The sequence below is a fragment of the Schistocerca serialis genome, chromosome 5, assembly GCF_023864345.2.
Source record: "Schistocerca serialis cubense isolate TAMUIC-IGC-003099 chromosome 5, iqSchSeri2.2, whole genome shotgun sequence".
NCBI classification, from domain to species: Eukaryota; Metazoa; Arthropoda; class Insecta; order Orthoptera; family Acrididae; genus Schistocerca; species Schistocerca serialis.
Genome location: NC_064642.1, coordinates 548,663,214 through 549,816,646, shown reverse-complemented (window position 1 = coordinate 549,816,646; position 1,153,433 = coordinate 548,663,214). Strand labels below are relative to the sequence as shown.

Below are 1,153,433 nucleotides of genomic sequence, written 5' to 3'. Positions count from 1 at the left end.
TGCCTATACAGAGTGACTGTCTCTTCCCAGCTGCCTGTCAATGAATCTAAGTTTGCTGCCTGTTTTACCTACGACAGGCTACGTCAATCTGTTAAACCACCCCTCCCTAAGGACATTGTTATAGTCAAGTATTTTTATTAATCGACAGGTTCCAGTTGTGACTCACTGACATCGTAGCCTAGGACAACTTTCCTGCGTTTTTTGAAGTGCAAAAATTTAGGAACATGCAGACTAAATTGTCACATTTTCGTGACATTTTGAGATCGTATCAAGATCCGAGTGAATATTTCTGCGACTTTTTCAGGCAGTACATCATTACGGATAATATCTGCGAAAAGTCTGAGGAATCCTACTTTTAAAATTGTCTGCCGGTTCATTAATAAACTCCAAGGACAGTGAATGTCCTAACAAACTTCCCTGCGGCACGTCTGAAATTATTTAAGCATGTGGAAATGAGTCCATCCAAGGTACCATACACAGCGTCCTCCCTGCCAATAAATACTCACTATAGTCACAAAATTCGTTTGATCATTTTCTTCGCGTGGCAACGGGAAGAAAAGGACGATAAAATCTATTTGCGAATTTATCTGATTTGTTTGATTCATAGCACATCTAGACGCGTTTCACGATGAGACCGATAAGGACTTCCTCATATTTAAAATCTAAATGCCTGCTTTAACAATTTTAATGCTGAATAGTAAACAGGAGACTGGATGAAGTTTATGATTTCAGTAGCGGAAGGGGTGTAATTTTTTCTCCTATCTATGTAATTATGTAGTTATGTAGTTATGTAGTTATCAATTCGTTCGAACAATCAATCATTCATAATAGGAAACAGTCATAACTCACTCAACATGATTCAGAAATTGTACTTGTTAGAATGAAATCAGGCGATGATTCTTCTTCTCTGCAAGCTCGTGCTTTGCGGCAGTCTGCTAATCTGTACAAATAAAATGCCTCGTATTTTTGGGAGCGTTGTATAAACAGTAGGGAAACCTCAGATCAAGCGGATATTTGGCTTTGATGAAGTTTAACCTTCCGAAGAAGTAATGGAGCTCTTGGATTATTAAATGCAGGTTCGTATTCAGTCTTTCGGAAGTTCCCTTCTGATTAACAACTACGCAATATATCGATGAATATCATTAATTCTCAAATGTCAAATAATGTAAATTGTTACGCACCTTTTGTATCAAGGAGCAATATTTTATATATAAATCCCTTTTAATCGTACAATTTCGTATCAGTTATCTTTTGTCATAAATCTAATATTCAGATTACAATTCTTCAAACAATGCTCAGGCTAATCGGCACGAAGACAATCTCGGAAACTTTTTTCTAACAACCACCAGAGAGAGTACTACAAAGAATAATTATGAGCTCATGCATAGCTATTGTATGAAACTACTTTACGCGTGGTTTCTGCGAGTATGAAGATAGAAAATTAGTAAACGTCATTCAAGGGTAGAATTGTATCAGAATACTTCATCGAATATAAAGAGATATTACAGGGGAAAGAAGTGCTCACCGTGATAACAAGAAGAAATTGAGGAGAATGGAGGGCGAGGCCGCTGCTTGTTTACAAGTAACAGAACAGCTATGTCGTGAGTCATGTTACCGACCTCGTGACGAGCCCTAACCTTGCTGAAGGTGACTGCTCACGCGGATCCCAATATCTGGCAACAAGTTTGCTTCTTGCAAGGCAGTTCTTGTGCCGTCAAGGTGAAGAGAGCTGCGGGGGGGACTAAACTGGTACTGTGCCACGTTGCGCGCCTTACAACTAGCTGCGATACTTGTGCGGGTGATCGTCGATCAAGCAGGAATAAAAAACGAAAAATCTAAAAGCGACTTTGTTGTTCACCTTAATAACAAAATAGGAACTTCTTACTACATTTTGTCTCTTAGTATACAGCGGGGCTATTCCGCCTGAATAACAAAAATTGCAACGGTGCGCTAACTCCTTACAGAGGCATGGTTGTTTCGCCTCCAGTATGCGTCAGTAATTGAGTCCCCGCATGTGGTTGTCGTAAGGGTGTTTTCTGTTTCGCTGTTGACAGGACAGAAGATTATACTTTAAAGCAGTAGTTACCAACCTTTCTTAAACAAACTATCCACACCAAGGGTGACACTTGTTACGAAACATACTTCCCCTGCATTACTCCTGTCCATTGCGACACTTGCTTGACTTGTACACTGCAACTCCATTTAAAATCAGCTAAGTTAAAATGTGTCCACTATACATACCGTTCGTGCATCACCTGATTGCTACACTCCTTACTTCTGAACTGGCAGAAATTTGACGACTTTTCAGATTGTTAATGTTTTGTGTCTGAGCACAAACAGTAGTAATAATAATAATAATAATAAAAATAATAATAATAATAATAATAATAATAATAAAGCAATGATATAAATATGGCTTTTGGAACAGACAAATGTAAGAAAAATAGCATAGTCAAGGGAAAACACACTAAACAAGAAGATTACATATTGGATAACCACAGCGACTGCATAGAAGCGATGGAAAAAACAGATGCCTATAAATATCTAGGATACAGACAAAAAATAGGAATAGATGATAGAAATATTAAGGAAGAGCTAAAAGAAAAATATAGACAAAGACTAACAAAAATACTGAAAACAGAATTGACAGCAAGAAACAAGACAAAAGCTATAAATACCTATGCTATACCAATATTGACCTGCTCATTTGGAGTAGTGAAATGGAGTAACACAGACCTAGAAGCACTCATACACTTACACGATCACAATGCCACAAATATAGAATACATCACATACATTCAGCAACAGAAAGATTCACATTAAGCAGAAAGGAAGGAGGAAGGGGATTTATCGACATAAAAAACCTACATTATGGACAGGTAGACAATTTAAGAAAATTCTTTCTAGAACGAGCAGAAACTAGCAAAATACACAAAGCAATCACTCATATAAATACATCGGCTACACCACTGCAATTTCATAACCACTTCTACAACCCTTTAGATCACATAACATCAACAGATACGAAGAAAGTAAATTGGAAAAAGAAAACACTACATGGCAAGCACCCGTATCATCTAACACAGCCAAACATCGATCAAGACGCATCCAACAGATGGCTAAGAAGAGGCAATATATACAGTGAGACAGAAGGATTCATGATTGCAATACAGGATCAAACAATAAACACCAGATATTACAGCAAGCATATTATTAAAGATCCCAATACCACAACAGATAAATGCAGACTTTGCAAACAACAAATAGAAACAGTAGATCACATCACAAGCGGATGTACAATACTAGCAAATACAGAATACCCCAGAAGACATGACAACGTCGCAAAAATAATACATCAACAGCTTGCCTTACAACATAAACTTTTAAAACAACACGTTCCTACATACAAGTATACACCACAAAATGTACTGGAGAATGATGAATACAAATTATACTGGAACAGAACCATTATAACAGATAAAACAACGCCACATAACAAACATGACATCATACTCACCAATAAAAAGAAGAAATTAACACAACTAATTGAAATATCCATATCCAATACAGCAAATATACAGAAGAAAACAGGAGAAAAAATTGAAAAATACATCGAACTGGCTGAGGAAGTCAAGGACATGTGGCATCAGGATAAAGTTGACATTATACCAATTATACTTTCAACTACAGGAGTCATACCACGCAATATCCACCAGTACATCAATGCAATACAGCTACATCCAAACTTATATATACAACTTCAGAAATCCGTAATTATTGATACATGTTCAATTACCCGAAAGTTCCTAAACGCAATGTAACATATACCGTACAGTTAAAAGGAAGTGACGCTTGATCAAGGTCCGCGTCACTTTCATTCCGAACCAGACCTAAGGTCTGAGAAAGGAAAGATAATAATAATAATAATACTCTGTACAACACTATAGTAGCCCTTATGTAGTTCCTGCTGCATCGTGCTGTCATTTATGTTCCGAAGTGAGTAATGATGCAATTTCTGAACTACTGCAGCTGCTATCAGCAAGTTGGAGAAGACATTTTCTCGAGATATTTAGCATTTGTTACGTATGTGTCACAATTTTATCATCAGCGATGTACAGGGCAAAGCACAACAGACGTGTTTAGTGGGTGGACTATATGAGGAACCTATGACATTCATTGCATTAATGCTACTAATTGAGAAAAAGTAATTACTGAATTACTGGTAACTTAATAATCAATATTAGAGTCTTACAAAACTGTGATAAGAGTAAACGATCTTTTGAAAATAATTTAGTTTCCTGACAGGAACAGAATAGAATCTGTTTAGTTTTACCCCTCAGAACATTTCATTTTACTCTCCAGGGTGTAACTACCCCACAGGTTGGGAATCACTGCTTTAGAGGTGAGCGATTTGTGATGGATTATTGCCATAGTTGAATACAGCCTAAAAAAATTACAGTGTACCACGCACAATAACGAAGTTTTCAACTCTTATTTGTATAAGAACAAAGGTGTGTGCATCAACAAATATTGCTGGCTTCTTCCACAAAGATCTCACTTGGCGCATCTTTCGAAAAGTCATCACAGGATGCTATTATTAGTTTAATTGATGTTTTACTTCGAAATTCTACAGGACACATTTTCTTGGTTTCTTTTCTGATGGTCCGTACATACAAATGGAAAACGCCACGTACTTTATGGCTCGAGGAAGGCATGAAGCAAGCAGTAACGAGTGTTACATGCAGTTCCTCTGGACAAAGGGCCAGCAGTGTGCTACATGGTTTCACGAAGTGTGTGTGGGTGCAGAAGAACGAAAAAGTTTTACTTGTGGTAAATGCTTGTGATTTTGACACAAATACACTGGGTGGAACAGCCCACCATTTTTCTTTATTTTGATTACTGCCTTCTTCAGGTGTTTCATACTTTGTTCGTGTAAAGGAATTTCGACCCTTTATATACTGTAATGTATTCATAAAGAACATACTGTGATTTTATCACACTGACAGACTTTTCAGAAGTTCCTTGTAGTGTTATACAGGACTTGAAATGAGCTTAATAGCCTCCCTGTATCCTAAGCTACATATAAGAAGAGAAAGCCATGTGAGAACATCTAGAAAAAGATCAGTGTAGTGAATAAAGTATTCCTCTGACGCAAGAAATTGCAGTGTCAGAGACATCTTTGAGAAAGCGTCGTGGAAAACTTTGTCGCTCAACATTTTAAACTGAATTGTCCAGCATCTGGAACTTGATACGATCAATTTCTGCTTAGTAGCCTGGCAAGAAGTAAAAAACAACGGTAATTATAAAAAAAACAATCTTACTTGTTAAAGATCTCTCCTTGTCAGCAGTAATCATACATGTATTGTGCATTATCAGTCGCTAATTACAACTCCTGACTGATAAAAACGTGATTGAGAAGGTCTCAAAATTGTCTGCGAGAAACGAGTATATAAGCCACCCATTTTTTATATAATTACTGTTAAAATGTCACAGTAAGATAAAATTCTCTTTTTATTAATGGACGTATTGCGGCATACTTCTATGCTATCTTGAGTTAGGAACGGTCTCTTGTCCGATTGCGTAATGTGGGCTTTTTACAAAATGGTGCTAAAAGACTTTCACAGATGGTCAAGAACTTAACAGTTATATACTGATATTGGGATAGAGGGTGCTGAACATCTCCCTCCTAAACAGTAAACAATGTAAACTTTATTCATATCCTTCCGCATTTAGCGATTTCTTAACTACAATAAGGGAACCACTCCATAAACACGAAAAAAAAAACACCACCAGTACCTTAACACCACTCTCTTGTACTCAGCTGCTGGCAATACAGATGGCAGGCATTCGCCAATTCCAAACCATCTGATTGCCACCAGGTACACCGTAATTCACCATTCCAAATGAGCCAGTCTTTACATCACCCACGAGCATTTACTAGCGTTTATTACAGAACTGTTTCTCTTACAAGGAGTTGCTCGATAATTGTACCCCTTTCTTTTTAACACACTACGCACAGTCATTGCGTTAGCTGGAGTGCCCATTTCATGCGGGTATGTTTTTTTTTATTTTTACCGCCACACTCCGCAGTGCCACCTGTCCGTCAATACATTACTTCTACCTGGTCTTTGTTTAGCTGTTTTTTCCTTTGCGTTTGCACGTCACAATCGCATCAACAGTAGAGTTGAGCAGCTTTGGAAGGGTTGTTGTGCCCCTGGTGGGTTTGTTACACATGTGACGTGCAATGACCGCATTGGAGGTCACTTATCTCTCCTGCCTGATCTTGCTATTACTGCTTGGCTACTGACAATAAAACACTCCACCCTCCTTTTACACTGGCGAGTCCACTTCTCGTGACATCTAATCATGATTTCCGCGTTACATAGAGATGCATATATACTTTTGATCACGTAGTATATCCTCCCTAGAGCTTATTCCACTAATCTAAATTATTAATTCACTAGCTAGGAGTGTGTATCCTACAAACAATTCACACACACACACACACACACACACACACACACACACATTATATATATATATATATATATATATATATATATATATATATATATATATATATATATATATATATATATATATATATATATATATGAGACAACAAAGTCATTCGTTTGCTCAATATTCAGTATACCTTTTCCTAATAGAAACAAGTACTTAAGTTACAAAATGCACGAAAAAATTGAACTAACATTTCTAGTAGTAAATTCATGAATTATAGCAAACTTTCTACATCGTTAGCAGTTTATTAACATTGGTACGCTTCCCTGTTAGAATGTCTAATATACTGAAACAGAATAAGTTTCCGGCCAAAAATAATCAGAAGCTTATGCCCTGGTAGAAATTGTCTCAGTTTTAGTTGTTCAGGGCATGCGAGAAGAGCCACACAAGTCCGGGTGCCAAGACCAAGCCTGATGGTAAAATAGCCATTCCTCAAGGATAGGGGCGTCGGAAGACTCGGCCAAAGCCCCGGCGCCATAGAAATATGGCTTCTGTTAGGAACCGCAGTGATCTCGGCAGACACAACACAGCAGCATTTATTCAGAGCGTGAGCCGGGCCAACACTAAAGATGGCGGCGTGACCTCGCCACCGGCCTTCGGCAGTGAAGTTGGCTGGTGAGCTACCAGAAGGCCGGGCGGGCGCCTCTCCTACGGGCCTGCTGCCGTGAGTGAGCGCACCAATGAATGGGAATCGGCGTCAGGGGGGATTCTACGGAGTGAAGTTATTGTAAAGCAGTGGCTACTTCTAACGTGGGAATCATTTGCGGAAACCACCTCACCGCCTTCCTGTGACTTGCTAAAAAAGAAGTGTCATGGTGATGGACATTCGAAATTTCCCCTTACTTGGGCTATGATAGTACAGAACTTTATGCCTTATATCAATACCGCAGTTTTCTGTTTAGAAAGAGAAAGTGTCATCACAATTGCGCTTGAGACGTGTACGTTGAACAACAGTTTTGCAAAGAGGACTGACCATTCTCTCATATTGTCACCACTGGATATTCTATCACACCGCCATGGATTCGAAAAAGTTTTTATTTTAAATTTGATATAAACATACATTGGTGATGGCCCTCTCATCTGTGAGGATATGAATGTATCGTAAGAGCTACATATTTGACTGTCTAAGGACGAGAAAAGAAAAGAAAAGCAACGAGAAAAGAAAAGCAACGTGAAAAGAAAAGAAAAGAAAAGAAAAGCAACGTGAAAAGAAAAGAAAAGAAAAGAAAAGCAACGTGAAAAGAAAAGAAAAGAAAAGAAAAGCAACGTGAAAAGAAAAGAAAAGAAAAGAAAAGCAACGTGAAAAGAAAAGAAAAGAAAAGAAAAGCAACGTGAAAAGAAAAGAAAAGAAAAGAAAAGCAACGTGAAAAGAAAAGAAAAGAAAAGAAAAGCAACGTGAAAAGAAAAGAAAAGCAAAGAAAAGAAAAGCAACGAGAAAAGAAAAGCAAAGAAAAGAAAAGCAACGTGAAAAGAAAAGAAAAGCAAAGAAAAGAAAAGCAACGAGAAAAGAAAAGCAAAGAAAAGAAAAGCAACGAGAAAAGAAAAGAAAAGCAAAGAAAAGAAAAGCAACGAGAAAAGCAACGAGAAAAGAAAAGAAAAGCAACGAGAAAAGAAAAGAAAAGCAACGAGAAAGGAAAAGAAAAGAAAAGAAAAGCAACGAGAAAAGAAAAGAAAAGCAACGAGAAAAGAAAAGAAAAGCAACGAGAAAAGAAAAGAAAAGCAACGAGAAAAGAAAAGAAAAGCAACGAGAAAAGAAAAGAAAAGCAACGAGAAAAGAAAAGAAAAGCAACGAGAAAAGAAAAGCAACGAGAAAAGAAAAGCAACGAGAAAAGAAAAGCAACGAGAAAAGAAAAGCAACGAGAAAAGAAAAGCAACGAGAAAAGAAAAGCAACGAGAAAAGAAAAGCAACGAGAAAAGAAAAGCAACGAGAAAAGAAAAGCAACGAGAAAAGAAAAGCAACGAGAAAAGAAAAGCAACGAGAAAAGAAAAGCAACGAGAAAAGAAAAGCAACGAGAAAAGAAAAGCAACGAGAAAAGAAAAGCAACGAGAAAAGAAAAGCAACGAGAAAAGAAAAGCAACGAGAAAAGAAAAGCAACGAGAAAAGAAAAGCAACGAGAAAAGAAAAGCAACGAGAAAAGAAAAGCAACGAGAAAAGAAAAGCAACGAGAAAAGAAAAGCAACGAGAAAAGAAAAGCAACGAGAAAAGAAAAGCAACGAGAAAAGAAAAGCAACGAGAAAAGAAAAGCAACGAGAAAAGAAAAGCAACGAGAAGATGTCAGTCTCGAGCTTTCGATGACTTCGTCGTAGTCTTAGTCAGGAGGCGGGGGGAGGGGAAGAGGTTGTTCACAGAACAGTAATGTTCCCAGCAGCCGGAGGGGAAGTTAATGACCGGTCTCACAGTGTTCTTCGAATTCTGGTTCCCTAAATTAAGTGATAAAGGTTTAGTACAAAGTCGCCTTTCATCTAAAGTTTCATTCGCCTCTCAAGCTTTTTCGTGTTCTTTCGATGTCATATAGCTTCTTAATATTAGCCCTAAACATTTGAAAAAAGTGTCGTGCTAAAGTTCGCTCTCTTTGCCTCCAACGTCGCACTGACGAAGCTATTAGAGGCAGTGCCGGCCTCTGCTGCCAAGCGCTTGCCGCGACCCTGGCAGACGCCTGCGGAAGGCGCGTTACCCGGCCGCAAGGTAACCACAGACGGCAGAAAGTCTGCTAAAAGCGTCAGCGCCGGTCGCGACCTCGAGGCGCGAGGTCGGTAGCCCGGAGACTAATCCTTCAGGCAGATGCGGAGGACTGCAGGGGGCCACGTCCCGTTGCATTCGATGTACGCTGAAAGCTGGAACGAGGGTAGAACTAGGGCGTAAAGGAATTAGTTATACTCTCGCTGCACTGTAGGTTTCCGCAGCCACTGTCAAACAGTATCTCCCCAGTAGTGTGTAGTGTTGCACTGGTCCTTTTCTGCGGGAAGAACAGAGGCTGTCACAAGTATACTTCGTACAGAAAAGAAAGATTTTATCTGCACGTGGAGCTGCAGTGAGGGTGAAATACAGTATGGGACTGTGTTCTGGAACAAACTAGACGTGCCGCTATATCCCGGAAACGTTTCATCGGACTGAAATCAGTACTGTAGGCGGAGCAGTCCATAAGTCGCTCGTATTTTTTAGTAAGATTACTCCTTTGAGGACCATGCACTAGGAACGCAAGTGCCCTTTAAGGGTTTATTGATAAATGCCCGTTTCCGAACTGTTTTTGGATGCAAACAATTAACCTTTCAAATTTCCCTGTTAACTTCATGCAATATAGTACAGATGAACTTATAAAAACTCCAGGATAAAGAATGTTAGCAGTCCCTTGCGTTCAGGAGTGTGGGGACATGGACTGTGCGGGGACTTTCTGAAAGTATGGAAGCGTATGACGTTCGGCATCGTCCCTACGAACTGATGAACAGTCGCAAAAAATGAATCTAAGAAGTTATCAACTAGTCGTACGTGTAACGGAGTAATACATAGAATTTTAAGATGTTACACAAAGATTACAACGGTTTTAATCAAATTTTATGCAGCGTGTATCAAGAAAGGAGCAAATGTTTATTTTATGAGACGATGCAGCAAAAATTCAGAGGAAAGATTGCTTATGGTGTAATTCCTTTGTTGAGGACCAACTATATTGCCGCAACAGTGTTTACCAACGTACGATTCAAACATAACCTTGTCACTATAAATATTCGTTACTTTATTTATTAACTCTGAAATACAGACTGATCAAAAAGCTCTACAATTCGTCGTAGGTAAATTTCCGAAAATATTAATCTATATATTGCTAACAGTATTAGACTGTTTGCTAGAGCTGCCCAAGCTGCAATGCAGTGTAAGAGAAATCAAGTAAGTGAACTAATCTCATTACGACATTAATGCATTGGCTGCTTACTAATGTTGTCCTTTTCAATATTTCCAGGCGTGTTCAGCAACGGAGCCCTAAATTCCTTCGAAAGTGCTGGATGGAATTTAAATGGATTCGGTTTCTCTCTCATTACAGCATCGATTCATCTCCCACCACTGGCAGCGACATACAGATGGCCTTCGTTACATCCGGCTCTGTTTGTCGTCGCGACAGTTTCGTCCAGCCATCTGGCACCCGGGAGTCGTGAGCGAGAGGATGGGAGAAAAAGAGGATGCAAACAAATGTCGTTTCGTCGTACGAACTGTGGGAAAGTATGTTACAAAGAGCAACATATGATGTATATTAAGCACATAACCTAATTATATGTTTTCAAGATGAATCATATTGTGTAACTACGGTATCTAACGTGTTATAACGGCACACCAAAGATATTTAATATGCTGAAGTACGAGCCTAATTTTACTAAAGTCGTCTTTACTATGAGTTACTTCGTCTTTCTACTTCCGATTGTGCAAACTAGAGTGACTATACCGACCAATCGCCGGTAAATACACGATAGCGTATTGACAATTATGGCGCCCCTAATTTTTTAGTAGTAACGGAGTAGCACGGCTGGTCAGAAAACAACTACATAAATTGGACTGCACATGGAACATCGAAGAGCCAAATTTTATGCTCACTGCAGAACCATATACGGAACGGCTTTTAAGAGTACTAGAATATGTTGTGTGGCAATTACTCGTAAAGATAAACTGTAGAAGTGTAGGAGAACACTAGGCTGTTGTGTGTAGTTGCGATAAATATGTAGCGAACACTGTTGTCCTCGCTTTTTTAGATCATATTACCTCAGACATCTTTTACTTTGCTAGGTCCTGTTAACTATTTTCCAGTCTGTCCAACACACAGCAAGGAAAAATGAATTCCTCACTTCGCGCATGCTGCTGCAAAATTAGGCTATATACCCTATCTTACCTCATCTTAGCTCAAGTTAATTCCCGCTTACCTCCTTATCAAAAGGAGTGGTGAAACAAATTTTTCCGAGTGAATGAAAAATCTGTTGTGTACGACTTTATTCCTTGGATGACAGTAATAGTAAGCTCCTTGATGGTATATGTTTTTACGACGGAAAATTGATATTTTAAAAAAAAATTTTGTAATTTTTAAAATGTTTCAGAATACAAACTGTCTCCATTTGTTTTCTATTTTACTCAGGATTCTTTTTCATTTCTTAGGGAGGGAAAGAAAGAGAGAGAGAGAGAGAGAGAGAGAGAGAGAGAGAGAGAGAGAGAGAAACATTGTGTTGGCACCAACCTACATAGGAAGAAGTGATGATCATGATAAAATAAGAGAAATCGGGGCTCGCACAGAAAACTTTGAGTGCTCGTTTTCCCCGCGTGCCGTTCGAGAGTGGTACGGTAGACACACAGCTTGAAGGTGGTTCACCGAACCCTCTGATAGACACTTTATTGCGAATAGCAGAGTAATCACGTAGATGTAGGAAGAGAGATATGAAGACAAAGTTGACTACTTGAGGGCGTGGGGAGGTTTTGGTGTATAAAGAAGGGTTTCAGCTTATAAGGAACCGAATACTTACATAAATTTTGTGATTGTATTGCTTCTGACATCTAGGAACTGGAGTCTAGTTTACTGCAATGTAGAGTACACTAAAGCGTACGATACGAGGTAACTAGTGTATGTTGGTGCTTCTGAGCCTTATAGAATCACTGTAGGTTCGCGGTACTACGAAAAAATAATAATCTGCCAAATTTTAAACTTTATTACTATCTCCATTTGTGAAAAATTAAGGCTGTGTTCCAGTTGGGGACTAAGAGGTAGTTTTATTTGGACTCAGGCAAAGTCTTTTGTATCTTCACTTTCACTTGCATTACTCAAGCGTCCTTTGTATTATTTGACGACTATTATCTAATCTAAAGTATTTTGTTTCTAAAGCTGGTGGTGGTCTGTGCTTTTGTGGCACCTGATATATATTTGTACTTTCGGCAAATGACTGAAGGCATTAAATTAGTCTGGACGAAAAGGCCAAATAAGAAATTTAGGTACGGATGTTAGTGGTAACAGGGTAAAAACTGTTAGCAACACTCAACCAAGAACATGCCACTTTATTTTTGTGTGGGAACAAATTGGAGCTATAATTCAAAGTGACGCAGTTTCTGCTTTAATTATACGCCAAGTCACTAGCCGGCGAATGCGGCTGTAAGTAAACGAGCCGTGAAATTTCAGTGCAGCAGAATCGGCGGGTGAGGTAGAAATGAGGCACAGAAGTGGCTGCAGGCCACGAGAGTTACCAAACTCCGCGACGGACGAGCCGGCACACGCCAGCGGGATTCCGGCCGGACAAAGAATCTGGTGTCTCAGCCCTGGGCAATGGCCGCCGCGTGTTTGCACCAGCAGTACAGCCACGAGTCGCGGACAACGCGCGGCTATGTTTAGAATGGCGGCCGCGCTTCAATGGAGTGTCGCCACCGCGCGTTCGTATTGGGGGCGTAGAGGACAGCGAGCCACACAACTCAGAGGTCATCGGGGGCAGAGAACTGCCTCGACAGGGACAGAATTACTGTCGTGACATTGGAGGAATCGTCCTAATAGGAAGGTTGCAGTTAAACACCCCGCCGAACACAATTTTATTTGCAATACGATTGGAAAGCCAACATTCCAACATTTTAAGGTACCTCTTTTAACAACATTGAGGGCCAGTTCAGAGCTTCATATCCACATCCAAATAAATCGAGTCTTGAGTCATTACGCTCATCTGACTGTCCCACCTTTTCCACATACGAGGCCTACTCTGAAAGTAAGGCCCGATCGGTCGCAAAATGGAAACCTCTGTGAAAATTAAAAATGTTATTTGCAACAGTCAGCTACCTACACCTTCTAGCTACTTCTCTATATTACGGCATATTCATAATGTTTACTTTTTCCCGCATTTCACAGTACTATGAACTGAACACTTGCATCGAAAAGTGTTCAGTTCATAGTACTGTGAAATGCGGGAAAAAACCGCAAATTGGCATTTATAAGAACACCAAAAAATGCAACAAGAGCGTAATATGTAGGAAATAGTCCACGCAACCTGCAACTGATGATGCCTTGCAGAAAGTGAAGGCGAAACGTGTATGGCACTAAAATTGTGTTTATTCAGTTGTTAGACGGCCCATAAGTAAAAATCATCAATATACCGTAGAGTATTTGCCCGTGAAAGGCAAAGGTCCCGAGTTCGAGTCTCGGTCCGGCACACAGTTTTAATCTGCCAGGAAGTTTCATATCAGCGCACACTCTGCTGCAAAGTGAAAATCTCATTCTGGAAATATACCGTAATATTACACGCAACTGAGGAAGACAGGACTGCAAAAGTTCAACTTCTCTACATACTCGCCACTCCGATGTAGACAAATGTCGTAGCGTTGTACTAAGTTTCCAATACCCTAGTCATAGAATGAAGCCTCCTGTGGTTCCTGCCAATTCTCTACGCTGGTGTACAGCTCGTTGACTGTGCAAGAGCATTGTCTTCATAGCAGAGATGAAACTCGGGGAGAGTCAATTACAGGCTCTAATGTGGGTGATCAAACACTTCCCATCGAAAACTGTGGACGAGTATCTTCATTGCCCCTTCAGAGAGCGGCCGAGAATTGTCATGCAGAAAGGAACGTATTACAGTTACGTTACGTGGGATGCATGACATCAGGCCGTATCTCACCCCAGGCCCACACACTTGGCGAGACACACTATTGTCCGAAGCATCTTTAGATGCTCACTGTGCGCTCAGAACTGAAAAGAGCGACGTGACGGGATCGACGGGCATACTAGAGACACTGTCCGACACATTAGGCAGAGCGTCATCGGATTTTCACTGTGGTTTCCATTTCGCACCCCCATTGGACCTTACTTTCCGAATAGCCCTTGCGTATGTACACAATCTGACACCTACTAATGGACATTAAAATGGGGTGTCTCCACCCTTCGCTTTTATGACAGCTTAAAGTATGCTGGGGACACTTTCAATGACATATCTTTAAGACTGTGGAGGAATAGCTGCCCATTCTTCCTCAATAACTGGACCTGGAGAAGGCAATTATGTTGGATGCTGGGGTCCGGAGCGAAGCCTACGTTCTAACTCATCCCAAAGGTGTTCCATTGAGCTGAAGTCGGGCGTCCCAGTTCATTTCAGGGATGTTATTGTCTCCCAGATGCCGTCGTTTGTATGACAGGATACATTGTCATGCTGATGCAATCAATCATAGTCTTCGAACTGTTCCTCAACTGAAACTTCCTGGCAGATTGAAACTGTGTGCCGGACCGAGACTAACTCGGGACCTTTGCCAGGTCCAGAGTTCGAGTCTCTGTCCGGCACACAGTTTTAACCTGCCAGGAAGTTTCATATCAGCGCACACTCCGCTGCAGAGTGAAAAATCTTTCTGTTCCTCTGCTGTGCGCAGCAGACAATGCTGCAAGATTTGTTCATATCCTTCCGCATTTAGAGAGCTCTTAAGCCCAATAAGAGGACCATACCCTAACAAACATCAATGCTGACATCATCATCGTCCCCGGACTATTCCTCTACTTTACGCAGAGCGGAAAGCTCTAATTATAGTTTTCTTAAGTGCAATAAGGGGACCACACCCCAATCATGAGAAACAACCCCCATGACGTAACACCTTCTCCGCACTTCACTGTTAGCACTACACATGATAGCAGGTAACGTTCTCTAGACAATCACCAATAGCCATAACGTATAGCTTAATACATCACGCCACATCACTCGTTTCAAGCCACCCACTATCCAGGGGCGTTGCTCTTTACTCCAACTAAACAGTCGCTTGATGGCGACTACAGGAATCTTTCGCTTATGAAGAGCTGCTCGACCATTTTACCCCACTGCTTTTAACTTCATACGTAAAGTCATTGTGTTAGTTGGACTGCTGGTAGCACCCAAGTGATTCGTTCCGCTGATATCATGCGATTTACTATACTTACCCTCCGCAGTGTTCGATGTTCCCTGTGCGTCAGTACATGACGTTTGCCTACTCTTCTTGTAGATGACCATAAATCCTGTTTCATTATCGTGATTTTTCCCCTTCAATACATAACTATCAGTTTATACCTGTCTTACGAAGTTTCCTCACTGTTTCCATCTCTGACACACCCACAGTATTCCCGAGAGCAGAATTTCCGATAGCACCTCGACAATCGAGGCATTGCTGCACACAAATACGCACGGAAACACACAATAACGACGGAAATTCGTGGCGGCGACCGCGGCTGGTACGGGTGTAAGCGAGAACGTGTCGTTTCTTCCGTGTTCGCGCAGGTATTATTCACAAATGTGCAGCGTGCTGCCTCAGGCGCTGTTGTTAAGGATCTTATCTTGCTGTAACTGCAGGCAACTTCTGTTCCTCAGACACTAGGCAGCTCTGCAGCATGCAGGACACGGCATTCGCTTCTATATCCCAAGAAGAGAAAACTAAAATTACGAGTAGTTTGAACAAATTCTGAAACATTCTTTATACAAGGGTTAAAGAGTTGCCGGAATGATCTCGAAAACAGGAGGGGAAATAATGTTGCAGTAAAATAGTAAATCTGCCCTCAATTCTACGGTGATTTATTAGGCACGTCCCTACTGTAAGTTTTTAAAAAAAATTGTAGGGTCCACAGCCTCAACATGCTCCGAGCATGAAAACATGGCCCAAGCAGGGTGTATTCTGTTTATTATTCGTGCAATTGGCCAATTTCAAACACACATTACAAGCTTCATGCTTCAGTTCACATTCTGATAATGTGAAGTAAAGCATGAAGCTTGCAATATGTGCTTGAAAATTAACTACGACTGAAACAGGTCAGTTGCATGGATAACAAGCAATACAGCTTACACGGACCACGTTTCCTACAGTATGTGTTATCCCTTTTCTTTTTACTGACCTTTGAACTAACTTAACTCAGTTTTAGGAAGGGCACATAGTTTACGTGGACACAGAGGTGCACGTTGTTGACAGTAAAATTATTTCCAAGATACAAAGCAGCGATAAGTAGCGCACCTTTGGACGTGTAATTTGGGCCACAGAGCAATAGACGCTAATATTAACACTGATTGAGAATTTTGCCTGCAATACTATTACGTCAGTAGAAAAGACCGTCAAACTCCGTTAAAAAACACGACACACTGATTCATTTGTACGAACTGTTTTTCCAGGACGCATAAAAGAACTCCAGTATCGCAGGATTTGCGTTTTCTAGGATGGGTCCGATTACTCGAGTTAGCAATGGACACAAAAAAATCTAAATCTTACCTGAATACAGAATAATTTCAAGAAAGTGACTGTGGGCAGTAGTTTTTTTTCTATTGATAAGCTTATGCAGTCTAAGTTTTAGTGCATTGCTCAAGGGGATTCACTATCAATAATTATTGTCAAGAGAGCTGCAAATATTTAACATTTAACACATCTTTTTCCGCCGTGTGTATGTGTGTGTATGTGTGTGTGTGTGTGTGTGTGTGTGTGTGTGTCATTTTATGTACCGGACGCAACGAGAGTCTCTGGGTGTGTACATAGCTCTCCTGCCCACTTAATTTCTTTTTTAATTCGCTACTGGAAACTGCTTGCTATTGCTGATGAATCCGGTATCGGCAGTGTACACGGCTCATTTGTGCATCTTACCTGTTATTAGAGGTCAGATTCCCACCACACGAACAAAACTGTACGATTATCTACAACATTAGATACATATTTAATGATTTTAACTGTTAACTATTGCGTCACAAAGCTGAAAGTCAGATTTTAATTCCCCTTACACGGAACGTGTTAATAACAGTAAGAGTGAAAACATTCAAATCTATCAATACACAAATACTATCAACTGCTGAGGTCTTAACAGTATAACATACCAACAGAGTACAGCTGATATTAGCTCAAATGCTGCAGTCTTTACTGCACTTACCAAATACCTTTCACGTTCTTTAATAACTTCGGTTGTTTTAATGAATATCTTATCTTCGCTTACAGACTGAGCTGAAGCTTCAATTCTGGCGAGTAAAAGGAAGAAATAGGCCTTAGTGGTATACTCCATAATCGCCGCAGAAATCACACAGTAAGCTTTCAAAACGCATATAGCCTACAAATTTGTTTCTGGGTAGCTGAGTATATTTTAACGCACAATGAATTAGTCACTTTATTTTAGTTGGAAAAAGGAATTCATCTATACTTAATATCACTAGTGACGTGATCGGCAGTGTTATACCGGTCAGCTGTCAACGACAATTCAAAATCTCAGCTTGGACTCTACAAGTCGATATGGCAACGTTCTATACCATCAGCATTCCACTACTTTTTAGAGGTTCGTGATTACGAGACGAAGTGTACAGCAGAGGGAATTCGTTTTTGACGCTTTGCTGCAGAGAAGTGTGCAATAGCTGCCTGCGCGACGTTTGAAATTGACGTGGAAGTCTAGTGCAGTACGAGTGCCTCGATACGGCCAACGTTTTTTAAATTAGTCGCCCCGCACTGCCAGCCAGCGCAGTAAGATCAGAAGGCGACACGGAAAACAACAGACCAAGGAAAATTAAATTCGCTCTGCAGTCGTGCTAAGACTCTTTGCATGTTTTGCATGCTGGTCTAGACTTTGGTCCGGATTACAAAGGCGGTAAAAGCGTTATCTCCTTCCCCGGAGGCGGTAGCTTAGCTGAAGTGAATGTAGATATGATTTCGTCATCTAAAACGAGACGACGTACCGGTCGGAAGTGCCATTCATCAAACGGCATTGAACCGTCACAATCGACTGCTATTATCGTCAGTGACCGAAGTAGAATGAGGATTACAAGTAAGACACAGGGTCAAGCGTCTCCATACATCGGTATCAGCCTCTCTATCCTCAACCGCCAAAGAAAAAGAAAAAAAACCCGGAGATCGGGCAACGATTAAAATCTTTCCAAACACCGTTTTTCACCTTGCTTCACAATTTTATTATTGCATGACCTCGGTTTCGGGTTGTTAGCCTATTTTCAAGTACATTACCGATTGCCCAAAGATGATAATGCACAGATACACAAGATGACCAGGCGAAGATAATCATCTTAAGTTCTTAAGGTATCGATCCATAGCCTAATGGATAATTAGGTCAATAACTTTTTTAAAACAAATTACGTACATTATTTCACTTTCAGCAATTACACTACTATGACTGGACAAATTATGCATCAGCCAAGAACTTTTAAACTACGATGGACTAGGGCCCAAAGTTTTGCTTCTACTGTGGGTTTGTGGTCTCATCTAAAAGAAGTGAATAATTTAATTGGGTTTGCTCGTTTAATAACAGGTGTGCGGATTCACACATCTGTCTTAATTTCAAAAATTTTTAATTGGTTGAGTTTGGCCCGCTTTTCCTCTGTGTAAGACTTTTACATCTATTGTGTATTTGTGGTTATTGTTCAGGCAATGTTGTGCAAAGGCTGATCTGGCTTCTTCAATCTCCAGCTTCTGTGGTGTTTTTTTAAGCCTGGTACAGATTGACCTCCCCGTCTGTCCAATGTAGTAAGAGTGACTGACACGGCATGTGAGTGGGGGCGAGGGGGTGGGGGCGATCAAACATATGGTAACATAAAAAATACAATACCATGCCTAATGCGGTGTCTGAAAACCGTTACCGTTCAAAACAGCTTTCAGTCGTCTCGGAATGCATAGATACACGTCCCGTACGGTTTTGAAGGGAATTTGACGATGGTGGTTTGGAAAGTTCTCTGCACTGAAATTACTTACATCAAACTTTTTTTATTTTTCAATGTCTCCTTGTAGATTAATGCACTTGGTCCAACGATGTTCCAGTGCCTTGATCCCATCTCGAGAATGAGTTTCCTTCAGACCTACAAAATAGTTGTCAACACCGGCTATCAATTCTTCGTTTGAAGTGACTTCGTCCACAAAGAAAAATTTTCAGTTTTGGGTAGAGATGGAAATCTGATGGAGCCATATCAGGCGAAAAAGGCGGGAGTGGCAACAATTCGTATCTTAGTTCGTGTAATTTTGCCCTTGTGACGTCACATGTGTGCGGGCGCGCGTGAAGAGTCGCGGCACTCATCTTGCAGATATTTTTTTCATTTCCAATTCTTCAGTTAAAATACCCCTTCAGATGACATCTAGCAAGAGAGCAATTTCATGCACTTTCAAACGGCGATCGACCATGACCATTTTGTCCGCTTTTGCAATGATTTCTGGAATAGTGACATCTTGGGCGACCACTGCGCGGATCATCTAAGCTCTTCTCCAAATTTAAATTCATTTGTCTACTTGGGAACAGTTGAATTGAAGGAGCAGATTCCCCCAGTGTATTCTGGCAATCGACATGAATGTCCTTTTCTTTCATACCTTTCCTTACGAAGTACTTAATTACTGCTCGAATCTCTATTTTTTCCATATACGCAAATCACTAGGCGGGAACAACAACAACAGAGCCACGTTACCGCCACAGCGCTCTTCAAAGAGCACTGACGTGGCACGTGTTTACAGGTAACAGTCCAATGAATATCACGTGAACAACTCGTTGCGCTAGCACTGACCTCTCGCGCTGATTCCGAGAACTTTTCAAACCACCCTCGTATATCATAATGGCATTTTCAGATAACGCTGATAGAGGGGGAGGGGGGGGGGGGGAGGGGTGCGCCGATCACGCAGCCTTCTCTCCAAAGTACACCTTAATGGCTCAATAATACTGAGACATGGCGACTGGAGTCGTGAGGGACATGCGACAATTCATCCCCGTCCTCCGTGAAAACCATCCTGGACGATGCGAGCTTTGTGAACGGGGGGCCCTGTCATCTCAGTACACGGAATCACCATTTGGGAACAAACACTGTACCACTGGATGCACCTATGCAACCAAAATGGTCACATAGTCTTTGGCAATGAAGCGATCTTGCAGACTAACCATGAGGCCCCGAAATAGTACGATGCGACAGCCCAGATCACCGAACTCACGACATGTCTCATTCTTGGGACGTAAACTGTCAGAAGTCTGAACAGTAAGAACGAAGACTCATCCACCTAAATAACGTCGTTGCATTGCTCCATAGTCCAGGTTTTTTGACTTCGGCGCCATGTTTTCCTGTTAGGGGTATTTGCATTACTCACCTGGACTTCCGACTCACTCTTCGTGTTTCGGTGATCTGATTTTCGAGTGCGACATTCAGTTCTGCAGTGACTTTTGCGACTATCGTCTCATTTTTCCTCTTGGAACACCAATTCAATACCTTTGTTACGGAAGCACCTACCATACGAGCACCACCAATTTTTCCACGTTGGAATTGACTTAGATATGACAAAACGCACTCAGAACTGCACGGAATGCTGTTCTGACCACTACTGACAACGTGGTAAGAGCTTTGAACGGATGCCGTTCGTAGTCACAAACAACAGCGCCACCTGCAGATTTTTGATTGTCATCCGCATTTATGGTCAAGCGTACGTTTCTCGCGGTGTTTCCATATCTCTGTCCAATCCCTCTGTTTATATGAAGAAATTTATCACTAGGCTTGTAGGCACAACTGAGTTATTTAACGAAAAGCTTTCTGAACCAAAATAAACATCAATTTTTCCGTTGTGCTGTTTCTGCTGCACTTTTCGACATGCATATTTGCAACATCAAGTTGATTGTTTAATAGCAGTTGGAGAAGCTTCAAGTTGCTTCGGCGCGATTGTGTGTGTAATGTCTCTGCAGTAGTTGAAAGCTACGAACAGTATTAATGGAGAAGTATCAATTTACACAAAATTACCGATGAAGGGTAAAAACTGTGGCTTCAAGGCGCCACTAAAACTTTTACCTGCGCCTAATAAAGTTTCGGATCAACACACTAAGTGACTAATCTCTTTCATCTAGGTACTGTTAAAGTCTGACAAAACCGTGTTCAAAACTATTATCTAATACTTGTATCTCCATGTCAGATCATGGTCCTGAACTCTTCGTAGGAATACCAGAATAAAAATGATTTTACAAATGCGTAGAGGAAAGTATTTTAATTTTGTTCTCCGAGACATTAACAGTTGTAGGTTTGTCGCCTGGAACGTATAGACAAGTTTATGTAAAAGAAAGGCTTCTAGTAACATTCAGTTTCGAATAATTAGTAATTATATGTATTCGACTGACAAAAGCTTCGTAAACAGAAAGCAGCGAGAATGTACATTAGGTTGATAATATTTCCAACCAGAAGCACGAAACAGTTTGTTCATAGCGATAGAAATACGTTGCTATTCTCTTTACACGGTGTATGTTCTGCCCAGAGTTTGTCAAAGTAACTGACAATTCATTCGCCGACTTATTAACTTCGTAGTAACTACTGCTTCCAAGTACGTTCTTGTCGTCGACCAAGCCATTAGAAAATAGCACAAGCTTTGTATGGGGAAACTAAATTGACTGTCGTTTTCCGAAGGAACCATCCCAGAATTTATCATACGCTATTTAGGAAAACCAGGGAAAGCCTAGAAATGGATGGACTGTCCGGGATTTTAACCACTGTCGTCCCCGAATAGGAGTCATGTGTGTTAATTAGTGCGCCCCCTCACTCCAGGGTGGTCACTGGGGACCAGATAGTAATACGCCTGGTCAAAGATAGGACTAGGCAATGGTGGTGGTCATGAGTTACCCTGGGTTGTGCACTACTGATTTCTTTTAGTTCTCCGGATCACGCCAGACCGGCTCGATGGGTGTATCAGACAGCGTTCTCTCATTTCACACACAGGTCTACAGTCATAAAGGTGATGCCAAGGTTCTCTTGTATTGCGTACATAGTAAAACAAGTGGATAATGTTATACAGAAAATCGCAACTTGACTTACAGTTTAATCTGCAACGGGTAAAAAATGAAGAAGTATAAATTCTGTTGTTTCGTGTCAAAAATGTCTTTCAATGACTAACAAACATTCACAGGTCATTCGTTGCAGAATGTCTCAATGTGCGTGAAAAGATGTTTTAACCTCGTTTCGGACGAATTAGTTTCGGGTATTGTTCAAAGAATCTTCTAAAATAAAAGAATAGCTAGCAACACATTCCACCGAATGGACGTTAATAACATGTCTTACGGGGAGCAGCGATATGGTGTGAACGACGTTACTGAAGAATCTGCTGTCCACGACCTGAAAAATGCGTAGTTCATTGTGTCACGTATTATTCATTCATTCAATCAATCATTCTCAGCATCGAGAAAAACGCACATGGTGCCGAACAAAATTGAAGTCTCGTTTTTGGTAACAGCGCAGTCTACATAAAAAGATAAAGGGTAAATTGCCAAAGCATAAGTAATCTCTACGAGAGAACGAAGAAGGGGAAAAGCAGAGGTAGCTCAAACTGAAATCGAAATGGTTTGGACATGTGAAACGAGTAGAAACAATGGCATTTTTAAGTCAACCGATGAAGAAAGCTACGGAAAATACAGTGAATATGCTTCAAGGTTTTACGGGAAATCTTTTGTCGTTACAAAAGACATGTACGAGAAATATGTTCTCAGCAATTAAGCTTCCCCCTACTCAGAAGTTCTGCTCGTTATTAGCAACGCAGATGATACTCTGCAACACAGTGGAAAATCTGAATAGCTCTTAGACGCAACAGTGACCCACTTAATGGAAGTTACACCAAGTGCTCTGTAACTAGGTTGCCTTTTGAACAACCTTTGGCAGTTTGACCACACTTAAAAATTAAAAGTTGCTTTGTTTCAAAACGTAAATGAAACATAAGAACCAGACACTTAAATATTGCTGAGTGAACGTTTTCACATGGCTAAACAATTCTCTAAATTTCACAATCATACCGATGAAGTTTATTAGTGTAGAACAGGAGAATCTTCTGCCTATATGTGATTTTTATCGAAGAAAACTTACTAGCTGACGTCCAGTCGGATTTGAATGTACTTGCTACAATACAGAGGGACGGGGGGGGGGGGGGGGAGATTCACTTACTAATCTTTCTACACTCGTGACGTGCCTTAAAAGGTAGTTGGAATTAGCAGTAGTATATAATACGGCGCCATTAGTCTTTGCCACAATGTCATCCCTGATGTCAGGAAGTAGACACAAACGACGCGCACTGTCATTTGACCTCAGTCTTACGAAGAGCAGGACACTACGGATGAAATTAGTTGAAATCGGAAATCAATCGCTTCAGTTAGGTAACTGAAACATTACATATTCTGAAGAGCTTGTACTGCGCGGACAACGACAATGTAGATTATAGCACTAACACAGACTTAGGTTTTAACTCTTACTGTACAGAAGACTTTACACCCCCCCCCCTCTCTCTCTCTCTCTCTCTCTCTCTCTCTCTCTCTCTCTCTCTCTCTCCTTTGTTACCTTATTCTGTGACTATCCTTACAATCCCTGTTAAATCTTCTTCGAACTGATGCTGTATTCTTATCACTCTGGAAACTAGGCAGTTCGCCATTCGTACGAATTCTAAAAACAAAGTTTTTCTCCATCCTGATTGAATATTGTAAGTGTGAAAACTAAACAGAACGAAGTGTTTTTACATAATTGTAATGAGCCTCCAGAACATGCTGCTCTAAATTTCTGGTTGCGGAAAACAGAGTACACTTTTTTATTCTTATTATTAAAATGCTTTATACTTGTTTAATAATATGTACAAGTTAACACTCCCTTTGGTCTTTATACATCATCCCAACTCTTCCCCTTTTTCCTTTGTTTTGGCCTTAGTTTGAGCCGTTTCCTATATATTTCTTCGGATCCGGTGTGTGGATTTCTTTAATGAATTCAGTTTAAATGTGCAAATTGTTATTTGCAGCGAGAGTCTGCACGTTCTGTTATTTAAGTTTCCCATCACCGCTGCATTCTTCATTTTTGGGTGTGTCACTTTTTCGGTTGCAATAACGATTATTGGTCGCCTGATGTTTCATTTAACTTTGACAGGCGTTACCAAAGCGTTATTATGCAGGTGGCGTTTCCACAAATACGTACACCTGTGGATCAGTGTGTGTGTGTGTGTGTGTGTGTGTGTGTGTGTGTGTGTGTGTGTGTGTGTGTGTGTGTGTGTGTGTGTGTGTATGCGCGCGCGCAAAGTAACGGAAATGTTTTTCTTAGAGAATATATATTGATTCCACAACATCAACTTTGTCCCCTTCAAAGTATTTCCCCCTCAGATATGTTAAACTTGTGCCATCGCTTTTTCCAATCTTGGGAGGACTTCTGGAACCAACTTTCCCTTATCCTGTTCAGTCTTTCTGTGATTGTTTTTATTTCATCAATAGTGGCAAAACGACGTCCTTTCATGGTTCTTTTCAGCCTCGGAAATAGAAGTCGCAATGGGAGAGGGAAGGGAGGGGGTGAGGGTCGTATGCCTAGCGAACACGGTGGCTGATGCAACGTAACTTTCGTTTTTCCAGAAAATCTGGAACAAGCATTGTGGTGAGAGTGGAAGCATTATCGTGATGCAATTTTCACGAATAGTTTTGCCACAATTCTGGTCGTTTTGTTCGGATTGCTTCATGTAAACGGCGCATAATTTTCAGGTAGTATTTCTTATTCACAGTACGATCATAAGGGAAGAAATCATGATCTACTGTACCATGTGATCGAACTTGCCGAATTTTTTACGGTCTTGGCTCTCCACGCAGTTTCCACTGGGAAGACTGCGCCTGGCTTTCAACGTTATACCAAGATACCTATGTTTCGTCACCTGTTCTAACGTTCTTTACAAGTTCTGGATAGATGCTGACTAATTAGCAATTGCTGAGCGATGTCTACACAACGTCGTTTTTTGTCGAAACTCGGCCACTTGGGAACGAATTTTGCTGTCATACGTTTAATGCCGAAAACTTCGGAAGAAATTGCTAGGCATGAGCCAGAGGATATGCTGACATCAGCAACCTCTTTGATGGTGACGCAGCAATTTTGCAGAACCATTTGCTTTACTTCTTCCGTACTTTCATCAATGATCTATGTGCTAGGGCGTCCAGCGCGGTCGTCGGCTTCAACGTCTTCTCGACCAACTTTTAAACGTTTATACCACTCGTATAATCTTGTGTTACTCACGGTAGATTCGCCAGAAGCCACAGTCAACTTTCCGAACGCGATGTTGCACTTTATTCCATATTAAAGCAAAATTTAATGCAAATTCTTTGATCCATCTTTTTCGAAAGAAAAATCTGCAGGGCACTAAAACAAGTATAAGCTTTTCGACGTCAAGAATAAACTAAATATTCAAAATAGCTGAAAATGCAATCCTAAATCACAAACATGTGTACTAACAAGACACAAAAAATTTAAAATCGGATATATAAAGACCGAGAAATTAAATAAGTCTCATTCCTTTTTTATCACGCCTTGTAGACTGTCAAAAAATATTAGTGCGCGTCATATTTATCTTTTTGCAGGGTTTCGTTGGGCGTCACTTTGTCAAAAACTCAGGTGCCATTTCGATCGTACAGCCGAGTGTACAGGTTGGCGGACCTGCGTCGAAAACATAGCCACGCACTTTTTAGCAATATCCATCGAAGTGTGTTCATGTTACATACAGTTAAAATTTTAAGGTTAATTGTCTCAGACTGCAACGCCGAAAGTTTGGAATTCTGTGCAGTAGCTAACGTAAATAGTACAGCCCATACAATAGCGGCAATGATCGCACCACGTAGTCTACTGGAATCTCTGCCCAGCGATATAACATTCCCCGAGAGGTTTCCGGGCTTGCGACCCACTACCGCGAGTCGTCGCCAGCCAATCTTGGCGTGGCTTGTACGTGTTCTACGAGTGGCGAGCCTAAATGCCGAGAACGGCTGCATACCACCAGTCCAGACTCTCAGAACGGAATGGCGCGGTGTGGCTTTCGCCGTTCTTGCGTCCGTCCACGAACACAGCCAGGCGGAGGTATTCGGGCACACCGTAGCTGCCGTAACATGAAGATATTTCGAACTAACAGTGGTCATACTGTACTGGCCATTAACTGAACCTACAGAACGTACCAACAGAAAACTAACTACACTTCTAAACTAGGAATAAATACCACGCTTTTGCAATCTAGGGTATATCCGACTTCTAATTATTACCTAGATGTCAAGCCGACAGTGCATAGCTCACGACGTAAGCCACATGATCAGCACAGTGAGATGAACACATCAAAAAGAGTTTTGAAACAATTGTGAGACTGACTCTTCACACCTGAAACGAAAAAGCCATGTAAACAGGTGTACGGAAATCCGTCAACGTTGTCAGTTTCATTCAGGGAGTGGCCCTCTACCTATTTTACCTTTACAACGATTATCTGCTCCACAAAATCCTTGGCAGACCAATGTGTCTTCTACTTTTATTTTGCTGACGTCTTTACTTTCCCCAAACACACTTCCACGCAACAGTAACTAACGCCGAAGCTTTATACCCTTTGATTTTTGTATCTTCCCGAGTTTTGTAGTTGATTTGTTCTGTTCAAAATCCCTCGTGTTCTGTTTATTAATGTAACTTTACATTCAACGCATAAAAAAGAACAATTAATGCTTGTAACCGACATACACTGAAGCTCCAAAGAAACTGGTATAGGCATGCGTATTCAAATACGTAAACAGGCAGAATACGGCACTACGGTCGGCAACAACTAAATAAAAGTGCCTGGCACAGTTGTTAGATCGTTTACTGCTGCTACAATAGCAGGTATATAGGTTTAAGTGAGTCTGAACATGGTGTTATAGTTGACAACGAGCGATAGGACACAGCATCTCCAAGATAGCGATGAAGTGGGGATTTTCCTTTACGACCATTTCACGAGTGTACCGAGAATATCAAGAATCCGGTAAAACATCAAATCCCCGACATCGCTACGGCCCGAAAAAGATCTTCGAAGAACGGGAACAACGACGACTGGAGAGAATCCTTCAAGGTGACAGAAGTGCAACCCTTCCGTAAATTGCTGCGGATTTTATTGCTGGGACATCAAGTATTAGCGTGCGAACCATTCTACGAAACAACATCTATATGGGCTTTCGGAGATGAAGGCCCTCGAATGGAAACCTGTTGCCTGGTCGGACGAATCTCGTTTCAAATTATATTGAGTGGATGGACGTATACGGGTATGAAGACAACTTCATGCATTCAGCAGCAGGGGACTGTTCAAGCTGGTGGAGGCTCTGTAATGATATAAGGCGTATGCAGTTCGAGTGATAGGGGACCCTGAAGTGTGTGGATACCACTCTTGAGAAGTGACACGTACGTAAGCACTTGTCTGATCACCTGCATCCACTCCTGTCCATTGTGCATTCCGACGGACTTACGCAATTCCAGCAGGACAATGTGGCACCCCACACATGCAGAATTGTTACAGAGTGGCTCCAGGAACACTCTTCTGAGTTTAAACACTCCCACTGGCCCAAAACTCCCCAGACATGAACATTGAGCATATCTTGGATACCTTGCAAAGTGCTGTTCAGAAGAGATCTCCACCCCTTCGTACTCTTACGGATTTATGAACAGCCCTGCAGGATTCATGGTGTCAATTCCCCCACCACTACAGACATTAGTAGCGTCCATGCCATATCGTGTTGCGGCACTTCTGCGTACTCGCGGGACCCTACACAATTTAGGCAGGTTTATTAGTTTCTTCGGATCTTCAATGTAGTTCGAATTCAGTTTCTTAGATATTCGACTGATACTGTACTATCAATATTGGAGCACATGTTCATGCACTGATTGTACCCCACTTTCCCTACTTTCAAACGCCTTACCAAGAAGAACGCATTTTGCAGGCTGTCTACGGAGATCCAGGTTTCGCTACACGACACAACGCCATAGCCTGTGGTTACTTGACGAGCAGTTCAGTATCTACGCGCACGCTCTTGTGGAAACTTCTATTACGGAAAGCATCATAACTGAACTAATTAATTCGTCCCACATCATAGCGTGATATCACAATGATCACTGGAACGCTCAAGTAACTAAGTTATCTGCCACTCTTATTTGTATTTTTAGTGTTTTTTCAAAGATGGAAACTTGGAAGAGCCAGGTAGTAGATCTAGACAATCAACATTCATACGTAGATGAAATTCCTTTTATAAATCGAACTAGGCAAAAGCCAAAGTTTTATTTGTGGAGTCATAGGCACATTTGTTCCTCTAGCACATCTGACGTCCGCGAGAAGACGAGTGTGTGAATGGATAGAACTTTATTACGTGTTCCCGCTTTGTAAAATCTCTTACTAACTAAAAACTGGTGGTATGGACATTTATATGTATCTCTACGTAGCTTTGATGTGATTTGACATTAGTTTGCAAAAATATTTTCGATGCATAATTACGTCCTGGATGTACTTATTTCGCTCACTCCGTCGTGGCCAAGGAAGCACTTTATCTGAGTTGCAACAATGCACAGTCGTGGCATCTATAGCGTGCTAGCCACCTTACGGCGTGTTGCGATGGGTACTTCTACCACCTCCAGCATTTTACACCTTTCCTGTTTCATTGTTCAACGGTACGTGAAGGTTAGGAGGGATTGTTGGTTGAGACGCCTCCGCACGAGCTCTAATTTCATTAATTTTCCTTTAATACTCCAACAGACATGTATGTGGGACTATAATTTGCTGCTCGATTCTTCTTGGAACTTACGCTCACGGAATTTTAACAGAAAATCTCTCCGCGGTGCCCACCATCTCCCTTGTAGTTTCGGACACGAATTCCATGAGCATCCCCTTGACGCTCTCGTGCTTACTAAATTAACTACTGGCGAAATGTGTCGGTGCATCATCGATCCGTTTAACAGGACATTGTCCGCTTGTCTACAATGTTTACGTATTAGGACCAGTCAAATGAAAACGCGACAGGTGGAAAAGTAAGTAACCTCTGTACGATCAAAAGTAATGGTTAGTAACCCATTATGAGATAAGACAGGCACTGCCTTCACAGAAACATGTTTGCAGTTGCCTACGGAACTGAAATTTTACCCTGGCGTATACCTCTTCGTCCGAAGCACAGCGACAGCCACGAATGTCTAGAGTGCTCCAAAAATATTGAAATCGCATGGGAAGAGGTCGGAACTGTATGGAGTATGTGTGAGGGCTTACCAGCGAAGCTTCAGCAGCGTACTCCAAATGGGCACTTCGCAAAGAACTCAAGCGTGCCATTATAATATACCTCTTAATTAGTCGGTTACAACAGCATTTTAAATGAATAAAGTTTTTGTTGGTCCTCGAAACCGTTAGATAGGGAACCTGCAACTGGAATTTTTCCCCGGGTTAGCAGATTGGTAATACATAGAGTACGTAAATATGGTTTAGAAGATAGTGTCTTTTTTAATGTTATTTCTAAAATACTGCAGAGCTGTGGACGCAAGTAAACAGTACATAAGCAACTAGTGAACTAAATATGGTCAAAACAGCCTTAAATTCTGGAAGGCCTCTGCATTTAGACAGCTGCTTTTTTAAGAGCAGTTCTCCCACAGCGCGCCTCCATCTGCATCATCTAAAACAACTCGGCTCCGTTTTTGAGAGCTCCGCACATACCGTCTTCCTGTGTCCAAACAAGGAAGCGGCGGCAAGTGTGCCTCAAAACAGGACGCTTCGACGCGCCTACTTCGCGAGGTCTACACTTTGCATATAATGGATACACAAGCTACGGGGAACGCCAACGTCCTCTCAGACAACACTGACGTGTTGCGCCGTAACCTAGAGGCACTTATTGCTTAACAACATTGGTAGTACAAAATCTGAACTATTCACAGCTGTACACTGAGCTACTAGTTGAGCTTATTTTAATAAGCACTTCGCAACCAGCAGAACAGATTGCCACGTTAAGAAATCCAGGTAGTGTAGACAATGGAACATTATCTTCAGTATGGGGACTTATGAAAACAGGGGTCTCGTAGGAATAGAATTGCGTTCAGTTTCTTGTCATACACAAACGATAAATCATCTAACATGGTTGTTGTAGGTACCAACGACATAGAGCGAGTAGAGGGAAATGAAACAAGCAAATAATTCTGATAAACATACGTCCAGAAACGAATGGTTTCCCCGAAACCAAGTATTACTACTGAGTACATGAACGGGGGACCTGTAATAGGTTAGCGGCTTTTCGTGCTACAGTCCCTGTGTAAGTTTCATGTGTATCTCATACCTATAAGATTTCCGACATTCCGACCAAGCGAATTAAGCACAACAGCTACGTTACATGGCTATCACGCATGACATATTTAATGATATACTGTACGATGACACTGAAAAAAGTACAGGAGCAGGATTTAAAACCTTACCGCCAGCATGGCACCCGCCGTTGCGCTACACTCGCTTTCTTGTATCATGATTAAAGTCGTGGGTTTAGAAGGTACGCTCAAAACTTCAACGTCTATTTTCTCGGAAACTGGGGCCGTATAATGGAAAGATGATAGTCATGGCAAAGCCCCTCCACAACATACAAGACTCGTCAAAATATGGGATTAACTGGTCTGATGGTCCAGTTGAGAGTCCCGGAGGATTCTGACTGCAGGTATGTTCTTGTTCTCACGTACTTCACAGGCAGGCTTCAGCATCGATGCCCGCAAACCCTCAAGAAAAAAAAAAAAAAAAAACCTGGCGTGTTACGAATGCACTGACACCCATCCACAGTGTTTTCCAAGAGTTCGACACTATCAACACTGCTGGAGTACAACAAAGCTTTTGAGTATCCCCAGACGAGAAAATCAAATGGGTTCAAGTAGGGAGACCTGGGAGACAATGGTATTTGCGAGCTACGATCGAGACATTTGTTATCTGAGCGCTATTGAGCAGTACTTAGCCTTAGAACAGTTTATATGTACTCTTCGTTCAAATACGTTACTACAATTTCCACGGATTCCAATAGAAATGATCATCACGGTTGTGGATTTTTTTTTTATTTTCATTTCGAAGATCACAAAACATGCATAGTCAAGTAGAAAAAAATCCACTTTACAATACTTATTACAATGATCACATTACTGCGCTGAATTTGTACAGAAATCACATTGTACTAATACTTGCATTATTTCATATTATTAATAACACACAGACACCATTTGGTTATAGTAAGAAATTCGTCAATGAAACAGAAGGAGTTCGCCACCAAAAAATTCTTAGGCTCCTATTAAACAACTTTACTAAAACTTTTTATGGATGCTGCAAGTTATTGAAAATGTGTTCCTAAATAATGGACAACTTTCTAGACCAAAGTAAGTGCCTTTAAATCCTTATGAAGATTATTCTTATTTCTAGTATTCATTCCATGAACTGAGTTGTTGGTCTGAAAAAGATTTTTAATGATAAATTTCATTAACGAATAAATATGTTGGCAAACAGTAGTTAATATTCCCTAAACAGGCCTCTACAGGATGTTCTTGAGTTCACACCACAATTATTTTCACTTGTTTGTAGACTCTACAAATTTTGGCTTGGCTGTATGAGATACCCCAAAAAATAATCCCGTACGACATGAAACGAAAGTAAGCATAGTATGTTAGCTGTTATATCACTTATGTCTAACAAAATTTGCATTGCAAACAGATTTGTTTAGGCGCTTCAGCAGTTCTGTGGAATGCTTTTCCCAGATATCTTTACAATCAAGCTGTAATACCAAAAATTTAACACTGTCAACTACTTCTGTCTTATTTTAGGCGCATACTTATGGGAAACCTCTTACAAGTTCTGATCTGCATGTGGCGTGTTTTTCATAATTTAGTTACAAAATTGGCTAAGAACCATTTAACAACGTCCATGAAAATTTCTGTAAGCGATTCTTCTAAGACAATACTTTAGCTGCTATTTATTGCAATGTTTGTAACATAGGAAAACAAGGCAGATCTGAAACCGTGTGGGACACCACATGTAAGCAATTCCCATTTGGATTATACTTGATAGCTTACTACAGATATCTTTCTGTATGACAACCTTTGTTTCCTATCAGAGAATTTACTTAAAATGGCATCATTTACAAAATGTTAACAATGTTGAAACATTGTCATGACTGCAATTGCACATATCTCATACTGAGAAAGCTTTTTTTTCCGAAGCTATGTTTGTTAGGATTATTTGCTTGTTTCATTATCCTCTGCTCGCCCCTTTCGTTATTTTATTCAGCGTATGGCTTACAGGGATGTGGTATAATATATAAAATAATATGTATGAAACGAAGTGATAAAATGACAATTTCAGAGACACTACTGGTCTCTTACAGATATTTTTATGTATAGACTAAAGCGGCGGCAGAAAATTTGTACCGAGGCTGGGAATCGAACACAGGTCACCTGATTGCTAAGCAGGTGTGTTAGCCACTAAGCCACATTCGCATTATCGCGGTTCACACAACAACCGCTTCTCCGTGTTAACTACAGAGCCAAAGTGGCTTAGTGGCTAATACACCTGCCTAGCAAGCAGGTGACCTGGGCTCGATTCCCGGCCTTGGTACAAATTTTATCTCTCTTCTTCAGTCTATAAACACAGACAGTGATAAAATTTCACAATGCAGTCACAAGGATAAAGCAGAACGTACTGAATATATAAATTTGTGTGTTAAATTTGCGACCATTAAGTAAGTCCAGAGCAGAGTTTTTCTCCTGGATGCGCTTTAAGGCGTCTTTCGTTGACAATTTTCGTGAACAACCTGATGAGGTTCTCTGCAGTCTCAAGCCGACGATTCGGTTACCCCCCATTTGTAAAATGGATCATGACAGACGCCATGTGAAGTTCTTACTCTGTTGAATGTTTTCTGTGCGTGGCAAAGCAGTTCGATTCCTGGTTCTGCTGAAACTGGGTCGATGTGGGTGGACTTTGAACCTTTTCCAGGGCTTCCCAATTTTCGCTCCACATGTCGTTAATATTTAAACTGCCCTTCAGCTGTAGTTCTGCTAATGGTAGCGGGGGGAAACCCAGACTTCAGACTCTGTAGAGCAACGTCAGGTCGCTGTGCAGTAGGTGGCGCGGATTGGCTACAATTTTGTTGTATTTCTTAACTAATCGTTTTTGTCTGCAAATATGAGGGTCGATATGGCTCGAAACAGGTAGCCATGGGGAGTGCTCTTTATACAGCCACTAATTATTCCCATAGTCTCCTTCAGTTTAGTGTCAATCTTCTTCACATGGTGGCTGTTTAACCAGACTGGCGTGCAGTATTTAGCAAGCGAATGCACAAAACGAACTGATGTTTTCAGGATGGTCAACCTGAAGGTCCATTTTACACCTCAGTACTGTACTAGGCATGCCCTTGCCTTCCTCAGACCTTTCAACTGACTTAACCAAACCAGTTAACTATTATGAGACCTACAAATTAACGTGAACTCCAAACGATGGTACAACTCGGGACTTTTTCGATTAACATTGCCGGAGGTTAAGGAAGCGGTAAAACCTAAGCTGTAGCAGCTTATTAACTTTTTGAGTTACCGGAACTTTAAAAATTCGTTATCATGGACACACACACACACACACACACACATACACACACACACACACACACACACACACACTCGTTTCACTGCTCAGTGCAGTATGGGAATTCCACGAGTAACACTTCATGCGTTTATCATCAAATTCACAAATGAAAGAGATGTCAGCTTTCTAAGTAAGGAATTTGCTCCCACTGTACATATTACATTCCCTCCCCGTTCTATTCGCCTAGGGATCACGGGCAGCAAGCGTGCTCAAATGCGTCTGATGAGCGCTATACTCAATCTTATCCTATCCTATACTATCCTCGCTGTCCCTATGGGGATACACTTACGATATTTTGCAGAGTTTGAGATTCACTTTTTTTTTCTGAATTTCCGTGACGCTCTGGCCTGACAAACCTATGATCAATCGTGCTACCCTTCTTTCTTAACGTCAATATATCCTGTATGACACGCTAACAACATTCTAGAATAGGTCAGCTGAGTATTTTCTTCATAATCTTTGTAGACTGACGGCATTTTTGCAGTATCTTACTGATGAAATCTCACCTGTTAATACTGAGGCTATGTAGTCCTACAATGGTTTACACCCAGGTACTTGTATGACTTGACTGATTCCGGTTGAGAATTCATTATAACCAGCGCTACTTATCACAAAATAAGGTCTTAAAGTTTCATACATAGCCACACTGATAAGCTTTTCTTCTAAATGTTTTGCTCAGAAGGCACCTCATTAGGCGTATTTCAGCTTAGTCTCGCTCTAGACGTCTTTTGAAACAAATACGGGGTCACAAACTACCGCCGTCTAAAGAGCCGTACGGAACAGCTTGCCGGCATGCGCTCTCAGCTGGCCAGAGCAGAGAGAGTGCTCAACGTCGGCTTCTCTGTGGCCACTCGGGCGTTGTCATCGATCGGCATCTGTTCTATTCCTGTTTCCGCGCTGTCGGTTGCAACCAGTGACGTCACAGAAGTGCAGCCCTCTGATCTCCTCGGGGACGCGTACCGTCTCTGCGCCACAGAAAAATTAATGAGGCGCTCTGCCCAAATGGTACAGAACACTTCAAATGTCTCCATCAGCGTGTTAAAAACATGGCATCTCTTCCTCCCACCAACATTATCCCCCGCTCCTCAATCTGAATAACGAGAATATTTTAGCTTTAACAGAGAGAAGCAAACCACGCAACCGAACATCTACGATAGGCAGTCAAGGTATTAGTTATCAACTCGAGGAAATAACGTAATTTTCACTTGCTTGTAGATATATATCTGCAGTTCTTGTCCACACGAAAAACCTCGCGCCACAGTGCGTCGTCGTCCGTCCGAAGATGTATTCACCTCTCCATGCTAATCTATCCTGTGAAAGCCTCTTCCTATCTGCGTACCTACTGAAACCTGCATCTGTATTCACCCTTTGGCCACCTTCTACAACTCACTCCCCCCCCCCACACACACACATTTCCTTCCATACCCAAATTAACAATTCCTTGGTGCCTCAAGATGTCCTATCCACTGACCCCTTCATTGAGTCAAGATGTGCCATAAATAGCCTTCTTCCCAAATTTGGTTCAGAACTTCCTCATTTGATATTCGAATTTCCCATCTAATCTTCAACAATTTCCTATAGCACAACACTTCTAAAGCTTCTATTCTTGTCTAAACTGCTTACACTTCTGTGTAAGGCTATAATTACGACAAATGCCTTCAGAAAAGACTTCCTAACACATTTATATTCTGTGTTAACAAATTTCAGCAATGCGTTTCTTGCTATTGCTAGACTGCATCTTATATCCCCTACTTCAGCCACTTTTTTTTTTAGTGCCCACACTGCAAACATTATTACAACTTTTAGAATATGAAGGTAGTATCTGTTCCCGAAATAACAGATACCTTTGATGACCGTGCAGCTTCTCTAGAATGAAATGATAAATCGACACCCTAGCTGCAAACTGGCGTTGATATACACTCCTGGAAATTGAAATAAGAACACCGTGAATTCATTGTCCCAGGAAGGGGAAACTTTATTGACACATTCCTGGGGTCAGATACATCACATGATCACACTGACAAAACCACAGGCACATAGACACAGGCAACAGAGCATGCACAATGTCGGCACTAGTACAGTGTATATCCACCTTTCGCAGCAATGCAGGCTGCTATTCTCCCATGGAGACGATCGTAGAGATGCTGGATGTAGTCCTGTGGAACGGCTTGCCATGCCATTTCCACCTGGCGCCTCAGTTGGACCAGCGTTCGTGCTGGACGTGCAGACCGCGTGAGACGACGCTTCATCCAGTCCCAAACATGCTCAATGGGGGACAGATCCGGAGATCTTGCTGGCCAGGGTAGTTGACTTACACCTTCTAGAGCACGTTGGGTGGCACGGGATACATGCGGACGTGCATTGTCCTGCTGGAAGAGCAAGTTCCCTTGCCGGTCTAGGAATGGTAGAACGATGGGTTCGATGACGGTTTGGATGTACCGTGCACTATTCAGTGTCCCCTCGACGATCACCAGTGGTGTACGGCCAGTGTAGGAGATCGCTCCCCACACCATGATGCCGGGTGTTGGCCCTGTGTGCCTCGGTCGTATGCAGTCCTGATTGTGGCGCTCACCTGCACGGCGCCGAACACGCATACGACCATCATTGGCACCAAGGCAGAAGCGACTCTCATCGCTGAAGACGACACGTCTCCATTCGTCCCTCCATTCACGCCTGTCGCGACACCACTGGAGGCGGGCTGCACGATGTTGGGGCGTGAGCGGAAGACTGCCTAACGGTGTGCGGGACCGTAGCCCAGCTTCATGGAGACGGTTGCGAATGGTCCTCGCCGACACCCCAGGAGCAACAGTGTCCCTAATTTGCTGGGAAGTGGCGGTGCGGTCCCCTACGGCACTGCCTAGGATCCTACGGTCTTGGCGTGCATCCGTGCGTCGCTGCGGTCGTCCCAGGTCGACGGGCACGTGCACCTTCCGCCGACCACTGGCGACAACATCGATGTACTGTGGAGACCTCACGCCCCACGTGTTGAGCAATTCGGCGGTACGTGCACCCGGCCTCCCGCATGCCCACTATACGCCCTCGCTCAAAGTCCGTCAACTGCACATACGGTTCACGTCCACGCTGTCGCGGCATGCTACCAGTGTTAAAGACTGCGATGGAGCTCCGTATGCCACGGCAAACTGGCTGACACTGACGGCGGCGGTGCACAAATGCTGCGCAGCTAGCGCCATTCGACGGCCAACACCGCGGTTCCTGGTGTGTCCGCTGTGCCGTGCGTGTGATTATTGCTTGTACAGCCCTCTCGCAGTGTCCGTAGCAAGTATGGTGGGTCTGACACACCGGTGTGAATGTGTTCTTTTTTCCATTTCCAGGAGTGTACATAATTGGGGACATGTTGAAAATGTGTGCCCCGACCGGGACTAACACGGGCTATCCTGCGTACTACTTTTAGTGTCTGATTTTCTAACCTAATTCCTTCACCAGCTCCTGATTTAATTCGACTACATGTCATTACTCTTGTTCCGTTTTTTAGATGTTCATCTTTCTTTCAAGATACCACCCAGTCCGTTTAATTGCTATTCCAAATTCTTTGTCGTCTGACAAAATTATAACGCCATTGCCAAACCTGAAGTTTTTATTTCCTCTTTTTGAACTTTAATTCCGTTCCAAATTTCCCTTTGGTTTCTCCACTAGAGGAGTCAGAACAAAGTGGTGTAGCCGACTGCTGAAATGGAATACAGGGTGTCCCAGAAACGTTGCGACAAACTTCGACGGGTTGTAGATGATAGGAACTAGTGTCAGGAAACGTATACCACAAAACACTGGAGAATTTAAAGGATTCCAGGAGAAACATAATCTGCAGATGGAAACCAGCGTCCAAGATCGTCATCCACCGAGGCAATGGAGCATCGCATTCACAGGAGAGAAGGGCTTTCTACGCATCAGCTAGCTCCATCTTCTCCAGTGGTGATCGTGACAATCAGTGGCTATCACTGAATAACAAACAACATTGCGAAATGTTCCTTCAGCGTACAAAGTCTCGTTTGATGCCGAAGGGCTGGCCTAATGCAAGCGCCGGCGCCTGGAACTTCGACGCTCTGCAGCGTTGTCTGATGACGTTTCGGGATACGGATTCCTATCCCTAATTTGTTCCTAAAGACACCCTTTACAGCCCCTAATTGTTCGTCGCAACGTGTCTGGGGCACCCTATATAGGCCTGTAATTCTTTTCTACATTTTAAAGGGAACATCGCCGCTGGCAACACCACGTAAGGTGGTGAGGTTTTTTTTGACTGCTATGGTGTGGTGCTAACGGATTATGCTCTGAAGGGGACAAACCCTTACTACCGAAATCTCTCTACGTCACGGGAGGCTGTAAAAATGAACTGCAGCAGGAAGCCATCCAAGGGTTTTTTTGCTCTAGCTCATACACTACTTTGATTCTTTTGGTTATCAAATTTTGCCTTAACTTCCATATTCCCCTGACATGGCATCCAGTGCCTTCCTCCTCTTTCCCCCGATGAAGAATGTACGGCAGGCATTTCCAGAATAATGAAGCGATTTTGGAGTGCAAGGTTTCCTGAACGGCCTAAAATGCAAACTTCTACAACCAGAGCTTACAAGTCTTCCATCTTTCAGAAAAACGTGTCTCACAAAGTTGAATAGCACTCTAAAAAAATTAAATCAAAATAAAAAACCACGCACAACGAATGAATTAACTGAATGGGACGGAAATCTGCAGAGGTGATCATGTACAGACAGACAATTACAGTTTCTGGAAAATTGAATTTTTTTTAAAAGAGGGGGCTTAAGAAACTGAAGTAGTCAATGCATTGGCCACCTCTGGCCCTTGCGCCACTAGTTACTCGGCTTGACGCTGTTGGATGTCCTTCGTGGAAATATTGTCCAGTTGGTGTGTTAGATCGTCCAAATCCCAACGTGGCTGGATACAGAGCCGAAACTACGAAGTTGTGAATGCAGCATGAAGCTGTATTTTAATCCCTCCAGTGATAATCATTGCGGCAGAATGCTGCAGTGTAAGAATATGGACGACGACTTACTAGGTTCTTCGGGCCATTTCATTTCAATAAAATCTTCGATGATTTCCCCATGGAGGAAGGGTAGTCACAATCTGTCAATGAAACCACATGTTAGTGCGCAGTGAGGGCATTTGTACAAGTGGTATCTGAACAGATAACCATTTGAGGAACTAGACGTGGTGAGTTTATCCCGCAACAAAGGATACTCGAATTGATGAGTAATCAGATAGCGATAATCGCTTCGGTATATCATTGGCACTTTGCTACTTACTACTTATTTACTAGCAACTCGAATGGTTTTAGTAAGCATTTCCATTAAAGTTAATGCACTCTTGACACATAGTAATGGAATCATTACCTGCAGTAAATACCGAATGTACAAGTCTTCCATGTTATATAAATGCGTTCATATGGCCTATCATTACTCCTGACAGCTCGCAAAAGGAGCTTAAGATACTCCTCTCAAAGGTGGCAGCGAATTCAGATTTAAGCCTTTGGTGAGTCTGGATATGTGGTCTCCAGATCGGTATGATCAATGTAGTTGCTGACCGTTTTCCCAGCATCCACCTAAAATAGCGCAGTGTAAACCGACCAAGCCGACAAAGTCGGCGCGGAAAAGCAAGTGAACTTTTATTCCACACACGACACTCACAGTTCCCGAACTCTGCAAGAGAAACATCAGTTTTCTGCTCTGTAAGCAACGACGTCCTTGTCTTCGCTTTTCTGCTGTTTCTTCAGACTGTTGTATTTATAGGAACTAAGCCGATCGTACTAGATGTGACTCTTTCCCATCTTCTCTTCTGAAACAGTTTTTAGAATTCTATCATGCTCCCTCAGTGAATTTCCAATCCAATTTCTTGTCTTATTGCATCCACAAATTTGTTTTCTAATTATCTTCAGGATCTCTTCGTTTGTCACTGTCTTTTTCTGTTCTTAGCCATAAGATCTCAAAAGCCTCCAACCACCTTCTGTCGTCCTCACTCTTAAAGTTTCGCCGCTATACATTAGTACAGCGCAGATTAACAACCGTTTCGCGATCATTTCCACGCAACTACAGAAAATCCTCTTTTTATAGAATACCGATTTTAGCACTGGTATTCTGCAACAATATCTTTCACGTATTGTAATTTATCTCTGTTCAACATTATATTGAATCTTTCGTATTCCCAAAATATTTTCGTTTCATCGGTGTTTCTTTCTTAACAATGAGCTGTCTCAATGATGTAATGCCGCAAGGGGCGTATGGATCTCGCCTTACACAATTTGCTTCCGAGGTCACCTGATCCAAGCTTAATTTTTTGATGGGAGTTGTTGAACACTTATGTCTCCCCTTATGACAACGACGTCGCAGACATGCACACAAAAGGATGGGGCGAGTTTGACTATCGTCCAGGTAGTAGTCATGCATCCGTGAAGTGCACTTTCAATACGTGTGAAAGGTAAATGGAAACTTTTATCCTTAATGTAAAGCTGGAAAGTACCTCAAGGTTGTGTGTGTGCATGCATCTACAAGACATACCCTCGTTGCTTCTTTTTGCTGTAATTTAATCTTTCATTCGTGTAGTAGATATACCCTTATGAAATCGAATGAATATCTAACACTGTGTTGTTAACTAAGTAAATGAAAATATTACGGTCTGCCAAAATGTCCTCTAAGCATAGCTTGCGTTTATGATTGTTATCAACAGTGTGTGTCTATGCTCCAGAAAGTGACAGCCTTTGCTCGAATCTTGCACAAGGCGTCTCACAAACTGCGCAGTGGGCCTCTGGGAGAGTTCGATTACGCTGTCCCCGTTCCTCCCCACTTCCCCCTCCTCTCATCCTCCACCCTTTTCTAACCAACAGCACCTAGCACGAAGTGTTACCGGAACCATCTATAACGGATGCTAGAGCCCGTAAAATACGCCTAAGCTTTGCACCGAGAAAGTGGCTGTATTTCACTCATATCGTTACACCTACCAGTGCTTTCTGGCCAGTTACTACCGAAACTGCCGTAAGAGTGCTGCTCGTAAATTCCGCTCCGCTATAAACGAAGGCAAACGTGAATCCGTAAGTGTCACGCGTGATGCAACGGCGTAACTACGGCACAAGACGTGCGTTTCATTGAAGGCTGGCGTTCTTAGCGCAGATACACATTTCTTTGCCACAAATGAGAAAGAACAGAGGGATTAGATAATTTTGACGATTATAAAGGTGGGTGATCTGGAAATTGTGGTGCTATGCCGTTTCCATAAAAATAAATTTTTCACGTCTAGTCAATATTATCAAACGGTTGAAGTAATTAGTGTAAAAAAACTTTCTGCTTCACTGAATCATGGGCGTTGCGTCGGATAATGTGAAAGCTACACAATATTTTAACGAGAGTAAGCATCTGAAAATGATCAGCTGTCTCGTTTAAATATTGTAAGGTTTTCACAAGATTATCCGACATGACGCCCGGGGACCACTGAAGATACTATGCCGGTAAACACACTACCGTCCAATACTGTTTCTTTCTTTAGGAAAAAAAAGAAACTTAATACGGGCCAACCGAAACATAATTCGATCTGAACAAACATTTTCACCGTCAAAAGGTAGCATAAAAGCTGATATCTGAACAGTTCAATATGAAAGAAGGAAACAAAGTGACCTTGTCTCATGGAAAAACAAATATGAAACAGCCTGCTCTAGAAACTATTTAAGAGATAAAGAAACTTTTCTCTAAAAGTAATTATGCAAAACGCCGAACATAATATGAAATACTTTACTTCTAGCCACTGAACATAATTACTGATACACACAGGATGTATAAGTTCAAATGGTTCAAATGGCTCTCAGCACTTTGAGACTTAACATCTGAGGTCATCATTCCCCTAGAACTTAGAACTACTTAAACCTAACTAAAGTAAGGACGTTACACACATCCATGCCCGAGGCAGGATTCGAACCTGCGACCGTAGCGGTCGCGCGGTTCCAGACTGAAGCGCCTAGAATCGCTCGGCCACACAGGCCGGCGATGTTTAAGTATTTTACGAGGTCAACTAACCAGATATGGTGTATACTATCTATCTCAATACATTGATAGAATGGTTTTTAGCGAGAAAACCGTAATAATGAGCGTTTCTAAATCGCGAAAGATAGTTTAGCAGCGAATCAGGAACTTCAACTTCACTCGAACCAGTCCCATTCAAGCGGAGCGGGCTGACTGGGTTATAGGCAACACACATTTCATACGCACGCAGCATATAACCTACACCCTGCCACCTCTCAGGAACAAACTTAAGAAAGAAGGACCGCCTAGAGTAACCAGAAAGCTTAAGCTAACGTTGTCCTTTCAGTTCCCCATGACGGGATCTCTCACCCCTAAATGTTTGATTCAAGGACTTAGAAATACCCTTAGTTTTTTAATTTAACAGTGTGAAGTACAAATTTATGTCACATACTAAGGTCCCTTTAATGTGTAATAAACGTAAGCTTTTACATCAATTCAGTCAAAAGATACGCAATTTACGTCTTGTATTTTGATACTCGCATGGCAGAAAGCAAGGTTGCACAGTACAAGTGAAAGAAAAGAAAAAAAAAAGAGTATTGTTAACTTATATCACACGCCTTCTAATTCCAGGGATCGACATCTTGCCAGTATGAACGTCGGTAACAGGAAGAAATTGTCGATATTCTCTATTCCCGGGATGAGCTTTTTACAGAACCCTCAGAATGCGAATCCTATTCGCACCTGGTCTTTTTTTTACTTTTCACTTCTGAGAAAGCAATACATCTATGTTGTTAACAACATGGAACGACAGAAGTGCAGAAGACAGGCCGTACATGATTGCGGACATGTGAGCAGAGAAGACAAAGGTCTCTGCCTGACAACAGGTTCTGTAGGCAGAGAGTTATGACGCCAGACACGTGTTGGTGGGTGATAAGCGCTGAACCTATTATCACGATGGGCCTCGTTAAGTAGCCAACACTCGCCTGACGTAGCTTCTAACAAGAAATACGAGTTAAACTTCCTGGCAGATTAAAACTGTGTGCCCGACCGAGACTCGAGCTCGGGACCTTTGCCTTTCGCGGGCAAGTGCTCTACCAACTGAGCTACCGAAGCACTTGCCCGCGAAATGCAAAGGTCCCGAGTTCGAGTCTCGATCGGGCACACAGTTTTAATCTGCCAGGAAGTTTCATATCAGCGCACACTCCGCTGCAGAGTGAAAATCTCATTCTGGAAGAAATACGAGTATTTTGGAACGATGGAGGACTGTAGAATGTACAAATTTCGCTATTAGAAAGGGGAGTAAGTTCATTCCACGCAACGACGCATTAAAGCAACCTCTACTCTTCTAATACTATACTATCAGTAGCTGGAAAATTTATCATTTTAGGACAAAGAAATACTATTCCAGGTCCTGCTTCAAAATTCTAAGGGCAGCCTGATACACGCCTCTGTTTTCACATCAGACACGTAAAACAAACCTCAGTTCACGGGCTGTAAAGTGAAGTAAGCTGTCTCCAAAACGGAGAATACCGGTTTAGTCTTCCCTCATATCTTTTAATGATTTCAGAAAGTGTCGAGGCCTTACATCCCTAAAAGCACAGCATTTCTAGCTGCTAACTCTTTCCTCAATGATATTGTCGTAAGCAGGTTAAATGTCGAGAAATGATATCAAATAAAGCGGTTTTCAGATCGAAGTAGACAGTGGGAATATGAAATGTGGGAAGAGAAACATTGCCATGTATGTTCACAATTACTCTGTTCTGTGCTCCTTTGCCTGTGAATCCCTTTCTAAAAATCTATTTTTTCTCATCTTAAACAGATTTTTGGGGTTTTTTGAGCAAAATGGTGTTTAAAAGAACTGAATTGGACATCAGGAAGCTCTCTTTAAACAACTTAAAGATCTGTAGTTTTGCATCCACGACCATGTTTCCGTTGATTTCACATGCCAACGTTGTCAATAGACTCCTGTTCGAGAAACGTATACTGGCAAATGTTTTTCAGGTTGATAGCTCTGTTATACGCTTTGCAATGCTCCTATGTTCCGCTTGTCTGTCTTTGATTTGCGAGCGTTGTTTTCCATATAAAATTTCCTGTACATTGAGATGCTGCTGTTTTGCCATTCTGGAAAGCTATTAGGCCTATAATGTGAGGCAGTTAAGAGTGTACGTTTTGGACTTGCTAGGAATATATGCTGAGTTTAATGTGAAAATGTGTGTGGCCCAAGCCGAAACGTAGGTCCTTGAGGCAACTAAATACGCCAGAATCTCATAAGAAACAACAGGACGAGAAGACTAGAGAAAATGAGGAACCTGTAAATCAAGAAGATTATGAAACAAACGTAATAGGAGGAACAGAAGTTAGTAATATTTCATATACAGCTTTGAATGGAATGCACAAGAAATCTGTTTGAGCTAAAGTCTGAAACTTTTTGGAATGTTTCAGAGTATCGTTAGAGGAAAGTATAAAACAGACGCTACTGTAGTATCAACTGTAAGGTACATACAGATTAATTATAAAACGGTAAACTTAATTCTGATTGGAAATTGAAATGAAGTCCCATGCTTCTTGACAGAGCGTAGGGGAAGTATGTGGGAGACCCGCACAGCCGTACTAGGCGAGGTCCTAGTGGAGGTGGATTGCCTTTGCCTTCCGCCCGACCGTAAGGACGATGATTGATGATGTGAAGAGAGAACATCTAGTCATCTCGGGGCAGGTGAAAATCCCCGACCCCGCCGGGAATCGAACCTGGGACCCCGTGCTCAGGAAGCGAGAAAGCTACCGCGAGACCACGAGCAGCGGACTTAATTGATTATCAGATGTAAATATTTCTAGAATAAACACTTGTGGCTGAAATGACATTCTTGTAGTCTACTTTTTAAATAGACACGTTGTTAATGTAAACTAAAGTGATTAATTGTATGTCCAAATGTTCAGCAAGTATCACTCTTACAGTTTTCATCCTACCAGGAGTTCACTTTTTTTGTTAGAGCCGCGCCAACTTCATGAAAATTGTTAGCATTTTTCCACGCTTTCACAAGCAAGTTATCTCAAGGAAGGAGTTTCGGCATATGCTGAATCCTTTCAACGAGAGCTGCTTTTCCCCTTGCACATCTTTGCATATAACGACACGCCAAGCTGTAGGAGGAGTGTAACTCACATGGAGTTAAACATTTCCTTAACACATGGTTTCAGCTGTTCTCATGAACAACAAATCGCATACTGGGATACGAATGAAAGTGAAACATTTAACATTTTCCATTTCATAAAATATACTCTCTCGAGAAAACAGCTTTGTGACTACATCAATCACCTAAGTCAAAGTGACAAAAAAAAAAAAAAATGCATATCATGATATCTACATGTTGAACACATTTGCGGGTATATTGACGCAAGAAACTGAAAATCTAATTGAATAATGTATGTAGCAAATACAAAAATTAATCGCATTTTTATATGGTAATAATAAGACGGAACTCAAGAGTTGAGACAACTGTTACAAAGTCAGCCATTTTGAATAGCGCAATTCTCCTTCTGTTTCATTGCAGGAAAGCCAGAGTCGCAACAGTGCAAAATAACTACAACATTCGTCAATTGAAATAATCAGAGTCTCTTGCACTGAATAAACATCAGACAAGAGACGTGGAAATATCGTACGATCACTACTTACTGTAAGAAATGATTTAGTCTTTCTCATATCCTGACTGCATAGATACCTAACAACGAAAACGCATATATCAGAAGGCAGTCATCGGAAACTTGTGCTTTTCGCCGAATCTGACGCGGCAAGTTAACAGAACTTTTTATCCCAGGACTTCGTCGCGCAAGACTACGCAGCAAAACGCTCAATGAGTCTCCAGCAGTAAATTAACATTAATTTCAGTAATTTTAACAGTCTTCTCTTCCATCCATAAGTGGGATTATTTCCAATTTCTGTCTCATTGCTATTTTTCTCCCTTCTCTGCACCGCTAATTACTTCAGGTACTCTTCTGTCCTGATCTTCCATTTCAAATTACTCCTAGTAACGTACATTCATTCCGTTCCGAACTCCACAGCGTTTATTCTTTCCATTTCCACCACAACTTAAAATACAAATTTATCCCAATTTTATAAAAGTGGTTTTGTCACATTTCTTCCTCGTCTTCAATAATTCTTTCATCACTACTTACTGTAAACATTCATTCTTGAAAGTGTTGCGTTTGTATAAACCTAAAAGCAATGATACAATTTGCGTCAGCCAATAAGTTTTTAATTGCAATAAGTGTTATACGAATGAACGTTAATTGTCTTAGCATTTACAGGCAAAATTAATGCAAATGCACTACCCTGTTAATAGTAGAATGAAATACTTTTTGGTAATTTTCAGGAATGATTGCCTATCGAATTCGCGAGGCCCAAACGATACATATCGAACGTGCGATCGAATTCACTCATGCGACCCCGGTGGCGTGCGTTATGTGCATGTTTACGTTGGTCACTACAGCGACGAGAAAAGAAGAGTGTTACAAAAATACTTGCAATTGCAAAGGAGACGACTTACCTCACTCGTCGTCGGTGTTGTTATGGGAAAGTCCGTTACGGTGGTGTGGATGGATAATTTGGAAGAGACGAACCATGTATTCTTCCTGATACTCGTTCGTTTTTCGCACTGTCCGCAATGAAATTGTAACGGTAATTCAGTGTCGAAACTGTTCTTACGAAGCTTTACGTATTTCGCACCACCACAGTCTACACAGTTCCTTCTCATCCGGTAGTACTCCATATTTGCTACAAAAAGTAGAACAATTTTCTACGCTGCATAAACATGGAATTATATTCTTCCATGTGAGAGAATCCCCCGAAGAAATGTCAAGAACACCACACATCCCACTCACTAACGACGAATCGTCTGGGTTTCCCTAGCAACTCACAAATAGTTCGCGGAGGCATGTAATTTAGAGCAAGTAAGGGAACAACGGAAAACAATGACGATCACAACGCCCGCCACCGGGGTCGCATGATCGAATTCGAGCGCACATTCGATACGTATTTTTTGGGCCCCGCGACTTCGATAGGCAATCATTCTTGAAAATTACCTACTTTCTTAGTAAAATCATTATTTAGAAATAGCAAAATCAGAACAGCGCAGTTCAACGCTTCTTTGCAAGAAATATGAATATAAGCTTTCCACAATAAGGGTAGATATCCGTCGCTACTGTAACATTCCGTTACCAGGAAGCGGGAGCTTCAAATACGCATAAAACGCTCCCGAGATGCTTATCATTAACGCACGCCAACACGACTGTCTTTTTGCGAGATAAGCTCTACCTCTGACGCCGAAACAGCGCCTTATCCTCGATAATGGCATCACGCCACTCTTACATCTTTACATTGTGCAAGAGCGCTAATCCTTTTGTTCGCATCGAATGTAAACGGAAACGTGATGCTGCCGTTGGTCACGTGCGCAGACATGAGCTGCTGATAAGGCACCAGAAGTTCACATGTCAGCTGGCACGTTGCCTCAACAACTCCTGATGCATGCTTTGCTGAGAGATAGTAGTAGCGAAGGGGCTTAGTCACTACCGACAAAGGCCCCCTCTAGCTAATGCCCAACTTCCCGATATAGCTCTGTTTTCATTCCTCGCGTTCCGTCTGTTGTGTGTAACTGGGATATCTGCCGAGTCTTCTCGGATAGGACAATGGAAACAAACAGAGCGCGGCATTTGGAATTTACTTACTGTAAACAATGAAGCAAGACGCCGAGGATACGGAAACTTCACGGTGAAGTTTTCCGGTTCAAGAGAAATATGAAACGAAAACGCACATTTCACATATTTTGAACACAATAAAAACAGGGTTTGCGACAAAAACAAAAATTTATTTACTTTGTCATATAAATTTTTAAATCAATCTAAAGATCACAAAACAGTTTCCCCAAAGAAACAAATATTTTAAACCTACGTAGCTAACTTGCCTTTAACCAATTTCCTGATTTAAACGTGTAACTGGCCCTTTTAAATGTACCATTCAGAGCGAAAGCTGTATCTTAAATGCTGTAATACTACGACATAACTAAGAGAGACCCGAGGTATATTTTACGTATGACAATAATGCAGAGAAAGTATGATTTCGTGTCATCACGAGTGTGACATAGTGAACTATTTCTCCCTAAATTAATATTTGCTACAGTTCTTATTAAAAACTGTTTCACGAAAAGGAAACAAATTTAGTTGTTGGCTATGGCTTAATGTTTCATTTGCTGTACTGCGGCCCATGAGCTATTTCGGTAGCTGGCTAGAGAGTTATCTAAGACTACTTACATGTAGTATGTGCATTATGTCTGAGATTAGCACATCTGATAATAGAATTGCAAAAATTTGGAATATCGTTAAAAGGAAACAGGTCAACCGAGAGCACAGGAAGACTTTCTACCAAACTCAGTGAAACGTTTAACAGGAATACAGAAGTAGGAAACATTTTAATCATCTTTTAAGTGTTGTAGAGAAAATAGGATCCAGCTATTCATTAGAAAATACAAGGCAGTGTATGGAAGAGGCAATACCTACGCAATTTGATAAAATTGAAATTCAACCCACCTCTCCTACTTAAATTAGAAAAATAATAAACTCACTCAAAAGTAAAAGCTCATATGGAATTGATAGTATTTCCTACAAAGTACTAAAAGCTTGTTCCCAACAAATAAGTAGGAGTCTCAGCAACATATGTAGTAGGCTCACTGAAACAAGGAATTTTTCCAGATAGACATACGCTATTGTTGTTAACCCATTGCATAAAAAAGGGGCTAGGTCTGATGCTAACCCATTGCATAAAAAAGGAGATAGGTATGATGCTAACAACTACGTATGTGTATAAAGGGAACACTTATTTCTATATGAGATTAAAACACCAACTGAATTGTTAGTGTCCACCAGTTACTTTGTTCGCGTTCAGGTAATAAATCAGTATATTTGTTTCAATAGCGCGCGCGTGTGTGTGCGTGTGTGCGTGTGTGCACACACACATCATTTACATTTAAATTGTTTAGTTATTTCTCCCAAGTGTCCGTATGTATCTCCATTTTCAATTGCGTTTTTTTTATGGTAGATCAAGTTCTGTGAATAAAGTACTCAAATTTGTCATTCGTTACTGCATCTCAAACATATTTGAAATAATTTGTGGTGTAATACAAAAGAAGAGCACATGAAATAAAGCTTTCTGGAGTAGACTAGAGATTTAGCCTTTCTTCCAAGAATATTGCATTTACGATGTTTCGTCATGGAACTACGTCGTGGATGACAAGAACAAGTAAGCGCGAAACTTAATTTTAAGGCCACATAAGCTCGGAAGGACAGTATCTAGAAAGACTGATAAGCATCGCATCTGTCGTATCTTAAGATATTTAATCACGTTGTTCGACACTCCAAATCAACAATGAGACACTTACGTACGTATCTGAACAAATATAACTGGCAAGTCACTCTTACCGTACATGAAAAGTTACTTGTGACAGAACAGTGGCCTGCAGAAACTTCGCACAAAGGCGTATCTTGTACAGAAATAGCACGTGATTCATGAGATTTAAAAAGAAATTGTCACACTGGGTAGCAACATTGCATTTTAAGGACGAAGAAACCACGTTAAGAAACGGAAACCGAACAAAAAGAGCTACAGCTGAATCAAAACTTCTCAGTCATTAAACGAAACTAATTTTATTTGATTTTCTGAGCTGCTGCAAATACAAGCTAAAACATCTCTTTTCTCTCCGAAGCTCCCTCAACCACTATTTTATTTTTCCTTACCTCTACTATGCATCTACTTATGTGGTTTTATGTCCATGTTTTTTAAAGTTCTGAGCAGTCTGCTGTATGTAACGCATATATAGCTATTTTGCAGTTGTCTTTTAGTAAGAAACAGAATTTTCGAAAAGCGACACTTAGTTCCAGTTTCTTTTAACTTGGACTACGGTTCATCTGCGAAATTCCTTTCATTTGAGGGTTCAATTTAGACTTTCTGATATCGCTATGTTTCCACTGCGTAAGTAGTTTTATACTATGTGAGTTTTCTAACGCTTGTTTCAACTGTGTCCGTTGTTCCCAAAGTTTATTTTTATCTTCATATCACTTTTCTGATACTTAGTTGCTTAACGGATTAATGTGACAACTGAATGTAGCTGTTGATAGCTTTTCTGTTTCGTCGTCCGTATCTACGTGTATTACGGCTCCAAGAATATCTGTAGAAAGTTTCCAGTGATTAACACCAGTATCTCAGCTCCTCGGTGTTCTCCTCGCTGCTAGCCTAAACTCATTCAATTTGGAGCCAGACACAGTAATTGGATCTTAATTTCGGCAATTGGCTCGTTCCGCCGAAGCGAAAGACGGTGGCTTGGCCCGTTCCTCCAGAAAGACAACATTGTGTAATGTTGTGTAATGTGTATTATTTTGTTCATATGCTTGGTCTTTCAATTAGGATTACACATCTTTAGCTGCTGCTTAATGTCATTTAAAACTGTTGTAACCATTTAGGAACAGATAATGTTATACACATGTAACGTGCGTAGCTATGATTTAGCTCACTCCCACAGCAAATTTTGTTGTGTTTTTCTTTTCCCTATCGACGACTTCAAGAACGTTAGTTCAGGCAAAAACGTAATGACTAATGCGCAGCTTATTCTTAATGCTGTTAAACTGAAGACACTTTAAATAGCCTCAATTTCCGTTTTCATGGATATTTCCAATGTTAACATAGCCATCTCTCATTAGCATTTAGTATTTCGCTGCAGGAGAGATAAGTAGCCAACTGCGCAGTTTTAACAAATTGTGCACTTTGCGCCACTGCAGGAGATGCTATTTGTCCCGATAGAAGACGGCAGAGGCTTATCCCGTTTGACATCTATTGTCCTTAACCTTATCCGTGAACTGACCTTGACATTTCAAGCGGCGTTGGTAGCGAGGTGATACTGGGTGGAGTTAACTAAACTATTGTAATGCAACATATATGGACATAAGCGCCATTTTACTTAAAACGTAATCAGACAGACACACACACATGCTAGCGCGCTATACGTCTCCGTGTTTTACTGTCCCTGTTTATACTTCTCGACAAAAAGAATATCGTACTTAACTGATTTGCGACTGCTCTGTAGAACTGTTACGTGAAATCTGCATTAAAAACCACTTTTTTTGCAACGGGAAACAAATCATGGTTTTCCGTTGACATTGGGCGCCGCTTGAAACTTGGTATGAGCGTTATTTGTTTGGTCCGACAGCATTTACACTTAAGAGAAGATGCGCCTGACTAGTCTTAGGAGACACCTGTCAGATTAGTGGTGTAAGAATCAGGAAGCTGCCTACTAACTACGTATCTTAGAAGTTGGTCCCCATATTTCCTTTGCTGGCAAAACTATTCACTGCAGACCACCGGCGCTTATACTTGGGAGTAGCCTTAACCTCGCATTGTGCACTATGGTGTTTTGGTCGCGCTAGGTGGAAGTGGGTGGCAAAAACTGTAACGCTAACGTAGTTGAAGACTTGGCGCTGCCAACACAAATTGTGTGTTGTAAACTCTGCCTAGCGCGTCTAAATATTATTTATAATAATCGCAGGAAAAATCTAACAAAGGGAAAATTGATCGCGAAAACTGATTCAGTACCAATTCAACATTTAAAGTAGTAATTAATATGTATGTAATAAATAACGTGAAAATATACTGGAGCGAGAGAGAGAGAGAGAGAGAGAGAGAGAGAGAGAGAGAGAGAGAGAGAGAGAGAGAGAGTGTTCCCATACATATTAGAAACGTGTGCTTTCTCTTTTTCTTTTCCATTTAACCACACTGAGCCCCAGCAACGCCTGGCGCGGAACAGCTAGGTCGTAAATAGCGCGGGATTAACGACTGAAGAATTGAGGCACAGTTTGGTGACCATCTACAATAATCTTTCTCAGCTTGATCCAACCCCCGTCAGAGTCCACTTCGACTACTGCGACCCGCAAAAGTCTGGAAAGTGCAGGATCACGAGATTCTTTAATGTGTGGGATCTGTGTACCTTTCTCCCGGAGTGGCATCGGTTTTTTTAATGCCGACCTTATCCAGCCTAAACTTCTGGAAGTGCCGGTAATACAGTTATTTGCTGAGTTTATTTATTTTTTACGCTATACATTGATTTATCATCTAGAGCATCGGTAGTAAACCGTTTCTGCCTCCCGCCCACTTTTTTGCTGTTCGTAGCAACAGCCGTTCCACAGCATTGATGATCTATAAAGTAGGGACCTAACTGTGCTTTATGAAGTTTATACAGCCGAGTTACATTAAGATAAAGCATGAAATAATAGTTACTTACTAAATTATGTCAATTTTATAAAAACCTAATGAAAACTTATTAAAACCCTTCCCGCTGAGCACCGACCATGAAAACTGGAACGCCCATTAGTGGGTGGAAGGGACCAGGTTGACTACCCTGAATCTGTAGCCTAAAACAGGACGTATCAATAGCTACGTTCTACATTAACATCAACATGCTGAAGATCACAGCAAAAATAGCCACAAACTAACGTAACCCTGAAATAATGCCACTTCCAATTTAATCTAGGATAAACAAACCTATGACGAAAATGAGTAAACCCACTGACAATGACAGTTCTCGGCAACCAGTGTGGCATCCCCCCCGGAGGTGTTGGGAGCACCCGTTGTGATGTCTATGATCTACTCTCTCCATCAGGTGAGTAGTGACTAAGCTAATATCTCAAAATCAGAATGTAACAAATTCAAATTACAAGTGGAAGCATATGGTGCGGCTAGGTTTTCTCACTTGCATGCAACTGGAAACAGTAACACCAACCCCCCAGTGATTCAACCGCACAATGATTTCAACGGCACAGAAACTATCAAACAAAATTACATAAATGAAACCAAATATCAAATTTAATTCCAGTTCACATGAAGCCAGTTTGCCAGCCCCTGCTCAGTCGGTAACACTCTACAGATTCCGAGCGCTCGTCGTTGCTGCTGGTGCGACTACTTCCCCGTCGCCAACTGCAGCCTTGTCCGTCGCCTGCCAACAGGTCTATTATGTAAATACACAGAAGCGCCAAAGAAACTGGTATAGGCATGCCTATTCATATACAGACATACGTAAACAGGCAGAATAAGGGCGCTGTGGTCGGCAACACTTATATAATAATAGAAAATGTCTGGCCAGTTGCTACATCGGTTACTTTGACTACAATGACAGGTTATCAAGATTTAAGTAAGTTTGAACGTTGTGTTACAGTCGGCGCACGGCGGATGGGACACAGCGTCTCCGAGGTAACAATGAAGTAGGGATTTTCCCGTACGACCATTTCACGACTGTACCTTGAATATATGGATAAATACAGTGCTAACATGGGTGCAGCACAGTACTTTAATATTCTGCTAGACACTCCAGCATAATGAGAGTCCTTAGTCTTCAGTGAAATAATTATTGACTCAATCTCCCTCTTTTCTGTATCAGAGGAGTATTTCAGAAACTCTCGGAAAGGCATTTGCCAAGAAAGTTACGATTTCCTGTAGAAACTAAATTTTTATTTAATTCACCTGCAATGCTAAGAAAATGATTGTTAAATACTGTACATATATCTGATTTATCAGTAACAAATATTTTTACTGCGAATTGACTTTATATCGTCGATCTCGTGCTGCTGACCAGAAACTTCCTTCACAACTGACCATATGGTTTTCATCTTATCCTGTGAATTAGCTTTTCTATTTGCGTACCACATACTCCTTGCCTTCCTAATAACATTTTTAAGTACTTACAATACTGTTTGTAATGGGCTACCGTAACTTGATCGTGACTACTAACATTTTGATGTAATTCCCGCTTTGTTCTACAAGATATCCTTATCCCACTAGTCAGCCACCTGGGCTGCTTGTTACTGCTAGTACCCCGTTTAGAACGTTGTAATGGAAAGCAACTCTCAAAGAGCATGAGAAATGTGTTAAGGAAAGCACTGTAGCATTACTATAGTTACTAATTCAGCCAATACTGACGTTCAGTTTCCCAAATATCTTAGAATATGCCTCATGATCTGGAATGAAAATTGTATGCTTGCCTAAAACAAATTTGTCTATAATTAACATCCACAAGCTTTTAAAACTGTTGAAAATGTCTGTTTTTTTACATCTGCTGAAAGTCATTGCATCTTTATGAAAGTGCCATTGAGCGACACATTCAAGAGAACGCTGGAGAAAATTTCAGGGTATTAAGAACAACTATAAAAACGAAGTTCATTACGTGGAGAGTTCAACATCTACAACAGATATTTGGATAAACGCAATGTAGACGTTGTATTGGAAATTTCCTTTATTAGTATAAAACGGAAATGGCTAATGTTGCCATCTTCGAGCTATCGGGATCATACACAGGTGACTATTTTGAGCGTGTTACTACAGATTAACGAATGGGGAATAAATACCTGCAAAACAGTGACGGTGACTAACGCAGAAGCGAGTATGGCTGCAGGACTAGACATAGCATTTGGAAGAAGTCTTACTGTTTTGTCCACATGCTCAATTTAGTAGCAATAAATGTACCGAGAAGACTGACAAACTGACCGTGTTGATCACCGCTCTGAAAATAATTGGAATGTGGTTTAAGCAAAGTGTGGTGGCAAGTGATGAGCTAAAAAAGTATCATATCTCAAAGTTTGTACTAGATGGAATTTCGAGTATTATAAGGTTTCTGAGGCTGCAGCCAGTAACTAATATCATTAACTGCCGTGTTAATGCACCACCCGTGCTAGTAGCAGCAGATATTTTAGACTTAGCAGATGTTTGTGGCATTTTGCGTCCTATTGAAGTGGCTACTAGTGAAATTTGCATAGAAAAATAAGTTTCAACCAGTAAAGTGACGCAACTAACTAGTATGTTGAAAACTCAAAGCATCTGTCCCGCAACGAATACAGGCTACTGGGGAGAATCTGAAGAGTAACACTGTAGCAGAAATCAAAAGCACCAAGGATTTGTTTGCAGTTCTCGAAGCGCGTGTCAGTGAGGATAGGCCACAAGTTGATACATTAGAGGAAACAGAGGAACCAAACTTTATTTATAACGTAAATATTATAAAATAACAGAAAAAAGAATAATTTGCCTTCTGGAACAGGAACTGGCATATCACACTTCAGTTGTTTTATGAAAGATTGCGTTCTGGATCTTAAACTCCATTAAAGTAGGAAATCTTATCAGTACTACCTATCCAAAACTAAAAAACTGCACTTCAGTATTTGAGCAGTATACTTATACTGTCAGCTTCTGAAAACTTATCAGACAACGCGATAAACGGAAGAGGAAAAGTGTTTAAAAAGATTGCAGTTAGAGCTGGCAAAAAGGTGTGGGTTACATAATGTAAATTACTGCTTTATTTTTTGAGTAATAAATATATTAGATGCATTTGTATGTTTATTTTTACGCCATTCTTTAAATTAATCGTTTAACGTAGATGTTAGAAACATCTACGTTTCGCACTTTATTATCGGCCGTCGATATTTACATGTCTATGATGAGATTGAAATTAGCATCGATTGTTTTTAAAGCTCCCAAAGAAAGCAGGTGTTGACAGATGTGAAAATTACCGAACAATCAGTTTAATAAGCCACAGCTGCAAAATAGTAACACGAATTCTTTACAGACGAATGGAAAAACTAGTAGAAGCCGACCTCGGGGACGATCAGTTTGGATTCCGTAGAAATACTGGAACACGTGAGGCAATACTGACCGTAAGACTTATCTTAGAAGAAAGATTAAGGAAAGGCAAACCTACGTTTCTAGCATTTGTAGACTTGGAGAAAGCTTTTGACAATGTTGACTGGAATACTCTCTTTCAAATTCTAAAGGTGGCAGGGGTAAAATACAGGGAGCGAAAGGCTATTTACAATTTGTACAGAAACCAGATGACAGTTATAATGAGTCGAGGGACATGAAAGGGAAGCAGTGGTTGGGAAGGGAGTAAGACAGGGTTGTAGCCTCTCCCCGATGTTATTCAATCTGTATATTGAGCAAGCAGTAAAGGAAACAAAAGAAAAATTCAGAGTTGGAATTAAAATCCATGGAGAAGAAATAAAAACTTTGAGGTTTGTAATTCTGTCAGAGACAGCAAAGGACTTGGAAGAGCAGTTAAATGGAATGGACAGTGTCTTGAAAGTAGGATATAAGATGAACATCAACAAAAGCAAAACGAGGATAATGGAATGTAGTCGAATTAAGTCGGGTGATGCTGAGGGAATTAGATTAGGAAATGAGACACTTAAAGGAGTAAAGGAGTTTTGCTATTTGGGGAACAAAATAACGGATGATGGTCGAAGTAGAGAGGATATAAAATGTAGACTGGCAATGGCAAGGAAAACGTTTCTGAAGAAGAGAAATTTGTTAACATCTAGTATGGATTTAAGTGTCAGGAAGTAATTTCTGAAAGTATTTGTATGGGGTGTAGCCATGTACGGAAGTGAAACATGGACGATAAATAGTTTGGACAAGAAGAGAATAGAACCTTTTGAAATGTGGTGCTACAGAAGAATGCTGAAGATTAGATTGGTAGATCACATACCTAATGAGGAAGTATTGAATAGGATTGGGGAGAAGAGAAGTTTGTGGCACAACTTGACCGGAAGAAGGGATCGGTTGGTAGGACATGTTCTGAGGCATCAAGGGATCACCAATTTAGTATTGTAGGGCAGCGTAGAGGGTAAAAATCGTAGAGGGAGACCAAGAGATGAATACACCAAGCAGATTCAGAAGGATGTAGGTTGCAGTAGGTACTGGGAGGTGAAGCTTGCACAGGATAGAGTAGCATGGAGAGCTGCATCAAACCAGTCTCAGGACTGAAGACAACAACAACATTCTAGTTCAAATCCCCATCCAACCACCGAGATTTAGCTTTTCCGTTGCTTCCCAAAATAGTTCAAGGTGAATGCTGGGATCGTTTCTTTCAAAGAGTGAGACAAATTTCCTCTCTCATCCTTCCCGAGAGCGAGCTTGTGCTCCGCCCCTAAAGGAAACGTCCCCGATGGGAAGATAAACCCTAACCTACCTACCTTTTCGTATTTACATATGCGACGAACATCGCTGGACACAAAGATGTCCTATCTATAGTAAAGAATATGTACTGACGCACTTCATTGTAAGTTAGCACTGAACGACACATTGTTCAACTGCATGTAAACACGGCCCACATTAATATGGAGTCACCACCAGCTTGCACAGTGCCTTGTTGAGTACTTGGGTCCATGCCTTCGTGGGGTTTGCACCACAATTCCAAAGCCACCATCAGCTCTTACCAACTGAAATCGGGACTCATCTGAAAAGGCCACGGTTTTCCTGTCGTCTAGGGAGCAACTGGTGACTAGCCCAGGAATGGTGTTGCAGGCGATGTTTTGCTGTTAGCATAGACGCCGGCGTTGGTCGTCTGCTGCCATAGCCCATTAATGCCAACTTTCGCCACACTGTTCTAGCGGATATGTTCGTCGTACGTCCAACATTGATTTCTGCTGTTATTTCACGCAGCATTGCTTGTCTGCTAGCACTGACAACTCTACGCCAACGCCGCTACTCTCTGTCGTTAAGTGAGCGCCCTCTTCCACTGCGTTGTCCATGGTGAGAGATCATGCCTGAAATTTTGTGTTCTCGGCCCACTTCACACTGGCTCGCGAAATATTGCAACCTAACGATTTCCGAAATGGAATGTCCCATGCGTCTAACTACAACTACCATTTCACGTTCAAATTATGTTAATTCGCGTCGTGAGGCTATAGATGCGTCGGAAACCTCTTCACTATCCTTTTATATCAAGCGTACGCGATACTACCGCCATCTGTAGATGTTCATATCGCTATCGCACGACTTGCAACAGTTCCATAATTCAAGCTTGTGCATAATATCTTTCCGTCTTTTAACTGTTGCACACTCTTTCTCCCTTCGAAGATAGAACTCGGGCCTCGTAAGCGTTGAGTTAAACAGTTTTTTTCGATGAGACAGTGGGCAGAGCGGCCAACAGGCGGACGTGACCGCCATATGGGCGGGCGGGGGCGACAGTAATTATCTGGGCCGCAGCACGCGCCGTTGGCGTGGTCGCTAGCTGGTGCCCCTGCCACGCTGAGGCCTATCTTAGGCCCCTGTCTCACAGCACTGTGTGTTCTGACTAACACATTGCGAGGTATTTCACACGTTCTCTAAAACTCTTCAGTCATACAACAGCGTGTTAAATTCATCCGATTTCAAAAGACTATCTCCTACACTTACATCACACTCCGTAAGCCACCTAACGGCGTGTGGCGCAAGTTACTTCTTGTATCACTACCTGACCCCCCTACCCTGTTCCACTCGCGAGACGCATGGAAAGGATGAGTGTCCGTGAGCCTTTGTACTGGCTCTAATTTCACGAATGTTCTCTTCGTGGCCATTACGTGAGACGTATATGGAAGTAATTTTTTCCGACTCATCCCGAAAGGTGCCCCTCTAAATTTCAATTGCAAAGCTCGTCGTGATGCAAAACGCCTCTTGTATCATCTGCCAATGGGGTATGTTGAGAATTCCGGCAACGGTCTTGTGCCGACCAAACTATTCCGGGACGAAACGCTACGCTCTTCGTTGGATCTTCTCCATCCCTTTTATCAGTCCTATCTTGTAACGCTTTCAGATTGATGGACAGGACTCAATTATTGAATGAGCAAGCGCCCTCTACGCCACTTCGTGGATGAGTTATATTTCCTTAAGATTCTTCCTACTAATCTCAATCTGGCATCTGCTTCTATTATTTGTTTCATGTGTTCATTCTACTTACGGGCGCTCCGTATAGTTACTCCTAGATATTTTACAGTAGATGCTGTTCTCACCAGTTTCTCAAGTGTAATTGTGCAGTAGTGGATCTCTTTTCCTACATACGCGCAGTATGTTACATTTACGTTCAGGGTCAACTGCATATGATTCTGCAAATCGATATTTTCCTTTGAGATTGCTACATTCTTACGAGCAACCGCATCATCTGCAAACAGCCAAAGAACTTCCGACGCTTTCTACTATCGTTCACACACAATGTAAAAAGCAATAATTTCTTTACTTCCGAAAAGCTTTTCACTCAGTACTACACCAATCATTATTAGCAAAACTCTGATCGTATGAGGCATTTAACTAACCTGAGGCTTTCTTGGCAGGCTTGAGTGTCGTCGACTGATGAAGTAACTTCCAGTGCGAGCCAGGAAATGTGTTGGGACTCTTGACATATTAATGATCTGGCAGACAAACATTTACTGAAATTTTGTCTTAAAAATAGCTGCTCAATATTCAGAGACTCTTGATATCATTTCCAAGTGGTGCAAATATTGGCAACTAGCTGCATACGTTAAGAAATGCATAAACGTTGTATCCCATGACTCGTCAGAGAACCAACATTAGAATCAGTGGACTCATTCAAATCCGTGTATGTAATTATTTGTTGAGTTCCGAAATTTAATAAATATTATGCTTCTACACAGGGAATAGTTTACAAAACACTCAGGCGACTCAAACATAGAATATTGCTGAATTGTGCAAGACCCACATTAAATAGAAAAAAGAATATTAAATGCATACAAAGAAGGGCAGAACGAATGGTCTGTTTAACCCACGAGAAAAAGTGGCACTACGGAAGAACACTTAAGAGTAGACGGGTAGATCGAGTAGCCGATTAACAGGTACTGAATCGATTTACCGAATAAATGCATTTATGGAATACTTTTCTAAAAGCAAGGAACGGCTGATAGAGCACATCCCGAGGCATCAAGAGATTTTCAGTTTTGTAGTGGAGGGAAGAGTGGAGGGTAAGACTATTACGATAAGGAGCTTCTACTGGATGCCGGTTGCAGCAGTTACGGAGAGATGAAGAGACTTGCACAGGATAGACTACAGTGGAGAGCAGCGTCAAACCAGTCTTTGGGCTGAAGACCGCAACTGGTTTACGTTCAACGATCTGGCTCACAGCAGCCATTGGAGCAAATCCTACGACACGAAGGTCACTAGAGTATATTTTTATTTTAGACCAGTATCAGTATTAATAACATACCACTACTGATCCTTTCCGGTCTGTACCAAACGAGTACATTTACCCTGCTGTAAAGTGAGATGTAGATAACATGTGTGTGTGTGTGTGTGTGTGTGTGTGTGTGTGTGTGGTGCGGCCGTGTCCGGAACAACATATCACCCTCATGAATTTGTACATACATGCGTCTTGGTAGCGAAATTATACCTTCTATGTGAATGCACTCGTTCGTTTGAACACTTGCGGGACTGATGAACAACTGTGAGAATATACGGGATAGTGGATAGAGGACACTGCATGTATAACATGCGGCATCTGAGAATTTGGGCTGGACGGGAGGCGTGCTCCGATGGCAGAGGCAGTTGAAGCAACAGTTCTAGAGAAGCGAAGCATCCGGGTTCGTATCCCGGTGCGGTTCAGAGTTACACATGTAGTAGCTGCATTTAATGAAATGCTCTTAAGCAGCTGAGACACACTCATTCAGATACAGATAAAAATATACTGATCAGCAGAGTCTAGTAGTAAATAGCCCACTTAGGTTGAAAGCTGCTTAGATTGCCCCGATGCTCACTCCCTATGTAGGCTGGTTAGAGTTTCTTTTGAATTTAAATCTACTCAGGCCGTAAACAGCTCAGGTCACATTTCCGCCTTTACTGTGGAGATACCGTGCCACATGCGGCTCTACAACGAAACTAGTTAACGGGATGAACGAGGTAGTGTAATACGGGTCCTCGCTCACGACTTTTGCGTTTAACATTACGCTAGGTCTTCAGTCACGAGCTGCAGCAAACTATGGTAGAGGATGAATACCTACACTCCTGGAAATTGAAATAAGAACACCGTGAATTCATTGTCCCAGGAAGGGGAAACTTTATTGACACATTCCTGGGGTCAGATACATCACATGATCACACTGACAGAACCACAGGCACATAGACACAGACAACAGAGCATGCACAATGTCGGCACTAGTACAGTGTATATCCACCTTTCGCAGCAATGCAGGCTGCTATTCTCCCATGGAGACGATCGTAGAGATGCTGGATGTAGTCCTGTGGAACGGCTTGCCATGCCATTTCCACCTGGCGCCTCAGTTGGACCAGCGTTCGTGCTGGACGTGCAGACCGCGTGAGACGACGCTTCATTCAGTCCCAAACATGCTCAATGGGGGACAGATCCGGAGATCTTGCTGGCCAGGGTAGTTGACTTACACCTTCTAGAGCACGTTGGGTGGCACGGGATACATGCAGACGTGCATTGTCCTGTTGGAACAGCAAGTTCCCTTGCCGGTCTAGGAATGGTAGAACGATGGGTTCGATGACTGTTCGGATGTACCGTGCACCATTCAGTGTCCCCTCGACGATCACCAGTGGTGTACGGCCAGTGTAGGAGATCGCTCCCCACACCATGATGCCGGGTGTTGGCCCTGTGTGCCTCGGTCGTATGCAGTCCTGATTGTGGCGCTCACCTGCACTGCGCCAAACATGCATACGACCATCATTGGCACCAAGGCAGAAGCGACTCTCATCGCTGAAGACGACACGTCTCCATTCGTCCCTCCATTCACGCCTGTCGCGACACCACTGGAGGCGGGCTGCACGATGTTGGGGCGTGAGCGGAAGACGGCCTAACGGTGTGCGGGACCGTAGCCCAGCTTCATGGAGACGGTTGCGAAAGGTCCTCGCCGATACCCCAGGAGCAACAGTGTCCCTAATTTGCTGGGAAGTGGCGGTGCGGTCCCCTACGGCACTGCGTAGGATCCTACGGTCTTGGCGTGCATCCGTGCGTCGCTGCGGTCCGGTTCCAGGTCGACGGACACGTGCACCTTCCGCCGACCACTGGCGACAACATCGATGTACTGTGGAGACCTCACGCCCCACGTGTTGAGCAATTCGGCGGTACGTCCACCCGGCCTCCCGCATACCCACTATACGCCCTCGCTCAAAGTCCGTCAACTGCACATACGGTTCACGTCCACGCTGTCGCGGCATGCTATCAGTGTTAAAGACTGCGATGGAGCTCCGTATGCCACGGCAAACTGGCTGACACTGACGGCGGCGGTGCACAAATGCTGCGCAGCTAGCGCCATTCGACGGCCAACACCGCGGTTCCTGGTGTGTCCGCTGTGCCGTGCGTGTGATCATTGCTTGTACAGCCCTCTCGCAGTGTCCGGAGCAAGTATGGTGGGTCTGACACACCGGTGTCAATGTGTTCTTTTTTCCATTTCCAGGAGTGTATTTACTCCGAAATTTATGACGTGGCACAGTTAGAATTTGCTGGAGGCATTTTGGCTACACAAGCAGCTCTTTGGACCAGAAGAAATTCGTAGAGGGTCACTGTTACACACAGGCGTCGTTTCCTTCCTATACGCACTATGCGTGATATTACGCGAGGTACGGTAGTTATCTACTTCTACGTGATTACTCTGCTATTCACAATAAAGTGCCTGGCAGAGGGTTCAATGAAGTGTGATTAAAATTGTTTGTTGATTGATACTTCATAACTTAAGAAGTTTCCTACCATCAGAGAGCTCAACGCAGTGAACGAAATATTCGCCGTTACCGAATTATCACAACTGGCCAGCTCAGTTCCGTTTCCTCATCCAGCTTGCTTTCTTGATGTGTTTGGAGTTTTTGATCCCGATTCCTGGGCCTGCCCCTTTTCGCATTTCATCAGACATGATTTCACATACACAATTATATTATCGAAACACGCACCATTCATTCATACACAGAATTAATCAATCACTACTGTATTCTTTCGCACAAGATGCGATTCGGCGTCGCATATGCCGCCGCCGCCACCACCACCACCACCACCACCACCACCACCACCACCACCACCACCACCACCACCCCTACATTAGATAACCTTCATACATAGGGTTGAACTTTTTGAAAGCAGCTGATCATCGTTGCGGCTGGTTCTGGGAAGTCGCATATACAATAACTTAGCTCATGATGATTGTGTAGCGTAGTGGTTAGTATACATTCCTGACGTATGGGAGGTTGTGGATTCGATTCTCGCCGCACGCTTCGAAACTTATTTTTTAAACCTTATCAAAATGACTGGTTATTATTGAATAAAAGTAATTTCGTTTACATGAATTTTTGTATTTCTAGTACATTGCAGCGTCATTTTCTTCGTATTTTTGTTTGTCCGTATCTTTTCTTCCTGTAACTCTTTTCGTTCGGAATCTCCCTGTGTCGCCTATAACCTGTAATTGGTCGTAGTTTAAAAACGCGGAAGATCGTGTAGACGATAGGAGCATAGTTCAGGAAACCAAAGAAAGCGAAAAGACACAGTTTGCCCTTAGCACTCAATTTTTTTTCTGCCTTTATCTTGCTTGCACAGGTTAGCTTTAATCACCGTGAACAAAGCGAGGGCGATTAACAGTTCACGCGTTCCAGTCATACCTCACGGATTGCCTCTTCCTACATTGCTCCGCCTTACACGTTTAAGCGCGCGTGTCAGTCGCTGTGAAAACTCTTTAGTGCAAGTGCCAGACGTCAGCTAACTAGTTATTTTAATGTGGCTATAGTACGCCATGCCTATTAGGTGCTGCTGTTTTCTTTACGTGAATCGCAGACAAGAGTTCCTCATGTTCCAGAAAATCGCGGAATAGCTTTGTGCTGCCACTGCTGGCTTTCAGCTGCTGCCTGTAGAGGCTGCGCTGGTTCTTTCATCTCTGCAGCAGGGATCTCATTGTGGAAACGGACAGAGGAGCAGCTGCAGTTCCCTGTAGGACACGAACACCAAGGGCAAAAAAAAAAAAAATCGCTGCCCTCAGATGGAATGAAGTAGAGAGAGGCTTGCTCTAGGGAACCGACTGTCCTGCTTTCTAACATTTTAAAATTATCACCATAGCTCACCGGACAAAACAGTCATCCCATAAAAAACACTGGTGGCTTTGACGCCCTGCAAATAGTGGAACTAATGGTGTATATCTGACAATCTGCTGTGTGGAATAGGGTTTCACTCGCAGTCGCCACAGTATAAGAGCAGCGGTCGTAGAAAGACGGTCACACAGGAACCGAAGACGAATGTGACATTGTCAATGAGAAACGGTTTGAAACTCGACGGGATTTGTTGCCATCCCAACCAGCTTCCGAACGAACCCTGCGAAGGGAACAGCGTACAATGAACATCAGTTTTGGAGTCTGATTTCTCGCACAAGGCTATTTATCACAGACACACACAAAGCTGAGATGCTTCAATGGGCCCAAGGCACAAACTTTGGCAGTAGCTGACAGTGGTGTAGTGTGCTTCTAATTTCGCGCTTGTGCTTCTTTTAAATTGATTCAAGGCGTCGAGTTACGCACGATCCAATGAGCGTTTTTAATTTTTCACTGTGTAGAGGGTATAATTCACGGCAAAGGTTGCTCTTTGAAGCTTTAGAGGTGGTTTTCGTACGATGACTTTAGTCGTATCATTCAGCCTACTGTGTCCACGTACAGTGATATTCATTTCAAAGTTCTCGGTGACGAAGTTTTAACCTTTCTTCAAAATTTTCCATAATGAATATAATGAGGACTCTCTCGTCTCCAGTTATCAGTAGAGCCGTGTCAGCTGGCGGGGTGGCCGAGTGGTTCTAGGTGCTACAGTTTGGCACCGCGCGACCGCTGCGGTCGCATGTTCGAATCCTGCTTCGGGCATGGATGTGTGTGATGTCCTTAGGTTAGTTAGGTTCAAGTAGTTCTAAGTTCTATGGAACTGATGACCATAGATGTTGAGTCCCATAGTGCTCATAGCCATTTGAACCAAGAGCCGTGTCACAGGGGTGCACACATACTTTCCTGGTTTAACGGACACTCAGGCATCCAGTTGCTCATCAACTAGTCCGCAGCATCAACCGATCTCAGTCCTACAAAACTTATATCTGCGATAGTACGTGAGATGTACATATCATTTCCGCAATTTGGTAGTGATACGGGATATAATTCTCAATCGCTTCAAGAACAGACATACAACAAGAGCGGTGTGCACACACTTCCTCTGCGAATAGAGGCCATTATCAAGGTGATATGAGGGTCGTGTATTCGTGTGCGAATCTAATGATATACTTTAATGACTGTGCACATGTCGTGGAAACACCTGTACAGTAATATCTGCAGCTAAATGTTTGAAAAAATCGGTTGGGAAATATGTAACACTTGGGGGCAGAAACCGAGCTAAGTAGAACTGTATCTGCACTGCTGTGTAAACATAGCATAATGAAGCTTAAACTGATCTACCATTACATTTCGGTCTTAATTTTAAAACATTTCCCTGCCGTTTTAGCGAAAATTTTCCTTGTTATGCCTGGTTCATTTTTCACAGCAGCTATCAAATTCTACTAAAATAATGTGTATTCACATTTAAAAGGTAGTTGCATCGATATCACCGTAGATACAGTGGCCTACATTTGCCGCCCAACATAATACTAGCCTGTTTGCGCACTATTACTCGACTATCCTGATGGATGGTGGACACGTGTGTAAGTCATTTGTAGTTCAGCTTGTCACGTCAATGAGGAAGATTTCGATACATATAAACTGTGAAGTTTCTTCGAGTAAGTAAAATGCATGTAACTAGCATAAAAGTTGCAAAATGGTTCAAATGGCTCTAAGCACTATGGGACTTAACATCTCAGGTCATCAGTCCCCTAGACTTAACAACTACTTAAACCTAACTAAGCGAAGGACATCACACACATACATGTCCGAGGCAGGATTCGAACCTGCGACCGTAGCAGCAGCAGCGCGGTTCCGGACTGAAGCGCCTAGAACCGCTCGGCCACAGCGGCCGGTCATAAAAGTTAGATTTTGTAAACGACAACATTAGGAATATCCTATATCGTAGGACAAAAATGTGAAACTTTTACGAGTAATCCTCGTTGTCTGGAGATGCGCTAAGATCCGAAATTAGGGATGTAAAGGTAACGACTAAATTTTGTACCGTATGTCCTATCTGGTACAAAGTATTACTTTCGTTACTGACAGTCATTACTGAGGAAGTCTTTACATGTCAATTCTTTTCTGCTAGTGTATTAAGCCGTGGGTACGAGTGTGCTCGCGAATGCGGTATGTGTGTGGGGTCTCATTCCTGAACAGATTTTTTCTCTTTTCTACATACTGATGAAATTCCGTAGTTGGAATGGCATTTATGGTAATAACGAATTTAACTCTTGCAAATTCGGCTATCATACCAAAACTCCAAACTGGATCACGGCGCGACTACTTAACTACAAGCAAACACGGCAAATTCTGCGGTACGGTTGCAGACATGCAGTGGCAAAGCACGCGGCTTACTATGCGATCGTCTGACAGCATTAACTGTGCTACGCCACTTGTAGCTCTTAATACGCCCCTTTAATTCTGTGGGCTGTAGAAAAGCTGGCGACTTGCAGTACGGTGGAACTGTAGGGTATGAAAAGAAGGACTTCGAGGATTACACATATTTCTGACTTCCAACCCCCCCTCTCCCCCTTTTCCCTCCTGAAGCTACATGAATTGCATGCAGAGAAAGTACATCGAGTGACAAAATGTGTCCGGTACTGAATGGCACGAACTACTCTCTCCGCTGACAATAAGAAACTTTAAGAACATGAAAACTACCTAATCGGCACGAATGTGCTGGCAAGAAGATAATGCTTCGTTACGAGTCCTCCGAGTGTAAAGAGTTTCAGACACTAACGAAACAGCATTTACAGTCTCGTGAAATACTCTTTCTTAAAAATAAAAGTCATAAGAATGAAAACAGTTCCACTATAAACTTTTTACCGAAAAAATCACTAAACAGCTGAATGTTTTCAGAACTTATTTTATTTACACGACAAATTTCGGCACCTCATGTTATCTTCAGGCCCCTACATGTTCAAAAATGTTCAAATGTGTGTGAAATCTTAGTGGACTTCACTGCTAAGGACATCAGCCACTAAGCTTACACTACTTAACCAAAATTACCCTAAACACACACACACACACACACACACACACACACAGGCAGACACACACACACACACACACACACACACAGGCAGACACACACACACACACACACACACACACACACACACACAGGCAGACACACACACACACACACACACACACAGGCAGACACACACACACACACACACAGGCAGACACACACACACACACACACAGGCAGACACACACACACACACAGGCAGACACACACACACACACAGGCAGACACACACACACACACAGGCAGACACACACACACACACACACACACAGGCAGACACACACACACACACACACACACACACATAGGCAGACACACACACACACACACACACACACACACACACACACACAGGCAGACACACACACACACAGGCAGACACACACACACACACAGGCAGACACACACACACACACAGGCAGACACACACACACAGGCAGACACACACACACAGGCAGACACACACACACAGGCAGACACACACACACAGGCAGACACACACACACAGGCAGACACACACACACAGGCAGACACACACACACAGGCAGACACACACACACACACACACACACACACACACACAGGCAGACACACACACACACACACACACACACACACAGGCAGACACACACACACAGGCAGACACACACACGCGCCCGAGGAAGGACTCGAACCTCCACCGGGATCAGCCACTCAGTCCACGACTGCAGCGCCTGAGACCGCTCGGCTAATCCCGCGCGGCATCCTACATGTTAAAAACTAGTGTACATGTATTGTATGTCCAGGTATGCCACTAGTTGACATTACAGAAAATGCAGCGCAATACGTCCTTAAAACCTAAAAAATGAATCATGTAGCTTCAAGGAGAGTACCTGTGCACATAAAGCTCAACAAAGCAGAATATGTCCACATAATCGTGAGCATCGAATCTATTGTGACATAAGAGTTATAATAGAATATGCCAAAAATTAAAAGAAACAAAAAATGGACAGTATACAAAATCGGTCACATAAACGAATCAAGTTTGTCTAGCCCGTTTTTAAAATTTTCGAAACATGTAGGTGATAATCATCACAGTTCTTTATAAAAAAAGATGGCGATTCTCATCTAAATAAGTTGTCGAATTTTAAAAAAGTTTTATTCGTTTGTGCGTCCGATTTTGTATGTATTTCGTTTTTGTAATTTTTGACATTTTCTATTATCACTTACGTCAGAATAGTTAGTTTCGTTGCTAACGAATGTGTGTACATATCCTGCTTTGTTGTGCTGTGTGTGCACAGGTACTCTTCTTCAAGCGGTATGTTTCATTTTGTAGCTTTTAAGGACTTATGATTACGCTGCATGTTCTGTAAAGTCAGCTTGTGGTAAGCCTTTACATATACTACACGCATACTCGTTTTTAACACGCAGGGGCCGGAAGACGGGATTAATGAGGTGCCGAAACTGGTCGTGTGAATAAAAACTTCTGGAAACATACGGCTGTTTGTCTTTTTTTTCTTTGATAAACATCTGGCCGACTCCTGTCACGTCTCCATGATGGATCAAAAGACACCACTCTAAACTAGTTACGGTCAAATAAATTATTCGCGAAGTGTGACTAGCTGCAGTTATTCTATAGGGATATGTACGAAAACAGCCGCGGTGTGTGTGTGTGTGTGTGTGTGTGTGTGTGTGTGTGTGTGTGTGTGTGTGACAACCATTTAACTGCATGATGGTTACGACACACTGGTCTCGTGACGGAGATAAGGGGCTACGTGCAGAAATCTTTGGGTGTCACCTCAGCTTTAGCTGCAATGTCAAGGGCGCGCGGAATTCCCTCCGGCCGAGCAGCCCAGGACAACGTGACGGTCTGCAGGCAGCCGGCGAGCCAGCGCCGCCGGCCAATTCCGGGAGAACAATGTGGCGCGCGGTCAGGCACGTAGGCAAGCGGCTGCAGTACCAGGGCTGTGCGGCCGCTGTTGTGGAAGGTACGAAGGAAAAAAGGAACCATGTACTTTTCAACAAGTTACTGTAACGAAAACGATGGTAACACAAAAAGTACTTCAGTTGATCGATGAAAGAGGGAAGTACAAATACACTACTGGCCACTAAAATTGCTACACCGCGAAATTTACCGACAGGAAGAAGATGCTTTGATATGCAAATGATTAGCTTTTCAGAGCATTCACACCAGGTTGACGCCGGTGGCGACACCTACAACGAGCTGAAATGAGGAAAGTTTCCAACCGATTTCTCATACACAAACAGCAGTTGACCGGCGTTGCCTGGTGAAACGTCGTCGTGATACCTCGTGTGAGGAGGAGAAATGCATACCATCACGTTTCCGATTTTGAAAAAGGTCGGATTGTAGCCTATCGCGATTGAGGTTTATCGTGTCGCGACATTGCTGTTCGCGTTGGTCGAGAGCCAACGACTGTTAGTATAATGGGTAATACGGAACGCCGTGCCGGATCCCAACGGCCTCGTATCACTAGCATTCGAGATGACAGGCATCTTATCCGCATGGCTGTAACGGATCGTGCAGCCACGTCTCGATCCCTGAGTCAACAGATGGGGGCGTTTGCAACACAATAACCATCTGCACCAACAGTCCGACGACGTTTGCAGCAGCATGGATTATCAGCTCAGAGACCATGGCTGCGGTTACCCTTGACGCTGCATCACAGACAGGAGCGCCTGCGATGGTGTACTCAACGGCGAACCTGGGTGCACGAATGGCAAAACGTCATTTTTAGGATGAATCCAGGTTATGTTTGCAGGATCATGATGGTCGCATCCGTGTTTGGTGACATCGCGGTGAAAGCACATTGGAAGCGTGTATTCGTCATCGCCATACTGGCGTATCACCCGGCGTGATGGTATGGTGTGCCATTGGTTACACGTCTCTATCACCTCTAGTTCACATTGACGGCACTTTGAACAGTGGACGTTACATTTCAGATGTGGTACGACCCGTGGCTCTACACTTCATTCGATCCCTGCGAAACCCTACATTTCAGCAGGATAATGCACGACCGCATGTTGCAGGTGCTGTACGGGCCTTTCTGGATACAGAAAATGTTCGACTGCTGCCCTGGCCAGCACATTCTCCAGATCTCTCACCAATTGAAAACGTCTGGTCAATGGTGGCCGAGCAACTGGGTCGTCACAATACGCCAGTCACTATTCTTGATGAGCTGTGGTGTCGTGTTGAAGCTGCATGGGCAGCTGTACCTGTACACGCCATGCAAGCTCTGTTTGATCCAATGCCGTGGCGTATCAAGGCCGTTATTACTGCCAGAGGTGGTTGTTCTGGGTACTGATTTCTCATGATCTATGTACCCAAATTGCGTGAAAATGTAATTTACATGTCAGTTCTAGTATAATATATTTGTCCAATGAATACCCGTTTATCATGTGCATTTCTTCTTGGTGTACCAATTTTATTGGTCAGTAGTGTATGTTCAGGGAAATTCAGGAATACAGAAATACAAGTCACTTAGGAATGAAATAAATAAGAAATGCAGGGCAGCTGAGGCGAAATGGTTGCATGAGAAATGTCAAGAAATAGAGAAAGAAGAGACTGTCGGAAGGCCTGACTCAGCACAGACAAATCAAAAAACCTTCGGTGACGTTAAGAGACAGGAAGGTAACAATGCAATGGAATTTCCACTATTAAAATGCAGAGGAGAGAGCGGGTAAGTGGAAAGAGTACATTGAAGGTCTCTATTAGACGAAGACCTGTGTGATTATGTGATAGACGAAGCATGAGTCGATATAGAAGAGGAAGGGGATCCAGTACTAGAATCAGAAATTAAAGAGCTTTGGAAGACTTTAAATCAGTAAGGCAAAAGGGATAGACGACACTCCATCGGAATTTCTAAAATCGTTGAGGAAAGTGGCAACAAAACCACTATTTACGTTGGTGTGTAGAATGTATGAGAGTGGCGATATACCATCAGACTTTCGGGAAAAAAAACCGTCTATACATACCGTCCACAAAAGTATCATCCACACAGTTCCGAAGATTGCAAGAGCTGACAAGTGCGAGAATTATCGCACAATCAGCGTGGCTACTCACGCACCCTAACTGCAGACAAGAATATACGAAAGAATGGAAAGAACTACTGAAGGTCTGCTAGATGATCACTTTGGCTATAGGAATGGTAATTGTACGAGAGGCTGTTCTGATGTTGGAAGATGATGGAAGCAAAACTAAAGAAAAATCGAGACACGTTCGTAGAACGAATTTTTGACACCGTAACGTCAGCAGGTGCCTCTTTGGTTGGAAATTTGAAAATTTAAATCGCTTCTTGTCACAAAAAGGAACAAAAAATTTTCACCATTATTAGTATTAACACTAAAATTAGCACATTCTTTCTTCCATCCGAAGACCGATTTGATGCAGCTCTACATGCTGGTCTACCCTTGCAGGGCTCCATCTCTGAGCAACTACTGTAACCACTTGCCTCTGTAGCTGATGACGCAAACGTATGCCTCTGCGGTGGCGCTCGAATCTGAGGTAAACCAGTTCTGATCTTTATGGTGGATCAAATTTTCATTGCTGGCTGGGGAAGGAAATGTGGTGGCGTTAAGTTCATAATCACCAGTCACTGCGCCAATGTTCTGGATTAAATTTCTAATCTCTCCGCCGTGTGCCATGCAAATGAGCATGCGACACTGTTTACGGTGATAAGCTTGATACTATACGGTACATGTAGAGTTTCTACTAGCACCGGGTTTCATCCTTTCCTTTTACCTTACCTTTACCTTTACCCTTACCACCACCACCACCACCACCACCACCACCACCACCACCACCACCACCACGTTTGGCTGGCACCTGGCTACCTGGATGTAATAGAAGCTAACCGCTTCACTTTTTTCTTCTTTAGGGCCAGCAGCATAATATATGTGTGATAATGAGGTCGTAAATATGTTAAAAATAAAATGTTAATTACGGTGTGAGTTCGACTCTTACGATGTAATAGCAACGCCACATCAATCTACACGTACGTGGCAATGGCGATAACGGTCGAAACAGTCGGTCGTGAACAAAGATTAATTATTACAAGCAGCTATCTGATGGATCTGTTCCAATAACAATGCTTCACTTCTGTAAAATTAGAGAATCTTGCAGTATTTATAGCTTGTTTTAAAAATACCAGTCGTGGTCTTCCTCGGACGATCTTTCCTTGTCATGTTCCTTCTAGGATATTTAATAGGAATCTGATGTGACTCATGTGACAGTGTATTCGCGTCTTCACAATTTTTCTCCGAAATGACCTTTTTCGCCAGTTCTTTACAGCACTTCCTGGCTGACTTTATCTGTCTACTTAATCTAACTAGCGACTCCAGCACCGTATCTCAAAATTCTTCAAGATATTTCGTTTCATTTTTGCCTCTTGTCCATGTCTCAGCCGTACAGTGCTGCGCTCCAAATGCAGCCTTTAATCATATTTGTCCTCACTTCTATAATTAAGCTCTTTGAACAAACGACTTTTCTTTCATTCATGAATACTGCATTTGCTTAACTAATTCTTTCATTGATACCTACCTTCCTTCTTCCATTTTCTGTTACCTTACTTTCGAATGCAAGGCCGTCAAACATTCGTTATATAACGATCAGTCAGTTCGGCAGCATGAACGACAGACTTTCCATCTGTATCTCTTTCATCGTGTGACTCCTTATCGTGATAATTATACTCAAATTATATAACGGAATAAATTAAATCCACTGAAATGAATTTATCGCTGGAGATGACATCGATGAATATGCAATGACATGAGATTAGGGCTAACCATTCAGATATGCTGAAGCTGCAGTGCAATGATTATCTAGCGACAATTTTGTGCACTTTTTCATTTAAGCACACCAGACAAAATATTTTTGACTCGACAGGAGACGTCACGCTCAGTTTGGAAGTACAAGTTTCTTCAACGATATCCAGATGAAATTGCTGATTGAAGAGAGATCGTAGAGCTGGTAATTCAAATATGTCGACAGCTACATTTTCACATTTTCTGTGTGATTACGATCGGGTGATTTCTACATCTGAATCTGCATCCATAGTCTGCAAACCACAGCGAAGTACATGGCAGAGGGTACGTCACTTTGTACCAGTTATTATGGTTTCTTCCAGCTCCATTCACGCACGGAGCGCGGAAAGAATGAATGTCTCTGTGCGTGATATAATTGATCTTGTCCTCATGATCCCAACGGGGGCGATACTTAGAGGGTATGTTTCTGAAATCGTCATTTAAAACTGGTTCTGCAAAGTTTGTTAGTAGACTTTCTCGTGATAGTTTACGTCCATTTGCCGGGGAGAAATGCCATGGCGTTACTGATTGTTTGACCACAACATCTGAGTGCAGTCTTGTCAGCACGGCTGCTGACTTTCTCGCCACATCATCATGAAAATGTAAGAAACAGCAACACTTTACCATCGAGAACGTTGAAACAAACATCCCGGCTCACATTCACGGTGAGCTGAAGAAGTAAGTTCGAGTCCTAGTTCGACAACATCCTCGGAACAGACTCATCAACTACACACTCCACGCACCGCGGACTGAACGCCTCATCGGCCGTCAGCACACACTGTGCCTCGCATCGTTTGGAATGAGGCAAAAACCACATTACACGCCTCCTGTCACGCACTGTCCATTTCCTGTGTTTTTTGGCAACATGCAGTTCCATGTACAGCTGCGAGGCAATGTTCGCTAGTGAGTTTGTCGAGAGGCATCAGTTTCGCCGACAACAGCAATTCCTGTTAGTGCGTGGACACATCCCAACACTGTAGCTCTTATCTGCCATTGTCCTTTTTGTCCACTTCGACCCATCTCCCTGCACTGATTCCGTACTGGTATAGATACACCGCTTCACCGCCACAACTTACCTCAAATGTGGACACATACACGACCACCCGGTAGCAATTTTATACCACGCACAGCGCTCCGAAGCTACCAGTGTGCTCTTTTCGGGCGGGGGTTAGCCAGTGAGCTCATATCCCTTGTGGCACTGTAAGCCGCGGTACTTCACCGACTCCGTTCCCTCAGTAGTGACGGTCGACCGACCTCGTGGCGACCCCCTGGTGGTACTGCTTGAAAATCATTGGTGGAAACATTGGCGACGATCAGAGCTTTCGTCAGGCCTCCAGATGCGCTCTTCTATATAAGTAAACGGCTAAAACTGTCAACCCGTCCCATCTGCAGATTGCCTATCTACTTCACGGACAGCAAATTATTTTCAGAATGAGATCTTCACTCTGCAGCGGAGTGTGCGCTGATATGAAACTTCCTGGCAGATTAAAACTGTGTGCCGGACCGAGACTGGAACTAGGGACCTTTGCCTTTCGCGGGCAAGTGCTCTACCGACAACTACCCAAGCACGACTCACGCCCCGTCCTCGCAGCTTTACTTCTGCCAGTACCTCGTCTCCTACCTTCCAAACTTAACAGAAGCTCTCCTGCGAACCAGCAGAACTAGCTCTCCTGAAAGAAAGGAGCACTTGCCCGCGAAAGGCAAAGGTCCCTAGTTCGTGTCTCGGTCCGACACACAGTTTTAATCTGCCAGGAAGTTTCATCAAATTTTTTCATGTAATTAGTGATCGAATTTGAAAATGTAAAATGCTGTCATCTACCCAGTAAACGGTATAATCTTACGTTAAAGGCTTACAAGAATCAATATTAAACTTAGAATCCGTTTACTTTGTATTGAGACAGCGCAACTCTCAGCGCGCAGTTACTCAGACTATACTCATTCAGTATTTGGGAATGAGCAATTAGTGACTTCCAGCGTACTTTACTCATAATTTCAAACCTTTTCGTAACTTTTTCTCGCTGACGACACACAAAGAAATGAAGCTGACAAAATTTTATTACTTACATTTCTGCTGTTCGAGCAGTAATTCAGCATGGGGCATTACGTTTTAATTTATTAGCTCTTTACTGCTAACTCCATTCGCAGACAGTATCCATTTATAACACTGTATGTATCTGCAAAATTATGTTCCTTAAAGATTCGGGGGTGGGTCAGTATTACTGGTTCAGCGTAATGGATAATTCGTCTGCTAGTCGTAAGTAGGAAACCCAGGTTACGGTGCCGGTGTGCACATATTTTGAATTGTCATGACATTTTCACTGAATTTTCGTAATTCATTCCGCCCTTCCTGCACCTTTAAGAGAGATCTAGGTTGTTTATGCATCTTTTTCCTCGATATACGACGAACAGAAAACTGCTCTAATTATGCAAATTGATGAGCATTTTATGTTCTAGATTTTACTGAAGCAAGCAAAAGCTGAAAACGGATTCAGTTCACCTGCAACAGGTGCAGTTCATTCCTCTTGAAAAGTAGCTTTCAAACCCACTATGTATCCTCAAAACAGAATGCGACGTCCGGTCATGAAATGAAGCAACAGTCGGAAAATGTGCTGTCATAAGGATTCCAAGTTGTGGCGTCCTCCATAGTTCAACAGGTGCCCGATAGATACCGTGCCGTTACGTAGATCATTTCAATAAGGTACAGTTGTCTTCGTAGTCTGTGTACGTGCCGTGCTGTACGCCACTTGCCTTCGGCGAACTTCCTGGGGCGCGATGAGCGATCCACTGTTTACATGCTGCATTAAGTTACAGCTTCTCGTTAACGTTAGCTCGAGAACTACGTCGTCACGAAAGGGCTCGCTAATGGACGTTAAAACTTTCCCGGCGCAGGCAATTAGCTGGCCATATCACTCGGTGACAAATGTTACGAACTAAACAATGGTACACATTTCTGGCTTTTGGTTCCATGTCGCGCTCGGCAGCACGTTGAATAATTCAGCGATTTTTATAGCATCGTTTCATGGACCACGGAAAACATTTTATCCGACGAGTTTATCTACCTTCTTTCCAACGCACATTTGGTCTGCGTAATTGCAAACTGCTTTGTTGCTTGACGCAGGCAGCTGGGAATATTCAGGGGTCCAACGCTGTACGGATTAAATGCGGTTATTTATAGACGAAATTCCGCGAACAACAAACAGTGCTTAGTTTTGCATTTGAAACGGCAGTATGAAATAATGCCACGTCGGTAAAAAACAAACACACACACACACACACACACACACACACACACACACACACACACACACACACGAAAGAGCAGATATGTATGTAAAGCCATCACTATTTATTCACTGCGCTAAAACCTACGATAAATGTATAAAGCATGTGTTCTTTTTCTAACTCACAGCCTAAACGCTTAACTTACTACAGATGTTTAGAAAGTACCTTCTGGCACCAGCCGCGATTTTCTTTATTATTTTCCACGACGCGTTTCGGGAAATGACTTCCATTTTCATGGGTAATTTCCATGTACTATGCCATTTACTCGTGATGTTTTCGATGTGTGAGATGCTGAATTGTTCAGCTGTCTTTACTGTAATACGTAAAAACTCGCGCAGTTTTTAATTAATAATCGATCTCTACAGAGTGTTAATGGAGGATTTGCAAAATTAAGATACCTTTATAAGATAGAATACTGTATCAAACCCTGTGGTCGACCTGTAGCGTTATCCCTATTGAATGCAAATAAACAAAGAAGATTTCAGTCTGCAGAAGACTGAAAAATCTTACACAGTTAAAATGTTATTGCTGTTTTTCCCCACAAAAACAGTTATCTTTACAGATGGACGGTTTGGACCATCTCAGCCACATTCAGACATAAAATTTAAAGCTGGTGACTGTGTGACTTTACTGCTTCGGAGGGAAGCAGAACAGTGGAAGATTATGCGCCCTGTGGCGGACTTTGGCGAAATTGAGTCAAATTTTATGATTTTCTTTTATACTGAAAAATCAACACTTACCTGTCTTAAGAAATATGAAATTTTAGACAGGATCTTTACGTTCATTTTAATAAAGCAATTTAACGCACGTAATTTGTTTTTATCTCTTGCAATCCCCCCACAAGATGTCGATGGATGGATTTTTTTATTTTCTTTGTTTTCTACTATATAAAATGGAGAAGGAAACTTTAGTAACAACGTACGGCGCTCTTGTGCAACAGCTGGGTATGAGAATTTTATTATCCCACTATTTTGTAACACTATAGGATGTCCACGTGAAACCTCCCTTAATTTCGACTGCAGTTAAACTACAAGACATTCTTGCGAACTGGGGCATGACGTAAAATTCAAAATGTTGTTTAGATTTTTCTAAATGATTCCTTTTGTTTTGTGTCAGGTGCTAAATAATTATCAGATATGACTACACCTCAACAAAGCCCTATGTGTGGTGTGGTATGCCTAAATCACATCACTGATTGCTGTTAAAAGAAATTTCAAAGGGTTCCACCAGAAGTTACGACGATTAAGGCTTAGAACGACAGGTTTCCTAGTCACTGGGAGTGTAAACAGACAGACAGACAGGTTCTGGCAGAACACCCACATCTGATGAAATTTTAGAGATCAGAGAGATCTTCCGAGCAAGCCTATATAAGGCACTTCGCCGAACATCACGAGAGCTAAAATACCTCGCTCACTAGAAGTTGCTGCATAAAGGACGCCGCTTGCTCGCTTAGAAAGCTCAGATTGTGCGAAAGAAACGACTTACAGCTTTTCCCACGAATTAGCTACTGAGACCTCCGACCGGATCGGGTAAAAATCCAAACGATGTAGTAAATCAAATGAAACCATATGGTCCCTGGGCCCTTTTCAAGTCCCAAACACGTGTGACGTATATATGCAAACTGGAGCGGCGAAAGAAAACTTGTACCATGGCCAGAATTCGAACCCGGGTCTCCTGTTCAGTAGGCAGATGCGCTGGCCTCTACGCCACCCTGGTAAAGTGGCTTCTCACAACTGCATGAACTACCCTAGGACATCTCCCTCAATTCAAATTCCCATTCGCGCCTCAACCCACTTCGTATTCCCCTCCCCCCAAACTCTAACATCATTGCAGAGGTTCTCCAACTGCACTGGAAAGTACAGGGCATTTCAAAAAGGACTTTACAACTTTAGAAATTGATAAAAATTTATTGAAAGAAGATATAGAGATGGGTTTTTTTTGGGAAACTTATCTTACCTTAAACTAAAGATGTATGTGCTATCGTTGGTTACCGTGCACACATCACATAGGAAGTCAGTTTAGTTTCGTCCTAAGATCGATGTAGCATTGCAAGTGTAACTTGCTCAATGACGGACTAAATTCTTGCTCTAAGTTCAGTTTGAGAAGCTGGCACCGGAGGTACAAATACGATATCCTTGATGAATCCCCATAAAAAAATCGAGTGGTGTCAGGTCTGGGGACATGGGGGCCATGCAACTGGGGCATCACAGCCAATCTATGACCTGGAAAGCGGTCACAGAGAAAATCCCGGACGTGAGCCAGGTAGTGGGGTAGTGTACCATCTTGCATGAAGTAAACATTTCGTTCTGTGGTATCAAAAATTATTGTAACATATTCAGGTACCCTATCCCGTTGATGGTTCTCTCACGGAGAAAAAGGGGCCGTACACTTTGTTCTTGCTCAATGCACAAAAAACTTAGTTTATGGCTATCACGAACATGTTGCAATTTTGATGTGAATTTTCAATGCCCCAAATTTTACAGTTGTGTGTGTTAACCTTGCCACTTAAGTGAAAAGTCTATTCGTCAGAGAAGATTATTCTGTCTAAGAAATGTTGATCCTCATGTAATAGATTTAACATGTCCGCACGGAAGTTCTTGTGAGCAGTTTTATCAGTGTATTATTGCTTGTACGATCGTCAGTCTGTACGGTTTCAAATGCAAACGGTTTCTCAACACACGCGAAACAGTCTTATGTGGGGTTTGCAGTTGGGGATGTGTGTCGATTTCGTAGGGCTGTTGACAAAACGTTGTCTCACTCACTCAACGATGTCGTCAGATGTGCTTGGACGACCTAATGATTTCCTACGTCTTATCGAGCACCCTGTTTCTGCAAAACATTTATGCCACTCAAATTATAGGCCTATTTGGAGGATCTTTAGCGTACGTGGTACGGAAATTACGCTGAACTGTTGTCGTAGACTTCGATTCTTCAAACCACAAAACACAGCTATCACGCTCAGGTCCAGTGTAGGCAGCCATCTTTAACGCAACTGCCGCTAGCGCTCCTTACGGTGCGATTCGCTACTAGCGAACTATGCGAGACAAAACTTTCCTTACAAATTGACATTACAATCTCTTCTGTAGGTGCTACGAATTAATTTATATGAATTTTCAATGTTGCAAAGTGGGCCGTGCGTGACGTGTTCGTGCCATATCTCATTCGACATCCTGTTTTTACTGCACTACCACCTCGTTATGTTAACTTCCATTATTGGTGTCACTCAGTTGCCGCCTTGCCTGCCCGTGAGCGGCAGATGCGGCGCTTTTCGATATAAGCCCTGGCGCATTAACTTTGCTGGCTGCTATTACTTCCCGGTTGTCGTGTGTTCGGAGTTCGTTCGGATCTGCCAGTGAGTTGGGAGGCGCTAGCAGTGCAGTTCGGACCTGGCAGAGTGTGACTTTAGGACGCAGCAGAAGTTCAGTCGGGGCGCGGCTGCAGTGAGGTCAGGACAGCCATGACTCGCCCTACAAATGCCGATACATATCACTTGAGTGCGGACCACCTTGGTTGGTCGTCGGACGGTCGTCTTGTCGGACGACGTGTATGTTGGCCGGCGATCGCTTATGGGTTGCCTGCGTGTGCCGACTCGTGATTCGTCCTTGTTATTGTACAGTCGCTGCCGTTAGTATTGTCTGGTCCTTCGTGCAAGTGTTCGTGAAACTGTGTGTAGCTTGTGATGTCGACTGCTCAGTTATTTTAGTGCTGTCTCCTTGCTGATGTGTGAGGGTGGGTCGGTTGGCGTGGAGCACCGAGGAAACCGCGGGGCGTAGTTTGGCCCGGACCGCTGGCTGTCTCTCCGCAGTGAGTGTGTGGGGCTGTTCCCATTGTTACAAGGTCCGTGTCTCACCGACCCTGGACACGAAAGTTGAATTTGGATTTAATTTACCAGTAAGTCAAGACTGTTCACATTGTGCCGTTTGGTTCTCTTTGTTGGCTGTTGGGACATTCCCACGAGCAACAACGTCTGTGTTCGAGTTGGCGAAGGTTTAGCCACCGTCGGGTGGAGTCTAACTATTTGGTTATTTGCAATTGAAGTGCACCAGCGGAATTTTCTGCCTTGGGGCCGTTAACGTTCCGGTTACCTGCCCTGGCCGTTGACTTGAATTCAGGCAGTGTCCTTTCCTCACCATGTGTCGCTGTCCAGCACGGTGTGTAGTTTGACAGCTTAATATATGCTTGGTTGTGGGCGTCCATGCCTTTTACGTTTTGCATTGAACTCCCGGTTGTGTGCTGGTCGAGTGGAGTCCAAGTTACCTTGTCAGTCGGTCCGTTGACTATCTGTTGGTTGGGTTGTCGTCGGATCGAGAATGGTTGGGCCGACTGCCTGTCTCACCTGAGTGAACGTTAGTATTTCAAGTGCTGCGCCGTTAGCTGCACTGCGTTTTCTTACTTTCTCTTGTGTGAATTTGTATTGCTCATAGCCAATGGTTTTGAATTAAATTGTTTGTAGTGTTTTAAGTCACGGGCCTTCAGCTGTTTTTAAATTAAGGATCTTTATCTTTAGAGCATCAGACTCTTTGGGGCCTTCAGCCAAACTGAAGACAAGGCCTTCTGCCTTGTGTTTTTTATTTAATTTTACCTTGAGTCTTAAATCATAGGCCTTCAGCCGCCATAATTGAAGGTTGTTGCTTTTCAAGTGTTAGATTTTGGTGCCTTCAGCCAGATTATAGAACTTACTTAACGTGAGACCTGGCTTCTAAATATTCTCCTTGGTTGGTTTTGGGGTTTGATGGGGACTAAACATCGAGGTCATCAGTCCCCTGTTCGAAACAGATATACTTGTAAAAGGCCTATACAGTAAAAGCGTAACCTCTGCACCCAGAGGGAGGAAATAACACAAAATAGAGGACACTTAAAATGAGCAGAGCAAATAGTTGACTAGAGTAAAATAAGACTACAGTGGTTGATGGATCAGGTAAAAGGTCAACCACTCAACTACAAACGAAGAACGACGAGCTGGAAAGCGTTGATAGAGGTACCAACACAACTTGTTACCATAAAAGACACTATTGTGGTATCCACGTCACAATTAAAAGTCGCTGGAGTGGGTGTAGCCTGAGAAATCATGCAAGAGCGCCCATACCAGAGTGAGTGATAAAACCCAGCTGCACGGATAAAACGTAAAACTGAGTCAGCTATAGAGGCATCGTCACCTAGAATTTAAGGAAGTGCAGCTGGTAAGTTAAAGGACTGCCGCAAGGGGGCTAAAAGGGGCAGTCCATCAGAAGATGGACCACTGTCAGCCCTGCATCACAGCGACACTTGGGCGGGTTCTCACGGCGAAGGAGACAGCTGTGGTCAACCGCGTATGTCCGATTGGGAGACGGCAGAGAACAACTGAGTCCCTACGCGTGCTCCTCAATGATGAGTTCCAAATATTCTCCTTGGCGTCTGAATTTTGAGTTAATGGCTACCCTTACGCCAGAGGTCTCTGATTCGATTCCTCCTCCGGCACTTTTTTTCCTTCTGTTGCTTGCAAAATTGCAGCGCATTGTTACAAGAGAATCGTGAAATTAATTCCCGGGAAGACTGTATAGAAATTCATTCTGTAATTGAGCATCAGTTATCGTCACCTATATTCCGAGACATGATTCAATATGCCTGGTTTGGCTCAAAATTATCAGAAACTCAAAACATTTTCGTAAATGTAAATGGGGCATATTTTTGTACAGATTTATTGCAAACGCCCTGTGATTGTAAAACATCCGCTTTTATATGTTGCGCAAGATGTCGCAAAAATTATTGCTTTGCTTGTTTTTACGATAATTACCACTGCGGTTCTTGTTTATTATATGTATAAAAATTGAATGTTTCCCAATCGAATTTGTTATTCTGATTAAAAACCCAATGATTCTCCTTATATACTTTACAATGAAAAATGGAAAACCCACGGCCATGAATTGTGTTGTTGGACAAAAAGAAAATAATTTTTATTCCATAATGTTACTAATTTGTTAAAAATGTAGGTTTGGGACACTTTCTGAGTAATTGGTGGAATAACAAAAGAAAATGAAACAGAAGAAAAAAGGTGACAGAGGAGGAATAGAACCCGAGACCTCTGGCGTACGAGTCCGAGCCCCAAACATCTAGGCCATACGACGGCTCGGCAATGGATTAACATTTTATACTCATAAGGCATCTAAGAAACTTTGGATCGATTTTTCCCGGGATTTTCCGGGTAGTGCGTCCTCATATCTTAACCACATGAGGTCTTAGGTGTTCTCTTTCACCACACAAAATTTTGGACATATCCCACGCTCATGGTGTCTCCTTGTAAGTTCAAGAACTTCTACTGTAATGTTTGGTCAAATAAATAAAATTGTGTGTGTTCGAGTGTAACTGACTGTGCTCATTTTGGCCTCTCTCCACAATTCCAACTACCTGTCCTGTCCTGCGGATTTAGCAGGGCGTCTCGAAGTCCTTTTTAAAAGACCCTGTATATGTCGTCGTCCGTGACGAGAGAACCAGGTTAACGGCACAACATTCGCATCTGGGCTTCGACAACGTCCCAAAGTTTTAGGGAATGTATCAGAGATAGCGAAAAGCTGATTGCGTGGGGTGCCTTGATGAAAGACAAAACAGTTGGCCCCACTTTCTTCATCGAACAAACAGCAACAGGAACTGGACATGCTAGAGCAACTTGCTGTTTTTATTTCACAGTAAAGTTTTTTTTTAGTGTGTTAGAGGGACTAGATGCGAGCTGCGCAAACGCTGCCTGGGAGCGGCTGACCTGTCGCGAGGCGTGTCCCGCCGAGATGAGGCGAGCGAGACGCGCGCCGAGGACTGGTTGGACTCGCGCTGCGCCTCTCGCAGCAGCCGCAGGTACTCCTCGCCAGAGCTGAAGGGCAGCGGCGTCACGCGGTCTCGCTCACGCTCGCTGCCGAGCTCCACCCACGATTCTGCAACACCGCAGCCGCAACACACACTGTGATATCGCCTTAGAGCACAGCCCAGCTGCTCCGAGTCTGACAACACACACACACACACACACACACACACACACACACACACACACACACACACACTCACCAGCGAATACCAGGTGCGTAACCGAGAGGGTTTTTACACCCTCCGTCCCTTAAAACAACATTTTAAGTGGGGGTAAGACGTCAAACTGGCTGACTTGGAGCAGGAGAGGCACCACAGGACATTTTAATTTCCACTGTCTATACTTTTACAAATAAATTCATAAAACTTTGTCAGAATGACCAGGAAGGGTTTAGGATCCACGCTCATAGCAGTGGACGTTAAAAAATAACGAAATATATCGTTTTACATTTGTATTTCACCTTTTGTTCACTTACCATTGGCTGCATTTGTTGCTATAGATACACCTTTCTTCGTAAGTAAGGGAGATTCTTCGATGAATTTTGCACAGCATACAAATCATACTTACAGGTGTATGAAACTCTAGAATTTTCCAAATCTATTAAAAACTGTGCTAAAAATTGAGATATTTAACCATAAAATTTGAGTTTTTTCGAAACACGAAGTTTAAAATGTAACTGCGCACTCATTTTTTCATTAAATAAATTCTAGAGTTTCATACACCTGTAAGTATGGTTTGTATGCTGTGCAAAATTCATCGAAGAATCTCTTACTTGTGAAGAAAAGTGTACCTATAGTAACAAATGGAGCCAATAGTAAGTGAAAAAAATTATGAAATTTCACACGTAAAAAAATTTATTTTGTTATACTTTTGAACTTACATTGCGATGAGTTTGAATCCTGAATCCTTCCTGCTCGTGTTGACAAAGTCTTATGAATTTATTTGTAAAAGTATAGACAATGGAAATTAAAATTTCGTGTGGTGCCTGTCCTGCTCGAAGTCGGCCCGTTTGACGTCCTACCCCCCTTAATAAAAGTGAGTACATTTTTACATATACCAATTCGCAAATTTCAGATAATCAAGTAACGTGAAAAGTGCAGTGTCTCGAAAAATGACAATGAATTCCAGAAATTACAAACTGCATCTGATGCAAGATAGTATACTGTTGCTCGGGTGAGTTCATGCCGGCATGGAATCAGGTTTCGGTCCGACTGGTAACACTGCACACAGGTAAAGGCTCATATTCATTAGCTAACAACTACGAATCCGACACACACAAGCAAAATTGGCAAACTAAAGGAAACTGAAAAACGGAGACAGAAGGGAGAACACCGTCCACCAAGGGGGGGGGGGGGGGGGGGGCGGGGGGGAGAAGGGATGACTTCCTAAACGCAGGTGAAAGCGACTGAAAGCAGGAGCACTGACCACCTTTAGACGCTAACATAGCAATAATCTCACTGCTTACGGAACAACTGATACCGTTGAGTGCACACTACCGTTTTATATCGTCTGTGCCCTGAATTATATTCTCAAAGAGCTTTGACAAAGCGTTTACAAAACCCAGAAGCGCCGTCTGTCTTTTACAAAAGATGTTCGATAAAGTTCTTTGACAGTGGAATGTGGGCCCAAATTATGCCTGTCAGTTTTGTGAAAGTGTGTTGATAGTATACTAAACTATTTTTAAACATTTACACTATCATTATTTCACCTATGACCTATGGCTGTGCCAATTGTTTCTCCTTTCTTCCACATTTCTCTCCTTTATGTTTCTTTTCTTTCTTCCGCTCAAGTTACTCCAGTCTTCTTCGGTTTTTCATGGGAACTTTTGGAGTTCTGTAATTTATTTCTGAATGGTAATCTTTCACAAACATCGTTGAAAATTTTAAGCTTTTCATGTCTCTTTCAACCTCTTTGCACCACGTGTTATCTAACTTTAATTTCGCGAAGTAAGCGAAGTCTTTATCAGACTGTTAGAATTCATCTTTTGGACGTGGTCTTAGCTATTTTCCTAACGACGTCTGCAATTTTTTCAGTATATGATGCCGTCTTTTATATTGTGTTTGCTCTTTTAACTGGTCTCAAAACGTTCTTTAGTATTTTTCTTTATGCAATTTCAGTGCTTCAACCACCGCCTTTTTTTGTTCAGAGGCAAACATTCTGCTGCTTGAAGTGCTTCTGGGTGAATTATTGTATATTAGTGTGTAAGTTTAGCATTCATGGATATTTATGTCTTATTATACTGTATATGTCAGTGTGGTATTATACTGTTTGCAACTTAATAGCTCCAACTTCAATGGTTTATTTCTGCGAAATGCCTTGTTCAATTACTTCTCTAGACAGCTGAACTTGTCAATCCTCTCAATTTTCCCATATTTCGTTTTCATTAAGTTTGGCGTTGCCTTAATCATTTGTCATGAAATTGGTTTTCTCAAAAGAGAACTTGCTCTTCCACCATGTTCTTTAACCAATTCTATTTCTCTAGTGGCTGTCTCCATTGCTGAAGAAATAGGTGGGTCGTACACATATCCTAAGCAACCTATTCGTAGGTTCCCCTTTTGCAATTCTCTCACTGATTTGGCTACCTCTTAGTGCCGGTCTCCATTCCCTTATGACTTATTCTAGGACACGGAGACGAGTGGGGAGAGGTTAGCTCCCTGCCTTACACCACTTTTGATCTGAAAATTAGTAGAATTTTCACTTCATAATTTATTTATTATTAAATTCGTAGGCGTCCGTTGTATGGTAGAACTGAGCGTATCTCCAAGTTATGTTTGTGAGAGCTGGGAAGGGAGTGGTGGGGAGAGGGGGTGAAGGGGAGAGCTGAAAGTGATGTACGGTGACGCACCCCTCCTTCTCCCCCCCCCCCCCCAAAAGTCATCCACCACCGCTCCCAGAAACGGACCCTGAATCCGCGCATGTGTAAAGCGCACCACAGACATGTATTTGGCATGGTCTGAGGCAGGGATAAAATAACTGCATTGCCCCACGCACGCTGGCCGAAGTACTAAACAAAGGGGCTAGCACGAGAAGGCTTTGAGATAAAAGTAAGGTTGCTGGACAAGTGTTGATGGTGATGCTGACTGCGACCCGACGGGTGAAGGCGGTGACAAACCAGGTCTAGCGACAGAATCCCCTGAACTCCAATCGAGAACTACAGTACTTTTGGGGTAAAGTCAGCGTCGTCACCAAACTGTTTCTTTGTATTGGAGTAATTAGGCTCTTCAGAAATGGGACATGCGCTCGTTGTGTAATTTGAGGTTGCAAGGCACACTATGGGCGGGCAAAAGCAAGAAAAAATAATTTGGCGCATCGCGACGATTAAGCCGGGGATCATATGGGGCGTTCAAGACTTCTGCAAACAAAGCACCGACCGCGATACGCCAGTGTATTACGACGCGATAAGGGCGCGCCTATCTTAATGGCAAGCTGCCACGCCAGCCAATTGCTCCGTCAGCGCCCTCGTCACATACAACACACACAGTCTTGATGTAACCAGAACCTTCTAGTATAATAGGTTATACATTCTATGTAGCACTTGTAGTGTTCGCTACAGGCGAAAGCCCTGACGGTTGCAGATGTCTACCAGATTTATTATCCAAAAAAAAAAAGGTTTTTGGATTCCTACTACGCCCGTTCTCACCGATCGTCAAACAAAAGAAAACCGATTTCAGTGCTTCAGTTCATGGAGTAGCCTACATGAATTTATATGCCATAGACCCTAGCCTAGACTGCATCAAAAGTAATTTACAATTTCATAATGCGATAACAAGAACTGCTACGAACGAAATATTTTTCTACTTTAACTCTTGGAGATTACAGAGTCGACGACACCGTACCTACGCAATAAAAGCTTAACATTATGGGAATGCCGACTTTTTCGCAAATTTCGATGAAGTTTTCTCGGGTTATCAGTCGAGTCAAGGCGGCGTTCTGCGACAACGTTTTGACAATTTTCCTACTCTTAATCATTGCCTGAAGATTACGAGCAGGAAATTTGTCGAAACGTTGCCACAGAACAGCGCTTTGACTCTACTGATAACCCGAGACAAGTTCATCATCAAAAGATCAACATGTAAAGCTTAACATGTAAAGCGTATTGAAACCAGACCATATACACAGGTACACAAACTCCTCAACAAAACATCGTAAAAAAGCCTTTCGGTCGTCACTGGTGCATTTTTATGGAGCAAGATAACATGGAAACGAAGGTTCACAGTGGTCATCGAAGAACATGTGATGACAGAGAAAGAGAGGGTATGTTTACCAGAACACTGTTATACCGCATAAGTTGCTTCCTGGTTGTAGTCCGTACTAGCGATCAGCTCAGACTTCACGCGGGTAGCATTTGGTATCTACGTCCGAATAATTTGTCTGAAGTAGCGGTAATAAATTATGCACACAAACATTCCCCGTGAATCGGTTTATCTGTTAGTGAAAACCGTATCAAAATCCCTACATTATTTCCTGAGATTACTCTACACATACAGACAGTAAAACGAGGCGAGGTATTTTAATTTACAGCATATTCAGATCGATTCCTCGCGCATCGTGTCTGGAAGCCTATAGCAGTCGTCTGTATTTACTTTCGTTCCCAGCTAGTTCAACTTGGACGTTCCTTCTTCAAATGTTACGTTCTTTGGCTAGCACTCGTGAGTTGCTGAAATCTACGTCTTGACCGTAGTTCTCTTGATGTTCTGATTTGTCCTCCAAGTTCCGCCTATACACACTTTTCAGCAGTCATACGTCACTTCATAGTCCCCCACAGTGTGGAGGTGATTGGGCGCGCCCGTTTTTCGTGTACTGACTAAAAAAAGGTCTTTAAATCTGAAAGGGAACATGATGCGGCTTAACAACCTAGAAGATTCCGGCTTCAATGTTCACAACCATTCCCTCAAACTAACACACAAATTTGCAAAGAAAGTGAAGATGTATAATAGGCCACTGAAGATACTTGGAAAATGAAAAAGCGAGTAGTATCTGATAATCAAACAGCCTTTTAGTTAGTCGCAGAGGCGGAATTTATTCACCATCAAGACGGTAACAAATTCGCGACCAAGGATGTATAAAAATGATTAACTGTGGCTATTGGTTTGAAATTCTGTAGCTGAATTTGGTACATTGACTAGCTAACGGATTCTTTTCCAAACGAGATGGTGCAGCACAGCATTTTCTCTCTTAAATGAAAGTTACCCGCCACAACATTTCGTACTATTGAGACAGAGGTCGTATAGTTTCCTTGCCTCCCAGATATCCAGGTGTTATAAACCACGTTTACTGAGCTACACTGCCATTACGTCAGTTGCTGAAGCCATGAAGCGTGGTTGTGTTTCGGGTAAGTGACGCAGTAAGGAAAGAATGTAAGAGAGAGAGAGAGAGAGAGAGAGAGAGAGAGAGAGAGACGAATGGGCAGTCATTATAGCTAAGATACGGACCACAGATGCGGAAATCCACTGATATAAGCTGTTTTGACAAAGCGCACATTATTGTGCCGCTGCGGCTGGAAACGAGAATCTCGGCAATAGCGAAGCTGGTCGCCTGTTGTGGCACTACTGTCGCGAGCATCTATGGAAAGTGGTTGAGAAATAAGTACGCCATATGTTATTCGGCGATCACGTCTCATCACAAAACGTAGAGTTCGGAGATCCCCACTGTGTACTCCGGGATAGGCAGCTATCTGTGTCAGACCTGACGGCAGGGTACAATGATGGTGCAGGCAAAAGCGTCTCAGGGCACAGCGTTCAAAAGCCATTGTCAAATATGGAGCTCCACATCATACAACCACTAGATGTTCCTGCGTCGACCCAACGACATCTTCAGTTACGATTGCAGTGGGCACAGAATCACTTTCACCGTGGATCGATAGAAGCATATCGCCTGTCGAATAAATCGACTGTTACACCAGGTCGATGGTCGGGTCCTTACAAGCCGTCACCCAGGCGAATGGCTGCACGAAACATGCGCCGCGCCCACAGATGCAGGCCGGTGAGTGCAGAACTGTGCTATGGGGTACATGGAGTTGGGCTTCCATGGGATCTGTGGTGGCAACCATCATGACATCAGTGTGAACTACGTGAACACTACTGCGGACCACATCCATCGCTTCATGTTTTAAGTCCCCCACTACGGCGATGACGTTTTCTAGCAGGACAACTGTCCGCGATGCAAGGTCAGATTCGTACTACATTGGTTTGAGGGCCATTATAGTGAGCTCACATTGATGTCTTGGCCAGCAAATGTACCAGATCTGTACCCACTGGAACACACATCGGGCGCCGGAATTGCTTCACCTGTGCGTAGGAATCTGGTGCTACACACTTCTGGAATCCTGTCAAAGGCTTTTAGAATCCATGCCAAGCATGATCTCCGTTATACTGTGTTTGAAAAATGGAACAATACGCTATTAAACACTTGGTTAAGGCCTTTTCGGCTCATCAGTGTATGTATTACACATGCTACAGGATGTGCATAGTCATAATGAAGCAGATTTGAGTTAAGATGAACCGCAGTTTATTCAGCTACACCAGTTGTGAGACAAGTAACTTTAAAGTCAAGTTTCAAGATAGCTCTGGGAATATCTAATGTTACTGAAGTTTTAAATAAATACAACGGCGCAGTATAAAGAATTTATCTCCTTGAAACTAGTCTCCCTGTGTTGCCTCAGTTCCTATGACGCAGCAGCACGAGTCCTGTCTCTACCACCGCTTGCTGCTGCTCTTGTGCGTATACCCGTCCATTTTCATCATTAGCGTGTCCGCTTCTAGACGTGTGTGGAAGGTCCGACGTACCCTACTCAAAGGGACCGCACGTCAAAGGCAGAAAAAATTAAGGAGCGCCTTTGGAAGCGTCTTTGGACACACACACACACACACACACACACACACACACACACACACACACACACACAGGTTCTCAACGGCAGGGTAGCTCCTTAGAAGGCGCCCCCTACCTCGCAAGCCTTAATTCCTTAGTTAAGGCCACCTTTCATTATAGCTTATCAAAGCTAGCGGCGCACAAAGCTTTGAGATCATAAGACAGTTCTTGGCGCCAGGCGTGTCACCGATCTTAAGAGGCTAACACTGTTTTTACAGTTTTATACACTTTGGGTAAGCAGAGACGAGCTGGAATAGAACCGAAAATCCCAGAAATGTTCCTCCGAAATCTATACATTTAAACGGATATAAATTATCTCTAGAATAATGTCAGTAACTTTTCAACCACTACTGCTAAATCCCTGACGGCTACCCAGCTTTATGTACTTTTTCCGTACTCTGACAGCTTTTTTTTACTAGCTCACATTAGCTTCCTCTCCCTACCGTTACACTCTGCTTCCAAGTCGACTTGTTATTACATTGACGCTCACCACGGCGTCGAAGTCCTGCTCCTCTCCTGACGAATTAGGACTGTATCTAGCAGAATCTTAGCACGATAATAAGTTCGTGATGAAAACCATATTATTTACAGATTTTCTGAACTCACTCATCCACAAAAGTTGAGACTGACGTGGAAGTAAGTGGCTTGCGAAAGCAACTAGTCTCCCTTTCACCTGCGGCTAATTACGCATAGAACCGAGGTCCACTGATTCTGTGTATTCTTGTATGGCAGCGGTCTCAGTTTTTCCACTAGCGGCAACGATGACTAAGCAACTACATTTATTTGTTTCAATTACCAATCGTAGCGTGGCTGGTTGTTCAGGCAATTATTGATTCCTTTCCATACGCCCCTTATCAAAAAATGGTTCAAATGGCTCTGAGCACTATGGGACTTAACATCTGTGGTCATCAGTCCCCTAGAACTTAGAACTACTTAAACCTAACTAACCTAAGGACATCACACACAGCCATGCCCGAGGCAGGATTCGAACCTGCGACCGTAGTAGTCGCGCGGTTCCGGACTGAGCGCCTGAACCGCTAGACCACCACGGCCGGCTACGCCCCTTTTATCTTAACTCCTGCATCCTGAATCTATGATCAGTCTCAGACAGACATGTAGACCTACCATACCTTTTACTATAGTCTTTATGAAGGATTTTCCTCATCTCTCTCTCTCTCTCTCTCTCTCTCTCTCTCTCTCTCTCTCTCTCTCTCTCTCTCTCTCTGACTGTTCTTTAACACATTTTTCCTCGTTAACTTGTTTGAAGACATTTTCATTCGTAATCTGATCAGTCCACCTGACCAACGATCTCCTCCAACACCGCATGTCAAGGATTTACATTCGTTTCTTTCCCGTCTTCCCCACCGTTCTCGATTTGCATGTACATATGCAGAACTATGCTTCCATCATTTTTTCATAACATACACAACACGCAGATTTCTAATGTCCTTTATTATGACTAGCGGTTTGGGTGACTAACCCTCACAGCAGAAAAGCCATACAGTGCAATATTAATATGTGACAAGATGCGTAAATATAATGATATTTATGGATCGTAACCGATAGTGACAGTAAAGGACACCGAGGCATTTTATGCATTTCATACAGTATCAGCTGTTGGCAGTAGCCTTCAAACAACTATATCATGATTTTTTCCTAAGCTGAAGGTTTATATATTTGGATATTAGCAATTGTTATATTGAAAGGAAATACTGGTATGGGTTTGTTGACTTGTGCAAATCTGTCTGCGCGTCGATGAAGATAATATGAAATGATTATGACAACACGACACCTATCCCCCGAGTGAAGAAAAGTCCGACATGGTCTAGAACCGAACCCAGGTCCCCGCTATCTGTGGCAGCGACGCTAACACTAGACCACGAGGTGCGTACACTGGTTAATTCACAGAAAGGCTTCATCTCGTGCAACCTCTGCTACTGTATCTTCCATTTACGTTTCCCATCTTTATTCTGTTTCTTGGATAAAATTATGCCATCTGTTCAAGATTCCCCTGCTAGGTTTAACACTAAATACTACACAAGGAACTTTACAGTGTGTAAACTTTTAGATGGCAGACCTCTCCCTAGCCCTGAATCGGTAGAAGTCGGTAAACGTCGGGAGGCTTCGGTAGGCACGCAGTTTCGACTGCTGCCAAAATTACGTAGCTGACTGTTGTACAAGGTAGCCATTGTCGTCTGCTTCGTTATTGTTTTTGCGCTGTACTGTTCTGCGTGTTTTTATTGTGCAGTTGTGCTAAACATTATCAAAATGAGTGAAGAGGCAGTTGCTGGCCCATCTCGGGAGTCGCCAACAACCCCTACCGGTAGGCCTAAGGTTAGAAGGAAACCAGTATTACGTAGCGATGCCCGCAAAATTATCGGATGAATGGTTTGTGAGCGCATAGTAGACAAACATACATACATTCATTTATATATATATATGGATTTTAATGTACATGACGATTTCAGTTTCGTTTATGAACAACATTTAAAGCGAGTTTTACTTCCAAGCCTTTCGTCTGCTTTCGTGTAAGCATGACGCGCAATATTTGTAGTGCCAGCACTGCAACTGGTAGGCGTGCCTTGTCCCCCCCTACCTCAACGGCTCCTCTCCCCTCGCCGCCAATGCTTGCTTCCTCCTCTCCCCGCACTCCCCTCACAACTCCACCGTCTTACGGTTAACACACACTGTACAACGATTGCGTACTCCCACTTGCCTCCTCCCCCCCCCCCCCCCACTCCTCGTCCTCCTGTCTTTCTCCATCATGTCAGATGTCCAACTGACAACGAAGCGTAAATATCGAAATTTCCCAAAGGCTATCTGCAACTGCATGACGCGTCAACAGAAGTGCCGAAGACGTAAAGGGCTAATGAGCTCTGTGCTGACAGGTCTTCAACTTTGTACTACCACATGCTATCAGTGATGGACTGCGCGTAGATACGGAACGTTGTCGCTTTAGCTGCGGCAGGTAATTTTTGCAGGGAGGCAGGCAAGAGGCGTTCGTGTAGCACCCGGGATGATGCGCGCCGCTTTCCACCTCAGCAGCTGAACACCTGCGCAGCTGACAGGTGGTGTTGGGCTGACGTCAATCGGCTGAGGTGGAGCTGGAGTTGGAGTTGGCGGCGGAAACACGCCGGCGTGGGTTGCTGCGAAGTGTGCCAGGCGAGACTGAGCGCCCACGGACGTCGCCAAACAAGCAGCAGCCGGGGTCCTCTAGCTGGTACAAAGCGTGTGTATCCCCCATCAGTCTACATTCCGGCATCAGCTGTCAATGAAACACCGAAACTGCACTCGAGACCAAAGCTGTCGTCGTGTACTTCCGTCCTGCGTCTTGTTTGTTGCAGTTCTCCACGCGAGTCTATCTCTGCAAACCTTTTCATCTTTGCGTAACTACTGCCACCTACGTTCATTAGAACCTGTTTGCTGTGCTCCAGCCTATGTCTCCACAATTTTACATCCCAAACTTCCATTACCAAACTGACTGATCCTCGATGCCCCAAGATGCGTCTTATTAATCGATATTTGCTTTTTGTCAAGTTGTGCCTCAATTTTTTTCTTCAGTTTGATTGGTACCTCTCCAACAGCTCTTATCTACCAATCGAATCCTCACCATTCTTTTGTAGAATCACACTTCGAAAAGCTTCTCTCGTCTCATTTACGCTGTTTATTGTCCACGTTTCACATCTGCAGATGGCTACACTCCATGAAAATTCCCTCGGAGAAGACTTCCTAACACTTATATTACATGATAGATTCGTCCTTTATCAGAACACCTTTTCTTGCTATCCCCATTCTGCAATTTATATCTCCTCTACTTCGGCCATTGTTAGTTATTTTGCTAATTTTTGAGAACATTTCTCTTTGAGGAAATGCTGCAGTTTACGTTCATGGGGACCACAACACCTGCTCCTTTCACCGCCACCACCTGCCTCCAGAATGTGAATGATCTGAACACTATCACATCCTGAAATAAACCTGTTACCATCACAAATAAATACTGCTTTTGATCAATTTTGAAGTTATTTTGCTGCGCGAATCTTCTAGTACTTTTAGCGTCATCTCTCATCATCGCCTGTTTCATTCTGTTACTTTTGTTTTACATTTTTGTTGTTCATTTCCTAACCTCTTTTCAACACTGATCATCCCGTTCAGATGCTCTTCGAAGTCCTCTGCTGTCTGTGGCAGAATTACAATGCCTTCGGTAAACCTGAAAGTTTTTGCTACTTCTACCTGAATTCCCTTTCCAAATATCTCCTTGGCTTCCTTCACGGCTCGCTCAGTGTACAGCCTGAATAACATTGGGGGGATAGGCCACAATTTTCCCTCACTCCCTAATGATTCATGTCTTAGGACCCTCACAACCGCACCCGTATTTCAATATTGGATATACTAGGGTAATCCCGAAAGTAAGGTCTCATTATTTTATAAGTACATAGACCTGTTTATTTCTACAATGATTTACATCAGTTACAGCTTTAACATTTAGCTTTTTTTCGACAATCACCATTTTTTTGTATACCCACGTCATACCAGCTCGCCGCCATGCTGTTCATAAAGTTATGAACCTCTTCTTTCACCTCGTCGGAGCTGAATCGCTGGGACCACAATTAACGCTGACAGGTACTGTGAGACTGAAAAACTCAAACGGGCAATTCAGAACCGGAGAAGAATGTTGAGCAAAGGAGTACACATTCTCCATGACAACGCTCGCCCACACATCGCCCGGCAAACCGTTGCTCTCCTGTAACAGTCTCAGTGGAACATAGTCACCCACCCACCCTATAGTCCTGACTTAGCGCCCAGTGACTAGCACCTGTTCCCTAGGTTAAAAGAACATTTGGCCGTAAACGATTCAGCTCCGACGAAGAGGTGAAAGAAGAGGTTCACAACTTTCGGAACAGCATGGCGGTATGGCTGGTATGACATTGGCATACAAAAACTGCCACAGCGTCTACAAAAATGCATCGACAGAAATGGTGATTATGTCGAAAAATAGCTAAATGTTCAAGCTGTAAACTGATGTAAACTATTGTAGAAATAAACAGGTCTATGTACTTATAAAAAAATAGGAGAACTTACTTTTGGGATTACCTCCGTATATAACAGTCGATTCCCTGTATTTTATGCCTACTGGTTCCCAGCTTTTCGGAGTGTCAATAACTTGGGATGTGTTGTTCTACATCCTCAATAGTAAACACGGTGACTTCGATGAGGCTTCGCACCAGTGACAAAGAACACCATAAAAACTTCCCCAAACCTCGTTCCTTTCATTTTTCTGCTCTTTCACGCTTATAAAAACAGCCTCACACTCCGCTTGTTTTTCGTGATTTCGAATGCTCAGTGAAGTGCCTCATACTTGCTTGCTCTAAGTTGGTAGATGAACCGAAGAAAAGGACCCTGAATAGCCTTCTGTAAACAATGGGACCAAAAGCAGTTTGGATCACGTGACACTGTTCTTCGTTTGGTACATTTTATATTTGGCAGATGCGACTCATTTTTGGCAGGTATACTGTGTAACCGGGTGCAGATCCAAGGAAGAATTCAAGCACGCCCCCTACCCTAAAAAAAGAAAAAAGCATTCAGCAATCTAACCACTGATTATTATGATTTACTACCTGACGACAAACCTGGCACTGCCTTGATATCTATTTTGCCAATTTTCTATTACAAACAAAAAAATAACTTAAGAGAAGTATCGAAAAATTCATTTCCATGTATTCGTAATAACACCTTGGAAATTATGGCAGCCGTACAAAGAAATGTGAGTAATGAACAGTTGTATAAATAAAGTATCCAAATTAAGAAACATGATCCCGGATAGTTTCCATACGCAGGGCGCAGCTGCTTCGCGTGTCTACAACGTGATTTTGTAAACGTCTCTATAGCAACACCTCTTCATAGCTCTATCGTTTTCGCCTACAGCCGTTTGCGCTTCGCAGTTGAAAATTGTCAAAAGCGCTGCTAGATGTCCGGGATTTCCTCGCGTTGGCTCGACTGTAGTAGTAGTAGTAGTAGTAGTAGTAATGAATAAATGAATTAAAGCTTCATACATGATGCGGCATTTTGTCCACATAGCTCAGTGTTTATGATTCATGTCACTGTGTCCTACGATGTACGGTACATTTAGCGCCACGTGTGGATACCGTCAGTGAAATAGGCTGCTAATAGAGTTAGCAGCAATGTGGCAGTTTTTCTACTTATCCCAATATTCATAATAACATCATATCTCCTCAACTATGTGGTTCTTAACCCCATGGCGATTGCTGCCTGACAGTAGGGGATGTGTGTACCAAGTTTGTTTCAATGCGCGCGCATACACCGATTTCAGACAAACTTGGTACACATCCCCTACTGTGCTTTATAATTTTATTTTTGGGAGTGTTGGGGGCGTGCTTGATTCTCCCTTGGATATGCACCCGGTTACACAGTATACCTGCCAAAAATGAGTCGCATCTGCCAAGTATAAAATGTACCAAGCTAATAACAGTGTCACGTGATCCGTGAACCAAACTGCTTTTCGTCCCATTGTTTACATAAGGCTATTCAGCATCTTTCTTCGGTTTATCTACCAACTTAGAGCAAGCAACTGTGAGGTACTCCACTGAACATTCGAAATCACGAAACCCAAGCGGAGTGTGAAGCCGTTTTTGTAAGCGTGAAAGAGCAGAAAAATGAAAGGAACGAGGTTTGGCGAAGTTTTTATGGTGGTGTGTCACTAGAACCAAAACTCATCGAAGTCACCGTTTTCACTATTGAGGATGTACAACACCACATCCAAAATTATTCTTGACACTCCGAAATGCTGGGGCCACACACACACACACACACACACACACACACACACACACACACACACACACACACACACTTATACATATAGATCATTACACTTTAAATACATCATCATCATCGTCGTAGGTGTTCATGGGACTTGAGATGTGAATCTGAAGGTACATTATACTGGGAGAAGGGGTGTTGAATAGAATGAATGACACCCTCTAAACCACCCCCCTCTCCCCCCCCCCCTGCCCCCATCCCTCTTTCTTTCATAAGAAAGAAAGGCTGGATCCCCGCCCGACAACAACCAACTATCATGCGATGTATTCCACCAAGTTAGTCTTGAGACAGGATCGTTGTGGCTGTTGATACTAACATGTCTTGTGAACGTAAGCCGCATTCCACAGGCGGGAGGCGCGCCCCCCAGAATGTGGGCGCCGCCTGAACCGTTCTACAGTGTCACAGCGAGACGCGAGTGCAACAGGTTCCTCCGCCCACGGCAGCCGTCCACCTTGAGCCACAAACCGGCACTCTGTGCAGCCCTGACTAGTTCAACACTTACTTTCAGTTCGCTGTGGTGGTGCTCCCACCACAAGACGATAAGCTGCGCTTGCTTCTCAGGTGAAGACCGCAGAAAGTCTACATGCAGTGCCCTCAACCCGAAGCCTGGTTTTCGACACCACTGGCTTTAAAGCGTGCAGTATGACTACCTTGAGAATGACCTTGCGTTCCTCCGAAGCCGAAGTTCCACTACTACTCTTCGTTTTTATTGTATTCAGTTGTATTTCATTTTTGCTACTAGTTTTCTGTCGCAAGCTCAGATTCGAGCGTCTTGGTTGTACACATGGTGGCATAAACGACCAACATTTACAACAGCACATTTGAAGCAACGTTTTATTAACTTTATAAGTCATTTCATGTATATTTCTGTGAAGGACAAAAAGGAAAATTCGACTCTTAATGTTATCTAATTTTAAACGAGAAACTATTTTCCAGCACAAATCAATAACTACAAAACTAGGTTCCAGGGTGCAAAGGAAGAAAATCAGAGCCATTTGAAGATGAGTTTGTAATGAATCCGAAATCTGATATGGTTTGATTTAAATGAAGCTTTTAGACCACACTTGGCTAGATGCTGTTTAAAATTATAAACCACAATTATCTTTTCTGTTAAATTGGTCTTTGATGTCCCTTGCCACATGTGATAGAATTACATAGCCATCGAAAAAACAAATTTTAACTCTGTATCTAAATTTACTTTTAGTTTCATTTGCTGGCTGCTCAGTGTACAAACTGAACAATGGGGATAGGCTACAGCCCTGTTTCTAATGCTTCTCAACTACTGCTTCCTCCATCTCTTTAGACTCTTGACTCCAGCCTGGTATCTTTAAAATTCCAGATAACCTTTCACTTCCTGTATGTTATCCCTGCTGCCTTCAGAATTTCTGCGAGTCTGTTCCAGTGACATCTCAATAGCACTATCTATAAAGTCTGCTAGCAAAGAGATCTAAGGCGCTGCAGTCAGACTGTGCGGCTGGTCCCGACGGAGGTTCGAGTCCTCCCTCGGGCATGGGTGTGGGTGTGCGTGTGCGTGTGCGTGTGCTTAGGATAATTCAGGTTAAGTAGTGTGTAAGCTTAGGGACTGATGACCTTAGCAGTTAAGTCCCATAGGATTTCACACACATTTTTATAAAGTCTGCAAAATGAGGTTTGCCTTTCTTGACCTATCTTCTAAGACAACTCACAGGCTCAGTATTGCAGCTTACATTTCTCCTGAACCTGAAGTGATCCTCCCCGAGGTCAGCCTTTAACAATTTCTCCAATCTTCAATAAATACTTGTTAGTATTTTGGATCTTCTGATATGACTTTCGAAACAGAATGCTACAAAAAAAAAAAAAACGAACACGCAGATGACATTGTCGGAAGTCAATGTAATTTTCCACACCTTTCACCATCAACAGGTATGAAAATGATAATAGAGCCAATTCACTGTAACAGGTGGAATGGCCGCCAGAGTGCACTGGTGTTTTCGTGTTTAGTGTTATCAATCCTGGCGAGAAACTTATCAAGATTGATGGTCATGAAGTAGATGAACTAAAAAATAACCAATGACGGACGGAGCAAGGAGGACATCAAAAGCAGACTAGCACTGACTAAAAGAGCATTCCTGCAGAAGAGAAGTCTGCTAGTATCAAACATAAGTCTTAAGCTGAGAAAGAAATGTCTGAGAATGTACGTTTGGACACGGCATTGTATGGTAGTGACACATGGACCGAGGGAAAACCAAAGAGACTAAGCATTTAAAATGTGGTGCTACAACGAATGTTGAAAATTAGGTGGACTGATATAATATATGGAAAACACTGCTAAGGAGAAGAGACGGCATGATAGGACATGTGTTAAGACATCAGGGAATGACTTCCATGGTACTAGAGGAAACTGTAGATGACAAAAACGATGGAGGACGTTGGTTGCAAGTGGTACACTGAGATGAACAGTTCGGCAGAGGAGAGGAATTCGTGGTGAGCCGCATCCAACCAGTCCGAAGACTGATGACTATAAAAAAAAAAAAAACCACAATCCTGGTAGGGCAAATAAGGAGCGGCGTGAGCTGTTGAGTGGTTACTTTATAGGACATTGAGATACTGCGCACTCTTGTCAGTGTTTGAAAGGGGCCTCCCTGTGGATCTCCATTTGGCCGACTGGTCGAATCGTGCAATATCCAGATTTTGAGGCATTCGTATGTAACAGTAGCCCAATGTTGAAGTTGATGGAAACGTGAAGATAGACTTACTCGTCGTTAAAGTTCCAGTCTATCACATTTAACCACCTCTATGATGACTGCTGTATTGCATACCAAGCACATTGTAGCCCCTCCATGTATCCACTTTTCATCCGAAAGCGAATAATGGACACCCTGCAACAGTGTGTTTTTGTAAACACTGAAATAACATCACAGTCCCTCTCAATCGGTCAAGTTTTATTTCTGTTCCTCCTTGTGGGTGCTTCACTTTCTTGTCAGGCAGTTCAGACTATTTTACAAACAATGGCAACAATGTAAATGTCGCAGAATTTATGGACAAAGCATTCGCTTCTCACTAAATCCATGTCAGCGGTAGACCTCGATGGTCCTTTCCTCCGCGTCACAGCCTGGTGGTCAGGACGTGCATCGCATCGCAGTGCCACGCCGCCGCTGTTTCAAGGACGCCGTGAGCTGGCGGCCGTGACTGGCTTCACTTTGTTTACGTTCCGCTCGCCACGTACCTCACGCACCAGAGGAAGACGCGCGCCTCGGCATCTGTCGGACCCAACAGCGGCCCCGTTTATTACCGTCCACTGCGACAAGTATTCTCCGCAACACAGTGGCGGACTGTGTTTTTATTTAAGCGTAATTATCTTATTCTCTTCCAAATGCCATGGTTAACAGTTTGAATGGGCATGAACTGGAACTATCACAACCTCTGTAGAAGGCGACAATCTTCTGTTCGTTGATTAGATGCTAGCCGTCCGTTGTGGCCGAACGGTTCTAGGCGCTTCAGTACGGAACCACGCTGCTGCTACGGTCGCAGGTTCGAATCCTGCCTCGGGCATGGATGTGTGTGATGTCCTTAGGTTGGTTAGGTTTAAGCAGTTCTAAATTTAGTGGACTGATGACGTCAGATGTTAAGTCCCATCGTGCTTAGAGTCATTTGAACCATTTGATTGGATGCTGCGAAAACGCCGTGAGTCTGCAAGGATACTGATTCTAAAATGTAGACTTTCACGTCCGGAAATGTCATGTCCATTATAATTATCCAGGCTGTTATGCCGTGGTCGGTTGATGAATTCTGTGTCAATTCCCAACGTTTCTCCCCGTCTGGGGAGGACATCTTCAAGGGGGTCTGTAGCTCGATGGAAGGTCCAACACACCCACTGGCTCACTACTGACTGAGTACCGAGCCGGTGGGTGTGTTGGACCTTCCATCGAGCTACAGACCCTCTTGATGTCCTCCGCAGACGGGGACGAAACGTTGAGAACTGACACAGAATTCATCAACCGACCACGCATAACAGCCTGATGATAATCGACACGGATACTGATTACAAAACACTCGCACGAACCATCCTAGAATATTAGTTAGTTGGTTGGTTGCTTTATTGGGTGGGTGGGTGGCGGGGGGGGGGAAGGACCAAACAACGAGTTTATCAGTCCCTCGATCCAAGAATGGTCCATCTGGAAGTAGACGAGACGTCCACCGAGAAAGTTTTCTGAAATAGTCGACAAATTCATAAAAGTGAAAGCAAGAAAGCTAAAAACGTAATGGGCATCTTTTGTACCGGCAATAATAAAAGCAAGATAAAGTAGAGAGTGTAGTTGGCAGGTGGTCGTCCTCGGTGCTCTGAATGAGACAGCAAACGCCCACCCCCGATCCATTACTCAACGGCACCCACTATCTAACAAAGTACAACACCCAGAAAAGAAACCTGGGTGCGACAGAAAGGACGCCATCCAAATCTAAAAGCGTTTAAAACGAAGTAAAAGATGGGATGAAAGAATAGCCTGGTCAAGGAGGTGGGTCGGCGATGCCCGAGAGCTAGCATACAGTTCAAGTGTATCGCACTCATAGAACACACACCAACAGGGGATACTGAGCGTATACACAAGTCAACAAGAACGGTGACGTCTGACTCACGCGAGATCATCACATAAATGCTCAAAAACAAGACAGACTCTGGAAAGTAGACGACTACCGAGCGAAAACGTACTTACGAAGTACCAAGAACCAGTTAAGAGAAGAACCTACAAACCGTACGCTCTCCAGTGGCCCCCATAAGAACAGTGAAGCCAATAATAGAATAGTTACAGCATACACTGAGACATTTGAGAAGTCAGTCTTCCCGAGTTTCACTCGCGATTAAAACGGAAAGTAACTGTAAAATGTGGTACAACGCTAAGTAACCTCTCCCATGCACTTCACATGGATGTACAGAGTGTATACGTACAAGTAGAAACACACTAAGGGCAATTTAACTTCGTGGAAACGTTTCTAAGGGAATGCGGAAGAGAAATAACTTTTAAACCATTGAAAGAAACATTTCAATTTCCACATGAGAGGATAACATTTGTTAGTTGCGTATCATGTTTACGTTCCAAGTTACAAACGTTGACTACCATCTGCTCCCATAACAGCTTAGAACCTCACTAGAGATACACTCCTGGAAATTGAAATAAGAACACCATGAATTCATTGTCCCAGGAAGGGGAAACTTTATTGACACATTCCTGGGGTCAGATACATCACATGATCACACTGACAGAACCACAGGCACATAGACACAGGCAACAGAGCATGCACAATGTCGGCACTAGTACAGTGTATATCCACCTTTCGCAGCAATGCAGGCTGCTATTCTCCCATGGAGACGATCGTAGAGATGCTGGATGTAGTCCTGTGGAACGGCTTGCCATGCTATTTCCACCTGGCGCCTCAGTTGGACCAGCGTTCGTGCTGGACGTGCAGACCGCGTGAGACGACGCTTCATCCAGTCCCAAACATGCTCAATGGGGGACAGATCCGGAGATCTTGCTGGCCAGGGTAGTTGACTTACACCTTCTAGAGCACGTTGGGTGGCACGGGATACATGCGGACGTACATTGTCCTGTTGGAACAGCAAGTTCCCTTGCCGGTCTAGGAATGGTAGAACGATGGGTTCGATGACGGTTTGGATGTACCGTGCACTATACAGTGTCCCCTCGACGATCACCAGTGGTGTACGGCCAGTGTAGGAGATCGCTCCCCACACCATGATGCCGGGTGTTGGCCCTGTGTGCCTCGATCGTATGCAGTCCTGATTGTGACGCTCACCTGCACAGCGCCAAACACGCATACGACCATCATTGGCACCAAGGCAGAAGCGACTCTCATCGCTGAAGACGACACGTCTCCATTCGTCCCTCCATTCACGCCTGTCGCGACACCACTGGAGGCGGGCTGCACGATGTTGGGGCGTGAGCGGAAGACGGCCTAACGGTGTGCGGGACCGTAGCCCAGCTTCATGGAGACGGTTGCGAATGGTCCTCGCCGATACCCTAGGAGCAACAGTGTCCCTAATTTGGTGGGAAGTGGCGGTGCGGTCCCCTACGGCACTGCGTAGGATCCTACGGTCTTGGCGTGCATCCGTGCGTCGCTGCGGTCCGGTCCCAGGTCGACGGGCACGTGCACCTTCCGCCGACCACTGGCGACAACATCGATGTACTGTGGAGACCTCACGCCCCACGTGTTGAGCAATTCGGCGGTACGTCCACCCGGCCTCCCGCATGCCCACTATACGCCCTCGCTCAAAGTCCGTCAACTGCACATACGGTTCACGTCCACGCTGTCGCGGCATGCTACCAGTGTTAAAGACTGCGATGGAGCTCCGTATGCCACGGCAAACTGGCTGACACTGACGGCGGCGGTGCACAAATGCTGCGCAGCTAGGGCCATTCGACGGCCAACACCGCGGTTCCTGGTGTGTCCGCTGTGCCGTGCGTGTGATCATTGCTTGTACTTTTTTCCATTTCCAGGAGTGTATTATTTCACAACTGTTCGTATCATTTTTCGAACGGTCGACTATGGAATGTTTAGTTGCCGTGACACAGCTCTTGCACTGCTTGGAGATAACATATTGCATCCAGCATTATGAGCCATGGCAATTGGCCGTAGGCATCTCGCAGCAGCAATTCCCATATCGCCAGTTCATTCGAACTTCCGAATGATGTTCAACCCCGGTGCAGAAAAAGAACCTCACCGAATTCCTTTCGAGCGTCGATACTCTCTAAGAGCGGTAGTACTACAGCTGTTGTTCTCACGGCAAAGCTTTACGAGTAAAGACCTGCTCACCTCGTCCAGATCCATGTTGACTAACTGCAAAGCACACATGCTTTTGCTTCAGTCCCATGTTGCGGTACCAGTACCGACGCCTAATGGCAAGTCATGACACTAACATTAACATCAAAGCAAATACTATAGCGCACTTTCTTAACGTCATTCATATAAAGTTTGGAAACAATTCGGTTAGCATTTTTGCGTCTAGACTGGCTTAAGTAGGGAAAGTTTGTTTCTTTCACATGGATCAGATTCACTTAGAAACAAAAATGGAATCGACTAAGGTTTTATTCATTCAACAATCCTCCGGAGAGCTGCGACCAATTTTTTGAAGAATTACGCACGTTTCTACATTTAGAGTCAGGTAACCACAAGAAGCTAGCGAAAGTACGTATTCCTTACAACTCACGCAACAAGCCAAGTGTGCATCATGCTTTCCAAACATGTTCAAGAATTTTTAAGCTCTTGTTTCAGCCTTTACTCTGCCATTTGGGTATGTCTTGTAATGTCTCCTTAATGTCTCCTTAATTTGTTTCGTTATCGTGGACTGATAAAACATGGTATCATATGTAGCTGAAGAAAAGGACAGAAATGCGTTTTATCGTTCTGTCTACAACGAAATCGAGGGGGGAAGGAAATCTATCGAGTCTTTTTCGATGGAACTATTCATGTATTTGCGTAAAACAATGTTGAGAAACAACCTACGATGGCCGAACGGGGATTTGAATCCCTGTCCTTCAGAAAGTGAGCCCATTACGCTAACCACAGCGCCATCTCACTCGTTTAAGTAGCTAAAGGTTGGGAGGGAACCTTCAAAAATGAATTTTACACAATACACTGAGGAACAGAACATGACATTCTACAAGGTGAAATGTAACAGTTTTAGGGCGCAAAAATCAACTATGGTCATACGCGTCCATGTCAAAACTGTGAAACACGAACAGAGGAGTTAAAAACAACTATACGTCAATCTCAATCGACCGAAGATAAGACAGCCAACAACTGGGACGTGGAGAAAGGTCATAGAGAAATGGAGGTCCTGAACTAAGAATTAAATTGCCTTCGCCATATTGCTATAACAGATAAAAAGTAAAACGTGGTTGACAGCCCGTGCGCCTTTCGCTCTCAGAATGTAGCGAAGAATTCCAGGCTATAAAATTCTTTATTTTGACCCCATAACTAATTATGACAGTCATATCTGGTTTCCTCCTACAATGGCCATTTCCAGATGCTACATTACAACAACATAAAAACTTAATATGACTTGATGACGAGTGAAGTTATTTTTAGTAGGTCCATACACATTACCATAACGATTGCTCCTTTGTTCCTGTCATCATATAGACCTTACTCTGCTTTACGTATGACTTTTTTAATAGTTTACGGACAACTGACTGAACTTATTAGAAATTCGACATTTTATTCTTTAGAGGACGCCCACGTTTAGCGCAATAAGTAGTGAAGTTAAGTATACTTAGTTGTATTTGTATAATTTCCTGCTCTGTTTGGCAATGCATGAACATTTTTTCACCAAGTGCTACCCATAGGTATCAGCCAAATGTATTTAATTGCGCATTACTCTACTGGTAAGCAGATTTAGTAAATATTTTGCTTGTTTTAAGATATGTTTTAAGGCTTAATGTAACATTTTATTTCCCATTGTATCTGAAGACGGTTAGGATAGTGAGGAAAAAATATATCATTATAATAAGTCAGCCACCTATCTCCATAAACGGAATGTCTTTTGCAGAATTCGAGGGTGTTAAGAGTAAGACTTAAGTGACACGCATTACCGAACGAAGAAAGGCTCACGGAGGTGGAACATAGAGGCAGAGACCTGTCTGGGCAACAAAAAGTGAAAGACACCGTTTCGCATAAAGTAAATAATTACCAAATTTAAACTTCCCATATTTACAGTGTTGAATAACAGTGTCCGGCGTAGAATTTATACCAAAATCTAAAATTTTACAGGTTCATTTCCCTTGAGCGAGAATCTACGAAATTAGCTGAGTAATTCATGACAATTCTGTAATTTCATTCGAACGGGTATTGTTTGGGTATGTTGACTTGATAGCCATCTAATAAGACAGTTCTCCTCTGTCGTACTCACCACATAATGATATATTCTTAACAGAGCATACGTTAACGTGAACAAGTAATGTGGAAACAAAAAACCGTTTACTGCGATGTATATCAGTTTTTACGACATACACAAACTGATGCCAGTGACAGCTTTCGAAGTCTTATAAATAACCTGTTACGCCCACTTTCATTTCCATTAACGTATTTATTTTAAATAAATTTTATGTCGAGTGTAACGTTTTTACTGTTATTTAGCTTTTCGACCCGAGGCTGGCCAAATTTAGTGGAAACCCTTCACATTAATATCATACAGTATCTAGACAGTACTTTGGAAATTCGGAACACAACATCAGTGCTTTTTTCTGACCCCTTTATGTGATATGTGCTTTATAAAAAGCAGTTCTGTGACTTGTCACAACAAGGCTATATATTTTTAAGGGACTGTCACCGTACTGTATGAGCGATACTTACGTGAATTATCCTTTGAAAGCAACAGGCAGTAAACAACTCTTGTGTTTCGAGTCTCTCTCTCTCTCAGAGATGTTACGGAAGCTGAAGATGATTAAATCGATGGTGAATTACATGTTGCGAAAATGTGGTTCGAATTATTTAATTTGGACTGTCTTGTCATCACAACGGACCAGAGTAAAGTGGCATGGAAGGAGGATACTGCTATCCGCAGGGCGCAGCTGCAAAAAAAAGTCCAGCAGCATGATGCCATTATTTACTGTGCGAGTTTGAAGGTCAAGCAGTGTTACGGCTCATCTGGAACAGCTCGGCCATGCGTTTGTCTTTCTCAAAACTTAGTTGCACAGCTGGGACAATTTCGCTCACCCTGCCAGCAAAAAAACTTAGTCTTACCTCTACTCATACCGTGGGGACGGGGACGTGGGGGGGGGGGGGGGGTGGAAGAGACCAGAAGCGGTGATTTCCGTCGATATGTGTTTATGGCAGATGGGTGAGGGTAGGGCGGGGTGGCAAAGCAGTTCATTTGGGAACACAGCAGTTCAAATCCCAGTTCTGCCCTTCATGTTTCCCTAAATTTCTTGAAGCGATGAGCGTGACGGTTCTTTTCAAAAAGGATGCAGCCGATTTCCCTCTCCCCCCCTCCTCTTCCGCTAGTCCGAGCTCGAGTTCAGTCTCTAATGACTAACTCGTGGACGGGATGTAAAAGAGTAAACTGGCCTTAGTTCACAACACCACTTGCCAATTCAAAGTTAGATAGCTGAGCTACTGTGCATGTTAATACGAATCCGCCGAAAGAACACGACGGTATTAACTTTAACCCCATTGACGAGTAGCTTCCCATAAGGGGACGTCCATTAATTACGCAAGAGGGTTTTCTTTAAAATATGGACACCCCTTCCCCATTGGTGAGACAGCCTCCCTCTTCGTCATGTACGGTAACCCGTAGTTGGCTAAAAATAAATAAAACTGAAAATGGTTTTGTTTTAAACATTTTTAATAGACTTCAAGAAACGTTTTCTTTTTAAAACACACGAATCTGTTTTAAAACTTAATTAAAAACGTTTTAAATAGCACTGTGTCCTATTCAGCGGGCAGCAGACTGACAAGGGCCCGCGAAAACAGTACTAACCGTTTTGACGCATCCCTAAAAAATTACCTATTCTGGTATATTACATATATACATTCAATGTTACTGAACTGTTACTTACCTTGCAGATCAAAAACATTGTTTGTACCTCCCTTTCAATCGTATGATTACGTACCTTTTCAATCTTTTGATTTGTATCACTAAGAGAACTCTTGCCGGTGAACTTCAGCTTAGCTTCCTCCCACAAACGATTAACTTCTTGGTCATACACGAGTTTCGACTTATCAGCATGCTGCTTAAAATGCGGATTGTAAAATTTGATACAAATTCACGTTGAACAACAACAACAACGTCTTTAAATGCGTTGCAGGATATCACGACTTACTGACAGGCACGCAGTGATATCGACCGGTGCAACAGAGAACTAACACTTGTGCGGCACATGTTTCAACTAGGGGAATACCTATGCGCAAAGCATTCAATACAGTTGATTTCCGAGAGACCATAAAGACTGGTGGGTACTTGAATATTGTTAACGGATAGGATTATTTATATAAAAGAAAATGTTACCCATTAATATGTCTAGTCTTTGAATTAAGAAGTGACTTGAGATTTTCGTTATCCTTTAAATGCGATTTGGTAAGATTTTGTCCGACCACCTGTCCTCCCTCTCCCGCCCCCCCCCCCCTCCTCTTCCTCCTCCTCCTCCTCCTCCTGCACCCATTTTGGACTCACGTAATTAATGGATGTCCCGTAAGGCTCACACCACCCAAGGCGCTGTCGCAAATAGTCTACGCACGTTGGAGGATCGTGAAGTACTATAAATATTAGTTTCTAGTTGCCCAATTTGACTCCAACTTTCTTATACCCCACCGTACTTAGAGCGTAACTTAGGTTCGTGCGTTTAGTTGTGCGCTTAACGCCAGCCAGTCTGTGCCCTGCTGTTGAAGAGTTCAGGAGAGACACTCGTGTGGCTGTTCAGAATTTCACTTGTGTAAGGCAGTCGCAAAACTTTGTGGTTTTCGTATATGTGAGGGTAACGTGAGGAACACCAATAAAGCTCTGTCACAGTTAAATATATCAAATGTACACCATACTATAATCCTATAGTTTATTGGTAATTTAAGTGGTTTATGAAATATTAAAGCAAGTTTATTAGAGTATATTTAATTTTTTGTACCTTTTGTATCAGGCGAAACCTGTTGCTATACCCTATTATAAACACTAACTACTGTTTGTGAAAGTTAAGTCAGTTGAATAGGCGCGGGAGCAGCGTGATAGATCCTTTCCCATGGAACGTGGTGCTGTTTGAAGACGTTAAGGGCCCATTCATCGCCCTACACGTGCTGCACAATGAGAGAAGCCTGCGGCAGAGGCTAAGAGGAGACACGTGCGCCGAGAGGGCAGCTGCATCTGAAGCTCGCCACTGGTGCCGGGATTAATGCGCTGCGCTGCTATAAAGCACCGCCCCAATGGCGCTCGTGAAATTCCTGTCACTTCAAAAAATGTCACGGGCGCAGCTGTGCTGGAATTATGTAGCACTTGGCATACGCCGAGTATTTTTAATAAATGTATGTTCTAAACCAAGCACAGACCATACTGATATAACTGGTTTCCATCGATGTAGGCTTTTCTTCAGATCGGAAGTATTCGACGAGCCTGTCCTGCATGTTTTCGATCCGAAGATTGCTTTGTTGGGCCGAAACCAGTCATACTCATCAGTCATATTTTCACAAACTGAGCGATCTTGATAGCGCTTTCTTTAGAAATCAGAAATACAAGACCATTGTTTCTACTAGCGTTTACCTATACCCTTATTTCTCAGTTTTGCAGTGGTCGCACAGGTAATTTTGTAGCGAAGTGGCTATAATGCGACAGTTAAGGGTCGTATCTCGCGCGTAATGGGAGTAACGGACGCCAGCATACAACACTGAAGAGCCAAAGAAACTGGTACACCTGCCTAATATCCTGTAGGACATCGGTGAGCACGCAGAAGTGGTATGGATTCAACTAATGTTAGAAGTAGTGCTGGAGGGAACTGACACCAAGAATACTACAAGGCTGTCCATAAATCCGTAATAGTACGAGTGGATGGAGATCTCTTTTGAACAGCAAGTTGCAAGGCATTCCAGTTATGCCGAATAATGCTCATATCTGGTGAGTTTGGTAACCAGCGGCAGTGTTTAAACTCAGAAATGTGTTCATGGAGCCACTCTGTAGCAGTTCTGTAGGTGTGGGGTCGGAATGCACAATGGACAGGATGCTTACGTACTTGTCACCTGTCAGAGTTGTATGTAGGCGTATCAGAGGTCCCACGTCACTCCAACTGCACACGCCCCACACGCTTACAGAACCTCTACCAGCTTGAACAGTCTCCTGCTGGCATGCAAGGTCCATGGACGCATGAGCCTTCGGCTCCGAAAGCCCATGTCATGTTTCGTTGAATGCTTCGTATGCTGACACTTGGTGACGGCCCAGCATTGAAATCTGCAGCAATTTGCGGAAGGGTTGCACTTCTTTGACGTTGAACGATTCTCTTCAGTCGTCGTTGGTCCCGTTCCTGCAGGATCTTTTTCCGGCTGCAGTGATGTCTGAGATTTGACGTATTACCGGAATCCTGATACTATACAATCGTGAAACAGCCTTACGGGAAAATCCCCACTTCATCGCTACGTCGGAGATGCTGGGTCCCATTGCTCGTGCGCCGACTATAACACCACGTTCAAACTAACTTAAATCCTGATAACCCGTCATTGTGGCAGTACAAACCGATCTAACAACTGCGCCATATTGTACCTGTTTACATATTTCTGTATTTGAATACGCATGCCTATTTCAGTTTCTTCAGTGAATATACAGATGGAGCCAAGAATGCAGATGGGACCGGATGGGAAGTCTTAGACCGGACAACGCAAAAAAAAACAAGCAGAAAATAGCATTGAGGAAAAAATTTCCATCTTAACAGACTCCCGAGGAGCAGTGACGACCCTGAAAAAACCAACCAGTCGTTTATGAAATAACGCAGCAAGTCTGTAAGCTACAAAATCCGCAAAAAGAAGTCACATTAATCTGGGCTGAAGGCTACAGCGGCATCCGCGGCAACGAACAAGCCAACCAACTGGATAAATAAGACGCAGCTTCAGGAACGTCTTGTCATCCGAAGGTACCGCACACATTTCATAAAAAAACCTGAAAGGATGATGCATGTGAGGTGCGACCAGGAATGGAGCAGACAAACCAGCGACAAAGACTTTGCAGGGCGATACACCCTGTGATCGCGACTACTCCTCGAAATACGAAGCGAACGGTATCAAAGAGGATTTTATACAATCACTACCTGTTCCCTGCCACGCGTTGCTGTGGGTCAGTCCGGCTAAATACAGTAGGTAAGATGTGTGGGAATTGTATAGACGTCCTAATCTCCTTCTCTCCTGTCTGTCCATGTACAGCTTCCCCCTCTGCGTCCATCCCTTCCTGCTCTATCTTATGTGCATCTCATCCATTCCACTTTCTATCTCCATTTCCTCCAACCCCTCTGTCCATCTTCTCCTTGTCTCTGACCTTGGGCCTTGTTTACTATTATTGGATATTTAGATTCTGTAGCAGGATCCTGATGATGAAACTATAAGCCATAAATACTAGTTTCCTATTTTCTAATAACGTTTCAGTATTATACATTTTATATTTATGTATTATACGATGGTCGTCCACGAAGTAAGTTCCGTTTCTATTTCTATATGAGGCAGCGCTACGATCGCAGTTCCGAGCATGCGCAGCAGTTACTCTGACTCAAGGAGAAGAAATGTGCGCCATTTTCAGATCGCTGCTGCCGACGTGTGCTTTGTAGTGGTGCTTTATAATGTCAGCCGTAATTGAAAATGCTGCCGCGTGTGAAATCAGATCTGATTCGTTTTCTAAATGCAAAGTGAATCAAACCAAAGGAAAATCATCAGCAAATCTGCGGGGTTTACGGACAAAATGCTATGAGTGAGTCAATGGGTCAGACTGTTCAATGAATAACGTGATCAAGCGCATGATGAAGACCGAATTGGACGCCCGTCTGTGGTTACTGATGAACTGGTTCACAAAACTGAAGAGAAGATTACGCACAACCGTAAGTTTACACTTTGTGCCCTTGCTATGGAAGTTCGGCAAATCTCATGAGCACTAATTCATGAAACTGTTACTGAAAAATTGGGATTTCGAAAGCTTTGCTCATGTTGGGTACCCAAAATTCTTACTGAACACAAAGAACATTGGATGGGCAGTGCACTTAAGTTTTTGACAAGCTACAATGAAGAAGGCGATGGTTTTCTTTCTCTGATAGTCACAGGGGATGAAACTTGGGTATCGAACGACACCCCTGAAACAAAACGGCAATCAATGGAATTGAGGCACACTTCATCCCCAATGAAGTGTAAGCCTAACTAAATCCTGACACCTCGAAACGTCATGTGCACCTTTTTTTTGGGACAGAAAACGCATTTTGCTGATTGATTTCTTATCATAAGGCCAAACAATCAATGCACATGGTTACTGCGAGACCATTAAGAAATTGCGCCGCGCAATACGGTACAGGCGCCGAGGATTACTGTCAAAAAGGGGAGTTTTTCCACGATAATGCCCGACCTCACACGGCGAATGTGACCAAACAACTCTTACGGGAATTTCATTGGGACGCTTTTGATGATCCTCCGTACAGCCCGGACCTCGCTCCTAGCGACTTTATCTTTTCTTACACCTAAAATCTGTCCTTGGTGGTGAACACTTCAACGATGATGACGAGCTGAAAGAACATGTTGCCACATGGTTGAATACACAGGCGGCAACTTTCTATGAAGAAGGCATACAAAAACTTGTGCCACGCTATGAAAAGTGCCTACAAATTTTCGGAAGCTACGTAGACAAGTACTTTAACAGTTTTAGATTTTTGTACAATAAATATTTTTCTATACCTGTACACGTTTTATATAAATAAACGGAACTTGCTTTATGGATATATCTCGTATATACTAAAAATATATAGCCGATGTCTGTACAAATGTTTATTAGAGTGTTGTGTAAATAAAGTACTACATCACTTAAGAACTTTCGGAGATTTTTGGTAGTAACGTTATATATATGTATTAAAAGTATATAAAACGCGCGTATTCGAATGCAACGTTGTGTCAAAATTTCAAAGCAATCAGTGAAGAACTTTACGAAATTTACGATCTTGTCGAAACAAACATTTCCGTTATATAGACTGTACAAATGAAATTCACAGGCGTTTTAAGGAACACATCGACACCCCTAGTTCTACTTGTGGTGACGGACGAGGAGGAGGAGGAGGAGGAGGAGACGAGACATGGACCATATGTTCGTATTAGGATGTCTCGAAACCACAGTTGTGGAATGGTGTAGCAAAGCGTGCTGCTGCTGCTTCTTCATGATAGCCCACGTCCCCATATGTCAAAGATCGTAACGCAGAAGTTACGCCAACTCAAGTGGGAGAGACTCGAGCGGCCGCCGATAGCCTTGATCTCTTTCCATGCAATCATCGGTCCCTCAAAAAGAAGCCTCGAATGATCTACGATTCCAGCCTAACGAGGATGTGCTGCAGGCAATTATGGACTTCTTCGCGCAGCAGGAAACTGTTTTACTAAACGGTTACGTTCAAGCTCGTGCGTCGGCGGGATGATTGCTTCAGTGCCTATGACGATTTTGTCTGATTTGACACACCGATTCTGGACTTTATGACCTTCGAACGGAAACTTTTTGTTCGCCCTTTATATATCAGGACAAAGCAATACGTATAAATGAGTACATCTCTTCATTCTTATCTGGTTTCGAGAAGCAGTATGCGACGCCGCTGTACTTTCCCATTAAGTATCACACCTGACATACAACTGAGAAGTTGGGTTTTCTCTGTTTTCACGTCACACTGAAATCTAAACCTTCACAGAACTGTGACCATGAGTGCCAGCCCAGTAAAAAAGGGAGATCAAGCACGCCTACGAAGTGCCCCAATTAGTCACCTTTGTGTTTTTACGCCTACCTCGCCTCTTCAGTTGTCTCAAGTAATCAGATTTACAGATTAGCCTCCACTAAACCATTTGGTCTTGTGCCGGCCCCCTCTTCAGAGTAGCACTTACACCTGTCGTCAATTACTTGCAGTATATTTTCCAGTCCCTCTTCTACATTTTTTACCCCATACAGTTCTCTAGTAGCACGGAAGTTACTCCATGATACCACGTGTTCTATCATTCTGACCTTTGTTGTCTGTGTTCTCTTCGTTCCTTTCTTCACCGGTTCTGTAGGGACCTCATTCCTTATCAGTCAGTATAATTTTCAACGACCTATATTACACGTGGGAAACAGATTCTCTCTCCCAGTTTACCTGAAGTCCGCGATTCAGTTCCATACCGTGCTGTGTTCCAGACATACATTACAAATCGTGTAGGTTAATAGAGTTAGGGTGGGAGATTTGGCTGAGACTGTATGGCTGCTGTTCATGTAGAGGTAGCCTTTGTTAGTGGTATTTTTTTTTATCTCTGCTACTGTACCTGTCCATATAACTTAGTGAGATGTCAGAGGCAAGATCTCTTAATTTTATCCATTGCTGTCAGTGTTTCTTCCGTGGCTATTATTTTCGTAAAGTAAGGAACAACCGCCTTTAGTCGCTATCGTGATTTTATTTCAATGCACGGTGCATTTCGAGCCCTGGGGGCTCCTCTTTAGGTGCTTCCATAGCCTACATAGATTATTTCCAGATTTCGGTTAATCCTGGCCCTCGTACGATTGAAACAGTTATACAAAGAAAAATGTCAAAACATGTTCAATGAACAAATCGAGTTTAGCAGCGACAGTTTACAGTAATTTTAAAACTGTATTTTTACCAAAGAAATATTTAATAGTGTGACGATTTGATAACAATCTGCACTTCACATATCCACAAATATTTGTTTTGTAAATGATATCCTGCATAACTAATAATTGATAGCTTTTTATCTTCTTTGAAAACGCCTGTGTATTTGTAGAAATGCAGCATCTTAACATTTGATATTCTTTGACTTGTGTTAAAAAAAGTGCTGTAGGCAGAAGATTAGACAAGAAACATGTTTACTAATACTGTGCTTCAAAACCATGTATCCACCACTGAAAACATTCTTTTAGTTTTATTAGTTTTGTAAACTGAACATCAGGATTGATGGTCAGGAAGTCAATGAAGTTAAGGAATTCTGCTACCTAGGCAGTAAAATAACCAATGACGGACAGAGCAAGTAGGACATCAAAAGCAGACTCGCTATGGCAAAAAAGGCATTTCTGGCCAAGAGAAGTCTACTAATATCAAGTACCGGCCTTAATTTGAGGAAGAAATTTCTGAGGATGTGCGTCTGGAGTACAGCATTGTATGGTAGTGAAACATGGACTGTGGGAAAACCGGAACAGAAGAGAATCGAAGCATTTGAGATGAGGCGCTATAGACGAATGTTGAAAATTAGGTGGACTGATGAGGTAAGGAATGAGGAGGTTCTAAGCAGAATCGGAGAGGAAAGGAATATGTGGAAAACACTGATAAGGAGAAGGGACAGGATGATAGGACATCTGCTAAGACATGAGGGAATGACTTCCATGGTACTAGAGGGAGCTGTAGAGGGCAAAAACTGTAGAGGAAGACAGAGATTGGAATACGTCAAGCAAATAATTGAGGACGTAGGTTGCAAGTGCTACTCTGAGATGAAGAGGTTGGCACAGCAAAGGAATTCGTGGCGGGCCGCATCAAACCAATCAGTAGACTGATGACAAAAAAAAACTTGTTTTGACAAAAAGCTCGTTTTTGATATACCATTGTAATTTCAATAGGATCAGAATCAACCTAAATCTGGAAAAATCTATGAGGACTGTCAAAGCACACGAAGATGAGCCCCTACGGCTCGGAATTCATCGTGTATTGAAACGAAATCACGATTGTGGATGAAGGCGGTTGTCCTTTCTTTTAAGATAATATATACGTATGCCGTGGGTCCAAGTTGGTTTGTTGTACTTAACTAGACGTGTCGTTTGATTAACGGCTACGTTAAATTGCACTTTGTGGGAAATTTTTGGAAGATTGGTGCTAGGTATGTGGAAAATTGTTAGCTTGTCAGAATCGGTACTGGACGTTGTGTTAAACTAGGTATACCGAGTGAATCGCATAATACGCCAAAACCCATTTGATCAACATATTAAAAAGTGAAACTCATCAACCTAAAGGTTGATTCGAACATCATAGTGGCATGGTCCTGTTGGAGGCGGTGTGCTCTTGTCTTCCTCCGACCATTGAACTGGCTGACGCAGCACAAATATTAAGAGATACACATTTTGGTAATAGTTCTAATACCTCTTGATAGCTAAACGTTAACTCATAGTTCCAGTTAAAAAAGATCGTAGCGTTACGACGCATCCTTGTTAAATAAACTACGGCGAAGAAAGAACTTTTATGCCAGTAGAGTCCGTCTTTTTGCTGCATGTAGCAATATGCCGATTCTGGCCGTCTTATTTATAATATATCTCCGATACATTTGCTAAACGTTTCAACGCAAACATTACCAAGGGTTGTATCACTGTTTTCGAGAGTTTTGAACTAACGTTAGAAGACATGACCTTCTATTGGAAACATCTGCTTAAACATCGCGGTAGGTAAAACAGTGAAATGTCCTTCTGCGTACTATATTTTGCCAAAGTCCTCGGTTTGGTATCTTCAGGCGTTTAGGAAGCAAAATTAGTGCTTTACGGGTTAAGCGACACACACAATTTCGAGTCAATATCACAAAGAAATAATCAAAAGATTGCTCTGTATGTATATGGAAGAAAATGAGTATGCTTACCTCTGCCATGCACTGCAGAATGAAATCTCTTCTCTTTCCTTTATTGTGATTTCATACATTTGTTCTTTACGGGAAAGAATGGGCTGGCAACTGCCCAAAACGCCGTTCTTCAAACACAGATTTTACAGTTTGGCAGCTCATTTTTCTTCTGAAAATAGGACTGTTGTAATACTTGGTACGATGAAGATGTGCGTTATTTCATGACGTATGGGGGTATTGCATACCGGAAAATTGAAGAGGCCTTTGGAGAAAAGAAGCAGCTTTGAATGTCAAGATCTCAGATTGAAAACCAGGCTTACGCAAAGGATGAAAACCTGAAAGGTTGGAGTACATAGAGAGGTCCATATAAGGGAGATGAACTTGCAGGCAATACCATAAAAATAGAACAGGATGCGTGAGAAATGATACTGAGAGAGTAATTTGACAGAGCAATGAAAGACCCAAGTCTTAACAAGTCCCCAGGAGTAGACGACATTCCGTCAGATCTGCCGATACTCATCTGAGAGCCAGCCACGATAAAACTCTTCCATCTGATGTACATGAGAGGAGCGAAATATCCTCAGACTTTAAGAACAATCTAGTAATTCCAGTTCCAAAGAACGTAGTTGCTAACGTTTGTTAAAAAAAATCAAACTATCAGTTTGGTAAATCATGGTTGTAAAATACTAACACGACTTTTTGAAGAAGAATGGAAAACTGATAGCTCACCTCGGGGAAGATCAGTTTGGGTCCGGAGAAATGAGGGCCCACCTGAAGCAATACTGAACCTACGGTTTATCTTACAAGGTTGGGTAAGGAAAAGCGAACCTACGTTTTAGCCTTTGTGGACTCAGAGGAAGGTTTGACAATGCTGAATCTTTGAAATTCTGAAGGGGTAGAAGACAGGAAGCGGAAGGCTATTTACAACTTTTACAGAAGGTTGTAGCCTATCCCCGATGTTACTCAATCTTCCATTGAGCAAGCAGTGAAGGAAACCGAAGAACATTTATAGTAGAATTAAAGTTCGGGGGGAAGAAATGAAAACAGGTTTGCCGATGACATTTTAATTCTGTCAGAGACACCGAAGGACTTTGAAGATCAGTTGAACGGAATGGACAGTGTCTTGATAGGATGATATAAGATGAACATTACCAAAAGTGAAACAAGTGTAACAGAATCAAGTAAAAATCAGGCGATGTTGAGAGAATTAGATTAGAAAATGAGACACTAATTGTAGTGGATGAGTTTTGCTATTTTGATAGTAAAATAACTGATGACGGTCGAAGTGGACAGTATATAAAATGTGGATTGACAATAGCAAGAAAAAAGTTTCTGAAGGAAAATTTGTTAACATCGAATGTAGACTGAAGTATTAGGAAGTCTCTTCTGAAAGTACTTGTATGGAATGTAGCAACGTATGGAAGTGAAACATGAACAATAAACAGTTCATACACGATGGGACCAGGTGGTTTTGAAACGTGGTACTATTGAAGAACGCTGAAGGTTTAATAACGCTGAAGGTTTAATGAGTAGATCACTTTTAATGAGGTGGTACTGAATAGAATTCGGAAGAAACATTTATGATTCAGTCAGATTAGAAGAAAGGATCGGTTCAGAGGACACATTCTGAGACATCAAGGGATCACGAATTTAGTATTAGAGGGAAGTGAGGGGTGTAAAAATCGTGGAGCACGCCAAGAGATCAATATAGTAAGCAGATTCAGAAGGATATAGGTGGCAGTAGTTATTCGAAGATGAAGCTTGCACAGGGTAAAGTAGCATGGAGAGCTGGATCAAACCGGTCTTCAGACTGAAGTCAACAACAACATGAAGATTATATTGGAAGCGCTCCTGGTAGCTGTGGAATACGAAGTTTGCTAGGGACACTTGATAATGTTTGTGGTACGCTCTATATATAGATGGAATAATGATCGAATGGATGTGTCCCACTGTGGGTGGGACTGTAGTTAAGAAGAGGTGGGTGTTTAAGGCCTCATTGGGTAGGATGGGTCAAAAAGGGATATGTTGATTGGACAAAGGAATCTGAGGGGGTGGTTAGTGATCAGTGTTGCAGCGTCGTTGCTCCTACGGGAGTAGAATCCACACAGACTTCCTGTTCGAACTGTCCGCTTGAGGCCTGAAGTGGAGGCTGCGCCCTACGTGACGAGCAGCACACCAGACGATGACCTGCTGGTGTGCCGTGGCAGCCCGTCTGGCGCGCCGCCAAGGCAAAATGACATCAGCAGCGTCCGCACGTGACCCGTCTCCCCACTCCACCGCTATCTGTCTGGCTCTCCAGCCTCTGTGCAGCTGCAGCCTCCGCCTCACAATTTAAACACAGAAATGGCGCGCCACGGACGTCTGCAGGCGAAGTGGTAGGGACGTGGCGCGGACAGGACGTGGGCAGAGCGCAATGAGTGGCATCGCCACGTAGCATAGAGCTGTAGTGGTGCAGAGCTGTAGCAAGTGATGCACTCTATATTTTGCAACTCTAAGATGTTCAGCAGCAAAGAAGACATGGGATACTTCCATTAAAGTAGAAAATGACGAAAGAATATGGCACATTGAACTAGAATTTCGAACATTTTCTAAATACTTACAGGATGCCTAGAAAGTGTTTTTATATGTCAACAAAGCCCGCCCGGTTGACCGTGCGGTCTAACGCACGGCTTTCCAGGCGGAAAGGGGCGCCTGGTCCCCGGCCCGAATCCGCCCGGCGGATGTGTGTCGAGGTCCGGTGGATGGTTTTTAGGCGGTTTTCCATCTGCCTCGGCGAATGCGGGCTGGTTCTCCTTATTCCGCCTCAGTTATACTATGTCGGCGATTGCTGCGCAAACAAGTTCTCCACGTACACGTACACCACCATTACTCTACCACGCAAACATAGGGGTTACACTCGTCTGGTGTGAGACGTTCCCTATGGGGGTCCACCGGGGGCCGAACCGCACAATAACCCTGGGTTCGGTGTGGGGCGGCGGAGGGTTGAAGTGGAACAGTCAAAGAATTTGGCTGTTTCTACGCACTGTGGAAGCTGATGAACACACACACACACACACACACACACACACACACACACACACACACCACCTGTAGGGGATGCTTTATTTCTGTAAGTCCTTTGGAGATGTGCTGTAGCATTCGCAAATGAATACAAATACGGTGTATTTTTAATAGTGGAGCCCGGTGAATAGCGCAAAGTTAATTACAGGGTGTTTCAAAAATGACCGGTATATTTGAAACGGCAATAAAAACTAAACGAGCAGCGATAGAAATACACCGTTTGTTGCAATATGCTTGGGACAACAGTACATTTTCAGGCAGACAAACTTTCGAAATTACAGTAGTTACAATTTTCAACAACAGATGGCGCTGCGGTCTGGGAAACTCTATAGTACGATATTTTCCACATATCCACCATGCGTAGAAATAATATGGCGTAGTCTCTGAATGAAATTACCCGAAACCTTTGACAACGTGTCTGGCGGAATGGCTTCACATGCAGATGAGATGTACTGCTTCAGCTGTTCAATTGTTTCTGGATTCTGGCGGTACACCTGGTCTTTCAAGTGTCCCCACAGAAAGAAGTCACAGGGGTTCATGTTTGGCGAATAGGGAGGCCAATCCACGCCGCCTCCTGTATGTTTCGGATAGCCCAAAGCAATCACACGATCATCGAAATATTCATTCAGGAAATTAAAGACGTCGGCCGTGCGATGTGGCCGGGCACCATCTTGCATAAACCACGAGGTGTTCGCAGTGTCGTCTAAGGCAGTTTGTACCGCCACAAATTCACGAAGAATGTCCAAATAGCGTGATGCAGTAATCGTTTCGTATCTGAAAAATGGGCCAATGATTCCTTTGGAAGAAATGGCGGCCCAGACCAGTACTTTTTGAGGATGCAGGGACGATGGGACTGCAACATGGGGCTTTTCGGTTCCCCATATGCGCCAGTTCTGTTTATTGACGAAGCCGTCCAGGTATAAATAAGCTTCGTCAGTAAACCAAATGCTGCCCACATGCATATCGCCGTCATCAATCCTGTGCACTATATCGTTAGCGAATGTCTCTCGTGCAGCAATGGTAGCGGCGCTGAGGGGTTGCCGCGTTTGAATTTTGTATGGATAGAGGTGTAAACTCTGGCGCATGAGACGATACGTGGACGTTGGCGTCATTTGGACCGCAGCTGCAACACGGCGAACGGAAACCCGAGGCCGCTGTTGGATCACCTGCTGCACTAGCTGCGCGTTGGCCTCTGTGGTTGCCGTACGCGGTCGCCCTACCTTTCCAGCACGTTCATCCGTCACGTTCCCAGTCCGTTGAAATTTTTCAAAGAGATCCTTTATTGTATCGCTTTTCGGTCCTTTGGTTACATTAAACCTCCGTTGAAAACTTCGTCTTGTTGCAACAACACTGTTCTAGGCGGTGGAATTCCAACACCAGAAAAATCCTCTGTTCTAAGGAATAAACCATGTTGTCTACAGCACACTTGCACGTTGTGAACAGCACACGCTTACAGCAGAAAGACGACGTACAGAATGGCGCACCCACAGACTGCGTTGTCTTCTATATCTTTCACATCGCGTGCAGCGCCATCTGTTGTTGAAAATTGTAACTACTGTAATTTCGAAAGTTTGTCCGCCTGAAAATGTACTGTTGTCCCAAGCACATTGCAACAAACGGTGTATTTCTATCGCTGCTCGTTTAGTTTTTATTGCCGTTTCAAATATACCGGTCATTTTTGAAACACCCTGTACATCAATCTCAAGGGGTCTGTTTACAAACGAGCGAAGGATAGTCAATAGCAGGTTTTTAGGACGAAGACAATCAGCGCAATGCGCATTTGTTCTGTTTACATATAGAAATTAACAACTATTAACAAAATTGTGGGGCAACCTTTTGAAAGTTGATAAACCATTCTAGGTATCTGCATGTTACACTATGTTATTCAGACTTGCGATGAGGCACTCACAACATCAAGATTTCAGTGTGGCAATACAAGAGTAATTTATATAGGAAATCAAACCATTACAACCACAATAGCCATCTCCAAAATTTCACCTACTCCTTAAAGCGCTCACCCATTTCATTTCACAGTAGCTACTGCATTCGCTATACATTCAATACATATAAAACTACAGCCAGTAACGAGCGCTGAATTAAAGTGTTTCTGAAAAGAATTTATTTTGTCTGATAAATATCTTACGCTTTCTGCCAGGCGTGAAATTTAAGACACCTCAGAGGTGTCTGCTACATATGGACGTGTCACTGACTAAGGGACGTGTCGTCGCCACGCCATCTCCATGTGCCTTGTTTCGTTAGTCAACATGGGGGTGACCATACGGTGCCACGCCGGTTGCTTAGTCGGCAATACACAGTGCCGAAACGTCTACTCGAGTGCACTACTACCTGACATGGGCCTCCACCGCTACTAAAAAGCTTCCACAAAGACGTGTTTAGCGATGACCTCCCATTAACAGAGTATTTGGGGGTTTCTGGGAAAAATAGGTTGATGCAGTAACTCGGGTTAGCTGAGCGTCATTAATGCTGTGCTCTCGGGTATCCGAGGTCTGTTGAAAAAATTCCGGAACTTTGCCCACAGAATGTTTCTACACTTACCTTTTACTTATTGTGTACGGTCTCCTTCAAAGTACTCTCTTCCACAATTGATACACCGCTCCCAATGCCGTTTCCACTTCCGGAAGTGCTCTTTCTGCAGCGTGCGAAGAGCTGTCTGCGACTTTTCTTTGATCTCGTCTATTGTTGCAAACCGTTCTTTCGACGGGGTTTTCAACTTCGGAAATTAGAAAAAGTCCTCAGGGACCAGATCTGGAGAGTACAAATGACGCAGCATGGTTATTTCATTCTGTGTGCAATACTCCTGCACCACAAGGATCTTGACTCATGAGCCGTGGGACGAACTTGGCAGCAAGCGATGTATTCTGAGATGCTGTGTCAGGATTTCATGACATAATCCAACTGAAATGTTACATTCTTCTGCAGTCTCCGAGTTTTCGACTGGCACGCACAGTTTCATTGATGTTCCTGATATAAGCGTCGTCGGTAGATGTCGAGGGGTGTCCTGAATGATGGTCATCTAAGTTCCATCTGGCCATTTTTTAAACCAGGCGAACCATTCGTAACACCGAGCGAACCATTCGTAACACCGAGCGAACCATTCGTAACACCGAGCGAACCATTCGTAACACCGAGCGAACCATTCGTAACACCGAGCGAACCATTCGTAACACCGAGCGAACCATTCGTAACACCGAGCGAACCATTCGTAACACCGAGCGAACCATTCGTAACACCGAGCGAACCATTCGTAACACCGAGCGAACCATTCGTAACACCGAGCGAACCATTCGTAACACCGAGCGAACCATTCGTAACACCGAGCGAACCATTCGTAACACCGAGCGAACCATTCGTAACACCGAGCGAACCATTCGTAACACCGAGCGAACCATTCGTAACACCGAGTATGGCTTAAGCACTCATCACCGTAAGCTTTCTGCATCATTTGGGGTGTGTAAAGGTTTTCTTGAGTTTCACCCAAGGTTTAACGCAGACATGTTGCTCCAACTCTGCCGTCTCGAAATTTGCAAACTGTGCAACAACGTTCTACTCAACATAGCACTGAAAAATAACAGACATACAACAATAAAACTGCGGGCAGTTACACAAACACAGGCATGTGCGGAGGTGCCAACCGCATTTCGGCCCAGCACACCATTGTCGCGAAATTATGTATGTTCCGAAATTTTTTGAACAGACGTCGTATAGCAGAGTTATTGATTCAATTTTTACACGCAGTACTTCGAAGCCCGACACGGTCGTCGTCTTCAGGTGCTGCGAACTGCTGTGTTAGGCGTAATCGCTGCGTGGGCTCCCACCACAACGGAGTGCTAGTTTTGTGCTTCCATTTATAGCAGGCTTCGACTCTCGTTGCCCGCTACGCCTTTTGATGCTAATTTGGCTTTGAGAGCTCGAACTGCTACTCCGGGAAACAGTCTCTCTGACGCCGTTGTACAACTCAGCTGGAGGACATCACGGGGCGAATTAGCTAACGTAGGTGAGGCGCTCTACGAGTTTTGTGACTTCACTTCCTGTGATTTCACGCTGAGGAGCCATTTTCTCAAGTGAAACAAGATAAGTTCTGCGATATTTCAGCAATGTATCACGTGAAGTATAACCAAGAGGCAGCAAGAACGCTCCAGGTCAGAAGCAGAAAGCCACTAGGCATGCAAAAAGCAACACACCATATTTGTTGCATTCAGTAGAAGCACACATCCGGTTGGCTTTCTGTCACGCCCTGTGAATAATGCTGTTTCTAAGCAACAGCACATTTAATATCACGAGAACGAATCGTGTGGTACGATTTGTTGTAATAAAATGACAGGAATCATCATTGGTGGTTAAAGAATTTTTGTATTTAGTTATTTCTGCTTTATAACTCACAGGCTGTAAAAGTAAGCTGTTTCAAGGCAACGCACATCCGGTTGTGTATCTTTTTCACGTTTTCTAAAAGGTTGTGGGTCTTTCTTATGAAAGTAACAGAAGTAATTTTTGTAATGGCATGTAAATATAGGCTAAGTGTGCTCTGTCAGGCGTGAGTGAACTTTTATAAGCTGAAGTCCTTATTAGCTGGACCTTATCTTTCCTTTTCGTCTTATTACGTATCTACGGATATTAATTTATTCTATACCGAATTTTGAAGCTATGCTTTGTGAAAGTGCACTAAAAAGACATTGTCATCAGGATGATTTATTTTGTTTAAAGAGGCACTCAACCTGTAATAATACCACCACAAGGATTCTTGTTACTTCCTTTTTCAAATCCACTGAGCACATGTTTAGAGAACATTGAAGTTTCCCGTACTAGAATCTCATTATCAGAATATTCTGTCAGTATGGCATTAATTTTCAAGATTTTTAGAATAACGTGAGCTGCTGCTAAATCACAGATCTCTTATTAATTAAATAATACTTGCTTGCACAAAAAAATTTTCCGTGCATCATAACAGAAACAGTATCTCCTTTTTTTCACCAAGTAATATAACCATTATGTGCTCATAATCTTATTGGTAGAATTTTTATATAACCAAGTCAAATTCCCACTAATGTAGCATAATAACCGTACTCTGAACAAAGTGTCTTTGGAGATATCCTTAACGCAGTACGACACTAAAACTACATATTTTCGTAATATACACTTGTAAATATGAAAAAGAAAGAACGACATGTTAAATTCAACACTTAGCGGCTCCTTCTGACGCTAATCTGTGGTGTGTGAAGGGACGTGGTGTCACGAAGTTTAAGCGTTTTTAACTTTTGTGGCATGGCGGTTTTCCCTTCATCTCTTATGTTCGTAAAACTTATCAGGTAATTTCAGTTACTAATTACAGAGTGTACGATACTCACCATGTTCTTTTAGAGGAAGAGACCTTATTTGCATGCATTCTGCATCTTTTTAATAGCAGACCCCGCACTACAGCTCTAATCTCTAAGCACAGAGGCATCTAACCTACTTCCTACTGTAATCTTCCCACTCCTTCCTAATTCGAGCTATTGTCCACAATAAACAGTCTCTTACGAAAAATTTGAGAGGAGCGAAGATTACAATATACTTCCTAGTTTAATAAGCTGTCCGTGTAGATTTGACTCCAGTTTTTCTTGTCTAGGGGTCTGATCTTGAAGCTGAAATTCTCACATTTTAGGTCCTCATCATTGAGCTGATCTAAATAAATTTAAAGATTGTTGTTGCCTAACTTTTGTTGTTACGTTAATACATTTTGTCACATTTTAGTATATCATACAGTCTTTAGAATTTTCAAATTGACAAAGTCGAAATTACATTGTTTGCCCAAAATACAAAAATACGTCCGAACACATCAGAGGCATGCTTACTACTCCTCCACTCTGTGGTAATAACTATATTCCAAAGGGCTTCCAATTTTTTGTCACAAATGAATGTATATTAATTGAGATTATTATTTCATAAATGAATCCACAAATAAACTTAGGAAGCAGCCCTAGATTGCGTAATTAATAATGGAAATTTTAAGTGTGCCAAATAATTCGTAATTTCAAATGTTTCTAAAAACATAATTTTAGCTGTACATTCAGAGCCAGTACTTTATCAATTGTAACATCCAAAATAAATAAATTCATTTTCGTAACTTTAGCCCGAATTATAACGTATCGTACATAGAATTACATGAAAATTTTCTGAAAGGCAGCTGAGGTAATACTGACCTGTCCAAAATTCAAAAATGTGGTATCGACAACTACTCTTGAGGAAAAGTAATGCTAGAGGAGGATGTACCGTTACATTACGTAGAACAGATTCTAACCTAACCTGCTCGACCCGATAAAAACTGACGGAGGAGATCCGACGCAGTGTGACCAAGCCGCCGGCCGATGCTACCCGGCGACCTCTGACGATGGTTGTCGCAACCACTGTGAACGCAGAAGTAAGCCGTCGGCACACGGACCGTGCATCCGAACGTTGAACGTTGACCGTGCCCAGTTCCTGGCGTCATAGTGTGAATTAGCACGTTGAGGTGTCCTTCCGAACGTGCAAAGTACTATCTAGCGTTTTAGATATTCTGAAAGTGCGTTTGAACGTTGACCAACAAGATGTCGCATGCGCACCATCTCCCTTCGGTGTAGAGTTGTAAGGCGCCGTATTGACTTAATTGAACCCCGTATCTATATATGCAGTTTCTGAGCACCAGCGAACTGAGGAGCTCTCTAAAACCCACCGTTAAACTTACAATTAGTTATAAAAAGACGAGATACGTCATATTCGTGGTAAAAGCATTATTGTATGAATTTTATCCATATTGGACGCTATTGAACTCCGTGACTGTTCCTTTACTCAAAAATAAAAACTAATTATCCTCTGATATAACAACAAATTAATATTCTATGGAAATTCGATGTAGCAGTCATACAACAGTTCAAGCGTCATTATCGTAATTTGTAATAGTCATATTGTAAACGTAAGCTGTAACTGTCATTGTATAATTTGCAATAGCTTTCAAAATTTCATGTGTGTATCATCATTGTACTTCCTAGATCTAAGTTCTCCGACAAAAATGTGGTTAAAAATATTTCATAATGTGTATCAAAAAACTTCGCAGTCTATAACAGCTTTTAAGTTTCTATATGTGCAACATCCTTGCACTTCCTGTCGCTACGTTTCTTGACCATAACAAACATGTTTCTGTATGAGCAACATCTTTGCACCTGCCACGTCTAAGTTCTTTGACCACAGCCCACATGTTTGTATGTAAACACAGTGTATTTCACGAGTGCACATCTTAATAGTGAAATATCCAACTAAACTTTATAAAACTGAAATATGGACGTGAAAATGGTAAGTGTGTCAGTAAGTGGAAAAACTGCCATCACAGCGTAACTGTAATAATGATGCTTCATCTTTATGTAAGTACAGATATATTTTTCGACAAATGCTGCCTTGACACAATTGTCCCACTTGTATCTGTTTAGTCACCAGCAAATAATGTTTTTGTATTTATACAGTGCTCTCCAGTAATATAAACATGTACATGAATGTATAAACCCCTGAGGATGGATGCAAGCCCGAAACCGGTCGTGTAACAAATATCCTTTTATTGTGACTGGTAGCGGAAATTTTCCTAGAATTATTGTAACTTGCGTATTATGAGAGAGTCATTTGAAGACAACAGCATGTTGAGGATCCATTAAAAACGCATTGTTCTTGGTACAATTTGCTATAATTAAATTACAGTTAGTAATATAGCTGCAATTTAAGTTTTCAGTACATGGTAAAAAACCTCGATAAGGTCACTTAAGATACGTGATCACATTAGCGCAATGAATATCGTCACAGGTTCGTGCCGAAACTTCAGCTAACTATTTTTTCCTAACGTTCGCATTTTTATTAGGTTCTGTTACTTTCTTATTAGTTTAATATAAGTAAATACTATAATATTCGATGTTATATAAATAAAAGTGCGCTTCTTTGAGGTATGAGTTTGCTCGATTGGCTTCAGACAGCTTGCACTAATTGCAGTAAGACATTTTGCCCTTTTTCTTGTGAGTTTCGTATTTCACATGCTGTCGAGATTCCGCTGCTAAGTGAGAACTGTGATTAAGTGAAGTCGGCCGCTGTGGCCGAGCGTTTCTAGGCTCTTCAGTCGGGAACCGCCCTGCTGCTATGGTCGCAGGTTCGAATCCTGCCTCGGGCATTGATGTGTGCGATGTCCTTAGGTTAGATAGGTAGTTCTAAGCCACGGGACTGATGACCTCAGATGTTAAGTCCTACACTACTTAGAACCATTGAACCATTTGATCAAGTAAGAATGACCTCATGGTTTTACTAAAAAGTGAGAATGATGAAACAATGTTTATCTTATGCGGATAACTACAGTAAATTTGTATCACTATTTTTGGAACTTTTGTAAGCCGATGTCCTTATTGACTGGACACGGTACGTACCTTTTTGCCTTATAATATTTTCACGAATATTTAAGTTGTTCTTTACGTATATTGCAAACAGCACAACACAATTAGCATATGGAGAAGGGAGAAAGTATGTTTCAACATAATACAGGAATTTTACGCCCATCCATTTCGTAAGCAGTGTGATTTACGAGCCAGATACAGCTGATAACTGCCGCTGAAGCACGATGCGATCGCGTATACCACGTTGGGGTCCACGTACCGTATGCCCAAGTCGCATCGTTTCTGAGGGTTCGGCGGTACGTTGAACTCGGCACGCTCAACGTTTACGTTCGACAGCACGGTCCGTGTGGCGACAGCTTTAGGGCCAGTCGCGGAACTGGTGAGTCCTGCTGGCACACGCTCCCGCCGCTATTTGCGGACTGGCAGCATATCCGCGTCACGGCACTACTTCCGCACGCTGACGCGCGCATTTTCGTGCCAGGACGCTGCACCCGGCCGTTAGCAAACCACATTCAGCTTACGCGCAGCCGCTAGAGTCGTTGGTGGACGCCACGCCGTTTGAACTGAACAATAACTTTATAACTGACTCGTTACGTCAATATTGGCTCTTACCCTAAGACGTTCTTATGAAACCAGTGCTGATCGTTCTTGAGCTACAGCACTATGCAACCTCTGCCGGGTACCAACGCAAGAAAATGGATGACGCAGACAGTCAACGGACACATACTTATTCCAGATTTCAGTGCATCCGATCACATCCTCCTGAACTCAAAAAACTGCAATAAACCAAACTCCGCTATCAGGCGCAGAGAACCACACGGTGCCGACCGGCCGTCGTGTCATTTTGCGCCGTATGACGTCAATCTGATGCGGTAAGAAGTACACTACTGGCCATTAAAATTGCTACACCGAGAAGAAATGCAGATGATAAGCGGGTATTCATTGGACAAATATATTATGCTAGAACTGACATGTGATCACATTTTCCCGCAATGTGGGTGCGTAGGTCCTGAGAAATCAGTACCCAGAACAACCACCTCTGGCCGTAATAATGGCCTTGATACGCCTGGGCATTGAGTCAGAGCTTGGATGGCGTTTACAGGTACATTTTTTTTGTTTGTTTGTGGTTTTAGGGCGCAAAACTTCTATGGTCATTAGCGCCCAGCCCGTGACGTAGAAAACAGGAAAAAAACGAAATTTAAAATCAGCAGCAATGGGAACAAAGTCATAAAATTTGAGAAACTAAAGGCAGAAGGAATGCTTAAAAATCCACTATAGAAAGGGGTTGGTTGTCCCCCAAAAAAAAGGCTTCAAATGACTGACGTCATTTCACTGTCACTAATAAACTGTAGAACGCGGTCAGCTGAGCGCGTGTCATCTGCTAAAATCGACGAGAGATCAGGCGATAGCTGTAGATGGGAGCGTAACGGATTAAAATAGGGGCATTCAATTAAAAGGTGTCTGACCGTCCACGGCTGAGAGCAGTGGGGACAGAGTGGGGGAGGATCACCGCTTAAAAGATGTCGATGACTAAAAAGACAGTGCCCTATCCGGAGTCTAGCTAAAATTACCTCCTCCCGACGACGCGATCGGGAGGAAGAGGTCCATGCGCAAGGAAGGGCTTTCACTTCCCGCAATTTATTATGGGGAAGTGTTGACCAATGCGCATGCCATAAATGAGCAACTTGGCGACATAAACCGCTCCGTAGGTCGGTAAACGGAAGAGACTGAATAGCTGGCCGAGGAAGAGAGACTGCAGCCTTGGCCGCTATATCGGCCGCCTCATTTCCACAGATACCAGCGTGTCCTGGGAGCCAGAGGAACGCCACTGAGACGCCCCCCAGGTGGAGCAAGCGCAGACAGTCCTGAATCCGGTGGACCAGAGGGTGCACAGGGTAAAGAGCTTGGAGACTTAAGAGAGAGCTGAGAGAATCTGAGCAGATTACGTACTGTATCCGCTGATGGCGGCGGATGTAGTGGACAGCCTGGAGAATAGCGTAAAGCTCCGCAGTATAAACCGAACACTGGTCGGGAAGCCGAAAGTGATTTGGGGTGTCGCCAACAATATAGGCACCCCCTACACCTAACAATGTTTTCGAGCCATCGGTGTAAATAAATGTGGCTTCCGTCATTTGTGCACAGAGAGCAGCAAATGCCCGACGGTAAACAAGTGTAGGGGTACCATCCTTGGGAAATTGACATAGGCCTCTGAGCAAGTCGATCCGGGGACGGAGCCAAGGCGGTGCTGTACCCCAAGTTGTCAAGAAGGTTTTAGGAAAGCGGAAGGAAAGGGAATGGAGCAGTTGACGGAAGCGGACTCCCGGGGGTAGTAGGGAGGAGGAGCGGCCTGCATACCAGACATCAAGGGAGGCGTCGAAAAAAAGGTCATGGGCTGGATTAGCAGGCATGGAAGACAAATGGCTAGCATAACGACTCAGAAGGACTGCCCGCCGATTGGATAGAGGAGGTTCAGCAGTCTCAGCATAAAGGCTTTCCACAGGGCTGGTGTAAAAAGCTCCAGACACTAAACGTAATCCACGGTGGTGGATAGAGTCGAGACGCCGAAGAATAGACGGCCGAGCAGAGGAGTAGACTATGCTTCCATAATCCAATTTCGAGCGCACTAAGGCGCGATAGAGGCGGAGAAGGACCACTCGGTCCGCTCCCCAAGAGGTGCCATTCAGGACACGGAGGGTGTTAAGGGAACGCAGACAGCGAGCCGAAAGATAGGAAACGTGGGAGGACCAGCACAGTTTTCTGTCAAACATAAGACCCAAGAATTTAGCGACGTCGGAAAACGGAAGGTTGACAGGACCTAGATGTAAGGAGGGCGGAAGAAACTCCTTACGTCGCCAAAAATTAACACAAACGGTCTTACTGGGTGAGAAACGGAAGCCGGTATCGATGCTCCACGAGTGGAGGCGATCGAGACATCCTTGAAGACGTCTTTCAAGAAGGCTGGTCCGTTGAGAGCTGCAGTAGATCGCAAAATCGTCCACAAAGAGGGAGCCCGAGACATCAGGAAGGAGACAATCCATAATTGGATTAATAGCAATGGCAAACAGTACAACACTCAGCACGGAGCCCTGGGGTACCCCGTTTTCTTGGGAGAAAGTACGGGATAGAGTAGTGTTCACCCGCACCCTAAATGTGCGCTCTGCCATAAATTCGCGAAGAAAAAGGGGCAGCCGGCCTCGAAAGCCCCAAGAGAACAGTGTGCGGAGGATGCCTGTCCTCCAACAGGTATCGTATGCTCTCTCCAGATCAAAAAATATTGCTACCGTTTGGCGTTTCCGGAGGAAATTGTTCATGATATAAGTGGAGAGAGCAACAAGATGGTCAACGGCAGAACGATGTTGTCGGAATCCGCATTGGGCTGGTGTTAAAAGACTGCGGGATTCCAGCCACCAAGCTAAACGGTAATTCACCATACGCTCCAAAACCTTACAGACACTACTCGTGAGAGAAATGGGGCGATAGCTAGAGGGGAGATGTTTGTCCTTTCCAGGTTTCGGAACGGGAACGACAATAGCTTCCCGCCATCGCCTGGGAAAGGTACTGTCAGTCCAAATTCGATTATAAAGGCGAAGGAGGTAGCGCAGGCTATGGGTTGATAAATGCAGCAACATTTGGACATGGATACCATCCGGTCCTGGGGCGGAGGAGCGAGAAGAAGAGAGTGCATGTTGGAGTTCGCGCATGGAGAAAACAGTATTGTAGCTTTCGCGATTTTGAGAGGAGAAAGCGAGATGTCGCACTTCCGCTGCACGTTTCTTCGGGAGAAACGCTGGCGGGTAATTTGAAGAGCTCGAAATCTCAGCGAAGTGCTGACCCAATGAGTTAGAAATTGCGACGGGGTCCACTAAGGTATCATGCGCGACAGTGAGCCCAGAGACCGGGGAGAAACTAGGCGCGCCTGAGAACCGTCGGAGCCGACTCCAAACTTCCGAGGAGGGAGTGAAGGTGTTAAATGAGCTAATAAAGAATTGCCAGCTTGCCTTCTTGCTATCGCGGATGACGCGACGGCATCGCGCACGGAGCTGCTTATATCGGATACAGTTGGCCAAAGTTGGATGGTGACGGAAAATGCGAAGAGCACGTCGCCGCTCACGTATTGCGTCACGGCATGCCTCGTTCCACCAAGGAACTGGGGGGCGCTGGGGCAATTCGGAGGTGCGTGGTATTGAACGTTCCGCAGCTGTGAGAATAACGTCGGTAAAATGTGTGACCTCATCGTCGACGCTGGGAAAGCGACGGTCATCGAATGTCGCTAGAGACGAAAAAAGTGTCCAATCGGCTTGGGCAAACTTCCAGCGTCGCGAGCGCATATATGGCAGTTGAGGCTGCAGTCGAAGGACACATGGAAAGTGGTCACTCGAGTGTGTATCATCAAGGGCGAACCATTCGAAGCGCCGGGCTAGCGGAACAGTACCGACCGCAAGGTCCAAATGAGATAAATTTGCCGTGGAGGCAGACAAAAATGTGGGGACCCCAGTGTTGAGGCAGACTAGATCTGCTTGGTGGAAGACGTCTAGCAATAGTGAGCCACGTGGACAAGGATGTGGAGATCCCCAAAGCGGGTGGTGGGCATTGAAGTCCCCAACCAGCAAATAGGGGGGTGGAAGCTGATCAAGAAGATGAAGGAGATCAGCTCGTGCCAGTGGTGTAGACGATGCAATGTATACCGTACATAGAGAGAATGTGTATCCAGAAAGGGAAAGACGGACGGCGACAGCTTGGAAGGAACTGTTTAAGGGGATTGGGTGATAATGGAGAGTATCATGGAGCAGAATCATGAGTCCTCCATGGGCTGGAGTGCCTTCAACAGAGGGGAGGTCATATCGGACGGACTGAAAATGAGAGAGAACAAAGCGGTCATGGGGACGCAGCTTTGTTTCCTGAAGACAGAAGATGACCGGCGAGTAGGATCGTAAGAGGATCGACAATTCATCCCGATTGGCGCGAATGCCGCGGATATTCCAGTGGATAATGGACATAGGGTCAACAGAAAATGGAGAAACGTGACCAAGGGCGCTGTCAACTCAACGACTGCTCAGAGCTTGCGACTGACAGCATGGAATGGCATTCAGTCGAAGGCAGAAGATCCTGATCCATAGGTTGGTCAGGAGCAGCTCCTGCCACCAACGATCGGCCAGTTGACCGGCCACCAGCAGTGCGCCTCGGCGACACGGAAGATGGCCGAGGGCGATTTCCGCCAGGTGGTGCTGTAGTTGGGACACGCCTTGGCGGAGAAGGAGAGGAACTGTGTTTCTTCGTAGCCTTCTTGGAGGTATGATGTTTAGATGAAGGAGGAACCGATGGTTGTGAAGTTGCAGTACGTAAAAACTCTTCACGAGAATGCTCTTTTTTCGAAGACTTGGCGTCTGACTTTTGGGCTCGAGATTTAGCAGAACCCGACGAAGGGTGAGCCATAGAGTGGGCAGGCGAAAGTGGTGAGGTTGAACGGGCGATCTTTGCGCTGGCCGATCTGACGACCGTGGTACTAAAGGTGAGGTCGCAAGTCTGCGTGGCCGCCTCCTTTGTTGGCCGAGGAGAAGCAAGGACAGTGCTGTATTTTCCTTTCTGAGGCACTGTGGGCTGTCGACTGGCGAGTAACTTTCGAGCAGCAAAGGTCGACACCTTTTCCTTCACTCTTATTTCCTGGATGAGCTTTTCATCCTTAAAAACGGGGCAATCTCGAGAGGAAGCAGCGTGGTCACCCATACAGTTGATGCAGTGAGGGGATGGAGGTGGACAAGCACCCTCATGGGCATCCTTGCCACACGTAACACATTTGGCCGGATTGGAACAGGACTGGCTGGTGTGATTGAACCGCTGACATCGATAGCAACGCGTAGGGTTTGGGACATAAGGGCGAACGGAAATTATCTCATAGCCTGCTTTGATTTTTGATGGGAGTTGAACTTTGTCAAATGTCAAGAAGACAGTGCGGGTTGGAATGATGTTCGAGTCAACCCTTTTCATAACCCGATGAACAGCGGTGACGCCCTGGTCAGACAGGTAGTGCTGAATTTCTTCGTCAGACAATCCATCGAGGGAGCGTGTATAAACGACTCCACGCGAGGAATTTAAGGTACGGTGCGGTTCCACCCGGACAGGGAAGGTGTGGAGCAGAGAAGTACGCAGCAATTTTTGAGCCTGGAGGGCACTGTGTGTTTCTAACAACAGGGTACCATTCCGTAATCTGGAACAAGACTTTACAGGACCCGCAATTGCGTCGACACCTTTCTGAATAATGAAAGGGTTGACCGTGGAAAAGTCGTGACCTTCGTCAGACCGAGAAACAACAAGGAACTGTGGCAACGATGGAAGAACCGTCTGTGGCTGAGACTCAGTGAACTTACGTTTGTGAGCAGACATAGTGGAAGGTGAGGAAACCATTGCGGAAGAATCCCCCATGATTACCGGCGTCTCCGATGGCGCGCTCCTCCCTTGTGGGGGCCCTCACCGAGGGCACACCCGCCTTAGGTGGTTGTTCACACCTCAGGTCACACCTCCCGACAAACGAACGGAGGGACCAATCGGCACTTTCGGAAGGTATCAGCTCGGGTAATCACCCCTCCCTGGGCCTGGCCTTTACCAGGGGGTACGTACGTGTCCTACCTGTCTACCCGGGGCGGGGAATTACGCGTTACCCCGTCACCGGCTACGCATGGAAGTGCGTGGGTCGGCCTTCAGACACGCACAGGTAGGAAGAAAGAGAAAGGGAAAGGAAAGAAGAGGGGGTCTCAAACGCCGCAGCGGAGAAAAGGGTAAAGAGAAGAGGTAAGGAAAAGAGAAGGACAAAGGAAGGAAGAAGACATACAAGCAAGGAAGAAGAAGAATGTGGTACATTTACAAGCGTCCGTCTCCGGACGTAGGCGCAAACCATACTCCCAGAGGGGGAGAAAGTGAAGGAAAGAACCAGAGGTGAGGGGGGGGGTGAAGACAGGGGATGGGGAAGGATGCGGAAAGGGAAGGTATGCAGCCCGGAAAGGAAGGAAGGCCACATTAGCTCGGGGCCCCGTGCTCGCTACGCACGTATCCACAAAAGAGTTGTGGATCCCCTGGGGGGGGGGGGGGGGGGGGGGGAGTTTACAGGTACAGCTGCCCATGCAGCTTCAACACGATACCACATTTCATCGAGAGTAGTGACTGGCGTATTGTGACGAGCCAGTTGTTCGGCCACCATTGACCAGACGTTTTCAATTGGTGAGATCTGGAGAATGTGCTGACCAGGGCGGCAGTTGAATATTTTCTGTATCCAGAAAGGACCGTACTGGACCTGCAACAAGCGGTCGTGCATTATCCTGGTGAAATGTAAGGTTTCGCAGGGATCGAATGAAGGGTAAAGCCACGTGTCGTACCACATCTGAAATGTAACGTCCACTGTTCAAAGTGCCGTCAATGTGAACAAGAGGTGACCGAAACGTGTAACGAATGGCACCCCATACCATCACGCCGGGTGATATGCCAGTATGGCGATAACTAATAGACGCTCCCAATGTGCGTTCACTGCGATGTCGCCAAACACAGATGCGACCATCATGATACGGTAAGCAGAACCTGAATTCATACGAAAAATTGACGTTTTGCCATTCGTGCAACCAGGTTCGTCGTTGAACACACCATCGCAGGCGCTCATGTCTGTGATGCAGCGTCAAGGGTAACCGCAGCCATGGTCTGCGAGCTGATAGTCCATGCTCCTGCAAACGACGTCGAACTGTTCGTGCAGATAGTTGTCTTGCAAACGCCCCCATCTGTTGAGTCAGAAATCGAGACGTGGCTGCAACGATCCGTTACAGCCATGCGGATAAGATGCCTGTCATCTCAACTGCTAGTAATACGAGGCCGTTGGGATCCAGCACGGCGTTCCGTATTACCCTCCTGAACCCACCGATTCCATATTAATCTAACAGTCATTGGATCTCGACCAACGCGAACAGCAATGTCGCGATACGATAAACAGGAACCACGATAGGCTACAATCCGACTTTGATAATGTCGGAAACGTGATGTGATGCCCCGTGTAAGGAGGAGAAATGCGTACCAACAACGTGTCACCAGGCAACGCCGGTCACCTGCTGTTTGTGTATGAGAAATCGGTTTGAAACTTTCCTCATGTCAGCACGTTGTAGGTGTCGCCACCGGCGCCAACCTTGTGAATGCTCTGAAAAGCTAATCATTTGCATGTCACAGCATCTTCTTCCTGTCGGTTAAATTTCGCGTCTGTAGCACGTCATCTTTGTGGTGTAGTATTTTATTGGCCCGTAGTGTACATAGGGAAAAAACGCATGGATGATTGACGGAGACGGAGCGCAATCTCGGATTAGAGCAGGATAGGGGAGAAAATCGGTCGTGCCCCTTCAAGTAACCTGAATCTAGATGGCCTGACGGGAATTCGAATCGTCGTTCTCCAGAATGAGAGTCGAGTGCTAACCACCACTACACCACCACTCTTGATTGAAGTCGTGAGTTAGCACACCGCTCTCCCGGCCGTTGTCGGCTCCTTGAGCCACCATTTTGATTCAAGTAGCTCCTCAGTTAGCATCCTAGACTGAGTGACTCCGGTCCAGTGCTTCCATCAAACAAAAATCTCTGGCAGTTTTTTAACGCAACTGGTGTTATTTCTTCACGTTGGAAATTCTGTTATTCCATCTACACCGCCACCCCCTCTCACCCCAGCCCCGCCATTGCAATAGGACTAATACTTTTGTGCCACATATACGTGCTTCACATAGAAAGCTCCTAAAGTCGTAATACACAGTGAATTCAAAATTATGTTGTGCAATTTCAAAACAACTTCAAATACGTACGAAAATTATGAAAAAAATATAAAATAAAAATATCGGTAGTCGGTACTGCCATTTTGAAATCGATAGGTCGAGGGCCGACACATCGATACTTCATTGAAAATATATCGAATTTTTTTGGTCGGCCTTTGTCGGATATTCTCGCCCGGCAAGCGCCACGTGCGTTCCGCACGAAGTGGGCAGTGCCCGCTGCGACCAGTAGACTTGCTATAATGGGCGCGTCTGGTACCGAGAAGCCGCTCGCTCGTACGAGCCAGCTGGCAGCCGGAGTATTACGTGTCCGCTAGCGGTCAACCTCCCGTGATTCAGGGGCCAGACCGCACGTCGTGGCGTGCCTTCCATCACGTAGCCGCACGTCGCTCACACAGCACACCTTTCGCTGGGAGCGACTTAGGCTGTACACAGCGCTCGCACTCCGTACACTGCTACGGCGCATTTGAGAGTAAGTTTCCCTAGGTCTAGTCGCGTAAACAACATCCGTACGTGATGATGAATGCGTGGTCCTCAACCACGTGGTCATCAGCGCCCGTTCAAAGTCCCAATTTTTTTACACAGTCCAATCTAACCACTGTCAAGAATGATGAAATGATGAAGACAATACAAACACCCCGTCCCTAGGCAAAGAAACACTGCAACCCGGCCGGGAATCGAGCTGCGGACATATTGGTATGTGGACATATCCGACCTCTACCACGTATCTGCTTTGTTAGCCGTCCTTAGTATCGCTATTTCTGGCAGTCCATAGCTTTTTTTATTAAGGCTGATGTACACACTTCGTCCCAGCACATCTTCCAGGAACTGAAATCTCTTCGTCCCTTTTATTCTTTTCCGTTCTAGATGTTCTAACACTTTATTAGCCCATCTTTTGTTGACTGACGCCTATATTAGTCGTACGAAATACCAGTGAAAACGCGCTCTCACCACAAATACTGTAATGCCTAGGAAAGACGACTTCCTTTGAGATTGAACTTACCACATAATTCCTAACGGAACGAAGTCGACAAATGTAAAGGTAATTTCAGGAGTACCCCAAAGAGGTGTAATAGGTCCGCTACTGTTTAAAATATATAAACGTTAGAGTGAAAATGTCGGAAGCTTTATAAGGCTGCTCGCAGATGATGCGGTCGTCTATGAGAAGATAGCAACGCCAGGAGAGCAGCGATTAGCTAAAGGAGATGCGGCGGATTGATAAATGGAATAGAGACTCATTTGACCCATAACACTACTAAATGTAACGATCATACTGCGCATACATAGGGTAAGGAAACAGGTAACTACCGCAGCGACCTAAAGTGGAATGACCACAAAAAACAAACAGTAGGAAAAGCATATGCAAGAGAATCGCAGGAATAATCTTCAAGGAAATTTAATTCATCCGCGAAGGTAGTGGCTTACAAAACATCTGTTCGACCGATTATTGAATACTGTGTATCAGTCTGCGGCCCGTACCAGGTTGAATGAACAGAAGAGACGGATAAGATCCAAAGAAGAGCGGTGCGTTTGGTCTCGGAATGGTTTAGTAGTCCAAACAGCGTTACGGAGACACTCAAAAAATTGCAGCGGCAGACACCGCAAGAGAGCACTTTCCATGAATAGTCTGATAACACCCTACTTCATCCCACTAACATCTCGCATAATCATGACGAGAAAATGAGAGTTAATACAGAGGTTTACCGACACGCTATTTGCGAATGGAACAAGGAAGGTGGGAGAGGGAGGGGGGGGGAGGAGGGGGAGGAGGAGGAGGAGGAGGAGGAGGAGATCAGTTATATCAGACGTACTCTCCGCAACAAAACGCTAATTGGCTTGCGGAGTGGAGATATAAATGCAGATGTAGACAAAGAATTATAAATGACGTCACTTCCATCACTTTTTAATCCGCACATCAATGTCTAGGTAGATAAAAAGTTCTTTTCATGATGATTCCTTACCACACTGCGAATGTTATTCTAGTTCCAAAGAAACATGATCCACTGTAGCTATACAGGTGTTTGACTGAAGACAAAAGTAATCCTCAGACAAGAACGCACTACGGGCAGACTTTTTATCTGCCGTCTTAGCCGATTGCGCTGTTGCCGCTGCTCAACGTCATTCAACACTATCATAAAAATTTGAACTTAGATTTTTCGAAAACGTTTACGACGTGCCTCTTACTAGAGCAGCATTTGTCACGTCTCGGAACTGAGTAGAAAAGCGCAAAAATGAGGAAAATCGGCGGCTGGTGTATGGTTCCCGTGTAGCTCCGAGCGAGCGGCATTACTAACCCTTGTCCACTCATGATTTGTTTTTCTGGCGGTCTCCATGAATCACCAGAGACGAATGGCTGAAGGTAAGTTGGAGGGGTTAGGTGCCTGAACAGCGAAGAAATAAGCCCCTCGGTCAAGAGAAGCGTCATCTTTAGTTAGAGACGTCAGCCAGAAATTTTATCTGATTACGAAAGTAGGTAGGAGAGGCAAAATCTAAGCATTGAAAGCAATATTGACACCGTACTGGTATGCAGGCCAGACGTTAATAAGTCAGTCTGCCGAAATATTGTACCATTTGGACGATGCAATCCGGCTGAATAACCGAGAACATTTCAAAATAATCTCACACACAACAAATATCGATGATTATTGGATTATGGGGCGCTCAACTGCGCGGTTATCAGCGCCTGTACAAATTCCTACCGTCTTCTCAGTACTATTTTGCCACTTGCATGAATGATATGATGAGGACAACACAAACACCCAATCATCTCGTGGCAGGTGAAAATCCCTGACCCCGCAGGGAATCTAACCCTGGACCCCGTGCTCGGAAAGCGAGAACGCGACCGCGAGACCACGAGCTGCGGACAACAAATATAGAGTTCACATTATTGAATGATCCTCATAACATACGTCGAGGCTCAGACACTTAACCTACCAAAAGAAAAATACGGATTAACGGGGGATTAAAGCGACTTACTGTTCGTGTTGCCCTACATCGGTAATCAGCGAATTCAGCATGTTGGCCCACCCTTAGCCTTGATGACAGCTTCAATTCTCGCCAGTATAAGTTCAGTCAGTGCTGGAAGGTTTCTTGGGAAATGGCAGCCCACTTTTCGCGGAGTGCTGCACTGAGGAGAGGTATTGATGTCGGTCGGTGAGGCCTGGCACGAAGTCGGAGTTCCAAAACATCCCAAAGGCGTTCTATAGGATTCAGGTCAGGACTGTGCAAGCCAGTCCATTAGAGAGATGCTCTTGTCGTGTAACCACCCCGCCGGAGGCCGTGCATTATGAACAGGTGCTCCATCATGTTGAAAGATGCAATCGCCATCCCCGAATTCCTCTTCAACAGTGCGAAGCAAGAAGGTACTTAAAACATCAATGTAGGCCTGTGCTGTCAGTGCTACGCAAAACAAGGTTTGCAAGTCCCCTCCACGAAAAACACGACCACACCATAACATTACCGCCTCCAAATTTTACTGTTGGCACTACACACGCTGGCAGAAGCCGTTCATCGGGCATTCGCCATACCCACAGCCTGCCACTGGATCGCCATATTGTGCACCGCGATTCGTCACTCCATACAACGTTTTTCCACTGTTCAATCGTCCAATATTTACGCCCTTTACAACTAGGGAGGCACCGTTTGGCATTTACCGGCGTGATGTGTGGCTTATGAGCAGCCGCTCGAACATGAAATCTAAGTTTTCTCATCTCCCTCCTAACTACCATAGTACTTGCAGTGAATCCTAATGCAGTTTGGAATTCCAGTGTGATGGTCTGGATAGATGATTGTCACACATTTCGACCCTCTTCAACTGACGGCGGTCTCAGTCAGTCAACAGACGAGGTCGGCATTTACGCTGTTGCTGTAAGTGTCCCTTCACGTTTCTACTTCACTACCACATCGGAAACAGTGGATCTAGGGATGTTTAAGAGTGTGGAAATCTCGCGTACATACGTGTGATAAGTGACTCCCAATCACCTGACAACGTTAAAAGTCCGCGAGTTCTGCGAAGCGCCGCATTCTGCTCTTTCACGATGTCTAGTGACTACTGAGGTCGCTGATATGATGTACCTGGCAGCACAATGCACCTAATATGAAAAACGTATGTTTTGGGGGTGTCCGGATACTTTTGATCACAGTGTGTAATTATGGAGCGAATATAAAACTTTAAAATGTCATAATTTATCGATGGCGGGTGTAACCTTCTGCTAACGATTTAACACAATAAAACAAGTATTACAGTTAGAAACTTTTGTGTGTCTTGTGGCAGCGAAGCTCACTACACACAATTTACCTGCTGTTCATTCATCCGGTAATGACAGTAAAGAGCACTTAGTAACTTCCAATAAACTTAAAGCATAATTTCAAATCTTTTCTGAATTTCTTACTTTTGTGTGTGCCGTCAAATATGTATCACATTAACTCATTTGTTATCAGACGTTAAAGCTGATTTATGCATGGGAATTCGATTCTGTAAAGAATGGTGAATTTGCCGGTATGTTAGCTGCCCTTAAAGATTATTTACAGCCGAGAAAAGCTATGGGCAACTAATTTCCATCCCCACCAGACCATCAGAGGTCTTAACCGTCGTGTCTATACCACAGAAAACAAAATCATTCACGCGGAGTTAATGCAGCAGCTTTAGGCTCGGCGCCTCAGAGATTAAGAGTATTTGGCTGAGCGCCCAAGGTCCCCTATTCGAACAGCAGCGGACGTTCGGACTTTCAAATGATGTTGATTTGACTTTCACACCCGGCAAGGTTTGTGCAAGTGAAGAACGCCGAATTGTGACGTGTGTGCAAATTCTACCTCACCAATGGCCTCCCACGAGCGGACACGGATGGTTAATTCGGTTCAGGAAGCGACTGCATGAAGAATCTGAAGGTGCTAAAGTATTGTGAATGTTCGCTGTACGGAAACAAGGAATAAATGAGGAGGGGCTATTATTCCTCTGAAGGGCCACACACCATTTCAAGGAGCAGGAGGAGGTCAAATTAGTAGTGTGTTTGAGGCTACTATGACTTCAGTTTTCCACCGAAGCATTGTAACATGTTTTCATAGAATATTTGATGTTTGTCTACTTCTTAGGCAGTACTTATGACTACGGTTGTCTCTCGTACGAGTTAACGCCTTTAATAATAAATGTTGAACGTCTCTGCTGCATTTATGGTTTGTTGATGGGTAGATCACATAACTAATGAGGAAGTTTTGAATAGGATTGGGGAGAAGAGAAGTTTGTGGCACAACTTGACCAGAAGAAGGGATCGGTTGGTAGGACATGTTCTGAGGCATCAAGGGATCACCAATTTAGTATTGGAGGGCAGCGTGGAGGGTAAAAATCGTAGAGGGAGACCAAGAGATGAATACACTAAGCAGATTCAGAAGGATGTAGGTTGCAGTAGGTACTGGGAGATGAAAAAGCTTGCACAGGATAGAGTAGCATGGAGAGCTGCATCAAACCAGTCTCAGGACTGAAGACCACAACAACAACAACTTTCATACAGATCTCCCTTTCATTTATCGTCTTTATACTGTTTTTATTACTAAGTGGGTTCTTGTTTCATTAATTCTTAGGGACTCTGGATCGATTGTGCCCCTATATACGATTGTTAACCGGTTATGTTCAGCCTAGTGTCATCTCCTTCGGATCCGTGGTAGGTATTTTTAATTTTTGACTGGGAGTCCTAGCCACCTATTATTCTTATTACGTTAGGGTGAGAGGGTATTTCTTGACGGTTTTTATAGCTTTTAAATTTTTTAGGCACGTTTGAAGAACCGTGGACCCATACTTCCCGCTTAGTTGACAATCCGCTAAATGTGTTGTTCACAGACAACGAATGTTCGGTCCCACCCATCTCGCAACTTTAATGTCATGGTTCGCCATGTAAATAATTTTATCTTTCTCACGACTTATCTTTATTATTCGACCACAACTGCAGAGAATGCTTCTTGTGATTTAATGGATTCAACCTTATGAAGTAATGTGGCTTTTAGGCTACGAAACCGGTAGTTCAATTAATTATTTACAAGAACTACCAAGTGATTATTATTATTAAACACGTCTATTTCTGTTGAGTTTTCTAATTTTACCAACAAACAAGTCACAGCTGTAATCTTAATCATATTTACTACAACCTGTTTCAGAAATAATTTGCTGTTTCTCAAGAGATTAGCTCCTGATAAGGAAACAAACACTGACAATACAAAAAAAACCTTTATAAAGATCCCAGAATTATGAAAGACTATTCTGAAACTTCGGTCAATGTATGTCGTTCCTTGTATCTCCTGCTAATACTTTGAGTCAAGAGTATCTGTTGTCATGTGATGGCTAATAAAAATTTTCATCTTTTGTTACAAATTAATGACAATTGAAACCATTTCTGACTGCTGTGGATCTCTCTAGAAGTAATCCTGCGTATAATAAAGACATCGTCTACGGACTGCAGCGACCGGATGCTACATTTAGGTTAAAAATCAACAGTCGAGATCTCAATATTTGTTTATATACCGGTTTCGGCTTATGTTAAAGCCATATTTAGTTTTTTTCGGCTCCCTTCAGCTGGTGCTGGCGTCTCCTCGGTTTTCTCGTGACACCAGAATCGTACACCCAATCGTGCACACCAACTGAAGAGGGCCGAAAAATACTGAAGATGTCTTTAACGTAAGCCGAAATCGATAAATATTACTGCGATCTCTATTTTTGATTTCAGCTTAAAAATTCTGCCTAACTTGGGTGGGACAGCAAAATAGCACGAGACAATTTTATGACAGTGCATTAAAATATTGCAGAGCTATGTCTTTCGGAAGAAAATATTTTCCTCTAAGTAGTAGTAGTAGTAGTAGTAGTAATAACAGTGATAGCAGCAGCAGCACTAGTTTACAGTCCGAAGACTAGTTTGATGCTTCACCCCATGCTAGTCTATTCGGTGCATATCTCTTCAACTCTACTTAACTATAGCAACCTAAATCCAGTTTAACCGACTTACTGTAGCCAAGCCTGTCTCCTTCCACAATCTTAACTTCCCAAAGGTCTCTTCATTATAAAATGAAACCATACTTTGATGGTCCTGGTTCAAATGGCTCTGAGCACTATGGGACAACTGCTGTGGTCATAAGTCCCCTAGAACTTAGAACTACTTAAACCTAACTAACCTAAGGACAGCACACAACACCCAGCCATCACGAGGCAGAGAAAATCTCTGACCCCGCCGGGAATTTGATGGTCCTGGACGAGCCCTATCGACCTAGCCCTTTTTTTTAGTCAATTTGAGCCATTGCCGTACACGGAATTCTTGTTAATTCGTTTTAACATCTCATGAGTTATCTGACCATCGTATCTTCAGCATTCAGCATATTTCTAAAGCTGTTGTTGATCTCTTCTTGTCAGAACTGTTTTATCGTCTACTCTTCACTGCACAAATACCTTCAGAAAAGGCTTCCTAACATTTTAAATTTATTTTCGATGCTAACAAGTTTTTGTTTTTCAGGAAAGGTTTTATTTTGCTGTTAGCAGTATGAATTTTGTATACTCTCTACCTCAGACATCTTATTTTGCTGGTCAAATAGAACATCACAGCTACTGCTTACTGAAATTTCCTCATCCAATTCCTACAGCATTGCCTGATTAAATCCGATCATACAGTATTACTCTTTTTTCAACCTTTGAGTGTTAATTTTATAACCTCTTTTCGAGGCACTAGACCAGAGTGTGAAACGCGAATAGCATCATGAACACAAAATATTTATGACTTTGTAGCAAGTTAGCACATAACGTCCCTTCCCGTCCATAAGAACAGCCTATTAACACTTTGCCGTCCGCATATCTCGTACAAATTTATTCGCTTAGCGCCGGCAGCGCTAGTTCGTATTAACTTGGCTTGTCGCCGGCCGCTTGTCGCCTTTCCGTTGATGACAAGCTTCAAGCAAATTGACTTTTGCGCGCTTTAATTTTCCTGAAATCCTCTATTTTGCCGTATCGTTCCACAAACTATTTTCTCAAGTAATTTCTCTGCAAGTTCTACACTTTTCAGTTCCCCGCAAAGATGCGGGATGTCGGCGTATACATAAAAACTCGTCAACGTAAGCCTTGTACGTTTTACAAAGTTGCGTAATACACGCGAATAAGGTGGTAACTTCGCTTTTATAAACTACAAACAGTTGACTGTTCACGCGTTTTCAATACAGACAGGCACTTTACATGACAAATACTTTGTTCGAGGGCGTCCGCGCTGCTATTTTATACTGATTGTGCCAGTGTTTGACAAATCACGTTCGTGAGTTAGATTAAAAAAGTGTTTAATGTGACCACGCGAAATGCCAGGTGGCACACAGTATCGAATGAGGACGTGTACAACGAGGATGAAGCGAGTTAGCGTCCATACTATGGCGGACGGGACACGAATTTGAGTAGATGCGGACGGCAAGGTTATGATTTGAAGGGGGGGGGGGGGGGGCCAAGATCCACACAACATTGGTATATGACAGTATGGAACGGGTGAGTTAATTTTAGGTGGTGGTTATAGTCTAAGGATGTAAACCCCATACGCTGCCTGTTAGTTTTGGGCTTTGTGTTAGATGGAGAGGAGGTGCAGAATACTGGTTTCGTTCTACTCTGCTTTTCATTTAAAGTTATGACAGATAACAACTAAAGTTTCTATATCAAATTAACAAAAAAAAATGGCTCTGAGCACTATGAGACTCAACTGCTGAGGTCATTAGTCCCCTAGAACTTAGAACTAGTTAAACCTAACCAACCTAAGGACATCACACACATCCATGCCCGAGGCAGGATTCGAACCTGCGACCGTAGCGGTCTCGCGGTTCCAGACTGCAGCGCCAGAACCGCGCGGCCACTTCGGCCGGCTCAAATTAACACATTAGAACTTAAGATGCCTAGCTCTGATAACAGCTGCGGGATGATAAATCGAAAGCGACTCATTTCCATAGGGGTAGTGACAAGCAATTTGGTTCGTGGCGCCATCTGAACACACGTTACACTGCCAGTTACGGAGACTTTCCATTTGCATGGATCGGAAACCTGTACCTGATGGTGTCCTTCACGATAACGGTAAGAAAATTACCTAAGGACAAGACAGACATAAGCAGTGTGTAAGAGCAATTATCTTGTTGAAACAGACTTTCGTTCACTAGGTCCTCATACGTTCTAATAAATTCTGTCTCTAGTATCCCAGAGACCATTGGAGTGCTCAGCCAAGCAATAAGTGATTTTCCTTTAGCGCAGAAGGCTACCAAAGTCAGAGCAATCCCACCAACGAAATTTTTGCTTATTGTTTCAGCTGACCTGTTCTCAGATCACGCCAATAATACTGAAATCCAACCGGCCCGTCTATATTAAACATCTTATCACTGATCATCACTTATCCCATTCCGAAGTCCGTGATATGTTTTTCAGCAAACTCCAATCTAGTCTGTTTATGTTTGGGTGTTGCAGCAGTTTTCTGCAGTCATTTCTGGGCTGCAATATGTCATCTGACAAAATTTGTCGTACACGCCCGGTATTTACTGACAACTGTAAATCAGCAAACAAGTTGATAAGAATAACGGTTTGTGGCCTTTTTTGCGCAAAGGAACTGTTTAGATCCGCAAATTAATTTCTGTTTAGCCCATATTTTCAGTTCTTACCAAATCGTGCGCGCAATCTAACGAAATTCTCAAACATTGTACTTTAACGGTTCAACTTTTCGGCGATTTGACGATTGGAGAGTCCTATTTCCTTGTACGCACACATTTTTGCTTTTTCATGACTTATCCACGTGGCACTGTCACAAGCGTGGTTTATGTACCCAATACCCACTGTCACTAAGGCGTGTTTCCTCTCTGCAGTAAAGGTACATACGCACACACTATCACCACACAGGGCCGACTGCCTTTATACCGAGTTCCACCCTCTATCACCTGAGCTGTGTATGTCTCGTTATGTACTGTAATATTTACATCAAATGTGGCACCATTTGACTTCGTCAGTATACTGTATCTCACATTATTGCTCATGCACTGTGCGTAACTGTCCCAGCTGAAAATGCTAATTTTCCTACAAATATCCACAATTTTATAGTGATTTCCACTACTGTACATTTGGGCTGCAGCAAAACTAAATATTGTACTTGCTGTGGAAACTTTCGCAAGCATTGGTGGTTTCTTTCTAGAGCAACTTCGCTCCGCCCATCTGGCTGGAGGAAAGAGTGCGCTTTTGTCTACGTATGTACTGAATGGTCTCCGAACGTTTGTAGTTTTTCCACGCGTAGGAATCGCTGACATTGATTAAGCAACAACAGTCACCAACCATAACAGGATCCATCACTGGTAGACCAAACACACAAGACTAACTTACTAATTTGATTTCTGAAATAGCAGTCATGTACAAGTTCCAATGTTTGTCGCTTTCGCCAACAGCTCTGGGTCAGATGAAATTTACAACCTTTTATACTTACATCAGTCCACACTTTCAGCTTTCATTATGCTTCCTTCAAATTCTGAAAATGTTGACTGAGATAATTGCATTTCTCAACAGCCGATGAAAAGACGTGCTGGTAAGGTGAAGTTTCCCTATCGTTCAACAAAGAAAAAACGATTGTAATATAATGACCGTTAACCCATGGATCGTAAATAGCTGACAAAGAACTTTGTGCAATATTTGAAAGTTTCGTCAACATGTATTGTGTCACAATGACTAAGTATTCTGACGTTTTCAGCTTCAAATATTCTTGTCAGAATCATTATCGCCATCGGTAGTTTTCACATTTAGTGCGCTCAGAAAAACATTAAACTCTAACACTTAATTACGGAAGAATTTTCCGCCTACCGTTGTAATGGATATACGAAAGCTGTCTACATCTTTAACGGTTCTCTTTTCCGCGTGTTCTTTCTGTTGATAATACAAAGTTTTTACAGTCCCTCACATAAATATTCTGTAGCTTTCCTATTCAGATTACAAACTATTTTCTGCCTCTCAGTTTCATCACCAGCTGTTTCTGCGTGGTTGTGGTCGTATTTGTACACTAGCACGTCAGTGTCTTTAATGTAGGCACTTTTAATAAAACTTTTACAATTCTTAATGTTGAACGCCCATCGTGCTGCAACACATTTTAACAGTCTTTCGATTCTGAAAGTATAACCTTTCTGAAGCAGCATTTTCTTTCCCGTTCTACTCACATAAACCTGCAACAGCGCCAAAGGACTTCCACTATTAAGCAATCTACTGTAAACATAAACGTGAGCCCACAAACTACCACACTGAGCAGGCACGGTGAGCTCGGGATTAGATCTGTTCGGGAGGCTTCGGTCCTGCCACCTGCCAGGCCAGCCTGCTTACGGAAGGCCGAAATCTACGTGGGTTGCAGTAGTTAAAAGCCTCGCACAGGATAGTCCAGGGCGTGCAGCTGCAAAGACCATTCGTAGAACCAAAGACTACGACCAACGCCGCCGCCGCCACAATTTTAATTAAAGAGTGACACTCGTCGAAACATTATAAATATAAGAAAAGAAAATGTAAACAAACTTGTCCCCCTCACACACACACACACACACACACACACACACACACACACCTGCCCCGCATCTGAGCTGCGCCCCTGGTGCCTACGTGACCCGTGACACGCCACGCCACCCCAAGCAACAGGCGGTTCTTCTCGAGGGCTTCCGGAGAAAGCCGATCTATGCCGCTAGCCACGACACACAAGAGACCCGCCAACACGGAACGACTCTCCATCACGCAGCAGGCTGGTGTGTAATCTTCCACATTCTAGGCTGTTACAACGAGACACTGAACCAGAACAACAAACGACCGGTCATGAACACTGGGCCCCGTGCTATAATCCAAGAAACGAGCAACAAACATGTTGGGAGCAGAGTGACCTTTTCTCAATGCACACTTTTTGTGTCAGCTTTATTCTCTCCGCGATTTGTAGGTTTCTGTTTGGCTGTCCATAGTGCTTTTGTCAGAGCGTAAAGCTGCTTCCAAACCCGTATCGTCAAGTGTGCGTAATTAATTACACACATGAGTGTGAATGAAGGGATCCTAATAAATGTATTACAGGAGCGCGTATGTGACTATAGATTAATTCAAACGATCGTCTTTTTATATACCTAAAAGCCTCTGTTTAGCAAAATATCGGCATTTTAATACTGCATCAGAAGATTCAATGCCTGCACACTGCGCCAGGGAGGCATTTGGCGTATCTGTGCTGCTTCAATTCAGAGTCAGGAACCGATCAGAATGGAACTATAGTATCATTCTCCGTGTCTTTAACAGCTGTAACACTTCTAGAAGGAGATCAGACCTGTGTTTCCCCGTACGCTTAGCTAAGCTTATAGCCCGTGTTTAATGTAGACAAAGATGGAAAGAGGTAATGCAATATAACATAGAATTGTCATTTTATGTTAAATATACAATTGATCTCTATACTATACTATTTCATGTACCATATCACATTCTGAATCCTAAACAATCCTTATTTTAAACATAGTACGTGAAAATTTGTTTTTTTAGACAAATTTTGATACCTGAGAAGTGTTAAAACCGAAGAATAACACAAAGAACTACAAAATTCATAAATTTCGAAGTCAACAAAAAATTAGAAAAAATTATTTGTGGGCACTAACGATCGAGTCAAGTAATCAGCCTGTTCTCAAGCTAGCAACATCTAAATTGCTAACAAAACCACAGGAAACTTATCAACGCCACTGCAGTTTCACAACGAAATACCGAACTTTACAGTGAGCTAAAAGCAAGCATTTTGATGACATCCATATACAACCAAATAAACTGTGTCGCAAGATCTCCCAAGAAGTCTTATGACTGACAGGGCTCGGGGGAGGTCCAGTACAGCAACAGGAAGTGTCACTGTTGACATACCTACAATAAAGTATCTTTGCCTCGGTATTTATTTGTCCAATGTTAGGCCCAATTTTCCGACAGATGTCCGAGCATTCTCGTACTGCAGAAGACATGCTGCCTTTATTATAGATCTGTGGCTTACTTGTAGTCACTGGCAAGATGCAATAGACTATATTATAGTGCAAACCGCAGAAACCTAGTGTCGACATATTCCAACTACACAGAACTTTTATCATTAGATTTTTCAGATGAAATATGTGCTAGCTGATGATGCTATAACTGTGCAGAAACGTGTTTATGTACATGCAAACAGTAGGAATACACAAATGAAAAATGGATCGTTGAAAAGGCAGTGACGTCAAATGATTTCAGTGTAAATCGTTTATTCATGCTGAACTTGCATTTAAATGAACCTGTAATGACAGTTAATTTTTATCACACCAGGATTCGATCCCGGATCTTGCCCTTATGAGAAGCAATAAGCGGGTTTGAACACCAGTCAGGCAAAAAATTTCAACTACCACTACTCATTGGTGCTAGGCCGACCCTGTTGATCACACTAGTGGTCCAGTTGCTCATGAAGGAAGATTTTTAATCAGATAGCTTATATAGGTGATGTATATTTTATTGTGACGATGACGAAAACCTGTGAACTTCCATATAAATTTAAGTGTTCGATGGTATTTTGTGTCGCATCAAACTGAAAACCCCAACTTAAGTGAAGGAGTCTTTCGTGACAAGGAATCAGAAGTTATCATAAGTTGTCTTTTTGGATCACAAGTTTCAATAGAGTGCCAAAGAACTTTGATGAATTTTCGCCTTGTACCTGGTGCGTCATATGGCTGGCAGCTGCCGGTTATAACTATCTCTGTAATAAGGCAGCAGCAGCAGCAGCGTAGAGGGAATCTCAGAACACACCAAACAAGACGATTGACGATAGCTGCGCAGTTCGAGAGGAAGACCTTCTTACTGATAGGCTCTCCCACTGCGCGCAAAAGCGCCTCATCAAGAATCCGCATTCATCAAGTCTCGAGGTCGTGTTTCGTAACGAGGCGCAACCCAGTAGAATGAACTGTGCAAAATTTGCAGCGCGCGCCGTCTCTACCACGAACAGATTTTCGTCTGAACGTTCACACAAATGAAAACTGACCTGCCACTACGAGATAACATGGCCCATTAATATTATTGTGTGAAGATACATCAGGGGTGATAAACGGAACAAAGCCATTAATAATAGCTCCTGTCACCTACAGAATTGCCATTCATCAATATATTCCTTAGGTAGTAGAGTTACAAGTCGAAGAAACTTTATACGTACTGACTCTACGAATGCCTTAGAATCCTTCAGCAGTGGCAGACGAAGAAAAGTTGCAAATCCCTTGGCACACGATATACTGACAAGTTTTAACAGAGCAAAAGGGACTGACTGAATTCATCTACAATGGATAATGGCGCGTGCTGGTATCAGGGGCAACCGACGTGCAGACCAATTGATAAATATGGTGCAGCAACTACTTCCGATCGACTTACCCATACTATGCAGTGACTTTCAGAGTACCCTCGCAAACAAAGCAAAAACTGGACAATGTTAGTGGCCAAGGACCGTAACAAAGGTACGTGGTAATAAGTGACTCAGCAGCAGATTCCACGTCATTCTTGGTTTGTCAACTCGACTAACGATAATCTTAGAAAATGAAATAGTCGACTAGTTAAGAGTGAGAAAGGGATAGTTTTCTTTGCATATCTACCTTTCACAGACTTTGTAGCTACTGTAACTGAAGGTAAATTTGATGAATGGTGCCAGTTCTGGGAAATCTCTCAAGTACTAAAACTATGTAAGAAGTGATTCATTCATTCCTAAAATAACATGGTATTCAGAGTTCTAACTTTCAGGAAGACATACAGACGCGGTTTTTACCCTGCACGTCTCCACAGATTTAACCTCTCCTCGCTGCGGAGGCCATCCTTCAGAACTGGCAGATTTAATTCTCCCTACAGGTTGGCTGTTTCCTGTGTGCCACTGATCAGCCAAACTCCATAAACCAATAGCCACACATGCAATTCGACTGCCCGCTAGTGTCCCCAACCTACGCCTACAGCCAAAAGTCTGTGCCAACGTAGCAAGATATTTTCAAGAAACGAAAGAGCCCCAGATGTGAAAACACCGAGTTACTTAAGTGACTCTACAAGTCATCTGTCAACTGATAATGAGAAACTATCAGGAGCCATTTCCATAACGAGTTACTGCTTCACAGTTTTAATCTTTATAGCACCAGTTATTTATATGACGTGACGAACTAGATTAAACTTACAAATGAAATGTTATAGCCCGTTGTTAAACATCCCAATCACAAGACCGTTATATCACTCTTTCCACAAAAAAGGGGTTATATACACTATGTGATCAAAAGTATCCGGACACCCCAAAAAACATACGTTTTTCATATTAGGTGCAATTTGCTGCCACCTACTGCCAGGTACTCCATATCAGCGACTTCAGTAGTTATTAGACATCGTGAGAGAGCAGAATGGGGCGCTCTGCGGAACTCAAGGACTTCAAACGTAGTTTGGTGATTGGGTGTCACTAGTGTCATACGTCCGTATGCAAGATTTCAACATTCCTACATATCCCTAGGTCCACCGTTTCCGATGTGACAGTGAAGTGGAAACGTGAAGGGACACGTACAGCACAAAAGCGTACGGGCCGACTTCGTCTATTGACTGACAGAGACCGCCGACAGTTGGAGAGGGTCGTAATGTGTAATAGGCAGACATCTAGCCAGATCACACAGGAATTCCAAACTGCATCAGGAACCACTGCACATACTATGACAGGCGGGAGGCGAGAAAACATTGATTTTATGGTCGAGTGGCTGCTCATAAGCCACACATCACGCCGGTAAATGCCAAACGACGCCTCGCTTGGTGTAAGGAACTCAAACACTGGATGACTGAACAGTGGAAAAACGTTGTGTACCGTGATTCGTCACTCCAGACAACGTGGCGATCCGATGGCAGGGTGTGGGCATGGCGAATGCCCGATGAACGTCTTCTGCCAGCGTGTATAGTGCCAACAGTAAAATTCGGAGACGGTGGTGTTATGGTGTAGTCGTGTTTTTCATGGAGTGGGGAGGCTTGCACCGCTTGTTTTGCGTGGCACTATCACAGCACAGGCCTACATTGATGTTTTAAGCACCACCTTGCTTCCCACTGTTGAAGAGCAATTCGGAGATGGCGATTGCATCTTTCAACACAATCGAGCACCTGTTCATAGTGCACGGCCTCTGGCGGAGTAGTTACACGACAATAGCATGCCTGTAGTGGACTGGTCTGCACAGAGTCCTAACCTGAATCCTATAAAACACCTTTGCGTCGTTTTGGAACTCCTTGCCAGGCCTCGCCGACCGACATCGATACCTCTCCTCATTGCAGCAGTCCGTGAAGAATGGGCTGCCATTCCCCAAGAAACCTTCCAGCACCTGACAAAGTATGCCTGCGGAAGTTGAAGCCATCATCAACGCTAAGGGTGGACCAACACCCTTTTTATTTACAGCAGTACCGATGGAGGGCGCCACGAACTGTAAGTAGTTTTCAGCCAGGTGTCCTGATACTTTTGATCACATAGTATATGTCTAACCTGACAATCGTAAATTAGAACGAGATACCCACGTATCCAAACTTTGCTGTATACAGATCATACAATTTGTAACCATGTTAGAAACTGTAGCTGGCTAGCTATCCGCTAGACCTCAAATACAATTAAGAAAGCTACCTACGCCAACCGCTGACAGTCAGTGCTACTTAGTATCGTTCCGGGCATCTTGCGAGTGATATTGGGGCGATGGTAGGCCTATAGATTACTCTCAAGGCGCCCAGATGGATACTGAGTATTTCTGGTTGCCGACGGCTAATAGAAGTAGCTTTATTAATTTTATTTGGCATCTACTTTATCAGCTGGCGAACTACACTCTTTTTACAATACACTGTATATTGGCAGAAGTGAGGGAGGATATATAAATTACAATGGCAAAAAAGCTTAGGCACTATGACTGTGTGTGTGTGTGTGTGTGTGTGTGTGTGTGTGTGTGTGTGTGTGTGTGTGTGTGTGTGTGTGTGTGTGTGTCCCTTGAGAAATATTCCACCTGAATGAACATTCACAACGGATGAGCAGAAATTCCCACTGCAATCGTAATCCTTTATGCACATTACGGACATTTCTGGATCACGACTTTTTCACGATATTCATTTCCGCATTGCTCCACGTGTGATACACATTTTCTGACGCTGCATGCACCCTGAACCAGCTATAAAATCTCTCTCAGTCCGGTAAATACAGGTCGTGCGAACAAAGAGCACGTTTAAACCGGCTGTTTGACATGGAAATGAGCTGTATTCCCTCTTTACACACATCAAAAGGTGCCTGAAAATTTTAAACTCCACCAATGGTAATGAACCCAGAATACGAGCCTTCATTCAGGTGCACACCGTCAGGCAAAGTAATGCCTTCTATTTTTCTTTCGTTACGGGAGGGGAAAAGTAGGCTAATTTCACACACACACACACACACACACACACACACACACACACACACACACACACACACGTACGTACGTTTCCTCCCTCACCTCTAGACTCACAGTCATACTGACTGTGCATACAGTTGTTCGAAGTATGCGATGTGAGATATCCGATTCAGTTCACGCACTGGATTCTTAACGAAATATTTCGACAGCAATTACGTGAAGCGAACTACCGACTAGTTGTATGTTCTAGCTTTCACGCTGCCATCGTCCGATCATGCCATCTGTGGCATAGAGAAATAGATCAACCTAGACGGAAACACTGCGCATACGCAGAATAGAGTAAGCCTTTGCAGCCTGTATTCTCTCAGAAGAAGCGAGAAAATACTGTACATGGAAGTAGTCCCAAAATGCACCGTTTACCTTCTGAGCCACATACAAGTTCAACTACGACCTTAGTTAGATGTAGCTACGATGTCTAATCACATTTTACAGGTCGCAGAACTTTGGCTCCGTTAAACGGTACTCTGTCCACACTATACATGACATCACAGTACCTTACATCCATTGCCCAGTAATGAACAGTCAACGTTAAATTACAACGGATTGTTAGCCTAAAACAGAGGTCCAGTCAGTGTGACGCTACCAGCAAAAAGTTATTTTAATGAAGCGGAAAGCAGCATTCAAAATGAATTTTCTTGACAAAGCTTAGGCAAAATCTGTGCATTGCAAGTGTATGGAAGAAGAAAGTCGTATGGACATTAAAATACCAAATCCTAGACTTTTTGTTTGAAAATATTTACTAAGTACGAAATATATTTCGCCTTGTCAGCCTCTTGCTACAAAGAAACCTCCCGATTCATTGGCGGTAATTGTTTTTGCTGTTAAGGCAATATTTATGAAAAAAGCTCTAGTGGCTTCTTATTTACTCACGACATCAACATTATAGCAAAACCTGAATAACGAGGCTTGCTTGGAAATGTCTGTCTCATATGTTTCGTCGCATTCGCCAGAAACGGTTGTAGGCAAGTTGTTACGCATCCACAGCAATTTGCAACGAAACAAGTACACAATACTTTTAGTCGAACCATATTGTACCCCCATCAGCCACTATGGGAGAAACAATTTTGCAATAATTTTTCACTGAATGACTGCGGCACATACTTCCTCTTGCATTTTAAGACCAACCTATCTTCGACACTGCCTGAAACGAAATGCACGTTTCCCTCAATCGAGCAGGATTAGGCTGACTAGACATCCCGGTGTCCCGAGAAAAATCAGTGGGGACACACAATTGTCCCAGTTTTTAATTGAGAAACAAAATTTGTACAATGTTTTTCATTTAATTAAGTATGTGTGAAAAACATTTAATAGAAACAGAATGTTATAGAAATATATATTTTTGCAATATATACCGCATCTGGGGCAACTCTTCTTATGCCTAAAGAAAGAGTACGAGATATGTTTAACAGAAAATCAGGAACTACCTACCCCTTCCTCTAACTTACCGGCCTTCCATTTTGTGTCCCTCAAAAATAAAACCAGAACCAAAGGAGGTATAGATGAGCATCATCTAAACCATTTCTCCTGACGGGACTGCAGTCATATGGAAGATAATTTTGTGAAGAATGAGCTATGTGGCATGTGTTAGCAGTGCTTATTGAATACCGTTTGGCATGTATGCATGCTTTCGCCAGTAGTCTGCTGTCAAACGAAAGGGCGGCAGATTTCACTCTCAGTGATAAAACTTCAAGTCTACGGCTGACACCATTTATGATTTAGAAGTGAGACTCGGCGGGTGATCAACTATGCGGACAAAGGTACTACCTATTACTGTTCGTTAGTGAATGTGAATTTTAGACTCAGGAAATGTGGTGCCTTGTGAAAATGTCCAAGACGAAGCGTTCATTTAATGAAGCTTAAAGAATGACCGCAATTATTACTATTGTGAAAACTCATTTCAATTTATCTTTCAAAGAATTTTACGATTATCTTCTTTCTAACAAGGAACTGTTAGAATCTTGTTCATTCTTAAGATAAAAATAACATAGGTAAGTCTTAGGATGAAATTTATAATTGTATCTGATTATTGATTAGTAATACTGCATAGTTCTTAGGATTAACAAATTATACGTATTTGAAACAATAAGTAACCGAACATCGCAGAAATGATATCCAGGTTGTACTATTAAAAACGTTTTTCGAAGAAAAGAATTATATTTATGTTCAGTGTACCTACTCTTTCCTTTCCAGTTCACAAAATGAAGAAACATTCTTGCTATAAGGTCATAGGCCCGCTACTGATTGCAAAATATTTCCATAACTGACAAAACAAGCGGAAGTTTATTACTAAAGTTAAGGAGAAAGTATAAACACAGATGTCCCAGTTTCCTCTTTGAAAACTGGTCAGCCTAAGCAGGACTGATTTAAAGAAGTGTGGCGTTGCCAAAGCCATCTCCAAGAGCACTATCTCTATTACTGTTTGCCCCGTATGTGGACGGACGTCACGTTCAAACACGCACTAATCGCTCCTCAACAGTGTGAACTGTGTCCGCTCGCATCAACTGAAAAATGTAAAACTGGAACAATGCAATATTGATCATGCTTTGTCAGTTTCAAAGCAAAGATAAACAATAATAATACAATTATTTCGCCAAGTATTAAGTCAATACGATACAGAAGGTTTCCCTAACACCCTGTACATCTGCATGGATACTCTGCATATCACACTTAAGCGTCTGGCAGATGGTTCCTAGATCAACCTTCACAATAATTCTCTAGTATTTCACTCCCGAAAAGCGCGCGGAGAAAACTAACGTCTACATCTTTCCTTGCGAGCTCTGACTTTCCTTAATTTGATCATCTTTTCTCTCCGTGTAGGTCGGCATCAATACAATATTTTCGCATTCGGAGGAGAAAGTTGTTGCTTGAAATTTCCTGAGAAGATCCTGCTGCAACAGGAACCGCCTTTGTTTCAATGTCAACCCCAATCCCTGATTATATCCGTAACACCCCCCCTATTCTCGACGATACAAACCGTGCTGCCGTTCTTTGCACTTTCTCGATGTAATCCGTTAATCCCATCGGGTAAGGATCCCATACCGTGCAGCAGTACTCCAAAAGAGGACGGACAAGCATAGTGTAGACAGTCTTTCTAGTAGATGCGTTGCATCTTCTAAGAGTTTAGCCAATAAAACGCAGTGTTTGGTTCGCCTTCCCAACAACATGTCCTGTTTGTTCTTTCAGACTTAAGTTGTTCGTAATTCGTCGGTATTTAGTTGAAATTATGGCCTTTAGAGTTGATTGGTTTATCGTTTAACCAAAGTTTCACGGATTCCTTTAAGCACTCAGTCGATGACTTCACACTTCATTATTGAGGGTCAATTGCCCATTTGGCATCATACAGAAATCTTTTCTAAATCTTTGTGCAATTTTTTTGACGTTCTGATGACTCGTCTAGTAAACGACAGTGTCGTTTGCAAAGAATCTAAGATGGGTGCTCAGATTGTCTTCTAAATCGTTTATATAGATAAGGAACAGCAGAGGGGCCGTATCAGTACCTTGGGGAACGGCGGAAATCACTTCCGTTTTACACGGTGACTTTCCGTCAATTACTACAAACAGTGACCTATGACAGGAAATTGCGAATCCAGTGACAACAGACAATACTCCATAAGCACGTAATTTGATTATAAGCCCTTACCCTCCGTGTTGTCTGTCAATAGACCGTTCTCTTCGAAGTAACACATCCTGTTCCAAACTCCTGATGCATATCGACATTAATCAAATGGGCCTGTAACTTAGTTGATTACTCCTACTGCCTTTCTTAAATATAAGTGTGACCTGAGCAACTTTCCAGTCAGTGGGTACGTATCTTTCGTCGAGCGAGCGGTTACATAACTGGAGTATGATTGTTAAGTATGGAGCTATTGCATCAGAATTTGGATTCTCCTTGCACAGCAGGTATTTTCAGTTCATTCGGTGTCCGAGCAGAATGTGCTGATACGACACGCAATCTCATTAAACGAGATCATTGCCCCGTAGGCGGGACCAGAAATAGTAGCGGCGAACCAGCACGACGCCCTCGCGGGCTGGATAAACAGTGAGCAGCGTCCCGTGCAAGGACGTCACAAGGTGCGGACACGCCTACGGTAAACCGATGCTTCTGACGAGGCCAGTACTCTTTAGCCTCTACACTCTACAGCTTACACTCTACAGAAACTAAAGGAGTGCCACGGACGCCAGTCTGCAAGTTTCGGGTGACGCCCTGCCGTACCGCCTTTCGATATCCGATCTGGCGAGCGATATAGTAGGGGCGAGAGTTCAGTCTCCTGTTACCCGTTTCCCGTGTCGTCCTGAAATAAACTGCGCAGTCCTCGCCACTTGTTGACGTAATCGCTAGTATCGCATTACAATGTACAGTGTTTGTAGTGTCTTCTTGTTTCTTTCTGTCTGGTTTAAAGCCCCGTGATCAGCTTATTTGTGTTGCGTACAGTACCTGCGGGAATATTCGCTCGTAATAAGTCGCGATCGGTGTAGTTCCCAATGATTGCTTTTTTCTTCCTGAGTCATCTGACTGGTTTGGTGCGGTCCGCAAAGACCACCTCACTTGAGGCAACCGCTTCATCTCAGAGTAGCACTTTCAATTAACTTCCTCGATTATTTGTTGGATGTATACCAGTCTCTTCTACAGATTTTCTCGCTCAGTAGCTCCCTCCGGTAGGTAAACTACTGGATCTATTAAGGCTAATTCCTCTTAAACTAAAAGTGCAAATACCGCTGGTAGTTCATTTTAGGTTAAGTCTTTTTAGCGTTATTGATGTTTGAGCTATTTTAAAGGGTCTTGTGACCTGTATGTGTGATTTTATTTTGATTCTTCAGGGGTTTTTTGTATCACGAAGGGAACTCCCCTCGGTATCACTAACAACTGATGTGCGGAAGCATTAGTTATTTGTAATTCTTGACAAGTTTTAGTTAACAGTTGCCTGAATTATCTTTCGGATATACTGAAATACTTGTTACTTGTTAGCGTGGTTAACTTAAAAGTTCCTAGCCGAGCATTTATTCAGCTGCGCCCTGGAAAGGTACTTGCATTGCTTGGCATGATTTATTACCTTTAATATGACTTTTTTGAGATTAATGTTTGGGTTTTGATGCCGTTACATTCCTCGTGCCCGCTTCTGCTCTAGCCTTGCGTATGATCTCTTGAGATGGGCCAATGATTCCAGCTGCATTTAAGGGAGGTTTTATGTATGTTGCAGTTGAACCAGTATTAACTTCACGCCTTCTCTCCCCGCGGATCGGGTGCCCTACGTCTACCTTTCAATGTAATTGGGACTCTCAATGTAGAAATATCTTTCCCTAATGTTGCACTGTTTTAATGGGAAACAAAATTAATTCTTGCAGCTAGTAAATGGTTTATTGTCAAAAGAAAGGAACTTACGAATATTTATAATATATGGGTGAACTCTTGTGGTGAAATTTTGTCAAGATGATATTTAAAAGAAACAAACGATGCTCAATTTGTTATCCATTCCTTCCACCATGACCTGTTGCTCGTTTCCTCATTAACGTCCTCGTTAGGCCGTATCTAAACGGTACTCTCATACGAGGTTATGACGAGACGCAACTACTTAGATCTGAAGATGATCCAGAGTTATCGAAACATGTCATGTCATTAAAAATGTGCAACTGAGTCTTAAGAATAAATGAGGATTGTTTTAACTTCCCTGATGTCTTAACATATGTCCTAAAATTCTGTCCACTCTTCTCGTCAACCCCTTCTACAAGTTCTTTTCTACGCCGACTGAGCAGAACATCTTTATTATCTTGTTTACATAATTTTCGACATTCTGCAGCACCACATCTCAAACGCTTCGGTTCTCTTTTCCGGTTTTCCCAACTGATTCACTTCTGTACAATGCTACGCTCCAAACCTACATTCTCAGAAATTTCTTCTCTAAATTAAGGCCAATGTTTGACATTAAAAGACAAATTGACCAGGGATGCCGTTTTTACCTGTGATAGTCTGCTTTTTATGTCTTCCTCGCGTCGTACGTCATAAGTTTTCCTTTCTCTCCAAGGTAGGAGAATTGCTTAATTTCTTCTACTTCGTGATCAGTTCTATTGTGTTTTTCGTTTACTCTCATTCCATATTTTGTGCTCATTAGTCTGTTCATCCCATTCTACACATTCTGTAATCCTCTTCCACTTTCACTGAGGATGGCAACATCATTAGCGAATGTTATCATCGATTCTGCTCACCGTGATTTTCAATCTCACGCTTTTAACCTTTCTTTCATTTCCGTCATTTCTTCTTGAATGTATAGAAGAAACATTAGTGGGCTAAAGACTGCAGTCCTGCAAATTTTTAGTCCGAGAACTTCGTTCTTTATCTTTCTCTAGTGACGAGAATATTATCTTCCCGGGATCCAGCTGCGTCAAGTGGTTTTCCAACGACGATCTTTCCGCCCAGTGCTCTCCGGTCAGTGTCAAATTATAACCACTTGAAGCAGCAGGAAACCCGTGACGATTTTAGTCATCGACCAGCCTTTTAGAGCACTACTACTACTACTACTACTACTACTACTACTACTACTACTAAAGACGCCATCTCCTAGTGAAGCTTGGCTATCCAGGTAGCAATCCCTGACCTCGACAGTGAAGCCACGCTTTTTTCCATCTTCCAATGGACCATTCGCTATTATCTTCCCTTCAATAATACAGTAACATAGTATATCGAAGAATTTGTATGCTTACCCTAAACATGGTTGACAGTACTTAGTATCTAGAATGAAGTTTTCACTCTACAGCAGAGTGTGCGCTGATATGAAACTCCGCTGTAACCAGAAGGGTAAGTCAATTAGAGGGCCTCTAAAGTACAGGCACCACCTCCAATAGAACCATGTCTAGTATAGCTCTGCAATGTTCAGTCCAACTTTCTAGTTTTTTCCGGGAATCCCAGTTTTTCACGGGGCAGTTACACACGCCAAGCCTCAGATTTCATGCGCATATATATCTTATTCGGAAGACAGGATTGGAATCCTAGACATCGAGACCCAGTTATTCGCCTGTGAGTCACACTGGTCGTTTAAGGCTTCCTCCAAGTAGGGTTCGTCCTATTCAGCTCAGCAGCTTCCAAAGAAGGCCATCCGCTGACAGGGCCTGCTTCCTCCGTCTTCCAGACCGACGAGGTTTCCAAATAGGTAGCTACTCCTCCGAAGTAGTATCGAGCATACAACGAAGCTCATATATAGGTAATACGTCGCTCCTTAACTTCATTAGACTTTTGCTCGACTTTTTACCAATAAGAAGTGTACAGTTTTTAAGACTGTGGCTTGGTAGAAGGAAAGAAGGAAGTTTGGGTTTAACGACCCGTCGACATCAAAGTCATTAGAGGCTGAGCACAAGCAGCGATTGGGGCAAGGATGGGGAAGGTAACCGGCAGTGCCTTTTCAAAGGAACCATTTGCCTGGAGCTATTCAGGAAAATCATGAAGAAACAATCTGAATGGCGGAATGCGAATTTGAACCGTCGTCCTCCCGAATGCGGGTCCATTGGGCTAACGTCTCCGCCACTTCACTCGCTATGAGTTGGTACGAGTGTGTGTGTGTGTGGGGGGGGGGGGGGGGGGGGGGGGGGCACGAGCGCTCGCGTCGCTTAGAATGCATTTAAGTTACGGGGAGGCGCGTATATACAAGAAATTTTTTTGTTCAGTTACAGATGGACAACAAAATCGTTACAATAAGTAATGGCATGTGGCATAACAAGATGTACTAACAGGCTAAACGTTGGACTGACAAGAGTTACACTAAAAAGAAAGTGAATTTTGATGTTGCGGAAGTAGAATAGGTAAACGACGATACGAGAGCCACATCAGGTAAAAGGTATTTCTGTACGAGGTGCGAAACAAACGACGACGACGATGATGATGATGATGATGATGATGATGATGATTGGTTTGTGGGGCGCTCAACTGCGCGGTTATCAGCGCCCGTACAAATTCCCAGCCTTTGCTCAGCCCAATCTCGCCACTTTCATGAATGAGGATGAAATTATGAGGAAAACACGAACACCTAGTCATCTCGAGGCATGTATGAACGATAAGACAAATGGAAATCTTACAGCCAAAAAGTTTACCCAGCGCGAGTCTCATTTGAAATTAACAGTTTACTTCACCCCACACACAAATGATGATAAATGCTCCCAGCACAGTGCAAGGAACGATATGTAACTGCTGCTTTTAGAAAGCAGCTCATCCATAGCTATGGATGCAACAATTACACATGTGAAAACACTAGAAGCCGTCAAATACGCTATTACAAGAGATTAATATCCAATTTGGATGCTTGTTTCGGCGCGGAGGGTGTGGGGGGAAGGAGAGGTGTTGGGAAGTCATCAGTCCTTCAGTTAATAGCCCTCCTTGATTCAGTCACATCTGCCAGAAATATGATCGAGCTACCGTAGTCAGTAGGAATGGTGAAACGAAGACACTGAAAGCAATGTTGACGCCAGAGATGAGATAATTTAGAGATAAAAGTATATTGGTCTGGCCGATATGCAGGTCAGACAAACGAAGGCTCACCAGAGCTCTCTCTGGTGGAAGAAACCTCACCCACGTCTGACTCCCTGCCAACCCGATGAAGGGCTAAGACAGTTATGGAGGAAACTGTCTCCTAGCCGGTAGATTCGTGATAGTGAAAGTGATAAGGCTAAACCGATAAAGGTAAATGAGATATAAATGATCAGTGGCAGGTGACTATCTCCTGGCGCTCGGCATGCACCGGGGACATCTCTTCTCAACCGGCCATGCGCTCTGCAAGCCACCTTACGGTATATAGCGGAGAGTACTCTTGCCGCTACCCTCCACCCCCCCCCCCCCCCCACCGCTAACCTCAAGTTTCCCTGTTCCCATTATAACGATAATCTTTGTGGTACGTCGTGACGAGGTATACTGGTGATATTACAAGGAATGGTGTCGAAATAGATTTTTATCGATACGTTCCTGCGCGGATCGCAAATGCAGTTTAAAAGGTATACCCGTGCGCCACGATCCTTTATAAAGTTTGCTATAGAGGCATCATGGTTCAGTATTTCTGCAGGGGACTTCTAACAATTTGTTAAGTCCATACCACTTAGAGTTGCTGCACTAAGCCAGGCAATAAGAGGTCCGACATGGTATTAGGAGGTATCCCATTACCAGTCACCTCAGTGTAAGAGCGAGCTGAAACTATCTTCTGGAACCCTCAAAATTCTCTCTCTTCCCCCCCCCCCCCCCCCCCCCCCCCCCCCCCCCACACACACACACACAAAATAAGTATACGGCCAGTTTACCGCGAGTCAAACGGTGAAGCAAATGTCATGCACCAGTCACGTCACTTTCTTTTCCTCTATATTCTTCCACCCCCTCGTGACCGTCGCTTCTAGCCCTAATACTTTAAATGTACCTTCTTGTTAATTATGTTTATTAATGCATTCTCAGGCTCGTGAACGCACAAATTTTTTCTGCACCATAGTAATTTCAGAGTGTTGTATATTGTATTAGATGTAACTTAAATATTTATTGTGCTATACAGTGCCTCACAAAAGTGAAGCAGCCAATGAATGACATGGTCGGATGTCAATGTAACATCGTACGCGTAGACCATCGGTGGTTATGTAAATGAGTCGCAGTTCCCTATGTCAGGAAGAACGGCAGCAGAGTGCATTACTGTTCCTACGAGGCGTATTTTTTTAAGAACGTACCGTTTTGAAATAAAAGACGTGCTAAGATCTCAATTTTATATTTACATGAAAGCCTGTTTTTCTACATATTTCCGTCAATATTGAGGCACTTGTCATAATGTTGTACCAGTTTTTGAATACCCTCCTCATAGAAGTCTGCCGCCTGACTTGTTAACCACTGCATCACCACTGTTTTGACTTCGTCATCGTCTTGAAGACGCTGACCGCCCAGGTGTTTCTTCAAGTGCAGGAACAGATGGTAGTCACTGGGCGCAAGATCGGGGCTGTGCGGAGGATGATCTACAGTTTCCCATCGAAATGATGTGATGAGATCTTTGGTCTGATTCGCCACATGCGGACGGACATCGTCTTGCAGCAAAACGATGCCCTTGCTCAACTTCCATAGACTGTTGCTTTGATTCTGATGTGACGTAGGCCACCCATGTTTCATCGCCCGTAGCAATTTGGCTTAAGAAATAATCACCGTCGTTGTGGTACCGCTCAAGGAAAGTCAATGCACTGTAAACGTTTGGTTTTGTGCACATCCGTAAACATTTTTGGTACCCAACGTGCGCACAACTTTTGGTAACTCAAGTGTTCGGTCACAATGCCATACAAAACACTACGAGAAACATTAGGAAAGTCATCCCGCAAGGAGGAAATCACCTTATCGTCCACTTCCTGCACCAAACTTTCATTAACGACCGAAGGACGCCCACTCCGTTGTTCATCATGCACATTTGTGCGGCCATCTTTAAATGCTCTCACCCACTTTCTTACCATTCCATTACTCCTAATGTTTTCTCCGTAAACTGCACAGATTTCACGATGAATATCGATCACTTTTAGGCCTTTAGCAGTAAGAAATCTTATAGCCCGTACTACACAGTCGGCGGGACTCACGATTATCGGAGGCATCTTTAACACTCAGTACACAACGTAAACAAGGAAGAATCAGACTGTAATGGCGTCAGTGCGTAGATTAAGGTACTGGCTTTCATGTAAAAATAAAATTGAGATATCTTAGCACGTCTTTTTTTAATTTCAAAACGGTACTTAAAAAATACGCCTCTTATTTAGTGTTATTACAGACCTGGTAGGTTACTACACAGGGTGAGTGAGGAGGAATGGTGCATTGTCCCGTATGTGCTGCGAATGAATAGCGCGAAGTATTCCGAGTGTATAGCTAAAGGTGTAAGGTTGCACAACGAGTGCCACGAAAGGAGTAACCTAACGCCAGGGTCGCTAAGAAGCAGGAGGAACTGCGTTTTTGTGGTTAAGGATAAATGTAGCCTACGTGACCAGCAACATAGCTTGTGGAAGGAGCCGAGGTCAGGAGTGCAGCGCGTGGTCGCGTGGGCGGCGCGTCTTGCGAGCCTGTATAAGCTGCGCCGCCGGCGTTGCTGGGGTTCCGGTCTCAGTCTGACTCAGACGCTGGACTTAAGTTACTCTGCTCTCGGGACGGGACTTTCCTCTCGTGGCACTTAGCTGCACAGAGTACATGCAGGATAGCGCAGCATAGTCAATGTGTTAGGGCCTCATAGGTTTCGATAGTAGTTTCCAATCCTAATTCGTTAAGTCTCAGAGTTTGTCCTTTTTCCTTATCTGAAAATATTTCAGTTTGTATTCTCAAACACTAGGTCTACGAGTTGGACGAGCCACTTCACAACTGGAGACAGCTCAGCTTCCATCCTGATCCGCTCGCAGGCCACTACAACATGCTTTACGGGGCGACATTTGTGATTCTGAACAAAAAATCCGATGGACATATGCCCTATTCCGGATGGTTCCCGAGATAGAAAATACTATCACTTTCGTAAAGCTGATGACCCTCTGCATGTTCACATCTGGATGATGGCAGTTTCTCTGAAGCAACCACAAAGTTAATAGTTCAATAATTACCCAAAGTTTACAGCAAGTCAATAAAATTATAGGTAAAACAATCAAATTTACTTTCTCTTCCACGGAACATTGTGAATGTTTTTTCCCTATACGATGTTGCATGTTTGTTGTGCCTCCTCCAGTTATCAATTTTTTAAGCAAATCTAGGATACCAGAATGAGATTTTCACTCTGCAGCGGAGTGTGCGCTGACATGAAACTTCCTGGCAGATTAAAACTGTGTGCCGGCCCGAGACTCGAACTCTGGCAGGTACTGGCAGAAGTAAAGCTGTGAGGACGGGGCGTGAGTCGTGCTTGGGTAGCTCAGTTCGTAGAGCACTTGCCCGCGAAAGGCACACCTCCCGAGTTCGAGTCTCGGTCCGGCACAGTTTTAATCTGCCAGGAAGTTTCAAATCTAGGATAGTTCCTCACTTCTACCATACAACGTAATATAATTCCTAACAAGGAATGGTACTATTCTGCAACACAACTGATGTCCGAGAACGACAGCGAAAAACAACCCTACACACCAAGCCTAGCACACTGCAGGTACACATTTACTGTTTAACAGGCCACGCCAAATGGCAACAGGTACATTACAAAATTGTTAAGGCTTTCGTGGCCACTTGTTGACAAACTGCCTATTGGCTTCTGTCTCGGGTTCTTCGGCCGACGTTCATCTAATGATTTTTCTGACGTTTCGCCAGCACGAGTGGCTGGCATTGTCAATGCTTCACCCTCCATTGCCGGTGGTGAACTAGCAATGGAGGGTGAAGCATTGACAATGCCGGCCACTCGCGCTGGCGAAACGTCAGAAAAATCATTAGATGAACGTCGGCCGAAGAACCCGAGACAGAAGCCAATAGGCAGTTTGTCAACAGGTACATTGTTTCTGCAATTCTGTACCGATTCTTATGGCATGTGTATGTTAGATTATAACCGTAGGCGTTGTTAAAATAGTGCAGACAGCTTTTCCCAATTTCCAAAATAATCCAACATTTGAAAGTAATGAAAGATTTACGAATGAACATTACCCATTTTTAAAAAAGTTTTTAAATAAAAACCATAAATCTTAGCGCTCCTGCTATGGCAGGTTAATAAGCCTTTTTTTTACTCAGTGGTCAATAAATGAAAAATCTGTTCTAACCGAGACCAACAAATACCGAAAAATACCGGTCATTCAGAACTAAAATACAGGTATCTGTTTCAACGGGTCGGTTGTTTCCTCCCCAACTTCCAGTCTACGGTCTTCGCGGGGTGCGCTTTACGCCACAGCTCGATTGCTGACATTCTCGTATGATGTTCAACAGATCGTAAAACGTTGCTCCTGAATTTCTCGACAAGGCCTCAGAAGCGCTTAGTACTAGAATAGCATTCGTTAATCTAGGCATACGCTAAAACTGTGTGTCCTGCGCTAAATCGGTGGCTCGTTAGGTGTATGCTTCCCTTGTGAGCTTAGTCGAGCTATGCTGAACAAATGAAACAAGGCGGGCAGCGACCTCTGCAGGCAGAGTGCACGTGAACGCCTGCTGCTGTCGCCACGCGGCTCGCACGTGACTACCGCGTGCCTCTCACGCCACTACACGCGTCGTTACCTGCTGCTTCCTACTTCACACTCACTTCCCTTCCCCACTTGTCAACAGCTGCCAACCAACTGAAACGGCTGTTTAGATGTTTCCCAACTTCTACCGCATCTCACACTTATGCCACAGCCGTTGGTGATTTACTTCGTTAAGTCGGCACCACGCCTAGAACATTACAAGCGAATCCAAACAAAGAATGAATCTAGTGAAACTAATAAGCTCTAAATTCGGGGGTGCCAGTCCATACGCAGTACTACATACCTATAGAACATTCATCAGACCAATTCTTCAGTACGGTGCCTACCTATGTATGGACAGCATCCGAAGCACAGTACGACAGAATTGCTGCATTCGACCGCAGAAACCTGAGACTAGCAGAGAAGCTACACTATACCACAGCAAATGATCTAGTCTATGAGAGCACGAACACCCCTCCTATTTTAGAGAAGATTGCCCCAGAATATGCCAAATACGGCCGGAACAGAGTAATGCATACCTATCTACACACACACACACACACACACACACAATATGGCGTAGAGTCTAGGAATATAGCTATCCAAAACAAAGAAACATTCCCAGGCAATATAGCGTAGGCATAATCTTCAATCTAGAACACAAGTCCACAAACATCAGATATAGTTCCATATATCAGCAGAATATCAATTAGACTAGAAACCTAAATTAGAAACTCCGATACCAGAGAGCAGATCCAGCGCCATCCCAGCTGGGGTTTTTGGTGGTTTCCCCCAGTTGTAAGGTGAATACTGGGATGAGGAATTCCACCACATAGATTTAGTAAAATCTGACTATAAAATGGCATGAGCCAGTACAACATTAACAACAAAGTAGGCAGGTCTCTCCCATGAAATAAATAAATGGTGCCCCAACAGCATAAATCAACCCCAGGCTGAGAAGGACTTGGGTCCTCAACAGCCGCCACTACCCGCGAGGGTATGGCATCCTTTAAAAAACAAAAAACTGGACGTCAACGTGGCGGAAAGGAAGGTGACGCCACCGCTAAACGGGGATGTGTTAGTACTGGACGGAACTTCAACGCAGCTTCACTTGGATTTGACCACCATCGAACGGTGAAAGTCAGGTTGCGAGATGACATTCATGATACAAAAAGTGTGAATATAGTACTGGGTGGTGCACGACTGCTCTCCAATCACGCACACATTGTTGCCCGCTCGAAAAAACATGTAATTAGAAAGTAAAGAAATAACATACGCTCAGGCAAAAGTCTATATTCACTGAATTAATCTTGTCTTTTGCATTCGTGCTCTAATATCTGCGACCACAGCAGGTGTATGGACGAACCGGGCCTCTTTTTTTGCGTTTGCAACTGACCCTGTAGTACGCCACTATCCTCAAATTGCTCTTTACTTGTATGGAAACGCCAAGGAACGTCTTTGCAAAAATGCCCTACGTTTTTTAAAATGAACCGGTAGACACGTAAAGCACTACTGCGATTCTTTCTTGAAGAGGACACATCTCGCTGATATATTTGCTACACACGTCTCAACTAACTCGCAACGAGTTTCTTAATGAAAATACAAAACGTAGTCGCAACAGCTACGAAACAGATGACGATTTGGAGGCTAGTACTCGGGGCTTTTTTTTGCGCAACCCTGTGTTAAAGAACTCCTATCGGATATTCTTGAAATAATTTATGGTAAACTGCTAAGATTTGAAACAAATGGAAAAGTTTCATTCTGGAAACTTTCACACTGCCACTGAGTGTGCGCTGATACGAAACTTTCAGGCACTTGCCCGTAAAAGGCAAAAGTCCTGGGTTCTGCAAACACTTATAATCTGCCAAGAAGTTTCATATCAGCGCACACTCCGCTGCAAAGTGAAAATTTCACTCTTGGAAACAATCTCTCAGTCTGTGGTTAAGTCATGTCTCGACAATATCCTTTCTTCCGGGAGTGCTAGTTTTGCAAGTATCGGAGAAGAACTGTCGAGATCGGAAGGCAGGAGATGAGGTACTGGCGGAAGTACAGCTGTAAGGGATGGTGTGTCGTGGTTGGGTAGCTCAGTTGGTAGAGCATTTGCAAGCTTAAGTCAAAGGTCCCGGGTTCGAGTCTCGATCCGGTTCACAGTTTTAGTCTGCCAAGGGAGTTTCAACGGGAAAAATCTTGTCAAAACATTTCAAGATAGCATTTTGATCCTAGAGAAAATATACACATACGAACACTGTTTGGAAGCACCACCTGTCAAAATCTGCATACGTATTCAATCAATCTTAGCAAGATTTCAAAACGGCGCAAAGATTGAAAACTTGCTTTGCTATTCTTGGAGACGTGGTCGGTCTGCGCAATTAAATGAAAGGCAGTTCATGGTTCGCCGTTCGTATTTCGCTTGCTTTTATTTATGAAGCATCTTTAGTGGCTTGTATTATATGTTCGTAATAATTGTGTTATTACACAACTATTGTACAATTACATGTTACTATATTATAATTTGTTATTTTCTTACGTCACGTAAGAAACAACTGCGTTAGGTTTTGCGTGCTTTTCGTTTGTCGCGCGCGTGCTTGTGCGTGTTTTGCGGTCTGGCCTGGGGAAAAAGAGGGAAATTTTGAGTACGGGGAATCTAAATTGCCTATTTGTCTGTGGCGCGTGATTAAGCTGTAATTTAGTGTGGTTGTTTTACATCTGTGTATGTTTTAGCAACTGTCATGATTAAGGAGTTGTTAGTTATATTCGCCATTTATTACTTAGTTGCTCATTGCAAGGGCTCTTTGTGTGTGAAAGAGATAGCACGAGTGACCGCGAAGAGAATAGGTTAACGTGCGACGTTACGAGACGTCAACCCCGAATTAACGTCAAATCTTGTTTCTGGGGAAACCTTTATTATGTTGACCTGTGTGAATGTCATCTGAAGAGCACTGTGGTATTACAGCCAATACAATAAATTTTATTACTGACACGTTGCCATGTAAGCTGTTGACAATTTGATGATTCCTAAATATGATCAGAAGATCGAAACCGGTATTAAATGAAATATTTATCGGCGGTTCTGAAATGAGACTTGTCATTTACTCTTGACTTCCGCGGCAACATGGTAAGCTGTTAATGACGTAGCATGGCAGACGTATCTTCACGTGGTAAGGTGCGCAAGCACCGCCACATGGGACGCGCCAGCACAGAGGAACAGTCTTCTGATTGGCCGCTGAAATTACCCGTGAGCTAAGGCGCGAATCTGCGTCCACAACACTTATTAATTTAACAACAAAATAACTGAAGCTACGAACATATGGGAAGCTCACAGCCATGTAAATTTCGGCATGATATATAATTCGCACTCAGTTCAGTATTAAAAAAGTAACAACTGAATTAAGAGATGTTGACGAGTCAGTTCTGAAGTGGCCGAGCCACACCAAGGTCAGTTCCAACTAACTTGCAGTGATGCGTCAGAGGAACACTCGTGTGGCGATTCGCGGGTCTGCGCAAAATGCAGACGTATTAATATTGTATAAAAGTTAAATCTACTGTGAATCAGATACTGTCTTTGCGTGCGGAACATCTGTGCCATGTTGTTAACCGACTGCTTCAAGGACTCGTTTTAGTTCAGTGCGCAAATGTTACGTAACGTTGGTTTTTTGTCAGTTGACATTTGCTGTGGACTCACGACTTTCATTTATTTTCTGCGCGACGTGTTTCGGGATATAGTGCCAATCATCAAGTTTTTCGTGTTTAGTAACTTTTTAGGCGTGATGTTTGCGAAATGTGAGATGCTGCATTATTGTGGTGCCTTTAATATTTAACGAAACTGTGTTTACATACAGTAATGGCACCACAATAACTTAGTACGTCACATATCGCAAACATGAAGCCTAATCAAGTCATAATAAACGAGAAACGTTTGTGAGAATTATTTCCTGAAGCGTCGTGCAGAAAAAGGAAAATCGCGCTGGCAGCAGCAAATGTGCGTGTTTTGATGTCTAGCCTGGGAAAAAGAGGGAAATTTTGAGTACAGCAGCAGGCTTTCACTAAGGAGTGAAAGACAATGAAGAACGCTGCTTTTCATATTTTAAAGGAAGTCACAGTTAGGTTTATTAAAAGTATGTTGGATAAGGCGCGAATCTGTGGCCATAATACTGTTACTTTAACAACAAGGAGATTATCGAAGCCACGAACATGCAACGAAGCTCACAGCCAAGTAAATTTCAGCGTGAGTCATAATTCGCGTCAAGTTTAAAACGTTCAGCAGACCGCCATCTGGTACTATCTTGCAGAAAACTGAAGGTGAGTGGAAATAAGAGAACTTTCATAATTTTATTCTGACTGGGTCAACTTGAACTTATCAATACCAGATATCCGCTTCGTCCTGTAACGTAATGAGGTGCGATGTGACATACATGCCCAAAAACAGACATTTCTCTTGCATCAATTTTAGTTTTTGGAATGTAGGTTGTGGATACAGACTGATTTATAGTGTCGCCCAAGGTCAAAGTTTGACAGTTCAGTCACGAATAGGCGAAGCGGGTGTCCAATGATTCAGTTAAGCCAGGCATTGGCAACCTTTGGTGATACGCGGGCCTGATTCGCATACAGTAATCACTTAAGTCCGCCGGCAGCTTCGTAACGTGGCGAGACAGCAGCACTTCTAGTGCACAAGGTTAGAACAATAGCGTCCGTGAAGTGAGCTATCAAACTTGTATGAATGGCACGCCACGCCAGCAAATTATGCCTCAAAAACACATTTTTGTGAGTACATTTATTTTATTTACACTCCATCTTCAGAACATTGTGTGTTTACTAACGACATCGCATAATTCTGCAAAACGAAGTTTTTAAGGCTGCCATTTGCAAACATCTGTAAGTGGGGATACAATGTTCACAACGTGTAGATGTGAGCTCTATGAAGATGGCTTGAGAGGCATCTTCAAATATCATGCAGAAACAAACACCAATAAAAAGCAAGTAATTCATTATGAAATATACGTTTCTGCATAACAGCGTAAACAGTTTCAACTGTTTCAGTGTTCTAATATGCCCAAATCGGACAATGATTATTTAATAATGTCAATAACAGAAAAAAATTAAGGAATGAATAAATAAATACAGCTATGTGATAGAATAGCTCAGTCGACAATTAGACACTGCGAATTTTCGCAGGCCGGTCTGGTTCCCCCGCGAGTTAATAGAACGCTTCAAGTAATTAACCACGCTACCCTACTTTAGTTGTGGGCAAACAACCAGAGCTGAAGTCACAGTCACAGCTTCGACAGTACTACCGGGCAGAGATTTACGATAAATTACTTTTGGAACGATCTTGCTACTTCCGCGGTCCCATGGAATCCATTGTTTCTCAATTGACGGAGGAAACGTACGCCGAAGGAGAAGCCCCTGTCCGCTCAAGCGACGTCACCACAGAAGCCCGCTGCAGTCCAGCAGCATGAGTCACGACAAACAAAGCCAAAATTAAACTGTCTTCTGTTCCTCTTCCTGCCCACGTGCTCACTGCTGCAAGGGCTCCGCAGATCTGTTGCTTGCTGCGCAGTTTATGTTTTCGCTGACATTCAGGAAACAGTGTCTCGAGAGCAAAATTTCGAATTGTTTCGTTCATAACACTGGGACCAACAGTATTTTACCTATGAAATATAGTACAAATGTCAGGAGACATTTCTAGAGGCTTTCCCTGAGAGGGTAGGTTCATAACTATTTACCAAAAAGTGCAGCTGGCATTGCAGTTCCATTGTTTTGATTCCTTACGTAACTATATTTCAGCTTATTCTTTTGTGGACCCTTGCAAGATGTACAAACCGAGATGGGAAATTATATCTCCAGTTTTTTCGCATCGCGATACAGATGTTCAGCATCGGCTTAACTCTCGCCGAGATCTATCCTACAGAAACAAATCCCAAGATTTCTCTTGTAGACCGATGATTGTTATTTGTTCGCAACACCTGTGTCGACCAATTGGATGCTACCTGTTTTGCATCGTGAGGGGACGAATTCATGATTCACTGTTGGTAATATCTTTAGGTCCCAGGCTATTTATGTATGGTTTACCAGCTTAGAAGCACAAGAACTGTTAAAACTTTTGTACAAGCTGTTCCATTGAATTTTATCACCCCAAGCAACTTTTTGTCCAGAAGCAAATCGAAAGTATCGCTGCAAATGTTATTTAGCTATCAGGGAGACATTAAGCAGCACGATTGCCTTTCCTTTGTTAGTTACGTTGATATGAATAGGAGTAAGTCTTTTTTATGTAGCACCATTTTTATTTGATAATCCAATTCCTCTTCCTAGACCTGTCCGAAAACGTAGGAGAGAAAGTAATTTTGCATTACTTTTCAATAACATTTTTACGGGAATGGTAGAGTGTGATATAGTTTTGAACAGGTCTTCAGGCGAGGTAGTGGATTACCGAATAAAAATATGTAGGGTGCTATTTAAAAAATGACTATCATGTTCAGATCTTCATAACGAACAAAGCTGCATAAAGTTGCATGAAAGGCAATCATGCTCGTTAATATGCTCCCTGAGAGGTAAACAACATTTGCTTGAGGCATCTGCTATTTGAACTCTGAGGCCCTGCTTCCAGGTAGTGAGGAAAGCCCAAAAACGCTAGGACTGTACAGCGTACCTAATTTACATACCTTTGCGACGCTCCACGGGGTCGCCTTCCACTTCCCAGTTAGTCAGATCGCCTAATAAAGAAGGAAAATCTAAACTAGTGAGATGTGTCATGAATATACATTTGGTAAAACATGAGACTGCGTAAGCAGAAAATTTTAACGGGCATAAAATTTTCAAAAATGCTGGGAACCATACTTCCAGATATTAGCTAGGGACTGAAAGTGAGTTCGGTGAGCCGTTTATAATCGGTCAGTGTAATTATGATGTGGTTCGGCTGTCTGTACCATCGGGCCATGTGATTTTTTTCCCCCCGTACACTGATCGAGATTCGGTTCTGTCAACACTTTGTACATTCCGAAAAAGATAACCTTTAGCAGGCTGCGGTGATAGTGTCAAAGACATTGTTCGGTAGGCGTCGGCCAACGCGATCGGTCGTCAGCTGTGTCACAGTGCACCTGACCGCTGTGTCATTTCTGCACCATGTATCTCCGCAGTACAATGTGCATCGCTTGCCAAAGGGTGCTTCGTGCAAACATAAGTGATTTTATGTCCTTATCCATTTGCGTTTTGAGCTAATTTATCTTCCCCAGTGTGCGCCCTCAACTCTAAGTGATCTTCACACAACAATAAAAAGTTTGAGGCCCTAGAGTATGAGGGAGGTTTGGAAAGTCCTCAGAATCACCACGAGAGGTCAGCGCTAGCGCAACGAGTTGTTCACGTGATATTCATTGGACTGTTACTTGTAAACATTTGCCACGTCAGTGCTCTTGGAAGAGAGCTGTGGCGGTGACGTGGCTCTGTTCCCGCGTAGTTATTTGCGAAGTTGGAAAAAAAAATCGATATTCGAGTAATGATTGAGTACTTCGTAAAGAAAGGTTTGAATGCAAAGTACATTCGTGTCGATTTCCAGAATACATTGGGGGACTCTGCTCCTTGATATTCAACTGTTGCCGAGTGAACAAATGAATTTAAATTTGGTCGGGAGAGCTTAGATGATCCGCACAGTTGTCTGCCAAGATGTGTTACTATTCCAGGAATAATTGCAAAAGTGCACATAATGGTCATGGAGGAGGGCCGATTTAAAATGCTCCAACTTAAAGGGTCTATCACGTTTTAACTGAATTAGAAATGAAAAAATTATCTCCAAGATGGGTGTCGCGACTCTTGACGCTGGATCAAAAACGCATGAGAATGGACATATCGGAACAATGTCTGACCAGTTTCAGGAGAAACGAACAAGATTTTTTGCGCCGGTTTGTGACCACAGATGAAAGTTGGATGCACTACTATATCTCAGACAAAACACTCAAAGCAGTGGGAACCTGCTGATTCTCCGCCACCAAAGAAAGCAAAGACATTTCCTTTGACGGGAAAGGTCATGGCATCAGTTTTCTGGGATGCGAAGGGGGGCACACAATTACTGGAGAATACTATGCTAACCTCCTGGACAAATTGCAACAAAAGATAGCGAAAAAAGACCAGGTTTAGCAAGGAATAAAGTAACCTTCCATCAAGACACCGCGCCCGCACACCTGTGCCGTCGCCACGGCAAAATTACACGAACTAAGGTATGAATGGTTGCCATAGCCGCCTTATTCGCCTGATATTGCTCTGACTTCCATCTCTTCCCAAAACTGAAAACAAATTATGGTGGACGAAGATTCACTTCAAACGAAAAATTGATAGCCGGATTGACAACTGTTTTGCACGCCTTTCGAGATGGGATCAAGGTACTGGAACATTGTCGGATCAAGGGCATTAATCTACAAGGAGACTACATTGAAAAATAAAATTTTCACTGATTCAAGGACTTTTTTCTATTCCGTTCCGAGAACTTTTCAAACCACCCACCGGTCTGTTAAGGACGAAAGTAGCTTTCTCATAATGTATCAGTGCCAGGTGGCAGCTCGATGAAACTTTGTCCTTAAATAGGATGAACTGCTACAGTGTAGTACAGAAGATAAAGAAATACGCAAACGGACGATAAGGAATGACATATTCAAAATCAATCACTACAGTGAAGCTACCGTGATTTATGACGGTCCCCTGGACATTGCACATGGCGGGACGTTGTTCATAATGAGGTGATCACCACGGACGGCAAAGCATTGTGTGCAACATGCTCCCATGTTAGCCACAAGGTTGGTAAGGAGTTCTTGTGGCAAGACGTTCCCTTCCTCCGAGAGCGTGGTTGCCAGCTGTTGGATGGTCGCTGTCGAATGTGTACGTACTGCAATGCGTTTCCCATCGCATGCAAATCGTACTCCATGGGATTCAAGACGGGGAGGGGAGCAGGCCAGCCCAGTCCATTCGCCGGACTCCCTATGGTTCCACAAGCTGCTCAGCTTGAGCTTTTTTTTTTGTTTGTGGTTTTAGGGGGCAAAACTTCTATGGTCATTAGCGCCCAGCCCGTGACGTTGAAAACAGGAAAAAAACGAAATTTAAAATCAGCAGCAATGGGAACGAAGTCATAAAATTTGAGAAACTAAAGGCAGAAGGAATGCTTAAAAATCCACTATAGAAAGGGGTTGTTTGTCCCCCCCCAAAAAAAAGCTTCAAATGACTGACGTCATTTCACTGTCACTAATAAACCGTAGAACGCGGTCAGCTGAGCGCGTGTCATCTGCTAAAAGCGACGATAGATCAGGCGATAGCTGTAGACGGGAGCGTAACGGATTAAAATAGGGGCATTCAATTAAAAGGTGTCTGACCGTCCACAGCTGAGAGCAGTGGGGACAGAGTGGGGGAGGATCACCGCTTAAAAGATGTCGATGACTAAAAAGACAGTGCCCTATCCGGAGTCGAGCTAAAATTACCTCCTCCCGACGACGCGTTCGGGAGGAAGAGGTCCAAGCGCAAGGAAGGGCTTTCACTTCCCGCAATTTATTGTGGGGAAGTGTTGACCAATGCGCATGCCATAAACGAGCAACTTGGCGACATAAACCGCTCCGTAGATCGGTAAACGGAAGAGACTGAATAGCTGGCCGAGGAAAAGAGACTGCAGCCTTGGCCGCTATATCGGCCGCTTCATTTCCACAGATACCAGCGTGTCCCGGGAGCCAGAGGAACGCCACTGAGACACCCCCCAGGTGGAGCAAGCGCAGACAGTCCTGAATCCGGTGGACCAGAGGGTGCACAGGGTAAAGAGCTTGGAGACTTAGGAGAGAGCTGAGAGAGTCTGAGCAGATTACGTACTGTATCCGCTGATGGCGGCGGATGTAGTGGACAGCCTGGAGAACAGCGTAAAGCTCCGCGGTATAAACCGAACACTGGTCGGGAAGCCGAAAGTGATTTGGGGTGTCGCCAACAATATAGGCACTCCCTACACCTAACGATGTTTTCGAGCCATCGGTGTAAATAAATGTGGCTTCCGTCATTTGTGCACATAGAGCAGCAAATGCCCGACGGTAAACAAGTGTAGGGGTACCATCCTTGGGAAATTGACATAGGTCTCTGAGCAAGTCGATCCGGGGACGGAGCCAAGGCGGTGCTGTACCCCAAGTTGTCAAGAAGGTTTTAGGAAAGCGGAAGGAAAGAGAATGGAGCAGTTGACGGAAGCGGACTCCCGGGGGTAGTAGGGAGGAGGAGCGGCCTGCATACCCGACATCAAAGGAGGCGTCGAAAAAAAGGTCATGGGCTGGATTAGCAGGCATGGAAGACAGATGGTTAGCGTAACGACTCAGAAGGACTGCCCGCCGATTGGACAGCGGAGGTTCAGCAGTCTCAGCATAAAGGCTTTCCACAGGGCTTGTGTAAAAAGCTCCAGACACTAAACGTAATCCACGGTGGTGGATAGAGTCGAGACGCCGAAGAATAGACGGCCGAGCAGAGGAGTAGACTATGCTTCCATAATCCAATTTCGAGCGCACTAAGGCGCGATAGAGGCGGAGAAGGACCACTCGGTCCGCTCCCCAAGAGGTACCATTCAGGACACGGAGGGTGTTAAGGGAACGCAGACAGCGAGCCGAAAGATAGGAAACGTGGGAGGACCAGCACAGTTTTCTGTCAAACATAAGACCCAAGAATTTAGCGACGTCGGAAAACGGAAGGTTGATAGGACCTAGATGTAAGGAGGGCGGAAGAAACTCCTTACGTCGCCAAAAATTAACACAAACGGTCTTACTGGGTGAGAAACGGAAGCCGGTTGCGATGCTCCACGAGTGGAGGCGATCGAGACATCCTTGAAGGCGTCTTTCAAGAAGGCTGGTCCGTTGAGAGCTGTAGTAGATCGCAAAATCGTCCACAAAGAGGGAGCCCGAGACATCAGGAAGGAGACAATCCATAATTGGATTAATGGCGATGACAAACAGTACAACACTCAGCACGGAGCCCTGGGGTACCCCGTTTTCTTGGGAGAAAGTACGGGAGAGAGTAGTGTTCACCCGCACCCTAAATGTGCGCTCTGCCATAACTTCGCGAAGAAAAAGGGGCAGCCGGCCTCTAAAGCCCCAAGAGAACAGTGTGCGGAGGATGCCTGTCCTCCAACAGGTATCGTATGCTCTCTCCAGATCAAAAAATATTGCTACCGTTTGGCGTTTCCGGAGAAAATTGTTCATGATATAAGTGGAGAGAGCAACAAGATGGTCAACGGCAGAACGATGCTTTCGGAATCCGCATTGGGCTGGTGTTAAAAGACTGCGGGACTCCAGCCACCAAGCTAAACGGTAATTCACCATACGCTCCAAAACCTTACAGACACTACTCGTGAGAGAAATGGGGCGATAGCTAGAGGGGAGATGTTCGTCCTTTCCAGGTTTCGGAACGGGAACGACAATAGCTTCCCGCCATCGCCTGGGAAAGGTACTGTCGGTCCAAATTCGATTATAAAGGCGAAGGAGGTAACGCAGGCTATGGGTTGATAAATGCAGCAACATTTGGACATGGATACCATCCGGTCCTGGGGCGGAGGAGCGAGAAGAAGAGAGTGCATGTTGGAGTTCGCGCATGGAGAAAACAGTATTGTAGCTTTCGCGATTTTGAGAGGAGAAAGCAAGATGTCGCACTTCCGCTGCACGTTTCTTCGGGAGAAACGCTGGCGGGTAATTTGAAGAGCTCGAAATCTCAGCAAAGTGCTGACCCAATGAGTTAGAAATTGCGACGGAGTCCACTAAGGTATCATGCGCGACAGTGAGCCCAGAGACCGGGGAGAAACTAGGCGCGCCTGAGAACCGTCGAAGCCGACTCCAAACTTCTGAGGAGGGAGTGAAGGTGTTAAATGAGCTAATAAAGAATTTCCAGCTTGCCTTCTTGCTATCGCGGATGACGCGACGGCATCGCGCACGGAGCTGCTTATATCGGATACAGTTGGCCAAAGTTGGATGGTGACGGAAAATGCGAAGAGCACGTCGCCGCTCACGTATTGCGTCACGGCATGCCTCGTTCCACCAAGGAACTGGAGGGCGCCGGGGCAATTCGGAGGTGCGTGGTATTGAACGTTCCGCAGCTGTGAGAATAACGTCGGTAAAATGTGTGACCTCATCGTCGACGCTGGGAAAGCGACGGTCATCGAATGTCGCTAGAGACGAAAAAAGTGTCCAATCGGCTTGGGCAAACTTCCAGCGTCGCGAGCGCATATATGGCAGTTGAGGCTGCAGTCGAAGAACACATGGAAAGTGGTCACTCGAGTGTGTATCATCAAGGGCGAACCATTCGAAGCGCCGAGCTAGCGGAACAGTACCGACCGCAAGGTCCAAATGGGATAAATTTGCCGTGGAGGCAGACAAAAATGTGGGGACCCCAGTGTTGAGGCAGACCAGATCCGCTTGGTGGAAGACGTCTAGCAATAGTGAGCCACGTGGACAAGGATGTGGAGATCCCCAAAGCGGGTGGTGGGCATTGAAGTCCCCAACCAGCAAATAGGGGGGTGGAAGCTGATCATGAAGATGAAGGAGGTCAGCTCGTGCCATTGGTGTAGACGATGGAATGTACACCGTATGAAGAGAGAACGTGTATCCAGGAAGGGAAAGACGGACGGCGACAGCTTGGAAGGAAGTGTTTAAAGGGGATTGGGTGATAATGGAGAGTATCATGGAGCAGAATCATGAGTCCTCCATGGGCTGGAGTGCCTTCAACAGAGGGGAGGTCATATCGGACGGACTGAAAATGAGGGAGAACAAAGCGGTCATGGGGACGCAGCTTTGTTTCCTGAAGACAGAAGATGACCGGCGAGTAGGATCGTAAGAGGATCGACAATTCCTCCCGATCGGCGCGAATGCCGCGGATATTCCAGTGGATAATGGACATAGGGTGAACAGAAAATGGATGAATGTGACCAAGGGTGCTGTCAACTCAACGACTGCTCAGAGCTTGCGACCGACAGCATGGAATGGCATTCAGTCGAAGGCAGAAGATCCTGATCCATAGGTTGGTCAGGAGCAGCTCCTGCCACCAACGATCGGCCAGTTGACCGGCCACCAGCAGTGCGCCTCGGCGACACAGAAGATGGCCGAGGGCGATTTCCGCCAGGTGGTGCTGTAGATGGGACACGCCTTGGCGGAGAAGGAGAGGAACTGTGTTTCTTCGTAGCCTTCTTGGAGGTATGTTTAGATGAAGGAGGAACCGATGGTTGTGAAGTTGCAGTACGTAAAAACTCTTCACGAGAATGCTCTTTTTTCGAAGACTTGGCGTCTGACTTTTGGGCTCGAGATTTAGCAGAACCCGACGAAGGGTGAGCCATAGAGTGGGCAGGCGAAAGTGGTGAGGTTGAACGGGCGATCTTTGCGCTGGCCGTTCTGACGACCGTGGTACTAAATGTGAGGTCGCAAGTCTGCGTGGCCGCCTCCTTTGTTGGCCGAGGAGAAGCAAGGACAGTGCTGTATTTTCCTTTCTGAGGCACGGTGGGCTGTCGACTGGCGAGTAACTCTCGAGCAGGAAAGGTCGACACCTTTTCCTTCACTCTTATTTCCTGGATCAGCTTTTCGTCCTTAAAAACGGGGCAATCTCGAGAGGAAGCAGCGTGGTCACCCATACAGTTGATGCAGCGAGGGGATGGAGGTGGACAAGCACCCTCATGGGCATCCTTGCCACACGTAACACATTTGGCCGGATTGGAACAGGACTGGCTGGTGTGATTGAACCGCTGACATCGATAGCAACGCGTAGGGTTTGGGACATAAGGGCGAACGGAAATTATCTCATAGCCTGCTATGATTTTTGATGGGAGTTGAACTTTGTCAAATGTCAAGAAGACAGTGCAGGTTGGAATGATGTTCGAGTCAACCCTTTTCATAACCCGATGAACAGCCGTGACGCCCTGGTCAGACAGATAGTGCTGAATTTCTTCGTCAGACAATCCATCGAGGGACCGTGTATAAACGACTCCACGCGAGGAATTTAAGGTACGGTGCGGTTCCACCCGGACAGGGAAGGTGTGGAGCAGAGAAGTACGCAGCAATTTTTGAGCCTGGAGGGCACTGTGTGTTTCTAACAACAGGGTGCCATTCCGTAATCTGGAACAAGACTTTACAGGACCCGCTATTGCGTCGACACCTTTCTGAATAATGAAAGGGTTGACCGTGGAAAAGTCGTGACCTTCGTCAGACCGAGAAACAACAAGGAACTGTGGCAACGATGGAAGAACCGTCTGTGGCTGAGACTCAGTGAACTTACGTTTGTGAGCAGACATAGTGGAAGGTGAGGAAACCATTGCGGAAGAATCCCCCATGATTACCGGCGTCTCCGATGGCGCGCTCCTCCCTTGTGGGGGCCCTCACCGAGGGCACACCCGCCTTAGGTGATTGTTCACACCTCCCGACAAACGGACGGAGGGACCAATCGGCACTTTCGGAAGGTATCAGCTCGGGTAATCACCCCTCCCTGGGCCTGGCCGTTACCAGGGGGTACGTACGTGTCCTACCTGTCTACCCGGGGCGGGGAATTACGCGTTACCCCGTCACCGGCTACGCATGGAAGTGCGTGGGTCGGCCTTCAGACACGCACAGGGAGGAAAAAAGAGAAAGGGAAAGGAAAGGAAAGGGGGTCTCAAACGCCGCAGCGGAGAAAAGGGCAAGGAGAAGAGGGAAGGAAAAGAGGACAGAGGAAGGAAAAGAGGACAGAGGAAGGACGAGGACTTGCAGGTGTAAAAGCAAGGAATTTGGAACAGTTTCGAGCGTCCGTCTCCGGACGTAGGCACAAACCATACTCCCAGAGGGGGAGAAAGGGAAGGAAAGAGCCAGAGGTGAGGGGGGGGGGGGGGCGAAGATGGGGGACGGGGAGGGATGCGGAAAGGGAAGGGAAGGTATGCAGCCCGGAAAGGAAGGAGGGCCACATTAGCTCGGGGTCCCGTGCTCGCTACGCACGTGTCCACAAAAGAGTTGTGGACCCCCTGGGGGGAACCTGAGCTGTTAGATGCGGCCGCGCATTGCTATCCATAAAAAATCAAATCAGGGCCGAATGCATTCTTGAAAAGACGCGCTTCAGGAAGGAGCACTGGGTCACAATAACACTGAGCGCCGTGTTCGAAGATTTGGAGATCAATAATCCCATGCAACATTATGCCTCCCCATGCAATAACACGTAGACCACCAGAACTATCATTTTCGACAATGTTCCCGAGTGCATTACGTGTCCCCATCTCTCGCCATATGAGGGTACGTCCAGCATTGCCAGATCTACATGGATACTCTGCAAATCACATTTAAGTGCCTGGCAGAGGGTTCATCGAACCACCTTCACAATTCTCTGTTATTCCAATCTCTTATAGCGCGCGGAAAAACTAACACCTATGTCTTTCCGTACGAGCTCTGATTTCCCTTATTTTATCGTGGTGATCGTTCCTCCCTATGTAGGTTATCAACAAAATATTTTCGCATTCGGAGGAGAAAGTGGGTGATTGGAATTTCGTGAGAAGATTCCGTCGCAGCGAAAAACGCCTTTCTGTCCAGCCCAAACCCTGTATCATTTCTGTGACACTCCCATATTTCGCGATAATACAAAACGTGCTGCCTTTCTTCGAACTTTTTCAATGTACTCCGTCAGTACTATCTGCTAAGGGTCTCACACCGCGCAGAAATATTCTAAAAGAGGACGGGCAAGCGTTGTGCAGGCAGTCTCCTTTGTAGGTCTGTTACATTTTCTAAGTGTCCTGCCAATAAAACGCAGTCTTTGGTTATCCTTTCCCACAACATTTTCTGTGTGTTCCTTCCAATTTAAGTTGTTCGTAATTGTAATACCTAGGTATTTAGTAGAATTTACGGCTTTTAGATTACACTGATTTATCGTGTAACCGAAGTTTAACGAGTTCCTTTTAGCACTCATGTGGATGACCTCACTTTTCGTTATTTAGGGTCAACTGCCACTTTTCACACCATTCAAGTATCTTTTCTAAATCGTTTTGCGGTTTGTTTTGATGTTCTGATGACCATTAGTCGACGGCTGCTCAGATCGTCTCCTAAATCGTTTATATAGATAAGGAACAGCAAAGGGCCTATAACACTACCTTGGGGAACGCCAGAAATCACTTCTGTTTTACTCTATGACTTTCCGTCAATTACTACATACTGTGACCTCTGACAGGAAATCGCAAATCCAGTCACACAACTGAGACGATATTCCATAAGCCCGCAATTTCACTACGAGCCCCTTGTGTGGTACCGCGTCAAAAGCCTTCCGGAAATCCAAAAATACGGAATCGATCTGAAATCCCTAGTCAATAGCACTCAACACTTCATGCGAGTAAAGAGCTAGTTGTTCCGCAGGAACGATGTTTTCTAAACCCATGTTGACTGTGTCAATGGACAGTTTTCTTCGAGGTATTTCATAGTGTTTGAACACAGTATATAATCCATGCATATGGACGTTAACGATATGGGCCTGTAATTTAGTGTATTACTTCTACTACCTTCCTTGCGTATTGGTGTGACCTGTGCAACTTTCCAGTCTTTGGGTACGTTTCTTTCGTCGAGCGAACAGTTGTATATGATTGTCAAGTATGGAGCTAATGCATCAGCATACTCCTAAAGGAACGTAATTGGTATACAGTCTGGACCAGAAGACTTGCTTTTATTAAATGATTTAAGTTGCTTCACTACTCCGAAGATATTTACTTGTACGTTACTCACGTTGGCAGCTGTTCTCGATTCGCGTCTGGAATATTTACTTCGTCTTCTTTTGTGAAGGCATTTCGGAATGTTGTGTTTAGTAACTCTGCTTTGGCAGCACGGTGATATGATTGTTTTGGTGGTGCAGGTGTTAGGCTGTGGGGGAATATAATGTTGCATGGATATACTGAGCAAATCTTTGAAAACCGTACTCTCACCGGTCAATGTTACTTTGACACTTTACTCCTTCCCCATCAGCGTCGTTTCAAAAATGCACTCCTCCCTGACTTCATTTTTATGAATGAGAATGAGTGACCGCTTCCAACAGCAACAGCACGGGTGGAGGTACTTTTGCAAATATCTCGCAGTTGTCAACCACGCTCTGAGGAATGGAACGCCATGCCATACGAATTCCTTATTAATCTCGTGACTAGCATGGGAGCGCGTTGCCAAGCATGCACTGTGTCCGTAGTGATAACACACCTTATTGATACCTATGTCCCGACTTTTGGAATGTCGGGAAGACCATCACAAATCGCAGTGACTACAGTGTAGATGGTCTGTTGAAAAAATTTCCGAACTTTATTCACAATATTTTTGTGCTCCTACCATACTATCTCTCCTCAATTGATACACCGCTCCCAACGCCACTTCCGGAAGCAGTCCTGGTACGCCTATTGCTGGATCGCGCGAAGCGCCGTCTGCGAATTTTCTTTTATCTCGACCATCGTTGCAAGTCTTCGTCTTTTCATTGGGGTTTTCGACTTTGGAAATAAAAAGCCACAAGGGCCAGGTCTGGAGAGTAAAGAAGATGAGGCAGCACTGTGATTTCGTTTCATGTGCAATAATAACAAACCAACATGGATGAATGTGCTGGTGCGCTATCGTGATGCAAGAGGCATGAATTGTCGCTCCACATTTCAGACTGTTTCCTTCTCACATTTTCTCGCAGACGTCGCAACACGTCCCGGTAGTACCGTCGATTAACAGTTTGTCCCTGTGGCACGATTTCAAGATGAATTAATACTTCAAAGTCAAAGAAAACTATCAGCATGACTGACCTGACGAGCTTTATATGAGAAAGTTTCCCAAACCATTGTGAAGATTGAATATCGGTCTCATCATAACGGTAGATCCACGTCTCATCACCAGTTACGATACTCTTAAGGAACATCACATCTGCGATCACAGACTGCGAGGCGAAGGTCTCTCTGATCTTGACTCTTGAGCCGTGGGACGAACTTTGCGGCAGCACGGTGCATTCCAAGATGCTGTGTCAGTTTTTCATGACATGATCCAACTGAAATGTTACATTCTTCTGAAATCTCTGAATCTTCGATTGGCACGCACTATTTCGTTGAAGTTCCTCACATGAGCGTCGTCGTAGACGTCTTAAGGCGTCCTGAACGAGGGTCATCTAACTTCCATCAGGCTATTTTTAAACCGTGTGATACATTCGCAACACCGAGTAAGAAATAAGCACTCATCACCGTACGCTGCCTCCACCATTTGGTGAGTGTCTAAAGGTTTTCTTGGGTTTCAAACAAAATTTAATGCAGACGCGATGCTTCTTTAACCCTGCCATTTCGAAATTCGCAAAATGTGATAACATTTTACGTAATACGGCAGTGAACGATAACTAACAGGCATGCAACAATGACGCGTTCGGCAGTTAAACATAAACACCGGCGTGTGCAGGGATGCCAGCCTCATTTCACTCCAACACACCATTGGCATGAGATTAGGAACGTTCCAGAATTTTTGAACAGACCTCGTAAATATTGATTTTGAGTGCCATTTCTGTTCGCCTCACTGCGTATTTCTTTCAGTTACCTCTTTGACTATACTGTACTGTAGCGTCCTAAGTATCGTCCAAGTTCCTTAGATGACGATGAGTTTGTTGGGCGCTCGTACAAAGTCCCAATTGTTACACTTTTTTTACACAGTCCAATCTAGCCACTGTCACGAATGATGATGAAATGATGAGGACTACACAAACACCCAGTCCCCGGGCAGAGAAAATCTCCAACCCGGCCGGGAATCTGGTTTCGAACACTGGTGGGGGGGGGGGGGGGGGCAAATGTAGAAGGCTCGACACTAACCACTAAGGCACAATTTCGTCTGAGGATACAGCGTGATACAAGGCACGTTAAGTTCTTCGAAATACCTGGCAAACTAACACTCATCTTTACAGAAACGACCGATTATCTACTGATAAGCCCAGACACGTGTTCACTTTTTTTGACTCTTCTTCCACTGGGCGGATTTTCTGGTAAATCTAGTGATGGCACTTACCGTGTTCTCGTCAGTTTTTTTTTCCGAGGGTGGCTAGTCCACTGACCGATTAAACTCAGCCTCCGCGCAGCCTAGCGCCACAACCTGCAGACAAACACCCGATGAAGTACTTGCACAATGATCAAAAGAATCCGGACACCCCAAAAACACACGGTTTTCATATTAGGTGAATTGTGCTGCCACCTATTGCCAGGTACTCCACATCAGCGACCTCAGTAGTCAGACATCGTGAGAGCAGAGTGGGGCGCTCCGCGGAACTCACGGATTACGAACGTGATCAGGTGATTGGATGGCACTTGTGTCATACGCCTGCACGCGAGATTTCCACACTCCTAAACATCCCTAGGTCCACTGTTCCCTATGTGATAGTGAAGTGGAAACGTGAAGAGACATGTACAGCACAAAAGCGTACGGGCTGACCTCGTCTGTTGACTGACAGACCGCCAACAGTTGAAGAGGGTCGTAATGTGTAAAAAGCAGACATGTCCAGACCATATCACAGGAATTCCAAACTGCATCAGGATCCACTGCAGGTACTATGACAGTTAGGCAGGAGGTGGGAAAACTGATTTCATCGTCGAGAGGCTGCTCATAAGCGACACATCACGCCGGTAAAGCCAAACGACGCCTCGCTTGGCGTAAGGAGCGTAAACATTGGACGATTGAACAGTGGAAAAACGTTGCATGGAGTGACGAAACAGGTACACAACGTGGCGATGCAATGGCAGGGTGAAGGTATGGCGAATGCCCGGTGAACGTCATCTGCCAGCGTGTGTAGTAGCAATAGTAAAATTCGCTGGCGGTGGTGTTATGGTGTGGTCGTGTTTGTCATGGAGGGGGCTTGCTCCCCTCGTTTTGCGTGGCACTATCTTAGCACAGGCCTACATTGATGCTTTAAGCACCTTCTTGCTTCCTACTGTTGAAGAGCAATTCGGGAATGGCGATTGCATCTTTCAACACGATCGAGCACCTGTTCATAATGCACCGCCTATAGCGGTTCCTGTAATGGACTGGCCTGCATAGTCCTGACCTGAATCTTATAGAACACCTTTGGGATGTTTTGGAACTCCGACTTCGTGCCAGGCCTCACCGATCGACATCGATACCTCAGTGCAGCACTCCGTGAAGAATGGGCTGCCATTGCTCAAGAAACCTTCAAGCACCTGAACGTACGCCTGCGAGAGTGGAAGCCGTCATCACGGCTAAGGGTGGGCCAACACCAGAATGCCTGCATTACCGAAGGAGGGAGCCACAAACTTAAGTGTTTTCAGTCGGGTGTCCGGATACTTTTTATCACACAGTGTATGTTAGTCGCTTAAAATGTCTTGCCCCATCCACCCTAACTGGGGGTGTATGAGAGATTGACAATAGAGGATGCTGCAGAAGTGACGAACACAAATTCCGGTCGTTTCTAACCTTATAGTGTTTTAACTAATCGTGTCATGTTAGACTATATCGCAATAGTGAAGGTTTGGCGGGGACTGAGCAAGTTAGAGTTTCTCATTCTGTGGACCCATGTTCCGAAATTTGTGCTGTGCTCATCCATTCACTTACGATATAAAAGCAGGGCATATCACACGTCCGTCTGGGTCATGCGATCAGTAAGTCAGTGTGCTAAGCAAACTAACCTTCGTGTAGACAACTGTTTATTTTTTCCCCCTGAAATTACTATATTTAAGTTAGCCAAATGTACGTGCAGAATGTCTTCTAGTAAGACAGCGGAATTCGATTCCAGCGGTGGCAATGAGTTGCACATGCAGTCCTCGGCGGAGTTCATTCACCTTCGATCCTTTGTGAGATTCATTAAGAGGCGCATTAACTGCTGCACCAGACAGCTGCGGGTATTCTCATTACCACACACAACAAAAGATCTCTTACGACACAGGCTAGGGTTTCAGAAAAAACAAAAGTAAACAGGTAACGGTTTCCCACGCTGGTCTGGCGTTTTTCGAAATAGCTGAATTACGACGATCTGATCTGTAATAATTATATCGGCTTCCAGTATGTCCTGGACGCTTGTAGAATAATTAAAAGTTATTACGTGATTTGAAACAGTGACCGACGCTTCTAGGAAATATTTATCGTCACTTAATATCAACCACCGTTTTTCTTTCTTCTAGCATTCAAAGCTAATTCCATAACTTAGGCATGTTTTTAAAGACCAGAAACCTAACATGTGACACGATGCGAAGAACCTTCTGCCGTGAACTTCCAATGGTTTGCATGGTATGTACTGTATATAGATCTAGATAAGAATAACAAATCTGTCTATAAATGTTTAGATAACACAGCGATTAAATTCACTCCCCCTGCTTTATAGTCTTTCCTCCATAATTTCCTTTGCGTATTGATCATAACTTTTCATTTACTTGAGATTTCACATGTAGTGACCTGCAGGAAACTTTCCGGGTCCGAACATTACACTTATTTTAAATGAAAGCTACAAAACCAAACTTAAAAGAATGCCTTTGTGCGATCTCTTATTGATTTTCTTTTTTGTCATTTGCTTCACGTGAGCTATACGCATGGTGTGTGGGCGAAACGTCAGATATGTGAAAATGGTCACTGGAATGTTCTAAGAAGGTTTCCACGTAATATGTGCTGTTTTTCTCCAAATGTTTCCATTTTACGCTTCGCTGCATTTCTGCACACGCTCCCGCTGCCTTCTTTGTGTACAGTCCAACATATGGATCTCATCTCTATTAAGAGGTTTAGAAGGGGCTGGTTATCCGAAAGATCTTTCCATTTTGTTGCAATGCTCTGATGCAGATTATGAAGCGATAGGTAGGCCAAACGTCATGCAAATTATTTCTGCCAGAGGCCACAAATACAAGAATATATGAGTAAGGTGCGTGAGGAAATATCATTACCCGAATTTTTAAAAAGTCACCAATGGTTTACTTCTTTCCAATACTTTCGGCTTATCCATTCAACCTGAGACTTCAGCAACCACCAGTCTGGATGTGGAAAATGCATGAAAATTAAAGGTGCGAACAGCCGCTACAGCCAACTCCTTACTAGGATTGCCCACGCGCTGTGCAGGTCGTTCGCATCGCTACCGGAGAGCGGCGCTGTCGGCAACTGCCAGCAGTCGACCATGCGCCTTATCGATCCGGCGCCTCCACTTTTACCCGGACACTTGCAGGGCGACGGGTACGTCCCCTTTAACACGAGTGCAGTAAGCTGTTGAGACGCCGTTCCTCGATGCCAAGGCCGCGTCACCTGGCAATGGCCGGGTCACGCGAGCGTCTAGGCCACCGGGACCGCAGCAAAACAAAGCCGAATTCCCCGGCAACACACTTGCTCAGCGCATGAACTTGCTTTGGATTGGCGAAACACTGATGTTATTCTCACCAATAAAGTTACGACTATGAAATACGCTGATAAATGGACGAAAGCTATATTTACATGGAACGCAAGCGACACACAATGTTTATTTTTTTCAGTGTATTATCAGTCATTCATTCTTAAAAGACAGCGGATTCCTTCGAGAGAACCTGATTTCAAACATCCGTAGTGGTTTCGGTTTCTCGCAATTTTTTTCCTTCTCCAATCACATTCCGCAAAATTCCTAAGCAAAACCTGAGGCTGTTTTCTCGCTCAGTCTTTTTGAATTACAGATGCAGATGCGAGAACAAGTTGATACGAAGGTTTGCACTGCTTAGTCTGGTAATGGAATTAATATGTTAAAGAGTAGGCAAGCCTAAGGAAGTAGGATTAGCAACAAGGTAAAACAATTACAGGATTAGATATCACACACTGTGTACAGATAATGGTTTAATCAACTCTGGTATAGACTGACGAATACAATGTCAGCTAGATATACCGTAATATGTATATGTAGATAACCTGTAATAGTCTATATGAAATCATATAGGTGTTTCGCTCAGGAAACTATAGAACACTGTCTCTAGTCAACAAGAGCAATTCTGATGCTCCAGGTCAATCGCGGAGGGCATTTGCATAAATGCAATACATTTCCTAAGCAAATATGACACCTAAGAAGTGTGAGAAACACGACTGCCAAGTCTTTTTCTCCATACTTTGAAGCAGCCACATGTTTTGTTGACGTGAAGGTCTATATATCGCGAATGCTGGCCGGTGCCTAACCATGTCACCAGCCTGCTATCAAGCGATTGTGCCAGCCACAAATGTGGCTACGTTTCGCGTCTCACGATCCCTCTGGATATACACGCGGCTTTTGACTCAATAGCGTATTGTAACTTGCCAGAAATGAAGGGATTCGCTTGGTGTGCCCTATCCACGATGTTTCTACGCCCCAAATCTTCCAGTATATGGTGTTGTGTTTAAGGGGGTGGGAGGGGCACATTCACAATTACAGACGTGTTTACTACGAAGACACGAGTCCTTTTGCTATTTGCAAGGTTCGCTGCACCTGAGTAGCTGGTATCTATTCTAATGGATTGTGATCTAGCTATAAAATTCAGCTGGTTATAGCTGATACTACACAGATCTTCGATTCCTTTCCGATATTTGGAAGCAAGTCCGCAGTAGTCTTAACACACATTGGGCCTCTCCAACTGGCATTTGCCAAGTGGCACTGATTGGCCAGTCTTTGGCGCAACCATTAACTTTCAATTCGAGACATCCCAGTAAAGTTTACAGCTAAGACATTCACATAAGCTCTGTTTTTATGTGGACACTAACGTGGAATAATATTTTCGTAATCGGCCACACGGTCTATTTTATATGTCAAGGAAAGAAGAACGACCGTTTTATTCTTGCTAAGCCTCTCACGAACACAATCTGATCTAAAATGGTCCATTATGGCGTAAAAGCAGATAAATTCTTTCGTCCTCTCTTCAGGCACATGAGAAGTGAACACAGTACCGGTACGGTAATGGTTCAGACGAAAGAGTTGTACGTAGGATCTCCAGGTGCCCAGTTTATCCTACCATCAGTTGCATTTATTACACTTTACACCAAGTTATAACAATCGTCTAGATATATGGGATGAATTAAACTGATGCTAACCGAGGACTTTCCTCCTATCGAGACACACAAACTGTCATACTAATGTTTCAGAAAAAGATTTGTTGCCGAGATGACGTAGGAAAAACAACTTTTGCAGCTTAACGTAATTTCTTTGCATTTGTTAACTCAAGAACTGTTCGACATGTTCAATTCAGCCACTCATATGAGATGTTTTGCTTTGATAAACGCATGATTTCTTCGGATCATGAACATTAAAAAATCCCCAAACAATCTCCTCATTGTATCTGAATTTTCAATGCCACTTGAGAAAGCGACATTGTGTTCAGACTGTCCGTATCAAACTAGTTCTTTTGTTTATCTCCACAGACAAAATCCATAGGATTTAGGGCAGCCAAACTGATCCCTACGCGTACAATCCATTATAGTAGACATACGTCTTTTGAGGAGAGTCTTAAGGAAAGAAAAACGAAAATTTCCTGGAAATGGCAGGACCACCAACGAAGAGATTTAGGTGAGGGTTATCGCATACGCAGTAAGTCTATACGATTTGAACCCGAACGAAACCAACAAAACATTTGAAGTTGTTATTCAGGGCATCTTCCAAGTATTTCGGTGGCTAACTGCATACTAACTACGTTTCCTTTAATTTCTCACTCCTATTAATCTTTGTATCTGCATCGCATTGAAAATATCTGCCCAACAGCGCGCAGCAACAGCAGTCGTATCGCAGTACTCTGGCATCTGATGGTAGTTGCCCTATATTGTTTTGCGTTGTGAAGACAGTCACAAAGGTCGTTAGGGTAACAAGCCGAATAAGATGCGGAGCTTTGCTTTTTACTACTATTAATGAGCCACCGGAGGCCACGGCCACGAGGGTGTGTCACCAAAATTTTCACAAAATATCCCCGAACAATCTCCAGAATTCGGTCAGTGGAGTGTGGGTTAATTCTGCTGCCTATCAGTTCGTCGGGGCACACGACACATGTCTGATGAGAACCCGCCGTCCCAGATTACATTCAGCGGCAAATTCGTCAAGAATCCTCCAAAACGAACACCCTCCGAGTATAGCTGACGAGCAACGCTCTAAATCTAGGGAAGGAAATGTCTATCTTTGTGTACACTATTAGCAATGTATCACTTGTTTTCTGGTCATCGGAACTCTGAGCCTGGGAACATGCTGGACAAGCGCAGACTATGGCGTAATGCGGATGGGAATTCGTGAGAAATGGCTTTGGAAAACAATACCTTAGTGACTAAACTGTCTTAGCGCTTGAACGGGTTCGCTAATAACTAGATACTACACAATACAGTTCTGTAATTGAGAAAATCAAGTGGGCAAGACGTGATTAACAATCTTACTGTGCTGAGCATCGAACAGTATAAAAGTCATAGTTCTGATGGATGCTATACTCAGTATAAAGTGAAATTTTAGTTCACAGTAGAACTAATTCTGCCGTACATTCTGCGCAGAAGCCGATAAGCATTCCATTCATGGCATCCATCACCATACTGATAATACACTGCGATGCCTCTTTACATCTACATGCGTGCTTAGCAAGCCACATAATGCATACCGCAGGATACTTTGTGAAACTGTTGGCCATTCCTTCCCTGCCGCAATCGCAGCGAGGAAAAAATGGTGTTTTTGTACGTTTCACCCTTGTTTGTCCTCTACGGTCCTTTCACGACATGAACGTTGGTGACAAATTTCTGCAGTTACTTCCACTGCTGGTTCTCCAAAATACCGCCAATACATCTTTCCTCCAGGGATTTCCAGCTAAGCTGCTCACAGAGCAAAGCATTTTCATAACACTCGTACTGATTGAACAGACAGGTAACAAACCTAGCTCCATGACCCTGCATTGTTCGATGACTTCCTTTAATCCGGGATGACAGGGATCTCAAATACTATATCAAAACTAAAAAATGAGCCGCACAAGCGTTTATGGCTATCCTAACTCACAATAGACCATATGACTACTCTGCTATTCGCCTTCCCTACATCAAATCTCAAGTGTTCGGTCCATTTCATGCTTTTTGTTTAAATTTTTAATAGCTGCGACCGAGTCTACCAGCAGACAAGCCTGTATTTGAACCTTACAGTTTCCTCTCTCCATCCGCATTAACTCAAGACTAATTCACATTTAAAGCAAGCTATCATTCAAAGCGCCAGATAGGAATTCAATCCGTCATACAGAATCCTCCTGCAGCCACTCGACACTTTCCCGTACACAACAGCGTCATCTGCATACAATCACGGCTTGCTGCTCACCCTACATGACATTCTATGTTTCATTGTTAATTTCATTATAATTATATTAACATGTTATGAAGCATAATGTTAGATTATACTATGTCATTGGACTATGGGAGGAATGAACGTATTGTAATTACTCATTTTGTCATATTGGCGAGTGCTGAACTTTGCTGCTTGCTAATTGGTTCTCAGTTTCGTTTTCAACCAAGAAGCCTTTATCACGGCATATGAAAATAAAGATAATAATCCTCAAAAGTTCTTATGTAGTCTCTGGCGACATTCTTTTGTTCAGTGTACATGTGACAAATCTTAGTTGACAGAGGAGCTAATTTTGCACAAATTCGATGCAGAAACCGACAAGCATTCAATCTATGTCATTCACCACTTCACTGAGGCATCATGTAAATGTTGGAAGCGATTTCCGACTGTCGTTTATTAAGGTACATTTGAACCAAGTTTTCAGCCTAAGTTTTCACTGTACTAAGGACGCAGACAAAGTAGAATTGAATAAACATCTGACTATTTCTTGGCCATTGATAAAAAGTGTTCGCTAATGTGTGTGAAGAAGTCCCGGGGATTTTGTGAATCACTACGCTTGTTACGAGTACTTTTACTAATACGACTTTTTTCAACAAATAGAAAGTTAACATTAAACGAAGAGTTACGAGTTACTAAAAACATGTTTATGGAAAGTTGTTAAATTGGATCGGCCAAGAGACATGTGCCAAACGATCAACTTTCACTGTAAACATACGCGTTTTCCTTGGCAGCAAAGTGAGTTAAATATAGCATGTAAGTTATGACGTATAAGACTATTTCATAAGTACCTGTAATCAAATACAACAAAGATTTAGCTTCTTAAACGCATCAAGACACAGGTAACCCTACTAAATCTCTTAATTTCTTCACGCAACGCTGTGCGAGCGAAACAGTCCAGGAACAAAACTTTTCTTACCTCGTGTTGCAGTCAGTAATTACAACAAACACTTAAAAATGTAAATGTACAAATCGGCCAAAAGTAAACTTACACATGTCTAGTTATCTGTTTGAAATGTTCTAATAGTACAAAATTTAAGTCACCTTTATCATTAGTTAAAAATATTAAGTTCTCAATACGATTTATGCAACCAATTGTGATTTCTCAATATTTACTGGTTCTACAATATTGCTCAAGTGTGTTGGACCCGTAGCAGATAGGAGGAACAGAGGCATTCAAACAGTCCTTCCCGCGTTCCATACGTAAACGGAACAGGAAGAAAGCCTAATAACTGGTACAATGGGACGTACCCTCTGCCATGTACCTCTCGGTGGTTTGCAAAGGATAGATGTGGATGGAGGCATAGAGGGTAGAACAACTTTTAAAACGAAATCTCTATGTTACACGCCTATAACATTGGAAAGTTGACGGCATTTTGGAAGTTATATCATCACTTTACTATGAGCGGCGATTTTTCATATCATAGAAGAAACAAATGTCCGTGCATAAATTCTCAGTCGAAAGCACACTCATAACGCAAAGCGCCTAAAAAACTGCCTATGAAAGAAGACCGCGCAAGGAGCGAGCAGACCATAGCCTTCGCCTGAATTTACATGACATCGAGAACCGGGTATACGGAAAAAGTTGAGCAGAATATGAAAAGTGTTTCATAGTGGATAACTTTTAGGACACCATTCTTTGTTCTGTATCAACAAAAACAATTTTTTTTTTACTATTATGAGAAATGTGAAACAGCACTCTTTCACAAGAGTTATCGATGCATTTGCTTAGATGTAACAAAAATCTAAATCAACACAGACACAGTCTCGAACCTTGATACTGCTAAATTAAAGTTGAACCGGGCGGTGTCAGAGGAAGTTGAGCCAAAGCGCATGATTGAGGATAGAGGATACATCACGAAAACAACAAAACAAATTTCCTTCAGTTGTGTAGCTGCAGGTCGAGGAAAAAAAAAAAATCTAGCTAAAATATCAGCTGTTTTCTGTTTACTTCGTTCGTCCTTCACTCTGTCCATACAAAACATCTGCAAGAACATTGATGCGTAAGCGCTAAGATTTTGCTGTCATCAATTGATTTTAGTAGTACTAAAGCAGGGTCTTAACAACAAATATATGCTTTTCTTGACACCAGACTGATCAGTTAAAAGGTGGGCAGCTCAGGAATGCCGATTTGTACATAGCTGCGGCTATACATTCTTCGCAAATTTAAACGGTTTTGTAAGTCAGAAGTAACGCTGCTGAAAATCAAAGTTACGAAACAACAATATTTTTAGAAATACCGCACTGTTAAATTGTGAAATTTCTCCCACTACAAACGCAGACGCACAAAGTTCTACCAGTATTAATTATTATTCGTCGTCTGCGGCAATAATCATTTTGCCGACAGATAAAAATTCGCTACAACTGCTTTGTTTCCTCGCAAATCTTTACCTAATATATTCACATAATGGCTTAAGAGCATTAAGTATAATGTGTATTACCCAAATAATACAGAGGCATACTAGAAGTCCAAAACGAATTGTGCACGCATTCTTAGTTGTCTGCGACCCGCTCAGTCATAGTAGTACGGAAAAAAAGTCTTTTCTGTACTTGTCCAGATTTATGATTCTCAGTCACGTTCTTCGACACTAATTTTAAGACTTTTCCGCTAATGTAACAAGGCCATTACACCCAGTAACAACGTTCGCGGTTGGAACAAAACCTTTTGTATTAGAGGCGAAAATAAGGACTTTGAAATACGTCTGCTTTCATGAGGCATGTCGTAAGAACATTACATATTTCTTATGAAGCAGTCAACCAAATATTTAATATTACGATCGTGTGTGACCAAAAAACTGTAAAAATATCAGTATAAATCAAATTGATATTGTTGGTTTATTTAATATCTTATTTTAATATGTTTTATTTCTTCCCTCGTCACTGGTGCCATCCTACAGAAAATTTGCAAGTGCACTAAAGCTAAAGCCACAGTGGTCCTAAGAATACATACAACGCAATAATGTACGAACCTGACGCTAACAGCTGTACAACTCATAAGTTCCGAATTTTACACTGCACAATAAAACACTCATTCATTTAAGCAAAACAGCTGTCAAAACGCAAAGGAAGATCTAAATCAATTGAATCCGCGAAACTTTTTCCAAGAACACGGCAATCAACACAGTGCCGATTTTTTCTGCATTAACATTTTTCAGCGTTAATTTCGCGGCCCTTAAAATACAATACAATAAAATTAAATTAAATTCTTACCTCCGAGAACATCATCAGTAATAGACTTCGGAGTGGATGTCATTGCAGCTCACTCATCAACACACCACTGTCGGAATCGGATACAAACTGACACTAGCACTGGCTTGTAGCTTTTTACGTCAGCTATGCCTGCAGGGTTGACGCTTTGTTTTGGTGTAACGTCAACATGAAACGTCACATGAAGTTGACCAATCAGAGGCCAGCTTACAAACCAAACAACGGCTATAGTCAACAGGCATTCTACAATATCCACAATAATTTTTAAGGTCTGGATGCTCTACATAATTTTATGTTTATTAAGACGTGTGAAGACAAGAAATTTTCATACGATAAGTTAAAATTCTTCCTGACATTGTCTGAAATTCGCAGAGATCTGTCATACCAGCTTTAATCTTGTGTCCTGCTTTTGAACGCATAGTATAGGTAGCAGCACTGTCTGAGCGATAAACAGCTGATTGTATTTGTGAGGTGCGTATTACGACGATAAACTGCGTCTTTGATGAACTTCTGCTAAGGTAAATGCCACAACTGAAATTTGATGAGAAAATTTAAGTATTCCTAATGTCCAAGGAAATGCAAGCATCTTAAATTTCACATCTTGGAAACACAAAAATTGGCCATATTATATTGATGGCCCATTGCGGGCCACATATAGAGTAAAACCTAAAATGGTTGCTGGAATATGTCGCATTAAACAGCTTTATGTAGATTTTTAAGCATGTTTTACGTACAGACGATGAGATTATTTATAAGGCTTAAGTGCTGATTACCATTTATTTCAGAAGCGAATGGTAATAGGAAACATGATATTAACCATATGCCAAGGTTAAGTTTTGTCGTAACCTACTTACAGTGTAAAGCGTAGCAGAGACGATAGTACGTTCGTGATGTAAAAAAATTGTATATTAGATTGTTGTATTACACCCACACTCTAAAAAAATTATACGAAATTTTTTTATGGTGTCTTATAATGCCTATTATTAAGCTGTGATCGTGATCTTCTGTATGGTACCGCTGTCTTGTTTTCTAATACTCATGTCTGTAATACTTTACCAAGCGTAAATAATTTTTTTGTGTGTTCCTAAAGGAGAAGAATATGTTACAGTACCATTTGTTTGTTGTGGTAGTATTCCATGCGGTTGCAAAAGGCAATGCATTATTTAGGGACACTTGAATTGAAAACTATCGTATTTGCTGATGTTTACGACCGACGAGATAATTTAATGAAGAGCCCGTTTAATTTTGGGGAAATTTTAAGTGTTGTTAACGTGTATTTGCGGTAGGAAAACATTGTAAAACTGTGAAAACAGTAGGTGAGCTCAAAAACTGGGGTTCACACAGGGACGGGTCGTGTTGTAATTTAAGATGGGCTACGTCTGTAAGTCACAAGCAATGATTGTCTGTGTTTTACGCAATAATTTATATTCTGGGTATTTGGGCTATATTAAAATATTTGTTTTTTATATGGAATAAGACACCTTATTTATTATTATAGGTACTGTTAGTGACACCTGTTATGATAATGAAGATTCCAACAAACAATGGATTCTATGGATATGATTCCTCAGTGTCATATTTGTCCGATGGCTCAGACATCGGAAATGTAGAAGACATGGAATCACCATCTCACGATGGAGATTTTTCTGAATACCTTTGGATGGAAAATGAGGAAGAGTTTGATAAACAAGTAAGTTTGCTGCAGCACCCTCAATTTCATTGTGGTTTGCCATTTTTTACAGTTATGTAATTTTATCTGTGCAGTTTTCATTTAGTGTATAAATTGCAAAATATCACCTGCTGTATAATTTTATACAGAAGTAAATATACAATAGAAATATATTCTCTCTCCTCTGTGTGTGTGTGTGTGTGTGTGTGTGTGTGTGTGTGTGTGTGTGTGCGCGCGCAGTGAAAACAGAGTTGTTACATATATTAATTATATTAATGCCCATGAATTAAAAAAAGATGGAAATATCCATCTGGCTATAGGTTTCCTGTGGATTCGCCTAAATCACTGTAGGCAGTTAACACCCGGAGCATGTGTGCTGTAATGAATAATGTCCTGTCAGAGACATAAAACCCTTATTTTCCTTCCTCCAAAGTTTTGCAGATAGATATTTCCTCATGAAGTAACCAGAAAGGTCAAAAGTAATTTGTCACTTTCACAACATTCAGATTTATTATAAAACAGAGGAAATTTTCATATATTAAGAATGCACATAGATAAAGTAACTCAGAAATAGATGCAACATTTTGCAAAATGTTTACTAAGCTGCTTAAAAACTAATTTGACTGTACTAGTAACTATATCATTTGGATGCAGCCATACTGTTTCCACTACCACTCCACCATTTTCTTACCAATCTACTCTGAAATGGCACTAGAGTCTGTTATGAGAGATATTTTATTCTAAAATGTGCTCATTGCCTGCTTTATGAACACTGTTTATTGAAGCTGTGTGTGTCGCATATCATTTCATGCGGAGTTGTGCTCATTCGTATATGAACAAAACTGTTTGTTCTAGAACTCTTTAACATCCAATAATAGGATCTTCAAATATTTGTATACCATTGACTGCTATCTAATACTGTATTAATAGGCTGAAAGACATTTAAACAGGGAGTACTTCAGTCGGCCTCTAATGCTCAACTGTTAAGTAACTTAATAAAGAAAGCTGAGAAGAAGTGTGCAGGTGATATTGATAGTAGGGTGCACAATAGCACAAAACAATAAATACCACAATTTTTCACATCAGAGCAGTATGTTTCAGCTAAGCCCCTTGTCACTGAAGCTTCAGTTTGGAGTAAAAGGATTGTGCAAATGGCCCGAGAGATCTTATTTTTGCTTATAATCTAACAATCTGTGACAATGAATGCAATGTAAGTAAAGTTGAACCAAATTTCATGCTGTGATATGGACTAGTTTAGCCTTGCAAATTAGTGTAAGAAGTGAAAATTGTCCATGCATGCTGTTAGTTCAAAAGATTAGGGAGGGATGTACTCTGTATTGTATGTACATGACGTACTGTTTGCACATCTTACTCAGGGATAAGAAATTCCTGCTCTCCTCTCTCCCTCCCCCTTTCCAGTTGAAAATGTAAAAGTGTGTGATATGTATGTGAAACTTTGGCTGAAATGCAAACCTGGACATCAATGTAATTTGGTAGCATATCATATTTTGATAATGGAACAGTGGTTGCAAAATTTTAGTTGAATACTTCTGTAAGTTAACACAGAAATTACCAGTAAAATGTATTTAATGTTTCCATTTTCTTATAATTGTGACTCGGTGCCGTAAAACCTCTTACTCACTTTCTTAAGTAAACTGAACTAAATATTCAAGTACTGGCGGAATTAAAGCTGTGAGGATGGGGCGTGAGGCGTGCTTGGGTAGCTCAGTTGGTAGAGCACTTGCCCGCGAAAGGCAAAGGTGCTGAGTTCGAGTCTCGGTTCAGCACACAGTTTTAATCTGCCAGGAAGTTTCGTTAAATATTCAAGTATTTGTCAGTAACATGCCTAAGGTGAAACTTTTCATAAATTCATTATTTTGCCCATTGGGTTTAATATTACTTCATTTCTTAATTTGTACATTCATTTAAGTCTTTAACATTTTAGTAGTATACTATCATTGCAGGTGCATTAATTTTCTATGGCTTTACTGTTTTTATTGTTGAAATTTCATTTTTCACTTCAAAAATTTTTTTGCTAACAGTGGTTATGTCCAGGTATTGAATGCCATAGCCATTTCGATTTGATTGGCTCTCAGTTTTTGTCCACTTACATCATAAATTGTTGGTCACCCTCCACACTATCCTAAGCTGTACTTGATCCCGTAGAAAACCATCAATAAACTCCTATTTCTTCCAAGAAACAAATGACAATGTATAAAACAGCTTCAAACATCTTGATTCATTTACAAATGAGTCATTGTGTTAAATACTTCATATTGTGCATGTAAACAAAATAAATTTTTCACAGGGATTGAAATTATGTTTGAAGTTTGTTGGACACTTAAGTGCTCTCATTATGAAACATGGGATGAACATGGTCTGGGTAATTTGTGCTAATTTTCAGCGAAAAGTAGTTTTTCTTGCATCGTGCTGTCTGTGACGACTCACCTCCTGAGCCGTGTTGTACAGTGACATAATTTAGCAGGTACATTCAGTGGCATATCTGGAAACTGTTTGCAAAATACGTTGCAAATAGAATTGGTGGTGAAGAAGTAATAAATTAAAACATAAAGCTGGATGCATGACTGGTAGAAATGCGGTAAGCGATAAACTTTTTCCCGTTCTTCATTTTGTGGAAGTGAGGGTGGTAAGTTTTGTTAAGACTTGAAATTACATGTAAAGCGTATTGGAAGCAGCGAAGTCATTAGTCTCAAACACTGAATGAATATAACATGGGTAATTTGCACATTCCCCCCCTCCCAATGAACCATGGACTTTACCTTTGGTGGGGAGGCTTGCGTGCCTCAGCGATGCACATCGCATAGTCGTACTGCAGGGGCAACCAAAATAGAGGGGTATCTGTCGAGAGGCCAGACAAACATGTGGTTTCGGAAGAGGGGGAGCAGCCTTTTCAGTAGTTGCAGGGGACAACTGTCTGGATGATTGACTGATCTGGCCTTGTAACATTAACCAAAATGGCCTTGCTGTGATGGTACTGCGAATGGTTGAAAGCAAGGGGAAACTGCAGCCATAATTTTTCCCGAGGGCGTGCAGATTTACTGTATGGTTAAATGATGATGGCGTCCTCTTGGATAAAATATTCCAGAGGTAAAAATGTCCCTCATTTGGATCTCCGGACAGGGACTACTCAGGAGCACATCATCATCAGTAGAAAGGAAACTGTTGTTCTATGGATCGGAGTGTGGAATGTCAGATCCCTTAATCGGGCAGGTAGGTTAGAAAATTTAAAAAGGGAAATGGATAGGTTAAAGTTAGATATAGTGGAATTACTGAAGTTCAGTGGCAGGAGGAACAAGACTTACCGTCAGGCGAATACATGGTTATAAATACAAAATCTAATAGAGGTAATGCAGGACTAGGTTTAATAATGAATAAAAAGTAGGAATACAGGAAAGGTACTACGGACAGCATAGTGAATGCATTATTGTAGCCAAGATAGACACGAAATCCATGCCTACCACGGTAGTAAAAGTTTATATGCCAACTAGCTTGGTAGGTGAAGAAGAGATTAAAGAAATGTGCTATGAGATAAAAGAAATTATTCAGATAGTGAAGGGAGATGAAAGTTTAATAGTCATGGAGGACTGGAATTTGCTGATAGTAGGAAAAGGAAGAGAAGAAAAAGTAGTGGGTGAATATGGAATGGGGGTAAGGAATGAAAGAGGAAGCCGCCTGGTAGAATATTGCACAGAGCATATGTTAATAATAACTAACACTTCGTTTAAGAAACATGAAAGAAGGTTGTATACGTGGAAGAGGCCTAGAGACGCCAAAAGGCTTCAGATTGGTTATATAATGGTAAGACAGAGAGTTAAGAATCAGGTTTTCAATTGTAAGACATTACGAGGGGCAGATATGGACTCTGGCCACAATCTGTTGGATATGAGCTGTAGATTAAAACTGAAGAAACTGCAAAAGATGTAGGAATTTAAGGAGGTGGGACCTGGATAAACTGAAAGAACCAGAGGTTGTAGAGCGTTTTAGAGAGCATTAGGGAACAGTTGACAAATATGGGGGAAAGAAATACAGAAGAAGAAGAAGAAGAAGAATGGGTAGCTTTGAGGGATGAAATAGTGAAGGCAGCAGAGGATCAAGTAGGTAAAAAGACGAGGGCTAGTAGAAATCCTTGGGTAGCAGAAGAAATATTGAATTTAATGGATGAAAGGAGAAAACATAAAAATGCAGTAAATTAAATGGGCAGAAAGGAGTAAAAATTCTCAAGAATGAGATAAACTGGAAGTGCAAAATGGCTAGGCAGGGATGGCTAGAGGACAAGTGTTAGGATGTACAGGCATATATACTAGGGTTAAGATAGATACTGCCTGTAGGAAAATTGAAGAGACCTTTGGAGAAAGAGAACTACTTGTATGAATATCAAGAGCTCAGATGGAAAACCAGTTGTAAGCAAAGAAGGGAAAGCAGAAAGATGGAAGGAGTATATAGAGGATTTATAAAGGGGTGATGTACTTGAGGGAAAGATTATGGAAATGGAAGAGGACATAGATGAAAATTAAATGGGAGATGTGGTATTGCGTGAAGAGTTGACAGAGCACTGAAAGACCTAAGTTGAAACAAGGCCCCGGGAGTATACAACATTCCATTAGAGCTACTGATAGCATTGGGAGAGCCAGCCATGACAAAACTCTTCCATCTGATGAGCAAGATGTATGAGACAGGCGAAATACCTTCAGACTTCAAGAAGAATATAATAATTCCAATCCCAAAGAAAGCAGATGTCGTCAGGTGTGAAAATTACCAAACTATCAGTTTAAGAAGTCACACCTGCAAAATACTAACATGAATTCTTTACAGACTAGTGGAAAAACTGGTAGAATCTGACCTCGTGGAAGATCAGTTTGGATTCCGTAGAAATGTTGGAACACGTGAGGCAGTACTGGCCCTAAGACTTCCCTTAGAAGTTAGATTAAGAAGAGGCAAACCCATATTTCTAGCGTTTGTAGACTTAGAGAAAGCTTTTGACAATGTTGACTGGAATACTGTCTTTCAAATTCTGTAGGCGGCAATGGTGAAATATAGGGCGGAAAAGGCTATTTACAATTTGTACAGAAACCAGGTGGCAGTTACAAGAGTCGAGGGGCATGAAAGGAAAGCAGTGGTTGGGAAGGGAGTGAGACAGAGTTGTAGCGTCTTCCAGATGTTATTCAATCTGTATATTGAGCAAACAGTAAAGGAAACAGAAGGAAAATTTGGAGTAGGAATTAAAATCCTTGGAGAAGAAATAAAAAGCTTTGATGTTTGCCGATAACATTGTAATTTTGTCAGACAGTGAAGGACCTGGAAGTCTATTTGAAGGGAATGGACAGGGTCTTGAAAGGTGGATACAAAATGAACATCAACAGATGCAAAATGACGATAATGGGACGTAGTTGAATTAAACCAGGTGATGATATGGGAATTAAATTAGGAAATGAGACACTTAAAGTAGTAAAGGAGTTTTTCTATTTGGGGAGCAAAATAACTGATGATGGTCGAAGTAGAGAAGATATAAAATGCAGACTGGCAATGGCAAGGAAAGCGTTTCTGAAGAAGAGAAACTTGTTAACATCAACTGTAGATTTAAGTGTCAGGAAGTCATTTCTGAAAGTATTTATATGGAGTGTAGCCCTGTATGGAGGTGAAACATGGACAATAAGTAGTTTGGGCAAGAAGAGAATAGAAGCTTTTGAAATGTTGTGCTATAGAAGAATGCTGAAGATTAGATGGGTAAGTCACATAACTAATGAGGAGATACTAAATAGAATTGGGGAGAAGAGAAATTTGTGGCACAACTTGACTAGAAGAATTGACTGGTTGACACGTCATGTTCTGAGGCATCAAGGTATCACCAGTTTAGTATTTGAGGGCAATGTGCAGGGTAAAAATCGTAAGAGAGAGACCGAGAGATGAATACACTAAGCAGATTCATAAGGATATGGGTTTCAGTGGGTACTTGGAGATGAAGCAGCTTAAACAGGATAGAGTACCATGGAGAGCTGCATGAAACTAGTCTCTGAACTGAAGAAGACTACAATAATAATAATAATAATAATAATAATAATAATAATAATAATAATAACAGAACCATTATAACAGATAAAACACCACCACATAACAAACCTGACATCATACTCACCAATAAAAAGAAGAAATTAACACAACTAATCGAAATATCCATACCCAATACAACAAATATACAAAAGAAAACAGGAGAAAAAATTGAAAAATACATCCAACTGGCTGAGGAAGTCAAGGACATGTGGCATCAGGATAAAGTTGACATTATACCAATTATACTATCAACTACAGGAGTCATACCACACAATATCCACCAGTACATCAATGCAATACAGCTACATCCAAACTTATATATACAACTACAGAAATCTATAATTATTGATACATGTTCAATTACCCGAAAGTTCCTAAATGCAATATAACACATACCATACAGTTAAAAGGAAGTGACGCTTGATCAAGGTCCGCGTCAATTTCTATTTTTAACCAGACTTAACGTCTGAGAAAGTAAAGAAATAATATAATAATAATAATAATAATAATAATAATTTGTGCATCTTGAACTAGGCTCCCTCCCCCCCCCCCCCCCCCCCCTCTCTCTCTCTCTCTGTTGTTGGAACTTAAATAGTAGCAACCATTTATTCACAACTGATACAAAAGAGTTAAATGTTTGCACCTGTTACTGTCCCTCAAAGTAGTCAGCAGCATTGTGTAGAACACCTTGCCAGCAATGTGGAAGGCATAGTATACCGTTAGCAGGGCCTGTTCTGTTGATGGTGCGAATGGAGCGGTCTAAAGTTATAGTGATTCTTGTGTACGACTGTGATGATGTTATCCTAACCCATTATGTTCCTCCATGGCAGACTGTCAATGCACAGTATTATTGTTCGTTTTTGGAGCATTAACTGTGGCCAGCTTTGCGAAAGGAGCGGCGACTCTTTCTGCGCAACCCACCCATCATTTTGCACAACAATGTGCGGATGCATATAGTACAAGCTGTGGCTGCTCTGTTCGGTCGATGAGACTGGGGAGTACTGTACCATCCACCATACTCCCTGGACTTAAGTCCTTGTGACTTTGGTTTGATTTCGAAGATGAAGGAACCACTTTGCGGCATTCGCTTCAGAACTCGGAACTGTATCAGAGATTCGACAGACAGTAGACTGCTCCATTCGCACCATCTACAGAACAGGCTTTGCTAACAGTATACTATGCCTTCCACATCGCTGGCAACGGGCTCTACACAATGCTGGTGGTTACTTTGAAGAACAGTAACAGGTGCAAACATGTAAGTCTTTTGTATTGGTTGTGAATAAATAGTTGCCAATATTTAAGTTCCGAACCTCGTATATACACACAATTTGTAATATTTGGCTCCTGTATTAAACCTTTAAGATAAGATTACACCTGTTAGTGAGTAGATCATACCATTTTAATTATATGAAATATTGAAAATTAGATTTTTGTTGTCCTTGGAAGTCATTAGTTAGGCTGCAGTTGAGACAGGGTGTCCATGTCGTAGGTTAGCTGTTTCATAATATAGGTTGTGTTGACAAACATGATCACTTCCTTTTGGTTTACTGCTCAGGAGTCGTCTTGGCCTCTTTTATGTCAACATGCATGGATATGCTTTGTTAAAGTTTGTCAGGGTACATTAAAGTACTTGAACCATTCAACCTGAGAATTCTCTCTCCTAGACTTGGTGCTACATCTTAATTTGCTAGTTGGCCCTTTTCTCAAACATAAAACAATCATCAACAGCGTAAATGTGGCACTACACTTACTATCACTGTTGCTTGCATGAGACAGTTACTCTGTAAGGCACCTAACTAGGAAACCACGCAAGTGGAATGGACTAATTTGCTTGTGCTCAGATGTGTGTCCCACAAATAAATAAGTAAGTAAAAATTCTAACATTTTGGTGCAAAACACATGCACCATCAAAACCTTGCTTCAGTAACTCTTATGGAAAAGCTTTATATCTCTGGTATTGTTTCAGCAAAACCACAAGACTGAGACATTATTGTGAAAGAGAGTCTTTATTATGGTAGAGGAATATGACTATGGACAGTTTCAGAATTTTTATGACTTCATTAGTACTCTTTAATACAGTAGCATGAATGTAATTTCGTAACATATTCTGTTGCAAATATTTTTCCTTTATTAATATATTACAAACATGAAGTATTTCATGGTTCCTCACTGTACACTATTAGAAGATGGTAATGAATTGCTGTATGAAAGAATCTATGTTTGACTGGGATTTGAACAATAATACTTTAATTTTTAGATTAACATATTAGTTGTTAGATATAGAGACCCTATTATTGTAATACTTATGGCTTCAAACAAAAGAGTAGATCTACTTTTGTATTTATATTTTATATAAATATAAACAATGACATTATGACCACACCTTGCCCTGAGAATAACATTATTGAAATCGAGTGGAAGGCATGTTAAATGACACAAAAGGCTTATAGTAAACGAATATACAGAGGAAATCGTTTAATAAATTCTTTAAATGTTCACTTACTATGATGTCTATTGAAATTGAATGAATGACTCTGGAATTTCTGGTAGGCAACAAAGCTCTAGATGTTGAAGCCACAACCAGCAATATTTCAATCCGGTTAGGTTGAGCAGTGTACCAGTACTTTTTTAAAAAATATCTTAATCTATCAGTTTGAGGATGGTGTACAGATACAACTGTCATTACTTTGCCTCTTGTAAACACACTTCATGACTGATAAAATAACATGTAGGCTATCTTACTTGTAAGGTGGAAAAGGTGGCAACAGACAAAAGACTAGAAAATAAGAAAACTATTCTTCTTCTTCTTGGTACCACTATTCATTTGACATTGTTGCAAAATTGCAGTGGACACAAGAACATCATGACTGGACAGTGAACCATAATTTCCATTTTGTTGATGAATGACTAGCTGTATTATTGAATCTATAAATTTCAGTTGTGGCAGTAGTACACTTTGTAATACATTGATCTAGGTTTCCATAATTCTTGTTGTTGTAACAAAGTGTCTCTTAGAAGCTGCAGGTTATGTTGTTATTGCTGACAGCTTCATGTCTCATTTACTCCTCACTGGATGTGGCACACACTATCAGAAAAAATAAAATACACCAAAATACCAGAATCAAGTCAGTTGTTTGAGAAGGGTGATGACTAGTCTGAGTAGCTATCATTGTTCCAAATTCATGGGGTGTCAGTCCTATGAAAGACATCTGGTAAGACATTAATTTGCAGCTTAGAACTCACAAACCATCACCTTGTAATCTACAGGAATTTGATGACTTGTGCCTGGACATCTGATGCCATCTTCTCCAGTTACATTCCAAGGACTTGTAGGAACTGTTTACAGTTATTTGCAGCAGTTTTCTGTGCTGAAGGTGGACCAGTATGCTAAGAGGTGGGAGGTCGTAACAGTCTGGTTTATCATTTGAACTGTACCATTTGGGTATGTTGAGAAGGTGAGTTACATATTCTGTTTTTGGTGTCCTCAATATGAAGAGCTTATTTCTATTTCTTAAACTTTGTTATTTCTCTGGCTTACTGTTGTTAGATATAATTCTGTGGATGTGAATTACACCCAGGAAGTGTTGCAGAGGTGTTTCACCACATATTTAAATACAAACTATGTCACTTGTAATATATTTCATATTGATGAATTGTGGAATTTGAAGTAGCAGACATGGTTGAAGAGAGAATGGAATATATCAAGATGATGCATGGCAAAGCTGTAAATACACCCTGTACTATCTAGTTATTCACAGAATGGGCAAGAGCCGTTTGATGATGGTTTGATCATAAGGGACCTTGGGACTTCCAAAGCTGTCCATCTCATAAGAAATGTGTTAAAACATGTATTTTTGGTTTCTCTGTCTGAATAAGACTCCAGCTGTAAGCCAACTGCTGTAGGTGACATCATGCTGATGGCGAAACATGTTGAGATTTTAATAACAGATAGAAGTTCACACTGCAGGAGATAAGTTTCAGATTAATGGATAACATGTCAGCAGCCTTAACGTCCAGGATGATCTCATCACTGTGTGCATAGAAGCTGTTACTGTATATGAATTTTGGCTGCTGATTATGTACGACAAGGGACAGAAATTAGAACTACATGCTCAGAGCTTGGAGGAATAGAATCTGAACTGATAAATTGTGGTGTCAAGTCAATAGGAATGAAGAGTGTGTCATTTGGTAATTGTTTGCTAGTTAACAGGGCACAGTAAAGGTTTATGTAAGGTCTTCAAATGAGAAAAACTTGTAGAATGAAAGATTGACTCCTGGAAAATAATTTGCAGCACACCAATATTTACATATAGAATTCCACTGTGCACTTCCAGATTCACTCTCATTGCTGACTTTATGGAGGTGATAGCAGGCTTACTCCAGAAATTTCCTGAGTGCAGTTGTATTAAGTTCACACAGGAAACTGTCAGAATTGTTCAGTGCATTCTGGATTGCCCTCCAAGCAGTTTCTCTTGGTTGTGGCCAGCTACCAAGTGTTTATATTTCAGTGAAACTGTGAGTTGATGTCACATTAATATTGCTACTTCTGTTAGCACATTACACCCTGCAAGTCTTCTCAAAGGGTACACTTAAGCTGTGAGACATAACTGCAAGTGAAACACAGATGTTGCATTCTGCATCCGGGAATTTAATGTATTGTGTTCCCGATTAAGTGATATTTAGGGTGCTATTTACCAGCATCTCATTTGATTTTTGATTCTTTAAATGCTGTGATTTTGATTCTTGTAAGGCTAGATTTTAACCCAGAATAAGTAATAATAATAATTACCAAGCAACAAACTTAGGAACCAACACAACTGGATACAGATGACAGGTATACGCAAAATTTTTAACAGACGACGACTAGCTGATCAGATCCGTGTAATAATAAAAAATAACAGGATACCCCAGTCAGAATTAGAAAACATCAAACAAGCACAACAAATACTGGAACAAAATAATGTGCAATCAGAAGAAGAAGAAAATACAGTAATGGACTCAAACATCCCAGAGCAAACAAACAAAGAACAACATGCATCAATTAAACAATCCGAGGAAAACGAAAACTTAAGACAGTCACCAGAACAAGCACAAATAGAACACGAAGTGACACACAGATGTAGAAGAAAAATTTCAGCTGACATATATAGAATACAAAGACATAAATACAGACATTAGACCATTCTTGCATAGACTGCCAAATAACCCACAAGTCGAAACAACAATAAAAACTATCAACACAGTCATACACAACAAAATAAATGAAAACACAACTATGGAAGAGTTACAACTACTGGTTTATATAGGAGCACTCACTACACTAAATATACACACTAGGCAGAGATCATAACCAACCAACACACAGAAGAAACCCACAAAACCAGCATGGCAACACAGGCTACAGATCAGAATAGAAAAACTGAGAAAAGACATTGGACAGCTAACACAATTTATAAGAAATGAAATATCAGACAGAAAACGAAAAAGGTTAGGTAAAATCTCACAATAAGAAGCGATAGAGCAATTAGATGAAAAGAAGCAGAAATTACAAGCATTGGCCAAACAACTTAGAAGATACAAAAAAAGTGAAAATAGAAGGCAACAAAACCAAACACTGAACACAAACCAAAAGAAATTTTACCAGACAATAGATAACACACACATTAAAATAGACAATCCACCAAACATAACAGACATGGAACACCTCTGGAGCAACATATGGTCAAACCCGGTACACCATAACAGGCATGCACGGTGGATACAAGCAGAAACACACACATACAAGATGATACCACAAATGCCTGAAGTGATAATTTTGCAACATGAAGTCACCCAAGCAATTAATTCTACTCACAATTCGAAAGCCCCTGGAAAAGATAAAATAGCAAATTTCTGGCTAAAGAAGTTCACCTCAACACATTCACATCTAACTAAATTATTTAACAGTTACATTGCATAACCATACACGTTCCCTGATACACTTACACATGGAATAACTTATCTGAAACCTAAAGATCAAGCAGACACAGGAAACCGAGCTAAATATCGCCCCATAACATGCCTACCAACAATATACAAAATATTAACTTCAGTCATTACACAGAAATTAATGACACATACAACACAGAACAAAATTATAAATGAAGAACAAAAAGACTGTTGCAAAGGAGCACGAGGATGTAAAGAGCAACTGATAATAGATGCAGAGATGACATATCAAGCTAAAACTAAACAAAGGTCGCTACACTACGCATACATTGATTACCAAAAAGCTTTTGATAGTGTACCCCACTCATGGTTACTACAAATATTGGAAATATACAACACACTAACACACACTCCGTCTTCAGGCCACAAGTGGCCCATCGGGACCATCCGACCACCGTGTCATCCTCAGTTGAGGATGCGGATAGGAGGGGCGTGTGGTCAGCACACCGCTCTCCCGGTCGTTATGATGGTTTCCTTTGACCGGAGCCGCTACTGTTTGGTCAAGTAGCTCCTCAATTGGTACCACGAGGCTGAGTGCACCCCGAAAAATGGCAACAGCGCATGGCAGCTGGATGGTCACCCATCCAAGTGCCGGCCACGCCCGACAGTGCTTAACTTCGGTGATCTCACGGGAACCGGCTAATCCACTGCGGCAAGGCCGTTGTCAGAAATATACAAAGTTGATCCTAAATTGATACAGTTCCTAAACACAGTAATGAAAAATTGGAAAACCACACTTAATATCCAAACAAATTCAAATAATATCACATCACAGCCAATACAGATTAAGCATGGAATATACCAAGGAGACTCATTAAGTCCTTTCTGGTTCTGCCTTGCTCTGAACCCACTATCCAACATGCTAAATAATACAGATTATGGATACAATATTACTGGAACATACCCCATACAAAATCACACATTTGCTATACATGGATGATCTAAAACTACTGGCAGCAGCAAATCAACAACTGAACCAATTACTAAAGATAACAGAAGTATTCAGCAATGATATAAATATGGCTTTTGGAACAGACAAATGTAAGAAAAATAGCATAGTCAAGGGAAAACACACTAAACAAGAAGATTACATATTGGATAACCACAGCGACCGCATAGAAGCGATGGAAAAAACAGATGCCTATAAATATCTAGGATACAGACAAAAAATAGGAATAGATAATACAAATATTAAAGAAGAACTAAAAAAATATAGACAAAGACTAACAAAACTACTGAAAACAGAATTGACAGCAAGAAACAAGACAAAAGCTATAAATACTTATGCTATACCAATATTGACCTACTCATTTGGAGTAGTGAAATGGAGTAACACAGACCTAGAAGCACTCATACACTTACACGATCACAATGCCACAAATATAGAATACATCACATACATTCAGCAACAGAAAGATTCACATTAAGCAGAAAGGAAGGAGGAAGGGGATTTATCGACATAAAAAACCTACATTATGGACAGGTAGACAATTTAAGAAAATTCTTTCTAGAACGAGCAGAAACTAGCAAAATACACAAAGCAATCACTCATATAAATACATCGGCTACACCACTGCAATTTCATAACCACTTCTACAACCCTTTAGATCACATAACATCAACAGATACGAAGAAAGTAAATTGGAAAAAGAAAACACTACATGGCAAGCACCGTATCATCTAACACAGCCACACATCGATCAAGACGCATCCAACACATGGCTAAGAAAAGGCAATATATACAGTGAGACGGAAGGATTCATGATTGCAATACAGGATCAAACAATAAACACCAGATATTACAGCAAGCATATTATTAAAGATCCCAATACCACAACAGATAAATGCAGACTTTGCAAACAACAAATAGAAACAGTAGATCACATCACAAGCAGATGTACAATACTAGCAAATACAGAATACCCCAGAAGACATGACAATGTAGCAAAAATAATACATCAACAGCTTGCCTTACAACATAAACTAATAAAACAACACATTCCCACATACAAGTATGCACCACAAAATGTACTGGAGAATGATGAATACAAATTATACTGGAACAGAACCATTATAGCAGATAAAACACCACCACATAACAAACCTGACATCATACTCACCAATAAAAAGAAGAAACTAACAGAACTAATCGAAATATCCATACCCAATACAACAAATATACAGAAGAAAACAGGAGAAAAAATTGAAAAATACATCCAACTGGCTGAGGAAGTCAGACATGTGGCATCGGGATAAAGTTGACATCATACCTATTACACTATCAACTACAGGAGTCATACCACACAATATCCACCAGTACATAAATGCAATACAGGTACATCCAAACGTATATATACAACTACAGAAATCTGTAATTATTGATACATGTTCAATTACCCGAAAGTTCCTAAACGCAATGTAACATATACCGTACAGTTAAAAGGAGGTCACGCTTGATCGAGGTTTGCGTCACTTTCCATTTTTAACCAGACATAACATCTGAGACTGGAAAGAATAATAATAATAATAATAATAATAATAATAATAATAATAATAATAATATTCTTTCATTCTCGTGAAGGATTATTAGGCCAGAAACAGCAAACTGTTTTGCTAGATTGGCCTAATTTAGCTGGATTACAGTGCTGATACTTAATGTTTTTTGGTAATGATTTATCAGCTTACTTAATCTTTTCTTTTGCATGATTCAAATCTAAAAACAGTAATTAGTTTAACGTTTTAAATGAAACTGTAAATAGATAGGCATAATGGAACGAGCAAAGTTGAACAGTGGATGCACATCTCGAACAAGAGCTTGTCTGTTGAACTCAAATGATCATGAGAGATCATATGCAAAGTCTTCACAGCAATACTGTAAAACTTGTTTTCCTTTCTCTCTTTCTCCGCATCCAAGCAGGGCTCTTTTTTTTTTAAGGACCTGCTGTGAATTATCATATTTGTAGTTAAGCTTCGTAGCGAATTTATATGAAATTTCTCCTGTATTGCATTGCTAACAAAGAACTAGATTGATTAATGTCAGGGCTCCTTCATTTGTAAATCACTAAAACAAATCTGGTCTTCCTGTCTTATTTTTTCCCATTTTTTTCATAAACTCCAGCCTATCCTCTACATTTCAGTTGTTGAGTTTGCAAGAAATTTTGGCAGTAACATTTCATTTGTACCTTAACATTGGAAATATTTCAGGAGTTGAATTTGTGTGTTATTTTTTATATAGAGGAAGTATGCTAAAAATAAACAAATAATTCAATTTGATTAGGTTATGCAGCAACTGGAGGAAGAAGAGCTAATGGAACAATGTATTGAGGCAATGCTAGAAGATGAACGAGAAATAAGAAACATCCGGAATCAGATGGCATCTACCAATGGAGGCTCAAGTGATGCAACTGCACCACCTCGACAAGCCTGGAGCACTAATGATGAGTATGTATTCATGGATTTTTTAAATGAATTAGTAAGAAATCAAATTTTACAATCCTGACTTAATCATAGTGCTTGAAGTTATTATTCCTACATTTTAGAAGTAGAGGCATGGACATGGCCCTTATGGTAGTACGTTTCACTGTTTATTATTGTAGTATTTTCCTTCTCTTTTTGTAGTATATAAACTTTCCTCTACTCATATTGGGACAGAACTGTAAATGATATTACCAAATGAAACCCATTGTCTGATTCCTGCTGTGTTTCATTGTGATTCTAATGAACTTTAGGCTAGGAAGCAGTCTCCATACAGCATTCTAGGGGACCGAAACATAACCTGTGTAGAAATTGCTGAAAGACAAAGGGGAAATATTTGAAGTGTGGAGAATCTTCTAAATTTAGTAGTCAAGTGAGGTACTAAATCAAGAGGTATGGAAAACAATAGATGAGATGAAAATTCTATTCTGTTCAAAAGAAATTCTCAAAAAGACTTAAAGATTAATTAACTTCAACTGAAGCCATCGAGGATGTTGTTAGCAGTATATGTGCGGAGCTGGAGAGAGTAGCATAGTACGGTAAGAATTAGATGATGTCAAATCAGCTCTGCCCAGTAAGTGGACAGGTTGCAACTTTTTCATCCCATTGACGATGTGCATTATTTAGATTTGGAAGGTGATAATTTGCGGAAAAGTATGTATCATTTGTTTTTGAACTAATTTAGAGAAAAAGATACTCAGATCAAATATAAAAACAAAAAATACAGTTTTATACTGGTAACAATGTGTCTAATATGCTTGTTATGTAAGTCGAAAGGGGGGGGGGGGAGGAGGGACTGATGATACCAGCTGCATTTGTACTTTATGTGGATCAGCAGTGACTAGTGAAAATGTATGGCTGACTGGAATTGCAAATGTGTGGGCTATCTTGGTGTGCTCTCTGGCTGACCCTATTCTCATCTAGTGCCACCTATTCACAGTCACTGTCTGTGTCCTCCATGCCCTCTAATTTTAGATTCTGGCTGGAGGTTGAATGATATTGCACATCCACACTGAAAGTGTGTTTTCTTTGCCTATTGAGACGAATCGATTATGAGTGTGTGGACATGTCCAAAAGAACAGGCATGATACATTCAAGTAAATTAACATGCTTGATTAACCACATACACACATAAAACAGCTACACAATTAAAGAAATATTTTATACAATTTACACCTAATAAAATTGTTTCCCATTAGAAGCAGAAATGGACAACTCACTAAATTTTCTGGATCCATCCATGCAAAGAATAAACAACACACGTTATTTCACAATATACAGGCAACCCACAACCACAAGCATACACCATTCACAATTGGTCAGACTATCCTTTGACACCCAAAAAAGTAAATTGCAGATTAATGGTGAACAGATCAAACAAGACATACATAAATAAATGGAACGACACAAAGGAGTTGAACACAGTAAAACAGATTACAGTACAGAATGGTCATGATAGAGAAACTAAACAAAAAATGTGTAAATTAGTAGGGAAGTAACAGGTCACATGCATGCACACAAGCCTGTTCAATAACACAGAACAACTCGACACATAGACAATGATCACATACAAGAGGTAACAGGACAAGAACCCACATGCAAAACGAGATGGTACATACTCCCTTACAATAATAAAATAGGTCACAGGGTAGACAACATTTTAAAGAAACAGTCACTTCAGATAGGATACAGACCAGACAACACAAAACAGAAAAAAATCTGACACAGGAAACACCCTCGGGTAAATTCAACAGATTAGGCATGCCTTAACTTGTATGCAAGTCTTGTTAGTATGCATAAGGCAAAAATGCAGAAACTTTTAAACAAGGTATTGAGAACTCCCCTTGAGCTCAGAAACATAACAGCTCCTATAGCACATTTGCTGGTCGCTTAACAGCCCCAACTAAAATAGAAACAGATGTAAAAATACTAAAATCCAGCCCCAACCTGTGCTGTTAACTTACGACAAAAGAGAAGTTCCACAGGCAGAAGGCATTAGCGGTAGGAAAATGCATGAGATTGATATTAGAACAAGCAAACATTGAAAGTGTATCCACACTGCAACAGCATAAGCACTATGTTTTGTAAAGTTAAAAAGTGTTACTTGCGAATGAAGTTCCTTGAAACATGTATTTGCATGTGCATTTCAACAATAGATGAGAGTGTAGATAAGAACAGTTATTTTGAACAAATGTAAGAAATCACAAAAAAATTTCACATAGCAAAATTAAATTTATAGGTAAAGTGGTTTGTTAACTTGCCAACCAAACTTACAATAACATCGTTAAATTGCAGATGACTGGCTGATGTACAGGCAAAGCCGTATTTAGGCCTAGTTTCTTTAGAACAATTACTACTTAAAACGTGTTTACATTTTACAGAACTGAGTAAAGAATGCCCACTGGTGATGGCCCAGATATGCTGAGACATGTTACATTGAGTGGGGAAGTACGTTCTGAGGACAGAAGAAACGGATTGTATAGAGGAGTTTTGTGGATGACACATTGACACGGGTCTCTCTCTCTCTCTCTCTCTCTCTCTCTCTCTCTCTCTATCTCCTGCAGCCTCACTCCACTTTGTGCTTCCGTACCCATATAAATATTTTATAACTGCTCCTCTTCGGACAGAGTAACTTGTTTTCGTCTTTGCTTAATCTGTCCTCCTTATTTTGGAAATGTGTTCTGAAGTGGGTGTTTTTGTAAATTGTGTTAGTCTTATTTTCTGTTGTTTCTCTTTGTGTTACAATGATTTTGTAGTTAATGAAGTCTCTTTTCAGTGTAACAAACCACATTTCTCAATCACTGGAGGGTCTGAGTGTTCAAGATGATTTGGCCAAACAGGTGAGCACTTTCAAATTATTAGTGAAATTACACTAAGTTATAAAACTGTGTTTGCCTTTAGCAATATTGAAAGGTAAGAATTTTTGCTTTCATTTTAGAAATCTGAAATGACAGGTTGCAAATAAAGTAAATATTTAAACTAGAAATGGAATATATTTTTTGATGAACGTATTGCAGTCTTTCTAGTACTCTCACTAATTTTTATTTTCATAACACAGTAGTATCGTGTGCCCATGCGTAGTGCAATTATTTTTACTACTGCATTTATCTATCTTGATTTTAATGTATTCGTTATGTCACAGAGCACACTCAACCCCAATGCGGCAGAGTTTGTTCCACAACAGAAAGCAGCAGAGAGCAGCGGGTCAGGAAATGTGGATCGCTCAACGACATCTTAGAAGTTACGCAGAGGTCTGCATTTTCTTTGATGCCAAGCTACATTTCATTTGGTAGGCTGTGAGGCAATGGAGTCCCTGTGAATGAACTTTGTTAGTCACTGAATATTCCACTCTGCTTCAGAGTGGGTGTTTGGATGTGATTTTGAGAATGAATGTGATATATAAAAAATGTCAAGAATGCAGTATTTTAACGGTTGTAGAGTTTCATACGCATTTGTCAAATGAATGCTGAGATATACTTAAATCATTTTTCCGCTGTGCATTGGAACTTTATTTTTCTCTTCTTTAAATGTCTTTGGGTGTTTACAGTTTACTTAAAATGACTTTCCATTGACGGTATGCCACAGAAGTACTGAAAGTCACGTCCCTTTTTCTTTGTTTGAAAATTTAATGTTACATTGTTTATAAAAATAATTTCATTATAATTATAATAATTATTGCTATTATAGTAACGTAAAGACTGTGCAATTCCTAATATCATTTTATGGGAAAAGTACAAAATAATCTTTATACAATACTCAGTTATTGTAAGGGTATGTCTTATTCTGATAGAATCTCAGAACTTAATTTATATTAGCACTGCCAGAATTGTGCAAACTTTGAAAACTAGCACTAAATGACAGTTTAAGTAAAATTAACTGGTCTTTGAATTGCAATGAAAGTTTGAGCTCATAAAAGATCTCATTAGATTATGAAGGAAGATACAATCATTTATAGGAGCTTGAAAGAGAATGTAAGCTTATATGAAATTTTTTATTTATGTTTTCTATTTAAGAGGTCATAATAGTTTGTTGTATCATTGAGGTGATGAGATATTTACTTTATAATTGCTGGTAGCTATAAACTTACCTTCATTTCACTTTTTTGATACCAGTTGAAATTTTACATATTTTAAGATTCATACAGTGTGCAATAGTCAGTTGCAGAACAGAGTTTCTGTTATTGCTGTTAATTGAAGTTCCTTCTCTCACTTTGAAGAGCTGACATTCTGACAAACTTTACATTTGTTTGCAATTTATTGCAAAGTGTTCATACAAGCAAAGTCAGCTTAGTACTTTCTTTTATTTTTAAAATAAGAGGTCCAGTTATGTTTGTAATGCCCTAAGCAGACTTGTATATGCAGTATTAATAATTTCAGAGCAGAATATTAATTGATGTGATATTAAGTGTCAAGCATGTGTGTTATACGAAGTGCGGCAACTTAATGGTATGCTTGTTTTGGAATGAAAGGATATTTGTAAATGTACTGAATATGGTTAAATGCTATAGTTTAAGCCTTACATTTATATGTGAAAAAAAATTGACAGCATGTTTGATAAAGACAAGGAAATATGTAGATTTAGATGGTTGTGTTTATTGTTTTACTTTACTGATACAGAACTTTAGTAATTTTCCTTCTCTGGTTTTTGTTAGTTTCTCTCTAATCTTTTAAAAGAATGTCTGATTTGTGTAAATGTAGAATAGTGAAGTAACTGAAATTCTTCTGCTTTGGAGATGTTTTATTTTGTTACAGTAAATGTTGCCATTGTTTGTCAACACAAAAAATGTATGGAGGAATCCCCTTTCTTACATTAAATGTGTATTACTAAATTTCTACAATATGCTGTAGCTATTTAATTTGAAATCACCTGAATGACTTTCCTTACATGACATGGAAAGATATGCAGATTGTTAGAGGTACATAATGAAAAAGTTATAGATCCTGCCAAATAATTGTAACTTGTTGGATATTGTTGAAATGCAGATGTGAATTAATGGTAAATGAACATTGCTCCATCTGTGATATTAGCTTGCTATGATTGTGTGATGAATATAGGTAACAAACAATATTATTGAAGTTGAATTACTTTTATTCTGCTGAGACATTCAGATGTTGCATTTCATGGTTGAGCCACTTCTCGAGAACTGTAGTAATGCTCACTACATAGGGAAATTATTAGAACTTTGGATCTGAATACTTTTATTATTTGTACAGTGTGTAGAACTGCATAGTGGCTTCAGTTAATGTCTGAATGCGAGTCATAGAACACGATTTTAGCCTTCATTAAAGACTTTATATACTCATCTTTCACAACACATGGAAGCAATTTGGCATTATATAATTTAGATTTTTCTAAGTCGAACATGGTAGTATGGGAAGAAATACAAGAGAATTACGGGAGGATATGGGCTTGGTAGTAAGAATGAGAGAAGAGAAAGACTAATATTGAGTTTTGCAGTAAATTTTATCTACTGGTAGTGAATATACTGTTCGAAAATCACAGGTGGAGGAGGAGGAGGTATATTTTAAAAAGCCTTCCATTATAAAGGATAATTCCAGCTGGATTACATCATGGTCGGACAACCTTTGGTTTAATTAAAAGCAAGAGTGTTAGCATTAAGAGTACAATGAGGGTTCAATTGTTAACTGCAGAGGAGAGTGCAGATAGGCGGAAGGAGTACATTGTGAAGGTGTCTATGAGGAGAACTTGGCTGATGACAACATATAGGAAAGACATGAGTCAATATGAAAGACATAATCGATGCAGTATTAGTCGGTTTAATAGGCCTTTGAAAGACTTGCAATGAATTAAGGCAGAAGGAATAGATAACATTTCCTTAGAATTTCTGAAACTATTGGGAGAAGCAGCAAGCATGTAACTATTAAAGTTGTGTGTAGAATCTGTATTATTAACAGATAATACAGACCGCTACATCTCCATCACCCAAAGATGTCAGGGCTTATAAATTTCAGAAAATCATGCACACAATCCCTAAGATAGTAAGGGCAAATAAAGTGCTGGAACTATCGCACAATCAGCTTAGTGGTGCATACATGCCAATTGATCAAGAATATAATACAGAAGATTGATGATAAGTTTGGTTTTTGGAAAGGTAAGGTCAACAGAGGCAGTTCTGATGTCACAGTTGATAATGGAAGCTGGATTTAAGGAAAACACACACATTCAGAGGATTTGTTTACTAAAAAAAAAACCTTTAACAATGTAAAATGGTACAAGATGTTTGAAATATTGAGAAAAATAGTAAGGTGTAGGGAAAGCCCTTTCATGTGTATCACATACACCCAGGTCACTGCATTAAATACTTCTATCTCGCATTGTCAACCCTGGTTGGAGGTAATGTGCTGGGGACCACCAAAACGTGAAACCAACCACAGGTGACTGCTTGTGCCATATTCTCGGCAGTTTCTGTTTCCATTAGGAATACCTTCTGCCACCTGGTGTATCCATTGATCATCATGAGGCAATATTGGTAAAGCGTCAACAGGTGACCTATATCAAACGGAGCATGTGTGAGGCTTGTCTGCCTTTAGTTCACTAGTCAAAAGTGTCTGGCATGGGGTCACATTCTTTGGAGCTGGGGAGGATGTTGTTTAGTGGTGCTTGGGCCTCAGCAGTCAAGGTGAAAACATTGGCAAAAGTTTACCATCCCCATGTACTGATGCACTTCCTGCACCATTTTTGGAGCTGAGTAAGTCGTTAGTGCAGTGTTGTTTTCAGCTGGTGAATATGTACCAATCACAGAAACCATGCCACTTCGTTAGGACACTGACACATTTAACCTTATTTATGGAGATTCTGTACTCCTCAAAACTTAGAAAATTGTGTAGATGTGTTCCATGTTCAGCTGAGGATGACGAGTGGCACCAAAAAATCAATGTATGCAAAGCAAAAGTCCAGTCCCTGCAAAATTCATTGATAAAGTGCTGAAAAGTCTGTGGTGCATTCTGTAGGCCATACAACACGTATAGGAATTCATATAATCCAAAGGGTGTAGTTATTGCTCTTTAAAGGTATTCTTTGTTGATACTGGTATTTGGTTTTGATTATTGGCTTTTACTAGGTCCTCCATTGACAAAATGGTGTGCCTCGCCAGCAGATGTGTAAAATCTCTGATGTGAGGCACAGAGTAAGCATTGAGTCCTATACAGTTGACATAGTGGCGCCAGTTGTCTTCCTGGGCCACAAGGAAACAAGACCACCAAACGTGATCCTGATGGGATGCACAGTTGAGTGGTGGTGGTGGTGGTGGTGGTGGTGGTGGTGGTGGTGGTGGTGGTGGTGGCACTCTTGACAGGTCACATGACTGATGGCAATTGGGTTAGCAGGCTTGCTGTTGGTGTCAGCACAGTGAGAAAGTTTACTGACGGATCACTGGGCTGAGTTGGTTAGCCCGCAACCTTGAGAGAAGTGACCCAATCCAAAACGGAAGCATTCCTCACATCCATAATGAGGTCAGAGGAGGACAGGAAATTCCATGTGGTTATAGTGTGGATCGTGTCTGTGACAATAAATCATCACTTCAATGACCTTTATAAGCCAGTGTTTAAATTTAATTTTTTCCAGCTACTAAGTTACAACTTGTATGCTGTCACAGTTGCCATAGCAGGTGGCTGGGAAAGACACACGTTTGAGCCAGTATCCAACAGGAACTGCATCATAGCTGTCCTGTCTATTACCACTAAGCATTGTAATAGCTGTCCAGGTTGGTGCTTCCAGTAGACTTGCGTGCCAGTTGTGGGAGGTTGCCATTTGTATTTCCTATTCATGAGCACAGTGCTCCATTTCATATGTTTTGTTGCCAAAATGACAGTGGTAAACACTATCATTCTAGTCTCATGAGGACAAGGAACACACACTGTGTTGTCCTTGTGATGGGATGTGGTCCCATTGTTTGCATGTGCGGGAGGGCTCTGACCCATTGTGTCAACTCACCAAGGTGCAAAATGATGTTGCCCAGTTTTCTTATGTGGGAATTGTAGTAAACACCAGCAGAGTGGTGGCCTTTCTTACAAACCCTTCCAGCTTGCTCAAGTTCTTCCCTTGTGCTACTGAGAGCAGGGTGTGATCATTCTCCAGCAAGGGAGACATCCATATGGACCATAGAAGTGGGTCTGGGACGTACAGTCCAGCCAAGATGCAGAGCTGTCGCAGGAACTGTGATGACTTCTTGTTGCCAATTTCTTCGTTGTGTAACCATTGAACTAAGCATTGTGTGTTAGAGAGGAAAGTTGTTGAATGAGCTTGGCTTTTAGTAGCTCATACTTTCCAGAGGTAGGCGGGATTGTGATGACACTGCCAACCTCGTAGGTTGGAGAGGCTATGCAGAATGGCTACTAAATCTGCCTATTTGGTGACAAAATGGCTACTAAATCTGCCTATTTGGTGACAAAATGGCTTTTGGCTTAAATGCTATGTTGTACACTAGTGCTGCTGGGACAGCAGATAATAACACTCTTTCCACTCAAAGTAGCAGGCTGTTGCAGGCAGGGTCATGCCCGAAGTGCAGGTAGAGATGGTGTTCGCCACTGGCTGGCTATCAGCAAGCGATGTGAGGGTGCCCGGACGGTTGCTTTCCTGGCTGCATGACTGCGGCAACTATTGTAGTTGCATCCTAAGTTATCCCTCTTCTTCTGGCCATGAGTGTGTGTTGCTGTTGCAATTTACAACCTTCTCTTCTTCTCTCCCACATGGTGCCACTGCCGATGGCACAGTCGCTGCTGATGTTGTCATGTCAGTTGTTGGTAATGCTGTAATTGTTGCTGTAGTAGTTGTGGTGGCTGTTATAACTTCCATTATACTTTCATCAGGGTACGCATCACTCCCAACTCAAACTCTTCATTGGTCTGTAGAACAATAAAATAAATAACTACTATCATATATACTCTTATTGCCCCACTACTTTTTTCATGTAATGTGCGTCCAACAACAGCACCCACTCATATCCTCACACTGCAGCAGGTAGTGACCTACCAACTGCTGGAATGAGCACCCTTATGACGTTGATTGTTGTTGATGTTATCAGTGTGGAGTTACCTCTGAGCTGAGGTCACTACAGTCTTGTGTGACTTTTGTCTTTGAAGAAATAATACAATGCGATTGACATTTTGGCAGTTTTCCATTTACGGATCAGTTCCCATCCTTGAAGCACAATTGCTGCATAACCACAGTGTTAAGATAGATAGGTAGGTAGATGGATGGATTAACTGAGGAGGGGTTACGGGACTAAACAGTGAGCTCATCAGTCCCACAATTCAGAAGTTATGTGCGTAAGATAGAGGCATCTGTGAAAATTGGGCAGATCCAGTCAGAGGGGTGAAACTCTAAAGCAAGGAAGCTAAAATCACACACAGTAGAAGGCATAAAAGGGTAGGTTAAATCTAAAAATTGGAAAAACTGAGGGATACAAGAGTGGTCATTGCATGGTGGAAAGGTCGTGGGTCCCAGACCCTGGAAACATGAGGAGAGGCCTCAACCACAACCACCCTGCCCCTGCTCCTGGAGGAAAGCAAAACCTTGTAACTGAAAATAAAAACCACTTTCAAGGAGGAAACTGAGGACTAGTTCAGCCATCCACGGATCGTCTGCTAGTATTAAAGACAAGGAATTTGGAAGATCATACTCGGTACAAAGAGCCAAAAAAATGGGACATTCCACCAATATATGTGATATCATCACTGGCTTCACAACCACATTGTGGGGGTGGCTCGTTACACGAGAGAAAACAATGGGTGAGCCTAGTATGACCAGCTTTGTGAGTGAGCTGCAGCAGGTACACTCTTCTTGATTATTGATCACAAAAATTCAAAATAACCAACCATGCCCCGAGACAAAGAGTATTCACAGGTATTAGTCTTGTCCCCACATTTTTGTAACATGTTCTCAACACACTTCACACCACCTTAAATTGAAATGGATCTCTCTTCTACAAAGTGATAAAGATCAATTATGCAAAGAGTTAAAAGCTGGCAGAGCATCTGTATGGAATGGCCCAGTTGGAGGCAGACAGACAAAGCATTTATTATATAAAATCTTCAGTAGGTGTATTTTCCATGCACATTTGTTTCTTTGAAATTAGGATCATATGCCCTTAAAGTCCAGAAGGCAGTCAAATAGTTGTCTTCTCAGTGGCAACAAGTTTTACAGGAGTTCGTGCATTCAACCAAAGTTCAAAAATGCAATAAATATGCAGTGTTTGGTAATGGGAGTCAGTTGAAGAGCTGATCACATTACCCAGATTAACGCTAAAAGAACAGACCTGCAAAATACAGACCAATACCCTTAAAATCAATTTGCTGCAGGATTCTTGAACATATTCAAGTTTATCGAGTGAGGTGGTGTGATTTTTAGCACATTGGACTTGCATTTGGGAGGACAGTCCAAATCTGCATCCAGCCTTCTAGATTTAGTTTTTCCATGATTTCCCTAAATCGCTCCAGGCAAATATCGCGATAGTTCTCTTGAAAGGGTGCAGCCAATTTCATTCCACATACACGAAACATTCTGAGCTTGTCCTCCATCTCTAATGACCTCAATGTCAACAGGATGTTAAACCCTAATCTTCTCTTCTCCTTCCCTCCATCAGAAAAGTTTCTGTCCACAAACCAGCATAGATTTAGAAAGTATCACTCATGCAAAACTGAACTTGCCCTTTTCTTTCACGGCACCCTGCAAACCGCGGATGAAAGGCAACAGGCAGACTGCATATTCGTAGATTTCCAGAGGGCATTTGACATACTGCCCCTCTGTAGATTGTTAATGTAGTTTGGAGCATACAGAATAAGTAAGTTCCCAGATATATGAGTGACTCAATGACTTCTTAAGTAATAGAACCCAGTACATTGTTGTGGATGGTGCGAGTTCTTCAGAGACAAGGGTATCATCAGGTATTCTGTATAAACACAAATGATATGACTGATATGATGAGCAGAAATTTTCGACAGTTTGCTGATGATGCTGTCATATGCGGAAAATTTTTGTCATTCAGTGATTGTAGGATATAGGATAACTTAGACACAATTTCTATTTGGTGTAACAAATGGCAGCTTGCTCTAAAAGTAGAAAAATGTAAGTTAATGCAGATGAGTAGTAAAACAATCCTGTAATGCAGCATTAGTGGTGTACTGCAGAGACAGTCATTTCGATTTAATATCTAAGCATAAAGTTGCAAAGTGAAATTAAATGGAAGAAGCACATAATGTTGGTAGTAGGAATGAGTGTTTGGGACTCTCACTACTTTATGTTAAAGGAAGACATTGAAGTAATTTGGAGACATGTTGCCATATTTGCTACTGGTAGGTTTGATTGAAATGCTAATATTACAGAAATACTTTGTAAACTCCAAAGTAATGAAGATGCCAGTTTTTTCATAAAACACTATTGAGAAAATTTGGAGAACTGGCATTTGCAGCTGATTGCAGAATGATACTGCTGCCAATGTACATTTCTATAAAGACAACAAAGACAAATCAAGAGAAACTGAACTCATACAGAGGCATAGACAGGTGTTTGTCACTTCAGTTGTGAGTGGAACAGGAAAGGGATTGGCTAATAGTAGTCCAAGGTAACCTCCACCATGCACCATATGGTGACATATAGGGTAATGTATGTTGCTGTAGAAAGATAGCTGAGATGACACTGCTTTGATGCCAGCTGTCATTGTGCTGTCTTTCGGTGAAAATTACATTAGATCTAATTCATACATATGGAGAAACTTGCAGTATCCAACATCTCTCTCCAAGTGGAGATGTGTTAGGCCCATATATATTGATGCTTCACTGAGCAAAGGAGGATGCAAAATTGCATACTGGAATTCCATTGCCGAAAGTAAAAGAAAATTTATGCTTCCACTAGCATCACTATTCTAAAGCAGAGCTGGCAGACACCTCACAGGGTTCACCAGTATGCTTATCAACAAGTGGAAGAACTATCACAACATAATTGAATTCCAGGTCAGTGCATCTGTAAACTAGACTATATAATCAACCATTGTGACATAATGGAAAATGTAATGCTAGATGTACTGAAAGAGGTGGAACCTCAGATATATATTTCCTACTGGGAGATACAACTTCAGTCAACAAAGTTCTCCAGATGGAGGGGAAGAACCTATGCATAAATATACCCTTTGCTACTAGTATGTTTTTAATGAGATAACTGCTGGTGTTGAAAGAACTCTAATCATGGCTACTTCAAGAAACATCTGCACCATATTTCTCTAACACCAGCCCTTTTGTGCATGCATGTAATGGAAAGCAGGATAGCAACCATATCTTCTTCAGTCACATAAATCAACAAGATTCCACAAATGCATTTATATGTAATCAGCTAAAAGTGAACTGTCTCCTGCTGACTTCAATAATTTCATTATTATTGGAGAAGTATAAGATATACAGGCACTTATAAGTTCTTAGGGAACTCTAATATGAGGCTAATTCAGTGTTATGTGAAATTTTTATTTTCATTCATTTTGTGTGTGTTGAGTAGAAATGTGAGTGAATCAAGGTATACATTAATAAAAGAAAGAAGCTCTTGGAAACTTAATCTGCAGAGTGTATTGGGAGTAAGCTATACTACTCAATACTATTTGCACTTACACCTACTAAATGTAGCTAGTAAATCAGCAGCAAAGGCAGTACTTTGAAACAAGGTGGTGGTTTGCCATTTATAATAAATAGCTGCTATTTATCTCCAATTGTTGGCTGCTTATTATTATTATTATTATTATTTAGAGAAATACTTTCAAAAATACAGAGTGCTTACAAATAATTTATCAAGTTTACATAAATGTATTTCACAAAATATTACATACAAAATTGTGAATGATACGTTACATGGAAAAATATATTTTAAAGTTTTTGTGCACATCATTACAAATGTTCTATGTGCTCTTCTCATGTGGCTAGCCAGTAGTCATATTTGAGCCATACATGTTCTGAGCATATTGCTGTAATTGTTCCCCAGCACAGCAATGGTATAATCCTGGAGTTCAGTCAATGTTTTTGGAAAGGTGGTACATAAACACTGTCTGTCAAATATCCCCCAAGAGAAAAATCACAAACTATCATGAACCAAGTTCACAAGGCCTCAGGGCCCACCTGAAAACCTTAGGGCCCACTTGAGTGCCAAACCATCCTGAGTATGGCACCCACTTGCTTTGGGAGTTCCTTATACAGATGGTGGTGTAAGCTGGTGAGGTGGAGCTCATCTTGTTGGAATATTACATGTGGGAATAAGCAAAAAGTTTACAAAAAAATCTTGCAACTTGTGTAAATACTCTGTATCCATCACAGTTTTCTCAGGAAAAAAAGTAGGGCCTGTACACTTTGTTACAAGAAACAGTGGAGAATTTCTTTCAGTCTCCACTGCAACACTGATTTGCCGTTGTGCATATGTGGACATTGTGGTGAGTCACTTGTCCGTTTATGTAGAATGTCACTTACCACTGAACAGTCAAGTTGTAAATTTGCTATCTTCCATTCCTTCCTGGAAAAGTTAACAAAATTTGCATCTTGTGGTGCAATTGCTTGGCTGTAAATGTTGCAGCAGTAGTATGCGATATGGATTTTGACCTAAACACTTGCACAGAATCTGACACATGAATGTGGAATGACCAGTTTGTGACTTGCTTGACTTGTAGGTTTATTTGGTGTATGAGAAAAGATCTCTTGGACACATTCTACTGTTTCAACAGCCACACTTGGTTATCCAATGCTTTTTCCTCTATACAGGCAACCTGTGTCCTTTGTCAGTACCACAGCAGAATGTTTTGGTGGTTGTATGATGGACTGTCTTCGGAACACCACGCTGCATGGTAGTGCTGCCTGTTGAATCACAACGATACCTGCAATGATATAAACAAAACTTCAAAATATGCCCTCTTCATGCCACATGAATTGGGACTATACAGGGTGTTTGTTTTTACTGGTACCAAACAAATATCTCGAGAAAGATGGTCCTACAAAAAAAATATTCCAGACAAAAATTAATATTTTCTAAGGGGACATCTGCTTGTTCTAAAACTTGCCACTCGTATCTCCTCCACCCCCTCTCCCCATTTTCAAATGAGAATTCCCCATTTTTATTGCAGATTAGGATTCTATGTCAAAAAATACCATGGGTTTACCCAAAACATTTTGTTTTCTATTTGCAGTAGATGGCACTGTAAACAATTCAATTTTTCCAGTTTTTATAAAAATGGAAACTTTTTTGTTCTAAACTGTTGATATTTCTGTTAAAAATTTAATTTAGTTTTGCAAGTTTGCTTGTACAGTAAAACTTTCATGTTTAGACATTGAAAAGTCTTACAAATACGCTACTTTTAAGATAACATAGTTTCCTGTTCCCTCCGGGGTTGTTTGTGGTGAGTCCCCACACAGTTGGGATGATTGATTTCACTGAGTTCACAAGAATCTCACCATCAGGGTGACTGATTTCAGTGTGTTATCCCATCTAAATGCTGTAACTCTTGCACCAGGCCCGACATAGCTACCAGCAAAACACACTATACAACAACTTTATGGTAAAATGTTTATAACAATAGAGATAGGTGCATCTGGCAAGAATTCATACATACTGAGTGAACTATCACATGCACACTTCACCACTTGGCACCCTACCATACTGTGCACTGCCAGCATTGCTGGAGCCTTTATAAGTATGAACACCAAATAACTGTGCACCACTCCTCTCTGGCACCTTTTCTGGAACATTTGAAGTAGTTGATCTTTTATCTGTAGAAGAGAAGATCAAAATAATTTTAATTTATGGTGAGGCTGCAAGAAATTCGTACGCTGCTGTTGCATTATGCCAGATTTTTTGTTGACAGTCCGCAATTTTGTATGACTATTATTGTGTTGTAAAATAATTTACTGCCAAAGGAAGTGCGATGCTTAAAAGAACAACTTGTAGAGCAATTATTACAGACAACAGCAATAATTAAGTTGCAGTATTAGCTGCAGTGGCTCATAATTCACATGCAAGTACCCTGGAAATATCTCAACAGTCAGAAACTGCTCGTACAAGTGCGGGTGGATTTTAAAAAGCACAAATACCATCTCTACCATATCTCCATGCATCAACAAGTCCATGAAATGGTTTTGGGTTTTGCAGTTCGGCATTCGTGCTATTACAAACAGTTTGTTGAGTAATGTTCTGCAACAAGTTAACTTTTATCAACCATGGCAAAGTTAATCTTCATAACACACATTATTTGAGTGTGGATAACCTGCCCTGGGTACATGAAGTTAATCATCAGCATCTTTCATCTGTAATATTTGGTATGGTATCATAGGCAAGAAACAACTGGCCCCTTATTTTTGGAAGGCACATTGAATGGAGAAACATACTGTAACTTATTGAAAGATGAGCTACTCAGTGCGATAGATCACATGGTTACAACATGATTGTCTGGCACATTACTCCTTAATTGCCCAAGAAGCACAAAATCATGATTTCTATGGTCACTGGATTGATTGATTGATTGAGAGAGTATGGGACCAAATGGCGAGGTCCTCAGTCCCGCGATTCCAAAGTGGGTTACATAAAAAAGAGGGTCTGAATGGTCAATGGACTGGGTGAGGTAGTCCAGTAAAATGGCCTGCTAGGGAGGAGGTAGGGGGGGGGGGGGGGGGGGGGGTAAAAGGTGACCACTTTTAGCACAGACAGATGTCCTCTTAGACACCATCTTAAGTTTTCATCTGGAGCACTTTTTCAGATGGTGAGTGGCAAGGGGACTCACCAAAATCAAGCACTCCAGCGGTGAGAGCCAAGGGGACTCATTGAAATCAAGCACCCCAATGGGAACAGAAAACTATTACACCTGCACCTACATCCACATAGATACTCCGCAAACCACTGTACGGTGGAGGGTACCCTGTACCACTACTTGTCATTTACCCTCCTGTTCCACTTGCAAACATAGCGAGGGAAAAACAATTGTCTGTACACCTCCATATGAGCCCTAATTCCTCAAATCTTTGTGGTCCTTATGCGTGATGTATGTTGGCGGCAATATAATCATCCAGCAGTTAGCTTCAAACACCGGTTCTCTAAATTTTCTCGATAGTGTTTCTCAAAAAGAACATCACCTTCCATACAGGTATTCCCATTTGGGTTTCTGAAGCACCTCCGTAACATTTATGTATTGTTCGAACCTACCAGTAACAAATCTAGCAGCCTGCTTTGAATTGCTTCGATTTCTTCCTTCAATCTAACCTAGTACGAATCTCTAACATTCAAGCAGTACTCAAGAATAGGTTGCACCAGCTTTCTATATGAGGTCTCCTTTACAGGTGGACCATTCCTTCTAAAATTCTCCCAATAAACCGAAGTCGACCATTTGCCTGCCTTACCACAATTCGAACATGCTCATTCCACCTCATGTCGCTTAGCAATGTTGCGCCCAGATATTTAAATGAGTTGATTGTGTCAAGCAGGATACTAGTAATAGTGTATCTGAACATTACAGGTTTGTTCTTCCTACCCATTTGCATTAACTTACATTTTTCCACATTTAGGGCTAGCTGCCATTCATCACACCAACTGGAAATTTTGTCTAAGTTTTCTTGTATCTTCTCACAGTCACTCAACTTTGAGGTCTTACACTATGTCATGGCATCAACAACAAACAACTGCAGATTGCTGCACACCCTGTTCGCCAAGTCATTTATGTATACAGGGTGTTACAAAAAGGTACGGCCAAACTTTCAGGAAACATTCCTCACACACAAGTAAAGAAAAGTTATGTGGACATGTGTCCGGAAACGCTTAATTTCCATGTTAGAGCTCATTTTAGTTTCGTCAGTATGTACTGTAGGGCCTACTTCCTCGATTCACCGCCAGTTGGCCCAATTGAAGGAAGGTAATGTTGACTTCGGTGCTTGTGTTGACATGCGACTCATTGCTCTACAGTACTAGCATTAAGCACGTCAGTACGTAGCATCTACAGGTTAGTGTTCATCACGAACGTGGTTTTGCAGTCAGTGCAATGTTTACAAATGCGGAGTTGGCAGATGCCCATTTGATGTATGGATTAGCACGGGGCAATAGCCGTGCGCAGTACATTTGTATCGAGACAGATTTCCAGAACGAAGGTGTCCCGACAGGAAGACGTTCGAAGCAATTGATCGGCGTCTTAGGGAGCACGGAACATTCTAGCCTATGACTCGCGACTGGGGAAGACCTAGAACGACGAGGACACCTGCAATGGACTAGGCAATTCTTCGTGCAGTTGACGATAACCCTAATGTCAGAGTCAGAGAAGCAGCTACTGTACAAGGTAACGTTGACCATGTCACTGTATGGAGAGTGCTACGGGAGAACGAGTCGTTTCCGTACCATGTACAGCGTGTGCAGGCACTATCAGCAGCTGATTGGCCTCCACGGGTACACTTCTGCGAATGGTTCATCCAACAATGTGTCAATCCTCATTTCAGTGCAAATGTTCTGTTGCTGTGTGTTTCCATTCCATGATTAATGTGATTTGAAGAGAAGTAATAAAATGAGCTCTAACATGGAAAGTAAGCGTTTCCGGACACATGTCCACATGACATATTTTCTTTCTTTGTGTGTGAGGAATGTTTCCTGAAAGTTTGGCTGTACCTTTTTGTAACACCCTGTATAGAGAACAACAGCAGTCCTAACACACTTCCCTGGGGGACTCCTGACGATACCCTTGTCTCTGATGAATACTTGCCATCGAGGACAACATACTGCGTTCTATAATTTAAAAAGCTTGAGCCACTCACATATCTGTGAACTTATTCCATATGCGCATACCTTCGTTAACTGATTGCAATGGGGCACTGTGTCAAATGCTTTCTGGAAATCTAGAAATATGGAATCTGTCAGTTGCTCATCATCCATGGTTCTCAGTATATCATTTGAGAAAAGGGTAAGCTGAGTTTTACACAAGTGATGCTTTCTAAAACCATGCTGATTCATTGACATAAGCTTCTGAGTCTCAGGAAAGTTTATCATATTTGAACTGAGAATATGTTCAAGGATTCTGCAGCAAACAGAAGTTAGGGATTCTGATTTGTAATTTTGTGGGTCTGTTCCTTTACCTTTCTCCTATACCTTTCCCTCACCTGCGCTTTTTTTCAGTTGCTTGGGACTTTCTGTGAGAGATTCATGATAAATGTAAGCTAGGTAAGAGGCAAATGCTGTACAGTACACTTCGTAAAATTTAACTAGGTTTCCATCCAGACCTGGTGATTTATTTGTTTTCAAAGCCTTCAGTTGTTTCTATACACCAGGTATGCTTATTTCTATGTCATCCATATGGGAGTCTGTCCGATGGTCAAATGACACCATGTTTGTATGTGTGAACAATTTCTTGAATGTGAAATTTAAAACTTCAGCTTTCGTTTTGCTATCTTCAACTGCCAAATTAAGACTGGTCAACATCAGACTGAATCTCTTCTGTATGTGTTTTGTACTTCAGAAGGAGGTCTTTTGGCTGGAAGCTTAAATATATAGCAGTCTTTTTGTTGTGCCAGTGTGTGACTCAACATCTCCTCTATATGGTGAGTGGCGATCTATCCCTTTCTTAACAGTATCAGCATTACATCTTGGATCTTCCATTTTTATTCTTTTTATGATAAAGATTCTCAGGTTATTGCTTTATGTTAAATGGGAAGTTTGCACCATAGTACTTAACTCTCCTGAGAGTCCTAGATAAATAGGCAAAGTCTGCAAGAAAATTATTTTTGTTTCTTGCATTGTGACTGTGTACTTCACAGTTCATTTGAACTAATTTTATTGTCAGCAACAACTACCAGCAACAATGAGGTCATTAGAGACAGAGCACAAGCTCCTAGGTGGGGGGGAGATGGGGCTAGGATATCAGCTATACACTTTCAAAGGAACCATCCCAGTATTTGCCGTAAGTGATCAAACTTCATTGCATTACAGGGAAAGGCAGATAATTTTTCTTCCTGATATTTTGTTCGTAAATACCTGTTACCATTGTGTTGCAGTGGATTGTTGGCACCAAATTGCATTAGTAAGTAAGTGTAGTATGAAATTGTGGTTAACATTTCCTGTTGCTTAAACAAATGCCATCAATATGCTTGTGTTTGAACCTCACACATAGTTCTAATTACTTTCTTTGCTGCAATGAACACTTTTTGCCTTTTTGGAGACTCACTCTACAATAATATCCTGTAGTATATTAGTGAATGAATATAGGTTAAATATATTACTTTTCTGATTTTTTGTCACCAAAGTTGGCAATTATTCATAGAGCAAAAGTAGCCACACTTAAAATTTTACCAGCCTACTATATGATTTTCTTAGTTTAGCTGTCATTAATACATACTCCCAATATCTTATAACTTTCTGCTATATGTATTGCCATCCATCAGTATGCCTAATTTAATAGGAGACTGGATATTTTAGACACTGCAATTCTGGATGAGCTGCGTGGTTTCAAAGTATAAAGTTCACCAGAGTGTGCAAATTGATTTAATAACTTTTACAAAAACATTATTTAATATTGTCCATGTTAATGCTTCTTCACTCAGCTTGACAGTAATGCTTGTATCATCTATGAAAAGTATTAACTCTGTTGCCTTATTCAAATAAAATGTTGAATCATTAAAAGAGCAAGAATTACTGTTCTATTCTATTCTATTGGGCCCATAATTGATCTCTGCAGAATGCCCACTGAGATTTCTTCCTACACAAATGATATGGTATCCTTCTAAATACTACTCTAACATCTTAATGTAACTTTCTTCAGCCTGTTTTTTAAATAGGGACTAAACTGGGCATGTACTGAACTATGTGCCCCATAAAATTTAAATTCATCTAATAGAATATTATGATCAGTGCAACTGAATTCCTTTAGAATTTGTAGAAGATTCTAATTGATGTTGGATTATAACTTTTTTAAAAAAATATCGTGTGCTCTGTGAATGTATAAACAGCTGCCCTAGTGGAGCAACCCTTTTGAAATCTTAACTTTAACTGAAGAAATATCCCATTACTACACAAAAATGTTGATAAGTGATGTATAAATGAGACTGACAAGTAATATCCAATGTCTGTGGAGTCACCTATCTTATAGAGGGGTCTATGAATGGCATATTTTAATCTTTGTGGGAAAACACTGTGAATTAATTGTGTGTTTCACACGTGACTAAGAATATTACACATTGTAGGACCACAAGCTATTTAGTTTATTATTGGAAATATTAACTTAAAAATTCATCTTGAATTTTCCATTGTTTGATTTTAACTTAAGAAAAACTCTTACTTTTGAGGCTCATGACAATTTTCCTTATTTATGATGGGGCATTGTGAGAAACTTCAATTTCATTAGATTTCCTCTGTATTGCTTCTTCAATGTACTATTTTGTTTGCTCTTTAGAATGTTATGAACAAATGTTCTCATCTAAACTTCAGTTGAGAAACCTAATAAAGAGAAAAGGCATAACTGCTGGCCAATACTTACCTTAGGGAGACAAAATATATAGAACTTACAGCCAAAAGACGTGAGTAAAAGTCAAATGGGCGAAAGGGGTATGGTGGGGAGGTTAAAAAGGAAGGACAGGTGATTTACATTTTCTTGTGTATATCAATGACCTCTTGTCTGTAACATTACCAGATGCCAAGTTTGTTTTGATTGCAGATGATACAAATGTTGAAATAAATAGCAATTCAAATGTAGTCTTAAACATATCAATTAAAGAAATTCTCATGGATGTTAATTTAAGGTTCCTATCCAATTATTTGTCATTTAACATAGAAAAACACACTATATGCAGTTTAGAACTTTTAAGAAGTTCCCCATCATAATATGCCAGAAGTATGACAACAAGAAGACAGAAGAAGTTCAAAGTGTTAAGAAACTTCCTGGCAGATTAAAACTGTGTTCCAGACTGAGACTTGAACCTTTGCCTTTTGCAGGCAAATGCTTTACTGACTGAGCTACCCAGCATGACTCAGAACCCACTCTCATAGCTTTACTTCCACAAGTACCTAGTCTTGTACCTTCCAAATTTTATAGTTCACCTGAGAAACTTGTAAGATCAGCACTCCTGAAAGAAAGAAGTTACACAGACATGGCTTGCCACAGCCTGGGAGATGTCTCCATGATGAAATTTTCCCTCTGCAGTGAAGTATGCACCCTCATGCAATGTGCTGACATATTAAAACTGTGTGCCAGACAGACCTGAACTCTGGACCTTTGCCTTTCGCAGTCAAGTGCTCTATTCTGTTAGTGCATCCTCCACTGTAGAGGGAAAATTTCATTCTGGGAACATTCCCTAGGCTGTGACTATGCCATGTCTTCACAATATCATTTCTTTCAGGAGTGGTAGTCCCACAAGTTTTGAATGACATCTTCTATGAAGTTTAGAAGGTAGGACACGAGGTACTGGCAGAAGTAAAGCTGTGAGGGCAGTTCATTAATTTGCTTTTGTTCCATAATGTCATATGGGATATTTTTGGGATAACTCATCAAGCCAAGTTAAAATTCTCAGGGACCAAAAACATGGAATTAGAATTATTTGTGGTGTGAACTCAAGAACATCCTGTAGAGGCCTGTTTATGGAATTGTGGATGCTACATTTCAAATCAAAGTTCAGTTCATGAAATCAGTAATAGAAATAAGAATAATCTTCACAAATATTTAAAGTCACTTTGGTCTAGAAAGATGTCCATCATTCAGGAACACATTTTCAATAACTTGCCACCAGCCATAAAAAGTTTGACCACTAATAAACTTCAGTTTAAGAAGAGCCTGAAGGATTTATTTGTGGCTAACTCCTCCTTCTCCATTGATTAATTTCTTAGTAGAACCAACTGGTGAGTCTAAGTTACTAATAATATCAAATAATGTGAGTATTACTTATAATCTGACTTCTTTATAAAATCAGTACAGTAATGCAATCATTGTAAATAACTGTTGTAAAATGATTTTACAGGTTTTGTGAGAAGTTTGATGTTAACTTTTAAATGAAAATATGTTTAAGACCCTTTGACTTATTCCACATCCATGAGGGCTATTTCAGTTGGGGCTTGTGGAAGGTGCATTAGCATATTTGTTTTTCTTTGTGATATTTATTGTGTATTCTTGTTTTCTGAGGTGTTCTACATAATAAAGGACTCTCTATGCATCTATTGAAATGAACAGGGCATCTAATCTAGACTCCTTTGTGTAGACAATGAGGGCAGACAAATTTAGTGACCTCCCCTTTCTTTTTAACCTTCCCCAACATATCCCTCTCTCCTCCCCAATGAAGGAACTAGTAGTTCCGAAAGCTAGGTAGTGTTACGACTGTACTGGTGTGATGATACAAATGCTTTAATCCCTGACGAGATAAAACTGTGATGTTCAAGACACACAGTTGGGCAGATGCATGACACCATTTGATATGGTAGCTTAGTACTGTCTTAAGATTAGCCGTGCACTATCTGCTTTACACCCAAACAGCTCAACTCACTCCAAAGTGATCCTGCAATTTAGTTGTCTATGGTTTCCCAAGTTTTGTGAAATTAAATGAAGTAGTAGCTGAATAAAACTCATAACAGACTGCATCCTTTTGGATGATTGATGTTAGAAAATACCAGAAGATGTAGATTTTACAACTAATGATTTATTCATCCAGTTAAAATACACAAATAATTGAAGTGGTGGCTCTACAAATATGCATTGTGTAGTGGGGGCTGATACTTAATGGATTTAATAGTATAAAATTTTATTTTTATTTTTCACTCGATGTTTGTCAGTACCTTCTGCCTTGTGGGTAGTTGCAGCGCATCAGTCACGTTGCACAAAACCGGACAGAACCACTTTGAAACTCACGTGTTGAACCATCAGCAGCTAAATTCATGTGTTGCTGATGAGGTAATGCTATCAAACCGCGCGTCTACAACTTGGCCAACCCATAGGGAGATCTGGAGGTGGTCGCATGGGGGTGGAACTGGGGCCAGCCAAGAGGAGCGGACATGCTCTCCGCTCTCTTCTGCTGGCAGCTTCCGACTTGACGAGACATTCTCCTCTCCTGCTCTCTAGGGCGGCAGCCCATTCAGTTTCAGTGGCTTCTCTAGGCCTGCCTTTCTTTACTACATTAAACAACAATGCTCTTATAAAAATGAGTAACTTCTTCACCTCAATGGGTGCCTACTGCTTTCCCTTCCTCATCAATCCTGACACGTTAACATCTGGTGTCAGAAGTGGAATCGCTCACCATTAGGCCCACCTTAAGGACCTGATTGAAGTCAACTGTCGTACCCAATGAACCTGCCAGTAGCGTTTTGCGCTTGACGCGCCAGGTGCGATGTGCAGTAACACATGCATGCATCATGGTTCGCCACGCAGCCTTCTGCCATTTCAGCATTCTTTCCAAACAGCTGCCACAGCCAACACTAGGTCACCTGCATGGCCAAGCACTTCACCGCTTCATACAGCCAGCCACGCCGCTGCCGCTTTCAGGCAGTCCGGTGCTATTCCACGCCACAGTTAGCCGTCCTCCACGTGCCCCGATGTAGCGTGGTGGCATGTTCTGGCCGTGCGACGCCATCCAAGAAACACACATGTTCTGGGTGACTAGCTGAGGCACTTTGCACAGCCATCAACACCACCGACATCATCTCCGCCACCATTGTCCAACAAGATGCAGCCGTTGACGACATACTACTGCCGCAACTATGGCTCCTGTAAGTTCGTCGCTCAGGTTTTCTTTGCCGTTGCGTCATTGCTGTTGAGTGTAGGCCCTTTTTTGTGCTCTTATTGTAATGTTTTCAGTGAGCACTAGGTGTCTTAAAATTGTAACCATGCCTCAAACCCATAGTACCGCCACTAGAAAAGGGAACTCCCCACCTACAGAAAAACCAGACTCGGTAACTACCCTCCAAGCAGAAATTGATAGGTTAATGTTGAGGAAGATAGAATTGACAGAAGAATGCCAAAAATTGTCTCAAATCCAGTCTGCCAATGTAAGTGCGTCAGAAATACACCATGCTGCACTGCAAACGATGGCTGTAAGCACCTTAAACAGCACAGTATCCCAACCACCCATTGCAACTTGGCCAACAGTTTCCCTGCAGTCGATTTCATTCCAACATTTTCTGGAAAACCTAATGAGCAAATAAATTCCATTCTACAAACCGTCTGAAACGTAGGCCACCATTGCGCGTGGCCAAATGATTTTCTATTAACTGTACTCCACCTTAAACTGTCAGTTGATACCTGTACCTATATTGAATCAGTTCACACCTTTAGGGACACTATCTCTTTTGCCACGTTAGAAGCTGGGTTGAAGGAGAGATATTCGGACAGACGTTACGCCCACTATTACAGCAAAAAGTTGTCCACCCTCTGCCAGAAGCAAGGGGAGGATGTAGAGGCATTTGCTGACCAAATCCGTGCTGTGGCTTACTGTACTTACACACTGGGTTTGGACCCCATCCGTAATGAGGTGTTAATTGAGCAGGTGGAAACCTAGTTCATTGATGTATTTATACGTGAAATCGACCCATATGTTAGAGGAGAGGTAAAGATAACATCATCCGTCTCGTTGCATGATGACACACGACTCGCAATGTTGCGAGAGGAGGTAGCGCATTTTATTGCCAGTTCAGTGTGTCTGAATGAACAACTGCATCCAATTTTTAAATATGGGCTGGCATGCCAATGCTGCCTAAAGGCAGGCCATGCTGCTATGCAGTGCCATGCATCTTATTGCTCTCGGTATGGAACCATAGGGCATATGAGTAAAAACTGCCTGCAGAACCCTGGAAACAGGGGCCCCTCACACAGCCAGCAGAGGGAACAATTCACCAACAATCCACCAAGACCCCAAAATCAGCTGGGAAATGGTTGGGGGGGGGGGGGGGGGGGGAGGGGGGGAGGGCACGTCAAGCTGCCAGATCATGCCCCCAGTGAAATTCATGCACCCGGTCTGTCATGGTGTCGTAAATGTGGCATAGAATATCTTCCTCAAAGGAAAAGTTCGAGGAAATAATGCAAGAGTGCTTGTCGATAAGGGAGTGAAAACCAGCCTGAGTGATGAGATAATCAGACCCACTGGGTATTGCCAAGTTAAATTGAAAATCGGAGCCAGGCACTACCCTTTTGACATGGATATAATTCTAAAACGGAGGCAAGATTTTGACGTCATCCTGGGGAATAATTTCCTCCACCACTATCAGAGTGTAGTAGATTACAGAACACAAACTGTCCATCTCAATGAGGAAACTCACTATTTTGGCGGCTCCAACGTCATTCTGTCACAAGGCACTTGCGAAACGCGGCTGCTTCCACACAAATGTGGGCATTACATATAACTACCTCTGTTACAATCAGCAGTGGCACGGGGATGCATTCTCTGGCTTCGGATCAAACCCTGCAAAATGCCGAGAACAGCCGTATTGGTGGATCCTCTCCGTCAAAACAATGTCCTTGGTAGATTACAGGTCCATGTTAAATGTGGCTTAACGACAGTGGAAGTGCAGGGAAAGAAATTTTATGTTCCTGTCTGTTTGGACAATTTCAGAATGAAAGAGGCAGAAATTCCTAGGGGCACCATTATAGCTAGCAGCCACGAGATTGAAGAAAACCACCCTGTACAAGAGAAGCCAAAACCTAACCAAAAACAATGGCTTCCAGAACACAGCATACGTCATATTGCTCCCATGCTCAGAGACAAATTCAAAGATAAGTTAGCTCATCTGCCTGTGGCTGACCAAAACAAATTGTTCTCCATCTTGGAATAACACTCCTGGTTGTTCGAGAAAAGGCATTATTTGCTGGCTACTGACCTCATTTACCATGAAATTCCCACCAGAGATATGAGGCCCATTGCACAAAAACCATATAGAATACTGTATCACCTCCAGCCTGTTGTGGAGGAAACTATCCAACAGCAGCTAGAGGCAGGGATAATCCCTGGTCATACCCACTCATTGTGGTCCCAAAGAAATCAATCAATGGAGAGAAGAGCTACTGTCTTTGCGTTGATATGAGACCAGTAAATAAGGTAACCACTCCTGATACTCACCCTCTCCCCCATATCGACGAAACACTGGACAAGCTAGGAAATTGCAAATACTTCACTACCCTTTATATGAAGAGTGGGTACCGCCAAATACTGATTGCGACACAGGACAGGCCAAAAACAGCGTTTGTAGTTCCCTCCGGTCTATATGAATTTTTGAGAATGTCATTCAGGCTGCGTAATGCACCAGCCACTTTCCAATGCTTTGTTGACTTACTGCTAGGAGGACTCAAACCCACAAAGTGTTTAGTTTATCTAGATGATACCATTGTCTTTTCCAGAACCATAGATGAGCACGTAACCAGGTTAATAAATGTTTTGTCTAGACTAAGAAGTGCCAATTTAAGTTTAAAAATAGAAAAATGTTCTTTTGCTGAGAGCCAAGTACAATATCTAGGACACATTACTAGTGCTGATGGTGTAAAGCCAGACCTGTGTCTAATTGAAAGAGATAGAACATTCCATTCCTCTAAGAATGTAAAAGAATTGCAAAGCTTTTTGGGACTCAGCAATTATTATAGGCATTTTGTAAAGGACTATGCCATAATAGCTAAACCCATTACCCACCTGTTTAAAAAGGATGTACCCTATCGATGGACCACCGAGTGTGAAGCTGCTGTGCGGCACATCAGAGATGTTATGACTAGTTGGGCCTTATTGATCTATCCTGATTTTGAAAAACCTTTCATTCTGTCATGTGACGCATCTGACTTTGTGGTAGGGGCTATTCTGAGTCAAACTATTGATGATGAGGAAAGTCCAATTGGTTATGCATCCTGTCAGCTGAACGAGGTGGAAATTAATTACACCACAGAGAAAGAATTACTGGCATTAATGTTTGGAGTCAACTACTTTAGATGCTACCTTTATGGGAGAAAATTTACAATAGTAACAGATTATGCAGCACTTCAGTGGCTATTAAGTTTAAAAGACCCTACCAGCTATCTCACTGAAACTGAGTGGGTATGATTACCAAGTGCAACACAAAGCTGGAAGATTGCACCAGAATGCTGATGCCCTTAGTAGAAAAGTGTGAGTAGCTCAAACAGGCAATGTGCTAATAGATGAATTAAAAGACTCACAGGAGAATGACGCAAAATGTCACCAGTATCGCTCCCACCTGGATTTTGTTACAGAGGATGGAATTCTCTACCACAAGACCCCCCTGGGTAAACATATAGTAATAACTAAAGACTTACAATCCAGAATTATTGCCCAGTCCCATAACAGCATCCAAGCATAGTGGATGAAGAGCCACAAAAGACGGCAAGATGTTGCCAAGTATATTAAAAATCGGACGTAGTCAGGCCACTTTCTGTAAGTATACAAGGAAGTAAGTATATCCTATCCATTATTGATCACTTTTCCCGATACCTTATTTTAGTACCCATTGCTGACATGTCAGCTGAAACAATAGCACGAGCTTTTGTAGATCATCTTGTCCTTCCTTTCAGAAGCCCTGAAGCCATCATAACCAATCAAGGAACCAATTTTATGTCTGCCTTATTTGTCCAAGTTTGCAAATTGCTGAGATTTAAAAAATGGAGAAGCACCTGCTTACACCCCCAGGCAAATGGCCACATTGAACATGTCCATCACACTGTGAAGCGAATGCTTTCCAGTTACATCAACTCAGCCCACAGTGAGTGGCAAAGACACATTCCATACGTGGCAAGTGCATACAATGGCCATTTACACGAAGCCACTGAACATACCCCTTATGACATAGTTGTTTGGCCACCCTATGGAATCTCCCTTTGAGATCGATAAATTACCTCGGGGAATCGATCTCACAGCTGTTATGGGCCTAGCCCACTGCCTTAAGGCCATTTGGAAGTAAGTACTAAGGAATAACCACAAAGCAACCAGAAAACAGATGGAAAGAAGTAATAAAAATGCCACCCCCCCCCCCCCCCCCCCTCTATAAATCTGTTGATTTGGTTTTGCTAAAAAGCCTAGTGTAAAGAAAGGAAGAGTGAAGAAACTTACCCCCCTGTATGATGGACCATATTCAATTATTCAGCCCACTTCCCCTGTTAATGCAGAATTACAACTGCCCGACCACAAAATTATCATCCATTTTGATAGGCTAAAACCCTATTCAGGAACTATGTCTCTCCCACTGCCTTCTGAGACAAGAGCCGGACCTTCAGCAGGTTCTGCTTCCCCTGTGAAGTGGAGAAAATAGAAAGTTCCACCACTATCAGCTCACCCTAGATACGCTCTGAGATCTAAATATCCATATGCCCTTAGATCCAGGGACTAAACAGTAAGGTACTGCTTCATACTTAAGAGATTCCCAGTTATATCAACCAAAAGAAAAAGTAACAAGACTTAAGCAACCACTTTATTACTTTCCTTTGCAAGTGAACATTCTACCCATATACTATGTATTTTATTCTCCCATGCTATGATAACTAAGATGTCATCCTAGCTTCCCTCTCTGAAGAAGTTATCAGAGCTTTACCCACCCAGCCTGTTCTGCAATGCTGGCCTAGCCTAATGAATCCCTAGTTTAAGCAGTATTTTTATTTATGTTATTTTTATTTTGTTATTTAAGTGTTATAACACGGCTAGTGGTCAGACAGCAGCCCTATTTTCAGTACCAATACAGTCAATTCTAAATAACAGTATTGTATGAAGAAGTGATTGCATTACGTCTCTACCTTTTAATTCTAAAGATTTTTTCCCTGAAATGGCATCATGTTTCATTAAGTAATTTTCCCGTTTGAACACCCAGAGTGGTAATTAATAATATGCAGTACTAACTGAGAAATTTGCTCCTAATAAAGATACATAACCTGTCACTTTGGCACCAAAAGAAATGTTAGATAACTCAATGATTATTCCTGTACCATGGCCATGTGGTCTGCACACACAACATTGACACTCTTAAACTTCCCCTACTGTCCCTCACGGATGCCCGTTCATTTTCAGGGTAACCCAGAAGGTAAGTTTGGCCCCTTGGCAGTACTACAAAGTTGTTAACATGTGCGCTGTGCCTGTCAGAATCAGTTGGAACTGTCAACGAGGAGTCGCAAGTGCGATGGCCATAATGCGAGGGATGGAGTCACTTCAAACACCTGACACTACTGGGGAAATAAAAAAATAAAAATAAGAATAAATTAATTACCAATAAGTCTGTTCCGTCACTGCAACATGATACACCACCGTAACACTAAAATAAGTATACTCCACTAGTAAATGGTGCCTAACCTCTTCTTCCCCACCCAGATATATATCAGAGGTTCAGTATTACATGCATTTTGTATGATTAGAAGTGTTGAGCAATGTCCAACCCACTGTACAGTTGTTAGCTGATTAATAACTGATATCCAGTAACTTGCATTTTTTCCCCCCTTATGGTTTTATGTCAGGTTTAAGCATTTCATAATCATTTTGTTGCACAGCAAAGCCCTTGCTATACCCTGTATGTATTTTTGTAATTTATGCCTTTGTTTTTCAATATGCACTAGTATTTTATATTTATGACCCCAGTATGTAAAGGCCCACCACAGCCCTGGATTCTGTATATGTTGCACTATAGCAACACTCCCATTATGTAAGATTCCCCTTCAGTTGTGATACACGATTTTGTGAGTTAGCGATTCCAGAATCCCATTATGTGCCATGTTTGTGCCCAGAGCCAGACTGGTATGTTTAGAAGAAAGTGAAGCACCCAAGTCATCTAATATGCTCTATGGAGAAGAGTTGAATATGCCCCTGAAGTTGAGAAGACATGCGCTACCCTTTTGCTGCAGAGTGGTAAGCGAAATAGGTTTTATGATAGGATAAAAGTAATTAAGTTTCACCCAAGTAAGAGAAGAATTGAAGTTTGCACCCCATGTGCATTTTTCACATTTAAGGGTTCACCCAGATGAACACAAGTTTTGTTGTTGTTCACCCTAATTTTTATGAAGTAATTTAATGATGAAGTGAAGATGTTATGAGCAAGCATGGAAATCAGCACTGCTACCATCTGCATACAGTGCTCAGCCGTGTGAGTGAGAGACACCCGGTTGTTTATTTAAACAATCACACCCATGAGATATTATTATTGAAGCACTAAATTGTTGATGATTAGCACCCATGACGTGACGTCATCACCCAAGTGCAGTAATGCTTTATCTTCTTGGATATATAGTTAGCAAGAGACTTCCACCCAAATGAATAAAAGTTTTCATTATACAATGTCGTAGTAGTTTGTGCCCGCCCTTTTCGAAGCTCATCCTGTTAGCCCATGGATTTTGGGAATTTTGCAGTAGTTAACCCCCACAAGATATAACTACCCCTATGGAGACAAAGAATTGTTCCTCCTTCACCCATGCATTGCACTGCGTTACTACCATTGCTCTGAGTTGCTCCTCTATTCATTCCAACCTCAACCATTACTTTGTATCTCCCTCCTCCAGGGCCACATGCCTTACATGATGCGGTTAGCGTCCGCAGAGTGCCCAGCTGATCGGTTTATTCTTTCAGTTTTCGCTTTCATAAACTGATCACCTACCAATCTCTTTCATCTATACTTCATTGACCTTTCACGAGGCTCGCCTTCGTCTGCACCCTGGTCAGTAGCCAATGCTGCTCAGACATATTGCCTCCCCTCAGAGGGAGGGGGAGGAAAATCCCTAAGACTAGTGGATATATCACCACTGAATCATTCTTATTCTGAAACCCGTTACCCGAACTTAATCCCAGTTATACCCAATTCCTTATTCTTTAATGTGAGCACCATTCTGGTTCACCGCAGGTGGGCTGCTTGGCGTAAATGGCCAATATGTCGGGCTTCCCTGGCATCGCAATCGTGGACGGCTGTCCACGATTATACCCAGAAAAACTGTGCATTAACGCAACATGATTTTTCCCATTGGTCAAATCTCTTTTCCTCCTAAGCCACAACACCCATTACTAAAGCTTACAATTCAGCAAATCACTTACGAAACTACTAAATACCATGAATTCCACCTACACATCGAGTGCAGGCATTGATTAATGCAACCCCATATTTTTGCACTCATGCCAGTCAGGATGATGAGTAAGCCTCTTTTCAGCAGAACCATACCCCCCTCCTTCCCTCGCTACCCTGTTGCTACTAACTTATACCCCTGCCGTTCTTTGGAATCACCAGTTTAAATTGCCCAGTGACATAGTACACACAAGTATGTTAACCATCGACTTTTCACCCGTCATTACAACCTCAGGTAATTACTTACTACTTCTTGATCCACTGTAATACTTCCCCTTCATAACATATCTCCCAGCTGGAGCTAACAAGATTAGTTCATTTCCATTGGCAACAGTATTTTATACACAATACCCCACCCAGTAACAACCACTATCATATGTTACGAATCATTTCGAGCAACCCAGCCCTACCATGTGCTACTGAATGGTAGTGGTTTACTATTTAATAGCTCTCACTGTGATATAACTGCCCCCCCCCCCCCCCCCCCCCGAGGATGTGTTTTGTTTGCACACTTGTCTTATGCCCATAATGTGCTACTTCCCCCTCCTCTGTGGTATTTACCAGAGAGCAACCAATGGTACCACCGTCGCCTGACAATTGGCCATTTCTCCCCAATCACTCACATTTCCAGCTCGTCCAGTCTTTAACTGACAAAGAGTCAGGACAGATTACGCTAGACCGTGTCACCACACACATCATGGATTGGCACCACCACCAGTATCTCAGTCGTATAGTTATTCCTACTTCTGTATGTACCCCTCTAGTAATTATCCTAATGGGTTTATTGCTATGGGTAGGCTTTAGAAAAGTACTTTTTGTGCGACTTTGGTTGCCCTTCCTACTGTCCCTGAACAACAACCTTCTGGGGAAAATCACTCTCGATTTTTGAAGCCTGGTCTGCATGCCATGTGGATAGAAAGAAAATAGTAAATAATTAAAATACACCCAAAAGGAAAAGGCATGGCCCTCCTTTAGATGTAAGTGATACAGTGCCCCACTGTGTGAGTGTGAAGTGGTGCCAAAATGTTAACCCCCTTCCCTCCTTGTGATCTGTGCATCAACCCTTCCAGAACCCCCCACTTACACGCTCCAGCGGAAGTTGCAGTGCGCCACAGCGTGCTGCTGCCTGCTGCGGCCAGTGACCTTCACCGGTGCCAGCAGCAACAGCGGATCGCTGTGCCTTGCGCCGCCATTCGCAGTGCCTCACATCACCGCTGCAACATTCACCATCGTCCAAACTTTGTAAAGCAAGATTTCATTACCACATTATTGTCATTTTTTTGGTGCACATCTAAAAAAACCAAAATGTATTGTTAAAATTATGTAAGGCCATCCTTTGCAGGAGCCCCATAGGAACTGTCAATTTGTTCCTCCCCCCCTCCTCCACTCCCATGTTTCACTCTTGCAGCGGGAAGAAGAGCGTAAAGTGGGGGCCAATACTGAATGGATTTAATAGTATAAAATTAGATTTTTCTTTTTCACTCGATGTTCATCAGTGCCTTCTGTTTGGTGGCTAGTTTCAGCGTATCAGTCACATTGCACAAAACCGGACAGAACCTCTTTGAAACTCACATGTTGAACCATCAGCAGCTAAACTCACATGTTGCTGATAAGGTAATGCTACCAAACCGTGCGTCTACAACTTGGCTGACCAATAGGGAAGTTTGGAGGTGGTTGCATAGGGGTGGAACCACGGCCGGCCGCCAGGAGCCGGACATGCCGTCTGTTCTTTTCTGCACCAGACATTCACCTCTCCTGCTCTATAGCCAATTCAGTTTTGGCAGCTTCTTGAGGCCTGCCTTTCTTTACTACATTAAACAACAATGATCTTATAAAAATGAGTAACTGCTTCACCTCAACGGGTACTTACTGCTTTCCCTTCCTCGCCAATCCTGACATGTTAACAGCATACAAGCATCAAATAAATTTAACAATAACAAACAATTGCATAAAGATAGTGTATGAGAAAATCAAGAGGTAGCAGATTCACCTAAAAAGTTAACTAACCTCTGTTCACAAAATACTAAGTCCCATTCCATTAAACAGTTCACAAACTAATCTTCAGTTCACTATTAATTAATGTTCCATACAGCAATTAACATATCTAAATGCACGTAATTGTGCATATATTCTAACAGTCTAACCAGTGACAATCCAAAAATGCAGCCAAACTAACAATGTTCAAAGCCACAAATCATCAGACACACTCAAAATGCTAAAATCCTGACTGGCTAAGTTCAATTTAGCTCAAAATCCTCCTATGTTTGAATGAAAGAATGTATTTGTGTGGCTGCTTGCCACCCAAAACTTATCACTTTACAAGTTACAAACCCTGCTAACAGCTCTCCAACATATGCTTACTTCAAGGACCGCCCAGTGCAGAATGAGCTGCAGTAGCATATTTTTTTCCGTTTTATGCCCTCACTTAGCCCATCAGATTTTACAGCCAACACAAAATATAGAAAATAGACCATAAAATTCACAAATGCCAGGCCTCCCAGACTACACACAATGTCCCAAGTCATATAGTTTATCTACAATTAATTTAAGTTTGATGAGGTTAAGATATTCTCCTGACCACCAAACTCTCCAGATTTAAATCCAATTGAGAGTCTATGGGACCACCTTAACTGGGCTCTTTGCACCATGGATCCTCAGCTGAGAAACCTAGTACAGCTGGCCACTGCAATGGAGTTGGTGTGACTCCATGTCCCTATCAGTACTTTCCAGAACTTCATTGACTCTCCTTGCCCACGTCTTGCTGTAGTCTGCACTGCTGAGCAAACAAAATTCCTCCACCAACTTATTTCAACATCTGTGACAACATGCTCACCTGACATTCGCTGCACTGCCTTCCTGCCGTCCTGATAGAGCCTGATGCCCTCCTGTAGTAGTAGTCAAGTATTGTTGGCCACCTTCTTCATTCCAGTGCCCTACCAGGAAATTATGCCCTAACAGCTAAGCATTATGACAAATGCAATGCCCCCTAGATTATAGTGTGCGAATCGTATTCACACACACGCAGCATTAATTACAAAGAAAATGTCCTTAAACATAACTGACAATAAAAATAGCCTGCTCAATAGAACTGTCTCTTTTTGCTCTACTCACTGGTGTTATGAAACTTTACACTCACAGTATCACTCTTAAGTGACTTGTGTCTTTATTACAGGCCAAATTAACTTTTAATTAAGTGAACAAAAATCATTTAATAAATTATACATTTGACATATAAATAGGGAAAGGTTCAAGGATTATCACGCTGTGTTTACTTTCTGTGTAAGTATGAAGTATATGATGTTCTGACATTTGCATAGTTAAAAATAAATATAACATGGTATAATTTAATAAATAAAATAGAAAAAGAAGTGCAATCTTCAGTGATGATAGCTTGTGTTCTCAGCTGTTGTCCAACACCTTGACCATAAAGACTGCATGAAGCATTCAAGAGTTATTAGTTTATATATGTTTCTGTAATATTACACATTTCTAACATTGACATAATTTCTATAGTTTTTACAATATACAGTAACGTAATTGTTATTAAGGTGTCAGTACGTCCACTACAGCGCCATGATTATATTGACATGCTTAGATTTGTGATATGATGAATCTGTAAATTGCTACATAACTTCAAAGTATTCTTTAGTCATCATTATCAGCCATTTTGCAGAAGCCACCATGTTTAGAGCCATCATCTCCTATAAATGCTGGTCAACATGCCTAATCGTCCCAGGCCTGCCCCATGGTCCAGGAAAAACATTCTTTCCCTGCCAATGCTTGCCTGTCGGCGGTCACACAACTGCTGGCTCCTCTGTGGCCATCCCCTTCAAGACTGTGTCAGCTCAGCACTTTCCTCGTCTCATGCTGATATTTATGATTTCAATAATTCTGCTCAAGTTGACAGCTCACCAGTATATATGTTATCTTACAGGGTGCCTCTTTTACTTTCATGTGTGTCTATTGGCAGTGCAGTATGTTTTATCTCCTGAAGGTAAGATGTGGCCTGCAATTCTGATTATGTCCTGTTATATTTTATATGAAAGAATCACATTTCACAATGCCACAACCAGTTCTCACCAGCCCCTTTTGACCTTCTAACTGTCAATAGATAAAGAGAGATAATATGCGTAAGAGACATATAAAATGATACAATCTACATAATGATACAATTTAAAGAACACTCCATCCAAGTAATAAAACTGCTTCACTTGCACATTTACGAAATGGAATCATACAGTATCCAGTCACATTAACGTGACCACTGTCTGTATTCAACATCACTGTGCAGCAACCACTCACAGATGGCAGGTGGCAGCACTACCAGTCAAGGTATATAAAGCATGATGGGGGCATGATGTGGAAAACAGTGCACTTGTCCTAATGTGGAGAGCAACTTGCCCGATTTACAAATGGGCATGATTATTGGCTTTTAGGCCTTGGGTGGAAACATTTAAAAATCACTAAGTTTGTAAACTGTTTGCATGCATGGCGAAATGGTATTTCCAAAACCATCACTGAGGATTGTTGTGCCCCAAGGGCCATAGGTGACAGGAATGAACAACGGATGCAGAGATGTGTACAGAGAATAGATATGGAACTGTTTAGCAACTAATTACCAGATGAGCCAAGGGGCTACCAACAGTCTCCCTTTGATGATGGTTCAGCGAACACTTGCATATGGGTCGCAGTAGGCACTTGGTTCGCGCATCCATGCTGACTCCTGTTCATTGGTGATGAAGCCTGGAATTTGCACACCAACACCACAACTAGGCCTCCACTGAGTGGTGACAAGTGGCCTTTTCAGACAAATCACATTTCATGCTCCATCGGACAGATGGCCGTTCGCACGCAAATCTGGAAACAAAAGGGGGAAGTGTTATGGTCTGAGGAATGTTTTTATGGAATTCCCACGGTGATCTCTTCACTCTGGAAGGCACAATGGATCAACACATGTATGCACCTGTATACCCTTGGGGATCATGTTCACCTCTACAAGCAGTTTGTTTTTACTTGACATGAAGGCATCTACCATCAGGACAATGCAATGTGTCACACAGCTTGCAATGTACATCTGTGGTTTGAAGAGCACCATGATGAGGTTACCATACTCTCCTGACCACCAAACTCCCCTTATTTAAATCCAATCGAGAATATGTGAGACCATCTCCATCGGGCTCTTTGCACCATGGATCCTCAGCTGAGAAACCTAGTACAGCTGGCCACTGCACTGGAGTTGGCATAACTTCATGTCTCTGTCGGTACTTTCCAGAACTTCACTGAGTCTCCTCACCCATGTCTCGCAGTAGTCTCCACTGCTGAACAAACAAAATTCCTCTACCAACTTATTTCAACATCTGTGACGAAGTGCTCACCTGACGTTCACTGCACTGCCTTCCTGCCATCCTGACAGTGCCTGATGCCTTCCTGCAGTACCCAAGTATTGCTGGCCACCTTCTTTATTCCAGTATACTACCAGGAAATTGTGCCCTAACAGCTAAGCATTATGACAAATGCAGTGGCCCCTAGATTATAGTGTGCAAATCATATTCATCTTTATCAACAAACATAATATGCAACTAATTATTTTCTCTAATTTACCACTTACTTAATTATTATTCCTATCCCATAATTGCCTAGTTTAATGAATCTAAATCATCATGTGTCTATGAACTACTACCCACACCCAACCATATCTCCTCCCTGTTTTTACAAATGCTGAAATTTAAAAACTGCCTTAATTTTAAGTAATTTGAAACTCTGTGAAAAATCATACTGCATTACTCTGACAAATGAACTATAAAATATGCCAAAGCCTCTATATCTCTTTCAGTGGCATACATTTATGCATAGACAAGGACAAGATTTCACTCTACCTATAAAACTTTGACCTCCACCTACTATTGCCTTTAGTATTATTGACAGTATAATGGGAATCATAGAGAACCACTTTCAGCATGTGCCTTTGTGTATGATTTCATTCTTTTTCAGCATTACATACTCTGAAGATTTTATAAATCCTATAATGATTCTTTGGCTCTTTTTTATCTACTAACAGTATGGTTGGTCAAAACTGGTTATGGCACTGTGAAATGCTCTTGCGATTGTAGCATATAAAATATAAAAGAACATTTTTATAAGGCTCTCTGTCTCCTTCATAGAGACAGTGTCACCTTCTATGGTTTCTTTCCCTGTCTCTTTAAATAACATTCCATGTGTTTTTATTTAAGAAATGCATATGCCAAAGTTTTTTAAACATTTTCCTTAATTTCTTAAAGTATTGGGGGGGGGGGGGGGGGCGCACTGTTAATAACATAATACTTCTAGATTCATATTTGTTCTGGCTATTTTTAAGATTTCCCTTTTCCATTCTGCAGGTAACTTTGATGTCTGTAATGATCCAGGGATTCCTTGAAAACTTGCTAATATTGCATTTAATTATAGTTTTGGGAAAACTGTTTTCAAAATAGATACAAACTAGAAATATGATTAATTCAGAACTGGAATTACGATCATTGTAAGCTTTACCCCACACAGCCACACAACATTCTTCAAGGTTTCTCTAAAACATTCCATTGTTTTATTAATTTTAGGTTCAGTACAGTTATATAATGTAACAAACTAAGTATCATGAGCTGACAGTCCATTTACCACAGGACACGTATATGTCTTTTTAACCTCTGTTTGTTGTATGAATATGTTATCAACCAGGATACTACCATTTTGAACTTCTCAAGTGGGGAGGCTTGCGTATCTCAGCAACACAGATAGGCACACCATTGGTGCAACCACAACCGATGGGTATCTGTTGAGAGAACAGGTGAATGTGTGATTCCTGAAGAAGGTCAGCAGCCTTTTCAGTAGTTGTAGGACAACAGTCTGGATGATTGACGGATCTGGTCTCGTAACACCAACCAAAACGACCTTGCTGTGTTGGTACTGCAGACGGCTGAAAGCAAGGGGGAACTACAGCCGTAGTTTTTTCCAAGGGCATACAGCTCTACTGTATGGTTAAATGATGATGGCATCTTCTTGGGTAAAATATTTCAGAAGTAAAATAGTCCCCTATTTGGATCTACAGATGGGGACTACTTAGGAGGATGTCATTGTCAGGAGAAACAAAACTGGTGTTCTAGGGATTGGAGCGTGGAATGTCAGGTCCCATAACCAGACAAATAGGTTAGAAAATTTAAAAAGGGAAATGGATAGGTTAAAGTCATATACAGTGGGAATTGGTGAAGTTCAGTGGCAGGAGGAACAGGACTTATGGTCAGGTGAGTACAGGGTTATAAATACAGAATGAAATAGGGGTAATGCAGGAGAAGTTTAATAATGAATAAAGAAATTGGAACATGGATAAGCATAGTGAATGCATTATTGTAGCCAACATAGACACCAACCCACCACAGTAGTAAAAGTTTATATGCCGACTAATTCCACAGAGGAGGAGGAGATTGAGGAAATGTATGATGAGATAAAAGAAATTATTCAGATAGTTAAGGGAGTCGAAAATTTAGTAGTCATGAGAGACTGGAATTCAATAGTAGGTAAAGGAAGAGAAGGAAAAGTAGTAGGTGAACATTGACTGGGGGAAAGGAATGTAAAAGGAAGTCTCCTTGTAGAATTTTGCACAGAGCGTAATTTAATCATAGCTAATACTTGGTTTAAGAATCATGAAAGAATGTTGTATACGTGGAAGAGATCTGGAGACACCAGAAGGTTTCAGACTGATTATATAATGGAAGGCAGAGATTTAGGAATCAGGTTTTAAATTGTAAGACATTACCAGGGGCAGATGTGGACTGACCACAATTTATTGATTATGAACTGTAGATTAAAACTGAAGAAACTGCAAAAAAGCAGGAATTTAATGATATGGGACCTGGATAAACTGAAAGAACTAGAGGCTGTAGAGAGTTTCAAAGAGAGCATTAGGGAATGATTGGCAAGAACAGGGGAAAGGAATAAGTAGAAGAAGAATGGGTAGCTTTGAGAGATGAAATAGTGAAGGCAGCAGAAGATCAAGTAGGTAATAAGAAGAGGGGGGGTTGTACAAATCCTTGGATAACACAAGAGATATTGAATTTAATAGATGAAAGGAGAAAACATAAAAATGCAATAAATGAAGCAGGAGAAAAGGAATACAAATGACTAAAAGATGAGATCAACAGGAAGTGCAAAATGGCTAAGCAGGAATGGCTAGAGGACAAATGTAAGGATGTAGACGCATACCAGTAGGGGTAAGGTAGATGCTGCCTACAGGAAAATTAAAGAGACCTTTGGAGAAAAGAAAACCAACTGTATAAATATAAAGAGCTCAGGTGGAAAACCAATCATAAGCAAAGAAGGGAAAGCAGAACGATGGAAGGAGTATATAGAGGGTCAATACAAGGGAGATGTACTTTGAGGGCAATATTATGGAAATGGGAGATGACGTAGATGAAGATGAAATGGGAGATATGATACTGTGTGAAATTGACAAAGCACTGAAAGACTTAAGTTGAAACAAGGTCCTGGGAGTAGACAACATTCCGTTAGAGCTACTAACAGCCATGGGAGAGCCAACCATGACAAAAATTTTCCACCTGGTGAGCAAGATGTATGAGACAGGCAAAATACCCTCAGATTTCAAGAAGAACATAATAATTCAAATTCCAAAGAAAGCAGGTGCTAACAGATGTGAAAATTACCAAACTATCGGTTTAATAAGTCATGGTTGCAAAATACTAACACGAATCCTTTACAGAAGAATGGAAAAACTGGTCTAAGCTGACCTCAGGGAAGATCAGTTTCGATTCTGGAGAAATTTAGGAACATGAGAAGCAGTACTACTACTACAACTTCTCATAAAAGATAGGTTAAGGAAAAGCAAAGCTACGTTTATAGCATTTGTAGACTTGGGGAAAGCTTTTGACAATGTTGACTGGAATATTATCTTTCAAATTCAAAAGGTGGCAGGCATAAAATACAGGGTGCGAAAGGTTATTTACAATTTGTACAGAAACCAGATGGCAGTTATAAGGGTTGAGGGGCATGAAAAGGAAGCAGTGATTGAGAAGGGAGTGAGACAGGTTGGTGGCCTATCCCCAGTGTTATTCAATCTGTTTATTGAGTAAGCAGTAAAGGAAGCAAAGCAAAAATTTGGAGTAGGAATTAAAGTCCAGAGAGAAGAAATAAAAACTTTGAGGTTTGTTGGTGACATTGTAATTCTATTGGAGACAGCAAGAGACTTGGAAGAACAGTTGAACAGGATTGATAGTGTCTTGAAAGGAGGATATAAGATGAACATCAACAAAAGCAAAATGAGGATAATGGAATGTAGTCACATTAAATCAGATAATGCTGAAGGAATTAGATAAGGAAACGAGACACTTAAAGTAGTAGATGAGTTTTGCTATTTGAGCAGCAAAATGATGATGGTCAAAGTAGGGAGGATATAAAATGTAGGCTGGTAATGGCAAAACAAGCATTCCTTAAGAAGAGAAATTGGTTAACATTGAGTATAGATTTAAATGTCAGGAAATCCTTTCTGACAGAATTTGTATGGAGTGTAGCCATGCATGGAAGTGAAACATGGACAATAAATAGTTTAGACAAAAAGATAATAGTTATTGTTGTTGTGGTCTTCAGTCCTGAGACTGGTTTGATGCAGCTCTCCATGCTACTCTATCCTGTGCAAGCTTCTTCATCTCCCAGTACCTACTGCAACTCACATCCTTCTGATTCTGCTTAGTGTATTCATCTCTTGGTCTCCCTACACAATTTTTACCCTCCATGCTGCCCTCCTATACTAAATTGGTGATCCCTTGATGCCTCAGAACATGTCCTACCAACCGATCCCTTCTTCTTGTGCCACAAACTCCTTTTCTCCCCAATTCTATTCAACACCTCCTCATTAGTTATGTGAACTACCCATCTAATCTTCAACTTTCTTCTGTAGCACCACATTTCGAAAGCTTCTATTCTCTTCTTGTCCAGACTATTTATTGTCCATGTTTCACTTCCATACATGGCTACACCCCACACAAATACTTTCAGAAACAACTTCCTGACACTTAAATCTATAATCTATGTTAACAAATTTCTCTTCTTCAGAAATGCTTTCCTTGCCATTGCCAGTCTACATTTTATATCTCCTCTATGTTGACCATCATCAGTTATTTTGCTCCCCAAATAGCAAAACTGCTTTACTACTTTAAGTGTCTCATTTCCAAATCTAATTCCCTCCACATCACCCGACTTAATTTGACTACATTCCATTATCCTCGTTTTGCTTTTGTTGATGTTCATCTTATATCCTCCTTTCAAGACACTGTCCATCCTGTTCAACTGCTCTTCCAAGTCCTTTGCTGTCTGTGACAGAATTACAATGTCATCGACGAACCTGAAAGTTTTTATTTCTTCTTCATGGATTTTAATACCTACTCTGAATTTTTCTTTTGTTTCCATTACTGCTTGCTCATTTTACAGATTGAATAACATCTGGCAGATGCTACAACCCTGTCTCACTCTCTTCCCAACCACTGCTTCCCTTTCATGCCCCTCGACTCTTATATCTGCTATCTGGTTTCTGTACAAATTGTAAATAGCCTTTCAATCCCTGTTTTTACCCCTGCCACCTTCAGAATTTGAAAGAGAGTATTCCAGTCAACATTGTCAAAAGCTTTCCCTAAGCCTACAAATGCTGGAAATGTAGGTTTGCCTTTCCTTAATCTATTTTCTAAGATAAGTCATAGGGTCAGTATTGCCTCACATGTTCCAACATTTCTACGGAATCCAGACTGATCTTCCCCGAGGTCGGCTTCCAGCAGTTTTTCCATTGGTCTGTAAAGAATTTGCGTTAGTATTTTGCAGCTATGGCTTATTAAACTGATAGTTCAGTAATTTTCACATCTGTTAGCACCTGCTTTCTTTGGAATTGGAATTATTATATTCTTCTTGAAGTCTTATGGTATTTCGCCTGTCTCATACATCTTGCTCACCATATAGTAGAGTTTTGTCAGGGCTGGCTCTCCCAAGGCTATCAGTATTTCTAATGGAATGTTGTCTACTCCCAGGGCCTTGTTTTGACTCAAGTCTTTCAGTGCCCTGTCAAACTCTTCATGCAGTATTATAACTCCCATTCCATCTTCATCTACATTCTTTTCCATTTCCATAATATTGTCCTCAAGTACATCACCCTCGTATAGACCCTCTATATACTTCTTCCACCTTTCTGCTTTCCCTTCTTTGCTTAGAACTAGGTTTCCATCTGAGCTCTTGATATTGATACAAATGGTTATCTTTTCTCCAAAGGTCTCTTTAATTTTCCGTTTGGCAGTATCTTTCTTAGCCCTAGTGAGATAAGCAGCTACATCCTTATATTTGTCCGATAGCCATCCCTGCTTAGCCATTTTGCACTTCTTGTCGTTCTCATTTTTGAGACATTTGTATTCCTTTTTTGCCTGCTTCATTTACTGCATTTTTATATTTTCTCCTTTCATCAATTAAATTCAATATTTCTTCTGTTATCCATGGATGTCTACTAGCCCTTGTCTTTTTACCTACTTGATCCTCTGCTGCCTTCACTACTTTATCCCTCAAAGCTACCCATTCTTCTACTATATTTCTTTCCCCCATTCTTGTCAATTGTTCCCTTATGCTCTCCCTGAAACTCTGTATAACCTCTGGTTTAGTCAGTTTATCCAGGTCCCATCTCCTTAAATTCCCTCCTTTGCAGTTTCTTCAGTTTTAATCTACAGTTCATAACCAATAGATTGTGGCCAGAGACCACATCTGCCCCTGGGAATGTCTTACAGTTTAAAACATGGTTCCTAAATCTCTGTCTTACCATTATATAATCTATCTGATGGCTTCTAGTATCTCCAGGCTTCTTCCAGGTATACAACCTTCTTTCATGATTCTTGAACCAAGAGTTAGCTATGATTAAGTTATGCTCTGTGCAAAATTCTACCAGGTGGCTTCCTCTTTCATTTCTTACCCCCAATCCATATTCACCTACTATGTTTTCTTCTCTCCCTTTTCCTACTATTGAATTCCAGTCACCCATGACTATTAAATTTTCGTCTCCCTTCACTATCTGAAAAAATTCTTTTATGTCATCATACATTTCATCAATTTCTTTGTCATCTGCAGAGCTAGTTGGCATATAAACTTGTACTACTGTAGTAGGTGTGGGCTTCGTGTCTATCTTGGTCACAATAATGCGTTCACTATGCTGTCTGTAGTAGCATACCTGCACTCCTATTTTTTTATCCATTATTAAACCTACTCCTGCATTACCCCTATTTGATTTTGTTTTTATAACCCTGTATTCACCTGACCAGAAGTCTTGTTCCTCCTGCCACCAAACTTCACTAACTCCCACTATATCTAACTTTAACCTATCCATTTCCCTTTTTAAATTTTCTAACCTACCTGCCCGATTAAGGGATCTGACATTACACGCTCTGATCCGTAGAACGCCAGTTTTGTTTCTCCTGATAACAACGTCCTCTTGGGTAGTCGCTGCCTGGAGATCTGAATGGGGGACTATTTTACCTCTGGAATATTTTACCCAAGAGGACGTCATCATCATTTAACCATGCAGTAAAGCTGCATGCCCTTGGGAAAAATTACACCTGTAGCTTCCGCTTGCTTTCCGCTGTTCGCAGTACCAACGCAGCAAGGCCATTTTGGTTAGCGTTACAAGGCCAGATCAGTCAATCATCCAGACTGTTGCCCCTGCAACTACTGAAAAGGCTGCTGCCCCTCTTCAGGAACCACACATTTGTCTGGCCTCTCAAAAGATACCCCTCCATTGTGGTTGCATCTACAGTACGGCTATTTGTATTGCTGAGGCACGCAAGCTTCCCCACCAACGGCAAGGTCCATGGTTCATGGGGAGAGGGGGAGAGAATAGAAGCTTTTGAAATGTGGTGCTACAGAAGAATGCCGGAGATTAGATGGGTAGAACATGTAATTAACAAGGAAGCACTGAATAGAATTGGGGAGAAGATAAATTTGTGGTACAACTCGACTATAAGAAGGGACTGGTTTGTAGGACATGTTCTGAGGCATCAAGGGATCACCAGTTTGGTACTGGAGGGAAGTGTGTGTGTGTGTGGGGGGGGGGGGGGGGGGGGGTAAAAATTGTAGAGGAGACTGAGAGATGAATACAGTAAACATATTCAGAAGGATGTAGGTTGCAGTAGTTACTTGGAGATGAAGATGCTTGCATGGAATAGAGTAGCTTGGAGAGCTGCATCAAACCAGTCTTTGGACTGAAGGCCACAACAACAACTAAATGGTAACCGTCTAAGAGCATTTCTAAGTCATTTTTCCTGTCAGATTCCTTTATAGCAGTTACATTACAATCACCGAAAATTAATAATCTCATCTTTTTGTCTGAGAGACAGTACAACACAACAGCAAATGCTTACACAAAAATTTCCCACTAATCCAGTGAAGACATGTACACTGTAATTTACAAGTTTAACAATATTCAACATTACCTCACAATAACATGCTTCCACAACCTGATCTATAGAAAATTTACTATTTCTCTATTTCTGAAGTTATATTCATTTTTAATCCATGAAACTACTCATCTTGTATTTATATTGGATCTACATGAATATGCAGTTAATTCATAACCACTTACTTTCATCTACACTGTGGTTGTGCTGTATGTTACTGGGACACACAAATTGACTGAGTGAACTCTGCTGCCTGCTATTCCAATGGAACATTTGAATCCTCACAACCAGCACTAGCTTACCTCAACTCCAGAGATGGGAACTTTCTGTAACATATCCTCACGTCCTGCCCCTCTCCTGGATATAACATTTGTTAACATCCCCCACTTCCTTTTTTCCATTAGTAGATTTCTTTTCATTGGAAGTATTTAGTTTTTTACTCAGTTATTTCCTTCATACTGTTTTACTATTGGTACCTTCACCTTATGTTACCCCATCCCCAATCTTCTTTTCACTTTCCCCCAATTCTTAATTGCACTTTTCATTTTCTGTATCATTTATCTTCCTCTTAATCAATCTTAACTGCTGACTCTGGCATAACATTTTGAGAATGAAGCTAGCACTGTGCTTACAATGTACTATCTATAAACTCCTACACTCTCTAATACTTTTCCCTTCATCTTTGTTCCCCCACTCTCATTATAGGTGGGACCCTCTCAGCCTGATATCTGGGCAACCTGTTCCTCTTTACCATTTCCCCAATCTCCAGCTTTTAGAACACAATAGTACTAAATACTGAGTAGTAAAACTTGGCCTGTGGTGAATAACAGTAATGGAAATTCTTGGATGGAACAACACATAAAATAAGAGAAAGGCAACCCCTCACCTATACTGAGCTCACGTGTTGCGCATAGAAACATGTAACAGAACAGTATTCAAACTAGTTTTAGAGCTCTTGCTTTTTTTCTAGTAAAAGTACACAAATTCATGCACACAACCATTCAGACACCCAAATGTACACTCCTGCTGCCACGATGAGAGACTGCAGCTACGGAAGTGTACTTTTCCTAGAAAAAGAGCAAGAGCTTGAAATCTAGTGTGAATATTGTTTTCTGTTTCTATGCTCTACACATCAGTCCACTATAGGTGGTTGGTTGCCTTTCCCTTATCATATGTGTTGGCTTACAGTGAGACTGCTCAGAAATAGTATGGAATTTCAGAAACGAGAACCAATTGAGCTTCATTTTTCTGAGATATGAGCTAAACTATTCCCTGGTACTTTTAATAGATGGCAGTTATTTTTAATGGGTGGAATAGTTCCAATTACTTGGGAGTTCAGAACTAGCAATTAGCTTACTGGAAGGAAGGGGCTAAAATATCTCCCAGACTGAACTCAAGTCCAGTGATTAAACAGAAACACAGTCTAGCAGTATGAGGCTGATGATCTAGCATCCTTTCTCTCTGCAACAACCTCACTGCTAGCAAACATGCGAAGCAGCAATAAACCTGTATTATATGCTCCCTTGAGGTGCGACAGTTGAGAGTTCAGTTAAAAACAGCAACAAGTTATATTCACTTAAATAAGTATTATTATTATTATTATTATTATTATTATTATTACTGCTACTATTTTTCATCAATCACCCAGTTGGCTGATGCACTTCACTGTGATTCCCTCTCTGTTCCATTCTCTTCATCTCAGAGTCGCACCTGTACTGCCCTCAATTATTTATTGCATATATTCTAATCTCTGACTTCCCCACACTTCTTACCCTCTGATCCCCACCTAGACCTACTGAAGTTACCCCCTGTTGTCTAAATATATGTCCTATCGTCCTATCCCTTCTTGTAGTTATTTTCATAGATTCCTTTCCTTGCCAACTCTGGGGAAAATCTCATGCTGTGTCTCATCAGTTCACTTAATTTTCAGCATTCTTCTGTACACATCATGTTATTGGAATATCATTGATATGAAGGGGTTTGTGGAAACACATGTGAAATAAACTGCTCCAAGAAGTATGGTACCATTTGCGTATCTGCAAATATGTGTGAGCATAGATTCAAAGGGACCAATGAGTGAAAGAATAAGCTTTATGAAACTAAAAACATAAATTTACTGTGAAATAAAAACAGAACAACAACCAAAACAAGGCAGTCTGTTCAAAAGTGCAGATTTTTGCATTATGTGCTGCTACTGGGTTTCTTTCAATACCCTGTTGCTCCAACCCATGCATTTTACTTTTGCATTATCACCCTGAAAGATGAAACCACCTCAGGAATGTGCACTGTAGTGCTGGATAATGTTGGACGATCCTGTCCTGATAATGTACAGCCCTAAAATTATCCTGGATAGTGATGAGAGGCATCTGATGTGTAGATGATAATGGCCCAGAACATGACTGATCCACCTCCTTGATGAACCTGTAGGATTGCTGAGATCTCTGTATTGGTACCTGATCACCTTCACACTTTTCTACAATAATTATCAGACAAATCTTTCATTCATTTGTGAAGAGAACCCAACACCATTCATCTAGATTCCATTCCAGGGTTTCCGTTGTCCAACAACTTTACAGTTCATGATACTGTGAGGCTTGTTCGGTTGTTTGTAATGGATGCTCAGAGGCTAAAGTGATCATGTGGCTGCCTTTGAAGAGTGGAATTGGCTTGAGCGGCTTTGTTTTGACTACCCAGTCGACAGGATGCCAAGGAGGCTTCAAGGATGTTACAATACATGGGGAGGATCAACACAGTTGGGTTCAAAAAGGCACCATGCAGTTCTGGTACATTCTCCTTGAGTTATGTTGGAGCCATAATTTGTCATTAATTGGCACTGTTGAACATGAGCAACCACTACAAGAAAGGTCTTCAATGTTTTGTGTTTTATGATAGCAACTGAATTCACGGTGAAGTCTGTGGTGTTCTCCAGCCAACTTCCTGTGCTGCCACCCTTCTTGCCACGAAGTGACAATGTATACATTGACTAAAGTTTTAATTGACCCTTTGAGGCATGATTACAAACAGGACAGTGTACACAAGCTGTATTGCCCTATTGTCCACTCTCTTAATTGAAGACAGTGCGTGCTCTACTGAACTGTACTTGAAAATGCAGGTATACTTTGTTTCCATTACATACAAGGCTGTATGTAGTGATTTCTGGTGTTTAAAACAAAATGGATAAAGAGTTTTCTAAAAAACATAAATGTCATGAGGGCGGTACAAAACATTTTAAGTAGTTTATATTTTCTGTTCCTTTGCTTCAGTCACTTGAGACATTACTTAATGCTTTGTTACATCTTATTGCATGGCAAACAATATTCCAATATTTACAGGTAGTTACATACATATGAAAAAAATTATTGGACTGCAATAACTGTTAATATATTAGATGTAGTTAGGTTCACAGAACTTGATCAGTGTGATAGGGAGATATTTAAGGATTAAAAACATGTTTTGGATTAATACATGGACCCCTCGCACACACACACACACACACACACACACACACACACACACACACACACACACACACACAACACACACACACATTTATAATTAGGTATTTGACTGTGCTTCAATGCCAAGACTCAAACCTACGACCCCCTTCTTTTCCCTATCCTTAACCCTCAAGCGGGCACACCTATGTATAAAGTGTGCCAAGCACAAATAGCATTATTTTGTGTCATTCCATTTTTGTTTTACAACTGTGAGCCCACTTTTATTCCTTCATTTTTGCTTCAGCTAACAGTGATAAGCTGTGTTGTTATACACCCAAGTAATCAGCAGTGATATAAAATAAACACTGAGCCAAGAGTGAAAAAAATTTACAATCCATGCAAGGAAATGGCCTAGATTCCAAGCTAGCAGCGTAACCCCCTAATGAGTCAGTCACCCAAGAGGTAATTATTAATCAAATATGTGTTTGGTGTGGGTCTGACAACTGCGCTGTTTGTTTAATGTTTCGAGTAGGTCATTGCTGCTTGGTAACACTTTAACACAGCAGCACATTGATTTAGCTTATGTAACGTAAGTTTATTTTATCATTGTTTAATTAAACCAAGATAAAACTGTGATTTTGCTCATACATGTTTACCTTGGTAACATAAAGACAGCTATCCATTACATGTGTATAAAGTACACCGTGCATCTGCTCATGTTAGGAAAATCCACATTCCCAATCAAGGGTTAACACAGGTATCCTGTTAGCCTAATTGGATTAATATTTATGGAAGAAAAGCTGTAGTGAAGAAAGTAGCAGAAACTCAGCATCAGAGCTGTTACTTGGATGAAGTGCAACAGCCATGTTGGATTGGCTTGCTTATATTAAAACTGCATGTAACCAGGCATCCAAATGAATTGTGAAATTCAGTTAAATGATGCTGTTGATTGCTTGTCTGCAAAAAGCACATGCCACAAAGAACAGGAAAGATAAGAATATGAGATGGCACAAAACCCAGCCCAGATAACTGTGCGTGTTAGCAAGCCACTTCCAGGATTCAAGGAGGCAAATGAATTTGTCCAGTGATGTAACGAAGAGGGCTGGTGTGGTGGCCATCCTGGATGTGGTTTTCACATGGTTTCCCACATTCAACTAGGTGAATCCCAAGCTGATATCCGCAGACTGCATCAGTTCCACCATTTATGAACATTAAGAAAGTGTTCACACATTTTCCCATGTGATAACACTAGATGCAGACAGTTGGGGTAAGCTTATTCTGTCCCAGGGAGAAAGGGGTGGAGACAGGAAGCGCATTAGCTAACCCTCTACCACTAACAATGCCAAATGTGAAAATTAATGTGCCAGCCCATTGTAGATACAGGATAAGGGCCACGAAAAGGAAAAACAGAAGACAAGTTGGCATGAACCATGGAAATCCGTGAATCATAACTGATGTAAGCATATTGGAAATTATACTAAATAATTAGCTCAAAGTTGGTTTTAGTAATTTAAAGTATAATGAAGTTGTGAAAAAAGTGCCTGGTTGCTGCCCATTTTCTATATTGTGAAACTGTCTGTGAAAGGTAAGGATCAGTATTATGGGAACATCTGGAAAGAATTTTCAATGTGGTACATGTTTTGCTGTGCATGAGAGTTAATTCCTCAAATGGATATTGCACACAGAAAAATAGGACAGGAACACAAATGTACTCTGGTGACATATATACTCTATACAGGATGTTACAAAAAGGTATGGCTAAACTTTCAGGAAACATTCCTCACACACAAATAAAGAAAAGATGTTATGTGGACATGTGTCTGGAAATGCTTAATTTCCATGTTAGAGCTCATTTTAGTTTCGTCAGTATGCACTGTACTTCCTCGATTCACCACCAGTTGGCCTAATTGAAGGAAGGTAATGTTGACTTCGGTGCTTGTGTTGCCCTACAGTACTAGCATCAAGCACATCAGTACGTAGCATCAACAGGTTAGTGTTCATCACGAACGTGGTTTTGCAGTCAGTACAATGTTTACAAATGCGGAGTTGGCAGATGCCCATTTGATTAGCATGGGGCAATAGCCGTGGCGCGGTACGTTTGTATTGAGACAGATTTCCAGAATGAAGGTGTCCCGACAGGAAGACGCTCGAAGCAATTGATCAGCGTCTTATGGAGCACGAAACATTCCAGCCTATGACTCGCGACTGGGGAAGACCTAGAACGACAAGGACACCTGCAATGGACGAGGCAATTCTTCATGCAGTTGACGATAACCCTAATGTCAGCGGCAGAGAAATTGCTGCTGTACAAGATAACATTGACCACATCACTGTACGGAGAGTGCTATGGGAGAACCAGTTGTTTCCATACCATGTACAGCTTGTGCAGGCACTATCAGCAGCTGATTGGCCTCCACGGGTACACTGATTGGCCTCCACGGGTACACTTCTACGAATGGTTCATCCAACAATGTGTCAATCCTCATTTCAGTGCAAATGTTCTCTTTACGGAAGACGCTTCATTCCAACGTGATCAAATTGTAAATTTTTACAATCAACATGTGTGGGCTGACGAGAATCCGCATGCAATTGTGCAATCACGTCATCAACACAGATTTTCTGTGAACATTTGGGCAGGCATTGTTGGTGATGTCTTGACTGGGCTCCATGTTCTTCCACCTACGCTCAATGGAGCACGTTATCATGATTTCATACGGGATACTCTATCTGTGCTGCTAGAACATGTGCCTTTACAAGTACGACACAACATGTGGTTCATGCACAATGGAGCTCCTGCACATTTTAGTCGAAGTGTTTGTACGCTTCTCAACAGCAGATTCGGTGACCGATGGATTGGTAGAGGTGGACCAATTCCATGGCCTCCACGCTCTCCTAGCCTCAACCCTCTTGACTTTCATTTATGGGGGCATTTGAAAGTTCTTGTCCACACAACCCCAGTAACAAATGTATGTAGAGACTCTTCGTGCTCGTATTGTGTACGGCTGTGATACAATTCACCATTCTCCAGGGCTGCATCAGCGCATCAGGGATTCCATGCGACAGAGGGTGGATGCATGTATCCTCGCTAACGGAGGACATTTTGAACATTTCCTGTAACAAAGTGTTTGAAGTCACGCTGGTACATTCTGTTACTGTGTGTTTCCATTCCATGATTAATGTGATTTGAAGAAAAGTAATAAAATGAGCTCTAACATGGAAAGTAAGCGTTTTCGGACACATGTCCACATAACATATTTTCTTTCTTTGTGTGTGAGGAATGTTTCCTGAAAGTTTGGCTGTACCTTTTTGTAACACCCTGTATATGTCGGTAATTTGTTTGTACTGAGAACAGCCAAGGATATAGGAAAACAGAACAAACCAAAAACCAGAACAGTTAATCCTTAATTATGATAATGATTGTGAAATGATTTGCAAAATTAAACTACAGGTATTGCAGATTAATTTAGTTATCAGTATTAATCTCAAACATAAATCTGTTTTATGGGCTGAGATTCATTAATTTTTCATGTCCTTTGGTTGATAGTCTCTTAATGATGTTTATCTCAACATATTCTGTGACAATATTTAAAATTTTCTCTAAATTTAATATGTGTGGATGATATACACATTGTCCCCAATAAGCTGCTTAAGCTTATCTACTTTTTTTATGATATTTTTGATGAGAATTTGTCAGATTCATTAGTATTTTCTGCTGTGGTGAGTTTAACTCTTTTCTAGTTATTTTATTTTCCACTGTTTAATTTTATACATTATATCAATTTATAATGGACTTTTTTTTTTGCAGGAAAAATGAAGGGATATGTAGCCCTTATTAAGCAACATGATGGTGTCCTAAAAATATTGGGACTGAATTTATTTGGAGCAGTTGAAATGTTATACATTTGTAAATCACTCTTAACATTCTTAAAATGTTCTGTAATTTGTTTACAAGATTTGTGCATAAGTAAGGCTCATAGTTATTGTACAAGTTTTTAGTTGTTAAATGTGTGTACTGGTCCGTTTAGCCCAGCCACTGATAAACATTCATGGAAATTTATTCATTAGCCTTTCTCTCAGCATAGCTTATGTGACATCTTTATGTAAAAAAAAGATATATGGGATAGGGTGTTTCTAGTGAAAATGAAACTCCTTGGCAATTAAAACTGCACACCAGACCTGTACTGTAACTTGGATCATTGCCTTCTGCAGACAATGTTCTAAACAACTGAACTATCCAAACATGACCCACAAGTTCAATCTACTTGTACCTTTTTCTCTATTTTTCAAATTTCCTAGTGTCTTACCTGAATGATTTATGCTAAAGCTGATGAAAGGAAGGATGTTAGAGAAAATGGCTTAACCATCGCGTAAATATTCTCAGAATGAATCTTCCACTGTACAACAGATTGACACACTGAGCTATCCACACAAGCTTCACAGCTTTTCTATCAATGAAAATATGCTGGCATTCTGCAATAGGGATAAGTAGTACTACAGTGGGCTATTATGGATTTCACAGCTATAAGTTGATTATCAAAGAACGGAATTCATAATCTCAAATTAAATTTTTCAGTACTTCAAGTAATACAAGGTGTACATAAAGTCCGGGAACACTTTCAATTATTTATTGTGCAAGAACTAAATATTTTACAGCTGTCATATATATTGCATTTTGAAGAGAAACTCTGAAAGTTTTTTTACAAACATTTGATACATGAACCATGAGTGACCTGGCAGACATCAATAAGGTAATCGAATTCTTGCCATACCCATCCCAGCATGGCATTGTCGACTGTGGCAGTCACTTCCCATATTCTCTCCTGGAGCTCTGCTACATCATGTAGTAGAGGTGGTACAAATACCAGATCTTTAATGTGCCCCACAGAAAAAAATCACATGAAGTGAGATCTGGTGATTGGGGAGGCCATTTCATGGAACAGCTGTACCCTTATGTAGAACAGCCGATTCCTTGATGTGGCAACTCCATGTACAGGTACTCATGAATTTCACGAGGAAAATGGGATGGAGCCCCATCCTGCTGAAAGATGAACGGAGAGTCCAATTGCATTTGAGGCATCAGCCATTGCCGCAACATGTCCAAGTAGGAATATCCAGTGACAGTGTTCTCAGCGAAGAAGATTGGCCCATACAGGTTTTTACATGACAAGACACAAAAAACATTTACCTTTGGGGAATTGTACTCAAATTCAATGCATTTTTGTGGATGCTTTGCACCCCAGATTTGACAATTATGCCTGTTCACTTTCCCATCAGCGTGAAAAGTGGCTTTGTTGCTGAAAATTAAGCAATCAACAATGCCATCCCCATCCTCATTCAATTGTTGCAACTGCAAACAAAACTCAAAATGTTCGTCTTTGTCGTCGTCATTGAGCTTCTGCACTAGCTCCAATTTAAATAGCTTCTGTCGCAGGACTTTCCACACTGTCACTGGAGCCATTTCATTCACGGGATGCACGACACACTGATTTCTTTGGACTCCTTATGAATGTGTCATGTACGCGCTCCACATTCACTTCACTCACATTGGGGCATTTGCCTCTCTTTGCCGGGCACAAGCAACCTGTCATAATGAATGTACCAATGGTAAATGGCCTTCCTTGTTGGTGGCTTCTCTCCGTACTTGATTCTAAACATCTGTTGAACAGCTGCAGCATGCTCGCTTTTGTTGAATTCCAACACACAGAAAGCTCTCTCTGCACCTGAACTCGTCATGTTTGTGACTATCGCTGACTATTGGCAAATTACTATGCTGTGGTGGTGTACATGAAAGAAACTTTCAGGGTTTCTCTTCAAAATGACATATGTATGATATCTGTACAATGTTTGGTTCTTGTGCAATAAATAATTGAAAGTGTTCCCTTACTTTATGTGCACCCTGTATATAGAAGATTTCGACAAAAATCTACATCAGAGTGGCATGCAGCCAGAAAAATTCCGTGAACATGAGGCAGCTTATGTGGTTCATTTCAAGCATTTCCCAAGAATGCAAAATTATTTTTGGATGCTGGAGTAATTTTTTGTATCAAGGAAATGTACTTATTCTTTCCAAAAAAATAATGTGAGACTAGCAACAAGTGACGGAGCTAAGAAGACTTTGCAAAGTTCTCAAAATATATTGGTTGACCTCACTAGCTGCAACTGATCATAAAATATCAACATTCAAAATTTATTCTCTGTCACTATTTTTCAAGTCCATCTTGTGTTTCCGACAGCCCTCCCTTATACATATACAGAAAGTTGACACATTAAATGGCAGCAGACAGAAATACATACAATGATGTAATATTACAAAATTGTTATTATTTCAGAATCAGTGACTCTTCTTACAGCAGAGGAAAGGGAAGGGCTGAAAGGAAAGAGGCGGATCAGGCGAAGGGGCTAGGAAAAGTTGTGGGAAAATCTCACATAGGCCCTGGGTTAAGGAAGACTTACAGGGCAGGATGGGAGGCAAGAATGGATTTCTGGCACTGGATGATATTTTCAAACCTGAAACTTAGAGTAGCAGAAAGGGGAAAGGAAAATTGAAGATGACAGGAAATACTTCGTAAATGAGAAAGTAGGGAAAAACCAAGTGCAAGAAAAATAATTAGAAAGGGGAAAAACATCCTTCTGTGATTTCTCACTTCAAGTGCTTCCTGCTTCATCTTTTCTATTTTCTCGAACCAGCATGTTTCACTTCTGTGCAATACTGGTCACCTGGCATAACATTTCAGAAACATGTTACCATTTTATACTGTAAGTACATTTTGTTGAAAAAATCTGTGTTAAATTGCACTGGTTTGTCCTTGATATCACTCTCTCTTTGGCTGTACTGTCTAATACTGCTTGCTGGGTAGTAGTAGAACTATTTTCTATTAGTCAACTGACGTGTCTGTACCTAGGCTACTATGATGATAAGTGGAGAAATTTTGTTACTGTGGTTGACAGCCTGCAGCAAGCATCTGTGTCCTTGCAAGAATTAGTTCATATGGTAAAACTGAAAAAAAAGTGCTATACTGTAGATCTTTAAGTTAAGAACACTGGTATCTTGAAGTTTAATATAATGCTATGAACTCAGTTCCTCACACCATGATACACTGATGAGCATGGCCATCTACTTTATACCATGCTGGTCCACCTCTGGTATGCAATATAGCAGCCATTCTGTCTGGCATGGATCTGGCAAGTACCTGGTAGGTTTTCAGAGGCAATGTGGATCAAATGGCTCTGCATAAAAAAACACAATTCCTGTAAATTATGGGCTGATGGTTTGCAGGTGCAGAGCTGGCATCCATTAGTGTCCCAGATGTATTCCTTTGGGTTCAGATCAGGAAAATTGGTGGTCGAGACATCAAAATAAGTTCACTATCATGCTCTTCAATTATAGCTGATTTTGGCCTTGTGACATGGACAGTTATCTTACTGGAAGATGCCATCACCTTCACATGGAGGCACACAGGTGGTCTGCAATCATGTTCATGTAGTCCATAGCTGTCATGATGGCTTCAATTACTACCACAGTTCCCCTGGAAGCCTAGTGAATCACCCTCATAGCATACTGGCCTGCATCCCTGGCACAGTACATGTTTTGTGCAACTGTTACCTAGATGAAGGTACTGTATATCAGGACACAATCATTGACTTGGTGTAACAAGAAACATGATTCATCTGACCAGGTGACATTGCCATTGAGCCAGCATCCATTGCTGTTGTAATTACTGATGCTGTTGGGCCAAGAAACACTTGTGTGTGAACCAGCATCATACTTTGTTGTCAGATTTGCCACAGATCAGCACCTATCCGGCTTTATAGAGTGGGCAAAGCTACAATCTGTGTTCTGTGATAAGACATGGACATCCAACATCTTGTTTGTTACTTGTGAGTTCAGTATTCTTCAACCCCTTTCTGTAGATACTCATAACATTACTACATGAACAGTGGCTAGCTTCACCATTTCCAAAGTGTTTGTTGCCAGATGCTGGCCGCAACAGTCTGACCTTTGTCAAATTCAGTTATCGCAGTGGAGTCCCTTATCTGCAGAGTGTTTCATCACTGGAATGCTTCCCCATTTCTCTCTGATCTACGTATATATTCTTCATACTATGTAAAGTGCTCTCAACATCATCAGGCAGCACTGGGTTGTGTTCACAATGCTTTGGTTCATCAGTGTATTTACAAAAAGGATCAGATTATCATTTTCTATACAAACATGCCATCTAGCATCAAACAGATGTTTGAGAGACCTATCACAGTGGATGCTTGCAACATCTTCCAACAGATAAGACAATATAACACACATGGTAATGAAGGCTATTTATAATGTAATAATATGGCTAACTGAGATCTTTAATTTTACATGAAAAGTAGAAAGCAATGCAAGTTGATTTTATACCGGTATTGTCATCATGTCATTTTCCTAATGTCTTCAGAGTGAGACAAATTGGGCCATTATTTTAACCATTGCATTTCATTTTGCATGTGTGTGGAATTCCTTGCTTTTAAATAGTCTTTAATGGCTTCAAGTCACAATTATTTAATGAGTCATGGAGAATATGTTTATAATATTAATTTCCAGAAGCTGTGGTACTGCATCAATTTTCAGATGTTTTCGAGTCCAGAGTGCAGGAAAGACAGACCAAGTGGCCATAGTAAGACACTGTATCAACACTAGGGATCATCCACCAATTAGCCACTGCTAATATAGTGTCACTGGCTGAATGACATTGAACCCGGGGGGAAGTAGGGATTATGCTGTAAGATGATGACTTGAACATTCAGAGAGTCCTTGCTCTGCTGCTGTGCTGCTGGTGAAGAATGACAACACATGGCCTATCTGTGTCAATTCCCAAGGACAATAAAATCATGAAGAAAGATGTCTATCCACTGCCACACACTGATGACATCCTAGACTGATTGAAAGGAGTAAACTATTTCTCAACTATGGACATGCAATCAGACTAATGGTAAATCAATGTTGATGAGACTCACCGGAAAAAGAATGCCTTCATAACTATCTGGATGGCACTGAAGTTTTTTGAAAAAATTTGAAGAAAATCAAAGCCAGGTGAAATCTTGTTGAAATGTGTTTCGACTGGCGATCTCCACCTAAATCCAAGAATTGCCTCTTCACTACCCAAGAAATAAAAATCTTGGGGCATCTAGTGAATGGAAATAGTATCCGTCTCGGTCCAGAGAAAATAAGAGTTTCCAACTTCTTAGCACATTCATGATGTGACAAGCTTTCTCGAAATGTACTCATACTGCTTGTGATTCATAAAGTACTTCTCTACCAAGGTATGTGCCTTGCAAGAACAACTGCTTGGAGATGCCAAATTTTCCTGGAATCAGGTGCAAGAGAGATCATCAATGAGGTGCTGACATCATCTCCATTCCTATCATTTTATGATGAGAATGCCACAAGAGAACTACACATTAACACTGGCAGTTACTGGATAGGGGCAGTTCCAGTGCAAATTCAGCAAGGTGCTGAAAATGTGATAGCTTATGCTTCTGTACTCTTCTAGTGCAAGATGAACAACTATATAACCAAGAAAGAGTGCCTTGCAGTGTTTGGGCCATTAACAAGTTCTGACTATTTACTTGCAAACAATTCACCATAGTCATGGACCACCTTTCTCTATGCTGGCTGACTAGCCTGAAGAGTTCATCAGGTCGGCTGGTGAGATGGGCATTGAGGTTTCAGGAGAAAAACATCACAGTTGTGCACAAAAGTGGATGCAGACACAAGGATGCAGACTGCCTTTCTGCATCTACCTCTATACTCTGCAACCCACCACAAAGTGCATGATAGAAGGTACAATCTTGGGGCATCTAGTGAATGGAAATAGTATCCATCTCGGTCCAGAGAAAATAAGAGTTTCCAACTTCTTAGCACATTCATGATGTGAGAAGCTTTCTCGAAATGTGCTCATACTGCTTGTGATTCATAAAGTACTTCTCTACCAAGGTATGTGCCTTGCAAGAACAACTGCTTGGAGATGCCAAATTTTCCTGGAATCAGGTGCAAGAGAGATCATCAATGAGGTGCTGACATCATCTCCATTCCTATCATTTTATGATGAGAATGCCACAAGAGAACTACACATTAACACTGGCAGTTACTGGATAGGGGCAGTTCCAGTGCAAATTCAGCAAGGTGCTGAAAATGTGATAGCTTATGCTTCTGTACTCTTCTAGTGCAAGATGAACAACTATATAACCAAGAAAGAGTGCCTTGCAGTGTTTGGGCCATTAACAAATTCTGACTATTTACTTGCAAACAATTCACCATAGTCATGGACCACCTTTCTCTATGCTGGCTGACTAGCCTGAAGAGTTCATCAGGTCGGCTGGTGAGATGGGCATTGAGGCTTCAGGAGAAAAACATCACAGTTGTGCACAAAAGTGGATGCAGACACAAGGATGCAGACTGCCTTTCTGCATCTACCTCTATACTCTGCAACCCACCACAAAGTGCATGGTAGAAGGTACATCCCATTAGGGTATATCAATTCCATTCACGTATGGAGCATGAGAAGAATGATTCAATGCCTCTATGCGTGCAGCAATTATTGTAATCTTATCCTCATGATCCTGTGTGAGTGATATGTAGGGGATAGTATATTCCTAGAGTCATTATTTAAAGCCAGTTCTTGGAACTTTGGAAGTAGACTTCCTTGGGGCAGCTTATGTCTATCTTCAAGAGTCTATCAGTTCAGTTTCTTCAGTACCTCTGTAACACTCTCCCAAAGATCAAACAATCCCTTGACAATCTGTGCTGCCCTTCTCTGTATACATTCAATATCCCCTGTAAGTCCTACTTCGTACAGGTCCCACACACTTTGACAATATTCTGAAACCAGTCACATGAGTGATTTGTAAGCGATCTCCTTTGTAGCCTGATTACACTTTCCAGTACTTTACCAATAAACTGAAGTCTACTACCTGCTTTCCCCATGATAGAGCCTATGTGCTCATTCCTTTTCATACCCAACAAAGTGTTACACCCAGGTATTTGTATCAGTTGGCTGATTCCAACAGTGACTTATTGATATTATAGTCATAGGATACTACATTTTTTTTCATTTTGTGAAGTACGCAGTTTTACATTTACAAACATTTGTAACAAACTGCTAATCTTGACACCACTCTGAAGTCTTATCGAGATCTGACTGAGTACTCATGGTGCTGCTTTCAGATAGTACCTCATTACAGATAACTGTATCATCTGCAAGAAGTCTGAGATTACAATTAATATTGTCTGCAATAAATATGAACAGCAAGGGTTCCAACACACTTCCCTGGGGCACACCTGAAGTTACTTCTACATCTGAAAATGACTTTCCATCCAAGATAAAAAACTGCATCCTACCAAAAAGTCCTCAATCCAGGCAGAAATTTCACATATTATGGAACATCTGACAGCAATCGAGGGTGTGGTACTAAGTCAAATGCTTTTTGTAAATCTTTGGATATCAAAAAATGTTGCACCTATCTGACTGCCTTGATGAAAGCTTTCAGTATGTCATGTGAGAAAAGTGGAAATTGGGTTTCATATGATCAATATTTTCGAAATTCATACTGGTTGGCAGTGAGGAGATCATTCTGCCTTTCAAGGAATCCTTTGGTGAAACACAGAAGTATGGATGAAATCATTCATCGCTGCATTAAATAACTCTGCTGCTGAACAGAGAGAAGACCCAGCACTGCTTAAAACAATTAAGAGCCTTGAAGGAGGAGGAACTGACTAAAGGAGAATTTGAATTAATAAATGCAGCACTGTATGAGAGGAACCAATGCTCTGACATCTGGTCGTCACACAGAATTCATGAAGACTCTGGACAGAATCAGGCATATGTACCTACTGACTCGTCAGATACTATGTGCGGCTATCTGGTACCAATTCCACCTGCAGCACCACCATTTTGCTGAACTGAAATTAACCTCTTGGTGAGATCACTGAAGTAGACAAATAGGAATTGTTGGATAATAGTCTGTACTGGCTGTCTCACCCACTACACTGTCAGCAAAGCTGTGCCAACTGCTGAAGCTCGGTTTATTGAAAAGTTCTTGTAGAAGACATCATTTTGAAGCACAGAACACCCCATGTGATGACCTCTGATAGTGACAAAGTCGAGACTACAACGGAAAGTAATTTCGCTTTGCAACATTGTACACAGGATGACAACTGCCTACCATTCAGAGGTGAATGGCCTCACAAAAAGCTTTAAGAAGACATTGGTAGATAGGCTCCCAATGTACTTTGATATCAAACAGGGACTGTGATACAATATTGCCTGCCTGACATTTGCATACAACATAGTGAAGCAAGAAACTACAGTCTTCACACTCTTCTTTCTGCTCCACAGTCAAGAGGTAAAAATGACAGTGGATTCACTGTTCCCATTTCAATGGAGTGATACGATGACTACCTGAAATACCTCATCACCAGGACTGATTAAGCAATGCATGTGTCTTACATATGGTCCCTGGACACCCAGGTGAAACACTGAGATATGACCCAGGAGATTTGGTATGCATTTTACAACCTATGCAGAAAGTGGACTATCAGAAAAGTTACTAAATCTCTAGTTTGGACAGTATCGTGTTCTTCGTTGTTTGTCAGATGTCACCTATGAAGTCTAAGACTATGACCTTTCATCAATAAAACAAAAGCACATAGACATCATCCATGTCCACTGTATGGAGCCCTACTACAGTTCAGAGGTGCAGCTCAACATTGGGAGGTTCAAGGAAACTAGGTCATGAAGCATTGGCCGGCTTCAATGCCCATCATAGTCAAGACAATGTAACAATGTGATCATAATCTGAGGATCTACCAGTGCTGCATACAAAATAAAACTGTTGACAAGATCTAGATCCAGAGTACTGTAGTCAGCTCCAATGAGAACTTATGAAACAGTTTCTCCAGGAGACAGAGCAATGCACTGAGCTGCAGTGCTTGCAGGATGGCGTAGTGATTAGCACCACTGACTGCAGTGCTGCAGATTGGCAGTTCAAACCTAATCACCTAGTAGTTACAAGTTATGTAGTATTTATCATTGCTATAAGACTTTTGAAATATCATAGCTATGTAATGCTTGTATATTATGGAATATTCAGTGTTTGTATAAATACAAACATTCTAGACTATTCAGTGGTTGTATAAAAACCTGTGCTCTCGATCCAGGAGCTCTGTGCTGGTTGTATGTTGGTGTCAGTAATAATTGCATTATCAGTGATAAGTATTGTACTTCAATCACAGCTCTGCCTTCAGGTTTGGACTTTATTGTGGTTTTGATGTGACAATATTTATGGCTTTTACATTATGTTTGTCTATGTGCAAATGAATAAATCCAATTTTCATTTTGTTAGATACATTTTGCTATAATTTACAGAGGCCTCTTCATTGGTAATACAGCCATTCAGTGAACATACCTCACTAAATTAGGCGAAAAGTCTGGTGAAAAGAAAATTGCATTTCTCCAGTGTAGGCTGTAACAAAAAAATCATTACCATAATATAATATTGTTAGCAACTGAAAATAAGATATGTAGATCAACTGCATTAAAGATGTTACCTCTATAATAGTCAATAATAAGGAGAAACCATTCTACTCCAAGATGATCAGCATGTTGTTGAAGCAGGTGCATGAAGGTAGTGATTTTCAGGAAAAACAGTTCCATTGCTTCAAGTTTCAGTATCAGATATTGTAAATAGATACCAATGTTCATTTTATCAGCTAATACTCTATGTATGAGATCTAAAAATTACTTGAAGAAATTTTCAGTATCTTATTGTTTACTGATGCTTGCCTCTGGAGATGGGGAACTTGAATGTTGCAGCTTGTTGTACTTTCTTCTTCTTTGTCATTTTACTTCACAGTTAAAACACGGGATTGAGTTTTACTCACTTTCTGCAAATGAATGGAGATATTCATCATCATAAGTCCAGTACTGGTTTAAGAGTTCGTCATACATGCTCCCTAGAAAGATCGATGCAGGCTTTTCAGGCCAGGATTTACATCCAGGGTCATTTGGTTGTATAGGCATTAGGCCATGGTCCAAGGCATTTTTCTGTGACTAATGTTTGGTATCCTAATGCTGGAGGCATCTCAGAGCTCAGTCATTTATGAATTACTGTCAAAAGAAATGGCTGCTCTGATAAAGAGATGTCTATAAATGAAGAGATACACACTAGATTCCTTGGACTGTCGATAGATGATGCTCCATGGCTGGACATAGATAAAGTTAGATAAATAGGCTGAACAGTTTGTGCTAAGCATTTAATGGATTGAGTAAAATCTGTGACACCAAAACATTAAAATGTGCACACTTTGCACTTGTAGGCTCAATACACAAATACTGAATTCCATTTTGGGAGATTTCACACAGACATATATTTGTTATGCAGAAAAGAATCGTTAAGATAATGAGAAAAGTTCTGCTATACTCCACCACTGAACATCTATTTGTGGAGTTCAATATTCCCCAGTGCCTTGTACATATATTCACAAAATAATGTGTTTTATTCAAGAAAATTTTTATATTTTTACCCAATGATAGACCTATAGCTAGTCAATGGCTATGTAAAGGGCACAGTAGTGTAAGGCAGGTGGAAGTTGTTCTATACAACAGGGTACTTGAAAGTTTAAGTCAAATTCATAAGGATTCAGAACAAAAATAAAAACATTACTTCAGAAGAACTACTTCTATACAGTAGAAGAATTTGTGAACACCAATCTATAAAATAACCAAATATAGCTGATGCATTTATTTCTACAGTTGTAACTTTTGTTGTTGTTATTATGAGTTAAGTGTAAGGTGTGAACAAATTGTAACTGATTTGTCTTTCGTCCTTGTGCAAGAAGACAAAGTGGGATTTCTGAGATCAGTAAAAACCTACATCTTCATATATACTCCACAACCCACCATACGGTGTATGGTGGCACTGCTAGTCGTTCCTTTTTCTGTTCCACTTGTAAATGCAGTTTGGGAAAAATAACCATACAAGTCCTAATTTCTCTCATTGTGTCTTTGCAATCCATATGAGAGATGTACGTTGATGGCAGCAGAATTGTTCTGCAACCAGTCACAAATGTTGATTATCTAAGCTTCCTCAATAATGTTTCATGAAAAGAATGTCATCTGTTCTCCAGGGATACCCATTTGGGTACACGGAGCACTTCTGTAGTCTAACACTCGCATGCTGATCAAACCTACCAATAACAAATATAGCAGCATGCCTATGGATTGCTTTGATGTCTTCCTTTAATATGACCTGGTAGGGTATCCCAAACACTCAAACAGTGCTGAAGAATGGGTTACACAAATGTTCTATACAGAGTCTCCTTTTTCCTACAATCCTCCCAATAAGCTGAAGTCAGTTATTCAACTTCACTTCCACTGTTTGTATGGGCTCATTCCATTTCATATCGCTTTGCAACATTATGTCTAGATATTTAATCAACATGACTGTGTCAAGCAGTACCCCACTAATACAGGATTTAAACATTACAGGATTGTTTTTCCTACTTATCTGTATTAGCTTACATTTTTCTATATTCAGAGCAAACTGCCGTTCATCACACCAAATAAAAATTCTGTCACCCTGAGTGCTCTTATAGTCACTCAAAAATGACACTTGCCTATACATTACAGCACCATCAACAATCTGTCATAGATTGCTGCTCATCCTATCTGTCAGATTTTTTATGTATACAGAGTGCAACAGTGGTCCTATCACACTTCACTGAAACACTGCTGATGATACACTTGCCATCTAGGACAATGTCCTGAGCCCTATTATTTCAAAAGTCTTCAAGCCATTCGCATGTATGTAAGAATCTGTTCCATATGCTCGCACCCTCACTAACAGTCTGCATTGTGCTCTATGCCATACGGAAACCTATCAACATGGAATCTGTCTGTTGCTCTTCATCCATAGTTCACAGTATATTGTGTGAGAAACGTCCAAGCTGAGTTTTCCATGAACAATACTTTCTAAATCCATGCTGATTTGTGGACAGTAGCTTTTCTCCCTCAAGGAAACTTAGAATGTGCTGAAGGATTCTGGAGCAAGCTGACATAATGGGTATTTTTCTGTAATTTTGTGGGTCTGTTCTTTTACCCATCTTGGAAATGAGACCCAACTGCACTTTGTTCCAGTCACTTGGAAGTTTACACTGGGTGAGAGATTCATAATAAATGCAACTGAAGCAGGGGGCCAATGCCAAAGAATACTCTTTGTAAAACTGAATTGGGATTCCATCTGGACTTGGAAACTTATTTGTCTTCAACTCTCAGTTGCTTCTCAATATCAGGGATGCCTGTTTGTGTGTCCTCTGCACAGGAGTCTGTGCGACAGTCAAACTATGGTATATCTGTATGATATCCTTCATTAATAACTTTTTAAATGCAGAATTTAAAATTTCATCTATCATTTTGCTAAACCATTTTTGTAAAAACAGCCACAGATTGCAATATCAGTGTCCTAATGAGGAAGAAGAGTGTGCCAATATTTGAATAATGGAAAGGACCTACACCCACCACTTGCCACAGCATGAGTATACAAAATTACTTGCATATGGGCAAGTGTACATAGAAACTTCTAAAAGAAATATCAATAAAAAGCTTAAAGAGTACAATACCAATTGATGTTTGGGGGACACTGATGAACTGGAAGTAGAAGATCCGAACTGGAGCCAGGGAACCACCAAATTCAATCCTCTGATACTGTGGTTTATCAGGATCCAATCGTTACTATGCTAGGATGTACTGACACCATACAACTTTAACACAAAAAGAGGAAAGCCTGAAATTAGACAACTTGTAAACCTTAGCGTAAATAAAGCAAATAGCACCAACTCTTCTACAGTACTAGCTCCAAAATGCATGCCACTGCAACTCAGTGGTATGATGTCATGATCTGATCATTATGTACAGTTGTGCTTTCTGATCGAGTTCAAAAATCAGCTAATGAAGTCTTTATAGCCCTTGGGGATTTTTCCATCATTGTGACATAAATTATTAGGCACAGGAATGTGCCTTAACCACACCAAATACCCATATAACTAAAATCGCCAAAGAGGAGGAGGAGAAAGTGTTTAATGTCCCATCGACAACGAGATCATTAGAGACAGAGCAAAAGCTTCGATTAGGGAGGGATAGGGAAGGAAATCGGCCATGCCCTTTCAAAGGAACCATCCCGACATTTGCCTGAAGCAATTTAGGGAAATCACATAAATCTGAATTAGAGTGGCCAGACACGGGTTTGAACCATTGTCCTCCTGAATGCGAGTCGTGTGCTAACCACTGCGCCACTTGGTCAGTAAAATCGCCAATGAAGTCTGCAAGCATGCAGAATATCTGAACAGATATGCAATTTGACTGAAGAATTCCAACAAAACATAACTCAGTACATTAATATTAATGGGAGACACATCACCCAAAGTGAGATCAAGATAAGCTGTATATTGCAACTGAATGGTGGACAAAATACTGTTCACAATACCCATAAATTACCTGTTAGATACAATCCACGTCCATGGACGTATGTGACTTGATGATTTCCCTTTGCCCTGTAATGAACTTTTTGAGTCTTGTAAAGGCACTCATTAGTTAACAACACAATTGCAGAGAAGTTGGGATTTCGTGCAACACGTCACAGAAACCACCAGCAAGACCCTAACCCGTGTTGAGTGTGTTCATAGTCCACCAAAGGATTTAGGTTGTGGTGTGATATGAACATCGACCAGCAAATGAGGACTCTCTCTCCGCTCACGAATTCTTTGGACGAATAGTTTGAGATGATTCAGTCTGTTTATGTGACTTGTTTATAAATGTGTAGATGCTTGTACTTAAATATACATCTGTATCAAAATATAAAGTGGAAGTGTTTGATTTCAGGGTAGTAACCCATCACATCCCCACAAGTCTTGAACAGGCTGGAAATTAAAGGGATGCTGGGCATCATCCCTCAAAACCTCCCAAACTAACCGATAAGTGACCCCAATGTCATGTCCAACCTTTCGAGTACTTGTAGGTGATTCATCAAAGTACTTGAGAACAGTCTCTTCAAACACAGCATCCTGTCATGGTTGAGGTCTTCCAGCATCACGATGATATCCCACTAACAAGACTGTTTCGCAAAGTTGCTGATGAACTGCTGTAAATGTTTGCAGGTGTGGGTGGCTTCTTGCTGGGTGCCATTCCTCATATTCATACAAAAGCTGGAGCACCATCTTCAAAAGTGAGTCAAAAAAATGGAGACTATGTTGAAAAATAGACAAAAGTGTAAGCTTTTCAACTATGTATAAATTAATAACAATAAACAATGTTTTCTACTTGTAAAAAATATGGGAACCTTACTTTTTGCACAACCCTCGCAGCATGCACGTACATCTACAGACCATTTACAAAGTGTTTTCAAAAAGTAAGGGCTACTTGATCATGAAGAATGTATTTTTTAGAAAAAGTTATTATTCCTGATTTTAATTTCCTGCAAATCTACTTCAGTTTTCCACATAATCACCATCTAAGAACTTTTCATGCTACATTAGCTTCTTCAACCTCTCCAAATTCAAGTTCTTAGCCTCAGAACTAAACCAGTTTCTAACAACTGTCTTCATCATCAAATCGTTGTTTCAAGTGCAAGAAGTAATAATAGTTACTAGGTATAATGGAGGGTGAGTAGTTAAAAAGTTTCCAGTCGAATTGGTATGGGCAGCGGTGTGTGGATGCACATTGTTGTGATGGACAACACTTTCTTGAACCGTCAATTGTGGATGGTATCTCTCTATTTGGTGAGCATTTTGCAGGTTACATCAACTGTAATTGTTGACATACATCCTGCAAAATCAATCCAAAATTCGCAAAAAGTGGAAGCCATGTTTTTACTCAAGAAAAGAGATTGGTTCATTTTTTTCAGTTTTGGTGAATTTGAATGATATCACTACATAGTTGCCATGCACGACCTTCATTAGCCTTTATAGTATTATCTTCCTGGTGGCTACAGCAGAGGTAGATCGCGGTACTGTTGAGGTTACTGTTCTAATCCTTCAAGTGCATAAAAGCACACAGTGGTCATTAACACAATGCAGTCCCCGTTCATCCACAGCTGAATGTTCTACCCTTGTGAATAATGTAGGAAGCACATCACTTTCAAACAGCATATAAGTAAATGTATATATTAATCAGTATAATGACATAACTGTTAATTATGTAGCAGATGAACATTAGTTCATTCACCTATCATGAACTGTAACTCCCGCCATAAAGCAGAGTTCCCAGTGATGTTCCCGGAGTGAAATTGCGCAATAGCAGCCACTGCTGTCCTCTTTTGTAAAGCTGTATATATACAGCAGAAAAGCAGCTGCTTTGGAAAGCCACTGATCTTCCTCTTACACTACTTAGTTAATGTTTTCATTTAATACTTCACCTAAACATTCATATAACTGGTAAAGTTAATTGTTTAATATAAATATTAGTCTTAACCAGGAAATACACTCCTGAAACAAAATATCTTGGATCAGCAGCAGAATACAAAACTGCATTCTGAACCCTACACAAAGATTTGAATGTTGGTGCTTTCTTGATGATTTGGAGCCTTTTTCAGTGTTTAGTAAATTGTGGCAGGTGCTTTTGACAAACAACATACCAACACTGCTGCATTATTAGTGCTTGCTTCAAAAGCACTACATATCTCTGGCAAAATTTACTTTGATTTGTTCCACATCCCACACAATTCTCACTCTTAGTATGTGAAAGAACAATTGAATGAAGGTGCTGACTTTTTTATTTAATTTTATTTATGTTTGATGTATATACCATGCAATGATCATCTTATTACATCAGTAATGCATCTGATGATGATTATTACATATTTTTGTTAGTACGAACAGGACACATTCAATGAGATGACAAAAGTCATGGGATAGCGATATGCACATATACAGATGCTGGCAATATTGTGTAAACAAGATATAACAGGACATTGCACTGATAGTGTTTACAATGCAGTGTTTACATGGAATGGACTGGGTACTCTGGTCCACCTGAACCAATCATTGACTGAAAATGTACTCTTTCCACCTATCTGCTCTCTTCTCTGCATTTAGCGGGGGAATTACCATTGCACTCTTAATGTTACTGCTCTTGCTTTTAATGTCACCAAAGGCTGTTTTGATTTTCCTGTATGCTGAGTCAGTTCTTCCAACAATAATGTCTTTTTCGATTTCTTCAAATTTTTCATGCAGACATTTTGTCCTTGCTTCCCTGCACTTCCTATTTATTTAATTCCTCAGTGACTTGTATTTCTGTATTCCTGAATTTCCCTGAACGTTTTTGTACTTCCTTCTTTCATCGATCAGCTGAAATATTTCTTCTGTTACCCATGGTTTTGTCACAGTTACTCTCTTTGTACCTATGTTTTTATTTCCAACTTTTGTGTTTGCTCTATGTAGAGATGTCCATTCCACTTCAACTGTACTGCCTACAGAGCTATTCATTATTGTTGTATCTACAGCCTTACAGAACTTCAAGCATGTCTCATCATCCCTTAGTACTATTCTTCCTGACTAATCTCTTGACCGAGCGAGGTGGCGCAGTGGTTAGCACACTGGACTCGCATTCGGGAGGACGACGGTTCAATCCTGTCTCCAGCCATCCTGATTTAGGTTTTCCGTGATTTCCCTAAATCGTTTCAGGCAAATGCCGGGATGGTTCCTTTGAAAGGGCACGGCCGATTTCCTTCCCAATCCTTCCCTAACCCGAGCTTGCGCTCCGTCTCTAATGACATCGCTGTCGACGGGACGTTAAACACTAAACCACCACCACCACTAATCTCTTGAATTTCAGCCTGCTCTTTGTCACTACTTCATTGTGATCTGAGTCTATATCTGCACCTGGGTATGCCTTACAATCCAGTATCTGATTTCAGAATCTCTATCTGACAATGATGTAATCTAACTGAAATCTTCCCACATCACCCTGTCTTTTCCAAGTATACCACCTCCTCTTGTGGTTCTTGAACAGAGTATTCACTGTTACTGTTTGAAATTTGTTACAGAACTCCTCTCTCATTCCTCGTCCCAAGCCCACATTCTTCTGTAACCTTTTCTTCTACTCCTCCCCTACAGCTGCAGTCCAGTCCCGTATAACTATTATATTTTCATCTCCCTTTATGTACTGTATTAGCCTTTCAATATCTTCCTATACTTTCTCTATCTCTTCATCTTCAGCTTGCGATGTCAGTGTTTATACCTGAACTGTCATCTGTGTTGAGTCTGACAAGAACAACCTTATCAGTGAAATGTTCACTGTGACACACTCTTTGCATTATACTTCTATTCGTAATGAATCCTACTCTCATTATACCATTTTCTGCTGCTGTTGATATTACCCTGGCATAGTCCATATCAATTCAGGCAGGCTAGGAAAATATCTTACCTTCGTAGTGTCGGGTGTTATTAAATGTAGCATATGTTATAATGAAGGACTGAGTAAGGAACATGCATTTTTTGTTTTCTCCAAAAAAATTTCTGCTCTGAGATACAGCCCTCCTAAGGTCAGGACATGTCCTGAGGCATCAAGGGATCACAAATTTAGCATTGGAGGGCAGCGTGGAGGGTAAAAATCATAGAGGGAGACCAAGAGATGAATACACTAAGCAGATTCCGAAGGATGTAGGTTGCAGTAGGTACTGGGAGATGAAGGAGCTTGCACAGGATAGATTAGCATGGAGAGCTGCATCAAACCAGTCTCAGGACTGAAGACCACAACAACAATAAGGTGACACTGCGCATACCATTTTGAAAATGCAAACTTTTGAAAAAAATTTTTTTTTAAGAGAATTGCTTTATGATTACAAAGAAATCCTCAATTTGGACTTATCTGTCAAAATTCTTTTACTATAGTGTTCTGAACTTTACTTATAATTTACGAAATTTTTTTTTTTTTTTTTTTCAAAAATTCCAATCCATAGAATTTTTTTTTCTCTCTGTTGATTAATACCCTATAGTTCTACATTCCCTGAAAAGGAGAGCTTGCACTTTTGGTTGAACAGGTTTTATAAACAACTGAAATTTTTGCCATACATAAAACCTGTTTTATTACATTATCACATAACAGGCTCATAAAAATCAAAACCTAGCCTTATTTAACATAACTTTAGTTTTGAAAGATGAATAAGAGACTCATTTTTTCAAGCATTTTAAACGGTTCCAAAATGTATGTGAAAGGTCCAAAGACTTAAAGATTACAATTTATACAACTTGTGCACACTCTGTTTTGTACTGAAATTAGCCAGTCAATGAACTAAAAACGTCTTCCACTGCTTGAGTATCTTCCTTTGATATAGAGTGATGCCTTCCTGTTGAACCAGTAGGAACTGGAGCACTTACAATCATTAAAACATTGTGAACAGTAAGTGAGCACTGATGGCGTTGTTGCTGTCCTTCAGCTGGAAACCTATATCCAGCAGCTGGTCCATGTGCTAGCATAAAGTTCACTACAGTTTCACTTCACTCATATCTGGAGTTTATAATTTGTGCAATCCATGAGTTACAGTCATACACACATTCCACAAACATCCCTCTTCTCAGGTTGTGAATCTGAATATTATCCTGCTGTTTCTGAGGTGCCGGCTGAATGAACAAAATTTCTTCTTTCTTGATCTTTAAAGTGCAAGCAATATGAGTTCACCCATTACTTTGAGTCGAAAAATGTCTCTTCTGAATTCCTTTCACAGGAGTAGTTTGTTTGGATCATTCTTCTTTTTTTTGCTAAAGGAATTCTTCAATTTCCTCTTTGGAAAAAAGAATAAGGGCTGTGGATGTGTAAGATTTCACGACTCTCATAAAATCCATCCTCAGCATTCTGAATTGCAGCTGTATTTGGTTTGGAAAGATTATGTTTTGTAGCATGGTGCTTCAGCAGGCCTTCTACACCATCACAAGGCCCCTTTGCATGACCAGGAGCACTGTATACTCAGTCAGTTGGCACAACTGACTTACTCAATTTAAACAACTGGTAACGATTTTTAAAATTACTAGGAGCACCATCAGAAGTAATGATGATCTTCTCTGCCCCTGTTTGCAGTTGAAGAATTTTGCGCATTGCTAGCAAAGCATGTGCTGAGTCATGTCCTGTGTCATCACTCATAACTGCAATGCTTGTGGTCTTGTTTTGAAAATATGTCACTCCTGTAAAAATTGAAACCTGGTTATTACTCAATGATACCCTTGTACTTCTTGTGGGAGAATTCTCAGCAAAATCACAGTGAAACATAGATCTTCAGTCCGTACACACCCTTTCACTTCTGCAATGTGTTGTTGTTGCAATTTCTTCAGATGCTGGTGAGTTACTGCTTTCACTGACCATTTACCAAGTTCACCAATGAAACTGTCAAAGGCAACAGTTTTCTTAATTAGTTTATTTTCCTCCAATGTCACGTATGTAATTTCTGCAGAATTATCTGCTATGTCTTCCTGGCCAAGTGTCTGTACATACAGTCCTCCCTTTCCAGGGCAGTCACCACATTCTTGAAACAAACAAGTCTCTTGCTTTACGTCACAGACTACTAATGACTTCACACACCCAACCAAGGTGTCATAGGTCACATGGTCCAGTAAATTCTTTAAAGTTACCACACGAAGTTCAAAATTCGAGCAGTACACACATAAACAGACATCTCTATGTGGGTGTGGAACTACACACTTAGATTGTACTGCATAAAATTTGGATCTTCCAATATGTGAAGTTGTATAGTTGCTCTTATAAATTGCAAAAGTTTCTTTAATACTGTGAGTCAATGTACCGCTTCACTTTCACAACTTTTTGACCTTCAACTGTTACAGTTATAAGGTCTTTTTTGTTGGCACTGTGGCGAGAACAGTCCCATTTACCTCCCAGATAAAATGACTGCACTATTTGAACTTTAACTGCTTCTGCAGAATGACAACAATAGGGATCTGGTCTTTCAAAGACTCCTTTTACAGACCTCACATTTCTTGATTTGTCTGTACTTTGATGCTGATGGAACATGGTTCAAAACTGTTTTCTTTGAAAATGTCTCTGGAGTATTAGTTAAAACTTATACCTTTTCACTGTAGTATACACAATATTCAACAGTTGAATTGATATTTGTGAAAAATTCCCGGCAAGAGGTGCAAGAGTGCTTTGGTTCATTTTCTTCTCAAAGACTCCTTTTACAGACCTTGATTTTCCTACTATGTACTTTGATGCTGATGGAAAATGGTTCAGAATTGTTTTCTTTGAAAATGTCTCTGGGATAATAGTTGAAACTTGTACCTATTCACTGTAGTATACACAATATTCAACAGCTGAATTGATATTTATGAAAAATTCCTGGCAAGAGGTGCAAGAGTGCTTTGGTTCATTTTCTTCTGAAGATGGAATTTCTACTTTGGAGAGTGTGGTCAGTTTTGCTATGGTGTATTCATCCATAGGTTTAGTAAGTTATCTATACTTTGTTGAAGCATAGAGTTTATGACTCGACTTCACAGACCACAGTTTCTTAACAGGACTAACACCTACCTCTGTAGTTGACTGATTCAGGATATTTAATTCTTCCTCTATTGGTGCAAAATCTGCATCATCAGCACCATTGGAGGCTTTGCCTTGTTCATATACTATCATTGTTGTTATTCTGTCAAAACATTTAGAACAAAAAAAGTCATCACTGGAAACATCTTCACTTTGAAACAGAGTCTTCAAATGAAAATACTCATTTGTTTGTCTTGTATATCACTCTTTTATGGATATGCAAATAGTCAGCACACTTTACTCTCCTGTGGCCCCAGTCAGAAGACATTTCAAACAGTCCTTTTCACAAAACACACTGCAACTATGTCAACTGGCAAATTCCTCATGAAAACACAGACCTCACTGGATGGTCTCAGATTTCTTAGAAGCCTCTTCAGTAAAAAAATTAGCACTGAACAACTACAATACAGAAATCTGCAATGAACAACCATGACAAAGAAACTGACAAGAAACTACAACAAAGTGTAAGAAATATCTGCAACAATTAAAGTGAAAAGAAATAACCACAACAAAAGAAATGGTAAGAAATAACTGCGACAAAGACAATAGAAAGAAACATTGTAACAAAGAAATTAGTAAGAAACAACCTCAGTGAAGACATATATTACCGTTGAAAGTTAAAAAAATGATTTTTTAAAATAAAACCTATCCACCTTAAAAGTGGAAGCTCTCCTTTACAGAAAATATAGTACTACATGGTCTAATCAACAGAAAAAATCCAACTTTTCTGGATTGGCATTTTTGAAAAAAAATTTTTTTTCTTTAAATTATAAAAAAAACTTCAAAAGGTGACAGTAAAAGAACTTTGATAGATATGTCCAAACAGAGGATACCATTGTAATCATAAAGCAATTATGTTTAAAGTAAAAAACTCTAACAAAATATCTAGAACTGTTACAGAGATACAGCATGTAAAAAATCTTTCTGAAATTCAAATCTTCAAAATGGTGTTTGCAGTGTCATCTTTGGAGGCCTGTATGTCAGGGTAGAAATTTTTTTGGAGGAAACAAAAAAATATGTGTTTCTTATTAACTCCTGTGTGCTAAATTCAATAACATCTGAGACTATGAAGGTACCCCCTGCAGGTCCGGGGGTTAGAATAGGCCAGAGGTATTCCTACCAGTCGTAAGAAGAGACTGAAAGGAGTCTCACACTTTTAGGCCCTATGAGTTCAGGTCCCATTCTATGGTTTGACTGCCACTTTCAAAATTCTACAGCAGTGCGGGCCATATGGGTAAGAATGCCTTACGTGTTGATAGAGTTATCCATAGTGCCCTTAGATTCGATCTCCTGAATCTTTGTCATCACTTTGCATCTCCACCTGGAATTCAAAGATTTGGACGAGAACACTTTCCAGGGTATGTCATCTTCTTCTGTTGTCTCCTGTCCTCTTTCGCCTCATGACAACATTGGATTTCTCTGCACCCAATAACCAGCACGGTAGCCAGTCTGTTGTGGTGGGGCTGTCATGTACCCATTTGGTGGTAGCCCCCTGACAACACAGGGATTACACTGTTGATGCCTGAGCTGTAAACTCCCCACCTATGCCAAGGAGTAGATGCCCATCTTCCTGGGGCATCAGGACTCCTGGCAATGACCATCATGCCAGTTGGCCTTTGCTGTGGCTGGGTGGCGCCCATGGGGAGAGGCCCTGATCAGAGTGGGTGGCATCAGGACAGATGACCCACAATGAAGCAGACTAAGTCATCTCTTGCTGGTGACCGTATGGCTCCAGCAGTCTCTAAGAAGGGCAAGATTGAATACAATGCTGACAGGTATGAACCTAAATCGTTTCCCTCTCTCACTACACAATGGGAGGAATGTAGGGCTACAGAACGGAGAGAGCCATATTCACCTCAGTTTTTAGTCTGTAGCAGAACTGATCAGGACTCCTTTATACCTACAAAGCCTCAATTTTTTGTTGCATACCTTGAGGATGTGTTTAGAGAAGTGACAGTGCTGTCAAAGATGTGAAACGCTGCAGTCTCGATTCAGACAGCACCCTCAGCCCAATCCCAGCCGTTGCTCACCTGTGACAAGCTGGGCGATATTCCTGTTTCTGTCACTCCCCATAAAAGCCTCAACATGGTCCAGGGGATCATTTTCCATCATGATCTATTCTTGCAGTTTGACAACGAGCTCCGTGCCAATGTAGAACGGTGGGGTGATCATTTCATCTGGCACGTTTACAGGGGAGCCAAAGACAACAGGGTTGCTACCGGTGCCTTCATCTTGGCCTTTGAGGGTGATTCATTGCCTGAAAAGGTCGAGGTTATGATTTACTGCTGTGGCATTAAACCATACGTCCCTTCCCCTATGTGGTGCTTTAAGTGCTGGAAGTTCGGATATATGTCTTCCTGCTGCACTTCCAGCATTACATGTCGAGACTGTGGATGTCCACTGCACCCAGATACTCAATGTGTGCTTCCTCCCACTTGCATCAACTGTGGAGAGCACCACTCCCCCTGCTTGCCAGACTGCCCAGTACTCCAAATGGAGCAGAAAAATCATGGAGTACAAGACCCTGGACCGGTTGACTTACACAGAGACTAAACGTAAATCTGAAAGCTTACACCCCATTTGTTTGATATCTACTTATGCTGCAGCTATGTCACCATTGCCGTCCCAAGTGCCAGTGGTTCCTCACTCTGCACTATGAACAGTGGGTCCTCCGGGACACCAGAATACATCTGCCCCCTTGGTGGTAGGAGGCAAATCTTCCTCCATTGCTCCCAAAGCACCTACTTTGGGAGCAAGGCCCCCCCAAATGCAGAGGACATTGGTCCCCTCCCCCCTGCTGAAGAAGCAACAGCCTCCTCTGGCTCCTCTCATGCAGAAGGGGTCACTTGAGGCCCTGTCTCCCAAGGTCTCCACTAATGCCACTGTGGACACTCGCCAGTGGCTCAAGAAGCCAAAAGCTGTTGGACGAAGAGCTTCATGGTCTTCCTCTGTGCCTGAAGCTGCTTCAGAGAAATCTTCCCAGCAAGCCCCTAAAGAGAAGTGAGAGAGCAAGCAAACTAAGAAGAAGTCTGCTAAGAAACAGGACCCTCTGGTGGCCCCAGCACCACCACTCCCTATCAATTCGGCATCTGAGGATGCAGTGAAGATAGTGTCCCCTGCAGCCCTGGATCTCACTGATGCCTCATCCACAATAGAAATGGCTACAAATTCTCAATCGGTGGCAGCAGTTGACCCTGAGGAATAACCTGCCTCCTCCTACTTCATGCCTTCCCATCCTCACGATAACATCTTTCTCCAGTGGAATTGCAGTTGTTTTTTCCACCCCCTGGCTGAGCTATGGAAATAACTGTCTGCAATGTATATCTTCCCCCAGATGGTGCAGTATCCCTGAACGCATTGGCTGCACTGATTGATCAATTCCTTAAACCTATCCTATTTTTGGGAGATTTTAATGCTCATAACCCCTTGTGGGGTGGCACCGTGCTTACAGGCTGAGGCAGAGATGTTGGAAATTTACTGTCACAACTCGACCTCTGCCTCTTAAATACAGGTGCCCCCACACATTTCAGTGTGGCACCTGGCTTATATTCGGCCATTGATCTCTTGGTTGCAGTCCTGGCCTTCTCCCATCCATCCAATGGAGAGCACATGACAATCAGTGTGGTAGTGACCACTTCCTCGTCTTCCTGTCACTGCCCCGGTGTCTGGCCCACGGACACATGCCCATATGGGCTTTAAACAAGGCAGACTGGGACACTTTCACCTCTGCTGTCACTATTGAATCTCCCCCACATGGTGACACTGATGTGGTGGTTGAGAAGGTAACTACAACGATTGTTTTTGCAATGGAAAATGCGATCCCTCATCATTTAGGGAGCCCCCAGCGAAAGGCAGTCCCTTGGTGGTCGCTGGAAGTTGCTGAGACAGTTAAAGAGCATCGGTGAGCTCTACAGCAGCATAAGTGGCACCCTTTCCTGGAGCACCTTGTAGCCTTTAAACGGCTCCATGCCCGCAATCACCAGCTTATCAAAAGACGAAAACAGGAGTGTTGGGAGAGATACGTCCAGACCATTGGGTGCCATACGTCACCTTCCCAAGTCTGGGCAAATATGAAATGAGTTTTTGGGTACCAGACCCCAACAGGTGTCCCTGGTGTTAACATAAATGGATGTATATACTGACACAAAAATGTTTGCCAAGCACTTTACTGAGCACTATGCTCGTACCTCTGTGTCAGAGAATTACCCCCCCCCCCCCCCCCCCAGCCTTTCGCACTCTCAAATGGCGGATGGAAAGGAAAGTTCTCTCGTTCACTACACGCCACAGAGAACCCTATAACACCCCATTTACAGAGTGGGAGATCCTCAGTGTCCTTGCACATTGCCCCAACTCAGCTCCTGGGCCAGATTGTATCCACAGTCAGATGATTAAACTTCTCTTGTCTGACTACAAGCGACATCTCTTGTGATCTTCAATGGGATCTGGTGTGATGGTACCTTTCCATCATGCTGGTGGGAGAGCACCATCATACCAGTGCTCAAACCCAGCAAAAGCCCACTTGATGTGGATGGCTATCGGCCGAGCAGCCTCACCAACATTCTTTGTAAGCTGCTGGAACATATGGTGTATCAGCAGTTTGGTTGGGTCCTGGAGCACATGGCCCACTGGATCCGTGCCAGGGCGGTTTCCTCCTGGGTCACTCTGCCACTGATAATCTTGTGTCCCTTGAGTCTGCCATCCGAACAGCCTTTTCCAGATGCCAATACCTTGTTGCCATTTTTTTTTATTTATGAAAAGCATATGACACCACCTGGCGACATCATATCCTTGCCACATTATATGAGTGTGTTCTCTGGGGCCCGTGTCCAAGCAAGTTGGTGTCTCATATAGTCCCCCCCCCCCTTTCCATGTCCAGGCGGATGGGGTCCCGCAGTTCTCTGTATTGAGTTTTACAGCAGCTGTAGGGCCATCCGTCTCACCCTCTCTGTATGCAGATGACTTCTGTATTTCGTACTGCGCCACCAGTACTGGTGTTGCTGAGCAGTGCCTACAGGGAACCATCCACAATGCGCAGTCATGGGCTCTAGACCACGGCTTCCAGTTTTCGGCCACAAAGTCATATTTTATGCACTTCTGTCAGCATCGTACCACTCACCCGGAACCAGAACTTTACCTTACTGATGATCCCCTCACTGTAGTGGAGACATATCAGTTTTTAGGCCTGGTTTTTGATGCCCAATTTTCTTGGCCACAAGTTCATATTTCATGCACTTCTGTCAGCATCATACCACTCACCCGGAACCAGAACTTTATCTTACTGATGATCCCCTCACTGTAGTGGAGACATATCAGTTTTTAGGCCTGGTTTTTGATGCCCGATTTTCTTGGCTTCCTGACCTTCATCAGCTTAAGTGGAAGTGCTGGCAGCACCTCAATGCCCTCCACTGCCTGAGCAACACCAACCGGACCTAAAAATCGATTTTTCGCCACTAAAGTGAGGGGATCATCAGTAAGGTAAAGTTCTGGCTCTGGGTGAACAGTACGACACTGACAGAAATGCATAAAATACGACTTTGTGGCCAAAAACTGGAAGCCGGGGGCTAGAGCCCATGACTGCGCATTGTGGATGGTTCCCTGTAGGTGCTGTTCAGCAACACCAGTACTGGTGGAGCGGTATGAAATGCAGCTATACAGAGCCCTTGTTCAATCCTGCCTTGACTGTGGGAGTGTGGTTTACAGTTCGGCGGCGCCCTCAGCATTGTGTTTACTTGACACAGTGCACCACTGTGGCATTCGACTAGCAATAGGAGTTTTAAGCATGGGTCTGGTGACCAGCGTCCTGGCAGAGGCTGGAGTCTCTCCTTTGCAGGTCAGGCTGCGCAACTGCTCGCCAGTATGTTGCACACATTTATAGTTTTCCTGTGCATCCAAATTACCGTCTCCTTTTCCCACCCATGGCGGTTCATCTCCCACGTCAGCAGCCCCGGCCAGGGCTTACAATTGCAGTTTGTGTCCGATCCCTTCTATCTGAAATGGAGTCCTTGCCTTTACCATCTATACTCTGGGTCCATTCGCGTACACCTCCATGGTGTACACCTTGGCTGCGACTTCGCCTGGACCTTTCATGTGGCCCGAAGGACTCAGTTCACCCCACAGCCCTTCGCTGCCACTTCCTCTCAATTCTTGACATGTAACGTGGCCATGAAATGGTTTACACCAATGCCTTGATGGCTGATGGTCATGCCGGCTTTGCATATGTCCATGGAGGACATATCTGTTTGTGCCCTGGGGAGTCATTTCTTCTGTATACTGACTCCTTGAGCAGCCTGCAAGCTATCGACCAGTGCCACCATTGTCATCCTTTGGTAGTGTCCAATCCATAAGACCATCTGTGCCCTGGAATGGTCCGGCCATTCAGTGGTGTTTGTGTGGAGCCAAGGACACGTCGGAATCCCAGGCAATGAACTTGCTGACAGGCTGGCCAAACAGGCTACACAGAAACCGCTTATGGAGATTGGCATTCCAATAATTGACCTGTGTTCGTTTTACACTGCCAAATTTTTCAGCTTTGGGAGACAGAATGGCAGTACTCACAACAAACTGTGTGCCATTAAGAAGACTACAAATATGTGGCAGTCCTCCATGTGGGCCTCTTGCAGAGAACTCTGTGGTTCTCTGTCGGCTCCACATTGGCCTCGCTTGGGCAGCCCATGGCTGCCTCACGTGCAGGGAAGACCCGTCTCAGTGTTGATGCAGCGCCCAGTTGACAGTGGCCCATATTTTGGTGCACTGTCCAACTTTGACTGCCCTGAGACAAAAGCTTTATTTACTGGACTCGTTGCCACTAATTTTATGTGTCAACGCCACATCAGCTGATTTAGTTTTACGTTTTATTCATGAGGGTGGGTTTTATCATTTGATCTAAGTTTTAGTGTATGTCCTTTGCCTGTCTGTGCTTTTAAGGTGGAGGTTTTAATGTGTTGCAGTGTGGCTGGCTTCTCCTTTTTATTCTCAGCCACCCATGGTAATCTGTTTTGTCATTTTAATCTCTTCTACCTGTTTCTTGTGTTTCTGTGGTTTTCTTCTGCCCCCTTTTGTCCATTTAAGTGTTTGTTGCCCTTCCGTCGTTCCCGTGGTTTTTCCTTTCTCTCTGTTTTGTGTTGCTGGTCTCGCTTGTTTTATTCTCACCCTTGTGGCATTGTTTTATTTGGAACAAGGGACTGATGACCTAGCAGTTTGGTACCTTCCCCCCTCTTTTAAACCAACCAATCAACCAACTATGAAGGTAACCCCCCTGCCTGAAGTGATGCCGATTATGCCCCCTATGCTATCTGACCAGGGACCCTTATCTTCCTTTTATTTCACTTCATTGATCCCTGCTATATCTAGATCGAGCCATTGCATTTCCCTTTTCAAATTTTCTAGCTTCCCTACCACATTCAAGCTTCTGACATTCCATGCCCTGACTCTTAGAATGTTATCCTTCCATTGGTTATTCAGTCATTTTCTCATGGTCACCTCCCCCTTGGCAGTCCCCTCCTGGGGATCCGAATGGGGGACTATTCTGGAATCTTTTGCCAATGGAGAGATCATCATGACACTTTTTCAACTACAGGCCACATGCCCATGAATATATATTATGTGTCTTATATGCAGTGGTTTTCATTGCCTTTTGCACCCTCATGCCGTTGATCATTGCTGATTCTTCTGTCGTTATGGGTGGTTTCCCACCCCAAAGACAAGAGAGTGCCCTGAACTTCTGTCCACTTTTCCACCCAATGGCCTTGGCAGAAGGAGTGTGACTTCTTACACCGGAAGTCTTTGGTTGCCAATGCTGATTATTAATCAAAATGTAAGCACTGGTGGGTTTTGAACCAGGGACCAAGGACATATTGATTACTAATCAAAGAGCTGGCCAAAGTGGCCGTGCGGTTAAAGGCGCTGGAACCGCAAGACTGCTACGGTCGCAGGTTCGAATCCTGCCTCGGGCATGGATGTTTGTGATGTCCTTAGGTTAGTTAGGTTTAACTAGTTCTAAGTTCTAGGGGACTAATGACCTCAGCAGTTGAGTCCCATAGTGCTCAGAGCCATTTGAACTAATCAAAGACACTACCCTCCCCCCCCCCCCCCCTTTTATTTTTTTATTTTTATTTGATTTTCATTTGAGGTTTCTTTTGTGGCTATTGTTTTTTTTTTTTTTTTTTTTTTTTAAGTGCAAAACACAACATATCAAATCTAAAGGTGCCATTCAACACATCCAAATGTAAAAACAGCTCTCAACACCATCTAGGAAAACAAAAAGAAAAGAAAACAGGACCCTGCTACAGCCCTGTTTGCATGTATCCAGGTTGGCTTCTCACTAACTTAAAAATAATATATATTGTCCCCTGAGTACATCAGGCATGAACATTAGTTCCTGAAAATTGAGCTATCTTCTCATTTCACTACTGATAGCCTGCTAGCTGCCCGTGAATAATAAACCCAAGTCATTGGAATAAGATGTTCCATATTTCACATGTTGCTGAAAGATCACATGTTGCTCTTGCAGTATGTACCAGGTCTCTATTACATTCTTATCATTGGTGTAATGCAGAGAATATGCTGCCATCATCTTTATCCAGTTTATGGCATTTGTCCTGGCGTTGGTAAAGTATACTTTGTCCAGGAAGAGTAGATCATCAGCTCTAATCTCCATGTGCACTGTTCGCAGTAAAAGGGCCAGCATTTTCCTCATTAGAAACCAACATTCGATTGCCTTGCCACAAACCAAATTGTAATCATCAGAGTCAATGATCATGCAGTGGGGCATGTCAGCATGTCAACCATGTGATTAGAGTGTAGTTGTTGATGGTTTGGGAATTTTCCGTTCACCATTACATACCACAATGCACATACCTCTGTATGGAGAGAGGGAAGATGAACTGCTCTCCATATTCTCTGCCACAGTATTGCCAGGTACTTCTGTTTGACCACATTGCAAGATTCTTGTTGAAGGAAGCTTCAATATATGTCTTTCGTTGTGGGCAGCCTGGTCTCTGGCCAACTTTCCTGAATATAACTGTAATTGCCAAAGAAATCCTGAAGGTGTGCCAGTGGTGCTGTGATGTGCCCAACATTGACTGCTGGACAGAGTGAATGGGAAGCCACTTCGTTGACCACAGCGCCTATTAAGGTGACGTGCTCGGTTCTCCAATAGCATTGCATCTTACTAAGAAAAAGTACACACATCCTGTTCCTCATGTTTATGAGTCTGATGCCTCCTGCTGTCACTGGCAGCATCAAGGTATCATAGCAGACTTTGAAGAGGAGGTCATCACTTACGAAATGTCCGAAGGCCGACTGTAGTCTTGACATGATCATGGTGGGCAATGTCAGTATGTGTGGCATGACTTATTTTTGGTGCCATACAGATACTGACATAATGTGCCCACTGGAACATATCTGTGGCACGTGGTGCTTGTTGTTGCACTAATGCATGAATCTGTTGCAATAGCCATTGATAATTGTTCTCTGCCACTGTACATCATATGTTTCCGTGGAATACTAGTCCCAATCACTTGAGAGAGGGGGCCTTGGTGATGGGCACTGATGTCCCTGGTGGCCGCCCTCTTCCATACATTGGGTCTTTTGTAGGTTGATGACTACCCAACACTGGTCCATACTGCTGAAGCCATTCCAGCACTGTTTGGATTTCATCTCCTGACTTGACCAAAAGAATGACGTCGTCGGCATATGTGCAGTATTGGAAAGATGTGGTCTGTAGTTGGATACCTTCAAGGCATTGTCAGAGGCTGTGTAGTGCAGGTTCAAGAGTGACTGCAAATAAGATGGTCAAAAGGGGGCAACCTTGCCGCACTGAGCCCTGGATCATGATAGGTTCTGAGCTAGCACCATTCACCAAGACTTTCAAGTGCACGCCATGAATCAGCCTCAAGACTGAGTCCACAAACGTTATGGGGATTTCCGTATGTTCCATGACCCCACGTAGGAACACGAGGTCAACTCGGTCAAAAGCATGATCGAAATCCACAGCCACAAGTGCTCCTCATAAGCTACATGCCGACATCAATGCTGTGACATACCTGTACGTCTTTAGCGCTATGTGTAAACTGCTCTTCCCACCTAGACACATTTGATCTAAATGTATTTTGTCTTTTATTGCTGCTTGAAGGCAAGCACGAAGGATATGTGCAGAGATTTTGTAGTCTCTGCTCAAAAATGTCAAAGGCGATAGTCTTGTGATCTATGTCCACCACTTAGTTTTGGAATGGGTATCACGATACCCTCTGTGAACTCGGCAGAGACATGAAAGGTAGATGTTAAGATTTCATTGTACATCTGTACCCACATCTGTCCCATCAGAGGAGCAAAGGTGTGGTAGAACTCAAGAGGGAGCCCATCTGATCCAGGGGATTTGATTAATGCACCACACTTTAGGGCAGCATCCAGATCATCAATGGTGATTTCAGCCATAAGGCCTTCTACTTCACTGGGATGCTCGTCTGCTGTCATTTTGCGAAGCACATCTGCCAGTCCGTGCTCTGTCCAGCTGGTCCTCCATGTAGAAACTGCAATAGCGGTGAGCAAAACACGTGCAATATCCTTCTGTAATGTGACCCATAATCCATCGGACATTTCAGCATCCCATATAAGTATACGTCACCGCTGCATTCTTTCTCTTGCTACATAGTGTAATGATGGCTGTTTGTTGTGTAATCCATTGTACTTTGACTCCTTCCATCTTCACCGCTGTAAGACACAGCAGTTGTGCTTTGATACACTGGACAGCCTGCTGATGTTTGGGAGACAGTGGTCATATTGCCAACTCTTGTGGGGCTCTGAAATAAAATTTGGAAGTTGCCCATTCCCATTTGACTTATCTTGCCCATGTCATGTGAACGTTCTGTGTAAAGCCAGTCTGACAAAACAAAGCCACCGTTTAAGTGTTGAATCATACTAACGTTGATGCCGTCGGCATTGACGTCATGTGTCTTCAACCTCCCATAAACCAATCTCATCCTGCAGGTGGGTATGTTGAGCTTCCATGGGCCCCTACTGTGCCATGTCTTTTGTTGTGGTGGAATGATGGTGCGGATGTAAGCATAGCGGTCTGTAAAGACTGTAGGCCATGCCTCAGTGTCAATTGTCACCTTACCTGACACATGCACTCTGTCTAGCTGACTGGCTGAGTGGCTTGTGAAGTACATATATCCATGGATGTCACTATGCATCATTACCAGGTGTCATGCAGTGCAAAATCCCAGACCAGCGTCTGTAATGCTGGGCAGGGGACGAAGTGTGATCATTGGTCCTTGGGCTGCAGAACGCAACTGAAGTCGCCGCCAACAAAATAATTCTCCTGACATCCTTGAAATAGTGGTGACACTTCCTCTGTGTAATAGGTTATGTGTTCATGTCCCTTATACATTCACCAAGTAGACATAACCCTACAGTAAGGGCAATGCCATGGGTCGGTGGTAAGTATTCCACATCTTCCGCCACTATTCCTTCGCCCCACCACTACCGTCGTAACCTATCAAATGATAGACATCATAAGCATAAAACTCAATTGGGTCATGGTTTCATACCTCCTGCAGGAAAACTATGTCAACGTCTTCTGCCTGAAGTGTATCTTGTAGCATTTGGATCTTTACTGGGGTGCAAATACCATTGAAGTTAACTGTACCAATACAGTAGATGTGTGACATCTTATTGCTTGTGCACTGCTGGGAAGTCATGGCCTCAATGGCCACCATGAACAAGATTCCTTCCCGGCTCATCGGAAGGAGCCAATAGCTGAATGTCGACCTCCTGCATCTCGCAGTTTGTTCCATTTCTTTTGCCCATTCTCCTAAAGTGTTGGTGAAGACTCTCACTGTTGATGGGCGTTCATCTGCAGGTGGCACATCATCCTGTTGCATAACTGTGTCCATCACATATCTTTGTTATGGCGGCTTCTCCATGGTCTGTAGCATAGACACTGTAGGTGTGATGTCGCCTTGGCCAGTTGGTGGAAATGAATCTTGATCATTCCCACAGTCTTGTTCATCCCCTCAGTTGTGGTGCTTGTCTTCTGTGGACAGCCACCTCTTCTTTTGCTTATTCGACCGCTGTTTTAGTGGTGGTGGTGGAGCCTCCACGTCTGCTGAGGGATGATGTTGAGTGCGATCCTCTTGTGGATCTGCTTCCCTATCTGAAGATGGGTGCAACTTTAGTGTGGTAGGACTGTTGCTCCACAGCTGTTGTGGGGCATCTGGCCAGCCATTGTGGTCGAGCAGTTCTAGGCACTTCAGTCTGGAACTATGCTGCTGCTACGGTCGCAGGTTCGAATCCTGCCTCGGGCATGGATGTGTGTGATGTCCTTAGGTTAGTTAGGTTTAAGTAGTTCTAAGTCTAGGGGACTGATGTCCTTAGATGTTAAGTCCCATAGTGCTTAGAGCTATTTGAAGCATTTGGGGTATCTGGCTGATAGTGTGACAAAGTCACTTGTGGTGTCAGTGATGTGGGATCAGGGGGCAATACTTGCAGAGTCTACAGGCAATGTCCTGCCATGCACATCACCATATTGGTGATGGTTTTTGGTTGACCATTGTAATAACAATGGCTTGACAGCCACCTATTGTCACATAAGATGGTATGTGCTTCTGGAGTTCAATTCTTATTTGGCGCACTTTGTTGAGTACAGGATACATATCAAAGCTGGCCCATTTCTCCTTAGGATGATTAAGGACTGTGCCATAAGGTGAAGTGCTCCTATAACTATGTCCACATGAACTTCAAATTGAAGTTCGAATATGCGTACTGTTCTCACTTCGAGACCTGCATGATCAACAGAAATGACACCCATGTTCCTGTTGGCATAGCAAAAATAGTAACTGTCATTGGATTGAAGAATGTGTCTGTTGTGCACTGCCTTGTCTATGAGTTTTATGTATACGATGCTGGCCACTATTGATAGGTGAATTCCTATCAGCTCCTGGAGATCTAGTTTCACCACATTGTGAATGAAACATTTGATTTTGTATGCTTTTGGTCTTGTGTATTGTGCATCAAACTTGAACTTGATAGTTGCCTTCCGGTAAGAAAGAGCCCTCATGATCTGTAGAAATCAGTGCACTGCTATGTGAAGCCTCACGGATGTAAACAAAGCTGACACTTGATGGGGTGTGATGGGTGTGCTAGGCATGTCTGAGCCACTACAACACTGAAGGCGGACCGCCCCTAGACCACTCCTATTTGGTACAAATCCCATACTGATGAGCAATATTCAGATATTGATCGAATGAGGGTATTGTAAGTTACTTCCTTTATGGATGAACTACGCCTCCTGACAATACTTACCATAAATTTCAGTCTGGAATCTTCTTTACCTGCGATAGATTTTATATGTTAATTCCACTTTAAATTGTTCTGTATGCATAATCCCAGATATTTAATAGGTATGACTGCACCTAATGGTCATTCTGAAGTTGAGTAATAAAACAATAATGGGTGTTCCTTTCTTTTACCCGCAATGTGTTACATTTATTTATGTTCAGGGTCAATTGTCAGTTTGTGCACCAAGCACTGATCCTCTGCAAGCCACCCTCCATTTTGTGACAATTTTCTAGTGTTGCAATATCTCTGTACATAACTGCAGAATTTCCTTGGCATGCACCTGAAATTATTCTTATGTCTGAAGATTTCTCTCCACTTATTATGAACATATTTAAAAGAATCTGCAAATGAAACAAAAGAAATGTTTCAGATAGTTAAGGGAGACAATATTTAATTTTGATGAGGGATTGGAATCCAATAGTAGGAAAAGGAGAAGAATAGTATGAGAACATGGACTGGGAAAAAGGAATGACAGGGGGAGCCACCTGGTAGAATTTTGCACAAAGCATAATTTAATCATTGCTAACACTTAATTTAAGAAACATGAGATAATGTTGATATGTGAAAGTGACCTAGAGGCACCAAACGGTTTCTGATAGCTAATGTGATGTTAATACAGAGATTAAGAAACCAGATTCTAAACCGCAAAATATTTCCAGTGTAAAACCTAATAGAAACATCTAGATGTTTCCACAGAAATGGCTGCAACCCCAGTCTCCTAAATGTGACAATGAAAAGTTCTTCCATCTACAACTATTTGCTTCAGAATATACATAATTTTCAAATGAGCACTGTCATACAATTTAAATGTTTTTGAACTTGGTAACAATTTCATAAACAGGGCATCTGCATGAATGACAGTAAGGTAGGTATATTATGTTGAATCCAACACAGAGTAAACAAACATTCCAATCTTATTTTAAGTTCACTCTCAAATCTGATAAAATAAAAGGAAGGAAAAGTTAAATTTTTCTAAAAGATTTTGTTTGTCCCCTTAATGAAGATATTATCTAATAAATCCATTCTTCCTCCATGAGCTACATTCACATTATACTACCATTTGAAACATACGGCAAAGGTTTCACATTTTCACGATTGCATAGCACAAGGAAATTCAACAGAATATGTCTGTCTAAAGGACTTAGGGAATACAAAAATTCGTCTTATAATTGCAATGTGTTACTTTCACACAAACCAGGACTGATGCATACAGAATGAAATAAACAGTACTATTACAACCCACAAAGTAGTCATAACTGCAACAAAGAAGAAAGTGACAGTATGAATCAGTGGAAGAATACATGTAAATATCAATGCAATGTGGCCTATTTCAGGACACAGATAGTTATTGAAAGTCAGCACAGACAAGATGTGAAAGCAACAAGTATGATTACTGGAAAACTCTACAGTAATGTAGCTCATTTGTGCAGTTGTAAAATACCACCAATTTGTACTGAATAACAGGCTGAAATGCAATATTAATCTGTCACACTTTCTCTCTTGAAAAGGCAAGGATCCAACTTATCAAATTTGGGTACAGTGGTCAGGACAGTCATGCAGAGGGAATGTAATAAATGTTCATACATTTCACAGGTGTTACCTATTACCCTGTGAACATTGTGTTTTCATGGTACCATCACACAGATAAAAAAAAAAGACCCTTGCTGCTAATCAGCACAAGAACCGTGACAGTGTGTCAACACTAACAACTATCACCTGAAATATTTTCTATTTAGAAGTGACTTTAAAAAGAAATCCAGCTTTATACATGTATTCTATTGATAAAAGAAATTTCAATATTTCTTGTGTAGTTTGATTTTGATGGTTTTCAAAATGCAGTGATTATTTCTATTGCACCACTTACTAGTATACAAGTATACATGCTGTCCATTTTCAGTGCATTCCAAATAACTGAGTCTTTCTCAAGTGATGATAGAAACACTATTCAGTTAAAAAAACATTTAATTTATTATCTTATCATCTCACATCACCATGTACCTTTTCATTATTTGTAATGGTTATGGCGATGATTTTTTGAAATTGAGTAGATTAACGGAACTAAGAAAATACTGACATCGGCTAACCACAGTGCCCAATTTAATAGTGTTCCATATGAGTTTCAGGCATGCATCAAGATCATCATTGCAAGATGAATCACTACCATCAGGTAGCACCTTCGATGATGAAAATAAGGAACTCAAATGCCCAGTGGGTCACTACTCGCTGGGCTCTCTATCATCCTTGCTGAGAGGAAATTGCGGATATAATGGAACTCCATGTATTACCCAATTGATAGATGCTGTCCTGATTAATAAAGCTGTCTGCCATGTGTATCACCATAGGCTCTTTAACAATGGAGTCCTGAAATGAATTCACAGTGGACAAAATTGTTGTTTTATTGGATTATGTCCTGATGGCTATACAATGTTCAGCAATCTTAGACTTCATGAGTTGCAAAAGGCAAGTTCAGCACTGATGGTCTTCACAATGTACTTCTACTGTGTGTGTGTGGTCTGGCCAATATAAGTCATACCATAGTGACTAGGAATTATGATCATGACGCAAGCACAAAATGCATACCATGTGCAATAAATTGTAAATGTGGGTAATCAATGTCAGTCTTCTCTGAAGATGTCTGACAGCTGCACAGATGAAATACCATGTGTGGAAGTAAACAATGAATGGCTGCACTCACAAATCATCATCGATTAACAAAAAATGTAATTGCATTACTTCATGTCTGATGCACTTAAGTCCTACGGTGCTCACATATTTTTACAGATAAAAGCAGAGTAATATTTATCTCCAGTCTATACTAAATAGCTTTTAATTGTTACATATGCACTGGACTACACCCAAAGCTCAGGATTATCATGTATCCACCCAGCATATCTATCTGCAGGGTTGCACATGAAATGATCTAACATTTGTTTCCGTACAAAAATATTTATTTCAGTTGAAACACCTGAACATAAAATACAGTGTGTTAAGAATATACTTGAGTATCATGTTCTGCTTGTAATATGTTCAGTACGACCACCAGCATGTCCACCGATTTCTTCAACACAAACTCCTATATTTTGGATTAGTCGCCAACACATAATCCTCGGTTATCTTGTTGCACACCTAAATTGCAGTTCCATCACTTTATGAGGATGTTTAGGGAAAATCTTTTTCTTTAGAAATCTCCAAAGAAAAAAATCACACGGATTCAAATCAAGACCATTTTAGGGCCAGTTTTGTCTGCTTGCGAAATGAAATCTGCCTGAAATGACATTTACCTTAAGACTTTCATGCAGGTAATCTATGACAATATTAGCTGCGTGTGACTTTCCTCCATCCTTCATGAATCCTGCAAGTTACAGTGAGTAGTAACCCACTGGGCATCTGAGTTCCTCTTTCCACTATCGAGAGTGCTACCTGGTCACAGGTGTTGCAGTGACAGCCTTGTTGCATGTATGAAACTCATAGAGAACAGTATTAAATTGTGCAATGTGGATAGCAAATGTCAGCATTTTGTTAGTCCTGTCAATCTTTATAATTCTGGATTTCTAATTGAAACCTTTTTGCAAACAGCTGAGGAACAAAATTATTATGCAGTGTGTTTAGATAACATTCACTGTGTGTTCAAAAAAGAATGATGATTTGAGATAGCAACCCATACATTAATTCTTGGCCTGTGATGCATCTTTTCATGAAGCACATTTGGATTCTTGGAAGCCTAAGCCTTAAAGCACATATTTTGTTTATTAATAATCCCATCAAGGTGAAAATGTGCCTCTTCTGAGCACTAAACATCGTTCAGCAATATGTCTTGATTCATGGCCCATTAAGCAAATGTCATTCTTCAATGTTTGTTGTCCATCATTAATTTAAGCAACATTTATTTTGTATGGAAACAAATGCAGATCCGTTTTTAAAATTCACTGCACAGATCATGTAGAAATACTGAGCTATGGTGCTGTTTTTGTTGTTGGTTTGCCTGGGCTTCTCAGTAATGCTGCTCAACACAGCTTTGACATTCTGTGAAGAATGCTTCCTCTCAAGCACTAAATCATCACTATTAAATATTTCATAAAGTCTATGTTCTGATTTAAATGAGGGTGACTATAAATTTTTAAAATGGACGTGAAACCATCTTTGTTAAAGCACCATGCTTTTATAGTGATGAAAACATAACACAGTTTTAACATGCTGTTGAATAGTCGTCCTTTGTCGGCCACCTTGGAATGATAGACAAACAGTGCTCTCAGAAATACAAGAAACTAATCTCCATGAGCTACTCTCATTTCTGCCAACATAACACACAATAATAACAACTGACAACCTAAAAAGTTAATACCAAAACAAATGTTGGATTATTTCAAGCACCACCCTGTACACAGGGTGAAGGAAAAATGCCACATTTGATGGTTGGCGTGTAATTCCTCAACCATATTCAATACAAAAGTGTATCTAGCAAAACCTAGTCCTCCAGCAGGTTTAACAAAAATGTAATTTGAAAAATGAGGCTCTGGCAATGCTGTAACTGCATGCAGCATGATCAAGAAGAGGTAGCATGTACTCTGCACTGCGCCAGTGCTGTCCTATTAGCTCTGTGAAACAAGGCAATAATGTAGGGAATGATATGTAGACTCGCCAATGTTCAAGTTGTGTTCACACCAAACATTTTTTGAATTAAAGTATCGAATTGTATCCAGTTTACACCTCCACCATGTGGTATCTAGTGTATTTATTTCTGTTACAGTTATCCCTTTTTAAACATTAAGACATAACATGAACTTCTTACAGATGTAAATGACAAATCTGTTTCATCCGTGACACAAATAAAGCCAATATAAAATAATAATGGATACATGAACATCGTCTGTATCCAACGAGGTAGATTATGCTATGTGCAATAATTTCATTCTGTATATTTGACGTCCAGGCTTATCTTTACAGAGCCAGTGAATACATGTATGAGCAACGATCACTTTAGAGAAGATGTTCAAAGAAGCCACCTTGCATTTGCAAACACTTCGTCACTTCCTGGATCATACTTTGCTGGACCCTACCCAACACATCTACATCCATCATTGCCGAAGTGGCTTACATGCGAGCTATTAGGTTGTGTACATCCATGGGTAGAGTACTATAAACTTGTTACTTTAAGTGTGTCCACAAATAAAAATCTAGTGGCTCAAGGTCCGCGGAATGTGGAGGCCAGAACATTGGATCTCCATGACCAGTTAATTTCCCTGGAAACACCTCATTTAAATAGTTTTGCACATTCATGCTGAAACCATAGCTGTCGTTGAAACCAAGAGGAATCAGGGGCGTTCTAGCAGTTGGTCACAGGCAAGGCTAATGGGGGGGAGGGGGGCAGATTGGGGAGAATGAAATGTCACGTTAAAAAAGGAGAGTTGGGATCCTCCACTGACAAATTGGTAAAATTTGGTTTTGCTTAAAGTAGTTTTTGGTAACTGTTTTGGAGTTCAGGGTAAAAAATGTGTATTAATAAATAATAAGATGCCCATTTTAAGTTAAATGATATTTATTAGTTTAGATAGTAAGTTATTTGCCACTCTTATTGTTTTGTTAAAATGTGTTTGAAATACATTGCAACCTATATTGCTAAAGAATTATAAAAAAAATGATTGAGTCTGTTGGAGTAATTATTTGCTGATTTCTGAAGTCATTTTATCCAGTATAATATGATACTCCATTGGGGGGGGGAGGAGGGGGGGGGGCGATAGCCCCCATAGTCCCCCCTCCCCTTGCCACTGCCCCTGAGAGGAATGTTATCTAATGCATCTGGCAAAGTGTTGCAAGGAAATGTAAGATACAGGGATGCATTTAGTTTTTCCAGCAGTAGGTACGGGCCCAGAAGGTCTCCTTCCACAATTCCAACCCACAGATTTATGCCAAAGTGTGTGTGAAAGCCATGTTCGTGGATGACATAGGTTGTGTTCTGACCCATAATGGCTGTAACGGAGGTTGAAAATATCTCCATTATCACTCCACATTATTTATAAAAGGTTCATTATCTTCCTCTTGCAAAAACCATTCACAAAACAGCACTTGTCAAATGCGGTATTCTGGCTGCTGGTGTTGGGGTAACGTGTAATGATACGGATACAGTTCTTCACGAGCAACACTTCAACAACCACTCTTTGTGATATCTGGAACTAGCTTGCAACGTCATGGACACTTTGCTGAGATGATCAGTGAATGGTTTCAATAATTGTGTGCTCTGTCTGTCGTCATTGGATGACCTCTGTCCATTACTTGTGGATGAAGATTACTGGTTCCCTGAAGGCACTTCTCTAGGTGACAAAAAACATTCTTATTGGGATGGCGTCTTTGAGGATACCATGAAGCATATGCACAAGTAGCAACAGCAACTTGGTTATTGGATGCACCCAGCACCAAAACCATATCAACCTATTCATCATGTGTGTACACTGTTGGGAAGCCGCCCTAAATGAACCTGACAGGACAGATTTTGGTTGTACACAGAACAGTTAGTAGAGACATGCATGCACTGTCATGTGATAAAATTGTGTCCTGCTTATAAATGACAAGAACCAGGGAATGGATACATAAAAAATAAAAAAGATGCCTGATGAGGTTTGGAACCATAGCTCCATGGTGGATATGTGTTTGATGTCCCAGCAGTCTACTCAGTGTGCTATGATGGCAGGTATGGTAGTGCAGGATGATGCATATTCCTCTGCAGATTCTGATGCAATGCACGATGTGATGATGTTTCCAGCTCCTCATTTTCATACATTATGTTTTCGAAGTGCACCTGATCTGATTTTGCTAGATAAACTTCTGTTATGAATCTGGATGAGGAATCACAAGCTAACCGTCAAATGTGGTATTTTTTCTGCACCTTGTTTGTGTCAGCACACAGATTACTTGCACCGTATTGTCTCATATCTAATTCTTATCCCCCCCCCCCCTCTGAGCCAGAGCTGCAAAGGAATACCCCTTTCAGCATCCAATATTATCTTAGGCTGTAGCAACCAAACAATGTCCAATGTCCTTTGTCAAGACTTCAAAAATCTCTAGTCATGTGCAGAAATGTGGACGTCCTACCCACAATCCTTCCCACCCTTCATAAGGTACTATTACATTACCCACCCAACCTACACAAATATCCTGGTTCATCCCTATTCCAGTCAGAGCCCCAAATTCTTGCCACATGGGTCATATTCCCAGGTGCAAGATCTGCCCAATTCACCCACCTGCACAACCTACTACAGTTCTGTCACAGGCCTGTCCTACTCCATCCTATGCACAGCCTCTTGTCAAAGTAGCCATGTCATATACCACCTCTATTGCAATTTCTGCACAGAATTTTATATGAGCATGACCACCAACCAGTTGTACACATTACCAAACTGGGGCCAAGAGCAGAGGTGCCCACCCAGTGGTGGAACATGCTACTGAGCACTACGTGCTTCATTTCAATGGATGCTTCATAACCCATGTCTTCCGCCTAGCATCAGCTTTTCTGATCTATGTAGACGGGAGTTATTCTCAGAACACATCCTTCATTCCTTTAACCCTCACAACTTCAATCTCAGCTAACTACCTGCACCCATGCCCACTCCCCAAGAGACACCTCTGCCTCTGTTCTGTCACCTCCTCCCAGTCCACTCCATCACATCATTGACAGTGTGCGCTGCATGAACTAACCAGCTTTGGTGCCCATGTGTCGCACCCATGTCCCATGAACCTGAACTTAAAGGTCAGATGTAAATGGCAACTAAAATAACACAAGTGTGACTCATTTATGTCATGTTGCCTAATATTTTTCAGCTCCTGAACATGGATTTTCAAACTGACAATCATTTATGGGAATTCCTTTTATGTTATTTAATCTTGTTTTCAACAATCATGTTTTCAAACAAGTTAAGCCACAGCAGTGCTTTCCAAGATTTTGTTAGAGAATAAGAAATCTTAAGGCTGCACTCAACAGACAAAAATCGATTTCATTTTCGAACTCAGACTCATGATTTCACTAAGATTACTGTTAACTGTCTTTGCTACAGAAATGTAGTTGATCAGTGTCAGAAATTGGGCAAGTCCTCTGACTCTGGAGATACCACAGCAAATTTCACTCTGATGTGAGCTATTTCGTAAATATGATCTAGTGATGTTTTTTGGCACTGCAGCCTTGTTGAGACTGGTCCTCCCCAATGACCTGCTCCCCATACATCTCTGATTGCTGGTTTTCTTCTCCATTGTTTGATCTCTGTCTTGGTAAAATCAGACAACATTGGCGATCAGTACTGTTCTCGGTTAGCCCTTCGTTGTGGTGGAATACAATCTTTGTTTCATTACTTTTGTGGGCACCATGTCATCAGCTGTACTCTCTACATGTACTGACAGCTGTATTCTTTGACTATTAATAGATTTAGCTATAAGTTTTTGTTGTATAAGTTCTGTGAATCCCATGATTTTATCTTACTGTCACCCTCTGCCTTTCTCACATCTCAGTAGTGTTGTCATTCATATGTTCTCAAGTTGTTTAAATCCACTTATGTTCTCAGCCACACTTCTTAACCACAGGCAACAACTGGGTGTACAAAAAAATAGTACAATTTTAACTTTGTTGTTCTTACATTTAGGGAATACTTATGCATCTGTAAATTTGAAAGATTGGCTCCATTTCCTGCTTGTATCTTTTCTCTGATAATAACACTGGCCACGGGGACACGTATACAATGGAAATAGTTGACACATTTCGAACATCTGTTGCAGGCCTTCAGGTCATGTGATTTTCTTCTGGCTTATGCAATGCTAAGTTAAACAGGATTTCAAAGAGATAGTCACCTTGTTCCAATCCAGCTCTAAAGTTGACTCTCTTGGTCTTTTAGCTACTTACACTTACTTTTAGCTTTGTGTCCTTGATTTATGGACTCAACTAATCTTTATTAATTTGTCAGAGATGCCAATTTTCATCTGTTAAATATCAGAAGTATGTTTAAAAATCAACAAACAATAAGGGGAAATGTATGTCATATTCATTTTTCATTATCTGCCTAGTACAGAGAGCTAGTCTCCAAAGCTCCTCTGTTTGCTCAAAAACCACTTCTCTGAAGGTATTTTCAGTACACTTCTGTTATTCTTTCATCCAGCACCTCTGTCAAGATCTTGAAGGATCTAGTCTATAATGTTATTTCCCACACAAATACTTTTGTCCCTTTTTATACTAGGGAAAGCCACAAAGTTTTTGCTATCACCTAAAAAAAGGGAACATTGTAATTAACTTTTTGATTATATGCAGACATATATAACCAGCAAAGGCACACATTGAAATCCCTGTAGCACAGTACCATAGCCATGTTGCTAGGGGAACCATAAGATAATGGGATAATGGCACAGTACATTGATAAAGTGGTATACCACGGAGTAATTTGTTTCCTGAGGGGGAACAATGCTGCAACAATCCAAGATGAGTGGGTGGAAGTGTGCACATTAACAATGGACTATTACATGACACAATGGTCAAGTAGCATAGATGATTTCAGTAGATCAAACAACTAAGTGGCAGACCACCTCTCTGTGAAGAACTAGGAATCGCAAGAGAAGTGGAGACCCTGGTGCTCGGAACTAACATATACCAATCAAGGTGTTAAAGGATAAAGTGAAAATAGTCGTGGATCAGTTTCCAACATCTTGCACAAAATTTTGAATCTGATGAAAGCCGCCAGCCACAGGGTTCTGTTACTTCTCACACTCATTCAAAACACCTGCTGAGGTGAAAGAGCAGCGGAGAAGTCGCAGCTGTGTTAGGCCAACCCAGAAGACATTTTTTGCCATCTAATCACCATGGAAAACTGCTGGGTATATCAATATGACCCAATGAAAAGGAACACCACCAAGAAAGGGAAACCCCATTAATCGAGCTAGGTGAAGTTGAATGGTGGTAACAGATTATTCTTATAAGGGTAAAAGCCATCTCAGGAGCGTACCACCAAAATCTACTGGACAAGGTTATGGGAGGCTGGCTATACAAAGCTGTCCAAGGGATTATTTTTGCTTCACAATCCGCCAGTTCATTCTGCACAGAACACAGTCACATATGCTGCTTCTTTGGATTCCTGTATTCTCCTGACTTGGCACCCAGTGGCATTATCTTTGTACCTTGGCTGAAAAAACCATTGTGTGATACACATTTTCAGAATGAGAAGGAAGAGATTTTAGAGGTTGAACATCTCCTGAAGAACCAAAGTGCAGCTTTGTAGAGTGAATATAGAGCAGATTAACACCCCAAGTTTCTTGGCCTTAGCTTGATTTTTTCCCAAAATGTTAATTAAAACTGTAAGACTGCCCCTTGTATATTATACAGGATGTATTATTCCAGTCCTCTGTCATGTGTTCATTTCCTCATTTATTAGTGCATGCAGTCCATGTATTAGGGGCTGACCCTCCTATTTTACAAATCCTGGAACTAACTCATCTTTTCCAATTTGCACAGCTATTATATATTATTGATTCCATGTTTTGCATATTTGATCTTTAAGCTTTTAATTGTCCCTTTCTATTGTTTTTCTGCTCCTGTGGATGTCTTGATAATTAGTCTGAGTTGATATCCAGCATATCATTAAAATATGAATGTGATCAAAAAAGTAACAGGATTTTTAAAAATTTTGTGGGATTTATATATACAATTTTCGTTTTTTATCTTTTTGGTACATATATTCCTTATGTATGTTTGCATAACATTTGTGGATTAAACAAGGAATAAAGATATCATGTGGGACAAAAAAGAGGCTGTATTTACTATCTAGGAACAGCTCTGATGTTAGAATTGTAATGCACTAAAGTAAATACAGCAAAATATTGAAGAAAGTAATCCAGAAATCGAAGCAGCTTTATTATGAGAAAAAGATAATTAGGCAACAAAATAAAAACTGTATGGGATATAGTGAAGTCAAAGACAGGTGGGGCCAAAAAGGAAGAAGAACAGATAGCTCTCAAAATAAATGAGACTTTGGCAACAACTATATGTAGCGTTGCAAACCTCTTAAACAAGTACTTCATTTCTGTTACTGACAGCTTGGCATTATCAGGTTTCTTCAGTAAAATGGAAATAACACTCATGTCTCCCAAAAAAGTAGCACCCATCATAAAATCCTTAAAATCTAAGTTTTCCAGTGGATATGATAACATATCAATGAAGTTAATCAAAGAGTGCTCATACAAGTTGAGTTCTATCTTAAGTTATTTGTGTAATCAATTTCTTATCAGCAGAACATTTTCAGACTGGCTACAATATGCTGAAGTTAAGCCTCTTTACAAGAAGGGGGATAAAGAGATACCATCAAACTATCAACCAATTTCAATTTTGCTGGCTTTCTCGAAAATATTTGAAAAGGTTTTGTTCAAGTGTCTCCTTAAAGCATCTGACCACAAATAATATATTGTCCAAGTCACAGTTTGGATTTCTTAAGGGTTCTGATACAGAGAAAATTGTTTACACTTACAGTGAGAATGTACTGAATTCATTAGATAATAAATCAGAGGCTACTGGCATTTTCTGTCACCTGTCCAAAGACTTTGTGTGAACCACAGTATTCTCTTGGGTAAATTAGAATGTTATGGTGTCACCAGCAATGCTTCAAAATGGTTTGAGTCTTATCTGTCTAACAGGAAACAAAGAGTGTCTTCGTGAAATACCTGTGCAGTAAACAATCAGTCTCCATCTGACTGGAAGTTAATTACATGTGGTGTTCCTCAAGGTTCCATCTTGGGTCCATTGCTTTTTCTTGTCTACATTAATGACCTCATATTGCCAGATGCTAAGTTTGTTTTGTTTGCAGATGATACAAACATTGCAATAAGTAGCAAGTCACATACAGATTTAGAAATATCTGCTAATCAAATTTTCACTGACATTAGTAAGTGGTTTAAAGCTAATTCCCTGCCATTAAACTTTGAGAAGACCCACTATATGCAGTTCAGAACCTGTAAGAGGTTTCCTTCCAGCATGTGTATAAAATATGAAGACATGCAGATTAAAGAGGTTGACAGTGTTAAATTTCTGGGATTACAACTCGATAATAAGTTCAGTTGGGAAGGGCATACCACAGAATTGCTTAAGCAATTTTGCTGTGAGAATGATGCCAGATGTAGGAGATATAAATATAAAAAAGAAACTTGCATACTTTGCTTACTTTCAGTCTATTATGTCATATGGGATCATATTCTGGGGCAACTCATCAAATCGAGGAAAAGTTTTTAGGGTGCAAAAGCATGTGATAAGAATCATTTGTGATGTAAATTCAAGAACATCATGTAGAAACCTGTTCAAGGAACTTTGTATTCTAACCACTGCTCCTCAGTTTATTGATTGCTTAATGTAATTTGTTGCAAGTAATACACCTCTATTTCCACACAATAGCTCAATACATAGTATCAATACTAGGAATAAGAAGAATCTACATGAAGACCTAAAATCACTTACCTTGGTCAAAAAAGGGGTTCAGTATTCAGGATCTTACACTTTCAATAAATTGCCAGCAACCATTAAAAACTTGGTTTCGAATAAAGCATGGTTTAAACAGAGTTTGAAAGACTTTTTGATAGGCAACTCCTTCTACTACATAGATGAATACCTTAACAGAGACTATTGAGCCAGCTTAAGTAAAAATATCTGTCAGATTCCTGTTTTGACAGCACTTGGTCACAACAGTCAAGATTAGGTATTTTCTGTATGATAAATTTATTAACAGTGCATAACAGTGTTTCATTCTGACAGCATGTTAATTCTGTAAATATTAGGTGTTCCAATTGACCGCATTGTATTCACCTGTTTTGACAATCTTCTGACAAATGATCGGGGTAGTAAGTATTATACTCAAATGTTTTATGTTTTTATGTTATATTTTCTGACATGTTCTACACCCACGAGAATCATCTCATTTTTTGGGTATGGTCAAATGGGGTGATTTCGGATGGTTTTGTCATTATTTTGGTTGTAACTTTCGTATATGAAGAAGAAGAAGATGAGGTCCCATACTCCAAGGAGCATAGGGGACGATGTGGGAGACCCGCACCACTGTACTAGGCAAGGTCCTAGTGGAGGTGGTTTGCCATTGCTTTCCTCCGACCGTAATGAAGATGAATGATGATGATGAAGATGACACAACAACACCCAGTCATCTCGAAGCAGAAAAAATACCTGGTCCCGCCGGGAATCGAACCTGGAACCCCGTGCATGGGAAGCGAGAACGCTACCGCAAGACCACGAGCTGCGGACTAACTAACTTTCATATATATTGTTAGATGAAATTGATTGTTATGGAAGTGGTAGGGTACATCCCAGAACCAGAAAGTGTATGTGTAGGTATACAGGATGTTACAAAGAGGTACGGCTAAACTTTCAGGAAACATTCCTCACACACAAATAAAGAAAAGATGTTACGTGGACATGTGTCCAGAAACGCTTAATTTCCATGTTAGAGCTCATTTTAGTTTCATCAGTATGTACTGTACTTTCTCGATTCACCGCCATGATTTCATACGGTATACTCTACCTGTGCTGCTAGAACATGTGCCTTTACAAGTACGACACAACATGTGGTTCATGCATGATGGAGCTCCCGCGCAATTCAGTCGAAGTGTTTGTACGCTTCTCAACAACAGATTCGGTTGGTGGTGGAAAAAGTACTCAAGGCCTCTATGATGGGGAAGATTTGTCTGATGTAATACAAGAAGAAACAGGAATTGATTTCGAAGAGATAGGGGATCCAGTATTAGAATCAGAATTTAAGAGAGCTTTGGAAAACTTAAGATCAAATTAGGCAGAAGGAATAGATAACATTCCATCACAATCTCTAAAATCAATGGAAGAAGTGGCATTTTATGTTGGCGTGTAGAATGTATGTGTTTGGTGACATACCATTTGACTTTCGGAAAAATATCATCCACACAATTATGAAGACTGCAAGAGCTGCCAAATGTGAGTGTTCATTGCACAATCAGCTTATCAGCTCATGCACCCAAGTTGGTGGCAATAATAATACACAGAAGAATGGAAAAGAAAACTGAGGATGTGTTAGATGATAATTAGTTTGGCTTTAGGATAGGTAAAGGCAACAGAGAGACCATTCTGACATTGCAGTCCCCTAACTCTGATTTCAGGGCATTTCTCCTCAAGCTAGAGAGGGTTCTTGTTTCACTTTATAGCAAGTACCAAAAATTAGTTATATGTAGTGACTTCAATATTAATTTTGTATATGATTGTGCAAGAAAAAGGATGTTGGTAGATCTCCTAAACTTGTATGATCTGATGCAGATAGTGTTTTTTCCAACCAAGGTGCAAGAGAACAGAAGCACAGCCATAGACAATATTTTTATTTATTCTATATAATGGAAGGAAACATTCCACGTGGGAAAAATTATATATAAAAACAAAGATGAGGTGACTTACCGAACAAAAGCGCTGGCAGGTCGATAGACACACAAACAAACACAAACATACACACAAAATTCAAGCTTTCGCAACAAACTGTTGCCTCATCAGGAAAGAGGGAAGGAGAGGGGAAGACAAAAGGAAGTGGGTTTTAAAGGAGAGGGTAAGGAGTCATTCCAATCCCGGGAGCGGAAAGACTTACCTTAGGGGGAAAAAAGGACAGGTATACACTCGCACACACGCACATATCCATCCACACATACAGACACAAGCAGACATATTTATTCTTCATTAATACATCAGTATTCAGTTAGTAAATGGATGAATGGCCTTTCAGACCATGATGCACAAATTTTAACACTAAAAGGCTTTAGTAGTCAAAGAAATGTGACATATAGTTACAAACTATGTAGGAAAGCTAATCCAATGGCAATAGAGAGCATTTTAAACATTGTTAAGGAACAAAAACGGCAGGATGTTTATAGTGTCAATAACATAGATGACAAATATATTGCTTTCCCTAGCACATTTCTCATGCTCTTTGAGAGTTGCTTTCCATTAGAATGTGCTGAACAGGGTACTAGCAGTAAAAGGCAGCCTGGGTGGCTGACTAGTGGGATAATGATATCATGCAGAACAAAGCAGGAATTATATCAAAATGTTAGAAGTAGTCATAATCAAGCTACAGTAGCCCATTACAAACAGTACCGTAAGGTACTTAAAAATGTTATTACGAAGGCAAAGAGTGTGTGGTATGCAAACAGAATAGCTAATTCACAGGACAAAATGAAAACCATATGGTCAGTTGTGAAGGAAGTGTCTGGTCAGCAGCACAAGGTTGACGATATAAAGTAGTTTATAGTAAAAATATTTCTGCTGCTGATAAGTCAGATATATGTACAGCATTTAACAATCATTTTCTGAGCATTGCTGGTGAATTAAATAAAAATTTAGTTTCTACAGGGAATCATATAACTTTCTGGGAAATTTCTTTCTGAGACTGATGTTTGAAATACTCCTCTGTGATACTGACAAGAGGGAGATTGAGTCAATAATTAAATTGCTGTAGACTAAGCACTCTCATGGATGATGGAGTGCCTAGCAGAATATTTAAGTACTGTGCTGCACATGTTAGCCCTGTACATAGCCATATTTATAATTTCCTAAACGATTAAAGTACTCACTAGTATGGTTTCGGTTGCCTGAGACTGCAATTTTGTGTGTGTGTGTGTGTGTGTGTGTGTGTGTGTGTGTGTGTGTGTGTGTGTGTGTCTATTGTTGACGAAGGTCAATGGTCGAAAGCTGTGTGTGTGTGTGTGTGTGTGTGTGTGTGTGTGTGTGTGTGTGTGTGTGTGTCTATTGTTGACGAAGGTCAATGGTCGAAAGCTTTAATTGTGAGAGTCTTTTTGTTGTACCTATCTGCGACTCAACATCTCTGTCATATGGTGAGTGGCAACTTTCCTTCTCATAATATTGTTACATTCCATCCTGGATTTTCCATTGTTTGATTACTCAGTAGTAAAGACACTTCGTAAAAATGGAGAAATGGATAATGTAAACAAATTTAGACTCATTTCTATGCCATCAGTGTTTGCTAAAGTTATTGGAAAGGTTGTGTATGTAAGGATAATTGACCATTTTATATCTCATAGTTTGCTATCAAATGTACAGTTTGGCTTTAGAAGTGATTTAACAACAGGAGTTTCTGGATACATTAAACAAAGGGTTTCGAATGCTAGGCATATCTTTTGATTTAACTAAGGCATCTAATTGTCTTGATCACAAAATATTGCTCCAGAAGTTGGACCATTATGGAATGCAGGGAGTAGCTCACAATTGGTTCACCTCTTACTTTAACAACAGACAGCAAGAGGTTATTATTCACAGTGTTGAGAATGGCTGAGATGTGGGGTCTGAGTGGGACACAGTCAAATGGGGGTTAGCCCAGAGGTGTTGGGTCCACTCCTGTTCCTTACTTATATAAATGATACGCCCTCGAGTAATACAGGTAATTCTGTTTGCTGATGACACTAGCTTGCTAGTAAAGGATGTTATGTGCAACACTGGTTCTGTTTCAAATAGTGCAGTTCATGACACAAGTTCATGGCTTGTAGAAAATAAACGAAGGCTAAATCACAGTAAGACTCAGTTTTTACAGTTTCTAACGCACAATTCACTGAAACCCAATGTTTTAATTTCACAGAATGGGGATATGATTAGTGAAACTGAACAGTTCAAATTTCTAGGCGTTCAGATAGATAGTAAGCTGTCATGTAAAGTGCACATTCAGGATCTTGTTCAAAGACTTAATGCTGCCATTTTTATTATTCGAATGGTATCTGAAGTAAGTGATTGTTCAGAATGAAAATTAGTCTACTTTGCTTGTTTTCATTTACTTATGTCATATGATTTTATATTTTGGGGTAACTCCTCCCATTCTCAAAGGCTATTTTTGGCTCAGAAATGAGGAGTTCGAGCAATAAGTGGTGCAAGTTTGCAAATGTCTTATCAACCCCTGTTCACTATTCTGGGTATTCTGACATCGACCTCTCAATATACTGTCATTTCTTTTTAACAATATCAGATTATTCCTATAGGCATAAATACAATCTGCATTTGGATCACACTTCCATAACTGTTGTGCAGAAAGCTGTGCAGTATCCTGCTGCATCCACTTCCAATAAGCTACCTCAAGACTTCAAAAATCTTAGCAGTAATCGACACACTATCAAATCGAAACTGAAGAGTTTCCTCATGGGTCACTCCTTCTATTGTGTTGAGGAGTTCCTTGAAAAATTAAGCTGTTTGCTATGTTACATTGTTGATTGCTTTTACTTAATCTTATGGCTTATGGTTTGACTTTTTTTGGATTCATAAACATTTTATTTTTATGTTGTAATTTTACTTTTATGTTATAATTTCATGTATAACATGTTCCATGACCTTGGAGATTTGCTCCTAAATTTGATCCTTCAGAACTAGACGTGTAAATAAATAAAAAATAAAAATAAATGGAAGCAAGACTGAAGAAAAATCAAGACATGTTATCGGTTTTGTCGACCAGGAAAAAGCATCTGACAATGTAAAGTGGTGCAAGATGTGAAAATTCTGAGAAAAATAGGGGTATAATACACAATATGTACAAGAGCCAAGAGAGAATAATAAGTGTGGATGACCAAGAACAAAGTGCTCAGATTAGAAAGGATGTAAGACAGGGATGTAATCTACCCCTGCTCCCCCTACTGTTCGATCTGTACATTGAAGAAGCAATGATGGAAATAAAAGAAAAGTTCAGGAGTGGAATTAAAATTCAAGGTGAAAGGATATCAATGATATGATTCACTGATGACATTGCTACCCACAGTGAAACTGAAGAAGAATTACATGATCTGCTGAATGGAATGAACAGTCTAATGAGTACAGAATATGGACTGAGACTAAATAGAAAACAAAAGTAATGAGAAGCAGCAAAAGAGGACAGCAAGAAATTTAACATCAGGATTGATGGTCATGAAGTACATGAAGGTAAGGAATTCTACTACCTTGGCAGCAAAGTAAGCAATGACAGACGGAGCAAGGAGGACATCAGAAGCATACTACCACTGGTAAAAAGACCATTCCTGGCCAAGAGTAGTCTACTAGTATCAAACATGGACCTTAATTTGAGGAAGAAATTTCTGAGAATGTAAGTCAGGAGCACAGCATTGTATGGTAGTGGAACATGGGCTATGGGAAAACCAGAACAGAAGAGAATTGAAGCATTTGAGATGTGGTGCTACAAATAAATGTTGAAAATTAGGTGGACTTATAAAGTATGGAATGAGGGGCGTCTGTGAAGAATTGGAGAGGAAAGGCATACGTGGAAAACACTGACAAGGAGAAAGGACAGGATGATAGGACATATGCTGAGACATCAGGGAATGACTTCCATGGTGCCAGAGGGAGCTGTGGAGGGCATAAAACTGTAGAGGAAGACAGAGATTGGAATACATACTGCAAATAATTGAGGATGTAGGTTGCAAGTGCTACTCTGAAATGAAGATTGTTCAATTTCCAAGAACTTCTTGAGGGTCCATCTGAACAGAACTTCAGTAAGCATCTCAGCATTGTTTGCCACTGTCCTCAATATTACTACAGACACACTTGCCCCTGCTGCCTATATCAGTCAGCTACCTGTTTCAACAAAGATAGAATGAGGCACTTAGAATGAGGCGTTCCAGGTGCGATCTTGTTCTACTGTTTCCTCCTTTGATGGATCTAGTCGATGTATGCCTAATGATGCAGTGAATACTATTGAAACATTAACTCATCAAGAAATGGGTATACCTGTAAACCTCTTACTAATGCTACAAGTGAATGGCTTTGAGGTGCCTTTCAAAGTTGATGCTGGTTCATCTTCTATCATACTACCTATGTTGTGTTAGGCTCTCCTATGTTAAAACTGTTTCATAGAAGAGTAACTGCATACAGAGGACATGAAATTTGTATTGGGTGCAATAAAACAGTTTGGTTTCTCCATTTCAGAAAATGTGTGTGTGATGTCCAATGAGACTCCATTCCATGGCGTAGAAGATTTAACTGCCTCGTATTCGGATCTGTTCATTTCCACATTAGGTAGGGCTACAGATGTGACAGTAAAAATTCTTTTAAAAAAAGGAGTCAGTACCCCACTTTTTGTTAATGCACCCAATTCCACATGTCCTACTGAATGCTGTTGGGGAGGAATTGGACAGACTGGAGGACACCAAAACAATACCCATCTTACTCAGTCAATGAACTACTCCCCTCCTAATAGTAACGACACCAGATGGCTCTCTTCAATTGCATGGCAATTTTAAAACTGTCAGTGCTCAGGTGGTTGCAGATAATTTTCAGATTCTGCACCCGGAAGACCTGTTTCCAAAGTTTCCAAATGGTGTCTGTTACACTAAGGTTGATATATCAGGGGCATATTTGCAGTTACTGTTACACCTGGACTTTTGGAAATAATTGGTGTCCAACTATCCATTTGGCCTCTACCAGTATGACAGGCTGGCCTTTGGTATTTCCAGCATCCCACCAGTATTCAAGAAGTGCAATTTGTTTTCAGTGGTCCAGTGAATACCTTAGGTTCATAATCAGCAGTCAGGGCATCTGTCCTAAAAGCAGCACACCCTTATCACAGAGAACATGCCCAGGCTCCAGAATCTCAAAGAACTGCCATCCTTTAGGGGAAAAATCAGTGAATACCATCAGTTCATTCCCCAGGTTGCAAAAACATCCTACATATTCAATGTGTTGTCGAACAAAGGGGCTAAATTCATGTGATTTCCAAAGTGTGACACAGCTTTTCACATGCTTAAACGAATCCTATGAATGGCACCCTACCTCATCTCATTGTTACTGGGGAAGTGTCTTCTTCTCGCTACAGATGCATCCCAATACATGGTGGGTGCTGTGCTACCCCACAAGGAAGCTGACAGGTTCAAACATCCTACTGCATTAATTTCAAAGATCCTCACTGCTGCCCAACAAAACTACTTCCAGACTGAAAAAGAGGTATTGGCTATTGTTTACGAGGTTAAGAAATTTCAAACCTATCTTTATGGTGTAAAATTCCAGCTCCGAGGAGACCACAAACTTTTGGTTGCATTGTTTGGTCCACATTCAAGTCTCCCAGACAGTAAGATACAGCACACTGACTGAAATGGTGGCATTGTTCTTACTGGCACCTACAAGCCAACTAGACGTGCCTACAAGCTGCCATGCTGGCACTGATGCCCTGTCCCAGCTCCCAGATCCTGAATTTGACACTATGGAAGTCATCATATCTCAGCTGGATTTTGATTCTCCATTGGCCGTTGACAATCTTCTTCTCAAGCTGCATTATTTTGGCCCAGACGAGGGCAGACCCTACTCTGTACAGTTGCCAGATGGATTCAGAGTGGTTGGCCTCAGTGTTTATCTGCGATGGAACATAGTCTACTCAAAATAGTCTCTGCCTTAAAGAATAGGCTCTCCTTCCATGATGGTGTTTTCCTTCCACAAAAAGAATATGAACAGCATTGGGTCGTTATTCCTCCAACTCCGTGCCCCAGGATACTTACACTGCTACATGCACGTCATAGGGGCACATCCTGCATGAAACAATTGTCACACCGTTATGCTTACTGGGCAGCCTTGGAGAACATGGTTCAGTCCTGCACCACATGTCCTCAGCAGCAGTATGCACCACCAAGGGTATTTCCCTGGCTCCCGTTGTGCCCTTGGGAGTGTCTCCGCATCAACTTTGTTGTTCCTTTCTTGTATAAGATGTGGCTCATTGTGGTGGACTCATATTTCAAATTTATGTCTGACCCATGACAGATCACAACCTTTTTGCTAATATCTGCCATTGAGAGCTTTCTGAAGGTGATTGCCTCAGGCAATGAGCCCCATTTCTCTTGTTTCTGTGAGCAGCAAGGGGTACAACACCTTTACATCATTCCACCTCCAGTCCTTCGGAAGATGCTCTTACTTTGGTCTTGGCCACCTATAGGACAGTACGAATTGCTTCACAAGAGGCACCCCTGGACCCTCCTCTCCCTGCTCTCACCACTGGACCCTCATCTATTCCAGACTCCGGCCCATCACCGGCACCAGACCATCATACCACTGTGGGTGCAATCGTTCGGGCACCAATTGACCTGGGCTCCAGTCACCATCTGGGGACCACAAGGCTACCAGATGTATGAGGTCTTTGCTGAGTACCAAGTCTGGATGTGCCACCAGAACCAGCTGCAGCCCAGGTCACCTCCAGCATGCCCATCTAGTCTGTACAACCTGTGGCCCTGGCCTCATCAGCTGCTGCCCATTCTCCACCACCGGCATTGGACCTCAGTGACTAAAGAGTCATAGATTGGGCTCAGGCACCCCAAACTTCCTCCATTGCATCACCAGCAGCCAAAGACATGCCTTACACAAATGGTGGGGGCTCTGCCCATATCCAGCCTAATGTCATCTGGATCTAAATGCAAGCCCTCCCAGATCCAGCTCCAGAACTGGGAGCCCTGCACTAGAGGTGGATCCAGCGCAAACCGGGCAGTTAGGGGTGGTATGGTGCAAGTGTGGAGATGCAGTAACTGGCTCCAACAGCTATTACAGTTGTTGGACATCCACCCTTACTTGCAGCCCTAACTACAGGTGGCACTGCAATCTGCAATCACAACAAGCAGCACTTTCAGAAGAAGCCACGCCCTGGAGCACACGTGGTGGGAACCCTTGACCACCGACTGCCAGCAGCTTGGGGCGGCCATTCTCTCCTCCGATCACTTGCACGGAACATTCAATGCACCAGCCGCTATCTGTTGACAATTTTGGCTTCAACTTGATGTTGTATGGTCTCTGGTTATGGTCGGCTGCATTTATTTGTGTTATGCTGAATTCACATTTCAAACTTCCTGGCACATTAAAATTGCGTGCCAGACAGAGACCCAAACTCAGTACCTTTGTCTTTTGTGGGCACATACTGCACCAGCTGACTCATCTTTACTTCCATTGGTACCTTACCTGCGACTTTCCGAACTTCACAGAAGCTCTCCTGTGAAGCTTGCAGAACTAATACTCATAGAAGAAAGGATATTGCAAAGACTTGGCATAGCCAGAGCCTAGGGGATGTTCCCACAATGAAATTTTCACTCTGCAACAGAGTGAAAATTTCATTTTGAATTTACATGTTTATATTAACTGTTTGCCTTTACTGTGTGTGTGTGTTTCGCCCAGTGAATTGTGCTCACAATTGCAAATTTCAACAGACTGCAGTAGTTATTTGGGGATGAAGAGGATTGCACAGGATAGAGTATCACGGCGAGCTGCATCAAACCAGTCTTCAGACTGAAGATCATAATTATGTTTCTAGTCTACATTTTTCATGAAACAACTCATTGCTTTCTTCTCTTCTCATCTTAATTGTTTTTTTCAGCTGCTTATTTCACAGCTTTCTGGCTACTCTTCCACCTCTTCTGCTCTACTACTACTTCGCATCCCCATCTCAGAGTGCCTCTAATTTGTATTCAATATTTTTCTTACAGTTTCAAGATAATTTAGTATTTTTCTTTTTTCCACTTTACTCTTTTTCCACCCTAGTTTTATTTATTATAGTCAACTTCTCAGTCACTGCAGCTTTTAGTGCTCAAAATCAGTCTGGACCTTTGTATCTCTGCGCGTTTATGATTGACAACGCTTGCTGTGCTTTCACTAAAACGCGATCGCTTTGATTAAGTAATCCTCCAACAATTTTTTTTTTGGTGCTGGCCATTTTCACAGCAGCTGTATATAAATTACAGTATCTCAAATGAAAAATGCCATTCACATGCTACAGTAAGTTTTTGATTTATCTTGTGCACCCAGACACATTTTGCCTTAGTTACAAGGCATCTTCAGTGGGTGTCAGATCACCGTTCAATTCATTATTTTTAAACAGTGACTAGTTAATCATATTCACTTGGTCAATTAGCAGTATCTTCCTTTCAGCCCTGGTGTGGTAATTTTTTTTTGTAATGTTCAGAGGTGTCAGTCATAATTAATTCTAATTATTTTCATGCCTGTCTCTTTTATAGTGGGTTTGTGATTATTAAATGTTCTGCAAAAGTTGAGTGGCTTGTTCCATATGTCCTTGCTCTTAGATGTTCTTTGTTGTCTACATTGTCAAATGTTCTGCTGGTTTTGTCCTACTTATGTTCCATCACGTGTTGCATTGTAGTTGGTATGTTCCCACTTTCTGGTAGATACCTGATAGATTCTGTCTCATGTTATTTTTGGAAATACTTTTGAACTGTACTGTCTGTTTTGAATGCTAATTTTATGCCTTGTCTTTTGAAATAGTTTGGTATTTTATTTGTGAGTTTATGCTTGTAGGTCACTGGGTACAATCTTGAATCTTCTTTCTTGAATTTCATGTATTCTTTGCATCATTGTCGTTTTATTGCTGTTTGTGCTTTTTTGTGTAGCATTTTGTTGTGCTGTTGTTTTTGGCTGAGTATGTGTCATATTTATTGATTGTATTTGTTGTTTATGGAATACAAAAGATAATAGCTTCTTCTGAAACATAACATTGTTGTTGTTGTTGTTGTTGTTGTGGTCTTCAGTCCTGAGACTGGTTTGATGCAGCTCTCCATGCTACTCTATCCTGTGCAAGCTTCTTCATCTCCCAGTACCTACTGCAACCTACATCCTTCTGAATCTGCTTAGTGTATTCATCTCTTGGTCTCCCTCTACGATTTTTACCCTCCACGCTGCCCTCCAATACTAAATTGGTGATCCCTTGATGCCGCAGAACATGTCCTACCAACCGATCCCTTCTTCTGGTCAAGTTGTGCCACAAACTTCTCTTCTCCCCAATTCTATTCAATACCCCCTCATTAGTTATGTGATCTACCCATCTAATCTTCAGCATTATTCTGTAGCACCACATTTCGAAAGCTTCTATAATCTTCTTGTCCAAACTATTTATCGTCCATGTTTCACTTCCATACATGGCTACATTCCATACGAATACTTTCAGAAATGACTTCCTGACACTTAAATCTATACTGGATGTTAACAAATTTCTCTTCTTCAGAAACGCTTTCCTTGCCATTGCCAGCCTACATTTTATATCCTCTCTACTTCGCCCATCATCAGTTATTTTGCTCCCCAAATAGCAAAACTCCTTTACTACTTTAAGTGCCTCATTTCCTAATCTAATTCCCTCAGCATCACCCGACTTAATTAGACTACATTCCATTATCCTTGTTTTGCTTTTGTTGATGTTCATCTTATATCCTCCTTTCAAGACACTGTCCATTCCATTCAACTGCTCTTCCAAGTCCTTTGCTGTCTCTGACAGAATTACAATGTCATCGGCGAACCTCAAAGTTTTTATTTCTTCTCCATGAATTTTAATACCTACTCCGAATTTTTCTTTTGTTTCCTTTACTGCTTGCTCAATATACAGATTGAACAACATCGGGGAGAGGCTACAACCCTGTCTTACTCCCTTCCCAACCACTGCTTCCCTTTCATGTCCCTCGACTCTTATAACTGCCATCTGGTTTCTGTACAAATTGTAAATAGCCTTTCGCTCCCTGTATTTTACCCCTGCCACCTTTAGAATTTGAAAGAGAGTATTCCAGTCAACATTGTCAAAAGCTTTCTCTAAGTCTACAAATGCTAGAAACGTAGGTTTGCCTTTCCTTAATCTTTCTTCTAAGATAAGTCGTAAGGTCAGTATTGCCTCACGTGTTCCAGTGTTTCTACGGAATCCAAACTGATCTTCCCCGAGGTTGGCTTCTACTAGTTTTTCCATTCATCTGTAAAGAATTCGTGTTAGTATTTTGCAGCTGTGACTTATTAAGCTGATAGTTCGGTAATTTTCACATTTGTCAACACCTGCTTTCTTTGGGATTGGAATTATTATATTCTTCTTGAAGACTGAGGGTATTTCGCCTGTTTCATACATCTTGCTCACCAGATGGTAGAGTTTTGTCAGGACTGGCTCTCCCACGGCCGTCAGTAGTTCCAATGGAATATTGTCTACTCCGGGGGCCTTGTTTCGACTCAGGTCTTTCAGTGCTCTGTCAAACTCTTCACGCAGTATCATATCTCCCATTTCATCTTCATCTACATCCTCTTCCATTTCCATAATATTGTCCTCAAGTACATCGCCCTTGTATAGACCCTCTATATACTCCTTCCACCTTTCTGCTTTCCCTTCTTTGCTTAGAACTGGGTTTCCATCTGAGCTCTTGATATTCATACAAGTCGTTCTCTTATCTCCAAAGGTCTCTTTAATTTTCCTGTAGGCGGTATCTATCTTACCCCTAGTGAGATAGGCCTCTACATCCTTACATTTGTCCTCTAGCCATCCCTGCTTAGCCATTTTGCACTTCCTGTCGATCTCATTTTTGAGACGTTTGTATTCCTTTTTGCCTGTTTCACTTACTGCATTTTTATATTTTCTCCTTTCATCAATTAAATTCAATATTTCTTCTGTTACCCAAGGATTTCTACTAGCCCTCGTCTTTTTACCTACTTGATCCTCTGCTGCCTTCACTACTTCATCCCTCAAAGCTACCCATTCTTCTTCTACTGTATTTATTTCCCCCATTCCTGTCAATTGCTCCCTTATGCTCTCCCTGAATCTCTGTACAACCTCTGGTTCTTTTAGTTTATCCAGGTCCCATCTCCTTAAATTCCCACCTTTTTGCAGTTTCTTCAGTTTTAATCTACAGGTCATAACCAATAGATTGTGGTCAGAGTCCACATCTGCCCCTGGAAATGTCTTACAATTTAAAACCTGGTTCCTAAATCTCTGTCTTACCATTATATAATCTATCTGATACCTTTTAGTATCTCCAGGGTTCTTCCATGTATACAACCTTCTTTCATGATTCTTAAACCAAGTGTTAGTTATGATTATGTTGTGCTCTGTGCAAAATTCGACCAGGCGGCTTCCTCTTTCATTTCTGTCCCCCAATCCATATTCACCTACTATGTTTCCTTCTCTCCCTTTTCCTACACTCGAATTCCAGTCACCCATGACTATTAAATTTTCGTCTCCCTTCACAATCTGAATAATTTCTTTTATTTCATCATACATTTCTTCAATTTCTTCGTCATCTGCAGAGCTAGTTGGCATATAAACTTGTACTACTGTAGTAGGCGTGGGCTTCGTATCTATCTTGGCCACAATAATGCGTTCACTATGCTGTTTGTAGTAGCTTACCCGCATTCCTATTTTCCTATTCATTATTAAACCTACTCCTGCATTACCCCTATTTGATTTTGTGTTTATAACCCTGTAGTCACCTGACCAGAAGTCTTGTTCCTCCTGCCACCGAACTTCACTAATTCCCACTATATCTAACTTCAACCTATCCATTTCCCTTTTTAAATTTTCTAACCTACCTGCCCGATTAAGGGATCTGACATTCCACACTCCGATCCGTAGAACGCCAGTTTTCTTTCTCCTGATAACGACATCCTCTTGAGTAGTCCCCGCCCGGAGATCTGAATGGGGGACTATTTTACCTCCGGAATATTTTACCCAAGAGGACGCCATCATCATGTAATCATACAGTAAAGCTGCATGCCCTCGGGAAAAATTACGGCTGTAGTTTCCCCTTGCTTTCAGCCGTTCGCAGTACCAGCACAGCAAGGCCGTTTTGGTTATTGTTACAAGGCCAGATCAGTCAATCATCCAGACTGTTGCCCTTGCAACTACTGAAAAGGCTGCTGCCCCTCTTCAGGAACCACACGTTTGTCTGGCCTCTCAACAGATACCCCTCCGTTGTGGTTGCACCTACGGTACGGCTATCTGTATCGCTGAGGCACGCAAGCCTCCTCACCAACGGCAAGGTCCATGGTTCATGGAGGGGAACATAACGTTATAGAACAAATAATATTAACATAGGAACAGGAGTCAGGATTCTACTACAAACATAGAACTGAATACCTGTTCATGTGAATGTATATATATATTCCTCTACTGCTATTCATAAAATGAACCCCGGCTGTATTGGAATACAATGTTATGCATATTGGGTATTTAGTGTATTGTCAGCTGTCAAAAAGGTTACATTTGTTTCAGAAGTGTCACCGATTACTTTTTTTTTTTTTATATATATAAGTAAGTTAGAGAATCTGTATTAAATTTTGTTATAAGAACGGAATCAAGTTATCAAAGTTTAAGAAAGGTTAAATATCGCTTTTAGCGAGCTTGTTATGAGTAAAACAAGGGTTTACAAGTGGTATAAAAATTTCAAAGAAGGCCTTGGGCAGTGGTTTTACAAACATAGATGAGATTAAAATTGCTTAGCTAAAAAAGCTATAAAATATCCCAAAGGAACAGTTCCAAAAGTGTTTTGAGAATTGGAAAAAGCACTAGCATAAGTGACTAGTATGTAATGGGGAATATTTTAAAGAGCATAACAGTTCTGTAGAGTAACAAATAAAATTCTTACCAAAAAATAAAAATTAATGTGTGAATGCACCTTGTATGTCGAGTTTTATACATAAGTCCTGAATCAGTGTACATGTTTCGAAGCAAATTTTAGTAATGTTTAGGATAGCTATTGCATACATGTTTTAAGCAATATGTATTAGAATCAGAATATTAGTAACTGAGATAGAGATTTAGTGACAGAAAACATTCAAATTCTGCTGTTCTATAGGCATCAAATGTTTTATGTGATTGAATCACTTCTATTAGCGAAAAATTAATTAATTTTACCATGAAGTTCTTAAATCATTGCCAATTTTGCATAACTGAAGGTATTTATTCCTTTGGACCACATTTTCCTGCATTTATCTTGGAAAACTGTTTAAAACTTTTACTACCATGTAGCACATTTGTGCCACAAGAAACTTTATACACAATGTATTTTTTAAGAAATTATTCATTGCCTATTTACATACATCGTATTTTAGAGGTAATCCTCAACAGTGTCGTCGTCATTATCATCGTAATCGTCGTCACTTTCTAAATTAATAACCATGGCATCTAATATGTCTTCAGTAATCCCATCCTTAACCAAGTACTCTCTTTCAAGTTTCTATATGTGGAGGCAGTATGCACTCCAGTAATCTTGAGTTATAACTTCAAAACCTGTAACAACTGGGACAAGTGTTTGTGTATACTTTTTCAAAGTTACTGCAAAATGTAGTTTGGAACAAAAAACTGAAACTCCGAAAATTGCTACACACCTTCTTTCACAAACTGCTATAACTTCATCACGCAAATACGTAGGTTGGAACTTAAATAGTGGCAACACTGCTGTGGAGACACTATGCAATGGAATCTACTATTGTCATTGATAGCACATGATGTTGACATACTTACCTTACCTCCAAGTAAATGGACTCACCTGTCTCATGTCACCGGCGTGTGCACAATCAAGGGAAACACAGTCACTTGTGAGCGAGCAGTCTAACATAATGGTGTCACTGTTGTTGTTGTTGTGGTCTTCAGTCCTGAGACTGGTTTGATGCAGCTCTCCATGCTACCCTATCCTGTGCAAGCTTCTTCATTTCCCAGAACTTACTGCAACCCACATCCTTCTGAATCTGAACGGTGTCACTATGTTTTCAAAACAGGAACAATGAAGTTGGATCAAGATTGAATGTGCCAGAGGTCGTATAGCACGACAGTGTCATCAAGGTCTTCAAAAGGCATGCTGGAATTGGCATTGCCTTACAGAACAGTGGCATGTTGGGCAAAAGCCTTCAATGAAGGTCAGCAAACTGGCAGACATGCATCAGACGGGTCGTCCTAGCGTCTCTGCAAAAGAAGTGCATGCCATTGTCGCATTAGTGGACAATGATCGACGCCATACGATTCGTGAGCTTGCCCATGAAACTGGATTAGCGCATACGACTGTGTTTCACATCCTGAAGGAACGCCTGGGCATGCGAAAAATTGCATGATGGGTTCCACATGACTTGATGGAAATGGATGCGTTACGACGCTGCTGAGACACACTTGGAGTGCGAAGGAGAGGTTTTCTTATGCCATATTGTAACATGAGATGAGATGGGCCACATCATATGAGCCAAAACTGAAATGTCAATCCAACAAATGGCGTCATTATGGGTTGCTGCGAAAGTCAAAAGTGCATCAGAGCCCCAGTATGGTCAAAGATATGGTGTTTCCCATGCCTGACTGTGATGATGTTATCCTACATTATGTTCCTCCATGGCAGACTGTCAATGCACAGTGATACTGTTCATTTTTGAAGCATCACCTGTGACCAGCTTTGTGAAAGAACCAGTGACACTTCCTGCATAATCCTCCCATCATTTTGCATGACAGTGTGCGGGCACATACAGCGCAAGCTGTGGGTGTTCTGTTTGGTTGATGGGACTGGGAAGTACTGTACCATCCACCATACTCTCCAGACTTAAGTCCTTGTGACTTTGATTTGATTCCAAAGATGAAGGAACCACTTTGTGGCATTTGCTTCAGAACTGTTCCAAAGATTCAACAGGTAGTAGACCGCTCCATTCGCACCATCAACAGAACAGGTTCTGCTAATGGTATACTATGCCTTCCACATCGCTGGTAACGGGTTCTACACAATGCTGGTGACTACTTTAAGGACAGTAACAGGTGCAAACATGTAAATCTTTTGTATTGGTTGTGAATAAATAGTTGCCACTATTTAAGTTCCAACCCTTGTATGTCCAATAATGTTTCTTCCTCTGACAAAATTTTTGAGTTTGTGCATGCCAGTTCAATTGTATTTAAGTCACAGTTACATGGTGGAAGTCGCAGCACAGAGTGTCCATGAGCTTCACGTATTTTATTAATTTCAAACACATTGTCTTTTGGCTTACATTGTTTAATTAAATCAAATAATTTTGTATTTCTCATTGACAAATCAACTTCCAGCTTATTTTTTAATAACTACTCTATCATTTCCCTTTTAGTTGAGGACCTCGTAAGAGCTTTGTTATGCTCCTTGTTGTCATTTGAAGTGTTGTCCAGAACATTAACACAAATTAGTTGGCAGATTCAGAATTACTTTAGTCGATATCCAATGTGAAAAATTTTCATAGGTCATTTGCCCATGGTAGCCGCCTATTGCACATTCTGCTTTGTAAATTAACTGTGTTTGGTAAAAACCCATCTTTTGATCCATTATTGACCCAATAACCTTGTTGTTTCCACTAACATTGTCCATAATGCCACCAACACCAGGACCCTGCCAACATTTTCTATAAGTAATGTTGTTTTTGACCGAAGTTTCATCAGTATAAAATAAGTTTTGCTTTGCTCCCTTAACACTTTCACTGTGGTTGAGGCTTATAAGCCACAACAAGCCACGAGCCAGTGCAGTAGACGCTTATAAGCATTCGCGCTCACTGTCTTATTACTCAGTCTAGTAGCAGCGTCTAAGCTAGTATCAAAGCCTGTTAACTTTTGTTTTGTGTGGTCAGTTGTCAAACGTATATTGTTCGTAATGGCGGTTAATGGACCTTCCAATGTGAAAAGGAGCAGGAAAAGTGTTTCGCTTACTAATTTCTACACATCCGGGCGTCCCCTGGGCGTCTATGATAAATGTAGACGGCTAATTCTCTCACACCAGGAGCAAACATGTTACTAAATTGACAACCTCTATCAGAGTCAATCTTAAAAATGCACATTTAACGTAAATATAATTTCAAATGAATCCAGTTTCCTATTTTTCCTTCTTAAGAATATGCGTTTTGGATTCCAAATTGTATTTTTTGTTACATTATCAACAAATCACGAACATCTGAATGACACCTGTGACCCCTACAGGTGTCAGACAGCAAACAGACTTTAAAAACATGACCACAATACAGTCGAAGCTTATTTGAAGTAATGCACCTAAGGTGTCATCATTAGGTCAGTACAGAACATGATCTTACAGACTTTACAAGGTCTTGACGTCAACCTGTAGCTCAGATGTGCTTAGGAGCGTCGGCTCTGGGTGGTACCTGCTGTTTCAGAGTGTTACCGGCCCGCACTCGAGCGTTACCAGCCCGCACTCGCACTTGCCGGGCTGCACTGGAGAGTTGCACGCCTGCACCGATGCTGCAGCGAAAGTGTTAATATCGTCACTTGGATCAGCTACTTACATCGACAGTAAATTATATCCATTCTATCAGAATCTTTCATTTACTTACAGATCTTTTCCAGGGAAATTCCATTGTGTGAAACGCCTTTCTGCCAAAGAAAATGGATTTTTTGTTTTATGGCAGAAAGTAATTCTCATACTTCCAGCACTGTTTTTTGATTTATGTCCTCTATAGTTCGTTGAATGACTGATTTTGTGAAATTGTCTATAACAGTGGGTTTCCTCCCAAAATTATTAGTTTTTCCTTCGTGGCAATTCTGGTACACCATGTGGTTTATTTTCACGTTCCATTCTTACAAATCCTATTATGTTGAGGCTGATGTTTGCATAAATTTCAGCCCTTTGATTGGGACTGGCAATATTAGCCAACAGTTCTTTTTGTGTTGCCTCTTTAACATACACTTTAATAACATTAGAGATCATTGAAAGCTCATTACTCCACAAATACCTCCTCTTCTTTGTATTCTGCACATTTGCTTGCAATGCAGGGTGATTATCTATCACTTCCAGATACCAAAGTATATCAGTAAGTGTACAGAGTTAACTGGCTGATTCTGGCAACTAAGATCCCACAAACAGAATTGTCCTGTATCACTGCATGCCGATCTACACCGCTAGACAGATAATGGGCAACTGATCTTGGGTGCCCCTGTAGGCCAATGGAAAATTTCTTCTGGGAAAGGCCACTTATCCCACCAAAAGCGAGTTCAAAGACAGGTTATACCTCTGTCCATGTCAAACCTACCAACCACCAGCAGTACCTCCACTTTGACAGCTGCCATCTATTCCATACCACAAAGTCCCTTCCATGCATCTTAGCCATCCGTAGCTGTCACATCTGTAGTGAAGAACAGCCCTTCTCCAAATATATCAAGGATCTTACTGAGGTCTTCACAGACCTAAATTACCCTCCCAACCTGGTACACAAACAGATCTCCTATTCCTTCTCTCTCCAGTCACCCACCACCTCCTAAAGGCTCACCATGTGGCCACAAAGGAGCATTCCTCTGCTGACTCAGTACCATCCTGGAGCAACTGAATCACGAATCACATTCTCTGTCAGAGTTTCAGCTACCTCTCGTTGTGCCCTGAAATGAGGAATAACATGCCCATCCCTCCCACAGTGGTATTCCACCACCCACCAAACTTAAACAATATTCTCATTCATCACTACTCAAACGCTGCTCCCAACCCCTTGCCTCATGGCTCATATCCCTGTCATAGATCTAGATACAAGACCTGCCCCATACATACTCCCACCACCACATACTCGAATCCAGTCACAAGCATCACCAATTCAATGAAAGGCAGGGCACCTGTGAAAGCAGTCATGTGATCTACACTGTAAACTGTGACAATTGTACTGTGTTCTACCTGGGCATAACAACCAAGCCGTCTGTCCACACGAACAGCCACCAACACACTGTGGTCAATAGACAGCTGCACCACCCAGTTGTCAAGCATGCTGCCCACAACAATGTTCTTCACTTTTGTGATTGCTTCACAGCCTGCGTCATCTGGATCCATCCTACCAACATCAGTTTATCTGAATTGTGCAAGTGGGAACTCTCCCTGTAATGTATCCTATGTTCCTGTAACACCTCTGGCCTCAACCTTTGTTAGTCACTGTCCTTCACCCATGTATCCCTTTCTTTGCTCCTACTCGAGCACTACACAGCCTTCTACTCTACAGTGCACCCACTGCCTCTTTACTTCTCTCTTTTTGTGCTCCCCCCCCCCCCCCCCACCCAGTCTAACCTCTTTACTGCACCTGGCTGCCCTACCCTGTCCCCACCACGTCCTCGTATGCTCCAACAAGCAACACTTTACTGTCTCCCCCCCCCCCCCCTCATGCCCCAGCCTCCTTCTTACCCCCACCACCAGGGTTGCTTCTCCCATTACACTCAGTTGACCACAGCCTGCCCTCGGCAGTTGTCATTTGGCTGTTGTGTTAGTTGTGCTTTTGTGTGTGTGTGTGTGTGTGTGTGTGGTATCACAGTGAGAGAGAAAGAGGGGAGGGAGGGGGAGGGGGGGGAGGGGGAGAGAGAGAGAGAGAGAGAGAGAGAGAGAGAGAGAGCATTTTGTGTGATAGGTTATAATCATGTGGACCGAGGCGTTTTACATTCACGTCGCAAATTAATTTGTGCATTTGGTTACATTTTGAACATTTCGAAGTTATTCAATTTTTTTTATATCCAAAAAAGGAAAAAGATTTGCTGATGTGAATTAGCAATTCCTACCCACTACCTTTTACACATTACAGTAATAAAAATTCTTCTACAGAATAGATGGAGTTGTCAGGAAGAAACTTTCTCAGTTTGTTTCCAAATTTTACTTAGCTGTCTTTCAGACATTTTGTGTCACTGGCTAAGTGATCAAAAATTTTTGTTGCAGCATTGTGCAACCCTTCCTATGCTAAAGACAGTGTTAAAGTAGAGCCCTGAATGTCATTTTTCCCTCTGGTATTTTAATTACATACATTGTCATTCCTTCTGGATTGTAGTGGATTATTTACATCAAACTTCATGAGGGAAAAAGTATACTGTGAAGCAGTAATAAGACTGCCCAACACCTTAAACAAATGTCTACAAGATGATCATGGGTGAGCACCACATTTTAATCTTGCAGCACATTTTTGTGCAATGAAGACTTTCTTTCTTCAAGATAAGTTACTCCAGAACATTATTCCATATGACATTATTGAATGAAAACATGCAAAATACATTAACTCACTTAAGTGTCTCTCTCCAACATTTGCAATTATTCTAAGTGCAAATGCAGGTGAACTAAGTTGTTTTAGGAGTTTCAAAACGAGCTTTTTCTAATTTAAATTCTCATCAATCAGATCACCTAAGAATTTTGAAGTCTCCACCCTCTTTATTATCTCCTCACCATGTGCTACACTTATCACTGGTGTAATACCCCTAGATGTGCAAAATTGAATATATTGTGCCTCTTTAAAATTGTGGGTGAGACCATTTGCTGAAAACCAGTCAATGATATTTTTAAGAATATTGTTTATGATTCCTTGTGTTCCTGCATGTATGCTTGGACTGATTACAATAATGGTGTCAGCTGCACAAATAACTAGTTCTGCTTGTTGTGTATTACATGGAAGATCGTACATATATGACAAACAACAGTGGATGGAAGAATGAGCCTTGGGGATTTCTACCCAGTCGGAATTATGAACCCAGACTATGCTGGTTGAATCACTAAGTACAAATTTCTGCATTCTTTCAGTTAGACATGACATCATCCACTGGTTGGCTATACCGTCAATCTCATAAAACTTAAATTTATTTATGAGAGTACAGTGACACACACAGTCAAATACCTTAGACAGGTCACAGAAAATGCCAACCAGCACTATTTTATTATTTAATGCTTGTAAAATCTGCTGAGTGAACATGTAAATGACATTCTCAGTAGAACAACATGGTACTGAGAATGAAACAAAGAGAGTATTTACTAGCTTAATTTATTATAATGCAATCAAAAGCCTGGAGCAAGATGATGATACATCAGTTACTACACAGACTGACAAGTAATCAGATACAGTACTTTCTTTGCTCTTGTGACAGCACACAGCATGATACAAAAGATGTGTGTGTTTCAGCAATTATTGAAAATGGCATGTAATGAGTCAAACTAATATTTACACATGCACACAATATAACACATTTACACATTAATGATTAACTTACAACTATGCAACAAAAATGTACATAATATATACATAATACGTTCTCCATACAGGTACAAGGGGTGAAATGAAATATATGAAATCATATTTTAAACAAAAGACCTAGAAACAATTATTACAACATGTTCTGCAGAAAATGTTGATTCCTTGAGCTGTATCTTTATTACACTGCACCTATACACATATTTCAAAAATATAGAAAATAATAAGACTTTCACCATACATAAAGTTTACCAGCATTATTAAAGAAAGAGACATAGATTTGGCTGGAGTCCAAGAACCCAAACATAAAAGCATTAAGTACACAATGTAAAATTTATAACATACAATATACAACTCAGTTTCATGAATAGAGATGTCAAAGAGCTAAATCTTCACTGGCAGTACATTTCACTTTCTGTCTATGCAGTTTGAAATGGGGCCGCAAATGGAAATAAAATATAACTCATAGTACTCAAATTATACAAAAAAATTTGGACACAATTATAACATATTTAAAGTGTTATGAAATCATATTTCTTATGATTTTCAAGTCTGTTATATCCAGCATTTATAAAATGCTTCATTAATTATTTCAAACAACACCACCATCAAAGAAATGACTGTATTATTTTAACAAAAGAAGCCTTCATTCACAAAACAGCAATACAAAAAAACCACTACTGATCTTCAGTGGCAAAATCAGAGGTGGTATAACACATGTTACTATGAAGATACGGACATGGTAGAGGAACATCAGAGAGATTTTATATGAATGGCTAGAATGAATTTGTTTGTACTTACATTCCATCCATCATCCGTTGCTTACAAGATAAGTTACTACTGTGAATTTGAGGACTTTTCTTCCCCAACACTATTATTTCTTATTTGATAAATATAATTACTTACTGACAGTCATTGTGTTGCTGACAACAACTTGACGACTCTATTACTGGGATAACATCTTTCCTGTTTGATGGTATTGTTGTTTGAAATTCACAATCAAGATTATGTTGCACATACATTAATATTATGGTATTTTGTATGCATTTCAAAAGCAATTCCATTTTCAGGAAAATTACTTTTCTGCAAAGCACTTTCACTATGGTAACTACAGGCAGCATTGATCAGAGGTTATCTATTAGAGTGGAAACTTTCACAAGTACACAACTGTTAATGAGTCATTTCATCACTTTTACAATACAGAGGAATATCTTTCCCAGAAAAGTAAACATCCTTATTATGAACTTACACCATGAACATAAATAACAAATAGTCTAAGCTTTCTAAAAGTAAACAAAATCATATTTCTGATGACTCAGATTGTCAAAATATGATAATTTTTCACATACAGCACAAACTTTCCTTCATTCATACTGCATTTTACTCTTCATTATGAGAATGCATAAAATTCACAGTCAATGAAATATTGGATATTTTTAATTTTTCATAGGTAAATATCACTGACTGGAATACTGCAGAAGCAAAAACAACACAATGACACTGAAATCAGATCAGGACAAAGACAGAAGAAAATGTGTCTTGTGAAAGGGCTGAGTGACTATTAAAACTTGTCACAAGAAAATTAAATGGTAAAACAGTAACTATATCTCTGTAGTATATAATCTATACTTCTGGAATAACTTATAGTGAAACTAATAGCCTTTCCAGTGTAATAAACTATGTAATGCCCAAGCAATGGAATTTTCTCAACTTTAATTGCAATATTTTTATGTGTCTCTATCATAGTTACAGAAAGTCATATTAAAGATGAGTTTTGATAACCTTGACTATAGTGCTCTAATAAAAAGAGATTTATTTTGCACAACACTTTGTTATTATATTATGTGTCAGAGGGGCTTTACTGATGAATAGTGTTCAAAGAAAGTTTTTAACAATTAAATGTACATCTGTAAAGATTATTATTAATATTAAAACACGAAGGAGTAAAGCCAGTACTGGTCATGAGATACTGAACTACTAGTTAGAATAAACAAAAACATATGACCTTTTCAAAAACATACACAGAACTGATACATCCATAATTAGACCTATATATGCATCTTCATTGTTCAAGAATGCCTCCGTCAAATTTAACAAAGTCCTATTGCTCCATTTTGTACAAAAGCAACTCAGTCTCACAAATACAATGCTATTACTAAGACAGTACAAGAAGTAAGGCTAAAAAAGAAAATGTCTTTAAATGGCACAATACATTAGGTCCAATATCTATAAAATGACATTTTGTACTCTTGATTAAAGATCAATGCCGAAATGAGAAAGGTTCATAAGCATTTTAATATTTCATAAGTAACTCAAAAGAGTATTAAAAAATAACTTATGGCTCTGTATAATTAGAATGCACGGAATCTCACACATTTCAGAGCTCAGTCTCACAGCCATATTGACAGAATACTACCAGTGGGTTTTACTACTGTTTTATTTAAGAGAGACTGATTTATGAGAAAAGATAATAATAAAGCACACTTGAAAATGTGTGTGTGTATATATAAATGAAATGACGTGCAGATTTCTTTTGTCTCATTGTCACTTCTTTGACTCTATGGGAAGTGAATCAGTACTTGTTAATTGGTGTTTCTTTGCAATTCTCAATTAAACATTTCAATAGAAAAGTTTCACTGCTGTTGGATTGGAAATACTTGTGTTATCTTGCCAATACCCTTAGTAACACCTTCTCTAAAAAGTAGCCTCATACCAACTCTAACATGTTCTGGGTGCCTCACAAACCTGAACAATACAGACGCTCTGTCATTCGTATGAATACCACCAACACCCATTATACCTACTATTACAGCAGTCTGGCGAATGTTTCCTATGTGGACAGTAGTCTGGAAGCCTCTGTATATTGCTGTGGTGTGAAATAAGACGTAAACTGTTGCCTGAAACAGAAGTAAGATATATTTTAAGTTCCAGTTTTGAAAATAAAAGTAAAATCTTTCTTTATTAAAAAACAAAGATGGTGTGACTTACCAAAACGAGAAAGTGCTGGTAGATAGACACAATAAAAAACACATAAACACACACACAAATTTCAAGCTTTCGCAACCCAAGATTGCTTCATCAGGAAAGAGAGAAGAAGAGGGAAAGACGAAAGGATGTGGGTTTTAAGGGAGAGGATAAGGAGTCATTCCAATCCCGGGAGCGGAAAGACTTACCTTAGGGGGAAAAAAGGACAGAATCTTTCCGCTCCCGGGATTGGAATGACTCCTTACCCTCTTCCTTAAAACCCACATCCTTTCGTCTTTCCCTCTCCTTTCCTCTTTCCTGATGAAGCAACCTTGGGTTGCGAAAGCTTGAAATTTGTGTGTATGTTTGTGTGTTTTTTATGTGTCTATCTACCAGTGCTTTCTCGTTTGGTAAGTCACAGCATCTTTGTTTTTTAATATATTTTTCCCACGTGGAATGTTTCTTTCTATTATATTAAAATCTTTCTTTGCATGGTATGGGAAAACCATTTTTCAATACTGTTATCATATAAATGTCATTACAGCATATGAACAAGTTAAGATTGCAGTAGGTGTGAACAGTATTATAAGGACTGAAATAACTAATTTCTGAACAAATAAGGGAATGCCAAATCTAACCTAAATCTAACAATATTTCACAGAATGATTTAATGTGGAGGGAAGCAAATGGGGAATACTTGTTAGACAGTGGTATGAATTAACTATATAAGGTAGTGTGTGTGTGTGTGTGTGTGTGTGTGTGTGTGTGAATATAAAAAAATAAGTTTTCAAAATAATAATAATTATTAGAAAACACATACACACTTGGCAAGTGGCTGAATTCAAAGGACAAAGGTTAGTATCTACAAGAGTAGAAGTTGAACAGTTGTGGAGAACAACAGCCTGAGGAGTCTGCACTGAAATATTGCAGCTGAAAGTTACCCACATGTGGCAGGTCTCCAGAAATTTCATGGTAAACTGCAATTTCCTGCAAATGCCAACTATCAGCAATTTTGTGATCTTGATGACCTGTACTATTTCTGTTGTTAAGGTCCCACATCACATTTTATCTCTGCTTTGTTAACAGAAAAACTGGGAAATACTGACCCCAGCCAAACAAGGTTGGCAACTGCTAGTTAGTACCTACTAAGACTTACCTTAGGGGGAAAAAAGGACAGAATCTTTCCACTCCAGGGATTGGAATGACTCCTTATCCTCTCCCTTAAAACCCACATCCTTTCATCTTTCCCTCTCCTTCCCTCTTTCCTGATGAAGCAACCTTGGGTTGCGAAAGCTTGAAGTTAGATACTATTGGTATAACAGTCTAAGGAACTATGTCTGCAGAGTTCCTTCATTACTGATCAAGATAAAAGTGTCACTAATTGCTCTCTGGAACATGGCAAATATATTTAGTCTCTTTTTATCCCACTAATCAAACCATAAAATAAAATACAAAATATAAATATGTAATGAACAGTCATTGTCGCATAACAGTTCATAGTGTATTATTGCTGTGTTTTGATACAATGAGGCTGCATGAAAAGATAAAAAAAATTATGGGAGCATATACTTGTGTGGCAGATTTTCCAAATACAACACAACTAAAATAATTTTATCCTTTTGCTCACACCATCACATAACTACAACTTTGCCGGAATTCATATTCACATTCTTAATGCATAAATTTTTATAGTTGTAACTCCTTATTTGTGAGTGGCTATTTTCAATTTACCTTGATCTCATGCAGATGTGCATCATAGTCTCCATCTAAAGATGATTACCTACCCATAAGGCCCAGAGCTTCACTGTCCCAACATACTGAGTGTTAGCTAACATTTTACAACATGATTAACTACAGTCACATATGTGACTGATACAGGGACCTGTTTCTGTTATGTACAGCCTGCAGCCATTATTGTGATTGATTGCCAATAATGCAACAACCAACATACACCAATTCAGGTATGTGACATATTTCTCAGATGATCATAATGCTGTGATATAATACTTCTTGTTACACTGATTGTTGGATGATATACCCACAGCTTTTACCTCTAATAAAGATAATATGGATTACACTACACTGGATGTATCAGTACAACATAGTCTACACAATGGAAACTGGCAGGGATATCCTATATGGAAAGTGAAAATCTGTTAAATTGTGCATTATTTGTTCCCTCACAAACTGCAGCTGTTAGTTGCTAATCAACAGCCAATCAGTAAAAGTTTTTACATCAGGAAAGAGGGAAGGAGAGGGAAAGACGAAAGGATGTGGATTTTAAGGGAGAGGGTAAGGAGTCATTCCAATCCCGGGAGCGGAAAGACTTACCTCAGGGGGGAAAAAAGGGGTGGTATACACTCGCATACACACACATATCCATCCGCACATACACAGACACAAGCAGACATTTGTAAAGGCAAAGAGTTTGGGCAGAGATGTCAGTCGAGGCGGAAGTACATAGGCAAAGATGTTGTTGAATGACAGGTGAGGTATGAGCGGTGGCAACTTGAAATTAGCGGAGGTTGAGGCCTGGCGGGTAACGAGAAGAGAGGATATACTGAAGGGCAAGTTCCCATCTCCGGAGTTCTGACAGGTTGGTGTTAGTGGGAAGTATCCAGATAACCCGGACGGTGTAACACTGTGCCAAGATGTGCTGGCCGTGCACCAAGGCATGTTTAGCCACAGGGTGATCCTCATTACCAACAAACACTGTCTGCCTGTGTCCATTCATGCGAATGGACAGTTTGTTGCTGGTCATTCCCACATAGAAAGCTTCACAGTGTAGGCAGGTCAGTTGGTAAATCACGTGGGTGCTTTCACACGTGGCCCTGCCTTTGATCGTGTACACCTTCCGGGTTACAGGACTGGAGTAGGTGGTGGTGGGAGGGTGCATGGGACAGGTTTTACACCGGGGGTGGTTACAAGGGTAGGAGCCAGAGGGTAGGGAAGGTGGTTTGGGGATTTCATAGGGATGAACTAAGAGGTTACGAAGGTTAGGTGGATGGCGGAAAGACACTCTTGGTGGAGTGGGGAGAATTTCGTGAAGGATGGATCTCATTTCAGGGTAGGATTTAATGAAGTCGTATCCCTGCTGGAGAGCCACATTCAGAGTCTGATCCAGTCCCGGAAAGTATCCTGTCACAAGTGGAGTTCTTCTGTGGGAGGTTCTGGGTTTGAGGGGATGAGGAAGTGGCTCTGGTTATTTGCTTCTGTACCAGGTCGGGAGGGTAGTTACGGGATGCAAAAGCTGTTTTCAGGTTGTTGGTGTAATGGTTCAGGGCTTCCGGACTGGAGCAGATTCGTTTGCCACGAAGACCTAGGCTGTAGGGAAGGGACCGTTTGATGTGGAATGGGTGGCAGCTGTCATAATGGAGGTACTGTTGTTTGTTGGTGGGTTTGATGTGGACGGATGTGTGAAGCTGACCATTAGACAGATGGAGGTCAACGTCAAGGAAAGTGGCATGGGATTTGGAGTAGGACCAGGTGAATCTGATGGAACCAAAGGAGTTGAGGTTGGAGAGGAAATTCTGGAGTTCTTCTTCACTGTGGGTCCAGATCATGAAGATGTCATCAATAAATCTGTACCAAATTTTCGGTTGGCAGGCTTGGGTAACCAAGAAGGCTTCCTCTAGGCGACCCATAAATAGGTTGGCGTACGAGGGGGCCATCCTGGTACCCATGGCTGTTCCCTTTAGTTGTTGGTATGTCTGGCCTTCGAAAGTGAAGAAGTTGTGGGTCAGGATGAAGCTGGCTAAGGATGAACCTCTGGCTAAGGATGAACCTCTTTCCTCATTACCTTAGCCAGCTTCATCCTGACCCACAACTTCTTCACTTTCGAAGGCCAGACATACCAACAACTAAAGGGAACAGCCATGGGTACCAGGATGGCCCCCCTCGTACGCCAACCTATTTATGGGTCGCCTAGAGGAAGCCTTCTTGGTTACCCAAGCCTGCCAAACCAAAGTTTGGTACAGACTTATTGATGACATCTTCATGATCTGGACCCACAGTGAAGAACAACTCCAGAATTTCCTCTCCAACTTCAACTCCTTTGGTTCCATCAGATTCACCTGGTCCTACTCCAAATCCCACGCCACTTTCCTTGAGGTTGACCTCCACCTGTCCAATGGCCAGCTTCACACATCCGTCCACATCAAACCCACCAACAAACAGCAGTACCTCCATTATGACAGCTGCCACCCATTCCACATCAAACAGTTCCTTCCCTACAGCCTAGGTCTTCGTGGCAAACGAATCTGCTCCAGTCCGGAAGCCCTGAACCATTACACCAACAACCTGAAAACAGCTTTCGCATCCCGTAACTACCCTCCCGACCTGGTACAGAAGCAAATAACCAGAGCCACTTCCTCATCCCCTCAAACCCAGAACCTCCCACAGAAGAACCATAAAAGTGCCCCACTTGTGACAGGATACTTTCCGGGACTGGATCAGATTCTGAATGTGGCTCTCCAGCAGGGATACGACTTCCTCAAATCCTACCCTGAAATGAGATCCATCCTTCACGAAATCCTCCCCACTCCACCAAGAGTCTCTTTCCGCCATCCACCTAACCTTCGTAACCTCTTAGTTCATCCCTATGAAATCCCCAAACCACCTTCCCTACCCTCTGGCTCCTACACTTGTAACCGCCCCTGGTGTAAAACCTGTCCCATGCACCCTCCCACCACCACCTACTCCAGTCCTGTAACCCGGAAGGTGTACACGATCAAAGGCAGAGCCAAGTGTGAAAGCACCCACGTGATTTACCAACTGACCTGCCTACACTGTGAAGCTTTCTATGTGGGAATGACCAGCAACAAACTGTCCATTCGCATGAATGGACACAGGCAGACAGTGTTTGTTGGTAATGAGGATCACCCTGTAGCTAAATATGCCTTGGTGCACAGCCAGCACATCTTGGCACAGTGTTACACCGTACAGGTTATCTGGATACTTCCGACTAACACCAACCTGTCAGAACTCCGGAGATGGGAACTTGCCCTTCAGTATATCCTCTCTTCTCATTACCTACCAGGCCTCAACCTCCGCTAATTTCAAGTTGCCGCCGCTCATACCTCACCTGTCATTCAACAACATCTTTGCCTCTGTACTTCCGCCTCGACTGACATCTCTGCCCAAACTCTTTGCCTTTACAAATGTCTGCTTGTGTCTGCATATGTGCGGATGGATACGTGTGTGTATGCGAGTGTATACCACCCATTTTTTCCCCCTAAGGTAAGTCTTTCCGCTCCCGGGATTGGAATGACTCCTTACCCTCTCCCTTAAAACTCACATCCTTTCGTCTTTCCCTCTCCTTCCCTCTTTCCTGATGAAGCAACCATTGGTTGCGAAAGCTTGAATTTAGTGTGTATGTTTGTGTTTGTTTGTGTGTCTATCGACATGCCAGCACTTTCGTTTGGTAAGTCACATCTTCTTTGTGTGTGTGTGTGTGTGTGTGTGTGTGTGTGTGTGTGTGTGTGTGTGTGTGTGTGTGTTGATAGGGAGTTGCTTCCTCTGTCCCTCAGTCTAATTCAGGACAATTCAACTCACTTCATTTCATAACATATTTTATGCTATTCACTATTGATTCATTCAATTTATGTAAGTTATGAAATGCCCCAAAGTTATTCTAAAATAGATCTACTTCAAACTGCAATTATCAGCCTTCCTGTTAAAATATGCAGCTAAAAGCTGCACTTTTATGATCATAATGACATGATGCAATTTTAAATTATACGAAAATGAAAAATAAATAAATAAAAAACATTTATATGACACAACTCCTTTTGGTATACCTGAAAGAAATAGCATCCAGATGCATCTGAATCTGGACTTAGGAGTACCATGCCGCTCCTGAGCCCACTGACCTCTCGACTCAGACCAAGAGAGGCACTCTGGCTTGCTCGAACTACCCGACATGGGGCCTTGTTGCGGTGAATCGACTGTACAATTACTGGCAAGAACTCGCCATCATCAAAGGGACCTGTACACACAACACACATTTATGTATCAAAAAATATAGTATCACGATGTTATTATGTATCACCTTTCTGGTAAGCTGAAAACAATAACAGAATGCACCTATGACCACAGATATTTTCTTGGTTTCTACATTTTACAGTTGAAGACGAATACAGAAATGACCCAGCACCACGTACCTATAATTAATCTTGTTCCTTCGGTAACAACACCCTTTGTAAGGAGGCCACCCACAACTGTGCCCACTTCTGGTACTCTAAACGTTTCATCTATTTGAAATTCACACAATTCCTGAAATAAGACAAAATACATAGCTTCACTAGTAAATAAGTTGCATGACAGTTCTTCAATATTATCAAAATTACCATTTAAACTGTGCATTCTAAAAGAAAATCTGACAATATAACAACAACTAAATTTCTTCACAGTTTGAACAATTCTCTTCATTTCTGCATACAAGTAAAATATACATCTTTCAAATATGTACCAGCTGCATTTCACACACATCAACGAGCTTGAGATTGCAGTGGCAGTAGAAAACCTGTACTTTAGAAACTGACAAGTTTGATGTAGGTTTCCAAAAGATTTACTCGAAAATTGTGGCAAAGTATAATTAAAAACCTGAAATCATCTATACAAGGGGAGAGCTTTTGAAGGGCAATTAACACATCTATTAAATGAAAAGGGATATTTTAATTGTTGAAGTGAACTATTCACTTGCCTGTTCTAGACGTTCCTTCTCCTTAAGACTAATGCCTGGTGGAATGACATGCAGAAATTTTGTAAGCAGTTCAAGGCCTTCACCTGTGACACTTGATACACAGAAAATTGGTACAATATTTCCCTCCAGCTGGTTAGAGCTTGCAGTAATCACATCATCTTCATTTTGTATGAGAATAGGAGCCTGTAAAAAATTGATATAAATTATGCTTTGTGACTACAAAATTAAACAGTGCAATTAAACAGACACTGAGGAAACTAACCAATTCAAGAAATTTGTATTTTCTGTACAGTAAAATGTAGCTGTACCCACTTAATGGAAACAGCAGCAATACATGACTTCACAAACTAATGTATAAACTCTTCCTATGTTACAAAATTACTATTTTCTTTATTCTTACAGTGAAAAATTACTCAAATAAACTGTTATGCTGACATAATAAAAGAACAGTGATTCCCTTATGTTAGAAGTAGGGTATCATCATTCCATTATTTATGCTGATAGCCACTAAAACAGCAACACATGAAAGAATAGAAAAAACAAAATTTTACACAGTGCTAATACACTGCCAGGAGGGGGGAGAATTAGTACATCCTGTTAAGAGGTTCCAATTCACTAAAAATTTATTGTTACAACAGTGCATGTTATGTTATGTTATGTTATGTGGTTTATTCATCTCATTACATACAATTTTCAAATCATTTGATTTGATGTACAGGAGACATGTCAAGGTTTACAAAAGAAACTTTTTTCACTTTTTTAAGAGAACTACAAAAGTTTACATTATATTTTACATTTCTAAGTTACAGCTACACATGTACATAAAATAATAAATGTATTGCAATCCCTGTGTTCAGATTGTGAAGCTGTCCTCAATGAATTCATCGACAGAATAATAACACTTTTCCACCAGGAGAGTAAAGAGCAATCTTTTCAGTGAACCAATCTCCATTTTAAATATATTACTGCCTTTTATTTTATTGAAAATTTTTAACCCCATATACTCTGGCGTTTGGGCATAAAGTTTTAAACGATGTGTTGGAAGTTTGAAGTTATCTCTGTGGCGAGTGCTGTAGTTGTGGTCAAAACGGAAATTGTCTAGTGTATGTTGATTTCTATATAGGAACACCACCATCTCATATATGTAAAGTGAGGGGATAGATAGTACTTTTAAATTTTTTAACAGTGGTCGACAGGATTCCCGTTTTTTTGCAACACACATGTTTCTAATTACTTTCTTTTGTAATACTAGGAGCCTAGTGACATTTGCTGAATTTCCCCAGAAGATTATGCCATAACGAATAACTGACTCAAAGTAGCAGTGATAAACTATCTTTCTGGTATCTATGTTTGTGACACCTGACAAAATACACATTGCAAATGCTAAGTTGTTCAGTTGATTTGCTAAGTAATCTATGTGTACCTTCCAATTTAAATTTTTGTCAAGATTTAGGCCTAAGAACTTCACGTGGTTTGCTTCTGTGATATCCTGATCATTGCAAGTTATCTTTATTTCACTCCTTTCTACTGATTTAGCTTCAAATTGCATCATTTTGGTTTTAGTTACATTTAGTTTTAGTCCATTTTGATAGAACCAAGATTCAAGTTTTTCTAAAGTATTTTTGGCTTTTTCTGGAATATTTTCAGATACCTCATTTTCAATTAGAACTGATGTATCATCAGCAAATAAGACTGAATGAACATCAATAGCAAGTGGTAGGTCATTTACGTAAAAAAGAAACAGATAGGGACCCAATATCGAACCTTGTGGGACTCCTTGGGGAACTGTTTTCCAGTCTGATGAATAATTGGTTCCATTTGAAGTTAAAATTACTCTTTGTTTCCTACCTGACAGGTAAGAGCTAAACCATTTTAAAGCAGTGTCTCTGATTCCATACATCTGTAATTTGTGGAGGAGTAATGCATGGTTCACTGAATCAAAAGCTTTAGTCAGATCACAGAATATACCTGTGACCTTTCTACCTTTATCTAACGTGGAGCATATTTTTTGGATAAACTCATTAATAGCATTCGCAGTGCTTTTACCCTGTTGGAATCCGAACTGGTTTTTAAAAATTATATCATTTACAGTAAGAAAGTTATTAATTTGTTTTGCTGCAATCTTTTCAAACATTTTAGAGAAGACCGGCAAGAGAGAGATAGGGCGGTAATTCCCCATATCTTCTGTCGATCCTTTCTTGAATAGAGGTTTGATCTCACCATATTTCAATACCTCTGGAAAGCATCCCTGTTCATAAGATTGATTTATAATAGTTGACAGTGGTTGGGAAATAATATCATACACATACTTGATTACAGATGTTGTTATTTCATCCCACCCATGTGAGGTTTTGTTTTTTAGAGACAATATTTCCTTTTCCACATCCCTTTGGGTTATTTTTTCAAATTGTTTAAAATATGTGTTCTGGCTGTTTTCCAAATTTGTGATGCCCTGATAGAATGTCATATCCACATCCGATCTTACTACGTTTAGGAAGAATTCATTGAAACAACTTGACATCTGAACAGGGTTTACTATAATTTCATTTTCATGTCTAATTTTCAAAATCTCATGAATTTTTACTTTGGCTCCTAGTTCAGACTGAACAACTGACCACACTGCTTTTGTCTTATTTCTGTGTTCTCGTATGAATTTATTATTTGCCATTTTTTTAGCTGCCGCTACAACTTTCCTAAATACAGCTTTATACTGTTTGACATAAATGACAAAATCTGGATTTCTGTTTGATTTTAACTCATTGTGGAGCTCTCTCTTTCTGGCACTAGAGATCTTTATTCCTGTTGTAATCCATTTGAGTTTACCATTAACCTTCTTTTGCTTATATCTACGAGGAAATGATTCATTAAATACCTCTAAGAAACAATTTAAGAATTTGTCATAGTTAATCGAGCTTGAACTATTGTAGTCTACAGGCCAGCTTATTATACTTAATTTACTGCGGAATAAATCCATTTTACTTTTACTGAGATCCCTTTTTATACACACTTCTGGAGACTTTAGGTTATTTGCTTTTGGGAGCTCAATAAACAGAGCTGAGTGATCTGAAATACCCAAGTCTAAGCAGTATTTGTGCTTATTTCCACTGTCAAATATGTAGTTAGTAATAATATTATCAATGCAGGTCACTGATCTGCTGTTTTCCCTAGTGCCTTCAGAAAAATTTAGCTTGAAACCAGATTTCTGAATTAAGTCATGAAATTTTGTGGAATCATTGCTTTCAACTAAGACATTTAAGTTGAAGTCTGCTGCTATAACAACTTTTTTCTTACTTTCTTTCTGGAGTTTTTCCAGGAGGCATTCGAATTTGGTTAAAAACACTTTTGTTACCGCACATCCAGGAATTCTGTAGATTGCTATAACCAATGTATTCAGATCACTCAGCTCTACAGAGCAACTTTCAAACACGCTCTCTTCATTTAAATAATTAAAACTATCTCTTACTGTATAACTTATGGAAGAATTGACAAGAATGCAGGAGCCTCCACGAGATTTGCTTATTCTACAAAAGCTAGCAGCTACCTTAAAATTATTAATACTATTTAGTACTTTTATACTACCTTCTGTTAACCAGTGTTCATTTAGGCAGATTATTTTAATATTTACGGATTCTGAAAGCAGAATTTTTAGTTTGTCGATTTTTGAGAATTTACGATTTGGTAGTTCTGCCCCTAAGCCATTTATATTCAAGTGCATCAATAGATCATTTTTTCTTTTAGTTATTTCGCGTGCATCCTTTGTTTGGTACCTAAACTTTTTATTTTCAGTTTGAATTTTTTCTTTGTCACCCCTATCACAATGAATTAGTTTCCCTTGCTTCTTAGGACTTTACACACGTCTATGAACATTTTACTAAGGTTCACAGAGCCTAATCTATTCAAGTGCAGGCCGTCTTTTCCCAGACACTTGCAGTTTAAGAATTTGTTTGGGTCAATGAATACTGCACCGAGTCTGTTGCACTGTTCCCTAATGCCGGTATTTATCCTGTTGATGTAAGTATCACTTACCGATCTTCGATGAATGATTCCACTAATTACCAGCCTGGCTGTTGGGTATACAGTTTTCGCCGATCTAATCAGATTCCGCGTTTCATTCACGATTTCTTCCTCACTGTTACTGCGGATGGAGTTTGTGCCCACGTGGATTAAGACACCTCTGTAATCGTCGGTACTTAAAGTTTTGTTACCAGTTTCGCCCGTGTTTCTTTTCATGGACAATACATTCTTAAAGTGTTTGTTGAGCTGATGCGACCGGATTCCAGGTCGAACATCGACCTTGCAGTCCGGCACAATAACATTTTTTAATATAGAATCACCTATTAACAGAAAATCGTTTTTGTCGTCTTCTTTGTTCGTTGCACTTTTACGTTTGCCCTTCTTATTATAGGAAACTGTTTTCCATTTATACTTATCACTTGTTTCACTGACAGAGTTCTCTGTTGTATTATTTGCCGTATTACACAAATGCGGATGTTTGCCACTTTGTTCAGTAATGGGTTGATTTCTACACACGCAGGATTTTCTTTCAATAACCAGTTCAGAATTTTCTTGTTTCAATGCTAAAATTTCCACCTTCAGCGCTTCAATGTCACTTTGAAGCAATTTAATAATTTCTTCTTTTGAGTTCACGGTACTTACGAGTTCGGCCGTCTCCGTACGCAAACAATGTGGACACGACCATGGAAACTCGTCTTTTATGAGTTTTAAATTCACTTTCGCGCATTTTTCATGAAACCAGTAGTTACACTTCACACAAAAGATGCCTTTCATGACGCGTTTCGAACATTCCCTACATGTTGAGTAGATGAAATGATTACATTTACAGACCAATGGCACCAGTGGTTCAGAGGTACCCAGTGTCGTCCTATGCTTTGACACCCACATTAGTACATGGTGTAGCCTCCACAGGTGGCAATGCAGGTGCTGACTGGCTTCCAGCCAATTGTACAGATGGTGAATACTGCCCTGGGATATGTTATTACATACCTGATTGACCTGTTCATGTAGTTCTGCAAGAGTTGTTGGTTGACGAGTCGCATGAACCACTTCTCCTCCCATCATATCCTACCATGCTAGACTGGAGACGAGTGTGGAGATTGTGCTGATCCGAGAAGCTGCTGCACATTTTACAGAGCACAATGAGTTTCACAGGCAGTGTGTGGGTTAGCAGTGTCCAGTTGGAACAACACATCACCTTCCTGTGGCAAGCATGACAAAAGAATGGTTCTAATAACATTCTGCACATACCGAGCACTCTTTAGCGGCCCCTCCAGAAACACCAAAGGTGAACAAGAGTTGTAGCTTATCGCACCCTGCGGTGGGGCCAGTGTGTCTTGGACATATGCACTCTATGAGACAGTGCTCACCAGTTCTGTGTCATATGCGCAAATGACTATCACTTGCAAGTAAGTAGAATCTGCTTTCACTACTGCAGACCACTGCACACCATTCCATCTTACACGTGATTCCCTGACGCTACCAGTCGAGTGGTGCATACTGATGATGTGGTGTGGATGAAAGAAGGGTTACAGGTGTGCATGCCCATAGTCCCACTGCTAATAATTAGTTTGCAACATTTCATGTTGACACGTCTGGACTCACAAGCCTTCTTGTCTGTGTTGTGGTAGCTGTACGAACTGCCACTGCTGCCCTAACAATTCCACAATCCTGGCTAGTGCCTGTGCTGCATGGTCATCCAGAACCTTGTCTAAGGGTGTGAGAATGTTCACGTGACCACTGATATCATCACTGTTGCACAACTGACGCAGCAACTTGTGTGGCAATTCTCTGAAAGAACCACCCTGCCACTCGGAAGACCACTATTTGATGCCTTTCAAACTCACTCAGTTGGCTGTAGGAAGCATATCCATGGCATGGTTGCCTGGGACCCTATTCTGTATCTTTCTGCCATTTTGCCAATTGGTTTGGTACGCAAGTGCATCGAAAGGTCTTGTTTTCAAAACAGACCCCCAGCATTATTCAGTAAGTATTTCAAAAGTGAACCAAAATGCTGTTGTCTGCTTGTGTCAATCAATGAAAAGCAATCTTCCTCAGATTGCATGTGCACTGCAGCGCCACAAACTCGAAGCGGTTAGCAGCTGACACAGGCATGCCATTCTTCACAGTACCGAAAAGTGCGGTTAGAGTACGTAATACTGTTCAAATTTCCCTGACCATGGGCTTCCATGAGTGCATGATAATGATAGAATATTGACTGTGTTCTGGAAACTATTGTAAATGTCACATTATGTCATTTTATTCTCATTCAGATCAACATCTTGTTTTGGATTTTACATTTTGGAATATGAGTTAGGAATGGAGTGTAGTACCACATTGCACAAATACATCATAGAAACAACCAAAAAATTTGTCATTTTTTCTGTTGTTCCTTATTTGCTTCAGAATTCATGGAGGTGTGTTCCGTATATGTAACTAACTGAAGGCGGTTTGTTCATTGCCATAGGCATTTTCCTTCCTATATTCGTGATGATGCTTCACAGATAAAAGAAGCAAAACGCGTATGGGGATAAACTGCCTTCAATTAGTTGCGCAGACAGTTCACATCTTCATGGACCCAAATTTTTAAAAAGATGCACAGTATGTGGTTGTAGCTCGCTCCTAGAGATCCAAATGATGAAGTAGCCTACTGCCCTATATGATACATCAACGATTTGGTTCATAAAAACAAAATTTTAAAAATTGCCTTTTCAAGAGCATGTGGCAAGTGCAGCTATAGTCTGAAAATATTGTGGCGGGAACCATTCATCTCTGTCTACCGTTGTTAACGATTTGATCAAAGGTAAACACTTGTGACAACCTAGAGTATAAAGAAGATTGCAGCTACTTTCATTCGCAGTAATTTACATCATGCTCTTAGATTCCCGTCTGATCACACTCTCAGAAATCGCTACATACTTATAAATAAATAAACAAAAAAAAAATAAAAAAAAATAAATAAATAAAATAAAAAAAATAAAAAAAAGGTGAATTATTTGTGGCAAGAAGTAGTGTAAATGTCACTGTCAGTTGTTGTCAGTTGTTTCACGCAGAGTAATTTCATCTTTCATTTCTTAAACATATGGAAGCCATGAAATCGGAGATAACTCATTACTGAGAAAGCGCGCTCTTACATGTAAATTTCAATGAATATTTTAGAAAAATGCTTAACTTTGATGATTAAGGAAGTCTCAGAATGTGTTGCAAACACGAAGAGGAAAAAAAAATATTTTTGCATCCAGCAGTGTATGAACCTAGGCCCTTTGCCACAGAAGATCGTCGCCTTACCAACTTCGTTCTTACAACTCGCATGCTGTCAATGCTTTATGTTATGTAATTCCATTCGAGAGAGATGCAGGCTGATTTCCTTGTGGAATGATGCAGTCATAAGCTGTAGATGCATAAAATTTTTTGAAGGTTTCCTCAATCAGACTTCACAAAATTCCTTTGCATTGTTACTTAAAAGTTTTAAACGTGTTTTGATAATTAATAAATAAACCATTTGCAGAAAAGAGTACGCAAAGTCACTAATAATTTCTGCAAACACTCATGTAATGTAACAACCTAATGTACCCATATCTTTAACAAAGGAAAATGGTCTGTTAAGAACTCACTTTCCAACCGGACGCATCCTGTGGTGATTCTCTAGTAACACAATCACTATATCCAAAGCTAAAACCACTCAATATGTTTAAAATAAGAAATTATAGGTGTAAGTAAACCACAGCTAACCGAACGACAGGGCCATATCAAAATCCAAAACCTCTTGCTACAGTTGTTGAAAAAATCGTCTGGAGGACCATTTGGTAACAGGTTTCAGGAGCTTAGTGATTATGAAATTTGGATAAAGAACCGAAAATGACATCATTACCGAGACTAACCTACTGTACCAATTGGTATGAATGATATAGAATAGGGTCCCTGGTTGGTTCACATGTTTGCACCACACTGAGCCTTCTGGCTGTGAGCAATCCATTTTTTTTCCTGGCAGTGTATATAGGTGATTTGGGGATGTATAGGTTGTGAAATTTAATACACAGAACTGACACCTCTGGCAGCAACAACGGCTCTAACCCATCTGGTCATAAAGTCACACTGAGACACTGAGCTTGGGTGACAGATACAAGTATGTCAATTTATGATGCTTCAACTCCATGCCACAGGTCAGCACCCATAATGACTGGCAAGCGGTGGTGTGCCATTCTCTTGTCAGGAACTGAGACTAGATGTTTTAAATGTGTGGAGAATGTGCTGCCTAGGGCAACAATTGAATGCCCTCTGTTTGGTGCTAGATCAGAACAGCATGGGCAACATGTGGTCTTGTCATATTCTGTTGGAGATAATATCGTGAAAACCTCAAAGATAGAGTACAGCCACTGGTCCTAACATATAAGTGTAATGCCTGCTGTCCAAATTACTGGAGATGCAAACCTGAGGTGATCAAGTTGTGTTCCCAAAGGCATCCCTTACCTTTACACCAGGTCCTGGGCTGATATGATAATGTCAACCATGATGCTACACGCAGAATCAGGATTTTTCTGAAAATATGATGTGATGTTAATCCATGTCCACTGTTGTCATGGGAAAAACAATCTGTATGTGTGGATAGCTCTCTTTCCACAAACAAGCCCATTTCGTAAATCATGGTACGTGACATGGCTGTAAAATCCTGCGCGTCTGAATTGTATGTCTATATAGTGAGGATACCATACTAAGTCACAGATAGGCACAACCAAAAGAGCTACGACTCGTAGTCTGGCTTTAGCTGTCAGAGACTGTGTGCGTGTGTGTGTGTGTGTGGGGGGGAGGGGGAGGAGGAGGGGGGGCTCTGTTGTCTACTTTCAACGAAGGCCTTGTTGGCTGAAAACTCATTTTGTGACAGTTGTTTTGTTGTGCCAATCTGGGACTCAGCATTTTTCTGCTATGTCATGTGTAGCAACTATTGTTTGAATTGTATGTTGTATGTCTGTCCTCTTGAGTGCTGTTCACATGGGGCCATTAGGATGCTGCTCAACATTGAGTGTCATCCTCCTGAGCCCATCGAATCTATTCTCATATGACAGTCATAGGATCCAGACTACAGAGCAATAAACTATAGTCTTGAGAGGCTACAATGCTACCACTGTCAAATTCCAACAGCTGCTGGCAGACATTTCTCCTTTTGCATGAGCATAATATCTCCTCACAAACAACGTGATTTCTGAACGAGAAACTTACAGTGTAATCCCCCCCAACATACAATATGTAGGAGAACTTACCCCTACCTTCCTTGCGCAATTGTGCTGAAATGCTAATCAAGCATGTAGTACACTTCAGCCAATTTGATGTGTGTTGCATGGCATTTTTATGGTATTGCAATTTGAATGTCAGCTGCATAGTAGGAAGAAGTGCACCAACTATATTTGGTCTAAAAATGTACAAGCTCATTGTTAAGGAGAAAATGAGAAAATCTGTAGAATCAACACTTGAGAAGGAACTTTTTTTGCCTTAAATACCTCAAAGATCAACTACTGACCTCAGTTTTGCCACAACAATGCTTTATGAGAAGTACTGGGAAAAAATTATAAATATTGTTCTGGGTGCAGAGAAAGCTGTATACCAGGTTGCACAAATGAGAATGTATGTGACGCAAGAAAGTTCCTGAAAACATTTCTGAGATACGAAAGAGGTACAGATGCATTCCAAACAGGATCTTTGTCAAGAAAAATTCCTTAATATGGGTCTTAAAATCAGTTAATTTAGTGCTGAGTTGGAACTATGCAACAGGTCATCTAAGAATTGGAGCTGAGCAGATACATGTGGTGGACAACTTCCAGTACTTGGGTAGTGTTGCCTCTTCAGACATTATATTAGAAGCAGAATACAAAAAGCTTCAAAAATTCTACCATGCACTGTGTCAGATACTTTAGGATAGAGCATTTTCTCAAGCATCTATGATCTGTGCAGATAGAACATACCTCCTCTCTATACCAACACATGTACTAGAAGCAGTAGCAGTTACTGGACTAAGTTAGAATTGCCTCCAGTCAAAAGAAATGCAGTTTCTCCATCCTTATCAACAGAAAACAAAACAGATAAAATAGGAAGGGGGATCCACATTACTAAATGGCTACAGTCACCTGGTCTCAGTTGTGGATTGTCTATCTAAAGACTTCCACAAAGCAGGAAAAGAAAAACTGATTTTGTGGATCATATAATTAGCAACTGGATTCCACAATTTAAAATGCTGTCACAATCTACTCATTAAGAGGTATAATATTGCAGTAAAGGTTTGCCAAATATACTCAAGTATTAAAACTAGAAAAAGAAATGAGGCAGCTTAGCTTACGGCAAGCAAATGACATGGGGATCGATTCTTTAAAGTATCAGAGATGGAAGGTTTACTAGTTGTTGTGACAGTGCCACGACATTCAAAAGTGCCGCTACGTTAGTACGCGAACACGGCGATAGAGGCGCTCCGCAGCTCAGCCGAGCGCGGGAGCGCCACCTGGTTATGAACGGCGCCGGCCGCATGTCACGGCCCGGCAGTCGAATGACAGATACGGAGTTAGTAACATGTAACCCGCTAGTGTTTCTACTTTTGTATCTCCACGCACTTTATTAGTGATTAAAGGTTATAACACTTTTTGGCGACGAGGTCGGATATTTTTTTTCCTGCGTTGTGGACTTGTGTGTTCGTGTCGGGGCAGACATGGAACAGCTTATGCAAGCGCTTATTGAACAACAAACACAGCTGACGGCTGCTATTCAGGCGTTGTCGACGTCGCTTACTCATCGTCTGTCTTCCTCTTCTCCGCCTCCGTTCCCTCCTTATGACGAGGCCGCTGAAGACTGGGAGGATTATGAGAAGCGTTTGCGGCAACACTTCTTGGCTTTCGGCGTTATCGACGCTCCTATGTGTAAGTCGTTATTTCTATCTTGGATTTCCCCACGGATCTATCAGCTGCTATCTCAGTTAGCCCCTCTGCGGGAACCTGCCTCTCTGTCCTTCCAAGAAATGTGTGACTTATTGTCTAACTATTACCGAAAAAACACCCATGTCGTTGCCGCCCGCGTGGCTTTTTACCGGTGTCGTAAACAGCCCCATCAATCTTACCGGGCTTGGGCGGCGGAACTACACGGTCTGAGTCGGAAATGTCAGTTTGTCACGGACACTCATCATGAGTCTTACGCTGATTCAATGGTTCGGGACGCTATTTTACGGCTTGCTCCTGATAAAGAAGTTCGGCAACGTGCCTTACAATTGCCAAACCCGTCGTTGTCGGACGTTCTCAGCATCGCTCAATCGTTTGAAGTGTCTCACGCTGCTGGTGCGCAAATAGACGCGTGGTGTGATGTAGGCGCTGTCCAGACCACTTTCGACGCAGACAATGTGCCTGTTTCACAGGGAAACGACGATGTGGCGGCGGTGCACTCGCGTCAACAACGTCGCGTTGGGCCGCCACGCTCGCAGCGAAAACAGCAGGTTCGTTCCGCCCTTCCTTCTTGTCCACGTTGTTTCGTACAGCATGACAGAGCCGCGTGTCCAAAACGTTGGGCCACGTGTACTTCCTGTAGGAAAAAAGGCCACATTGCTTCTGTGTGTCAGTCCCCTAAAGTTCCTGTCGACGAGGACGAGGCATCGGACATGGATGTTAACTGTGTGCTTTCTCAAACGAATAAGTTGTTTGTTACTGTTCGTGTTCTGGATAAAGACATTCGCATGCAAGTGGACACTGGCTCTGCAGTAACTCTCATTAATTCTCGCACGTATTTGGAGTTGGGCTCCCCTCCCTTGTCTCCCGTTACGCGAAATCTACGAACTTATAATAAGCAGAAAATTCCTATTGTTGGCCAGTTTGATGCTTCCACTGCCTACAAGTCTGTTGTTAGGCCCCTCACGTTTTATGTGGTGGATCATGCGGGCACTGAAAACCTGTTCGGTTATGATGCTTTCCAGTTGTTCGGGTTTTCCATTGATGATGATGTGCACCTCATATCTGAGGACATTCCGTATCCACAGCTGGATGGCTTGTGTTCTGAATTCTCGTCCGTGTTCTCTGCTGGTCTGGGTCGTGCCAAGGATTTTGAAGCCCACATTACTCTTAAACCTACGGCTCGCCCTAAGTTTTTCCGGGCACGCCCTATTCCGATGGCATTACGTGCGCCTGTCAAAGCTGAGATAGACAGGTTAACGGCTTCGGGGATTCTCCTTCCTGTTACCTCCAGCGAATGGGCATCGCCCATTGTGGTGGTTTCTAAACCAAACGGGAGTCTGCGATTGTGTGGTGATTTTAAAGTCACTGTCAACGCTCAAAGCCTCATTGACACTTATCCTCTTCCCCGTCATGAGGAGTTATTTACCAAGCTCGCTGGGGGCCAGTTCTTTTCCAAACTTGACTTATCGGAGGCGTACCATCAGTTGCCGTTGGATGCCTCTTCCAAGGAATTTCTCGTCATCAACACTCCTTGTGGGTTGTATCAGTACCAGCGGTTACCATTTGGCGTCGCTAGCGCGCCGGCCATTTTTCAGCGGTTTTTGGAACAGCTCACGGCTTCCGTTCCCGGCTGCATCAACTACCTGGATGACATTGTTGTCACGGGGGCCTCCACTGAGGAGCACCTTCGCAATTTGCGTTCACTGTTTCGGGTTCTGCATTCAGCAGGGTTGAAGTGCAATCTGGACAAGTCTCAGTTCTTCCAACCCTCCATTGTGTATCTTGGTTTCCACTTGTCCCGTGAGGGTATACGCCCTCTACGACAGCATGTTGCGGCCATTACCGCTCTACCCCGGCCGTCTACGGTCATAGAACTTCAGGCGTTTCTAGGCAAGGTTGCTTATTATCACAAATTCATTCCCTCCGCGGCGGCGGTGGCTCATCCTCTGCATCAGCTGTTACGCAAAAACGTTCCTTTCTGTTGGTCCGCCGAGTGTGAGCAGGCTTTTGTCCGCCTGAAGGCTCATTTGCAGTCGGCGCCTTGTCTTGCCACATTCCATCCGGGTCAGCACTTGGTTCTGGCGACTCACGCGTCACAGTATGGCCTAGGGGCTGTTCTCGCCCATCGGTATGAGGATGGGTCGGAACGACCCATCGCCTACGCTTCCAAGACCCTCAACGATGCCCAACGGCGTTACTCTCAAATAGAAAAGGAGGCGCTCGCTATCATTTATGCTCTGAAAAAGTTCAGCGTTTTTTTGTATAGTTCTAAGTTTCACCTCATCACCGACCACAAGCCGCTGGTCTCTCTGTTCAGCCCCTCGGCGTCGCTTCCGGATAAGGCAGCTCACCGCCTGCAGCGTTGGGCCTTATACTTGTCTCGTTTTCACTATGAGATTCACTATCGCCCCACGGCCCAGCACGCCAACGCTGACGCGTTGTCGCGTTTGCCAATGGGCCCCGACCCGGTTTTCGATCGCGATGAACTCCTCTGTTTCCACATTGATGAGGAAGAACGTCGTGCGGTCGAGGGTTTTCCACTTACAGGTTCGCAGGTCGCGTCGGCTACTGCGCGGGATCCGGTCCTGTGTCAGGTGATCGGTTTTGTTCAGCGGGGTTGGCCGGACAGGACCAAGGGCCGGGCGTCGGATCCCCTTCGCAACTACCATGCCTTGCGCCTTCGTCTGTCTGTTCGTGAGGGGGTTGTTCTTCTGGCCACGGATGGCGCATCTCCACAGGTTGTGGTGCCCGCCTCTCTTCGCAAAGCTGTTCTCAAACTATTGCATGAGGGCCATTGGGGGATTTCTCGGACTAAGTCCCTGGCCCGCAGGCACGTTTATTGGCCCGGTATCAATTCGGACATCGCCCACATGGTCGCTGCGTGTGATCAGTGTGTTCAACAACTGGCTGTGCCTCGTACTCTGCCCTCTCCGTGGCCTGATCCGGCGCAGCCGTGGGAACGGGTGCACGCTGCCTTTGCCGGCCCCTTCCTCGGCACTTATTGGCTACTGTTGATTGACGCCTTCTTGAAGTTTCCGTTTGTTGTTCGCTGTCCGTCGCCCACCACTGCGGCGACGACGCTGGCTTTGTCAAAAATCTTTGCGCTAGAAGGTCTTCCATCCACGATTGTCACGGACAATGGCCCTCAGTTCTCTTCGCAGGCCTTCCGTGATTTTTGTACTGGACAAGGGATTCATCATGTTACAGCACCGCCCTTCCATCCGCAATCGAATGGGGAGGTCGAGCGCCTTGTCCGCACTTTCAAAAGCCAAATGAAAAAATTCCTTAGTGATTTTTCCACAGATGACGCTCTGTTGCAATTTCTGAGTTCTTATCGCTTCACGCCTCTGGGTGATCGCAGCCCTGCTGAACTCTTGCATGGCCGCCAACCGCGCACCCTACTGCATCTGCTTCACCCTGTCAGGCCTTGTACTGTGTCCCCTAGTGCGGGAAAATACCCGGTGGGCGCCGACGTGTGGGCACGGGGGTATGGATCTCGCCCTAAATGGATTCCAGGGGTGGTCCAGGCTCTTCGCGGCCGCCGGCTTTTTGAAATACGTACGGACGACGGCATGGTTGTTCGCCATTACGACCAGATGCGCCCACGAGTGGTGGCCACGCCGGTACCACCGCCCCTTTTTTCGTCTCCACCAGCCCGAGAAGCCAGTCCTGTCGCTGCTGCCGATCTTCCGGGCGTGTTGCTGCCGCCGCCGTCGCTACTGCTACCGCTTCCGAGTACGCCGGAACCGGCGCCAGTCGCGACGCCGCCTTCCTCGGGACCCATCTCGCTGGAGCACACCCCCAGGTCCACGACACCTATGGATGCTGCTCCGGAGTTTTCACCCATCATCTCGTCCAGGAGGCACGTTCCACGCGCCAGTTTCCGTCCTGGACATTTTCGACCATACTCTCGTGTTTCTCCGCGGGATCTTCTCGGGACCTCCCAAGAGGCCATGGATGTCTCCGCACTGTCCGTGTCTCCACGAAAGGGAGCGTTTTTTTTTTCAAGGGGGGAAAAGTGTTGTGACAGTGCCACGACATTCAAAAGTGCCGCTACGTTAGTACGCGAACACGGCGATAGAGGCGCTCCGCAGCTCGGCCGAGCGCGGGAGCGCCACCTGGTTATGAACGGCGCCGGCCGCATGTCACGGCCCGGCAGTCGAATGACAGATACGGAGTTAGTAACATGTAACCCGCTAGTGTTTCTACTTTTGTATCTCCACGCACTTTATTAGTGATTAAAGGTTATAACACTAGTATCCAACTCAACTAGGATTAGGAAACACTGGCAAGAGGCCCTTGAACTTAATTGATTGCAGTGGTATGGGCGTATGATGAAGATGATAATTCCCCACAAGTCTCCCTGGGCATACATTGACCTACATGTCCCATGGAAGAGAACGAGAAGAAGTCCTCATGAGAGCAGGGAGAAACAGATTGTCAGGGATCTCAAAATTTGAGATGCCAACTAGCTTGAGAAGACAAATGAGCTACAGGGAGAGAAAGAGAGAGAGAGAGAGAGAGAGAGAGAGGCACTGAGCGAACTAGCTGAGGGAATCATTCATGACCATATCTAAAGGAACCAGCCTGGTAGCTGCCTGAAGTAGTTTAGGGAAACTACAGAACTAATTACAGCCTGTACAATAACAATACTGGATTAGTACTGACTGGTGGTGTAATGGTTGTCTTTGTGTAGTTACATTGTACTAGTTAGCCTTACAGGTAATATATTGCAAAACTAAAATTTAGGAAAGACTTTATCATCACCATCTCAAAGAGTTTCTAGCCCCAAGCTGAATATATTTGGCACATAAGCCTCTCCATCTAGTCCTGTTTTCCCACCATCTTTCTGTGTTCATTCTGGTTCAGTCCTCAGTTCTTTTTTCAACACACTCCTCCACACCTTTCAACCACCCGTCCCTTGGTCTTCCTCTTGGTTGTTTCCTTCGCATCTCCATGTATGAGTCTTCTTGGGAATTCTCTTGTTTTCAATTCTCTTTAACTGCCCATACCATCTTAGCCTCAATGTTTGTATCCTCCACTGCAAGGGCTCATCTTTCACTACTTCCCCTGCCCTTTCATTCCTCCTCCTATCTCTCCTTGTTGCTCCTATCCTACTTCTGAAGAACTTCATTTCACTTGCTTGTAATCTGCTTATACCTCTTTTCTTCATTACCTATGTTGCAGGTGTATAGGCCAGTTGAGATGTAGTAACTTCTATATATTTAATTCATTGCCTTTTTTATGTGACGTCTTAGTTCCAAATCAAACTCCTAACACTTCACATACGTACTTCTGCCTGGCTGCTACATTCACTGATCTCTTTCTCATTTCTTACACTTTTCCGCTACTGCACTTCCCAAGTACTTGACACTCTCCACCTTCAACTGTTCACTTCCAGTTCTTATTCTGCTTGTTGGACTATCTTTCTTTCTACTTGTAACCAGAATCTCACATTTGTTCACATTAAACTTCATTCCATACGGTCTCAGAGTTCCTTCCCAAGCATCCAGCTACTTCTAGATCTCCTCCTCCCTGTTTCCCCAGATCATCAAGTAATCTGTGAACACCACTCTTTCATCTTGTCTTCTCCGGTTTTTTCCACCACCTTAGTCATTATCTACCAATGACCTTGTTGCAGTGATAACACCATTCTCGTCAAATTAGTAAAGTTAAGTGCTGATGGGCTTAGCTAGAACTTGGACAGGTGACTGTCCGAATCTGCCGAGTGCTGTTGGCAAGCATGGTGCACTCAGCCCTTATGAGACCAACTGAGAAGATACTTGACTGAGAAGACATGGCTCTTGTCACAAAACTGATAATGGCCGAGAGAGCAGTGTGCTGACCACATGCCCCTCCATATCCACATCCAGTGATGCCTGTTGTGTGAGGATGACATGGTGGCCAGTAGGTACTGTTGGGCGTTCTGAGGGCTGTTCAGATGGAGTTTAGTCATTATTTCATCCAAAACCCCAAAGACGGGGTGAGGTGACAATGCACTGCTCTGTTTCACACCACTTGTTTGCTGGAACCAATCTGTCCTTTCATTTCTCACTTTCACACTATCAGACTTCCACAGTACACCTCCTCCACTCTGCTTGTTGTCTCTTTTTCCACTCTTTTCTTTTCTAATGCTTTCAAGACTTTTCTTCTATAGACACTATCCAATACCTTTTCCGTATCACGAATAGCCATCACAAGGTCTTCCCCAAGTTCGTAGTGGTACTGCTACAGTTGTCCTCCCACGTCTGAAGCCACGCTGTTCCTCTCTCAATTTGTTCTCGGCCCTTGTCCGGATTCAGGTCCCCAGAATCTTTTCATATACCTTGGCACAGTGTAGTTTCCACAACCCTTCCTACTCCATTTCTTTCATACAGGGACACAAAGGGTCCTCTTCCAATCTTCTGGTGTCTTCTCCACATTTCAAACCACCCAATTACATAATACAGCCACTGTTTCCCAACCTCCTCAGCTACCTTCACCATTTCAACATTTGCTTTGTTCACATCTGGTACCTTTCCTCCTTTCATATCGGTTTGGATTTAGCGAGTGCTCAAAGTACTCCTTCCACATTACCTACAGTGTCTCTGTTGTTAACCTTTTTCCCATTTTCACTGCATGCAAAACTGTATGAGATTCTTATATGAAATTTTTTTAATACACAGATCTATTTTCCATTCCATTTTTGTACTGTCTTGGGTAAAAAGTGAAGATAATTTGTTGCAACCTGACAAGGAGAACAAAAAATGGAGAAATCATAAAAAAATGCTGAAAACTGTTGTTAACAGGGATACTTAAAACTCCCTGATTGCAACAATCTCTTAAGAAAACTTCATTGAAAGAGTACTCATGAGAGGGAAAGTTCGGCATTTTCCCTGTATTGTATTAGACACATATCTTAGATGTAATGTGTCACCGGGGAGCAATAAGTTGAAAAACAAGTTTAAAATAATGTGTGTTCTATTTATTGACAACAAGGTAGCTGTGGACAATAAGGAAACAAGTAGACACAAGAAAATAAAGAGATGAGTGAATATGTGATCTGACAAGGAAAAGAATGAAGCACTTAAGAAAGAATGGCAAGAATTTTGCAGGTACCCATGCCCTACGAGAGGAGAGAAAGGGACATCTGAAAGAGGCTTCCACAACAGACTGTACCAAGACCAGAGATTAAACCAACAGAATTGTTTAACAGTAGCAGCAATGCAACCAGCATGCAAAAGGTGGCATCACCATGAAACAAGGGTGGAAAAGGAATGAAGGTTAAATACATAGTGAAATAGTAAACACTGAAAACATAAATGAGCTGAGAAAATCTGAATTAGCATGCAGAGAAACATTTAAATTTGATTAACTTCAAAGTAAGACTGATTTTATTATGGCATAGGAAAAAAAGGAATATTTCAGACAAGAAATTTTTATACTTACTTTTCGGCAGCCAACGGATTTCAGAACTGAATCAAGTGATCGGACAGTTGCAGTAGGTGATGCAAGATCAATCTTAGTCACAACAATGAAAAATGGAACATCCAATGCAAGAGCGAGTGCCAAATGTTCCTTGGTCATGCCAACAATGCCTGCACTCCCGCTAACCACCAGCATTACATGATGCGGAGAGTAACCAGTGAGACCCAAGACCGTGGTGCGCAGGTACTTCCTGTGTCCTGCCAGATCTATGAAGGTCACCAGCTTTGTGGAACTCTCGCAGATTTCCTCTGCTGTCATTAGCTCACTGTAGTTTATGACCTGCCCCTGTAGGAAAAAGAAGAAGCCACAGAAGTTAACAGGAGATCAGTATTATCATTTTGAATGCAATATGTAACTACCCTTTTATATGTGTGTGACAAAGATCAGTTTTTTCAAATGATGGAACTTCTAGCAAGAAAAACAGTTAAATTTAAGGTTGCAAATGCCATTAAGTACACACAAGTGAAGCATTTATTCTGAAATCATTCACCGAGATTTTTCAACACCAGTACTGGAATACAACCACAACATGTGAATTTACAACACATATTCACACAAGAGGGCATAGATTTGTTAGTCGATATGCTTGCTTGCAGTCACAATGTTGTAAAGCATTTTAATGTGGGAGATGTGGGTTATTATTCTATAGTACATAATCTTCTCCTGTTTCTTGGAGGAGAAACTAAACTGGTTAGTAATTTGAGAAAAATAACTGCATTCTTACTTTCTCAGAATGCATGTAGCAACTGTGAGTTTATTGTATCTACAATGAACTGATTCTTGTATATATTATATTGCTTTATCCCTTTGAACTGTGCACATATTTCTTCCGATCTACTTCTAAGAGAGTATGAAATATGTCAGCTATCTGGTTACTGTCACTGCCACCAGACAATGGTCTGCCACATAATATGGTATGAAGCAGCCTCTGCAACATAACACACTATAAAGCAGGCTCTGCCACATAACTTCAGTAGCGTGTACTCTTCGCCATCCAACACTGGTACACTGAGCGAGATGGCGCAGTAGTTAACACAATTGACTCGCATTCAGGAGGATGACGGTACAAATCTGCGACCAGCCATGCTAATTTAGGTTTTCCATGATTTCCCTAAAGCGCTTCAGGCAAATGCGGGGATGGTTCCTTTGAAAGGGCACACCTGACTTCCTTCCTCATCCTTCGCTAATCTGATGGGACCGACGACCTTGCTGTTTGGTCCCCTTCCCCAACCCAACCAACCAACCAACACTGGTACAATGCACCCTTTGTCATGTAACATTGGTAAGATGCACCCTTTGTCATGCAACCTTGGTACGAAGCACCCACTGCTACTCAACATTAATATGAAGCACCCTGCCTCATCCACCGATACAAAGCACCCTCTGCCACACAACATTTCTGCCATGCAAGTACGGTACGGAGCACCCTCTGCCATGTAACGTTGGTAGAGAACACGCTCTGCTGCATAACGCTGGGAAGAAGCACCTTCCACTAGGGAACACTGGCACAAAGCAACCCTCTGCCATGCACCATCAGTACGACACATGCTCCATCATGCAACATCAGTACAAAGCAACAACATCAGTATGACACATCCCCTGTCATGTAACATTGGTAGAAAGCACCCTCTGTCATGTAACACTGGTACCCACCCGACAGCTGCTACAGCCTGCGCAAGCTACCATGATTCCAAGGTGTTCTGCCATTCACTGATAGGAGGCAATGCCATTGTTTTCTCAGGGGCAGGATACTTTTAATTCACCATAGTTCAGCAAATTTACACGAAATATTTACAAATTATATACACAAAGCTTCATAGTAAATCTTATGTTTAGTGAAAGTCACATAAAAATTCTTACAGTAAGTCCCGAGATTAGCCTGTACATACAGACAAACCTGTGGAGACAGATGAAGAGACACAGATTATTAGTCTTGTTGGTAACTTGTTTTATCTTACCATGTGCATATTACACTGAAAAGCCAAAGAAACTGGTACACCTGCCTAATATTGTGTAGGCCCCCCCATGAGCACACAAAAGTGCCGCAATACGAAATGGCATGGACTCGACTAATGTCTGAAGTAGAGTTGGAGGGAACTGACACCACAAATCTGCAACAGAATAAGGGGGTGGAGATGTCTTCTGAAAAGCATATTGCAAGGCATCCCAGATATGCTCCATAATGTTCATGTCTGGGGTATTGGGGTCTGACCAGCGAACGTGTTTACACTCAGAAGACTGCTCCTGGAGCCATTCTCTAGCAATTCTGGTCGTGTGGGGTGTCGTATTGTCCTGCTGGAATTGCTCAAGTCCATCAGAATGCACAATGGACATGAATGGATGCAGGTGATCAGACAGGATGCTTATGTATGTGACACCTGTCAAAGCTATATCTAGACGTATCAGGAGTTCCCATATCACTCCAACTCCACATGTCCCATGCTCTAAAAATCCTCTGCTGAATGCAGGGTCCATGGATTCATGAGGTTCTCTATATAACCGTACACGTTCATCCGCTCAATACAATTTGGAACGAGACTCGTACGGCCAGGCAACATGTTTCCAGTCATCATCAGTCCAATGTCGGTGTTGACAGGCCCGTTGGTATTGACAGGCCCTGGCGAGGCGTAAAGCTTTGCATCGTGCAGTCATCAAGAGTACACGAGTGGTCCTTCAGTTCTGAAAGCCCACATAGATGATGTTGTTGGTTCACACGCTGATAGTTGTTGATGGACCAGCATTGAAATCAGCAGAAATTTGCAAAAGGATTGCACTTCTGTCACACTGAATGAGTCTCTTCAGTTATTGTTGGTCCCATTCTTGCAGGACATTTTTCCGGCTGCAGTGGTGCCAGAGATTTGATGTTTTATCGGATTCCTGATATTCACTGTACACTCATGAAATCGTAGTATGGGAAAATCCCCACTTCATCGCTACCTCAGAGTACTGTGTCCCATCGCTCTTGCACCAACTATAAGCCCGCGTCCTACGTAAATGACAGAAGCGACCGACAGTGCGCAACACCTTCAGACGACAAAATGCTACCACACGTATAGCTATGAAAGTGTCCTGCATGAGCAACATCCAGGGTGCTGTCTGTCCTCTGCTACAACTAGCGACGTTTGAATTCAACCATGTTTGAATCATGTCACTGCAGCACGCACAACAGTGAGAGCAACAGCAACGAGACTTCTCGGCAAAGCAGTGGAGCAGATGTACCAACAGCTGCAAAATACTTGTCATCCGATTTTAAGAAATTTGTTTGATGAAAAAATTTGATTCTTCCTTATCTTGCAGCTTGATATCTTTGCTCAATAAAGGTCTGAATTTCTTTCCATTATTCATCATAATTACTGTGCTGCACAAAACTGAGTATATGGCTGCAAAAAATTTTTAAGAGTTTGCAAAGGTAAAATCACATTGCGTAAACTGTATAGTTCACTTTAGGCCATACATTCTTGCATATGAAATGTAACCAATATATCTAAACTGTATTTAAAGTTGGGAGCAGAATGATATATCTTTTAATTCTTGAGATATTGGTTGTTATATCCGTGGATGGGTCGCTCGTGGCGCTTCTGAATTCTTTCCTATGCATCAGGAATCAAGTGACCATAAAAATCATCGTATCTCATTTCCAAAAAATGTTGTTTTGATATCTTCAACTGTTTATGACAGCATGTAGAATGGACTACTTTAACATATGATTAACATTTGATATGTTTCTGTCAAATGTGTGAGCAGAGTGAAAACAAGACTCCCTATAAATTACACAATAAGATTTTGTCTGAATTTTCACAGCCAAAGAGAGAGAAACAGGCAAACAGGGTATCAAAGTGACCAGCTTGAGGTCTAGTTTTGCATGAAATTATTTAATTGCTTGAAAGTAATCAGGGTAATTAAGGAAAACTTAATTAGTGAGTTGAGGAAAAATTGAAATATTTCACGAAAAGCTGCTGCAAGCTATGTGAATGAAGTGTCAAAAAGTTCATCTATTCAAGGCTTAGCTATTTTATACATAAAAATACACATTGGTGTGATATTTAAATGTCAAAAAGGCTTCTTCTGAAACAAGTACCAAAGTTGGGATTTTTTGAGAACAGAAGATGTTAGGAAGACAAAGGTGTCAATAAGATCTTGCTTTCTGAACAAAACGTGAAAATAAAAAATGAAATAAATCAGTCAAATATTTTGTGTAAAAGAATTAAATAGATCAGAGAAACATTCGACATGTCTTTGAATGATGCTCATTATCGTAAACAGGAAATGAGGTGCATCAAATGTTTCTCTAATATTTTTTTATTTCAGACTTTGAGACAAATCTTTTCACAAAATGTTTGACTTTTCTTTTCAAAAATTTTGTATGCTTTACTTACACAGACTATTCAGATTAACTCAAATATCAGTAAAATTTCATGATTGCTCATTGTATTTTACTAGGAATTAAATGTTGTGATATTCTGGGATAAGTGTGTATACAGTTACAGATCAAATACTTTGGCAAGACCTAAATGATACACTTAGTGATGCAGTGTAAACAGTATACATAAAACTTAGTATACACAATTGCAGCTGAGTCAGTTAAAATATGAGAAACAGCCAGGACTGAACACAGGTCTTTATTTCAATCACAATTTCAAACAGTGTACGCTACCACTACACCACAGATAGCTCTAGCATCCAAGAGGCATTCTTTAGTATTTACTGGAGTCAGTCATTCTTTCACACTTATTGGCTGTTAAAAGTTCTTGATCATGCAAAGAACACTTGTTTTTCATTTATTGATGAGATAGTCGAATGCTGCTCTGCTCATTCACGTGTGTTCGAAGAATTTATCTGGTGATCTCCATGGTTGATGATAAAAATTATGAAATTCTCCATGAAGATTCCTCCTTTTGCAAAATTCATGCACAGCATTCCTTTTCACTTTATTTTCCTAAGTAAAGCTAATTTTGTAGCCTTACTCTCAACTCGAGCTACAGTAGTCTACAGTTTAGGGGCACCATTTTATAGAGATGGCTGGTCAGCTCTAAGTAGCCATCTTGTAGCGGGAGATGGTCGCTTGCATGTAGGAAACCAAACCTTCTCCCCCGATGCAGCTGTTTGTTGGAGTGTTGCATATCCAGATGTCGCTTGCTGTCGGACACTTCTGACGCGCACATATGCCATGGCCTAACACCACGTTCAAACTCACTAAATCTTGATAAACTGCCATTGTAGCTGCAGTCACCGATCTAACAATTGCGCCAAACACTTGTTGTCATATACAGGCGTTTCCAACCTCAGTCTGTATTCTGCCTGTTACGTAGCTCTGTATTTGAATACACATGCCTATACCTATTTCCTTGGCGCTTCAGTGTAAATCAGCTTCTTCAGGGCAGGGAATAAGCACTAAACGTCTTCAACAGAAGACGATGTGGAATTCACTCCCAGTTTTGTTACACAGCAAACTACCTGCCACTGTATCTCTAAGAAGGTGAAATAGCTCTGTTTGGGGGGGGGGGGGGGGGGTGATGATGATGCATGCAAATGTTACAACTAAATATAATGGAGGTATTCCAGCAATAGAAAAGATCAACAGAATTTCACTGTAAATTATTAACCTTTTTTTGAGCAACTACCAATTTCATAAAGTTCGACCCCCAGGCTTCAAGTTCCTTGAGATTACACTGCAGAAGCACAACACTGTGTTGCATACCTTTTTCTGAATCGTGGAAGTATAATGTCTCATTTTAGAGGTAAATATTCTAGTCTGGTTGGAAAGGGAGTAACATACATGGAAATATCTACATAAAAGCATGCCTTGTGCACTGTCAATTTAGCAGGGTCGCAGATTCCACAGCATATTTTCAAGAACAACTTCCTTTTCAAAGTTTCAAGATATAAAGGTCTCTGTTTACTGGCTGAGTTTTTTCCTTTCCAGTTTGTTGTTTTGTTGCAATAATGGTCTAGGAAGAATGTTGCAGACTGCCTCATGGTGAAGTGTATGAACAATGCAAAAAGTGGAACAGAATCTCAGCTGTTGTAATTCACAGCTGTTTTGTTTTTATACATACAATGCTACATAAAATGGCAATACCACTTTTAATTTATTTAGCATCTCCATCCTTGTGCAACGTGTACTACTCGCAGATGCTACGTTTTCAGATCTCTGAAGTATATTTCATCTGTAACTGTCGACACACTGATGTCAGGGTTTCTTGTCAGGTAGGTAAAATCATGTTGCCATTTTTATGGTTTTGTTCTCAAACGAGATAGATGATGTGATATACTTTTCTGCTTTGGCCTTGTATGAGAACATGCATCACTTACAGAGCTGAGAGAGGTCCATGGCTATGATCATCCAAGTATTATCGAAAGTACGATAACCAAATTTCAAGAAGGGGGGCAGGGGGCGGAGGTGGGTGGGTGGGGGTGAACAAACCCTACTTTAAAGAAAGGAAGAATAGTCCAGTTATATGACAGAATTTCATATGGGACAAGCTTTCACAGGCTTCGAATGATGGAAAATACAAGTTTCTTTGTGGAAAAAATGATTTTCAAAAGTATTGGGCATCCTGGAAAAGTTGAGGAATGAAGTGGAAGATTTGACTGACTTCGGTAACCCTTTGGCATAGTGTTCGGAAATTGATCTTCAACTGCAAAATGTTCAACAAGAAGCTTACGCTGATGGAAAATAATTCAATAACAGTGATAAGATATTGGTTATTGTGGGAATTTAAAACACAAGTGATATACTGGATGGACTATTTGATGAAATTTGGTGTGGTCCAAATCTTTGCAGAAAGTTTTTATAACAGATACAAAAAATGTCTTATGTATCAAAAAATTGATATGATTACCACAGAGGACATGTTCAAGAGTGGAATGGCTGGAAAAACTATTCGAACTTTATACAGTTCTGGAAAGAAAATTGTAATATGCCACACTGGTAACAAAGATGGATTAGTGCAAAATGCTGGCTTATGTATTGTTGGGAAAAAATGTGGTGCATATTACCATTCTGACATTGTGAAAAGTGGTTAAGGAGCATTATGAAGGAATGTTCCTTGAAAAGTTACCCACTGGATCTCTGATTGTTATACATCATGATCAAATCACAAATAGTAAATACACAATCATAAAATACATCTGTGAAATGGAAGATGGACTGAATTACTGCAAAACAACAATGTAGAGCTTAAAGGATAGCACTTTCCACTTATGGTTATAGAAGCTTTTATTCTCCTATAGCAATTTCTGGCATTATGTCATCATCAAACAGTTATTATGCCTAATACAATACATCAGCTAAATATAATCATAAAACAACAGTGTGAACAACAAGCTAGGGAGCTTGCTACAATGCATGTAATTACAAATAATCAATGCCATGAAACTTCCTGGTTCATTAAAACTGTGTGCCGGACCAAGATTCCTAACCCTTTCATGGGTAAAGTGCTCTACCAACTGACCTATCCAAGTACAGCTCTGAACCCATCCTCACAACTTTACTTCCACCAGTATCCCATCTCCTACCTGCCACACTCCACAGAAGTTCTCCTGCACATCTTGTGGGACTAGCACTCCTGGAAGAAAGGACACCATGGGGACATGACTTTGCCATGACCTAAGGGGCTGTTTCCATGATGAATTTTTCCTCTGGAAGGTCCCAGCTCTGAGTCCAATTTTAGCACACAGTTTTAATCAGCCAGGATGTTTCAAATCCAAGCAAACTCTGCTGCAGAATAAAAGTTTATTCTGGAAATTTGATGCCATGTCATGATGCAGATGCAAGTTACAACTAGTGGTATCCTTGTAGGGCCGAGACTCATTTTGGAACCTGTTAAAAGACCACTGTAAGTACATTACACAAAATGCCATGGATTCCAACTGCATGTGAGCACTAAGGGTATCATGGTAGAAAGAATACAACAGCCGTGATTCTTACCATAAGTAATGTAATGCCTAAACTTGAGCTATTCACAGCAGGTGTAAATACAGCTGAGGCAGTATGAAGTAAGTCAATGTGTGGGCGACAATAATGATGAGGGACATATGCATCTCACTCACAGACTGTGTACAGCACCACTGTGAGTAAATAATAATGGTACACAAGGAAAGTAAATACTTAATGAAATACTTATCTCTAACACATAATCTAAGGTTAAATGCAATGCATTTATCATTTATAACTATGCAGCCTTGTAGAGTATATACACAATGTTTTCACTGTGATACTGAGTAATGAAACAATCATAATATGCCAAAATAGTGGGACCATCAACAGGAGTAAAACTGTATTGGTCGGAGAATAAACAGTTATATTTGGGGATTGGGCAGGCAGATTTTGCACAGAACAAAGGTGACTGATACTTAATTGCTAAAAAGGGCGTATTACAACATAATGCATAAGTGCTACTTTTGCCACAAGTGTACATACCACATCGCTATCTACCTATACAACAGAATATGTGCTTAAAACAATACAGAAATCTCTGGTTTTTGCAGTTTGTTTGTTCATTGAGGATATAAATGTTCATCGTGTCTTCAAAGAGCAACCAAATCACAATCTATGTTCTCTCTGCCACAATACCTACAACAGTTAATTTATCCCAGAATCTTGAATTGGACATTATTGTGATGAAACAAGTAGTCAGTAAACAATGAAAAGTCTCCTGTAAACACAGAATTATTGTATCTTTATCTGTGTGAAGAAAATCAACATAACCTGTGTGCTTTCACGGGTCCTTAAAAGCTGACATGCCTCAAAATATCACTACATATGTCACTGCCCATTCAACCAAAATATAATATTCACATCTGAAATAAAAGTAAACATTTCCATGATTCCAGTGAGGTTCAACACATTGGTGTTCATCATGTGATGTAGACAGAACAGGAGTTCGAAGCTCGTTGTCAATCATTATGAAATGGATAATAGGTGTTATACAATGGACTGGCAAATTCCATAAAATAATAAAGGAGGGGAACCAATAACTCAGTAAATTTTTTTTAAAACATTGATTGGGACCTGAAATGAAAGTTGTATGTTGTAGTTCTTCCCACAAACAGCCCATCAACTTTAGTATAACTATAATAAATGGCTTTGATGATTTAAATAAAAGAAAGTGGACTGATTTATCTAATTTTTACTCTAATGAGGTAATTATTCATTAAAAATAAAGTTTTCATTACACTGAAGCATGTTATAAGGATAATAAGTGGTGTTCAGGTTACAACTTCCTGTGGGAAACAAACATAAGTGGACAAGTGATACAAGTGCCAAAAATGAAATGAAACATCCTCTGAGTACTGCAAAAGAAAATGAGTTTTTAATAATAGGTGACTCCATGTTAAAAAACATTGTAGTTCCAAACTCAAAAATAGTCGTTCACCCTGGAATTAGGACTAAGCAATTACAAAGACATTTCAGCAATATCCTAAAATCAGCAGCAAGCGCTACTAAGATATGTGACAGAAATCTCAAAGGTCTATTTATTCATAATGGAATGAACTGTCTACGAAGCAGCAGTGAAGAAGAAATCATCAACAACATGAGAAACCTAATAAGAACGGCCAGAAACGTCTACAACACCATGAGAATTATAATCAGTGGCATTGTGTACAGAGCGTCGGTAAGTGACAGATACGTACACAGAATAAACGACAATATTAAAGAGGAATGTAATAAACCGGGTGTAATATTCATTGACCCAAACAAATTTCTTAATGACAAGTGTCTTGGTAAAGTTGGATTGCATCTTAACAGACTAGGTTCTAGAATATTTAGTAAGATGTTCATAGATGTTTGTCAGATTATAATGAACAAGGGAAACTTATAAGCAGTAATAGGGGTGAAAATACATGCATGCAAATATATTCCAGAGAAATGTTCAATTCCCACTGTAAAACATCTCCCCGGAAAGAAAATTTAAAAAATACCAGAAATGATGTATCAGATGAAATCCAGACGTCCGCCTCACAGCCACGATTTTCTGTGGGGACACAAAATAAAAACTCACAGGTAGAACACAAAAATAGGAACTTGGTTCTTTTTCCACCAAAATGTGCAATCACTAACTAGTAAAACAAGTGAAATCCAAATCCTATTAGAAAACGATTTAAGAAGTACCTCATTATTGTGTCTCGCACAACATTGGCTTGATGAGGACAAGTTACATATTGTGTTCCTACCTTTGTGTTAGGTGGTTATTTCTGTAGAAAAATTCTTAAACATGGTGGCAGTTTTATATTCATACGAAATAGTATAAAATTTCCTGTTGAAATGGTGAAGGACTAAGATGTAGAGCTATCAGGAGTTGAGATAGTAGACATTAAACTAGCGTTATTTGTTTATACAGAGCTCCACCTGGTGACATAAATACTCTCCTAAAAAGTTTGGAATATTCACTTAACAGAATAACACAAAGAAACAGAAGAATTATTCTATGTGGTGATTTTAATATTGACTATGCAAAGGACACCGAAGAAAAGAATGAATTACTGAATCTCTTGCAAACTTTTAACATGAAATCCACCATAGAAACAGCAACTCATATCACAAAGACTTCACGTACCACGATTGATCAGATTTTTGTAAATGTAGAAATGAACTGTACAATAGAAACACTAAACACAGGCTTTGGGGATCACACAGCTCAAAAACTCTGAGTATGGAAACCGAGCTACAGCTTAAACACTGCCTAACAATCACCAGTAGAAACTACAGTTATGAAAATATAAATCATTTTCTCCATTACTTGGGCAAAGAAAGCTGGAAAGAGATTTATAACTGTGAACACACAGATGGAAAATATAATAACTTTATTAACAATTTTAACTACTATTTCGAACTGTGCTTCCCTCCAACCCAGAGGAAAACATACACAAGGAAAACAAAAAATAAATGGATTAATCCAGGTATTCTAGTATCTTCAAACAAAAAAGATTACTGCACAGATTGTCCAAACAATTCACATCATCAGAATTTGACTTACTACAAAACTTATAAAAAGATATTAAAAAATGTTGCCAAACAAGCAAAAATAATGGCGAATGACACACACATAAAAATTCCATCAATAGGACAAAAGCCATATGGAATATTGTCAGGAAAGAAACTGCAGCAGAACAGACAGACTTCCATAACATTAACTGCCTAATGGAGAACTCAACTGTGATAACTGAACCTACAAAAATTGCAAATAAATTTAATTCCTACTTTACAAAGATAGCTGAACATCTTATAAATCAAAATTTACAGTGTACTGCTATAAATCAATCCAGATGTACTATAATTAACATATCTATTTTTCTATGCCCCACCAATGAAAAGGAAATACTTAATATAATCAAAGAACTGAAGCCCAAATGCTCTGTTGGTACTGACAATATCTCTTGACTATATCTTGAAGAAATGTGCTCCCCTCATAGCCAGGCCACTTGTCAACATCTGGTCTCTATCACAAGGGGTGTTCTCAGAAAAATTGAAGGTAGTGAAAGTAAAACCCCTGTTCAAGAAAGGGATAGAAACAGAAGTATCAAACTCCAGGACTTTCTCACTATTATCTGGTTTTTCCAAAATAATTGAAAAATCTATTACAAAAGACTAATCAGTTTCATAGAAAAAAATAATTATTTTCTCAAACACTCAACATGGATTCCGAAAATCTAAATCTACTGAGACAGCTATCTTTGCATTCCTAAATGAAGCCTTAAATGCTATAGACAATAAAGAACATATCTCAGCCATATTTCCCACCTCTCTAAAGCATTCGATGTCATCAATCACATCTTGCTTCATAAACTTGAATCTGTAGGTATGAGGGGCCCGGCCTATGAATGGATAAAATCATATCTCCAAAATAGAGAGCAATTAGTTGAGCTTACTATACAAGAAGGGAACAAGATAAAGTCCTACTGCTCAGAAAAGCAGAGCAAGTATGGTGTACCACAAGGCTCCATTCTGGGACCAGTTCTGTTTCTACTCTTTGTAAATGATTTGGAACCGTCTAGCCCATGCCATAATTACATAAAATTTGCGGATGACACAAATGTGATAATAAAAGGAAGGACTAAAGAAAAATTACTACGTGAGATTAAAAATTGTACCACACACATTACAGAGTGGTTTTCTGGAAACAACTTAGTAATAAACACAGAAAAAACAGTTACAATGCATACACACACAGTGCAAAATAAATGTCCACCACACCAGACATAGAGTTGTTTACTAGAACCCTCAAAAATTTAAGCTCTACAAAATTTCTTGGGATATGGATCCAAGAAGATGTAAGATGGGTCCAACATACAAAATACATTACAAATAAATTAAATACCATTTGCGATACTATCAAAATTCACATCGAAAGAGACGCTAAAAGATGTATACTTCGCCCAGGCAGAATCCTTACTGCAATACAGCATAATCTTTTGGGGAAACACATCTGTTAGCAAAAGTTGTTTTATATGCCAAAAGAGAATTGGAGAATTGTAAGAACCATAGAAAACGCTGCATCAAGAAGCTCATGCAAGCCCTTATTCAAGAAACTACATATCCTTCCACAACCATGTCTGTACATTTTACAAGTAATCATATTTGTAAGGAAAATCATAGAAAATAGCAACAATCTTGTGTCAACTAACCAGAGTATCCATCTGTATAACACAAGGAGAAAGCAGGACATACATGTTCAACATGCACACACAACACTAAAACAGAATGGACCACTGCAAACAAGAAACAGACTATACGATAAGCTACATACAAACATTAAAACAATATAAGACACTTCAAAATTTAAAACCGCTGTCCATAAATATTTATTGCAAAAATGTTATTATAGTATAGATGAATATCTTGAAACATAAAAATTTATTGCCAAATACTAAAAAAATTAAAAACATGTACTGTAAATCACAATGACTTGTCCAATATCATATTGTATACCTTGTAAAACAAATGATCAAAAGGACCAATAAAAAGTATTCTAATGTAATGTAATGTCTTTAAATAGCTGTTCATGCTACCACATCTCTCCAGGTGACACCACATTGTAGAAGCACTGTCCATGTGGGTGGAAAGGCTTGTGTCTTCACAAGATGCTAAGTGCTGTGCAGATAGTAGCACAGCTGCTGGCAGGAGGTCTCCCAGGCCAGACAGGCCTCAGTGGATGAAATTGATGATGAGTGCTCCACTATACCCCATATCTCTCTGTGGTTGACTCCCTACATGCCCAACCCATGATTTGATGCACCCCCATGCCAACGGGTGTGTGGGACACAGGAGATGTGTCAATGGGTCCTCAGGGGTACCGGGCAACCTCCCCGAATAATTAGCCTTGCACCACATGGGGTTCTGTGATGTCGACGAAATAGATCCCCAATTCCTGTGGGATCAAAAACCGAGGGACTTGATGAGACCTCAAACACCCAAGGATTGGGGTTGGAACTACTGGAAACTGATTCTGCAATTAGACTGGAGACAGACCAGTCCAAAAAGAGGAAACAGTTACTGAGAAGTTGGACCAAGTCAAGATAAAATCCAAATCTCAGACTCAGAGGAGGAAACTCCTCAAAGAACAAAAAGAAAAGGAAGGTAAAAAATGACTTTCCAAAAGTAAATGGAGGGAACTAAAAGCTCTTGAATCTGAGAGCTCCATAAAATGACTGTCTCAGAGTGTAAAGACCCCTTCTACATCTAAGACAGGCAACAAGAGAAAAAGGAACGAGTCTCATATTCCCACTTCTCAGAATAAATGGATCCAGGAAAAGCTGGGACAGGAAATAAGGAAACAGACCTTTAGTACTGCAGTCACAGTTTTCAGGACGGCAATTATAAAACAGGGAGATCTACCGATCAACATCATTTTGCAGCAGATGGAGGTTGTTCAGTTGGCTCTCTTGAGAAGACTGGAGATGCCAAGTCCAGGACTCAAATTCCAGAGGGGGGATATCTCGACAAAAGTGCTCTTATCTTTGTGAGGGGACGGGGACAGTGGAGTGGCTTAAGGTGATGATCTCTTTGAAAGGAGGGAAAGCTGTTGATCAAAAAAGAGGGTGAGCTCTTCAAGACTGCAAAGGTATCAGTTTGGGTATTAAAATGCCTTAAGGTTATCCCTCTAGAGACTCTGCTCAAGAAAATAAGGGCATAGAACCAGCAGGTCTCATCAACAGCGGAATGGAAGCTAATCAACGGGGAATACGTACCTGATGGCCAAATCGTTGTGGTGAAAGTTGGCAAAAAATCCCTGGTGGCAATGTGAAAACAGGACCCGAAAGTGTGCTTGGGTTCTCACAGCTTGCCATCAGGATAATCAAAGACATGAGAAGTGAACATAGCAGAAAGTTGGAGGTTGCAAATGTTGCAGATAAACCTCCAACACAGTAAAGTAGCAATTGCTGCCCTGGGTCATCTTGGGCAGGACAGGAGGTGGACATGGCCATGATCCGGTAACCCTGTCTATATAAAGAGGCTGGAGATAAGTTGATTTATGCTAGAAATCTAAAGATCTTCAGAACATGCATTTATATTTAGAAAAGAATTTCATTCTCGCCAATGGCAGACTTCTGTTCCAAGAACATAGTGACCCTCAGGATGAAAAATGTGAGGAAGGAAGCATGAGGGAAATTGTATTGGCCTCAACTTACTTTCCTTACAAAGACAGTACTCCTCTCCAAGAAGTGAGGAGACTGGCAGATATCTGCTCACAGCAGAATAATGCTCACAACCTAGTGAGTGGAAGCAATGACACCAAACAGCAGAGTTGAGCACCAACTAGAATTTCTACTACAAAATAAAGTGGAAATATTGAACGGGTGTAGGAAGCCTACCTTCGTGAATAGAACAAGGGAAGAAGTAACTGGCATAACTTTTGGGTCCACTGTAATGGGTAGTTATGTCAACCAATCATGTAGTGATGGAGCCATCCTTATCTGACCATATGTGCATTAAGTTTGAGATTGAAATGGGAGTAAAACAGACCATGGCCTGTAGGAATCCTAGGAAAGTGAGCTGAGACTCATATGGGAAAGATGTAAACTCATGCTTATCTGAAGTCAGAACTTCAATAAGGGAACTTGTAGACTTTGAGGTAATGGCAGATGCAGTGACCACTGCCATTAAAATCTCATCACCAGGAAGTGCATTCATAGTGGAAGGTACAGCTACTTGTGCTAGACGTCCTAAAATCCCCACTAGAATACCAAATAATCCAGGAGGAACTTTTAAGGGAGGTGGATGATGGGTATACAAGGACAGCGAGTGAGGTGCTGGATATGGTACTTGAGACTCACTTCTCTCACTGCACTCTGGCAGATAACACAGACCAGGAATCAATCCCTAAGAGACACTGGTTTACAGGTAATCAAAAGGAAAACTGTGAATCTGCCAAAGAATGTGTTGACTTAAAAACAAAATCCAGTGGTCAGTCTGAACACTCACCTGTTTAAATCTCCAGACCCACATGGTCTTCTTCAAGCCCTACCATAACAAGCAAGGGTCAGCCTAGCAGCAGGGATCATTCCTACTGCTTGGAGGACAGTGAGGGTTGTTTTCATTCTGAAGCTGCAGAGAACTGGTCATACCAAGGCCATTGATATGAGACTGAGCCTCCTGTCTTTTACAGATATCAGACACACTGATTAATGTGCATACTAGGGAGAAAATGTTAACTGATGTTCCTCTACATGTAAACCAACACTACAGCACTTCACCAAGTTTTCCTGGACATCAAGAGAGCTTTTAGCAATATGGCCTTCAAATAAGTGGTTAGAGTTTGAGAAGGGCATGGCACTGAGACCATCATATGCAGGTCAATTAAGACTATGCTAAGTAGAAGAAAGGTCAAAGCCACCATGATGAATGAAAACATGATGATCAACACCACCTGGGAGTGTCTAAAGAAGGAGGGGTCTCATACTCACTACAGTAGAACCTAGTAGAGAATGAACTCATTGAAGAGTTAAATACTAGTGGCTACTTTTGCCAAAGATACACAGATGATTTAGTCACAGTAATGCTTGGCAAATTTGCTAGTACTGTTAGAAAACTGGCACATTTTGCACTAGTCATTGTGGAAAACTGGTGAAGAAAACAGGATTTAAGGGTCAGTCCAAAGGAAACTGTTGTAGTACCATTTACGAGGAAGCAAATACAACACACATACTATAATCTCTAGCTCCTTGATGAAACTCTACCGGTAGAGGAAATAATGAAGTATCTAGCAGTAATCCTGGATGTGAAACTATCAGGGGCACCTCATATACAAATATGTGTTCCAAGGCAAAAAGTGCTCTTATGAGAACTAGGTGGTAAAAACTAGGGTCTAAACTCCAGGAGTATGTATTGGACATATGCCATATAATATAATAATTTATGAGGCTAGAGAATGGTAGAATAAAGAGGAACAGAAAGTGGCTGCTAAGGAGTTTGGCAAAGTTCAGAGACTGGCCATAACAGGCAGAATTAGCAGCATACCAATACAGTGAGTGTGGTAAATATAGGAACGGTGGAGAGATGTCAGCTGATAATACAATAACTTCTGTCTGCTTCAATAAATCTTTCAGTGCAGTGGACGAATGAAGCGTGACACTGTTCAGGAGAGAGTCTGATGTACTGACAGGTTGAAAACACGTGAAGGTGTTGGGGCCAGAGTATATGGGGTATAGCCTACACTAGAGACAGCAGTCTCTTAAGTGAAGCTGGTCACAGAATGCCAGGTGGAAACAAACACAATCAGGGTGTGTGAAGAGGAGAATTTGTGTGGGTGCTACAAGGATCATAGCATTTACATTTACTCAGGCAGCCAAGCAGCTCTTAAATCTCTATCAGCTCGTGCTACAAGATCAAAGATTGTTGCACAATGCCATGAAGCCCTTGTGAGGCTAGGGGAAAGCAGCACGGTAAACCTGTTGTGGGTCTCTGGTCAGGACTACAGGAAGTAGTGACAGTGAACTAGTTGCCATGCTAGCCAGGGCAAGTGCAGTGATTCCATTATTGGATCGGAACCCGTCCTGACCATCATTCAGGAAATGGTAAAATAAAAACTAAATCAGTGGATCAGGAGGCAGCACACAGAATATGATCCAAAAACAAAAACATCAAAAGCTAACAATTATGAAACCATGTTCAACGAGAAGTTCCATAATCCTGGACTTGCACAGGAGACAGATGAAATTTTTGGTAGGACTTATGACAGGCCATGGGAACTCACATAAACACCTACACATGGTGGTTATAGATGAGGAAGCCCCTAAGTGTAGACTAAGTGGCGAGAAGGTTAACACACCACATCTAATCTTCCAATGTGAAGTTCTGGAGGGCAAAAGACAAAGAATAATCGGGTCAGTAGAACCTGAATAAATTGTGTCTGCCAAGGAACAAGTAAAGGTCTCCTACTACTTCTTAAGGGTACTACTTGGCCTTACTAGAATCACAGAGCAAAACCGCACAATAAACTATTTCAGTGTGGCCAGCAGTGGGCTAAGAGCACTGTTGTTTTTGTCTCCCTGCATTAATCAAACAAAATCAATACTGACCATATCCACACTGCACACTTTCTTCCATTGTAAATTTGCTATCAACATACGCTCACAGCTCAAAAACAACAGTAATATATGTAAAGACAATACTAGAGGCATAATGACTTACACTATAACAGCCAGTCTAAGTATGGTATACAAACAGGAAAAGGATTCTACATCTACATGATTACTCGGCAATTCACAATTAATTGCCTGGTTCACCAAAGCACCTTCAAGCTATTTCTCTACCGTTCCACTTGCGAACAGCAAGCGGGAAAAACAAACACTTAAAGCTTTTGGTGCAAGCTCTGATTTCTCTTATTTTATTATGATCATTTCTCCCTATGCAGGTAGGTGCCAACAACATATTTTCGTACTCTGAGGAGAAAGCTGTTGATTGAAATTTCATGAGACGATCTTGCCACAATGAAAAACATCTTTGTTTTAAAGACTGACACACCAACTTGTGTATCATATCTGTGGCACTCTCTGCCCTATTTCGTAATAATACGAAGTGAGCTGATCTTCTTTGGACTTTATTGATGTCCTCTGTCAATCCCCAACTTATGCGAATCCCACACTGCACAGCAATAGTCCAGAATAGTCAGACAAGTGTAGTGTAAACATTCTGTTTAGCAGACATTAAGCCATAAAGATCTTTGATTATTTACCCAGCGACATGAAAAGTCTGACAAATAATAAAAATAAGATTCAACACAAATTACAATCACAACTGCTTATCAGCCCCTTCTACAAAAGTCAAATACCACTGGAAAAAGTCCCAATCATGTGTGATTTAGCTACGCCACTATACTAGAAGGAAAAAGAATTTTTTTTCTTGCAGTGTGACCGAAATTGGAAAAGTGTTATTGCATCTATTTGGAGCCTAAACAACAATCCATGCAATGTCTGCATTGTAATTCACCAAAACGGAAAAAGTTTAAACAAGCACATTCTGTACGGATCATAAGCTGTGCAAGATTTCATTGAGTAAGTCTTTGACAGGCAATGATGTATTTAATCAAGGTTCAGAGATTATTTTCCCAGTGTTACATACTTCAATTCATGTCTCATGAATGTTTAAAGCAGCATATTGCTTCTATCTGTAAGTACCTTTTCAGATCTTACAGAAAGGTAAATACGACACAATGTGAGAACATATGACAAAATGCGATAACGTATTTGTCAAAAATAAGTAAACAGTAAATTGTGTGTAAGCAAAATAATTGTCTATATTTCCTTACCTGCGAATCAAATCCAAGAATTTCATGTGATATAGATGATGTCCTTCCTGACTGTACTTCGTGGAGATGACGGAACATGTTGAGCCGAGCACAACCTCTGCCATTGTCCAACTGTCCTTGGGTGAGTACTCCAAGCAATGTTGACTTTCCAGCATCTGCACTTCCCATTACAGCTACACGTACCTCAATGTTGTGTTGGTCATCAGGTACCTCAAGTAAAATACAACTGTTTGTCAATCATACAATACAATACAAGATTGACAATCCTGCTGCACAATGTTTAGTCAAAACTAACACAATCAACACGAAAAGATGGAACTACAACAAGCCGGTGATTAAAAATAATGATCTAATTTTAACAATTTATACTGAGAGCCATACATTACAAAACAGGGACTAAATGCAAAATACTTACAAAAATCATGCTTTTCTTATATTTTGCAATGTTATTATTATTGCCCTATGATCCCTATGATCTATTTATATAATATTCTAAATTACAACACAGTACATATTCCAGGAAAGAAAATAGTACCAATGACCTCAGCAGTTTGGTCTCATAAGACCTTACCACAAAAGAAATTTGTGTTGACAGAATGGGTATGGCACAGAGTCTTAGAGAAACCCAACTCGATGTTGATCCATCAGTAATTGTGTTTTAACCTCAGTCTGAAACATGATGAGAACTACTCAACTGAAGGCTTTTCATATATAAGTGCCTTGTGTTAATGATAAAAGCAAACATGCTGGTGCCACCAAAACACTCTTAGAGTATAGATTCTGTGGTTAATTTTCAGTGATGTAACATTTCATGCAGATGATAAATTTAACTGTCATAACACCATAACCTGCATGTATGGGGGCTCAGTGGCAGCAGAAGGAGTGTGTGTGGTTTTTTTTTATTTTATTTTATTTTGGGTTTAAGGGCGCTCAACTACTGAGGTCATTAGCGCCCAGTCACAATTGTTAGAGCACATAGAATCTAGTAAAACTCAAAGGGGGGGGGGGGGGGGGGACCCCAGAAAGTTCTTACAAAGATGCAGATAAAATAAGTGAAGGAGTTAGATGTCTTTGGACAAGCCAGTCAAAGTAATGAAACGAAGAACACGAGCAGCTGCTCGAGCGTCATCAGCTAAAATATCCTGTAACGTAGATGGCAGAGACAGGACAACACGAGATTGACTAAAACGGGGACACGACAATAAAACATGGCGCACTGTTAAAGCATGACCACAAGGGCACTGCGGGGCTGGGTCACCGGAGAGCAGGTAGCGGTGGCTAAACCAGCTTGGCCCAATCCCTTACAGACACAGCTTGTAAGAGAAATGGGGCGGTAACTAGAAGGAAGGTGTCTATCCTTCCCGGGTTTGGGTATAGGAACAACGACGGCGTGACGCCAACGCATGGGGACTTGACCTTCGGTCCAGATGCGATTGTAGGTACGAAGAAGGAAGCTTTTGCCTGCCGGAGAAAGGTGGGCCAGCATCTGAACGTGAATGGCATCTGGCCCTGGAGCAGAGGACCGGGACAGTGTAAGTGCACATTCGAGTTCCCGCATAGTAAAGGGGGCATTATAATTTTCCAGATTCAGCGAGTGGAAGGAAGGTCGCCGAGCCTCTTCTGCCTCTTTCCTGGGAAGGAAGGCAGGGTGTAATGGGCGGAGCTTGAAACCTCCGCGAAAAAGCGGCCGAAGGCGTTGGAGACATCCACAGGATCAACAAGGACCTCATTACCTGAAGTCAGGCCAGGTACCGAGGAGTGGGCCTTAATGCCCGACAGCCGGCGCAGGCCACCCCAGACGACAGAAGAGGGAGTAAAACTGTTAAAGGAGCTGGTGAAAGAGGCCCAACAAGCTTTTTTGCTGTCTTTGATGACTCTACAGCATTGCGCTCGGAGTCATTTGTATCCAATACAATTCGCCAACGTAGGATGGCGGCTAAAGGTGCGTAAAGCACGTCATCGAGCACGGATAGCGTCTCTACAAGCCTCATTCCACCAGGGGACGGAAATGCGACGTGAAGAAGAGGTAGTATGAGGAATGGAACGTTCGACAGCATGGATGATAACAGCCGTGAGGTATTCGACCTGACTGTCACAACTGAGAAAATCGTGGTCCGGAAAGGTCGCCAGAGAGGAGTAAAGTCCCCAGTCAGCTTTCGGTATGTTCCAGCTCGAAGGACGTGGGGATGGGGTGTGGTGCAGGAGACGAACGACACAGGGGAAGTGGTCGCTCGAATAGGTACCAGAAAGGACATACCACTCGAACCGACGGGCAAGAGTGGTAGAACAGATCGAGAGGTCCAAGTGGGAGTAGGTATGAGTAGAGTCCGAGAGGAAAGTCGGGGCGCCAGTATTGAGGCAGACAAGATTGAGATGGTTGAAGACATCCGCCAAGAGGGAGCCTCTCTGACAGGATGCATGATGGGCATTGAAGTCGCCAAACAATAAAAACGGCGGAGGAAGCTGAACAATCAGGTTCATCATGTCAGCCCGACTAACTGCGGATGACGATGGAGTGTAGACGGTACAAACGGAAAAAGTAAAGGCAGAAAGAGTAATACGGACAGCTATTGCTTGGAGTGGGGTGGTCAATGGGATGGGATGGTAACAGACATCATCCCGAACGAGCAACATGACCCCACCATGAGCTGGAATACCATCCACGGGGGTGAGGTCAGACCGCTCCGAGGTATAGTGGGGAAAAGCAATACAGTCAGTTGGGCGCAACTTGGTTTCCTGGAGACCAAGGACGAGCGGACAGTGCAGGCGGAGGAGCAGTTGTAATTCCTCCCGATTATATCGAATACCTCTTATGTTCCAATGTAACAAAGCCATCGCTAGTCAGAAAAAAGGGGGATCGAAACGGGTGAAGAGCTGGTCACCTCGATGGCCGCGGAGGGCCAGGTTTCGAGGGAACAGCGCTACAACCGGCGGGAGGCAGATCCTGTTCCATCGAGTCGTCGCCAGCTGCGGCCACTTTCCCGGGATGCATAGGAGGGCCAGCATCATTCGCCGATGAGAGGCCAGCTGAGCGCCTGGCAGCAGAGCGTCCCGGCGAAACTGAGGACGGCCGGGAGCAGCGACTCACGGATGGAGCGTCAGACGAAACGCGCCGGGGTGGGGATAAAGACTACTTCTTGGAGGCCTTCTGGGAAGTCCGATGAGGCACGGGGATGGTGGGCTGGACCCGAAGAAGGTCCTCACGCATGGGGTCCGTTTTGGAACGCCGGACCTCGGAAGCCGGGGTCCAGAACGTTTCCCCGATGGACGCCTGAGAAGAGGATCGCTTGGCAGGCGGCGGAGGGGGAGGAGGAGGAAGGGTGGCCCCTGGGGAAGAGGGGGCACGGGACGCGAGGGAGGAGGATTTGGAAGGGAGGGATTTGGGAGGCGGAGGCATAGACCCCGGATGGGGTGAGGAGGTGGAGGGGGAACAGGACAGGGGTGAGGATACTGTGGAAGGAGTGGACACGACTGAGGCAAACGAAGTTGAACGTCACGGGATGGAGGCGGTCATACTTCTTCCTGGCCTCAGAATAAGAGAGGCGATCCAAAGTTTTTAATTCTTGTATCTTCTTCTCCGTCTCATACGCGGGGCAGTCTAAAGATCTAGGCGAGTGGATGCCAGGACAATTGACGCACTGAGGTGGTGGGGTGCATGTATGTTCCTCACGAAGAGAACGTCCACAATCGCCACAAAGGGGCTCAGCGTCACACCGTGACGACATGTGTCCAAAGCGCAAACACCGAAAGCAGCGCATAGGAGGCGGGACGTAAGGTCGCACGTCGCACCGGTAGCACATCACCTTTACCTTCTCCGGGAGAACGTCCCCCTCGAAGGCGAGGATAAAGGCCCCGGTGTCGATGCGACGGTCTTTGGGGCCACGCTGGACTCGCCGGACAAAATGCACGCCTCGGCGCTCCAGGTTGGCCCTGAGCTCCTCATCAGATTGCAGCAGGAGGTCCCGATGAAAAATAACCCCCTGCGTCGTATTCAGTGCCAGATGCGGGACAATGGACACTGGGATGTCCCCTAGTCGGTCGCACGCCTGGAGCGCCGCCGACTGAGTGGCGGAGGTGGTATTTATAAGAATGGAGCCCGAACGCATTTTACTGAGAGCCTCGATTTCCCCGAAGATGTCCTCGATGTGCTGGACAAAGAACATGGGCTTGGAGGTGGCGAACGTCCCCCCATCAGTCCGAGAACAGACTAAATAGCGGGGGAAGTACTTCACCCCAAGCCGGCGGGCCTGTCCTTCCTCCCAGGGTGTGGCCAAGGGGGAAAGGGCAGGAGAACCAGAACCAGGAACAATACCTTTCTTTTTAAAAGACTCGGCCGCAGAGCGACCCGATACCAGTTGACGTTTCATCTGCGAAACGTCCGCCCCGATACCACCCACTCCGACCAGGGGCTGTCCCCACGGGCGCCACCCAGCCTCAGCAAGGGCTACCTGGCAGGATGACCGTTGCCGGGAGTCCTGATGCCCCAAGGAGACGGGCATCTACTCCTTGGCCGACGTGAGGAGGGTGCAGCTCAGGTATCAGCAGTACGATCCCTGTGTTGTCAGGGGGCTACAACCTAGAGGGTACATGACGACCCCACCACAACGGGCTGGCTACCGTGCTGGATTTCGGGTGCCATGGAAAGTCCATCATGATCGTAGGTGCAGATGGGGACGCACTATGGGCGTAACTTGTGCAACCCATCAGGCGTTTAGGCCCAATTTGAGGAATAGTGGGTGTGGTTACAACGCCGTTACAATGCTGAGTGCCAAGGTCGTAGTGCACTGAGGACCAGTGAGACACCACGTAAGGCGTCCTTCCCCAAAAGGCTCATACTTCTGTAGAATTTTGAAAAATGGAGGTCAAACCCCAAGGGGGACCATCACATGGAAGGCTGAAATGATTGAAACTCCTTTTAGTTGCCTCTTACGACAGGCAGGAATACCTCGGGCCTATTCTTACCCCGGACCAGCAGGGGGGTGTGTGTGTGTGTGTGTGTGTGTGTGTGTGTGTGTGTGTGTGTGTGTGTGCGTGTAAGGAGTGGGGGTGTTTTTGAGGGCAGCACAATGACTGGAATGAGCTGCAGTTATGGTTTTTGCCACAACTCCATGAATGAGGACTAAGCAATTTCATACTCCAACAGGACCCCCCCCCCCCCCCCTCTTCTTTTCCTACACATGTAATCACTGGCATAACTACGTATGGCAATTTCTAAATGACGCACTGTATAATTATAGACAGAAAGCATAGTACCCACATCCCAAATCTTTAACCTGTAAGCCCAAAAAATCAGTGACAGTAACTTTTGTTGGTGAAGAGATCTTACATAATGTGTATGACAAATTTAGTTATTGCCTAGATATTTCCCTTTCAACTGTTAGTGGACATAATGAGTACTTGTAACAACATCGCAAAAAACTTCAGGTGTTTGGGTATTTTGAAAAATTTTCCTGTTTTGTAGCATATTACCATCAATAAATATAATCAGTTCATTCTTTTCGAAACACTCAATATTATTACTATCATTCTTACCTTTCTGACAAGGACCTCTGCTACTTTTCTGCCATTTCCATTCTCATTATCAATCAGTCTCTCTCTCAGTATTGTGGTTGTGGCACCTAACTTGAAAGCCATCTGCTGAAGTGTCTGCAGGCTTGCAGACATTTCATAATCTGACAATCCTGCCAAAACTCCATTATCTTCTACACCAATTTCATAAATGGCTTCACCCTGGCCCTCACGCAGTCGCCATTTCATCTTTGAGGAAAAAAGACGATAATTAATTATTCGAGAAACATAATATAAATAAAAAGTACTAAAAACAATTATTATTATTATTTCAAATATGAGATTTTCATTAAGTTCCATGTCAATGGCAACTGATCAATCTTACTTAATTTATTACACTGATGTAAAGTGAATGACTTCATCTCCTGATTTAATTCTAAACATAGCACATTAAAGACTGCAAGGGAGAGAAATTATTTATTGTGGACATATCTGAAGAACTCTAATCAAATTTATTTTCTCCACTGTACTATTCCATCTTCCACAGGTACAACCAAGTCACTTACTGTATGAAAAATTCTGAAATCTACATGAAGCAAGACTGTATCACTAAGGATCAGCAGCACCACACAATTAATTACTTTAATAAATTTGAAAAATCTGTCTTTACTCAGAATGTAAATGACGAAGTGACAGCCCTTGGGTAACTTTCCAACTGCAAACATAATATTATTTTATTGGAAGCTACAGGGGAAACCACAGAGAAAAACAGTTTATAAATGTGAATAAACCAACAAAAGAAAAAGACAAAAGGTTAAAATGCAAATGAAAAGTCCACAACAATGATGGAATACAACACGGTTGTCAAGTACTAGTTTTCATTTATTTCATGTACAACTTCTAACAGATGAACCTGCACAATGACAAATGTTTTTGAATTGTGACTGTGACTTCTCCTAAACAGTTATTTCAAGGCAATATAAGAATGTTCACACACAGTGATAAGGTTCTGAAGGAAAGGGAGGGAGGTTAAAGAGTTCAGCAACTCAATGACATTGAATTCATTAGAAACACAGGACCTTCCTGCTTCCAGGCAGATATGATTGCAGTGCTCTAACCATTGTGCTGCCCACCATGGGATGTATGTATTCACCATCTAAAATATTTCTACTAGAAAAAGGTGTTTCCTTGTTAACAGTTTTGAGTGTCAATCTGTGTAACAGCTGCAAAATACATAGTAAAATTCCCACTTACTAGGTGACAGGACTCACAGAGACAAAAAGATATATACAGGGAGAGTCAAAAATGACTTTACAACTTTGGAATGGTATAGAAATTTATTGAGATAACTTACAGAATCAGTAGACATGTCATTTTGTAGCAAACAACCTCAAGTTTCCCATAAAAGTGTCTTGCGTCATTTTGGTTCGATGCAACTACCATTTGTGATGCAGCATACATCCCAGTGGTAATCAATTTTCTCCCACACTCATTGCAGCAAATCAGGCATAACTTGTGTAACAGCAGCATAGATTCAATTTTTCAGGTCAGGTAAATTGTTTAGTAGGATAATACACACGGTTTTTAACAAAACCTAAGCGAAAGAAATCCACTGGTGTCAAGTCTGAGGAGCAAGGTGGCCATGCAATTGGCCCTTCATGGCCAATCCACTGACCTGTGAAGCAGTTTATCAAGGAACCCTTGAACTTTCATGAGGAAATGAGGTCGTGGACTGTCTTGCTAGTAGTAAACCACCCTGTCTTGGTCATCTTCATCAACCTGTGGAATTAAAAAGTTTTCCAGCTCTCCCCAACCTGCTCAATATAACAATCAACATGCGGGTGACCTGGTGATTTACCATGCTACAGTGAACAACTCGTCTCAACAAAGTTCTTGTGTCAAGAGTAAATTGTAGGCCTGCTTGGAGATTTTTTAGCATATTCAATGTGAAACTTACGCCAAACAGTTGTTGCAGAATTTGTTTCATGAAACCAAAACACACAGAGAGCATGCTCTGCACCAGTGGAAGTAGTCATTTTAACTGACCACTATGCTGGCACTCATGGTGGCGGAATGGGGTACTAATGCAATACGTGGATCAATTTTGAGGATGTTTGCTATAAAATGACACACCTACCGACTGTAGGTCATCAATAAATTTCTGTATCATTCTAAAATTGTATCCTTTTTGAATCACCCTGTATAAGGCTTTCAGGAGCAGGAGAATGAAAGAAAGGAAAACTTGGGTTTAGCATCAAGTTGTTGATGAGTTCAGCAGATCGAGAAGAGGGTTGGCCAAGGAAAGTAATCAGCATTTTGCTTTTCACTGAAATCAGCCCAAAATATGCCTTGAAGATTTATAAAAATCATGGGAAACCTAAATCTGCATCACCAGAGGACATTCTTTCAAATTATTGTAGAGATAAGATCTTTCTCTAGCTGTGGCACAAGACTGCCCACACAATCTACATATAATTTGTAATTGTGTTGGATTTTGTTCTGTCATACCTAACACATACTTATTTTCTGATTAAAAAAGGTAAATCTGTCCACAACCCACAGATGGATTTGAACACTACAAGAGTTTTACTAAGAACAATTTTGCTGGAAGAGGAATGCACATGACTCCTCAACTTAAGCACTAATTCGCCCAGCCAGTTATAGTGGAACAGTTTAACACAGCCTCCGAGTCACTGTACTACTTGGCATCTTTCAAATTAAAAAAAAGTGACAAAAAATTCTTGCACTGACTGGGTACTGAAACCTAGACCTTGAGTTTTGTACAGTGTGACACTTCCCCAAAGAGCAACTAAGTCACAGCATTTTTTGATGACAAATGTAGTATTACTTTCAGAAAAATCACTTTTGCAAGAACAATCTGCAAATCTACACGTATGTGTACCTGCTTCTCTGTATGGTATATTACGTCTAGGAGTACACACAGTGTCAATGTCCATGTGCTCTTTTTCATCAAATGACCACCACATTCACTTCCACATCCTCTGTAGATAATCAGAATGAGCACACTAATCACAACCTCCAATTCAACTTCCAGTTAATCAGCATGTGCTAATTAATTATACTCCTGCCAAATAGCTGCCTCATTTCTTGACACTGGGCAGGCTCCAATTGTTTGTCAGCTCTAGCAGTGGTACTACAGATAACTGGAGGCTCTACTACTTGGAACTAAAAGTTATTCTCCAGCTAATCAGATCCACTGACCAAGTCTACTTATAGAAGCAGAGCCTCCTTCAACTAGTACAGGAGGAGGGTGTGGAAAATTAATAATGCATTGTGTAGTAAATTCATTCATGGTGCTAGAAGAAGGAGGGCACAGAAGGAATGAAAATGAAGAAAACAACAATAAATGTGTGGGCATCACATTGGCAAGAATTTAGTGAAATGAAATGATTTCTGATTTGGCTGCAATCAGGCAATGAAATAATTTCAAAGGCGACAAGAGAAAATTTGTGCTGGACTGGGATTCAAACCCAGATTTACTGCTTCTTGCGAATGTACGCCTTGATTACCTCAGCCATCCGGACACAACCCCCATCCGACCCAAATTCCCATTTTGTCCCACACTACTAACGTAAAAGGACTCCGAGTTTGAATACTGGAATGTCTCACACAAGAGCTTTCTCTTATTCCATGCAGCAGGAAATTGAAGAAAACTTATAGCTCTAAGAAGAATAACAGAGACATCAAATTTGAATGCTTTAAAATAGATATTAACTTTGCTCAAATATAAGGAAAATGGAAATTCATTCATAAACCACTCATCCTGTGCACAAGCAACACAGAAAATGAACACACGCAGTGCAGCACCATACAACGACAAAGCAGGCAGTAACCATTTTTTTCAAAAGATATGCTCAGGTTGACCGATATGCCTCACTATACAAACATGCTTGTATGCGCAAGAGGACATTTAAGTGCTCTTATACAGCCTGAGCTGCATTAACAGAATAATCTACATTACTGTCGCTGCTAGGTACAGGAGAAAAATTAATTGGACTTCATGGTTTTATTACTAAAACTGTCTGAAGGTCATTCGTGTGCTAAGGGGCTGAGAGTTTGCAATGTTGTAACTGATTTTCTGTCATAGTTGCAAATCGTGTACTTCAAATTGTTTTGCAAGCACTTTTCAAGATAAAACAACATTATGGAAAAGAGAAGTCTCACCTGTATGAATATTTTCATGGAATACACTGAATTTATTTTCTTTTCCCAAGTGTCCGCAGTTTATATTTGTGATAACCAGCTACATCTTACCTGTGTAACAAGATGTTCAAAGCGCTGCTTAGATGGGCTGACTAACTTCAGCTTATATTCCACATTCCCCACCTGTGGCTCTGGTGGGAGCTGGTCTGTGAAGGTCTCACCACCATCTCCCAACTCATCAGAGTTCGCTGGGTCGAAGAGTCCGAGGAAGTCCATTGGTGCCTGTAAAAAGAAAGTTTCTGCTTTAGAAATCTCAAGGGGAAAAGTTGACCAAAACTGTTGTTTTTGCACAATGAAAGTAGTTAAGAAATGTTTGATGTCATAAACAAGTGATGGATATGGGAGAGGAAAAAAAATTATTGATATGGTATGCTGCTGTTCAGCATAGTTTTCCAAATCTTCACTACAAAAAATTCCTTTATTGAAAACACATTGAGTTTAATACGGTCTTTGATCTTTATAAAATACAGTGAAAAGGAGAAGAAAAAAATCTGGCGACTGGTATGCCATAATTGCAGTACAGCACACAGAGTGAAAGTTACCAGCTGCCGGCTTCATTGTGTAACATGCAACTGTACTGAATGACCTACTTGTTCAATGGGTGGAAGAGTGAAACTTTCTTTACATCTGACATAATTCTATTTGATATGTGCATTGTGATTTGTAACAAAATGAAAAATAGTGAATGGCTCCTTTGACAGAAACATAGCTATATGCCTGCTTTTGACAAATATATCACATATAGTGCTCACACCCAGGAGAGTCAGTAATGCAATGTTAACACATTTACATTTAATTATTCTAGAAAATGAATTACAATGAAGCACTACAATTAAAAGTGCAGAAAAAAATTAGTTAATATGTATGGCTACCACAAACAGAACTGACACAAGTTCCTTCTTAACTTTCTTTATAGACTTACTATTTGAAGATTACAAGAAGAAAACAAGCAAATATTAATCTGTAGAAATTGATGTATAACAGCCTACAAAATATTGACGTCCTTTAAGTGGCAATGTCATAGTGACACTACTGTCCCTGAAGCTACATGTTGAAAAACAAAGCAGCAGCTGAAGCCAAGAACCTGTGATGCCTCAGGCCTTCTGGCACAGTGCCTGTTTACGTTCAGAGCATTTTCAGCTTAAAAATAGAACATCAGCACAGCTACACAGAGAAAATATAGTTTCACTCTTTGATTACCACACAAAATTAGCCTTGACCAATGAAAATTTGAACTATGGCTAAAAGAACAAGCCCCTAACAAATTAAAATAAAAGCTTCACGTGAACAAGGACATTAATTAGTCTGAATGAACACACTTGAAAAGTCAACATGCTTGAAAAGTCACCTTACAATCAATCTGATATGGTAACTAAAATATTGTTATCATTTGGGTTTAGCAGACTGAACTCTTATTTTAAATATATAGTTCTTATTTATTAAAAAAATATATATATATACTCACAAACTAGTTACTGAAGTTTGCCAATTGTTTTCCAAAAAGAGTAAAATAAATTTTACAAAATTGCTTTAATATCAGAAGAGTGGTGAGCAGTGATAATCCTAACTGCAAAAGCAAGTAGTGCTTTAAGACTGTGTGGTGCAATGTATTTGTGGAAGAGTGGGGATGTTTTCTTAGTAATAACAGTTTTAACTGTCCCTCTTTGTTAATTTTAATTTTTTATTTTACCAAGGTTACTGGCATCAAAAAACTGTTCCCATATTTCCATGAATCATAGGAATTATCATATTGATAAAGACATACACAACAGTCATGTTAAAATTAAAAAAGGTAATGTTAACTGCTGCCTGCCTACTTTATGATATTTTGAGGTCCTCTGTGGGTGATTTCATAGAATTCAGAGGCTTCACAAAACTGAAACCAAAACAATACTACATTTTGATGCATTTATATGACATCTGCAATAACACCACATTTTTTATCAGTTCTTTGACCAAGCAGATTCTTAATATGCATCTTAAAATATTTTATTTCCAATAGGTATTTTCTTGAAACAGATCATCTTTGAGTATCAAAGACAACTTTTCGTGCTACTACAATTATTACACAATTTGTATATCTTTATGATAAGAGAATGGAGTAGATGAGGTATTTTAATTAGATGGTGATTTTCAGTACACTTAGTCATTATCATTTGGACTACAGAAGGATTCACAAAGATATTTACTCCAGATAAACTTGCAATCATGTCAGTGAAAGCGTCAGCTACAATGCTGTGAGAATCTCGACTAATGTTATGTATTGAACATTGAGCGCCACCCCCCCCCCCCCCCCTTCACCTGAAATTTTGGTTTGTGGTGACAGACTCATCTATAGCACAGCCTGAGGACTCGGCTAGATTAGAAGGCGATGAGTAGGTGAAGCCAACGAATGTGAAAGCGGAAAATTGGAGTGTGGTAAAAATTTGACTGGCTGCAAAGCCTATTATTTATGTCCATGCCATATTGAAAAATGCAAAGAGGGCCCAATATGTAACTTCTACCAACAACATTTCAAATGCAAGCATCAACTTGATTTCATAAGAAATGTGAAATAAGTAAAAAAGTTAAATACAATTTAGTTCACTTATTGCCCTAGTAAATGCTAACAAGCATAAAACAAAAAATAAATAAATAAATAAAAAGCCAATCCGTACCAAGTCAGGACCGATGACCGTAGCAGTCTGGTCCCTTTGATCCCCCAAACCAACCAACCGTACCAAGTCAGAAACAGAGAGATACCCAGCCAGGGCTATGAAAGCAAGGATTGAGTGTAACATATGTCATTTGTAAATTCTAATTCCAAATAAATGGGCCTGAGTCCTATTTGTTGCAGTACAGTGTATGCAACATTAGTTACTTCTGAGTGACACACTCCCTTGTATCTACACAGTCATCTGAACTCTTGAAGTTACTGGTTAGAAAACAGTTGAGGATATTAGCTGCCAAAAATATTAACATTTTTCATTCAAGGTAATTTTTAACAGTAGTAGCTTCTCTAATTTTGCGTCCACTTTCCGATGGTCAAAATCAGCTTCCAGAAGTTATGGTTTCTTCATGTGACTTCTGTATTAATTGTTATATGTGATACTTTTCTATATTATGTACCTTTCGCTAGTTTGTGCTGGCACCAATGAAATATAAAATTATTAAACAGTATTTTAAGAGCTATGTTGGTACTCTATAAAAGTCTTGCAAGTGACGAGGACAAAAAAAGATGTGATAGGGGGAGGTGAGGATGCCGAAAATACTCAAAAATACAATAAATAGTTTTCTTCTTATACAAATGGCAATGTCATTCATATTTAGTTTGTTATCTAATTAGATCGAACCCAGGAAAATGACTGGATAAGAGAAAGTGAGTGTGTTAGAAGAAGGCTAAAAAACGTAGGGAGACAGTTGCAACATTATTTCAATTTTTCTTTAGTTATCCGACTCATTAACTGCATTTCGCACTAAAATATGTCGAGAGTTTTACATTAAAATAGTTGTGGCTGGATAATGTCTAACAAGTGAATTTCCTGCGTTATATTGTGTTCAAGCGAAACCTTTGTCAAGAGGTAACATACACGCACAATACTATGATGAAACTGTTTTTACAATTTTATTATCATGTACGAGATGGTTTGCAACGTCCGTATACTTACGGATGTTGGTGATCCGCTACTCCCAGTTTTTGTAATTAAGACGTAAACTAAAGTTTCTGAGTATAAGGATATGCATCGATAACATTCTTGAAAGTTTAAGGTGAACTGCTGCTTATCAAAATAATGTGGTAAAGGGGCATTTCGTAAATTCTTAATCACCAACTGGCAAGCGCACAAACTGACAGTTGTCACAGCTTGTTTACAAACAAAGACAACAATACAATCAAGAACCAAAACAGAAAGCCACAAAAGCACGATGAGAATATAGTTAATGTATAACTATTTCGCTAGCAAAAACGTTGCAGAATTACTTACCGTCCAACACAATTACACAAAAACCGAGATATATCAACATATCCTCTCGCCTGCTGCCATTTTCACTCTCTCTTCCCCCTCCAGTTTTATTTTTGCTGGTTGCTACGGAAGAGCAATGCTGCCAACGTGGATGCCGTTTTAACTGCGTCGTCAAGGTAATATATATCTTAATTAACTGAATCTACAATGCGAAAAGTGTAGCCTTAACTCTGTGCCTTACATTAATATTGAACAGAGACTAGGTAAAAAGACGTTGTTGAGCTGTTTCTCCTTGTTTTCCATTTAGTTTGCTCCAGTGTGATAAGTATTCACTGTTGGCAAAAGATATATCCCGTAAGGCGGGAGTAAGTTGTCCCATGAATAACTCAGATTACATCAGTCAGCGAATTATTGCACTTGCAAAGGAAATCGAATTACTGTCACTCTAATTCGACATTAAAAGGAAAGATTAAACACGTTCATGATTTGAAGGGCTTCCTTCGTAATCTCATTAACCTGCATTCAATGTCCACCGACAAATAAACAGTTAACTAATCTTCCTTTCGGGATGGCACAACGAAAGACGCAGCTATTGAATAAAGCACGCTGCTAGTTGCAATGATAGTCGTTTTCATAATTGGATATCGTTTTACTGAGCTGCAGATTTTAGAACATGATACTCAGATTTGTAATATGCATGGTTTCATTAACGATAATAGTTTTCTGTACACGAAACTGTATACAATTTTACGTTACTACACGAAATCTGGCGTAGGTCACGCAAAACAATTGTATCTCAAGGGCAACAGTTAACGTATTATTGGGTACACATTGTTGAATATAATTGGAGTAACCGGCCTCTGAAGATCATGCGACAGTGGAGAAGTGACAGACCTATATTTCATGAAAATAACTGATGATATCTGCATCTAATGGCTGATATAAAACGACATTAGAAAAAGGGTTACCAATGAGAAAGAATGCTGTTTCAATCAGAATGAAAAAGCGTCAGTCATGGAATCATTAATCAATCATTATGTCACGGAATTCACTTTTAATGACGAACGTAACGTTATTTTATTTACTGCGTAACGGAATACGGAGTTACTTTCCCACTACTTGATAAAACAGTTTCATTATTTTTTCTCGTCTCTCTTCCCGTGTTAATTTCTTATTATATTTCACTTCAGATTTGCTCATGAGTGTTTTAACCCAAAAAATCGAACATACGATCTGGAAGCCACTGCTCCATAATCAGAGTGATCACGGAATCTGTTATCTGAATATAGCCTTGAATATCAGAAAAATATTGCATTTGAAGATGAAGCACAATTTGTGTGTTCCGTTTTGCATCTTTGTTAATTTAACATTTTTAATCGGATACTTACCGCTCTAACCAGAGTATTATTAGTAGTCAGAAGATGATATGATATAGTCTACCTACTGTACAGCTAATAGCTTGTTTCACATATCTCAGATCGCATGAAGTATGTTACAGTGTGACTGGAGCAGGGTGATTTATTCACAGATATTCGCTATTTATTTGTTGTTTCCTGCACCAATTGCCTGAAGCTCCCGGACTTTAGAGGCACAACTAGTTGCGAAGGCTCTGTTTCGACAACTCTTTGTCCATATTTCCTTCACATAACAGCGAAACGGCGTGTAAGAGTTTCTAAACATGCGAAGCGTTAATTGCTTGGAGGCTCTGTTTAATTTATAACTTGTATTTCATAGCTAACGACTTCTTCGAGACGGGTTATGTGTTTCTCATTGTTATCTGCTACGATATGGTTTCTTTATATCAAAGCACGAAATCCGCAAGAAAGAGCTTTTCTCATTAACATTAAACACGACAGTGACAAAAATCATGGAACTCCAAGGACGGTGTCCTTTACTAAACCGAAAGAAATGAATCAGTTACGACACCATTACAGAAGCAGCCAAGCTTAAAAATAATGGTTCTGAGAAACTATGCAAATGCCGTATCATAACTGCATCCAAGCCTACTGCTTGGCGTCAAATCCCGATCACTCCGGGATTCCATTTTTTCCCCTTGCACACAACATTGCCAGAGATGAAAAGAAGCATTAATGATTAGAAGAAGTCATAGGAACATGTTGAGATTGTGTCGGTTGAGCGAATGTTAAAGTAAAAATTCAGTCAACAAATAATTACGATAGGAAGACAATATTTTGATTCGAATACTAAGATGATATTGTTACTCTGATCACGATGCTGATAATATGATGATTGATTCTCCACCTTTTAGTAAGTTTACTGGAGACACTAAATTCTTTTAGGAGAGTAAGAGCTGATCACGATGCTGATAATATAATGATTGATTCTCCACCTTTTAGTAAGTTTACTGGAGACACTAAATTCTTTTAGGAGAGTAAGAGCTGATCACGATGCTGATAATATGATGATTGATTCTCCACCTTTTACTGGAGACACTGTAGAGGGGTTGTTAGTTCTTCTGTTCGAATAGCGGTATTAGGTCGCACTTTCTTTAGCTTTTAGCAATAAGATTGCAGTAAGTAACGCGATATTGTTCGCTCAGTGAGCCATCAGTGAACGGACCTGATGCTTTTCCGTTTCGAGAGATAGTTTGATAGGACACTGCGAGTGTCTCCATCCACAGAAATGAGTCAACGAGACTTCTTGCGGAAAGAGCGTGTACCCATCTTCCCATTTCCAAGCACCTGTATAATTCATTTGTGCGTAAAACAAAATTTATAGTCAGGGCTCAAACAAGAATAAATGCTTCCAACCGTCACATCGCCTCCACCGAAATGAGGGAAGACTAGGGTTGAACGTCCCCTCGACGATGGAATCATCAGAGACAAAGCATAAGCTTGCATGGAAAGAAATGGAGAAGGAAATCGACAGAGTCCTTTTCAAGGGAACCAACGTGCTATTTAGGGAGATCACTGTAAACCTAAATCTGGATGGCGCGACGGGGATTTGAACCGACGTCCTCCCCGATACGTATCCCTTGCCTTATCACTGCGCTGGCTCGGTCGGTCCCATCTCCTTCGCCTTTCGCTCTCGCTGTAACATACGTCAGTACTCTCATCCAGCATCCGCCAGCTTCACGCGTACCTTTTAGCGTGACACTGTGTACCGTGACTCATTCGCTTCCAATGTCCCACAGACCAAGGACGGCATTGTTTGCACTGCTGTAAGCGATGTCACGCGTTCGTGTTTATCAGCGTCTTCTGAACAGTAGCACGACCACGAAAACCGAATCCTGTCGCTTCTAAACAGATCGTTCTGTCCATGTCTCCAATTACGCGAGCCACAACGAGATCACACCCATTCAGAGCACAGTCCATATCAGCCAAATACCAGGTGTGTTGACAGAGGGGCACAGCGAGACCCAGTTGAGAATATTTGAGTGGGGAATACCAGATTCAAATATTGCCTAGCAATAAAGAGAAGTCTCTTGAAAACTTTGGCCAGATTCGCGAGATTGGAATTGCTTTAAATTTATTTCTGAGACAAAATCTTTAGAAATTACCAGATCCTGAATTTTTTTTTTAGGTTTATGAGAACGATGGCTGTGTATACTACTTCTCTGCTGGGTGTGCACTTCATAATATCATCCGTAGTAGTGGACCTGAGATGTAGCTGTGTGGCTCCTATGACTGATGGACTGGTCACAATTACAAGCCCCTACAACTACAACTAGCCCTAGTTCACTCCGTTGAGTCATTCCGACACGAAACACATGTTTTAAACTAATCCATTATGCTTGCAGTCATGTGCACATTGATGCTTAGCCTCATGTCAGAGGAAGGAAGATCAATATCTACATCTACATCTACATACACAACTGGGCATTAAAATTGCTACACCAAGAAGAAATGCAGATGATAAACGGGTATTCGTTGGACAAATATATTATACTAGAACTGACATGTCATTACATTTTCATGCAATTTGGGTGCATAGATCCTGAGAAATCAGTACCGAGAACAACCACCTCTGGCCGCAATAACGGCCTTGATACGCCTGGGCATTGAGTCAAACAGAGCTTGGATGGCGTGTACAGGTACAGTTGCCCATGCAGCTTCAATACGATACCACAGTCCATCAAGAGTAGTGACTGGTGTATTGTGACAAGCCAGTTGCCCGGCCACCATTGACCAGACGTTTTAAATTGGTGAGAGATCTGGAGAATGTGCTGGCCTGGGCAGCAGTCGAACATTTTCTGTATCCAGAAATGCCCGAACAGGACCTGCAACAAGCGGTCGTGCATTATCCTGCTGAAATGTAGGGCTTCGCAGTGATCAAATGAAGGGTAGAGCCACGGGTCGTAACACATCTGAAATGTAACGTCCACTGTTCAAAGTGCCGCCAATGCGAACAAGAGGTGACCGAGACGTGTAACCAATGGCACCTCATACCATCACGACGGGTGATATGCCAGTATGGCGATGACGAATACACGCTTCCCATGTGCGTTCACCGCGATGTCGCCAAACGCGGATGCGACCATTATGATGTTTGTGGCGGTGGGCACAATTCGCGCCAAAGTCATATTCCCCGCCCCCCCCCCCCTCCCCCTATGTTCCACTCGCGGATCGCCCGAGGGAAAAACGGCCGTCTGAACGCCTCAATACGAGCTCTAATTTACCTTATCTTTGAATGATGATCATTGCGCGATTTGAAAGTTTGTGATAATAATAAATGCTCTACATCCTCGGCGAAGATCGGATTTCGGAATTTAGTGAGCAGCCTCTTACATTTAGCGCATCGTCTATCTGGAAATGTGTCCCACTTCAAACTTTCTATGAGATTTGTAACGCTCTCGCTACATGGCTAAATGTACCAGTCACGAATCTTGTCGCTCTTCTTTGGACTTTCTCAATCTCTTGAATCAGACCCAACTGGTAAGGGTCCCATACAGGCGAACAATACTCTAAGACTGGACGAACTAACGTATTGTAAGCAATTTCCTTTGTTGAATGACTACATCGCTTCAGGATTCTACCAATAAACCGCAATCTAGAGTTCGCCTTGCCCGTTACGGGTGTAATCTGATCATTCCATCTGAGATCTTTTCGAGCAGTCACGCCCAGCTACTTGACGGACGTTACCGCTTCCAAAGACTGGGCATTTATTTTGTACTCGTACATTAATGGGGATTTTCACCTTGTTATACGCATTAGTTTACACTTACTAATATTGAGAGATAACTGCCAGCCATTACACTACTCATTTATTTTCTGAAAATCCTCATTGATTTGTTCACAACATTCGTGTGATACTACTTTCCTGTAGACTACAGCATCATCGGCAAACAGCCTAATGCCGCTGTCAATACCATCAACCAGATCGTTTACGTAAATCGTAAAAAGCAGTGGACCTATTACGCTGCCCAAGGGCACACCTGAAGTTACGCTTGTTTCTACTGAAGTCACCCCATTAAGGACGACATAATGCTCTCTGTTAGAAAACTTTCTATCCAACCGCATATGACATCGGATATACCGTACGCGCACACTTTTTGGAGCAAGCGACAGTGCGGAACTGAGTCGAACGCCTTTCGAAAAGTCTAGAGATATGGCATTAACCTGTGAGCCGATATCTAGAGCCTATTGTATATCATGCACAAAGAGAGTCAGCTGTGTCTCGCATGACCGCTGTTTCCTAAAACCGTGCTGGTTTCTGCAGATGAGCTTCTCATAGTCTAGAAAAGACATTATGTCGGAACACAAAATATGTTCCATGATTCTACAACAAATCGATGTCAGTGAAATTGGCCGGTAATAATGTGCATCCGATTTTCTACATTGCTATGACCTGGGCCTTCTTCCCGTCCCGTGGAACTTTCCGCAAAGTCATTGCAGACGGTGCATTATCTCGGATTTGTGATGGATGGGACAGGACATCGTCAGTGCCCCGTCAAAAAAGATAGCAGCAGCAGATAATTACCTTCTTCTTCTTCTTCACACGTATAAGATCAAATCCCTTGCTTGCTTCTTTCTGTATATCCGAGCTAACCTCAGGAACTGCTGTAGGGGATTTGACACGGTTTTTACTTATAGGAAGACTGATTTATGATTTGTGTATAAATTTATAAATATTTCGAGCATACTGACTGAACTTTGATGAATTTGTCAATCACCGCTGCGAAAACGAGGCCATTGCGATATAGTTTAGAATGTCAGAACTGCTTGGATCCACAGCTCTGCACAGCGCAATGCACGGAAGTGTTTTATGTAGTAGCCAAGGCCAGAATGAGCACGGGCGAACGCTCTGTTTCCTTTGATTTACCGACAACAGAAGAAACGTGTTTAGCGTGGTGCGGTCAGAGTGGACGTGACTCAACCTATTCAGTTATTATTTGTTAGGCCACTTGGAAATTAAGCTACATTTGATGCGCAGCGCTCAATAGCCTAAAGTGCACCAACCGAAAAGTAGCGGTGTAGTTTATAAACGATAGTGGATTCGTGAGCGTCTTAAAGAAGGAAACAGATGTGCTTACGATTTTCTTCACATCTTAAAAATAGAGGATGGAATGGCATTCAGAAACTCCTAACAAACGATTGGAGAACAGACGCGGGGACGCAATTTCAGACTACCGGTTCCTGCTTCTCTCACATTTGAGATCGCAATTCGCTCTCATAATCCAATGTACATTCTTTGAAGAACAGGCAGTGAGTTACTTAACTTCGAGGTAGCGAAAGCAATCATTCGAGAACAATAAACTGCATAGCGAAAAAACAAAACAACATGCGAATCCAAAATGTGTGGTTTTATATGTATGTAAAACTCACAACTGAGCAGAGGGACGTGTGTGTTGATCTTCTTGAGAGGATTGCCAGTGACCATAAATGGTTCAGTTGTGTGATCAAAGGTGATGAATCCTGGATTTCTGATTGCGATTCTGAGACAAAGCGGCAAAGTGAGGAGTGACACAAAGAGAAATTTCTTTGACGGACACTGGACTCGCATTCGGAAGGAAGACGGTTCAATCCCGCGTCCGGCCATCCTGATTTAGGTTTTCCGTGATTTCCCTAAATCACTCCAGGCAAATGCCGGGATGGTTCCTCTGCAAGGGAACGGCCGACTTCCTTCCCCATCCTTCCTTAATCCGATGAGACCGATGACCACGCTGTCTGGTCTCCTTCCCCAAACCAACCAACCATCTTTGACGGAAAAAAGCTCTAAGAGCAAATCAAAAATCGAAGCAATGCTGATTCGCTTTTTGACAGCAGGAGCATCGTGCATAAAGAATTTGTTGCTCCAGGACAAACAAACAACCAAGCGTTTGACAAATATGTCCTTGAAAGGCTCAGGAAAAGGGTGAATCGAGTGAGATCGGACACTGTAGGCAAGTGGATGCTGCGTTATGACCACGCCTCATGTCACATGGTCACATCCATCAAGCAAGTTTTGACCTCAAAAGGTATTCTCGTTGTCCCACAGCCCTTTTAATGAACTGATCTGAGTCCTTGTGGTTTTTTTTCTTTTCACGAAATTCCCAAAGTGATTTCTGCCAGTGAAAAACTTACAGTCTTGGCAAGGAATGTTTCTCGTAGATCAGTTTCAGCTTTTCAAACGTCACATTTGCGGATTCCTAAGTTTAACACAAAACTTGACGGCGTAACGTTGCACAAAATCCACTGTCCCATTTTCGTAACACAAAGCAAAAGTACAACTTCACTGAAAATCACATTATAACGTCTTCTGGATAAACATTTATGAAATCATGATAAGTTGTACTTAACGTCATTTAGATTTTTTATTTCTTTGTGAAACGTAAAGGCAAACATGTAAAAGTGATCGCAGAAGCCGACAGAGAAAGAGACTGCCACTGTCGCTCAAGCTAAGGTGATAAAATTTCATTGTGTTTTATATATATAACCGAATTAGGGGCAATAATCTCTCTGTTCTTCTTGACTCGCCGACGAGTGCACAGGCATGTAGCACTGTATCTTTATCTATAGTGGTCGAGTTTTGTCTGTTGAAACGTTTAGCCGCCATTAGGGGCAAGATACTGTAAAAAGAAGCGTATCGTAAGAAACTTATGCTTTAGAATATAACCATATATGACAAAGTGTGCTATTAATTTTGGGGATAGCTTGCCCAGCCATAATACCTACTTTTTCAGCAAATTTAGCTTTTTCTTTGACTCGGAGCAGAACGACGGTTGGCGGAATCTGCTGCCGCTGCGAGCATGGAAATTAAATATTTCAGCAGCCCGCCTACAGCGCGGGAGAAAGAAAAGTAGTAACAAGAAATAACATTAATCTATTTCTCTTTCAGTAAAATTAGCAGATGTGGAGGAGAATTTGTGGCTAGACATTAGCCAGGATGTGCAAAGACTTCACTTTGAATTTCACGTAAAATTTCAAAGCAAATAATTGATTTTGGTAAGATTCCTGGTGGGCTATGTTTGATCTGACTAATTAAAAATTCAAACAATTACCTTTTGTGTCTCATTTCCCAAGAGCAGCTAGGCAAAAAATTAAATCGTGCCAAAGAAATGCACTGCATATTTTTTAAGTGTAGCGATATAACATATAAAGTGTTTGTAACTGTTAGCAAAAGTTTTAATAACCAAAATCAAGTGAGATAATATAACAAAGAATAGTGAACAGTTACAATTAATTCCCAATTCTTTACGTAGTCAGACCAGAGAATGTAAATAATAAATTCGGTATAATTCGCACTGATAGAAAATCCCACCACGGGATTAACTACATGTTATTATTAATTTCTCCGTGGGCAACGTTACAGAATCTGATATAAAATCAAATTTGTATTGTTACGTTGTTGGAAATTGTCTCAATGATATTCATCTGAAATTCTTATTATATATTCCCGTAAGATGCAACGTAACGTAATACACAACATTAAAATCAGACAAAAGGAGAGGCAGAATAATGTGATGGCTGTACGGAGCTGAAACGAACTGAGAATCTGGAAGGGATGAACACACCGGTCTACAAATGCGAAACAACACAGCGTAGCCAGATCGGTCGTGGAGTTGTCAATCTCATTACTTTTCTCATACAGCTCGACACCCACGATTTGCATAGAATATTTATATCATCTGTACACATGTTAATCAAAATCATGATGTGCTGCAATCGTTCCCACAAGATGTCACTTCGATGTCATTACGTGTGGAACAGATAACATTCATGACTCCTAAGAATTTTCCTGGTGTGCGCTGCTTAAATAATTCTAATTATCTGCAACTGACGATATTCAGTTATCTAACATGGTTCTTAGAATTTTATGCATAACTCTGTGCAGTGACACGTAAACAAATTTACCTCTACACCAGACAAGGGGTCCGGTCGTTGACACCTAACTATACCTTTGGGAAGCGGCGGCGGATCGATAGTTTGCATAAAGATGTATCACAATTTGATATGAGAACGGAATCAAGTGCAGAAAAGATTTATAAATGCCAAATATTACTTTGGCGAGGCTGCTATGACTCCCCGTCCCAACACATCATCGGCCGATTAAATCGTGGAAAAATGTGAAAGAAATAAATGTGAACGACGCCCCGCTGCAATCAGAGACGTGACTGATGATGTTGGTATATTAGTTCGCTCATGCCATTGGACTTTTTCGCGTGTTTTAGATATAAAAAGTATGACAGCAATATTTGCTCCAAGTTGTTGAATTCCGAATCAAGATAGCGTCGAATGAAAGTTGCTTAGGAATCGCTAGTTGAAGTCAACAACGATGCAGAGCTGCTGAAACGAGTCGTAACGAGTGATGAGACACGAGTTTACGGATATGGCTTTGAAACTAACGTCAAATCGTCCCAGTAGGAGCATTCTGGATCGTCAAGACAGAAAAAATCGCGACAAATACGGTCAAATACGAACGTTATGCTCCCTGCGTCCTTCGATCTGAATGGAAGAAGGCACCATAAGTTCTTGTTACAAGGTCGAACTATTAAGAAGCACTACTTACAAGTTTCCGTCAAGCATTCCGAAAACCTGAGTACCCGAATTTGCGGCAAAACGAACAAACGGCTTTTGCGTTACAATAAGGTACAAGCTCATCCTTCGCTGCTTGTTCGTAAATTTTTGGCCAAAAACAATTTTGTAACGATGCCTCAGCCTCCTTATTCGCCGGACATGCCCAATGTGCCTTTTTCTGTTCTCAAAAATAAAGAAAAACTTAAGGGCCGTCGTTTTACAAGCATAGATGAGATTAGAAACACATCGATGGGAGAACGAAAAGCTAACCCAAAGACGAGTCCCAGAAGTGTTTCGTAGATTGGAAAAAGCGTTGGCGTACGGGTATGACGAAAAAATAAAACTACCGCCAAAAAACAAAAAATTCCGTAATTTTTTGCACACACCTAACATGTAAAAATATAAACGCTTCTAAAAAGATGTGGGGGATGATGACCTCGACCCCTACCCTTGGGTCCGTGCCGGTGTCCACACTTAAATCCCGAATGATTAGGGCTCAACTACTCCGTGAAGTCTCATGAGTGTGAGCTTGTGACAATGTCGATGGTAAACCATTCGTCGGATGTCGATTTTAAGCTCCGTCGAAGCCATTCCAAAGGAGTAGGCAAGGTTTATGCACCTGGTTTCAGTTTCTTCCTCCTCTGTAACAATCAACAACAATACAAACACAAAAACTCTCATCGCAGTGATCAGTCAGTAATATTAATTCCAGTCTTTTGTGGAACGAATATCTTCATCCCCTGTCTAACTGTTGCACTTCAGGTGCCGGTGATAGCGGAAAACCGTCAAATTATTTATTTACATGTCTCCAGTACTACAGTTATTCTGATGATAAGTAGCTCATTTAATCGCTCTAGAAGATACGTAGTATTTTTAGAAGTAATAGTACAATCTCAAAAACTCGGAGCGGTTCACCCATTTTACTGACTCCTGTAGGTGTACTGCTTTTGCCGGTAGTACTATAATCTCCAGTGAACAAGACCTTGCGAAAATTCTGTAACACTGTGAGAGCGACAGAGATCTAAAGAATAAGATAAAACCATGAATTAAAGTAAAGTTTAGAAACGGAACTTGTAGTGAAATTTATCATATTTCAAAGAATATGCTATTCAGGACACATGGGATTGAATTCCACTAAAAGGAAGGTATCACCAAGAGCAGGATGGGTAGACAAAGAGTTGCCTGCGCTTACCAAGATGGAGATCCGCGGACGGAAGAGGAAAACCGAGAACAGAGATGTATGGAATCAGATTGTAGAGTAGAGTGTAAAAGAAGAGTAGAGAACCGAGCTAACTTTTCTCTTAAGTTTAGAGTCAGTTAATTTGTCTAAAACTATTCAATAACTTAAGTAAATTTTTAATCTGTAGTTTTCTCAGCTGATAGACTTTGGTTTTGTTTAACGGGAATCGACATTTCATCCGCTGAAAAAGCTGCTTTCGCTTGCTCTTTTAAATTGCATAGAGCGGAGCATTTAATGTATAGTAAATCGAACGAGAATAGGAGAAATGGCCTTTACCTACACAGAAATTAAACCTGTTATTGTTGCTGTGGTCTTCAGTCCTGAGACTGGTTTGATGCAGCTCTCCATGCTACTCTATCCTGTGCAAGCTTCTTCATCTCCTAGTACCTACTGAAACCTACATCCTTCTGTATCTGTTTCGTGTATTCATCTCTTGGTCTCCCTCTACGATTTTTACCCTCCACGCTGCCCTCCAATACCAAATTGGTGATCCCTTGCTGCCTCAGAACATGTCCTACCAACTGATCCCTTTTTCTAGTCAAGTTGTGCCACAAACTTCTCTTCTCCCCAATCCTATTCAGTACTTCCTCATTAGTTATGTGATCTACCCATCTAATCTTCAGCATTCTTCTGTAGCACCACATTTCGAAAGCTTCTATTCTCTTCTTGTCCAAACTAGTTATTGTCCATGTTTCACTTCCATACATGGCTACACTCCATACATATACTTTCAGAAACGACTTCCTGACACTTAAATCTATACCCGATGTTAACAAATTTCTCTTTTTCAGAAACGCTTTCCTTGCCGTTGCCAGTCTACGTTTTATATCCTCTCTACTTCGACCATCATCAGGTATTTTGCTCCCCAAATAGCAAAACTCCTTTACTACTTTAAGTGTCTCATTTCCTAATATAGTTCCCTCAGCATCACCCGACTTAATTCGACTACATTCCATTATCCTCGTTTTGCTTTTGTTGATGTTCATCTTATATCCTCCTTTCAAGACACTGTCCAGTCCGTTCAGCTGCTCTTCCAAGTCCTTTGCTGTCTCTGACAGAATTACAATGTCATCGGCGAACCTCAAAGTTTTTATTTCTTCTCCATGGATTTTAATACCTACTCCGAATTTTTCTTTTGATTCCTTCACTGCTTGCTCAATATAGAGATTGAATAACATCGGGGAGAGGCTACAACCCTGTCTCACTCCCTTCCCAACCACTGCTTCCCTTTGATGTCCCTCGACTCTTATGACTGCCATCTGGTTTCTGTACAAATTGTAAATAGCTTTTCGCTCCCTGTATTTTACCCCTGCCACCTTCAGAATTTGAAAGAGAGTATTCCCGTCAACATTGTCAAAAGCTTTCTCTAAGTCTATAATTGCTAGAAACGTAGGTTTGCCTTTCCTCGTGGTCGGCTTCTACCAGTTTTTCCATTCGTCTGTAAAGAATTCGCGTTAGTATTTTGCAGCTGTGGCTTATTAAACTGACTGTTCGGTAATTTTCACATCTGTCAACACCTGCTTTCTTTGGGATTGAAATTATTATATTCTTCTTGAAGTCTGAGGGTATTTCGCCTGTTTCATACATCTTGCTCACCAGATGGTAGAGTTTTGTCAGGACTGGCTCTCCCAAGGCCGTCAGTAGTTCTAATGGAATGTTGTCTACTCCGGGGGCCTTGTTTGGACTCGAGTCTTTCAGTGCTCTGTCAAACTCTTCACACAGTATTGTATCTCCCATTTCATCTTCATCTACATCCTCTTCCATTTCCATGATATTGTCCTCAAGTACATCGCCCTTGTATAGACCGTCTATATACTCCTTCCACCTTTCTGCTTTCCCTTCTTTGCTTAGAACTGGGTTTCCATCTAAGCTCTTGATATTCATACAAGTGGTTCTCTTTTCTCCAAAGGTCTCTTTAATTTTCCTGTAGGCAGTATCTATCTTACCTCTAGTGAGATAAGCCTCAATATCCTTACATTTGTCCTCTAGCCATCCCTGCTTAGCCATTTTGCACTTCCTGTCGATCTCATTTTTGAGACGTTTGTATTCCTTTTTGCCTGCTTCATTTACTGCATTTTTATATTTTCTCCTTTCATCAATTAAATTCAATATTTCTTCTGTTACCCAAGGATTTCTACTAGCCCTCGTCTTTTTACCTACTTGATCCTCTGCTACCTTCACTACTTCATCCCTCAAAGCTACCCATTCTTCTTCTACTGTATTTATTTCCCCCATTCTTGTCAATTGTTCCCTTATGCTCTCCCTGAAACTCTGTACAACCTCTGGTTTAGTCAGATTATCCAGGTCCCATCTCCTTAAATTACCACCTTTTTGTAGTTTCTTCAGTTTTTATCTACAGTTCATAACCAACAGATTGTGGTCAGAGTCCACATCTGGCCCTGGAAATGTCTTACAATTTAAAACCTGGTTCCTAAATCTCTGTCTTATCATTATATAATCTATCTGAAACCACCCATGAGCCATGGACCTTGCCGTTGGTGGGGAGGCTTGCGTGCCTCAGCGATACAGATAGCCGTACCGTAGGTGCAAGCACAACGGAAGGGTATCTGTTGAGAGGCCAGACAAACGTGTGGTTCCTGAAGAGGGGCAGCAGCCTTTTCAGTAGTTGCAGGGGCAACAGTCTGGACGATTGACTGATCTGGCCTTGTAACACTAACCAAAACGGCCTTGCTGTGCTGGTACTGCGAACGGCTGAAAGCAAGGGGAAACTACAGCCGTAATTTTTCCCGAGGGCATGCAGCTTTTCTGTATGATTAAATGATGATGGAGTCCTCTTGGGTAAAATATTCCGGAGGTAAAATAGTCCCCCATTCGGATCTCCGGGCGGGGACTACTCAAGAGGATGTTATTATCAGGAGAAAGAAAACTGGCGTTCTACGGATCGGAGCGTGGAATGTCAGATCCATTAATCGGGCAGGTAGGTTAGAAAATTTAAAAAGGGAAATGGATAGGTTAAAGTTAGATGTAGTGGGAATTAGTGAAGTTCGGTGGCAGGAGGAACAAGACTTTTGGACGGACGAATACAAGGTTATAAATACAAAGTCAAATAGGGGTAATGCAGGAGTAGGTTTAATAATGAATAGGAAAATAGGAATGCGGGTAAGCTACTACAAACAGCATAGTGAACGCATTATTGTGGCCAAGATAGATACGAAGCTCACACCTACGACAGTAGTACAAGTTTATATGCCGACTAGCTCTGCAGATGACTAAGAAATTGAAGAAATGTATGATGAAATAAAAGAAATTATTCAGATAGTGAATGGAGACGAACATTTAATAGTCATGGGTGACTGGAATTCGTCAGTAGGAAAAGGGAGAGAAGGAAATGTAGTAGGTGAATATGGATGGGGGCTAAGAAATGAAAGAGGAAGCCGCCTGGTAGAATTTTGCACAGAGCAGAACTTAATCATAGCAAACAAATTAAACCTAACTTTGGGAAAGTGAAATATGAAGGCGTTAATGAACGACATCGAAAAATTGAACGCGTGTCGATTTGGATAGTATTAGTATCCAGTTTTGAAAAACTTGCAATCAAACAAGACAGAAGGACAGAGAAATGTCCTGCAGGATTTCTACAATTATTAGGGAAAGTATCAACCAAACGATCATTCAATTTAGTATGTTGAGTATATGAGACTGGAGACGTACCATCGTACTTTCAGAAGGACACCGTTCGCAGAATTCCGAAGATAAATACGAGAATTGTACAAACTACTTGACAGCTCATGCATCCAAGTTGTTGACCAGAAAAGCATACAGCAGAATGGAAAATTGAGTATCTGTGTTACTGCGCAGTCATCTTCACAGCTGACCACTAGAATATACAAAAGAATGAAAAATAAAATGAAAGAGCTGTAAGATGACGATTAGTTTGGCTTTTGGAAAAGTAAAAGCATTAAATGTTCAAATGTGTGTGAAATCTTATGGGACTTAACTGCTAAGGTCATCCGTCCCTACGCTTACACACTACTTAACCTGAATTATCCTAAAGACAAACACACACAGCCATTCCCGAGGGAGGATCCGAACCTCCGCCGGGACCAGCCGCACAGTCCATGACTGCAGCGCCCTAAACCGTTCGGCTAATCCCGCGCGGCTAAAAGCAATAGCGAGGCAGTTCTAGTGTTACGCTTGATAGTGGAAGCAAGATTTAAGAAAAACGAGGACACTTTCACAGGATTTTGTTGCCATAAAGTGTACTATGGTGCAAAATATGCAACAGATACATAACCGAGAGAGAACAATAAGAATGGATGATTGAGAGAAAACTGATCTGGTTGACAACGTAAGGCCGGGATGCAGACTTCCACCTTTGCGCACAGCCCGTAAATCCAGCCACGGAAATGAAATAAAAGATTCAGAAATGAGATCAAAATTCTGGTTGAAACGTTGTCAGTGGCAAGCTTCGCTGATGAAATTGCTATCCTCAATGGAAAAAAAGGAGAACTGAATGACCTGTTTAATGCAAAATAAATTGACAAGGCGGCCTCGCCTCCTCGTCATCACCGATTTCGTCCAAATGAATGGTATATGCAGGTACAATTGAAAGAAAACAGCCCTCGGTCACTATTTTTAACGAATTAACCGGGTTTCAACACTGCTAGCAGTGTCTTCCTCACAATTTAAATCAAAGAATGGTCTATTACATGGTCACAGAATTATGGCTAAATACGTATGGTACAGAGTGTAAGTACAGAATCATCGTGATACTGTCAGTACTCATATGTCACTTATAAAATTATAAATATGCCAAAAGGGCATTAGTCGCAAAGATATTTAAGATAAAAAATTGTGATGACGAGCCACTAAGGGCTGCTCGTTACTTACGCGGTTGAAGGTTGCAAACGGACTGATGTGCTCGCGTTAACAAATGTGGCCAGGTGAACATGGCACTGCAACGAGCGCGCCATCTAGAAGCCGTAGATACAATTAGGCTACTTCACATTGAAATATAGGCAGAAATGATTATAAATGAGCAGTATTTGGTACATAATGGAAAGCAATGTTTGTTTGGTAGTAGCATGCAACATAACAAATGTGAAGTAGCCTAATTGTATCTACAGCTACTAGATGGCGCGCTCGTTGCAGTTCCATGTTCACCTGGCCGCATTTGTTAACGCGGGCACGTCACTGTCAATCCGTTTGCAACCTGTAACCGCTTAAGTAACGAGCAGCCCTTAGTGGCTCGCCATCACAGTTTTTATCTTAAATATCTTTGTGACTAATTCCCTTTTGGCATATTTATTATTTTATAAATAACATATAAGTACTGCCAGTCTTTCACGACGATTCTGTACTTATACTTTTTATCATACGTTTTTAGTCATAATTCTGTGACCGTGTTGTAGACCATTCTTTGATTTAAATTCTGAGGAGGACACTCCTAGCAGTGTTGAAAACCGGTTAATTCGTTAAAAATAGTGACCAAGGACTGTTTTCTTTCAATTGTAACTATTCACGGTCTCTGAACGTGCAGCCATGTAAAAAAAAAAAAATGGTATACGCAGGTCTTGGCCAGAAGGAAGTGACAGAATTGGAAGCTCAACGTGATCACGCGTTTAGAAAAAACAGGATTTTTGTCGCAGGTCGGACGAGACATAAGCCATTTACGGTTTCCAGGTAGCAACAGGCGTGGCCCAAGAAGTACAAAGCAGTAATCCTAGAGACGTATTGTTGAGTCTCTATGCAAAAAAGTTTCTTTTCTTTTTTTATTTTCAATTTTTACCAATGAGCACTGATGATGCAGGTAAGCTGAGAATTATCATTCGCCGCCGTCAACCGAAATACTCTTTTTAACGTCAGTATAATAAAATATTTACATTTATCTGTTCTCTTTTCATGTTGCCAGTACCAATCGACTTACAGCCAAACCCTGGACCATCGACGGGCAAAGTTGTTCTCGTGAAACGACAGGATATGAACAAAGTCACCCACTCGTATATAGCGTTACACTGACGGAAAAAAATCGCAAGACCAAGAAGGAGTTGTGCGACATCAACGAAAGTTGGTAGGCGTGTTTCTACATCTGAAAGACGATTCGTATTCAAATTTCGCGCCAGACTCATAAGAGTGTCGCTAGTGTCGCCCCTATGAGGATACAGATCAGATTTGCTTTAAATGCACGCTATAACGTTCGTGAGCATTCGTGGTGAGTTCATGTTAGACAAGAATGCCTTAAAGGTGCTGGTAAGTTCCTATGGGACCAAAAAGCTGAGGTCATCGGTCCCTAGGCTTACACACTACGTAATTTAACTTAAACTAACTTGTGCTAAGAACAACACACTACAGCATCGTCTCCAGTAAAAAAGAGTATAAATCAGTCGTCGATACTCAACAATGGAGAAACGCTATCTGCGCTTTTTGTCCCTTTGTACAAGAATAATGAGCGTATTTTTTTGTTTCATTATCTTATCGATTCTGATGTTGTAGCTGTCGGACGCTAATTGTTCACGATCTGTAACTGATACCATTATCTGTAGTAGTAACAGAATTTTGTTTAATACATATGAAATTAGTAATTGTAATATGTGTTTTTGTCAGTAGTGAGTACCTATCCTGCATATGGTTCAGTATGTAATAATTAAATGTTGCCTTGGCCATTTTGTGTAGGCTCATTATTGTATCGGCGCCATTGATGACAAAAATTATATGAGTTATTTTAACAGTCATTTAATGCTAAAAGTATTAAAAAGAATAATCTCTATAAATTGAAAACGGCGTCTCGTAATATTTTCCAATTCATATTAGGCCCCAGGTACAGTTTTTTATTAATATATCTATAAATGTTTACGTTGCCATTGCTGTAGCATCCAGCCTCACAGAAAAAATAATTAAGCATTGTTTGCATTGTTTAAATGGATTATAGCGTAGTATTAAAGAAGGATTTTAATCCATCACGAGTAAGACAGATGTCTTCACGTTGGGATACATAAGATATTTCTGGCGATAGCGACCTGAGAAAAATTAGCCGTGGCTTTTAACAAACATAAAAGAGTACTTTCAAAACCATTTCATACAATAGGAATAACGGCGCAGTTATCGTTGCATAAAGCAGTATTCAAATTAATTCATTAAAAAAATTACGCAATAACACACACCCATGCCGGTAAGAGGACTCGAACCTCCGACAGGGGGAGCCGCGCAGGGCCCCTTCAGACAGCGCGGCTACCCCGCGCAGCAATGTCTTAACGGTGACAAAAACGAAATTGTCAACTCGTCACGGAGTTTGAACGAGGTCGTGTAATAGAGCTACAAGGTGCTGGAAAGACTTGGAAGGAATGTAGCCACTCTAAATAATGGCTGGCGGCGGTGCTCACGAGAATATACGGTTGCAAGAAGATCGAGCTCCGGACGGCCAATTGGCACTACAGACAGGGAAGACCGAAGTCTACAGCGTATGACTCTTGGCGCATCGTACTGCGTCTGTAGCAGCTATTTGAACAGCAGGTGGCACCACAGCGACACAACGAACTGTTACAGATCGATTACTTTAAGGACAGCTCCGAGACAGACACCGGCGTGCCCTCCACTTGACCCCAAACTACCGCTAATCACAACTTCAATGGTGTCAAGCGACAACTTATTGGAGGGCGCGGTAGAGGTTTGTAGTGTTTTCCGATGAAAGCTGATTCTGCATCGGTGCCACTGAAGGCCATATGTTAGTAAGAAGGAGGCGAGATGAACGCCTGCAACCAATCAGTCTGCGTGCTACACTACTGGTCATTAAAATTGCTACACCAAGAAGAAATGCAGATGATAAACGGGTATTCATTGCACAAATATATTATACTAGAACTGACATGTGATTGCATTTTCACTCAATTTGGGTGCATTGATCCTGAGAAATCAGTACCCAGAACAACCACCTCTGGCCGTAATAACGGCCTTGATACGCCTGGTCATTGAGTCAAACAGAGCTTGGATGGCGTGTGCAGGTACAGCTGCCCATGCATGTTCAACACGATACCACAGTTCATCAAGAGTAGTGACGGGCGTATTGTGAAGAGCCAGTTACTCGGCCACCATTAACCAGACGTTTTCAATTGGTGAGAGATCTGTAGAATGTGCTGGCCAGGGAAGCAGTCGAACATTTTCTGTATCCAGAAAGGCCCGTACAGGACCTGCAACATGCGGTCGTGCATTATCCTGCTGAAATGGAGGGTTTCGCAGGGATCGAATGAAGGGTAGAGCCACGGGTCGTAACACATTTGAAATGTAACGTCCACTGTTCAAAGTGCCGTCAATGCGAACAAGAGGTGACCGAGACGAGTAACCAATGGCACCCCATTCCATCACGCCGGGTGATACGCCAGTGTGGCGATGACGAATACACGCTTCCAATGTGCGTTCACCGCGATGTCACCAAACACGGATCCGACCATCATGATACTGTAAACAGAACCTGGATTCATCCGAAAAAATGACGTTTTGCCATTCGTGCACCCAGGTTCGTCGTTGAGTACGCCGCTGCAGGCGCTCCTGTCTGTGACGCAACGTCAAGGGTAACCGCAGCCATGGTCTCCGAGCTGATAGTCCATGCTGCTGCAAACGTCGTCGAGCTATTCGTGCAGATGGTTGTTGTCTTGCAAACGTCCCCATCTGCTGACTCAGGGATCGAGACGTGGCTGCACGATCCGTTTCAACCATGCGGATAAGATGCCTGTCATCTCGACTGCTAGTGATACGAGGCCATTGGGATCCAGCACGGCATTCCGTATTACCCTCCTGAACCCACCGATTCCATATGTTGCTAACAGTCATTGGATCTTGACCAACACAAGCAGCATTGTCGCGATACGATAAACCGCAATCGTGATAGGCTACAATCCGACCTTTATCAAAGTCGGAAACGTGATGGTACGCATTTCTCTCCTTACACCAGGCATTACAACATTTCACCAGGCTACGCCGGTCAACCACTGTTTGTGTATGAGAAATCGGTTGGAAACTTTCGTCATGTCAGGACGTCGTAGGTGTCGCCACCGGCGCCAACCTTTTGTGAATTTTCTGAAAAGCTAATCATTTGCATCTCACAGCATCATTTTCCTATCAGTTAAATTTGGCGTCTGTAGCACGTCATCTTCGTTGTGTAGCAATTTTAATGGCCACTAGTGTAGATACACTGACCTACATCTGACGTTTGTATAACAGCAGGAACCCTCTCGTGGGTATTCCACATACCCTGACTGCAGATTTGTACGTCAGTCTGGTGATTCGACCTGTTGTGCTGCAGTTGACGAAAGGCATTCCAGAAAGTGTTTTTCAATAGGATAACGCTCGCCTGTATACCGCTATTGTAACCTAACATGCTCCACAGAGTGTCGACATGTTGCCTTGGCCTGCTCGATCACCAGATCTGTCTCCAATCGAGCACACATTGTACATCATCGGACAACTCCAGTGTCATCTACAAAGAGTATTAACCGCCTCTGTGTTGACCGATCAATTGCAACAGACATAGAACGCCGTCGCACAAATTGACATCAGGCACCTGCACAACACAAAGCTTGCATGTTTGTATGCTTGCATTCAACATTCTCGCTGTTACACAATTATTAATGTACCTGCATTTCACATTTGCAGTGGCTTATCTCGTACTTAAATTATCCTGTGATCGTGCAGTGTTAATCGCTTCCTGTGATCGTGCAGTGTTAATCGCTTCCTGTGATCGTGCAGTGTTAATCGCTTAAGTATGTTACCTAGACAAATGTATTCCCGAAATTACATTACTCTATATTAGCTACTTTTAGATGTTGCATTTTTTTTCGTCAGTGTATAACTCTTCAAAAAAGTTATTGCCAACAGTCTATGTATGCCTACAAGACATTACTGGATCTTTTGGACCGAGGATTCAAAAACGGTGGATTGGACGCGGCAAAATATAGGAATGTCGTCAACATAAATATTTTGGGAATTAACAACAGCCTTGTACGAAAAATTTTGACTGTTGTGTGGAAGCCCTACGTGCAGGAGAACAAATTTCTCCTGTTAATTGACTCGTGCGGAGGACAAACAAACCCAGAATTATACAACAAGGTTTTTCAAGATAAAGAATGGCTGCTATTGTGCAATATTAAAGTTATTTCCCCAAAAATGCGTTCCGCTGGTGCAATCCTGCGATACCTATTTTTATCTGGTAAAGAATTTGATCAGAAAGCTTCTCTCATCGAGAGAGAAAAATAAATCACCTCCCGAGAAGACTGTATCAGAATATATTCCACTGTACATTACCAGCTATTCTGGATAATACTTGATGAAATGATGCGCTAAGCGTGGTTTTGTCAAACTGCGCGATGAGAGAGAACCTTTTACGAATATAAAACAAGTTTATTTTCCTATAGAAACATTAAAAGGAACATGTAAAAATGTGGCGTTTGTAACGTGTGCAAGATGCCGAGAGGATTACTGCTTCCCCTGTTTTTATAATGAAAATCACCACAGCACAGGTAAATTATCGACTGCGAAACAATAGAAGTTCTCGTTTGATCCTTATAGTCCCATCCTGGGAATTGAATCCGAAGTTTTTCTTAGCCTTTTCACATCTTTTATGACAATATTAATAAATACAATGTATTGAGCATTATTGCATTTTATTTGCAGTGAAACTAATGTAAAACCGCCCGAGCCTCGGATTACCGTTGACTCTTTCACTGCGGCAACCGCTCGCTGTAAACTACGCTAACATAAACGGCCAGTGCCTCGCCCTATCCGCGCCAAAAATGCTACTTTTTCTAAACGCTTGGCCGTTTGGATCTTCCACTTCTGTTACAGTCATTTCTGGCTAAGCCCTGCACATGCCATAAATTTGGACGAAATAGATGACGACGAGTAGGCGTCTTCCCATTGTGAGAGCAAACTAAACGAACAGCAAGTGTTAAGGAGGAGCAGAAATGACATCAGCGACAGGTGTAATATCAAAATTAGCGACGACATGGACAATTGCATCTGTAGACTTAGAGAAAGCTTTTGACAATGTTAAGTGGAATACTCTCTTTCAAATTATAAAGGTGGCAGGGGTAAAATACAGGGATCCAAAGGCTATTTATAATTTGTACAGAAACCAGATGGCAGTTATAAGAGTCGAGGTGCATGAAAGGGAAGCAGTGGTTGGGAAGGGAGTGAGACAGGGTTGTAGCCTCTCCCCGATGTTATTCAATCTGTAAATTGAACAAGCAGTAAAAGAAACAAAAGAAAAATTTGGAGTAGGTATTAAAATCCATGGAGAAGAAATAAAAACTTTGAGGTTCGCCGATGACATTGTAATTCTGTCAGAGACAGCAAAGGATTTGGAAGAGCAGTTAAATGGAATGGACAGTGTCTTGAAAGGAGGATATAAGATGAACACCAACAAAAGCAAAACGAGGATAATGGGATGTAGTCGAATTAAATCGGGTAATGCTGAGGGAATTAGATTAGGGAATGAGACACTTAAAGTAGTAAAGGGGTTTTGCTATTTGGGGAGAAAAATAATTGACGATGGTCGAAGTAGAAAGGATATAAAATGCAAACTGGCAATGGCAAGGAAAGCGTTTCTGAAGAAGAGAAATTTGTTGACATCGAGTATAGATTTAAGTGTCATTTCTGAAAGTATTAGTATGGAGTGTAGCCATGTATGGAAGTGAAACATGAACGATAAATAGTTTGGACAAGAAGAGAATAGAAGCTTTCGAAATGTGGTGCTACAGCAGAATGCTGAAGATTAGATGGGTAGATCACATGGCTAATGAGGAGGTATTGAATAGAATTGGGGAGAAGAGGAGTTTGTGGCACAACTTTACAAGAAGAAGGGACCGGTTGGTAGGACATGTTATGAGGCATCAAAGGATCACAAATTTAGCATTGGAGGGCAGCGTGGAGGGTAGAAATCGTAGAGGGAGACCAAGAGATGAATACACTAAGCAGATTCAGAAGGATGTAGGTTGCAGTAAGTACTGGGAGATGAAGAAGCTTGCACAGGATAGAGTAGCATGGAGAGCTGCATCAAACCAGTCTCAGGACTGAAGACCACAACAACAACAATGGACAATGAAGTAAAGGAACTCTGTTACTTTGGAAGTAAAATAAGACGTGACAGACGAAGCGAAGAGGATATAAGAAGCAGGCTAATGAAGATAGCATTCCTCGCTAAAAGAAGTCTGCTGCTATCAAACATTAATTTGGGGAAGAAATGTTTGAGAAATTGACGATGGAAGCACAACATTATACGAGAATGAGTCATGGGCTGTGGGGAACCCGAATGAGAACCGAAACGTTTAAGATTTTGTCTTACAGAAGAATGCCGAAAAGTAAGTGGAGCGATAAGACAAGAATTGAGTAGGTTTTCTGAAGAAATGGTTAAGAAAGGAGCATGTTGAAAACACACACTAGAAGAAGGGAAAGGCTTATAGGATGCGTGTTAGGATGTCAGGAAATAGATTACATGCCGTCAGAGTGAGTTTTAGAGAGCAAAACCATTGGGGGAAGAATATAACCAATATACCTCGAGGACGATTGATGAAAGAGCGTTTCTGATATAGAGGTAATGTCTCAGAAGAGCCGACCAGTTCGAGCAAGAGTCATTGGGGTGTTCTTAATCAGTCAATTGGAGGAACAGAAACTAGGCGTAATTTGATCAAGTGTTTTCAATTTACGTTTTCGCTATACTGAGAGAAAAATATTATCATCAGATTATGGAAGACGATGCAAGTGGACACATTGGAAGGGTATCAAATGATCCGTCTGGCATGACACGCTTGTCAATTATTTATTTTACTGATTAGAATTACAATTCTCTGTGGTGAGTAGAACAAACATCAGACTGAATTAGTGTTGTTCGGGTTAAGTATTGTTACCAGGCCTGGTAGTGTATATAAAGGGTGTGAACAGTGTCAGATGTCATGTGATAACTGTGATGGACGTGGAAATGTCATGTACTGGTGTGGAACAGCGCTACCAGAACCTGACAGATTTTGAAATGGATCTCATTGTGGGTCTCCATCTGGCCGTCTGGTAGAATCGTGCAACATACAGATTTATGGGGCACTCAGATGTGACACTTACCTCATATCGGCGCTCGGTGTTTCCCCTACAGGGCCTGACAGCAGCTCCCTCCACTATCGCTCTCCCCACACGTGCCCTGCCATGTCTGCATCTGCCGGCCACGGTATTCTGTGCAAACTCTACGTCTGGTAGTGATTGAAGGAACTCTGATAGCACAACGGTACGTCACAGACATCCTGTGTTCCCATGTATTACTTCTTGCATGACACCATCATCGTGCCACTTTTCAACTGGGCACTGCTCCTCCACACATGGCAAGTACACTACTGGCCATTAAAATTGCTACACCAAGAAGAAATGCAGATGATAAACGGGTATTCATTGGACAAATATATTATACTAGAACTGACATGTGATTACATTTTCATGCAACTTGGGTGCATAGATCCTGAGAAATCAGTACCCAGAAGAACCACCTCTGGCCGTAATAACGGCCTTGATACGCCTGGGCATTGAGTCAAACAGAGCTTGGATGGCGTGTACAGGTACAGCTGCCCATGCATGTTCAACACGATACCACAGTTCATCAAGAGTAGTGACTGGCGTATTGTGAAGAGCCAGTCGCTCGGCCACCATTGACCAAACGTTTTCAATTGGTGAGATATCTGTAGAATGTGCTGGCCAGGGCAGCGGTCGAACATTTTCTGTACCCAGAAAGGCCAATACAGAACCTGCAACATGCGGTCGTGCATTATCCTGCTGAAATGGAGGGTTTCGCAGGGATCGAATGAAGGGTAGAGCCACGGGTCGTAACACATCTGAAATGTAACGTCCACTGTTCAAAGTGCCGTCAATGTGAACAAGAAGTGACCGAGACGTGTAACCAATCGCACCCCATACCATCACGCTGGGTGATGCGCCAGTATGGTGATGACGAATTCACGCTTCCAATGTGCGTTCACCGCGATGTCACCAAACACGGATGCGACCATCATGATGCTGTAAACAGAACCTGGATTCATCCGAAAAAATGACGTTTTGCCATTCGTGCACCCAGGTTCGTCGTTGAGTACGCCGCTGCAGGCGCTCCTGTCTGTGACGCAACGTCAAGGGTAACCGCAGCCATGGTCTCCGAGCTGGTAGTCCATGCTGCTGCAAACGTCGTCGAACTGTTGGTGCAGATGGTTGTTGTCTTGCAAACGTCCCAATCTGTTGACTCAGAGATCGAGATGTGGCTGCACGATCCGTTACAGCCATGCGGATAAGATGCCTGTCATCTCGACTGCTAGCGATACGAGGCCATTGGGATCCAGCACGGCGTTCCATATTACCCTCCTGAACCCACCGATTCCATATGTTGCTAACAGTCATTGGATCTCGACCAACGCGAGCAGCAATGTCGCGATACGATAAACCGCAGTCGCGATAGGCTACAATCCGACCTTTATCAAAGTCGGAAACGTGATGGTACGCATTTCTCCTCCTTACACGAGGCATCACAACAACGTTTCACCAGGCAACGCCGGTCAACTTCTGTTTGTGTATGATAAATCGGTTGGAAACTTTCCTCTTGTCAGCACCTCGTAGGTGTCGCCACCGGCGCCAACCTTGTGTGAATGCTCTGAAAAGCTAATCATTTGCATATCAGAGCATGTTCTTCCTGTCGGTTTTATTTGGCGTCTGTAGCACGTTACCTTCGTGGTGTAACAATTTTAATGGCCAGTAGTGTATATATGAAATGTCTGTGTAGTTTTAAGATACTCCTGCGGCCAGCAAGATCCCCGGATCGATCCCTGATAGAACATCTAAGGGACTAGCTTGGATTTCAACTCTCTCTCAGTGCCAGTTCCCATGATATCAAGGGCCAGTTACAACAGTTGTGGGCCAGCTTGCCTCAGGAGAGGATACAACGGTTGTATAACAACGTTCCCAATCGAATCGGTCCTTGCATCCAAGCCAGAGGGAATAGAACATCATACTCATACACGGGCTCACACGGCCAAGTTTTTCATATATCTAACTCCTTGCTGTAATCACTGATCAGTGAAATAACCCATTCGCAACCCTCGAAGATTAATTTCGTTTTCTCCTCCTCTTCTGGACGGTTCACATTTTTTGTCAGGCAGTTTATTTATGGGCCATGGTCACAAGTACTCAGTCGAAACCTGTTTCACCACCAAAAAAATAAAGGTAATATTTGAGAAAGATAAAGCAGTGTTACACTATGTGGAAGGTTTGTTGCTAGTTCCTTTTAACTGTATATCGGAAAACAGCGAAATGTTGTATAAAGTATTTCATGTGAAGGAAGATGGAAAAGAAGTAAATGCCTGAAAACGAGCTCCACCTAAAGAGGGGGCCCAGAAGTTCAGGTATACTACTACGCTGACGAAAATTAAGAAATTTTTATAGGTGAAGGATACCGATACATATGCGAAGACGTCTACTTAGTATATTCACGGATAAATTACAAATGGGTGAATTTAAATTCTCAACATAATTACAATGAAATGAATACCCCTAGCTGCACACAGCCGTTGATATACGTCAACGGGGCCAGTTGTAAATGTATGCCTCGACCGGGACTCGAACCCGGGGCCGGCCGGCGTGGCCGAGCGGTTCTAGGCGCTACATTCTGGAACAGCGCGACCGCTGCGGTCGCAAGCTCGAATCCTGCCTCGGGCATGGATGTGTGTGATGTCCTTAGGTTAGTTAGGTTTAAGTAGTTCTAAGTCTAGGGGACTGATGACCTCAGAAGTTAGGTCCCGTAGTGCTCAGAGCCATTTCGAACTCGGGATCTCCCGCTTATATGGCAGACGCTCTAGACTTTTTTTTTTTGGTCTTTTTCTTTCGTTGCATCTGCATGGGGCGGATGTCGCAAGACACCCGTTTCAGTTCGTCGTTGATCCATTAACTCATTTTTTTTTTTATTACAGAGGGCAGCTGACCCTCTGACCGAACACGCTGAGCTACCCTGCCGGCAGCCATCTGAGCCACCGAGGACAAATGGTTCAAATGGCTCTGAGCACTATGGGACTTAAGTTCTGAGGTCATCAGTCACCTAGACTTAGAACTACTTAAACCTAACTAACCTAAAGACATCACACACATCCATGCCCGAGGCAGGATTCGAACCTGCGACCGCAGCGGTCGCTCGGTTCCAGACTGTGGCGCCTAGAACCGCTCGGCCACTCCGGCCCGCCACCGAGGACAGAGAGGATAGTGCGACTGCAGGGACTTACCTCTAGCACGCCTCCCGTGAGACCCACATTCTCAACTTATTGTCCCGCACCATATTCATAGTGTCTCTGCCCATTATACTCATTACGCGCGGTTTTTTGCCGATTCCCGTAAGAGTTCGGGCACTGTTTGTGCATCCGCACAGAAGAAGATGGTCAAATGGCCGGTGAGCATTCAATGCGGACCTGTTTCCGACGCTGATGTGTGCCCTCTGTAATAAAAGACCTGTGTGAACAGATCAACGAAGAACCTGAAGGGGTGTCATCGGACGTCTGCCCCAAACAAATTCAACGAACAATATAGAACAAAATGAGATCAACAAAAAAAAAAAAAAAGAAAGAAGATGGATAGAGCGTCTGCCATCTAAGCAGGAGATCCCGGGTTCGAGTCCCGGTCGGGACACACATTTTCAACTGTCCCCGTTGATGTATATCAACGCCTGTATGCAGCTAGGGGTATTCATTTCATTGTAATTTCATTATAACGAGATGCATAGTCACCGATGGTATCTATTCTTTCGGATAGGCAGAAAGGACAGATACCATCTTCATTTATCTCAACATAGTAACGGCGCAGCCTTTGGTTTTTGTTTTCCCTTCATTGGCTGTTGTTTGCTTAGTCTCAGCTGTTTCTTACGTTGTAAGCGAAAGTCCATCTGTCCGATGAAGGAGAAAACGGAACCGATGGGAGCAGTCAGCTGACTGCATTCACTGCGGACCTTTTTTCCGATACTGATGCGCGCAACGAAACGTTTTCTGTGCAGTCATAGCGACCATCGCTTTTCCCTGGAACTCTCTAGACACTGATATGTTGTCTGAAAATCACATCTGATAGTCCCTTGCGGCCATACCTATCGTTATACACCCCAGACATTTTAAGATGTCTGTGGGCTAAGAAATAAAATTTTAATCAAGAAAATAAATTTTAACTATTGTAGTACAAGGAAGAGCAGCTACAGCAGTGCCCTCAAAATGAAAAGCAGTGTAGGGCTACCAAAGAAAATTATCCAGGAGAATCTAAAAAGGTGTACTACTATTTGCAAATGAAAGGTGTCAAATTTTAAATATCTGGGCTGGGACACGAATTGTGATAATGCTGTAGACGAAATGCTATACACAGTGCAAGGAATATGTGGATCATAAAACAGGAAATGTGATTAAAAAAACTGAAAGCATACAAAAATTAAATTTTGCAAAACCATGACAATATTACTGTTGCATGGGAGCGAGAGGTCGAAACATAGAAAGATGAAAGGAAAATACAAGCAGCACAGAGGAGGTTCTTAAGGAGAGTGAAGAGCTGGACAAGAAGATATTTAACTGAAAGTGAAAACGTTCGAGTTGAGTAGAATTTATAAGTCATTATACCTAAACAGCTAAATACAGTTACTGATGGAAATAAGGTGCGAATAGAATGGGAGAAGAAAGATTAACCAAAAAAATTTTTAACTGTAACCAAAATGGAAGGAGAGGTATGAGACAGAGGTTTCAGAACAACTACAAAAAAAAAAAAAAAAAAAAAAAAGTGGGTCTACTCCCCCCTTCTACTAGCCTACCACCATGCCACCCAACTCAACAAAACGTCGCCCACTTATAGTCTTTCACATTCAGATTTCTTCCACCCCCCACTCTCCCATTTCTCTCAAACACTACATTACACCATTACTCCCACTGCTCTCCTCCGAATTCAGTCAAAAAGCAACATAAACAAGAAAAACTAAAAAAAACTTTATTTTATTTTAAACAATTTGGTGAAACGAAATATAATCCTAACATTTTTTTCCTGATTTATCAATACAGGAAACAGATATTCGTACTTGCATCACTGACCACAAGAAATTCTGCGTACTACTAAGGTAGATTCTAAAAAGGTACAAGATCAAATTGTTTCTTATGAGAATCGTTATTCGATTAATGAAGCAACCTTATTACACTCAGAATTATAACATAAAAACTAATTAATTAAAAGCTGAATAATGTTACAAAAATGAAATAATTATCTGATACTGAACTCCAAAACAAGGATCAGTAGATAATTTCAAATAAGTTGATAAGCTTGATGCTAATGCTAATGATAAGTTATTCAGTTATCTAAATAATTGTCTTACTGAGTTTTTCCTCGAAATTGTGTATGCAGAATTGTCAACTATCTTAGAAAATTCAATTTTACGTCCTCTTTTATTTTCTACATAACTCATACACCTACAGCTTCATCTGCGCTGTAATATGCGTAGCAAGGAGACTTCTCATCAAACTATGCATTGAAGTCTGTTCTTTTCTTTTCGCGGGTGGAGCTTGAGAAGAATAAATGCTTTTGCACCTCTGTGAGAGCCGCTATTTCCATAATTTTATCTGCACGGTCTTCAAGGGATAGACGCGTAGGGGCTGAAAAACATTCGTGTTTTCTGCGCAGAAAGATGGGTCACAGTTTTCAAACCACATTGTTGAGAGATGTTCGGCTTATTACTTCAAGTTAAGATTTTCAACATTTCTGTCTCGCTCACTCAACAGTCAAACAAGCCTATCACCATTCGTGCCACCCCTCTCTTACCGATAACACAGCGAAACTGTGTAGCCCTCCCTGACTCACTGTACAACACGGCTGAGCCGTGCACAGCCTATATTTATCCCATTTACTGTTCGTCATCTTCTATTACGGTACTGCCTCCTCGTTTTCTTATTCCATTTACTGGCGTCGCTAACTTCCTGTCTTACTGGCCAGTGAGCGGCAGCAGCAGCATGTATCGATAAATGCACTGTTGTACCATCTTTGGAGTGACCGATAGTATTTCCGGGTCGTCGTGTGTCTGGCAGTCAGTTGGAGACGGACCAGCAGTGCAGTCGGCAGGCAGCAAGTGTCAGATTCTTTGGGCCTTCAGACTAATTAAGGAACTGTTTTAAGATAAGGCTTTGCCTTGTAAATTTCTGATGTGAACAGTCGTGACTTGCTGGTAGATTAAGTCAAAACTCAACTTTCATGTCCAGGATCGGTGAGCCACGAACCTCGTAGCAACGGGAACAGCACCATACACTCTGACGTTGTATAGAGGCCGCCAGCGGGCTCGGCCAAACAACGCGCCGCGGAGATTTCCTCGCTGCTCCACGCCAACTGGCCAACTCCCAGGCCCGGAAACAGTGAAAGGACCGAATATACGTCGGCTGATGAGACGATCAATCGAACGACCAACCAACGGTCGTCCCGCTCCAATCTCCCTCCGCCGGACAGTTCCTGTATGTCGCCAGTCGGCGAGCACTGGCTGTCCGCGCCTCACCGGCGCTCCGTCCCGACTTCACTGCTACTGCGTGCCGACTGCATTGCTGGTCCGTCTCCAACTGACTGCCAGACACACAGCGACCCGGAAATACTATCTGTCGCTCCAGAGATGGTACGACAGTGCACTTATCGATACGCGCTGCTGCTGCCGCTCACGGCCAAGTAAGGCAGGAAGTTAGTAACGCCAGTAAACGTAATAAGAAATCGAGGCGGCAGTACTGTAATAGAAGATGACAAACAATAAATGGGATAAACGACGGCCGTGCACAGCTCAATGATTTTTTAAAAATATTTTTAGCTTCGAGAAAAAACGTTCAGTTTTTGCAATAGCTGTAAGCTTTTGTTAGACACCTTAGGACGGCTGCGCATATGTCAGGTTAGCTCGACATCGGCCTTGCTAAGTATTGTAAAACAGATTTTTTTTAAAAAATGCGTGTAATTCTAATACTGTTGTCAACATTAGCTGTGCTTGAAATGAAACAGAAATATCAGAAAATTTCACTGTGAAACTTGTGCTTCATTTCTAAAATCTTCATCACAGCTAGTAGATATGAAGTAAGTTTATATCGATAATTATGCGTCTGTAACATACTTCACTCCTTAAAAGTAGCGTCTGTCTGACACTTACTGTCAGTCGCGCTGACGGAAAAAGTAACAGTACCAAGAAATAATTAACTTAGAGTAATGAAAATGTGGTGTCACCGCCAGACACCACACTTGCTAGGTGGTAGCCTTTAAATCGGCCGCGGTCCGTTACTATATGTCGGACCCGCGTGTCGCCACTATCAGTGATTACGGACCGAGCGCCGCCACACGGCAGGTCTAGAGAGACTTCCTAGCACTCGCCCAGTTGTACAGCCGACTTTGCTAGCGATGGTTCACTGACAAATTACGCTCTCATTTGCCGAGACGATAGTTAGCACAGCCTTCAGCTACGTCATTTGCTACGACCTAGCAAGGCGCCATTATCATTAGCTATTTATCTTGTGATGCATGTACCGTCAGACCGATGTTTACCAATTATGGATTAAAGTTAAGTATTCCAGAAGCTACATACTTTTTTTACTAGACTCAACTCCTGTAACTGTTCCAGACCTCACGCCAGCCTGCGTGAGCTTAAACGCGTGCCTTTCGGCTATCTCATAGTGGCTTGGCTGTCTTGTCAAGTCACAACAGAAATTATGAGAATACATTTATCAAGGTACTGTAACATATTTAAGTGATTAGCGTTGCAAGTTCACACATTAATGGTTGGTTGAATGTTTGGGGAAGGAGACCAGACAGCGTGGTCATCGGTCTCATCGGATTAGGGAAGGATGGGGAAGGACGTCGGCCGTGCCCTTTCAGAGGAACCATCCCGGCATTTGCCTGGAGTGATTTAGGGAAATCACGGAAAACCCAAATCAGGATGGCCGGAAGCGGGATTGAACCGTCGTCCTCCTGAATGCGAGTCCAGTGTCTAACCACTGCGCCACCTCGCTCGGTCACACATTAATGTAAGCGCGAAAAAAGCCTTTGAAAACGTGAAATGGTGGTACGTTAGTAACCCGAGTAACCGCCAGAATCTTAAATGCAAGCATGCAGGCGTACATGTGTTTTGTTGTACAGGTGCCGGGTTTCAGTTTGTGGGATGGAGTCCTATGCCTGTTGTACTTGGTCAGTCAATGTAGGGACTGTGAATGCTGGTTGGAGATGACGATAGAGTTATTGTCCTATGATGTCCAACACGTGCTCGACTGGAGACATGTCTGGTGATCGAGGGGACCAAGACAACATTTCGACACTGTGTAGAGCATGTTGTGTTACAACAGCGACATTTGGGCGAGCGTTATGCTGTTGGAAAACATCCTCTGGAATGCTATTCATGAATGGCAGCACAACAGGTCGAGTCACCAGACTGATAGAGTACATCTGCTGTCATACGAAATCGCACCCTAGACTCCAGGTGTAGGTTCAGTGTGTCTAGACCACAGACAGGTCAGCTGTAGACACTCGCCTGCCATCTTTCTAACCAACACACAGCCATCAATGGCATCGAGGCAGAACCAGCTTTCATCATAAAACACAACAGACATCCATCTGCTCTCCAACGAGTTCTTGCTTGAACCACTGAAGTCGCAAATGGTGGTGGTTTGGGGTCAGCAGAATTCACGCTAAAAGGCGTTTGGTTCGAAGCTGTCCTTTAAGTAACCAGTTTATAAGAATTCATTGTGTCATTGTGGTGCCAACTGCTCTATGAGCTGCTGCTGCAGACGTAGTACGATGCGCCAGCGCGATACGTCGAATACGACGGTCTTCGCTCGTAGCGCCGCGGTGGTTGTCTGGTGTGCGGTCTTCTTGCGACCGTACCTTCCCATGACAACTGCTGTAGCAATGATGTATAGTGGCTACTTTCCGACCAAGTCTATCTGCAATATCGCAGAAGGAGCATGCAGCTTCTCGTAGCCGTATCACACGACCTCATTCAGTGTCAGTGGGCTGTTGGTACTGGCGCCTTCGTCATCTTAAAGGCATTCCTCACTAATATCAGATCAACAGGTCCAGTCTCAAAGGTAATTTACGCTCACGACCGTTACAGCGTGTATTTAAAGCAAACTTGATTTACATTCTCCTATACATCATCTTTCAGATGAAGAAACACGCCAACCAACTTTCGTTTATCTCGCACAATTCCTTCTTGGTGCTGGGATATTTTTTTCCGTCAGTGTATTTAGTTGCGAATAAATGTTGTCAATCATTAGATACAAAAACTCATCTTTCCTGCTTAAATTGATTCGTTAGATAATTTACACTCAATTTTCCACCTTTCACAGATGTTGAAAGTTTTTCAGGTAATTTGTCGCATGATCCTTTGATGCCAGCTACTTCTGACAGCAACCGGGCGATATGTCCCAGTGGTCAAATGCTGGACTCGCATCAGGGACAAGTCCTCAGCTTGTGTTCTAGTGGCTAGCGTTACTGTCTCTGGCTCACGGGGTCCCGGGTTCGATTCCTTGGCGGGTTGGGGATTTTCTCTGCCCGGGGACTGGGTGTGTGTGAGTTGTCATCATCATTCGTGACAGTAGTTTGGCTAGACTGTGTAAAAATTGGGACTTCGTACGGGCGCTGATCACCGCGCAGTTGAGCGCCCCACAAACCAGTCATCATCATCATCATCATCATCAGCTCGCATTCGGGAGGACGACGGTTCAATCCCGTCTCCGGCCATCCTGATTTAGGTTTTCCTTGATTTCCCTAAATCGTTTCAGGCAAATGCCGGGATGGTTCCTTTGAAAGAGCACGGCCGATTTCCTTCCCAATCCTTCCCTAACCCGAGCTTGCGCTCCGTCTCTAATGACCTCGTTGTCGACGGGACGTTAAACACTAACCACCACCACCATCATCATCAGGGACACCGGTGATTCAAATCCCCGTCCGCCCATCCAGTTTGAGGTTTTCCGTGATTTCGCCGAAAATCGCTTGTGGCAAATGCCAGGATGGTTTCTTTGGAAAGAGTCCAGCTGATTTTCTTACTAATCCTTCCCCTATCGCATTTTGTGCTCCTCCTCTAATGGCTTCGTTGTCGACAGGGCCTTAAATCCTAATTTTCCACCTTCACACCTGACAAAGTGATTCCTAAGAAGTCACATGCAGCTTCAACGTCCAGACTCTCAGACAACAGTTGCTGTGATTTACAATGAATCTGAAAAGGGCGAGATTATGTTTTTAAGACCTACCGCTACACTTAATTCGTTACATTTCTTATTCTTACAACTTACGTTTGTCAGATCCTTAAGAGCGTCTACATGTCCATGTATATATACATCTGCGTGGATACTCCGCAAGCCCCCTTGTGGTGTGTGGAGGTGGATACTTTGTATGCGATCTGGCAGCCGAGCTCAGCAGGAGTGGTCAGCGAGGGCGGTGAAACTATCATAAAGCTTGATTGTGGGGGAAGCTAAAAGAACCTTTTTTTCCAGAGATAAACATCTGAAGGACAGGAAAAAACAAGTGCCCACGAGCGTGGGACCAGCCGTTATGACCAGAGCAGACAAGCCAGAATCATTGTTCAGATTTTAGTGAGGATTTCTGTGATTATTCAGGTAGTGGGGCGGGATCCCCCGTGAATGTACGTGTGCAGCTTGTCATTGGTCGTACCTAGAAATATGTAACATAGTGGGGGACATTTTCTGCCTTCTTGCCCACGCCAAGGGAGAAACATACCCCGTTGGTTAACCATGGAGAGATCCGTAAGAGTAGGGAAATTGTTCGCCCATTTATTAAATTATAATTGGTCGAAATTTGTCTGTTGCAGTTGGCTGGCGAGATTCTGACGCTGGCAGAACCAGCTAGGTTTTATAGGGAAGAGTAAGAATGCACTTGCTGGACGGACGTCACAGAACACATTTGCTTCGGGAGCTCTGCAAAGAAAAAATTTTTGTTTGGGATGTCTTACAACTGCAGAGTGATATGTGTCCAACTTAGATCAGAACTTAGATGCTGGCGCTGAACGTAGAATTCTCAGCCAGCACTGCAGCCTTCTTTTGCTCTCGTACATATTTAGAACAGTAAATATGGGCTTTATATGTATTCACCAAGACGTAGTGAATGTGAAGTGGTGTATTTCATCAGGATTTGATCAGACTGCCTTCAGAAGTCGATTTTACTTTTCTCCGTCGATTCGTGGTTGGAAGACTATCTTTTGGTGTCAGTCCTTTTCTGTTGTGCTGCTTTTCAACTTTGTAGTGTTTCCTGGTCCATCAACATCAATTCAGCTGTTGCTCTGGTGTTACAAATTTGGTATCGATGCAATGTGGTACAGGTCCCTACTTTAGCTGCTAAACTAGCGTTAGATGAATTTCTGAGCATGCACATTCATTAGGAGTGTTGGGTTCTGATTTGTCATATCAACCAAGATTGTTGGTTCCATTAGGATGCTTCTCCGTAGTTTCTAGGCATCAACTGCAAATAAATCAAGGCATAACAACTATCCATCTTACCTCAAAGAAAATATAGCGTCTTTTCCAGGTGTCACAGTGAGATGCAAGTTGAAATATATGTTCCATTCTGGCAGCAGATGGGAAGTATAGTTCAAGACACAGGATACATGATAAACACACCGTTATAATTGGTAAAAATGTATAGAAATCACTATTATTGTTTTAAATATATCTGCGATTATTATACAGCGTAAATTCTAATACAACTCATATTTTTAGGATCCCAATGAAGAAAAATATCCGTTACAACTGCACCCATTGTGCAGTCCTGAAACATCGACTCCACACCGATCAGTGCAGCGCCGCAGAATAGTATCAAGTAGGCGCCGACCCGCGCGCCAATGGAAAGAACGGGCTGCACCACATCTCCAGCGCCCCCTGTCAATGCTGATTTAACCAGTTGCCCATCAGTACTGAGTGACAGGAAGACGATACTTAGCCTGCGTTCTCCGGGTAGTTATAGTGAAAAGTAATTGCGCTTAAGTGGCGCAGGAAGCCACTTCATAACGAGAAGCAATGTTATGTTTCTTTCATTCTCAGAAATACAGGGTTATTACAAATGATTGAAGCGATTTCACAGCTCTGCAATAACTTTATTATTTGAGATATTTTCACAATGCTTTGCACACACATACAAAAACTCAAAAAGTTTTTTTAGGCATTCACAAATGTTCGATATGTGCCCCTTTAGTGATTCGGCAGACATCAAGCCGATAATCAAGTTCCTCCCACACTCGGCGCAGCATGTCCCCATCAATGAGTTCGAAAGCATCGTTGATGCGAGCTCGCAGTTCTGGCACGTTTCTTGGTAGAGGAGGTTTAAACACTGAATCTTTAACATAACCCCACAGAAAGAAATCGCATGGGGTTAAGTCGGGAGAGCGTGGAGGCCATGACATGAATTGCTGATCATGATCTCCACCACGACCGATCCATCGGTTTTCCAATCTCCTGTTTAAGAAATGCCGAACATCATGATGGAAGTGCGGTGGAGCACCATCCTGTTGAAAGATGAAGTCAGCGCTGTCGGTCTCCAGTTGTGGCATGAGCCAATTTTCCAGCATGTCCAGATACACGTGTCCTGTAACGTTTTTTTCGCAGAAGAAAAAGGGGCCGTAAACTTTAAACCATGAGACTGCACAAAACACGTTAACTTTTGGTGAATTGCGAATTTGCTGCCCGAATGCGTGAGGATTCTCTACCGCCCAGATTCGCACATTGTGTCTGTTCACTTCGCCATTGAGAAAAAATGTTGCTTCATCACCGAAAACAAGTTTCGCACTGAACGCATCCTCTTCCATGAGCTGTTGCAACCGCGCCGAAAATTCAAAGCGTTTGACCTTGTCATCGGGTGTCAGGGCTTGTAGCAATTGTAAACGGTAAGGCTTCTGCTTTAGCCTTTTCCGTAAGATTTTCCAAACCGTCGGCTGTGGTACGTTTAGCTCCCTGCTTGCTTTCTTCGTCGACTTCCGTGGGCTACGCGTGAAACTTGCCCGCACACGTTGAACCGTTTCTTCGCTCACTGCAGGCCGACCCGTTGATTTCCCCTTACAGAGGCATCCAGTAGCTTTAAACCGCGCATACCATCGCCGAATGGAGTTAGCAGTTGGTGGATCTTTGTTGAACTTCGTCCTAAAGTGTCGTTGCACTGTTATGACTGACTGATGTGAGTGCATTTCAAGCACGACATACGATTTCTCGGCTCCTGTCGCCATTTTGTCTCACTGCGCTCTCGAGCGCTCTGGCGGCAGAAACCTGAAGTGCGGCTTCAGCCGAACAAAACTTTATGAGTTTTTCTACGTATCTGTAGTGTGTCGTGACCATATGTCAATGAATGGAGCTACAGTGAATTTATGAAATAGCTTCAATCATTTGTAATAGCCCTGTAAAGAATGTGTTATGTACATATCATTTTGGATTCCTGCCGCCGGCTATCACAACTTCTCTCCTTCCTTGTTTGTGCCGGTGCTGACTCCCACAGTAGCCGGCAAAACACCTACAACTTCGCGCCCCGCGAACGGTCCAGGAACAGCGTCCGTTCTTCCGCCGTCTGGGCGCTGCGTCCTAGGTCTTCTCGTTCTGGAGGGTCTGCCGGCACCACTCTCGTTATTCTTCCCTCCTCCCCCGAAGTCGGTACACACTGGGAAATATCCTTTTTCCTCTTAATCTGGGTGATCGCGGGTTCCCACGCCTTGCTAAGGATGTAACCGCTGTCACGATTTAGTTGTGGCTTCCTTACTCTAACCTCTATGGCTTCTTTGATGACACTGACCCAGTACTTGGAAGTCTGTGTCAGGACTTTGGTTTGGTCTTAATCCATGCTGTGGAGTTCCGACAGGCAATGCTCAGCGATTGCCGACTTACTGGGCTGCTGCAGTCCAGTGTGCCGTTTTTGTTCTCGGCATCGGTCCCCAATGGTACGAGTGGTCTGTCCTATGTATACACTCCCGCATTGGCAAGGTATCTGATAAACCCCTTATCCGGAAAAATTGGACCATTTTACGTAAACATCAAGTGAAAACCATCTTCCGTCCTCCAAGGAAAACCAAGAGCCTTCTTGGTAGTGTCAAGGACAACCTTGGTCTACGTAAATCAGGGGTTTATCAGATACCTTGCCAATGCTGGGGTGTATACATAGGACAGACCATTCGTACTATTGAGGACCGATGCCGAGAACATCAACGGCACACTAGACTGCAACAGCCCAGTAAGTCGGCAATCGCTGAGCATTGCCTGTCGGAACTCCACAGCATGGATTGTGACCAAACCAAAGTCCTTACACAGACTTCCAAATACCGGGACAATGTCATTAAAGAAGCCATAGAGATCAGAGTAAGAGAGCCACAACTAAATCGTGACAGCGGTTACATCCTTAGCAAGGCGTGGGAACCCGCGATCACCCAGATTAAGAAGAAAAAGGATATTTCCCAGTGTGTACCGACTTCGGGGGAGGAGGGAAGAATAACGAGAGCGGTGCCGGCAGACCCCCCTGAACGAGAAGACCTAGGACGCAGCGCCCAGACGGCGGGAGAACGGACGCTGCACCTGGACAGCGCGCGGGGCGCGGACCGCACCGACTCATAGGAAGCACCTACAACTTGCCCCTTGAGACTTGGACTCAAGGAAGCAGTGGACCGCTGAATGGTTCGGTCTCTTGACACAGTGCAGTAACACGAGCAAGCAAAGCGTCATATCCCGATTACCATCTTCCTCTTACTCGCTCTAAATACATCCACTCTCTAATCACCGAAGTGAATAGTGTGAGAACAGGAGGGTCTCTATCCCGTCCTCACAAAAATTTCTCGAAACGAACGTTGTGCTTATTCAAATAATCTTGCAAAACATAAAGAATTGTCTCACATTTTGAATCAGTTTAAATATATTTACCAAACAGAAATCCAACAATAGCCCCTTGAGAAGATTTGATCTTCCGAAAGTCGATTCGTCGAGTTGAATAGTAGACTTACAATGTTGGAGCGCACAGTTCTTTCCACATAATCGGCTATATCCGCATGACGTCACTGCACAGTATTTGCACTTAATGGCATGCATTTTAAAACTAGGTGAGAACCTTTTTTCACAACATTTTCCATTTCATCTTCAGTCCTCATTCTCCATTAACAGTAGATAACTTCAAATGTGTATTTTTATTTGACGAAATCTCAATTTCTCTTATAGTGCTTTGAAATAGCCAAACTGTTTGTTATCCTTTGGGAATGGATCCTTTGCAGCTGGTCTTTCATTTTCGCCCTCTTTGTAACATCATTACTGTTTTTTCACGTAGTAAGCACATAGGAATAGTTTCATAAGCAAACGATGGCATAAAACGATATTTATAATACGCCTGTGAATATTGTCTGCATTTCTTCTGAGCATTGGTAGTCGACATTTTCGGTATTTTTTAATATAAGAAACACGATACGCTTGCAGCACAAGATAACAGCAGTAGTAAGTGGCACAACTTGCTCCACGAACTGTAAAGAATTGCCCGTCCTTTCCCAGAGTGCAGTGTTCCCACCTTTAGCTAACAACAGATATTTACAATTGGAACGAATTATAATTACATCTAAATTTTATCTTTTCAGTACTATTAGATAGGAAAAAGACAGTAAAAAAGTATCTACATTTAATGATTTTTCCAAATATTACGATATCTTTATTGGAATATTGTATTTTTCCTAGACAGTTTAATTCAGTGATCGTCAAACTGCAGCCCGTGGGACACAAGCGGCCCGAATCAGTTATTCGTGCGTGTCTGAAAAGTTCGATGAATGGTCTCAAAAATTACAGAAACAAGAGTTATAAACAAAATACCGTTACTGGTCTTCAGAGTAATTACTATTATCTACAACACCCTTGTGACAGCGGTTGTAAAACTGTTGGAAACTTTCAGAAAACACTTATTGTGGAATCGCTCGAAGCACCGTGGTCATACCCAACATCTGCGAAGCGTACGTCTTTCAAAGCTATTTTAAGGTGACGATATGAAAGAAGTCAACTGACGCTAAATCTGGAGAATAAGGAGGGTGTTGAAGAACAGTCACCTTGCCTTGAGCGAGAAAGTTGAGCAGTCCTACGTTGCCTGTATCCAACAACGCGAGACCACGCTACCTCGAGCGATTCCAAAAGAAGCGTTTGTCGACGGTGTACTGTAGCTAATGGTGATTAGTTTGAACGCCAGGAAAGGTATTTAGCTTGTAATTCTCGTTTCCTTTTTTTGTGAGACAATTCACTGACCTTTACAGAAACACCTTGTGTAACAATGTTCACAAAGCGCCTAAAGCCGAATTCAAAGACGTCGACCGACATTACGAGATCTTAAGAGCGTAGTTTTCCTGCGCGGTAACAAACAAAAATACTGAGACTGTGATATTTTAAACCAACAGCCTTGCCCACAGCCAGTCGGAGTGGCCGTGCGGTTCTAGGTGCTACAGTCTGGAGCCGAGCGACCGCCTAAAGCCGAATTCAAAGACGTCTTAAGAGCGTAGTTTTCCTGCACGGTAACAAACAAAAATACTGAGACTGTGATATTTTAAACTAACAGCCTTGCCCACAGCCAGTCGGAGTGGCTGTGCGGTTCTAGGTGCTACAGTCTGGAGCCGAGCGACCGCTACGGTCGCAGGTTCGAATCCCGCCTCGGGCATGGATGTGTGTGATGTCCTTAGGTTAGTTAGGTTTAATTAGTTCTAAGTTCTAGGCGACTGATGACCTCAGAAGTTAAGTCGCATAGTGCTCAGAGCCATTTGAACCTTGGCACAGTGGTAACACCGGTTCTCGTCAGATCGCCGAGGTTAAGCGCAGCCGGACTTGGCTAGCACTTGGATGGGTCACTGTCCGGGTCTGCCGACTGCTGTTGGCAAGCGGGGTGCACTCACCCCTTGCGAGGCCAACTAAGGAGTTACCTGATTGAGAAGTAGCGGCTCCGGTCACAAAAACTGAAAATGGCTGGGAGAGCGGTGTGCTGACCACATGCCCTTCCGTGTCTGCATCCGGTGATGTCTAAGGGCGGAAGATAACACTGCGGCCGGTCTGTGCCGTTGGGCCGACAAGGCCTGTTCGCACGTTGTTTGTTCTTTTTTGTGATACTTTAAAAAGTGCTTAATTGTAATTGACGGTGAGTTCGGCCGTGAGCAAAATAAAGTTGATCATTTATTACAAGGGCAAGAGGGGTAAGTAGTGCGGGCACTGCGTGTTGGAGAAAGTGAGATTGACTTTCCAGTGCTGGCAACACAAGGGCGTGCGCAACTTGTACCGATGAGCTGCTATAGTACAAATTTTGGCAGAGGAGTAAATTGGATTCGTGAATGTGCACTATAGAGAAGATCCTCATGAAAGGAGGTACACAGTTGCCGCAAAGAATATAAAATTAAGGCCGTTGTAATACGAGGCGTGCTTTTTAAGTAAGTACTGTTCTGAAATTAAAAAAAAAAAAGATGTGCTCAGATATCTCAATAATTTTATTTTTATATGAAAGCCTGTACCTTAATCTACTTTGCTACATAATTTCCGTCAATATTGAGGCATTTGTCATAACGTTGTACCAGTTTTTGAATACCCTCCTCGTAGAAGTCTGCCGCCTGACTTGTTAACCACTGCGTCACCACTGTTTTGACTTCGTCATCGTCTTGAAGAAGCTGACCGCCCAGCTGTTACTTCAAGTGCAGGAACAGATGGTAGTCACTGGGCGCAAGATCGGTGCTGTACGGAGGATGATCTAGAGTTTCCCGTCGAAAATATGTGATGAGATCTTTGGTCTGATTCGCCACATGCGGACGGGCATTGTCTTGCAGCAAAACGATGCCCTTGCTCAACTTCCATGGACTGTTGCTTTGATTCTGGTGTGACGTAGGCCACCCATATTTCATCGCCTGTAACAATTTGGCTTAAGAAATCATCACCGCCGTTGTTTTACCGCTCAAGGAAAGTCAAAGCACTGTCTAAACGTTTGGTTTTGTGCACATCCGTCAACATTTTCGGTACCCAACGTGCGCACAATTTTCGGTAATTCAAGTGCTCGGTCACAAAACACTGCAAGAAACATTAGGAAAGTCATCCCGCAAGAAGGAAATCGTAAAGCGTCTGTTTTCTCTCACCTTATTATCCACTGCCTGCGCCAAACTTTCATTAACGACCGAAGGACGCCCACTCCGTTGTTCATCATGCACATTTGTGCGGCCATCTTTAAATGCTCTCATCCACTTTCTTACCATACCATCACTCATAATGTTTTCTCCGTAAACTGCACAAATCTCACAGTGAATATCGATCGCTTTTAGGTCTTTAGCACTAAGAAATCTTATAACAGCCCGTACGTCACAGTCGGCGGGACTCACGATTATCGGTGAAACTCTCAGTACACAACGTAAACAAGGAAGAATCAGACTGTAATGGCATCAGTGCGTAGATTAAGGTACAGGCTTTCCTGTAAAAATAAAATTATTGAAATATCTTAGCACGTCTTTTTTAAATTTCAAAACGGTACTTACTTAAAAAAAACACGCCTCGTACAACACAATGAGTAGAAGAAAAATGACATTCAAAACATTTAGTAAGCGTTTGTGATCATGTGATTCTTGAAATTTTCGCGGCGCAAAGAGGATTCCGTGAGAAAATGCAGCCGGATGACGTCGACATCTTGCCGCGATATTTCGACTGACAGACATTTAGACGTCTTCAGCCACCTTCAGTAAGGATGTCAGCCGAAAAATCGTGGCAAGAAGTAGACAGTATCTGGTTGCAATCCCCAAGCGTCTTGGAACATTTGTGACCGCGTCTCATATTGCAGAATGCATTTAAACAGAAGTATAGTTACTGTTATTAATCAATTTACCACTAACACAATACAACAACTCTTCGTCGGACAGTTACGTCACAACTTTGGGGTCGCCGAGGGTGGTATCAGTCTAGAAGAGAAAACACTCGACAGGAAGTTTTCCGAATGGTTCAAATGGTTCAAATGGCTCTGAGCACTATGGGACTTAACATCTGAGATCATCAGTCCCCTAGAACTTAGAACTAAGTAAACCTAACTAACCTAAGGACAGCACACACGTCCATGCCCGAGGCAGGATTCGAACCTGCGATCGTAGCGGTCGCGTGGTTCCAGATTGAAGCGCCTAGAACCGCTCGGACACACCGGTCGGCTTTCCGAATGGTACCGCCGAATTAACGATCAGTATTTGGGGGCCGACATCCAACCTACCTAGTCCTCACTGTAACTACCCTATTGGGAGCTCATAACATACCAATTTATGTAGGTTACGAATTGAATTTGCTGCCAAATGTGCCGCCCAACAACGTCAGTATTGGCTCTTGAACAATAAGGTTGACGACCACTGGTTTAATTGATCCTCTTTTGGTATTAATCGACCTCTGGAGAACTCTTATCGACTTCTAGGGCTCGATATCGAGAACTTTGGGGACCCCTGATGCACGCATTACGGCCAGTGGCCACCACAGCTAAAATGGCTAAAATGAAACAAGTCTCCAGGGCCCTATGGAATCCCTGTCAGATTCAATACAGGGTATTCATCTGCCGTTTTAGCCATAATATACCACAGACCCCTGGTCGAAAAAACTATGTCCAACAATTGGAAGAAAGCACAGGCTGTCTATAAGAAGGGTAATGGAATGTTACACAAAACAACTTCTAATCTCATTGGCGGCCATCTGTTGTAGCGTCCTGGAACATATTCCGAATTACCATAATGAAGTATCCCGAATAGAATGACCTCTTCCATATCAGCCAGCATGGATTCCGAAAACATCGATCATGCGAAACTCAACTTGTGCTTTTCTCGCAAAACATACTGAAACCCACTTATTAAGGAAACTTCTAGACATCTGAAAAGCATTTGGCTCAGTATTGCATCAAAGTTTATTAACCAAAGTAAGATTACGTGCGGTATCAGATTCAAATGGCTTCTAAGCACTATGGGACTTAACATCTGAGGTCATCAGTCCACTAGAGTTGGAACTACTTAAACCTAAATAACCTAAGGACATCACACACATCCATGCAGGAGGTAGGATTCGAACCTGCGACCGTAGCAGCAGCGCGGTTCCGAACTGAAGCGCTAGAACCGCTCGACCACAGCGGTCGGCTTGTTGTATCAGACAAAATTAGTGGGTAGACTGAAAATTTCTTGGTAGGCGCTAGGCAGAACGTACCAAAGATTGGCATCTTGTTTTAAATCTACAGAAATGTACAATTACGGACTACCTATGACTACAATATCAATTATCAATAATCAGAGTCAGTCTACTGGGAAAATGGAGTCAGTCCACAAAGACAAAGGAGACTGCTTACAAATCACTTGTGTTTCTAATCTTAGAATATCACTCAAATGTGTGGGACCCTTACCATATAGAACTAACAAGGGGTACTGAACTTTTACGATGGGCGGCAAGAATACTCACAGGTTTGTTTCACTCACCAGAGAGCGTCATTACGTGACTGGAACGGGGAGAAACTCTTAACATATGGTACCGTGTTAAGTACCCTGTCCCACGTACATCACAGTGTTTTGCACAGTATGTATGTATGTGGATGCAGATTTCCACTTTTTGGGTTCCGGCTGTTTCGTTACATACGTCTCATCTTTCTATCTCATAAAGTCCATTTGCAACTAATACGTTTACTGTTTGGTGATATTGTAGCTTGAGAAACATAAAGCAGCCGTCATAAACTAAGTATTATTGATGCAGTAATATTGTTTCAATATACCGCGCGGGAGTGCGTGGTCAGTAACGGCATAGTAGTACTTCGTGATATTTATGTCGGGGAAGCTTCAGTCAGAACTCTGCCTTCACAGTGAACATTTCGGCGTGCTCGACTATGTGGAACATGCGTGTATTTCGATCGAGTTGCTTGGCTTGCACAACGCAAGCAGAAATTGTGCAGAACGGGCGCAACAAGCGTAAAAAGTTCCATTGGACGTTTCAATGGACCAGAGGCTTATTTATGACAGCAAACATTCGCAAACCACTACAACAACATGATTGTGTAATTTATCATGTACATGTGCTGGTTTCTACGTACTTCTCTACTGCAACAGCTGGTGCAAAAGAAATAAAAAAAAATATTTACTGATTCAAAGCGCAAATTATCTTTTGTATGAGCTGTGACAGCTGTTCCAAGAAAAATACAAACGTATGCTCACTGGACAGCTGACTTATCTGTCGGGCCTGAAAACCGCTAAAAGTAAAATAAACTTATCTGCTTACTGTCATGGCACTAAGGTATTCAGTTTCCTCTGTTGTCGTAGACAACGATCTATCAGACGTTCCCCGATCAATCAGGAATTTCATTTCCCAAAGTACCGCATTGTGTTTTCATACAAGTTTTCTATCCCAGTTACTGACCTTTTGTCATTTACTTTTTTTGCGGAAATTCGCTCGGAGCGAATTGAAGTCCTCTCAGTCTCTGCCGGGACTGCTGTGTATTGCGCAATGCCATCTTTATAGCTGCAATATATTGCACAACGTACAGAGCGAGCTTCAATACTTTTTAAAACTCTTCAGTCTCCTTCAGTAAATTGCACGAGAAATATTGATACTTTTTAAAACTCTTCAGTCTCCTTCAGTAAATTGCACGAGAAATATTGATTGTGTGAGAGCCCCTAATCCACTGCCTGAATTTCGATTGGCAGAAAGAGATTTGGATTCTAAGCCGCTTTGAAATTACATTGACATCATTTTCATATTTATTATCATATCTTCGAACGGTATCAATTACTTAACTTGCTGATGTAGGTTCCAGGTCCAACATACAGAGTTCTAATTATGCAGACTAGAACTGTGTCGGACTTATGCCATTTCTGTTGTTTCTGTAAGCGCCCGTCTGATTGCAGCTTCCGAAGTTTTCGTAAAAGTCGTTGAAACTTCTGAGAACAAGACCTCCATATTTGAGGAGAGAGATTTTTTTTTCTGTGTTTTAGCCGCAGTGTTGTCGAGCCAGCATCGTATTTAGTCAGGCGCTAGGAGCCAGTGACACTCCTCTTCTCCGCCCGCTGCTGTGATCCAGTTTCCAATTTCGTATCTTCGAGGCCTTCAGATGCGCGGCCTAGCACCGCGGAGATCGGTCGCGCCGAGAGGTGAAGCCTTTGTTGTGGCGCGTGGGTGAGGCGAGTCAAGGTGAGGCAACAGCTGGGCGGATGACGTCAGCGCACGTCACGCTGTGCCAAACGCTGGCAGAGCACGCCAGCAGACCGAGTGGAGCGCTCCCGAGTGCTGCTACAATACACGTGAGGCAAAACATCCCGCTCTCAGTTACGAAAGCACTTGACCGGCATGTCCCTGTCGTGAGCAAACATTACAAGCTATCTAAAAGAATCTTTAACGTCTTGCACAAATCGTTTACATCCGCGTCTGCAACTAACACCTGGACTGCAACTACACGTACAAGTATACTACACAAGTCATCTTTAGGGTGTGTGGCAGACGACATTTCTTGTATCACTATCATTTTTTCTCTTGATTTAAATAATGAAAACTGCATCAGTTAATTATTTTTTCACGCTTAGCACAACGCGTTTAAAGAATTTATTCTCATTTTCAAATGCATTTATGCGTTTGTTTATATGACTATTTTTGGTGATGTCTGCATGCGCATGCAAACGTCACCAACAATATTCCTGTAAACTGATTCAAAAATGCACTCGAAAATAAGAATAAATTATCGAAACGCGTTGCGCCAAGCATGAAAAAATAAGTAACCGGTGCAGTTTTCGTTATTTACATCATGAATGACACAGTTGCAGGCTTTCCTGAAATATCGAACATGAGGAACGAAGTTAAATTTTCTCTCTCTCTGTTCCATTCGCAAATGGTGCGTGGCAAGAACGGCTATCGTGAACTCTCGGTACGAGCTCTAATTTCTTGAATTTTCACTTCGTCGTCATTCCGCAGAACGTATGTGGGTGGAAGTATTGTGTTGCCCAACTCTTGTTGAAATGTACGTCTCGGAATTTCAGCAGTAAACCTCGCCTTGATGCACAATTCCTCTCTTGTAGCGTCTGCCACAGGCGTCTGTGTTGAGCTAATCCCGTTCCGAAACACACCGTTCTTCGTTGAATCTAATCTATCTCTTCTTTTAATTCACTCTGTTGAATAGTACCCAAGATAATTTCTTTCTTGGATGAATTATATTTACTTAAGACTCACTCACTAACTCTCAATCTACACTTATGCTCATAAATTAAGGATAATAGCAGAATGTGGTGCCACACAACGTGGCACTACACAAAACTGGCGCTAATAGCATAGGCACATAGGGAATACACACGACACAGATCTGCAAGTCCACGGTATTGGTGATAAGTTGAGAAAACCATCCCGAAACGCCACTGTTTCACGCGCATTTCCCCCGACATCGTATGGGATATGATCACCATGCACACGTACATATGTCGCACAACGGGTTGACATACTCTGCATCAGGTGGTCGAGCAGCTGCTGGGGTACAGCCTTCCATTCTTGCACCAGTGCCTGTCAGAGTTCCTGAAGTGTCATGGGGGTTTGAAGGCGTGCAGTGATACGTCGACCGAGAGCATCCCAGACGTGGTCGATGGTGTTTAGGTCTGGAGAACAGGCAGGCCACTCCATTCGCCTGATATCTTCTGTTTCAAGGTACCCACGATGGCAGCTCGATGGGGCCGTGCATCATCATCCATCAGGAGGAAGTTGGGAGCCACTGCACCCCTGAAAAGGCAGACATACTAGTGCAAAATGACGTCCTGATACACCTGACCTGTTACAGTTCCTCTATCACAGAGATGCAGGGGTGTACGTGCACCAATCATAATCCCACCCCACACCATCAAACCACGACCTCCATACATGTCCCTTTCAACGACATTACGGGGTTGGGTTCCTGGTTCACGCCAGATGAAAACCCAGCGAGAATCACTGTTCAGATTATACCTGGACTCGTCCGTGAACATTGGGACCACTGTTCCAGTGACCATGTACTATGTTCTTGATACCAGGCTGTACGGGCTCTCCTGTTACCAGGGGTCAGTGGAATGCACCTTGCAGGTCTCCGGATGAATAAACCATGTCTGTTCAGTCATCTGCAGACTGTGTGTCTGGAGACAAGTGTTCCAGTGGCTGCGGTAAGGTCCCGAGCAAGGCTACCTGCAGTACTCCGTGGCCGTCTGCGGGCACTGATGGTGAGATATCGGTCTTCTTGTGGTGTTGTACACTGTGGACGTCCCGTACTGTAGCGCCTGGACACGTTTCCTGTATGTTGGAATCGTTGCCATAATCTTGAGATCATACTTTGTGCCACACGGAGGGCCCGTGCTACGACCTGCTGTGTTTGACCAAGTTCCATTCGCCCTAGTATTATACCCCTCATCACGTCGTCAGTATGTGTTCTTTGAGCATTTTCAACACCCAGTCACCATTAGCACGTCTGAAAACGTCTGCACACTTACTCGCTGCACCTACTCTGACATGCACCAACACACCTCTGCGTATGTGGACTGCTGCCAGCGCCACCGTGCGACGACCGCAGGTCAAATGTATCGCATGGTCATACCCAGAGGTGATTTAAACCTGCAAACCGGGTTTGTTTCATGTTGCCATCCCTCTTCAGGTCGTTACAATTGGTTACTATCTGATCAAAAGTCTCCGAACACCTATTACTGGACGTTAATATGGGGCATGTCAACTCCTCTCCTTTATGACGCCTTGAACTCTGCGGGAGACACTTGCGTCTGAGTGTCTGTTGAGAAATGGCATCCCATTATTACCCAGGAGCCGAAACTAGAGAAGGTAGTTATGCTGGACTCTGGGGTCAGTAGTCGACTTTCTGACTTACGCCGCAGGTCAAATCGGTACTCTCGGCTGGCCAGTCCATTTCAGGAATATTATTGTCAACAAACCAGTCCCTGGCAGATGCTACTTTACGTCAGGAGGCATTGTCATGCTGACACAAGCAACCATCGTCTCCGAATAATTACTCTGCTGTATGCAGTACGGAATGATGTAAAATGTGTTCGTAGGCTTTCGTATTTAGCTCTTCTTAAGCGCCATTGAGCACTACTCCATAATCACGAAAAATACCACCATACCGTAACGCCATCTTCTGTGTGTGTGTGTGTGAAATCTTATGGGACTTAACTGCTAAGGTCATCAATCCCTAAGCTTACACACTACTTAACCTAATTTATCCTAAGGACAAACACACACACCCATGCCCGAGGGAGGACTCGAACCTCCGCCGGGACCAGCCGCACCGTCCATGACTGCAGCTCCTAAGACCGCTCGGCTAATCCCGCGCGGCACCATCTTCTCTGTACTTATCTGTTGACACTACACATGATGGCAATAAAGACAGAAACTGAAGTAACGAATTAAATCTGTGGCAAGGCTGGAACTTGAATCCATGTCTCCTGTTTACCAGGCATTCACCAAATCCACGCCTATCCATTGCCCTGACACACGGTACAGCGTTGTTTATCAGTCCAGTCGCTTCGACCTTCACACTATCTCAAGCATCGCTTGGCACTACAGAAATGTGTGGCTTATGAGGAGTTGCTCGACCCTTGTACCCCATTCTTTTTAGCTCCATGCGCTCTGTCAATGCGTTAGCTAGACTGCTGGTAGCACTTTGGGACTCAAGAGCGACTACTTCTGCTCATTTCTTGCGGTTTATTACAACCACCATGCGCAATACCCGACGATAGCTGTCAGCCGGTTTAGCTGTGGTTGTTCTTTCGCGTTTCCCCATAACAGTCACCTCACCAACTGTTGACTTGGGCAGCTTTGGAAGGATTGAGCCGGCGGCGGTGGCCGAGCGGTTCTAGGCGCTTCAGTCAGGAACCGCGCGACTCCTACGGTCGCAGGTTCGAATCCTGCTTCGAGCATGGATATGTGTGATTTCCTTAGGTTAGTTAGGTTTAAGTAGTTCTAAGTTCTAGGGGGCTGATGACCTCAGATGTTAAGTCCCATAGTAGTCAGAGCTATTTGAACCATTTTTTTTTTTTTTTGGAAGGACTGAAATATCCTGAGGGATTTGTTACTCAGATGAGGTCCAATGTCTAGTCCTTGTTCTAAGTCACTTAGCTCTTCTGACCAAACCATTTCGCTGTTACTACTTTTATGCTGCCAAGATAATATTTCTTTCCTCTTTTTATACCTCTGAGTCCTCATCTCGTAACATGAAGCGGCGGATTCCGCATTTCATGGGGGTGTCCGATTTATTTTGATCAGATAGTGTATTTTTACGGTTAGTCTGCCCCGACAGCTTAGGGGTCAGCGCGGCGGTCTGTCACGCCAAGGGACCAGGGCTCGATTCCCGGCTGGGTTGAAGATTTTCTCCGCTCAGGGACTGGGTGTTGTGTTGTCCTCATTATCATTTCATCATCACCAGTGGAAGGCAAGGGGAAACCACCACTGGAATCACTTCCCTAGACGCTCATGCGGTGGACCTCTCTGATGAGGCTTCCCCCCACGACAAGACCTGCCGAAAGGCAGAACACAAAGTAAGTTTTACGGTTGTTACTGTATCCAGTTATATATAACCACTTAATACGGCTACTTATGTCAGTACGTTACGTTCATTTATGTTCAATGTCAGCTACCAGTCCCGGCACCATACGTCGACAGTCAGGATGTGTAACTGCGTTTTGCTACTCTTACGGCTTTGCAATCTTCGTACAGACAACAGCATTGTCCACAAAGAGCCTCTCAAAGTTTCCGACGCTATCTACTTCATCATTTATACATGCTGTAAACAGTGACGTTGCTCTAGTACTTCCTTGAGATAGACCTGAAATTACCTTTACATACCGTTAAGAACGATTTCAAATGGTTGAAATGGCTCTGAGCACTATGGGACTTAACTGCTGAGGTCATCAGTCCCCTAGAACTTAGAACTACTTAAACCTAACTAACCTAAGGACATTACACACATCCATGCCCGAGGCAGGATTCGAACCTGCGACCGCAGCGGTCGCGCGGTTCCAGACTGTAGCGCCTAGAACCGCTCGGCCACTCCGGCCGGCTTAAGAACGATTTGCGGAGTTCTGTGTGCAAGGAACTTCTGAATTCAATGACAAATTCTTTCCGATCCTCTCCTTTTTAGGAGAAACGTTCAATAAGTAATGAAACACTTTTTTTTTCCTCGGACGATTTCGGTAGGAAAAATGCGGAATTTGTTGTGGGAAATCGTGGAACACTCCTAGCGTAGCCCTACTGTTTAATGAAGTTTCGATTGGTGGCGGCGTTATACTTAGCGGGCTGATGTGGCCGTGCGGTTCTAGGAGCTTCAGTCTGGAACCGCGCGACCAAATGGTTCAAATGGCTCTGAGCACTATGCGACTTAACTTCTGAAGTCATCAGTCGCCTAGAACTTAGAACTACTTAAACCTAACTAACCTAAGGACACCACACTCATCCATGCCCGAGGCACGATTCGAACCCACTCCGGCCGACACCGCGCGACCGCTACGGTCGCAGGTTCGAATCGTGCCTCGGGCGTGGATGTGTGTGATGTCCTTAGGTTAGTTAGGTCTAAGTAGTTCTAAGTTCTAGGGGACTGATGACCTCAGATGTTAAGTCCCATAGTGCTCAGAGCCATGTGAACCATTTGAACGTTATGCTTAGCCTTCAAAATGGCTTCTGTAACGGAGGTGCGTTCCAAGCAGACAGCGCTCACTGAGTAGCTTTTGGCGGAAAACCAGAACATCATAGGTATAAAAACGCGCTTCCAACCGTTTTCGGAGACGTGGCACTGAACAAAAGCACGGTGAGTCGTTGGGCGAGGCGTCTGTCATCATCGCAACAAGGTCGCGCAAACCTGTACGATCTGCCGCGTGCCGGCCGGCAGCACACAGCTATGACTCCTGCAAAGTTGGAGTGTGCGGACACTCTCATTTGAAGTGATGAACGGGTCACAATCAGACACTCACTGCTCTTTTGGACGTCTCTGTTGGTAGCGCTGACACATTCGTCCACCAGTAGCGATACTCAAAGGACTGTTCTTCGCTATCCACCTTACAGCCCGGAACTCGCACCTTCCTACTTCCTTCTGTTTGGTCCAGTGAAGGATGCACTCCGCGGGAAGCAGTACGTGAATGATGGGGAAGGTATTGATGCAGGCATCGCCTCTGACTTCGACTGCTAGACTGGTACCTCATGGGAATACAGGCCCTCGCCATAAGGTGGCGTTAGACTGTCGCATTGAACGGAGATTACGTTGATAAAAAGGATTTTATAGTCAAAAGAACAGGGAATAATACGGTGTATTGGAATCCTGACTAAAACCAACCTGCTTTCAGAAAAAAAGTATTGCATAGCTTATTGAACACCCCTCTTACGTTTTTTCACAGAACGACAGCGCGGATCTGTATCTAATGCCTTGCGAAGGTCAAGGAGCATGATGTGAACCTAAGCGCCGTTGCTTACTGCATTCTGAACCTCATGAACGAACAAAGCGAGCTGAGTTTCGCAAGATCTTTGCAGAATCCGTTTGATTTGTATAGCGGAGACCTTCATTCTACAAAAAGGTCGTATTGTGTGAGCGCCAACATATTTATGTAAGACAGCAGCTGGACTCAAGTACTAAACACTGGTGGGTCCTCGTAATGACTCGTAGGGTAACTTATTCACTCCTCTATCTTAATGTACCTAACTGTTTTTCATTTCTTTAAGAGTGAGAATTCATCCTCATTTCTGTAAAGGTACCCAGTACTCTCTCTTAATTTAGACGTTTTTCTTAACGTTTCTAACACTGATGTATATCTGTTATAGACATTTACTTGTCTTGTTGCTTGAGGTATCTAATTCTTCATCACATCCTTTAGTGTAGCCGATGTCTCTTCAAATACGTCTTAACGTAGCCAATACTTCTTTACATTTCTTACGGAAGCAGTGTGTTCTAACTAATAAATTCCATCGTGTTGTCTCTTGTGTTTGTGTTAACCAGTTCCCCGTCAATAAAGAAAATTCCTTGTGATCTTCCCGACAGAACGTAGCAATCTCTTAATGCATGTTTGCCACACTAAGAAAAGAGTTGCTGGTATTCCTGATCTGTGGTTTCAAAATGTATCAATTATAGAAATGAATATTGTGTATATACTCTGCCGTTGACCTTTGCTCTCTTACATTCCAGCCGGCCGCTGTGACCGAGCGGTTCTACGTGCTTCAGTCCGGAACCGCGCTGCTGCTACGGCCGCAGGTTCGAATCCTGCCTCGGGCATGGATGTGTGTGCTGTTCTTAGGTTAGTTAGGTTTAGGTAGTTCTAAGTCTAGGGGACTGATGACCTCAGATGTTAAGTCCCATAGTGCTTAGAGCCTTTTTTTCTTGCATTCCAATGTCACTATGTGCCAGTTTAATGTCTACGCTCTACGAAGTAATTGTTGCTGCTTCAGTTACTTTTTACTAATATTTACTAGCTTGACGCGTTTAACTAATTTATAATACGATCTCTCACCTCAACCACAACGTGATTACATTCAATTTAGTATTATTTAAGGATGTTGCTAAGTAAGTCGTTGTTCTGTCATTTCCAAGTTTCCATGTCGGAGATATTATATGACTATTAAAAACACCGTGAGCTGACAAGCCTTGCATTTTCTTCTTTTAACACCAAAAAGACCAATGTTTTCACCGCGTAGAGGAATTCTTTATATTTCAGTGGAATCTAGTCAGTTTTTCTCAGCATGGACTATAATCCCTATCTACCAAGTAAAATCACCAAGAAGCCGTATCTTTTGAGAAGTTATTTTATTTAGACTACCAGTTTAGACATCTCAATAGAGCCATCTTCAGGCTCCTACGCATTCCATGTATAGACAATCAGGTATATTGATACTTGCATACTGGAGTCACCAGTATCTGGATTCCGTGAATTCGGAGTATTTACGTTGAAGTTTTCAAAGTAAACATTCCAAAAACGAATTCAGGGAATCCAGATATTGATGGCTCCAGTATTCATATATCGATATATTTGATTGTCTAAACATGGAGTGGGTATGGGCTTGAAGATGGCATTACTGAGATGCCGAAAATGGTTAAATAAAACAACTTCTCAAAACATACGGCTCCTTGGCGATTTTCCTTGGTAATTGTTTAACCGGACGCTGTCTCGCATCACAATGAATCAAAAGAGATAATCCTTATCTTGTTCTCCGAGTTTTCCTCCATCATGTACACGATCTGATGGGTTATGAAGGAGAGTAACAATGAAATATATCCACAGAGTCCAGAACACGTTGAATTGTAACGACGCTGTGCGAGGGAATGTGCAACTCTTTTTCTCCTCAGAAAATGATTCAACTTGGCACGTAATGGAAATATTAAAATTGGTTTTTATATCCTTTATTTGTTGTTGCAAAGGATTCTAACTCTTTTTCGCTAGACATCTCTCTATCTCTCTCTCCCTCCCTCCCCCCCCTCTCTCTCTCTCACACACCACTCACACACACACACACACACACACACACACACACACACACACACACGCACTCACTCACTCACACACACACATACACCCACATTATTAATGTTCTGATGTGCTGAAAAATTTCTCAAACTCAATTGGTGATTGAAATCGTATATTTTTCATCAGACAGTTATTCCCCTGATCGAGTCGTGTCGGCATGCAACTATCACACACGGGTGACGGAATTCTGGACACGGATAATCACTGTTACCAAGATACAAAGAGAAAATACACCCATCACACACCAAAAAAAGTTTTGCTTCATCCCGGTTCCCAGAACTTCTGAAGATAGACGTTGACTGTGGATATTGTATACAGACACAGTCCCTTTGACTGTTCAGAGATGTCACTAAACCCGCCCAAAAATGTAAACAACCACGCATGAGCAGCGCCTATTAGACGGAGGGGGTCCGACAGCCGATCAGTTCCAGTCTTTCCACCAGGAACGAAGTATACGGGTCGTATTGTCTTTAGTTCAACCATGCCTAGACGGTCAATACCGCGGTTCGATCGTCCGTATTGTTACTTTGTGCCAGGAAGGGCTCTCAACAAGGGAAGTGTCTAGGCGTCTCGGAGTGAACCAAAGCGACGTTGTTCTGACATGGAGGAAATGCAGAGAGACAGGAATTGTCGATGACATGCTTCGCTCAGGCCGCCCAAGGGCTACTACTGCTATGGATGATCGCTACCTACGGATTATGGCTCGGAGGGACCCTGAGAACAACGCCACCCTGTCGAATAATGCTTTTCGTGCAGCCACAGGACGTCGTCTTACGACTCAAACTGTGCTCAACAGGCTGCATGATGCGCAACTTCACTCCCGACGTTCATGCCGAGGTCCATCTTTGCAACCTCCACACCATGCAGCGCTGTACAGATGGGCCCAACAACATGCCGAATGGACCGCTCACGTTCTCTTCACGGATAAGTGTCGCATATGCCTTCAACCAGAGAATCGTCGGAGACGTGTTTGGAGGCAACCCGGTCAGTCTGAACGCCTTAGACACACTGTCCAGCGAGTGCAGCAGGGTGAAAGTTCCCTGATGTTTTAGGGTGGCATCATGTGGGTCCGACGTACGCCGCTGGTGGTCATGGAAGGCGCCATAACGGCTGTACGATTCGTGAATGCCATCCTCCGACCGATACTCCGACCGATAGTGAAACCATATCGGCAGCATATTGGCAAGGTATTCGTCTTCATGGACGACAATTCGCACCCCCATCGTGCACATCTTGTAAATTACTTTCTTCAGGATAATGACATCGCTTGACTAGAGTGGCCATCTTGTTCTCCAGATATGAACCCTATCGAACACTCCTGGGATAGATTGCAAAGGGCTGTTTATGAACGACGTGACCCACCAACCACTCTGAGGGATCTTTGCCGAATCGCCGTTGAGGAGTGGTACAATCTGGACCAACAGTGCCTTGATGAACTTTTGGATAGTATGCCACGACGAATATAGGCCTGCATCAATGCAAGAGAACTTGCTACTGGGTTAGAGGTACCGGTGTATACAGCTGTCTGGACGACCACCTCTGAAGGTCTCGCTGTATGGTGGTACAACATGCAATGCATGGTTTCCATGAGCAATAAAAAGGGCGGAAATGATGTTTATGTTGATCTCTATTCCAAGTTTCTATACGGGTTCCAGAACTCTCGGAACCGAGGTGATGCAAATTTTTTTTTGATGTGTCTATATGTAGTCAAACATGGTACAATGATTCCTGAAGGGTATAGTACTTCCATTCAGGTGCTTCTCATGCTGACTTCGACGCTCACGTTACGGCGATTAGCCTCTGATTCTTCGGCTCATTCGTCTTGACACGATTAGTTTGTAACGGTGAGAAAGGTATTGGATTTTCAGGACAACAAGTGTTATTTAGGGTTGCTAACTTTTGGTTGACACCAGCGGTTGGTATGGCTAAATAAGAATGATTCTCCACAGTCTTCGTTTCGTTTGCAATTCACATCGTCCAGTAGTGATCTGCTGTAACGATAGCATCCAGACAACGATTATTTTTTAGCATTCTTTCGTTTCTGGGCGAATGTCAAGACACAGATCTAACTCGATCCGACAAAGAAGATCATTACTCCGTCGTTTCGAATGGGCTGCTCTCGACAAGAGGTGCTCGGTTTCGCTGCTGCAATCTTTTACCGAACTACGTTGATATGCAATACACCCAGGTGCAAAGTCCTAGGTGTGTTTCACGGAGGGTCAAAAACCGATTAAGACTGATACGGACAACAATAGATTAGACCACTTCAGCGCTGGCGTGATTATGATTCATCTTGTAAACTCGCCAGTTGAAAGATTTGCTGCAGCCAGCATAAATCGACATTCACCTTTTCTGCACAGCCCACCCTAAATACGGCACACAATAACAGGAGGATTACAGTAGATGAACGACTACACTTTCTTTTTGCTTAATTTTATTTGTATTTCCCGTCATCTATTTTATAAAAAATAAACACATTTTCGCTATCGGGTTTTCAGCTTCCTTCATGCCGTCTTTGCTTCCTTATCTAAGGCTTGTCTTATCATCTCTGCATACTAATACATCGAACGTGTTTGATAATCTCTTTCGTACGTCAGAGTTTTTATCCACCTCTACTAATTGTTTTTCTAAGGGAGATTGCCAAACATTTCCCATTTTGTGAAAGTTTAAGATACAGGGATAACGAAATTGAAAAGCATTCTACAGGATCAGATGAGGAAACCAATAGATTCTAACCCGAATATGCAGAGGAAATTCTAGCAGAAGCCTGCCACAGGTTGATGAAACAAAGGAGCTTCATACTTGAATGGAAGAAGGAACTGGTTTTTCCACGCTTTGAGAAGGTTCGCTGCAAAGTCGTGATAAGCTACAGACCTATTATTTAATTTGCTGTGGAATTGTAGTACATATTTTGCACGGACGAATGATGACATTTTTTTGGACATTGGAGTCCCATAAGCAAACTCTGGTTGTTCTCATGTTGACTTTGAAGCCTCATTATCCACTGGCCAACTTGTAGAATATTAACTCTCTCCTGCCGCACTTGATCAATGCGGCGCAAATCCGGTAGAATTGGAGAAGGGCCAGCGCCAATTTGAGATCCAGCCATGCTATTAAGAAGGTATAGTGCTGGGAGGCGGCCAGCCTCATGTAAGATCCGGGATAAGATTTGGATTCGCACCTTTGCTGTTGCTGGTAGGGACACTGACCGCGTTGTTACCCCGGGATCCCAAACCTAAGAGGATACTAACGATCCAACTTGCTGAAACAAAGGCCTTTTCGGGACGACGAATTTTTGCTTCGATCAGTTTTATGTTAATTTTTATATTAACATTAAATTAATCAAGAAGGGCAGTCGTGCTGCTTGTATTTGTTGATGTCTTGTATTATTTAACATTGGTTAAGTTTTATTGTCTCATACATGAGTTTTAGTGGTGCCCTATGATTTCCATGGACACAAGCTGCTTCAAAGCACCAGAACATTGGGGATCTCTCGAAAACGCGTCGTTTTAGGTACTATTTGGTAGTAAATGGTTCAAATGGCTCTAAGCACTATGGGACTTAACATCTGAGGTCATCAGTCCCCTAGACTTACGAACTACTTAAACCTAACTAACCTAAGGACATCACACACATCTATGCCCGAGGCAGGATTCGCACGTGCGACCGTAGCAGCAGCGCTGTTCGGGACTGTAGCACCTAGAACCGCTCGACCACAGCGGCCGGCTATTTGGTAGTAAAATGATAGGAAACTACATATCGGTACTTAAAAGCTTTCCGTGTTTATGCTTTTAGTGTTATGATTTGCTTGCTACGGTAAGTTCATGATCTATATAAGCTCGTCTTTTTGATAAAATTTGTCATAGTGAAACATAAAATAATATCGTTTGTATACAGTGTTTCCCATTTATCTTGACTACCCTAAATAACTGTTTGCGCAGATCCAAATTACAAAATGTTTCAAGCAAATGTTCTTTAGCCGTCAGGGGGACATCAATCAGCATGATTGCCTTCGTTGTAGCTTTGTTTTTTACAAAGATATGAACAGCGGTATGACTTTTTAAAATGGCACCCTGTATTTTATATTCGGTAATTCATTTCCTCTCCTAAAGACCTATTCAAAAATGTATCACAGTGTACCATTCACTGAAACACAAAGTTATTAATTACATAACACAACATTGACTTTGAGCTCGGGATCACAAGAGCGTCCACTTGCTGGAGTTGTCAGAAAACAAATGAAAACCAAGTAAAAACATAAAACAAAATTGACTTTGACTCTCCTGTACCATTGCCCAGGAGTAGAACATTCAAATGTGCTCAAAGTGGTGACCCTGGACACCGATACACTGATGCACTCATTGAATGAAAGAATTATTCACTGTTTCCATTGTTGCCTGTTGTCCGCCCCCGGTAGCTGAGTCGTCAGCGCGAGAGAATGTCAATCCCAAGGGCCCGGGTTCTCTTCCCGGCTGGGTCAGAGACTTCCTCCGCCCTGGGACTGGGTGTTGTGTTGTCCTAATCATCATCATTTCATCCCCATCGACGCGCAAGTCGCCGAAGTGCGAAGTGGCGTCAAATCGAAAGACTTGCACCCGGCGAATGGTCTACCCGACGGGAGGCCCTAGTCTCACGACATTTACATTTTAGTGTTGTCTGCTGAAGAGAACTACAAGCAAGCACGATGCGTTCCTGTATGTCCTGTGGAGTTGTTGGAATATCGCGATAGACAACGTCTTTAAGGCATCCCCAAAGAAAAAAGTCCAGAGGATTTAAATCAGGAGACCTAGCAGGCTAAGTAACTGTTCCTCCTCGACCAGCCATCTTGGCAGGATACCTTCGGTTCAGAACACGACGTGCACGCAAGGCATTATGTCTCGACATCCATCGTGTTGATACCTCATAAGCATTCTGGTTCTTAGCGGCACTTCATCCAGAAGAAGAGGAAGAATTCATCTCAGGATGTTGGCATACGCTGTGCCGGTTAGACTGCCATTGATGAAATAAGGGCTAATAATTGTAGTACCAAGCATCCCACAACAGATGTAGACTCTCCATTGACGCTTATGTTCCACCTGTCTAAGCCATCGTGGATTGTCGCTGGAACAACAATGCATGTTCCTTGTATTTACCTGTCCTTTGTTTGAGAAGGAACATTCATCGGAAAATAGAACATTGGAGAATAAGTTCGGATTGGCGAAGATTTGCTGCTGTGCCCACTGACACGATTCTGCAAATCATTTCCATGTAATTCTTGATGTAGGTGTACATGGTAAGAATGGAACCGGTGACGTGTAAGAATACGATGTACACTGGTTTTAGGAATGCCAATCTCGTGTTCAAGCTGTCGTGTGCTCACATGTGCATTCGTAGCAACGGAAGCGAGAACAGCAACTTAGGCAGCTTCGTCTGTGCGAGTGCTACGACGATTGCGTTGTCGTAGATTGAAACGTCCCGTTTCCTGAAGCGTCGCAACAACACGAGAAAACATCCGTCGGGAAGGTGGGTTCTTGTCAGGATCTCGGTCTCTGTACAGTTCCTTTGTCTGCGTAGAACTTCGCCTATCTTCAACAAAAACAATAAAAGAAACATTATTTCGATGCAGTTTGTAGGAAGGACAGCCTTTACTGTATGACTACTCTACACAAAAGTATTTAAAAGGACTAAACTACTGTACTAAATGTACCCCTACATAAAAAACAGTATTGCAATTACTGTTCTGCTAACTTACATTCCCCTTAGATGAGTAACATTTATACCTTCTCTTCGTTGGTGTACATTCTGCTCACACAACTCTTCAACTGACGATGGTTGAAGGAATGACGGGTGTGCATTCTTTTATGTTTACATTTGTCCTCTGTCAACGTCAGCAAGTTCATGTGTTCCATTACCCCGAGTACCTGCACTAAGCGCTGGGAGCGTCAACGTCAATGTCTGTCATGTAATTAATTACGTTGTGTTTCAGCGAATGGTACACTGTGATACATTTTTGAATAGGTCTTTAGGAGAGGAAATGAATTACCGAATAAAAAATACAGGGTGCCATTTAAAAAAGTCATACCGCTGTTCATATCTTTGTAAAAAACAAAGCTACAACGAAGGCAATCATGCTGACTGATGTCCCCCCTGACGGCTAAAGAACATTTGCTTGAAACATTTTGTAATTTGGATCTGGACAAACAGTTATTTAGGGTGGTCAAGATAAATGGGACACCCTGTATATAGCCTTTACACAGTGGATACCTTAAAACGGAGGCACTTCTGTCATGTCGAAACAGTACGTAGTCAGTCAATAGCGTCACAAATAGCAAATACATAAGCAGAAGGTTTGCATCACCTACGTCCAAAACTTTTTTCATCTTTTGCTTTATAAAGGATTTTGGGGCTTTCTTATTAATTTAATAGTGATATTATCTGCAGTAGTCGTTGTTATTTATTATAAATAATGTCTGCTGCAATTCCTGCCACATTGCCAGCCGGAGTGGCCGAGCGGTTCTAGGCGCTACAGTCTGGAACCGCGCGACCGCTACGGTCGCAGGTTCGAATCCTGCCTCGGGCATGGATGTGTGTGATGTCCTTAGGTTAGTTAGGTTTAAATAGTACTAAGTTCTAGGGGACTGATGACCTCAGAAGTTAAGTCCCATAGTGCTCAGAGCCATTTGAACCATTGGCCACATAGCCCAACTACTGGAATGTTGGCCCAGTAGCCAGAATCTTAACGTGACTGCCAGAGTACGGGGTGATTCCGTGATGATGTTACACACTTTCATGGATGATGGAGAAGGGTAAATGTATCAATTTGAGGTAAAGGACTGTAGTCTGGAAACTATCGAGTCGAGAGTTATACGGGAAAATATTCTGATATCTCCGACTGTGGATCTCTTCTACTTCAAGCTTTTTGCTTTCTATATTTTGGTAAGAGGTAATACGGAACAAAACAAGAGATAACTGTTTAGTAAATATGCACTCTAAAATGCATACTATAAGAGCTATGGACACTTATTTAGTTGAAGAGATGTGATGCACAGTAGCAAAGATAAACAAGTGCTTATAGTTCTCAAGATATGAACTTTAGAGCCCATATTTACTGGACATTTTATTCTAGTTTTAGTCCATACTACCACATCTCAAAATATGGAAACCAAAGAGGCTGTAGTAGAATGGGGCCACTGTCAAAGGTATCAGAACTATTTTCGCTTAAAACTTTTGTCTCGGTTATTTCCGGACCAGGGTCCCTTACCTCAAATTGATGCATCTCTGAAAGTTTGTAACATTATCACGGAATCACTCTGTATATCAGAAAGTAAATACAAGACACACATTGAAGGTCTCACTGTTATGAACTTCTTGTAAAAGATGTATACCTATCTCTTGGCATTATCGACTGCCTCATGTATCTCGCCAGCAAATATCCTTTTCAAATGACGTAGTAGCGCCAAAAAGTGTCCTTTTCCTAGTTAATTTTAGAGCCACCCCATGTGTTCTTAATTTTAATATTTGGCATTCGTTATTGGGGCCCATCTATTCCAAAAGAGTTCAAGTTTGATTTATTAGTTTTTATGAAGTAATTTTAAATTGTTTGTGTTTTTAAATTGTTAAAGTTCTGGTTGCGAGGTTTGTAGCGTAAATAAAATGGTTGGAAAAATGCTGTTGATCACGAGCAAACCGACCCTTATATTCCCCTTCCTACCTACCCGGCCTGTTGAATAATGGTAAATATCTTTAGTAACCTTATAGAGCCTATTGCAAAGACATTACAGAGAACAGGATTACTCTGAAACTTCCGATAGCTCACGTTGCACCTACAAGTTAAGAATAATTTTATATCCTCCAACATACAGTGCTCATAATGACCACGAAGATAAAATTAGAGAAATTTCTTGGGATACCTTAACTCGGCCGTTTCTGTGGGTGTCCATCAGGGACCTGCTCCTTTGCTTTTTTCTTCGTCATAATAATGGGCACAGTCAGCAGAGTTCTTCAGAAATTAGTACCTTGAACACTACTGTATGCTGACGATGTTGCACTGGTTGCTGAAGATAAGGACGCCTTCAACGGCAAGTCAAAGCATGGAAGAACTGCCGTGGACATTCGACTTTTGTAACATTTTATGGCTAATTGACCTGGTGCAAACCATAATGTTATGCAATATGTCTTAAATCATATTATTGCGTGTCGTATTGTGTCGTGGTAGCGAGCTAAGGACTGGCTGTTCACGTGGAGGCAGTGTTTCCACGTCTGATTGGTTTACCATAACATGGCTTTATATGGTAGCATGGCTTTTCCTGGCCTCTGATTGGCCAAAATTAAAGCACAGCTTCACAGCCGCCGCAGCCGAGAGCGTCTTGAGTCAGGCGTCGCTGTTCGTGACATGAACAGAAATGTGTTTACTGCTCAGGATATTTAATTGTATTGATTTATGATTCAACATTAAATTTAGTTCGATAAATTGATGGCTCACATTCCGATCAGCCTAACAGAGCAGTCATATACCGGGTGATCAAAAATTCAGTATAAATTTGAAAACTTAATAAACCACGGAATAATGTAGATAGAGAGGTAAAAATTGACACACATGCTTGGAATGACATGGGGTTTTATTAGAACTACCCCATATTGCTAGACGCGTGAAAGATCTCTTGCGCGCGTCGTTTGGTGATAATCGTGTGCTCAGCCGCCACTTTCGTCATGCTGGGCCTCCCAGGTCCTCAGACCTCAGTCATTGCGATTATTGGCTTTTGGGTTACTTGAAGTCGCAAGTGTATCGTGATCGACCGACATATCTAGGGATGCTGAAAGACAACATCAGACGCCAATGCCTCACCATAACTCCGGACATGCTTTACAGTGCTGTTCACAACATTATTCCTCGACTACAGCTATTGCTGAGGAATGATGGTGGAAATATTGAGCATTTGCTGCAAAGAACATCATCTTTGCTTTGTCTTACTTTGTTATGCTAATTATTGCTGTTCTGATCAGATGACGCGCCATCTGTCGGACTTTTTTGATCTTTTGTATTTTTTTTGGTTCTAATAAAACCCCATGTCATTCTAAGCATGTGTGTCAATTTGTGCCTCTCTATCTACATTATTCCGTGATTTATTCAGTTTTCAAATTTATACTGACTTTTTGATCACCCGGTATATGAAGATATAACATGTGCCATCACCTGGAAGTGTGTAGCAGAAGGTATTAGTGATTGTATCAGCAATCGTCGAAAGTGTTGCATGAAGCATTGTAACTGTTGAGTAAATTCCGGTATCCCTTAAAATTCATATACTCATTACTGAAAAGTAGACCTGCACATTCATGTAACAGTTTCACAGAGCCAAATCATCAACGGAACCACGTCTTTGTATGATCTTCTGCGAGGGAGACTCAGCTGACGCAAGGTGAATTATCATAATTTTGGCCACCATCTGCCAGTCACATAAATGTGAACTGCAGAGAAGTCATGTGGATACTGATGTGCATGATGTGTACACATCCACCTACAGCTCTCGCGTGATCTGCTAGGCTGTTACAACCAGCCACACTCACAGCTGAGGCTGCGGTCGTCCAGCCTCGGACAGCTTCTTGTTGTGTGCCTTCACCTGATTTTAGCAGGGTCATTTGTCAGGGCATTTTATCGCCATGGCATGCCGATTGGTCTACACTTACTGAAAACAAGCTTCGGACCTTGAAACCTCTCCCCACGGGTTGGACGACCTCTTCACGCCCTTCTCGGCGGGAGGAGGTCGTTTTGCCCGGTTACGGATTGGACACTGCCGGTTCAGCCATCGCCATCTACCGACGGCTGCGCCGGCGCCGTCCCGCCCATGAGGGCAATTGTTGACGGTAAGCCATATTTTAACGTCCTGTCCGAATTTTAATACACTGCGCATTGATCTTGGCCTGCCATGTACTCTGGATGAAATTTTAGCGGATGACCCAGGAGCAGCTGCTCGCGTTCTTCGTTTTATCCGCTTGACAAACCTGTCTAAGGACATTTGATTATGCTATTTTCTTTTAATCCCTTGCCTGTTAATGTGCCTTTTATAGTGTTGTCCTTTTTAGTTGCTGTTTTGACCTTGTGCCTCGCAGTGCATTCATAACTTAGTCTGGGCGCTAATGACCACTGTAGTTGTGCGCCCTAAAACCACAAAAAAAAAACACTCTCACGTCCATATACTGAGGTACTACACTACACCTCAATATGAAGGAGACTGAATACCTGGTTCAAATGGCTCTGAACACTATGGGACTTCATTTCTCAGGTCACCAGTAGAACCACGTAGAACTACTTAAACCTAGCTAACCTAAGGACACCACACACATCCATGCCCGAGCCAGGATTCGAACCTGCGACCGTAGCGGTCACGCGGTTCCAGACTGTAGCGCCTAGAACCGCTCGACCACTCCGGCCGGCACTGAATACCTGTTAACGGATAGAAATAATACGGATTATATCAAGATCGACGAGCTAGATATGACAAGACAAATATCTTCCAGTATCATGACTCAAAACTCGATCGCATCTTTGTGGTTGGAGCAGAGAGTGAAGAGTTGTTGGTGTCTGATGCAGCATAAAGTGTCTTCGGAGGAGTATCCACTGTCTAGGACAGGCTTGCTCACACCGCATTCCGGCTAGTGGGCGCCGGCTTAGTATACGGGCAGCTAGCGCGCCGGGTAGTCGCGTGTTGTGTCTTCGCTGAGTAAACAAATCTATTGGCTCGCTGCCGTGACAGCTGTGTCTGTGAATAAGGACTCAGCTGAGAAGAGACCAAGTTCTAGTGCAAACTGCGTGCAACAAAAATCCCAATGGGAATTGCGGTGGTTTTTGTGCATACTGGAAAACGTGCTGCATGCTTGATATGTCGTCGTTCTGTTATGCCGAAAAAATGTAAAGTTCAGCGACACTGCAATTCAAAACCTGTGACGTGTATAATAGTGTTCATGGAGACGAGCGTCTGTAATTGATTGCAAAGTTAAAAGAACCCTTCAGCAATGAGGTAAGTTCGGTTATCTCAATCTTACACCAACTATTAATATTATTCAAGTTCTATTACAACTGGATTTACCCGACTACTTTATTTCTAGGAATTTGAAGCTAAAAATGAAGATGCAGTGAGGGCGAGCTTTAGGATTGCCCATTTAATTGCTCGGGATCTTCGACCATTCTCCACCGGGCCGTTTGTGAAAGAATGCCTCGACCATGCTAGTGAATCTGAATGTCCTCTAAGCAGAGTACAATTTCGTGCAATTTTTCTCTCTCGCCGTATAGAAGACCTTGGGCCAGATGTTGAATGACAGCTAACGATGCGAGGGTAAAAACTCTTTGCATATTCTCTGTGCCTTGATGGAAGTACCGACGTCACTGATACAGCACAATTGTCTATATTCTTCCGAGGGGTGGATATAGATTTAAATATCACGGTGAAGATATATTTAGCCCTGTTCAACATGCTGTTACGAAATTGAGTATGCCCTGAAATAAGCTCGTTTCCATCGCCACTTATGGCGCCCCAGGTATGGCTGGCTGTAACTTGGGATTGGTAGGACGACTGAAAACTATGCTGATCCCAGGACAGCAATTTCACTCAGTGCATTGTATAATTAATCAAGAGGCACTTTGTGCCAAGGCAGTGCAGCTTGACAGGGCTATGAATGTCGTTGTTAGGACTATAAACTCCATACGGTCTGCAGCATTGACTCACAGACAGGTTCGAGAGTTCAAATGGTTCAAATGGCTCTGTGCACTATGGGACTAAACATCTATGGTCATCAGTCCCCTAGAACTTAGAACTACTTAAACCTAACTAACCTAAGGACATCACACACATCCATGCCCGAGGCGGGATTCGAACCTGCGACCGTAGCAGTCGCGCGGTTCCGGACTGAGCGCCTAGAACCGCTAGACCAGCGCGGCCGGCCGGTTCGAGAGTTAATGGATTCACTGGAGTCTGAGTTCAATGATATACCCTATCTGTCAGTTAAGATGGCTGAGATGGCGTAAAACCCTTGAACGTTTCCTCCTTTAGCTTGAACAGGTAAATCTTTTTATGGATGTGAAAGGAAGGTCGGTACCTGAGCTTTCTAACCCTCAGTGAGTTCTTAACTTAGCATTTGTTACCGACATAACGAATCATTTGAATAGTGTTAGCCGGCCGGAGTGGCCGTGCGATTCTAGGCGCTTCAGTCTGGAGCCGCGAGACCGCTACGGTCGCAGGTTCGAATCCTGCCTCGGGCATGGGTGTGTGTGATGTCCCTGGGTTAGTTAGGTTTAAGTAGTTCTAAGTTCTAGGGGACTGATGACCTCAAAAGTTGAGTCCCATAGTGCTCAGAGCCATTCGAATAGTGTTAATGCTTCGTTGCAGGGAAAAGGTCCGTTAAATGTAACTCTATTTTCTAAAATTCGCGAAATGCAAATGAAATTGGAGATATGGCGAGGTCAGCTACAGGACCGTAATTTCACGCATTTTCCGAATGTATCGCCATTCGCACTTAACATTAATAATGACCTTGATGCGTCACTTGTTTAGTCTCCCGATAATTTGGAGGCAGCATTCGCAAAACAATTCGAGGATTTGAGGTCACTTGAGGCAGATTTTGACATCTTCATGTTACCATGCTCGGTGGACGTCAGAAGTGTGTTCGCAGAGGTGCAATGAGAATTTATAGATCTGCAGTGTGACCGCTTCTTTAAGGAAAAGTTTAGAATGGCGAATGACATCATTCAGTTCTATTCTTGGCTTCCGCGGGATAGATTTCGTCAACTACATGCGAAAGTATCAGCTGTAATCTGCATATTTTTGGTTCTACTTATTTATGTGAACCACTTTTCTCAGCCTTAAAGCCTTGCAAAAAGAAACATAGATCGCAAATAACAGATAGCCATCAGAGGGTCCTTCTTCGACTTCACACCACAAGTGATATTTGTCCGGACATTCCCTCGCTTGTAGCAAAACACCGGAAAATATGGATCATAATATAAACAGGGTGATCCATTGATAGCGACCAGGCCAAATATCTCACGAAATAAGCACCAAACAAAAAAACTACAAAGAACGAAACTCGTCTAGCTGGAAGGGGGAAACCAGATGGCGCAATGGTTGGCCCGCTAGATGGCGCTGCCATAGGTCAAACGGATATAAACTGCGTTTTTTAAATAGGAACCCCCATTTTTTATTACATATTCGTCTAGTACGTAACGTAATATGAATGGTTTAGTTGGACCTCTTCGATGGCTTCGTGATACATTACCCGTATTAAAATGGACCGTTTACCAATTACGCAAATGTCGATATCGTGTTGATGTATGGCTATTGTGATCAAAATGCCCGACGGGCGTGTGCTATGTATGCTGCTCGGTATCCTGGACGACATCATCCAAGTGTCCGGACCGTTCGCCGGATAGTTACGTTATTTAAGGAAACAGGAAGCGTTCAGCCACATACAAAACGTCAACGACTACCTGCAACAAATGATGATGCCCAAATAGGTGTTTTAGCTGCTGTCGCGGTTAATCCGCACATCAGTAACAAACAAATTGCGCGAGAATCGAGAATCTCAAAAACTTCGGTGTTGAGAATGCTACATCAACATCGATTGGACCCGTTTCATATTTCTATGCGCCAGGAATTGCATGGCGACGACTTTGAACCTCGTGTACAGTTCTGTAAGTGGGCACAAGAGAAATTACGGGACGATGACAGATTTTTTGCACGCGTTCTATTTAGCGACGAAGCGTCACACACCAACAGCGGTAACGTAAATCGGCATAATATGCACTATTGGGCAACGGAAAATCCACGATGGCTGCGGCAAGTGGAACATCAGCGACCTTGGGGGGTTAATATATGGTGCGGCGTTATGGGAGGAAGGATAATTGTTCCCCATTTTATTGATGCCAATCTAAATGGTGCAATATATGCTGATTTCCTACGTAATGTTCTACCGATGTTACTACAAGATGTTTCACTGCATGACAGAATGGCGATGCACTTCCAACATGATGGATGTCCGGCACATAGCTCGCGTGCGGTTGAAGCGGTAATGAATAGCATATTTCATGAAAGGTGGATTGGTCGTCGAAGCACGATACCGTGACCCGCACGTTCACCGGATCTGACGTCCCCGGATTTCTTTCTGTGGGGAAAGTTGAAGGATATTTGCTATCGTGATCCACCGACAACGCCTGACAACATGCGCCAGCGCATTGTCAATGCATGTGCGAACATTAGGGAATGTGAACTACTCGCTGTTGAGAGGAATGTCGTTACACGTATTGCCAAATGCATTGAGGTTGACGGACATCATTTTGAGCATTTATTGCATTAATGTGGTATTTACAGGTAATCACGCTGTAACAGCATGCGTTCTCAGAAATGATATGTTCACAAAGGTACATGTATCACATTGGAACAACCGAAATAAAATGTTCAAACGTACCTACGTTCTGTATTTTAATTTAAAAAACCTACCTGTTACCAACTGTTCGTCTAAAATTGTGAGCCATATGTTTGTGACTATTACAGCGCCATCTATCACAAAGCGAAAAAAGTGGTTCAACTAAAACATTCATATTTCTTTACGTACTACACGGATATCTAATAAAAATGGGGTTTCCCATTAAAAAAAAACGCTGTTGATATCCGTTTGACCTATGGCAGCGCCATCTAGCGGGCCAGCCATAGCGCTGTCTGGTTTCCACCTTCAAGCCAGACGAGTTTCGTTCTTTGTAGTTTTTTCGTTTGACGATTATTTCGTGAAATAATTGGCCCGGTCACTATCAATGGACCACCCTGTATACAAATGTAATGTAGCAGTGTCTGCATTTTGGTATGAAATGTGATTATACATTTTAAGTAACAAAATAGTATTGTGTCCATTATAATTATCCGGGTTGTTATGCCGTGGTCGGTTGATGAATTTTGTCTCAATTCCCAACGTTCCGTCTCCGACTGCGGGAGACGTCTTCAAGGGGGTCCGTAGGTCGATGGAAGGTCCAACACACCCACTGGCTCGCTACTGACTGCCGCTAAATTCCGTGTCCGGGCGCCCACGCGCCGCGGCGTGACGTCACGTGTTTTGAAAACGTCAGTGCAATTGGCCGCTGTCCGTCGCCGTCGATCGCCGTTGCCATCACCCAGTAGTGGACGGGTGGTACACATCTTCTTTCACACCGGCATCCATATACCGTTTAATTTCACACACTCCTCCTTTTGGTTGAAATTATTTGGGTGTTTAGCGATTTCGATTGCCTTCCTGTAGAGCCTTTCGTAATATCCGCTTGTGGCCGCTAGTACTTGCGTGTCCTCGAAACGAATATTGTGGTTCCCTGGCTGGAAAGCATGCTCCGCAACAGCTGATCGTTCCGTTTCTCCTCTTCTACAATTTCCCTTGTGCTCTTCCAAACGTTTAGAAACAGTTCTTTTAGTTGTACCCACATAAACGTTACCACAGCTGCATGGGATCCTATACACTCCAGCTTTTTCCAAAGGTTTGTGAGCGTCCTTGGCAGGCTTGAGGTATTCCTGTATCTTCCTGGTGGGCTTGTAAATTACGGTAATATTCCGCTTCGTCAAGATCCTCCCTATTCTTTCCGTTACATTTTTAACAAACGACAGGAAAACCTTAGATTTTGCAGTAGCCTGTACGTCAGTATGATTTCTGCGTGGCTGCCTCAACGCACGTTTTATTTCGGCGGACGAATATCCGTTCTTCATTAGTGCATTGTGGAGATGTTCCATCTCAGCGTCGAGCAACTCAGGTTCACAAATATTTCTAGCTCTGTCCGCTAACGTCTTGATAACACCCCGCTTCTGTTGTGGGTGGTGGTTTGAATCCCGGTGCAAATAACGGTCCGTGTGCGTGGGTTTGCGGTATACTGAGTGACCCAAACTACCATTTTCGTTTCTAAAAACAACCACATCGAGGAAATGTAATTTGCCGTCTACCTCCTCCTCCATTGTAAACTGAATTCTCGAGTTTATGCTGTTTAGATGATCGTGGAACCGGCTTAGTTCCTCCCTACCATGTCTCCACAGCACAAACGTGTCATCCACGTATCGGAACCATACATTTGGTTTTTTGCTGGCAGTACCTAAGGCCTGTTCTTCGAATTTCTCCATAAAGAAGTTTACAATTACGGGACTTAGGGGGCTTCCCATAGCCACGCCATCCGTTTGCTCATAAAACTGTTCATTCCACTTGAAGTATGTGGTCATCAAACAACACTTAACAGTTCTAAAATATCGGCAGGAAAAAATTCGATCCAGCTGTTCCAATACATCATTAAGTGGAACCATGGTAAACTGCGATACCACATCGAAGCTGACCAATATGTCCTCCGGCTGGACAACTATGCCATTCAATCTGCTGATGAAATGTGTCGAATTCTTTATATAATAGTAGTACATTTCAGCTGCTGTCAATGAATTCTTATCACCACAGGATTGTATCTAATGTCCAGAATGTACTTAACCTAATGTGACCTAGAACAGCACACACACACGCTTGAGAGAGGACTCAGTAGCCCCGCGCCCCGTAACGCGCTGCGTTCCACCGCGCGGCGATGGCAGCCGGCCGCTCTCCCGCTTCGTCTCGCTACATTGTGACGTATTTCTGCTGGGTGAGTACCCGCAGTTACGTCACGTCTGCCAGGCTGCACCGGGCGAGGGGAAACGGGCGCCTGTCTGACCACCTCTGGTCTAGGACGATGAAAATGCCGACACCGCTTGTATATATTCTGCGTGAGATAGTCGGAATGTCGCCAGTTCAGGATTCCTTTTTTGGTGTTATCCTAACTGCTACTGATGAAACGGTATACGGTAACATACAGTGAAGCGTCAAAGAAACCGGTATAGGCATGTGCGTATTTAAATACAGAGACATGTAAACAGGTAGAATATGGCGCTGCGTACCGGGTGATCAAATACTCAGTATAAATTTGAAAATAAACCACCGAATAATGTAGATAGAGACGTAAAAATTGACACACATGCTTGGAATGACATGGGGTTTTATTAGAAGTTAGCGCTCGTGCAGTCGCACGTTGCACCGGCATTCCATACACTACTGTTTGGTTGGCACTGAGGCGTACCCTCCGGTGCTGTCCGTACAAAATCCATCGGCATCATGAACTGTTACCTGGCGATTTAGTGAAGCGGAGGGCATTTGCGGTGTGTGCGTTTCAAAAGATGGCGGAAGATGACGATTGGTTGAGTAACGTGTTGTGGACCGACGAAGCTCATTTCACGCTCCGAGACTCTGTCAACGCCCACAACTGCAGAATTTGTACTACCGAAAATCCTAGAACTGTCGTGGAAACTCCATTGCACGACGAGAAAGTCACGGTATGGGTTGGATTTACCACATCTACCGTTATCGGGCCTTTTTTCTTCGAGGAAATGCGTGATTCTGGTTTTGTAACTGCTACCGTGACGGGTGAGATGTACGCCGATATGTTACAGAATCGCATCATCCCCAGCCTGGCTGATAAACACCTGCTGGAACGTACGATGTTTATGCAGGATGGCGCTCCACCCCATATTGCTAGACGCGTGAAAGATCTTTTGCGCGCGTCGTTTGGTGATGATCGCGTGCTCAGCCGCCACTTTCGTCATGCTTGGCCTCCCAGGTCGCCAGACCTCAGTCCGTGCGATTATTGGCTTCGGGGTTACGTGAAGTCGCAAATGTACCGTGATCGACCGACATCTGTAGGAATGCTGAAAGACAACATTCGACACCAATGCCTCACCATAACTCCGGACATACTTTACAGTGCTGTTCACATTCTTCCTCGACTACAGATATTGTTGAGGAATGATGGTGGACATATTGAGGATTTCCTGTAAAGAACATCATCTTTGCTTTGTCTTACTTTGTTGTGCTAATTATTGCTATGCTGATCAGATGAAGCGCCATCTGTCGGACATTTTTTGAACTTTTGTATTTTTTTTGGTTCTAATAAAACCCCATGTCATTCCAAGTATGTGTATCAATTTGTACCTCTCTTCTACATTATTCCGTGATTTATTCAGTTTTCAAATTTATACTGACTTTTTGGTCACCCGCTAAGACAAGTGTCTGGCGCAGTTGTTAGATCCGTTACTGCTGTTACAATGGCACATTACCAAGATTTAAGTGAGTCTGAACATAGTGTTACAGTCGGTGCACGAGAAATGGGACACAGCATCTCCGAGGTAGCGATGAAGTAGAGATTTTCCCGTACGACCATTTCACGAGTGTACCGTGAATATCAGGAATATGGTAAAACATCAAATCTCCGACATCGCTGCGGCCGCAAAAAGATCCTGCAAGAACGGGACCAACGACGACTGAAGAGAATCGTTCAACGTGACAGAAGTGCAACTCTTCCGCAAATTGCTGCAGATTTCAATGCTGGGGCATCAACAAGTCTCAGCGTGCGAACCATTCAACGAAACGTCATCGATATGGGTTTTCGGAGTCGGAGGCCCACTCGTGTACCCTTGATGACTGCACGACACAAAGCTTTAAGCCTCGCCTGGGCCCGTCAACACCGACATTGGACTGTTGATGATTGGAAACATGTTGCCTGGTCGGACGAGTCTCGTTTCAAATTATATCGAGCGGATGGACGTGTACAAGTATGGAGACAACCTCATGTATCCATGGACCCTGCATGTCAGCAGGGGACTTTTCAAGCTGATGGAGGCTCTGTAATACTGTAGGGCGTGTGCAGTTAGGGTGACACGTGACCCCTGTTACGTTTAGATACGACACTGACAGGTGACACGTACATAAGCACCCTGTCTGATCACCTGGATCCATTCAAGTCCACTGTGCATTCCGACGGACTTGGGCAATTCCAGCAGTATAATGCGTTTCCGCACACGACCAGAATTGCTACATTATAGCTCCAGGAACGCTCTTATGAGTTTAAACATTTCGCTGGGCACCAAACTCTCCAGACATGAATATTATTGAGCATATATGGGATGCCTTGCAACGTGCTGTTCAGAAGAGATCTCCACTCCCTCGTACTCTTACGGGCTTATGGACAGACCTGCCAGGTTCATGGTGTCAGTTCCTTCCAGCACATCAGTCGAGTCCCTGCCACGTCGTCTTGCGGCACTTCTGCGTGATCGCGGACGCCCTACACTGTATTAGGCAGGTGTATCTGTTTCTTTGGCTCTTCGATGTATAACCATAATTTATTCAGAAAATACACTTTGAAAGAGACGCTGGTAACATAAGCAAATTACAAACATGAAAGACACCAGAGAGGTACAGATATAACTTTACATCACACTCCACAATGCACTTAGCCGAGTCGACATTATCGTTGCCACAATAGCTGCCTCCCTTTGAAAAACTGTACAGGTGACATCTAGAACGAATGACGTGTCCTTCCCGAGTGCTTTGAGAAAGACGACCAGAACGTGCCCTTGGAAGGCTGCTGGGTTATTTCAGTATGAATGGCGGGTGGAAGAAGAGAATGACCAACACAGAGCCCAAGAATGTTCATAGGAATCTCGGTCATCTGGGTGACGTTGCCCTGCCACTGTCTGTCTGCACGATAGCGTGCTTCGCTAGGAGCATCCAGGTCTTACACGTGATCGATCTGCCTACGCGAGTCATTGCAGAAGTATGTTGGATGTAGTGCGGAAGGGGGCGTGGTCGCTATATCTTGTTGCTGTGCTGGTCCCAATGCCAAATAAATCCTCTTGCGCTCATTTGTCGAACTGTCGAGGAAAGCAGGCTGAAGTCGCGCAGTGGATACAGTGTCATGCACGGGGACCTTGCGGATGAGGAAGGTGTTCGTGACTATTTACATTGCTTCATACAGGCCGGAATATGGAGGAATAAGAAGCGGAAGTACAGTCATAATGCAGCCAAACGTGTTGAGATTTTCAAATCTTTGAAAATAAAACGTTGATGTTGTCCGTGGCTTTGCGGGCTATGAAGCCGAAGTTCTTGTATGAATAACTCAAGCTTTTGTAGAAAATCTGTGTGGTCACAGACCGGCCGAGCTGGAAGTATTGTTGGGATGATAAGGTCACCAAGAACACGCAACTGTTCGCTGAGTACCAACTGCTCTGGTGAGCAAGACATATCAGCCTTTATGCCCGTCCGTAGGCGGAGCAGTACCAATGGCAACGAATTGATCCAAGCATCTTATGGCACATGGTAATAGACTTCAGGGAGCAGTGCATGTGCTCCACCATGCTGTCATTGTTAGGGTGATAGCTTTCCCGTCTTGCCCCTACTATTTGTCCAATGATTACGTTCTTATCGTCTCAAGTGTTTACCTCGCTGCGGGTTTTGAACACGTACATTATACGTTGAATACAATTGTAAATGTAATGGTATTCGTTATTCCAACGTTTCCTAATTAATTACAAAGTATGCCTTAGGCTATATGGTGAATAAAAATACACAAATCGTGCAAAGTCAGTATCTTGCTATGCTTTAACGACTGACTATGGGAAATATGGTATTTACTGTATAATATAGATTACCAGGAATGATCTGACTCAATAGTACGTTTCACGTGTTTTATTTCACATGGTTCGCAAGTATCGGCGACAAACGTCTAGGCAAGATTGGTCATTGGAGTCAATGGAAGGCGCTGTAAATGCTGTTTATAGAAGGTCATATGCGTTCTTTCAGGGCTGCTCGACAGTTCAACGTGCCGCAGACAACGATTGAACGAAATGTGGCAAATAAACGTGCTAAACCTGGCTATACAGATGTGAAAAGGTTAGGACCAATCACTAGGCAGAACTTAAAGACTACTTAACACAGATGGAAGGACAGTATTTTGGCCTAACACTTAAGGAACTTTGTGAACTTGCTTTTCAGCTAGCTGAACGAAAAAACATCAAACATCCATTTAATACTGCAGCCAAATCTGCTGGAAGAGATTGGTTAAATGCGTTTCTTGGACGAAATCCTACCTTAACAATACGAAAACCAGAGGTCACATCAATCGCACAAACAATGGGGTTTAATCGAGTTGCTGTAGATCGGTTTTTCGATCTGTTAGAAAGTCAATTAGACACATTCACGTTTACGGGAGACAAATTGGTTCAAATGGCTCTGAGCACTATGGGACTTAACATCTGTGGTCATCAGTCCCCTAGAACTTAGAACTACTTAAACCTAACTAACCTAAGGACATCACACACATCCATGCCCGAGGCAAGATTCGAACCTGCGACCGTAGCGGTCGCACGGTTCCAGACTGTAGCGCCTAGAACCGCTCGGGCACTCCGGCAGGCTTACGGGAGACAAAATTTTCAGTTGCGAAGAGACTGGTTTAACAGTCATTCCAAACGGTCATACAAAGGTGGTTGCTTTGAAAGGGCGAAGACAGGTGGGAGCAGTTACTTCAGCAGAAAGAGGCCAGACTGTGACTGCAGAAATCTGTGTTTCAGCGTCGGGGTGCTACGTACTACCTATGTTAATTTATCCTCGTAAACGAATGCAACAAGCGTTTGAGACTGGCCTGCCACCTGGTGCCTAGGCAGCAGTCCAAGAAACTGGTTGGATGACGAAAGAACTATTTTTTACTTGGTTTAAGAAGTTTATTGCATTTGCTGGAGCGTCAAAGGAAAGACCAATCTTCTCATATTGTACGGCCACAAAACGCACACCAAGAATTTACAACTGATAGATGTGGCCCGCGAAAATGGGGTTATCTTGCTGTGTTTGCCACCACAATGCTCACACCGTCTTCAACCATTGGACGTGGCATTTATGAAACCTCTCAGTACATTTTACGAAGATGAAGTAAGGTCGTGGCTTCGCACCCATCCTGGAAAAGTTGTTACGCTGCATCAGATCGCAAGTTTATTCGGCAAAGCCTTCATTCATTCAGCTACAATGTCCACAGCAGTGAACAGGTTTCGGAAAACAGGCATATGTCCTGTAAACAGAAATGTGTTTCAAGAAAGTGATTACCTTCCCTGTTCAACTACAGACATTCATCAAGCTCACACATCTGAAGTTACAGAAACGGAAGACCAAATACCAGAGATGTTGTCAAGACGTAAAACACCTAAACAATTAACAACTGACGATCAAGCCTCTGTTTCGTCTAACTTTCAGGTTAACAGCCCTGAAATGGTGTCAGCTATTCCAAAGGTGGATAAAAAAACCAAAAGGAAACCATCTAACAGGCGTGGAAAACCCGTTGTTTTAACCGAATCTCCTTATAGGAGTGAACTATCTGAAGAAATTAAACGAAAATGAGTCCCCAAACGTGCTGCATGTAAACGAAAACTCTTCTCAAAGACGTTTAATAAACCTGGGATACAACCAAAAGGACATAATGACAACGAAAAAGTGACGAATGTTACTGACTTCTTAACCACCCCTTCATGCTCAAGGGGTAATAAACTGAGGTCGAATGACAACGAGGAAGAGAATGAAGAATGTTTATACTGCTATGACTTCTCTGAAGGAGGCTGGATACGCTGTATTAGCTCGGACGCTGGGCCCACGACACTTGTGCAGGGATAGAAAGTGATAATGACGAGGCTGTCCACACTTGTGTACTATGTGAAAGTAAGAGGCCTAAATAAAACGTAATACCTGATTCTACAATCCGCAGAACCATGTTTCGAAACCTTATCGTCACATGATTTCGTTATTCTAGTCCTTATTTAAGCTTTAGAGATGAATTCATGATAGTTCCCCATCTTACCCCGCACATGGGGCAAGACGGGGAAATGGTAGTTTATGCTTCAAATCGAGGTATTTCTAACTAAATATAACAAGTTTGCAGGTTTCTTTGCATGCTATTGTAATTCAATGGTTAAGTAAACAAATGATAATCGCCGGCCGCGGTGGTCTAGAGGTTCTAGGCGCTCAGTCCGGAACCGCGAGACTGCTACGGTCGCAGGTTCGAATTCTGCCTCGGGCATGGATGTGTGTGATGTCCTTAGGTTAGTTAGGTTTAAGTAGTTCTAAGTTCTAGGGGACTGATGACCACAGATGTTAAGTCCCATAGTGCTCAGAGCCATTTGAACCATTTGGACCAAATGATAATCAAACCTACTTGAATTTGTTTATTTTTGTCCCTTTTGTAAGGGTTTAAGGTTAGCTTCCCCATCTTGCCCCGTTTTCCCCTACGTCTCAGGATATTCTTGGAAAGTCGTAGGTTCCGCTGCGGAGTCTTCCGACAAGCGCGTGACTGATGAACCTATCATAGGCCTGTGCATGAAGTGGCCCAGACCTCCGGCGTAGCCGGGGCGCGGAGGAATTTATGCCGACACAGTTACGCACACGTGACACAGCGGAAGAAATAGTTCTCTGGCATGGAGGACCTCTAGTGGCGCTTGTCCTGCCTTCTGTCGTCCTTGTTGTGAACACATAGTCCATGAAGTCGACGCCTTGTACATATGCAAATCCGTGATGCTTCAGTGTCAGAGAGGTTACCGGTCTCTTTAGAAGAAAGGAGAGTACATGGCAGGTAGCTTCCTGCGTGCGACACATTTACTGCGATCCGCATTTGTCGACGTATGAGTTTCGTGGATCTGAAATACGCACGAAAATTTTCATGTCGGCCATGACGGGCCTCGTGCATTCATCACGAACTGGCGTGGGCACTTGACAAGTAAAAAGTTATCCATCTTAGTACTGACCAAACAGCATCACTTTGGATCTGGCATCACTTCGGAAAATTTCAGAAAATCAGCATCTATCATAGATCAGCTGGCATAGATCCTCAAACCTCCAAGTAGGCTAAAAATTAGGAGAGAGTATAACGAGATCTCCCGTTCACCGTACGAACTGATGTGTGTATTGTTTGCCGCCGTCAGTATATGATAATTACCCAACGCCGAGTCAGAACACAGATGCCATGGAAAAACACTAATCTCAGAACCCGAATCGACAAAAAAATTGCATCCTGAATTTCCCTCTTTAATAAACAACCTATGTTCGTGTTGTTATTTAAGATCCCGCTAGGAAAACTGCATGGTAGTGCACATTTTTAAGCTTTGCGCCCATACTTTATGCGGAACCAACACCAATTAGTCTTCTTTGTGCAGCATTTGCATCACAGTTAAGTTCAGTCCTCTATAAACACGAGATTTGCTGGCAGGTGCAGACCTGTGTGAGAATTCGTATGAAGTGCTGCCACCAGAGGCGACTGAGAATGGTATGTGCAATTCAGAGCCGATGGCTTCAGCACTCGATACGCGCGTCTCTGGGACGCACACAGGAAAATGAAGAAACTTCTTCACGAAAATCGTCTTCTAAGTAGCTAGCCATAATGTCAGCCTTCTTTGCAAGTTATGACAAAGGCAGATTACAATAAGTTGACAAAAGTCATGGGATACTTGCTAATATCGGACTTCTTTTTGCCCAGTGTAGTGCAGCAACAGCTTGGACTCAAGTCGTTGAAATATTGAGCCTTGCTGTCTCTATAATGTCGTGATCTTCAGTCTAGAGAATGGTTTGATGCAGTTCTCCATGCTACCCTATCCTGTGCAAGCTTCTTCACCTCCAAGTACCTACTGCAACCTACATCCTTCTGAATCTGCTTAGTGTATTCACCTCTCGGTCTCCCTCTACGATTTTTACCCTCCACGCTGTCCTCCAATACTAAGTTGCTGATCCCTTGATGCCTCAGAACATTTGCTACCAACCGATCGCTTCTTCTAGTCAAGTTGTGGCACAAATTCCTCTTCTCCCCAATTCTATTCAATATCTCCTCATTGGTTACGTGATCTACCCATCTAATCTTCAGCATTCTTCTGTAACATCACTCTTCTGCGCAGTATTCTTCTGTAGCACCTACAGTGGTCCACAACCCCACGACGACTACCGCAGTCCACTTCATCCCTCCGCCTCCCCACACCGAACCACTCTTTCAGGGTTATTTTGCGGTTCGGCCCCTGGTGGACCGCACGGCTAACCGGGCGGGCAGTGTATGTATTACTAACGTGAGTATTACATAAAATCTAAATTCTGAACATCTTCAGTGCAGTAACGTGTTCAATATAAATAAGGGTTGCAAACCGATTTTCTGTTTGGTAATGCGTGGCTACCAGAGCGTAAGAATTATGTACCTAAGCGCATAATACATACAGTCATTTTGTGACTAGTTTGTTATTACATCTCAAATGAAAACATGTTTCACATCTTTTACTTACTCCACATCCATGATGACCGTTTCATGTAAGATGTATGGAAGGAACATTGTGCTCTTTTTTTTTTAATGTGTTTTAAGAATTGTTGTTTCATGGCGTGTTCCATATCCTTGATGATCTCCTCACTATGGATCTATAGAACGGACAGTATATCGAATCTAAACTAAATTTGCGAACCTACAGGCCAAGCTAAATTTCAAATCCTCTCTCTGATCACAATGATCTCCTCAATGCCAACCAGCATGGATCTCGAAAACATCGATCATGTGAAATTCAACTCACATGACATACTGAAAGTATTGGATCAAGCCAATCAGATAGATGCTGTATTTCTTGATTTCCGAGAAGGATTTGACTCAGCATAGCACCTATGTTTAATGTCAAATTTTTATCATATGGGTCATCAAGTGAAATTTGTGACTGGATTGAGGAGTTTTTGAATGGAGAGTCATCGCCAGATGTGCCCCAGGGAAGTGAGTTAGGACCCTTGCTGTTCATGTTATATATTAATGATCTTGCAGACGTATTAAGCAAACAGTAAAATCACGTTTTTTTTTGTAGATGATGCAGTTATCTATAATGAAGTACTATCTAAAAGAAGTTGCATAAATATTCTTGATGAGATTTCAAAGTGGTGTTGAGACTGGCAACTTATAAAATTTTGAACTTCACAAAAAGGAAAAACGTAGTATCCTATGACTCTAATAACAATGAGTCAGTGTTAGAATCGACCAATTCATACAAATATCTAGTTGTAACACTTTCTAGGGATATGAAATGGAATGATGACAAAGGTTCAGTTGTGGGTAAAGCAGGTGACAGACTTCAGTTTATTGGTAGAATCCTGTGGAACCGCAATCAGTTTACAAAAGACATTGTTTACAAAGTACTCGTGCGACCAGTTCTAGAATATTGCTCGAGAATATGGGACCCATACCAGATAGGACTAACAGGGGATACTGAATGCATACAGAGAAGGGCAGCACGAGTGGGTGCAGGTTTGTTTAATTCGTGGGAGGGTGTCACAGAGATACTGTAGGAACTGAACTGGGAGACTCTTGAAGATAGACGTAAACTATCACGAGAAGGTCTATTAACAAAGTTTCAAGAAAGGCATTAAATGATTAATCTATGAATATACTACAACTCCCTACGTATCGCTCACGTAGAAGTCGTGAAGATTAGGCCAATTACTGAAGTACAGAGGAATTCAAACAATCATTCTTCCTGCACTCCATAAGTGATTGGAACAGGAAGAAACTCTAATGACTAGTACAATGGGAGGTACCCTCTGCTATGCATCTCACGGTGGTTTGCAGAGTAAAGATGTAGATCTAAGTGAACATATGTGACATAATGTTCGGGGCTAGTGAGTGTTGCACACTACCTGATCAAATGTACCCAGGCGCCCATTAGTGCATATTAACATGCGGTGTGTCCACTCTACGCCTTGATGACGGCTTGGACTCTGCTGGGACCACATTCAATGAGGTGTACGAATGTCTGTGGAGAAATGGCAGCCCATTCTTCCACAAGAGTCGAAATCAGAGAAGGTAGTGACGTTGGAGGCTGGAGTATAGAGGAAGGCAACGTTCTAACTCATTCCAGAGGTGTTCCATTGGATGGAGGCCGGGACTCTGGACAGGCCAGTCCATTTAAGAGATGTTGTGCACAAACCGTTGTCTTGCAGGTCCTGCTTTACGACAGGATGCATTCTCATGCGCATGCAATCACTGTTCACAAACAGTTCGTCTACTGTAGATAGAACACACTTCTGCAAAATATGTTCATGCGCTTCCTCATTTAGCGTTTTCTTAAGCGCGGCATAACTACGAAAAACAAGCCCATACCATAACACCACGTTCTCCGTATTTCACTGCTGACACTACACATGATGACAAGTAACGTTCTCCAGGCGTTCGCTAAACGCAAACCTTTCCATCGGATTGCCGCACGGAATAACTTTCACTATTCCAAATATGAGGGTCACCCCAAAAGAAATGCACACTATTCTTTTTTTTTTAGAAAAGATCATCTTTTATTCTACGTGTTTGAAAGTTTTACAGTGTGTAGATACATCCTTTAGGAACAATATTTTCATTTTGCGCATATTTTCCATCCCTCTCAACTGCCTTACGCCATCTTGGAACCAGCGCCTGTATACCCGCACGGTAAAATTCTGGACCAACCTGTTGCAGCCACTGTTTGGCTGTCCCACGAAGAGAGTCTTTCAGTTTCCCATAGAGATGATAGCCACATGGAGCCAGGTCAGGACTATAAGGCTGGTGTTTCAGTGCTGTCCATCCGAGTTTTGTGATCGCTTCCATGGTTTTTGGCCGTGCATTGTCGTGCAACAGCAAAATATCCTGCTTTTGCCGATGTAGTCGAAGACGACTCAGTCGAGCTTGAAGTTCCTTCAGTGTCGTCACACATGCATCAGAATTTATGGTGGTTCCATTTGGCATGATGTCCACAAGCAAGAGTCGTTCGGAATCGAAAAACACCGTAGCCATAACTTTTCCAGCAGAATGTGTGGTTTTTAATTTTTTTTCTTGGGTGAATTTGCATGATGCCACTCCATTGATAGCCTCTTCGTCTCTGGTGAAAAGTGATGGAGCCATGTTTCATCACCTGTCACAATTCTTCCAAGAAATTGATCTCCACCATTCTCGTACTGTTCCAAAAGTTCGCTGCATACCGTTTTTTTGTTTCTTTGCGAGCCACTGTCAACATCCTGGGAACCCACCTGACACAAACCTTTTTTAACGCCAACATTTTCAGTATTCTGCAAACACTTCCTTCCCCTATCCCAACGTAGCGTGACAATTCGTTCACTGCGATGCGTCTGTCAGCAGTCACCAATTCGTTAACTCTCTGCACATTGTCTGGAGTGTGTGCAGTACAAGGCCTGCTGCTGCCCGCTTTCATCACGTAACCTGCTTGGCCACCGATTAACTGTACTGTGATCGACAGCAGCATCTCCATACACCTTTTTCAACCTCTTGTGGATGTTTCCCACTGCCTCGTTTTCACAGCACAGGAATTCTACAGTATGACAGCACGTTGCTTCTGACGAACGTCAAGTGTAGCAGCCATCTTGCTGTGACGGCGCCACTCACGGGAACAGGTTGAACTAAGTTTGAAAACAAGCGGGAAGGATGTAAAACTTTCACACATGCGGAATGAGTTTTCATTTGGAGTGACCCTCGTAATTTGTTTCCAGTCATTCACTGCCCAGCGACGTCACATTTTACAGCGCCGAAAGCTCCCTTGGCATTCTCTACACAGCACAGTCTCTGTGCTAGCTGGACAGCTGGTAGCACTTTAGAACTCACGAGTGCTTCCTTTCTCTGATTTCAAGCGATTTTTTACAACTATCCATTGCAAAACTCGGCGGTATCTGTCTGTAAATGCATGAGTTCTGCGTCGTCTTGGTTTAGCTGTGGTTGTACCTTCACGACTTCATCACCAGCAGTCGACTTGGGCAGATTCAGAACGGTTGAAATGTCTTTGATGATTTTGTCACTTAGGTGAAGCCCAGTGACTAGTCCGCGTTCGAAGTCATAGAGCCTTCGTGACCGACCCATTGTACTGTTATCACTTCTCTATGGACTATACAACGTTTCCCGATTCCTCTCGTGACATCTAATGATCAATTCCGCGTTACATAAGGGTGTCCGGATACTTTTGTGAGGATAAAGTATTACTATGGCCCAGATGATGTTACTGTGCAGCGTAGTTGGCTTGTAGCCACAGTTGGACGGGATCAGGAGAGTCGACGACGCCCGACCTGCCGTGACCGAGGTGATAGCGGCCGCAGTTCAGCTTACGTGCGTCCTTGGCAGCGGCGATCACGACCGCGCTTGTTCCTGCTGTCAGTTGACTGCCTTTAGCTGCGGTGCTCTGCATTCCTGCTCGTCTACACTTCCAATGTCAAGGCGGCATTTACCCGAAATGCAGCGTGGATGTCTTTGTAGTCCGTCAGCGTTCACGAATAGACCGTAAGTTCACCAACAGAAAAAGGCTCCTATCGGAGCACAAAGGAGGCGAATATGGTCCTGTTTAAAGGACTCTGAAAACTGGGGTACCAGCTGCCTCATTCTACCTTCCTCAGCACCTATAAAAATTATAGCAAAAATTTGGCGTATTCGTGCTCTTTTTAACGCGTAACTTACCTCCCACTCCCGTAAGATGCCCTCTGTGTCACTCGCCCACACCCACTAGTCCATCTCTGTAAGTCTCTTATACCGATCCACTCCCACTAGCCCATTCTCACCGTGGCGTCTCCTGGAAAGCCCTATAAAAATTAAACTAAACCTAAACCAGGCGTGTAACAACAACCGAGTTAGAAAACTGCTGCGGAAGCAAAGGGAACTTCACAGCAAACATAAACATAGCCAAAGCCCTGCAGACAAACAAAAATTACGCGAAGCGAAATGTAGTGTGAGGAGGGCTATGCGAGAGGCGTTGAATGAATTCGAAAGTAAAGTCCTATGTACTGACTTGGCAGAAAATCCTAAGAAATTTTGGTCTTATGTCAAAGCGGTAGGTGGATAAAAACAAAATGTCCAGACACTCTGTGGCCAAAATAGTACTGAAACAGAGGTTGTTGTTATGGTCTTCAGTCCTGAGACTGGTTTGATGCAGCTCGCCGGCCGAAGTGGCCGTGCGGTTAAAGGCGCTGCAGTCTGGAACCGCAAGACCGCTACGGTCGCAGGTTCGAATCCTGCCTCGGGCATGGATGTTTGTGATGTCCTTAGGTTAGTTAGGTTTAACTAGTTCTAAGTTCTAGGGGACTAATGACCTCAGCAGTTGAGTCCCATAGTGCTCAGAGCCATTTGAACCATTTGATGCAGCTCTCCATGCTACTCTATCCTGTGCAAGCTTTTTCATCTCCCAGTACCTACTGCAACCTACATCCTTCTGAATCTGCTTAGTGTATTCATCTCTTGGTCTCCCTCTACGATTTTTACCCTCCACGTTGCCCTCCAATACTAAATTGGTGATCCCTTGATGCCTCAGAACATGTCCTACCAACCGATCCCTTCTTCTGGTCAAGTTGTGCCACAAACTTCTCTTCTCCCCAATCCTATTCAATGCTTCCTCATTAGGTATGTGATCTACCCACCTAATCTTCAGCATTCTTCTGTAGCACCACATTTCGAAAGCTTCTATTCTCTTCTTGTCCAAACTATTTATCGTCCATACGAATACTTTCAGAAATGACTTCCTGACACTTAAATCAATACTGGATGTTAACAAATTTCTCTTCTTCAGAAACGCTTTCCTTGCCATTGCCAGCCTACATTTTATATCCTCTCTACTTCGACCATCATCAGTTATTTTGCTCCCCAAATAGCAAAACTCCTTTACTACTTTAAGTGCCTCATTTCCTAATCTAATTCCCTCAGCATCACCCGACTTAATCAGACTACATTCCATTATCCTTGTTTTGCTTTTGTTGATGTTCATCTTATATCCTCCTTTCAAGACACTGTCCATTCCATTCAACTGCTCTTCCAAGTCCTTTGCTGTCTCTGACAGAATTACAATGTCATCGGCGAACCTCAAAGTTTTTATTTCTTCTCCATGAATTTTAATGCCTACTCCGAATTTTTCTTTTGTTTCCTTTACTGCTTGCTCAATATACAGATTGAACAACATCGGGGAGAGGCTACAACCCTGTCTTACTCCCTTCCCAACCACTGCTTCCCTTTCATGTCCCTCGACTCTTATAACTGCCATCTGGTTTCTGTACAAGTTGTAAATAGGCTTTCGCTCCCTGTATTTTACTCCTGCCACCTTTAGAATTTGAAAGAGAGTATTCCAGTCAACATTGTCAAAAGCTTTCTCTAAGTCTACAAATGCTAGAAACGTAGGTTTGCCTTTCCTTAATCTTTCTTCTAAGATAAGTCGTAAGGTCAGTATTGCCTCACGTGTTCCAGTGTTTCTACGGAATCCAAACTGATCTTCCCCGAGGTTGGCTTCTACTAGTTTTTCCATTCGTCTGTAAAGGCCGAAATAGTAAATGTCTTTTTCCAAAGCTGTTTCTCAGAGGAAGACTGCACTGTAGTTCCTTCTCTAGATTGTCGCACAGATGACGAAATGGTAGATATCGAAATAGACGACAGAGGGATAGAGAAACAATTAAAATCGCTCAAAAGAGGAAAGGCCGTTGGACCTGATGGGATACCAGTTCGATTTTACACAGAGTACACGAAGGAACTTGCCCCCCTTCTTGCAGCGGTGTACCGTAGGTCTCTAGAAGAGCGTAGCGTTCCAAAGGATTGGAAAAGGGCACAGGTCATCCCCGTTTTCAAGAAGGGACGTCGAACAGATGTGCAGAACTATAGACCTATATCTCTAGCGTAGATCAGTTGTAGAATTTTGGAACACGTATTATGTTCGAGTATAATGATTTTTCTGGAGACTAGAAATCTACTCTGTAGGAATCAGCATGGGTTTCGAAAAAGACGGTCGTGTGAAACGCAACTCGCGCTATTCGTCCACGAGACTCAGAGGGCCATAGACACGGGTTCACAGATAGATGCCGTGTTTCTTGACTTCCGCAAGGCGTTCGATACAGTTCCCCACAGTCGTTTATGAAAAAAGTAAGAGCATATGGACTATCAGACCAATTGTGTGATTGGATTGAAGAGTTCCTAGATACTGTGGTCTATCGAGAAGTTGTAACAATGGAAAATTGTACTGAAATGCAGGAGGATCTAAAGATGCAGCGAATTGACGCATGGTGCAGGGAATGGTAATTGAATCTCGATGTAGACAAGTGTAATGTGCTGCGAATACATAGAAAGATAGATCCCTTATCATTTAGCTACAGAATAGCAGGTCAGCAACTGGAAGCAGTTAATTCGATTAATTATCTGGGAGTACGCATTAGGAGTGATTTAAAATGGAATGATCATATTAAGTTGATCGTGGGTAAAGCAGATGCCAGACTGAGATTCATTGGAAGAATCCTAAGGAAATGCAATCCGAAAACAAAGGAAGTAGGTTACAGTACGCTTGTTCGCCCACTGCTTGAATACTGCTCAGCAGTGTGGGATCCGTACCAGATAGGGTTGATAGAAGAGATAGAGAAGATCCAACGGAAAGCAGTGCGCTTCGTTACAGGATCATTTAGGAATCGCGAAAGCGTTACGGAGATGATAGATAAACTCCAGTGGAAGACTCTGCAGGAGAGACGCTCAGTAGCTCGGTACGGGCTTTTGTTAAAGTTTCGAGAACATACCTTCACCGAAGAGTCAAGCAGTATATTGCTCCCTCCTACGTATATCTCACGAAGAGACCATGAGGATAAAATCAGAGAGATTAGAGCCCACACAGAAGCATGCCGACAACCCTTCTTTCCACGAACAATACAAGACTGGAATAGAAGGGAGAACCGATAGCGGTACTCAGGGTACACTCCGCCATACACCGTCAGGTGGCTTGCGGAGTATGGATGTAGATGTAGATGTAGAAGTGTAAAGAAAGTACGAAACTGTGTATTTCCGTCGATAAAAATTGTAGCTAATACGACAGATAACTACAATGCCTACAACTTGTTAAGATGATATTTTTTGTGTCAAAAGTGTTAATAAAATATGTATTTTAGTATCAAAGAGTAACTATACAATTTAAAGACATTCTTTGTAATTGTGGACATCTTTTCACATTAAGGTCAAAAAAAGACTTTTCTCATTAAGGTCAAAATAAGACTTGGTTCAAGGATCAAATACTACTTGTGTCCCAGCTGGTAAAGAATCAAGTAGCTTAGCTGTTGTGACTTACTAAGCATTTGATTACGTATTTTCTTTATAATATACGGTAAAATAGAGTTTCTCTTGTTCTTATTTAAAACCTCTCCCTCCTTGTGGAAATATTTAAGTGAAAAATAATTGTTTAAAGTGAATTGTATAGAAAATCGTCCACCTGGCCTTCTTTTGGCGTAATGGCGCACAGGCAGCCATTACGTGTAATTTAATTAAAATATAAAATATTGGACTTCATCCTCAAGTTAACATAATAAGTACTTTGAATACTGTTAATAATTTTCAAGCATTAAAATTTGCAAAGTTCATTTTATCAGAATTTTTATGGAATTTCGTGGATAGATTTAACTGCAGTGGGCAACAAGGTTTAGGTTTATTTCACGATATCTATGAGTTTGCAATTAAATGTATTTCTGTCAAAGAAATGCTTAACCTAAAATGAAACCAGTGTGATATCAATGAAATTATTTATCGTGAGTACAAATCCTTACGCTACGTAGGCGGTAATATCGATTCTCTCTTGGCAACAATTAATTAACGATCAATAACAGTGATAGTTTCTTGCTACTCCTGATCATCTTGAGCTAACCGCGTGTTTAGATAACGTAATTAAATCGCTACGAGCAAAACTGTACCCATTTTTACTAATATTTGTGCCTGCTATGCAACAGTGATTATCCTCGGCGTATACGCAAGCCGCATTTATGAGCGCGCGAAATATACGCGATGCCAACAGTGTATTAAATATCCTTTAAATTTTTCCCGACAATCCCGACCACATCTTACATTAAAGTCAAAACACTTTAATACCAAAGAAGAGAGAGGGATGGTATAAATGGTGCCCTAACGTGCGGCTCGAATCTACGCAAAATACAATGTCTGACAGAAACCGTTATTGTATTGTATTGTATTGTAATTTTCATGTATTTGTAATTAACTGATGAATGTTTCTTTCCACATGTTCATCACTTGTGCTTCATTGGATAATTAAAATCCCACAACCTTTCTTGCATGGAGAAGAAATTATAACGACAAGAAATTATATACCTGGGCACGAATACATAACATGCAACCTGGACCTGTCGCTAAATATAACTAAGGTAAGGGCACTAGAGTGTGTTTCCTTCGGTTTTTTTGTGCTGATGGGTCAGGAAAGCACTTTGATACTCCAGATACATTGTATTATTGTGAGTTAGGTATTGTTTTGTGTATGTGTTGTGTATATTACAGCAAGAGGCTGTATTCGTGTGAAGCTTCAGTTAAGATTTTACTGTGTTTTTGTTGCAAGTAATACTCGAAGCTCAGATAATAGCTGGGTGCAACAATTGACTGTTGAGTTGCAGCCATGGCTAGGACGAAAAAGATTGCTGTTGTTTATTCTATGCATCGTGTTAAAAAGCATCGAGAAAGGAATCAGTATACTCCGATTCCGAATCTCTTGATAATATACACGATCTATCAGATAAAAGTAGAGTGTTAACGGAACTCCTATCGCAAGAAACTGCGACAGGATAAGAATCGGATCAACTGATACCCAGTGAATTCGATAGGAATATCTTAACTGACGATAATAAATCGACGGCATCGACCTCTGTCAAACTGTACAGTAATGGAAAACCATCATGACGTGAATGCCCGGTGATGATTTCTTTACAATGTTCTTTCCGAAGTTATACAGCAAACAGAAAGAACGTGAAGAGAGACAGGAGACCTGAGAGAAAGTATGGGATGAGAACATCACCCGTCAATTAAATGAACTTCTAACTAAGCGCGACGAAGCGCTGTTAACAAACCTAGTAAAGCAGCTAAAAACTATTAAAATCGAAATCACTGCTATGAGGGAAGTATAGAGTGACTTATTTGAAGCAGTATCTCAGATTATTAATGATGTCAGGAAGTGTCAGGATGCACAAAACGCCCAGGACACTAAAGTAACAGAAGTGACAAACATATTAGACCAGATTCCTGTAGAATTAACGGAGCAGGTCGAAGAGCACTTGAAGGCTCAATCGGAGAAGATAGCGACCGAAAGAACTCAGTGGTTGGAGCAAAAGGATTTAGAGATCAAGGTATACGTGAGCACTGGGCTACAAAATATGGTACGAAATTTCACAAATGAAGCTGCATTCGCCAATGGCGAAACCGCAAATGAATTGCGAAACGAATTAAACCACATTCAATACTCCTTAGCGGGGCAAGTTCCGCATTGGCAAAGAAGAATACAAGGTAGAATTGCACTGCTAGAACGTAGTGAGTCTAGTGTGCAAGATACCAAGCGAAATATGATTCAAGGCCGTAGGCGCTACGGAAACGAAAGCTGTTATCGGTCACCAACTTTCCCTGAACGAAATGTTTACAGTCTTTCTCCAGAGACGATATCAGCGGTAGCTGACGAACAAAAGCCGAGCTGCTCTGAGATTAAACTGAAAGGAAGCCTAATAGAACACAGGCGCTTTTAAACATTTTCTGCAGAGAAAAAGACCGAGCATCCGATCATTTTCATTAAAAGTTTTAGACACGTTCTGCCAAAGTTTGGACGGAGCGGCAAAAAATACAGTTTGTGACTTCACATATTGTACATGAAGCCGCACTATGGGCAAGGGAGATAGTGAACAGCTGTTCAACACTCGAAGAATTCTAGAAAACTTTCTTAACAAAATATTGGAGTACTTGTGCCAAAGAGTGTCTAAGACAAGAGGTGAACAATCCTACCTTCCACGATCCGAAGTTAGGTAGCATGAGAAAATACATAGAGAGTTCCATTAGTAAAACTCGTTACTGGGACGAACCCCGTGACCACGAGAGAGGCGTTAAGAATATTAAAACCGAAATAACCTCTTCTACCCAGTGAGCAGTTAGTTAACGTCTCTGAAGGTGACTTGGAAAGAGTTCTAGCCATCGTGGATTCACTAGATTTGATTCACGAAGATGCAGAAAGGTTGGTTACCCTCCGCAAAACGGCGGAAATAATAATAAAAACGGCAATAGTAACGGAAACAGAGGAAAGAACGACTACGATAACTACAGTGACCACAGCAGAAGGCGGCATACGCAAACTCAAATGGGAACTGGTATGTCAATGACTAGCAAGTAAATAATAGGAAAAGACGCGGAGGCGTCATGGGACACAACAATCCCAACTTCCAACAGCCTAAAACTAATCAATCTATTGCTGACAGGTGGGCTAACCAACAGGCAGCTCAGCCAAGGCAAAATTATAGGCCACCTGTCGGAAACTTTCAATACAGAAGTAATTCCGAGTAGCAAAATGTGCAGGAACTAAACAGTCATGATGCAGCAGCATCAGGACCAACGAGTTAGGATAGTAGAATTTGTGAACGAAAGCCAACCCAGCCCGTCCACGCCTTTAAACTAATGTTGTCCGCCCCATGCCTTCCGGTAGTGGTCAAGGAGAAAGGTGAGGGCTCCTCTATAAACTCTGTAAACATGTTGCGTTACAACGATGGCCAGGATACGCGAAGTGAACTATTCACTGAGTCGAAAACTTGCAGGAAGACGGTAAATCCGACACTTAAACTGTCGAAACTTTACGCACGTATTTACGGATCTTTCAAGCTCAGATTACAGATGTTCAATATGTTCTCCATCAGCGACACGAACAATATCACATCGATACTCAGGGTCCTTCCATACTCGGGCAAGCATGTCCTTCGTCACTGATGATATGGCAGTACGGATCCAGTTCTTCAACTCTTCCGGGTTCTGTGGGAGTGGTGGTACATAAACGTTGTCTTTAACGAAACCCCACATGAAGACGTCAGAGGGTTTCAAATCCGGTATCGTGGAGCCCAGCTGAGACATGTTAAGCCGCCAACACCTTGACGACCAATCCAACGCTTCGGTAGAGTTTCATCCAGATATTCACGCACTTAGCGACTCCGGTGAGAGGGTGCCCCCCCCCCCCCCCCCCCCCCCCGTCTTGTTGAAAAATGAAGTTGTCTTCGTGCAGCCTCGGAAACAATCAGTTTTTTAACGTAGCGAGATAGTGCTGAACGGTAACTGTGTTTCCATCAAAGAAGAACGGGCCGTAAACAGATGATCGGGATATCGCACAAAATACATTGGCTTTTGGCGAATCTCGCACATGTTCAATTGCCATGTGTGGGTTCTGTAGGCTCCAAATTCGAACATTGTGTTTGCACATGTTCAATTGCCATATGTGGGTTCTGTAGGCTCCAAATTCGAACATTGTGTTTGTTTACCTGACCACTAACACGGAAAGTCGCTTCATCACTGAACACGATGCGTTGTGCGAAAGTGTTATCATTGTCAATAGCATCAAGAATCTCGTTACAAAATGCCACACGTTTGCGTTTGTCATCAGGATACAGAGCTTATAACAGCTATAACTTTTACGGCTTCATAACCAACCGACGTCTCAAAACACGACAAAATGTTGTTGGCAGTTGTAACTCCTGACTGGCACGACGAATTGAATTTGAAGGACTACGTTGAAAAGCAGTTTGAATTCGTGCAACATTTTCTTCAGGAACACGAGGGCGTCTAGGACTCTTTCCGTTACATACGTATCCTGTATCTAGAAACTGTCGATACGATCTGCGAATGTTCCACCCATTCGGAGGATCAATTTGGTACCTCAACCCGAAACGTCTTTGCCGGTCCTGATGGCCGAGCGGTTCTAGGCGCTTCAGTCTGGAACTGCGCGACTGCTATGGTCGCATGTTCGAATCCTGCCTCGGGCATGGATGTGTGTGATGTCCTTAGGTTAGTTAGGTTTAAGTAGTTCTAAGTTCTAGGGGACTGATGACCTCAGATATTAAGTCCCATCACAGAGCCATTTGAACCATCTGAAACGTCTTTGCATTGTAATCACGGAATTGCACTTCGCAAACTCTAGAACACAAAATGATTTCTGTTGCAGAATAGCTATTTTTTACCAAGCAAAATAGAAGACAATTGACATCTAGCGGCTATTAATATAAATTAGACTATGTATTCGTTTCTCTTTGTAACATCCACGAGATAAATTTTAGCTACAATGCGACGCAGCGTTGCCAACCCCATAAGATAAAATTATGGCATTTTGTATTTAAAATTATCGTTTTTTATCTAAAATTATCGTATATTGATAATCTTAAAAAGACAAAAACAATATTGCTGATAATATGACGTACACAATATTTGTTTTCAATCGCGAATGGCAAAGTCTTCTCATCTTTTAAAATTTTTATCCATAAAACCTCCTAAATACGAACCAAAAGTCTCTAATCGCGATGCTAAGTACTAAAAATACGTTCAGAACCAAATAAACTCGGAAGTGTCCAAAGCATCACACATTTTATGCAAGGAAAACTCGCTAAACCCCGATCGAAAAGTAGCACTGTGCACGTAATATAATTAAAAATAATAATCTAATTAAACTCACCCTAATAAGCATCGTTGTCGAACTCCACATCGGCGAAATCTGCGTCACTATCCCGATGAGATTCCTTCTTCTTAGCATAAATGTTAGACGTGTTCATTGATGCAATCATTGCACTGGTTGGTTCGAACTGTACAAAATCTTCACACGCTGGGAAGTGAGCATTACTGCGCTGACTGTACCCGAATGTAACTTATTTGTCAATGGTGTCTTCACTAGATTCATTTTTGAAAAGATCCGCTCACAATCAGCGCTAGAAAGTGATAAAATTAATATATCTAGCACAAAGATTACTATTTGGAGGAACTCTTTGTTACCATGAAGATCCCTAGCCTTCTTTATGAACATCCAAAATTCGTCCACCTCTTTAGGCCGTAGATTTTCGGGAAATTCTGCATGTGGCAATGCTCTCCACTGATCATCAATCATTTGCATAAGCCTTTTGTCTTTTGGAGAAATCCTTTGAACCGACTTTATAAGTGGAACAAGCGTTGACGGCCTTGTAGCACTTTTTGACAATGCTATTTCTGGTGTTAACCAACTCAACATTTTTAGAACAGAATTGTTGAAATCATACCGCTTTTTTATCTCACAACAAGATACTATAAGAAACTGTTGCATTCTGTAGTAGAAATCAGTCACTTTAGATTTTTGTGAGTTGTTTTCAGATTGGCTCATGAAATCCATCACACCTATACCTAAATACATTTAAGTATAAGGCACAAGTTGTGATGGGTTTGCTGGATCTATGTCTGTCAAATCAGTTTTATTGATATAATCAGGAAACATATAGCACAGAAGGATTTCTTTGTAGGTTTTGCACATTCTATCATGCAAAGAGCAAATTACTAATTTCTCGCTTTGAAAATATTGATTCAAAGACACAAATTTCGGTAGAATCCACTCGAGACATATAAAAAATACACATACGAAGTTGTCCCTGAATGCCTTTGCTACCTGTTCAGCTGCATACAGTCTTTCTTCTTCCCACTTGTAAGTGAAAAATAATTGCAATGCATTCCATTGTTCTAGAATAGGTGAAACAACAGTTAACAAAGATAACCATCTTGTTTGAGACGGACGCAGTATCTCGTGAGGTTCGACATTACAAAACTGTTGGAATTCCACAAACTGGGCTATTCTTTTTGAACTATGCTTAAAGAATGAATATGTATCCCTTGCTGTGTCTTCACATAGTCTTGGTAATTGTTTGCAAGCCTCACTTGCACATAGGTGCAATGAATGACATATACATTTCTGTATAAAGATACCAGGAAAATCTCTAATTATTCGACTAGCAACAGAATTATATTTCCCCATCATTGTGTTGCACCCATCCGAAGCAAATCCTACTAAATTTTCAGGAGGAATATTATGTACTGACAAGGCTTTACGTACGAGATCGTACAAACGATTAGCAGTGCACCTTCATGAGCGGCCTCTGCATTTTTCTCGTCAAACAGCTGTAACTAACAACTGCCAAAATTTAGTATGTATTTTGGAGCTATCTTCATCAAAATACCGCACACAAATACACAAATTTTTCGTAGCGGAAATGTCGGTAGATTCATCAATTATGAAACTGAACTTTTGTCAACTTTTGTCTCCGTAAAACTTCATTCAGTTCATCCAAATGACATTCTTTATCACCCCTGTGGCTTTTGTTCTACCCAACTGCAAGTTCTCAACTATTTTAGAATCGGGAAAGGCACTTTTAATTACATCTTTTAAGAGATTGGCTGTATTAATATAGATGTTATGTTCTGCCAAAAATCCACATAGCAATATTTCAGTCGTCTTGCCCTGCTTATCAAATGTATCAGACGATTTTGATTGTGATGAAAAGTCAAGTTTCTTTTGTAGAGGCCCGACACATTTTACGGCACTTAAGTGTTTTTTCCCTTTAGCGGGATTTTTCACTACAGTCAACTCAGCACTGAATTCACATCTACAAACTTTACACCGAGCTTTATATGCATCATCACTAACAGGTTGTAGCCAATCCTTGAAAGATAAATCAGTCAACCATTCCTTTCTGAACTTTTGTTTCAAACGTTTTAATTTCAACTCACCACGCAGCCTCAGTTTCTTCTGTGGGGTCCGCGGAGAATCTACATCACTGTTGTCACTTTCCATTATTTATATTTGAATACACTACTACAGTATTTATTTAAAGAACACCACACTTTAATTTCTCTTAAGAACAAAAAATTAATATTCTTTTAAGAGCACAAAGACAACTACCCGTGCATTCAAGTCCCAATTTCACCAGCAACTGATGACGATGGCCTAGCCCTAATAGCCCATATTGTTGTGAAACAATATTTGTTAGGCGGTAAGGGTATTCCCCGGAAGCGAATATACAGTGTTAAGAGTCGTTGGACTGTTGCGGGGAGTGGACGAGAGAAAAAGAGGAAATTGCTTATATTGAATGGAGTATGGACTTAAATATATGAAAACAGATTACTAGCGTATGAAACTACTACAAGTATCAATTTATTTTCATTTTAAATCTTCACAAAAATTATCGTAGATTCCGGAATTATCAGCAATGTACTATCGTATATCGTGTTCACGTTGTAATTATCGTATATCGCGATAATTTATCGTATGGTTGGCAACGCTGGTGCGACGAGAGGAAATTATGCCTCTAACAATTATAAACATTATCTATTCAACATATAAAAAAACAGTGAAAACGATGATAAATATTAATTATTTATGTAATATTTTATGATGTAATTGGACATATCGATGTGTATCATACAAAGACAGTGATAATTGTAAATTCCTTTTATGATCTGCGTTTGTCTTCTTTTGTTTTTACCTTTCGTTGGATGGCTTTTGTAGGTTGCGGACGCATATCAAACTGAGGTCTGTTAAGAAATTGCAATTATTTGTTAATTATTACTTGAGAATAGAGTTCATTATTATTATAAATATGAGTGAATAATTATTTGTAACTTTAATTCCTCACTCAATAAGCATTATCTGTGTTAATTATCTCTTTCCGCTGCAAGGAGCGCAGCCATTGATGATAGCGATTTGTATCGCGTTTTTTGTCTGTGTTTTCCTTAGGAAAAAAATAAAATGTTTGCTTGATGAAGTCTAAATAGTGCACAATACGAAAGTAAAGTTTAATAAGCATTTCAAATACTTATCCCATTTGCTCTAACAATAGAAAGTCTCTATCAATTGTCTGCCGCCATCTTAACAGCGGCAAATTCAAATTACGCAACTCTGCAGGCATAAATGCCGAAGGTAATACAAATGTGTAAAAATAAATGTGCACCGGTGGTCCCGAACTCATTTTAATGAAAATAATTCGAATCAGATTGGCTCTTTAAAAACAGTGCTCATAGCACGATCCTTATAACAAGCTTTTCTAGCTGATGTATGAAGCCGAAATTAATTAAGCTCGAGTTGCGAAGAATATTGTTTCAGGTAACATACGTCAGTGTTGTGCGCGGCTGATATTCGGTGGTTTTAATGATCATTTTGCTGAAGATAACTGCTTCCATCATAATCAATAGTTGTATAGAATCTGTTGTATGAACTGTGATTTAGTGACACTTACACAACTTACAGACAACACTTTAACACGACGTTAACTTGGAGTTCTTTAGCAACTTGACCAAATCTTTAGCCGGGAGAAAAATTATTTAGTAATTACTCAATGTAATAAAATAAGATTATCATTTTCATTTACAAATTTGTTAAGTACCAAACGACTGAATAAAACAGCGAACGCCACAAGCAGCCGAGGCGAGACGCAGCGATCGATAGTTTGAACAAAATAATATTTTGTAATACGAATATTTTTTTGAAATACCCTGTATTTACAAAAAATTACAGCGAAATTACAAGGTGGCTCTAAAGTCACTATCCATTTCAATAAAGAAAGACAGTAATTGAAAAATCAATTTTATTGTGAAGTTTTATACGTATTCTACTGCCCTTCTACAAGACCGCCATCTGGGTCAAAACACTCCATCTTTCAGTAATGGAACGAAATGTTGACCTTCCCATTTCAACTGTAAAGTGGCCTGTTGGTTCCCTGATACGATGGGGCTGATTTGTGGACTTTACGGGTAAATTCTGCTCTGGTGGCTTCTTACGATAAGCCGCTTACCTGAGCACAAACAATGGCAACCCGTTTTTCCGTGCGAAATATCTTGCACGAAGATACCAGTATCTGCAGAGAATCGAAAAACAAATTAGCCTTTTCATGGAAATGGATAGTGACTTTAGAGACACACGCACACACTAAGATACCAGTATCTGAAGAGACAAGAAAAAAGATTAGCGTTTGCATGGAAATTGATAGTGAATAGAGACACCCTGTACTGAATAATACATACCAGAATATAAAAAGCCGTGTTTACAAAAACAGGCTGTTAAAAGTTCATACGATGATAAATAAACATTTGTTTTCAATACTAATAAACCCCGATTTATTAAAAAATCTAACTTTATGTATAAAAAAGCTTAGAACTTTACAAATGAGTTAATGTATTAAATATTTGATGTGAAGCGCGTAAGAGAGAAAAAGTTTGAAATTATGGTTAAAGTTTGTTGGAAGTCGATAAGTTCTATCAGTATCAAGCACCGGATGAGAAGTTGTTGTTGTCTTCAGTCCAGAGACTGGTTTGTTGCAGCCCTCCTGCTACTCTATCCTGTACAAGCCCCTTCATCTCTGAGCAATTACTGCAACCTACGTCCTTTTGAATCTGCTTATTATATTCATCTCTTAGTCTCCCTCTACGATTTTTACCCTCTACGCTTCCCTCCAGTATTAAATTGGTGATCCCTTGATTCCTCAGAATATGTCCTACCAACGGATCCCTTCCTTTAGTCAGGTTGTACCACAAATTTCTCTTCTCTCCTATTCTGTTCAGTAAGTCCTCATTAGTTAAGAGATCTACCCATCTAATCTTCAGCATTCTTCTGTATCACACATCTCAAAAGCGTCTATTCTCTTTTTGTCTAAGTTTTTTATCGTCCATGTTTCACTTCCATACATGACGACACTCCATACCAATACTTTCAGAAAGGACTTCCTGACACTTAAATCTGTACTCTTAACAAATTTCTCTTCTTCAGAAACGCTTTTCTTGCAATTACCAGACTACATTTTATATTCATCCTATTTCGACCATCATCAGTTATTTTGCTTCCCTGACAGAAGAAAAAAAATTGTGTGTGAAATCTTATGGGACTTACCTGCTAAGGTCATCAGTCCCTAAGCTTACACATTACTTAACCTAAATTACCCTAAGGACAAACACACACACCCACGCCCAAGGGAGGACTCGAACCTCCGCCGGGACCAGCCGCACAGTCCACTGACAGAAAAACTCATCTGCTACTTTTAATGTCCTACTTTAAATGTCTCATTTCTTAACCTAATTCGGTCACCATCACTGGATTTAATTCGGCTACCTTCCATTATCCTCGTTTTGCTTTTGTTGATGTTCATTTTACATTCTCCTTTCAAAACACTGCCCATTCCATTCAGCTGCTATAAACGTAGGTTTATCCTTCCTTAACCTATGTACTACGAGAAGTAGTTGGGTCAGTAATCTCTGGAATCCAAACTGATCTTCCCCGAGGCTGGCTTCCACCAGCTTTTCCATTCTTCTGTAAAGAATTAGTGTTAGTATTTTGACTGGATGAGTATAGTCTGGTAATCTGCGCTTCTTTCGAAGCAAAAGCTAGTTGTCCATGTATCTCAATGTTTATGACGTCACACCTTCTGAACCGAGGCCCACGCGAAAGACAGGCCGCGGCGAAAGTAGGCGTGAGCTCGCTCGTTTAACTCAGCAGACAAAATGCGTTTCAAAGCCTGTTAACTCGCAACTAGGTGTGTACGTACTAATGAGAATTGCATCTTCTACTGGACTCTGGTATTATGAAGTCTTACTGATTACTAGTCGTACAACAAAATTCAAGATCAACTCTCGACATAAATGGTTTAACAACTTGTTTGTAGTTTTTAGTTTCTTCTGCGTAACGGTCCTCATTTCATACAAGATGTGGTGCCTTATGCAACTGATAATCATTTTGACACAATTTTAATTTTATTGTGCACCAGTACAGCCGTAACAAATTATTAGCAGGCCTATGCACTTTCTATAATTATAGGATTAATTACAGTAAGATTCGATAATAGTGGATTCAAGTAGAAGAAGCAATTCTCGTTTGAACATACACACCCAGTTACGAGTTAACAGGTGTAGAAACGCAGTTTTTCTGCTGAGTTGAGCGAGCGAGCGAGCTCGGCCTACACTCGTGACGTACGCACCGCGGCCTGCCTTTCTCGTAGGCCTCGTTCTAAACTGTGTGTCTTACAATGATACAGTTTTGCAGATACATTCAATGGTATATGTAGACACTGTCTGCAAAATGTGTTGCGGGTAGAGTTAGGAGTAACAAATTAAAACATCACTCATGATGCGGCAGTTTTACTACATAAAAAGCGAAAATGTTGTAATAGATCAACTTCTTTTCCATTCATCATTTTGTTGGGGTGTCAGCGAGGAAAAGTATCGTAAAGGTTTCAAATTACCTGTAAAATTTGTCGCAAGTCACTAAGTGCTCTCATTGTCAAATACTGGATGAATTGGTCTGGTACGTGTGTGTAGTGAGTTAGATTATCTAAAGACATACACGTGTTAAGCTTTTAACAGAATATTATATCACTTAATAAGCAGATTATGACAACACTTATATCGAATTGAAAGTCAAAAGTTTTGCTGCTCCTGGTAGCCGTTTGATAGGCAATCTGCAACGGAATTGTGCACCACAGACCGGTTAGCCATTTAGTGATACACAGGACTCCTAGAGGGCCCATGTACAGAGTGTCTGTATAGGCTCTCTAATGGCTCTTATAAATGAGTCATTTGTTTTCAAAGCTCTATATTTTTCAAAATATTACATGTGCAAGTATGATTTCACATGAATAGAATCGTAAACTCAACAAGTTTGCATTTTGCACTCTACAAATGTTCTATGAGTGCCCTTCTGTTCACACGACCCACTTCCAAGTGGTAGTCAAGGTCTTTGCACACATGACGTAGCAACATCCCGTCAATGGTCAGCGCAGCAGCACTGATGCGTTCTTTGAGCTGTCCCAGTGTCCTTGGCAGTGGTGGCGCGTAAACACGGTCGTTGATGTACGCCTAAAGGAAAAAGTCACAAGGCGTTAGGTCACGCGACCCGGGAGCCCAAGGAAACTGGGCCACACCATCTTCACCACTACGCCCAGTCCAGCGATGCGGAAGTTCGTAGTTTAGATAGTGACGAACGTCGATGTTCCAATGAGCCAGTGCCCCGTCTTGTTGGAAGATGACATTCTCGGAAACTGCAGTCAGCTGTGGAGACAACCAAAACTAAAACATACGAAGGTAAGAGCAGTGGGGGGTACAGAAAAACCTCAAGGAGGGGGCGCTAAAGATATCTTGAGCTACCTTTACTCTTACCATAATAAAAAATAATCAAGTCACATGCAAAGTTTAAGACAGTTTTATTTAAACTGATTATACACATATACAACATAATGCTCTCTTGTGATGTAAAAAAGCTACAACTGTGGTTCTCTTCCTTAAATGATGAATTCTATGCGCCTATTCGTCCTGGAAATTGGTTGATTACATCGTCAATAGGACAATCAATGTCAGGGTGGCAATCAACTGATCACTCTCACTCGTGACTAATCTTCACACTTGCACTTGCTACAACTAGGACTTTTTACTTATTCATTCTTCAGTCTTAATATTTCTGCATTTGAATGTAAACTAGCTTCCTATTCGGCGAACAGTCCGTATTCGTAATGCTACGTATCGAAGGATCTCTGTACAAGAAAGCAGTAGAATATTCGCGATTTTTCTCGAACAAATGCCAGAGAGAATAACGTATTGAGATCACTAGAATGGCCGCGACTTCTCTCGTAGGTATGTGTTAGTTATCTATGTGCCAGACAGAAACGTATAAAATACGATGACGCGGACGCGGACGCGCGTGCTACATAGGAAAGTACAACTACTCAATAACTCGATTCAGTCGAGTCGACTGACGAAAGAAACCAACGAATAGTGTGCGGGCTGACTGGTGAGTGACCCTTCAAGAGGGGGGGAGGGGGGGGGGGAGGCTCACCCCTCGCGCCACTGGGTACCAGGTATCCATCACAGTCCTCTCACTGGAGAAAAACGGCCCATCGGCCCATATAGCTTTACAGAAAATATTAACCTTCGGCGAATCTCGTTCATTCTCCATGTAAAATCTCCTTCTGTGTGAATTTCGTTTATTGACGGGGATAGAAAAATTGTTGACTGCTTGGTGAGAGAAAAATAATTTAATAATTTTGAAAATCAGATACGCCCGCAATTTGAGGATGATTCTCGATGGAATCGTTAGTCGCAGTACACGAAAGGGACTTACATTAGGGAGAGGTAGAAACGGGTTATTTCGTAGTGTCATATTTCATGACTATGGTTAGTTTTACGATCTAGAAAAAAAATTCCTGTCTCGTTTTCGACTGGTATGCAGGAAGCAGAAAGCTTCTCTGATGTGCTGACCTGGAGAAAACTATTACCCCTTTTATGTTTTGACCGTGAAATAGGAAATTTAAAGATTGCAATCTCTTGAAAATGGTGAGAATTACTCTCTTAATTTTTACGTACCGTGCAAGTGGCCATTTTGACACAGTCCAAGCCGGTCAGGAACTAATTCCTTTTCACTTACCTCCTTTTACAGCCTCGAAGAATAGCTAAACTACTTCACCTTTTCTATAGTAAAAGGTGCCACAGGACCGTGATAATAATTAGGCACACCAAGTCCTTCACTTGTATGGTTGTTATTAAATAATGAACGGACATACTCCCCTATGCCCGAAATCATTCAACGCCAAAAAAGTAAAGATACCAGACTGTGACAAATCAAGATCAACCTTGACATATCTACGGTTTTTCTACAGAGATCATAGTATTCCATCTGGCACCGAAATTATTTATTGTAACATTTCAGCTACAATTTCATGAGGGTTATTCAGAGCCCTAAGCTCTCACACTGTGGCAACTAACCTTTCCAGATACATGGAAGGTCGTTTCGTCGCAGAATATCAGTTTGGAGGCGAAACTGTGATGCAAAATCGAAGCGCCAGCCATAATTCTCCGGTTTCAATTGGTGCAAAAGCTGCAGACAGTACGATTTGAAATGTAGCTGCCATCGCAAAATCTTCCACTTAGTCTGCTGTGGTGGTCCAAGTTGGTGGCTTGCACGGATCATTGATTGTTTTGAACTGCATATCCTTCATACTCTCCGCTGTTGCATCTGGCACACTTGATTGACCAGTACTTTTCTGCGAGGGTTGTCCAGAAAGTAAGTTCCGATCGGTCGCGAAATGGACACCACTGTGAAAACCCGATGAAGCCTTGCACAGATGTGTTGGGTAGTCTCTCTAGTATGATCGTCGATCGCATAAGGAGCTCTTTTCAGCTGTGAGCGCACTGTGAGCGGCTAGAACAACGATGTCTCCCGCCAAGTAGGAAGGCCAGCTAAGAGGCTCCGCCTTAATGAACGCAGCCCACCTAACACAACTGCCATGCACTTCCTTCTTCGTGGCTTCTCTCAGCCGCCCTCTGCAGGGCAAAATGGTTCAAATGGCTTTGAGCACTATGGGACTTAACTTCTGAGGTCATCAGTCCCCTAGAACTTAGAACTACTTAAACCTAGCTAACCTAAGGACATCACACACATCCATGCTCGAGGCTGTAGCGCCTAGAACCGCTCGACCAGGCCGGCAGGCTCTGCAGGGCAGTGAAGACGCTGCTGCAGCCTTTTCGACGGGAAGTGTTTGATCACCCACAACACAGCCCTAGTTGGCTCGTACTGCACATCATCTTTGTTCACATGAAACGCTGGATACAAAGACAACACTTGGGCGCAGGCTACACGCTATAGACCAGCGTAGAGAATTAGGAAAGCACAGGCGGCTGCTTTCTATGACGATGGTGTTGGAAATTTGGTATAAAGCTCCGACAAATATCGAAGTCGGAGCGGCGACTACGTAGAGAAGTATCTGGAAAGTGTAGCTAACTCTTGCAAATAAAATGCTTCTGATTTTTACTGTGGTTTCCATTTAGCGACCGATCGGAACTTACTTTCTGGACAACCCTCATAGATACAGAGACAGGTAGTGTCCATAAATTGTCGATACCAAAGCACAGCGCTCTGTTACATGATGGGTTTTTTCCCATAATTTTTTCTGAAAATACGCTGCGCTATTGTCACAGATAATCTCACAATTGCAATACATAAAAACTCTTTTCCTGCGTTGTTACCATTTTGTCAATGCACCGCACCCGTAACCCAACTGGTGGGCACAATGGAAACTTGGTGAGTACTGTCATACACTCCTGGAAATTGAAATAAGAACACCGTGAATTCATTGTCCCAGGAAGGGGAAACTTTATTGACACATTCCTGGGGTCAGATACATCACATGATCACACTGACAGAACCACAGGCACATAGACACAGGCAACAGAGCATGCACAATGTCGGCACTAGTACAGTGTATATCCACCTTTCGCAGCAATGCAGGCTGCTATTCTCCCATGGAGACGATCGTAGAGATGCTGGATGTAGTCCTGTGGAACGGCTTGCCATGCCATTTCCACCTGGCGCCTCAGTTGGACCAGCGTTCGTGCTGGACGTGCAGACCGCGTGAGACGACGCTTCATCCAGTCCCAAACATGCTCAATGGGGGACAGATCCGGAGATCTTGCTGGCCAGGGTAGTTGACTTAAACCTTCTAGAGCACGTTGGGTGGCACGGGACACATGCGGACGTGCATTGTCCTGTTGGAACAGCAAGTTCCCTTGCCGGTCTAGGAATGGTAGAACGATGGGTTCGATGACGGTTTGGATGTACCGTGCACTATTCAGTGTCCCCTCGACGATCACCAGTGGTGTACGGCCAGTGTAGGAGATCGCTCCCCACACCATGATGCCGGGTGTTGGCCCTGTGTGCCTCGGTCGTATGCAGTCCTGATTGTGGCGCTCACCTGCACGGCGCCAAACACGCATACGACCATCATTGGCACCAAGGCAGAAGCGACTCTCATCGCTGAAGACGACACGTCTCCATTCGTCCCTCCATTCACGCCTGTCGCGACACCACTGGAGGCGGGCTGCACGATGTTGGGGCGTGAGCGGAAGACGGCCTAACGGTGTGCGGGACCGTAGCCCAGCTTCATGGAGACGGTTGCGAATGGTCCTCGCCGATACCCCAGGAGCAACAGTGTCCCTAATTTGCTGGGAAGTGGCGGTGCGGTCCCCTACGGCACTGCGTAGGATCCTACGGTCTTGGCGTGCATCCGTGCGTCGCTGCGGTCCGGTCCCAGGTCGACGGGCACGTGCACCTTCTGCCGACCACTGGCGACAACATCGATGTACTGTGGAGACCTCACGCCCCACGTGTTGAGCAATTCGGCAGTACGTCCACCCGGCCTCCCGCATGCCCACTGTACGCCCTCGCTCAAAGTCCGTCAACTGCACATACGGTTCACGTCCACGCTGTCGCGGCAAACTGGCTGACACTGACGGCGGCGGTGCACAAATGCTGCGCAGCTAGCGCCATTCGACGGCCAACACCGCGGTTCCTGGTGTGTCCGCTGTGCCGTGCGTGTGATCATTGCTTGTACAGCCCTCTCGCAGTGTCCGGAGCAAGTATGGTGGGTCTGACACACCGGTGTCAATGTGTTCTTTTTTCCATTTCCAGGAGTGTATTTGTATACGCAGTTGAGCACGCGATGCCGATGAGTGCGGGCAACGAAGCGCGCGAGTCCGAGCCAGCCGTCTCGGTCGCCCCGGGGCCGGCCGCTCCCTACAGGACACATACAATGGCGACGACCCCTGCATACGACAACGGATTCTGAAAGGCAAGATAATGAGGACAGGACCACGAATGCAGAGAAGAGGACAACATACGTCAAAACCCTATGAAGAGTGACATCAGATAACACAGGAAGATCGGCAACAACGGGAACTAAGACGTGAAATACAACACATGATTCTGCATAGTAAGGAAGTATACGACAGACGCACTAGCACAGTTCCTACTTCATAGCCTGAAGAACAAGAAGACGACCTGGAACAATTTTCTCCACCAGAAGACGACAACGAAATGCAGGGAATCTCCTCTGAAGAAGTCTGGACCATGCAGCCCACCGACTAAGATGGCGATTTTACACTAGTTCGCCGAACAAAACGACTCAACGCTTCTCCTAAGCGGAACAACTCTCAGAAGCGACAACGACCAGAAGAACTGAAAACTTCCAACCGTTATGCGGCTATTGCGACAGAAGATACTATGGATGCTCCAGAACGGATGGACATCAATCTAGAAGCAGATAAAGAGGGGATAGGTGGCTCTGGCCGGAACTCACTACGCAAAGTCCCGCCCGTTACTATTTACCATACCAAGAACTACCAATGAGACAGGATCAAATATCACTTTGACTCCTATGAAGATCAACGACGGGCCATCAATTTCCTTGTGTCGAAGCACATCCACATTTTTACACATCAGGCCGGAGAGGACAAGGATCTCAAAGTGGTTGTAAAACACCTACAAGCCGAAGCTACGATGCAAGAACTGAAAGATTCACTGATAGAGAAGGGTTTCCCAGTCATCAACGTCCACCAATTTAAAAATCGAGACAACAACTCCAACGAATTACGACCTCAAGCTGCTTACTGTGTCACGTTGCCAACCCTAAAGGAAAACTACAAGATTTACGGCATCAAATACCTACTGTATACTAAAGTCATTATTGAAAGCTACAACGGACAAGAAGAACCTGTTCAATATCGCCACTACCAGCGATTCGAACATACAGATAATTATTGCAGCTTGCCTGCTCGCTACGTTCGTTGTGGAGGGCAACACAGATCTTCAGCTTGTACTCATCCCAGAGGGGCTCTACCGAAATGTGCGAACTGTGAAAAGGGCCATCCTGCCACATGGCGTGGCTGCCAGAAGTACCAGGAACTTCTCAGGAAATACAGACAATTGTCTCCGCCGCAGCCCTCTCAACGGAGGACTCTTGTAATACAGAACTCCAACCTGACGACACACCCACAGCCACACCGTCAGAAAACATCACAAGAACAGCCGGCCACGCGACGGCAGCCAGAACCACAGCCTCCTCCTGAAGCAAGCCACCACGACAGCAACTCCAGCATTATTCATACGCCCACGCAGCACCACCACGACGACCGGAATCGGAAACTTCGTCTCACCAGCACATTTGATGGAATCCGTACCTCTAGCGCTCTCTGATGTCGCCAAACTTCTCACCGACGTCCAGCAACAACTAGTGGGGATACTTTCTCTAATCGCTACTGAAGGCCTTTGGGACACCTTAAGATGGATCGCCCTGGGACCACGAGATATCTGAAAATCTGTGTATGGAACGCCTACGGACTGAAACACAAGACAACAGAATTCACTGAATTTTTACAACGTCCCAAAATCGACATTGCACATGTATCGGAGACGTACCTTCGTCCAACAACTGAGCCCATATTTCATAACACCTTGAACATTAGCAACGAGAATGGTCAGGTCTTGCAAATATTTTTAATTTTAGTCAGCATAATGGATATATATTCGTAAATTTATTGTGCTTTATTTTTTCAATAAAAGAAATTACGAAGCTCGTGTTTCACTCCGTACCCGGTTGATGCAAGCAATAAATTTATCGCCTTTATCACGCCCCCTTAGGAGTTTTGAGAGCTTCGGCAGTTTCCCACCAGTTACATTAGGATGGTACATAAATTCGTAGCGTTTAGATTTTGCATGTTGGTATTCAGTTGCTGTAGGTTTGTTTATCGATTGTCATTTTTTATTTCTAGTTCATTGTTGCTATTTGAGTTTACATACTGTCATTTTGTCATCTGGAGGTTGTGAGGCTCCGAATACGAACCGCGTACGACCGAATGCCGTTTGCGCACGCTGCCTAGCGTTTACTAAGATGACTATCAGTTTCATTTTTTTGGTACAGTCACGATTCTTGTGTCTGTTCCAAATTTTTCCAAAGGTACTTCTGGACACCTATCTGTCCCAAATTAAACAATTATGAAGCGATTTAACCCGAATTAGGTATTTATTTCATTTTTATGATTTTTATTATTACTAGCTTAAGCCGGCGAATCTGTTTGACAAAGAGATTCCACTGTTACCAGTGAGTAATCACGTATATTGTTGCGCACAATGAACAAAAATGGACAACGATACACTATCTGTATGCGAGAAACCGTATCTGATTGTATTGCGTGCTACATTGTGTTGTGATATATTTCATTAGCTAAATTTAGTTGCTTTTCTTCATCAATAACCATATCACACCATTGTATTGTATAGAACCGGGACCTAGAAATGGTGGAGAGGCTTTGTCCCCACCATAGCCCTCAGTGGTACACAATCCCACAACAGGCTACAGCAGTCCACTCACCCCACCACCACCCCACGCCGAACCCAGGGTTATAGTGCGGTTTGGCCCCCAGTGGACACCCCCCCCCCCCCCCCCCCCCCTCTGTGAATGTCTCACACCAAACGAGTGAAACCCCAATGTTTGTGTGGTAGAGTAATTATGGTGTACACATACATGGAGAAAGTGTTAGCGCAGCAATTGCTGACATAGTGTAACTGAGGCTTAATAAGGGGAACCAGCCCGCATTTGCCGAGGCAGATGGAGAACCGTCTTAAAAAACCATACACAGACTGGCCGGCACACGAGACCTCGACATTAATCTGCCGGACAGATTCGTGCCGGGGACCATCACGCCTTCCCGCCTGGAAATACCACACCATACTTGACAACAAGAATGAGTTCAAAGAAGTGCAAGTGCTCCTTCAATGAACAATGGTTAGAAAATGGTCTGCGTGTGATATTACTATTTGTGATTTTGGAGGTGCTTGAAGAAATGATCACAATAAGAGTGTGCGCTGATATAAAACTTCTGGAAGTTTAAAACTGTATGCCAGACTGAGGCTTGAACTAAGGAAGTTTTCCTTTGAGGGGTAAGTGCTCGACTGAATGAGCTATCGAAGCAAGGCTCGTAATCTGTCCTGAGAACTTTACTCCCGCCACTATCTTGCCTCACAAAAGTTCTGCAGTGAAACTTGCATGACTGGCACTTCTGGAAGGAAGGATATTGCGGAGACATGACTTAGCCACAGCCGTAATGCTTCCAGAACAGGAGTGCCCAAAGGATAATTTGTAGGGAAGGGGGGCCAGTCCTGAGGGTATGGAGCATTTTTAATAATTTGGAAGATGAATGACGATTTACAAGTAGTCATAAAAAAGTTCCAGTTGCAACCCTGTTAAATATCTACATAATACCGACCATTAAATTTTTGAAAGAAAAATACCTGACTATTTTATCCTTTCCTTAAGAGCAAGGGGGGTGAGGGCTATGGCCATCCCCTTGCCTTCAGCTATGGGCGCCCTTGTTCCAGAGTGAGTATTTCGCTCTGCAGCGGAGTGGACTGGTTCCCCTTATTCCGCCTCAGTTACACTATGTCAGCATTTGCTGCGCTATCACTTTCTCCATGTACGTGTACACCATAATTACTCTACCACAAACCATATCAGTATGGTACTTCTGGCAGATTAAAACTGTGTGCTGGACTGAGACTAAAGATCTTTGCATTTCAGGGCAATATCCTTTCTTCCAGGTGTGCTAGTCCTGCAAGTTTCACTGGGGAATTTTTATGAAGGCTTGAGGGTAAGGGATGAGGTACTGGCAGAAGTTGCTTCGGTAGCTCAGTCAGTAGAGCACTTGCTTGCAGAAGTCAAAGATCCTAAGTTTGAATCTCAGTCTGGCACACAGTTTTAATGTGCCTGGTGGTTTCAGGTCAGAACCGTGTTGACATTAAAAGAACTTCTTCTCCAGTTTTCAAAACACTGCCATATGTTCTGTTTGTAGAAAATGAAACCTATGATGGGTACGTCTGTGAGAAACATTTGTGACTAGTGAGGAAATCAGTGGATGGTCTGATAATATCACTTTTCTAACTCGAAGGTGGGCTGAAATGATTTCTCATTTTAGCCAGAATCATGAGCCATTCTCAGGTTTAGTCAAGTTAGTGGGATTTGTCCTAGTGTAGTTCGCTAGTGCCGAATTGCGTCATAAGGAATGCTAGCAGCAGTTGTGTTAAAGATGACTGCCTTCACTGGACCCGAGAATGCTAGCTGTGTTATGGTTTGAAGAATCGAAGTCAGCGACAACAGTCCAGTGTATTTTCCATACCAAGTAGGCTAAAGATACTTCTAGTAGGCCTACAATTTATGAGTAGTGTAATGTTTTGTAGAAACAGGGTGCTCGATAAGACACGGGAGATAATCACATCATCCAAGCACATCCGACGATGTTGAGCAAGTGAGACGATGTTTTGTCAATAGCCCTATGAAATCAACTTGGTTTGCATCTCGCAAACTGCAAATCGCACATATGACTATTTGGTGTGCGTTGAGAAACCATTTGCATTTGAATCCGTGCAGATGGACAGTTGTGCAAGCAATGAAAGACACTGATAAAATTGCTTGCAAGAACTTCTGTGGAGATTTGTTAAACCGATTAGATGAGGATGAACCTTTCTTGGACAAAATCATCTTTTCTGATGAGTTTTCACTTAAGTGGCAAGGTTAAAAAACGTAACTGTAGGATTCAGGGCAGTGAAAATCCACATCAAACATTGCAACATGTTTGTGATAGTCTTAAACTGAAAGTTATTTGTGCATTGAGCAAGAGCAAAGTGTACGGCCCCTTTTTTTTCCATGAGAGAACCATCAGCAGCATAGTGTACCTGGATATGTTGCTACCACAGATCGATGAGGATGACCAAGAACGAAATACTTACTTCAAGCAAGATGGTGCACCACCCCACTACCTGGCTGATGTCCAGGATTTTCTCAGTGACCATTTTCCAGGTCAACAGATTGGCCGTGATGCACCAACTGCACCTCATGTCCCCCTGACCTGACTCCACTCAATTTTTTTATTATTTTTATGGAGATTCATTAGGGATATTGTGTTTGTAGCTCCTGTGCTGGCTTTTCTACGTGAACTTAGAGCTCCCTTCTCCTCCCCTTGCCTTCAAGCTTGGTGACTGGAATACGGTTTGGAAATGCACAGCCAGTATTTATACATGAATCAAATTCACTAGGTAAATACTGAATGCTATTTTTTAAATAGTTCTGAGCATGACATGAACAACTCTAGGCCAGATGCCGTTTCACCTTGTATATCAAAAGTCTTAGAGGAAATTATGTCCAAAAAACTGTTATCATTTATATAGGAAAATGATGATATCTACACCCCAGCATGGATTCAGAAGGTCCAAAGTAATGCAGACAGCAATATGTGACTGTCTTAACAGCACTATACATTAAATCTGACAGTGAAATATCGTTAACAGCTTGAATAAAATGGTTTCTAATGGCTCTGAGCACTATGGGACTCAACTTCTGAGGTCATTAGTCCCCTAGAACTTAGAACTAGTTAAACCTAACTAAACTAAGGACATCACACACATTCATGCCTGAGGCAGGATTCAAACCTGTGACCGTAGCGGTCTCGCGGTTCCAGACTGCATCGCCTTGAACCGCCCGGCCACTTTGGCCGGCAACAGCTTGAATATTTTTAGCTCTGTCTGTTAGAAATGGTTAATTATGAAAATCTGCTAAGATTGAATACTGTGGCATATGAAGCCTTGCGAACATGTGGATGAAATCCATCCTGGAAAATACGTTCTCGTTGAGGCACAATGATCAAAAATACAAAACAGCCACTTAAGTTCTGTCAAATGTTACAATCAGATCATAGAAGATGGAACTGAAGACCTTTCTTTTGCGAATATACTATTCAAACTCATTAATGATAAATTGTCCAGAGAAATATCTCTGACTGTAAATGATACATTAGATGTTGACAATGAGAATACCTTTGAGAATGAATGTGTTTATGGGTCTGCAGCTATGGGGCAGCTCCTCTTCCTGTTGTATATTAATGATATGACAGATGTTTCAGCTGTTTGGGTCATATTTGGATGAAACATACATACTGGGCTCCTTGTGTGTTGCAGATTGCAGTGGTGGTAGTCTAGTTTTTGAATTATAAAGATATATGATTTGTGAACTATAATGTTGTACCCAACTACATTGCATGCTGTATGGTATTGTGAGATGGGGTATTCAGGTATGCTCAGTCAAATTGTTCCCACTGCTGTTTAGCAGAAGGAACTAACCATATTGCAGTAGTGTGTATTTCCACATCCTGGAACATTCTGGCTTAATTCTATTAAATATTCATGTATGTTTAAAGTATAAGAGCAAAGTATTTATGATCATATTGTTAGTACATTTATTCTTCTAGTCAAGAGTTTGTAAAATTAATATTATAAACTTTTTTTGAACCAGCATGCATCACATCAATCCAGTTCTTGTCACGGACATTTTACGCAACTATATAGCTCTGTCAACAGTGTATCATAATACCATAGAAGATGGAACTGAAGGCCTTACTTTTACAAATACACTATTCGAACTCATGAACTATAAATTATTTGTAGAAAAATCTCTGACTGTAAATGATACATTAGATGTTTACAGTGAGAATACCTTTGACGATGAATATGTTTATCGATCTGTAGCAATTGAAAGTGGGAATGAAGAAACTGTGGGAACAACGATCCACATTAATATGGGTATACAGTTAGTTACACCCACTTCATTAATTCACTAAGATAATATGTGACCTACACAGTGAGGATATACATTATAACGAAACATAAGCTGAACTGGCATGAAAACACAGGCACAAAGATTATGTCAGTTCAGAAATGAAGATATTTCACATTTGAATTTTCAGTCTTATCTTCAACTAACTGTGTCACCACACAACCTCTTCTTCCCTCTCCCATCCTATACAGTGGAGCTGCTGGAATGAATGAATAGTCACCTTGTACGCTGGAATGAATGAATAGTGCAATTGTATGCTCTGGCCAGCCTTCGTGTGGACCAGCCATAAAACACAAGAAACTGGGGAAGAGTCCTGTGGAGGCTCTTCTGGTGAGACCATGGCATCGGTGGCGGGGGAATCAGCCAGCATAGGCATAGATTTTATGTGTTTTATCTGGCAGCGGGGCAGAGTGTCTGGCCGGTATATGATGTGTCGTAGGCGATAGTATCATATAGTATCAAGATTTATGCTGTACTGAAAGGAGGGAGTTTGACACCCATGGTGCATCAGATGAATTCTCCTTTTTTTATTCTTCACATTGGTATATAGTCCAGGTGCTGACCTGCATGGTAGCAAGGTCTCCAGCAGACCCAGTGTGGCAGGAATGTAATGGCAGGTGTTTTGAAACATGTTGGTGAGAGGTGGACACAGTTGTTTTGGGTCAGGCAAAATAGACAGGAAAATGAAATCATCTTTTAACTTTATGAGTTTAATCGGAGCTTTCCTGATGGCAGAAGCTTGAGGTTCATTGATGTTAATGATGGGCAGTCTCACTTCCTATGCGGCTGTCACCTTTAGTTTGTGAGCATCATGTAAACATCCAGTATTTCCATAAACACTTTCATTGTTCAGTTGGAGCTGAGCCTCTTGTATGGATATGTCAATGTTGGGGTGGGATATGTCAATGTTGGGGTGGTGTAGATAGTCTGCTGCAAGTAGGCTCAGCAACATCTGCTACAAGGAAATTCCACTGGAAATTTTTCTTGAGACCCAAGCACACAGTTCACATCGTCATTTAAAGGAATTCAGAAGTTGGTTGTGACTTTTGCCCAGGATTCAACAGACGATTGGCATTCAGATCTCACTGAAAGTATGCTGACATCCAGTCCTGAGTTGATTGAATATTTTTGGCACACACATGTGTCCTAGATATGTAAGAGATGTGGTTTACCAGTTCTGTGGCCTGTGGTTTGTCGAGTTGAAATGGCAGGGAGAGTCACGTTCTGTAGTAGTAAAGGATCTGCATTTGTGAGAATGATTGTTGTTGGTCAACACCATATTGTGTGCAATGGAAGATCCTTTATTTGCCATAGTAGCAGAGTGGAGGTATTGTATGTTAGAGCATGCACTGATGTTATGGTGAATGTCATGTTGTGCAGCAGGCTGAGGAAAGCTGGGATCTATTGGAAGTCGCCTGGAGTGTCGGAGAGTGCTGGTGTCATTGTGTAGTGAGTCAACTTGTTCTGCAGGTGGAAGCTGCTCACCCCCATCAGTGACCTCTGTGACTATAGCTGTGATGTTATGTTTGGATTGCCCTGCTTGCATTATCACATACCTGCAAATTATGTATCTGATCAGCAATAGTAACTGTGAGTAAATTTGAGGCGTTATTTGCAACCACAGCACACCTAACTGCTGAAGACCACTGGTTAATCCATTACAGTTTAAGTGTGGTGTTAGATACTTCAGCTCCCTTTAAAAAGGACCAAAGATGGTGCCAGAATGTATAAGATGATCTGTTGCCATTAGATTCACTTGTCAAAAATTGTTGGCTTTGCAATTCAGCTATTGATGCATTCGACAAAGCACATTGTCCTTGTGATACACGTATCTGCAGACCAAAGGCACATTATGCATGATATCGGTCACTAACAAAAAGATGTGAGAGTCCAAAGCATTTAAAAGTCAGAATGAATTGCAAGTTGTCTTCTGTGATGCTGTAGACTTCTAAAGAAAATTCCAAGAACCAAAGCCAAAGATCAGGTTGCTGATGCATGTAAAGCAGAATGACAAATTTTCCATGTGGTGCAGAAGACTCACTGTAGGCAAATTGCCTGTGAGCTGCATTTAATTCAAAGTGCCTGGCATTTGTGTGAAATTTATTGCAAGTGGTGGAGCAGTATTCACTTCCTCTGATGTACCAAATGGCTGCCCTGATGAGGCAGCATGCTTGGTAGTATCCTCACATCTGTTGCATTTGTTGTTTATCATGGCCTTTGTCGTTGTCGGTGTCACTTAATATGCATATACTTTTAGTTACACACAGGTTATTAATTCAGTAAGATGATATACGAGCTACAGCACATGGGGGGTGGGGGGGTGGGGGGGGGGGGGGGAGGGGGCTAGACACAAAGATCACATCACATCAGAAACAAAGATATTGCACATTTGCATTTTCAGTCTTAGTCTTTGACAAACACATCACCACAAAGAGTAACCCCTATTGAGAATGTATGTATATGCAGAAACATTAAAAAAAAAAGAGGTGTAATAGAGAATATGTATCAGCAACTGCAAAAAAGTTTAATATAGTTAATAAGGCAGTAAGTTTCTGCAGAATCCTTCCAGAATTGTATCACTGTTCTTTAATAACAATGAAATGGCTGAAAAACTTAAAGAATGCGGAGGTTGTGGTCTGATTGTCCATGATCACAATTTATAAAATTTTGGGCTGTTAGTTCTGCCATAAAACACAGTTGTGTAGCCTTGCATCAAAAACTTTTGTAAAGGGATTTAAAGAGAGATTCACATTTTCCCCCCTAAAACATCATTTGGTTCTACAAAAGAAATGAAGGACAAAAAAGACATAATGGGGTCTGAGCAGCATTTTTAGCTGCACAAGGTCAACACCATAACTGCAGGTGAGGAATCTAGTGGAAACAGTATTTTCAACAAAAACCAGTCCTGGTTTGAATATGAGATGGCAAGTGGATAAACGTTATCAAATGTAGGAGAAAAACACACATAATCTGTGGTGAAATCTATTTCATCTGTAACACATTCTTGTACTGTCCAACTTCATATGCCATCTGCTGGATTTCTTGGTACAAAGATGTATATTTGTTTTTAAGAACAAAATGGGCAGATTGGACCAAGGTTGAGACAGCTAGTAATGTGGGAAGCACCTTTCACTATAGTTGTTGATGCTAACACCTCTGGTAAGCTTGCAAGGAATCATGTTGTCTTTTGGTTAAAAAATATTTTCATTCCAGAGTTAAAAGACACCTTCTGTTGCTTGACTCTTGGCCTGGGCTGACTGATGGAGCTGTATTTCAAGAACCTGAAATTCAGTATTCCTTAAATGGAAAATGTATTTGCACAGAAATAATCCTCCCACAAACCACTAAATATCTCCAGCCATTTGATATCTGCTTTTTCAGACAGTATAAACTTGTTGTTTGCATTAGAAATAAATTTATTTTGAGAGCATTGCAAGATACATGACATGACAAAGTTGTTGTTGTTGTTGTTGTTGTGGTCTTCAGTCCACTTCAATAGTGAAATTTCACTCAGTTGTTTATCACCATACGTCACTAGTTTTCAAGGACATGATCATTTATGGCTCACAGACTTGTGGTTATGTGGCAGAGAAAACTGTAACAAATTTCAGTAACATACCAGAATCAATGTGATAAACAGGAAATAGTGATTGTGGCATCAAACCTTTTGAAGACAATGATGTTATTGTTTGTACTGTTCTCTAGAACAGTTTGTAGTAAGACCTCATTATCAAAAGTGAAAACTATTGTATGATGCAGCAAAATACACCAGTATAGAAATGCTATTGTACAGTAGAAAAGTGCAACCTCTTTTTGGTAGAAATGTTATATCTTATACTGATTGTGAATGTATGTGTGTGTGTGTGTGTGTGTGTTTATTTTTATTAGTGAATAACACTGCTGTTTACCTGCAAAATGGATATTTGGTCATGAATGCATGATCTTATTGCTTGAAAATTTGGCATTTCCTTAATGGGGGATCTTCACCACTGCGTTCACTGACTCTAAATGAGCCTGATCTATAAATTTCAGCTAAATATGTCTCATATAGTTGTAACACCCACTATGTGAGTATAAGTGTAGATTCATATAACACTGTCTATTTGCTGACTACATGACAGTACTACAGAAGGATGAGAACAGCAACAAACTGCAACTTTTAGAAAACTGTGCAATGAAGCAGATCAGCAGTTGAGCAGACCCAATCAGTTAACTGTGAATAACAATAAGATTGTTCCCATAAAATATGGATTCACACAAACCCAGCATTTTCCTGAAGGAAAGTCAAGTGAAAACTAGCCCAATAACAAAATTCCTTTGTGTTTGGCTGCCAGACAATTTGAAAAAAAAAAAAAAAAAAAAAAAAAAAAAAAAAAAAAAAAAAAAAAAAAAAAAAAAAAAAATTGCCGCCATCTGAAAGACAAATTCCTCCCATTTCCAAAAATATATGGTATATTAACTTTTAAATTGAACAAATGTCTGCACACTGGCTTCAGGCAAGGAATATCACCATAAACATTCCACGCCTGCCACAGTCATGGAAACAATAAAGCTAATATACAGGGACCTTGCAGATAAAAAATTACTTAGCAAATGTCTACATGGCTGTACACAAAAGCCTAATGAGAGTTTCAACAGATGCATGTGGCAACGAGTACCAAAAACAGTGTTTGTTGGATAGACAGTACTCAAAATGGATGTGATGGATGCTGTCATCTGTTTCAATGATGGTGTAATCAGCAGGACAAAAGTAATGGACAAATAAGGCATCAAGCCAGGAAATAATATGACAGCTGCTCTGACTGCCATAGATTGTCAGTGACTAGTTGAAGCTGAAAGGGCTGTGGAAGCCACCACTAAAGAGTCCAGAGTAAGGAAAAGGCTCCTGAAAAGGTCTACAGAGGATAAAGAAGCAGCTGTCCATGCTGCTGAAATGTTCTGAAAGAGGCATATGGTGAGTCAAAAGCACTGTGAACATTCGTTTCTCATCTTCTCGAAACTACATTTTCAGAACATTAGGTACATATAATTTCACAATGGTTTTATCTATGTTCACCAAACTTTTCTCAAGTGAATAATGGGATAGTATCTTTGTATTATGCCTAATACATCACAGAAATGATCTATGTTTGTCATTCTGTAAATAATTTTAGCAGTATTTACAAAATAGTAATGTGGTATAATAAGGGTTTTTCTATTTGCTCAGATATACTCCAAACTACAGAACGAGAGGCATAATGTGTTGCTATGAATGTTGACAGCAGCCTGTCACAGTTTGAATGCTATTAGACTGCTGATGGACCAGGAAATGATACCAGAATGGAAACATGTATTATAAAAACATCTATTAGGCAAAATACTGTAATTCGTAAACTATAACAGATATTTCAATAAATTTCCTGTTACAGCTTGAGTTAATGTCATTCATTGTTGGAAAAAACCACAACATCCTCCACATTGTAGATCAAGAGTAATGTGCATTGAGAGCGAGGTATAAAAACACAACCCGTTCACATCCACGTCCCCTTAAAATTAAAAGAGAAGTACATTAGAAACAAGAACAAAATAAGGGATTCATGTAAAACTACATTCACAGCAGTTAACACAGCTTCTCTAGTACACTATATCCAGTGATTCAAGTATCAATAAATGTGATCGGATTTGTGTGTCTCACCATCAGCAGCACACAAATCACCACAGTTACACTACAAGGAGTGTTACAAGCCAGGAACACACCACCTGGTCTCACGTAGGATCACATAGTGTCAGTAATCTTCTTCTGGCTCAGAATGAAGATACCAAGACTCTTAGCAGAGGGCCACATACATGTTGTTCTCCCTCAATGCTCAGACTATGTGCTCGCACTGTTGTTCACAAGGTTTATGTTACTGGCTGGTTTCTCATCTGCACCTCAAAGTCACCTACACATGCATTTGGTTTTGATTATTGTAACTGCGTTGTGTGTACCCAGTGTATTCTACTTAATTAACAAGTCCTGTACCATTCCTCAACAGTCACTGTCTCTACTCGGTGGGAGAATACATGGATACACATGAAATGAAATGAAATGACTGTATAGCATTGATGGCTGGGAGTCCCTGCTTGGGGAAGTTCAGCTGGTGAGGTGCAAATCATTTCAGTTGACGTCACAGTGAGTGACTTGCATGTTGATGATAATGCAATGATGATGACAACTCAACACTCAGTCTGTGAGCGGAGAAAATCTCCAACCTGGCTGGGAATCGAGCCAAAGCTAGCAAAATTTTCAGTCCTGTTTGTCAGCCTTTTGATGGCTCAAAACCTCTACTGTTTTTTGACCTGTTACCTCCATTCATTAAATTATTTACATATATGCAGAATTTCCAATACCATAGTCAGTATTCTGTCAGAGGCCACCTTCTAAAAGTCTTTTGAAATGACTAGAAGGAATGAAATGAGTAATTGGTGGTGGATTGCTTACATCTAGTTTTACACAGGGTGTACCCTAATTCATAGCAAAAGCTGAGTCTGGTGGAAGTATACAATAACAGAAGCAAAAATGTTCCAGTAAACAAGGGTCCAGTTATGAGCCCCCACTGATGTCACTATGAACTATCTTCCCAATTAGTACAAATATATTTAAAATGTAATTTTTTAAATTTAAACCACATCTAATTGGGGTACTAACTAGGATAGTTTTTTGTAATGAAGTCAGTGGTGGATTGTAACCACACATCAGCAATTGTCTTGCAAATGGTTCATTTGTGGACCCTTGTTTATTGCAGTGCTTCTATTATTGTATAATTTTTCCTCTTATTACAAGCTATAGCTATTTAAACCTGAGAGAAAGTATGCCCTTAGACACTGACTGATTCCAGAGAAAGATTTAGAGTAGTTGTATTAAGTCAGCAGAAGATTCTAATACTCTGCTAGAAAAACAATCATACCCAACGGACTACTGCTGTTTAGTGACCTCGTGAATTTTGTGTTCTTCTAAGGCTAATAAATTTTGAAACTAATTTCTGTAGGTGGTGCATGCAGTGTCTGCTTAAATGAATGTAATGCATTTGTATTTGGTTGTTTTTAGCAGGTTCTCTGCTACCACTGTAAATCTGAATTTGGTGGCCTCTGATTTTGAAGTGTCATCATTTTTGCCACAGCTACTTTCAGGGCACTCAGTTTCATTTCTGGTTTTGTTTAGTTCTGTTTAGTTATTAATCAAATTATTTTTTCTTTTTCCTTGTAGTGTTTTATTTTGCAAGTTTAGTGAATGTGTTTCACCTTTCTAATAACAGATTGTGGGAGTTTACTATAGTGGTTTATAACATATTGGGGGATTTTATTATACTGGTGGTGATAGGGTTTTGGCTATTGACTACAATTGATCCACTGAATTAATCAGAGCTTCCTTACCTAGCACAATACACTAATCCCATGAGTTATTCTCTACTTGTCCTTTCATTGGTTCATTTCTGCACACATTTGTTTTTTGGGATAACAAGATTCAAAATGCTCTAGGAATATCTTTACAAAGAGTTAAATTTTCCAGCCACACTGTCAGTTTTATAAATCTCTTCCTGGCATTCTTCAGATAATTTCTCTCTAAACACTGAGTGATTCATTGTTTATGGTTGTGTGATGCAGTACTTTTTTGTACAATCAGGACCTAACAGGTCAGCATATTTTATTATTAACATTTGACCATGGCTAGATAAACCAATGACTATCGATACAGGCTTTCATGGTAGGTATTTACATCCTTGTAGAATTATATCTGATGGACATAGGTCTAGGTCCCAGGCACTGAAACATGCCTGACATATGCCATCAGACATATTGCCTCTGGGACTTCTAGATGTTACAGGCAGCATGTCAATCATGGCATAGTGTCCTGAAGTTTTGAATTCCCCCCAGGAATGCTGCTGTAGCTGAGATATACATTTATCTGTTAATTTTCATGCAAGTACTAGCTGTGTTACCTCAGGGTGACAAATGAAAGGATGGATAGGGGATAACCAATGACAAATGCATGGGAGAAGGTTTTACATTGTGTTTGCCACAGCTAACCTTGCAAGTGTATCAAGTGTTTTATCAGCACAAATGCAGTTACTAATAAATATCCAGCTTGTGCATTAGCACCCTACTAAATTACAGTAATAATGTCTTTTAAATTAAGAGAATTGATGAGCAGTACTTACCTCCAGGAGGCAAAATGTTTAGTACTGTTGACAGACACATATAGATTTAAAAGTGATGAAACAATCATTTACATCTAAATGGATGCTCTCCAAATCACTCTTAAGTGCCTTTTGTAGGGACTCTGCTGTAGTGAGGCCATGGGTAGTCGAAGATGAAGGCCAAAGCATTAGAGAGAGAAGAAGGTCAGAGAGAGTACATTCATAACCACTTTGCTAACTTCAGTCCAGAGATGAGAGGAATAGAATAAAAAGAGAGAGAGAGACAGTGTGTGTGTGTGTGTGTGTGTGTGTGTGTGTGTGTGTGAGAGAGAGAGAGAGAGAGAGAGAGAGAGAGAGAGAGAGAGAGAGAGAGAGAGAGAGAGAAGGTGATAACAAAGATAAAAAAGAAAGCAATAAAGGAGATAAATGAAATATAATAATAAAAATATGAAAATGTAATGAAATTGACAGAAGGGATATGTTCTGGTAGATTAAATACACAGGGGTGTTGGGATGTGAGGATGTGTTGGGGGACAAGTTCCTGTCTCCAGAGTTCAGGGAAGGCAGTATTGTGTGGAAGGATCCAACAGCCCATGTGCTGTAGCAAGCACTTGTGTCCCTTGAGTCATGCTGTAAAATATGTTCAGCATCTGGGTACTGAGTGTCCCAGAGTTGAACAGTTCTTCTTTGTCCATTCATGTGGTCAGCAGTTTAATTGTGGTCATGCCTTTATAAAAGACTGCAGGGGGCACACATTAGTTGATGAACAACATTTGTGGTTTCCCCAGTTGCTCTACCTCTGATATTGTAGGATTTACCAGTGGTGGTGTTGGGCTAGATGGCAGTGATGGATGTATGGGGCAGTTTTTACAGCAGGGACAGTTGCAGTGGTAAGGAACCTTGGGGTAGAGATAATGGTTTGGGAATGTCTTACACGTTGACTAAGACGCCTCATAATCTGGGAGGGCAACAGAAGGTGACAGTGGGTGATGTGGGGAGGACATAAGGGAGAGGGAACTCATTCCAGGACTCGAATGGAGAAAGTCGTAGCCTTAGTGAAGTTATGTGCTGAGGCATTCAAGGCCTATGTAGCAGGGGAAGTGCTTTTTAGCTTTTTGGAAGTACTTGAGAGGAGAATACTGCTTGAGAGATTTGCTTGTGGATAAGACTAGTGAAGCGGTTGTGGGTATTGAAGTCCTGGGAGAGGCTGCTGGCATTAAGTGTTGATGGATTTGGTGCTGGAACAGATATGTTTGCCACAGGTACCTAGGCAATAGGGAAGGTGGTAGCTGATGTGAAAGGGATGGATCTGTTGGAGCTTTTGTTGCTTATTGATTGTTTTTTTATGGACTAAAGGTTAACTGTGGGTTACAGTGATGAGGAGGACAATGTCGAGCTAGGTGGGTTAGAACCTGGAAAAATACCAGGTGAAACTGAACTGATAAAATGGGTTAAATGGTTGCAAGAAGTGGAGGAGTTCTTCACTGTGAATCTGTGCCACAAAGATGTAATTGATTCTGCCATTCCATGGGCCCAACTTTTGGGTCATGAGAAATGCCTGTTCCATGCAGCTAATGGAGAGACTGGCTTAAGAAGTAGCTATTCTGACTCCCACTGTGATTTGTTTGTAGGTTTGGCCCTCAAAAGTGAAGGAATTATGGGAAATGATGAAGTAGGATAATGTGACAACAAACAAATTTTCAGAAAGATTTCCAGATGGCCATTAGGAGAGTAGTGTGTGTGTGGGATGTCTATCGAAAATGACTTACGCGATGTTGATTATATGGAACAACGCAAGTCCTGAAACAGTTAGAGCAGTGTATTATGCTTGCATACACTCCCTATTGAAATATGGCATCATATTCTGAGAAAATTCTGCTCATAGCATAACCACATTCTGGAAACAAAAAAAGATTCTGAGGATAATGAAAAATGCTAACAGCTGAAAATCATGCAAACCATTCTTTAAAGAACTGGGGATTCTACCCCTACCATGTATCTATATACTAGAAGTTGTCATGTACCTAAAAAAAAGCATGCTAAAAAATGGAAATGTATTTATTCAAAATAAATCTGTACATGAACACCATACAAGGGCAAATAGTGACATACACAGACATCATTGTTATACCACACTGTGCAGGAAAGGTGTATATCACTCAGGTTCACATTTGTTTAATAAGCTGCTGTAACTTAAAGGCCATAAACAAAATCCATAGCTTTAAAAAATCTGTAACTTCATATCTCTTGGAAAACTGTTTTTACTCAGTAACGCAGTATCTTGAAAAATAAGTTAATTTCGGTTGTAACAATATAAAAATGCAATGTAACAATATAGCAATATAACAATGTAACAATTTATAAATGTAATGTATACAATCAATGTAACAGTATATTAATGTAATGTCATTTTGTCCAACATCTAAGGTATGGTATATGTACCTCAAAGATTCAGGGCGTAAATAAATAAATAAATAAATGCGAAAAGTGAGGTGGGAATGGATTTGAGATGTTCTAGGAACTGATTGAAGTCTTCTATGAAAGGTGGGAGGCTCTGTGTTCTAGCCTAGAACAGCTCCCAGCCAAATTTCTAACACTCCAAAAACTGTCTCCAGATATGAGAAAGCACCAAACCTGACTCAAGCTATATGGAAGCTGACACACAGCTTTCTTGAATGCTTAAAGCAAGCCAGAGTTTTGCCAGTGCACAAAGAATGTAATACTAAAAACAAAGAAAACTATAGACCAGTATCACAGTTATCTTCATTTTCAAAGTTAATGGATGGCACTTGTGGATTTACTTAATAAATATACTTTGCTAATGTAATCAAGATGTGGATTCAGACAGGTTAGTAGCGGTACAGAAGTAGCAATAGCAGAATTTACTAAAATCATAATTGATGCCCTGGACAGAGGTGATCATGTGACAGGAAAATTTTACATTTGTCCAAGGTGAGCAGCACAGTAGATCACAAAATACTTCTCCACAAGCTGGGGGCACTGGGAGTAAGAGAAGAAGTAAACAAGTGGTTCCAGTCATATCTCACAAATAGAATACACAGAGCAGAACTATTACAGACCAATAAAAAAATCTCAGTTGTGTAGAGAAACAAAAATCAGATGCTAAACAACCAACTTCAGGGTGTCTTAGAGGAGCATTCTGGGCCAATTTTGTTTTTGATGTATATTAATAACTTTCCAGAATGAATCACACCGGGTGACAAAATAATGTTTGTTGATGACAGTTATACAGTGTGATTTTTTCCACCATGTACAAAGTCTAGGAATTGATTGATAGGAGGATATGGAACAAAAGAGGTCTAATGAACTTACGTACGGAATTGCATGGTTTCTGCACTAGAAACCACTTATTCAATCTTACTTTTTTACAGAGACTGCGGTCTAATATGCACTGTACCATGCAGCCATAGTTACAGTATTAATGATTTCCTCCTAGAGGGTGGTACTGTTCCTCATATGTTATGCCTTAGTTCCCTCTCCTGCCATAGTAATTGGTAATGCTGCATCCAATTCACTTCACTTGCTGACTCACCTTCTAGTGGATGTGATATGGTGTTGTATTAAAATTGAGAGCTTGCCGACGTGGTGTTAACTTATGAGAAGGTAAATGGCAGCAGGCAGCCTGGTTGTATCAGGAGACTTATCCATGCTGACAACAACCACAGCATTCAATATTTGCAGCAGTGTTTTGCCATTTATCGGAGAAAGTGTCATTTCAGGAAGCAGGAAATCATGAAGGATATACTCGAAATGTTCAGACACCAGACTTGAAGGAAAATGTCATTAACACTGTGGAAGACAGCTGCCATGTCAGCGCTGGGCAGTTGGCCTGTCAGTACAGGGTAAACCATATGACCTTGTGGAACATTCTCCATGACAATTGTTACTACCCTTATCACCTGCAGTGTGTGCAAGGCTTACTAGTGACAGACTATCCTCATCAGGAACAGTTTTGTCACTTGTTTCTTTAGCAGGCAATGAAGATTCTGGGATTTGTGTCCTCCATCCTATTCATAGATGAGGCCACCTTTACTCGGAGTGGTATGTTCAACTTTCATAACAGTCATCTGTGGGATAGTATGCAGAACCCCAATGGTATGGTGACAGTGAATCATCAGCTTTAGTGCAGCTGGAATGTGTGTGCTGGGATAATTGGTGACCATATTTTGCGACCAGTCTTCCTTCCACATCACCTAACAGGCCAGTGACTTTGCCTCCCCTGCTGGCAGAAGTGCCATTGATGATTTGAAGGGTTATGTGGCTGCTACAAGATTGTGCCTCAGCCCATTTCACTGTCAACATCCAGATTCACCTCAAATTGTGTGTTCCCTGGTTGATGGATTGAATGGGGGTGTCCAGTTGTGTGGCCTGTTCATTCACTGGATGTCAAACCATGCAACTGGTGGTTGTGAGGCTGTCTCAAAAGTGTTGTGTATGCAGAGCCCATTCCCCATTGCAGAAGTGGAGACACTGGAGCAGCATATACTGAGGCAGCATGGCCGATGTGAATGTGTGAAACAGAACATGGTATGGTGTGTATATGCATGCACTGAGGCACATGGAAACTATTTTCAACACATACTGTAACTGTGGCTGCATGATACAGCGCATATGAGATCGTAGTCTCTGTAACAATGTGTGACTGAATAAATGGTCTCTAGCATGGAAGCCATACATTTCTGGACATAAGTTCATCAGACCATTTTTGTTCCATATCCTCTCATTGATCAATTCCTAGAGTTTGAACACAGTGGGAAAAAAATCACCTTGTATAATAGCCATAGATATGAAACCAGACTACTACTGTGCTAAACTGATGACATGCTGAAAGATCTAAACAAATGATCAGAGGAGAATAAAGTAACATGTAATATAAAGAAGACAAAGAGTATAAATTTCTATATGAACAAAAATAATAACAATATTAAATTAAATTAAAGTGGTAACTGAGTAAGCCATGTAACTAATCCTTGAATTTTTTGGACAGTATTATGAAAAGGATAGATTACTACTTACCGTGTAGTGGAGATGTCAAGTCACAGACAGGCATAACAAATAGATTGCTAAAGGAGTAAGCTTGTAGCTACAACAATATGCTTGGATACCAGCCTCAGTGTGAATTGCAAGTAAAGTGCAATGAACTACTTTTAAGATTCATTTCTCATTCAATTTACATCATTCAGCACTATCCTTCATAGCATTCATTTCGAGGATGTCTTTTCAGTACATTAAGGGAGGAGACTTCAAGTATCATCAAAACTGAGTACAACAACATATAAGGGTCCATCACAACCTGCCCTTCCTTTTGAACTTTCTTCAACTTATATTTTTCTCCTGTGTGAGGATGTATTTAATAGTTCTGATAGTAGGATTGCACCATCACTTTTGTTTAAGCAATTCAGTCCCATAACAATTTCTTTCTGACAGTCAATATCCAGTGAGCTATTCCCACATGGAAGGAAAAATATAAATTATAATAACTACAGTGGTAAGTATAAGATAATTATTATTGCTTCTATTCCCAAAAACTCTGGATAAGCAGTTTGATTAACAGTTTGCCCCCCCCCCCCCCTCGCCCCTCCCAGAAATATATTTTGTTAACAAAATCTGGATTGGTAAGTGGCTTAAAGACAGATGGTAGTATAATTGTATAACAGTAAAAGATAAAGGGAAGAGGAAGAGAGAATCAGAAATGTAAACTCTATACTTAGACTTAATGAATATTATGTTACCAGATTTTCGAATACAGTGTCGCATTAATGAGTTTAAAATATGTAAGACTGTAGTCCTCACAATTACTACACTACTGTTATTGTGGATTTCAGTCCGAAGACTGATTTTATGCAGTGTTCTACATGACACTATCCTGAGTAATCCTCTTCATCTCCAAATAACTTCTGCAACGTACATATGTTGGAAGCTGACTACTACACTCCTGGAAATTGAAATAAGAACACCGTGAATTCATTGTCCCAGGAAGGGGAAACTTTATTGACACACTCCTGGGGTCAGATACATCACATGATCACACTGACAGAACCACAGGCACATAGACACAGGCAACAGAGCATGCACAATGTCGGCACTAGTACAGTGTATATCCACCTTTCGCAGCAATGCAGGCTGCTATTTTCCCATGGAGACGATCGTAGAGATGCTGGATGTAGTCCTGTGGAACGGCTTGCCATGCCATTTCCACCTGGCGCCTCAGTTGGACCAGCGTTCGTGCTGGACGTGCAGACCGCGTGAGACGACGCTTCATCCAGTCCCAAACATGCTCAATGGGGGACAGATCCGGAGATCTTGCTGGCCAGGGTAGTTGACTTACACCTTCTAGAGCACGTTGGGTGGCACGGGATACATGCGGACGTGCATTGTCCTGTTGGAACAGCAAGTTCCATTGCTGGTCTAGGAATGGTAGAACGATGGGTTCGATGACGGTTTGGATGTACCGTGCACTATTCAGTGTCCCCTCGACGATCACCAGTGGTGTACGGCCAGTGTAGGAGATCGCTCCCCACACTATGATGCCGGGTGTTGGCCCTGTGTGCCTCGGTCGTATGCAGTCCTGATTGTGGCGCTCACCTGCACGGCGCCAAACACGCATACGACCATCATTGGCACCAAGGCAGAAGCGACTCTCATGGCTGAAGACGACACGTCTCCATTCGTCCCTCCATTCACGCCTGTCGCGACACCACTGGAGGCGGGCTGCACGATGTTGGGGCGTGAGCGGAAGACGGCCTAACGGTGTGCGGGACCGTAGCCCAGCTTCATGGAGACGGTTGCGAATGGTCCTCGCCGATACCCCAGGAGCAACAGTGTCCCCAATTTGCTGGGAAGTGGCGGTGCGGTCCCCTACGGCACTGCGTAGGATCCTACGGTCTTGGCGTGCATTCGTGCGTCGCTGCGGTCCGGTCCCAGGTCGACGGGCACGTGCAACTTCCGCTGACCACTGGCGACAACATCGATGTACTGTGGAGACCTCACGCCCCACGTGTTGAGCAATTCGGCGGTACGTTCACCCGGCCTCCCGCATGCCCACTATACGCCCTCGCTCAAAGTCCGTCAACTGCACATACGGTTCACGTCCACGCTGTCGCGGCATGCTACCAGTGTTAAAGACTGCGATGGAGCTCCGTATGCCACGGAAAACTGGCTGACACTGATGGCGGCGGTGCACAAATGCTGCGCAGCTAGTGCCATTCGACGGCCAACACCGCGGTTCCTGGTGTGTCCGCTGTGCCGTGCGTGTGATCATTGCTTGTACAGCCCTCTCGCAGTGTCCGGAGCAAGTATGGTGGGTCTGACACACCGGTGTCAATGTGTTCTTTTTTCCATTTCCAGGAGTGTATATTCACCTATTGGTCTCCCCCTAGTGATGGCCTGTGCAAAATTTTACCAGTGTGCTGCAATGTTACAAAAATAAACAGATTGTGTTCCACTATGTTATCATTATAGGCATGAGAGGATGATGTTACAATATTAGCTTTACCTAATCCATGAAGATAAAGTATATTGTTTATATGTTTATGATTTCCGCTTTTTTAAAAATTAATGCATTAATATGTCCTAGATCTTTCACTCCCCTGTACCCCAGCATCACTGTTCCTGAATAGCAGACATGAATAGCAAAAATGTGCATTGCAAACCTGCAAATCCAAGTCATTTAATATACTTTCATACTAAATTTTCTGGTGTACTCACTTTTTTTACCACCTTACAAGGGTAGTAATCATAACTAAAGTAAATATATAAATTTTATGTATATAAACTGAACCATTTAAAGATATTTAAATTTTATATTTAATAGTCTAACACTGTGAAAATTTTAAAAATTATTGCAGCAGTGAGAATTGAAGCGGAGCTGTTGAATTGTTAGACGGTGCGCTGTACCATTGCACCGCGGCACTAATATTTCAAATATTGCTCAAAAATCTATCATACTCTATTGGTAAATCTTAAAAGAGCATTTTACCGTTTCCTACAGCCAAATCTGGTGAAATATTCTCGAAACTTGAAAGTGGTGTCTACCTGCTTCAATTCACATTGTTTGAGCCACATTGGAGAGAGAAGAAGATACAGGTGAACGCACACTGTAGTGTCACCTAATGATATTTCAATATTCAAGGAGAAATAATTTTCATTTAGTTAAAACCGGAGAAGTGTGAATTATCATGAAAGATTGGGTGAAGGAGATTAATTGACCCTAGCAATGAGGTCAACAGAAAAAGATACCTGCTTGCTTAAGCAACCATTTCTCAAGTGAGTGGAGAAACAATTCATCAATATTTTGGCAACAAAATTTGAAAAATGCCGAGGAAGCAAAGGCTGTAAATGATGACAGGCAAAAGTTGTTAGCGACTAATGCATTTATGAAAAGATCTATGTGCAAAGCATACAGTAAACTATCATAGTCACACCTTAGCAAAAGATCTGGCCTAGAACCCGACAAAATTCTGGTGCTATGTAAAATTGCTAGGCTGATCTAAGGCTTCCATCAATCTCATTGACCAATCTGGTTTGGCAATTTAACCATCCTACTGTGTTTCAAACAGAAACACACATATTGTGAATGGGCCAGTTAGACCTGCTATTTACAAAAAATGTTTGATTCTTAGGTGGTATTTCAAGTTATGTTTTGTAGATGGTTTTCTATGTAGAAAAGCAGACATTGGAACTAATCAACACTTACTGGATATAATTATTACAAAATAAAAAATTATTTACAAAATTTTAGTTGAAAAATAAATTATTCTTAGATGGTACTTCAAAACCCCTTTTTTTTTTGCAGAAAAACACACATTAGAGCCTAAATTTCGATGTTTATTGCAGACAATAATTATTGTAAAATTTACATTAAACTACATAATTTGACTTTGAGGAACAATATTGAACTCAGTTTCTGTGCCTTTTGTATTACCTTAAGCAATTTTTGCAATAAATGTTTACATGATTTTGATAGAGGAATGATTGATATCTATTACACTTTTTATTTCTCTTTCGGTCTTTATTTGGTCCACTCTCTTTACACCAGCCCCTCTTCTCTTCTTTTGCTCCTAAACTCCTTCCTGTAACATTCTCCAAACTAATTTTGATCTTATTAGAAAGATTTTTGGTCCTTCGTTCCTGTTGCATTGATTTTGTTAGCTCATATCCAAGTTCTCTTAGAAATAGCCACATTCTGTATAATTTATTTTGATTTTAGTGTGGATTGATGTGTACATACAATACATAGGCATTTATTGCAGCAATATCCAGCACATTATAGAACCAACAAACAGGTCATTGTTTAGTACACCTTTTGCTGGTGAGTTTATCTGTTGTCAACTCCTCCTTTCATTTTGTTGTAATGTATGTATGTATTACTTTAGGCTTCTTATGCTCTTCTGAAGACAGCGTACAGTCATGGTGCATTGTAGAGAGTACCACAACTGCCTTTTTCTTTCTTTTTTTATTTTTGGCACTTACAAAATCAGCGTTATGTCCCTCTGGAACCCAAAGATGGTTAAAAGTACTGGTCTGCTATTGTTCAGCTGCAATTCCTTTGGAATCTCAGCTTTGTTCTTTCCAAGAGTTCCTAATTATGTCAGATTTTTCTTGAGGAGTTCTTTGGCCAGGGTGTAGTCCATAATAAAATTATGCTGCTAATGTTTCACCCACTTTTCTTAATACTTGCAATAAGCCGCTCAACAACATTTCTGCCTTGATTTGTTTCTCATGGTCCACTTTCCTGCATATACTTCTGCTGCACAAACATATGCTACTTTTACATCAGATAACAACCATAATTCTATTCATATTTCCCTCTAGGTTTTGAAGGTATATATTACCGGAAGGGACCCCTTCCTCTGAATGGAACCAATTGTTCATCACTGTGACATCTTCATAATGAACAAACATTTTAGGCAACTGTTCCAGGAACATTTCAAAGAGAGTCCTGATAGCAGCTAGTTCATCACGATGTTGCCTAGCTTGTCGATCTTCTTTGTTGTCAAATCTGTGAAAACTGCTGATTGTATGTAAATGCTGAAGTGACATCTTTGGACAAAAAATTGGCTGAGCACTCATGCTGTCACATAGCTCTTCAAGAGATTCTCCAGCATATCTGTATACACTAGCTCATATAAAAAGTCCCAAATAAGCCTTGTGTTCTTGACTTGAAATAGGAGTGAAAGTCACAGCTTTGACTTGTGACACTCATGTCATTTCTCCTTTGGTTTCATTCAAAGCCACTATCAGCATCTCTTCAGTTATGAACGGTGAAAATGACAATACTTTCCTTTCGTCAATTGGTTGAAGAGCAAACTACGTAGGTCCTGGAGTAGAAAGGAGAATGTTTGCAGCCCTAAAATAAAGAAAAAAAAAACTAAACTAGAATTAAATACAATGCAATAAAATACATTACAAAGAAATGCAATAAAACCCAAACCTGGCAATAAGTAAAGAGTAAAATATACTGTGTACAAACCACAAGGAGTGATGGATTTTAGAGGTTTTCATCTTTGTGGACAATCAGCACCATGAAGAGATAAAGGCATAACTCTGAGAAAGCCTGTCCCAGTGCCATGCTCCTCACCAAAACAATCACCTATGGCTGGGCGAAGTTTCAAACCTGGGACCACAACGGTGACACCCAAGTGCACTAGTCATTAGACTATGGCACGGTGCAATAATTATAATTATAGTATTTCCATAAAATAGAGTTATGTACAATATATTTATTATGTCAACTTGCTCTTGACTCTTCTGGAGGATTTGAAGACCACTCTGTACCATTATGCAGTGTATATACATCTCCAACTACATTCGTTTCTTTAGACAACGATACTTCGCCTTCATCTTCTTCAATAACATCGCTCTTTTCACTTATGTTAGCATCATTACTTGAACCACCAAGAAAACCTTGAAAATCAGTATCATTGAGAGGATCATCTACCATTTCATCATCTGACTCATTCAAAAGCCTTTCTCACTGATCATCACTTAGAAAACTTCTGGCCATTTTGACACACAAAATCACAGTAATGATGTAGTTGTTATAATTGTATTTATTCTTACATCATTGTGAAATGTGTCTGAAATATTGTAGACCATACGACAACATTTGTATTTATTTCAAATAATTTTTTTTTAGAATTCAAATGACAATTTGTGACTGGGTCTAAACGATCCATTCACAATGAGTGTGTCAAAGCTGTGCGTCTCCCAAATTATTTTAGATTTTGAAATAAAAATTGAGGACAACATAAATTACTATGTATCTTAGTAATGCCTAAGGTTCTTTTAGAGAAAAATATTAATTGCAGTTTTATGTTAATTTTAGTAAGTGAACTGGGTCAGTTAGACCCATTCACAATAGGAAGCCCAAGTTTTAAATTCCACATTTAAGAAATCATTCACATAGGAGAATTGTACAAACGTATCGTTGTTTGACTGTTACACTGGGTCTGCTATGGACGACGTAGTAGTAAGGATCCCTGGCTTGTAGAAACAATTGAAAGAGTTGCCAGGTTTGGATGGAATCAAACTTCAGTTTTACAAAAGAGTACACTATCTCATTGGCCCCCTTACTTTGCTCACATTTATTGTGAATCTCTTGCCCAGCATAAAGTCCCAAGTGGAGATGACTAATGTGTATAAGATGGGTAAAAGAAGAGATCCACAAAATTACAGACCAATGTCCTTAACATCAGTTTGCTGTACAATTCTGTAACATATTCTGAGCTTGAATATAATAAATTTCCTAGAGACCAAAAAGCTTATGCCCACAAATCAGTACAGTTTTAGAAATCATTGCTTATATGAAACTCAGCTTGCCCTTCTCTCACATGATATACTGTGAACTATGGATGAAGGAAAACAGGCAGATTCCATATTTGTAGTTTCCTAAAAGTGTTTGACACAGTACCCCAATGCAGACTGTTAAAGAAGGTATGAACATATGGAATAGGTTCTCAGATACGCGAGTAGCTTGTAGATATCTTAAGTAACAGAACCCAGTACTTTGACCTCGACAGGAGCATGCAGAATGAACTCAAGCATTGCACTGAGCAACAGAAGAAAAAGTTTGAAAGATACTGGAAGCTGACTGACAAGGAGATTCTCAACATATTATGCACAGTGGTCAACCTCACTGAATGACAGTTGACCAAAGAGGAAGTGTCTCTTCTTCAAAAAGGAATTTTGCTATCATCCCAAGAACTATACCTATGGAGGACATCATTACTAATACCGAAGCGGCCATATGGACCCTTCCTTGTGAAAGAGCAGAGGAAATGTACACTGAAACTGCCAGGATACTGCGCTGAGCAAAACCACCAGCTCGCAATCTGAAAAAAGAAGAGCTACAAGCTGTTAAGAATCTTAACGCCAACAAGAGTATATTGGTACTGCCTGCCAATAAGGGAAATGAAGACTGAAGATTATGAACAAAAGATCCAGGACCTATTAGATCCAATGCAGTGTATCATACAGAATACAAATTGGTTAATCAAGGCTTCTTCTCTGCTGGCAGACATACAGAGGAACCTGTGCAACACAGGAGTCTTACCACCTCACCTGTATGGATTACCTAAAGTCCAAAAGAGGCATGAGTAACATGCTTGTAAAATGAGCGGGACAAATATGTGAGCTGCAGCACCTCAGATGTGAAGTGCAACACCTGGAAAGTGCAATGGGTACTGTACAAGTTATGTTAGAAGTGTAACAGAGCCAAACACTGAGCGAAGTGACAAATCAGAGAAAGAAATGTCGAGTATGGCCTTTCTGCCATGCATTCCCAGAGTGACAGAATCAGCTGTATATTGCGCAAACATGGTGTAAAGACGATTTTCAAACTGACAAAGAAGATCAACTAAACGTCTTAGATCAGCAAACGAGAAAAGCAACCCACTTGCAATGTCAGGAATGTACCGCATACCAGGCACCTGCGGAAAATTTATGTCGGAATGACTGGACGATCAATCAAGTGGGGAATGGTGGTGAAAAGGAAAGTGAGGACTGCAACTGGATGCCGCTAGAGTCATCTTGTTAGATGCCAGGCAGTTTGTTGACATTACTCCTTGTGTTCAATTAGATTTACATTCTGCATTAAGAGTACTATGGCATCTACATGTGTGCCCAAAAAAGATAAAGTGCATAAACCACAGAGTTCAGTGCTGAATGGGAATTGATCAACTTTTCGTATCATCTGAGTATTATGCAAAGTGATTATATTAGGATGTAAAAAACAACTAGACAGGTTTCTTTTTATTTTTCAGACCATCCTCCATTTTCACTGCTGATGTACTCCATAACTTCCAACTTGAGCTGATAGGTGTATTACACCTAGTTCAATGACCTGTTTGTCTGATCCAAGAAATTTCAAGACTTTTATAGAATATTACCACCCTTGACTGCACAGACAAACTGCTAAAGTAATTTCAAGTTTTCATTCAACACATTTATGCAAATGTTTTTTCTGTTATGAAATTGATGATCCCATCAACGGTCACGTTTCACAAATTTAAATCTGTATAAATGCCCTGTGTTTGACTGTATCACAAACCATTGTTCCACATACAGTACATATTCTAAATCAAAAAGTATATCAATTTAGAAACATCACAGTTTAATGCTAAATGTCTGCATTTAAAGATTTTTGTAGTTCTGATTATCACATTAGCATTATCTAATGTACTTATTTAATCTGGAAATAAAATTTATTGCTCTGCCGGAAAATAAAGAGTTGAAAATAAACACATGTGAATATTTGCCTCTTGGAAGTAGTTTTCCACGTAAGAAGCTGTCAGTTTATAGCCATCTCATTCACATACCTGCTTGCAATATCTTAGTGGTGGGGGAAGCTGGAGTGCTCAACAAACTTGGCTGTGCTTGCGCAGTGAGGACACATTCCGGGAGCGCAAATCTTTGCCAGGGCTGCATTAAATATTCGAATCTCAAATATGAGAGGTTGGGTAAAGGCATTAGAACAAAGGAAAGACTTCAGTGAAGCAATTTGTGGCTCAAAGTATGTGGCCAGTTTGGAGGAGCATCTATAGAAAGTAAATGAACCGAAAGTACAAAGGAATGTTAGATCTGTTGCTGCTACATCTAATTCTTAAGGCAATACTGTAGAAAACAAATAGAATTTCTGTATCATAGTGAGTGTAGTAGAGTATATGATAATCTTAAACCTACATATGAAAAATATTTAGGCTGTAGTGAACACATCAATAAGAAATTGATTTTTGGTTTTACTACATGTTTAGGAACTAGACTTACTAGTAATGATATTCATGTGTGTGTACTAGTTTTAAGCTTTGTGGTAATATAGTGTAAATGCCAATGAGTATTTAAAGGAAACTTTAAGACAGGCATGTGGAATTTTTAATTTCTTGTATGAACTGCTATTGGGTGAGAGAAACTTGCTTATGGGGAATAGATGCTATGTGTGAAATGCATTCTATAGTATAAAGATGAGAAGTGTGTACTTATAAGAAGAGTAGTACTTAAAAGAAGGGCAGAAATAAAATTGATTTATATCTATTCTCCTAACACCAGTGGTGCTTACATTGCTATCTGTTGAGTACACATATCATCATTGTCAATGTGACGTTACATAATCCTTGTCGGAATGGAGAAGACTTTCATTTATTTTATGAGTTGCTTATTGATATTTATTTGTTTTTGTTGTTGTAATTACTTACTGGAGGCAAAATTATCCTTATGTTATTATTCACAGATTCTTAAATGCAAAGGTTTACTTATTTATATAACCTAATGAATGTCATTAGATGTGCCTTTGTTTTCTCGTCTGCTATAGCCATAATTTTAGTGTTAAATGTAATCACTGGTTCAGCAATAAAGTATAATCTGAAAGGTGAACAATTTTTTTTTCAAGCACTAAGGCGTTTCCATGTATTAAACCTAGTATTCATGCTATTCGAATTGAAGATTTATTTTAGTGAAGTGTAAGTTACCTTTTATGTTATCGCTAGGAAGAGAAATGACAGAAGATTTACCTTGAATGGAATGAGTTCAAACAATAAAAAGATAGAGATTCTAATTTTATTTAGGTAACAGGAGGCAAAATGACCCTACATAACAATTTTTTTTTTGTTGTCAAGTGAAGATGAGAATTTGCACCCTAGCAGCCTTGAAAATTTGGGGAATGATGTTGGTCAGCAGTCTGAGTTAATTGTTTCATTACTTCAAATTTAGGTTTTCCATGAAGCAATTTCTTCCTCTTCAACTATCCTATTGTCTACGATCTACATTCATTTCTTACTGTCCTATCCTGAAGCGTAAAAGTAACAAGAAAAGTATGTCATTTGAGTATAAAGGGCATACATTAATGAATAATGATTATAAGCTTTATTTTCATGTGGGATTTCCTACCTTTCCTTGGGTTTCATAATTATGTCTTTTGCACGGGAGGTTAGGTAATGTGAGATATTAGGTCTGTACTGTAAGCTGTTAAGTACACAGGTATTTATGACTAAGTACATTGTTCTGACAGTGATAAAATACATGATAGTGACTTAGTGACATCAAATAAATTTGGCAAGGGTGGGGGTGGCAGTGAAGAAAGGGAGCTAATACTTGTCTGTAAATGAGACTGTGACATGCTAACACATCAGTGAAAGGAAAATAGTGTAACAAACAAGTTCTTGGGCTGTGGTGGATGGAATTGGTGTTGTGGTGGTGTCACTAGCAAGAGAGTGTCAAGCGCTAATGACTTTTTAGCAAATGAGGAGCAAATCTAGTCTAAAAGAGTCACATTGTCTCTGATAAGAGTGCACTAATGCATAGATGTTTGTGTAAGTGTAAGAAAATTATGATAGTTATGAATATATTACACCTTGTAATGTACAGTGGGAAAATTGGAGTGTTATTAAGCAGATGTGTCTTATAATTATGGAGAAGAGTAAATATAGTGTAAGAGTGAATTATTCTCAATAATAGTTGAGAAGAGGCTTTTAATATAGAGAGCAGGTATGTGGTGCAAGAAGTAACTCTGTCACTAAAACTGCCTTGCCTGTAGGATTTTTTTAGGGCAAGTGCAATGTGACTACTTCGGTGAAAAAAAATTGAAAGAGTATAAATGAGTTATGGCACTGCAAGAAGCGTAGAAAAAGGAGTACAAAACAAGGAGATAGTTACAGAACATGTGTTTGAAATGATGGGATAGGGTCAATAGGCTACAAAGAAACTTCATCGTTGGAAGTTATTAAGGTAATGGTCAGAAGCTGCTCACACTGTTCAAATTTTTAAGATGGGATGGACCCCATTTTATTTAGGTATGGGAGAAAGGAATGATAGGTGGACCTAGGGAAGGGATGGTCTAATCCTTGGTCACGTGAATCCATAGAAAGAATGGCCTGAACCATTTTTGTGTGGAAGGATGAAAGGAAGGGTCACTCAGATCACTAATATGACAATGTATGGACACAGTACCTGTCTGAAGGATAAGGTTAACCTTGAATATTTCAGAGATAAGAAGTTAGAAAATGACTGTGATTGCACTAACAAAGTAGTCTACAAAATATCCTAAAGCAAATAGACTTACCTAGGTAATGACTGATTCTTTGAATCTTTGTTTCTGTACATGTTGACTTAACACAAGTCTGACATTTGAAATTATCGAAAGTAGAATAGATAAAAAGTCTGCATGTAAAAGTCCTTGCAGTACCTAAAGAAATAATCTTTTTGAATTTCAGTTAATTCAAGAATCTTATGCTGTTACAAGCTAATCAAATGTGATTACCTTTGAGTAAGAGCACTATAATCTTGATAGAGCCTGACCAAACCTCTCAGGATTTTTTTTTTTTTTTTTTTTTTTTTTTTTTTTTAATGCAGTATGAAAATGTGTGAACAAAATAGTCGGAGAGTAATAATAGACCAATAAACTGTGAACCATGTAAATCATTTAGTAGATTAGAATACAAGAAACAACCTCATGATGAAATCAATACTCAATAGTAGCTGGAACAAATAGCGTTAAGAAAGAAATTAGGATATTAAGAAGATGCAAATAAGCTGAATTATGTAATGATACTTACCTAACACTGAAATGTGTACTATGATGTTTACTATTTTTAAACCAAATGCTTATTCACTGAAGTAACTGAGACATGAAATATAATCAGACCTCATTTCTATTGTGTGAAGAGAAAAAAGTTAGGTCTTAAGAGACCTCAAGTTTAATAACTATGACAATTCAACAAACATATTTTACACATCCTTCATCTTAGCGGGTGGACATTGTCCATTCAGAATAACATGCTACACATCTTCCTCTCAAGTCAATGAGAGGTATTGATGTAAAAATGGTGTGTGGCAACCATTGACTGCCAGTAACTGCACCTGTGAAGTGCAGGGTAAACGGTCTTTGGGGACTCATTGTTCTCTGGTTGTTCTTGTTGGAGTAGGGTTATGATGTACATGTTGTGATTTTCTGTATTGTTTTTCTTGTGTTTTGTGTAACTATATGAACCTTTTAAAAGTTCCTGATCGTAATAAGTTGGAGTTTTTTGTGCACGGTCAGTCACTATAGCCATAAAACCCACAGATGTTTATACAGCATTTAAGTAGAGAACTTTCCAATGTGTATGCTTTGGTTTCATATGTGTGCAGATATGATGGGAGAAGTGTGAGTACAGGAAATCAACAAAGTGCGACTATGATTGAGTGACCCCACCTGCTGAAATGGTGTCACTTAGGTGTCGTGGCTTAGAGGTGTTTTGGAGGGCACAGAACAAGAGACACTGCTGACAGTGACAATGCCCTGAAACAGTTGGAAGAAGCTTAAGAGAAATGTTATTTTATTCTATTCTTTCTGTTCTAAGAGTATCTGGAGGTGTTCTGATCTACGAATTCACAAGAGATTTGTACACCCACTGAAGTAAATATTAATATGTGTATTGGAGATGAAATTCTGAAGATTTCTGAAAGATGTTTATGTAATTTAGTAGCTTGAACATTTTGAAACTCTCCTTTAGCCCACGACCCTCTGCAGAAGGTGAAGATGTCACACAGCAAGAATTGGTGGCACTGCATAGCAGGTCCACTACATAAAGAGACTTAAGACATGCATACAAGAAAATAATTAAGGTAAAAAGTATCATGAATTGTTTGGAAGGTAACATGTCTTCTTGGCTCAGTCTAGCTAAAGAACAATGTTCTTCTGTAGTACTGCATTTCAAAAGCTTATCATCCAAATTTCACTCATATGCAAAGCTTCACTCCAGGCAAATACTTTCATAAAGGACTTCCTAATATTTAAACATAAAGTGCCTGATTGTAATAAGTTGGAGTTTTCTGTGTGTGGTCAGTCGCTATAACCAGAAAACCCACATTGGTGGCCCGAGTCGTGACCGTGACTGCGGAATGGTCATTCGACTGTGAAGTGCAACGCTTTGCACCATGTGCTACTAATACACTGGGAATGTTCATATCTCTAGTGCTTGCTTTGACTGGCCAGACAACCCTAACCTCCACCAGCAAACCACAACGGGTGCTGTACACATCAGTGTGGACACCTTCTATGGCATTCTACACTTGACAGAATGCTCCTCCAGCACAAAATTCCAGGAACCTCATGCCCGAGTTAGTACCGCACAACATGGACCATGTGGCTGTCCAGTTTTGGGGTCCACATGCACGGCCGCCCCCTCCTCAGAGTGGTCAGCCGCTTAACGTGTCCCCCTCTATGCAGGTCGAAGGGACACTCACATCAACTGCGCTGGGCCGTGAATATGCCTATCCATCCTGCCGCCCTGCACACACCTTGGGTAACACACCTGCTGTGGTTCCACCCTGTCACTCGGTGCTCAATCACGATTTCACACCTGTGCTCAAGGTATCATCTTCATCGGCTGTTGATCGTTCTGCACCTGCCGCACTGTGTTTGTCGTGTGGCTGTACAGATTTCCTGCCTATTACGACTAGATATCACGTCTCACCTGCACAGCTAATGGATGTTCAGTGCACCACATTGCCCATCACTGAGGCACAGTTTGCATCATTGAACACTGTGCAGAATACAATTTGTGCCTTTCCTACACACATGCCATTGCAGATGACAGCACTTGTTTTGTGTGTTTAGTGAACCACTTGCATGACCATCCTGATCTCATCAGTGACTTGTTGCTGAACCCACACAAGAGTAACAAATATGCCTCTGCCCATGCACTACTCATCAAACGCCTTCACATCTGCTAGCCGATATGATTCACAACATTATTTATGATGAGACTTTACGTGACAGAGCTGTGGTAATGCTTGCGGTGGCAGGTCAGTGCCGAGATCTTGCCGAACTTAGAGCTCTGGTTATTGTGGTTGGTGAAGCTGCTTCAAGAACTACAATTACATTTGCTTCCACATACCACAGCATCAGACCAGGCATACGCCATTATTTGGCACCGCCACCTTCCTCCATGCAGCACAGTGCCTAATACTGCCAAGGTTGGTAATCCTGTGATTATACTTCCACTGTCAGGTGGTAGAAGCTGGATGCATGCATATCGTGGACAGCACATGGAACAACAGCCATCTAGTGGTCAAGACCTGGAATCGCCAGCAGGTCGGTGCCAGCCTCTCCCCACCCCAACTGGGCTAGCAACTGCCTGCCCTGCCTTCCCCTTGCCTGGCGCTTCAGCTGGTGGGACGAGTACACATGACTCATGCATATGCTGGTTCCACTCCACTTACAGGGACGCCGCTCGCAACTACCGCCTGCCCTGCGCATTCCGAAATGCTGCACACTGGCCTCAGTAGGCACCATGGCTTGCGGATACATGGAAAGGCCCCCACAGATGTTTCATTCTGTCAGATCCCCCATCTCATGAGGACGTCTGTACACTTTGGATTTAGGTTCGCGCTGGTATTTTCTCGTCAACACCAGAGCAGATGTTAGTGTCATACTTCCCACATTTACTGTAAAGGACACAACACCAGCCAAACTGTCCCTTCGAGCAGCAATAAATCACCACTTTGTGTTGACAGTTTGGCTGAGTTATCTATTGAACTCATACCTGGCAAACAGTTCACTTGGTCCTTGTACGTGACTGATGTAGAAGACCCAGTAGTAGGCATTGACTTCCTTTTTCGCTTCGGACGGTCTCCAGGTCTCCAGTCAGCCGCATTATTTTACCACATCTTGTCCACCCATATTGTGTGTTCAGTCACCTCCTCAGCTCCCCCTCCAGCTCAACTTCCCAATGATGTTGACATGGCTCTCATAGAGTGCTATTCACTGTCAGACAGCCTCGCAACTTCCATTGCCCAGCTTCAGTCTGAGCGCTCTGCAGTCGACGATCTCCACGCTCGCAACACCAAACTGAACCACACCATATCATTGGCTACACAAGCCCTCACCAAGGGCTTGTCAACACCACCAGCCCCAGACACTGGTGATGTATTGCATGGAACCTTGATACCGCCACCTCCTGACACCAGAGATTCACCTCATGGAACTTTGTCGCTGCCAATGCAGACAGCTTCCCCAGCACATCTGGTTAGTGACTCTTGTGTGCTACTGATTCCTGTTCGCAATTGGTCCTGAGTGAGTTTGCCTGTCCAAGTGAATGCTATCACGAATGGCACGACACACAGAATCGTCACAACAGACGGGCCACCAGTGCATCATAAAGCGCGCCAACTGCCACCACATAAACTACACCTTGCTAAGGCTACAGTGTATTAACTTCTGCGGGCAGGTATTGTTCGTCCGGTGGACAGTAACTGGTCTTCGCCCATACATTTATTTCCCTAAAAGGATGGCACAGTGAGCCTCTGCAGCGACTATCGCTGCCTCAAAACACAGACCATATTAGGCAATTATCCGATACCTTGCATCAATACTTCGCGCAAGTACTTAACAGAGCATGCATCTTCAGTGTCTTGGACTGCCACAAGGCATATTTACAGATACCCATGGAACATAGTGACATATCAAAGACAGCATTGATCACACCACCTTTCGACCTGTATGGATTTTGTTACAGGCCCTATGGTCTCAAAAACGTTGCCCAAACTTGGCAACGTTTTATAGACTCACTTCTGTTTAACTGCACATATTGTTATGCATACCTCGATGACATACTCGTTTTTTCCTCCTCTGACAGAGAACACAAACTCCACCTGGCCACGATACAGGACTTATTGACACATAATGGAGTCAATATCAGTAATGACAAGTCACAACTCCGCCGCACCACTGTCACCTTTCTGATGTACACCATCTTCTCAGAAGGTATACGCTCCCCTCAGGAGCGGGATGACTGCATTCACAATCTACCTCTCCCAGTGTTGTTTTATGAATTATGCCAGTATTTAGGAACTATAAATTTCTATTATCATAACCTGCTGATGGCGGCAGCAATTCAAGCCTGTCTGACTGAAGTATTGGCCGGGAAACAAACCTCAGGCAGTTGTCAAGTACAGTGGTCTGACAACATGCTGAGAGCTTTCGAAGACCTTAAATCAGTGTTAGCACAAGGTGTCACTCTCGCATACTCTTTGCCATGTGCCTGCATTCTATTACAGTGGATGTAAGCGATTTTGCAATCGGTGTGGCCCTCCAACAGCACATCAGTGACACAATGCAACCACACTGTTTTTTTTTTTTCCCCCTCCAAAAAACTATATATGGCTCAACATAGATGGTCAGCATTTGACAGAGAATTGATTGTGGTTTATGAAGCTGTAAAATATTTCTGCACAGACATCCAAGGAAGGAACATAACAATTTTCACAGATCATCGCCCACTTGCGGAGGCTATCCGCAACCCCACTGTTGACCTCCCTCCATATAGGTTTCGGCAGATGGACTTAATTTGCCAATACACAACAGACATCCGTTACATCTGAGGTTCATCAAATGTGGTGGCCAACTACCAATCACATATCACTGCAAATGAATTGATCTGCTTACAGGACAATGATACCAGATTGCACAACCTCCAACAGGACCCAGATACTTCCCTCCAGATCATTTCCTGCAACCTACTGGGCTCGGTTGGGCCACTGTGGTGTGATACGTCCATGGGTGCTGCTCGGCCTATAGTTCCCCCTGTGCTGCATCACCAAGTATTCACTACATTACATAACCTTTCACATCCTGGTACTAAGGCTACTACGTGTTTTGTTACAGAATGCTTTGTGTGGCCGGGTGTGAAGATGGATTGCCGTACTTGGGCTCGTGCTTGTTTACAATGCCAGTGTAGCAAATTTGGCACGCACACAAAACCCCGTCTTGGTAAATTTGACATCTCGAAAGGCTGCTTCCGAAATGTGCATCTGCACCTTGTAGGACCGTTACCCATGTCTGATGGTTTCAGGTATATCTTGTCTGTCATCAACCACGTTATATATTTGGTGGAGGCAATACCTCTGCAGAACATCACAGTGGATTCCGTAGCATGCACATTCGTATTCTCCTGGATAGCTCGATTTGGCTGCCTACATCCATCACCACCGACCAAGGAAGACAGTTGGAATTCAAGCTGTTAAACAAACTCTGAGTACTCTGTGGAGTGGATAGATTCTGCACTATGGCTTACCACCCACATAGGAATGGACAGGTCGAGCCACCGCACAAGACTCTGAAAGTGGCCCTCATGTGTTCTGGTGTCTCTCCTGAACTACGTTATTTCCTCTCCCCCCCCCCCCCCCCCCCCCCCAAGTGCCACCTGTGTCCACTGTTGACGAAATTTGCATCTCAATCATCAACACATCTGAGTGCCCACATGATGAGCTTTCCTAGCAGCTCCATGATGGATCCATCTTTGTCCTCCACATAGGGGACACTTCATGCGAATCCACACCCATGTCGCATATCACCATCCTGCGCACAGTGCCTATCCCAAATGGGATGGATACAGCTGGCATAGCTCATAGCTGCAACATTCAGCACCAATGGGGTGCTCAAGATTTGCATCCTCCTCTCTGCCTGTACTGCAATGCCGACATCTTCCGTGCCAGTCCAGTTCATGTGTGAAGGTCAACCAGTCTGTCTTCCCCCCCCCCCCCCCCACACTGGATGGCAGACTATACCAGAGCTAGACCACCCTGCACAGACAGCATGGACTCTTTGCGCATGCCTCTATCAACCAGCGAGCATCCCACAATACCACTACACAGGAAGACATCTATGTCCTTCTCCCAGTGCTCTGCACTCCCAGGGGTGGGGGCTCTGTGGTGACCATCAACTGCCAGTAACTGTGAAGTGCAGAATAAACAGTCTTTGGAGACTCGTTGTTTTTTGGTTGGTCTTGTTGGAGTTAGTTTATGATGTACATGTTGTGATTTTCTGTATTGTTTTTCTTGTGTTTTGTGTAACTATATGAACCTTTTAAAAGTTCCTGATCATAATAAGTTGGAGTTTTTTGTGCGCGCTCAGTCACTATAGCCATAAGACCCACAGATGTTTATACAACATTTAAGTAGAGAACTTTCCAATGTGTATGCTTTGGTTTCATATGTGTGCAGATATGATGGGAGAAGTGTGAGTACAGGAAATCAACAAAGTGCGACTATGATTGAGTGACCCCACCTGCTGAAACGGTGTCACTTAGGTGTCGTGGCTTAGAGGTGTTTTGGAAGGCACAGAACAAGAGACACTGCTGACAATGACAATGCCCTGAAACAGTTGGAAGAAGCTTAAGAGAAATGTTATTTTATTCTATTCTGTTCTGTTCTAAATCTGGAGATGTTCTGATCTACGAATTCACAAGAGATTTGTACACCTACTGGAGTAAATGTTAATATGTGTATTGGAGATGAAATTCTGAAGATTTCTGAAAGATGTTTATGTAATTTAGTGGCTTGAACATTTTGAAACTCTCCTTTAGCCCACGACCCTCTACAGAAGGTGAAGATGTCACACAGCAAGAATTGGTGGCACTGCATAGCAGATCCACTACGTCAAGAGATTTCAAATAAGGCAACCATACAAGAAAATAATTAAGGTAAAAAGTATCATGAAGAGCATCAGGGTGACAAATTGTTTGGAAGGTAACATGTCTTCTTGGCTCAGTCTAGCTAAAGAACAATGTTCTTCTGTAGTACTGCATTTCAAAAGCTTATCATCCATATTTCACTCATATGCAAAGCTTCACTCCAGGCAAATACTTTCATAAAAGACTTCCCAACATTTAAATCTGTATTCAGTGTTAACAAATTTCTCTTCTTGAGCAATACTTTCCTCACCATTGCCATCCTACATTCCATAGCCTCTCTACGTCAGTGTCCACAGCTTGTGTTCTCGTGGTTGCGTTCTCACTTCCCGAGCCCGGGGGCCCAGGTTTCATTCCCGGCAGGGTCAGGGATTTTCACCTGCCTCGAGATGACTGGGTGTTTGTGTTGCCCTCATCATTTCATCTTCATTCATGAAAGTGGCGAGATTGGACTGAGGAAAGGTTGGGAATTTGTACGGCCGCTGATAACCATGCAGTTGAGCACCCCACAATCCAAACATCATTTAGTTTACTGTGCACTTAGCAAAACTCATATACTGCTCTAGTACCTAATTTCTTAATTACTGCAATATAGTTAGGAAATGTTTTACAACCTTAGGAAGAAGGTTTGCCCAACATTTCATAAAAGTAAATGATGTTCATTGTGTTTTGGAGTTTTGCTGTTGTTTCTCAGTCAGCAAGTGAAGATGAAAGGTAACAAAATGAAGTTTGTGGCTTTCTACCCATGGTGACATCTTCAATAAGGATAGAATGATTGGTTCTTGCCGCCCACCTTACCTTATTTTATGGTGATTTCTATGTTCTCAGCATTTCTTCCCACTAACAATTTCTTTCTTCACTCCCTTTTAGTTTTCTATACTTTTCATTTTCTGACCTGTCTATTCTCACTCCCCCCCTTCCCCCTCCCCCTCTTACCTCCCACCTCTATCACACTATTGCATACAATGCACTTAGCTTTCTGCTCTTATTAACTCATGCATTATATTTTGTCAGTAATTTCTGTCTTGCATAATACCCTATCTTCCATGTTTAAGCTCTCTAAAGTTTTCCAATCTCATATGGAGCAGTCTCAACAATCAGTCTTTCCTTCTCATGCTGTCCAGTAAGTCTCCTCTGACTTGGGGTTCTGGGTGACTTTTGTGAACTCTAACCACTTCCAAAAACCTCACCAGTCCTTTTCCTTCACCCCCTCCTCCTTCTTCTTCCTCAACCCTTCTGCCAGAGGGATGACCCACTGGCTCCAGAAGCTTCCAAGTTTGAATATCTTTTTGTGTCTGTTCTCCTGCTGCCTCTTGGTGAGCATATTTTTTATGGATCCAATTACATTATAGGGGGTTATAGTATGTTCCCAGAGTCATCATTTAAAACCAACTCTTGAAACTTTGTAAGTCAGCTTTCTCATGATAGTTTAAGGGTATCTCCAAACATTAGCCATTTCAGTTTCTTCAGCATCTCTGTAATTCTCTCCTATGGCTCAAACAAACCTGTGAGCATACTTTCTGCCCTTATTTGTATCTGTTCAATGTCTCCTTTTAATGTATTTGGTACAGTCCCACATACTTGAGCAATATTCTAGCATGGCTCACACAAGTATTTTATATGCAGTCTCCTCTATAGACTGATTGCATTTCCCAGTATTCCCCCAATGAAGCACAGTCTGCAGTGTGCTTTACTTATGATTGAGACTATGTGATTGTTCCATTTGTATCCTTACAGATTGTAACACCCAGGTACTTACATGAGTAGAATAATTCCAACCATGACTCATTAATATTATACTTCATAGGACACTACATGTTTTCATTTTGTGAAGTGAACAATTTTATGTTTCTGAACATTTAAAGTAAACCAATAATCTTTGCATCTCTATGAAATCTTATCAAGAACTGACTGAATATTTGCACAGCTTCTTTTGGACAGTACTTCATTATAAATAACTGCACTGCCTGTGAAAAGTCTGATGTTCCTATTAAAATTGCCTGCAAGGTTATTAATATACAACATAAACTGCAAGAGTTCCAACACACTTCCCTGGTGCACAACCAAAGACTCTCCATCCATTGTAACTTGCTGCATCCTCCCTGCCAAAAAATTCTCAATCCAGTCACAAATTTTCCTTGATACTCCATAGGATTGTACTTTTGATAATAAGCATAGATTTGGCACCGAGTCAAATGCTTTTCAGAAATCAAGGAATACTGCATCCACCTGATTGCCCTGATCTGTTGCTTTCACTATGTCACGTGAGAGAGGTGCGAGTTGGCTTTCACATGGCCAATGGTTTTTGAATCCATGCTGGTTGGCATGGAGGAGGTCATTCTGTCCAAGATACTTCATTATGTTTTAGCTCTGAATATATGAAGCCAGACTCTGAAGCCAGGGTCTCCCTTCAGCTGCCAGAGACTTTGGGTGTGTGTGTGTGTGAGTTGGATTTGCATGAGTGTTGTGTGCATACATTGTCTATTTTTGATGAAGGCCTTCTTGCCTTTTATTGTGCCTATCTGTAACTCAGAATCTCTGCTATATGGTGAGAAGTAAAAATGACATTCATACCACCACACTGAGGTTGTCTTTAGCACCAAATAGGGTGCACAATGCTGCAACTGAAATTTTTGATCACATACCCAGTCATATAAAATGTTTGACAGACACCAAAATAAAATTTGAAAACAAACTGAAAAAGTTTCTTCTTGACAACTCCCCCTATTCTGTAGAAAAATTTCTATTATTGTTATATATAAAAGGTGTTGGTTAGGAATTACTAACTGTCATTTGTGTATTTAAAAAGGAAAAAAAAGCCTTACAAATGTTCAGCATGTAGCCATATTTAAAAATTAATTTGCAATGTGAATGTAAACTGACTCATTCCACATCATTACAATTTATCATGTAAAATGATCCATGGAATGTGAAACTAGTTCATTAACTACATCTTGTTTTAAACTGTCTCTTAAGTATTGAACAATGTTGAGTCCCTCGCTTGTACATAATTTTCCAGGTCAAAATCCACCTGCTTGGGGACAAGACTAGGTTCTCCGGTTGTTGGTAATCTGTTAAGGATAATTCTTAACAGAATTTATACAGGTGACAAAGAAGTACAATAGAATGGTATGAGGGTCATTCAGAAGGTAAAGAATGTTTTGTCTGACACGCGTGTGTGCCCTCACCACCACCACCGTCTACTGATCACTGACCTTGGTACTCATTCACTTCAGTTTGGAGGCAGCTACAGTCCAATATAGTTGCTTAATGCTTATTATGTAAACTGAAGGAGGAGGGGGAGAAAGGAAAGTAAAGGGAGGGGATTATTGATATCAGCTGCATCAGGCCTTTGTGTGGCTTCAGCGGAAATGAGTGAAAATGTGTGCTGGAAGGCAGTTCGAACCTGGGATCTCCTTCTTACTAGGCAGTTACATTAATCACTGTGCCATTTGGACACATTGTTTATTGCTAGTGTGCAGACTATCTCAGCATGCCTCCTAGCTGACCCACATTCCCACCTAGCACCATGTATCTGCAGTCCTTGTCCATGACCTCCATGCTCTCTACTTAGAGACGTTGAATGTAATTGTACATCTACACTGAATATGGTAGATCCATTGCCTGTCAAGGTGAGTCAGTTATTTGAATGCATGGTGTCTGTTCTTTCAGACATATCCGAAGTAGTGCAGTGCAGTTGTGATAAATACTGTGTCTGTGTGGTGCAGAGGTTAACACTACTGCCTAATAAGCAAGGGATCCTGGGTTTGAATCCCATTCCAGCATAAATTTTCACTTTTCAATGCTGATGCCACACAAAGTCTTGATATGAGTAGTCCCATCCCTTTCATTTCATTCAATTTCATTTCAGTTTTCATTTCCATTTTCCATTTCTATTTTTCCATTTCCTCTTTCCTTTCCTTTCCTTCCCCCCCCCCCCCCCCCCCCCTCCTCCTCAAATTTACATAACATGTTTCACAGTTATGCTCACTGTTTAGCTGTGTGACTTTAAAATGTGATGATCCCATCAAGTGCAATGTGCACAGAGTTATCTACATGTGAAACTTGCAAACCTTTGAAATTTGTAGACAGATAACTAGGCTTACAGTAATGTGATCAACAAAGCATTAGTTCAGAAGTGGTGTATTATATCTAGTGGTGGATGGAAGAATCTTCATGATGAAGATTGCTTGGGCCAGCCCTCAGTGGTGACTGACTGGCTCAAAGAAAGGATTGAAACAAAAATCCAAGAAGACAGCCTCTTCACAGGTAGTAGACTGTGATCATTTTTTTCCAGACATTTCAAGAATTGTGTAGTACAAAATTGTTAGTACAGATCTGGGCTATAAAAACTTCTGTGCGACACGTGTTACTCAAATATTGTCAGAAGAACACAAAACCAGATGAATAGCAGCTGCATTGACATTTTTCAATCGCTATGAGAAGGATGATGATGGATGTTTGAATCACACTGTCACTGTTGATGAGACTTGGATATCACATTTTACACCAGAAACAAAGTGCCAGTCAATGGAATGGCATCATTTGCAATCCCCAACAAAACAGAAAGAAAGCAACACAAATTTTGAGCACCAGAAAGATTATGGCTATGGTGTTTTGGGATTGTAAATGTGTCCTAATCATCAACTACATGCCTAGATGTGAGACTATAAATACAGAGGCCTGCTGTCAGATGCTTCAATGACTTCACCACACTATTAAAAACAAGCAGCATGGAATGCTAACCAATGGAGTCATCCTCCTTCATGATAATGTATGTGTGCATGCAGCAGAAGTGACACAGGACTTGCTTCAGCAGTTTCAGTGGGAAATGTTTCAACATCCACCATGCAGTCCACAATTAACCCCAAGTTATTATCACTTATGCCCCAAATAGAAAGATCTTTTAAGTGAACAATGCTGTGGAAGAGGTAATGAACTTAAAGGAGCCATTAACCAGTGTTTCAGCAGCTTGGTGGCTACTGTGTATGCAGAAGGCATAGAAAAGCTAGTAAAAGAGTGTAGCAAGGGCCTAAATTTGAACAGCAAAAAGCCACTTGGGTATCAAATTGTATGTAAAATACAATTTTGTTTTATTATATCAAATAAAAATTCCTTTAGAAAAAAATGTTCTTTACTTTCCGAATGACCCTTGTATGTTTTTGGGTCATATGACATTTTTCCTGGTTTAACAAGCACTATGACAAGAGGTTTCAGTGAAACGAAGCAGTTGGTAAAAAGTTGGATTAACCAAAGTTTTGTAGTTGGCTTAAAGTGCTTCACCTGCTCAATGCAGATACTGTCCAGACTGGTTGCTTTCCTGTTTTCCATGTCTTGGGTCATTCTTCCCATTTCAAGTAGAGTAATTGGAGAACTTTAACTACGACTTCACATGTGTCATTCCGTATAATTCTGTGTCTCTTTGCCTTTTTCTGACCTTGTCACTCAGTTAAACTGGTAAGCTGTCTGGCTTACTATGAATTTGATATGCTGACTCAGTTCAGTTGGATCATATTTAGATTTTTAAGAAATATGCATCCTTTTTGACTGTTTCTTGTAAGATTTACATTTTCTACAGATCATAACCATTTTTTCCTCCAGGTCACGAAGGAGCACAACAACATCAGTAACAGCTTTGACTGTGTTCTCTCAGAATGGATTTTCATTGCTTCAGGACTCTGAATAAATCTTGATCCTGAGGACTTGTTTATGTTTTTCATTCCTTCTGTACTCTTTCTTTCATAGCTTTGTAGTTTAGTGGCACAGAAGAGACACAGTATGCATAAAAGATGTAAAATCTATTGTATATTTGGCACTTTCCCATATCAATGTAACTATTTGTTACAGAGCTTTCACTAACTATATATCTAGCAGCATCATATTAGAAGTTACATAGATATAGGACCAATGTGCAATTTTATGATCTTTTAAGTATGTCCTGGCTGTGTGCCATGTAACATTCATCTGCAGATGACTGGTTGCATGTCACCATTTTTATATTTTGTTTGTTGTCTGCAACTTTCAGTTTCCATTCTTGTCATAAATTTTAGGAAAAATTGAAAGAGTTAAAGAAAAAAAAAAATAGAAGAACTCTGACCTTATCTACTCAATAGTAACAAAAACCACAGGAATAACCATAACCTTGGGACCATTATATGTTTAGTGTAAACCAGTGTCAGGAAAACGTCTAAGAGTTGTTATGCATTAAGAAAGTAAGTGAATGGGAAAGTGGAATTTTCTAAGTCCAAAGAGAACAGCATTGGTCAAGCACATGGAAGTATCAACACAAACTAGCTGCTAGTTGTAAACATTTCAACACTATTAGTCAGTCACCAACAATGCAACAACAACACTTTTGTGAGGGAGTGCCAGCCAGCTCAGCAGAAAAAGGTTATACAAGTCCAGACCAATCTGATTTCATTATTCTTGTAACATTATGCGAGAAATGCTGAGGAGGACACAACTAGACCCACCAGGGGTTTGGTAGAGCAGTTAAGACACTGAAATAAATTTGTTCTCCAAATGTAGCAGAACTGAAGACTGCTGACAACTCGTAAAAAGCAGAGCCAATTCATTCATGATGAATGACACCAAAAAGCAGAGCCTCTTTTTGACACCATAAATACTCCATCTTGCTAGGCTAGAGTCAGTGAATCACTAGGATCAATGGCACTCATGTCATTTAACTAGATTCTCTGGTTACTGCATTGTAACATTTTGTGTATGGTATTGTTCCAGTACTGGTCACGCTCCTGTTGCCTTATGAGATGACCACAAACCCATAACCATAGATGACAGAAGTCAACTTCCAGTACCAGCCATCACTGATGCTTAATTCAGGGATCTACCAACACTGTTGTAGCCTGTGGCACAAACTGCTCTAAACTCCAGCATTGCTTGGATCAGATGACCTACCAAACTGGCGGCCCAGGATCAGCATTCAACAAACCTTATGGTGTCTGACATTGAGGTTCACTTTTTGGGACAATATGGGCAGTGACTTGGGAGGGACAGAGTACTTCCAGAACGGACTGTGAGAACAACACTGACATACCTTGGTCATCATTACCTCTGAGCTGCGCTTCTGATGTGGTGCACTTTTTACACTACAGGCAGCAACCTGCTTGCTATAAATCACTGGCCTGAGCACACTGCTGATGCAGCAAGATACAGTAGCTTGAGGCAGCTGCCGCGTTCAGCAGATTACTCAGCATCTTGCTAGGCTACTAGCCCCTGCTGAAGATACGACAATGAGATATATTCAGAGAAAAGAATGAAGTAATGTTTAATCGGGCTTTATTGCATTTGGTGATGCCACACACATTCCTTGACCTTCATCCTGAAAACAGTAGAGTTTTCCAGCCTGGGAGTGGGTGACCCAAAATGTTAAAAAATGGTGACAATGATATAAAGTTTAGAGTATCAAAAATACTGCTAACAGAGTAAAATCAAATAATGGAAACTCCAGGTAGGAACATCATCAATGCAGGAAAAGATAGATTGTTCCTTATTGTAAATTGGACATGTTATGTGGCAGACAGGCACAATTAAAAGACACTTACACAGTAGCAGTAGTAGAGTTTTCCAGCCTGGGAGTGGGTGACCCAAAATGTTAAAAAATGGTGACAATGATATAAAGTTTAGAGTATCAAAAATACTGCTAACAGAGTAAAATCAAATAATGGAAACTCCAGGTAGGAACATCATCAATGCAGGAAAAGATAGATTGTTACTTATTGTAAATTGGACATGTTATGTGGCAGACAGGCACAATTAAAAGACACTTACACAGAGCTTTCGGCCACAGCATTCATCAGTAAAGAGAGACACAGACCATTCACACACACCAGCAAGCACACCTCATGCACACACAACAGCCAACTCCAGCATTTCAGGCCGGAATGCAACTATCATGTGGGATGAAAGCAGCAATCTGGAGGGGTGGGGAAGGGGAAGGGATAGTAGTGTATGGGTGGGGAGAGAGGTGAACACTGTCTGGAGGAATGTGCAGGGATTAGATTGCCAACAGGTGCAGCATCAGAAAGTTGTGGGACAGGGTGGTGGTGAAAAATAGGAGCAAAAAGGAGAGGAGCAGGGAAAGATGGGCAGACACATTGGGAGAGGGCAGAAAATAGACAGGGTGGGAGATGACAATGGGGAGGAGCTACTATGACACAGGGGGAGGAAATTGTTGGGTGGAGGGTGTGAGGACTGCACGTTACCTTAGGCTGAGGCTGGGATAATCACAGGAGCAGAGAATGTGTTGTAAGGATAACTCTCATCTGTGCTGAGAAAAGCTGGTGGTGCGTGGAAGAATGCAGATAGCTTGGGTAGTGAAGCAGCCATTGAAATCAAGTGTGTTATGTTCAGTTGCATGTTGTGCTACGGGGTTGTCTACTTTGCTCTTTGCCACAGTTTAGCAGTCGCCATTCATCCTGGCGGACAGCTGTTTGGTAGTCATACCAATACAAAAAGCTGTGCAATGATTGCAGCAGAGCTGGTCAATAACATAGTTGCTTTCACAGGTGGCCCGGCCCCTGATGGGGTAGGATAAATCTATGACAGGCTGGAATAGGATGTGCTGGGTGGATGGATTGGGCAGGTTTTGCACCTGGGTCTTTCACAGAGATATGATCCTTGTGGCAAGGGGCTGGGATTGGGAGTGGCATGGGGACATACTAGGATGTTGTGGTGGTTAGATGGATGAGGGAACACAGCTTTTGGAGGGGTGGGATGTATTTCAGGTGGGATATCCCTCATTTAAGGGCATGATGACAGGTAATCAAAGCTCTGGCAAAGGGCGTGGTTCAGTTGTTTCAGTCCTGGGTGGTACTGGGTATGGGGGTGGTGGGAGGATTGGGGGTGTGAGGGGAAATGGCATTTGTGGACTAGGCCTGGGGGGATAGTGCCCGTCTGTGAAGGTCTTGGTGAGACCTCAGCATGTTCCACAACAGAGTAAATACTCTGTGGGAAATACCCTACCTCTAATCCACCAGTGGACCTCCATTACAGTTTGTTCAGTAAATGATGGCTCAACACTATTTCACCAAATTGAGTTGGCCAGCTGTCATCTCTCATTATCGTTCTACTAACTGTGCTCACACACTCAAACATTGAATTATCTGCAAAATGCAAATGATGCAAAAGGATGCATCATAACTGCTTTACAAGTTGCAGTTTCCTCAACACTGCTACAGTAACAAATAGCTCAGTATTAAACCAATTTCTTTATGCATATGTGCTAACTGAAGCAACAAATGAAAATTTGTACCAAAACACCAATTTGAATCTGGCTCTCCTGCTCACTAGGCAGATGTGATAATTACTTGTTATTCCCCCTCCAGCTGTACTGGAATAGCAGCTTAGCATCAAATGAAATGGGGGATCCTGCCTGAAATCCAGGCATAGGTGCTTTAATCAAATCCTGATAAAGTTTAGGAAGAATACAAAGTGGACTGAGGTGTGAATGGAAACTTAAATTGAGGAGGTAGGTGTGCTAGGTTAGTCCGTGCAGTTGTGCAAAGCCACTGTGCCAGGGTGGCACAGTGGTTAGGGCAAGTGCCTAGTGTGCGAGAGACCCGGGTTTGAATCCTAGTCTTTGTACAACTTTTCATTTGTTGCTTCAGTCTGCATACACTGTGTATCTGTAATTAAAGTTCCAGTTTCAAAACTCTGTAGAAAGAGAATCACTGCTCAGAATGACATCAGATTTGAGCAGCACATTATTGACACAGGGGGAATCATCATGTAGGAAAAAATATTTAATGAAAATTTTGCCATTGATGGTGCTGTAAGTATCTTAATGTAATTGGGTTCAGCTACAAATGACAGATAAATCGCAATGCAACAGCTGTGGTTGTAATTACATGATATACCATCTGTAATGTTCAATGTGCATGACTGCACAAGTTCAACAGTCAACGGTTGTGGCTCTCTTAATTAGGTAAGTGCATCACCTGTGATAAAGTGATACCACTTCAGATGGAAATTGGTTTTTAGTTGTCCTGTGACCAAAAATTAATTAAAAGCAAAATGTTTCTAGAAGTCATTAAAATGGTGCAAGTATTTTTCAATATGCTTTCCACTATTCTCTGCCACAAGGTGAAATTGAGAAATGACATGCTCTACAACAGACTGTTGCAGGGGTCACGTTCAGAACGCATTGCCCAATGCATGCCTTCAATTAAGCTGCATTCATAACTGGAGCATTGAATGCAACATCTTTCAGATAACCCCAAACATCTTTAGATAACCCCACAGCCAAAAGTCACATGGATCAAAATTATATCGGCAGCCAGGCTGTAGGGAAATAATGGCTGATGATTCTAACAATTCCGAAATGCCTCTGCAGCAGCTGCTTCACTGGATGTGCACTGTGCAGAGGAGCACCATCTTGCACAAAAATTATCCTACCCACACATCCGCACTGCTGAAGAGCTGGATTGACATTGCTGCGCAAAAGACTCTCTGAGTTTTTACCAGTGACAGTACAGGTAACAGGACCTGCAGGACTCACCTCCTCAAAAAAATACATCCCAACTATGAACAATGTTGTCAACCCCCACCACACAGTCACCTTTGCAGAAAATTGTGCTGGTTGATTTGTGTGTCAATTTTCAGTTGCCCATATTCTGCAATTCTATGTACTGACATGTCCTTGGAGATGGAAAAGGGCTTCATCTGTCCACAGAATGTTCCATGGCCATTCATTGTCCACTTCCATGTGAATGTTTGTCTTGGTTGCAGGTCAGCAGGAAACAACTCCTAAACTTGGGTGATTTTGTACGGATAGCAACAGTATTTTATGCACCTTGCTCATGTGCGTGTGTGACATTTGGGCAATTGCCCATGCACTGCATACTTGCACACCACCGCTTGACCCCTCCTGCATGCTGTGACCAGATCTTTGACATACTTCAGATCAACTCCTTTCCTCCCTCTGCCACAATGCATTTCAAAAGACTGTTTTTTCAAACACTGTAATCATTTTCTCTGCACCTTTAGCAGAAATTGGACCAGTGCTTTTCTATACACCCTTAATGGTCTGGAACATCTGCAGGGCTGCTGGTGCACAATCAACATTCTTGCAAAAGAGCTTTACCACCAGCAGGCAGCTCTTCATGGAGACAGTAGTGTTGGGCATGTTGGATGCAAACTGAGGAATAGCCATGTGCCACATGTCTGTTGGTGTGCATGTTCTGATACAGCACCATCTGTTGGTAACCTTTTATGTTCCATAATGTCATCCCCCTGCCCCTACCCACCTGTGTCAATAAAATGCTGTTCAAATGTGACGTCGCTCAGAGCAGTAGTTCTCTCTCTACAGCCTTTTAAAATTGGAACATTAATTATGGAAACCCTGTGTATATAGTAGATGTTTGAAACTTGAAAGGTCTCTGGAAGCACATAGTTTCATTCAGTTTCTCCATGTTTGCCAGATTTACTGTTGTTTATTTCACCTAATTTTTGGAAGCCATTGTAAAATAACAAGTCCACAGCAATATTATAACATGACTGGAAAGGTGAAAGGTATTCTGCTAATTATGTGATTTTAATTAATAACCAAGATAATTATCAAGAGAGAATGGTAATATTCTTGATAAATAACATAAACTAATGATAACATATGGGAAGGATAGAGTGCTACTCAGTACAAAGAGGAGACGCTGAGTGCAGACAGGTACACTGAGAAAAGACTACTAAATATTATTAGCTGCCAGATTAAGTTCCTCATCAGACATATAAAAAGAAGAAACACACACACACACACACACACACACACACACACACACACACACACATATTCACATATGCATAACTCACACACAAATGGAAATTGTCATGATTGGGTGTTAAGACCAGAGTCAGGCCTTTGTGCATGGAAACTGTTGTGTGTGCCCATTGATCTCTCCTTTTGATGCCTGTGAGTAATTTTGATTTACTTAGAATGGAATAATATAAGTCTTTGTAACATTGGGGGCTAAGCTGTTTGCCCTTTACCACTTAGAAGCTTGCTCCAATATTTCCCCGAATGAGTCTGGTATGGAAGTGTTTGGGCCACTTACCAGTAAACTGTCATAATCAAATATAACGGTTATTTAAGAGTCCTACAGTGTCCCTCATAAATCATATATACTGGGCAAACAGATGTAGGCCAATGCCAAACCTTGCAGGACAATGCCTATATGAGGGCAATTCAGTCTTGTATTGTTCTTGTGGGACAATGTACATTTTTGGTGTAAAAGGGTACATGTCTTAAATGGGCAATAAAAATGAGTAACAAAGTTTTGTTTACTGGTGTGGCCTGGAAGTTTGATGAGGATGGGGAGTTCTGTTTACTGGTGTGGCCTGGGAGATTGATGGGGATGAGGAGTGTGGAAAGTCTGGTGGGCATTTTATTTATGTCTTAATCTACAATGTTTTCCCTATGTTGTTTCAAAAAATACCTTGTTTGTTTACTCTATACCAATGATGTAAAAGTACATATGTCATTTCATGTAATGTTGTCATTAAAATTTTCATACCCTTTGATGAAGCAGCAGTGACATTAAATAAATTTTAAATTGTTTCATTATATAACACTATATGCCCACTTTTTTCTGGAATAACAGTTGTTAATTGAAATGTGACTTATAATTCTGTTTTTAAGGGTAGGTCAACGTTTTTTATCCTTCTCTCTTGCAACACATGTACCTTAAGACGAAAAGTTATGAAAAGAGGATTGAAACAAAGGAAGATTTGATAATCAGAGTTTTTGTCAAGTATTCTTTTTTGTCAGTCAACTATTAAATATTTTTTATGAAACAAACAACAAAATTATATTTAAAGAATATAATTTTATATTTATTTATAAAGACAAATTACAAATAGGAAGAAAAATATACAAGTATATGCAAGTGATTGTTTCAACAGGTAAAATCAAAATAAATCCACTCAATTCAAATGTACCTTTGTTTTGAGTTTGTTAATATTAACAGCACCATTGTACTGCTGTTCTGTTACAATATTCTCATATTGTCTTTAACAGTTGTAAATAACTTAGTGCTGAGTAAAATATATTATTACAGCTGATGACCTGGAAACAAATTTGGACAAGGCAGGGTGCACTGCACCATGATTGCATTTTTCACTCCTTGACCAGGTCAAAATGTTGGTACCTGAAATTACTAGAATATGCTGTTGACACTGTCATAGATTCATTACCAACATTTATATAACACTGGTAGTAAAATTACGATTTACCACAAATTTCAATATATTTTCTTAGCTAGAATACATTTCTGTCAGTAGATTGTTTTGATGTGACTTTTCTCATAAAATCTTTGAATATGAATTTTTTATTGAAGTACACTAGAAAGATATGGATGAAATATTCTATTAGTATGAAGACACTGATGGAAAGTTTATAGAAGAATTTATTCTATTACAACAAACAAGACTTTCGAAAAGTTTAATAGCAATATCACTATTTAACATTGTATGTTAAATATTTATTAAAAGTAAAACATTTCCATATACTACACCATTTTATAAAATATCAACAGTTCATTATGCATTTAAAAGGAATCAACAATAAGTGCACAGAGAATCTGAAATGCTTCTGCATAAACTTTGATACAGTTGATGTGTGATCCAGCACTCACAGTGAGACAGGTTATTGCAGAAAGAGATGCTACTATGGACATATGCCTGCTGTGTTTCAAAGTCAAGTCAGGTGTTACATATCAAATCTGAATGTAATACTAAAATAATTTTTAAGGAAATATTGCTATCACTTTGGTGTCAAGCAAAAGGAACAAATTTATCTTAACACTAAATTTATGCTGTAAACAGACAACTTAGATGTTGAACAGTCAAACTGCCAATATAAATGTCTGGTAAATAGTGCAAGCACAACACCAGTGAGTTATTAAAACCTGGTTTCAGTGCAAAATACAGTGTTATACACACTGCCTCAATCATTTGCAATGAGATCTTATGTTCCATTTGAAATATTTCATTCATCATATTACACTTTGTCTTGAAGTGGAATCTCCGTGAACTATTTCATTTCACAGGTGATTGGTGCTTCATGTGCATAAACAGAAAGCAATATGACATACTGAAAACATGGTGTTGTTGCTTTTTAAAAAACAAAAAGACTCTTTATGATTTTTATAACTTCAAAATTTTTTATTTCCCTAAAAATTTTGTGGGAAATGCTAGGATTAAAAATGTCCTGGACTACAAGCTTAATTTCTCTTACTTTTGTGTCTGAGTGAACCTTCATTGTATATTTAAGGGCTGAGAAAAAAGGGAATGGGGGAATATTGACTCTTTTTCAGATGCACCTCTCCATTCAGTGCCTACAAACTTTGATCTGTGGTTGTGTTCCAATCTGCTCTTGGCAGTCTGCATTTTGAGTTAGAGGAACCTTGTATAGTGAGATAATTATAAAAATTGTTTACACTGTAAAAGTCATGATCTAAAATACAGTTCCATTCACTTCTTATGATGCAGTTCCTTGTATGTAGAGGATTTTGGATAATAGGGGGTACAAATCTAAGCCCTTTCGTTATTCATTTTACTGCTGTATGCATGCAACCCACTGAATTTTGAGAAACTCATTGTTATTAATAAATTGTAGACTATCTGTTATAAAGAAGAATTAATTCTGGCAAATAATTTATGCTGATGGCTGTGATGTTATTAATCCAATGTGTGGGAATATCACAGGTCTTAGTGTTTTTAGGATCTGCTGCTGAAGAGACACTGCACTACATGCAGTGGCAAATGCATTTACATGTAACTATAATTTAATAATGACTAGGTGTGTAATGAGCTCAGTGTAAGCACGTTACAAATAATTTGGTTCATAAAGAGGAGATATGTCATCTTACAAAATAGCTCTTAAATTATAGATAAGCTTGTTGTTATAGCATGTTGAACAATAAGGTTCACTCATGTACCACATGGGCATTCTAAACTATAAATGTCATTTCTTTAACCTACCAGGATGCAAGAGAATGTAACATGATCTGAAGGTCTCCTCCTAGATGTGCAATTATAATTGTATGGATAATGAAACTTCTTAAGTTCATTACAAGGCAATGACAATCACTTCATGCTTCCTTACTCTAATGTGGAAAAGAAATATATTACCAGGATATTTTTATGAAGTGATTGAACTTTTACATAAAAAATATAGTTTATAGTAGAGCAATTCTAAGAAACTGTAACAATTTGTGCAACAGAATATCAATATGAAACTAACAGAGTTTTTTTACTGAACTTTAGAACATATATGTAACAAGTACGTGAAAAAGTTGTGAAACTTTATGACACATGAAAATTTATACATATGAATGAAAGGTATATGTGCATGAATTTACTGAATATTAATACTGTGGAACACTTATGGACAGGTAATGGGAAGACAAATGAATATGTTTCACTTCTGATCGTGAACCAGTATTAATGCATATGCTGAGTAGCCGACAGAATGGTCCAAATTTCTGGAACAAAGTTATGCTTAGCCACATAATGAGATAATGGATGGACTAATGTAACATTTCACTGTGTAGAGTAATGGAAATTAATTTACTGTCATTAATGAGGAGGTGATAATTAGAGATTACTGCATCAAGTATGAGTTGCTATCAGCACATTTCATTTTTGAAAGTATAACAGAATTTTATTCCAATGAACAGAAAGACAACCAAAAGTCAAAAGAAATGATAATGAGTAGTCTTAAGAAAGAAGAGCATGTGAATAAACTCAACACACTGTCCACTGAAAAAACAGCAAAAATTACTGATACCATAATGTCAAATTTTTACTGCAGCAAAAAAAAAAAAGAGTTTTTAAATACATTCCAAAAACTATCGGAGGTTCATACACAAAGAATTAAATCTTTTTGACACACACTGCAGAAACATTTTCTTTTACAACTCTTGTCTGCAATTTAAGTGTCACACATGGACCTCATTCCTATAGTTACAAGAAGTACAATACATTAGTAATACTATAGAACAATGAAGTCATTCAAGGAAATCATTTTTGTTGTAATTATCCTGGAGCAAACAGTTTGTTTGTAGATTTTCTAAAACAATTCATCTGTGACATATCACAGCTATTACAGTTACTTTGCATACTAACATGAATTTGAAGAGTAGTACAAACATGGAAAAGTTATGATATCTATAGAATCATTCGAGGCATCGGGCCGACGAAGACATGAGATGAAAGTTTGCATTCTCTAATAAGCAATGGCATATTGACCAAACTGCAAGTGCTGTTTCTGTATTTATAATTAGAAATTGAGAAACCAGTTACTATTTTCCATGAGTATTTAATAGTTATTGGCTCCTCAAAACATTATCTTTTCAATCACATAATACATAGTTCTCACTCCCATTTTGGAATACTTTTCTTTATGAGCATGTGTGTCAATTGTCCTTTTAAACATATAATTCTGTTACAGTCAAAGTATCATCTTTGCTCAAATGTACGATCCAGAGAAAATTCATCAGAAATTTCAAATTGCTGTGGTCCACCTGCCTGCTGCATTTTTTCATTGGTTCATATGAAAAAAAGTTATAGTTTCTCTAATTGCTGTACAAGTTATACAGTCTTCACACATAATGTCATACGATCTTGTAATGGAACAAGACACAACACACAGAGTAGCAAAACACTGGTGATTACAATCAACTCTGGCTGCCGGACATGAGGTCACTGTTGCAGCTCATTTGTATTTACAACCTAATGAAAGACTCAGGTGAGGTGAGCTGACATGAGGTTCAGTCTATCTGGAGCAACCCACATATCACAGAAGAGGACAGGTACAACTACCATATGTAAGCCATACTGGAGAGGCAATTTCTATAAAGGGTCATAGTCAGAATAAAAAAGTTTAATGTCTATTATCTTCACAGTGTCTTAAAACTGTGACCTAAGTACCATCACTACTATATAGAGCTCTCTGTTTAAAGCTCTTCTTATTGCCAAAAAAGATTCTTGTGAGTTTTTTAATAAACTGGCCATTTTAGCCACCAAAATGCCCATCAAGGATGAATGCTTAGTTTCTAAAAAAACAGTGGAACATCCTTTGAATGAATCTTACCTAAGTGCTCTAACTAGAAGCCCAAACATAAACATTACACTCATAACTGATTGATATTCCAGCTAATTATGTGAAGATTTTTGTGTATTTGAAATAACACTTTCACAGAGATCAGGACAATCTCATAAACTGGCATTGACTGTGTCCATGTCGATTGCACAGCTGGGGGGAAAAAAAAGAAAAAAAAAGAAAAGAAAAAAAAAGGGAAGTGAGATTTTACGTAACAAAAGAGGTAATGACACTACTATAGCACTCACTCATTCAGTATACCGAAATGAGAAGCATGAAGTAGTACTGCAGATGCTATTCTCAAGAGATGCCATTTACACACAAAGTTAAAAAGCTATGTAAGTTAGAAAATTATTCAAATATTAGAAACAAATCTTCACAAGAAGTAGTAAAGAAACTTTAAATGACATGTATATGAACACAGTCTGCACAAATAACTTTGTTGCAATTTCAGAGAATTTTGTTTTCCTTCACAGTAAGTGCTTAATTAAAATGTCTTATAATTTCAGGGCTTTAATTCATAACAATGATCTTTGTATAAGCTGCCAGAGGTGACAGCATTATAATTCAAGTTCATTTCTTTCTGATTCACTATTAGATGGGCACTTGGATTCTCACATAATACTGAATATTCATATTTTAGTTGCTCCAAGAAGAGTAGTTATTGCTAGAAGCAAACATCAATACTGTTCATAAATAGCTTTTAAATTTTATTTACAGTTCAGTTAAATGTCTAAATGACTGCATTTCAAAGTCAGCAAGAAACAATATTAATGTACAAAGTGAAAAAATTATATACACTTTGTCTCAAATGGAAGCACCACCCCTTTAGTTTTCTTTCCCCACTTTAGGTAAAGAGAGCTTTTGCAATTTTTTTCATTCTACCTTTGTAAGACCCATTTGACTAATTATGGTAAACGGACAATACTGACAGGCAGCATTTTCCATTACTGTACTCCATTTCCATTGAGTTCTGTGTACACAGTGAATCTGTAGTGCATCAACTTTACAATGGTTGTACATTTGTGTTCAATGTTTCTGTGAACTCAGAAATTGCGTAAAAAATTCTACTGCATCAGTTTAAAAGAATCAAGTTTTTATGCCTGAAAAGCAGTCATTCAGCAAGAAATAATTTTATTTTACTCTATAATTGCTACTAAAATGCACAATTTGGGTAGTTTCAGGCTTATGTTCAGCTTATTTCATATTTACATGTGCAGATTTATGGCAAATGGCCAGAAGCTCTGCTGAACTCATAAAAACTGCACACTACTGCAAACTGTGTAAAAGTTTCCAGCACAGGAGATTTATTATTTTTGAAGTTTTGAGCTTCACTCTAGTTTAATGGCACTGCAAAAGGCTAAAAATGTACAGGCCAGACACACACACACACACACACACACACACGTAAGCATCTTGTATTTTTCACAAAATGTAGCAAAAGTGATGGAAACAATCATAACGATGTTAATCTGCTTCAACAAATAGGAAGTGGAAGTTCTCAGTGGTGTCAATCTAGCAGGTGGAAACCTAGTGAGCATACTTCTTTTCACTCACGAGCAGGGTTCCGTTGTACATTGGCTGAAACAGCATTGAAAAGTTTATTTGGTGGTGTTGCTGGGAAGGAGGGATTGTGTTATGCTATCTCATGATAATATTGCCCACATAACTGCACCATTCCCTCTACGTCTGTTGATCGCCAACTGTTCACAGCACTGAATGTTTTATTTACAGTACTTGCCAACAGGTGGCAGGCACTGCAGATGCCGGACTGCGTCATGTTACCAGACTGCTGCGTTCCAAGACTGGTGTTGATAGAAGTGGAGTAGAAACCACCATGGACAAAGAGGACATCAGAGTCTCTTGAAGCAGCAAGGATCACAAGACAGTGTCGAGAGTCTCCAGCGACTGCAGAATGCGCTCATCTCGTGAGCACCATTCCACCAGTTCATCGATAGTCACCACACCATCCTTGTTGGTATCAATTTGCTGCAATCAAAAAAATGTAAAAGTTTTATTGAACATCAGGTAAAGCGGAAATTATGCTGGGAACATTACAGGTTCATTCACTGGTCATACATGTGTACTAGTGATGAAACAGTATAAAAGAAATTTTCTGTGCAAAATGAGTGAGGCAGACTTTTGTAAGATATATGTGTGTCTGTTCCACCACACCTATGCAGATGGTGGTGATAGTGATGCTGTTGCTGGTCTTGAGGAGAATGGTATGTTTAAATGTATGATAGCCAACTATATAGTGCCAATAAAAATATTATGGAGCTCGGCTGAATAAAAATGATAAACATGAAGAATTTCTCATATAAGTAAAATAGGACATTTCTTGCACCCCCCCCCCCCCCCCCAAGCAGTAAATTTTTTTTACTAAGAGTAAAACATGTAGTGAAAAAGGGAGAAACTGGAGAGACTTTGGTTTAAAATTATATGGCAAAAGCGATCTGTCTGGTGGAATGCTGGACTAAAAACCAATACTCCAGTCTCTCTGCAATTTGCTAAAACCTCCAACCTGATGTTAGAGTTCAGAAAATATATAAAATTTTGAAAGTTTTTCCATACCTGTACCATTGTCACATAAAATATAGTGCAGGAGTTCACTTAGTATATTTTTGTCCTCTTCTAAAACCAAGAGGTGCACTCATTTAATGTGTGGCATACAGTGAACCATATAACATATGTTGCATACAGCAAACCACACACCATAAGAGCACTACACACTGATGTCTCTTTACCTGGAGTGTAAAGCCACGTATTAATGGAGATTCCCCTATTCAGAGATGCTATCACGATTTCGTCTCGCCCTATTCAGAGATGTGCTATCACGATTTCATCTCACCTGACTGAGCAGTATGAGGTATGCAATGGTCAAACTGTGGTTTTACCAGCCTTGGCTTCTTGTTCCTCACTACCAGCCCCTCATGTCCCATTTGTGTAGTGGCTCTTTAACTCAACAGAGAGTTGACAGCCTGCAAAGGACTGACACTGTTATCCCTTAAGCCTCTTTACACTGAAGTGACAAGAGTCATGGATGCCTCCTAATATTATGTCAGACCTCGTTTTGCCCGGCGTAGTGCAGCAACTTGACATGGCATGGACTCAACAAGTCATTGGAGGTCCCCTGCAGAAATATTGATCCATGCTGCCTCTATAGCCATCTATAATTACGGAAGTGTTGCTGATGCAGTTTTTTGTGCATGAACTGACCTCTTGATTATGCCCCATATGGCCATATATGCTCAATGGTATTCATGTCAGGTGATCTGGATGGCCAAACTATTTGCTCGAATTGTTCAGAAAGTTCTTCAAACCAACCTGTAGTACTTGTAGAATATCGAGGGAATCAAAGCAGATGATAATTTTTTTCATGTGATGATGTCTGATATCCTCCAGCACCCTCAGGATCATGTATGGCTCAGCCATAATTAAAGTTATCTTATTGGGAAGTTGAAACCTGAGTACACAGTTGAAGAAGACCACTGAGTGGCAAATTAGGTACCTTGTTTTAAATCAGATGTTTACTTATATATATTAAAAAAAACAAGTTTAAAATTTATATTTTGAAAACATCCTTCTGTTTACTATTTTCAATTCTTGTCCTCTTAAGAAGTCAGGATGGATTTTCACTCCAGCACTGCAATAAAACATCAATATTTGCCACGCCTTATTTCTAACAGAAATTATTTGCATGGTTCCTAAAGGATATTATTGCTTTCTGAAGGCTGTTAAAATAGTTTTTCCAAAGTATAAACCAATACTTTCTGTCCAGCCTTCCAGTCTCTTAACTGGAAGAAGATTAGGAAGTTGGAAAGATCTCCACAAATAAGGGACCCTGAATACAGCACATTACTAGCTGTTTGCCATTATTAAAAACAGGGTGACATTTAAAATGCTTTCATGAGCAACATCATTCTTTTGTGTGAAACTAATCTGACAGGAAGTCACCATCTCTGTATGTATGATAATTTGGGAGGGGAAACCATAAAAATATCAGAAAATGTCATTGGAAGTCCTGTGTGTGGATCTGACTGACTATATTGGCCTTTAGGCACTATAATAGACATTCTTGATGTTGTAATTGTACAATGTAAACTTTCACGGCCGGAAATCTCACAGTTAATAAAATATTCTGGGCTATTTGCTGAAAACCCATGCACACAGACCATTACCTACACCAGGATTTGAACCACCTCCCATAAAAAAAGCAAGACATAAAAAAAGTTTTTGGATAGAACAAGGAACATCTGCAAATCACAGCTGCTTGACACGGAATTAAAACACATTACCAATGCAATACTCAAGAACAATTATTCACCCACTGCACAAAAATTATAGCGATGCACAAATGCCTGTGAAATTAAAAGTTTTCCTGCCTTTCATTAACAACATTACTGAGTGCATAGGAAAAATCTTGGGAAAACAGAACATCATGGTAATCTACAAACCCACCCGGAAGATATGGCTACATCTAAAATTGGCCAAGGATTCTCGCAAAGTGCTGCAAAAGGTAAAAATTTATAGAATTCTGTGTAGTTTGAGGAGGTGTATGTGGGTACTACAAAAACAACAGTTAAAAATGACAAGAAGAGCACAAGGGCAACTACAGAAGTGGAGAGACTGACAGATCATCTGTTGAGGAACATGCTTTGCAGTCAGGAAACCACCATATTAATTTTCATAGGACTTAAACACTGGCAGCCACAAGCAGATACCAAGAATGCCTACACAGAGGTGCCATACAGAGTGTTAAATGCTCCAGGAATTCCAGGAGGAAGTAGAACCTGAAACTGAATGACATCTGGATCCTGATGCTGAAGAAGATGTGTATAAACCTTTCCCCATGGGGTGGTAGCAGCAGTGGACAATAGTAATTGACAACAGCTTATTGTGTCTGGGTATTCAAAGGATGTGATGTCATGCCATTCTATGGGAGCCCATCTAAACAGAATTTTGCAGCAGTCAGCAGTGAGCCAGGGTGTAAATCAGACATTCAAAGAAGCTACGATCCCTCTTGAAAATGTCCTCTGCAGATGGGGCCAAATAAAATGTTGGGTTTTAATGGAAAATCCATCCAATAATAGCCCAGAATATTGTATCAATTGTGATTCTTGATGTCACAGATGAAGCCTGTTAGCTAATCCATATTCCATTGCTGAATAGCTACGTCAAGCACCTTCAGGTGAATGGTGGAATATCTCATAAACGTCTATTGAAAGTGATTAAGGAGTTATTTGGATTCTAAAATCAGGCTAATGTTTGGAGCTGAACACCTGCTACAAGGTATTTTCTAGTTTACAGCTAAAAAAGGCAACACTGCAATAACTACTTTGGCATATATGGCCATCGCCAGCTTGAAAGAGGGAATTAAAACATCTTCTTTCCATTAGTGGGAAACTGTTATGAATGTGTATTATAAGTAAGAATTAAATATCAAATTAAATATTAGCAGTTCATTGTAAGAGAAAATGAGTAATAACCTATTGTGTGCCTGTAAAATGTAACTCTGTTTTCTTTACTGTAGATTTACTGTATAAAATTGTATGTGTACCCTAACACTCTCAACTGAAAATTATCAGTTACTGTCCATGGGCAAAGATTAAATAAATAAATTTGTACAAGAATTTAAAAACTGTGTGAAATGTATGGATTGCTACTCACCACATAGAGGAGGTGTCGAGCCACAGACAGGCACAATGTAAAAGACTGCTAAAATATTTACAATGTTCTTCCAAAAGAGACAACACACACACATTCATACAAGCACAACTCAAACACACTTGCTCACTGTACCTGGTCACTGGAGCCTGACTTTGGTCCCCGGAAAAGCTTGTACCTTTTGTAGATGACAGTTTAGAAATAAAATGTAGTATCTGCTATGTAACTTAAAAGGCAGCTAATGTGTTACTAGGAAATATCAACAGGTGATTCAAGGTAACCATATTATCATTAAATTCTGCTTAGTCTCAGCATATACAATTCATTACATTTCATAGATATCCACCAGCTATACTCAAAACCATGACATACAAGAGGCTGATGGCATTACATTTTTTGACACTACAAATACATCAAAACTTAACTGAAATCCTAAAATTAATGAATTGCTTTCATTCAGCTAATTTACAGTACAAACGATTATCAATAATGGTGATTTAAATGTGAAGAAACTAGTTCATGCTGCATATTTACATTCAGTAATGAATTACGGAGGCTATATTTTCATAAAAGGGACATGGTTTATAAGAGTTATGTGTGTTGTTAGTTCTGAAATATCTGTCAGAGTCTTCTTTATATAAACTTATTTATTTATTTTTAAAATCCTGTAGCATTTTTAAGCCTGCTTCACAATATACATAGGTACTCATTAATGTCCACAGTCATTCTAAATACTTCCTTTTCAAAAAATGCTACAAAACATGAAAATAATACTGGTAGGAGAATCAATAACAACCTCTACAAAGACTTCAGGTGCTTAACATTAGTGCAGAAATGAGTTTGGATACATTGGCGCACATGTACTCGACAACATGCCAGAGTATATCATTGAAATGTGAGTAATGTTGTAGGGTTTAAGACTGAATTAAAGACGAGAGTTGGGCAACATCTTCAGCTCCATTAAGGGGTACCTTCACAGAAATTCTAAACATTAATGTTTCAGTTCACATTATAATTAACATTTAACACACTAATATTTCATTATGTAAAAAGCTATTTTGGTGTAGGCCTACAGCTCTTAAATAAAATGTATATCTATCTCATATGTTAGAGACCCTTCCCTGATATATAACAAATGTAAAATGCAGTGAAACAGCATTCTATTATGAATGACTGATATTGCTGTTGCAAATCTGCTTTGAAGGGTTTCTTCATATGCTGTATTCACTCAATTTGTCTCCCAGCAATTACTTTCTCCTCCGGTGGCTGAAGAAATACTAATGAAGTTGAAAGTGAGATACACACATATTTGGTACAGGTGATATTATTTCTTATTTTACTGAGATTATTAATGGGTCGGAGTAGGCTGACCAGATTTCAAAGAGAAAAAAATTTGAACACGTGTATTTATACTTAACTTCATTACTACACTTACACTTACCCTTCTTGTCAGTTATCATGATATTTCGCAATCAATAATAGGCCTATGAGAATGCAGCAGCTGAAAAACCCATAGCAAGAATGCATCTTCATTTTATGAACTGGGAAGGGGAATGTAGCTACATTACACATACATGAACTTCTTTTCTCCAGAAAGAAAAAAAAAAAGCTGATACATATGTGATCTGAGGCTTTCCCAGCATATATGATGCTTCCAAGATTCTCAGACATACTGCTAGATGCAATTGTAGAACGGTTTTTCGCTGAAATATGGTGAATCTTTGATGATTGCATGTGGCAGTATGCCCGAGAACCCTGAAATCTAGACTGAGATACCTTTTTATTGCAATAGCTTGGAATCTTGGATATATAGGCTACTGAAGCGCCAAAGAAACTGGTAGAGACATGCGTATTCAAATACAGAGATATGTAAACAGGCAGAATACAGCACTGCGGTCAGCAATGCCTAAGACAACAAGTATCTCGTGCACTTGTTAGATTGGTTACTGCTGCTTCAGTGGCAGGTTACCAAGATTTAAGTGAGTTTGAATTTGGTGATATTGTTGTTATACAAGTGATGGGACACAGCATCTACAAGATAGTGATGAAGTGGGGATTTTCCTGTACGACCATTTCACAAATGTACCGTAAGTATCACGAATCTGATAAATCATCAGCTCTCCAACATCGCCACGGTAGGAGAAAGATCTTGCGAGAATGGAACCAACGATGACTAAAGATTATTGTTCAACCTGACAGAAGTGGCTGCAAATTGCTGCAGATTTCAATGCTGCACCATCAACAAGTGTCAGCATGTGAGCATTCAATGAAACATCATTGATATGGGCTCTTTCGGAGCTGAATGCCCACTCATGTACCCTTGATGATTGCGTGACACAAAGCTTTACGGTTCATCTAGGCCCATCAGTACTGACATTAGACTGTTGATGGATGGAAACATGTCGCCTGGTCGGACGACTCTTGTTTCAAATTGTATCGAGTGGATAGACGCCTATGGTGATGGAGACAACCTCATGAATCCATGGACCCTCCATGTCAGCAAGGGACTGTTCAAGCTGGTAGAGGCTCTGTAATGGCGTGGGGCGCGTGCAGTTGGAGTGCTATAGTACCCATGATACGTCTAGATACGACTCTTGACAGGTGGAACGTACGTAAGCGTTCTGTCTAATCACCTCCACCCATCCATATCAATTGTGCATTCCAACTGACTTGGGAAATTCCAGCAGGACAATGCGACATCCCACACTTCCAGAATTGCTACAGAGTGGCTCCAGGAACACTCTTCTGAGTTTAAACATTTCCGTTGGCCACCAAACTCCACAGACATGAACATTATTGAGCATGTCTGGGATGCCTTGCAGCGTGCTGTTCAGAAGAGATCTCCACCCCTGTACTCTCACGGATTTATGGACAGCCTGCAGCATTCATGGTGTCAGTTCCCTCCAACACTACTTCAGACATTAGTCGAGTGCATGCCACGTCACGTTGCGGCACTTCTGTGTGCTTGCGGGGGTCCTACACTATATTAGGGAGGCGTATCAATTTCTTTGGCTTTTCAGTGTAGTTTCTATGATGTTCAGTCACTTACTAGGTACTCAGGTACAATTTATTAATACTGTAAACTATGTAATATTACTAATTAGTAATCAGATACCTACTATACTTTCGATACTAAAATTTAAGATTTCATTTGACTGAAGACTGTTAGGGCAAGCGTGCATATATGCAAAACGAAATTCAATAAGCACTGCCAAAACACACCATATCGCTCACATTCTTCTCAAAATTAACTACCATGTAGCTGCAGTCTTGTTAAGAGAAATGGCTGAACTGTTGCTCGTGTGTACCTTTTTTGATTCTGGTTTTACTTTTCTGGAGTACCGTGAAGTTGAAGGTCGGAAAGTCCGTACAGCTCTGTCATAATAACGTGTAGAAACTATGTTCAGATGGCAAAACCAATTAACTTTGTGCCTCTTGTTTACAATCAGCCATTTATTTACGCCAGTACACCAAAACTTAGAAGAATTCTAGCGCCAGAAACTGACATAATTATCCATCTATCCTAGTACTGGGCAATCCGAGAACTGAGAATCTGACTATTCAGACGAACTGATGTTGAATATTCGAACAGCAGGCTGAGAACAAAAGCTCTCGTTTCACGTTGCAGATCGGGTTGTCAGCAGCACTCGACGTCAGAATGCTCAGGGGCGTAACGGTAGTAGGGGGCGAGGCGTGCTAGTAAGTGCTGTAATCGCCGATTACATTTACGTATAAGACGCATTTTTTTGCATTTAAACGTTATTGGTATATAGGGTGTATCGAAAAGAATCATCCGATTAAAAAAAAATCATAACTATTATGTTAGTTGAGACATGTGGGTGAACAACGTACTGTTGCAAAGAGCAAACTCTCGAGTTTTACGTGGTTCCCGCTAGGCAGCAACAATGTGCGCTACTTCAAAAAATGGCTCTGAGCACTATAGGACTTAACGTCTGAGGTCATCAGTCCCGTAGAATTTAGAACTACTTAAACCTAACTAACCTAAGGACACCACACACATTCCAGGCTGTAGCGCCTAGAACCGCTCGGCCACCGGCCGGGGCGCTACTTCAGTTCTTGTGAAAATGGTGTCGGGAAAACAGAAAGCGTTTTGTGTTCTACGTTTTGCGCTTTGCGGGTCCGTATTAACTTTCCTACTAGGTACGGTGTGGATCCTCCTACAGCACAGAGCATTAGACGATGGCATGAACAATTCCGAGAAACAGATTGTGTAAAGGCAAATCGCCGGGCCGTCCCGAGTGTCTGATACAGACATCAAACGCATCCGTCAGTTTCATAAGGAGTCCTCAGAAATCCGTTCGCCGTGCAGCTCGACCGCTCAACATGCCCCCATGTCCGTCTGGCGTGTATTGCGTCGACGTTTACACATGAAACCGTACAAAATTCAGCCACTGCAAGCTCTCCGTGAAGCTGACAAACAACAACGTGCAGAGTTATGTAATTTCGTTCATGACAAGATGGAGAATGACAGTTTTCTGTTTAGTGACGAGGCAACATTCCATTTAAACGGAAAGGTGAACCGTCATAATGAGAGAATATCGAGTAAAGAACAACCACATGAAGTTGTACATGAGAGGGGCTCTCCAAAATTTAATGTGTTTTGTGCAGTTTCATGGAAAAGGCGTATGGTCCATTTTTCTTTGCCGAGAACACTATTCCAGGAAGCACATATTTCGATATGCTTGAGAACTTTCTTTTCTCACAGGTGGAGATAGATTCGAAAGACTTCATTTGCCAACACGTTGGGGCACCGCCACGCGGGCATCCGGAAGTGCGGGAAATGTTAAATCAAATGATTACTGAACGGTGGATCCGTCGCACTGGACCAGATGATTCAGCCTTACATTACTGACCTTCAAGGTCACCGGACTTAATTGTATGTGATTATTTATTGTGGGTGTTTACAAAAGACTCTATTCATGTACCTCCGTTACCAACAACAATGAATGAACTGAGACATCGCATAACAGCAGCTGTGGAAGCTCTAACTCAAGACATGCTCAATACAGTGTGGGGACAACTTGAATACCGCATTGACATGTGCCGTGCATCTCAAGGGGAGCATATTGAACACCTATGAAAAGGTATGCAAAAAACCATTTGAGTTTCCCGTTCATCAAAAAACAAAATTCATTGTATATATTTATTAGTTTCAGAAATATAAACGTGCCAAATCGGATGATTCTTTTTGATACACCGTGTATATTTTTTCGACATTTTCAGTTGTGGGTATGCTTCACACTTCTATAACGCACTGTTAACCTGAGGGCATTTAAGACACTAAACGTTTTCGTACCAGTTTGTCACAGGTCACAGGGGCTGGTCAGCTACATCCTACACTCTTGTAACTTCTCAACAACAACGATTAACGGTGCGCGAGTGTCCCATTGCATGGTCCATGCCCTCTCTCGCTTCTACTAGAGAAAGAGGGGGGGGGGGGGGGGGGCTGTGCAGTTGTTAAAGGCTACTGCTAATCGTGTAGCGCCTACGATTCTCTAGCTCTTGTAAAGACACGTGTGTTTTTCTTTCCCGCGCGCTACGGTGCTAAAAATGTTCGGATATAAATCGGGGTACATATCGTCGTGCTTCGCAGTTTTTAGTACACATTATTATTCATTCACTGCAGTTTTAGCAAACAAGTATGTTTTGGAAACTTCCTGGCAGATTAAAACTGTGTGCCCGACCGAGACTCGAACTCGGGACCTTTGCCTTTCGCGGGCAAGTGCTCTACCAACTGAGCTACCGAAGCACGACTCACGCCCGGTACTCACAGCTTTACTTCTGCCAGTACCTCGTCTCCTACCTTCCAAACTTTACAGAAGCTCTCCTGCGAACCTAGCAGAACTAGCGGAGACATGGCTTAGCCACAGCCTGGGGGATGTTTCCTTTCTTTCAGGTGTGCTAGTTCTGCTAGGTTCGCAGGAGAGCTTCAGTAAAGTTTGGAAGGTAGGAGACGAGGTTCTGGCAGAAGTAAAGCTGTGAGTACCGGTCGTGAGTCGTGCTTCGGTAGCTCAGTTGGTAGAGCACTTGCCCGCGAAAGGCAAAGGTCCCGAGTTCGAGCCTCGGTCGGGCACACAGTTTTAATCTGCCAGGAAGTTTCATATCAGCGCACACTCCGCTGCAGAGTGAAAATCTCATTCTGGAAGTATGTTTTTAATGTTTTTAAATTAGTTTCTGCGCGTATGTGAAGTTGTGTTGCTGAAGTAATATGGACGAAGTAGTGGGCGCCTCAAAGGATACAAACATATCAGATCATAGATGTGTGCGGGTAAGCCTGTGTAAACATCTATTTGGAGGACTTAATTTTGAGGGGAAAAGTGATGTGATCAAACAACAAGGGCGGCCTCCACCGGATCTTCCACATTTAGAAACAGTAAAATTTGGAAATTTGTGGTAAGTTCCTGAGGGACCAAACTGCTGAGGTCATCGGGCCCTAGGCTTGCACACTACTTATTCTAACTTAAACTAACTTACGCTAAGGACACACACACCCATACCCGAGGGAGGACTGGAACCCACCTCCGACGGGGGTGGAGGCGGGGGGGGGGGGGGACGTGGAGGGGCCTCGAGCCGCTTAAACACAGTAACTAAAAATTATGTCAGACAATTCCAAGGCTCTTGGAACTACTCTTGCAAATGTTTATGTGGCTGTAGAGAGACACAAAAATGTACTGTCGGCCATGTGCTTTGCTTTCCTCCGATATGTTGTGGACAAAGCATGACATGAGTGACATGAACAATTTCAACAAATTAAGGAAACGGCACGAAAATTCCAAGGACAAGATTACATCTACATGGATACGTATTAAATTTGGCAGTACGTGGACAGATTTTTATTAGCAATGCCTCGATATTAAATGTTCAGAAGCATAACGAACATTATCTTCGAAATACACAACTGAAAACCAGACTTTCACCTTGCCTTGTTGTCCACTGAAAAACGACTGCTCAGGTTCGTGAAACAAGTGTCATTCTACGACTCCGTGACTGAAATTTTCGACAAGAAGGGTCGCAGAACTGACCTCAAATATAAATAAAACTGCGAGTATCGGAACTTATTCAGGCAGATATAATAACAAGCGTTTTCCGACTATCCGGTATCGCTCTGTAGGCCTCATCTTAACGAGGTTGGGCCTAGTACTTTAATAGACAGCGTATGGCATTATTCAGTGTAATAATAGGGCAGGCAAGATCTGATGCAACAATGGATAACCGTAAACAATAACATAATAATAATAATAATAATAATTACAACAGCAATATTGTTACTTTCCACAATTTTGTGAAAGCGATTACAGTTAACGAATACCTCACGCCACGTCACTGGGTAGTAGTCATGGAGAACCCGCAGAAAATAGATGAAGTAGGGCCTTTGCCCCTCCCGCATGCCTACCCTGAGGCATTACATGGAAGAGCCACGTAATTTCATGTAAACTTTACGTCACAAAAACAACAGAAAGCACGAGAATACATACATATCTATTTATTTACTGTAAATAACTTCAAGTTTAAATAGCTTATGTAAATTAATTTTGTGAAATGTAATTATTATTTCAAAAATAATCTTTCAAGGACATAGCGGCCGTCAGCCTGTGGCTTACTGCGATCGATTGTAAATTTTTGTTTTGTTTTGGAAAGTAAATGAAAAACTTTCCTGCTCATATCTTTCTCTCTTGTCTGGTAGCTTTTATGCTGATAGAACGCACTGTAGCTGCGTTCTTTGCATATCATTAATTAATCTTTCTTTTGTGTACACAAATGTGATGTGTCATGTATTAGCTTTAGAATAATTTGCAGTTAAATTAGTGTAAATTAGTTAAGTCTCATGAGTTCTCATTTTAATATTTCTCCTAATAGATACATGATACATGAAATGTTTTTACGTTTTATTGTTACAGCCAACGGCCATTACGAGCTTAACGGATCGTGGCGTGGAGACGCAATGGCCGAATACAAGTAGTATTCTGCCATTTATTCATTTACAACTTGCTACAGCGTCCCTGAAATTAATTGCCGGTTATCAGGAAGCGTTTTGCCAACTTGAATACAAGCGCGGAACCTTAAATGATCTGGCCAGTCACCAAACTATGATTCCGTTTCACCCGTAAGTAACAGATACTGGCCCCGCAAAACTGACGGTATTTCTAAATGTTATAGCATTTTTCTAGAAGTCATTTTGGCCACTAACAAAGATGCACCCACCATCACCGTCTGCTCCAATTAGTTTTAACAGTTTTCCTTCCAGTGATTAATTTCAATTTCTATTTAAAGTCAAATTATCACACATTTAGTATCCTTGCGTGAGCAGATGCGTCAACTCGACGCTCTATCCCATTCTCAGCTCAACAAAACGTCGCCTACACATCGTTTCTCATAGGCAGCTGTTCCTTTCTGCCTCCTATTCCCTCTCAAGACACACACACACACACACACACACACACACACACACACACACGCAAATACACTACGGCATAACATTGGCCATTCTCCTCTCACATCATTAAGTGAAAACATAAAAAGTCTATGAAAATTTTAATTAAAAACATTTTTGATGGCATAATTTTAATTAAATATTTTAATAGGGCTTTTCGACCGCTTTTGTTTCTATGAATAATGTTTCAAAAAATAAAAAGAGGTCTGCTTTATTTTAAATACTTTGGTGAAGCGACATATAAGCTTAACAATTTTTCTCTGATCCATCCATACATGAAACAGCTGTTCGTTCCTGAACCAATGTGTGTACATAACATATACTACACACTGTCCAATGTCGAGGTCCTGGCCTCCATCGCAGCAGTGTCATAGGAACGGGTGTTATGTGCGTCAGTGGGGATGTGATGATCTTATCCTCGTGCGACACAAGTACGGAGGTGTTGCGCAGAATTGTGGGGAAATTTTGTGTCAGTGAGACATAATTAACCCACCTTATATCTCACATGAACTTCTGAGGCCTGGCCTTTTTTTTCGCATGTGTAGACACCTAGCTGTCTGGAGCGTCACCGAGCCTAGGGTGACGTCGCAGGGTGCCCTGCTTTTACACCATTACAGCAGAAGGCTATAGGGGCCTTCGAGCCAAATTTCAAACTTCTATGCCGCACTGGGAGACAATTAAGGGATTTCGAAAAGGTGACCCATTAGCTCTGTTACACGGTGTATGTAAAACTGTCACCTGCTCATGAAATAAATGTGCTTAGTGACCTTAATTCTTGTCTTACTTAAAAAGATCCATTAACTTAGAAGAAATAAATTTTTCACGCTGTTTCAGTTTCTATAAAGGCTATATTGGCAAAATATCCCACCTATTAGTGAACATTAGTAGAGGGCGTGTCCGCTCCTTTATGACGGCTTCAACTTTGCTGGGAACAAAGGACGAGGAATTCCGCCTTTTGCAAGACACATTTTCAGTTTTGTTTTACCCAGACATGTTTCAGCACTTTTTGTTCTATTTTCAGTGAGATATTTTATTTTCTTACTGACATGAAGCTATTGGTATTTATGTTGGTAGCTAGTCTGTTACACAATCTACAACTTCTAGTGGCTTTGATGTTGTAGTGCTTTCTCATATGTTGTTGGCGAGGTGAATTGGCTGATTTCGTGACCTATGGTCACTAGACATTGCACTTCCTCCGAATTTTCAGAACATGGGTGAGCCATGCTGCGGCTCGCGTTGGTGCTGTTTGTAGGTTTCCGCCCTCTGTTGGAGGCCAGACGATATCGTTTAGTTGGCATGGTTGCGGGTGTTTGTCTTCTTCTCGTGTTGACTAGCGCCACTCGGTTTCGCAAGCGTTGCTTGTCTGCTGGTGGCAGCAGCGGCGGTTATCGATATGTCGTAACTGTTGCCCTATCTTTGGGGCGACGTCGTTGTTTTTCCGGGTCGTGTGAGTGGGCAGTTCGGTTGGGGACTCAGGAGGAGCCAGGTCCTCACAGTGCCAGAACACGCCGGGATCACTGGACTGCCGGATGGAAGGGCTGTGGTCACGAGGGTGCATGACCTCGTCGTAAATCGGACCCAGCAAGCTTTAAGATGAGTGCATTTCAATCCAAGTAGAGAAACCTCCACCATTGTGATATCTCGCGATTCTCCAGTGACTTAGGTTCATGTTGCTGCTCGTAGTGTCGCCGGGGCGAAGAGCAGCGAGTGGAGTTCTTGGGGAAGGCGAATCTGATTAGCTTTCCTCGACTTACTATTTACTGCGTTCAACTTGTTACGATCTGATAAGTTCAACCAACGGTATTTTTTCTTGCCACTAACGCCCAAGTTACCTGCCCTGGGGGTTAGTGTATGTAATGGCAATGTACGTTTCCTCGCCTTGCGCTGCTGCCCGGTAAGGCGTGTAGTTTTGGCAGCTTTCTTGGTTGTAGGCCGGTTGGTGATTCTTCTGCTCTGGTGGTAGTGATTCATTTCTCGTTCTGGGCGCTCTAAACACAGTATTCTGGGGACGTAGTGCAGACCGCCGGTTCTAGCTTTGGTGTATTGTTCCATCGTTGCATTTGGTTTATCGGACGTCAGTTAGCTTCAGCAAGCCGCGCGGGATTAGCCGAGCGGTCAAAGGCGCTGCAGTCATGGACTGTGTGGCTGGTCCCAGTGGAGATTCGAGTCCTCCCTCGGGCATGGGTGTGTGTGTTTGTCGTTAGGATAATTTAGGTTTAGTAGTGTGTAAACTTAGAGACTGATGACCTTAGCAGTTAAGTCCCATAAGATTTCACACACATTTGAACATATTTTTAGCTTCAGCAAGATTATCATTGGTCATTCGTTAGACTGCCACTAGTCTGAGTTACCATCTTGTGAAGTGAATGCAACTCTTGGCTGTCTATCTCATCGCTCGCGAAAGTGTTTGTTGCCGGACCTTCTCTGAGGTCGACTATTGGAGCACCGTCTGTGGCCCCTTGGTTCTTGTAAGACTTGTGTTCTAAACGGAGGTCTGATGGCGAGTAGTTCAGTGTAACCCTTATTCAGCCCACGCCTTCTGCGGGTATAATCTGCCTCAGTAGCCATTAAGGAACTTATGTAATGGGCCTTGAGTTTTATTATTGTATTATTTATTACAACACCTTGTAATACCACTACTCCCTAACAGGCCATGGAGGCCCAGCGGTACCGACAGGCTGCCGTGTCATCCTCGGCCCATAGGCGTCACTGGATGCGGATATGGAGGGGCATGTGGTCAGCACACCGCTCTCCCGGCCGTATGTCAGTTTCCGAGACCGAAGCCGCTACTTCACAATCAAGCAGCTCCTCAGTTTGCCTCACAAGGGCTAAGCGCACCCCGCTTGCCAACATCGCTCGGCAGACCAGATCGTCACCCATCCAAGTGCTAGCTCAGCCCGACAGCGCGTAACTACCGTGATCTGACGGGAACCGGTGTTACCACTGCGGCAAGGCCGTTGGCCCTTGTAATGCCTACATTAAACGTTATATATGTCTCGTTAATAGTTCTGGTCGCCTTCTGGAATAAATCTAGCAGTGTATTGTTCAGTGGACGCTAAGGGTTGTGTTACAAAGTTTACCATCACCTTATTTAACCCGTTGGGTGATCAGTTGCTTGTTTTTTAATTAACCTTTGCCATGGTATTTGCTGTTTTACAGCAGGTTTCTAAATTTTTTTTATATTACTGCCGCTCCTGGCGTGTAAGGCTTTCAAAATGGTTCAAATGGCTCTGAGCACTATGCGACTTAGCTTGTGAGGTCATCAGTCGCCTAGAACTTAGAGCTAATTAAACCTAACTAACCTAAGGACATCACACACATCCATGCCCGAGGCAGGATTCGAACCTGCGACCGTAGCGGTCGCTCGGTTCCAAACTGTATGTAAGGCCTTCAGTCGTGATTGTGGTCACTTGCCTTAAAATTCTAATTTGGTATTTGTATTTACGAAGTAAGCCTTTAAAACCTTATTTACTGCCATTCCTGGCATCTGATGCCTTGCGCTGTGTCTGTGGCGACTTGCCTTTAATATTTCAATTCCTGTAAGTTGTAAATTGCAGCGAGTTCTCAAACAATTCTTAATTTATTGCCATTCTTGGCGTGTAAGACCTTCTGCGCAGATCACAGCGGCTTGCTTTTAAAACATTATCTGCTGTATCTGTATGTATTGGTGATTTGTTAAATTGTAATTCACAGAAAACACTATTATTTACACAGTTGTTTATTCCTTCATTAATAACGTCTGGCATTTTTATTTATTGTTGAGTCTGGAATTACTGGTTTAAAATAAACTGTGTGTAACTGTAAAAGGCAACCAACGGTAACTGATTACGGCCCCGTCCACAATCGTAACCGAATCGTGCCTTCCCTTCACCACCAGGTTTCAATGGGCAGAGTTTTCGCCGCCATTACGTGAAAACACTGCAACATCAAAGCCATGAGAAGTCGTAGATTGTATAGCAGACTAGCTACCGACATAAATACCATATAGCTTCATGCAAGCAAAAAAATAAAATAACCCAAAGAAGATAGCACAAAAACTGCTGAAACATGTCTGGATAAAACAAAACTGAAAATGTGTCTTGCATAAGGCGGAATTCCTCGTCCTGTTTTCATAGCTAGCACGGACATAATAAGAACTGCAACATCACAAGATGATTATTTGATGGGAACACTTTCAGCGTATCTGAATTTCTTTGGACGACGTGCTTCCTCAAGAGCGCAAGCCAGTCAAGGTAGTTGGACAGTGAGGCTGGACCGAAGTCGATATTATAATTCATCCCAAAGGTGTTCACATCGCGACTCTGGGAAGGCCAATCCATTTCAGGAACGTGACTGTGGGCAAACCATTACCTCACGGATCCTGCTTTACAACAGGGTGCTTTGTTATAGAGATACAATTAATCATCGTCTCAAAACTGTTCCTCCATTCTACGCAGCGCACAATGCTGTAAAATGTGCACACATCCTTTCGTATTTAGCGTTTTCTTAAGCGCAGTAGTGGGACAAAACCCTAGCCACGAAAACACCCCCATACCGTAACACCGTCTCCTCCGTATTTCACTGTTGGCACTACCCATGATGGTAGGTTGCGTTCTCCGTCTTGTATCGGATTGCAAAAGTATATAGAGTGATTAGTCATTCCGAATCTTTCGTTTCGTCATCCACTAGCCAGTGGCGTCGCTCTTTACACCGCCTCAAGCCATGCTCAGCACTGACTACAGAAATACACTGAAGAGCCAAAGAAATTGGTACACTTGCTTAATATAGCGTAGGGCCCCTGCGAGCTCGCAGAAGCGCCGCAGCATGGCGTGGCATGGACTTGACTAATGTCTGAAGTAGTGCTGGAGGAGACTAATACCATGAATCCTGCAGGGCGGTTCATAAATCTAAGAGTACGAGGGGGTGGAGATCTCTTCTGAACAGCACGTTGCAAGGCATTCCAGATATGCTCAATAATGCTCATGTTTGGGGAGTTTGGTGGCCAGAGGAAGTATTTAAACTCAGAAGAGTGCCTCTGGAGCCACTATGCAGCAATTGTGACTCGTGGGGTGTCGCGTTGTCCTGCTAGAATTGCCCAAGTCCGTCAGAAAGCGCAATGGACATGAATGGATGCATGTGATCTGACAGGATGCTTACGTTTGTGTCACCTGTCGGAGTCGTATCTAGACGTATCAGGGGTCCCATATCACTTCAACCGCACACGCCCCACACCATTACAGAGTCTCGACCAGCTTGAACAGTCCTCTGCTGACACATAGGGTCCATGGATTCATGAGGTTGTCTCCAACGTACGCGTCCATCCGCTCGATACAATTTGAAACGAGACTCGTCCGAACAGGCAACATGTTTCCAGTCATCAACAGTTCATTGTCAGTGTTGACGGCCTAGACGAGGTGTAAAGCTTTGTGCAGTCATCAAGGGTACACGAGTGGGCCTTCGGCTCCGAAAGAGCCCATATCAATGTTGTTTCGTTGAATGATTCGCACGCCGGCACTTGTTGATGGCGCAGCATTGACATCTGCAGCAATTTGCGGAAGGATTGCACTTCCGTCCCGTTGAAAGATTCCCTTCTGTCATCGTTGATCTCGTTCTTGCAGGATCTTTTTCTGGCAGCAACGACGTCGGAGATTTAATGTTTTACCAGATTCCTAGTATTTACGGTACACTCGTGAGATGATCGTACGGGAAAATCCCCACTTCATCTCTACCTCGGAGATGCTGTGAGCCACCGCTCGGGCGCCGACTATAAAACCACGTTCAAACTCGCTTAAATCTTGGTTACCTGCCATTGTAGCAGCAGTAACCGATCTAACAACTGCGCCAGGCACTTGTCATATAAAGGCGTTGCCGACCGTAGCGCTGTATTCTGCCTGTTTACATATCTCTGTATTTGAATACACATGCCTATACCAGTTTCTTTGGCGCTTCCGTGTGTGTGGCTTATGAGGAGATGATCTACAGTTGTACGCCATTCTATTTAACTTCCTACGCACAATCAATGTGCTGGCTGGACTGCTGGCAGCACCTTCAAGATCACGAGTGGTTCCTTATGCCGATTTCATACAATTTTTTACAACCACTCTCCGCAATGCCAGTCGAAATTAAATGGCTCTGAGCACTATGGGACTTAACATCTGAGGTCATCAGTCCCCTAGACTTAGAACTACTTAAACCTAACTAATCTAAGGACATCACACACATCCAAGCCCCAGGCAGGATTCGAACATGCGACCATAGCAGCAGCGTGGTTCCGGACTGAAGCGCCTAGAACCGGTCGGCCTAGACGTGGGAAGCAGTACCTTTGTCAATTCGAGCGACAGAATATTCAAGCCCCTAAGAATCTAAATAAACTATATTAAATATTATTCAGTTTAGTTAAAAGTAAATATACTGTCCTTTGTTATTAAAAAGAAGATTATTTAAAAATCTCAGCTTTCTAGCTGCCATACTTTCAGAGTTAGAGAAAATTACCTAAAACACCCCATCCGACACTTGTAAGATTAAAGTCAGTTAGGATTCATAACAGTTTGTCTTTTAGTATCATTTTGAATCATTACTGAAGTTCACAAAATGTTAGGTCAATTTGTTCTGAGTTTCATAATTAAAAACGTTAACTATTTGGCATTTTCGTAATATAAAATTCAGAAAAGATCAGTATTCATTTAATGTGCAAGTTGTTCCACATATGGATTAAAAGGTTTCTGGGCCTACCGTTTAGTAGTAACAGTTTGCTGAAAGATTGCTTTATGATCCGGACACCAGACAAGCACCATTCTTGGGATTACGCAACGGTTTTTCAAAGTCCTGGTGGATTTACTGATGCGTAATGACGCAAGTTCTGTGACTTGACGTACACAGTCAGGATGACGAGGGTCTCATCTAGAAAAATGAAAACAGACTCCAGGAGTCGTTATTCTACTCCACTCAAAAAGTACTCGCAAATATCAACAACAAAAGTTTGTCTGGACACTTTAACTCGTGCACAACAGTAAATCGGTAAGGATACAGATATTGGTCCTTTTTGATAACGTTTCGACACGACGATCTGTTACACTGAATACCCAAAACATTATGACCACTACCACCGCGGCTTTGGATGCCGCCTGGTGACATTGCACGCACGTGACACGGTTACAAAATTATTTAAGCTGACGGGGGATCACCCTAACGAAGATATTGGCTGCAAATGGGGAAATCCGCTGAGATAAGCGACTTTGACAAAGGGCAGATTATTATTACGCAGAGCCTGTGAACGAATACCTCTAAAACGGCGAAGACGATCGAATCTTCACGTACTGATGTCATGAGCATTTACGGAAAGAGGTAGGATAGTGATAACACCACTAAGCGCTCAACGAGTGGACGTCTTTGACTCTTCACGGAACGTGCGGTTCGGAGGCTCATCTGCTCTGTAAAGTAGGATAGAAGGAAATCTATGGCATCTTTTCCGAAAGAACACAACGCTGGAGTTGTGCCAGTGTTTCGGAGCACACCGTTCATCGTATATTGTTGGACACGGAGCTCCACAGCAGGCCACCAGTAGGTGTTCAAATGTTGACCTAACGACGTCGTCTATTACGACTGCAGTGGGCACGGGACCATGGGGTTCGACAGTCGGCCAATGGAAACACGTCGCCTCGTCGGGTGAATCACATTTTTGCTGTACTAGGTCGATGGTCGTCTCCAGAAATGCTGTCATCGAGGTAAACGGCGACTCGGACTATGGGACTTGACATCTGAGGTCTTCAGTCACCTGGACTTAGAACTACGTAAACTTAACTAACCTAAGGACATCACTCACATCCATGCTCGAGGCAGGATTCGAACCTGAGACCGTAGCAGCCATGTGGTTCCTGAATGAAGCGCCTAGAACCACTCGGCCACAGCGGCCGGCTGCCACGGACGCAGGCTGGTGAGAGTAGTATTTTGCTTTGGGAGACATTATCCTGCGCTTGCATGGATCTTGAGGTAGTAATCGAAGACACGTTGACAGCTGTGAACCGCCTGCATCCCTTGATGCTTGATGTCTTCCCCGACAGCGATGTCATCTTTCAGCAGTATTATTGTCCGCGGCTCGGAGCCAAACCCGTGCAACAGAGGCATTAGAATGAACCCAAGTTTTGTCTCGGCGACCAAATTCGCCTGATGTAAATTCTATGGAACCCATATGGGTCGCCAGCGGGCGCCATTATCGTGTACGCAAATCAGTGGCCCGTTACATACGCGAATTAGAAGACCTGTGCGTAGACATCCAATGTCACATACCGCCACAAACGCACCAACAAACTGTCGGATCCCTGATATGCAAAATCAGTGATGCATTTTGTTCTAAAGACGGACAAGCAAGCTATTAAGCAGGTGGTCATAGTGTTTTGGCTCATCAGTGTAATTCTCACTTGTACAGGTAAACTACGTTGAGGTTTCGCTTCTCATTGTTCCTTTGCTTTCCTTCACTCGACCAATGTTGTCCAGTGTGCGAATTCTTTTCGAGTAGTTACGGTTTTTATTTGCAACAGAGCCCTTTTCGAACCATTTTGCTACACAGCTTTTGCACTGCACGCTTTGCCGGAGGTTTCACCAAAACACTTTTCGCATGCACACGTTTTTTCACGAATTGAACTTCGCATAACACTCGACAATAAACAAGTGCTGTTTATCGTCAGCACCATTTTGTGTTGCATTCGACTGGTCACCAAACGCTTCTACTCCTCTCACTCACGAAAAGGTAATGGCACAGAAGAATACTCGGGACAGAGCATGCGGGAGATGCGCGTATGCAGACATGTGGCGACAACCTAATGGTGAATCGGAATCACGGTTTCCAGTGTTTTCTGTGTTGAGCAGTTCTCCTGTTCACTATCAAGACTCAATTCCACATCAGCCTTCTAAATATTTTCCGGGCTGGTTTTATTTTCTACACACTGCAGATTCTCTTATGAAATTTCAATGCCAAGTGATCTCTATATAATATCATATAGACATTGTTCGATAAGTCGAGCGTCTTACCACTGTGTCTTGAACCACTCATTTCCCGTGCACATATTATAAGAAATAATACATTGTAATACTTCCGACCGCGGCCACTTTCTCCAACGCGTCCCGAGCGGTCAAGCCGGACATCCTGGGGCGAGCCGCCGGGTGCAGTCATTCTGCAAGGACACAGTGGGAAGCCGGGGAGGACGTACTCGTCTCGTTCAAGGAGGGCACGATGCGTAGGGCCCACCTGACAACGAGAAGCGTGCCGAGAGCTGATGGACACCTGCAGCCATTAGGACGGAACGCCAAGAATGTACGCGCGAAAGCATCTGAGTTCTTCTGGTCTGGCGACAGTCATCTTACCTGCCTTAGAAAGCAGGGATGTACCGACAATTCCAGCAACCCACGGGCACAGGGAGCATCGTGCAAAAAGCACGGGGAATTGGCGTAGGAAGGCGTGTGAAAGAAGCCAGCATTCTTAAGAAGACGTTTTTTCTCGACAGTGAGGACATCCCTTGCAATTGATGGACGCCAGCAGATTTTGAGACGGAGCCCAAACATGCGTCTGTCCAGGGCTCACGCAAAGAGAGCAGTTATAAAGAAGTGTTGTGTAACCGCTCTCCCAACAGCCCCGGAATGCAGGAAAACGTCTTAAGAATGTGAAATTGAGGAAGATGCCAATTCACGAGGCACACGCCAGCCCACGCCAGATATAAAATTTCCACCCTGCACGGAGTGGCATGGTGATGAAACGGCTATTTGTCATTGGGCTACATTGAAAATTTCGTCCGCCAGTGACAACGCCGAAAGGAATAATGCTTCGAAGAGGAGTTGAGCTGAGAGATGGATGAAAGCGAAAAAGGGAGTCGCGGAAGCAAGTAATCTTGCTTAATAAATATTTGCTAATAAAAGTCGCTTTTTCCAATACAGATATTAGGAGAAGCCTACAACAGTATTAAAACACCAGAAATTGATCATATTAATAAATAAATGAATAATATGACGCCGACGGCATGCCTTCCAATCTAGTTCCGTCGTAAGACCATGCTCTCAGGAAATTTTTAGTTTTCAGATAATCACTATTAATTGTGTCGATATTATCAGTTTATGGTGTTCAGTACATAAATACGTCATAATGGCATCCCTTTTGAACTTTATCCCGAATAATGCAGCTTCCCGCTTTATCACTTAGAATCATAGGAAGTAGATCTGCACTTTACAGAGAACCCAACGGCGCTGAAAATTGTTTCTGCGAGGGACATAAACGTCGAGAGCTTCAGGCAAAACAGGTAGAAAGAATACTACACAACTCACTAAGGTAGTCCAATGACGAGTTATCTTAATTTCCGCAAAAATTGTTTGGAAAAGCACGGCTAATCATACTGTATGCATCTTATACCATTCTCTACTGACTGGTTGCTTAAACTGAGCAGTCCCGGATCTACGATATTTCCGAACCGGGGCAAAAACTTGATAGTGGCGCCCCCCCCCCCCCCTCCCGCCATCCTCCTTTCCCCCGCAACCCTCCCACCCGAGCGTTTGAGATAGGACGTCAAAAATTTTAAAAAAATCGATTTTTCAAAAACATATTCATTTTGCAGCGCACATTTTTATGAAGAGGTTGATATATAAAATATATATGTTCGAGGAAGTGTAAGACGTTATTTGGTTTTAAGTGTCCCAAAGTGCAGTGCCGTGCCTCTTCATACGGCACTCTTCTATCGCACGTCACTGTATATCGCTCTATGGAATTCAAGCGTGTACATTTTGTAATGGAAGCCATCAAAGCCGGCCGGAGTGGCCGTGCGGTTCTAGGCGCTACAGTCTGGAACCGAGCGACCGCTACGGTCGCAGGTTCGAATCCTGCCTCGGGTATGTACGTGCGTGATGTCCTAAGGTTGGTTAGGTTTAATTAGTTCTAAGTTCTAGGCGACTGATGACCTCAGAAGTTAAGTCGCATAGTGCTCAGAGCCATTTGAACCATTTATTTTGAAGCCATCAAGCCTATATTCAGGACAGTGGAAATTAAAATGTCCTGTGGTGTCTCTACAGTCGGCCGATTTCACGTCCTACTCCCTCTTAAAAAAAAAAATACTCAGAATTAATACTAGGTGGAAATATTTGTGACCGGGAGAACAACTCTCCAGATAATTTGCACTATCTTTTACTTATTAGCTAATAACTTTCTCTTTAGTGTGACATAAAATTAAACATAGGATACATAAAACAGCAAAGACAAGAGACAAGCAAGACAGTACACATTTCCTCAATCCTTAGGTCCCTGCATTTTTCTCTCTAATCATACTACAGCTTTACGCGGCGTGCTTTCCTTTCTCTCTAATCATACTACAGCTATACACGGTGTGCTTTCCTTTCTTCGAAAGAATCTATTACCTCATCAAAGTTCGTCAAACGTTTTGCTACATGAAAAACCAAAATGTGTTTTAATTCGAAAAAACTATCAATACTAATAGTACCCAGGACTTGTGTGGATTCTCGATTTGTTTACGTCTTTTTTGTCACTGTCTGTTAGATAAAATGAAATAGTTCTTTCTAATTTCGCAGCAGTTGTAACACACGCCAAATAAGCGATACTTTTTGGGGCACATGGTCATTTTTATCTCCCTGATTGATATAAATAACATGACAGAATCTAATTCACGAAGAACCAATATCAAATGCCTATTAGGCCTACAACAAGCAAAAAATTTTGTTTTAGAAAATAGTTTCACATTTGATTCATATGCTCCAGTTTCTCAAGCATGAGATAGAATAGTAGTAGTAGTACTAGTAGTATGACATTTTTATATAAATTTGCAATCGTCATATTCTTCCATGTAATTTCTTCTCCTTTTCCGTTCTAACAAACAATCTTGTCATCGTTAATTCTATAACCGTTCCTGCCACTGTCGAAACTTATTCTCCGGTTAACTTCACTAACCCTGCCATAATCACCGGATTATCGCGCGTTTATGCTCCAGTTAGGCGTTATTACTCATTCGTACAACGCTTTCTCCGCGCTATTCCGAGAACAGAACTTAGGCATCTGGTAACAGAGGACTCTACAACTGGGCTTTAGTGGTGCAGCGACGTGGCAAAAATTTTCTGTCAAAATTTCATTTCCTTGGATACACCGAGATGATAATATGTAATCTTTCTCATCTGTTATTCCTGTTTATTTCCACTCCGGTAGGCTGAATCTATGGATTTCGCTAGTAATTATACCAACGCTTATCATTCACACACTCAGTTAACCACATAAACAGCGACTGGTATTCACTCGTTCGGGTTTATTCAGCTCAGCTCATGTAGCCCCGTCCCCTTTTGTCTGCGGGGAAGTTTTTTATTTCTTGATGCGACGGGTATTATGGTTCGTTCAGAAATCAACTTAGAGTTCGTTAAAAATGTTCGAAAACCAACAGGAATGCGTTTCAAAATCACATGAATAACTGACCAAACATGTGCTGGGTGCTTGGCGCTTTGCGAAACAGTGTGTTTTTCTTCAAGAATATGAATTTTGCGTCCCAAGATCCGGGCCTGAAACGGAGACATTTCTGGAGGTTTAGTTGACTTAGGCGATCAAATGACACTGTGTGCAATATGTACAACAATAATCGTCATTGTTAAATGCTGTGTTTCATTTCATTGGCAAGTAATTAGTAGCAACGTAAATCTCTCTGATCTGACACAACAAGTGTTAATCGTTCACTGTAAGAAGACTCTCGGAGCAGGGGCTGACGGGAGCAGCGGTTTTGATAGCAGTCGAAAGACTGTGTACGACTGATATTCAAATGTTTCCGGTAGCTATCAATCTTAGCTTTCAATATTAAGTACAAAGATTATCTCAATTGAACGTAACAATAAATTTAAACCACTTCAAATTCAATTGCATATAATATTTCTGCCATTTTAAACTCCTCGTGTTAGTCTGCTTTCGTTTATCAGTACGTAGACGCGCTGAACACATCTTCTAGCTAAAGGTGGTTATATGAAGGGCTTATTTCAATCGTGGTGCAAGTCCATTTTTGTCCATTCTGACATACAGAGTCCTAAAGTTAAAAGAGCAATGAAAAATCTGCAGTTGAGATACCAGAAATATTCAAGTATATATACTTAGTTGATCAATTTTACTAATTTTTCCATTTTAATTTTTCTTATTTTTTTTTTCTTTCTTTCGGGTGCCAAGGGTCCCCCCCAATTCGTGAAGCCCCAGGTGCCCCAACCTAATTACACCACTAGGAATGAGAACAGCTGCTGATTGTTCTAAAGGTTTCTGTTTCTCAGACATGAACAAGCACGGATCCAAGGCCAGAGTCATAGGAGTCGTGAGCCTCCCACTCCATTAAGGAAAAAAAAAAAAACATTGATGTGAACAGATTATTATGATTATGTTAAAACATTTTACGGTTATTATAATTACAACCTTAGGCATCCACGACACATTATATGTGTGGGTGACGGCAGTTATATTGATCCGCACCTGGATGTGTGTTTGTTTCCACTTATTTCCAGCTGCCTCTCACCAAGGGTATCAGGGCAACGGCAATATCGATATGCCAACTACATTTCGTACTAAGCGATGTATGTTCCATTGTGATCGAAAATAAAATTATCGAATAACTACTTTTTCACTGTAAATTCTTAGAATTACGTGCAGTGATATGACCAAAAACTGAAAGACAGTCAGTCCATTATCAAATATAAATGTGACACTATAATAAAAGAAGGAATACTTTTTAGTAAGTTCCTTCAACTCACATGAGAAAGAATGAGTAGCAAAAAATGCACTCATTAAAGGCAGTCTTTTTTTTTTTTAAATTATGCAAAAAAATAAAATGTCGCCCGAAAAACTAACTTTTTATACAGATATAAAAGAACAAGGTGTTTGCAAAAGACTGAGCTGATATCACGATTATAATTTCACTTGAATGAAAATAGAAACTCGGGCCAAGTTTTAACATACGCACAGAACTACGAAGTTTCGCAAGAACCATGCTATTTTACAAGGGCAAATCTTTTACATACACTCATACACAACCTCGGGATGGTTTTTGCAGTTACGTTTGAGACCCAAGTTTTAATTTACCTTTCACAGCTGTTCTACGAGCCTTCTCGTGGTTTTTGCAATTACTTTGAAGATCAGAGTTTTCATTTACCTTTCGCAGTTGTTCTATGAGCCTTCCATCAGACCCACGACAAACATCCAGACGACACAATCGCTCAGGTTTTCTCGGCGCGATTGATTAACAGCGTGCTTCCAGGTGTCCTGCTGAGTTGTTGATTTCATTTTCCGCAGAATATTTCGACGACCGACGCAGCCATCTTCTTCAGATGTGAACCATTCTTGGTCTCACGCCGTTATTTATAGCCGAGATCGATTCCCGACACCCATCATTACGCCCTTTAATGCTCTTTTGCTTTTTACAGCTCACACTGATACTTTGTGAAACTCAGTGTCGGACCACAAGTGATATCAAAATTGAAATAGTCTTCCCTGTTTGTTGGCTTTCGTCACATCTTTATTACAGTAGATTCCATAATTATGCTGGTCTCACCGTAATTCATTTCATTATTGTATTCGTGACAATGCTCGTCGACAGCTGATCTTCTTTGTTGTTTTAGTCGAGTGTGTTGCTGATGCTCATTGCATCTCTCCTGGACTGTTCTGGTAGTCTGTCCCAAGTAAGACATGCCACATTCGCATGGAATGCGAAACACACCCGGCTTTCCGTTTCAAATGGTTCCAAGTACTACGGGACTTAACATCTGAGGTCATCAGTCCCCTAGACTTAGAATTACTTAAACCTAACTAACCTAAGGACATCTCAAACATCCATGCCCGAGGCAGGATTCAAACCTGCAACCGCAGCAGCAGTGCGGTCCCGGACTGAAGAACCTAGAACCACTCGGCCACAGCGGCCGGCCGGCTTTCCGGAACAGATAATACTTTTCATCTTAACACGTGGAGGCCACGACGTTGGAATCACAGATTTACTTCAGACTTCGTACTCCTTTTGACTTACTCTTAGTTATTAAATTCCGCCCTTAATAATGATGTAGAATCTCTGAAATCTCAAGACTATTCTTAACTATTATTTTCAAAATAGCAACGGTCCACAGTTTACCCGGAAACAATTCGTTCGGTTTTATTCTCTGACCGCGTAATATTGACTTTAACCACATCCTAAAGTTCTAGAAGACGGTAAGACTTCGGAAGAAAGGAAAGTGATTGCAGGTTCTATTATAATTAATGACTGAAAAATAGTATTGCCGAACTTGGCAGCTGCAATTAATTAATATAGCAAACGAAAAGCTTGAATTTAAATATTTCAACTTTTTCTCCTATTATGAACTTTTTTCTTTAATAAAATGGAAAGATGATGTTATAGGAAGCAATCTGGATATAGCTACCTCTTTCACTTTAATTATTTCAAACACTGACATACAAGAGAATGCGCGACAACGCACGTCGTGAATTAGGAATCTCGACAGTAAAGGAAAGTCTATTGAGAGACAGTCTAATAGCGATGCAATACAACAATGGCCGATGTGGCCATTGTCTCGCCTTTATATATCCATCATATAAGAGGACCTTTGTCTTCTTTGTTTTCATTACAATAATATTAGTACAATGTGTATAATGATCACTTGTCTTGCACAGACAACAAATGTTTCATACATTAATTATTATTTCACTTCGTGCTTAGATGACGCTTTGATGATAACATTAATGATTCGAATAAAAAGCAGAGGAAAATACCTTTAATTTTGGCTGCCACGTTATTGAAGTCAGTGTGTGTATGTTGGAGCCCAGACATTGCGTACACATCAAAGCAAAACCTGTAGCACTACAAGACGATAGCTGGTTCGGTCGTCGGAATATTGTACATAAAATGGAAACAACAACTCGGTAGAACACCCGAAAGCTCACTATTAATCCATACAATGATCAAATCCGTCCAATACTTTTGCGAGACTGCCTGTACATACTACATTCACTACCATTATTAAATGGCTTCCCAGTTTACCCAGAGGTACTGGAAAGCGGGCACACAGCCGGAGTCTCTCACAAATTCACCCCTTCTCCCCCCCCCCCCCCAAAAAAAAACCCTTGCTGTGAAGTCCGGTGGCCTTGGAGATCACTCGTGCAATGCAGGATCCTGGCGTTCGTTATGGCCGATTTATCGCTGAAGCAGCTTATTGTTAAGAAATGCACTTACAAGCGGGTGCCACTGCGGTGATGCTTCATCCTAGTAAAAAATAAAATTGTGGGCTGTTGTTGCAATTGCGGAAAAAGCCAGAAGCCAGATCTCCAACATATCCAGGTACGTAACTCCTGTAAATCTTGGAGATTTATGTGGTCACAACATGGAATTTGTCGCTTTTTGAATTTTTGACACGATTTATTTTCTGTACCTTTATCTAGTTTTCAAGCCACTGAAAACCCATTATCAGATGGAGGTGTCTGGATCACGTGCAGCTAGAGGCTATGGTTGTAGTGTTGGCGAAAATAACGGAAATTTAGTTACGGTAAGGCCGGCTGGAGCGTTCTAGGCGCTACAGTCTGGAACCGCGCGACTGCTACGGTCGCAGGATCGAATCCTGCCTCGGGCATGGATGTGTGTGATGTCCTTAGGTTAGTTAGGTTTAAGTAGTTCTAAGTTCTAGAGGACTGATGACCACAGCAGTTGAGTCCCATAGTTCTGAGAGCCATTTGAACCATTTTTTTTTAGTTACCGGTAAGGAAACGTTTGTCAGTTAAAATTCTTGCCGTTTCATAAATTTTTCGTTTCCGATAAGCAAATTTCCGTTGTTTCTACCAGCACCACGGCCGTAGCGCCTGGCTTCACTTGGTCCAGATCACGTTCCTGCCATACCTCCATCTGATGACGAGACTGCAGTGGCTTCAAAACTCTATAATGGTACAGAAAATAAAGCTTATGAAATATTAAAAAAGCGACTGTTTGCGTATTACACCCACATAAGCCACCAATTTAAATCACAGCTGCAGTTGATCATCCACAGCAAAGCAAATAACACTTTGCAGAGGCTCTATGTGTACGACTGTGGAATATGGCTGCTGCGTTCCCTTTATTCTTACTTCCTACTTATTTGGAACATTGAGTTATTATTGAAATCTAAACAAGTAAGAAAATTGCCCCATCCCCACGACCAGAATTAATTCACAAAACTCTACACTCTCCTGATCACCATGAAGGGCCTAGAGCAGTGGTCGTCAATTTTTTTTTTTTGAGCTCAGAAGCCAAAACTAACTCCGTGCGGCGGTACCTCGTGCCGCAAATGTGCAGATTTTATTATTAATTGGAAGCCTACAAAATTGGAATGTCATGAGCCCCCAGCAGACTAGCTAAAGTAAGGGCGCTGAAGTCGGTCGCCGAGAATCAGGCCCAATAGCTCATCGTTAAAAGTACGCACCATTCGAAACACTTCTTGTCGACTGTTTCAGTTTAAGATTACTGCCATCCTCAGTGACCGCCAAAACCGTCAGATTGCAGTGCCGTTTACCGTTCCACTCTCGAACAGTGCACGGGAGAAATGAACACTTAAATCTATTTGAGCGAGCTCTGTTTTCTCTTATTTCATTATCACGATCTTTCCTCCCTATATAACTAGGCGGGCACCAACAAAATATTTCACACTCTGAGGAGAAAGTTAGCGATTGAAATTTCATGAGACAATCCTGCCTCAACGTAAAACGCTTTTGTTTTAATGATTGCCACCTCAATTCACATATCATATAGGTGGCGTTCTCTCCCCTATTTCCTGTGATACAAAACGAGCTACCCCTGTTTGAACTTTGTCGATGTCCTGTGTCGATCCTGTCTGATGCGGAACCCACACCACAGAGCAATGCTCCAGAAGAGGACGTACAGGGGTAGTGTAGGCAGTCTCTTAAGTAGACATGTTGCACTTTCTTAGTGTTCTGCCAGTAAGTAGTAGTCATCGGTTTCCAGAACGAAATTTTCACTCTGCAGCGGAGTGTGCTCTGGTATGAAGCTTCCTGTGCCGGACCGAGACTCGAACTCTGGACCTTTGCTTTTCGCGGGCAAGTGCTCTTCGAGGTACTGGCGGAATTAGAGCTGTGAGGACGGGTCGTGAGTCGTGCTTGAGTAGCTCAGGTGGTAGAGCACTTGCCCGCGAAAGGCAAAGGTCCCGAGTTCGAGTCTCGGTCCGACACACAGTTTTAATCTGCCATGTAGTTTCAGTCATTGGTTTGCTTTGCCCCAATTATCAATGTGGTCGTTTCAACTTAAATGGTTTGTAATTGTATTTAGTTGAATTAACAGCCTTTATACTTGTGTGATTTATCGTGTAACCGAAATTTAGCGGTTTCTTTTTGATACTCATGTGGATGATTTCACACTTTTCGTTATTTAGAATCAATTTCCACTTTTCACAGCCTACAGATATCTTGTCTAAGTCGCTTTCAATTTGTTTTGATCATCTGATGGCTTTATAAGACGGTAAATGACAGCATCATTTGCAAACAAACAAAGAATGCTACCCAGATTGCCTCTTAAATCGTTTATGGAGATCAGGAATAGCATAGGGCGTTTAACACTACCTTGGGGAACAGCAGATATTACATCCGTTTTCCTGGACGACTTTCCGTCAATTATTACTAAGTGTGACCTTTCTGACAGGAAATCACGAATCCAGTCGCACAACTGAGAAGTTAGTCCACAGACACGCAATTTGATGAGAAGCAGCTTGTGAGGTACGGTGTCAAAAGCATTCTGGAGATCTAAGAACATGGAATCAATTTGATATCCCCCGTCAATAGCACTAGAGCTAATTGTGTTTCTCAAGAATGATATTTTCTGAATCCATGTTTTCAGTTCGTCAATGAATCGTTTTCTGAAAGATAACTCTTAATGTTCGAAGACAGCACATGTTCCACAACCTTACTACAAATCGAGGTTAGCGATATGGGTCTGTAATTCAGCGGATTATCTCTATTTCCTTTCTTGGGTACTGGCGTGACTTGTGCAACTTTCTAGCCTTTAGGTACCGGTCTTGTAGCGAGCGGTCTTTTGTGTGAGATTGCTAAATGTGGAGCTATTATACCAGTGTACTCTGAGAGGAACCTGACTGGTGTACAATCTGGACCGGAGGCAATACCTTTATCGATGTAAGCTGCTTTGCTATAGCTACGTTGCTCATGTTGGCAGTTGTTTTGATTCGAATTATGAAACATTTACTTTTGTTTACTAAATATTTTGAATATCATTTTATTAGGACATCCTTAATTTAATTTGACATTCCTTGCGACAAACATGTGCCGCATTCCAGGATGACGGTCTCCATAATGTGCATTCACGAATCTATGTTACTTCCATTTGAAATTTATGCTGTAGCCGCTGACCAGTACGAGGCGCACAAGCCCGTGAGTTGTCAGTACTGGAAAGCAAACAATAAAACATTTCTCCCCCCTCCCCCTCCCCTGTCACGTCATCCCATCCTCTAACCACGGTGGCCACGCTACGTACACTTTTGACGTTGAGGTAAGCAACTATCTTTACTTAGTACATGGCCGAATTCACCGACATCGATTAAAATTAAGCGCATCATAAAATATTTATATCTCTGTAAGTATTTTTGTTTGTTGCTGAGTACTCTTATGAAGCTCTTAACGTCAGTTGACGTTTTTGATACGGATGTTTGTTGCTAGGGTCAACGGTCTTCGTGCAGTGGTAGCACCAGTTCCCGTCAGATCACGGAAGTTAAGCGCTGTAGGCTTGGCTAGCACTTGCACCCCATTTGACGAGTGCTGTTGGCAAATGGGGTGCACTCAACATCGTGAGACCAATTGAGAAGCTACTTGACAGAGAAGTAGCGGCACTGCTCACGAAAACTGACAACGAGCGGTAGAATGGTTTGCTGACCACATGACCCTCTCTATCTACATCCGGTGACGCCTGTGGTCTGAGGATGACATGGCGGCCGGGTGGTACCGTTGGACCTTCAAGGTCTGTTCGGAAGACGTTTGTTGCTAGATACATTGTTGTTGTTGTGGTCTTCAGTCCTGAGACTGGTTTGATGCAACTCTCCATGCTACTCTATCTGTGCAAGCTTCTTCATCTCCCTGTAACTACTGCAACCTGCATCCTTCTGAATCTGTTTAGTGTATTCATCTCATGGTCTCCCTCTACGATTTTTACCTTCCACGCTGCCCTCCAATACTAAGTTGGTGATTCCTTCATGTCTCAGAACATGCCCCACCAACCGATCCCTTCTTCTAGTCAAGTTGTGCCACAAATTTCTCTTCTCTCCAATTCTGTTCAATACCTCCTCATTAGTTATGTGATCTACCTATCTAATCTTCAGCATTCTTCTGTAGCACCACATTTCGAAAGCTTCTATTCTCTTCTTGTCTAAACTACTTATCTTCCACGATTCACTTCCATAAATGGCTACACTCCATACAAATACTTTCAGAAAAGACTTCCTGACACTTGAATCTATATTGGATGTTAACAAATTTCTCTTCTACAGAAACGCTTTCCTTGCCATTGCCAGTCTTCATTTTATACCCTCTCTACTTCGACCATCATGAGTTATTTTACTCCCCAAATAGCAAAACTCATTTACTACTTTAAGCGTCTCATTTCCTAATCTAATTCCCGCCGCATCCCCCGACTTAATTAGACTACATACCATTATCCTCGTTTTGCTTCTGTTGATGTTCATCTTATATCCTCGTTTCCAAGTCACTGTCCATTCCGTTCAGCTGCTCTTCCAGGTCTTTTGCTGTCTCTGACAGAATTACAATGTCATCGGCGAACGTCAAAATTTTTATTTCTTCTCCATGGATTTTAATTCCTACTCCGAATTTTTCTTTTGTTTCCTTTACTGCTTGCTCAATATACAGATTGAATAACATCGGGGAGAGGCTACAACCATGTCTCACTCCCTTTCCAACCGCTGCTTCCCTTTCATGTCCCTCAACTCTTATAACTGCCATCTGGTTTCCGTACAAATTGTAAATAGCCTTTCGCTCTCTGTATTTTACCCCTGCCACCTTTAGAATTTGAAAGAGAGTATTCCAGTCAACATTGTCAAAAGCTTTCTCTAAGTCTACAAATGCTAGAAACGTAGGTTTGTCTTTCGTTAATCTATTTTCTAAGATTAGTCGTAGGGTCAGTATTGTCTCACGTGTCAAACATTTCTACGAAATCCAAACTGATCTTCCCCGAAATCGGCTTCTACCAGTTTTTCCATTCGTATGTAAAGAATTCGTGTTAGTATTTTGCAGCCGTGACTTATCAAACTGATAGTTCGATAATTTTCACATCTGTCAACACCTGCTTTCTTTGGGATTGGAATTATTATATTCTTCTTGAAGTCTGAGGGTATCTCGCCTGTCACATACATCTTGCTCACCAGATGGTAGAGTTTTGTTAGGCCTGGCTCTCCCAAGGCTGTCAATAGTTCTAATGGAATGTTGTCTACTTCCGGGGCCTTGTTTCGACTTAGGTCTTTCAGTGCTCTGTCAGACTCTTCACGCCGTATCATATCTACTATTTCATCTTCATTCTCTTCCATTTCCATAATATTGTCCTCAAGAACATCGCCCTTGTATAGACCCTCTATATACTCCTTCCAACTTTTTGCCTTCCCTTCTTTAGTTACAGCAGGGTTTCCATCTGAGCTCTTGATATTCACGCGAGAGGTTCTCTTTTCTCCAAAGGTCTCTTTAATTTTCCTGTAGGCAGTATCCATCTTACCCCTAGTGATATGGGCCTCTACATCCTTACATTTGTCCTCTAGCCATCCCTGCTTAGCCATTTTGCACTTCCTGTCGATCTCATTTTTGAGACGTTTGTATTCCTTTTTGCCTGCTTCATTTACTGCATTTTTGTATTTTCTCCTTTCATCAATTAAATTCAATATCTCTTCCGTTACCCAAGGATTTCTATTAGCCCTCGTCTTTTTACCTACTTGATCCTCTGCTGCCTTCACAATTTCATCTCTCAAAGTTACCCATTCTTCTTCTACTGTATTTCTTTCCCCCTTTCTTGTCAATCGTTCCCTAATACTCTTCCTGAAATTCTCTACAACCTATGGTTCTTTTAGTTTATCCAGGCTCCATCTCCTCAAATTCCCACCTTTTTGCAGTTTCATACTATTACAAAATACGTGTGACACCCGCCGGCCGAACGAATAATTGATTCAGGCCGCATGCCACCGGCGGGCTGCCGTTTGCGGAGCAATCGAATCCTGAACTATTTGAAACACAAACATTCCCGCATAACACTGCAGACAGACACATGAGAAATGACTATCTCCCGGCTGTCATGACGAGCAGACTTTTCTGTGCAATATGCAACACTCTTCTGAATGTGCTCTTCGTCTAGAATGAGCACACGGTGGCTGCTTGTACTTTCTCCATTAGACGCGGTTCTCACTGAAGCGACGCGATATGCGATACTTCCCACGCCCGGGTTCCCGGGTTCGATTCCCGGCGGGGTCAGGGATTTTCTCTGCCTCGTGATGGCTGGGTGTTGTGTGTTGTCCTTAGGTTAGTTAGGTTTAAGTAGTTCTAAGTTCTAGGGGACTGATGACCATAGATGTTAAGTCCCATAGTGCTCAGAGCCATTTGAACCACTTTTTGCGATACGATGCGCAATGTGACTCGCAATACGATGCAATCCGCATTGATGGAGGGCGTAGAAACTTAGTTGTAGCGACTTAATTGGTTCACACTGGGATGACAGCGGTACAACCCCGCTACGATTCTCTGCAACTCGGAGTGTTGATTATTCCAGACAATTATATCGTGCGGTACATGTGGAGGGATATTTTAAGTCGTGTGATGTGCATAAAAAATTGTTTTATGTATATGAAGCAATGAATGATACATCCATCTTTATAGTTAGTTTCTCAATAAAACTTACTTTTGTCATAAAAAATTAAAAACCCCTCGTAACCGATCTTAAAAGCATCAAGTGAAATTACGTGTGATAGAAATTTTTTTGTATGTTATGCCAACCATAAAACCTAATATCTGAAGAGTTTGCATGAAAAAAGATACAAAAATAATATTAAGAATAATGTTCTTTAAAAAGCGAAGATGACGCTATGATTTTACGTAAACTCTGTACTGGTAATATATCACCAATGATTTACTGTCTTGTTCTTATTTGTGTTCGTACGTCTTTTCTAGAAGACTTGTCTTGTAATGGTGGATTCTTTTAGAGTGAAAAATATGTCTACGAAAAGGGACTTCGTACTATTCTTTCATAAGAATTAATCACCTCCAGATGACCCTGAAGTGCACTTTGCGCTGACTAGCTTTATCGTGACATATAAAGAAAGAGATTGAAATTACTGAGACATTTAGATTGAGAAAGTTAATTAATCTTTTCATGTGGCAGAATTTTAAATACTAAATATCAGCGATAATGCAGGAACCGTTTCACTAAAGAGCGAAATAATCAAAGTAATATTATTTGATCAGCGACTTCTATTCTGGCACCCAAGACAACAAGAATACGTACTCTATTAGGTTTGACTCACGGCCGATTTAAATGTTATTTTTTAACTTTAATTTGCTTAGCTGTAGGTCAGTAAAAACTAAATATTTGGGACTTTCCTTTATAAAGCGAGTCATACTTTAACGAAAAGGACAGTTAAACATAGGCTCCCTTCCTTTTTGTGATGTTCCTCCTTACGAGGCACTACCCTGCAATAAGATCAGTCTTACGCAACCATCCAGGCCACGTCGTAACAGTACTGAATAAATCCCAACAAAACAAGGTAACCTCATACGCTGTTCTGGAATTTGCACGTGTCCTCTGCTATGCGATCTTTCTGATTCGATTCTGAGGAAGCTATTGGGAAAAAAATGCTTTTTTTTGCATCTTATAGCCTGATGTCACAGCTTTATAATGAACTAGTTTTCTTTTCGATGTTGCCTACAGTTATCGTGATATGCCGAAATTAAGCAAACCACAGCGCATATTTTGGAAAGTTTGCAATAAGAAATGTAGTTCCTCGCCAGTTTACATTTGGTGCATTGTGGGTCATAAAATGGTGCGTACCAAATGTAGCCGACATACTGAAATTGTTTTTAACGATGGAAGGGGAGCCATACCTCTTTCCAGTCTCCAGTAGGAATGTAACATATTAGGAAGTTATGCATGACGAGGCTGCCAGCGACGCGGCAGCTGCGGGGCTGCAGTGTTGTCTTATCGCCCCTGTGGGAACACGAGTGTTGTACGAATAAGCATCGCATCACGTGACCTTTAATGCAACATGTATCGCCGCAATGAGGACTGCACCTTACGTAAAACAAACAGGGACATCATCTAAAACTTCGGGATGAAGGAGGTGCAGTTCTATAACCTCAACTAAAATCACGCTGCACAGTTGTAATCGAATGACACCTATTTGAATTGAGACCTGTTGAAATGGAGGGCGCAAAACGCCTTTTATTGCTCTGTTGTCGCCATTTTTATATATACACTCTGGATAAAGAATGAGCAATCGCGTGAACCAACAACTTACGGCGCTGCATAAACCAACAACTTACGGCGTTGAGATGAGCTTTTTTTGACTCGTATTTTAAAATTCTGTCTTCATTCGCATATTTTCTTTAGAGGCGTAGAAGACGACATGAAATCCCACTTTATGGACGCAGCGACGAGAGATACATATACGAGAAGCTTATCAGTGCAGCCAGGTGTGTGGCTAAAGGGAACAGCGACTCTGTGTTCAAAATTATTGTAGGAGGACGGCTACCAAGTGAGAAATGGTTCAAATGGTTCTTAGCGCCGTGGGACTTAAAATCTCAGGTCATCAGTCTCCTAGACTTAGAACTACTTAAACCTAACTAACCTGAGGACATCACACACATCCATGCCGAGGCAGGATTCGAACCTGCGACCGTAGCAGCAGCGTGGCTCCGGACGGAAGCGCCTAGAACCGCTCGGCCACAGCGGCCAGCTGCAAGTGAGGAGTGGGGTGAGGCTGAAGCTGGGGGCACGGGATGAATTCAGCTGATCCAACGAGAAATGAAGCCTCAACAACCACACATGGTAGCCGGACCCTCACCCCCACCGCAACAACAAAAACCGGTTGCACTAAGCTTGAGGCACGTAGCTGTGCTGTGGAATTGTTCGTTGTGCGCTCAGATTTTTTTAATTTCATGTAGTTGCAGGTTTAATATTTTATCAGTCTTTACTATTCTTTGTTGGGTGTTGCGTGGTGCTCAACGATGTCAGAAGCCAGTTTTTCAAATGTGTTTCAGCAGAGAAGTTCGAAGGCGCTCTCTTGGCCAAGTCTGCAGGCCGAAACACTCATTAATGTAAGTCATCTCTGAGGACTGGAAGAAAGCGGTTAACCGTACCCAGGCCAACATGGAAGAAGATTGGCAGAACAAAGCTCTTTTACAAAATTCAGTAGAGGCAAAATCACGTGATAGCGCAGATAGTAACGTCCATAGAATTTTTCCGTTATAACTACAGAGAAGAAGCAAGACGGTTGTCGCTGGAGCCTGCAGTTTAAGTACCTGCGCAGCGGAACTATGTTTTTGTATGTTTTGACTATTAATAAAAAGGATATTATAGGCAACTGAGTCTGAGCGAACTTCATTCCAGGAACTTAGTATTTATCAAACAAAAGAAATATCTCTGACTGTTTGTAATATACACTACCTGACAAAAAAAGTAAAGCACCAGGGAGACGTGCTCGAATGTCAAGCTGACTCCGTAAACATACACACCATGGCAGTCGTGTAATTTTCTGTGACAGGTAGAACCGTCACTGGAATGCATTAGTGTTGTTCCAGTTTAGTATTGTTATCAGTACTGTTAGGATATATAAGGGACATAAACAGCGTAATATGTTGAGTGATTAATGTAAAGGACATGGACATGCTTCGTGCTCCAGGGAGACAGCGTTATCAGTATCTGATAGAGTTTTATTGTGGGTCTCCATTTGGCGGGCTGATCGAATCGTGCAATATCGAGAGATTTGTGGTGCATTCGGATATGGCAGTCTACATCTACAAGGATACTCAGAAAATCGCACTTAAGTCACTGGCAGAGGGTTCATCGAACCACATTCACAATAATTTTCTCAATTATTCCACTCTCGAACAGCGCCTGGAAAACCGTACACCTATATCTTTCCGTGTGAGCTCTGATTTCCCCTATTTTATTATGGTGATAGTTTTTTCCTATGCAGGTCGGCGTCAACAAAATATTCTCGCATTCGGGAGAGAAAGTTGGTGACTGAAATTTCGTGAGAAGATCCCGCCGCAACGAGAAACGCCGCTGTTTTAATTATGTCCACACCCAACACTGTATCACGTCCGTGACTCTCTCTCTCTCCTATTTCTCGATAATACAAAACGTGCTGCTCTTCTCGGAATTTTCTCGATGTGCTTCGTTAATCCTATCTGTTAAGGACCCCGCACCGCACTGCAGTACTCCAAAAGAGGGCGGACAAGCGTAGTGTAGACAGTCTCTTTAGTAGACATGTTTCATTTTGTAAGTGTTCTTCCAATAAAACACAGTCTTTGATTTGCCATCCACACATCATTTTCTATGTGTTCTTTCGAATTTAACTTATTCGTATTTGTAGTTCCTAGGAATTTTAGATCTGAGTTATCCTGAAACCGAAGTTTAATGGATTCCTTTAAGCATTCATGTGGGTGACCTCACACTTTTCATTATTTAGGCCTCATATTTGACTGCATGGGGACTTGAGAGAAGGTAAACTCGTTAAGGTTGCGGTCAACCATATCTGAGGACTAGAAGGGGAGGATCAACATACTATGCCACAAGCATATCGCAACACCAGAATGAAATTTTCACTCTTCAGCTGATATGAAACTTCCTGGCATATTAAAACTGTGCGCCGGAACGAGACTCGAACTCGGGACCTTTGCCTTTCGCGAGCAAGTGCTCTAGCATCTGAGCTACCCAAGCACGACTCACGCCCCCTCCTCACAGCTTTACTTCCGCCAGTATCTCGTCCCCTATCTTCATATCAGCGCACTCTCTGCTGCAGAATGAAAATTTCGTTCTGGAAACATCCTCCAGGCTGTGGCAAGCCATGTCTCCGCAATATCCTTACTTCCAGGAGTCCTAGTTGTGGTGCATCGCAGGACAGCTTCTGTGAAGTTTGGAAGGTAGAGAATGAGGTACTGGTGGAAGTGAAGCTGTGAGGACCGGGCGTGAGTCGTGCTTGGGTAGCTCAGAAGGTAGAGCAATTGCCCGTGAAAGGCAAAGGTGCCAAGTTCGAGTCTCGCTCCGGCACACAGTTTTAATCTGCCGGGAAGTTGCATATCACAACGCCTTCATAACTGTGTCTGCCTTCCGAACACAAGTACCGAGGGAGGTGGCGCAGTGGTTAGCACATTGGACTCGTATTCGGGAGGACGACAATTCAAATCCGCCTCCGGCCACCCTGATCTACGTTTCCGTGATTTCCCTAAATCGCTCCAGGCAAATGCAAGGATAGTTGCTTTGAAAGGGCAGGCCGACTTCCTTCCCACCCTTCCCTAATCCGATGGCACCGATGACCTCGCTGTTTGGTCCCTTCCCTCCAAATCGACCAACCAACCGAGAACAAGTAATGGACCCCGTGCAACGTTTTATTTCATCCTGCAGCATTAGCCGGAGACTAGCAGCAGCCCCTGCAGGGAATTACCGTACCACGCGCAGGATGCCGTTAACACCTCAACTCAAACCGCTGCGTTTGGAGTGCTGGCGTGACTTTGAAGCGTAGGCTGTCGATGAATGGTGTCGCACTGCGTTCATTGTTATGAAATGATCAACTCCGTCCTAGTGCTAGCGCCCAGGATATCAAGTGCCAGTTACGATAGTTGTTCCCAACTGAGCCGGCCTGGGTGGCCGAACGGTTCTAGACGCTACAGTCTGGAACCACGCGACTGCTACGGTCGCAGGTTCGAATCCTGTCTCGGGCATGGATGTGCGTGATGTCCTCAGGTTAGTTAGGTTTAACTAGTTCTAAGTTCTAGGGGACTGATGACCTTAGAAATTAAGTCCCATAGTGATCAGAGCCATTTGAACCATTTGAACCTTCCCAACTGAATCAATGCATGCATCCAGGCCAAGTTGTTTTTAAATATGACTCGATTTTGTAGTAACTGAAGTAACATCACATACCCTTTCTATCCATGAAGTTTCATTTTGTTTCCTGCTCCACATATGGATGATCAGTTTTTTTCTGTCGGGCAGAGTAATAGTTGAAATTGTGTAGAGCAGGCCTGGTCCAACAGCACTCCGCGAGCGCGAGCACTCCGGCCGCGCTCCAGCCTAGCGCTTCGAGGGCAGCAGCGTTGGGGCTGAGGGGCGAAGAGGAACAGGAAAATGAAAGCTGCTGCAACCGGGCGCCACTAGAGCTGGACAGTCGCCCTGTCAGGCGCCGAGCACTTTGACGACAGCACTACATAGAAAGAAGGATCCTTTATTGTATGATTATATGATAGCGGAACAAACACTGGTAGCAGTTACTTCTGTAAAATATCTGGGAGTATGCGTACGGAACGATTTGAAGTGGAATGATCGTACAAAATTAATTGTTGGTAAGGCGGGTTCCAGGTTGAGATTCATTGGGAGAGTCATTAGAAAATGTAGTCCATCAACAAAGGAGGTGGCTTACAAAACACTCGTTCGACCTATACTTGAGTATTGCTCATCAGTATGGGATCCATACCAGGTCGGGTTGACAGAGGAGATCGAGAAGATCCAAAGAGGAGCGGCGCGTTTGGTCACTGGGTTATTTGGTAAGCGTGATAGCGTTACGAAGATGTTTAGCAAACTCAAGTGGCAGACGCTGCAAGAGAGGCGCTCTGCATCGCAGTGTAGCCTGCTGTCCAGGTTTCGAGAGGGTGCGTTTCTGGATGAGGTATCGAATATATTGCTTCCTCCTACTTATACCTCCCGAGGAGATCACGGATGTAAAATTAGAGAGATTCGTTCGCGCACGGAGGTTTTCCGGCAGTCGTTCTTCCCGCGAACCATACGCGACTCGAACAGGAAAGGAAGGTAATGACAGTGGCACGTAAAGTGCCCTCCGCCACACACCGTTGGATGGCTTGCGGAGTATAAATGTAGATGTAGAAATTAAATTTACATTCTCCTTCAAGATCACTATGGCGTCTACACAACTGAAAAAAAAACAACAAAAAAACAAAAAAGAAGTAGACAAACCACAGTCGTTCAATACAGAGTGGGAATTGCCTTACTTTTCGTATCGTTTAAAGGCCAACCAAAGGACTTCAAAAGCCATCGCACTATTATGAGCTGGAAAAATATATTTTATTGGAACGTCATTACAACGCCAGCCACAAAGCCGATACGATGTATTTGTTTTCTGACGAATGATGGTGAATGGTGGCTGTACTAAATGTGGCCATTACGGAATAAAACGGAGTTAAATGGATGCAGAGTCGTGATAAAATCTTTTATTGTTGATGTTACAAATTATTCGAATTTTTAAGTGTCTTAATGCAAGCCAGCCGGTGTGGCCAAGCGGTTCTAGGCGCGTCAGTCTGGAACCGCGAGACCGCTACGGTCGCAGGTTCGAATCCTGCCTCGGGCATCTATGTGTGTGATGTCTTTAGGTTAGTTAGGTTTAAGTAGTTCTAAGTTCTAGGGGACTGATGACCTCAGATGTTAAGTCCCATTTGAACCATTTTCTTAATGCAAAGGAAGAATTGTTTGAACAAAAGGAAGAATAGACCACCCGGTTAGCCGTGCGGTCTGACGCGTTGCTTCCCGAATGGGATGGCGCGCCGGTCCCCGGCACGAATCAGCCCGGCGGATTAGTGTCGATGTCCGGTGTGCCGGCCAGCCTGTGGATGGTTTTTAAGGCGGTTTTCTATCTACCTCGACGAATGCGGGCTGGTTCCCCTTATTGCGCCTCAGTTACACCACGTCAGCGATTGTTGCACAAATACTGTCTCCACGAACATTTACACCAACATTACTCTATCAAGCAAACGTTTGGGCCTGGTATGAGACGATCCGGGGGGGGGGGGGGGGGGGGTCCACAGGGCAAACCGCATATTAACCCTGGTCTCTGTGTGGGGCGGCGGTGAAGTGGGCGGACTGCTGTGGCCTACTGTGGTGTTGTGAACCACTGAGGGCTACGGCGGGGCGAAGCCTCTCCGTAGTTTCAAGGTCCCCGGTCGCAAGGGAAGAATCATTTGGTATCACATGTGGCGGAGAAGACTGACGGTATCAAACAAAAATTAATCCTGTGAAAAAATCAGTTTCAACTTCATGTCATGAAACATTTCCCATAACTCAAGGCAGTCATTTGTGGACCATAGATGACTAGATACGTTTCAGTAACTGAAATATTTCATCATAAGTTCTCAAAGAAATTGCAAGACATTGCACAACTGAAGATGTATTTTGATTTATTCATCAGAACATTTTTGCTTATCGCCGATAACGTTCCTCATTGCTTCCGACTTGAGGTGGCAGGTGTACAATGGAGCACCCAGCTGAACGATGTATTTGTCCAATCCAGGCATTTACAATTCTTTTGTAAAATGTTACCACAAGATCAATATCCTCAACTGTACAGAATGTCGATGAAGTTATTTCAGTGTCTGGAACAACAGTGCATCTGACGCTATGTCTTCCCTTGTGAAACTGACGAGGTCTCGTCAACGTTTGGGTTTAACAGGCTATAATCTGCATACCTCCACGTGTTTGACTGTATCATGAATCATGGTTCCAGAAGTACACTACTGGCCGTTGAAATTGCTACACCACGAAGATGACGTGCTACAGAGGCGAAATTTAACCGGCAGGAAGAAGATGCTGTGATATGCAAATGATTAGCTTTTCAGAGCATTCCCACAAGGTTGGCGCCGGTGGCGACACCTACAACGTGCTGACATGAGGAAAGTTTGCAACCGATTTCTCATACACAAACAGCAGTTGACCGGCGCTGCCTGGCGAAACGTTGTTGTGAGGCCTCGTGTAAGGAGGTAGAAATGCGTACATTCACGTTTCCGACTTTGATAAAGGTCGGATTGTAGCCTATCGCTATTGCGGTTTATCGTATCGCGACATTACTGCTCGCGTTGATCGAGATCCAATGACTGTTAGCAGAATACGGAACGCCGTGCTGGATCCCAACGGCCTCGTATCACTAGCAGTCGAGATGACAGGCATCTTATCCGCATGGCAGCCACGTCTCGATCCCTGAGTCAACAGATGGGGACGTTTGCAAGACAACAACCATCTGCACGAACAGTTCGACGACGTTTGCAGCAGCATGGATTGTCAGCTCGGAGACCATGGCTACGGTTACCCTTGACGCTGCATCACAGACAGGAGCGCCTGCGATGGTGTACTCAACGACGAACCTGGGTGCACGAATGGCAAAACGTCATTTTCTCGGATGAATCCAGGTTCTGTGTACAGCATCATGATGGTCGCAACCGCGTTTGGTGACATCGCGGTGAGCCCACATTGGAAGCGTGTATTCGTCATCCCCATACTGGCATGTCACCCGGCGTGATGGTATGGGGTGCCATTGGTTACACGTCTCGGTCACCTCTTGTTAGCGCTGACGGCACTTTGAACAGTGGACGTTACATTTCAGATGTGTTACGACCCGTGGCTCTACCCTTTATTCGATCCCTGCAAAACCCTACATTTGAGCAGGATAATCCACGACCACATGTTGGAGGTCCTGTACGGGCCTTTCTGGATACAGAAAATGTTCGACTGCTGCCCTGGCCAGCACGTTCTCCAGATCTCTCACCAATTGAAAACGTCTGGTCAATGGTGGCCGAGCAACTGGCTCGTCACAATACGCCAGTCATTACTCTTGATGAAGTGTGGTATCGTGTTGAAGCTGCATGGGCAGCTGTACTTGTACACGCCATCCAAGCTCTGTTTGACTCAATGCTCAGGCGTATCAAGGCCGTTATTAAGGCCAGAGGTGCTAGTTCTGGGCACTGATTTCTCAGGATCTATGGACCCAAACTGCGTGAAAATGTAATCACATGTCAGTTCTAGTATAATATACACTCCTGGAAATGGAAAAAAGAACACATTGACACCGGTGTGTCAGACCCACCGTACTTGATCCGGACACTGCGAGAGGGCTGTACAAGCAATGATCACACGCACGGCACAGCGGACACACCAGGAACCGCGGTGTTGGCCGTCGAATGGCGCTAGCTGCGCAGCATTTGTGCACCGCCGCCGTCAGTGTCAGCCAGTTTGCCGTGGCATACGGAGCTCCATCGCAGTCTTTAACACTGGTAGCATGCTGCGACAGCGTGGACGTGAACCGTATGTGCAGTTGACGGACTTAGAGCGAGGGCGTATAGTGGGCATGCGGGAGGCCGGGTGGACATACCGCCGAATTGCTCAACACGTGGGGCGTGAGGTCTCCACAGTACATCGATGTTGTCGCCAGTGGTCGGCGGAAGGTGCACGTGCCCGTCGACCTGGGACCGGACCGCAGCGACGCACGGATGCACGCCAAGACCGTAGGATCCTACGCAGTGCCGTAGGGGACCGCACCGCCACTTCCCAGCAAATTAGGGACACTGTTGCTCCTGGGGTATCGGCGAGGACCATTCGCAACCGTCTCCATGAAGCTGGGCTACGGTCCCGCACACCGTTAGGCCATCTTCCGCTCACGCCCCAACATCGTGCAGCCCGTCTCCAGTGGTGTCGCGACAGGCGTGAATGGAGGGACGAATGGAGACGTGTCGTCTTCAGCGATGAGAGTCGCTTCTGCCTTGGTGCCAATGATGGTCGTATGCGTGTTTGGCGCCCTGCAGGTGAGCGCCACAATCAGGACTGCATACGACCGAGGCACACAGGGCCAACACCCGGCATCATGGTGTGGGGAGCGATCTCCTACACTGGCCGTACACCACTGGTGATCGTCAAGGGGACACTGAATAGTGCACGGTACATCCAAACCGTCATCGAACCCATCGTTCTACCATTCAAGACCGGCAAGGGAACTTGCTGTTCCAACAGGACAATGCACGTCCGCATGTATCCCGTGCCACCCAACGTGCTCTAGAAGGTGTATGTCAACTACCCTGGCCAGCAAGATCTCCGGATCTGTCCCCCATTGAGCATGTTTGGGACTGGATGAAGCGTCGTCTCACGCGGTCTGCACGTCCAGCACGAACGCTGGTCCAACTGAGGCGCCAGGTGGAAATGGCATGGCAAGCCGTTCCACAGGACTACATCCAGCATCTCTACGATCGTCTCCATGGGAGAATAGCAGCCGGCATTGCTGCGAAAGGTGGATATACACTGTACTAGTGCCGACATTGTGGATGCTCTGTTGCCTGTGTCTATGTGCCTGTGGTTCTGTCAGTGTGATCATGTGATGTATCTGACCCCAGGAATGTGTCAATAAAGTTTCCCCTTCCTGGGACAATGAATTCACGGTGTTCTTATTTCAATTTCCAGGAGTGTATTTATCCAAGGAATACCCGTTTATCATCTGCATTTCTTCTTGGTGTAGCAATTTTATTGGCCAGTAGTGTATTACTTATACTAAAGTGGAAATATGTATAACTTTATAAACATAATATTAAATGCCTGAGTATAATGCATTTTATAGTTCTGCTCACTGGGTTAACACTGTATAATGTACTTTTTTAATCGAGTAATAAAAGTAATTGCTTCGGGAAATATAAGAAGTTGAAAATAGACACAAGCGATAAATGCCTGCTTATAAAAGTATGCTGCAATATTCGTCTCTAAGAAGTAGGTGCACTGTGTTGCAAACACGTCTTCCTAAGCTTTATGCTTGTGCAGCCTTCGGTATACTGCACGGCCGTCTCACTCACAACTGCCTGGTATAGCACAGAGGTCGGGAATCTGGTGGGCTGAGCAGACTCGGCTACGCTCGCACGGCACAAATGACGTGCAAGGGGAGCGTTTTGCGTCACATTTAACCCGAACTATCTCATGTTAGACATTCATGCAAGAGTTTGGGCTTGAAGCGGATGAATATAGTCGTATGATGAACTCTTAAGATTTCGTTCGCACAATGTGCTCACCTGAATTCAATAAGAGATTCCCACTAGTCGAAAATTTGGTGCTGTCATCTGAAAAGGGGTTTCCGTAAAAGTTTCATACAACGATTTAAAATTTTTGTCGCAAATAAAAATGAAACGGAAACATAGTGTAATTCTTTCTCATCGCACTCATGCCAGCCCCAGGGAATAGGAGTTTCAGCGAGATGAATAAAATGTGCGTTCCATGCGGGGTGAAGGAACTCTGTTCGGCACTTCCACGTGCTTCTGCCGAACTGTCAATCCTAAGGCAACTATGAAGAGAGTATGCGCTGTACATGCCAAAGACCTCTGTTGTAGGACGCGTATTCGATAGCTTTTGGTTCCATGAATGTTATTGTTGTTGTCTTCAGTCCTGAGACTGGTTTGATGCAGCTCTCCATGCTACTCTATCGTGTGCAAACTTCTTATCTCCCAGTACTTACTGCAACATACATGCTTCTAAATCTGCTTAGGGTATTCACCTCTTGGTCTCCCTCTACGATTTTTACCATCCTCGCTGCCCTCTAAATGCTAAATTTGTGATCCCTTGATGCCTCAGAACATGTCCTACCAACCGGTCCCTTCTTCTTGTCAAGTTGTGCCACAAACTCCTCTTCTCCCCAATTCTATTCAATACCTCCTCATTAGTTACGTGATCTACCCATATAAACTTCAGCATTCTTCTGTAGCACCACATTTCGAAAGCTTCTATTCTCTTCTTGTCTAAACTATTTATCGTCCATGTTTCACTTCCATAAATGGCTACACTCCATACAAATATTTTCAGAAACGACTTCCTGACACTTAAATCTATACTGGATGTTAACAAATTTCTCTTCTTCAGAAACGCTTTCCTTGCCATTGCCAGTCTACATTTTATATCCTCTCTACTTCGACCATCATCAATTATTTTGCTCCCCCAAATAGCAAAACTCCTTTACTACTTTAAGTGTCTCATTTCCTAATGTAATTCCCTCAGCATCACCCGACTTAATTCGACTACATTCCATTATGCTCGTTTTGCTTTTGTTGATGTTCATCTTATATCATCCTTCCAAGACACTGTTTATTCCGTTCAACTGCTCTTCCAAGTCCTTTGCTGTCTGTGACAGAATTACAATGTCATCGGCAAACCTCAACGTTTTCATTTCTTCTCCATGAATTTTAATACCTACTCCGAATTTTTGTTTTGTTTCCTTTACTGCTTGCTCAATATACAGATCGAATAACATTAGAATTTTAAAGAGAGTATTCCAGTCAAAATTGTCAAAAGCTTTATCTAAATCTACAAATGCTAGAAACGTGGGTTTGCCTTTCATTAATCTTTCTTTTAAGATTAAATGAAATGTCGTGTGGTTAGGGCCTCCCGTCGGGTAGACCGTTCGCCTGGTGCAGGTCTTTCGAGTTGACGCGACTTCGGCGACCTGCGCGACGATGGGGATGAAATGATGATGATTAGTACAACACAACACCCAGTCCCTGAGCAGAGAATATCTCCGACCCAGCCGGGAATCGAACCCGGGACCTTAGGATTGACATTCTGTCACGCTGACCACTCAGCTACCGGGGCCGGACTTCTTCTAAGATAAGTCGTCGAGTCAGTATTGACTCCAAGAATAGAGCTCTACATTTCTTGAAGTTCTCAATTCTGCCGATCGAATCTGTGCAAGCTAAATTTGATTCTGACCCCTGCACGTGGCGATGAGATCGCGGTCACTGTGCGGAGGTGGACAGAAGCTGCGGCCTGCCAACATCCCCCGAGCCCCTCGTGCGGGGCTAGGGCGTAGAGAATCGCTGGCGAGGAGTTGTGAGGACCGGGCGTGAGTCGTGCTTGGGTAGCTCAGAAGGTAGAGCAATTGCCCGTGAAAGGCAAAGGTGCCAAGTTCGAGTCTCGCTCCGGCACACAGTTTTAATCTGCCGGGAAGTTGCATATCACAACGCCTTCATAACTGTGTCTGCCTTCCGAACACAAGTACCGAGGGAGGTGGCGCAGTGGTTAGCACATTGGACTCGTATTCGGGAGGACGACAATTCAAATCCGCCTCCGGCCACCCTGATCTACGTTTCCGTGATTTCCCTAAATCGCTCCAGGCAAATGCAAGGATAGTTGCTTTGAAAGGGCAGGCCGACTTCCTTCCCACCCTTCCCTAATCCGATGGCACCGATGACCTCGCTGTTTGGTCCCTTCCCTCCAAATCGACCAACCAACCGAGAACAAGTAATGGACCCCGTGCAACGTTTTATTTCATCCTGCAGCATTAGCCGGAGACTAGCAGCAGCCCCTGCAGGGAATTACCGTACCACGCGCAGGATGCCGTTAACACCTCAACTCAAACCGCTGCGTTTGGAGTGCTGGCGTGACTTTGAAGCGTAGGCTGTCGATGAATGGTGTCGCACTGCGTTCATTGTTATGAAATGATCAACTCCGTCCTAGTGCTAGCGCCCAGGATATCAAGTGCCAGTTACGATAGTTGTTCCCAACTGAGCCGGCCTGGGTGGCCGAACGGTTCTAGACGCTACAGTCTGGAACCACGCGACTGCTACGGTCGCAGGTTCGAATCCTGTCTCGGGCATGGATGTGCGTGATGTCCTCAGGTTAGTTAGGTTTAACTAGTTCTAAGTTCTAGGGGACTGATGACCTTAGAAATTAAGTCCCATAGTGATCAGAGCCATTTGAACCATTTGAACCTTCCCAACTGAATCAATGCATGCATCCAGGCCAAGTTGTTTTTAAATATGACTCGATTTTGTAGTAACTGAAGTAACATCACATACCCTTTCTATCCATGAAGTTTCATTTTGTTTCCTGCTCCACATATGGATGCTCAGTTTTTTTTGTCGGGCAGAGTAATAGTTGAAATTGTGTAGAGCAGGCCTGGTCAAACAGCACTCCGCGAGCGCGAGCACTCCGGCCGCGCTCCAGCCTAGCGCTTCGAGGGCAGCAGCGTTGGGGCTGAGGGGCGAAGAGGAACAGGAAAATGAAAGCTGCTGCAACCGGGCGCCACTAGAGCTGGACAGTCGCCCTGTCAGGCGCCGAGCACTTTGACGACAGCACTACATAGAAAGAAGGATCCTTTATTGTATGATTATATGATAGCGGAACAAACACTGGTAGCAGTTACTTCTGTAAAATATCTGGGAGTATGCGTACGGAACGATTTGAAGTGGAATGATCGTACAAAATTAATTGTTGGTAAGGCGGGTTCCAGGTTGAGATTCATTGGGAGAGTCATTAGAAAATGTAGTCCATCAACAAAGGAGGTGGCTTACAAAACACTCGTTCGACCTATACTTGAGTATTGCTCATCAGTGTGGGATCCATACCAGGTCGGGTTGACAGAGGAGATCGAGAAGATCCAAAGAGGAGCGGCGCGTTTCGTCACTGGGTTATTTGGTAAGCGTGATAGCGTTACGAAGATGTTAAGCAAACTCAAGTGGCAGACGCTGCAAGAGAGGCGCTCTGCATCGCCGTGTAGCCTGCTGTCCAGGTTTCGAGAGGGTGCGTTTCTGGATGAGGTATCGAATATATTGCTTCCTCCTACTTGTACCTCCCGAGGAGATCACGGATGTAAAATTAGAGAGATTAGTTCGCGCACGGAAGTTTTCCGGCAGTCGTTCTTCCCGCGAACCATACGCGACTGGAGCAGGAAAGGAAGGTAATGACAGTGGCACGTAAAGTGCCCTCCGCCACACACCGTTGGATGGCTTGCGGAGTATAAATGTAGATGTAGAAATTAGATTTACATTCTGCTTCAAGATTACTATGGCGTCTACACAACTGAAAAAAAACAACAAAAAAACAAAAAAGAAGTAGACAAGCCACAGTCGTTCAATACAGAGTGGGAATTGCCTAACTTTTCGTATCGTTTAAAGGCCAACCAAAGGACTTCAAAAGCCATCGCACTATTATGAGCTGGAAAAATATATTTTATTGGAACGTCATTACAACGCCAGCCACAAAGACGATACGATGTATTTGTTTTCTGACGAATGATGGTGAATGGTGGCTGTACTAAATGTGGCCAATACGGAATAAAACGGAGTTAAATGCATGCAGAGTCGTGATAAAATCTTTTATTGTTGATGTTACAAATTATTCGAATTTTTAAGTGTCTTAATGCAAGCCAGCCGGTGTGGCCAAGCGGTTCTAGGCGCGTCAGTCTGGAACCGCGAGACCGCTACGGTCGCAGGTTCGAATCCTGCCTCGGGCATCTATGTGTGTGATGTCTTTAGGTTAGTTAGGTTTAAGTAGTTCTAAGTTCTAGGGGACTGATGACCTCAGATGTTAAGTCCCATTTGAACCATTTTCTTAATGCAAAGGAAGAATTGTTTGAACAAAAGGAAGAATAGACCACCCGGTTAGCCGTGCGGTCTGACGCGTTGCTTCCCGAATGGGATGGCGCGCCGGTCCCCGGCACGAATCAGCCCGGCGGATTAGTGTCGATGTCCGGTGTGCCGGCCAGCCTGTGGATGGTTTTTAAGGCGGTTTTCTATCTACCTCGACGAATGCGGGCTGGTTCCCCTTATTCCGCCTCAGTTACACCATGTCAGCGATTGTTGCACAAATACTGCCTCCACGAACATTTACACCATCATTACTCTATCAAGCAAACGATTGGGTCTGGTATGAGACGATCTCGGGGGGGGGGGGTCCACAGGGCAAACCGCACATTAACCCTGGGTTCTGTGTGGGGCGGCGGTGAGGTGGGTGGACTGCTGTGGCCTATTGTGGTGTTGTGAACCACTGAGGGCTACGGCGGGGCGAAGCCTCTCCGTAGTTTCAAGGTCCCCGGTCGCAAGGGAAGAATCATTTGGTATCACATGTGGCGGAGAAGACTGATGGTATCAAACAAAAATTAATCCTGTGGAAAAATCAGCTTCAACTTCATGTCATGAAACATTTCCCATAACTCAAGGCAGTCATTTGTGGACCGTAGATGACTAGATACGTTTCAGTAACTGAAATATTTCATCATAAGTTCTCAAAGAAATTGCAAGACATTGCACAACTGAAGATGTATTTTGATTTATTCATCAGAACATTTTTGCTTATCGCCGATAACGTTCCTCATTGCTTCCGACTTGAGGTGGCAGGTGTACAATGGAGCACCCAGCTGAACGATGTATTTGTCCAATCCAGGCATTTACAATTCTTTTGTAAAATGTTACCACAAGAGCAATATCCTCAACTGTACAGAATGTCGATGAAATTATTTCAGTGTCTGGAACAACAGTGCATCTGACGTTATTTCTTCTCTTGCGAAACTGACGAGGTCTCGTCAACGTTTTGGTTTAGCAGGCTATAATCTGCATACCTCCACGTGTTTGACTGTATCATGAATCATGGTTCCAGAAGTACACTACTGGCCGTTGAAATTGCTACACCACGAAGATGACGTGCTACAGAGGCGAAATTTAACCGGCAGGAAGAAGATGCTGTGATATGCAAATGATTAGCATTTCAGAGCATTCACACAAGGTTGGCGCCGGTGGCGACACCTACAACGTGCTGACATGAGGAAAGTTTGCAACCGATTTCTCATACACAAACAGCAGTTGACCGGCGCTGCCTGGCGAAACGTTGTTGTGAGGCCTCGTGTAAGGAGGAGAAATGCGTACATTCACGTTTCCGACTTTGATAAAGGTCGGATTGTAGCCTATCGCTATTGCGGTTTATCGTATCGCGACATTACTGCTCGCGTTGGTCGAGATCCAATGACTGTTAGCAGAATACGGAACGCCATGCTGGATCCCAACGGCCTCGTATCACTAGCAGTCGAGAGGACAGGCATCTTATCCGCATGGCAGCCACGTCTCGATCCCTGAGTCAACAGATGGGGACGTTTGCAAGACAACAACCATCTGCACGAACAGTTCGACGACGTTTGCAGCAGCATGGACTGTCAGCTCGGAGACCATGGCTGCGGTTACCCTTGACGCTCCATCACAGACAGGAGCGCCTGCGATGGTGTACTCAACGACGAACCTGGGTGCACGAATGGCAAAACGTCATTTTTTCGGATGAATCCAGGTTCTGTTTACAGCATCATGATGGTCGCATCCGCGTTTTGTGACATTGCGGTGAGCCCACATTGGAAGCAAGTATTCGTCATCCCCATACTGGCGTGTCACCCGGCGTGATGGTATGGTGTGCCATTGGTTACACGTCTCTGTCACCTCTTGTTCGCATTGACGGCACTTTGAACAGTGGACGTTACATTTCAGATGTGTTACGACCCGTGGCTCTACCCTTTATTCGATCCCTGCAAAACCCTACATTTGAGCAGGATAATCCACGACCACACGTTGCAGGTCCTGTACGGGCCTTTCTAGATACAGAAAATGTTCGACTGCTGCCCTGGCCAGCACGTTCTCCAGATCTCTCACCAATTGAAAACGTCTGGTCAATGGTGGCCGAGCAACTGGCTCGTCACAATACGCCAGTCATTACTCTTGATGAAGTGTGGTATCGTGTTGAAGCTGCATGGGCAGCTGTACTTGTACACGCCATCCAAGCTCTGTTTGACTCAATGCTCAGGCGTATCAAGGCCGTTATTAAGGCCAGAGGTGCTAGTTCTGGGCACTGATTTCTCAGGATCTATGCACCCAAATTGGGTGAAAATGCAATCACATGTCAGTTCTAGTATAATATATTTGTCCAATGAATACCCGTTTTCATCTGCATTTCTTCTTGGTGTAGCAATTTTAATGGCCAGTAGTGTATTAGTTATACTAAAGTGGAAATATGTATAACATTATAAACATAATGTTAAATGCCTGAGTATAATGCATTTTATAGTTCTACTCACTGGGTTAACACTGTATAATGTACTTTTTTAATCGAGTAATAAAAGTAATTGCTTCGGGAAATATAAGAAGTTGAAAATAGACACAAGCGATAAATGCCTGCTTATAAAAGTATGCTACAATATTCGTCTCTAAGAAGTGGGTGCACTGTGTTGCAAACACGTCTTCCTAAGTTTTGTGCTTGTGCAGCCTTCGGTATACTGCACGGCCGTCTCACTCACAAGTGCCTGGTATAGCACAGAGGTCGGGAATCTGGTGTGCTGAGCAGACTCGGCTAAGCTCACACGGCACAAATGACGTGCAAGGGGAGCATTTTGCGTCACATTTAACCCGAACTATCTCATGTTAGACATTTATGCAAGAGTTTGGGCTTGAAGCGGATGAGTATAGTCGTATGATATACTCTTAAGATTTCGTTCGCACAATGTGCTCACCTGAATTCAATAAGAGATTCCCACAAGTCGAATATTTGGTGCTGTCATCTGAAAAGGGATTTCCGTAAAAGTTTCATACAACGATTTAAAATTTTTGTCGCAAATAAAAATAAAACGGAAACATAGTGTAATTCTTTCTCATCGCACTCATGCCAGCTCCAGGGAATATGAGTTTCAGCGAGATGATTAAAATGTGCGTTCCATGCGGGGTGAAGGAACTCTGTTCGGCACTTCCACGTGCTTCTGCCGAACTGTCAATCCTAAGGCAACTATGAAGAGAGTATGCGCTGTACATGCCAAAGACCTCTGTTGTAGGATGTGTATTCGATTGCTTTTGGTTCCAAGAATGTTGTTGTTGTTGTCTTCAGTCCTGAGACTGGTTTCATGCAGCTCTCCATGCTACTCTGTCGTGTGCAAGCTTCTTATCTCCCAGTGCTTACTGCAACCCACATGCTTCTAAATCTGCTTAGGGTATTCACCTCTTGGTCTCCCTCTACGATTTTTACCCTCCCCGCTGCCCTCTAAATGCTAAATTTGTGATCCCTTGATGCCTCAGAACATGTCCTACCAACCGGTCCCTTCTTCCTGTCAAGTTGTGCCACAAACTCCTCTTCTCCCCAATTCTATTCAATACCTCCTCATTAGTTACGTGATCTACCCATATAAACTCCAGCATTCTTCTGTAGCACCACATTTCGAAATCTACTATTCTCTTCTTGTCCGAACTATTTATCGTCCATGTTTCACTTCCATTCATGGCTACACTCCACACAAATATTTTCAGAAACGACTTCCTGACACTTAAATCTATACTGGATGTTAACAAATTTCTCTTCTTCAGAAACGCTTTCCTTGCCACTGCCAGTCTACATTTTATATCCTCTCTACTTCGACCATCATCAATTATTTTGCTCCCCAAATAGCAAAACTCCTTTACTACTTTAAGTGTCTCATTTCCTAATGTAATTCCCTCAGCATCACCCGACTTAATTCGACTACATTCCATTATGCTCGTTTTGCTGTTGTTGATGTTTATCTTATATCATCCTTCCAAGACACTGTCCATTCCGTTCAACTGCTCTTCCAAGTCCTTTGCTGTCTGTGACAGAATTACAATGTCATCGGCAAACCTCAACGTTTTTATTTCTTCTCCATGGATTTTAATACCTACTCTGAACTTTTCTTTTGTTTCCTTTACTGCTTGCTCAATATACAGATTGAATAACATCATGTCTCACTCCCTTCCCAACCACTGCTTCCCTTTCATGCCCCTAGACTCTTATAACTGCCATCTGATTTCTGTACAAATTGTAAATAGCCTTTCGCTCCCTGTATTTTACCCCTGCCACCCTTAGAATTTGAAAGAGAGTATTCCAGTCAAAATTGTCAAAAGCTTTCTCTAAATCTACAAATGCTAGAAACGTGGGTTCGCCTTTCCTTAATCTTTCTTTTAAGATGAAATAAAATGTTGTGTGGTTAGGGCCTCCCGTCGGGTAGACCGTTCGCCTGGTGCAGGTCTTTCGAGTTGACGCCACTTCGGCGGCCTGCGCGTCGATGGGGATGAAATGATGATGATTAGGACAACACAACACCTAGTCCACGAGCGGAGAAAATCTCCGACCCAGCCGGGAATCGAACCCGGGACCTTAGGATTGACATTCTGTCACGCTGACCACTCAGCTACCGAAGCCGGACTTCTTCTAAGATAAGTCGTCGAGTCAGTATTGACTCCAAGAATAGAGCTCTACATTTCTTGAAGTTCTCAATTCTGCCGATCTAATCTGTGCAAGCTAAATTTGATTCTGACCCCTGCACGTGTCGACGAGATCGCAGTCACTGTGCGGAGGTGGACAGAAGCTGCGGCCTGCCAACATCCCCCGAGCCCCTCGTGCGGGGCTAGGGCGTAGAGAATCGCTGGCGAGGAGTTGCTCGGAGCAGAACTACTTCGGCACGCTACCCGGCCGCCTTCGTCATTAGCTAACGAGTCAATTAGCTGGCTGGCCTGCGGAGCGTGTAATTAGCGACTCGGCTGAGGTGTGCGCATACGCCGCCCGGCGCCCTCACTGCGCTCGTTACCTGCGGTCCGACGTCACCTCACCTCGGCCTGAGCCAGCACCCACTCCCCTAGCCGTAATTACACCCATTCTCCGCCGTCACTATTCGCAGCTACCACTTGCTTCAAGTTAGGCTTCAGATGGCGCTTTAGATTAGCGATACCGCCGTCGTCAGCGCTGAGCCGTCAGAGCACAGCCTATACAGCGTCCACAGTGACTCGTGCAGTCTTTCCGGTTCTGCTCACAGGCACTGCACAGCTTTGATTTGTGCCAGAGGACACCGGGTTATCTCTCTAGCCCCAGCCACTACGTTTACGTGGGTCTCCCAAATCTGGTTTTCATGAACCGTTTTCCTAATACCACTTCAGATTAGCCGTGCAAACACCCCAATACCACAATGAGATTTTTCACTCTGCAGCGGAGTGTGCGCTGATATGAAACTTCCTGGCAGATTAAAACTGTGTGCCCGACCGAGACCCGAACTCGGGACCTTTGCCTTTCGCGGGCAAGTGCTCTACCAACTGAGCTACCCAAGCACGACTCACACCCCGTCCTCACAGCTTTAATTCCGCCAGTACCTCGTCTTCTACCTTCCAAACTTTACAGAAGCTCTCCTGCGAACCTTGCAGAACTAGCACTCCTGAAAGACAGGATATTGCGGAGACATGGCTTAGCCACAGCCTGGGATCTGCCAGGAAGTTTCATATCAGCGCACAATCCGCTGCAGAGTGAAAATCTCATTCTGGAAACATCCCACAGGCTGTGGCTAAGCCGTGTCTACGCAATATCCTTTCTTTCAGGAGCGCTAGTTCTGCAAGGTTCGCATGAGAGCTTCTGTAACGTTTGGAAGGTAGGAGACGAGGTACTGGCAGAAGTAAAGCTGTGAGGATGGGGCGTGAGTCGTGCTTGGGTAGCTCAGTTGGTAGAGCACTTGCCCGCGAAAGGCAAAGGTCCCGAGTTCGAGTCTCTGTCCGGCACACAGTTTTAATCTGCCAGGAAGTTTCATATCAGCGCACACTCCACTCCGGAGTGAAAATCTCATTCTGGAAACATCCCACAGGCTGTGGCTAAGCCATGTCTCCGCAATACCCCTTCTTGCAGGAGCGCTAGTTCTGCAAGGTTCGCAGGAGAGCTTCTGTAAAGTTTGGAAGGTAGGAGACGAGGTACTGGCAGAAGTAAAGCTGCGAGGACGGGGCGTGAGTCGTGCTTGGGTAGCTCAGTTGGTAGAGCACTTGCCCGCGAAAGGCAAAGGTCCCGAGTTCGAGTCTCGGTCCAGCACACAGTTTTAATCTGCCAGGAAGTTTCACCCCAATACCAATTTTGGAAATGCTCTACTACATGTAGGATACCCTCTTGCACAATCCATTTCCACTCTCATGCACACTGATAGTGATTATGACAAGAAGGAATTAAAGACATGACCTGCTAGTGGATACTGGTTTATCACAATAGGGAAAGTTGAAAAACTGTGCCGACCAGGATTCGAACCCGGGTCTCCTGTTTACTAGGCAGAGGCTCAAATGGCTCTGAGCACTATGGGACTTAACATCTGAGGTCATCAGTCCCCCAGAACTTAGAACTACTTAAGGGGGGTAGGACGTGAAACGGGCCGACTTGGAGCAGGAGAGGAACCACAAGACATTTTAATTTACACTGTCTATACTTTTACAAATAAATTCATAAAACTTTGTCAGCATGACCAGGAAGGATTCAGGAATCACACTCACAGCAGAGGAAGTTCAAAAACATAACAAAACAAATTTTTTTACATGGGAAATTTCATCATTTTTTTACTTGGTATTGGCTGCATTTGTTGCTCTAGGTAGACTTTTCTTCATAAGTAAGAGAGATTCTTCGATGAATTTTGCACAGCATACAAACCATACTTACAGGTCTATGAAACTCTAGAATTGCCCAAATCTGTTAAAAATGTGGTAAAAATTGAGATAATTAACTATAAAATTCGAGGTTTCTCTAAACACGAAGTTTAAAACGTAACAACCCATTCATTTTTCCATAGATAAAATAAATTCTTGAGTGTCATACACCTGTAAGTATGGTTTGTAAGCTGTGCAAAATTCATCGAAGAATCTCTCTTAATTATGACGAAAAGTGTACCTATAGCAACAAATGCAGCCCACAGTAATCGAAAAAAAATCATGAAATTTCACATTTAAAAAATATTATTTTTTCGTGCTTTTGAACTTCCACTGCTATGAGTGTGAATCCTGAATCCTTCCTGGTCATGCTGACAATGTTTTATGAATTTATTTGTGAAAGTATAGACAGTGCAAATTAAAATGTCCTGTGGTGCCTCTCCTTCTCGAACTCGGCCCGTTCGACGTCATACCCTCCTTAAACCTAACTAACCTAAGGAGATCACACACATCCATTCCCGAGGCAGGATTTGAACCTGCCACTGTAGCGGTCGCTCGGTTCCAGACTTAAGCGCCTAGAACCGCTCGGCCACTTCGGCCGGCTAGGGAGAGGCGCTGCCCACTACGCCATCTGGACACCGTGGTTACCACAATCGCCCGACTACCCTAGTATGCCTCCTGTCAGATCCAAATTCTCAACTAATACTACACACTACTGACGTAGTGCCCCTGCTAATTAGCCTCATTGCTCTCGCCACCTCGTCAATTACCGTAAGAGTTCGAGCTTTTTGTCGTTGTGTACTTAAGGATTCATTGGCTATTTTTCATTTTTAATTTTTGTGTTTTAACTCTTTATTTTTTTTGCTATTTGCTATTTTCCTATTTACTTGTTTTTTATTTTTTAACTCTCTTATTTTCATCGTTCTTCCGACTAAAGTAACAAAGTTCCTTCAATAACGATAAGTCGTGAACTGAATTTAAGCACTTATTCCCCTCAATTGAATAAAATGTGTTTCTTCGCACGCGACAAAGAAAAGATATTTTGTTCTGGACATTATGGAGAAAATTAATATATCTGCATGAAAACAATTTTTTGTTCTTCTAGTCCAATATAAGCAATCTTCTGTTGTTAAAGGTTTATCTTCCAAATGACTGAAACATAATCGCGTTTTTTTTAAAGAAATTTCTTTGATCCATATACTAGTTCCTTCTGACTTTCACTACTAGTCTCACACCTGTATCACTTACATGAAATAGCTATAGCATTGTACGAGATTCTTCTATAGTGGCTGCTTTCACACTGCGTCGGTTATCTTTGAACTGACGCAATGGAGAGCACTTGCGGGGATTCCCCGATCATGATCTGCATCATGTTGTCGAATGTTTTCCGATGATTGTCAGGCCGCACTATCCGAAAATATTCCCCTTCAATGTAGGGCAAACTTTCAGAGAATGTAGCATCTCGGTCCTCAATAATTTAGGCAACTGCATGGCCGATCGTCCATAGTACTGCATTTTGTTTAGTAATTGGGTATCGCATGCGGTCAGGCCGCATCAGCTCACGAACGTTCAGACATCGTGTGTTCGTCCTATCAATGATTGTTAGTCGGTGGCTGAGAAAGTTCCGCATGTCCAACGCTGTCCCGCAAGGAAACCTGTGCGCGAGTGAGTCATCGTTCCCGCATTGTGGCAGGCAGCTGTTGCACTAATGTGGATTCGGTGCTGTTTGTCGGTCGTGGGGATTTTGTCATTGACTGTCAGATACCAATCTGAGCGAATCCGTGAAGGCAGGAACGGCTGGTGAACGTTTCGTCACAGTACTGGACAGTACACCTGTGATTCCTTTTTTCAGGGAGTCTTTACCATGATTGTGTACATTGTGTTGTTGAGGAGCTGGGAGGTGCTTGGAACCCTGACACCCACACAACTAAATTCAGGGAAGTATGTCTGGATGTACTGGTAGTACGGAGGAATTATCGCGAGGTGTATCGGTGGCACTAGGCTCACTGACCTCAAGCTGGTTAAGAGACTGTGGAGATGGTATGCGCACTGACGCTGTCTTTCTTTCCTCTTTCGGCTGATGAGGAGTTTTGCACATTTGTGTCGGACGCTGATTAGTCGAAGGCCTCGCCGTGACAGAGGCAGCGTGGGTGCCGCGAACTGTACTTTAAAGACGTTGCCACGTTGAAGATACCAGCTGAACGACCATTGAATATTCTCCGCCAAAGCTCAGGGAGCGAAGTACGAGGGTGAGTCAATTGAAAACCTTAAATTTATAATAACAAATCGAAATTTCGCGCCGTTATCCTGTAACTTGGTAAGCGTGCTACAAACAGCGTGCAGAATGGCCTGTAGGTGTCGCATAGTGAAGATGCACACACACCGTCGCAGTATCAGTATAAAGATGGCCGCCCCACTTGCGACTTGCACCAGGGAAGAACAGCGTTCTGTTATTCGGTTTTTGCATAGTGAAGGTGTGAAACCTATTGAAATTCATCGACGAACGAAGGTTCAGTACGGTGATGCATGTTTGTCACAGCAGCAAGTCTACGAATGGAGTAGGAAGTTCGCAAATGGCGTGACTTCAGTGGAAGATGCTCCTCGTCCAGGTCAGGCACAACGAGTTGTGACTTCACAGAACACTGCAGCAGTTGAAGTCATAGTGAAGGAAAACCGCCGAGTGACACTGAATGACATTGCAGCATGTTTACAGATTAGTCATGGGTCAGCACATCACATTGTGCACAATGTGCTCCAGTTCCACAAAGTGTCTGCAAGATCGGTGCCACGGCAGCTGACTCCTGAAATGAGAGAACGACGAGTTGATGCTTGTGAAGAACTTCTTCGGTGCTTTTAACGAGAAGGTGATGGCGTCCTTGCAAGAATCGTTACTGGGGACGAAACCTGGGTTCACTTCCACCAACCGGAAACGAGGAGAGCGAGCAAGGAATGGCGCCATTCCTCATCACCAACTGATTTCCATATGTTTGGACCACTCAAAGACGCAATGGGAGGAAAAAAAGTTCCGTTCTGATGAAGAGATACGCCACACAGTGCATGAGTGGTTGTGCAGTCTACCAAAAGAATTTTTTTCTAAAGGAATTTATGCACTTTGTAAGCACTGGAGGGCTTGCATTGAGCGTGGGGGAGATTATGTTGAAAGGTGATGCAGCTTTGTACCACTTCTGCACAATAAATAATATTTAAAAAAATATTTAAGGTTTTCGTTTGACTCAGCCTCGTACTTGCTTGCAATGGATACATGAATTGTTTGCACCTTTTGTAGGAGGTTCAGGTGTCTATCGGAGTGCGTTTCAGTGTGGCCCTGACGTAGTTCAGGAGGTCTGCTCAGTTCTTAGTTATCATGCGGCCAGGTGTGGCCTCCCAGTGCCCACAGAACGGCGTGAGGTCTGTTGCTCGGCCCATGTCACTTCAGGAGTTTCGCCAAAGCCACTACGAAGGGTAAGTATGGTCACCTTCCTGCTGTTGACCTGAGCGCCAGACCCTTCACGTAGATTTTAAGTACGTCTTCCAGGCAGGACTAGTCTTGTTGGGAGGATACAACAGCGGATACATCGTCTGCGTATGTTGTGCAACAGATTCGCGTATTTTGAACCACTAGTCCTCTAATTGCGCTTTTAGTGAGACGTAGTAGTGGTTCAATAGCTATAGCATATAGAGTCATCGACACCGAGCATCCTTGGCGGACAGATCGACAAGTGCGGAGAGATTTTGTGAAGTGGCCACTGACTAAAATCCCGGAGGAAGTATTTGATAACAGACCGAGGAGAATTGTTGACTTACGATCGCCATATCCCATCTTCTTCAATGCGTCAATTAGAAACTCATGGCTCACACGGTCAGACGCTTTAGAAAAGTCTAAAAATACAATTGTTCCTTTAGTTCGTAGAATTCTGCTCCGAGGCCCTAGCGTATTTTCCTTAGCTGCGCGGAAGGTTGCTTGCTCAGTTTCGTCGACTTTCAGAGTGACTCTCCGCCTCTTGGATGGTGTTTAGCACTACGCGACAGGCCTGGTCGTCGATATTTTATCCTTCGTACAGGATACTGTAATATACCCGGATACAGTCCATAGCCTAGTCGCACTCTGGGTACCTTGTACTCGCTGGCCAGAGATTAGTTGATCTTTCCGTCGGCGTGTAAGGCGCAAAATATGGAATAGCAATATCCTTTCTTCGGCCGCTAGGTTCTTTTGTCGGTACTGGACAAAGACTCCAGAGAGCTGCGTTCGCCATATATCAGTGATTTTAGTTTTAAAATACTTGAGCTGCGCATAACACGCAGCGTCTAGGTCCCTGATGCTGTGATAGTAAAACTCTGTGCTCAATATTTGTCAGAATCGTTTCTGCCGTGCGTACTGTTTCACTATTGACGGGAGCCTAGGCTTTACGTAGCGAATCCACCATGTCAAAGAGTCGGGATGGCGGTGTCTTTGTAGAAGAATCTGATCGGAGTTGAGTCTTATTTCACTTCTAAGCTCGGGGTCCTGCAGGAGGCTAGTATTGAGCTTCCAGTAGCTGAAACTTCGGGAGACCTGTTGTCGTTGAAGATTTATAAAACAGGAATAGGCACAGTAATCTGAAAAACTGATTGGATCTATATCATCGCTCGTGACATGCGGTTGCAGAGCAGGAGAAACATATATCCTATCGAACCTGCCTGCTGCAGAGTGCGACAGATAGGTAAATGCGATGCGGTGGCCATGTAACTGTTCCCAAGTGTCTACGGGATGAAGATCAATGACTAGATTTTCCAGTTCGTGACACTTTCCGAAGTAGGGCGATGGTGGACCCAGCTGTAGTCTCCAGCGGTGTGTAGCGGACCACCGCTGGTGCTGATAAGACTTGGTAGCTCTTCTGTTAAAAAACAGGGAGCGCTCTTGTCGTTTGATTGAGCCTGGTGGAGTATAGAGGTTTATTATCTATGTTCTGTTGACGGTACATGAGATGCCTTGAACATTAAGAAGACGCTGGACATTTGTGAAGGGAATGTCATCACCCATCATGATCGCGGTTCCAGTAGAATCTTCACTACTCACGTTAAAAATGGCAGTGTAACCTGCAATAGCAATGTCGCTACTGGTAGCTTCCTGAAGAATAGCAATATCGACAGCAGTGCCGAACGTTGTAGGTGGGTCTTCATCCATGGCTGTAGCGCCAGCAGCGATACTAGGTGTAGATTCCGACGAGGGTGCAGCATCCTTAATGGAAACGACCGTTTTCAACAGAGTAAGCCTTAGGTGTTCAGTTTTCTTCTGCGCCCCGGAATGAGTGACGCGAATCTTTTTTCTTTTCGGGTGACAGACATAAGGTGTCTCCCGTTCCTTTACGTCTCTGTCTGGGTTGAATTTCGCCGTCGGAACACTATGTGAAGCATGTGGAATTAAGGACGGCCAGTCATTACCTCTAACCAGAATTACACTGCTTGATTCGCAGGGAACATCGACGCCTGAATGAGTGGCAGATGTCACCGTTCGGCATCGAGGGTGCCTGCATTGGGTGTCAACCACACCTTTACTTGTCGTGTGGTGGCGCCTCGTCAGTCACCATAGCTTCCTCCTGATTCACGAATGTTGTTCTCGTTAAGGGGAAGTGCAGCTGCCGGCTCGGGCTGCTCAGCAGCAGCAGTGGGGCTCTCGTCAGCGCCCGCGAAGGACGTGTCAACAAAAACATTGCGCGAGAGGCTGTTTGACTGATGGGGCAGCGACTGGCTAGCTTCGCAGGGAAGTTGGAAAGGCCTGCGTTTACTACGGGTTGCTCAGTCGACACGCAAAAAAAGCATTGAAGGGGGGGGGGGGGACTGACCACCGTACGATATGAATGTCCGTTTGCTACCAACCGACAGATACGAAGGTATACAGGAGTGCTAGTTCTGTAGGTTCACAGGAGGCTTCTGTAAAGTTTGGAAGGTAGGAGACAAGGTACTGCAGAAGGCAGAAGTAAAACTGTGAGGACAGGGCGTGAGTCGTGCTTGGGTAGCTCAGATGGTAGAGCACTTTCCCACGAAAGGCATAGTTCCTGAGTTCGAGTCTCGGCCCGGCACACACTTTTAATCTGCCAGGAAGTTTCACGAAGATATATGTTTTTTCAAACCAATTCTAACATTCCTAACACCGCTCTCAACTTGGTAGAGGTAAGCAGACGACCAAATTTCATTAGTTACGCTAAGTACAGTTCCATAGGATCGTAGTCACCTTGACATATCGTCACTCGCAAATTTAAACTGCAGATTGTATATGCGCACATTACGGATCCCATAGCCAGCATACACAATTTCTACGTCACTAATCAAGCCATCAAAATGTTTAAATTTTCAATTACCATCACTGGAATTTATAAGGTTTTCACATAACTCCGAAGTTTTCTGTCTTATAAAGGGAGAGTTCGAAATGAAACCCAACTGAAATACGATAATATCCTCATGAGCAATCTTAAGTTCCTCACGGACCCAGTTGTGAATATATAAAGCAGTAGGACGCGGAGAGTTCCGATCGAAGATGCGCTGGTACAATCTGTTCTATTTAATTTATAAATGTTACTTACAGAACGTTGTTATGGTACACTCGAAACCACGAACCTCAAGCGAGACGTGAACACACAGCGGCCGCGGCGAGGACTAGAGATCGACGCCGCACGTCCGTTCGCTGTCACGGCTGCAACTCGACTGTGACCATCATCGCCTTAATTAGTATTGTGTTGTCTGCTCTTTCTCACATGTCCGAAAGCACAGGCACCACGTATATATGTATGACAGCCATTAAAACTATGAAGGCAGCATGCAACTAACGTCACATTGTCGTGAAGTGTACTACACGCTGCGATACATAAATGATTGCCATTTCAGTCCAATCACAAAAAAATAAATAGAAGTAACTACCCCTACATTCTATATATAAGGAAGGATTAAGAAACGGCTTTCTCATTCCGAAATTGCGTTTGCATGCTGTTTTCGTTATGAGAATGTTGCGTTATTCCTCGTGTGATAAGTAGAAGCGCCAACCAGAACGTGTGTTGTGGGCGAAGGTAAGGTGGAGACGGTGACAAACTGTGACCCTCTCCTTCATAACTGAGCCCTGAATGGAAGCGGAAATTCGTGAACGTGTGCTTGAAGGCCGACGACGGACAAATGAATTATCTCAGAGCTCAGTTCTCTGAATTTTAACTGGATATTTGGGAACCAGAAGATGGCTACCAAATTTGTGCCTCACGTTCTAAGTGACCAGCAAAAAGGGCACTGAGTGGAAGCATGCCGTGCTTCAACCTTACCTAGAATACTTTTGCAAGACCATTACTGATGACGAGTCATGGTACTATGGTATGAGCCCCAAGGGGCATGAGAGGACACCAGTTTGATGATGCAGAAGCGGTCAAGGAAAAAAAAGGGCCACTTCTGTAGATGACTTCATAAATGTTTCCAACAATATGATTGTTAACTGTTTTACGGTATTTGTTAATAAATTCGCCATAATGGCTTCCAGGAATTTATTTAGGTTAGTTACCTGCATTTACATTCATGGTCACTTAAGTAGACTGCATCTCCGAACGAATCCAATAGCGCTGCAAGAACTGCTTCAAGGGACTTACACAACAGTGAGAGAATGGCGCAGAACAGATAGGGAGGAGTTCTAAGTGTCGATTCAATAACTTGATCCAGGAAAGGATTATTTTAATCAGGTTGCACTTCATTCAGAGGCTGCTGCACGCAGCGACTGTTATTGACTTGTAAATAATAGATTTCAGCTATAAGTCGTCCTTCTCAAATTTTATTGGCAGATCTAGATTTCAGCTAGAAACTAGCCATTCTCAATGCACTATCATTTTTGGTAAATGCATGTAATGCCTGTTGGTCGGGATTCAATCACAGTTAATTGAATACTAATTAGTATTGGTCGGGCTTCATTCACAGTTCATTGAATACTAATTAGTATTCAATGAACTGTGAATGAAGCCCGACCAACAGGTATTACATGCATTGATCAACAATGATAGTGCATTGAGAATGGCTAGTTTCTAGATCTGCAAATAAAATTTCGAACGGACGACTGATAGTTGAAAGCTGTTATTTACAAGATTATTTCAACTTTTGCATTCTCGAGTAGGAAGGAATGACCAGCTGTACTGTACGTAAGCTGTACCACTTTTCTACGGAATCGTTTCTAGGCTCAGAAATATCTATGGAGGCGCATGCCCCTGCAGTGGCATTCTTATGACTCAGTGGTCTGCATAACTCAAGCCGACGCAGTTTTATGTCCATCCACTGCTACGAACATCCATGACATGCCACATAACACTGTTGCACCTGTTGTTGTCATGTTGAAATATTTTGAAATACGCTGTGGCCGAGCGGTTCTAGGCGCTTCAGTCTGGAACCGCGCGACCGCTACGGTCACAGGTTCGAATCCTGCCTCGGGCACGGATGTGTGTGACGTCCTTAGGTTGGTTAGGTTTAAGTAGTTTTAAGTTCTAAGGGACTGATGACCTCAGATGTTAAGTCCCATAGTGCTCAGACTCATTTGAGCCATTTTGAAATATTCTTGTACAATGATACACAACAAATGGAAATAACAGTTAACAAATCGAAGGATTTAATAGCGGTTAAAACTTCGTTACAAGTTGTTCATACTGCATAATACAGCTGAATGAGTATCACAAATTACGTTGCTTACGTAAGACGTTATTTCTCATGGTAAAAATTGATGATATACGATGTGTGTTCGATAAATAATGAAACACATTTTTCTTCTGAAAGCAGGTTGGTTTTATTCAGGATTCCAAACACCATATTATTCCCCACTCTTTTGGCTGCAGAGCCCTATTTTGCAACAGAATCTCCGTTCGATGCGACAGCTTTACGCCACCTTACTGTGAGGGTCTGTGTGCCCGCATGATAACACACTACTGGTCTACGTCGGAGGCAACGTCTTGGTGCATCAATAACCTCTCCACCATCCACGTACTGACTCCCACGGAGTGCATCCTGCATTGGACCAAACAGACGGAAGTAGGAAGGTGCAAGATCTGAGCTGTGTGGTGGATGAGGAAGAACAGTCCAATGAAGATTTCTGACCTCCTGACAAGTGTATCAGCACTACCAACAGAGACGTCCAATTGTGCAGCGAGGCGTTTGACTATAATTCGCCGATCATCTCGAATGAGAGTGTCCAATTGGCACACAGGAGATCGGAGAGGTTTGTGCGACCTTGTTGCAATGATGACGAACACCTCATCCAACGACTCATCGTACTTTTGTTCACTGCCAGGTTTTCGTAAACATTCTGTTAAGAGCCTATGAATAACTGTGATTCTATGGCTTTCCGCCAAAAGAAACTCGGTGACAGCTCTCTGCTTGAAACGCACCTACGTTACAGACGCTACCGCCTATCGGAACTTCATGAAATTATAGAGACTGAAGCGGGTAGATTCCAAGATGTTTCACAACACATTACGCATTGTTTCAACCGAAATTGACCAAAAAAAAATGTGCTGCATTACTTGTTGAACCCCTCTCCTATTTTCTATTCTAGAAGAATCTGATGACAGTGACATGGTAATGATGGCGGTGAAACAGTTGCAGTTTGAACAGAGATTTACGCTTTTCAGGAATCAATTAATACTTTTTTATCATGTCCGAAAATGGAATGTATGAGTACATGGTATCTGTCTGTGGTGAGATTGCAATCTTTCATTTATTTCATCGTCTATGAATTACTTAGGAACAAATGTGTTAAATGAGGCAAGTATTAATATATTCCTTCTTTAGCTCAAAACTTCCCATCGAAACCGAAAATAAAGAAGCGAATTACTGGACTAAAGGTTGTGAATTTTCTTAAAAGTAAATAGTAAAAATGAGTGCTGGTATCTTCTATTTTATACTCTCGTTTGCTTCGTGTGACAGGTGTCACCAAGCTTTTCAGATTCGAAACCTTGAAGTAAATGGAAATACACGTTAAAAAATCGAGCACCTTTCGCGGCTGGGCGTTGTCTACTGGAGTGGTTCAGTAGATACTTGCATATATATATATACTTTCAAACTATTGCTCTGCCTTTCCTCCGCTCACGAATGACAACGAAGGGTTTCCCGTGCGCGCTCTGATTTCCCATATTTTATCGCGATAGTGATATGTGGGAGTAAACAAAATATTTTCGCATTTGGAGGGGTACTTTGGTGATTGAGATTTCGTGAAAAGTCCCACCATAGCGGAAAACGCACTGGTTTTATTGACTGTCTCCCCAACTCCCGTATCATTTCCGTGACACCCTCCTTCCTATTTCGTGATAATATGAAACGACCCTAAACTCTCTGAACTTTTTCGATGTCCTCCATCAATCCTCTCTGGTACCGGTTCCATACTGCTCAGAAATATTCCAGGAAAGGACGTAGAAACGTAATGCAGATAGTCCCTTTAGCAGATCTGTTACACCTGCCAAGAGTTTTACCCACAAATGTAGACTTTTGTTCGCCTTCCCCAAAATATTTTCTATGAGGTGGTTCCAATCTAAGTTGTTCGTAACTGTAATAACTAGCTATTTGGTTGAATAGACAAAGTTTCAGTTTGTGGGATTTATAATGTAATCGTAATTTAAAGGAATTTTCTGAATACTGCTTTGGATGACTACACACTTTTTATTGTTCATGGTCAATTGCCACGTTTCGCACTTTGCAGATATCTTGTTGTAATCATTTTCTAACACGTTTTGATCGTCATATGACTTTAATGAACAGTAAAAGACGGTAACATCTAAAAAAAGGATGCTGAGATTGTTTCATAAATGGTTATTAAAGATTAAGAATAGCAGAAGGCCTATATCGCTTCCATGGGGAACAACAGATATACCTTCGCTTTCATTAAATGCCTCTCTTCAGTTACTATGAAGTATGATCTTTCTGACAATAAAACACGAATCCAGTAACACAACTGAGACAATGCTCCACAGGCACATAATTTAATTGGAAGCCAGTTGTGAGAAACGGTGTCAAAAGCCTTTTGGAAATCTAGAAACGTGGCGTCACCTTGAGATTGGCGTCACCTTGAGATCCGCTGTCGATAGCATTCATTTCTTCGTACGAAACAAAAGATCAATAGATCGCTTTTTTGGAAATATTTCGTAATGTTAGGATACAGTACAACAGCATATGTTCCAGAACTTATTACAGATCGACGTCGGTGATATTGGTCTGTGATTCAACGGATTACTTCTCTTCCGTTTCTGGAAGGCATGCAGCGACAATCTCTTTAAACTGAAAGCTGGATGAACGGTTTCGTTGTAAGAAAATCTTCGGACATTCACATAAGTAACAGGGTTGGTAAGCTACAGAAGTAGCTAGATTTACCCTAATAAAAAAGTCATTTAGGGCTGTATAGATGATGGCTCATTGGAGGTAATCGGATTGATAAATAAAAATGAAACATGTGAAATTAGTGTATCTTAATTGAATCGATAGTGATATTCATTCATTTTCTTATTCCCAGCCTCTCGACATCCATTTCTGCTTCCGGCGCAACGCTGGTGACCAGCGGGTAGTCTGCCGCAGCGCCACAGGCGCTTCTCCTTCGGAGTAGTTCAGTCTTGCCTGGCAGTCACTAATCGTTTGTGTGCGTACAACAACAGCATAAAACAGTGTTAAAAACCACCCAACAGACAAGATAGGATAATTTTTTTATTTAACACTACCGGTTTCTACAGACTATACTGTCATCTTCAGGTCTTAAAATCTTTTTTTTTTTTGTAAAACCTGTGTGGTCTCGCGGTTCTAGGCGCGCAGTCCGGAACCGTGCGACTGCTACGGTCGCAGGTTCGAATCCTGCCTCGGGCATAGATGTGTGTGATGTCCTTAGGTTAGTTAGGTTTAAGTAGTTCTAAGTTCTAGGGGACTAATGACGACAGCAGATGAGTCCCATAGTGCTCAGAGCCATTTGAACCATTTTTTGTAAAACCTGTTCATTTTACGATGACCTCACGCTCAAGATGTCAAGAGGATGAAAATAGAACATTATAAAAGATTTGTCATTGCGAAAATATTTAAAAACATAAAGCACCTTGTGCAACAGGCTGTGTCCATATATATATATATATATATATATATTGCTCACAGTTGCTTGTTGCATCATACAAACGCGATACACAGTAGCACAGCTATTTACATATGCAGGACATATACATAGTCTGTTGAAACCTGCAGTCCTAAATAAAAATAATGCGATCTTGGCTACTAAATGGTTTTTAACAATTAAACAGATCACCCTTCAGTTCTCCAAAAATGAGAAAATTCCGTCACATAAAACATTCATTCATTCACATATCGTGTTTCGTAGCATTCAGGGATGTGCAAAGAGTCACGGCACGAGCGAGGTGGCGCAGTGGTTAGACACTGGACTCGCATTCGGGAGGATGACGGTTCAATCCCGCGTCCGGCCATCCTGATTTAGGTTTTCCGTGATTTCCCTAAATCACTCCAGGCAAATCCCGAGACGGTTCCTCTGAAAGGGCACGGCCGACTTCCTTCCCCATCCTTTCCTAATTCGATGAGACCGATGACCACGCTGTCTGGTCTCCTTTCTCAAACAACCAAACCAAACCACACATTAAATGACAGCAGAAGCCGCTGCTGACTACGTCTGTACAGTACACTGACAACAGATTGTGGCTCGCGCTGACTTACTCAAACCGATGATTACGGTTATTACTTCTACTTTATACATACATCAACAGAAGTTTTGCATCAGCGCTTTATTTCGCATTTCAAGGTACAGAAAATAAAAGAACAGCAAGATGAGCATAGGAGTTATCGCAAAAAAATGGTTTAAATGACTAAGCACTATAGGACTTAACATCCGAGGTCATCAGTCCCCTAGACTTAGAACTATTTAAACCTAACTAACCCAAGGACATCACACACATCCATGCCCGAGGCAGGATTCGAACCTGCGACCGTAGCAGCAGCGCGGTTCCGGACTGAAGCGCCTATAACCGCTCGGCCACAGCGGCCGGCGGTATTATCACCCATCAAGTTGAAATTGTCACCAAAAAGTTGGTCATACGGTCGCACTATTGGCTACAGAATCTCATCCCTGTACCGCAGATCAATGAGACTGTCCTCAACAACCAAGAGAGGTGTACATTGGTACCATGTAATGCCACCTCAGAATACCACTCCACCACCACGTTGTTGCACATGTGGAAACAAAACCCGACAACCATACTGGGGGGTCCATTCTGTACGATTTCTTGCTCATCTGTAACCAAGTCCATGGTGTTGTGGTGTACGGCGTTGTGCTCGCCATGTCGTCAGGAATGGGGATTCACGTCATGCAATCGTCTCCTAATAGTCTGATCCGATACATGACGATGTGTAGCCTCTTCCAACGCCGAATACAGTTCTGGACGACTCAGCCCAAGGTTCCTTTGACTAAAAATTAGTAGATGTCAATCGTCCTGTGAACCTATCGAAAGTGGGCAGCCTGTGCGGTGTGAGATCTCAACACTACCTGTGAATTGGAGCCAGTTCCTTGTCCGCACCACATTACGTAGATTATGATGCACACGTAGAGCAAGTTCTCTGGCTGAAAAGCCTTCTGCGTATAGCGTGATAATGTGGTTCCATCACTAGTCAAATGGTTCAAATGGCTCTGAGCACAATGGGTCTTAACTTCTAAGGTCATCAGTCCCCTAGAACTTAGAACTACTTAAACCTAACTAACCTAAGGACATCACACACATCCATGCCCGAGGCAGGATTCGAGCCTGCGACGGTAGCGGTCGCGCGGTTCCAGACTGTAGCGCCTTTAACCGCTTCCATCACTAGTCGTGGATGTCCTTAGTCGCGTAATGGATGTTCACGCTAGCATTCCACACACGTTTCAGATAAATTCCTACTGTTGCTTTACTTTCGCCTGAAATGCTGCAATCCATTCAAGTGTGGCATTATACCCCTTAGGTACCGCTTGTGGTAACTGTGTGTATGTTTGCAAACAACGTCAGAGGTGATTTGCCGATCGGTACAGGAACAATCACGATGACAACATACCTGTATGACAAATCTGGGTGACGCAACACTTGTGCTGATGTATGTATATGTAGGTGAGGAGAAAAAAATCAAAAAAATCCGGATAAGTGCGAGTAGGACTCACGCACCTAGAGTCCCGTACAAACATAGTTGTGTATCTGGATAATTCATCCAGCTCTGTGTGAGATGGGGTGGTTGTAGTAGTGCATACGCTGGAGATGCAAAATTGAAGTTCCCGTGATCAGAAAGCGGAGTGAGGCTCTCTACGCAATCATATGTAATGAAACAAGTTGCGCAATGAATAACGTCTTATAAAATCTGGATTTAACAGGGGTAGGTCCACCTTTAGAAGTTAATAAAAATGGCTCTGAGCACTATGGGACTTAACTGCTGAGGTCATCAGTCCCCTAGAACTTAGAAATACTTAAACCTAGAACTACTTAAACCTAACTAACCATACCCGAGGCAGGATTCGAACCTGCGACCGTAGCGGTCGCGCGGTTCCAGACTGGAGAGCCTAGAACCGCTCGGCCACTCCGGCCGTCAGAAGTTAATAGTCATGCATGAAATGGACAGTTCAGCCGCTATACAGGACCACATATTATTTAACGGAGGCATCAAAGTATTGAATGAAAATACACACTTATAAAAGATATTATTTTCCCTCAATGTGCATTCAAGTGGGAAAACATTGAACAATATGACCATGAATGCAAAGTCAGAGAAACAATTATATTTAATTCCGATATTGGTACAAATTTTGGGATCGCGTAATGAATACTGTCAATGGTTAAGTGAAAAGCGGATCAGAAGTGCTAATGAAAAGTGAACTCAGAAGAGCAAACAACGATCAAAGATGCAAAGTGCTTCCTGAAAATCAAATAACTGTGATCAACGATTACCGAAATATTGCAAGGTTAACAAGTACCGCATCCACAGTATTATACCACGGCAAAGCATTGCTGCGCGAATGACACTAAAGAATTTCCAGTACTCGCGACTACGTGGGCGCCGACCCTGTGCGGCAGTAAACAGCGGTCTGGCCCCATTTTCGCATGCGCAGCCCGAGAGGCTGCAACAATACCGCCGTTCTGGGAGACAGAAGGCAGAGTGTGCGTCTTTACTAAAATACTAGTTACTCCTAGATTTGGATAACCTCCAAGTCGTCCACTAATGACGGTAGTGATTCTGAGCTCCGTCCAATCTCTAGCCAAGTTTTGCCGAGATTATGACCATCGCCCCAAGATATATTTCAAGATTTCAACAGAGCGTCTGCAAGAGTGAGACTTTTTGTTTTATTTTTAGACGGGGACAAAGGCAGAAGCTAACCGTCTTTCTGGCCACGTTCCAAACCTGCTGTTGAAACGCTGTGTCTCTCAGTTCCCACTTAAGATTCCAATCGTCCCTTTTTTAAGTAAAGAAGTCATTCCGTCATGTAGGCATCGAGTCTTCGCACGAGCGCTTGCTAGCCGTCCAACGCGCTAGCTTCCGTTACGTTAACGTGGCCAATACCGAGCTGAGGGAAACAGAGGGGGTGGAGGCAGCAGCTGCCTTGAAGCCCACTTTAAGCTGCACGTTTATGGCTGTGGGTAATGTTGGTTGCTTGCTCCCTTCCGCCGCCTCTCTGCTAGGCTGCTGTGCCGAATAAACGGAAAAATACACAGCTTCTCACAAACAGAAGTGAACAGCTAATTCACTTCCTAGCTTGACCATTTTCAATATGTGGAGTTACACATGCGAATAAACAGTAATACTAATTATGAAAAGAACATCTTCGTTATCCATTCGTTATATTAACAGACCTTGGGAATGCTATACAGCATAAAAGTACGAATAAAAATATACGAGTATAGGGTGGAGCTACGTGAATAAATAAACCACCTTACATCGGAAATCGAGAATTTCGATCGTTCGTACCTGTTATCGATATTAATACTGGCAAGATGTCGGTCCCAGGGATTCCAAATCTTTCAAGAATGTTTTATTTTGAGGTCCGAAGTCTGATAGCAAATGACAAAAGAAATATTTTTTGTGATATAATTACAAATTTACGATTTTCTAATTTTTTCCTTTACTTGTACTGTGAAACTGTTTGACAAATTTCATGATTCGAGGTCAATGGCAAGTACCTGTAGGTTTTAATTAATTAGTGAGTTTGCGAATATCAAAATATGCGACATAAATGGCCGTATCTCCTTAGTGCAATGACTTAGAAGCTTACATTTATTACAATGCCAAGAAACCTTACACTTTAGAATGTGACATAAATCTCAACTTGATACGTCCACCCGTTCCTGAGAAAAAGGCTATTTAGCAGACAGACAGAACAAAGAAGTCCTACAGGGATTCTGTTTTTATCGATTGAGGTACTGTGCCATACCTGCCACAAACTGTTATTCATAAGTGACGGAATAAAGACTGAAAATAAGTTAAAGAGACTGTCAAAGACAGTAATGACAAACAAACATTGAAATATAAGTGTGATGAAAACATTACGTTGTGAAAAGAACCAACGTCTCTATATTGAAATAAAATCACTCAGAGTGTAAAATTATTATTATCATTGTTCTTGTTCGTCCGATGAAGGAGGACACTTTCTTTTGTCTCGTTTCATGGAAGTAGGTCTCAATCGCCGCCATTGGTGACGAAATCTGTAAAAACGCTGCTTGTCTGCTCTTGTCTGAGAATGTGAGTATAATTGTGCGGAATATAGATTCTAAAATTTATGTGTTACCTTTCATTTATCCACAAAGTCATTTTGTGCTTCCCCATCCCATGATATCAATTTGCTATCGGACTGGCCGTTTACTTGCAATATTCCTTAGTCAGTGGCGGTTAGACGCCTTTGAACTAACAATAAATATGAATTCATATTACACGGCCGTGAAAACTTTGAGAGCTGAATATAAATATTATTTATATCTGCAAGATGAAAGTGTACGTAATTAAAAGTATTTTTCTGCTCAGAGAGAGAGAAAACTAGAGAATTGCTCAAAGTTACTGGTAAAGATTAACTTTCTTGGCGGCCTACGGTCGGATTTCCATTCGTTACGTAAAAGTTATTAAAATCAAACGCAAATTAGTGAGCGTGAATGTTTATATCAGCCACTGCCAAAGATATGTTCAAAATAGCTGGGACACAAAACTTAATATCATATGCACGTGTGCTTGCTTGTGATTTGGGAAAGGTTATTTAAGCGGCAAACACAGCCACACACTTTATCTTTTCGCTTCACAAGAAGCCAGTTCGCGCTCATGGTCGATTATTGCCCGATCGCAAACGCAGCGACTGCCAAATTAGCAGCGATAACAATTTCTATCGCGATCGCCACAATCTGAAGCGAGCGCGAATTTCAGTTCTGCTAATGCGCTACACACACACAAAATCAAATAAAAGGTAGGCAGGGGCTGGTATAGAACGAAACCCTTAAAACCGCTATTTTGAAAAAAAAAAAGGTCGCTGCTCCTCCTCCTTCTCAGCTGTTGTTATTATCTAATACTTCAAACAAAACATTTATGCAACTTTACCACTGCCAGCTATCCACACAGTAAACCTGTAAAATCAGGAGCTGTCTAATACAAGCATTAGAGTTACGTCGAATTTACATTTTTCAATCCAAATATTGATATATACAGGATGATTCAAAAGTCATATTCCATAGGACAGAGTCCATGTTCGTGATTCAGTAGTATTTGGCCATAGGACGACGTCGTATCCAGGAGCATGACAGAAGTGATTAATTGAAGCAAAGAAGTCTCTAAAATACGTACGTTAAGAGCTGTGAAAACTTGGTCATCTTTGCTGTTGTGAAAAGCACCTGTTCGACTAAACAGGGCTCATAGCTCTTAAGGTATGCTGTTTAGAGCCATGTTTACTATACATTTTTGCTTCCAGTGATGGTTCCTGTCATATTCCTTAGTACGAATTTGTCCTATGAGCCGAAAGTATTGAATCACCCTATACAGTAGGAGTGGTTAAAGAGCTATTCTCTTACTTTGTTTCTGAATATTTGTCGATCTTCAGTTTCCTTCCTGTACCAGATTTTTGTACCAGAATCTGAAAGACCACTCAGAATTCTAGAGAGGGGTACACAGTCTAGCGGGTCGCGTGGGGTTAGCCGAGCGGTCTAAGGGGCTGCAGTCATGAACTGTGCAGCTGGTCCCGGCGGAGGTTCCAGTCCTCCCTCGGGCATGGGTGTGTGTGTGTTTGTCCTTAGCATAATTTAGGTTAAGTAGTGGGTAAGCTTAGGGACTGATGACCTTAGCAGTTAAGTCCCATAAGATTTCACACACATTTGAACATTTGAACAGTATTGCGTAAATTGTTTCTATTTCTGTTATTGTCGCTGCGATTCCTGAATTCCCCCTTGTTATCAAGCACGAATGCTATTACGGAGTTTATGTATTAAAAGGTAAGTGCAAGAATTCCTAGGTCCTTGATCAGGCTTCTACAAGATGTTCGATTATAAATTTCACGTATGATTCTTATTACACGATGTAGAATAAATACTTTTTATTTTCACTGCATCCCGCCCCCCCCACCCCCCTCCACAAGATTATGTCATAGGACAGAAGTGAGTGAAATTACGCAATGTATGCTAGCAATCCTGTTCGCAGGTCAACAGAGTGAGAGAGATATCTGATCGCAGAGCAGGCAGAACGGTGCTTTTGGTTACCTTACCCACATGCTGGTACTATCTCATTTCATTATCCACCTAGATGCTCCGGAATTTTACACATATGGAGCCTTTGTCAAAATGACGACTGATGGATAAACTACGAAGTAAAGAAATATTAAAAATTGGTAAGAAAAGAAATCAAAGGCCTACTCTTACAGAAATGTTTTCCAAGTAATCTGAACACGTGCAGAGATGAGATCAGTTCTGGTGGAAAAAAACTTAAGATATTAAACAATAGAAATCTTCATAACATTCCTGAAAAGGAAAAGCTGGAATGTATATTCATTCGTATTTAAGAACGGCTGCAACAATTCAGAAATTGCTGAAAAGTGGAAATTAATGTTTGTCAGGCGTTTCTAAAATTCACTTAAACAGAATAAAATTTTTAATGAAACAAGTTTAATGATGTTTTTTGGAACTTTTCTTGCTGAGATCGGTAAAAAAATACCTACGTATTTCCACAGCACGCAGTGGAAAATTTTCGACGTTTGGAATCACGAAAGCTTGGCAATGTTCTCTATCTTTTAGGCAAAGTCAGACCGACTCACAGCGTACTTGAAGCTGATTTTATGCCCTTTCTGTGGCCGCGGAAATGTCGAAGGAGGAAATTAAACGTGTTTGGAGCTGATGCAAAATGTAATAACGCTCGTTCGAGTGATTTAACGAATTTTGCTACCAACTACGCTACTGGAAAATAATTACGTAATCCACGCAACCGTAAGCGGCCGTAAAATGGCAGCAGAGACGAAGCCGGATGTTTTCGTCGCCGCAAATTAACGCGGTCTCGCCTCCATATACGCAGAGTTTAACGTGCCACGATGTGCATTTTTTTTCTCTCCTCTTAACTGCCGGATATGATCAGCAATATATGTTGTTAATGAATGTGCCAAATGGAACAGGTCGATTAATTGATGTGCATTAGTGACGTAATCAGACATCGAATCCATATAAGCCGCCGTCACGCATCGCTACTGTTGCTAGATGCATACATGTGCGTGTACTATTCAGCGTGCACTCTGATCGATAATTGCGCGATCGATCTATCCTGCTGACGTCAAGGTTTATTCCTCCTTCCTACGGAGTGGGACTCTTCCTCCATCCTCATTCTCTCTCTCTCTCTTTCTCACCCCCCCCCCCCCCCCAAACAAACACTCAAACACACGCAGGGGCAGGAAGATGCAGACACAAATGTGGAAACTCTCTTACAGTTCGCAGGCAGTGTGTTACAAAATATCCTCCACAACTGTGGAATGGAATTAATGTTGCGTAGATAAATACGACACTTGCTACTGTGCTGCGGGGTAAAATACTCTTATGAGTCAAAACACTACAGCTGCGCCCCGTGAGACTGAACGCCACCTAGTGGCGTTGGAAGCACCTGACGCGATAAGGGAAATACACAGATTTAGCTGATCTTACTGATTTTGTTTTATATAACCCGCAATGTTAATTCTGGCCCTAAAAATTAAAATGACCTTTTTTACAGTAGTTAATATCTGTACTGGGATAGTGGCCGTAGATTTAGATTTATTCAAGCACAAAAATGACCTTCAAATGGACCCGAACTTCTACGCTCATCCCCCACTGGTGAGGACTTCTAGTACTTCGTTCATGGCACTTCCTCCAATCACTGTACAAAAATTTGAGTCTCCTACCACTAAAAATTGAACTACGTTAAATTTCCTACTAAAGAACCTGTTAATTTTTTCTGCTCACTTGCTGCTTTTGCTCTCCATTTCCTAAATCCCATTCTTCTCAGGTTGTCCTTCATGTTGTCTAGGCATGTGATCCTTGGTCTGCCCCTTATACGGGGTCCACCTGGTTTTCCTTTGAAAACTTCCTTGACTGTGCTGCTCTCCACCATTCTTTCTACATGTCCCAACCACATTAGTCCATTACTCTTTATTTCTGTCATGATATCTGGTTTGTTATACAACTCCCTGATCTTATTATTTCTGAATATACAAAACCTCCTATCATTTACTGGTCTGTATATTTTCCTAAGTATCTCCTTTTCCCATTTCTGCAACAACTTATCATTTTGTTTCATTGTCCAAGTCTCTGAACCATACATAACCACACTATTTTACGATACACAGTCAGCTTCAGATTCCTACTAAGGCCTTTTACTTTAAATACTTTAATCAGTACAAAATAGCTCCTATTACCTGCTCCAATCCTTGCATGTATTTCTTCTCTTATAGCATTATTCTCAGTTACCGGTGACCAAAGACACTTAAAGCTCCTTCATCGTTCATATTCTTTCCCATTAAAAGTCATGCTTCTTTCTCCTTCACTGCAGCTTGTCCTAGATGTTAACATATACTTGGCCTTTGACTGATTAACTATCAGCCCCATCTCCGCTCCATATCTTTCTAATTTTTCAAGCTTTTCTTCCAGGTCCTCTTTCCTCCTGGATAACAAATCCGCATAATCTGCATATGCCAGATCCTGCGTCACTCTATTAAACAGGGTTCCCATAGGGTTGCCGCTTTGTGTCTTACGCATAAACCCCGCCTCTGGGAGATACCATGGAAATCCCAGTGCCAGTCCAAAGCTTGTATAAATGATGAGGGTTGCGTGAGGGGCAAATAACCCTACCCCAGAAAAAAAGAGCTCATTACGAAACCAAAGGGCAAAGGAAGCTGCATGGATGGATGGATGAGTGTTTCTTTGAAGACCAGACAAAATGGCTCTGAGCACTATGGGTCATCAGTCCCCTAGAACTTAGAACTACTTAAACCTTTTTTTTTTTTTGTCATCAGTCTACTGACTGGTTTGATACGGCCCGCCACGAATTCCTTTCCTTTTTTGTTTTGGTTTTACGGCGCAAAACTGCTATGGTCATTAGCGCCCGGTCCGTAACTTAGGAAATAGTAAAAAACCGAAAATGGAAACCAGCAGCAATGGGAACGAAACTCAAGAAGTTGGAGAAACTAAAAGCAGAAGGAAGGCTTAAAAATCCACTACAGAAAGGGGTTGGTTGTCCCCAAAAAAGCTTCAAATGACTGACGTCATTTCACTGGCACAAATAAACTCGAGAACGCGATCGGCCGAGCGCGTGTCATCTGCTACAATGGAAGAAAAATCAGGCGACAGCTGTAGACGGGCGCGTAACGGAGTAAAATAGGGGCACTCAATTAAAAGGTGTCTTACCGTCCACAGCTGAGAGCAGTGGGGACAGAGTGGGGGAGGATCACCGCTTAAAAGATGTCGATGGCTAAAAAGACAGTGCCCTATCCGGAGTCTAGTTAAAATTACCTCCTCCCGACGACGCGTTCGGGAGGAAGAGGTCCAAGCACAAGGAAGAGCTTTCACGTCCCGCAATTTATTATGGGGAAGTGTCGACCAATGTGCGTGCCATAAAAGAACACCGCGACGACATAAAACGCTCCGTAGATCGGCGGAGGGAATCGATTGAATAGCTGGCCGAAGAAGAGAGACTGCAGCCTTGGCCGCTATATCGGCCGCCTCATTTCCACAGATACCAACGTGTCCCGGGAGCCAGAGGAACGCCACCGAGACGCCCCCCAGGTGGAGCAAGCGCAGACAGTCCTGAATCCGGTGGACCAGAGGGTGGACAGGGTAAAGAGCTTGAAGATTGAGGAGAGAGCTGAGAGAATCTGAACAAATAACATACTGTATCCGCTGATGGCGGCGGATGTAGTAGACAGCCTGGAGAAAGCGTAAAGCTCCGCAGTATAAACCGAACACTGTTCGGGAAGCCGAAATTGATTTGGGGTGTCGCCAACAATATAGGCACTCCCTACACCAAACGATGTTTTGAGCCATCAGTGTAAATAAATGTGGCTTCCTTCATTTGCGCATATAGAGCAGAAAATGCCCGACGATAAACAAGTGAAGGGGTACCACCCTTGCGAAACTGACAAAGGTCACGGAGCAGGCAGATCCGGGGTCGGAGCCAAGGCGGTGCTGTACCCCAAGTTGTTAAGAAGGTTTTAGGGAAGCGGAAGGAAAGAGAATGGAGCAGTTGACGGAAGCGGACTCCCGGTGGTAGTAGGGAGGAGGGGCGGCCTGCATACCCTACATCAAAGGAGGCGTCGAAAAAAATGTCATGGGCTGGATTAGCAGGCATGGAATGCAGATGGCTAGCATAACGACTCAGAAGGACTGCTCGCCGATTGGACAGCGGGGGTTCAGCAGTCTCAGCATATAGGCTTTCCACAGGGCTGATGTAAAAAGCTCCAGACACTAAACGTAATCCACGGTGGTGGATAGAGTCGAGACGCCGAAGAATAGACGGCCGAGCAGAGGAGTAGACTATGCTTCCATAGTCCAATTTCGAGCGCACTAAGGCGCGATAGAGGCGGAGAAGGACCACTCGGTCCGCTCCCCAGGAGGTACCATTCAGGACACGGAGGGTGTTGAGGGATCGCAGACAGCGAGCCGAAAGATAGGAAACGTGGGAGGACCAGCACAGTTTTCTGTCAAACATAAGACCCAAGAATTTAGCGACGTCCGAAAACGGAAGGTTGACAGGTCCTAGATGTAAGGAAGGTGGAAGAAAATCTGCACGACGCCAAAAATTAACACAAACGGTCTTACTGGGAGAAAAGCGGAAGCCGGTTTCGATGCTCCAAGAGTGGAGGCGATCGAGACATCCTTGAAGACGTCGTTCAAGAAGGCTGGTCCGTTGAGAGCTGTAGTAGATCGCAAAATCGTCCACAAAGAGGGAGCCCGAGACATCAGGAAGGAGACAATACATCATTGGATTTATGGCAATGGCAAACAGTACAACACTCAGCACGGAGCCCTGGGGTACCCCGTTTTCTTGGGAGAAAGTACGGGAGAGAGTAGTGTTCACCCGCACTCTAAATGTGCGCTCTGCCATAAATTCGCGAAGAAAAAGGGGCAGCCGACCTCGAAAGCCCCAAGAGAACAGTGTGCGGAGGATGCCTGTCCTCCAACAGGTATCGTATGCTCTCTCCAGATCAAAAAGTATTGCTACTGTTTGGCGTTTCCGGAGAAAATTGTTCATGATATAAATGGAGAGAGCAACAAGATGGTCAACTGAAGAACGATGCTTTCGGAATTCGCATTGGGCAGGTGTTAAAAGACTGCGAGACTCCAGCCACCAAGCTAAACGGCAATTCACCATACGCTCCAAAACCTTACATACACTACTCGTGAGAGAAATGGGGCGATAGCTAGAGGGGAGATGTTTGTCCTTTCCAGGTTTCGGAACAGGAACGACGATAGCTTCACGCCATCGTCTGGGAAAAGTACTGTCAGTCCAAATTCGATTATAAAGGCGAAGGAGGTAACGCAGACTATGGGTTGATAAATGCAACAACATTTGGACGTGGATATCATCCGGTCCTGGGGCGGAGGAGCGAGAAGAAGAGAGTGCATGTTGGAGTTCCCGTATGGAGAAAACAGTCTTGTAGCTTTCGCGATTTTGAGAGGAGAAAGCAAGAGGTCGCACTTCCGCTGCACGTTTCTTCGGGAGAAAGGCTGGCGGGTAATTTGAAGAGCTCGAAATCTCAGCAAAGTGCTGACCCAATGAGTTAGAAATTGGAACGGGGTCCACTAATGTATCATGCGCGACAGTTAGTCCAGAGACCGGGGAGAAACTAGGCGCGCCTGAGATCCGTCGAAGCCGACTCGAAACTTCCGAGGAGGGAGTGAAGGTGTTACATGAGCTAATAAAGAATTTCCAGCTTGCCTTCTTGCTATCGCGGATGATGCGACGGCATCGCGCACGGAACTGCTTATAGCGGATACAGTTGGCCAAAGTAGGATGGTGGCGGAAAACGCGAAGAGCATGTCGCCACTCACGTATTGCGTCACGGCACGCCTCGTTCCACCAAGGAATTGGGGGGCGCCGGGGCAATTCGGAGGTGCGTGGTATTGAACGTTCCGCAGCTGTAAGAATAACGTCGGTAATATGTGTGACCTCATCGTCGACGCTGGGAAAGTGACGGTCATCGAATGTCTCTAGAGACGAAAAAAAGTGTCCAATCGGCTTGGGCAAACTTCCAGCGTCGCGGGCCCATATATGACAGTTGAGGCTGCAGTCTAAGGATACATGGAAAGTGGTCACTCGAGTGTGTATCATCAAGGGCGAACCATTCGAAGCGCCGAGCTAGCGGAACAGTACTGACCGAAAGGTCCCAATGAGAGAAATTTGTCGTGGAGGCAGACAAAAATGTAGGGACACCAGTGTTGAGGCAAACTAGATCCGCTTGGTGAAAGACGTCTAGCAATAGTGAGCCACATGGACAAGGATGTGGAGATCCCCAAAGCGGGTGGTGGGCATTGAAGTCCCCAACCAGCAAATAGGGGAGTGGAAGCTGACCAAGAAGATGAAGGAGATCAGCTCGTGCCATTGGTGTGGACGATGGAATGTATACAGTACAAAGAGAAAAGGTATATCCAGAAAGGGAAAGACGGACAGCGACAGCTTGGAAGGATGTGTTTAAGTGGATTGGGTGATAATGGAGAGTATCATGGAGAAGAATCATGAGTCCTCCATGGGTTGGAGTGCCTTTAACAGAGGGGAGTTCAAATCGGACAGACTGAAAATGGGGGAGAAATAAGCGGTCATGGGGACGCAGCTTTGTTTCCTGAAGACAGAAGATGACCGGCGAGTAGGATCGTAAGAGGATCGACAATTCATCCCGATTGGCTCGAATGCTGCGGATATTCCAGTGGATAATGGACATAGCGTGAACAGAAAATGGAGGAATGTGACCAAGGTTGCCATCAACTCAACGACTGCTCAGAGCTTGCGACCGACAGCATGGAATGGTATTCAGCCGAAGGCAGAAGATCCTGATCCATAGGTTGTTCAGGAGCAGATCCTGCCACCAGCGATCGGCCGGTTGATCGGCCGCCAGCAGTGCGCCTCGGCGACACAGAAGAGGGCCGAGGGCGATTTCCGCCAGGTGGTGCTGTAGATAGGACACGCCTTGGCGGAGAAGGAGATGAACTGAGTTTCTTAGTAGCCTTCTTGGAAATATGATGTTTAGATGAAGGAGGAACCGATGGTTGTGAAGTTGGGGTACGTAAAAAATCTTTACGAGTATGCTCTTTTTTCGAAGTCTTGGTGTCTGACTTTTGGGCTGGAGATTTAGCAGAACCCGATGAAGGGTGAGCCATAGAGTGGGCAGGCGAAAGTGGTGAGGTTGAACGGGCGATCTTTGCGCTGGCCGATCTGACGACTGTGGCACTAAAGTCTGCATGGCTGCCTCCTTTGTTGGCCGAGGAGAAGCAAGGACAGTGCTGTATTTTCCTGTCTGAGGCACGGTGGGTTGTCGACTGGAAAATAATTTTCGAGCAGCAAAGGTCGACACCTTTTCCTTCACTCTGATTTCCTGGATGAGCTTTTCGTCTTTAAAAACGGGGCAGTCTCGAGAGGAAGCAGTGTGGTCACCCATACAGTTGATGCAGCGAGGGGATGGAGGTGGACAAGCACCCTCATGGGCATCCTTGCCACACGTAACACATTGGGCCGGATTGGAACAGGACTGGCTGGTGTGATTGAACCGCTGACACCGATAGCAACGCATAGGGTTTGAGACGTAAAGGCGAACGGAAATTATCTCATAGCCTGCTTTGATTTTCGATGGGAGTTGAACTTCATCAAATGTCAAGAAGACAGTGCGGGTTGGAATGATGTTCGTGTCAACCCTTTCATAACTCTATGAACAGCCGTTACGCCCTGGTCAGACAGGTAGTGCTGAATTTCTTCGTCAGACAATCGATCGAGGGAGCGTGTATAAACGACTCCACGTGAGGAATTTAAAGTGCGGTGCGCTTCAACCCAGACAGGGAAGGTGTGGAGCAGTGAAGTACGCAGCAATTTTTGTGCCTGGAGGGCACTGACTGTTTCTAACAACAAGGTGCCATTCCATAATCTGGAACAAGACTTTACAGGTCCTGCAATTGCATCGACACCTTTCTAAATAATGAAAGGGTTGACCGTGGAGAAGTCGTGACCTTCGTCAGACCGAGAAACAACAAGGGACTGTGGCAACGATGGAAGAACTGTCTATGGCTGAGACTCAGTGAACTTACGCTTGTGAGCAGACATAGTGGAAGGCGAGGAAACCATTGCAGAAGAATCCCCCATGATTACCGGTGTCTCCGATGGCGCGCTCGTCCCTTGTGGGGGCCCTCTCTGAGGGCACTCCCGCCTTAGGTGATTGTTCACACCTCAGGTCACACCTTCCGACAAACAGACGGAGGGACCAATCGGCACTTTCGGAAGGTATCAGCTTGGGTAATCACCCCCCCCTGGGCCTGGCCGTTACCAGGGGGTATGTACGTGTCCTACCTGTCTACCCAGGGCAGGGAATTACGCGTTACCCCGTCACCGGCTACGCACAAAAATGCGTGGGTCGGCCTTCAGACACGCACAGGGAGAAAGAAAGAGAAAGGGAAAACCAAAGAAAGGGAATGGAATGAAGAGAGGTCTCAAACGCCGCAGCGGAGAAAAGGGGAAAGAGAAAAGATAAGGAAAAAAGAAGGACAAAGGAAGGATGAAGACATACAAGCAGAGAAGGCGAAGAATGCATTACATTTACGAGCGTCTGTCTCCGGATGTAGGCACAAACTATACTCCCAGAGGGGGAGAAAGGGAAAGAGCCAGAGGTGAGGGGAGGGGGGCTGAAGACAGGGGATAGGGAAGGATGCGGAAAAGGAAGGTATGCAGCCTGGAAAGGAAGGAGGGCCACATTAGCTCGGGTCCCGTGCTCGCTACGCACGTATCCACAAAAGAGTTGTGGACCCCCTGGGGGGGAATTCCTTTCCTGTGGTAACCTCTTCATCTCAGAGTAGCACTTGCAACCTACATCCTCAATTATTTGCTTGACGTCTTCCAATCTCTGTCTTCCTCTACAGTTTTTTGCCCTCTACAGCTCCCTCTAGTACCATGGAAGTCATTCCCTCATGTCTTAGAGCCGGCCGAAGTGGCCGTGCGGTTAAAGGCGCTGCAGCCTGGAACCGCAAGACCGATACGGTCGCAAGTTCGAATCCTGCCTCAGGCATGGATGTTTGTGATGTCCTTAGGTTAGTTAGGTTTAACTAGTTCTAAGCTCTAGGGGCCTAATGACCTCAGCAGTTGAGTCCCATAGTGCTCAGAGCCATTTGAACCTTTTTTTCATGTCTTAGCAGATGTCCTATCATCCTGTCCCTTCTCCTTATCAGTGTTTTCCACAAATTCCTGTCCTCTCCGATTCTGCATAGAACCTCCTCATTCCTTACCTTATCAGTCCACCTAATTTTCAACATTCGTCTATAGCACCACATCTCAAATGCTTCGATTCTCTTCTGTTCCAGTTGTCCCACAGTCCATGTTTCACTACCATACAATGCTGTACTCCAGACGTACATCCTCAGAAATTTCTTCCTCGAATTAAGGCCGGTATTTGATATTAGTAGACTTCTCTTGGTCAGAAATGCCTTTTTTGCCATAGCGAGTCTGCTTTTGATGTCCTCCTTTCTCCGTCCATCATTGGTTATTTTACTGCCTAGGTAGCAAAATTCCTTAACTTCATTGAATTCGTGACCATCAATCCTGATGTTAAGTTTCTCGCTGTTCTCATTTCTACTACTTCTCATTACCTTCGTCTCTCTCCGATTTACTCTCAAACCATACTGTGTACTCATTAGACTGTTCATTCCGTTCAGTAGATCATTTAATTCTTCTTCACTTTCACTCAGGATAGCAATGTCATCAGCGAATCGTATCATTGATATCCTTTCACCTTGTATTTTAATTCCACTCCTGAACCTTTCTTTTATTTCCATCATTGCTTCTTCGATGTACAGATTGAAGAGTATGGGCGAAAGGCTACAGCCTTGTCTTACACCCTTCTTAATACGAGCACTTCGTTCTTGATCGTCCACTCTTATTATTCCCTCTTGGTTGTTGTACATATTGTATATGACCCGTCTCTCCCTATAGCTTATCCCTACTTTTTTCAGAATCTCGAACAGCTTGCACCATTTTATATTGTCGAACGCTTTTTCCAGGTCGACAAATCCTATGAAAGTGTCTTGATTTTTCTTTAGCCTGGCTTCCAATATTAGCCGTAACGTCAGAATTGCCTCCCTCGTCCCTTTACTTTTCCTAAAGCCAAACTGATCGTCACCTAGCGCACTCTCAATTTTCTTTTCCATTCTTCTGTATATTATTCTTGTAAGCAGCTTCGATGCATGAGCTGTTATGCTGATTGTGCGATAATTCTCGCACTTGTCAGCTCTTGCCGTCTTCGGAATTGTGTGGATGACTCTTTTCCGAAAGTCAGATGGTATATCGCCAGACTCATATATTCTATACACCAACGTGAATAGTCGTTTTGTTGCCACTTCCCCCAATGATTTTAGAAATTCTGATGGAATGTTATCTATCCCTTCTGCCTTATTTGGCCGTAAGTCCTCCAAAGCTCTTTTAAATTCCGATTCTAATACTGGATCCCCTATGTCTTCTAAATCGACTCCTGTTTCTTCTTCTATCACATCAGACAAATCTTCACCCTCATAGAGGCTTTCAATGTATTCTTTCCACCTATCTGCTCTCTCCTCTGCATTTAACAGTGGAATTCCCGTTGCACTCTTAATGTTACCACTGTTGCTTTTAATGTCACCAAAGGTTGTTTTGACTTTCCTGTATGCTGAGTCTGTCCTTCCGACAATCATATCTTTTTCGATGTCTTCACATTTTTCCTGCAGTCATTTCGTCTTAGCTTCCCTGCACTTCCTATTTATTTCATTCCTCAGCGACTTGTATTTCTGTATTCCCGATTTTCCCGGAACATGTTTGTACTTCCTCCTTTCATCAATCAACTGAAGTATTTCTTCTGTTACCCATGGTTTCTTCGCAGCTACCTTCTTTGTACCTATGTTTTCCTTCCCATCTTCTGTGATGGCCCTTTTTAGAGATGTCCATTCCTTCAAACGTATCTCGTCATTCCTTAGTACTTTCGTATCCCACTTCTTTGAGTATTGATTCTTCCTGACTAATGTCTTGAACTTCAGCCTACTCTTCATCATTACTATATTGTGATCTGAGTCTATATCTGCTCCTGGGTACGCCTTACAATCCAGTATCTGATTTCGGAATCTCTGTCTGACCATGATGTAATCTAATTGAAATCTTCCCGTATCTCCCGGCCTTTTCCATGTATATCTCCTCCTCTTGTGATTCTTGAACAGGGTATTCGCTATTACTAGCTGAAACTTGTTACAGAACTCAATTAGTCTTTCTCCTCTTTCATTCCTTGTCCCAAGCCCATATTCTCCTGTAACCTTTTCTTCTACTTCTTCCCCTACAACTGCATTCCAGTCGCCCATGACTATTAGATTTTCGTCCCCCTTTACATACTGCATTACCCTTTCAATATCCTCATACGCCTTCTCTATCTGTTCATCTTCAGCTTGCGACGTCGGCGTGTATACCTGAACTATCGTTGTCGGTGTTGGTCTGCTGTCGATTCTGATTAGAACAACCTAGTCACTGAACTGTTCACAGTAACACACCCTCTGCCCTACCTTCCTATTCATAACGAATCCTACACCTGTTATATCATTTTCTGCTGCTGTTGTTATTACCCGATACTCATCTGACCAGAAATCCTTGTCTTCCTTCCACTTCACTTCACTGACCCCTACTATATCTAGATTGAGCCTTTGCATTTCCCTTTTCAGATTTTCTAGTTTCCCTACCACGTTCAAGCTTCTGACATTCCACGCCCCGACTCTTAGAACGTTATCCTTTCGTTGATTATTCAATCTTTTTCTCATGGTAACCTCTCCCTTGGCAGTCCCCTCCCAGAGATCCGAATGGGGGACTATTCCGGAATCTTTTGCCAATGGAGAGATCATAATGACACTTCTTCAATTACAGGCCACGTGTCCTGTGGATACACGTTACGTGTCTTTAATGCAGTGGTTTCCATTGCCTTCTGCATCCTCATGTCGTTGATCATTGCTGATTCTTCCGCCTTTAGGAGCAATTTCCCACCCCTAGGACAAGAAAGTGCCCTGAACCTCTATCCGCTCCTCCGGCCTCTTTGACAAGGCCGTTGGCAGATTGTGGCTAACTTCTTATGCCGGAAGTCTTTGGCCACCATTGCTGATTATTTATCAAAATTTGGGCAGTGGCGGGGATCGAACCCGGGACCTAAGACGTTTTGATTATGAATCAAAGGCGCTACCCCTAGACCACGGGTTTTCCTTAAACCTATCTAACCTAAAGACATCACACACGTTCATGCCCGAGGCAGGATTCGAACCTGCGACCGTAACGGTCTCTCGGTTCCAGATTGAAGCGCCTAGAACAGCTCGGCCACACCGGCCGGCGAAGACCAGACAGACATTGCGGGCTGCATAAAACGGCATCGGTAGGGGCAACTGACGTATGCTGTGTGAGCGGAGTAGAGATTAACTGGGAATCATTCTAGCGGTGATACGAGCCGCAAATAGGGAGTTCAACTGACATAAGCGACTTCGACAAAGGTCAGATTGTTAAGGCCCAATGCCTTGATACCAGCATCTCGGAAACGGCGAAAGTGGTCGGCTGTTCACTTGCTACTGTTTTGAGTATCTGTGCAGAGTGATTGAAGGGCGCTGAAACCACGAATTGATGACAAGATGTTGTACCTCCACACCGTGTCACTGAACGTGGAAGTCGAAGCCTTGCCTGCTCTGCTCTGTAAAGCATTGCAGGGGGCGATCAGTGGCAGATCTGACGAGAGAGTACGGTTGATACGAGCTCAAGTGTTTCGGAGCGCACCGTGTTCAGTGTTTATTGGAAATGGGGCTCTGCAGAGAAGACCCCTACGTATTGTGTGTGAAATCTTATGGGACTTAACTGCTAAGGTCATCAGTCCCTAAGCTTACACACTACTTAAACCAAATTATCCTAAAGACAAACACACACATCCATGCCCAAGGGAGGACTCGAACCTCCGCCGGGACCAGCCGCACAGTCTAGGACTGCAGCGCCCTCGACTGCTCGGCTAATCCCGCACGGCCCCCTATGTATTCCTATTGACATCGTCAATTACGATTGTAGGTGTGCATAGGGTCATTGACACTGGATGGTAAAACAATGAAAACGTGTCGCCTGATAGGATGAATCACGTTTCATCCAGCCGAACGTCTGCTCGAAATATGCACAGCGCCACAATGGGGCACCATTGTGTTACGGAGGTCATTCATCTGGACTTCCATGGGCCTGTGGTAGTAATCGAAGGGGCCATGCCAATTCTGGACTACGTGAACAGTATTGCGCACCACCTCTATGTTTGCATACTTGGTGTCTTCCACGACGGCAATTGTATCTTCCAGCAGGATAACACTCCGTGTCAGAGGGCCAGAGTTGCGCTACAGTGGTTTGAAGAGCATGATAGTCAACTCACGTTGACTTCTTTACCGCCAAATTCGGCTGTTCTGAACCCTATGTAACTCACACAGACGCTATCGGGTGCCAACTTTGTGCTCAACAACACACGGCCCATAATTTACGGAAATTTAGCGACCTGCGCATAGGCGTCTGGTGCCACACACATTCGGAAAGCTACGAAAGATTTCTCAAATCCACTGACGCAGACTGGCTGCTGTGTGACGTTCCAGGGGTGGGCTAACACGCCATTAGCAGGTTACCATAATAAAGCTTTGCCTAATCAACGTTGATGCTGAGTAATTTCTATGCAACTTTCACAGGAAACACTTAGATAATAGTATATGTCATTTAAAATGGTCTTAGGTTTTGTGTACAACGTGTTACGTTAACTACGAACAGTGACAGGCATCAAAATTATGAGTAAACACGGTGGAATAAATTCGGTATAAGGTGTGTAGTGGACGGAACATTACGGAAACTCAGATTACCTGCAAAGCATTACTGAATTTAGGGGAAGTCAACGATAACCTGAGGTGGAATAAAAGTTCTTGAATCCTTACTAAGAAGAGAATAATTATAAGTTGTCAGGCAAATCCAACACTTTCCATGAAAACCCTGATATGATAAGCAAATCCAGTAGTATGTCACATAGCTCCGAATAAATCGTGACATTAAATTAACCAAAGTAATACGAATAATGAGTAAGCAAATGGAATACCACAGACTAACACAAGAATGCCTAAATGCATGTCATAATTTCCCGCCAGCTGCGGTGGCCGTGCGGTTCTAGGCGTTCCAGTCCGGAGCCGCGCTGCTGCTACGGTCGCAGGTTCGAATACTGCCTCGGGCATGGATGTGTGTGATGCCCTTAGGTTAGTTAGGTTTAAGTAGTTCTAAGTTCTAGGGGACTGATGACCACAGCAGTTGAGTCCCATAGTGCTCAGAGCCATTTGAACCATAATTTCCCACCGTGAGACAGACGCAGTTCCGTGGGGAGAAACGAGAACAGAAGCCGAGAGCAGAACCGTGTTAAGCTAGAAGGCCCTACAATAAGGGACGGACACCCACGTCGCCAGCTAACCGACAGGACCACACCCCAGCCCATGTTAAAAGCTAGAGCCCTCCAGAAGAACAGTATAGATCTTACGATAACACTAAAATGGCCACACCAGCCGCAAGTTTTAGCGTGAGACTTTTTCGCGTCTCTGTTACGTTGCAAACGTTAAAAACATTGCCCCACCAAGAAAAGTATAATGTTTCTCATTGGATAGACAGAAATTTTGTAGGCGGAGCTTGAGGTTAACATTGAGACCCTGACTGATCAGATGAAAACACAGCCAGATAGTTTTTTTTAAAAACCAACTTCGGTAAATTGTAGTAAGGAGAAGTTAGGAAATGAACGCACGCGATGCCGCATAAGCGCGCATAAAGCTTCACTCAGAACTGCAGAAGTCTGATCTGTTACATCCCCTTTTTACGTAAATTAAATCTCATGGTATTCACATTTGCTACGTAAGTTAAAATCTGAAACGCGATGATTTCTCTGTTATATAATTATTGAGAAGCCACATCAGCCACTGTAATTTACGACAAGTTAGATAAGTAATTCAAGATAATTGAGGGTCACTGTAGACCATTTTTATAGTTTTCTCTTTAGTGAAACTTAATTTAAACCTAGATTATAGATGTGATATGGCATAGGTCATCCTTCGATCCATTGTAGAACTTGGAAACCCATTCAGGGAATATTCGTTCACATTTTTGTTGAACGTAGTTGGTTTTTATCATCCTGTATTAAAACATTTCCTTTTATCAATAGTGCAATTTATAAACAATGTTTTGTGAGTAGAATAAAATTTCCAATGGTAAACTTAACTGTTTTTTCGACGTTATTTTACCATCTAAATAAAAATAGGAAAGCCTTGAACCCCTTCCACTAAATTTAGTTAGTATTAAGATTCTTTTACAGGGGGTGCAGTGGAGCTGACGCTGAAATCATTAAGGATTTGATTATATCATCGCTAGTCTCACTGAACTCTTCTGAACTCTACATGTCATGTGTGGTCTGGCGTCTCCTTATCAGCAACAGGTCCCAGGTTCAAACTAGTCAATTCCCTAAAAAACACGCTCAGAGCGTCGTTGCGCGAAAGTGGTAGAGAGACACGACTTAGAACAGACAGACACCACGCAGAATGTTAGAGAATGGCGACCCTGCCAGGATGGTAAAATACCATGATTGAAGGTCGACCACATGCCTAACTAGGTCAGAAAAATAACTTGTTGAAAAATTTTTGTAACAAAATTTTTTTTCTTAAGGTTATACACAGTCGAAAACAGTATCTGCAGCCATAGATAGTAAGAAAGTATTCAATAGAAAGTGAGACATTCTAGCAGAGACAATAGCATAATTAAGTTATGAATTTTAATATTGTTAGAATTAAGTTTTCTCTCCAATGCAAGCGCACAGGTGGCGGATACATCGTTGACAAGTTGGTTCTGACCCAACAAGTAAGTGAACTGATTGTCAAGTCGTGTGTGCAAAAAGTTTATGAAACGCGTGAGATCGTATGAGCGCATGTTGACGCGAAGTACGGCGCGTGAATTGCTTTTAAAACAGAAAATAAGGGATGATTAGCAATGGCAGATCGAGACCTTGACCGAGTTGAGGTAGAGACCCAACATGAAGATGGACAGAGAATAGAGGACAGTACAACAGACGATGCAGTATCGCGAGAAATAGGACAGATAACGCACCATAACGAGGATAATGTACGCCAAGGCACAGAAAACCTAGGTCAGCATACGACAGAGGATCAGGAAAGTAGAGAGACAATCGATGAGGATTCTAACTTGCGTCTTGAATACGTAGAACCCATAATACAGGTAATCAGAGCTCCCTCACCACAGAGTACAAGGAATTTGAGCAGAAACGTGTCACCGCACAGTTCAATGCAATCGGTTGCAAACCAACACTTGGGCGCAAACACAGAGCGTAGGACGTCGGAAGAAAACGCAATAGGACCCACCAATCTGGCAGAATTATTACAATTAATCTACATGTACATCTACGTTTATACTCCGCAAACCACCCAACGTTTGTGTGGGGCGGAGGGCACTTTACGTGCCACTGTCATTACCTCCCTTTTCTGTTCCACTCGCGTATGGTTCGCGGGAAGAACGACTGTCTGAAAGCCTCCGTGCGCGCTCGAATCTCTCTAATTTTACATTCGTGATCTCTTCGGGAGGTATAAGTAGGGGGAAGCAATATATTCGATACCTCATCCAGAAACGCACCCTCTCGAAACCTGGCGAGCAAGCTACACCGCGATGCAGAGCGCCTCTCTTGCAGAGTCTGCCACTTGAGTTTGCTAAACATCTCCGTAACGCTATCACGGTTTCCAAATAACCATGTGACGAAACGCGCCGCTCTTATTTGGATCTTCTCTATCTCTTCCGCCAACCCAATCTGGTACGGATCCCACACTGATGAGCAATACTCAAGTATAGGTCGAACGAGTGTTTTGTAAGCCACCTCCTTTGTTGATGGACTACATTTTCTAAGGACTCTCCCAATGAATCTCAACCTGGTACCCGCCTTACCAACAATTAATTTTATATGATCATTCCACTTCAAATCGTTCCGCACGCATACTCCCAGATATTTTACAGAAGTAACTGCTACAAGTGTTTGTTCCGATATCATGTAATCATACAATAGAGGATCCTTCTTTCTATGTATTCGCAATACATTACATTTGTCTATGTTAAGGGTCAGTTGCCACTTTCTGCACCAAGTGCCTATCCGCTGCAGATCATCCTGCATTTCGCTATAATTTTCTAATGCTGCAACTTCTCTGTATACTACAGCATCATCCGCGAAAAGCCGCATGGAACTTCCGACACTATCTACTAGGTCATTTATATATATTGTGAAAAGTAATGGTCCCACAACACACCCCTGTGGCACGCCAGAGGTTACTTTAACGTCTGTAGACGTCTCTCCATTGATAACGACATGCTGTGTTCTGTTTGCTAAAATTCTTCAATCCAGCCACACAGCTGGTCTGATATTCCGTAGGCTCTTATTTTGTTTATCAGCCGACAGTGCGGAACTGTATCGAACGCCTTCCGGAAGTCAAGGAAAATAGCATCTACCTGGGAGCCTGTATGTAATATTTTCTGGGTCTCACGAACAAATAAAGCGAGTTGGGTCTCACACGATCGCTGTTTCCGGAATCCATGTTGATTCCTACAGAGTAGATTCTGGGTTTCCAAAAACGACATGATACTCGAGCAAAAAACATGTTCTAAAATTTTACAACAGATCGATGTCAGAGATATAGGCCTATAGTTTTGCGCGTCTGCTCGACGACCCTTCTTGAAGACTGGGACTACCTGTGCTCTTTTCCAATCATTTGGAACCTTCCGCTCCTCTAGAGACTTTCGGTACACGGCTGTTAGAAGGGGGGCAAGTTCTTTCGCGTACTCTGTGTAGAATCGAATTGGTACCTCGTCAGGTCCAGTGGACTTTCCTCTGTTGAGTGATTCCAGTTGCTTTTCTATTCCTTGGACACTTATTTCGATGTCAGCCATTTTTTCGTTTGTGCGAGGATTTAGAGAAGGAACTGCAGTGCGGTCTTCCTCTGTGAAACAGCTTTGGAAAAATGTATTTAGTATTTCAGCTTTACGCGTGTCATCCTCTGTTTCAATGCCATCATCATCCCGGAGTGTCTGGATATGCTGTTTCGAGCCACTTACTGATTTAACGTAAGACCAGAACTTCCTAGGATTTTCTGTCAAGTCGGTACATAGAATTTTACCTTCGAATTCACTGAACGCTTCACGCATAGCCCTCCTTACCCTAACTTTGACATCGTTTAGCTTCTGTTTGTCTGAGAGGTTTTGGCTGCGTTTGAACTTGCAGTGAAGCTCTCTTTGCTTTCGCAGTAGTTTCCTAACTTTGTTGTTGAACCACGGTGGGTTTTTCCCGTCCCTCACAGTTTTACTCGGCACGTAGCTGTCTAAAACGCATTTCACGATTGCCTTGAACTTTTTTCATAAACACTCAACATTGTCAGTGTCGGAACAGAAATTTTCGTTTTGATCTGTTAGGTAGTCTGAAATCTGCCTTCTATTACTCTTGCTAAACAGATAAATCTTCCTCCCTTTTTTTATATTCCTATTAACTTCCATATTCAGAGATGCTGCAACAGCCTGATGATCACTGATTCCCTGTTCTGCACTTACAGAGTCGAAAAGTTCGGGTCTGTTTGTTATCAGTAGGTCCAAGATGTTATCTCCACGAGTCGGTTCTCTGTTTAATTGCTCGAGGTAATTTTCGGATAGTGCACTCAGTATAATTTCAGTCGATGCTCTGTCCCTACCACCTGTCCTAAACATCTGAGTGTCCCAGTCTATATCTGGTAAATTGAAATCTCCACCTAAGACTATAACATGCTGAGAAAATTTATGTGAAATGTATTCCAAATTTTCTCTCAGTTGTTCTGCCACTAATGCTGCTGGGTCGGGAGGTCGGTAAAAGGAGCCAATTATTAACCTAGCGCGGTTGTTGAGTGTAACCTCCACCCATAATAATTCACAGGAACTATCCACTTCTACTTCACTACAGGATAAACTACTACTAACAGCGACAAACACGCCACCACCGGTTGCATGCAATCTATCCTTTCTAAACACCGTCTGTGCCTTTGTAAAAATTTCGGCAGAATTTATCTCTGGCTTCAGCCAGCTTTCTGTACCTATAATGATTTCAGCTTTGGTTCTTTCTATCGGCGCTTGAAGTTCCGGTACGTTACCAATGCAGCTTCGACAGTTTACAATTACAATACCGATTGCTGCTTGGTCCCCGGATTTCCTGACTTTGCCCCGCACCCTTTGAGGCTGTTGCCCTTTCTGTACTTGCCCGAGGCCATCTAACCTAAAAAACCGCCCAGTCCACGCCACACAACCCCTGCTACCCGTGTAGCCACTTGCTGCGTGTAGTGGACTCCTGACCTATCCAGCGGAACCCGAAACCCCACCACCCTATGGCGCAAGTCGAGGAATCTGCAGCCCACACGGTCGCAGAACCGTCTCAGTCTCTGATTCAGACCCTCCACTCGGTTCTGTACCAAAGGTCCGCAGTCAGTCCTGTCGACGATGCTGCAGATGGTGAGCTCTGCTTTCATCCCGCTAGCGAGACTGGCAGTCTTCAACAAATCAGATAGCCGCCGGAAACCAGAGAGGATTTCCTCCTATCCATAGCGACACACATCATTGGTGCCGACATGAGTGACCACCTGCAGATGGGTGCACCCTGTACCCTTCATGGCATCCGGAAGGACCCTTTCCACATCTGGAATGACTCCCCCCGGTATGCACACGGAGTGCACATTGGTTTTCTTCCCCTCTCTTGCTGCCATATCCCTAAGGGGCCCAATTACGCGCCTGACGTTGGAGCTCCCAACTACCAGTAAGCCCACCCTCTGCAACCGCCCGGATCTTGCAGACTGAGGGGCAACCTTTGGAACAGGACAAGCAGCCATGTCCGGCCGAAGATCAGCATCAGCCTGAGACAGCGCCTGAAACTGGTTCGTCAGACAAACTGGAGAGGCCTTCCGTTCAGCCCTCCGGAATGTCTTTCGTCCCCTGCCACACCTCGAGACGACCTCCCACTCTACCACAGGTGAGGGATCAGCCTCAATGTGGGCGGTATCCCGGGCAGCCACAGTCGTAGCCCGATCGGGGGATGCGTGGGACGAGCTGGCGATCCCCGACAAGTGATGCCCATTGGCAATAGCCCTCAAGCTGTGCGACTGAAGCCAACACTGCCTGAAGCTGGGAGCGAAGGGATGCCAACTCAGCCTGCATCCGAACACAGCAGTTGCAGTCCCTATCCATGCTAAAAACTGTTGTGCAAAGAACGTCTGAACTAATGTACAGAGAGCACAAACAAATCGACACAAAATTTTAACGGTTATTAAAATACAAGATTGCCTAGTAAATGCAGTAATGCTGCTACTTGCGCACTGCTGACACACTGCTCGGCGGCGGAAGGAGACTACGCGATTTTACACTATTCAGGTACTAAAACGCGATGCTAAAACTCTCAAATATTATAATACGCACGAAATTTATGAATTAAACAATGCAAGTACCAAAAACACGCAAAGAAATTAAGAATTAAACTATGTAACAAATAACTGAGCTAGGAGTATACGACTTTCTGCTGGCAGCTGCTCATCTAACGGCGGCAGGGAGCACACTGGCTGTGACCAACCGACACTGGCCGTTCAAAACAAAAACAGAAGACAGACGACTACGCGAATTTACACTATTCAGGTACTAAAACGCGATACCACAACTTTCAAATACTATAATATGCCCGAAATTTATGAATTAAACAATGCAAGTAGCAAAAACACGCAAAGAAATTTATTAAACTATGTAACAAATAAGTGAGCTAGGAGTATACGACTTTCTGCTTTCAGCTGCTTATCCAACGGCGGCAGAGAGCACACTCTGACGGAAACCATGACAATACAAAATAAAGAAATTGCGAACCAAATTAAAATTTAGAATGCAGAAACGACGAAACAAATTGCAGAAACCACGAGACAAATGCGTGAGATTCAAGAACAAAACAAAAAAATTCAGTTACACCTAAGTCATATGGAAGACGAGGCAAAAGAATCTCGAGAAGTGATAGGAAACTTAGTAACAGGTCACAATCAATTGAGAACAGACATTGACAAGGTACAAGTGGACGTACAAACATTGCGTAATGACACTCAGGACGAGATCAAAACATTACGTAACAACACCCAGGGAGAAGTCAAGAAACTAGAGAAACAGATAAACGTAATAACTAGACAAGCAGCAGGCACAGCGCGTGAAATTGTTGAAAACGGTGTGTTACACAAACGTATCACAAAAGCAGCGCTGAAAAGATATGATAACCGCATAGTCAAAATAGAAGCGCAAACGAAGCGACAATTTCAGAAATTGCGAACTGAGCTGTTGCAAACCATTGAAGAGCGTAGTGAACAGGATCGAACAAGCACTGAGTCAGCAACCACATCCGTATCTGTAACAGCACCAGAAAAACAAACAATTATCGAAGATATCATGCATTTGCGATTCCTATCACAGGCGGAAAGTAACATACGTGAAGTCAGACAGCCTGCACCGCGGGTACGCGTAAGTTACAGTGGACAATATGTAATGGATCTACCACAACCGGAAAGAACGACGGGAGAAATGATCAGAAACAATAGTGGCGAAGAATCGCGAATTTCATATAGAACAATGACGAAGTACGACAACGATCATTTCCTCACAGTCAGAAAATTTCAACACTTTCGAGAAGGAAACTCATTACATCCACGAACTTTTATTGATCAATTCCGAGTAGGATTACCAGAACACTGGACGCTAGCACACAAATTAGACTTTATATGTGCACACATGTCAGGAACAGTCGCAGAAACCATGCAAAATGTTGCAGCGGCATGCCGATCGTACGAAGTTTTCAGAGAGAAGTTTCTCTCACGATATTGGTCCAGCGAAGCACAGAAAAGAGTGAAGTACGAATTATTAGAGAACCCATATTTTGAAAATTCAGAAGAGAAGAGTCCCGTGAAATTTTTCGAATTAATGGCAAAGAAAAATCAATGCTTAGATGTACCATACAGTGACGAAGAGTTGATTAAATTATGCGCGATGAAGTTACCATTGAAATACCAGCGCTCATTAGTAGGTCGCGGAGGCTATGACGTCGAAGCATTTAAAGGTATTCTAAGGGAACTAGAGTTCATATTTTCGGAAGATGACGCAAGAAAAAGACGAAGCGCACGTGAAAACGAAAGCAAAAAGCAGTGGAATCCACAAGACACAGTACGAAGAAACAATAATTACGAACCACGTGATAACTTCGCACCAAGAAACGACAATAGATTTCAACATAGAACCGGTTATGGATTTAGAAGAGAATATGGCAATAACTACACTCCGGGAAATTGAAATAAGAACACCGTGAATTCATTGTCCCAGGAAGGGGAAACTTTATTGACACATTCCTGGGGTCAGATACATCACATGATCACACTGACAGAACCACAGGCACATAGACACAGGCAACAGAGCATGCACAATGTCGGCACTAGTACAGTGTATATCCACCTTTCGCAGCAATGCAGGCTGCTATTCTCCCATGGAGACGATCGTAGAGATGCTGGATGTAGTCCTGTGGAACGGCTTGCCATGCCATTTCCACCTGGCGCCTCAGTTGGACCAGCGTTCGTGCTGGACGTGCAGACCGCGTGAGACGACGCTTCATCCAGTCCCAAACATGCTCAATGGGGGACAGATCCGGAGATCTTGCTGGCCAGGGTAGTTGACTTACACCTTCTAGAGCACGTTGGGTGGCACGGGATACATGCGGACGTGCATTGTCCTGTTGGAACAGCAAGTTCCCTTGCCGGTCTAGGAATGGTAGAACGATGGGTTCGATGACGGTTTGGATGTACCGTGCACTATTCAGTGTCCCCTCGACGATCACCAGTGGTGTACGGCCAGTGTAGGAGATCGCTCCCCACACCATGATGCCGGGTGTTGGCCCTGTGTGCCTCGGTCGTATGCAGTCCTGATTGTGGCGCTCACCTGCACGGTGCCAAACACGCATACGACCATCATTGGCACCAAGGCAGAAGCGACTCTCATCGCTGAAGACGACACGTCTCCATTCGTCCCTCCATTCACGCCTGTCGCGACACCACTGGAGGCGGGCTGCACGATGTTGGGGCGTGAGCGGAAGACGGCCTAACGGTGTGCGGGACCGTAGCCCAGCTTCATGGAGACGGTTGCGAATGGTCCTCGCCGATACCCCAGGAGCAACAGTGTCCCTAATTTGCTGGGAAGTGGCGGTGCGGTCCCCTACGGCACTGCGTAGGATCCTACGGTCTTGGCGTGCATCCGTGCGTCGCTGCGGTCCGGTCCCAGGTCGACGGGCACGTGCACCTTCCGTCGACCACTGGCGACAACATCGATGTACTGTGGAGACCTCAAGCCCCACGTGATGAGCAATTCGGCGGTACGTCCACCCGGCCTCCCGCATGCCCACTATACGCCCTCGCTCAAAGTCCGTCAACTGCACATACGGTTCACGTCCACGCTGTCGCGGCATGCTACCAGTGTTAAAGACTGCGATGGAGCTCCGTATGCCACGGCAAACTGGCTGACACTGACGGCGGCGGTGCACAAATGCTGCGCAGCTAGCGCCATTCGACGGCCAACACCGCGGTTCCTTGTGTGTCCGCTGTGCCATGCGTGTGATCATTGCTTGTACAGCCCTCTCGCAGTGTCCGGAGCAAGTATGGTGGGTCTGACACACCGGTGTCAATGTGTTCTTTTTTCCATTTCCAGGAGTTATAATTCACCCAAGATGGAATAACGACAACCGGAACGGGTACTGGAGAACCAATAGACCGACAAATTATCAACAAAGAAACCATTATCAACTAGCTGAACAAGAAAAGAGAATACAGATAGAAGAGGTGGAGGTAAGACCACCAAACCCCGATAAACGTTCGAATTGACAGCTAAGCGCCCATGCCAAAGAGAATGACGCACCGACCCAGGACAATTGCAGCACCTTGAACAGAGGAGTAAAAATCTTATCACGAGAAGAGAAGAAGGAAGAAACAAATCCGCAGGGACCAGATGAAAACGAAGACAGGAAAATAACAATATCGTGTTGGGACGAAATTAATTGGGAGAATACCGACGAGGAAGATGAATTACCAGAAGCATGCACAACGAATGTAGGAGGAAAGGACGAAGTAATGAGTATTGCAGAGCTATTTGAGATGGAAACCAGGGAAAGCGAATTCAATGAGGATAATGCGCAGTCGACAGAAGTTGAAAATAAGTTACTAGTGGGCACACAACCCAACGTATATAACGAAGGACGTTATGAAGCGATAATTAGAGCATTTAGATGCGATTATGTGGAAGCAGCGACGAAGAAAGAGAAGATAGACGAGGATGAGGAAAAAGTAGAGGATGTTGAAGAAAGTGTAAATGAAGGAAGTAAAAGAGAGAGAAGTAGCTGTCGAAGCTTATCCTACAGAAAGTTCGAATTCACCAGGGAATCAAAACTGTGGCGTTCCGAGTGGCGGGATTGTCCTTTCGAGGAATTACCTACAAGTTGAACGTGCTGCGCCAGTTTGTCAACAATGCTGATATCACTGGTCACGTGAACATTCTCACACTCCTAGGTGCGGTTCTGGACGTCCACGCAGACAGACTCCCCTCAGGATCGTCATATTGTAGGGGCAGTAGTCTCAGATCGCACAGATACCACAGCACAGATAAGAGGGCTTGTGTGCCCAGGTTTTTCAACACGAACAATTACAAACGGATTATTAGGAGTGGGACTACTGGCACGCACACCTCTAGTCCATCTTCCACTCACCCCACAGCACTGGCGTTCATGGTTCGACTAGTGGCGACGAACGATCACTTGGAAGATGGGATGGCTCGCTGTGGTCTTCAGCGATGCTAGCAGGTTCTGTCTGCACGCAAGTGATGGTCGTTAACGACGTAGGCCTGGTGAGTGCTGTCTCGTAGAGTGCAACCGTCCACGACACGCTGGCCCCACCTCAGATCTTACCGTCTGGGGTGCGACAAGCTACAACTCTCGTTCACCTTTGGTATTTTTGGGGGGGATGCTAACCAGCCCTCGGTACGTGCAGAATGATGTTAGACCAGTTCTTTTGCCGTTCTTTTAAATAGGAACGTGATGTGTTGTTCCAGCAGGATAATGCTCGCCCACACACTGTCCTTGATACTCAGCGTGCTCTGCAAGATGTGCAGCAACTTCGCTGGCCAGTATGATCTCTGGACTAGTCTCCAATCGAGTACGTGTGGGATATGATGGGACGAGAAGTGACTCGTGTGACACATCAACCAACAACTCTTGCAGAACTATGTGAACAGGTCGAGCAGGCACGGAATAACGTATCCCAGGACATTATTCACCACCTGTATGATCGACTGTATGTCACAGTCAACGTCTGCATTGCTGTCAGTGGAAGCTACACCACGTACTAACATGGGTGTTCCAGCATGGATCAGTATCTGGTAACTCAGAACAGCTAGTGCTATTGACATGTAAATGTAATCATTTCATGTACTCCATTTGCACTGTAGCAACAACAAATCTTGAGTGAATTGGAAACCTCTAAAACAGCATACTAATTCTTTCTGGCAGCGTGTGATGCAATTTCAAATAAGCAATGCCGAATTTTTTGGGCAAGGACAGATTAATAATTACATTCTGAATGAAGTACAGTGCGTGAAATTTCATGGGGTCCAGCTGGATAACAAGTTAAAATGGAATCAGCACATGGATAAATTAACGGGGAAGCTGAGTTTAGCGTGTTAGGCCTTGGAAGCATCTCTCATTGTATTGACGTAAAGAGTGTTAGCTGATTTTGTGTATTTGTAATCCTTACTGTCGTATGGAATTATCCTATCAGACAGTGCACTGTAAGTAAATAAAGTATTTGCTTATCAGAAGCGAGCAGTAAGCATATTGTGTAAAGTAGGTATGAAAGAAAGGAAAATTTTTAAATTAAGCAATCGCAACAGAGAACTCCTAACAATACGAGATAATTTCCGTATACAAACTGCCTAGGCAACGACCAAATTAAAATGAATAACAATTCATTGCTTATTTTACCCAAAAAACAACAAAAAACCTTGATATAGAACATAATCAGATTTAATAATAATGTACACAATCTCCCCCACTACTGACACTACCGTTTAACAAAACTGCCAGTGTTTGTGTTAGAGCATCCACGATCATACACACACAAAAACATCTGTGGACATAACAAACAAACGAATATTAAAATGCCTGAAGACACCACACCGCAACTAAAGGTCGCCTGGAACTTAACAAGAAGTGCGTCAGTCATCACACACAACCAACACATTCTGAAAGTGAAATGTTTTTGTGAGACGTGATCGTAAACGTTGATAATTGCACATTCCGTTGTAAACTTGACAGCGAGGTACAATTCCAGAAAGTATCCGGACACCTATTAGTGGACATTACGTTGGGAGTGCAGGAGGATGACGTACGTTATTTTCAATCAGAAAGACTCCCAACAATTAGTAATTAAATGATGTTTAATAAATATGAAGAGATAATTAGCTTAAAGGATTCTTCTTCTAGCGCAATTAGACGTTTGAAATTGTTCCAAGTTCTCTGAAATATTACAGCTCTGTTACTGTGCCTCTGAGTGATGCCTACGTAGAGTCGTCCAGAGCTAGCCTAAGATGCCTACGGAGCCTAAGTCTTGGATGCGACGGACGAACACTGTAGCTCGTAGATTCGGCGGTAACAGGAGACTGTACACGAGTCGCTGCACTGAAGAGAATTGCCTGCCGTAGCTCAGTGCTCCGGTTTTTCAAATTTGCGGTAAGATACTAAGCGACCAAACTGCTGAGGTCATAGGTCCCTAAGCTTGCACACAGTTTAATCTAACTTAAACTAACTTACGCTAAGGACAACACACACGGCCATTGCCGAGGGAGGACTCGAATCTCCGATAGGGACAGCCACGCGAACCGTGACAAGGCGCCCCAGACCGCGAGGCTACCCCTAGCGGACGCTCCGGTATTTAGCGAGGCATCGACCAATCGCTATCCTCACACTTGATGCCCATGGGTTGGCAGCTCCGGTCCCTAGCGGACCTCGGTATAGCTCGTACTGGCAACCCATACGGCTGCTGCGCTACAAGTGCGTCGAGCGCGGCTTATCGATTGTGGTGCGTTACTCCCTGGAGTCATGAATACCGTCACCGCACATCAAACGGGATGTGTCCTTAGTGACGGCTTGAATGCGAGAGATACTTTGAATGAGGCGTCGGAATGTCTGTGGAGGAAAGGCGCCCGTTATTACTCAACAAGTGAAGCGAGAAAAGGTAGTCATGTTGGACATTTAAATTATGCTAATGATGTTCCACTCGACTCAGGTCGAGACTACGCTCAGGCCAGTCAATTTCAAGAGTATTATTGTCCACAAACCATTGCCTTACATGCGCTGCTTTATGACGGGGTGCATTGTTATGCTGTTACAAACAATTATCGTACCCGAACTGTTGCTCTACCGTACGCAGGACACAATGCTGTAAAATACGAGGGCAGTTCAATAAGTAATGCAATACATTTTTTTTCTCGGCCAATTTTGGTTGAAAAAACCGGAAATTTCTTGTGGAATATTTTCAAACATTCCCGCTTCGTCTCGTATAGTTTCATTGACTTCCGACAGGTGGCAGCGCTGTACGGAGCTGTTAAAATGGCGTCTGTAACGGATGTGCGTTGCAAACAACGGGCAGTGATCGAGTTTCTTTTGGCGGAAAACCAGGGCATCTCAGATATTCATAGGCGCTTGCAGAATGTCTACGGTGATCTAGCAGTGGACAAAAGCACGGTGAGTCGTTGGGCAAAGCGTGTGTCATCATCGCCGCAAGGTCAAGCAAGACTGTCTGATCTCCCACGTGCGGGCCGGCCGTGCACAGCTGTGACTCCTGCAATGGCGGAGCGTGCGAACACACTCGTTCGAGATGATCGACGGATTACCATCAAAAAACTCAGTGCTCAACTTGACATCTTTGTTGGTAGTGCTGTCACAATTGTTCACCAGTTGGGATATTCAAAGGTTTGTTCCCGCTGGGTCCCTCGTTGTCTAACCGAACACCTTAAAGAGCAAAGGAGAACCATCTGTGCGGAATTGCTTGCTCGTCATGTTGCTGAGGGTGACAATTTCTTGTCAAAGATTGTTACAGGCGATGAAACATGGGTTCATCACTTCGAACCTGAAACAAAACGGCAATCAATGGAGTGGCGCCACACCCACTCCCCTACCAAGAAAAAGTTTAAAGCCATACCCTCAGCCGGTAAAGTCATGGTTACAGTCTTCTGGGACGCTGAAGGGGTTATTGTGTTCGATATCCTTCCCCATGGTCAAACGATCAACTCTGAAGTGTATTGTGCTACTCTTCAGAAATTGAAGAAACGACTTCAGCGTGTTCGTAGGCACAAAAATCTGAACGAACTTCTCCTTCTTCATGACAACGCAAGACCTCACACAAGTCTTCGCACCCGAGAGGAGCTCACAAAACTTCAGTGGACTGTTCTTCCTCATGCACCCTACAGCCCCGATCTCGCACCGTCGGATTTCCATATGTTTGGCCCAATGAAGGACGTAATCCGTGGGAGGCACTACACGGATGATGAAGAAGTTATTGATGCAGTACGACGTTGGCTCCGACATCGACCAGTGGAATGGTACCGTGCAGGCATACAGGCCCTCATTTCAAGGTGGCGTAAGGCCGTAGCATTGAATGGATATTACGTTGAAAAATAGTGTTGTGTAGCTAAAAGATTGGGGAATATCCTGGTGTATTTCAATGCTGAATAAAACAACCCCTGTTTCAGAAAAAAAATGTGTTGCATTACTTATTGAACTGCCCTCGTATGTTCAAATCCTTCCGCATTTAGCCTTTTCATACGCACAGTAGGGGGACCACAGCCCAAGCACGAAAAGTACCTACTTACCGTAACATCAATTCCTCCGTACTTTACTGCTGCGCTACACACGGTGGTAGGTCACGTTCTCCAGGTATTCGCCAAACCTAAATCCTTCCATCAGGTTGCCACGGGGTACAGCGTAATTCATCACTGCAAAGCACTCGCTTCCAGTCGTTCACTGTCCAGTGGCATCGTTCTTAGCAACACGTCAAGCGTCGCTTAGCGCTGACTGCAGAAATGTTTGGTTTATAACGAGCTGCTCGACCATTACATCCCATTCTTTTTTAATTCCCTACGCACAGTTATTGTGCTAGCCGGATTACTGGTAGCACTTTGGAACTTATGTGTAATTCCTACTTTTGTTTTCACTCGATTTTTTTTTGCAATTTTCCTTCGCAATGCGCGATGACCCCTGAGGTCTGCCTAATCTGGGTTTAGCTGCGGTTATACCTTCGCGTTTTCTCTTCACAATCACATAACCAACAGTCAAATTGGGCAGTTTTAGGAACGTTGAAATGTCCTGATGGGGTTGTTACTTTGGTGGCATCCAACAATGACTGGTACACGTTCGAATTAGATGACCTCTTCTGGCGGACCCGTATGCTTGCACTGCTTCTATACTGACAACGTGGTACTCCCCTCCTGCTTTTGAACTGGCGGGTCAGCTTCTCGTATTATACAGTAGTACTGGATTACACAGGGTGTCTCGATACTTTTGGTCAGATAACGTACATGCGATAACAAGCTCCCAAAAATATTTTATGTTGAATGAACCAGCAGTTTAAATTTACGATAATTGCATCTCAAACGTTATTTCTTAGCTAACAATAAGAGAAGAACAAAAAAATGTAATATCTATGAAAACACCTTTCTTAGAAAAATACAGCAAAAATGATTCACTTTTCCTGCAAAACCGTTAACAATGTCAAGTGATGAAAGTTAGTGTGTTGTGTCCATCACACTGTGAACATTACTGACAATAGCAGATGCTACCCTATGTCAGACAAAACTATCATCAAAATTCAGCACGTTTTACTTGGTAGAGGAAAGTGCCCCAAACTGGACTCCTCCCACACGCTAAAGTGAACCTCTGGTCTCTTGGCTCTGCTCGCTCCTGAACATTAGTCGGTGGTTGTGCGCACGTGTCACCTGCTTCACTTGTTACTCATCAGCTTGCATTAAATGTTTTGACAGTAGAAGAAGTTTTTACATTTTTCTACACATTTCGTTATTTCTCCTAAATATTCGAAGTGAAGCCAATCTCTTGGATAATAAGGTTTAAGGTTCACGTTTATGATTAAATCGTTTTTGATGTTTAGTTAAAATTTTATTTGGTTAATGAAATGTAGTTGAGCAAACTGGACACCTTTTATTTCCCTAAACAGGGCCCCCCTACTTTCTCATGTTTAAACTCTGCCTTTTTTAGTGCATAATCTTACTGTCTGCAATTCTATTGCAAATTCCAAGAAGATAATAGGAAAGTTAATCAAAGAAAGTCGATTCCATCTAAAATGACTAAAGCTACTGATGCAGTCCAGAAAAAGAAGATGGGTAGGAAGAAGGCCAGTGAACAGTTCAGTGTTCCAAACTTAACACTAACGAGGTTGAACAACATGAAATGTGGCACACCTGAGGAATTAATAAAAACAAAAAGAGGTAGACCTACAATTTTGGGTAAAGGTCTTGAAGAAGAGCTGGTTTAATATTGTCTTGCTATGGAAATTTCTTCCTTTGGGCTTACTCGTAATGAAATGTGAAGAATGATCGTACAATTGACAGAGAGAATAGCACTGAACACTCATTCAAAGACGAAATTGATGGAAAAAAGTGGGTTACTCCTTTTTTTAAACGCCACAAAACCAAACTTTCTGATAGAAAATCTGGAGGACCATCTTGCGGAGTCAGCAAAGAAAACACAGAAATTCTGTAATCTTCCAGAAGACGTTATCTTATACGTACTCGGAAGCTAGATTATATTTCTTTTTATTTAATACTTTTTCCTATTTACAGCTATTTTGATTATCTTTAGAAGGGATTCGAGAGAAACGATTTTTCAAACTCGCAAGTGCAAAGCTTCTGAAAATAATTTATTTTCATAACTTTTAATTATATTTTCCAAGCGTCAAATGTAAATATTGCTAGACACTATGAAGTAAATACATCCACGTTCTGAAACCTAATTTTTTAATATTTTCTGTTTCTCAAACATCAGGAACAAAATGGGGTTAAGTTTTGGGCACTTTCCTCTATACATTGACTTTGTAACGCAAAACTGTAGCAAATAGTATGTAAACAAACCTTTTAAATTTTGCTCACAAGTATCTAAGACTAATTTGCTATTGTGGCAACACTATCAACAAACAAAAAACAGTTAGTTGATTTAGTTGTGGAAATAGTTATATCTTCAACTCATTTGCTTCACAAAGCATTAAAAAACGAAACAAGGCCAACTACAACGTTACGCTACAATCTGTTGGTGACACCCATAAAGTCAACATACACACGTTTAAGTACGTGATGGTGGCAGTAGGTATATTAATAACAGAAAAAAATGTAATAAACGAAGCCAGTAACGGCCCTCAAAGCTGTTTGCAGTATAATGTTTCACATTTTAGGGCCCCCAAAATCGAAACCGTTAAAACGCAATCACATCCCATATTTGCCAAGAAACAACTGCAATTACAATTTTTCTAGTGCAGAAAATGATTCAATATCACATTCTCCCCCACAATGGTGACTGCTTAAGTGAATCATTACTGAAGAACTTCTAAAAAATACCATCAGTGGAACATAGCTTCAAGAGGTTTAAAATCCACCTAATGAAAGAAGAACGGAAATCTATATTAGCCAGATGACAATGCTGCACTGAGGTGTCTTTGGGCGAAATAACTATGTTTTTGTTGTAACGCAATCGGCTTGGAAGATCTCTAATTGGCCTATTTGCTAGAAATTATACAGAAAAGCAGGGAGGGCGAGGAGAGGGGCGTGAGGGGAAGGGAATTCACTTTGGAGTTGTAGAGGCAGAGAGGATAGGGGATGGAGGGGTTGCAGACGGGATGGTAGGGGAGGAGGGAAGATGGGAAAGAGAGCAGAGGATAGAAAGCGTGAGGTGGGAGGTCAAAGGTCGGACCGAAAGGTCAATGTTCAGATACTGCCCAAAGTCGCAATAGGCTTTCTAATGAAATTGCTTGAAAATCAGCAGCAATATATGAGGTGCATTCAAGTTCTAAGGCCTCCGATTTTTTTTCTCCGGACTGAAAAGAGATAGAAACATGGGCATTGTTTTAAAATGAGGCCGTGTTCATTGTCGATACGTCCCAGAGATGGCAGCACCGTAAGGCAGATGGAATTTTACCGCCAGCGGCGAGAATGAGAACTGCTTTAAATACTTAAAATGGCGATGTTTTCCTTACTTGAACAGCGTGCAATCATTCGTTTTCTGAATTTGCGTGGTGTGAAACCAATTGAAATTCATTGACAGTTGAAGGAGACATGTGGTGATGGAGTTATGGATGTGTCGAAAGTGCATTCGTGGGTGCGACAGTTTAATGAAGGCAGAACATCATGTGACAACAAACCGAAACAACCTCGGGCTCACACAAGCCGGTCTGACGACATGATCGAGAAAGTGGAGAGAATTGTTTTGGGGGATCGCCGAATGACTGTTGAACAGATCACCTCTGGAGTTGGCATTTCTGTGGGTTCTGTGCACAAAATCCTGCATGACGACCTGAAAATGCGAAAAGTGTCATCCAGGTGGGTGCCACGAATGCTGACGGACGACCACATGGCTGCCCGTGTGGCATGTTGCCAAGCAATGTTGACGCACAACGACAGCATGAATGGGACTTTCTTTTCGTCGGTTGTGACAATGGATGAGACGTGGATGCCATTTTTCAATCCAGAAACAAAGCGCCAGTCAGCTCAATGGAAGCACACAGATTCACCGCCACCAAAAAAATTTCGGGTAACCTCCAGTGCTGAATAAATGGTGGTGTCCATGTTCTGGGACAGCGAGGGCGTAATCCTTACCCATTGCGTTCCAAAGGGCACTACGGTAACAGGTGCATCCTACGAAATGTTTTGAAGAACAAATTCCTTCCTGCACTGCAACAAAAACGTCCGGGAAGGGCTGCGCGTGTTCTGTTTCACCAAGACAACGCACCCGCGCATCGAGCTAACGTTACGCAACAGTTTCTTCGTGATAACAACTTTGAAGTGATTCCTCATGCTCCCTACTCACCTGACCTGGCTCCTAGTGACTTTTGGCTTTTTCCAACAATGAAAGACACTCTCCGTGGCCGCACATTCACCTGCTGTGCTGCTATTGCCTCAGCGATTTTCCAGTGGTCAAAACAGACTCCTAAAGAAGCCTTCGCCGCTGCCATGGAATCATGGCGTCAGCGTTGTGAAAAATGTGTACGTCTGCAGGGCGATTATGTCGAGAAGTAACGCCAGTTTCATCGATTTCGGGTGAATAGTTAATTAGAAAAAAAATCGGAGGCCTTAGAACTTGAATGCACCTCGTATTGCTGCTCTTGTTTGTTTGTGTGTGTGTGTGTGTGTGTGTGTGTGTGTGTGTGTGTGTGTGTGTGTGTGTGTGTCTGTGTCTGAGAGGTGGGGGGGGGGGGGGGGGCTTTAATCTGGATGTGTAAGTGGCTGGCACTGTCATAGGTTAGCCCTCATTTCCGACGCGGGGCGAACCATTGGCAATGTGAGCCACTCGTGCTGTTGAGACGTCAGAAAAATCGTCAAACAAACGTTGGCTATAGATCAAAGGACAGTACCTAACAGGCCATACGTCAGAAAGTGCTCACGGAAGCCTCAACAGTTTTGTAAAGTTGACATCATTCGCTCAGACATAGCAATAATGAAAAATATTGCGTATAAATAAAGCAAGTACTTAGTATGAAAAGGTAATGAATATGCAGGGGGACCTGCATCTCAATCTAAAACGAAATGCACTATTACATATTTCATAAGTGAAGTGAGTCATTGCCCGTTATCATCTATGTGCACTCAATCGTACTGAAATATAACAATATATATCGTTCAACAGGTCTTTAAACATAGAGTTTTCAGGAAAAACGTCTGCATTTTTTAGTGTTGCATCTAGTCAGTTTTGACAACACGGGTACGTGTCGAAAGTGACGGATTATGGATTTCGGGAATTGTGTAGCAAATTCTTGTCAGTTTTCTGCAGAATGTACGCAGTAAAGATAAAAGGCACACGAAATAACTCCGTAGCACTAAACTGTCTGTTACCATTTACATGAACAAAATTGTGAGAAAAATTGTGACATAGGTAGCTTACGTGAAGGAAGCAATTATTTTGTTGTGGAGACGTTTCACAATGAGTTATTGCAATGTCTAACAGGTCTGACAATTACCTGCTTCCGTAACCGCGTACAGGCCCACTATGCAAACGGCAGGAATCCGCATCATAGTTCTACGTTTATACGGTATAGAGCTCACGGTGGGGGATCTCTATAGACAACTGTAACTTCGTTTCTTTGCTCTGACGCAGCATAGTATTCTCAAGGGCCCCGCACACGAGGGATGTGGTCTGCAACCGGTCGCTAGGTTTGACGACACCACACGAGAGCGATGTACCAAACGATTTTGGCTAGCATTTCGTACGCCATTGTGTGGTAGAGTTCAGTTATGGAAGATCTACATCTGCATTCCGCAAGTCACCTTCCCTGTTACAGTCACGATTTGTTGGCGGGAAGAACGATTGTTGGTAAGCCTCGGTTAAGCTCGTATCTCACTAATTTTACCTTCATAGTCTTTTCTCGAGATGTACATAGGAGGAAGCAATGTTTTTGTTGACTCTTCTAGGAAAGTACGCTCGCAGAACTTTTATAGTAAACCACACTGTCATGCAGAACACCTATCATGCAGTGTATCCTTCTGGACTTGGTAGAGCAACTCCGTGAGGCTTTCGTGTTTATTAAATGAGCCTGTAACGAAATGCGCTACTCTTCCTTGGAACTTCTCTAATTCTTCTATCAGTCCTATACGGTACGGATCAGCCTGACTGGCCATATTCAACTATTGGTCGAACGAGGGTTTTTAAGCTTCCGTACCAGCAATTACTTTTAGGTGGCCGTTCCACTTTAAATAGCTTTGTATTCATACATCCTAGATGTTTTATGGGTGTGACTACTTCGAGTGATAATTCTGCAATCATGTGATCATACAGTGATGGGTCTTTCTGTCCATTTAAGTGCAGTTCGGTATATTTTTTTATGTTGTGGTCACCTAACAGTCCCTGCACCAGGCGCCGATCCTCTGAAAGTCTTTCAGCGTTTCGCTGCAACTTTCTAGCTTCGCGACGCTCTGTATACATCATCATCCGGAAAAAGACTCAAGGAATTTCAGACGTTATCCACTTTGTTACTTAAATACGTTGTGAAAGATACTGCTCCTATACTACACGGTCCTGTACAAACATTATATTTCGTTGTTATTTTTATTAGATCCTACACAGTTAAGCATGTGGACGGCAGCAGTGTACAGGGTTTGTAGCTGCTGTAGGTGCAAAAGAAAGGGGAGAGTAGAGTACAATGAAATAGCGAATAATCATAATAAACATAGCTACGGAAACCAGTGGTTTCTCCAGTACGACTAGTTCACAAGTGTAGTAATGCCAATGTTACAACACTGTTAATGCTTTATGCTACGATTCCTTCGAAACATCGCAAGTGAGTTTACCAAGAGGTAAACCTATGTCGACGATTGCTGCGCAAACACTGTCTCCACGTACGTGTACACCATAATTACTCTACCACGCAAACACTGGGGCTACACTCGTTTCTTATGAGACGTCCAGGGTGGGGGTCCATTGGGAGCCGACCCGCGCAATAACTCTGGGTTCGGTGTGGGGCGGCGGTGAGGTGGGTGGACTGCTGTGCCCTGTTGTGGGGTTGTGAACCACTGAGGGCTACGGCGGGACGAAGCCTCTCCGTCATTTCTAGGTCCCCGGTTCAATATACAATACACAGAAAACAAAATAGGTAAACAGTCATCGTTACCTTCGTACCTAAGTGCTGGTAAATAACAATGGTTCCAATGGCTCTGAGCGTTATGGGACTTAACTTCTGAGGTCATCAGTCCACTAGAATTTAGAACTATTTAAACCTAACTGACCCAAAGACATCACACACATCCTTGCCCGAGGCAGGATTCGAACCTGCGACCGTAGCGGTCGCGCGGTTCCAGACTGTAGCGCCTAGAACCGCTCGGCCACTCTGGCCGTCCTGGTAAATAACGTTTCGACAACAAGCGTAAAGGTCGTGAGCCGCCAATACTATGATCTCCCATGTCCCCCGACTTAAACCTGTTGAATTTTTTGTATAGGGATATTTAATAGCTTTTTCGTACTCCAGCCATGAAGGTAGTATGAATTAACTCGGGAAAGTGTGGCCGAGTGGTTCTAGGCGCTACAGTCTGGAACCGTGCGACCACTACGGTCGCAGGTTCGAATCCTGCCTCAGGCATGGATGTGTGTGATGTCCTTAGGTTAGTTAGGTTTAAGTGGTTCTAAGTTGTATGGGACTGATGACCTCGGAAGTTAAGTCCCATAGTACTCAGAGCCATTTCCAACTCCGGAAACATATTTTGCATGGTTGTCAATGCATCCGGAACACGCTGGGGCCTTTTGAACATGTAAGTAAAATAGCGAATAATCATATTCCACATTTCGCGAAGAAGTGAAATGGAAGAAAACGGAAGCACCTTTTCAGAACCGTCAGAGCTGAACGTAAAGAGTTCTTTATTTAGCCGGGAAACAGAAAAAAAACAAAAAAGTAAGCCCAGCAGTACCCTGGGGAAGCAAGTAAAGAAAAAAGAAATCGAAAGGACCATGAATTTCAGAGCCAGAGGAGCCACGATGAAGCCTGCCCTCGCATGAACAGTGCCCATTAGGAGAACTTCACTTCACAGATAAAAGTTCCCATCTATGAGATAGGCGACCATTGAGGTTCAAATGGTTCAAATGGGTCTGAGCACTATGGGACTTAACATCTTAGGTCATCAGTACCCTAGAACTTAGAACTACTTAAACCTAACTAACCTAAGGACATCACACACATCCATGTCCGAGGCAGGATTCGAACCTGCGACTGTAGCAGTCGCGCGGTTCCTGACTGCAGCGCCTAGAACCGCTCGGCCACCACGGCCGGAGGCGACCATTGAGAATTGGCACTTAATGAATTGTGGAAGCCTTGGTCGAAGTTTAATTTATCGATGCACTTCGGTACATCATCATCATCATCATCAGAACATAGAGAGAATATATGTAGGAGCTGTTTTCCATACCTTACGTGCCCACCACTGCTGTGTGGCTCATTCAGTTAAACTGCGAGCAAGGCCTTCCACAACTCAGCAAGTGCCACTAAGTAACACTTGTTGTAATGCGTTTGTCCTCAAGTGCGTATCTGTAATTTGGATCCTCAGTGACTCTGTTATAATGTGTTCATATACCCAGTCGTACTAAGTCGTATTGGGGAAACGACTGGTTTCCGGACCTATGTTTATTAGGATTATTTCCTTATTTCATTGTCCTCTACTGGACCATTTCATTTGTACCTATAATATACATCTTGTACATTTGAAGCAGGGGATGGGTGATGACGAGACAGGAACCTAAAAAACAAGAAGCCTTCATATTCAACGGCAATAAAAAATTCTGAAAGGGTGTAGGTGTCACTATTATCCAAAAACAGAGACCACGATGATAATTCATATTTTGAAAATCACTCTAAAACGTGACCAGACTTTAACACTCGCAGAATTGAAACCCGGATCCTCGCCTTACTCGAACGGACTGGAACACGTGACTGCTCTCTGAATGAACTGTGATGTCAGATGAAACAGCTTTGCATGAAAAGCTAAATAATCAGTCGAATGAAAATTGTTCATCGTCAGAACATGCTAGCTGTTGAAATACGAGATACACCCCTTTCGTCTTGGATCATAGGTCCTAGAGTAAAATTTGTTTACGTTACATATGAATTCTGAATATCGTTTCCGCATTTCGCGAAGAAGTGAGATGGAAGAAAACGGAAGCGCCTTTTCAGAACCATCAGAGCTGAACATAAAGAGTTTTTCGGTTAGCCGGGAAACAAAAACAAAAAAAGAAAAAACAGAAAAAAATAAAAAAGAAAAAAAAATAAGCCTAGCAGTACCCCGGGCAAGCAAGTAAAGAAAAAAAGAAATCGAAAGGACCGTGAATTTCAGAGCCGGAGGGAGCAGCCTTCTTTTTTTTATGAAAAACAAAAACAATAATGGCGTCCTAAAAACGTTGTGGCGCGGCTCGTCGCGTCACCAGATGGATTTCATTTCCACTTGCTGCATTTCCTTTCCCCCCATCCCGCCCACCCCGCGCACGGCGTGTGCCATTGGTGCGTAGGGTGGTATTTCACGGGTTGCCGTGTCAGTCTGCAGCAGGTGCGATGAGTAGGGTGGGGCTGGGAGAGGAGGGGGGAGGGGTGGACACAGCGAATGCGGCAGCGGCGCGCACAATGGAAGGGTGGAGGGGGGAATATTTTGCGATTCCGGCCGAGCCTTCGACCCGCATAGCGAAGCGCTGCCGATCGGAATGCCGGCCCCACGGCAGAATCCCCTATTACGGGCGCCGGAATCCATTGGCAGCGTCAGAAGGGAAGATGGAGGGGGTGAGTGGATCAGAGAACTACGACGCGCCGGCCAATAGCCGTACAGTGCATCTCCGCGAGGGCGCCCATGCGCTGTTCTGCTGGTGAAAACGCGGACCAGTCTCAACAAACAGCACTCCCATTGACGCTGTTTTAAGTAACCTCAAGGAGACTGCGATGAGTCTGTGGCAGAGATTTGAAGCGAAAGAGTACAAATCTAATGCTGAGGATTGCATATACTAAAAGTTAAGGTGCCACTAGCTTCCTTCCCGTTGTAGTTCTGCAAGTGCAACCAGTCCGAGAACGGTGGCGCTGCGGCCAATTCCTGTCAATCGAGCCACTAGTCGTGACAGAATACACTTCATCCCCGTGTCCTGTTTTCTTGTACTGCCGTCACAGAGTTAATGTGTTGAAAATGTATGTATGTCATCGTAATTGTTACACACTGCCTAGGTAACGGTTGATAAACTACAGATTCTAGTATAATTTAAACGTTTTAACAGCACATGCCAGGAAACTTCTCAGGTTATACGACTTACACGACAAACATCATCGTAATTAAGCCACGGTGCACTAAATATTTATGAATTATTCACAAACCATCTTCGTAAATCAGTCTATCTATAAAGGAAAATCGTATCAAAATTCCTACAGAAGTTTTCGAGACTTGCCATCATATATAGACAGAAAAGTGCGACGGAGTACTTCGATTTGTAATATATGGTGATGATAGTGATACATAGAAATTAATAACTAATGTAACTAAAGCAAAAACTCGTACCTCATACAAACAGAAACTACGTGAACCACTGCACGATGCAGCATCTTTATATACTGGAAACTGATTTTTGGGGTGCCTCTAAGGCAGTTGTAGCGTTCTTTCCCCATCACGAGCGCTGCTTGCTCTTCATCTTACAGACGGATTATGTTCTGCAAAAACTGGCTAAAAATTTCTGAAATTTATGTACGTAAAAATGTAAATAATTTTGGTGAAACTTTCTTTGTGGGGGCAGGGGATATCCTGACCTCTTGCTCTTCCCTTCTGAGATTCATACCTGGGTCCAGTCATCGTTGAACTTACAGAGTGTAATAGGATTTACGATACGAACAACATAACTCTGCGATAACCCGTATTATACATCAGCAACGTGACTGAAAAATGTTGTGGAGAAATGTAAGTGGCCAATAGCAGGATTGAAGTACACGTTCCGTGTGGGCACTTAACAAAAAAGGAAAAATTCCTGTGCCATTACACAAGAGGGAAAGTAAAGGATGACACTGAACTCCGTTTACTGTATTGATTTATGAACTCTTTAAAGTCAGTACCGCCATTAGACTGTTTTTTATTTGTAGTGTTACATTTACACGTTCATGATTTCAGCTTTTTAAAGTGCCATTATCAAGTGTTTTTTATGTTATACACATTGTCTAAGGGTCAATGTGTCTAATAGTGTATTTTAAATACGACAGTATGCCATGTTAGGCACTGTATAACATTAAAACACTTGATAATGGCACTTTAAAGCCAAAATCATGATCGTGTAAATGTAACAATGCAAATAAAAAACAGTCTAATGACGGTTCTAACTTAAAAGAAATATATTATGACTGTGGCCCCACATTATGAAAAAAATATTGGATTTATGAGCTGATCGAACTCAGTGTGTTACATTTTTTCACTTGTTATATTTCACTATACACCGCTCTGCATTTATATCCATATAAAATTCGGCAACTCCAACAACTTTAGTAAACGACGCCTGTTATGATGTTTGATACCATTGTGTGTACAAACGACTACTGTGTAATTTGTTTGGAGCCTTAATGTTTTTAGAAATGTAAAGCATAGGTAGCGTAAAAGAAAAAATTAAAATTTAATGTATAGTATCATAGTTAAATCAGTACACAAAAGAAGCATATAAATACAGTGAGAAAAAGAAACATAGCCGATTTATTACTAAACCTAACGGCTCGTCTCAACTTTGCATTGCAGCACCAAGTGTCTACAGCCATACTATTTATCTGACAGTGAGGTAATTTAGTTTATGGGACACTGTATAGAGTTATAATTATAATTAAATAAAATATGGCGTTTCAGTCTTCGATCGCTATTCTTTATTTTCAATTACCGGTTTCGGGCTAGCTCCCCATTTTCAGATCATATATTCTGTACGGGCAAGTTACTCTGTAACTACAATATATGATCTGAAAATGGGCAGCTAGCCCGAAACCGATCGCGGAATTCACGTTAAGACAATCATGTCTAGTTCTGATAATTATAATTCATAGAACAACAGTAGGTAAGTGAATATCAACGATAGTATCAACATACTTTGGGGCCACAGTCACATAATACTATTTAATGAAAGTACCACCAACTGTCTGTATATATTGTAAATTTTATTGTACCATGGTTTAGGCCTTTGGCCACTTTCGAGTACCAAAATGTGCAGTATGATCAGCCTTCTCTAAACGAAGTCATCTTCGAAATATGCTGTGACACCTCCAAAGTTTAATGTACTGGAGGGGGTGGGGCTGACAGGGGGGGGGGGGGGGTGAGAGTATTTCGATGATGAATTAATTTGCAGCAGTCTGATCATGCCTAATATTGTGGTGCATGAAAATGGCCAAAGACTGGAATCATAACTGTACAAGAGAATGAACAATCTATACAGTAAAATGGCTGAACTTTAGTATAAAATGAATATCATCAGTTTCATATAGCTCAGAAAAATTAAGAAGTGCACACCAGGAAATTTCTCTCGAGGCGTGAATGTTTTCCATATTTAGTTGACTTCTGGAGTAACATCGTGTGGCAATATTGATAGCTGTGAGCTGCCGCAGCTTCTGGTCTGCCCGACTGTAGTGCCTTTTCACTGCGAGCTACGGCCACATAACCTCCCAGTAGCGGTAGCTCACGCTGACTTGGCGCTGCAGTCAGGCGGTCTTACAGTTACCTCCTGTGATCAGTTACCTTCCTCGTGAATTAGCCTATCTATTAGTGGCTCAGATGGTTCAAATGGCTCTGAGCACTATGGGACTTAACATCTGAGGTGATCAGTCCCCTAGAACTCAGAACTACTTAAACCTAACTAACCTAAGGACATCACACACATCCAAGTCCAAGGCAGGATTCGAACCTGCGACCGTAGCGGTAACGCGGTTCCAGACTGAAGCACGTAGAACCGCTCGGTCACACCGGCAGGCCTATCTATTAGTGAAAACCATAAAAACATACCATAGTGCCCCGGATCAGCCTGAACATACAGACAGAAAACATAGTGGACCACTGTGGTTGAACATGTGTGGATGATTCCAAGGCGTTCTGTGGTTCATCGCTAGAAGGCAGCGGTAGATTTCGCTTCGTCATAGTTGAACCAATTTGAATAAAATATTTATAAATTACACACTGAGGCAACAAATATCATGGGGTACCTCCTACTATAAACATCCTTTTGCCCGGCGTAGTGCAGCAGTTCGACGTGGCATGGACTCAGCAAGTGGTTGGAAGTCCTCTGCAGAAATATTGATCCTTGCTGCCTCTGTAGCCGTCCACAACTGCAAAAGTGTTGCCGGTGCTGGATTTTGTGCACGAATCGACCTCTCGATTATGTCCCATAAACGGACGACGAGACTCACGTCGGGCGATTTGGGTGGCCAAATCATTCACTCAAATTCTCCAGGATGTTCCTCAAACCAGTTGCGAACAACTGTCATCCATAAAAATTCCATCGTTGTTTGGAAGCATGAAGTCCATGAATGGCTGCAAATGGTCTCCAAGTAGCCAGCCGTACATTACAATTTCCAGTCAATGATCGGTTCAGTTGGACAAGAGGACCCAGTCCATTCCATGAAAGCACAGCCCACTCCATTATGGAGCCAGCACCAGCCTACATAGCACCTTGTACATGGCTTAGGTACATGGCTTCGTGGGATCCGCGCAACACTCAAATCCTAGCATCGGCTCTTACCAACTGAGATCGGGTCTGATCGTACCACGCTACGGTGTTTCAGTCTCTAGGCTCCAACCAGTATTTCCATGAGCCCAGGTGAGGCGCTGCAGACGAAGTCGTGTTGTTAGCAAAGGCAGCAGCGTCAGTCGTCTGCTGCCATAGCCATTAACGCCAAATTTCGTCGCACTGTCCGAACGGAGACGTTCGTCGTACGTCCAAAATTGCTTTCTGCGGTTATTTCACGCAGTGTTGCTTGTCTGACAACTCCATGCAAACGCCGCTGTTCTTGGTCGTTAAGCGAAGGCCGTCGGCCATTCCGTTGTCCGCGGTTAGAGGTAATGCCTCAAAATTGATATTATCGGCACACTCTTGACACTGTGGATCTCGGAACATTGTTCCCTAACAATCTCTGAAAGGGAATGTCCTATGTGTCTAGCTCCAACTACTGTTCCGCGTTCAGTCTCAGAACGCCCCTTTTATACCTTGTATAAGCGATACTGCCGCCGTATGTATGTGTGCATATCGCTATTCCACGACTTTCATTACCTCAGTGTAGACACAAACCTTCCACGTGAATCAGTCTATCTACTACTGAAAACCGTATCAGATTCCCTACAATAGTTCCTGAGATCGGACCAAGAATATATACACAAACAGTGTATATGTGTGTACATACAGAAGTACATGAAGATTGACAGATAATGCTCTGGCACATGATTTGCTTCTAGACTCTGCGTTCCTAAGTGAAATTTGTTCATTGTTTACGCACGTGCTACTGAGTCACTTCACCCATGAATACCACAGGGTCGTTAGAAGAGGGTTATTTTTATTTTAAAGAGTTGTGCGGCACTGTTGGCTGGCAACATCGTACAAACGTATCGTCGTTAGCCATCGCACAGACTACCATGTGAAGGACACAATAATAGGAACCCCAGTGTAGAGCACAACTGAAAGACCTGAAAACAAGCAAGTCGCTACATCCGGACGGAATTTCAAATGGTTCAAATGGCTCTGAGCACTATGGAACTTAACTACTGTGGTCATCAGTCCCCCAGAACTTAGAGCTACTTAAACCTAACTAACCTAAGGACATCACACACATCCATGCCCGAGGCAGGATTCGAACCTGCGACCGTAACAGTCGCGCGGTTCCGGACTGAAGCGGTTAGAACCGCTAGACCACCGCGGCCGGCACGGAATTTCAAAAAATGGCTCTAAGCACTATGGGACTTAACATCTGAGGTCATCAGTCCCCTAGATTTAGAACTACTTAAACCTAACTAACCTAAGGACATCGCACACGTCCATGTCCGAGGCAGGATTTGAACTTGCGACCGTAGCAACAACGCGGTTCCGGACTGAAGCGCCTAGAACCGCTCGGCCAAAGCGGGCGGCATGGAATACCAGTTCGGTTTTAAAAACAGTATTCTAGGGCCTTGGCGCCTTACTTAGATTGTATTTATCATGAATCTCTCGCCCAGCGCAAAGTCCCAAGCGACTGGAAAAAAGTGCAGGTCACACCTATATTTAAGAAGGTTAAAATAATGAACCCGCAAAATTACAGGCCAATATCCTTAACGTTGGTTTTCTTCAGATTCCTTGAACATATTCTCAGTTCGAACATAGTGCATTTCCTTGAGAGGGGAAAGCTTTTGTTCACAACGTAGGAAAGTGTAAGTTAATACAGGTGAGTAGGAAAAAAAAATCCCACAATGTTCGAATATAGCATTGGTAGCGAGCTATTTGATACAGGTCGATTAAATTTCTGGAGGTAACGTTGCAAAGAGGTATGAGGTGGAACAAGAATGTAAGGATCGTAGTAGGGAAGGTGAATGGTCGACTTCGGTTGATTGGAAGAATTTTAGGAAAGGTGTGGTTCATTTTTTAGGAGACCGCTTATAACACACTAGCGCAACCTATTCTTGAGAACTGCTCTGGTGTTTGGGACCCGCACCTGGTCGGGTTAAAGGAACATATCGATATAATCCAGATGCGGGCTGCTAGATTTGTTGCTGGTAGGTTCGAACAGCACAAGAGTATTACGGGAATGCTTCGGGAACTCAGATGCGAATCCCTGGAGGGAAGGCGACTTTACTTCCGCGGAACACAGTTGAGAAAAATTACACAACCGGCATCTGAAGCTGACTACAGACTGGTTCTACTGCCCTCAAAATACATTTCGCGTAAGCACCACGAAGATAAGAGAAATTAGGGCTCATACGGAAGCATATAGATAGTCGTTTTTCCCTCGTTATGCTGGCGAGTGCAACAGGAAAGGAAATTATTAGCAGTGGTACAAGTTACCCTCTGCCAGGCACCATAAGGTGGCTTGCCTAGTATGTATGTAGATGTAGATGCAGATGTCGATGTGAAGAATCTAGGTGGTTAAGTTCAGCACCTTAAACGGATCATCTGACTTCACCACAGCATAATTTTCAGACACCACCAGACAATGCCTTCAGTATAAAAGAAAGAAACTGACTAGTTTCTTTCTTGGATAAAATAGATCTTTTTTGCTACTGGAGAGGTTATTCATTAATTCAGTACACTGTTGCGGAGCGGCAGCGCTTCCAAAATCTGCAGAAACTAATAATCGAAATCCGCGTACAATTGCCCCTTTCCTCGCAGTTTCCGAAATACGTCTTGATGGTATCTGTTGCGTGTAGACGACTGTAATAGTTGTGTGTATACTGTGGTACCATGTTTGCGTAATATGATGGTGATAGAAGGGTGAGGGCGGAACCCGGCACAAGTATATAGACAGCTCCTCCTAATGAGCACCAAGGAGGCCGCTGACGCGAAATCTGGTGATCAGAAACTTTACGCCATCACACTTCTCATCCTGCTGAGCAAATATTGGCGGTGACACTTTCTTCCAGCATCAGATCTCGAACCCGGCGTCTCCGGGTCGAGTACCACTACACAGATGTTTATTAGCGACGACGGCCACAGATAAAGTTTTGTAGCTCAAAAGTATGTATTTGAGAGCAATGGTATAAAAATGAACGCCCACATCGGTGTTTCAGAGTGCGAATATAGAAGACGTAGCACGGGAAATGCCGTCAGATTTTTGTCTTCTCTCGGATTTTGATCACTTCTGTAAATTTTTCTCGAAAAACCAATAAATATAAATATGGTCTTAATCTGAAAATGAAGTGTGTGAGAATACACTATCTGATCAAAAGTATCCAGACAATGCCAAAAAATACGTTTTTCATATTAGGTGCACTGTGCTGCCATCTAATGCCAGGTACTCCATATCAGCGAACACAGTAGTCGTTAGACATCGTGAGAGAGCAGAATGTGGCGCTCCGCGGAACTCACGGACTTCGAACGTGGTCAGGTGATTTGGTGCCACTTGTGTCATACGTCTGTACATGAGATTTCCACACTCCTAAATATCGCTAGGTCCACTGTTTCCGATGTAATAGTGAAGTGGAAACGTGAAGGGACACGTACAGCACAAAAGCGTACAGGCGGAAGGCGAGAAACCTTGGATTTCATGGTCGAACGGCCGCTCATAAGCCACACATCACGCCGGTAAATGCCAAACGACGCCTCGCTTGGTGTAAGGATTGTAAACATTGGGCGATTGAACGGTGGAAGAACGTTGTGTGGAGTGACGAATCACGGCATACAATGTGGCGATCCGATGGCAGGATGTGGACATGGCGGAAGCCAGCGTGTGTAATGCCAACAGTAAAATTCGGAGGCGGTGGTGTTATGGTGTGGTCGTGTTTATCATGTGGGTGGATTGCACCCCTTGTTGTTCTGCATGGCACTATCACAGCAAAGGCCTACATTGATGTTTTAAGCACCTTCTTGCTTCCCACTGTTGAAGAGCAATTCGGGGATGGCGATTGCATCTTTCAACACGATCGAGCACCTGCTGATAATGCGCAGCCTGTGGCGGAGTGGTTACACGACAATATGATCCCTGTAATGGATTGGCCTGCACAGAGTCCTGACCTGAATCCTATAGAACGCCTTTAGAATGTTTTGGAACGCCTACTTCGTGCTATGCCTCACCGACCGACAATGATTTCTCTCCTCAGTGCAGCACTTCGTGAAGAATGGGCTGCCACTCCCCAAGAAACCTTCCAGCATCTGTCTGAACACATGCCTGCGAGAGTGGAGGCTGTCATCAAGGCAAGGGTGGGCCAACACGATCGTGAGTTCCAGCATTACCGATGGAGGGTGCCACGAACTTTTAAGTCATTTTCAGCCAGGTGTCCGGATACTTTTTATCACATAGTGTTTGTCTGGTGAAGAGAACTGTGTAGAAGTGACTTGTAGATTATCGTAAAACCGGAGACGAAGAGAATAGAGGCATTTGAGATGCTGAAAATTAAAATGGCTAATAAAAAATGAAGTTCTCCACAAAAAAAGTAAAGAAATGATCATATGGTATAGTTAGCCGTGAAGTCCCAGTCGGATTCGGCCGCCAAGTGCAAGTCTTATTTCGTTCGGCGCCACATTGAGCCCCTTGCGGCCGATGATGTGGATGAAATGATGATGACAAGACACCACCCAGTCCACGAGCGGAGAAAACCTCCATCCCGGCCGGAAATCGAACCCGGGCGCAGTGCGTGAGAGGCAAGCACGTTACCACCCAGCTAAGTAGGCGGACAGTTCTCCACAGAACAGAATCGGCAAGAAAGGGATATGTGGAAAACTGACTGGAAGACAGGATGCTAGCAAATGTGTTAAGGCATCGAGCAATAAACTGTCATGGTACTAGAGAGAGACGTGCTGGTCAAAAACTGTAGAGGAAGGCAGAGACATCGATCAAATAATTGAGGATGTGGGGTGTAAGCGCTGCTTTCTGATGAAGAGATTGCCACAAGGGTTGAAGTCGTTGCTAGTCGCATCAATCCAGCCGCGGAATGACGAAACGATAACACCATTGTGTCGTCGGGATTAAAACAGCAAGCTGTCGACTATGAGTACGTACGTGGAATATCTTCTCGACGTGCTCCTTGGCGGAGTTTTCCTCGACGACCGGGTCGGTGGCGCGACCCAGCATCTCGTAGATAGAGGAGACCACGTCCAGCATCTCGTTCTTGGTGATGAGCCCGTCGCCGTTGAGGTCGTACAGGCCGAAGATCCACTGCAGCTTCTCCTGCACGCTGCCTCTCGACACCTTCGACAGGATGCCAAGGAAGTCCTGTAAAACAGAGGATCCTTTTGAACTAGGTCTGTTTATGTTTTCAAAAATATTGGGAATAGGACTTATCGATATTTAAAAGAATAGCATTATAGGCCCTCGATATGTCGAAAAATTTTCGATGTATCCATGGAAAAAATGTCGATGTACTGGCCGAAAGAAATATCGGCTGCACATTGTAAATATACTGCCAATTTCAGACTTGTATATTTAAGTATTGGTTTATTATTAGATATTGTGTATATCAACAAGCTAGGAGCCTGTTATCCCCCTTAGATCAAGAACTGAAAGGAAAACGATGCACATTCACACCTGGTGATAACCACTTTGCTAACAATGGTGCATCCAGGTAAGTGGCACAATAAAAGGTGTCCGATGGGTCCGTCGTTCGGTTTCGTCACATATCGGATTTGCCTGGAAGACTTCATGTAGACTTCCCTATTTTTTCATTTCAGCAAACGCCAGCGGCCTAGCATTTGCAGTGTCAATGTTTGCGTGGTGAAGTTAAGCGTTGCAGTTTCTGCTGGTAGCGCCGAGCGCCGATTACTTCAGTATTTCCCCACACACGTCTGCGCCCACCACAAAGACCGATCTTGTCATTTAGATTTTTGTTCAGCAGTTTTAGCTATTGTTTTTGAAGACTGCTGATGTGAACAAATAGGACACTAGCTGCGTTATTATTTTTTTTTAACACAGCTAGTGTGCTGTTTCTTCACATCGGATATCTTGTTATTTCATTCATACCGCCATCCTCCAGTGCAATCGAACTATTTCTTTGTGCCATCTATCCTTGCTTCACACAGTCGAAGAGAAAGACTAGACATTATGTAAGCTCAAGAAGTAGTACGACTGCTTCACACAGTGAAGGTAAAATTACGTTCCACTACAATTTCAAAAGAATAACTTCAGATATTTGTCGAGAACTGCGAAAAAATATAATATAAAATAAAAATGTAGGCACTCGATCAGTTATTTCTATGTCGATATATCGACGGGACGCTGCCGCAGTCATATATCGATATTTTTGCAAATAATATGGATATATATAAATTTTATCAACAGTCCAAATTTTAACGTTGCTGTTGTCACTCCACGAGTCGTTCCAAGCCAGACGGGCTGAGGGGAAAGGAAGGAGGAATATGCGGTAGTGCGCATGCGCAATACGAGTAGCAAAGTTATAGCGGCAAACATCAGTCGTCTCGTCTCATCATAAGTGTGGCAAATGGGCCAGTGTCGGTAGTTCAGGCTGGAGAGTGAGCGAATGCTGCCATCAGACATTCCTACAAACTAGGGATAACGGTTATCGATGAAACAGTTGGTTTCCGGTTATATCGGATTTTTCACACGCCAGTTTAACCTGACTGTCAAAACTACTCAAAATAACCGGTTTCTGAAATAATAGATTTTTGGTTTTTTAATCCTGTTATTTCCTGTAATAAACATAAAAATCGAAAAAAGATTTGCAGTATTTTGACTCTCTCAGTTTCAGTATATATAGAAACAAAATATTAAATTAAATAAGCGAATAAAAGGAAAGTTAGTCCGTCCACGCTTTGCTGCTTTTCTCGAAAAGTGATAAGTTGTTGAACACTACCAGAAACCACCAGTATTCTTCCAATGATTCAAATTTTTTGAAACTCTGCGAAAAATCATTTTGTAATCGGGGATCATACCACTATTTCGGAGTTACGAACTTTTTTTTTTTGAGTCATCAATCTTCTGATTGATTTCATTACGGATAATCAGTGCTAAAGGGTGAAAAGTGAGGCTGAAGAACTCAGTTTTTTGCGTTAATTTGTCCGATTTCAAGGGTTACAAGTAGATAGAGGCATATTACGTAGACGAAGGCAGCAGATCAACTACATTCTATTTTTGTTCGAGACTATGAATAAATTGTTGTTAAGTTTTTAATTTATTACTCTTTCCATAATAACCTTCCTCCTTTATTATTTCACAGGAATAGCATACAAATGTTTAAACTTTTAAAGCAATCGAAGCATTGTACTTAATTGTTACGTCGCTTCGTAAACATATTTCCAGACTAGGGTTATACAGAACAACTGATGTCCGACGACGACATCGAGATACTACTACAGAGACCAGCTTGGGCCAAATCTTGCACACTGCACTTTCAAGGCCACGACACACGACAACATGGACGTTATTTTCTCAACAATGCTTCTCATGCCTTGTGTTTGTTGCTCGGTCTGCCGGCATTGTTATTAAAATAGCGCTAATCTATTTTCCCGTTTTCTATAATAACATAATATTTCAAAACAATGTAAATTTTACGAATAGAAATTACTCCTTTTTAAGAAGATTTATTTAAAAACGAAAAATTTTAGCACTGCTGCTACGGCTAACTGATATTTGGTTTTTTTACTCGGTTATTACTACAAAATAAAAAACAAATGTTGCAACTGAGGGCAAACAACTACTGAAAAATACCGGATATTCAGACTAAAATACCGGTATCGGTTTTAACCAGATGGTTTTTCCCACCACTGCCACAAGCTTCTGTCAATTCTGAGGCGCATATAGTAGGAAGACGATACATTCGAGACGCCGTGTTTCCATGTCATCGCCTGCGACGCTATGGTGGCGTTGTACACCCCAAGCAGAGAGAATGAAACAAGATGAACTTTGCAAGTATGTTGCAAGTATCCTAAACCGCCAGCTCTTCATATGGATAATCAAATAAGTTGCAGTTCTATTACTTTGCAACAATGGCAGTCTAGTAGAGTACATCCAATAAGGGCTTTCATTACGAATTAATAGCCGATAGTTAAATTTGCAGTAAGAGAGAACTTAATCTGTCGACTCACGATCTTCATGGAATTCGCTTCGTTTCATATATTATTACTTTATAAATTACTCTTTTAACCATGAGAATAATTTTACACAAAAATTACGGTTTTTCTGTTTCATGATAGAAGTTTCTGCAAGGTTGCATAATATTTATTGTGAAAGTAGATACAGAAATATTTGTGGTGTGGTAGTAAGTTTTGTGGTGAAAATCAGTCTTAAGGAAACATAACACTGTTATGTAAGATAATGCTTTGTTACAAAATTGTTTCTGAAGAAATCATATAAATTCGAATGTTGGAGGAAGGATAATATTGTTTATTTGAGTGTTGCTAAGCAAAGTGAAATATTAGTTGACCGCAATATTATTTCACTTGGGAGTGAGGGCATTTCAGTCGGCTTATCGTAAGATTTTATTTTAAAATTTCACGTGGACGCGTTGAACCACTTGACAGGTTATGCACGACTGTCCTAAAAGCATTCTCTATGCGATGCGTTTCCCTTGCTGACCACTGCACCTGTTTACTGTAATGTCGTGGCATTTTTCCCAACGGTAATCACTAATCACAAATTAATGGTTAATCTTCACCAGTTTACATAACAAATTACAATTTTTCACTTTAGGAACACTTATCTCGAAGATACGACGATGTGTAATGGACTATATTTTAGATTGATTTGAAGATGGCTCACCAATGAGCCGAAACAGGTAATCAATAAAGAAAATTTGTGATCTTGGAATGGAATTTTTATCCGCACATGTTTTAAATCAACAGGTCGCGTACCTTCCCCCTGGCAATGTCAAAGATTAACAGTCTTATAGCTTTGACAAAATACATAACCGTTTCTTAGCACATGACAGCAATTTGTGTAAAACACCAGTAAAATTTTAAAAACTATAATTTAAGACTGCCTCGTTTGTAGTAAAACTGTTCAATATGCTATTTAGGTATTATGTCTACCGAGAAACAGGACAACTGAAAGTTTAATTGTTAACTATGCAGTGGTAGTTCTTCAATACAGTGATACTAAGCTGTTAATAATAAGGAAAAGAATGTTAATATAATAGAATATTATATATTTGGAAGAAAACGAAAATATTTGTATGAAGTCAAATCCCAAGGAAACACAAGAAAGTTTCCAATAGAATCAGCAGTGAGATAAAGTTTTATTGGTATTTCTCATTTTTGAGCAATTTGAAATACAGTAAATTCCTACATACAACAATTTAGTGTATTCTGTTAAATTACATAGCATAAAATGAAGTAAGAAGTTAAAGAAGATAAATCAAGAGCTTGAGAAAGTTGTGGAAGTGTTCCTTTAGGAGTTTTAAAATCTTCATGTAACGTGTTAACTTTAAAGCGGATGCTACTGAATATTTTAGGTACCGAATTCGTTTATTTGATTTTAAGGTAAAGTTGATATGAGTACCTCAGTGCTTTGCTAGCTACGTTTCTATTGGAAGTAGTATATCCTCAGTTTCTTCGGATCTTTAGACTGCTTTAGCTGTCAGTTACAGGCGATGTCCTAGACTAGTTTGCACTCCAAACGACGGCGCGAGTTGGCGTTTTCATACACACTAATTATTTATAGAGGTGAAAGAAGCGGCAAGTGACAGAACCTAGGACCATTTGGGGGATCGAATCCCAGATCTTTGGATCAATACTCTGACGCTTATCCATTTAACCACCCGACTGAATTAATCTAGCATTTCGGCATTCATCAGAATGCATTTCCTATGTGAATACGAACTTTAAGTTTGTACTTTCAAACTGTTAATGGTTTAAGACTTTCCCTCGAGCTATATTGCGATGCTTACAGCATATAGAAGCTCTTGATTATAGGAAGAGGAAGCGAAAAACAGAAATGTCCGTCCGCCATGAGCACAGTACAGAAACATTAATACTGATGACATTTGTGATAGTATATTAAATAAAAGAAAAAAAATACTTTAGAATACATCACAGGCTTATTAGTCGCACTATCTTACCTACATAATGAAGAATGATGGTGTCAGTAGTTGCTTTACTGTATTGTAATATTTGTTGGTAATTCTATTGTTCTAGTGTCAATGTGTGGAAGAAAGAGAGAGGATTTCGTAGTTTTGAACAAGGTGTATTCAGCACTGGGTTCCACACAGAAGCAGCGCCGACTTCGGAATAAAGAAAACTAGCGCCTGGAATCAACGTTATTATTATTATTATTATTATTATTATTATTAAATGGCCATATAGCTACTCCTATTTATCGACCGACTAACCAACAAACTGTACATGTGTACACTTGTTGGTCTGTCGACAGACTGATGTTGCTTGTTAGGCAATCACTCTACGGCTGTACAACCCATCCACCCCCAACCCCTCGCCCCCCTGCACCCCTCTTTTTCCTTCCCTCGCTTCATAATTGTACCCTGCGGGGCGCTTCTTTAAAGCGCCCGACAGACATCGGTCTTTTGTCATTGTTCATGGGAACATATATTGTTCAAATGTGGCTAAACCGACAGAGTGCGAGGCGACGAAATTTTCATGACGGACTTTCTGGAGAAGTGCAAAGACTGACAACGTTTGTGAGACATGTCGTGTGAGGAGTATAGCAGTAGAGACGCAATAAATGAAACACTTGCTTCATTTTTTAATGAATTCGTAATCGTTTCATGTGGTACACAGAGACAGTGAAAGATATACAGGGTGAACCGACAAACTCCAGGGACGCATTCCTGGCTAGAAATGGAGAAAAAAGGTTCCATGAACATGTGACCGGAAATGGACGGTGTGCGTGCAACAGCAACAAATCGTCTTGGAACACAGTACAGAGCTACTCAGCATCAACGTCGCAGCAGTTAATCAAAGTAGCCTCCAGGGGATGGTCGGTGACAGGGATAGTAGCGGTTGTCATGCGGGACACACATAATCATACACACATCGAATAAGATTGTGACGGATCATTTTGTATAACATTATCTTTCAGTGACCCTAAAGATGGATAAGTGAAGGATTACACAGAAATTGACATCGATTCTATGCTTGTGTTTCATTTTTTATTAGTTAAGGAATATACAGTCAATGCGTGGAATATGTTTTCATGGACCTCACGTGAACGAGGAATGGCTGGAGAAATTAATATTTTTATTTGGTAATAGTCGCTAATTTAATATTTTAGAATTAAGAATTAAAGGGTCACTGTTTTGAAACCCCATGATTTCTCTTCCTTGGGATACAGAAGTGTGAAATTTTGCCCAAAGATGCCTACTACCTTCCTCCGTAGTGCTGCAAAATCATGACGCACTGCGACGTCACCCTCGGGTTCGGTGACGTTTCAGCAAGGTGTTAACATATGTGCAAGAGCTCAGAAGTTCACGTGAGGTATAAGATGGGCTAATGAGGTCACGTTGGCGCCATATTTCACCACAGTACCCTCTGGACGTGCTACAAGAAGGGGAAGTCGTCACTCCGCCCCCCTCGTTAAACACACCACGCCCCTCCTCTTGATGGCTCTGCGATGGAGGTCAGAACCATGACACTCTGCGCTGAATTCACTTGGTTTTCTTCTGAGTGGCCGAGGAAAACATTTCAGAATCGGCACAAAAACGCCTCAGGGGGCGCATGAAGGTCGTCAATGAATTCATCCCTTTCCTTGAGGCGTTCATTTAGACAAGTTTTGCGGTCGGAAACGACAACTGGAAGTGCGATGCACAACAGAACAATTTTCTTGGCAACCTTTAGCACTGCTGACACCTTAGGACGATTGAACCCTTCCCTAGGGGAGTAATGATGCTGCAACCCAACTACACGCCACTTTTCCCTTTTGGAGTGTAGTGCAACCAAGATTGCTTTGCTTTGCTATACAGGGTGGAACTACAAGGGACCATATAAAACCATTTAACGATATTTGAAAGCAGTGAAAGTCCTATATCGGTTTTCAACATTCCTGTGATCAGAACACAGGGGAGGGGGGGGGGGGGGGAGGTGAGGGGGGATACGATGTAGACATGCGTGTGAGTAAAACAGGAAAGTGTCCCTTTAAGGCCACTAACTTCAAGGGACCTGAAAGGCAGGCAACCGTTTCGACAACCTACAGCTGAGTGGCGCTACAGAGCAGCTTTAGTGCCTGCTTACGAGCATGCAGGATCTGAAGGGTATCGAAGGGGTTCCCTGTCCGCAGACTCCTAGGAACTGGTCAAAGTTTGTCTCTTTGCAGGTACACTTTTAAAGTGCTCAACAAAGGTGAGCGGGGGCACCGAGGATATTGATAAAATGATGGGTTTTACAGGAACCCTTGCCATTTTATTCATGTTAATTTCGAACTCTCCCGTGATGCTGTAGGAAGGCGCAAAACAAGACAGGGTTCATAAGGCATAAAGACCCTTCGCTGCTCTGGATTACGTTCAAATTTTGTCGAAGGTTTCCAACAGCCGCTAGTGGTTCCAGCCTGAAAAAATTGCGGTAGTGCTGATCTCCAAATGGATCATATAACATTCATTGGGGTGGCCCAAGATTTACTTAGAGAATGGTTCAATCGTTATTATAAAATGTTGTCAAGAACGTCGTTCTGTTGCGCATCACACTGCAACATGTCGTTTCCGACCGCGAAATGTGTGTAATTGATTGCCCCAAGGGAAGGGGTGGTTTCATTGACGCCATTTTCAAATAGTTCAAAAATGGGTCAAATGGCTCTGAGCACTGTGGCACTTAACATCTGAGGTCATCAGTCCCCTAGAACTTAGAACTACTTAAACCTAACTAACCTAAGGACATCACACACATCCATGCCCGAGGCAGGATTCGAACCTGCGACCGTAGCGGTTGCTCGGTTCCAGACTGAAGCGTCTAGAACCGCTCGGCCACAGACATTTTCGAGGGTAAGTCACTTATTATACGCAATTTAGTTATATTTTTGTTTATTTTGGTAGTACTGTCGTTTTACGTTGATGACGCATGCTTTGTTTATTTGTTGTTATATCTCTGCAATTTTCAAGTTGCTAGGTTAGTTTCGTTATCGCAGCCGTACTGTTAATAATGGCTGCTCCGCTGTCTATTTGCACCAAAGAACAGCAACGTTCAGTGATCCGTTTTTTATGGTCGGAAGGCGTATCAGGGGCCGAAATGCATCGAAGACTTTCGGTACAGTACGGGAACAGTATTTTTCAACAACGGAGTGTCTACGAATGGACTGAAAAATTCCGAAATGGTCGCACAAGTGATACGCACGATGCAGGAGCCGGACGATCATTTACCGCCACAAATGAAGAAACCATTGAGCGTTCACGTGAAATGATTCTCTTAGACAGACGATTAACTATTGACGAAGTGGAACATCGTCTGCAAATTAGTTACGGTTCTGCGTACGGAATCATCCACAACAGATTTGGGTTTCATAAAGTTTGTGCAAGATGGATCCCAAAACAACTTACACAGTTGCTTAAACAAACGCACTTGGACATCTGCCAAAAACAATTGGATCGCTGTGGTAACGAAGAGGAGAACTTATTAGACAGGATCATTACTGGTGACGAGACATGGATCCGTCATTACGAGCCGCAGAATAAACGGTAGAGTATGGAATGGAAACATCCAAATTCTCCGTGCAAGAAAAAGTTCAAGACCCAACCGTCCGCAGGAAAACTGACGCTTACGGTATTTTGGGTTGTTCAAATGGCTCTGAGCACTATGGGACTTAACATCTGAGGTCATCAGTCCCCAAGAACTTAGAACTACTTAAACCTAACTAACCTAAGGACATCTCACACATCCATGCCCGAGGCAGGATTCGAACCTGCGACCGTAGCAGTCGCAATGGTATTTTGGGACGCACAAGTTCCAATACTAGAACAACAATAAACAGTGTACGTTACAGTGAGATGCAAACGCCGAGGATCGCTGTCAAAAGGTGTTGTGATGTTGCACGACAATGCCTGTCCGCATACTGCTGCCCACACTGCTGAAACGCTCCAGAAACTCAAATTTGAAGCACTGGATCATCCTCCATATAGTCCCGATCTTGCTCCTTCGACTATCACTTGTTTGGTCCACTCAAAGAAGCATTAAGGGACGTCGATTTGCCTCGGACGAAGCAGTGAAAGAAGCGGTGCGTTCCTGGCTCGCAGCTCAACCGGGAAGCTACTTTTATGAGGGCATCAGGAAGCTTCTACAACGACGGACCAAGTGCGTTGAAACGCAAGGAGACTATGTCGAAAAATGATGTCCTGTAAGTGTCCTATTTGATTACAATAAAACTTTATAACTACTTTGCGGATAATAATTGACTTACCCTCGTATATCATCTTTTAATGCCTTGTCCGGTCGATTCTAAGCGCGGTGTGTCTGCAGCGAGAAAAATGCGTGATTTCAGAGCTAGGTGTCCTGGTTCTGTCCCTCATCACAGAGGCGTCAAGAGAAGGGGTGAGATTTTGGAAAGTAGGGGGTGTGAGGAGGTTCCCATCGCGTGACACCTCCACTATGGTGTTGGGCAGAATTGTGATGAAATTTGGTGCCATTGTTACATCATTAACGCAATTTGCACCTCACTTGAAATTCTGCGCTCTGGCCTTTTTTTCTGCATGTGTCGACCGCTTGCTGTTTGAAGCAACGCCGAGCCAGAGGGTGACGTCGCAGGGCTCCACGCGTTTGCACCGTTACAGAGAAAGGTTGTAGGCAACTTTGAGCCAAAGTCGCAACGGAGGAAAATGACTGGCTTCCAAGTAAGTGTCCCTTCAATTCTTTTGCACGTGTAGTGTAACAGCTACTGTGAAGTTTATATTGTAAACTCTTTGTTGTATGATGTTTGAAAAGAATGAAGTATGACGCGATGCTAGATTCCTGGCTATCAAGTATGCTCTGCGACTGTTTGTGAAAACTGTAATTTGGTTTATAAAGTTGGTTACGCTGGGTGATTCAAATGGTTGTGCACAAATTGAAGCAGTTGGTAGAAGAGTTGAACTATAAAAGCTTTGGAATAGAAACTTAGGATGTTGTAAGCCAGTGAAAGCTGTGTAATGTCTGAAACAACAATGACAATCAATGGACGTCCATCTTTAGTTCAACAAAGAGCGAGATATAGATGGATGGATAGATAGATAGAGAGATAGATATATATATATAGAGAGAGAGAGAGAGAGAGAGAGAGAGGGACGAATTTGCGGCATATGTAATATAAGGAAGCGAAAGTCTCTTGTAGTAAAAAGTGCGGTATGAGTCTTAGACACTATTAATTTTTTTACTTTTTTTTGCCACTGAAAGAATACATCTGCAGAGCAGCTCGCAGCAGTTACTTCTCTGCAACATCATTACACCAGCTGGAAAAACATCTGGTAACGGCGACACTGAAAATGCTAGGACTCAGTAGCAATAAGTTAACAGAAGCACAAAGTAATTAATAATTATTTCATCACTCTGCTTTGCTTCAAGAACTGATTTCTAATTGTGTGTATCGTTAAAAACTAAAAGATGAAAAAGCTATTATTTTAGCATTATCATCATTTGCAATCACTCTGAAACTGAGACTGGCAAATTAGTTCTGTTCGTCTTTTGCTTGTAACTCGGCATGACTAGTAACAGACAAGACAGTGCAAGACGAAGCGCAATAAGCGAAGAGCTGTGAAACGTAATGGAAACAAGTACTATTGCGCCTCGTCGACGTCTAAGGGCGCAATATCTTGCGGTGACCGCACTCAATCAGCTGCCAAGATTAGCGCCCCCCTGCCCCGTAAGCCACGGGCAAGTTCCCCGATCGACGCCAATGCTCGTCGATCGCTGACAATTGGACCTCCAGCTGCTGGGAACAAAGAGAGGGCCCCGCACAAAAGAGTCTACGCCCCACTAAGCCTTTTCAGGGTGCGACGCTTGGAAGCAGGTTTCCAACAGGATCGCTTGAGTTCTGAATGTAGTTCTCAAGTGCTCACGTCTCCGTCATTAACTTGTCATTCGAATTTCTCCAAAATTCTGCGTTCTATTTAAAGATTATCAGTGACATTAAGTGCAATTTGTCATCGAAGCGAAACTATGGTAACAGGTGAATATTTGTGCCGGACCACGACTCGAACCTGGATCTCCCGCTTAACGCGAGCAGTTGCCTCAACCTCCTCGGCCACACGAACAAACTTCCTATCCGACCCAAATGCTTAGCCTATTACACAAGAACAGCGACGTACTTGCTAGCCATGGAATTGGTCCACTCTTAGCAATCCATCAATTGGGATATCTGACGTTGAGGTGATTCTGCACATCGACATCAACGTCTGCTGAAGCTCTGTCGTGTTGCAGCCACATGTCCATCCGAACATTATGTGGCAGTACATCCAATACGGTAGGCAAAACATTTCTAATACACACAACAAAAAAAGTTTTGCATCACCCCAGTTCCCAGAACTCCTGAAGATAGACGTTGACTGTGGATAGTGTATCACAGACACAGTCTCTCTCACTGTTCAGATATGTCACTAAACCCGCCCAAAGTTTTAACGACCATGCATGAGCGGCACCTCTCGACAAGGGAAGTGTCCATGCGTCTCTGAGTGAACCAAAGCGATGTTGTTCGGACATGGAGGAGATGCAGAGAAATAGGAGCTGTCGATGACATGCCCCGCTCAGGCCGCCCAAGGGCTACTACTGCAGTGGATGACCGCTATCTACGGATTATGGTGCTTAGGAACCCTGACAGCAACCCCACCATGTTGATTAATGCTTTTCGTGCAGCCACAGGACGTCGTGTTACGACTCAGACTGCGCGCAATAGGCCGCATGATGCGCAGCTTCACTCCCGACGTCCATGGCGAGGTCCATCTTTGCAACCATCTCACCATGCAGTGCGGGGCCGAACAATATGCCGAATGGACCGCTCAGGATTGGCATCACGTTCTCTTAACCGATGAGTGTCGTATATACCTTCACCAGACAATCGTCGGAGACCTTTTTAGAGGGAACCCGGTCAGACTGAAGCCTTAAACACACTGTCCAGCGAGTGCACCAAGGTGGTGGTTCTCTGATGTTTTGGGGTGGCATTATGACGGGCCGACGTACGCCGTTGGTGGTCATGGAAGGCGCTGTAACGTCGGTACGATACGTGAATGCCATCCTCCGATCTATAGTGTAACCATATCGGCAGCATATTGGCGAGGCATTCATCTTCATGGAAGATAATTCGCGCCCCCATCCTCCACATCTTGTGCATCTTCCTTCAGGATAACAACATCGCTCGACTGGAGTGGCCAGCATGTTCTCCAGACATGAAACCAATCGAACATGGCTGGGATAGATCCAAAAGGGCTGTTTATGGACGACGTGACCCACCAACCACTCTGAGGGACCTACGCCGAATCACCGTTGAGGAGTGGGACAATCTGGACCGACAGTGCCTTGATGAACTTGTGGATAGTATGTCACGACGAATACAGCAATGCATCAATGCAAGAGGACGTGCTACTGGGTATTAGAGGTACCGGTGTGTACAGCAATCTGGACCATCACCTCTGAAGGTCTCGCTGTATGGTGGTACAACATGCTATGTGTGGTTTTAATGAGCAATAAAAAGGGCGGAAATGATGTTTATGTTGATCTGTATTCGAATTTTCTGTACAGGTTCCGGAACTCTCGGAACTGAGGTGATGCAAAAATTTCTTGATGTGTGTATATGTGAGGTAGATCGGTCCTGTTAGTTACTCTGGTAGTAGATATGGCCCAATGATATGGTTACCAACCGTCCCGGTCCAGATTTTAATGCTGACCCTGTGTTGGTGATCTTGAATCACCTGTGTACGTGGATTGTCGTCAGCGCAAACATGCATGTTGTGCAAGTATAATATGCCGTCTCTAGTAAACGTGCTTTCGTCCGTGAATAGCACCAAGCTCGGGAATTATGGCTGGAGTATGCTTTGACCCGAATACCACTGCGGAAACTGTACCCGTCGTGGGTAGTGCTGCTCCCGTAATACCTGGATTTTCCTCATTTGGCATGGATGGAGGCGGCGTTCGTGGAGAACACGCGAGACGACACTTTTACTTGTATGCAGTATCTGTGCACCTACCGATTGCTAGTGACTGGGTCCCCTTCGAACACTATCAGCACAATCCCCTCAAACAGCGACAAAACCCCTTGTGGTAATAGTAACAACAGACGTCACTAGATTGCATGACGAGCTAAAGCACGAGAATTTGATTGAGTCGTGATTGTGGTCATTAATTTATTTATTAGTGGCCGTGTTTACACTTGACTCGAAGTCTATAAGGTACTGTAGTAGAGTGTATAACGTTTATTTTTATGTTTAAAATCCGTAATATATTAATAATGCTATAACAAGTCATACTACCAACAGAAGTTACTACATCGTGCGGTGAACGAAAGTCGGGCAAAGCCCGGGATTTCTCGAACTGTGACGTCAGCTGCTCGAAAAGTTCGAGTCGTGTTTAAGTACGGCACTGCGATATAGTTACCGGGAATGTACTAATACAAAACATACTATAAAAATACAGGATGTTCCAAAAGATTCGTTGGTTTCTTCTTGAATTAAGACATAATTTTGGTTTATATTTTAATTAACACGTCGAAACAAAGCTGGCGTGCCGGCCGCGGTGGTCTCGCGGTTCTAGGCGCGCAGTCCGGAACCGTGCGACTGATACGGTCGCAGGTTCGAATCCTGCCTCGGGCATGGATGTGTGTGATGTCTTTAGGTTAGTTAGGTTTCAGTAGTTCTAAGTTCTAGGGGACTAATGACCACAGCAGTTGAGTCCCATAGTGCTCAGAGCCATTTGAACCATTTGAACCAAAGCTGGCGTCCGTTTTAAGTTAGGAGCACACACCAATAAAACTTAACTCCTACCTGGGCACACGACATGGTGGGAGAGGGGATAATACAATTGTAGTGATGGGGATTGCGCTGCGTGCGACCACTGATCGTCATGGGGGCCAGGGGCTTCAGTTCAACAACCGATGCCTGCTTACAAGCAGTTTTTCTAGTAGCGCCACTATAAGGAGGCAAAACACGTTTGCTTTAAATACACACTGCAACGGTTGTGAACGTAAGTTGCCTTTGAGATTGGACGTGGTGAGTTGATGTTAATCAAGAATGGCTTTAAGGCGGCAAAGACACCATTGTTAACGCTTCACTGAGTCTGAACGAGTTCGTGTAATAGAGCTACGAGAAGCTGGCAGGAATATGACCACTGTACATGATTGCTGGGAGCGATGTTCTCGAGAATGAACGGTCGCAAGAAGACTGGGCTCCGGATGGCATCGTGACACTATCGAGAGGTAACACCTTCGTGTTCGGCGTATGTTCTGGCACATCGTACTGCATCTGCAGCAGCAATTTGAGCAGCAGTTGGCACCACAGCGAACAGTTACAAATCGTTTACTTTAAGGACAGCTCCGAGCGAGACGCCCTGTAGCGTTCATTCCACTGACTCCATCCATCGACATTCGCGACTGCACTGATCTTAAAGTGAGAGCTCATTGGAGGGCATGGTAGCTGTCTGTTGTCTGATGAAAGCTGGTTCTTACTCGGTGCAACTGATGGCCGTGAGTTATTTAGAATGAGATCAGTTGAGGGCCTGCAACCAATTTGTCTGCGTGTTAAACACCTGGAGTTTTCGTCTGGGTTGCGATTTCGTATGAGAGCAGGAGCACCCTCGTGGTTACTCCATGCATCCCGACAGCAAATTTATACGTCATTCTGGAGATTCGACCTGTTGTGCTGCCATTCATAACAGCATTATAGGGAGTGTTTTCCAACAGGACAACGCTCGCCCACATACCGCTGCTCGAACCCAACATGCTCTACAGAGTGTTGACGTGTTGCCTTGGCCTACATCTACATCTACATGGTTACTCTGTAATTCACACTTAAGTGCCTGGCGGAGGGTTCATCGAACCATTTTCATACTACTTCTCTACCATTCCACTTTGGAATGGCGCGTGGGAAAAAGGAACACCTAAATCTTTCCGTTCGAGCTAAGATTTCTCTTATTTTATTATGATGATCATTTCTCCCTACGTAGGTGGATGCCAACAAAATATTTTCGCATTCGGAACAAAAAGTTTGTGATTGAAATTTCGTAAATAGATCTCGCCGCAAAGAAAACCGCCTTTGTTTCAGTGACTGCCACCCCAACTCGCGTATCATATCAGTAACACTCTCACCCCTAATGCGCGATAAAACGAAACGAGCTGCCCTTCTTTGCACTTTTTCAATGTCGTCCGTTAATCCTACCTGGTAAGGATCCCATACCGCGCAGCAATATTCCAGCGGAGGACGGACAAGTGTAATGTAGGTTGTCTCTTTAGTGGGTTTGTCGCATCTTCTAAGTGTTCTGTTAACAAAGCGCAGTCTTTGTTTCGCCTTCCCAACGATATTATCTATGTGGTCTTTCCAATTTAAGTTGCTCGTAATTGTAATTCCTAGGTATTTAGTCGAATTGACAGCTCTTAGATTTGTGCGATTTATCGTATATCCAAAATTTATCGGATTTCTTTTAGTATCCATGTGGATGACCTCGCACTTTTCTTTGTTTAGTGCTAATTGCCACTTTTCATATCATACAGAAATTTTCTCTAGATCATTTCGTAATTGCAATTGGTCGTCTGAGGATTTTAGTAGACGGTAAATTACAGCGTCATCTGCAAACAATCTAAGGGGGCTGCTCAGATTATCACCTAGATCATTTACATAAATCAGGAACAGCAGAGGGCCTATGACACTAACTTGCGGAACGCCAGATATCACTTCTGTTCTATTCGATGGTTTACTGTCTGTCACTATGAACTGTGGCCGGCCGGGGTGGCCGTGCGGTTCTAGGCGCTACAGTCTGGAACCGCGCGACCGCTACGGTCGCAGGTTCGAATCCTGCCTCGGGCATGGGTGTGTGTGATGTCCTTAGGTTAGTAAGGTTTAAGTAGTTCTACGTTCTAGGGGACTGATGACCTCAGAAGTTAAGTCCCATAGTGCTCAGAGCCATTTGAACCATTTTGAACCGTGACCTCTCTGAGAGGAAATCACGAATCCAGTCACACAACTGAGACGATACTCCATATGCACGCAATTTGATTAATAGTCGCTTGTGAGGAATGGTATCAAAAGCCTTCCGGAAATCCAGGAATATGGAATCGACCTGAGATCCTTTGTCAACAGCACTCATTACTTCATGGGAATAAAGAGCTAGCTGTGTTGCACAAGAATGATATTTTCTGAATGCGTGTTAGTTATGTGTCAATAAGTCGTTTTCTTCAAAGTGATTCATAGCGTATGAGTACAGCATATGCTCCACAATCGTACTTGAAATTGAGGTCAGTGATATGGGTCTGCAATTCAGTGGGTTTCATCTATTTCCTTTCTTGAATATTGGTGTGACCTGTGCTACTTTCCAGTCTTTAGGAACGGACCTGCGTGATTACCAAAACTGTCTCCAATCGGGCACATGCGGGACATCATCGGAGAATTCGAACGCCATCCATAACCGGCATTAACCGTCCCTGTATCGACTCACTGAGTGTAATAGGCATGGAATGCTATCCGGCAGCTGTACAACACAATGCATACACGTTTGCATACTTGAATTCAACGTTCTGGCGGTTACACCGTTTATAAATGTACCAGCATTTCACATTTCCGAGACTCACCTCGCACTTACATCAACCTGTGATCTTGCAATGTTAAACAAATATGCTACCTAGACCAATGTATCCCCGAAATTTCATTACTCTCTATTAATTTTTTTTGGTGTTGCGATTTTTTCCAGTATGTATAGAAATGTTATGCCAGTGCGATGAATAATCCAACACGACAGTAACCTAGTGTACCTGATAAGAAAATCATCATATACGCAGATGAGATGGGCGCTTTTGGCGGATGAAGTGCATAGCTCAGCAGGCTGCCACATACAAATGTGGTAGCCCTTCCGGAACAAAGAGGTGGACTCGCCCAGCGCTGGGAGCGGGAATGTGTTTCTGAGCAGGTGGCATGTTACTTTGCGCTAGCTGCACCTGTTCACATTGTTGCTGGTAGAAGTCTCCCTAGCGCAACTCGCCCTTTCTTTGGATAACTAACCAGTAACACCCCGCCCACACTCCGATTCTTTAAGCGGTCGAAATCTGTTACTTTAAGAAAAACTAGTTTTTCAAACTTCTCAATGTTTATGACATCATATCTCGTACTACAGGACTATGTGTCATCAGCGATATAATTTTGCAGATAAATTCAGTGGTATTTGTATACAATGTCTGTAAAGTGTGTTGCGAATAGATGTAGTAGTAAAGATGTAATGAATTGAAAAGCCATTCCTGATGCTGAAGCTCTACTGCATGAAGAACGGAAATGGGGTAAGAAATATTTTTTTCCCTTCCATTATTTTGTGGGAGTGTCAGCGAGAAAGAGTTTTGAAAATAAATTATGCGTAATGCTTGCTGTAAATCGCTAAGTGGTCTCATTCTCAAACACCGGATGAATGAAGTATGGGTAAATGTGCACCGTGAGTTGTGGTGTCTCAAGATATATTCGCAGTTAAGGACTTTAATACTTGACTTAAACCCTTAACGTAAGATTATGCCTCTTAATGAGTAGATTATTACAGCATTTTAAATTCCCCCAGCAATTATATGAGATATTGAAAATCGAATATTTGTCGCCTCTAGAAGCAGTTAGGAAGGCAACCAGCAACTGGGGCAGGGTAGCCACGTGTTAGCCGATGAGTAATATAAATGTGCGTCTAGTCGAGATAGTGATAATATATGTGCACATGATGGCGATAGTACAAGATGTGCAATTCAGTTACAACTGTGCGGCGGAATTCCGACGCGGGTGCGACACTGCACCTCCGACAGCGTAAGGGCTGTAAGTATCTCACATCACATCACTGGCCTCCAAGGCTGCCTGATCTCACGGTATGTGATTTTTTTTTAATTTTATAAAAGAATCAGTCTTTGAGCATCCCCTTTCAATACGTTCGGGTGAGATACGATACTGCTTATCAGCACCAGTGACTGCAGTAACTGCAGAAATGCTCGCAAAAGTATGGTCTTTCTTTTTCTTTATTGTAATTTTAATACCTTCAAAAAGTTAGACCATTAGCGGCCTATCTACGCCGCTCTTCGGACAAAGAAAAACAGGCAGTAAACATGGAGACAGAAAAACAGACATACTTGAATGGTAAAAACAGGAGACATACATAAGAAATGACATGAAGGCATTTGCGCAGGGCCCTGGTTATACAAATAAATTCAGCAGTGCACACAAACGTAGACAAACAGTTTCATACGTGAACGAAGAAGCACACTGAAAAAGAATACTGACGCACTGATGAAGAGAACACTGTAGCACATTGGTGATGATATTCGGCATACTGAACACACTGAGGAGATTGGGGGGGGGGGATGCCACTGGGTGCAGGAGATGGGCAAGGGGGAAGGTGGGGGGAAGAAGCCAATGGGAGAAAGGAAGAGTGAGGGGAAGGGAGAGGGAAGGGTTGGGTGTGGAAGCTGAGAGAGGAGGGGAGGTAGTGGGAGAACTGGGAGAGGGGAGGGGGGAGGGAGAAAGGAAGGTGGGAAGGAGAGAGGAGGGGGAGGGAGATAAGAAGGGGAGGATTAGAGCTGATAGGAAGGGTATATGGACGGAATGAGGACATCTTCAGGAAGGGGGAAGCCACCATGGGCAAGGGTGTGGAGAGTGTGAAGATGGAGAGCAGGTGGGATGCAACAGTGTAGGTGCAGCAGCGGGATGAGGTGGGAGAGGATGAGAGAGACAAGTGGGTGGGGAGGCTCGAGCTTGCCGGAGGTGTAGAGGATCCATATTCATTCAAGGAAAAGGAGGAGGTGCGGGAAAGGGATCAAGTCATAAAGGATTCATGTGGGGGAAGGGAGACGGATGCGATAGGCGAGGTAGAGCACATGGGAGGGGTGGATATGCAGGTAAGGTGGGCATAACAAAGGATGGGGCGGATGAGGGAGGATTGTAGAGGGGTCCAGACCCGAAGTTCAGCTGGAGAAGAGTTAGAGACGGGTTTGTGCCTTGGCTTGGACTGTCCAGAGATGGGGGTCCAGGAAAGGCGGCAGTCAAGGATGATGCCAAGGTATTTGAGGATGGGGGTGAGGTTAATGGGGTGGTCATAGATGGTAAGGCAGAAATCCAGAAGACAGAAGAAAGGGACGGTTTTTCATACAATGATTACCTGGGTTTTGGAAGGATCGACCTTGAGCAGCCACTGGTTGCACCAAACAGTGAACTGGTCAAGATGGGACTGGAGAAGGCATTGGGAGCGTTGAAGGGTGTGGGCGAAGGCAATGAAGTTGGTGTCATCGGCATATTGGAGGAGGTGGATGGGGGGTTGGGGCGACGGCATGTCTGCCGTACAGAGAAGGTAGAGTAGAGGGGAGAGGACGGAACCTTGGGGCACACCGGCGGAGGGGTAGAAGGTGTAGGAATCGGTGTTGTGGATGAGGAAGGGCGATGAGAGAGGAAGGAGGCGATCAGACGGACGTAATTAATAGGAATGGTTAAGGTTTGGAGCTTGAAGAGGAGACTGGAATGCCATACACGATCGTAAGCAAGTTCGGAGTCAAGAGAGAGTAAGATGGCAGAGCGATGGGAATTGAGTTGCTTGGAGAGAAGGTGGGTGAGGTGAAGGAGAAGGTCATCAGCAGAGAAGGAGGGTCGGAAACCACATTGGGTGGAAGGAAGGAAGTGGTGCAGGTGGAGGTGCTGGTGGATGCGTTGGGTGAGGATGGACTCCAAGACCTTGCTGAAGACCAAGGTGAGGGTGATAGGACGGTAGGAGGAGACGTCAGAGGGTGGTTTGGCGGGCTTGAGGAACATCAGGATCTGGGAGGTTTTCCACAGGCGACACGGGAGTGGTGAGCAACAATATTGGACAAGGTGGCAATTGTCTGGATTATTTGCCGTATGACCAGACGAGGACATAGTGAAGATCCTTAGTAAAACCTCTGTAGTCCTATGTGTTATAGCGGAAACTCGGCGCCGGCACTCTTGTCCAGAACGACAGAGAAAAGATGGCTGTGAGAAGAGGTCAGCCAATCGCACGCTGACCGACTTTCCTCCAGGACGACAACGCTACAGCAGTGGCCCCTAGGTGAAGACGACACAAGCGCCGCGCCCGACTGGTGGAGCCCACTTCGATAGCAGCTTCAATGTCAGCCACTTTGTTAGCCGACGCATCGTAGCCTCTATCATTAGCATTCTCCATGCAGCACAGACTTGTGTTTGTCTATTCTGAATAAGACTGATTATTTTCTATGTCGTCCTTTGCTTGCGGAACATCTATCAAAGTTAAGTATTTGTATTTGTCTTGTTGTAATAAAGCTCATTAATACGAGTTGTTTGACTGTTTGTCTAGCGATCCGAGTATTCAGGATTCCTAGACACTACACTATGCATCAGACGAAATTTATCTCAGGTTTCTGTCTTCATTGCTGTAGAAGACTGGTTCTGTGAAATCGGATGAAATATTTTCAGACATCCTGTGCTCAGCTTGTAATTTGTTTCAAGGCTCCGACGTATTAATGATATCTGAAAAGCTCGTTTTAGGTATGGTTCGCTATAGCAACTTGTCGGCGAACCGATGCGTAGGTGCTTCCACTACCGCTGCCCTAAACATATTAAGAAACATGGCTCACATGGCTCTGGGCACTATGGGACTTAACATCTGAGGTCATCAGTCCCCTAGAACTTAGAACTACTTAAACCCAACTAACTTAAGGACATCACACACATTCATGCCCGAGGCAGGATTCGAACCTGTGACCGTAGCGGTCACGCGGTTCCAGACTGAAGCGCCTAGAACCGCTCGACCACAGCTGTCGGCTTGTCTGATGTACCGAGACGTCTTCACGTTACCTAGACCTCCATGTAAGCTACGTAATTCCTGCTTTGGGAAAGCGCAGCTGCGTGTAAATCACTGTTTTCATGGAAGATGGGGCAACACCTCTTGTCTGAATGGGCTGCAAGATCACATGATCTGAATCCGTGTGACTTTTGGCTCTGGGAATATATAAAAGAACTCGTTTACGAGGGATACGCCCGGTCTCTACCTGATCCGATGGCCAGTACAGATTCCACCGGAACTGCTGCAAGGAACTGTTGATATCGTCGTTTTACGGATGAAGCACTTCGTCGATGTCTCCGGTGCTCACATAGAACAAATTGTGTAAGCGGCGGTTAATAATAAAATCAACATTATACCGTTTTCACTTGTTTGATCTTTTCTGCCGACGTCCAGTTCCTAATCCATCACATATGGAAACATTTGTAGAAGTCTTCTTGAATTCACAGAATCAGATTTACACCTGGTGGCCAAAACTTTTCTTTCTAGCGTAAATCGATTCCTCAGAAACGTATTAGAGTACCTACCAAGTTTCGCTATCATACGATACTTCTACATCTACGTCTACATGGATACTCTGCAAATCACATTTAAGTGCCTGGCATAGGGTTCATAGAACCACCTTCACAATTCTCTATTATTACAATCTCGTATAACGCGAGGAAAGAATAAACTCCTACACTCCTGGAAATTGAAATAAGAACACCGTGAACTCATTGTCCCTGGAAGGGGAAACTTTATTGACACATTCCTGGGGTCAGATACATCACATGATCACACTGACAGAACCACAGGCACATAGACACAGGCAACAGAGCATGCACAATGTCGGCACTAGTACAGTGTATATCCACCTTTCGCAGCAATGCAGGCTGCTATTCTCCCATGGAGACGATCGTAGAGATGCTGGATGTAGTCCTGTGGAACGGCTTGCCATGCCATTTCCACCTGGCGCCTCAGTTGGACCAGCGTTCGTGCTGGACGTGCAGACCGCGTGAGACGTCGCTTCATCCAGTCCCAAACATGCTCAATGGGGGACAGATCCGGAGATCTCGCTGGCCAGGGTAGTTGACTTACACCTTGTAGAGCACGTTGGGTGGCACGGGATACATGCGGACGTGCATTGTCCTGTTGGAACAGCAAGTTCCCTTGCCGGTCTAGGAATGGTAGAACGATGGGTTCGATGACGGTTTGGATGTACCGTGCACTATTCAGTGTCCCCTCGACGATCACCAGTGGTGTACGGCCAGTGTAGGAGATCGCTCCCCACACCATGATGCCGGGTGTTGGCCCTGTGTGCCTCGGTCGTATGCAGTCCTGATTGTGGCGCTCACCTGCACGGCGCCAAACACGCATACGACCATCATTGGCACCAAGGCAGAAGCGACTCTCATCGCTGAAGACGACACGTCTCCATTCGTCCCTCCATTCACGCCTGTCGCGACACCACTGGAGGCGGGCTGCACGATGTTGGGGCGTGAGCGGAAGACGGCCTAACGGTGTGCGGGACTGTAGCCCAGCTTCTTGGAGACGGTTGCGAATGGTCCTCGCCGATACCCCAGGAGCAACAGTGTCCCTAATTTGCTGGGAAGTGGCGGTGCGGTCCCCTACGGCACTGCGTAGGATCCTACGGTCTTGGCGTGCATCCGTGCGTCGCTGCGGTCCGGTCCCAGGTCGACGGGCACGTGCACCTTTCGCCGGCCACTGGCGACAACATCGATGTACTGTGGAGACCTCACGCCCCACGTGTTGAGCGGTGTTGGCGGTACGTCCACCCGGCCTCCCGCATGCCCACTATACGCCCTCGCTCAAAGTCCGTCAACTGCACATACGGTTCACGTCCACGCTGTCGCGGCATGCTACCAGTGTTAAAGACTGCGATGGAGCTCCGAATGCCACGGCAAACTGGCTGACACTGACGGCGGCGGTGCACAAATGCTGCGCAGCTAGCGCCATTCGACGGCCAACACCGCGGTTCCTGGTGTGTCCGTTGTGCCGTGCGTGTGATCATTGCTTGTACAGCCCTCTCGCAGTGTCCGGAGCAAGTATGGTGGGTCTGACACACCGGTGTCAATGTGTTCTTTTTTCCATTTCCAGGAGTGTATATCATTCCGTACGAGCTCTGATTTCCCTTATTTTATCTTGGTGATCGTTCCTCCCTATGTAGGTCGGTGTCAAGAAAATATTTTCGCATTCGGAGAAGAAAGCTGGTGATTGGAATTTCGTGAGAAGATTGCGTCGCAACGAAAAACGCCTTTTTTAATGATTTCCAGCCCAAATCCTGTATAAGTTGTGTAACACTCTCTCCCATATTTCGCGATAATACCGAACGTGCTGCCCTTCTTATAAACATTTTCGATGTACTCCGTCAGTCCTATCTGGTAAGGATCCCGCACCGCGCAGCCGTATTCTAAAAGAGGGCGGACAAGTGTAGTGCAGGCAGTCTCCATACTAGGTCTGTTACATTTTCTAAGTGTCCTGCCAATAAAACGCAGCCTTTGGTTAGCCTTCCCCACAACATTTTCTGTATGTTCTTTCCAATTTAAGTTGTTCGTAATTGTAATACCTAGGTATTTAGTTGAATTTACGGCTTTTAGATTACACTGATTTATTGTGTAGCCAAGTTTAACGAGTTCCTTTTAGCACTCATGTGGATGACCGCACACTTTTCGTTATTTAGGGTCAACTGCCACTTTTCGCACCATTCAGATATTTTTTCTAAATCGTTTTGCAGTTTGTTTTGATCTTCTGATGACTTTAGTAGTCCATAAACGACAGCTTCATCTGCAAACAACCGAAGATGGCTGCTCAGATTGTCTCCCAAATCGTTTATCTAGATAAGGAACAGCAAGGGGCCTATAACACTACCTTGGGGAACGCCTGAAATCACTTATGTTTTACTCGATGACTTTCCGTCAATTACTACGAACTGTGACCTCTCTGACACGAAATCACAAATCCAGTCACATAACTGAGACGATATTCCGTAAGCACACAATTTCACTACGAGCCGCTTGTGTGGTACTGTGTCAAAAGCCTTCCGGAAATCCAGGAATACGGAATCGATCTGAGATCCCTTGTCAATAGCACTCAGCACTTCATGTGAATAAAGAGCTAGTTGTGTTTCACAGGAACGATGCTTTCTAAACCCATGTTGACTGTGTGCCAATAGACCGTTTCCTTCGAAGTAATTCATAACGTTCGAACACAATGTATATTCTAAAATCCTTCTGCGTATCGACGTTAACGATATGGGCCTGTAACTTAGTGGATTACTCCTACTACCTTTTTTGAATATTGGTGTGACCTGTGCAACTTTCCAGTCTTTGGGTACGGATCTTTCGTCGAGCGAACGGTTGTATATGGTTGTTCAGTATGGAGCTAATGCATCAGCATATTCGGAAAGGAACCTAACTGATGTACAGTCTGGACCAGAAGACTTACTTTTATTGAGTGATTTGAGTTGCTTCACTACTCCGATGATGTTTACTTCTATGTCAGTTATGCTGGCAGCTGTTCTCGATTCGAATTTTGGAATATTTACTTCTTCTTTTGTGTAGCCATTTTGGAAGGCCGTGTTTGGTAACTCAGCCACAGTGGACGCCTGGAAGTAGCTGCAGCTTAGTTATAACCACCGGTAGATGTCGAGGATAACTGTCACATTTACCAGAGAAATTAGTGTTAGGTGAAGCTTCTGATGGAATATAGAACGAATGCTGAAACTAGAACCCCTGAGTTTTTCTCTTTCTACATTTTCTTTTCTAATTCTCGCTCTTTGAATACATGAATGCTTTCTCACATTAAAAAAGATTCATATCTGCCACACGATGCCCGGGTTGTTTCCGTGTCCAGGTGTGTGAGGTGCCAAAAGAACATTGCCTGGAGTAGGTGGGCAGCAGCGTCAATTTGGAAAGTGCTGGAGACTCCAGTGCAGAGGGAAGGGAAGTCTCAAGTTCCTTCGCTTGCCGCCCCTTCGCTGGAGCGGCAAGAAGTCGACAAGTTCCGTGAGCGGAATTACTTGTGCAAACTCTGTTGTAGCTGGCCAGCTCTGGGACACTAATCTGCACCCCGAGCGCTGCACAATGCCTCACCTCGGTAAATTTCTTAGGAGGAGGCAGCTGCCCAGCAGGAAGGAGGAGGGGACCTCTGACCCGGAAACAAGTTGAGAAAATAACGTAAAGAATTTTAATGAAACATATTTACGTCCTTAATTATAAAGAACCCGACTGAGCGAGCAACTGAGATGAATGTACGTCATCAGTCACAAGTCACTTCATTTTCGGTTCTGCACAATTAATCTCTTGGAGACTTTTCGAAATCATTTTGAACTACTCAATTTACAGACTATGTATACACGTTTTGTTTAGAAGTACGGCTACGAGCACGCTGACTTAAAATTAATACGAATGAATATATCAGTTTTCAATATTGTTCATGTAACTAGTACTGAACTTAAATTTAATTCTGTTTTACCTGCAAATGCTACCAGCTTTCCTCTAAAAAAAATCGTCTATGGAATGGTAGCAGTTACCAAGAAGAAATTATTTTGGCTACAATTTTAATTCGTTTCACTTTGTTTTAATAGCGGTATATGTAACATTTTTTAAACGATTTCGTATGTCGGTTCTTAATAAAATAATGACGTATAGACTATGGATTTAAATTGTAGCTGAGATACATGAATTATGATAAAATAAGTATTCTTTAACTTAGCGCAATTTCAGATGAAATGTTAAGCGATTTGTAGCAGCTTATGCAAACAGTCGTTATTAAATAGTTTTTAGTTTCCTTAAGACTGAAACTAACATAAGCTGTTTTTCGAGCCACAGTTCAAATGGTTCAAATGGCTCTGAGCACTATGGGATTTAACATCTGAGGTCATCAGTCCCCTAGAACTTAGAACTACTTAAACCTAACTAACCTAAGAACATCACACACATCCATGCCCAAGGCAGGATTCGAACCTGCGACCGTAGCGGTCGCGCGGTTCCAGACTGAAGCGCCTAGAACCGCCCAGCCACAACGGCCGGAGAGCCACAGTTCTCGCAACACTTTCATTCTTACGTGCGATGAAATTTTGCAGCCCGCATCAATTGTTTTCTTTATTTCCCGCTAATGAAAAGCACGCTTAATTCGCTTAAGAATACTTAGGTTACGTATGTCCTAACTATTTGATAATGAAATTAAATTAACCCCGTTATTCAACTGAAGATGCGGAATGTCGATATTTTTAATGAAGAGAACTGCCTTCTTTTGTTCATAAGTTTCTGTAGTTTTTGATAACTGCTGTAACTGGCTCTGCTGTCACCATGTGTTTTGGTAGTACATGTTGTCTTACACAAAAAATCTTTCACCATAAAAACGAATTGTAGATAGTTGACTCTTTTGCTTCATTGGTGTGCGAAAATGGTTCATTAAAAATCACAGCCAGTTCTGTCTCTGCCTGTATACTTCCGCCACTCCCTCGTTTTCACACGTGAGAAGTGGTCATCACAGTGGACTCGCAATCGAGAGGACGGTGGTTCAAATCTCCTTCTGGTCATGCAAACGTAGGTTTTCCGTACTTTCCCCGAATCGCTTCAGGTAAATGCGGTATAGCTCCTTTGAAAGGGAACGACCTATTTTCTTCCGCATCCCCAACGAAATCAGTCAGAGCTTGTGCTCCGTCTCTAATCACCTCGTTGTCGATGGCACGTTAAACGGTCTTCTTTCCTCTGTAGCACAATGTGTGTGTGTGTGTGTGCGTGTGTGTTCATGCACGTGTGCATGATCGTTGTTGTTGTTACTCTTGTTGAACGAAGCATGGAAATCCAGCGTCTTGTTGTCTGAGAACGTAGACAGTAACTAACTGAATACCGATCAAACAAGTAGGGATATATACAAGGTGACAATTACTGAAGTAGAGGGAAAAACGTAAATTAGTTACGAACTACTGCGTGCACACACTTTATTCAACACTTAAACGTCGCTACAGATATTCGGATTTAAGTTATGACGTACTCGATATGCCTGCCATCATTGGCGATGATGTGACGCAGACGAAAAGCGAAATTCTGGATGACCCTTTGAAGTGTCGGAAATCGATGGTGTCCGTGACCTCCTGAATGGGTGTTTTCAGCTCAGCAATGGGCTTCAGATTATTGCTGTACACCTTATCTTTAATATAGCCCCACAAGAAGGAGTCGCATGTGTCCAGATCCAGAGAATACGGCCGCCAATCGAGGACCATGCCAGTGGCCACTGGGTACCCCAGATCAAGAATGCGGTCCCAAAGTGCTCCTCGAGGACATCAAACACTCTCCTGCTTCGATGGGATCGAGCTACGTCTTGCATGAACCACATCTTGTTGAAATCAGGTTCACTTTGAATAACGGGGATGAAATCATCTTCCAGAACCTTCACGTAACGTTCGGTAGTCATTGTGCCATCAAGAAATGACGCACCGATTATTCCGTAACTGGACACTGCACCCGCTGAGGGTGGAGAGACCTCTCGATCGCGAAATGTGAATTCTCAGTCCCCCAAATGCGCCAATTTTGCTTATTGGTGGACTCATCCAGTTGAAAGTGGGCTTCGTTGCTAAACTAAACAACAATTTGCATCCTCATTCCCATCGTAACCCGTGGCCAACTGTGCAATTTGAACGTTCTATCGCATACCGTTCAGAAGTTATAACGATTTTATTTCACACAGTTCAATAATTGTCATCCCGTAGCAGCTAGGCGGACTGACAACGAACGAATCTAGAGATTACGAAAGTCTCAACCCAATTTTGCTGAAAATAGGCTGAAGGAAGGTCGTAGACAGAACGTACATACAGAAGTACTTTATATTACCAACAAAGGGGAAAGTTAGTGTATTGGTAAATAAGCATTTGGATCAAAACCATCGCTTGGTTCTAAGTGACCACTTACAGTTGAGCACATCCCCACTCTGAAGCTTCATATGATCCAGTCAACCAGCCACACGCTCCCAGACCTCCATTACAGTCATCACATTCATATCCATAAGCTAGTACTACGATATACTTGCGATATACTTTGCTTTTTTTCCCTCATAACATTTAATGTTACATTCAAACGACTTACACACTTTAATATTGTTTGTTTTCGTTATGTACTGTGTTGGATACTATTCATTTCGTAAACTGTGATGTAAAACTGTAATTAAACATGCCTGGTGCTTAACATGTGTGATGAGTGCAGAATTTGACATTTTTCGCCACCAAACATTCTATGTAAGTTGAAATTATCTTTGTTTCTAATGTCAGGTATTCTACACACTAATATGTCTTGTGTATGCTAGTCAGCTGTTCCCTGGCAGTGGCCTAATAGACCGGAAGTCGGGTCAAAATAAACAAATATCAGCAGTATAAAGACACATTATGTGGAGGCCCTAGTTCTAGAATTCCAGTGTGTCGCAATGCAGTCGACAGTGGAAATCAACGACGAATTAGCATTCAACATATTGTACAAACTTTGAACTTGCCGAAGGTTAACGCCCGCTGTGTTTCGTCACTGCTTACATGCATTCAAAAAAACCTACCGAACGGAGGCAACAGCGGAATCTTTGAATTTGTGTCAGGTCAATCCAACTGACTTCTTCAGATTCTAATCTGCTAAGACCCCGAGATAAATGAGCAAAGCAAGTAGTGGAAAACTGTTGATTCACCACTTTGAAGACTCAAAATAACCATCATTGGGAAAGGTAATGCTTAGTATTTTTTGGAACTGTCATGATCTGATGTTAACAGATTATACCTGTAAGGGACAGAGCGTCGCAGGAACATACTATTGAAATTTCCTGTCAGGGTTCTAGGAAACTGTCAGGTTGAAGGGTCGTCGAACGGTGTCGAAGGGGCAGTTTTTGATCCACGACGAAGCTCCAGCTTCTTTTTTTAACGAAATTTATTGATAATGACTTTAAAAATTATAGTGAATAGTGAATTACAACAGAAAATTAACATTCAGAAGTATCATACAAATTTTGCCTTGTATTGTATCTAGAGTTCAATTCCTTACGTGAATGAAATCTCCAGACTTTGGAACACTTCGTTCTTAGCCAATCATTGTTGCAGGTATCAAAGCTGGCTTCGCCCGCGTTCTCCTGACATGGTACCCTCTTTCCTCCTTCCTCGGATGAAGAAACCATTGCATGGCAGGCGTCTCTACAATGATGGTTCAAATGGTTCAAATGGATCTGAGCACTATGGGACTTATCATCAGCCCCTTCAACTTAGAACTACTTAAACCTAACTAACCTAAGGACATCACACACATCCATGCCCGACGCAGGATTCGAACCTGCAACCGTAGCGGTAGCCCGGCTCCAGACTGCAGCGCCTAGAACCGCACGGCCACTCCGGCCGGCTCTACAATGATGATGACGCTATTTTAGAGGTGGAACGTTTAAAGAGCAACTAAAATGTAGACTTCTACAAGCACGGTCTTCGTCAAGTCATTCATCGGTGGAAAAATGTTGTTGCTGTGGAGTGTGAATACGAAGATGAGGAAGTTTCATGATCGCAGCTAAACAAAGAAAAGTGCGAGGTCATGGGTACTAAAAGAAATCCGATAAATTTTGGGTATACGATAAATCGCACAAATCTAATGGCTGTAAATTCGACTAAATACCTAGGAATTACAATTACGAGCAACTTAAATTGGAAAGACCACATAGATAATATTGTGGGGAAGGCGAAACAAAGACTGCGCTTTTTTGGCAGAACACTTAGAAGATGCGACAAACCCACTAAAGAGACAGCCTACATTACACTTGTCCGTCCTCCGCTGGAATATTGTTGCGCGGTATGGGATCCTTACGAGGTAGGATTGACGGAGGACATCGAAAAAGTGCAAAGAAGGGCAGCTCGTTTCGTATTATTGCGCAACGGGGTTGAGAGTGTCACTGATATGATACGCGAGTTGGGGTGGCAGTCACTGAAACAAAGGCGGTTTTCTTTGTGGCGAGATATATTTACGAAATTTCAATCACCAGCTTTCTCTTCCGAATGTGTAAATATTTTGTTGACATCCACCTACGTAGGGAGAAATGATCATCATAATAAAATAAGAGAAATCAGAGCTCGAACGGAAAGATTTAGGTGTTCCTTTTTCCCACGCGTCATTCGAGAGTGGAATGGTAGAGTAGTAGTATGAAAATGGTTCGATGAACCCTCTGGCACGCACTTAAGTGTGAATTACAGAGTAACCATGTTGATGTACAGTGCTTCGAGTGAAAATCAAAACTTAGTTGCTATCTTTCGCATAACAGAGAAGAAAATGACCACAACATATCTGTTTCTCGAAAAAGAAAGTAAGCTTGTTTCATCAGAACATCGGATGATTCAATAATAAAGTAAGTTTGCTTTCTCATTTTTCGGAGAGTCGGTGAATTCTGAACAGACAGATGTTCTTTGTTTGTCTCAACAACACGTAACGGGGCGGATAGGCAAATAACAGGTAAATGGTTATAGGCTAGCATTATTTCCATGTAGAGGAATCATTGGAGAGGTGGAATTTGAACATGCGGAAAGACTGAATGTAAAATAACTTTACTTAGAAGCAAAGCATTGTTCAAAAGCGGACATTGTGAACAATGTGTGTGGTGCTCACCAAAAATCATCTTGTCTGCGACTTTTTCAAGGATTTATGAACTTTAACTGCTCGTTAATAACATGGTTATCCACAAATAAAATTCGTTGTAAGTGATACGAAACAGTTTTAGAATAGTGATGTCCACAACTACAACGCTAGATGGTTAATGAATTGTATAACTCAACACTAAAGCTATTAGCGACATAGAAGAGAGTTCTGTGTATAGCCACAAAAATATTTAATCATTTTCCCAATAATATAAACTGCCTGACAGGCGGCAAACGAAATTTTAGATCTAACCTAATATCATTTATTGTGGACACCTCGCGCTGTTCCTAGACGATTTGCTAACTAAAAGCTAGTGTCGTATGTACGTAACTCCGCTGTCAGTTCCAAAGATCCGGGTGATGCCTACAGGTCGCCGTGTCATCCTCTACTAAATATCGTCATTCAGATGCGGTACGGGGAGACATGTGGTCAGCAAATCTCTCTCCCTGCTGTTGTCAGCTTGCCAGACTTTCGAGTCACTACTACTCGTTCAGATAGTTTTCAGTTATTTGGATCGCGATGCTGGGTGTACCCCATTGCGGTCCTGCCACTAATAAAAAATCCCGTGCAGTACACCATTTTAGACACTGAAATCAATATGAGCATTGTTACAGAAGAGGGCGAAAAGACCGTCTTCGTGTATGAGAGGAGCCGCACACCGTCAATGAGAAGAGACTGACAGAATATTTGCTCCCTCCCATAACAACCTCACCACCATCCCCACCTCACCTAAAAGAAATCTGCAACAGGCCCTGACTACGTCATGGTAAATGCAAGGGACTCATATTCGTACAGCGATATGTTATTTTCAAAATTTAGACATTTGATAATCATCATCACATTTTACAACAAAATGTCTTTTGAACAAGGCTGCGCAGCACAATTTACAGAAGGTTTAAAAAATAGTTCAGTATGAGCTGTAGGATTCACCTTGAAGCACTCCTTGTTGAGCCACACCATATAAGTTCCTTTTACACCTCTCCGTACCCCCCCCCCCCCCCCCCCCACACACACACACACAAATGTCAGTGTGTGGAAATGGTTTGGCAGGTATGGTTAAGCAAGTATATCACTAGTTACGCAAGTACTACTACAAACTGTTAAGAACATTGATGTAAAATTTAAGCCAGTGTGCTACTTAATAGCCTGCAACTGGCTAACATGTTGCCCCAAGTCATACATAGACAGCTTGTAAACTGAATCGTTCCCCACAATTTCGATGAAAACTGCAAGTGATATAGCGAAAATATAGCTAACGAACTCTCTTTAGATTACATATCTTTTCTCTGATAATATTAATATTTTCCTGAGCTACATTAAAAAATATTAAGTTATCATTCACTTTTTTTGAAGCTTTTTTAGTAAGTCATGCGAAGTAAGAAGTATTCTTCATTACACAAAGGTTTTTATTGTTTAAAGTATCGTTATCCTAGTGTGAGAAATTTGTTTATAAGTAAGTTTGAAATACAATAACTTTTTGAAGTTCAGTGTCAGTTTTAGAAGCCATCACAGCATCGAGGATAAAGGATGTACTGTTAATAAGTATTCGTGGACAGTAAAGTACACACGAAAATATCTTCAGTGCTGTTCACTCCATGTTGTTGGAGGTAATTAGTTGTGTCAAAATTAATTAGTAGGTATTTGATATCATGGATTACGTCATTATATCTCTGATGGCGAGTTATATAAAATATGAAAAGAATGGACAGTAATTTATGACTCGCTGTGATGTCGTATTATCATATAATTAATAATGATAATAATTTGGATTTATATTACTGTTGCTCTGTCGTCCCGTCTTGAATTTATAGTATAATACACAGTATTTCAAAATGATGGCCCGGTTTAATTGAGCACCATTAGTTTTCGTAAGGTGCTTGGATACAGGGGAAATCTGTGGTCAGAATTTAAAGTTTGCACGACTCTCTCGAAAGTAGTTGAACTAATGACAAGTTAGTATCTTGTCCACTACCGTAACATTGCAACACATGAGTAAGACTCAATTTTTTCTGAAGTATGACGATTTCGTCTTTGTCGTTCACTGACATTCTACACGATTTCTTCCTTCCCTTGGATACAAATATAGACATATTGTTTCTTATAATACTGATGGATTGTTTTAAGGAAATGAGCCAGTACCGTGAGATGAAGAAACCGGCGTCGATCTGGAGAAGAAAATTCACGATCTGTGTACCAGGATCCGTCATTAGCAAGAACATTTAAATACAATAAGTGTAGCTTACTTTAATGTTACGTCAGTGAGATGCTCATGCATGAAGCATTTTATGACGCATATTAGCATCCAGGAAATATCTGGTTTATGTTAAAAACTTCGTCGGTAATTTACTGGTAAAACAGGCGTAATTGAGAACGAACACAAAGCATCGTCAATATTTTTCAGCACTATCAGCAGGTGTCTCAGATCTTTAGGGCCAAAGTTATACTGAGAATAGGGGACCATAAACTGAGGAGTGTCAGATAAGGAACTGTTGCTGTCCGAAGACTGGTTCGATTCAGCTCTGTCCTGTGCAGACCATCTCATTTCCCCATAACTAATACATTCATTTGAAATTGCTTACTGCATTCAAACCTTTGTCTCCAACTATAACTGTTACCCATCTCCCTTCCTCCTCCCCCCCCCCCCCCCACTTCCTTCTGTTGCAAAACTAACGGCTTGTTGATGTCTCAAGGTGTGTCCTATGAAACTGATTACTTCTTTTATTCAGGTTGTGCCACAAGATTTCCCAGTTCGGTGTAATATCTCCTCATTATTTGTCGAAAAACATCAGCAACCAGTAGCACAAAACAAATTTTACACTGAGGTAACTGAAGTCATGGGATACCTCCTAATTTCTTGTCGGACCTCCTTTTGCCCGGCGTAGAGCAGCAGCTAGACGTGGCATGGACTCAACAAGTCCTTGGAAGTCCCCTGCAGAAATATTGAGCCGTGATGCCTCTATAGCCGTCCATAACTGCGAAAGTATTGTCGGTGCACGGTTTTGTGCACGAAGTGGCCTCTCGAATATGTGCTATAAATATTCAATGGGATTCATGCCGAGCTATCTGGGTTTCCAGATCATTCGCTCTAATAGTCCAGAATGTTCTTCAAACCAATCGCGAACAATTATAGCCCAGTGACATGGCGCATTGTCACCCATAAAAATTCCTTCGTTGTTGGGGAACATGAAGTCCATGAATGCCTGCGAATGGTCTCCAGGTACCCGAACACAATCATTTCCCGTCAATGATCAGTTCAGTTGGACCAGAGGATCCAGTTCATTCCATATAAACACAGCCCACACTATTATGGAGCTACCAACAGCTTGCACAGTGCCTTGTCGATAACTTGGTCCATGGCTTCGTGGGGTCTGCGCCACAGCTCTAACGAGCCGAAATTGGGACTCGTCTTACCAGGCCACGCTTTTTCAGTCGTCTAGCGTCAACCAATATAGTTAGGATCACAGAAGAGGCTCTGTAGACGATGTGTGCTGCTAACAAAGGCATTCGCGTTGGTCGCTTGCTGCCATAATCAATTAACCCAATTTCGCCGCACGAACGGATACATCCGCCATACGTACCACATTGATTTCTGAGGTTATTTCCCGCAGTGTTGCTTGTCTGTTAGCACTGACAACTCTATGAAAACGCCGCTGATCTCGGTAGTTAAGTGAAGGGCATCGGCCACTGCTTTGTCTGTTGTGAGAGGAAATCCCGAAATTTGGTATTCTTGGCACACTCTTGACACTGTGAATATCGAAATATTGAATTCCCTAACAATTTTCGAAATGGAATGTCCTATGCTTCTAGCCCAAACTACCATTTCGCTTTCGAAGTCATAATTCCCGTCGAGCGGCCATAATCACGAAAACCTTTTCACACGAATCACCTGAGTAGAAATCACAGCTTCGCCAATGCACTGCCCTTTCGTACCTTGATTAAGCGATACTAGCGCCATCTGGAAATGTACATTTCGCTTTCCCGTGACTTTTGTCATCTCCGTGAATTTCTTTGCCGGTTTCAGGCACCTAGTACCCTTCTTCAGAAGATTAGAATTATCACAATATTAGCGAAAGGCAACATTAGTAGCTATATGTAGCATGGAACTGTCGTCTTATGGATCATGGTACACGTACAAATATGGTACAAGGACACCCAACAACAGTTACTCTGAAGAAGGGCACCAGGCGCCTGAAACCTGTATAGAAATAAAATTTCTTTTGTGCAAATGTGGCTGCTAGCTACCACCTTGTTCTAGTAAATGTGAATTGGGACGGGAGCATAAATATGCTATCGGAATATCTGAATTGATTTTAGCGCATCAGTTGTCGTCTAGAGACCGATCACGCATTTCCGCAAAATGGTTAATATTTAAAAAAAATAACAGTTCGTTAGTTAGTTGCAGACTTGTTAACCGCAATATACATTAATTAATGCAGCTGGAATTGATTGTATCAAATTAGGTAAACGACGTAAGGAATATCTTTGAAATTCAATAGTTTATTCATTACAACGCCGCTCTGTCGTGGTTCTATCTGTTATCTCAGGAACTCTAGCAGGCATCCAAGTGCACAACAAACACACTCACAGTGCCCTCGCAATCCACGAATGAGTAATCGAACTGTAAATTTCACAATGTATATAACACATTTCCCTATGAAAACTATAAAGTTCCTTTACGGTCTCAATCGCAAAAAATGTCAACTGTCGAACGTCAAAAAATGTCGAAATGTCAACTGGAATTAATGGGAGTCCCAATATTTGCACTACACGGGCACTTACCATCCAGAATTGAAAGACACGTACTTTACAAACTCGCGTCCTGGACAAAGAGCTCCTTACCCTTTCATATCAAGATACAGTATTCCTTCCGGTCTCGAGACCCAAGACCGGCTTACTATGCACTACCCCCACTACTTCTTGTAGCTTGCTTCCTACTGGCTGCCAGTATCGTCTCTTTCCTGTCATGTCACTCCGTCCTCGTGACGTGCATTACTTTTGGTTCAATCGGCCAACAATAATAAATGGATTTTCATAGTAAGTACTATGAGTGAGTAGCCTTTACTCGTGTGTGTGTGTTATCGTAAATATAAACCTGGGAATGTGAACTGACAGCCTAAGTGTGCTACTGAGGTCAAAGTCACATCATTTAAATGAAATTGAAAAGAATACAGTGTGTGGGAAAACTGATCTCATTCATAAACAAATAGATAAGCAAACCACACTCAATAGACATGGTCAGTGTGAACTGTTTGAAAACAAACAAACAAAAAACGAATCTGTATAAAAAAAAACTGCAATGTCGACCTGTATAAGAATGTAACCTGAAACACACGAAAATTTGTGCACTAACAAATGGCCCTGGTAAAATAAAGTGACGGAACCTACAGTGCGCAAAGGAAACGAAACAATCACGTATTTTGAACCTTACATGCAAAATGAAGTACGGGCAGAAACAGCAACACAGCAAGATTCCGTAAAAGTTAAAAAAATACTGCTAAAAACTAACTATAGTTGGTCCAGGGAAACTGGTTTCATTATCTTGACACAGAATGCCAATGAAACACATGACTCCACCTTTAAGTACTGAAATTTCCGTTAGGAAGGAACTTATCAAAGAAAACAATTATAGATTCTAATACGAAAATTTACTTAATCTAATAATTTCCATGGTACAGTAAATTAACTCAGAAGATCAATCAATAGAATAACTACCAAAAACTCAACTGTGAAAAGGGTGAAGTGGACCAACAATACAAGTCTACAGAAGTAAAAATAAACTCTTTACCTCGTCAAATAATACCTTGTTCTTCATTTCAAAACCCTTGTGAAGTCTGTATGCTATCCAACCATTCTTCTGAGTCATCATTCCTCCTCTTAAGGAATCTGCAACTCACATTGTTCCCCACGTGCGTCCATGCATTACACTGTACACTCAACGAATCCCCGTCTGCTGCAAATCGCAGCTATCCACTACTGACAGCCAAAGATTCTAAGACTCCACAGTGCTGCCATCGCAGGCACAGATACTGTTCCTAACAACTATTTCTCTGACCACGATTCTTCAAACATATCACTTTCCTTTAAATACTGACACGTATAATAACATCATCAAAAAATAGCCGTCTTACAAAACACACAAACGCCGATAAATATGACACCAAACGCTGTTGTTATTGTGGTCTTCAGTCGTGAGACTGGTTTGATGCAGCTCTCCATGCTACTCTACCATGTGCAAGCTTCTTCATCTCTCAGTACCTATTGCAACCTACATCCTTTTGAATCTGCTTATTGTATTCATCTCTTGGTCTACTTTTACGATTCTTATCCTCCACGCTTTCTTCCAGTACTAAATTGGTGATCCCTTGATGCCTGTGAATGTTTCCTTCCAACCGATCCCTTCTTCTAGTCAACTTGTGCCACAAATTCCTCTTCTTCCCAATTCCATTCAATACCTCCCCACTAATTACATGATCTACTCATCTACTCTTCAGTATTCTTCTGTAGCACCACATTTCGAAAGCTTCTATTCTCTTCTTGTCCAAACTTCTATTGATACCCTAAAGACATAAATAATCTGCATATTTTTATTTATTAAATAAGGCTGAGGAATTTAGCATGCTTGGATGTCTGCATTAAATGTCTGTATGATTTGGTGGAACTTCCGGCTCAGTCACTCTTGGCGATGGTTCCCTCTGTACGCCAGCGAATGCGTTTCTGTGCCTGCTGGCTAGAGCTTTAAGACTACCATAAGGTACAACAGACTACTATAAATAAGCGTAGGCTATGGTCGTTTCCCTAGTAGCCATGGTCAGTTAAGATCGTAACCAAGTTACCTGTACGTTAAGTGCGTTGCAGACCTATCGGGCTTCATGTCATTTCAATCGCTTTGTTTGCCTAAGCTATCAGTGTCTTACTAGAGACCCTTAGGAACCGGAAGCGGTGAACCGTCTAGAAACTGAGTGAGGATGTATAAGGAACCGCGTAACATACGGAACATTTTTGTACTACAGAGTTATCCTCCTGTTACTTAAAAACAAACAGAATCCATAGCAAAACTGAAATTGTCAATGTTTAATTTAGGTTTCATTCGAAAATTGTTGATTTGTAACTTGAAAGAGAGAGATGTTGCAATAAAAATGAAAAACAATACAGATTCATCATGTAGGGCTAAGAAGCGCAATTTACTAAAAGAACCAGTAAAACTACAAAAAAAAAAAAAAAAAAAAAACGCAGAACAAAAACATCGCTTCAATACTTCATCGAGATTACATAAAGCATGTTTCTGTTATTCATAGACAACTTCACACTTATCAACCAGGAAACTCTTGCCTTTGGTTATGATGAAGAACGTTCTATTGAGTTCAAAGTAACAACAATAATTACATAATTTTTTTTATGTTTGTGCATGTAAACCGTACTTCCATCGAAATTTATTGCTTGTCTTACATAAAAACGTAGAAGTAAAGCGATAAACATATTTTTATCACATACAAAATGCAATTTATAGTTTATGAGGATATAGTGGACTAACTCTGAACGATCTGTGGTTCTAACTATGTGCAAAACAAACAGACAAACAAAACTCAAAGAGAAGTCATTGGCTCCCAGTTTCTCCCACATTAATTTGTATTTATTTCCCTATCAATGTTACCAAGTATACAGGTAATAGTGTCATTTACAACTACCAGTTTTAGCAGAGAGCAATTCTACTGCTGGCTAAAAGCCATGGGCCAGTACAACTTACCTACCTGTGTAGCTGCTCCAGTCATTAAATATCTTGATCATTCTGAATAGTGTAACAGACCGTGTGCGGTTCAATAGCACCCATTCAGGTTTTCTAACGGGAAATACCGCAGTAGCCTTTACACAAAGACACAGCCTGTGGTCCAGTATTTTTAAGGGATTTGCCATCAAAGTTTTCTAAGCCAGCTTGTGAGATAGCGATTAAAAATTTCTTCTCTTAAATGCTCTGTATTGAGCGCCCCTCAGCCGGAATTCTGTAACGTATAGAGATCGATTTCGTGACTTGGAACGTCTGTCCAAGCTACTCAGAACCTTGTTCTCCACAGTTCCACAGTTAATGGTTCCCTCAAACAAAAAGGTAGGAGTCCATACTGCAATCTCTGACAGTCAATCTATCCATTTAATGTTCAGTATTCTTCTATAGCATCACATTTCAAATTCTTCTATACTGTTATTGTCTGAACGCTTATCGTCCATGTTTTACTTCCATATCTGTTCAAATCTATGTTACGAAACCGCTTTCATATAAGGTTACGCTCCGTTCAAATCTACGTTACTAAACCGCTAACCCGGTTCATAGTTCATGGAGTAAGAACCAAGTTGCAGGTTGCCTGTCTAATGGCTTTTAGCGGCAACAAGAATTTAATTTTTAGTGTCTCATGTAATTATTGAACGAACTTAAAAATTTAAAATGCAGTCACAATCTACTCATTAAGAGGCATAATCTTATGTTGAAAGTATTGCAGTTAGAAATTGTGTCTACGTCTTGAGGCAACGAAGCTCACCGTGCACAAATGCGTACACTATATTCATCCAGTATTTGTGAAAGAGAGCGTTAACAACTTCCAATAATTTTACACATTATTTCAGACCTTCACTAGACCTCGTTTCGTTGACACCTCCCCCTCCCCCCCCCCCCTCCCGTCCATAAAATAAAGGAAAAAAGTTAATCGCTTGCTATTAATCGTTTACTACATTTTTGCTGTTCACGCAGTAAAACTTCATCATCGGGCATGACGTTTTAATTTATTACTTTTTTACTACTAATTCTGTTCTCAACACATTTTTCAGAGAGTATCCGTATGTAGCACTAAATGTAAATGCAAAATTATAACTCTACGCCACGTAGTTCAGGAGAAATGACGTCATAAACATTGAGATCGTGAAAAACTAACTTTCACTCGAAATAGAGCGCAAATTACGCAGACTATACTCATCCATTGTTTCAAACAGTTTCTAAACTTTTTCTCATTTACAAGATGAACGTCAAATATTTAATACATTATGGCATTTGGAAAGTAATCAGAATTTAGAAGCTCTGTAATACATGGGAGTTCGACTCTTTAAAGAATGGGTTTTACTTGTAATTTCAGGAAAAGATTATCCAACACTGAGATTTATAGTCTATGTTCATAATTTTTTCCCACAAACACTTTTCTTGTTTTTGGCAGTCTGGATTTTAAATCCACTCTGTTTCGGATAGCGTCAGTTATTTTGCTCTTCAAATGGCAAAACTCATTTACAGAATTAATTCAGTCATCGTCAGCTAATTTAATTCACGTACATTCCACGACTGTTGTTTTATTTTATTGTCATAATCTCGTTTCAATCTCTTTTTAAATTAAAAGTTTTAATTTCTTCTCCCTGAACATAAATTTCGTTTCCAAATTTCTCGTTGATATCCTTTACTGCTTGCTCAGTGCACAGACTGAATAACGTCTGCGGTATCTTATAACACTGGCTCATTCCCATCCTTGCGGTCTTTCACGACATTCGACTCCTGTAATTGCAATCTGGTTGTAGGTCAGGAACTAACGGTCGGAAATGAATACTTCAGGCACTACAAGATATTGCATAAGCATTGTGTGTGAAGCACGTGTTTGTAAACTGCTGGTCTTTCACAACGAACAACTATCTGCAGCTATCTTGAGAAACAAGGCACAGTTCTCTGTGATGTATCATCTATTGAGTTATCAACGTTTGCAGTTCATGACTCGTTGTGGAAAATGGAGCAGAAACTTTCAGATAGACGTTTGTGGTACATTGTGACATGACGTCCGGACACTCGAAAGATGGTGCAAAAAAAGTTTTGCAACAAAAGAAACTAGCTCTTTGCTAGGCGTGAAGGTCTAGGGGATGTCTATCGGACTCCGTGTCATCCTCTGCCTCGAGGCGTCATATGGATGCGGTATGGAGGGGCATGTGTCAGTGCACCGCTCTCCCGGCCGTTTTGCAGACTTTCCAGACTGTGGAACCGCTACTACTCGGTCAAGTGGCTCCCCTGTCATTTGTTCACTTTTAATCGACATTTTATAGTGAATATATTATGGTCTGAGTACACATGTGGAAATATTTGCTTTCGGTATCTTCATCATTATGTAATCTGTCAAGCATTTTTACTTGTCTTGACTGCAATATAAAATACAACTACAACTGGCGTATTATCTGTTTCGGTTGTCTAACAACCGCGGAAAGGACTTCCTACAGTGATCAACAATCGCCTACCACACCTGCAGAGCTCTACTCATCGTTGACCCTCATGTCTACTACGCTATCCAAGGAAGAAATTAAAGTTGGCGATAATTTTGGACTGCACAGGCAGCATATATATATGAGTTATTCGCTTACCGAAAGCTCACCAGTTTTAATTATGCTTGAGCTGCGTTAACTTTCGTTACGTACTGACTATATTATTTCAAGTGTAATTTGATAAATCACTGGCCATTATGATGGTTTGCACTTACGGGAACACAGTTTGGTAAATTATTTTGATCATACAACCCGTGGTTGTTCTGTATGTTAACTTTGTTACCCTTATATCAAGGCTTGACTATAGCAAGTGGCTCAGATGGGAGCAGTTCGCAGTATTTTGTTTCATAGAATAAGACGTGTGCGAATCTGCATCAAACTAGTCTTCGGACTGAGACCACAACAACGCACTGATATGTTTATGCGCGTACATTTGAAAATGATGTCACGCTGTTACAAGTGGTAAATACTTTTTTGCTATAATACTGCAGTGTTATTTCCTGAAAATATTAATATTTTCTTACACAAGGATCGCTTTCCAGGTTACTGGCACCAGTGACAATAAGATGCAATTTTTTGATTATGGGCATATGAATTCTACTCTGAATGCCAGGAAAATAGGCCTATTCATGATTTACTACATGAAAAACAGATAATTATGGCAATTGATAAATGGAAGATGGTAACGTTCTCCGCGTGTTTAAATAATATTATCTTCCAGGTTTGCTAAAGCGTAGAACCAAAAGAGTACGGTAGTTACTGGCGGTTTATGCGGTAAACGCCGTCGCCTGGTGTTAGCGGGATTTCACCATGTTGGGCGGGAAAGTCTGCACCATCGGGGATCTGCTGTCTGCAGGGACGTAGGTCCACTGCGTCAAAAGAGAGCAAATCATGGTAATAATGATTCAAACTGTGTAGTCTATGTAACCGTAATGAAAGGTAAATTCAAAACTAATGCCTCTTATTTTAGTGTGTTGACTTCTAGTGGTTTAATGCAATTTTTATTTATGTTTCCCCTAATGTATTCATGATTTCGCTCTCCTGCTACAGATATCAGCAGCAGGGGAGCGTTACAAAATGGCTTCTGACATCAAGTTGATTGAGTATGTTGCTGATAAAATACGCCAGTTGAAATCCGTCGACGTTTGCTAAATATGTACGGAGACAGTAGAGCTTTTTTTTCCAATATATTGGCTTCTGAGACGTGCCCATTCAGCCATCTCAATAGTGGAACATCAATTATGATGACATGAAGTACAAGGACAACGCAACACCGAGTCCACGAACGGATAAAATCTCCGGAAATAGAATCCCGGCTCCTTCCCTTAGCAATCCGTCTCGCTAGCCCTGCAGCTACAGAGGCGGACAAGACGATAGAGTTGACGTGAGTAATGTGAGGCGGTGGGAACCGCGTTTCAGTACTGGTGAAAAGGTTGTACACGACACGCGACGCATCTACCGTTCTGCTTAGTTGCCATCCCCTATAGTACACGGCGTCTCAGTCAAAACACCTGTGATGATCGGCGTATTACGACCAAGGAATTGTATGCACAACTGAATATCAGCTGCTGTGTCGTAGGCAAGATTTTATGCAATTTTAGTTATCACAAAGTGTTCTGCAATGATCAAAAAATTACTGAATGGATATTTTTTCAGGACCTGCTGGAGCTATATGAAGGTACTGGTGACGATTTCCTGAACAATATTATTACCGGTAATTATACGTGGTGTCAGCACTACGAAACAGAATTCACAAGACAATCCATGGAATGTCGACATGCGAATTCTCTAATAAAGAAGAGATAACAACCATCTGCAGGTAAATTGATGTGCAGAGGCTTCTGGAATAGTCTTGGAGACTAAAAGAACTATCTTGTCAAAATGCCACAAGACAACTCTGACTAGGACGAAAACCCGAATCTCCAGTGTCAGACCTGAGAAGAACTTCCGCTTGCAACACGATAACCGCAGGCGTCACAACAAATTCGCAACTGTTGAACTCCTAGCCAAATTTCGCTGAACTGTTCAACCACACCCATTTTAGAATTCTGAGTTATCATCTGGAGACTTCCATATCGTTGGGCCTACGTGGCCTGCATTTTACAAACTCAGACGCTGTCGTATAAGCTGTAAATCAGCGGTTAGCGGCAACTAATTCAGATTTACGAACGCGCGTTGCAGACTCTTGTCCATCGTCGGTGAAAGAGCAGAACGAATAATGATTAGTATATGGAAAAATGACAGTATGTAACTTGTGCTTGTTGTTGTGTCTTCAGTCCTGAGACTGGTTTGCTGCAGCTCTCCATGCTACTCTATTCTGTGTAAGGTTCTTCATCCCCCAGTACCTACTGCAGCCTACATCCTTCTGAATCTGCTTAGTGTATTCATCTCTTGGTCTCCCTCTACGATTTTTACCCTCCACGCTGCCCTCCAATACTAAACTGGTGATCCCTCGATGCCTCAGAACATGTCCTACCAACCGATCCCTTCTTCTCGTCAAGTTGTGCCACAAGCTCCTCTTCTCCCCAATTCTATTCAATACCTCCTCATTAGTTATGTGATCTACCCATCTAATCGTAAGGATTCTTTTGTAGCACCACATTTAGAAAGCTTCTATTCTCTTCTTGTCTAAACTATTTATCGTTCACGTTTCACTTCCATATATGGCTACACTCCAAACAAATACTTTCAGAAACGACTTCCTGACATTTAAATCTACACTAGATGTTAACAAATTTTTCTTCTTCAGAAACGCTTTCACTTAAACGTTGCTTTATTTAAATGCGTTATTGTGCTGTCTGTATGTGTTGTACTTTCCATGTAAATAAACGAGAAGCATTAGTTTGGGAATGAAAGGCAGAATTGTATCTTAATGCTGATATCCCTAAAATAACTGTGAGTACATTGCAAGATTAGAGTGATCCGCAGTTGAAATCATCGCAATGCTCCCTCCTTGACATTAATACTTCCTTCTATGAGAAAGTCATAACGTATGTGTTTATTGAAGAAAAAAGCCAGATACATTCACAATTTTCGCAAACAATTCCAATTCCGGAAAATTTTGTACAGACATTACAGTAATGAGCAGATTACTTACACTCTACAGGAAAAAAGCACTCAGAAGAAGTGGTCGGATCTCTCTGTAAATTCGTACACATCCACACCATCAACGGATGTGTAAATGATTGGAGTAGTTATTCTCTGTGACAGGTAGAACGGCCACAGAATGTATTAGTGTGTTTAGCGCTGTTACCAGGCCTGGTAGGAACGTGAACAGCGTCATATGTTGATCGATCACTGTGAAGAAGACAGAGGTGAGAGACAGCTTTATCAGCATTTGATAGAGTTCGAAAGGGGCCCACTGTGGGTCTCAATTTGGCAGGGTTGTCGAATCGTGCAATATGCAGGTTTGTACGGCATGTAGATGTGACAGTGGCCCGATGTGGAACCGCGGGGTAACGTGGGTGCCGGCGTATTCTACACGAAGATTCCGGCAGACCACACTGACCACCTCAATGGAGGATCGCAGTATTGTGCACCAAGCACATCGACACGTCTTCACATCTGCACCTACCATCCAACAACAAGTAATGGACCCGCTACAACATACTGTTTCATTCCGCACCTTTGGTCGGAGACTAGCAGCAGCTGGGCTAGAGAATTATGTCTCACACGTACACTGTCATCAATACAGAACACAGACGACTGAGTTTTCGAGTGGTGCCATGATCGGGAATCACAGTCTGCTGCTGCATGACGTCACATTGTGTTCAACGATGAATCGATTCTGCAATACTCGGGATGGCAATCGACGGCAGGTGTGGCGGCAATCTGGAGTGAGGTCTCATTCTTCCAACGTTTTGGAGGTGCACAGCGGCGTTATTCCTAGCTTCACGATGTGTGGGACCATTGGGGCAGGTCACTGTTGGTAGTAATTGAGGGAACACAGACGACACTACAGCACATTACTGAAATCTTGCATCCTCGTGTGTTACCTCTCATACGACAGTATGGAAGTGTCATTTTCCTGCAGGACAATGCTCGTCCACACATAACACGTGTCACCATGTTCAAATGTTCAAATGTGTGTGAATTCCTAAGGGACCAAACTGCTGGGGTCATCGGTCCCTAGACTTACACACTACTTAAACGAACTTATGCTAAGAACAACACACACACCCATGCCCGAGGGAGGACTCGAACCTCCGGCGGGAAGGGCCGCGCAATCCGCTCCATGAAGCGTTTGCATGGTGATGATGTAGTCCCATGGCCAGCAAGATCCCCAGATCTTTTGAGAGAGATCATGTTTATGGCAGTGACTTTTTATTTCCGCTGTCACAATTTCGGCCTTTGGCCACTATCAAGTACAGATGTTTTGGCTTTAAGCCGTGTCAACTTTATACACAGTGACACATTTATATGTCGTTGTCATTTGCTTTTATATACATCCGTAACTCTGCTAAGTATAAGGCTGGCATGGCTTAAAGCAAAAACATTTGCACTTGATAATGGCCTAAGGCCGAAATTGCAATAGTGGAAATAAAACGACCGTGTGGCACTGATTGCCAGTAGGCTCCATCCGGGAAGTTCGACCGCCGGGTGCAAGCCTTACTTCAAGTGACGCCACAATGGGGGACTTGCTTGTGAGTGATGATGAAATGATGATGAGGACAGCATAACACCCAGTCCACAAGCGGATAAAATCTCCAACCCGGTCGGGAATCTGGCCCGCTGCATGGAAGGCAGGCACGTTACCGCTCGGCTAAATAAGCGTACTTCCAATAGAAAATCTGTGAGAATGGTATATATGTGTCACTGCTAGTACACAGGACATCAATCACCAGTTACCACAGTTGTGGGCCATCTTGCCTCCGGAGAGGATACGACGGCTTTAAGAGACCCTTCCCAACTGAATGAGTACATGCATCCATGCCAGAGGCGGTGCAATGTCGTACTGATACGTGAGTGCATACTGCCGAGTTCTTCGTAAATTTGACTCAATTATACCATCACTGAAATAACACCGCATGCCCTTTCAACCCTTGAAGTTTCATTTAGTGTTTTGTCGCCTTCTGTTTGCTTTACGTTTTTTGTGAGGCAGCTGCTTTACTGGAGAGGACGCGTCTGTTCCCACGAGGAAGGGAATGCTTCGGCGTGTGACGCGCCATTCTACATCCCATTGACAAGAGTCGGGTGCAGAGTGGGCAAAGCATAGAAATGTATGAGCCACGTTTCAATGGACTGCGACAAATGTTACGAATTGTGGCAAAACCTGTGGTGTCACAGACAAGCGTGTCACCTCACGCCTAACGTCACACATCCTTGATCTTCAGTCATCAGTGTGCTTCCGCCATATCAACGACGAGTCGGATGATAAAATTATGAGACACTGTAATTCTGTTGTTCAAGGTACTGTGTCCAAGTCAACATCGTTGTATGAATTTCTTAGAGAACTAAAATTCCATACTCTTCAAAGGGCCTTCTGATGCTAAAATTTGAAGTCACTGCAAGTTAAGCTTTGCCATTACTGCTTGTCTCATGATTTGGAAATCAGTGGTAAAACGCATTTCACAGTCTTCAAACTTAGGAAGTTCAGTCATCGTCTTGCTACCTTTTACTCATTTCCATGTCAACGAAGTTATATGGTAAAAGTCTGTGGCGCAAGCCAGCGCTCTAGATTAACTGTAGTTAAAGCACAACTTTTCTTCGCCGTGGCAGTAGGAGTTAATGATCTCAAATGGAACGATCAGATTACACAAGTAACGGGCAAGGCGAACACTAGATTGAGGTTTATTGGTAGAATCCTGAAGCTATGCAGTCCTTCAACAAAGGAAATTGCTTACAATACGTTAGTTCGTCCAGTCTTAGAGTATTGTTCGTCTGTATGGGACCCTTACCAGTTGGGTCTGATTCAAGAGATTGAGAGGGTCGAAAGAAGAGCGGCAAGATTCGTGACTGGTACATTTAGCCATCGCGAGAGCGTTACAAATCTCACAGAAAGTTTGAAGTGGGACACTCTTGCAGATAAACAACGCGCTAAACGGAAGGGGCTGCTAAATTCCGAAAGCCGATCTTCGCCGAGGATGTAGAGCATATATTATTACCACCAACTTTCAAATCGAGCAATGATCACCATTCAAAGACAAGGGAAATTAGAGTATATATGTAGATGTAGATATTCTATTTAAAATCCACTTCTTAATTCACTATCAACTTTTCTTCAGTGTTTTTTTTTTGGTTTCACCATCCATTCTCTGCTCTTAAATAGCTGCAACAGGTGAGTTCTACATGGTAATTGTTTCTATGTGGAGCTATTTCATGATCAGGTTAACATTATCAGCTTACACAGCAAATGGACAAAAGCATGGCACCCTCCGCTGGAACGTAGCATTTATGGACAACCATGGTATATGGTGGTCAGCTGGAGACACCTTCAATAAGTTGTCTGAATGTCTCTGGAGGAATGGCAGGCCATTTTTCCCCCAAGTGCCGAAACGAGCCAGACCACTAGAAACACTTCCTTGCCGTAACACCACCTCTTCCGTACTTTACTGTTGGTACGAGACATGACACGCAAATTGACGTCGTAATGGAAATCAATTGTCAGTGAGAACGTGTGACACACGTATCCTTTGCGTGTCGGTTAGGATCTTTTTACGATTGCTGTCCTTACGCAGTGTTACATTGCTGCGAATAGCATACCGTTTGTTGTGGCTATGTTGGACAGCTCGCACCGATGCAACAAGAAATGGGGCAACTTCATTCTCGATGTGGTCACGGGCACGACCAAACGTGACAGCTCCTTTCTGCCATTCCGTCAGGTATTCATGACAACCCATCTTGCAGAACTGATTCCACGCAGTCGACTGGCACGTAGACATCACTTCACTGCCATAACTAACGTAAGCGATGGTGACATGACCGTCCGGTTCAGTTCTACGTCATGCGCAGCAGTTCACCATTTGGATATTTTAAAAGACAGTCTAAAATTTTGTCCGGTGAAGTCGGTAATGGTGGTGCATCTATGTCACGCTATGAAACCAATGTATATGCCATGTGACAGTTGGAAAAAAGCAGCCAGGTCATTCGGCGCTATAAGTACCGGCGCTGACAGTCACATCATTGCTAAAATAAAGCACTGATTCTGACAACACAGTGACCTGATGTATTAAAATTATATAAAGGGTCGGAACTTTAATAGTGGTAACTGTTTATTTACAACTTACACAGAATAGATACACGTTTCAAAGATTTTCTGTACTTCAGAGTAGCAACTAATATCGTACGTATATAACCCTTTGCCAGAGATTTGGCGCTCGTAGGATACCCCTAACAGCGCCAGTTGTGGTGATAGTTATAGTGAACGGTGTATTGCTAGACGAATCTGTATAAAAGTTTTAAAGCGAATGCCTGAAGTGCGTCCTTATATTTGGGAAGCAAGTTCAAGTCAGAAGGGCTTAAGTCCGAGCAGTATGGTGGCTGGTGCAACACTTCGCAGACTCACCGATCGAACAGATCAGTACCAACTTGTGCCATATGTAGCCGAGCACGGTCCTGCAAAATGATGGGCGGCTCCTGCAGAAAGTGCCGCCGCTTCTTTCTCTAAGCTGATATGTGTATCCTACTACTTCAACATTGCTGGCAACGGGTTATGCTCAATGCTGTTGGCTACTCTGATGGACAGTCAAACTTAAAAACAAGAGCATTTTGTATAAGCTGTAAATTAGTAGTTGCCACTACTAAAGTACAAACTCTACGAGTAACATCATTCCAGCGAAATTCTCAGTATAATGCGATGATTATATTTTCAAGGTTCGGTCAGATAATGAAGTTTGAAATGCTGTACTTAGAATTATTTCTGCATACACTTTTCACAAGCGGCGTAGTTATCTTTTCTGTGAATCTCATTTTTTGATATGTTGTACATCGTCTGGTTCATAGTTCAGACATGACTAGAACACAACACATCAGTTTTATAAGAAGGATGTCGCTTACACACAATTTGTCGCAAAACTGTAAACAGGTTCAAATGACTCTGAGCACTATGGGACTTAACTTCTGAGGTCATCAGTCTCCTAGAACTTAGAATTACTTAAACGTAACTAACCTAAGGACATCACACACATCCATGCCCGAGGCAGGATTCGAACCTGCGACCGCAGCGGTCGCGCGGTTTCAGACTGAAGCGCCTAGAACCGCTTGGCCACTCTGGCCGGCTATGTAAACAGGATTGGGATCCACTTTTATCTATAACTTACAGTTTTTCTACAAAATGGTTTTTTAAAGAGTTCTACTAAATTCATTAAAGTTACTGATTTAGAACTAGAAACAGAACATACTAGAAAATATTAATTACGATGGAAAATTTTGCAGTGAGTCACATAACAAGAGCATATTGCTCACTCAAAATCTTTTTCAATTCTCGTTACGTGCAAGTACAGACGAAACGTTTACCACATTTTCTGTAAGATGCAGATAACACCTTTTTGCAGATTTGTCTGAAATAACGGTTTTCTTCTTCCTTAATATGATAAAATGAGGGCACAACAAATGCCTTTAGTTTTCTTCCGATAGCAAAGCGGCATTAGTATAAAAAAATCATCCTTTCAATGGGCTAAAGGTAGAGATTGCTAGCTTCCGACCAAGGGCTTCTATTTTTTTAAATTTTTTTTTATGCAGTGGCGGGGTTCGAGCCCGAAGAAGACGTCGTTTTTGATGTTAATCAAATACGATCCCCCCCCCCCCCTTTTTTTATAATACGGATGGAGGCATGCAAGGGAGGGCGGGGAGGGCAGAGTGGGCAGGGGTCGTAACCTGAGGCCTGGCCACAGTGTCCTCCTCGTTCGGCAACGTATCATGGATAGTAAGAGGAAATCAGTTGTGGGATTTATTTATTCATTTATTGAGTTTTTAAATTTTTTATTTACTTGTTTTAATATATTCGTAATTTGTATTCACTTTATCTCACAACAAAAATAAATGTACCTAGCACCGCATCGTGCTCTGAGTAAGCAAAACAATATCTCGGTACTTTCCTACACCAGGGTAATACTGTATATATGGGTACAAAAAAAGTGCTTCGCACACAATGCAGAAGGGTGTGTCACTACTCTCCTTACGCTTCATCCTTCTTCATCCAGGTACGTCTTATCGTATGTTGCTGTTGCTGTTGTTCTTGTTGTTGTTGTCTTCAGTCCTGAGACTGGTTTGATGCAGCTCTCCATGCTACTCTATCCTGTGCAAGCTACTTCATCTCCCAGTACTTACTGCAACCTACATCCTTCTGAATCTGCTTGGTGTATTCATCTCTTGGTATCCCTCTACGATTTTTACCCTCCACGCTGCCCTCCAATGCTACATTTGTGATCCCTTGATGCCTCAGAACATGTCCTACCAACCGGTCCCTTCTTCTTTTCAAGTTGTGCCACAAACTCCTCTTCTCCTCAATTCTATTCAATACCTCCTCATTAGTTATGTGATCTACCCATCTAATCTTCAGGATTCTTCTGTAGCACCACATTTCAAAAGCTTCCATTCTCTTCCTGTCCAAACTATTTATCGTCCATGTTTCACTTCCATACATGGCTACACTCCATACAAATATTTTTAGAAACGATTTCCTGACACTTAAATCTATACTCGATGTTAACAAATTTCTCTTCTTCAGAAACGCTTTCCTTGCCATTGCCAGTCTACATTTTATATCCTCTCTGCTTCGACCATCATCAGTTATTTTGCTCCCCAAATAGCAAAACTCCTTTACTACTTTAAGTGTCTCATTTCGTAATCTAATTCCCTCAGCATCACCCGACTTAATTCGACTACATTCCATTATCCTAGTTTTGCTTTTGTTGATGTTCATCTTATATCCTCCTTTCAAGACACTGTCCATTCCGTTCAACAGCTCTTCCAAGTGCTTTGCTGTCTCTGACAGAATTACAATGTCATCGGCGAACCTCAACGTTTTTATTTCTTCTCCATGGACTTTAATACCTACTCCGAATTTTTCTTTTGTTTCCTTTACTGCTTGCTCAATATACAGATTGAATAACATCGGGGAGAGGCTACAACCCTGTCTCACTCCCTTCCCAACCGCTGAGTCCCTTTCATGCCCCTCGACTTTTATAACTGCCATCTGGTTTCTGTACAAATTTTAAATAGCCTTTCGCTCCCTGTGTTTTACCCCTGCCACCTTCAGAATTTGAAAGAGAGTATTCCAGTCAACATTGTCAAAAGCTTTTTCTATGTCTACAAATGCTAGAAACGTAGGTTTGCGTTTCCTTCATCTATTTTCTAAGCTAAATGTTAGGGTCAATATTGCCTCACGTGTTCCAACATTTCTACGGAATCCAGTTTAATCTTCCCCGAGGTCGGCTTCTACCAGTTTTTCCATTCTTCTGTAAAGCATTCGTGTTAGTATTTTGCAGCTGTGACATATTAAACTGATAGTTCGGAAATTTTCACATCTGTCAACGTCTGCTTTCTTTGGGATTGGAATTATTATATTCTTCTTGAAGTCTGATGGTATTTCGCCTGTTTCATACATCTTGCTCACCAGATGGTAGAGTTTTGTCAGGACTGACTCTCCCAAGGCTGTCAGTACATCTAATGGAATGTTGTCTATTCCCGGGGCCTTGTTTCGACTCAGGTCTTTCAGTGCTCTGTCAAACTCTTCACGCAGTATCGTATCTCCCATTTCATCTTCATCTACATCCTCTTCCATTTCCATAATATTGTCCTCAAGTACATCGCCCTTGTATAAACCCTCTATATACTCCTTCCACCTTTCTGCTTTCCCTTCTTTGCTTAGAACTGGGTTTCCATCTGAGCTCTTGATATTCATACAAGTGGTTCTCTTTTCTCCAAAGGTCTCTTTAATTTTCCTGTAGGCAGTATCTATCTTACCCCTAGTGAGATAAACCTCTACATCCTTACATTTGTCCTCTAGCCATTCCTGCTTAGCCATTTTGCACTTCCTGTCGATCTCATTTTTGAGACGTTTGTATTCCTTTTTGCCTGCTTCATTTACTGTGTTTTTATATTTTCCCCTTTCATCAATTAAATTCAGTATTTCTTCTGTTAGCCAAGGATTTCTACTAGCCCTCGTCTTTTTACTTACTTGATCATCTGCTGCCTTAACTACTTCATCCCTCAAAGCTATCCATTCTTCTTCTACTGTATTTCTTTCCCCCATACCTGTCAATTGTTCCCTTATGCTCTCCCTGAAACTCTGTACAAGCTGCGGTTCTTTCAGTTTATCCAGGTCCCATCTCCTTAAATTCCCACCTGTCGTATGTTATTCCACCGATAATCGGACGTAGTCTTGTCGGCTCAGTCAGTGGGTATCTTCTCCTACCTGTTGATGATCCAGCTGCGTGGAGGGTCACGTAGGACACTCCCTAAGTAATTAGAAAAATGTTGTCCGTATTTTGGGTTACGTACGATCTTGCAATGACGTTCTTGTAGGTAGTTCCAATGTCTAATACACCTTTAGGTCCATCGTGAAATAAGTACTGTACCGCATGCTCAAGGATCCACGTGGTGCGCGGGAAATACTGTTCATCCGGAAACAGTAGAAGCCGAGGTGTGATATGTTCCGGAGTCAGTCGTACAAAAAACGACAAAATTTGTGCACCAAGCGCCATACGTCCTCTGCCTCGCCACATGTGAGACGGTGCTCGTCCGTGTCCAGTATTCCGCAGTCTACACGTATAGGCGATTCCACTATATTTATCTTGTGGAGGCGTGATCGGGTGATCTGTTTACCGTTGACTGTGATGTACCATGTGGATCGGACGTCTGTATCCAGTGTAACCGCGTGTATCGTCCGCCACACCACCTTCCAATTAACTTGAGTGTTTTTGACCTCCACGATGATTGGCGGGCGCCACTGCTGTAGGACATGATATATATATATATATATATATATATATATATATATATCCCTCGCCGACGCCTGTTTCGTCGATGGTACTCCGATACGGACGTAACTGTGTTTGATATAAAAGTGTCCGAAGTAGCTGAAGGGTGGGGGGTATGTCTTGCGGCGTCATTGGGGGCATAAGAGAGGATGGAGCTATAGACTCCAGCAGCAAACCTATCAAATTATCCGAGTGGTGGCATCACAGCTTGATGTGCGAGCTGACAAACAGGGCCACAGATCTGTCGTGGACATGGACTAGGCCAAGACTCCCTTGCTGGGGGGAAGGGTCAGCGACTCATAACTGACTTTGAGGAACATGCCTGTACTGACGTAGGCTCCGTATGCCTCTAATAGACGTCGAGCAATAAGTAACGGTATTGGAAGGACACGCGCTATGCGTGGAAGGCGCGATGCGAGGTAAACATTGACGAAGTGTGTCCTTTGAAGAATGTCGAGGGTCCGTAGACGAAGGTTGAAGATCTGGACCCGAATTTGTTGTAATAAGCGGCAGTAGTTAAGGGCTGCAGTGAGCTGTATGTCATTGTGAAACTCTATTCCGAGACATTTGATAGTGTCACTAAGCTGTAGGGGGTCGACACACGCTGGTGTCAATCCGTCTCCTATGGCCTTGGTGACCGATTTGGTGACGTTAAGACAGCTGCCGGAAGCCACACCGTATGTGGTAATCCATTTTAGTACGCTGGTTACATCGCCGCGATTGCGGAGCACGAGAACCAGGTCGTCTGCGTACGCTGCGCAGTGAAATGTGACGTCACGTAAGATGAGTCCGGTGAGGCGTTGACGGAGGCCACAGAGGAGCGGTTCCAGTTTCAGACCATAGAGTAACGTCGACAAGGGGCAGCCTTGACGCACTGATCGGAAAATCGGGAGCGACTGCGTGAGACGCCCGGTAACGAGCACCTTGGAAGTCGCCCCTCGGAGGAGGCGCATCACGACGTCTGTGAATTGCTGTGGGTTCTGCATGTGTTGGAGAACGGACGTTAGATGCGCGTGATCCACTCTATCAAAATCTTGGCTAAAATCTAGTGATGCCAGCGCTCCCGGGATGCGGCGTGGTCTCGCTAGGGCTAGCATGTCACGGTATCGATACAGTGCTGTGTGGATGTTATTGAAACCCCCTAGGGAAGCCGAATCTGGTGAGATGACGTGAGGCAGGGTCGGTCGTATACGGTTTGCTAATAGTCTGGTGAATATCTTCATGTCACAGTTGACGAGTGTTAGCGGGCGATACTCACATATTCGACCCTACCTTTAGATTTGTGAACCGGTGTAATTATTCCTTGTACAAGGTCGCAGGGAACGGTACTGCAGGGGACATAAGCTCCCGACAGATGTTTGTCAACTTCGGAGCCAGTAAATACTGGAAAGTTCTGTAAAACTCAACAGGGAGACCGTCGGGACCAGGAGACTTATTCGCCGCTCCTTTAGCTATGGCGTCAATAACTTCCGTAATGTCGTTCAATAATTCAGTTAGTAAATTCTGTGGGACAATGCCATAAAGTAGTTATGAGACTCCTCTCACCGTCGTCGTGTCGGAACATTGAGCAGAATAAAGTCGTGCGTAATGGTCGAAGAAGGCTGCACCAATATCGCGTTGTGTTATGTGATGACGGCCGTCCTCAGTGGTGACGGCCTGTATCAGCGCCCGTCTCCGCAGTTTACGTTCTCGAATGACGTGGTACATTGTGGGTCGTTCCTATGCGAGTCTGTCATGTGTTCGCGCTCGGACGATCGTCCCTTCGAGGTGTCGGCGCATATGGGCTTTCGCACGCTGTACTGTCATCTGTCGTTCCGGTGTGGGTGGCAAGGAGGCACATTAGAGAAGGACGGTGAAATAAAAATCGAGAGTCTGCCGCCTCCAAGTAGCGGTCTCACGACCATACGTAATAAATGTTTTCCGTAGGGCGCAGTTTAACCACCAACTGATCGATGTAGGATACGTCGGGGGCATAGACTTACTAAATAAAAACTAGACCGCGCATTGGCGCTAGTGTCGCGTCCCCACATTAAACGTTATGGAAGCCGCCATTTGCAGAGAAACAGTGTGTAAAAAGGGTTCGTTCGTGTGCTGCTTTTAATTGTAACAGTAAGAATGGAAGCAAAGACGAAGAAGGAAACAATGTTACATTTCACAGGTCAGTCATTTCTGGTTGTTTGTTACTTTCTATTACTTGTCTATAGTATTTTCGTGGAGAAATAATACATCATGAGCGTTTGTTTTTGTTTAGATTTCCCCTTACAAATGAATTTATAAATCGGAAATGGATTGTTGCTACTCGGAGAGAGAACTTCCAACCGACAGCAAATCATTTGCTGTGCTCTCTTCATTTTGAAGAGAATTATTACATGGAAAATTATGTAAATAGACGTCAAGTGAAGGACGATGCTATATCGACAGTATTTGGATTTCCAACTCATTTGAAAAAGGTATAGTGTTTGCAAAGCCAATTAATGCAAATGCTAAATGTAGGTGGCAGCAGATTGTTCTATAGCCTAACCTCATGTCTATATTTATACCTTATACTGTATCTAATAAACTTTCTGCTACAAAAATTGCAAGTTACATAGGGAAAAAGTTGCAGTGTTAGATTACAGACAAAGGTACTTTGTTGCATGTCAAGTACTTATATTGTATTTGCATATAAATTACTAAAAATACTAACAGGGTTAATGTACTAAGTCGAACTGAATGAAGAACTAGGCACATGATAGGTATTTAGATTTTTAATCAAATATATATTAAGTGTGAATCAGAGGTAGGTCGAATAATTGCGTTTAGATACTTAACATGTGTTGTCAGGTGGTGATTATACTTCGTAAATGGACAAATATTTGATCAAATGTTGCAAACTCAACCACTTTCAGAGGTGCTACCAGTGTTAAAAACTAATGTGCGAATGAAATTCCTACGGTATTTAAAGTGATATAGGTTATTACAATTAATCATACCAATATTCGAGTGTAGACAATACTGTCCTAAATAAAAGTAAGCGTGCAAAATGTACACAGTAGTCGGCAAAAAGCAAACAGGACCTGACAGGAAAATTATGTGAATTAAATAATAATCGTACTGTCTGCTACTTTAAAAGTTTCATGTAATTATCTAATGCAAATAGCTCGATGTAAACTCGCTCCACCTTGTTAGGAAAGAGCCTTACATCCTTAAATTTCGCGTCTCTATGCAGGCGTATTTCGGAAATTAGGAAACTTCATTAATTTAAGTATACTTTTAAAATAGACTAGAATACTCAGTATATTTTTAAACAAATATGTGTTTAAGTTGTGCTTCAATTTGCTCTTGTTGCGTCTCATATACTTCAAATCACAACCCCAGTACTAGGATTCATCCCCGCAAATGGCGGCGATTAGCTGCTTCAATTGGGGGACAGTTGCCTCGCTTCTCCGCTACGGCGTGGTAGGGGCTTGGTCGGGAGGCGGCGGACATACGAACTCCCCGTGTCTTCGATGGCGCGTCGAAATTCCGGAGAAGCGAGATGAACAAGGTTTAATTTCCAGGGATGTCGGCTGCGCCACATCCATTGGCGACGAAGGGTGACGGCACATATACAGGCCTCGTGATCAGAAAAGGCAACGGGGCACACCTCCACGTCGCTCACTGTTGTCGCGAGAGAACGGGAGACGTAAATCCTATCGATGCGATTAGACGAGTGACTTGTGAAATGTGTGTATCCCAGTCGATTTCCTCGGACATGTTTCCGTGCATCTACCAGCTGGAGACCACCGATGAGTGTCCCAAGTTTCGGGCACGGTGAATGGCGTGGCAGCTGATCTTTAGATGCATGGGTGCTATTGAAATCGCCCCCTAATACCAAATCATAGTGCCTGCCATTAAAAAGCGGTGCTATTCCTTCTGCGAAGAAGAGCGATCGGTCGCGACGGCCATTTGTTCCGGAAGGGGCGTACACATTGATAAACTGGACGCCTAGCACCGTTACGGCCATTCCTCTAGCGTGGGGGAGATATCGGACTTCGTACGCCTCGGGGCCCCCTCTGAGGAGAACTGCGACTCCACTGTTAGTTGGCGAGGCGTAGGTCATATAACCATACGTACCCGGGAAATCGGCGACGAAGACTTCTTGGAGAAAGACAGTGTCAACGTTTGCTGCATTGAGCATGTTATGGAGCAGCGACGACTTCGTACGTGTCCGAATGGTGTTAATGTTGATGGTCGCTAAGCAATAAGTATGTCTCCTGCAGTGTGGGCCGCCGTCAGCGTCGCCGTAAAAGGTGGGGCCTGCAATCTACAGGCCGCGTCCGCCCCGTCTTTTGTTGCTAGGTGTGGTGTGGGAGGAGGGACCCCACTCCTCATCCACCACAGCGGGCGTAGAATCGTCTTCAATGTCGTCCGCCCAAGGTCCGTAAGTTAACAGTGGCTGCGGTAGAACGCTTGTGAACTGAGTGACTGAGAGTGAATCCGCAGTTGTTTCCGGTTGTTTACCAATAGTGGGCGCTGTGCTTGTGATCTGTTTGTCCGAGAGAGAGGAAACAGATTTTTCGAAACCAAAGTGACAGATGTGGTCGATCCCGTGTCATCCATTTTTCTCGTCTCGTTGGCCGTACGGTCGTCAACTGGAGAAGACATCCGCTAGAGGCAATCGTCTGAGGGTGTGCGACGTCGCTTTTTATGTTTTCTCGGCGAACTTTGTTTGCGGACGTGGGTTTCTGTGTCCGAAAGAGTTTGTGGTTCCCGCATCGCATCCCCTTCAGGGAGAAAAGCAGAGGCCGGTACAACCCTAGTGTCGAGTTCCATTCTCTCTTTCGAATCTTCTTGTGGAGTCGATGGGCGGCTTTCAGCAATCTCTGTGGACTTCGTAATGTTTTGGTCAAACCAGGACTGGCGACAGGTGTGCATTCTAACGCTTCCTGTCTTCCAAGTGGTCTTTCGTCTGCGTAATTCAGGGGGAGAGCCGTGAGCGTAAGAGATGGTGCCGTGTCGTCTAATGGAATTTTTGTAACCCGACGTTGAATACACGCCGAGGGTACATGATCCTCCTAGCCGCAACCAGAACAAGTGCGGGGCTGTCCATCGTACATTACGATTGCTCGACATCCACCTATGACTAAGAATGATGGCACCTGCTTCTTTAACTGAATTTTGACTTGTCGGACGCCGTTGAGGAGCTGATACGTGTCGGTGTTCAATTTTTCGGCCACGTGGATAATTGCCGTCCCATACGGGCCGAAAGCTGAGGTAACGATATCCGGTGGCACTTCGAACGGGAGTTCGAAGACTCTTAATGTGCGTAATACTGGTCCTGCATGGTCAACGGTAACATCCCCGACGTGACCATCGGAGTGTTTGAACTTGAGAGTGTTCGCACATCTGTTCACAACTGCGTGACATAACTCGTCATCGACCATCTTGACGTAAACGACGCTACTTGTGATGGATAGGTGGATACTGACAATGTGCTGTGGTGGTATTTGAACTTCGTCACGGATGAATCGTTCGATTTCAAAGGCTCGTGGTCTTGCGTAGTCGGGTTGGGAGCTGATCTTGATGGTAGCTTTTCTGTACGAATGAGCCACAGCGACTCAGTGTTAACGGACGCGAGTATTAGCTGCGACGAGGAAGTAAACAAACTACGCGCGCTCGCGACTCTGCGGACGGGACGTAAACAAGACGTCCTCGCCGCTCACCGGCCGAAAGCAGACTGAACAGTTAGTTCGCCTGCGTACAGCTCCGCTTCCCAAACACGACTTGTACTTTCACCAAAACAATTCAGTATTAGCAAATACACAGTGCCGAGCCGACCCTCCGATGACACCATTAGCATGACATAGGCACGGGTCTCAAGAACCGAACAGTGGATGACGTGTCTAACAATTCCAAAACAGTATCAAATTGAAAACAAAAGAACTATCGGGAGCTCCAAGAGAATATATTTCTTTGGATACGGATGTTATTAACTTCTTCAAACATTAAAAATCTGAGAATATCAGACCATACTGGAGAAATAGAGGTTTTCAGCAGCGACGTAAATTTAACTAAGGAGCACGCATTGTACTAAAAAAAGATTATCTTGGCTCATTCGTTGTCCTGGTGAGCTCCCAACCAGATTTTCACATTGCAGCCTAATCGAAGCCTCAGGCTACGCTACAGATCTATCACTTATAAAAGTACCACATATACTGACGTCACGCTCTTTACGGGGCGGTCATTATTTGGGGTCCAATATTTTAGCAGTCGAGTGAGCCAGTACATCGCGCCACGAGTACAAGTAGGCAGATGTGGAACAGAGTTGTACTGAATATTAGTGAAGATTTAGGTGAAATAAATGTCTACAATACGTAATAAGTGGAAGTGTGGTGAGTGATAAAATATTAATCAGAGAATTCAGAGGAAAAGATATGGACAAGAAGTTATGAATGAAGTGTTGGAAGTTAACAATCGCGCTTGTGTGATGGTACTATACGACGTCTGATTTAAACTTTAGTAATTCTCACTGGGTCAATTCCAGAATGGCGCAAACCAGAGAGACAGTGGTATTGCATAACACTGACGAGTGCGCTTCGGAAGTGAAACTTGTTGTGCTGAAATTTTTATCTAATAAAGAAGGAGTATAATTACAAGAGCTCCATCTTAGTCACTAAATGTAAATCGGACCATTCTGTTATCCATTAAAATGAACATTTCACCAAACTATACGAAAAGATCGATATAGGGATCTTTCTTTGTGTTCCTACAGGTGAATTCTTCCCCCCCCCCTCCACCCCTCCCCCCCCAACCCCCCCCCCCACCACGCGAACGCAAATAGTCACCGAAGTATAGCGAAAAGTGGGAGGAAGCTTACACTGTTACTAATATCTTCACTTAAAGAAACAGTTTTTTCAAACGGACATCACACACATCCATGACCGAGGCAGGATTCGAACCTGCCACCGTAGCGGTCACACGGTTCCAGACTGTAGCGCCTAGAACCGCACGGCCACACCGGCCGGCCGTCCTGTGACCTCGTCAGCTTTGGGTAGTATGGTTCTGTAATGATTTTCCCTTTAGAAACGTAATCTCTTAATATTACACCAAAATAGTACAAAAAAAGCATCAGCTTTCACAAATACGATTGGGTTATCACTTGTTACGGCAAAGCTGTAACCACATATTTCCGTTGTTTGGTTTGCTCCTTTGCCTCGAGTAATAACGGTACACTCAGCGCACGCCAAAGACGATTTGGCGGCGATACAAATAATTTTTATTGGCGTCGCACAGATACAATATTTTCGCTGCATCCTTGTTTCGGCGGGCTTTTTGTATTGGTGTGAGCAGCTGCGGAAGCCAGTGGGTTGCGACGCTTTTCATTTTCAGAATATCTTACAAGGTGTTAATAACTAATCTACGACTGATTGTCGCTTTTTCCACTACTACCTCTATTGTAATACGTCGTTTATCGGCACTGGCGCCGGCCGAAGTGGCGGTGCGGTTCTGGGCGCTGCAGTCTGGAACCGCGAGACCGCTACGGTCGCAGGTTCGAATCCTGACTCGGGAATGGATGTGTGTGATGTCCTTAGGTTAGTTAGGTTTAACTAGTTCTAAGTTCTAGGGGACTAATGACCTCAGAAGTTGAGTCCCATAGTGCTCAGAGCCATTTGAACCATTGGCACTGGCGTCTCCGCTTCTCTTGCCATTTCCAGTTCATTACAGAAAGATGGACTACCAATCTTCGTCATTCAGTCCTGTTTGACGGCTCTGGAATCGTCTGCGCCACCTAACCTCCTTGCCATACGGGATGCGTCGTTACCGTACACTTCCACAGACTCAGCATGGAATGTTGCACCTCTGTTCACATTCAAGTACAGAAAATCATTTAGCGCATGATAGCCCGCTTTATCAGTGGCCCAAGCCATTTTTTTTTGGCACCACTAGCGCTGAACACGAAAATTTCAATATACACCAGGACTGTAGGTGGGCACTTGCAAAGATACAAAAAATAATCAAGTAAATTTATTTTATGAGGTGATAATGCAGACCTTATGACGATCCATCGTAAGTGCTGTAGCGTTCAGCAATATGTAAATGCTATTACAGTTGAATTACTTAATGCCCATCAAACATTAATACAACTTAAAATACGTGACGACTGCATCCGAGAGTAACTCAAGTCCACAACAAAATTTACGGAATAGAAGTCCCCGAACTTCAGTCACTCGTTAATAACGTGAAAAAGTTTCATTTGAATTCCACACGACCTAGGCCGCGCTAGCACAGATGTATGGAGAAAATGTTTGTCAGCTGCAGTCGAGCGCTGCTGGAAGGTACGCTGCGTCTCCCTGCATTTCTGTAAGGCGTTCGACATGGTACCACATCGGCGACTACTAACAAAGACATGATCTTCACAATACTTTATACTGAAAGGCGTGTGTAATATCGGATGTGTCTCAAGGAACGTAATACAACTTCTAATGTTTCCATTACACATAAAAGATATAGCAGACAGGACCATCACACTATAAAACTGTACGCTGACGACGCACTTTCGCACAGGAAAATATCGTTGTTGGATGGTCGTAAGGAACTGCCGAAAAACTTGGACAACATTTCCAGTTTCTGTAAGGAATAGCTGCTATCCTTAGAACGATGATGCCTGTTACAAGGAGAAAGAATCGTACTTGAGTCCGCGACTATGGAACGTAGTGGTGAATGAACTTATTTAAGACTTAAATACTAGAGGCTACGTTTTCCAAATATATGTTGACAATTTAGTCATAATAATATTTGGTAAATTTGCCAATACTGCTAGAACAATGGTACAATGTACAATAGACAGTGTGAGCAGTTGCAGTAAAAAGGATCTAACGATTGTTTCGAAGAAAACTATTGCAGTAACATTTACGAGGAAGCAAATCGAGCATACATACTGGCTCCTCGATGAATACTTCCAGTAGATGGGAGTAACGAAGTATATTGGGATAATCCTGAAAGCGAAACTATCATGGCCCCCTCATATAAAGAACATATGTTACAAGGCAAAAATACTGAGAACTAGAGGGGCCTGTGATGTAAGTACAGGACATACCCTACTGTAATAAGACTTATGATAGTTTATACGAATGTGTGAACTATGTGGAATAAAGTAGAACAGCAGGTGGCTGCGAAGGAGCTTGGTAAAGTGTAATGAATGGCCTGCTTAGTCATAAAAGGTGCAAATAGCAGTACACCCACTGTTCGGATGGAGACCATGCTGGACATGCCACCATTACACCTTTGAGTTACAAGGAAAGCAGAAGCAGGGGTGTACAGGTTAAAAACTGGAAACACTTGATTTTTTTACGTTACCCAGAATCTCATACCAGTATATTGAGAGTGGTATATTAGGAATGGTCGGGAAAATGTTGGCTGACCATATAATAACTTCCAGGTGCTTCAATAAACCTTTCAGTGTAACAATTGGAAGAAGGGAGCAATAGCAGAATGAACCACGACACCATTCAGGTGACACAATCTGGTTTACTGACGGATCTAAAGCAGATGAAGGTGCTGGGACCGTGGTATATAGGGTACACCCTAGGTTAGAGAGAGCAGTCTCTCTACGGAAGCGGGTCACAGTATTCCAGGCGGAAATATCCGCTATCAGAATGTACGCAGAGGAGAATTTCCGTACGTGCTGTAAAGATTGTAGCATCTACAGTCAAGCAGCTCTGAAATCTCTGCCAGCCACTGCAGCTAGACGAAAGAACGTTCCAGAACGCCATAAAGCAACAGGCAAAACCTGCTGTGGGTACCTGGTCACGGTATTGAGTAAGGCGAATGGAGGACTAAAATATGTTTGAAGGCTTCTGGAAAAGTGTGGCGCATCTCCAAGGAAATCGCATACAAAACGGTAGAGTGGTCAAATATAGAACAGTAATCTTTTGTTGCTGGACCTACTGGTCTAGCGGCAAAGCGTATGACAGCAAACCATGATGTCGCTGGTTCACATCCCGGTCGGACCATGGAAATTTTCATCCCAACTTTAAACTAGAATTCACATCGCAACGATGTAAGGAGTCGGCATGAACGACAAGTGGTTAGGGATAAACAATAAACTGCAGGTCCTCTTTCCTTGGTTGCATAACTGAGGTAGATTATGGACACGCAAGTCGCCGAAGTGGCGTCCAATTCGAAACACACAAACATTATTATTACTCCAATGTTTGGAATATTTTTCAAGTAGGCATCAGAAAAGATACTGAAATAATACAGAGACATCGACAAGGATCATAACAGGTCGGTATAGCTCATATCAAAATGTGACACAAATAATCGGAGATCTTAAATGGGAACCCTTGTGTAACGGGATGAATTGCAGCAGAAATTTTGGGGCACCGAAATCAGGTCACAAACCACGGACATCGGCTGAAATCCACCGACGCCACAGCTTGATCAGCACATCTGAGCAGCAGAAAGACTTCCGAGTGTTAGTGCCCTGGGACCAGCCTTCGAGAATCCACTCTGGCTTGATCAACTTCCATGCCATCGACGCACGTGCCGATTGCGTCAGATCCCGGCCATTGCCCTGTTGCAGATGTCCACAAATGTAGCGCTGAGAGCCAGTATTTAAAGGTCGGTCCAGTCGAGTACGTCATCCTCTGCACGGGAGGGCCACACAAGCTGCCTGCCCTGTGTCAGCCATCACTAAGAGTTCTACGGATGCAGCCGTAGAGTCTTCGCCTTAACATCGGGCTGCAAGCTCACGACCTCTGCCTGATTGCTCTGACCCTGGCAGCTAGACTGCTGCCGTCGCCTGCAAAGGATCGGTAGTCGCATCTGAGCCACGTGCTGTGCTCGGGGCCATCAGCGTTGACTGAGCGCACCGTGTTGTGTTTTCTCTGTGTAAGTAAGTCGCGTCCTTGCGCTCTGGCGTTGCTAGTCCCGCAGCTCAGCATCGGAATGCTATGCGAAGACAGAAATGCACTCGGAACAGTGTTAGTGTTGCATGAATTGATTAAAGACTTGTTTGCGTTCATCCTCGTGCCTGATGCTTCTGACTATTTACATTGTGGAATTTAAGCTGTCTAAATTAGTAAAGAAGTAATAAAGCAGACCGCGGTGGTCTCGCGGTTCTAGGCGCTCAGTCCGGAACCATGCGACTGCTACGGTCGCGGGTTCGAATCCTGCCTCGGGCATGGATGTGTGTGATGTCCTTAGGTTACTTAGGTTTAAGTAGTTCTAAGTTCTAGGGGACTGATGACCACAGATGTTAAGTCCCATAGTGCTCAGAGCCATTTGAAGTAATAAAGAAGTCACCAGGACATCCTCACGCTGCTACGTACGAAGTTCTGTCTTTGGCAGAGGACCACCACACCCACACTTAGCAACCTCATTCTGTCCTATAACCCTTGGAAGAAAGACGACTTATTTATGATGAAACACTGTTGGGTAAATTAAGAGAACCCGTTTACGAAGATGGCTGTGCGATTATTACGTTGCTATCAACAGACGCCTCGCGTAGAGATAGTGAGAAAAAGACAGAGATTCGGAGGCATTTAGACAGTAATATTTCCGTCACTGAATACGTTAATGGAATAGGAAAGAAAATTGCTATATTGGTGTGATGTGTATGATCCATGCACTTTACCGTATTTATGTAGATGTTATTTACACAACTTGCTTAAAAAAGTTTCAAGTATTCCTGAGGAAGGTAGGATTGGAGGAAAGTTCCTAGAATTATGTGTATGTCCTATATTGAGATATAGGTCATTTTATTTATGCCAAGAAATGTGTAGTATTCAGTGGGGTTGACCATCTTACAGCTGCATTTCATTGCGCATGTAGCTTACCCCAACACGCATGGGAAGATGCAAATCCACGAGAAATCATGGCAGTGCGGCATCAGGTGTATATTACGGAAATAAGTGTATCACATACTGTGCTGTGTGTAGGAACCAAAGACGTTACTCCTTGTATACGAAAAGCTAACATTATCATTGCATTATCTCTGTTGTTGAATCTAAGGTTAATTATTCCGATTTTGTTATTGCTCTGATAAAGATAAAGGTATTTGAATACTACGTATTACAACTCGACAGTAAGAGTAAAAGTTGTATTCAAGGAATAAATAAACGATTGAACATCTCTGGTAAATAATTAGGTAAGACTCGGGCGTAAATATTACTGTTTTCGGTTAATACTGTATAATTACTATAGAAGGTTTCAGCTACACTACGTCGAAGTGGAGTTGGGGAGACGCTGGGGAGATTGGCGAACAAAACTGCAAATAAATACGGTGACTTTCAGTGGACTCAAGAGCACTCAGTAAGAAATCTGCCACAGTTCTTTATCAGCATAATACCACAGGAAAAAACACGCACAAGGCGAGTTTAGTTTCAATGGACATTTCGATACACCATTTGAAAACTAATTATACCTACTAATCATGTCTGTAAAACCATAAAACACCAAAAATAACAATATACAGATTCACTTCAGTATGAATCTATGGGCAGGAATTGTTGGTGACAGGCCCATAAGAACATACACCTTGGCAAAGATATTAACGAGTGATTTATCAGCACTATTAGAGAACGTTATCCTTGTAGAAAGATGGATCATTAAAATGTACATGACAACGTTTCTTGGTCTACGGACTGGTCGAGGAATTCCTGTAGCGTGCACTTCCCGTTCACCGGAGCCGAATACATTGTATTTCTGTCTATGGGATGTCTTGAAGGCACTGGCATATGCCCAACCCGTCTGCATCGTGCAGACGTCACAGGAGCTGCAGCAAATCATTATGATCCAAGCCAAAGACTTGATTGTACTGCACGCTTGTGAATATTCTAAGAGAATTTAGTTTTTCTAATGTTTTGAAAACTGTGAAAAGGTTGTACGTACGACTCACCCTTATTCTTCTTCCTCCCAGAGCTTCCACATCAGAAGGTCGTGTACATTTTGTTAGCGTAATTTTATGGTGAAATAATACTGAGATGCTTAAAATGTATTAAGTTTTACGTAACACAGACATTTGGGCAGCATAGTCTACTAATCAAAAACCTTTCATGTATTTTTCAGCCTGTTAGACTAGACTGGTGTCCAAAATTAAAGCAAAAAAACGATATTTCTCCGTCCTGTATCTGATTCACGATATAATCAAACAAACTGTCTACTGATGTCCGTAATATCGTATTCTGCACGGAAGATGGCATTCTGGTCAACGGACAACGACGCCAACGATGACGTCATGGCATCTGTCACAAATAGGGTAACGTTTGCCGGATAGTCCCACATCCACAGACGCTATGTAGACAGTCACAGACGGTGCAGTATGCGGTGGGGGCCATAGAAATAATGGAAGCAGGACAGTCGCAGGCTGATTTGGCCCGATGGCTTAATGTGAGTCGTTCCGCTGCTTCTCGGATGTTCAAAATGTTCAAATGTGTGTGAAATCTTATGGGACTTAACTGCTAAGGTCATCGGTCCCTAAGCTTACACACTACTTAGCCTAAATTATCCTAAGGACAAACACACACACCCATGCCCGAGGGAGGACTCGAACCTCCGCCGGGACCAGCCGCACAGTCCATGACTGCAGCGCCCAAGACCGCTCGGCTAATCCTGCGCGGCGCTTCTCGGATGTTGCAACAATTTATAGAGACCGAAACTGATCTCGAAGGCCAGGGCGGGGTGGACTAAGTGTGACATCAGAAAGAGAAGACCATTATTTGGCTGTAAGGGCACAACGGTACGGCCTTAGTACTGCACGGCAACTGGGATCTGACCCCGCAGCATCCACAGTACGTGTTGTATCGAGGCAACCGACATACTGAAGGAAATACGTTAAGTATGGAAAAACGAAGAACGTTTTTGTCTACCGTTACGCATATTGCAGTCGTTTTCGTTCTGTATTCTTTACATTGTTCCTACTTTATTATCACCTGTTGATATCGTTTTGTGACAAAATGAATGCAGCCATGCGAAATTTGTTTGTTGCTTTAATTTTGGACACCAGTGCAGTGGCTAATAATCGGTTCGGAGACGCGTTGCTCGCACGCCATAAGCGTCCCATCGTCTCAAAATTGCAACATTCATCGTTCGAGCCTGCAGTTTCTGATTTTAACGAAGTCCGATCATTATTATTATTTTCAGATAAAGCTGACTTTTTGCACTAAGTGTAACAACTGGCGTCACCAAGCTTGCTGTTATCAAACGACGTCCTCTGGCTAAGATAACTGCGACGTTACGACTAGAAAAGGTATTATATGGCACTAAAGATTAACTTACGTCATACCCTTGAATTTAGCAGTATAACATTTTCCGTTTTTGTCAGCTATGTTAATTATCCTTCTTTCGCCAAAAATTTAAATTTGACATATTTAATCCGTAAAGGACATTGTCGCATAAAAGGTAGGATACATTACAGAGCTTATGACCGATTCATGAGGCGCAATTGGAAAATGAGTTAGATGTATTTGACATAGTGCTTGATTCACTACGAAGAAGGGTTGAATGGTAGCTTGGTTACCACGCGCGGTACTACCTATATTGACTACTTCTACGGAAGAGATAGGTGAGTACGAGAGAACGGGTTGAGCCACATTTCAACAGGTATTACTTTCCAAACGTACCACTATAGGAACCCTTTTCCTAGTTTTGACCAACGCTGCCTCCTGAAGAAATATGTGACAGTTATTTTAAACACACTATATGCAGTTCAGTGGCAGTACAGCTGGGCGAGACGACGGGTTGAACAGAGACTGGCGGACCAGAGCTATGTCTCAGAGTCCAGTGGCAGTGGCGATAAGAAGACAATGGCTTAGCGTAGTGGGCGATGATATGCTTGAGGTTTCCTTTGCAGCCTGTTATATTGCTATCCTCTTAGTTCCACAGGCCACCGAATTGCGTGTCCGGCGTTCACGAGGCGTAACTACCGCCGCTCGTCGCGAAAGCTGTTGAACTTATAACGTGCGTAGTCTCTGCCTTCAGATCTTCCTCGTCCATCGGGGACAAAGAGACGGGAATAAAGAGTTCAGTGATGGATAATGTCCTGTCCTTGGTATAAATTTTGAAATCTCGCTTATAGCTGTGGATTAAAAGAGTGAAAGATTTATGCCTCGATACATTACTGCGTCTGAATATCTTATTCGCAGCCTGTGGTCTCTGATTAGAGGAGCTGGCTATAGATCTCGGAGTCCAGGGTTCGTTTCGCGGCAAGGTCGGAAATTCTCTTCGCTAGAGGAATGGGTGTTTTTGTTGTCTTAAACAGATCATCTCATCTTTGTCAACTGGCAAGTAACCAAAACGGCGTCAAGTAGGAAGACGTGCCTCAGGCTGCCGAATAATCCCAGATACACTACTGGCCATTAAAATTGCTACACCAAGAAGAAATGGAGATGATAAACGGACATTCATTGGACAAATATATTATACTAGAACTGACATGTAATTACATTTTCACTCAATTTGGGTGCATAGATCCTGACAAATCAGTACCCAGAACAACCACCCCTGGCCATAATAACGGCCATGATAGGCCTGGGCATTGAGTCAGACAGAGCTTGGATGGCGTGTATAGGTACAGCAGCCCATGCAGCTTCAACACAATACCACAGTTCATCAAGAGTAGTGACTGGCGTATTGTGACGAGCCAGTTGCTCGGCCACCATTGACCAGACGTTTTCAATTGGTGAGAGATCTGGAGAAGTTGCTGGCCAGGGTAGCAGTCGAACATTTTCTGTATCCAGAAAGGCCCGTACAGGACCTGCAACATGCGGTCGTGCATTATCTTGCTGAAATGTAGGGTTTCGCAGGAATCGAATGAAGGGTAGGACCACGGGTCGTAACACATCTGAAATATAACGTCCACTGTTCAAAGTGCCGTCAGTGTGAACAAGAGGTGACTGAGACGTGTAACCAATGGCACCCCATACCATCACGCCGGGTGATACGCCAGTATGGCGATGACGAATACACGCTTCCAATGTGCGTTCACCGCGATGTCGCCAAACCGGTTGCTACCATCATAATGCTGTAAACAGAACCTGGATTCATCTAAAAAAAATGACGTTTTGCCATTCGTGCACCCAGGTTCGTCGTTGAGTACACCATCGCATGCGCTCCTGCTGTGATGCAGCGTCAAGGGTAACTGCAGCCATGGCCTCCGAGCTGATAGTTCATGCTGCTGCAAACGTCGTCGAACTGTTCGTGCAGATGGTTGCTGTCTTGCAAACGTCCCCATCTGTTGACTCAGAGACGTGGCTGCACGATCCGTTACAGCCATGCGGATAAGATGCCTGTCATCTCGACTGCTAGTGATACGAGGCCATTGGGATCCAGCACGTCGTTGCGTATTAACCTCCTGAACCCACCGATTCCGTATTCTGCTAACTGTCATTGGATCTCGACCAACGCGAGCAGCAATGTCGCGATACGATGTACCGCAATCGCGATAAGCTACAATCCGACCTTTATCAAAGTCGGAAACGTGATGGTACGCATTTCTGCTCCTTACACGAGGCATCACAACAATGTTTCACCAAGCAACGCCGCTCAACTGCTGTTTGTGTATGAGAAATCGGTTGGAAACTTTCCTCATGTCAGCACGTTGTAGGTGTCGCCACCGGTGCCAATCTCGTGTGAATGGTCTGAAAAGCTAATCATTTGCATATCACAGCATCGTCTTCCTGTCAGTTAAATTTCGCGTCTCTGTAGCACGTCATCTTCGTGGTGTAGCAATTTTAATGGCCAGTAGTGTAGTATCTCCCGGCCAGTAGTGCCATATGATTATTTCATCTGAATACGCCAATTCCGTTAGTCGTTCCTCAGGTGAAACTGCATATGGAGCGCTACGTTGGATAAAGTGCGACAGTAGATCCTAACACTCTCCACTTGTTGGTGGTCTGATTGCTGGAAGAAAGGCCTGCTTAACTCCTGTTTTCTTATGATGTCTCATTGTCGCAGCTCGAATTCTTCTCCGTAAAAAATGGGTCAAATGGCTCGGAGCACTATCGGACTTAACATCTATGGTCATTAGTCCCCTAGAACTTAGAACTACGTAAACCTAACTAACCTAAGGACATCACACAACACCCAGTCATCACGAGGCAGAGAAAAATCCCTGGCCCCGCCGGGAATCGAACCCGAGAACGCTACCGCACGACCACTAGCTGCGGACTCTGCTCCGTACGTCGATCTTCTAGATCTTCTAATATTGCTAATTTCAACAATAAAAGTGTTATGGGGACCGCTACTATTGTCAATATAAGAGTTTCTACAGTTTTCGATTTAAGAGAAACAGATGTCACATTATTTATTTGTCGAACTGTGTTAAATAAAGAAAACATATCTGGCGTGATAAAATCAGTGGCAAGTGATAGCAAAAATTCGTAAGTTAGTGTTACTATCAGGATGTTAATCATAATATCGAGCAGCACAACTGTTGTATTTAATATCACTGATTTTTCTTGCGTCATTTTATACAAACTCAAGTGTTACCACAGGCACTTTTAAAATTTATATAATTTTCACCTACAAAATTAAGCTAAACGAGCCCTGGCGTCGCCTGCAGGGGGAAGAGCACCCGTCAGAAATAAAATTGTTTAACAGCCACAAGTCGCATGTAGGTTTTCTGTATTTTACGTCAGACACGTCAGACCTGAGCATCAACAGAAATTTAGCTGCCAATTGCCACACGTTAAAGATATCTGGCCTCTTGTATGACCGAACGAGTGCCGGACGGAAGATGTACGTGTGTTGTTCTATAGTAACCACATAAATCGTTCTGCTGCAAGCCCAGCGTTAGTTTTGTTTTGGTTCGATCAACGAAACAGAAGATCCGGTTTGGTGGTTTGGTAGTTTGGTATTGCTTAATGGTTTCCTGCTAATATATCTAAGGGTTTGCGTTGTCGCCATAGGTACAATAATATAAAAAATAAAAATTCCAGGTTGCTGATAACCCCGCCGTTGAGTGACCACAAGCGCCAAACCCCACATGAAAAATTCTTGCCACTGTGGTACAGGTATAAGTAATGATAGAGCGTAAATAGAATAACAAGAGGAGTCAAGACAGTGAACTATTATGAATATTAGCGCACGTGTCAGTATGTCGTCGTTATGAAATGCCATTGGTTGGTGCCGTTCATGACGTAATTCTGAGTCTTAGGTATCCTTGTCCAGACGATAGTTCGAATAATATAGCGACATTACTTCCGAAGCAAGTAACGGGTACAATATACACGTTGGACGAGATGATGATAGTCAATAGGATCTGCTGATTTCATTGTCAAATGCGTACTGAATGTTTTTTTTCCAGTAGCGTCCGTAGGTGCGAGCGCGATGTCCCCTGAATGTAGACCGCCCTGCGTTACAAGCTAGATCATAACTACGATAACAAAGGTCGCAGTGAAACGTGTACATTGTGTTTCATACAACCAATATAGCCAATTGACAGTACATACATTGTGTTATTTTTCAACATAGTCTCCAAATCGGTTTAGGCACTTGTCGCTTCGTGGAATGTGTGAATGTACCCTCCTGGTAAAAATCCTGTTCTTCCTTGCGTGTGTAATCACATTGTCATGAACTGTTTCACCTGAAGGGAATGGCCGCTCTCCTATGTCCGCCTCGAAGTGAGGAAAAAGTTGAAAATAGCTTGGAGCGAGCTGTGTTCAAATCTATTGATGCCGAGCTGAGTCGGCCACTGCGATCCTCGTTAGTGACGTTTTCTCTGACGGCCGCAATCTTTCGACACCGTTCTGCGACTTGATAACGAGGCATTGCAGGTTCTCCGTAAAGATCTAGGTGCTGCCGGTCAGTTTCAGCCACGGTTACATATCTCGCCCATAGAAATGGTGCAACTGGTAGGATTTCTTCGCGGGACCAGTTTTCTTGAAACGAATCGCCATTTGTGTTTACGTAAAACTAGCACTGTAGTTGGCGGATGGCTGAAACCATGCACAGCCATATGTACCCGAATTACCACACACTACTAATATCTCTATAATAGACGAAACACCAGGAATATCTGCCTTGTAACCTTAGTTTCTGATCACCATTCTTATATTTGACGTGCGGCCAGTGGTCGTTAAATTTGTGAAGATGTTTGACGAGCGTCCGATAAGGGTAACGCGTAAAACAAAGGGCAGTTGTATGCGACTCGAGGCTGCTAAAAAGTTTTCAAATTGTAAGTTGTTTCCTGGATATCGAGTTACGTGATTACATCACCGAGCGCCGAGATAGTCTGCTTATTGGCCGCACATAACAGTTTCTCATTTACGTGCTCATGGCGCTATTTCCATCAAAGATCGACCCTCCACCCTGACTTCGTCACGTTAATTTGATTCATTTGTTCACCATCCGAAAGTTATTTTTAATAAACAGCATTAGAAATATGAAACGTGAGTATAAGTAAGGATTCCGCTATGGTCCGTGATTTCTTTATGATGATCTACATCTACATCTACATCCATACTCCGCAAGCCACCCGACGGTGTGTGGCGGGGGGTACTTTGAGTACCTATATCGGTTCTCCCTTCTATTCCAGTCTCGTACTTTTCGTGGAAAGAAAGATTGTCGGTATGCCTCTGTGTGGGCTCTAATCTCTCTGATTTTATCCTCACGGTCTCCTCGCGAGATTTACGTAGGGGGAAGCAATATACTGCTTGACTCCTGGGTGAAGGTATGTTCTCGAACTTCAACTAAAGCCCGTACCTACCTACTGAGCGTCTCTCCTGCAGAGTCTTCCACTGGTGTTTATCTATCATCTCCGTAACGCTTTCGCGATTACTAAATGATCCTGTAACGAAGCGCGCTGCTCTCCGTTGGATCTTCTCTATCTCTTCTGTCAACCCTATCTGGTACGGATCCCACACTGGTGAGCAATATTCAAGCAGTGTGCGAACAATTGTACTGTAACCTACTTCCTTTGTTTTCGGATTGCATTTCCTTAGGATACTTCTAATGAATCTCAGTCTGGCATCTGCTTTACCGACGATCAACTTTATATGATCATTCCATTTTAAATCACTCCGAATGACTACTCCCAGATACTTTATCAAATTAACTGCTTCCAGTTGCTGACCTCCTATATTGTAGCTAAATGATAAAGGATTTTTCTTTCTATGTATTCGCAGCATATTACACTTGTCTACATTGAGATTCAGTTGCCATTCCCTGCACCATGCGTCAGTTCGTTGCAGATCCTCCAGCATTTCAGTACATTTTTCCATTGTTACAACCTCTCGATATACTACAGCATCATCCGCGAAAAGCCTCAGTGAACTTCCGATGTTATCCACAAGGTCATTTATGTATATTGTGAATAGCAACGGTCCTACGACACTCCCCTGCGGCACACCTGAAATCACTCTCTTACTTCGGAAGACTTGTCTCCATTGAGAATGACATGCTGCGTTCTATTATCTAGGAACTCTTCAATCGAATCACACAATTGGACTGACAGTCTATATGTTCTTACTTTGTTCATTAAACGACTGTGGCGAACTGTATCGAACGCCTTGCGGAAGTCAAGAAACACGGCATCTACCTGGGAACCCGCGTCTAATGGACCCTCTGAGTCTCGTGGACGAATAGCGCGGGCTGGGTTTCACACGACCGTCTTTTTCGAAACCCATGCTGATTCCTACAGAGTAGACTTCTAGTCTCCAGAAAAGTCATTATACTCGAACATAATACGTGTTCCAAAATTCTAACCGAGCGAGGTGGCGCAGTGGTTAGACACTGGACTCGCATTCGGGAGGACGACGGTTCAGTCGCGCGTCCTGCCATCCTGATTTAGGTTTTCTGTGATTTCCCTAAATCGCCCCAGGCAAATGCCGGGATGGTTCCTTTGAAAGGGTACGGCCGACTTCCTTCCCCATCCTTCCCTAATCCGATGAGACCGACGATCTCGCTGTCTGGTCTCCTTCCCTAAACAACCCAACCGCCAAAATTCTACAACTGATCGACGTTAGAGATATAGGTCTATAGTTCTGCACGTCTGTTCGACGTCCCTTCTCGAAAACGGGGAAGACTAAGTTACATATATTTCACCAGTTTTGTACGGGGATTTTTACAGTCTGCTATACTCGTATATCAAGGACACAGCGGCCCCCTCGCCCAGCACTCCGGGTCCACGTGCCTTGATCACCAGTCGTAGTGGAGCAAGTAACCTGCCTCTCTTCTGACGTGCACAGCTATCGCAGGGAATGTAACTCCGTAGTGGCATCAAATCATTATTCACAACGTAGGAGTCGCGCTCTAGCTTTACCTGGAAACTGCTCAGCCAGTGCGGCGACGGCACGGCCGTAGTTTTTCTGGTTTAGCGGGACACTCGCACTCGTCGTCCGCGCCGCGTGTAATCCGAGCCGCCTTTGTCGCTGCGAATGCGCGCTCTCGCGGCCGCCGCCGCAGGCGCACAAAGACAACACAAGCGCCAGCAGGCCGGGCACAAACACAAACACGCCAGCCGGCCTGTCACCCCAGGCGCCCGCATCACCGCCGCACACCCTCCGCCACGCGCCTTCTCCCTTTCCTCTTCCTCCACCTCCCTTTACACCACCCCTCCCCTGTCTCTCGGTTTCCTCGCCTTTGACGTTTCACAGAGTGAAAGTGGTGCTTCGAGAATTCTACGCCACGATCTTCGCCCTTTTGCCGCTCACAACAGTGATGTACGATAAACCCGCTCTTATAGCTTAACGCGCAGAGCGTCAAAGACTGGGAGTGGCCCATAGCTGGATGGAATTCTTGTGCCGGGTTAACAGGTTTTGGTCACGTTCACTAGGCATACTGCGGCTTAAGATACTTTTTTTCGTAGCTTGCACAGTAACAAAAAGACCAACTGTTAAGACTTTCACGGCAGAAAATAAATACAACCTTTTCGGTTCCGTTGTATTCACCAAATAATTCACCTGAAGAACGAAAATCTTGTGTTAAAATTTGCTTAAAGTTCTTTTACGACGGGCTCCGACTTGAACGAAACAGGAAACCAAAAACATATTGCACACACACAGACACACACACACACACACACACACGATCTTGCATACAGAATTAATTAATCTTACCCATAACATATAGGTCTCTGTTCTCTGGGATGTGTCTGAAAGAGCAGACACCATTTTGATCCTGCAGCCACTATCAATGAAGACACAAAGGAACTAAATATATTACCTGCAATCCCACTCCAGCACAAATTTTCATCTTTCCCCAATGATTTAAATCAATGCCCACTGGCAGCTCATGTCAAAAATTATTTTATGTCTTGATTCATAATGGCTGCAGGATCGAAACAGTGTCTGTTTTTTTGGACATGTCCCGATGAACAGACACCACATATATAATTAAGGCGCACCAACCAACCGATCACCCCAGTGTGGATGCCCACTATGCTTGAACTCTTACGGAAATCAGCGAAATGCCGCGAGTAATAACGGGCAAGAGGCACTACATCAGTAGTATGTGGGTAAGCTGAGAAACTCCGTCTGACAGGAGGCGAGCTACGGCAGTCTCTGCAGTTACGATGACCACTGTGTCCGTATGGTGCAGTGGTCAGTGCATGTGCCTAACACGTTCCCTCGACTGAAAATTTTACATTAAACAATATTGGCTCGCCGGCACGGTAGCTCAGCGTGTTCGGTCAGAGAGCCGGTTGGCCTCTGTAATAAAAAAACTGGTGGAAGGATCAATCACCGAACTTGAACAGGATGTCTTGCGACGTCCGCAACGACCAAACACAACGATAAATAACGAACAAAATGAAAAAAAAGACGCAGGAGTCCCCGGTCCGAATCCCGGTCTGGCGGTAATTTTCAGTTTTCCACTTTGATTTAAGTCATTGCCCACTGACAGCTAATGTCATTAATTTCTCTGTGTCTTAAAGATAACATTCCCAGTCGTAAATTTTCGCTGTAACTAACTTTCATACATTAAGCTTTATATACACTCCTGGAAATTGAAATAAGAACACCGTGAATTCATTGTCCCAGGAAGGGGAAACTTTATTGACACATTCCTGGGGTCAGATACATCACATGATCACACTGACAGAACCACAGGCACATAGACACAGGCAACAGAGCATGCACAATGTCGGCACTAGTACAGTGTATATCCACCTTTCGCAGCAATGCAGGCTGCTATTCTCCCATGGAGACGATCGTAGAGATGCTGGATGTAGTCCTGTGGAATGGCTTGACATGCCATTTCCACCTGGCGCCTCAGTTGGACCAGCGTTCGTGCTGGACGTGCAGACCGCGTGAGACGACGCTTCATCCAGTCCCAAACATGCTCAATGGGGGACAGATCCGGAGATCTTGCTGGCCAGGGTAGTTGACTTACACCTTCTAGAGCACGTTGGGTGGCACGGGATACATGCGGACGTGCATTGTCCTGTTGGAACAGCAAGTTCCCTTGCCAGTCTAGGAATTGTAGAACGATGGGTTCGATGACGGTTTGGATGTACCGTGCACTATTCAGTGTCCCCTCGAGGATCACCAGTGGTGTACGGCCAGTGTAGGAGATCGCTCCCCACACCATGATGCCGGGTGTTGGCCCTGTGTGCCTCGGTCGTATGCAGTCCTGATTGTGGCGCTCACCTGCACGGCGCCAAACACGCATACGACCATCATTGGCACCAAGGCAGAAGCGACTCTCATCGCTGAAGACGACACGTCTCCATTCGTCCCTCCATTCACGCCTGTCGCGACACCACTGGAGGCGGGCTGCACGATGTTGGGGCGTGAGCGGAAGACGGCCTAACGGTGTGCGGGACCGTAGCCCAGCTTCATGGAGACGGTTGCGAATGGTCCTCGCCGATACCCCAGGAGCAACAGTGTCCCTAATTTGCTGGGAAGTGGCGGTGCGGTCCCCTACGGCACTGCGTAGGATCCTACGGTCTTGGCGTGCATCCGTGCGTCGCTGCGGTCCGGTCCCAAGTCGACGGGCACGTGCACCTCCCGCCGACCACTGGCGACAACATCGATGTACTGTGGAGACCTCACGCCCCACGTGTTGAGCAATTCGGCGGTACGTCCACCCGGCCTCCCGCATGCCCACTATACGCCCTCGCTCAAAGTCCGTCAGCTGCACATACGGTTCACGTCCACGCTGTCGCGGCATGCTACCAGTGTTAAAGACTGCGATGGAGCTCCGTATGCCACGGCAAACTGGCTGACACTGACGGCGGCGGTGCACAAATGCTGCGCAACTAGCGCCATTCGACGGCCAACACCGCGGTTGCTGGTGTGTCCGCTGTGCCGTGCGTGTGATCATTGCTTGTACAGCCCTCTCGCAGTATCGGGAGCAAGTATGGTGGGTCTGATACACCGGTGTCAATGTGTTCTTTTTTCCATTTCCAGGAGTGTAGTTGAAGATGACAGACATTAAAGTAAACAACTGTAATGCAAAACATAATAAACCACAAGAACCACAGCATGTGGTAAAATGGTATACATTAAACAATATTGTCTGTTTTCAAATTTGCGAATATTTTCATGAAAATAAGGATTTATAGATGTGCAAATAGTAAAAAGATTTTTTTCCTGTTGTTTAATAGGAAGAAATTAAATTTGTAAATTTGTGGTAAGATCTTATGGGACCAAACTGTTTAGGTTACACACAACTTAATCGAACTTAAACTAACTTACACCATGGACAATACACACACCCATGCCCGAGGGAGGACTCGACCCTCCGACGGGGGAAGCCGCGCGGACCATGATGCCTAAGACCGGGCGGCTACCCCGCGCGGCTAGAGGAAAATAAAAAACTTACTGATGGCGCTCTAACTACAGCGAAGTATGTTTGGGTAAAAGAAGAAAAAACTGTTTTGCACGAGGCGGATCCAATCCAAAAACAAATTTATTCACCAAATAAGTTTTGCATCCAGCATATGGGTAGCAGGAAGTTAACTCCCTACCAAAGGAAATAGTTGCATTGAAGTGGCATGCTTACACACTGCAACTTGACTCGTCATGCAGCAATGCAGACTACAACAAAAGTAATGTTGACAATGTAATGATGAATAGTTTATAATCATTTACCAAAAACTTAGCTTTAGTTTGGCTGTAATGTGAAACATGGAACTGATATAAAAGGTCTGAAAATTGGTCTAAACTTAACTCCAACGAACGAAGGCTATGTAATCTAATAGTTTTGCTCTTGGTGGCAGTATCTTAAGACCTCCGTCTATCAGCAGTACACACTGTGACACGCGGCACATACTTTGACACCGTGCGATGATGTACTAACGTGACAGCTGTCTGAGGACTGCTGGGTAACTGGTGGTGACTGCGAGGACCGGCCGAGAGAAGCTGTGCATCTGCTTATATCCACAGTCAGCAGATGAATGTTCATTTGCGGAGTATTTGTCCGACGTTGATGAAAGGAGAAAATATAAAAATGCAGTAAATGAAGCAGGCAAAAAGGAATACAAACATCTCAGAAATGAGATAGACAGGAAATGCAAAATGGCTAAACAGGGATGGCTAGAGGACAAATGTAAGGATGTAGAGGCTTATCTCACTAGGGAGTAAGATAGATACTGCCTACAGGAAAATTAAAGAGACCTTTCGAGAAAAGAGAACCACTTGTATGAGTATCGAGAACTGAAATGGAAACCCAGATCTAAGCAAAGAAGGGAAAGCCGAAAGGTGAAAGGAGTATACAGAGGGTCTATACAAGGGCGATGTACTTGAGGACAATATTATGGAAATGGAAGAGGATGTAGCTGAAGATGAAACTGGAGATATGATACTGCGTGAAGAGTTTGACAGAGCACTGAAAGACCTAAGTCGAAACAAGGCCCTGAGAGTAGACAACATTCCATTAGATGTACTGACAGCCTTGGGAGAGTCAGTCCTGACAAAACTCTACCATCTGGTGAGCAAGATGTATGAGACGGACGAAACACCATCAGACTTCAAGAAGAATATAATAATTCAAATCCCAAAGAAAGCAGGTGTTGACAGATGTGAAAATTTCCGAACTATCAGTTTAATAAGTCACAGCTGCAAAATACTAACACGAATGCTTTACAGAAGAATGGAAAAACTGGTAGAAACCGACCTCGGGGAAGATTAAACTGGATTCCGTAGAAATGTTGGAACACGTGAGGCAATACTGACCCTAACACTTAGCTTAGAAAATAGATTAAGGAAACGCAAACCTACGTTTCTAGCATTTGTAGACTTAGAGAAAGCTTTTGACAATGTTGACTGTAATACTCTCTTTCAAATTCTGTAGGTGGCAGGGGTAAAATGCAGGGAACAAAAGGCTATTTACAATTTGTACAGAAACAAATGGCAGCTATGAGTCGAGGGACATGAAAGGGAAGCAGTGATTGGGAAAGGAGTGAGACAGGGTTGTAGCCTCTCCCCGATGTTATTCAATCTGTATATTGAGCAAGCAGTAAAGGAAACAAAAGAAAAATTCGGAGTAGGTATTAAAATCCATACTTAAATTAGTAAAGGAGGTTTGCTATTTGGGGAGCGAAATAATTGATGATGGTGGAAGTAGAGAGGATATAAAAGGTAGACTGGCAATGGAAAGGAAAGCGTTTCTGAAGAAGAGAAATTTGTTAACATCGAGTATAGATTTAAGTGTCAGGAAGTCGTTTCTGAAAGTATTTATATGGAGTGTAGCCATGTATGGAAGTTAAACATGGACGATAAATAGTTTGGACTAGAAGAGAATAGAAGCTTTCGAAATGGGGTGCTACAGAAGAATGCTGAAGATTAGATGGGTAGATCACATAACAAATGAGGAGGTATTGAATAGAATTTGGGAGAAGAGGAGTTTGTGGCACAACTTGACTAGAAGAAGGGATCGGTTGGTAGGACATGTTCTGAGGCATCAAGGGATCACCAATGTAGTATTGGAGGGCAGCGTGGAGGGTAAAAATTGTAGGGGGAGACCAAGAGATGAATACACTACGCAGATTCAGAAGGATGTAGGTTGCGGAAGGTACTGGGAGATGAAGAAGCTTGCACAGGATAGAGTAGCATGGAGAGCTGCATCAAACCAGTCTCAGGACTGAAGACCAGCACAACAACAACATGCGAAAGCAGGATGTAGTCCTTGTTATCAGCCCCCTCTGTGGCGTCAGAGCATAACTATGGTGGATGGATCAGACTGTCTTTATAACTTATGACAGAAGCATAATACGGTTCCTGTTAGGTGCGCCCTCTGTGGCGACTAACCATAACTGTGTTGTGCCGCGCTGAAGACTGGCCCTGCAGCGCGTACATAGCTATGAACCGTTTCTGACGGTGAATAAGTCAGTTTCTACATTTTTTTTTAACTTAGTCGTTGTCGATTTCGTAGTGCAAGGTTCCAAATTCACACCGAGAAATGTGGGGATTGATGTGTGGTAACATCACAAGAGTCTCACTTGAACATGAAGAAGCTGGTCATCTACCTATCAACGTACGAAAATATATCCGTTCCCTGAAAGAGGAAATGCATGACGGCCGAGAAGCTGTAGTATGACTGTTTATTGATCAACTACCTTCGCTAGCATTGTTATATTCTGGTAGAAGAAATTAGTGATATTGTTTTTGTCGACTGTGTTCCACAGTTTTGACAATGTATTATAAATGACATACTGTAGTAGCACGTGGAACTGCTGCAAATTGATATTTAATTTAACGACCAGTTTCACACAGAGACCAATTCCAGTACTTGCCGTACTATATAATGGATACGGTATAATTTTCATGCAAAACGATTTTGAAAATTGTAGTAAAATACGAGCAATACTTAACAAATGTTTGTTAATAGCAGGTATAGCATAAATATACAGTAAAAAAATTTCAAAATATAATATTTATAAATAATATTTTGTTATGCAAAGATAGACGCATGAAGTATCAATTACGCGATTACCCAAAGAATATAGAAAATAAAACACAAAGAGTTGCTATCATATAATAAAATATCACGAAAACTTTCAATATATTTTTTTGTTTTTCAGTTAAGGTTGTTAATTCAAAATCAAATTTGTGTCTTCAGTATAATGTGAAAAATTTCTATTTGTTCCGTGAGATCGATATATTGTAGCCACTGCAAAAAATTTTACATCAGATTGGAGCTGATCGTTCATCAAAAGATCAGTCCGTTTTTCTACTTGGTTTTTGTGAGTAATGTTCCCCCATTACAAGACGTGGCCTGTAGTCAGGGTAGCTAGCTTTTGGTGTCCCAGCAATCCTGTTTTTCTTTGGGGGTTGTCTCCCGTTAGGTAGTTGCCTTCACTGCAGCTATGGATTAATCTCCTCAGAGTTTGTAGGATGTCCTTCCCTGTTTTCAATCAAGGTTGTCTCCTCTAGGAGGGTTGCCTTCCCTACGCCTAAGACTCTCCCCCCCCCCCCCCTCCCACCTCTCCGCTCATCACCCTGTGTTTTGGGCTGCTCTCCGTCTGATTCCGGCTCAAAAGACCTGCCTCGCTAGGGTGGCCCTGCCAGGATCTTGCGCCTCCTCCAACATAACTCTCTCGATCACAGGTGAGTGCACAATCCTCCTCGCCACGGTAGGAGGAAAAAATTTTACAAGGTTAATATTTTGACACTTGATTTATTATTTATGAATTTAACACATACTATTAACAAAAATTTGCAGTTATTGCTTGTACTTTATTGCACTTTTCAAATATCATTTCTGCATGAAAATTGTCCTGTACCCATAACGTTATGTAAAAGGTTCTGGAAAATGATCTTTGATTGAAAGAGGTTATACAATTAAGAATCAATTATACAGTGGCTTAGGGTGTTAAAATTTGTCGTTTCTCAGTGATTAATGGTCTGCTCGAGTCATTGCAATACTGCAAGCTGTCCAGTAGTTTGACTGTTCATCTGCCCAGTCAGACTTTTGACCTGTTGTCATACTGATTCGGAGTCAGACCGTTCTTGCTCCAAAGGTACACGTGTCACTGTAATAACTAGCATAATGATATGATTATGTGACACATGCATTATAATCGGCTACTGTTACTCTTCGCCGGCCGGTGTGGCCAAGCGGTTCTAGGCGCTTCAGTCTGGAACCGCGCGACCGCTACGGTCGCAGGTTTGAATCCTGCCTCGGGCATGGATGTGTGTGATGTCCTTAGGTTAGTTAGATTTAAGTAGTTCTAAGTTCTAGGGGACTGATGATCTCAGATGTTCAGAGTCCAATAGTGTCCCATAGTGTTCAGAGCCATTTGAACCATTTTGTTACTCTTCAATGTAACTATCTCACTGAACATATTTTGATGCAAAAGGGTGTTGACAATAAACAACAGGATCTGTTACGTCATGAACACTAAAAAGTCTCTACGTCGAGCTAACCGAGCGAGGTGGCGCAATGTTTAGCACACTGGACTCGCATTCTGGAGGACGACGGTTCAAAACTGGCGTCCGGCCATCCTGATTTAGGTTCTCCGTGATTTCCCTAAATCGCTTCAGACAAATGCCGGAATGGTTCCTTCGAAAGGCCACGGCCGACTTCCTTCCTTATCCTTCCCTAATCCGATGGGGCCGATGACCTCGCTACCTCGCTATTTGGTCCCCTCCCGCAGACCAACTAAGCAACCAACCAACGTCGATCTAAAGTCGATTCACAGTACAAGAATGCGCGAATTATTGACATTTTCCCCTCGGGTTATCCCTTGTCATTTTTGATTCTGTTCGCTCTCCGTAAAGAAAAATGTGCTGTTCTGTATATTACAATACTACTGGCACAATGAATACTTCACTACCCTATTCGCTCTAACGTTTCCGCGCCCGACTCGTTTACTCCAAGAGCCACCGATCTCGCATACTAAGTGCCTACATGTCAAAAGCTCATCCCACTCCGAGCCGAGGGGATATCCCTGCGCCACCAGTAATCTTGGGTGCTGCAGAGATGGGTACAATGTCGCGGCATATATCTGTACCTTTACAATACCCTGAAGCATGGACCATTGCAAGTATTTATCTCTCTTGGCGTTATGATGATAGTGGATCATTCTAACAAGCAGTATGACTGATTTCGCCATCTAGAAAATAATGCTATCAACACTAATTGATGAATAAATAAAGTCATATTGCAGTTTGTAAGGTAACGGATTCCGGGGACGTACACAGGAGCGCTCGATATAACTCGCGCGCCTGTCATAAGGGATAGAGCTCAAGCACTGCTCCTTCTAGCCAGGTAAGTGGCGGGGCACGGGAGAGACAGCGAACACACGGTGGACTTCTCTACCGACAACATAGTCACGTCAGCACGCATGAACGAAAGAGTTGTCATGGATAGAACACTCGCTGAAATAAAATACACTGATGAGCCAAAACAGTATGACCACTGCCCACCAAAACGTTGGATGCCGCCTGGTGGCGTTTCGGGCACGTGATGCAATAACGAGAGCATGGAAGCGGAGGAGACGCGGACAGAGGATCACCATACCGAAGACATGGGCTGCAAATGGAGGAAGAAATTGAAATAAGCGACTTTGACAAAGTTGATGACTGGATGTACAGTTTGTCATGTTCAGATGATATACATGTGAATGCACTGAGCTTCGATTACTGTAGTTTTGTGCCTTTAGATGGAGCCCTATGGTTGAGAAATCGATAGAATTGCACTACAAAATAGAATATGGAAATTAAAAGGTAGTACAAAGTATTTATTTTCCGCGTGATGTTTTCTCTGTGCTCCAACACTCGTTTAGGGATAATCCGTGGTGGTTCCGAACCTCTGCCGCACGAAACAGAACACATTAACAGTGAAAATACTATAACAGACAGAGGATAGTTTTCACGATTCCCGCAGAATTGTCGCACACGACTTGGCTTCCTCACGTTAAATGACGACAGTCGCCCTAAAATTTAAATCAGTTTTAGAACAAAATGAATTTGTCGTGAAGATAGTGGCCACCTTTATGTAAAATCACAAAAAATTCTTTGTATCACTAACCTATATCGGCCAACACTGGTCATCCGAAGCAGGAAAGAAAAAGAAAAGGATATCAGTTTCACTTTGCCAACTCCACGCATGTGGTGCGACATAAAGAAGTAAATCGAGCATTACCTGTTTTTCATATCGATTAAGAACAGTCTCAGATGGTCACCAAGTAGTACTTTGGCAGACTGAGTAAAACGAGGGGGCGCGAGTAATGCATGACTACTGCTACTGACATTCCTCAGTAGGGCATCGTGGTCTGTCCGTTAGCCAGCACGATAGCTCAGCGATTTCTGTCTGGTGACTGGCCAACCTGTGTAAAAAGCAAATCGTGAGAGATCCTTGCGACGTCCGTAAAGAACCACTGACGACATAACGATGAATAAACAGATCGGAAAAAATGGTTAAGCGCTTGTCTGCAAACGGGAAGGTCACAGGATCGAAGAGTGCTCGGACTACAGAATTGCCAGTCTTCGTTTTAAGTTACCAATATGAGGAGTGGGTCGCCAGGAAAGACACGTGGTTTGGAGTTCACATTAAACCGCAGGTCCCCTTTTCCCAGTTGGATAACTGGGGTGGGTTAAGGAGACAGGAGTCGGCGAAGTGGCGTCCAGTTGAAAGACTTGCTTCAGGCGTTTGAGCCACACGAAATTACTTGTCTACTGTTACTGTCGCGCCATTGTTTTACCCCACAATCCTTATATGCTGGCCCGCTACGTCTGCGGGCAGCGTAGGAAACGTTTATGGTAATGGGTTAATTAAAATTCCCTCTAAACTAAAGGCTCGTTTAAAAAAATTGTAAGAAACGTTGTATTTGTAATAGACTTACTCAAGAAGTTTAAAAACGAATCACACACAAAGTGGAATTACAGTAGCAATACGATATGCCAAACTCTCAAGTTAAAATTTTGTGGCATTGCTTTTTCTTCCACCGCTCTTCTGACAGGTTTATTCTGTGCCAGCCACTTCACATCAGAACAGCACTTGCATCAAACTTCCTCAATTACTTGTTGGATCCTATGTCTGTTCCCCTCCCCCAGAGTTTTTATCCTCTATAGCTGTCTCTAGTACCATGGAAATCATTCTTTTATGTCTTATCATCCTGTTCCTTCTACTCAGTGTGTTTCCCGTATATTCCTCTCCTCACCGATTTCGCGGAGAACCACCTCATTCATTATGCTACCAGTCCACCCAATTTTCAACATTCTTCAGTAGCAGCACGTTACAATGCTTTGATTCTCTTTTTTGACGGTTTTCCCACCGTCCAGGATTCGCTTTCATAGAATGCTGTGCTCCAGGCGCACATTCTCAGAAATTTCTTTCTCATGTTAACGCCCATGTTTGATACTAGTTGACTTCAGTTGCCAGGAATGATTTATTTGCCAGTGCTAGTGTGGTTCTTGTATTCTCCTGCTCAGACGAATGGTGTCTGTGTACACTTGTACACATGATGGCTATGACTACTAATAAGGCCCATCTACAGGAGGAATTTGAACATCTCAAACATCTGACGACAAAGGCTGTTATGAGATAGTTTGCTTACTTTGTTGATAATTACTCCTCTCGTTGTCGATGATGTTTCATCATTAACACTAGTTGATGGTCGGTTTGGTGGAGTTCATTGAGCGCAGTGGATTGAGACGCCACCATTTTAATAGTAACAGAACCATTCCACGAGATGAATGTTTCAATTTTGGACGACATTCCCTACTTGAGAAATACTGTTCAATATTCGACCGACAGGTGACTCTAAAATTCAGTGTAGTGCTTGGCTTTCTTTAGAATACTTCCTCCGACCGATTATTCACGGCCGACCACATCTGTAGATTCTACTTTAACGATAAATCAAACCAAGAAAAGCCCAGAGTTGCTCAACACTGCATTTTCACACCTCACGGAGATTCTGCACTACTGGTCATTAAAACTGCTACACCACGAAGATGACGTGCTACAGAAACGAAATTTAACCTACAGGAAGAAGATGCTGTGATGCTGTGACATGCAAACCATTCACACAAGGTTGGCGCCGGTGGCGACACCTACAACGTGCTGACTTGAGGAAAGTTTCCAACCGATTTCTCATACACAAACAGCAGTTGAGCGACGTTGCATGGTGAAACATTGCTGTGATGCCTCGTGTATGGAGGAGAAATGCATACCATCACGTTTCCGACTTTAATAAAGGTCGGACTGTAGACTATCGCGATTGCGGTTTATCGTATCGCGACATTGCTGCTCGCGTTGGTCGAGATCCAATGACTGTTAGCAGAATATGGAATCGGTGGGTTCAGGAGGGTAATACGGATGGCCGTGCTGGATACCAACGGCCTCGTATCACTAGCAGTCGAGATGACAGGCATCTTATCCTCATGGCTGTAACGGATCGTGCAGCCACGTCTCGATCCCTGAATCAACAGATGGGGACGTTTGCAAGACAACCACCATCTGCACGAACAGTTCGACGACATTTGCAGCAGCATGGTCTGTCAGCTCCGAGACGATGGCTGCGGTTACCCTTGACGCTGCATCACAGACAGTAGCACCTGCGATGGTGCACTCAACGACGAACCTGGGTGCACGAATGGCAAAACGTCATTTTTTCGGATGAATCCAGGTTCTGTTTACAGCATCATGATTGTCGCATCCGTGTTTGGCGACATCGCGGTGAACACACATTGGAAGCGTGTATTCGTCATCGCCATACTGGCGTATCACCCGGCGTGATGGTATGGGGTGCCATTGGTTACACGTCTCAGTCACCTCTTGTTCGCATTGATGGCACTTTGAACAGTGGATGTTACATTCCAGATATGTTACTACCCGTGGTTCTACCCTTTATTCGATCCCTGTGAAACCCTACATTTCAGCAGGATAATGCACGGCCGCATGTTGCAGGTCCTGTACGGGCTTTTCTGGATACAGAAAATGTTCGACTGCTGCCCTGGCCAGCACATTCTCCAGATCTCTCACCAATTGAAAACGTGTGTTAAATGGTGGCCGAGCAACTGGCTCGTCACAATACGCCAGTCACTACTCTCGATGAACTGTGGTATCGTGTTGAAGCTGTATGGGCAGCTGTACTTGTACACGCCATCCAAGCTCTGTTTGACTCAATGCCCAGTCGTATCAAGGCGGTTATTACAACCAGAGGTGCTTGTTCTGGATAGTGATTCCTCAGGATCTGTGCACCCAAATTGCGTGAAAATGTAATCACATGTCAGTTATAGTATAATATATTTGTCTAATGAATACCTGTTTATCATCTGCGTTTCTCCTTGGTGTAGCAATTTTAATGGCCAGTAGTGTATTTGTTCTGGTATCGGTCGATTGTCATCAACGGTAATCTCAACTATCCACCTCGGAAGATCATCAAGGCTTTGCAATCCAATCCGAAGGTGAGTGACCCTCCTCAAGAAGTTGAACAGGAGATGTTCAAAACCATGGTCTTTCTGCCGCTTGTATGGAGCCTTTCTTCTAAACTTAAAGTCAAGGCTATTTTTCTGTGAGCAACAAAGATGCCCACGATCGATGGCTGTGTCAAGGATAACTCGATTCTACGCAAGATGTAAGGTTCTCTGTCTTGCGATTTGTCTTATATTCGATATAATTTAAGTACAATTGAAGAGCAGTGCACGAAACGTCGATGCTATAACCACCTACTGCACACTGATAAATTTGCCGTGGCGGAGTACTTTGAACAGGGAGGTGCGCTATGGACTACGAGAACGTTTAGCTATTAACTTGTTTTATACTTTTGATATTCAATTTCAAATACGTATAACGAATGATTTAATTAACCATGGTGATGGTTTTAAGACTGACAAAACGTGGAACCCGGCACTGGGAATAGTTAACCGTTTTAGACAGCGGTATCATTACCCCGTCGACAAGAATCTATGAGGCAATACTTGTATGCATCACGATGGCATATATTACCGCCGCCATTGCGTTATTTCTTTCACTATGGTTAGGCAGGTACATAAGGTATGTAAGGCGGACGGCAGCGTTTTAGTATCAGCCTTTCCGGCTCGTTCCAGAGATAGCTATACGACTTACATCCGAAATATTAGTAACAGACAAAGCTTGGTTGTGGTTGAATACGCGAAATTTTGTAGCTCAAGTATTGAGCCATGAGAGCAGTAAGACAGACAAAATAAATATTATTTCCTTTTTCTTTTCTGATTTTCATGATCGCCAGTGATGTTCGATACCGGTTAGCGATATAAAACACTTGCTAAGATTACGTCGGAAATATGAACAGTACAGTAAAATGTAGGTTATGCCAAAAAATTATTTAATTGGTACAAATGGCTCTGAGCACTATGGGACTTAACATCTATGGTCATCAGTCCCCTAGAACTTAGAACTACTTAAACCTAACTAACCTAAGGACAGCACACAACACCCAGCCATCACGAGGCAGAGAAAATCACTGACCCCGCCGGGAATCGAACCCGGGAACCCGGGCGTGGGAAGCGAGAACGCTACCGCACGACCACGAGATGCGGGCAATTATTTAATTCTTCAGCTGTCAGAGTCATCAGTTAAGATAAAGTTGGAATTGCTCTAGGCTGGAAAGCACACACACACACACACACACACACACACACACACACACACACACACACACACACACAAACGGAATGCGCGTTCGCACTCACATTATACGCCTACAGTCTGAACCAAAGTTCTTGCTCTCAGTCGCCACAGCGTGATTTTTCATTGCATATCAACAGTACAAAAAGCGATTAACAAAACTTCGCTCCGTGGATATTTTCGATGAAAAATGGACGTCAAGAAATGGCACTTTTCAACACTGTAATAATATATACAAGAAATACGTCATTTGCTAGTGTGTAACTGTAATGCCAAGCTAGTGCGCGGGTAGAGTTTTGAGTTAGAATTTTAGAAATAGAGAGTTCGGCTTTGGGTGTAGTTGCAATTTTTTTTTATTTTCTAATTTTGAACTGCCCAATATTGCTGCAGTATACATTGATCCATAAACTATACACATTGAACTAGACAGTTATTTGTCTGACATACCCGAAATATTCATGGTGTAGTAATCAATTAAAATAAATTATCTTATAGCAGGTGAAAGAGAGGGAAAGATAGAGAGAGTTATGTGGCGAGAGGGATTTACGTGTGTGTGTGATAAACCCTTTCCTTCCGAAACTTCCTCCCTACACTAACACACCTCCTCTGCGTTACCACTGATGAGGTGTTACCGATTTCATTCGTACTGAGACTGCAATACACGCGAGGTTTGTAGTTGCTTCCACCACCCTGACTGGAATGCGTAAGCTCTGAATAACGTTCCCCAACCTGCAGTCTTCTGTAATTGTTGTCCCCTTCGTAGAAAACAGCACGTAGGTCGTGGATCAAATGGTTCAAATGGCTCTGAGCACTATGGGACTTAACTTCTGAGGTCATCAGTCCCCTAGAACTTAGAACTACTTAAACCTAACTAACCTAAGGACATCACACACACCCATGCCCGAGCCAGGATTCGAACCTGCGACCGTATTGGGCTCGCGGTTCCACACTGTAGCGCCTAGAACCGCTCGGCCACCCCGGCCGGCGGCCGTGAATCAGTTATCCCGAGTCTCTAATAAACTCTGCCGGCCGCGGTGGCCGAGCGGTTCTAGGCGCTCAGTCCGGAGCCGCGCGACTGCTACGGTCGCAGGTTCGAATCCTGCCTCGGGCATGGATGTGTGTGCTGTCCATAGGTTAGTTAGGTTTAGGTAGTTCTAAGTTCTAGGGGACTGATGACCACAGATGTTAAGTCCCATAGTGCTCAGGGCCATTTGAACCATTTTTTTTCTAATAAACTCTTAGCGAGGAACTGGTATTGTACAAATTGTAATGCCCCATAGAAAAATTATGAATGCCAGTGCTAGTAAATTTCTACGTTATTTGATACAAAGACAGTTGAGTATCTAACAACCCTACCACAACAAAGGTCAAAAATTAATTATGATTGTAGTGTTGCTCACGCTGCTAAATATTGCATTTTCGGGCAACAACAAAGTTATATTATGTGGCAGGTGTCATTAGAGCACAGTAAATAAAGTCATTTCTTGAAATAATGGATAAACTAGGCACTCATCTTTTCGTGTTTCCCAAGCTGGTCTCGTTGTGAACTCATGGCTCAATAGCCGAAAATCTAGGTAGTGATGATTCCAAGCTCGGATGCAAAGAGGCCTAGGTGTTATTCTGTGATATTCAACAGTTTTATAGATGTGTTTCATAAACCATTCTTGAAGATTAAACTTTTGCAAGTTGGGACAATGGTGATGTAAAAAAGTAATCAGTACTCCGAATTTAAGTTACACTTCTTTTTTATTACTTTTGTTGCAATATCACGTAATAACTCGTTCCAAAACATCACTTCACAATATAAAACATACTTGAAAATATCTTCCTCACTGTTCAAGTTCACGTTTCATATACTGACTACAATTTGCGTCTTTTTAACATGACGACAAAAGCTTGACCCTCTAATAACCGCTTTCGCGCCAAAAAATCAGTTACAAGCACATCAAAGTTCATAGTGGCAAAAGAAAGAATACACATAAGAATAATATCATTGCAATATATAAATATCGATGTATCGAAGTACCTCTACATTAATGAAATCAAATCTGAATGTTGTCACAGAAATATGTTAACTATTTTACAGAAACACAGTAGAATATTGCTGGTATCGAGAGGTTGAGGTGAGGTGCCGTAATGGTTACGTAATTCAAGTACCATTACAAGTAAAACTGAACGTATTCAGACGGTTCTCCCTTTACCTATTCTGATCATCACTAAACTGACACACAATATTTTTAGCGCAACGCAATCTGAGATTAAAAAATCCCTACAAAAGAATGGCACTGACTAACAATAACCTATACCTCTCATGAATCACTTACCTCACAAAAATTTTCCTTACTCGATCTACTGCAAAACAACGAGCGCCAATACTGCCAGATAAATAAAAGATTTTAACTACTGAAGGGACTAACTACTGATAGACATAGTTAGCAAATGAAAGATTTTGATAGAGAACAAAGCCGGCCACGGTGGCCGAGCGGTTTTAGGCGCTTCAGTCCAGAACCGCGCGACTGCTACGGTCGCAGGTTCGAATCCTGCCTCGGGCATGATGTGTGTGATGTCCTTAGGTTAGTTAGGTTTAAGTAGTTCTACGTTCTAGGCGACTGATGACCTCAGATGTTAATTCCTATAGTGCTCAGAGCCATTTGAACCGTTTGATAGAGAACAAACAATGTATTTACCTTAATAGCGTTCTAAAGTCATCATATATATAAATCTATCAATTCATGACCTCCATCTTTACAAATTTCCTTTTCCTGGTGGACACACGTCCAGATAGTTCGCCTATAGCAACTTCTCAAAACTCCGGCATCTCTCTCTCCACATCCACCACTGCTGGCGGCTCACCTCCAACTGCACAACGCTACGCGCTATTAACATCCAACTGCCCAACACTACAATAGTGAATATTCCAACAATGAGTCCAACCAGCCACAGACTGCACACAGCACAGTCAGTGATTTTGATACAGAGCGCTACGTGGCGTTACCAACTTAAAAACACAAACAGCCTACATGCAAAATAATTAAATTTTTGATTAGTTTGTTTATGCGGGATGCTATTCGCTTTTTATAAACAGAATAAGAGAAACTGCACAACTATAGGCCATAATTCACAAATAATTTCCCTTCTTTACACTTTCAGAGTCCGCAGCTCGTGGTCGTGCGATAGCGTTCTCGCTTCCCGCGCCCGGGTTCCCGGGTTCGACTCCCGGCGGGGTCAGGGATTTTCTCTGCCTCGTGATAACTGGGTGTTGTGTGATGTCCTTAGGTTAGTTAGGTTTAAGTAGTTCTAAGTTCTAGGGGACTGATGACCATAGCTGTTAAGTCCCATAGTGCTCAGAGCCAGAGCCACACTTTCAGAAAAATAAACAAAAAAATGACTTGCGTGTCTACGTAATTACTACCACACTAGTTCTCAGTTACATACCCAAAAAATCAGAGGTTGATTGTTAAGTTCTTAACCGATACGTCCGCGGCAGACAACATATATGTCCTCCGAGATTGCCGAACCAGCTCTGATCTTACTGTCGAACCACTTCGTCCGCCATGCAAGTTAGACGCGATCCGAAGATCTGCGAAGTGATTCGCTTGCCTTTACGTTCAGCAGTTGATTATTAATGTTCTGGTAATTAACACTTCTGAAATAACAGAATGATAGCCTGCTACTGACAGATGCTTTTATATGAAAGGCAAGCAAATACACTGTTTTGTTTATCTAATATTAATAACATAAGTTTATCATTTTGGTGCGCTACTTCTGAACACAGCAGCCAATCGCGGAGAAGTACAACAATGCAGGCGGTCTGACTCACGATACCCGCACCGAATAAACCGTCTGTCACCGGCACCTCACACGAGACCACGTCATCTTCTCACTGCTGCCCTCTCAACTGCTCTACGAAGAGCTGCTTGTAACTGAATATGACGGCTGTAAAGCCAGAAATGTTACAGTCTATTTCAGAACAGAAATAATTACAAAAATCATCAATTTGGGGATGTCATGCACACTACACCAGTAAGAGCGACAGGATGTAATATTTTAAATAGACTGTCAGTGACATAATGCCTTTCACGAAACATACCTAGTCTTCAGAACAGCTGCTTAATGCGATCTCCAAGCGCATCCGAGCAGCTGGCGACTCTCTACATCAAGTTTCTCCGAACTCTTCGCAGGACAGCGCTACCAGTTCTTCCACATTCATCAGCGGACTAGTAAAATCTGATCCTTGAAGTGATCCATAGAAAGAAACGCAGGGGATTTAGATGAGACGAATAAGGAGTCCGTGAAACTGAGCCTCCTCAGTCGATTCATCGGCAGCGAAAGGCTCTGCTTAAATACCGTCGCACTTTTCTTCCAAATTGTGAAGATGCACCATCATTTTGGAACCATGAGCTCTGCCGAACATAAAGTGGAATAACTTCTAGTGGTTTAGGCAAACTGCGAGAAATGCACAATATTTTCGTCAGGAAGCCGGTACATGAACATGTTGGGACCCAAGAGACTGTCTCCCTGTACGTTGAAACTTAAGCCTATCTGAAGTCTACATCTACATCTACATTTATACTCCGCGAACCACGCAACGGTGTGTGGCGGAGGGCACTTTACGTGCCACTGTCATTACCTCCCTTTCCTGTTCCAGTCGCGTATGGTTCGCGGGAAGAACGACTGTCTGAAAGCCTCCGTGCGCGCTCTAATCTCTCTAATTTTACATTCGTGATCTCCTCGGGAGGTATAAGTAGGGGGAAGCAATATATTCGACACCTCATCCAGAAACGCACCCTCTCGAAACCTGGCGAGCAAGCTACACCGCGATGCAGAGCGCCTCTCTTGCAGAGTCTGCCACTTGAGTTTATGAAACATCTCCGTAACGCTATCACGGTTACCAAATAACCCTGTGACGAAACGCGCCGCTCTTCTTTGGATCTTCTCTATCTCCTCCGTCAGACCGATCTGGTACGGATCCCACACTGATGAGCAATACTCAAGTACAGGTCGAACGAGTGTTTTGTAAGCCACCTCCTTTGTTGATGGACTACATTTTCTAAGCACTCTCCCAATGAATCTCAACCTGGTACCCGCCTTACCAACAATTAATTTTATATGATCATTCCACTTCAAATCGTTCCGCACGCATACTCCCAGATATTTTACAGAAGTAACTGCTACCAGTGTTTGTTCCGCTATCTTATAATCATACAATAAAGGATCCTTCTTTCTATGTATTCGCAATACATTACATTTGTCTATGTTAAGGGTCAGTTGCCACTCCCTGCACCAAGTGCCTATCCGCTGCAGATCTTCCTGCATTTCGCTACAATTTTCTAATGCTGCAACTTCTCTGTATACTACAGCATCATCAGCGAAAAGCCGCATGGAACTTCCGACACTATCTACTAGGTCATTTATATATATTGTGAAAAGCAATGGTCCCATAACACTCCCCTGTGGCACGCCAGAGGTTACTTTAACGTCTGTAGACGTCTCTCCATTGAGAACAACATGCTGTGTTCTGTTTGCTAAAAACTCTTCAATCCAGCCACACAGCTGGTCTGATATTCCGTAGGCTCTTACTTTGTTTATCAGGCCACAGTGCGGAACTGTATCGAACGCCTTCCGGAAGTCAAGAAAAATAGCATCTACCTGGGAGCCTGTATCTAATATTTTCTGGGTCTCATGAACAAATAAAGCGAGTTGGGTCTCACACGATCGCTGTTTCCGGAATCCATGTTGTTTCCTACATAGTAGATTCTGGGTTTCCAAAAACGACATGATACTCGAGCAAAAAACATGTTCTAAAATTCTACAACAGATCGACGTCAGAGATATAGGTCTATAGTTTTGCGCATCTGCTCGACGACCCTTCTTGAAGACTGGGACTATCTGTGCTCTTTTCCAATCATTTGGAACCCTCCGTTCCTCTAGAGACTTGCGGTACACGGCTGTTAGAAGGGGGGCAAGTTCTTTCGCGTACTCTGTGTAGAATCGAATTGGTATCCCGTCAGGTCCAGTGGACTTTCCTCTATTGAGTGATTCCAGTTGCTTTCCTATTCCTTGGACACTTATTTCGATGTCAGCCATTTTTTCGTTTGTGCGAGGATTTAGAGAAGGAACTGCAGTGCGGTCTTCCTCTGTGAAACAGCTTTGGAAAAAGGTGTTTAGTATTTCAGCTTTACGCGTGTCATCCTCTGTTTCAATGCCATCATCATCCCGTAGTGTCTGGATATGCTGTTTCGAGCCACTTACTGATTTAACGTAAGACCAGAACTTCCTAGGATTTTCTGTCAAGTCGGTACATAGAATTTTACTTTCGAATTCACTGAACGCTTCACGCATAGCCCTCCTTACGCTAACTTTGACATCGTTTAGCTTCTGTTTGTCTGAGAGGTTTTGGCTGCGTTTAAACTTGGAGTGGAGCTCTCTTTGCTTTCGCAGTAGTTTCCTAACTTTGTTGTTGTACCACGGTGGGTTTTTCCCGTCCCTCACAGTTTTACTCGGCACGTACCTGTCTAAAACGCATTTTACGATTGCCTTGAACTTTTTCCATAAACACTCAACATTGTCAGTGTCGGAACAGAAATTTTCGTTTTGATCTGTTAGGTAGTCTGAAATTTGCCTTCTATTACTCTTGCTAAACAGATAAACCTTCCTCCCTTTTTTTATATTCCTATTAACTTCCATATTCAGGGATGCTGCAACGGCCTTATGATCACTGATTCCCTGTTCTGTACATACAGAGTCGAAAAGTTCGGGTCTGTTTGTTATCAGTTGGTCTAAGATGTTATCTCCACGAGTCGGTTCTCTGTTTAATTGCTCGAGGTAATTTTCGGATAGTGCACTCAGTATAATGTCACTCGATGCTCTGTCCCTACCACCCGTCCTAAACATCTGAGTGTCCCAGTCTATATCTGGTAAATTGAAATCTCCACCTAAGACTATAACATGCTGAGAAAATTTATGTGAAATGTATTCCAAATTTTCTCTCAGTTGTTCTGCCACTAATGCTGCTGAGTCGGGAGGTCGGTAAAAGGAGCCAACTATTAACCTAGCTCGGCTGTTGAGTGTAACCTCCAACCATAATAATGCACAGGAACTATCCACTTCTACTTCACTACAGGATAAACTACTACTAACAGCGACGAACACTCCACTACCGGTTGCATGCAATCTATCCTTTCTAAACACCGTCTGTACCTTTGTAAAAATTTCGGCACAATTTATCTCTGGCTTAAGCCAGCTTTCTGTACCTATAACGATTTCAGCTTCGGTGCTTTCTATCAGCGCTTGAAGTTCTGGTACTTTACCAACGCAGCTTCGACAGTTGACAATTACAATACCGATTGCTGCCTGATCCCCGCATGTCCTGACTTTGCCCCGCACCCGTTGAGGCTGTTGCCCTTTCTGTACTTGCCCAAGGCCATCTAACCTAAAAAACCGCCCAGCCCACGCCACACAACCCCTGCTACCCGCGTAGCCGCTTGTTGCGTGTAGTGGACTCCTGACCTATCCAGCGGAACCCGAGACCCCACCACCCTATGGCGCAAGTCGAGGAATCTGCTGCCCACACGGTCGCAGAACCGTCTCAGCCTCTGATTCAGACCCTCCACTCGGCTCTGTACCAAAGGTCCACAGTCAGTCCTGTCGACGATGCTGGAGATGGTGAGCTCTGCTTTCATCCCGCTAGCGAGACTGGCAGTCTTCACCAAATCAGATAGCCGCCGGAAGCCAGAGAGGATTTCCTCCGATCCATAGCGACACACATTATTGGTGCCGACATGAGCGACCACCTGCAGATGGGTGCACCCTGTAACCTTCATGGCATCCGGAAAGACCCTTTCCACATCTGGAATGACTCCCCCCGGTATGCACACGGAGTGCACATTGGTTTTCTTCCCCTCTATTGCTGCCATTTCCCTAAGGGGCCCCATTACGCGCCTGACGTTGGAGCTCCCAACTACCAGTAAGCCCACCCTCTGCGACTGCCCGGATCTTGCAGACTGAGGGGCAACCTCTGGAACAGGACAAGCAGCCATGTCAGGCCGAAGATCAGTATCAGCCTGAGACAGAGCCTGAAACCGGTTCTCAGACAAACTGGAGAGGCTTTCCGTTCAGCCCTCCGGAATGTCTTTCGCCCCCTGCCACACCTCGAGACGACCTCCCACTCTACCACAGGTGAGGGATCAGCCTCAAAGCGGGCAGTATCCCGGGCAACCACAGTCGTAGTCCGATCAGGGGATGCGTGGAACGAGCTGGCCGTCCCCGACAAACCCCCATCCGGACCCCCACAGTGATGCCCATTGGCAACAGCCTCAAGCTGTGTGACCGAAGCCAACACTGCCTGAAGCTGGGAGCGAAGGGATGCCCAACTCAGCCTGCATCCGAACACAGCAGTTGCAGTCCCTATCCATGCTAAAAACTGTTTTGCAAAGAACGTCTGAAATAATCTACAGAGAGCGCAAACAAATCAACAAAATTTAAACGGTTATTAAAATACAAGATTGCCTAGTAAATGCAGTAATGCTGCTACTTGCGCACTGCTGACACTGCTCGGCGGCGGAAGGAGACTACGCGAAATTACACTATTCAGGTACTAAAAAGCGATGCTGCACTCTCAAATACTATAATACGCCCGAAATTTATGAATTAAACAATGCAAGTACCAAAAACACGCAAAGAAATGAAGAATTAAACTATGTAACAAATGAGTGAGCTAGGAGTATACGACTTGCTGCTGCAGCTGCTTATCCAACGGCGGCAGGGAGCACACTGACTGTGACCAACCGACACTGGCCGTTCAAAACAAAAACAGAAGACAAACGACTACGCGAATTTACACTATTCAGGTACTAAAACGCGATGCTACAACTCTCAAATACTATAATACGCCCGAAATTTATGAATTAAACAATGCAAGTACCAAAAACACGCAAAGAAATTAAGAATTAAACTATGTAACAAATGAGTGAGCTAGGAGTATACGACTTGCTGCTGCAGCTGCTTATCCAACGGCGGCAGGGAGCACACTGACTGTGACCAACCGACACTGGCCGTTCAAAACAAAAACAGAAGACAAACGACTACGCGAATTTACACTACTCAGGTACTAAAACGCGATGCTACAACTCTCAAATACTATAATACACCCAAAATTTATGAATTAAACAATGCAAGTACCAAAAACACGCAAAGAAATTAAGAATTAAACTATGTAACAAATGAGAGAGCTAGGAGTATACGACTTGCTGCTCAGCTGCTTATCCAACGGCGGTCGCAGATGAAAGCAGCATTAGACCATATCACAATTTTTATGAAGTCATCGTTGGCTTCCTGTTGTTGTTTTTGTTGTTGTTGGAACAAGTTACAAAGCTGCGTAGTTGAATGTGCTGGTATTCCGTTAACGCACAATGATAGGGGTGGAATCCTCCATCGTGCAACATGTCAACGACCATGTTTTGCAAGACGTACAGTTTTCCCGCTACCTCACTGAGTTTCTTGGTACATGCAGTAGGACGTCTTCTTCGCTACTTTGCTCGCAACTACTCCCTATTTGTGGTAAAGTGCATGTACACACTTCATTCATCGAAGTATGTAGTTGTCCCTAATACGTATCAACCATCTTAAAGGTTGTTATACAGAGTTATGGAGCTCAACATTAAGGTTTTTAAACTGAACCAAGTAGCAGCGCATTCGTTGATAAAGTGACGGTATAAAGATTTTCAGAACATCTGTTAAGTGCTGTTGGACACAGAATGGCGAAGAATAATTAATGGTTCGCAAAATGGATCGTGTACCGCATGATGTTCTCAACAGTAATATGTTTCTGTTAATCACTACGGACAAAACACAGCTTTTGTTCTGCGCTATTCAACCCAACTTCCATTCGTGAAAGGAGTTAAAGTTCCAATTATGCCGTTTCCATAGCAAAAGTAGACGAGATTTTCCAGGTATTAATTGATGTACCAATAATAATAATAATAACAATAATAATAATAGACCGAAAGCTAACAGGCATACTTAGTCATTGCAAAATATTAATAATTTTGAAAATTATCTGTGATGATGGTAGGACATAATGTTCATAAAGAAATGCAATGGACATTAAAGTGATACGCATGACAGTTGGTACTACACTACTGGCCATTAAAATTGCTACACCAAGAAGAAATGCAGATGATAAACAGGTATTCATTGCACAAATATATTATACTAGAACTGACATGTGATTACATTTTCACGCAGTTTGGGTTCATAGATCCTGAGGAATCAGTAACCAGAACAACCACCTTTGGCCGTAATAACGGCCTTGATACGCCTGGCTTGGATGGCGTGTACAAGTACAGCTGCCCATGCAGCTTCAACACGATACCACAGTTCATCAAGAGTAGTGACTGGCGTATTGTGACGAGCCAGTTACTCGGCCACCATTGACCAGACTTTTCAATTGGTGAGAGATCTGGAAAATTTGCCCCTTACACGAGGCATCACAACAACGTATCACCAGGCAACGCCGGTCAACTGGTGTTTGTGTCTGAGAAATCGGTTGGAAACTCTCCTCATGTCAGCACGTTGTAGGTGTCGCCATCAGGGCCCCAACCTTGTGTGAATGCTCTGAAAAGCTATTCATTTGCATATCACAGCATCTTCTTCCTGTCGGTTAAATTTCGCGTCTGTAGCACGTCATCTTCGTGGTTTAGCAATTTTAATGGCCAGTAGTGTAATCAAGAGGAATAATGGTGTAAGGGTATACCGGAAACTTATTCAAGTGTAGTTCATGAAGTAGATCGAAATAGCACATTTGGACAATGTAGTTATGCGATTTGTGTGGAGAAGAAGAAACGTGTAGTGTTGAGCGATTTTTTTAAAAATATTTCTTTACGTTTAACGACAGTCCATTTCATAGCTAACTAAACTGATCGTTTTTTAATACATTTCGGAACAAGTCTAAGAAAAAACGGATACAGTTTTGTGGTTATTTCTTAGAGTACCTAACATGTACTAACGATCTCATTGCCTGCGGGCGGAGAACTATTTCGGCATTGTACATTCCTATGCACTTGTTTCTTCTGCGAACTAGTTCTAAACTAACTAATTGGTACATTAGTACTGCCCATTAAAACTACCCTCCATCTACCATCACAAAACGTTAATACTTATAAGGAGGAGGATCTGAAAACATTGAGACGTTAGAAAGAGGAAATGGAAAGAAGAATAGAAAAGAGAAGGAAAGAAATTAGCGTAATTTTCCTGACCATTCACCGTTGTGGACTTGGAAGAAAGCACCCGCTTATTATAATATCAATAAGTAAACTAGTCTAAAGCTGCAAGGACGGTTTTATAGTTTTTATTACGTGATTATGTGATCGATTTCGAGGAGGAGGAGGAGGAGGATATTAGTGTTTAGCGTCCCGGCGACAACGAGGTCATTAGAGACGGTGCGCAAGCTTGGGTGGGGGAAGGAAATCGGCCGTGCCCTTTCAAAGAAACCATCCCGGCATATGCCTGAAGCGATTTAGGGAAATCACGTAAAACCTAAATCAGGATGGCCGGAGACGGGATTGAACCGTCGTCCTCCCGAATGCGAGTCCAGTGTGCTAACCACTGCGCCACCTCGCTCGGTGATCGATTTCGAGACCTCACGTCTGATCTCCAGTGTATACCTCAGTACACATCTAATCGATGGTAAGTATTCATTTCCCAGATCACAGCAGGGTGTCTGTCGAATTGCACGCGTGCACGCTCTGCCCGCACAATACCACTCAAAGCGGCACCTCACTCGTGGGTAACAGACTTTGTAGACTTTTTTACAAAGTTTTTTACCCACGAGTGAGGTGCCGCTTTGAGTGGTATTGTGCGGGCAGAGCGTGCACGCCTGCAATTCGACTGACAGCCTGCTGTGATAAGGGAAATCAATAATTATCATCGATTACACGTGTACTGAGGTATACACTGAAGATGAGACGTGAAGTCTCGAAATCGATCATGGGATAAAAAGTTATAAAACCATCCTTGCAGCTTGAGGCTATTTTGTTTATTGTTATTGTAAAGAAATTTGTCTTTGTAAAAAGGATATGTGGAGAGGGCGACAGATATTGCTGCTGCCTTCAAGTTACCTCTAGGTACTGCTAGGCTACTCTACAATTTTCTTTTCAGATTATCTTTATTAGCGTCGTGGAATCGAAAGTTCGTCGGCGGTGTACAGGAGTACTTACCATTTCACCACATGTAGATGAGGTACAGCAGATCAAATTTCTTTTTCAAACTCGACTTCAGGTCCGAAGATTACTTTGCTTTGGAAAGATGTCTACTACATTTCTTTTCGTCCATACCTATCCTGGTACTGAGGCGTTCCGTTCTTCCATGAAAATCACATCCTAATCTCTGGGCACGCACTAGATGGTCCACATGCTGTCTTCTGACAGTCTGTGACAATGATGAGGCTATTTCATTCAAGAAAGCAAATTTCGTCTCTTTACGCAATGTATCGTAGATAGGGGGTGCTCTGTAGTTGATGTCTAGGTTCTGCCACAAAAGAATGTACCTATGACTTCCGAGTCACAGCTGGGGTACCCTTTTTTCTGGATTGTAATTAGATAATCCAGATAGGGACCATGTCCTGTCAGATGGTGCACAAGACCAGCGATTAGTTGAACGTGAACCGTTGGAAGTCCCTTCCTGATATTTGGAAAGAAGCAATACTTACGCCGTCCAGTGGCAGACAGAATCACGCCCCTCTTGCCACAAATCTTTAACATGTTCGCTAATGGAGATGTGATCCATCCGCGAGTCCATAGTACAGTATTTAATTAGCCTGTGCAGGCTGCTACCCCGCCGCATGGAAGTAGGTCACATTAGCGACACCCTAAGTTTGCCCGGCTCAATCGAGTGAAACTGGGGTGCAGAGACGCTGGCACTGGGAGTTGGGTGCTGCGACGGTGGCAGCTTTCGCACGTGCTGAGTGCGTTGCTGTGTCGCGCGGCCGTAATTGCCGTCAGGCGAGGCCAGGCAGCCAACCAGCTCCCAGTAGCGGACCGAGCCTAACTCCCAACACTGCGGCCGCACGTGTTTAGGTTGCGGCACAGTGGTGCCAACTGCTAAACAACATATCTCGCGCCTACCACAAAACCAGTCTTTACGCATGCCGAGCACTAATCTAAAGGGAGTATATAAAAAAAAGTGGACCATACTCTTACAGTGGGGTCAGAAATAGACAACATCCTACAAACACACGTCCAGTAACAAATGCTTGTTAGGATACGGGTCAGCTGCGAACTACTCAGCCTTTTCGAATACCAAGTTGCTGATCTTACGTAGGAAGTCTTATAAAAAGGGTGGCATACACTATCTGACCAAAAAGTATCCGAATATCCCCAAGTAACGTGGAATTGACCACTAGATGTCATGGGAGGTGGACCTGCGAGTATAAAAGGAGGTGGATCGTATTGTGTTGTCAATACAGAAGCAGTATCAACAGAATGTATCGACAGCGGAGGTCCTTGACTTCACATGTGGACTAGTCGCTGGATTCATCCTGAGTAACAAATCCATCAGCGATATCTTATAAAGCTGCATAAGCCGACTGTTGCTGATGTGATAGTGAAGTGGAAAAGCGAAGGAACAACCACAACTAAATCAAGACCAGACGTATCTCATGTACTGATGAACAGGGGCCGTTGAGCACTGTGGAAGGTCGTTGTAAAAAGTCGTACGAAATCAGCCGAAAGAATCACTCTTGAGTTCCAGAGTACTACTAGCAGCCCACCGACCACAATGAGCGTGCGCAGGGAATTAAAAAAGAATTGGGTAAAATGGTCGATCAGCTCCTCGTAAGACACATTTCTGTAGTCAATACTAAGCGACGCTTAAGGTGGTGTAAAGAGCGAACCATTGGGCAGTTAGTTGATGACTGGAAATGAATGTTTTGTAGCGACGAATTGTGCTGTACCCTGTGGCAATCCGATGGAAGGGTTTGTGTTTGGCGAATGCCCGGGGAACGTTATCTGCCATTTTGTATAGTGGAAACAGTGAAGTTCAGAGGAGGTGGTGTTACAGTATGGAAGGGGGAGGATTTCATAGAATTTTGTGCTACGTACAGCAGAGGAACACTTTGGAGACAATGATTGTTTCAGGATGACATTGTACCCTGTCATAAAGCAACATCTATGAGGCAATGGTTTGTGGTAGTAACTTTCCTGAAATGGACTGGCCGGCCCAGAGTCCCTGCACGAACCTAATGGAACACATTTGGGATGAGTCAGAACGCCGACACTTTTCCAGACTCCATCGTCCAACGGCACTGCAGTGTGAGTTTTGCAACGCCGAACATAAGGATACAGATGAGTACCTGGTCACCAAATGAGTCAACATCAACGAGGTATGGAACGTAGGTGTACAAGAAGAACGTCTGCAGCAGAACAACCTCGAGAAGGAGATCAACATTTGAATAGTGAATAGTGAGGAGAAATGCTCATTCGAACTTTGTAAGTTGGGAAGGAGATGATGATGAGTCGGAATGGGATACTGATGGCTCGGTTAATTAATGATGAATGTGTTCATTCAGAGAGCACAACTGCTTAAATCGCATTAAAAAATAGTAACGCAAACGATGGAGTGCCGCGGAGCCACGCAGGATCATTTGACATTAACTTAATATAGGGATCCCGTTAGATGTAGTAAACTGCATAGCGAGCAAGCTTGAGGAATTCCAAGAATTTTGATTACCAATCTAAAGATTTAGAGACAGAGGGGCATATGGTAGTGGGTTTTTCTTTTACTCTAACTTCAGTTTTGTCACTTTCTTTTCTAGTTTTCTTTTATTATAGTTGTAGATATAGTCATATGTCAAACTTCAATGTACAGGATATAACTACCGTCTTAGAGTCACAAGATGGTGGAGTCAGACGTTCAACAATAGATAAGTAAACAAATAAATATAATCACTTTCTCTGGTTTCGACTCTTGAGGATGAATTGGCTGCTATTCCTCCACAGACACTGAGACACGTCAGTGAGTGACCAGCCAAGTTCCAGCAATCATAAAGGCGGAGGTTGCACACACATCATATTAACGTCCTCGGACATGTGCCCAGATACTTTTGATCGGATAGTGTACAAACAGATAATTTAATTTTAGTAGATAGACGAAAACCACGGCCGAAGTTTGACTACAGGACTGGCATTCAGTCACTAGAATAATTGACAACAGTAATTTATTTAGGAGCGTCTGCCTAGAATCATTTATGTTGCAATGATAAGATAAATTTTTCCGTGGGGAAGGTAGACACCAGACTGATATCCGTCGAATGAATCCTGAAGTGTAATACACACAGAACATGTCAAGTGTAAGCCACATAGAAAATCCATGGTCGACCAATCCTAATCTTACATTTTAAGGAGGCGGTGATCCATAGGTTGTACATACTTACAGATCGCAATAATCTCTGGTATAAGCTGCTTGAATAACAAATTTTCAGTGACTAAATGTTTCGACCGAGCAGTTCATCAGTAGCAACGAAAAACGGTGTGCACAATGTTCACGTTTGTTCACGCTGCAGCGGAGTGTTCGCTCTTGTTGAACTTATTGGCAGACAAGAACAGGTGCCGGACCTGCCATTTGCCATCAAGCCTTCAGATCAAATTCTTGCAAACTATGAGATTCAGAGTTCGAGTAGTAGAATTTAGAAACATTAACTGCGTTCGAACATTATAAATTTTCTCTAAGGAAACGGTCTACTGACTCATGGTCAGCATGGATTCAGAAAATATCATTCTTGTGAAACACAACTAGCTCTTTATTCGCCCGAGGTAATTTGTGCTATTGACAGGGCGACAGGCGATCTCAAATTGATTCCATATTTCTCGATTAGTTTCAGTTGTGCGACTGGATTCGTGTTTTGCAGTCCGAATGGTGACAGCACGTAGTAATCGACGGAAGGTTGTCCAGTAAAACAGAAGTGATATCTGGTGTTCTCCAAGGAAGTGTTATTATGCCCTTTGCTGTTCCTAATCTATATAAACGATTTAGAAGACAATATGAGTTGCTCTCTTAGACTGTTTGCATAGTGGCAGTTGAATCGAAATAACGAAAAGTGTGAGCATCCACATTAGTGTTAAAAGGAATCCGCTAAATTTCGGTTACACGATAAATTACACAAATTTAAAAGCTATCAGCACAGGTGAGTCCTAGGAATTACAACTGGAACGATCACACGGAACGTGTTGTGGGAAAGGCAAACCAAATACTGCGTTTTATTGGCACAACACTTGAGAAGTGCAACAGGTCTACTGAAGACACTGCCTAAACTATGCTTGTCAGTCTTCTGCTAGAGTACTGCTGCGCGGTTTGGGATCCTTACCAGATAGGATTGACGGAGGACATCGAAAAAGTTAAAAGGAGGGCAGCTCATTTTGTGCTGTGGTGACAGTCATTAACATAAAGGCGTTTCTCATTGCGGCGAGATCTTTTCATGAAATTTAAATCGCCAACTGTCTTCTCTGAACGCGAAAATATTTTACTGGCGCCACCCTATATGTGTAGAAATGATAGTCGTAATAAAATAAGAGAAATCAGAACTCGTACGGAATTATTTGAATGTTCATTTTTCCCAAGCGCTGTTAGAAAGCGGAACGGTAGAGAAATAGCCTGAAGGTAGTTCGACGAACCCTCTGCCATGCGCTTAAGTGTGAATTGCAGAGTATTCATGTAGCTGTAGATGCTGCGGTGCACACTTATAATCGGGCTAGGAAATGTCATATAATGGCATTCGTACTTAAAAAATGAAGACAATATTCTTAACACTCTACCGATATAGTTAAATGTGTTTTTTTTGTTCCTCGCCAAAACTTTATTTTGAACATAAAATAAGGAAAATATAAATTTCAAATTGTTTCTGGGCGATGAAAGAAGGGTGACAGGTGGGAAAAATCATTTTATTAATGGTTTCTGGAAAAAACCTGTTCCATGTAACCGGTAAAGAACTTCCGAGACACCACTCAATTTCGCGTTATGAGGAACAGAGTACCTAGGGAATTGATGTTTGTTCGGTGGAGGCATTTGTTCAATAAACCAAGAGGTTGTCGTCGTGAAGAAACAAGACACTAACGAAATACTTTTGTCACTCATTGCTTCGCACTTGTTGTGGTCTGACCGATAGGTATTTGTGCCAGAGGTATAGCAGTTATGCCATTATTTTTGCTTGAAAATTAATCTAAGGAGGCACAGTGACTGTGTTATTATCATTATTTACAGGATATAAAGAGATTTTTAGTTCAGCGATAATCGGTTATTTCGGTGCCTGTATGGTTATTGTATTCAGTTAACTGCAGCGTGAAACTGGGACAATTATTTATTCATCATTATGTCGTGTAGTAGACACTTGGGTAGCTATCGGCACCTGGAGTGACAAAACAATATTGAAAGCAGTTAGACGCGAAATCCAGGATCACAGTTACGATTTTCATAGTTGTAAATTGGTTTTTTGTGGGGATTTTTATTTTAGGCCCCTTATGACGGTGGTTCAAGCGAAACATACAACAATGGCTCAAAGTAAGTGAACTGTAGCATGCGAGATTCCATCTTCAATTTACTGGAAATGGTTTCGCTACATCGTAGTTAATACTGTTGCATCATAAATAAAATGTAAACTGAGTCACATAAGCTTTTTCATAGCTTGAGTTTCTCTTGTTGAACATGAAGTTGCTCTGATATTGCTTTTCAGTCAGAGATCCTTACAAAATCGGACCACTGAAGAACAAACGACCAAAAGAACAACATCGCCGTTTCGTCAAGGATTGCTTTAATAAGTCCGAGAAGGTCAGTATAACATATCTTTTGATAAAACCATGATTTTGAACTCTTGTACCTGATTGAATATTCCTCAACGGCTATGACAATAATAATGTCAAGTGGTAGGCTTCTTATAGACTCCTAAGTAATAATTCCTAATGTCATTTTAGTTAAAATGTTTACGGGATACAGCAACTACATTGAATTAACAATGAAAACTATTTCTTTTAATTGTGCTTATAAAAACCAAAGTCTTCCCAAAATTAACATCTTAAAATGCCCCAACGTGATGTTAATGTTTTTTTCTATGAACCTATAATTATTTTATCTGTGAAAAAAGCGACATTATATTGTTTCCTTCTCCCATTTCTGGCAGAAACATGATACGGATGTGTCATCATTGTACCATTTTTACCAATAATAATTGACAATTATGTTTCAAACTTAGTTTTATTTGGTAAAAAATGACCAACTGGTATAATTAGATACTGCAAGCAACATCTGGCCGATTAAATTAAATTGGAAGTTACTTGTTTGGTGACGCGATGATCGAGCGCCATAAGTACTCTACCGTTAGCTATTTTATAATTACAAAGCCGGGTCTGCATCTTAATTCGAAGATCGATTAACATTTTACAAAATAATGTCTTTTGTATGAAGATTAACTATGTATAAAGTTATTCGTCACCAAGTGTACATTAACCATCAGTGACCATTTTGGACTGAATTTAATTTTCATTCCAACTCGTAAAGCCAATGGACTTGATTTCAAAAGATCTGGGAACTTGATTTTATTTAATGTAAAAAAAAAAAAAAATCAGTATTTACAAGAATTTTAATTGAAAGTGATGGTAACTGCATTCCCTCGTTTTTACAGCCTTTGATATGGATCCTTTTGTTTGAGACTTTGTGATACACATGAACAGGAAACTTAATCAAAGAAAATGAAAGGAACCATTTTCTCATGGACCTACTTATCCAGAACTAGTAGCAGGTCATTCAGTGTCTCAACGCTTGTCTCCTGTCCAGTTTAGTAACTCAGATCACTCAATGAGGACGGGGGCCAGATTCTTAGTCTTACTGGTGGCTGTGGAAACGATGTGCACACGACAGTATAACTATTACTTCCCTCTGTCTTTATAGTCGTCTGTTTGCGTCTTCAGTTTCGGTGCTTCTCTCGTATTGGCCAACTTCGTTGAGGATGCCGTGGTGTCAGTATTTACTTGCAGCCAAGGATTGGCCTACAAAGGAAACGGTGTGCATATGACAGCTGAAGAATTATTGCTTTCCTCTGCCTTCTTCGTCACGGGTTTGTATGTTTGGAGTCAACACGTTTCTCGTTTCTGTTGACTCGATTGTGAATTTTATGCAGTCGGTATTTACTTACAGCGAAGCACAGGCATACCAAAAAAGCAATGAGCAACTTTTGTTACATGTAACTAAAGAGCCGCTGGTATTCGCAAAAGCCCTTAAAGTTGTGCAAAATTCAGTGTGCATTTTTATGTAATGCCACTTCACTTTGGGCAATGATAATTATAGTTACTGTTGTGGTATCGCATATCGATATCACTATACCAACGTATCACAGCTGCCAGTGGACTTCTAAGTTTCCGTCCATCGCCGATAGCGATCGTACGGAATCGGTCAGATCGATTGGTGCACATCCGCTGAGCCACACCTCCAGCTCTGCACCACGAGCGCCCTCTGCTGCCACTGTACAGGAGTGCTGGCGGAAGCGAGACACCCCACTCTCACTTGGAGCCTCATTGCTTTGACGTAGTTTGTGCTGTTGTGCAGGGATCCACATCGTTGTTGGCATTGTGATAGGTGGTCTCTATTTCTTGTTGCATCATTTGTAGTGAGTGTATGTATGGATAAATACAAGTTAAGTAAACCTTCTGTTTTCTGTGTTAACGTGCTCGCTGATCATTTCTGCTCCTGTCCAGCTTTCCTACGATAACAGCTACTGCACCACCCTGTAGCCCATCTCTCCTTATCGTTGTGTATGCAGCTGCACGCAACAAATCAAAGACCTGCATTCCATCTTAATAGGGTATGCCTCAGTTAATTTTAGCCCACTTGTAAACTGAAAACAGAAATTATATTTGAATGTTGATTGTTTTGTGGCAGACTCATATATGTATTTATTTAGTCTAATTCCTTCTACTGCGTGATTTAGTTTAATGGTCCATGTGTCAAAGCCGACAAATGTTATGCATTGTTTGTTTTCTTTTGAACCACTGCAGCCGGCCGCGGTGGTCTCGCGGTTCTAGGCGCGCAGTCCGGAACCGTGCGACTGCTACGGTCGCAGGTTCGAATCCTGCCTCGGGCATGGATGTGTGTGATGTCCTTAGGTTAGTTAGGTTTAAGTAGTTCTAAGTTCTAGAGGACTTATGACCACAGCAGTTGAGTCCCATAGTGCTCAGAGCCATTTGAACCATTTGAACCACTGCAGCATTTTTTAAAATTCTGTATTACTGTGCCGAGGTATGCAAACTTGTATTGTTTGGTTGTATGATCTTGCAATTTGTGGTTATTTCATTTTAAGTTCTCTCTCTCTCTCTCTCTCTCTCTCTCTCTCTCTCTCTCTCGTGTGTGTCTGTGTGTGTGCGCGCGCGCGCGTGTGTGTGTGGTGTGTTTTTTGGATCTGAAGGGACCGAGTGAAGTCTGAGCTAACTCAAGTGTGTACATATACTCCGACCAAACAAGGGTTGTAAGGCCCAGCGATACCGATCGACTACCATGCCATCCTCAGCCGGTAGGCGTCACTGGGTGCGGATATGGAGGGGCATGAGGCATGTGGTAAGCAGACAGCTCTCCCGGCCGTTGCCACTGGTCAGGCGTTTTCTGGAAGTCTTGTTCTTTGTGGGTCTTTATCTCCGCCAGCGATGCATCTTGACCCCTCTCTAGAGTGTCGAACGGACGGCCTTTCAACTTCAGTTTCAGTTTTGGGAATAGCGCGAAGTCGCAAGGTGCCAAATCTGGCGATTACGGTGGTTGGGGTACAACCGCCATGTTGTTTCTTGCCAAAAAGGTCCTGGAGCAAGGACGTGTGACAGGGCGCGTTGTCGTCCCTTGATGCCAAAGTTCGGGCCGTCGTCGTCGCACGTTTTCACGGAACCGTCGCAAAACGTCACAGCAGTACGCGGAATTCACTGTTTGCTTGGGTGGGACGAATTCTTTGTGCACAATTCCCCTGATATCAAAGAAAACGATGATCATGTTCTTCACTTTGCTCTTCACCTGACTCACTTTTTTTAGTATTGGAGAACCCGGGCTCCTCTACTCAAACACATGCTTACGTGTCTTGCTCTGTCTCCCAAACACTTGTTGAATCATTGCAAGGGTCCCCGTAGCACTTTTCCCGAGATTTGCACAGAATTTGATACACACGCGCTGTTCTGTTCGCGGATCCATCGTAAAATCGCCACACACCAAACACAGAGCATTACGGGCCGGCCGAAGTGGCCGTGCGGTTAAAGGCGCTGCAGTCTGGAACCGCAAGACCGCTACGGTCGCAGGTTCGAATCCTGCCTCGGGCATGGATGTTTGTGATGTCCTTAGGTTAGTTAGGTTTAACTAGTTCTAAGTTATAGGGGACTAATGACCTCAGCAGTTGAGTCTCATAGTGCTCAGAGCCATTTGAACCATTTGAGAGCATTACGGAAATCACTGTGGACACGCAACACGTCCTCCTAGCTGAATGCCACTCCGCACACTGACTCATCAGATATGCAGCTCTCGTCACCTAGCAGTGCAAAGATCTACTCCTATTTTCCAGATGGCAGCACCAGTCCCGAAAATTTTGGATTCCCATGTCGAGCCAACGACATCGTCAGTTAGGACTGTAGCGGGCACGGGATCGTTAAGACTAGAACGCGACTCAATGGAAACATGTCACCTGGTCGGATAAGTCACGCTTCTTTTCACACCAGGTCGATAGTCATCTCAGGATTATCCGTCATCCAGGCGAACGGCTGCTCGAAACATGCACCGTGCCACGGACGCAAGATGTTGGGGGGAAATACACTACTGGCCATTACAATTGCTGCACCACGAAGATGACGTGCTACAGACACGAAATTTAACCGACAGGAGGAAGATGCTGTGATATGCAGATGATTAGCTTCTCAGAGCATTCGCATAAGGTTCGCGCCGGTGGCGACACCTACAACGTGCTGACACGAGGAAAGTTTCCAACCGATTTCTCATACACAAACAGCAGTTGACCGGCGTTGACTGGTGAAACGTTGTTGTGATGCCTCGTGTAAGGAGGAGAAATGCGTACCATCACGTTTCCGACTTTGATAAAGGTCGAATTGTAGCCTATCGCGATTGCGGTTTATCATATCGCGACATTGCTGCTCGCGTCGGTCGAGATCCAATGTCTATTAGCAGCATATGAAAATGGTTGGTTCAGGAGGGTCATACGGAACGCCGTGCTGGATCCCAACGGCTTCGTATCAGTAGCAGTCGAGATGACAGTCGTCTTATCCGCATGCCTGTAACGAATCGTGCAGCCTCGTCTCGATCCCTGAGTCAACAGATGGGGACGTTTGCAAGACAACAACCATCTGCACGAACAGTTCGACGACGTTTGCAGCAGCATGGACTATCAGCTCGGAGGCCATGGCTGCGGTTACCCTTGACGCTGCATCACAGACAGGAGCGCCTGCGATGGTGTACTCAACGACGAACCTTGGTGCACGAATGGCAAAACGTCATTTTTTCGGATGAATCCAGGTTCTGTTTACAGCATCGTGATGGTTGCATCCGTGTTTGGCGACATCGCGGTGAATACACATTGGAAGCGTGTGCCGGCCGTCTTGGCCGAGTGGTTCTAGGCGCTTCAGTCCGGAACCGCGGTGCTGCTACGGTCGCAGGTTCGAATCCTGCCTCGGGTATGGATGTGTGTGATCTCCTTAGGTTAGTTAGGTTTAAGTAGTTCTAAGTCTAGGGGACTGATGACCTCCGATGTTAAGTCCCATAGTGTTCAGAGCCATTTGAACCTTTTTTTTTTTTTTTGGAAGCGTGTATTCGTCATCGCCATACTGGCGTATCATCCGGTGTGATGGTATGGGGTGCCATTGGTTACACGTCTCGGTCAACTCTTGTTCACACTGACGGCACTTTGAACAGTATACGTTACATTTCAGATGTGTTACGACCCGTTGCTCTACCCTTCATTCGATCCCTACGAAACCCTGCATTTCAGCAGGATAATGCACGACCGCATGTTGCAGGTTCTGTACGGGCCTTTCTGGATACGGAATGTGTTCGATTGCTGCCCTGGCCAGCACATTCTCCAGATCTCTCAGCGGTTGTAAACGTCTGGTCAATGGTGGCCGAGCAGCTGGCTCGTCACAATACATTGTGGTATCGTGTTGAAGGTGCATGGGCAGCTGTACCTGTACACGCCATCCAAGCTCTGTTTGACTCAATGCCCAGGCGTATCAAGGCCGTTATTACGGCCAGAGGTGGTTGTTCTGGCTACTGATTTCTCAGCATATATGCACCCAAATTGCGTGAAAGTGTAATCACATGTCAGTTCTAGTATAATATATATGTCCAATGAATACCCGTTTATCATCTGCATTTCTTCTTGGTGTAGCAATTTTAATGGCCGGTAGTGTACTACAGAAAGACAAACATTCGCCTAAGTTTTTTGGGGCCTGTGGCAGTGAACGAAGGAACCACGACAGCTGTAGATTATAAGAACATTACTGCGGACCTACCAGCATGAAAACTGTGGTCGTAATCGTGCTACTGTGGTTTGAAGAGCATGTTAGTGAAGCTACTTTGATGTCTCGTCTGATATGAACCCGGCAGAATACAACTGGAAAAGTGTCAGGTCCACGCCCACACCCACCACGCACTCAAATTGCGGGAATTGTGATTTCCGTGCATAGACATCTGGTGCGACTTAATCCAGAAACCCACCAGTCACTTGTCAAATCCATGCCACGCAGAACAACTGCTGTACTGAGTTCCAAAGGCCGTCTAAAAAGCTAAAAGTAGTTATCATAACATTACGCCACACCGGAGTACATCAAGATCTGAGGATGTGCCTCGTCTAGCTCTCCTGCAGATTGTAGTTACTTCAGATACTTTCACTAACAGGTGGCCCTTATAACCTGACCTGACAGCATGTGTTTCTACCCTTAACGAAGCAGGTGAGGTAACAGGTTAGGCAACGTTCTTTAGGTCCAGATGGCGTGTTAGCATGCGCAGTTTTATGGCTATGCCCGCATGAGATCTCTCGATACTGTTGGCAGGTGCAGGGAGCGCTCTGTGTGTGTGTGTGTGTGTGTGTGTGTGTGTGTGTATGGGCCACTTGTTGCGGCCGCGACTGATGTGCGGCCTGCCTCTCTCTCTCTCTTTCTCCTGTCCCCGGCCGGAACGTGCTAATAATAGTCGGCGCCCCGCTCTAAAATCAATATGACCGACGCGCGCACGCTGGGGCAGCCTCCACGTCTGAGCCGCGGGAGACGTCCGCCGTCGGGATGCCCGCTCTTCAGGCGTAGGCGTCGTTTGCTTCTCCACCGTGCTCCTGGATGAAATGTCAATATCGTTGAACTGTATTTTCAAGCAACAAGAGTGCACTCCGTTTCGAAAGCATCTTGGTAAGTGAAGAACCGCAAGTGTTAAATGATTATTTATTGAAAGACCGGTTTCGCAGCTTATAGCTGCATCCTCAAATATACATCGTGAGAGGCAAAATAGGGAAAAAATAAACAATATTGATTGTATCCCAAGTTGAAAAAGGAAGTAGTTGTTGAATCATGTCTAGTCGTCGAATATGGGGTGTCTAGGAAACCTGCTTTATCGGATCGCTAGACAACAAGCAAATCGTATTAATGGATTTTATTACAAAAAAAGTAACTGACACTTCTATTCAGGACGCTGGTCTTGAAGCTTCTAGTAGAACTTGTCCGCGGCCTGTCGGGCGTGGCGCTTATGTTCTCTTCGCATAGAGGCCGCTGTTGTCGCGTTGTCGTCCTGAAGTGGGGTCGGTCAGCGTGACATTGGCTGACGTCTTCTCCAGAGCCCTCTCCGCTCTATCGTTCCCGCCTGGTGTGCCGGCGCTTGACTTTACGCCCTAACAGTAGTAAATAACGGATGACAGGACTCATAATCAGTTCACATAAAATACAGACCGGGATTAGGTGGACGACCCAACATTCTCCCAAGGAACCCCTTGAGTGCGAAGTCACACGTTCATAGTTAAGCTCTTTTGAAAGTGTTGGGTTAACAAATATGACAGGAAAAATATTAGCTGCTAATGACTCACCATGTGCGCCAGGACGCGACAGAAAAGCAGTGTTCTACATCAACATTTATACTCCGCAAGCCACCAAACGGTCTGTGGCGGAGGACATTTTACGAGCCACTGTCATTACCTCCCTTTCTTGTTCCAGTCGTGTATGGTTCGCGGGAAGACCGACTGCCGGAAAGCCTCCGTGCGCGCTCGAATCTCTCTAATTTTACATTCGTGATCTCCTCGGGAGGTATAAGTAGGGGGAAGCAATATATTCGATACCTCATCCAGAAACGCACCTTCTCGAAACTTGGACAGCAAGCTACACTGCGATGCAGAGTGCCTCTCTTGCAGAGTCTGCTACTTGAGTTTGCTAAGCATCTCCGTAACGCTATCACACTTACCAAATAACCCTGTGACGAAACGCGCTGCTCTTCTTTGGATCTTCTCTATCTCCTCTGTCAATCCGACCTGGTATGGATCCCACACTGATGAGCCATGAGCAATACTCAAGTACAGGTCGAACGAGTGTTTTGTACGCCACCTCCTTTGTTGATAGACTACATTTTCTAAGGGCTCTCCCAATGAATCTCAACCTGGCACCCGACTTACCATCAATTAATTTTATATGATCACTCCACTTCAAATCGTTCCGTACGCATACTCCCAGATATTTTACAGAAGTAACTGCTACCAGTGTTTGTTCCGCTATGATATAATCATTGAATAAAAGATCCTTCTTTCTATGTATTCGCAATACATTACATTTGTCTATGTTAAGGGTCAGTTGCCACTCCCTGCACCAAGTGCCTATCCGCTGCAGAGTGCATTTTGCTGCAATTTTCTAATGCTGCAACTTCTCTGTATACTACAGCATCATCCGCGAAACGCCGCATGGAACTTCCGACACTATCTACTAGGTCATTTATATATATTGTGAAAATCAATGGTCCCATAACACTCCCCTGTGGCACGCCAGAGGTTACTTCAACGTCTGTAGACGTCTCTCCATTGAGAACAATATGCTGTGTTCTGTTTGCTAAAAACTCTTCAATCCAGTCACACAGCTGGTCTGATATTCCGTAGGCTCTTAGTTTGTTTATCGGGCGACAGTGCGGAACTGTATCGAACGCCTTCCGGAAGTCAAGGAAAATAGCATCTACCTGGGAGCCTGTATCTAATATTTTCTGGGCCTCATGAACAAATAAAGCAAGTTGGGTCTCACACGATCGCTGTTTCCGGAATCCATGTTGATTCCTACAGAGTAGATTCTAGGTTTCCAGAAATGACATGATACGCGGGCAAAAAACATGTTCTAAAATTCTACAAGAGATCGATGTCAGAGGTATAGGCCTATAGTTTTGCGCATCTGCTCGACGACCCTTCTTGAAAACTGGGACTACCTGTGCTCTTTTCCAATCATTTCGAACCTTCCGTTCCTCTAGAGATTTGCGGTACACGGCTGTTAGAAGGGGGGCAAGTTTGCGGAAGATGCAGAGATCAAACGTCTACGAGATGTATGTATGATACATTACAAAATGAACATCGTCGACATTTCAGAAATGTTCAAAACAAACCATTAACTTGCATCATGGATCCCGAATGAAAGAGGTGCGCCACACTGATCACAGAAGTTCGAACAATCAAGAAAGAAGACGAACTCCTTGGGAGCTGCAGACAGTGCAGGACGTTCAGCTAGGTATCCACTCAAAGTATGCACGTAGAATCACACTGGTGAACGGGGTCATGGGAACTGATGGAATGCGGTGGTATGCAACCAAATGAGAAACTGCTGCAGATTGTGCGATAGTATCCAGAATGAGATTTTCACTCTGCACAGGAGTGTGCGCTGATATGAAACTTCGTGGCAGACGAAACCCATGTGCCGGACTGAGGCTCTAACTCGGGAACTTTGCCTTTCGCGGGCAAGTGTGTTACCGACTGAGCTACCCAAGACCGACTCACGACCCGTCCTCACAGCTTTAATTCCTAAGGTACCTCGTCTCCTGTCTTCCAAACTTCACATAAGCCCTTCTGCTACCGGAAATCAAGCAAAAGCGAGTTATTTTGACCAGCTGTTCACCAAACACACTGCTCATACTTTAGTTTCAGTTTTTAACGTCCATTTTTCCACTCCTGCTTTTTGTGACGTAAATGTTTCCTGTTGGTCACGCAGACGAGAAAGAATCGTAGGGGACAGAGCAGCTCCACCTTCCCGCAGCACGATAAATAACTTTAATAAGCAGATCAACAGTCGCTATAATTTTTTTTATGTACAGTCAGTTCTACAAAAAAGTATACGCCGTAGTTTTAAAAGTAACGTCTGCAGCGACGTCTCTGATAGTGGTATCGAATCCGTAATCAACGCGCTTTTGCACAGTGTATAGATAAACAGTGTGTGAGTTGAATGTTTTCTTTCGTCGGTTGCAGTTTGAAATGACCGCAAAACATCTAAAGTGTCACGAGGCAGTGTTCATTGTAAATCATACAAAGGAAACAAAGATTTCATATGGAGCTGCAGCTAAAATTCTTAGAAAGTCAAGGACATTCGTTGCGAAGTGCGTCAAACGACATTTAGAGTTTGGAAAAGTGAATGATTCACCGGAGAGAGGGCTAAGGTGCCAAGCTATAATTGATAATGATGGCGACTGGATTAACTATTAGGTAAAAGTGTAATTAGAAATAAAATGTGTTTTCATGTAAATATATATTTATACGAGTGTCTTTTACTTCATATAGATGACGGTGTACACTTTCTTGTGCAACTGACTGTATTTAGGCACTGATGTTACTTGATTTTTGTAGTAATGCAACCATCCACTACTTCCTTGAAATCACTGTAATCTAAGTCGCACGCAATTTGAAGTGCTTATCGTAGTAGGTCACCATCATGCACGTCCTGTGAATTTTAATGAGCATCCCTCACACGCGCAAACATCAGTTTTTGGAACAAGGGCACCTTGTCCTCCCTTGAATATCCGTGGTTTTTCATATGCAGTACACTGCGGACTTACCCGAAATCTGTTCATAATTTTTTTTTTCTAAGCTGCGGATGCTCGTCCATGTTAGTAATTATGTCTAGTATCCGCTCCTTAACTATGCTTCACTGTTGATGAGATTTGTGGCTCGCTGTCCGACAAGGACAGTGAACTACATGGTTGAAACCTGTTTCATTATCACTTTCACTTGTTAACACGTATCGTCATCATTGTACTCATCATATACATTTTTCGCACAGTCGACCGTATGCGACACCACACCTTTTACTGACTAACCTTGCAGAAACGATAATATTTCATGTGCCACTTATTTCTAACTCTGCGAAATTCTTTGGGTTCCTTTATGGCGGAATGTCAACTTGAGCTATTGTTGTAGATATAATGGAATGTCTACTTTCTTTACGTTGTCATTGCTCTGCTTTGTATCAACGCCAGTAGCACTGTAGCACTAGTTATTCGTCGACTAAGCAGTTCAACTACGTTCCATAGCCTCATGCTGTGCTCACGATTGGATAGGTCGAGTCCCACCCCCTGTTGCTATTGACAGCAAATATAGTGGTCGCATGGCAGAATATCGGGCGCCGAATGCCGTAAACATCGACTTCGTGTTCAAAGGGTTCCTCGTCAGTCAAATGAAACGTCCGTCGAAGGAACGGTTGTCTAGTAATAAAATGGGCAGAATGATGGAATCGACCAGGAAATACAATGAAGGTAAATATAATCAGGTAAATTCACCGTTGGGAGAGAAACACAATGGGGAATAGATTCGTGCGGCAGTAGCGTACGGTGGTATGTGGGCAGAAAGGCAGATCGATAAAAAGCACGTTAAAATAGGAAATCTAAAATAAAAATAGAACATAAATGGCCAATAAATTCAGTTTGTGGGTGGGGTGGGGGTGGGGGGGGGGGGGGGCGAGAAACAGAGATAGAGAAACAGACTAGCCAAAAGATGCTGAAAAATGGAAGGAGGGTGGTATTGAGGAACTCAGCAGTCACTTAGCCGGAATAATCACTTTCGAGAGTCGGTAGAACACAGAGTGCGCGGGGCAAGCCACCGACCGGAAGGTCTAGCGCTTACAGACCAGGAGACAATCGAAACTACGCGAGGGTGACAGAAACCATAAACGTTATGAGTCACCGGGACAGAAGGTTCGGTGGCGTCTTCACATAGTTGATTAATGCAATTTTGCAAAATGGACTGATGAGCGAAAACATTATGACCACATGCATAATAGCTTGTTTATCCGTCTTTGGAATGAAATACGATTCTGCGTATCAGGCTCAAATGGCTCTGAGCACTATGGGACTCAACTGCTGAGGTCATTAGTCCCCTAGAACTTAGAACTAGTTAAACCTAACTAACCTAAGGACATCACAAACATCCATGCCCGAGGCAGGATTCGAACCTGCGACCGTAGCGTTCTTGCGGTTCCAGACTGCAGCGCCTTTAACCGCACGGCCACTTCGGCCGGCTGCGTATCAGGGATCCGACAGTTTGTTGGTAGGTTTATCGAAGCATGTGGCATTAGATGTGTACGCATAGGTCATGTAATTCGCGTAAATAACGGGCCACCCATTTGCTTACGCTGTAATGGTGCCCGATAGCAACCAATATGGACTCCATAGGATTTACATCAGACAAGTTTGGTCGCCGAGACATTAACGTTAGTTCACTATGAGCTCTTCAAACCGCTGTAGCATGGGACTCCGAGACACAGAGAATTATACTGTTGAAAGATGACGTCGCTGCCGGAGAAGACATCAAGCACGCAGGTAGTTCGCAGCTGTTAACGTGTCTTTGGTTCCTACCAAAGGTCCCATGCGCAGGAGAATGTCTCCCATAGCATAATACTGCTCCCAATAGCCTGCGTCCGTGGCGCACTTCACGTTTCGAGCCGCCGTTCACCACAATGACGGCGTTTATGGAGGCGACCGCTGACCTAGTGTAGCAAAAATGTGATTAATCAGAAGAGTTTACACATTTCGAAGCCCGATGGTCCCGTGCCCACTGCAATCCTAACTGTCGACGTCGTTGGGTCAACATGTGTTACACGAAGGGGTGGTCTGCTGCACAGCTCCACGTTCAACAATGTACGATGAACGGTGTGCTCCGAAACACTCGTGTTTGCACCAGCATTGTGGTCTTTTGGCAGACATGCCACAGATGTCCATCTATCCTACTTTACATAACGGACAAGCCTCTGAACCCCACCTTCTGTGAAGAGTCGTTGACCTCCAACCATTTAGCGCCTAGTGGTAGTTTCTTTGTGTTACCTCTTCTGTAAATGCTCCCGACAGTAGTGACGTGAACATTCGTCCGCCGTTATAAAGATACTCGTTCACAGGCTCTAAGTAATAATAATCTGCCCTTTGTCAAAGTCGCTTATCTCAATTGATTTACCGCATCTTCGCTGGGATGATCCCCCGTACGTGTCTGCTCCGCTTACGTACATCCGTTACCGCGTCACGTGTCCGGAACGTAACCAGATCGCATCCAACGTCACGGTGGGCAATGGTCTTAATGTTTCGGCTTATCAGTGCATAATGAAGCTTGCAGCATTAGATAACTTGACTGAAAATAAAAGACATTAAAAGTAGCGAATAATAATCGACTTAAAATAATAATGAAAAATTAGTTATAGAAGGTGAGAGCTGTAAACGGTATCTCAAGAAGAGAGAGGGTGGAAAAAAAATAAAAAAATGATTGGATTATAGAGAAAGCGGAATGAACCAAATGTAAATGTGGGGGGAATAGCGTTCCAGATAGCAGTGTGCTAATGTTTATCACGATGTAGTCATCAGTCGAAATACACATCGTTTCCTGCAGCTCTCCACACTATGGATGTACGATGTTGACATATCAAATGGTTCAAATGGCTCTGAGCACTATGGGACTTAACATCTGTGGTCATCAGTCCCCTACAACTTAGAACTACTTAAACCTAACTAACCTAAGGACATCACACACATCCATGCCCGAGGCAGGATTCGAACCTGCGACCGTAGCGGTCACGCGGTTCCAGACGACATATCATCGATGCTGGTTTACACTTCGTCATCGCCGTCTAAACATCGTCGGCTGATAATAATCGACTACAGAACGTCGACGTTATCTCACAACAATGAGTCTGCAGACTGCAATAAATTTTTTATTACCTGTTGGTAGGTCTAGTAATAAGCCACATACAAACTGATTCTTACTGCTCACTCCGGAATTAATGGAACACGGAATTATCCACTTTTGTAGTGCTTTCAGTAAGAGTGCAACTGTTAAAAACTAAAAAATATAAAGTACCAACAACTGCTGGCAAAATGGCGAATGCATCATTCCTACACTGCCGAATCGTCTCGCAATCACCATTTACGTCAGAACCGACATCGTGAAAATGAAAGAGCGCTGAAAGCGCTTGTTATTCGTAATAATGATCTTTTTAAGTAAGTAACAAGAGGAGTAAAATTATTCGAGAACTAACAGAACAGAAACATCTGCAAACCTTAATAATGGATATGTTTGCATTATGATGTAATACTGTATTGGGGCTGAATAGGCCGCTGCAAAAACACCATAGCCGGTGAAAAAGTACTTTATTACTCGAATTGCTCACTTGACGGGTTTCGGATTTATTTCCTTCATCAGATATCTAAAAAGTATGACGAGAACAAATTTGAGCACTGAATATGAAAAAATCTAACAAGCATGAACGGAAGTACAAAATGCAATACATGAAAACCTACCCAGGTGCACAGAAGGTTGCAGGATACGAGCGTTACTAGATGCATATGGGACATAAGCTGATAGAGTACTAGCTATCGTAAAGAGACGGATGGGGGAAGGAAATCAGATTGGCCACCAGAGGGCCGGACTTACATGGTGGCGCCATGGGAGTAATATCTGATATTTCATACACAAAAATATCAAACTGTTTTTACAAAGATTACGGACGATACAGTAAGGACAAATACGAAGTGTACAAATATAAAGTGAAAACTCCTTGACTGACAAGGTGTACATAACCATACATAAGTCATGAGCAAACGGTAGGCTCCATATATCAAAGATGCTAGTATTCTGTCAGTTTCATCATATACATCCAGTAACGATAATATCTAGTTACTCTCTTTACACCTGGGCAGGTTTTCAAGTATTGCTTTTCGTACTTTGTTAATGATTGTTATATTTTTCATGTTCAATGCACAAATTTGTTCTCATCTTACTTTTTAGACATCTGATAATGGAAGTAAATCCTAACCGCGTCAAGTGAGCAATTTGAGTAATAGTCATTTTTCACCGGCTGTATGACTTTTCTGAAGCGACCTATTCAGATTACGCTATAATACAACCATGGTCACTTGACTCCCACGAGATTTCATGTCCCAGCGATACTGGTTATGTTTGTATCTTTAGCATTAGTTGTTACACTAGCTGATCACCCGTATCCTGATATCCCTGTATAATTCGGAATTGACCATTAGTTGTCGCAAGTGGCGGACCCGCCGGTAGAAAATGCGGCAGGGAGTGTCGTGTTGTCTGTGGAGTAGAGGTAACAGCAGGATGGGTCGACAGGACAGCTCACTGACTCCTAACGTGGACCAGTCATTGGTTATCACCTGAGGAAAAGATCCATCAGACATATTCCAACACTTCTAAAGCTGCCCAAGTCGACTGCTGGTGGTGTGATTTGAAGTGCGAACGCTTAGGAAGAACCACAGCTACATCAAGACCAGGCAAAAAAATGGTTCAAGTGGCTCTGAGCACTATGGGAGTTAACATCTGAGGTCATCAGTCCTCTAGACTTATAACTACTTTAACCTAACTAACCTAAGGACATCACACACATCCATGCCCGAGGCAGGATTCGAACCTGCGACCGTAGCAGCAGCGCGGCTCCGGACTGAAGTGCCTAGAACCGGTCGGCCACAGCGGCCGGCAAGACCAGGCAGACCTCATGGTCTGACAGACAGGGATCATCGAGCATTGCGTAGGGTAGATGTAAGGAATTGCATGAAATCAACGGAAGATATCACTAGTGGGTCCCAAAAGTGCTACCAGCTAGCACAATGGCGGTGCGCGGCTAGTTAAAAAGAATGTGGTTCAATGGTAAAATACTTAGTCATAAGCCACACATTTCTGTAGTCATTGCCAAACGTGTGTAGTCATTGCAAAGCGACGAGGCGAACACATTCGACAATGGATAACTGGAAACGAGTGATTTGGAGTGGTGACTACTGTTACACCCTGTGGCAGTTAGGTGGAAGGATTAGAGATTGACTAAACCTGGGGAATGTTATCTGCCACAATGTGTAGTGCCAATAGTGAAGTACGGAGGCGTTGGTTTTACGGTTTGGGCGTGTTTTTCGTGGTTAGTTAGTTTGTTAGTCACGTGTCCCATAGCAAATTTGAACGATTCATTTATTGAAATTGTAGGGAACGAGCCAGTTTACAGGGTGTGCGTAGTATGATTAATTATAACATTAATGAACACAGTACTTTTTTTCCAACTCATGAAACTACACTCAGAAACAAGTTCTTTTTATACAGGCTGATAGTTTTGAAATGGAATATCATCCAAGGAATAGAAATAGGTGTACAGGAGAATTGATTTTTAGGTTAGATTTCAAAATTATTTTGCTACCTGTCAGACATTTCATTTACTTGGTAAACGATCAAAAATCTTTGCTGCTGCATATTGAACTCATTTCTGAGACTTTGACAGCTTTAATAATGGGTAATAAAGGTCATTATTTCTTCTAGAGCTGTAGGTATGGAGATCACTCTTCTTCTCAAATTGTGAAGGAGTATATATATGAGAAATTTTATTAATAAATGTTTGTATTGTGATGGTACAATTAAAATGCCTACCTCATTGAAGAAGTATCTACATGACGACCGTGTGTGAACACGACATATAGTTCTTACTGCTCGCTTTCGTGAGATCAATACATTCTTTTTAAGTGGCGAGTTGCCCCAGAAAATTATTCCATAAGAAATTATTGAGCGGAGATAAGCAAAATATGTCAGAGATTGATTTGTTTGTTTCCAAGACTAGCAACTATATGAACAGCAACAACAGCTGAACATAATTGTTTGGGAACCACAGTAATACGCTTTTTCCAGTTCTAGTTTTCGTTAATATGTATATCTAAAAGTTTAGAGAATTGCACCCTATTTACTGACTCCTGTTCATGTGCAGCATCAGTTGCTGGTATGACTGTTTATAGTACACAACTAAACACAGTGTGTTTTCTCAAAATTTAGGGAGAGTCCTTTTTCAGAGAACCACTTGATAATTCTTTGAGAAATATTGTTAAAAATATTTTCGATGGATTTTTCTCTAGCAGGGTTTATTATAACAGTAGTATCATCTGCAAAATGTACCAGTTCTATGCTACTGCAAGGTCATTCACATATGTAAGGAGCAGGACTAAGCCCAAAACTGAACACTGTGCGACTTCCTTTGTGATATCTCCCCAGCAACTAAAATTTTCTATTCTTCTAACATTTTTTGACTTACTCAGCACAGCTCTCTGCATTCTGTTTGTTAAGTATGATTCAAACCAGTAGTTTGTAAATCCACAATCAAACACCTTGGAAAAATCACAAAAATACCAAATGGCGGTATTTTATTATTTAAAGCTTGTAATACCTGATCAGTGACTGTACAAATAACGTTCTCCGTCGAGCAACCCTTCTAGAATTGAAACTGTGATACGTTAAGTAACTTGTTCCTACTTAAGTTTGACACTATTTCTAAGTATACTCCTTTTTCGAATATTCTGAGAAAAATGTCAGTAGGGAAACTGGACGATAATTAGTTTTTGTCATTTTTCCTGTGAAGAAGTTTAACAACGGCAAAACTTAGTCTGTCTGGAAAATTTCCTTGTGCTGTTGATGCATGACATACATCACTAAGGGCGATACTTATTAAGTTACAATAATTTTTCAGAATTCAGTTTGAAATTCTATCAACACCGTATGCGGTTTTGTATTTTAGAATTTTTATAATTCTATTAATTTAAGTGATGGAGGTTGGTGGTACTTTTCTTGCTTAAAGTTTTGTGGAATGACTTTTTAATATACACTCTTGAGTCTTCAGTTGAACTGTTTAATTCCATTTTAACTGATATTTTTAGAAACTGATTGTTAAAATGCTTGCAACTTGTTTGTTACCAGTCCCAACGTTGTTATCATATCTTGTATACTGACTGGCTGTCTTGTCTTCGCCGCGCGGGATTAGCCGAGCGGTCTAGGCGCTGCAGTCATGGACTGTGCGGTTAGTCCTGGCGGAGGTTCGAGTCCTCCCTCGGGCATGGGTGTGTGTGTGTTTGTCCTTAGGATAATTTAGGTTAAGTAGTGTGTAAGCTTAGGGACTGATGGCCTTAGCAGTTAAGTCCCATAAGATTTCACACACATTTGAACATTTTGTCTTGTCTTCTGTTTGACAATATTGCATACAGTTTTAATCTTATTGTATGCATTATTAATTTATGTTGGGATGTACATACTTATTGATCTTTTAATGGCTTTTCTTAAAATATTACAATAGTTTTTGTAGTACGCAAGTAATGTTGGATCTTGACTTATTCTGGCATTACATGAGATTTTAATTCCCCTTGTTATCTATGGACTACTTGTTTTTTAATGGATTTTTTGGTTAACTTTTTATGTAAGCAACTTTCAAATACCGACACAGATTTCCTATGGAATTAATTGAATATGACATTAGCACCTCTTTCTATATATACCTGATACCATACCACCTCTTTTAATTTTTAAAACACTGAATCATGTTGTATGAGCTTGCCTCAGGGCTGCAACGTGCATACTGTTTATTTCCATTAACTGTGTGTCATGATCAGACTGTCCACTGTCAACTGGGTACACAATAATTGGTTCAGCGTGAGTACTAGCTGTAAAAATGTTATCAGTCGGTGTCCTACTATCTTGCTGTACACTAGTTGGAAACATGACTACTGAAATCACTTTTCCTGTGTCTATCTTTTAAGATATCTACACTGATATAAACTACTGACTGTTTCTTCTTGTCTGACACGTAGCTCAGTTACACACCTGGCTTTTTCATAAATATCTGCAAGATTCCCAGAGACAATCTGTAGACAGTTACCGTTATATTATACGGTAATAACTCACAAGCATTTGCTTCAAGTTTCTGGTCTACACAAAAACTATTTGTTACAACATTTCTGAATTTGTATACGACTGTTACTACTCTCTTTTCCGTGTTAAATCTACACGAAACTGATGCTAGCCTATGTAACCTCCTGTGGTTACATGGTGTTCAGAGAGGCGCGGAAAATCTATTACTTCGAAATTTTCCGTTCTTACAAGCATACAAGAAGTTCATCTACCTTGTTTTTCAAACCCCTAATGTTCTGAGAAGCAAATTGATTTTATTTTTCTGGAAACTGTTGTGGACCCGTTCTTCTCTAATTTCTTTCAGTTCTGTCTGTCTGTAACCTGAGCCCAAAGTAATAAATACCTCCACATGACTGTTTTCACCGTTTCTGTATATGCTGCATATGCAGTATATTCTAAAGACGTCCGGTGACATACTACAGCCCTGTCTAAGTCCTTTCGACATTTGGAATCCCTCACTCAACATTACCCCCCCCCCCCTCCGCCCACTTTAACTGCTGCGTATGATTGGTGATATATTCTTTGAACTTGGGATATTTGTTGTGCTTCTGCACCTATATGCTCCATCGCCTACCACAGTCCGTTGATCGGTATAAAATCATACGCTATTTCTAAGACCACAAATATTAGATGAACTTCAAGACCCTTAGAACAATCCATCTCACTTATCCCTCTAAGGCAAAAAATATGATCCATACAAGATCAAACTGCAAAAGCTGCCTGAACCTTTCTAATCTTTCCCTCAACCTTATTCAACCTATTTTTCAGTACGGAACTTGAAAGTCTGCTGATGAAAGCCATAACACTAATTCCCCTATAATTATTTTTGTAGATTGCGTATATGTATGATATACACTACACTCTTGGTATTGTCTCTCCCTCCACAATGTGATTCAAAATTTTACTTATTTACCTCACCATTTGAAGGGGTCCATATTTCTACAATTCCATAAGCACTCCTGCCAGTCCACTTGCCCTTCCATTACTTGCCTTTTTTTCTTTGACCTCTTCTTCTAGGGTAGGTTCCATATTACCTAACATACTACTTCTGTTGTAGACTTCTGTTATGCAGTAAGTTCTTTTTTCTACTAGAAATTCTTTAAAGGGTTTTTTCCCACTGTCCAATAGACATAGGATGTATTGTGGGTGCAGGATTGCTAGCTATTTTCATCTTTCTTATCATGTCTCTGCCAATCTCCTATTTCCAAGCAAATGCTCAATTTTCCAACATACTCTCTCCAGTTTCTTTTCCTTACACTTTATTATTAATTTCTTAGGCCTCTTGTTATATATATTGTATCTAATCCAGTCTTCTTCGCTCCCAGTGTTCAACCATATATGATACAGTTTTTTCTATTCCCCAGCCACCTCCAGCAATAACTTGGTCTTTAATTCAGTTTTTACTCTTCTCTCCCTTTCGCTTTTAAAGCCTCCTCCGCTGCTTCCTTAATTGCCTTTTTCAGGTAACTGTATAGCTCATTAGCACTCCAGTCCATCTCCACTGCATCCAATCTTTGAATTACTATTTGCTGATACAAAATTTTCACACTTCGTTCTTGTAACAGATGTATCCTATACTTTGGATCCTTTGTAGTTCTACTTTAAGCATCCTCTTTCTCTTGTTTCATCTTGGTCTTAATCAGAAAAGCAATATTTGAAGCAACTATAAAGTGACTGGAACCATACTGTTCTTCTTTTTTCCCTCGCATCTTGCACCTTAATTACCCGCTGCCTATGCACTGTTACATAGTCTACACTTGATTTTAGATTCCTTGCCGCATTGGTTCAGATGTACGTATGTATTTCTTTATGCTGAAATCTAGTATTCATAACAGTAGACTTCTGACCCTTACAGAAGTTAATAAACTACTTCTGTTATCGTTTTCTGCATCCTCTCCCCACAGCACTACAACGTCATCATTTAATCTTTTTCCAGTTCGTCTACTTATGTCCCCATTATAAACAAATCACGTCGCTCTGGGAACACGTCAGCCACTTCTTGTAAGTCATCGAATAAGTCCCTCTTCTTTTTGTCAGTAGCGTTATTTTTACACAGATTATCCTGTCTTTTACTTCCTCTCAATTTATTACTCCTTGTTTCTATTTTCTTTTTATAAGGACGGCTACTCCTAACTTTGCTCTTTCAGTTTTTTCGACTCCACTCCAAAAGAGAATGTAGTCTCCGATTACTTCTTGTCTAGATCCATTCTTTTTAATTTATGCCATTACCAGGATATCCATTTTTAGTACTTCTATTTCTTTAATTATGTCCTCAATTTTTCCTGCTAACATTCCGTGTTCCACAAGTGTTTGTTCTTAACGAAAGTCGATGCCTTTTGATCCGTCCGGGTTTATTATTTTGTATGGGAAACGAATCAAAACCTATTTTTACTGGTGTAGGATGCCAAACCCACCTGCCGAAACCCCAGCATTAAGGACCAGGATTTTTTCTCAGAGTTCCCTAACCTTCAAAATCTCTCCACGAGGCCTCTATGTTCTCTGTCACCTAATTAAGCTTAGCGCTAGGTTTCAAGATCTGGTGGCCTAGTATTCCACACCTAGCTTTACCTGTAGCATTTGGCCTGCAGCCCTCCCATGTCTGCTAACTAGCAGGTGGACTCTTTCTTTTTACTTGGGTTTTCAACCGACCTAGCCTTAAAGTTGTTCCTACGAGTATACTGCACTATTTTTTTTTTTGTCATCAGTCTTCTGACTGGTTTGATTTGTCCCGCCACAAATTGCTCTCCTATGCTAACCTCTTCATATCACAAGGGGAGGCCGCCAATTGTGAAATTCAGATTCGATTCATAGTGAGCATAATAATAGCTCATGGCCAGAGGTGTAATGTGGCAAAGCACCAAGATGCACTTCTCAGCCGTTGTCGAGAAATTCGACAGTTAAAAGAAACCGTTGCGGTGAAATACTCTCTACGATTAACGATTTTCTACAGCGTCATAGCGCAGCGGTAAGCGCTGGGGTTCGTAATCCGAAGGTCGCCGGATCGAATCTCGCACCAAGCAATATTTTTTTATTATTAGTTTTTTGCAATTCAAATATATATATATATATATATATATATATATATATTTATATAAATATATATAAAAACTATTAATGAATTGCTTATGCATGTTGGTGAACGCGGATCGCTCTCCAATTGTACCGCCTCCATTTTTCCGTTTGTTTAACAGGGTGTACCAAAGCTGTCCCGTCCGCACTGATTTTCGACGATGTTATAAGTTGCGCTAGGGACCGCATCTACCTTCTTTCGAAGTTAGCAGGCAACTACGCTGTTATGGGGCGGCTCGTTTCGGCCCATTCAACATCTGTCCTTCAAGTGTAACGAGCGAGTAACGGAGTTTATATTTCATACCTGCCACAGCAAGTTTGTGTTCGTGGGGTCTCTATTCTAATTCGAACGTTTGACTTACGCTATACGTATTCGTTTCTACGTATTCCGTTAACTATACGTGCTTAACATTATGAAGACAATTAATAACATTTGTGAAATACAACTTTGTTTGCGGAAAACATAATGATGTTCGAAGTCGCCAGTTTTTCCACGACAAACGACTTTCAACAAGTTATTATATGCATAATTGTTGCAACAGATTCCCGGGAATTATATATATATATATATATATGTGTGTGTGTGTGTGTGTGTGTGTGTGTGTGTGTATACACACATTTGAATTACAAAAAACAAATACTAAAAAAAAAAGTTTGCATGGCGCGAGATTCGATCCGGTGACCTTCGGATTACGAACCCGAGCGCTTACCGCTGCACCACGACGCTGTAGAAAGTTATTAATCGTAGAGAGTATTTCACGGCAACGGTTTATTTTAAGTGTCGATTTTCTCGACAACGGCTGAGAAGTGCATCTTGGTGCTTTGCCACATTACACCTCTGGCCATGAGCTTTTATTATGCTCACTATGAATCGAATCTGAATTTCACAATTGGCGGCCTCCCCTTGTCAGAGTAGCACTTGAAACCTACGTCTTCTATTATTTGCTGGATGTATTCCAATCTCTGCCTTCCCCCTAGAGTTTTTGCCCTTTACAGGTCCCTCTAGTACCACGGAAGTCATTCCCTTATGTTTTAACAGATGTCATATTATCCTGTCCCTTCTCCTTACCAGTGTTTTCCATATCTCCGATTCTAATGTAGTTTCAGTTCATATGTGTAACGCGTCAACTTCTGCTGCTGGAAAGAGAAACGCCTCTGGGCTGCTTGTCCTGGTAGGTAGTAGGGTGGACACGATGACGTGTACAACATCAGACGGCCACCTGACGTCACTTAACGTCTGCCTTGCCGCGAGACCTATTCAACGCATGTGCGTGCTCGTGAGGAGAGGGGACTTCGGTGTTCCACGACAATTTCTAGAACAAAATTCAGGCGGCACTAGCACAGGCTCAGAACCCCACAGCATGGGTGAAATCCAAAGCGTCACTGAAGGTTTGGACAGTAATAGAGACGTCAGGGAAGATTCAGTAACTGCTGAAATGTGGAAACTGCAGGAGGTAGAATAGTGGTGAAGCTACATGATGTCTGGGAAACAGAAATTACGCCAGAAGTTTGGAAAATAGCATTAATTCACCCAGTCCCCAAAAAAGGAGATAAAACTGACCCCCAAGAAATATAAAGGACTTTTCTTCCCTCTACTGACATAAAATTCTGCCTAAAGCATTACGAAAGAGGCTGGAAAGCCAAGTGAACTAGCGATTAGGGGAGTGCGAAGTAGGATTTAGTAAAGGGCGATCCTGTGTAGAACAAATTATAAATCTGAGATTTACAATCAGGTATAACGTAATGAGAGCCAAAAGCATTTACACACACGTCAAAAAAAGTTTTGCATCACCTCGGTTTCGACAGTTCCGGAGCCTGTACAGAAAATTGGATTAGAGATCAAATTAAACACCGTTTCCGCCCTTTTTATTGCTCATGAAAACCACACATTGCATGTTGTACCACCATACAGCGAGACATTCAGAGGTGGTGGTCCAGATAGCTATACACACCGGTAGCTCTAATACCCAGTAGCAGGTCCTCTTGCATTGATGCATGCCTGTATTCGTCGTGACATACTATCCACAAGTTCATCAAGGCACTGTCGGTCCAGATTGTCCCACTCCTCAACGGCGATTCCGCGTAGATCCCTCACAGTGGTTGGTGGGTCACGCCGTCCGTAAACAGCCCTTTTGGATCTAAAATGGTTGAAATGTCTCTGAGCACTATGGGACTTAACATTTGAGGTCATTAGTCCCCTAGAACTTAGAACTACTTAAACCTAAGGACCCTAAGGACATCACACACATTCATGCCCGAGGCAGGATTCGAACCTGCAACCGTAGCAGCAGCACTGTTCCGGACTGAAGCACCTAGAACTGCTCAGTCACAACGGTCGGCTTTTTCAATCTATCCCAAGCATACAAAATTATTAAAGCTTTCGTGGCCACTTGTTGACAAACTGCCTATTGGCTTCTGTCTCGGGTTCTTCGGCCGACGTTCATCTAATGATTTTTCTGACGTTTCGCCAGCACGAGTGGCTGGCGAAACGTCAGAAAAATCATTAGATGAACGTCGGCCGAAGAACCCGAGACAGAAGCCAATAGGCAGTTTATCCCAAGCATGTTCTATAGTGTTCATGTCTGCGGAACAAGCTGGCCACTCTAGTTGATTGATATCGTTATCCTGAAAGAAGGCATTCACAAGATGTGCACGATGGGGGTGCGAATTGTCGTCCATGAAGACGAACGCCTCGCCAATATGCTGCCGATATGGTTGCACTATCGGTCAGGAGATGGCATTCACGTATCGTTACGGCGCCTTCCATGACCACCAGCGGCGTACGTCGGCCCCACATAATACCACCCCAAAACAGCAGGGAACCTCCACATTGCTGCACTCGCTGGACATTGTGCCTCAGGCATTCAGCCTGACCGGGTTGCCTCCAAACACGTCTCCGACGATTTTCTGGATGAAAGCGTATGCGACACTCGTCGGTGAAGAGAACGTGCTGCCAATCCTCAGCAGTCCGTTCGGCATGTTGCTGGGCCCATCTGTACCGTGCTGCATGGTGTCGTGGTTGCAAAGTTGGACCTCTCCATGGACGTCGGGAGTGATGTTGAGCATCATACAGCCAATTGCGCACAATTTGAGTCGTAATACGACGTCCTGTGGCTGCACGAAAAGCATTATTCAAAATGGTGGCGTTGCTGTCAGGGTTCCTCCGAGCCATAATCCGTAGGTGGCGGTCATCCACTGCAGTAGTAGCCCTTGGGCGGCCTGAGCGAGGCATGTCATCGACTGTTCCTGTCTCTCCATGTCCGAACACCATCACTTTGGTTCACTCCGAGATGCCTGGACACTTCCCTTGTTGAGACCCCTTCCTGGCACAAAGTAGCAATGCAGACGTTATCGAACCGCGGTATTGACCGTCTAGGCATGGTTGAACTACCTCTTTCCTTATGGAATGACTGGAACTGATCGGTTGTCGGACCCCCTCCGTATAATAGGCGCTGCTCATGCAATTTTATTATTTCTTTGGGCGTGTTTAGTGACATCTCTGAACAGCCAAAGGGACTTTGTCTGTGATACAATATCAACAGTCAACGTCTATCTTCATGAGTTCTGGGAACCGGTCTGATGCAAAACTTTTTTTGAGATGTGTATAACACTCGTAAACTTCAAAATAGCATAGATTGAACTGATAGGGGACTTCAGCTTCTATTCTTATCGAAGATAAAATTGAGACTCAATATATTTCCAGGAAAATGTAACTCCACCCGAACAATAAATCATTAAAATAAAAAATACAAAATACAAAATTAAATTTTTAAATGAATCCTCCAAGGCTTTTGATGTCAAAATTGGGTAAGACATGCAGCTAGATTGTCCCCACTGCTGTTCAATTGTGGAGTGGGAAAGGTAATCAGGGAACGGATGAAAAGAATAGTTGAAGGCGGAGTATAAAAAATCAGAAGTGGGAAAAAGGAGATAATCTGTGTTTTGATCGTTTCGCTTTTGCGGACGATCTTGCCATTCTAGCTGAATCTATGGAGTACGCAAGACTGTAGATAAATCTCCTATGAGAGAGCTTCAAAAGCAGGTCTAATGTGTATCTTTTGGAAAGAGTATATGTCAGAGGGAAGGAGGCACCGACATACAAGGAAACTGACTATGAAAGAATAAAAAATACCAGAAAATTTAAGTATCTAGGTGAAATAATATACCCAAATGCTTTGCACAAGGGAAATGGGGGCTACTTTTCTAATATCAAAAGACCTATATAATAAGAAATCTTTTTCCATAAATGCAAAACTCTGGCACTGCAGTACTGTCATTAAACCAGAATACCTTTATGCTTTAGAATGCCTTTTGTTAAATACAGTTAAGCAATTAGATGACACAGCAAAGAAGGAGTACAAAAAACCAGGAGATTCTTGGGACCAAAATGTGAAATTTATGAAAAAATAGAACCAGTATCAGACACAACGAGGAAGAGAAGAGTTGTATTCTATAACCACCTAAAACGGCTAAACGAAAAGGGTATAACATAGCGATTTTTAAAAATTTTAACAGAAACTTAAATACATTAATGAAATGGATCAAAGAAGTTAAAGCAGATCTGAGAGAAATGAAAATAACTGAGGAAGAAATAGGATAAATAGAAAAATTCAGAACAGAAGCATAAGGCTTCAAGGGTTTCCAGGAGAAAACAAAGAAAAATACAAGCACAATATGGACAGAGTAAAGTAGAGGAAAACATACGGGAAGAATGAAGAGCTACTGGAAAGAAAGGAAGGAGAAAACAAAGAAAACGTAAGTATTTTGTGCGGTCCCTAATGGGCCAACCCAATAAAAAAATGTGTCATGCACATACAATATTCTGTAGAAACTGCTGGAGACAATCCTGAGGTATACTTCTATGTCACCGTCTTTTTACCCTATTCCCACCCACGTAGGTGGTTCTATGGCAAAATGTGCTTCTTTCCAGATAGTAAGTGTTATATGCACCAGGTTTCATTGAAATCAACCCAGTGGTGTAGGAGACGTGGAACGTACATGCATACAATGATGTTTATGAATGTATAGATACACAGAGATTTCGTATTCATCTTTACAACCACTAAAAATGCGGTGTTGTCACTCTAGCTGAACCTATGGAGAAGGAAACACTGTAGATAAATCTCCTATGAGAGAGTTTCAAAAGCAGGTCTAATGTATATCTTTTGGAAAGAGTATATGTCAGATGGGAAGGAGGCACCGACATACAAGGAAACTGACTATGAAAGAATAAAAAATACCGGAAAATTTAAGTATCTAGGTGAAATAATAGACCCGAATGCTTTGACCAAGGAAAATAGGGGTGATTTTTCTACTATCAAGAAATTTTTTTCCATAAATGCAAAATCTGGCACTGCAATACTGTCATTAAACCACAATGCGTTTATGCTTCAGAATGCCTTTCGTTAAATACAGTTAAACAATTGGATGAAATAGAAAAGAAGGAGTGAAAAAGACAGGAGATTCTTGGTGCCAAAATATGAAATTTATGAAAAAATAGAACCAATATCAGACACAATGAGGAAGAGAAGAGTTGTATTCTATAACCACCTAAAACGGCTAGATGAAAAGGGTGTAACAAAGTGATTTTTAACTTTTTTATCGAAACTTAAAAACATTAATGAAATAGATCAAAGAAGTTAAAGCAGACCTGAGAGAAATGAAAATAATTGAGGAAGAAATAGGGTAAAGAGAAAAGTTCAGAACAGAAGCAAAAGGCTTCAAGGGTTTCCAGGAGAAAACAAAGAAAAAGACAAGCACAATATGGAGAGAGTAGAGAAGATGAAAACATAAGGGGAGAATGAAGAGCTACTGGAAAGAAAGAAAGGAGAAAACAAAGAAAACGTAAGTATTTGGTTCGGTCCCTAATGAGCCAACACAATAAAAAAAAGTCTCATGCACGTACAATATTCTGTAGCAATTGTTGCAGACGCTCTCTGAGGTATACTTCTATGTCACCGGCTTTTTACCCTATTCCCACCTTCGTAGGTGGTTCTAAGGCAAAATGTGCTTCTTTCCAGATAGTAAGTGATATATGTACCAAGTTTGGTTGAAATCAGCCCAGTGGTGTAGGAGACGTGGAACGTACATACATACAAAGATGTTTATAAATGTGTAGATACACGTATATTTCATATCCATCTTTACAACCACTAAAAAGTGCATATTTATCTTACCATACGCATTTCGTTTCATTCGTTAAAACATCGTCAGTGGTAGCAGTATTGCCCCATTACGTTTAGCCAAGAGAATGTTAACAAACAAAGCTTGTGTAGTATTTTGTCATATTTAATGTCAAGACATGTAGAGTGATGCAAGGCGCTATTCGTCGACGAGACTCAGAGGGCCATTGACACGGGTTCCCAGGTAGATGCCGTGTTTCTTGACTTTCGCAAGGCGTTCTATACATTTCCCCATAGTCGTTTAAACAACAAAGTAAGAGCATATGGACTATCAGACCAATTTTGTGATTGGATTGAAGAGTTCTTAGATAACAAAACGCAGCATGTCATTCTCAATGGAGAGAAGTCTTCCGAAGTAAGAGTGATTTCAGGTGTGCCGCAGGGGAGTGTCGTAGGAGCGTTGCTATTCACAATATACATAAATGACCTTGTGGATAACATTGGAAGTTCACTGAGGCTTTTTGCGGATGATGCTGTGGTATATCGAGAGGTTATCACAATGGTAAATTGTACTGAAATTCAGGAGGATCTGCTGCGAATTGACGCATGGTGCAGGGAATGGCAATTTAATCTCAATGTAGACAAGTGTAATGTGCTGCGGATACATAGAAAGAAAGATCCCTTATCATTTAGCTACAATACAGCAGGTCAGCAACTGGAAGCAGTTAATTCCATAAATTATCTGGGAGTACGCATTAGGAGTGATTTAAAATGGAATGATCATATAAAGTTGATGCCAGACTGAGATTAATTGGAAGAATCCTAAGGAAATGCAATCCGAAAACAAAGGGAGTAGGTTGTTCGCCCACTGCTTGAATACCGCTCACCAGTGTGGGATCCGTACCAGATAGGGTTGATAGAAGAGATAGATGAGATCCAACGGAGAGCAGCGCGCTTCGTTACAGGATCATTTAGTAATCGAGAAAGCGTTACGGAGATGATTGATAAACTCCAGTGGCAGACTGCAGGAAAGACGCTCAGTAGCTCGGTACGGGCTTTTGTTGAAGTTTCGAGAACATACCTTCACCGAGGAGTCAAGCAGTATATTGCTCCCTCCTACGTATATCTCGCGAAGAGACCATGAGGATAAAATCAGAGAGATTAGAGCCCACACAGAGGCATACCGACAGTCCTTCTTTCCACGAACAATACGAGACTGGAATAGAAGGGAGAACCGATAGAGGTACCCTCCGCCACACGCCGTCAGGTGGCTTGCGGAGTATGGATGTAGATGTAGATGTAGAAGGCAAAGTGAAACTGGGCCAAAAACAGGAAAACCTGCAAAATGTACAACCAGACGATACTTCCGAAACGAAACGTGCATGACAAAATAAAAACGCAGGTTTTAAGTAGTAGCAATGATAGACGTGAAATAACTTAAAAATCTGAAGTCGTTTTTAAACCAGTGCAGAAGAGCTACGACGTCATCTGATTACACTCTACATAACCTAAGACGTCCATAGCGTCTGTTGCAATAGTGTAGAGCTCGTCAGCTGTGAGTAATACTCTGCCCTCCTGTGCCGACGCAGTTTCCCAGTGGGGAGCGGATTCTCGGCCGGCCCTGGAGCCGTTAGCGAGTTGGCTCAGGTGGCGGGGCGGCTAGGGTGGGGCAGGGCAGTGCGTTATCGGATCCCTCTTCCGGCGAGCAACAGGTACCTCGGCCCCTCCGTGCGGAGAGACCAGGCGAGGCCACTGGCCACGTTCCGTGTTCGCCGCCTGATTGCACTCGCCGACACGACGACACGGATGCGCCATCTGCATAATTACACGGCCGATGCCTCCGGGACACGGTCAGTGCCCACCCACCCATACAATTGGAAACCTTAATTACAACGAATTGTTCGTAACACGTGAAAGCAGCCGAGTAGAGAGAGAAAAATGAAAGTTTTCACGTCTCGCTTTCAGTGCTCTTGTGGATGTGAAAGGTGTATATTTGCAACTGGCAATACAAAAATGGAACCCTAGAGTGCTTCCACCAGACAACAATACCAGAAAAACGCTCCAACGTATTCAGCTTGAATCAGCAACATTTACATTTACATGCAGAGTCCAGGAGGCATCTCACCGTGCCTGACGGAGTGTTCGTTGCACTGCAGCTAGTCATCCCCATTCCTGTTTCACTCGGAAATGGAGCGAGACTGAGCGAGGTGGCGCAGTGGTTAGCCCACTGGACTCGCATTCGGGAGGACGACGGTTCAATCCCGCGTCCGGCCATCCTGATTTCGGTTTTCCGTGATTTCCCTAAATCGCTCCAGGCAAATGACGGGATGGTTCCTCTGAAAGGGCACGGCTGAGTTCCTTTCCCATCCTTCCCTAATCCGATGAGACCGATGACCTCGCTGTTTGGTCTTTTCCCCCAAACAACCCAACCCAAATTCCATGTATGATGAAACCGAACCGAATGGATCGAGAGAGAAATGACAGTCTATATGCTTCCGTACTAGCCCTCATTCACCTTGTTTCGCGGCCATTACACGAGATGTCGGCCTACGTTGGTGGTAGTAGAATTGTTCTTACCGTCTGTTGAAAATGCCGACCATTTCCGGTTACTAAAAAGTATTTAGTACTAAACATTTCCTAATATTCTATAAAATTATATTTATTTGGTCACGAATCGCTTTTCAGTGCCTTAGGCCATCGTCAGCTGGTAACTGAATTCCGCGAACACAGAGTAAAATGCTTGCAACAGACACAGGTATTATTTACACAGAAAATACGTGAAATACAAAAATGATGTCATTTAAAGTGTTTGCATAGGGAAGCATAATATTTTTATGAGATGCAGAAATAGTTACATTCAAGTAAAAAAAGCAAAAAAAAATAAAGTCTTTTATGTTGAAACTTCCTGGCAGATTAAAACTGTGTGCCGGACCGAGACTCGAACTCGGGACCTTTGCCTTTCGCGGGCAAGTGCTCTACCATCTGAGCTACCCAAGCACGACTCAGGCCCCGTCCTCACAGCTTTCCTCCTGGCAGTACCTCGTCTCCTACCTTCCTGTGAGGACGGGTCCTGAGTCGTGCTTGGGTAGCTCAGATGGTAGAGCACTTGCCCGCGAAAGGCAAAGGTCCCGATTAGAGCCTCGGTCCGGCACACAGTTTTAATCTGCCAGGAAGTTTCATATCAGCGCACACTCCGCTGCAGAGTGAAAATCTCATTTCTTCTCTTTTATGTTGAGTTTGAGAGGCACCCACGTGCCTTGCTCATACTGTGGCATCAAGCAGTCAGGCCTGCAAGATGAGTGGTCTGCCAAGCGAGTGGATTCAGTCTTATTTGTCGAGTAACATGAACTCTAGTACTCACAATTAAGTTACAAATTATTGTCCTGTATGAATATTACGCAACGGAAACGCACATCTGACTATTAATAATTTACAGAACTCTGACTGTTCACTACGCGCTGGCAATACCACATTTTCTTTCTTATTTAACGGCTTTGATCAACAGGTGGCCATCGCACTGAACATTAATGGCGCACACATTATAAATTCTGGATATCATGACAACATACAATTCGAAGGAAAAGGCCACCAATCTTTTTCTTTTCACTATCTTATTTATTCTGATAAATTCTATAACCAAAACACACAAATTCTATAACCTACAATAATAACACATGAGAAATTCCGCCCAGTGGACATGGCTTCACATTGGTGATTCTCTATCTTATGGTCTCGTGATTATTTAACGCTACAGTGCACTTTCTGCATAGGATGGTGGATCTTCTTCTACATCTCACACTTCGACTCTCACACCCATCATTACGAAAATTTCCTCCAGACCGAGCGGTACAAAAAGGAACATGCATAACCCACTGCCTCTGAAACTACCTTGTTACTCTCCCATGCCAACCACACATACTTAAATTTCATAAAATACATCACACTGGCAACATACAATACAAAAAAAGGAATAGTCACAACGTTACAATCACATCACTTTAAGCTTTCCCACTTCAATTAAAATTCATTCCAGTTTCACACGACACTGTCCCACTTCGTAATTTTTCTTTCCTACTATGAACTCTGGAGGTTATATGCACGTCTTCCTGTGCAATGCAAGCCAAGTGGCGTTGCTGGATAGACGGCTGACTCACCTTGCTTCACTCTCAGAGTATTATAGTTTGAATCAAGCGTCACACGGAAAGATAACACGCAAAGTAATATTAAGAACATATTCATCACACACGCCTGTCCTCAACTGATACCATGGACAAGTACTTCTCTTTATCCTTTGTCTCATACACAGATTGAGACTCACACAGTACTCACCACGTGGAAGTACTTGTCTCTAATTTCAAGTCCTGCACACGCCATTTCTTAAATATTTCCAACTTATAGTACACACGCTAGTAGTTCAGTTTAACTTAAGCACTCGGAAGTATTTCAACTTATTGCTACACATGGCTTCATTGTGACCGTTGGTCACTTCCGAAGATTACTACGATCCCCTTAATATTACCTGCCTGACATTTAATTCTCCACACAAAAGTTCCTGAAATAGAGAAATTATTATTCCACTCTTAAGTATTTCACATTCATACCATGTCTCCTCTCTTTTGTCCTTACGGAGCACACCTAAGACAGGTCTTACCAACAGAAGATCCACCGCCCGAGTGCTGAAACATGGCCGTTCTTCAGGTCAGCTCGCACCTCCGTCGAGGTGGGGGAAGACCATGCTACCCATTGGTCAGCCACATTTCAGGCGCTCAAAGCTCCGGTAAATTTCATCTCTTTGGTGCCACCAAAGGTGACCAAAAGATCGTCTCAAAGATGATCATATATTCACATTCACTATCTGCGGTTAGCAGACGACCATACATTCATTCATTTCACAGATCTCACCAAACTGGATGTAGGGATTTATTTTGTCGGAATGCACATGTGATAAATTAAATAAATAAATTGTCATTCTTTCCCACACTGGTATCCGGCTTCGCTGTATTAATTGAAATTGGGTTATTATTAGAAAAAATATGTTGTTCTGACAAGAATAACGAAAAATGTTGTACCTATTTTCAATGTCGGGCGGTACTGTACCCTTTCATGTTATATTGATCTAATAGTTGCATAGCTAGAACTCAGTTCAACAAAAGGGAAAAAGGAAACTGAAATTGGGTTGGGTTGTTTGGGGGAAGAGACCAAACTGCGAGACCATCGGTCTCGTCGGATTAGGGAAGGATGGGAAAGGAAGTCGGTCGTGTCCTTTCAAAGGTACCATCCCGGCATTTGTCTGGAGCGATTTAGGGAAATCACAGAAAATCTAAATCAGGACGGCCGGACGCGGGATTGAACAATCGTCATCCCGAATGCGAGTCCAGTGTGCTAACCACTGCGCCACCTCGCTCGGTCAGAAACTGAAATTGGTCATTTAAGAGTAAACACGGGAAGTACTTGAAATCAGTAAACGATCAAGAATGATCAAAGAAATTTCCGGCTCGTAGCCGGTTGTCGTTTAATTCACTGCACGATATTTCGTCTGGGCACCTGTCAGTCATCTTCAGGTGAGCCACTGAAGACTGACGAAACCTTTTTTTCTTTGTTGTAATTTCATCCCCTCCTCCCCTCCCCCCCCCCCCCTACATGGGCAGGGGGTGGGCTGCCAGCGATACGGGCAACCCGCTCTTCATCCAGTTGACAGTGAGACAATAAACAGGAAACACATAGTGGGATAGTTGCATTGGATAAAAAAATAACTATTTGAGGGTGAAAAATAAAATGGAAGTTTTTTAGGTATGCAGTAGATGGCTTTTTGTACTGGTAGGAAAAAAAAACGGTAGTAATAAAAGGTAAAATGAAACACAATAAGCGCACATTTAAAACATGTTGCCAACAACATGTACTTTCCTGTCACTAGGAATTGGAAGGACCTGCTATGGGGTAATGAGTTTTTGTTGAAGGGGAAGGTTGGCCTTTAAGAGGCTATGAATATTGGATATAAGGATGGAGAACTGGTGTATAACAGCGATGGGGTAGGAATGGTTATTGGGGTGGAAGAGGGTGTGGAGTAGAGGAGGGAATTGGTGACAGCAATAGGTGTTGGGAAAAGGGTGATGAGGAAAGAAAGGCAGAAGGGAAAACTGGGAAAGGGGGGGGATATATAGGGAGGAGAGGGGCAGAAAGCCCTGATAAGGGGGATCAGACGGGGAGGACCTATAGCTGTTAGGATGGGTAAATGTCAGGGCAGAGTCCGTGATCTGGGAGGGGGAGACCGTTGAAGTTTCTTTGGGAGAGCATGTGGAGCGTGTGTAAGTAAAGGGTTGGTGGAATGTGTTGGCTTAGGCGCGGCAGCAAACGCGGATCGGAGAGTAGTGGGGAAAAGATAGCAGTCGAGTCTGCGGATGTTACAGATTGTTCGGAAGTGTTCAATGTGAGTGAGGAGAGGCGGGAATGTGATGAGTCGGCAAAGGGTCCTTGTGGGAGAAGGTTAAGAATACGGATAGCGAAGCACAGTGCGTGGCGTTCGAGGATCTGGAGGGACTTATAGAACTACAGAACTTGGGAGCGTCGGATATCCACGCAACATTTGCATAGCAAGGGATGGAGCAGATTGTGGATTTGTACATGACAAGGATCGAGGAAAGGTGTAGTCTCCATGTTCGTCCGGTTAGTAGATTTAGTCAACTTTTGGCTTATTGTTGGATGGTTAGCAGGTGGTGTTTTCACGTTAGTTGCCAGTCGAAGATTAGTCCAAGGTATTTCTGAAGCTTAGGGTAGAGTGCGAGGGAAGCGGTGTCATCAGCACACTGAAGGAGGTGGATGGACAAAGACTTGCTCCGTTCCGCCCTATATAGCACACTGCGAGTATTCGGTCCAAGCGTCACAAAGTTGACAAACGGACCACACTTCTCGGCGACAGCGCCCTTGTTGGTGGAACCGCGGAACTCAATTGTCCTCTGTGTTATCACTCGTTGCGGCCCTTAGTGTTTGATTAGTACAAATCGTGGAGTTGGTGTTCCACGCACTGTATAAATGGTAGCCTCTATCACGGTTCATCAGATTTTCGCCCAGGCGTATTTCCACGTATTCTTTGATACCTCAAAAAGATGTTGCTGTGGTCAGAATCACTCTTCCGTCATACTCCATTGAAGGTCCAGTGGAAATACAGACTTGCTTTGTTGCAAAAGGCGAGCGCAATGTTGATGTTCAGTGCAGCGTTCTTTCACAGTGCATCTGGTCTGTCGTTCGTAAGCCATACCACGTTGACAAAGTATTTTGTAAATTCCGGCCTTCCGCCGTAAGAAGTCGCCCTTCATCAATCCCAAAAGGTCAGTAATCTTAGGCGGCGGTCGGAAAATCATTTTCCCTTGAAATTTACAGAGAATTCTTGTTACTTTAAACGAAATGTTGCCAACAAAAGGAAGGAAAGCCAAGGATCTGGCTGGCGTCTTCTCCTCTTTATCCACTTCCTGATTCTTGATTGTAACTGACAGTGCCCTGTTAATGTACTGGGTGGAATACCCATTTCTTTTGAAGACTCTCTTTAGGTGGCCGATCTCTAGGCAAACTATCTAGGCCTAAGACAATGTGAGCTCCGTTTAGGAGTGTTTTAAGTACACTCATAGTTTTCGACGGATGATGAAAACTTGACGCTTGCAAGTACAAATTAGTATGAGTGGTCTTATGATAAACTAAATGCTCGAGAGAGCCATCATTCTTTCGTATATCCACGACGTCCAGGAAAGGCAGGCAACCATCATGGTAAACTGAATGTTGTTGTGAATGGAGTTGAGACGATGAAGAAACTCCATCAATTTATCCTCTCCGTGAGGCCACACTGTGAAAGTATCGTCCACTTATGTCCAAAATACAGCTGGTAACGGGCAGCTGATTCAAGCGCTCTCTCTTCGAAATCCTCCATTAAAAAGTTCAAAATATGCTTGGTTGAATATGAAGTAGGTTAAAGATAGAGCATGCCGAAACAAAGCGGCGATGTCCACTTGAAACTTTCTGCCAATTAGTGCCAAAGAATTTGAGAGAGGGACCAATTGGAAGAAATAAAAACAGATCTATCATTAGGCGATATTATCTCCACTAAACATCTTGTAGTAACCGGATTGGAAGAATCTAACTTCGTTTCCAGTGCCATAGACATAAAGAAACACAAGTTTAAAACAGTTTCAGGAGGAAAATGAGTGATAATATTGATATACCAATCATATCAGACAAAGGTCTTAACGAACTAAGCTGACTTTGTAAACAAAGTGGAGGATTTTCTAAGCTTCCTCAACTTCCAACAGGTGCAGAAAACCTTATAATCTTGTAACGCTAAAGTCAAAAGCGATATTAAATTACGTAAAAATATAACACCTGACACCTATATCTACTTTCCACCAGCATGAATCCTATAGTCCCTAGACTCTATCGCCTCCCTAAACTCTATAACGAAAACATCACATTCTGTCCTGTACTGAGTTCATTCACAGCTCCATGCTACAATGTAGCTAAAGACTTAAGTGACCTGATCAAATTCTAAACAAAGTTGAAACTTTGTCGTGGTATTCTTGGCTCAGATGACTCACTGAGGAAGTTAAAATATGTTCATAGGCTGCATACTACCAATTTACTTTCTTTTCACATCAGCAGCTTTTTTACTAATATATCTGTTTCCTCAAACAGACTTCCCATGCCATATTCCCTCATACCCACAATCATTTCACCGCCGCTAACAACCAGCTACAAAGGAGGGCCCCCTTCATCACCCAAGATCACACCAAACTGAAAAACTGAACCATATCCTTTGGCAAGGCTTTGATTATCTATCATTGTGCACTGAAATGAGGAAAATACTGCCCAAGGCCCTTACCACCCCACCTAAAGCAGTGATCCATAACATCCTAATTCATCGCTATCACACTCCCAATCCCAACCATTTGCCACAAGGATATCGTCCCTACGGAAGACCTGCTCAATCCACCCACCTAGCACTTCCTATTCCAGTCCTGCCACCGGCTTATACTACCCTATCAGAGGCTGTTCCACCTGTATTCACAAACCAGATCATTTGGATTATCCTCTCCACCACCAGCTTGTCTGAACTGCGCAGATATGAGATTTCCGTGCAACACATTCTCCACTCCAGAAATTATCGTAGCCACAACCTACACTATGTGATCAAAAGTATCCGGACACTCCCAAAAACATGTGTTTTTCATATTAGGTGCATTGTGCTGCCACCTACTGACAGGTAATCCATATCAGCGATCTCAGTAGTTATCAGACATCGTGAGGGAGCAGAATGGGATGCCCCGAGCAACTCACGGACTTCGAACGTGGTCGGGTGACTGGGTATCACTTGTGTCATACACCTGTACGCGAAATTTCCACACTCCTAAACATACCTAGGTCCACTGTTTCCGATGTGATAGTGAAGTGGTAATGTGAAGGGACGTGTACAGCACAGAAGCGTAAGGCAGACGTCGTCTGTTGATTGACGGAGACCGTCGACAGTTGAAAAGGTTCGTAATGTGTGATAGGCAGACATCTATCCAGACCATCACACAGGAATTCCAAACTGCATCAGGATCCACTGCAAGTACTATGACAGTTAGACAGGAGGTAAGAAAACTTGGATTTCATGTTCGAGCGGCTGCTCATAAGCCACGCATCACGTCGGTAAATGCCAAACGTCGCCTCGCTTGGCTTGAGCAGTGGAAAAACGTTGTGTGGAGTGACGGATCACGGTACACAATGTGGCGATCCGACGGTAGGGTGTGGGTGTGACGAATGCCTGGTGAGCGTTATGTGCCAGCGTGAGTAGTGCCAACAGTAAAATTCGGAGGTGGTGGTGTTATGGTGTGGTCGTGTTTTTCATGGAGGAGGCTTGCACCCCTTGTTTTATTTAGCACTATTAGAGCAGAGGCTACATTGATGTTTTAAGCACCTTGTTGCTTCCCACTGCTGAAGAGCAATTCGGGGATGGCGATTGCATCTTTCAACACGATCGAGCACCTGTTCATAGTGCATAGCCTGTGGCGGAGTGGTTAAATGGTTCAAATGGCTCTGAGCACTATGCGACTTAACTTCTGAGGTCATCAGTCGCCTAGACCTTAGAACTAATTAAACCTAACTAACCTAAGGAGATCACACACATCCATGCCCGAGGCAGGATTCGAACCTGCGACCGTAGCGGTCGCTCGGCTCCAGACTGTAGCGCCTAGAACCGCACGACAATAACATCCATGTAATAGATTGACCTGCACAGAGTCCTGACCTGAATCCTATATAACACCATTGGAATATTTTGTAACGTCAACTTCGTGCCAGGCCTCACGGACTGACATCGATACCTCTCCTCAGTGGAGCACTCCGTGAAGAATGGGCTGCCCCAGCACCTGACTGAACGTATGCCTGCGAGAGTGGTAGCTGCCATCAAGGGTAAGGGTGGGCCAACACCATACTGAGTTCCAGCATTAAAGATGGAGTGCGCTCGAACTTGTTAGTCATTTTCAGCCAGGTGTCCGGATACTCTTGATCACATAGTGTACATTAACCTACTGTCCTCACAACCTCCATCCAATAGTTTCCTCCCTGTCTGTCCTGTCACATTCCCACAATTCACGTCCTATCAGCGTCATTGTGCACCACACGCGCACACCGGTCTTTACCTCTTCTCCGCTGTTCTCCTTTTCCGCTACCGCTTCCCTTCCCTCTCCCTTCCCCACAACCTCCCAACGCTGCCATCTAGTCCCTGCACGCTCCGCCAGACAGGGCTCTTCTCTGCCCCCCCCCCCCCCCCCTCAAATGTACGTTGCTGTCCCTTTCTTTTCCCCTCCCACACTGGACTGCTGCTTTCATCCAACGCGACAGCTGCATTCTGGCCGTAGCGGTCAGCAATAGTGGTCATGTGTGCGTGAGGTGTATCTGGTTGTGTGAATGTGTGTGTGTTTTCTTTTCTAAATAAAGCTTTCGCCGAAAGGTCATCGTGTAACAGTCTTTTCGTTGTGCCTGTCTGCAACTCAACGTGTCGTCTTTACAGTTAGTAGCAATTTCTCCTTTTCGTAATATTTTTGATATTCAAACCTGGACTTTCCACTGTTTTGAAATAAAATAAAGGTTTATTGAAGCTTTCCATCATTGGCAGAGCTGTGGGAATGCAGTCGTTTGATAAGGTGAGAGTAAGAATGAATTTACTTCAGATTGCAACTAAATGATCTTCAATTTTATTATAATATGATCGATTTCGAGGCTGCTAGCCACATCTTCAGAGTTCCTGAAACATATAGATAAACTCGATGTGTGGTACGTTATTTATAGGACCATTTCTTGCTGTCATGAATTGTCATGCAGTAACGTGCACTGCCAAACCAAGGAGCCACAGCACCAGAGTGTATCCTGTGGGTGACCAACGAGGATGGTACTTTGTGAGCGTTCTACTGTGCACGGTTTGACAGTGCACGTTACTGCAGGACAACTGAAGACCGAAATAACTAGGAACTTCAACTTGATGTACATTTGAAGGATCTGAAGGCTAGAAGCCTCGAAATTGATCGTGTTACAGTAAAATTGAAGATAGTTTAATTGCAATCTGGGGTAAATCCATTCTTACTCTCACAAGAAAATTTCATGAGTAAGATTAAAATTTAAGGAGAAAGGATATCGATAAAATTCGCTGATGACGCTGCGATTTTCTAATGGAAATGAGGGAGAGATACAGGTCGTGCTCAGAAGATGCAGTGAGAATAAATCAAAGAAAGGCAAACGTGTCGAGGCCCAATTAGTAAATGGAGGGAAACAATCTATCTTGAAATAGAGGATTTCTTGCTATAGGAAATCGGCTAGTATAGAACAACAGCATTCGTTGGAGGACATCTGGAGTGGATCCTGCGTCAATGGCGTCGGATCCCCTTCAATGAAAAGTGGAGGATTCGTCTGACACATGATGATCGTTGAAGAAGAGTGCGGAGTCAGCGACGTCCAATGACGTCTCAGGCTTGTGAGTCCCAGGAGTCTGAATTCAGTTGGACGGTGGGTGATTCACATTACTGGTCGGCGCCACGCAGCGTCATAACACACTATTCGGACTGCAGTTGGCGATACCTCAAGCCACACTCATGAAGGCCGCCCATTCAGCCACGTTCAAACTCTGAAACTGGGTCTCACCTCAGCCCTTTTTGTTCGAGGAGCCTCCGCGCAACGCTTATCATTGGAAGACTGCAACGCTCAATGAGCAGCTCATCCTCAACAGCTCCTTATACAAGGTGTAAACGATAACTGTTCCACAGTGGTGTAGGTGTGGTCAAGACGAACAATTTTACACAGGACACTTGCGGTTAATCAAGTCGGGAAACAGCCGAAAATTGGCCTACAAAAACCAGATCATGTGCGCCACGCAAGATTTTCGATATCGCCACCGGCGTATTTGGCTACTTCTATCGTATTATTAATTCATGCTTTTCCCGTGACGGTAATGAAAGGAAAGAAGACTTTTTTAACCGTTACGCAAAAACTAATTGCATTTACAATTCGATCCAAACTAACTGTGGTTTAATAGTAAGAAGGTCACGCAAACGAAATTATTGAATTGTTGATTTTATGTTTGTTAATATTACGTTTTGTAAGTACGAGCGGAAGACATATTTAATATTCAAAAACTATTTTCGTCAAAATCTCACGTGGCACACATTCTCTGTAGCTTAGGCGGCTCTTGTAGGTGAATTTGCGGTTGTCTGGCTTCTGTGGCCAATCTGAGGCTATTTTCCGGCCTGATATGACCACAAATGTACTATATCAATTTGTTCGTCTCAACCTCTCCTACACCGCTTCAGCACTTTCGTATGTTGTAACTAGCTGTCGTTTACAACGAGTATAGAGTCGATTGGACTGAAATCTGACCTGATCGGTAACATTGTTCCATTGCGAGTAATTTTAAAAATAATTCTTCTCTAACAAAGTCAATGATCAGGTCTTCATTTGTGAGATTGACAAGTGTTTAAAATAAAAATTGGACACAGTGCAAAAGCTCTGTATTTCATGATCATTCCAATACAGGCAACAATAGCGTTTTAGTTTTCTATTTTTCATGTGCCCACACTCTTTAAAATGTTTGAATGAAATAGTTTTCCAGTTTGAGTTTGTTTTTATATTTCGAATAAATCTTTTTTCAATATTAGCGATAAGCTGATTAGTTCCCTACGGAATTATCGAACTATATTGCACCAGAAATTCTTTTGCGCTTACAGCATGTTGCAATACACACAGCAATGTGACAAGAACATGCGTTGGCGTCCCTTGTGCCGCTTCTCTCGCGTTATTAAGTCTTTTGTCAGCGTTATTTTAGACTAATTTGCTCGGCTATCGGACTGTCTGCCTTAAGTATGGGAGGTTTATGTAGGAAATGCGATTCGTTACGAAATAAACTTGACCATGTGCTAATACTTTTACCTTTGAAATGCTAAAGTTACTCAATTAAAGAATGAAAATTGTCACGTTGAAATAATTACATTTCAAGTCAAATTACTTTTTCTTATTGTCCCTTTTGCACGTAACACACATCGCTAAGGATGCCTACCCTCATCTAGTCTCGTTTAACAGTTATGTTTGTTTCATATTAACACTAAAGGAGCCATTGCTACATTGGATTTCAGCATTAAAGGCATTTATTTCATTTCATGAAATTCCGATAAGTGGCGGCGCTGCACACATAGCCTTCAAAATGGCGTCAGTATGGGAGGTGCGTTACGAGGAGAGAAACTGTCATTGAGATTATTTTGGTGAGAAACGAGAGTATCGTAGATATTCGTAGGCGCTAGCAGGATGTGTACGGAGACCTAGCAGTTAACAAAAGCACAGTGAGTCGTTGGGTGTGTGTCATCATCGGAACAAGTTCGCGCGTACCTGTCCGATCTCCCGCGTGCTGGCCGGTCGCACACAGCTGCGACCCTTACAATGTTGGAACGTGCTGACACTCTCATTCGAGATGATAGACGGATCACAATCAAACACCTCACTGCTCAACTGTACTCCTCTGTTGGTAGTGCTGGCACATTCGTCCACTATTTGGGGTGCTCAAAGGTATGTGCCCGCTGGGTGCATACATACATACATTAATCCTGGTTCCGTATATCATGAATACGACATTTCGTAATGATTTGGAACGTGTCACTTTAACATAAGTTTTCTTTACATAAAGCAATTAATTAATTTTTTTACAGTTACTACTTCATATCTAAGAATTCATCTATTGAGTAGAAGGAGTTGTCATTGAGAAATTCTTTTAATTTGCTTTTAAATGTTGGTTGGCTATCTGCCCAATTTTTAATACTATTTGGCAAATGACCAAAGATGTTTGTGGCAGCATAATTCACCCATTTCTGTGCCAAAGTGAGATTTAATCCAGAATAGTGAATTTCATCCTTTCTTCTAGTGTTGTAGCTATGCACGTTGCTGTTATTTTTGATTTGGGACTGGTTATTAATGACAGGAGACCATAAAGAGCAACAAAGGACCATCTGTGTGGAGATGCCTGCGCGTTACGAGACTGATTGTGACCATTTTTTGTCGCGCATTGTCATAGGCGATGAAACGTGGGGACATCACCTCGAACAGGAGAGAAAACGGCAATCTATGGAGTGGCGTTACACCATCTCTCCTCTGAAGAAAAAGTTCGAAGACTCACCCTAAGCTGATACTGTCGTACCGACTGTCTTCTGGGACTCTGAAGGAGATATTCTGTTTGATGTCCTCCCTCAAGGCGCAACATTAACTGTCAAGTGCATTGTGCTACCCTCAGGGAAGACACGACTTCAGCGTGTTTATCGCCACGAAAAAGCAAACGAACTTCTCCTTCTGAATGACAACGCAAGGCTTCACACAAATCTGTGCACCCGAGAGTAGCTCATACAGCTACACTGGACTGTTCTTCCTCATCCACTCTACAGCCCAACTCTCTCACCTTCCGACTGCCATCTGTTTGGCCCCCTGAAGGATGCATTCCTCAGGAAGCAGTACGTGGATGATGGAGAGGTTATTGACGCAGCAAGACGTTGCCTCTGACGTCGATCAGTAGAGTAATGCCATAGGAGCACACTGGCTCTCCAAGTAAGATATCGTCACCCTGTATGACCATTATGTTGAAAAATACGGTTTTGAACCTAAAAGAGTGGGCAATAACGTGTTGTGTTGGAATCCTAAATAAAACCAGACTGGTAATTAAAATTCTTCTGGGTATTATGCCGCGTCATTGCTAAAAAACTAACAACAATAATAAACTAAAACCGACGTTTCGGCCGAATTGCAACGGCCTTCCTCAGGACACGACTGGTTTTGCAAGTTTTTTTCCCTTCATTATTATTTTAGCACCTGATACAAAAGGTAGGCCGGTAGCGCCAATATTACGCCGCTCTTCGGCCACAGACAGTACAAACAGAAACAAGGAAGACACAGAAAAACAAAACATAATGGTGGACAAAAAACAGTAGACACATGAGTAAAAAACACGGAGCCGTTCACAGGTGTAGTAAAATAAAAAACGGTCAGCACTGTATACGTACACAGATGACCGAGATGACACACGTTAACGATGGAGCATGGGCGGTGAAAACACTAAAGCACTAACACAATGGCACACACAAAAAACCGATGGTGATGATCTCCGGCACGAGAATGGTCACTTGACGTGTGCGAGTCCGGGGACCTGCCAAAAAGGGGAAAAGGTGGGGGAGGAGGGAGAGGGGAGAGTGTAGATACCAGTGGCAGAGGAGATGGGAGAGGGAGGGAAGAAGGTTCAGGGGGGTAGGGGAAGCCCAGGGAGGAGGAGAGGGGAGGAAGGGAGGAGAGAGAGAGGGTGCCATAAGGAAAAAACACAGGGTGTGGAAGGGGAGGTCAAAGTTGCTAGGAGGGGTAGATGGAGGGGATGGGGCATCATCAGGGAGGGGGAGTTGGTGGAAGCCACCTTGGGCGAGGGTATGGAGAGTGGAAGATGGAGAGCAGGTGCGGCAGTGGATGGTGGTGGGAGAGGATGGGAGAGACAAGTGGGTGAGGGGGATCAAGTTTACAGGAGGTATAGAGGATCCGTATCCGTTCGAGGAAAAGGAGGAGGTGCAGGAACGGAATGAGGTCATACAGGATCCACGTGGGAGAGGGGAGATGGATGCGATAGGTGAGCCGGAGGCATGGCGTTCTAGGATTTGAAGGGGTTTATAAAAGGTAGGAGGGGTGGAGATCCAGGCAGGGTGGGCATAGCAGAGGATAGGGCAGATGAGGGATTTATAGGTGTGGAGGATGGTGGAGGGGTCCAGACCCCAAGTGTAGCCAGAAAGGAGCTTGAGGAGATGGAGTTGGGAGCATGCCTTGGCTTGGATTGTCTGGAGATGGGGGTTCCAGGAGAGGTGACGGTCAAGAGAGACGCCAAGGTACTTGAGGGTGGGGGTGAGGGCGATAGGACGGCCATAAATGGTGATATAGAAGTCGAGGAGACGGAAGGAAGGGGTGGTTTTGCCTACAATGATCGACTGGTTCTTGGTAGGATTGACCTTGAGCAACCACTGGTTGCACCAAGTGGTGAACCGGTCAAGATGGGATTGGAGAAGATGTTGGGAGCGTTGCAGGGTGGGGTTGACTGCAAGGAAGGCGGTGTCATCGGCGTGTTTTGCATGGGGATAGGTGCTTCTATTTATTACAGACTATCGATGTCTGACGTCACTGTTGTAAAACTTTTAATTGGCCCTCTAATATGACAAGCTAGTCATGACGTAAGGGAAGATGGAAAGAAAGAGGCTATTCGTGGATGTCCATGTCGTCAACGATTGGCAGCTGCCCGCCAATCAGCGTTCGGCTTCTGGTCGGCAAGTTTTCCTCCTGGTGAGCGCGGAAGTGGACTGACAGTTGCTCTACAGCTGTTTGTGCAGATACGTCCGTGTCCCGTGTAGCTTCTGCCCCGCGACCGTTCGCGGCCCGTTGGACTGGGATGGCCGGCAGCCAGGCGTTTGTACCCATCTTCTCTGTTGATGTTGTCAGGCTGCTTAATAATTTCGATGGCCTCCCGTATTTTGCGTTCTCGCATCCACGATTCTTTCGCCGGTCCTCGGGCTTCCTGGAACCTGATATGTTGTCCACAGTCACGGTGGTGTTCCGCTATCGCCGATTTATTATATTATTGTAATCGTACATAGCGTTCGTGTTCTGCTACTCGTAAGCTGACAGGTCTCCCTGTTTCTCCTATGTAGGCAGCTCCGCACTCACACCGTAGTTCGTAAACACCTACAGTGTTAAGATTGTTGACTACATCCTTGATGGAACCTATCATTTCGTGGATCCTGTGACTGCTTCGAAAAATCGGTTTGAAACCTCGTCGGCCGAGGACGTTACCTAGCCGTTCACTGACGCCTTTTACATACGGTAAGCGTACCAGTGGAAGCTTCTCTTCTTTGCCTTCTTCTCGTGTTCTGCTCCCTCTGGTTTTAGCTACCTTTCTTATGATGTCGTCATCATGGCCGTTGGCACGAAACGTGTGTTGTAGCTCCTTTAATTCTTCTTTCATGTTATTTTCATCGCTTATCCGGTAGGCTCTGGCAGTTAACGTATGCCGAACAGAATACTTTTGAGCTGGGTGGTGGTGGCTCTCCGCGTGCAGGTACCGATTAGTGTGCGTTGGTTTCCGGTACACTTTGTGTCACAGTTTACCTTCGGCAGCTCTGTATACTTCCACATCCAGAAATGACAAGGTACCAGACTGCTTTCAGAAAAAAAGTCTCGCAATACTTATTGGACACCCCTCGTACATATAGAATCTCACTTCTGTGACAGTTGTAACCTTTTCCACTATGGTTGTGCTGAATTGTTATTAGATACGGTAGCACCTTTTGTTATTCTCCTGCTGTTGTGTGGGCCATATCATAACTTTTGTTAGGATGTGCGTTGATAATGTCCGAGGGGACGAAATTAACTAACAATTAATAATGAAATACAACGTTTATTTCAGTTAAATAAACACCCAGGCAGGGAAACGATATTTTTCATGAGTTTGTTTAGACTTGGCATTCTAGCTGAAGTTGATTTGTCTATGGATCCAGAAGAAAACAGTCAAAAATTTGACAAGCAAACATTTATTGCCCAATATTATGTTATTAAATTAAATGTCCTATGGAACATTGGGTGGGAAATCTCATGGGGTGAAGTCATCCACCTAGCTCAAAGTGTTTTCTTCCTTTGCTCAATGGCCCATTTTTCTTACGGATACCTGGGAGTTGTGTCGTATGTGCATTTCCACAGGCTTGGTGAGTATAATGGATGAGTGTACAGTGTGGCTTTGTGTTGTATGATGATGATGAACAGAGCAACACGGTGCCAACACTTAGCCTACACCTCTCGAATAGCACAAAGGAGGCCTCCGGGGTAACGTACCCACTCGACAGACGGATCACCATCAATAGTATCACATGATTCACTTCATGAGACAGTATAGAGAGCTTTGGAATTTAATCCAAGACATTGGCGCAATGTCTGATGATCAGGAACTTTACGCCTTCACCTCTTCTCTTCTCTCCTTGACGGCCAAATACTGACACTGAAAGTTTCATCCACCACCAGGATTCGAACAGGCGTGAGTTAGCGACCTCAGCTACGAAGACGGATAATATTTGTATTTATCACGAATCAGTTTTTTAAAGAAAGAAACGCAATGTTTCTCTAATAATTCATAGGTAAGAGAAAACGATAATTCTACCGTCAGAAACAGGTGACTTTGGTCTTGGAGTATTTTAAATTTCGAAAAACATTTTTTTCTCTTCTGAAGAAGTTAACTGAAACAGTCACACGGAATGTGAAGTAGAACTCGACTTCAGGTTTCAGGAAATGTAGTGCACACTACCGAACACTAAGAGTTTGTGGGCAGATACTTCTTTTACTTATGGTAGTCTGCTCTTTACGTCAATTTTGCTTTGTCCACCAAGCGTTAATTTGGTTCCAAGTTAACAGATTATCTCCACATCGTCTACTGCAGGGCAACCAACTGTGAAGCTAGTCTCGTATCCTCACCTTAATGCTTTCGTCCCCCTTTCGTTTACTGCCAGTTTAGTCTATATTAAGTAGACTGTTTATTCAGTTCAGTTGGTATCGTAATTCTTCTTCACTTCCACAGAGGACAGCAGTGTTTTCAGCGAATATCGTCGTTGGTATCTTTTTACACTAAATTTTAATGACAGTTCCGAATCTTTCTTTTGTTTCCTACCTTGATTGTTCGATATACAGGTTCAACAGCAGAGGAGAAAAGTTACATCGTCGCCTTACGCCCTTTTTAATTTGAGCACTTACGCCCTGGACCTCCGTCGTTATTGTTTTCGGTTGCTTTTTTACATACTGCATGTTACCTGTCTTACTTTACAGCGTATACCTGTTTTCCTGAAGATTGCAGACGTTTTGTGCCACTTTACACTGTCGAAGCTCTTCCTAGGGCGACAAATCCTATTACTGCTATAAACAAATGTTTGGAAATTTTTAAAGTCGAATTCACGGATCATTGCAGCCGTAGCTGTGAGATTTATAGAGTTTCCACGATCCCAACTCAGTGATGGGATCAACTCAACGGAAGGACATTGGATAAAGCACACTGATCTTGAAGAGAACTACGTCGAACGTGTAATGCATTTTGACCTGAAAACAAACTATTTCGTTACCAGGATCAAAATATTATACTAAGTCTAAGCGGTGTTTACTAACCAGTACACTTACAAGGCCACGTTTTTTCGCTTTAGAAAACGATATTGTGTTATTTTTTATCTCCCAGCTTTTATACCTACATCGGACTTGATGCACAGAAGAATTTCTTTGCTCCTACTTCGTATTACACATTTCCCACCGTCTAACTGGCTCAGCTAAGAGGTTAGTACTGAAAAATGCTGCATGTGTGTCAAGTTGGGAACGTCTGCGAATTGGAGTCATTGTTTCCGGCAATCATCATATCAGAATAAAGAGGAGACAAATGTTTTGTAACACTCCACAGTCATAAATACAAAGTCAGAATTATAGGAGCGCTGAGAAGCCACGTGCTCACACACACACACACACACACACACACACACACACACACACACACAAAAGCGCAAAAAAGAGGAGAGAAGAGAGAGAGAGGGGAGGGGGAGGGGGAGAGAGAGAGAGAGAGAGAGAGAGAGAGAGAGAGAGAGAGAGAGAGAGAGAGAGAGAGGGGGGGGATGAGGGAGAATTAAAGGGAGTGGGGAGAAGAAAAGAGAGGGAAAATTAAAACAAAAAAGGGTACTATTCTCTGTTTAAACGTAAAATAAATGTATCTGCCAACTGAAAGCGTGGTCGCTGTAAATTAGTGTTGCTAATCTAGTAGAACTAAAACAATTTTCCACTAGTAACTGTATCAACAGCGTAGCACTCTGTAATACTGTAGCTTAATACGCCACCTGCGTATTTAATGGTGAGGCAACGCTATATATATGTTAATCAGCACGTAGCAGCGGAAAATTTTCGTATTAGCGTTCAGCCAATAGCATTCATTATTTAAATAAACACATTTGAATACGATAGCCATCGAAACAGACACAACTTTGTTTGACATTTAAATTTAATCAGTTTCCGCAGATTGTACTGATACACTGTGGTTCCTTTAATCGTCTTCAGTTAAAAATAATAGTGCAGAACTATTAACTAGGACAAAGGATGGGATAAATTACTTCCAATCGAATACTTTACACGAGCTGCAAGAAATGATACATTATACATGAAGATTTAACACAGTTTCAGAGAAACGAGTACTGTGTGTTCACAGTGTGCTTAGAGGAAGTAAATATGGAAAGATAAGAGGAGCGAAATATTGACAGCTCTTTTAGTACGGCGATTTCCAATGTATTCTGAGTTCGTGTTTGAAAATGCTTTTGAGAGTGGCTAGCGTTATCCGCATGAAAGTTCCATATGTTACATGTGTTTAATATTCAGTAACGATTTTCTGATTTATGTACACCTTGCTGGATGTACTTATCCACATCGCAGTAACCACATTCAGAAAGCTAGTTTACAGAAAAGATTAGTTAATTCATCTGTTTTTGTCGCGAATTTAAAAATTACCTCAATCATCAGAACTATTTTCATAATTTTAAAGTGTGAAACGAATCTTCGGACATAGTCATCTGGATATGGGAGCCGGCCTGTTTGGATGTACTGATTCGGAATAATGTCATAAGGCCGTCGTATCCACTCCTGAAGTAAGATGGTCCACAGTTGTTGTAAATTGTTTTTGGTATTCTTGACACTAACACTGGGAAGCTGACATCCAAGCCGGTCCTGGGGACAAATCTGGGAATCTTGCTGGATACTTGAGTAACTCAGAATCATGCAGACAGTTCATAGAGACACATGTATTGTGTGAATAAGCTCTGTCATGTTGAAAAATGGCACCACGATATCGTCGCATGAGAGGTAAAATATGAGGACGCGGATGTCGATGACGTACCACTGTCTTGTCAAGATTTTCTTATTTACTGCCAGTAGTGACCTGACGTTATACCCCATGGATCATCACACCTTGTCGCCAGACTCAGCGCCGCAGTGCGCCTCCAAAACGTTGGAAGAGTGGCATCTTCCGCCAGGATGATGGCCATTGCTGAACACAACTCAACGCCATTCATCAACAGCACATATTTCAGGGTCACCGTACCACAAAAAAGTAGCCGCTTACGTTGTGGGGTTAACGACAACACATGGTAATTAATTAGTCTGATTGCTGCCCTCGCGGTCGCACGCAGTCCAAATCGGGCCACAGTAATATCTGAATGTCCCACAAATCTCGGTATTGTAGAATTCGACCAGACGGCCAAATGCAGACCCACAATGAAGCTCCTTTCAAACTCTGACAGGCGCTGATAACGCTGTCTTAAACGAGTACGCTGCTCTCCGTGTACTTTACACTGATCACTCAATATCGGACGCTGTTCACGCCGTCTCTATAGCCCACCAAGGCTGTTAACAATATTAAACACGAACAGCGTCAATGCACTCTGGTCGTCGTGGTACCTGTTACGGGGAATTACTACTCTTAAAGACATACATACCCGACGCTGATGTGTACGCGTACGATGTTACATTGACATCCGACTATGCCTTCTTAGTGCTTCAGGGTGTTTGTAACTGTATGAGCCTCGTTTGTATGTGTAAGAATAGAAGACTTACTACCAGTAAGGGATATACACTCCTGGAAATGGAAAAAAGAACACATTGACACCGGTGTGTCAGACCCACCATACTTGCTCCGGACACTGCGAGAGGGCTGTACAAGCAATGATCACACGCACGGCACAGCGGACACACCAGGAACCGCGGTGTTGGCCGTCGAATGGCGCTAGCTGCGCAGCATTTGTGCACCGCCGCCGTCAGTGTCAGCCAGTTTGCCGTGGCATACGGAGCTCCATCGCAGTCTTTAACACTGGTAGCATGCCGCGACAGCGTGGACGTGAACCGTATGTGCAGTTGACGGACTTTGAGCGAGGGCGTATAGTGGGCATGCGGGAGGCCGGGTGGACGTACCGCCGAATTGCTCAACACGTGGGGCGTGAGGTCTCCACAGTACATCGATGTTGTCGCCAGTGGTCGGCGGAAGGTGCACGTGCCCGTCGACCTGGGACCGGACCGCAGCGACGCACGGACGCACGCCAAGACCGTAGGATCATACGCAGTGCCGTAGGGGACCGCACCGCCACTTCCCAGCAAATTAGGGACACTGTTGCTCCTGGGGTATCGGCGAGGACCATTCGCAACCGTCTCCATGAAGCTGGGCTACGGTCCCGCACACCGTTAGGCCGTCTTCCGCTCACGCCCCAACATCGTGCAGCCCGCCTCCAGTGGTGTCGCGACAGGCGTGAATGGAGGGACGAATGGAGACGTGTCGTCTTCAGCGATGAGAGTCGCTTCTGCCTTGGTGCCAATGATGGTCATATGCGTGTTTGGCGCCGTGCAGGTGAGCGCCACAATCAGGACTGCATACGACCGAGGCACACAGGGCCAACACCCGGCATCATGGTGTGGGGAGCGATCTCCTACACTGGCCGTACACCACTGGTGATCGTCGAGGGGACACTGAATAGTGCACGGTACATCCAAACCGTCATCGAACCCATCGTTCTACCATTCCTAGACCGGCAAAGGACAATGCACGTCCGCATGTATCCCGTGCCACCCAACGTGCTCTAGAAGGTGTAAGTCAACTACCCTGGCCAGCAAAATCTCCGGATCTGTCCCCCATTGAGCATGTTTGGGACTGGATGAAGCGTCGTCTCACGCGGTCTGCACGTCCAGCATGAACGCTGGTCCAACTGAGGCGCCAGGTGGAAATGGCATGGCAAGCCGTTCCACAGGACTACATCCAGCATCTCTACGATCGTCTCCATGGGAGAATAGCAGCCTGCATTGCTGCGAAAGGTGGATATACACTGTACTAGTGCCGACATTGTGCATGCTCTGTTGCCTGTGTCTATGTGCCTGTGGTTCTGTCAGTGTGATCATGTGATGTATCTGACCCCAGGAATGTGTCAATAAAGTTTCCCCTTCCTGGAACAATGAATTCACGGTGTTCTTATTTCAATTTCCAGGAGTGTAAATTCTGTAGAGGCTAGTACAGTATTTTAGTAAGTTGGTTAAAGATTCCAGAAGTTCGCTGCCCACCGAGCGTCGGTTATCCTGAGAATTCACGCCAGGAAAACTCCTGGTGCGGACAAATACTTGAGTCTGTCGATGTGGAAAACACTCTGTAGAGCCTGTTTCGCACGGAGCAAATTTAGCCATACGTTTGTTTAACAGCGCGCATTACTCTTGGCTAGCAAATAGCAAGGACAGATAACCCTCCTGCCGAACCTGTCACCCGGCAAGTTGCTGGGTGGCAAATTGTCTGTTTCAAGTGTAGATTTTTGTTGTAATAAGTGGGAGTATTCTCAACATATAAAAAACGACTCTTTCCTATACGCACCAAAGCAACAATGCGTTTTTATCCTCAAGTGTGGAGTAAATGAAATGATAGTGTGGCATTGATGGCTGTGAGTCCCATCCAGGGACGTTCGGCCGCCGAATTGCAAGTCATATTTCCGGTGACGCGACGTTGAGTGACTTGCATGTCGGTGATGATGAGATGATGATTACAACACAACACCCAGTCGATGACTGGAGAAAATCTTCAACCTGGTTGGAAATCGAACCCGGTTGCGCTGCACTGTAGGCAAACACGTTATCACTCAGCTAAGCAAGCAGACAACTTGATGCAGTTCGCGATGACTAAATGACACTTTGCGGTAAAGCTGCGCCTCTCTATCGTGACCGAGTTTGCTGTGACGTCAGACGCTGACATGACTTTTGACTGGCCATCATTCAGAGAATTCATCAAGGAAAACAGCACCGGAGATATAGTCTGAAGACATGCGAAGCTCCCTGCGACCTAAGCAGTCGACGCTGTCTGCTTGGGAGCCGTCGGGCGAACACTAACACTCAAGTTACTTACAACAGATCTTTATGTGATATGCGATTTGAAGGTTCTCTGGAAGAATGACAATCAGTGTTTGCGCGCCGACATGACGTAGCAAATTAGTGATTAGATCAATATTAATATAACCGAGACTGAATTACTATCAACAGTAATGTAATGATGACATCTACTTAAGCTGGAGGCGAGGGTGACTGACATAGGAAGTTTTTAATGTAAACAATAAGCAGACCCAAATTTATTAAGGGGGGGACAGCCATCAGGAGATTGGCTAGCGCTTCATCGCGGAGTACTAAACCAACAGCATATTGGACTAGCTTCGCTTACCAGGGCGCTTCTAGCCTGTACAAACACATTGGTAGACAATCTTGACACCTGAGTCGTAAGAACAGAACATTTTACGAATAGTAATATCATATTATCGGCGCCGATTGTAAAATACAGTGATGTCCCGAAACATTAGGACAACCTGCTGAATAGCGCGACGGTCTACCTGTGGAGCGCGATACAGCAGTGATTATTCGTGGTCTTTTGTAGTTTTCAGGAAGTACATGGCACCATGTGTCTACACACAGGTCAAACAGTTCCGGTAAACTACAGGATGGTACTCCGTGGGGGTGCAACTGGCTCCCAGTAGAGTGTTCAGATAAAGCTACTTTGTCGGCCAAGACATTAACGTAAGTTAGTAATCGTGCTCACCAAGTAGCTGTAGCACAATATTGGCCTTACAACACAGGTATGCTTCTGGAAGATGCCGTCACCATCGGGGGTCATCAAGCATGAAGAGATGCAGGTAGTCTGTAATAATATTTACGAAACCCACATCTGTCTTGATCCCTTTGATTGCTACCACAGGTCCTTTGAATGCTTCTCATAGTATAACCAGTGGAAAAATGACATAAATAAAAACACCTACAGCTGTCCTTATGATTTTATTTTATTTTGTCGCCACCAGTTTCAACACTTCAGTGCTTCATCTTCAGGCTGTTTTTTATGCGCTACAGGTATAACACATCAGTTGCCAGCATTACTGTACACGCATATTGTGTGTCAGCACCCCAACCATCAACTGCATATACAGTAATGCTGGCTACTGATGTATAATACATGGGGTTCATATCAACCTGTAACGCATCAAAAACAACCTGAAGATGACGCACTGAAGTGTTGAAACTGGTGGCGACAAAATAAAATAAAATCATAAGGACGGCTGTAGGTGTTTTTATTTATTTGTCACGATGGTGCAAATGGTTCAAATGGCTCTGAGCACTATGGGACTGAACATCTGAGGTCATCAGTCCCCTAGAACTTAAAACTAATTAAACCTAACTAACCTAAGGACATCACAAACATCCATGCCCGAGGCAGGATTCGAACCTGCGATCGTAGCGATCCCGCAGTTCGAGATTGAAGCGCCTAGAATCGCTCGGCCACTCTGGTCGGCTGTCACGATAGTAAACGGCCGTCGTCCCAGAGACCTCCTGCTAAAAGGAAGGACATACAAAAGCGAAAAAATGCTCCCACCGCAGCACAACAAACGAGAATATGTTCCTGTTTATTTAAAAGACTGACTGAAAAGTGGGATACCCTTTGCCCCATTCTACCATCGTCGGTACCTTTAAAAATTTTTCCAAACGTTTGAGCATGCGAACGTATTCGCGCGGCAGTGTAATTCACTGACATTGCTGTGAGTGGCTCATACCCATCCGCTCCCAGTTGCCCCTTCTCACCCACTCATTTTGCCCAGCTCATTGTCATCATCTCTCTGTGTATCTCTTTCATCGTATCCTGTGTCACAGCCACAGTCCCCTTCGTTCTTGCGGTATCGGCCGCTATCTGGTCGGCCACACTTTTCAAATATTCGCGCCGCCAGTTACGCCGCTTCGTTTCCTACACCCGCCACCACTGAACGAGGGCGCTGTCACGAATGTTTATGCCGCTGCCAATGAGATGTACGCGTCCCCCCTCCGAAGCTCCAGCGGCGGGTGTACTTCAGATCGAACTTTCATCCACTGGCCCCTTTTTGTGTGTTTGCCATTTGAAAAATATTTACAGTCTTTCATAGTGCCCAGGGCGTGACAGCTTCTGAAAAGACATTGTATTGAAGAGTGACGACAGATTTATAAATCTTTTGTATCTGTGTATATTTCTGCATTAAAATCTACTGTTAGCAACTGACGCTGCAAATACTATATCTAATATTAGATGCAGAATAAATTAATTTCTGAGTCATGAACAGCATCTATTCCTCGCTCCTGTATCCACTATGTGCAAGAAAGTCACAACACTTCTGTCCTGCTACTACAGACTCCTCTCACCAACACGGTCTCATTCTTGCTCTCTCTTACTGCTAATACCACATTCCTTCCCTCGCACTGCTGCAGAATCTTCTCACAGTCACTATCTATATGTCCCTCACTGTCACTGTCACATTCTCTGTCTCTCAATACCACTGGCTCTCACCCACTTCCACTTCCATTTTCTCTTTCTCTTTATTCCTCCCTCCTCCCTTCCCTATCTCTGTTATGTAGAACTTCATGCATAACAGTAAGGAGAGGAGGGCTACAGAGTGGTGCATCAACTGTTGTCAGAGGAAAGCTGGACAGAAGTAGAAATGAATAAGGAACAAGTTAACACAGTAAACGAAAGATTTGCTTAACTTGTACTTCTCCAAGCGCACGAAAAATCATTACGAAAAATGCAGCAAGAAATACAGTCGACTGACAGAAACTTACCATGCCATTACCAGCTTCGTGAAGCCCGTTGTGTGGTACCCTATACTCTTTTCTTAGCACCTATCTGTCACTGTCAACTATGTGCCATTGCCACTGAGTCGCTTTCTTTTTCTTATACTGCCATTGTCTCCTGCACTCTTTCTATAACACAACCACTGCCTACTATCTTCCAGTATTTATTACTTTTCCGTCTCTTTGTCACTGCCACCGTGTTCTTTTCGCTTAGTATAAAAAGAAGTTATGCCAAAACTTTTGGGAAAATGTTTGGAAGTGCAGAGCAAGGTTGAATGAGGAGGCTGGTATCCCACTTTTCAGTCAGAGTCATTTGAATAAACAGGAACATATTCCCATTTTTTGTGCTCCGATAGGGGCATTTTTCCGCTGGTTGCTCTCTTTCCCTTGCCACAGTAGGGCGTAGAACTCGTATGAAAAGAACTTGATGCGACATAAAAATTTTAATACATTACTTGTGTGAAACTAAAGTAACGCGAAAGTAATTTCAAACTGCAGACCAGATTGCATATGTTTCAGTACTACAACGTGGAGTTCCCAGATGATAATAAAGACACTTTACAGCATATTTCTTCGTGTCCCGTCACTATATAAACTACATTTTTGCCGAACACCTATTTTACATGTACAAGTAGGATAACTTTGAACCTCTGTATCTTGGAAATGGATAAAGACATCTTCGATATCGGAATCATACCAATACGTCGTAAAAGTTTCAGGCATTTGCTGTGCGTAGCCGCCATGGATCCTTGTTTGGGTTTCGGTACGATTGCGGCGGAGAAAGTATAGTAAGAAAACCCTTTTTTGGGTTTCCCGAGCAAACGCTCATGAAATAATGGTGCCTCCATAAGCCCCATATGGCAACAGCCTTGCCGCAGTGGGTACACCGGTTCCCGTCAGATCACCGGAGTTAAGCGCTGTTGGGCTTGGCCGGCACTTGGATGGGTGACCATCCGAGCCGCCATTCACTGTCGAGATTTTTTCGGGGTGCACTCAGCCTCGTGATGCCAATTGAGGAGCTACTCGACCGAACAGTAGCGGCTCCGGTCAAAGAAAACCATCATAACGACCGGAAGAGCGGTGTTCTGACCACACGCCCCTCCTATCCGCATCCTCACATGAGGATGACACGGCGGTTGGATGGTCCCGATGGGCCAGTTGTGGCCTGAAGACGAAATGCGTAAGTCCTATAAGACCCTCCAGAGAATGCAAACGAACCAATCGATTTGTTCCGCTTGCCTAAGCAGGGGGAAGTGTGTAGTATTCATACTTTGACCCTGTACCGTAAGCTAGACACTCCTTCTGTTCGGTATACAGTGATCTTTAACCCAAGGGCTACACAAAATACTTGACTCTACTTTTTCATCACCAATGGAACCAGAGGTGTGAGCACCGGAAAACTCCGTCTTTATGAGCGTCGTTTTGGAACATGCTATGTACAAAAGCTGTCATATGCATACTGGTACTGCCCCCACCGGCCTGCATCCATGGTGCGATCTGTGTTTCGAGAAGCCGTTCGACTGGATGACAGGGTATCCGTACACAGGCGTCGACTTGATTCGTCCGACCATGCTATGCGTTTCCACTTGTCCGTAGTCCACTTTCGATGATCACGTGACTATTCGATCCACGGTCCGATCCCGACAATCCCTTGCACACTGCTATCGTAACTGACACTGCCGTTGGGTCATCAGGAGTACGCGTAGGGATCGTCTGTTATGGTGCCCCATATTCAACACACGCGCTGAACGGTATGCTCCTAATCATTTGTGCTTGTACCTTCATTGTACCACAGATTGTCGCCTAATCTTCTTTACAGAACAGTATAGCCTGTGAGCGCTACGTTCCGTGATGCGGCGTGGATATCCAACAACTTTTCGTCTACTTCTGTTTCCACGGTACTTCAGCCACTTTTTATGGATTTTCACGATAGAAGATCACGAACAACCGACCAGCTTCGCAGTTTCCTAGGTGCCCGTTACCGGGTTCAGGGTCAGCTCTTTGTCATAGTCGCTTATGTCAGTGCATTTTCCCATTTACTGCCGTGTCGTCACTCAAATGATTTTCCATTCATCTCTGCTACGTTTCAGTACTTCTCTTTCCGTGTCACGTCCCTGCTGTGTCAGTAGGCGGAATTTAATCAAATGGTTCAAATGGCTCTAAGCACTATGGGACGTAAACTGCTGAGGTCATCAGTCCCCTAGAACTTAGAACTACTTAAACCTAACTAACCTAACGACGTCACAAACATCCATGCCCGATGCAGGATTCGAACCTGCTACCGTAGCGATCGCGCGGTTCCAAACTGTAGCGCCTAGAACCGCTCGGCCACCCCGGTCGGCTGGAGTTTAATCTCGCTGTGTGTAGAGGCCATAATGTTTTGGCTCACTAGTGTATGTTACTGTTTCAGTTATGTAGCCAAAGATGTAATCAACATATTTACGGTCGCAGGTTCGAATCCTGCCTCGGGCATGGAAGTATGTGATGTCCTTAGGTTAGTTAGGCTTAAGTAGTTCTAAGTTCTAGGGGACTGATGACCTCAGATGTTATGTCCCATAGTGCTCAGAGCCATTTGAACGTATTTACGGAGCAAAAACGATCTGAATATCTTTTAGAACAGGATGAGGCTATTTAACATGTTAATGGCAAGGGTAATAATGCTGGTTAAATTCATGTCACTTTTTAACTGGAGCATCAACGTTCCTCGTGTCTTTTTAATTACTTTACATGTTGGGTAATGCAGCTGTACTTCCAGCCGAATCAGTCGTGCTGTGTGACAGTTAATTGCCCAGAGGGACCAAAACATTGCTAGTTAGCTAGTTACGTGTTTCATTGATCAATCTCACGGTAACCGTTATGATGTGGAATGTGTCAAGTACATAAGAAATGCACAAATTAATCAAGGTTGTTTTTTAAGCTTAAAATTTTTATTACCTATCCCATGCCCTTAAATGGCAAAAATGCATTTATTATACCTATATATTTATTTATTCCTATTCAAGAACTCATCTGTGGTATAGAACGAGTTGTCAGGCAGATATGATTTCAGTTTATTTTTGAAACTATTGTTGCTATCTGTCAGATATGTTAGTTCATCTGGTAATTTATCGATAAGTTTTACGGCAGCGTATTTTACCCGTTTCTTTGCCAAAGACAGGTTAAGTAGAAGATAGTGGAAGTGTTTCTTTCTTCTGCTATTATAATCATAAATGTGACTGTTGTTTTTAAACTGGTCCATGTTATTTAGAACAAATTTCATAACTGAATAAATGTACTGTAGGGCTGTTGTAAGAGTTCCTAACCTTTTAAAGAGATGCCTAGACGATGTGCAACATGAGCCCCACACATTATTCTAACCACTTTCTTTTGTGCAGTGAATACTTTTTGCCTAAGTGTTGAGTTACCCCAAAATAATATTCCGTATGACATCAAAGAGTGAAAGTACGCAAAGTATGTTAGCTTACTAAGTTCTGTATGCTCAAAATTGGCAATTATTCTGATTGTAAATGTTGCTGAACCTAGTAGTTTTAGGTGATCCAAAATATTAATTTTCCTAATACGATTCTAATCTATATGTACACCCAAAACCTATTAACTCTACCCTGGCTATTGATTTCTGTTGATGTATTATGTTTATTGAAGGAACTGTACTCCTTGCAGCAGAAAATTGAATCCACTGTGTTTTTTTTCTAAGTTCAGAGCAAGCCCATTCGCAGAAAACCGATTAGTAACTTTTCTAAAGACATTATTTGTATCATTTTCTATTGGAGTTCCTTTTACTGGATTAATAATAATGCTTATATTATCAGTAAACATTGTCAGATTAGTTTCTTGTTTCAGATAAGCAGGGAGACTATTCACATATATTAAGAATAGAAGGATAACCATGATCGAACCGTGTGGAACACCTAGTCTAATTTCACCCCAGTTAGATGTAATGGCAAACTTTCTTAAATCACCTAAACCATATAGCCGGCCACGGTGGCCGAGCTGTTCTAGGCGCTTCAGTCCCGAACCGTCCTGCTGCTACAGTCGTAGGTTCGAATCCTGCCTCGGGCATGGATGTGTGTGATGTCCTTAGGTTAGTTAGGTTCAAGTAGTTCTAAGTCTAGGGGACTGATGACCTCATATGTTAAGTCTCATAGTGCTTAGAGACATTTGAACCATTTGAACTTCAACCATATAAAGAAACTTTTTGCTTCCTGTTCTGTAGATATGACATAAACCACCCATATGCTGCACCATTTATACCACAGAATTGTAATTTCTGTATCATAATGTCATGGTTCATCCAATAAAATGCTTTGGATATGTCACAGAAAATTCCTAGTGGTGACATTTTACTCTTTAAAGACTCTATTATGTGGGCAGTGCATTTTATATTGCTGTCTCAGTGGAACAGCATTTCTGACATCCGAACTGTGGTTTACTAGAAGAAGGGACAGGATGGTGGGACATCTGTTAAGACCTCAGGGCGTAACTTCCATGGTACTAGAGGTTGGCGTAGGCGGTAAAAACTGTAGAGGAAGGTAGCGATTGGAATATATCCAGTAAATAATTGACAACGTAGGTAGGAAGTGCTAGTCTATGACGAAAACGTCGTCGGTGGAGAGGTATGCGTGGCGGGCCGCTTCAAACAAGTCAGAAGAGTGATAACTCAAGAAAAAAGACGTTTAGTCAAATAAGGATTTTTATTGCGATGAATAATCGGATAGTATCTTTAAAATTCGTATCTAGTATATCGGAATAGGAGGCTAGGAGCCTGGAAATCGACTATATTACAACAGACTTAAGATGATTTAATGGATTTAATAGCAATCTGCAGCGAATTCCTTCTCACTCGCAAAATGTAGGGGTTCATTCCCTTTACGAGAGCTGCTGGGAGCGTGCTTGGAAGTTCAGTGTGCCCCCACTACAGGTGTCCAGTCCGGCGTGTCTCGGCCGCGTGAGGAGACGGCGCCCCGCGACATCCCCTTTAAGGCGGCAGCATCCGCCATTACTGGAGAGGCCGTCCAGGGCCAGCAGGGCAGAGGCGGGCGGGAAATAAGGCCATCTGCCGCTGCCGCCTGGACCACGGCCCGTCCAGCTGCCGCCCCCAATAAGCCGCGGATTCCCTCCACCGGAGCACCTGCGTCACTCCCTCCAGGGCCCGGGCTCCATTACGTCTCCAGCAGGCGCCACTGCGGTCCCACTTCATTCGCCGACACCTGTTACTGGACAGAGCCGAGCACACGGCCCCCTGCGCTTGTAGCCATCCCCCCTTTAGCGATAGCTACCTCCTACCAACAGGTGCTCGCCCTCGCAGACAGCTGACAACTACAGGAAGACTTGCAGAGCAATGGCGGCTGCTGCGTAAAGGCCCCATAAACGATCAAACGTGTTTGGCAAAATCGATCTTATCTAACCACGGATTTGCCAAGCGAGCTCCTACACGTTCAAACAATGTTTGTCAGTTAAATCTCACTTTGAAACAGACGCTGTTCGTGTTTGTGCGTATTTTAACAGTAGTTTGAATGGCCAAAAATGCACTCTTTGACACTGTGTTTAAAGAAGAAGAAGAAGAAGAAAACAAGACTCTGGTCCAGGGAATGACTTAAAATGATTTCCCCTTGAAAATCTGCTAAAGGAAACATTACTCTCAGAACCTTATGATTAAAACAACTTTCTTGCGAATGGACAATGAAACTTATTAAACATGTTAAGGCCATGCTAAAAGAGCAAACTTACCTGTCAAGATCGGTCTTATGAAGACGCAGATGTGTCAAACAAACCTGTACACATACCAATAAAGCTTGTCAATTTAACCTCACTTTTGAAGCAGACACTTTTCATGTGTACTGTATTTTGGCACTAATGGGTATGACTACAAATGGAAATAAAACATGCCTAATATTGGCATTGTTTTCAAAGAAAAGAAAATAAGAAACTGGCCCAGGGACTGGATTAAAATGAGCAATACACAACTGAGAACCCATTAATGGAAATACGCTCAGAACCTGATGTTTCCGTAACTTTCTGCGAATGGACAGCGAAACGTTTAATAACTTCTTCAGCGTTACTTTACCCTTACATTGAAAAAGACGACACATTCATTCTCGTCGACTTGGTCCTCTAACGACAGTTGACTGAAATACCACAACATAACAACATATAGCCCTCATTGGCCGTGGAAAAACCGGAGAACTTCGATTTCTTTTATTTCATTCCACTCCGCTTGTATGTTACTGTGTGCGTAAAATGATATTTTTCATAACCTTTTCATGCCTAATATATGGCTGTGAGAGATGTGATACCTCTACCATTTCAGTAGTTGTCAATGCTATTTCGTTTTGATACTCGATAGCAATTTTCATAGTTGTGAAAAGTCACGATACTGTTGTGGTGTCACCGCCAGACACCTCACTTGCTAGGTGGTAGCCTTTAAATCGGCCGCGGTCCGTTAGTATACGTCGGACCCGCATGTCGCCACTATCAGTGATTGCAGACCGAGCGCCGCCACACGGCAGGTCTAGTCTAGAGAGACTCCCTAGCACTCGCCCCAGTTGTACAGCAGACTTTGCTAGCGATGGTTCACTGTATACATACGCTCTCATTTGCAGAGACGACAGCTTAGCATAGCCTTCAGCTACGTCATTTGCTACGACCAAGCAAGGCGCCATATTCAGTTCCTATAATTACTTCAAGAATGTATTCTGAACAGATAATATTGTGAATCATGTACCGTCAAGAGCGACGTTCATCATTAACGGATTAAAGTTAAGTATCAAGCTAATTATGTCCGCTTACTGAATTCTCATTCCTTGTCATGTTCCAGACCTCACGTCAGTATAGTTCTTCCCTCTTCACGCCAGCCTGCGTGAGCTAAAATGCGTGCATTTCGGCCTCCACTCGTAACACGGTGTTGGCTCTCCTGCCAACACAAAAACTGTGAGATAAATTGCAATGAAATACCTTTTCACTAAACATATGTGGCGACACATCGACACAAACGACGTCCACCATATTGTCAAACTCTTCGTCAATCAAAATTTGTCTCGATCACGTCAAACACAATTTGTGCTTGACAAACACGTCATCTAGCACCTTAGATGGTCCAATATTTGGCAAACACACTTACGTTTGACAAAATGTTTGATTGTTTACGGGAGCTTTAAGAGTACAAGACACATGGACACACTAACTTTTAACATCTTGCGTATTTATTGGTTATTTTTCTTTGAATACTGTTAAACGAAATATAGATGTGGTGAAAAACCTGTTTTGTGAGTTTCTGAATGGGTTGTGGTATATTACGTCTTGGATTTCATCATACAGCAATCAATTTGAATTCCTAAGAGGAGGAACATCAGTTTAATAGGTTTCTTTTACCTGTAGTCAAGTGATCGTGTTGCTGGACATTACAACTTGAATTTAATCATTTCCACAAACGCAGTTTGTGTTTGAAGTTGGTTGTTTACTGTGAGGGAATCGGCTTTCGTGTTCAATGTCATCATGGACTCTGTTGAATCTATTTTAAATGCTAACAGAACAGAAAATTACCAGCAAAAACTAGCCGCAGAGGAACTAAGTTTTCCAAGACCAGATTCGTTGGAAAAGTGACGAAATGAAATAAGAGTGACTACAAGCGAACATTTAACAAAGAATTTACAGTAAGCCTAACTGGTAAGAATGTCTGCCTTCAGCCCATAGGTTATTTTGTGGCTTAACAGGGACAAGGGTGACAATAAAATTTCGGTAGCGAGTAACCGGTGACTTACATACCAGCTTGAACTATTTACTGCGCATTTCAGTACAAAGCATGGACAGCTGTATCTTTACACGCCATCCAAGCTCTGTTTGACTCAATGTCCAGGCGTATCAAGGCCGTTATTACGACCAGAGGTGGTTGTTCTGGGTACTGATTTCTCAATATCTCTGCACCCAAATTGCGTGAAAATGTAATCACATGTCAGTCCTAGTATAATACACTCCTGGAAATTGAAATAAGAACACCGTGAATTCATTGTCCCAGGAAGGGGAAACTTTATTGACACATTCCTGGGGTCAGATACATCACATGATCACACTGACAGAACCACAGGCACATAGACACAGGCAACAGAGCATGCACAATGTAGGCACTAGTACAGTGTATATCGACCTTTCGCAGCAATGCAGGCTGCTATCTTCCCATGGAGACGATCGTAGAGATGCTGGATGTAGTCCTGTGGAACGGCTTGCCATGCCATTTCCACCTGGCGCCTCAGTTGGACCAGCGTTCGTGCTGGACGTGCAGACCGCGTGAGACGACGCTTCATCCAGTCCCAAACATGCTCAATGGGGGACAGATCCGGAGATCTTGCTGGCCAGGGTAGTTGACTTACACCTTCTAGAGCACGTTGGGTGGCACGGGATACATGCGGACGTGCATTGTCCTTTGCCGGTCTAGGAATGGTAGAACGATGGGTTCGATGACGGTTTGGATGTACCGTGCACTATTCAGTGTCCCCTCGACGATCACCAGTGGTGTACGGCCAGTGTAGGAGATCGCTCCCCACACCATGATGCCGGGTGTTGGCCCTGTGTGCCTCGGTCGTATGCAGTCCTGATTGTGGCGCTCACCTGCACGGCGCCAAACACGCATATGACCATCATTGGCACCAAGGCAGAAGCGACTCTCATCGCTGAAGACGACACGTCTCCATTCGTCCCTCCATTCACGCCTGTCGCGACACCACTGGAGGCGGGCTGCACGATGTTGGGGCGTGAGCGGAAGACGGCCTAACGGTGTGCGGGACCGTAGCCCAGCTTCATGGAGACGGTTGCGAATGGTCCTCGCCGATACCCCAGGAGCAACAGTGTCCCTAATTTGCTGGGAAGTGGCGGTGCGGTCCCCTACGGCACTGCGTATGATCCTACGGTCTTGGCGTGCGTCCGTGCGTCGCTGCGGTCCGGTCCCAGGTCGACGGGCACGTGCACCTTCCGCCGACCACTGGCGACAACATCGATGTACTGTGGAGACCTCACGCCCCACGTGTTGAGCAATTCGGCGGTACGTCCACCCGGCCTCCCGCATGCCCACTATACGCCCTCGCTCAAAGTCCGTCAACTGCACATACGGTTCACGTCCACGCTGTCGCGGCATGCTACCAGTGTTAAAGACTGCGATGGAGCTCCGTATGCCACGGCAAACTGGCTGACACTGACGGCGGCGGTGCACAAATGCTGCGCAGCTAGCGCCATTCGACGGCCAACACCGCGGTTCCTGGTGTGTCCGCTGTGCCGTGCGTGTGATCATTGCTTGTACAGCCCTCTCGCAGTGTCCGGAGCAAGTATGGTGGGTCTGACACACCGGTGTCAATGTGTTCTTTTTTCCATTTCCAGGAGTGTATATTTGTCCAATGAATACCCGATTATCATCTGCATTTCTTCTTGGTGTAGCAATTTTAATGGCCAGTAGTGTAGAAGGCATACAGAGAATCCCTCCAAGTTTGTAACTCATATTGTAGATGTTCAAAATGGGGCCAAGTTTCTGTTGCGGCAAGCGTCAATACGTGTATGCAATTCTTTTACACGAATTCCCGTTTCGCGAAGGTGTTCGTGGAGTTCCTTGTATGAAGGCGCGAATTAATTCGATGCGACAATATAGAGTGAAGGCTTAATTATGAAACGTGAAGACTGGACAACGTACAGGTGCAAACTGTAATTGTAAGAATTTTGCAATTCATTATCAGTCTCCCCTTTACGAGAGGGACATTGATACATAGCAATAACACGCCACAGATTCTCACTATTGCTCTGATAACATACGTCCCAATGGTAGTGAAGACGCTAAGACAAGCATATTGTGCTTTATCAGCACAATTAGTTTCTTTCTCCTCCAATAGGTAATTTGGAGATGCATAGAGAAGTGTCGCTAGCATGAAGTGCAAATAATTTGAAGATGAAAATTTCTCTACGGGGTTTTTCGTATGTGTCGTGAAGAGTGCGGCACAGCCTTCACGTTCCTAGAACCCACGAGTTGGCGACGTGGAATTGGTGGTGCCAGCACCTAACGACACCTACACGTAGTCGGTGTTGTGACGCTTGGCCTAGACGAGAAGGCAGTCGTATGTGAATGGTGTATTTCTACAAGGGTTAGCAAACTGACAACAGCAGTAACTCGACCCTTGGTTTTACTGTCTAAAGTGTAAGAGTAAAGTGAATATTTAAGCAATAACTGGACCTGTAAAATTAAATCATTTGTTCATTGCGTGATGTCAAGTATAAGTCTATGCATCGAAGCAACTAGCCGTAAATCAGTGCTGTTACAGTGATGGTATTAAATCAGGGGGCGTGCAACAACAAGGTGTCCAAAACGTTTGCTGTCTGGAATATACACTGTCCAGTCACATTAATGTGACGAACTGTCAAAAGCCTGAATAACTAACATTTGCAGTGGAGACGCTGTAAGACGTACAGGAGGAGAAAGTGAATCAGGATTTTGAAGACACCGACAGGAATGTGGAGCCATGACGATTCCAGTGCCGTGGTCAGCAGCGCAAGGTCCCTCGGTTGAGGATTCATGGCGAGAGCAGCCCGATCGAGGTGTTCCCACGGATTCTCTATTTTCGGGAGTACGTTGCGTTCTCCTGCTGTTAGATGCTATGGTGGAGAGAAAAACAGGCTGCATGTAGGGGCGGGTATGGTCCCCAAGGATAGATGCAAGTTTGTGTTGTTCCACTGTGACTTTCAGAATATCGAGATCACCTAGGGAATGCCACGAAAACATTCCGTAGTCATAAGGCTCCCTTCTTGTTTGCTTTCAGAATTTTCACGCCTTATACGCCAATGGCCATCTGTCCGTTGGGGCACAAAATGTGATTCATCTGTAAAGGTCACCTGTCGCCAATCAGTGGACGTCCAGATGCGGTACTGGTGTGCAAATTCTAGCCTTCATCGCTCTCGAACAGCAGTCAGCTCGGGTGCTTGAGACAGGCGCTTGCTGCGGAGACCCATTTGCGGCAACGTTCGCTATATGGTCATAAGGAGTCACTATTAGGTTGTTGGTTAACAGTTGAACCTCTGTTCGCCCGTACACATCCCCGCAGCCGTCGTTCTCCCCTCTCATCTGTGGCCCGCGATGTATCACTGGTGCCTCGGCGCCAGTTTTGGATAGTGCTATTTTGCCGTGTATAAGCTGGCCTTCGTTACGCTGGAGGTGCTTGCGTTGGAAATGCGTCAGTGTATTTCATCGATTCAGCAGGTACGTGCAGGCATGCTGAAGGTCAAGCTGTACAGTTATTGTCTCGTGACATTCACTGTGCTCTGTGATATCTCAAGTTGTTACGTCTCCAACGAAGCAAGTGTTATCCTCTGCGATTTGTAGCAAGACAACGATATTGCTTTTTACTCTTTAGGCGTTCAATTGCCTTTCTCTCTACGGAGACGAAGACAATGCCGGAGAGATCAATTTGCGCTCATCGGCTACCACCTTTCTTGTCGAGTTTCAAAAAAATGGTTCAAATGGCTCTGAGCACTATGGGACTTAACTACTGTGGTCATCAGTCCCCTAGAACTTAGAACTACTTAAACCTAACTAACCTAAGGACATCACATACATCCATGCCCGAGGCAGGATTCGAACCTGCGACCGTAGCAGTCGCGCGGTTCCGGACTGCGCGCCTAGAACCGCTAGACCACCGCGGCCGGCTGTCGAGTTTCGTCATACGACATTAGCCGCTATTACAAGAGGAATTATTATCTGGATAATACTGCGGAAAATACATAGGTGAAACTTATTTTGTGTTAAATATGAGTGCATGTTTGGAACTCCAATGATTTACTTGCTCAATATTAAACAACGGATAAAGAAAATTCATTTTTCATAATTTCTCTGTGTGAAATAATCAACACAGAGTTTTATGTTCCCCGATTAAATTGCTACATGCAACAGAAGTAAAGAATTATTGTTCTCCTGCTTCAAATTTCTTTTCGTGCAATATTTACACAGTATGAAATAAAAAAAAATACCAAAAAAAAATCGTCACTCATTTTAAAGTACTTTATTTTGATTTATTTATTTACTTGTTTTTTTTTTAAATATGGGAGCTGTTTGTTACCCTGCCTCTGCTCCGACCGGATACATCACCAACTGAATACCCGAGCGGTTCTAGGCGCTTCAGTCCGGAACTGCGCGACTGCTACGGTCGCAGGTTCGAATCATGCCTCGGACATGGATGTCCTTAGGTTAGTTAGGTGTAAGTAGTTCCAAGTTCTAGGGGACTGATGACCTCAGATGTTAAGTCCCATAATCCTCAGAGCCATTTTTGAACCAACTGAATTCGTTACTGTTGCTATTCAGAACTGAAAGGGTTTTGTAGCGTAACCTTGTAATGTTTATTATTGAATGGTGTAGCTTTTGTGCGATATGTTAATTACGCTGCAAGTAAACGTGTTACTCTTATGATTTTTTAGAAGTAATAATAAGTGGTTTTCCTTAAAGTATATAAAAAAAATTGGGTTTGCGAGTGGACTGCAAAAAGTAAGTTACATGGGTCGTCCCAAGGTAAGATCATTATGCAACAGGAATGGTGTATTATCAGAAGGGAGGAAATGTTACATGGTTTTTGCTGACACAGTTCTACAGCGGTATGGATAGCAAATGCAACTGCAAACGTACTCCAAACCTACCGGGACAGTACGATTCTTGTGGGCACAATGTCTACGTTACACACAGATTCCCAGAGGAAGTCTAGCAGTATATGGACGAAATGCAAAGTCGTATTAAGCCTTAGTGAAACAGCACTAACAAGTTGAGCAAGGCCGAACAGGTGTGGGTGATACTACTTTGGAATGAAGACACATGGGTTCTGGAATGCTTCCATGGCCAAGGAGCCAATGTCTATGGTCGAGGAACTGAACAATCTGTAGGATGTTCCGGCTATTGTTTACAAATACTTGGTGACTGGGCTGAAAAATAATGCCATGCATCTTTGTCACTTTCAATGTAGTGGAGCATTCAGTAGAAGTTGTAAGCACTTGACCTGCAAAAATATAGTTTAACTTAGTTCTTGAAGTTGAATCATAAATAATTCTTTCAATAACCAAGCGAGTTGGCTTTTCTTAAAGCCAATATTGTAAATCGCAGAGAAGTTGCTCGTAATGCATGTGCCGTAAACGCAGCTTGCCATTGTTTCTATAATGAATGTGGTTTGTCTGTCTTAATTATAAGGATCAATAAACGCACAATGACCAACTCTAGCCGTTCCTCTTCGAGGTGAGACCACTTTTTTACGAGTATCACTACACTGGTAGCAGAGCGAGGTGGTTAAGTTGGTGAGACGTGCGAATTAGCAAATGCGCAAATATACTTCTCGGGTTTGCCACCGGAGAGCGCTATGCAGTTTCTACGTTATCTGATCCAAACAACTTCTCGTCTTCAAGTATTGGTTGTTGCTGTTCGGTGCTACAATTCGTGAGTTGCAACAGCGAACACATCAACAAACACTACCTGAAGATGTCAAACAATTCTTTTGTAGAAATAATATGAGCGTTGCACAATGTTATCTGGTGGCAAACCCGAGAGGCATATTTGCAATGGATCTACGAGGAAAGCCTGATAAGTCATAGCTATTATGTATCAGAAGATGTCTCTCCATCTCTTGTTGTTTCAGGCATATCAATCAGGGATGTTCCCGGTATGAGACTCGTGAGAAAGGACGTTCTGGTATACGAACTAACTACACGCGGACAGACTTCTGGACCACAGTGACGGAGCAGACCCAGCAGCTCCGGCAAGTAGTGGGAGAGTCCCTTTCGATACCAACAATGAAGCAACATTATGTGAGTATGGCTGGCGTCACAACTGCTAGTGTCAGCATGATAACATCTTTGTTTCTTGTAGACGCCTAGGTGGCGTTGGTGTCTTGTCCTCTAGCTTCATGACGCCACCTCGCGGTCTCTTGAGAGAAGAATCCTGTGCCGAACTCTTAACAGCACAAATGTGTTAACGAATAATTAGCGTCAAAGTCTTTTGTCTGCAAGAACAAACTTCGGAAACCGCGTCCGACCGAACACGCAGCAGCGCGAGAATATCACAAGAAGCAATCGTGCGGGAGACTTCGTGGTTTGTGCTGATCATATGTAGAAGAAATATCTAGAAGATAATAAGTAGAAGAAAAGTATGCCATTCACTCAGACCCACGTGTGGAGTAACACTTCAAACTACACCCAGATGAAAAAAAAAAATAGAATATCTAACACCTAATGGCAGTCCACTTGCTGACCACTATGTGGCTGGCAGATAACCCGACGTTAATGCAACAGAACTGTGCATCGTCTTTGCGGCTGTGACCGCTTTATTGGCAAGGACTGCAAACAACCGTCTCCGCACCACCAACTGGGCATCTAAGCCTCCATTACAAACAACAGTATAAAAGATTCAGCATTGTGGTGCGTGAAGATTCAAAAATGGTTCACATGGCTCTGAGCACTACGGGACTTAACATCTGAGATCATCAGTCCCCTAGAACTTAGAACTACTTAAACCTAACTAACCCAAGGACATCACACACACATCCATGCCCGAGGCAGGATTCGAACCTGCAACCGTAGCAGTCCCGCGGCTCCGGACTGCAGCGCCTAGAACCGCACGGCCACCGTGGCCGGCGGTGCGTGAAGAAGATGAGCAAGAAAGCTGCAGTGGAACGTCGTTAAATGACGTCGGATCCTCTCCACCAGCGACTGCAGAATCTGTCAGATGCCTGATGATCATTCAGAAAAATGATGAGGCTGCCACGTTTCACAGCTCATTTGAGGCACGCAGCTCCATGAGCTAAACAGAGAAGTGGGTCAGTCGTATTTCCGCCCGTTATCGTGTTACAGTGTAATGAACACCTTGCTCCGGCAGACTGAAATCAACCGAAACTACTGGACTGTGGTATCTGCTGGCATGAACGCGTTAGAGTGCACGGGACGTGATAATATGAGTACATACAGCGCGTCGTCACAGAAATCATCTTCACACTGTCGGTGTCGTATGAGCAGCTGGTCCGCCACACCTTTTTAATATACCAGGAATGTTTTGAAAGATTTCTTGAAGTCTTCAGCTGCCAATCTCTTTATTTCCTGTACGATTGTACAATTTCGGCCTTAGGCCATTTTCAAGTATCTAAAATGGAAGTATCATACATTTGATACATTAGCGACACTTATGATTTTGATTTAGGAGCAATTTATATCTGTAGATATACTAGACGCATTATAACTTACTTTATGGATGATTAGTAGCATATAATGTCATATACGTCGTTGCTCCTGTGACATCATGTTATGCTCATAAAATAATTCCGAGGTGCTGACGCTATTTTAGAAGCTCGTTGCTACCGAGCAGTTGTTGCAAAGCTCTTATATATAAAGTACTTAACACTAGGAAGATTATAATTATTTTACAGAAATTTTGGTACTTAACCTGCATATGCTTTTGGTCTCAGTTATATTTAATCATCGTTCATCATTGGTGTAAATATGACTGTGAGTAATTTCTTTTAAATGATTCAAATGGCTCTAACCACTATGGGACTTAACATCTGAGGTCATCAGTCCCCTAGAACTTAGAACTACTTAAACCTAACTAACCTAAGGACATCACACACATCCATGCCAGAGGCAGAATTCGAACCTGCGACCATAGCAGCAGCGCGGTTCTGGACTGAAGCGCCTAGAACCGCTCGGCCACAGCGGCCGGCTGTAATTTCTTTACAATAACTCATAAATATTTGTTTTGTTATTGTAGGATCACGTCATTTTTGAACAGATGGTGCAAAGATCTTATATCTCTTCTGTCACAGTACTCTAATGAAACGGTACTGAGAACTATGAGAGTCGAGTAAAAATTGCTTTATGGTTGCGTGATGTTTCGCATTACATATTTATTAATGAGTCTAACGATAATTTTACACTCTATGCTTCTGTATGCTTCGCCGTAGAACTAGTAGAAAGTAGTCTAGGAACTTCCCATTTCGCAGGTCTTTTTGCTCATTTAAAACTGTCTGACTGATCTTTTAGGTGGATGTAAATTTCAATTTCTTCCATTACATCCCTGATTTTTCCTTTCTGTAACTTATGTAATATTTGAAGTGATCCGTCCGTATTAGGTATTCTGTGGTCGGTGTCTTAAGTGTGCAGCTTAAGTTGAATGGGCTATTGTTGCTTACTGTCGCGTGTTCTTTAAATCGTGTACTAACTTTTCTTCCTGTTTGTCCAATATAAAATTTTGGGCATTCTTCCCAATTAATTTTGTAAATTCATGACTGCGAAAACGGTTCTGATTGATGATGTATGATACATTTTAGATACTCGAAAATGTCCTAAAGCCTAAATTGTACAATCGAACAGGAAATAAAGAGAATGGCAGCTGATGGCTTCAAGAAATCTTTCAAAAAATTCATCGCAGCTGCGGACCCTATCGCACTGGAAATTCTAGTACCAGGGATGTTCAGATCAGCACGTACTTCACTGTAACGTTGACATAAGACTGGAAACGCCTCTACCACTGGTTTCGTACCATCCAACTACAGCCTCAGGTGTATTTCCGTGCAAAAATTTTTTCATACAAAACTTTATAAGAACCGTACTACTGATTTACTAAATTCCGAATTCTTAGTACTAACAATTAAAATCATGGCACATGCATTAATAACAATAGGCATGAGGTGCTATCACAACGTTGCTTGTAAGGTATAATGTCCCATGTTATTTAAATGACTGAATGTATGCTCCAAGATGCCGTGAGGAACGACTTAAGGATTTTAGGGACGTCTAGCGTCCTCCGAATGTAAATTACCCTTAGTTAACAAAAGCCATGGTACATCTCCTAACATCGTGTCGTACCTCCTTTTGCCCGACGTGGAATGGACTGAAAAATGATTCAAATGGCTATGAGCACTATGGGACTTAACATCTGAGGTCATCAGTCCCATAGACTTAGAACTACTTGAACCTAACTAACCTAAGGACATCACACACATCCATGCCCAAGGCAGGATTCGATCCTGCGACCGGAGGAACAGCGCGGTCCCGGACTGAAGTGCCTAGAACCGCTCGGCCACAACGACCGGCTGAATGGACTGAACAAGTCGCTGCAAGTCCCCTGCAGATATACTGAGCCATGCTGCCTCTATAGCTGTCCATGATCTTGAAAGGATTTCGTGCACGAATTGACCACTCGATTATGCCACATAAATATTCGATGGGATTCATGTCAGGCGATCTGGGTGGCCAAATCATTCGCTAGAATTGTACAGAATGTTCTTCAAGTCAATCACGAGCAAATGTGGCCCAGTGACATGGCGCATTGTCATCCATAAAAATTCTATTGTTGTTTGGGAACATAAAGTCCATGCAGGGATGAAAATGGTGTCCAAGTAGCCGAGCGTAGTGATTTTATGATAGCGGCTCATGCCTTTTGTTATTAATTCGTGTGCCATGATTTTAATTTTTAGTGTTAAGAATTCTAAACTTAGTAAGTCAGTAGTATGTTTCTTATAAAGTGACGTGTAAAAATTTTTTTCGCATAAATACTCCTGAGGCTGTACATACGTCGTCCGAAACCGGTTGTACCAGTCTCTGAGCGACTACAATAAAACAGCTAACGCGGTAGATTGGACTGTCAATCAGTTTTCTCAACATTTGAAACCCTAGGTCTGAGTGTTCCTTTCTGTGTGAACTTTTTGGCCAGCATGCCAACAGTGCTCATAGCGGGGAATACGGTTCTGAATGTTATCCACAGAGAGATTTCTATTTCATACACACTAATGACCCAAAACATCATGACAACTGCTAAACAGCATTCTAATCCACCTTTGGAACGCGTATAACAGCGATTCCATGTAACACGAATTCGACAAGTCGTTGGCAACCTACCAGAAGTATGTGGCACCAGACGTCTACACATAGGTCACACACACACACACACACACACACACACACACACACACACACAAACACACACACAAAGTGCGGAACTGTATCGAACGCCTTCAGTAAGTTAAGGAACACCGCGTTCGACTGGTCGCCAGTGTCTGCTGCTTTCTGGGTCTCTTCGACGGACAGGGGTTTCGCAAGATCGTAGACTGCAGAATCCGAATTCAGAGATTTGAGGTCTCCAGAAATGAGATCATAAAACACGTTCCAAAATTCTAAAAAATACTGACGTCTTTTATATACACGTATGTACTGAGGTGGCTGGGATACCTCCTAATATCGTGTCGGACTTCCTTATGCCAAGCGTATTGCATGAGCTCGACGTGGCATGGACTCAACAAGTCGTAGGAAATCCTCTACAGAAATATTGGGCAATGTTGCGTCTACAGCCGTGCATAGTTATGAAAATATTGCCAGTGCAGGATTTTGTGCACGAACTGACCTCTCGATTAAGTCCCATAATTGTGCGATGGACTTCACGTCGGGATATCTGGATGGCCAAAACATTCGCTCGAGTTTTCGAGGATCTTTTTCAAAAAAGTCGAAAACAGTTGTGGCCACGTCACATGTTTGGAAACGTGATGTCCATGAATGTCTGCAAATAGTCTCCAGGTAGCTGAAAATAAACATTTCAGTCAATGATCGGTTCAGTTGGACCAGCCTACAGTGTTATTGAGCCACTACCAGGTTGCGAAGTGCCTTGTTGACTGCTTGGGTCCACGGCTACGTGGCATTTTCGCCGCACTCGATCCATACGACCAGCTCTTACCAACTAAAATTGGGATTCATCAGACCAGACCACGGGTTTCCAGGAGTCCAGGAGGGGCGATGCAGGCCATGTCGTGCTGTTAGCAAAGGAACTGGTATCGGTCGTCTGCTGCCATAGCCCATTAGCGCCAAATTTCATCTCACTGTCCAGACGGATACGTTCGTCGTAAGTCGTACAATGGTTTGGTTCAAATGGCTCTGAGCACTATGCGACTTAACAGCTGAGGCCATCAGTTCCCTAGAACTTAGAACTACTTAAACCTAACTAACCTAAAGACATCACACATATCCAAGCCCGAGGCAGGATTCGAATCTGCGACCGTAGCGGTCGCTCGGTTCCAGAGTGAAGCGCCTAGAACCGCTCGGCCACACATTGGTTTCTGAGGATCTTTGACGCAGTGTTGCTTATCTGTTAGCAATGACAACTCTTCGCAAAAGCAGCTGCTCTCGGTCGTTAAGTATAGACCGTCGGCCACTGCTTTGCCCGTAATGAGAGGTAATGCCTGAAATTTGGTATTCTCAGCACACTCTTGACACCGGGGATTTAGGAATATTGAATTCCCTAACGATTTCCGAAATGGAATGTCCCATGCCTCTAGCTCAAAAGACCATCCGCGTTCGAAGTCTGTTAATTCCCAACGTGCGGCCACGATCACGACGGAAAACCTTTCACTAGACTCACCTGAGAACAAAATTAATGACAGCTCCGCCAACGCAGTGCCGTTTTGTAGTTTATGTACGTAATATTACCAACATCTGTAATGTTCATATCGCTATCCCATGACTTTGTCACCTCATTGTAATTGAGTTCAAACCAATCTTCGGATTAACGACCGCTTTACTTTGATAACAGTCTGTAATTGGTATTCCGAGTGTACAGGTAAGCCAAAGTGTTGGCTGCAGCTTTCACATATGATGTCGAAGTCAAGGGAGGAGAACGAGTTATCTTTAGGCAGAGAACACTTCCTCCTTCGTGGCGCTGGCTTGCCGCCGATACTCCGTAGCCGGTGCTATTGATGCAGCTGTCAGCACCGCGCTCGCTCAAAAGCGAAACGCCCCCTCCTGAAGCCAACACGGGCTCCGGAAGTTTTCACATCTGCAGGCAATACCAGCCGAGCCTCTGCAGGCTGAGTTACGGACCAGGTGAAAGCCGTGCCGCAGAAAAACTGCCGGTTCCCCGCCAGCGGCACAACTTGTGCAAACTGCGGACTTCACCGGCCAGGATTCTTCGGGCGGGCAGCTTTTGGCGTAGCGGAGCACCGATCCGAGGATCTGAGATGTGGCTTGTTCGCTTCCCTGAGCCGTCTGGTGGGTTCTAAAAACTGTCGCCGGCAATCTCTACAGTAGGTAATCTTCCCTCGTGCATCAACTCTCCGCAACTTCGCAGCGGCCGTTCCTGGACAGCGACTTTAGACGGGCGCACACTTTTTCACTAGTTGGGGTATTAAAACTTTCCATAACGAAGTTATGTTGGAATCTTTGACTTATATTAGAAGAATGAAATATCGTAATTTTCAGGAACCGTCTGGCTATAATTAAAAAGTACTTACGTAGAATTTTGCGCACTCAAATGCTGACTTATAAATCTCGTAAATTAAGAAATAAACATCGGATACTATCTTTGACATCCATGTTTTTACAATTTTATAATATTTTGTTTCTCTGTTCGCGAGTTAAAAAAGGAAAGGAGGGTTTCTGACGAAAACATACAAGGGGCGTTTGAAAAGTCCGAGAGATGGCACCACCGTCGCGTATCGAGGTCATGTTTAGTTAGTAGCATCTTTGGAAAGAACGCACATCAAGTTTCAGCCATATTGGTCAATTTCTTTGTGTTTGACATTCGTGTGAATCAAGGAAGTCGAGTCATTGTCAAAAAATTAACGAAAAAGAATTTCACGCGGTGATTAAGCATTACTTTATGAAAGGCAAAACGCCTCAGGAGGGTAAAGAGGAGCTTGATCAACATTACGGTGACTCTGCACCTTCGATTAGAACAAATTATAAGTGGTTCCAAAATTTTCGGAGTGGCCATATGAGCACAAGAGATGCTGAACGTTCTGGACGCCCTGCGGATGTTACGACTCCAGAAATCATTCACGAAATCCATGATATGGTGATGGATGACAGAAGAGTTAAGGTGCGTGAGATTGATAGTGGTGTGGGCATCTAGAATGAACGGGTACATAATATTTTGCATAAACATTTGGATATGAGAAAGCTATCCGCAAGATGGGTTCCGCGATTGCACACGCTTGATGAAACACGGAATCGTGTGAAGTGATGCAAGGATGGTTTGCAGCTTTTCAGGAAGAATCCACAGGACTTTAAGCCTCGTTTCGTCACTGTGGATGAAACATGGATACATTACTATACTCCTGAGATCAAATAACAATCTAAACAATGGATTACTAAGGGACAATCTTCACCAAAAAAGGCGAAGACCGTTCCTTCGGCCGGAAAGGTTTTGGCGACTGTCCTTCGGGATTCGCAAGGGATAATCCTCATCGACTATCTGGAAAAGGGTAAAACTATTGCAGGTGCATATTATTCATTGTTATTGGACCGTTTGAAAACCGAGCTGCGATTGGACCGCAAAAAAGTCCTTTTCCATCACGACAATGCACTAACCCGCACCTCAGCAGTTGTGGTCGGAAAATTAATCGAAATTGGATTCCAACTCGTTTCACATCTCCCTTATTCTCCAGACTTGGCTCCCTCGGACTACTATTTGTTCCCCAAGTTGAAGAAATCGCTGGCAGGACAAAGATTATATTCAAACGAGGAGGTGGTTGCAGCAATCAATAGCTATTTTGCAGACTTGGTCAATTCCTATTATTCGGAAGGGGTCAAGAAATTAGAACAGCGTTGGACGAAGTGTATTAGTCTAAAAGGAGACTATGTCGAAAAATTAAAAAAAAAAGGTTTACCCCAAACACGTAGGTAGTTTTTATGTTTGCACGGACTTTTCAAACGCCCTTCCTACATTGGCGGAAACATACAAATACATTGGCGGGAAAAAAATCGCAGCACCAAGGAGAAGTTGTGCTGCATAAAAGAAAGTTGGTAGGTGCGTTTCTACATCTGAAAGATGATGTCTAATCGGATTTCGCACTAGTCCTATGAGCGTGGGGCTAGTAGCGTCACTATGAGGATGCAATATGACATTAAGTCGACAAAGACACCATTATCATCATCTCACGGAGTTTGAACGAGATCTTGTAATAGGGCTACGAGAAGGTGGTTGTTCATTTTGCGATACTGCAGAAAGACTTGGATGGAATGTAGTCACTGTACGTGATTTCTGGCAGCGGTGGTGACAATAATATACGGTCGCAAGTAGGCTAGCTCAGGACGGCCACGACGCATCGTGTTTGGGAGTATGGCTTTCGCGCATCGTGCTGCATTTGCCGAAGCAATCTGAGCAGTCGTTGGCACCACAGTGACACAGCGAACTCTTTGAAATCTGTTACTTTAAGGACAGGCCCAAGCCTTACGTCTTGCAACGTGTATTGCACTGACTCCAAAGTACTACTACTGCGATGCCAGTGGTGCCAGGCAACAGCTCACTGGAGGGCAGGAAAGAGGTCTGACGAAAGTTGTTTCTGCCTCAGTGCCAGTGATGGTAATGTGCTGGTTAGGAAGACGCCAGTTGACGGCCCGCAACCAACCTTTCTGCGTGCCAGACACACTGGACCTACACTGAGTTATGGTATGGGATACAATTTCGTATAACAGCAGGAGCACTCCCGTGGTCAACCTGCGCAACATGACCGCTAATTTATTCGTCAGTCTGGCGATTCGACCTGTTGTGCTGCCACTCATGAACAGCGTTCCATGGTGTGTTTTCCAACAGGATAACGCTCGCACACACACCGCTGTTGTAACCCAACCTTTTCTATAGTGTGTCGATATTCCTTGGCCTGCTCGATCATCAGATCTGTCTCCAGATATGGGACATCACAGAACGACAACTCCAGCGTCATCCGCAAACAGCATTAACTGTCCCTATATTGACGGACCAAGTGCAACAGACGTGGAACAAATTGAGGTCCAGCACCTGTACAACACAATGCCTAAACACTTCATGTTTGCACTCAACATTCTGGCGGTTACACCGGCATCTCACGTTTGCAGCGGCTTATCTTGCACTTGCATTACCCTGTGATCCTGGAACGTTAATCACTTAAATATGTTACCTAGGTAAATGTATTCCGGAAATTTCATTACTCTACATTTATTATTTTTTTGTATTGTGATTTTTCCGTCAGCGTATTTAAATATAATATACTTAGAAACCATCCAGTGGCGGAGAACACTTCGCTTACTTCCACAACTGCTGTAAAAAAAACCTAAAAGGCAACCAAATTATTCCAGAATACAATCTGAGGCATAATCTGTCGAAACATTTAGCTTCAAAAGATACGTATTTGTAAAAAAGTCATTACCTCTACCTCTCGGTAACTTTTTTTTTTGGTCATCAGTCTACTGACTGGTTTGTTGATGTGGCCCGCCACGAATTCCTTTCCCGTGCTAACCTCTTCATCTCAGAGTAGCACTTGCAACCTACGTCCTCAATTATTTGCTTGACGTATTCCGATCTGTGTCTTCCTCTACAGTTTTTGCCCTCTACAGCTCCCTCTAGCACCATGGAAGTCATTCCCTCATGTCTTAGCAGATGTCCTATCATCCTGTCCCTTCTCTTTATGAGTGTTTTAACTCACAGCTCGTTAGAAAGCTAAGAGTTTCTAGTCAACACAAAGCTTTTCAATTCATCTCGAAACCGCTGAGTTGCTTTACATTCCAAGTACCAGATACATAATTTACATCTCAAATCGAAATTATAAAACACAATTAACTCTCACAAGCATTATACCAACATCTTCTGAGGATTTTTATAACACTGAAACAAGATACAGGGTGATTCAAAAGTAAGTGTACATTCTTCGTGTGTGTAATATAAGCATAAAAATAAGAGTGAAACGTCATTTAAAGCTATTTCTGAAGTTGCATTATATAAGAGTTATGCAGATGAGTAGGGATCACAAGGACAAGACAAATAAATCAAAATTAATTTTTTTTAGAAAGCAAACACACGAAGGGAGCCGAAATTCAATTCAACTATCTAGAACATGTCCGAAATGATGTCTATGTCGACGAAGGCAGTTACTTCCTCGACTTCTTACCACTCTCGGAACGTCGCATGCTCCGTTAATCTCATTCTGCGCAGTTTGATGATATGGTTTTGCTACATTCGCAGTTGCAACTCCATACTCAAGTTCTTCGAGATGGCCGCAGAGATAGAAGTCCAGGGTTAAGACCCGGAGATCTAGCTCGGGATGAGCAACTCTGAGACACTCTCTTGCCTTATTACTGAAATGTGAAGCAATATCAGTCGATATTCAGACGTACACGACACGCCACGTACACGACAAGCCCGTACTGAAGTATAAGGTAATGGCTGCCACAAATGACATTATATATCACAGCTCGCAAATAAAGCGGTTTCAGAAAAAAAAACTTTATTCAAATTTTGCTCTTATGTTTATCCATACGTTACAACCAAGAAGTGCGTATTGTTACTTTTGAATCACCCTGTATAAAACCTAAAATGTCATTTTTAGAGAAAAATCGGCATTGAAGCGTAATATCGTCTTTACAAGTATCAAAACAACTGCCAAAATCAAGCTCATTACACTGTCGAAAACAGGATGCAAAGTTACGTTTTTATCGTTATAGATCAATGCAAAGAAGTAGAAATCTTATATGAAAATTACCAAGACCTCTTTATATTTAACGTAAGTGACCTACATAAAGAGATTAAAACGTAGTAGTTGTATTGATCTTGCGCCTTTATCTCTGAAAGTGAGGAAGACAGACGCTGTTGACAATGGGTCAGGAGACAGACGTTTTGTATAAACTTCCCTTACATTTGGTGTTGCGTAATATTTCAACTCTTACGTCACAAATTATATATTTTGCAAAACATGTGGAGCGAAGTTTAAATAAATCATCAATGTTATTGAAACTGATAGCCGACGTCTTATTTATGGAAATTAGATTCAATATGCCATTTTCGGCAAAAATGAGATTACGTGGCAGGAGACAATAACTACTTTACTTTGACTTCCAAGACACCGTCGGGAATAAAAAGCCTGTGTATACTTGTTTCCTTTATGACAAAAGGAGATGGTCATGCTAAACTAATTAAAGCGTGACTGCACGTGCTAAATCCAATCTAAAGTTCGAATAATGGACGCAATACGTTAATTAACAAATATTGACTCAAGTTTTAAATAAAAGTCACATTTTCGGATTTTTAATTACTTATTCTGTGAAAATAAATCTGATACGAGTATGCTAATACTTTACTGTTATATAAAAATATTACATTTTATTTCACATTTAAGGTCACGCATTTTTTATATAAAATTATTTTTTGTGAATATTCGAAATTTAATGTGAGTAGTAACTAAAAATAAAAAGACGTTATTTGATTAAAAGTTATTGTTAAATTTTTGTTAGTAAACATTTCAACTTTTAATGAATAAAATAAAAAAAATGATATCTAGCGAAATTCGTTTCAGCGACAACAGTTTCTAGGCTCTTACGCTAAGCACTCAACTACTGGCGACTAAGGACGAGAACACAGCAAGTACCATATCCTGACTTCTCAGAAACTTCACTCAGCAGAAGAGGAGTCAAAAGGAGCAAACAGTTGTCTCAGCTTATCCATACATACTCGACAGCTTCTCGAAAACGATGGTCAAAAATTTTTCGGTGTAATTTAGATACCTTAAGGGAGCGAAAATATAAGCCGAGATGTGGCGCAATGGCTAGCGTTGGGGCTTCTAAATTTTGCGCCCTGTGAGCGCGCCCCATGTCCATGTAAGGTTAGACGAATGTTTCTTATCAATTTAGGGGCTACAAGGACATTATAATAACTGTAAAATTTACAATCTTTTTAAATTCTCATATTCAGATTATGCTTATCCATTACGGATAGAGCCATGACAGTTAATTGAATGTAAATACATAAAACTGCAACCAGTCTTTTTTGAATAGTTAATTACTATTTTATGAACCGGTTTTAGAACTTTTTCAGGTTCATCTTCAGACGGTTTTCTGGAAGTTACATCACTATTTCTAACATACTGCTGGGTGTTGGCCCTGAGACAAAGATGGAACATGCTTTAATGTATAGCCATGCGTATTGTTTATCTGTCGTACGGATGCAAAAGCATTTGAAAAGGCGAAGCAGTTACTTAGAACGCTCAAGGTGAAGAGGGCAGGTAGACTTAAGAATAAAGTAACGAAGAAAACAGAGGAAGAAAGAAGATTATAGTAAGTGATCAAAAAGAGGAAAAATATTGGCTGGGGCATATACTGCTAAGGGATTGTTGACAACAAAAATAACAGAGGGAAAATCCGAAGGAATGGGAGGAAGAGGTAGGAAGACAGTTGGAATGGTGGATGACATTAGAAGAGGACGAAAATACAAAAAGATGAAGGTAGATGCCCAGAACAGGACACAAAGAGGAGCCTTCAGTTGAAACCTGTCATATGACAGATACACTAAAGAAGAATACTAGTTGCTTTGCATTGGAATATGATATTTGTAGTGACTATTTATTATGATAATTTCTATACTTCTCCCTATATTTTTGGTGGTGACTATTGTTTAATTTTTTGTTCTCAGACTGCGAATGAGATCAACTCCAAACACAAAATTTCACAGTATCTTAGAGTCTTTTGCATGCATGACGTCCGTCTCTTGCGAAAACTTCATAACGTAGCAAACGTGCGCGATGACCCAAGCCTAGTTACGACATTCGTAAAAAATTTTCAACTACGCAACGAGGACTTCGACTGCCTGTCTCATACTGAAAACTTACGCAGTCCCGACGCTGAACCCATAAAGTGTATGCTGCTCCAAGCTCGAGAACGGTTAGTCGAGCGGTAGTTTCCTCCCTACTACTTACACTGCATCAAGTGAACAGTGTAAAATTTGGGAAATGGGCATTTGTAAAATTTAGGCAGTAATTACGTTAAGATTAATGCTAAACTTATCCTGTTTTTTACACCGGTCGTTTTGAGAACTTACAGTCAGCCCTATATCTGCTGATTGTCTTTCAATCATAGAATTGATAAATATCTCATCTATCAAAATAATGCAGCACAAAGAATATATATATATATATATATATATATATATATATATATATATATATATATATAAAAAATTAAATATTGTATATCTTACTATTATAATGACTGATAATTTTCTTCTAAGAAACATTGCATTATTTCAATTTGACAGAGTTTTGTGTTTGTCCCCTTTCGTTAGCAATCCCGTCTATGATTTCTCAAAATAATCTTTAGTTGTCAGTAATCTTTACTTACGGAAAAAGTTTTAATAGCATTTTTAAATAGACACATTTTAGAAATCTTTTTCATCTAGGTTGGCAAGTTTTTCATCCAATTTTATTTCCTGATAGAAAACGGTGTTTCGCGAATTTTATTTTTCCTCGATAAATGCAAGTACATACTGGCTCTTTTCCATGATTATGCATAGGACTATAAATAAAATACTTACTTATATTTTCCCTGATATGTACAACAGACTGCTAGGTGTATTCACTTGGCGCACTTAAAGCACCCAGATTTTTAAACAGTTGTTTACTGTGAGACTAATTACTACTTTTAGTTACTATTGTTGCAGTTCTTTCACGCACTTTGAAAATTGTGTCATCTTTTGCGACTTTGATTCCCAGAAAAGCATACTATAGCCAAGAATTGAATAGATAGGTGCGAATAGTGCGTCACTAAAGAAAATGGCTGTTACATACTGGTGCTAGTACCTCGAGAGCTTAACACGCTGATGATATCCCATTTAGCATTATATTTGTGTGTTCGTTGTAAGTAATTGACAGTAAATATTCATACCTAAAAAGTGTGTTACAAAATCTATTGGTTTATAATCTATACTTAACGTGAAATAAATTTCTCCCTTTTACACTGAGAACATTTTGTTTGTTTTCTTCATGTTAAATGTTAATTATTGGTTCTGGTGGCTTTTTGGTGATTATCATCATTGTTTTCTTCATGTTAAATGTTAATTATTGGTTCTGGTGGTTTTTTGGTGATTATCATCAGCACAGAGAACTTTTTCCTCTTGTCTGGTACTGGCTTGTAAAGTCATTAAAATATGTTAAGAACTGAATTGGACCTAATATACTAGACTGAGTTACACCTATGTTTATATTTTTTGTCTGACAATTGTTTTACTAAAGCCTTATCATCAGCTGAAGTGTGCACTGTCTCTACCTTTTTGCACCGTATTCTCCAGGTAAACTGAAACCACTCATTTGCTGTTCTTCTTACGCATAGTGCATCTAATATGTAGTATTTTGTGGTAAATGATGTCAAAAGCCTTGGACAAGTTTAACAATGTGTCCACAACATAGCCAACCTGCTCAGTAACTTATAGTAACAATTTTGTGAACTGTGTTAGGATGATATTCTTCTTATTATACCCTGCAAACCAAATCGTCCTTCAGAAAGTTGTATTTATTCAGATAACTGATTAGTTTATTTTCCATTGCGGTTTCAATTATTTTTTGAGAAATATATTTTAATATAGTCTTTTAAGGAAATAACATGTACATGCTTAAGGTACTTTACAAAAATATTTTAACTAAAGGACACATTTATTATGTTTGTTAAAGTGGTTTATATGCTATCTGGGCATACTTTCAGTACAGATTGGCACTTTATCTGCGCCATTTGACTTATTTTAGTTTTTGTATTGCCTTCCTGACTTCAAGCTTGTTGTGGAAAGAATATCATTGTGCTAAGTGCGTAATTCACTGTGGGTACTACGTGTGTTTTAGAATGATTTTGCTGCCACTTCTCTGCAAAAACAAAATGTAGTCATTTACAAAATTTGTATATTCCCTTGGATTTTCCATTATTTTCCTTTCATCTTTCAGTTGTACACTGTTACACTGGTGTCTGCCTTTTTAGAGCTTCGTAGTTTTTGACATAGCATACTAATTTGCTGTTATTTCCTGCATTATATATTGTCACTGAACAATTTATTTATACAGCAAACACTGTCCTTCTGTATTTTTTATATTATGTTTGTTACTTAGTAAATGTGAATTAATGCAGTTCTCTTGCAAGGAAGTGAGATGTTTATGTCTTGGAGTTTTAATGCCTATAGCTTTCCCTCTGCTTTCCCTAGCAGCTGCTGTTGGAGTGGCTACTAAAAAATTATTTTAAGCGAGATGAATTTAGAGAACTTAGTATCTACTTTTTTTTCATAAACACTTCATCCCAAGCTTGATCTGCCAGTGCCAAAAAAAGTATATATTTTACTTTTAGAGAAGATCCTGCTGTAGTTCTGCAGTTTTGTGAGTGTGTCAAGCCTGTCTTTAGCTTTATTCTCTCCACGTGCTACGTTGAATGCAAAATATTTCATACAGAGAAGTAACAGTATGCTGTCTCGAAATTCTAGAATACTGGAAACGCAGAGAACATGACATACTTGTTAAGAGCTGTTTTTGAAACGGAAACCTGATAAAAATACCAGCGGATTTATAGTGATAAGAAATTGAAGCAAATTCTAAAAATGATGATCTAGCTACAATGTTAAAATTCATTGTGGTGCAAAATAAGGTGTACAGCGTGCTGTGAACTTACCTCAAAACTAATTTTCCCTGTCTGATTATGTTTGATGGTGTTGAACACATAATGCGCATACTGACTCGCATCTGTAACAAAAAGATTTCATTCATTGTTTGATGGACTTGATAAAACAGAAGAAAAGTCCCCAACAGAATCCCCTAAACATGGTGGGCAAATAGTGTAGGTTAAAAGATAAAACAAAATTGTGATAAAGACGTATGTTATGAAATGGGATGAACTACAAAAAGCGGCATGAATGTTCATCAATATTTCTACTACGACTCTTGATGCCATATTTGAGAATTTATTTCTCTTCTTCAGATTATACCTGAAGCAATGTGAATGTCAGATTTGATAGTAAAATTATCGTTTTAATGTTCACTTTTGTAGTATGTAATGTTATGTCTAACACCATGGAATTAACTTTCTGTTTACGAAAATGAAGGACAGAACATTTTTAATATGAAATTGAAATAATACGAGAATTTCGACCAAGTGTGGTTTTGCAGGAACTATTTACAGGGCTAGAGAATACATGACTGTTACCAAACCGTTACAATAATGGGTATATACTCAGTGTGTGAATTCTAATACTGGAAAACAATGTAAATTATAATCATATTGATAATTTCTGAAACTATAAAAGAAAAATCTATGTTCTGATATAAGAAATTTATCAGAAGATGATTAAAACGTATTATGTAAATAATTTTGAAGAATAAAAAATGGAACAAGAAAGTAATAGTGTGGCAGCAGTTGACTAAAATAGAATCAAAGAACTAAATTTATACAAATCCTGATGTAATGGCATTTAGTTTCTGATGTGCTTTTACATTACTCATAATTAAACATCATTTTGTAAATAATGCGTCATATTAAATTAAAGACCCTAAATTAAATCTTATCTACTAAATGTACAATCTAATATATATATACAGCAATACAAAATTTACCAATACAGTTAAGAACAGTAAGAGAGAGAAACAGCACATATGGTACAGACTGAAATCCATCACATATTACATTTAAAGTTTACTTAAGAATCTATTTTTGAGGTGCAGAACTTTCAGCAGTGCAGTAGAACTTGAAGAGACGATGAAGTATTTTAACAGACTGTTGGTAAACTTTCAGTTCGCTTTTCTGACTATCCAGTATCACACGCAGGTTCGTCACTGAATGATGATTTTATGTCGTTTCAATGTTTTGTTCTAGAAATGGAAGTGATACTCGAAATCAATGAGTAATAAGTCTTGTAAGAGCAACTGGAATTTTTTTGAATTCAGATAATTTGAATTTCAGACGTACCTTCGCTGCTCACTGTGGTGAAACAAATTGGTAATGCAACATAACCAAACTTCACAGATATTGCACTTGGGCACAGTTCAATTAGTCTTTAGGATTAGTGCAGATCAGCTGATGTTAATCGAAAAATTTTTTGTATGCTAGCTATCTCAGTCGGCAAGAGAAATGTGCGTTAAAATAGGGTTTTCAGTTCATGCAATAGGCGAAGTCAGATGTAATCTGTCAACAAGATTCATTCTGATGTCTTTTTCTAATATCTAGTGATTGTCCTATGTCCAGCTAATAACGGAGTACTAATTAAAGGTAATGCTAGTATTGTATTGAACTGGGGACCTAGAAACGACGGAGAGGCTTCGTCCTCGCCGTAGCAGTGTACTCACCCCATAACCGTCTCAACCCGAACCCAGGCATATTGTGCGGTTCGGCCCCCAGTGGCGTCAGAGCTAATCGCCCCCCTTCTCGGAATTAACGGGAATTAGGTGACTTGTGTGTGGAGACGTGGTGCAAACTCCTTCCAGCGATCTATCAAGACTTCATTGTTTACACGCCACGTCGCCGCTGTTATCTGTGCCAAAGGTGGACATACCGACTATTAGGTAGGTGGTTATAATGTTCTGGCTTCTCAGTGTAAGTAAGTTAATGAAAGCAAAATATTCTGGGTGATTAAGCCATACCATTGTAGTCTTCTGCTTCTTTTAGAAACTCGAAGTTTCAAGACTTCTGATGGGATCTTGAGTTTATTGTTGCCCTCAGACAGCTGAACACGGAGAAAATCAGAGCAAAATTGAAGATCCATGCAGAATAATCGAAGCGTCATGTTTGTGGACGTAGAAGAACAAACGTATGTGACTCATTCACCCACAACGATTTACTATTACTCTTCTTACTGAAAGTCAGGTATTATTTCAGAGCAATGATGAGTGCTGTGTGCAAGTCTGAAGCATTCATGATACTCGAAATTGTGAATACGCTCTGAAATCGATTTACTTGTCAACTTTTCTTGTGTAAGCTAGTTACATTAACTTACATACAAAGATAACCACACCAGACATAAAATACCCTGAAATGAAGAAAGGAGCAATATTAGGGTTTAACGTGCCTTCGACTGCGATGCCTTTAGAGCACTATCTCAGATGCGTAAAGGTTTTGGAAAGAAACTTTACCAGTCCTTTCCAAAGGAGCCATCATGGAATTTGCCTTAAACGATTCATGATGAGAAATACGTAGACATGTTACAGTTGTTAGGAAGAACAAAATCTTAAATATTTAAACAATGAAAATTACAGGCAGGAATATCAACAATGTAGGGAAATAAAGAATGCTACTTACCGTAAAAAAGACACGTTGCGTTGCAGAGAGCCACAACTGAAAGACACTTACAAGAAGCTTTCGGCCACAGTCTTCATCAGCAAAAGCGAAACACACACCATTCGCACACTCAAGCAAACATACTTCAAGCAGTTGGGCAGTCATGTGTGCATGGGGTGTGTTTGCTTGTGTGCATGGATGGTGTGTGTTTCTCTTTTGCTGATGAAGGCTGTGGCCGAAAGCTTCATGTAAGTGTCTTTTAATTGTGCCTGCTTGCAACGGAACGTGTATTCTATGCGGAAGTAGCAATCTATCTTTTCCTACATAGTTGACAATCCTTAGATATTGAGATTCAATATTTTTCTATGTGTTTCCTTCACATTAAGCGTAAAGTTTATCCCTTTTGCAGCCTTTTAACTACATGAAATACACAGGGAAAATGGAAAAGATGAGAAGTATTTGATAATTGACGAAAATGACAATAGATGGAGGACCTGTACATACATCATCAGTAATCCCCAGCAGCTAGCCACATGTGATTCGCCTCCAAGTTTCATCCTGTTATTGCGATAAGCAAAAGTGTGTACTGAAGCGTAGCACACGAAAATATTTACCCCAGTATGTAAACGATAGTGCAGAGTCTTTCTTGTCATCAGCCTTTTTAATGGTTTGTTGTGGCCCGCCACGAATTCCTTTCGTGTGCCAACATCGGCACCTCAGAGTAGCATCTGTATCCAGCGTCCTCAGTTATTTGTTGGATGTATAGCAGTCTCTGACTTCACCTACAGTTATTACCCTCTACAGGTACACAGGAGAACTTCCGTGAAGTTAGTAACATAGAAAATGACGTACTGGCGGAAGAACAGCTGTGAGGGGGATAGAGGAGGGGGGGGGGGTAGGCGGGGAGGGGCTTAGTCGTGTTTGGATTGCTCAGTCGTTAGAACACTCGTTCGCGAAAGGCGAAGGTCTTAGGAGCGAGTACTGGTCTGGCGCATAACTTTAATCGGCGACGAAATTTCCTTTGTACCATTTTACATTGTCGAACGCTTTTTGTATGTCGACAGCGGCTACGAACGTTATAATTGTGACATCAAGTGCGCGGGAAGGATGTAACAGTACTGTAAATTAATATGAATGGTGCAAAATTGCTGTATTAGCCGCTAAATGAAACGCGACTAGTTAAAAAACGAGTGGCTTTGAAACTTCCTAGCAGACTAAAACTGTGTGCTGGACCGAGAGTTGAACTTGGCACCTTTGCCTTTCGCGGGAAAGTGCTCTACCGCCTTTTTCTTTTGCATTTTGTTCGTTATTGTTCGTTAAATTAGGTCGTAGCGGGCGTCAGATGACATCCGTTGAAATTCGTTGTTGATCTTTTCAGTTTTGTTTTTGTTTATTGTAGAGACTAGCCAGCTCTCTGACCGAACACGCTGAGCTACCACGTCGGCTAACATTGTTCTATCAAATGGTTCAAATGGCTCTGAGCACTATGGGACTTAACAGCTGTGGTCATCAGTCCCCTAGAACTTAGAACTACTTAAACCTAACTAACCTAAGGACATCACACACATCCATGCCCGAGGCAGGATTCGAACCTGCGACCGTAGCAGTCGCACGGTTCCGGACTGCGCGCCTAGAACCGCGAGACCACCGCGGCCGGCATTGCTCTATCACCTGAGCTACCCAAGTACGAATGACGACCCGTCCTCACAGCTTAACTTCCGCTAATACCTCTGCCAGGAAGTTTCATATCAGCGAACATTCCGCTGTAGAGTAAAAGTTTCATCCTGGAACCACTGGCTTTATTTGACGTGTTTCAGGTGATACCCATCATCAGATAGTTATGATCATCTAGATCAGGTCCGCACAAGGTGCATGCACCAGTGCGTCGCACAGTGCAGAGTGCAGAAGACGGCTGCGCTATGTTGACGACGGTGCAGCCCCCCCCCCCCCCCCCGCCCACTCCCCGGCTTTGCGCAACTGCGCTGCCTCTCACTTCCTTGGCTTGTGTCGCTCGCGCCGCCTGTCTCGACCTGTTTCAAAGCTTTTACCCTGCTGTCTTCGTCATTGCCAAATACTAATGTACACTAGGTGGAGAGCTTAGTTTGGTGCACCGGTACAAAAGAGATTTATATAATAACTGTAATGGTAACAATTTTAAATTTGGTTTCAACACAAATGTATCTTCCTATGTGCTCTTTATTTTGTTTGCAATTATGCTACTAAGATCTGGAACAAGAGATTGGCTGACAGCAATTCTGAGAGAATTTTTTAAATTACAATTAGAAATACTCGCACGCAATCTAGTTTTTGTACAAGACAAAACAGAAAAAAAAACCTTTCACATACACAAGTGGAAGCAAACATAGAAATAATCTTCGCTGCTTCTCTGTGTAGCTTGGGAAATTCTTCCTTCGGCAAATTCTGGTAGAATTGGAGCAAACCTTTTGTATTGTAAAACACATCCTTTCGGTGAACATCGCTTTGCAAATCAATTAGTTCGAAATGTAAATCTGAAGGCGCACTTTCAATATCCATCGAAAAAGGTTTCAGAAAAACATAGAGAATTGTCTGCAGGTAGGTAATTTCCTGAAACAATAACAAAGCCAATGTTAATAAATGAAAGTAATGTAAGCCGTTGTTTCGAAGTACTAAAATGCGATAGATTTTAATAAACATGTAATGTGTACTATTGGTTTTAATGTAATGTTACACTTGCATATGTAACGCAATCTCCTTTATTTAGCTGTATGTCATATACCGGCTCATTACCTGGAATCGGTCGTTAAATGCATTTTCAAGGGATTGTAGAACCTCGCCGTATTTTTCAAAGCGCGCTCCTTCCTGCACAGATGCTGTCAAACAAAAACATAGTACCGTTTTGATTAGAGCGGTTATAAAAATCAGGCTGTTTTAATAAAGGTACAATTTGTATCTCGCTTACCTAGTTCAGGAAAGTGTTGCGTATTTTTCTCTGAAACTTTATTTTTGAGGAGCTTCAGTTTATACTAGAAAGCGTTTATTTTGCTGATCATATCGTTGATGAGATTGTTTTCTTTTTGGAGTTTCAGACTTAAATCATTTAGGAGAGCCATAATATCTGCTAAAAATCCTAAATCAGCTACCCATTCAGGGTCATGAAAAAGTGGCTCCGGACGTCCTTTGCTTTCCAAAACCTGAGCCACAGTGTGACGTAGTCGCAAAATTCGGGAAATCACTTTCCCTCTGCTCAGCCAGCGCACCTCAGCGTGGTAGGGAATATCTGGATACTCCTCTTCAAAGGAAATCAAAAATTCTTTGAATTGACGATGAGTGAGTCCATGAGAACGAATGTAGTTCACGATACGCACCACTACCTTCATCACATCTTGAAGACCGATAACTTTCGCTCAAAGAGCCTCTTGCTGTGCAAAACAATGAACGGAAGGTATATTCGGCATGTTAAGTTTTTTTCCGCAGTATGCCAGTAAACCCTTTTGCTTTACCGCACATTGCTGGTGCCCCGTCTGTGGTTACGGAAAACAGCTTTTCTCAAGGGAGTCCTATTCTTTCAGCTGCCATTTCAACAGCTGCTAAAATATCCGCCCCTGTAACAGTGTCCTTCAACGAAATCATATCCAGGAGCTCTTCCGTTACATGTAGGTCGTCGTCCACGCCACGCAAAAACATTGCTAACTAAGCCGTGTCGTTAATATCCGTGGACTCATCAAGTGCGATGGAGTACGCTAGGAAGTTTTCAATTTTGGCTGCCAGTTGTTCATGCAAATTCTCAGCAATGTCGTTGATTCTCCGATGAATTGTCATTCTGGAAAGTGGTATTCTGCTGTACGCGGGAGCTAATGTGGGATTCATTGTCTCTACTACGTCCAACATAATGTTTTTTATTAATGGTCCGTCCATAAATGGCCTCCCAGCTCTTGCTAAACGTAGAGCAACTTTGTAACTAGCTCTGAGAGTCCTTTCGCAACACCCCTCATCTTCTTCACCCTAAAGTAGAGAAAAAAAGATGTGTTAGAAATAATTTATGCGAAAACGAAAACTAAGGAATCTAAACAAATGTTATTTCGTTTCGCATGACCTTTAACCAAAATATACATGCTAAAGTACTTGCAACAAACCTCGTTTGTAGATACAGAATTCTCTTCTGCAAGAGTTTGCAACTTCCGTAATTCTTCCTCTCTGGCATCCCCTGTTATATCACTATACTTTTCTGAATGCAATTTGCTGTAGTGCCTTTCAATAGACGATTTTATGACACACGTAATTAGTGTACCGCAGATTAGACATTTGGATTTATCGTCACAACGTACAAAAAAGTGGGAGAGTTCCCATTCCGGTTTAAATTGACTTTCGGCAATTTTACCTTTTTTTGGAGCAGATGGTTCCATTATTCTGGTAATTATCTTGCGCTTACGTATTCCAATGTTGACTAAGCCGTCTAGCAGCGTATTCAGCATTGCACAGCGTCGGCCTCACCTAGCAAGCCGAGTTGAGGCGAAGTATGCCGAGTTGAACCGATGCACTGTGCAGGCACTCGCTGCACCTCGCTTTGCACGCGTGCGGTTTTCCGTGTTTGTGCGGCCCTGATCTAGATATTTAGGTGCATAAAGACACGTTGTAACTGATACAGCTGTCATGGCAACGCACGTTTCTTTATTTTTATAAGTCTTGCTTCCGTATCAAGCGGAACCTCAGAATTACCTCCCTGGTGTCTTTACCGTTCCTAAATCGAAACTGATCGTCATTCGACTTATCTAAAAAATCTTCAAATTCCAATGTACATTAAGTACCTATACTTTCTTCATTGCATGCTTAGATATCATAAACTGAGGTATATTTTTCCATTTGGATTTCCTGGAATGTCGCTGGAACGAAAAGGGGCGATGTCTGCTAACGTTGGATCGAGGGTAAGATGACACTCGTCGACACCTTTTCGATTTAAGAAAAATATTATCAGTTCCATTGCGCTATAATTAAAATCTCAGATGACAAATAAATCTGTACACATCAGTAGATTCTGAAGAACGTACAAAATGAAAGAAAGAGGCAGAGTTGAAGAAAGTAATCAACATTTACTGCTGCTGCTGAGTTTGTGAGAAATGAACAGGAGTAAATTATACAAAAAAAATGGAATTTCCGAATAAGTTCTCGAAAGATACGCGAACAAAGGTGGCAGAAGAGTGTTAGCACAGAAGGTAAACAAAATTTTCAACAATGTTTTGATTGAGTACCAGTGCTCCAGTTCTGTTCACACACATTCAAACTGCAACGATTAGTGCTACCTATACCGGAAAAAAGTAGCATTTATTATGATTATTATTATTATTGCTGCATCACCAACCACTCTCCATTTCCATTTTTTTACTTCAGTTGAATGGAAGTGAAACATGAATGATTAGCAGTACTGATAAGGAGTGGACAGAGGCGTTTGAAATGTGATGCTGCAGAACACTGAAGATTAAATAGGTAGACTGAATAACCAATACGAAGTAATAAATCGAATTTGGGAGAAATGAGTGCGGTGGCACAACAAGAAGGGACCGGTTGATACAAAACTTCCAGAGGCACCTAGGAATCGTCAGTTTGGATATGGAAGAAAGTATTCAGAGTAAAACTGACAGATTAAGACTAAGGGTCGCATGTTCAAGCGGATGTAGGTTGCAGTAGTTATGTAGAGATGAGGAGACTGACACAGGATAGAATAACTCGAAGAGCGGCGTCCAACTGGTCTTTGGACTGCAGACTGAAGACCACTTCAACGACAACAACATTTTCTGTGACTGCTTTTCTAAACCACCAAAGCGTAGCATTGCTGAGAATTAATATTATTTATTGTTGAGGTAAATCTTGTTTATCATTTTACGTAACGCTGCTCGTCAACGTGCCATCATGCTGAGGTAAGACTGTTCTCTAATAATTTTTCTCCAAAATCTGGGGAATTATATTATGAAAACATATCTCAAACTAGATAGTTACAAAAACATGCTGGTAATGTTATAGCACACAGCATGAACCATTAAGGTCAGGCAATACACCTAAAGTTTAAGTTCCTGATCTTACCGCTTAAGTTCAGTATTTTACGCGACTTTTCCCTAATTTAATTATTGACACAGTGACTGACAACCGAATCTTGTAAAAATTACTCTTTTGTGTGTTTAATTCTTCCGTATTCTGCTTATCCGCTTCTGTAGAATATGCTCGTTGCAGAATACGGTACCTAAAGAAACACTGCACCAAAACATTAAAGTAGCACCCATTCTCCTGCCTCTTGAGAAAGTGGTATGCCAATACTTCGTCTTAAGAACGAACCGTCTTCTCTGAAGTAGTTTGGAGGTGAGTTAGGAACTGAAAGCGAACCCTTGAGACGTCGCAAGTTCGAAACTTCGATTTATCTCGCTTGACAGACAGTAGACATTTTCGAGCAGAAGTTGAGCTGGTTTGCTTAACTACACAACGAACTCGATGCGAACAGCAGAAGTACCGACCTCGACCGCAGTGGAACGCAGAGAGAAACTGAAGTGGACGTATCTTACATTTAAACTAAAATACTGGCGCTGTTCGAACAAAAGATTGCAGAAAGAAAAATTATGCTGCGATGATGAGTACAGTTTTTTGGTTTATTCAGTGAGCCTGTTGTTCTGATTTAGTGTTGCTGTAAATAAAGAGCAATGACGCTCAAAAAGTGAGTTACAGTACACAGACTTAAGAATATTCACTGGCGTCCAAGGCTGCGTTTATTTTGCCACAAACAGCATAAACAGGTGACAGAAAAGCAGAAGCAATGCAAAGAATGCAGAACGTAAACAACTGCAACGTGCTTAACGACAGACAAAAATTTTCTTATGAGAAAAAGTACCACCACAGCTGTATCTCGAGAAAGATCTTTTGTCTCACATGACTAGTTTCGCCGGCACATTACTGTCATCCTCAGGATCCTCCACTGCCAAAAGAGTATTACATTTCCTTGGCGCATTTACTGTGGAATCACTGTTACTTGTTCACTTGAGTTGGTTTTCCTCAGAAGTCTGTACTCGACACTCTCTCACAACCATTAACGAAAACAGTATCCCCAAAATAAAAATGAGCTGTCGACAAACAGGAAACTAGCAATAACTAGACGTAGAAACAGGTGGAGGGATGAAGTAGAAACCAACTACAGATAACTGGAGCGCTGAACAACCGTACGTAACAGGCAAATGCGTAACACGTTGAGAAAGAAGAAAAAAAGAAGACGAACAGGTTTTTATTTCTGAAGCTGGAATCAACTTCTCTCCATCAAAATTCATACGTTTACCGTCAGAAGATGTACAGGAATATCTTGCTGATCAAATTTATCATGTGTGTCCAAACAATGAGACATAGAATGTTATTACTAAGCTACAAGAAGCACTAAACTTCTGTTCAGCTTCATGATTTTGCAACGCAAGGACTCATCTATTAAATTTTGGGCGTGCAATTAGGGATGCTTCCCATTTTTGGATCTTGTGGTTCGTCGCAAATATAATGGCACCTTGGGACACGCAGTTAATCGAAAGCCGACTCACACAGACTTACGTTTACATGCATATAACTGTCACCATCCCGCCCAGTCGATGAACGTTCTGAGAACTTTGGTTCACACAGCACAGAGCACTGTTGACGAGAGCGGTCTGCAGGACGAGCATCTACACTTTTCAGAGTGTTTTTTCAGCAAATGGGTATTCTCCTCAACAGATACGTAAGGTGCTACGAATAAAACTAAGGTGGAAATAAGGAACGAGGAAGAGTACAAAGAGAAATTTAAATCCATGTCTTTCGTGTTATATGTGGGAAGACGGCTGTCAAACAAAGCTAGCATAATCTCCAAGCACAAGTGAAACAGATTTTTCGTCCTTCACCGAAGACAGCAGGTTCGTCAAAGATGATTTGATGCTCTGCAAAGCTGGGGTTTACAAAATCCGTTGCGATTGTGGCACTTCGTACATCGGCCAGACAATTGGTAGGCCTATAATCGAAAGACGAATGGAACACAGTAGGTAACATCCGACTCTTATAGCCTAATAGATCGGATGGCAAAGAATTTAACCAACAGAAATAGTGGCTTTAGCGTGGACGAATCTTGAAATCCAGCGCATTCTTTAATAAACCTGCAAGGGCTTCGGTTTAGTGCAGCTCATAATGATACATAAATATCCCAGTGTTGATCGACTGTGTAGTCACAGAGTCAGTTTATGCATACCTCGTTTCACCGAGCAACGTGTCTGGTGCTCGTGTATCTGTGCCCCCATACACAGTGGCGGGGTCCGCGGGTTTAAAAGGACGGAGCGAGTCGTGTAGCTTTAGTATGTCTACAGTCTGTCGTCTTACTTGAAGATGAGTGGAAGGTAAACAAATATTAGAAGAAGGAAGAGCGTTTGTGCGGTTGCACATCAGAAATTTAATTGTCAGGGCTGAACTTCATTGGAAAAACCAGCATGATAATAACTAGAGAAGGCACAGAACTTATACCTTTCACGTGTAGGATTGCTCAACATGATTCTACAGACATTCGAGCATCGGTTTTGGCGGTCAGAAAACATGTCTTGTTTCAAAACATAGTTAGTGTTGTCCTCTTGTGTAAGGTTCATAACGAAACGTCATCAGCCGGCCGAAGTGGCTGTGCGGTTAAAGGCGCTGCAGTCTGGAACCGCAAGACCGCTACGGTCGCAGGTTCGAATCCTGCCTCGGGCATGGATGTTTGTGATGTCCTTAGGTTAGTTAGGTTTAACTAGTTCTAAGTTCTAGGGGACTAATAACCTCAGCAGTTGAGTCCCATAGTGCTCAGAGCCATTTGAAACGTCATCGTGTTATCGAACTGTTAAATGTTGTCGATATGAAGGATGAATCACCTAACCTGTGCACTACAAGTATTGTGGAAATGTAAAATGCTGTTGATGTGCGGTTTTGGCAGAATGGATCGGTAATCAGGGGACCGCAATGTTAGCCAATCAACAGATTGTAATAATGCTTAGAAAGTGTATTTTTTGTGCAAAAATACACCTTTTTAAGTGGAATAATGCCTTTTAACAATAACAAACTAAAAGAGGGCAATACAGAACGTCCGTGAGGCTTGGTGCAGGACTGTTGTGGGAGCCTTTTACTATATATCGTAGTTTGAAATTTTCCAGACCGACATTTGTGTCTTCAAACTGCGTAGTATCTAGGTTCGATGTTGCATATTTCGTTACAGGGTGCTTGTGTGTTCCTTGAGTGCACTGCTACTGAACGTCAGTTAGTATGTTACAGTCCAAGCAGCTGTACATCGTGAGTGGACGATGGAATTTACCAACGCAGAAAAAGCCGACATGCTCATGGTGTATGGGAAGACTGCAGTTCCTTCTCTTACGGTGCATGCGGCAAGATACCGCAATAAACATCAACCAACTCGGCAATTACTTATCAACGACTTCAAACAGTTACGTGAAAGTGGTAGTGTAAGACCTAGGCAATGTAACAAAAGGAAACAAGTGACGGCAGAATAGGGGGGAATTAATGTTCTTGCTGCTATTGCAGTTAATCCGCACGTTAGCTCCTGCGCAATCTCACGAGGAAGTGGTATGACTGCAGCAAGCCTCCTCTGGATTCTCCGTCAACATAGATCCCATCCTAATACATCTCTCTCCATCAAGAGCTGCAGGCAAATACACTCCTGGAAATGGAAAAAAGAACACATTGACACCGGTGTGTCAGACCCACCATACTTGCTCCGGACACTGCGAGAGGGCTGTACAAGCGATGATCACACGCACGGCACAGCAGACAAACCAGGAACCGCGGTGTTGGCCGTCGAATGGCGCTAGCTGCGCAGCATTTGTGCACCGCCGCCGTCAGTGTCAGCCAGTTTGCCGTGGCATACGGAGCTCCATCGCAGTCTTTAACACTGGTAGCATGCCGCGACAGCGTGGACGTGAACCGTATGTGCAGTTGACGGACTTTGAGCGAGGGCGTATAGTGGGCATGCGGGAGGCCGGGTGGACGTACCGCCGAATTGCTCAACACGTGGGGCGTGAGGTCTCCACAGTACATCGATGTTGTCGCCAGTGGTCGGCGGAAGGTGCACGTGCCCGTCGACCTGGGACCGGACCGCAGCGACGCACGGATGCACGCCAAGACCGTAGGATCCTACGCAGTGCCGTAGGGGACCGCACCGCCACTTCCCAGCAAATTAGGGACACTGTTGCTCCTGGGGTATCGGCGAGGACCATTCGCAACCGTCTCCATGAAGCTGGGCTACGGTCCCGCACACCGTTAGGCCGTCTTCCGCTCACGCCCCAACATCGTGCAGCCCGCCTCCAGTGGTGTCGCGACAGGCGTGAATGGAGGGACAAATGGAGACGTGTCGTCTTCAGCGATGAGAGTCGCTTCTGCCTTGGTGCCAATGATGGTCGTATGCGTGTTTGGCGCCGTGCAGGTGAGCGCCACAATCAGGACTGCATACGACCGAGGCACACAGGGCCAACACCCGGCATCATGGTGTGGGGAGCGATCTCCTACACTGGCCGTACACCACTGGTGATCGTCGAGGGGACACTGAATAGTGCACGGTACATCCAAACCGTCATCGAACCCATCGTTCTACCATTCCTAGACCGGCAAGGGAACTTGCTGTTCCAACAGGACAATGCACGTCCGCATTTATCCCGTGCCACCCAACGTGCTCTAGAAGGTGTAAGTCAACTACCCTGGCCAGCAAGATCTCCGGATCTGTCCCCCATTGAGCATGTTTGGGACTGGATGAAGCGTCGTCTCACGCGGTCTGCACGTCCAGCACGAACGCTGGTCCAACTGAGGCGCCAGGTGGAAATGGCATGGCAAGCCGTTCCACAGGACTACATCCAGCATCTCTACGATCGTCTCCATGGGAGAATAGCAGCCTGCATTGCTGCGAAAGGTGGATATACACTGTACTAGTGCCGACATTGTGCATGCTCTGTTGCCTGTGTCTATGTGCCTGTGGTTCTGTCAGTGTGATCATGTGATGTATCTGACCCCAGTAATGTGTCAATAAAGTTTCCCCTTCCTGGGACAATGAATTCACGGTGTTCTTATTTCAATTTCCAGGAGTGTATAATGAGAATCGTGTTAACGTCTGTACATGTACATTAAGACAGGACACTGCAGGTGCATTATATAAGTTGTTTAGTGATGATACCACATATACCAATCATGGCCAGGTAAACTGCCGAAACATGCATTGTTAGTCTGCTGATAATCCCTGTTGGCTTCATCAGGTGGAACGTCAGCTACCCTGGAGTGTAAACGTATGGTGTGGGGTAGTGAACCATCAGCTTATAGCCCAGTTTCTCATTGGCGGAACACTGAACACACACACACACACACACACACACACACACACACACACACACACACACACGTATCTCAGCCTCCTAACAAACCATCTTACACAGATGCTAGAAGACGTTCCTCTGCAGACTAGGAAGAATCTGCAGTACCAACATGACGGCCATCCAGCCCACAGAGCACGACGTACTACAGCATGTCTGAGACGTGAACGGCTCGCGTTTATCCCATTTATTGTTTGACACATTCTATTACGGTATTGCTGTATTGTTCCATTTACTGGCGTCACTAACTTCCTGTCTTACTTGCTCGTGAGCGGCAGCAGCAGCGCATATCCATAAGTGCACTGTCGTACCATCTTTGGATCGACTGACAGTATTTCCGGGTCGTCGTGTGTCTGGCAGTGAGTTGGAAACGGACCAGCAGTGCAGTCAGAACACAGCAGCAGTGACGTCGGACGGAGGCCAGTGAGGCGCTGACAGCCAGAGCTCGCCGACAGCTGGCGACACACACGAACTGTCCAACGGAGAGAGATTGGAGCGGGAGGCCCGTTGGAAGGTCGTTCGGTTGGTCGTCTCATCGGCAGATGTATATTTGGTACTTTCACTGTTTTCGGGCCTGGGAGTTGGTTGGTTGGCGTGGAGCAACCAGGAAATCTCTGCGGCGCGAGGATTGGCCGGGCCCCCTGGCGCCCTCTATGCTGTGTCGGAGTGTGTGGTGCCGTTTCCACTGCTACGAGGTTCGTGGCTCACCGATTCTGGACTTGAAAGTTGAGTTTTGACTCAATCTATCAGCAAGTCACGACTGTTCACATTGTGTCGTTTGGAGTTCGTTGTCAGCTGTTGGGATATTCCCGCGAGCAACAACGTGTGTTTTCAAGTTGGCAAATTTTAGCCACCCTCCGGTGGAGTTTAACTGTACTTCGTTATTTGAAGTGAAGTGCAGCAGCGGAATCTTCTTCCTTGTGGCCGTTAACGTTCTGGTTACCTCCCCTGGCCATTGACGTAAATTCAGGCAGTGTATGTTCCTCATCGTGTTGTCGCTGTCCAGCACGGTCTGTAGTTTGACAGTTCAATGTATAATTGGTTGTGGGTTCCGATACCTTCTAAGTTGTTCCATTGAACTCTCTGTTGTCTGCTGGTCGGGTGAAGTGGAGATTATCTTGTCGGTGGGTCCATTGGCTGTCGGTCGGTTGCGTTTTCATCGGATCGACAATGGTTGGGCCGACTGCCTGTCTCACCTAAGCACGCGTTAGTGTTTGAATTCCAGGCCAACCCTCAGAACTTCTGAGCGCCCTTGGGTGTACTGCGGACAATTAATCTGTAAAAAAACACCACATGAAAGGAAAGAGTGTGAACCGTCTGAAGATGAATCACAATGATTCGAAACCGGTAACGTTACCCTTTGAATAAAGGAACTGAAAGTAAATTTGTGGCTGTTTGCTGTCCCAACACCACCAACATCTGTCTTTAAATAACAGCCACGGTCTCCAACCATGTCATCAGATGACAAAATTGTACTGCCTTTTTTTGTTTGTTCTTGTTGTTTGAACGTGTATGGCTTCTAGCCGATTTTTAGATTAAGGTTGTTTTGCCCTTAAGGTGTCAAATGGTTTGGGCCTTCAGCCTAATTTAAGAACTGTTTTACATAAACCCTTTGGCATTTTTAAAATTAATGTTATTGAGTCTTATGTGTTGGGCCTTCAGCCGATTTTGAATTTAAGTTGTTTGCTCTTAAAGTGTCAGTTTCTTTGGGCCTTCAGCCTAATTAAGGAACTGTTTTAAGATAAGGCTTTGCCTTTTAAAAATTTTGATTTTGTTTGAGCTTTAAGCTATTGTCTTTCAGCCGTTCTTAAATTAAAGTGGCCTTGCCCTTAAGACATGAGATTGTACGGCGCACTTATCCGATAATTAAGTTCCAAAACTAAAGCTCGTTTTTTTTTTTTTTTTAAAAATTTCTTGGCTTTTGTAATGTTTGATCAAATAAAAGGTTGTATGTTCGAGTGTAACTCACAGCCACTTATTTTGGCCTCTTTCCACAACATAAACTACCTGTCCTGTCCTGTGGGTTTAGCAGGGCGTCTCATTGTCTTTACGAATTGTTTTCAGATCGCTGAACTGGACGCAGAGGATCTTTACCTTGGCCGGCTCATTACCCGGATTTGACACCTGTAGACTTTTTTCTGTGGGGACAGTTGAAAGATGTTGTCTACAAGGACATACCAACTACACCCAACGATATGCCACAAAGTATTACTGCAGCCTGCTCGGACATCTCCGGGGAAATTGTAGCATGTGTGGAGCAGTCATTCCATAATAGAGTGGAAGCGTGTATCGCCGCTGCCGCTGGTCATTTTGAACAAAACCTGTGATGGTCAGTTGTTTCGTTACTGGTCAGAATACTCATAGCTAGTATGTGCACTTGTGTCGTGCCTCAGTTGTGCTACCAAAGATATTGAACAAGTGTTGGTGTGGCAACTTTTCAAAACACAATTCCTCGTAAACGACTCACACTAGAATCCTGCAACAAACATCACTGACATTTACTCTACTTTTAGTTTGTTAATGTAAACAGACACCGTTCAATTTACAAAAGTGTATGTATGCACAAAAATACGCTTTCTAAGTATTATTACAATCAATTTATTGGTTAACAATACGGGTCCCTGACTACGAATTCATACTGTGAAAACCGCATGTCAATAGCGCTTTCAAAAACCGCAATATTTGCGGTGGAAGTTTTAGGTGATTCAACCTGTATATGACATAAAGTTCTGTTTACCCCCACTCTATTGGAGGGTACGATTGTAGTATTTTTGCGTTACACTGCATAGTTTCGGATCAAAATTGAGAAAAGAAGAGACGGTAGATAACAACTTAGCCGGCTGGAGTGGCCGTGCGGTTCTAGGCTCTCCAGTCTGGAGCCGAGCGACCGCTCCGGTCGCAGGCTAGAATCCTGCCTCGGGCATGGATGTGTGTGATGTCCTTAGGTTAGTTAGGTTTAATTAGTTCTAAGTTCTAGGCGACTGATGACCTCAGAAGTTAAGTCGCATAGTGCTCAGAGCCATTTGAACCATTTCAAAACAACTTTCCCAGTGCAATACGTCGATTTTATAACCCCCCCCCCACACACACACAAATTGATGACGACAGTACTAAATACAGTAATTTCCAATTCTTTGCCTCATATGAAAGGCGCATGTCCAATGTGAGATGACACTCCATCTGCATCACAGTAAGCACACACGCTTACGCAAGACGAATTTAAAATCAATATACGTTGTTTAAAAATATTTCATTCCTGTGGATTCAAAATATACGCTGTTGAAGTCACTTTTTTAAAATTAATCAATTAATTCCTTGAGTACTGTAAATAATTTTAGGGATGCATTGATGATAAACCAACATGTACACAAAAACTGAAGTTTTTGGGTTTGAGCACAGTAAAACATTATCAGTAAAAATGTAGCCATCGTCGGTAAAGTACACCTGTATGCTGGCACTCGACTCAGAAGGCACGGGTTCGATGCTGTTTGTGGATTTCAGTATACTTCCGGATGCAGTAGACGGACGTGCATAGCGCTCCACTCCAGCCCAGTTGACCATTAGTATGTACGAGGCATATTTGGAAAGTAAGGTCCAATTAGGCGCGAAGTGGAAACCACTGTGAAAATCCGATGGAACTCTGCACAGATATGCTGGGACGTCTCTTTAGTGTGCCTGTCGATCGCTTCATGTCACTCTTTTCAGTTCACAGTGCTAAGTGATTACACAGAAATGCCTAAAGCAATAGTGTCTCTCGCCAAGTATGTGGATCTGGTGAGAGATTTCGCCTGAAGCTCTGCAGCCTGCACGACATAGTCATGAATTTCTTTCTTCAAGCCAATTTTCAGCCGCAGTCTGCAGGGGCAATGAAGACGCTCCTGTGGCGTTTTCGATGGGAAATGTTTGATCACTCACAATACAGTCCTTAATTGGCTCCCACCGATGCTCATCTCTGCTCACATGAACCGCTGGCCATGAAGACAACATTTTGGCACAAACAACAAAAGGCAGACCAGTGTAGAGAGTTGGCAGAAAGCACAGGCGGCTCCTTTCTGTGACGAGGGTGCTGGGAAGTTTGTACAACGTCACGATAAATGTCTTAAGTGGGAGCGGCGACTATTTAGAGAGGTAGCTGGAAGGTGTGGCCAACTGTTGCGAATAAAATATTTTTGATTTTCACTGTGGTCTTCATTTCGCGACCGATTGGACCTTACTTTCCGAACAGCTCTCGTATTATCCAACAAAATAAACTGAACACTCGGCCAAGGTTAGCATCACTGTCGTGTTTATGCCCGAGAAAAAGGGAAGGGAGGCAGTGACAGCGCAGAATGGAGCATTCTTACAAGCTGAGAGCTGGCACACAGCTAGCTCAAAATGGTTGAAATGGCTCTAAGCACTATTGGACTTAACATCTAAGGTCATCAGGTTCAAATGGCTCTGAGCACTATGGGACTTAACATCTGTGGTCATCAGTCTCCTAGACTTAGAACTACTTTAACCTAACTAACCTAAGACCATCACACCCAGCCATGCCCGAGGCAGGATTCGAACCTGCGACTGTAGCAGCAGCGCGGTTCCGGACTGAAGCGCCTAGAATCACTCGGCCACAGCTGCCAGCCACGGCTATCTATCTATATGCTAAATCCTACGCAGCACAACAGTTAAACACTAACCAACACTTCTGTCTGAAAATATCTGACCTCCTTGTACACTAGCCCCGTGACACTTATTGACAGTTTTATTACGAATCCACGTTTCGTCTAATTACCGGCTGCTTTAATTCTGATGAGTCACACTTTTGTAAGATTCTAATGTAGTATGTCGTTTTTCCCAAATTATGAATCGTTAATTCTACGTTATAAAACCAAAATCCATACAGAGGACAATTTTTATCAGAGTTTCCTTCCCTGTGTTAGGGACCACAAGCCCTGATTCTCGGCTGGAATTAGCATGTGCCGCTAACGTATGTTCGGTACTAATAATTCTTTTATTTTCCAAAAAAATGTGCAGACACAGTATTTAGCTCCCAATGTTCTCGACGAAGTCGAACTGCGTAATCAACATCTTCAAAAAAAAATGGCTCTGAGCACTATGGGACTTAACAGCTATGGTCATCAGTCCCCTAGAACTTAGAACTACTTAAACCTAACTAACCTAAGGACAGCACGCAACACCCAGTCATCACGTCAACATCTTCAGTTCCACCGTCTCAGCGTTGCATGAACTGGCGTAGTGGATTTAATCACCATACTGAAATAGCCGGCCATTAGTTTCAATAACCTCATAATTTATTCAAGTTAGATGGTTCACATATTTCTCTCAGTTATGAAAGGCGCAACCTTTGCGTTAACGATGAGCAATACCAGTGCATCAGCAGTATTTGCACACGTCTGTCGTAGCACGTAACATCATCGTGTCCCCTTACTCACTTACATTGGCGCATTGGCTTCAGGATCAATATGACACTTCTGTTTTAATTTCTTTAGGCAGGTCACTGACAAATACTCAGATTAATCTTAAACAAAAAACAGATTTTGGTAATGCTCAGGGAGTCACACCTAGTGATACGTGGCTGGCGACCACGGGGCCCCGAGCTGAGTCCTGGCATTGCTTCCACTTACTTATGCCAGGCTCCTCACTTTTATCTTTCCTATCTGGCCACCCTCGGCCAGCTCTTGTTCTTTTCCGACCCTGACACTGTTAGGTTTCGAGGGCTAAGGGTCTTTCATTTTCCAACCTATACTTCTCATGCAGCGTCTGACCCGGAGCGGGCGGCTGCAAAAGGCGTCTGTATCCCATGTTAGGGGCGGCCTCCAGAACTGCGGAAGGCAACGGAATACCACCGCAGATTATCTTCCCTGCATAATGCAGTCTCCATTTTATGCACAAAAAATGGCTTCCTCTCATGTTAAATCAGTGTCCGGAGGTAAAATAGTCCCCCATTCGGATCTCCGGGGGGGACAACTTGAAAGGAGGAAAAAAATAAAAACGAGAATTGGTACCTGGAATGTCAGAACTCTGCTACAAGCAGGAAAACTAGAAAACCTTAAAAGAGAGATGGAAAAGAATCATATGGACCTCGTAGAAGTTGCTGAGGTAAGATGGAATGGACATGGAGAGTTGCAGTCAGATGAATATGTATTCTACTACTCAGGAGGAGAAGTAAAAGGAATTAATGGAGTAGGAATGATTATGACAAAGGAATTGGCTAAATGTGTGGAATACGTAGACTGTGCAGATGACCGGGTTATTGGTGTAAGGCTGAAAGGAGCACAAAAAGATTTACTGATTGTCCAGGTGTATATGCCAACTTCAGAACATGATGACCAAATTGTAGAGGAAACGTACAATGTAATAGAGAGAATAATGGATGAAAATAAAAAATGCTGCAAAATAGTAATGGGAGACTGGAACGCCATTGTGGGAGAAGGGAAAGAGGGAAACATAGTAGGCAGTCACGGTCTTGGAAAGAGAAATGACGGAGGTGAATGGTTAATTGACTTCTGCAGGGAAAGGCAGCTGATAGCGGCAAACACATGGTTCAAGAACCACAAGAGGAAGCTCTACACTTGGAAATCACCAGGGGATAAATACAGAAACCAAATCGATTTTATACTGGTAGAAGAAAGATACAGGAATGGAATCAAGAAGGTGCACACATTACCAGGTGCAGATATTAATAGTGACCACAACTTACTTATGGCAAAAATAGAAATAAGAATGAAAAACTGAAGAAGGCGACCATGGTGAAGAAGTGGGATTTAGAGAAGATTAGAGCCAACAAAGAACAAATTACAGAAATGCTGTCTCGGGACTTTCTAAACACATCACGAGACAAAGAAGCACCTGATAATGCCAACGAGTACTGGAATATGCTGAAAGAAGGAATCATTACAGCCGGCAGAAGTGGCCGTGCGGTTAAAGGCGCTGCAGTCTGGAACCGCAGGACTGCTACGGTCGCAGGTTCGAATCCTGCCTCGGGCATGGATGTTTGTGATGTCCTTAGGTTAGTTAGGTTTAACTAGTTCTAAGTTCTAGGGGACTAAGGACCTCAGCAGTTGAGTCCCATAGTGCTCAGAGCCATTTGAACCATTTCTTTGAATCATTAAAGCAGGACAGCAAAATATAGGATATGTAAAAGGGAAAAGTTCAAAAAAACCATGGGTCACACAAGAAATGATTTCCAAGATGGAGGAGAGAAGAAAATTGAAAAACAAGAACACTGAAGATGCAAGAAAGATACACCGAAGGTTAAATAATGAACTGCGAAGAGAAACAGAGCAGGCTAGGAAGAAATGGCTAAAAGAGGAATGTGGTGAAATTGAAGAACTGGACAGGAAGGGAAGATACGACTTACTATACAACAGAGTAAAGACTGTGACATGGGAACAAAACAGAGCAGGAAGTGCTACTACGGAAATTTTGAGTAAAGACGAAGAGATAGTGTACAAAGATCGTGACGATGTCCTCCAGAGATGGGAAGAATATATAAAAGAGCTATATGACACAAATAGCAAACCAGAAACTTGGGAACTTGAATCACACAACAGTGTAAGTGATGACGAGAAAAGACCGACCATCATAATGGAAGAAGTAAAGTGTGCCATAGCTGCAATGAAAAATGGCAAAGCGGTAGGTACAGATAAAATACCGGGAGAAATACTAAAATGCTTGAACCACGATAGAATAAGAGAAATATTGAGGTTATGTAATAAAATATATGACAGTGGTGAATGGCCTGAGGACTTTCTGACAACAGTAATGATTCCATTACCAAAAAAACAAGGAACCAAAAAATGCAGCGAGCACAGGACAATCAGCCTCATTTCACATGCAGCCAAAGTGATGTTAAGATAATTAATAAAAGACTTGAAAAAGTAATGGAGAAGAATCTTGGCGAGGAGCAGTTTGGCTTTAGACGGAATACGGGCACCAGAGATGCAATAGGGCTCCTACGAAACTTGGGAGAAAGGTTTTTTGGAAAAGGAAGAGACCTATACAGGGTGTTAACAAAAAGGTACGGCCAAACTTTCAGGAAGCATTCCTCACACACAAATAAAGAAAAGATGTTATGTGGACATGTGTCCGGAAACGCTTAATTTCCGTGTTAGAGCTCATTTTAGTTTCGTCAGTATGTAGTGTGCTTCCTCGATTCACCGCCAGATTTCATACGGGCTACTCTACCTGTGCTGCTAGAACATGTGCCTTTACAAGTACGACACAACATGTGGTCCATGCACGATGGAGCTCCTGCACATTTCAGTCGAAGTGTTCGTACGCTTCTCAACAACAGATTCGGTGACCGATGGATTGGTAGAGACTAACCAATTCCATGGCTTTCACGCTCTCCTGACTTCAGCCCTCTTGACTTTCATTTATGGGGGCATTTGAAAGCTCTTGTCTACGCAACCCAGGTACCAAATGTAGAGACTCTTCGTGCTCGTATTGTGGACGGCTGTGATACAATACGCCATTCTCCAGGGCTGCATCAGGGCATCAGGGATTCCATGCGACGGAGGGTGGATGCTTGTATCCTCGCTAACTGAGGACATTCTGAACATTTCCTGTAACAAAGTGTTTGAAGTCACGCTGGTACGTTCTGTTGCTGTGTGTTTCCATTCCATGATTAATGTGCTTTGAAAAGAAGTAATAAAATGAGCTCTAACATGGAAAGTAAGCGTTTCCGGACACATGTCCACATAACATATTTTCTTTCTTTGTGTGTGAGGAATGTTTCCTGAAAGTTTGGCCGTACCTTTTTGTAACACCCTGTATATGTGCTTCATCGATCTAGAAAAGGCATTTGACAATGTGGTTTGGGACAAGCTGGCGACTATAATGAGGGAAAAGAGAGTGGACTGGAAAACTAGAAGAGTTACAAACTCATTATATCTTATTTAAAAAGTTTTAGTTAAAGTGAGAGGAGAAAGTACAAACTGGATCAGACTAGGAAAAGGAGTAAGACAAGGATGCTGTTTATCACCTACTCTTTTCAACCTCTACTTGGAAAATATGACTGACCAATGCTCATTAGATGACAACGGAGTAGAAATTGGAGGAAGAAGAGTAGGGTGTTTGAGATTTGCTGATGACATGGTCCCTCTAGCCACAGGGGAAAAAGAATTACAGGATTTGGTGGACGCCATTGCAACTAACGGAAAAAAATATGGAATTAAAATTAACACAAATAGAACAAAAGTATTGGCACTAGGAGGAAATAAGGAAATAAAAATTATGCTGAATGGAGAAACACTAGAACAGGTGCAAAATTTTAAGTATCTTGGGAGCAGGATAGACACCGACTGGAAGTGCACCACAGAAACTAAAACAAGGATAGCAATGGCAAAAGAGGCGTTTTATAAGAAAAGGAGAATCTTCTGCAGCGGTCTGGACAGAGAACTCAGAAAGAGACTCATAAAATGCCTTGTATGGAGTGTTCTCATATATGGCGCTGAAACATGGACTATGAGGAAAAAAGACAGAGAAAGGCTGGAGGCTTTTGAAATCTGGACATGGTGGAAGATGGAAAGAATAAGTTGGATGGACAGAGTAAAAAATGAAGAGGTACTGAGAAGAGTGGGAGAGAAAAGACAGTTACTAGATGTAATAAAGAGAAGAAAAAGAAATTGGATTGGGCATATATTAAGAAAGAATGACGGACTGATAAAAACAGTTTTAGAAGGTTATGTAGAATGGAAAAGGAAGCGAGGAAGGAAGAGATTCCAGATACTGGATGACATGATGGACGGTACAACATACAGCAGCCTTAAGAAGGAAGCAATGGATCGCAGAAAATGGAGAGGCAAAGGACCTGCTAATATAGCAGATAACTGATGATGATGCAGTGTGATTTTTTCCACGGTGTAAAAACTCTAGGGACTGATCGATGAGATTATACAGAACAAGAAAGTTCTAATGAACTTATGTCTGGAAATGCATTATTTCCACGCTAGAGATCACTTATTCAATCATACTTTTTTACAATAAGGGTAACCACTCTTAAAGAATGCCTATGGAATCATTCTGGTGTAGTGGATGATGACAACTGATGGACTGCGATGGCCTGCAACCGAATGCGAAACAGTCTCTCATGGAGATTATCGTGAAATGGTCTATCCTTTAAGGCATAGCTGCAGATAGTGCGATAATATTTTTTATAGGCACAGAGAAAACAAATATCCAGTGCCTAAAGTTTTTCAGTGGTTCCAGGTGGTATGAATCGCAGTGTCACTCACTTTGCAGGAGGTATGTTTTGCTCTAAAGGAGTACGATTTTTATACGCAGATCAGGAATCAAGCAAAAGCAAGTTATTTTGAGGAGATGCTGGCCAAAAGCAATGCTCAAATCATAGTTGTAGTTCTCTTACTTCAAATTTTTCCACTCTTGCTTGCTGTGACTTTAATATTTCCTATTGTCCTTGCAAGATCACGCACACGAGAAAGAATCGTAGGGGACAGAGCACCTCCAATTCTTGCAGCACAATAAATAACTTTTCAGTCAATTTATAATCCAGGTTAACAGTCGGAAAACCGTATACGAATGCGTTAAGGCATTGATGTTTGTTGATCTTAATACAAGTCTCTTGATACCTCTAGTTTCCAGGGTTCTTTCGTATGCATTTCGTCTTCAAATCCTGATAGGGCGGAGTTGAAAAAAAAAATTCCTTACTGAACAATGGGATAAGTTTGTTTATCTCATGTACAAATTTTCTAGCCGATTCTGCAGTTCGCTGTGCATCATCAAGTTGATGATTTGCTTAAAATTTCATTACATTACGACTTTCAGTTCTGTAGCACTGCATGACGTTGTGCAAGCATCCACTGCGTCCCTGCAGTCTAAGTCGCGCGCAGTATGATGTGCATAACGTAGTAGCTCACTATCATGCGCACCTGTAAATTGTATCGAGCATCCTTGAAACGGGCAAACACGAGTTTTTGTAACAAATGCACCTTGTCCTGCCTTGAATACCTGTAGTTTTTCTTATGCACTACATGGTCACATTGCTGCGGACTTATTCGAAATCTGTTCGTATATATATATATATATATATATATATATATATATAGTTATGTTTAGCACCCGATTCTTGGTCAGCGATTGTCCTATACTACGTTTCACTGGAGACGGGATTTGTGGCTCACTGTCCGACTACATTCGACGACACCTGTTTCAATGTAATTTTCACTCGTTAAGCACGTATTGTCATCACTGTACTCCTCATGTACGCTGTCCGCACAGTCGAGCTTATACGACACCACACAGTCCATTGACTCACCTTGCAGAAACGCTAATGTTTCATCTGCACTTCTTTATCACTCTGCGAAATTCCTTGGGTCCCTTTCTGACTAAACGTCAATTTTGGCATCTGTAGTTATTGGTATAATGGAATATTTGCTTTGTTTATCTTTGCCATTGTTCTGTTTTGTGTCAACACCACTAGCACTATCACTGTTGAGAGTTGCCCGTGGACTAAGCAGTTCAACTACTCTCTGCAGCCGCATGCTGTGGTGACCATTAAGTACTTCCAGTACCACCCCCTGTTGCCATTAGAAGCCAATATTGTGGTTGCGTGGCAGATGATATGTGGGGCGTCGAATGCCGTAAAAATCATCGGTCTTTTTAGAGCTCTCACTCAAGGCGTTCCTTGTAAGTAGGCTATAAGGAAGCTTTTTATCACAAAATTTTCCATACGGCAATGAGCGACTGCGAACTCTCGACATTACGTGTGACTGTTTCATGTTGTACGGTTGAGAGAATCGGACGATCGCAGTATGATTTTGTCTCAAAAGCGTACGATGATACCTGTTTAACAGTTTTTGAAAAAAATCCATAGTGGGATAGATTAAAAGCAGAGTAGTGTTGAAATTGTAGCTCCGATAATTTCAGATGCGAGCAGTTAACGTCTTCAACTTGTTCTCTGAGACGCCTGATGATCAAACCAACCGAGCAATATCGATTTAAAGGACAATCCACACGATCTGTAAGAGAGTGGGAACATGGAAACATAAAGAGAGTGGGACTGTGATACATTCTAAGTGCAATTTTTTTCACGGAGCGCTGTTTCATTGCTATTGTGTTCTCGGTATTCTGTTGCATGTCCCTGCATTTGTTCCAAGCGTCAATTCACGGAGAATATGTTTTAAAAATGCATTACTACATCGCGCATAGTCTTTGTGCCAAGCAGTGCTTGCCTCTGGAGTTCCAAGTGCCATGTGTCAATGCCTCCTCCTAGCCTGGGATTGTTTCAAGAGATAAGGCGAAGGGCTAGTTTTTGAACTACGAGAAAGATTTTGCAATGACGCAGAAAAGAAGGAAGGTATGCAAGACATCTGTTCCGCAAGATTTACCCAAGTTTATTGAATCAGCTAAAGCTCTGATACCGTGTAAGATGGCAAGAACTATGCCCCTTATATGAAGTCATTAAAGATCACCTAACTCACGTTGAGCGAACAGTAGGGCTGAACAAAAATGACTGACAAGGCACAATGCATCTTGTAGAGGGTATAGTATGGACGTATTGATGGTTTTAAAGTAATTCACACGACATGAAAACTTTGTGGAAATGCGTCGATTTACTGGAGGCTAGTTTACCCAAGGGAAGTACTCAGAATTGACCGTGGCCGCCGGGTGAGCGGCTAAGGGAAGCGACAATAGGCAGCTTAGGGCGGCTCAAGCTCTGAGAAAGCGGTAACGGTGCACGGCCTCCAGCCACCTTAAGATGAGTGACAGTGAGTGGGTGGTTGAACCCGACTCCATGCTGGTGTACTAGGAAACAGACGGAGAACTTGTACGCCTGTTGATAAATGTCCGTCGTCCCGTTTTCTGTGAAACATGCGAGAAAGTCGCGCAAAGCTACGGTGGAGCGGTCAACAGAGGTCAAAATATGCGTGTTCATGACTATAGCAACTTCACGCTGAATTCACGGTCCGCAGAGTCTAAAGCAAATTAGGCGAAGAGCGACAGAATGAAATACGCCGGTCTCCGATGGGAATGTAGGACCAAGGAATTTGAAGTATTCTCCTGGGAGTCAGAATTCTGAAAAACTTGGTGTTTATGCAGGCGTTAACCTTGATGGGTGGCCTGGGAGGAGCAAAATAGAAGTTGAGAGGAAGGGAAATTTTGTGGGAATTTGTTCATTTCCCAGAGCAGGCATTCGTCGGCACTGGGAAGCGACGCATAATTAATGCCACTTGTGCTGTAATTGGCGTAAGTGATTTTGCTGGAGGGGAACCGAGGCGAAGAGCAGACTGTGAGAAGTCTCTGTAGAGGTCTTCCATTCTCAGCTTGCCTAGAGTGCGGACGTGGCGTTCTTTACTCAGCATGCCTGAGAAAGAGTGAACATCTCTCTAGTTTAAGACTTAGCAAATGGAACGATTGAGCTTGGAGATAGAAAGTTTTGGTTCAGCTATGTGCTGAGCAAGATAGCTAGGAGTGAATACACGAGCGCAGCCTTGCAGCACCACGAGGTCGGCCGACGTCCATACAAAGACGCCGCTCCGCCACGCTGTATTCAGTGATATTGCGCCCGCTCCGGCCACCGATTAGTTTGTTGGATCACGTCGGCAAAGTTTCCACGAGGATTTCATGGGCCGTGTATTGTAGAATTCTTCTCGCACTTTGCATTACGCCTGGGTCAGTCGGTAGGGATTACTTTTGAGTTGTCGCTCTTTACTCCACGCAAACACAATTTATTACCACTGCCTGACAGGAGAGTCTTGTAATGTGATGATTGAAGGTTGGGAGTAAAAAAAATAAATTTGTGCTAATCGACTGCATCTGTCTTCAATCAAGTTGTTAAAATCCCAAGTCACTTTCTTAATTAATTTTATGTTCAACATTTGCATCTGGTGTTCAATAGGTGAATATAACATCAATGTACACCCCTTTTTTAATTAAAAGTGATAGATTCTGAATAAATTAATGTCAACACTGCCATTGCAGTTCAATCAGGAGTCACAGGGCCATATTACTTTTTTGCGTTATCCGATATTGCGGCAGTTTTGCACTCTCTGTTGATCTGTTAGTCAATTAGTGGGGTGAACACACGCCAAAATCAGCTAAGTGACGGGTGGGGTGTTACAACCGTGCCATGTAATTCCAATGCATGCAACTCATGTGTTCGATTTTAAAGATGCTGCTGAAATATTGTTGTCAATGCAGGCGTGATCAAACCATTTTATAGTCATCCATCTCAAACAGCTATTATAAATTATTACTCTAAAACAGAGAAGCGGAAAATGTCATTATACAGGGTGATTAAAAAAAAATACAACTTTAAAAATGCGTATTTAATGAAAGAAACATAATATAACCTTCTGTTATACATCATTACAAAGAGTATTGAAAAAGTTTTTTTTCACTCGAAAACAAGTTCAGAGATGTTCAATATGGCCCCCTCCAGACACACGAGCAATATCAACCCGATACTCCAACTCGTTCCACACTCTCTGTAGCATATCAGGCGTAACAGTTTGGATAGCTGCTGTTATTTCTCGTTTCAAATCATCAATGGTGGCCGGGAGAGGTGGCCGAAACACCATATCTGTAACATACCCCCATAAGAAAAAATCGCAGGGGGTACGATCAGGGCTTCTTGGAGGCCAGTGATGAAGTGCTCTGTCATGGGCTGCCTGGCAGCCGATCCATCGCCTCAGGTAGTTGACGTTCAGGTAGTTACGGACAGATAAGTGCCAATGTGGTGGCGCTCCATCCTGCTGAAATATGAATTGTTGGCCTTCTTGTTCGAGCTGAGGGAACAGCCAATTTTCCTGGGCTGTGAACAAATGCTTGCTGGATGCGTGCTACATTTTCATCACTCGTTCTCGGCCGTCTAGAACTTTGCACAAACACCCATTCTCTGTAAACTGTTTATACCACCGTTTAAAACACCACCGATCAGGACGTTTAACACCATACTTCGTTCGAAATGCACGCTGAAGAACTGTCGTCGATTCACTTCTGCCGTACTCAATAACACAAAAAGCTTTCTGTTGAGCGGTCGCCATCTTAGCATCAACTGACGCTGACGCCTAGTCAACAGCGCCTCAAGCGAACAAATGTACAACTAAATGAAACTTTATAGCTACCTTAATTCGCCGACAGATAGTGCTTAGCTCTGCCTTTTGTCGTTGCAGAGTTTTAAATTCCTAAAGTTGTGGTATTCTTTTTGAATCACCCTGTATTCAAAATAGGAAATCCCAAGGTTGATGTGTGCCATACCGTACTTACTTTGCAAGACCAGCTATATTTAGCAGTTGGAAAACAGAAACACCTGTCGAAGATGTTGCCATTTCTTCCTCAACAGAACAGGGAGTTCAACAGTAAACTGATCCCACGAAAGAAGTTGTGTAAGAAACAAGAGTCAATAGTGAGAGATTTTTTTCCTGAATTTAATTTTGTTATTCTCTTGAATAATTAAAACACTCAGTAGCAGTATAAGGTATGGGGACGTGTAGAACAGTGGAACCATAATAAGTGATTTAAATGGGCGAAGCCGTCATACGAGTTAAATGGAAATGAGCGTATAGCATCGTTGGCCGGGAAGCCCCATTTGAGGAAGTCCGGCCGACAAGTGCAAGTCTTATTTCATCGACGCCACGTTGGACGACTTGGGCGCCGCTGGTGAGGATGGAATGATGATGAGGACAACACAATACCCAGTCCACGAGCGGAGAAAATCTCCAACGCCGCCTTGAATCGAACCCTGGCCCGATTGCATGGGAGGCAAGCACGTTACCGCCCAGCTAAGCAGGCGGACTGTCATACGAGGTGGAAACGTGTGAGAAGCGCCACTTTGCCTCGCCTACATGACTGGGTCGAATCTCGGCATGTGCGTGCGTTCGAACGGGGCAGAATGGTTGGGTCATTTCATGACACTGCGACTAGAACAGGGCACAACGCCGATAGCGTACTGTACGACACTTGTACCATTATAGCGCGAGATGGCCGCTATCTTGTCTGCTTGGTCGTAACGGAGGTAACAGCTTCGTCCACAGTGTTGGTGCGACGTTGGCGCACTGCAAAAAAATGTGTGTGAAATCTTATGGGACTTAACTGCTAAGGTCATCAGTCCCTAAGCTTACACACTAGTTAACCTAAATTATCCTAAGGACAAACACACACACCCGCGCCCGAGGGAGGACTCGAACCTCCGCCGGGACCAGTTGCACGGGTCCACTGCAGCTGGTGCGGACATGTCTGCGTCGACGGTTATTAACAAAAGATTTACTTAACTTTAACACAGTCCTATGCCACAGGAGTGCTTGATAATTAAAACTTTGCCGTCCGGCGACACCACAGTGGTGTCGTGTGCATAGTATCGCTCAGTGGCCGGCGACACCACTTTAGTATCTTTTTCATTCTGTTGTTTTGTTCAGGTAACAATGAGTTACACATGTCAACAAGCTTTTTATAAGTACTTGTGCACTTTCATCATGGCAGACGAAAGAGACGATACGATTATTTACGATGAATGCGTGGACGTCTTGTCTGACGTTCCGGACAGCTTGGCCAATTGGGAAGAAGACAATGGATGTCAAAAAACTGAAAGTAAAGGAGAATCGTCGGAAGATAGTGAAATACGTCCAAGAAGAATTCGGAGAACGCTTCGGTTGCCAACTGATTCGGATGAATCAGATGAAGAAGACAGACTATGATTTACTGAGGACCAATAATAAATTTTAAGGATCACCGGGTTCACACATACACATACACAGGGTGTCGTGGATATCGTAGAATTATATATTGGGAACGATCTATTTGAATATATTTGCAACGAAACCAACCAGTACTACAGTCAAAATTGCAATAGAAGGAAACTGGATAAAAAAAATGCCAAATTTGTCGACGTTATGGGACCCGAACTTAGAAAGTGGTATGGACTTGGTTCAAATGGCTCTGAGGACTATGGGACTTAACATTTGAGGTCATCAGTCCCCTAGACTTAGAACTACTTAAACCTAACCACATCACACACATCCACGCCCGAGGCAGGATTCGAACCTGCGACCGTAGCGGGTATGGACTTGCTATCGTTATTAGAATTGTAAAAAAAAAAAAAAAAAAAAAAGCAAGGATCGATGATTACTGGTTAACGAATCCGTTGATAGACACACCGATATTTCGCAAAACCATGTCCCGCAACCTATTCAGACAAATATTACCATTTTTACATTTTTCTAACAACAATAAACCGGATGATGCCGACCGGTTTTTCAAAGTGCAATTCGTAATTGATAATTTTTCCAAATAGTTTAAAGAAACGTTTAATCTAAGTCAAAACATCTCAATTGATGAAGGAATGATATCGTGGCGTGGACAGTTAAATTTTAAAGTTTACAATCCGTCGAAAATTACGAAATATGGCATACTCATTTGGATGCTGTGTGATTCGAGTACGAGATAAATTTACTCATTCAAGATATATTCCGGCGCTGGACAACTTTAGCAGAAACAGTGATGGAACTGTTGACACCGTCTTATGGAAAGTGGCATCACTTCTACATGGATAATTATTATAACAGTATACAGGGTGTTACAAAAAGCTACGGCCAAACTTTCAGGAAACATTCCTCGCACACAAATAAAGAAAAGATGTTATGTGGACATGTGTCCGGAAACGTTTAATTTCCATGTTAGAGCTCATTTTAGTTTCGTCAGTATGTACTGTACTTCCTCGATTCACCGCCAGTTGGCCCAACTGAAGGAAGGTAATGTTGGCTTCGGTGCTTGTGTTGACATGCGACTCATTGCTCTACAGTACTAGCATCAAGCACATCAGTATGTAGCATCAACAGGTTAGTGTTCATCACGAACGTGGTTTTCCAGTCAGTGCAATGTTTACAAATGCGGAGTTGGCAGATGCCCATTTGATATATGGATTAGCACGGGGCAATAGCCGTGGCGCGGGACGTTTGTATAGAGACAGATTTCCAGAACGAATGTGTCCCGACAGGAAGACGTTCGAAGCAATTGATCGGCGTCTTAGGGAGCACGGAACATTCCAGCCTATGACTCGCTACTGGGAAGACCTAGAACGACGAGGACACCTGCAATGGACGAGGCAATTCTTCGTGCAGTTGACGATAACCCTAACGTCAGCGTCAGAGAAGTTGCTGCTGTACAAGGTAACGTTGACCACGTCACTTTATGGATAGTGCTACGGGAGAACCAGTTGTTTCCGTACCATGTACAGCGTGTGCAGGCATTATCAGAAGCTGATTGGCCTCCACGGGTACACTTCTGCGAATGGTTCATCCAACAATGTGTCAATCCTCATTTCAGTGCAAATGTTCTCTTTACGGATGAGGCTTCATTCCAACGTGATCAAATTGTAAATTTTCACAATCAACATTTGTGGGCTGACGAGAATCCGCACGCAGTTGTGCAATCATGTCATCAACACAAATTCTCTGTGAACGTTTGGGCAGGCATTGTTGGTGATGTCTTGATTGGGCCCCATGTTCTTCCACCTACGCTCAATGGAGCACGTTATCATGATTTCATATGGGATACTCTACCTGTGCTGCTAGAACATGTGCCTTTACAAGTACGACACAACATGTGGTTCCTGCACGATGGAGCTCCTGCACATTTCAGTCGAAGTGCTCGTACGCTTCTCAACAACAGATTCGGTGACCGATGGATTGGTAGAGGCGGACCAATTCCATGGCCTCCACGCTCTCCTGACCTCAACCCTCTCGACTTTCATTTATGGGGGCATTTGAAAGCTCTTGTCTACGCAACCCCGGTACCAAATGTAGAGACTCTTCGTGCTCGTATTGTGGACGGCTGTGATACAATACGCCATTCTCCAGGGCTGCATCAGCGCATCAGGGATTCCATGCGACAGAGGGTGGATGCATTTATCCTCGCTAACGGAGGACATTTTGAACATTTCCTGTAACAAAGTGTTTGAAGTCACGCTGGTACGTTCTGTTGCTTACCGCCTCACCAACACAGTTAGACCGCAATAGACGGGTGATGCTGTATTGTAACATCAGGGATTAATGCCAATAATGCACAGGTACTATATGGAGCTGTAGAGAGCAAAAACTGTAGCGATAGGCAGAGATTTGAATACAAAGAACAGCCGAAGACAATGGATGTGTTAGTATGAAATGAAGAGGCTGGCACAGGAGATGGTGTCATGCTGGGATGCACCAAACTAAGGAAAAAATGGAGAAAAGTAAACAAGTGACGTCGGATTCCACATTCGAATTGAAGGGCAGACCCTCTTTCTAACCACTTCTGCAGAAGCCTCCATATCCGGACACTGTCTATTGATATGCCATTAATGTGGAGAAAGAGGTACAATGCCAATGTGAACCAGTGTAGACCTTGTTCGTTTTCCTACAGAGAAAACTGAAAGTTTAGTTTAAAAGTCTAATTGCACTGGAGAATAGTTCCTGTATCCAAAAAATTGCAAAGGTCTTCCTATCAGCACAAGAGGAAGGGTGGAAAGGGTCAGTAGTCACGCGGAATTCGAGCTAGGAAGAACCGCTGATGGTGCAGCTGTGAAAAACTGAAGCTACTCGTGTTATGACGCAGAGAATGAACCGGGCACCAAGCCAGCAACATAATAGAATGATACAATGGTGACAGAGAGTCATCGTCATGATGGTGACTGCCATAGATGGATGCAACAACTATTCAGCATACTGACACTGCAGATTACTCCCACCACCATTCCTTAAAGCTGGTGTCTGGTCACCTTGCAAGACAACAAACGAGAAAAGCAGGGCGAGTGATGTCATTGCTGCGTAACCATAGCAGAGCAAACGAGCCCATCCTGCATAAATACTACTTCTATTCTGGTGAAGTTATATTCAGTTTTCAGCCATCCTGTCAAGATGTGAGGCGCATGTCAGCTGAGCCTCTGCTCACTAGTCATCCTAGAGCTTCTTTGGAGCAACAAGTCCATCAGGAAGGGACTTAGTCGCTGTGAGCTTTTGAAGAGGAAAGAAGCTCCATTTTTAGAGAACCCGAGTGAGATGTGTTTTTGCAGGTACTTCCAACTTATATATCGAGAAGAGTCAGAATGGAAAACCTGAATAATTTTGCCATTGCAATTAGAATTGCCATACGACTTCAGGAAACTGATGTTACTACATGGGGCTGAAATTTATAGATGTAGACGTACTGGCCATATTAAGAAGCAATGCCACAAACTCCAATGCTACGAATGCAGGGAAGTAGGGCAACGGGTGTGTGACTAGTGAAGTAGGAAACAGGATAAAGAGCATCAAGACAGCCGTCCGTTAAAGGGAATCCCTCAACCATCAAATAGCATCCACCGTAAAACGAAATACTGCAAAAACGTATGCAGAGGCGGAATACTGCTTGTGAGGCACAGCAAAAGGAACAGAACATGTTTTTGGCAGACACAGGCGCCACTTGTCGGTCGTTAATCTGGCTCTTCTAGGTAGGAAGAAATTTAAGTCTCTATGATACAAGCTACGTGGGGTGGATGGCAATGACATGAAATCATTAAGAACTCAGTTTTAGCATTGACACAGGAAGATTTCAGAAATATATGGGGCTGCCACTTGTAGGCGAGAGGTACTGTGTGACCCTTGGATTTCACTTTCTAGATAAGCATCACACAAAAATTGACCTTTTGCCGTATACAATCGAACTCAGTCGGACACTGTTTCCATAGGGCATGACGACAGCAAGATCTTTATAGCCGCAAGGTTCACCAGTTACGAAGGTGGTACCAAATGAACTGCAGATGTATGCACCAAAGATCAGTTCACATGATAAAGACCTGGGAGGTACAGAGAAGTTAGTCAGGGCGAGTGTGAGTACTACTAAGAGAAGTGTTATATGTTGCAGAGCCAATACGATGCAACGAGCTAGATAAGTTCACTGTTTTGCACACTGAAGCACAGTTCAGGTATGGAAAATAGATAGTGAGTATATGCTCCTGGCGGACAAGGATAATTTTGGCGTGGAGAAAGCAAGTCTGCCAGAGGGTTTAACAATTGCCAACTTTGATACCCTAGAAGAGGAGAAGTTGGATATATCTAGTGGACATCTTTGCCACAAGCAAACCATCAGTGCATCTGCATTCCATGAAAAGGTGAAGTATTTGGAAGAAACTGATAGTGCAGCGATAGAACCTTTGTTACTATGACCTACTTACCTGTTTAATCCTGACAGTAGTCCATTACCAGTGATATCAGTCACCCAATACAGGGTCCCAATGGGGAATAATGCTCCAGTATTGAGACAACTATACACAGCCCCAAAATATCTGCAATTAATAATTGAGGTATTTATCGACTAGCAGTGCGTGACAACCTTACTAAAGTGACAGCTCATGGGTTGCACTGGTTGTAATTGTACCAGATTGTACCGGAAAGTGTAAGTGTTGCTACAACTGCAGTTATCTGAATGCGGGAACTATCACCAATGGGTATTGTGTGTCAGACATAACAGAGACATTGAACAATTGGTGTAAATACTTTTTTTACGAGGGATTTAAAAAGTGTTTATCATCTGTTGGAAGTAGTTCCAGAAGACCGACTGAAGACCGCACTTACAGCCCATGGCGTCACTACTAATATTGTAGAATGCCATTTGTCTCAAAAAAAAAGCCCTAGCCGCTATCCACAGGTTGCTGGAGAGAGTACTTAGAGGATTAAAACCTAAACAGTGTATGGTATATCTCGATGACACAATTACGTTTTCTAAAATCATGGAGGAACATGTACAGCGATGAGAGGAGGCATTCAGGATGCTATGTACATCTCACCTTTGACACTGAGTGCAGATAAATATCTCCTTGCAGTGATGTAGGTGTATTATGTGGGACTTATAATTAGTCAAGAAGTTGAGAAAACCGATCCACATTTCTTTTATGCAGGACATGTTTACTTGCTACCACCACCAACAAAACAGCTTCAATCATTTTCAGTCTTTGTAATTATCATCGAAAATTTGTTAAATTTTTTTCTGAAATTGCTGAGCTGTTAAACTATTTCTTAGAGAAATGACTTAAATTTCAATGGTCAGTCAGAGTACGTCTGATAATTTAAAACAGCCATTAACATTGATTCCAGTATTGGGGCTTGTGAACTTTGAAAAGGTGTTTATTTTACGGTGTGATGCAACTAAATTGGTGGTCGGATGTATTCCCAGGCAAAGGGTGGATGGTAAGGAACTCCCAGTGACATATGCATCAAGATAGTTAAATATAGCAGAGCAAAATTAATCTACTATGGAATAGACCAGGAAAATAAAATGACAGACATTCGTTACCAGCAATCGTTTTTTCTGCGAATCATTTGTGACTGGAAAAGAAACAGAGGAAAGTGACAGTGGTACACGAAGCACCCTCGGCCATATACCGTAAGGTGGCTTGCGGAATTTTAGAGTGAGACGAAGCTCTAGAAACTGAAGTGCATTCCACACATGTTGCTATCTGGTTTAGTATGTTGCGTATTCTTGTTTGACGTATCTCATCTATGACGTACTGATGTGAACCGCAAGTCTTTTGTGTGTTGAAATGATATTAAGTTTAAAAATATTAAAATTACAATGTAAAATCACCAAATCACCGCTGCAACCGATAATAATTGTAAACCTCTTTTGCGATTGTATCTAAAGTTAATAAAAAGATCACTTGAATCATTTCATTGTTAACTGTATCAGAAAGGAAAATGTCGTCCGTTTGGTAGGAGTTAATTCAAAACTACTGGAGGAAACCGAAGAGACATGGATAACAAAACAGAAATTTACCGCATCTAGACTTGTCTGACACGAAGAGTTAATGGCGGTATTTAAACAGCACTCATCAATTGTTGTAGCTTATCATGCAGCCAGATATCTCTGACGTTTAAATAAACTCTAGCTCTGACGTGGCTGAAGGCAATAAATATTTTTCCAGCAAATTTTAGCGGGTGCGATAAGTAACTCCTTAAGAGATAAGAGAAAGAAATCATGAGAAGAAATAATTTTGACTTCTTTAATTCCGTTCCATTGATACTGCTTTCGGGAGCAATCGATAGTGCAGTCTAATCAGCGTTCTGAGCCGGGGCAATGGGGTTTATGCCGATACTAATAATAGATTGTCACTCGAAGGAGCGGGGTTCACACACACTTCAGGCCATTTTGTCATATGAACCTTACCTGCATTCGCCTTCAGTGAATGAAAGATACTAACAAGTTTCACATAACCTGTAATCTTAGGACAAAAAGATGACTTCAGTAATAAAACTTTCGGCACAACGAAACAGCTTACATCTTTATTATGCAATAATAATCCTTTGCTCATTTTTATGACAATCAATAACAATAGAAAATTAAGTGACTGAACGGACATTTTCGGTTATCTCAGCTGAATCCCAGAAGCCTTACGGCACTATTGCATAAAGAAACAAAAGAGTCTAGATCTTTATGCAAATGAAATATCAATAAATTTCAAGCTGTATCATGGAAGAAGTTGTTTAACTGAATCAAGATACAGAAATATAGATAATACAGCAGAGTCTACACTAGATGATACACTACAAGAAACTAAATTGGAGAACTGAATGAACATAGACTCCTGCTAGAGGCAGGGATAGATTTGGAAGAATACCTGTGACAAAGTGTTTTCAACTGCTGTACGATCCCACATGCTTAGTAATACTATATCAGCAAACAGCAATGAATGATGCATATTTATACTGCCGATGTGGATGAGTTGGTAAGGTAATCCATAATTGTTCTCAGGAATGCGCTATGATATTTCATCAAGGGATTGACTAATCTTTGCCAGAAGAAAAACAGTTGGTTAACTGCGCAAGTAGTTTGTATTACAGGACTGGACAGCAATGATGATTACAAATACTGCAATGTGGTGGAATACTATAAAAATGATAAGAAAAACTACAATCAGAATTTTTTACCTGTTGAAAGTCGTATTTCACTTGAAAGTAAATTTTTTATTGGAAATCAAAATAGAGGACAAATTCAGCAACCGAAACTACGAATCATGTTTGGCAAGTCCTGAGATATTTGCATGTCCGATGCGCGCATTCATCCACATGAGCAGAATACATCGGACTGTGGTGGACTTTTGTTCTCTTTTTTATCCCTTATTTTTACCGTGTTTGTGGAATAATTGCATTCGCAAATTACCGCAGATAGTTAATTATTAGACTGTGGATGGTAGAATATTTTTCATTATTTGTAAAGTTCATTAACTTCCTTGTACTTCAAAGATTTGCACAAAAGCTAGTGCTTACGAAAAAGAGTGGTTGCATTTCAGAATGCCACTTGGTGGACAGGGCTAGATTACTGGTATCATCAAGGATTTTTCTGTGGTGGGAGGTCTGGAGCAAGGTGTACTCGGCGTCATGAGTAGCCACTTGAAAGGGAAGCTCCGACTTGGGAAAGCGTATATTCGCGACCATATGAAGAGTGTGCTAACCATGACCAATGACACCACAAAAAAGCTACGACTACAGAAGTTAACTATACGTTGATGTATCTGAAATAACGATATTTTGAACAAATAAATCGTTATTCTTAAGTAGTTTTTCAATACGTTGACAAAATAGATCAGAATTTCACATTTATGTATTTTTTTAATGAGCATGTAACTACTTTTTCTTCAGGACAAAAAAAGGTCAGTATCGGTCGTAACATCATCTGCATTTTATTGCAGATCTAGGTTTCACCTAACAGCACATCTATCATCAGTGCATTATAGGTAGTCATGCAGACTCAGTAAAGATATAACGATACACTTTACAGCGTAACTTTGGCATGTATAATAATCACTCAAACTTTTTTTGACACGTTTTCAGATGAACTCTACAACTCTTGAAAATCTAAGATACTGCGAAATTAATGAAATGCTCAGTTAAGGCCAGGGATCATTTGAGGCAAGCAAACAGTGGTAGAATTCTCCATGCAGAAGCTTTGAATATGATGATGTATGTGAAGATATGGTACAACTCCACCTTCTGTACGATAGATTTCTTGTCAGTAGCTTCTTATCTCTAGGCGCGATTCCTCGCCCATGCTGACTGCAATGGTGTTGATAAGTGATGACGATGTGAAGAGCTGACGATTCCTTTACTATATTGTTTTCTTAAGTCATTAATGGATAAAGGAAAGGAAAATCCCGCGACAGACCACCGTGTCATCCTCAGTCATTTCACATTAAGTGGTATGGAGGCCATGGGTTCAGCACACCATACTGCCGGCCGTTGTCGACATTCCGACATCGGAGCCGCTACCTCTCGATCCTCAAAGGGCATCACGATGCTGAGTGCAGCCCGGTCCAGTCCTCCCACCAAGGAAAAACACCTGGCGGTAGCGGGAATCGAACCCGGGTAACCTGCGTAGGGGTCTGTCGCACCTACCACTTGGATACGGAGTCAGAGTAGTAAATACTTATACTCAAAACTTGAGCTACCAGCTTCAAAGCCCTTCTCGAGAAGGAAATTTTCGGAAGATATAGTACTCAAAGTAGACAAATTTACTTGATTTATCTTTTGGACCCTATATTCGAAATAAAAGTAATCATTTGTTAAGTGTCCATCCAGTCTTTCACAACTTCGGCGATACATGTAACTAATATATGAAGACGCGCGATAATCGAAACCGGTTGTAAAAATAAAATAAATGTAGACAACTGCGTGCGATTTACTTAAATTCATTATTAGATTGAAAAAGTCTTGCAACTTGTAGCGTAGCAACTACGCCTGCCCTTGTTTGGGTCACCAGTGTTAACAATAGTTTGATGCGGCCCGCCAAGAATTTCTCTCCTATGTCGACCTTTTTTTCGCAGGCTAGCAGCTGCATCTAACGTTCCAAATTATTTGTTGTATGTATCCTAATATCTGTCTCCTCCTACAGGTTTTGCCCTCTACAGGTCCGTCAGGTACCATCGAATGGTTTCCCTGAGTTCTTCACACACGTTCTATCATCCTGTCCTTCGTGTCATTACTTTCCAAATGTACCTATCCTCACCGGTTCTGCGGAGAACCCATTTACTATCATTCCACCTAATTTTTAACACCCTTCTACAACATCACATATCTAACTCTTCGAGTCTCTTCTTTTCCGGTTTTCCCACCGTTCATGTTCATTTTCATGCAATTCTGTGCTCCGGAGGTACATTCCCAGAAATTTCGTCCTTAAATTAAGATCGACATTTGATGATAGTGTAGTTCTTTGCCTGTGCTAGTCAGCTTTTTATGTCCTCTTTGCTTCGTCCGTCATGATCTTTCTTGTTTCCATCGTAGCAGAATTTATTCCTTTTTTTTACAGTTAGTATTAGGCCTATATAAATTTTTCTGCCCTCCACAAATTCCTTATATAATTTTGTTTAAGTTTAATTTATATTAATAACATTTTAGCTAAAGGGTTCATCTGCATTTAATACATTAAGAATCACGCCTCTAATAAAGTGAAGTGATTCAGTTAGGATAACGGTAAGTTTATAAATTAGTCACTGTTTGATTCGCAACAAAGAGAAATGCTTAGGGGACAGAGGGCCGAGTGATGCCGACATGCGTGGAACCCACATAGAGAAGCTGATTTGGCCGGCCGGGGTGGACGCGCGGTTCTAGGCGCTTCAGTTTGGAACCGTGCGACAGTAACGGTCGCAGGTTCCGAATCCTGCCTCGGGCATGGATGTGTGTGATGTCCTTAGGTTAGTTAGGTTTAAGTAGTTCTAATTTCTAGGGGACTTATGACCTCAGAAGTTAAGTCCCATAGTGATCAGAGCCATTTGAACCCTTTGAAGCTGATTTGCCACTCCTGGCAGGTTAGCCTGTAGTAAACGCACTTGGCTCGAAGGGTAGATCAAGTTTCCAGTGTGTGGAAAGCTTTGTGTATCCTGGACGTTCTAAAATATTCGTTGCGCAAGCAGACCTTTCGTGGCACGAGAGGTGGTCGTGGCGACGTAGCCATGGGAAGGTCGCCTCTGTGGCAACAGGACGAGGTACTGCGATATCGAGCGTTGTCATAAAGTAGTACTCTCGTTTAATTATTTATTGTAGTCAATGGATTTTCTTTAGCTTTATATCAAGTCAAGAAGGGTTGGAAATCACGTTAGCAGGTCGTCGATATAAGATGTTTGATGTAATCATTAGTGCGACATTTATGGGCTGGCACCTGTATGTAGCCTCGCGAGGGAATACATAATGGAAAAAAGACAAATGCTACGATTTGGGCGCGTTTCACTTGCTGTGGAAAGGCGATGGACATATTGAGCGAGGGTCCGTATTATATTACGTCGCCCTCCGACGGACGAATCACAGTCGAAAGTGTCACGTGCCGTCATTACATAAGACACTGTGCAGAGGTTTGGAACTTAATTCAGGACGTTGACGCGAAGTTGGGGTTGGGTTGGGTTGTTTGGGGAAGGAGACCAGACAGTGAGGTCATCGGTCTCATCGGATTAGGGAAGGATGCGAAAGGAAGTCATCCGTGCCCTTTCAAAGGAACAATCCCGGGATTTACCTGGAGAGATTTAGGGAAATCACGGAAAACCTAAATCAGGATGGCCGGACGCGGGATTGAACCGTCGTCATCCCGAATGCGAGTCCAGTGTCTAACCACTGCGCCACCTCGCTAAGTCTAGCAATCAGGAACAATACCCCACCACCCTTCCTACCTTTTTCCGGAAGGGCGAAGGGGCGCTGCCAGCTTCGCCTGGTCACCCATCCAAGTACCGGCCACGTCTGGCGTTGTTTAACTTCGGTGATATGACCATTTCCATTTTATTCAGCGAAGCAAGGCCTTTGGTTATGGTTAAGCTTATTTCCTGCCTTGTATTTGCATTCGTGATCTTTTCAGGGTTGCTTAGCTTTCGCAGGTTCTGGCAGCTTGTTGATTGCGCGTTTGAATCGCGTTTCCCATTGTGATAGTATTATCACAATACACAAGTGGCCCAAGGTGTGTTAAAAAAAAACTTATACAAAATTAACTCTCTTGATAGCACTTATATTTATTCACGTAGATTACGTGTTTTGGCAGACCGCCATCATCTGATCTGCCGTAGGGCAAAAAAGAACAAATATAGGCTAAATAATTTTACGTCTATTACCAGGAATAAAAGAAGCATACCAAAATGTAAGGGAAAATAGTGTATACATATAGAAGACTGAGACCACACAAAAGAATAAGGCAATGATCAATACAGTGCATCACTTTAGATATTATTGAAATTTCCTACAGTTCTCCACCCGATAGCACAGGCGAAGAAATCCTCATCCAAGATCACAGAATCGTCTGATTGTCTGTTTTAAGACTTCCACTTGACTCCGGACCAGAGGACCGCGATCGGTTCTGGGAATGATGCTGCAAAACGATATATATCGTCAGCATCAGTCTCACTCAGATAATTTATCGAAAGAAAATTTTGCAACTCCTAGTTACAACCGAGTTGTGTGTCAGCTTCTAGTGGTCCTATTTTCAACTGTTGCTGTGGAAACTACTTCAAATCATTTAATACTCTTTCTGCAGTCTTTCTAATGTAAAATGATGACGTTGCTTAGGCAAGCCTCGGTGTGACGGAAAATCTATTCGTTAGAGTCGGTTTTCTCTTGAGTAAAGCCAATACGACTTCTGCGAGAGTCATCTAACACGTCAGTATCAGAAGGTGTAGTGTAGTGTAAGAAGGAGCTACTTCATTGACGAGAGGAGGAGACTACGTTTGATGTCACCGAGAGTCCGTCAGGATAGAACGAGCTCATTATGTACATACAAGGTTTTTGATTTGTTGCGTCCTAATTTAATGCAGCAACTTGACGTCATATCAAGCCTTAACAGATCAGAAATTAAGACCCTCCATTTCTCCATTGGAGTGAAATGCTTTTCTTGTTCATTGTCCGACAAGAGCACTTGATCCTGCGTGACTTGTGAAGCGTGCAGTAAGCTCTTAATACATTAACAGTACGGACGGAAACCGTAGTTTATCTTCGGAACATAATGCAAGGAGAGGTTGAGGTGCGGAAGTAAAGACCGTCGGTGAACTTCCTCTGGATTCCATCGAAACACCAAGGCCTTTGTAGTATCCAGGGGCATTAGCTCTAAGCGACACGGCAGGGTCAGTGGGTTTGCCTGCGCAGGAGGCATATGAGGCGAGACGACACCATGTTACATAAAGGGCGCCGCCCTTACCGCACTATTTTTCACTATTTTTCAGCGCGGTTACATGGAGGAATTAAAAAATTGTTCAGTATCCTTCTCCCGCCGAGTATTTACAGCCGATGCACGGCCCGACGACAGAGGAGCAAAAATGCAGAATTAGCTGGGAGTTCAACTGGGGAGTCAGCAGGTCTACTTCCGGAGCCAGCGTCCTGTCAGATAATACAATGTCCAACCGCTTGACAGCCACTCGCCCTCCACATTTATTGCTCAGTGAAATGGATTTGGGACTTCTTAGAAGTGGCATTTGATATTAAGTTACTACTAGTCACAAAATGCGTCAAATGTCGGAGCTGTTCAGAAGGGAGTTAAGTACTGAATATACTCTATTTTTTAATAAATGTTGTGAACTTTTACTCAGAATAATATAACAATTTATGCGTGCACAATATAGCAGCCTTCAGGAAAAAGGTTATGGGGAGCGCCTCACAAAAGATGCGAAGAACGCTGGCCCAGATTACTTCAAATGCAAGCATGCAACGAAAGGAAGGAAGGTTAGGAAGTTATACGATGGAAGAGGTGCCGTTAGTATTGTACCGATAATTTTTATCCTGATCCTGTAGAAACTTCGTAATTTACAGATTGGACATGCAGCTGACTATAGGTTACCTCAGCATGAGTTTCCATCATAGAAACTTCCACGTCGCAACCACAACTCAGGCGTTAGAGACTTCCCAACTTGTTTGCGCTACTCAACAACAGAAGTTTACTTTTGACTGTTCTGGACGAGTTAACGCGCGCCAGCGCTCCGCTGCTGCTGTACACAGGTGCTGAGGACGCATTTACACGCGCCTTTGACACTTCTGCCAGGAGTTCTACACGTGTACACCCGCACGCCATTACTGCCGTCTTAGTGCTCTCATCGTGTTGACTCGGCCAGCCGTTCGGTCTCTGCGTACTTTGGACGCGTTAACAAACGAGGTACTTAGTGGCCAGATACAGCAGCCAAGCAGCCACATTTCCACCCTGAGTACTCAGCGGCTTTCCACCGTTCGGCCTGTGTGCATTTGCTGCTGTGATCTTATTTGGGCTGCTGTTTTAATCTTCGTTATTGACCGAGAAAGTGGCATGTCATTATGGCTGTGCAGAGGAAGAAATCATGGAGATGGTGACAGGCAGTTACATCTGGTACCTGGCGTCACGGTATAAAAGAAACTGGAGTATACTATCAGTTGCGTCTACGTCTTCAGCAATGGTGTTGCTGGAGAGACTAGCTGGCAAGGTGTTGTCGTTGCACGTATTTATAATGCATTCTACCGGTTGTAAATAAACAAAAGATCTCGCTGGAAACTGAAATAACTAAAGATTTAGTTACTTAGCGTTTAAATTTTGTGATATTCCAACAAATATGTTTCGATTAAAGCTGAATATCCCACATCGAATATCGTAAATATTAAGATGTGCAATGCCGCAAAATTCGTTTCTGATGAGATATTAAATACTGTTAAAACAACTACATCTTTCGACAGAAAAAATTGTAGTTACGTTTATGTCTGGATAGATAAAATAATTTCGAATATGTATCATACGGCAATATGCGCACCTCTTTGCATGCTATCGTTTACAAAATGAGACTCGTTTCAGAATGTTGAATCGTTTATGAAATACGGCGGGTATTATGATTACATGAAGCACGTCGCGCATGGCCAGAACACTGGGCACAATACACGCAACCCTCCCATGGATATAGAAACCTCTATCTTGAGGACTGTGGTATATATCACTCTGCTCTCAGATTTAAATACAATTTCGAAATGTTAGCTATATTCTATACACTGCAATCAATGACATAAAACCAACCATAAGCAAGGTCTACGCAATGTGTCTTTATCTCTACAAAAATCTTAAAATTCCACCGAAAATTTGTTTAACGAGATGCAGCACGGTAACTAAGACGAATGACCAAAAAGGAATTAAGTTCTTTACTGAGCGAAGATATCATGCTGTAAGCTGTGGAAAGATCAAATTATTCCGCCAGATAGTTTTCGTAAAATCGGCTGATAAGTATTTCACTGGTCCGCTCAACTACGTCGCTGACATTTCGTGAAAGAAATCAAAAACGTGGAGCTAAAAAGTTATTACTGTGTTCTTAACAACTGACAATGTATAACAGCAATATCACTGATAGATTCACCCTTTCCTTGAGTTATTATGATTGCGAATATTTGTAGGACGGCAGGTTTATAGAAGAGAAACTATGAAAGAGCCACTAAGTTACTGAGACGAAACGAAAGACACTTCGCTTTCGTCGTAGCTTCTATTAAGTAAATTGAAACACAAATGTCCCATTAGTATCACAACCACAAAATAATCACGAAGATGTTAGGAGATTGTAACCCAAATATTGTAATATGTCGGCTAGGCGAGACGTTTAACATGTGCCCTCAAACAAGTCACTTGGCACATGATCTGGCAAATACTTGTCCAGCTTGCTGTCGAGGAAGGCCATAGGCCACTCCCCAACGCTCCAATATACAAAAAGAAAAAGAAAAACGAGGGAGAGAGACCACGAATGAATTATCAGAATGAGATAGGTATCGGTAGATGTGATGTACCTGTGCAGACAAGCAAAGAAACGAGTGCTAGTTCTGCAAGGTTCGCAGGAGAGCTTCTGTAAAGTTTGGAAGGTAGGAGACGAGGTACTGGCAGAAGTAAAGCTGTGAGGACGGGGCGTGAGTCGTGCTTGGGTAGCTCAGTTGGTAGAGCACTTTCCCGCGAAAGGCAAAGGTCCCGAGTTCGAGTCTCGGTCCGGCACACAGTTTTAATCTGCCAGGAAGTTTCATATCAGCGCACACTCCGCTGCAGAGTAAGAATCTCATTCTAGCCTACTCAATTGTTTCAGACGTGAGTAATCATTCATCACTGCAAGGAGAAAGAAATAGAATAAAAGGGGGGAAGATTATGATATTCTGAGTATAATGGAATTTGCTTTACAGGCAATCTTCCGTGCAATGCACATGTTATGGGCAATTTGTATAGTCTCAAAAACTCTGAACCTCACTTAAATACAAAAGCCCCGACCTCTGAACACACGAAGTAGAGCTTTCCTCTGAGCATTCGGTTAAAGTTGATCTGCAGCGTGCACTGCCGTTGCTTCTGCATTTGTCGTTAGTCTGCTGCGAAACTAGTTACGCAAACTGCTGTGGTAATGTGAAATGTACCAGATGTTTCCGGGTCCTGGTTCAATTAAACAGGGGATATAATCATTATGTGGTTTTTTGTAGACCGTAAGCTTTTACAGCCACATCGTTCCAAAAGTACCAAAGAAGATTTTAAATGAAACGAGCGCGTAGACACCTGATTTGTTAATAAGTTGCTCTATTAGTAAACCACTTTTTTGTGGAATACGCATACGTACGTTGGGCCTCCTCAATCAACATAGACGTTTGAACTGAAAGAATCGAAGTGACCGGCTACTGAACGAGAGTGTTTTAGAATCTAACATGATTATGGACAACAATATCACGTATGGATTTTCTGGTCGAAGTGGACATGAAGCTCAACCAGTACACAAAGAAAGTAAGTTCCATTTTTAAATTGGAGAGACAAGCAATGGCAAGAGAATTGTAGTGTGTAACCGTGACAACGGGAAACAACTCTTCGCACATGAATGTAGCTGATTACATCTGCAGTGCATTTCTTAAGCCAGTAACATCAGGCCATCTCACTAACAGCCTTGCTGCAGCATTGCGTGGAATACTAACCTGGAACCATGATCGAACAGAACCATTACCAGGAGGCAAAACAGAAGTAGCAGCAACTCGAGCAATCACAAAACGTGGACTGTGTCCCTTCGAAGTGAGTTCAGAAAACGAATACTCAGAGGCAGCCGTCTGAACGGTTGGCACAAATAGAAGAAGCTGTCGTGAAACGTGTCACTTGTCCGTCTAAGCTAGAGAGATACGCTAGGCCAGACGGAGTGGATCCCAAAGTATCAACATGCGGGCCTCTTTGGTTAAGACAGTAAATTTCTTATTAATGAAATCTGATGAGACGAAACAAGACCTCTTCTACACTTCTTAAGTGATGGAGTGCCTTGTAAAATACCTGCTTGAACTTTATCAAAAAATTTACTAAAATTTTTAGATTAAACTGTAACCGTAAAAATCTATACTTAAGTACTAACGGCCAGGAGAGAACGGTAAAGTCATCCTGGCGCTGAATGAAATTCTTACTCTGCAGCGGAGAGTGTGCTGATGTGAAACTTCCTGGCAGATTAAAACTGTGTACCGTACCAAGACTCGAGCCGAGCTCGAGTCTCGGTCCGGCAGACAGTTTTAATCTGCCAGGATGTTTAATCCTGGTGTTCTTCGAACCAAGCACGTACACTACGAGCTGTGTGACACGTTGCATTGTCCTGCTGGTAGATGGTATGGCGCTGAGCATAAACAAACTATATTTGGGAGTGGACATGTTCCCCAGGAATAGATGAATACTTCTGTTGCTCCATTGTGCCTTCCAGAACGCCGAGATAACCAAGAGAATGCCAAGAAAACATTTCCCAGACCATAACGCTTCCTCCTGGTTCCTGGGTGTTTGCTTTCAGATGTTTTACTCAGTACACACCGATGACATTCCGTCCGACACGATTCATCTGAAAAGGCCACATACAGAAACTCAGTGGACGTGCAGTTGCACTTTCGGTGTGCAAATTCCAACCTTCGTCGTCGAAGAATAGAGTCAGCATGGGTCTATGAATCAGGCGCAGCAATGTTCGCTCTACGGTTGTTGAGGAGACACTGTAAGTATCACCTTGGTTCATCTGGGCGACTAGCTGCTCAGCAGTTGCACGTCCATCGCCCTTGCGTCATCTATGGCCCTTGGTATACCACAGTTGCCTCGACGCCAGTTTGGGATAGCGCCGTTTTGGCCTGCGGCACGTGTACAGTTTAAAAACTTGGACGTTTCGGAAATGCTTCCACTCTTGGCCTGAAAGCCAATGATCATGCTCTTTCGGACGTCAAATAAATCAACACAGCCGTGACATAAAGCCACTAAGGAGGTATACGCCCATGTTGAAAAATATGCGTGGTCTGGAAAATGCTGGGCAGGTCGTTGCTCATGCTTGTTACCACATCAACTTGTAATTGTAGCGTAACTTTACGCTAGCACAGGAAAGGTTCAGTTAATGAAAGGACTAGGCCACAATTCTCAAACACGATTGACTTTATTACGATATAACTCTCCGAGCAAATTTCATTCCTTGGTACTTACTTTAAAAAAAGGCACAGAGCACAAAATTTTGAGACAAAGTTTGTCATAAAAACATGACTGTAATTAAATATAGAAATCTCAAAAACAAATCAAGCTGACAAGTAAATGACTTTAGAGTTAACTTCTGCAATAGTTCAACACAGGATCACAAAACAACATTAAAGAAACTCGTGGTTTTAAAATTAAGCCACCAGTCACGCAACTACAAATGCATCAAGAGATAGTGGTTATAATTAGAGGCGTATGCTCAAAGCAGGACTACACAGCTTTCCTTTCGTTACACATGAACTGCGGCTCTTGGTACGAGCCCTTTTACTCTTCAACAATCAACAGGCCCAGCTCTCCCGTCTCCTCAGGCAGGTCGTTGTACACACAGGAGAGAACATAAAGTAACAAGACAAGCTTCTAAAACACAATAACAGATGGTGTTAATTCAACAAGCCTCAAAAACATGTTCATACGTACTTCAGGGAATGCAGGCCAGACAATAATGACAATTTAAACTACGGTCTGGAAAACTTCAAGCAACTAATTGGAGCAGTAAATAAAATAAAATAATAATTAGCCACTCTTGATAAACCATCAAAACAGGGGCATTTCACTACTAAGAAAATCGTTCAAGACTGGCAGTTGGCAGTACCCATAGTACAGATTGAATTAGCTGACGAGAATTTCGAATGAGGCAACAAGAAGCAGCAATAAATTAAAACACGTTGTTAGCACAGTTCGTGGGCTGAAATTTTGGTCACCCAAAAATAAACTATCCATGGTTCCAATGAAGTCGTGAGCAGAAGCAGGGCTGTCCGCTCAGAGTTCCGTCAACCAATGAACGTCAGAATCACCAACGCCACTACCAACACCCTCAGTTCTACGCGTTGCCAGCTTGTACTGCCGCCCAACGTACTTACAAACACAATGCATGCGCGACTCACGCCTCCTAGCGGCTCCGTATTCACTCTCTCTTCACGTGCCTCGCCTCTGGCGCTCGGTATATAGGAAAACTTTGCGCCAGACGGGATCGATAACCGCGAACACGCTGTGCACACATCAGTAATTACACTCCTGGAAATGGAAAAAAGAACACATTGACACCGGTGTGTCAGACCCACCATACTTGCTCCAGACACTGCGAGAGGGCTTTACAAGCAATGATCACACGCACGGCACAGCGGACACACCAGGAACCGCGGTGTTGGCCGTCGAATGGCGCTAGCTGCGCAGCATTTGTGCACCGCCGCCGTCAGTGTCAGCCAGTTTGCCGTGGCATACGGAGCTCTATCGCAGTCTTTAACACTGGTAGCATGCCGCGACAGCGTGGACGTGAACCGTATGTGCAGTTGACGGACTTTGAGCGAGGGCGTATAGTGGGCATACGGGAGGCCGGGTGGACGTACCGCCGAATTGCTCAACACGTGGGGCGTGAGGTCTCCACAGTACATCGATGTTGTCGCCAGTGGTCGGCGGAAGGTGCACGTGCCCGTCGACCTGGGACCGGACCGCAGCGACGCACGGATGCACGCCAAGACCGTAGGATCCTACGCAGTGCCGTAGGGGACCGCACCGCCACTTCCCAGTAAATTAGGGACACTGTTGCTCCTGGGGTATCGGCGAGGACCATTCGCAACCGTCTCCATGAAGCTGGGCTACGGTCCCGCACACCGTGAGGCCGTCTTCCGCTCACGCCCCAACATCGTGCAGCCCGCCTCCAGTGGTGTCGCGACAGGCGTGAATGGAGGGACGAATGGAGACGTGTCGTCTTCAGCGATGAGAGTCGCTTCTGCCTTGGTGCCAATGATGGTCGTATGCGTGTTTGGCGCCGTGCAGGTGAGCGCCACAATCAGGACTGCATACGACCGAGGCACACAGGGCCAACACCCGGCATCATGGTGTGGGGAGCGATCTCCTACACTGGCCGTACACCACTGGTGATCGTCGAGGGGACACTGAATAGTGCACGGTACATCCAAACCGTCATCGAACCCATCGTTCTACCATTCCTAGACCGGCAAGGGAACTTGCTGTTCCAACAGGACAATGCACGTCCGCATGTATCCCGTGCCACCCAACGTGCTCTAGAAGGTGTAAGTCAACTACCCTGGCCAGCAAGATCTCCGGATCTGTCCCCCATTGAGCATGTTTGGGACTGGATGAAGCGTCGTCTCACGCGGTCTGCACGTCCAGTACGAACGCTGGTCCAACTGAGGCGCCAGGTGGAAATGGCATGGCAAGCCGTTCCACAGGACTACATCCAGCATCTCTACGATCGTCTCCATGGGAGAATAGCAGCCTGCATTGCTGCGAAAGGTGGATATACACTGTACTAGTGCCGACATTGTGCATGCTCTGTTGCCTGTGTCTATGTGCCTGTGGTTCTGTCAGTGTGATCATGTGATGTATCTGACCCCAGGAATGTGTCAATAAAGTTTCCCCTTCCTGGGACAATGAATTCACGGTGTTCTTATTTCAGTTTCCAGGAGTGTATTATTTATGTGCACCAGATATTTGAAGTTCCAGGAATTCTGATAATAGCAAATGTTGAAACGCGTTGTTGTTTAGATTTTATTTATACATTTTTTAGAGAAAAGAACAAGTTATTTGTACTGTACTTAAAGAGTCCAAATAACATTTCTCCGATTTACCTAAAGGTTAAAATTTATATGGTTTTACCACTGCTCATTGACTGTTCTGATCTGCTACGCTTATAGGTGTTAACTGATGTTAACTAAATGATTAGTGTTGGTTGACGTGTTTTTGGGACATGTGTAAACTCCAATCTTTTTTGTGTGTTCTGCCTGAATTCAAGTTGTGTCTCGCTGAAATTATTTTTAGACAGAGGCTCTACGCAAGGTGATGCTGTCAAGCTTCAACTGAAAATTTCTCGAATTAGAAATATTAACTGTTTATTACTCATTTCCTTATATTCAATTAGCATTGGTATATATCACAACTTCTGAAATAACATTTTATTTTCTGGGTGAAATGTTATGTTTTTTGTGGCTCTGTAATTTACTACTCTCAGCTCCTCGTTCGCTAGCGTTTTCCAATTTTGGTTTGTCAAAATCAGTTTTGTGACAGTTTAATTACGTTTTTGAAACTGGCACTCGAAATCCCTTATTTTTTATGCAAAATCGCACTCAAGTGCAGGTTAAACTAAAACTAATTAATGGCAAAAGAATAATACTTTCACCGCTACAAGAACAATAATAATTTGACCGCTAAAACATATAGTAATCAACTCCGTATATACTAATACAGTTTACTTCGAGTCAGCAGATAGTGCTAATGAAATATGGCGCTAGCTGCATGAAACGCCAACTAAATTAAATTAGAGTAATCAGCACAAATTCTTATGTGTGAAACAATTTCATTGGTTTCGTGTGGTTCTTGTGATTTGTTCATTGTTAGAAAGTAATAGGAAGGAAATCTGGGTCTAACGTCCCGTCGACATAGAGATCATTAGAGACGGAGCATAGGGTGAGAGAGTATGAAGGATGGTGAAGGAAATGGGCTATGTCCTTTCAGAGGAACTATTCCGGCATTTACCTGGAGCGATTTAGTCAAATCACGGAAAACCTAAATATGTATGGCCGGGACTCAAGTTTGAGCCGTCGTCCTCCCGATTGCGCGTCCATCGTGCTAACCACTGAACCACCTCACTCGGTTTTGGAATGTTACGAATACATACATACTCAACAAAACTACTGCGTACTTAAAGCAGCGGTGTACATCACTGTAATAACACACAAAAATATATTATTTATGACGTAATTAGCAACTGTAGTAGCTCAATCGACTAGGTAATCACACGAAGAAATGACTTGTCTGGGAAATTAAATTTCGCTTCATCGTTCGTAATGTCTATTTCGTAGAGCAAGTTTGTCCCTGTTGTAGCCTAATTACTCAGAAAACCTATATCCGTTTAATGAAGCAGAAAAAACAGGCTATCGTTTAAATGAACGTCCAGCGCATCAAATACTCATCAGTCGTTGTAACTTTGTTCCGTTTTGCTTTCAATTTCTCATTTTACACAAAATTAAGAAACACTCATTTCCGTTGGCCAGCGTACGTAATTTAACAAATATATGTCGAAGCATGCACAGATAGTTATTAGTTGTTCGTAATTTGCGGTATATTAACCCCGTTCTGGAAACGTCGATTTGAGTCCACGTGGGAATATCACACGAAAAGTTTGGAACAATACTTGCCAAGCCTGTGTGCCGTGTATAATGAGTGCAGAGTGTGGTGTTTCATTTAAATGTAATCTATGCAGAAAGGTCGTCACATAAAATAGTGTTTAAGACATTATTTGAATTCTTCGTCGTTGATTGGTAAATCGTGACAATGATATGAAAAAAGAAAACATTTTATTTATATTCTGCAACTGATTTTCAACATTCACAAAATATTCATATACTAAACAAACAACTGCACTTCGAGTCTATTACCATACAGGCTGAAGATAATCAACTTCGAATCTTATGTATGAAGACGTTCACAGTGAGGTGAATAGTCACTGCAATATTGTTTCTCAACTCACACTTAACTTCAAGGTAAAGAAGAGTCAAAGGAACCAAACATTTAGAACGATGAGAATATTTAACAAAACAAGAGGTCTCTGGACTAATGCTTCACAGACAGGAAAGCTTCGTCACGCAATGGCCGCCAGCATCTCTTCCAAAGAGTTCTAGTTCGCAGCGAATATAAAAGTTAAAAGTGTTGTTATGGCAGTGGAAATTGCATTTCGACGAATGTCCGCTATTATCAAGAATAACTGATGTTTCCAGCAGACGAACCTACGTTACATTTAATGTAATTTCTCATGATTGACGTACCTACATGCATCAAAAAAAGTTTTGCATCAACCAGATTCCCAGAACTCCTGAAGATAGACGTTGACTGTGGATATTGTATCATAGACACAGTCCCTTTGACTGTTCAGAGATGTCACTAAAGCCGGCCGGAGTGGCCGTGCGGTTCCAGGCGCTACAGTCTGGAACCGAGCGACCGCTATGTCGCTGCCTCGGGCATGAATGTGTGTGATGTCCTTAGGCTGGTTAGGTTTAATTAGTTCTAAGTTCTAGGCGACTGATGACCTCAGAAGTTAAGCCGCATAGTGCTCAGAGCCATCTGAACCATTTTTTTGTCACTAAACCCGCCCATAGATGTAAACAACCATGCATTAGCTACGCCTATTAGACGGAGGGGGTCCAACAGCCGATCAGTTCCAGTCATTAACTATTAATGTTCGACTGATTCCATATCTCTAGTTCAAAGAGGTAAGTGAATATTAAGGGCAGAATCTTCCTGGTCGGGCGGACGACCTGCGAAGTGTTGACGAAAATGTACTCGTATATTAAGTTCGGATCCACAGAAAAGTGGCGCCGAGCTCAGAATTAACAAAATGGAGACTGGCTACCAGGATTTAAGTAATATGGTTTTTAGTGAGTGGATTTTATGAGTGCGTATAAAGCGGTGTGAAGTAGGGTCAGATGAAGTAATCATTTATGGCAGCGAAGATTGTGTCAGCCGTTGAAATGATAAGTCTCCGGCAGATATGGTGAAACATCTGCACAGTTCCGATGAAATCTGTAACTGTAGGAATATAGGATTGATGTTACATCAATCAGTCACTATCGTATTGAGTGTTGGTAATCTACTAATGACCGAATTTTCTCATTTTAAGAGAGCTGAAGCGCGATCTGTTTAATTGTTATGGACCATTCAACACCCAAGATCGCATAAAATGCTTATTATTTACGACAACCGGGTTCAGCAGACTATGCTGTCATCTTCAGGTCTATAAGAAATCGCATATATATATATATATATATATATATATATATATATATATATATATATATATATATAAGTTTAGATATAACATTCCATCTAAAAAAAATTGATTGATATTATTATATGTTATGTCAGCGTAAAATGAACATCTTTTACAACAAAAAGATTTTAAGGTACGTAAATGTACAGGTCCACTTCCGGTTGTAATAGCACCAGTCAAAAACCTTTACTTCAAATGTTACATCTTAACCTATGAGACATATTCCATGTACACTACTGGCCATTAAAATTGCTACACCAAGAATAAATGCAGATGATAAAGCGGTATTCATTGGACAAATATATTATACTAGAACTCACATGTGATTACATTTTCACGCAATTTGGGTGCATAGATCCTGAGAAATCAGTACCCAGAGCAACCACCTCTGGCCGTAATAACGGCCTTGATACGCCTAGGCATTGAGTCAAACAGAGCTTGGATGGCGTGTACAGGTACAGCTGCCCGTGCAGCTTCAACACAATACCACAGTTCATCAAGAGTAGTGACTAGCGTATTGTGACGAGCCAGTGGCTCGGCCACCATTGACCAGACGTTTTCAATTGGTGAGAATTCTGGAGAATGTGCTGACCAAGGCAGCAGTCGAATATTTTCTGTACCCAGAAAGGCCCGTACAGGACCTGCAACTAGCGGTCGTGCATTATACTGCTAAAATATAGGGTTTCGCAGGGATCGAATGAAGGGTAGAGCCACGGGTCGTAACACATCTCAAATGTAACGTCCACTCTTCAAAGTGCCGTCAGTGCGAACAAGAGGTGACCGAGACGTGTAACCAATGGCACCCCATACCATCACGCCGGGTGATACGCCAGTATGGCGATGACGAATACTCGCTTCCAATGTGCGTTCACCGCGATGTCGCCAAACACGGATGCGGCCATCATGATGCTGTAAGCAGAACCTGGATTCACCCGAAAAAATGACGTTTTGCCACTCGTGCACCCAGGTTAATCGTTGACTACATCATTGAAGGCGCTCCTGTCTGTGATGCAGCGTCAAGGGTAACCGGAGCCATGGTCTCCGAGCTGATAGTCCATGCTGCTGCAAACGTCGTAGAACTGTTCGTGCAGATGGTTATTGTCCTACAAACGTCCCCATCTGTTGACTCTGGGATCGAGACATGGCTGCACGATCCGTTACAGCCATGCGAATAAGATGTCTGTCATCTCGACTACTAGTGATACGAGGCCGTTGGGATCCAGCACGGCGTTCCTTATTACCCTCCTGAACCCACCGCTTCCATATTCTGCTAACAGTCATTGGATCTCGACCAACGCGAGCAGCAATGTCGCGTTGCGATAAACCGGAGTCGTGATAGGCTACAATCCGACCTTTATCAAAGTCGTAGACGTGATGGTTGGCATTTCTCCTCCTTACACGAGGCATCACGACAACGTTTCACCAGGCAACACCAGTCAACTGCTGTTTGAGTATGAGAAATCGGTTGGAATCTTTCCTCATTCAGCACGTTGTAGGTGTCACCACCGGCGCCAACCTTGTGTGAATGCTCTGAAAAGATAATCATTTGCATATCACAGCATATTCTTCCTGTCGGTTAAATTTCGCGTCTATAGCACATCATCTTCGTGGTGTAGCAATTTTAATGGCCAGTAGTGTATATGCAGTTGGCTGTTGAATGGTTTTTAACTATTAATGAGGTAAGTGAATATTAATTGACTGTAGGCAGTTTCAGAGTAATAGGTAAGAAAGTATAGGAGTATCTCTCAGGAGACGCCGCCTAGCCGTAGCACTGTTGTGCGGTCGAGAGGGTCTGAGGGCTCCAGTGAAGTGGAGGGCTTCACCGGCGGTTGTGTAGCTACCAGCAGGGCCCCCAAAGCCGGTCAGGTCTCTGCAAAGGAACCAGGCGAAGAGTGTCCCACAACAACCCCTCTTTCCTTCATCTGGTTATGGTATCTCCTCTCCCTGTTTGTAGTTAGGGCGGAAGAGGAGACCTCTGGAACGACTTAACTGGCGGAGGAGTCATCTTCAAAGCAAGCTCTAATCACTGCTGCCTTGTAGGTGGACGTCGACTCGTCAAAGGCTGGAAGGAGGGAACCTCGAACAAAAATTCTCTGGCCTTCCTGGACGGGGATTTTAAACGGGATGGTAACCCATACATACAAAAAGATACACACTCTGAAGTCCCACACCGAGCCTCGTAACAAGGTCACATAAGGAAAACAACCTGGCATGAATAAGGAAATGAAAAAAAGGGTGACTTATGTATTGAATGTGGCCACATGAAATGTGCAGGGACTAAGATCAAGTGAAACCGAAAGAAACGTTCTCAAAGAATATAAAATAAATATTACCGTGATCACAGGAACCAATAAGAAGCTTAAAGGCACAAAAGACTTGGATGACTACGTCATGCTTTACAATGTAGTGACACAGACTATAACAGCACGTTGTGGAATGGCAGTTTTAACAGAAAGGAAGTGGATGGTTGAAATAGGAGAATATCCTTTGTATATGAAAAAATAATAGTAAGATTACAATTCGACAGCAATAGGAAACTGTACACCAGTGAAAGAAAAGAAGGAAGAAGACGCATATTATGAAGGGCGTTAGAAACTTCTAAATAAAACAGACCATAAGGAGTATGTAATTTTAGCGGTAGATTTAGATGCTAGAACTGGAAAAGTGCCTGTTCTGAATGTAATAGGTCCTAACGGGGAAGCTACTATAAATCAGAATTGAATAAAACTAGAGGCGTACAGAAAATATAGCGAATTGAAGGTAACAAACAAAAACAACATTAAGAAATTTACTTGATATGGACGAGGTTTCCTTCACTAATAGCTTATGTAATAATTAACGAAAAGTTAGCTCCAAGGATCACAGACACTTGAAAATATAGAGGAACAAGTATAAAAATAGACCATTACCTTGTACAAACAAAATTCCAGCGTTGGTCAAGGTGGAGAAAGCGGACAATAAAAATTAAAAGATTAAAACAATTTAAACTAAATTCTTAAGGTACATTTGTTTTAAGAAGAAAGCTTAAGTAATCTGTTTCAGAAAAGACTCAAACAACCGCTCATTGCAATACCTGCTAGTGAAGACATTAGTGAAGGATGCTTTAATATAAACAAAATGTTATAAAAAAGATAGCAAGTGAAGTGCTGGTTAACGACATAGAGCAAATCGGTAAATAGGTTTCAATCTTTAGAACGAAGAGATACAAAAAGCCATAAACGATAAACAAAAGGCATATAATGAATACTCAGAGAACAAATCATTAGAAGTTAAAGAGTGTCACATTTGAAAAAAAATGAAGCAAAATCGATTGTAAAATCAGCACATCGGACGTAGTGGGACACGTTTATAAGTAGAACTGACCATGGTGTCCACGGGAGACTAGAAATAGCAGACAAATTAATGAAAAAGCTAATTAATGAAGAAATATATGAATCTAAACGCAATATCAAAATCTTACTAAATTACAAAATTTTAACGACCCTTGTGCAATCCAGAAATCAAAAAGCAGATAATAAAAACAATTGTAAAGAATAGATTATACAAATCTGATGGAGTTGTGAACAGTTCTATTAAAAAAAAGGAAAGAAAAACCGAAAATTACAGGAACTAAATGAGATAAATTCCGCATTGATTAAATACGGAGGAATTCAGAACATTACATCTCCTTGACATGTGTTGAGTAAAATATGAGATACCGGAGGAATGGAAAATAGCAAAGGTCACGTCAAGGTACGATAAAGGCGGAAGAAGTAATACATCAAACTACAGAGGTGTAATCGTTCTCAATTATAGTTGCAAAATCAACAGCAAACCAATAAATGAAAGGGTTCGAAATATCTTGGATATAATTTAAATGGAGGAACAAGCAGGTTTCCGAAACGAAAGATCATGAGCAAACTATGTCTTCGCACTGAAACAGATAACAGAAAAGAGACGAGAACTTAATCTGGAAACTCACCTGTCAAATGTGGACTATAAAAAAGTGTTTAACAGAATTCACAGAGATCAGCTCAGGACCATAAAGGGAAAAAAAGGAATCCCTAAACATCTGATCCAAATCGCAAAAAGCCTATATATGAACATCAGAATTAGAATGCATACGGGTAAAGAGAGAACTCCTGAAATGGAGCCAAATCAGGGAGTAAAACAAGAGTGTAGCTTGTCAGCAACATTATTCAATATCTACTTAGATGACCTAATCAGAAAACCAAAAAGAGGTAGAACAACAACAGGTAGAACATTATCAGGACACTGGAGCGGCAGAATATAAAGTGAAAGAGATGAACAGCGCTTCAGTACTTCTCGGTTACTGGTTATGAATTTTTACTATAGATTGGTAAGCTAGTGAATGAAGAAGCTAACGCCTGAAGTGCTGTACTATTTTTGATTTTAAGTAAGATTAAGTGGCGGAAGCATGTAGTAACTTTTACTTTATATAGTTTTATTTATTCAAGACCAGGTCCACTGCGGTTCTAGGCGCTTTAGTCCGGAACCGCGCGACTGCTACGGTCGCAGGTACGAATCCTGCCTCGGGCATGGATGTGTGTGATGTCCTTAGGTTAGGTTTACGTAGTTCTAGGTTCTAGGGGACTGATGACCTCAGATGTTAAGTCCCATAGTGCTCAGAGCCATTTTTGAACTAGGCCCACTGCGTAGGCAGGGAAATGCTACGAACGGTTCTCATGTCCAGGCCTTCTACAAAAAAGTTACAAAATGCATTACACAAACTAAATGAGACAAGGTCAAGCTAAAATCTGACTATATCTGCAAATAAAACTAAAACCATGGCGTTTTTAGTTATTCACACTGTACGAACAAAAACAGTTCTCAGTGACAAACCGATACAACAGATATCCCTTTACCAATATTTAGAATGTGACATATAATATGAAATAGATACGAATATATAGAAACAGACTAATACTTACCAACGTATATGTGGCACAATAAGAAGAAAACTCAAGGGGCACCGTAAGGAAAAAATGTAAGGAGCAAAAAGAAGAGGAGAACTCAAGAGCAGAACAAGAACTGAAATTTTATAAAGTAATTGCTGTCCCTATATGGGGCAAAATGTTAGACACTGATGAACAAAGATTAATGATAACTAGAAGTATCAGAAATGAAATTTCTAATATCTGTGAAAGGCTACACAAGGGAAGACAAAATTAAGCAATAAGACAAGAATTAGGTAAGCAACCAATAGGCTAAAAGGCAATCCAATACGAACAAATATGGAATGAACAGGTACTTCGTTTGGCGTCACAAAGACTTCCTAAGCTATCAATGCAATATAAACCACAGGCCCTGAGAAGTGTGGGACGACTGAGGATGAAATGGTGAGACTGGAACGGACCCTAGCTATGTGCTGCATGTTTTATTTACATTCTCTCACAACAGTAAAGCCTTCTTTAACTTATCGCCATCAAGTTTGCATTCAGTGTTACTCATTTCTGTCTAGGGTTGTGTTTCCATGCAGCGTTAGTTGTGCGTTAACAGTGATGCACACCAGTACTGTGGATAAATTTACTGAGGCTGATACGCACGTCGGGTACAGGTTCACTATATGCAATGGAAGAGCAGCACAACGAAGCTATGCTGAGCTGTTAACCGCATCACATGATGCATTACTCTGTGTTGCAGGTTGTCCATTTGTACGTTTTCGTAATCGTGTATTACAGGCTTCTTCACTATTGTGCAGGTACTCCCCCCCCCCCCAAATAAATAAATAAATAAAAATAATTGGTGGCCAAGTGCGAGAAGGACACGTGCAGTAAAGATTTCCTGCAAACTTTATCATGTATATATATTTAATTCATACATCCTGGGAATTTTTCACTGTTTTTGATATAGATACTGGCAAGACATCGGTCCTGGAAATTCCAAGACCATATCCCAATCTCGACAGTAGTTCCTCAAACTATCCCGGACATATAAAAAGAAGCGAGCAGAGAACTTCGCTTTGTATGTGTAGATACATTTAAGAAAATACATTTTTGGATTCTATGTTTGCATGCGGAAGTATTCGTGTACGATGCTTTTGACGGATGATGAATGTAGTGTGTTTTTACGTGATATGATTACAATTTAACAATTTTTATATTTTTCCTTTACTCCAAATCTTGCTTGTTGCCGAATTACATGATTTCACGTCAAGAGTAGCAACCCTAAAATTTTGATGAGTAGGTTTGCGACTTTCAAAGTATGTGACACAAATGGTCGAATCTTTTGATTGATTTAAAAGCTTAAATATTATGCACCACCAAGGGGCTGTAGGCAATAGTATGGGACATAAATATTTGATAAGCAAACCTGTTGAAGACACAGATAGACAGACAGACGGATGAAAAATGACAAAAAATATCTTTGTGTTACGTAATTACGAAAAAACAATTTTAGGATTTTTTCCTTTACTTGTACTGTGAAACCTTGTTTCTTGCCAAATTTCATGACTTCAGGATTTAGTGAGTGAGTTTTCGAGTATCAAAATTTGCGACTTAAGTGGCCGTATCTTTTGACTGCATTGACTTAGAGGCTTAAAATTTTTACACAGCCAAGGGACCATGCACTTTAATATGTGAAATAAATGTGAACGTGGTAAGTTAACCCGTTCCTGAAAAAAAGACTTTTTAACAGTGGGGTAGATAGAAAGAAAGACAGACAGACGGACGGACAACAAAGTGATCGTACAACGGTTGCGTTTCTTTCAGACTGAGGAACGGCACCCTAAAAGGAGTAAGGTTACTGAAAAAACTGAGTAATCCATAATCACGTTATTACTCTGCAATGAGTCGCCAGAGACCGCGGGTCACTTGCACTGAACAGCCAAAGAAACTGGTACGCCTGCCTAATATCGTGTAGGGCCCCCGCGAGCACAGAGAAATGCCGCAAGACAACGTGGCATGGACTCGACTAATATGTAAAGTAGTGCTGTAGGGAACTGACACCATTAATCCTGTACGGCGGTCCATAAATTCGTAAGAGTATGAGGGGGTGGAGAGCTCTTCTGATCAGCACACTGCAAGAAATCCCAGATATGCTCAGTAATGTTCATGTCTGCGGGGTTTGGTGACCAGCGGAAGTGTTTACACTCAGAAGACTGTGCTTGGAGACGCTCTGTAGCAATTCTGGACGTGTAGGTTGTCGTACTGTCCTGCTGGAATTGCCCAAGTCCGTCGAAATGCACAAAGGACATGAACGGTTGCAAGGGATCAGACAGGATGCTTACATATCTGTCACCTGTCGAAGTAGTATCTAGACGTATCAGAGGTCACATATCACTCCAACTGCATATGCCCCACACCATTACAGAGCGTTCATAGCTTGAACAGTCCCCTACTGACATGCAGGGTCCATGGATTCATGAGGTTGTCTCCATACCCGTACAAGTCCATCCGATACTCGTCAGACAGGCAATATGTTTCTAGTCATCAACAGTCAAACGGCCGTCTTCACGGGCCCAGGCGACGTGTAAAGCTTTGTGTCGTGCAGTCATCAAGGGCACACGAGTGGGCTTTCGGCTCCGAAAGGCCATATCGATGATGTTTCGTTGAATGGTTCGCGCGTTGACACTTGTTGATGGCCCAGAACTGAAATCTGCAGCAATTTGCGGAAAGTTTGCACTTCTGTCGCGTTGAACGATTCTCTTCAGTCGTAGTTGGTCCTGTTCTTGCAAAATCTTTTTCCAGCCGCAGCGATGTCGGAGATTCCATGTTTACAGGATTCCTGATATATCACGGTACACTCGTTAAATGGTCGTACGAGAAAATCTCCTCTTCATCCCTACCTCGGAGATGCTGTGTCCCATCGCTCGTGCGCCGACTATAACACCACGTTCAAACTCACTTAAATCTTGATAACCAGCCACGGGATCTAACAACTGCACCAGGCACTTACTGTCTTTTATAGGCCTTACCGACCGCAGCGCCGTATTCTGCTTGTTTACATATCACTGTATTTGAATACGCACGCCTATACCAGTTTCTTTGGTGCTTCAGTGTATATGGAAACACGCAGTAGGTATCTCTGAATAAGCTCTGAAAATTTGTCAGTGGAGTTGTGGTTCACTATGTTCGAACCACTCTTAGATGAAAATTGGAGAAATTAAACTACACAACTGCAGCAGTGGTCAAACAATACATTTATTCCCAAAATGAGAAATTCACGTGCGCTATGGAATGTGAATGTGTGACATTCGTATTAACACGTTCGCTGCCACTGTAATTGGCCCTGCGTTGCTACGTAACCAATTATTTTCTTAATATAATCTCAAACTGTATTGATAAAAGTAATATAAAATGTATTTATTTTATAAGTAAAAGATAAAATTTACTCTCGTGAATCAAATTTTTTTCGAGGCGCACTAAGGCGTCAGTGGCATATCAAGCCATATTCTGTAGCGGGTGACCATGGACGCGCTAGTGCGTCTCGTTTATTTTTTCTGAAAACTGTGACAGTTTAGAGTACTACATTTTTATTTTATATTCAAAAATAAAACGAAAAAACCTACTGACAAACGACATATTTATTGAATAAAAATATAGTAAAAACAGCATTCAAAAACAAACACAAGATCTTGAACAAACTACTGAAATACAATGTATGCCAAATCTCAGAGAAGATACAATCAAGAACTTTACGATTACACTCAGATAAATAAGTATTAGAAGAAAACGATTTCTTGAAATACTATCGTCAGTTTCTTTCACGTGAAAAAAGGGTTCTTTTTCCAATAGTCCTGCAACTTCCTCATCTTTACATTTCCCATGTGAAGGAAAACTCCCAAGAACACAGACAATACGCTAACCGTCACATATTTGCCCGCATCTCGTGGTCGTGCGGTAGCGTTCTCGCTTCCCACGCCCGGGTTCCCGGGTTCGATTTCCGGCGGGGTCAGGGATTTTCTCTGCCTCGTGATGGCTGGGTGTTGTGTGATGTCCTTAGGTTAGTTAGGTTTAAGTAGTTCTAAGTTCTAGGGGACTGATGACCATAGATGTTAAGTCCCATAGTGCTCAGAGCCATTTGAACCATTTTGTCACATATTTCCAACAATTTATTCGTGATAGTTTTTTGGTTCCCACAGGATGGAATAATTCAATTGCGTTTCGATTTGTTCCTTCTACAACTTTAAATATAAATTCGAACGTCAGTAAAAGACGAAAATAATCTAAGGGAATGTTTCCCGTTGGTTGAATTAGCAGTTCCTCATTTTTTATAAACGGGCAGTGTACCATTCCAGCTGGCTCGCTTTCCCATGCAACACTTGTATCAGCTGCGTTACCACTTGTTACCACTCCTTCTGCCCTTTCCCTGTCGCTTGGATCTACAGTCTCATCTAAAGCAAACTCTTCACTGGATTCCCACCCGTCCTCCCCACTGGCCAATTCCGTTTCCAAATCGCTTTCTTCTAATATTCGTAACAATTCCGCATCCGTTAGTTTTTGTACGTAAACCACACCGAATGGCAGTGCCCGACTAAACAGTAGTGCCTCGCAACAGCTGAGTCTCTCGCCGCGCAGGCGCGTCCACGGCATGTGCACCAGTATCGGCCGCGCGCACTGGTGCGCCGATGGCAGCGAACGTCTTAATGATACGATTAAACGCCTGGAAAACGTGAAAGCTCCATGTTAGCCGGCGGAGTTGCGGGAAGTTTCGGGGTGAGTCGTCTGGGGGTGGCTGCGATAGCGGCCAGGCGTAGCTCGGGGGTGCGAGCGGTCGCATTTTTTCGGCCTCCCCTGGCGGCCGCCGGAAGCGGAAGCCCGCGGCCGCTGGAAGCGTTAATTGCTCCGAGTAGATAAATCCCTCGCGCGCTCTCATTAAACGGCCGTAATGAGGTTCCCGTGACACAGTGCCGCAACCAAGTCCTCCCCCCCCTCTGGTCCTCCTTTTACCACCCCTTCCCCCCCCTGCCCCCCACTCCACACACACGCCACTAAGCCAGTCTCCACGGCCAGCTGCCGCAACCGCAGTGTGTAAATCCGGTTCTCCCGCCCATTCCACCTCTTCACTTGAGCGCGAGGAATCCACCTCGCACCGTGCCCGTAGCCTCGGAGGCAGATCGTTTTTCGTCCGTTCTGCGAGTACGAACCGCCAGCGGATCGCTCATTCGCGTAAACCGGAATGTGGTAGAAATCCTTGGGACGGCTGCCCGAATTTTCTACACTGCTCTGGCGTCGGCCAGCACTTCCTCACTCCCATTGTTTCCACGAAATGTGTGTTGTGTGTGTGAGGGCGAGAGAGAGAACGAACACAGAGCACAGAAGTGCGGCGTAAGTTGTGAGTGGGAACAGTACTTTTATTTCACAGCAGCTGGTCTGTAAAATTGAATCCCGATAGCTGTGAATAACTTTTTGTGCAATGCGGCTGGCGGTGAAGCAGAAATATCATTACGTTTTTTCCCCCAAGCATTATCTAGTGCCACGATTTAGAAGCACTGTGGCCTCGAGGATTTTTTCCTGCTTGCGGGGAAGAACTCGTCTCGTCAGAAGCACAAATCAGCCAAGGAAATAAGTATGAATGGCAATGAATTCCGTTGACTGCAAGAGTAAGGAGTGGAAGCAGTACGAGATATCGGCTTCCTAATCTTACGTGTCTCTGGGAAAATACAAGGGACCGTAAGAAAGCGAGAACAGTGAGATTAGCTCAGAGAGGTAGTGTGTTACTACCAGATCCCGGATTTTATGTAGTTACATATTAAGTTTCTTTATATTTAGTTGTAAGGAAAAGTAAAATGTCGACAAATTATACGGAAAGGACCCAAGAACTCTTACTTCAAAGTTATGAAATATATGTTGTTACATATTTTGTGATATAATACGTATTTCATACTTCTTCTGTAGTGGTCAATCCAAAGATTGGTTTGCAACAGCTACAATGGCAGCTTGTCTTCATTCTGTGCGTCCTTCAGCTTTTCTCTTCATTTCTTTATAGGTGTTACATCCCACATCTTTCACGATTGGTCCATGTACCTCAGCCGTGGTCTTCCTCTTGGTCCTTTTCCCTCGACATATCCCTCTATGACTGTGTTCAGGAGTCCTTTGTATCTTAATAGATGGCCTGTAAATTGCACTCTTCTTTTAACAATGAAACTCCAGAAGCTTCTCTTCTCACCTGCTCTTTCCAGAACCACTTCGTTTGTGGCCTTGCCGATACATTTTATTTTGAGCATGCGTCTATAGCACCACATTTCAAAAGAATTTAGCTCCTGGTCTTCCTCTGTCCCGAGAGTCCATGTTCCACACCCATAGCATGCCACACTCCACACATATGATTTCAAAAATCTTTTCCTGATTTCAAGACTGATGCTCTTACATGTTAACATGTTTTTCTTCTTGTTAAAAGCAGCCTTTGCTTGAGCAATTCTACTTCTCACTTCTGCAGTGCTCCTTCCATCCCTGGTAATGTTACTGCCCAGATAAGTAAATTTATCAACTTGTTCAAGCAGTTCATTGCCTACATGAACTTGGACTTTCACTTGATCTTTTTTGTCGCATGCCATTACTTTTTTTTTGCTTTATTAATTCTCATATTTTATTGTTCCCCCATAACTTTATCCATTTTATTCAGTAGGACTACAAGATCTTCACTTTCAGCTAGGACAGCTATATCATATCTATTCGTTGGCCATGGATTACTACATCTGCCTGTGAATTTTCCCTACTTTTTTCAGCGCCTCTTCAATGTATAGGTTAAAGATAACATGGGATAGTGCGCAACTTTGTCGGACACCTTTCCGAATCTGCATCTCTTCTTGTTTTGTCCGTCATGGATAGCTGCAGTCTCGTTTTTGTACAGGTTCCATATCATTTTTCTATCTTTATAGTCTATTCCTACTTTTTTGAGCACCTCAAACATCTTATCCCATTTAACATTATCATAGGCTTTCTCTACATTTACGAAAGCTATGTATGTTGTCAGGTTCTTATCTAGTCGTTTCTCTATTATTAGTTTTAGAGCAAATATTGCTTCTCTGGTTCCTCTATCTTTCCGGAATCCAAACTGGTCTTCGGAGAGTGTAGCTTCGACTTTTTGTTCTATGCGTTTTAGGATAATTGAGGTTACTATTTTAGAGGCGTGAGTAACTAGGTTGAGCGTCCTATAATTTTCACATCTTGTAGCATTTGCCTTCTTTGGAATGGGGATCATAATGTTTTTCTCAAAGTCTGTAGGAATTTTACCGTGCTCGTACATGTTGAAAACAAGAACTCCTGATTCAGTTTTGCTCCGCCAGACTTCAGAGGTTCAGCTGGGATATTGTTTATACCAGGCGATCTGTTGTTTTTCAATACAATTTCATACTATACTACACAATTTTAGATGTTTTCATATTATTGCAGAGTTACAATAGGTTTCCATAAGTCCCATTCGTTTTCGTTGTATAGCAAGACAGAAAAAAATTATTATTGTGTTTTTCATATTTTCGTCAATCCCATTATACTCAAAGCTAAACTGCAGAAGATCGATTGGCACGACAATTACTCGTTTTAAGCGCTTTCCTTACTTGTTCTCAAAACCTTGTATAAGTCAGTTGAATTTAACCGTGGCACCTGTTGCGTCTTCGTTGTTACATAAAACTGAAAACATGGATTTCTGTTAACAGTGCTTTCACCACTGATGTTAAAACAGTCCTCTGCCAAACTAGTCATAAACATGTAGGACGTACGATGAAATCTCAGACTGAATATTTACGGAACAGTCTACACGACAGAAAAAAACTGATATCTTCAAAGAAACAGGCTTTACTTGCACAGCTGCAGGGACGGCCGACGCAATCTAATGGCGAATTTTACGAAGTATGTTTGACAGAGGTTGCACGGAACATACCCTGGGACAAACTTCAGGTGCTTGAATTTAACCATTTCTTACAGAAATACTGTAACAGTAGAATTTCTGACGAATCCGCTTCTCAGCTCTGTGCTGATTAATGAATAATTGCTCCAGCAGCTAATACGTTCTTTATTTTAGTCCAACTGGAGCAACTAATCTCTAATTGTTATAGTCTGTATGGTTATCACATGCACAGATTCTCTCTTTCCAAGACATATAATGAATCAGTAACTGTTATTTTAGTGAAGAACTTCATCTATGAATTCTATCTATAACAGAAGGCTGTGCATCACCGCATACGAGGACAAAGACAAAAAGACGAATTCGTCGTCATTTACGTTTTCCTTTATTCAGCGTCAGGCCAGGGTGGAACACTTATGGTACTTCTCACAAAGACACGAATTATGACAAGGCTTTTTTTCCTCCCATAACGTTTCTGACGCGGCCTGTCACGAATCTTTCTTCTGAGCCAACCTCTTCATCTCGGAGTGGCACTTGTACTCTATCTCTTCAACTACTTCTTGGGTGTACGCCGATTTTTTTCTTCTCCTGCAGTTTCACCCTCTACAGCTCCCGCATGTACCACGTAAATTATTGCTTCGCGTCTTAACACATCTCCTATCATCCAGTGCATTCTTATTTATATGATTCATATGTTTCTTTTCCTCACCGATTGTAAGGAGAAGTTCCTCATTCTTTGTCTTCTCAGTCTACATAATTTTCGATCTCTTCTATGCCACATCATCTAAAATTCTTCAGTTATCTTTTTTTTAGTTTATTATGAAAGTAAATAATAAAGGGCCTACATGGCTCAACCTTCTGGAGACTTAGTGCTCAATAAAACATAACTGAGTGGTGACAGGAAAATATGTCGAAACATGTTTGGCAATGAGATGATTTGTTGGTTTGTCTAATCTGGTGGAACCCAAATGCCGTGAGTAAGTCTAAAAACACAGCTGCTGTTAGAGCTTTAACAACCAAAGAATGATAAGTTTGATAAAACGTATTATGTAGTAAGAAAGTAGTTGGAAGACGTAAAACAGTCATGTATTACAATGCCACGACAAATTGTTCGTTTGTCACGTTTCTCGTTTGTTTAATAGGGGTGTTGTGTAAGGGAAATGCAGTTCACTTTCGACTATAGTTTCGTCATGCAAAATTTATAGCATAAAAAAGTAGCAATCTATGCCTGAATGAGGAACTGTATAACGCTTTGAGAAATGGTCGAGTCCGACAACATGAAGCTGACGTCACTGTTGTTGAGTGACAGCATTAAAACAACAACACAATCACTTTTCACTGCACTGACCGTGAGCAATCAAACTGAAGTGCCGCTAGTGCTCATCGCCATTTATTCAGTGTCGTGCAGCACATATTTTGCTGATTGGCTTCTCTTCATTATTAACGAGTTTATGAGAGCTGTAGGTATAATTTTGTGAAGTGTTTATTCACATGTCAGTTACGGGACGAGGGCCGCTTGACACATTGTCAGGACCGACGGTGACAACGTCATCAGTTACCAATTGATTATACGTTGTACAAGCGATAATGACCTGTCAGATTAATTTTGTAATAGAATAAAATGGCTCTGAGCACTATGGGACTTAACATCTGAGGTCATCAGTCCCCTCGAACTTAGAACTACTTAAACCTAACTAGCCTAAGGACATCACACACATCCATGCCCGAGGCAGGATTCGAACCTGCGACCGTAGTGGTCGCGCGGTTCCAGACTGAAGCGCCTAGAAACGCTCGGCCACAGCGGCGGGCTTTAATAGAATAGAGGAATGGTCTGGAATAAGACTTTTTATCACCGTACGCTATGTAATACACTAAGGAATAGAACGTAAGGGTCATATATGTCTGTTGGCTGGAAGATCATAAAGGGTTGCTTATCTGATTAACAGGACAGGGTTTTCTTCCTCCAGTGGTGACTTCCCTCGCGATGTATCAGAGTTCTCTCTTAAATATATCTGTTGGGTGTGTGTGACGGTAGTGGGTATGTGTATAATGTCAACAGAAATCTATTAAGTGGTGTAAAGAATGTGGATAAACAAAGAGTATTACTCTGGTCTGGTACTTCATGCATGTCCCAAGAAACAATCTATTGGTACCTGTGAAAGTCGCCTAAGAAATAATTTTAAATAGGATCATAGCGAGAATTGCAGTTAGGTGATGTGGGGAAGTCAGTCCCTGTGTAGGTTTTCTCTTGGTTTACATGCTTCCTGTGCTACTACTATGTTATGATATTAACAAGAGAAACTCGTCCACCTGTCAAAAGCTGAACACAGATCATGTAAGAAAACAGGAAGAAAGTGAATGAACTGAAAAAAAAACTGTAGGTTAACGGTCCAATCTTACGATGTGCAACATCAAGGGGATTGCAACAACCATGGTGTCGTGACTGTGTGGTGACGTCTGTTCTCCTTCTGTAACGTTGCCACCTGCCATACCATATCATACAATGTAAGCTTTCACGGCCGGTATTGTCTTCACGTAAGACTTCCGGGCTGATAGGCCGTGGTCGAAGTACAAAACTCTCTCCTGACGTTTCGTCTCCGACTGCGGGAGACATCCTCGGAGGTAAAGCGGCGAACTGCTGCTCCGAGGATGTCTCCCGCAGTCGGAGACGAAACTTCAGGAGAGAGTTTTATACTTCGACCACGGCCTATCAGCCCGGAAGTTTTAAGTGAAGTGTCATACCATACGTCGGTTATAGAACATGAGTCATGTGGTAAGAATGTATTACCGTCACAAGTAAATGTGATGAAGTGAGAGCTGGCGAGAAGCCGCATAGACCTCTCACAGAAATGAAAACAATAAATAAGCGGGTGTGAGCTGTGGTACAACAAAGGATTTCAAGAATCAAAACTTCCAAAACAGAACGCCACAGTCATAACATGTAGCACATGCGTAGAACAAATACGAGATACGTACGTGCGGACGTCCCTTGGCAGTACACCACCATAACCACAGAATCACGACGAGGTGACTGTTCAAATTCGGTCGATGTCGTACATCTTCAGCTTCGACTGTTCACTGTTTCTATTTTGCTTCATTTTTCGAAGTTCAGTACAACTTTTTCCTACTTTCATGTTTGATCTGTGTTCTGTATTTGATGGGCTATCCACTGCGCCATCCTACCACTAAATCGGAGGGGGTTGCGATGGAGAATTTTCCTTGTGAAATATGTAACAGCTCATGAGAAATTATGCTGTTTTAGCGATCGAAGATAAAGATGAACAGATTAGTTTGTGAGACAAATCTTACGATGAGTGCTATACTATTATTAAGTAGCTACTAGATAAAGTAGATAGAATTCCTTTCTTGTGCGGCGGGCAATCAGTGATGGCGCTGTTAACTGGAACAATTCAGCTGTGACGGCTCTGGTCGTTCGCATCTGAGTTTACTGAGAGAAGGAAGCATTAGGAGTAAAATGTGTCATTAGAAATTAGATGTGATTTTAACTTCATTTCGAACAAACAGTTAATAATGCATATCTTGAAGCAGAGAAGTAATATATTATGTACCGGTTTCTGTAACAAGATCTGCTAGAAGACAGCAAATCTGGCTTTAGGAAATGTAAAGATACCAGAGAAGGAGTTCTGACATTGAGGTTGACAATGGAAGCAAGAGTGAAGAAAAATCGAGACACGTTCATAGAACTTGTGAACCTGGAAGAAGCGTTCGATAATGTCAAATGGACTGAGAGTAAATCCATGAAAGGCGAAATGAGAGCAGTGAGAAACTTAACATCAGAATTTGGTATCACGAAGTAGACGAAATTAATAAATTCTGCTACCTAGGCAGCAAACTAACCCACGACGGACGGAGCAAGCAGGACACAAAAAGCAGACGAGCATCGGCAAAAAGGACATTCCTCACCAAAACAAGTCTACTAGTATCAAACATAGGTCACAATTTGAGGAAGAAATTTCTTAGAATATATGTAACACAGAATTTTTTTTTTTTTTTTTTTGTGATTTTAGGGCGCACAACTTCAATGGTCATTAGCGCCCTGACTACTCTAAGAATACACCGCGAGGCACAAGTTGACCACAACAACTAAAAGGGAAAACACGATAAAAGACAGACTGACAGGCATAGGATTAAAAAACAGCACCATCAAATGTCCTTAGCGAGGTTTGTCAAATTGATAAAACGAAGAACACGAGCAGCTGCTCGTGGGTCATCCGCTAAAATGGCATCGAAAGTATTTGGCAGGTTAAGATCGAGGCGCAGTGTGTTAAGATCTGGACAGGACAGTAAAATGTGTCTAACCGTCAGCAAGTGCCCACATGGGCAGAACGGCGCCGGCGCAGCCGTCAGCAGATGGCGATGGCTGAACCGGCAGTGTCCAATTCTTAACCGGGCTAAAATGACCTCCTCCCGCCGAGAAGGGCGGGAAGAGGTTTTAAGGCCCGAAGCTTGTTGTCGGTAAGTGCAGCCCAATCGGCATGCCACAGAGATAAGATGCGCCGACAAATCACCCTGCTAAAATCGGACGAAGGGACGCAACAAAAAGCTGTCCGAGGCTGGAGGACCGCAGCCTTGGCCGCGGCATCTGCAGCTTCGTTCCCAGGGATACCGACATGGCCAGGAACCCACATAAAGCTAACTGGAGAACCGACGTCCACCAGCTGCTGAAGAGAGCGTTGGATCCGGTGTACGAAAGGGTGAACCGGGTACGGATCACTGAGGCTCTGGATGGCGCTCAGGGAATCTGAGCAGATGACATAAGCAGAATGTCGGTGGCGGCAGATGTAAAGAACAGCCTGGTAGAGGGCAAAGAGCTCAGCTGTGAAGACAGAACAATGGTCATGGAGCCGGTATTTGAAGCTTTGTGCCTCGACAATAAAGGAACACCCGACCCTGTCATTGATCTTAGAGCCATCTGTATAAATGAATGTCATGTCGATGAACTTCGAACGAAGTTCCAAAAAACGGGAGTGGTAGACCGAACCGGGGGTGACCTCTTTTGGGAGCGAGCTGAGGTCAAGGTGAACGCGGACCTGAGCCTGGAGCCAAGGTGGCGTGCGGCTCTCGCCCACTCGAAAGGTTGCAGGGAGTGAAAAATTAAGGTGTTGAAGGAGGCGACGAAAGCGAACTCCAGGGGGTAGCAGGGCAGAGACATACAACCCGTATTGACGGTCAAGAGAGTCGTCAAAAAAGGAACGATAAGACGGATGGTCGGGCATTGACAGTAGCCGACAGGCATACCGACAAAGCAGTATATCGCGCCGGTAGGTGAGTGGCAATTCGCCAGCGTCAGCATGAAGACTCTCTACGGGACTGGTATAAAATGCTCCGATCGCAAGTCGTAAACCCCGATGTTGTATGGAGTTGAGGCGGCGTAAGATGGATGGCCGTGCAGAGGAGTATACGAAGCTCCCATAATCCAGCTTGGAGCGGACGATCGACCGATATAGACGAAGTAGGACGGTTCGATCCGCTCCCCACGACAGACCACTGAGAACACGGAGGACATTTAAAGAACGGGTACAACGGGCGGCCAAATAGGACACATGTGGAGACCAGCTAAGTTTCCTGTCGAATGTAAGGCCTAAAAATTTGGTTGTCTCCACGACTGGGAGAGCAACGGGACCGAGTCGTAAGGACGGTGGGAGAAACTCTTTGTAGCGCCAGAAGTTAATACAGACCGTCTTCTCGGCAGAAAAACGGAAGCCATTGGCGACACTCCAGGAGTAAAGACGGTCAAGAGAACGCTGAAGACAGCGCTCCAGGACACGTGTACACTGCGCGCTGCAATAGATGGTAAAATCGTCCACGAAAAGGGAGCCTGATACATCAGCTGGGAGGCAATCCATTATTGGATTGATCGCGATGGCGAAGAGAGCGACGCTCAAGACTGAGCCCTGTGGCACCCCATTCTCCTGGCGAAAGGTGTCGGACAGAACAGAACCCACACGTACCCTGAACTGTCGATCCATTAAAAAGGAACGAATAAAAAGTGGGAGGCGACCGCGAAGGCCCCATGTATGCATGGTGCGGAGAATGCCCGCCTTCCAACAGGTGTCGTAAGCCTTCTCCAAATCAAAGAACACAGCCGCGGTCGGGCGCTTCCGCAAGAAGTTATTCATAATGAAGGTCGACAAGGTAACCAGATGGTCAACAGCAGAGCGGCGCCTACGAAATCCACATTGTACATTGGTAAGTAGGCGTCGAGACTCGAGCAGCCAAACCAATCGAGAATTAACCATTCGCTCCATCACTTTACAGACACAGCTGGTAAGCGAGATAGGTCGATAACTGGAAGGCAAGTGCTTGTCCTTCCCCGGCTTAGGAATCGGGACAACAATAGACTCGCGCCAGCATGCGGGAACACGTCCCTCAATCCAGATGCGATTGTATGTACGAAGAAGAAAACCTTTACCCGCAGGAGAAAGGTTCTTCAGCATCTGAATATGAATAGAATCTGGCCCTGGAGCAGAGGACCGTGATCGGCCAAGTGCGTTTTCGAGTTCCCGCATGGTGAATGGGGCATTATAACTTTCACAATTCGAGGAGCGGAAGTTAGGTGGCCTAGCCTCCTCTGCCTGTTTGCGGGGGAGGAAGGCAGGGTGGTAATGAGCGGAGCTCGAAACCTCTGCGAAAAAGCGGCCGAAGGCATTGGAGACAGCCTCAGGGGCTACAAGGACGTCATTCGCGACCTTCAAGCCAGAAACTGGTGAGTGGACCTTAGTGCCAGATAGCCGGCGCAGGCTACCCCAGACAACAGAAGAAGGAGTAAAACTGTTGAAGGTGCTTGTGAAAGCAGCCCAGCTGGCTTTCTTGCTTTCTTTGATAATACGACGACACTGAGCACGTAATAGTTTATAATTGATACAATTCGCCACTGTAGGGTGGCGTTTAAATGTGCGTAAGGCACGTCGACGAGCACGTAAAGCGTCTCTACATGCCGCGGTCCACCAGGGGACCGGTACGCGACGTGGAGAAGAAGGAGGGTGAGGGATGGAATATTCAGCAGCAGCGAGAATGACTTCCGTGAGGTGTGCGACCTGACGATCGCAACTTGTAAAGGTTTGATCCTGAAAGGTCGCCCTGGAAGAGAAGAGCCCCCAGTCTGCCTTGGAGATGGTCCAATTAGAGAAGCACGGAGAGGGGGTATGCTGCAGGAGATGGATAACACACGGGAAGTGGTCGCTCGAATATGTATCAGAAAGTGCATACCACTCAAACCGGCGTGCAAGTTGGGGAGTACATATAGAGAGGTCTAAATGGGAATAGGTGTGAGATGTGTCTGAAAGAAAGGTAGGGGCGCCAGTATTGAGGCAGACAAGGTCGAGCTGGTTGAAAAGGTCTGCTAACAAGGAGCCCCTCGGGCAGGATGCTGGAGAGCCCCAAAGGGGATGGTGGGCATTGAAGTCTCCAGTTAACAAAAATGGTGTAGGTAGCTGAGCAATAAGTTGCATCACGTCTGCCCTGGTAACGGCAGATGACGATGGAGTGTAAACGGTACAAAAGGAAAACGTAAAAGTGGGGAGAGTAATGCGGATGGCAACTGCCTGCAGGCCGGTGTGCAACGTGATGGGATCGTAGTAAACATCATCCCGGACCAGCAACATAACCCCTCCATGAGCTGGGATACCTACCACAGGGGGTAGGTCAAAACGCACAGAGGTGTAGTGTGCCAAGGCAATTTGATCGCATGGGCGTAGCTTCGTTTCCTGGAGGGCTACGACGAGCGGACGGTGCAAGCGGAGCAGCAACTTCAAGTCCTCTCGGTTGGAGCGAATGCTGCGAATATTCCAGTGAATGAGTGCCATCGTAAGAAAAGGAAGATGAGAGAAGTGGTCACCTCGAAGGCCGCTTAGGGCCTGGCTTCGAGCGAGCACTGCCGCCGCTATCAGTAGGCGGACAGTCATCGTCCATGTGGTCTATAGGGTCATCGGCCATCTCGGGAGGATGGCCGGGAGGGGGAGCTTCCTCCGCCAGTGAACGGCCAGATGTACGGCTACCAGCGGTGCGGCCAGGCGAAACAGATGACGGCCTGGGGCGGCAACCGCTGGGTGGCGCAGGAGAAGGAATGCGCCGTGGCGGAGAAGGAGAACTGTGCTTCCTATGCGCCTTTTTGGAAGGACGTGTAGTGGAAGTACCGGTCGAAGGCTGGGAGGTCGAGGTACGGAGGAAGTCTGCACGGGATGGTTCCTTCTTGAAGGCCCGTGCATCTGACTTCGATGTCTTCGCCTTAGCAGAAGCTGAGGAAGGTGCTCGTGTCTGTGGGGTGATGGGAGGAAGAGGAGACGTCGACCGCGCGATCTTAGCACTGGCCGAACGGACGACCGTGGTGCTGAAGGTCAGATCGCATGTCTGGGTTGCTACCTCCCTGGTAGTCCGAGGAGAGGCGAGGACAGTACTGTATTTCCCCGCTGGGAGCAGCGTGGGCTTCCTACTAGCCAATAGCTTGCGAGCAGCCGAGGTGGACACTTTCTCTTTGACCCGAATTTCTTGGATACAGCGTTCTTCCTTATAGACAGGACAGTCGCGGGAGGATGCGGCATGGTCACCCTGACAGTTCACACAACGAGGAGACGGAGGTGGACAGTCACCCTCATGGGCATCCCTGCCACAAGTGACACATTTAGCCGCATTGGAACAAGACTGTCTAGTGTGATTGAAACGCTGACACTGGTAGCAGCGCGTAGGTGTCGGGACATAGGGGCGAACAGAAATAACCTCGTAGCCCGCCTTGATGCGCGATGGCAGCTTAACACCATCGAAGGTCAAGAAAATTGTCCGGGTCGGTACAAGGTCATTGTTGACCTTTTTCATGACCCTATGGACAGCCGTCACGCCCTGCTCAGCGAGGAATGATTGAAGCTCCTCATCAGTCAAGCCGTCGAGGGAGCTAGTATACACTACACCACGAGACGAGTTCAAAGTTCGGTGGGCCTCCACCCGGACAGGGAACGTGTACAGGAGGGTGGCCCGAAGCAGTTTTTGTGCCTGAAAGGCACTCTCAGTTTCTAGTAATAAGGTGCCGTTTCGCAACCTGGTACAAGATTTGACAGATCCGGCTATGGCATCTACGCCCTTCTGAATAACGAAAGGGTTGACAGAGGAAAAATCCTTTCCGTCCTCAGATCGAGAAACTACGAGGAACTGTGGGGCAGGCGGTAGTACTTTTGTCACTGTTGGCTGGTCACGTTTCCGTTTTTGAGTCGAAGTCGAAAGAGATGGAGTAGAATCCATTGCGAAGGAATCCCCCATGATTGCCAGCGTCTCCGATGGCGCGCTCCTTCCTTGTGGGGACCCTCTCAGAGGGCACTCCCGCCTTAGGTGAATGTTTACACCTCAGGTCACACCTCCCGAGAAACAGACGGAGGGACCAATCGGCATGGTCAGAAGGTATCAGCTCAGGCAATCGCCCCTCCCCGGGCCTGGCCTTTACCAAGGGGTACGCGCGTGCCTTACATGTCTACCCAGGGCGGGGAATTACGCGTTACCCCGTCACCGGCTACGCGTGCGAACGCGTGGGTCGGCCTTCAGGCACGCACAGGGAGGAAGGAAGAAGAGGAAAAAGAAGAGAGAGAGAGGGAGAAAGAGGACAGACTGTCTCAAACGCCGAGGCAGAGACCAGAGAAGGCAAGGTGAAGAAGGTAATGAGAAGGCAAGGAGAAAAAGGCAAGGAGAAAAAGGCAAGGAGAAAAAGGCAAGGAGAAGGCAAGGAAAAAAGGCAATGAGAGGGCAAGGAGAAAAAGGCAATGAGAAGGCAAGGAGCAAAAGGCAATGAGAAGGCAAGGAGAAGTCAAGGGAATGAGTAAGGAAGACAGTGAGGTCGAGAAGAGCAAGGAAAGGAACCAACAAATGGAAGGAAGAAACGAGAAGTGAAATTCCAAAAAGACCACGATTATAGGTCGTGGAACCGTCCGTCTCCGGACGCAGGCGCGAACTACCCCCGTGAGGGGGATGGACTCCTTTTAGTCGCCTCTTACGAAAGGCAGGAATACCGCGGGCCTATTCTTACCCCCGAACCCGCAGGGGGGGTAACACAGAATTGTATGGTAGCGAGATAGAGACTGTGGCAAAACCGGAGCAGGAGAGAATGGAAGCGTTTGGGATATGGCGCTAAGAAGAATGTGTAAAATTACATGGACTGATAAGGTAAGGAATGAGGAAAACCTATAGAGAATGGAATGGGCGAGGAAAGGAATATGTGTAAAACACTGAAGAAAAAAGACAGGCTGACAGGACATGTGTTGAGACATCAGGAAATGACTTCCATGGTACTAAGGAAGCTGTAGAGGGTAAAAACTGTAGAGGAAGACAGAGATTAGGATGCATACAGCAAATAATTGAGGACATAGGTTGCACGTGTTACTCTGAGATGAAGAGGTTGGCACAGGAGAGAAATTCGTCCGCCCTCGGTAGCTGAGTGGTCAGCGCGACAGAATGTCAATCCTAAGGGCCCGGGTTCGATTCCCGGCTGGGTTGGAGATTTTCTCCGTTCAGGGACTGGGAGTTGTGTTGTCATAATCGTCATCATTTCATATCCATCCACGCGCAAGTCGCCGAAGTGGTGTCAACTCGAAAGACTTGCACCAGGCGAACGGTCTACCCGACGGGAGGCCCTAGTCACACGACAGTTATTATTTAGAAGAGAAATTCGCGGCGGGCCGCATCAATACAGCCAGAAAGAAGGCGGATGACTAAAAAAAAAGTAACAAGTGAGACTGTTGTATTAAATTATACTATAACTTTCTTTTGTGTGCAGTATATAGCACGATTTGTGATAGTCACTAGCTGGCAGACCTTACATATGATGCCAAATAAATATATGTATGTGTTGTGTAATGATGGAAGATGAGTGCGAAACCCAGCTACACGCTGGACTTTAACACGTTTAAATGGCACATTGGCGTAAATTTAACATAAATGACAGTATTTTTCAGATCTACTTATGTAGCTGTTCGCAAATCTATTTTTTATATTATAAGGTTTCTAGTTTATTTTTGATATTCAAGGTAAGTGATCCGAACTTTACATTTTCATTGAATGTCTCGTATTTCATATTTACAAGTTAAACATTTTTCAAACAGTCGTTTCAATAGCCGTTATGTTACTCCACAAAGGTTGTGAGAACAAGCATTGTGATCTATTATTGCTAGTAATAATGTCGTTGCTGTATTCTTTGTGAAGCGAGTGAGAGAGCAGTTCTCCTCGTTTTCACTCAGAAGTTAATTTTACCACTCACTTACAATTTTAAGTAATTATTTTCATGGCAGAGAAATTTTCCTTATATAAGACAATTTTTGTAAGCATCATTGTGATTGTTGAGGAATGACTATCAGTTTTCGTAATAGCTTTTTAAAGAATAAATCACTTTCAATCATTTAGCAAATTAAAATTCCACAACCGTCTGATTACGAATGAATTTTCATATTTTCTGATTGTTTGTGTCGCTGCACTGCACAAAGAGGAAAATAGTTTCAGAAAAGGTGAAGCATTATCTGTTTAGAATATTTGCACCCCCTTGCATTGCACTGCGCAAGGCTGTCTTCGGTTTTAGCGTGCTTGCTGCTACGCTACGAGTAGTAGTGAGCTTCCGTTGCCACAGGTACGCCATGAAATTTTTGGAGCCAGTTTTGCATTACACTGAAGATAGATCACACACAGGAAGCTTTGCTTTTCAAAATTGTTATCAGGTTCAATTTAGGTGACATTCAGTTTAGATTATATATCTTAGCAGACAGTTTTATTCTCCCAGTGCAGTGTTACATTTGCGTGTCTATTATTTAGTATTTGAAAGTGTTTTTTAGCCAGACTGTGCACTTCGAGTCACAAGGCATTTTTATAGAAACATTCCGCTTACGTATTCTTTCAAAATTCATTTGCTAAATTTATGTACTATTTATTTATTTCTGTTACCTTAGTGTATTGGAACTGCAAGACACGTGTTGTGACGTCACATACTGTGGTACTGCTCACTGTACTACACAATACAGTTTCATAGGATAGCTTATTTAGTTTATAGTTTTGCCTTTCTAATTAATCTAGTTGAAGTTAATTAAGGCGCAGTTATACATTTTCAGTTTTGGCGACTCATTTATCAGATAGCTTTTCCGCATCCACACCATTTGCATTGTTCAGCCCTTCAACACAGATACATGAGTTATAATGAATAGCAGTTCAGTCCAGTGAAAAAAGGTTAATTAAGCGCATTTTTGTTCTTATTTAGTACAAACTAATTAATGTTTAAGTTTATACTTTCAATAAAATCAGTTATTAAGAAATCTTTCGTATTTAAGACAAAATTTTACTGTGTTTCTTTTTAAACAGAAAGCAGTGGAATGTACTTAATTATTAACTTCGTGGTATATCAGTCGACAGTTGTTTCATGACATATTTCAGTTTGTGATTTCATTCTTTCAAGTAAGATAGAAAATCATATCTTTGTACGGTACCTTCTCACTTAGGCGTATAGACAGATCTTGTCTACAGTTCCTTGTCGGCCAGGGAGGACAGATGCTGCCGACTTACCGTTATGAATTTTCTCATACAGAAAAAGTTCAGCGGCTTGTAATCACGTTACTAACATAAAATACTTTTTTAAATGTCCACTGTTATGTCTACTGTTATTAACGCAATCGAATGATGAGTAAGTTTCAAATTTAACTGATATATTTCTACTTTTTTGTGGAACAGACTAACCCACCCTGAAACTTTGAAATAAGCCATTGACAGGGTAAGATCCAAATCAAGTATCCAGGGATAGACATTTATATGCTCAACGTAGTAATACCGCCAATTAGGAGCTTGAAGCATAGCAGCCCCTCTTAGATCGATTGACTCTTGATAGATGTAGGTACACGCTGTGACACAAATACACATGGCAATGCGCAGTTTCTACGCATAAAGTGGTCGTAAATTTTTTTATTGTTTTTTAAATGATAGTCATTAATTTTAAATATTGACACAGACGGGAAAAATCCCAAGACCAAGAAATAATTAATGTAGAGAAATGAAAATTCGGGAATCCATTTGTCTAGGAAAAACATTTAAGTGATTAAAGTTGCAAGATCACTGGTTAATGTAGGCGCGGGAAAAGCCATTGCAAATTGAAATGATGGTACATAAATAACCGGTGCATCCGGCAGAATGTTGAATGGAAGCATGTAAATGTGCATGCATTGTGTCGTACATGTGCCAGATGTAAGTTTGTGGATGAGGTTCCACTTCTCTTGCAATTGGGCGGTCAATACGTGGACGGTAATGCTGGTCGCGGATGACGCTGAAGTTGTCACCCGATGATATCAAATACGTGCTCCATTGGAGATAAACCTGGTGATCGAGCTGGCTTAGGCAACTCACCGACATTCTGTAGAATATGCTGGGTTACAACAGCGGTATGTGGGCAAGCGTTATCCTGTTGGAAAAATTCCCTGGAATGCTGCCCATGACTGGCGGCACAACAGGTGGAATCATCAGACTGACATTCAGTTTTTCTCTCAGGGTGCCTGGCATAATCAAGTGCATGCTCGTGCTGTCGTACAAAATGGCACTCCAGACCTTAAGTCCAGGCGTGTGTCCAGCGCGTCTAGGCTGCAGACAGGTTGGTTGCTGGCCTCATTTTGCCTTCTTCCAACCAACATCGGCCATCACTGGAACCAAGGCAAAACCGACGTTCATCAGAAAACACAACTGACCTCCCCTCCGCCGTCCAATGAGCTGTCGCTTGACACCACTGCAGTCACAAACGATGGTGATTTGGGGTCAGTGGAATGCACGCTACAGAGCATCTGACTCAGAGCTGTCCTTGAAGTAAGCGATTTGTAACAGCTCGTTGTGTCACTGTGGTCCCAACTGCTGCTTAAATTGCACCTGCAGACGCAGCCATTCGCCACAGCCATTCGTCGAACACGATGGTCTTTCCTCGCGCCACGTGGCTGTCCGAGCCCGGTGCTCTTGCGACTGTATCTCCCCGTGTCCACCGCTGCCAGCAATCATGTACAGTGACCACAATCCTACCGAATCTGTTTGCAGTATCGCACAAGGAACATCCAGGTTCTCGTAGCCCTACTACACAACTTCGTTTAAACTCAGTGAACTGATTATAACGCCGTCTTCGTCGTCTTAAAGACATTCTTGGCTAACATCATCTCACTACGTCTAATCTCAAACTAACACGATCTTTTAAGGCAAACCTGATTAGCATCCTCATAGTGGCGCTACTGCCGCCACTGTTATGCGACTGACCCAAAATCTGAGTAGACGGCATCCTTCGGTTGTTGAAACACGGCTACCAACTTTCGTTAATATCGTACAGCTCCCTCTTGGAGTAGGGATATTTTTCTGTCAGGGTATGAAAATGCAAGTGCTATAAAACTGTTTGCTTTGAAAAACCGAATTGTGAATTTACTGTTGCCGCTGGTATGATGAGCAGGTGACGAAGGTGAAACTTTCATAAAATAATATCTGAGAGAGGAGCGCGAAAATTGTCAGACAGCAACAGCTAAATTGAGCTAAAGTGTATGACGCTCTCAAGCACGCAGAAGGTTTTATGGGGAAACTGGTGGAATGTTTCAACATTTAAGCTCCATAGATGCACAATGATTGGAAGGATATTGCCACTGTAAAATATCGCTAACTGTATCTGTAGGTGAGCGAGTGGCAGTTGCTGTAAATACATTTCGACGCTGTAGAAAACTTACGATGACCTGCTGCACATCATCATAGCGAACAGTAGTGCGATTTTGTTAGTTTTGTAAAAGAACAAGACCATTGAATCTTAATCTGTGTTAAAACACTAAGTAACTGAACTTCTGCAAATCAGTTTTTAACCGAAATTGTATTACGTGTATGAGGTTTTAAGTGAACTGAGAATCTGTCATATCAATGTTTGTGGTGAAAGATACACATTTCAAAGAATTCAGATACAATAACAATTGCTACGGTATATTTCAATCTCTTGGTAATTGAAACAATGTATATGTAACAAAAATGGTTCAAATGGCTCTGAGCACTATGGGACTCAACATCTTAGGTCATAAGTCCCCTAGAACTTAGAACTACTTAAACCTAACTAACCTAAGGACATCACACACACCAATGCCCGAGGCAGGATTCGAACCTGCGACCGTAGCAGTCCTGCGGTTCCGGACTGCAGCGCCAGAACCGCTAGACCACCGCGGCCGGCTGTGTATATGTAACAAACTGACATTTTCAAATAGTGCTGTTGCATATTCACTGTATGTAAATGTATGTTTGTCAAGTTTCTCTGGTCTGAATAAAATGACATTGTATCGGCGTCACTTGTTCTTGGTAATATTAATAATACAAAAGGGTGTGTAGCCTACCTTTTACAGCTTAGATTACTGTGAGAGGTCATTGAACTGATACTGATGGACGTAATAATAGCGTTGCAATTATAAAATTGTGGATCTAATCCAGATTGTTGAAAGAATATTTTGTTTTTCATACAATATCTTTTTCTGAGTCAGTAACCCAATATCACTGTTGGTTAATGTGAATTTGCGTACCAAAGTTGACTATGTATTGTTCTTTGCTTTCATTAAAGTAAAATATATTAATTTCAGAATAAGTATAAAAATTTATTTTCTCTTACTTGGACTGACGACCGGTCATTTTACTTTGATACGAAGTAAAAGTATATCCCCGACTTTGTATGTTACTTATGCTCGGATAGTGTTCTCGATTTTTATAGTTCTATACAGCATTGATTTGGCCTTATCCTTAGGTAAAATCACGAGCAGATATCAACATGTTAAACAGAAAGAGTGAGGAACATTACAACGTCAGTGACTCTGTTTAACGGGACATCCTCCTCTAGCATTACCTACCCTCAAAAGTAGTTGTCGATACCAGTACTATTTTTTGAATTTTTGACTGGTCAGTATATTATATTTCATATAATTTTATACACAGTATGTTATATTTCAGGCTAAAATTTATGAAAAGGAATTACTTTATAAAATATTTTAGTTTCGATGTTATAATCAATAAGTACTAGTTCTGAATGTACAGTTAAAATTATCTTTTTTAGAAAAATTTGAAATTACGAAATATTTGCACACTTAAAATTTATATTATTAATTACGCAATCCTGTACTGTTTATTAGGTTTATTGCTGGATTAATTTATGAAATAATAATCGAAATTAAAGCTAGTAGAAATTCATTTGTTAAGAAAAATTATAAACCCTTTGCAATATTATTATTTCCGCAGAGTGAGGGGTCGTAAGCATGCCTCTGATGTGACCGGACGTATTTTTGTGCGAGTAATCTAATTTCGGCTTTGTTAATGCCAAAAATCAAAAGACTGTATGATATACTAAACTGTGAGTGAATATATTTGCATAAAAAAGTACTCTTCAGATTTATTTAGTTCAAAACAACCGTGAGGACCTGATGTGACATTTTGCAGCTTCAAGAATCAGACCCCTACACAAGAAGAACTGGAGCCAACTCAACATGACAAGGTAAGTAAACTAGAAAGTTTATTGTGATCTTTTTTCCTCTCAAATCTTCATAAAAGACATTGTGTAATGTGGAATATAGATGGAAGTAGGAAGGAGGGGGTGGATTACATCCGACATTAGGGTCGCTCTGTTTTTCCTAGCCGGTAGTGGTATCTTCATATGGGGATATTAGTGTGTAGTGATATGCTGCTGCTCAGGCGTCCACAAACGTTACTCTTAAGCATACAACTTGTATAACCTTTCGCAGAAAATGCACTAAAAAAAAGGCTGTAATGGCTCTGAGCACTATGGGACTTATCATCTGAGGTCATCAGTCCCCTAGAACTTAGAACTACTTAAACCTAACCAACCTAAGGACATCACACACATCCATGCCCGAGGCAGGATTCGAACCTGCGACCGTAGCGGTCGCGCGGTTCTAGACTGAAGCGCCTAGAACCGCTCGGCCAAAAAATGCACTACAGTTCGCTCGTAGAGCACCTTGCATATATCTGAGATAAAACAGTCGCAATGTGTGAAGACCAATAAATACCGCTGACTGGACTTGAAAATGGTAATGTAAATGAATAGATTTTTCCCATAATAAGATATTTAGCCGCTGACGTCCTCATCCCTTCCAGCACCATGGAAGCAGCAACATTCCTGACAATTGCTTCCACATTTCCTTGTGTTTCGATGGTTCTTCATCGACTGAAGTTGGGGTGACACCAGATCCCGAGGGCGCTGCTGCACCTACGTCTACACCGTCTTTCTGCGTTGTTGGACATATACTTCCACACATCCTCCGAATTTAGATCGATTAATGCCGTTCTTTTAAGACGTTGCATTTTTTGCAAATGCTGATGTATTTACGGGATGCAGCCATGGCCTCGAAAAAATAAAATTATGTTGTCAATGTTTTGTTTCTTTTTGCGGTTAATGACTGCAAACGTAGTAAAAACTGAAATTTCCGCACTGCTAGAGAAGCCGAAACAAAATCGCGCTGCACAATGGTAAAGTGGAATATCATGCTGTAATTCGTTTTTTGCATTTGGAGCAAAACAACGCTGCAACTATTCGTGCTGAGTTTGTGGAAGTGTACGACAACAATGAAGTTTCATGCGACACGGTGGGTTAGAAGCGCAGATGCTTCTATTGTGGTCAAAAAAGACTGAATGACGAAGAAACATCTTTCTGTGAAGAACGGGAAACTTAAAGAGATATAGAGACCCCAGCCCGTGGTATTCAAATCGAGGCGACAGTCGTAAAAGTAATAAACAGTCATGGGTCAGTTTTTAACAATTTCCGCGAAATTTTAAACAACAGAGGACGCAATCCGTTGGGTTCCACGGCGACTCACATCCATTCGAAAAGCAAGCCAACGCTGGCAGCAGCGGATATGTTGCAACTGTGTCAAGCCTGTCCAGACGCCTTCTTTAGACGTCTAATCACCGTGGACGAATGCTGGGTGTATCGCTATGACTTCGAGACAAAGAAGCAAAGCAAGCAGACGAAAAAATATGGATTCACCACCCCCAAAACAAGCGGAGACTTACCCACTGCAGTCATTGGCCTCCTTTGTCACCTGCCTCCATTCTTCTCTGCCCATCGCTTTCTTTCTCCATTTCCTCTCATTGCTTTGAGGTCGCCCTCCATATCTTCAAGCGACCTCTTCCTGTGTCTTCCTCTTCTACTTCCCCCTTCAGACTTTCCTATAAACAACTTATTAAAATTTCGAGTTTCTGCCATTCAATGTGCATGATCAGCCGACAATTTGGCATGTCTCTTGAGTGTCCTCATGTTCCAGGTGGGTATCATAATATCAATTTTCCGTTTCGATAAGCTTTTTCTCTGCCGTGTCATCATCCTGTAATTCGTGTGGTATCCGCAACTATTCCATTATACGAGGTGGGGTTATTAGTCCCACGCCCAGTTCCCAACCTGAGAACCAGGATTTTCTTTTGGGATTTACTCCCATAGGGACTTCGGCTTCCCTTCGCCTATAGAGCCGCCCCCCCCCCCCCGCTCCATATGTAAGACAAGATTCGTCTGGCTCCTCTGTTGAGGCTCGTCCATCTTGGATGACTCTACCAGCTGTTACACTACTGCCGGCATAGCCCTCATCTTCGTTGGATCACGGAAATCCTTCTGCCCAAGTGTGAAGGTGTCACTGATAAGCCTACGTCACGTGAGAGAGGAAGACCCAGCCATCACTGTGCAATGCGATGCTGAGTGTTTTTCTGGGACTGTCATGAAATAGTGTAACCGATCGCGATCCTGCTCGAGAGTGGAAAATCGTCAAACGAGCATACATCAAAATCTCCTGACGGGATTACGGGAGGCTAAGATGGAGTGTCGCAGAAAGCTGTCAAATAGGGCATTTTTGCTCCATGGCAACGCCCTAACTCATTCTGGACAGGACAGAGTAATGTGTGGCTGTCACATTTTGCTCTTCTTTCCTCACATGAAGGAACCATAGTGCAGAAGGGATTTCCAGAATGACTACCAGATGACGTTCAAGGTTGAAAATTTTCTGTACATCGAAAATGTTCTTGAGTGGACGAAACTGCTTCCGTCCAGCCAAACTGTGTGTTCTTTGATTATTCGGTGAGGTGGCACGTATCGACAGCAACTCATGATATATGAATTCACTTTATTACAAAAACGAAGAAAAGATTTATTTAACTTTTCCACAAGAGTAGTGGATAGTTTACAACCGTCATTAACTATTAAAGCACTTGATGCACTAAGTAACAAACTGCTCTTTTGACGTACAATGTTCGACATTCGTGTGAAACTTTATGAACTCATTGGTTCAACATCATGGTTCAAAGGGCTCTAAGCACTATGGGACTTAACATCTGAGGTCATCAGTCCCCTAGACTTAGAACTACTTGAACCTAACTAAGAACACCACACACATCCATGCCCGAGGCACGATTTGAACCAGCAACCGTAGCAGCAGTTAAGGTCTCGTTTATGTCCTCGGCTCTGCATTGACCTGAGGCATGATCTTCTGGGGTGCTTCCCGTAAGTCGTCGCGGATTGCAGTGAGACCTTGCTAACATCTATGGTATCGATAGGCACCGCGATTTATGGACGTAACCACACAAAATTCTTTCTACAGCCAAGATCTTCACCAGGTTGACGGTCACTGCGAAAAATGTGTGGCGGTTCAGGATGAAAATGTAGCTTTCTTGCTCACGGCTTGAGTTTTTGTAGGTGGTAATTCAAAGTTTTCGACGACACCTAGTGACACACGCAGTGGTTACGGTTACTACAAGCCACACCACAAGTTGGGAAACGCGGCCAAATTTCTAGTAATTTACTGTCGAGATTTTCACAAATGTTTTATTCGTATCTTACAGAAACTAGCAGTACGGCAATGAACAGCCTTTTAAACACGCCGCTAACGGCAATCAAGTAATTTATAGCAATATAACAAAAAATAATAATTAGAAATCACAGGCGCTAGCAGTACGGCAAAAAACTACCTTTTAAAACACGCCGCTAACGCCAACCAAAGTAATTTATAGCAATACAACAATTTAAAAAAAATTTAAAGAAAATTAGTAAACAGGCTACTAAAGTAAATACAGAACTTTGTTAATAAAGTACGGTGAGGTAGTGAAGCTACCAACACCGCCATTAAAAAAATTAAACAGGTCTCAGCAAACACACGATTAATGGCAATAAAAGGAATTTACAAACTTGGAGGAATTTAAAAAAAATTTCAACAAAAGTGTCCTGGAATATCATTAGAACATAACAGATATGACGGACCCGTGTAAGGCGGCCACAAATCACCCACTGAGAGATGCTCAAGCTAGACAGAATACTGACCAATTTAAATGCGCCCTTAAACACAATTGCCACTCTCAGGCTGCTCAGGCTGGTCACTGCACCGACCTTTAGCCAGCGAAAACTTGTTATAAGATGGCTCAATTTGCTGACAGAATTAGAGCTAACCTCGTGCAAGGAAACATTACACCACAGTCCTGAATGAGCGACCACAAGATCATCCAACAAGAAGCATTAATTTACTCATAACCCACGACAGAATAGCGAAACAATTAAACTGCCAAAACTACACCTCCCATCGGACAGTAACGAGAGGAGGAGGAAATGTCACGGTCTTCAATTACACCGGTGCCAGAGACAGGAAACCCGGTCGCCGGAGGCCACAAGGCAGAAGAGACGCTGGTTACACAAAATTATTACTTAATGATTAGACCTTCCACGAACTTAACTTGCAATTATGCTCGATCAGGCAGTACACGACCTCCGATGGCAAGGATCCACACATCCGACCACGCACGCGTCGCCAGCGTACCCAACACGCCACGGTCACGCGACAACACGCTCTGTCACCGGAGTTCGCGTCTTCTCTGCAACGTTGACGGGTAGTGACCGCTCCTTCATGTTAGGTGTCTCCTTTTAAACTCCAGTGTTGAAACGGAGGATTTAAAGAAGCTTGTTAACGTCCCACCAAGGCGAAATGAACAGCAACTACTCGTGGGGCGCTTATGTATACAACCAACACGCGGGGAGCGCTTCCGTCAACTCGACCCGCTCGTTACACACAACCGACATACATCACGTGGCGACTCGGTACAACCGACCACGTCTGCTTCGCGCTGGAGAGCCACACTGCCCTCCTGTGTCCACCACACTCTCTGCGCGCACGCCCCTACTTCCGCGCCACCACACGAGGTTACAACCGGTCAATGATCTCACTTCCTCCATAGCAGTTTCCCGGAAGCATAACGCAGATATCGATAGCAGAGGGAAAAGACGACCAAGCAGCCACTTAATGACAGACAACATATCAAACAAACATGTCAGGGGAAGAAAAGGAAAACCAATGCAATCTAAACACAAGGCGTAGCACGCGTCGATACACGGCTCACTCAGTACCTACCACATTCACACTACTTGTCTTTCGAACAGCATTGCTGAGACGTCGCAAGATACAGCAATAATTTTGTTTTAAGAACAAAATAGTTACGGCGACTTATGGCCTTACTTCTAGAACATTGACAAGCACCGCATCGCAGTGATATTGATCCCTTCTCGTTCCCGTTAAAGTTGTTTCTTGCAGGGCGGCGACTGTGAACTGATTCTAAAGCAAATTGATATACCCGGAACTCTTGCGGATTAAAGAGCGCGAGGGGAAACTTTTGTTCCAGTCAGCGAAGCAGATAATGCCGGCTTGGGGGCTGGGCTGTTCTCTTCTTTTCTCTTCTCGTGGGGAGCGCTCGCCGGGATTTTCTGGTCAGCGGCGTTCCTCCTGCCATCTTTCTTGCTGGCATCTCGAGGGTGCTCCAGGCGGATCTGGCGGGCCTGTTTCGCGCTCCGCTCTTACCCGCAGCGACGACGAATTGAGTCACTTAGCAGTCAACAACCCTTGTTACTGAGCCGGAGGACCTATTCATTTCACCATCTGGAAGAGGTACTCATACTAGCTGCCTTTAAAAAGAGGATAAAGATGTTTACTACTTTCTCGAAAGTGAAACTGGGCATTTTTATGTCCATTACAATTGAAAGTTATTATTACAATAGAAGTTTAAAGAGGGGACAATGCAATCTACAACGCATTATTTGTTCTGAAAACTAAGCGAAAGTGAGGGAATAGTGCTCACTTAAGCAGTAATTAGTGTTTTAAAATGTTCGTAAATGCTAAATTAAATGCATTTAAATGCAAAAATGGACAGCAAATACATTTAACTGCAAACATCATAAAGATGTGATTGAACACGATTCCCCTCTCCGTGGGGCAATTATCCACAGTGCCTTGGGAATTATACGCTTAGAAAGGAAGTTGATATTAAATACACTACTGGACATTAAAATTGCTACACCAAGAAGAAACGCAGATGATAAACGGGTATTCATTGGACAAATATATTATACTAGAACTGACATGTGATTACATTTTCACGCAATTTGGGGCATAGATACTGAGAAACCAGTACTCAGAACAACCACCTCTGGCCGTAATAACGGCCTTGATACGCTTGGGCATTGAGTCAAACAGAGCTTGGATGGCGTGTACAGATACGGCTGCCCATGCAGCTTCAGCACGATACCACAGTTCATCAAGAGTAGTGACTGGCGTATTGTGACGAGCCAGTTGCTCGGCCACCATTGAGCAGACGTTTTCAATTGGTGAGAGATCTGGAGAATGTGCTGGCCAGGGCAGTCGTCGAACATTTTCTGTATCCAGAAAGGCCCGTACAGGACCTGCAACATGTGGTCGTGCATTATCCTGCTGAAATGTAGGGTTTCGCAGGGATCGAATGAAGGGTAGAGCCACGGGCCGTCACACATCTGAAATGTAACGTCCACTGTCCAAAGCGCCGTCAATGCGAACAAAAGTTGACCGAGACGTGTAACCAATGGCACCCCACACCATCACGCCGGGTGATACGCCAGTATGGCGATGACGAATACACGCTTCCAATGTGCGTTCACCGCGATGTCGCCAAACACGGATGCGACCATCATGCTGCTGTAAACAGAACCTGGTTTCATCCGTAAAAATGACATTTTGCCGTTCGCGCACCCAGGTTCGTCGTTGAGCACACCATCGCAGGCTCTGCTGTCTGTGATGCAGCGTCAAGGGTAAGCGCAGCCATGGCCTCCGAGCTGATAGTCCATGCTGCTGCAAACATCATTGAACTGTTCGTGCAGATGGCGGTTGTCTTGCAAACGTCCCCATCTGTTGACTCAGGGATCGAGACGTGACTGCACGATCCGTTACAGCCATGCGGATAAGATGCCTGTCATCTCGACTGCTAGTGATACGAGGCCGTTGGGATCCAACACGGCGTTCCGTATTAGCCTCCTGAACCCACCGATTCCATATTCAACAACAACGTTTCAACAGGCAACGCCGGTCAACTGCTGTTTGTCTATGAGAAATCGGTTGGGAACTTTCCTCATGTCAGCAAGTTGTAGGTGTCGCCACCAGCGCCAACCTTGTGTGAATGCTCTGAAAAGCTAATCATTTGCATATCACAGCATCTTCTTCCTGTCGGTTAAATTTCGCGTCTATAGCACGTCATCTTCGTGGTGTAGCAATTTTAGTGGCCAGTAGTGTAGATGTATTTAAATGCAAAAAAGGAGAGCAAATACATTTAAATGCATACATCACAAAGATGTGATTGAGCAAGTTTCCTCACCCCATGGGGCAATTATCCACAGTGGTTGGGGATTTATACGCTTAGAAAGGAAGTTGATATTAAATGTAGTTGAGTTCAAATTACAGATCTTTAAATTTTCTGGAAATTTCCGTTGGGAAATTAAAATATTGAGATGTATCGAAACGCTAACGTAGAATGTGTAATCACATTCATTTTCACTTTTCAACTCATGGCAAACGTACTCTTTGGGTGTCTTCTCCAGTACACGTAATGTGATTCCAAGCAGAGTACACAACACGTCTGCATTACAAGGGGCATTCAATAAGTAATGGAACACTTTATTTTCTTGGCCAATTTCGGTTGAAAAAATGCAGTATTTGTTGTGGGAGATCGCAGAAGATCCCCGCTTCAGTCCCTATAGTTCTGATAATTGGCGGCGCTGTGCGTAACCACCGGCCGTTGTGGCCGAGCGGTTCTAGGCGCTACAGTCTGGAACCGCGCGACCGCTACGGTCGCAGGTTCGAATCCTGCCTCGGGCATGTATGTGTGGGATGTCCTTAGGTTATGTTATGTTGCGTTAATCGGGGACCTAGAAACGACGAAGAGGCTCCTTCCCCGCCGCAGCCGCAGTGGTCCACAACCCCACGACGACTACCGCAGTCCACTTCATCCCTTCGCCGCCGCACACCGAACCCAGTGTTATTGTGCGGTTCGGCCCCCGGTGGACCCCCCAGGGAACGTCTCACACCAGACGAGTGTAACCCCCATGTTTGCGTGGTAGAGTAATGGTGGTGTACGCGTACGTGTAGAACTTGTTTGCGCAGCAATCGCCGACATAGTGTAGCTGAGGCGGAATAAGGGGAACCAGCCCGCACTTGCAGAGTAAGATGGAAAACCGCCTAAAAACCATCCACAGACTGGCTGGCTCACCGGACCTCGACACAACTCCGCCGGGCGGATTCGAGCTCGGGACTGGCGCTCCTTCCCGCCCGGACGCACGGCCAACCGGGCGGGCTGTATTTAGGTTAGTTAGGTTTAAGTAGTTCAAAGTTCTAGGGGACTTATGACCTCAGATAAGTCCCAAAGTGCTCAGAGCCGTTTGAACCATTAGTTATTGAACGTCCCTCTTCTTTACCTACTTCTCCAGAGATTCTACATTGCTGATTAGGTAGTGATATGATACTTTTGATGGTGATCCGTCCATCCTTGGCTGGCTCTTTGGCGCTACTCGAGAGGCGTAGCCTATGTGCAGGCGCTAGGTTTCATCCTTCTCTTTCTCTCATCATCATCATCATCACCACCATCATCAAAAACCGACATAACACTACACAATACACTCATCCATTACACCAACCTACATTCTCAAACAGGCATACGACATAGCTCTCACACGCGCGAGGAAAGGCACCAGTGATCACAGAGGAAGAACGCACTATCCGAGAGGCGGCTGAGCCCCAGCCAACAATGTCATATGACATTTAAATTACTTCTGTTTTGGTTTTCTTCTTTTCCTGCTGTCCAGTACAGCACCCACTTACAGAGGGGTTCTTCAGTCTAGTCTGTTGTTTCTTTTAATTTCTTGTCACTTCAGCTTCTTCCAGCTGCTTCTCACGGGGTCGCTCATCTGTTCTCTTTTAGTGTACCATTACATCAGTCTGGCACGATCAGTTCTCTATGTTAAATGTATATGTGAAAGCAAATAAATGCAATGATGCAACGAATTACAGCTTTTTATAGAAGTAATTCAGTAATTAAGCTTATACAAAATTGTTAAGGCATTCGTGGCCACTTGTTGACAAACTGCCTATTGGCTTCTGTCTCGGGTTCTTCGGCCGACGTTCATCTAATGATTTTTCTGACGTTTCGCCAGTACCAGTGGCTGGCATTGTCAAAGCTTCACCCTCCATTGCTGGTGGTGAACTGGAGGCGAGCTCGCGGCCGCAGACTATATGTACCTGGCGCGCCAACGTCCGAGGGCTTCTCTGCGGTCATTTCCGGTGCGGTTCTCCTCTTGCTACCTGCGACGGTCGTTCGCTGCAGTACAGGCAGCCAGGATCCGTTTACCTTAAGGCTTTCTTCTTTCTTGTTGAAACTGTTCGCGTGTTTTTGGATTTCTACAGCTTCTCTGAACAAGCGCGTGTGATAGTGCTTCTCTACAGCCAGAACTTCCGCGTCGGCGATTTTTATTACGTGGTCGGTCTCATTCAGTGCATGCTCTGCCACGGCCGATTTCTCCACCTGCCCCAACCTGCAATGTCGCTTATGCTCTTTGATCCTAGTGTTAATTGATCGTCCAGTCATTCCGACATAAACTTTTCCGCATGTGCATGGTATACGGTATATTCCCCACATTGCAAGTGGGTCTCTTTTCTCCTTCGCCGATCTAAGACACTCTTTGATCTTCCTTGTCGGTTTGAAAATCGTCTTTACGCCGTGTTTGCGCAATATACGGCCGATTCTGTCCATCACTCTGGGAATGTATGGCAGAAAAGCCGTACCCGACATTTCTTTTTCTGGTTCCTTACTTCGCCGAGTGTTTGGCTCTGTTACACTTCTAATGTAATTTGTGGAGTACCCATTGCTCCGCAGAACAGTTTCCAGGTGTTGCATTTCTCGTTTGAGGTGTTGAGACTCACATATTCGTCCTGCTCTCGTTACGAGCGTACTAATCATGCCTCTTTTCTGGCTCGGGTGGTGGTTTGACAGATTGTGCAGGTATCGGTCCGTGTGTGTCGGTTTCCGATCGGCGAAGGAGAAAAGAGACCCACTTGCAATGTCGGGAATATACCGTATACCATGCACATGCGGAAAAGTTTATGTCGGGATGACTGGACGATCAATTAACACCACGATCAAAGAGCATAAGCGACATTGCAGGTTGGGGCAGGTGGAGAAATCGGCCGTGGCAGAGCATGCACTGAATGAGACCGACCACGTAATAAATTCGCCGACACGGAAGTTCTGGCTGTAGAGAAGCACTATCACACGCGCTTGTTCAGAGAAGCTGTAGAAATCCAAAAACACGCGAACAGTTTCAACAAGAAAGAAGAAAGCCTTAAGGTAAACGGATCCTGGCTGCCTGTACTGCAGCGAACGACCGTCGCAGGTAGCAAGAGGAGAACCGCACCGGAAATGACCGCAGAGCAGCCCTCGGACGTTGGCGCGCCAGGTACATACAGTCTGCGGCCGCGAGCTCGCCTCCAGTTCACCACCGGCAATGGAGGGTGAAGCTTTGACAATGCCAGCCACTGGTGCTGGCGAAACGTCAGAAAAATCATTAGATGAACGTCGGCCGAAGAACCCGAGACAGAAGCCAATAGGCAGTTTGTCAATTAAGCTTATGTTATTATTCTACATCTACTGAAAATAACAAGAAACTGGCCTGTTTCATTTACTTTGACGCATTCTACAGTTTGAATGGCGCCTGTCTTCTTAATCCTGATTGTTAGAGGAATCAAGAGAGGGTAGCAATAGTAGATGGTCGGTGTGTTCATCACCAGCTTCAAACACTGGATGTGTACAATTATACGATGAGCACAATAACCAAACACTGCTTCATTTGTTCTGTTCCATAATCGGATAGCGAAGATTGGTCAATATTTTGTCATTTGTTTAAAAAGTGTTCCGATTCTGTGGACGGTTGCTACAGTCATCATGATAGGCATTACGTTCAAAAGTCATATTTTTACCGGCGAGCCGGCCGGAGTGGCCGAGCGGTTCTGGGCGCTACAGTCTGGAGCCGAGCGGCCGCTACGGTCGCAGGTTCGAATCCAGCCTCGGGCATGGGTGTGTGTGATGTCCTTAGGTTAGTCAGGTTTAATTAGTTCTAAGTTCTAGGCGACTGATGACCTCAGAAGCTAAGTCGCATAGTGCTCAGAGCCATTTGAACCATTTTTACCGGCGACATCATTTTGGGTCATCAGGATTCTGGCTCTTCCTGTGCCAGCCTCTTCATCTCAGAGTAACTTCTTCAGTTAATTGTCGAATATTTTTATATACTCCAGTGCTTGTATTTGCCTACAGGTTTTGCCCTCTTTGCTCCATCTAGTGCGACGGAAGTTACTGTCTAATGTTTAAACATGTGTCCCACACTCGGTTTTCCGTATGTTCCGAATTTCTCCTTGGTTTCTACATCTACATGAACGTCTTCATACATACTCCGCAAACCACCGTTGGGTGCACGGCGTACTAAAAATTTCCTTTCCTACACCATTCGCAAATGGAGCGATGGAAAATCGACTGTTTATGCGCCCCCGTAATTTCTCTCGTCTTCGGCGCCTTTACGCGAAATTTGCGTTGCAGGTAGTAGAATCGTTCTGCAGTCAACCGCAAATGACGGTTCACTAAACTTCTTGAACACTGTTTCGCGAAATGAAAGTCGTCTCGAGTTCACGAATCATCTCGGAAACACTGACGTGATGATCAAAGAACCTGCCAGTAGCAAATCTACCAGCACGCTTCTAAATTTCTGGGATATCTTTCTTTAATCCTATCTTGTGGGGATCCCAAACGATCCAGCAGTACTCAAGAATGGGTCGCAGAAGAGTTCTATAATCGGTCTCCTTTGTAGAGCAACTACATTTTCCCAAAAATCTTTTAATAAACGGAAGTCGATTATTCGTCTTCCCTTCTACCATCATTACATGCTCGTTCCGTTTCATATCGTTTTGCAATCTTAGGCGGAAATATTTAATCGACCTGACTGTCTCAAGTAGCACACTATTAATGTTGCATTAGAACGTTATGGGATTGTTTATCCTATTCATCTGCATTATCTTAAATTTTTCTACATTTACTGACATTATTTTACCTATTGCTAATGTCCGGAATTAATATCTCCCTTTTGAATTATAACTGCATTGTGGTTTCTGTATGACTTGCTGATAACCTTTTGTTCCCTGTGTTTGATTCCTGATGATTTCAAAATACCAAAGAGTGTAATCTAAAGATCATTATTGATAGGTTTCTCTAAATCTAAGAATACTAGAAATGTATTTCTGCCTTTTTAAAATCTATCTTCTGTAACAAGCTTTAGAGTCGATATTCCCTTTCTTGTTCCTTCATTTCTTCGGAGACCAGATTAATATTCTGCAGTACCGGTGTTACTAGTAGTTCTATCTTTCTGCAGATAAAATGTGTCAGAACTTGGAAATAATGACTTATTAAAATCGCGGCTTGAGAAATTTTGTATAAAATTATTACGAGTGAACTGACATTAAGTTTTGAAGCCAAAAGAGCAAGAATTTATTTTTTGATGTATCACCCTCATACAGACGGATACTCGCTGTAGAATGAAATGAGGATACTGGTTGTTAGAAGAAGACGCTTAAGTTGATGCGAGCAGATGCTGTGTTTAGTAGACATTTACGATTGTACCTTCGTTTCAGTGAGTGAAACACTTCCTTGCAAGGAAGAATGAAAGAAGATTAAGTTTCAACGAACCGTCGGTGAAGTTATTGAAGGGTGCACAAGCGCTTGTGAGGCGAGGACAGTGGGGGAGGAGGGGGTGGTATAAAGCAGATGCTTTCTATTCGAAGAAAACAATGCGTCTCACATTCGCTGTTTCGCTTTAAACGATTTAGATAAGAAGTTAAATCTACCAGGGTGAGTCAATTGGAAACCTTAAATTTGTAATAAAAAATCGAAATTTCGCGCCGTTATCCTGTAAGTTGGTAAGCGTGCTACAAATAGCGCGCAGAATGGCCTGTAGGTGGCAGCATAGCGCAGATGCACACATACCGTCGCAGTATAAAGATTGCCGCCCCACTTGCGACTTGTCCCAGGAAAGAACAGCGCATTCGGGAGGACGACGGTTCAATCCCGCGTCCGTCCATCCTGATTTAGGTTTTCCGTGATTTCCCTAAATCGCTCCAGGCAAATGCCGGGATGGTTCCTTTCAAAGGGCACGGCCGACTTCCTTCCTTGTCCTTCCCTAATCCGATGAGACCGATGACCTCGCTGTCTGGTCTCCTTCCCCAAAACAACCCAACCCAAAGAACAGCCTTCTGTTATTCGGTTTTTGCATAGTGAAGGTGTGAAACCTATTAAAATTCATCGACGAATGAAAGTTCAGTACGGTGATGCATGTTTCTCACAGCAGCAAGTCTACGAATGGAGTAGGAAGTTCGCAAATGGTGTGACTTCAGTGGAAGATGCTCCTCGTCCAGGTCAGGCACAAAGAGTTGTGACTCCACAGAACATTCCAGCAGTTGAAGCCATAGTGAAGGAAAACCGCCGAATGACAGTGAATGACATTGCAGCATGTTTACAGATTAGTCATGGGTCAGCAGTCCACATTGTGCCTGATGTGCTCCAGTTTCACAAAGTGTCTGCAAGATGGGTGCCACGGCAGCTGACTCCTGAAATGAGAGAACGACGTGTTGATGCTTGTGAAGAACTCCTTCGGCGCTTTGAACGAGAAAATGATAGCTTCCTTGCAAGAATCGTTACTGGGGACGAAACCTGGGTTCACTTCCACTAACCGGAAACGAAGAGAGCGAGCAAGGAATGGCGCCATTCCTCATCACCTAAACCAAAGAAGTTTCGAACAGAACCATCAGCTGGGAAGGCTATGCTGACTCTCTTTTGGGACGAAAAAGGCGTCATTTTGGAGCATTACATGCCTAGAGGGACCATTGTCACCAGTGCATCATACACAGATCTAAAAGAAACATCTGCGGCCTGCAATCAAATCAAAGCGACGTGGATTGCTGTCAGCAGGTGTCCTTTTGCAGAATGACAATGCAAGGCCCCACACTGCCCGTACAACAATTGCAACAATCACAGACCTGCATTTTGAGTGTCTTCTTCATCCATCATACTCACCAGACCTTGCCCCAAGTGACTTCCATATGTTTGGACCACTCAGAGACGCAATGGGAGCAAAGAAGTTCCGTTCTGATGAAGAGGTACGTCACGCGGTGCACGAGTGGTTGTGCGGACTAGCAAAAGAATTTTTTCTAAAGGAATTTTTGCTCTTTGTAAGAGCTGGAGGACTTACATTGAGCGTGGGGGAGATTATGTTGAAAAGTGATACAGCTTTGCACCACTTCTGCACAATAAATAATATTTAAAAAAATATTTAAGGTTTTCATTTGACTCACCCTCGTAGTTGTCTAAGGTAATATAGATGTGCGCAACCGTAATATTTCGGCCAAGCTAGTTAAGACCGATTTCTTTTAAGTCTGAAGATACGGCAACGGATAATGTAGCGTAGTATACCGTTCAGAAAGTCGCAGAAAGTCGCGCGAGACAGTGAGGCGCTTTCGAAGCTCCGAGGGAGCGAATGCAGGGCTTCAGCGACCTTTTGAGCTGGAGCGACGAGTTTGACGTAACAGAGAACCGCAAGTGAACAAACTTGGCGCAAATCGACCAATTACGTTTATATTAAATAGTACACTTGGTGAGCGACCTATACATGAAACGAAGGGCGCTCGGAGTGTCCGTGCGGTTTGAGGCGCTATGTCACAGATCGCGCGGCCCCTTCTGCCGGAGGTTCGAGTCCTCCCTCGGGCATGGGTGTGCGTGTTGTTCTTTGCATAAGTTAGTTTGTGTGTAAGTCTAGGGACCGATGAGCTCAACAGTTTGGTCCCTCAGAAATTCACACACATTTCTGAAATGAAGCTATCAGAATACCTCTCAGACGACAGTGAATTGATTACAGACTTACAGTCTCAAAAATTCATGTTAACATAGTGAGACATAATGAGAGGAGGGAGCTAGTCTGGTTGTGGGAGTGTCACGAACGCCGATTAGCTGAGCTTTAAAGCTGAGCAGCCGAGCATTACAGAGACCGGACGTGAGATATTACTAAGTGCTGGCAATGTCAGTCTGCTACTAGATGGACTTCTGGTGAAGCAGAGCACGTCTTGCTCAACTAGATCCTTGGTGATGTGTAACTTGTGCTTCATGCACAGCAGGATGAGTATCGGATTCCGTAAGCGGATGATAGACTGTGTAGACACTCACAAAGAGCGAAATAATAAGCTTAGTGAGTATTAGTACTTAATTAAGATTTTCTGTGGTGCTGCACAGTGCATTTATTTGCGACTTGACGTGTTTAATCCAACTATAAAGCGTTCCTGTAAGCGTACTATGGATTTAAATTGGTTCAGAGGGATGTGGGAAATAGTCGACCGTTGTGCCCGATCGGTTCTAGGCGCTTCAGTCCAGAACGGCGCTGCTGCTACGGTCGCAGGTTCGAATCCTGCCTCGGGCATGGACGTGTGTGATGTCCTTAGATTAGTTAGGTTTAAGTAGTTCTAAGTCCAGGGGACTGATGACCTCAGATGTTAAGTCCCAAAGTGCTTGGAGCCATTTGAAACATTTGAATTTGTGTGAAATAATTTATTGTAAATATTTACACTACTGGCCATTAAAATTGCTACACCACGAAGATGACGTGCTACAGACGCGAAATTTAACCGACAGGAAGAAGATGCTGTGATATGCAAATGATTAGCTTTTCAGAGCATTCACATAAGGTTGGCGCCGGTGGCGACACCTACAACGTGCCGACATGAGGAACGTTTCCAACCGATTTCTCATACACAAAGAGCAGTTGACCGGCGTTGCCTGGTGAAACGATGTTGTGATGGCTCGTGTAAGGAGGAGAAATGCGTACCATCACGTTTCCGACTTTGATAAAGGTCGGATTGTAGCCTATCGCGATTGCGGTTTATCGTATCGCGACATTGCTGCTCGCGTTGGTTGAGATCCAAGGACTGTTAGCAGAATATGGATTCGGTGGGTTCAGGAGAGTAATACGGAATGCCGTGCTGGAACCCAACGACCTTGTATCACTAGCAGTCGAGATGACAGGCATCTTATCCGCATGGCTGTAACGGATCGTGCAGCCACATCTCGATCCCTGAGTCAACAGATGGGGACGTCATTCTTTTTGGGACACCCTGTATAAGGCAACAATTGAGTTTAAATATTAATAACTAAAACAATGTGTGTTAATAAAAATGTAAGGCAACAAGTGCGGTGTTTGAGGATTTTTTCACCTTACAAGGAACTCCCTCCACTTGCAACTGTAAAAGAAGAGTGTGGTAGAAGCAATGGTAAGAAGTCTTCCCCCCTCCATCCACCACCACGTAGCTGTAAATAATGACTTCGATTTGACATCTCAGACTGTGTTAAAATAGCACAGCGACAAGAAACAATACAGGGTAATGATAAAGTAATACTTATGTGTGTTTATCGTGAACCTATGTACACATTTTCATCGCACTCCAATTATAGCTTCCGTCCATATCGAAGTATTGCTGCATCATTGGGGGGGGGGGGGGGCAGACCAGAATACATTCTGAAACATATCTTATGAAATTGCCAACATTGCATCCCGAATTCGTGCTTATGTATCCTGGAGGTCTCTTAGCTTCGTTTTGTTCACCCCTGATTTTATTTACCACCGAGCTAACAAAACCAAGTGTGTACAATGAGGTGACTGTGAGGGCGACAGAGTTACTGAACCTTTGCCTATCCATCTGTTGGCGAATCTTCGATTTAGATGGTCAGCTAATAAGAAAAAAAAAAAATGTGTACTACATCCTGTTGGAACACAACAGTGTCAGCAATACCTTCTTGTTGAAGTTGTTGTCCTAGGAATTACTACAGCATATCAAGGTCAACGTTCCTTGTAATTGTCTCTTACGCCAACACAAACATTCACTTTTGGCATATCTCTTAGCAATTCAGTGGTAGCGTGAGGTGGCTCGTTACTCCTTCTGGGGCAATTATATTTAATTTTATCGAAGATGTGGAATGTGGCTGCATTAAGAAACAAAATGTGATCCATGAAGTATTTGTTGTGTGCACCTTCTATCAAATTGTTACATGCAGCTGAGCGAGCTGCGCAGTCTTCGTGTATGACTTGCGGAGCACCTGAATGTAGCATGATTTTCTCTCTAGCGTAAAGTGACAAACATTCAAAATCTTTGATGCCGGCGCGTCAATGTCGTTGTTTAAAATGCTAGTTGATGCTTTCGGACATCTTTCAATTTCTTCTCTGATTGCCTGAACAGCCTCTTACGACACAGGAGGTCTCCAGGAGCATGATTCATAAGCCAAATTTCCAGTTCTTGGGAAATTATTGGCAAGTAACATTATATTTGCTCTTGTTGGTGTTGGCTTGTGAAATTTCCGAGTGAACTTCTGATGGATCTCCAGATAAGATAAACCGTGCTAACAACAGCGACACATTCTCGTTCGTAAGCATTCTTCCTGATTATTCCAGAAATAAAGAAGCCAACGTTATCAAAGAAACGGATCAAAATTACGTATTACGTAAATGCATCGAATATTAGGAATAGTTCGAGACTTTAAAATAATCCTGTATTTACAAAACACAGCTGATGTTTAGTTGTGAAGGGGTCTCGTTGTCACAATGCTCTTTATCATATTCGAATTATCAGTTCACGGAAATGTTGGTAAAGCAGGTCACGACTCTTAAACCTGCTTCACTTATTTGACTGTTATCGTCACCCACAGTATCTTGCTTCCTTTGTTAGTATTCGGATGTACACTGAAAGTGCCGGCCGATGTGGCCGAGCGGTTCTAGGCGCTGCAGTCTGGAACCGCGCGACCACTGCGGTCGCAGGTTCGAATCCTGCCTCAGGCATGGATGTGTGTGATGTACTTAGGTTAGTTAGGTTTAAGTAGTTCTAAGTTCTAGGGGACTGATGACCTCAGATGTTAAGTCCCATAGTGCTCAGAGCCATTTGAACCATTTTTTTTTTTTTTTACACGGAAAGTAGCTCTCCATGAGAATATTTGCGAGCGTAAAGCATCTGTGCTGTTCCAGTTTCACAGACGTCTTGGCATCGTCTTTTCGGCGTCGACGTGTGTGGACTTGCAGCGACGGAACAATAGTCATCCGACGAACGGATAGCGCGCGTTTCTGCACGAGCGGACATCGATCTTCCGGTGAGTATCGATAAAGGCAAGGAGTGGCTGCCCCTTTCTCAAGACGACCACCCTTACGGTCTCGGGGCCGCAGATCCCGCGCTCGGGAACAGCGCCTGGCGAAGCACATTCTCGCTGTGGCCGCTTTTCTCCCAGTCACGCGCCGACCACCACTCGGGAGCGCTGCCAAGCGAGCGGAAAACGTGTGCTACGGGATGAGAGCACACGATCAGAGGTACCGTACCTAGTTCGTCTGCTGATACTTTGCCCCTGGATACGCTCGTTCATTTCTTCGCAGCAAGAACGGCACACATCAATGCTAGTGGGAGAGTAACTTCCGCTATCATGCAGCATGCGCGTAATAGTGGGGGTGGCGGTGGGTGGAGGGAAACGTAGCTGCATTTAGTCATGCAGTTGTCCAGTGTGCTTATAGCGGTGATAGGAAGACACTAGATCAGCAGTTCGGACGTTGCGGTTGATAATGGAAGCAAGACTGTTGGTGCAAGATGTTCGATGCTTTGTTTGTGGGGCCTGAAGGGACCAGACTACAAAGGTCATCGGTCCCTTTTTCCACGACCAAAAACACCCACGAAAAAGAACAAGCAATGCAGACGACAAGGGACGACACAGAACAAGAAAGACATAGACGATGACCAGAAAAGAGGAACTGAAAAACACAGAGTGTTACAGTGGTTGACCGACCATGGCAACAAAAAGAGGAAAAGCGAACCAGTAAGAGATACACTAAAAATCTCAATCTAAAACCGTAGGCCAAAGGCCAGACTCAACACAAAAGAAGACACAAACCCCCTGCGCGAATAAAACTGAAAACTAAGCCGCCCATGGAAGCGTCATCTGTCAAAAGTGCAGGGAGCGAATCAGGCAGCGCAAACTGCTGCCTGAGAGCAGAGAAAAGCGAACAGTCCAAGAAAATGTGGACCACCGTCAACGCTGATCCACAGCGACACAGAGGCGGGTCCTCGCGGAGCAATAAATGCCCGTGCGTCATCCAGGGTTGGCCATTGCGTAGCCGGCAGAGAACAACTGAGTCCTTGAGAGAGGAGCGCCACACACCTGCCATCTCCTTGGCGACTCGAAGTTTGTTGGGTGAAGGCAGGGTGCGCAATTTATCACCACTCCAGGTACCGTGGACCTTCTGCCGCAAAACTGACTGGAGATCACACTCCGAAAAGCCAATCTCCAGGCCGGTCCATCGACTTCATGTTTGGCCAGCGTGTCAATCCATTCATTATCCGGGATGCCGACATGACCCGGGGTCCAAGATGCTTGGAATTCTAAGAAAAATAGGGGTAAGCTATTAGGAAAGATGGGTAATATTCAATATGTACAAGAAACAAAAGGAATCAATAAGAGCCAGCCGATGTGGCTACTTAACAACGCGGCTGAAAAACCTTCTATTTGCGATATACTAATCTCACTGATGTACAGTGGAAAGCCGGCCGGAGTGGCCGAGCGGTTCTAGGCGCTACAGACTGGAACTGCGCGACCGCTACGGTCGCAGGTTCGAATCCTGCCTCGGGCATGGATGAGTGTGATGTCCTTAGATTAGTTAGGATTAAGTAGTTCTAACTTCTAGGGGACTGATGCCCTCAGAAGTTAAGTCCCATAGCGCTCAGAGCCATTTGAACCATTTTGAACGGTGGAAAGTTGTTTACCATAGGATTTACCAATACCAGTACACGTGTAGCCTAGTACGTACTAAACGAGCCACTATAACATTTGTTGATCTCCTGGGAATAACTGACCTGAAAAGTACGTAAAATGAAATGAAGGTCCTTTTGATAAGGATCCAACAATGGAAACAGAACACCAAATCCGAAAAAATCAGCTAAATATGGGGAGCATAAGCAAATCTAAATGCCAATTTGTTTTAAAGCTACGACATAAATTTAATGTGTACATACGCACTTATTATCAAAGAGAACGAAGATCAGGCTAATACAAGTGCGCAGATTCCAAAATACTACATCGCAGGGATAATGTTCAAATGTGTGTAAAATCTTATGGGACTTAACTGCTAAGGTCATCAGTCCCTAAGCTTACACACTACATAACCTAAATTATCCGACGGACAAACACACACACCCATGCCCGAGGGAGGACTCGAACCTCCGCCGGGACCAGCGGCACAGTCCATGACTGCAGCGCCTGAAACCGCTCGGCTAATCCCGTGCGGCACAGGGATAATCTACCTCAGACACTATGGACGTGTAACATATGTACGCATGGACAACGAAGAAGCGTCTGTTCTGTAAAATGGCTTCTAGAAGCGAACGAATCTCAAATCTGTTGATATTCAACACAGAATTTGTGCTGTGTAAGGAACGAAAGATATCAGTGAATGTATTGTGCGCCTGTAGTTTCCATGGTTTAAGAGTAAGAGGTCGAATGTGCATGATTATGAGTAAAGTTGCCGTCCGCATGTAGATAGCAACGATACGATACAGGAAATTAAAGAGAAAATTTAGTGACCGTCGGCGCAACACGTTATTTTAACGGTAGGACAGAAATACAGTTGAATGATAACAGTTATTACTGTAAAAATTTAACAGTCTTTACCTCACATCCCTAACAGATAATATTAAATTAGGATAATACACGTTCTCGTACTCCAAAGTTCCAAAAATTAATTTCTGGGAACCACAGAACTCAACGAATGACTCTTTGAATTTCCTTTTTCGACACGTTGCTGTAGGAGAAGGCCCACTGAACAGAATTGCGATCAGTAACGGGATAACGTTTCCTATGCTACAACGTGGCCGGCGTACAAACATTCCAAACGCATACGCATAAATGGGTCTTCAGAACTTTGGTATTTTACTGCGTACGTAATGAGTACGGCCACTCTCAGTTCAACTGCGCACTTGATCACAAGAGACTACTACTGCATCGGTGTTTTCACTTTTCTTGTTTTGCTTCATTACTAATGTTCTCCTACTGCGTCTCCTTACTTCTGTGGCAAAATTGCATTCACAACGCACATAGGGATCGTTCAGAGAAGTGTTAGATGTTCCTACAGCAGGAAGTACTTTTAAAAACAGAAGAAAGGTTCATATAATGATGTGTCCGGAAACTAACACCTGCGGAGAAAAGGGCCAATGACTCCTCTAATTCTGATACTGTGCTATGTGGTAGGCACTATAAGCAGAGTTACATGTGGTTTCCACGCATCTTGACAATACGCTCAAGCCCTTCTTCGCAGTAAGTCACGCACTCTTTCAAATATATATATATATATATATATATATATATATATATATATATATATATATATATATATTCGGACTGTGTCACATGCATTTGTCAAACGACTCTGTTAACGTCTGCTTACTGTCCATGGATTGGACTTACACGTATCCCTATAAATGTCCCCATCGCCAGAATAGCAACGGTTTCAGGTCCGATGAATAGGCAGGCCATACTACTGGGCCTTCCCCACCAATCCACTGCCCATGAAATGTTGCCGTGAGCCACTGCCACACGATCCGTAGAAAATGCGGTGCTGCCCTGTCGTGGATAAGCCTCTGTCATTGTCATCCTGTCGCTATCAGTGCTCTGTAAATTATAAGCATTTCAAACACGCACGATGAATTGTAACAGAAGAAGGCCTACACCACCGAATACTAAATCTTACTCATCACAAGTAAAACGGCTCACATCTCAGCTGGCTTTGGTTTCAGAGTTTTGTGAATTTTTCTCGTGATTTTGATCACTACTACACTTTTTGACCCCTTGTATAACATTCATGCATTAAACAGTGAAGACCTTTAAACTACACACAGTATGTTATGTTCTGCTAACTAAATTTATCATACTACACTCTATCAATTGATTTATAACCGGTTACTAAATCTACATTTTCTAACGAATCAGTAGTTAACTAAATATGGTGTTACTTATGCTTAGTGAATATTAACTAATAAAAATATACGACGCACAGCAATTAAATAAATATATCAATTGTCCAGTTAAATTAGCCTGCGAGTTTGCTCCTAAGTAAATAATTTTACATTGTCCGTTACGTAAGAGAAATGTCTCTTAATTGAATGGAGATTCTTACTATGTACGCGTCACACTGTTTGTCTTGTTTATTTTTGCTGTCAATGTTTTTAGATGCCCAGACGTACGTGCAAATTAGTCTCTTCCACCTCGTGACTTAGTCTCTGCCTTCGCTGCCTCCTCAAAGATGGCGTGGCTTACTGATTGATTTTATGCGAAGATACATGAAAATTATTACTGAGCCCTTGGGCGACAAACTGGCTTGAATCAAATAACTCTTTGCAAAAAGCACAAATAAATTCAGAGCAGTATCTGAGGGAATACTGAGAGTCGCCGTTTTTCAATATTTACTCACAACCACTGATAAATAACGAGGGCTGCGATACATTATTAAACAGAAGACATACGTAAAGAGATTGGATAGCTATTTCTTCACAAAAATTTTATTTTGTAATGAATAATTCCTCATAATAATCCAGTATAAAGCCACATTTTTCCGTCATATACAGCTGGCATATCACCACCTCTAGGCTCATAAATCGCTTGGAGGATGTCAACAACATTAATCACATGGAATTACACTTCCTTTACTGCACCTTCGCAGTCCTTTTTCACTATCTGTTGGTTTTTGATTCGTTCAGATCCTTATTTTCATTCATTAGATGTTCAGAAAATCTCATGCCAACCTTCTTTCTTCTTTTCTTCCCTCCATTTTCATTCAACTCTTTTTTCATCTGAATTTACGCGGATGTCAATCTCTCTCGGCTCAGCATCCAGACAAACATAAAATACACATACACAGCATTCTACAAATACAGAAGTTTATATGCACCATAAAACACAGATGGCGTACATAGAAAAGACAATAAATCTCTGACCAAAGAAGATTCCATCACATGACTAACGATTCAATAGAATGTCAATTTTTCGTAGACAGCTGGACGCAAGGTAAGCGGCAGCAGCACTGCTTCTTTTTACTGAGTGATCGGGTATGTAACCCGAAGATAGTCTAAAAGCATTTTCTGAAGTCGCCAGTCCACTTGTTGACATCTCAGCTCCACTGGTTGTAAAAGAATTTCTGCATAAGAAAGTATCATTTGCGAGAAATAAGGTACGGTAATATTCGATATGGTAAAAGTGAAGTATATAAAATCCTTTTCGCATCGCAAGCAAGTCTTTCCACAACACAAAGACGCAGAACCTGCAACGTTCCCCCATTTGAAGCACTTAAGTTTTCTTTTTTGAGGTTCAAATCTGATAACTGGAATAATTATTGGGCGGTTACTTCAAAAATCAATTTTCTCGCCCTGAAAGTGGAAAGTTGTAATACTCCACTTGCCACGCAGTATTTCGTGAAGGAAGCACACAAAAATTGATAAAAATATCTGGGATACGTTAATCTGCAAGACACTTTCGCTGTAATTATAAAAATATAACTTTAAACAGTAAATTCTGTAAACTTCTACAAAACACACGCATTGTCGATAGTATATTACCAAAAACAGTCACCTGAGGTATGCTGTTAGATCTTGTATAACAATATCTACGCAATGACTAGTCTGGACAAACTACGTCGACTGCCTAGCAGTGAATAGCTCTCGAGAACTATAGTGTACCGTCCGTAGGCGCATACTGCGTGTTTAATATTCAATTTTCCTGCAGCGAGCACTCTACTACAGTATAAGAAAGCCTCTCCGCCTCGTACAAAAATCTAAATGGTTCTCCCGAGTAACGAATCTACGTTAATACCAAAATGCTGAGTAACGATTTGTTGAGACAAAGAAATTACTTGCAATCCTCTACTCACATAAACACGAAAGATATAGTTTCTCAACGCAATGTTGCAGACTTTCTCTTCCAAAAGTGACGATTCAGAACTCTCTGCACCTCAGACTATTATAATTACAAACATAAAAATTGGTACAGCATCCTTATATTACGTAATTATTTGTGAAATTTATAATCCGTAAGATCAGCTAAAAGAGTTGATAATCTGTTACATTCTGTCGTTTCCAAATGGCAAATATACACTTAATAATTTGAAAATTACTGCAGGTTATTAAATAAGGTTCTCAGGAGTATGTTTCGTTACGTTAATACAACTGTTGTTGAAATTTCAAGGTTTCAGTTTCTACATATTTGACAGAGCTCAGAATTATGAAAAAATCCAATTTTCTTTTAAACTACTAATTCCATTGGCTTCAAACTCAGGACGCTTTACTTTCATGTACATCTGCATACATCACACTATTTTTGGCGTATATTAAGTAATAACAATCTAAATGGCGCCGAACTGCGCAGTAGTTAACTGCCAAGCCTTAGCTACATTCATACGCTGTCATCAGCAAGGGGGGAGGAGGGGGGGAGGGGAAGGGTTGTAAAGTGAATCGCGTGTCGCTGGCGAGCTACAAAGACACATGCTACCCCACGAGCTGCTCCTTGATTGGATCTGTATTTAAAGGTGAACAGAATCACATCGCATTCATAAAAATGCTAGTAGTTCTGACAATGCCATTTCTCCTGTAGTTGCAACTCGTGCCTCCCGTTGTCGGCATCCAAACGGAATTCCCCTGGACATCTGAGCTTAAGGGAGGTAGTACTACTACCTGTGTTGCCTATCATTGGTGTATTCTCCTGTCAACCGAAGTACCAAATTCCTGCACCAACACGGCGGCGGAAAGAATATTTGATTCCAGGTGGATTCCACCAGTAGAGGACATTCGAGACCACCGTCCAGCCCTGGTCAACAGATTTCATCTGTTCGTAAGCGGCTTCTGCTAAGCAGCTTTCCCCCTCGCAACACTGAGTGCTTCCGCTTTTGGACCCTCTTGTTTGCTTCAACCGCAACTCAGATTGAGAAAAATCCTTATAATCTGCGTATAATGGTACTTTATCACAGCCTAACTTTCCTTCGCTTTGAAGACATTACACTAACGCATGGTTCACTGATATTTATAAGCCAACTTGATATAATATTCATGAGGGCTGTTATTTGTCTTTTTAAATTTGTAATTGATTAAGTACCTGTCTTGTCTGTTTGCTGTAGATGCATGTGACGTAACTATATGGGGAGTCATAAAACCTGTGCATCCTTGCTGTACTATAGCCCATAATACAGCAACAGCCACTTATTGGTGCCTAGCACACAATGGCGCATCCTTGCGATCGCTTTACGTCATAAGTGCCGTTAAAATACATCACTACTACTGTACGACAGAGTCACACTTGGATGACTTAACATGCGAAGTTGAACTTCGGCAATAAATCATTCACACCGTACCTAATCGAGTGATTGTGACTATTTATGTCTTTTTAGCACTTATAGGCACACCTAGCACGATGCGAAATTAGTATAATAATGCACAATGTTACCTTTGTTCCTTAACAAATCCGTCATTTTGGGCAACAACATCGTTTGACCTATGTTTATGTTGTACCTTGAGGGATATTTGTTTACGTTTTTTAATTCCATTTGCAATGCACCAGTGGTCCAGAGCTTGCTATGTATTGACATGGTGGCCAGGCCTCGGGTTGCGACCCTTGCTCACTTTGCCCCCACCACTCCTTTTGATGCCAGGAAGATTCCTTTGGGGGAAAAAGGGGTAGCTTCCTTGATTAGTAACCAAAACGTCCTCGGCCCCGGGTTAGAACACCGACACCTCTTAAATTCTGAATAAAAATCATTAGCAGTGACGGCAGAAGACTTCGGCATAAGGAATCACTCCTCATTCCTCCAATCGCCTTATCGATTAGAGCGAAGGAGTGGACAGAGGATGGGAAACTGCCCCTAAACGCGGAAGAATCAGCAATGATCAACAGCATAAGGATGCAGAAGGCAATGGAAACCACTGCATTAAAGACACACAACGTGTATCCACAGGGTATTTGGTCTGTAGTTGAAAAAGTGTCATGATCTCTCCATTGGCAAAAGATTCCGGGCTAGTCCTCCACTCAGATCTCCATGAGGTGATTGCCAACGGGGAGGTGACCATGACAGAAAGAATGAATAATCAACGAAAGGATAACGTTCTGCGAGTCGGGGCGTGGAATCTCAGAAGCTTGAACGTGGTAGGAAAGCTACAAAATATAAAAAGGGAAATGCGAAGTCTGAATCTAGATATAGAAGTGGACAGTGAAGTGAAATGGAAAGAAGATAAGGATTTCTGGTAGGATGAGTGTAATAGGGTAATATCAACAGCAGCAGAAAATGGTATAGCTGGAGTAGGATTCGTTATGAATAGGTAGGGCAAAGAGTGTGTTACTTGAACAATTCAGTGATCGAGTTGTTCTTATCAGAATCGACAGCAAGCCAACATTGACAACGATAGTTCAGGTATACGTGCCGACGTCGGAAAATGAAGAGATAGAGAGACTATGTGACGATACTGAAATGGTATACAGTCCGTAAAAGGGATGAAAATCTAATAGTCATGGGTGACTGGAATGCAGTTGTAGGGGAAGGAGTAGAAGAAAAAGTTACAGGAGAATATTGGCTTGGGACAAGGAATGAGAGAGGAGAAAAACTAATTGAGTTATGTAATAAATTTCAGCTAGTCATAGCAAATACCCTGTTCAAGAATTACAAGAGGAGGAGGTATACTTGGAAAAGGCCGGGTGATACTGCAATATTTCAGTTAGATTACATCATGATCAGACAGAGATTCCGAAATCAAATACTGGATTGCAAGGCGTACCAAGAAGAAAATATAGAATCAGATCACAATTTAGTAGTGATGAGAAGTAGAAGAAGGTTAAGAGACTAGCCAAGAAGAATCAACGCGGAAAGAAGTGGGATACGAAAGTGTTAAGGAATGAAGAAGTACGCAAGTAGGCTGTTCAGTAGAAGAGTAATGGACATGTCTAAAAAGGGCGATCACATAAGCTGGAAACAAAATCATTGGTACAAAGAAGGTAACTGCCAAAAAACCATTGATAACAGGAGATATACACTCCTGGAAATGGAAAAAAGAACACATTGACACCGGTGTGTCAGACCCACCATACTTGCTCCGGACACTGCGAGAGGGCTGTACAAGCAATGATCACACGCACGGCACAGCGGACACACCAGGAACCGCGGTGTTGGCCGTCGAATGGCGCTAGCTGCGCAGCATTTGTGCACCGCCGCCGTCAGTGTCAGCCAGTTTGCCGTGGCGTACGGAGCTCCATCGCAGTCTTTAACACTGGTAGCATGCCGCGACAGCGTGGACGTGAACCGTATGTGCAGTTGACGGACTTTGAGCGCGGGCGTATAGTGGGCATGCGGGAGGCCGGGTGGACGTACCGCCGAATTGCTCAACACGTGGGGCGTGAGGTCTCCACAGTACATCGATGTTGTCGCCAGTGGTCGGCGGAAGGTGCACGTGCCCGTCGACCTGGGACCGGACCGCAGCGACGCACGGATGCACGCCAAGACCGTAGGATCCTACGCAGTGCCGTAGGGGACTGCACCGCCACTTCCCAGCAAATTAGGGACACTGTTGCTCCTGTGGTATCGGCGAGGACCATTCGCAACCGTCTCCATGAAGCTGGGCTACGGTCCCGCACACCGTTAGGCCGTCTTCCGCTCACGCCCCAACATCGTGCAGCCCGCCTCCAGTGGTGTCGCGACAGGCGTGAATGGAGGGACAAATGGAGACGTGTCGTCTTCAGCGATGAGAGTCCCTTCTGCCTTGGTGCCAATGATGGTCGTATGCGTGTTTGGCGCCGTGCAGGTGAGCGCCACAATCAGGACTGCATACGACCGAGGCACACAGGGCCAACACCCGGCATCATGGTGTGGGGAGCGATCTCCTACACTGGCCGTACACCACTGGTGATCGTCGAGGGGACACTGAATAGTGCACGGTACATCCAAACCGTCATCGCACCCATCGTTCTACCATTCCTAGACCGGCAAGGGAACTTGCTGTTCCAACAGGACAATGCACGTCCGCATGTATCCCGTGCCACCCAACGTGCTCTAGAAGGTGTAAGTCAACTACCCTGGCCAGCAAGATCTCCGGATCTGTCCCCCATTGAGCATGTTTGGGACTGGATGAAGCGTCGTCTCACGCGGTCTGCACGTCCAGCACGAACGCTGGTCCAACTGAGGCGCCACGTGGAAATGGCATGGCAAGCCGTTCCACAGGACTACATCCAGCATCTCTACGATCGTCTCCATGGGAGAATAGCAGCCTGCATTGCTGCGAAAGGTGGATATACACTGTACTAGTGCCGACATTGTGCATGCTCTGTTGCCTGTGTCTATGTGCCTGTGGTTCTGTCAGTGTGATCATGTGATGTATCTGACCCCAGGAATGTGTCAATAAAGTTTCCCCTTCCTGGGACAATGAATTCACGGTGTTCTTATTTCAATTTCCAGGAGTGTATTTCAGTTGATCGTTAAAAGAAGGAAGTACAAAAATGTTCAGGGAAATTGAGGAATACGGAAATACAAGTCACTGAGTAATGAAATAAACAGGAAATGCAAGGAAGCTAAGACGAAATGGCTGCATGAAGAATATGAAGAAATCGAAAAGCTGTGACTGTGGGAAGGATTGAATCAGCGTATAAGAAAGTCGAGACAACTTTCGGTGAAACTAAAAGGAAGGGTGGTAACATTAAGATTGCAACGGGAATTCCGCTGTTAAATGCAGAGGAGAGAGCGGATAGCTGGAAAGAGTAGCCTGAAGGCCTCAGTGAAGGAGAAAATTTGTCTGATGTGATAACTTCAAGAGACAGGAGTCGATAGAGACGAGACAGGGGATCCAGTATTAGAATCAGAATTCAAGAGAGCTTTGGAGGACTCATGCATCAGAGTTACTGACAAGAACTATATACAGAAAAATAAATCCACCAGAGATGCCATTCTGACATTGCGATTGATAATGGAACCAAGACTAAAGAAACAGCAAGACTGGTTAATCCGATTTGTCGATCTGGAAAAAACATTCGACAATGTTAAATGGTGCAAGATGTTCGAAATTCTGAGAAAAATAGGGATAAGCTATAGGAAGAGACAGATAACATACAATATGTACAAGAGCCAAGAGGAAATAATAAGAATGGACGACCAAGAACGAAGTGCTCGGATTAAAAAGGGTGTAAGACAGGGACGTAGTCTTTGAAAGGATGTCAGTGATGCGATTCGCTGATGCCATTGCTATCCTGAGTGAACGTGAAGAAGAATTACATGATCTGCTGAATGGAATGAACAGTATAATGAGTACAGAGTATAGATTGAGATTAAATCGAAGAAAGACGAAAGGAATGAGAAGTAACAGAAATTAGAACAGCAAGAAGCTTAACATCAGGATTGATGGTCATGAAGTAGAAGAAGTTAGGGAATTCTGCTACCCAGGCAGTAAAATAACCAAAGACGTACTGAGCAAGGAGGACATAAAAAACAGATTAGCCCTGGCAAAAAGGCATTCCTGGCCAAGAGGAGTCTACTAGTATCAAATCTAGGCCTTAATTGGAGAAAGAAATTTCTGAAAATGTACGTCTGCAACACAGTATTGTATGTGTAGTGAAACATGGACTGTGGGAAAACCGGAACAGAAGAGAACCGAAGCATCTGAGACGTGGTGCTACAGAAGAATGCTGAAAGCTAAGGAAGAGGAGGTTCTGTGCAGAATTTGAGAGGAAAGGGATATATGGAAAACACTGATAAGGAGAAGGGACAGGATGACAGGACATCTGTTAAGACATGAGGAAATGACTTCCATGGTACATGGAGCCGTAGCGAGCAAAAACTGTAGAGGAAGACAGAGATTGAAATACATCCAGCAAATAATTGAGGATGTAGGTTGCCAGTGCTACTCTGAGTGAAGAGGTTGGCGCAGGAGACGAATTCATGGCGGGCGGCATCAAACCAATCAGAAGACTCAAAAAAAAAAAAAAAAAAAAAGTGTAAGGTTATATCAACAGCGGCAGAAAATGGTATAATGGGAGTAGGATTTATTATGAATACGAAGGAATGGCAGAGAGTGATTTACTGTGAACCATTCAGTGATACGGTTGTTCTCATCAGAATCGACGGCAAACCAACGCCGACAATAACAACAACAACAGTAAATGGTAATTCAGAACGTAAAGGGAGATGAAAATCTAATGGTCATGAGGGACTGGAATGCAGATTGTAAGAGGTCAGAGCAGATGTAATTTTGATGTATTGCTCATGCGCTGCCTGCGATATGCAAGGTATAAGAGAATCTCTGACCAGAGAGCAGTGTTGACTGCAGTAGGAACTGTGTAGCTGTAGCAGTAAGTTGTTGCTAGTCTGGAGTCTGCTCTGGTCTGGTCTGGTGTATCGTGTTGGCTGGCACGGTCGCGGTGCAGCGATGTCGGGGCCTGAGTATTAATGTATAAGGTAAAAAAAAAGCAGCCTCGCGCATATGTAGTAATGTTATCTCAAGTCGCATGTAAATGTTTTAAAACTCTCGTAATAATAATCTTCCTCATAAAAAATAACTTTTAACAACCATTCATTTCAATTTAAAGAATTTACTAATTTCTCTCATCCATGATCATCGCGATTATTGCAATAGAAAAATCAGTTGCTTCCTTTCATAAATGACAGATATACCGGCCAGCATTGCACAGAGTTGTGCCGGAAAAATTTATTGTAAGAGCAGATATATCCGGCGACTTCTTTGAGGTAAGTATTTTTCCTTTTTTTATTCAGGATGATCTTCCAGGGCCATGACGCAGCACTGCTGTCGTCCAAAATTTACCAGGTTAAATTCACAGTGAATTATTGAAAAGTCATAAGTGAGCGACAATTTAATTGAGAGGTTAGTTACATTGTTTTATTACCAGGTTACTGAATTTTTTTTTTTATTGGGACGTTACACTGAATGTGAACGACATAATTATAATTTTTACTATATAGAGGTTTAGGAATTTTTCTGTTTTGAGGTTACGCTAAATGTGAATGAATTTTGAGCTTAGATTAAGTCAGAAAGAATTTTGTGGGAAGGTTACACTGTGAAAGAATTTTGTTTTGAGGTTACACTAAATTAGAATCATTATTCATATTATTTATTATATTTTGTAGGGAGGTTACAAATGAGAAAGAATTATGTGGGGAGGTTACAAGCTGCAGAGGAAGGAGTAGAAGAAAAGGCTATGGGAGAATACGCTTTTGGCAATGTGAATGAGTGAGGAGAAAAACTGAGTTTCGCAATAAATTTTAGCAAATAGTAGCGAATACTCTGTTCAAGAACCACAAAAGTTGGATATATACTTGGAATAGGCCAGGAGATTCGGGAAGATTTCAGTTATATTACATCATAGTCAGGCAGAGATTACGAAATCAGATAATACACTCCTGGAAATGGAAAAAAGAACACATTGACACCGGTGTGTCAGACCCACGATACTTGCTCCGGACACTGCGAGAGGGCTGTACAAGCAATGATCACACGCACGGCACAGCGGACACACCAGGAACCGCGGTGTTGGCCCTCGAATGGCGCTAGCTGCGCAGCATTTGTGCACCGCCGCCGTCAGTGTCAGCCAGTTTGCCGTGGCATACGGAGCTCCATCGCAGTCTTTAACACTGGTAGCATGCCGCGACAGCGTGGACGTGAACCGGATGTGCAGTTGACGGACTTTGATCGAGGGCGTATAGTGGGCATGTGGGAGGCCGGGTGGACGTACCGCCGAATTGCTCAACACGTGGGGCGTGAGGTCTCCACAGTACATCAATGTTGTCGCCAGTGGTCGGCGGAAGGTGCACGTGCCCGTCGACCTGGGACCGGACCGCAGCGACGCACGGATGCACGCCAAGACCGTAGGATCCTACACAGTGCCGTAGGGGACCGCACCGCCACTTCCCAGCAAATTAGGGACACTGTTGCTCCTGGGGTATCGGCGAGGACCATTCGCAACCGTCTCCATGAAGCTGGGCTACGGTCCCGCACACCGTTAGGCCGTCTTCCGCTCACGCCCCAACATCGTGCAGCCCGCCTCCAGTGGTGTCGCGACAGGCGTGAATGGAGGGACGAATGGAGACGTGTCGTCTTCAGCGATGAGAGTCGCTTCTGCCTTGGTGCCAATGATGGTCGTATGCGTGTTTGGTGCCGTGCAGGTGAGCGCCACAATCAGGACTGCATACGACCGAGGCACACAGGGCCAACACCCGGTATCATGGTGTGGGGAGCGATCTCCTACACTGGCCGTACACCACTGGTGATCGTCGAGGGGACACTGAATAGTGCACGGTACATCCAAACCGTCATCGAACCCATCGTTCTACCATTCCTAGACTGGCAAGGGAACTTGCTGTTCCAACAGGACAATGCACGTCCGCATGTATCCCGTGCCACCCAACGTGCTCTAGAAGGTGTAAGTCAACTACCCTGGCCAGCAAGATCTCCGGATCTGTCCCCCATTGAGCATGTTTGGGACTGGATGAAGCGTCGTCTCACGCGGTCTGCACGTCCAGCACGAACGCTGGTCCAACTGAGGCGCCAGGTGGAAATGGCATGGCAAGCCGTTCCACAGGACTACATCCAGCATCTCTACGATCGTCTCCATGGGAGAATAGCAGCCTGCATTGCTGCGAAAGATAGATATACACTGTACTAGTGCCGACATTGTGCATGCTCTGTTGCCTGTGTCTATGTGCCTGTGGTTCTGTCAGTGTGATCATGTGATGTATCTGACCCCAGGAATGTGTCAATAAAGTTTCCCCTTCCTGGGACAATGAATTCACGGTGTTCTTATTTCAATTTCCAGGAGTGTATATTGTAATATGTACCTGGGAGCACATAAAGATTCAAATCACAGTTTAGTAGTGATGAGGAGTAGGCTGAAGTTTAAGAGACTGGCCAAGAAGAATCAACGCGCAAAGAAGTGGGATACGAAAGTACTAAGGAATAAAGAAGTATCCTTGAAATTCTCCGAGGCAGCGAATACTGCGATAAGGAATTATGCAGTAGGCTGTTCAGTTGAAGAGGAATGGCCATCTCTAAAAAGGGCAATCACAGAAACTGGAAAGAAAATCGTAGATACAAAGTAGGTAACTGCCAAGAAACCATGGATAACAGAAGAAATACTTCGGCTGATCGATGGTTCAAATGGCTCTAAGCACTATGGGACTTAACATCTGAGGTCATCAGTCCCCTAGACTTAGATATAGTTAAACCTAACTAACCTAAGGACATTAAACACATCCATGCCCGAGGCAGGATTCGAACCTGCGACCGTAGCAGCAGCGCGGTTCCGGACTGAAGCGCCTAGAACCTCTCGGGCACAAGGCCGGCAGCTGATCGATAAAAGAAGGAAACACAGCAACGCTCATGGAAATTCAGGAATACAAAAGTACAAGTCTATTAGGAATGAAATGAATAGGAAATGCAGGGAAGGTAAGGCGAAATGGTTGCTTGAAAAATGCGAAAGAAATCGAAATAGAAATGATAGTCGTAACGACTGGCACAGAGTATAGAAAAGTTAAAACAACCTTTGATGAAACTGAAAGCCAGGGCTGTAACATTTAGTCTGCAACGGAAATTCGACCGTTGAATTCAGAGGAGAGAGCCAATAGTTGGAAAGAGTGCATTAAAAGCCGATATTAGGGAGAGGAAAAGTCTAATGACGTGATCGAAGGAGAAACAAGAGTCGATATAGAAGAGATAGGGGATCCAATATTAGAATCAGAATTTAAAAGAGCTTTGGGCGACTTAATATCAAATAAGGTATAAGGGACAGCTAATATTCCATCACAATTTCTAAAATCATTGGTGGAAGCGGCAACAAAACGACTGTTCACGTTGGTGTGTAGAACGTATGAGTCTGGCGATATACCATCTGACTTTCGGAAAAACATAATTTACACAATTTCGAAGATTGCAGGAGCCAACAAGCGCAGGAATTATCGCACAATCAGCTTAACAGCTCGTGCATCCAAACTTCTCACAAAAATAATACACAATAGAATGGAAAAGAAAACTGAGGATGTGGTGGATGATCACTTTGGTTTTAGGAAAGATAAAGGCTCCAAAAGGCAGTTCTGACGTTGCGGTTGAATCAAGACACGTTCTTACGATTTGTGGAACTGGAAAAAGTGTTCGACAATGGAAAATGATGCAAGTTGTTCGAAATTCTGAGAAAAAAATTAGGTAAGCTGTAGGGGAAGACGGGTGCAATATGTACGTGAACCAAGAGGGAACAATAAGAGTGGCACTCCAACAACGAAGTGCTCGGATTGAAGAGGGTGTAAGACAGGAATGTTGTCTTTCACCCCTACTATTCAGTCTGTACATCGAGGAAGCAATAACGTAAATAAAAGAAAGGTTCAAGAGTGATTTCAAATTCAGGGTGAAAGAACATCAACGATAAGACTCGTTGATAATATTGGTATCCTAAGTGAAAGTGATGAAGAAATACAGAATGTGTTGAATGTCATGAACAGTCTAATGAGTACAGAATACTGAATGAGAATAAATCGAAGAAAGATAAAAGTAATGAGAAGTAGCAGAAATGACAACAGCGAGGAACAACGCCAGGATTTGGGATCACTATGTATACGAAGTTAAGAAATTCTGCTACCGAGGCAGCAAAATAACCCATGACGGACGGAGCAAAGAGGACATAGAAGCAGACTAGCACTGACAAAAAGCCATTCCTGGTCAACAGAAGTCTACTAGTATCAAATATAGGCCCTAATTTGAGGACGATATTTCTTAGAATGTACATTTGGAACCCAGTATTGTATGGCAGTGAAACATTGATGGTGGGAAAACCGGAGAAGGAGAGTATCGAAGCGTGTGAGATGTGGTACAACAGAAGAATGTTGAAAATTAGATGGGTTGATAAGGTGAGAAATGAGGAAGTTCTCCACAGAATCAATGAAGAAGGAGCACGATGGCAAGACATCTATCAAGACACCAGGGAATAACTTCCATGGTGCTAGCAGGAGCTGTAGAAGGTGACAACTGTAGACGACGACAGAGATCGGAATACATCCAACAAATAATTGAGGACGTATATTTGCAAGTGCTACTCCGATATGAAGAGATTGACACAGCAGAGGAATTCGTGGTGGGCCACATCAATCCTGTCAGAAGATTGGAAAAAAATATACGTTCAAGATACCAATTTGCTTTTTTTTTGTACGGGGTGTTTCAGCTGTCCCTACGGATTCGTTTTGTGCACCCTGCGCTATGTCGAGGTCCAGTGTGTCGGCCAGCCTGTGGATGTTTTTAATTCGGTTCTCCATCTACATCGGCGAATGCGGGCTGGTTCCCCTTTTCCCGCCTCAGTTAGACGGTGTTAGTGATTGCTGCGCAAACATCGTTTCCACGTACGCGTACACCTTAATTACTCTACCACGCAAACATTTGAGGTTACACTGGTCTGGTATGAGACGTTCCCGGGGAGTCCATTGGGTGGCGAACCGCACCTTAACCCGGTGTGGAGCAGCGGTAGGGTGGGTGGACTGCTGTGGCCTGTTGTTGGGTAGTGAACCATTGAGGGCTACGGCGGGATGAAGCCTCTTCATCGTTTCTAGGTCCCAGGTTTAATACATACATACGTCTGTATCAGGAAAGTATCCAGACAAGCGACAGCCCGATAATCTACATAAGTACCCTCTCAGAGCTTTGGGTGACTGTTAGCAAACGGATTCACAGTGTAAAACATACAACTGAGAATTGACCACGAGTTACACAGTATTTTTGGACCAAGACATACCATACTTCCGCCAAAAAATGTCTCCAATCTTTCTTTGCGTAATTAGCAGTGTAGTCACACAGGTTTTTGATGACTCTGTAAATTTATCCCTTTTATAGTACTTAATCTATCGCAAATGGTTCACAAATGTTGACTTATAAAGTGTTTTCACCATTGGAAACTAGGAAATTAATGGAAATATCAAAATGACTAGTGTAGAAATAACAAGTTTACGGTATATAAATCCTGAACCATTAAGTACTATAAACGGAATAAACTAGTAGACACATCCAAAATCTGTATGCTTACACCGCTGATTGCCGGCCGAAGTGGCCGTGCGGTTAAAGGCGCTGCAGTCTGGAACCGCAAGACCGCTCCGGTCGCAGGTTCGAATCCTGCCTCGGGCATGGATGTTTGTGATGTCCTTAGGTTAGTTTGGTTTAACTAGTTCTAAGTTCTAGGGGACTAATGACCTCAGCAGTTGAGTCCCATAGTGCTCAGAGCCATTTGAACCATTTTTGAACACCGCTGATTACATAAAGAACGAATGGAGACCCCTCGATAATAAAGTAGAAGTAAGGTTGTATCTTGGTCCAAAAATACTGTATAACTCTTTGCCAATCTTCACTTGTATTTTTTACAGTACATGTCGTTTGCTAACAGTTGTACAAAGCTCTGAGACGCTGTCGCCTGTCTGGATACAGTTCGTGATACAGAAGTAGTGTGGGTTGTATAAAACGAATCGATTGGAGTAGCTTTAATTACGGTGTACTAGTAAAAGATTCTCCTTTGTTAGATTCAGAAGTTTACCATTCCACGAGATTCTCTTCACTTTGAAACTGAGTAAGGTGCTAAAATTGCATGAAATGCAGAAATTTGTAATTCACTAATGAAATCAGTGCAGTTCTCAGAGCGACTGATATCACCTTCTGAACCATGAAGCACGTAAGACTGAAGAATGTTGACCCTATACAATGATTAATTACGTCGAAGAGCGCTTGAAAATCACAATGTTCACTTTACAGCTTTCAGCAACAGATTGCCAACTACAAATAATTCCGTAACAGCTTTTTAAAGGGATATAAGAATTCCGCATTTTGAACATCATGAAGTCTTGTGAAATATGTCATACCGTGACATATTTCTTATCTATCGTTCATTTTTAGGCAATGTAGCTGGTGTTGGTAGTGGACTCACCTCCTTGCGGGAAGAACTGAGAGAAAATATTCTTGAAGGACTCCTCATCGACCATGCCAGTGGGACACTCCTGAAACAAACAGAAATGCTCAATTCAGTGAAGTTTCATACTAAAAAAAGAAACTGAAGTGTGTTCGCTTTAAGCTTTGGTGATCTTGCTAACTAAACAAACTACACAACTCGCTGTCTTGGTTACATTTAGTTTATCTGAAAAGATAAAAATCTTTGAATAAGAATGAATTGTAGTAACAGTGGTGCCGAAGTACTCGCCATACGCCAGCTTGTTACTATTTTTGGAACGCTTGATAAAATTTCTAACTGTTTCGCCACTTTATACCTTGCCATATCTACCTTACTGCAGCTGACACACTCTCTAAATTTAATAATTGTTGTTTTGGTCACGTGATCTATCTTGCTTCAACAGATTTCCAAGCCTGTTGGAGACTCCAAAACTATATGGTGGAGCCATTGTCACTAATGGTGATAGCATGTCCGGTATTCAGTTTGATGTAAATATTTTGCATAACGAACAAAAATGCATCGCACATTGAAATCTACACAGATCTGAAAAATTATCGCGTTAACTGCCTTAGTGAACCCTGTGAGTTCCTTCAGGTACCTACTTCGACCTTTTTAAAGAATTACTACAATAGTGTAGATTGTGGAGATATCAAAAATGGTTCAAATGGCTCTGAGCGGTCTCGCGGTTCCAGACTGAAGCGCCTAGAACCGGGTCGGCCAGTGGAGATATCCAGATGCGCTATAGTGGTTCCTGTCACAAGCGTTTCTCGTCAGTCTGAGCTGCTTCCGGCGACGATGACGTTCCCACAGCCCATGTATATCAACACGAGCCGGCGGCTCCCAATATGTAGTAAGATGAAGGACTGCCTGACTCACTGCCCATTCGACGGCTGCAGCATGCTGGTGGGACTGCCCCCGCACTGATACAACCGTGAGCACCTTAGGCGCCTGCAGCTCATTTTACCTTTCTTTCGCATACATTTTATTTCTCATCTTTTGTGTTTTCAGGCGCATTTTACATTACTGCTACTACTTTTGATACTAGTTTGTTTTAACATGCGATTAAATCACGCTCTTTTGTTACGTTCAGAAGTTTACCGTTATATGAGAGGTTTACTTATATCGATTTACTGAAATTATTATTATCTGAAACAGGCAAAATGGCTCTAGGCACTATGGGACTTAACATTTGAGGTTATCAGTCCCCTAGACTTAGAACTAATTAAATCTAACTAACCTAAGAACATATCACACACATCCATGCCCGAGGCAGGATTCGAACCTGCGACGGCAGTAGCAGCGCGGTTCCGGACTGAAGCGCCTAGAACCGCTCGGCCACCGCGGCCGGCTAAATAGGCAAAAGTATGAACCTTGCCTTTCCCTGGACTTTCTGACGTTTAATTACTATTAGCAAATATTTGTTTGGCGTATTTGTTACAAACTAAAATTTTGCTATGCCACCACTAATTATATATATATATATATATATATATATATATATATATATATATAGAAAGAGAGAGAGAGAGAGAGAGAGAGAGAGAGAGTTAAAAAGTATAAACAAGAAATATTAAAACCTGGAAAGTGAGTGAATTCCCTCATATGCTTTGATGGTATCCTTAAATGAGCAAATAAAACAGTGATATGTAGAAATAAGTACCCTTGTAACTAATACATAAGCAAATACTGATACCGACAACATTTGAAAAACAGCATCTGCTGTATAGAACAGCATGCATTCTCTATAGACGAGATGTGGCATCTCTATTGACAATACGTAAAATATCTATGATAGTTTGTTTACTGTGCGTTTCCGTTTAGCATGTGTATTGTGCACTGTGAATTGTGTAAGAGAAGTTACATATGTGTGATTTTCTGCATAAGAAGACTACAAGCAAAACACAAGTAACAATTTTAAAATTCGCCACTAACTATACAAGATGATCCAGGAGGAATGGTCAGTATTCAGTGATCTGGAAAGAAAGATCATACAAAGAAAAAAATTCTAGTAACCATGAGCTCTAAAATGCATACCTTAAGAGCTATGAAAAGTACTTCATCGTCCATACCGTGAAACAAATCTCTTCTACTGTCAGGTGTTGGCTTTCCATATTTTGGGAGGAGGCATTCGATAGCATGAAACAAATGTCTTCTACTGTAAGCTCTTCGCTTTTCATATTTTGAGAGGAGGTATTCTCTAGTAAATATCGCTCTTAAGGTGTCCACTTCAGAGCGCATGTTTACTGGATTTTTTTCTTGTTTTCGTCCATATCATTATCTCTCAAAATACGGAAAGGAAAGAGTTTGCAGTAGAAGAGATTCTTCATAGTGTCGAAGATGTGTAAGTGTTCATAGCTCTCATCGCGTGCATTCTAGAGGCGATGTTTAATAGTCTTTCTTGCTCTGGATGATCGTTTCTGACAAATCCTTAAGCATTTACCATTCCTTCTGTGACACCGTGTATAAGCTTATTATAATTCATAGCCGGCTGAAGTGGCTGTGCGGTTAAAGGCGCTGCAGTCTGGAACCGCAAGACCGCTACGGTCGCAGGTTCGAATCCTGCCTCGGGCATGGATGTTTGTGATGTCCTTAGGTTAGTTAGGTTTAACTAGTTCTAAGTTCTAGGGGACTAATGACCTCAGCAGTTGAGTCCCATAGTGCTCAGAGCCATTTGAACCATTTTTATAATTCCTATTAGACATGAAAAATACACTCTGTACTACACAGCAGTAGTCATACTCTGTGGACGCTGTGTAGAAATTCTAATGTGCACTGTTCGCTATGAATTGTACAAGTGATGTTTAATGTGTATCAGTTTCTGACGACTGAAACAAAACCGCAGATAAAAGCTTTTCCGCGTTTGCCAATAGCGATATACAAAGATTCGGTACTCAAAATGGTTCAAATGGCTCTGAGCACTATGGGACTTAACATCTGAGGTCATCAGTCCCCTAGAACTTAGAACTACTTAAACCTAACTAACCTAAGGATATCACACACATCCATGCCCGAGGCAGGATTCGAACCTGCGACCGTAGCGGTCACGCGGTTCCAGACTGAAGCGCCTAGAACCACACGGTCACACCGGCCGACGATTCGGTACTGATTAGAAGTTGTTCTTGTCTATATCACATTAAAGACAAATAGTAGTACTAGTGCCCTTACAGAAAAGCAGCTAAAGAAAGATCTGAAAATAAAGTGTCGGGTGAAGACAAATGAATTATCATTAGATTTTTCCAAGACTGTGTAACATACAGTTTAGTATGTGGTGCTGCAATCTATTCCCACGTCAGAGACCGGAATATTTTACACAGCTGGAGGCTCAGAATTATGATGTACAGACCCAACAGAAAATTTTACAGCAGTTAGATTTTTCGGGAAGCAGTTGGTGGCTAACTCATTAATATTAATCTGTGAATTTATACAACCATCCGTTGAGAGAATATGAGAGTCACTAACGTGTCCATTAGGCAAGCAGTTTCTGGCTGTCTAATTTCAGACTGGCAGCCTTAACTGTTAATGAGATAGTAATTTTAATCAACATAGTTTCCGGACATTACAATAGCTATTTGGTCTAAAACGGTCCTCCAGTCCGTTGATGCAGATGGATACATTACTGAGAGACGTTTCAGTGGACGGAACAGTACAAGGTACGCACGTTAAGAGACAGTGCGCCGTCTTCGTCGGCTCGTTGACTTCGCCAAGAACAACACTTTCCGTGTCGCCTGAGCAGGCTGGCAACGAATCATAGTGCTAGAGGGCGCGCAAAATAACTTGGCTTCTAGATGTGCAGGTGACACAGTAGGGTATGGGACAATGGTAGTGGAGGGGTCTCCGCTGGGAAGGGCCACCACGTGATATCCGACAGCTGAAGCCTATGCACAAACGTGTAGCTCGTATCAAATCTCACCTACAGTTATCGAGTCTTCAGACAATATTGTTTTAACAGGTTGTATCACTACAACAAATAATGTGACAAATATAGACATTCAAAGTCAATAGGTTTTCACTGGAGTATTGAAAAGGAAAGATTCACATAAACAAAGGATAAATCGAAGAGAAACAAGATCGACCACACACTGTGAGAAGGATATCTCATAAAACAAAAAATCTTCAAAAATGTAGAGTAGAGAAAAACGTCACTTATTATGACAGCAACAATTTAAACTTGTTAACCTGTCTCGGGTGATTTATGATAACGTAAAATATTTTTCTCTTTCTTTTTATATGAATGTCGTTATTACGTGGTGGGCATCTCTCAAAATTAATTGCTGATTTGGTTATTAGTTTAATTCTGATTTTTTCTCTGATTTGAATTAAATTGCTTTTTGTAAGACGGTTTGTTCCATGAAACTTAATCCTTAGCAAAATCATTAATCACGTTAATAATTATAAGACCCACTGATCTTGTAACACGTCACATGTAAGTTGAAAATTTAAATAAACTTATTTAGGTTCTTGCCTCGGCTAAATGTTTCTGCTCAAACATGAGATCTCTGATTATTGATTGCACTTGCCCACACACGCGCGAGAGAATAATTTCTTACCATTTTCTTTCTTAATGCATTGCAGTCTGAGTCGTGGCTCTGAATTGGTTGGTTTTGGGGAAGGAGACCAGACAGCGTGGTCATCGGTCTCATCGGATTAGGGAAGGATGGGGAAGGAAGTCGACCGTGCCCTTTCAGAGGAACCATCCCGGCATTTGCCTGGAGTGATTTAGGGAAATCACGGAAAACCTAAATCAGGATGGCCGGACGCGGGATTGAACCGTCGTCCTCCCGAATGCGAGTCCAGTGTCTAACCAGTGCGCCACCTCGCTCGGTGCTGGCTCTGAATCTTGGCTGCTAAACGGAAAATAAAAATTATAAAGCTATGTCTTCCGTTGCAGTGGCTAGCGGCTGTGAAAAAATGTGTATTATAATTGAAGCGGGCGAATAATTCGCTTCCGCTAATTTCATAAATTAAAATTGCCACGTAATGGCGGCAGTGGCTGCAATTGTTGCGCTGAAAATAACTTGAATGACTGATATTCAAAGGAAGCGGACATGAGATAGGGCTCACCTCTTACAATTAAAAGTGAATAATAGCATGAAAATAATATATTATCTGATTACAAGTACAATAATGCTTACGTTCAACAGCACTCGTCAAAATGTCCGACTACTGGCATCGAAGACAAGAGAGAGAGAGTGATAATGGATAAAAGATGAAAAAAAATGGTTCCACTTCCGTCTACGTGGTGCATTGTTGTCAGAATGCATCTTTTTTATTCTTTGCACTCGAAAATGACGCACAGAATTTTATATGATGATAATAATAATAATAACAATGAGAGAAAATTACATATCGCCTGAGCGGTTAATGTTCACGTATAATCCAATATAAGTGTTTTTTTTAAATACGATTTTCAAGTTTTTGTAATATTTAAACTGGGGACAATACACCTGCTCATCAGTATTGCTAAAAATAAAATTTTCATCTTCTCCTTCTGCGCCTTTTCTCAGAAGCGAAGCCGCGGGAAGCTCTTGTAGCCATGTTTTCCCCCCTCCTTTATTCCCATTATTGAGCGAATGCACTAGTTCTGCAACGCTGCCAAGTACAGTTTCTAATGAGAATGTCACTTCCTCATTTTCTCTTCTGTCAAAAGTTTAATAGCATTACACACAACTACACGTGCCTTATTATGAAGGACTTTCTCTGCAACTACAGTATGATGTTGTAAAGAGAAAACAATAACAACGTTTCAAGTGCCCACATGGGCAGCCGACAGTAGTGATGCGAAAAGCTGACCGATTAAAACCGATACTGGTATTTTAATTATGAATACCGGTATTTGTTTGGTCTCGCTTATGAAAAGTGCTTCTTATTTTTTGCTAATAACCAAGTAAGATAACGGAACGTCAATTAGCGGCAGTGCTAACATTTTTCGTTTTTAAATAAACCTTTTTTAAAGAAAGAGTACTTTTTGCCTGCAAAACCTGCATTGATTTGAAATACTACTTTATTATAGAAAATGGGAAATGCGATCAATGCTACTTTAATAACAATAGTGACAGAAACGAGCAACGAACACACGGCATAAGAATTGGTATAGCATTACTGAGACGACAATGTACCTGTCACCATATGGTGTGGCCAATTAGGTGTGTACATGCAGTGTGCAAGACTTGCCCCATCTGCTATATATGGTAGTTTCTCGCTGTCGTCGTCAGACATCAAATGTAGTTCAGAAGTATTTTACGAAGTGCAGCATCAGCGAAGTACAATGGTCCATTTGCTTTAAAAGAATAGAAACGGGAAAAGGCATAACAAACCTGTGACATAATATAAGGAGGAAACTTAAAAATCAACAGTTACAATAAAAATAGAAAGCAACTGATATGCTGGCTGTATCTACATAACATGCCTCCGGTTGTAGCCCTTGAGAACGACAAACTGACACGAAAAATAGCTCTTCAGCCTCAGTTTGCACCTTTTTGCACTGACCAGTCGTAATTTCCAAATAATGGAGTGGTTCCTGATTACAACATGATTTTTGAAAAGAGTTTCAAAAAACTAGAATCAGTAGGAGAATACCACTTATCACTTTCCGAGAAAAGCAACGATGGATGGACTAAGTTTTCTTTTATTTCCCTATTTAATTTAATATTTTGATTTCATGTATCTTGAAATGAGAGTGTCCAAATTTTTCAATCTATTATCGTATATTGATAATTTTTATTTTTGGACCGTCTAACTGTAACAGAATGAAACACAATTTTCGTGCCATACGCGTTTACCCTTTGTTCTCTGCAAGGCATCTTCAGTGGCCTGGAATCTGCACATATTTTTACTATGTAGTTTACATTTTGGGCACTGTACCTGAAGGTTATAAACAGTTCTGGTCGTTGGTTTTTTCCATGCTGTAGTTCTACTTACAGGTTGCGTGGACGATTTTCTACATTTTATGTTTCTGTTCTATTTTTGGTGCCCTTCCTCTTCTTAGAATTGCCACTTGGGGTTTTTGTTTTCCATACTTTACAGCACTAGGAACTGAGCACTTGTTCTGATGCAATGTTTTCATTGTTTTGCCGACTGTCGGATGTTATTGCGCTGATATGAAACTTCCTGGCAGATTAAAACTGTGTGCCGGACCGAGACTCGAACTCAGGACCTTTGCATTTCGCGGGCAAGTGCTCTACCAACTGAGCTACCCAAGCACGACTCACGCCCCGTCCGCACAGCTTTACTTCTGCCAGTACCTCGTTTCCTACCTTCCAAACTTTACAGAAGCTCTCCTGCGAACCTTGCAGAACTAGCACTCCTGAGAGAAAGGATATTGCGGAGACATGGCTTAGCCACAGCCTGGGGGATATTTCTAGAATGAAATTTTTCACTCTACAGCGGAGTGTGCGCTGATATGAAACTTGCCAGCGAAAGGCAAAGGTCCTGAGTTCGAGTCTCGGTCCGGCACACAGTTTTAATCTGCCAGAAAGTTTCAACTACAAGAACTGTTTATAACCTATAGGTACATTGCCCCAAAATGTTAAGTAAATAATAAGAGTATGTACATATTCTAGGTTACTGAAGATGCCTTGCAGATAATAGGGTGAAACGCTTATGGCACGGAAATTGTGTTTCATTCAGTTGCAGTTAGACGGTCCAAAAATAAAAACTATCAATAAACCGTAATATTTCACGATACTGAGGAAGACAGGACTACAAAAGTTGAAGATGTTTTCAATATGTTTTTATTTTTATTACAGGTAGTAATAGGTTTAATAAACCGAAAATCGGTTATTTCAGAAACTGCTTATTTTGAGTCGAGTTAACAGTACGGTTAAAGTTGCATTGAAAGGAAAAACACGATAAAACCGAGAACCGATTGTTTCAGCGGTAAGCGCCATCCCTAACCGTCTTCGGAACAACATGATGCCATAGCCCAACTCTAACGATGAGAATGCGTTTCTGCGATGTGCCACGTTATTTTGTGCGAGATATACTTCCACATCGGGAGCACTCCTTTTCCCTGGACCTCAGCACTCCACCCTCACTCGTGTCCCATATAGAGAAGAAGCAACACGTAATTCGACGGTGGGAACATTATACCTGGTGTATAACTGTTAGGCTAAATAAAAGCTAACTCTCACAGACTGTGAGTCATATATTAATAGAGAAGCTATAAACTTCGTTTTGACAACAGATTAAATACATAAGGCAGGTATTGTCAAGTTTTTAAGACTACGCGCTGCCTAGTATTATTGAAGCGCCTTAGTTCCACTACATTTGCAACACACAAGGCTGAACATAGAAACTGAACACACACACACACAGATATATATATATATATATATATATATATATATATATATATATATATATATATATATATCTGTGTGTGTGTGTGTGTGTGTGTGTGTGTGTGTGTGAAGCAGTCATTAAAATACCAAGCTATATTAAGAGGACTCTGTTTCCTGCGAGATGAGAACAAGAAGTATAGCTAAGGTTGATAGACTTCGAAACTGACGGCTTTGTCTACTTTCACATTATCTATATATAGTGTATGCCTTTATTTGAATTAAAGATTATCCGATAGTGATTGCAAATACATCAAGTACTTGTAGGCGTTGTATTTGTTGAGAACTACGTTTGCCTGGCATAGCAATTTCACAGACAGACAGACAGCAGATCAAAGCGGGCCAAAGCGCACCATTAGCTTAACGCAAATGCAAAAGATGACGCCGACACCAGATAGGACAGCACTCACCAAAGGATGTTGTTTATATACTGGACAGGATCAAGGAATGCCCGTCACAAGTCGACACAATATGTACTGCAGGTAATGCTGCTGACGTCCGCACAGCTGCAGAGGAGTTATCGAAATCCTGCACGAGATGGTCGTCGCTCACACGTTCCTAAAGTGTTTTTCTGTGGTGACGGCCTTGTAAAGTACAGTGAAGTTAACGGAAGATGTGCAACAACAAGCCTTGGGTGGAGAATGCAAAGTCGGCGCCAGTCTGCCGATACGAGAGCAGTATACCAGTGGACACTAAGCAGGCTCTGTGAAAGCTACAGGTATTTGTGGCTTTATGCTCTTCGCAAAGCACTGAGACTGAAACTTTCTCATCTCAAAAATACCTGTAGCTGGCCTCTCATATATAGATGAAGCAGATAGGAATCTTACGAGGGTCGTGGAGAACGACATGGTAACGCGCTCCTCCTCTGAGGCACCAACAGGACGGCGCCTAAACACATTCCTTTCCAAAGCTGTAGGCCTCTGGACACGAAAGCGTTGGAGTTTCATTGGTCACCCTGGTCTGATGCGGTAGTTTTGAAAAATTGTTGAGAAGTGGGAGGACGCTTCAGTAGATATGACGCTTATCAATCGATGACTACTCCAACTGGCGCATGATGAAAAGTTCGCTTTAGGCAGCTTTTCGGGATTCACAGGCATCGTCTGAAGCAGTGGCCGCTGACAGCAGCACTGGCAGACAACACAGCGATGCTGTTACAAAAAAATAGGTCGCAATGTATTCAGTAAACGTTAGAGTTTTAATGAGTAGTAGGAAGATGCCGTTCTGTCAGGAAAAATTTTACGGACCCAAAATTTGACAATGACTGTCGTGAGATCACGGGAACAGATCAATATACTAATAATGTTGTCACCTACCTATCGGTTCCTTGTTTCGAATCTCTGCTAACCTTCATTACTTGTAACTGTTTCGTGTTCTCGCGGTAATTTTTCAGTGAACAGTATGCTATTGAACATGTTCAGGTTATACTTGCGTGCAACTACCGCACTCGTTTTGTGTGAGAGTTTAAAATAAACAATCGAACTTACGGTAACTTTGACTTTCATTACGTACGTATCTCACCTCGTCATAGGGCCATAATTTTGTGTTAATAAAAAATCCTTGCATATCAAATGATAGTTTGCAATCTTCACTGGACATCTGTATACCGATACAGCTTAATTACTTAAAGGTATACGTGGTGAAGTATTACACTTTTGGAGTACTTGTTCCAGGATCAAAACAGTGATTGGAGACTTTGTGATGTAGTCAGGAATAAGAAGTTGCACTTTCAAATTTTCAGAAATGTTTTTAAAACAGTTTTCCCAACGTAGCAAACAGAGAAGTAAAATTTTTCACAATTACAATTAGATTTGTTTATAATCACGCTTCTAGAGACATAAATCCACGTTAGTTATAAAACTTTGGCTGGCGCGAATTAAATAATGCATGTATGAGATGTTTCAGGTTTCTCTGGTTTGTGCCGATTTGCTCCACATACTATCAATCTGCCAGCGTTGATATAGCGTCGAAATTATTTTGCATCGGTTTAATAATATGAGTCTTGAGGTGTTTTCAATAAATGTTCGAATGAGGAGCAGGAATCAGACGAGAGGAGCTGGGAGTTATTTATGTTATTGAAAATTTCGAATATGGAGCGAGATCAAGATAGGGAATTATCAGGGGTGAGGGAGGAGCAGATAATGTTTCCCACGGTACGCAGTGTCCATCTGTGCCTCAAACTGAACAGACGGAGCATGTTAAGTCAGAGTGTTATCAGATATGACAGGCAGAACGAGAAAGAGGACGCCACTGTCGCTTCAGGACAGGAGGGTGCAGTTAAAATGATCAGAGATTACCGCGTAGAAGGGACAGATGGGAGCAGCAGGGCAGTTTCACCGCTGCAGACACATTGTCAGTTGAATTCAGAAGCGTCAGTTCCCAGTAGAAGAGATGAGCAAAGTAACTCACAACTAGCTTTATTGCAATTTTTGCCAAAAATGTAACAGAAGACCGAGGCGGAAGAAGGTGACTAGGAAAGAGATAAAGGAAAAATGGGATATTTTGACGGAAAATTTGAAAGATGTAAAAAGATTAGCGACAAAAGCAAAGGATAATGCTACGGAAGCCAAGAAGATAGCGCAATCGACTAAACAGTTGGCAGAAGACGCAGAGAAGGCACAGGAAGGAATAAATACGCAATTACAACAACTTCCAGTCCTGGAAAAGGAACCGTAAAATATAAGCAGAAGGCAGAAACACACACAACAAGAAACACGCAGGGTAGAAATAGGGGAAAAGATTGGACAATACTGATGCTGATAGTGTCACGAAATTAGATTAAGCTGCCGTACTGTTAAAATCGCGCAAGGAGAAATTAATCTCACGCGAAATACAGAAGAGATGCGAGCATCCTGGAAATTCGACTATAGCTACAACCAATGAAAATGAGGAAAATCAATCATTGCTGTAGTCGAGTACAGAACAGGAAAGAAGAATTAGTAAAGAGAATAGTTCTCGTGAGGCGGTTGCGCGACGTTCACGTTTGGAGACGGATGACTACTCACGAAATATTTGTACTCCCCTCATGAAGACGTTTGCAGCGGACGTGTAAGAGTTTGTCGCAATGCAAAGTAGAAGCAGTGAGTGAAGAACACACGGAAGACCTCTAGCAGTAGACAGAGAAACAAAAAGTGCTGACAGGTCACATACTCGGCAGGAAAAATCATTTGATTTTAAGCTCATCCTTTCCGTACGGAAATTCCAAACATATATGGACAAATCTATCCATCCCAAGGTGTGGGTATAGCAGTTCATTTTATCATTACCACCATAGCAACACCAACTAGACTACTAGTGTGCACATTTTGAAGGGAATCCGGTAGTCGGAATGAGTAAGATTATACAAACGTGTAGTTCATATCAGGAGTTTAAAGATGCTTTCCTTGTGATATGTGGGTCAAACGAAACTCAAGAACGCATCAAGCAAGAAACTGCGATGCACAAATATTTATAATAATCATAACAGCAGAGTCCGGCGACGTTTTTTGACAGTGTTTTACCCAAAAACCAGTACTTGGCACGCCATAAAGAGCGAGCGAAATCATATGATCTTGCTATATGAAATTACCTATCAGTTATCAGCAAGTATTGGCCGGCAGGTGTGACAAAGACGTAGAAGCATTCAGAAACAGATTAAGGGAATTGGAGTTTGATTTCAATGAGCATCAGGAAAAGGAAAGAAGGACGTATACGGGTAACAATAAGAACAATCCTAATAATTTTCGTGGATCGCCGCCATGGGAGAGTAACGAAAGAAACTACAGAACAGACCACCTGACATGGATGGGTAGTTCCAGATGTTGCCACCAAACAGGGCTGTCGTAAACTATTACCAACCGAACAATCGCCCGCAATATGTGGCAACTTGGCCACAACTTAGTGAAATGGTACAGGAAGCGGAAACACGGAGATTAGGCCACCAGATGCTCGCGACAAAGGTCACACAGCAGATCACAATCAACAACGACAAATGTAAGAAGCGGGATCTGTCATTAGAACACCCGTGTAACAACTAAGAGCCGACCAGAGTGAAATTGTAGATTCTGTAAATATGTCAAAGGGGGAGCAGCAAAGGAGAGATGAAAATGATGGGACAGTTGCACAATATGAGTGCGACGGCAGTAACGAAGACGAACGAGTTGTAAATAATGACGGGAATCAGAGAATAAGAATCTATACGTCAAGCCACGTTGTAGAGAAAGAGGAAAATGAGAGAGAAGAGGACGACGAAGACTGGGAGTCAATTCCAGACGATGAACAAGACATAGATGAAGATTCATATTTAGGAATTTGGAAAGAAAATTTCGAGTATGATGAGGAGAATTCGGAAACACAGGCTGGACCAAATGTAGTGGAAAACGCAAGTCAGAGCAGAAGAGATTGGAAACAAGTAAGTTGCGATCAAAGAGGTGATCCCACAGAAATATCCAGCAAGCATAGGGAGTAAAAGGAAGTGATTAACAGTGTCACATGTCGGAGATTCTATTGGAAAAAAAGGAAGCGTTATGCACACAGGAGCTACGCCCAGTGATAAAGATAAGAGTGAGGAATGTAAAACTGGAAGTAAAATCTGAGTGATTTCCGATTTCGCCTTTGAAAGATGTTACAAGGAGTCTCGGAGGTCGGTGCTGTCTTTAAAAAAGACACGCATAAAGGGGGCGATTGTAGGCAAATACACGGAAATAAATAGACAGACTAGAACAGAATTTACATGTCAGGGACAAGAACTGGAGTGTAACTTGTGCAACTTCATTATTGTGCGTAAGCTCGCCACAGAATTGATATTCGGTATAGATTTCTTGAGGGAAAACGACGCCACATTACGCACAGGACGTGGCGTAATTACGTTTCAAAGACAGAAATAACTGCTAAATAACAAGCCATTAGGACACAGATCCCAGCGAGTTGTCTAAGATTGCTTGTGGAACCAGCAACGAAGATAGAATCGAACGAAGAATTTTATCGGAACCAGCTGCGGCGATTCCGACAAAAGGAGACACAGATGAGGAGTGAGATAGATCAGAAGATTGAGGAAATAGAGGAGGGAAAGCATAACGTGGAGGATCAACCTAAGCAAGAATTATATAGTATTTTACAGCGTAATGGAGAGAGATTCTTGCCCAAGTGATGTGCAAAAGAACTCTCCAGTACAAATTCGAAGTCAGTGACCATCAGTCGTTCTGGGGAAATCCATACACAACATTGCTTGTAAACAGAAAAAAACGTTTGTAAGGAACTGAATAGGATGCTAAATGAAGGAATAATCAAACCAGTTCAAAAGTCTACCGTTTGGATTAAATATATCATCAGCTGCTTTTATTCGTTGTTTGGATAGCGTACTGGATGGTACCTTGAAGCAATATATCACCGTCTACGTGGATGACATACTGATAGCGGAAAGCTCATGGGGAGAGCACAATGAGGTACTGAGGACACTCCTTAGCACACTGAAAAGTCATGGCGTTACCGTCAATGTAGATAAATCATTTTTTGGATCGCTGCGTGTAAAGCTTTTGGAACACAAGCAATTGCTAAACTCCTTTCCCCAAACATAAGGAAAAGATTGAGAAGCTTTCTTGGTGACATTAATTTTTTAAACAAAATTGTGTAGATTGTAACACTAGCGACCTCACACCTGTGTGCGTTGACAGAAAAGAACACGCCGTGAGAACGGGACGCGACAGTAGAGGAAGAATTCCAAGCTTTGAAGTCAGCAGTGATTAACGCATCGGTTCTGGCCCATCCAGATCTGTCATAAGATTTCTGCATAATCACAGACTCGGCAAGAACGGGACTTGGTGTGGATGTGTTTCAAGAATATGAAGAAGGTGGCAGAATGGTTAGGAAAACAATAGCGTTCGGCAGCAGAATGCTATCTACGATTGAGCGGAACCATTCCGTGACAGAACTAGATGCATTGGTAGTAGTGTGGGCCTTCCAGAAATTTCGCTATTTTGTGTTCGGGAGAAAAATGTCCATACTGATCATAAAGCATTAGAGTTTCTGATTTCGACAAAACTGAGACATGATCGTTTTACCGGCTGGATCTTATATCTTCAGGAGTTAGATTTTTCAATAACATACGTACCTGGTTCGACGACTGTTGTGGCAGACGCATTATCACGGTTGACGGAAGATGCGAATCAGAATGCTGAAGAAAATCACTTCAGTTTGTTTTATTTTAAAAGGGCAGCCGCGGAAAACCTCATATTCACGTGACTAAAGGATATTCCAAAAAGGCAAGGTAAAGACCCAGTACTACTAGTCATCAAGAATGGATGGAAGGACAAGAGCCAAGCGAATATCAGGTAGTTCTACTTGTTGAGAAAAGGGATATTATTCTGTAGGAGAACACAGACGAGTCGATATGGTTGCTCTGCCTTCCAAAAGATTTTATCGACCATGCGATACGATACACTCACTTTCGACCAAGAAAATGCTCTTTGGAATGAAAGATATTTTATTTTAAGAGTACGGAACGGTGGGTTTGAAAGGTATTGGCTGCTTGTGAGGACTGCTAAAAGGGTAAACCCTCGACACAAGGCATGCAGGTACCTATGTTTTCGATTATTCCGGAGAAATTAAAGCAGCTCGCGGCCAGTGACCTTCTAGGCCACAGCCCAGGTCAAAACAATTTGTTTGTTATATTTTCGTGTTTAGAGAATTAACTTAAAAATATATGACATTCACGCCTCTGCGCAAACCAACAGCAGTGACGGTTTCTAAAGCATTCGAGATGGATTTCTTGGCACAGTTGGGTCATTTGGAAAATCTCGGATAACGGTCCACAGTTTCGATCGCAACGATCGATTGAAACGTTAAAAAGGTACAAGATTACATCTGTTTTAATCTCATCTTGCAGACCTGCATCCAACCCTTCAGAACGTATAATGCGTGATTTAGGAAGTCTATGCAGGATTTGTTGTTCGAAACAGCACACGAGCTGGGACGTATTCTTGCCAGACTTCCAGAATGTCGTGAGTGAACTGCCGCACGGCTGCACCAAGTTTCCGCCTATCACGGTACTGAAGAACCGACAACCGCAAGATCGGATGAGAGAAGAAGTGGCCTACCCGCCGAGAGAAAAGGAGCGACGCAACAACGTTGTCAAACAAGCGATAATCCATCTCATGGCGGCAGCCGTGAAAAGGAAGGAAAGAGGAGGCAAAAAAGCGAGGATTAGACACAATTAGGACGGAAGCTATTGGTAAGTTCTCACCGTTGGTCGAACAAACAAAAACCGGTGTGTCACAAATTATTTTCGGTCTCTGAAGGGCCCATGCGAATCCGCAGAATTGCGCGCGACAACGCGCTGAACTGGAATCGTTGAAAACAGGAAAATCATTTGGTGTCCACCATATCAGCAACGTCAATCCCTTCACGGAGTAAGAGGGAGTTCGTGTGTGGAACAAACAAATACAACATTGAATTACAAGATGGAGGTAATCGGCATGGCATAATGGAGCAAAAGTCGACGTTACTTTTTCTTTTGTAAATAGTTTTAACTCATGTGGAAAACAGTTGGTTGGATAAATTATCAAGGAGTCAAAGGACAGATTAGTAATACAGAGGAGTGCTGATAGTTAACTTAGACTTTTGTGATGTTTTCTTCTGTCATGGATGCTATTTAAGCAATAATAAAAACAGCCACGGCCGCTAAAAAATGGTGCAGCTCTAAAAGGTGTCGAGCCATTGCAAAAGAAGTGATCCGTTACTGTATGAGGTCAGTAACAGATTTTTATCTGAGGAATAAAAATAGGGTTTACACGAAGAATGTGAAGGTCGAAGCAGTAAGTAGATGGCAATAGAAAAGGGAAAGCCTCCGTATCTTTTTGTGATAATTGGATATAACGTGGGGAAGGCTTCTACTACTCAGAGTATCGAGAGCGACTATGCGGTTGATGTTTCATAGGGCTGTTCTTAGAATAGAGGGAACTAGTGTTGCTATTTGCGGTAATTAAGGTTCACGCCGAGGTTGCATTTGGACACAGGTTAATAGAGTAGAACAACGGGGAGGAGGATGGCGAGGAGCGCTTGCACCCAGATATAAGTAGGGAAGGAAAGAAAAGATATGTAGGTCGTGCCAAGGTGCGTTTGTGCTGAATATTAAAGGAATTAGGGAAGAAAGAAATTGGAATCTTTTTTATACTTGTTTATGAGGACGTGACTACTGGAAGAAGTGGAATATCAAGGACAGCTAGAAACAGAGGCTGTACGGTAAGGGTCGATAGACGTTGGATGTCCATCAGCCAATAAATTGTGCTATAAAAGTACGTATACCAATTAAAACAAAAGATACTTATGCTTTAATGAATTTATTTTCTTAGACAGATGAATATGACGCCATTGACGAAAGAGCGAAAAGGATAAATAAGATGGAAAGAAAATACCCGTATCAGATGGCAGGACAGGAACGTGTCACGGAAAATAAAGGTTGACAAAGGAAACATACAGATGTACAGAGAAACTCTCTCTATATTTTAAATTTATATTTACAATCATTCTGTCTAACGTTTATTCCACGCCACATTTGAATAATTCAGAGGGGAGGATTTATTTATTTGTTGATATTTCTGTTTTCCTTGTTGTGAGTCTGTTTAAGGCAAAATCGGCACCCAGTTCGAAAAAAACACCACATGAGAGGTAATAAGGGGAAGGTACCATACAGAAACCGAGTATTAGAGAGGTGTTGGTTACTTGCAAGGACTGCCAAAAGGGTAAATCCTCGACGAACGGATAAATTGATGTAGACAGAAAAGCATGATTGCGGTTTCTTGTCTAAAAGTGAGAGAACTTGTATTAGGTTAAAATTACAAACATGTACGATGCCACCAGCATGATGATGATGAAGGGTTGAAACATGTTAAACTGTTGGAAACGTTTGTGTAGTAAACTCGATAAAGGCGTAAACGTCCACCTTGTAATCTATTCCTATTATTGCAAGTAGTACATAAATATAGAGCTTCTTGAATCTCTTGGAATGATTGTAGGCCACTGAGCCAAAGAATTTAGTTTTTATGAAAGAAACAGAGAATATTGAAAGACATAGAGCCGTTGAATATGTAAGATAATTTCGTAAATAATTTCCTGAGGGATACTTTTGGTTGAGGTTTAATCAGGATAATTTCTGATTTACTATTGTGGGCCGGCGAGTGGAAAATAATTTATTATATATTATATTATTTGTTTGCCGTTCTCAACACAGGCTCTCTAACTACAATGTTGGCAACCAGAAAGTGATTAGCAAAAACGTGATGCCTGCAATTAAAGTTCACTGTGCCCACTCTGATAGAGACATAAAGTTGTTGATTATTGAAGTTCATTTCTCTGAGGATTTAGGATGATGTCCGGGATTCATAGAAAATACAGTTTAGTATAACGATTTTCACTATATTTTGAAAAATTCCAGACAAATGATTATCCATATCAGCTATTGTACTATCAGAGCTGTTCAGAGTCTATTGCGCGGATCCTATTATCCCTAGATAACGAAACTGTTCCATAACCGTTATCGATGTAAATGTTCAAAATGAATGCTCGCCAAAATTTGATGTTAATACTCATCAAACTCCACGCTGGTAATGGTAGAAAGTCTGTCCTGCGACGACACGTGAAAATACGACATAAGCAATCTGAGAATAAATCACTGAAGTCGTTCCGTAATTAACACTTTACCCCAATGCGAACTCATTGTTAAGTGCATATCGAGTTACGTAATACAGCATCCAAGGCTGTTCCTGGCAACTGCACAAACACGACGCGGCTTCCGACAAGGAGTGCGCGCTGATACGAATCTAGAAGAGAACTGGGGCCTCACTCTAGTTTTTTTTTTTTTACTTTATTGTTATTTTGACACCTGAACAATCAGGTAGGCTGGCAGCAGCACAATACGCCGCTCTTCAGCCGAAGAGAGTACAATGAGATAAACAGAGAAGAGACATCACGTAAAAAATCGGCGGGAAAAAACAGTAGACACATGAACATAAAAACACAAGAAGCCGTTCACACTTGATGACAATCCACACGACGAACGGTTGACACGATGCACAAACACTGAAGAAGACGACGGCACTGGTGAACGATGGAGTGTGACGGTGAAACACTGAACATTAAACATGACAGCACACACGATACACTGACGGCGGTGACCTCCGGCGCGCGAATGTCCACTGAGCGTGTGCGAGTCCGGGGACCTGCCAATAGAGGAGGAGGAGGAGGAAGGGGAGTGGGAGAGCGAGATGGGAGAGCAGAGATGCCACGGGCAGGGGAAAAGGGGGGGAGGGAGGAAGGGGGAAAGGAAGCCCAGGGGAAGAGGGGTGGAGGTAGGGGACAGGGGAAAAGGGAAGAGAAGGGAAGGGAAGAGAAGGGAGGGAGGGCGCCGAAAGGAAAGGACACCGGGAGAGGGGGGCGGGGCAGGGTCAAAGTTGATAGGAGGGGTAGATGGAGGGGACGAGGACATCATCAGGGAGAGGGAGCTGGCGGAAGCCACCTTGGGAGAGGGTAAGGAGGGTGGAGAGATGGAGACCGGGCGGGACGTGGGAATACAGGCGCGGCAGCGGGCGGGGGTGGGGAGAGGAGCGGGGAGACGAGCGGGTGAGGAGGATCTAGTTTACAGGAGGTGTACAGGATCCGTATCCTTTCAAGGAAAAGGAGGAGGTGGGGGAAGGGGATGAGATCATACAGGATCCGTGTGGGGGAGGGGAGACGAATGCGATAGGCGAGGCGGAGAGCATGGCGTTCCAGGATTTGGAGGGATTTATAAAAGGTAGGGGGAGCGGAGATCCATGCTGGATGGGCATAACAAAGGATAGGGCAGATGAGGGATTTATAGGTGTGGAGGATGGTGGAGGGGTCCAGACCCCACGTGCGGCCGGAGAGGAGCTTGAGGAGACGGAGGCGGGAACGTGCCTTGGCTTGGATTGTCTGGAGATGGGGAGTCCAGGAGAGGCGACGGTCGAGGGTGACGCCAAGGTACTTAAGGGTGGGAGTGAGGGCGATAGGACGGCCATAGACGGTGAGATAGAAATCAAGGAGGCGGAAGGAAGGGGTGGTTTTGCCTACAATGATCGCCTGGGTTTTGGAAGGATTGACCTTGAGCAACCACTGGTTGCACCAAGCGGTGAACCGGTCAAGATGGGATTGGAGAAAGCGTTGAGAGCGTTGCAGGGTGGGGGCAAGGGCAAGGAAGGCAGTGTCATCGGCAAAATGGAGAAGGTGGACGGGGGGTGACGGCGGTGGCATGTCCGCCGTGTACAACAGGTACAGAAGGGGGGAGAGGACGGAGCCTTGGGGCACACCGGCGGAGGGGAAAAAGGTGTAGGAATCGGTGTTATGGATGGTGACATAGGAAGGACGGCGGGAGAGAAAGGAACCGATCAGACGGACGTAGTTAATGGGAAGGGCGAAGGTTTGGAGCTTGAAGAGGAGACCAGAATGCCATACGCGGTCATAAGCGCGTTCGAGGTCAAGGGAGAGGAAGATTGCGGAGCGACGGGAATTGAGCTGTTCGGAAAGGAGATGAGTGAGGTGAAGGAGAAGATCGTCGGAAGAGAAGGACGGCCGAAAACCACACTGGGTAACGGGAAGGAGGCGGTGCTGGCGGAGATGCTGGTGGATGCGGTGGGTGAGGATGGACTCACTCTAGCTCACATGCTCCTATTTATATAGCCGCGGTGCGGACCGCCGAAGGCACAGCCGACAACATTTGCCTTACTGACTAGCCGCTCGGCTAGCAAAACACAACTTCAATTTACTAAATAATTAATTGCTTCATTCGCTGAAGGCCATGAAGCTCTCGATTTAATTGTGCAATCAGCACACAGGTAAGTTATCTATAATAAAATTCTAATGTGACTACGTTAAATACTTTTGGCGAGAGAATTATTTTAGATGCACTGCACGCAATAGATGAGCTCTGAACTTGCCCTTTGGAGAGACGCTACAGTTATAGTTTTATAGCTACCTTTTTGAAACTTCTCACATCTTTGTTACTATAGGATATCTCCATTCCACCTAAATCTAAACATTCTAGCTTTATCTAATCACTTACTTAATCTATCTTGCTTCCGAACTTTTAGGACACAAAAACAGAAAACCATGAAGTTCAACCAAAATATTACTTTGTGAGATCCAGCATGCTGTTTCCATTAAATTACAATGAAAAAGGAATACGAATATAAATTTTGAAGTTTCTAGCTCCTTCCTGTTGCGCCGATGATTTTCACGTAAAACATCCAAATTTCGAAAACTGTTAATGCTACCAAACTGAAACTTAACACATTGTTATTTTAGCATCATTCCTGACATGCTCTCAACTTTTCAGATTATTTATTTTATTTTTAAGGTATTGCGCAACATTCGTGACGTCATAGCTAGTTTCAGCGGACTAGGCTGGCACACAGTGGAAAGCATATCAATTTTATATGGCATGAAGAGGCTGCTTTCCTACACTATGTCTGTACAAAGTGTTTGTAAGAATCTAATGTTTACTTGGAAGTGACGTGCAGATGGCCCAGCGGAGGACACAGGACTGGCGAGCAGGTCTCCCTTATGTTTGCGAGGAAGCGAGGACACCACGGTAATATGGCCAGCGGCTACGAAAGCGAAAATAGGGACTGGCTGCACCACTTTCTGTGGGACGAGACCCCAGAGGCGGAAAGTGGGCACCACAAGGCATCAGGAACGCCACCCTGTCTGACATGGAGGGGCGTGTCATCTTTACAGTCGGTTTCCTTGCCGCCAGACTACAGCAAAACCTGCGACTCACCCACCCAGGCAGACGCTGACGACGGGGTAGGAGGTACGACATTCGCCGACGGCGGAGTTTGGACGTTGACAAAAACGAGTCTGCAGGCGACAGCAGAAGTCAAGCAACGACACCAGATGGCATCACATGAAATGGAGCTAACCAGTCCATATTCCGAAATCAGTGTCAACCCCGTAATTTGTGACATACCGTGAACTATGGGATGAAACAGCACATCCGGTTAACCCATTCCAATACCACATGCATAGCTATTTTCCTGCACCATATCCTTATCAATACCTCGTGTAACTACGCTCTTCACTAGTTTATGCAAGATGCAACAACCTATAAATCTTCTTGATGAATAGGCTAAAAGCAACATCAGACAGCACAAGAACCCCAGAGTGGAGTTCTGCAGTCCAGTCAACGAAGACGTATGTGTATGCTAATGCAACGTCACAGTGAAAAAATGGCTCCTCAGTAATGAGCCTTGAGTACGCCCACGGCAGCTATCACTAACGGAAGAGATGCAACGGAGAATGACAGCAACGGTGGCCGTAGAACGACGACAACGGTGACGTTTTTCTCCTCGCCAAGAAGCAAGGACTGTGTCACGCCTTTTCGCTGGGGAACCTGACTTGCGCCCTCCCCCTCGCCCCCCTCCCCCTCCAGACGAGCCTGAATGAATCATTGTTCCCGTAATAAGTGCGTTAGCTCTGTGTCTCCAAAAGCATGAAAAAAGTGTTGTCCTGTGTATTATGTGCCACCTCTAATTCAGTGTAGGAAAAAGAGTTTGTGAATTAAATTTATTTATTTATTTTGATGAACGTTCTGTCTTTTAGCGAAAGACTGTTCTGGAATTCTTTGTAAAGTTTGTCTTTTATGCCTGTGTAATTTATTTGTTTTAATACTCTGTAATTCAGTTTTTCCTCATTGTTATGCTATATCATTTACCTGTAAATGTATCATTATGATTTTGTAATTGTTTGTATTTTTGAATTGTTCTAAAAGTAGGAATCTCAAATCATAACTCTTTAGATCTCTTTGTAAATTACTACTGTATTTATGAATTCGCTTGTGATGTTCACTTTTATATAACAAAATTTTTTTGATCGATTACTTTTCTCGTTTGCTCATATTTCATTCCAAGTAAAAGTGTCTGAATGGAAGTAACAGGTGTGTGTGTGTGTGTGTGTGTGTATGTAGCTAATGTCAAATCTTGTTACTTTGTAAACTAACATTAAGAGGATACCACCATATTGATATGGAAGAGTAAACAGTTGATACCGTAGCAAAATTCACTCTTTGCCAAATTAAGTGTAACTGTTTGTTTTTCACTGAAGAGAGCTGGACCATATTTTCTTTGCTGCATGTTTTATTTTTTGTAGTTGTCATCCAAAAACTGAACTGTGGTGTCACCGCCAGACACCACACTTGCTAGGTGGTAGCCTTTAAATCGGCCGCGGTCCGTTAGCATACGTCGGACCCGCGTGTCGCCACTATCAGTGATTGCAGACCGAGCGCCACCACACGGCAGGTCTAGAGAGACTTCCTAGCACTCGCCCCAGTTGTACAGCCGACTTTGCTAGCGATGGTTCACTGACAAATTACGCTCTCATTTGCCGAGACGATAGTTAGCATAGCCTTCAGCTACGTCATTTGCTACGACCTAGCAAAGCGCCATTACCAGTTACTATTGATGCTGTAAAACATGTACCGTCAAGAGCGATGTTCACCATTTACGGATTAAAGTTAAGTATTCCAACAGCTACGTCCTTTTTTGCTAAAGTCTAACTTCCTTGACCTGTTCCAGACCTCACGCCAGCCTGCGTGAGCTAAAACGCGTGCCTTTCGGCTTCCTCTCATGGTGGGTTGGCTCTCTTGCCAATCCACAACATGAACTATGTATGGCTTGCAATATACATAGATGTCTTCTGCACATCAGACAGCAAATAAGTTTGGATGAGGGTGGTTCTAAAAAATGTGAGTGTGATAGTAAACATTATGCATTCACTTATATGTTGGCAATGCATCCCTTCCCAGGAGCCGCAATTAATTTTGTTTCCAGATACCCAGCCGATAGAATGCTCAAATTTTCCGTCAGTCTGTAACGCACTGAAGTCTGTCACAGACCTCACAAAATTTCAAACATAAATGCGGTGTAGTGAGAGATAGTGAAACTGATGATTTCGTCAACTTTCACACTATCGATATATTATTCTTATTAAAGATTATCCCATAGTGGTTGCCAATACATGAAGTACTTATAGGCGTTTTATTTGTTGGGAATTATGTTTGACTGAGCTGACAAGATCATAGACAGGCAGCAAATCAAAGCCGGCCGAAGGGCACCATTAACTTAATGCAGGCGTAATAGCTGACGCTGACACCAGGTAGGACAGCATTCAAAAAGGCTGTGGTGTGTACTGGACAGGATGAAGGGGCGCCCGTCACGAGTCGACACAATGGAGACTAAGGCTGATGCCGTGGCCATCTGGATGGTCACAGAGGAGTCGTTGGAATGCTGCACGAGATGACCGCCGCTCCCACTTTCCTAAAGTGTTTTTCCGCGGTGAGGGCGTTGTAAAGTACAGTAAAAGTCCCGGAAGGCAGTAAACAATGAGTGTTGGACGGAGAATTCGAAGACAGGGCCAGTCTGCCTACAGGAGAACAATATACCAGTGGACATATGGCAGGCTCTGTGAAAGCTACAGGTATTTATGGCTCCATGCTCTCGGCAGAACTTCGCAGGAGAGGCGGGAGGTATCTATAAGAATGAGATTGCAACTTTCTCATCCCAAAAATATCAGTACCTAGCCCCTTATACAAATAAAGCCGATAGGAATCTTAGGAGGGTCACAGCAAAAAACATGCCAACGTACTCCTTTGAGACACCGACAGGACAGAGACGAAACTATAGCTATCTGGGCACGAAAACGTGGGAATTTCAGTGGTCAGCCTGGTCTCAAGCAGTAGTTTGGTAAAGTCTTTGAGAAGTGGTAGGATGCTTCAGGAGAATTGGCACTTGTTATTCAACGACTGGTGTGAAGTTCGCTTTAGGTAGCTTTTTCGGATTCACAGGCATCGTTCGACACAGTCGTCGCCGACATCAACACTCGCAGTCAACGCAACGACGTTGTTAAGAAAAATGGTAAGATCGGCAATTGTCTTTGGCGTGTATAGGTCTCTCTCAATATACTCAGTAAAAGTTAGAGTGTTAATGAGTAGGAGGAAGACTCCCTTCTGGCATGCATACTTTTACGAACTCAAATTATGGCAATCACTGTAGTCAGATGGCGGAAACGGACCAGTGTGCTAATAATGTAGAAACCTACCCATCGGTCTTGAATCTGCACTTACCTTCATTACTTTTAACTGTGTAATGTTCTTGTGATAATTTTTCAGTGGATAAACTTTGTGTTCTGCCTTACGTCAGGTCTCATCATGGGTGAAGCCTCGCCACAGACGTCCACCGCACGAGCCTCTAGGGGACTAATTCCAGTGGTGAGTTCCCGTTGCCTTCCACTGACGATGATGAAATGACAATGAGGACAACACAACACCCAGACCCTGAGCGGAGGAAATTCTCCGATCAAGCTGGGAATCGAACCCGGGCCCCTTGGCGTGACAGACCGCCGCGCTGACCACTCAGCTATCAGGGCGGACTTTCAGTGGATAGTATGTTATTAAAAATGTTCATGCTATACTTCAGTACAACTACTGCACTCGCTTTGTGTGTGGATTTATAATAAACAATAGAACTTATCTTAACTTTGACTTTTATTACGTGCATATCTCACCTGATAATAAAATTAACATATTTCGAAGTCTGTGGGGCCATAATTTTGCTTTAATAAAATATCCTTGTATAGTAAATGTTAGTTTACAGTCTTCATTGGGGATCTACATACCGATACAGGCTAATTACCTAACGGCGTAGGCAGTGGGGTAGCACTAAGTGTCTTAGTGACAAATTACCGGCTACGATTTAACCATGGGATCTTGCGCCAGCCTTCGTTGGAGTCCAACTCGTAACTGGAGGAAGGCCTTAATAACATTCACCTAGATTTCCCACAGCGCCACCAGGACATTGCAAAAATGTAAAAGCGAGTTGTGAAATTGAGTGATACCTTACCCACGAGTATCAAGATTCAACACTCATGACTATGGTTCGAATTTTAGTATGAGTAATTTATTCAGTGTTGTATTTTACACCAATTATTTACAGTGGAACGCAAAAGCAGTGGTGAAACTAACACGAGGCCAGATCAATTTGGGTTCTAGATAAATGTAGGAACACAGAAGACAATACTGACGCTACAACCTAGGTTGCACAAAGGAAAACCTATCTTTGTAGCATCTCTCCCAGAGAGACTGTGTTCACTAAACTACACTAAACAACAGAGTTTGCAGGTAGAAGGATAAAACAAGGGAGCGAAAGATTATTTGCAGCTTGTACAGGAACGAGACTACTGTTATTAGAGAGATGACTTGAAAGGGAGGAAGTAGTTGAGAAAGCAGTGAGATAGGACTGTAGCCTATCCCCGACGTTATTCCATCTGTACATTACACAAGCAGTAAAGGTAATTGTGGAGAAATGTCGAAAGGGTGAAAGGGAATTTGGCTCGGAGCTGTCCTTGAAGTAATCGATGTGGAACAGTTCGTTGTGACTCCTTGGTGACAACTGCTGTTCTGCTTCCCGCTGCAGTAGAATGCCACAGAGCCATACTCCGAACACGATTTTGTTCCCTCCCGGTAGCGCCACGAGTCCGTCCGGAGCCCGGCTTTCTTGCGACCGTACATTTGTACCGATAGGCGGTACAAAATATTAAATCGTGCGACTACAAATCGGACACAAAACAAAGTAAAATGAAAATTGTAAAAAACTCTGAAAATGTGCGTGCAATTAGCTGTCATAACGGTAATTTATAATGAAATGAAATAATAATGGTACAAACAGACTCTATTACTGTATAGGATCTTTGTGGTAATTAATTGTTCCTTTACTCGCTGGCGAAAGAAACTAAAAAGACCAGAGTTATTACTCACTCTCTGTTCTAGCCTTGGAGATAAAATACGCTACGATGACCATTTCGCATTGTAGGTTCTGAATTTTAAATAATATGTAGCAACTTATGTTGATTGTGCATTTTTGTTTCATATGCCTAGTGACCGTCATGCAGAAATAAAAATGTTACTTATAAGGTTTTCAGCATAAAAAAAATGGCACTGAGCACTATGGGACTTAACTTCTGAGGTCATCAGTCCCCTAGAACTTAGAACTACTTAAACCTAACTAACCTAAGGACATCACACACATCCATGCCCGAAGCAGGATTCGAACCTGCGACCATAGCAGCAGCACGGTTACGGACTGAAGCACCTAGAACAGGGCTGTGAAACGCGCGCAGTTATGTAATTAGAGCTCAGAGGACTATTTTACGACAGTATAGATTCTGGTCCCCCATTTTTTCTTGTGTCAACTCCGCCAAATAAGTGCTCTATTCACGCTCTTGCCGGGCGTAAGCATCAATGAAGTTAGGCGGTGAGATCTTCTTACACTCTTTTCCTATAGTACACTGTAAGTATACTTGAGACGGTGTCCGGACCGGGGCGGTAGTGGAACATATTCTCGTGACCACCGCTGCCAGCAGTCAAGTAGTGGCTACGTTTCCACCGAGTCTTTCTGCAACATCATAGAAGGAACATCCAGCTTCTCTTAGCCCTATTACATGACCCCATACAAAACCAAAGAGGTCTTGATAACGGCTTCTTTATCTCCTTAAGGGCATTGTTGACTAACATCAACTCAACACGTCCAATCTCAAAGGTAACTATCATTCACGACCGTTACAGAGTGTTTCTTAAAAGAACCTGAATTGCGTCCTCATACTGGAGCCAATTGCGCCACTCTTATACGACAGGCGTGAAATGTGAATGGGAATCATATTTCAGATGTAGAAACAAGCCTACCGACTTTCATTTATGTCGCTCAATTCCTTCTTCGTGTTGAGATATTTTTCCGTTAGTATAGATTATAAAATGAACATCAACAAATGTAAAACAAAGGTAATGAAATATAGCCAAATTAAATAAGGCTATGATAAGAGAATTAGATTAGGAAATCATACAGTAAAAATAATACATACGTTTTGCTGTTTCGGCGAGAGAGTATCTGATGATGATCAAAGTAGGGAAGATATAAAACGCAGACTGGCAATAACCAATTTCTGAGCATGCAGTTTAAATTTGTGTGTTATGAAGTATTTACGGAGATATTTGTCTGGTGTAGCCTGCTACGGAAGCGGAACATGGACGGTAAATGGTTTAGACAAGAAAAGATTTAAAGCTTTGGGAATGTGATGCTATAGAAAAATGCTGAAGATTAGATGAGTAGATCGAATAAGCAGTAGGAAGTAATAAACCGTTCAGCGGCCGAATGATGGCTATATAATTAAAGAAGCGATCGGTTGATCATGAATATGGCCATGGCGGCAAGTGTGAGTGTAAAAGCTATAGAGGGAGACCTAGGCATGAATTCAGAAAGCAGTTTCAAATAGATGTATGTTGGTGCAGTTACTCAGAGACGAAGAGGCGGAAAAATACCAGATCTCGGACAAAAGAGAACAGGAACAACAACGCCATTATAGTGCCTGAGATAGCTTGGAGACAGCGATCTATACACTATATTGTTGTAGATTTTATTGAAACCTTTATTTGGCCAAGACTAGAATGTAGAAAATAGTGATAACTAGTTCCAACCGCTTAAATGGTCATCTTCTGGTGAGGATACAGACATGCAGTATCGAATTCAAACGAATAAGTCGGACACGGTAATTACAGTGATAACATCCTAAAGGAAATGTCAATTTACAAAATGTTCAAATGTGTGTGAAATCTTATGGGACTTAACTGCTAAGGTCATCAGTCCCTAAGCTTACACACTATGCATGGGGGCTTAATCAAATATACTGCAAATAATTTTAATTTTTTAAATTTTTAGTAGCTGGATGTCCGATTACGAAGTCTCGTAACCGGTTGGCCCTGACTAGTTTTAGTACGCAATCTGACTGTATAGAATAACAACAAGGAATGAAAGAAAATTTTCGTTAACACAATTAATTAATTAAGTCCCCAGCAACTATAAAACCTACGAAACCAAAACACAAGTGTAATTGTTCTGTGTGTGGGAGTGTGATTCAACGTACACATCTGGCACGGTTCTTCTTCAACAAGACAAGAAATTTTAAATACCATTTATACTGAAGTAATTAAAAAAAGAAATACTATAATTGCGCAAGAAAACCAGAATTACACTCTAATACAAGAACACAAGCCAGGTGCTTTGTTGACTGAACCTGTAATGACGCATTATTTAAGACACTGAAATAATAAAAAGAATAGGGAATTTTTTTTACCTTCATATATATTGACGAAAAGCACTCTGATCATTACAATATCTCCATTCGAACAACATCTGCTGTCTAGCCCATCAAACAACTGCATAAAACATGGAACAAGCACTCCCTACTACAACATATCAACACCGACTCACTACTACCACATCTCAACAAGCACTCTCCACCACGACTTCACGACAAGAACTTTTCACTACGACATCTCAGCAAGCACTGCCCACTACGAGTTCTCGACAAGCACTGCCAGTGGAGGCGGCGGAATAATACTCTTTGGCGCAATCTCTGGCGCTGTGGCTCAGTGTAGCCACCTTTCATATGCCCTTCCTCTACGGGCCAGAATTTGATGTTATTTTTGCCAGCATTGGTGGTGAAAATTCCACCAATTTCGTCCACAAAAATACAGACAAAAATATAAAAGATAATGTTAATACGTAAATATCACATAATTAGATAAAATTTTGGCTTTGCACTGACCTTTCAATAATCTAATATATGAAATACAGTAAGCAATACAACTTCTTTCATACATGTGACTTTACATAATAGTTCACACAATACACAAAAAATCAGTTTATACAAATGTTCAGACAAAATGCTTTCAATGATTTAAAAAAAAAAAGAAAACAAGTAGTTGATAGTTCCAGCAGTAGCACCCAGCAATGGTCAACAGGTGCAGACACCAACAAGTGGCATTATTCAGCAGAAGCAGTTCCATTAGTGGCACTCAGCAATGTTGAGCAAGTACAGACACCAACAGGTGACATCCTTTCAGTAGAAGCAGTCCATCAGTGACACCCAGCATTGTTGACCAGGTGCAGACACCAACAAGTGACATTATCTCAGTAGAAGCAGTCCGTCAGTGGCACCCAGCAATGTTGAGCAGGTGCAAACAGCAACAAGTGATATTATTTCAGTAGAATCAGTTCCATCAGTCGCACCCAGTAATGTTGAGCAGGTGCAGACACCAACAAGTGACATTATTTCAATAGAAGCAGTTCCATCAGTTGCACCCAGCAATGTTGAACAGGTGCAGACAGCAACAAGTGACAACATTTCAGTAGAAGCAGTTCCACCTGTGGCACCCAGCAATGTTGAACAGTTGCAGACACCAACAAGTGACATTATTTCAATAGATGCAGTCCATCAGTGGCACCCAGTAATGTTGAACAGGTGCAGACACCAACAAGTGACATCATTTCAGTAGAAGCAGTTCATCAGTGGCACGTAGCAGTGAAGAGCAGGTCCAGACAGCAGTCCATAATATTCATTATCACTAATCCCACTGTTCATCAGAGTTTATAAGCAGAAATTAAACATGTCCTAGTGGCACCAATCATGTAGAAAAAGCGCAAGTAACAGTCCATAATATTCACTATCCTAATCACACAGTTCATCAGCAGAAATTAATCATTTCTAAGTGGCACCCATTATGTTGAAAAAGTGCAGGTAACAGTCCATAATATTCACCATCACTAATCAGACAGTTCAGGCATGAACAATAGTTTGAATGCACACATAATTGCTTTTACAAAATTATTATCAATGCTCTTACACTAAACACACAAATTATAAGAAACACACAAATGATATCAGATAATTGTCATATTAACTATTACGAATACACAAATATCAGTAAACATGTAATATTTATGGGTGTCAGTGCAAGCCACAACAAACAAGTAAAATAATATTTAGGAGGTAAGTCGGTACCACTTTTCTGGGATTAGGAAGGGAAAACACACAAAACACACTCACTCATCTTTCATCCACATTAAGTACTACTGTGTAATTAAATAGTGTTAACTGTGTAAATGCAATTCTGTCAAAATTTGATGTTCATCATGTGTATCAAGTAGTAGTGGCAGCAATGTATAACAGTCAATAATAGTTAGTCAACGTCACAGTCATCATGTCAAGACCAATGTTTGCCAAGCCAAATCAAAATGTACGGTTGCTGAACAACTGTCAGTGTGCCAAGATATGCAAATGCTTCCTCTCTCATAAAAAAGTATATACTACTTAGTGATTTAACAAAGTGTGTGTGTAGACAATCTTCCTTCTACTTGAGTGTTCTAGTCTGCTATCTTCATCCTCCTTGTTCCATATAAACCAACAAAAAAAAAATGCTCCTCACTTACTTTGCCTCTTATCCACCAAAACTCCAATAATCATTAGCATACATAATCTTAATACTTCAATAATATCTCTAACGTCGATACATATAAACCTTATCATAAATATCATTTACCTTACCTCTTGTCCACCAAAACTCCAATATTCATCAACTTCACATAATCTCAATACCTCAATAATACCTCTTCAATACGTCGATACATATAAACCTTATTACCAATATCATTTCACTTCCATAACAACTCTTTCCTCTAGTCAGTTTCCTCGAACAAGTACAAATAAAATCCTAATGCAAACTTCATCATCCCATACAATCCGAAGACACAATGTCCACACACAACCTCTGTGTAGTCCACCTGAGCCAAATCTTCTACTCATTATGAATTATAAAATACATTTTGGTTACCTTGTCCATCATTAAACAAAAGAAATGCATACATGACCTCTAACAGCCTTTAGTTCGAATAACTCTCAGTTATTAAGTACGATTACGGAGTGTGAATGATCATAATATTTCACAGTGTGTACACCACTTCAAGAATCATGGCAGAAGCAAACATGTGGAGTATTTTTTGTGTCAAGTGTCACTTCCTATTTCAATTGCTCACGAAGAATGCAGTGTAATAACTGTCAATGGTCTAAACCTAGTGTTGGTATGTCATGTCGTTAGCTTCCTTCCTATTAGCATAAATTTATACAGCTTTCATAAAACCTCCAGCTCATATGACTTCAACGAAGTTTCTTGTACCAATGTCGTTCGTCGAATTATAGCAGTTCATTTTCTTATCTTAAAAATATAAGGCACTGAGCGTAAGCAAAACATGCAATAGCGAGTAAATATACCAGTGGAGAACAGAATGTCAACAAGTGGATGCAGCACAATTCTTACAACGAGGCTCTGCCAAGCGAACAATCTATAATTAATACAATAGTGTGACCTACACTCTATGTTCGTACACAGTATATCAGCATTTCTATATACCAAATTAAAGAGTAGTTATGACAACAAAACAGAAATGTGTACATGTGCAATCCATACGCCAAGCAGCAAATATATATCTTACATAATAAACAGGTCATTAGCATCATATGAGCATAAGCAAATAAGTGTTCATATGTAATCTTAATAAGTAAACATGAAGGCGCAAGCAGATAAATCACAAAGTATAACTTACATACATAATTATATCAGCACAATTAATCATGTGACAATTATAATTTAAATAAATAAGCACAGCTGGCACATAATAGAAAAATATGACATCAGTGAAAAAGCATAGCAGCCAAGCGATGCATAATATACATAATTAACAACCCTGTTCATTAACCAATCATTGTCAAAATCAGTTAATGTACGCAAGCACGTCGCTTCACAAGTAAATTCATAGAACATGAAATTCAGCACAAAGTCTGAATCACGTAATCGCGAGCAGCAAATTACGTCTAAAGTACGTACCTAAGTGGAAATATGTTACCTGAAAAATAAACTCAATTAATAGTTACCTTTTTAGTATATTAGTTTCTTCTTCGAAATTACATTCTTCCTGAAATTTTCTCGATAGCAAGTCGTCTTAACGTCGGACACGCACAGAATTTACCTGAAGTTCTTAAATATTTTATAGAACCGTATCCTGAAAAATACTGAACGTTAATAACATAATTCATCAAGTCACTATAGCTTTATACTGAATTTAATCGGAGAAATTAGACTGTGTATTTGTTTACGGCTGTCAGTGCATTCGCACTGAGTGCTCGATCATCTGTAGGCGCGTGACGTAGGAAGTGATTGTTTGCGGTCAACGACTGCCTTGTGCGCCGCGCAGACTTTACTGTTGCTTTGAGTCTGTGCCGCCGCCGGAACACGGCGCGGTATCCTTGTACTCTCCGCATGTTTACGTATAACTGTTGGTTTCTCAAAAGTATGTCATTCCACAAAAATTTTAATTTTTGATATGTGATGTATTCCCTTAGAGCGTCGAGATTTAAGAGTTTCTACTTCGACAGTGTCATCATGAATAATTTTGCGAACTCTACATGGACCGTTATAAAGCAGAAAAAATTTGCGACACAAGCCTTTTCCATTGTGAGACAAACGATGAGACTTAATTAACACCTTTTGACCAACTGAAAAAGTTTTTAAACGACCAGGACGCTTAGCTGATTTCTCTCTTCTAGCAGCCGCAGATGCAATATTTTGTAGAGCCAGGTTGACAACTTCAGAATGCCGCAGTTTCCGTGTATGCGGAAAAGGAACGATTTCAGAAATGCCATTTGTCGGTGCTTTGTTTTTTAATATCAGTATATGCGGTAAAGAAGTTGAGTCATTAGGAAGTTCATTCAGAATGTTTTGAAAAATATGAAGATACTGATCCCAAGTTCTGTGATTCTGATGACAATAAAGACGACACAATTTATTGATTTCCTTCATCCATCTCTCTGAAGCGTTAGATTGAGGGTGAAAAAGTGAAATGAAAATTGGTTTAATCTTACGACGCCGTAGAGTACGAAGCCAAATTTTAGAGCGAAACTGTGATCCATTATCTGATATAACCTTATCAACATGACCCACTTCTTTAAGAAAATGTTTGACGAAAGCGTTAGATACTGAACGAGCTGTTGCTTTGCGTAAAGGTGTAAAACACACATATTTTGATGTCAATTCCACTGCTACCAAAATGTACGCAAAACCATTAGTAGAACGAACCACTGGACCGAACAAATCGACTGCAGCCACGTCTTTTAATAACGCTGGAATGATAGGAAACAACGTTGCTCTGTGAGAAATAGTTGGCGGCTTTGCCTTTTGACATAATTTGCATTTGGCAAGAACAGATCGAATACGTTTTTCCATATTACTGAAGTAGCAATTTTCTCGTAATTTATGAAAGCATTTTCTGGGACGAAAGTGTGCATAACTGAAATGCGTATACCAAATCAGCTTATTAACCCACTCATCAGGAATACAAACTAACCAAACAGAGTTGTCAACCGATTTTCGTTTAAAAAGAACTTTCCAGATAGATCGCAAAAACGAGATGTGGCCAAATCGTCCAATCTAACAAAGCGTCTAAGAAAATTACAGACACCAAGGAAACTACGAACATCACATTTTGTGGTAGGAACAGCATAATTACGAATAGCGTCTAGTTTCTCTGGATCAGGAAGAATACCTTCTGTAGAAATAATGTGACCGAGAAATTTCACCTGAGAACGACCAAATTCAGAGTTTTCCAAGTTCACTGTAATGGCAACTCTTGCAAAAATACGTAATAATGAATCCAAAATTTTGTTGTGCTCACTCCAAGAATGTTTAGCAATAAGAATATCGTCAACATATGAAGTAATATTGTCACGAAGATAAACACGTAAAATTTCGTTTAAACTACGAATGAATGCTGATGAAGATACAGTAAGTCCAAATGGTAATTTCCGAAATCACTTTTGGGTAAAATAGTCATATCCGGTTATTCTTTAACGATTCTCTAGATAGATTGATAGTAGAAGAGTTGTTTTGACAGATGCAAAGAATAGTAAAAGAGTAGGCAGCGGTGCAGAAAACTAAAAGGGAAATAGCACCACTACAGCTCGGGGCCCTATGCACGCTACGGCACATATTCACTTAGTGTAGTGAGTCCCCTGAGGACATTAATAGCCGCACATAATTTCTAGTTTGTGACTTAGTGGCCAATTTGGCGGGAGTGCGTACATAAATTGATCTAACCATGAACATGGATGTATGTCGTTCTTAGAATTGCGAAAGATCTTAAATTTCCGATCAGTTAAGAGGTGTTTATAGTCAAAGTTTTCTCCTCGTGGCGACAAAGACCTACCGCGTCTGTCCCAGTCCCAATGACGATTATTGTCAAATTCACGCGCCTGGCGCTCTCTAGTTGCATCCCGTAAATGAAACAAATTGCTTTCTTCAAACCCCTCTGCTAACTGTGATTCTAAATTTCTTTTGCTGTCTTTTCCTACAATTTCGCCTTCAATTTGTTTAACTTCCTTTTGTAATGCCTCAAATTCCCTTTTAACGCGTTCATTAAATTTTCCCTGTTTTTCAACATGCTTGTTAATGTTCTGGTACTCTTCGGTTTCTGCAAATGGTAATGGAGCTGTATCATCCGAATCTCTGTCCCCATGTAAACTAAGACTTATCAGTTTATCTGAGATCTCCTCAACTCTTTCCGATGAGTCACCTAATTGATCTTCCTGTTTATTTACGTCTTCTGTGAGTGTCGCGACTCGGGTTTCGGTATTGACACATTTATTAGTTAACTGTTCATATTGTTGTGTTAGGTTGTTTAATCTGTCATTTGGTACGGATTCCTCGATTCTTTCAAATATTTCCTCCTTATCGTGTGCACGTTGTAAATTTAACTCTGAAAATTTTTGTACTATCACGCGATCTCTTTCTTCCTGTTCTCTATCCTGTTCCTTTTGTTTGATTTCTATTGAAACTAATCTATTATTGTGAGCATTCAAAATCGGTTGTACTTCTTCTCCAATTTCTTTCTTTAATTCACCTTTTATGTTTTTGAAACATGTCCCTATTCGTGAATCTAATCGTGTTTCCATTGTTTCCGTCTCGGTTTTACTTGTTCCTATTTGTGAGCCTAACCGTGTTATCATTGCTTCCATCCGTGATCCCAGTGTGTCTAACCGTGTTTTTAATTCAGATCCCAAATTTAATATTGCACTCATCAACTGCTCCATATCTTCTGTCGTTAACCACGTATTCTGAAAATTTTCGATTGTGAAAAATTTTGAACTGTTTCCGGACCATTTTCCCGACTTATTAAATTGTTTTGCACTTCATTATTCATAATCCTGTTCCCCTGTGTTGGCGAGTTCGCCATGTTAACAATTTCGTCATTCTCACTATTCATCATTTTTGCCTTTTTCATCGATCGCGTAATTATTTACAAAACATACAAAACTCGTCACTATACGAAAATTACACACAATGACTCCTCATCTCCAACAATACCATTCACACGAAATGTTTCCCTCAAACACGATTAACGAACAATTGAAATAATTGCACTAAATTGTCAAACGCGTATACAAGACAACAAAATTAAATTCTGAAAAAAAAATACCATTAGAAGAATGACAATTACCAAATCTACACATGCAAAGTAGACTACAATTACTAAACTACAAATTACTATAACAATACTACTGTCTACTATTTTTACAATCAGAAGAATTCCAAGGGACGATCCGAAGCAACGGTCGCCACGTGCATGGGGGTTTAATCAAATATAATGCAAATAATTTAAATTTTTTAAATTTTTAGTAGCTGTATGTCCGATTACGAAGTCTCGTAACCGGTTGGCCCTGACTAGTTTTAGTACGCAATCTGACTGCATAGAATAACAACAAGGAATGAAAGAAAATTTTCGTTAACACAATTAATTAATTAAGTCCCCAGCAACTATAAAACCTACGAAACCAAAACACAAGTGTAATTGTTCTGTGTGTGGGAGTGTGATTCAACGTACACATCTGGCACGGTTCTTCTTCAACAAGACAAGAAATTTTAAATACCATTTATACTGAAGTAATTGAAAAAAAGAAATAGTATAATTGCGCAAGAAAACCAGAATTACACTCTAATACAAGAACACAAGCCAGGTGCTTTGTTGACTGAACCTGTAATGACGCATTATTTAAGACACTGAAATAATAAAAAGAATAGGGAATTTTTTTTTTACCTTCATATATATTGACGAAAAGCACTCTGATCATTACAATATCTCCATTCGAACAACATCTGCTGTCTAGCCCATCAAACAACTGCATAAAACATGGAACAAGCACTCCCTACTACAACATATCAACACCGACTCACTACTACCACATCTCAACAAGCACTCTCCACCACGACTTCACGACAGGAAATTTTCACTACGACATCTCAGCAAGCACTGCCCACTACGAGTTCTCGACAAGCACTGCCAGTGGAGGCGGCGGAATAATACTCTTTGGCGCAATCTCTGGCGCTGTGGCTCAGTGCAGCCACCTTTCAACTACTTAACTTAAATTTTCCTAAGGACAAACACACACACCGATGCCTGAGGGAGGACTCGAACCTCAGCCGGGACCAGCCGCACAGTCCTTGACTGCAGCGCCCGAGACCGCTCGGCTAACCCCGCGCGGCAAAATGACAATTTACAATCGTATTAATTACAATACACGTACGCACAGTATTGCTGTAGTAATTTGAATACAAGTCGTAAGTGCCGGCCACACGTCACTTAAAGTTTAGCAGATTCAGGTACCAAACGAACTACCTTTGTATGGGTAACTTGTCTTCATGAAGACTGTTCTTATTTTTGGTATTGATTTCGTGAACTGCGCAGTTAGCTTTCATAGGAGATATATTAATAATCGCACGGTTCTGAAGCTCTGTTGCTTATGATAAAGTTAATGAAGCAATAAACGCACTGAGAAGCACTAGTTAATATGCCCAGTAGTTTGTACTGGCTTCTGAGAGATTTTATCGACTTCCCACCACAAATAATTTGTGGTTAGATGGCTGGTTTGGGGGGGAGGGGACCAACCTAAATGTTCAAATGTGTGTGAACTCCTAAGGGACCAAACTGCTGATGTCAACGTCCCTAGACTTACAAACTACTTCAACTAACTTATGCTAAGAACAACACACACATACCCATGCCCGAGGGAGGACTCGAACCTCCGGCGGGAGGGACCGCGCTATCCGTCATATGGCGCCTCTAACCGCGCTGCCGCTCCATGCGGAAGGGACCAAACAGCACGGTCATCGGTCCCAACGGGTTAGGCAAGGAAGTCGGCCGTGCCCATTCGAGGAACCCTCCCGGAATTTGCCTGAAGTGATTTAGGGAAATCACGGAAAACCTAAATGAGGATGGCTGGACGCGGGTTTGATCCGTCGTCCTACCGAAAGCGAATCCAGTGAGCTAACCGCTGCTCCACCTATAATTCGTACTGTACGCTTTTGATCACATGTAAGCTTTCATTTGAGAAATAAATTTGTCAGGAAATATGTCAGGAACACGATGAAAATTGGAAAAGAAGAGCATTGGAGCGCTTGAGTTGTGGCATTACAGAAGAGTACTGAAATTCAAGAGACTAAGAAAAGAGAAGGTTCTCTGTAGAGTCGGCGAGGAAAAGATTATGTGGAAAACTGACTAAAAGGAAGCACAGGATGATGGAACATGTGTTAAAACACCAGGGAATAACTTCTAGAGCTATAGAGACGTTGGGGAAAGTGGGAGAAAGGAGAGACTGGAGTCGATCCAGCATATGTCGGAAAAAAATATTAGTGCACCCTTTTAGAGGTTTACAGTTCACTCAAGATTTATTGTTGCGACAGTGTGTATGGAGTACGTTAAATGATTTTATTTACAGACCAACAGCACCGTCGATTCTGACGTGCCGGCCGCGGTGGTCTCGTGGTTCTAGGCGCGCAGTCCGGAACCGTGCGACTGCTACGGTCGCAGGTTCGAATCCTGCCTCGGGCATGGATGTGTGTGATGTCCTTAGGTTAGTTAGGTTTAAGTAGTTCTGTTCTAGGGGACTGATAACCACAGCAGTTGAGTCCCATAGTGCTCAGAGCCATTTGAACCATTTTTTGATTCTGACGTACCAGGAATGGACCCATGCTAAGATACCTGTTATAAGTAGATCTTGTCGCCTCCACGGGCAGCAATGCACGTTCTACCTTTGGTATCCAGTTGATCGCACAGACGGCGAATATTGTCCTGTGATACGTTATTCGACGCCTGCTCGACCTGTTCACGTAGTTCTGTAAGAGGTTTTGGTTGGCAAGTCGCACGAGTCACTTCTCGTCTTATCATGTCCCACACGCTCTCGACTATAGACATGTCTGGTGTTCGTGCTGGCTAGGGAAGTTGCTACACGTCTTGCAGAGCGTGGTTGAACTTCAGGGGCGAGAATTAGCCTGTTGGAACAATGCTTCACCTTCCTGTTGCAAGAACAGCAAAAGAATGAGCCTGACAACATTCTGCACATACCGAGCGCTGGTTAGCGTCCCCTCCGGGAACACCAAAGGTAAATGAGAATTGTAACTTATCGCACCCCAGACCATAGGGGCTGAGGTAGGACCAGTGTGGCTTGGGCGAATGCCCTCTACGAGACAGCGATCACCAGGTCTATGGCTTACGAGCAAAGGACCATCACCTGCACGTAAGCAGGATCTGCTATCATCGCTGAAGAGCACGAAGTGCCATTCCATCTTCCACGTTATCATGTAGCAGCAGCATTTGAGTCTCATTTCAAATAAGTAGCCCGCTCATACAATTGTAGTCGGTGGTGATTTTAATCTACCCTCGATATGCTGGAAAAATTATACGTTTAAAGCCGACGGAAGGCATAAAACGTCATCCGAAATTGTACTGAATACTTTATCAGAAAATTATTTTGAACAATTAGTTCATGAGCCCACTTGAAGCGTAAATGGTTGCGAAAGCGTACTGGACCTTTTAGCAACAAATAATCCTGCAGAAATAGTAAGTATTGTGACGAATACAGGGATTAGCCACCACAAGGCAGTCGCTGTTAGCCTGAATACCGTAACACCTACAACCATCAGAAAGAAACGCAAAGTATATCTATTTAAAAAGGCTGATAAAAATGCTCTTAACGCCCTTTTAAGACACAGTGTTCACTCCTTCCGATCTGATCATGTAACTGTAGAAATGTTTTCAAAGAGATAGTATCGAGAGCAATTCAGAAATATTTACCACATAAATTAATAAGCGAGGGTACTGATCCCCCATGGGTCAGATCGTTGTTGCAGAAGCAACGAAAAAAGCATGCCAAATTTAAAAGAACGCAAAATCCACAAGATTGGTAAAGTTTTACATAAGTTCGAAATACGGCGCGTACTTCAATGCGAGATGCTTTTAATAATTTACACAACGAAATCTGTCTTGAAATCTGGCAGAAAACCCAAAGAGATTCTGGTCATACATAAAGTACACCAGTGCCAAGACGCGATCAATACCTTCACTGCGCCATAACGATGGTGAAGTCACTGATGACAGTGCCACTAAGGCAGAGTAATTAAACACTTTTTTGCGAAACTCCTTCACCAAAGAAGACGAAGTAAATATTCCTGAATTCCATTCAAGAACAACTGCCAAGATGGGAAGCATAGAAGTAGATATCTTGGGAGTAACGAAGCAGCTTAAATCACTAAACAAAAGCAAGGTCTTTCGTCCAGATTGTATACCAGTCAGGTTCCTCTCACAGTATGCTGATAAAATAGCTCCATATTTAGCAATTATATGCAACCACTCGCTCACAGAAAGATCAGTACCTAAAGACTGGAAAATTGCTCAAGTCACACCAATATCCAAAAAGGGAAGTAGGAGTGACCCGCTGAATTACAGGCCTATATCACTAACGTCGATTTTCAGTAGGGTTTTGGAACATATACTGTATTCGAACATTATGAAGTACCTCGAAGAAAATGATTTATTGACACACAGTCAGCACGGTTTCAGAAAATATCGTTCTTGTGAAACACAACTAGCTCTTTATACTCATTAAGTAATAAGTGCTATCGACAGGGGATGTCAAATTGATTCCATATTTTTAGATTTCTAGAAGGCTTTCGACACCGTTCCTCACAAGTGTCTTCTAACCAAACTGCATGCCTATGGAGTATCGCCTCAGTTGTGCGACTGGATTCGTGGTTTCCTGTCAGAAAGGTCACAGTTCGTAGCACTAGACGGAAAGTTATCGAGCAAAACAGAAGTAATATCCGGCGTTCCCTAAGGAAGTGTTATAGGCCCTCTATTGTTCCTATGTCCCGACATAGGAGACAATCTGAGTAGCCGTCTTAGATTGTTTGCAGATGATGTTGTCATTTACCGTCTTGTAAAGTCATCAGATGATCAAAGCGACTAGCAAAATGATTTAGATAAGATATATGTATGGTGCGAAAAGTGGCAATTGACCCTGAATAAGGAAAAGTGTGAAGTTATTCACATGACTACTAAAAGAAATCAACTAAATTTCGATTACGCGATAAGTCACACACATCTGAAGGCTGTAAATTCAACTAAATACTTAGGGATTACAATTACAAACAACCTAAATTGGAACGATTACATAGATAATATTGTGGGTAGAGCAAACCAAAGACTGCGATTCATTGGCAGAATAGTTAGAAGGTGCAACACGTCTACTAGAGAGACTGCTTACACCACGCTTGTCCGCGTTATTCTGAAGTATTGATGTGCGGTGTGGATCCGCATCAAGTGGGACTGACGGATCACATCGCAAAAGTACAAAGAAGGGCAGCTCGTTTTGTATTATCGCGAAATAGGGGAGATAGTGTCACAGAAATGATACGTGAATTGGAGTGGCAATCATTAAAACAATGGCTTTTTTCATTGCGACGGGATCTTTTCATGAAATTTCAATCACCAGTTTTCTCCTCCGATTGCGAAACCATTCTGTTGCCACCCACCTACATAGGGAGAAATGATCATCACGATAAAATAAGAGAAACCAGGGCTCGCACAGAAAAATTTAAGTGCTCGTTTTTCCCGTGTGTCGTTCGAGAATGGGACGGTAGAGAGACAGCTTGGAGGTGGTTCATCGAAGCCTCTGCCAGGCACTTTATTGTGAATAGCAGAGTAATCACGGAGATGTAGATGTAGTCGACCCGTGCTCGTCGATGCTGTGGCGTGAGTGGAAGATGGGCTAGAATAATTCGTGTTGACACTACTGGGCTCATGTCCTCTTATCTGTGCTATGGTAACTTTACAGTTTGACACTGCTGCCCTTTCAATACCACGATCCTGGCGGACATCTGTACTGCGTAGACGTCTGGAATGTCGCCTACGGATGTTAGAATGTTCATGTGACGTATGACACCAGCATCGTTCAACAACTAACGCAGCACATCCAATTTGTGTGGCAATTCTCCCAAAAGACCATGCCGCCGCTGTGGAGGCCGCAATTTGAGGCTTTCAAACTCGCTCAGCTGGCTGTAAGGAGCGCGAATGCATCTCCATGGCATGCTTTGCTTGCCAGATTCATACGTTTGTGCCACATTGAGCCATATGGCTGTGAGCATTCCCAGTTAAAGGGGCTCTGGCAGCTATTCCACTGCGCTATTTGTTGGCGGACGACGCTGAAACCATTGTAGGTACATCTACTATCCCACAGGTGGAATATGTCGTCATGGGACCAAAATCAAAGTCGTCTTTCCAGTTGTACTAATTTTTGTTTTGGGCAGTGTAATTGATGAAGTTGATTGTAATTGATATGGTGAGATGAAGAGGTTGCAGAAGAAAACAACCCGTGGGGGCATCAAATCAATCATATGATCGATGACAATAAAGGTGTGTTATTTCTGCTTTGACAAGCAATGTACATTTTTGTCGAGACTCAGAGTAATTGCACCTGCACAACGAATTTCTGTTCTACAAAAAATTGTTCAAATGGCTCTGAGCACTATGGGTATTAACTTCTGAGGTTATCAGTCCCCTAGAACTCGAACTACTTAAACCTAACTAACCTAAGGACATCACACACATCCATGCCGGAGGCAGGATTCAACCTGCGACCGTAGCAGTCGCGCGGTTCCAGACTGTAGCGCCTAGAACCGCTCGGCCATCCCGGCCGGCTCTGTTCTACACACTGTGTTTCTATGCGCGATGTCTTGATAAGTCAGACCGCTACGGGGTAGTATATCTAACGCCTGAGATGCGTGGGTAACTTAGTCCAGCGCGTAAATAAGCGGGGACAGCATGTCTCACGCGACGGCTGGCACGTCTGCTAGGGTTGCCGCGTGCGAGCAGTAATGCTCAGCCGTGCCGTCGACTTCTGTAATGGCTGGACAGCCCATTTACATAAGTAACGGCCACATCTGCATGCACGCAGGTCAACGCGTGCGGGCTTGTAGCGGCCCTTGACACGGAACAGCCATTGCAGACCGTACAGTAACCATTACTCTCAGCGCAACAACCAACGCCGTTAACGCAGGAAAGCCGGCATCACTCGAACGCTATAAATCTCCACGTCTCACAGACACTGTCACCAGTTCCAGCCACATGAAGATTTCAGCACACTGCAGGTACACTGCTGTCCATTAAAACTGCAGTACCTCTAAGGCAGCATGCAACAAATGTACTGCATGCTTGGATACGAAAATGAGAAACATTTCAGCACATCCGCAAAAAGGATGTGGGAATAATGCTGTCTACATCTGTGCATAAAGAAAGAGTGTGTAGCCGGTATTCACATCTACATCTATACTCCGTGAACCACTGTGAAGTACTTGTCAGAGGGTACGTCGCACTGTGACAGTTATTATGGCATTTTCCCGTTCCATGCTCGTATGGAGCGCCGAAGAACATTGTTTAAATATCTCTGTGCATGCTGTAATTACGATTCCTGCTTTGGAGCAATATGTAGGGCAGGGCCGGCCAAACGCTGCACAGTGTGCAGACGTGCGGAAGTGTTGCACATGTGCGCACGTGTGCAACAGCGAGCGACAGCGACATCTGTTATTAGACATGTGTCCTAAATGAACGGCGGCGGCTTCACTTCCCTGTGGTACAAGCAAGAGCCCAACATATCCAGTCTCGTTTACCCCTGGTGATCGTAACCTTAACAGAGAAGTACTGAGAAATGGCAAGTACTGTGAAAAGGCAAAGGACGGGAGATCTACGTTCTCAGTCGTTTAAAAATGACTGGGAACTGCAATTCTTTTTCGTAGCCGTTGGTGAAAACTCACAGTGATTGCTGTGCCGCCGAATAATAGGCGTCCAGCGTAAGTTTTGAATTGAAAGACATTACAATACATATCACAAAGACGAGTGTACTCAACAGAGTAGAACGGCAAGCAAAATTAAATGTCCTTCAGAAAATGGGCGAGACACATCAACTCGATTTTACTGTACGTCAAAGTAACTGATGCTTCTTGAACTCTTAGTTTCTTGTGTTACATTTATGTCTGTTTTACTGTACGCTATACAATGTACTGTTTTCGATTTTCCAGAATGACAACCACACTAAATCTTCACTGCGAGCAAGTTTTAAAATCGCATTAAGAATTGCACAATCTGGGAAACGCTTTTCCGAAGGGGACTTTGTGAAAGGGTGTCTGATTGATGCTGCCGAACTTGTGTGTCCCACGAACGTTAGCAGGTTTCAAGAAATCAGTCCATCCAAACAAACAGTGACAAGACGTATCAGTGCTATGGCCGGCGATCTGCACAGGCAGCTAATAAATAAGGCTAAATACTTTGTTGTTTCTCTGTTGCGCTCGATGAAGCAACAGATCTTACAGATACAGCCCAGGTTGTGATATACATATGAGGTGTCGATAACGCACTTTGTGTAACAGAGGGGCGACAACTGTATGTGTAGAAACATGCACTACATGAACGCTGACGGCTGCGGCGTGCACGCTGTGACCCGGAAGTTGCACATGTGCAGGAGCACCGCACGCGTGCAGAATTTCTGGCCGGCCCTGATGTAGGGGGTTGTAGTATATTCCTATAATCGTCGAGATTTAAAGACGATTCTTCAAACTTTGTTAATAGAACTACTCCGGATAATTTCCGTCTATCTTAAAAAGTTCATCAGTTTAATTCTTTCATCATCTCTGTGACTCTCCCGCTGGTCAAACTAAGCTGTGACCATCCATGCTGCCTTTTTCTGTACATATTTAATATCCCCTGCTATTCCTATTTGGTACGGGTTCCACACACTTGAGCCATACTCTAGGATGGGCAGCACGAGTGATTTCCAAGTAATCTCGACTGTAGATTGATTGCATGTGTTGTGACTTGGCAAGACAGCCAAGCCACTACGAGATGAACCCGAAAGGCACGCGTTTAAGCTCACGCAGGCTGACGTGAGGTCTGGAACAGGACACGGAAATGAACTAGCAAAAACAGGACGTAGCTGTGGAATACTTAACTTTAATCCATAATTGGTGAACATCGGTCTGACGGTACATGCATCACAAGATAAATAGCAAATGATAATGGCGCCTTGCTAGGTCGTAGCTAATGACGTAGCTGAAGGCTATGCTAAACTGTCGTCTCTGCAAATGAGAGCGTATGTAAACAGTGAACCATCGCTAGCAAAGTCGGCTGTACAACTGGGGTGAGTGCTAGGACGTCTCTCTAGACCTGCCGTGTGGCGGCGCTCGGTCTGCAATCACTGACAGTGGCGAACGCGGGTCCGACGTATACTAACGGACCGCGGCTTATTTAAAGGCTACCACCTAGCAAGTGTGGTGTCTGGCGGTGACACCACAGCATGCACATAGCATTCTATGAATAAACCGAAATCTGCCAACTGCTTTCCCCAAGACTACCTATGTGATCAGTCCACTTCATGTCTCTACTCGGTAGTGTTGTTGTTGTGGTTTAATGACACCCTCCATACTACTGTATCCTGTGCAAGCCTCTTCATCTCCGAATAGCTACTGAAACCTACAGTACATCCTTCTGGATCTCCTTACCTTATTCATATCTTGATCTCCCTCTACAATTATTATCCACCTCCCCTCTCCCAACACTTCCCCCCCAGTATTGAACTGGTAATACCTTGATATCTCTAAACGAGTCCTACCAAACCACCCCTTCTTCAAATCAGGTTGCACCACAAATTTATTTTCTCCTCAGTTCTATTCCGTACTTCCTTATTACTTACGTGATCTACCCACCTATTCAGCATTCGTTTGTAGCACCGTATTTAAAAAGCTTTCATTCACTTCTCGTCTAAACGGTTTATAGTCCACGCTTCACTTCCATGCATGGCTACGCTCTATAAAAATACGGGGTGTTCAAAAAGTCTCTCCGCAGTGCCGTATGATTGTTAGCCGCGCGTGCCGCATGATTGTTCGCGTGCCTGGATTACTTCCCTTTGAGTGGACTCCCAACATTCCACTGTTTCGTTTATCTCAGTAGTATCGTTGGTGTGTGTGTCGTTACGTGTTGACGTGAACGTTTAAATTTAGTTCCTTTGTTCGTTTGTTTCGTTTTTGTCACTGTTAAAATGCTAACCAGTGAAGAACGTGCGTTTTTAGTCGAACAAGTGTTCAAAACAGGCGACAAATACACAGTTTCAGTTCGTCGAACGTTTAATTCGGTTTTCCCGGAGTTAACACTCCCATATCTCAATATTGTGCGAGATTTGATTAACAAATTTCGAAGTACGGGTTCAGTAACAGATGCACCGAGAAGTGGTCGTCCTAGCGTTTTGTCTGAGGATAAACTATTCGATATTTCCGATAAAATGTCCATGAGTCTGAACAAATCAGTAATAAAACTCGCCCAGAAAACCGATGTTAGTGTCTGAACGGCCCACACAGCTGTAACGAAAAAATTAGAACTTTTCCCATACAAAGTGACAGTCGTGCAAGAACTGAAAAACACTGATCATGGCAAGAGTCTGCAATGGTTCAAAAATTTCGTTTAACAAAATGGAAGTGATATTCTTAATGAAACGTTTTTCACTGATGAGGCGTGGTTTCATTTACCCGGGTACATGAACTCGCAAAATTCTCGTGTGTGGAGTAATGCAAATCCATTGTGTATTCGTGAGGAACCACTTCATTCTGTGAAAATAGGAGTTTGGATTGCAATTTCTAGACGTCGGATTGTGGGTCCCGTATTTTTTAACGAAACAATAAACGCACAACGATACTGCAGTGATATTCTGTACCCATTCATAGGAGATCTTGTGTTAAGTGAAATACTGAACGGCTATTTTCAACAAGATGGTGCAACCGCGCATACAGCTCGCGTTTCAATGTCACTGCTTGCTGATGTTTTTGGTGATCTCATAATTTCGCAGTAACTTTGGCCCCCACGATCGCCTGACCGAACACCATCTGACTTATTCTTCTGGGGTGCAGCGAAAGCAACTGCCTATAAAAACCGTCCAAAATCCATCGATGAATTGAAAACTGCAATATCCGCTTTCACTGCTTCTGTTACTGAAGAAATGTTACAGCTTGTGTTTTGTAACATGATTAGACGAATTGAATTGTGTATGCAACAACAGGGGGGACACTTTCAACATTTAATGTGAAAATTTGTAAAAATGAATATTCAATAAATTAATAACATATTTCACTGAGTTTCATTTCGGTATGTTCTCTGCGACATACGACACGCGCGGCTAACAATCATACGGCACTGCGGAGAGACTTTTTGAACACCCCGTACTTACAGAAAAGACTTACTAACCCTTAAATCTATATTCGATGTTAACAAATTTCTCTTCTTCAGAAAGCCTTTTCTTGCCGTTGCCAGTCTACATTCTACATCACCTAGGTATCTATGAGTTTGTTCTTTCTTTTCGTTTTGCGAAGTGCAGAGTTTTACATTTCTGAACATTTAAAGCAAGCTGCAATGTCTGTCTGAATATTTGTATAGTTTCGCTCAGACGGTACTTCGCTGTAGATAATTGCATCATCTGCGAAAATTTGATGTTACTATTAATATAGTCCGCGTAAGGTCGTTAATATACAACATGAACAGAATGGGACCAGTTACATTTCCCTGGAATACACACGATATTAGTTCTACATTATCTATGGCTTTCCATCCAAGGTAGCAGGCTGCGTTTTCCCTTCCAAGAGATCCTCAATCCACTCAAAAATTTAGCCTGATATCTGATACGATCCTACTTCTGACTACAAGCGTAAGTGTGGTATTGAGTCAAATGCCTTTTTTGAAATCTGCATCTAACTGACTGTTTTGATTCATGGCTTTGACGATGTCACTTGAGGAAAGTGGGAATGGAGTTTTACGAGATCATATTTTCGTAATCCGTCCTTCTTGGCATGGAGAAGATCGTTCTGGTCGATAAACCTCATATGCTTGAGCTAAGTATGGAGTTAAGGGTACTGTAAGCTGTAACATTTCTTCTGTAACAGAAGCAGTGAAAGTGGATATTGCAGTTTTCAATTCATCGATGGAGTTTGGACGGTTTTTATAGACAGTGGCTTTCGCTGCACCCCAGAAAGAAAAGTCAGCTGGTGTTAGGTCAGACGATCGTGGAGGCCAAAGTCACTGTGAAATTATGCGATCACCAAAAACATCAGCAAGCAGTGACATTGAATCGCGAGCTGTATGCGCGGTTGCACCATCTTGTTGAAAATAACGGTTCAGTATTTCACTTAACACAAGTTCTCCTATGAATGAATATCACTGTAGTATCGTTGTGCGTTTATTGTTTCGTTGAAAAATATGTGACCCACAATCCAATGTCTAGAAATTACGGTCCAAACTCCTATTTTCACAGAATGAAGTGTTTCCTCATGAATACACAATGGATTTGCAGTACTCCACATACGAGAATTTTGCGAGTTCATGTACCCGGATAAATGAAACCACGCCTCATCAGTGAAAAACGTTTCATTAAGAATATCCCTTCCATTTTGTTGAACGAAACTTTTGAACCATTGCGGTCTTTTGCCATGATCAGTGTTTTTCAGTTCTTGCACGACTGTCACTTTGTATGGGAAAAGTTCTAATTTTTTCCTTGCAGCTGTGTGGGCCGTTCAGACACTAACATCGATTTCCTGGGCGAGTTTCCTTACTGATTTTTTCGAACTCATGGACATTTTATCGAGTAGTTTATCCTCAGACAAAACGCTAGGACGACCACTTCTCGGTGCATCTGTTACTGAACCCGTACTTCGAAATTTGTTAATCAAATCTCGCACAGTATCGCGATATAGGAGTGTTATCTCCGGGAAAACGGAATTAAACGTTCGACGAACTGAAACTGTGTATTTACCGCCAGCTTTGAATACTTGTTCGACTAAAAACACACGTTCTTCACTGGTTAGCATTTTAACAGTGATGAAAACGAAACAAACGAGCAAAGCAACTAAACTTAAACGTTCACATCAACACGTAACGACACACATTAACGATACCACTGACGCTGGCCGAGATAAACGAAACAGTGGAATGTTGGGAGAGTCTACTTGAAGGGAAGTCTAATATCTCATTCAGTATTTGCGTCTATCAGTTGATTATCTGCCACAAGTTCGTGTTATGCCTCGTGTATGAAGGAGAAATTCATACCTGCACCTGTAGGAGATCGACGGTAGCAGGATCGTGGCCCACCGAGATCCTACGGACTACCATACGAATCAGAACGGGTTCAAGAGGCCAATATTCAACGTCGTTCAGGATCTCAATCGTGCAACGCCGCTAGTGCCCGAGAGGGCAGACATATTGTTCGAACTGATTTTCAGGTTGGTACTCCATGAGTCAGGGAATAGGCTTTTTTGCCACAAGACAAGTACCCACACGGACAGTGTGACGGCTGTTCTCGCAGCTGTCATTGACGCGTGTACAGAGAGGTAAGCGCCGACATGTATGCTCAATGTCAGCACTGGACACATAAGTGTGTCCCGGTTCTGCCGCAAGCTTCACGATGATTCTAACCGAGTGTGGAGGCCTCGAGGACAGCGAACGTGACCTGATTGCGTTCGTTATCGCCATACGGACCCGACACTCGGAGTATTGTAGCCGATGCTATTTTGTAGGCCACACAATTCTCTCCCGTGCACATAGCTGCTAATCCGCTTTAACACGCCAGAAAAGTAACTCCTGCAGGGTAAATACAGACGGGCACCATGGGACCACGTCAGACATGAAGCGGTGTTCACATTGGCCTGACGTATAGCAACATGACATGGAACAACTACTTCGTGTTCGTTACATTCCCCGACACTCTGATTTGAACCTGAAGCCACGAATATACTCTGTGTTTTTGATATGCTAGGAGAAGAAGAAGAAGAAGAAATGGCTGCTCTGTGTATTGCATCCATTTGCTCTTCTAGAGAATGGGAGCATCCTATCAATATGGGGTGAGACGAATTCGGGGAGTTCCAGAATTTAATACCTCAACTAATAGAAGATGACGAGCGGTTTAAGTGGTATTACAGAATGGCAAAAACTGGATTCTACCATCTCCTGAGCTTGGTGGGTCCGATAATAGAGAAACGCTCCATTCAATTCAGAACAAGCATTTCGGCTGAGATACGCCTTGCCGTTTGCTTGAGGTAAGTGCTAACACATTATTTTATAATATATCTGGGACGGAAAAAAATTATAACAGTGTCATTTAGAAATTTTTATTGAGTTTCTTTTCACTAAGTGCACTTTGTTATACGTCAGAAAAGTAGTTACAAATTAGTAAAGTATTCCTGCTGTTTCTCTTGTCAAGTGTAGGAGAACGTTGAGTCCGTTGAGCAGTCCAAGCTGTGTTCCGATTGCTGAGGAGATGGTGGTAAGGAGGGCTGATGAAACGATGATGGATCTGTATTAAGAGTAATGTGGCAACCAGGGTTCACCTGAATTGATCTCCCACGTGCAGCTTGCAACGCTGCCCCCGAAACAATGTTTCTCACTTTTACCTTCACTCCGATTTGCTCATCAAGACGAAATTTTTTCACAATTTTCGCCATGCTGAGGAAAAAAAACTTCGCATTCATCGACCACGTTGTTACTTGATGCAGCGGGTGCACTTTGAAGAAGTACTTGGGAGCGCAAGCGTTGGTTGTCTTTCGCAATTTTAACCATTTCTTGTACGGATGACAACAAACGTATTTTTCCAACATAAGGCCTTACGGGCTTCGCTGAAGGTTGAGTAAAAGTTGTTGGAGAATCTGGCACATTGGCCATGGGACTGTCGATAGGCTCCGCCGTTGTAGGGATTGCACTTTGCAATAGGTCGTTTCTTGGTGGGTTGGATAGGGAACTTTCTGACGAGACGACTTGTGAATCTGTTTCATCAATCGGACGTAAGTCAATCTCTTCCCGCGTTCCATCATAATCTTCATTATTGGAGTTGTCTTCCTCATGTCCTCGAGGTTTTCTTGTTATGAGAGTTGGATTCAAAACAGCCAATTCATTGTGAAATTTCCATTTGCTCTAACTCTTCGCTGCCTGTCCTGATTTTGTGGCTCTACGGTGTTTAGCCTGGATCTACGCATACCGTAGATTATTCCAATTGTCTTTACATTCATTACCTAGAACAGAGAAATTAGTTTAGAATCCTAGGTTAGTCTTTAATTGTCTATTAGCTATTCATTTATTCTCCTCAGGCGCCCAAAGACAATAAAAGGTGACCTAGCTGCCAAAGGACAACGTAAAGAGTAATGCTTCAAGAATTTGGCTTTTTTTCACTGTTCACAGATACTTGGCAACTGTAAATTCTTACAGAATATTAGGTTTTTCTTTTCGGATTGGCTTTTCAACTGTTGGAGAAATAGTTAGTGTTGCGAGGTAATTTAGAAAATTCTACAACCGATTTACATGCCAGAACTAAACAAAGACAAATGGAAATTGATCGCCAAGGAGTATGATAAGAATTAGAATTACGCACTAAACTGAAAATGAGCGTATGGCATTGTTGGCCGGGAGACCCCATCCGGGGAAGTTCGGCCGCCAAGTGTAAGTATTATTTGAGTCGACGCCACATTGGGTGAGTTGTGCGCCGTTGATGAGGATGAAAACACGATGAGGACGACACAACACCCAGTCCCTGAGCGGAGAAAATCTCCAGCCCGTTCGGGAATCGAAGCCGGGCCCGCTTGCTTGGGAGGCGAGCACGTTATCACCCAAGACAATGAGCTACTAACAGCAATGGAGAAGTTTCTTTATGTAATTGTTGCAGATGAAGCCTTTCCTCTTAAAACCTGTTTGATGCGTCCATACAGCAAAGCAGCCATTAGAAGTGACGAAGAGAAGGTATACAACTACCGCCATTCAAGAGCTCGAGGGATTGTAGAAATTGCGTTCGGAATTCTAGCCGGGTCTGGAGATATTACTAAAGTCTATTGAAACTAAACCAGAAACTGCCGATATAATAGTTTTAGCTTCCACTTGTCTACACAACGTGCTTCGGAATACATCCACCAATATTTCCCCTTTCGAGAAACAAATCCGAATGGAAAGTGAAAACATTCATGGCATAGCCAACCTCGAACCCATTCGCAGACATTGCGTAAGAGAAGCGGCCTTCACCAGAGATAAGTTCAAAAAGTACTTCGTTTCTGATTATGGTTCAGCAAGTTGTCCTTGGCAATGGCACTCCATTCGTAAGGGTAGAGTTGCTCCGTGACACATACAGTATTATTTATTTAATGGGCGCATTCGCTATAACCGACCGTTTTAAGATCAATAGAACCTAGTTTCAATTTCAATATTGGGTGTTATTTTTAGTTATACATTCATATAACCTAATTTATATAATAAATATCTGTTATATTCATATCTGGTTTTATTTGATATTGATTAATACTTTTTTCCTATCAATATAAAATATAACGCCTATTAAACTATTATAAATTGTAAAAAGAACAAACTAATAATGTACATGGGAAAACTAAATGTTTTCACTAACCTGGAATGCCGAGTTTTTCTCCTATTTCGTCCCAAGCCTCGTTGCTTAAATGCTGGTTACGATATTCCCGGTTTGTAGGGTAATTACAGCACCGGATTTGACCGAAGGTACTCAATCAACTTCTCCTCCATCTTCAAATAATAACTGGAAACGGTACAGGATAAACCACTTGACTCTTCTGACGCCTTCCCACTACTGATGAAGAATCTGGATCTTTTTATATTCTTCCCACGGGTCATAACGCGTGTTGCGTCTGAATGCATTATCCAACGCATTCCCACGTCACGTCAGCTCAATATAAACATATGCGCACAAAACCCTGTACTGCATTTTTATTTCAGGCGCATTATGACGTGTTCCCACGTCACGTCAGAGTCTGTATTCATTAAGCAGTTACATTTCTGACGGGTTAACTCAGTGGTTGTGCGCCATCTTTGAGGTCCGTGTCAGCTTATCTTTGAACGAGCAAAGCAAGACCGCATGGTTACAATGCTGTCCCGACCTACCTCGAGGGTATGTTAATGGTTGTCGTGGCCAAAATATTCTCGAATACCTCTAGTAAGGGGTTGCCAAGGATCTGACATGCGACCAATGGCCAGCCGATGCGATTGACGAACTCTAGCAAGGAGTTGAGGCAGCATGAAGTAATGCACAGTCGGGTTAGAGCCGTTGTTGATTCCAGAGGTGGTAGTTTTGTGAACTAAATCTAGCAGTCCCAATCACCTACGTGTTTAATTATGTATTTTTCTACTATAGAGTGCATACACCGAGAAGTCTTCTTGTTCGGCGTTTCCCAAGAGTCAGCCGTTTTCGACAGTTACAGTCCTCTGCAGTGTCTTCCACTGATTCCCCTATGTATTTCTCCCATCTTACACTGGCATTTCTCTCCTTCTTCGTAGAAGCCCCCAGTTTAAAATTGTCCTTGACCTCCTACCGTTGGACATTCTCTGTAAGTGCCCGTATCACTGAAGCGCTCTATATTGCAAAGTTATCTCCATTTGACTCAAGACTTCCTCATTTCGTATCCTATCTTGCTTCGTTAACTACAGACATTTTCCGTTAAGTACATTTCCACTATTCTAATTTTCTCTCTAACTTTCCTTATTTGAGCTACATATTGAACTAAGTTCTTCACCATATTGTGAAGTATTCTTTTCAGAGTGTGTTGCCGAATATTATTATTCCACATTATCACATGCAGCTCTTTATTAGCCCTCTTCCCCAGTACTATTCTGGACCTAATATCCTTGCCACATGTACCGAAGTTACCTATTATTGTGCCCGAATACATCCTAAGACAACAAAGGAGTTATAAAAATCGATCAGAAATTGATATTCATACAGCTATCAACGGAAAATGCAAAATAGTAAACTTAGGCGGCCGATGGATGAATATGTGACGTTGCAGTGCTTTTCACCGTGCAGCAGGCAAGGATAGTAAACAGGGTACATGTAGATGCCAGGGAATAAGGCCGCGTACTCAGCGGGACACTACCTAAGCCTCACAGATAAGTGCGTGAACAATATACATGGCTGTGAGCATTTGAGAGAGGACGTGTAGTTGGGCGCAACGGAGCCGGATGGAGTAGCCGACAAATCCCTCGACATTTGGATATGAGGGGTGGCGCCATTCGATGATATTGGCAGGCAGGAATGGGTGAAACCTGGCCGAACGCAGTGTCAAGAACGAAGCGGTCGATCTAGAGAAACGACAGAACGTGAGGACCAAGCAATCGTCACGGAAGTGCTCAGAGCCCCGCAGCCACCATTATCATCGATACGAAGTGCAACTCTTGCCTCAGTGACCACAAGGACAACTAACAGGTGACTCACAGGAAAAGGGGGCGGGGGGGGGGGGGGTCTGAGCTCATGGCGCCACTTGTACCGACTACAATTGACCTCTGTAGACCAACAAGCCAGTCTCTAGTGGTTTCGGGCACATTTGGCCTGGAATCTCATTGGCTGTAGTCGAATTATCTTCAGTATGAGTTCTACTTCGAACTGAGCTCAAATGACCATCGAAGACGCGTCTGGAGACGCCCCAGACAACGATGGGATACCGTCATATGGCCCAACATCCAGCAATGATGAGTTGGGGAGACATTTCATTTCACAGGAGGATCTCTTTGGTTCTCATCTGCGGCACTATCACATCACAGCAGTACGTCGTCGATAGTCTACGTCCTGTTCTGTTGACCATCATAGGAGGCGCTCATCCTGAGTTACATACCAGCATGATAATGCCCTTCCGCATACGGTTAGAGTTTCCACTTCTTGTCTTGTTTGCCAAACCCTAACATGGCCAGCAAGGTCAACGAATTTATTCCCAGTTGGGAACGTTTGGAGCATAATGGACAGTACCTGCCCGCCAGCTACGGATTTGAAGAGCTAACATGCCAATTCGACTGAATTTGGCACTATATCCGCCGGGAGGGCATCCAACAACCCCATCAGTCACTGCCAAGCCGAATAACTGCTTTCATAAGGGCCAGAGGTAGGCCCACACGTTACTGACTTGCTCAAATTGTGAAGCTCTTTCTCTTGAATAAATACACTACTGGCCATTAAATTTGCTACAACAAGAAGAAATGCGAATGATAAACTGGTATTCATTGGACAAATATATTATACTAGAACTGACATGTGATTATATTTTCACGCAATTTGGGTGCATAGATCCTGAGAAATCAGTACCCAGAACAACCACCTCTGGCCATAAAACGGCCTTGATACGCCTGGGTATTGAGTCAGACAAAGCTTGAATGGCGTGTACAGGTACAGCAGCCCACGCAGCTTAAACACGATACCACAGTTCATCAAGAGTAGTGACTGGCTTATTGTGACGAGCCAGTTGCTCGGCAACCATTGACCAGACGTTTTCAAAAAAATGGTTCAAATGGCTCCGAGCACTATGGGAATCAACTGCTGAGGTCATTAGTCCCCTAGAACTTAGAACTAGTTAAACCTAACTAACCTAAGGACATCACAAACATCCATGCCCGAGGGAGGATTCGAACCTGCGACCGTAGCGGTCTTGCGGTTCCAGACTGCAGCGCCTTTAACCGCACGGCCACTTCGGCCGGCAGACGTTTTCAGCTGGTGAGAGATCTGGAGAGTGTGCTGGCCAGGGGAGCAGTCGAATATTTTCTGTATCCAGAAAGGTCTGTACAGGACCTGCAACATGCGGTCGTGCATTATCCTGCTAAAATGTAGGGTTTCGCTGGGATCAAATGGAGGGTAGAGCCGCGAGTCGTAACATATCTGAAATGTAATGTCCACTGTTCAAAGTGCTGTCAATCCGAACAAGAGGTGACCGAGACGTGTAACCAATGGCACCCCATACCATCATACCAGTATGGCGATGACGAATACACGCTTCCAATGTGCGTTCACAGCGATGTCGCCAAAACACGGATGCGACCACCACAGAACCTAGATTCATCCGAAAAAATGACGTTTTGTCATTCGTCACCCAGGTTCGTCGTTGAGTACACCATCGCAGGCGCTCCTGTGTGTGATGCAGCGTCAAGGGTAACCGCAGCCATGCTCTCCGAGGTGATAGTCCATGCTGCTGCAAACGTCGTCGAACTGTTCGTGCAGATGGTTGTTGTCTTGGAAACGTCCCCATCTGTTGACTGAGGGATCGAGACTGGGCGCACGATCCGTTACAGCCATGCGGATAAGATGCCTGTCATCTCGACTGCTAGTGAAACGAGGTCGTCGGGATCCAGCACGGCGTTCCGTATTACCCTCCTGAACCCAACGATTCCATATTCTACTAACAGTCATAGGATGTCGACCAACGCGAGCAGCAATGTCGTGATACGATAAACCGCAATTGCAATAGGCTACAATCTGGCCTTTACCAAAGTCGGAAACGTGATGGTATGCATTTCTCCTCCTTACACGACGCACCACAACAACGTTTCACCAGGCAACGCGGGTCAACTGGTGTTTGTGTATGAGAAATCGGTTGGTAACTTTCCTCATGTCAGCGCATTGTAGGTTTCGCCACTGGTGCCAGCCTTGAGTGAATGCTCTGAAAAGCTAATCATTTGCATATCACAGCATCTTCTTCCTGTCGGTTAAATTTCGCGTCTGTAGCACGTCATCTTCGTGGTGCAGCAATTTTAATGGCCAGTAGCGTATATCATAAAAAATTGACGATATTCGTTTGAAGTACTATTCTGGGATGAAGAGGTTGGCACAGGAGATGAATTCGTGGCGGGGCAAATCAAAACAGTCAGAACACTGACTCCACAACAAAACAGTTTTGTTGCAGATGGGAATAGCTACTGAAGCACAGCTGTGGAAGAAGCTGACCAAGGGCGTTGCGCGAGCGGCAGTGGGAGGTTGACGGGTGCAGAGCTCGTTACCACGCGCTATGGGAACCTTCCGGGCCGTCAGTACCAACTACGGCCCTCGAGGTGGGCGTAACGGCCGGAAACTCGGTAACGATGGCGCACACTTCTTACCAACTTGGCCTGGACCGCGCTGCGGCGCGTTACGGCAACGAGTCGCCTCTTACGGCGGTAATTCCTGTCAAATAAACAACCACCGGCCGCTGCTCCTACCAGGCACGCAAGCACACTCGGCTTGGAACTGCACGTTACGTTATCACGGGAAATCCTCGTCATTACCGTTGACTCCTCAAATTCGTTCTGCGGAATAGTGTAACGAACGATCCTACAGCTCCTCCCGCTACATAGTAATACTGCAGCTTATTAAGCCACACTTCAACATTGCTGTCGGGACACACCAATAGGACCAACTCCTTCGTAAAGTATGCAATACACGGTCCCATTTGCGCAGTTAAATTTATTAAACAACAACAATATCGAATATCAAGTACCCGCCAGGTTAGCCGAGAGCGCTAATGCGCTGCTTCCTGGACTCGGGTAGGCGCGCCAGTCCCGGATCGAATCCACCCGGCGGTGTAACGACGGATGCCGGTGTGCTGGCCAGCCTGGATGTAGTTTTTAGGCGGTTTTCCACATCCCGCTAGGTGAATACCGGGCTGGTCCTCACGTCCCGCCTCAGTTATACGGCTCGCAGACATCTGAACACATTTGCACTATTCCATGGATTACACTAGACACCGACAGTTGGGGTACACTAATTCCGTCCCGGCGGGTATGGGGTGGCGGCAGGAAGGGCATCCCGCCATCCCTTCAATTAACCTTGCCAAATGCGATTAACCACGCCGACCCTGCGTCATTGCTGGACAACGGCACAAGCAAAAGAAAGAGAGAAAGAAAGAATATCGAATATCAAGAATCCATTTTGAAATTTCAATTAGCGGTGAGGCCACCATTTCGTCACTTGAGTGGTGGCTCCACCGCTAATAGAAATTTGAAAATAGGTGCTTGACATACGAAACTATCACAAATTATCCTGTACCATTCAAGCTGTGTTCCACATATTATAATCTGACCACCAAATGCCAAGCTGTAAAACCAGTCTGTATAATGTCAAATGAGTGAAAATAAATATGTATTCTTTAACAATTTCTGATCTTATTTCAAAATAGTTTTATGTTATAGTGGACACCTTCTTAATAGATTTTTTAAAATGAGCAATAGGAATTTTATTCGGAAAGCAAGAAGTGTACACAAAAGTGCTCTGGTTTTTATGTGAGTATGGTGGCTGGACAAAATAAAAGCACTAGAATGTGAAAGTTCGGTCATATCGGAGACATTTAATGCCTGGGACTAGAAACATCGAGCATGAATCGCTTCTAGTCCACAAAAAATATTGATTCCAAAACTATATATCAAACTGGGAATGATGTAGCAACCTTTAAGGTCTCTTCCGCAAGACGGATCCTCTAAGAACCTTTCTGCGAAATTTCCCTTCATCAGTCAAGAAAAATTGAATGGTTCAAATGGCTCTGAGCACTACGGGACTTAACATCTGAGGTCATCAGTCAAAAAAAATGGTTCAAATGGCTCTGAGCACTATGGGACTTAACTTCTGAGGTCATCAGTCCCCTAGAACTTAGAACTACTTAAACGTAACTAACCTAAGGACATCACACACATCCATGCCCGAGGCAGGATTCGAACCTGCGACCGTAGCGGTCTCGCGGTTCCAGACTAGAGCGCCTAGAACCGCTCGGCTACTCCGGCCGGCGGTCATCAGTCCCCTATAACTTAGAACTACTTAAACCTAACTAACCTAAGGACATTACACACATCCATGCCCAAGGCAGGATTCGAACTTGCGAATGTAGCGGTCGCGCGGTTCCAGACTCAGGCGCCTAGAACCGTTCGGCCTAACGGCCGGCGAAAAAATTAAGCCTGGAGCTTCTATTGGCACTCATCTTCATCAAACTGGCGAAGCAACACGAATCTGAGTATATAATCATTATTAGAGAAATATTTGAGGGATGCCTTCGGATTTTTAATGAAAACTTTCTATATAATAAAAATCAAGAACAATGTCGAAACAATGTTCGAAAATTTTAAGAAGTTGGGTTGCAAGTTGAGTGTGAAAGTACGTTTCCTACACTCACATGTTGCTACTTCCTAGAAGATACGGGACATTGCAGTGAAGAGCTAGGAGAACAGTTCCACCACGACGTTAAGGAGGTGGAGGTACTTGGGAACATGGAATGAAAATATGATGGTCGAATGTGTCTGCAGAAGAGGGACAGTAAAGATGAAGATTCTCCAAGGAAGTCAAAAAAGATGAAGTCTGCGTATAAAAGTAACAGAGCACTGCTATTGTTGCTATGACAAGTGTTTGAAGTACTTTTACTATACGCCTAAAATAATTATAAATATAGGCTTTGATTAAAATTTTATTATTTATGCTTCATATACTTAAATTTTTAAACTATGGTAACTCATTTTGTGAAAAATCCTGATGTGACTCTAAAAAATGAAAGTGATTTTCAAAATCAACATAAAAAACTGTAGAACACTTATTTCAAAAAATATCCAAAATGCTACTCCTGGCGGGTGTAAAATGAATGTGCGCAATGGAAAATAACAAACGCGAAAATGAAGATTTGGTCCTGTCTGGCTATCCCCTGAAGCAGATCTTAGGATCCCTTAATGCTATAAATAACAATCTAAACATAAATGAATGATGAAGGCAACTAAACGTACTAAATTATAAACGTTGATCCTGTTTATATATTTATTGTAGATTAGAAAACCCTTTATATTACAAAGTTAACATTTCCTAAGTAAAATTACTGATCAATTGCCCAACTCTGCCCCTTATTATGACTGCGTTGTCTAATATTAATAACACGAAATGACTGACATCATCTACGTACCAAACACTAGAAGACACTACCTTCAAAGATGATCTACCGTGATGTAGAACCTCAGTCGAAATGAACTAACGTGATCACAGCCGTTTAGCTTTTATAGCCCTATAAACTGGAGCAATTTGCAATATCACCGTTTGTACTGCGTCCAGTGCGTCGAAGTGATGGTTAACGCACTCATCTGCGACGATGGAAGAACTCCGGCCACAAATAAACTGTTTCAGACACTAGGACGGCAGAAGGCGGTCCTCTGACTAATATACTCTAATATTGTCTTCTCCTCTCTGTGTTCTACAGACGACAAACGCGAACTTCCAACCACAAGGACGGAGTTCTCCTCCTACATGTTTGCCACCGACTTCAACATCCGTAGTCGTTCCGCCACCCGCCTACGACGGTGACATCGGCTCCTCACCTCCCTCCAAGGTGACCTCCTTCCCATTCCCCAACACCCACCCCGAATCCAATACCACTCCCAATGTCGTCCTGGCCTCTCCCAACCTCCTTGGCCGCATTACGGTGGACATCCTTGACTCCACTGGCAGAGACGATCTCCCTGTCCTCCTCACCGTATCAGATGGTCGTCGCCACCGCTCAGACCCTCGCATCGACCCTCCCCTGAAATATGTCCATGACTATTCCCGTGACAACTGGAATGCCTACCAGAATACCCTCAGTACCCGGATCGATTGCCACCTCCTCGCCTACCACCACCCTTTTGACATTAACCATGCCATCTCCTTTCTCCAGCAGACCTTGTCTGAGGCCGTGGATGCACACATTCCTACTGTCGCTATCCACCCGCACCGCCTTCCTTACCCCCACAGGCCACCCTCCTCCTTCGCGAATCCCGCCATCTATACCATGCATTCCTTAACACATGGGACCGGGATACACTACACCGCCACCGGCAACTCTCACGACATGTATGAAACTTGCTCGCAGCCAAAAAACGCTGGGACTGGCGACAGACATGCACCCACCTTAATGCTACCCTACCTATTAACTCGTCTAAGTACTGGTCAGCCTTCCGCCGCCTTACCAGGTCTAAACCGTACCCTACTACCCTCTCCTTCATGTAAGACCAACCATTTTGCTTCCTACCTTTCCGATATCTTTACCATCCCTGATGACCGTGATCGAACTGACACCTCCGTCCCTCCATGCTCCTGGCTTCCAGTACTTGGGGACAACATTACACACACTGAACTCAACACCCCAAACACCACTCAAGATATCATAGCTACACTTCGCATGAAACGCAACACCACTCTCGGTCACTACCATGTTACTTACTGTCACCTCCGTGAAGCTCCCGCCTCCTTCCTCCTCACCCTGGCCAGACTCTATAATGTTGGCTTGTCCACTGGCTTCTACCCCGCCCTGTGGAAAACCTCCCAGATCCTGAAGTTCCTCAAGTCTACGAGCTGCAGTGTTCGTCCGTCGTCTCCGAGGCTTAGGCTCCGTGGGCGTCGTAGGCCAGCTCTGGGCTCTACGTGGGCATCACTCTGAGGCACAGTGACAGTACTTTAATGTGTTAGAGGACTTATAATCATTTCAAACGTCTGATTGTGCTGGACATTTCACAAGAAGCAGCTTCATATTTAATAAATATCGTTTTATTGCTAAATGTTGGGAATCTTTCTGACTGAAGATAACATACGCCGTACTCCTGCATTCCCAACAGATATTTCGGGTTTAGCGCACACAAACGTTCATGGTCAGTTTGTCTATATTCTCACTATTCGTGCCGTGTTTGATAATATTGTAATATCGTAATTTTCGGTAGGATGAGTGATTGTATAGTTATACGTTTCACTTCCTGTATGAATACGTTCTGAAACTTTTTAAGGGCATTGATGGTCCGTGAAAGGTACACCCAAGCTCTTTACTGTTTTTTTTAATAAGATTATAGAATATCGTCAAGAAAAGTAGGAGGCAGTTGTTGGCAGAACTGAGAACTACACAATCTAATGAGACACTAAATTTGCGGGGTCTGTTTAGCATTTAGTTTAAGTCATAGGTTTTGCAACCATCTTACTAAGTTGGTGAAGACAAATCATCATTCACCAGGACGCTCGCACTATTGATTTCTTCTGGTCTGTCACTGGCGTAAAACTGAAGATCGTCGGCATAGAAGTGCTACCTGCAAGAGAACAGAACCGAAGAGATAGCGTTATCATAAAAGGCTAGCAATAATTGGCCTGGAACTGACCCCCATGCGCTGCTGAGAGAACATGCTTCTATACTGACAGACAACATGTCACTGGCTGTTTTTTAAGAAAATTTCAAACTGCCTCAGGATACCATCTGACAAATTTAGGTCCCGCTTTTTTCTGCTCAGTCAGAGTTGAAGATATCAAATGCTTTGACAAAGTCTGGGAGTGTCAATTTTACGGCCTCACTGTTGCCCATGGCACATTTCATTTCACCAGTTATCTTAGTTAAGGCGAAGTTATTTTAGGTAAGGCGGAGGTATCTTAGTTAAGGTGGAGTTCGTATTTATGGAAGCCAGACTGATATTCCTTGTATAAGCTGAATTTGCATATACATTCAGCGATTTAATCATGAACAGTATTTTATGGAATTCGGATATAGAGAACTGTGTGTTACTGCAGTTCCTCAACAAACGGTATAGCAAGTGTTTAAGAACGTACTGTGTTATACTCAATTACGTTAATCACATAATGGAGGACACTTTCGGCAACTTGTGTAACTTAGTTATTTCCTCAACAGGTTGCGTTACTTTTCGAACACGTCGTTGGTCTAATAAGTAAGCTTTTCATACAATATGGTGTTTCAGTTGTGGAATCCAGCAGGAACAAATTATGTCCACTTTGTAGCCTCTCTAATGTGTAGGTTTACAGCTGCCGCACAGTTTTTTGGAAGGAAGTCGTGTGTTTCCAGTTCAGTAGATATGCTACTGTACTCCATTGTATTACGTAAGCCGACACTGTGGAAAAACTCATATAAGAGTTGTACCTTTTCTGTTTTGCATAAAGCCTTCACATATGGGACTGCTGTACAAATTCGTATTAGGGACGCCATCATATCTTGCTTTTCTCTCCATACTGATGCGTGGAATGTTCTACAGTATAAGGGGAACAATTTTTATTCCACAATTTTATTGAAGACGTCCAAAAGGGCTTGATCATGCCTAAGGGGGAGAAAATAGCTAATTGCTAAATAATGAAATGATGTGTTTATTTCAAAATAAAATAATAGCCTACCCAGGAAAATGTCTCCCATATAAGAATTTTATACGTAACTAATACTCCCCTGTCCTGAACGACAGTATCGAGCGAGGTGGCGCAGTGGTTAGCACACTGGACTCGCATTCGGGAGGACGACGGTTGAAACCCGCGTCCGGCCATCCTGATTTAGCTTTCCCGTGGTTTCCCTAAATCACTTCAGGCAAATGCCGGGGTAGTTTCTTTGAAAGAGCACCGCCGATTTCCTTCCCCATTCTCCCTTAATCCGATGGGACCGATGACCTCGCTGTTTGGTCCCCTCTCCCAAATCAACCGACCTGAACATTAGTGTATAAGTGATCAGTCGGTTTTGGGAAATTGCAGCTGGAGTGGTTTTTGGAAACTGCAACAAGGTTTGTGAGATGTGATCCGCTCCTCGGCGCCTCCTGAGCTTAATTAACAGCCCATTCTTCATTAAGTACTTCAACAGACTGGTCCCTGTGGCTCTCAGATAAATGAACTATAGGCGGTCGCCGGACTAATGTTTCTCGACGACTCCTTCGCAAGAGTAGCTGCTCACATTAATCGAAATATTGCTTACAGACAGTTCGACCGCACTTTCAGTGCTGAACAGCAGTATTGTGGCTGTAGCTCGACTTAAGAGCTGTAAGCTGAGTAGAGAGTGCAACAGACAACCTGCTAATTTGGCTGGTCATGAATAAAAAAATTGTGGAAACAGGATGCATGATATGAATTGCGTATATCCTTTTGAAATATAGCCTTTAGGATTTTATTTCTGCTCAGCTCTTCTTTAGTCGACTAAACTACCCTGCCTCCTGTTGGATTCCCCTTACAACTGCAATAATTCTGATTTTCCGCCATTGTATCCTGAGCACTTCGACTCACGACTCCCGTTGAGTAAATTTTTTTATGTTTGTTTGGATATACACTTTACTTATGACGAGTTGTTATTCAACAATATTCGTAATTAATTTTTTTTTTCATATTCAGGACTGAACATTTGATAATTGCAAAGGTGCTGAAACTGCTCATGATAATCTGTACTATTTTGTGCAACTGTAGCTGCCATTTGTTAAACTATACCATTCAACTGTTTACAGTTTCATTACGAAATACTCAAAGAAATTTAGCTGTAAGTATAGGTTTCAGTGTTGAAGTAAACCAAGTCAGTTTTATTGTTTTATAATAGAATGTACCATTGTATCGCAAAAACGTGTTACTGTTCAGTGTAGGGTAGAACCAAATCCATTGCTACCATTTCATCCAACAGATGGCACTCAACTTCTTTCCTTCGAATCATCGTCAATAGTTTTCAAAACTTTAGTGAACCAAATCCACGGTAGTTTTATTTTATAACTCTTACAGATTCATGACGCATCTTTATCGTTTACATATTTTGTAAAGAAACGGCGGAACTTCTTTTATGTTTTAATAGTCTGATGAAGTGGCGGAAGACGTAAAAATGTCAACAACATCCTGTATTGGCAAGCACTTGTAGATAAAGCGCGGAACTTCAAACATGTACGTCTGTTTTCGATTCGTTCACTGGAAATTATAATCATCAAAATGACCCTGACTCTATCAAACGGAACTCGAGCTGCTAACATGGAAATAAATATTATAGAGTTGAAGTTTCTACAGACTGCTCAACCATTCTTCCCTAACGATGCTGGTTCCGGTGTGATAGAAAAAGCAAGCAAAAATTTAAAAAAATATTTACCTGCCAAAAGACTACAGCAGAATGATAAAAATCATTAGAGAAGAATAATTAACAGTCGTTTTAATGTTCGAAATAAATTTCTAAGCACCAAAACTCACAAAACCTACACAACTAGCAGCAAACTGGACACACAGGGACACCCTCTTCAACTGGGTGTATGTACGTCCTGCATGAAATTTGGAAATGGGTTGTTCTTATCAATTAAATTCAAAGAAACTTTCAACGAAATAGAACTTCCATTCGAGAGATTACTGTGGAGAAAAAACTTTAAGGAATACCTCTGCAGACTTTAGCAAATGCGCATCAAGATTTACTTTATCATTCCAGTGTGCAGAAGAAAAACGATAAAATCGCTCTGAACATGATGCAACTGATACATCACGTGTATTTCAAAACCACTCCCCTTCACCTGAACGCATGCTTCAGAAATGTAATTTTTCAGAAGGAGGATGACAATGAGGTTGCTTCTGACTAAAATGTTAAGAAATACATCAATATGCAGTTGTGGCGAGAGTAATAATATTACAGGCTTTAGGATATAAGTACCATTAACGATTTGAGAGACTTATATTTTAATAAAGCAAGGAACAGATTTGGGTATATTATGATTTAAAACCAATACTGATAATAAACCTTACGTAAAACATTTTTGCAAAGATAAAGTGCACAAAGACCAATATTGTGCTAAATTTTATACTTGTAAACAATAAGTGTTATGAGCTAGAGGATATAAAGTATTACAACATTTAACATTTGTGCTACTAAATTGATAAAACGCTCACCCAATCCCAGTTGCATGTTGCCTATCTAACAGCTTCCAGTGGCAACAAAAATTCTTTTCAAGGACTTAGATTACTGACCGACGTTAAAAACTTAAAATGCAATTATAATCTACTCATTCTGGGGTACACTCTTACTTTATCAAGAATTAAATTTAGAAACTGCTTGTATGTACTAAGGCAGTACAACTCACGTCATGCAAATTACCCAGACAATATTCATCCAGTGTTTCAGAATGAGAGCATTTAGCATCTTCAACCATCTTTATGCATAATTAAAACGCTGTTTGAAACTTTTTCTCGTCCTCTCCCCGCAAAATAATGTAAGGAAGGACGTTTAACGGTTACTAAATTTTCGTTATTCATGCAGTAAAACATCAGCATTTTATTACTTCCTTACTACTCACTATATTCACAACACATTTTTGCAGTTATTATCCACACATACCTTTGAGAGTACCTGCAAAATTATTTGATTTTAGGACACATGGTTGAGGAGATATGCCCTCATAAATACTGACACTGGGGAAAAAAGTTTTTCTTAAAATGGAGTCCATATTACCCAGAAAGTACTCAACCAGTGCTTGGTAAAGAGAGCACCTATGACTTCCATCAAACCTGACAGCACTTAGTCACTTCCAACAAACTTTAAAAATAATTTCAATACTTTTATATTTTTTTCACTTTCAGCCTCACAAAACAAAGAGGTGAAAAGAGGTTGTCACTTACTAAATGTTCGCTTAGATTTTCGTTAGTGTACTTAGGGAATAATTCGAAGCTAATAAAACATACCGAGCGTTTCTTGTCTTTAACCATAAAGATTTCACATGGTTGATGTCTAATATTTGAAACATTAACTCACTTATAAAGTGATCAGACATTTGAAGCTGTTTTCTACCTGGGTGTTCAATTCGAGAGGGGCGAGGGACAGGTTACTGGTACATACCTAAGACTTAAAAACGATTTAAACAACACAATTAATTAATTAAAATTGTTGTCTTGCCGGCCGGTGTGGCCGAGAGGTTCTAGGCGCAGGTTCGAATCCTGCCTCGGGCATGGATGTATGTGATGTCCTTAGGTTAGTTAGGTTTAAGTAGGTCTAAGTTCTAGGGGACTGATGACCTCAGATGTTAAGTTCCATAGTGCTCAGAGCCATTTGAACCATTTGAACCATTGTTTTCTTTTTTAGCCTTGTATCCGAAGATTTATGTTGACAGTGTAATTCTGTCAGAGACAACAAAGAACTTGGAAGAGCAGGTGAATGGAATAGACAGTGTCTTGAAAGGAGGATATAAGATGAATATCAACAAAAGCAAAACGAGGATAATGAAATGTAGTCGAACTAAATCAGGTGATTCTGACGGAATTAGATTAGGAAATTAAAGCAATAGACAAGTTCTGCTATTTGGATAGCAAAATAATTGATGATGGTTGAAGCAGAGAGGATATAAAATGTAGACTGTCAATGACAACAAAAGTGTTTCTGAACATGAGAAATATGCGAACATCAGGTATAGATTTAAGCATCAGGAAGTCTTTTCTGAAAGTATTTATACAGAGTGTAGCCATGCATGGAACTCAAATATGGACGATAAATAGTCTAGACAATAAGAGAATAGAAGTTTTTGAAATATGGTACTACAGAAGAATGCTGAAGATTAGATGGGTAGATCACATTGAGAGATGCAGGGCACTCTCACTTCTGATACCGTGTTATGCTGCGTCATGTTCTTAGGGAAGTTGATCTTTATTACTTGGTTGCTATACCTGGACACGATCTGACTTCATTCACATGATGAAGTGGACGGCAGTAGTTAATGCTCTTGCTTGTGTGCTCTAGTGAAGGAACAGCGGTAAGCTTTACCTGCGTTCAAAGGAAGAGGGTGCCGATTTAAGCGGCTGCAGTAAAAGCGTACGGCGGCTGAGGGCCGAAGGGAGAGTTTTTTCTGCGAAACTGGGGTGAAAATATTGCAGACTGCCCAGCTCCTCGGTCTCATTGTGCAGATCCGTTGGATGTCGCCGGTCGGTTGGCGGCCACGTCCAGGTAGGCTGACTAGCGCCGAGGAGTCGCCGCTGTTACGGCCAGAGCATTGATGACTGACAATAAAGCAGATGATGGGCCCTTGTTAGGCAGGGAGCCGATGAGACGACTGTGTGGTTCTGCGAATTTCCGTGCGACAGGTCAGTGGCGCCCAGACATCCAGAGTCGGGTACAAAACATATTTGTGAGGGCACGAGGCTTTTAGCGAGGTTATGGGCATTCTTTGAAAAGTTCGAAATGGATGCAACAGAGGAGATAACGATCTTTTTACAGAGGGCTGTGATTGCATCCAGGTCATGCTATTAGCAAAAGACACGGCGTAAACGGATGGGAAAGAGGCCATGTAGCTGAATATTTTTTCTTTTTCTACCAATTAATTTTTAAAAGAAATTTGTGGTACAATCAGACTAAAAGAAGGGATTGGTTGGTAGGACACGTTCTGAAACCTCAAGGGATCGCCAGTTGATACTGGAGAGAAGCTCGGGCGGTAAAAGACGTAAAGGGAGACCAAGAGATGAATACAGTACACAGATTCAAAAGGATGTAGGTTGCAGTAGTTACTCGGAGCTGAAGAGGCTTGCTCAGGTTAGGGTAGCACGGAGAGCTCCAATAAACCAGTATTCGGACTGAAGACCAACAACATAACCTGAAAATTAAGTTCAATGGGTTTTGTTCACTTTAAATCTAAACCCTCCAAGCATGTATGTTGCCTGATTAATACACCTCGGCTGTGTGGTAACGAAGCAAAATGTTGGCTCCGCAATATTGGCAATATTTGTTGGCCCAGCCGACGTGGCAACTGACCTGCTTGAAGCCGCGGTAGATGAGCTGGATCTCCTTGCGTGTGAATTTGGTGGTCTTGGCCAGCTTGGCGAGCTCCTCGGGCCGGTGCCTGGCCACGTGGATGTTGAACTCGTCCAACTCCTCCTCTGCAACACACACGGCAGGCGGGCCACGTCACTCAAACGTAACTACACGTCGAGAATATTTCTATTCTATAGTGGAGAGTATTAACATATCTTCTGTCTATAGTAGGTTACACGAGTACGAATCCACAATGTATCTTCTACGCTACAGCAGAATGTATTGACACAATGAAACTCTGCACGAGATCGAGAATCGATCCCAGAGCCCTTGCTTTAGAAGCTGTTTTAGTGATTCGTAAATCGTGCGTGGGTAGCTCAGCTGGTAAGATCATTAGAGCTCGCGGAAAACAACGCAGCACACGTTATCGTCGTGAGCACTGGGCGAGTTTATCCGTATTTTCCGAAGGGGTAGCTGCCTCAGTTGCCTCTCACCATCTGACCTGCACACTTACACCGATCTCTTTTCTATCTCTTTTCTATGCAGCTGGAGTGAAAGGACACTGTAGCTGCCACGAAAGTTTTTCATAATCGGGTACGTGTGATTTTGCACAACGCCACGGAATTTATGGCAGTGGAAGCAAAGATCTCAATAAACAAAATGCCTGAGAAGGTAGCAGGAAGCGCTAGCTTTTCCAGTTTTACAATTAAGAGAATAAAGGATGAGAGGGAAAGCTTAGCTACAAGTACCTCTCATAGCTTCATTCCTTCAAGAAAGCTGCAGAAGAAGGAGAAGAAAATTTTATATTTAGGTAATATTAACAAATAGGTTGTCAGGGGACTGACACAAGAATTCCATGTGACACATGTTCTTTGTTTAGCATTGTGAGTAACATACTAACCGACGTTGTCCACAATGACACAGTTTTTTACCTGTTTGTTTTATGAGATGTCCTTCTGGCGGCACTTGGTCACATCTGTTTTGTTTTGTTGGTCCTTTATTTATGCAACTATTTCTTTTTCACCACTCTGATGACATGCTATTGTCTCGAATAATTCACTCTTGTCATAGTCGCCAAAATTCTTTTATTTTTACTCCATACACGTTTTCACTATACAGCACGACAAAGGATGTATGGAAATAGATTTTGAACAGAAATAAGTTGTAGCTATGTGTTCGTAACGTGGTAAGCTGAATTACATAACTCGAAGGGTAGAGAGTATCTAATCAACATTGAACATCCTTCTTTAACATCAGCGGCCACTATGCATATCTTGTTACAAAGTAAATATATTAAGCAGCGCCTGGCATTAGAGGCAAATACCTTAGTCTAATAATGGTCTCTCGTATACATTTCAATTATGAAAATTTTATAAACCTTCCTTAAATATTACATTATAAGTGAGAATGATTATTATTTTTGTTTGGGTGAGTGCTAAAGTGCGTCATGACCTGTGCAACATGAATCAGTACTGGCTACAACATTTCAAAATACAGTCTCTAAAAAAAGCACCAAAAGATCAAAGTGTAATGTATGGGAAATGGAAACTTCAATAGGACACCAGGAGAAGGAGACAAGGGCTCTTTTTTTTATGACTTCCTAATGAGGGGAATCGGAATCGTATGTAATAATTGCACTAACCTAATGTGAAAGTAGTTGATGACCATAAGCAGGGCTGCAATTGCTATCTGCAAACTATAGCAACACCCTTGTACAGAGCCTATGTACAGTAATTACCTGTAGAAGTCATGAATAAACCGTGAAAAATATAATGTTAAAATTAAGGAACGTTTATAAATTTTAATATATTTAAGAAAGTTTTATAGTTTGTTCTTAGCTGAAATGTACATGGGAGGAAATATTTCAATGTGTGATTTTATCTCTTACTCCTCCTGGTGGCTTAATATGATTACTTTGTATGACGCCATATTGTGTTAGCCACTTTCACCGCTAATGTTAAGTAAGGCGATTAGCTCTGACTAGATACTGTTTACCCATTAAGGGAAGTAATTCAACCTAAGGAGTCAACGAGATTTACGCTACACCTTGTTTGTGTATAAAATGTTTTTCCATCATTATTATGTCATCTCTTGTACCATATATCTGAAGATACTGTACTGCAAAACGCGACACAAGTAAAAAGAAAAGAATTTAAGCGGTTAAGATAGGAGTATACTGTGTGAGCCAAACGCGGTCGCAGACCCACTGAACTCTTTCATGCCGACACTAATGATAAACTAACGAGTTCATAAACCTGACTTATCGAATTAGTGGTCGAACTGACATATACCGTTAATACGATCGTTTCCAGACTAGGCAACTGTAGATTAGCAGCTCTACAAGATAAGCGATATGTGACTTCTTCCGCAGTAGAACTGCTCCTAGTCCGCAGCTCGTGGTCGTGCGGTGGCGTTCTCGCTTCCCGCGGCCGGGTTCCCGGGTTCGATTCCCGGCGGGGTCAGGGATTTTCTCTGCCTCGTGATGACGGGGTGTTGTGTGATGTCCTTAGGTTAGTTAGGTTTAAGTAGTTCTAAGTTCTAGGGGACTGATGACCATAGATGTTGAGTCCCATAGTGCTCAGAGCCATTTGAACCCAGCCAGAACTGCTCCTACCCTACTATCGTTCGCAACAGAGTCCACGCCAATACTGTTGCCACTTCCTCGTTGCAGGTATGGGAGAAGTTACTTGTGTACCTCGAAAAGGCGAGGGACCAGTTTGACCGTATTCGACAGAGTTTAAATCTGTCAGTGATTATTGCACTTAACAGTTTGTACTATAAAACTACACTCCAAATCGCTGTATTCAGACACACTGCAGCTGAAGAATTGTGCTACCGTATTATGGTGTTGTGTGAAACAGATTTCAAAATGGAGTTTTACTTTTGCACTGTATGTATTCTACAGCGTGATTATAATTAAACTTTCAAAACGCTGTAGAAATAACACCACTGGTCAGAATGACTTCAAATTGCAACCGAAAATTATCGGAGAAGGGGGAAAACGTATGGCATAAGAAAAGAAAATAGTGTTAAACTTGATCAATAGATGGCGCTGTATGTGTCAGAATACGTAAATGAAAACACCTGTCATGCGAACGACCTATTGAAGCTGGTATAAACACGCCGGGTACACGGCTTTTCCGCCTTTCGCGTCTGCGACGTTCGCCATGACTGTCCCAATGCAGGATCGCACTCTACTTGTAAAACTGTATTACAAGAATTATGACTGTGCACACGTCGCTCTGCAGAAGTTCCGAACACTGAAGGGTTTGAAAAAAGGCGTCGGTCCAATGACAGCCATGGCTCTGGAGAAAATGATTTGGAAATTGGAAAAGATGGGTTCTTTTGGTAGGCAACCTGGTAGGGGGACGAAACGAATTGATTCGATGTCAGTGGAAGCAGTGGCCACAAGAATGCAGGAGGAGACAAGTGGTGCTGTGTAAACGCGTAGTGCACGGAAAATTGCCCGAACATTGGACATAACAATGAGCACGGTGCATAAAATCCTACGAAACGTCCTTCTTTGCTTCCCATTCAAAATTAGCCATGTGCAGGAGTTGCTTCCTGTTGACCTGCCAGCGAGAGAGACCTTTGCTTTAGAATTTCTCTCTCGCATGGAAGTGGAGAATGATTGGCTGTGGAAGATTTTGTGGACAGACGAAGCCCACTTCCATCCGATACGTCAATACACAGACTTATCGAACATGGGCAACGGAAAATCCACACACAAATCAACCAGTACTACTTCATCCTGAAAGGTCGCTGTGTGGTTCGGGTTTACGGTACCATTTGTCATAGGACCATATTTTTTCGAAGAGACAGGTCATTCCGGTCCTGTTACCTGTAACCTCATTGGTAAGTGCTGTGAGCGTCTTTTGCGCAACCACGTCATTCCAGTTCTCCAGCAGGGTGGATGTGAGGATGGGATCATTTTTATGCAAGATGGCGCATCTCCGCACATTGCAAATCCAGTTAAGAACCTGCCGAAGCGCCATTTCGGAAATGCTAGAATTATCAGCCGCCATTTCCCTACTACCTGGCCGTCCTGATCACCTGATCTTAATCCGTGTGACTTCTAGAGTGGGACTATCTGAAAGATATTGTGTTCAGTGATCCGATTGCAAACGTAGCTGCACTGAAGGCACCCATTGCGCAACACACTCTAAACGTGACGTGACCCCGGAGACACATCGATCAATAGTGGAACATGCTGTTTCTCGATTTTAACTTGTTGCAGAAAATGGTGGACAGCATACTGAACATGTTTTGCGCCAGTCATACGGAAATTAATAATCTGATTTGATTTTTATTGATGCTTTTTATGCGATTTTTGGCCTCAGGACAATTAAAAACCGATTTTTCCCATCCAATGTAATACGACCTTGCCGCGATGGATGAGCTTACATAACTAACAGTAGCACACCTGTACACCCATACACATTGAGTGATAGTTTGGGCATTGTTTTATGATTCATTTGTCGTTTGTAGTCGACCTCTATTAAATTATGATGCTTACACCGCCATCTATTGCAACATTTTGTAACTATTTATTTTTCTTGTGCCATGCGTTTTCCCCCTTCTCCGATAATGTTGTGTTGCAATTTGACGTCATTCTGAACAGTGGTGTTATTTCTACAGCGGTTTGAAAGTTTAACATTAATTATTATCACCCTGTATATACGAATAATGAATGTAAGTTTGTACGTTTCAGCACAGTTCTGCATCGAATGGCGTGATTTTAATCCAAAGTGCTACACGTATGGCATAGTACTAGGAGACGGTTACAGCTGGGCTAAGATACTCCTAGGAGCCTATATGTGGAAATGGGAGGCAAGGAAGTAGAGTGACATGTACACATATCTCAGCCTGATGAGGTTTCAACCAAACATAATACAAGTATGACGTGATATTTAGAAGAGTAAACTGTTTGGCTAAGATCGTCGAAAACGTGCAATATTTGTGACGAATCCATAGTTTTCGAAGCCAGCAGACTGATTGGTGAGAGTCCTGCTAACAGCATCTGAGGATGGGAATGGTGGTAGAAACGGCTGACATGCAAATTCAGTAACGCTTGGAGCAATATTGATCTGAAGAGATGCGCATATGTCTTATTGTCTGAAAAAAAGAAACCTGTGATAATTAAACGGGCAGTTTCTGGTAATCGACTGCTTTCAATCAAATTTCAAACAATGAAAGTTGACATTGTCGAACTGGAGCACTCAACCTATTTCAAATACTCTTATAATCATAAATATCTTGGTCGCTTTTGGTGGACAGATTACAGTTTACAGGTTTTGATTATACTGAGTCGTCGCTAGAAATAAAAGTCCAATATCTTGTTACGAAAGTAACACGGGAAATTGTCATCAAGCACTCATTTGGCTGCTTAAAATCAACTTTATGACGTCTTGACGTGTTTCTTTCGTAAAAGATAACGGAATTTTAGTTCTGACGGTGACTCATTAGAGCCGAAAGCGGTTAACTGCAATGTATATAACAAATGCGATCAAGACAATTGTGAATAGAAGAAAATTTTATACATAAAATTATCGAAGGACTTTGGAGTATTCACATGCAGCGAGTGTACTGTGTGTTAAGCACGATTAATGATGACGCTACTATTATAGACACGGTTAGCGTCCTCAGTGTGATCTCTGATACTGTGTTAGAAAAATGCACCTGCGCATTGGCAGAAGGACCAATACAAGAGATACACACTGAAAGGGACAGCGAGTAACGAAATAGTGTAGGCTTTTATCATATTCAAAAAACGTCGAAGAGCGTTATTGATACTACATGTTAAATAGATTCTGTTTATCTGGAACATTAGCGTTGATGAGGCATTCATTTTTGCTTTTGTTGGCCTGTCACTGTTCATTAGAAATTGCTGAGTACTGAACCGCTTACAAAACCGTCAATGAGGAAACACATCTTAACAACGACTGCATCAGACAACACCGACAAAGACAGACGCAGAAAAAATAATGGGTTTGGAAGTGCACAATCTCTCCTATTGAGCGTTCTGCAGTAGACAATAGTATTTCCATCGGACTGTGTGTAGTTCTTCCTTGTCACGATTCCTTCAAATACTTTTAGTCTCACAATGTCCATCGTACTCAGCTCAGAACATCTGATTGCGCGGAAATTCTATTAACAGTAAAAGCAGATAGCTCTGGGAGCGACATTTACACGCGGGGCGTCTGCTAGCGCCGCACCAATCTGCTGTGTCGCCCGCACAATGGCTTCAGTCAGGACTGGCTCCATTTTCTCTTCTGCTCTGTCAGGAGCAGCCGCCTCGCTATTCAGTGTCCTGACAGCCATGCTTGTAAGTGTCTGCAAGAAGACAGCTAATGCTTACAAAGCAACCCTTTCAGCTTCTGTTGTGTTTATCTACTAGTTAATTATTTTATTTCGTTGTGAGGTTCGCTGACACTTTCTCGATACAATACTGTCACCTTTTTCTTCCTACGTTAACGAAATCAACGCTTAACATTAGAGACTGTCATTTTCTTTTTTTCGTTAAACCTCACTCGTACCAAATTAACGAATGCTCTTTTCCTATGGAGAAAATGAGTTACTAATGCTTCTTCACAAATTAATTAAATGAGAATGCAGTTTCTTTAGAGTAGGCCTCCAAATTTTTGGCAGTACCAAAAAATACCTATTAAACGTTAAAATTATCGGTATCTGAGAGTCACTTAAGTTTTGCGTAATCTGTAACTACCTTTATAAAAGGAGAATCTACGACGTATATGCAGACGGAAAACTGCAATTTTCGATCACAATTTACGCACAGTGTTTCGTATACGTTTCTGTTTCAGGGAGGATATTACATTAGTTTTGTATAAGAAAGCACACGTAGGTAAGAATGCTCAGGGAGTGAAAAGATGGAAGAACAATTTTCCGATTTCCAAGAGAGTACTGTTATCTAGAGACAGTTCTATAGAGCCCTCATGTTTAAGTAGGCTGTGTTTACGGCTGCACTTTTGGATCTAAAATGGAGAGAAAACTTACAGGATTCTTGCTGAAAGGAGAGAGCCAGCAAGAAACAATTTCGATCCACTAACGCAAACCATCGTAAGATTTAAGATTCGCTGGTGAGTATATCACGTAATAAAGACCTGCAGTATTTCAATTTGAACAAAGCGTAATGATGTGAGGTTAAACACGCGCCTTATCTATGTTTTTATTTGTTTGCAGGCGGCTGAAACACTGAAGGTGACGTATTATTGATCCAACCCTTCAGATTGTTGCTTCATTTTGATTCTTCGTTAATTTTAATTCTTTGAGACTCCTGCATGCCTTTCAAATTCGTTTGCTTGCGTTTACTTTATCTTTATAGAAAACAAAGACACAAATGTACATACTGAGCGAGGTGGCGCAGTGGTTAGCACACTGGACTCGCATTCGGGAGGACGACGGTTCAATCCTGCGTCTGGCTATCCTGATTTAGGTTTTCCGTGATTTCCCTAAATCGCTCCAGACAAATGCCGGATGGTTCCTTTGAAAGGGCACGGCCAACTTCCTTCCCCATCCTTCCCTAATACGATGAGACCGATGACTTTGCTGTTTGGTCTCTTCCCCCCAAACAACCCAACCCAACCCAAATGGAGATAAGACAAACGTAAAAGATATTCAAAACTAAACAGAAAAAATACGGTAAATAAGTTTTGATCCTTCGTATTTTTCGGCTGTTTCTACGCTAGACTATGTAATTTCAAACGCAAATATCGTCTACAAAATGCCTGCAAAAATATTTGTTGGTTATATTTGCAGGAAGTCTAACACCTCCGTCCAGTGTTCCCAGAATGAATTTTCACACTCCAGCGCTGATTTGAAGCTCCCAGCCAAATTGAAACTGTATGCTAACCGGGATTCGAATCTGGGATCTTCGCCTCTCGCAGGCAGGTGCTCTGCCGTCTGAGCTACACAAGTAGGTCTTAGAACCTGCTTCCTAGGAAATTTCAAATGAGTGCACTGCGGAATGAAAATTCATTCTGGGAACAATCCCCCATGTTGCGGTTAAGCCATGTCTCCGCAATATCTTTTCTTTCAGGAGCGCTAGTTCCGCATGCTATGCGGTATGGACGGTAGGAGATTAGGAACTGACGGAAGAAAGTGGTGAGGAGGAGGGGTGGGGGGGCGGGGGGTGGGGGGAGGGCATAGTCGTGCTTGTATAGCTCAGTCAGTAGAGCAATTGCACGCAAAAGTCGGAGGCCCCAGTTTCGAATCCTAGTCTGGCGTACAGTTTTGATTTGCCACTGCCACGAAGTTCCTAAACACAGTGATCAGTACATGACAGACGTATTAGTTACACTGTGGTTGAGTTGTGTGGACCGTTACCTACGTAACATGAATATTGTGATTTCTTCGTGTTTGGAAGATACCTACATATGTACGGGGCATACTGTTCGTTGTATGTCCATTATCTCTAAGGCTTTATGTTACGCACACTACTTTGCTTGAACAAAAATTCCTTGACAAAAATAAAACAGTATTACTAAACACATAGTGTGTGTAATATACTGTGGTTCTGTCTCGATTACGAAAGCTTTGCTAGGGGCTAGGTTAGTGTTGTTTAACGTCCCGTCGACAACGAGGTCATTAGAGACGGAGCGCAAGCTCGGGTTAGGGAAGGATTGGGAAGGAAATCGGCCGTGCCCTTTGAAAGGAACCATCCCGGCATTTGCCTGAAACGATTTAGGGAAATCACGGAAAACCTAAATCAGGATGGCTGGAGACGGGATTGAACCGTCGTCCTCCCGAATGCGAGTCCAGTGTGCTAACCACTGCGCCACCTCGCTCGGTGAAAGCTTTGCAACAAACAACTTTACAGGAGAGAAACTTCTAATCTGGTCACTTAAACAAACTTTGCTACCAGATAAAAATGGCTTTTGTACAAGTACTTTACTGGTTTGTTTAAGCTAGTTTCTTTTCAGCTTCTTAAGTGAAAACTAATCTGGAATGTTGGTTTATCTCGCAGCTCTGATTTTCACGTGTAAGAACGGTTACCGTTTATCTGCTGGTTTGTTGGGAATTACAGACTATCAATTTAAAGATATGACACCACTAGGGATTTAAGCACGTTGCCGCAACAGGAACTGCGAAGTTTGTGGTTGTCTCGATATTAATAAACGACGGCAGTTCGAAAACCAGAGTTTATCTGCGTCACAACAGATACGTTTTGACACTTTTAAAGGCGGTCGCTTGACAACGAGAGCCTTTCCACTCCTTCTGAATCTGCAATACGCTTTGCGTTTGCCATTTAGTTGGGCATGCTGTCGATTAGCGTATCGACTGCAGAACGGAGAATCAGTGCATTTTTGCTAGTGTGGGGATGCAGTAATCTCTTCTGAGACGGTGAAGTATTTGAGCGGTTGCCAGCGGTAGTTTTCGCCTGTTTCCCTTACGCGGCTCGCGGACAAGAGCCCCTCTTGTTCTGTTCTTCTGCTCGGTTTGTCCTGGTTCGGAGAGGCTAGCGCGCTGTCTAACGCCCGGTTTGTCGGTCGCAGCACCCCATATCAAGTAGTTATTCAGACCTGTGTCTAGTGCTTAAGATGGAAGCTTTCGAGGTGCACACATGGAGTCAATGTGGTGGCATGCGTACTGCTGCGCGCATTGCGTTAAGCATCATTTTCAAACTGGCCTAGCAGGCCTTTGTTGGTCTTTGTTCGACTTACTTCAGATTTTTACACGATGTTCTAATACATACACTGGTGTGGCCGTGCGGTTCTAGGCGCTTCAGCCTGGAACCGCGTGACCGCTACGGTCGCAGGTTCGAATCCTGTCTAGGGCATGGATGTGTGTGATGGCCTTAGGTTAGTTAGGTTTAAGTAGTTCTAAGTTCTCGGGGACTGATGACCACAGATGTTAAGTCCCATAGTGCTCAAAGCCATTTGAACCATTTTTTTTTAATACATACACTAATTTTAAGACATGTAATATATGAATATATGTGACATGTAAATGGGAAAGTTTGTTTCCAAAAACTGGAAAAGTTCTTGAACGATTTACTTCAAGTTTTTACACGTTGTTCTAATAAACATTCTCGCGGACTTTGGCTACGTATTTTTTAAAACTACGTATTTTTTAAAACAACAATGTACAGGTATCTACTAAAACCGATTGCTAGAAAGAAAATGCGATACACTGAAAATGTGCGGTTTCGTTTTCTTTCTCACAGTCGGTTTTTTCTAATGGAGCAGGCCATTTATGTCACTGACAAATTGTTTGCCCTCAATATATACATATACATTCTCCTTTCATACAATTTTAAACAGAAATTGCTTACAAAATGTTTTGTTTTGTTTTCTTTCTCGCAAAAAAATAAAATGGCTCTCAGCACTATGGGACTCAACTTCTAGAACTTAGAACTACTTAAACCTAACTAACCTAAGGACATCATACACATCCATGCCCGAGGCAGGATTCGAACCTGCGACGGAGTTAGTAACTTCGCTTCAGTGCTTCACATCTTCTTCAGACTAATAAGACGACCACAAGGGTTTTGTATTTTTTGTTGTTTATTGTACGTGAAGTTCAGAAGTCAATATGAAACTGTCGAAGAATTTAGATGCAGAACTCAAAAATTCCCTTGAAAGTCAACTTTAAAATCCTCCGTGCGTCATTAATACCACAAAATCAGGTTATTTTTTCGATGGGTCGCTCTGTGGTAGAATGGTTGCCTGCAAAGTGGTTCATTTTTAAAGATAAGTGGACGTTCTACGAGTATTTTGTTGAAGAGTAAAATACATAAAGACGAAAACCTTGAATTTTTAATGTTTTTTTTTTAATTTAAACGATCTTTATTAACAATTATTTATGTAAGATCGGTGTTTAAGAATTATTTGTAATGAAAACCGGATTTTTGTGTGTGATTCGTAATTAGAAATAAGAAGACGTGCATTTTTCATGGAAATGATAAATATCTTTTAACTAGCATATATTTGATGAATTTTTTATTTAAACCACTTAGGTATCGAACTGAACGTAAAAAAGAAAACAACGAAAAAGACAATAACCGAAACGAGACTCGAACGAGCGATCCAGCGATTACCAGCCTGGAGCAGTACTGATTGTTTCTTTCATCTTTACGTATTCTGCACTTCACAGAAATGCTCGTGGAACATCCACTTATGTTTAAGATTTGCGTTGGACGGAAACTGAACCTAGACTACTCATGTCGCAGGCGGACGCCCTACCACAGTGCCACGGTGCCTGTCGTAAAATCGGCCTTACTTTAGGGCGCTAAAGATACTGGGAAAACCTCAGAGCCTATTTCCTCGAGAATTATCGAAGAGTTGCATCAAACAGCTTTGGTGGATTGATAATTGAGATCTGGACTTCATGTACCGTAAATATAAAAATTTACAAAAATCCGATTTCCTTGTGGTCCCCTTGTAAGATGAGTATTTATAATGTACATAATTTTAGTAAACGATTGTTACTTGTTTCATAATGAACTGCGTCGACTGTAGCTGCAAGCGAGTTACCATAGCACCATCAGTACAACAATTATTCTTCCGTGGTAGGGAATTCGATAAACACAGTTAGTATACTTACAAGGGAACCTCCCCATCGCACCCCCCCTCAGATTTAGTTATAAGTTGGCACAGGGATAGGCCTTGAAAAACTGAACACAGATCAATCGAGAAAACAGGAAGAAGTTGTGTGAACTATGAAAAAAATAAGCAAAATATACAAACTGGGTAGTCCATGCACAACGTATGCAATGTCATGGACAGTGATAGCATAAGAGCGCCGTGGTCCCGTGGTTAGCGTGAGCAGGTGTGGAACCACAGATCCTTGGTTCAAACCTTCTCACGGGCGAAAATTTTAATCTTTTATTTTCAGATAATTATCAAAGTTTAGGCACTCACACATAACCAACTTCAGTCTCCAAAATTCCAGGACATGTTCAGATCTGCTTGGACATATACAGAATTTGACGGTCTACGCACAGAAACATTTGAAAACGTAAAAAACATATGTTTTGACAGAGCACAGGGGAAACTGTGCGACTCTGAAACTGTTGCATTCATTTGATGCAGTTTATGTGACAAACTCTTATGTTTTCATCACTTGCCTAAATCGGGCAAGGAAAAAGAATCTTTTTACCCATTCGCCAAGTGTGCAAGTTAGGTGGGCCGACAACACATTCCTGTCATGTGACGCACATGCCGTCACCAGTGTCGTAAAGAATATATCAGACGTGTTTTCCTGTGGAGGAATCGGTTGACCTATGACCTTGCGATCAAATGTTTTCGGTTCCTTTTGGAGAGGCACGTCCTTTCGTCTACTAATCGCACGGTTTTGCGGTGCGGTCGCAAAACACAGACACTAAACTTATTACAGTGAACAGAGACGTCAATGAATGAACGGACAGATCGTAACTTTGCGAAAATAAAGAAAGCAAAATTTTCACTCGAGGGAGGACTCGAACCAAGGACCTTTCGCTCCGCAGTTGCTCACTCTAACCACGAGACCACGGCGCTCAGCGGCCATCATCAGCCTTTATGTTGCATATCTTGCACATGGACTACTCAGTTTGTATATTTTGCTTATTTTTTCATAGTTCCACACAACTTCTTCCTGTTTTCTCGATTGATCTGTGTTCAGTTTTTCAAGGCCTATCCACTGTGTCAATTTATAACTAAATCCGAGGGGGGTGCGATGGGGAGGTTCCCTTGTTAGTATATTGTGACTGAAGACGTTGTATTAATTACAAAATGTATTCCTAAGCTACAGGCCGGAGTCGCCGACAGCCCAGGGGCGTTTAATGAGTAATGCAACACATTTTTTTTTCTGAAAGCACATCGGTTTTACTCAGGATTACAAACATATTACTCCCCCCCCCCCCCCTCTTCTGGTTACAAAACAGTATTTTTCAACGTAATCTCCCTTCAATGCAACAGCCTGACGTCGTCTTTCTGAAAGGGCCTGTACGCCCGCATGGTACCACTCTACTGGTCGGCGCCGGAGCCAACGCCTTGCCGTGTCAATAACCTACACATCATGCACGCACTGCATCCCGTGGAGTGCATCTTCACTGGATCCTGCAAATGGAAGACGGAAGGGGGTAAGATCCGGGCTGCAGGGTGGATGAGGAAGAACAGTCCAATGAAGTTTTTTGAGTGTGCAGAATTGTGTGAGGCCTTGGGTTGTCACGGTGAAAGAGACGTTCGTTCGCATTTTTGTGGCGACGAACACGTTGAAGGCGCTTTTTCAGTTTGCTGAGGCTAGTACAATACCCTTCAGAGTGAAGGAAGGCATGAAACAGACTCTCCTCTTCAGAATCCCAAGAGACCAACTGAGTGTGCGGCTTTGAGCTTCTTCTTGGGAGGAGAGGTGGTGTGGATTGCCGTTTTGTTTCCGTTTCGAAATGATGAACTCCTGTGACGATATTCTACAAAAAAAAAAAAAAATACCACGGTCAGCCTCGTAACGTTAAAGCAACTACGCACAGATGGTTCTTCGTTGCTTTTTATGGTTTACTGTTGCTCCGTCAGGAACAAAGTGGGCGCACACCTTTGAGTACTCCAACTGGTGGACGAGTGTGTCAGAACTACCGGCAGAGAAGTTTAGTTGAGCAGCGAGGTGTTTGATTACGATGCGTCGATCACGTCGAAAGAGTGTGATCGCACGTTGCAGCATTGCAGGAGTCATAGGCATGTGCGGCCGGTCGCCAGGCGGGAGATACAGCAGGTTGGCGCGACCGTGCTGTGATGCTAACAAACGACTCACCGTGCTTTTGTTCACTGTCAGGTCTCCGTAGACATTCTGCAAGCGGCTGTGAATATTTGCTATGCTCTGGTTTTCTGCCACAAGAAACTCGATGCCACTGGATTCGTGATTTCCTGTCAGAAAGGTCACAGTTCTTAGTAACAGACGGAAAGTCATCGAGTAAAACAGAAGTAATATCCGGCGTTCCCCAAGGAAGTGTTATAGGCCCTCTATCGTTACTGATCTATATTAACGACATAGGAGACAATCTGAGTAGCCGTCTTAGATTGTTTGCAGATGATGCTGTCATTTACCGTCTTGTAAAGTCATCAGATGATCAGAACGACTTGCAAAATGATTTAGATAATATATCTGTATGGTGCGAAAAGTGGCAATTGACCCTGAATAAGGAAAAGTGTGAAGTTATTCACATGAGTACTAAAAGAAATCAGCTAAATTAAGATTTCGCGATAAGTCACACACATCTGAAGGCTGTAAATTCACCTAAATACTTAGGGTTCAAATGGTTCAAATGGCTCTGAGCACTATGTGACTCAACTTCTGAGGTCATTTGTCCCCTAGAACTTAGAACTAGTTAAACCTAACTAACCTAAGGACATCACACACATCCATGCCCGAGGCAGGATTCGAACCTGCGACCGTAGCGGTCTCGCGGTTCCAGACTGCAGCACCTAGAACCGCAAGGCCACTTCGGCCAGCAAAATACTTAGGGATTACAACTACAAATAACCAAAATTGGAACGATCACATAGATAATATTGTGGATAGGGCAAACCAAAGACTCCGATTCATTGGTAGAACACTTAGAAGGTGCAACAGGTTTACTAAACAGACTGCGTACACCACGCTTGTCCACGCTATTCTGGAGTATTGCTGTGCGGTGTGGGATCCGCATCAGGTGGAACTGACGGATGACATCGAAAAAGTACAAAGAAATGGAGCTCGTTTCGTATTATCGCGAAATAGGGGAGATAGTGCCACAGACATGATACTTGGATTGGAGTGGCAATCATTAAAGCAAAAGCGTTTTTCGTTGCGCGTTGCGGCGGGATCTTCCCATGAAATTTTATTCACCAGTTTTTTCCTCCGATTGCGAAAACATTCTGTTGGCACCCACCTACATAGGAAGAAATGATCATCACGATAAAATAAGAGAAATCAGGGCTCGCACAGAGAAATTTAAGTGCTCGTTTTTCCCGCGTGCCGTTCGAGAGCGAAACGGTAGAGAGACGGCTTGAAGGTGGTTCATTGACCCCATTGCCAGGCACTTTATTGTAAATAGGAGAGTAACCACGTAGATGTAGATGTAGAGATGCACGTCCGTTACAGACGCCGTTTTGAAGGCTACGTATAGCGCTGCCATCTATCGGAACTTCGTGAAACTATAGAGGCTGTAGCTACATCTACATCTACATACATACTCCGCAATCCACCATTCGGTGCGTGGCGGAGGGTACCTCGTACCACAACTAGCATCTTCTCTCCCTGTTCCACTCCCAAACAGAACGAGGGAAAAATGACTGCCTATATGCCTCTGTAGAGCCCTAATCTCTCTTACCTTTGTAGTCTTTCCGCGAAATATAAGTTGGTGGCAGCAAAATTGTACTGCCCGCCGCCTCTACCGCTCTTTTCTCCACACTCGTGACCGGGATACACTTACCCGCCACCGGCAATTACAGCGACACATCCGCAACCTGCTTGTTGCGAAGAAACGCCGAGCCTGGCGCCAGACATGTACACAACTCAACACCACGCTCCCCATCAACTCTTCCAAGTATTGGTCTGCTTTCCACCGCCTTACTGGGAACCGCCCCACCCCCCAGTACCCTCTCCTCCTTAATGACCGTCCCTTTCCTGACAACTTCAGTATGGCCAACCACTTTGCCTCCCACCTCTCTGATGTTTTCTCCATCCCAGATGATCCCCACTTTGATTAATCCCTCTTCCCTGATGTCATGGACCGTACGAGTACCTCTGTTCCTCCCCTTGCTCCTAGCTTCCAGTACTTGGGCGACACCCCACCTTCTGCACTTAACACTCCCATCACTACACAGGACATCAGCCTCACACTCCGCACTAAACTAAACGCAACACTGCTCCCGGCCACGACTGCGTTACCTACCGCCACCTCAAACACTGCCCTCCCTCCTTCCTTTCCCTCCTTGCCACCCTCTACAATGTCATCCTTGCCACTGGCTTCTATCCCGACCTGTGGAAAACCTCCCATATCCTGATGTTCTCCAAACCCAATAAGCCTCCATCTGATGCCTCTTCCTATCGTCCTATCTGTCTCACATCGGTGTTCAGCAAGCTCCTGGAATCCATCCTTTCCCGGCGCATCCATCTCCACCTCCACCAAAACCACCTCCTCCCGAACACCCAATGTGGCTTTCGACCTTCCTTCTCTGCTGATGACCAACTCCTCCGCCTCACTCATCTCCTCTCCCTCCAGCTTAACTCCCGTCGCTCCGCCATTTTTGTCTCACTTGACCTCGAAAAGGCCTACGACCGTGTCTGGCATCCCGGTCTCCTGTTTAAACTCCAAACCTACGCCCTTCCTATCAACTACATCCGTCTGGTGGCCTCCTTCCTCTCCCACCGCCCCTCCTATGTTACCATCCATCATGCCCATTCCCACACCTTCTACCCCTCTGCCGGTGTGCCCCAGGGCACTCCCCTCTCCCCTCTCCTCTACCTCCTGTACACGGCAGATATGCCCCAACCCCCCCTCCAGTACACCTCTTGCAATATGCTGATGACACCGCATTCCTCGCCCTCGCTCCTACCCTCCAACGGTCCCAACGCCTTCTCCAGAATCACCTTGACCTTTTTGCTGCATGGTGTAACCAGTGGCTCCTGAAACTCAATCCTTCCAAGACCCAGGCAATCATCGTAGGTCGTACCACTCGCTCCTTCCGGCTCCTGGATTTCTCCCTTACTGTCTGCGCATATCCTGTCCGCCTCACCCCCACCCTCACCTACCTTGGCCTCACCATTGACCGTCACCTCACCTGGATACCTCATCTCCGCTCCATCCTATCCAAAGCCCACAACCGCCTCCGACTCCTCAAACTCCTCTCTGGCCGGACGTGGGGGTTGCACCCCTCTACCATCCTCCACACCTACAAATCCTTCATCCGTCCCATCCTCTGTTATGCCAGTCCTGCCTGGATATCTGCCCCCCCCCACCCCAAATTCTATCAGTCCCTCCAGATCCTTGAGCGTCATGCACTCCGCCTCGCCTTCCGTATCCGCCTCCCGTCCCCCACGCGGATCCTCTATGATCTCATTCCTTTCCCCCATCTGCTCCTATTCCTCGAACATATCCGCATCCTCTACACCTCCCGCCATCTTGAACCCCCTCACCCCCTCGTTGCTCCTCTCCTCTCCCATCCCCGCCCCCTGCCACGTCTTCACCGTTGTGTCTCCCCTACCCTCCATCTCTACACCCTCCATCTCCTTTCCTCTTCTGTCAACTCCCCCTCCCAGATGATGCCCTCTCTCCCTCCATTTATCCTTCCTATCAACTCTGATCCTCAATCCCCCTCCTTTCCTCTGTCCTTTCCCTGGGCTCCCTCTCCCCCCCCCCTTCTGTCCTGTTTTCTCCCCACTAAACCTCTCCCTACCTCCCTTCTCCCCCCCAGTCCTTTTGTATTCCCCTCCTCTGCCTACCCCAATCCCTGTCGCGTCTGCCCCCCACCCCTCTTATGGGTCCTCATCCTCCTTCAGCTCCTTTCCCGGCTCCCCCCTTCGCTTTTACTCTCCTTTCCCCCTTTTTTTGTTTTCCCATCTTCTGTCCAGTTTCCCCCCACCTGCTCTCGACTGTGGTGTCACTTTTGCCAACTTTTTAGTGCAGTGTTCCAGTGACTATTCAGTGTTGTTTGTCTTTCTCGTGTTGCGAACGGAAACCATGCTGTCGCTAGGTGTGAATTTTATGTCCTTTGCGAACAGAATCCAGACTGTCGCCGTGTTTTTTTAATTGTCTATTGTTTTCCCTGTCTGCTTCGTATGTATTTTTATTAGCGTCATCATCCCTGTGTTGTTGTTTTAAGTTCCACGATTTCTTTTCGCCTTGTTACTCTCTAAGTCTCCGATTTTATCGCCTGTTTTTTATTATTTGTTCTCTTGACCTTTGTCACAAAATCTGTCGGCTGAAGAGCGGCATACTAAGCTGCTGCCAGCCCGCCCCCTTCGGGGGGAATTGAAATTCAATAAATGAAAAAAAAAAAAAATTGTACTGCAGTCAGCCTCAAATGCTGGTTCTCTATATTTCCTCCGTAGCGATTCACGAAAAGAGCGCCTCCTTTCCTGCAGAGACTCCCACCCGAGTTCCTGAATCATTTCCGTAACACTCGCGTGATGATCAAACCTACCAGCAACAAATCTAGCAGCCTGCCTCTGAATTGCTTCTATGTTCTCCCTCAATCCGACCTGATAGGGATCCCAAACGCCCGAGCAGTACTCAAGAATAGGTCGTATTAGTGTTTTATAAGCGGTCTCCTTTACAGATGAACCACATCTTCCCAAAATTCTACCAATGAACCGAAGACGTCTATCCGCCTTCCCCACAACTGCCATTACATGCTTGTCCCACTCCATATCGCTCTGCAATGTTACGCCCAAATATTTAATCGACGTGACTGTGTCAAGCGCTACACTACTAATGGAGCATTCAAACATTACGGGATTCTTTTTCCTATTCATCTGCATTAATTTACATTTATCTATATTTAGAGTTAGTTCCCATTCTATACACCAATCACAAATCCTGTCCAAGTCATCTTGTATCCTCCTACAGTCACTCAACAACGACACCTTCCCGTACACCACACCATCATCAGCAAACAGCCGCACATTGCTATCCACCCTATCCAAAAGATCATTTATGTAGATAGAAAACTACAGCGGAGCTATCACACTTCCCTAGGGCACTCCAGATGATACCCTCACTTCCGATGAACACTCACTATCGAGGATAACGTACTGGGTTCTATTGCTTAAGAAGTCTTCGAGCCACTCACATACTCTTATTTGGGAACCAATCCCATACGCTCGTACCTTAGTTAGGAGTTTCCTCGCTGTTCCACACCAAATTCCACATTATTTATTGAATGCTCCTCATATGTTGGGGTCGAGAGCTCCAACCATTTTCTAGCGGTGTCGTTGGAATTTGTTTCCACGGCGGCATTACACTATCAAAATTCACCATCTTAAAAGTGTCTCTCTCTTAAGAAAGTCCACCGTCAGGATGAAAACAGTCCTGCTCTGGAAATTGCTACTCGTGTAATATTAAGGAGAACCGACCCCCCTTTCTCCGCGTAGCATCAAAATAATTAATTTTTCATTTCGCCTGCGCTGTTCACAGCGAGGACTTGCACTTCACTCTCACAGAGAGAGACTCGTCGCCGGTGAAAGGAAAAGTCTCCGCAGATTCCGAGGGATGTCAACATCCCTGCGGCGTGGGAGTCGCGGGCGGCGTCTCGCGGTCGTGCCCTGTGGCTTGTGTGCCCGGGGGGGGGGGGGGGAGGGAGGGGGAGTGTGGCGAGGAAGATCTGCTGCATATTCATGGCGCGGGTGCCCGCAGACGGACGCGACGTCCAAAAAGACGGGCCGAGTGTCGCCAGGAGGTGTGCGGCTCCATCGTGGTGGTAGACAAAGGTAGCCAGTGTCCCAACCGCGCGCGGCTTCTGCCTCTCGCTGCGGCGCCAACCCGGCGATCTCCTCCGCGGGCACTTGCCTCGCTCCGCCGTTCTCCAGGGAGCGCTGTGTGTTCCACCACTGCCTGACTGCCTGTGGCTGGCTCCGCCTTCAAAGTCGGCCGTCGGCCTCGCCATTAGGCGTCTGACGTCTGCTGCCGCGTTGCCCGGACAATCGACGCTGCGCTTTGAAGTCCGACGTGAGGCGCGGGATTGAGAAACACGCCACGACTGCGCAGCGGAGTGGCTCTCGTTCTCCGACGGCAGTGTCTCGCACAAAGGACAGCGAAACAGCGGAGAGGCGTAGGTAAAAGAAAGCTTCATCACTTCCAGGTGTAGGCCTTTTTAAGCTGAACACAAAGGACGTTTGAAACGAACTCTTTGTTTTGTTGTGACGGGTTGTCACAAATGAACTGAGTCCTAAACAGGTGGTAATTGACAGGATTATTGGACGCGTAAAATGTGAGAACTGATTATACGATGGTGAGTCAAATGAAGGATCTAAGGATCTAACAGCAATAAAACAAATGAAAGATGAAACAGGAAAAATTCTGCAAAAATAATCCAAAGGTGGTTGAATTATTTTGAGAAATTACTGAATGAAGGAAATGTAAGAGTGAAAACTGAGTAAGGAGGGGCAAACGAAGGATTAACGATGGATATAAGTAGAGATGAAATAGAACGGGCAGTTGAAAAGATGAAAAATGGGAAGGCAGTTGGTCCAGACCAGATCCCCGTTGAGGTATGGAAGTGTCTCGGTAAAAAGGGAATTGAGCTCCTTTGGGATTTAATGAAGGAGATTTGGCGACAGGAGGAGATGCCAGACGAGTGGAGAACTAATGTACTGATCCCAATATTTAAGGGGAAAGGTGATGTGCAGGACTGCAGTAACTATAGAGGTATTAAACTTGTAACCTCCCCTCAGTAAAAAATATGTATAGCATTGACATTTAGTGTAACCTAGCAACAGAAAAATTTCGTAACCTGCCAATAGATAAATTTCATAACCTATCAACACTTTATTATTCCGTAACCTCACAACAATAACGTAAGTAATTTCTGAATCAAATTGTGGCTTACTTATAACCTTTCAATAATTAACTGACTGTGAATCTAAAATGGTAAATTTTGGGCGTCAGCAGTGCTGCGTCATGGCCCTGAAAGATCATACTGAATAAATCGAAAAATCTTACCTCAATAATGTTGCCCGATAACGCGTATATATCTGCTCCTATAAGAAATTTTTCTGGCACAGCTCAGTGCAATGCTGGCCAACATGCATAAAAAGAAACAACTGATTTTTCTTTACAATAATCGGGATGACCATGGATTGAAGAAATCAGTAAATTCTTTAAACTGAGATGAATGATTGTCAAAAGTTAATTTTTATGAGAAAGATTATTATTAACAGATTTTTTTAAACATTTACATAGGACTTGATATAACAATACTATATATGCGCGAGGCTGCGTTTACCTTATACTACAACGCTTAGGCACCGCCATCGCTCCTCACGACCGGCCCAGCCAACTCGACACACACGAGTGCTCGCTAGCAACAACTTACTCCAACTGCTACACAGTTCCTACTGCAGACAACACTGCTCTCTGGTCTGAGATTCTCTTATACCTTACATATCGGCCCGCATCTCGTGGTCGTGCGGTAGCGTTCTCGTTTCCCACGCCCGGGTTCCCGGGTTCGATTCCCGGCGGGGTCAGGGATTTTCTCTGCCTCGTGATGGCTGGGTGTTGTGAGCTGTCCTTAGGTTAGTTAGGTTTAAGTAGTTCTAAGTTCTAGGGGACTGATGACCATAGATGTTAAGTCCCATAGTGCTCAGAGCCATTTTGAACCTTACATATCGCAGGCAGCGCATGAGCAATCCATCGAAATTACATCTGCTCGAGTGCGCTAGCAACAAATTCCTTAATCATGGACCTCTTACATACTGATGGCACACACAATGAAAATTTGGGAAAGAGTTATAGAAGCAAGACTACGCAAGGAGATTGTGGTGTGTGAAGAACAGTTTGGGTTAATGCCTGGAAGAGGAACGACAGATGCAATACATGCTTTAAGGCGGATAGTGGAGAGACACGGCGAGCTACAAGCCGATCTACATATGGCTTTCATTGATTTGGATAAAGTATATGACAGAGTCCAAAGGGGCGAAATATGGAGAAGCATGAGAGAGCAGTGCGTGCCAGAGAAGTATGTGAAGTTAGTGAAGGAAATGTACAGAGGAGCAATGACACAGGTGGGAAGTAGTGTGGGCGTGACAGAGGAATTTCCAGTAAAAGTAGGGTTACATCAAGGGTCTGCGCTTAGTCCTTACCTCTTTGACCTGATTATGGATGTGCTGGTGACATATGTGAAGAAGGAAGCGCCGTGGAATATGATGTTTGCGGATGATGTGGTTCTTTGTGAGCAGAGCATCGACAGACTTGAGGAAAAGCTGGAGGATTGGAGAAAGGCACTAGAAGAATGTTGTTGTTGTTGTTGTTGTGGTCTTCAGTCCTGAGACTGGTTTGATGCAGCTCTCCATGCTACTCTATCCTGTGCAAGCTTCATCATCTCCCAGTACCTACTGCAACCTACATCCTTCTGAATCTGCTTGGTGTATTCATCTCTTGGTCTCCCCCTACGATTTTTACCCTCCACGCTGCCCTCCGATACTAAATGCCTCAGAACATGTCCTACCAACCGATCCCTTCTTCTAGTCAAGTTGTGCCACAAACTTCTCTTCTCCCCAATCCTATTCAACACCTCCTCATTAGTTATGTGATCTACCCATCTAATCTTCAGCATTCTTCTGTAGCACCACATTTCGAAAGCTTCTATTCTCTTCTTGTCTAAACTATTTATCGTCCATGTTTCACTTCCATACATGCCTACACTCCATACAAATCCTTTCAAAAACGACTTCCTAACACTTAAATCAATACTCGATGTTAACAAATTTATCTTCTTCAGAAACGCTTTCCTTGCCATTGCCAGTCTACATTTTATATCCTCTCTACTTCGACCATCATCAGTTATTTTGCTCCCCAAATAGCAAAACTCCTGTACTACTTTAAGTGTCTCACTTCCTAATCTAATACCCTCAACATCACCCGACTTAATTCGACTACATTCCATTATCCACGTTTTGCTTTTGTTCATGTTCATCTTACATCCTCCCTTCAAGACACTATCCATTCCGTTCAACTGCTCTTCCAAGTCCTTTACTGTCTCTGACAGAATTACAATGTCATCGGCGAACCTCAAAGTTTTTATTTCTTCTCCATGGACTTTAATACCTACTCCGAATTTTTCTTTTGTTTCCTTCACTGCTTGCTCAATATACAGATTGAATAACATCGGGGAGAGGCTACAACCCTGTCTCACTCCCTTCCCAACCACTGCTTCCCTTTCATGCCCCTCAACTCTTATAACTGCCATTTGGTTTCCATACAAATTGTAAATAGCCTTTCGCTCCCTATATTTTAGCCCTGCCACCTTCAGAAATTGAAAGAGAGTATTCCAGTCAATATTGTCAAAAGCTTTCTCTACGTCTACAAATGCTAGAAACGTAGGTTTGCCTTTCCTTAATCTAGCTTCTAAGATAAGCCGTAGGGTCAGTATTGCCTCACGTGTTCCAATATTTCTACGGAATCCAAACTGATCTTCCCCAAGGTCGGCCTCTACTAGTTTTTCCATTCGTCTGTAAAGAATTCGCGTTAGTGTTTTGCAGCCGTGACTTATTAAACTGATAGTTCGGTAATTTTCACATCTGTCAACACCTGCTTTCTTTGGGATTGGAATTATTATATTCGTCTTGAAATCTGAGGGTATTTCGCCTGTCTCATACATCTTGCTCACCAGATGGTAGAGTTTTGTCAGGACTGGCTCTCCCAAGGCGGTCAGTAGTTCTAATGGAATGTTGTCTAATCCCGGGGCCTTGTTTCGACTCAGGTCTTTCCGTGCTCTGTCAAACTCTTCTCGCAGTATTATATCTCCCATTTCATCTTCATCTACATCCTCTTCCATTTCCATAATATTGTCCTCAAGTACATGGCCCTTGTATAGACCCTCTATATACTCCTTCTACCTTTCTGCTTTCCCTTCTTTGCTTAGAACTGGGTTTCCATCTGAGCTCTTGATATTCATACAAGTGGTTCTCTTTTCTCCAAAGGTCTCTTTAATTTTCCTGTAGGCAGTATCTATTTTACCCCTGGTGAGACAAGCCTCTAAATCCTTACATTTATCCTCTAGCTATCCCTGCTTAGGCATTTTGCACTTCCTGTCGATCTCATTTTTGAGACATTTGTATTCCTTTTTGCCTGCTTCATTTACTGCATTTTTATATTTTCTCCTTTCATCAATTAAATTCAATATTTCTTCTGTTACCCAAAGGGTTTCTACTAGCCCTCGTCGTTTTACCTACTTGATCCTCTGCTGCCTTCACTACTTCATCCCTCAGAGCTACCCATTCTTCTTCTACTGTATTTATTTCCCTCATTCCTGCCATTTGTTCCCTTACGCTCTTCCTGAAACTCTGTACAACCTCTGGTTCTTTCAGTTTATCCAGGCCCCTCTCCTTAAGTTCCCACCTTTTTGCAGTTTCTTCAGTTTTAATCTACAGTTCATAACCAATAGATTGTGGTCAGAGTCCACATCTGCCCCTGTAAATGTCTTACAATTTAAAACGTGGTTCCTAAATCTCTGTCTTACCATTATATTGTCTATCTGAAACCTTCTAGTATCTCCAGGGTTCTTCCATGTATACAACCTTCTTTCATGATTCTTGAACCAAGTGTTAGCTATGTTTAAGTTATGCTCTGTGCAAAATTCTACCAGGCGGCTTCCTCTTTCATTTCTTAGCCCCAATCCATATTCACCTACTACGTTTCCTTCTCTCCCTTTTGCTACTACCGAATTCCAGTCACCCATGACTATTAAATTTTCGTCTCCCTTCACTATCTGAATAATTTCTTTTATTTTATCATACATTTCTTCAATTTCTTCGTCATCTGCAGAGCTAGGTGGCATATAAATTTGTACTACTGTAGTAGGCGTGGGCTTCGAGTCTATCTTGGCCACGATAATACGTTCACTATGATGTTTGTAGTAGCTTACCCGCATTCCTATTTTTTTTTATTCATTATTAAACCTACTCCTGCATTATCCCTATTTGACTTTGTATTTAGAACCCTGTATTCGCCCGTCCAAAAGTCTTGTTCCTCCTGCCACCGAACTTCACTAATTCCTACTATATCTAACTTTAACCTATCCATTTCCCTTTTTAAATTTTCTAACCTACTTGTCCGATTAAGGGATCTGACATTCCACGCTCCGATCCGTAGAACGCCAGTTTTCTTTCTCCTGATAACGACGTCCTCTTGAGTAGTCCCCGCCCGGAGATCCTTATGGGGGACTATTTTACCTCCGGAATATTTTACCCAAGAGGATGCCATCATCATTAACCATACAGTAAAGCTGCATGCCCTCGGGAAAAATGACGGCTGTAGTTTCCCCTTGCTTTCAACCGTTCGCAGTACCAGCACAGCAAGGCTGTTATGGTTAGTGTTACAAGGCCAGATCATTCAATCATCCAGACTGTTGCCCCTGCAACTACTGAAAAGGCTGCTGCCCCTCTTGAGGAACCACGCGTTTGTCTGGCCTCTCAACAGATACGCCTCCGTTGTGGTTGCACCTACGGTACGGCTATCTGTATCGCTGAGGCACGCAAGCCTCCCCACCAACGGCAAGGTCCATGGTTCATGGGGAGAAGAGAAGAAAGAGGGATGAAAATTAGCAGGACAAAGTCAGAATATTTAGCACTGAAGGATGTGCAGATGAGGTCTTGCAAGATCCAGGATGAGGAGCTGAAATAGGTCTGCAAATTTAAGTACCTGGGGTCGTACATACAGAGGGACGGAGGACTGGAAAGCGATATACAACACCGAATAAATTGCGGTTGGAACAACTGGAGGAAAATGAGTGGAGTGTTGTTTGACAAGAAGGGGAGCATTGGGTTGAAAGGGAAAGGGTACAAGTCGGTGGTAAGGCCTGCTACGATATACGGGGCAGAAACATGGCCAATCACAGTAGCCCAGGAAAGGAAGATGGAAGTGGCGGAAATGAGGATGCTGAGGTGGATGCGTGGGGTAACAAGGAAGGGCAGGATTAGAAATTAATTTGTTAGAGGAGCTGTGAAAGTGAAACCCATGGGGAAAAAGATACAAGAAAGCAGACTAAGGTGGCACGGACGCTTGCAGAGAAAAGGGGAGGAGTATATCGGGAACAGAGCTGAAGATATAAAGATTGAAGGAGCGAGAAGGAGAGGAAGACCGAAGATGAGGTGGAAGGATATCTGGGGACCTAAGGGAGAAAGGTTGGAAGAAGGAAGAGGCACTGGATAGAGTACTATGGAGGAGAAGGATCCAGAAGAGCAACGTCGACCCTACGTGACGTGGGACAAGGCGACGACAAAGAAAGAAAGAAAGAAAGAAGTCAAATGAAAACCTTAAATATTTTTTAAATATTATTTTTTGTGCAGGAGTGGTACAAAGCTGTATCGCTTTTCAACATAATCTTCTCCACGCTCAATGCATGTACTCCAGCGCTTACAAAGTGCGTAAATTCCTTTAGAAAAAAATTCTTTTGGTAGTCCGCGCAACCACTCGTGCACCGCGTGGCGTACCTCTTCATCAGAACGGAACTTCTTTCCTCCCATTGCGTCGTTGAGTGGTCCAGACATATGGAAATCACTTGCGGCAAGGTCCGTTAAGTATGGCGGATGAGCAAGACACTCAAAATGCAGGTATGTGATTGTTGCAACTGTTGTACTGGCAGTGTGGGGCCTTGCATTGTCATGTTGCAAAAGGACACCTACTAATAGCAATCTAAGTCGCTTTGATTTGATTGCAGACCACAGATGATGTTTTAGGAGATCTGTGTATGATGCACTGGTGACGGTGGTCCCTCTAGGCATGTAAGGCTCCAAAATGACGCCTTTTTCGTCCCAAAAGAGAGTCAGCAGCATAACCTTCCCTGCTGATGGTTCTGTTCGAAAGTTCTTTGGTTTTGGTGATGAGGAATGGCGCCATTCCTTGCTCGCTCTCTTCGTTTCCGGTTGGTGGAAGTGAACCAAGGTTTCGTCCCCAGTAACGAGTCTTGCAAGGAAGCCATCACCTTCTCGTTCAAAGCACCGAAGAAGTTCTTCATAAGCATCAACACGTCGTTCTCTCATTTCAGGAGTCAGCTGCCGTGGCACCCATCTTGCAGACACTTCGTGAAACTGGAGCACATTATGCACAATGTGGTGTGCTGACCCAGGACTAATCTCTAAACATGCTGAAATGTCATTCAGTGTCACTCGGCGGTTTTCCTTCACTATGGCTTCAACTGCTGCAATCTTCTGTGGAGTCACAACTCGTTGTGCCTGACCTGGACGAAAACCATTTTCCACTGAAGTCACACCATTTGCGAACTTTCTACTCCATTCGTAAACTTGCTGCTATGTCAAACACCCATCACCGCGCTGAACCTTCATTCGTCGATGAATTTCAATAGGTTTCACACATTCACTACGCAAAAACCAAATAACAGAACGCATGTGGGGCGGCCATCTTTATACTGATACTGCGACGGTATGTATGCATATGCACTGTAAAGGATGAGCCAGACAATAGGAGATTTTACTTTATTATATGAGCCTCCAACTAGTAACTTCATTACTCCATTACGGCCAAGCCACGGCCGGCAGTGTTAGCTGCCTGTAAATTCTTTCGTCCCACGGTCTAGTAACAGGAAGTCAGCACCGAGAAAGGGCACCTTGTTCACGCGCCTCTCTCGTGTGCTGACGAGGTAACGCCGTCCCAGGCGTCGCTTAGCAGGCAACGCTCTGGAAAGATCCATGCCGCCCGCACGGTTTGCTCGGTCCTGACCAATCAGGGTGGAGGAAGCCGCGTGGTGCGTCGAACATACCCGGCCGCCCGTCGCCGGGCCCGCTCTCTTGTATTCTTGCTCACCCGCGAGGCGGATGCGCGCCCTGTAGCTTTGAACATCTCCCGCTTCTCCCGGTGCTGCGGCACTGTGGACTTAGTTTTGGCAGACAACAACTTTCGGTAGCTTCGCGAACAATGTTCGCCAAATTGTAAGCTCTGGCTCGCCCTCACCTCCCTAGGCCTATGTAGCCCCTTTCATCATGCTTTAGCCAATAAATGGCCTTTCTCTAAAAATTACACTATTATTCCATAACGCCCACCGCCTGCCCATACCGGCCATCCTGTACAGCACTATGCTGCCACCTACAGGACATTCTGAACGCTGTTTGTAGCACGCTTACCAACTCACAGGATAACGGCGTGAAATTTCGATTTGTTATTACAAATTTAAGGTTTTCATTTGACTCACCCTCGTATTTACAGTCAAATGAACACTTATCTTTTGCTACACCTTCTTTGCTGTAATGTGAATCAGATAGTAAGTACATTTATATACATTGACAGAACCCGTCTAACTATTGTGTTGAAATAAAATCGTGGTAATTCAACTCGAAGCACTGTTCAACAGAAACTCTTTCTCGTGGCACCGTTCAAAGACAAAGTTCATAAACATATGCAACGACTTGAAGAGTAACTTGTAGAGTCTAATTTATGGTCTCTATTGTTTCCAGACGCGGTAACCTTCTCGTTATTTACTGTGGACTAGGCGTTGACTGGAACGTAGCCTGGCGTAGAACTACTCTCGTGTCTGTATATCGGTCTAGTTTCAAGACAAGACGGTGGTGCAGAGAACTTCTGTGGGCGTGTCTTACTACTTCAGCCTCATTGGTGTGGCTAGCGAAGCTCCGATAACAAGGTACATCTTTGTGGCGTCGATCGGCTATTGACTACACCACAGCAACGACAAATGTAATGGAGATACAGAAGGAATAAAACTGAATGCAGTGGAAATTAAAAGCATAAGATTTGCTGACGCATGGATCATATGAGGCCGTCTGTTAAACATTAGGTTTCTTCCAAAAATACAGGTAACACAACTACTGGCGGAGTCAAAACATGGAAAAGCACGTGCTACATAAACAGAAGGCATTTGAAAAAGGTTTTGACTACGAAAAATCAGAATGACAGTAAACAGTATGCTAGAGTCAGAAGAGAGGTGTGAAAAAAGGATATAAAAGCTTATAATGAATTCTGGGACAATAAATGTGAGGATTTATCGAGATACGTAGGAGGAACAAGATAAAAAAGGCTCTGGGCAATACGAAAGAAAAGATCAACCTAAATATACCACTGTTTTTGAAGATGGAAGATTGTGTGAAATGTCATGAACATATATTAACAGATGATCGAAAAAACTTCTTACAGATTAAATACTATACGACCAAGGAGGGGATAATTTCAGGTGCGTCCCGAAAAGACTTACAAAATCAAGAAAAAAACGTCAAATAGAAAATCTCCAGGTCCAGGAGGGTTTCCCATTGAGTTGACCAAAAACGCAAACAGGAGACACACTAAAAATAATCCAACCTAACATCAAGATTTTTGATCAAAAGAGAAGGCCCTCAGAAGATTGGAAAAACCATAGATATCATTTCTTAAGAAAGGATCAAATGAGACTGCAACAATTACAGTGACATTACGATTGCCGAATCAGTGGAATGACTGCGGTCAAATTATAAAAGAATCTGGTATTTTTGACAACATTGTTGGAGAAATCAGTGATCACAATACAATATTCGAAATTAATTATAACAGTCTATATCGCGAGGCGTGTTTTTTAAAAGGTGGCCAGTTTCGGTCATCATATGATATCTTCAGACCTACAACTGTGATATAATACAGGATATATATTAGGGTACATAAAAAGAATTTAGCTAGCATATTACGATCTACAGCTATTATTATAGATCGATGCGCACAATGACTTTTACTTCTTGTTTACTTACTGAGACTACATCTGTGGAGCGTTCTCTACTTCATTTACCAATGTTTGTGGCTGTTTCAATGGAAACCGTCCAAAATCATAGCAACCAACTACTTCGTACATCTGTGGAAGATTGTCTGCTGGACATCACCTATCGTTACTCACAGCCATCTCTTTGGCAATCGCCTGCTGCTACATCTTTGGAACGGCATCCACCATCTCCCTAGAAACCAAATTTCCTAGAGTGAAATCTATACACAACGAATGCGATGCTTATTTGTTTCCTCGTTCTCTTTTCAGAGCCTTAGAATATTTATTTGACAAAAACTGTATTAACAATCTGTTTCTTATTTATTATAAAATTATTTTGGCATTGTATTTACTAAGAAGAACATATTCTTGTACATAATTCTCTCGACTTATACCTGAGTGGCTAACGGTGATATCACGCTGTCGCCTCAAGCGGAGCCTCCAGTATTTAAGAAATAGCCGTGTTGCTCTCCCCAGCACTTGACTGTTGTCATTCAGCATTCCTGCTATGTGCAAAACCATTTTGTAGCACACCTTAAGTTATTTTTAGTATCCCTCTACTTTATATTCCGTATTATCTTACAGTTAAAGATCTGAAGATGATCACGAAACCGGTCAACGTTAAATAAGCGTGCCTTGAGATATAGACTATCATAAATGATTGAAATTATAAAATGACGTCTGCGGAATGAAATTGTAATAGATGGAAAGCAAAGTTGCTATACTGCAGGCCGCTCCTGCCTAGACATTTTCCTATTCATAAGAAAACTGAAAAAAGAAGAGCCAGGGGAAGACACATTCAGGAGATTTTAAAAGATTTACAGAAAATGCATATGACAGTGTGCCAATAAAGAATCAATATCGATCTCTTGGAGAGAGCACAACAGATATGTTATATGTTGCCGTCCGCAGCTCGTGGTCATGCGGTAGCGATCTCGCTTCCGCGCCGGGGTTCCCGGGTTCGATTTCCGGCGGGGTCACGGATTTTCTCTGCCTCGTGATGACTGGGTGTTGCGTGATGTCCTTAGGTTAGTTAGGTTTAAGTAGTTCTAAGTTCTAGGGGACTGATGACCATATATGTTAAGTCCCATGGTGCTCAGAGCCATTTGAATTTATATGTTGCTGTCATTAACACCACTTTAGAGACAAGAACTAAGAAAGGAAAAGAAATCTCCCGAGTACTACAAGCAACCAAAGCCCTTAGAGAAGGGTGCTGCAGTAATCTATTTAAATCTTATACGAACGAAGTTCACACAGAATGGATAAAAAATTCGGCGGAATGGGCGTGGACACAGATGTGGATTGCCTATTAAGTTGCTAATCGCCGACGATCATATAATATTGGGTGCAGATGACTATGATATAGAGGACACGGTGAATCAAATCTTAGAAACAAACAGTGAGGCCTCACCAACAATAATTTTTCTGAAACAAAATATCTCTGTAGGAAGTAAATTTCACATTATCAGAGATGGGAATACTGTTGAAGCATGTCAAAAGTACAGATATCCGGAAGATATAATCGTAGATTAGGATACAAGCTAACAAGAAATAAGGCATAGGACAAGCTAAACAACAACTAACAAGCTGAGTTCCATCCTCTGGTCGGATAAAATTCAGAAAATGACAAAACAGGTTGTATGAATCAACAATACAAAGAATTAGCTTACATGAAAGGCATTCTTGGCAGATGAGAAAACAAGACAGAAGACTTGATTCCGTGCAAACGGATTTTTTGAGAAGTTGTAGAGTCTGAGGGCGAGAGAAGACCCCAAATAAAGATATCAAAAAGCGAATTAAAACTCAAACGCACCTTAGCGAAGAAGTAGGTAAACGATGTTTAAAATTATATGAGTATGTAACGAAATTAGGTGATGAACGATGACCGAAAAATGTACTTTATTGGCAACCTCGATTGAAAGAGGTAGGGATGTTCAGAATGGAAATATAAAGTGGAGGGAAATATACAATGAGGAAATTTGAAAGATCTGTACAATTATCGAGAGGCTCGGATACGAGGTGGCGAGAAACGACACTAAGGTCTGCAAACAATTTGCAAAAAAATATGTAGCTGTCATCGAGGAAAACAAGTAGAAACAGCAAAAAACATCAGTAAGATTGAACAGGATCTCATTAAAGACATTTTTTCGGGTCAACAGTCTCCTGTGTGGTTCGATGCGACCCTCCACGAATTGCCCTCCTGTTCTAGCCTCTTCATGTCACACTAGCACTTGCACCCGGCGTTTTCAGTTATTTATTGGATCTACTCCAATACTGTATCTGCCTTCCTTGGAGTATCGTGGAACTTATTCATTGATGTCTTAACACTGGTCCCATCATCATATCCTTTCTTATCAGTATTCTCCTTATGTTCCTTTCCTTGCCGATCCTGCGGAGGACTCCTGATTTATTATCTTATCAGTTCTTATAGTTTTCAGCATCCTCCTATAACAACGCATGTCAAATGCTTTGATTTTCTTATTTACTAGTTTTCCAACAGGCCATAACTTACGACAATACGATGCTTTGTTCCAGATGTACACTCCCAGTTGTTTGACAGACTTCTCTTGGGCAGGAAAGTCTTCTTTGCCTGTGCTAATCCACTTTTTATATCACATTTAACCGCTGCCGAACAAGTAATAAATGCTGCACGTACTTAGACAACAATTGAGTCTTATTCCTTTTGTAACAATGAGGAACTCGCAGCGCACTAGGATTTTCCGGAAGCGTAAGAGTAGCGCGATAATGTGCTGTTTGAAATTCATCAACAGTGGGATTCAGCTCCTTCCTTTACCTCTGAAATTTGTCCACTGGCTTGCGTTTCTCTATTGTGGTCACATCATCCACATCTTCATTACCACTGTCTTACTTCTGGAAGACGAAAGTGTTCAAAGACAAAACGTCTTTCAGCCCTTCAGATGTCAAAGGTCGAGAATCAAGAGGTACCGTATCCTCAGTTTCAGACGAGGAAAGGGGAAAAGTCACTCTCATTACCACTTTCCTTGGGAATACGTTTTACTTCCTCGTCTGACAGCATTCTCTTACACATTTTCAAACACAACGAAACAATACAAAGCGAGTCACGACTCCAACAAACTACCGCTTTTTGTCACCTCAGCCACATCGAGAACCCATTTACAATCCTAAAAACCGCTTAGAGCTCTACAATTGACGCTCTTTCTTCCCACGTCTCTAAACCACTAAGGCGTGATTGGCTGACTTCAATGCTAATTAATTCGGAAACGACGCAATGTATCGAATTTTTTTAACAATTGTTTCCTATCAATACCTACTCTGTAGAATCCTTACAAGCTTTTTAGACTGTCTGACATTGCGGGCACGACGACTGTGCACTGCTAAATACATCGCTCACAGTTAACGGGTTAAGTAATATAGGAATTCTAAAAGCCCAGTTTTTATAGAAACAAATGAAGAAAAAACATAATTGGACTATTACTGCACAGATGTAGCAACATTCTCTTGAACATCCGTTCCTCGAAGCCCGAAGTAAACAAACACCGATGGAAAATTCTCCCTTTGTGGCGGGGAATAATACCTTCGAAACGATGTGGCTTCCGTTGTTTATGTTCGTAAAAGCCAGGTCTTCCAGAGAGAAAGTATCTGCAGCCGCTCTATCTTCCTCGTTTAATCTCCTTTACTGAAGGAAAAGTTTTAACGAGGAGCTTACTGCACAAAGTGACTAGTATATGAAATTCCACAAGAGTTCGACTTTGCTGACAGACACAGGCGGTTTTGTCCACTTTCCTCTACCTTCAGTATAGAAAGGTCATTCTGCAATCTTCCCAAGCATATTGTATAAAACGCTCTAATTATATATGAGTCAATGTATGTTCAACGACGTTTCCGCAGTGAAACTGTACACGAATAAATCCTCACTTCCTTTGGCTTATATTTATGCATGTTAACTTCAGAAAAAAACCTCAAGACGTGTTAATTCTCTGAACGGAACTGTTTAAATTCTAATTTCTGGTGCTGATTTTAGATTGCGGTGCAGAGAGAGTAGTATGCAGTGTCGGCACCATTGCAAAATAACGTTCATTGTGGCTGTTCACGAAATGTTTATTGTAATTTCGCAATTTCATATATAGTCCGAAATCCACTGCACGCATTCGTATAGTCTATATGAGGGATAACTAAAACGTCAGATAAAACCTAATGGACACGAGATACTGTGATAAAATTTAAGTTTAATTATTCCGTTTAGAGTACTAGGACATATTTTCACCTGCGAAGACCTCTTAGCTGCTATGTCACTTAAATTTACTGTGTTCAGTATTAGGACTCAGTAGTAAGATTCGTAAGTTCCGGGCGATCTGTTCATAAGCTGCATCATATGTCAGCATGCACTCTGAGGGAAAGACTTAGATATTTCTTTGTACTGAAACTAGGCTTCCCTGTTGTGAACTTCATTTGGGTACATACACAATCGCCGCCAGTTCCACGCTTTTCTTGAAGAAACAGATTCTGGATACTGTGACTTGTCTTATTACACAACAGAGAGGTGAGTCAGCAGCAGTAATGGCCTATTTCAGTTTTATAAGCTCCGAAACAAGATAGAGCTTTTTCTCACTGCAAAATAGAGCTGATACACAGCTGTCAGATCCCACCTGCCTCTCAAAGTCGTAATTTTTGAGTATGAAACTGGACTGTTTGAACCTTTGTACCAGCGATACGTTATAATGTAAAATGAAGTTGGAAGCTTAAGATACTTGTTAGACAATGACCGAAGGTTAAAACTGGCCAATTGCACAGATAATAAAAGGAATACAACCTAGCTGGACAATGTTTTCATCCTGAAAACACGTTGAGGCAGTGGAACCCCACAAAGTAAAATTTTAAATTGCCGTTTTTGGTTCGACATCACAAGCAAAATGAATGAATTGAATTTGAACATTCAGGGAAAGGATAATCTCCTCTGTGATCTCTACAGAATCATATAAGTATATCGGTAAAATCATCATCGCTTATAACACAACTGGAAGGAGAAAACTTGCCTGATATTTCACTGTTTCACGGAGTTTTGTATTGCAATCCTCGAATATTTCAGCCTCGATTTTTCGAAAAAAAATTATTCGCGACTTAAAAGAAACACTTTCTGGAGAAAGATTCTCAGATCTTGATAGAAGATCGCCATATTCTGCACCAAGCACATCGTCACCACATCTGCGCCTGCCATATGAGAACAAGTAATGGAGTCTCATCCGAAACGTAACCATATCATCACGCACCACTTGTCGGAGACTACTAGCAGACAGACTTGGAGATTACTACCCACTGCGTAGATTGCCGTCAACATCACAATGCAAACTGCTGCGTCTGTCGTGGTTCCTAGACTGGGAAGCATGTACTGCAGATGAAAGGTGTTCAGCGATGAATGACTGTTCTACGGTACCCCTGATGATCGTCATCGTCGTGGGGAGCCGTTGGGTATGACTTCAGGTCACGACCGGTAGTGGTTGAGGGAACTCTTAACGGCACAACGGTACATCGCGATACTGCATCTCCATCTGTTAACTCTCACGTGATAGTATCGTGTTGAACATGACAATGCTCAACCGCACATGACACGTGCCTCTCTGCGTGATACTGAGATACTTCTGTGGCCAGCAGGATCCCCAGATACGTCCCCGATAGAGCATGGGTGGGACCAGTTTGGGCGTCAATTCCATCAATGGGCCAGTATGTAGAATATCAGTGACGAATTGTAACAGTTGTGGGCTGTAATATTATTGGATTTCAGATACTTTGCAGATGTGATATTTGTCATAAAAGAAAAGAACAGACATCTGGTTGTAGTTCGTAAACATATTAAGCATCACAGCGCATATGTGGAGAGAGGAAATAATTTATAATGTGCGCCTACACCAAGGCGCGCGTCCACCGTTAAAATATTTCAAACAAACACTATGACCCATTGGGCGCAGATATTTAAATCATTGTCACAGCGTTCGATAGCAATTAGCTGCGAAAAATTTGAAAGAACGATCCATCATTTGTTAAGAAATGTTCTAGAGATTTCAATACCTTTTTACGTTTGGTCGCCTACTTGTGTAGCACCGCTACAAGTTATATTTTATTTAGTGTAAAAAACAATGAAAATCACCAGTCAAAACGCTTCGGTAAACCGTGTGACGCTAAAAAGTACTTATGCGCATGCCAGAAGATTTAATTTTTAAGAAATCTCGGACAGACAAAAGCAGCGATTGTTGAACCGCTCCATGCATGAGAGAAATATAAAAATGTGAGTTTTGTATTCATTGTACATTTGTTAATGTCTATCAGTTTAACCCCTTTGTTCTTTGAGAATATATTGATAGTACACTTTACAGAAAATCTCTGCTTATTCTTTTCTTTAAACTCACCATGATTTTTCAATGTGTGTAAGCTTTGTTATATGTTCTCTCTTCATCGCGGCATCTCGATTGTATTCGAGAGGACATTAATGTGTTCAATTTCCAATCTGATAACTTTTTACAAAATTTCACAGTTTTGCATTCATTTCCATTTTTTTTACTATCCAAATAGGTCCCTCAGGTATTTTCATCGAAGATTCTGATTGCGTGAAGGCAATCCAGGTCAAAGGTCAGTCACGAAACCACCTTCGCGTAATCAAACCTTACGTCTCCTGAACACAATCGAGAACAGACACATTAATTTTTCTCTTTTTCCAAGTCGTACCAAAAACGGCAGAGCAGAACTGCCGTGAGTACGCAAATAGGTTGCATTCTTTATCTTGTCGGCAAAAATTTGCAGACATTATCATAATGACTGTTATATTTGATTAAATGTGTGAGAATAGCAAAATCTATAACACTAGAGGACCAGTTTGCTTCAGAGAGGATACAACGGCTTTACGAAACCCATCTCAACCGAATCAGTGCATGCTTCCAGATAAGAAGGGGTGCAACGTCGTAGTGATAAGTAGGTTCATAATGGCCAGCTCATTTTCAGTTTGTCTCGATTTTGTTATCACTGCAGTAACGTAACATAGCCTCTCAACCTGTGAAATGTTATTTCATTTCGTCCTCCCCTTCCGGGTATTTTTTTTGTCAGGTTGTGTATAACCCATAATTTAAAAATGACTATAACGTAAGTAGTGCAGTTAAGAAAAACACACTTTACATCCGTTCCTGACAAGTACGACACCGTATAGACGCAGTGCACTTTCGGAAAATTCTCTTAACAAACTGTAATAGGGCATTCACATTCCCTACAACTGACATTATGTACTCGTTCTTTTGAAGTTGTTTGGCAAAAGTGTGCGTTAATATTTAATCGACCTGACCGGGTCAACCACTTATCTTCTCCTGCCTATCTGCTTAAGTTACATTCATCCACATTTAAAGCAAGCTGCCACATATTTCAGCTAACAGTAATTCCGTCCCAGTGATCCTGTGGACCCCTACCCTCACTAAATGACGACACTTCCGGTACACAACAGCGTTATCAGAAAACATTGAGATTGTTGCTTTTTCGACAGTTCTTTTTTATACCCGGAGAACAAGAGCTGGGGCTGTCTTTGTATCCGATCAACATTCGCCATCCAGGAAACCCGCTGCATTCCATTAACAAGCAAGTCTTACCGTTAGCCACGTACTTCAGAAACTATTTCGTACGGTTGGATCTCTGTTAACGGTCTATAACTTTGTAGAGTACGAAATTTTCACCATATATCCAGGAATAGAGGAACTGTCTTTTGGGCTGTGCGGCGACAAAGAAAAATGTAACCGTTTTTCCCAAGCAGTTCGCTGTTTTATGTTCTTTTGTTTAACGAATATATCTTTTCAAAAAGTATGAAACTCTCTGCCCCGTTACCGCTTCTTCACTTCGATTTTTAAGAGAAAAGATTGTAAGAAATAAGTTGTGAAATAAAAAGTGTTGAAGCAAACGATCTATGTATTAAATTCCATACTAAAATGTCCTTAAACATAAGGATTAATCCACCATCAGCCTTCATCCATGTTTTGTGATTATGACGTGTACAAAAATGTGAGCTGTATTTTAGCACGAGTGGTGCTTTGTAAATTTTGATTAACAGACGGAAGATTTTCTGACATTTAGGAACCTAATTATATTTGAAGACTGAATATTGTCAAACATCCTGCATGAGCCCGGTATTAAGGATACTGTCATTTGTCTGCACATCTATTCCTGTATCCTTCTTACATACGAGATGAAGATATGTAGTACGCCTACGTAAAATGTTAACTTCCACGCCGGGAAAGTGACATTTATTAAAATCTTTCACATTATTGTGCTGCTTGATAAATCTATTGGGTTTCTGTAAGAAACTCTTTCGACCACGGTATAATAGCTAGAAATATTTTAATAAAAATGCTGAAGTACCAAGAAACGTCAAAATTAGTGCGAAAGTTAAAAATGTGGGTCGATTTTGTTTCCTTCGCTTGCCTTGTAAGGAAGTGTTTCCGCATATACTTTTATCCACCAACTGTTCTCTACAGCGTATATAAGCGTGTGATAAGCTTTTGGAACGCCTTGTGCGTGTATGATGTTCAAATGTGTGCAGCTGGCATGTCGCGCATTACAACGTTTAGTGGGAAGACTATCTCTTGAACACGTAACAAACTGTCTTAACCGTTGCCATTTTTCACAAGTACATGTTTCATTCCCTTGGGAATTTTACATTCTAGTTGGTTGCGATGCCGCGAACTTCGTAGCAAGAAGATGGAGAACTTACCGCTCACACTCCTGTCGCCGGGATAGTCCGCTTATCTTCGTGGAACGACCTAGTTACTCGGATGTTTGGGTCTCCTCTTAGAGGGCCAGGAAATGACGTCGTAAAGTTAGAAGAATACCGTCCGAGATGACGAGGACGTAAACGATTAAGGACACTACCGTGTCCTGGCTCCTGCAGAGAGACCATAAATTCGATTCACGCTTCTGGATACGACCGGGCGGTTACTAAGGTATTGCACACCATGCAAGAAAACGAACCGTTTCCGCGTATGTGTTAGTATGCCATATTTTACCCACAAAGTCTCCTTTACAGCCTATGGATGAAAAGAGAAAAGAAAGAAACATAAAGGAAAAGCATATAAAGCTTCACCAAGAATGTAAGAATAAAGTTCGGGCAAGAGGAAACTGCGAACTATCCATCGGCTTTGATCAAATTTCAATGGGTGCTGTGACGTTACTTCTTTACACCTATTTTGAACTTTATTTGGACAGAGCATTATTATTGTGAGATTTCTGCTGGTACTGTGTATCGGCATGTCCACTCCAGCTATAGAACTTTTTACTCCGATATTCGTTCGTTTTCTCTGCGGTAAGTAGTCAAATTTTGCGAACCTCCTTGGATGTACTGTTAGTTAATATATACCAGGGTGTTTCAGAATTCCTTTTACAGTTTTCTTGGGGTTGTAGGGTGGGGACTTATTTACTAAGAATAAAAATAGAAGTGAAAGACTTCAGAATGCCACGATAGTCTTAGGAGAGCATTTATTCAAATTACCGGTACCGGTAAAGTATGTTGCCGTCTTCGGATCTCATGCACTTCAAAGAACGTACATTAGTTTGTCTCATGTAATAAAAAGATACTCCAAGAACATGTGTGGTACAATATATCAGTACGTCAAAGGTAAAACAATCATTACAGAAAGTAACATACACAGTACGCCGAATATGCATCCTCATGCTCGCTTGAAGTCGCATACTGACTCACAGGTTATTGGTTTACTTCTGGCATCCAATTATACTGTACCATGCATGATCTTGGAATGTACATTTATTGTTGTTGTTGTTGTCTTCAGTCCTGAGACTGGTCTGATGCAGCTCTCCATGCTACTCTATCCTGCACAAGCTTCTTCATCTCCCAGTACTTACTGCAACCTACATCCTTCTGAATCTGCTTTGTGTATTCATCTGTTGGTCTCCCTCTACCATTTTTACCCTCCACGCTGCCCTCCAATGCTAAATTTGTGATCCCTTGATGCCTCAGAACATGTCCTACCAACCGGTCCCTTCTTCTTGTCAAGTTGTGCCACAAACTCCTCTTCTCCTCAATTCTATTCAATACCTCCTCATTAGTTATGTGATCTACCCATTATCTACATTTATTATGTTACACAAATTATTGTACACGTGGACGAGAGTCTTTCATGTATAGCGTCGTAGATCCGAAGATGGCAACATAGCCTGTTGAAACCCGTAATCTGAATAAATACTCTGCTGAAGCGATCGCAGTATTCTGAAGATTGTTTCTTCTGTTTTCATATCAGTCTAGATCACCCCAATAGTGGAATAGTGTGAAGCATATTAGCATTAGCTTGGTGTATAAGTTCGTAGCCTTTCTCTTTCACTGGTTGGTATTGCGACTATTAAGGGTTTATTTATTGATTTTCATTTTTTATTTGTAATTCACTGTATTTATTGGAGCATAGGTATTGCCATTTTGTCATTTGGAGATAGTAAATGTAAATGCCGTGTGGCTAGGGCCCTGTCGAGTAGGCCGTTCGCCTGGTGCAAGTCTTTCGAGCTGACGCCACTTCGGTGACTTGCGTGTCGATGGGCATGAAATGATGATGATAATGACAACACAGACAACATAACACCCAGTCCCTGGGCGGAGAAAATCTCCGACCCAGTCGGGAATCGAACCCGGGCCGTTAGGTATGACATCCCGACGCGCTGACCACTGAGCTACCAGGGGCGGACATTTCGAGGTAGTGAGGGGCTCTATAGATGCTATAAAATGGAGTGCCAGTTGGAGAAATCGGAACGTTTCCGACACGTTCTTCTGTTTGATTTCAGTGGAGAGGTGATTGGAGCGGAGGCAGTCAGAAACATTTTCGCCGTGTAAAAAAATACCGCCATTGGACAGAGCAGCCCAAGAAAATTATTTTCTCGTTTTAAAGAGGATCGTTCTGACATCACCGTCCACGTTCAAGAAATCATTTGGCGGTTTGACGAAGATCGTCTAAAAGCATTAATGATCCACATCAGTGTGCACGAGAAGTGGAAAATATTGTGAACTGTGCTCATTCCACCATCGCAAGACATTTGCATGCAATGGAGAAGATTCAGAAATCTGGTGTATGTGTACCGCATACTCTAAGCCAAAATCACAAAAATTAGCGGGTGTCCATATGTGTATCTCTGCTTGCTCGTCATCAGTAGGTTCACGAGTAACACCGGTCATTCCTACTCTGTACCGTTACTGGTGACGAGAAACGGTGTCTTTATGCTAACGTAAGAAAAAAAAAAAAACAGCAACTCTCCCTACAAAGACCTGCGTGCAGCTACAAAAGATAGTGCTATATATCTGGTGGAACAGCGACGATGTGGTGTACTATGAATTGTTTCCTTGAGGTGTAACCATCACTACTGAAATTTATTATCAACAACTGTGACGTCTAACAAACGCAATCCTTTATTGTATGATTATATGATAGCGGAACAAACACTGGTAGCAGTTACTTCTGTAAAATATCTGGGAGTATGCGTGCGGAACGATTTGAAGTGGAATGATCATATAAAATTAATTGTTGGTAAGGCGGTTACCAGGTTGAGATTCATTTGGAGAGTGCTTAGAAAATGTAGTCCATCAACAAAGGAGGTGGCTTACAAAACACTCGTTCGAACTATACTTGAGTATTGCTCATCAGTGTGGGATCCGTACCAGATCGGTCTGACGGAGGAGATAGAGAAGATCCAAAGAAGAGCGGCGCGTTTCGTCACAGGGTTATTTGGTAACCGTGATAGCGTTACGACTCTGCAAGAGAGGCGCTCTGCATCGCGGTGTAGCTTGCTCGCCAGGTTTCGAGAGGGTGCGTTTCTGGATGAGGTATCGAATATATTGCTTCCCCCTACTTATACCTCCCGAGGAGATCACGAATGTAAAATTAGAGAGATTAGAGCGCGCACGGAGGCTTTCAGACAGTCGTTCTTCCCGCGAACCATACGCGACTGGAACAGGAAAGGGAGGTAATGACAGTGGCACGTAAAGTGCCCTCCGCCACACACTGTTGGGTGGCTTGCGGAGTATAAATGTAGATGTAGATGTAGAAACAACTGTACTCCACGATAACGCCCGCCCGCATTCTGCTAGATTGACAAAAAACACTGGACTGGATTTGGGTTGGGAAGTCATTCCGTACCCACTTTATTCACCTGCTTTCTGCGAGGAACTTTCTTTCCGGATGAAAAGCCATTCCGAACATGGCTCGATGAGTCATTCGCCTCAAAACCACGTGATTTATACAGTCACAGAAACGGAAAGTTGCCCCTGCATTAGCAGACTTAGAAATAGTGAAGGAGAATATCTTATTTACAACTGAAGTCTCTGTAATGTGTATCTGTTTTGTTATTAAATTTATAGAATACCGCCATGAACATATAAAATTATGATTAGGAATTCGTTCCCGGGAATGCAGCGCTTGGGTTAAAATCGGAGCACTTTCAAATATTGCGCTTCGCGGTGCGTGCAGTGTGGAACAATAAGCTCTGAGCCACGCGGGGTAGCTGTGCGGTTTAGGGCGCCTTGCCACGGTTCGCGCGGCTGTCCCCATCGGTGCTTGGAGTCCTCGCTCGGGCCTGGGTGTGTGTGTGGTTCTTAGCATTAAGTTAGATTAAGTGTTGTGTAAGCCTAGCGACAGATGACCTTAGCAGTTTGGTCCCTTAGGAACTTACCACAAATTTCCAATAAGCTCTGATCCGCGTGCTCTATAGAAGACGCTCTAAGCGGCGACCCTGCTGTTCGTACCCCAAGATGTAGCTGGGACATACGCTTTCACCTGTCCATAAACATTGGTGGGTACTGAATAATTTCTGCTGTCTACAAAGCTCGTACAAGGAGCTCTTCTTCCACATGTGCAGGTGTCTCATCCACAAGACTCCTCATATGGCGGCACAACAAAAGTCAAGAAGAATTATATCTCGTGATTGTGGTGGCCAAGGATTTATCCATTTCGACATATCCACCATTCATCGCACGTGGGTCATCATTTTGGCATTACATTTGCCCGTGGCAAATCTTCCAACAACTCTAAAAGAGAGCCTCGTCTTTTACAACCAAGCTGGGTTTACCTTATAATAAGCAATGGATAGTTGGGAACTAACTGTGCACAAACACCTTGCTTAACATTATTTAATCGGCCCTTAGTACCAACTCGTCTTAAGACCCACGAATTTTAATTGATTTTTAGCCCTAGTCTCCATCCTACAAAGAAAACCCCACAACGGAATTTTAATCAATGAAACACAGGAAGACCGATCACAATTTGCTGAACACATTAAGTAATTTTCTCTCATAGAGTACAAAACCAAACTCCTTCCTAACAGGCCATGAAGGTCCAACGGTACCGACCGGCTGCCGTGTCATCCTCAGCCCACAGGCGTCACTGAATGCGGATTGGAGGGGCGTGTGGTCAGCACACCACTCTCCCGGCCGTATGTCATTTTCCAAGACCGCCTCATAGAGTACAGGAGGTCGAAAACTAAAGAACGAGGGAAAAGATGGGAAGTTTAAAGAACTAAGTGGCTGCAATGTAAATCGCAACGATCAACTGGGCAGATGTTAAACAAAGTGCTTCAAACACCGAATTCAGTCTCATTTGAGTTTACTTAAAACGATATTGAAATAAAATTTGAAAATTTCCCGGCGCATCAACTGTTAAAAGATATTTCGGGCTTGCAGCCGGTAGTCGTAAACTTCATTGCACGATATTTCGGCTGGACAACTGCCAGCCATCTTCAGGTGAGCCGAACGAGACCTTCTCCGTTCCGTCTTATATAGTGCGCATGCGTTGAAGTCGCGGAGGCGGAAGGACCACACCTCCCAGCGACAGCGCCCTCACTGGTGGAACTGCAAGACTCAGCTGCCGTCGGTATTGTCGCTGGCTGCAGCTATCGAAGTCTTCTGGCGTCTTCAAGCAAATTTTGGAGATGACTGGATTCCAAGCATTTTTCAGTTGGTAACCACTGTCAGGTTCATTAGATTTGCCGCGATGAGCATTCCAGCGGATTCTTTGATAATGGAGTCCCAAAAAGTTGTTGCTGTGGCCGAAATCGAAGTTTTGTCATACTCCGTTGAATGTCCGTTGGAAACACAATGTTCCGCAACTGCAGACTTACTGGGTTGCAGTAGGCGAGTGCAACGTTGATGTTCCGTTCAACGCTCTTCCACTGTACGCGTTGTCTGTCCTATATAGGCCATACCACATTGACACGGTATTTTGTAAATTCCCGCCTTTCGCAGTAACAAGTCATCCTTCACCGATCCCAGCAAATCCGAAATCTTAGAAGGTGGACGAAAAACCACTTACACATGAAAATTGTTAAGAATCCTCGCTATTTTGAATGAGATATTACCAACGAAAGGAAGAAAAGCTAGGCACTAGGCTGGCGCGTTCTCCTCTTTATTCACTTCGCGGTTCATGGCTTTAGTTGTTACTGCCGGGACGAGCATCCATTGTCTCTGAACACCGTCCTCAAACTTGCAAGTTCCTTAGGCAATTTTTCTGCATCCGACACCGTATGTGCCCTGTGCAAAAGGGTTTTAAGTACACTCATGGTTTGGGATGGGTGATGGCAACTTGAAGAATGTAAGTACAAATCAGTGTGAGTGGGCTTACGATAAACAGAATGTCCCACAGTGCCGTCACTCTTCCGTTTAACCAAAACATCCACGAATGGAAGGCAACCCTTTTTCTCTAGATCCTTAGTAAATCGAATATCCTCATGGATGGAGTTAAGATGATGAAAAAAACTCCATTAACTTTTCTTCTCCGTGGGGGCCACACTATGAAAGTATCATCAAAGTATCTCCAAAAAAACATTTGGTTTACAAACCGCAGATTCAAGTGCTGATTCCTCAAAATCCTCCATAAAAAGGTTAGCCACCCAAGGAGACAGAGGGCTGTCGCTGTTGTTGGGCGAGGTGGTCCTTCCGTCTCCGCGACTTCAACGCGTGCGCCGCAGTACCATCAGCGCACCATATAAGACGGAGCGGAGAACGTTTTCTTTAGTCCTCGTTCGGCTCACCTGAAAATGGCTGGTAGTTGTCCAGCCGAAATATCGTGCAGTGAAGTTTACGACGACCGGCTGCAAGACCGAAATCTCTTTGAACGATATTGAAATAATTAATAGTGAGAACTGTGCACTCCTACTAACGATGGAGTTTCATCGTTGTAGAGAAACCCTACTTGAAATCGAAACTAACCCCCATCCAAAATCATTTCCTACATGTTCACGGAGCAACAACGGCTCGCTGCGACTGGTCTCATCCGTGTCTTGCTTGGAAAGTTCTGTGGGAGACACTGACCAACCAAGAAGTTTATATCTGTAAAAGTAGGTGCTTCCTCCAGTCAGAGGACAGGAGGTGAACGACCACTTCTTTCGGCCTAAGATTTTCCATTCCGTTCAGTGGCTGAAATTTTGAAGATCGCGTCCCATCTCTCGGATTCGCAACGGCCAACCACTCCTCGCCACTCTTGGAGATGAGCCACGGTTTGCCACGACAGATATCGGGACAACCTGACGCCACCAGAACTGGCTTCGAAAATAACGTTCAATTGTCTTCCCAGGGTGCTACTAAAATCTAAATCAAGAGCTACCAGCTGAATTTGCCCCGTTGTATGCGTTTGTAATTACACACACATTAAAATAGCGCGATCATCCATGTCTCAGACAGGCGGCTAAAAGTACATGTTGCACTGACTATCAGTTGTAATTACACTGATGTGACAAACGTCATAGGATACCTCCTAATACCGTGTCGGAAACCATTTTACCCGGTGTAGTGTAACAACTAGATGTGGCATGGACTCAACATGGCGTTGGGAGCCGCTGCAAAAGTATTGAGCCAGGCTGCATCTACATCCGTCTTTCACTGTGACATTGTTGCTGCTGCAGAATTTTGTGCACGTACTGACCTCTCGATTATCTCCCATAAATGTTTGATGGGATTCATGTCGGGTGATCTGGGAGACCAAATTATTCACTCGATTTGATCAGGATGTTCTCCAAACCGATCGCAAGCAGTTGTGGCCCAGCGACATGTTTGGGAACATGAAGTCCATGAAAGGGTGCAAATGCTCTCCAAGTAACGGAACACAACCATTTCCAGTCAATGATCGGTTCATCTGGACCAAAGAAACCCGTCCATTCCATATGAACACAGCCCACATCGCTATGGAGCCACCATCAGCTTGCACAGTGCTCTGTCGACAACTTGGGTCCATGGCTTCATGGGATTTGCGGCACATTTGAAACCAACAGCTCTTACCAACTGAAATCTGGATTCATCCGAACAGGCCACGATTTTCCAGTCGTCTAGCGTCGAACAGTTAGGGTAACGAACCCAGGAGAGGCACTTCTAGTGACTTCGTGCTCTTAGCAAAAGCATTCGCGTCGGCCGTCTGCTGCCATAGCCCATTGACGCCAAATTTCGCCGCACTCTCCTACTACGTCGTACATCCGACAATGATTTCTGCAGTTATTTCACGCTGCCTTGCTTGTCTATTAGCACTGACAACGCTTCTCTCGGTCGGTAAGTGAAGGCCGTCGACCAGTGCGTTGTTTGTGATGGGAAGTAATGACTGAAATGTGCTATTCTCGGCACACTGTTGACACTATGGATTTCGGAATACTGGATTCTCTAACGATTTCCGAAATGGATGGTCCCACGAGGTTAGCTCCTGTTACTATTCTGTGCTCAAAGTCTGTTAATTACCAACGTGCTGACATGATCAAATCGGTAACATTTTCACATGAATCATTTGAGCACAAATGTCAGCTCCGCCATACACTGCCCTTTTATACTTTGTAAACGGGATACAACCGTTATCTGTGTATGTCCATACCGCTACACCCTGATTTTTGCCACCTCAGTCTAAGGTGAGAATAAAGACGCACAAATTCAGGTTCCCATGGTCTTCCTCCCTCGCACGGAAAAAAATACGAGCAAATGAAGTCACAGAAACGGTGGTGGTGGTGGTGGTTTTTGGGGGAAGGAGACCAGACAGCGAGGTCATCGGTCTCATCGGATTAGGGAAGGACGGGGAAGGAAGTCGGCCGTGCCCTTTGAAAGGAACCATCCCGGCATTTGCCTGGAGCGATTTAGGGAAATCACGGAAAACCTAAATCAGGATGGCCGGACGCGGGATTGAACCGTCGTCCTCCCGAATGCGAGTCCAGTGTCTAACCACTGCGCCACCTCGCTCGGTGCACAGAAACGTACTCTGTCGAACTTGATAAGGCAAAACCACCAAAATGCTATGAGTGTCGAACTGCTCGACGCTTTCCAGCTGCATTAGCACTTCCTGCAGAAATGTCAAGTATCTGGGACCCGTTAGGCGATAATGAGAAGCGACCGGCCCACTAAGACGATCGACCGTCAATGATAGCAGTCTACAGGGTGGTCCATTGATAGTGACCGGGCCAAATATCTCACGAAATAAGCATCAAACGGAAAAACTACAAAGAACGAAACCCGTATAGCTTGAAGGGGGAAACCAGATGGCGCTATGGTTGGCCCGCTAGATGGCTCTGCCATAGGTCAAACGGATATCAACTGCGTTTTTTTTTAATAGGAACCCTCATTTTTTATTACATATTCGTGTAGTACGTAAAGAAATATGAATGTTTTAGTTGGATCACTTTTTTTGCTTTGTGACAGATGGCGCTGGAATAGTCACAAACGTGTAAGTACGTGGTACCACGTAACATTCCGCCAGTGCGGACGGTATTTTCTTCGTGATACATTACTCGTATTAAAATGGACCGTTTATCAATTGCGAAGTAGGTCGATATCGTGTTGATGTATGGCTGTTGTGATCAAAATGCCCAATGGTCGTGTGCTATGTATGCTGCTCGGTATCCTGGACGACATCATCTAAGTGTCCGGACCGTTTGCCGGATAGTTATCTTATTTAAGGAAACAGGAAGTGTTCAGCCACATGTGAAACGTCAACCACGGCCTGCAACAAATGATGATGCTCAAGTAGGTGTTTTAGCTGCTGTCGCGGCCAGTCCGCACATCAGTAGCAGACAAATTGCGCGAGAATCGGGAATCTCAAAAACGTCGGTGTTGAGAATGCTACATCAACATCGATTGCACCCGTACCATATTTCTATGCACCGGGAATTGCATGGCAACGACTTTGTACAGTTCTGCCACTGGGCTGAAGAGAAATTACGGGACGATGACAGATTATTTGCACGCGTTCTATTTAGCGACGAAGCGTCATTCACCAACAGCGGTAACGTAAACCGGCATAATATGCACTATTAGGCAACGGAAAAACCACGATGGCTGCGACAAGTCGAACATCAGCGACCTTGGCGGATTAATGTATGGTGCGGCATTATGGGAGGAAGGATAATTGGCCCTCATTTTATCGATGGCAATCTAAATGGTGCAATGTATGCTCATTTCCAACGTAATGTTCTACCGATGTTACTACGAGATGTTTCACTGCATGACAGAATGGCGATGTACTTCCAACATGATGGATGTCAGGCACATAGCTCGCGTGCGGTTGAAGCGGTATTGAATAGCATATTTCGTGACAGGTGGATTGTTCGTCGAAGCACCAGACCATGGCCCGCACGTTCTACGGATCTCACGTCCCCGGATTTCTTTCTGTGGGGAAATTTGAAGGACATTTGCTATCATGATTCACCGACAACGCCTGGCAACATGCGTCAGCGCATTGTCAATGCGAGTGGGAACATTACGGAAGACGAACTACTCGCTGTTGAGTGGAATGTCGTTACATGTATTGCCAAATGCATTGAGGTTGTCGGACATCATTTTGAGCATTTATTGCATTAATGTGGTATTTTCAGGTAATCACGCTGTAACAGCATGCGTTCTCAGAAATGATAAGTTCACAAAGGTACATGTATCACATTGTAACAATCGAAATAAAATGTTCAAACGTACCTACGTCCTGTATTTTAATTTAAAAAAACTACCTGTTATCAACTGTTCATGTGAAACTGCGAGCCATATGTTTGTTACTATTACAGCGCCATCTTTCACAAAGTGAAAACAGTGGTCCAACTAAAACATTCATATTTCTTTAAGTACTACACGAATATGTAATAAAAAATGGGGGTTCCTATTTAAAAAACGCAGTTGGAATCCGTTTGACCTATGGCAGCGCCATCTAGGGGTCCAACCATAGTGCCATCTGGTTTCCCCCTTCAAGCTAGACAAGTTTCGTTCTTTGTGGTATTTTCGTTTGACGCTTATGTCGTGAGATATTTGGCCCGGTCAGGATCAATGGAGCACCCTTTTGTATAAACGAATAGCGAATCATTGATGAGATATGGTTGTTTCGGCAGTTCAAAACAACCTTCCTGGTGACGTGAGATTCATCCATAAAAAGAACGCGGCGTAGAAATTCGGGCATACGGACACAATAATATAGATGCCATGTTCGGAAAATCTGCCGCAATCAAAGCTTGCACGTGCCGTCTGTGGCAAGAATGGAGCTGCTGTTCACGCAGAAGACGCCAGACGCTCGTTTGGGGCATGTTCATGGCATGGGTAATGTTTGGAGTACTTGGTCGTCTGGTGTTTTTCTAGGTGATGGAAATCCTCGTCGAAGTCTAGAGTGCGGCGTGTACGTGAAACACCACAGTCAACACTACTAGTGAGGAACTCACTGGTTTCTCGCAGCCTTCGTTGCGGTCGATCGAGAGCGATGTGAGAGGACTGTGGTGACACGGTTGTTTGGCTGTTTTGGGGGAAGGAGACCAAATAGCGAGGTTATCAGTCCTATCGGATTAGGGAAGGAACTCGGGCGCGCCCTTTCACAGAAACCGTTCCGGCATTTGCCTGAAGCGATTTAGGGAAATCAGGGAAAACCTAAATCAGGATGGCCGGACGCGGATTTGAACCGTCATTCTCCCGAATAAGAGCTCAATGTGCTAACCACTGCGCCACCTCGCCCCGTGATGATCCGGAAAATGTTTCCGTTACATGTGTGTGCAGATCTACTGGATACAACCGCCATCTGTAAATATCCATATCGCTACCCCCTGATTTTTGTCACCTCGTTGTGAGGAGAGAATAAAGACACACAAATTCAGGTTTACCGAAAACTATCAATATATCGTTCTGCTCTTCAGACGTGTATTCCCCCATCTCGTACTCTCTCGATCGTCCTCACTGCTTATTTGTTGTTTTGTTTTATGGCACAAAAACAAGTAATAACCTTGGACAACAAGACGTAACAGAATTTAAAAGCGACCGTAAGTTAAGCCCAATCGACGGAAGAAAAGTACGCTAAGAGACAGGACTTCCTCGTGGAGAAAGATCCACAAAATACGTTGTAGAGACAGCGGAGGTTCCGAACCAAAGATTTAATGTCCTTCGCCATATTGCTACGAAGGATAAAAAGTAAAATATGGTCGATAGTCCTCGCTTCGTTCTCTAGAACAGCCGATAACTCAAACGACAAACATACATAAGAATGTAAACGGTTAAAAAAAGGGCATTCGGTCAGGAAATGGAGAACCGTGAAACGTTGACGACAATGGACACAAAGTGGTGGGTATGACCACTTAACAAATGACGATGGCTAAAACGACGATACCCAATACGCAGGTTAGCTAAAATGATCTGCTTGCGGCGAGAGGGCCGAGATGAGATCAACCAAGCCGCTGGGAGAGGTGTAATCCCGCAGAACTTATTCCCGTGAAGAGAAGACCAGTAGTTATGCCAAAGTGACACCACCTGCCTACAGACGGCAACACGGAGATCATCCGAAGGGATGGAAGAGCTGGCAGACCGAGGTAGGAGAACTGCAGCTTGGCAGCAACGTCAGCAGCTTCCTTTCTCGTCAGACCGTCGTGACCACATGCACATCACAGAGGATCCCTCAACAGCGAGCAAGTAGAAACTTTCTTGGACCCCTTGCACTAAGGGATGGACTGTGTACAGCACACAGTGGCACTGAAGGACACTGAGAGAATTGGAACGTATGACACAATTCAGAAGCCTGTGTCACCAGATGTACTTTCACTGCTCAACGACGGACTGGAAAGTGAGCAGAACGCTGAAGCAGTGATTGTAATAGACGACTAATTATGTCAGGCAATGGCGACGGTGCCCTCTCCTCAGTTTCTGCGCGTGACGCGAAGCTTGAGATTATAAAACGGTCCAACCTCAAAATTTATTTCACAAATGGTTCAAATGGCTCTGAGCACTATGGGACTTAAGATCTGAGGTCATCAGTCCCCTAGAATTTAGAACTACTTAAACCTAACTAACCTAAGGACATCACACACATCCATGCTCGATGCAGGATTCGAACCTGCGACCGGAGCGGTCGCGCGGTTCCAGACTGAAGTGCCTAGAACCGCTCGGCCGCACCGGCCGGTTTTTTGTTTTACATCCAGACGGTTGACTTCTGGACATAGGTTCTTCATTAAAACTTAATCTACTATGCTCCATCTAGAACTCCCGGACGCCTATAAGAGGAATTATGAAACACTTTGTATATTCTTATGTGTATAATGCAGACTGAACATCCACTACCCAGCTAGTTTATTTTGTAAAACGATCTTCCACTACCTTAGGTTAAAGATGTTTGAAATTCTGAGAAAAATAGGGGTTAACTGCAGGTAAAACGGATAATAACAACAAGTTCAAGCACCAAGAGGAAACAATAAGTATGGAAGACCAAGAACGAAGTCCTCATTATTACAAGGGTGTAGGCCAGGGATGTTTTATTTCGCCCCTTCTGTTCAATCTAAACATCGAAGACTCAGTAGCGGAAATAAAAGAACGGGGCAAGAGTGGGATTGGAATTCAGGGTGATAGGATTTTAATGAAGAGTTTCGCTGGAGGCAAGACTACCTTGAGTGAGTGTGAAAAAGAATTGCAGCACGTATTGAACGGAACGAACAGTCCGATATGTACAGAATATGGACTGGGAATAAACAAAAGAGAAATATGAAAGCAATGAGGAATAGAAGAAATGAGGTTAGCGATAAAATTAACATCAAAATTGCGGACCATGAAGTACACGAAGTTAAGGAATTCTGCTCAGGTGGAAACAAAGTAACCTAAGGGACGAAGCAAGGAGGGAAAAAAAGCAGACTAACAGAGACAAAGAGGGCATTCCTGGCCAAGAGAAATCTGCTAGTATCAACCATGGGCCTTAATTTGAGGAAGTAATGTCTGGGAACGTACGTTTGCAGCGCATGGGGGTGAATCGTGGACAGTAGGAAAGCTAGAAAGAAAGAGAATCGAAGGGTATGAGATGTGAAAAGTGGAGATAAGGAACGGGGCGATTTTCTGCAGGGTCGGAATGTATTGAAAACACTGACAAGAACAAGGGACATACATGTTACGACCTCAGGAAATAGGTTCTATGATACTAGTACCAACACTAGGGGGTAAAAACAAACAGAGATTGGCCGGCCGGTGTGGCCGTGCGGTTCTAGGCACTTCAGTTTGGAACCGTTTGACCGCTACGGTCGCAGGTTCGAATCCTGCCTCGGGCATGGATGTGTGTGATGTCCTTAGGTTAGGTAGGTTTAAGTAGTTCTAAGTTCTAGGGGACTGATGACCACAGATGTTAAGTCCCATAGTGCTCAGAGCCCAAACACAGATTGGAATATATCCAACAAACAATTGAGGACACAGAGTACAAGTGTTACTGTGAGATGAAGTTGGAGCAGGGGAAGAATTCGTGGCGGGCCGCATCAAAACAATCAGAACGCCGATGACAAAAAAAAAAAAGAAAGTGATCTATGGGATATGTTCCATTACTCAGCACTCCGAGTCTCTCACTCAGGTGGGCGGGCGGCGGGGAGGGGGGGATGGAAGGGGCAAGGATACCAGGAGACGCATTTTAAAAGAAACAAGGCTGGAAGTCAAGCGTAGCTTAGTCAAAGAAATCGCTTCGGTGATCTGCTGCACTGATTTAACGCAAGCGCTAGAAACCTAAATCATTATCGAGATTTTAAACTTTCAACTTTCGAACGAGAGCCGCGTGTGCCGCACCTCACTTGGTAGTTGGGTACGGACAGGAAATGTCTTCGTTAGCGAACTTTCAGCGCTCCACTATTTTGTGCGGTGAGAGCCACAACAGTAAAGATAATTAGGTGATAACGAGGGTCTCTGCTCGCTGTTAAGGAGTGACGGCGGCGAGAAGGCAGTCTCGTATCGACGTTTCCGTTTAAAGTAACAGGCGAAACTTGGGCTAATGCCAGCTAGCTATTTGCACACGGCTGACGCTGCTGCACGAGGGGAGGCGGCAGTGGATGAAGCCGTTACTGGTGGCTGCGGTGGGAGAGTGGGGCTGGCGTGGCGTCAGATTCTGGATCGAGGGGAATTGGCTGGCTCTCTCTCACCTGGCAGCGTGGGAAGGGCGGGGGTGGTTCTCCGCCGGGGCCTGCATAATGCAGCAGGCGGCAGCCGACTGCCTCCGCTTGTGAGAACCTTCTGTCAGCTGGGGCCTGTCCACCTGTCTGAGTAGCGAGTACTACGCTGCGCGTCACGGTGGAAAGAGAGAGAGAGAGAGAGAGAGAGAGAGAGAGAGAGAGAAAGAGAGAGAGAGGGGGGGGGGGGGCGTGCAGGGGAAGTGACAAACGATACTCGCATTCGATCGGGCTCGAGGTTTCGAGGTTTCCTCAAACGTCACAGAGCTCGATACAGTATCGAACACTTCTCGAACAAACGAGGCATCAGGCTCGCGCGACGCGAGTGGAAACGATACAAAATCGAAATGAGTGTATGGCATCGTTGGCAGAGAGGCCGCCATTCGGGAAGTTCTGTCGCCAGGTGCAAGTTGTATTTCCTCTGACGCCACATCGGGAGACTTGCGTGCCGTACAAAGTACGAAGTAGCCGCATCGACAAGCTATAGCTCTGCTCATGATCTGACAATTTTGTGAAACACGGCAGTAGCATGAAGTTATACTACTGTGTAAACTTTGTTGTTATTTGAACAAATTTGGATTATGTCAGAATACAAGGCATGGGAGACGGCATGAGTACTATTCTAGATATGAGATGCATACAAACGTGTATCTAAATAATGATAGTACGAACGCAGCTGTCCTGCAGTTTGGTCGCGTTGCGTGGTAGTGAGTGAGTTCCGTGTGCATAAATCTGCGAAACATGGAGCAATAAATTCTCTTAGATAAAGCTAAGTAATATATGACTTACGAACTTTCCTGTAAATGTGAAAATGTTTTTATTGTTTCATTCACGATGTAATGTAATGGCGACAGAGTCCTCAACGTCTTCCATCCACACTGTGGTGCGTGGAAGTGGGTAACTGTGGTTTCTTAATACAATGCTATAGTCTAACAAACATTGGCCACACTCCGTCTAATTTGTGTTACCGAGCGACAGCAGCGCTCCAAGCAGCCAGCAAGGGGCATTTCTGAATACTATAGCGGATCAGTGCGAATACTAACGTTTATATTGATTTGCAACATAGTTTTTGCAATAGGGAGTGTATGTCGTGCCATAAAAATCGATAATAACTAAAAAATTATTTAGTTTCCTACGGATCATGGAAGAGACAAAACAGTACGTAACAGGGCAGTATATTTACGATTCTCTTCTAACCTACAGACATTTGCTGGATGATGTCGTTTTCTTTTAATAACAAAAATTTGATAGCAAACACGAGAAGACCTAACCCTTTTACAGAAAGACATCATATACTTATCCAGCAAAGAAGAGTCTTGTAAACAAGACGTTCAGCCAAATTAGTGAATGTGGAAAGTGTGAAACCTGTATCTACCGTAATACCTGCGTTACTTAACGTATCAAATAAGCCTCTCAAAGGAAAACCACAGAGACGTAACAATGTCGTGAAAAGCAATACAAGTGTTTCCCAACACAGGAGAAACCAATTCCACAGTAGTTGCTAAATATGAGCCACAAGCGACAAGAATCTGCAACACATTCGCTTTTGAAACAAAAGTAATTACTTACAAATATATTCGTGTATTAGAAAGACTAACGCATTGTAAGAGAGGTAGACTCTCTGCACTCCATAAGAAAGTGTCAAGGAAAGTACCTATGATAATAACAACAGACAACAACAGAAGTATATGTTTCTCATGCATGAAACGTATTTTATTCTCTTGCTTTCAGCAGAACAAGCAGCAAAGATAGATATATTCGAAAGTATTTCTTCATGAATGAGCTGGAGCTTATGTCACTGAATTAGTGCGATACGCCCTTTTTTACATATATTTCAAGAGAATCCATAATGCGTGCTACGCAAAAACATAACAAGTATTCCGTTAATTAAGCAGAAAATAATTAAAAACAAAAATTTTCCTTACCACTGCTTTCTCACCGCTTGGAGCGCTAGTGTCGCTCCAGCTGTCAAACGATAAGAATTTCCGCACCAGCGAGTGTTGTTAGACTGTGATAATGCGCGATTGGAACACTTACAAGGGAAACTGCCCATCGCAGCCCCCCAGATTTAGTGGTAAGATGCCTCAGTGAATAGCCCGTCAAAAACTGAGCACAGCTCAAGTATACACAGCTCAAGAATGAAAACAGAAAGAAGGTGTACTGAAGTGTCACAAAAAAAAAAGAAAATAATATAAAAAATAGAAAAAGTGAACGGTTCACGCTTACGATAAGCAACATCGAGCGGTTGTAAGCAGCGACGCCGTAGCGCTTCTGTCGTCATGGTGTTAGAATGTGAAGTAGAAAACCTGAGTTCAATGCTCCCTCATGCCCCATTTTTTTCTCGCACAAACTGGTCGTACGGTCATTGACGGGTCTGTTGGCTGTATTCAAATTTGTCTCTCTGTCGTAGTGCAACGTCCGTCTGCAACAGCGAGGTGTAAGGAAGGGACCTCCAGACGTACGTACTTCCTATTTGTTCTACACAGGTACCACTTTTGTGGCTCTTGACTTCCGTTTTTGAAGTTTTTTCTCTCGAATTCCTTTGTTGTAAAATAGTTCATACCCGTTTATTTGCTGTTTTCGTTTCTGTAAGAGGTATATGCGGCATCTTGCCTGCTCTCACTATTCATCACATTTACTTGCGACTGTAATATATTCTTACCATATGATACATGTTCTGTAACCAATGTACAGTAAGACAATTACCAAGACTAAAGAAGGAGAACAGACACTTCAATGAACGGACGGAAAGTTCATAATTTTGTGAAAAAAAGTTAGGGCACTACAGAGATTTAAACACTGATCTCCCGCATTGCAGTCCAACACTAAGACCACACAACCACAGCACCTTGTTTTTTCAGTTTGTTTGATGCTGCATGTCGTTACCGTGGACCATTCACAGTTTCTGGTTTTCTTCTTTTTTCACATTTCCGTACACCTTCTTTGTAGCGTTCTCGCTTCCCACGCCCGGGTTCCCGGATTCGATTCCCGGCGGGGTCAGGGATTTTCTCTGCCTCGTGATGACTGGGTGTTGTGTGATGTCCTTAGGTTAGTTAGGTTTAAGTAGTTCTAAGTTCTAGGGGACTGATGACCATAGATGTTAAGTCCCATAGTGCTCAGAGCCATTTTTTAACACCTTCTTTCAGTTTACACGCTTGATCTGTGTTCGGTTTTTGACGGACCATCCACTGGGTCATTTCACCGCGAAATCTGAGAGGGATGCGATGGGGAGTTTCCGTTGACAGTTCTCTTAGAAAAAAAGGTATTTTCTCTATGACTTTTGAACTTTGCCGTGTTAGTGAATATACTCGTTTATACGATCCTCACCCTGTTGCATACGCACTGGCATTGACGTTACGTTACGCAGACATATTTAATCGCGAGGAACACCATGGAGTCAGCGCTAGTTTAGTAATATTGTCTTAACGTAATGGTACTTAAGCGAAGCCGGAAATAAATGGAAGTTACTTTATTTCATTAGCCATTAGCGAAGCGACTGACGAAAAAGCGGTGAGAGATTAAAAATTGATCTGTTTAATATTACACGTCGTTATTAAAGCCTGAATGACGAAATGGCGCAAGCATCGTTTTATGTCGAACGAATGAAACAATAATATTGTATTTTCGCATGTACAGAAAAGTTCGTAAGTCACAGAGTATATAGTTTTTCCTGAGAGTATTTACTGCTCCCTATATCGCAGATTTCGCTACGGTCGGAGGTTCGAATCCTGCCTCGGGCATGGATGTTTGTGATGTCCTTAGGTTAGTTAGGTTTAACTAGTTCTAAGTTCTAGGGGACTAATGACCTCAGCAGTTGCTTCCCATAGTGCTCAGAGCCATTTTTTTATATCGCAGATTTCTGCTCGCCACACTCACCCACTGCCACATATCCGTACCAAACTGCCTTGTTAACAGCATGATAACAAGGGCTACATACCCGCAAACCACGAGCGGGTGGCAGGGAGTGAGCATGGAGAAAAGTCTGTCAGTATGCACACACAAACGTCTTTAATATGTAGATATAGAGTGTAAGAGTATAATTTATTGCGATTTAGCTACTCGACTGGCAAATTATATACATCGGCCTTTTATTTCAATTTAATCTTCTTACTACTCTGAAGTCCACATGAAGAAAAACACATGTGTTTCATCTATGGACGTCGAGTACATCGTCTTTGTCTATCTGTGTTTTGCAACTGCAGTTCCGTACTGCGCTCAAATGAAACATTTTGCACCCATAACATGCATGTCGAGAGGGATGGGTTCCGATATGTACGTAACTTTAAAAACTATGACTTGCGCTTTACGAACAGTGTTAGTAATTTCGGATTATAATAATTGCGAGACTGCGCTGATGGGGCCTATGACGGTGGACGATATTTATGAAATATACATAGATGCAGACCCTTGTATGACACTTCTATGATATAATGAGCCATCGATGAATTGTGTGTAAAGCAAGTATTTTTTTTTTTTACAGCTTAAGATCCGACTTTTAACTGAGTAATTATACTGTGAATGTATGGTGCTTCTGTCTTATAGGATACTTGATAATGGTCTAAAAAACTGTGCGACTATACAACCAACAAAGAAAAACTGACAGCTGCTAGCGGCATTAAATCATTTAAATAGTGCTCTTCAAAAACTATTTCTTGTCTCTGACATCCGAACAGTATTTTATTGCGTAATCAGAGACTGTATTGACTTGCGACATGTGTTGGAAATGAGCATTTGGATCGCTGTTCATACACTAGAATTAACAGCGAAAAAAGTTATCCTCTTATCACTTTCAAAACAAGATGGTTACATTCAGAGGATACAAGGGAGAAAATTAATTGAGAATTAAACATCTAATAAGCGACATAAATCACATCAAATTGACCGTGAATGCGATTGCAAAACTAAATTACAGTGGCATGTCCCATCGTGAAAATAGTATCAATAAATGTCACTAGATTGCGTGACGACAGATAGTGTGACAATTGAACTGAATTGTGATTGCTGTCTTTTATTATTTATTAGCTGCCGGTTTTATATGTGTCCTGCGCCGTATTTCGGTCAGTGTTTCACAACTGTTTTTATTATTAAAATGGAAAGTACTTTAAAATGCTGAGGCATGTCATGCAGACAATACCAACAGAAGTCGCTATATCGAGGGACGATCGAGGGCTGCAGCCTGCACCCAAGAGTTTTTTCGAGATGTAAACTTGTCAAGCAGTTAAGAGTTGTGCTAAAGCACAGCTCAAGGGAAGGGGTGTGCTTACGCGGGGAGTCACAAAGGGGAGGAGACACATGCCACGTAGGACTAGGAACTCTGTAAACCAAGAATTTTCCATTCCAGCGCGCTAGAGAATTGACGTTGGGTATCCGAATAGCACATCCGAGAACCATCTCATATTGCGGGTCGAGCAGAGTCAGCGACACTCGAAACCAGGTTCCGTAGGTTGCTCTTGTGGAAGTTGTCGGTTGTGTATCCGTCTCCGTTTGTTTACGGATACCTGCTACCACGGGCAATGGATTTTATTTCCTAAACAAAAAAGAACGTTGGGTTAATGATGTGTTAAAAATCACTATTGCATCATATATACATTGTACAGAAGGGGAGGGGGGCAGGGTAGAACGCATAAATGTATCGAGATATCGAGATGATGTATTTGCTGAATGTTGGTGACAGCGGATAATGTACGTTTGGAGCACAGAATTGTATGCAAATGAGTCATGAACTGTAGGAAAACCGGAAAAGAAGAGATTCGAAGCCTCGAGGTCTTTCGTGGTAGCATGTCTGAACAAAATCTTCTCCGTTTTCAAGCCGCATTAGATCAGAAAAAGAAATTGCATCATAAGTGCTTTTGTATAAGTGGGAACTCAGCTTGCCCTTTTCTCACGTGATATACTGAAAACTATGGATGAAGGGCAACAGGTAGATACCTAATTTCTAGATTTCCGGAAAGCTTTTGACACGGTGCCCCGTTTCAGGCTGTTAACGAAGGTACGAGCATATGGAATAAGTTCACACATATGTGAGTGGCTGGAAGATTTCTTAAATAATAGAACCCAGTATGTTGTCCTCGACGGCGAGTGTTCATCAGGGACGAGAGTACAGTCAGGACCACCCCAGGGAAGTGTGGTAGGACCGATGTTGTTCTCTACATACATAAATGATTTGACTGATAGGGTGGGCAGCAGTCTGCGGTTGTTTGCTGATGATGCTGTGGTGTACGGTGAGGTGTCGAACTTGAGCAGCTGTAGGAAGATGCCAGACGACTTAGAAAAAATTACCATTTCGTGTATGAATGGCAGCTAGCCCTAAATATGGAAAAATGTAAGTTAATGCGGATGAATAAGAAGAACAAAACTGTAATGTTTCGATAGAGTATTACTAGTGCCTTACTTGACACAGTCAAGTCGTTTAAATATCTGGACGTAACGTTGCAATGCGATATGAGGTGGGACGAGCATGAGAAAACTGAGGTAAGGAAGGCAAATGGTCGACTTCCGTTTATTCGGAGAGTTTTAGGAAAGAGTGGTTATCCTGTAAAGGAAACGGCACGTAGGACGCTGGTGCGCCCTGTTCTTGAGTACTGCTAGAGTGTTTGGGATCCGTACTAGGTCGGACTGAACGAAGACATCGAAGCAATTCAGAGGAGGGCTGCTAGATTTGTTATCGGTAGATTTGAACAAAACGTAAGTGTTGCGGATATGTTTTGGGAACTGAAATGGGAATCCTTGGAGGGAAACACTATCTAGAAAATTTAGAGAACCGGTATTTGAAGCCGAATGAGCGGCACTAGTTCATGGAGGCCGGTCGTGGAAGCCGCGTGTGATACACTGTATGATCAAAAAACATACATCTTTCATCTAGGTCCACTATTGCCGATGTGACAATGAAGTGGAAACACGGGGGGACACGTACAGCACAAAAGCGTACAGGCCGCTCGTCTGTTGACTGACAGAGACCGCCGACAGTTGAAGAGTTTCGTAATTTGTAATAGGCAGATATCTACCCAGACCATTACACAGGAATTCCAAACTGCATCAGGATCCACTGCAAGTTCAAAAAAAGAAATGTTCAAATGTGTGTGAAATCTTATGGGACTTAACTGCTAAGGTCATCAGTCCCCAAGCTTACACACTACTTAACTTAAATTATCCTAAGGACAAACACACACACCGATGACCGAGGGAGGACTCGGACCTCCACCGGGACCAGTCGCACAGTCCATGACTGCAGCGCCCCAGACCGCTCTGCTAATCCCGCGCGGCTCCACTGCAAGTACTATGACAGTTACGCGGAAGGTGAGAAAACTTGGATTTCATGGTCGAGCGGCTGCTCATAAACCACACATTACACCGGTAAATCGCAAACGACGCCTCGCTTGGTGTCAGGAGCGTAAACATAGGACGATTGAACAATGGAAAAAGCGTTGTGTGGAGTGACGAATCACGGTACACAATGTGGGTACGGCGAATGCCCGGTGAACGTCATCTGCCAGCGTGTGTAGTAGCAACAGTAAAATTCGGAAGCGGTGGTGTTATGGTGTGGTCATGTTTTTCATGGAGAGGGCTTGCACCCCCTGTCGTTTTGCGTGGCACTATCACAGCATACGACTACACTGATGTTTGAAGTGCCTTCTTGCTATCCGCTGTTGAAGACCAATTCGGGGATGGCGAATTTCTTGTCATGTTCCCTTGTGTGAATTCTCTTGTTGTTACTGTGATTGTTTCTCGGTCGCGTATTTCGAAACTGTCCGGGATTTTGCTGTGCTAGAAACTTCCTGGAGAGTAAATTCTTCGCACATTCGGCATTTTGCGGACCACGTGGTAACAAGTGAGCCTCATGTCCTTCGTCCTATAACGTGAGAGTAGAGTCCGCGCAGCTTTTATGAGATAAGAATTCTCTCTCATATGATGTCAGAAGTTACAGTTATTTGAGTCAATTTCGGGGATTTTACATCGTTTATTGAGGGAAACCGGGGCCTCCTTAGCGAATGTATGTAGAGTGCGGCAGTGTCAGGAAGGTCACCTCAGACTAGTTATATGTAAATTGTTAATCGTGGAATTTCTGTAGTCAAATTGATTTTTTGAGTACACAATCCAAGTGAAAATAGACTTCTTGAGTATTTATTAGAGAGTTGCCTTATTCCTGTATGCTTTACCCTGGGCTAACTATTGGCAAAATGGTTCAAATAGCTCTGAGCACTATGGGACTTAACTTCTGAGGTCATCAGTCCCCTAGAACTTAGAACTACTTAAACATAACTAACCTAAGGACATCACACATATCCATGCCCGAGGCAGGATTCGAACCTGCGACCGTAGCGGTCGCGCGGTTCCAGACTGAAGCGCCTAGAACCGCTCGGCCACCCCGGTGTGCAACTATTGGCAAGGTGTGATGATTAAATGTGCTTTTAGCTTAAAGCAATTCGAGTATAAATTTTGCTGCGTGCGAATTATGCTCGTATTTTTCTCCTGATATTAGACTGTATCGTAGATTTGTTTCCCACTTGTTAATCAGGCGCCGTCTGTGTTCGAAGCTTCTATTCCGTTTTTTATCAAATTTAGACCTTCTCGCTAAGTCTAGAGAGTACAAGATAATTTGCTCGAGATGCGAAAGTTTTGGTAACTACGAGGTCATAATCAAGACAGTCTATTTCAAGATTACTGGTTACGAAGCATAATACATCACCACTTTTTTTCAGTTTTAATTTTCGGTATGGAGCGCGCTGCAATCCAGATCAAGTACTAATTGTCCGCCACTTCCCTAGGGCTGCTAGCAAGTTTAGAGTTTGGTTAGATATACCGAACAACAGAGCAGAGAGTATGGAGATCTTATGCCGCTAGAAACGTTATCTGTGGATGCATTTTTGTTTAAATAACAATATGTTAATTGTGTTGTTTTAGATATTAATTATACTAAGATATTCATTATACTGTAACTGCTGCATATAAAAATTATCAGCCCGTCGCGTTTGTATAGTGAACATTAGTCACGTACGGTTAGATAATGAAGCTTCGTCAAACTTTGCTAGATAGCAAGCTTAATTAGTTATACTTCAATCTCTTCAACCTCTTAAAACCTTCACAGTTTGTACTACAGTCGAGAAAATAGATTTAGTTTCCGTTTATGGCGAAGGTTCTTTCCTGTGCCACAGAAAAAAAGCCATACAGTTCCGTAAAACAAGTCAGTGTCAATTTTGTGGCAGCGATAAAGGTTGAAAATCATTTGCACACGTCAGAATTCGCCACATTAGCTGCTACCGCTTAGCAAAAATTGCATCTCGATGTGTGTATAGATTACGGATATATTTGTGGTGGTGTGTCTTAGTTGGCTCACCCTGTAGTTTCGTTGACTTACCCCAGCAGCAGTTCGGTAATAACTGTTGCATTAATTTTCAATCAAAATTTTGTTTTTGTGTGGGCCCACAGCCTTTAAATATTTTACAAACGAAAACAAGATCCGTTGTGGGATATTTATTGATGTCCTTTATTTAATTCGTGCCATCAGCTAATTTCGATATTGCGTCATTTTCAAGCACCTGAAACGGAAAAATACCAACGTGGAATAAAATACTGTCTGCATATGTCGCTATGTAGATATAAAACGTTACAGGGCATTAACATAACCACATTATTATGTGATAGCTCAGATTAAATGCTTGAGATCAACTTACGTATACCACGTTTAACGCTGTATAAATATCGGATTCCTCGTGCGTGCATATGGCCACACGCCATAATCCATAAATACGTGTGCGAAGAACGATACTGGTGCACAATCACATATCATATAACAGTACCTGTAACTACGAGTACTGCAGCCTGACAACTACAAACAGCTATTAAATGTTGTCAATGATAAGCTAACAGCGAGCTACTATCGATAACAACATGGAAGAGGAAAAAAAAATTAAATTTTTTGTACAGTACATTGAAAGTAACACTTAAAATAAATTTTCTCAGTCGAAAATAATGTCACGAATGCGAAACGGTACATATGTGTTATCTGAAATCTCCTGAGTGAGCGCGCCAAGTTTCTGTCACTTCCAACAGATAGCGTAACTGCAGAACACTTTCGAAATATTGGCTGTAGGTGATGTACGTTACAAGCAACGTACTGTCATTGAATTTCTCACTGCAGAGAAAGAAACTGTGGAGAACATTCACAAACGCTTGTGCAAAGTCTACGGAGCACCTGATGCCGACACAAGTACAGTTAGCAGCTGGGCACGGAGGATGAGGTCGTCAGAAGACGGTTAGGCGGAGCTCCACGATTTGCAGTGGTCTGTGAGACCACCCACGGCTGTCACACCTGACATGTTGCAGCGAGCTGATGTTGTCATCAGCGAGGACAGACGCCTTACGACTCGACAGTTGGCGGTGCATCTGTCAATCAGCAAAGGAACACATACTGTGTTCGAACATTATGAATTACCTCGAAGGAAACGGTCTATTGACACACAGCCAACATGAATTTAGAAAACATCGTTCTTGTGAAACACAACTAGCTCTTTATTGGCATCAAGTGTTGAGTGCTGTTGACAAGGGATTTCAGATCGATTCCGTATTTCTGGATTTCCGGAAGGCTTTTGACATTGCACCACACAAGCGGCTTGTAGTGATATTGCGTGCTAATGGAATTTCGTCTGAATGATGTGATTGGATTTGTGATTTCCTGTAAGAGCTCACTGTTCGTAGTAATTGACGGAAAGTCTTGAGTAAAACAGAAGTGATTTCAGGCGTTCCCCAAGGTAGTGTTATAGGCCCCTTGCTGTTCTTTATCTATATAAACGATTTTGGAGACAAAAAAATGGTTCAAATGGCTCTGAGCACTACGCGACTTAACTTCTGAGGTCATCAGTCGCCTAGTACTTAGAACTAATTAAACCTAACTAACCTAAGGACATCACACACATCCATGCCCGAGGCAGGATTCGAACCTGTGACCGTAGCGGTCGCTCGGCTCCAGACTGTAGCGCCTAGAACCGCACGGCCACTCCGGCCGGCTTTTGGAGTCGTCTTCGGTTGTTTGCAGATGACACTGTCGTTTATCGATTAATAAAGTCATCAGAAGATCAAAACAAACTGCAAAACGATTTAGAAAAATATCTGAATGGCGCGAAAAGTGGCAGTTGACCCTAAATTACGAAAAGTGTGAGGTCATCCACATGAGTACTAAAAGGAACTCGTGAAACTTCGATTACACGATAAATCAGTCTAATCTAAAAGCCGTAAATTCAACTAAACACCTAGGTATTACAATTACGAACAACTTAAATTGAAAATAACACGCAGAAAATGTTGTGGGGAAGGCTAACCAAAAGCTGCGTTTTATTGGTAGGACACTTAGAAAATGTAACAGACGTACTAAGGAGACTGCCTACACTACGCTTGTCCGTCCTCTTTTAGAATACTGCTGCGCTGTGTGGAATCCTTACCAGGTAGGACTGACGGAATACATCGAAAAAGTCCAAAGAAAGGCAGCACGTTTTGTATTATCGCGAAATATGGGAGAGAGTGTCACAGAAATGATACAGGATTTGGGCGGGAAATCATTAAAAGAAAGGCGTTTTTCGTTGCGACGGAATCTTCTCACGAAATTCCAATCACCAACTTTCTCCTCCGAATGCGAAAATATTTTATTGACACCGACCTACATAGGGCGGAACGATCACCACGATAAAATAAGGGAAATCAGAGCTCGTACGGAAAGATATAGGTGTTCATTCTTTCCGCGCGCTATACGAGATTGGAATAATAGATATTTGTGAAGGTGGTTCGATGAACCCTTTGCCAGGCACTTGAATGTGATTTGCAGAGTATCCATGTAGATGTAGATGTAGACGGAAGTTCACACAGTGAAGCACTGGCTCCGCCACCAGGACAAGAATTGGTATCGACAGGGCGTACACGCCCTTAATTCGCGCTGGAGGAAGGCCATAGAACTGGGTGGAGATTACGTGGAAAAATAGGGTTTGTAGGTAAAACACCATTCTTTCGTGTGTGTAATTCTCATTATGTTCAATAAAGAATTGTTGAAGAAAAAGTGCGATGCATTACTTTCTGGGCAACCCTCGTACATGCCCTTTGTAAGAAGATTCTGCTTATCCTTCGTGAATAATATAATTTCAAATTTATTATAACTTCAGGCATATGTTAATTATCTAATTACCTCATATTTTGATGTATGAAAGGATTGTTTTTTAAGTAAAGTCTAATGTGTGTACTTTATTATAATTAATATATGACAAACATATCGAATAATACCGACATTAATTATAATGTATTTTAACCTGAAAATATTTTATGAAATTTGTATTTATTTTATGAATTGTTTTTATTGTACTGTAAAAAATTTCAGACAGTTTATAAATCCCGACTGAAGCGACGAATAAAAAGTTGTAACGCCGAGATTCTGACACCCGGTCATTGTATAAAATTTGCATTCATCGCTTCCGTCTGCATATTTACATCACAGAAGAGTGAGACTTGAAAAGTTTCTGGAACCATACTGTTTCATTTGATTCAATAGAGTTGTTTATATGACCGTACATAGTCTTCCGCTACTGATTACGTTGGTTAAGTATGATATGTCAGTATCATGACGCAGGTCGAAATTCGCTAATAGCACAAATTAAATAATGTATACTAATATATGCCTACGACGGCCCACTTTTTCGTTTGTAAATTTTTCACTCAGTTTTATCGACTTCTTTCTTGAAAGTAGCATGAGAAAGTCTGTGTAGCAAAGAAATGGCAATAAATTTCTTTTCTGTTTTCAACCAAAATGTAAACTTTTATCCGAAAAACTTACTTCGGAGACACATGTGGGCTTTGCTTCGTTTGCATAAAATGTAAATGACATGAGCTCCCACTTTATGGACAGAGGCATGGTAGACACACATCCGAACCGAGACGATTACGATGGCACCTGGCTGCATGTTTGAAGTCTGTGCAGGACCTCTAGCAGTTAGGCTGAACTTATAGAGGTTCTCGGTTGTGTATTATTTGATTTCATCTGGTTCACCGAAACAGAGTTCTCGATTTGTTGAAGTCCTCGAATATGCACACGTTGCCATTCGTTACTTTGTTGCTATGGACAGCAATGAGCAGTAATTCTAGAACGAATCTTTTCACATGAATGTGTTCTGTTTTCCAGATTTCCTGGAAGTTTTATGCAGTGTACCGTCAGGGGAACTGAACCCAGCTGCCATACTTTTGAGGGAACCGAATGAGCTATCCACACATGTTCTGGGCTCGTAGCCTTAAACTTCTGCCAGTACCTCACACCTACTTCCAAAATTTCACAGAAGGTCATCTCCATACCGCACTGGACTTGCACACCAGGAAGAAAGGCCATTAGGAGGAATGGCTCAGCCACAGCTCGTGGGATTGTTTCCAAAATGAATCTTTCGCTCTGCAGCAAAGTGTGCGGTGCTTTTGAAACTTCCTGGTAGATTGAAACTCTAGAGTCCAAAGCATGAGTGAACTGTGAGCACATACGTAATGCAAAGGATACCATACGCCATGTAGTGCACCATCGTGAAAACTTCTGACGAAAGCATTGTGGTACAAACGCAGTGTGGCCTTCAAAACTGATCTGCAAGTGATGGACACACCAAGAGACTGGATATGATACCCCATGTAAGACGTCGTGGTCTCCTGACCTTCACTGCTTACATATTCCGTCCTCACAATCATATTACGCACATCAAGACGCTTCATTCGAACCCAAACTCGATAAGATAAACTCAATGTTGTATGAATTCATGTAAACGATAAGCAAATAACTAATAAATCGCAAGTGCGCACCGTGGTTGAAATACTCGAGGCTGGTGTACACACATACATTCCAGACACGACGGTCACAGGAGCTTTTAGTTCGAGAGAGGCAACCGCACACCAGGAGGCTGATCCCAACCCATCTACATCGGCCAGTGACCGCCCGTAGAGCAGACAGCGTTTGCCCGAGTGAAAGGACGATCCTGTGTTCGGCTTAAACGCAAATTCCGCTACATTGTGTGGGAGTGCCCATCCTACGCATTCTTTACACGTAGCACACATACTACAGATTTCTGGACTGATCGCCTTAGACGAAACGTCATGCTCCCGTTTTAGAAGAGCAATGCTTTAGACGAAACGTCATGCTCCCGTTTTAGAAGAGCAATGCTGATTAACAGACGATATTTCTGATGCCTGGAGCTGAAGGAGTAATGGGAGAGACCGAAAGATATACCCCTTCATGTCTGGTGTGGAGAGGGGCCGTTACGTTGTCACTCTTGGAGCGAGGAACAAGACTCTCCTCAGTACTTCACTGGGAGAGCACCTCTGTCGAGAGCGAATCGAAGTGCTACGCTATATTGAGACCTTGCGATTAAGCATTGTTCACTGTGTTGGCCGCCACACTTATTGTGCGGTGTGAACGGACAGAGTTATAGTTAAACGCCTGCGAGTGAATTTTGAGTGGCATTGTGGTGGACTGGTTATCTAACCGGTGTACCACGCCAATAGTTAGACTACGGGCGAATAGGAGTCCTTAACTTCATCAAGGCGTAGGGAGAGTTTGATTGGCGAAGGTCAATCCAGATAGAACGAGAGTTATCTTATTTGTCAGCAGCGAGCGGCGCAGAAAGCAGTCATCGCAGCTTACGGTATTGTGTGCTACAGCTCTTGCGAGCCCCATATTTCCTCCACAACAGTATACTTCACTGCATTTCAGAAGCGATAGCCTTGACCATACCCAGCAACATTGTAACGGATAATTATTCAAGTTGAGTAGGTGTGGCTCTCAGCCATTCTGCCAAGTCAATAACAATCTTAAACTTTGTATAGAAATATCATTAGCGAATCCGATCCTTAAGAGGTAACTTCACATTCTGAAAAGAACCCGGAAACAACGTGTTCAGTTCATAACTAAAAGTGCCATTGTGATTTCTCAGAATTTTTGCAAAAAAAAAGAAATATATAAATAAATAATAATTTTCGTTAGTTTCATGTTTTTCTTACACTAACTAGCACTACTCCAGTACCCAAGTATCCCACTAGTTATGTAAGAAATTTTGTGTATTATTGTGTCATTTCCTTACAGCGGAGGGCTCCAGAAGATATTTAATGCTGAAAGTTCCTCAGGCATTTCTCTTTACAACGTTAGGAGCGTTGTCTGACCTCTGTAGTAGTGTGGGGGTGGAAATCGCATCTTGCACGAGCCACAGGGTAAAGGGTACATCTCAGATCAATCCCACTCTCACACCCATGAAGTTTCTCAAACAGTCAATAGAATTGTGGCTGATGAGACTAGCACTAATCATGGTGGTGAAGTCTATGCTGCTATGCTGTATTCTTGGAATCAATACTGGCTTTGGTTTGTGCGATTGTTACGTCAGTCAGAGCCTCCATCTTGTCACTGGAAGTGTAAAAGAATCCGCAGATACTAAGACCTACAGTCGCAGGTTTGAATCCTGCCTCAGGCACGGATGTGTGTGATGTTCTTAGGTTAGTTAAGTTTAAGTAGTTCTAAGTTCTAGGGGACTGATGACCTCAGAAGTTGAGTCGCATAGTGCTCAGAGCCATATGAACCATTTTTATTAAGACCTAAGCATCTAACACAATTTGTTAACAAATATCAACAAAACACTATGCCACATTAACAATTCAAGAAACAGGTACGTATTAGTGAGAAATATGATACTCAGGTGGTTGCAATAACTGGCAAGGTATTCAGATGGGCCTCAACACCTGTTGATCACCTTCCAATAGAGAACTTCTAACGGCTGAAAGAACAGTAGCTTCATCCATTCGGAGCAGACGCATTGCGAAACGGTCCAAGAATTGCAGTTTCTCATCACCCAAAATGTTAAATTCAAACAACACTGTAAGCTTGCTGTACGACGGTTGTGGAAGAGAGTTCTGAACTAGTGCATGGGGGCTTAATTATTTAAAAAGAATGCAAATACTTTTAATTTTTAGTCGCCGTATGTTCGATTACGAAGTGTAGTAAACGGTTGGCCCTGACTAGTATTTGTACGCAATCTGACTGCATAGAACAACAACAAAGAATGAAATGAAATTTCCGTTAACACAATTAATTAATTAAGTCCCCAGCAACTATAAAACCTACGAAACCAAAGCACAACTGTTCTGTGTGTGGAAGTATGACTCAACGTACACATCTGGCACAGTTCTTCTTCAATAAGACAAGAAATTTCAAATACCATTTATACTGAAGTGATAAAAAAAAAATTAGGATTTCACTCTAATACAAGAACACAAGCCAGATGCTTTGTTGACTGAACCTGTAATGACGCATTATTCAGGACATTGAAAGAATGAGAAAAAAAAGAAAAGGAGTTTTGTTACCTTCATTTATATTGATGAAAAGCACTGTAATCATTACAATATCTCCACACCGACTCGCTACTACCACATCTCAACAAGAACTGACTACTGCCACATCTCGACAAGCACTGCACTCCGCTACTTCTCAACAAACACTGCCGGTGGAGGCGGCTGAATAATACTCTTTGGCGCAATCTCTGGCGCTGTGGCTCAGTGTAGCCACCTTTCATATGCCCCTCCCCCACGGGCCAGAATTTGATGGTATTTTTGCCAGCATTGGTGGTGAAAATACCACCAAATTCGTCCACAAAAATACAGACAAAAATAAAAGATAATATTAATACCTAAATAGCACATAATTAGATAAAATTTTGGCTTTGCATTGACCTTTCAATAACCTAATATATAACATACAGTAAGCAATACAAATTCTTTCATACATGTGACTTTACATAATAGTTTACACAATACACAAAAAATCAGTTTATACAAATGTTCACATAATATGCTTTCCATGATTAAAAAAAAAAAAAAAAAAAAAAGTAGTTGATAGTTCCAGCAGTAGCACCCAGCAATGGTCAACAGGTGCAAATACCGACAAGTGACATCATTTTAGTAGAAGCAGTTCCATCAGTGGCACCCAGTAATGTTAACAGGTGTAAACACCAACAAGTGACATCTTTCAGTAGAATCAGTTCCATCAGTGGCACCCAGTAATGTTGAGCAGGTGCAGACAGCAATAAGTGACATTATTTCAGTAGAAGCAGTCCATCAGTGGCACCCAGTAATGTTGAGCAGGTGCAGACACCAACAAGTGACATTATTTCAGTAGAAGCAGTCCGTCAGTGGCACCCAGCAATGTTGAACAGGTGCAGACACCAACAAGTGACATTATTTCAGTAGAAGCAGTCCATCAGTGGCACCCAGCATTGTTGAACAAGTCCAGAGACCAACAAGTGACATTTCAGTAGAAGCAGTTCCATCAGTAGCACCCAGCAATGTTGAACAGGTGCAGACACCAATAAGTGACATTTCCGTATAAGCAGTTCCATTAGTGGCACCCAGCAACGTTGAACAGGTGCAGACACCAACAAGTGACATTATTTCAGTAGAAGCAGTTCCATCAGTGGCACCCAGTAATGTTGACAGGTGCAGACAGCAACAAGTGAGATCATTTCAGTAGAAGCAGTTCCATCAGTGGCACCCAGCAATGTTGAACAGGTGCAGACACCAACAAGTGACATCATTTCAGTAGAAGCAATCCATCAGTGGCACCCAGTAATGTTGAGCAGGTGCAACCACCAACAAGTGACATCATTTCAGTAGAAGCAGTCCATCAGTGGCACCCAGCAATGTTGAGCAGGTGCAGACACCAACAAGTGACATTATCTCAGTAGAAGCAGTCCATCAGTGGCACCCAACAATGTTGAACAGGTGCAGACACCAACAAGTGACATTATGTCAGTAGAAGCAGTCCATCAGTGGCACTCAGCAATGTTGAGCAGGTGCAGACATCAACAAGTGACATTATCTCAGTAGAAGCAGTCCATCAGTGGCACCCAGCAATGTTGAACAGGTGCAGACACCAACAAGTGACATTATGTCAGTAGAAGCAGTCCATCAGTGGCACCCAGCAATGTTGAGCAGGTGCAGACAGCAACAAGTGACATCATCTCAGTAGAAGCAGTCCATCAGTGGCACCCAGTAACGTTGAGCAGGTGCAGACAGCAGTCCATAATATTCACTATCACTAATCAGACAGTTCATCGGAGTTTATCAGCAGAAATTAAACATTTCCAAGTGGTACCCATCATGTTGAACAAGTGCAGGTAACAGTCCATAATATTCACTATCACTAATCACACTGTTCATCAGAGTTTATAAACAGAAATTAAACATGTCCTAGTGGCACCAATCATGTAGAAAAAGTGCAAGTAACAGTCCATAATATTCACTATCACTAATCACACAGTTCATCGGCAGAAATTAAACATTTCTAAGTGTCACACATCAATGTTGAACAGGTGCAGGTGTGAACAACAGTTTGAATGCACACACAATTGCTTATACAAAATTATTATCAATGCTCTTACACTAACATACAAATTATAACAAACACACAAATGATGTCAGATAATTGTCATATTAACTATTACAAATACACAAATATCAGTAAATCTATAATATTTATGGGTGTCAGTGCAAGCCACTACAAACAAGTAAAATAATATTTAGGAGATAGGTTGGGACCAATTATCTGGGATTAGGAAGGGAAAACACACAAAACACATTCACTCATCTTTCATCCACATTAAGTACTACTGTGTAATTGAATAGTGTTAACTGTGTAAATGCAATTCTGTCAAAATTTGATGTTCATCATGTGTATCAAGTAGTAGTGGCAGCAATGTATAACAGTCAATAACAGTTAGTCAACGACATAGTCATCATGTCAAGACCAATGTTTGCCAAGCCAGATCAAAATGTACGGTTGCTGAACAACTGTCAGTGAGCCAAGATATGCAAATGTTTCCTCTCTCAAAAAAGTATATACTGCTTAGTGATTTAACAAAGTGTGTGTGTAGACAATCTTCCTTCTACTTGAGTGTTCTAGTCTGCCATCTTCATCCTCCTTGTTCCATATAAACCAACAAAAAAATATGCTCCTCACTTACGTTGCCTCTTATCCACCAAAACTCCAATAATCATCAGCATACACAATCTTAATACTTCAATAATTCCTCTTATGTCGATACATATAAACCTTATCATCAATATCATTTACCTTACCTCTTGTCCACCAAAACTCCAATAATCATCATCTTCACATAATCTCAATACCTCAATAATACCTCTTCAATATGTCGATACATATAAACCTTAACACCAATATCATTTTACTTCCATAAGAACTCTTTCTTCTAGTCAGTCTCCTCGAACAAGTACAGATAAAATCCTAATGCAAACTTCAATTCATCATCCCATACAATCCGTAGATACAATGTCCACACACAACCTCTGTGTAATCCATCTGACCCAAATCTTCTATTCATTATGAATTATAAGATACATTTTGGTTACCTTGTCCATCATTAAACAAAAGAAATGCATACATGACCTCTAACAGCCTTTAGTTCGAATAACTCTCAGTAATTAAGTATGATTACGGAGTGTGAATGATCATAATATTTCACAGTGTGTACACCACTTCAAGAATCATGGCAGAAGCAAACATGTGGAGTATTTTTTGTGTCAAGTGTCCTTACTATTTCCATTGCTCACGAAAAATGCAGTGTAATGACTGTCAATGGTCTAAACTTAGTGTTGGTATGTCATGTCGTCAGCTTCCTTCCTATTAGCATACATTTATACAGCTTTCATAAAACCTCCAGCTTATGTGACTTCTATGAAGTTTCTTGTACTAATGTCGTTCGTCGAATTATAGCAGTTCATTTTCTTATCTTAAAAATATAAGGCACTGAGCGTAAGCAAAACATGCAATAGCGAGTAAATATACCAGTGGAGAACAGAATGTCAACAAGTGGATGCAGCACAATTCTTACAACAAGGCTCTGCCAAGCGAACAATCTATAATTAATACAATAGTGTGACCTACAGTCTATGTTCGTACACAGTACATCAGCATTTCTATATACCAAATTAAAGAGTAGTTATGACAACAAAACAGAAATGTGTAAATATGCAATCCATAGGCAAAGCAGCAAATATATATCCTACATAATAAACTGTTCATTAGCATCATATCAGCATAAGCAAATAAATGTTCATATGTCATCTTAATAAGTAAACACGAAGGCGCAAGCAGATAAATGACAAAGTGTAACGTACATACATAACCACAGTCAGCACAATTAATCAGGTGACAATTATAATTTAAATAAATAGGCACAGCTGGCACATAATAAAAAAATATGACATCAGTGAAAAAGCAGTGCAGCCAAGCGATGCATAATATACACAAGTAACAACCCTGTCCATTAATAAAACATTGTCAAATTCAGCAAATGTACGCAAGCACGTCGCTTCACAAGTACATTCATAGAACATAAAATTTAGCACAAAGTATGAATCACGTAATCGCGAGCAGCAAATTACGTCTAAAGTACGTACCTAAGTGGAAATATGTTACCTGAAAAATAAACTCAATTAATAGTTACCTTTTTAGTTTATTAGTTTCTTCTTCGAAATTACATTCTTCCTGAAAATTTCTCGATAGCAAGTCCTCTTAACGTCGGAGACACACAGAATTTACCTGAAGTTCTTAAATATTTTATACAACCGTATCCTGAAAAATACTGAACGTTAATAACATAATTTACCAAGTCACTATAGCTTTGTACTGAATTTAATCGGAGAAATTAGACTGTGTATTTGTTCACGGCTGTCAGTGCATTCGCACTGAGCGCTCGATCAGCTGTAGGCGCGTGACGTAGGAAGTAATTGTTTGCGGTCAACAACTGCCTTGTGCGGTGCGCAGACTTGGCTGTTGCTTTGAGTACGTGCCGCCGCCAAAACACAGCGCGGTATCCTTGTATTCTCTGCATGTTTACATGTAGCTGTTAGTTTCTCTAAAGTATGTCATTCCACAAAAATTTTAACGTTCGATATATGATGTATTCCCTTGGAGCGTCGAGATTTAAGAGATTCTACTTCAACAGTGTTATCATGAATAATTTTGCGAACTCTATATGGACCGTTATAAAGCAGAAAAAATTTGCGACACAAGCCTTTTCCTTTGTGAGACAAACGATGAGACTTAATTAACACTTTTTGACCAACTGACAAGGTTTTTAAACGACCAGGACGTTTAGATGATTTCTCTCTTCTAGCAGCCGCAGATGCAATATTTTGTAGAGCCAGGTTCACAACTTCAGAATGCCGCAGTTTCCGTGTAGGCGGAAAAGGAACGATTTCAGAAATGCGATTTGTCGGTGCTTTGTTTTTTAATATCAGTATGGGCGGTAAAGAAGTTGAATCATTAGGGAGTTCGTTCAGAATGTTTTGAAAAATATGAAGATACTGATGCCATGTTTTGTGATTCTGATGACAATAAAGACGACACAATTTATTGATTTCCTTCATCCATCTCTCTGAAGCGTTAGATTGAGGGTGAAAAAGTGAAATGAAAATTGGTTTAATCTTACGACGCCGTAGAGTACGAAGCCAAATTTTAGAACGAAACTGTGATCCATTATCTGATATAACCTTATCAACATAACCCACTTCTTTAAGAAAATGTTTGATGAAAGCGTTAGATACTGAACGAGCTGTTGCTTTGCGTAAAGGTGTAAGACACACATATTTTGATGTCAATTCCACTGCTACCAAAATGTATGAAAAACCATTAGTAGAACGAACCACTGGACCGAACAAATCGACTGCAGCCATGTCCTTTAATTTTGCTGGAATGATAGGAAACAACGGTGCTCTGTGAGAAATAGTTGGCGGCTTAGCCTTTTGACATAATTTGCATTTGGCCAGAACAGATCGAATACGTTTTTCCATATTACTGAAGTAGCAATTTTCCCGTAATTTATGAAAGCATTTTCTGGGACCAAAGTGTGCATAACTGAAATGCGTATACCAAATCAGCTTATTAACCCACTCATCAGGAATACAAACTAACCAAACAGAGTTGTCGACCGATTTTCGTTTAAAAAGGACTTTCCAGATAGATCGCAAAAACGAGGTGTGGCCAAATCGTCCAATCTAACAAAGCGTCTAAGAAAATTACAGACACCAAGGAAACTACGAACATCACGTTTTGTGGTAGGAACAGCATAATTACGAATAGCGTCTAGTTTCTCTGGATCAGGAAGAATACCTTCTGTAGATATAATATGACCAAGAAATTTCACCTGAGAACAACCAAATTCAGATTTTTCTAAGTTCACTGTAATGCCAACTCGTGCAAAAATACGTAATAATGAATCCTAAATTTTGTTGTGCTCACTCCAAGAATGTTTAGCAATAAGAATATCGTCAACATATGAAGTAATATTGTCACGAATATAAACAGGTAAAATTTCATTTAAACTACGAATGAATGCTGATGAAGATACAGTAAGTCCAAATGGTAATTTCCGAAATCATTTTTAGGTAAAATAGTCATATCCAGTTAGTCTTTAACGATTCTCTAGATAGATTGATAGTTGAAGAGTTTTTTTGACAGATGCAAAGAATAGTAAAAGAGTAGGCAGCGGTGCAGAAAACTAAAAGGGTAATAGCACCACTACAGCTCGGGGCCCTATGCACGCTACGGCACATATTCACTTAGTGTAGTGAATCCCTTGAGGACTTTAATAGCCGCACATAATTTCCAGTTTGTGACTTAGTGGCCAATTTGGTGGAAGTGCGTACGCAAATTGACCTGACCATGAACATGGATGTATGTCATTCTTAGAATTGCGAAATATCTTAAATTTCCAAACAGTCAAAAAGTGTTTATAGTCAAAGTTTTCGCCTCGTGGCGACAAAGACCTACCGCGTCTGTCCCAGTCCCAATGACGATTATTGTCAAGTTCGCGCGCCTGGCGCTCTCTTGTTGCATCCCGTAAATGAAACAAATTACTTTCTTCAAACCCTTCTGCTATCTGTGATTCTAAATTTCTTTTGCTGTCTTTTCCTACGATTTCGCCTTCAATTTGTTTGAATTGCTTTATTAATGCCTCAAATTCCCTTTTCACGCATTCATTAAATTTTCCCTGATTTTCAACATGCTTATTTATGTTCTGGTACTCTTCGGTTTCTGCAAATGGCAATGGTGCTGTATCGTCTGAATCTCTGTCCCCATTTAAACTAAGACTTATCAGTTTATCTGAGATCTCCTCAACCCTTTCCGATGAGTCACTTATTTTTTCTTTCTGTTTATCTACGTCTGCCGTAAGTGTCGCGACTCGGGTTTCGGTATTGTCACATTTAGTAGTTAACTGTCCATACTGTTGCGTTAAGTTATTTGTCCTGTCATTTGGTACTGATTCCTCGATTCTTTCAAATATTTCTTCCTTATCGTGTGCACGTTGTAAATTTAACTCTGAAAATTTTCTGTACTATCACGCGATCTTTTTCTTCCTGTTCTCTGTCCTGTTCCTCTTGTCTAATTTGTGTTGAAATTAAACTATTATTGTGAGCATTCAAAATCGGTTGTACTTCTTCTCTAATTTCTTTCTTTGATTCATCATTCATGTTTTTGAAACATGTCCCTATTCGTGAACTTAACCGTGTTACCATTGCTTCCATCTCTGTTTTTAATGCAGATTCCGACTGTGATCCCATTGTTTTTAATTCAGATCTCAAATTTAATATTACACTCATTAACTGCTCCATATTAAATGGTTCAAAATTCTGTTCGCCCCTAACATTTCCCGCAAAACTAACTTCCTTCTGCATAGCCATAAAGCTATCCGTGTTCGATACTATTCCAGAATCTTCTATCGTTAATCTCGTATTCTGTGAATTTTCTGATTGAGAACAATTTTGAAATGGTTCCGGACTATTTGCCCGACTTATTACATTGTTCTCCACTTCATTATTCAACATACTGTTCTCCTGTGTTGGCGAGTTCGCCATATCAACAATTTCGTCATTCTGACTATCCATCATTTTTGCCCTTTTCATCGATCGCGTAATCATTTACAAAACATACAAAACTCGTCACAATGACTCTTTATCTCCAACAATACCATTTACACGAAATGTTTCCTTCAAACACGATTAACGAACAATTGAAATAATTGCACTAAATTGTCAAACCCGTAGACAAGACAACAAAAATTAAATTTTGAAAAATACCATTAGAAGAATGCCAATTACCAAATCTACACATGCAATATAGACTACAATTACTAAACTAAAAATTACTACAACTATTTTTACAATCAGAAGATTTCCAAGGGACGATCCGAAGCAGCGGTCGCCACGTGCATGGGGGCTTAATTATATAAATATGAAATGCAAATACTTTTAATTTTTTGATTTAGTAGCTGTCTGTCCGATTACGAAGTGTCGTAAACGGTGGCCCTGACTAGTATTTGTACGTAATCTGACTGCATAGAACAACAACAAAGAATGAAATGAAATTTCCGTTAACACAATTAATTAATTAAGACCCCAACAACTATAAAACCTACGAAACCAAAGCACAAGTATAACTGTTCTGTGTATGGAAGTATGACTCAACGTACACATCTGGCACGGTTCTTCTTCAATAAGACAAGAAATTTCAAATACCATTTATACTGAAGTGATAAAAAAAAATTAGAAATACTATAATTGCGCAAGAAAACCAGAATTACACTCTAATACAAGAACACAAGCCAGATGCTTTGTTGACTGAACCTGTAATGACGCATTATTCAGGACATTGAAATAATGAGAAAAAAAAGAAAAGGAGTTTTGTTACCTTCATTTATATTGATGAAAAGCACTCTAATCATTACAATATCTCCACACCGCCTCGCTACTACCACATTTCAACAAGAACTGACTACTGCCACATCTCGACAAGCACTGCACTCCGCTACTTCTCAACAAACACTGCCAGTGGAGGCGGCTGAATAATACTCTTTGGCGCAAACTCTGGCGCTGTGGCTCAGTGTAGCCACCTTTCACTAGTTTTAAACGTGCGTCTACTTCATAGAAGGAAAAGGCTGTTAGGGAGAATATTATAGTTCTTTGTCGCCTCTTCGCGTGTAGTTATCTCTCTTTCTTTTGGCTGTTCATGTTCCAATCTGTTATTAAGTTTCACTCTCTTCAGTGAGTCGTGTTTTTAGTTAGTGCTAATTTCGACATAGAAAATCAATTCAAAACGTCTAGTGTCTGTACAATATCTTATCTAGGTAACTAGTGGACATTTAGAAGCTTAGCCCGGTCAAGATTTCAGCGAACCACTGAAAAATCTTTACTGCGCTGTCTGTGAGAGCCAATGACATGATGTAGGGATCAACTCTGAAAATCATGCTGTCGAAAGCTATAGTACCCAAAACTTTTTTTACGGAAGATCATTGGAAAGTACAGGATCATCTGAAAGGTCATCCACTCCATTCTGTTAACCTTCCTACGTCGTCAGAGAGGTGTCCTATTGCAGTAGGATAGCACCCATTGCGCTTTGCAAAAAGTTCGTCAAATCGTTTCACTGGCAAGATAAATGGGTCACATTGATCATGTCCATGGCATTATGGTAAAGAATCTTATTCAGTGTGCATACAAGTAAGATCCCTTAGCCAATACGTATCCCCGAACGCTTGGCGTAACGGTAAGGCCTCTGCGTGTTTTCTAATGTACTCTGTCCATCTTCAATTAGGTTATCTCTTACTACTATCTACATCGATAAACTTTCTCGATCCACCTTTTTGCCTGGCTACGTGTCCCTGCTATTTGCATTTCATTCTATACATTAATAGTTACGTCTTCCAGTTGAGACAGCATCATGACTTGCTTGTTTTATTGTCTCTCCTGATTATTCCCACCATTCATCTCTTCATTGCCAGCAGAGAAACGCCCAGTTTCTAACTTCTTCCGCAATAAAAATACACATCACAATGTCGTAAGTGAATACTGATATTACATAGCACATGTAGGGAAACGACCCTGCCCACAACACGTGGAATCCAAGAGCAGAGACTCCGCTCTGTGGAGCCTCTAATGCTCATGCTAGTACTTTAGGCATGAGTCAAGCGGTGGTCTTATGTTGATTAATAAAGGTTAATCATGAGGATGTGGGTGAACAGAAAAGGCTGTACCGCACTCATAAAAACGGGAAGAACACTAATTCAGCCCAATAATTGGAATTCAGTGTGCGCTATGTATTTACATTCATCCAGGCAAACCGATATTTTGCACTGAAATCAGATAAGAATACTGCCCAAGTACGGATCATCAGTTTTCAACATGTTAACAAAGATAACAAGCTGGAAGAAGTTTGGACTACTAATAATCTGATACTCAGAATAGCACTACGTGGTTGAGGCGAACGAGAAACAGAACTGCAAGTAATGAGAAGCGATTGTGGAACACGATAGCTCGTTATCTAGCCAACAGATGGGCGTTCAGTTGCAGACTGCGGACCGGTGGTTTAACTTCCGAAACTAATTTGCATCTCACGAAAAATAAACGTCAGTATCTACAAGCTGTTCCGTAGTGTAAGGGGCTGCCATATGAAACCGATACAGACGAAAAAAAATCTTTAAACTGTGTCTTATTTCAAAACTAATAGCCATAACTGTTAATACATTATCTCGCTGTGAGACAAGATGATCAATGCCTTCATGGCAAAGTGTTTGCGGTTACCTCTGGAACCATGACTGTACCGAGGCGTACATCTCTTCTTCCGAAGCAAATCGACGACTCGCATATTGCCAAGGTTGTTCCGATCACACTGCAGAAGTTTCTCTGGGTTGCCCTTACACATCCTCCATACAGTCCCGATCTTTCCCCATGCGGCTTCCATATATCTGGAGCCGTGAAGAAACACATTCGTGGCCGTTGATTTGCTTCAGACGCAGAGGGTGCACTGCTGGATACAATGGTGGTTCCATAGGCTACCCTAAACACTTATCCATGAAGGCACTGACCGGCTTGTCTAACAGTGGGATGAATGTGTTAACATTTATGGCGATTACTTTTAAAATAGAAACAGTTTACTAACTGAAGCTTCCTGGCAGATAAAACTGTGTGCCAGACCGAGACTCGAAATCGGGACCTTTGCCTTTCGCGGGCAAGTGCTCTACCTTCTGAGCCACCCAAGCACGACTCACGCCCCGTCCTCACAGCTTTACTTCTGCCAGTACCTCGTCTCCTACCTTCCAAACTTTACAGAAGCTCTCCTGCGAACCTTGCAGAACTATCACTCCTGAAAGAAAGGATATTGCGGAGACATGGCTTAGCCACAGCCTGGGGGATGTTGCCAGAATGAGATTTTCACTCTGCAACAGAGTGTGCGCTGATATGAAACTTCCTGGCAGATTAAAACTGTGTGCCTGATCGAGACTCGAACTCGGGACATTTGCCTTTCGCGGGCAAGTGCTCTACCATCTGAGCTAGCCAAGCACGACTCACGCCCTGTCCTCACAGCTTTGCTTCTGGCAGTACCTCATCTCCTACCTTCCTGTGAGGACGGGGCGTCAGTCGTGCTTGGGTAGCTCAGATGGTAGAGCACTTACCCGCGAAAGGCAAAGGTCCCGCGTTCGAGTCTCGGTCCGGCACACAGCTTTAATCAGCCAGGAAGTTTCATATCAGCGCACACTCCGCTGCAGAGTGAAAATCTCATTCCAGTTCACTAACTTATTTTCCATCTGCCTCTTTTTCATTCGACTGCCCTTAAAAATAGCGGAGACTGGCGTCGGCGAAAGTAAACGATCAGAGAAATACCTTCCCAGTGAACAAGAGTCCGCAAAGGACCCGTTTGAGAGATAATTGCGAATGTGGAATTACGAGCCACCTCTGATCTCAGTATGAGATACTGTCCTACTGTAGAGTCGGTGAAAGAAGCTCTCTGACATATGCAGTTACACTGTCTTGTCTGCTTCTCGCCCCTACGTCAACGAATGACATAACACGATTTTATATGCGTGTCTATGGCAACGTCTTAGTGTTGCAGAAGCTCTATAGAAGACCGTCGATTTCTTCTGCAGCCGTTTTCTTTTCGCATTTGAAGGCTGGCAACAACGCTGCTAGCTGTCAGAGATCTTATTTTGTTGACTCTGCTACAGTAAGTAAAAATGTGTTTGAAATATGAGCTTCTCGAATGAGTCCTTACTTATAATTTTGAAGTTTTCGCTGCATATATAATATTTCAACACCGTTCGGGTGTGCATCTGGGACATTATTACATCTTCTTCCGATATTTCGCCTGATAACCTTACAGCCATATTCACACCGAGTCGCTGGCAGAATGTAAATCTGTTGACACAATCCTGTGAAATAAACGTGCCTACGACGGAGTTAACACAGTCGACAGCAAGAATCAGTCATAGATAAAACTTCATACCTTTGAGAGCAAAACAAAGTAAGAGCAATGCCAGTAAATTTACGGTGCTTGCGAAGTATGTGGTTGATTATTAAAATTGATGGCATGTATAGGAATACCACGCAGTGTAGTCTCAGAAAAATAATTCCTTAGAGAGTGCAGGCGTGAAACGAGTTTCTGTGAATTATCGAGTTGTAACGCCTGCATTCGGTTGAACAGGTTGTCTGATAAATGTATTTCCACAGTTTCTTCGACTAATGAATCGCAGTAGGGCGATGCTGTGGCTAGAATCATGATTTTCCCATAATCCATGGAATGGGTAGTGGAAATACGTTGTTCAGCCATTGCAGAGTTGTTGGGCTGTAGAAGGCGGTGTTCGACGTACCGTCCTTGTTTAGTGCGTAGTTTTTATCCTCTGTACCTTTTCCAGCAGTGGCAAGGAACTGTACAAACACCCACCTTTCTTTCACAGATCCCAGAAGAGCCGCCGTCGTGGTTGGTGGGAGGAAGATTACATCCTTCGTACCTAACTGGTGGCAGTATACATAACGTAAAGTCGAAATACGTCGGCTGTTAGAGCGCCGATAGCTTTCATAATTCGATCCAGGTTAGGCGACAAACACACACACACACACACACACACACACACACACACACATATATATATATATATATATATATATATATATATATATACTCCTGGAAATGGAAAAAAGAACACATTGACACCGGTGTGTCAGACCCACTATACTTGCTCCGGACACTGCGAGAGGGCTGTACAAGCAATGATCACACGCACGGCACAGCGGACACACCAGGAACCGCGGTGTTGGCCGTCGAATGGCGCTAGCTGCGCAGCATTTGTGCACCGCCGCCGTCAGTGTCAGCCAGTTTGCCGTGGCATACGGAGCTCCATCGCAGTCTTTAACACTGGTAGCATGCCGCGACAGCGTGGACGTGAACCGTATGTGCAGTTGACGGACATTGAGCGAGGCGTATAGTGGGCATGCGGGAGGCCGGGTGGACGTACCGCCGAATTGCTCAACACGTGGGGCGTGAGGTCTCCACAGTACATCGATGTTGTCGCCAGTGGTCGGCGGAAGGTGCACGTGCCCGTCGACCTGGGACCGGACCGCAGCGACGCACGGATGCACGCCAAGACCGTAGGATCCTACGCAGTGCCGTAGGGGACCGCACCGCCACTTCCCAGCAAATTAGGGACACTGTTGCTCCTGGGGTATCGGCGAGGACCATTCGCAACCGTCTCCATGAAGCTGGGCTACGGTCCCGCACACCGTTAGGCCGTCTTCCGCTCACGCCCCAACATCGTGCAGCCCGCCTCCAGTGGTGTCGCGACAGGCGTGAATGGAGGGACGAATGGAGACGTGTCGTCTTCAGCGATGAGAGTCGCTTCTGCCTTGGTGCCAATGATGGTCGTATGCGTGTTTGGCGCCGTGCAGGTGAGCGCCACAATCAGGACTGCATACGACCGAGGCACACAGGGCCAACACCCGGCATCATGGTGTGGGGAGCGATCTCCTACACTGGCCGTACACCACTGGTGATCGTCGAGGGGACACTGAATAGTGCACGGTACATCCAAACCGTCATCGAACCCATCGTTCTACCATTCCTAGACCGGAAGGGAACTTGCTGTTCCAACAGGACAATGCACGTCCGCATGTATCCCGTGCCACCCAACGTGCTCTAGAAGGTGTAAGTCAACTACCCTGGCCAGCAAGATCTCCGGATCTGTCCCCCATTGAGCATGTTTGGGACTGGATGAAGCGTCGTCTCACGCGGTCTGCACGTCCAGCACGAACGCTGGTCCAACTGAGGCGCCAGGTGGAAATGGCATGGCAAGCCGTTCCACAGGACTACATCCAGCATCTCTACGATCGTCTCCATGGGAAAATAGTAGCCTGCATTGCTGCGAAAGATGGATATACACTGTACTAGTGCCGACATTGTGCATGCTCTGTTGCCTGTGTCTATGTGCCTGTGGTTCTGTCAGTGTGATCATGTGATGTATCTGACCCTAGGAATGTGTCAATAAAGTTTCCCCTTCCTGGGACAATGAATTCACGGTGTTCTTATTTCAATTTCCAGGAGTGTGTTTAGTAGTCTCAACAGTAGCTTCAAAGTAACTGAGTAGTGTGTGTCGTAGGACAGAGGCGATGCTAGAGATCTTTGAGTCAAGGTTGGCAATATGCATAACAGAGGAACCTCTCTGAGCCATAACGGGACAGGTAGAAAGAATGGCCACCGGCAGTCACTGGAGGAGGCTGTTCGTTTCTGGCCGCTAGACGCATCATATTCGCAGCCCTGCTGCTCGTGTAAGCTTACATTGTCTGAGGAGCGTTGAGAAACTGGTAGCAACTTCTGTGGATATATCAGTAGCTTCTCCGGTTGCTTAAAGTGATTTCTTTTCTCTCATATCACGCAGAATGTTGTTTTGGTTGTTATTCCGATACAGATTGGTGATTTCATACTTCAATTTTGTGACACTTCCTTTGTGTGATGAGCTACGCGGATTTTGGAATGGTAACGTGTGCTATTGGCGAAGTAGGTGCGCTCACAACGCGTCTTTTTCTCTCTAAAATGCTACAGAAGTGTATTACTTGGTATTTTGATATAGTTTGCTGAGTTAATTCATTTTGCGATATTTTCTTTGTTTGCTGAACCTCGTGGGTTGTAGATAAGGTGCGCCATAGGTGGAATGAGTGCCTTCGTAGTATTTCCATTTCTTTTTAAACCGCTATCTTAATGGTTTGCTTGTATTTTTGAGGTACACTGGTAAATTAATTGGTCGATTTTGTATCTTTTTTTGGGTGATGAAACAGTTCTGAGCCACTCAGCTGGAAAGAATATATCCGAAGTCTCTCTTTTCCTTTGCTGAGTGCCACAGAAAGGATTTTGCCTGCCATGGGTTATTTGATCAATTTTGGCATGTTTGCGCTATCACAAAATCCATATGGATTTTGACACACAATCATTTCGCACTTTGTTTCGAACATTTGATGACTTTATAAGAGGGTAAATGACAGCACCCCCTTTAGACAATCTAAGGGTGCTCAATCAGATTGTCTGCGGATCAAGAACATCAGAGGACCTGTAACGCTTCGTTGGGGAACACCACGTATTACTTCTGTTTTACTCGATGACGTTCCGTCAGTTACTACGAACTGTCCACTTTCTGACGAGAAAACTGAGACAATAATCCACAGGGGCACGCAATTTGATTAGCAGCCGCTTGTGATGTACGGTGTCAAAAGCCTTCAGGAAATCTAAAAATACGGAAGCAATCTGACGTCCCCTGTCAATAGCACTCATTACTTCGTGAGAGTAAAAAGGTTGTTGTGTTTCACAAGAACGATATTTTCTGAATCTGCGTTGTCAATGAAACGTTTTCTTGTCCGCAGCTTGTGGTCGTGCGGTAGCGTTCTCGCTTCCCGCGCCCGGGTTCCCGTGTTCGATTCCCGGCGGGGGCAGGGATTTTCTCTGCCTCGTGATGACTGGGTGTTGTGTGATGTCCTTAGATTAGTTGGGTTTAAGTAGGTCTAAGTTCTAGGGGACTGATGACCATAGCTTTTAAGTCCCATAGTGCTCAGAGCCATTTGAACCAACCAAAACGTTTTCTTGGAGATAACTGATAATATATTCGTACACGTGTTCCAGAATGCTGCTGCATATCGACGTTATATGAATGCGTTATGTCTATTATTTTGGACACCACACAGAGTCCGTAGCTGTTATACATTGTATGGATTTTGGCACATATGAGTCTAGGAACGGTGCCCTGGTTTGAAATACCTTTAAATTTGAACTTGTGGGCTGTCTCGGCTCACGTTGAATAGTGCAACTACTGTATGTACAGTACATTTTTATACGTATTCCTGGCCCCGTATTACCATAAAAACTCATATCTCCGACCAACGACGCGTAATTCAGATACATCTGCAGTTTCTTGTACCTCAGTCTTCCCTTGCGCGTCTTGAGAGGGTGTTTGTCTTTACTACTCGTATAATGTTTGTCTGCGGTGGGTACATATTGTAAGGTATGACTCTTTACAAGAACGTTTTGTTATTCGAATTTATGTTTCCGGTTTCTAACATACATTAGTAAAGTATGGGTTGTTAGATTCCCATTAACAAACAGCACTACAATTTTCAGTGTTTTACTTTTTACCAAATTCCTAGCACACCATTCTGAAAATAAACGCTAATCTGTTACGCTCGAATTCAAAAGTGCCATATTAATTGAACTACGTTACCTGTTCTCCATATGAACAAGAATGAGAGTGGTGAACAGTATATTATGTGCTCTTAGCCCTTTCTCAAGTTTTCATTCAACCAAATAACTAAGTTGCTTGCAAGTCTGCTTGCCATGATTTCTTTTTTATATCATTTTTTAAAATACGCAACTGACAATAGTGCGCTCCTTAGATGTACTGATGTTTCGTATGTGTAACAATGTTTATTAACAGAAACTTTCGAAAGATAAACAAATGAGCCAATTTATCATTAAGAACGTCGGCCAAAATGGCCGACCTTTGAGGGAAACCCGTTTGCGCTGGCAAGTGAGAAACTGTTCGGTGTAGTCATTAGGCAGTCTAGCAGTCTATCCCGGCTAGCACATGTTAAAAGTGCTTCGGGTAACGTTTGATGTAATACTGAATAAAAAACAATACTATAGTTGCAACGCACGATATTGTGTAAGATATCGTGACCTTAAGATTGACTTAGGGATTTTTACTGGGTTTCACACGGCATTTCATCATGTCTCCAGATATAAGTGTTTTCCGTATTAAAAGCGATTAAACAAACAAATAAGATGGCATCCGTTTTTCTTAAGGGTGGTCTCGAAAATGACCTAGTCTGTTAATCTTTGTTTGTCGTCCTCTCGACACAGCATAAGACACATGAAGGCGCCGAAAGACAACTTTTGTCTGCTCTTGAGGGCCGTGGAGAAAAAAATCAAATGGCTCTAAGCACTATGGGACTTAACATGTGAGGTCATCAGTCACCTAGACTTAGAACTACTTAAACCTAACTAACCTAAGGACATCACACACATCCAACCCCGAGGCAGGATTCGAACCCGCGACCGTAGCAGCAGCGCGGTTCCGGCCTGAAGACCCTAGATCTGCTCGGCCACAGCGGCCGGCGACCTTGGAGAATATTACGAAGCGAATAGTCTGAAGCCAAATCCTTGCAAAGCAGAAGTCAGTGATGTCCAATTCCGCGACAAACTTGTAAGTTACATGTTAAGTCTCATGGATGGGAGCTCTCATTCACAGTTCTGCTCCTAAATACGTCAGGGTTATTCTTGGCAGGAGTCTGACGTTCAAGGATCAATTTGACAATGTCAGAAGGAAGGACGCAGCGCGAAACAACATCTAAAGATAACTCAAAGGCGAAGCCCATATACGATTCGGACGTCACCTCTAGCCTTGGGCTACTCGGCGGGAGAATATGTGTACCAATCTTGTCTCTTGCAAAAGGCTGACATTGCTATTCACCAAATTTGCAGTCAGGTGACAGGATGCCTGACAGCAACTCCACTCTATAAGATGCAAATTCTAGATAGAATATCAGCACTCGACATCAGACCGGTGGTAACAGGCAAATCCGAAAGAAGCAAAGCAAACACATGATGACAGACATCCACTTCGTGGATATGATCCTACTTCGTCTTCCCACTAGTAAAAGCTTTATCTTATGTAACGCTTCTGTAATGAAGCCGAAGGTAGAACAGTGACTTAACGCGGGCGGTCAAAGCTATCGAAAGAGGAGCTCCCACGGGGAACAGCTTGTCGTGGCCAACATGGAGATCGGTTGATCGTTATCGCATGGGAATCGGCCAAAGTAAAACAGTCAAAAAAATCTGGAACTCTGCGATAACCAAGATGTGTCTTGTGCGTGTGGTGCTATGCAGTTGATGAGCAATTTCCTTCACTGCCCCGTTTACAAGGACGCAGCGCGAAACAACATCTAAAGATAACTCAAAGGCGAAGCCCATATACGATTCGGACGTCACCTCTAGCCTTGGGCTACTCGGCGGGAGAATATGTGTACCAATCTTGTCTCTTGCAAAAGGCTAACATTGCTATTCACCAAATTTGCAGTCAGGTGACAGGATGCCTGACAGCAACTCCACTCTATAAGATGCAAATTCTAGCGAGAATATCAGCACTCGACATCAGACCGGTGGTAACAGGCAAATCCGAAAGAAGCAAAGCAAACACATGATGACAGACATCCACTTCGTGGATATGATCCTACTTCGTCTTCCCACTAGTAAAAGCTTTATCTTATGTAACGCTTCTGTAATGAAGCCGAAGGTAGAACAGTGACTTAACGCGGGCGGTCAAAGCTATCGAAAGAGGAGCTCCCACGGGGAACAGCTTGTCGTGGCCAACATGGAGATCGGTTGATCGTTATCGCATGGGAATCGGCCAAAGTAAAACAGTCAAAAAAATCTGGAACTCTGCGATAACCAAGATGTGTCTTGTGCGTGTGGTGCTATGCAGTTGATGAGCAATTTCCTTCACTGCCCCGTTTACACCACAGCCTCAGTCATCGTGAGGCAAGCCCAACAGCAGTGCACTATGCTGGGGCTACGTTCCATTTAAATGGTTTTCATCACCACGCTAAGAAGAAGATCCGTTATTGTTGAATCTAAAACTGTGAACGTTCGTGTAGTGACAATAGCAGCGATCCCCATGACCACTCTGACTTTCATTGATAAATATTATATCAGAAGGGATGCACTACGAAGAGGAATTCCAACGGGGAAACGAGACGTGTTTGTAACACAAGAGGAAGGCAGGGCTCTCTTCGAATAACCAGCGAACCACTGTGCACAGACTGTCAGGATTTACTCTCGCAGTTCATTTTTTTTTTTTTTTACTTTATTGTTATTTTGACACCTGAACAATCAGGTAGGCTGGCAGCAGCACAATACGCCGCTCTTCAGCCGAAGAGAGTACAATGAGAGAAACAGAGAAGAGACATCACGTAAAAAATCGGCGGGAAAAGACAGTAGACACATGAACATAAAAACACAAGAAGCCGTTCACACTCGATGGCAATCCACACGACGAACGGGTGACACGAAGCACAAACACTGAAGAAGACGACGGCACTGGTGAACGATGGAGTGTGACGGTGAAACACTGAACACTAAACATGACAGCACACATGATACACTGACGGCGGTGATCTCCGGCGCGCGAAAGTCCACTGAGCGTGTGCGAGTCCGGGGACCTGCCAATAGAGGAGGAGGAGGAGGAAGGGGAGTGGGAGAGCGAGATGGGAGAGCAGAGATGCCACGGTGAGGGGAGAAAGGGGGGAGGGAGGAAGGGGGAAGGAAGCCCGGGGGAAGAGAGGTGGAGGGAGGGGACAGGGGAAAAGGGAAGAGAAGGGAAGGGAAGAGAAGGGAGGGAGGGCGCCGAAAGGAAAGGACACCGGGAGAGGGGGGCGGGGCAGGGTCAAAGTCGATAGGAGAGGTAGATGGAGGGGACGAGGACATCATCAGGGAGAGGGAGCTGGCGGAAGCCACCTTGGGAGAGGGTAAGGAGGGTGGAGAGATGGAGACCGGGTGGGACATGGGAATACAGGCGCGGCAGCGGGTGGGGGTGGGAGAGGAGCGGGGAGACGAGCGGGTGAGGAGGGTCGAGTTTACGGGAGGTGTACAGGATCCGTATCCTCTCAAGGAAAAGGAGGAGGTGGGGGAAGGGGATGAGATCATACAGGATCCGCGTGGGGGAGGGGAGACGGATGCGATAGGCGAGGCGGAGAGCATGGCGTTCAAGGATTTGGAGGGATTTATAAAAGGTAGGGGGAGCGGAGATCCATGCTGGATGGGCATAACAAAGGATAGGGCGGATGAGGGATTTATAGATGTGGAGGATGGTGGAGGGGTCCAGACCCCACGTACGGCCGGAAAGGAGCTTGAGGAGACGGAGGCGGGAACGTGCCTTGGCTTGGATTGTCTGGAGATGGGGAGTCCAGGAGAGGCGACGGTCGAGGGTGACGCCAAGGTACGTAAGGGTGGGAGTGAGGGCGATGGGACGGCCATAGACGGTGAGATAGAAATCAAGGAGGCGGAAGGAAGGGGTGGTTTTGCCTACAATGATCGCCTGGGTTTTGGAAGGATTGACCTTGAGCAACCACTGGTTGCACCAAGCGGTGTAACGGTCAAGATGGGATTGGAGTAGGCGTTGGGAGCGTTGCAGGGTGGGGGCAAGGGCAAGGAAGGCGGTGTCATCGGCAAACTGGAGAAGGTGGACGGGGGGTGACGGCGGCGGCATGTCCGCCGCGTACAAAAGATACAGGAGGGGGGAGAGGACGGAGCCTTGGGGCACACCGGCGGAGGGGAAAAAGGTGTAGGAATCGGTGTTATGGATGGTGACATAGGAAGGACGGCGGGAGAGAAAGGAACCGATCAGACGGACGTAGTTAATGGGAAGGGCAAAGGTTTGGAGCTTGAAGAGGAGACCGGAATGCCAGACGCGGTCATAAGCGCGTTCGAGGTCAAGTGAGAGGAAGATGGCGGAGCGACGGGAATTAAGCTGTTCGGAAAGGAGATGAGTGAGGTGAAGGAGAAGATCGTCGGAAGAGAAGGATGGTCGAAAGCCACACTGGGTGACGGGAAGGAGGCGGTGCTGGCGGAGATGCTGGTGGATGCGGCGGGTGAGGATAGATTCTAGGACCTTGCTGAAGACCGAGGTAAGGCTGATGGGACGGTAGGAGGAGACGGCGGACGGCGGTTTGCCAGGTTTAAGGAACATGAGGAGACGGGAGGTTTTCCACAGGACGGGGTAGTAACCGGTGGACAGGACTACATTGTAGAGCCTGGCCAGGGTGGAGAGGAAAGAGACAGGAGCTTCACGAAGGTGACGGTAGGTGGTCCCGCAGTTCATCCAACGTAGGCCTCCTTATCCAAATTCTCTTAGGGAACAGATTAGAGAGTTAGCATATTCAGGTGTAGTAATGTGCCGTGGCAGGAAAATTTCATTAGTTTTAGAAGTCCAGGAATTGTGCGACACGCTGACGTGAAGTGAGTAAAAGAAATGTGGATGAAATCAATGAAGATCCAGTAAAATGAAATAGTGTACGAGGGGCGTTTGAAAAGTCCGTGCGAAGTCCGAGAGATGGCACCACCGGCGCGTATCGAGGTCATGTTTAGTTAATAGCATCTTCGCAAAGAACGCACACCAAGTTTCAGCCATATTAGTCAATTTCTTTGTGGTTGGCATTCGTGTGAATCAAGGAAGTCGAGTGATTGTCAAAAAAATAGACGAGAAAGGATTTCGTGTGGTGATTAAACATTACTTTATGAAAGGCAAAATGCCTCAGGAGACTAAAGAGAAGCTTGATAAACATTACGGTGACTCTGAACCTTCGATTAGAACAGTTTATAAGCGTTTTCAAAATTTTCGGAATGGCCATATGGGCACAAGAGGTGCTGAACGTCCTGGACGCCCTGTGGAAGTTACGACTCCAGAAAACATTGATAAAATCCATGATGTGGTGATGAATGACAGAAGAGTTAACGTGCGTGATATTGATAGTGTTGTGGGCATCTGGAATGAACGTGTACATAATATTTTGCATAAACATTTGGACATAAGAAAGCTATCCGCAAAAATGGGTTCAGCGATTGCTCACGCTTTACCAAAAACGGAATCTTGTGAAGTGCTGCAAGGATTGTTTGCAGCTGTTCAGGAAGAATCCGCAGGGCTTTAAGCGTCGTTTCGTCACTGTGGATGAAACATGGATACATTACTATACTCCTGAGACCGAACAACAATCTAAACAATGGGTTACCAAGGGAGAATCTGCACCAAAGAAGGCGAAGACCATTCCTTCGGCCGGAAAGGTTATAGCGACGGTCTTTTGCGATTCGCAAGGGATAATCCTCATCGACTATCTGGAAAACGGTAAAACGATTACAGGTGCATATTATTCATTGCTATTGGACCGTTTGAAAATCGGGCTGCAAGAAAAATTCCGGCGATTGGACCCCAAAAAAGTCCTTTCCCATCACGACAATGCACCAGCACACACCTCAGCGGTTGTGGTCGCGACATTAATGGACATAGGATTCCAACTCATTTCACATCGGCTCCCTCGGCTCTTTGTTCCCCAATTTGAAGAAATGGCTTGCGGGACAAAGCTTTTATTCAAGCGAGAAGGTGACTGCACTAACTAATAGCTATTTTGCAGACTTGGACAATTCCTCTTATTTGGAAGGGATCAACAAATTAGAACAGCGTTGGACTAACTGTATAAGTCTAAAAGGAGACTATGTCGAAAATTAAAAAAAGGTTTACCCCAAACACGTAAGTAGTTTTTATTTTTGCACAGACTTTTCAAACGCCCCTCGTAAGCGTAGTAAAGCTCAGGCAAGATGAACTTGAATGAAATTAGTGCATTGTGACTAATGATTCATTAGGCCAGCCCTGGACACCGATCTGTATGTCCTGCTTTTCCCAATATCCTTATCAATTTCAGCTGAACTGGTACAATTTCTCACGCACTGCAGCTGTCCCACCCTGGCGCTGGGGCACGTGGGCGAGCTGCCGAGCTGCCAGTCTGCACTTGCCGAGTGGAAGCCGCCGGCAGCAGCTGCAAAGGTTGAAGGTCACACTGCCCGGGCCCACTTCTTTCACTTGCGTTATCACTCCTATCTCCATCGTACCTCTGGCCTTCACGTAATTCCTTTTTTTCCGTTGGTGGTGTTTTGACCGCCGTTACCATGCCAAAGGCGAAAACAGCTAACTAGCGCTGTACGATGACAGAAATGGCACCACATACACGAAAAGGTGACAATCCGGGCGGTATTCAATACCGTAAATTTCGGACAGCTAATCGGACCAACGCACCTCAAAGCACTTTGCTAAATTAGCTGCTTCTTTCGACTCTCCGTTGAAAGAGAAAATACACTACTGGCCATTAAAATTGATACACCACGAATATGACGTGCTACAGACGCGAAATTTAACCGACAAGAAGAAGATGCTGTGATATGCAAACGATTAGCTTTTCAGAGCATTCACACAAGGTTGGCGCCGGTGGCGACACCTACAACATGCTGACATGCGGAAAGTTTCCAACCGATTTCTCATACAAAAACAGCAGTTGACCGGCGTTACCTGGTCAAACGTTGTTGTGATGCCTCCTGTAAGGAGGAGAAATGCGTACCATCACGTTTCCGACTTTGATAAAGGTCGGATTGTAGCCTATCGCGATTTCAGTTTATCGTATCGGCACTTTGAACAGTGGACGTTACCTTTCAGATGTTTTACGACCCGTGGCTCTACCCTTCATTCGATCCCTGCGAAACCCTACATTTCAGCAGGATAATGCACGACCGCATGTTGCAGGTCCTGTACGGGCCTTTCTGGATACAGAAAATGTTCGACTGCTGCCTTGGCCAGCACATTCTCCAGATCTCTCACCAACTGAAAACGTCCAGTCAATGGTGGCCGAGCAACTGGCTCGTTACAATACGCCAGTCACTACTCTTGATGAACTGTGGTATCGTGTTGAAGCTGCATGGGCAGCTGTACCTGTACACGCCATCCAAGCTCTGTTTTATTCAATGCCCAGGCGTATCAAGGCCGTTATTACGGCCACAGGTGGTTGTTCTGGGTACTGATTTAGCAGGATCTATGCATCCAAATTGCGTGAAAATGTAATCACATGTCGGTTCTAGTATAATATGTGTGTCCAATGAAGACCCGTTTATCATCTGCATTTCTTCTTGATGTAGCAATTTTAATGGCCAATAGTGTAATAAAACTCAAACCACTTCGGCAGGTCGTGTTCCATAGTTCGCTGTTACTTGTCAAGGTATTATTGTGCCATCATAAGCTGCTATGAAAAACATTTATTTCAATTACTACAAATTATTATCAGGCATAAGGGATAAATAAATGAAAATAACTTTTTAGTGCTTTAAAATCAAAAGGTATGACCCTATTTTTGTACTCCGCTGTCCATTTTACTACGGGTGGTGGAGGGTACCTCTGGCGTGATGTGTGGGAAGAGACTGTCGATAAATTTTCATATGAGCTCTAATTTCTCTGCTTTTTTCGTCTTGATTTTTTGTGAGAGATATATGGGAGGAAGCCATATGAAGCCTAACTTTACTGCGAACGTACATTCTTGCAATTTAAAATGCAACTTTTTCCGTGATACACAACACCGTTCTTGAAGTGGCTGCCACTGGAGCTTGTAGAGCATCTCCATAACATTTGAAAGCCATTCATTAAAAGAAGTCTCTGAAATATTTTATTTTTAAGCGAGTAATACAGTATTTAAAGCAGTGCAAAGACATTGTATGCGGGGTTCCCGAATGGTAGGCATACTAGAGGTTTTGGCTACCAAAGTGAAGTTACTCCTACAAGTAATATCTTTGGAAGAATAACTGACTGACAAATCAAGTGTCAGCGCGGCAGAGTTCGTAGACAGCATGCCTCCGTTAACGGTCAGACAAAAACACAGTTTTCTGCTTTTCGTCACGCTGGTTCTTGATCCCATCTGGGGCCGGCCTCTTTCCGGTGTCGTTGTGGCCGCTTGTACCTTGAAGAAGCTGCCTGTACTAACTCGATGTTACGTTTCGATGGTCATTTACATCATGTAACACACAAGAATTATCATCGGACCGCTGCTATGCAACCTCAGTTTCTCCTAATGTTTTATTTGCAACACTTTCGTACCCAGGCTTAATACCCGTTGTTCAAAGAGAGAGATCTTGTTCCATGTGCACTGAACAACATCGGTATTGTTCGTCCTTGAGAATAGTGTTTTTGTAGTCCATGTGGTCCTTCAAAGGACAAGTGTAATTTTATTGTTACCGCTACCCACTGAGTTAAGGAATAATAATCTGCAGTTCTTATAAAGTGCTTCCTATTTTTTGTCACTTCACAGTCATTCATCAAAATCGCTCATTTTATAAGACATTGTATTGTAATAAAATTATAAACAGCCGACCAGTTGCAATGGATAAAGAATTCTTTACCTAGGTTTCGACAAATATAAATTTGTCTTCTTCAGAAGGTGGCAATTTTACATTAGTAAGGACTAATGTACCATCGCCGTTTTTACAGATGTCGGCATAGATCCATTTGTCAAAATTGAAATATAGCCCTAGAATTAGGGTTTGTCACGTAAATATAAATTAGTACATGGATTCTGCAGAGCTCACAACCGACAAATGGATCTATGCCGACATTTGTAAAAACGGCGATGGTACATTAGTCCTTACTAGTGTAAAATTGCCACCTTCTGAAGAAGACAAATTTATATTTGTCGAAACATAAGTAAAGAATTCTTTATCCATTGCAACTTGTCGGCTGTT

General features: G+C 42.6%; 4 protein-coding genes and 1 long non-coding RNA gene across 7 annotated transcripts in view; 2 read left to right on the top strand and 3 right to left on the bottom strand.

Annotated features, from left to right (window-relative positions):
- The window catches only part of LOC126480712 (BCL2/adenovirus E1B 19 kDa protein-interacting protein 3), a 296,896-nt gene extending 100,898 nt beyond the window's left edge, over nucleotides 1-195,998 (bottom strand). Inside the window, exons 1-3 of one of the 2 annotated variants that reach the window (XM_050103965.1) lie at nucleotides 195,851-195,980; nucleotides 173,080-173,130; nucleotides 82,600-82,768 (exon numbers count right to left, since the gene is read on the bottom strand). In XM_050103965.1, the coding sequence (XP_049959922.1) occupies nucleotides 82,600-82,768; nucleotides 173,080-173,130; nucleotides 195,851-195,893 (263 nt within the window). In that variant the 5' untranslated portion in view covers nucleotides 195,894-195,980. Of the gene's footprint in view, nucleotides 1-82,599; nucleotides 82,769-173,079; nucleotides 173,131-195,850 lie in introns of both variants that reach the window. The other variant, XM_050103966.1, reaches the window with a different exon arrangement.
- A 263-nt stretch (nucleotides 195,999-196,261) lies between these two features.
- On the top strand, nucleotides 196,262-217,855 carry LOC126481202 (polyadenylate-binding protein-interacting protein 2). 2 transcript variants are annotated; one of them, XM_050104799.1, is made up of 5 exons: nucleotides 196,262-196,365; nucleotides 197,346-197,537; nucleotides 212,851-213,014; nucleotides 215,824-215,887; nucleotides 216,190-217,854. In XM_050104799.1, exons 2-5 carry the CDS (start codon nucleotides 197,367-197,369, stop codon nucleotides 216,283-216,285), a joined length of 495 nt encoding a protein of 164 aa, XP_049960756.1. In that variant the 5' UTR covers nucleotides 196,262-196,365; nucleotides 197,346-197,366; the 3' UTR covers nucleotides 216,286-217,854. The 2 variants fall into 2 exon arrangements, with proteins under 2 accessions (XP_049960756.1, XP_049960757.1); XM_050104800.1 differs by having other exon boundaries at nucleotides 196,301-196,318; nucleotides 216,190-217,855.
- A 115,456-nt stretch (nucleotides 217,856-333,311) lies between these two features.
- Nucleotides 333,312-391,156, bottom strand: LOC126480874 (GTP-binding protein 2). Its single transcript, XM_050104252.1, has 9 exons — nucleotides 391,003-391,156; nucleotides 390,132-390,302; nucleotides 385,881-386,105; nucleotides 380,349-380,558; nucleotides 361,561-361,884; nucleotides 343,202-343,384; nucleotides 342,660-342,771; nucleotides 342,297-342,484; nucleotides 333,312-336,431 (listed from the first exon to the last, which is right to left on the bottom strand). Exons 2-9 carry the CDS (start codon nucleotides 390,294-390,296, stop codon nucleotides 336,168-336,170), a joined length of 1,671 nt encoding a protein of 556 aa, XP_049960209.1. The 5' UTR covers nucleotides 390,297-390,302; nucleotides 391,003-391,156; the 3' UTR covers nucleotides 333,312-336,167.
- Nucleotides 391,157-477,701: 86,545 nt separating this feature from the next.
- On the top strand, nucleotides 477,702-511,123 carry LOC126481453 (uncharacterized). The gene is made up of 3 exons (XR_007587564.1): nucleotides 477,702-477,792; nucleotides 482,587-482,666; nucleotides 510,985-511,123. It is a non-coding gene; the product is annotated as an uncharacterized LOC126481453 (long non-coding RNA).
- Nucleotides 511,124-555,174: 44,051 nt separating this feature from the next.
- Nucleotides 555,175-1,065,305, bottom strand: LOC126482074 (Kv channel-interacting protein 4-like). Its single transcript, XM_050106049.1, has 6 exons — nucleotides 1,065,200-1,065,305; nucleotides 1,058,985-1,059,109; nucleotides 991,083-991,152; nucleotides 870,735-870,805; nucleotides 680,577-680,789; nucleotides 555,175-556,999 (listed from the first exon to the last, which is right to left on the bottom strand). Exons 1-6 carry the CDS (start codon nucleotides 1,065,303-1,065,305, stop codon nucleotides 556,889-556,891), a joined length of 696 nt encoding a protein of 231 aa, XP_049962006.1. The 3' UTR covers nucleotides 555,175-556,888.
- Nucleotides 1,065,306-1,153,433: the final 88,128 nt, after the last annotated feature.

Coding starts and splice junctions, on each gene's coding strand:
- LOC126481202 (XM_050104800.1), top strand. CDS start 197,367: ATGATAATGAAGATTCCAACAAACAATGGATTCTATGGATATGATTCC. Junction 197,538..212,850: donor AGGAAGAGTTTGATAAACAA/GTAAGTTTGCTG, acceptor CAATTTGATTAG/GTTATGCAGCAACTGGAGGA. Junction 215,888..216,189: donor AAGATGATTTGGCCAAACAG/GTGAGCACTTTC, acceptor GTTATGTCACAG/AGCACACTCAACCCCAATGC.
- LOC126480874 (XM_050104252.1), bottom strand. CDS start 390,296: ATGGACTTCCTCGGACTCTTCGACCCAGCGAACTCTGATGAGTTGGGA. Junction 386,106..390,131: donor TTGAACATCTTGTTACACAG/GTAAGATGTAGC, acceptor TTTTCCTCAAAG/ATGAAATGGCGACTGCGTGA. Junction 343,385..361,560: donor AATCCGTTGGCTGCCGAAAA/GTAAGTATAAAA, acceptor AATTTTTTACAG/GCTCCTATTCTCATACAAAA.
- LOC126482074 (XM_050106049.1), bottom strand. CDS start 1,065,305: ATGGCTGTCAGGACACTGAATAGCGAGGCGGCTGCTCCTGACAGAGCA. Junction 1,059,110..1,065,199: donor GCGGGCGACACAGCAGATTG/GTGCGGCGCTAG, acceptor TGTGTGTTGCAG/AGGAGGAGTTGGACGAGTTC. Junction 557,000..680,576: donor ACGTCGAGAAGATATTCCAC/GTACGTACTCAT, acceptor TTTTGATTGCAG/CAAATTGATACCAACAAGGA.